This window comes from Hippichthys cyanospilos, chromosome 16, assembly GCF_059441005.1.
Source record: "Hippichthys cyanospilos isolate Australia breed blue-spotted pipefish chromosome 16, RoL_Hcya_1.0, whole genome shotgun sequence".
NCBI classification, from domain to species: Eukaryota; Metazoa; Chordata; class Actinopteri; order Syngnathiformes; family Syngnathidae; genus Hippichthys; species Hippichthys cyanospilos.
The window spans coordinates 6,689,848-7,645,559 of NC_142384.1; the positions used below are offsets into that span (position 1 = coordinate 6,689,848).

At 39.2% G+C, this 955,712-nt stretch overlaps 40 protein-coding genes, 4 long non-coding RNA genes and 3 other non-coding genes across 81 annotated transcripts; 17 read left to right on the plus strand and 30 right to left on the minus strand.

Moving 5' to 3' along the window:
• Window positions 1-10,453: 10,453 nt before the first annotated feature.
• On the minus strand, window positions 10,454-29,877 carry ints1 (integrator complex subunit 1). Of its 2 annotated transcripts, none has more exons than XM_088437390.1 (48): window positions 29,728-29,877; window positions 29,469-29,581; window positions 28,992-29,282; window positions 28,698-28,894; window positions 28,464-28,601; window positions 28,170-28,329; window positions 27,991-28,096; window positions 27,723-27,909; window positions 27,484-27,629; window positions 26,456-26,597; window positions 26,205-26,381; window positions 26,033-26,141; window positions 25,690-25,810; window positions 25,529-25,606; window positions 25,305-25,462; window positions 24,811-24,907; window positions 24,645-24,736; window positions 24,189-24,249; window positions 23,465-23,662; window positions 23,266-23,395; window positions 23,001-23,180; window positions 22,776-22,925; window positions 22,517-22,696; window positions 22,330-22,434; window positions 21,472-21,639; window positions 21,294-21,405; window positions 21,061-21,219; window positions 20,827-20,973; window positions 20,646-20,744; window positions 20,436-20,560; window positions 19,426-19,680; window positions 19,194-19,353; window positions 18,329-18,460; window positions 18,074-18,245; window positions 17,885-18,008; window positions 17,699-17,814; window positions 17,540-17,627; window positions 17,234-17,457; window positions 14,653-14,782; window positions 13,820-13,953; window positions 13,564-13,756; window positions 13,358-13,482; window positions 13,132-13,241; window positions 12,505-12,618; window positions 12,334-12,404; window positions 11,085-11,176; window positions 10,905-11,014; window positions 10,454-10,803 (listed from the first exon to the last, which is right to left on the minus strand). In XM_088437390.1, exons 2-48 carry the CDS (start codon window positions 29,521-29,523, stop codon window positions 10,691-10,693), a joined length of 6,531 nt encoding a protein of 2,176 aa, XP_088293516.1. In that variant the 5' UTR covers window positions 29,524-29,581; window positions 29,728-29,877; the 3' UTR covers window positions 10,454-10,690. The 2 variants fall into 2 exon arrangements, with proteins under 2 accessions (XP_088293516.1, XP_088293515.1); XM_088437389.1 differs by having other exon boundaries at window positions 17,885-18,011.
• Window positions 29,878-35,178: 5,301 nt separating this feature from the next.
• On the plus strand, window positions 35,179-54,364 carry mafk (MAF bZIP transcription factor K). The gene is made up of 3 exons (XM_088437801.1): window positions 35,179-35,378; window positions 48,542-48,620; window positions 48,695-54,364. The coding sequence occupies exons 2-3, from the start codon at window positions 48,576-48,578 to the stop codon at window positions 49,133-49,135; spliced, it is 486 nt and encodes a 161-aa protein (XP_088293927.1). The 5' UTR covers window positions 35,179-35,378; window positions 48,542-48,575; the 3' UTR covers window positions 49,136-54,364.
• On the minus strand, window positions 38,936-40,374 carry LOC148410315 (uncharacterized). Its single transcript, XR_015868238.1, has 3 exons — window positions 39,961-40,374; window positions 39,688-39,818; window positions 38,936-39,583 (listed from the first exon to the last, which is right to left on the minus strand). It is a non-coding gene; the product is annotated as an uncharacterized LOC148410315 (long non-coding RNA).
• Window positions 54,365-54,521: 157 nt separating the features above from the next.
• tmem184a (transmembrane protein 184a) lies at window positions 54,522-71,258 on the minus strand. Its single transcript, XM_088437826.1, has 9 exons — window positions 70,814-71,258; window positions 69,254-69,475; window positions 65,471-65,636; window positions 63,708-63,798; window positions 63,448-63,523; window positions 60,219-60,310; window positions 58,471-58,640; window positions 58,202-58,399; window positions 54,522-56,093 (listed from the first exon to the last, which is right to left on the minus strand). Exons 2-9 carry the CDS (start codon window positions 69,473-69,475, stop codon window positions 55,861-55,863), a joined length of 1,248 nt encoding a protein of 415 aa, XP_088293952.1. The 5' UTR covers window positions 70,814-71,258; the 3' UTR covers window positions 54,522-55,860.
• An 815-nt stretch (window positions 71,259-72,073) lies between these two features.
• psmg3 (proteasome (prosome, macropain) assembly chaperone 3) lies at window positions 72,074-73,198 on the minus strand. The gene is made up of 3 exons (XM_088437530.1): window positions 73,076-73,198; window positions 72,438-72,672; window positions 72,074-72,354 (listed from the first exon to the last, which is right to left on the minus strand). The coding sequence occupies exons 2-3, from the start codon at window positions 72,660-72,662 to the stop codon at window positions 72,202-72,204; spliced, it is 378 nt and encodes a 125-aa protein (XP_088293656.1). The 5' UTR covers window positions 72,663-72,672; window positions 73,076-73,198; the 3' UTR covers window positions 72,074-72,201.
• Window positions 73,199-100,087: 26,889 nt separating this feature from the next.
• Window positions 100,088-101,382, plus strand: LOC148410318 (uncharacterized). Its single transcript, XR_015868236.1, has 3 exons — window positions 100,088-100,446; window positions 100,560-100,594; window positions 100,685-101,382. It is a non-coding gene; the product is annotated as an uncharacterized LOC148410318 (long non-coding RNA).
• A 23,676-nt stretch (window positions 101,383-125,058) lies between these two features.
• elfn1a (extracellular leucine-rich repeat and fibronectin type III domain containing 1a) lies at window positions 125,059-219,433 on the plus strand. The gene is made up of 3 exons (XM_088437918.1): window positions 125,059-125,274; window positions 185,829-185,899; window positions 213,764-219,433. Exon 3 carries the CDS (start codon window positions 214,039-214,041, stop codon window positions 216,418-216,420), a length of 2,382 nt encoding a protein of 793 aa, XP_088294044.1. The 5' UTR covers window positions 125,059-125,274; window positions 185,829-185,899; window positions 213,764-214,038; the 3' UTR covers window positions 216,421-219,433.
• A 101,127-nt stretch (window positions 219,434-320,560) lies between these two features.
• Window positions 320,561-322,078, minus strand: mrm2 (mitochondrial rRNA methyltransferase 2). The gene is made up of 2 exons (XM_088436446.1): window positions 321,724-322,078; window positions 320,561-321,318 (listed from the first exon to the last, which is right to left on the minus strand). Exons 1-2 carry the CDS (start codon window positions 321,998-322,000, stop codon window positions 320,882-320,884), a joined length of 714 nt encoding a protein of 237 aa, XP_088292572.1. The 5' UTR covers window positions 322,001-322,078; the 3' UTR covers window positions 320,561-320,881.
• nudt1 (nudix (nucleoside diphosphate linked moiety X)-type motif 1) lies at window positions 321,813-324,115 on the plus strand. 2 transcript variants are annotated; one of them, XM_088436449.1, is made up of 4 exons: window positions 321,813-321,892; window positions 322,420-322,576; window positions 322,949-323,094; window positions 323,173-324,115. In XM_088436449.1, the coding sequence occupies exons 2-4, from the start codon at window positions 322,425-322,427 to the stop codon at window positions 323,343-323,345; spliced, it is 471 nt and encodes a 156-aa protein (XP_088292575.1). In that variant the 5' UTR covers window positions 321,813-321,892; window positions 322,420-322,424; the 3' UTR covers window positions 323,346-324,115. The 2 variants fall into 2 exon arrangements, with proteins under 2 accessions (XP_088292575.1, XP_088292573.1); XM_088436447.1 differs by having other exon boundaries at window positions 321,818-321,892; window positions 322,416-322,576.
• On the minus strand, window positions 323,917-335,630 carry snx8a (sorting nexin 8a). The gene is made up of 14 exons (XM_088436445.1): window positions 335,515-335,630; window positions 334,458-334,524; window positions 333,413-333,540; window positions 331,911-332,043; window positions 330,068-330,258; window positions 328,411-328,531; window positions 328,122-328,258; window positions 327,908-327,988; window positions 327,661-327,821; window positions 326,529-326,658; window positions 326,393-326,461; window positions 326,180-326,329; window positions 325,951-326,100; window positions 323,917-324,752 (listed from the first exon to the last, which is right to left on the minus strand). Exons 2-14 carry the CDS (start codon window positions 334,492-334,494, stop codon window positions 324,672-324,674), a joined length of 1,569 nt encoding a protein of 522 aa, XP_088292571.1. The 5' UTR covers window positions 334,495-334,524; window positions 335,515-335,630; the 3' UTR covers window positions 323,917-324,671.
• ttyh3a (tweety family member 3a) lies at window positions 335,339-353,663 on the plus strand. Of its 3 annotated transcripts, none has more exons than XM_088436442.1 (16): window positions 335,339-335,668; window positions 336,003-336,197; window positions 338,619-338,788; window positions 341,134-341,245; window positions 341,353-341,630; window positions 341,726-341,821; window positions 342,774-342,846; window positions 342,941-343,016; window positions 344,089-344,144; window positions 344,529-344,621; window positions 346,190-346,285; window positions 346,658-346,794; window positions 348,250-348,423; window positions 349,409-349,484; window positions 349,817-349,917; window positions 352,474-353,663. In XM_088436442.1, the coding sequence occupies exons 2-15, from the start codon at window positions 336,072-336,074 to the stop codon at window positions 349,895-349,897; spliced, it is 1,644 nt and encodes a 547-aa protein (XP_088292568.1). In that variant the 5' UTR covers window positions 335,339-335,668; window positions 336,003-336,071; the 3' UTR covers window positions 349,898-349,917; window positions 352,474-353,663. The 3 variants fall into 3 exon arrangements, with proteins under 3 accessions (XP_088292568.1, XP_088292570.1, XP_088292569.1); XM_088436443.1 differs by lacking the exon at window positions 335,339-335,668 and adding an exon at window positions 335,712-335,791; XM_088436444.1 differs by lacking the exon at window positions 349,817-349,917.
• A 9,101-nt stretch (window positions 353,664-362,764) lies between these two features.
• On the minus strand, window positions 362,765-375,711 carry lfng (LFNG O-fucosylpeptide 3-beta-N-acetylglucosaminyltransferase). The gene is made up of 8 exons (XM_088436902.1): window positions 375,225-375,711; window positions 367,034-367,082; window positions 366,807-366,909; window positions 366,589-366,742; window positions 366,427-366,512; window positions 365,111-365,276; window positions 364,878-364,963; window positions 362,765-364,071 (listed from the first exon to the last, which is right to left on the minus strand). The coding sequence occupies exons 1-8, from the start codon at window positions 375,633-375,635 to the stop codon at window positions 364,005-364,007; spliced, it is 1,122 nt and encodes a 373-aa protein (XP_088293028.1). The 5' UTR covers window positions 375,636-375,711; the 3' UTR covers window positions 362,765-364,004.
• Window positions 366,655-387,722, plus strand: LOC148410325 (uncharacterized). Its single transcript, XM_088436905.1, has 5 exons — window positions 366,655-366,760; window positions 376,734-376,874; window positions 376,999-377,126; window positions 380,389-380,515; window positions 386,942-387,722. The coding sequence occupies exons 2-5, from the start codon at window positions 376,782-376,784 to the stop codon at window positions 386,945-386,947; spliced, it is 354 nt and encodes a 117-aa protein (XP_088293031.1). The 5' UTR covers window positions 366,655-366,760; window positions 376,734-376,781; the 3' UTR covers window positions 386,948-387,722.
• A 10,484-nt stretch (window positions 387,723-398,206) lies between these two features.
• Window positions 398,207-400,585, minus strand: rps11 (ribosomal protein S11). The gene is made up of 5 exons (XM_088437916.1): window positions 400,516-400,585; window positions 399,992-400,132; window positions 399,727-399,802; window positions 398,595-398,724; window positions 398,207-398,393 (listed from the first exon to the last, which is right to left on the minus strand). The coding sequence occupies exons 1-5, from the start codon at window positions 400,528-400,530 to the stop codon at window positions 398,270-398,272; spliced, it is 486 nt and encodes a 161-aa protein (XP_088294042.1). The 5' UTR covers window positions 400,531-400,585; the 3' UTR covers window positions 398,207-398,269.
• Window positions 398,471-398,550, minus strand: LOC148410327 (small nucleolar RNA SNORD35). Its single transcript, XR_015868277.1, has one exon. It is a non-coding gene; the product is annotated as a small nucleolar RNA SNORD35 (small nucleolar RNA).
• Window positions 398,801-398,886, minus strand: LOC148410328 (small nucleolar RNA SNORD35). Its single transcript, XR_015868287.1, has one exon. It is a non-coding gene; the product is annotated as a small nucleolar RNA SNORD35 (small nucleolar RNA).
• On the minus strand, window positions 399,871-399,955 carry LOC148410329 (small nucleolar RNA SNORD35). The gene has a single exon (XR_015868286.1). It is a non-coding gene; the product is annotated as a small nucleolar RNA SNORD35 (small nucleolar RNA).
• A 525-nt stretch (window positions 400,586-401,110) lies between the features above and the next one.
• On the plus strand, window positions 401,111-402,093 carry polr3k (polymerase (RNA) III (DNA directed) polypeptide K). Its single transcript, XM_088436906.1, has 3 exons — window positions 401,111-401,380; window positions 401,462-401,549; window positions 401,832-402,093. Exons 1-3 carry the CDS (start codon window positions 401,270-401,272, stop codon window positions 401,957-401,959), a joined length of 327 nt encoding a protein of 108 aa, XP_088293032.1. The 5' UTR covers window positions 401,111-401,269; the 3' UTR covers window positions 401,960-402,093.
• A 5-nt stretch (window positions 402,094-402,098) lies between these two features.
• On the minus strand, window positions 402,099-407,881 carry cdip1 (cell death-inducing p53 target 1). Its single transcript, XM_088436904.1, has 5 exons — window positions 407,798-407,881; window positions 406,396-406,551; window positions 406,143-406,313; window positions 404,766-405,048; window positions 402,099-403,476 (listed from the first exon to the last, which is right to left on the minus strand). Exons 2-5 carry the CDS (start codon window positions 406,469-406,471, stop codon window positions 403,365-403,367), a joined length of 642 nt encoding a protein of 213 aa, XP_088293030.1. The 5' UTR covers window positions 406,472-406,551; window positions 407,798-407,881; the 3' UTR covers window positions 402,099-403,364.
• Window positions 407,882-408,942: 1,061 nt separating this feature from the next.
• On the plus strand, window positions 408,943-418,352 carry mgrn1b (mahogunin, ring finger 1b). Of its 2 annotated transcripts, XM_088436399.1 has the most exons (17): window positions 408,943-409,281; window positions 409,430-409,548; window positions 409,628-409,716; window positions 409,795-409,941; window positions 410,805-410,922; window positions 411,072-411,138; window positions 411,210-411,253; window positions 411,339-411,386; window positions 411,915-411,983; window positions 412,070-412,229; window positions 412,304-412,413; window positions 413,273-413,481; window positions 414,534-414,645; window positions 414,715-414,760; window positions 414,828-414,932; window positions 416,335-416,380; window positions 416,471-418,352. In XM_088436399.1, exons 1-16 carry the CDS (start codon window positions 409,194-409,196, stop codon window positions 416,373-416,375), a joined length of 1,572 nt encoding a protein of 523 aa, XP_088292525.1. In that variant the 5' UTR covers window positions 408,943-409,193; the 3' UTR covers window positions 416,376-416,380; window positions 416,471-418,352. The 2 variants fall into 2 exon arrangements, with proteins under 2 accessions (XP_088292525.1, XP_088292523.1); XM_088436397.1 differs by lacking the exon at window positions 416,335-416,380.
• A 1,684-nt stretch (window positions 418,353-420,036) lies between these two features.
• Window positions 420,037-422,730, plus strand: aanat2 (aralkylamine N-acetyltransferase 2). Its single transcript, XM_088436400.1, has 3 exons — window positions 420,037-420,205; window positions 421,258-421,412; window positions 422,361-422,730. Exons 1-3 carry the CDS (start codon window positions 420,037-420,039, stop codon window positions 422,664-422,666), a joined length of 630 nt encoding a protein of 209 aa, XP_088292526.1. The 3' UTR covers window positions 422,667-422,730.
• Window positions 422,731-423,703: 973 nt separating this feature from the next.
• rhbdf1a (rhomboid 5 homolog 1a (Drosophila)) lies at window positions 423,704-468,555 on the minus strand. 3 transcript variants are annotated; one of them, XM_088436395.1, is made up of 19 exons: window positions 468,199-468,555; window positions 439,827-439,972; window positions 438,275-438,414; window positions 435,685-435,789; window positions 434,258-434,471; window positions 433,043-433,249; window positions 432,572-432,691; window positions 432,337-432,500; window positions 430,902-431,153; window positions 430,394-430,505; window positions 430,239-430,313; window positions 429,320-429,481; window positions 429,146-429,246; window positions 428,998-429,061; window positions 427,866-427,960; window positions 427,711-427,786; window positions 427,545-427,645; window positions 427,237-427,390; window positions 423,704-425,827 (listed from the first exon to the last, which is right to left on the minus strand). In XM_088436395.1, the coding sequence occupies exons 2-19, from the start codon at window positions 439,941-439,943 to the stop codon at window positions 425,408-425,410; spliced, it is 2,679 nt and encodes an 892-aa protein (XP_088292521.1). In that variant the 5' UTR covers window positions 439,944-439,972; window positions 468,199-468,555; the 3' UTR covers window positions 423,704-425,407. The 3 variants fall into 3 exon arrangements, with proteins under 3 accessions (XP_088292521.1, XP_088292520.1, XP_088292522.1); XM_088436394.1 differs by having other exon boundaries at window positions 435,685-435,792; XM_088436396.1 differs by lacking the exon at window positions 435,685-435,789.
• A 7,355-nt stretch (window positions 468,556-475,910) lies between these two features.
• On the plus strand, window positions 475,911-478,021 carry mpg (N-methylpurine DNA glycosylase). Its single transcript, XM_088436934.1, has 3 exons — window positions 475,911-476,114; window positions 476,942-477,146; window positions 477,222-478,021. Exons 1-3 carry the CDS (start codon window positions 475,917-475,919, stop codon window positions 477,638-477,640), a joined length of 822 nt encoding a protein of 273 aa, XP_088293060.1. The 5' UTR covers window positions 475,911-475,916; the 3' UTR covers window positions 477,641-478,021.
• On the minus strand, window positions 475,997-491,054 carry nprl3 (NPR3-like, GATOR1 complex subunit). 5 transcript variants are annotated; one of them, XM_088436931.1, is made up of 18 exons: window positions 490,641-491,054; window positions 490,406-490,472; window positions 489,878-489,916; window positions 488,250-488,382; window positions 487,587-487,661; window positions 486,032-486,185; window positions 485,855-485,930; window positions 485,596-485,733; window positions 484,013-484,169; window positions 483,113-483,219; window positions 482,894-483,023; window positions 481,547-481,739; window positions 480,999-481,200; window positions 479,586-480,195; window positions 479,242-479,523; window positions 477,186-477,624; window positions 476,912-477,035; window positions 475,997-476,143 (listed from the first exon to the last, which is right to left on the minus strand). In XM_088436931.1, the coding sequence occupies exons 1-14, from the start codon at window positions 490,852-490,854 to the stop codon at window positions 480,030-480,032; spliced, it is 1,851 nt and encodes a 616-aa protein (XP_088293057.1). In that variant the 5' UTR covers window positions 490,855-491,054; the 3' UTR covers window positions 475,997-476,143; window positions 476,912-477,035; window positions 477,186-477,624; window positions 479,242-479,523; window positions 479,586-480,029. The 5 variants fall into 5 exon arrangements, with proteins under 5 accessions (XP_088293057.1, XP_088293056.1, XP_088293058.1 ...); XM_088436930.1 differs by adding an exon at window positions 476,773-476,815 and having other exon boundaries at window positions 479,242-480,195; XM_088436932.1 differs by lacking the exon at window positions 479,242-479,523.
• Window positions 491,055-491,699: 645 nt separating this feature from the next.
• On the minus strand, window positions 491,700-492,957 carry LOC148410337 (hemoglobin subunit alpha-1-like). Its single transcript, XM_088437989.1, has 3 exons — window positions 492,790-492,957; window positions 492,515-492,722; window positions 491,700-491,921 (listed from the first exon to the last, which is right to left on the minus strand). Exons 1-3 carry the CDS (start codon window positions 492,882-492,884, stop codon window positions 491,793-491,795), a joined length of 432 nt encoding a protein of 143 aa, XP_088294115.1. The 5' UTR covers window positions 492,885-492,957; the 3' UTR covers window positions 491,700-491,792.
• Window positions 492,958-494,649: 1,692 nt separating this feature from the next.
• LOC148410338 (hemoglobin subunit alpha-1-like) lies at window positions 494,650-495,806 on the minus strand. The gene is made up of 3 exons (XM_088437990.1): window positions 495,640-495,806; window positions 495,353-495,560; window positions 494,650-494,883 (listed from the first exon to the last, which is right to left on the minus strand). Exons 1-3 carry the CDS (start codon window positions 495,732-495,734, stop codon window positions 494,755-494,757), a joined length of 432 nt encoding a protein of 143 aa, XP_088294116.1. The 5' UTR covers window positions 495,735-495,806; the 3' UTR covers window positions 494,650-494,754.
• A 1,038-nt stretch (window positions 495,807-496,844) lies between these two features.
• LOC148410339 (uncharacterized) lies at window positions 496,845-500,434 on the minus strand. The gene is made up of 2 exons (XM_088437988.1): window positions 499,380-500,434; window positions 496,845-498,005 (listed from the first exon to the last, which is right to left on the minus strand). Exons 1-2 carry the CDS (start codon window positions 499,565-499,567, stop codon window positions 497,426-497,428), a joined length of 768 nt encoding a protein of 255 aa, XP_088294114.1. The 5' UTR covers window positions 499,568-500,434; the 3' UTR covers window positions 496,845-497,425.
• A 2,216-nt stretch (window positions 500,435-502,650) lies between these two features.
• LOC148410340 (hemoglobin subunit alpha-1-like) lies at window positions 502,651-504,069 on the minus strand. The gene is made up of 3 exons (XM_088436578.1): window positions 503,905-504,069; window positions 503,619-503,826; window positions 502,651-502,882 (listed from the first exon to the last, which is right to left on the minus strand). The coding sequence occupies exons 1-3, from the start codon at window positions 504,000-504,002 to the stop codon at window positions 502,754-502,756; spliced, it is 435 nt and encodes a 144-aa protein (XP_088292704.1). The 5' UTR covers window positions 504,003-504,069; the 3' UTR covers window positions 502,651-502,753.
• A 3,598-nt stretch (window positions 504,070-507,667) lies between these two features.
• On the minus strand, window positions 507,668-509,113 carry snrnp25 (small nuclear ribonucleoprotein 25). 2 transcript variants are annotated; one of them, XM_088436576.1, is made up of 5 exons: window positions 508,855-509,113; window positions 508,530-508,608; window positions 508,064-508,169; window positions 507,899-507,973; window positions 507,668-507,825 (listed from the first exon to the last, which is right to left on the minus strand). In XM_088436576.1, the coding sequence occupies exons 1-5, from the start codon at window positions 509,035-509,037 to the stop codon at window positions 507,768-507,770; spliced, it is 501 nt and encodes a 166-aa protein (XP_088292702.1). In that variant the 5' UTR covers window positions 509,038-509,113; the 3' UTR covers window positions 507,668-507,767. The 2 variants fall into 2 exon arrangements, with proteins under 2 accessions (XP_088292702.1, XP_088292701.1); XM_088436575.1 differs by having other exon boundaries at window positions 508,518-508,608.
• A 520-nt stretch (window positions 509,114-509,633) lies between these two features.
• On the minus strand, window positions 509,634-512,830 carry hcrt (hypocretin (orexin) neuropeptide precursor). Its single transcript, XM_088436577.1, has 2 exons — window positions 511,336-512,830; window positions 509,634-510,073 (listed from the first exon to the last, which is right to left on the minus strand). Exons 1-2 carry the CDS (start codon window positions 511,453-511,455, stop codon window positions 509,738-509,740), a joined length of 456 nt encoding a protein of 151 aa, XP_088292703.1. The 5' UTR covers window positions 511,456-512,830; the 3' UTR covers window positions 509,634-509,737.
• A 111-nt stretch (window positions 512,831-512,941) lies between these two features.
• On the minus strand, window positions 512,942-578,428 carry LOC148410343 (inactive phospholipase C-like protein 2). The gene is made up of 6 exons (XM_088436760.1): window positions 577,817-578,428; window positions 531,377-533,863; window positions 527,065-527,268; window positions 524,887-524,962; window positions 517,482-517,591; window positions 512,942-513,925 (listed from the first exon to the last, which is right to left on the minus strand). Exons 1-6 carry the CDS (start codon window positions 578,099-578,101, stop codon window positions 513,536-513,538), a joined length of 3,552 nt encoding a protein of 1,183 aa, XP_088292886.1. The 5' UTR covers window positions 578,102-578,428; the 3' UTR covers window positions 512,942-513,535.
• Window positions 578,429-582,325: 3,897 nt separating this feature from the next.
• Window positions 582,326-633,150, minus strand: stat5a (signal transducer and activator of transcription 5a). The gene is made up of 19 exons (XM_088436764.1): window positions 632,959-633,150; window positions 603,904-604,041; window positions 600,980-601,136; window positions 599,103-599,192; window positions 597,300-597,474; window positions 596,437-596,567; window positions 596,210-596,361; window positions 594,680-594,835; window positions 594,199-594,378; window positions 592,715-592,802; window positions 592,239-592,361; window positions 591,408-591,500; window positions 589,657-589,863; window positions 589,071-589,165; window positions 588,852-588,994; window positions 586,732-586,887; window positions 586,608-586,659; window positions 586,205-586,315; window positions 582,326-585,357 (listed from the first exon to the last, which is right to left on the minus strand). The coding sequence occupies exons 2-19, from the start codon at window positions 604,029-604,031 to the stop codon at window positions 585,234-585,236; spliced, it is 2,361 nt and encodes a 786-aa protein (XP_088292890.1). The 5' UTR covers window positions 604,032-604,041; window positions 632,959-633,150; the 3' UTR covers window positions 582,326-585,233.
• A 1,725-nt stretch (window positions 633,151-634,875) lies between these two features.
• On the minus strand, window positions 634,876-649,031 carry stat3 (signal transducer and activator of transcription 3 (acute-phase response factor)). Of its 3 annotated transcripts, none has more exons than XM_088436762.1 (24): window positions 648,859-649,031; window positions 647,388-647,532; window positions 645,881-646,124; window positions 645,706-645,798; window positions 644,914-644,995; window positions 644,742-644,842; window positions 644,518-644,669; window positions 643,432-643,590; window positions 643,245-643,337; window positions 642,566-642,625; window positions 642,464-642,493; window positions 642,295-642,388; window positions 642,171-642,218; window positions 642,003-642,086; window positions 640,657-640,755; window positions 640,416-640,551; window positions 639,373-639,425; window positions 639,208-639,302; window positions 638,990-639,129; window positions 638,659-638,877; window positions 638,543-638,585; window positions 638,020-638,079; window positions 637,295-637,398; window positions 634,876-635,467 (listed from the first exon to the last, which is right to left on the minus strand). In XM_088436762.1, the coding sequence occupies exons 2-24, from the start codon at window positions 647,513-647,515 to the stop codon at window positions 635,403-635,405; spliced, it is 2,382 nt and encodes a 793-aa protein (XP_088292888.1). In that variant the 5' UTR covers window positions 647,516-647,532; window positions 648,859-649,031; the 3' UTR covers window positions 634,876-635,402. The 3 variants fall into 3 exon arrangements, with proteins under 3 accessions (XP_088292888.1, XP_088292887.1, XP_088292889.1); XM_088436761.1 differs by having other exon boundaries at window positions 648,854-649,031; XM_088436763.1 differs by lacking the exon at window positions 638,020-638,079 and having other exon boundaries at window positions 648,854-649,031.
• Window positions 649,032-649,595: 564 nt separating this feature from the next.
• Window positions 649,596-665,636, minus strand: cavin1a (caveolae associated protein 1a). The gene is made up of 2 exons (XM_088436083.1): window positions 664,951-665,636; window positions 649,596-652,841 (listed from the first exon to the last, which is right to left on the minus strand). The coding sequence occupies exons 1-2, from the start codon at window positions 665,419-665,421 to the stop codon at window positions 652,104-652,106; spliced, it is 1,209 nt and encodes a 402-aa protein (XP_088292209.1). The 5' UTR covers window positions 665,422-665,636; the 3' UTR covers window positions 649,596-652,103.
• A 1,004-nt stretch (window positions 665,637-666,640) lies between these two features.
• On the plus strand, window positions 666,641-679,633 carry atp6v0a1a (ATPase H+ transporting V0 subunit a1a). 3 transcript variants are annotated; one of them, XM_088437505.1, is made up of 22 exons: window positions 666,641-666,772; window positions 668,852-669,014; window positions 669,429-669,507; window positions 670,212-670,309; window positions 670,405-670,533; window positions 670,828-670,910; window positions 670,980-671,106; window positions 671,656-671,738; window positions 671,814-671,907; window positions 671,988-672,200; window positions 673,271-673,421; window positions 673,523-673,662; window positions 673,768-673,934; window positions 674,015-674,105; window positions 674,782-674,900; window positions 674,980-675,196; window positions 675,281-675,388; window positions 676,195-676,302; window positions 676,710-676,754; window positions 676,989-677,106; window positions 677,443-677,614; window positions 678,499-679,633. In XM_088437505.1, the coding sequence occupies exons 2-22, from the start codon at window positions 668,898-668,900 to the stop codon at window positions 678,590-678,592; spliced, it is 2,553 nt and encodes an 850-aa protein (XP_088293631.1). In that variant the 5' UTR covers window positions 666,641-666,772; window positions 668,852-668,897; the 3' UTR covers window positions 678,593-679,633. The 3 variants fall into 3 exon arrangements, with proteins under 3 accessions (XP_088293631.1, XP_088293632.1, XP_088293633.1); XM_088437506.1 differs by having other exon boundaries at window positions 676,737-676,754; XM_088437507.1 differs by lacking the exon at window positions 676,710-676,754.
• Window positions 679,634-680,592: 959 nt separating this feature from the next.
• On the plus strand, window positions 680,593-684,368 carry LOC148410348 (uncharacterized). The gene is made up of 3 exons (XR_015868247.1): window positions 680,593-680,697; window positions 681,315-681,381; window positions 683,227-684,368. It is a non-coding gene; the product is annotated as an uncharacterized LOC148410348 (long non-coding RNA).
• Window positions 684,369-687,223: 2,855 nt separating this feature from the next.
• On the minus strand, window positions 687,224-697,275 carry stk17al (serine/threonine kinase 17a like). Its single transcript, XM_088436731.1, has 7 exons — window positions 696,976-697,275; window positions 693,401-693,613; window positions 690,371-690,515; window positions 689,717-689,843; window positions 689,583-689,631; window positions 689,326-689,505; window positions 687,224-688,377 (listed from the first exon to the last, which is right to left on the minus strand). Exons 1-7 carry the CDS (start codon window positions 697,089-697,091, stop codon window positions 688,095-688,097), a joined length of 1,113 nt encoding a protein of 370 aa, XP_088292857.1. The 5' UTR covers window positions 697,092-697,275; the 3' UTR covers window positions 687,224-688,094.
• hsd17b1 (hydroxysteroid (17-beta) dehydrogenase 1) lies at window positions 691,140-727,209 on the plus strand. Of its 15 annotated transcripts, XM_088436738.1 has the most exons (13): window positions 691,140-692,057; window positions 697,301-697,435; window positions 697,711-697,725; window positions 698,085-698,290; window positions 698,932-699,040; window positions 700,186-700,436; window positions 700,532-700,580; window positions 700,700-700,815; window positions 723,794-723,955; window positions 724,193-724,372; window positions 725,253-725,346; window positions 725,413-725,596; window positions 726,504-727,209. In XM_088436738.1, the coding sequence occupies exons 7-13, from the start codon at window positions 700,561-700,563 to the stop codon at window positions 726,657-726,659; spliced, it is 912 nt and encodes a 303-aa protein (XP_088292864.1). In that variant the 5' UTR covers window positions 691,140-692,057; window positions 697,301-697,435; window positions 697,711-697,725; window positions 698,085-698,290; window positions 698,932-699,040; window positions 700,186-700,436; window positions 700,532-700,560; the 3' UTR covers window positions 726,660-727,209. The 15 variants fall into 15 exon arrangements, with proteins under 15 accessions (XP_088292864.1, XP_088292858.1, XP_088292862.1 ...); XM_088436732.1 differs by lacking the exon at window positions 697,711-697,725; XM_088436736.1 differs by lacking the exons at window positions 691,140-692,057; window positions 697,711-697,725 and adding an exon at window positions 697,822-697,901 and having other exon boundaries at window positions 695,655-697,435.
• Window positions 727,210-727,955: 746 nt separating this feature from the next.
• On the plus strand, window positions 727,956-732,073 carry LOC148410351 (coenzyme Q-binding protein COQ10 homolog, mitochondrial). The gene is made up of 5 exons (XM_088437544.1): window positions 727,956-728,155; window positions 728,693-728,833; window positions 729,906-730,098; window positions 731,358-731,459; window positions 731,653-732,073. The coding sequence occupies exons 1-5, from the start codon at window positions 728,052-728,054 to the stop codon at window positions 731,803-731,805; spliced, it is 693 nt and encodes a 230-aa protein (XP_088293670.1). The 5' UTR covers window positions 727,956-728,051; the 3' UTR covers window positions 731,806-732,073.
• Window positions 731,653-744,498, minus strand: mylk5 (myosin, light chain kinase 5). The gene is made up of 17 exons (XM_088437543.1): window positions 744,241-744,498; window positions 742,416-742,553; window positions 741,279-741,431; window positions 741,000-741,170; window positions 739,642-739,677; window positions 738,790-738,917; window positions 738,468-738,621; window positions 738,085-738,384; window positions 737,888-737,999; window positions 736,754-736,957; window positions 736,468-736,685; window positions 735,203-735,326; window positions 734,908-735,060; window positions 734,702-734,831; window positions 733,583-733,670; window positions 733,368-733,508; window positions 731,653-733,078 (listed from the first exon to the last, which is right to left on the minus strand). The coding sequence occupies exons 1-17, from the start codon at window positions 744,344-744,346 to the stop codon at window positions 732,867-732,869; spliced, it is 2,568 nt and encodes an 855-aa protein (XP_088293669.1). The 5' UTR covers window positions 744,347-744,498; the 3' UTR covers window positions 731,653-732,866.
• A 12,069-nt stretch (window positions 744,499-756,567) lies between these two features.
• LOC148410353 (uncharacterized) lies at window positions 756,568-757,312 on the minus strand. The gene is made up of 3 exons (XR_015868227.1): window positions 757,155-757,312; window positions 756,911-757,028; window positions 756,568-756,791 (listed from the first exon to the last, which is right to left on the minus strand). It is a non-coding gene; the product is annotated as an uncharacterized LOC148410353 (long non-coding RNA).
• A 1,834-nt stretch (window positions 757,313-759,146) lies between these two features.
• Window positions 759,147-762,866, minus strand: LOC148410354 (frizzled-2-like). The gene has a single exon (XM_088436524.1). It carries the CDS (start codon window positions 762,737-762,739, stop codon window positions 761,111-761,113), a length of 1,629 nt encoding a protein of 542 aa, XP_088292650.1. The 5' UTR covers window positions 762,740-762,866; the 3' UTR covers window positions 759,147-761,110.
• Window positions 762,867-763,812: 946 nt separating this feature from the next.
• Window positions 763,813-770,640, plus strand: meioc (meiosis specific with coiled-coil domain). Its single transcript, XM_088436522.1, has 8 exons — window positions 763,813-763,893; window positions 764,148-764,232; window positions 765,699-765,844; window positions 765,915-766,025; window positions 766,467-767,757; window positions 768,401-768,538; window positions 768,609-768,780; window positions 769,327-770,640. Exons 2-8 carry the CDS (start codon window positions 764,191-764,193, stop codon window positions 769,551-769,553), a joined length of 2,127 nt encoding a protein of 708 aa, XP_088292648.1. The 5' UTR covers window positions 763,813-763,893; window positions 764,148-764,190; the 3' UTR covers window positions 769,554-770,640.
• On the minus strand, window positions 770,637-772,388 carry ccdc43 (coiled-coil domain containing 43). The gene is made up of 5 exons (XM_088436525.1): window positions 772,183-772,388; window positions 771,852-771,948; window positions 771,573-771,708; window positions 771,363-771,418; window positions 770,637-771,032 (listed from the first exon to the last, which is right to left on the minus strand). Exons 1-5 carry the CDS (start codon window positions 772,354-772,356, stop codon window positions 770,845-770,847), a joined length of 651 nt encoding a protein of 216 aa, XP_088292651.1. The 5' UTR covers window positions 772,357-772,388; the 3' UTR covers window positions 770,637-770,844.
• Window positions 772,389-772,577: 189 nt separating this feature from the next.
• Window positions 772,578-944,148, plus strand: LOC148410357 (uncharacterized). Of its 5 annotated transcripts, XR_015868141.1 has the most exons (9): window positions 772,578-772,699; window positions 775,445-775,547; window positions 786,600-786,704; window positions 833,736-833,839; window positions 833,925-834,015; window positions 915,173-915,427; window positions 918,650-918,776; window positions 922,348-922,475; window positions 931,780-932,585. XR_015868141.1 is itself a non-coding variant. In XM_088436526.1 (5 exons), exons 4-5 carry the CDS (start codon window positions 941,780-941,782, stop codon window positions 944,076-944,078), a joined length of 531 nt encoding a protein of 176 aa, XP_088292652.1. In that variant the 5' UTR covers window positions 922,348-922,475; window positions 939,789-940,154; window positions 941,501-941,677; window positions 941,775-941,779; the 3' UTR covers window positions 944,079-944,148. The 5 variants fall into 5 exon arrangements, 2 of the variants coding, with proteins under 2 accessions (XP_088292652.1, XP_088292653.1); XR_015868142.1 differs by lacking the exons at window positions 922,348-922,475; window positions 931,780-932,585 and adding an exon at window positions 919,522-919,792; XR_015868143.1 differs by lacking the exons at window positions 918,650-918,776; window positions 922,348-922,475; window positions 931,780-932,585 and adding an exon at window positions 915,797-915,940.
• On the minus strand, window positions 877,851-901,637 carry c1ql1l2 (complement component 1, q subcomponent-like 1-like 2). The gene is made up of 2 exons (XM_088437811.1): window positions 900,671-901,637; window positions 877,851-880,515 (listed from the first exon to the last, which is right to left on the minus strand). The coding sequence occupies exons 1-2, from the start codon at window positions 901,280-901,282 to the stop codon at window positions 880,336-880,338; spliced, it is 792 nt and encodes a 263-aa protein (XP_088293937.1). The 5' UTR covers window positions 901,283-901,637; the 3' UTR covers window positions 877,851-880,335.
• Window positions 944,149-948,173: 4,025 nt separating the features above from the next.
• apnl (actinoporin-like protein) lies at window positions 948,174-951,428 on the plus strand. The gene is made up of 3 exons (XM_088436111.1): window positions 948,174-948,392; window positions 948,496-948,604; window positions 950,278-951,428. Exons 1-3 carry the CDS (start codon window positions 948,371-948,373, stop codon window positions 950,711-950,713), a joined length of 567 nt encoding a protein of 188 aa, XP_088292237.1. The 5' UTR covers window positions 948,174-948,370; the 3' UTR covers window positions 950,714-951,428.
• The last annotated feature ends 4,284 nt before the right edge of the window (window positions 951,429-955,712 follow it).

The following is a 955,712-nucleotide window of genomic DNA, read 5'->3' on the forward strand; positions in this document are numbered from 1 at the left end:
ACGGAAAAGTATTTCATTTGACTCGTTTACTGATTGCAGTCTTTTGGCATAAACACACAATCATAAACTTGGTGGAACCTCTACATTTATAGCAAAATGAATGAAATGAGCGCAATTAAAATCAACCACTTGAAGCACATTCAACATTACACTAATGTTGCGTTTACCGGCCACTCACAATGTGGGAGATCTGAAAAACACTTAACCCGCAACAAACATATGACTTAGGGATATGAACTATGAATTTCTAAAAATGTCTAATATTTATTCTGTTTTGCTATAGTTTTTACATTGTTCAGTAGTTTTTAATCTGACAGTGTAAAACTGAAGAAAAAAAATCCCCCCTAAAATAAATAATTTTAAAATCGTAAAATTCTTCCATTGTTGCCAAAATGTTGCTGCGTCCTATATACGGTAACTTTTACCAGAATTTGTCCGTAAAACTCAGGGTGCATCGTATATTTGGGGAATCGCATCCTCTTTGAGCTACCGCCATGTATCATATATAATTCTGAAGGAAATCAAGTGTGGAATTAGAATATATCAATATGGCAATTTTCATCTTTGAAGACATAAGGCTGATTTCATGAAACCGCATTTCTTATCGAATGGTCAGCTGTTATTTCTTTACAAATTATTGACCAATCTAAAGTGTAAGGAATTGATCGCTAACGTTCGTGATACAATGCTCATGGTTGAAAAACCTATTTTGGGGTTTTCCTGAAAAACGGTGATTTTGGAGGTACGGGGATAGCAAAGATCTTCGGTAATCAAAGTTATGCCGACAAGAAACGTATCAGTGCGAAACGGGCTGTAAATGTGACAGCGATTCACGCAAACTATGAAGAGTGGCGGCAATTCCTCACATCCGGCACGCGTGACGACGTCGACAACATGTTGTCATTATCCCCGAGTGTTTCCAAACACGATTAAAGGCCTTCACCGCATTTTACACAGATTATTAACACTCCGCTAACGCGGCGCGCCAGCTGTGCGCTCGGCGTTGACGGATGGCTGACGACTCGACGGCCGCGGCCAATTAAAACACAGGTGCGCCTCGATTAATCTCGTCGTCTGGAAACGGCCAAAGCATCGGCCTGTCGTCGACGGCGACGCCCGGGCGGCTTTGATCAGCCCGCGGAGTCGGCGACCGGTCCGGGCGCGGGGATGAGTCACGGGGTGGTCATTCTTTTGCCCTCACCTGTGGCCCTTTCATCTGCACCTGTTCAAACACTGATTTAACGCCTTGGCGGAGGCGGATTAGGCTTTCCGCAAGCCTCTCATTCCACTTTCAAGGATTACTGCGGCATATTTAAGGAAGAATCCCACTGCTTTGGAATGGTAACTTGACACAGGATGAGCAAATTAGCCAGTTTGGAGTTCTTCACTAGCCACAGATACCAAACGGTCTTTCCCAAGTCTTATTTCCACCGATCGATGCAAGTTCTTTTTAGGTTGAGTCGCTTTTCCTGTCGTTGTCTCCCTGATGAATGTCATTTGCCTTTGGTTCTAACCGGGTGAGTCATTCTCAATCCCAAGGACATATTTTTACATCTTTTTTACCGTAAGAGTCCAGAAATTTTACCCCAGGTATTGATGAACACCTTTTACATATTTTTTAAGAGTTATGCTAAAGGAAATTATAATGGATTATTTATAGGTAATCAAGTATTCAAATAATAAATAGTCAACGGCATTAGGTACTAAAGAAATCAATAATTTTAGCATTTAAGTACATAAACCTTTACTTTAGTACTCCATTAGCTAAAGTGAATTAACCTATTAAAAGCCCATTTTTTTCCTGGACATGAAAACATCCAAATCATAGGCCATTGGTAACCCTTTGAATTAATCTTGAACTGAAGAAAAAAAAAAAGGGAAATAGTTGACGAAAAGGTGTGTTTTATGACCGCTCGCAACAATGTAATTACTGATTGTGCAAACACACCAAACCAATTTGAGTAAGTGCAAATGCATATATCATCTTAAAGATCATGTGTAAGAAAAATCTTTGTTCTATGCTTATTTGGACATACTTTATTAACCTTTTGTTTAGGAGCTTTGAGGCTGTCATCTTTCTTTCAAAGTGCAACCACAAAGTAAACAGCTCTGGTCATGTGACAATATTCTCTAAACATGTGACATTGCACAAATTCCGTCTCCACATTGTAGTATTTCGGTACTTTGTGAAAAATGATTGAAAAATCATTTATAGAGCCTCATAAATAGAATTTTCTGTGACCAATGGGTTGAAATGGATTAATAAAGAAGTACCTAAAATGACTTTAGGTAAATAATGATAATCATTAGTTGCAGCTTTTTGAAATAACATTTCATTATAATGAAGCCGCAACATTGAAATGCGACATGAAAAACATCTTCAAATCCAAGATTTAAAAATTTCTATCCGAGGATGGGCTTATCGATCTGATTGGATGAACCGCAATTTATGTAATTGCAGAGATTCGGAATTTAAAAATAAATAAAAAAAAAAAACCTAACAATATTGGACAGTAACAAGGCTTCATAAACAAAATCATGAAATGAATATGAAGACGGTGTTGGTGTTTTCGGGTTGAAATGTGTGCAAAGAGCAGTGAGAGCGTATGTGTGCTGTTTGCACAACCAATGAACATTTGTCTAATGAACTAGAGGCAAATGAAGGCAGTCAGCCTCAGTCTGATGAGTAGGAAAATGTGACATGTCATTAACAGCGCCGGCTTCACTTAGGACCTCATTAGACGTCGATCTTATCCATCCCGCAAATTACATCGCATTTGACGAATCATAATTGATGATTACCATCCGTCGACGAACGACATTTAGCGCAAACTGGAGTTTTTTTACAGGCTTAAATGGCGGCAAAGTCCATTATGTCATTCTCCTAAGTACGCCTACCATCTAACCAGTGCAAAGCATTTTGGGCACTGCTCCATTTTGCCTGCGTCCCTGCGTATCAGACGCACAATTTTTGACGCATACTTTCAAGGCAACATCATTTTGTCTGCCATGTTTGTTTTGATCCCGCGGAAAAAGGACGTTAACTGAGAAAAAAAGAGAACATAGATCTGTAACTAAATAGTCCTTATACTATGAGCTTGACAGCGTAAGCTAATTAATGGAGTAGACGACAGCTAAATTGTTGTCACGCCCATGCTTCCGGGAGTAATGTCAAAATAAAAACGGCCCAGTGCCGTTTGTTTCATACTTTACTTGATAGGCCAACGTTTTATTTTGAAGGATTTTCAGACTTCCATACAGTGGGCCCCCTTGTTACGAGATTAATCCGTTTCTCGGTTGGGGTCGTAAGGCGAATTCGTCATATGACGGGCAGTCCAAACATGTTAAATAGCTAATGCGTTTAGAACCCCAGGTAAAAACATCAAAATTGTAGATACATACTGTATTAAAAATTGGGACCAAAATCGTATAGTAAGTGCTACGAATATATAATATACATTTATAGAATTAGAAAACATCATAAATAAAAAATATAGAAAGGATTTATTTACCTTTGAGTGCCGCTTCTTATGCCCATATTCCCTAATAAGGGTTATCTCCAGCATCGTTTCCATAGAAATCATCTTCTTACTTCTCTCTTACATCACTAGCAATCTTGGGACCCAACTCTTTCAACTTTGAATTAAGGAGTAAAATGCACTATAAATACGGTTTTGTAACCACTCACAATCAAACAAAGCTTTACCGTTCCGCCATTTTGAAACAAGTGAGGCCGACCACTAGCAGATCACCATCTCTGTGAGGAGACGCCGACAAATAGCAGACAAGCGTTGTAGTCACGTGTTGCATGGAAGCAGTTAGATGACAATAGTAAATAAGTGCAATTACCTGAAAACCTCAGCAGATGGAGGCAAAACACAAACACAGCCAAGCCCCTAGGGTCATGACAGTTGTTTTGGGCGTAAAATCGGGAAGATATCATAAAGAGGGGTTGGAAAAAAAACCAGTATTCCACGTCGGAACATGAAAATAACGTAAGTCAGGGACGTTGTAACATGGGCGCGTGTGCGCGCGTGCGTGTGTGTGTGTATATATATATATATATATATATATATATATATATATTATTTTTTTTTCCACGTTTTTAGATTGCATTGCGTAGCTCAATAAACAAAGTTATAAGGACTTGTTGTCATGCGTTTGTGTTACTAGCGGTAGAATGGGTGTCATACTTGATACTTTTATGCCTAATTTAGTTTGCACCAAGTATTTTTTTAAACTTGTGATTGTAAAGTATTGACTTACAGGTGAATTGTTTTCACAGCGTTTTTGCAAAAATTACAGTTTGCTTTGCTTTGATTGACAGGTCTTCAAAATAACCTCATCAACAAATTTTATGATTTATATTTTGGAGAAAATAACTACATGTAAATGGTTAGAGTACATAAAGGTAAAAAGTTAAAATAATTGGCAGATATTGTCTTTTTGGTGAATAATTCTTAGCCGAGGTTTGAAGGGCTGAAATCAAGTTAAACTGATTTAACTGGACAGCCAGACGATCATTCGGTCATATGCATCATTTGCTCGTTTCTCATCATCTTCTGAAATTTTTCCAAACTGAGCACCTGATGGCTTTGACCTTTGACCTAGTAGTGGACCCTGCGAGGTGCCTTGAAATAACTATGGCTGTCATTCGGCACTATTCAACTGCGCGATTGTTAAATATCCATCTCAGAAACTAGAACTAAGCTCTCGAGTTTGGTTCCCAATAAAGGAGCGCAAGCTCAAACAAGTCATCTCCAAGTTTACCCCGAAGGACGCCGCCTAACCCTACGAAAAACACTCATTGTCTGGATCTATGTTGTTAGCATGTCATCCGGGCCGGCTATAGAAGCCCCAGAGAGGCGCGCGAGGACCGCTGCGTGAATCCTGACGTGAGCCGTCACCATTGTGGCCTTAAGCGTCTTCTTTAGAAGCGTCTGTCACAACTTCAAGTCCCCTCTCAATTGTGTCCCTGATTATGTGGATCAATAGGCTTTACGAGGACAGAGGAAAACCAGTTTGGCTGCTGTGGGGGCGGGGCTTGTTAGACTCTAAATCCTCCGTTAGTTAGCTGTGTGCCAGGGACAAACGCAGGTGTCAGTCGACAGTCCCGCCACACACGCCGTTTGTTCAACCTCACCTCGGTGGAGAATCTGTTCAACTATTTGGCTTTGTTTCACACAATTTGAACACTCCAGAAAACATTCGAAGAAAGAAAGTTACAGGGCTGAAAAAACTTTCCTCGCACGGGTTTCGTCGCATTTTCGTGCAATGCATTTTCAAATTTCTGTTTTTAAGAAATAACGTAAGGATACCGTATGTTATTAAAGTGGTTTACTGTATTTTTCAGACAATGAAGGACACCTAAAATTCCCATACCGTGCACACCAAACCGTGTATGGACATTTCCCAAAACAGAACTGTTCCCTGAGACTCCATCTTACTGTATAATCCCATGCGCCTCATAGTGCGAAAATTAGGATACTGTATATTGTTTGGAGGTATAACAGAAAACGGTGCTAAAAACCAAGAAAAAAACCCCTCAAAACCTATAGTGTATTTGCCTATAGATGCCACAAGGTGGCGGCAAAGCACAACATTTTTTAACGTGACCCTCAATTTCAACATAGTTTCTTGCTCATTCACTGTGGCATTATGGGAAAACGCTAAACGGGCATAATAATATAATGGTAAAAATGACAAATTTTAGTCCATTTTTGAATGTACTGGTATTTCGTTTTACTTCTACATACACAAGTCAGAAAACTTAAAACTTAAGTTTTTAAAAAGTGATTAACATTTAAGCAACAAGTGTCTTCGAGCGTATCGGCAAATATGTTTGAATGTATTTAAATGTGTTAGAAAGTACAAATATGTTATCATGCGCAGTATTTTGTTATTTCGTATATATGTTTGAAACTACTTGCAAATCTAATCCAACATATCAGCCAGTCATAAACGCTTACTTACTATAATTCTTGATACTCATAATAGTTTGACAAAAGGACATCATGGGAATCATTTTTTTCGGAGGTGGACAAGTAGCAATGTCAACTATCAGTATCGGGCCTTAACCTGCCCTTATTTCAAGGTGTAAGTACATGCCATGGAAGCTGGTACTACTATCCGTCTTACTCTTGAAGCAGTTTCACAATCAGAAAGTAGAAATGATAAACAAGAAGAAGAGAAAATTGTCAATATTCCATAAAATTTGAAGGAAAATGCTAAATTAGAATAGGTATTTTGGGGGAAATTTTTGTCTATGAAAAGAACTAATAGTATCAGCGTTTGGTATCAGTGACTACTCTAGAGTTGAGTCTCTTACTGGTATGTGATATCGAACATCTGACCTGATTTCAAGCTATTGGTTCTTGCTATGGGAGCAGACACTAGTACCAGCCACACCCTTGGAGCAGTTTTACGATCACAAATTAGAAATGATTATAAATGAAAATAGAAAATTGCCATTAACTCTTTCAGTACCATGGTCTTTTAAAATAGTATTAACAATAATTAAAAGTAAAATTCTCGTCAAATACGTTTTTTTTATGGAGGGTATCTGACACCTTTGACTAATGCTTACCTATAAGACATTTGAGCACTGTTGTGATAACTGTGACCATTAGATGGCAGTGTTTCCACACTTACAACACAGATATTACCTACATATAAATCAAAGTAAGGAAGGGAAATTAAGCTTTCATATGATACCACCCACATTTACAAACATAGCACACAACATTTTGTGGACCTTGAACGATGAGTAAACCTCCAGAGGTTTACTTTTTCGATAAAGCTTGGCACTGAAAGAGTTAACTTCTTGAAATGTGAAATAAATGCTATATTGAAAGGCGTATTTCAGGGGAAATTGGTACTTGGTATTGGTGAATAGAGCTCAGTATTCTTACTGGTACCGGTCTGAAAAAACAAACAAACAAACAAAAAAACAGGAGTATTGAACATAACTAGTTTTAATTTGGGGGCGAAAAAAAACCAAACATATCTCCTTCCTGATTCTTGTCAGAGTGCACGCTGCTAATTGCAAAAACTGCCACAGGCTAGTTGGACTTTTGTTACCAGCTCAACCTTGGCAGAGGGCTATTCTTTTCCTAAACGGTTTCAAGGCATAATTCAATCAGCACCATTTAAAAGTCTTGTGCAAGTTAAAGGAAAAGTGGATGTCACGCCTGAGGAGGCCTCAATGTCTTGTGCGTCCCTCCTCCCGGGTAATTGTACCCCTCAGAGAGCGGCGGGGCCCACTGTTTTAGTCGTGGATCAGCAAGATCACCCGAGAGGCCGCAGCCCGCTTTTCATGTCAGCGCCATCAAGGGAAAGCGGACGCCATCCAACAGCGAATCACACTTGAGACATCAAAGTGGCAGCCAGAAAGGCAAGCGAGACTTTTTTTTTTTTTTTCCCAGGCAAGCACAAGTCAAGCGTGGCCGAGGAGGAGATGATCTAAGGCCGGCGTGCCACAGAGAGGAAGACGGAGAGCAGACAGATGCGCGGCCGGGCAGGTCGTGGCGAATTGCGGGGGCAGGAAGGGGGCGTGTACATTCCCATCAAGCTGATCACTCAGATCAATACGAGCATCACACGCTCAAACTCGGGCATGCGGCCTGCCACCACGATGATGATAATTATAATAATGCGCCGGTTAACTTCTCAGCCTGCCCTTCTGCTGGCCGTCAGTCATCGCCGTTCCGCCTGGCTGCTGCCCGGCCAATCTGACGCTGGCGCCGGACCAAAAGCCCAGGCTGTCGGGACTTGTGCAGAAAGGTGATAGATCACCGTAAACACTGCTCTCGGCGGGTTATAGGACACCATACAGGTGCAATTAAAGCATTGGGGAGAGGTCGATGTCAACGGGGGCACTGAATTTGCGAGATCACGTTAAATAAAAAGAAAAAAAAAAGAAGACATCTTGATAGGTTCGTATTAAAGACAGACTGATCATCGGCCAGGCCGACGATGGGGCCGACATCAGCCTTTTTCATGAATCATAGGACCGATAATCTCCATCAACGGAGCCTCACGCTTGCGCTGTCACACCCTTAGTAATATTCCTGTTTGTGAACAAGGATGGACTCGGACGTTGGTTCAGTCTGCTCACTTCTTTTATTGAAAATAATGCCATAACAACCTCAGCTGACACGAGCCACCTGACGTTCATCCGCTTGCTCGTCCCGTTACGGTAATCGTTGCAATTAAGAATACGGCCGATATAAAAATGCACATCTGTGCGTCAAAGCTCTGCTTATGTGGCTAACAGATCGATCTTCCTCGAATGAAAATTCAAATTTTAAACTTACACCTCGATACTTATGGATTTGTTTTTGGGAAAAATGTGTGTCTTATATTTGGGGAATTCAGGTCATTTATATGCTATAGAAAGTGGACGGACAGATATATGTACATTTTACACCGTGGAAAGAATAAAATATCATGTTATACGCTCTTTAAAGAGAAGAAAAATGCTGAAATCGAAGCATAATCCTGCAATAAATAAGTTACGGTGATGTATGAGAATCTGCCATTGAGTGAAATGGACAACAATTATCTAAACTTCTTCAGAAAATATATAACCTGCTTCCTGTATTATTTTCAAACTTACGGGGGCTAACTGCGGTACAGTAAATTAATGTTAGTAATAACGGTAGTAATTGCAGAACCACTGGCTTGGAAGCTTGAGTCGAAGTAACAGTTGATGAGCAAATAAATTACTGTAAAGCCAATGACCCCCAAATGGAATTTCTGTGATGAAGAAAGAGGCAAAGTAGTGGTAAAAATTTGCTCGCATCCATCTAGTCCAAGTTTGTTATTGGACTTTTTGATTTTGAGCGACAGCTTCCCCCGAGCGACGAGCGCAGGCACGCCTCGGCCTCGCTGAGGATCCTCAAGTTCCACGTAAGGAAAAACCAAAGGTGAAGGGGTAGGCATGGCGTCATCAAAGCGTGAAATGATTGAGAAATTACCGCCACGGTTAATTTGTCCCCAATGGGGAAGTCCACTTTCCTCCTTGGGCCCGCATGCTTGCGCCGTTTGACTCGGCTTTCACGTCAAGTCGGGGCTCAACGAGGCGCACTTTTCACGGCAAAATGCTTTCCATCGCGCCATGCTCATCGCCGCCTTTAATCTGCCTGCCGTGAGCCGCCGACGGCGTGACAGACGCTCGCCGCTTTTGTCTGCGACCGATTGAAAGGCGCCCGCTTAGCCTCGTTTTTTTTTTTCCCCCCTTCTTTTAAATCTTACATGAAAGTTAATAATTGGCTTTGGTGCCATGTTTTATTTACAATTTCAGCTCATCATTCTGAGCGAAACGAGCGGCTGCAGAAATTTGTTCCACTACTCACTCAAATGAAAATAAAGGCAAATTTATCTCCCCCCCAATTCACCGGGGGTGCTCTGTAAATGCTTTTTAGGTGACAGGAAAACATGGTGGCATGGAGACAAAGACTTGAATCCATAATACAAATTCTTTGTGATCCCTCATTTAAAAGTCAAGCAATGTGGGTGATTCATTTTCAGACAATCAAACGATTTGAGTTGATTTTTTACACAGGTTGCAATAAATGAGAATTCAATTATTTTCCGTGATTCAAATAAAAAAAGGTAAAATCATAGTAAATGTAGATTTGTGAATATTTGTGAATATCTTATATAATTGTGGCGCTCACTCATAGTGAGAATTTTGCTAATTATGAGGTTGCACTTTCAAAATCGGAATTCTGATTTGAGACTTCCTACTGACTTCTATAAATACACAAACACAAAATTTTCACTATTGTCAAAATTCACCCTTTCATAAGAATTCTTTAGTTTTAAATTCTGACTATTCTGTCTGGTTGACTATATTTTCAAAAGTCAGAAATCTGACTAAGTTGAATTCTGGAATATTATGATAATTCTCATTTCTCAATTTAAAATGAGAATTTTGAACTTATTCGCAACAGTTCTGAAATATTCTGATTTAAGTGAGAATATTTACAAGAAAATCCTCACTACAAATTTGAATTCTGACTTCTTAGCATCCTGAATCTAAGAAAAAAGACAGAATTCTAACTATTGCCAGAATTCTCACTTGTCATAATTCCCTAGTGAGAATTCTGAGTATTATCAGAATTCCTAATTTAAAGTCAGAATTCTGACTTCTGGTGAAAAAGTCAGAACTCTGAGTTCAAAGTCAGAATACTTACATTATTCTTAGGAATTTAATTTCAGTCAGACTTTTGAGAATTTAAGTCCGAATTCTGACGTAATTCTGTGTCAGAGTATACTGAGAAAAACGTCAGAATTCTGAGGCGTGAGACAATCCCGCCAAAATTTTTAGTCTCCATCAGCTCTAACCTTCTTTCATAATTTACAAGAACCCCAAATCCGCCATTTTATGTGATGGTAACGCTTATATGAACAGGTCATGCAACCAACATAGGCAGCCATTATTATCCTGTCAATGCTAATGCTCCTTTATTAAAAGTTTTCTATCAGTATTTATCGCAATCACACACTTTCATACTGTAATCGCATACTGTTTTTATTATGAATGGAAATGTTTGAGAAGTGAGCTCGAACTTGTGGTTTGAAAACCACAAAGCCGCCGCCTAGCGATGGATCTCTACAGTAGAAGTGACACTTTTTGAATGGAACTAATGATAATCCTAACTACAAATAGTCCAGCGGTATGAAATTAAACCGCTTCCATGTGAAGGACTTTCATGGACTCTGATATCATTGAACTGGTGTCGATTTGTCCATAGACACCCACTAAAAACGCCTTGTGAAGCAAGATGTCGGCATGTTCTGGAGAGGAGAGGAAGAAAAGACAACAACTCACACGGTTGGCGTGCTTGGCGCAGTCCCGAGCGGAGGAGTCATCGGGCCCGTCAGGCGCGTGGCCTTACCTTGACAGAGCAGCACGTATTCGGGAAGATTCCTCAAAGCCGTCTGCACCACGTCGAAGTCGCTGCTGCCCATGCAGTACATGAACGTGGGCAGGAAGTCGGTTGCCAGGCTGCAAGGCGGACATTTTTTGGACTTTAGCATTTCACTTTCTCTTGGTTTTTGATTGAATTTGAAATTACCGAGGATTATTCTGGATGCAGCGCAACGCCAGGCTAAACGCGATGTTCCGACACAACTCCTCTGAGGACGTCATGAGTCTCTGTAGGTCGTTCTGTGAAAAGCCAATGGGTTATATTTGGCCCGTCTGCTGGAAAATTCCGTCACTGAATAAATTAAATGTGCATCTTTATCAAACTTTACAAAATTAAGACAAATGGATCACTTTAACACATCTAGCAAAACGTTGTTTCGTAATACTGTATTCACTGCCTGGCAGTCAAGTGATTCTCGATTTGAATCTGAGCTCATGTCCTTTTGTGTGACATTTACACACATTTTTTTGAATACAGGACATTTAAAATACTTGCTAAGTGGTATAAGTAATTGATGAATAAATATATACCTTCTGAACGATAACATTCTTTTGTATTTAACCGCTCAAATTTAATGAAACTGAACAATTTAATCTAGTTTAATTTAGTTACATTAAAGTGTGATTTTTTTTTTGGGGGGGGGGGCAAAAACGACAATGTCTAGTGTTGGATAAATGTAAGAAAAAAAAAACATGGTCCGTGTTGTCTGGCAGTTTCTAGATTTTCTTTTTCTGGCTGAACATTTAATTTACTTGTTTTGTTTTCTTGTGCTGTTCACACCAAACTCATGAGGTTGAATATAACAATGAAATAGCGCAGTTTTTTAACATGACAATTTAAGAAGTCACTGTTGAGCCATACAAATACTTTTTCTAGGGACTGTGATAAGGAAAACAAAAAGACATTCAAATTTCAGCGAGAAATAATACCAAAGGATGACAATGTTGGATTCCTTTTCATTAGCCCTACAGGCAGACGTGATGTTAATTTATTAATTTTATCAGTTATATATATTTATTCACACTGTTTTCAGTACATTTAAATACAATTGTTCCATATTATTCTTTATTTGGTTCATATTTTTGGGGTGTCTGGGGTATAGTTATCGTGATGATGGCTTTTATCTTTTCACTTTTTATATGATTCATTTATAGTCAGCCTTTCCGGAAAGGATTACTCATTCAAACCAAAGTTCTCTATTACACATGTTAACTAATAGAAGCCAGGCAGGTATTGGCAGCCACAATTTAGGAGAATTTTCTATACATGTAGCTCTTTGAATCTAAAAGTGAATGCGCTACATATTTTAGGTGTAGCCATGACTTGGCAGGTGAAAACGTTCAAGCCGTCTGTGCTCGCCCTCTCTCTATTCTGGTCTATTTGCTTGGTGACTCACAATGAAGTATTGGATGATCTCCGGGCTCCTCCTTGACTTCTCATCCACCTCGGTCAACACTTCCAACACGTCTGAAGGGGAGGAAAAGAAAAAAAAAAGTGCTGAGTGAGTCACTGTCCTTCGGCATCATGCGGCACTCTCTCCGGCCAAAAGCTGCCGCGTCAGCCTCACCCTCCATGGCCTCGCCTCTCGAAATCTTGCGCAGATACGTCGTCATGTCGGCGCCGCTCAGCGGGACTGAGGCGGAGATGTTGACCAGAGGGAGGGAACCGGCCGCCATCTCATCTGGAGGAGATGAATAATGAAAACTGTTATCTGCAGGAGTCATTTTAAAACGTTTTTCAATGATGTGTCCCCAGTGATTTTTTTTTTTTTTTTTTAGCCAAGTACACCCTAGTGCAAAGCTTTTTTTTTTCTTTCTTTTAAAAAGCACTTAAAAATACTTGGTATCCCTGGACATGATTATTTTGTTCAAGCAATTCCAGAAGATAAATCACAAAACATCCGTTTTATTTTTGATTCATCTGCCAGAAAAGTGTAACAAATGATGTGCATGCATATAAAACTTAGCAAAATAGCAAAAATAAAGGCATACAACATTTAGCAAATGAGTAACTAGAACACAGTTTAGCAATAAGTTGCTTCGGGTTTGAATCAATTTGCTCTCAATTTGAAAAGAATAATGTAATGTTCCCGTTTTGGTATTGAAAGCATTACATTTGATTTTCTGGTACCGGCAGAAACTATGTTAGTCTCACCAAATGGATTACATTATTAATACTGGTGAAATCATTTTACCATCTCCGTCTTCCGCAGACACTTCTGTGGAGGAGCTTTTTACAGGAAGAGTAAGTCCGGCTAATAGAGACTTCAGCTGGACCAAATCTGGGTTTTCAGCACTCATGCTCCTGGAAAATTGCATAGCAGAAAAAAAAGGTCTGATGACAGGCAACACGCATACAGATGTGCTCAGATATCTGAATAACCAGGCAGAATTTGTAAAATGTTGACATTTTAAACTTACTGCAATATATCAGAGTGCTTCTGCAGGTAAGGAATGGCGGCTGCTGCATCATGGGTAATGTATTTTTGCGTGAACTGGAGAAACTTGTTGATGAAGACCAGTGGTGATCGACTCCTCTGAAAGTTCTAAAGGTCAGAAAAAAAAAAATGAACAGTTGAAGATCTTCCTAAAGCCAACGGCTTCCACTTAAGCGGTGTGTGGCCAACCTTAAGGACCTTCATGAAGGACAGGAGGCAGTCTTGCAGCGGCCTCTGGTGGTCAACTTGGAAAATGAGCGGCTGCAAGAGCTCCAGGATGGCCAGCACGTTGCTGAAGAACATCATATGGTTTTGTTGGCGGAACTCGCGAAAGTTGAGGTGGATGCGGCCGTGAAGGAGGCCTGCAATCATGGGCAGGTGCCTGAATGGCAAGAAAGAATTAGTCACAATAAACAGGTGAAGAAAGTCCGTGCGGATTTCTAACCTGAGCAAAAGGACAGGATGCGACACTGCCAGTTTCCTACACGCGAGATTGGCGTCGGAAATGCGTCCCTCGGCTGACTTGGATTCCGCTACATCGGCGAGCAACGTAACCAGACGGTGGACCAGCATGTCAAGCTGACAAAATGAGACATGTCATTATTTATTTCCTTATAATGTACAAATCACGAAAAAAAATTAACATGCTATATTATAGGCGTGTCTATCAATTATATAATTAACCTCCCTGCTTTAATTTTGGGTCAAATTAAATTTTTTTTGCCCTTTTTTCTGCCATGGAACAGAACAAACCACTCAGAGAATATTACTTTTATTGCACTGTCAATTTGAAATACAGCCTGTTTTGGAATAAAGGTATGGTAATAAAAACGTGTTTCTAATCCAATTCATTGATGAATCAACAATATTTATCACGTTCGTTGATTATTATACAACTCATTAGCCCTCCTGTGTCAATGTTGGCCCGATTTGGGCCATTGGTCTGGACACATTTAACAAAAAGCATGAACCCCCCCCCCCCCCCACTAAAAATGACTATTGATTGTTATAACATGTAGAGGTTCAAAACTGCACCACGTCTTCATTCCTAAATGCTTGTAAATGGAACTTATTTGATGGGAAAGTTTACATTAGAGACTAGTGTGACCATTGACACCAGGGGGTTAGTTGCAGCTCTCACTCATGTAAAATAATATCTTATTTATCACAGAGGTTCCGAAAATTACATTTTTTTTTACATTGACCTACCCCAACACGCACAATCTTATTAACCTCTCTCATGATGGCATAATAGAAATGCAAAGAAAGTCACTTTACCTTGCAGCTGCTGCCGTCTGCAGTGCCCCCGCTGCTGAGTGTGCCCTCGGGCAAGGCGACGTGCTGGATAACCTCAGGGAAGTGGAGGTAGATTTGCAGTAGCAAGTTCTGGCAACGCTTACTCATTGCACTGGGGAGGAGGGGACACACACACAATAACTGTTGTTACACACACACGTTAAATGGCCTCCATTATAATCCTTAAAAAACAGCTGGGTTGAACGTCGTTTTTTCTGTTCTAAACGTGACAATTTTCCCAGCTTCATTGATCATACAGAGCATTCATTTCGGTGCGTCCCTCGACAAGTGACGACAATTCTTAGGCATTAAGACAAGCTGAGCGCGTGAAAAGCAACAACGTTTGCCATGATGTCTGCTGTAGTTTCATGGAAATCCTCTTAAGGCTAGCCGCTCACAGGGCGAGAGCTCAAGTCCGCTAACGAGACAGTTTATTGCAGCCAGAGCGACCTTGAAGCGCTTGTTTGGTGCTGTGTAATTGGAATCAACAGCAGCTTATCTAATATAACATACACTCAACACAAGGCCGAGATGGTTTTGTGTGTGTGTTTATCCGGCTGTGTTTTCACCAGCGACATCTTAGCAGTACTTGAGAAAAATACTGTATATCGCCAGCTAATTTTATTTGACCTTGGCCAAAGTTTCCTCATTAAAGTGCTTTTAATAAGTGGAAGACGCGTTGGTGAAAAGCAGGGTTGGGCTCCACAAAGAGTTGCACCCTGATCTCTGACAGCGGCTCACAACACAGGCGAGTTTCGTGCTGGAGCCTTAATCCTCTCGGCTTCATTATAACGGCACTGAGCTTTTAAAGAGATCACGGTGCAGACGACTTCTGCCGGTTTTAATTTCACACCAATAGACCTAATTATCGGAATTTTTTTTCTTTTTTTTTTTTGGTCAGCGGCGTTGCGGTTTGACAGAGAGGCTGCAAAGTTCCTTGGAAATGGGAAAGAAACATACGACGAAATTTGGTCGAAGTTGATAAGTGGTAAGATAAAAATAATAACCGTAAAAAAAATTGCTCACTAGCTGGGCTAATTGGGGAGAACAACAACATCCCAAAAATTCAATAGCAGAGCCGTATTATTTGTTTCTAACAAAATTGGCTGCTGCTTTCAACCATTTGCTTACTTTATTGTGCATTTCGGGCAGCTAAAACAAATGCACAATCCTCTGCCATATCAAACCACCACTGAAAATAAAAGTTACATCTCAGAAACCTTCATCTGTTTCGATAGTTCTACAAAAAATATAAATGCATAATCACCATCAAAACCACCAAAAGAACATTTGCTCAATCATTATGAAGAGCAATCAATTTTATAACACTTTAGAGAGGTGAAACAATTAAATTGATAACTATTCATTTATGACATTAATGGATTGTTACTTTATAATATTCAATTGTTTGGATGACTTTTTAATTTGAATTGGTCAAAATAAAAGTTCTCCAAATTCTGTAGTTCTCTATGAGAGCAGATAGTCTTTATTATATCAAAATAGCACATTTGATTTTACTTTGGAAAACTATATTTTTGTATAATTTCTGACATATTACATTACATAAAGCAATAATTGATTGATAAGTCATTTTATTTATGTATTTTCTGCCAGTTTGACATAATGTCAGTTTGACATAATGACTTTGTTTTAACAATGAAAATGACAGTTTATGATACATTGAAGATATAAGAAAAACAACCATCAGTTGCAGCCCTAATTTGGATTGTTCAATAATTTACGAAAAAAAAAAGACTGACCAATCGTACAATATGTGAAAAAATGGAGAAAAATATTTCAAGAAAAATATTTTTCAAGACGTCAAATTTCTAGAATTTTTGTTTTAATAAAATATTATTCCAACTGTTTCAGTCCGTTGGTGGAACAGTGGTTAGCGTGTACGCCTCACAGTTTAGGGTTCAGATACACTTCGCTCTGGCCTAACTGTAAAGTTTGCATGTTTTCCCCAAGCCCACGTGGGTTCTCTCCGGGCATTACAGCTTCCTCCCACACTCCCCAAAAATATGCATGGCAGGTGTATTGGACATATGAAACTGTCCTTAGATGTGATTGGGTGCGTGAATGGTTTTTCGTCTTTGTGTGCCTTGCGATTGGGTGGCAACCATTCCAGGGTGTCCCCCGCCTACTGCTCGAAGTCAGCTGGGATAGGCACCAGCAAGCCTGCAACCCTTGTGAAGATAAGCGCCTAGATAATGGATGGATGGATGCTTAATTCCTTGAAATTGTGTTGGTTTTTTTTTGCCGAAAGCATCCATAATAGACAAAATAAAAAAGAACAAAATGCTGAAAGAAATGACCTTAGTCAAAATACTGTGATTTGAGATGCAGCATTTTTGCAATTCAGTTTTATATTCATGAATTTTTGATAGCCGCTTATCCTCACTGGGGTTGCAACATACAGTACATTATTGCTTTATTATTTACAAGATAATCTATTGGTCGCAACATAGATATTTGCTTTATTATTTACAAGACAATTCTATCTATTATCTCAAATGTTATATTGTTACACAGGGTGACAACGCCTTGAGGTGACACCAACCTGTCTTCCCACTTTTTGGTGCAGCTGATGAGGTACTCCGACAGCTTTTTGATGTTGTCCAGGTGGCCGTCGCAGTAGGAGTGGAGCAGCGGCAGCCGGGCCTGGATGAGCGAGCAGGACGCCTCCTCCTCAGCCCCGCTCCGCTCTGACTCTGCCAGAATCAGATCCACCAAGCTGATCAGCTCCTCGGAGCTGAGCCTCATCACGAACTTCTCTGTTTTCTTCTGTATAGACATAAGAGAAAGAAAATGTCAAAATATTGTTTTGAGGCGGCGGCAAGTGAGCTCTTCTGGTTTTGGAACCAACTTGAGGGATCTTCTGGTCGCGTCCTTGCCAGATGCGTGGGATATGGCTACACGCCCACAGGAAATCCAGAGCGGACGTCGGGTCCAATCTGAAAACCATTTGACAGCGTGTTCAACACATACTGAACATTCTGTTATGTTACTACAACTTGTACTGTACTTGTAGTCCTTTCGCTTGCTGAGCAGAGCGCTGATGCATTGCAGCAGTGTGGACCAGTTGGACTGATGAGTGAGAAGGGCCAAAAGGTAAGGCCTGTAAGCCGGGGTGCCTCGCGCCTGAGACACACAACAATGTAAGACGGAGGTAAACCGATGGGTTGGGATGTGATAAGAGAAAGGCTCTCACCTTGTTTAGGGCAAATAAGAGTTTCTGCTGAAGGTCAGGACTCACGGATGTGACCTCAGGGTCCAGATACTCCATCCAATCCACTAGCAGACCGGAGCTCAAGCCGGACTTTGTCACTTCCGAGCTGCTGGCAAAGGAAACGGATTTTTAAGCCACCACCACAATACCAAACTGAATTGTGGTGCTCACTTTGCGTTCCCATCCGGTTCTTTCTTCACACCCCGCTCGTCGCTTTCCTGCAATAGCAACGAAATAACCATGGCACCGGGGCCGGCCGTTCCGTTCTGGGTGCTGACGGTCATCAACAGGGAAAACAGCTCTTCCAAATATGGAGACTTGGCCTCTATCAGCCCTTGTAAAACTGAAAAAATGGCAAAGAGAACAAAAGGTTTAGATGGAGCACAAAATGTAAGAGGGTAAATCTTGTCAAGGCATAATTGCAACCTTTTTCGATGAGCTCTGCTTCTGCATTACATCGCTCTCCGGCCTTCAGCATCGCTATAATGGCTCTCAGTGGCACCTCGGTGTCGCTGCAATACGCCAGTGCCTCAGCCAGGTGGAGGAACCCTGAGCGTACTGAAATAGGGGACAAAGAAAAGAAATTTCCACTAAATTATTTTTCATTTTACTTTTATGAAAAAGTGTGGAACTGCCAATGAGGAGTAAAAATGGCTGATTGGCAAAATCGCTCAAACGTATTTGCAAGTATATTTTAAATTTTGTGATTAAAATGTCTAATTTAAACAAAAACTAATAAATATTGAATTTAGGCTACATGATAGAAATATGTTCAGAAGTTACATAAACTGTTCATTTGAAATGTTTGTGGTTTTAATACGTTTGTAATGCATAATTTCCATTCAGCATTTTTACTCATTGACTTGTACAAACAAACACGCCGTTTGGATAATCAAATTAATAATGAAACCATAAAAATAACAAATAAAATGTTACTTATTTTTCTACATAGTGCTATAATGTAGGCCAAATGCTAAGAAAATAGCATAATTTTTGTTTTGTTTTTTAATGGACTTGGGTTTGCAATAAAGATTAAGGAATACCTTTTGGCCTTATGGGAAAGATTATGTTTGTAGCATTTAAGCTATGTTTGAAATAAACTAGCAAATATGTTTAAATGTACTTGCCAACACATTTGAATGCCAGTCAAAAATGTCTACTCCACATTGTCAAATCTGTAATTGAGAGGTGCAGGGAGCTGGAACCCATTAAAGCTATTTTTTTTTTAATATCTCAAAAAATAATAATAATTCATGCAAAATATTCACAAAGTCAATAAAAGGAGACTCACCATCATTGTGCCGGTGCGTGTGAGAGTTTTGTCCAATAAAAGACTTCAGCAAAGTTTTGAGCGGGCCCGCCTCCACAGAAGGATTGTCAAGCCAGATAAGCATCTCAACGTTGACTTTGAGAAATAAAGAAGAGAAGGAAACGTCCTGCGGCACTAGGCGCTGAGGACAGAGTAGACTGTCAACACAATGAGATAGAATTCACAAAAATGTTGTTTGACATGCAAACAGTACCTGGTAGAGATGGAGCTGACGCATGAGTGGACAGGCAAGAGCGTGATTGCGGTGCATGGAGAGGACGACAGGCCCGCCGTGAGTGGAGGTGAGCAGGGCGGCCATGCCCTGAAGAAGACGCAAAGCCAGGCCAGCCTGGTGAACCTGACCCTGCTTGGCACGCATCAGCTCTTTGGCCAGGGCCTGCTGCAAGGCCAGAGAGAGCTGGCTGGAGGGCGGACCTGGCCAGCACGACTCGGCCTTCAATGGGAATATCTGAGGAAGAATAAGTCAGTTGAGGTGGGTGCATGTCAAGCCATAGAACATATGAGATATGAGCTGAAAGCAGGTATATGGGCCTAACCACTCATGGCGTGTGAGCTCATTTTATGAAGGTCACAGTACCGGTCAAAAGGTCTGGATACACCTTCGCTAATTGACTTTTTTTGCTCATTATTCAAAAAATTGGTGTTTTCTCAGTCAGTTTCGTAAAGTGGATGATTCTTAATGATGTGAATGATGACTTTCTGTTCACAGTTGTGCTTTTTCAATATTTTAGATTCTTGAAAGAAGGCAACTTGTGGCCAGCTAACAGCTTTGCAAATTTTGGTAATTTCTCACTCAGCTTTATGGTGTGAATGATGCTTGATGAACTGGGATGAGTTTCTGCTCATAGCTGTGAATTTTAAAGAGTTAATAGTTTGAATCTCCTGGCCTCTTTATATGTTTGGGATCATTTGAAGACATTTGCAGAATGTTTATTTGTGCTGTATATGTTCACATAAAATTATTTCTAGTATTTCTGTATGTGTGGAAATTGATGCAAGTTAATGATGCGGATAAAGGATAACTAATAAAAATGGAAACTTTTTTTTTTTTGGTTAGTAGCGATATTGTACGCTACTACAGAAGTAAGCACACAATTATTTATGTATTACTCACAATCTAAAAGTAACAATTATGATGTTAACACCGCCATGGCTCTACTGATCTACTCTCGATATCATAACAAGAAGGCAAGCTTTTCGTACCCGCAGCATCAAGCCTGGCAAGTCATCATCAGGTCCAACTGTCGGAAGCTGCGTGGCCGCTCTCATCTTAACAGAGCCGTGGGGGGTTTCCACCGTCACCTTAGCTTTGCTTGTTTCGCCAGCATCTGTGGGAAGGAATATAGGTGATTTATATTAAAATCATATAGTATGAGTTGAAATTGTCCTCAGAGACTGGATGAAGGTAGTGACCTTTTTGAGGTGGAAGAAATGAAATGAGCAGTCTATGGAAAGCATGCCCCCCGGTGGCACCTCGCTCATGCTGCACCTCCACCAAGTGGGCCATGTAGTCTGTCGCAGAGAAAATATCCAAACAGAAGTACTCAGACAAGGAAAACATCAAATAGGAGAAATACTTGAAGCACAATCCTACCTTTGTCCATAATGTTCTGCTCCAGTGCCCGTGGCTCGACAGTGACAGCCTGGTCCAAATATTGCAGCAGTTTACTCATGCTCGACACGGGAATTCCAAACGACTGCACGAACAGCAACAACTGCTCAGGCTCCAGGTCTTGCAAAGCTGAGAGTATATGGGGACATCATGTATGTTTACAAAAACAAAAACACACTGACAATAGGCGATCCACATTTTTGGTCAAAGCATTACCTGCGTCCACCAATCGAGGTACCTCGGATCGAATCATTCTCAGTTTCAACCAATCGGGCAGCAGCAGGGCCTCCTCTGATGTGTCCACCAAGAAGGCTGTTGGCAAAGGTTTCTTGTCGGGGAACCAAATATCCAAAAGGCAGTAGAAGTCACTCTCTCCTGCAGCAATGAAAAAGAAAAGCGGAAATTATTCAAGAAAGCTGTACAAAAAAATCGTTTCATTCTTAAACTACCTTTAGGCGGGCCAAGTGTAAGAAGAATGACCATGGCGTGGACAACAAGGATGTGCATGGTGGCAGTCTCTCCTGTAGTCCAGCGCAAAAACACCTGATCTTGAGACTCCGACTAAAATAAATAAATAAACAAATAAATAAATCTTCATGGGTTTAGGTTTGGTGGGGGGGCTCATACCCAGCTGTAGAGATCCTCGCCATCCTTGGTCTTCCGCATCCTCCTGATGTAGGTGGAGAAGATGGAGAGGAAAGCGCTAAGAACAGCCTCGGACTCAGGTCTGCAGGAGTGCTTGGAGAAGAGGTTGTTCATGATGGTGGAGCGCTCCACTATCAGCCGGGCCACATCCTGCAAGACAATGGGACCTTTGCGTGAACATACAGGATGTGGGCAAGGCCAAGACATGTATGAGTACAAAATAATTAATTTCAAAGGAGCAGCTCATTGACTCAACTCTGCTAAAAGCCAATCTTATTATGGTCTGTTTGGACGTCCTCTTAAACAGAGTTATAAAGTTGTAAAACACTTCATAATTTTTGCCATGCAAAATGCTCAATTTGCACACAATTTTTTTTTTCCATATTGCAGGCGTTCCCAATTTTACATGATGCGAGCTTCACATGAACGCCCCGTGACAAATGATGTGAGCTTCACATTAACATCCCATGACAAACTGCCAGAACGTTCCCCCGCTGACTGACTTCACTTCTGCTGTTTCCAGCTGTGTTGAGATGTACCAGTTAAAAAAAAAGACATGTAGCGTATATTTTTCCTTTTGGCACGATTTCTTATGCACAACAGCCTTTAAAAAAAACCCAATAGTTAAAAAAAAAAAAAAAAAATCTTAAAATCGCAGTCTTCTCCCCCCCTGATTCCAATCAGCTCAAATTGAGATGATCGGGTCCAATTTCTGATTAGGTGATTAGGACATCCTTATTTCAACCTTGACTTTTTAAAACCAAGGTAAACTGCACACGCCTAGTCCCAATACATTTTTTGTGCGAATTGTGTATATCATGTTGTAATCTGAATGTTTACCAAAGCCAGGTCATTGTGAGAAGCCTGCTCCTCCACTGGCGCATACTGCGACAGGTAGATGAGATAGGCGCTGATGGTTTGAGGATCAGTTTCCATGTGAATTGCCTTGGATGGAGATACCACATGACAAAGGCCTTAAAATGCAAACTTTCTACTGTTTCCACGTTTCCATGCTCTTAATGCAAACCTGCTGAAGAGCGGTGGACGTCATGCCTCGCACACTGTCAAACATGGGGAGCTTGGGGAGGTCCTGCAGTAGCCACTGGTACCCCGGGAGGAGCTCTGCATCGGCCGAGTCCTCCTCCATGGGCTGGTCCCGTTCCTCTCCATCTTTCAGGCCTCCTTCAGTTAGCACTAGCGACAAGCCCTGCAAAACAGTGCATCGTGAACAATGGATTTGGGTTTTCAGCGGAATAGGTCTAGGCACTTTAAGATACCAGAAATACCTTCATTGCCAGGACTCTCGAAGCCACCTGAGAGGAACTGAGACGACGCAGGAAGTAATCTAGAACTTCGCACGTTGTTTGCTCGTCGGCTTTGGGACCCAGCAAAAGATCCTGAAGCCGTCCGAGGAGCTGCCTTTGCTTTTGCTGCCTCTGTTGTGAAAAAAATAACAATTTTTGAGTGAAAAGAATACAAAAATAATTAATTAAAAAGCATCACAAAAGTACTTGTCTTCTCTTGGCTTTCTGCTCCTTGCTTCCTCCCTCGTCTTCGTCGTCCAAATGCAGGTTGTCGTCCGCAGCGTCATGCAGCAGGAATTCACACAGGCACTGTACGGGAAGAACATCTAAGGACCCCTCGCTGGACTGGACCAGATCGGCCAACCACGGCATGGACTGGGAGGAAGCCTATACAAAAAAAAAAGTCATATTAAAGTGACTTAAAACTCCTTTCAATACTTTTTTTAGATGTAATATTTATTTTACTACCTACCTGTCTCTGTATGATGTTGAGCAAGAAGTCCGGATTGCGGCTACGGCATAGTAGATGGCCAAGGCGTAGGGACTGGTTGAGGGTCTTCACTTGTTCCTGGACCTGAGGTGGCGGTCGACGAGGTGGACCCCTGAGTACAAACAAAACAACACCCTGAACTTACGACTAACTCCTAAATCGGTTGGCTTTATGATCTTACTGTGGGTCCAGACTGGTGAGCTGGGAGAGCAGCAGGCTGTTGTTCTCTGTGATGGTCTGCTTTGTGGACGCGGCGGCCAAGTGGCTCTCAAAGGCCAGGATCTCTTGCTTCTCCCGCTGCGAGATCTGTAGCTCACGACCGATCATCTCTGTTTTTGTGTCGTCGTCCGCCACGGTGCAAGGCGGGTACGTGTAGTTGCTGCGGAGGTGTGAAGGGTTGTAGCGCAGAGTTTTAAAGGAGAAGTCAACGCCAACATTTTGCTTCCAATACTTTCTATGCAAACTGACTATAATGGATATTCTGATTAATGTTGTGTTTGTGGAATATGAATTAGGCAGCAAATTACATTCGTTTTTAATGATGTGAGGGAGCGGACATTTTGCCACTTACTATTGACTGACAGTGATAAAAGAGTAGCTCAGGACTAGGATAACAACCAATCACGGATCACCTGTTTTCTGAATTTGGTTACGAGACAATGACAAGCTGAGTTGTTATCTGAGCTCTCAGCAACTTTTGTTTCGACATCAATTGGCAAAATGGTCACCGCATCGGATAAAAATGCATGGAACTTGCTACTTAATTGATATTCCCTAAATGCAATACTAATCAGAATACCATTTTTAGACTAGCGAAGGTACAGTTAACATACTGATGTAAAGAAAATTTGGCGGTTTACTTTCCCTTAAAATTTGGATTATAGATATTAGAAGGGGGAGCCTACTTGGTCATAACCATCTCCATGAGCATTTTCAGGGTGGGGTAACCATCCCAGGCAGTCAAGCCTGCAGAGGAAAACAATATATGTGAAGATATCAAACAAGTTCGAGACATGAATGAATGAGTTAGTTCTGTCGATGCTTTATCCTCCCGAAAGCCAGTCCATTCATGTGTCCACTGTTGTGCCCATTTTGTCTCAGCAAGACAGCAAACGTGAATGATGTAGGGTAGTTTGGATGCCACAAACAATTTAGATTTATACTAAAAATGACCACTACAGTGGACACACATGAATTGGCTGGATCTTAGGAGGCTATAGTAAAATGAATTAAATTACCTAGGTAAATTATAACACATTTCTGGAAGTGTAAAGGCCAGGTGTAGCAGTAATTTTGCCAATACAGAATGATGATTATTTGGAATGAATCAATGAATGAATATATACATTCAGGCACAATACCTATTTTCTGTGGATTGAAGGCAGCTACCACCAGGAGGAGAAGCCATGCTTTCCAGTAAAGCGTGGATATTGCCAAATTTGGTGGCTGGTACCTTCAAACATTCAAGGTCATTTGTTATTCTTTACTCCAAACACTGGCAAGTGCTTTAAAAGACAAGCTGGATACCCTGCAGGCAGCTGTATGTTTTCTGGGTGGTGGTATGTGCACAGATTGAGCACGGCGTCAATGAGCTGGATCCGCTCCACAACCAAAACCTCCAGATCTGCATGAAAAGAAGAGGAAAAAGCTCATGATGTCTGGCTACCAGATTACGCTGATATTTTAGCTTTAAAATAGCTTTAGGTAAAAATGTTAGCTTCTGAAATAAAAGTGTAGTGAATGAAATGCTGCATCCACAAGTGAAAGTGCTTTATCTTTACAAGCACTATTTTTTTTTCCTCCATAGTCTGAGCTTTGCTATCACAAATGGGCTCACATTAGTTCAGTCTTCATGTCATCCCTAGTTGTCATGGTAACAAAAGCCACACACCATTGGCCCAGGAGTATAATGGGCTGAGATATACAGTCACTTACATGGGAAATACTCTAAGAACCTTTAAAATCGTGGGTAAATGTTATAATTATTTTTTTAATGAAAGAGTTGCATGGTAATTGCTCACCGTCAGACTGAACGCCAGCTGCTCTCTTGACCAGGTGATCGGCGAGCTCCATGGCGTCTGCCGGGCCAAGCGGGAGATCACGAGATAGCCCAATCACAAGGATGCGCATCAGCGTGTCCTCCAGTAGGGGCACCTCAGAGCAGAGGCGCAGGAAAAAGCTGAGGAGCAGGCAAGACAATTCATTCTTAAGCAATTCGATCAACAGATGAACATTTGCGACTCACTTCCTGTCACTCTCTGGTGGCCAGTTGTCCCACTTGTAGTAGGTCTCGGGTTGCTCCGTGAAAAGCACTTTGTGAAGGCTGTGGATTGAAGTTATATAAACGATATGACCCTCTGTTTTTTTTTACAAATAAAAAGCATGCTGTGAGACATCAAGCCGCACCAGTGAACATAGTCTTTGGCCCCCACTTTGCTGATGGTGGGAACCACCGTGTGAAGCCACCACACAGCGTCCCTCTGGATCGAGGCGATCTGATTCTGGAAGGACCTTAGCACCTCAAGGTCTGAAGCAAAACATATCATTGGTTAGCAAAAAGCCTAAGCTAAGTTTAATACTGCTAAAAAAATGACCTAGTTTAAAAGTGTGTTAAATAACTCAAAGAATATTGATAAACATACAGTAAATTTAATATATATTGTTTTACTTTTACTTTACACTGAGGACATGTAGTATTCATGTATTTGTTTGTATTGTTTGGTCACACAGTTTATTGCAAATGACTCACTCTTCTTCTCTCCTTTGTCCCATGCAATGCCGGCTTCTTTGACTTGAGCTGTGATGCCCAACATCATGGAGACGGTCAGCAAATCAGTCACCTGGATGACGAAGCGCTCCTACAGGTAGAAATAGAACAAAATCAAACCCGAGCTTGGCGGGAAGCAGGATAAGAGCCGTACTTTGAACTCCATATCTACGTAGGTGGCTTCTTTCCGTTCTTGCATCAGTCCGAAGCAGAAAGACTGGAAGTTGATTTCATGTTTAGTCTGCTTGATGATTTCTCTCAGCAAGGCTCGTGAGGCGCGAAGGTAGTCATCTTTGTTGGTGAGCAGGTCCTGAAAGACCATCGCCAAGAACTACAAACAAAATGAAGTTCATGTCGAGTCTCTTTCCAACATGTTACTGAAGGGAATGTTCATTTTTCAGTCACCTTTGGCGCTTGCTCTGGGCTGTGTTGCAGTAAGGTATGAAGAACCTGCATATTGTTTGGGTTCCTGGCATTAGAGAGTTCGTTGAAAATGACCAGTTTGACCATCGTGGCCAGGTTGTCTCTGTGCGCATTTAGTAGCTCCCTGAAAAAGCAACAATCAGCAGAAAGTCATTTTCAAGGTACTGAGATCCAGACCCAAATTAAATGAATCACACCAAAGGCAGTGGTAGTCTGACATAAGTTGAATTGATTCTGTGACCTCGCTCGCAAATTTATTTAGTTACTTGCTTAACTAGGCAGGGCATTGGGGCACTAGTGTGCTGGCTTACCGTGGTTTTCAAAAGTGAAGGTCTCAGTACTTTTTTTTTTTTTTTTTTGAGGGAACGCTAAACAGAGGCACTTGCAAAATTGAGTCAACAAGATGCCTCTTTAAGGATACACACCAGTAAACAGCAACTTAACACTGTACATATTTCTTAATGTAACCAATACTGTATTCAGTGTTTTGATCCATGGAAAAAGATTCTGTTTTAATTAATTATATTATTTCAATTAATCTATCATTTTGTTTCCCTTTGTAGGTTGGACTAAAATAGGGCACATTATGATTGGTTGCTTGCAGAGTTGCGTAAACAAGCTGTCTCTTTGAAGATAGACACCAACTTACTATAATGAATTTCCAAATATACGAAATATTCAATATTTTGTTCAATTGAAACAAATGCTATTTTTATACATACAATATTCACATTCACATACAATATTCAAAAATTGACAATTTTGCTGATTTACATACCATCTGAAACTAATATCAACGTGCTCATCATGCCCATTTGAAATGATTTGAAGTGTCATTAATACATTCCAGTTTCCCTCCAAAAACAACACATTTACTAAATAAAAATAGAACTATATTGCATATCGCCACACAATGCAGAAAAAAGGAAAACTTGAACACAGTTTGGTCTCACTGAATTCATGTTACTGTAGCACAGTCAGAAAACTTTTGAAACTGTGGGTGCACAGACCTGACACAGAGCATATAGTGGTTGAGAAGCACTTTGGGCTTGAGGCGGATTTTGATCAGGTTGGAGATGACTTCCATGTCTTCGGCTCCATGCGTGTTGCAATTCATACACAACGACATGAGGAGGTCCTGCGCCGGCCGAGTCAACTGTACCAGTGCACAATTGAACATACGTAGAAAAAAAACATGCAACGACTTGTTAAGAGGCTACAATAAATATTTTAAAATATCCAGCCCTACCTTTGGATTCTGAAGCCACATTTCAAGCCTTTGCACAGCCATGAGTCGAGCCTCTTTATACCCACAGGTGGCAGTCAGTAGGCGCAGAAGATTGCGTGACACATTGTCCATGGGCTGCCGGCGGTTAAGCTGATCACGCAGGACGTCCAGTACGTAGTCCTCAACGCTCTCTGCAAGTTCCTCATACCTGCCATGAGCCACAATTAGAGCCTTGAAAACCCCTTGAAATAAACTCAGGTCAAAATTTAGAATGAATGTCTTTTACGACCTGGGCATAACCTGCCCTTCATCTTCCGGACTGAGTTTTTCCTCCGCTATCAGCAGTTCCGCCCGGCTGTCATCCTCATCGGGAGTTGACGGATGAGGGCTGTTACCTAAAATAAAACAGGTGCTTAGCCTTTTTTTTTCCGGCATGAAAAACTAAAAGTAAGAGTGTTTGCGCAATACCAGCACTGAGGTCTCCGGCGGCTCGGCTCGTGTCGGCCTGCAACATCATACTTTTGGGGGGCATTTTGGTGTTGAAAGCTGTTTGAATGTTGTCCACGAAGTTCTTGCAGTGAGAGCTATCCACCCAGATCCTCTCCCCTAGTGAGTCTTCGATGTACACCTGAAAGTGACATTTCACACTGTACAATCGTCTAATTTTTTTTGTATTCAATTGAATCTTAGGGTTGACCTGTACATTTGGCTGAAACAAAAGTTGAGAACAAGTGGTCTAATGCATGTGTTTTTCATTCTCACTTTGACAAAAATCTCTGGCCAGTTTTCATCCTCTTCGTAGGCGGCCATCAGCAGATTGCAGGCCAAAACAGACACCAGGGAGTTTCCCTTTGCTTTAAAATTAATTGAAGCATCTCGACGCAGGAGGCTACCTAAGGCCTAAAGGTAAATATGTACCTAAGGTTAGTAAATATTAGGCGATTAAGCATCAACATTTAAATGATATTGTCTTCATGAAGAAATAAAAGCAGATACCTCAATGATTCCTTCAGTAGCAAACACGTTGGGTTTGATCTTGGCCAAGAACATGAGACTGAGGTACAGCGTGATGTCTGGTTTGGCGCGATTCATCTTGAGCTGCTTCACAGCGCCACACAACAGCCCCTCGATGCGCTCGTCATTGCCCTCTGATTCAGCCGCCTCAATTTCATCCAGCAGCAGTGCTGGTGACACTGTCACACAAACAAAGCCAAGAGATTCAGAATTTTTCTGTGCTCAGAGTCCAGTCTTAGATAGATAGATTTAACGCAATATGCAACTATAACATACCTTCTATCGGAATAACTGATGGTTCCTTGATGGAAGGTGATATCGCTCTCTTGTCCGCAGCTGCGACATCAGCAAGGCGTCCCAGGGCACTGATTGGTGGCGTGGTGGAAAGCTTGGGCCGCTTGGCAAGGCTGGACAGACCAGATGAAGAGGGGAGGGCGGAGGAGGTTTCTCTCTTGCGGTCTGCAGGTAAAACAGCAGCAGCTGGCTTCAAGAGGACAGCGGGGGCTTTGGACTCGCCACCCTGGTTCTTTGAGCCCAGAGCGATGAAGTCTCCAGGCGGGGGGTGCCCTGGGACGCGAAAAACATTTTACAGAGAATCATGTTGACGTAAAATGAAGAAGAACATATTTCCCTATTTTGTGAAAAGAAAAACTAATTGATTTCAATACTTTTTGAGGGAAGCTGAATGTCCATTATCCCAACGCTATAAGCAAATGGAAGTCTCATCTATGCTAAGTCATTTGATTAACTTACCGGATGTTTTAGCAGCACTGGGGCGCCGCAAATTCGTTGGCTTTGGACGACTCATCTCTGTCTCAAATATTCACAGCAGGTGATTTACACTTCACGTCATATGTCAGGATGATCTGCGGAAGAAAAAAAAATATTTACACCGTGTTGCCTCTACTAATTGGACCAGACTTTAGGAACACGAGCAGTAATGCACAATCCCAATTCACTGGTTACATTTGCGCTAAAGCACGGCTAACAAAAACAAACACTGCTAACTCACAGCTTCGAAGGAGACAAGTGCCAAGCGAGTAAACCGAATGGTCCCAATTGTGAAAATGGAACCCAAAACGATTTCAAAATATTATAATAAGTGGCGTTAGTGCCTCATTGTGTTTTTTAGCTGTCGCGAATGACAAGAAAATGCTACTGGTGGGAAAGCTCATTTGACAGTGGCGTCTTACTCGCTAAACCCAACATGTACGGTAAATAGCATGACGGTAGTATGTTGCCATCTAGCGGTTTAGTAGTGTTAACTCAGCAATTCAACATATCAAACTGGATTTGGAAGTGCAGTACAGTACAGTACAGTACAATACTGTACTGCAATGTATGTTGACATATTTTTTTACGTTCTGAAAATAAAGTTTTTTGCCCCCATTTGCTCTTAAAATGTGTCAGTATACTGTAAAAAGGTTGTCAGTGTACAGTAGAATAACATAAAATGTTTACTTAATCAAACATATTATGGATAGCAATGTATGATAATTTTACATTTGTCTTTTGATAGAGCTGAAAAGTATCGTAGTATTGGTTTTAAATTCCATTGGTATAGATTAAAATTACTGAATGTCACTCATTTAGGTAGTCATTAGATTTTATCCAACAAACTATTCAATATTCCTGTTCAAACCAGGAACAAACTTAAAAATATTCTGTATTATTTGTACACAGTTTAAGAAGAAAACACAGTAATTCACCACCATGAACAATGGTTTGTGTTAAAATACAGTAGAATACTGTCATTTGTTTTTTTTTCTGATTTAAATTAATTTACGACTAATTTAAGTCAGAAATGTTGTTGAGTAAAATCTGTCAGTAAACATCTCTCACTTAAGTAGTCAGTAAATATAATACAATAAATTATTTGAGTAACTTAATATTCTTTATCAAAACAAGGAACAAACATAACAACATTATGCAGTAGTAGTAGGAGGAGGAGGAGGAGGAGGAGGAGTAAACAATTTAAAATAAGAAGACATTGATATTGCACCACGATCAATGTTTTGGATTTTTTTTCAGAATGGAATGCTGTCATTTTTCTATTAGAATAACTAGGAGTTTAATTTTTTATCACTATTTTAGGTCAGAAAGTGCATTCTATGATCGCGAACATGCAATCAACAACGTAAATATTCCGCTAGTATTAGAATGACTACAGTTCTGCCAATCAAACACTAGATAGCAGCAGTTACCACGTTACTTGAATGGAAGTGCCATATGGTCACTAATGTCTGAGGTTACTTGAAAATGTATATTGCGTTACAGAAAGCGATGTAATAGAAACTACAGCTAGTTAATAATGTCCATAAATCACTTGTCAGAATGAGTTAACTAATGATGCAATTGCGTCACTAATTTGACCACGCCCATAGTACCATCAATAAACTCAGTAAGTTTCAGCAGAGTAAATACTTGAAATAGTCTTACTTCAGCTTCTGCAGATCAATTTCAGAATAAAAGCAAAAACTTGGGAAAGAAAAGTTTCCACTAAGTAACGTAAAGTGCTTTAATCTTTTTGGGCAAAGTCAGTGGAATGTTCGGTGGCGTCATATGGGAAGTGTACTCATGATAGCATGTGTAAAGCTTAGCAACAAATCCAGAACAATGCCCAAACATCTGGATGGGGAAAATGTGAGCTAACTGTCATGACTGGTCAACATCAAGCCTGATTTGATTTGAAGTTGGAGGTGTAGCTGCTAGGGAATGATCTCTGATACACCAGGAGGCCTCCGGGTGCCAGGTCGCATTTCCAACCAAGCTCAAAAGAATGAGTCAGACAAAAAAAAAAAAAAAAAAAATGCATGGAGATTAGTGACTCAATGTTACTTCCTGTAATCCAAAACTACTCAGACCGCACAGCTCGCCACTTTTACGGATGCCTGAAACATGCTCCACTCCCGCCCTTCGCTCTGTTGAACATGAGCAAATAAACACACGCTAAAAACAAGAGTCACGTGACTGGCCACTACATATACATATATATATATTATATATATATATATTATATATATATATATATTATATATATATATATATATATATATATATATATATATATATATATATATATATATATATATATATATATATATATATATATATATATATATATATATATATATATATATATATATATATATATATATATATACATATTTGCTATGTTTACCTAATGAAATGTGAAATTTCAGCTTACAAGAGGATGCACACACACACATACATACACACTCATATATATGTATATATGTATATATATATATATGTATATATGTATATAAATGTATATGTATATAAATGTATATATATATATATATACAGTATATATATATATATATATATATATATATATATATATATATATATATATATATATATATATACATATATATATATATATATATATAAACTGACAAAGATACTGATACAAAAGCGATATCAATTGTAAATTACATTGTAGGAAGAAAAATAGTAAAATAACAATTTTAAAATAAAAATCCTTCATATGTATGTCTGTTTATGTATGTATGTCTTAAATATAGGCCCATTTCTCAGTTATTCAAAATACTCATGAAAATAGTTCTAGCATTTTCTTCCAGAAAACATCATAGCACAATCACAGCTATCATGAAACTAATAAATTATATCTTGGGAGCCAGCAGCACTATTTGTTGATTGCTACAAGGTTTTTAATACATTTGCTAAACTTATTTCCATGGGCTCACATCTAAATAGAGTCAATATTTGTGATGGTATTCCTCAAGGCTCCATCTTAAGTCCACCAACATTCCATATATTACTGCTATGTCATGGGCATCCAGAAATGTCCTTCTTTGCATAGCTAAAGGCCCATTTCAAAGTTACTAGAAAAGCTCCAAACGGGACAGGTAAAATAATTCTTTGCAAGAAGTAAGAAAGAGCTAAATGATATAGTGGAAGCTGAACTGCTCAATATATTCATCTCTCCCCGATATTTGATATAGCTTGTCATCTCAGTATGATGGGCTCACTTTTAAATGGCAAAATATTTGGAATGGAGTTCTTCAAGGCTCCATCTTAAGCCCACTTGTTCATTATATTAAAGATGTGCTATAGGCATTCATTAATATCTGGATGCATTGATATCCCTATGCCATGTCTGGGTCAATGATATTAACATCACTCTAGATTTTGTTTCACAGCAATAGAGTTTTTTGTACGTTAGTATTATTCAACCGACTTTTATATGTACTGTAGTAAAGTCTTATATTGTAGTACAGTTGCTATACAGTAGAGGTAAGTTGAAAAAGAACTTGCATTGTCAAAAATGGGTCTGTATCACAAATGACAGCATAAACACAACAATTAGTGGCTATTTTTCCAGTTTCTTGCGGCAACTAGTTAAGCTGAAAATTTTGATGACATTTCTGGGGGTCAACCACATGTGATGTCCAAATGTTGGCTGATAGTAACCAGATTAGAATCTTAAAGCAATGTTACTCATCTGATGACGTTCACAAAAGAAATGTGCTCTGGAGTCAACAAGAATCTTTAGCGCCACGTGCTGCGCAGAACATCAAGCTTCGCCATTGACTCACTGCCTATAAAACATGACAGCAACTTTAAATCACAAGTTAAGTGGCAGCAGGTGAAAAAGCTGAGAGTGTGCCTGTGAGGATTCATTGAGGGAGTGGTTCATGTCCCACTCCGTTTTGCTGCATTTTGATTCAAATGTAATCATCCACAAAAAAAAGAAAACATTGTATTATAGGGCCGTATCCAGGGGCGGAACCAGGAACTCTGATGTATGGTGGCAAGGGTGTTATAAGGTTGGTATGCACAGTCAGAATGATAAAATAAAATTTTATTTTTGTTATATGAATTTAAATAAAAATATACTGTCAATATGAATAACTGACAAACGTCAAGGGGTATAGGAATACTGAATATAGGGTAAAAATGGCAGAAAAATATCACAGATATGAAAAATTTGCCTTTGGTGTAGGAGTGGCCAATAGGGTGGCCACAATGTGACAATGTGCCTGGCCACCATGTAGCTACGACTCTTGCCAAAGGGGGGAAAAAAATATCAGACAACCCATCAATCAAAATGAAGCTTCATGAAGCATTGTGATATATTTTTTTACTCTTTATTTTGTGCTCTTGGTTGAAAGATCAACACTAGTGCAGTGGAAATGATTTCAATTTCCACTGAATCTTTGAACTGCACGTGCCATCGAGATGCGTCCAAAATGATCACAAGTGCTTCAAGATGCTTCATTTATACACCAGTCGACAAAGTGTGACAAGAAGTGGCTATGGCCACGCCTTTTCCAACGTGTAGCTCCGCCCCATGAAGAAAAACAATCACCAATCTGATCAAAACTTGGGCCAGTTTAGCTAATGTACTTGAAAAAAGAAGAAAAAAAAAAACGTTTTTTGTTTTTTTTAACAGTACAGTCGACCTCCGCAATTCATAGAAATTGGGACTATTGCCTTCCACAAAAAAAATCTAATTTGCATTTAAATGATGACCACTGAAATCCATTAATTAGATAAGTAAAAAAAGCGAAAAAAAGCAAACAAACAATGAATTCACCCAAAGAATGCTAATACCCTTTCAATACACAGAAAAGTGAAACCGACCAATGACTTCAATGATCAGTCTGCGAATTGTGAAAAAACAACCAATTCGACAGATCAGATGTAAAGCCTGTCAATTATCACATTTGATCAAAAATCCTTTTCGGAATGAGGGTCAAGGAGGGGGATGGCAAAAAAAAAGGGAATCTGAGCAATGACTTAATTGAATAATCTACAAATTCTGACAAAACAGCCAATTCAACGCATCAGATCAGATGCAAACCATAAATTTTATGTTTATTATTACCTCTGATATAAAAAAAAACAAAAACATTTTTTTGGATGTGGGGCGTAGTTATGTCTTGTCTATTTGCGTTCAAACTACGCCACCTGCACAGTTTGGAGTGTAAACACGCTTTACTCCTGAACTCTGATCCGGTGTGGAATTCAACGTGTTGCGTTGGGTTTAAAAGTAAATGCCTTCATTTTTTTTTCATTTTAAACATAGTGTTTAATCGCAGGATAAAAATAACCTGTGACCGCAGCAGCCCCAATAAGAACAATCCTGTGACTGCCGCTGCTGCCCTGCATACTTTCCTCAGGAATGGAATGCTGCCGCTCCAGGCAACCTTCTCTTCCCCCTACTTGTTGGTGCTCAAGATAACTTTTTAAACTCTTATTTAACTACTAAACTACACGCTTTCTTCCGCCAGATTAAGATATTTTTTTCACCAGAAAAACAGACTCTTCTATTTCTGGCTTCCCCCTCCCGGCGCTGACGTCAGCACTAAGTTATTTTCATGAATGGAGGGGGCGGTCATGAGGACGCGGTGACGTCAGTGCTTGCGGAAGCGGGAGCGTGGAATGTTAGTAACATTGTTGTTGTTTTGGGGTGAATTGAGTTAGCAGGACGCTCCGATCGCAGGCTGGCTCGCTCGCCGTCTGCCCGACTCAGCAAAGACACTTCGACGGCCTCGTTTCCCCCGGGGGGGTTAGGTTCCCACCTAACCGGACATATTTTTTTCCCTTCTTTTTAATATATTTTATTTTTCCGCGCATTCCAGTCTACGGGATCCACGCGCGTCCAGAGAGGTGAGGCTGTTTATTTAACTACTTGGAAATGAGTTTCGATTCGTTGAGAAAATGCGGAGGGGGGCAGTTTAAATCGACACGCGTAAAATAAACAAGTTGGCAAAAAAAAAAGAAAAAGGAAAGTCTTACTCGGGATTTTGTGGTTACGTTTAAACAAACACAATTCAAGTCCTCGTGAAAGTTTAACCACGAGCGCAACGCATTTATAAATAGCTGGACTGACCACATGAAAACAGTCAAATCAGTGCATCAGAAATGAAATAATGACTATAATTACAGGCTATTTTTAGTTGTAAATTGGCTTTAAAAGAATTTGAAATATTTTTATTTCACTTTTATTTTCATACTGAGAGTAGAGTTTAAAAAAAAAAGCCCCAAATCCCAGGCTGCTTTTGACATTGGAATACAACACGTGGTGTGCATTTTCGACAAATAGGACAAAGGGCACCTCGAGAAGTCAGACCACCAGGCAGGCAGGGCTGCTGGGGGGCGCACATATCTCCATCAACACTACATCACTCCCCATGGGGGGGAAACTAGTCGTATCCCTTGTGGATAATGTCGTAGTGTCATGCACTTGGAATCACTTCCATTTTTTTATTAATGGATGCGTGTGCTCAGTTGAACTTGTGACGCAACTGCGCTTACGTATGGGAAACGTTTGAGTCACTTCTTTTTGCACTTTAAATGTCACCAACTTGTACTTTATTTGTTCCGGGTGGGTGCACAGAATGTGGGAGTGGGCGATCTCGTCTGTCATGAGGTGAACATGTGGCTCCATTGCCCCCCCCCCCACACACACACACACACACACATTTTTTTTTCTATTAGGACCCGGGCTGAGTCACGTTCTTTTCCACTGGCTCGCTTGTGGCGTGAGCGTGATGAAGCACATGAAGGGATATGTATTTAAATTGTCAGCAGTCATTGACGGCTTTGCCCTGGATGAAAAGCGGCAGCAGCAAATACGGAGCGCCCATGTGGTGGCGGACTTGTTGTGAAAGTGACATAGCTGCGGTGAGCAATGTGATGACTCACAGGGATGTTTGCTCTGATGTGTTTTTTTGCCTCGCTCGCTTCTGAGGGAGGGAGGGAGGGAGAGGGACGATTGGCTATGCAAGCCTGCGATTTTACTCTCGGGTAAACATCATTTACACAGCTAATAATACATTGGGTTACACCTGCGCGATCGAACGAGATCCAGGCTGTCTCCTAGAATATTTTGGGACCAAAACATTGTTTGCTTTGCATGATAGTTCTCTGAAAATGAGAAGATGAATATAGCATGCACATGAGTCGTTTTAATACATTTCATACTGGGCTGAAAGACTGAAGCGAAATGTCAGTTTTCACATCGTAAACACCAAATTCATTTCATTTTCACGGAAGGTCTTTTTTTTGTAAGGTTTGGAAACGCAACCCCATTAAACACTCTAAAAGTTGCATTAAAAAAAAATCCCAATTATGGCAAAAAAAAAAAAACCAACCCAAAACAAAACAAAAAAAATAGTAGCAACCCCAAATTTGCGTCAATTCGGCCCAAACCTCTGGCTTGTTTTCTGCACAAATTTTGACAAAACTGTCTGCAAATCAGCTTGTACAAAACAACCCAATTTTCGAAGGTGTTTTGCTCAAAATGATGCAGTCCGTTAGGCTGAATCGACCCAAATTATGGGTTGGTCCTTTTTTTGACCCATAATTGTGTTATTGTTTTAGTTTTTTCAAACTACAAATTCTTGAAAATGAACATCTGTGAATTCAAAGTCATTTCAGGTCATAAAACATTATCATAATATCCATATCATATCTCTACATGTCCCCATTACGAAACAAAGAAAAAACAAGGAGAAAAAAAAGACGACGTTGATGGCGTTTCTCAATTGGGTGAGACGTACTTTTACGTCAACGGCACTCAGTGTTTAAACATTGAGTCAAATTACGTTTTTGTCTTGTTGGAACTTGATTCTTTTTTTTTTTATACCTTTGAACAAAAAGTGAGCACACTAGGACTCTGTAGGGTAGCTCCAATAAGTTAAAAGATAAAGGCAAAAATGTCCACTATAGTGGACACAAATGTATAGGCTGTGCATCGTGACATAATGAACTTGTCTTTTGCAATGCAAAATAATTAATTTGCATGTGTTTCGGGAAAAAATGACCACAATCAGATTGTTTTTCCAAATAGTGCAAACACAGAAAATGAAAAATGACTTTGGCAATGATGCGTTGGCTGATAATTTATGAATAACTATGCAGAGCTGTATTCATTTAACCATGATTATTATTGTGGTTGCAGAGAAAGATGCATTCATGCTAATGGAATTTTGTGCCATTTCAGGGAACTCCGTGCTCCTTAAGTCATGCAAACGTTTGGTCGTTCGCTTCTAGAGAACTTGCAAACTCTTCATAGAGTCAAAATTTGAACTTGAACCTCAGAACTGCGAGATAGTTTGCCTCTCTCAGCACTCGTGGGCTATTTTTAAAGGAATTGATGACCTTGTTTTAGCAAGATGAGTTGACAAAATAAAAATAGAAACCGCTCTTGAAAAAATAGAAACCGGTGTTGCCACTAGATTTTTAACCATTCTGTTTGCATGAAATGGCAATAATGCCTCTGGGTCAGTTTGACGCGATTGGAAACCCACACACAAAGCAAAGGCAATACTTTTTTTTATTCTCGTGTTTTTGTTTCACTATGATAATATTAACCACCCAGGCCCAATTTGACCCCGGTCATGTCTTCTAATTTAATAGTTTCAGAAACGTTTTATTGTTGTAATTGTTTTGACAGAAAACAAAGTGATTTATTATTGCAAAAGCAATGATATTTTTGGATCATTCTGACCCGGATTTTGCTTATTGTGAAATTTACAAAAATGTAAAAATAAATACAAAAAGTATGTAACAAAATGCCATTTTTAATGGATATTTTGATTATACATAAGTCAGATTTTGTACGATAAAAAATCAGTATGGTGCAGTCTTTTCCAATTCTAAATTTTCTACTCCCCAGTTTGTTTGCAAAAAAAAAAACAACTCAGTAATAATGTCCCCGGGTCACTTTGACCCTGGGAGTAGTTTGTCACCCAAAAGAGGCTGAATAATTCTTAATCCAAATCCAATATTTTGCTTTAACCAGTGATTTGTTCATTTGTCAAATGTAGTAATAATGTCTATGGGTCAACATGACCCGAAGGTGCATACATTCATGCAAAAGTGTCAAAAACATGATCAAAAAGTGGTAAAAATGTAAAAAAAAAAAGAACAAGAAAAAAGCATTGTTATAATAATTGACATTTTAAAGGGATATGTTTGTTTCGCTGTGATAGGAAAAAGACCCTAGGTCAAATTGACCCAGGGTCATGTGTAATTATTTAAACATTTCCCAAAGTTTTTGTTGTTGTTGTAATCACTTTAGTAAATTTTGTGATTTATTCATTTACCTGCAATAATATTTTTGGGTCATTTTGACCCGGGTTTTGCTTATTCAAAAAAGTTGCAAACGTAAAAAACAACATGTATAACAAAAATGCTATTTTTAATGGGTATGTTGATAATACATAAGCACGTCCTGTACTAAAAAAAAATGATTCCTTTAACTTTCAAATGGGTCAATTTGACCCATAACATGATGGGAGGGTTAATCAAAAGCATGAGTTATGATGTTTGCGTCTACTGAAGTGTTATACGGTTACACAAGCGCACACAGTGACCTGCATCCTCCTTTGACCCCCGCCGGCCTCATTGTACTCATAGGCGTGGCTCGGTCCAAGTTTATTTACTTTGTGGGATGTTATTGGGAATTCCTCGCTTGGATAGGACGGATCCGGTTTGCTGTTGCATGTTTTGTACTTCCTGATTCCAAGAATGCAAGCTGGCATCCAGAAATCTTGCGTTTGTTTTGATATGAGCTAGGTGCGCTTTTTGTGTTTTCTTTCATTTTGCGCATTCTTGAAATTGTCTTTGGAATACAGCGCGTTCTCCTCCCTTTCCGCAGCACAAGATCCGCGGTGGTCATGCCAACCGTTGCTCGGGCTACTTTTCCTTCCTTTCTGGTGAAACAACGGGATTTTCCAGGAAACGTCAGATCGGGAGGGTGCGATTCCCTGCCTGCCGCTTGTGGCTTTTTACCAGTAAACAGGGTGACTCAACCCTCTGCTATGCGCTGCCTTTCCTTGGCGGCGGATCCCGCCGAATGTGCTGCGCTGGGGGAAAGAGAGTGGAATCCAAGCAAGGAATGGGGGGGGAGGGGGGGGGGGGGATTATTTCAACAGCCGCCTGGGAAAGGAGGGGGGGTGTAATGGATTACCTGCCGGAGGTCGGTGGCACGTCTGCCCTCTGAACTAGCAAACGAACGTCCAAAGTGGGCCAGTGTGTTGTTTATTTAGAGTGGGCCGGGCCCCGTTGTTACCTGCTGCAACCTTGAACTTGACCAGATGCCTGGAAGGGGGAAAGAAAGAAAAAAAATAGAAAAAAAACACAAAACACGCCAGCAGTGAACGCAAGTATTTTTTATTTGTGCAAGCGGTTAGCACATTCGCCTCACAGTTAAGGATTAGGGTCAGGGCTGGCTCTGGACTACCTGTGTGTAGTTTGCATCTTCTCCCCAAGCCTGGTCTCCAGGCATCCCAGCTTCCTCCCACACTCCAAAAGACATGCATGGCAGGGGTATTGGACACACTAAATTGTCCTGAGGTGTGGCAACCAGTCCAGGGTCTCCCCAGCCAACTGCCCGAAGTCAGCTGCGATAAGCAGACAGACAGACAAAAATAAGACAAGGTAGACAAAAACAAGGTATAAACAACACATTAGTTGCAGATCACAAATATGAAACGTAAGTGGCTAGGTTATGTACAGATAGTGATGGACTACTTCATGCTATTAAGTATTGAAGTAATCGATTACTTTAGGTACTAAAGAACTAAAGTAATTAAATTACAGACATTCAATCGCAGGTCCTTTTTTTCAAGTATTTGGCTAAACTAAAGGAAGTTATGAAAATGGCTGATATTTAATGAAATAATTACGGTGTTCAAGTAATTGATTGTCTGAGTACTCTGTTACCTAAAGTCATTAATTACAGACATTCAATCACTGCCCCCCCCACGAATTAAATACATGAATCGAGTGCTAAAGTAATCAACTAAATTAAGTACTAAAGGCCTTAAGTAATTGATTCGCTTAGTGTTTTGTGATCGTGATTTTGTGCTTGTACTATTTCGGACAGTATTAAAGAAGAAAATTAAATCTCAAGTTGCTTTTTCAAAGGTATAAAAATATTGTATAGTGATGACTTAATGACCTTATGTATTAAAGTAATTGATTACTTAATTGTATTAAGCACTAAAGTAATTAATGACTTTAGGTACTAAAGATCTAAGGTAATCAATTTAGTACCGGCCACGTTTTGAGCCTCATTTGGCCAAAAAAATAAATAAAAATAAAATAATAATAATATCGGTGATTGAATGTCTCCACTTAAAAAAAAAACGTAAAAGTTTGCGTTTGGGATTGAATGATTAAATGCCAGCGCCTGACTGATCGTGTCAAAAGTCTGAAAACACGCTCTCATTCAGGTGTTTTTTTTTTCATTAAAATATTGATGGAATTATTTGTTAAACAGAAAATGCCAAGCAAATCGTTCAAATTTTATTGAGCTTTATGATGTGGATGCTTTTTGACCTGGAATACTTAAATATTCATATTATTTCGCTTTTTTTTTCTTCTCACTGTCCAATGTTCAAGCTTGTAGAATGATTTAACATGGCATTTGGGTTTTTGCCCACTTGGCTCGTTTAACTGCTTCATGAATGTGTTATTCCAAATGACATGGAAATAGAAAATAGGAAAAAAAAAAAAAGACACGTGGCCATTGAAATTGGCATTGTTCACCTAGACCTGCTGTGTTGTAGAATTTCCACCGCAGCCTTTTAAAAGTTTTTATCTGAGACCGAAACAATTAATTGAATAATTTCATGAAGCTAAATCTTTGAGTGATCATTTTTCAAAACGACTCTCGTTAAAGCACGTCGCTATAAAGATGATTTCATTGTCGTTTGTCCGCAAACGTGCGACATTCACCACAAATGGGTTTTTGAAAAACAGGAGAATAAAAGTCCTGAGGTGGCCCAAAATATTCTTGAAAGCGTTCGTTTCAGCCAAAAGAACGCGGGCCGCGCTCTGCTCTCCACATCAGTCGAGGCCCGGGTGTTTATTTCACGTAATCACTCGCTTAGCCGCCTTTTATGTCAAACCTCCGAGCTTTGACACGGACGCGCTGTTGCGTCATTGGAATTGTGTTATTGGCGCGTTGCATAAAGGGGATTTTTGAAGTAGTATTGCAATTAGGAGAGCTTAAAAAACAGTCCAAGGGGAAGAACACAACACTTAAAGTTATTTTCATGAAATATAGCTGGAATTATTTGGTAGATTATTAGTAGTCAAGGAGGCTGATAACCGATATTTTGAGCCAATAAATCATTTGTAGTAAGAGGGAAATAAAAATAAAAAAATACCAACTTATAACTGTTAAAATGTCTTAAAGTCTATGTGTACTGAATTTTTCAGATTTGCATGAAGTGGATTTTTGTTTTCGAAAATACATTTCACACAACTACAATTTTGTGGTCTCGATTTTAACGCTTGTGTTGTCCCGATAACAACGTTGCACATCTTAAAATGTTCTTATTCAGCTCTATGATAAAGATGATGCGTTAAAATCTGGAATGACTTTAAGTCCGCGGCAATGCATTCTCAGGATTTTAGATTCTTCAAAGTAGGTACTTTTTGCTCAGGTGACATTTTTCCACATCTTAGTATTTTCTTAGTCATCTTAATGATGTGGATGATGCTTTATGGCCTTAACATCATTGGTTGAATGATTTGATACACTTTGTTTTGTTGCAAATCTTTGAATTTTTTTAAATCAGTCTTATGATATGGATGATGCTTTATGATCAGGAATGGCTTTTGGTTCACAGCTGTGCATTTTTAAGATTAGTTTTTTCAAAGTAGGTATCTTTTTGCACAGGTAACAGTTTTACACATCTTGGTATTTTCTCAGTAAGCTTTATGATGTGGATGATGCTTTATGATCTGAAATGACTTTGGCTCACAGCTGTGCATTTTCAAAATTTTAGATTTTGAAAGGTAGGCAGTTTTTGGCCAGATAACTGTTTTCCACATCTTGGCATTTTGTCAGTCAACTCTATGATGTGGATGATGATGACCTGATGACCCAGAATGACCTCCAAATCACAGCTGTGCATTTCAAAGATTAGATTTTTCACAGTAGGCACCTTTTGGAAAGGTGACAGCTTTGCACATCTTGGTATTTCTCAATAAGGATTATGATGTGGCTGATGCTTTAAGATCTGAAATGACTCTTGGTTCACAGCAGTGAATTTCCAAGATTTTAAATTCTTCAAATAAGGCATATATTGGTGGGATGGCAGCTTTGCATATCTTGGTATTTTCTCCGTCAGCTTTATGATTTGGATGATGCTTTATGACCTGAATGGCTTTCAATCACAGCTCTACCGTTTTATGCTGTATTTGGCAAAATGGGTTGGTAAACTATTTTTCTTGTTTTGTTTATACACATCTTGGTATTTTTCAATCAGACCTATGATGTCAATGATGCTTTGTGGCCCGGAATGACTTTTGGTTCACAGCTGTGCATTTTCAAGATGTTACATTTTTTGAAGTATGCACCATTTGCCCAGTTTTCCACATCTTGGTATTTTCTCAGTCAGCTTTATGTTGTGAATGATGCTTAATATTCTGGAATGGCTTTCAGTTCACAGCTGCACATGATCAAGACTTAATAGCTTGATTGATTTGGTAAACAAAATATGTTTTCTGTATTTTTAAATCAGATTTATGATGTGGACGCTGCTTTAAGACTGGAATGACATGCCCTTCACAGCTGTGCATTTTCTAGAATTTAGATTCTTCAAAGTAGGCATCATTTAGCATGATGGCAGCTTTGCGTAGCTTGGTAATTTTCCCAGTCAGCTTCATGATGTTGATGATGCTTCATCAACTGTAATGACTTTCAAAAAAAAAATAAAAAAAATCTACAAACATGAGAATCCACAGGGTCCACTGTTCATCGTAACGTGTTTGTAGCAGACCTACCGGCATGTGCACACAAGCTACGTTTGATTTGTTTGGGCACGTGAACTACGCCAGACGCTTCGGAATTCCAGACATTTTGTACACTTTGCAACTGTTGTTTTACAAGTGAGGAAAAGTTAGCCCCCCCCCCTCCCAATTCCCTTGTTGTGGAGTGCATGGCGGGACATATTGGGCCTGCTCCGGTGAACATTTGCATGAGAGGCTCGAGCACATGTGTGTTTACTCAGGAATGCGGTTTTTGTTCTCCGAGCGAGCCATCTGTGGCTTTTTTTTTTCTTTGAGGTATTTTCCCAGACTGCCTTTTCAGAATGGCCTCGCACGAGTTGTTTTCTTGATTGCGTCTGTTCAAGAAGGAGGAGAAAAAAAAAAAAAACATCTGTCGCGTTTGTGCGCGAGGGCCTGGGTTCCATCATGCGAGCCGTAGCCGAGGAAACGTTGGCGTCTTGATGAGGGGAACCTTCGAAAAACACAAGCACATGCCTGAAGAATTTGAGGCAAACAAGCCGGGGGCCCTCCCTTGCATAAAGAAAAGGGGGCCTCCCCTAATGCCATCATGCACCACTTTTCCATAATCTCCACAAGAAATATTCCCAGGGACCCCCTACTGACGCAACGAGACATTTTCAACCTAGTTGCACATGAGGAATTCCATATATTAACGCTGACTTTGGTGCTGCAGCTGGGGAGGAGCAGATGTTTGCTCAAATCCCAAAACAGGACTTAGTGGTCGGCCTTAATCATGCGTTACTGCACGCTGGGACACTTTGATCTTCATCTACTTCCTGTCAACTGGGATGTCATGATTCAGCTTGAGCCAGTAGTCTTAGAAAAAACATTGGCCTCAAGCGCTTGATGCTACGCTAAAGAAACCCTGAATTACATGGGCCAAAAGCATATTGGGCTCAACGACCTTTTTGAACCTGAGACTTGATTTTTTGGGCATTTTTTTTGCCATTGTGTTAGCATTAAAGAATTGACATTCTGAATAATATTGCATTCACGGAATAGGAATTGTCTGCCTCGCAGTTCAGAGTCCCGGGTTCAATTTCAGCTCGCTTCGGGCTTCCTGTGTGGAGTTTACATGTTCTTCCCGTGCCGGCGCTCCAGCTTCCTCCCACACTCCAAAAACATGGTAGGTGTGTATTGGTCACGCTAAATTGTCCTTTGGTGTGATTGGGTGGGTGAATGTTTATTTGTCCTTGTATGCTCTGCGATTGACTGACGACTGGTTCAGGGTGTCCCTCGCCTACTGCCCGTAGACAGCTGTTAATGGCACCGGCAAGCCAGTGACCAGAGTGAGGAGAAGTGGGTATAGAAAATGGATGGATGAACATTTTTAATTAATAATATTTAATTTTAATAATTTTTATCTTGTCCGTATTAGGGGGCGGCCATTTTTTCACTTTTTGTTGACTGAAAAATGACATTCCATTTGCCAAAGGTTCGAATAAAGACCGATCACTGCTCAGCAGTTTTCAGTTTGGTCACGTGACATTTGCAAGCTAAGCCGTGATTGGTTAGTTAACAACTGTGATGTAATTTTCAGTCAACAAGTGGCAAAATGGCCGTCCCCTGAGATGTATAAAAACAAGTGGATTTCGTTACTTAGGTTAAATTTTTGTAAACCATGAAAACGATGTTTTGGCTAGAGAGGCTGCATAGAACATATTTTAAGAGAAAAAAGATGACACTAGTTTTTGAGGTTCTACTTGGTGTATAAAGTCCGATGACCTCTGTCGCCCCACCCAGCGAATGTTCGGAGAACGGTCTCCCCGGGATATCACTTCAGTCATATCATGACAGTTAAACTGTCGACTTGGCAGAAATGGCTTTGAGCGCGGCGGGCTAAATTTACCCCGCAGAGATAAATAAGGGCATGCAGAGGCTCAGGAAAGCCCGGCGTAAGAGGATCCGAGCGGCGGGATGCTGATAGACGACATTGTCTGCCGGTAAAAATACACCCGTGACTACCAGGGAAAGTATTCCTCCGTGACATGGGGAATTTTCCACAAGCCGCCCTGGTAAAGGTCAGCGTGACTCTACTGTAAATGTTATGCTGACGTGACATTAGTTTACACTCTGTCATGTGGCGGAGGGGTACTACACGGGGACCCCCTCCCCACCCACTTGTTGAGCGAGAGAGGGAGAGAGAAGAAAAAGAGGAAAATCTAGTTTGTCGACTGCGTGAGCTGGGCCGCTGCGGTTATGAATGAGCCTTGTTTACCCGCTCGCTGACCATGTGACTCATACTCCCACGCCCATTCGCAGGGGCGTTGCCATGGTAGCCACTGAGTATGGAACACTGCACTTGAAGTCCTGAAATGGACCTGTTGCATTGGGGAAGGCGGGGTTATTTTTGGGGAGGGGATGGGGGTCTTGTACACATTGCTCTGTGACAAGACGGGCTTTTCCTAAAGAGTCACTCATCTAGAAGAAATACTGGCTTGTTCTACTGAACTACATTGCTGAGACTGCCTGCTCAAATGAGATCCTGCCGTCCTCTGCTGGTACACATGGAAAATGGCAAAACGGCACTCAAAGAGCTATGAGCTAAGAGTTATCAACCTTTTTCAGCCAAGTACCCCTCAACCAGTGCAAAGTATTTAAAAAAAAAAAAAAAAAAAAGACTTAAAACATGCCATCAGTGTCTGATTCATTCACCTTTCGAACCTTCAAACTTCATTTTTATAAGTCCACAAAAAAAAGAATCAACATAAAGTGTCTCTTGGATCTTTTGGCTTTTTTAAATCAAAAAGAAATAACTTCCACAGAAAAGAATCAACATAAAATGTTTGACCCACTCTCAAAAATAAATAATTCGAAAAATATTAAACATAAAGCGTGCTTTTTCAGATTACAGTATAGATTTGTTCACAAAAATAAGCTATTAACTTAATTATTAATAAATATTTGTCCATATAGAAATAATCAACAAAAAGTGTAAGACTTGTTCTAAAAAAAAATGTATATATATATATATATATATATATATATATATATATATATATATATATATATATATATATAAAGAGAGAGAGGGAGAGAGAGAGAGAATACCTCTTTTGGAATTACAATAGAGATATTGTATCTTTTTATAAAAAGAAAGAACTTAATTGTGAATAAATTGTTAGTAAATATTTGTTCACAAAGTAATCAATATTAAGTTCTGTTTTCAAAAGGATTTATTATAAATAAATTTGTCCACAGAAAAATATTGAACAGAAATCGCCTGTTTTGCAATTACAGTAGAGCTCTGTTCACAAAAATAAATCATTAAATTAGTTATCAATAAACATTTGTCCATAATTAAATAATCAACAAAAAGTGTCAGACCTGTTCTCAAAAAGAAATAATTTCATATAAATATTTGTTCAATAAAAAATATTCAACTTAGTGTCCTCTTTTGGGATCATTTGAAAAATCTATCCACAAAAATGAATCATTAACTTAAGAGGTAACAGGTTGACCAGTTGGGTCAAACCATTCTAGTATGGGGGATTGCCTGGGTGTTTAAAATAATTAGATTGAAAAACGTACTGAACATAAAATTTGTTTTTTTAACTTATGTTTTCCTGAAACATTTAATTCAATAATTAGTTTGAAAGGATTTTTGCATGTTAGTTCGTTTTATCTAACAACTTGAGTAGCCCCTGGAGTTTCTTCAAGTAATCCCGTACCACCATTTGAGAACCACTGAACTATACAACCCGTATTTTTTAGACTATAAAGCACACCAACAAAAATATATGATAAACTGCAACAACACAAATTAACATAAAATCTGTTTTTGTCATGTATAGGCCGCACCAAATTATAAGCCGCAGGTTGCAACATCAGATATTTATGCAGAAATGTGGTACATGGAACTTTTCTATTTTTGATTTTATTTGAAAGAAGAGCGCCAACATATTTTCAACATAACACCAACACACACTGATTGTCAGAATGCTGTGCCAACACAACAATAACATGCTTGATTGCATGCAGAGTGACCCCGGTGGTGAGTAAAATAGCAGTTCAAACTCAAAACCGGTACTTTGATAGCATCTTTTTCAGTCTCCCTTTATTAATCGGTGGAAATTAGCGCTGCTCTGGAGTATGAGCCGCAGCCCTCAAAGTATGAGGAAAAAAAAATAATGCGTCACTTTAAAAACCAAAGATCTGAGAATGAGGTAAATCGTGAAATTGATATTTTGCTATTCTTAGCAGTAAAAGGTTCTAAAAAAAATATTTTTTTCCTATAATAAACTCTCCATGCATTTTTAGACACTCCTTATGGATAAAATATATATCGAAACGTGTTAAATTGATAATTGATCATGCTTTTTTCCACTTGCTTTAGACTGAAAAGGACATCACATGTGCTGAAGGCTCAGGTAATGCCCAATCAATCACATTTCAACTTAATGTCACATGAACAACAAGTGTGCCATGATTGGTTGTTACCTGACCCTTGAGCGCAGGTGATGTCGTTTTCTGTTGCAAGGCCAGTAGAAAAATGAGTCTTTAAAAGTATTAATTGTACATGAAAAAAAGGACCCGCTTTAAGCGAGTTTTTTTCAGCAAGTCATTTTCGACGTTTTCATTATTTTATACATAACATATATAAAATACATATTTTTATACATAACACCATTCTTACTATTTCGTCAAATTGTCTGGTTATCATAATATATGATTACATTATATTGCATTATTGTGTTGTAGTATATATTACATTCTATTGCATTAGATTAGTATAATATTCTTTTTGGTGCCTTTTGCCCATCAAATTATAATTTACAACCTGTTGAGCACATGGTTTGGGGGTGTCAGTGGTGAACATAAGTCCACCTGCAGAGGGCAGGCTTAGCCATCGACAAGGTGCCGCCACATCTCATTTTACAGCTGCGCCATAACTCAGCAAGGGCCAAGCGATTGGGGGGGAAACCAACAGAGGCCTTCATAGATAGGCGTGTGAATTGCATTGTGTATTGTTTGTATCGCTTCTATCGTTCCCTAACTGTTCATTTCTGCTGCCTCAGTGCGTCTCCTGTGAGAGTGTGGCAAGTGGTCTGCATGCAGGGAATGACGACTCCTTTCAAGACGAGCAAAGCTTTAAAGGTAAGCTCCGGATGAGCCGCCCTCTTAAAAATGAGATCCGGGGTCTCGTCACGCCACGGTTTTTTTGGTGACAGGTTAAGAAGGAGGCGGGCGAGAATGCCCCGGCCCTCAGCGACGACGAGCTGGTGGCCATGTCGGTGCGGGAGCTCAACCAGCACCTGCGCGGGCTGACCAAGGAGGACGTGGTGCGGCTGAAGCAGCGGCGGCGAACGCTCAAGAACCGAGGCTACGCCGCCAGCTGCCGAATCAAGCGCGTCACCCAGAAGGAGGAGCTGGAGCGCCAGAAGACGGAGCTGCAGCACGAGGTGGACAAGCTGGCCCGCGAGAACGCCAGCATGCGGCTGGAGCTGGAGGCCCTGCGCGCCAAGTACGAGGCGCTGCAGTGCTTCGCCAGGACTGTGACCCGAGGCGGGCCCCTGTCGCCGGGCAAGGTGGCCACCACCAGCGTCATTACCATCGTCAAGTCGGCTAACCACAACAGCTCCGGCCCCGCGCCCTTTTCGGCGCCGTCCTAGTGTCCGCCGGACGATTCCTGATCCTGAACTGGCCTCATCCCGCTCCGAGAGGAATCTCTGTAGTAAGACTGAAGGATGATGGACGGGAAGCTCCATGTGATCTTATGCTGCATTCGTGACTCGCCATTCTTCCGTTCTTTATCTTCACGCCCTTTTGACCCTCGAAAGCGTCCCTGGGTCGGCCTTGGGTTTTCTTTACCCCAGTCAGTTTACACTTTGGAACAACATTCCCAATCTTTTAAACGGGGGTTTACATTGTACAAGGTGTCCCAAAAGTCACTATAAATTTCCTTGTTTCAGCCATTTTTCAGTCAGCCCCGAGGCCATCAGCATTTTTCGAAACATATCACCGCCTTGCCCATTGCTCAATAGTTGACACCGAAGAAGTGTAGCAAAAATGACACTTTTCCAGTTTTCCGATTACGGTTCGGCAACATCTTCGGAAGCTTTTTAGGCATCACGCTGCTCCATTGATAGAAAAAAACGCAGACCCTCTGGAGCAGGTGCAAACCAGGGAAAGTCTTTCCATTGGGCTGCAATGGAACTCGGCATCTACTGAAGCTGGATTGAGTGGATGCTTCCAGTGATGAGGCTTAATGATGCAGTTCTTAAGATCGCTCTCGAGACCACTTTTTAAGGGTCCGTCTCGATTTGAAATGGAAGGCTTTTGTACCTTGTCCTGGTCTTTTACAGGGCAGACTCAGGAATATTTGTTAAGATCGGTCCAGACCAGGTCAGTCCTACTGTGATCAGCTCCGTTTTGAGATTTGCTTCATTCTACTATTCCAAAAACAGCATTAAGGCTGAAATGAGTCAGAGTAATTCGAGTAACTCGGTTTAAAAAAAAAAACAAACAAACATTTTTCTTGCCCCGGAAGCACTGTGAGAAGGCCAACTTCAAAATAAACCATACTTTAGCAAATAATGTATCGATACAAAATCCTTGGTACGCTTTTATAAGTTGTTCCTTTCAGCGTGACTAGTCTTGCAACTGTTGCTCCCGATACAAACAACACAACATTCTACTGAAATCACAATCAATCACCAATTCGGGGCCTTACGATTCAATTTTGCTGACATTGACATATGGCGTCCGTGGTCTGTGTTTACCGGTGGCTCGGGGTCCATTATAGATGCGTTTAGCACAAATTAGCCACTAGCTAGCTACGCTTGAGTTTGGTGTGATAAAACGTAAATGACTCTGGACACTTTGATGCTCACCATACTTGCCATTCCTACTGATCACTTTTTAACAAATATTACAGACTCAAATGTGCTTTTTCAGCTGGCAGATTTGTCTCAGACCAAAATTTATGCAGAGATTCGTCTACAATTGGATGCTTCAAGAGAAGAAAGTAGTTTATTTTGAATTTGAAAAATGCTGATCAAAAATTGATAATGGTAATTCACAATTAAGTGGAAATGTTTGGGATTTTGTGTCAATAATTGTTTTTCACCAAGCAAAATAATATATATACTGTATACATCATTTTTTTAATCCGAACACTCAATATTCAATTTGAATTATTTGCAGGACATCCGATCACCACAGGAAAAATTATAAGCTTACAAAATCTGCATAGCCGAAACTGCCTGGACAATCCCTGAAATTAAATAACAAAACAAAAAGTGTCCCATGACTTTTGGTCCACTCTGTATTTGCACTGTGCAAACCCTCTTTTCCCCCTGATACCGTCCAAACAGCAATGACAGGGTAAAGTTCCTCTTCTTGACTGAGCAGTTTTTAAAAATGATGACAAAATGCCCGCCACGCCTTCAGGTGGCAGCACCAATCCGTTTTCTCCTTTTGAAAGTATGTCAGCCAAAAATTTCCAAGCACATTTAGCGTTGCCTTAACCAAGGACTGCGAGATCGTTTTCTAAGACATATTTGCGTGCCTAGCAGTCCACTTTCAGTTTTATTTGTAATATAGTAAAATTCGTACACTGCATTTTGCTTTTGAGACGAGTCCATAGTGTGGATTTGTTTTTTCCGACATTTTTCACACCACCCACCGTCGTCCCTGTTGAGCACTTAGATTTTTTTTTTTTTTTTTTTGCAGTATCAGACTACACAGATCAAAAAGATATGTTTAGACAGGAAGCTAACCAAACGCCAAAAGTGTTTTGCAATCAATTTTCCGGCTAACAGCTATATTTTTTACAACAGCACTTAATGTGTGAATGCTGAGAGACCAACACTGGAAAAAAAAACTCAATGTAATGTTAAAGGCATTGTTGAAATGTGACTACAGTATATTCTCTAATTGAGACTGTTTCTTTTTGTAAAATGATTACTTTAGTCTTTTATCTTTTTAGGAACATAGACTTTTTTCTATAATTCCACCAATTTCTTACAAAATGTTTCCAAAACTGTGATCATATTATGGTATACTTCCGAGACCCAGCACATTCATTTGTGTCAACAGTTGTGTCCTTGTTGTCTCTGCAAGACAGCAAAGTCAATTGCATCCCATCCAAACACATGAGAAAGAAAGGCAAGGATTTCCTCTAGTGAGGATAATAGAACTCTGTAGGATAGCTAGAGTGAGATAGAGTCCAAAAACTAATGTCCTCTCCGGAGGACACACATTAAGAAGAATTTTAAGAGAACCAGCCAGACAAATTTGAGCATCCTCACTGACCAGTATTTTTCCCCCATCCTAAATATAAAGCCAGAGCTATACAAATCTTTTCTCCACTCATTCCCAAAAAAACTCTTGCCATCAATTGACATCGATGATTGATTTTACCACTGATGTTATTTTACGTCGGCACTCAAAGTGTTAAAACTTTTTTTTAACATATTTTTTCCTTGTTTGAACTCATAAAATTAATTAATGCCCCCCCCCAAAAAAAACAAACAAACAAAAAAAACAAAACAAAGACACACTAATGACTTTGTAGGGTAGGACCAATGAGTCAAACGATTTAGATCAAAAACTAATGTCCAGCACAGGGGATACAAATGAATAGGCTGGGCTTCAGGAACCTTTTTAACACCCTTCCCCCCTTGCTTGCACTTGTAAAGTTAGTGAGGTTTTTTTTTTTTTTTGCAGAACATATTTTTGGTCAGTTATAGCACTTATTAGGGATGAAACTGAAAAAGCAACATTGCCATGGCACCTTCTCAAAGCACTTAGAAATTATCCCATTTTATCTGATGGCACCCCTTACGTCACCAATCGGGGTTTGTAAACTTAATTTACTTAATTAACTTTAACTAATATATATATATATATATATATATATATATATATACACACATCCCTGGATTTCGACTTGGCCTCTGCGTCTCTCGGCATTCACACACGGTTTCTGAGGAGACTGCGATTCCTAGTTAGGTTAATTTTGCCTTTTAAATGCCACTCTCTGGAAGGTAATCCATATTGGATCAAGTTAAAATAACTTAATGACAGGTCTTTAAGAGTCAAATACTTCCTGTACATTAAAGCGTTGGACTTTGGGCTTGCTTTTAGCTGTGGTCACTTGACTCCGTCCACATAGTAAAAGTGTCATTCCTACTGCAGGGTCAAGCCAAGTGCTGGCGACTCAGACACAATTATTTTTATTCTTATTTTTTGCATTGCTTTTTAACTCCTTTACTGCCGTAGACGCCTGTAGACGTCAAAGACCCATTTTCACTGGGCTGGCAGTGAATGAATTAAGCCACTCTTCTATAGGAGAAACCCTGACGCTGGCCTTGTAAAGCAGGTAGAGAATAAAGGAACCATCTGTTGCCGTGGCAACCAAATGCAGTAAACACCCATGTTTTTAAGGCCTTTTTAAGCAAGGACAGGACATTTGGGGAACATGTTTGCTCATGTTAGGATCTTCTCAGCTAAGAGAACATGACTATTGTTTCCCCCGAAAAAAGAAAGTAGATCGATTGGGGGGGGGACTTTGCTGCTGTACAACCTGCTGTGACCTTACAGCTGTGTTTTTACTCATTTTGTACATCTTATGTCCTCTTTCTGACACATAGGTTTTATATACATAAGTACATGATATAAATATATATATATTACATATTTTTCTATATTTATGTTACTTTCCTGGGAGTGGTGTGATCTACGTAACCGTTCTTTTGAAGTCCACGTAGTATTAGTAATTGATGCTGAAAATGTGTCTACAGTTCATTTACAAGTTTTTTTTTGTTGTCATGACAATTATTTATAGGCCATGGATAGTTGCTCTCAGTACATTTTTTTGTCTCTACATGACTGAGGTTACACACATCATGCAGTTTTTTTTTGTATTGGTATGTTTTACTTCACTTGAATAACATTCTGACGGCTCACTTTTTAGGGGAAAAAAAGTGCAAAATCCAGACACCCGTTATTGGGTTACAACATGTTTTGACTCCCATGTGTTATGTAAGCATGCATGTACAGCACACAACCTATGTTATTGTTGATACTTATTTTTCTGACTTTTTAACGATGACGGTAATGCTTTTATTACAGCCGATGAACCTTACCTGAAAAGAATTCCTAGAGCTGCTAATAAATTATGTCCCTCCACTATCAAGCCTGAGAAATGAAAACAAAGCAGTTACATACGGAACTGGACAGTGACCTCTTGTGGCGAAATAAAGAATTATTACAAGTCAGCGCTTCATTGAGAAAAGTAACTTTCCAAAAATGAGACAAACCTTTTTTTCAGGTGAATTGAGTATGTCGCTATCTGTGAAACAACAGACAAAAAAAAAATAGCCGCTTTACACAAAGTAGTTAACAGCAATATGCATAGGAGAAATACGTTACCTTTTTTGGATGCTTTGGATCAGTTCTATTCTGGATCTTTCACAAACATCTCCTATGAGCCATGATGATGAAATAGTCTAGAAATGTACTCTCATAGATAGCGAATAATTTAGACGTCCAAACAAGCTCGACCAGTCAAACAAGCTACACAAACAGATTCAAATTTTGTTTAGCACTTGGGAAAATCACTTCTAGAGAAAGTGGATGCAATATATATAACAAGTTTGTCATGTCATTATTCTCATATTTATTTCATTCATCTGTTTAATTTTCATGAATAAAACTCCTAAATTATTATTTTTTTGGTCAACTTTCATTTGGTTTTGTGTCCTTTTCCTCCAATGAGCTTGCCTAGTGTATAAATCCAATCTGTTTGTCTTTCAACCATGCTAAATTATTCCACGACAACATCTGCTGTGTCTTGTTTTTGTACTCGCAAATAAAGATTTCTCCTTAAAAAAGGACACGATGGGCTCACTTTGATCACTCGTGCACATGCAAAATTGCCTTTGTTTAGTAATATTATTAGTAGTATTTCAAATTCCACAATGGACTCATATGGAAGTTCATTTTCCTCCTGTCTCAAGAAATTATGACAAATGCAAAAACTTTCATTTTTTTTTTTAATTTATTGTTTTTAAATCAGTCTTAATGGAGAACTTCTTACACTTAAAAAAATGGCTTACAGATGCATCTCAAACAAGAATAGCATCAATTCAAAATGTGAAACTAATACATAGAATTATTAGAAATTGGAAATTTACCCCCTCAAATTAATTCATTCAATCCCAATAATGTATTCTTACTTTTTTTTTTATATGATTACTTTAAGGAGTCCAGACATTTAATTCCGGGTACTGATAAATGTATTTTTTCAAGTGTCTGGCTAAAGGAGTGTCTAAACATGGCTGGCAAATTAAGTAATTAATGAATTTGGTACTAGAGTAATTGATTAAAGTAGGAACTAAAAGTACTAGTGTAACCAATTACTTTAAAACTACTTTAAACTATTAGGTAATAAGGTAATTGATTATATTAGGTTATATTACTGAAGAAATAAATTGCTTTAAGCATTCAAGTACCGAGTAATCAAGTAATCATTTAGTAGTTCTTTATTAGTTCTTTATTAGTTGATAACTTTGATGTATAAAGTAATTATTTAAGTACTTAATTCATCCACTATCAGCCATTCTTACACATTCCTTCAGCCAAACACTTGAAAAATTGTGAAAAAAATAAAATAAAAATACGTACCTATGATTGAATGCCCAGAATCTTAAAGTAAAAACAAGAAAATACGTCTGTGGGGTTGTAGCAGTTTAGGATTATTCAGTAAATTTGAATAGAAATCAGTTTCAATTTTATGAATTAAACTACTCTGAAATGCACCTGTGTAATAAAATTACAGTCAAATGAGAAAATATCTGAATAGAGAATCCATACATTTATAAATAGCAACCCTGACAGGAAAAGACTTTTGTCAAATATATTCACAATAGCGCAGAAGCTAGAAATTCTGCCCTCTATTACCACTCTATCAAAAGAATACGACTCCCACTTTGAGACGCATTTGTCTGCAATTCCTACAAAGGATTCTGCTGCGATATTTTGTGAAGTTTGAAGTGCCTGCTCCAAAACCAGTACGTCTGTCCAGGAACTTCCATGTGTGTTGACTCAAAAAAAAAGGAGGGGAAAAAGCTGTCCACTAGGTGGCGTTCTCAGCCGTTGCCAGACTCCTGGAGCCTCGTTCATCACAAAGGTGATTGATTTGTATGCTTGTTATAAGGCCCTGAAGGCAAAATGAGTGAAAAACTGGTTTCTCCTTTTAATGTTCATTAGAAGTAAGCAGTCAATGCTCAACACTGTGTTGAAAAAAATATGCGATCCAGCTTTTTTTTTTCGTGCCCTTGTCAGATAAACGCTTTTTCCCTTAAGGACACACCCACCTAGATGTGGCGTCTTAAAACTCGTCATCGGACATGATCAGCATGACTTTATCGGATTTGCGGGAGCCCTTGCTGGCGGCGGAGGCCACTTTCCCGTTGGGGCACGGCGGGACAACCTCCTGTGTGGACTGCTGCGTGTATTGCTGGTAGGCCGGGGAGAAGTTGTGGATGGCATCTTGGACCATGTCGCCTGGGTTGATGGTTTCCTTCAGACCGCTGGAGATGCTCTGCATGGACGGGACGCTCTCTGCCAAAGACAATCGGGAATTAATTGCGAGCAGCTCTTCAAATCTTGGCTCTGTGCCCACCTGATGCGCATGATTCAATATGTATGGAGATGGAGTATTCACTCGGAATACATGTTTTGTGCTGTTTTGTGGATTTTCTTTCAATCCATATTTATCTTAATTGGAATGCATTAATTGAGCAGATGAAAAAAATAGATGAATGGACATTTGTTTACATTTTGAAAATAATTCTATAAAGATGTAATTAATTTCGTAAAATAGGTACAGTCAGAAGAACAATGAAGAATCTGATGTGATATATCTTTCATATTTACTTAACGGAATAGAATAGAATACCTTTTCCTGTCATTGTATAGCTAGTATTTAAAGAAACTGCAAGTGCTGCTGTTGAACAATGTGTCCAACCTCAGAGATTGATCATTAACCCTTTAGTGGGCACAGCGGCCGCTTTTGGCCGATAGTCTAAACAGTCAAAACAGCCAAAAGCGTTCGTAACAGCCTATGCTTAAATTCTCAAGTAACCCCAAATTTGTCTAAAATGCTTAATATTTTTACCTGTTTATGGCTTAAAAATAGAAAAAACATGTGGCTAATAAAGGCCGTTTTTGCCTGTTTAGATTATCAGCCGAAAGCACCCGCTGTGCCTGGCAAAGGGTTAAAACTAATTTAATATACCATATTTTCCGCGCTATAATAAATACTACCTTCATGGCCTATTTTAAAACTGTTTCCATATATAGAGCACATCGCATTATAAGGTGCATAGAAGAGAAGCTACAGTAGTGGCTGGGGTTAGGTTACACATCCACTAGATCACAAGTGTGAAACTCAAGGCCCCACCTCATCATTTTATGTGGCCCGCAAAATGCTGATTTGACTTCAAGTTTCTGGATACAATGCCAAATTTGCAAGTTGTCTTCCATGTATAAAAACTTGGGAGGGAGTGAGCAAGCACTTCTAGTTCCCAATCTCTCTTTTGAGCAAATTTTATCGGCCTCAGATTTCAAAACTAGGTACATGTGTGACATATACACGTAACATTTATCTGACTTCACAGCTACACCGCCCCTCTGACAAAAACTACTATGTGGCCCACGATAAAAAGAAGCTTGTCACCCTTGCACTAGAGCTGCGCTAAAGTGAATGTCAACAAAACAATCAGATACAGTAAGTCCAACTCTTCAATCAAAAATAAAGAAAAAAGATGATTTGTGGAAAGTAATATCTGAAGAATGGGGAAAAATACCTCGATTAAATTAAAGACTGTTTAGATCATTGCCAAGACGAAACAAAAGTTTAAAAGAATATAATAATGAGTCAATTAAATAGGAAACATTTTTTTTGTACTCAAATTGCAACCAAACACCTTAAAATACATTGTTTTGTTGATTTAAAAACAGTTCATGGATTTTTTTAAACAATTGAAATTGCGCTTTCTTTTAAAACACTTACGGTCCCCGTATACTGTAAATTGCTTAAAATATGGCGCATATAGAGCATATAAAAATTTCAAACAGGGTCTTATAAAAATTTTAATTGTAAAAAATACATTCTTGGCTCCCGGCACGACCATCGACCAATGAGGGCGGGAATTGTAATCTACTTCCACCCCAACTCCCATTGTCGCGCCGAGAGCCAATTACGTGTCTTGTAGGAGGCCCGAGAACTCAGCTACCTCATGAAACTCACAAGCTGCGAGGTGAGATGCGGGGCGGACCTACCTACCTTTCTTTTGCAATAAATTGGAATTTCAAGTGCAAACTGTGATTGTTATCATGTTTGGTCAGCTACAAGCTTCATTCTAATTAGACTTCTGGGCGCCGCTAAAATAACCGCGGCTCTCCACAAGACCACAGCCAAATGATTGGGAACGGAAAGGGACAACATTACAGTTACTGTACAAGATTTAATAATTTAAGATTTAAATGGAATCTAAATATGTGGACTGCAGTAATATTTGTATTAAATATGTAAAGTATAAATACTTTTCACACTTTAAAAACACAGATACACCCGCCCCCTCCACACACACAATAAAAAAAAAACACATTTCCTAAAAGGGCGATGCAATTGAGGCAAAAAAAAAAAAATAAAAAATCTCACTTACGTGGCACGTCATTCTTTTTCTCCTGGTAGACGGTGCAGGTGAAGGCGTAGCGCAAGGCGATGGCGGCAAAAAACATTTCCATGCAGATGATGAAGTTTTGCCAGCCGGCCGCCACCGTGCCGGCGCCGACTTCTTGCCCGTCGATGTAGAGCGCGTTGGGAATAACCCCGCAGCGTTCCAGGATGGCCAGAACCATGCCTTCAACGCACGCACAACTTCATTCCTTCGCCTGACAGATCCGAATGTAAATCTTACACGCTGACACTCACCTTGCCAGAAAGACAAGAAGATGACCGACTTGATGGTGAGGAACTTGAGCACGGGCTCGTAAGGCCTGAGCAGGTCACTGGTGGCGAAGAAGAAGAGGAAGAGAGCGTAGAGCGACAGGCTGACGGAGAAATTGTAGATGATGGTGATGTACAAGTAGCCGCCGTTCACGCTGTGCATAAAATGACAGATAAGAAAAAAAATTAAAAGATTACACCTGACCTCATTCTTGATTCCTTTTTGGACAATTCAGCATTTGAGAAACATTTTTAGGAAAAATTCTATCTCCATTCTTGTGTTCGTCCCTAGAGATTTGAAGATTTGACCACTTTCTTGACTGGTGAGCCAAAAACATCCATGACCTTGAGATGTGTAAATCCTGGAGAAATTATGTACAAAGGCTGAAATGTTGAATGGAAAAAACACAAAAAATGTGAAATTAAATAAGAGGAATGTTTTTTTTTTTAATGTACAATCTAATTTCTGTGGAATTGCTTAGCATATCTTATATTTTGTCATGTTGAAAATAATTTCTAAAGTGACTTAAAATAGCATAAAAAATAGCATTTATAGTTTTTGGGTGTCAAGCATAAGGCTTGTGAGCTGGCTAAGGAGTGGAAAGAGGTTTAACCCGGCCTGTGAACAACCTCTGAGCCATTTGCACCAGCAACGTAATTCCAATGGATTTTGAAATCAGAGAAGCGGAGCTATAAGCCAATACCACACACATTTAGGTAGCTGGGGCATTGTAGTGGTGAGAGAGGCTGGACACGTCTAATTATGTGTTCTATATTATGTATTATATGAAGGAATGAAAAAAATTACAATCGAAAAATTCCATTCATTTTATGCAATTCAAGGAAAAATGCCAATGAGGATTTATATAGGGGACCAAAAAGGAAATTACTTTACTCAATTCATCTTTATCGATTTAGTTATTTTTTGCTGTTCAAAAATATAGTCGCAGTTTAGAGTTCTTCTAAACTAAAACAGTGCCATTGGAGCAAGTGTTCATCCCTTGACAGGGCATATGTTAAAAAAGAAAAATTCTCTCGCTTAGTTTTCCTCATACATACAACTTTTAATACAACGGTACAATGGTGTGTATTATCAGAATATTTTTAAATTGGAAAGGTTAGAATCAGATGAAATATGTGGAAGGAGATTTATGTTGAAGAACTGCTATGAATTAAAAACCAGGAATAACTTTGTCATTTAACACAGGTGGCCTCCAGTTCCAACATGAAGCTAATGGTGTCTTGTTTAAACTTTGCACCCCAGCATGCAACTGTTCAAGATGTTGTGTTCACTGAATGTCAGCCTGCCTTTACTCATCTTTGAGTAGTGAATAGACTAATTACTGCGGCGCGGGAAGGAGCGCACAGCAGGCTGAACAACAATCTGCGAATCACCAGATTATTAAAAAGAAAACGCTACTGATAAACACTGCAGCAATTCACACAAGCAGGCAGTCGATATACTTTTAGCCTGACGCTAAGAGGCAGGCAATACTAAGCTGACAAAGCATCAGTCTCAAGTGGCGTTAAGTAGTTTGAGTGCTTTTCGGAATAAAACCACAACCGAGAGACACTGACATGAGAGCTGAAGAAAGAAGAGCTTTTGAGGAGATTCTTCGGGGTGCTAGACAAAATGTCTTAATCACTCACAGATACCCGCACTTAGAACAAATCAAGCGGCTGGAAAAGACAGCAGTGAATGAGTTAAATACAAGGGGAAAAAAAGAGCTCACTTAAAATCCCCATCGTGGTATTTGCCGTAGGCCTGCAGGATAATGGTAATGGCCGCCATGATGGGTTTGACGATACAGAACTGAAGAGTCGCCTGGGGAAAAAATAGCAATAAATTAAACACACAACAATGCAATTCGGAGAACAGAGGATTTTGAAAAATATAATTATTACATCGAAACAAATAAGGACATTCGACGCCAATTTTTTTAGACTCAACTCTTCAGGAAACCATGATACCAGGTACTGATACCACTAATTCTTTGATACACCCCTCCCAAACAAACCAAAAAAAAAAAAAAAAAACAGTAGCAGTTATTTTTTTGCTCTGGTGCAGTATTTTGTCCAGTCGTTTGATTTTTACATCAAAGGCATTTCACATCAAAAGGAAAGCATTGAAAGAAGACACTAGGGACCTGAAAATTTACCCAGACAGTAAACATGTCAAAGTTCAACATGGCACAACCACTTAGTTATTACACAACCAGAAGTGTGCCATCCCTTGGTTAAAATATTGCAAGAATGACATGGAAGAAAATGACTCAAACATGGTTAAAAAAAAAAGAAAAAAGAAAAAAGAAATGAATGGCAATTTTGTATTTTAATTTGTCATTTCTAGTTCATGACTGCATGAACAAAAAAGCTGCTACATAAATTCTACCTTTAAATCAGTTAACAAATGTGTTTATAATACTGTTTATTTTTACTTTAGAACTGCACTGAGCTGTTTAGAATGTTTTAGATTGCCAATATAGTATAACAAATTGGGTGAATCAGATATTAGAAGAGTCAAGAGTTTAAAATAAATATGGTGAGGCTGCATTTAGCTGTTACGCTGTGCACAAATACAATATGGCGAAGTTAAGAATGTTGTTGGAGACTTGACTATACAAAATGATCATGTGCACAGCAGTTTCAGCTTGTCCTTTTCTCCAGTACTGCTGCCACTTTTGTCTCTCAGCATGCACAAGGAAAAACAAGCCGGCATGATAGGCTGAGACAGGTGTGACATTTGGGAGGACACAGAGCATGTCTAAAAGTCAACTGTACTTCCTGCCTCAAATTTATTCCGAGCGAAAGAGAGATAGCACCAGAAGAGAAGTGTTGTTGTTTTGGGCTTTTTTTTCCCCAACACCTTTAACAATGAATTATTCACAACGCGTCCGCTTTTTCCGCAGGTAAATTTTACAAATATAGGATCCCAGCAGTCAAGTGACTTGGGAAAGAAAATGCATTCGAGTCAATGCTTTTATTTTGCTAAGTGTGTTGGCAACCTGCTGGCGTTTCCCAATAAATCCATTTTTAATTATCAATTCCCAGCTCGGAATGACCCGAAGCTTTTTTTTTTCTTCTTCTTCTTTTCATACAATTTGCACTCGCGATAGTTCACTGGTGGCAACTATCGACAGGCCAGATTTGTTGTGTCCTCCTGAGTATTAATTAAAAGCAAAGCTACTCCCGCTTTGACTTACAGTACAAGCGCCCCAAAGCTCAGCTTCTAAAATTGATCAGGTGGGACTTATGCAAGGGGTATTTAAAGCGCAGGTCATCTTTTTTTGATATTTAGTTCAATAGTCTTGACGTACATGCTAGTCACAGCACCGACACATGAATGAATCTATTCTGAATAAATGCTTGCGCACTGTGACTTCTTTTCTCTTTCACCTTGAAAAGCAGCAAGGAAGAAAACAAAGTCAGCGGCCTTGTGGTCAGGGCTAATTTACGTCATCATTAACTCAACCTGGAGGCTCAACTGGGACGTGCACTTGCTTTGGACTTTCTATGGAAAATTTACATTTTCCAACAGCTCAAGTCAAGTGTGAAATAAAACATGTTACATACAATAATGCCAGAACATTGTTTTAAATTGATAATGAAAATGCTAACGCTAATGATAAGCTATAGGAAATTTGTGTTCTGGCAATAAATAGCAAATGATCTTGATCTTTCGCAGTTCCACTTCCATTATTCAAAACACTACTGCTTTTTTCAAAGCGGTGTCGCATAAATTTAAAAGACCCGAAAATTCTTAAATGTTGTTTAAATTTCAAACAAAAACAAAAAGTGAAGAGAGGTCCCAGGATAAGCAGAATCTTTCGAAAACACTATTTTCAGTCCAATAAGCAAAAAAAAAAAAAAAAAAAAAAAAAAAAAAAAGCATTACTTTTCGCAAAAACCGATTATGCACACAACAATCCGGTGTGCCTTGTGTGTGCACTGAGTCCCAAAATCTGTAAAAAAGGGACTGAAGTCCTCTGCTTGATCAACTATTGGACCATTTCCCGCTTAAACGGGGAAGTAAGGGAAGGAACATGCACAGTTGGTACGCACACTAGCAGTGATAAACAAATAAGAGAACTTTGCGTAATATGCACAGCATGTACGCTAACACTGAGAACATTATGTAATATGTGCAGTACGTATGCTGGCAGCGATAAACCAATCAGGGAACATTACGTATTACGTACAGTACGCATGCTGGGAAATAAAAAAACAATTAGAGAACGTTACTTAATACGCACAGTATTTACACTGGCAACGATAAACCAAATCAGAGAACATGTTATATGTAGGGAGCGATAAACTAATCAGAAAATATCACATAATACGTGTATACGTGTAGTATCACTAGCAGCGATAAACAAATGAGACAACTTTAGGTAATATGCACAGTATGTACGCTAGCAGCAATAAACTAATCAAAGGACATTATGTATAACGTGCAGTACGTAAGATGGTAGCTAAAAAAAACTAACAAAAAAAAACAGACAATTAGGTATGTTCCCTTTTATTGTCGACTATATGTTTGAGCATGGGCATTTAATACGTTGTGCCCTATGTATTGGTTAAGTAAAAAAAAAAAAAAAAAAAAAAAAATTAGACCCCATAATCATGACTGCACCTAAAATATGATGTGCCATATGGTGCGGAAAATAAGGTACCGTAACTGAACATTTTATTAAAGAGTTCACTTATGTTAACACATTTTTAAATGGAGTCTTCAAAATGCTTAATATCAGCGCCGATAATTGGCCGACCCAAAAATCAACTCAGCTAATAATTGGTCTGTCTTTACATACTATTGTAAGAAATAATTTTGGGATTGATTTCGCTGTAATTGTAACGCGGCTCAGAACGTACAATTTGGAAAATGGATCGGTTTTGTTAATTAAAAATAGTGCCACTTATCATCAGTTTGTGAGATGAAAACAACACCAAACTGAAACATACCTGTTTGCAAAACCTTAAAAATCCAATGGAGTAGCTCATTCCACTCAGACAGCAGGTGCCATACATACAGCTAGACCTGCAGAGCAAACCGGAAAACATTCACATCCATTGCAGAGTTTTAAGGGAAAACATTGTTCTATGCATACAGAGCTAAGTTGGGCCAAGTAGCTGTTCCTTTAGAAAAGCCACAGTGAGTGGCATTTGTAGCGTACACATTAATTAATCTTCCTCATAAGCACATCTATATGAAGAGAACTCACTGTATAGGCTTTCCTCGAATCTCAGACATGATTGCGCTCTCTCCTCCCAGGTATTCGAAGGAAAGGCTCAGGAAATTATAAATGACAAAAGCTGGAACAAAAAGAAGAATTACTTTAAAAAAAACCCAAAAAAACTCTTAAGTAAGTTCCAATCACCTTCAAATGTAACTTCATTTAAAGAAGGCCGAGCCAAGTTGGGCGTGATAAAGAATAATTAGTGAGACATTATGGAACAATAAATGTTTCACTTCTGACATTAAGAGGCTTGCAAGGTTTGTGTCGTGGAAATCCCTTCCTAATCCTTTGTTACTATTTAAAGGAGGGATTAAATGAAGCTAATGCAGATGGTGTACAGTAAAAAGAAAAAAAAAGGGGGGGGGTATTGGTGTCTTCCTGCCTCCAGTCACCCACAAAATTGCCCCACGAACTTGAAATAATCTCCTCAATAAAATTTAAACCCCTATTTGCTGCTATTGGGTAGTGATTCAGTTTGCATAGAATCTTGGTTTCCAAGTGTGAAATATTTGGCTCTTTAGCATCAATAGTTGTTAAAACTTTGATTGACCCATTATGATAATTAACTATAATCTTCATTACAGTGTAATATGGTCAATAGTCTAATTTGGAGTGAGGTACAGATGAATTTGAATATCCTAGGAGCCATTTGTAATATAGCACTCACATACAGAAGAAAAAAAAAACACACATTTGAACTGAATGAGATTGAGTTATATTTACTTTTTTCTACATTTCATATAATACTGTTAAGTCATACTAAGTCCAATGATGTGTGTTTGGGTGGGATGCAGCCTGAAAGGTTGATGCTCTTGAAAATATTTTTTTTCCAGTCATTCCGGATGATTACAATTTAAAAGCGAGTGGCCACTATGATGTACTAATCACAACAAACATCCGTTTAACTATTAAAAATATTTCAAGGTTTGATTTTTTTCCTAAATAAAATCTGATCCATAATGATAAGCCTTTATTATAATTACACCTGCAGTAGAAGGCAATGGAATTTTGACTGTAATGTTCAGACAATAATGAATACTGATTTTAAATCAGTTTGAACAATCATATATTTTACATCTTCTTACTGTAGCTTGTGCTTAACTTGCTTCAATGTCACGATTAAGTAGTTAGCAACTTTTGTAATCACGTCTTGGAAACCACCCATCCAGCATTCTGCCACTCGTGCAAAACCTCAATTTGACAATGCAGCCAATTTTCAAAACATCGACTTCTAAAATGATGAATGATTCAAATTAATTCGATGTGTAGCCCAGTTCTACTTACAGTATGTCACTGAGCAAACTTAAATACTGAACGACGCCATGCCACGCCTAAGCTACTGTGACAAAATGGAAAAAAACAAACAAAGAGTCTGAGCACTTTGAGGGCCCTACCAGTCAAAACAAAACAGGTTTGTAAGATACCATTTTGGCAAACTGCAGTCCTTCAAAAAAAAAAAAAGCATTTAGCCAGAGCGCTCGTATTGGATCTTATACTGTGCTGAGGTTCCTAATGTAACTGTAATTCACTGTAGTGTAACTGGATATTAAGGTAATTGAAGAAGATATATTGTTTCAAACACAAAAAGAACATAACTGTAACACCTTGACCCACTATCAGCTTTCTACTAAACAAGAACTTCAAGCGCTGTGGAAAAACCTGTTAGGTGAGCTACTTATTTTGACTGGTAAAAGCTGGAAATGAAAATGGCAGCATGGTTTGGGGGATCCCACGGACAAAAAACATACCTTCATAGCAATCTCGAACCGAGTCGAAATATACGTAGTACTGGTTGTTGCTGATGAAGAGCAGGCTGAGCCAGGAATCAAAGGCGTAGATTGGCACGATGAGAAGGATGCGAATGATGTAGCGTTGCTCGTTTGGCACCGTGTAGGAACGCAGGTGTGTGTAGATCTGCCAGGATGACACAAAGACCAGCACATGAAAATGTAAACATACATCTGTGAAATTGTGGGTACACACAAAATATTCCGAGCATCTGCTTGTACATTCATAATACAATTTGGGTGTCTGGCAGGGATATGATTAATTGCTGGATTTCAAATCCTTTTGGTGAAGATATGCCAGAGTATCATTCATTTTCAGAATGTAACTCGCTGCTATATGCTGATAAGTTACGAGATTTATTTGAAGTAGATAGAGGGCCGTTTGTGAAATGATGAAAGCATTTCATATCAGAGCCGCAAAATGTCATTTGCCTGGCAGGTTGATTCATTGTTTTCCCTGCATAATGTGGCCCAACTTTGTTTTGTACATAACAACTTCTCTTACATTAACTCTTTTTTTGCTGTTAATATAGCTTTTGGCCGGCAAACATGGAATTACAACCTGGGTATTCCCATTATCTCGGCCCATTCAAACATAAAAAATAAAAAAATAATTGGCCAAATGGCTGCTTACTTTAAGTTTTTATTTTTACGTATTCAATTAACACTGGAAGATGGATGGAAGAAACATGTTGTGCAATATAAAACAAGCATAAATGTGTTAAATATGACACCTAGTCCACTGCCAGTAACATACATATATGACAAATTATTGTGCTTATAACCACATTAATTGTGCTATTTTAACGATATACTGTATTTAGTCCTGCTAATTGCAGGTAATAGGTACCAGGCCAGCCTAGGAATAGTGAAAATGATCATGCATCGGGATGAAACAAATGCTAGTTTGTTCAGTAATCCATATTTTCTTTTTCTGACACGAATTGGCATCGAGCAAAAAAAATATCCCTATTGGTCGGTCCTTGATTACAGCGCCATCTGCTGCGCCTGTGACAAGCAAGGATGATGTTTTCTACAGCAATGTGAAAAGAAGATTATTCTCTTTTTCAAAAAAAAAAAAAAAACATCATGTAAATGTGAATGTAGCCTGAGCCAAGGCTTTCAAGGAAACCATAAAAGGAAACACCTTGCAGAATTGTAACCTCTGATGCTTTACAAGTGTGCAGGCAAAGGGCAGTTCCAGTAAATAGTGCCTGTAACAGAAAAGGAATACAGCAAGCATCTGTTGCTGAATAAATCAGTAACTGCAACCAGGAACTTGCTTGTCCTGTATTATTGCTTATTTTAGAAAAAACAGCCAAACATTGTTTTTCTATTAGAACGCCAACTCATTTCTTCCCTTGAAAAATCTTTGAGAAGATTTTCATGACCTATTAGCTGATTAATTGAGCGTGAGTTAAAGGCCGAAAAGAACACACACAAACTTAACACTGTGCTCATGTTTGGCAGAAAATAAATGGAAATGATTCATCCAATGTATATAAAGTACTCTCATTTGTTGACCTCTATGAACATACAGCCTTCACACAGCGTTTGAGTAAATGATAAATCTACAAAGATAAGCAATCATCACCAGTTCATCAACAGAATCTTGCATTTGAACGGTGATGCCGTAAAACCATAAAAGAGAGGAATCAGGAGAGAAAACCGTCGCTTTGGAAGTAGCAGTGACAGCAGAGTACGGCCTCAAAGTGAGCTTGGAAAAGTGTGAGGTAATAAACCTTTATGGATGTAACAATTGCTTTTGGTCCCCTAGCGAGGGAGGTTCGCGCCGCACGTCATTTCCCAGCCATCTCTGATTACACATATTGTGAGCCGCACACTCAATAAAGTGAACATTAAAGCAGTCACTTCTTGAAAAGATGTACAGGAGTATATGGAGTGGGGTGCTTTCCACTTTATGAGCCACCGTATGACAAAAAAAAAAGCTATGTTGCTTACGGGCAAAATGTATGTGCTTTTATATACGTGCAAAGAATCTGAACAAAATGTAAATGTCCATCCATGTATTTTCTTTAGCCGCTTATCCTCATAGTGTCGCTGGCGTGCTGGTGCCTGTCCTAGCAGAGCTTGCGCAGTAGGCGGGGACACCCTGAAACTGTTGCCAGCCAATCGCTTGGCACACAAAGACAAACAACCATTCACACTCACAATCATACCTAAGGACAATTTAAAACTGGTCTTCCCAACCAACGGTCCGCGGCCCGGTAATGGTCCATGGATCAACTGGTACCGGGCCAGACCAAAAATAATTATTTATACTTAATGTATTATCTGAGGCTGAAAGATTTTTTATTTGCAAAAATATTTTATTTGGAAAAAATTTCAATTCGTTTTGGTCACTACAGAGACAAAATTTTACGCTCTTGGGAAAATTACTTTGGAAAGGGGAAAAGGCCCAGTGAAGACACAGGAGATAAGCTTATAGTCATATATAGTCATATATATATATATATATATATATATATATATATATATATATATATATATATATATTTGGTTTGAAATTATGGTATTTTTTATGTTACCATGTATAAGATGCACCAACAGTTTGGCAACAATGTAAACACTACAGCAAAAAAATAAACCCCACCTTCATAAATTCTTCATACTTTCTTGTGTTCATATCCATAAGTTATATATTTTGGGAGGGTTAAGTAATCGTTAATCAGATTTCCCACATTTTTAGTAGTACGAGAAGGCACTGGCAGTGTAACATGCTCTCAGCAGTTGTTTGGAACAGCTCAAGTTTATTTTGCCATAAATACCCGAAGTTGCGAACCATCCATGTTCCATTAAGTTTATGATTGTGTGTTAATGCCAAAACACCACCATTTATAAATGAGTCAAGTGGAAGCCAGTACCTTTCCGTGTTCTCTAACCAGAGCACTTGTTTCCAGCTGGTTCAATTAAGAGTGGCAAGGTATAGGGCTATCATAACCTTTACATGATCGCGTTCGTTTTAGAGAAACAAACAAGTGAATCTTATACCTGGGGAATTACAATAATGATTTATCACGATAAGGTAAGATAAAGTAAGGTAAGGTAAGATAAGATAGCAATGCTGTGCAATAAGATCAACTGCTGGAGATCGCGAATGACAGCGGCCTTAAAAGTATGCTCGAGAATTTCGACAACCTATCTGTATGAAGGGTTTTCTGCAATTATTGCCACAAAAACAAAACAACAGAGTCGACTGGATAGAAGCAACACACTTGTGGTGTCATTGTCTCCCAATACTCAAAGATGGACCCAGCTTGTTGCAGAAAAACAAGCTCAGGGCTCCCATTCAATTGGCGTTCATGGTGATTTCATATTCTATGTGCATCTTACATTCCTTTTATGTTTGTGAGAAAACCCACGCAGGCATGGGAAGAACATGCAAATGCCACAAAGAAAGGCTGGAGCGAATATTGAACGCGCGACCTCTGAACTGTAAGGCGAATGTACTGACTAATCTTTCACCATACCGCAATGTAAACATTTCGTTAGCATAAATAACTGGTAGGAATCAAGAAGTCTGACAATGTTGCATGTAAGAATGGCAGGAAAAATCACAGATATCAAAAATTTGCGAAAATTTGTGAAAAGTGTCAGGGCAGCAAATACAGTGCCTAGAGAGTGGCTAGGAATAGTTAGCCACCCCGGGCCACTACGCAACTCTGCCCCATTTGACAAATGTTAAAAAACAATTTTTAAAAGTTTCAAATAAATGCTGCTCACCTGGTGGCACGTGATGAGCAAGGCAGACCACACAAAGATACCAGAGAGGGCGCGAGCGGTCATGGTGTTGAGAAAAATCTGGTCCTCCAGGATGGTGCCGTTGGCAGTGCGAATGATGGTCATGTTGGAGACATCGGCCACGTCTGGGAGGATGGGGGCTGTCAGATGGACGATGGAAGTGTTCTCCAGTAATGTGTCCATGTCTGTCACGGAGATGCTCATCTGTGGAGAACAAATCACAACGAGACCAACGAATAAAAAAAAATGCAATATGGAGTTTGCATTTATTTCCATCCCCCCATGAGGGAGCCTCTCATCCATAAGTCAGCTGTGAACGACACCAGCTCACCTGCCACTCAAGTTGGGGTTAGAGCGATACAAAAATTAATGAAAAGAAGTTTTACATGGCATCATGGTAGTTAGCGTTTCTGCCTTGCAGACTTAATGAATTCAGTGATGTTCAAACTGAGGCCCAGTGGCCATTTGTCGCATGCTATTCAGTCTCAAGGGACCTATGGCATTTATTAAAAATCTCTGCTAATAAATGTGGAGTGGGTCATAGAATTCCTCTTTATAACACTGTGACATTTATATGCCCAAGTTTTTGTTTTGTTTTTATTTATCACAAACCCTTTTTTGAAACAATAACTCAAGATTTGAACCCTAATCCTTGTTTAAACTCCTACTTTGAAATTACAGTTCAAGATTAAAAACTTACATTTGAGCCATACTTTCAAACACAAATCCAGTTTCATTTTCATTTAATTGTTTATTTGAAAGGGACATTGCACATTAAAGAACACTGCCAGAATACCTGCGTAAATGTGCCGATGTTAGCACACAGCTAATTTATAGTTGCAGTCACATGACAGGAAGCATAAAACATAGACAAGGCGTATTAAAAAGTAATTGAAATCCTTCAAAATTTCATACTCACACTTTTACTCAACAGGCTAAAGCCTTTAGGTGCTTTGTAATAATAATTGCATTCCATATATTTAGTGCAGCAGTTTTCTATTTATTTAGAACTCAAGAGTAAAATGCAATACAGTGTTCCCTCATTTACCCATTTATGAAAGTACTGTACATATACAGTAGTATAGTTTGATTATTTAATGACTCTGATTTTTGAAAACTGAAAATTGCATTTTAAATCTTAACTCTAATGTTCACAAAGTAATTTTTATCAGGAAAAAATATTTTCCTTTATTGTCTACTGTCAAGGTCCAAATTGAGAACATACTACCTGACTAATTGACAACGAATTCGTTGAAAACTTTTCTTTTTCTGAATATAGAAATGGATTTCAGCTGCATTAGCTTAACTGATTTTGATTCACTTAATAAAATAAGTTAAGCGATTTTCAGTGGCCCTTGAATCCTTCGATTTTTCTGCATGCGGCCCTAAAAAAAAAGTCTACACACTCCTGTATAAGACAATGGATGGTTGGAAAATACCAAGCGATTTAGAAGAATAAAAGCTAAAGAGACAATTAAAAAAAAAAGCTTTTAAAAAGTCACCAGATTTGTAAGTATGCCTATTGTGTCCAAGCGAGCTCACCTTGTTCCGATCGGCGACGTAGGCGACTTGGATCCTGTTTACGGGTCACAATAGTGCGGATGAGCGTCCCGGAGCGAGTGTCAGCAGATCAACATCAGAATTTAATCGCCTTTCGTTGTCGGCGGCCGCGCGCGTGAGGCGTCATTTATTTGCGGGCCGTCGAGTTCACGCCGACGGGACGCGATGGTCCAAGCGTGTCAACTTCCTTGTTTGTCTCAGGTAGGCCACAAGCTCGCAACCTGAGGTCGAAGTCCGTTGGAAACACTACGGTTCAAAAAATGAATTAGAAAAGCACCCCCCAAAAAACTTCCTCCCAAAACGACGACAAAATTTCAAAATTCTGCCGGTTGGATAAAATGAGTTTAAAGTCTTTCTGAAAATCGTAACTACCCAGGCGAAAAGAGGTTTGAGAAACGAGCGTCCTAGGGGATAAACAGGTTGCGGAAACAGGTGAATGCGTCACGTGACTCAGGCTAAGGTGACGTACCGCGTTGCCTTCACTGTCCAAGAAGACGCCTCGGAAATGGCACCCTTTATAGTCCTGGTGCGTTTCACTTACGAATTTGTATGAAACACACTGCCCCCTACTCCATTGACGCAAGTTGCTACTGAACATAATCACAATATTGACTGTGTACAAAGCGAATACACAGCCTTCTAAAATGAATTAGTGACCTATCTAGAAATGGGTGCTTAATTCTGAATCAAGTTCAGAAAAAACTGAATTAACGGAGTATTTTTGGTTGAACACAATGCCTTCAATATTTAGTGTTTTATTTTTATTTATTTAAAAAAAAAAAAACTCTCTTTCGATTAAAGACCAACGTGCATGTTTTTGCCGGTGTAAATGTGGAAAGTAGGGCAAACACTACTGAATATTTTCGCCTCAAACATTGTCGATTATTCCATCAATTAGTCAAATACAGTCAGGTTTTATTTTACATTAAAGTATGTTCCATTTAGAGTTTGTTTGCCGATTATTGTGGAATTTGTACAATTTAAGAATTTCATTAAAGAAAAGCAACTGTTCATTAACTAAGCAATATTACACAAATGAAGGATCCGATTGATCTGTACTCACTAAACCTTTTGGTTCTGATTCAGTATATGGTTAGGCAAGTAATTAATATCTGAAGGAATCACTATTTGCGTTGATCATCATTTCTTTGGGGGGGGGGGGTATACAACATGCCCCCAAAACCGACCATGTTCATCCATGTAGAAGCTTTGCTTAAAAAGAAGAGAAAAAAAAATCAACAATTCTTATCTGTAACCTGTTTTATTGATAATAAATGATCAAGAATAATAATCAAAAGAAATGAGTGTTATTTACAAAAAAAAAGAAAAAGGAGGTTGTGGAGCATTCTTCTGTCCGCTTTTCAGCCTTCCTACCAAACTTGGCAGCTTTTGATAAGTTCTTTCATTTGCTGAATTGCATCTACTGAGGAGTCTTTGAGTGCCAGTCCAAGTAAGACGGGCCTGTTACCGGCTTCTCGCGACACAAACGCTCCCAGGTTTTTGCCACACACGTGTATCAGAGGCTGAAAACAAATATAAACATAAATTTGACCTTGAACAGACGTTTTTTTTTTTTTTTTTTTTTTAACAAATTCATCTTGCAGACCTCATCCTTTCCCAGCAACACTTTGGTGGAGAACATCGAAGTACTGAAGTCATCACACTTCACATCACACTCAGGCGAGACCGACACCAGTGTTCCAATTTTGCCATACTGTGTTATGACGATGAATATGTAATTACTGAACCCTGTGCAGACAACTTGTGTGGCGATGCCGTTAATATCTTTTTGCGTCTGTCTCGAGGAGATGATGGGATCAGCTGCAGACATCGTGTCGAATCTGCGGAGCAAAGCACCAAAATACTGATTTATAGAGTATATCTTTCACATGTCATAGTGGTAAAACATAATTTCCAGGACAATAACAAACTGTTTTGTTCTCGTTGGTTCCATTGACGTGTACATTTAAAAATGTGATAAAATATCTTACGATAATGGTAAATAATATTATTTGTAGCCTCTTGGTCAAATGCGCATTTACAGCGTTAATACACCACACAAGTACCAAGGATGACGACAACATTGCATTCAAATTGATTCAAAATGCATTCTCCGTTTCGAGTTACTTTTGCTGAGGGTTAGCTGCCCCGATGCTAACATTTGCCACTAATTGCTAAATGGCTTCAAATGAAAAACACAATCGACAAAAAATACAAGATGGGCTTCATAGTTAACTTCCCTACCTTTCGTTAAGCACAGGGATGCTTCGATTTCAATACGTACTATGTTGCGCGAATTAGCCAAACATGCTTAGTGTTTTGCTTTCAATTTGAACACGCGTGGGAAATGACGTCATGACGTCGCGCTTCCGGATTGCGTTCGCCCAATAAAAATAAAACATAACTTATTGGGACAACAAATAAATAAACGACAGAACATTTTTCTTTTTTTTTTATGCTGTTTGGAAGATGTTTTTTTTTTCAATCCCTCTATTTACATTGAGTACATTTGAAATAGTAGAGCACCAACCGCTGCTACATCTACATCTACAGTCCAGTGATAATAATAATAATAATAGTAATAATAATAATAATAAGAAGTAGATTGTAGAGATTGTAGAGAATTATTGTCACATGCATAGCACGAAACCACAGTATAACAGGAGACGGCAGCCACAACAACAACCACATCAACAACAACAATAATAATGATAGTAAAAATATTAGAATTATAACACAATAATAATAATAATAATAATAATAATAATAATAATAATAATAATAATAATAATTATAATAATAATTATAATAATTATAATAGAATTACAAAATAAACTATCTAAAATAAAAAATTACCTGTATAAAATACGGAAGAATTAAATGGTCAAAAAGATTAATGCATGTATGAATAAATAATAAAGAAATAAATAAACATTTCGTGGTATCTGTGTGCCTTGGTCATTTATGGATTTCTTCCCCCTACATTTTTAATTACAGTATGTCACAAACAGTAAGTCCTTACAGTGTTACCTGCCATTATGTAACTATCGCACCAAGGTGAAAGTCCTAAAAAGTCTTTTTTTTTTCTGGTACCGCAAGGATCGTTAAATGAAAAACTTTTATAATGTTGACGTTGGTAAACTTAATTTCATAAAGTGGAACAAGACAATCTGGCAAGAAACCGCAGGAAAGCCTGGATTTACTCTGAGCCAAGCTAATTTTCGATGTCATATGAGTTTTTTTCAAGTTTAAATTAAAATATTTCCATCTACAACGAGAGGCTTTTAGCTTGTTGTTTAGTGGAGCAGATGTTTTGAAGCCCCTATGTACTCACAACAGGGGAAAAGAGGGCAGGAAAAATTCGAATATGCATAACTAATAACCCCACTAATAACCGCCTTAAACCAACGTGACACTTGAACAGAACGAGGCCACAGATAAGCAGACACAGCTTCATGCGAGACGAGAGCCCAAGGAAATTTCACACTCATCAAAAGTGCTTACGGGACTTTTTTTTAATATTCCAGGTGGATGTGCAGCCCCAGTGAAGTCTGCAATTGCTGCATCAGGCTGATCCGAAAGCCAGCCGTCCCTGTGACACATTTGCAATGTCAAATGGAGCACCAGACTCAGCAGAATTGCCATGCATTGTGGGTTGGCAACACAGGGTCTGAAATTGGTAGGACAAAACTGATCATGTTGTCATCTTGATGCTGAAAAATGGCTCCCCGAATATCAATAAACAACATATCAGCATTAATGCATGCAAACTTTAAAAAACAAATTGTTCAATTGATATCCGCACTTCAGTGTTTACAATAAAAACAGTTATTTATAAAGCGAATAAAAATGCCAAAATTTAGCGGCCAGAAAAATATACTACAAAAAGTGCACACAAATCAGTTTAATCCATGACATGTATGACATCATCTGTGTTTAGATTAGAATAGTAAATACTTTCAATTGGCAAATTCTTTCAAACATACTTATAAATATGTAAACACTCAAACATTTTTGTAAGTATGTTCAAACATATTTGCAAGTAGAAGGCCATATGTTTAAAAAAATCACATTTTTTCTCATAATACCACACGGTATTATTTTGAACACATGCACACTTCATTGTATTTAAAAAAATGTATTGCCAAATGATGTAAAAAAAAAACAAAAAAAAACAAAAACATGTTTCTCTTTTTTAACATGCACATGCATAAATTAATACCAGTAGCATTACGGAAATAAATGTTTTTTTTTTAGGATTTAGCCAAACCTGGCATGATGGAAAAAAATGCAATGTTTTTAGGATTTATCCTACATTCAAATGTATTCGCAAATACGTTTGAACATATTTGTAAGCTAAATGCTAAGAATGTAGCATTTTCCCCCATAACGCCTCATAAAAAATATAATAAAGAAGTTTTATTTATTTTTATTGTAGGACAAATTATAAAAAAAAAAAAAATGTGAGCATGCACAATTTGAAAAGTTGAACGTAGCATTCGAACGTATTTACAAATACTGTATGTCTGAATTTATTAGCAAGTAAATGCAAGTGAAATTGAATGTTGAAATATGCAATGTTATGAGCATTAAGCCAACACTTACATTGAAACCCATTTGCATATATGTTCAAATGTATGAACAAATAAGTTCGAACATATGTTCAAGTACATTTGAACGTGTTTACCAGTCAAAAAATGTTTACTCCACATTGGGAGTAGTAGCCTTATGTGCTAGTGTCAAAGCATTGTTTTTGAAGTACAAGTAAAGGTGTATACCAGAGGTGTCCAAACTTTGACCATTTGCAGTCCGTCATCTAAATTTTAGCGCCCACGGCATATACTAAAAATACGTTTTGCAATGCTATTTTAAGTAGTAAATAAACAAGTTTAATAGCAGGCAAAGGTAGAATTCTCAAAATAAAAATCCAAATTGTCCTTGTCACCTTTATGAGAAAGCTTTGATGTAGCAGTTTAAAAAATACAATAGCCACATTATACAGATTTTTTTTTTTTAAAGCGGCTCTTATAACTTTCTATTTTTCTTCATGTGGCGCTTGGATAAAAATGTTTGGACACTCCCGATGTACACTATCAGTATTGGTACATCCCAATTGGATCCGGTGCTTGTTTACGGAATTGAAATTGACACAGTCTCGCTAGCTTGTACTCTAGCTTGGCATTTTAAAGTAGAACTGCACATTGGTGGGATTTACCTTTAGGTTCATGTGTGCAGCTCATAGCTGTTTTTTCTATTGGATCGGAGAGTGTTGTTGCGAGTTTGTTTTGTTTCATGGGGAATGTTTTCCGCCTTTTTTTTACCTTCACTTTTGAAACTTGAAAACCAAAGTTACACCGTGATGGTCAATCAATGATTTTTGGAAAGCTCTCAGAGGGAGCTCGCTCAAATTGTCTGCCAGACACTCTTGTGCCAAAATGTCACCTCAGTTGTAAATGGATTTTGGGGAATGAATTCTACCAATCACCTGGCTGGCCGGAATCTCACACCTGCTCGCAACGGTGAAACAGTTCATAGAGATGGACGCCTGGCAAGAAGAAACACTTAACACAACACATACCAACACAACCTATTATTACCCTGGTGGCCGCTAGAGTGCTGTGCTGTATTGCAGATGCACTATTTGCTATGACATTTGTGTTGCACCCCTGCCACATGGGATTTTTACCACTGAGGCCTCTTTCCATTGAGTGGTTTTGAAAAATACAAGACAAGGATATACCGGGAGGGGGATGATAACATTCTCGGTGCATTTGTGTGAAAGCCTTGATAACTTAAAGAAAACAACAGCAACAACAATACATGCTTGGGGCTATCTTGTCTTTCAGCACTATTTATTTTGAGTTTTAGGACTTAGAAGAGCTCAGGGAAAGTTTTTAGCATGACGCATTGAGAAACTCACCAGGAGGCAAACCGAGGCAAGGCAAAGCAGCTTTATTTTATGTTTTATATAAAATATGCTACACAACCAATGATACAAACCCTGAAAAGCATTTACGAACAATATGGATTTAAAAAATTCGAGAGAGAAAACAGTAGATGACCAATATATATATATATATATATATATATATATATATATATATATATATATATATATATATATATATATATATATATATATATATATATATATATATATATATATATATATATATATATATATATATATATATATATATATAAACAATATATATATATATATATATATATATATATATATATATATATATATATATATATATATATATATATATATATATATATATATATATATATATATATATATATATAGAAAATGATCTGAAGCTTTAACTTTGTAGATTAATTTACATTTTTCTAAGCTATAAAAAAATGAACTTCTTGTCGCACAAGACAGAAAAAAAATATGTTTACATACAATTACTTTGGATAGACGATAGCTCTTTGGGAAAAAAAAAAAAAAAACTCGCACATGTCAAAAAACATCGTATTAATTTGAAATTTGTCGTTCCATTACAAGCAAAGCTATTATAGCAGTCTTGCAAAATCTTACTTTTTCTTTGGTAATTTTATATTAATTCCAAGACTTTACTCAAGTCAATATCTGCAAGTAGTGTGGAAAGTAAGGGTTGGAAAATATGATTAATCGCAATTAACTATGGAAAAGTTTGAGATTAATTTGTATAAAAAATGTAATTGCTTTTGACAGCGCAAAATAAACAAATAAAAGACGTGAAACCAAAATATAAGGGGGAAAAAAAATCAATGTTTTTGACCTGGATTTACAAAATGGCCGAAGTCCGCATACCTCAGAGCCTTGCTGGGTTTATATCTAATCATTTATTCAGGATCCAAACCAGTGATTTATTGATTAGTAGCACAATATTAAAATCTGACTGGGAGCAAGTGTAAAACTTTTAGGACTGTAAAATATGTGCTGATCTGTCTGTGTATAAAAATTCATCTACATTTCCAAGCCTCAAAATTGTCCATAGGTGTGAATCTGAATGCTCTTTGTTAATGTGTGCATGGTGATTGGCTGGCGACCAGTCAGTGTACTCTGCCTGTGCCTAACAAGCCAGCTGGGATGTACTCCAGTTCGCCTGTGACCCAGAACACGATAAGCGGTTGAAAATGTATGACTGAATGAACACCACTGGACATGCACCAACACACACCAAATCATGGCCGACAACCAGCACAAAAATTTCATTTTTGGCTACCAAAAACAGTACCTTGCTGTAATTTCAAAGTCTGCATTCATAAGACAATTATTTGCATAACATTCAAAAGAAACCGAAAAATGTCTGTTCTCAACTAATTACAGTATAGTCAAATAATGGGAACAGGCTTGTTATATTTAATTGGGGTGACCAACCAATGGTCTGTGGGCCAAATATGAACAAATAAAGAAGAACCTCAATGTTGCTGTTTTAAAAAGCCCCAAAATGTGTAAATGCATTCTTTTTAAAATTAAGTTATTCCCCCAGGTATTTTTCACTAGTTTGGCCCTATTATCACCCAACTTGGGCTGACTTTAAAAGGCTCATAACATATATATGTGTATATATATATATATATATATATATATATATATATACAGTATATATATATAAATATATATATATATATATTTATATATTTATATATTTGATATATATTTATGATTGTTTGTATATGCCAATTGATCATAAATAATAATAATTAATAATTAATAAACGAGTTAAATTGAAATCCTTTCTGTGTTCTCTAACCAAAGCACTCTGCTGCATAACTTGATTTTCTTGATTGAATCAGCTGGAATCGGACGTTGGTTCAGTCTGCTCACTTCTTTCATTGAAAATAATGCGGTAACATGAGCTAACATGAGCTGCAAAAGGCACGGTCTGCTAACAGTCAACTGATTTCCGCCCTCTAGCTTGTCCTATTATGGTAACAATTGTAAGTAAGAATACAGCCGATCCAAAAATGCATATCTGTGCGTCAAAACTCGGCTTATGTGGCTGACGGATCGATCTTCCTTGAATGGTGTTTAAAAAATAAATCTAAAGTTACAGTTTACAGGACACACCCATGTCTTTGGCCTTCATTTTTGGTTTTAAAAAAAAAAAAAAAAGAGTATTATATTTGGGGAATTAAAGTACTTTGAAGATGGCTTCGAAAGACTTTAAAAATACCGCAGTGGATTTTTTTCCTCCTCAAACATAAGATTAATTCCACCGTTGAATAAAGATTAGCGACTACCTCACATCATTTGTAACTCCAAGTTATTACACAGACAAGTTGACACAAGTTATGGCAGCAGTTAAGATAATGATTGATTGTTAAACATGAGTGGAAGAGGGAGTTATACACTTCACATTTCCGTCACGAGCCAGCAGTCATCATTTTGGGTGCAAGGTGTTACTCTACTGATAAGCCCCTTGAAACTCCTTCATATTCAGGTCAACTGCGGATGCGCTGTATAGTTTGCACTAACTTCAAATTAAATCGACATTTGAGTGCGCCGAGCGAGAGAATAGATGTTCATCGTTATATCACGGGCCTTACATACTGTAAAGGAAGCAGAGATTTCTAATTCTCAATCCTGTAGTTGTGGCAATTAATCATCAGCTAAATCACAATTCTTTAATTTAACAGAGACATTTCCACGTTTTATCACAGTTCCAAGGTGTCTTTGATCCAAACATCACAAATATTAAAAAACAAAACAAATTCAGTACACTTTAAACATTTTTTTTTCCTAGCTGAAATTTGCATTTTAAACACATTTATTTTTTCTTTTATGGGGTGGCCCTGTCTCGTGTATGTGAGCCAGCCTTCACCCTAATTACATTTAGTAGACAGTGTCTGGCCTTCCGTAACATGATGGGGCATGGGCCGATATTAGATTCTGACGCTATGAGAAAACCTTATTGGACAGTGTGAACATTACATTCCAAAAATGTCCTATTCGGACGAATTTGTGTGACTAAAACACAATTTATTCCCCTTATTGAACACAATCTATCTTATTTTTAAACAAAAAAATTAATATTTGGTACATTAAGAAACATGTACCCTGTTAAGTTTGAATAAATAAATGACAAATAAAACATTCTTCTGTTATGATTATTCTCAGAAAGTCACAATGTCCCATCACTGGTGAGATATATTTTTTTTTAACAGAAGCATTTCCCCTCCTCCAATGACTGGCATCGAAATAACTTCAAAGAGGGGGCTTGTTGACTCAAATCTGAAGCATCCAATCTCATTGTGCTTTGCTTTGAAGTCCCTTCAAAAAATGAATTACTTCCTGGTGACAGACAGTATTAGTAGTTATTAAAACCTTGATTAAATGACAAACTATCAAACTTTATCTGCCCATGCCCATATCTATCTATCTATCTATCTATCTATCTATCTATCTATCTATCTATCTATCTATCTATCTATCTATCTATCTATCTATCTATCTATCTATCTATCTATCTATCTATCCATCCATCCATCCATCCATCCATCCATCCATCCATCCATCCATCCATCTATCTATCTACCCATCTTATATTTACGAATCGTCGGCCACAAAGCATCATTGCTTAAGTGATATTTCAATGTTTGTGGAAAACAAGAAAACACTCATTTTTAGACCACCTATTTTTATTGGATCTTTTTGTTTGTGTATACTTTTTCACACACCTGGTTAAGTTTTCTCATTGCAATGTTGAAAAATCCAATGTGTGTTCTACAATTCATGTTTTTTCTTTCTTATTCCAAAATATTGACATTTGGTCTGATTATGCGATGCGGCCAATAATGTCAATTTATATGTTATTGATGGACTGATGTAAATCTCTGGTTACAGTTGTCCAAAGCCAAACACAGTTCCGGAGATACCCAAAAATTACAAAACCAGGGTCCTTTAAACCAATATAATTCTCTCCTTTTCATGTGTAAAAAATTCTATACATAGAGCTTTGTTTCTTAAAAAAAATATGCCGCTACATGAACCCGATTGGTGTGGTTTTAAGTCACTAGGCGGCAGTAGTTTCACCAAATTTCGTCCAATCAGAAAGAACTTCCGTCACTTGCATTTTTGGCGGCAAATAGAGTGACGTATATCTCTGGTTTATAATTGCGACATGCAAACGAGAATCCGGATAGTGTGACAAATCTCCATTTTGCTCTGAGTTTTTGAGACCTTCGGTTTAATAAAAAAATAAAAGCCCGGGCACATATAGCAAATATGTCAACCCGGAGACATTTAGCACCAATTTAGAACTTAACAAGAACTTAGCAAGAACTTAACACTGTCTACGTATAGTAAAAAAACGCAAAATGTATGGCTACATGCAGAAGAGGAATTCGCAATGGAGGGGCGGTACTATGTTAATTAGCCCCATTCCCGAAACCAATCCATTGCATGCAATTAAAAAGTCAATTTTCATGCTATGTCACGTCCAATCCGTCCATGGGTGTTTACTATGCAGACCGAGAAGCTGGGCGAGTCAACCGCGCCAATGGAAGCGTTCATACGGGATGGAGCGAATGTCACGGTCATGTCAGCAGAAATGAACGAGTGTCACTGTCGAAATTGTGGCGCAGACTTGCTTGATGAGTTCATTAGCCGTAATCAGAGTGAGATGCTTTTCGGGCACGAATGCCAAATACAGTGGCAGCTGCCCTTTTCGCTGTTGTTTCACTTCTTAAAGCAAATGCTCCACCTGATTAATTCCAATAACTTTGTTCATTTGCAACACTGATTATTCGCCGGCGCCGTGATGCAGCACCTCAATTACCAAGCGGCCAGGAGGCATTCGCTGCCGTCTCATTGAGAAATGAAATATTCCAAACAATTAATGTTGATATTTGGCCGCTCCACACCCGAAAATATAATTGCTACTTGCTATATTAACTTATTCAAACTGATATTTTTAGTTTTTTTTTTAAGAGTCCAGGCATTGATTCTCAGGTACTTAAGGGGTCTAGAAATGGCTGGTACCAAATGAATTAAGAACTAAGTTAACAATTACTCGAGGTAATTAAGTACAAAAGTCATCAATTACTTCAGTAATTACTTTAGGGCATTTGTACCTCATCAATTTTTGATCAATTCTAATTAAGTGCCAAAATAATCGATTATTTTAGATGATCAAGTACTAAAGTAATCAATTACTTCAGTGGTTAATTTGCACATTTCTATTTAATCATTTTTAATCAATTCTAATTGAGTACCAAAAGAATTAATTACTTTAGTACATTGAAGTTGAACTTCAACTTCAACTAATTTTGCAAACTTCTATTTAATTGTTATTGATCAATTCTAATTAATACATTCCTACCTTATTGATTTTTAATCAATTCTAATTTCATGCCAAAATAATTATTAAATTTAGTTTATTAAGTGACGAAAGTAATCAATTTTCGGCGATCACTTTTGTCCATTTCTACTGAATCATTTTTTGATGAATCCTAATAAAGTGCCAAAATAATCGATTACTTTCGTAAATTCCTACCCAATTGATTTTCGATCAATTATCCTTAAGTTTCAAAATAATTGATTACTTCAGCGATAACTTTTGTCCATTTGTACTCACTAATTTTTTGATGAATCCTAATAAAGTGCCATAATAATCAGTTACTTTAGTAAATTCCTACCTAATCGATTTTCGATCAACTATCCTTAAGTTTCAAAATAATTGTTTACTTTAGGTAGTCAAGAACTAAAATAATAAATGACTGCAGTAATTAAATAAGTACATTTCTACCTAATCAATTTTTGATCAATTCTAATTAAGTGTCGAAATAATCCATGATTTCAGTACATTCTTACCTTCGTACTCGATTTTTTGACCAATTCTAATTAGGTGACAAAATAATTGACTACTTTAAGTAATGAAGTACTGAAGTCATCAATTACTTCAGTTATTACTTTTGTACATTTCGACCAAATCGATTTTTGGTCAACTCGAATTGTCAAAATAATCTATTATTTGAGTATTATTTTAGTACATTCGTACCTTATATATTTTGATAAATTCTGAATAGGTGCCAATGTAATTGATTACTTCAGGTGCTTAAGTACTAAACTAATCAATTACTTCAGTGGTTCTGTTTGTACATTTCTACCTAGTCAGTTAATGGTCAATTCTAAATAAGTGCCAAAATAATCGATTACTTAAGCACATTCCTACCTAATTAACTATTGATCAATTCTAATTAGGTGCCAAAATAATTGCTTACTGTAGGTGCTTAAGGTGGATTACTTTCGTAATTAGGAACTAAAGTATTCAATTCTGTTAGGTAATTAACTGCTACTCATTTGCTTTAGTGGTTTAGTTCTTTCATTTCTAAAGTAATTTATTACTTTAGCATTAAATTACTCAAAGTGATTGATGACATTAGTTCCTAATTTAAACTTTTTTTGGCTAAATGAGAATCTGAAACTAAGTGATCAATTACTTTCAGTAATTAAATACTAAAGTAGGTACATCCATACCTAAACGATTTTGATAAATTATAATTAAAGACCCATCAATTACTTTGGCAATTAACGGCTTTAGCAATCAATTACTTTCAGCAATTAAACAAAATAGTAAGTAGTTACATTAGTGGGTTAGTACCTTAGTATCTAAAGTAATCAGTTACTTTAGCACTCAATTACTTGAAGTAATTGATTCCATTTGCTCTTAATTCATTTAATACCAGGCATATTTTAACGCTCCTTTAGCCAAACACTTAGTTAAATGATATATGAATAAGTACAAGGGATTGAATGTCTGTACACTTGAAAATGGAAAAACAAAACAAAAAAGACTTTTGGATTGAATGAGTTAAATAAAAATCAAAAGAGAGCTTGCACTAATCTGTGTGAAAAATGTGTTTGTTTTCCTATTGGGGTGAAGAAGTGGAAAGAGGGAGTATAAAGAGTACATCCATTATAATTTCACAGAGTTGTATTTCCTTGATGCCGCGGGAAGCCGACTCAAATGGCGTCCATTAGTTTCCCAAAATGTCTCCAAGCGACTTCATGGAAAATTCACTCCACTCTTTAAAATTTCATCCAAACCAGAAGCACACTTAAGGAGACTCGGTCCGATGGGGGGTGGGATATTGGCATGCAAATGATTGCAGACCTCTCATTATGCTCTGGCAAAATGAGAAGAATCCGCTATTGTAGCATCAAGGGGATACTGGTCATTTCAAAAACATAATTGCTGTTTATTTTCAAGATTGTCATGACACCTGGTTGCAAGTATATGAAATATAAATAAGTAAAGCTCGGTTATTTCCCCATTTTTTTTTCACAGAAGGGCCTACAGCCACTGTGTTTCAGCACTAGAATGTACTAGTAGTATTTTTTATTTGAAAAATGTTTGGACTAGAGACATTTGTTGTAATAGTGACCACTTAAAAATATTGTGTAATGTGGTGCTGCAAGCATGCACTTTATTTACATAACTGACATTGTTTCTTAGGGGACTACAAGAGTGATAATTTTTATTTATTTGTTTTTTATAATCAATTTTTTATGCCCTATGACATCGTTACAATGTAGGTCTCCGTTTCCTGGTTGCTAAATACAATGGGTAATCCCATAGGGCTAACATTAAGCATCAACGTAGCGGTGCTGCTTCTCTCTTAACAAAAGCCATTTGAACACAAATGGTGCTGCAACACACATAGACAAATCATGCCCGATCAAAAATTGGCCAAAAGGAACAGGACAAATTTTATTTGCTTATTTTTGCAGATTATTTAAGTTTTTTACCTTTCGAGCAGTTGTACATTAGTCATTATTTATGAAACAGAAATTGACACCATGATCTTGTTGCCATAAATTAAACGTAGTAAAATGTGTTCATAAGGCCATTCTGAATGCCTGTCTTTAAAAAAAATATAAAATGAAAGAAATGATTAGATGAGAAATGAAAGTTGTGAATAGAATAGACCTTGATGTCACTAAATCTTTACACACAGCCTCACACGTCATACTTTGTTTAAAAAATTAAATACAGGCATACATTATCCATTATAATTCTTAAAATTAATCATCTGATGAATGTGTAATCAGAATAGTTTTCTGCCAAAAATACAAAACAAACATCCAACTAACATCCATTTAATGACATCTTGACTGAATGTTTTTATAAAGTATGAAATGATAATGCTATTTACCTTGTTTAAAAATACAAGATGTATCTCATCTCGCAAGTGTAGCTATGTGTGAACCACACTTGTATTTCTCCATGGTGTCCTGCTGTTTTAACACCCCCACCCCCCACTGTTCATTCTGCTTATGCTCGCTGTCCAAAACCCAACAATGACGCTGCCAATGTCACCAATCTTGATAAATGGCCCACTCGCCCATGTCCCTTGAGCCAATCACTATTGTTGTTCTTTAAATATCATTACAATTCTATCAATGCCATTGCTGAGAACATGCTCCATCAAGTCCTCTTTTGCCACCTTGACCTCAATGTGTGGATTGGGCGGGGTCGAACGCAAATACGTACACTTACACTGAAGAGTTGCCATCCAACCACAACAGACAACAGCAGTGTGGAGGCGAGGCGAGGCGATGGATATATATATATATATATATATATATATATATATATATATATATATATATATATATATATATATATATATATATATATATATATATATATATATATATATATATATATATTTAAGGGCGAATCCTGCACACATGCGCAGCTTCTATTTACCATATAAATACCGTATTTCTTTGCGTACAAGTTAACCTCACTTATAAGTAAACCCCCCCTTTTTAGTTCAATTTGAGGGAATTTTACAAAAACAAGAGTATAAGTTTACCCCCGACTTAGATCATAGATCATAGATCATACATAGATCATGACTGTCCTATTATAGCACATGGTGTGTGTTATTTCTTCATTGTATTTCTTCATTGTATATCAAGTAATCTACTGTCACGTTTATGGGGGGGGGGAATCGAGATGAGACTGTAACTGATGAGACTGCACGTAAAATGCAAATGATAAAATTAATGACACAACAATAAAATGATTTGAAGTTGCAATGCTTTATTTTTTTTTGACACAGCTGTATAATTTGTCTAAAAGCCCTAAAAGTCATCATGGCTGTCTGACGCACCAAATAGCTCCCTTTGCTGTTACTCCCCCCACCTGCCGACATCCATGTCAGCTTCAAGCACACGTCCTGGGGCTGAATGACACAAGTCAAGCCATCTTTTCCTTTTCATAATGCCTCAAAATCCATTAAAAATGAACCAAAATTAGCCATGCTGCCTCATAGTTGACAACACAGAGAAGTGTTGTATGAAGTGAAATTGCATTTCTGTTATCTTTGGTGCAAACGCTCAAAAATGCATATTATATGGAGATACAGTATATTATTTTAAGCTTTCTAAATGACATGATATTACTTCTTTCCCTTTTAAATTAATGTTATTCAAACACAGATCTGTGGGAAAGAAATTGGTCTGTTTCGAGTTATTCGGCTATAAGTCGACCCCCGTAATATCGGGGTTGAAAATTAGAGAGAAAAAAAAAAACTCAACTTGTACTCGAATAAATAAATAAATAAATGAATAAGTATATGATAGGTTCAAATTCACTCACAACTCAAATATATAATCACAGGTTTAACAGCACATGGACGGGGATGTGGTAAAAATACCAGGAAGCGTGGAGGAAGCATTTCAACATAAAGAGCAAATAAAAAAAAAGTCATGCAGGAGCACTTCGTTGTTGTCATCAAAACGGCCTAATTGTACATGGCATTTTAGAATTGCTTAGAAAAGTTCACTTTGCTGTCCATTTTCAAAGCTTTGCATTTTTCTCCTCGAAAAACATTGTTGTCATCATGTAAACAAGTGACTTTTCTCTCCCAACGCAACCTTTTGAGTGTGTTTTATTTCCAAGCTTGCACTTAAGCACGGCTCCAAACAGCCACGTTTCTCTTCATCATCAACATTTGAACCTTTCCGTAGCTTGTATCTATTTGTGCATAATGGCCAACTGTCGTGCCGCAGGGCATGAGCCCATGTTCTTTTCTCGCAACCCTCGAACGCGAGGTCATCATTAAACGCATCTTTCAATATTCACGTCGGTCCACTGCAATCAGACACCGCGCGTATCGATTTGTTCACCGGCCGGCGAATCCGGCGCTTGTCTGAGTAGCGTGAAGTTGGCTGCATGCTAAATGATTCCGTCAATAGGTGAGAGATTTCCAAATCCTTTGCGAGAAAGATACGAGCGTTAGAATGCAGGCCGCAGTCAAATTCTTCTTATTCCTGAGAACGGCTAGGATAATTCTCCGTGTTGAATTCCCTGAGCTGCAAACAAACAAATCAATAAACAGAAGAGAACAGCTGATGTAGCCAGGTAATGTAATACATAAAACGGCGCGGCGTTGCTTGTAAGAGGTGTCACGGCGAGGCGGCGGGCAAAGGGAGGCGTTTCATGTCGGATCAAGGCAAACATGGCGTGCGCGTTTTAGGTGAGCTCGCCCGTGCATTAGCGCTAAGAGGCGAGTCACATGTGAATACTTCATGCGGGCCGAGGGATGCGCTTAATGCAACTGACAAGAAGCTCAAAACAAGACATGAATAAAACACGAGGCTGGGCCTCTGTCTGAATGCCTGCTTTTAATTTGCCCGCCACATATTATAACCATTCACTTTTTTGGGGACACGGAGGGCAAACCGCTTCATTAGGGACCTTCGATGCGACTTTTATTATTAACAAAGTTTTTTCTTTTTGTTCGATACAGATTTGGGCTTTTGATACAGAACGTATTAGTTAGATATGGGCGATAATGGCCCCTGACATGTGTGGATATGTAAATAGTAAATCAAATCAAATATTTTTATAATGAAGTATTCTAGCGATTTTTCTGGCGATTATTCTGGCGATTAATCGAATATTCAAATTACAATACCACAATAATATATTTTATAAGCGTATTGTTTTTATTTTTCTTAACTTTATTTACAAATGATTGTGTATTGGGTATTGTTTAGCGATTACAAAAAACAGCTAAAAAACAATTACACAAGATCAATTTGGTTGAGTTACTGCAATATTTGGAATCAAATTTTCAACTGATTATTCCATCAAATAATCAGATTAAAAAGTTTGCAATATAGTGTATTATACAACTTTTTTTTCCTCATTTACTGATCATTTACCAATTTCTGTTGTTTATTTTGATTTGTTAATAGATTGAAAGAATGACAATTAAGTAATGGTACACAAGAAGAAAAGCTGTTTTACCAAAACTTTTCGAATCCTGATCCGATTACTGGTTCGGTTATTGTTTTCAATGTAAAACCAGATGTTTGCAAATGTCCTATTTTATTCAAACGTAAAACGTAAACGTGCATTATTTTTTTCTTTATTACCTATTATATATATTATATATATTTTCACAATTGATTATTGCAACAATTAGTCACTCGATTCATTGAATAATTAAAAATAGGTATTTTGCAATTTTGCAATTTGACTTTTGATTAGATGTCGATTAATCATTGCACCTTTAATTCCATCCATAACATATTTTTGATGACAGTTACTACGCTAAACTTGAGGAAATATTTAAATGAAGAAGAGCATTGAATTAGAGGGTGTTTCCAAATGTTTGATAACTGTTTAAAACGGTACTATAAAGTATCCGAATTTTGAATCGCAAATTACTAGCAGTAACAAAAAAAAAAAAGAATGTTTTAGCAACCGTTTAACCCCCCCCCCCCCCCCCAAAAAAAACCAAGATTTTATTCTCCCTCCAGAAATCGTTGTCACCAGAAGCACGCTGATATTTGCCTCTTATTCGGTTTTATATTTTGACAGACAGTTGGGACAATTGCAGTATTGTTATGCAGGAGAGATAATAGGCACAATATTTTCCTGTGACATGACTATGTATTTGTGGGCGGATCAGCGGAAAGTCATCCATCAGTCTGGCTGCGCTCGCGTGATGGCTGCCTGGCATTTGCCAGCGAGGGCGGCTTGTGTGGCAGCTCTGTGATGCGGCCCGCCTGTTATTTACAACAACGGTGAGCTACGGCAGATACATTGCATGCACCTGGGAAAAGGTCAGTCAGGAAAAATGGCCAGCCCGGGAAAATTACCTCTCGCCCACCTCATCACCAAGCTCTCTTACTGCAATATGTTGTGTGTTTGTGTGTGTGTGGTATGGGCTCCCACAGAATTTTGGTTGTCATTGATCTGGTGTCTTCCACTTGTCAACGGGAGACCACATTTGGAAAATTTCTAGTTGCATTTATGAATATAATTGAAAACCTGGGGGTTTATTGAGTTTCAATCTGCACAAAAAAACATTCAAACAAAAGTTAAAGGTGGCAATGGAGTATTTCTTTTCAAGATCGCTTATGTTGCATTTTATATTGAGCATAACATTGTCAGGAGTGTGTGTGTGTGTGTGTGTGTGTGTGTGTGTGTGTGTATATATATATATATATATATATATATATATATATATATATATACATATATATATATATATATATATATATATATATATATATATATATATATATATATATATATATATATATATATATGTATATATATATATATATATATATGTATTTATAGTATGTAAAGTAATTGATTAGTTTAGGTGAAGTAAAGCATTAAAAGCAAATTAATTGATTACTTTAGTATCTAAAGTAATCAATAATGTAGTAAATAAAGTTATCACTGTATTAATAGGAAAGTAATTGACAATTACTCAGTCAGCACCTGAAGTATTGAATTACAAAATTGATTAATTTGGGTACTAAAGTAATCATGTTTTTAAGCACCAAAGGTCATTTTTTCAGTTTGATACTTAATTACCAACTAAAGTACATAAAGTAATTATTACTTAAATGGATACTTTTATACTTGAAAAAAGTAATACAGTACATTACTTTAACTCTCGTACCTTACTTTTCTAGCACATTACTTTTTGCATTTGAAACAATCAATTACTTTATTGATTACTTTAGTGATTGCTTTAGTTACTAAAATACCAGGTAATGGTCGGTATCAACCCTGGGAAAAAAAACAAAAACAAAACATCGGTCTATATCTAAGGGGCACTGATTAATACTATGAGGCTGTTTTATGAATCAAGGGATATTTGACCACAAACGGTGTAGCAACACATGTAAACAGGCAATGTAACAAAGCATATGTCACAGCTTTTCTCAATTTTGTGAAATTGCCACTCGCCAATGATTTTTTTTCTCGACCTTTTGGTATTCTTTTTGCATGTCACTCTAGGTCATTTTTCTAGTAATTGCACTAGAATCCTTTTCATAAATTTTACAAAATTGAGAGCTGTTTGCACCAGATGGTGTTATTCCTCAAAGGAAGCTCATTCACAGCTGCCGAAGCATTAAGGCTTAAGTGTGAAGAGTGTCAGTCTTGTCGCTGATACGCTGTGGGAGGCGTGCGCCGCGCTGGGTGTCGCCACCGGGTTGTTATTTTGCTTTACCGAAGACCCAGACGACAAAAGGCTCCATGTAGCAAATACGACTCGACTTGTGTGCGTGCTCGCCCAAGCGGAACATTACGTTTGACTCGGGCCCGTCTTATCTGCCCCGTGGATGTATCCTTCTCCAATTTTAATTTGCTTCTCACAGAAAAGCCTTTTTGTTATTAAATTATTCAAATGAAGGCTGCCACAGTATAGGAAATAAACCTAAAGGAAAGTGGGTTTAGTTAAAAACAAAAGAAAGGGAAAACATGGCGCTGTGTACTCTCGCCGATAACATAACACTGTATAATTACGCTTAATAGAAGTAGCATCGGTAAACTAGCAAACTATACCGAAGAAAATAAACTATTCACAATTCTCACCGTAATTGGCTTGAATTTGCTACCAATTACAACGTAGAACCATGCAAGCGTAGAACTGTCACTGTGGAGTGAAAATTAAATTTTAGACTGACTATAGTGTTCAAATGTACTTGTAAATATGTGCAACACAAGATAAACTAAATGTTGAAAATTTAACATTATCCCATAATGCATCTGGGTATTGACTTTCGCATGTGCAATTAAAAAAAAAGTCTTGTTTTAGGATTTGGCCTAAATTATACCAATACGTTCAGAAATTAATTCATTCAATCCCAAAGACATTTCTTTGGGCCTGACTGCAGGGGCTCCGTGGAATTATTTGGGTCTTTTGGAAATGATTGGATGTAGCTTTTAACACTTACAGCAGGCATGTCCAAACCCAGTCCTCGAGGGCAGCCTATCCGGCATGTTTTGGAGGTTTCTGTCCTCCTGACACACCTGATTCAAATGATCAGCTCATCAGCAAGCTCAGCGGAAGCCTGACAACAAACCTGATCATTTGAATCAGCTGCATTGGATGACGGAAACATCAAAAACATGCAGGATAGGCGGCCCTCGAGGACCGGGTTTGGACATGCCTGACTTCCAGAGTTGGGCCTTGTTTAGGTTATTCTGTTTTTTAGCGCCGCATCTGGTCGCTGTTGATAGTGCATTGACAGTGCCCTGTCTGTCTACTGAGAAGAACATCTAAGAAGGACAGGACGTGGATTACTACTGAAAAAAAAACAAAAAACAAAAAAAAAAAACACAAAAAACAAAGTATTAATTTCATTTTATTTGATATTAAATTGTGAAGGTTGTGAAACGTTTTGGGGGCAAATTGACCCGGTTTGTCATAAGGAGGCATGCAATTTACAATTTTTATTTATTATTATATTATATTTATTATATTCTAAACTTCGGTATAGCTGAAAAGTAATAAATATCCTCGTTGTCAAATTGAATATGTTGCTGAACAAAAAGGGCATTTATGATTTATGATTTTTTTGTTTTGTTTTGTTGCCGCAAACCTTGGAACATTTGCTTTCTAAAAGGGGTCCCTGACTCCAAAAAGTTTGAGAACCCCTGATCTAAAGTACATAGCTATTAAATATAACCAAATGCTTAGGTCACTTTAATACAAAATCATGTAAAGTAATCAATTCCTTTAATACTTAATTACATAACTGATTATTTTAGGACTTAATTACCTAAAGTAATCAATGACTTTAGTACCTAACCACCTAAAGTAGTTAGTTGTTAATTAGCTCTTTTTAACCAGCTAGTTTTAAAAAAATTCTCTCTCTCTCTCTCTCTCTCTCTCTCTCTCTATACATATATATATATATATATATATATATATATATATATATATATATATATATATATATATATATATATATATATATATATATATATATATATATATATATATATATATATATATATATATATAACACATTTTTGACCATGTCAAGAAGTAAAACCAAAAACACCTTTCAAGAGATAAGCACGCAAAAAAAAGCACACAATAAAGAGAGTGCAAAAGAAAAATGAAGCACTCAATAAAAAGAGCAAGCAAGAAAAAAGAAGCACATAATAAAACAGAGGGCATTTGAAAAAGAAATATACAATAAAAAAAGGGCACACAAGAACAAAGGAGCATGCAAAAAAGAAGCACACAAAAGGGGAAAAAAGAGTAGGTAAGGTGTGCTTCTTTTTCTTGTATGCTTCTCCTGTTGTAAGTTTTTGTTTTTTTGCAATGACCTTTTTTTGGTTTGCTTACATTTTGTTTTTGTGATTTGCACTTCAGGGTTGTGATTTGGGGGTTATTTTCCTGCCACATCATTCTCACAGTATTTTAAGCAAAAAATGTCCCAATTCTGGCAGTGTGACAACTAAGTGATCTATGTATATATATGTATATATATATATATATATATATATATATATATATATATATATATATATATATATATATATATATATATATATATATATATATATATATATATATATATATATATATATATATATGTATATATGCCGCCCCATAGAATTTTTTTAGCTATGCCACTGAGCACCACAATCCTCTGTTTGAATTGGAATAGATGGTTGAAATGTACAAATGAAACTGCATTAAAATGCACAAAATGTTTACGTTTATTGTATCTTGGTTAGCTGGGAGCTCAGCACCCCTTAACCACTGACCCTGCCAGAGGCCAATTTTCTTAAAAAAGAAAATCCTTCAAGTATAGCTCGAGATTGGACTTCAATATGCACTCTTCCCTGGCTTCTGCTAAACAACACGTTTTACATGAAAAAAAAAGAAATGAAGGACTCAAAAGGTTGCTCGGGGCGACAGATTTTTTTTTTTTTAAGTCTGACATCTAACATACACACTTGGAATCCTTTCAAGCTGGACGCCATAGCAACGGCGGCTGCTTACCTGCTCTGCCCACACATGACTCAGCAGCTGTAATCCCTCCTGTGATGCCACAATGAAGGCGGTGTGAAATGAAAGATTTGACAATAAAAACAAAGATGTATGAAGCATTTATAAAGACAAAACAAGGAAATCCACCAGAGTTGCCAGTTAACGGTGAATTAAATCATACCTATGAGTGAGTATGGGAAAAGAGGAGGTAGATTAAAGATGTCAATGAGTCTTCTGTTATGTTTCGGGTCAAATTGACCCCCTTAAAAATCTGTTTCAAGACATACAATACAATGCAATTCCTTATTATAGTACAGTATTCATCTTTTCTTTTTGTTTTAAAATGGAAATTAACTCTTATTCAATAGCTCTTATTCTCTCTTATTATGATTTCATTTCAAAGGGAAAGCATTGAAAAAGAACACAGGAGAGCTAAAATTTCACCCAGATGGCAACAGCATGGTAAAGTTCAACATGACACGATCACTTAGTTGTCACACTACCAGAAGTGGGACATTTTTTGCTTAAAATACTGTGAGAATGATGTGGCAGAAAATAACCCCAAAATTACGGCCCTGAAGTGCAAATCACACAAACAAAGGGTAAGAAAACCAAAAAAAAGGTAATTGCAAACAAGAAACAAAAACTGACAAGAGGAGAAGCACACAAGAAAAAGAAACACACCTTACCTTCTCTTTTTCCCCTTTTGTTTGTGTGTGCTTCTTTTTTGCATGCTCCTTTGTTCTTGTGTGCTCTTTTCTTTATTGTATATTTCTTTTTCAAATGCTCTCTGTCTTATTGTGTGCTTCATTTTTCTTTTGCACGCTCTATATTGCGTGCTTCTTTTTTTGGGGTGCTTATCTCTTGAAAGGTGTTTTTGGTTTTACTTCTTGACATGGTCAAAATGACCCGAGAATATTATTCCTGTTTCTAATGGGATTAACAAAAGGAATCACCCAATACATTTTCTGAAAATTTTGAAAAATGACACATGAACTTGGGTCAAATTAACCCAGCATGTTATTACTATTCGAGAAAAACAAATATAACATACAAGCATAAATAAACTCTTGCCTCTGTTACTTTGTGAGTGGGTTTATGAACGAAAAACAGTTTTTGACATTTAGGGATGAATACATACAACCCCGGGTCATATTTACGCAGAGATATTATCGCTGTCCTTTGGAAACGAAAATAAAGCAGTGGTTTAAACAAAATATTGGATTTGAATTTTACACATTTTGTGTGACTAAATAAGCCTCGGGTCAAACTGACCCAGGGACATTATTGATGTTGCAAACAAACATAACAGTAATACGCCTGATAAATAATGATTAATTAATAAGACTGATTTCTATCATTTTTAATGAAATTGTTTGATGAGAGTGAACAGCTGTCCAGCGGAAAAAAAAAAGTTACAGGAAACAGTCCACAAAAAGCAATGGCGGCTTTCCAGCGCCATGATGCAGGTCCTCGCCCACATTAATTGATTTGCTGCCGCCTACAGAAGTAATTGGACGTGTAATTTCCGTCCCTCGCAAACTGTGATGGGCTCTCGGAATGATCCGAACGGAAATAATTGAAAACTCTCTGCTCATTCATCACTTCTTCGAGTCTGGACTTTTCTCCAAAATGTGGTGTTTTCGAACAGAGTAGCTACACAAAAGTCCAACTGGGCAGTATCCAAAAGGGCCGCCGTGCCCATCGTCGCGTGGAGCCTTCATGCCACTTGAAGTGTATAAACATCGTAATAAACTCCTCTGCACTCCCGGTGATTAGCTATTGCATCAGCTGAAGTGCTGCCAAAGGGTTAAAGCTGCATTTTAAATGTACGGGACTTCAGCCATTACTGCAGCAGCGTTCTTGGGCTCTTTTCCAAAAGGACCATTTGAGAGAATGACTAAAGGCACATCAAGGTGTCAAAGGTGGACATTTGATTATCCAACGTCCTCAGACGCATTGGGCTGCAAGGCTCTTTCATATGCTACAAGACTTTGCTCAAAAACAGCCTTTGGGAGACATATGCTGGCTCCTTGACTCACAAATTTCATTTACCGTATTTTCCGGACTATAAGCTACATAAGGCACGACAGCAAACATCACATATTTACGCAGAAAGATGCAATATGGATTTGTTATTATGATTATTATTTTGCCTGTTTACAGCAACTTCAACAGACTGAACACACCTGCATGTTTAGCACCAACATATTTATATAAAATGGATGAATGTTTTCAACAAAAGCCTGGCAGACGACTGCAGCGTTTTATAGCAGTTCAAAGTCAAAATCAATGCTTCCATAGCATCTTCTTTTGTCTCCCTTTATTTAATTGATTTCTTATTTTAGAGAACTTGCTTTGCAATGACACACACAAACTGTTTTTCCACTTATCTTGGAGGGCTTTGGCCCCCATTTCCAGCAAAAAACGAGGAATTGTTTAACCGTATACAATCTTTTATGTACTGCATATACTGTATACAATCACTTATATACATCAAACATGTCACAAACTTCAGGAAGTCTGGACTTAAAAAAAACAAAAACATAGAAATACATTGTTGGGTTAATGTTTTAAAAATGCCTAAGAACAATTGCAACCCTGAGCGTAGCTTGACGAATCCAACATCACTGCCTTTGTCGACATTCGCAAATATTTGTATCTCTTTTTTGATTTTTAGCTCTCTTCCTAGTGATGTGCTGTAATGTTTTTTTAGTTGTAATAATGTGAAAAAACAGCATTATGTTTTCTCAATGTTGTTGGGCCCCAGGAAAATAAATAAATAAATAAATAAATAAATATATATATATATATATATATATATATATATATATATATATATATATATATATATATATATATATATATATATATATATATATATATATATATATATATATATATATATATATATATATATATATATATAAAATCAGTGGGATAGGACCTTTATAGGAAAATACAGCTAAACTACCTTTTTTTTAATCTGGTTTCCGGCCAAAAATGGAATTCATTGGCGTCATGTCCCTTCGCATAGTCCGGTCCAGTCAGCATTTTCAGAAGCATTCCCACCTTCTGGACCATTTTGCTCTGATGAAAAGCGAAAGTGAAAAGTAGCATATGGGCCCACTGCATTAACACACATGAAAAAGTATCAATTTTTTTTTTTTTTTTTCATTGGCAACTCGGAATGACCGGGGCATGCATTTTTAAATCCTGGCCCGAGTTTGGCGCACACTGAGTAAGCATTAATACTCAAACTTTATATGAAACCATCTGTGGAGTGACTGTAAAAATAACATTATTATTTTGCCGGGGGAATAATAGCCTTTTAAAAGCAGACTTGCTCGTGGCTCTGTTACATAAACGCAGGTTGAACAATGGCGAGGTAGTAAAGGTGAACTATTTAGAGACGATAATGCAGTCAGAGATGGCGGCAAGTTCACTCTTGCATTGTATTGGTATTATTTTCACACATGTATGGAATGGAATGTGCACTTGGCTATACGTATATGTGAATAGAACTGCTCTCATACAAGGAATCTGTTTCTGATCTCCATGTTTGGATTTTGTTCTTCTGTCTTGTCTAAGGAGGGTTCACTCACACACTCGCACACACATAACATTCATTATTCAAACTCTCCACTTCTTGCAAAGCAAAAGAGTTCATTTGACTGCCACTGACAGTAATCATCATCGACTACACATAAGTGTTTTTTTAATTAAATTTGCTAGCTTAAAATTGCCTGAGGCAGGCCCCTAATTACTGGTGGAGAGTAGGGATTTTCAAGTCCATTTTTTTTTTCTTTTGAAGTTTTGCTGTCCAAATCACAGAGCACCATGTGGTTTCAGTCAGCGACTGTCACAAGTGTTCCGACAAAGACGTTAGTTTGTTGTTGTCTTTTTTGTCGTGCATTACAAGAGGATGAGGACAGATTGCGATGGAAGACCAAATTAGCAATCTTAGAGGTTTAATGCTTAACCCTTGTGCGGTGATTTGTCCAATCCTTTGATTTTTACATCAAAGGCAATTCACATCAAAGGGAAAAGATAGAAAAAAGACATTAGGGAGCTGAAATTTGACCCAAATGGTGACAGCATGTCATATTTTAGCACTGGATGACCACTTTGTTTTCACACCACCAGAAGTGGGCTTTCCAAAAAAAATTTACAAAATTTATCCTATGACAAACACTTTTAGTACAAAATCTTACAGAATTCTAGTGAGTTGCAACCATGACATTTTTGTTATTGTGCAAATGACTGTTTTCATAAAAAATGCTATTCTTGAAAGAAAACACTTTGAAACTATTTCTATTGTTTTGTAAAAAATACCGCAAAAATCCTATGAGATTTAATACGCTTCATTTCCTCTCCATTTTCTAAACAACCATTTGGTCAAAATCCGACCACATTATAGCTGATAAATAAATATAAAAAAATGTACAAAATTGAATCTATGACGAACACTTTCAGTACAAAATCTTACAGAATTCTTGTGAGTTGTAACTATGACAAACATTTTTTATTGTGCAAATAAATGCCATTCTTGAAAGAAAACGCTTTTACCAAGCTGTCAATCAATGTGCTTTTACAAGCTCTGATTGGCTGGTTTTGTGGCACAAACGTAACGCGTGAGCAGAACTGAGCGAGCGCAGAGGACGACTCGAGCGAGCGAGAGCTCGATATTGAGCAAACGCGATGTTGAGCGAGGGAGGGAGGAGTATCGCGAACAAGAGCGATATGTTGAGCGCGAGAATGCTATTGCGAGCGAGCAAAAAGGAATTTGGAGCGAGAAACTTCTTTTCAAGAACTTTTTTTCTGCGCTCAAAATCTGTTTTCGCTCGCTCAGTTTTATTTTCAACGTTCAAAACTTTTTCCGTGCGCGCGTAATTGTGGCACAAATATAACGCCATAATTTTGTACAAAACCGAACGAAACTCTAACCATAAAAATTTTTCATGATTTATTTTCCCCCTAATCAAAGCCGAAATATAAGCTTCTGCTGGGGCATCTATGGGCAACGTCCATAAGCGACAAGTTAAAAGTGACTGCACTTCCACAAAAGTCATACATAATATATAAAACTACAATATAGCGTATAAATATTAATCACAGACTTAAAAATGCACACAGTGTTTTCTACAGAGGCGGGAATACCCAATGAATATAATATGGTGAAAATTCAACATGTGCTACTGAAAGGCTCTCAGTCGTGCCGTAATTACACTCAGCTAGTAGAAATGATTACATAGGCTAGCACTGGCAGTCGGCCTGGCGCTAATGCAAAGACATTAGGGAGGCTTTTTGCAAGACTATAAATACATCATAAACCTAAACATAAAATTAACTTCCTGTTGAACTGTTGCCCATTGCCTAACTTTTCCACATTATGAATAAAAGTTGTGTATGAATAAATACAAACATTTTTTTTTTTAATTGTGAATGGTAATTGGGCAAAGTTTATCAGTGCTGATGATGCGAATGGATGAATAATTATCATTGGAAATGCCTCCCTACGCAATCGTGATCTCACCTGGGCGACCTGTTCGCTTACTGAAAATGTCGTCTGAATTTTAAACCGTATGCATGAACTGTAATTGTGGCGGGCGATGCCATCAGGTCACGCCGGCGCTCTGATGATGCTGACCAAAGGCGCAATATGTTTTGACAGCCCCCATTGTGATTTATGAGCTATTCGGACAAGAGAATGAAAGTTCACTGGATCCATCTTGATTTTTTTTTTTTTGGATAAAAAACGTGGATGTACCGCCTTTCAATCCACGACTATCAGTTGCTATCTGACAGAGGTTATGTTGTTGACTGTTATCTAGTGGCTTGACCTGTCATGAAATGACAAAAGAACAGCAATGCAATACATGAAAAAGTCCGTTCTTGTGAAAACAAACTGTTTTAGTTCTTATTGGAACTACTCACTCTTTTTGTATGATTTCCTACTAAATCCCTGCTAGAAAAGGCAGTTTCAGTTCTTGTTATTTTTTTATATTTAATTTATTCATTTATCGCTTTCATCAGAAAATTTTTCACACAAATGCTTCAAAATTATTGTGAGAAATGTCAGTTTCACTTTTTGTATTTTTCACCCAAAATTTTGCAGCAAACTCTACAGTCGGGCAGTGGTTAGCACGACCGCCTCATAGTTCAGGGACCTGAGTTCAAATCCACATTCTCCACCGTCTTCCTGTGTGGAGTTTGCATATTCTCCTCAGCTGGGATAGGCACCAGCAAGCCTGCAACCCTAGTGAGAATAAGTGGCTCTAGAAAATGGATAGAAGGCTAATTGTCGGACAGTTGTCAGTTTTTGTATGAGTTCCGTCAAAATTATTGTGAGGAACTCAAGTACTCCTTTATCGATGAGAGCAATTTTCAAACGGAAGTTTTCAGAATTTTTGCCAGAAAAGGAAATTTTAGTTTATGTTACTGTTTCATCCATGAAAATCATTTTCAAACATGTGAAAACTTTGTTTAAATTCATTTTATTGTTGTATTTATGACAGTGAATTTTTTCGAATTCTACAATTTTTTTTGCAACGATGGCCCGTTTTAAAAGGCTGAGTCATTTACAGGTTTTTTTTCTTCTTCAATAATGATGAAGAATTGTGTTACCAATTCTACTATATTCTTACTGTATTGCTAGCAAAATCATAAAAGACCGGAACCGCCGTTTCAGTTCCTAAACTTGTTCTATCTCTGATATTTTTCCCAACTAAATCTTTTAAAGCTATGATAAAAATAAAGCCTTTCTGTCCCAGTTTTATTTAACAAATCCTTGTTGTCATAGAAAATCTGACAAGATTCTAGCCAGGACTGGTTTCAATTTCTATTTGTATTTGTTTTTGAAAATGCATTACTGCCACCTAGAGATGTGGAGTCCAAACATCATGACCACGTTTGATTTCAAATGAGTAAGGTGTACATTTAGTGTAGGGTTTTTTCATACCCCCAAAAAATTGTGATGTTACATCTTGTGTTAGACACCATTTGTCTGCATCTAACGTCGCATCTGGGAAGCACCAGTTCAATAATGTCCAAACATTCTGCAAAGAAATGTGCGTTTGTTCTACACAAGGCGGCCCGTGAGCAAGAAATGAACACACGCACACAGAGACGAGTGCCAGCAGCTAATTTCTGTAATAATCTAAACTCTGCACCTAATTGGCTGCGCGCCAGCTGTTTCTCATCAAAATAATGAGTCTGTTTGTCTCTTACGAGGAAATGATCCGCCTTCTCTCCTTCTTGTCTTCTACCCACGGAATCTTGACTTCCTGCCTGAAATGAAGACGACTGATTCACCATCAGCGGTGGGAAGTGAAGTACGAATACTTTGTTACTGATTAGATTCTTCAGGGACCTTACTTGAGTAAGAATTTGTCTGGTGACGTTTTAATTGTACTTTCAACATGTCTTTGTATAACTGGCCTTTCAGCGAGAAGACTGATGGCTACGGATTCTGCGTTTGAAGTGAATACTTCTACGTATGCATTAGAGCTGAAATGAACACTCGAGTAATGCTTAACATTTTTTTTCTGCCTTGGGTACCTGTTTATTTAGTATACACCGTAAGGAAGAAGTCCAGCTAACGGCAGAATTTTGGATCTTGAAAAACACAGCCTTCAATTGAAAATAAAATAGATCAGTCAAAGAAGACCGCGCCCACACGTTTCTTCGTTATCCCTCGTCACTACCCGGACATTACCCTCAATCGTCAAGATGACAATTCCCACCTTCCCCACCTAGCGAGCTTCATTTGACACTGCAGATGATGAAACGTGTTCCCGCAAGCTCTGCGGGGGTCCGACGCTTGAGTGCAGAGCTATCAAAGATTTCTGGTCTTCTTGCAGTGAGTCACCATCATGAAATGTTAATAGGGATGTATTTTATTCCTTGGATCTTGTCATTGCACAATGGTGGCCCTTTAAGGGGCAACGAATCCTATTTGGTAACATAAGTGGGTGTAAAAAACTCATACCTCAAAAGACTCATACCTCCCTCCCCTCATACCTATGAGAAAGTAGAAAGCAGCAAGGTTATGGAACCTGTAAAAAAAATACATAGAGGGTATCACAAAATGTACAATACATAAATTTGGGGGATTTTGTGAAGCCAACAGCATGGGCTTATGCCATTCAGTTAAATTTTAGACACTCTGGACTGATTGACTTTAAATTCTGAACTAATTGCATAATATGTCCCCTCGAACACTTTTGTCTGCTCCTACCTTTTATTGCCTTAATAAGACCTGCTTTCATTTTCTCCTGTCATAAAATATAATCCTGTAATGATGATTATACTGTCTCATCTCATCATGTCCTATTGTAATGTTAATAAAACATCCTGGGGAAAGTTGAGAGAGTAGGGTTTGACTTTTTCCAAATGAACAAATTGCAGATGGCTTATGCAATTTAGAGGAATGCAATTTGTTTGATTTTAATTAGTAACCGGCAATCAATATGTTCTTGGCGCACCTTTCGCGCCAGATGCAAGAAAGTGCCCTCCTTTTAATTAGATATGTTCATTTCTTTGAGCGTTAAAAATAACAACAAAAAAACAGACACGCTGGCGTGGATGAAGCTATATTTTACGACGTGACGGACGGCGTGTCGTCTGTCACAGTGCCTGAAGATCCGAGAGGGATCAGACGCGTTTCAAGACTCCATTAAGAGCACTCATGGGGAACTTTCTTTCAGCCAGCCGGAGATATTGTTCCGAGACGCTCGGCTTCCGTGCGGTGATGAAGAGTGGAGGGATCATAGCGATTCAGACCTTAGATCCTTTTTTTACTCTGGTTTGGGGGATTTCTGAGAAGAGGAGGAGATGAGCTATCTATGGATTTTTTTTTTTTTTTAATGTGTTGATGCGTGGTCACATTGGCATTAGCAAAAAAATCACAAACAAAAGTTAGAATGTAAAGATTAATTTTTCTACACTCCTACAAAAAGATTTAGTCCTCTGATAACCTTAAAATTGTAAATGTAAGGTCTTCATTGCCAATCATAAGCCTGCTAAAGGCACAATAACAATTATATAGTGTAAATAAACAACGCGTTTACTCAATTAAAATGAGGCAAGAGATTACAAGCAATAATATTAATGAAATTTCACTGCTTGATATTGAGTAAATATTAATTAAATGAAGCCCCTTAAAATTATTGACTTAATTTGAGTAGTTCTGAATAGAAAACAAAATGAATTGATTAACTTTGAGCTATTTTTCATGTGTGTAATTAAACTATTATTTACACATTTGGAATTTTTGTATTTCACGTTACTAAATATTTTTGTTTAGGTATTAATTCCATTCTGTTCTCCATTCAAATCTACTAAAATAGATACATAATGAGAATAGCTTTTTAAAAAATATTTAGTATTTTTTTTTACAGTGTACCTTGAGGGAAGCTAATACAGCAAAATGGACATATTCAGTAAAAGCACACTTGAATACAATTTAGTATAAAATAATGGAATTGAGACAAGCCCAATGGAAAAAAAAAAAAGAAAACAAAAATAAGCAATGCAATTACACGCTGTCGCGTACAAGCCAAAGCAAAAGTGGATCTATAACCTTTAAATGTCAGGGAGTAAAATTTCAGAGCGCCTCTTAAAATTCACATTTTCATTGTTAATATGTTTTGTATTACATAAGTGTCATTTCCTGGAAGGTGTCAACCATAGTTCGAATAAAAACTAGGTTACATTTATGCATTCTAATTGTTTCTTACGCTCGAGGCCTTAAATGTGTAGCCCTCTATCCACCACTAGGGCTACCGGAAGAGATGAAATAATAGCTAGAGAGAATGGCTATACCATAGAGATACTGCACCAGTTACCTTGCCACAAGTGTACGTGTTGACCGACGTCTTTGAATTTGAGTAGGAGGAGATTTTGATTCACAGCCGACAGAAGCATCAAAGCTTCACAAAAAATGAGGTGCAAACACACTGTGAAACAGCCGTGAAATCACTGTCCACATAGCTGTGATATTACAGCTCCGGAAATACCTGAAGACGCGAGGGTGAGCGATTCAAATTGCAGGGGACAGATTATTTATGTATAGGAGTTGCGTATATGAATTAGGCAGTAAAATCCCACTTGTTTTTAATCCATCCCAAGGGGGAGCCATTTTGTCACCTCTTGTCACCTAAAAATCATGTATAGCTCTGTAACAACCATCCAAGGCTTATCTGTACAGGGAATACTGTAAAGCTATAAAATATTAAAACAAAAATTTAGGGACGTTTTAGTTTTCATAATCACGTTCATCATGCAACCTCTATTGGTCATTACCAAGAGCAACATGCTGAATTTAATTGGCAGATATCTGGTCCATTTTATGAACACTATTGCTCTTGACTTTGCTAGCTAAAGAGCATAACGTGATTCTTTTATAAACCACCCCTCAAACCTTATCAGTCACACACATCCAAGTCTTCTGTATCTCCTCTCTTAGAATTCCAGGAATAGATGTGTGGTTGAAAAAAAAAAAAAAAACCTAGCAATTTTCTATCTCAAGGAGCAACAAACAAGCAACGCTAATGTGCATGGTCGTGTTGCACTGATGAGACTCCAGCACACAAATTGGACAGGACGGCAACCTTGAGTGGAAGTGCAAAGCATCACCTCGCCGGCTTGTTGGAATTCTAGCGAGCCTTACGATAGGATCCATAAATCACTACACTGAAGGTGACCCTAACCAGAGACCAGTAATAACCTTCATCGTGGTTTTCTTTTTTTTTTTCAAGCTAGAAACATGTGAATGATGGTTGTCATTAAATGAGACCTAACATTGTTAGCGATCATATTAAAAATAATGGTGCTTTATGGTGGCTTCTCATTGTGGTCCGTTTCTATTGGGAAGAAATCCAAAACATATATTCACTTGAGACAAACCAAACCATTTTTGGCCACGTTGAACGGAATTTTACTGTACATCGAATACATTTTACATATATTTGGATATTTATACAAATACTTAATGCCGAGAATAGAGACTTCAGAATATAAAATTAATAAATACTGTATATATTTTTTAAAATACAGACCGACAATCATGATAAAATACACGAATATGGTTAATTTCATGCCAAAATGTGCCAAAAATCTGAAAATTTTAATCAAGCTGATTTTTAATTTTGATAAAACTTGGTGTACTTTTTGATGATGATAGCTGAATCTAAAATTTTAGGTTAAATTGGAGCAGAGGTTTGGGAGCTACGACTTGCCGGATTTTGACGTTTTTGGGCAAAAAATAAAAAAGAGTGTGGCCAATTCTTTTGAGCCGAACCCCTGGGTCCATCTTCACAAAAAAATTGGAAAGGGAATTCAACATTCAAAATCTTCAGAGAATGTCAGATTTTATTTTTTCCGACAACATTTGTCAAGGGCATGTGCTCTCCAAGGTCAATTTCAAGGTCATAGTCAGCCTTCTTAATGTTTGAACCTCTATTGAATTCACTTTCCAACAACATTTGTTTTGTGAAGATTGATCCAGTAATTCCTGAGATATAAAGGTCCGCAGTAAGGCTGCCACGCCCCTTTTTGCCCCCCCAAAATGTTGACATTTGCCCTAGCTCCCAAATCGCTGTTCTGATTAACCCAAAATTTTAGAATCGGCATTGCACCATCACTATCAACAAATACACCGACGTGCTTGGTTAAACTCATAGCATTTGGCATAGAATGACCCATAAAAGAATGAACCATTACCAACATTTAATGGAGAAGAACGCGCCGTTATTTTTTGAGCAGAATGGAATGACATTCACTCAGGAAGAACACTAGGATGAAAATGCATCTCAATTTTGACAGATGAATAAAACTCACAGTTATTGCGTTTAAAAAAAATGTGTGCACCATTAGCAGGTCTGCTACTCATTGTCTGTGTGTTTTTTTTGTCCTTTACACACACACACACACACACACACACACACGCGCACACGCACACACACAGATACACACATAAACGCAAGTGGATGGTTGAATTCATGTAGGAAGTACTTAGGTGGGTAGAAAGCAGACGTCTGTGCGCTGAATCATTTTCATAGTCGATAAAATGTGTTGAATGTGCAGTAGGAAGTCTACTTCAGTAATAAATGATTTTTTGTCTGTGTGAATGGTGAGAAATGATCATTTCAGACAGGTGTGTTATTTGAAATACATACAAGTAGGTTAACAGTGGTTAGCAGTTTTCCCATTCCAATTCAAAAAGCTTAGTAATACGCTCTCTCACCAGATAAATATTTTCTAGCAAGAAGCATCACCTAACTCTTAATAACAACATAAACTGCGCTTAAAAAAATAAAAACTCCAGCAATAGTGAAGACAGGTAATATTTATGGATTGGACAAGACAAAAATCCGACGAAAGATTTAAAGTGCAAATGTAAACATAAAAAGAAGTTTACAATGGGGTTTACAAACTGTCTTTGCTATGCCAATTTTTTTACCATTTTTATATTCAGCTGGAAAACCAAAATATCACCACACAGGTGATATGAAATTCATGAGCGCATCCTGAATTTCTTTTTGTAGGGCAGCATCTATTAAGTTCTGTAATTTCCTAATTTAATAATGTAATTTTTGTTCCTGTTGCACCAGGAACCACCAGGAACCCGCGTCTTGTAGGAGTGCCCCTTGAGCTGATTGACAGATTGCCTGGCCAGTCAGTTGAGAACAGGACTTTTTTTTTTTTTTTTTAATTGCGGGGGAAGTACTCTGAGTCAATCATACACAAATGGCTGAAAGAGACCAGCAGGACGTAAGAAAGCTTTGGGAACCTCTTACCTATTGTAATAAATTGCAATTTAACCTCTGCTTTTGATCATGGTCTTTTACTTGCTTCACTCTAGTGAGACATCCAAGCGTCTCAGAGCAAACGCACCTCACCGTGATCCGACATACAGTACAGCCAAGACATGGAAACGAGAAATTACTGGATAATGTTTAATAATTTAAGATTTACATCAATATGTGGATAGCAGTAGTATTTGTCTTAAATGTGTAAAGTATAAATAATTTGCACGTTTAAAAAATTCAGGTACTCACACATACATGCATGAAAATTCCGCGGGGGGATGACGGTGACGCAACTTTGTGGTTTTTACTTTTCGCTGGGGATTTTTGGTCGTCATTAACACTGTATCTTTCTATAAGGCAAATAGTTTGGAGTTAAAAAAAAAATGGAGTTGTCAGACACCTTGAAACCCACTCAAAAATGTCAGCCCTCTACATTCAAAACTAAAACAGTAGCAATGGCGATAAGCGCACCATTTTTTTTTTTTTTTTAATATTGAGTTTGGAGTCATTTATGAGTTACTTTCATTTTTGTACCTGGACGCAGAGCCAATATTGGAAGAAACTATTTTTCCTTGTAATTTTTATTTTTATTTTTAACCACTATTGTTATGAATGTAGTTAATTTTTAGCTTTGCATATTTATAAAAGACCTACGGCATATAAAATGAATGCATTAGTCGCAAATTTTATTTTTAATATCTGCTGCTGGCCACTTAGAAATGAAGGAAGGCCATAAATGGCCCTCGGGCCATAGATTTCATATCTTGTGCTAAGTGCTGAAAAGTAAGCAATGTTCCACATTTTGTGGTTACAGCCAGATTGCAATTTTGCAGTGAAAATAGATTAAAGGTGCTCAAATTCAATTTTGGGGTGCTCGAGTGGGCCCCAAATTGGGCTGGAAACCCCCATGGCTAAAAATAGTTTCTTAAAATATCCAGAAAAGCTGACATGCGAAATCAACATTTTTTTGTCGTCGTTGTGTGCCGCTGGAAACGTCGGCTCGCGACTCGTCACGACTTTCAAGTTAAAAGAAAATTGCAGCGCGCTTGCAGCTCATCCATTTTTGTTCCTTTCCACTTCTCGCTCGCGGCGTTGTTTGCTTAGAGCGGAATGAAAGTCGCACCTGATTATTTCCATGTGAAACGCGGGCGCTCTCCCCCACCGAGCTGGCGTGGCGACGCGTCTGATTTGGGCTTTGATTAGGAGTGTGATGAGCGGCGATAATCGCACATGGCTTCCTGAAAGCGACGCTATCTCGCAGGAAAACACTTTGACGACATCACTGGGGGGTCCCTTAAAGGATCCAAGTCGAGAAAAATCAAGCCCAAAGCCCTTCCCCTGGCTCCCGTGAAAGACGCTCGAGAAGCATACAGCGGAGAGTGGGACTCATTTTTAATTTACCGTACCTCCATTCAGCGTGGCAGGAAGACTTATGAATACTCCCTGGTGCAGTATTTATGAAGGTGTCAAATGGGCAAATCAGAGACGATAAGGGCACCCAGATGGTATTTGTACAAAGCTCCGGGCTGAATAATGTACTCCTGGCCGAGGTTCGTCATCGTGAGAAATTTGGATCGCTTTAAGATGAAAGCAGGACTAAAGCTTAAATAGGAATATATTTTTGCATACGTATTTTGTATATTCACGTTTGAAATTTTGCACGCTGCTGTTGTGACTTTTGCCTAGTCCGTTCAGTCGCAAATGTTGCTGTTTTACAATGGAAGCCCTTTCTGATGCAACCCACTCTTTTTGAGCTTGGGTTTCTGAAGTGGCTATATATTAGGGCAGTTGCTCTCAAATGGGGGGTACGGGTACTGGGGGTACTTGAAGGAACTCCAGGGGGTACTGGAGATGTTAAACAAAACAAACAAACATGCATTTGCATTTACAGTCAAATTTGGACTATATGACTACATTTTCTCACCTTTCAATCCTGAGGCTTGAGTTCAGTGCGGCTTATTTGCATTTATTTATTCATTTTTATTTTTTCATTTTTCATTTTTATTTATTCATTTTTTTTAAACTCCACCCCAAGACACTATTGAAGTATTGATTTTGAATTTGAACTGCTATTTTACTCGACATCAGCGGGCACTCTCCACTATTAGTCGTGCGCATTACTGTTGTGTTGTTCAAATATTCTAAAAATCTCAGTTTGTGGGTGTTATATTGAAAACAAGTTAGTACTGCTCTTACTTGTAACCTGCAGGCATGTTCAATATTTGTTGAAGATGATATTGCCAAGCAATTTGAAACAAAAATTTGAAAAACTTCCTTGTGCTATCTTTCTATGTAAATATCTGATTTTAAAACCTGCATCTTCTAGTCCGGTGTGGCCTATACGTGACGAAAATGAATTTTTTGTTAAATTTTTGCTGATGCAGACTTATAATTGCAACGATATGGTACACACTTTGATGATTAAAGCCTGATAGTTACCTTTCCTACTGATAATTTATGAACCATCCAGGCTGACTCAAATCTGTTCTGTGTTTGTCACTTTATTTTATCGTCAAAAAAAAAATAAATCAAATATTGTCATTTGTGATTAAGCGTAAAGGAAATGCCAATTTCAAAAAAAATATTTTTCTGCAAATCCCAAAAGATAAAATTTATTTTTCCCAATTACCAAAAGATAGCTGCAGCTCTACAGGAGAAACACAGGGTGATCTGATTACTTTCAATTCACCTGCGTGGAGATATTTTAGATGTAGCTGAAGATGATATAGAAAATCAGACTGTATGATATTGCTGGCCTGCTCTTTGTACTTCAAAGCAGAGCGAATAAGGATTAAGTAAAACAATACATCACTGCTTGTGTGCTACTACATGCGGCTCAGCCCCACGCTTGCTGGTGGGCTTGTCGGCTCACTGCCTCCATATGTTGGATTGTTCACACATGAAAGCTGCAGGCATGAGCACATCTCATTCGTCTGTAGTCCACTCAACTCCATCTTGAGTATCCACTAGCTTACTTTGTATGCATGATGTAAAAAGTCATGATGCCTCACTGCACGTATCATATTAACCATCTATAATTGTCATGGAACAGCTAGGGATCATGTACTATAGGTGCAGGTGTGGGATGTCATCATGTCAAACCTTTTTTTATTCAGGTCCATAATGTCATTACATTTACCCCGAATGAGGAAAACGTTCTGCCTGACAGAACAGTAGATTTCCTCCGTCATTGGAATGGTCACCACCTGTGACTGTTGGTAACAGTTAATCACTAATTCAAATCTTGCATATTTCTGAGAAATACATGAACTGCCATATACTTGTATGGGTGGAGATATAAACACAGTCTAAATAGAACTTACATACATACACACATGCACACAGGAATAACTATTTTGCTCAATGTGTTCATTGTACAGGACCAAAGGGAAAATAAACAATGTTTAGAATCACGTATGAAGAGATTTTTGAGTTATTTTGCATTTTAAATATGATTTGAATGAATAAATCGCTTGCAAATAGTTGAACAAAGCGATCTAGGATAGTGTTTAGAGGGCAAGGAGAGGCCATCATTCAAGTAACCAATGGACACGTCGCAATTTTGCTTGGCTCTTAGCCAGAAAATGAAAGATCGAAGTCTTATAATCCCCCCCCCCCCCCCCCCCCCCCCCCCCAAAAAAAAAAAAAGGTATTACTGTGTAAATTAAACTTTGGCGACTGAAGTGATGACGGAAGTGCCGTTTGTCTGATGGACCGGCGACAACAGAAAGGAGTCTAAGTACCAACGATACTGTAAATGACAAACCAGCAAAAAAATAAAAAAATTAAAAAGACTGCAAAAACATCCACCTCTGAAGCTACCCTCAGGTTATAACAATGAAAACACGAAAAAATATAATCACTGGGGTCGTAACAGTGTGGCACAAATCACAACTAGTCATGATGTCTGCATGCCATAAATTGAGCAGCACTGAACTTGTTTACACACTACAGGGAAGATTTACTTAAGGTTTAGACATGCAAAAATGGCTACAAATTGGATTGCTCACGTAATCAGATGTGGAAACTGATCTTCTAACCAGGCACATCCCAGAATGAATTTTCCATACGAGTTAATTTGCTGCCCAGTTCATTTTGCATGTTCTGGGAAGAGTTTATGCAAATGGAGTCATTTAGCAAGCACATTGATTTGATTTATCAAACCTGAGAGGAATTGTGATGGCAGCGTATTTTAATCCAGCATCTGAAAGTCAGGTTCAAACAGCACCAACATGCGTAAACATGAGACATAAAATGCGAATGAAAAAAAAGTTCTATATTATATTAACATATTTAGCAACGTGATTATAAAAAAATCTAACCATCTTACTAGATAGCTAATCCATTAGTTACTTACATCACTTGCAAGCTAGCAAGTTTTTGCAAAACGTAATTCATGTTAACCTGCTGGTTTCGGTGTTAAGTTTAGTTGACATTTTATAAAGTTTAGTTGAAGCTTTATAATCTCTTGACATTTTTAGCTTGGTTGTTGGGTTGAAGTTATTGGTTTGTTTTGTCTTAGGTTTAGATCAGTTCTTTAGATTAGGTTATACATTTGCCATGATAGTACATAATTGCAGCATAAATGAATGATTTCAGCTTGGGTGTAGCTACAAGAGGACGACTCGACTGCAGAGTGCGAACAGCTGATAAGGAGACATCGATGGCAGAGCCCCCTGGGAGGTGACGTCAGGACTTCTGCGCTCACATCCACTATCAGAGAATGTGAAGATTGATAAAGGATTCTTGCTAATATTAACACACAAACAAGTATACTGTCTGCCAATTTTACATGTAATCAGATGCCTCTGTATCATATAAAATGGGGGGTGTTAGAAGTAGCGTTGGACAACGAATGTGCAGTGAACAAATAAACGCTACACTCCTTCTCCCTCTCGATCCCACTCGAGAAGATGATGAAACTGAGTGCCTTTTCTCTCTTTATTGCCTAATTATTATAAATGTCTATTTGGTGAACCTGACAATAGGGTTGTATACATGGCGACAGGATGAGTACATTTTAATTACTGGAATCTATCTCAACTACAAACAAAATTATTATATCAGAAATTCTGATAACAAGAAAATTAGTTACCGATGTAGCTAGTTAGCTATACAGCAAGATAACGTAAAAAGAGGTATGTTTTTAGGTTGTTTAGTTAGGTAGTTTACATACAAATATATTAGGTAGTTGATTAGATATGGTGCTAGCAAGTTAGTTAGTTAGTTAGTTAGTTAGTTAGTTAGTTAGTTAGTTAGTTAGTTAGTTCTCATAAGAACAATTTAGTTTTTTGATTTGCTATGTTTCCAGCAAACCAGTTGATTAGCTGGATTAGATAGATGGATGGATGGATGGATGGATGGATGGATAGATAGATAGATAGATAGATAGATAGACAGACAGACAGACAGACAGACAGACAGACAGACAGGCAGACAGACAGACCGATAGACAGATAGATAGATAGATAGATAGATAGATAGATAGATAGATAGATAGATAGATAGATAGATAGATGGATGGATGGATGGATGGATGGATGGATGGATGGATGGATGGATGGATGGATGGATAGATAGATAGATAGATAGATAGATAGATAGATAGATAGATAGATAGATAGATAGATAGATAGATAGATAGATAGATAGATAGATAGATAGATAGATAGATAGATAGATAGATAGATGGTTTTGCTTAAAACGAATGAGTTAGCTAATCAGGTTCTTGGTTGTTGTGTAGCTAAAGGCAAAGCAGGACAATGCGGAAATTAGCTAGATAACTTGTTATCAAGTCATATCTTGCTAGCTAGCCAGTTACATACGATAGCCATATAGCTAGCTATTCAGTAGAAATAAGCAGTATGCTGTATGATATTTCTTGATCCATTTAACATGTTTGGGAACTTATTTTCTTTGTCGTTTTGAGTCATGAAGGTATCCCTCCCCTTACCAAGTTGAATTGATGAAAGAATGCGGAGTGGTTGAAATTTGTAACCCAGTAGAGAGAAGTGATGAAAATGTTCATACATGAGCTATGAACTGCGCTCCCAGGCGTTGCATATCATATGCAGTGTAATGGGGTCAAGGGAGGTTTGGATAGGTAAAATGCTGACAAGAAATCCTAAACGTTCCCATTACCTTTGCAAGAGAGGAGAAGGCAATTTAGCAAATGTGTTGAATTCCATATTTAAGCTTCATTTAGCCGCCTTGCAGAGCCATCACATTTTTTTTTCGGACTGCACGCAGAGAGGACTAGGAACTCATTTCTCCCAACAATCCTCTAGTCTAAGAACTTGGCAACCTCAGGGGGGTAACATTATAAAAAATGATTAGTCATATTTAGATGACTTGGCCGCAGTAAGAGCGATGCATCTGCAGTGCAAAAAAAAAAAAAAAAAAGGCTGAATGGAGCCCGATGGCTGGCTGTCTGCTTCTTTGGGAGCATGTGCAACTTTCATTCAGATACAGCCAGGATGTTCACGCTAGGAGAATGTGTGAATACATGCAACTATCAACTTCTGCTTTTGGGTACTTTGAGAGCTGGGAACTGCTGGTTAACACATCATCACATAATGCGCCTTAAATGTAAATGTGGCTGTTAGCAACATGGCCAAGATGTAGCTGACTTATTTGTGCAGTCATTTGCTTTATTTCTGGTGCAGCTGCCTAAAAATTGTATCGTATGAAAATGTGCATCTGTATAAAACTGAACAAAATAAAATATTTTGCCAATGATTCATAATGACACAATCTAGCAACAAGTTGCTTCATGTTCCAATTTGTTTGCTCTTAATTTCAAAAGGAAAATCTTCTGTTCCTGTCCTGTCACGGCATTACAAAACAATAAATTCGATTTATTGCTTACTTGCAGGAACCCTGTTAAAATCTCTCGTACCCCCCGAAGTTTGATTTCGATTTTTGGATTTTGATTGGATTTATTTATGTGTAGACACATAGCATGAAACAAACACATTAGAAGAAAGCAAGAAAATGATAAGAAAGGATATCATAGGTCAATATAGTTTAGATTTTCAAAAGGAGTAGGAAGAAGTACATAAAATATCGAGTCCTACCCCTTGTTCGTCATATTTAATTTTTCATCTCATATTCAGACAGTAAGTTGGTTATATACAATAATATATTGCAAGGTAAGAATAATAAAACAAAAATATATAAAATATTTTTATATATACATATATACAATATCATGATTTCTATAACTAAGGCATTTCACCAAAGGGAAAGCATTGAACAGCTCTAGGTAGCTGAAATTCCAACAAGGTTCGACCACTTAGTTATCACACTAGCAGGAGTGCGCCATCCCTAGGCTAAAATACTGTAGGAATCATATGGTAGAAAATGACCCAAAAATGCCCCCATAAAAGAGTCAAGTTTTAGATCCATTCCATAAATATTCCATAACTTAACACCTTTTACAGAGACACAATAACACAATTTAGCAATAAGTACGTTCATGTTCTAATTCATTTGCTCTTAATTTGAAAATGTAAAAAAACACACACACACACACACACAGTTACATTAGATTTGATCAGACCTGCAGAAACCCTGTTAAAATATGCATCCCCTATTTGAGAACACTGTTAGACGTTCACTACGACAACATGACAGAACTTTCTCATTTATGCACGCGAGATAACCCACTTAAATGCTTCAATAAATATGATTTTGTTTGTGCAAGTCCATGCGCTTTTGTGCTCGAACCAGGGCCATACCACAATATCGGCAACTGAACGATGTTGGATAATGCGAAGGCGCACTTGTCTGTCTGTCCTTTCACCTTCGGCCTTGCACTCAAAAGATTCAAGCACTTTTAGCAGCCGCTAGCTCAAAAGCGCCTGTCACCTTGAAGCACAACTGACATGACCCATTGAGCTCAAAATAATCTTTTTTTTTTTTAAATATATATACACTGTATATCTGTGTGAATTCTGAGGACACATTTCTCAATATGCTGGCCGGTTTCAAGCATTACAAAAGCGCCGCATCATTGAGACAACAAGTAGGCGGATGTCCTCTGCTCGGCATCCGCGTGGGCCGCCTTTGGGCGCCGGCCCTCTCCGGGAAGGCCACGGAGAAGCCGGGCTGGCCCGAGCGGCTCGGCTCACACACACGCAGACTCGTGGGCGCCTGGAAATTGCCTGTGTGACAAAGGGAGAGGCGTAACGAACAACCGCCACTACCAAGCGATGCGTCGATGTACGCCACATGTGTGCCCGAGTTTGCCAGTTTGGCCTTTGACCTGTCATTTCGCTTCGTTTACGTCCTACGTGATGACTCAGACATCTGCATGGTAAAATACTGTGTAGGCAGGGAATGCTCTCATTAGCGTTATTCTTTTCTCATGTGGTGACAGTTGTTGTTTACTCTCCATGATATGGAAGAATTTTGCTTTGGTTTTCAGAAGAATTAACTCATTCAAATCCCAAAGACAATTTTGTTTATTATTTTTTTACACTTTTTTCAAGAGTCAAAACATTTAATCCCAGGCATTTATTTAGATGTATTTTCATTTTTTTTTTTTTGGACTTGGCTAAAGGATGGTCTAAAAACAGCTGGTTCTAGATGAATTAAGAACTAGTAATTATCAATTCAGATAATGATGAAAGTAATCAATTACTTTAAACAACTATGTATGAATTAATTCAGTACATTACACTATTTGACCATTGCATCTCATTCAATGCCAGGGACGTATTTTTCCTTTTTTTTAAGAGTCCCAAATGCTTAGTGTAAGTATTAAATTGATACTTAAGTGTGTTAAGGACAGTAATTTACAAATACTTAAGAATGAAATTGATACTTAAGAATCTGCGATTGAATGGCTGGACCCTTAAAAAAAACAACTTGAAAATACATCTGTGGCATTGAATGAGGTAAATACCAAAGTAATCAGTTACTTAAGTATTTAAGAGCTAAACTAAAAGATTACTTCAACACTAAAGTAATCAAATACTCAGTAATCAATTACTTCAAAAATAATCAAATACTTTGGATAAAAATGTACTAAAGTAATGAAGTACTTTAGTAGTTAAATTCCTATGGATTTTTGACTGATTTTAATTAAGTGCCAGAGTAATTGATTACTCTAGGGAAAGAGTACAAACTAATTGATTACTTAAGGTAATCAAGTACTAAATAAATTAGGTTACATTGTTATTAGGTACTAATGTAATTGATTGCCTTGGGGTCTTAAATACTAAAGTAATCACTTATTTGGTGTACTATGTGCTTAAGTAATCAATTTCTTTAGTACTTTATAATCTGAGTAAATATTTATGGTTTAAGTACAAAACTCATCACTTACTTCAAAAGTAATCAAATACTTTAGATAAGAATGTACTAAATTAATGAAGTACTTTAATATACTAGATCCAAGTAAATATTCATGAGGTAATTGAGTACTAATCGATAACTTCAATACTAAATTAATCAAACACCTAAGATAAAAACGTACTCTCGTAATGAAGTACTTTAGTAGTTCAGTTTCTAATGGATATTCGATTGATTATAATTATGTGCCATAGTAATTGATTACTTAAGTAAATAGTCCAAACTAATCTATTACTTAGGTAATGTACTAAAGTATTAGTTCCCTTGTTATTAGGTACTAAGGTATTTGATTAACTTAGGCAATTAAATACTAACATAATCAATTATTTGAAATACTAATGTGCTTAAGTAGTCAATTACTTTACCTAAGTAAATATTTATAAGGTACTTAAGTTACTAAAGCAATAAATTACTTTATATGATTATGTACTGAAGCAACCAATTACTTTAGTACAGTAGTTCGGTTTTGAATGGATATTCAATTGATTATAATTATGTGCCATAGTAATTGATTACTCAGGTAAATAGTCCAACTAATCTATTTCTTAGGTAATGTACTAAAGTATTAGTTCCCTTGTTATTAGGTACTAAGGTATTTGATTAAATAAATACTAAAGTAATCAATTATTTGAAGTACTAATGTGCTTAAGTAGTCATTTACTTTACCTAAGTAAATATTTATAAGGTAATTAAGTTACTAAAGTAATAAAGTACTATATATGATTATGTACTGAAGCAACCACTTACTTTAGAACTTTAATACCTAATCAATATTCGGTCGAATATTTAGTCGCTAAAGCAATCAGTAAGTAATTTCTTTGGGTAATTAAGTGCTAAACTAGTCAATTACTTTAGATTTAGTAATAAAGAAGTAAATTACTTTAGGTACTACGTATTGTATTTGATTTAAAGCACTAAAGTAGTTAATTATGTGATTACTACCGAGCTAGTCTGTTTGGGAAATAACGTTGTAGTTAAAGATATTAGTCACATCGGTCAGCATTTTAGCTGCGACAGATTATGAATTTCAACTAATTTATGCAAATGTTAGGAGGTTTTTTTTTTTTCTTTTGGTGAATCATCCATTCAAACCAGCAAGGATGTGTTTCTATCAGCCTGCCGCATTTATGCACGTTCCAGCCTGAAAGCGTCCTTCTCTCTGTCAGTACATTCCGAAGGTCCACTCTGTCTAGCTGAGTAATATCTCAGGACATTTCGAATGACGAAAGGCGGCTGTCGTTTCCGCCTGATGAATTATTAACTAGTTATTTTTTTCGCCACTTATGTGGCCAAAAGTGGCCAGCGGAGGGGTTAGAGGATTGCTGACTGCGTCAATCTTAGCCATGAGTCAGAGGATCTCTTGTGATTTGGAGGACAACTTTACATTTGTGAGAATTTATCAAAATTTACAAGCAAAAGCAATAAACCTCTCAATTTGAGGAAAACAATTGTTCAAGGTACGAGCTGAAGACGGCTGGAGTGTTGTTTCCCCATCCAGAATGAACGGATATTTTGGGGCTGAAAAATGTTTAACTGTGGGAAAAACGTAATGTAGAAGAAATTGAGGGCAAAAATTTGAATCAGTACAACCTTAACCATTTACCAGAACCTCAGATGCCTAAAGAGTATTTTTGGTGACAATTTGGAATTTTTGCTGCGTAGAAGTTGTGGTAATCTTAAAAATTGGTCATTAGGTGAATTGACTTGAGCTGAAAATTAAAATTTCGAAGTGAAACACATTCTTGAATTACTCATTGGCAATAAATGGGTATATTGGAGGTGAAAATTGTTGAAATGTTGGTAAACTGTATAAGTACCGAATGATAAAAATAATAGCGTGTGAAGCGAAATTTTTTGGAACATGTTGAAGTTGGATTGGTTTAAATCGGTCAAGAAATGTAGAAGCAATTGAATGACAAACTATAGCGGAGTAAAAAAATACAAAAAAATAATGGTAGAATACCACATCTGCTTTCAGGATATAATAATATTCAGATTTATCAGCTATAATGTTGTTAGCCTTGTAAGGCACATAGGACGTACTATATTATAAGGAAAACGTTTGACTTAGGAGTTGTCGTTGATACACAAGACACTAAAAGGAACACCAGATTCCGAAATATCTTGGCGACGTCAACAGGTGACGTCACGCTTGCCGCCGTGTTTTATTTTTGAGAAAGCAACACTCAAAGGCTCTTAAATCACACTTCCCGATGGAACGCGCCGACGACAAGGTTTTACAAGCCTGTGAATTATGCATTTATTCGAAGGTGGTGTGTAAAATATATAGGTGCATCCCTTCCCTGCCTCTTGGCTCCCGGTTAATGGATCAAGAAGTAGTACTACACTTTGAAAAAAAAAAAAAAAATTGGACAAACATCCACTTAGGTTGTTTTAATTATACATATCTTGCAAGCTGGGGCAAATCCATCCGATGTGTATTTTTTGTAAATGTATCAATACGAGCTGGCTGTTTTTTTTTAATGGCACGGATAGAAACGGGACGGAACCCAAACTGGAGTGGCTCGGCGGGAAGGCGCTGAAAGCAGCAAGGTGTTATTTTCAGACACTCCGTGAATAAAGGCTTGTTCATCTCGCAGTGGCTCGGCTGGCAGCGCGTGTGCGACGGCGGCTGGAATGCGCCCTGCGTCTCTTTTGTAAAGCTTTTAGTGTAGGTGGTGTGTTTATCCCAACGGTCATGCTGAGACGGACGGCCACCGTTCGAGGCCTCCCTCGACTGAGTTAGCCCACGCTCGCTTCTCATTCCTCTGCTGGTGCTGTCAGATAGCTTCACAGAATACATGACAGAGGAGGATAGCCTGTAACACTTGCTTTTTTTGTGCTTGTTTTTGTTTCTATGAATGTGATGAGATAGCCTTTGACTGCGAGAACATTTTCTCATACTCAACATGTCACATTTGGCGTACTTTAAGTGTGACCTGCCCTGACGTAAATCCAATCCATCTCTTACCAGGCTAGGTTTTTACGAAGACGATCTAAACAAAGGTTGCGAAAGTGGCTAAGATGCTTATTTTGCAATGAGACAAGCCCTTTTCAGAGAAACTTTACATTCAGAGATGCATGATCCACTGAATGGCATTATCATGCCTTACATGACACTTAAATGATGGATGTCATTTCTTATAACTGCTTGTGCTACAACTATAAAAGACAGTTTCATTAGCATTTGTCTACATTTCATGTCACATGCACTACAAGTAAAACAAAGTATTGCTGACATTGAATGTACAAAATAGTCTTTAATCAGGGAATTTAAAAAACGTCTATCTTGCATTTCCTGGCCAAGAGCCAATCAGAGAAAGGATGCAAACTTGGGTGGAGACCCCACTGTTTTTAATTAATTTATGACTGTTTTTAATTAATTTGTGTGTTATAAATGCATGCTAAAAATATATGGTGAAAAAAAGCACCAAAAGAAATGCAGCAAAAGGTGAACCATTGGAATACCATGAGTCATATTATGCCGATATCTGATTATTTAAAGGGGAAGTCACATCACAAATGGTCTTTACAATAAAATATTCTATGAAGCTCACAGTAAACACAGTATTTTGATGCAATACAAAGTTTTTTGAGTATAAATTAAACAGCAAAATCCGGCCGGTTTTATACATGTCAGGGAGTGTCCATTTTTTAACTTGCTGTCGGCGAAATCTAAAAATGACTGAAAACTGTAAACTTTGTAAACATGAACATACAAATCCACTCAACGCTCATTTCTCAGCATTCACTGCAAGCTTCTGTGCAAACACTAAGCTCAGCGTCTATTTCATGGCCTTTTGGAGACCTTTCAGCGGGTAACCACTGTATGAATTCTTCTCTCATCAGTGCATTCTGTGCTGTCAACATATTCAAATGCATGCAAATTGCACATCCGCCAAGGTTGACGGCGTGAGATCCGTGTTGTAACCTAATCGGGCGCTGCGTTCTACCCCGAAGTTTATGCAAATGATGCCTTCAACTTATAAACATCTTCAGTAATTACGCCACAGGTTGCGAGGCTGCATGCATCCGTACTACCTTTTTACCTCAGCTGTCAGTTGATGTGTCGGTGTCTCCATACAATAGCTATACAGTGTTTTATATACATTAGGGATGTCAGATACTGTACCACTTTTACCAGACCGATACGAGTACTCAATTCAGCCGTAAGTTTGTAATTTGTAGTGACCGTAAAAATGCTCCAAGAGATCGCCGATATAAGGATCAGGTGCCATTTCAGATACCAATAACTGAAATTGGTACTCACCCTAATATATATGTATGCCTGAACCCCCCAAAATATCTTTCTTTGAATAGTCAACTGGCATATCTGCTTTAGAAAAAAAAAAAAAAAAAATAGACGTTACAAGCATTGTGTGGGCAGGGGATTCATGTTATGTGATCACTTCCGAGTGCCCCGTTGTCCCAGGATTGGAAAAGGCAAAGTAACATCTATTTCTCAAGGTCACAGTAGTGGAATTTGACTGACAGTTGAGGCAAATGTGACTTCAGTAGATAATCCCACACATATATATATTTATTAAGGACTCAACTCACTGTCTGTCAGCGATCGATGAAACATTAACACAGGACCAACAATAAACATTTTAACCTAAAGAAAAAGGTACAAAAACAGTGTAGTGATTTTTCTAAATCTCATTCGTCTCATTTTCAAAATTTCATTAATCGTTTGGAAAATTTTTAAAACAAATGTCGTCGACAGTAATTTAAAAAGTTTAGCTCCCGCGCATACTTAAAAAATAGCACCACCTGGTGCCGCAAATGTGCAATCACACTTCACACGGCAAACTCAAAGCCTGTTCCTCGGTGTCATATGCGCCCCCCCAGGGGTGACCGACCTACTCTGAGAAAGACTGATTTAACATCTCACATTTTAGATAGCAAAAAAACACATGCCTAAAGACCATAGGCTATGATGCATTCGAGTCGAATGGGGAAAATTTGTTTCCAACAGTCAATTCACTACTCATTCTGAGTCTAAATTGATTTTTTTTTTTTTAAACACAAAAAACGTCCAACGGTAAAATCCAAAATATAAACGTAAATCAGCGAACGATATATCATGTATACACATTGCTGGGCTGATTTGGTAAGCGTGTTTCTTTCAAATGCAGATGTGTCATTAGAGGCAAAGTTTGGGGTCATTCCATGCGTTGGAATAATGATAAAAATACGCATGGAACCTTTAGTCTCCTGCAAGACGGACTTCATCGACAGCAGATATTCCATTAAATCATCCCTGCGCTCACCCCCGTCTCCGCCCCTGAATTATTGCCAGCGCCGTTACCTCCCTCCGCTAGCCAAATTGGCTTAGCCACTAAACGAAGGATTTAAATAATTCATTCCGCCTATCTGACTTCCCTTTTCTTTGCCGCGGCCCGACCCGCCCGGACTTCATTTAGTGGCATTATCGTCTATTCACTGGAAGAGGCGGGCCCGACGAGCGAGACGGACGAGAACCGAGGAAGGGCTTGGATTTAAATTCCGATTTTTAGTGTTCCCGTGATTGGGTACACACGTGGAGGAAATTCTATCTTGGAGTGAAATAGAAATAATGATAAATATCATAAGGAAATAATAGCGAATTAGCAGCGGTGCGTTTATAAAACCGTGATTCATTTTCAGTATGGAAACGGAGAGGTGAACATCTGCTCTGTTGGGAGTCGACAAAAAATAAATAAATAAAATAAAAAAATCAATGGATTTGTTGCTGGTTCTTTTTGTTGTTATTTAACCTCTCCTGTTCTGCTGCCTAGTCATGAATAATGGAGGATCTTAATGCTGTTTTACGGCGCAACACTTTTTCTGTGCGGCGGGGAACTTTGATATACTCCCCGTGTGATTATTTATGTGGGGAAGGATATTTATTGCCCAGAAAAAAAGTCTAGTGCAAAGTGCAGTCTAACTGTGGGGTTTTTTTTCTCTCACTCTCTCTCGTCATAAAAGGGCTCAGTAAAAAAAACGTGTTTGCTCTGTTGTGGGAGAGAACACCAAAGACTTGATTTGCGGTCAATCAGAGCAGCTCCTCTCATTCATTTTACATTCATCCACCATACAAACCCACAACTTCGACCTGGTTTATGCTGGTCTTAAAAGTCTAGTCTACATTCTGTCACCAAATTGTCAGGGCTATGAAGTAGTACCCCTGTGAAAATAGTCTTCTACAAAACAAAAACATAAACAGAATGCTGTGCAGTCCGTATATGATTTATTAACCGTCGGAACTACATTTTTGGTGGTATCTAGGCATATTTTATTCTGCATCTACACAATAAAAATCATGTGATGTCATCTGTTTTATATTTCTGGCTTGTCTTTGAGAAACGCGCGTCACTCAATGACAATGTTCATCCTGATAAGACTTTACTTTATCTATTTTGCAAAGGAGTCACTATAACACATATCAACTTTGCTTCTTGTTCCAGTTAATTTGCTCTCATTTAAAAAGAAACAAAATGTAGCATTCCATAACATTAGATATCCTTATACCTGCAGAAACTCATGTTGAAATCTGATGCACCCCTGAAGTGCCTTCACGTAACCCTATTTGAGAACCACTGATATATATCTATATATGTAGAGCTAATATATATATATATATATATATATATATATATATATATATATATATATATATATATATATATATATATATATATATATATATATATATATATATATATATATATATATATATATATATATATATATATATATATATATAAATGGAGCAGCTGTCTATGAAAATAGGCATTAAGTAATAGAATAATAAAATAATGAAAATGAGCGAAAACAGTGATTTCAACACTGTGAAAAGTGTATATTAAGGGTGCTGTAATTAGTGAATTTCCTATTATGAGTGAATAAGAAAAATTACCTTTTATCAAGATGTTTTTTTTTTTTTTGCTCTGATAATTGTATTATTATAATTTCACAGCATGTTTCCTTGACAATTGTGCACATTAGTGGCTGCAGTTAGTTCACAGTGAGCTGATTCTAATGTGACCTCATTCACAACATGAAAGCTATTGTATTGTTTCTCCAGCTTACTTGAATAGATTGCGCCAGCAGAACCATATCGCAACAATAAATATTTCATCAGCGAGCCCAAGCAGACGTATTATTTCTCGACTTCCTTAGTCAAGACCTTTAACTCTCTCCATCTCCGGGTTATCTTTTCACGCAGCGTCCAGTCCGCTGAGACTTTCCTGGATATTAGAAAGTGTGTTCCATTCAGCGGCGGCTGCTGTGCGCATCCTTGTCCATGCTTCTCACATTCACTTCCGCGACGCTTGTGCTGCTGCCAACTTCTCTGCACAACCACGCAGACGTACAAATGCACACACATCCACCCCCTCAAAGAAGAGCATCCGCTTCCAGATCTTCTCGGGCCATCCCTCACTTTGTGCTTTCAGAGGATATCGCAGCCCGTCATGAATCAAAGCGGGAGGATTTCATCTCTTAAAGCTCAAATGCGGTTCCTTCAAGTGCTCGGGTACTCGGTTTGCAGTCTTAAGATAGTGTGCACGCAGTCACGCTGCCTAGGAACCGGTTACTGATGATATTTATCTGATATGTGAATCATATTCCTTTTATACTGTAGATATAGTTTCAAATAATTCCTTTTTATGTGCAGTAACTACAACATGCTGCAGCTTGGCAATTTATCACTAAAATGAATTGATCCTCCATCCAAGAAAAGAAGAATTGACCCCTTTGGTGAAATATGGTGGACTTTCGCAGCTGGCTCCGCCACATTGCTCCCCACCCTCCTCCCGCGCAAGTCTATTTAAGCACTGAGAATTATGGACCACCGCCGTCACAGTGTGACAGTTGATTTAATTATAGTGATAGTGATATATTGCGATATATATATTTTGTGAAATGAACTGTTATTAATATCCTGACATACAAAGCAGTTATGACATTCCCAAGATGCTCCCTTGCAGTTTGTGACCATCAATTATGATAGGAGGCACTACTGTAGACTACCCGACAACTTTTAGCTATATCACCAAAACTCATCTACCTGCAGTATCTACATAAGTCAAAATATATACTTCTTTCACAAGACCAGGCTCATGTGGTGGAGAAGATTATTAGAATACAGAATTTTTGACAAAGATGTCTTTTTGTTGTTATTTAACCTCTCCTGGGATTTCTACAAAAAAAACTTCCTTCAGCGTTTAACTTTTATCCCCCAGCAGAGGAAAGGGTTAAATCATCATCAAAGTGTATACATATTAGGAATGAGTTGACAATGTGCACCAAAACGATACATTTTGCACCCACCACATATTATATATAATTTTAAAGGGACCCTGTGTAAGATTTCGACTGTTTTTCATTACGCACAGCAAGAAGGTGCTGCATTTACCATTGTCCGTAGCTAGTACAATATTACAATACAATTTTACGATAACTAGACCGATGATTACATTTAAAACATACTGTTGGTCGTTAAGAACACATTTATTTGAAGTTTTTTTTTAATTTATAATAATTTAATTTATTCCTTTTCAATGAAAAACAGTCTAAATTTTACACATTGTGCCATTAAGGGGAATTATATGTAGAAATAGAATATATCAATATCAAATTTTATTTTTGAACACATATGCCAGATTTTGTGGAAATACCTCACATATTAAGTAACGAAATGTACCTACATTGAAGAAGTCAATATGTATGTTGCTAGTCTGAGTTATTTTCTAACCTTTCTTGTTCTGTTGTTTGGTCATGAAGAATGGAGGATCTTAATGCTGTTGAAGCGCTGTTGTGGGAGTGAACACAGCAGACTTGATTCTCGGCCACTTAGAGCAGCTGCTCTTACTTTTTGTGGATTCAATCACCACACCTATCAACAATTTTGACCTGGTTTCACCTGATCTAAAAGGTCTAGTCTACTTTTAGTCACTAAATCGTCAGGGGCATGACATGATAACCCGATGATATAGTACCCCTTTTAAAAAAGAACACCAAAAAACACAATACTAAGACAAATTTGTCTGTTTTATAAACCTTTGAAAATAAAATGTTGGCAAGCATATTTTATTATGCTACTCACAAAATTTATTGTGTGACATCATCTGATTTATTTCTGGTTTGTCTGCCAGAAAAGACAATGATAATGTGTTAGTCTGAATAAAATTGAACAAAATAAGGTGTGTATTTTCCAAAAGAGTCACTAAAACACAATTGAACAACTATTTACTTCATGTTCCAATTGATTTACTCCACATTACATGTTTTCTTTTCATATATATGTACATATATATATATATATATATATATATATATATATATATATATATATATATATATATAGATATACATATATATGTATATCTATATATCTATATATATATATATATATATATATATATATATATATATATATATATATATATATATATATATATATATATATCTATATATATATATATATATATATATATATATATATATATATGTATACACAAACACACACACACACACACACACACACACACACTACATGTCTGTCTGAAAGTGGGCGTGGCCAATTCCCCCAATCTACAATCTTTACAACTTTGTGCCGGTATCGGGCGGTGTTGATCCAAAAAACGCGCGCTTCTCTCTCTCTCCCTCACTCGTACAGCAGCACCCTTCATCCCTCCCACGCAAACACACACTCACATACACACACCACACACACTTCCTCCTCCCTCTCTCCGGTCCGGCCCGCCTTCCCGCCCCCCCTCCCTCGCTGGCTGTCTCGGCGGATAGAAAGAAGCAGCCCGAGCGAGCAGCTTCGCTCAGCTGTAAGCGAGGAGCGCCGATGGAGCTCCAGCCACGCTGAACACTCACAATAAATACTCCTTCATATCAACCATAATCATAAAAAGAATAAAAACGTGGGATGTTGGAGCCTCCTGGGAACCTGGAAGCTTCTTTTGGAGAGTGATGACACAGGGCTGAGAAGCGCAGGTAGGAACCGGTGCTGTTTTGCGGGACTTGAATGCAACAAGCGTGCTGTGAAAATGTGGATTTTTTTTGTTGTTGGGGGTGGGGGGGTGGGGGGGAAGACAGAAAAAATGCGAGCCCTATTTGCGCATCTACTCTACTAGTGAATCTTGGAATAAGTTTGAATTCAGCACCAAGGACAGCTCCACTGTGCAATGGCTTTCAACGCCGAATTTAAAAAAAAAAAAAAAAAGTTTCTATTCTGTTCAAGTGGGAAAGAAAGACGCAATTAGCCAGTACCTATGCATGGCCTTAATCTATTCTATTAGACTGTGCGGTCATTGCAGTCGACCGTGCGGGGCTCACTCGCAGATAAGCTGAGGATTTCGCAGCCTCCGTGCCATCTGTCTTTGGAAACGCACACTGGAGGAGCCTCCCTCGAGTAAAAGAAACCAAAAACAAAAAAAACAACTCGACAAGGATTCTTTTCCATGTTTATTCCTCCACAACATAAGGTTAAATCTAAGTTGCCCCAAACGATCTTAGTAGGATGATGACTCACAACTTGTGTCGCTTGCAACTTTTTTTTTTTTTGCCATCTTTCGTCTCTTTCACACTTCCTGCCACCCCCCCCCCCCCCCCCCCCCTTACACCACTCCTCATCTCTCTTATCTTGATTATGCAGCTGGATGATTGAGTCAGCTATTTTGTATGCAACTTGCCTGAGCTCGCTCCTTTGTGAAAGAAGAGTGAGAGAGATCGTGCCGAGGATACAGAGAGAATTACAGCTTCTCGTGACGGTCAAAAAAAAAAAAGAAAGAAAGAAAGAAAGAAATGGTTGGTTGTTGCCCCCGCTGGATAAATTGCTGTTTGAGGGAGATGGATATCCTGAGGGGACAGTGCTTTGGGAAGCGTATCCGACCTTATTACGAGGGAATGGCAAACGTGATTGACACATTTCTTTTGACGACCAGGATGGGAGCGTCCCAAAACTCTCACAGAAAGAAAAAGAGAGTGAGAATTTAAGTGAGGCTGCACTTCCATGCATACCGTGAAAAAAATGCTTCAAGCAACAGTAAGGAATAATTGTGTTTGGCCTCAGGACACTCCCTGCTAGTGTCCAGCAATTGTGATAATAATACACATAAATATGCAAACCAGGGTAAAGACTGATATTAGATTGACAGGTAATGTGGATGGAAGCTATTGATGCTAAGCTAATCATGACCTCAAAACCTGACAAAAATCTTCAAGTATCACTATGAAATAATTGTGTTTTGCTAATTTACCTTCCAAATGCTTTGGTAAAAATACATGCAGTTTTTGATGCGCCAACCAAGGCAAAAGCATGCGGATGGAAGGTAATTATGTTAAGCTAAGCTAAATGCTAACAGAGCTTGTCTGGGTTAGGTATCATGACAGCAAAACTCGTTGTCAGGCTGAAACAAAATTGTTGACAAACCAATCAGGTCACAGCCTGTTGTAGAAGTTACAAATATTTTAATGCTAAGCTAAGAGAATGCTAAATGCTAACAGGAGTCAGTGCGGGAACATTATTGCTCCAGAACTAATTTGTATCTCAACCTCTTTGTTGGAAATGCAAAAATTGCAGTTTTTGACAAGCCAACCGAGGCAAAGTATGCAGATGGACGCTAATTATGTAGAGCTAATACAGCGTGTCTGACTGAAAACACTTTGTGAGGCTGAAACAAAATTGTTGACAAGTTGACTAGGGCAAAGCTTGTTGTCGAAATAGCAAAATGCCTGTTATGATGCAAAAGTAAAAAGGAATGCCAAATGCTAACAGGACTCATTATGAAGTGATCACATTGAGGTAAATGTTGTGGAAGTGAACTAAACGCCTCTGAACAGTAGCATTAACAACAACGCTAAAGCTAACACAAAAAAAGTGTCCTGGCTGGTCCACTACTAATACAGACCATTAACTCCAGGCAGGTGTTGCAATTTTGCAACAATAAAATGAGAGTCCCCTCAGTATTCCACATTAATATTGATTGAGGCATTGTTTTTTTTAAATTATTAAAAAAAAAAAAAAGAAACTTAATTTGAGCTGGAAAGGGTTAAAGGAAGTATCTATGATAAGAGACTTTATATTGAAATTATATTGAATGAATACTAGCGCTAACTCAACATATGGTGTTCGGGCTGGTCCACGTAAATTAAAGGCAAAGAAGCATACAATCTATGGTGACTTTGGTAAAATCACAGATGCTATGCTCCATATTATAAGGCCATATCGGATGAATATCAACAAGAAATGTGGACTGGCTGGTCCACATACGTATATTAAAGACACTATAGTAGATAATCTGTGGTCCTTGCGGAAACTGCCTAACAGATGTTATTCTCATTGTTGATCAATGTTGCGTTCGTTCACAGTGATGCTCACACTTTTTGTTTAAGTCTTTGTTATCCTCGATTCCCTTTCGATTCTTTTTACTGTGGGGGAAAAATGAGGCAAAAGTATCGGGACACCTGGGGACTCAATTGTGCGTACACAACGCTTTATTCACTTACAATTCCTTGCAGCTGTTACCAATTACAATAACAAAGCCATTGTGGTGGTGCTTATTGTACTTGTTGACTAATGAGTGCCGTGTAGTTAGGAAGTGGAAGTTGTTGTTCTCCGGCTAACAATGTGGAAAGGGACCCGTGCTGGGAGACATATGGAACGACAGCACGGGACACACACACACTCAAACACACACATGATGCAAAGCGTAAAAGTTCACTGTGCCGCTTCACAAAGCTGTTGTTACATCACCTCCGGCGTCCTGTGTGACGGGGGTTCGCTTGATTGAGCCCCTGCCCACCAACCGCTCACACGGGAAAGGATAGTGAAGTCGGGAAATGAGGCACAGAGGGAGGATAATATGATGCCTCTCATCCTGCAAGTTTGGATTGGGCTTGTTCTTCGGCAACGCGGTAATCTAGTGGTAGTTTTTGGCATATGCAATACCTGGGGCAACTTGGGGCCCTACTGAGGGTGCGTACAATCTGATTAAATGAATTTTAAGGATGGGAAGGCGCCTCATGTTTTGGTGCCAATGAAGCAGTTTCTTCAATGACCATTAAGGGGGCTAAGGCACTACTCCTTCATAATTGAAGGAATAGAAAAAAGGGTTGTATCTCAGTGCTTTTATTGAGTGTGGTGTACTAAAGATGACCAAAACAAGCAGGTCTCTCGTAGTACCGAGACTGACCTATAGAGGCAGCATGGCGCCACATGGCATCCGATCTGCTGGAAAGTATAAAAAAGACAAGGAAGAAATAGAAGAAGCCAGGCTAAGTGTTAGCTTATTTGCTCATTGTGTTTTCCAGGTTGTGTTGACATCTTAATTGTGCTGAATGACACGTTTAGGGACAATACAGACATTCTATTCTATTCAATTCTATTCAATTGTATTCTATTCTATTCTAATAAAATAATAAAAAAGACAAAGGAGAAATAGAGCAAGCTAGGCTAACCGTTAGCTTATCCACTGCCTACTCATGTGGTTGCCAGCACCTCTCATTTTTATTGTGTTGACTAAAACATTTAATAAAAATACAAAGACAAAGAAGCACCAGAAGAAGCTAGGCTATCTCAGCTAAAATTCTAAGGAGTAATGTGGTTGGCGGCTCTTATCATTACTTCTATTTTGCTGAATAAACGGTTTAATAAAAGTAAAGAAGAAGCTAGGCTAATTGATGACTTATTTGCGAAGTGCATCGTGATTGCCAGCAATGTGATTGTCATTATAATTGTATTTAACTGCGAGTTTAATAACAGTATGAAGAAAATGAAGTAATTGAAAAAGATGGGCTGTTAGCTTATTTTCAAACTACAGTACATTGTAGGTGCCAGCTTGCCTTATTTTCATTGTGCTGAATGAACATTTTGAAAATACAAAGAAATAGAAGAAGCGAGGCCAAACATGAGAAGATCTGCTAACAACATTGTGGTGGCCAGCTTATCTCGTTATCATTGTGCTGAATGACAAGTTAAAAAACAGTATAAAGAAAAAAAAGTGCAAGGCTAAATTATAGCTTATCAGCAAAGTACATTTTGGTTGCCAAATCATGTCGTCAATTTAATAAAAATACAAAGAAGTTGAATAATAGATTAAACTATGCTAACTGTTAGCTTATCAGCTCGCTACAGCGTGGTTGAAAATCATCTCACTTTCTTTGTGCTGTAAAGTTTAATAAAAATAAAAAAGAGACAAAAAGTAGAAGCTAGTTTTAGTGTTAGCTTATGTGCTAACTGCATTGTGATTGCCAGCTTGTTTTGTTGTTTTAACTGCGTTGAATGACAAATTCAAAGTATGAAGAAGATAAAGATGGACTTAAAGAAGCTAAAATAATACTTAGCTTATCTACTAGCTATAGTCATTGTCAACACGTTTGATTTTCACTGCGCTGAAGAACAAGTTTAATATTAACACCTTTTTTTTTTTTAAACAGATCCATGGAACTGGAAAAAAAAAAAAAAACTGCGAACACAGCCCATCAATAAATAATCACTCCAGATATTTTTTTTTAGAGACACTTGATAATCCACAGTCTTTGATTTTAGTATGATTTGTACTGCTACATAAAATTTACCTTATCAACGTTGTTGAATTTATGTCTTCTGGTGACATGTTGCTAGGCAAATATGAGAGGACCCATTCTATGACGCACTAAAATTTCAGTCAAACCACAGCTTTGTATTTATTATAAAGCATAAATTAAAGCAAAAATGCAAAATTGCCACCGAATTTCTGCATATGTCAAACAAATCAACAAAATCAGACCTTGCCAATTTATCTTGGGCTGAAAGGTGAACAATGGCATTCAATCAATATTGCTTGCCCAGACATTTTGCCCAAAAACACCATACATGAACAGCCATTGACTGCAACTTTTACGATTTCGAGAGGCGCGGCCGAGACGGCTGAGGATTTCCATTATCTAATACAGGCTGTAGCCAGCAGATAAAAAGCAGAAATGACAAAACAAAGCAAAGAAAAAACACAGAGGCTATGGTCTTATTTTTACTTTGCCCCAACATTCTTTCCTCACAACTTCACAATGAATCAGCACCTTCTGCTTGGCTTAAGCCCAGAATACAAAATGTGCAGTAGAGGTTACTGAACATAGAGGCTAACTCAGGAACAGGTGTATTAATATTTGTCACAACAGTGATGATGAATGGATATACAGATGCTCCTCTACATAAGAGCATTCGATTTACAAACAGAGATACCTGAGTCAGATTTTGTATTTGCTGCATTTTCTGTGATACTGATTGATTGCTATTATATGAAAACCTTCTACCCAGTACGAAGGTATTTTGTATAAACATATTTTTTAAACTTTTTTTTTCCACATGTACAAAACCATGTGTATGTCAAATTTTATATATATATATATATATATATATATATATATATATATATATATATATATATATATATATATATATATATATATATATTTATATATATATATATATATATGTATATATATATATATATATATATATATATATATATATATATATATATATATATATATATATATATATATATATATATATATATATATATATATATTATATTTTTCAATTTATATATCATGGTAATATTTCTAATACAACATATATTTTTAGAACTCTTTTTGAGCACAGTCATTGAGTCACATCTTTTTAGTTCTATCTCGTAGCTGTGCCATAAATTGACATCTTGAACAATACACACATTTGCTTTACTGGTGGATTGTTTTCAGGTGGCTAGCAAAAAAAAAAAAAAAAAAAAAAAAAACACAAATAAACCGTACTAGACTAAGGGCTCAAATCATGAGAAAAAAGATGCGGCTTATAGTCGGAAAAATACGGTACAACATTTCAAAGCAGTTGCAAACACAGTAAAGAGATTTAAGAGGAAATGCTGGCGGATTGCGACTTCTGCCTCCGTGCCGCCACTCAAACATTCGCATCACTTTAATAACACTCTTTGCAGCTTGAATGGCATCATCCTATCTGGTCAATCAAAACAAGCCCATCAATTATTCATTAATGTAACAGCAAAGGGCATGAATGAATTAGCGGGCCGACGCGCAAACATTTAAATGTGCCGCGATGGCGTTGCTTTGCATTTGGCGGGCGTGGGCGATTAGCTCCTGTCGCTGTAAATGCCGTGTAATTTAGACTTTGGCGAAATTGTCAACATGAAAGACGAGAAACACAAACAGAGCGGCAGGCAACAAAGTCAAACACCTGAGGACACGCGCAAAGACTAGCGGAGCGCTTGAAAGAGATGCTTTTGATACGTTCGGGACGAAAGGGAGGAGAAATGAGTACCGTGCCCGGGAGCTTCTGAACTCAACTGTCTTGAGAATTGACAGCTGGGAATATTTACAGCTCCCCATCAGGTCAATAGGCGACTTGTCATGCAAATCGATGTGGGGCTGTCATTCCTGTGAACGAGGAGGCAGCTGCATCAAAGATGCCCCATGTTACCATGCCTACCTGCTTAATGAAGTGAGAAAGCCTTTCAAAGGAACTCACAAGGGTCGCAGGCGTGCTGGTGCCTCTCCCAGCTGATTTCGGGCAGTAGGCGGGGGACAGCCTGGATTGGTTGCCAGCCCGTTTCAGGGCACACCCAGAATAACAACCATTTATACATACAATCACACCTAAGGAATGTTTAGTGTGTCCAATAAACCTGCCGTGCAGGTTTTTGGAATGCGGGAGGAAGCCCAGAGGTAACTCACGCGGGCTCGGGGAGAACATGCAAACTCCACACTGGAAGGCCTGAACTCAGGTTACTTAACAGTAAGGCGGAAGTGCTAACCACTCCGAGCTGCCATATATAATATTAATCTAATATAACATATCAGATAAAATCCAAAATAAAAAAATAAATACTACATTGGACTTTGTTATACTTTTTGTTATAATACAAAAATCTAACTGCATAAAATGATGGGACACTATATATGTATGTATTTTTTTTAATTAAATGATGTTGTATTTAGTTAAAAAATAACATAAAATAAATATACCATAGTAAAATATAATATAAATAAAATATTATAAAATAAATAAAAATCAACTAAATAAAAAAATATCATATGAAATGTAATATAAAGTACATATGTAAAGATATATTAAACATGTATTAGAATTGGAAAATATTAAATTTGACAACCTATTACTACGATGTTCATTATAATTAAAAAAAAAAAAAAAAATATATATATATATATATATATATATATATATATATATATATATATATATATATATATATATATATATATATACATATATATATATTGAATATGTCGAAACAAGCAGGCTATTGATTTTTTTGTGTGTTTTTTTTAATCATTTTCTGTAACAATGCCTGCCAGTTTTTCGACGGCGGCTGCATTGTGGCGTCCATCAAGCTGTACTGTACAGTAAGACCTGGCCGGATGCAAAGCAATCACTCGGAGTTCAAGCTGTGTGACAACGCATGGCGTATACAGCGCCCAGGCAGATTACAGGATGACCTTCAACTGGCATGGGAGCGCTGGTCCGAGCCGGCTCCTCTGATTGCGCCCGCTACTCTTGACTTGTACTCGAGAGCGACGTCTGCTCACAAGAGCGTTTGTTCACTCGCTAAGGGGCTAAGTGAGCGAGTGAGACCAGCCCGGGCAGCATCCCAATCATCTCCTTGCCGCGTAAAAAAGTGCTGGCGGTAACCTGTGAGGTGAATGCATGAAAAGCTGCTTTGGACTGACTTGTGACTATTTCAACGTTTAAAATCCCTCTACCTGATATGAAATGTGAATGACTTGTTCGCTAATGTTCTTGGGGACATTTTTAAATAAATCCACTCTATGGCCTTAACTGGCTACAGTAACTCGCCTGTCTTTTTTTTTTTTTTTCCAAACACTTCAAAAGAAGACACTCACTTATTCTTATCGATCTTATCTACCTACATTTTTCTTTTAATCATGTTCAGTGTTGAAATATTAAGCCTTTTTTTTTCAAACCATCCGCACTTTGTGAAACATTAACGAGAGGGCACATCAATTCAAACTGAAACTTTGAGGAAAAATCTGTGCTCGTACTTTCCTATCATACATATACTGCATATATATATATATATATATATATATATATATATATATATATATATATATATATATATATATATATATATATATATATATATATATATATATATATATGTGTATATATATACATATATATATGCTGTATGTATGCCTATATGTTATGTTCTAATTTAAAAGATATTCTGCAGTTTCTTTTTCATATTTCTCGATGTTACTAGCAATCAAAACAATGATTTTTCATTTTGGCTCATTTATGTTAGTTTTTCTGTCACTTGTGGACAGTCCATCAGTTTATGAAAGACATCAACTGGGAGAAACGGTGGCTGCATTATTGAAGCGGCGCTGGGCCCTCATCAGTCGCGACGGGAACATCAGAGAGGACGCATCGAGTCAAGGCGCGTTTAATGAGGAGATGAGCGCTTTAAAGAGCGGGCGGGACACCACAAGCTGAATCATCAATAATTTGGGCGGCCATATGTCCGGCCTTTGCGAAAAACCTGCTGACAACTCGCTTTGTGGTCATCAAAGAGAACTTTTTTTTTCCGAGGGGGACGAATACATTTGTCAGCCAGGATGACGTCAATGCCAACTTTAAAACCTTTAAGGAGACATTATGCAACGTTTTTGAAAAAAAGTTTCCAGTCGAATCAGAAAGCACAATAATTTACTTTGATTTTTTTTCACTTGACACTCCAACCACCAGAGTATAAGTCGCACCCCCAAAAACTACAAGAAATTAAGAGTGTCGCCATATATAAGCTGCACCGGACTACAACTAAGCTGCAGGTTATTACACATAAAAATGTATGCAGAAAGATAGTACATGAAGTTGTTGATTTTTTTTTTTAATTTAAACATTTTTTCAAACTGCTTGGTTGCAGCAACATCATGCAAAACAGACATTTAGAAATAAGAAACATGTTTTCAACATGAACGCAACACACTTAAAGTTAGAATACTGCACAAACATAACAGTAGCGTGCCTGATTATGCTTACTTGTGTGCCCTAGTAAGTGCCCCCTGCTGGAGAGTAAAATAGCACTTCAAACTGCTTCGAGATTGTCTTCTTCTGTCTCTCTTTTTTCCTGAAGGATTGCTCTATGGTGACTACTCTTAACAAAAAACTGCAGATAAGCCAAGCCACACTGAATTATAAGCTGCAGGGTTCAAAACATGAGAAAAAAGTAGTGGCTTGTACTCCGAAATATATGGTACTTCTATCCCAAGATTTAACATTTCAATGCCCCCCTTTTTTTCTGATTCAGTTGGACGCAGAGCCTCTTAATCACGCGTGCTTATCATATGTCTCGTTCGCAATTCACTTTCCTGCGGCTCCACTGTAATGGCTTCATTTTTCACCGCCGGCGACGACCAAATCTACAAGACCGTCAAGTGAGGCCAAGTGTGTTGATAGGACATCGTCACCATGGAAACTGCTTCCAAACTTGGAACATTACTAGCGTCTTATTTAGTCAAAAAAAAAAAAAAAAGGGAAAAAAAAAGTGCCAGCATTCACACTATGAACAGATCTCCATGTACCATGTCGCTCATGCTGGGGGACGTTTCTGAATACTTGACACTGCTACAAGGCTTCAATATGATGCACGTTATTCATTCCCATTCTCTCGAGTCCAGCTGACTTGGCTGTGCTTCACAATTTTATTAAACACGCCGGTGCAATTAATGCAGGAAAAAAATATTTTCAAGGGGAAGTTCTGTTGTGCGTTCAATGAGCATTATTTCTAATATTGTTGAATAGCATATTGTTACAATTTATTCATAAAAGAAATGGAGTCAAATACTCTTAAAACTGCTGAATCCAACGTAACCCAACTTGAGTGATTTATACCACACAATAGGTCCAAAAGGGACCAAGCCATTGATATTTTATTTTATTTTATTGTTTTATACCCAGCATATTAAATTGAGGATCTGAATGAGCTCAGTTTTAAAATGCTAGGAACAATGTAGCCCAATTGGGTCATAAGAGCTAACCCAGTGCTGGGCCACAAAAGTTATTTACACCCAGAACATTGGATTGAGGATTTGTCCAAATGTACTGTTAAAAGTGCTGAGGCAAAAGGAAGGAATCCAAATTGGATGAAATATCTCACCCAACATTGTGCCAATACCGGGCTACATGAACCCAGCATATTGGATTGAGGATTGCTAGGACAAAAGTATCCCAAATTGGTTGAAATACCTTACTCACAAAGCTCCATATTTGAAAAGACCACAGTCAATGTTGAATTATTCACAACCAGTGCAGTGGATTGAAGTTTTGACCAGATTTGACATTCTTAAAACTGTTGTGATGAAAGTAACGCGAATTGGATGAACTTGCTAACCCAACAACCAAATAATGGGTTATTTATTGGCTTGGGGATTTGGTCCAATTTAGTCTTAAGGAAACCAAAGAAAGCTTAAATGGGTGAAAAAAGCAGACCCTGTGCACAAAGGGCAAGAGACAATATTGGAATTGACCCAAAAGGATCGATGCTGCCCAAATTGGGTGAAATAGCTAACTAAGCACTGGGTCCAAAAGGATCAAGCTACATAGACCCAGTGAGTTTGATTGACGATTTACCCAACACAGTTTTAAAACTGTTGGGACACATGTAACCAAAGTGGTTACAATAGCTAACCAATGCTTGGTCCAGATGTGGATGGGTGATTTATATCTTGTGCATTGGATGGGCGATTAGGTGAAATTGCTTTCACAGAATTGGTTCCCCAAAGGACCACATCCATTACTGGATTTAACCCAGTATGCTGAGCCAACAAGGGGTACAGTAGAAATCCCCAATACTGTTACGTTAACCAAGTTATCATTTTAGCTGCCATCCGGTTACCACCAACTTTTAGAAAATAAACGTACATCTACTCCAATACACAAAATTGTAATCTTCAACCCAATTTGCTGAGTTCAAAATAACTAACCCAAACTGGGGTAAAAGAGGGCAAAGCAAGGTACCTCTATTTCTATGAAACCTTCATCCATAGGGGCAATTCAAAGTACTTCACAGAAAACAAGTAACCCAATCTACTCCAAATCCACAGCTACCCAGCGAGCGGGTCGAGAAAACAAACCAGCATTTTTTTTCATACCCATCTTCCAAATCAAAGATATCGCCCCAGGAATCCTGGACAAAGCTCTCACCTCCCCACCAAAACACCAGGCGTCCTTTAATGATCAGCATCGGAAGCGACAGCTGGCGAGAGAGGCGCCCTGTCCCCAGCTGCCGAGCCTCAATCTGACGCTCCACCTGTTGTCACCTCATCAGACGGCGCCGCCTTTCAGGGCGAATCATCTCAGCCCCGTGATGGCCCGCTGGGAGAGCCAGCGGCGAGGAAAGGGGAGGAGCCCGGCTGGCAGATTGTCAGGCCTGCGAGGTGTTATTCCTCCAATAAACACAAAGATTATGTGGGAAAGAGCCTGCATGCCAATTACGCTATGCATCCTCCAGATTTCGTCGAGTAGGAGTGCTGAGAATTCCAAGTGAAGTGAAGCACGGCCAAAAGCAAGGTCTCTTTTGCATGTGTTATCCCGCCGTGTTTTGGCATCCTTCTTTATTCCATCAGGCAGTAGTGTCCATTTGTCCTTTTTATTTCCAAACAAACCCCCTCCAAATACAATAAACGCTATTAAACGTGCAGTATATGTTTCCCATAAAAAGGGGAAAAAGGAAGAATGATTTCAGGAAAAAAAACAACAACTTGTAAAACTGACTTTTTTGTAATATCACCCTTCACCACTAGATGGCAGCCATGGCATCCGTGTGCATACAGGACAGGACGAACATAGTACAGTACTGTACTACCTCAGTAAATTTAAAAAAACATGTGAGCTGATTTTTGTGATTAAAAATGTACAAAATTACTGTATAGATTTTTTTTTAATATAAGATGCACTTAAAATGTTTTAACCCTTGTGCAGTACTTTGACCATTTTGGTTAATTTTCTTCCGCATTATTCCAGCAGTATTTTAGCCAAAGGATGGCATAACCCTGCTATTATTATAACAAAGTGGCCATCTCATGTTTACCTTTGCCATGTTTTCACCATCTGGGTGAAATTTCAGCTCCCGAGTGTCTTCCTACAGGTGTTTTTCCTTTGACATAAAATGGTTTGATGTAAGAATCAAACAGTCTGACAAAATACTGCACAAGTGTTCAATATCAAAAACTTAAATTTCAGATCTGATGCGAGTCTCAGTAGTCAGATACCAGGAGTTGATACCAATAGTACTTTTGAGATATAAAATTTGCCTTTAAAAAAGATCAATTGAAAGAAAGAACCAGCCATTAGAATTGTGCATTTTAATTAAAAAAACAGAAGTTAGAAATGTAATGGCACTTTTTTATTTTTCTCTTTTGTATGATCATAATATTGCTCAATACTAGTATTGGCTGCCATTGCTAGTACCGATACTTGGAATTGATACAATACTGACAGTTGGTATCAGTTCATCCTTTTTTTCATAGATACACCGTACCGAACCCTTCAGAAGTCACTGATACCAGGTGCCGATACTACTAGTACTTTTGATACAAAACATTTCCCCCCAAACATACCATTACATTTTGCATTTAGTTTTATAAAAGTAATGAAATTAATGACAACATTTTTTACAGAAATATATTTTAAAGAAAGAACTAGCTACTCCAATTTCACAGGTTAATTTTTAAAAAAGGTATGAATTTAATGGTATTATTTACTCATTTGTAAGATCATATCATTGCTCACAACTAGTGTCGACTGCCATCATGAGTGCTGATACTTGGTAAAGGCGCCAACAGCACCATTTAGTTTCGGTACATAGTATCAAGACTCACCAATTGAATTTTTATTTAAAGAAAAAAGTCACAGCATGTTGTTATTTTGTAATTGAGCCCTTTTTTATTAGGTTATTAGGTTTTATACATTCCTTAAAAATGTATCCAAAAAATGAAATATTGCCGAAGCACATTTTGTGTGCATGATTGATTTGATGTGAGCACCCTCTCGCATTCAAGCCCATCTCTGAACTAGAACATACTATTTGAAATATATTTTTGGCCTTGTGTGCCTCTCAGGTACTTAAAGTGACCGAAGAATCTGGCCTCACAGTGCAAATGAAGTGTCTTCGGTATAATGACAGGAAGCAAAGTGAGCGTCATCTGCAGCTCGCAATCGAAGTGCCGCTAGGAACAGCGTGGAGCATGAAAGTCTCGTATAGCCGCACTGCGAGTGCAGCGAGTCAGTGACACAACAGTGTGTTTCATGTTGGCACCCGAGTGGGGACTGTTTCTCTATTAGAGGCCTGCAGGTGTGCCAGCTCGGGGCCGGGGGGCAAGATCCCCTCGCTTGCCTCCTCCAGGGCACATCTGCCGTCAAAAGTAATGCCAACGGCCACAAAATGGATTGAGTTGTCATCCGCTGGCTGTTATATCAATCATAGCGTCTTCAAAATGTCTCTTTGTACTTTGTCATGTAGTACAAAAGCCAATTAATACAAAATTGTCTACTTGATTACGCAATGAGTAGCTATAGCATGTGGCGGGTAAGCTAAAAAATACATTAAGCTGTTTAATTGATACTATATTAAGAAGACAAGAAAATTATGCTGTTAAACCAACCGTATAACTTCACCTTTAAGTCCATTATCTTAAAGTGAAAACAGGATGCTTAAAGATACCTGAACACACATGGAGCAGCAACACATACAGTAAGACAATAGCACAGGGATATATTCTCTATCCTATAGGAAAATTGTCAAGATTGTCAAATTTTAGAGACTACTTAACACAGATTACCTAAACAAATGGAATAAATAAAATTAATCTGATTAAATACATATATACAGTAGACATACAGTACACCAATCACTAATAATTTGTTAATTTAAAAAATAACAATTTCATTTTACTGTATATATATATATATATATATATATATATATATATATATATATATATATATATATATATATATATATATATATATATATGAATCATAATTCCCTCACATAATTCCCTCAAAGAGAACTCTCAGGAAAAGTGTCGCATGTAACGTTAAATTAGCTTGATATAAATGACATTATCAGTGCCTTTAAGCGGAGGGAATTTCATTTAATTTCCCGTAGCACTATTCGTCTTTGGGGCCGATATGAGCCTGATTAAAAAGTATAATTCATCTTTGACCGCCTTGCCGATCCACATGACTGTATTTAAGGATGATGCTAGAATGCACAGTCTTATTATAGAAGGTGCAAGCTTGACTAACTGTATCGTTCTCGGTTTAATCTGATTTACAGCTAAACGCCCGACGCGACAAGTCGCTGTCGCTTGACTTTTAATTAAAAATGGAGGTCTTTTGCTTTTTTCCCCCCCTAATCTTTCTTGAAGGATTCCAGCAATCCCCTCCGCTCCGATGGGGAAGATATGGTGCCAATATACGCCGACCGCGTGAAGAATTACCTGAAGCTAAAGCAACCGCGCTCAACTGGCCTTTCAAATGGCTTCGTGTCGTCTTCTTAAGTCACGTGTGGAAATGAATCGGCCCGACGGGATCGTCGATTATAGAAGAGCATTCCGGTCCTGGATAGACACGCGGAAGCCGCGTAATTTTTTTTTTCCCTTCATAACTGATGCTTTAGTTCGACAGAAAGGAAAGAATCCAACCCAATGAATTAAAACATACAAAAATAAAAAAGACCTGTACAAAAATCAGCATACATACAAACTGTTTACAAAACAGTAACGAAATATAAGAGTAAAATTTTAAAAATAACAAATTATTTGACAAAGGTGAGTACTGATACCAAATATTGATATAGGGCCAGTATCTAGCTCCATTTCAAGGTATCCGCACATGCAAGGATACTTCAGATACCAGTATCATGTAGATACTCGTCGTTTACGAGATGTTTTGTCATCATAAACTGGAAATAACAAATTAGAAGAATAAAATATTGCCGTTTATTTTGTAAAAATGTCATACTGGAATAAGTAGGCCTTTAAAATCATCTGTTTGTTTTTGTGGGGAAATCTTGCGTATCAAAGGAACTAGTGGAATCAGTAGATATCGATGTCGATTACTTGTACTAGTTTCTGTCAAAAAAAATGGAATATAAGTTACCTACAATTCATATTAACAACAAAAATGTCAAAAGAAAATTAAAAGGACTTCAGAAATCAGATTGATAAAGCAAAAAAAAAAAAAAAAGTCAACGTAAAAGAACTTGGAATTGTAATTTTCAACAGGTAAAAAATCGGCTTAAAATTGTGATATTGTTGGCCTTACATGATAATCATAACACCTGACTAAATGTGATGACAGAAATTTTATGTAAATGTACATGTGTATTCTTTGATAATATTTATTACTTATTCTATTTACTATTCATATTCATATACACCAATCAGAGGTTCAATATTTTTGAACCGTATAATCTGTTTGTGAACATAAAAGTACAGTATTCTATTCTATTCTTTTTGTGGTTTTGGTTACTTTATATTGGCATCCGTGAATACTGAAGAGTTAAATGTTGGAATCTAAACCTTACTTAATAGCATATGCCATGAAAATGTACAAAAGTCCCTAAATAAACATTTTTCAAAGTCGTTTCTTAAACAAGATTGCACCTGTGTGACTTTGAATCAAAAAGCAACCTCCCTCGCCTTGAATACCACACCGAATGGGCATAAGCTCACAAAAAAAGAGGAAGAATAAGTGTAGGCTGTGTTCAAAGCAGCAAAACAATCCTAAAAATACATGAAGTGTCGCTTTGACTAAATGGTCTACTTGAAAGCCGCTAAAGTTTTAGAAGGAGCTCACAGGTGGTCTCGGCGACTTGGTATCGGCTCATTAAACGAAAGCGGACTCCGCAAGGCTCTTTGAGCCACTGGGGTGGTTGGATTCTTTTTTAACCCGCTAACTCCCGCAAATGGATTTAGTGGGCTTAACCGGTCGGTTTGGGATGTGAAGGTTAAGGACCCTCGGGCAGCACATGACGCCTGAGTGCGTTGTCATTGTAAACACGTGTGTTTTCATTATTGTTGCGTTACCTCATCCTGCCGGGAAGATGTTCACTTTTTTTGGACTTTTTTTTCCACTTTGTTTGCTGTTACCGGATTCTGAAAACACACATTATATGAGTTTAAAAAAAAAGAAAAAGAAAAAAAAATGTAATTACACATCTAGAGCACTGGGTGGTGCTGTGGGGCTCACATAATGATTAATGTGATATTGAAAAAAAATCTGCACAATTTTTCATAACTTTCTTTTCAGGTGATATTTAAGATGTTGCTGTTAATGTTCTGGAACAAAGACATTTATTTTTACTTATTTATTTATTTTATTTCAGGCACTTTGATGCACTTTAAGCTGTTTTTCTCAGATTCAGAATAAGATGTAACGTGTATGTGTCCAAACCCTTGTAAAAGGTTGGTAAAAGTTGATTCAAATGTTTTTTTTCCCTTGTTTACAATGGATGCAATTTTAGGTATGCATATAATTCTCATGGATATTGATCTCATTTGTTGTGCAAAAAATTGACAATTTTTTTCCAAATATTTTGCTCAAGGTGGGTCTAAAAACAGCTGGTAGTAAGTAATAGATTACCTTGGATAATTAAGTTCTAAAGTAATCAACTATGTAGGTATTGAAGGTACATCTGTTTTTTTTTTTTTTTAATGTATGACTAAAGGAGTGCCTAAAACCGGCTAGTGTATTAAGAAAAAAAAAACTTTTTTTTAAATAATTCAATACTTAAGTAATGAATTACTTGAGGTACTTAAGTACCATAGTAATTGATTATTTTAAGTACTTAAAGTGCGAACACATTTAAATGCTTTAGGTATTGAAGTATTAATAGATTACTTGAAGTAGAACTAGAGTAATTATTCAGTTACTTTTGGTAATCAAGCATAATATAGCTGAAAGTAATTGAATACTTTAATGTTGAAAATCTTTGATTATTATTGTGCTTAATTACTCTATTAATTCATTTGGTACCTTTTTGACATCTCTTTAGCCTTCAACACTTGAAAGAAATTACTTGGGATCGAATGTCTGTAGTATTTGAAAAAAATCATATTGAAACTACAAATACGTCCTTGGAATTAATGGAGTGAAAACAAAAGCATTTTAGCCACTAAAATGTTTTTTTTTTCACCTCAAGTGAAAGATTGGGGCTCGTTAGCGTGCGTTGCATTCACATATATTTTTTTATGATAAGGTAACAGTTGTTATTGGGGCTTGAAACGAATGGCTTTTGTTGCACCCAGACTGCTGTCACCATCCATTTGCAATCATATTAGTCACAAATAATGTGAGGCTCAAGCACATGAGGCTTACCGCTAATGATGTATTTAGTAGGATTTTGTACAAAAAGTGATGCTGCCCTAAAGTGAGAATCTGACCACTTTTCATGAGGAATTTTATGACAGTAATTGAATCGCACTCAAGTTGTTTTGCTTTTTTGGGCCAGCATTTTTGATGCGTGTCAGACTTCGATATCATCAATTTGCAGACATGATGTGTGTGTGTGTGATGTGGAGTTTGCTTTATGATATGAAATGAATTTCAAAGCTGTGTAATTAGAATATTTTTAGATTTTCCGATGTAGACAGATAACAGCTTTGCACATTTTGGTGTTTTCTCAGTCAGCATTATGATGTGGGCGATAAGATATGATCCGAAATTTATTTTCGGGACATAGCTCTGCAATAACATTATTCTAAGGTCTCTTAAGTAATAACAGTTTAACAGATAGCAGGTTTCTACATCGTGGTGTTTTCACAGTCAGGATTGTGATGCGGATGATCCTTTATGACTTTAAATAACTTTCAGGTCATATCACTGCATTTTCTCACATTTTCTCAAGTCAGATTATACCCAGATATCAGATTTCCACATCTTAGTATTTTCTTATTCAGCATTATAATTTTGGCGATGCTTTATGACCTGAAAGGACCTTTTGGTCACAGATGTGTATTTTCATGAATTTTTCAAAGTAGGAACATTTTGCCCAAATCACCATTTTACATAATTAGTATTTTCTATACCAGCATTTTGATGTGGGTGATGCTTTATGACAAGAAATGACATTCAATTCACAAAACTGCATTTTAAAGAATTCAGATTTTTCAACATAGGAACATTGTGCCCAGATAACAGCTTCCCACATCTTCGTATATTCCCAAACAGCATTATGATGTGGACAATCCTTTATGACCTGAAATGACTTTCATTTTTAGTACTGTATTTTTAAGATTTTTGATTCAAAAAAGGTGCATCATCCCCAAATCCTCAGCTTTCTGCAGCTTAGTAGTTTCTCAGTCAACCTTATGATGTGGATGATCCTTTACACTTCACAGATGTGAATTTTCAAGACTTTAAATTCGTCACAGTAGGCACATCATCCCCAGCTTTACATATCTTTGTAATTTCTAATTCAACATTATGATGTGGAAAATCCTTTATGACATGAAATAACTTTCTGTATTTAGTACTTTGTTTCCAGTATTTTTGGATTCTTCGATGTAAGCACATCATCCTCAAATCCCCAGCTTTGTATAGCTTGGCAGTTTCTCAGTCGACATTATGACGCGAATGATGCGTCATGACCTGAAATAACTTTTCATAGCACTGCATTTTCAGTTCTGGATTCAGAAATATGGTTCCGTTAACAGCTTTCCACATCTTAATGGTTTCTCAGCCATTTTTATGATGTGAATGATGCATCATGATCTGAAAAACTTTCAGTTTGTATCACTGCATTTTCAAGATTTTGGATTTAGAACGAAGGCATTGATGACAGTTTTTCACATCTTTCTAGATTCTGTTGAAATTTAGTGGATGATGCTTAATGTTCTGCAGCTCACAGCTGTGAATTTTCAATTGTTAATTAACAGCTTGAATTTCTTGCCCTTTTAATGTGTTTGATACTATTTACAGTTGAAAGTGTCTCAAGTCGGTGTTGATGTGCATGGCGTGTATTAGGAAGTTTTGAAAATTGTATATACATAACTTTGATGCGTGCGCATAAAAGGATGGTTCAAAATGAATACATTAGAGATTTTTTTTTTCATCACAAACGGGTCTTTGAATTTGTTGCCAGAGTCATTCGCTCTTCAGTCTTTCAGCTGGACTTTAATTGATTTATTTGACCGGAGCCTTGGAGGAAAACAAGATCTTGCGGAATTACATAACAAGGCCTCTCACAAAACTGGAGCGGCGCCAGCGGCAGCTTTGAGGGACCGGCTCGGGCTCGGGCTCCTGCCCCGGCTCCAGCGCCTCGTCTCTTTTTAATGTGCTCTGGATACGCGGCCGCGAGCCATGTCACTCGCCTGCTAGCCTACATATGCTCTCCTTCGGGAGATTTGCTCTCCGTATCCTCAAGCCAATGACTTCAAATTGATGAATTCAATACAAAAATATAATAGGAAAAAAAGGAAAACTCCTGTTTAGAGTTATAATGGTAGGTGACAGCCCCGTATATTTTTGACCACATCATTCTACTTCACATATCTTCACACATCTGTGAGCATTCACATGCAAAACAGCCGAGATTTCATTTCCTGTCTTGTCTGTCATCATTTGCTCTCTGTTGAATCTTATTTTCTCAGCTTTTGTTTTTTTTGTTTTTTTTTTTTTAATATAAAACGCATGTTTATCTGGACACCCGTTTGGGCTGTCAAGTACTTTGATTGCTGGAAGTGTGGCCGGCGAGGGCGCGCAAACGTCTAGCGAGCTCCCTCATGTACTCCCCTGAATTACCTGTCAGCATCGATTACACACAGTCAGTGTGGACGGGATTTCGGATTTTCTCTTGCCGAGAATTAAGATAAGCTCCTGCCAGCCTGCCTGCTTGAGGTGGCCCCTGTTGACCCACCTGTTGAGTGGGACGGGAGATATGCATGTGTGTGATGCGTTGCTGTGGCCTCACACATTCAAAGGAAAATAAAAGTCCAAACAAGGTGTTCTGATTATTATTATTCTTGTGAAATATGAATCTAGTACCAAAATCCACCTGATTTTCTTCATCTCTAGGGGTGGCCATTTTGTCACCACTGAAAACGATATACAGTAATTCTCCAAATATAGGACGCACCTTTAATTTTAGGGTCAAATTCTGGTATTTTCTATGTTACAGTGTATAAGACGCACCAAGAATTTGGCAACAATGTAAAAACTATCGCAAAACAGAACAAACCTCATCTTCCGAAATTCGTCATATGTTTTGTGTTCATATACGGAAGTTATGTATTTGTTGCACGTGAAGTGCATTTCAGATTCCCACATTGTGAGTGCTCAGTGAACGCCTGCCAGTTTAAAGTTGAATGTGTTCCAAGCAGTTGTTTTTCACTTTTCCTCGCGATGCAACTCAAGTTCGTTTTGCCATCAATACCCGAGGTTGTGATGTGTTTTGCAAAAGTTCAGGCAGAAATGCAAAAGGAAATACTGAGGGCTAGCGCTGCCCTTTTCTTGAAATTGCAGCTACGGACATTACAAGAAAAAAATGTTGGAAATATTTTAGTGTCTTGAAGCCATAAGTAACTAGAACCAAATGTTTCCTGGCAACAGACAGTTTAGAAATCTTTTGATCCTTGAAGTTTTCATTATTTGTCCTCAAAATTCCCTGGTACTTTAAACACTCCAACTTGAAGAACTGTTTGATACTTTTTTTTTTTTTTAACCATTTACAGTTTAGTAGGATTTCTTGAAAAAAGTAGCGTTAGACACCAGTTACAAGAAGTTGGCCGTTTTGGCCATTTCAGGCTATGTAACTGCCAATTTTCCCCACTCCAGTGTTGTGGGGCATCAAAGTAAAAGATTATTTGGAGGATTTGTTATAAAACAAAGATGTGGGAGCGCCTTCATCTCTGCTGGTAGAATGGATGTTGAAGCGGCATACTTTGGTTAAGGGTATTACACAGACGTGGAGACGCCCCCTCCCAATCGTTGCCTCTACCTCCCATTTCCTTTTTTCCAGCTTTCAGCTCATCCGTCTGGCTTTTTTCAGCCCCGCTGCTTTCTCGACGCACTCCATTGATGGCAAATTCCAAAAAGAGAATGTCCCATTTCTCTTGTTATTCAAGCGCAGATAAAACATTCGCCTCGTTACTTCTCGGGAAATTGGAAATATATACACCGGAGGGGGGCCATTTCCTGTTAGTTAGCGCGCGCCGCGCCGTGCGCCTCGGAAACTAAATGGACCGACTGCGTACGTGAGGTACTTTGCTAGCATCACCTCTGATATGTTCACAGATAGAACATATATTCTTCATCAATAGCATTCCTGGGATCCATTCAGTTCTTATGATAGCAGTGTCAAAAATGTAGCCATGACTGTGATGTTTAATGAATGCGTGCCGAAACGTGATTTACAAGAAGGTAAACAGAAAATGGTGGCATATATGACAGCGGTATGAATTGGGTTAATTCAGAATAATGCATGCTATGTAAGCATATACTCCCTGTTGTTTTAACTCTTTGAAGGCCTGGAATCTTTTACATATTATTAACATACATCTGCATATTTGCCTCATAAATAAAGCATCAGAAATGCCTTCCAGGAGTTAAGAGAAAAAAAAAAAGGTATTCATTTCAACGATTGCACCTCTCCGGAAATAGCGACAATCTTATCCAGAACAGCAGTAAACGCTTGTTTAAGTGCAATGTTTACAGGATTTCAAAAAATTACAGCGTGGCCTCGATTTGTCTCAACATTTTGAGGTAATGAACTTGTGCACTTCTTAGTTTTCGTTTTGAGTGTTTCTTGTAGGAATGTTCTTTGTAGGGGTAAAACGAGTTTTCTAAGGGTTTTGAGTACCTTGTCAAATAATATATCCCTTTATTTTGAAGTTATTCCCTGCTGATAGCTAACGTTACTCATCTTCCATATTAGACACTGCGCTTGTGGCGCCACAAACTGTTCCTATGGCTGTCAATAACACAACCCTGTCCTGAAATAAAAAAGATTGTCGCAAATTAAAAACACATACAAAAAAAAATGCTTAACTTCACTGACATATTGCAACATTGCCAGTGGTTAGCATTGGCCCCAGTATTAGCGGCTAGAGTGTTTGCAGCTAGCAACATTCCAGTGCCCCATATAGGCCAATAGGAGTCATCAAAGTATAATAGATAATAGATAAAACGGACTATAATAGATAAACAGGGGTACGAGCTAGCAGCTTTATAAATTAGCGCCGCTTTAATGCATCATATAGGCTGCCAAGTGTCATCAATTGACTTTTTAGAGCATAGGTGTCAAATTCCAGTCCTTAAGGACCGGTATCCTGCATGTTTCGAGCCTTCTCTCTCAAACACACCTAATTCAAATGTTTAGGATAATCTTCAAGCTCCTACAGAGCTTGGTAATAAGTCAATCATTTGAATCAGGTGTGTTAGGGTGAGAAAATCGCAAAACATGCAGGATATCAGCCCTCCAGGACTCGAATTCAACACCTATGTTGAAGAGGGAATGTAATAAATGTAAATCAAATAATATCAGCTATCAGCGCTGGCGGCAACAGTGTTTGCTAGTCATGTTCAATTGCGCCGTAAAGGCTCTAGGGTTAGCGGCTAGCATTGTCAAAAAACTCAAGCTATGAGTTTAAATAGATGCAAATGAAGGGATTTAAGTATTGGCGGCTCTCAATATTAGCATTTGCAGTGTTTGTGGCTAGCAATGTTGAAATGCACCATAAAAGATGTCAAGACTGGTTGAATTATTTTTAAAAATGAATTTAATAGATGCAAATGAAGCAACTCCAGCATTACAGGCTATCAATGCTAGCATCTGCAGCTAGCAATTTTCAACTACACCTGCAAGAGCCATCAAATTATTATGCTCCCTTTGTATCATAATTTGATGGCTCTTGCAGGTTAGATTAAAAGACATACATGAAGCGGCTCCAGGGTTAGCGGCTAGCAGCGTTAGCAACAACTTTATTAGCAGCACTCATTTGCCTCATAGGCTGGCATTATGTCGTAAAACTTTTTTCAAAACTACTTCAATTGGGCTTTAATTGACATTTATGAAGCAAGAGCGGACGGTTTTCTTTTCAAAGGGATTGTATTAGACATTGAGGAAGCCTCTCTAAGGATAGCAGCTAGCAATTAACGATTACAGACTTTGTATAGCGTTTATTTGTATAGTTTATGTACTGTAAGTAATTTTTTTAAAATGTTCTCAACTAATCAATTATTTAAGCCGATTTTCAGTCAGATATGCGGACACCGAAATACTCAATAGCTGCAGCCCTACTTTTGATAAAAATATCTCATCCAATATTTTACAAATTATGCATATGTCGGCGGAAGAAAGCCCACTTTAAATCAAGGACCCTCCATAGTTTTATCTCAGGGGACTTTGACCCACCAACATGTTCTTGTACTTTATTAGCACACTCCATCAGGCGATTTCTGACCTCCAATTTTACTCGCCGTTTGTTCCCCTCAAGCTTGTAGAAGCAGATATTGATTCAAATAAGTAAGGAGGTCACCGCTGGGATTTGGGGAATATGCTATTCCTGGCCTACAGATCAATTTTCTCCATTTCTTTTAAATGGCTAGACATGTAAATCTCCTTGAACTGAATTTCCGACAAACTATTTTATGAGTCATCCAAGACAGATTCCTATTCATTATCAGCGTGGGAGCTGCAGGTGATGCATCAATGTGACACAGCTGCTAAACACTGTTTTCTCAGACACTGCCGGCAACTTGATTGGACTTTCTAATGCGCCCCTAGAAGGAGGGGGAAAAAAACAAAAACAAAGTGTGACTTTGTACCATCATGCCATTGATGTGAGCGCTGAAAATCAACACTTGGTATAATTTGCTTGGCTCTAAGCTTAATGTTGACTTGATGCGTCCGGAATCACTGAAGCTGAAGGGGGATTAACGCTAAATGGCGAAACTTTTCAACGCGCTGGCCTAAGTGAATACCAAGGCGACAAATTTGGAGGATTCTTTTCTAGGATTTCAATTTTGCGAGTACCAATAGGTTTTTCCAGGAAATGACATGCTACTGTTTGTAAATAAGATTCTATCAGTATAGGGAGGAGGAAAAAAACAATTAACTCACCAATATCTGGATTCTGTCGTTTGACATGTCGTGCGGATTTATATGCTTGCCCTAAACATGGTGCAGTAATTGTTTTCTCGTCAAGCTATGTTGTTACCATGCTAACAGATGCTAATCCCTCTTGTAATCCCATCAATTTTACTGCAGCCGCGGCTTCCTCATGCATGCGTTCCAGGATAGGTAGGATAAGAGATAGAACACATGCTTTTGATTACAGCAAAAGCAATACAATGCTTTGCTATTGTTAGTTTATAAAGGAAATGGCTATTAAGGCTCAAAATATTTTTGGCAGAGCAGTTTTTTAATCATTAACTTAATTTGAGGAGCATTTTTCTCATTTTGTGGATCTTTTTTTGTGGAACCTGAATGTTTTTTTAATTAAATAATAATTAAAAAAAATAATATGGCATTATTATTATTATTATTATTATTATTATTATTATTATTATTATTATTATTATTATTATTATTACTGTAAATTTTGGACTATAGCGAAAATTGAGCAAAAAAAAATAAATCTTTGTAACATAAGAGACTGTAAGCCGCAGATCGTAAAATCAGTTATTTACACAAAAAATGAAATAAGGAAGTTTTTTTTTAACCTTCCTATCTTTCACAGAACATCAACATATTTTAATAATAATAATAATAATAATAATAATAATAATAATAATTATTATTATTATTATTATTATTGTAATATCTACAATAATAATAACAACAACAACAACAACAACAATAATAATAATAATAATAATAATAATAATAATAATAATAATAATAATAATAATAATAATAATAATTGTTGTTGTTGTTGTTGTTGTTGTTGTTGTTGTTGTTGAGAATCAAGTGACCACTGACTGCCCCAGATATTTTTGAACATTTTATTGGTAATATGTAAATATTACCAATAGCCAAGAGCCTTGGCGTACGCTAGTAAATTTAGCTGGGTAAGCTAACACAACTAGCTAAGGGCTCCTGGTTTCAACATTTCTTTCGCTCCCTTTGGAATGTAATAAGGAATGGATTCCATGGTTCTTGATCTCAACTCTTCTTCTAATCAGCAAGACACAAGTGGCAGGCGAGGCAGGAGGTCTGGAAACTGGAGCGTGGTTTTATCCGTACAAAGAAAACTCTCAAATTGAGCACAGAATGGGATTATTAGAAAGGACCAAGAGGGAGCAATTAGGCTAGAAAACCACAAGGGCCATGCAAGACTGAAGAAGCACTTTAGTGAAAGTCAGAAATAAACAGCAGAATGAAAGAGCTCCAATGTCACGGGCGGGTAAACAGCAAGCGTAATTAAGTGTGAAAATGAACTTTGATGGAATTTGTTACAGGAGATTGCGCTTTGACGGAGGTTAATCAACATATCTGATTGGGAGTTTGCTGACAGGCTTGGTCCAGGTAAACGGACTAACGTTATTCTATTAAGAAAGTATGTCCAATTGTAAAACAGATGAGTGCTACTTTAATTTCTTTCAGTTCAACTAATAAATCCAACAAACATTTATTTCAAGTTTGATTTACTAAATTACAAATAAATCCTGTAATAACAAAATATCAGGACAATGATAATGTATACTGATTTTAAAATCAGTTTTAACGTAAACTTAAACTCAAAGCCTGTGAATAACTTGCTTACAATTCACTTTTCAACAAACAATCCAGTGCCAAAGAAGTATTTTTATGTTGCTATAATGATTGTAGGGATTCAGTCTTAGGTATTCATTTATCATCATTCAAAATTGATATATTGATTTGATATATATGGCAATCCTCGCAAATGATTCTCCTTCACTTCCATTCGCCTATTTCTTACAGTATATGACTTTCTTTAGGCTTCTGATTGACTGTTACGGCTTGAAGGGATTACTCGGATGAGTTTTGCATGTAAATTTGTCCTTTTGACTTCTTGAGCTTTATAACTCTGAACCAGTGTTTTTTTTTAACATTTTAGCATGAACTTTTAGCTGTGGCTTTTAAAAAATGAAATGCATTTAACTTATCCACTTCCCTTGATGGTACCCGAAGTTGGCCTACCATGAAAAGTATACGTAGACCTAAAATGAGAACAGGTTTAGCGTCATTCTAACAAATAATGAGCTGACTAGCCAACAATGTGCATATTTGTCACATTCAGGACATTTTTAGGACCATAGATATCTCGGATAAAATGTGGCATTTAGGGTGTGGAAGCGTCTTTTTGTCTGTGCTATATTTTGTTTATGTTACATTTTTTCCTAAGTACAAGTTGATCCGTGAAGGCCTTTAGAAATGGCCATTAGATCTAAAAAACTGCTTCAAAATGAAACAACTTCCTAATAATTTTTTGGATGTTTTTTGCAGATCTACACAAGACAGACATGTCTACCAATTTTCATAATGCTTAGTGAAAGTGGCTTTGGAGGCTGAATTGTCAAACTGTGGAGTTGAATTCTGATTATGGGGAGTTATCAAATTTCACAGCCACGCTCCACTTGTATGAGATTGCAACAACTCTGATGTTTTGCAATTCGGTAGCGGCCATGCGGTTAGTAGATGGGTTTGAAATTTGGTAGCAATCTGACAAAACCTCTATTACAAGTTCTTCTATAAGCCACCCCTGGAAGCATCCAAAAACAACTATAAAACAGCCCTGTTAAAACAAATTAGATGTTGCTACTCTTGAGTTTTGCCATTTTTCTCATGACAGTTATGCCTACCAAATTTGAATGAAAGAAGAAATGATTCATTCCAAACATATATTCTATATATCACAAAATACATTGTTTATACGTATAAAAGAAAAAGCTAAAATTGAAAATAAAGCCTGACTACACTACAACACTAAAAAAAAAAATGTAGTCTGTTCTAAAAGGAGTTGGAAGGAGGTAAAAACACTTGTTTATTTCCTATCTCTTTTATGTATTCTTACATTAAATTATACTGTATTTACTAATATTGCTATGAAAATTACATATAAATATCCTATATACGATAAATATACTGTACACATATAGCGTATAAACACTTCATAAATATCCACATAAACATAGACTTACAATGATAAAATAAATGTTACATATGCATCCCTATAAATATAATATAATATAATATAATATAATATAATATAATATAATATAATATAATATAATATAATATAATATATGATATGATATGATATGATATGATATGATATGATATGATATGATATGATATGATATATGATGCGATATGATATGATATCCTGTTTATGCATATACTACACCGCTATTAACACATAATATATACACATACATACTATATAACAAGCCAACTATCAATTTCATGTTGCTAAGTGAAATTGAATTTTGAAATAATTGCCTAGGGAGCTACCTAGTCACCAGTAGCCGGGTTTTAATGTCATATATTTTAATCAGGATGGAAATGCTTGTGAAGTTTGGTCAGTTTCCGAGGCTCCCAAAACGGAGACCCATTTGGTTTCAAACTAATAACGGTGAAGAAAGTAAACAATTTCCAGGTGGCCTTTGCACATCATTAGCGGGCCGTAAAAATAAGTCAAAAAAGACGTTCTTAACCATTAGAGCCGAACTGAAACGAGGTGGGACAGGTTTATTTGTATCAAGGCGGTGCACTCACCTTTTTAATCACTTTTTATACCGGGGGAATTATTATTTTACCCTCGCCGGGGCACAAAGCGTTATGAATAGCGAGAATAACAAGCTTATAATTGGATCCATCGGGGAAGGATCATTGTCCCCATTAGCACCATTTGCGTGCAATCGAGTAGACTCAATCTTCCGTTGCCCCCTCCTCCACCCTCGGAAATGAACAATTACCTTCCGTAAATTGATTCTTGCTGGTCACATACGTGGAGGAAAGCGCCGTCTGTCGCAGCTTGTCGCCCCCTTGACACGTCGCGCACTGACGTAGGAAGCTTTATCTCGTCCTATGTAAAATGCAAAACATGAGTCCTTTTTTTTCATGTTTGCTAGCCTCTAATCCCTCTAATCCATTATTTGTCATGCTGGGGATATGCTCCACATCTTTGAACCGCAACGGGATCAAGTGATACTGGTGGAGAAGGAGAAAGGGGAAGGAAAAATAAAGTGACGCGAGGGTTCAGCGGCTAACGTTATCAGACGATTGTCAAAGGCGCTTCGGAGACACGGTACAGGCGAGGTTTTTACTTCCTTCCCTTTGAGCCATCTCGGATCTAGCGTGCTAGGGGGCATATGCACATGTCCACACCCTGCGGGTGGCCTGAAACATCAGTGGCTGTGTACAAGAGGCCTGCCAGGGTCACTGTTATGTACCGCAACCACGCAGTCACTTCATTAGCTACGCATTTATTTTTTAACGTCATTAAAGATTGTAAAAATTGATATTTTTACCAAGGGAAAAAGTGTCAGGCTTTTATTGGAAGAATATAAAACGTTTTCATTGGCCTGTATCTAATTTGGCCGATATTAACTCAATCAATCCCAAGAATGACTGTTATTATTTTGGACTATTAAATCCTAAAAGAACAATTACTCTAGATTACTTCAGATTACTTAGATATTTAAGCAAATTAGTAACTAACACTTTGGTAGTAAAGTATTAAAAGTAATCTTTGATGTACTTTAAAGTACTAAAACAAACTTTAGCAAGGAGAACTTCAATACAACAACATCAATGACTCGACAGGAATCGAAAGGACACAGGAACCTAAATCGACTCAATCCTGACAAGACAACAAGGAACACCTTGACGTGACACAATATGTGCAGAGAGGTGATTTGCACACATAAGGGCATCAAGTTAACTAGGACGTGTGGACACAATCAAACTAATAAAGACACTGAAACAAAGGGAACAGACACATGAACTTAAAATCATGAACATAGCCCTACCTATAAACTCAAGCCTAGAACAAAAAAGAATAGAAAACCCTGCTACCAACCCGAACGCAACAAATACCAATACCATATTAGACTTTCCAGTAAGTGTAAAGTAAATTCATTTTTTTTCTCATAAAGACGTATACAGGATAGTGCAGGTGCGCCAAATGCTGCAGTCAAAAGGTTTAGGGCACCCTAAACTTTGTTTCACGTACGCAATATCAGTAAAGTTCCATTTTATGCCGAGTATTACTCCCACATCAAAACGGAGCCTCCCTTGTATTGTATTCCATTAAGTCACCCGGGATGTTTTTACAAGGGTTGCTGCAAACAAAGGCATCACGGCAATACTGATGGGCCGACGGGCTGATGGGGCCCCTCAAAGGTCGTCGTGAGGCGCCTGAGGCTGAAGGCTCTGTGAAGTCCACATCCCCCACTGGAGGGATGTGTTTCCAGACCTCGGCCCGCATCACATCTGCTGTCTCTTCCTCTTCTTGTATCCCAGGCCGAGCGCACCCCTAACCCCCCCCGCCCTCCCCGCAGAGCGAGGAGCGCTGACCACAACAGACCGAGGGCAGCTTTAATAGTCTGCTACATGCACCGAGTGCTGAGCTTCTGAAGCAAGACACACTTGTCTCTGCTGGATGTTCACTGCTTACTTTTCTACTTTGCCTGTTTTATCATCCATGGACTTTTTTCCACCACTGGACACTCAAAGCACTTGACTTTGGCCAGTCCACATATCTGTACGTGCAGCCGCCATTTATCTTGGTTTTTGCCAAGTATGATTGACTGAACTGAAAAGGAAGATAAAAGCCAACTCGGGAAAGGATGTTCAGAGATGATGGCGAGACTCTGTTTGAATAATTTAGTAAAATATAATGTTTAGTCTGCTAGTAGTCTATATTCCTATTATCCATTTGCCCTCAAAAGAGCACATCTGCGACATCCAAGAAACACAAATGTCAACCTAAGAACCAGTCAATCAAGGACCGTGTTAAGTAGGTCTGAATTTCAAAATCTATTTTTGTTCACCATGGATGGATCAAGCATTCACGCTTACATCTTTGAAGAGTTTGGACACTTCAATTGTCAGCCTAACATGGATGCTTTTTGGAAACTGGAAAGAGGCCAGGGGAAAAAGTACACTTAAGGTGAGGTTTAATCATTGAACCTTAGAACTGTCAAGCAAATATATCCACAGCCGTGACACAAACCGTAAAAGATAATACATCTGTATCTTAAAAGGGAGATTGTAAAAAGAAAATGCTTACAACAATACTACAGGCCAATAGAAGGCGGACACGTGTTGAAAACACAAATTTTCATAGGAGTGAGAAAACAGTAAAAAGTTGCTTATTTTGTGAAATACTGAATAAAAGTTAAGATTAAGAAGGAAACATTTGTTTTGCTTTTTTTTTTCCTAAATGGAGATTTCCGGATCTATAGAGTTAAAAAGTGGAAAAAAAAGAAGAAGTGAATAAAAAAATTGCAAATTTTGACCTCTGTTTATTAGCACAGTGGTTCTCTATGTCAAACCAAAATAAAAGCACTTAAATAGAAACTCAACAAAAGTGGCCCAAAAAATATAAATCAGTTGAAGTGAAGAGAATCTGCAATGTTGACATTTTCGGAAGAAGTCAAAATGCCCAACGTGACTTGCCCTCATACACCAAATAAAATCTGCCGCTAAGCCTCCAGTTTGACACCTGTGCTAGAAAAGCTACAGTGTGGGATGTGTTGGTTTCTCCTCCCTGATCTCGTCTAAAAACAATCATGACCGTAAACGCTCTTTAAAATGTACAACCGGCACATAATAAATGATATTATAAATGAACCAATCACGTGTCAGCACATTGCCGTGTGACACTCCACATTCTTACAGTATTTCACAGTTTGTCATGTTAAGCTGTAACCCGAGATAACGTGACGCTCCCGTTATGTTCCTTGGGGCCCTGAGCAGTCTTCTCCGGACTGAACCAGGTGTCACTCACCGGCCTTGACGGACGTGTGTCAGCCGGCGGGAAGAAGCCGCTGACAGCAGTCAGCGCTCGCGCAAAAAGTCTTGTGCTCAAGTCGCTCGTCTTGTGGCGACAGACGTCGGCCTCCAGATCAGCTGTTTAAAGCAGAGAGGCGACTGCCGCTTGTTTCCGTCTTCCTCAAAAGGTGCCGCGGAGTCTGCTGGCTGTGAAAGTAGACGTTCTACTTTTCCAAACGTTCTCTTACTTGAAAAAATGAGTCATTTTCTTCTTTTATGTCTATGTTTTTATTGGGTGGGGGGCAGAGAAAGGAAAGGGTCTGTGTTTCTCAATCAGTTTGCTGGAGATCAGTTCAAAAAAATTTGACCCACGAGCTGGCAAGGGACAGCTAGCTAGTCTCATGTAGAAAATTAGCAATAATGTCCCTGGGTCATTTTGACCCGGGGTGTGCATAGATGTGTCCGAAACGTTTACAATCGAAAACCAATATTTTGTTTTACCGGTGATGAATGTTCATTTCTCAAGAATATCAATTATGCCTTTGGGTCAATATGACCCGGAGGTGTGTATTTTTATCCAAAAGTGTCAAAAACTCGGTTTTAACTCCAATCACAAAGCAACAAAGGCAATACCTCTTTCACACGCATGTATTACATTTGTTTCTCTGGAATAATAACTTCCTGCCTGGGTTACTTTGACCCAGGTCATATTTAGGTGTGTCTGAAGTGTTTACAATACAAATCCAATATTTTGTTTCAACAAGAGATATATATTAATTTCTCAAGAAAATCAATAATGCCACTGGGTCATCGGGACCCAGAGATATGTGTCTTTATCCAAAATGGTAAAAAAACTGTTTAAAGAAAACATTGAAAACCGGGTCACGAAACAATACCACCACTGGGTCAATATGACCCAGTCATTTCTTCATCCAAAAGTGTCAAAATCTCAAGATTTTTATTTTTTTCAATTGAAAAAGAGCACAAAAAGAAACAAACACAATATCGAAGTTATACCCGATTGTTACGTTTGCTTTTATGGAATAATAATAACATCTTGGGTCACTTTGACCCGAAGTCATGTATAATTATAAATATAATCCTGCTAACTAACAAATCTTTCAGACCCCACCACCACCCCCTCTCCTTATACAGCAATATATATATATATATATATATATATATATATATATATATATATATATATATATATATATATATATATATATATATATATATATATATATATATATATATATATATATATACATGAAAAAGCATTGTAAGAAAAATGCATAATGCCATTTTTAATGAAAAACTATATTCATTTACTAGAACTTTCAAACGGATGGGTTTGAATCACAACATTATGGGAGGGTAAATAGTGTCCTTGCTCCGATTGGAAAAATGATCCCTCAACGGTTGAAGATGGATTAGCAATTAGCACCAATTAAAATGAAAAACAAAGGCAGCCTATTTGTCTTCTGTTACCTCAGATACCCCGGCCGTCTTGTGTTGTCTCATCATCATCAATATATATACATATACATATGTATTAAAGCAGCCAATTAATTTGTGAGGAGCTGACTGTATGTCAGTTGGTGCCTATATGCGCCGTCTCAGTGTGCAGCCGTCACATTGGCATGTCTCAAGTCAGCTTTGAAAAGACGACACAATCAAGGAGGTACCTGCACCCTATGATTTCAGAAGCACCCGCTGCGACTCCTTGCAGCTTTGCAGACAAACAACTCCGCCACAATGCTCTTCGTGCTTTGAACGATGTGATTTGTTGTTTACGGTTAAGCATACGGCCGAAAAAGAACATCATGTCAATGCAATCGTTCATTCGCACCAGTTGCTGATAACAACTGTCGCCTTGTGGAAATGTATGAAACAGTATTAGAATGACAGTTGAAATAAATTACAGTTGTATCGCAAGATTGGATTCAAGAATGTATAGTATAGCACTGTAAAAAAAAATGTATTTTTGGAGCTAAACGGTCATTTACATGTCAGTTGGAGCAACTTAGCAAGCACGATAAAGCAAGCAAGTTTGCTCAAAAAACATTTACTTTAAAACGTCAAATTTGGGGACATTACAAGGAACAATTAGTTCTCAAAACTTATTTCTTTGGGGATACATTTGGCAAAAAAAAAAAAAAAACAACAAACCTAAAAGTGTGTTTTACTTAATTGCTAATCAGTTTTTTTTAGGTAATTTAGAGAATGAATTCAATATAAAATGAGAAGAAAGATATAGTTTGATGAGAGAAAAAAAAGATATTTAAAATTATAAATTTGATTAAAATTCAAATTTCAATCATTTAATTTGTGACGTTAACTAATGTTGAGTTCTTCCAACTGTATTCATGTAGTTTAGAGATTAATGTCCATATATAATTATAGGAAAGTTATATCTTGAACGAATGAGTCATAAACTAAAAAAAATACAAATTCAATTATTTCCTTTGCAATTTTAACCGCAGAGCTTGGGAAAAAGAGGGTAGCTAAAAATCAAGGATTGCTGTGATGTTGACTCATTTGGCATCAATGCGACACCGCCTGCAAGAAAAATCCAAGAAAAAATGGTGGCGCAAACATGGTTACAGTGGATTGTTTTGATTTATAGTCACACCCGACTTGGTCAACTTTTTGCACACCAGCTTTACCGTTTCAGTCAATGGGAAAGGGCCAAAAGAGGGATCCATCTAATGAAAATTGTCATTTTAGATAGGACACTGGAACAAAATAAAATACATTTTTCACACAAATTCAATGTTTTGAAGCGTGAAATACAGAATATATCTGAATATTATGGTGGGTTAGGGTTAGTTTGTCGTGTTGTTTTTAAAACAGGGGTCCTAGATTCATGGAGTTCAAATATTCATGGAAAGAAAACACATTTCGTGAAATTTCTACCAGGTTTTCAGAAAAAAAGGTTTCTCTATGTACAACGAACAAAAAGAGCGCAGAAAATGAAACTTTCAAATTGATCCCATTCAATTGGGCCTTAACCATTTGCCACTGGCCACAAACAGCCCCCGGGCCTTAGTTTGGCCTCCTCTGCCATACTATATCACCGGCGCTGCAGTCGACAGATTAAATGGGAGATTTGTGCTGACTCAGGCCGCATACTAGAAGTTGCAATTCTCTTGCTAGTACTGAAGCATTCTCTACCGCGCGCCAATTTTTATCAATAGACTAATTGCGAGGATAAATGAATACATTCAAAGAAACGCTCATGGGTATTCTGGCCTTGAATCATTTTCCACTTCCTTAATTGCTCTGAGGCGCTAAGCTCACTACTAACGCTCCAACTCTGCTAGTAGTAGCACCACTATGCTAGAAATGACGCTCCGCTGCGATATATAAGCCAGCAGCTATGAGTAGGAAATGTTTCTTCGGCTCGCAGTCCAGACAGCGGGATATTCTGCTTTCAGTCCTCCCCGTGCCCCCGCCAGCAGAAGGATGATGTCAGCATTTCAGCTTTGAGGCGGCTGGCGTGCGTCCAGGTAGAAGGACATATGGCGAGGAGGCATGAACAATGCACTTGCAAAAAAAAAAAAAATCCGACCCGATTCTAGAAACAATCTCGGCCTTCACTTTCAGGATGATGAATAATTCATTCGCAGCGAAAAAAAAAGCACATTGGGAATCTCCCATGAGAAAAGATGAGTTGTTGTTAAGATTCTATTTCAAAGTGCGTTTGTTTGAAAACAATGGCCTTTCGCATTATTTGTTACAATGTCGTATACAAGGGTTGCAGGACATTTATAGTTTAGTGGTTGTTGTTTTTGCTACGTCATCGCTCTATATCAATGCCACTGACTTTGTGGACTATCTTCTGCCTTTTGCTTTTGAAAGCAGTTGTCAATGTCGCCCTTAGAGAGAAAAAAAAAAAAAAAGCATACAAAGACGGTCCTGTCAACAGATTAAGGTGATTATGGTTCACAATATCAACTAAATAGCTTATACTCCCACTGGAAATGTTAATGAAATCTAAATAGTATTTAATTTTTCGGTACTGTTGTTACATTTGCTAGATAAAATTCTCATTTAACAAACATCAACTTATTAGCCATAAAGCTTGTCAATATAAATGTACATGATGTATAATCATTCAGTCATTGTACGTTCATTTTTCGTTTTGTTTATTACATTAATATATTTGTTGATTTTTCATTTTACCTGGATATTTTGTTAATATGATTTACAGAAATGCTCAATACAACGTTTTTTTTTTTTTTTTTTTTTAAGACTGGTACGAGAACTAAATTATTGAGTAGTCACCAAAACATATACCAAGTACCGATACCATTATTTAATACCATTAATAGTCTGATCCACAAAATTTCACAGAGAAAAAAAATGACAGATCATTAAAAAAAATAAATAATAAAATATCAAGGCAATTTCCTAATTTGTTATTTCTGATTTGTGATGGTGAAAATGTTTCAAAAAAGTGGTTGATACGAGTATCGTCTGCCATCACAAGTACTGACCTTTAAAATTAGGCCAGATCCCTAATTTTAAATTTTAAATCGTGATTAGCTTTATTACACAATAATTAGTGACCTTTTGCTTTGGTCTTGCACTTCGCAAATATTCCGTGTATTAAACACTAACACTGATACTCAGGCTGATAAAAATTCAGCAAAACATTTTTTGAAAATCTAAAAAGTAAAAACTAACGACAACTAACACGCAAAAAAAACTGAAGTAAAATAAAAGACAAAATGAAGAAAAAAAACCTCCAAAAGTATTACACCCGAGAAATACTTTGCACTACCATTAGCAAGCAGTCATTACATTTGCCCTTTAGAATTTTTTCATTTTTAAACATACATTTTGCAGGAAGTGCTCACAAATTGCATTCACACAATTTCAGCTGATCCATTAGCGCCAAAAAAAAAAAAAAAAAACGAGGGCGAGGGGTAAATGTATAAAAATATTTAGCGTCAATTCAGGCCGCAAGCAAGTCTTCCAGGAGGTAATGGATGCCGTACAACATGAAGTCAAAAGTCTTATGGGCGTGAAAAAAAATAAAGTTCGGTCAACAGTTTTAAAACATGAATATATAAAGGTCTCTAATATAATTTGTTAGTCAGCAAAGTGTCATTGTCTAAGCTACTGTTTTTCTTTTTCTATTTAAAGAGGATGCTAAACCTAATGTATATGTTATAAATATGTTCTATGCACCCCCAATAGTGCAGTCATATTCTGATTAATATCATATACGTGGAATATGAATTAAGCAGCAACATCCATCAGTTTTTAACCAGCCAATTTCACCATTTGCTGTTGACTGAAAATGACATCACAGTGGTAACTACTAATCACGGCTCACCTGTTTTCTGAGTTTGGCCATGCTAGCAGTGATGAACAAATCAAAGAACATGACATAATATGTATGTAAAATATGTACGCTGGGCGCGATAAACCAATCAGAGAACATTATGTAATAAATACGTACAATATGTACGGTGGGCAGGATAAGCCAATCAGAGGACATCACATAATACGTACATAGATTATGTACAGGTACGTCGGGCGAGATAACACAATCAGAGAACATTACGTATTATATCCAGTATGTACGTTAACAGTAAACCAGATAACATTACACAATACGTAAGTACAATACATACGCTGGGTACGATAAACCAATCAGAGAACATGACACAATACGTGCAGTATGTACGTACGGTGGCAGCAATAAAACAATCAGAGAACATTACGTATTACGCCCTGTATGTACCCGAGGAGTGATAAACCAATTAGAGAACATTACACAACATGTGCGTACAATACGTACGCTGGGTGCGTTAAACCAATCAGAAAACTTGACATAATCCGTACATGAAAAACAATAAATAAAGCAATAAACCAGAGAACATTACGCATACTCCCTGAATATGCGCCCCATAATAAGGCGTGTCCCAAGTCTGGAAAAAGACGCCAAAAATCGTGACGACGTGTGCCATACGGTGCATTATAAATGGTTTTTCAAGCAAAGATCATACATGTAAACACTGGGCAAATCATTAGCTACAATTGTATTATTCCAGCCAATTACCGGTACATTTATTATAGTGCTTTACTATGAGAGCTGCTTCAAATATTTTTTTGTTTGTGTCTAAATATGCAATGCTGTGGCAGTGCAGCGGTAGAATCCAATCCGGCATCACAAAGGCACAAGCCCTATGGGTGTTATGCATTGCAATGCAGCCGCATCCAGTGCGTGTCATGTTATAAACAAGTCACGACGTGAACAGCAAAGCAAACGCGAGCGGACAGAGACAAATGCGAGGCGCGGAAAAATCAGCAAGGCACCATGGGAATTTGTGTGCGTGTGTGTTTCAGACAGCCGCCGCCTGTTGGAGGCTGTGAGAAGATATGCTTTACTAATGGCTGTTGAGGGGGACGCGTCATTTATTATGCTGCTTTGCTAATGCGAGCGAAGAGGGAGCTCTGTCCGTGAGCTTCGCTTCGTTGGAAACGCTGCGGCCACAAAAGCCGTCTGACTGCGGGCCAAAGAACACATACGGACCGTGTCAGCGGATTTTCATCTGATATGTTTGCTGTTCAATTAGCCAAGTAGGCCAGATTAGCATATGACATTTTTAGATTGGCTCACGGGCAACTTCCGATTGAGGCCCGCGAATTCTGCCGAGCGACACGTCAATCATCCGTCCGAGCGATGTCACGTATGTGCCATGTTACGTTTCGATCACGTGAAAAATAATGCAGGAGAGAGCCAGATCCTTCTTTTCCAGATAGTTTTGAGTGCGTTTTGACTTTTGAGTGTGCTAGCTAAAGAAAATATTTGTAAGCTAAATTTGCTCATTTTAATTCGCCATTTTCAACAGTTGAAAAACAAAACAAATACACAACCAAACCTGGCTTAGCTTGCGAAGGTCAACCGACCAAATCCAGACAACTGGTGAGCGGCCTTGTTTTTGGTTTGTTTTTTTGCCCTGAGCCACTGTCATGGCATTTTTCAGTCACACAAGTCACAAGCGAAATATGTGTTCTTTTTAACCCCTCATTGTCAAGGGTGATACGGGTCCCTATTATAAACTTTATAATCGAATGAATCCCTTTTGCAAACATTCGGGAATGAAGAGCATTGTGACATTCTGAACCTGTACTTATTCAGACAATCTGTAGCCATTTTAAGCCTCCGACTGTTTTTTTTTCATTGTTTTTTTTTTTTTTTTTTTTTTAGATATATCCAGATCAATGGTGATATTGACACAAAGGCTTTAAAAGTATATGAAAATGAATTATAGTTATAATACACAAAAGTATTCACTTAAAATGGCTTTTAAGTTTAGTTTAGCTTTAAGGTATGTGGAAGGCTCTGTGCAATTAACTTATCTAGTTTGAAAAACACTACTAGTAAATTAATAAAAAAATAAAACATATTGATAATAATAACTCACTGAATCCCAAAGACATGTTTTTATGAGTTAAGATATCAAATCACAGGTATGGTACTCTCCGCTTCTGATCAGTTCAGAATGAAGCGATTGGCCCAATTTTCGATCACAAGATATTCAATTATAGGTACAATACACAATGATTCTAATCAGTTGAAATTTTTTTTCTATCACTAGAATTATTATAATTTTTTTTAAAGCTAAATGAAAATTAATTACAGTTATATTAACATAAAACGGTTTAGTAAATTTAGCATCACTTTGAGATACATGATACACTCTGTGCTGTTGACGCATCTAGGTTTAAAAAAAGTAGGCCTAAGTCAAAAAAAACCAAAAAAAACGAATATAATAAAGTACAATTAATACAATTTAAATCACAGATTCAGTGGCCCATTCTGATCAGCTGAAAGCGATGTGATCGGCCCGATTTTCAATGACATGATCGAGATTTGAACTTCCCTAGTTATGACTAACAATGTAATGCACAATGTTTAACTTATTGGAAAGCTGAGGTCATCTTAATTATGCACAAAATATGTACTGCCGTGACACCTTTTGCTCTGCAAATGTGGCTATGAATCCACTTTGACACAATCGAATTCGCTAGAGTTCACTTCCAATTGACTCCATCAAAAATGGACAAACGGAGACGTGAAAGCCGGAAGTTTTTTCTTCTAACCCGTAAAAGCGCCTCCAATATGTCCGTCGGCGGCCAGCGAGCCGTCACCCCCGCTCCCAAGTGGATTTCGGCAAATCCTGTTGCATTAAAGCTGCCTCAAGTACAAGCTGTTTCAACAATAGCGCGCCACATGCTGCTACACTACAAGCCGTGCGGATACTCAGATGCAAACTGGCGGCAACATTTTTTTTGCGGATCCGGAGTCACTAAATCTCCACTAAGTCACCTTCACACTGGCGATTTCGACTGCAGGGAAAGCTAATAAACATCCTGCAATAGTGACCACATTGTCCGTTATTTGCATAATGAGGTTTTATGGTAGTTAAAATCTAGCGTGTCAACAGACGAGTGCTGGCATGACGTTGCAGTCGTAATGAATAAACACGCATGCACTTCCACCTGCTTAATAAAACCTCCTCACCAGGGAGTCGACATGAAGCTAACAACGCAGAATCTATTATCTCACACTCAAGTTATTGCTGAATACTAATGCGGCTGATAAAGATTTCATGGGATTATGAAAAGAAGAAGACACGGGAAAACAATGTGGATTTCCAGGCGCTTAAATGGCAAACAAATGTGATGTAAATCGTAACGCGGTAACAAGAGACATAAGTGACACTGTCAATGACTTCCAATAGTAAATGGAGTTTTACGGGGGAGTACATTTACTCAGCCGTAGGAGAGAGGAGCTGTGCAGTGTAAGTGTGCGAGGCCTTCAGGTGTATAAATTGATTTTGTGAAATATTATGAATGAATGTTATTGGGTCATTTAAATTCATGTCAGATCAAAAAAAAATTATATATGTGTATATATATATATATATATATATATATATATATATATATATATATATATATATATATATATATATATATAAGCCTGTCATAGTCAAGAAAAAGATGGATGTTTCCATAGTTTTAATTTTAACGGTTGCTCTTTGGCTTATTGGAAAAATAAAAATAAAAATCTGTGCACTTTGCAAAGCCAATTTCAAACTGTATGTCTTTGGAAGGAAGAAAAACAAAGATTTAATTTTGCTACTGGGGTATGAAAATCAACAACCTTTAAAGGGATAGTGTGTAAGATGGATGGATGGATGGATGGATGGATGGATGGATGGATGGATGGATGGATGGATAGATAGATAGATAGATAGAAAGATAGATAGATAGATAGATAGATAGAGAGAGAGAGAGAGAGAGAGAGAGAGAGAGAGAGGTCTTGTATAAAGCAAGGCATGTATTCACCTTATTAAAGATTGGCATTAATAATATTGATTTTCTGCAAAGTTTCAACAACCTTCAACTTATAATTAGCTCTGATTTATTTCTATTTCTGTTTTTCTCATTTCAGCCTTCCGTTTGGCAAGTTATTAAGCAGTAAAGCCAACCCGCTAACTTTTTTTTTTTTTTTAATCGGTCATTTGATTCCTCTGGTTGTTTTTGCGGCATTTCAATGAGTTTGGTGTCATTCCGTAACTACTAAATAGGAGCTGAGAAACAAGCTGCTTCTGACTGATTGCTGCAGAGAATTAACACCGGACGTTTCCACTCAGATGACATTAGTTTCTGCAAAGACGGAAAATTGCTTCATTTGGGTCCACCGACTTCCTGGTTATGTCCATTTCCAGCCAAATAGACTCCGGCATTCATTGTTGACTATTGATGAGGATTTGTATCAGTTCCTTCGGGAGAGATTCAACACATGGACCATTCATTACCAAATAGTGTTTTTGCTGTAATTTTTCTCAAGCAGAGACACAGGGGGCATTAGCATAGGGCTCTACCTCAGCCTACCCCCCCACCCCCTACCCCACCCAACTTCCCAGAGTGCATTAGCTCCACACAACGCCTTCAATGAATCAACTTTGGCAAGATGCATCGATAGGAGGGACACTGAATAATGCAGACTCCGCCGCAGCTTTGTCGACGCTCTGCATCCCACAAGCTCTGACTGAGGGGAAATATGACGTCAAACTCAACACACAAGTTAGCGCCATTAGTTTGATTAAGTTCCAGTCATAACGTGACATAACATGTGAGGTCAGATTGGATCAGATATACTTGGCAATACAATGAAAACACTTAGCATAAGCAAGACAATGTGCTACGTTAGCAAGAAATGTCTTCAATACGGTACATATTTTTATATGAGGACGGACAAGACATAAATCCCAAAAGACGAGATGTCTCAGATGGTAGAGTACATGTGACCAGATGAGATTTTAGCTAAATTTGTTATATAAAAATAACTAACATACATTTTCCACTTTTTCAAAATGTGTTCTTTCTATGGGGCAAAAAAGCAACAAAAAATAACAATCTAGTGTGCTAATGTAAATATATTTTCAGCTAGAGCTGACATCTGCCGAGATGAATATAGCTCCTGTTTGCCGCCTTGAGTGCCCTGACATCTTTATATTATATTTTACCGTTCTTCAACTGGAAAGCCAAAAAAATCACGACAGGTGATTGGAAAGTAATTGAAGCATCCCATATTTCTCCCGTAGGGCTGCATATATTAGGACTGGGTATTAATATTATTTTTCCCTTCATGAAAAGCAAATATTAACATAGAAGACCAAAGAACACCTATCCACTCAATTATGAATGACCAACTTTTATAATTCCGACATTTTTTTTCATTTACATTTTAAAACTACACTGAGAATTTATTTAAGTCTCTCCCCATGTATTTTGGTTGAGACAAAGGGAGGTCGCCACCAGAGAACACACATTTGGGTCATCCTGTTTTGTTCAAAAGTGATCAGTACAAACAGCAACGAGCCATAAGAACCAGTCATTTTCATCCCTTGAACTGCCTTTGAAAGATAATCCGACTGCTCTCACTAGCTAACTGAAGTGCTACTAGCTAGCGGCTAACTTATGGTGGAGGCTGCGCTAAATGCTGGCAACAGGCCTCGTACAATAAAATGCAAGCACAATTAAGTTTTTAGGACAAGATTGAGTTTATTGTGACAAGATTTATGACTCTACTGCAGTGTAAAGTCAGCCATTGTTGGCTATCCTAATCTGGCAAAATCACATCGCACGAGACCTCATCCCATCGCTAGGTCATTATCAAACCAAAGCAGCAATTTCTATTCCCGGCATGACATTTTCTATTCACGATGACATGACTTAGCATACAAAAAAGGCCGACTAAGCTCAACCTCTGCCGAGTCATGACACTTCATCACTAATATGTTATGGATTAACGAGTGGAGTGTCACTGTGATGGAGCGAGGCGCTTGACTGCTGCGAGAATAAGGTGCAATCACCTGAAGATTGAGACTCTGCGGCCCCACCGTGTCGGAGAAAGAGGAAGGGGGGCACATCACATTACTCACATTTAGCGTGAAAAGAGAAATTCCACATTCATGAAGTGGATTAATGTCACGTTTACAGAGACAGTCAGATGGTGCCTTTAGATACAAGGGTAGTACTTTGGCAGATAAAAGTAGTAAATGGCTGTTTATTGCTGTGAAACAACGAGAATTATCTTGTGTATTTAAAACAACCACATAGCCAATACTAATTAAGAGGGGAAGTCAATTAAAACATTTTGTTCACGATCATTTTCAATTTATATTCCACAATCACAATATTAATCACAATGCTCTTTTTAGTTTAGTGGGATTGAATAGAATGTATAAGTGTAAAAAAAAAAAAAAAATGGGGATTCATCTCCTCTTAAATGCTGACATCATTTAATTTGCCACATAATTTAAACGAAAAAGTAGACAGGGTAATATAACAATGCTCACAGACATATGTAGTTTTTATCCTCACTGAAGAATGATTAATATCGATCAGGTTATGATGAAAAAGAACAATCCAGATTATTTTGATTGATGTTCAAATCCAGATTTGTAATTTTATCAAAAGAAAAAACAAAACCTAACTTTAAACATATTTCTAAGGTAAAAAGAAGATACATAAGTACATTAATGATAAAATACAAATAACAGCAATTAAGAAAAGAAATAAAGAAAAATGCTTTACACACCTTGCCTCTTTGGGCTAGTGTGGTGCAGTATATTCATGAAGATACATACATTAAAGTAGAAGAAAGAAGTCAAAACTGAATTATTAATATAACAACCTTCACAGATTAGGACAAAAAAAAATGAGTGTCAATATTTTCATAGTACCCGCCATTATGTTTTACAAAACAGTTTGTGAATATTCTTTTTTTTGAAGAGAAATTCCTCCAGTGCTAACTACAGCTAGCCAAATTATTGGACTTTCCATTCATGGTTAGCATTAGGTTTGCTACATGCTTTAAATTAAAGACGAACAAATGGCAACAAAAAGTATAATGTATCTGGCCAATACCTGGCTTTAGTTCAAGGTACATCACACAAACACAGTCTCTTGCATGACATGGTGCATCCGTGACTCTAAAATACCTTTATTGTCACTTTTTACGCTCTAAACGCATATCACAAACATGTTATGAAGACACGCCTTTTTCATTATGCAGTCAACCCTCTCGTCTTCCTGCTTCATACATAACATTTCCCCTACACTCATGTCAGACCATTTTTCATCTTCCGATGCGTCACTGCATATGAATAATCTCGCAGTAAATATGCTGCTCTTTCGCCTCATCACTTGCAGAATACCTCCAGGTTCCAGCACCGGTGAAATTTTAATCCGCGCCGCTTTTGGGGCATAATAGCAAACTTAAATAGAAGGTCTTTCACGGCACTCACGTCATCTTGACAAGCTCTGCAAACAACTCTCGGGGGGCTTAAAAGGGCGCTCGGCGGACCCGACGGCCCTCTAAAGCGCCCCTGATTTCATCGATTAGAGCGCGATGAAGGGCTTACGCCTCTTGTCCTTTTCCACCATCTCTGTCTCACACCGCTGTGACTTTGCTCGGTATAGCGGCCAAGAGATACCGGCATGTCCAGTCTGCGCTTATGAGTATCGACTCAGAGTCTGGTACAACAAAAATGACTCCAAAGACAGAAAAAAGATTTTCCTCCACGAAGAGTGGAAATGGCCAGTACAGTTAGCTAGCAGTTAGCTTTGGCATCAGAGTCCTGAGTTCCAGGGTTTGAATCGCCGCCTTGCAATCCGGAGTTTGCATGTTCTTCCCGTTTGAGGTTTTCCGCATTTCGCTAACATGTCAGATTTGCTGAGGGCTCTAAATTGTCCATTGGAGTGCAAAATTTTGGAGGTGATTAGCTAGCAATTGGTTCAAAATGGTTATATTAGCCTAAAACTCTGTTTAAGTAAAAAGTAAAATGAAAAAAAACTACTCTGAAAAAACTACACAAAAAAATAATAAAGCATGCACTGAGGTGTTTTTTTTTTAATTTTGTGAGTTATTTTTTGTTTTTTTTTATAAAGTGTCAGGCCTATTCTCAGAAAGAAATGATATAAATATTTGTTCACAGAAAAACATTAAACATAAAGCATCCTGTTTTGGGATTACAGGACCGATCTCTTCAAAAAAAAATCATGAGCTTAATTCTTGATAAAAATTTGTCCCCCCAAAAATAATCAACATACGAATACAAATAATAATAATATTTCTCCACAAAAAATATTCAACTTAAACTGTCTTCTTTTGGCATCATAGTAATCATAGTAATCATTAACTTGACAGGTAACGCGAGGTGGCACATGACAAATTGGGTCGAACTAGTACGGGGGAGAATCTGAGTTTTTCCAATAATCAAAATGAATAACCTACTGAACATAAAATTTGTTTTATGAACATATATTTTCCTGAAGCAATTAATTCATTCAATAATTATATTTAAATGATTTTTGCTTTTTCTTTGTTTTGTTTCAAACCTCGAGTACCCCCTGAAGCTCCTTCAAGTACCCCCAGGAATACTAGTACCCCCATTTGAGTAACATTGATATAAGAAATACTGAATTTTAGCGAATAAGTCAAAGAAAACCAAACTCATATAAAACATAAGGCTCGAAATGCCGGTAAATATTCAAAACAAAACAACGCGTGCTATTACTAGAAGAGCATGGCTGTTTATAAATTATAGATGACATTTAAAAAAGTACGCATGGCTTTCCCCAAGATGGCTTTAAATCGAATAGCTCATTTCATTATCTGTATGATGTTTATATAAAAGAAAAACTAATTATGGAGAAAAGTTTGTTAAAAACCTCACAGTGATTCCAGCCAAAATCTTGCCTGTCGCCCTAAAAAAGTTTGGAGGTCACTTTGGGGTGATTCGACTCCAACGTTTCATTGAATGTAATCTGGAATAATGACGGCCATTACGCATGTCGGGATGCTCGAGAAAAGTCGGGATCGCAGTTAGCATGCAAGTCCGCCGACGGCGCTGAATGATGACAGCGCTCGTTGGGAATGAAGGATGGCGCCATTTGGCGCTTAATTGAATCTTTGCCGAGCGGCTGTGCTGTGTTTGACAGCTGCTATTACATCTGTATTTGCTTTGTCATTGGATGGCAAATTAATTTGAGTTTTATATTGTTTAGTAAAAGGGCGATCAATCTCCGCTATCATGCGATTTTATATTTATGGACAATAAATGTCAAATCGCTTGGATTTGCTCTCAGATCTGGCGGTTTCTTCCGCTTAAACGGGACTCATTCTGACAATTGGGTCGGATTTGTCAATATTTATGATTGCTATTGTCGGTGGTCACATGATCGTGTGTGTTGTGCTTTGTTGTCGAAGTTCATTTTCTCCTGTAAGGTTTTGAGACGTACCCTTACGAGGTTTTCGATTGAATCCCGAGGTATTAGTTCACTGGAAACGCGATCTCTGATATTGATTTCGAGACCGTCAAAGCTGCGTTTTTTTGGTTTGTTTGTTTGTTTGAAGAGTTCGTATTCAATCAGCGGTACGCTACAATGGACAGATCAGACACTTGTGCAGTATTTTGACCAATTTAGGTCAATTTCATCTTCATTTTCTACGTTACGCTCGCAGCTGCTGGTCAACACTTGGCGCTAAGCTAGCTTGCTAGCACGGACTTCATATTTGTCATATCTCAGTCCGTGCATTTCAGAAGTGACAAGCTCTGTGACATGGATCTTCTCCCCTCTGGTGACAATTAAACTACGGGAGTCGCTATGAGGAGTCACTAAGAATGCTAATCGCTAATGTGAAAAACAGTTGGGAAAGAAGAAAGACGACATATATCACTTCTTCTTTTTTTCCAACGTGGGATCTTTTCAATTACCTTAAAAAATGTTTTTCATTCAAGGTATAAACACAAAAAGTGTATTATTTTCCAACAAACATTGTTCCAAATGGAATCATTGAGATTAGGTAGGTCCATAATTCATACCATTGCTGATTTTACTGTCATATCTTCAATAATATGAGCTCTAACAAAAGACATAAAATGTGTAATATATTATTGTTATGTTTTCTGCTATTTTATCAGAACAAGAGCTTCATTTTTCAAGTAAAACAAATAAATCTATTTGGGGCTTTGTGTGACAAAATTCATCACAACACTGATTTTAATGCATTTTTTTTATTTATCAAGCAACGACAATCTAAAAATAAAACTGACACTTTAACTTGAGCGCTTCTACAACACAGCAAAATCAATCATGGCTGACGGCACCTCTATGTTCTTCCAGGTGAACTGGAAAGAGGCCTTGTACCCAATGGACAAACTGGCAGCCAATCACTGATAGATAGATTTATCAATGCATTTGAGAAAGCGGATGTTGAATGCCTGCGTAACATATAGACTGAACAAAAGGGGTGAGAGGCTTGACCCTTGAGGGATCCCACATGTCACGACACTATTTAGCAAGCAATTATACAACAGGCAAACGAAAACATCGGAACCGCCGCAAAATGTCGGAACTATTGTAAACAGTGGACCTCTATACAACCTTGGGTCAAGAAATGAGCTAATGTATTATGGATGTAAAAGACGCTGATGCAAGGGGAGCTAAAAGCGCTTAATGTAGCAAGAATCTTTTCTTTTCTTGAAAAGAGCCTCGGCGTTGTAAGCGCGGTCTTCCTCGGGCCATTCCCCACCCTCGCAGGACCACAATGCCCTCCTTTGGTCGCTCCCGCCTGACTGCCCCGAAGAAAAACCAGCTACGAGCAATGAAGTACGGCCGAGTTCCACTTGTCATCCTTCGCCTTCTACCCTACTTCTCGCAGATAATAACAAATTACCAGCCGTGTCACTCAAAGGCGGCGGACGCCGAGTGAGAAGAAAAGACGTCGCAAGATGTTCTTTAAGCATAATCGAGGAGAGCGGGAAGATAGACGTGAAGGGCTTTGTGGCCGGCGTGTGCGCTGGGACACTTTGGGTACTTCCGCTGCTATTCTTGATGCGCACGGCCGCAAGAAAGGAAGAAGATGAAGATGAGACGTCAAATATCCCTTCGGCAAAATCGTATGCTTACGTAATTGGAGCTGAAAACAAAGTGTTGGCGCTGAGATGCTCCAAATGTCAGCTTCTTCAGTCTGGAACAGCTTGTTACTTTTGATGCGACTCATTTGAAGGCTTTATGAGCACCTCGTTAAAATGTAAAAAAATACATCTAAATTTGGCGGGAAACTACAAATAGAATAGGAAAAACATTTTAATTTTAATACTAATAAAGCAAATATTTATGGAACCAATATTACCTTTTTTACACAGAGTAACAGCACAAAAGATAAAAAAAAGCAATATTCTGTATTAAAATAAAATGAAAACATAATAAATGGACTAATTTGCTGCCATTGATGACTATAGACGTCAAATATCCATTTTAACCAGGCTGGCAGTGAAGGAGTTCACTTATTCAATGCCAGCCCAGTTGAAATGGAGAGTTCACATATGTGGCCGCCAATGGCAGTGAATGAGTTAATACACGTAAATAATTGAATGTTTTTTGCCATTGTGAATCACTGAGAATAATTGTGAAACATACAAAATAAAATACAGTTGTATTAAACACAAATATGAAATATGATTAAAAATAATACAAAGCTGTATTATAAACAATAAAGTATCCAAGAGAATGTCCGATGTAAATAATCTTTACTATATAGAAAAAAATAAAAAGAAGACAATATCTTAAATTTTGAAAAAATTCTATGCATTTTTTTGCATATTTTAAACAAATAACTATCACAATGATATGGATAAAATATTAACAAAACAATATTATGAATTGAAAATTGAAAAGAACACTAATATCAACGTTAATAAATAACATGAAACTAAATAAACATGTAAATTTAGGATTAACATAAAATATATATGAAATAAATTATATATGATGTATAATATATATATATATATATATATATATATATATATATATATATATATATATATATATATATATATATATATATATACACACAAGTAAATGAAAAGGGGAAAAACATGTTAGGAATTTAAAAAGAATTTTGTTTTATTATTATTATTATTATTATTATTATTATTATTATTATTATTATTATTATTATTATTATTATTTTAAAGAGTAGCAATTACGGTCTTTTTTATTTTATTTTATTTTTTTTTTATTTTTTAAACCAACCAATATGTTGAATAAATGTGTTCTTGACCAAGTCCCTTTCTGGCTTTTTTTTTCCTTTTTTTTTTATTTATTTTTTTTAAGAATTGTAACATTGTATTACAATTAACACTACACGAAAAAGTGGCTACATTTTGATGGAAAAAATGTCATTTAAGAAATTCCAAAACACAGTATTTAGGTCTTTCTTGTGTTTGTGCTACGGTCGTGTCAATTGCCTTGCTCTTTTGGCCGCGTTCCATTCCCATCATTAAATGTGCTCTAAAAAGCACGCCGGGGCGAGTTTAATACTTGATGAGCGCCGGCGTCTCCATGCCACGGTGCCGCTCTCGCTGTCTCCGATAGCGTTGGTGTCGTTTGCGCGTGGAGCGCACACTACGAGTATTACGTCTATTTTTAGAAAGGCAATTTCTAAGTTGCACATCAACGTGCCCGTGTGTGCGTGCGTGTGTGTCTGTGTGTGTGTTTGTGGCTGCTGGCTTCTTGTTTGCAGGTTCAACAGGCTACGTGCACACTTTCATCACCAATTCAAGCTTCCCTTTTCTTTCCACATTCAAGCAATGAGAAATTGACCATGTTGAGATGCAAAGTTTATGCAAATGTTCTTAACCTGTAGCCCAAAAATAAAATCTCAATTTTTTTTCGATAATTTTAAACTAATGCGATTTTAATCAAGGATTAAACCCATCACACAGTTACTTGAAGGGGTAATTAAAAAACAATACTGTGGAAAATATTCTGACAAAAAATGAGGAATACCGAATGAAAACAGTTTTAACGTAAACAAACAAAAGTGCTATTGGTAGCTTGTTCATTATTTACTTCAAGGGATAGTCTGTTATAGCCGTTGTTAGGAATAAAAAGTAGGGGGTGTCTAAATCTCGAATTGAAGCCGATCGCAACATTTTCAGCACATCGGAATTTAGATAAAAAGATTTTTGTTTGTTTTTGAGGTCTACAAAACCACACACCAACATTGCCGAAATAAACAATATATTTACGTGCACTATACGCTTGGATGAAGTTTAACTCAGAGGGGTTCAATGGGTTTTTTCTGAGGCGAGCATACAGAAAAAAGAAAGACTTTAAAACTGCTTTAAATGTTTTTTTTTTTAAATTTAATTTAATAAACATGGTAAAAATCATTCAATCTAGCAATCAAAAACACATGGTCGTTGCAATGAGGTTAAGTTTTTATTTTATTTTTTTTTTACACATGTAATGCTACTTACAATCAAACTTTGTTATTTCAGTTTTAAGTGTCAAAATGTTTTTTCAGTATATGCCGCTTTGACTCACTGGAGCTACCCTACTAAGTCCTAGTGTCCTCAGTGGAGGACGTCCTGGCTTTTCCGATGATGTCTCATGTGTTTGGATGGGATACAACTGATTTTGCTGTCTTGCTGAAACAAAATGTTCCAATTAATTTGCTCTTAATTTGAAAAGAAAAACTATTATTGTAAAAAAAAAATACTTTAGATTCACTGTTACCTTAACTTAAACAATCCCAAAGACATACAAAGACAAGGTTGAGAGGTTAAGGTGTATTACAGATAGGACCAGTGAATGTAATTTACAGGTGTTGTAAAACAATGCCATCTCTCAAACAAGCCTTGTCAGCCCATCAGTGTGGGTAAAGATATTTTCGGACCGCGGAGGGGAGACACTTTTGAAAATATCCTTAAATATTCATGTACATGCGAACTTAGCCTTGCGTAGGCGCCCTTGATTGACAGCCCATTGCCAGTTAAGCACATAACTAAGCGCAGCAAAAACTAATTTAACAGCAGACGAGCACGAGGAACAGTACGGACCACCGCCAAGGTCCATCTCACGCCTGTGGAGAAATTAATGACAAAACGTCCCTTTGGCCGACAGTGCGTGTACATGTTTGGTATTGCGATTACACCGGCGGAAATGAGCGTATAAAAAAGGCGGCCGTGCGATTGGCCCGTGCGTGTGAAGCATGTGATTAATTTGATTAACAGCGGGTTTGACTGACAAGCGCCACAGACCGGGGAGCCGTCTAATCAGTCGATTTGAATCGGCCTCGGTTGCCACGCTAACTGCTCTGATTTTGGAGTGATGTTGAGTCTGGGCTCATAATGCAGTATACTTTCAAACGTACAATCTCCGTGGACTTGTTTTTGGGGTCTTGGCAGAAATGTTCCTGAGGTAAAATCTATTAGCAAATTTGACGTAATTTTATGTGTACCGTCAATGTAGTACTATGAACTGCAATGTTTTTCTCATGATTTGAGCCCTGCGGCTTATAGTCCAATGAGGTTTATCTGCAGGGCTTTTTTTTATTTATTTATTGTTTTTTTTGTTTTTTTTTTTTTTAGTAGCTAGATTGTTGTCCTCTGGTAAAGCAAATGTGTGTTCTGTTCAAGGTGTCAATTTATGGGACAATTATGAAATGGAACTGAAAATACTTGAGTGGCTGTGCTCAAAAAGAATTTAAAAATATAGGATTTAAAATATAGAAAATACATATTAGTTGAATGTTTGGGATGTTTAGAACAAAATGAGCCAGTTAATTGGGTCGTTTTAAACATAATAACCCAATTTGTATGTATTTTTTTTAGTTGGTTCAAATTGATTTTTGACACATTTGTTTTAACTGATTGTTTTTACTGGATCCCAATCGTTTAATCAGTCACATTATATGATATGATATGATAATATATTATTATAAACAATGACAAGAATTAATGTACTTACAACTTCAGTAATTGTGCCACACATTTTTTGTAATAATAGATTTAGGTAATTTGTTGTTGGCACAGAAAAAAATGAAAATCCACAAAGAATTACGACCTATTAAAACACTAATATGAGACAATTGCTGTTTTATTCATTAGAACGTTTAAAATTGATTGGCCGATTAATCAGTAAAAGTTATTCTTCTGTCAAATATCAGTTGATTTTTAGAGTATTTTAGAACTTTTGAGTAAGTACCCCCCACGCCCCCCCCCCCTCCAAAAAAGAAGAATAAGAATAATTTAAAGAAATATATATTTTCTGGACAGTGGGAATAAAACAAAAACAAAAAGTGTTTATGGCAATTTTGTGCAGTATAACTGCAAAAATGCAGTGAACCCTCCAGCCACGGCTCCTTCTGTGCGCCTGCATGAGAACCACGAGCGTAAGCGACATTCATGATTCCACCGTGCCTGAGTGAAGGTCGGTGCAATTTTACAAAGGCTTCCTCCAAACTGCTGATGGAAGCCCCTGAGCCCCGCTGTGGTTCACAGAGAGTGCACAGGAGATGACTTCATACTTGAAAATAAAGAGTAGAGTCAAAGTTATGTGAATGAATGTTTTGGATGTGAGCCAATCCCACATGTAGTAAATACTGCTCATAAAATTTTGGTTGTGTCCACATAAGACAACATTGTTTCATTCTTTGTGATTCTGCACTAGTATTTGGTAAAGAACAATTAGGAACCCATTTTGACTCATATAACATTTTGACATGTAACAGAAATCAGCATACAGAAACGGCTCTTATGCTGAAAATAACCTGTTGCCGGGCAGATCACATGTCTTACAGGTGTAATTTCATAATTAAAAAGAGGATTCAACAACGTAGTTCCCCGAGGATCTCCATGAATAGACATGTCTAAAAATAGCTCACCAGTGACGGGATATTGTAATTTACCAGAAATTTTCAAACAATTCCATAGACTTTAGTTACATACTAAATACTAAATATCTAAATACTTATATATGTATTTATCTACATATACACACACACAGACAAATCTCTCTCTCTCTCTCTCTCTCTCTCTCTCTCTCTCTCTCTATATATATATATATATATATATATATATATATATATATATATATATATATATGTGCACATTTTTGTAGGTGTCTGTACATAACCGACTTAAGGTTCATTCTAGTGTTCTGTTAATTTACTCAGTTTTGTCTTAACTTGGCACTAATTACAGCAAAGTCAGAATATCTTTGTGAACAGGAACCTTTTTTATGTACATATGTAAATACATGTACAATACACAATACATGTATATATGTATTTATGTATATGTTGTGTACATATAATGTACGTGCTGTGTGAGTGTGCATACTTACATACGTACATGCATACATACATACACACAAATAAATATGACAAATACGTACTATAATGTACGTAAATACAACTTTTACATGTAAAATATGTATACGGTATGTTTGTGTATACATGTGCATGCATGTGCAATGGGTATACATATACATGACAAATTTGTACTATACATATTTGTAATATACATACACACATATACATTATTATATACTGTATACACACATATCTACATACTATATGCTGATATATGCAGTTATGTATACATAGTACATATGTGTATTTGTGTATGAAAGGTACGTTTGCGCATTTATTTATATATTTATTTACACATATAGCGCATTTCTCAACGACATACAATAACAAACAATGCGTTTAAGATTTAAACCACGAAAAGCTTGATTGTCATGATCCAATGAGCTGGTGATTTCCAGTTCATCGTACAATATACATGCCATTGGGTGACAGAAGTTAAGTCTTGGAAAGTTTTCTCCGGCAGATTAAGCCGCCACCGATTTCCTATCCCGAGTGTTAAGTGGCAGGTCAGTAGCACTGTAGCGTCGACAGCTATTTTGGTCCTCACATGTGTGCGTGCTCCCTGTGCCGCACGTCAGCAGCCGAGCACAATCCGTTAGCTCGCTGCCAACTCCACCTTCCCGCGCTCCGGGTCAGCATCCTGGAGTCGCGCCAGCTCCTCGGGAAGCACATGTGGTCTGGCTGCCCCCTCCCCCTCCTCTTCATCGTCCCTCCTCAGGCTGCCATCTGACCCATCTTCAATTCTTAGCAAGTTTACCTGCAAGCTTTATTGAGCTTGGCTCGCTCCCATGGAGCACTCCCAGCGGCAGGTGGCTACTTTGCAATTTGCATGTCATAATGGACACAGGACAGGAAGCGCTAGACATGCGGCAAATTGCCTCTGTGGCAAATTGCCTTTGTTGTGTATTGCAATTGAAAAGTAGTCGCCCATACGAAAGGAATCGCGCTGCATTCTTTTCATGGTTTCAGTATTCTCTCAGGGATTTTTTCAAAAATTGGGTAAATGCTATTTAATATCCTATAGCTATGGACTCCTGATAATTTCGCAGGTACCATATTTTCCGCACTATAAGGCGCACCTAAAAGCCTTCATCTTTTTAAAAAGTGCATGGTGCGCCTTATAATCAGGTGCGCCTTATATATGGATCGATATTGAGATTGGGATTCGTAGATGGGGAATGAACTGATAAAGTAAGCTTTACCTGTTTCTTTTGTGTGTTTACATTTGAACAAGGTTGCTCATATTGACATTGAGTTATGATGCTATTGAGAGTTTATTGAGAGTTTATTGATTATTGAGAGTTATTATTTGAGTTATTATTGTTATTACTTTGAGTCTTACTATATTGCGATTGAAAACGTTTTAAAATATGTCATTAATTGAGGGTGTGCCTTATAATCCGGTGCGCCTTATATATGGAAAACGTTTTAAAATATGTCATTAATTGAGGGGGCGATTTATAATCCGGTAATACGGTATGTTGAAGGTCTTTCTTTTTTTCAATTCAAAAAGTGAAATTCAATTAGTAAATCTTCCTGAGAGCTACCCTAATTATTCGTGTCCACTATTGTGGACATTTGTTTTTGATCTCTGCTCATTAGAGGACAACCTGGCTTTTGCAATGATGTCTTGATGTCTTATGTGTTTGAGTGTGAAGCAATTATCTTTGCTGTCTTGTTGAAACTAAGTGGACACAACTTTTGACAAAAAATATCTGCGTCTAATAACGATACAAACATAAAAGTCTTAGTTGTAAGACAGTAAGCTGCTGTAAATGTTATTTTCCACAAAAAATTATGAATATATGTCTTTAGCATTATTATATCTATCTACATGTGTTGCTTCACCGTTTGTGCATAGATCATTACTTTAGATGACTAATCACGTAAAAACCATTGAAAAGTCAATAGAGTACATATACATCACTAAATCCATATATTTTTTAGGTTAAAACCATTTTGATTTTAAAATAAAAAGTATATATATATATATATATATATATATATATATATATATATATATATATATATATATATATATATATATATATATATATATATATATATATATATATATATATGTATGTGTGTACATACATACATGTTGTGAGAAACTATGAGCACTGTGGACGTGGGCATCTATCAACGAAAACCTATTCATTGACGTCATTTAGATTAGATTAGATTAGATTCAACTTTATTGTCATTACACAGATACAGGTAACGAAATGTATTGAAATGTAGCATCAGGTGCGATATGTACAGTATATACAGCATAGACAGGATGATTGATTTGAATTTGTGCAGATAAAGATATCGATTTGATATTGATAACATTTTTTTTTAAACTTTATGAGAATCAGCAGGGAAAAGTTGTAGGGAAAATTAAAAAAAAATTATATATATATATATATATATATATATATATATATATATATATATATATATATATATATATATGTATATATATATATATATATATATATATATATATATATATATATATATATATATATATTTATATATATATATATATATATATATATATATATATATATATATATATATATATATATATATATATATATATATATATATATATATATATATATATAGTCAGTCAGAAAGATTGGCTTGCTGGTTCTCTTTTTTAAACATAGCTGGATTGACTTTTTGTTTAATTTGAATTAAAAACGTCACCAGAAATATTGTCAAAAAGTCAATTCCTCATATAGAGTACTTCTTTCTTTGTTTCTAATACAGAAAGCAGGTGTTCCTAATGAATTGTCCCATAAATGCAAGTTTTCAAGAGAAAATCTTCCTCCCTCCTCCCCACCATCCACATATTGCCAACTACAGTATATCATAAGTGCTGTTTCAGGAAGCAAGATGTTCATGTTCAATCGCATGAAAAATTTCCAGCATGCTGACCGGAGGTCGGATGGTGGGATCCAAAGCAACAGGGACCGTTTCCTCCATGCGAATGTATCTTGCGAGCGCGCACGGGGATCAATAAGGTTGAAGAGAGCAAGAAACCCTCTGTCAAAGCGAATACTCGGCCTTGGCGGTGAAACAAATGCAAGTGTGTGTTTTTTCCCCTCACGGGATCGATAAATGTGCTCATGGAGAACACACAACGCCGTGAAATGATCGGTGGGGCGACAAAATGCTTGCGCAGATGTTGCTAAACAACTTAACTACATGGAGAATGTGCTTAGGCCTGCTTTTGAATGTTGGGCTGTAGTAATGGTCAGAAAATCAGAATATAACAAGAATATCAACGTGCCAAGTATGCACGGATTATGTGTCCTTTTCCGCATGGATTTCTCCACATAAGATGTGAGTGTATGACTATTAATGAGAGGAGCTGCATTGATTGGCAGCAAATTAAGTCGGCACTGTTTACATACTCAACCGGGCATACCTCCCCCCTTTTTTCCTACCTTTACCTTTTTTCTGAGTACCGTTTTTTTACATTCCCAAAAATATCTGCAGTAAGCAAAATCTGCAGAGAAGAGATCAAACTTTTTTGTATGTATTCCTTTTTATAGTTACTTTTCTTGAAAAAATAAATGCATATTTTTTTGTCTGGTCCATCTTAGAAGGAGGAAAAATAAAACAAAAAAAATCATCAAGATGTAATCCTGCAGTAGATATGGTGACCGCAATAACTGAATGGCGATACAGCGAAGGAAAGCTGTATAAATCACACTTTTTTTTCATAGTTTGTCTCATCCTGAGACATACTCAGATGCAACTTGTACATGTTGAAATGAGTGCTCGGACTTAGGTTCTAGTTAAGGTATGCTATTTGAAACTGAACAGCCTCTTTTAGTTTTCGTAAAAGTTTCTAATGCAACGGCAACTCGTTTGCTGTCGTCAGTGCGATTAGCCAACCAGAATTTTGGCTCGGCGTCTGAGCTCTACTTCTCTCGGTATTTGAAATAGAAATTTGCCCATTCGTGTTTCTTTTTTGTTTCTTTGGTCTTCTTTATGTTGCATTTTTCGACTTTATAGGTTGTATGGTATGTCATATCACTGGGACGGCACCCATAAACGTTTGGGTCTGATACTTTTATATATACTTTGAGGATTTTTTTTTTAGATTGAGCCCATTTCACAGTAAAATATTGTGGGAGAAAACCAATAGAAAACCCACTCTGGCACGGGGAGAACATGCTAACTACACACAGGAAGACTGGAACGAGCTGGAATTGAAATTGGGATTGTGAGAAGGACGTGCGAACGACTCTTCCACTGTGTTGCCCATATAGGTGTCAATTATATGTGAATTTTCACTATTAATGGGCCGGACTGGTCCCCATTTCCCGTGAATAGCAGTGGTCAACTACTGTATAAATACATAATAAATAACAACACATAAATATATAGATTGTTAAAAAGAAAAATAAACAAACACTTTTTAGTTGACAGAATGCATTGTGTGGTGCAATTAATGAACTTATAAGGTGTTTGTATTACTAGTAGTCTAACAGGTGACATATTTAACACATTTATTCTTGATGTTTCCCGATTATGACTTTTTCAAATTTTTTAAATAATGACTTAAGGTTGCACGTAAAGAAATGACATCCAGGTCAATTTTTTCCACAACATGTTTGCCTTGCTTACCTCATCATCAAATTAAGATTTGCTTTGTTTTAAATGAAAGGTCCACACAATTACATTTAGGCTAGGTTCATGCCGCAATTACGATTTTTTCACTCCTCTCCGACCTGTATCTGATCATTTGATTGGATTGTGAACGACACAGATCTGATTTTTTCAGATGCGACCCAGGCCACTTGGAGATGTGGTACTAGATCTGATATGTACCAATCTTTTGCCAGTCGACTTCAGTCTAATGTCAGTCGCGGTCATCCGACTCAGACGTAACAAACAAGCGACAAAAGCTCGGTTCACAACGCAGACATTAATGATTCAACATTTTTGGTGAAGTCCAATTTTTTGTGAATTTGTTCACATCTCCAAATAAACGCAACATGTATGTGACCTGTGTGCGAATGCCAAATGGCCCAACAGAATTATGACCTTTGTCTAATATTAAATTTCGTGATACACATTTAAGGATACAAAATTATGTTGTGGTTTTATGTGTAATAAATACTTGTATAGAATGGCTAGAGTACATAAAGGTACGACGTTAAAATAATCTGTAAACATTCGCCATTTTTGGCCATAATCATTTTGTTTTTGGCAAAGTGTACGAGAATTTACCTCCATGGAATTACAGAAAATGAAGCAGCCTACAAAGATAATTGTACTTAAAGGTTACAGTGTCTCGTCACTGAGAAGGGACCCCCAAAATGTCGTGCTTTTATACCCCAGAGACTTGACTTTCACGAGCTTGTAAACTAACCAGTACCTTTGCGGGCCTGGAAAAGGTCTGCTATTAAGTACTAATAATAAGTAGCCCTGAAATGGACTTTAGTTGTCCCCCTTTTTTCTGTCAGTGTATAACACGCAGTTAATCCTGACGTTTATGGGGATGGATTTAAGTCCTTAGCATACAAAGAGGCCTCCACGCATCGGCCTCATGAGACTTGATTGGCAATAAATTTTGTCATCCGCACAATGATGATGTCTGAGCGGCGCGCCATTGTGCGAGGACGTTTACCCGCCGTGACGAGGCATGCGAACACGCCTGGGTGACTTTCCTTGGGCCAGCCTGTGTGTTAAAGCCAAATGTTCCCTCTTGGCTGAGAGGTTTCCCCTGCGGGGGCAGCTGCAGCGCCGACCCTGCCAAGGGCGCCGCGTTGTTGGGCTCCGTAAAACGGGTCATTGAACGGCTAAATGGACTCATTATGATGTGTAATTAAAAGAATGCTGCAGACGTCTCCAAGACCCCCCCCCAATTCGGTTCCTCCGTCGCCACGTGGCGTCTTGTGCCTCTGCTGGACGGCGCCTGCCATTTCAAGCGTCGCACCCTTTTCGCAAATTGCAGCTCTGCCAGCTAATTGAATGGCGGTATCCATTGTCTGCTCATTTGCTGATAATCTCGCCGGTTTGCAGATTCCAATTACCGAATGTCGAGATTGAATTCCGCCCGTGCTTTTTCGTTTGATACAACGTGTTCCAGCCCCGCCAATGAGGCGGCGACGTTCCATTAGAAGGCAGAGCGGTAATATGAGTACTGATCGTGCTGTAATCTGCGGTTTGTCTTGTGCGACCATTAATATGCATGTAGGTGGGAAAATTGCACCCTTCATTGAATCCATCCTGCAGTGAAGTACAAAACAAATAGGAGGTGTGGAGGGGGAAATAATAACGTACATTAATTTCAGCTACAACAAAGCTTTGCTTTTCTCTTGTGACTGAAGATTACGCAAATGGAAATGTATAGAAATGTGAAGCACTTCACGGGGGGATACAAATACGATAAGCAGCTAACTTTGAATCATAAATGAACGACTGTTTGCTTGTTATGAATAAGATTAATGAGGCAGATATGTTTTTTTTCTGGCCTAATATCTTCTGGGAAATACTTTTTGTGAAAATTTGCTCACCATCTCCTTTCTTGTTGTTGTTATGTTTTCTCCAAGGCCAAATGAGAAGTAGAATATATTGTGGATCGTTGGGCCAAAAGTTTGAAAACGACTCTGGTTATCAATTATATTTCTTCTTTCAAAATGATTTTAGTTCAGGTCATTATTTCATATTTCATAACTTCAGATCCGTTCATTCTCGGGGCATTGAATAGATCAGTGTTTCTCAATTATATTTCGCAAAGCCCCTCCTAGGAAAGAGAAAACCTTTTGAAGAGTGGTTCTCAAATTGGAGCTGTGTGGTCACTTCAGGGGGTATGTGCAATTTGAAGACGGTTTCTGCAGGTGTCAGCAAATTAAATTTCATGTGTTTAATGCCATTACAGGAACAGTACAGTTCTCAATTTAAGAGCAAATTAATTGGAACAAGAGAAAGCCTTTTGCTAAAGTCACTCCTTAGTAAAAGATTGTATGCTTTTATTTAGGTTTTTTTTATGTATATTTTTCGTACATATAAGAGGCTGGCAACATGCCGATGAAAACATCAGCATGCATAGTTTTGCTGCTCTTATATGTGTGTGGAGTACTTGTGATGATCAATACAGCACGCCACTCAAATAACAACTGCATATCGCCATCATCAACACATCCAATAGGATCGGAAGTTTTGAAAAGATTTTTAATTCCAATATCTTCTGAGACGATCAGGGGGTAAACACTCAACTAAAACACTCAATTTTTTTTCACTGATTTAGGCGAGATGAGTAAGATAGTCTGGAAAAACAATTGTCGTTTGCAGGTTAACTGAGCATTCTGGTGGTCTGTAACAGAGTGTGCAGGGACAAGTGAAAGAGAAAATTCTTAAGGTTATGCAAGAAAGGAACTACGAGAAGAGGGTCAAATTCAAAAGGATATATGTCTACGTTGTTGAACGCACTTATCTACCAAGGTCAACCCATTCTACCTACATAGTTCTCATGTAAAGTGAACATCAGTGAAGAATTTTATTTTCCATTAAAACGCACCATCAGTAACACATAGTCGATAATGAGCTTGATTATCATTATCATTATGAGTGTACCTTGATCTTTAGGCTTACTGTAAGTCTCAATTCTTTTGATAATGGAATGTGGAGAATACAACGCAAGAGTTGGATCTCAGGGGAACGTTCGCCTGAAGGCACCATGTGCGAATGGCGTCAAAGACAACGTGACATCTTTTTTAAAGAAAGTTTTTCTTATACGTGTGGGTTTTATTGTTTTGCAGAGTCAAGCAAAGGAAGCGGTAAACATCTGGGATGTTCTGGTTCATCAAGGACTTCCAAGCAGATTACAGAGGTAAACAAGAGAATTTTGCTAGCTGCGCTTTGAGTCACCTGCCGTTTTGCAATAGGCGAAAAAAAAAAAAAAAAAACAAGCCAATAGTTGAGACCAACAACTCTTGGTTTGCCCCCACCCCTTGGAGAGGATCACAGAGAATCCCTTGCTAATCCATTGGTCAATGCACATGAGTACAGTGGGAAAGGACGCCTCATCTTATGAAGGTGATTGTTGTTATTGTGCCCTGTACATTTATGGCAGCCGTAGCAAGCTCTACGTGCGCTTGCAAAAATAATTAAACTTAATGACGAAGGCAATACTATAAAAAAAGTATTGAGTTTGTGGACCAGAGGATGAATAAAAACACTCATTTCCAAAAATTAACTGCTCTCCATGGAACGTTCTCCCAAATTATGTATTCAGCAGAAAGATAAACACAAACAATGAAAAATCATCACACGGTTTTTACGTCCTCCGCATCATAAGGTGAGTGAGGATAGAAATTAGATCCACATAGAAACTTTTTAATGAAAAGCATGTATCTCCAAATTAGTCATTTATTTTTGTATTTTCATAACAACAGTCCTGAATATGGATTAATATATTGAAATTAATAATAATAATAATATAATAATAATAATAAAATATTGAAATTACATCCTGAATACATAAAATTCCTATATATATGTAAAAATACCTATTCCATATATATATATATATATATATATATATATATATATATATATATATATATATATATATATATATATATATATATATATATATATATATATATATATATATATATATATATATATATATATATATATATATATAATATTTTCCGCACTATATTGAGATTGGGATTGGTAGATGGGGAATGAACTGATAAAGTAAGCTTTACCTGTTTCTTTTGTGTGTTTAGAGTTGAACAAGATTGGTCATATTGACATTGAGTTATTATGCTATTGAGAGTTTAGAGTTATTATTGTTATTACTTTGAGTATTGCTATATTGGGATTGAAAAAGTTTTAAAATATGTAATTAATTGAGGGTGCGCCTTATAATCCGGTGCACCTTATAGTGTGGAAAATACAAGATATATATATATATATATATATATATATATATATATATATATATATATATATATATATATATATATATATATATATATATATATGGCTGTGGTCATCTCAGACCCAAGAGGATGCCATTTAGTGGGAATTAATAGAAGATCAGAATGACTACATAAAACCAAAGGAATAAATGAAGCATTTTACAGCCAGAATAAAATGGAAAAAAGGGAAACTGATGAAAAAAAAAAGGAAGGTTATGCACAGTTTCCTTCGCTTTAAAATAAAAACACAATTGGCTGATGATGATAAAGCGCGCTGACATCCGGCCGCTTCCCGCCCGGTCCATGTACAGAAGCAGATAATGGTCTTGTTAAAGAGATAAAAATCCAGAATATTACGCTTAGTGTTCACCCGCAGCACAACACTTTATTGGGGGTACGTGTCCTTGAAGACTCATGAATCATCATTGACTCACACTTAAAAACTGGAACAACCTTTTCTTCGTAAATGAGTCACTTGTTATGCCGCTAATCAGAGGCAGCGCATCTTATCATTTCCACAAGTTTCCTTTATCTGACGCCGTAGCGACCCGGCGAGGCCGCGGGCGCGGATACGGCGCATAATTTGCCGCAAACACAGGGACAACGGCGGAACGGCGAGCCTGAGGATGTGTGATTAACCAAGCTTGTGTTGGAATAATAAAGAGTCGTTTCACTCGGCGTTGTAATGAAAGCGGCGCTTCATCATCATCATGGAAATGAGCTGTGCTGCAGACTCTCACAGAAACACATCTGCATTTTCATACATATTAATAATGCTTTTTTTTCTCTGTTTAGTGACAAAATTAATCTATTTTTAAGAGTTAAGAGCGCTATCATTGCCGTTCAAAGAAAAGACCATCTCCCAAGTGTCGTGTTTTTTGCTATCCATCTGAAGGAAAAAAACGCAAATGTGGACGTCATATCTCATAAACTGGACGATATGTTTAAAATGCAGATGTTTTATACCATTTTTTTACGCCTGTTCACTGAGTATTCAGCAATACTTTTGACTTATTAAAATTTATTTAATTCACAAAGAATTTTCTTGATGACTCAGATTCTGATCAATCGATGTCTTCCACAATATAGTCTACAAGGACTTACTCATCAGATTTTCTATTTTTTTTTGTTTGTTTTGCCTCTATATCAGTGACTGGTATCGGCAGCCTCCACAAACGTCCAATACATTAACCCGTTAAATGCCAAAGTAGCAATATTGCACCGAGCAACATTTACTGTATCTTTATTTGCTTAAATAGTTAAACAAAAATGGAACATTTTATTGAAAAAAAACTCATCTAAATAGTTAAAGAAAGAATTGTATAATACCAGGTATTGGTTCTTGCCAATCCCTAGTCTAAAATGATGATTGTTTTTGGAGGGGTAAGCAGTTTTGTTTGGTTGAAGTACTAGTGGTATCATATTAGTGACATTTCAAGATTCATTGGTATCGGCCTAAAAAAAAGTGGTATCCAACATGCCTATTACATTTTTTTGGGTATGGGTCACTGTCGAAGAACTAACTTCTGAAAGTTTTAATAGGATTTGTAGTAAATGAGTGCCAGACAAAACTAACGTTGCGCAGACGACAGTAACGCAGCCAAATATGCAAATACCACCTCTAAACTCATTCCATCCCAAAGACACATTTTTGATTTTGATATATATATGATAAATTACATATAGACATATCATAAATTACTTTTTGGGGAACAAATGACTTGAAAAAAAACTACAAAAGCTACGTCATTGAAACTGAATGACTTTAACGTTACATATACATCTGTGGGATTTTTTAATTTTATCTATATGCAAATGCTGAATGTAAGTAGACGAGCAAACAAGCACGCTATTTATTTCTAACAGCAAGTGGAACGGAAACTGTATGTGCTAATGAAGAATGAATTATTAAACGCATGACCGTCCCATAAAGGGAGACAGACTTTAGTGTGTCGTAAAGCATTTAATACATGTTTATAACCGCCCATTGATTAAAGTGTTACCGCACTAGTGAAATGTTACGGCGTGGCTTGTTGGGAAGCAGCGAGGCTCTTTACGGCCCGTCACCGCCCAAGGCCTCTGTTAGAATTCGGTTCTTGCTTGGAGCGCCAACGAAACGGACCGCGGCAAAGTCGCCGTCCTGATTGATGGCGTGGCGGAGCAAGCGAGGGCGACTTTGAAGCTTTGAGTTCAAAGCGAGTGCAAGAGGTCCCGTGGACGTCTCCTCGATGGCGGCAGAGTGGAAGAGTTATCGAAATGGATTAACGCAGGGAGCGGTATGGATTAGTCCGCCACGGACATGGATCCCGCAGGAGGACTCAAATTGGTGGCATAAAGTGATTGTAAAACATTAGCGCGCTTGCCAATTATTGGGCTTTTTGCTCATCAATGGGATTGAACCCATGCTCCGAAATGGCTCCTTGCATCGATACGTCTTTGTCGTGCCTCGTTTCCCGACGCGTGTCGAGGGCACGGCGCAAGCAATGTTGGAGGTTCCTTTTTTCAGTGGAGGTTGAACAGATTTAGTCAACATCCCTACTCCCTAAATACACAAATCTATAAAAAAAAAAAAGGTAATGTAAAGTATTGTATTTTTAAAATTTAATGTGGTGTTTTTGAAACTCTTGGAATGATTTATACATTAAACCCCATTCACAATATGACAAAAATCATAATACGAGAGCCACTCTAGAGCGGTTTCATTTTTTGATAAAAATGAAATTTACAAAAATAAGGCATATGCGATATATTGGTAACTGAACGTCGTATTGCAATACTGTACATGCAACACTTTGTATTGCAATATATCGATATTAGCCTGCTACTAATACATAACATATATATATATATATATATATATATATATATATATATATATATATATATATATATATATATATATATATATATATATATATATATTATACATACACACACACGCAAACACGAATATGGATCTTTTTATATTTTTTTTTCTTTTTTTTTTTTTTTTTTTTTTAAGAAAATTTATATTTGCCGTATACCCTCCTGTAACTGAGCCTATTCATTTGTGTCCACTGTGGTGTCAATTATGTCATAGCGAGACCGAAAAGGTAGTTGCATCCCACCCAAACACATGAGTTAAGATAGGTAAGGCCGGAATGTCCTCCACAGAGGACACTAGGCCTAAATTGAGTAGCTCAAATGAGTCAAAAGATATAGACCAAAAACAAATGTTCACCACAGTGGACCCAATTGGTTGTACGGATACACGGCAAATCTATGGTACTTTTTTTTTTAGTTATTAATTTTTTAGTACTATATATTTAGATGAAATAATTTCAAAAAGTTTTTCTTATTGCAGACAGCTGTGGGCAAATTAACGCGAGAATGTTATTCAAAATGACCAACACACTTAGGCCACACGCATGCGGACACATATAATGTTAAAGGATTGCATTTGAGAAATACTTGAAAATAAGAAGACAGAATCTATAGCTTGAAGGTCAACCGGTGTCCCAGAAGAGGTTGCCGCTTACATTTGTATGCATACGACAACTGACGCACATTGTGGTTACCATCTCTTTGTTGACACCCCCTCATGTCCATTTATATCCGGAAGACAGCCACTCTTACATTACAGACATTGTTCTTCACAACAAGGTTAATTAGCTTATATTAGGTACATGCTCACGTACTTTCACACCAATCAGTGTAGAATTTATGCCGCGTGTTCCGTCAGACTGACCTCATTGAAGGTTGAACTTACTGACTTACTTAAATCTATAGCAGCGGTTCCCAAATGCTGTTACCTTGGGACCAGCGTTTCCGATATGTATCAAGTCTTGACCCACTTACAGAGAAATGAAGAAAAAAAAGTGTAATAAATCATTTATGCAGTATTGCATTCATGTTTTTATAACACACATTCAAAGTGATTAGCCCTTGAAAAAGAAACAAAAAAACAGTAAAAGGAGGCCAGAATTGTTGTTACAAGTTCCAGTTAGAAAATGAGAGGCAGTATTTTGGAGCAACTGGAGACACTTGGGGGAGGACTGCTTTGCTCCAAAATAAAGTGTATTAAGTTGAGATTTTAACATCACAATGTGCAATCAAACATTGTCCAATAAAACTAGCATCATGCTAACATAACATAAAAAACACCAGCAAAACTAGCATGTACGTTATAGTAATTGCAATCTTTACTCATACCCACAACCAGCGCCATACCAGCCTGAGAGGCAGCTTATTTGTGTCCATTGTAGAGGACAATTTATTTGTCAATATCTTTTGATTCAGTGGAGTTACCCTACTAAGTCCTAGTGTGCTCAGTGGAGGACATCCCAGCCTTTTCAGTGATGTGTCATGTGTTTGGGTGGAAAACAATTAACTTCACTGTCTTGTTGAGACGAAATGGCCACAATAGTGGAAACAAGTGAAGAGGCAGGGTTGCGGATAAAGAATCACACATAAATAGTCTGAGGTGTGAGCCGCAATAAAAAAGATAAAATATTTTCCTGTAAGCATTCTTACATTGTCTATCTAGTTGTGTTGCTCCACTATTTGTGTTTGAGAGGGACACAATCAACTTAGTTTTCTTCCTGAGACAAAATGGACACAGCAGTGGACACAAATGAAGAAGCCGGGTCTTAGGAGTATCGTCTCAGGTGTGAGCCAGTAAGATGTTGTAAAACGTATTTTCCACAAAAAAGATGAAATATTTGCCTGAGAGCATTCTTATATTGTCGATCTATATGTGTTGCTCCACTATTGATATTTGAGTGGGAAGCAATTAACCTTGCTGTCCCACTGAGACAAAATTGACACAAAAGTGGACAGAAATAGGTTGGGTCTCAGGAGCTCATGTCTGTGGGAGCAACAACTCAAGTACATCACGGAAGGTGTGAATAAAAGCTCAAGGATACATCCCATAATGTCCTCTCTGCGATGAAAAAGCCAGTCATGAATGAAATGAATGGACGTGAGCTAGTGCTGTGACAGGCAGCAGTTTGCCACTGGACTTCTCACTCCCAGATTTTTTTTTTTTTAATTTCACATCACAGAAGAAGGCAATTAATAATATCCATCATCATTTAATCCCAAAGAGGGACTTTTTCCCATCAATCATCGCCGCCTGTATGACACGGTCTCCTCTGCGCCAATGCCACACAAAGGAAGCGCATGTTAAGCGCACGTGGCCTTTTCGGAGGACACACTCGGGCGTGTTCTTTAGCGATAACAAAGGGAGGTAATTGAGGCTTTGCTCCATCGCCTGCAGGATTAGAAAGGTGAGGTCGGTCACCTTTAAAGAAGTAGGATCTCGGACCATCTGCCACCGTTTCTGCAGGTGTGAGTTTAAATACCTTTTATGACTCTTTTTGCCTTCACGAATCTATTTGACATACCAATGGATTCATATTACTACTCGAGGAGGTTTGATACCACTTTCGCTATCCATATGAATACTCAATTACTGATAGCAGGTATTGATAGGAACTCGCAATTTTTACCCTCCTGTTATGTTGAGGGTCAAATTGGCCCATTTAATAGATAAAGTAAATGTTGAAAATAATTTTTTATTAGCTTTGCTTGGTTTAGGAATAATCAGCATAAATTATGAATGGCATACTGTATGTATGCATTATTGTTACTTTATTTTGTAATTTTTTTGACAACAGAATCTGGGTGAAAATGATCCAGTAATAGTATTGCTATTTCTGAAATGTGTTTGTTAGCATGATTACCCAAATACAAAGGATCTAACCCTTCTAGAAAATTCTGCATAACACCCGGTCAATTTCAGTGCAAGACCTGAATTCATATTAATGCAGAGGCCAAAGAAAAAAAAAATCCCCACATTTATTAAAACAGCCAATATATATATATATATATATATATATATATATATATATATATATATATATATATATATATATATATATATATATATATATATATATATATATATATATATATATATATATATAGTGAAACAAGCGTGTTGATTAGCCACTATTTGTTCAAACAACAGGAAGCAAAAGGAAATGTCAACGTAGAGAGGAGAATTATTCATGTTTAGATATATTTACGTCTACAACATAAAGACATTTACACTGTGACATAAGCACTGAGAGAACGCCTTCACCATTCTGGGTCATTCCTAAGCCCCGCCTCCTTCCAAAGTCAATCATTTACAAAAACAATCTTGGCAAGAGAATGTTGGAAAATCAGATTATTTTTTAAAGTCCCAAGTTTATACAAATAAAAACCTAAGCGTTATCCTTGTTAATGCAAATTAAGTACTTAAGTATCAGTTTAATACGTAAATACCTGGGATTTAATGTTCTGACGCTTAAAATGACGTGAAAATACATCTCTTGCATTGAATGAGTTAAAGGCATCTCTAAAAGTGAAACAAGCATGTTCATTAGCAACTATTTGTTCAAACAGACAGCAACAGGCGATGTCAACAAGGAGCATCTGTTAAAGAGGGGCCGTTATCACTTTATGGAGAATTTGCATCTCGCGTGCTCTTGATTAAACCTGTCATTAAGTCGCTCGTTAGCGTCCTTACATGGAGAGTGGCGATTTAAATGCAATCCGCCAGATGCGAGAAGCGCTAACGCCGCATACATTAGATTCCCTCTTTAACTAACATTTCCTCAACGCTCTTTGTTACAATCTGCAAAGCAAATAGCGCGCCGGCGCGCGTTGCCGCCGGAGTTTTCAAAATGGAAACTGCGGCAATAAAAATGCTAATTTTGATTCAATGCGATCAGAGCCCCGCGTGTCGGAGGATCTCATCTAAAGTCCATTAGTATTTGGAGGATTTATGTTGCACCCTGCACCCTAACAGGGATAAAAGTCCTCACAGCGGTGAATCAGTCGGCTCGCCGTGAGATCTCGAGTCGTTCGTTGCGGCGCACAAAAAAGAATTTTTGTTCCTATTTTACACTCAAGTAGGAGCTCTCTATTATGTCTTTTTGGGGCCCTCGGGGAATGCGCCCTGTAAGAAACAATAACGCTCATGTCAAGAAGGAGGAAGGCGCTTTTATTTCGCGGGGAAAAAGGCGCTCCTGGTTTTCTACTCACTCGGGTTTATGTCATTCACTCGTACCGGGGATGTTAAACTATTTATTTCACCTCCATGGGTGGTTTCATTCGCTGTCATTTGCTACATCTGACATAACTCAATTTGTCTGAAGGAGGAACCAAGAATGTTCTTTTTGTTTTCCGCGTTTCAGAATCAGATCATAGAAGACTTGAAGTAGGTGTGACTATTATTTTTCCATGTGCTCTCTGGCTAGCAACAACCCAAAGTGTACACCACTTCTTCCGCAAAGTCTGATAGGCTCTCGCTAAGCTCCTGAATAAATTGAAAGATGGAAATTTACAAGGTGCACGCTAATGCAACAATCTGCGCTTTACCAGTAAACAATCAGATGTCAGAGCGAAGTGTTTTTAGGGTAAAGGAACACTCACAACAAATAATATCTAAATGCTGTTTTACACACTCAGATAAGATGTTGTAGTTACCTGCAACAAGTGCACTGATTTCTAAGTTGCTTTATGCAGTTGCTAGGTTGAAAAAAAGATTCATATGAAAAATCATCATTAAAAAATATTTTAAAATTCATACGACTTGGACTCGGGTCATCTGGAGTCATTTGACTTGGTCTCGAATCATGTGACACGGAGTCATGTGACACGGAGACAGCTAGAGACATTCAATGAGGCAAGGCCTCATTGAATGTCTCTAGCTGTCTCCATATCACATTATCTAAACGTTACCTAAAGTCATTTGACTGAGTAGAGTCAACCCAGTCGACCTAGTTGACCCGGGTCACATGATCCAGGCTCGAGTCGACTTCAAGAGGACTATGATGTAGTCCTTGGACTCCGATCGACTCATTCAACTAAGACTCGGGTTGACTCATTTGACTTTGACTCAGACGCGACGTGCGTCGACTCCGGTGATTCGACTCAGACTTGAGTTGACTCCACTGATTCGACTCTGACTCGAGTCGACCAGTCATTCGACTCTAACTCGAGTTGGCCCTTTCGACTCTGACTGGAGTCTGTTAATTCAACTCCGACTGGAGTTGACCCATTCCACTCTGACTCGGGTCAACCCATTCGAATCTGGCTCAAGTCGACTTCAGTAATTCGACTCGAGTCGGCCTCAGTCATTCAACTCTGACACGAGTAGGCTTCAGTCATTCGACTCTGACTCGAGTTGACCTATTCAACTATGACTGGAGTCGACCACAATCATTCGACTCTGAGACGAGTGGGCTCATTCGACTCTGACTGGAGTCAGTCAATTCAACTTTCACTGGAGTTGACTCGGGTTAATCCATTCAAATCCGGCTCAAGTTGACTCCATTTATTCGACTGTGATTCGAGTTGACTCCAGCCATTTCGACTCTTGACTCAAATTAGTGCCAACGATTCAACTATGACTCAGCACCAGTCATTCAATGCCAGTAGACTTGAGGCAATTGCAGTTTTTTACTCCTACATACAATATAAATGTAATATTTATCCATACGTGTTTGATCTGCATGTAGCTGTAAAGCTACATGAAAAAAATACTCCTTGGGTTCTGATCATCATATTCTTATAGAACGTCTTAGATCATGTGTTGGTATCTCGGGATCAGCACTTTCTTGGTTCAGATCTTACATCCTGGGAAGGACGCATAGTGTCTCTTATGGCGACGCGATCTCTGAGTCTTTCTCCGTCTCATGTGGTGTCCCGCAGGGGTCAGTACTTGGCCCCTTACTGTTCAACATCTACATGATTCCTCTCGGCGATATTATACGTAAACATGCTATTAGTTTTCATTGTTATGCTGATGATACCCAACTCTATATGCCCTTAGAAATAACGGATCCGTGCAAGTGCAGTAAACTGGAGGCTTGCCTCGCCGAGATTAAACAATGGATGTCTTCCAATTTTCTGCTTCTCAACCCTAATAAAACTGAGATGTTATTTATTGGCCCTGCTCATCATCAGCACCTGCTTAAGAATACCACGCTGAACCTAGAAAACTGTATTATTTCCCAAAGTAGTTCTGCAAAAAATCTCGGCGTGATATTTGACTCAACTCTCTCCTTTCGAACACATATTAATAACATGACAAGAACGGCGTTTTTTCACCTCCGCAATATAGCTAAAATTCGCCCTATTCTTTCTCTTAGCGATGCAGAAACATTAATTCATGCATTTGTTACGTCGCGCCTAGACTATTGCAACATTTTGTTTTCTGGCCTTCCCCTGTCTCACATTAAAAGCCTGCAGTGTGTACAGAATGCAGCGGCGAGACTATTGACAAGGACGAGAAAGTTTGATCATATTACTCCGATTCTAGCTGACCTGCATTGGCTTCCAATACACGTGAGATGTGATTTTAAGGTGTTGTTAATTACTTATAAAATTTTACACGGTTTAGCTCCTTCCTATCTCGTCGACTTAGTATCACCTTATGTTCCGTCCCGACAACTTCGATCACAAAATGCCGGTTTGCTATCGACCCCACGGGCTAAAAAGAAGTCTGCGGGATCAAGGGCATTTTCCATTCGCGCGCCAGTACTATGGAATGCCCTACCTATGGAAGTTCGCGCAGCCACCTCGGTAGAAATCTTTAAATCCCGACTAAAAACACATCTATACTCAAAAGCATTTAGTTAAATTAGCCTGTCTGCAGCCTTCTTCTTTTTTCCTGCCCCCCTCTTCCGGCCGGGAGAGGGGGCCAGCTAGATGGTGAGGGTTGACTTGACCGCCTCCATTGGGTCCTGCGCTGGTCGACCATCACGGGTTAGGAGTCTAGCCGTCTGCGGTCCACCTGGCTGGAATGCGGGATGGTTCCTGCCCAATGGCTTTGCCTGCTGTCAAGACATCACTGCACTATATAGCACAATATGTTTTCTGTAATTTATATTGTTTCTGTGTTCGGTACATGCAGCATCCACTTCAACCTGTGGGCCTGGAAGGGGGCTCCTCCCACCTGTGGTCCCTTCTGGAGGTTTCTGATTTTCCCCAAATTGGGGTTTTTGAGTTTTTCCTTCCCCTTCTGGGAGCTTTGACAGGGGATGCTGTTGTGTACCTTACATTGAAAAGATGTCTCTGTATGACCTCTTTTCATTCTGTGAAGCCCTTTGAGACTTCGGTGATTTAGGGCTATATAAATAAAATTTGATTGATTGATTGATTGATTGATATAACATATTCATTCAATGGCTTTTTTCAAGCCAGCGGCCATCAACGAAAACATCTCAATCGCCAGCCAGAACGCTGCAGCAGCATCTTTCTGCGACTCCCTTATTTCTCTCATACTTAATTCAGATATATATTATCTTCAAAGAGCAAAGCGACGGATAAAGACTTCAAACGGACATTAGTCTCGCCGATGTCAATACGATTTGTTGCTGTTCTCTCCAAAAGGATCTTCGGCGCATTGGGGTCAAAATGGAAAGCGCAAGCTCGGACTCTGAAATGCAAGCGACAGGCACCGTGGAGAACTTCCAAGGATAGCTGAGAAATCTCTCTTGATTTTGAACGAAAGTGGCATCCCCCCCATGCTTTCGTCAGCTTTCTACCGGTTCCAACCCGCATCCCATTTTCATCACTGATTGGCTGCGTCAGGGCTGCGCAAGGTCAGCTGCCGCCAACAAATTATTTCCAGCCAAACGTCACCAAAGTCTTGTAATGCCAAAGAATTCTGTCATAGACTTGCTGTGCCTCAACACAGGATAAAGGTCAAATGTTCCAGAAAAAAACAACTATATTTGACAAAAAAAGCACATTGTGTCAAGCAGTTTGCACCGAGGCAGGGAGAGCACGCTACTTAAATGGCGCGTAATTTAATAAGCGTTTTGTGTTAATTAACTAGAGGTTGCTTTCATGGCATTCAGTGATGTTTTTCTCTAAATGTCAGAACATTTTCCAAGAAGCATGAACAAACAATAAGGGTCTTTTAATGTATGTGTATTGGCAGGTAGCTGACATGCAAAGATAATTCATTACTGCTTTCATGATGGTCAAATGTTAATTTTGCTTTTCGATTTATCAAATTTGATTATGAGTGAGCTTCAGCTTTCTATTTCAAATGTATTTTATGTTTATTAATTTATTTAATTTTATGGCCTATACTCGTGGACAAAAAGTTTGATACCAAGTGTCGTTGAATAAAATAAATAAATAAATAGATGAATAAAAAAATAACAATAAAAAGCTAAATAGTGATTGATACCAATACCAAGTACTAATACATAAAATTAAACAAAAAATGACATAGAATTTAAAATAAAAAGATCAAAATATCTAATTAAAGCATTGTTGTTTTATTACTGCAATTTTCTGTTGGCTTTTTCTATTTCCATACATATATTGTACTTAGAGAAATCTTTAATAAAAGGATTTACATCAAAAATTGATACCTTGAATTTCAGATAGTAAAACGAACACAAGAGGGCCGAAAATAGCGGTCACCGTCACGAGTGACAATACCTTGAAATAAAATCAGGTATCGGTATGGGTTGATTCCCGGTAATAGGCCGTGGTGGACATTTTGCAAATAATTTATCAGCACGCTTGGAAATAGTTTGACCATAAAGATATTTTCAACCACAGTTTGTCCTCTTATTAGCATCACAATTGTCTAAATAAACGGTGTCAAGAGTGGCGCCTGGTTTTCACTGGCTGTTTTCCATAATGGTTGAATTAATATTACTTTTTTTTATTATATTTGGCATGCACCTCACAGCTTCCAAACATGAGCACAGACTTGTTTATTTTTTTTAATCTTTCAGAGCAGCATAGAAACTAGCCGTTGCTAGTTGAAAGTTAACGCTTCTGCGCTGTTACAAAACGTTTAAATTTGCAAACTAGTGTGGCTGAGAGTGGAAATGGTCGCTTGACTATGTGTGACAGACAATTGGATGGCGACCAGTCACGGGTGTACTTCTGTACTATTCTTAAGCCTGTTGGGATAAGTTGCTAGAATGGATGGATAATATAAGACGGAGGCAAAAATGTGAGTAAGGAAACAATGTGATGAATACAGCAAATATTTATCTCGCTCCTCTGTTCCAGTCATATGCAATTTTCTTGTATTTTAAGCCAAAAAGATATCCATTCAGCAAATATTAAATCGCTCTATTTCCAAATTTGGCTCAAAGAAACGCGTCTATTGGATCCACTCAGGGTGCGTACATTTACACTCTTTGCTTCTTAACTTTTGCCTTTGTCAGCAACCAAAATCATTGTTACCACATGCTTTGGCTCGAAGGCGGGAAGGAACGTGCCGTGTTGATGGTCAGTTGATGGCCTGGAAAATTACGTTTAAACCTTCGGGTGTTATTGCCACTCATGTCTTAAGTCCCTGAAGTGCAGGATTAAATTAAACTCCTGCGTTGCTCTGCTGTCTGCTTGACGAAAGCTCACCAGAGCTCACTTAGGTCCGTCCTGTTTGTTTGTTTCAAATGAATATAATTTTATCTCAAGAAAAAGAAAAAGTCCAGTTGGTCCAAAATACTGCTATATATATATATATATATATATATATATATATATATATATATATATATATATATATATATATATATATATATATATATATATATATATATATATATATATATATATATATATATACACACACACACACACACACACAGTGGACCCCTGTGTTACAATGTCCCTGACTTATTATTTTCATGTTGCGACATGGATTACTGAGTTTTTCATCTCCTCTTTATGATATTTTCCATGACCCTAGGGGCTTGGCTGTATTTGTGTTTCGTCTACATCTGCAGGCGTTTTTAGGTAATTAAACTTATTTTCAGTTGCCGTCCCTTACAAAACCGTATTTATAGTGCATTTTACTGCTTAATTCAAAGTTGAAAGGATAAGCCATGGGTCCCAAGATGGATAGTGATGTAAGAAGATGATTTATATGGAAATGAGGCTGGAGATAACCCTTATTAGGCAATATGGGCATAACAAGCGGCACTCAAAGATAAATAAATCCTTTCTATATATTTTATTTATGATGTTCTCTGATTGTATACATGTATATTATATATATGTAGCACTTACTATACTATTTTGGTACCAATTTTTACGATGTTTGTACAATTTTGACGTTTTTACCTGGGGTTCTAAACGCATTAGCTATTTAACAAAGGTTTGGATTGCCCGTCATACAATCCAATTTGCTTTACGACCCCAACTGAGGAACGGATTAATCTCGTAACACGGGGGCCCACTGAAATGGCAGTTTGATGCGATACGTATCAGGTACATTTTAAAGTGTAATGATCTGTACTGTCTTGCTGAGACAAAATGGACACAAAGGAATAAGCGGGGTCTGAGTATCTGTGTATCTATATAATTTGCTCCACAGTTTGTATATAAATGAGTACCGTATTCTCCGCACTATAAGGCGCACCTGATTGAAAGGCGCACCCTCCAATAATGACATATTTTAAAACTTTTTCCTTATATAAGTTGGACCAGATTATAAGGCGCACCCTCAATTAATGACATATTTTAAAACTTTTTCAATCACAATATAGTAATACTCAAAGTAATAACAATAATAACTCAAATAATATCTCTTAATTCTCAATAGCATAATAACTCAATGTCAATATGACCAATCTTGTTCAACTGTAAACACACAAAAGAATCCCAACCTCAATATTGATCCATATACAGTATAAGGCGCACCTGATTATAAGGCGCGCCATCATCTTTTAGAAAAAAATGAAGGCTTTTAGGTGTGCCTTATAGTGCGGAAAGTACGGTACATAAGATGACCATTTTTTTTTCAAGCCATTTAAAAGTAAATGCTCTAAAATACATCTCCTTTAACAGTACAAAATTGGTGCACTTTACTCACACATACACATTGTTGTCATTCAAAGATCCAGCATACATGGATGCCATTTGCAGTGGCTTGTTGTCTTGATAAAGGTGTCACTCAAAGTAGGGTTTTGCTTCATGATGAGAATATTTTCTCGCCCTTGTCTCAGCTCAAACAGCCAGCGCTGAAGGACTCCGTATCCAGTGAAGAACAATAAAGTGAGATATTGGGACTGTATGAGCGGGATGGCGTGGGGTGCAAAGTCATTTAAAGTTTTACAAAGTATGACGCCGAAGCGGAATACCAAGCAGCGAGTGAGCAAGGAGGTAGTTTGCGGTTACAAATACGCATTTCCCGCCCAACCTTTGCTCCCAAGACTCTAATTACGCCCTCACCTAAAAATAAAGAAATGATCCATCACTAGAAATTCTGCTGGAATGCAGCATCAGCATTAAATGAAATCAGCCCCACGCCTCACTAATACTTACTGCTAATTACCAGCAACTTGGGCCAATTAGCAACAGTGAGGTGTTATTTGGCACAGACAAATGCTAAAGAAGGCCATTACATTAACAAGATAGAGATAAATAAAAGATGTATTTGCACCGCCGCTTGATTGCGAGTTATAAAAATCGAAGCAAATATTTGTGAAGGAAAAAGCAATTTAAAATGACGTCAACGCTGCGGCTCGAATAGTGGAAACAAAAAGTGTTCTTAAATTAGGACTCAATGAAAACGCATTGCTTGAAACATTTGCAAGTGAAATAAAAAATGCATCTGAATAAATGTTTTAAAAGAAACAATTCTAGAATAATAATGCAAATAATAGGTGAAGCAAAAAATTTGAATCTGAGAATTTGGTTTGAATTAAAAACAATAATTTATGCAACAAACTAAATCATTACACTTTATATGTGCAAAAATACGATAGCTTGGTGAAGCAATTTAGAGGGGGCTCGACTCAAGGACCTCTGTTCAAATTCACTGGGCTCCGACCTTCCAGTGTGGAGTTTGCATGTTCTCCCCAAGCCTGTGTGGGTTCTTTCGGGCATTCCGGCTTCCTCCCACATTCCAAAACATGCATGCCAGGTAAATTGGACACTCTAAATTGCCCTTAGCCATGTAAACCTATGGAAGGTTTTCATATTTATTCTAAAATCACTTATTTTAACCTCCAAAACCCCTCATCGTACATTGGACAACATCAATGGTGGTTTTTCGCTTTTCATAAACGTTTATATCCGCGTTGCGTCTATCAAATTAGCTAGCTTAGCACTTAGCTTCTCGTCACTTGCTCTGGTCCAGTGTCCAACTTTGAAAAAAGGGGGGCCAAAAGCCAGGCAAAGGCTTTATTAACTGGCTAAACATTCCCAAACATGCACAAACACTTCATCCCTCACAACAATACGCTATGAAGCATTTGAGTCGAAAAGGGAAATTTTGTGCTTTAAGTTCTACTGCGTCCAATTTAAGTGCAAAAGCAAGGACTTCGATGAATTGATTCCAATGAGACAGCCTCTGACGGGACGTGATGAGCTAAAAGTTAAAAAGTTCAACTTAATAAGACATATATTTGCTCAACTTGAGCAAGTGAAAGGCCTGAACAAATAGCCATTCTGCTTTTCAAGGCCTCATTCCTGCTGTGATAAACGCGGCGGTTTAATATGCGTTGATTTAACCGGAGCACGCATGCCCTCGGTGTCACCCCCCGCCAAAAGCAATTCGGGACCTCGATGAGCACAATGTTTCCTTCCCCGAGAGCCATAGTTCCATTTCGACTCAATTGATTGGCCACTTCTGCTCCCCCATTCTTTTCTTCTTCTCCCCCCACCTTTCTTCGGCTGCCTTGTCTACCCGGCGAGAGGTAGCTGCATTTTCAATGACATCAAATAAAAAAGGGGCAGTCATTGGTATGGATGAGAAGGGTCCGCAGAGATGGAGGCACCTACACCGCCACAAAGCACCAGATAAGAAACACAGGCGCAACAAGACCGGGATGGACTTCAAAGTATATTAAAAAAAAAGTGTGAAACAGATGCTTTGATATCAGCCTCTGTCCACACTTGCAGATAGAAGCGAACAATTTGAATTGAGTATGCGCGCCGATGGTGTTTGGGCGGCCACAAACAACATGGCACAAACGAAGGCGGGCTGCCGCTGCAGAGGCACTCGCTGTGCATGCAATATCCTGTCATTAGTGCGGCCAGACGCTGTAGATTTCTGATGTGTTTGGCTGCTTGTTTCATTTCGGAGCGTGGCTTCTTGGCAAAATGAGGAGAGGGGGGGTTGGGGGGGGGGGAGGGATCATTGCGAGACAGCATAAGGGAACACTGGAGGTGACTCATAGATTCCCTATAAAGCTTCCAACTATCACACTGACACTTTTACAACACAGACACCAACGTGTCACTGTACCGCTGGCCCTATTTGACCGCCGTCCGTTCACAATGTGGAACACTGCCGAGGCACTTTTGAAATCACTTGATTGTTGATCGAGGAACTAAACATGCCCACAAAACTCGACAATCTTGGCAGGGTTGCATATCATGGTCAAAATTGACCTATTTGCGGAGTTTCGAAAACGAGTCCCCGCCCAAAACTCAATCGACCAGCGCTCCCAGGAATGTTAGAAAATGAAGCTTCAGCACGCAAAAAAGAAAAGATCTCAAAGATCCATACTTGAAACTGAACAGTAAGGCAACCATTTTAATTTAAATCAGTCAAAATTGTATCAAGAAAAGCCCCTCCAGAAGGTTAGAAAAATTAAGCCCCGCTAGTTTCATAGCTGAAACTGAACAGGAAGTCTTGTGTAATTCATTCAACAATGCACCTCTGGAAAGTTAGAGAAATGAAGGCCCCAAACCCTAATTTCACCAATGAAACCGAAACTGGGTCGGCATGCCTTTCACAACAGAACGTACAAAACATGTATCAAGGATCCATAGCTGAAGCTGAACAGGGAGTCAAACATTTTGGTTTGAATTGCTTATGTTTCAGTAGCATCCTTCGGAAAGTAAGAAAAATTAACCAATTTCCGAGATCTCAAGTGTGAAACTCAAGGCCCGTGGGCCAGATCCAGCCCGCCACATCATTTTAGGTAGCCCGTGAAATGCTGATTTGACTCAAGTTCCTGGCTAAAATACCTACTTGCAATTAGAGAGAAAAAAAACAAACAATTTTTGTTCCCCATCTCTCGTTTGAATAACTTTTCCCGGCCTCTGATTTAATCACAAGATGCTCTAGGTTATTCTATGCCATAATATAGTTCAAAAAGTTCAAAATTTGGAAGATTCACTGTGGAAAAAGGGTGTGATGTTGATGAAATTTCGCATTCCAATCCAACATACTCATGAGCAAATGAAACTCATTTAACCCTTGTGCAGTATTGTGTCCATTTTTTGAACAAATTCCTCTATGTTCTACTCGCAGTATTTTTGCCAAGGGATGGCCTACTCCTGATAGCATTATTAGTGGTCATGCCATTTTGAACTTTGACATATTGTTTCCACCCGGATAAAATTTCAGTGTCTTCTTTCAATGCTTTCCCTTTGATGTGAAATGCCTTTGATGTAACAATCAAAGGACTGGACAAATCTATGAAACTAATACATGAAATTTCAAATCACAACGCATCCTGTCTTGTTCGTTTATTCGATATATGAACAAAAACAGTGTCACCGGAAATGTGTTTTGCGTGCCTGAATGTGATAACAAAAACATCAATAATTGAGCGAAAGTGGGCAAAAGACATTTCTCAAAATACGTGTCGTATCTCATTAGCACCTAATATGGATTCCGGTCGGTTAGCGCTGTGATGTTTTGTGGACCTTTCACCCCCCTCTCACAAGTAGCTCCAACAGCAAAGTACAAGTCGGCTTTTGAATGGTTCTTCAAAGGCGAGGTTTCAATAGGTTATCCACACAAGTGGGAAAAGGAAAAGAAAAGCCTTCATTACCCGGCGCATAAAGCCTGAATGGGAGAGAGCGAGCCTGCGGAATGGCTGCCCGGTTCCGATAGGGGAATACGCGCACTTCTGATGCCGGGGGTGTTCTGGCCGGCTGCACTGGACCGTACAGATTGCCGCCATTATGGAAAGTGGGTCTTTGGTGGCAAATAAGCCGTCAAAAGACCACAAACACCGCTGGCTATGCGTAAGACTCATTTGAACATCGGACGCTACACGTGCAAGACATGAAGGCACTTCCATTAGCTTTAGTGGGTTTGTTGGGCCGTTTCATGCTTACAGGCTTTGGCCCCTTATACAGTTGTCTTCTTTAAAAAAGTTCAAAAAGAGAAAAAAATACTCTTCCTACCTGTGTCTGGAGATTATTTTCTCCAAAGTGCATCTCTGGAGAAAAAGATCCACCAAGGTCCCGAGTTTTGAACAGGCTGAAGATAATTGTATCTTCTCACAGACTTCTTTGTAGAGATCTAAAGCAGATAAAAATGAATGCACTTTATATCAGTTGGTCTTTAGACAACCATATATATATATATATATATATATATATATATATATATATATATATATATATATATATATATATATATATATATATATATATATATATATATATATATCAAGTGATAAAGTACTGGGAACTTGGGAACTTGTTCATTTACTGTAGTTAATTTAGCAATAAAGTAATCAATTAGTTTAGTGATTTAAGGATTAGGACGATAGATTACTTTAGGTAATTAAGATCTAAAGTAATCAATTACTTAATGCAATTAGGTTTTAAAGTAATCAATTATTTTAGGTGATTTAGCACTAAAGTCATTAATTGATTTATGTAATTAAGTGTTAAGGCAATATATTACTTTCCACGATTTAGAACTAAAGCAATCAATTACCGTATTTTATAGACTATAAGCTGCAACGGTATATAAACTGCATCAGCAAAAATTGAGTAAAAACACAATTTTTGTCATAGATAAGCCACATCGGACTATAAACCGCAGGTCATAACATCAGATATTTACGCAAAAAGATGGTATATGGAAATTTTACACCTTTTTTTTATTTCAAATTGCCAGTTTACAGCAACAGTGTCCACAGATAAACACAATGCACATAATTCATATCTACAATCATACATACATACATGCATACATACATACATACATACATACATATACAGTATATACAGTATATATATATATATATACATATATATATATATATATATATATATATATATATATATATATATATATATATATATATATATATATATATATATATATATATATATATATACTGTATATAAAATAATGATGTGCTGAAGAAACGACTTCAATACTTTAGCAAAGTAATTGCCTAAGTAAAGTACTTAATTACCTAAATAAATTTAGTATCCAAATACTTAAAGATATACCTAAATTAATATATTTCTTTAACACTTAATTACCTTAAGAAATTGATTACTTTAGTGCTCAATAACCTAAAGTATTAGAATGCTTTCGCGCTTAATTCAATCCCAAACATATAGTTTAACATTTTCTACGTTCCAGACATTCAATCCCACGTACATGTCAAGTCCCTCCTTTAGTCAAATACTTGAACATTTTTGGAAGATTGAATTTAAATTCAGGATTGTCCTGAAATAAGAAGGTTAGTTTCCCTAATGAGATAGTTGAGCATAACTGGTCTTCAAAAGGACACGCACTGACTGGGCGAAGTCACTCACCGAGCCGACGCATTCCTAAAGTTAACATCTTTGGTCCGACTTAACGCATTTCGACAGTAAAAGATCCCGCAGGAGCGTCGCCTCCGCCCGTTCGTGATTCGTGCGAAAGGTCGCAGATTCTGCATTAATAACAAGACGCCGCTCCCCCCGGTCAGAAATGTTTTGCTTTGCCAGATATTCTACAGAGATGTATTTTTCATCCTCATTTCATGCAACATTTGATTTGAACCCTCTGTCTCCCCTCGGGGGATTTGCCAGTGTTCTTTTTCTCATCGGTTCTCCTCCACTGTTGCTCTTTTGTCATCTCGAAGGTGCTTTGCAATGGCAGCCTTTGGCTCCGTTGTCCTCCAACAACCACATTTCTTCCATTGCGGATAACCGCCACGTTTGTTTGGACATCTCAATGCCAAATATTTAATCAACACTGCAGAGCACATTACCTTCTCTGAAACCCCATTTTGTTGGTGCACCGACCCATGTTTAGAATATAAAGCCTCAGCCTTGAGGAAGAACGAGACGAAATGCGAATTTGAGAATCAGGAGAGGTTTCTCAGAAACATGCCAATAAAGCGCAATAGATGACAGCTTTGACAATAAAATGACAGTTTTTAGACAGCAGTGGGACATGACAGTGAACGAGAGCCTCCTTTCGGTGTTTACGACGTCAGAGAGTTGCGCTTTTCTATACATTTAGTTCCAGGGGAAATGATTGCTTCACTTAGCCCATGCAATCCCAAAAACGTGTTTATATGTACATGTAGTCCTTGGGTTATGAATGATTTCCGTTCCTACGCTGGCAACGTAACCCACATTTCCACATAAATCGTATTAAATCCTTCATTGACCAAACTTGGGTCATTGATCTAGACCAGGGCTTCCCAATCGATCGCTCGCAGTCTACTGGTCGACCAACTAGCCTTTTTTGTCACCCGCACGACAAGAGAAAAAAAAAAAAAAAAACAGCCGGAAAAAAAAAGGTCAGTCTTTGATTGTTTTTGTGCCTTGGATTGACATTTTGAACTGTATTTCCAAATGAGCTTGATTGATTTTAGAACATTACGATGTTGCTCACATTGGAGTCTGCGCTCTCTTGGAACCATAGATTATCAAGTTTGGTTGGGTGTTGTCATGACTATGCTTCTGGTAAGAACTTCAAAATAAAAGCTTCCCAATGTCGTGTCATATGTTACTTGTAAGATGAGTAGAATTTATTTGGAAGAATTAGCCGACGTCATCATATTTGCCTTTGATTACAATACCGTGACTTAAACACGCAGCGCATTATCCCGTATGTCGATTCTGCTTTCTTTTTTGGGGCCATGATGTGAAAAAGGACGGTAAAAACTGAAAATTACGGAGCACACACAGACACTACACTGGTAGACTGAATCAGCGTAGGTCGAGTATCGCTTAACCCGATGACTGTCTGGATTTGTATAGCGGAGTCTAAATCAAGGATATCCAAACTGCGGTCCATTTGTTACCTTCTGTTCATTTTTAAGTGGCCCATAACGCACACAAAAAATGACAACTGATACTTTTCTTTGCAGCTTCCACTCTTTTTCCACACTTGCTATTGCTCTGAACCGTTGACCCTAAATACCTAAAATCCCACACCTTCTTGATGTCTTCTTCCGATATCGTCACTTTTGTACTTGGGTCCCTCTCATTCACACACATACACACATATGATGCGGCTAACCTTCATCCCTCTCTTTTCCAGTGGCAACCTCCTCCATTCTAGCTTCTCCTCCACTTGTTGCCTACTTTTATCACAGATCACAAAGTAATTTGCAAATATACTCCATGGAGATTCCTGTCTAAACTCATCTGTCAGTCTGTCCTTCACCATGGCAAACAAGAAAGGGCTCAAGTTTATCCCTGTTATAATCCCACCTCTACCTTGAAATCTGGTCAAGTGGTACACAAGGATTAAACAATATTTCTTATTTAATACTTACAGTATCTATTGTACTGTATAATGAAACCCTGCTATTCACTGAATTGGGCCTGGAATGATCCACAAACTATAAAATTCATGTATGATAAACACATATTGAAAAGCAGCATCTATTCAACCCTAAAAATTATCCCCAAACATTCAATACAGGGAAAATGGAGCAAAAAAGCCATCAATGTAAAACGCCTATACCTAGTCATACATTATTTCATAATAGTAGGCTGTAGAGGAGAATTCACAAACAGGGAGCTGTTGCTGAAAAACCCCTGCAAACATTTAAAAAAAGGAAAGCAAAAAAAGAAAATGATTTAATGTATAAGCCCTCCCTCAAGGCTAGTTCCAATCTGCGTTAAACACACGGTTAAGCTTTAGATGATCACGCCAACGATTCACTGCATCATCTTTGCCCAACAATATTTAATAGGCAATTCCACCAATGCATTCTAACCATAATTCTGCTGTACTGCATCCCCTTTTGGTTTGAGCCATAATGTATCCACTTTAAACCAAATGCTACGACAATTTACCTACGGTCATTTAAAGTTACAAATGTCAAACTCATGCTTGCAGTGAAGTACATAGCACAGCGCACTAAAGTCATTATAATCCTTTCGTGCATTTTATTTCAAGTGAAACGGTCCCAGTTTGTCCTGCTGAAAGTTCTGCTCAAACGCATTCGTGGCTGCAATTTACTGAAACATTGTCGTCACTACGCAGCGTGAAAAAAGGTCAAGTGACAGCAGGGATGGTGTTAAACTTCGCTGTCATGTCAATTCTGCTCAGACGGCCACCATTATCTCTGCTGTGTGGAAGCATGTCCTTTAACACACAAAAGCTTATACATACAGGATGGTCTGATCATTTTTTTTTCCCATTTTTTTGCACAAAATTCCAAGTGACGTGATCATGGCAATCTGCATATCCACCTCACAGTTAAGGACCCGAGTTCAATTCTAGCTAACTTTGGCCTTCCTGTCTGGCGTTTGTATGTTCTCCTCCTGCCTGTATGGGTTCTCTCCTGGCATTCGGCTTCCTTCCACATCACAAAAACATGAGCCTGAGCTGAACATTTTTTTTTTTTTTTTTAGTTTTCTGAAAAGCGGCTCCAAGACATGCCATGGTTCAAACCACACTTAAATGTGGTGCATGATTTACCAGTCACATCCTCAGATCTTTTATTTGACAAGTATGAAAAGAACACATGAATGTTGCTCAAGTTATTACTAACAAACAAGCTACACATACCTGTCAAGCCCAGGGGTTTACTAAATTCTGAAAGTTGTGTCACCCTTACATATCTGTAAATAATCTTACACGGTATTGGTGGCGCGTAATAATAGATGAACACAAAACAAAACACGGCATACAGAACTTTGACGATTTACTCTTCTAATTACAAAGCATTATCATCTTAACTGGGATGTTTACTGGCGTTACCTCGCTATGAGCCTTTCAAAACAAGAGTTCAAATATATACAGTGCACCCCCGGGTCCCTGGTTTACGTTTTTTTTTTTCACATTAGAAAGTGGAATACTCAGTTTTTTTGTCCCCTCTTTACGGCATTTTTCCCGCTTTACGGCATCAACAACACTTACAAATTTCAAATTTGGCGATCAGTGTGCTTGCGAATGACTTGCGTATGTGAGTCACACCACGCTTACTACATGCATCACCGAATATGGCACTAAAATGGTGGTCTGCTATTAGTTGGTGTCACTAAGATGCTGGTCTGCTATTGGTCAGCGTCACGGTGTCACTAAGATGCCAATACGCTAAATACCAGATCTCGTGTGAATGCTTACAATATTGTATTTATTGTGCATTTTAGTGCTCAATTCAAACTTTAGAAGGTTAGGTCCCAATATTGCTTGAGATGTTAAAGGGAGAAGTACGAAGATGAAATGAAAAAAAGGAAACAAAGCTGGAATTAATCAAGAAGTATGAAGAAGGTTAGGCTAGGCTAGGCTAGGCTACCCTCGCTAGGTATTATGGCCGGAAGTAGCTCAAGTCAAAGTCACTCAAAGGTAAATAAAATTTCATTTTTCCTTTATATATATTTTATTTGTGATTTTATTCATTTGTATACATGTACATTATGTATAAGTAGCATTTAGTATTACTATATTACTACTATACTATTACTATACTATTTTGTCACAAATTTTTAATATGTATATACCAGTTTGATATTTTTTACCTGTGGATTTCTACGCATTAGCTAATTACCATAGGTTTCTATTGTCAGCCATAAGACGATTTCGCCTTACGGTCCCAACTCCGGAACGGATTAATTTCGTATGGTGGAGGTTTTAATCTTTTAAGATGTTTTTGAGTATGCTGAATCGCTTTATTATTTCCAACTGATGTATTTTTTAATGAATATTTTGTTAATAGGCTTTTATTTTGTGATGACTATCTTATCCAAGCTTATACCTGCATACATAGGAAATCGCACGCTCGCTGGCTGAAGAGATTGCGACGTGTGGCGTGCGTGGTTGAAAAAGTGTTTGTACCTGTACAAAACAGAAAACTTACAACTTGACAGGTATGCAGTCGAGAAGTAATTGCTAATCGCACACTAACCCTTGTTGATGAGACAAACTACAGGCCTTGGAATAATTAAACTGGGTCCCGAACGAACTTTGCATACCATAACTGATGGTTTTATAAAACGTTGAGGACGCAGGCTGGCTGCTCACACAGACAGTGCTTGTCACTGACTGAAGGCACTGAGAGTAATTGTTTCCTCATTGGCATTGAAAAAAAAAATCAAATGCAAAGTAAGAGTGCCAGATAATAAATAAATCGCCCAAAGTAACATTGGAGTTTTAATGTGCGGGTTGAAGCTGCAGCAGTCCTCTGGAAGATAACACATTTCCTGTAAAGTCACGGTGTACATTATATCTTTAATTTCCAATAAACAGCTTAAATAGCAATAAGAAATAAACAGGATCCAACTATGGTAAGGTAACACTGCATGTATGTTCGAACCATACAGCTTGTTTTGGAATATTTTGACGCCATAAAGTGTTCAATAAATTAGTGGTAGGACAAATGATTGGTCTTTTGAAGCAAAGCATGGGCAAATAAAAACACAAATGAGAAAAAGATTTTTACCTGAAAAAAAAATCTATAATGCAATTTACCAGTCACTGGAAATCCCTTATCTGTTAACTTCTGTTAATGACTCACGCCGGTTGTAAGTCTCAGGATAAACCCCAGGTGAATCTGATTTAAATCAACTGCTGTCAAGGCTCCACATAATAAAAATCAATCAATCAATTCTGTCATGACATCAGGTCTGAAGCAATTCCATCAAAACTGGTCCTGGCAGTCATACTCCAGATAAAGGGCTCAAAAAAGTCGGACAAACAGACTCAGAGACAGCATTCCTCAGAGCTATTAACACACTAAACAACAACAAAAAAAGAACACAATAACAACAATCGCATTCCTGTGAAAGCTATACTGCCTATCCTATTTATCCATTATTTATTTCTTTTTCTAATTATTGTTCATTTTGCTATATGTATCAATCTGCGCAGCACTCCCATTTTTGTTGTATACCGGTTTACGATAACAAAGCAAAGTATTCTATTCTATTCTATTTTATGGCATAGTAGTCCCATCCTGTTAATAACAACACTGGGAAAACAGCAATTAAATGCAGAGTCAATCAAGGAAATCAAGTAGTCAAATTTGTATCCTTTTGTCACAGATAGCACTTTTTAATATGAAGATACCAAAATAATTTTGATTTGCATTTGATTTGTTTAGGTGAACTATATGAGACCCTACAAGTCCAAATTTGCACCCCCCAATAACAATGTCATAGAAGACATGAATGTGCTGATAAAAGAAACTTTGAAAGCAAATACGGCATAGAACATTTGATTAGAATCCACTGCAGCGTCATTTTGGGTGATTCGGTTCTTGCAAAATCCAAAGGACACCCGACTTGGGCACAAAATCCTACTTTCTGTGTGATAAGCCCGTGCACACAAATAAATAAGTATTTTATGTGCTCAGCTTGTCAAATGGAAACCCTAAACACATTGATCCAGCGTGCTGTTGCACACTGCACTATATAATTGATTTAATGCGGAGTCTAAACGCCAGCCGCCCTGCATCTGACAGTGTGCAGGTTAATGGTGAGGCAACTGGGACTTTGCCTTTTCCCAAACTGTCAAGTGGTAATTGGCCACTAGTTTGTTTTAATAGTCTGCCACAACATGGTGCAAAGGAATCATTTGCAGAGCATGAACAAGCAAAGCATATATAGACAGTGTTGCCATAGTAACCTTCAAAAGGTAACGAAGTTGCTAGTGATGTAGTTCTCCAGATCGGTCTTGAGCCCAGTTTTTACCGATCTCTGCTTTGAAGGCATTCATAGTTGATCTTAGACTGGATTCGTTTTTTTTCAGGAAGATATAAGAAACAAATAACATGAAACAAATTGTATGTTCAGTAGGTTATTTGTTTTAATTAATTTAATAATTGTAAAAAGTCATTTTTCACCATACTAGAATGGTTCGACCCAACTTGTCATGTGCCTCCTCTCGTTAGCTGTCAAGTTAATGATTTATTTTTTTTGTGAACACATCCCTACGATGATGCCAAAAGAGGACAGTCTAAGTTGAGTATTTTTCTGTGGAGAAATATTTATTTATAAGTATACCTTTTTTAGAACAGGTGTGACATTTATCTTGATTATTTTGGGGGTGGGGGATGTTTATTTTATTTTTTTTTAAAGAGATCCCTACTGTAACTAATAATTAATTGAATGTTAAACAAGAATTTTCAAAAACAGTTTTTTTTCTAAATACTCTGTAATGCAAAAAAACAAAACAAAAAAAAAACACGAACAACTTTTGAGAATTTAGTGACATGCTCGGTTTGTAAGAGCACAGAAAAACAGGCGAAAATGTTGATCAAAGTTTTTAAACTAAAAGCATGTGTTTATAAATGATTTATTTTGATTGACAGTCTATATAATGAAGGACAAAAGTAATCAGACAATATAATCTGTCAAGAGGCTGTAAGCCTGAGGATTTGGATGAATTTAGGTCTGTGACTGATTAATCGATTATCAAAAATAATTAGGTTTTTTTCACTATTGATTGGTTGTCGATTAATAGTCATGTCACCTCTGCTTGAAAATTAGCACACTGTACATGGATAGTAGAGCACTGCGCTATAAATAGACACATATTTGTCATCATGATGAAGATTAATTGACACTATAATATCTCTGCGTTGCAGGTTATTCCCCGCTTAGGGAGACAGTGATGCAACGGGGAAGACCGTTGGAGAAAAACTAAAAGGAGACCTATCAACAATGTTCGCTTCTCAGACGAAAAGCACAAAGCAACCCAAGATGAAATCCTCACAGTTAAACCGTGTGCAAATCTGAATAAATGGGACCCCATTCATGACGAGGCGACGGCTGAACAGACTCCCTCTGATCAAAGATCGCTCCGGCTGAATCGAGACCATAGCTACGTCGCCTTCTCACTTTTTGTTTTCCGTTTGTTCCCATGGACATGACTCGAAAGGAGGCAGGGATGGCCAGCAGGCGCGGCGTGGTGAGCAGTGCCCTGCTTTGGTCCGCAGCCATTGTTTATTTGACCCACGTCGGCCACGTCAGCGGAGACTGCTGGTTAATCGAGGGTGAAAAGGGCTTTGTGTGGCTAGCCATTTGTAGCCAAAATCAACCACCGTACGAGGCCATCCCGCAGCACATCAACAGCACCATCGTGGACCTTCGTATGAATGAAAACAAGATTAAAAGTATTCAGTATTCTGCCCTCAGTCGCTTTGCCAACCTGACCTACCTGAACCTGACCAAGAATGAAATCTCCTACATCGAGGACGGGGCCTTTTCCGCTCAATTTAACTTACAAGTTCTTCAAATGGGCTTCAACAAGTTACGCAACTTAACAGAGGGGATCCTCAGAGGTCTCGGAAAGCTACAGTACCTCTACCTCCAGGCAAACCTGATTGAGACTGTGACACCCAACGCCTTTTGGGAATGTCCCAACATCGAGAACATCGACTTGTCTATGAACCGCATCCAGCAGTTGGATGGCTCAACCTTCACCAGTCTGACGAAGCTGACAACCTGCGAGCTGTACACAAATCCTTTCAACTGCTCCTGTGAGCTGCTAGGTTTTGTCAAGTGGCTCTCGGTGTTCCCCAACAGGACCAACGAGCGGATGGTCTGCGATTCCCCGAGTGGAGTGTCTGGTTACAGTCTCCTAAGTCAAAACCCAAACAATCCCACCTATCGAAACGCTCTTCACATGCTCACCACCGTGTGCACCGATGACTACGTCACACCGTTTTTTCCATTGCCGCAGGAGCCCACGACACCCCCGCCAGACTTCACCCTGTGTGGGCTCGAGGACTGTCCATCAGGGACAGAACCAGAGGACATTATTACCCACAACATCAGTACGACCAGCAACGATGTGGAAACAAACCCGCTGATGAAACTGAAGCAAGTGTCCAATACGGGCGCCACCATCACCATTCAGATCCCTCACCCTTACAAAAAGATGTACATCCTGGTTTTGTACAACAACAAATTTTTTACCGATATCCAACCCCTTAAAAAGTTCAAGGAGGACGTTGATCTTAAGAACCTCAAACCTCACACAAACTACACGTACTGCGTCGTTTCCATTCGGAACTCCTTGAGACACAACAACACCTGTTTGACGATCACCACCGGACCCTGGAGAGGGAAGTCGAGGGACGCGAGCAACGCGACCGCCACTCATTACATCATGACCATTCTGGGCTGCCTCTTTAGCATGGTCATCTTCCTCGGGGTGGTTTATTACTGCTTGCGACGGAAGCGCCAGCAAGACGAAAAGCACAAAAAGGCAGGGAGCCTGAAGAAAAACATCATGGAATTGAAATACGGACAAGAACTGGAGGGCGGGACTCTTTCTCGCATGTCCCAGAAGCAGCTGCTGACTGGGGAAAGCATGGCGCGGATGCCCTACCTCCCACCTGCCAGTGAAATGGATCAGTACAAATTTCAAGAAATAAGCGACACTCCTAAAATGATGAAGGGAAGTTACATGGAGGTGCGAAGTCTGGACCACCACGAACGCAGGGAGTGTGACATGGGAATGGCAGGGAATAGCCAGGGTTCCGTGGCTGAGATTTCCACCATTGCAAAGGAGGTTGATAAAGTCAACCAGATCATTAACAACTGCATCGATGCTCTCAAGACAGACTCCACTTCTTATCAAGGCGTAAGATCCGGAGCCGTGTCCAATGCGGAGCCTCAGCTGGTGCTTATATCAGAGCAGCCGCCGAGTAAATCGGGTCTCCTGTCCCCTCCGTACAAGGACAGCTACCACCATTCCCTGCAGAGACACCGGTCCTCGGACGCCTCGCCAAAAAGGCCCAGCACAGCCTCAGGAATGCGAAGCCCCCGGCCTTACCGTACTGAATCCAGGTACATTGAGAAAACCTCCCCGACGGGAGACACCATCCTCACGGTGACACCCGCAGCCGCCATCCTGAGGGCCGAGGCCGAGAAAATCCGTCAGTACGGCGACCACCGCCACTCCTATCCCGACACTCAGATCGAGGAGCTCGAGGGACCCGACGGCATCAAGTCTCCCATGCTGGAACCTCTCTCGCATTCCCGCTCCAGAGACTTGGCTTATTCTCAACTGCCGGCTCAGTACCACAACCTGAGCTACTCCTCTAGTCCAGAATACTACTGCAAACCTTCACACAGCATCTGGGAGCGATTCAAGCTCCACCGGAAACGGCACAAAGATGACGAATACATGGCGGCGGGACACGCGCTCCGCAAGAAAGTGCAGTTTGCCAAGGATGAGGACCTGCATGATATTTTGGATTACTGGAAAGGCGTCTCCGCCCAGCATAAATCGTAACCCTCCCCCCCTGGGTTTTTTGTTTGTTGTTTTTTTTTAAATGGACCACACCTTGACGAAATGACACCTCATCAGACGCTCGATCAATGGATTCTTTCATGCTCCAAAACACACATGGATCACAATCTCTTTTGACTGTGAGGGAGGAATTGGGATTGCTTAATATTTGTCATATTGTGTAAAGAATTCACAGAGTTGGAAAATTTTAATCTATTCATGAGAAAAATATACTGCTAAATAATAATATGTATGTTACAATGGATAATCGGTTTTTGGGTATCGCATGGCCAAGTCCTGTGACAAGTGGATTTGCTGTTGTGTAATATGAAACTACTCTATGAAACTATGTTTACTGAAACCTCAATATTTTGTTGATCTGGACTCCTTAAAAAATGCATATATTTAGTTTTTATCTTACATAAACTTTGTACAGATTCGCTCACTTTATCTACCGGTGAACATTATTTTGTTGGGACAAGAATCAGGTTCAAAATTGTACGGCTTCAGTGAGTCTTTAAGTAAGGATAAGAATGTCCCCCAAAAAAAAAACCTATTTTCTTTTAACTTTTACAAGTTAATATACAGTTTCTTTGTTTTTTCCATAACAGTCTTGAGCTGTTTCATGTATGGAGGTCTCATTCATCAGGCATTTCTAATTTTATGACCAAAGTAGAAAAAACTGTTTACAATATTTCCTGCACGGTCTGGGAATGGTATGAGCATTTTTTTTATATATATATTTGCAATGAGTTGCTCCTGGAAAACATATTGAGGTGGGAGGGGGAATCCAATTGCAGCGTATGCTTTCGGAAGACTAAACGATCATATTTCAAGAGGAAGCGGAAGGACTGCGGAAGCATTTCCCTGCTTCAGAGAGCCTGATGGATGAATGTAACATACAAAAACTCTGACGTTTCTATGGCAGCTTTTATGTCTATTATACAGAACGTATTTATTCATGGCGATGATTTTGTTTTCCTTGCTTCCAGTGTACTACAAAATGTGATAAATGCGAGGAAAGTAAGTTTCTTACTCTGATGGGCTTTGTTGAAAGCTGACAGGGTTTGTCTTCATTTGATTAAACTGCAAGGCTGTCACGTCTTTTTTTTGTATATTACTGACATTACTTAGCGGATGGACGACGATCAACGCGCTAGAGTTAACACTTGAGAATGTGAAGAAAAAAAAACAGACTACTCTGACTTACTGGCTGTGAATTTGTATATTATGAATTTTTGGCAGTAAATTTAAAGACTTAACACGTCAAAAGGATGTTTACAGAGCTCATTCCGCGCGGGCTCATGGGCGGGGGGGTTCATTGTATATTTATGAATGAGCAATACAGAAATGAATGTCAGCTTGGTGACACAATAGTTTAGTTCAGCCTCACATCACTCCTTGGCTACACAAAAGCGTTCGGATGATGCGCATCATTATGGCGCATATTCGCAAACGTGTGTTATTTTGGACAGTCCTGTTTTTAAAGTTGCTGTCTTTATGAATTAATTAAAGCGACTACCCTTCTGTGTATGGACGTGAAATTTTACTTTTAAATCAAGTAGTGCTTGTTTGTGAGATTGTGTATATTTTTAGAGAAAATCCATACTTTGAAATCAATGACCAGAGAGATGAATAATTTAACCTCATACAAGTGTTGGGATTAGTACTAAAATCAATGGTTCTGTTGACATATTCTACAGAAGTAAGAAGCTGCCAAAGTGGGGTCCAAATGACTGGCAAATTCGTATGAATGTACTTGTGGATTAAATGATAAAAACAGCATTTTCTCCATATTTTCACGGTTTTGTGATGCTCAACTAAAAATAAAATGTTTATGTGAACAGTTCACTACAAAGAATAGAGTCACAGTCTTGAACCACTGAAAAGACTCCTACCTTTACTAGCTTAAACTGTACTAGTTAGCTGTAAATAAGTAAATACTGTTTCTTTGTCATTTTGAAGGTATTAAAGTATGTTTGTCTGTTGAACATTTTTTCCCATAATGCCATGGGATATTCACGTGAGCAATTCAAGACCCTGTGGCTTCAAGGGAACAAACACTATAAACCTTTTAGCAATTAGCCTACAACTGCATTGAGACGAGAGCATGGAACAAAACTCAAATTAGTAGCCAATTGGCTGTTGGAAACAAACGCTGAATCATAAATTTCACATTCATATCAAATACAAGTAGCATACTGTTTTCAGGGAAGACGTGTTTGTGCATGTTTTAGACAAAAATTGACCACTATTTAAAAATTGCTAAGCAATCAGTCAATGAAAGCCATGCGGGCGCAAGAACATCCTTCTTTTGTTAGCTTAGCGCTAAGCTAACTAGTACTACGAATACAACGTGGATGGAAAAATTACTAAAAGTGGAGAAAACACCATAGTTAGAGGGGCAAAGGATATGATTTTTAAAATAAAAGTGAAAGCCTTCCTGTAGGTCGACGAGGCTACGTTAGTGCGCTAGCAAGTACAGTATGTTCAAACAAATTTGCCAGACAAATATCTTTACTACAGAATGGCGTTCATATTCTCTTATATGTTCGCTACGTGAAATGAACCATCCATGAGCCCGACGTGGTTGCGTTACGTAAACACCTCGTGACACGTTAGCCTGACTTAATATTTCAATCGCCTTAACAATTTTTGAGATATCTCGTGTACAACTGTAAATTTCTTTTGTTTTATTTCCAGGATCGACACTGATGATTACATTTTTCGTTTGGTTTTGTCTTTTTTTTACGATTTAAAAAAAGCATTTCAGTGTATGAGAGCTACAGGAGATTTCTAGTTCATTTAGCTATTTAGCAATGTGTTTTTCTACTGCATATTGTAGCACTTGTGTATTATAAAAAGTGGTGACAAAACCTTTAGGGAGATCAACAGTTGTACAAGTGCATCAAAAACAAACAAAGAGCACAAAAATGTGTTTATTTTCTTTTTTCTTAATACTATGTAATCTGCTTTCAGACAAAGTACTGTGAAATAAAGTTAAGGGTGCACAGTACGGATCGGCGTCATTATTGTGAGTCCACTTTGCAGCCACTTACATTAATGGACTTAGTGACTACTGGAACATTTTCCTTGCAACATTTTTTGACAGTAGGTACAATGTTCCCTTGTTTATCACTATTATGTTTCCAAAAATACTCACAGTAACTGAAATCCACCACATAGAGATTTTTTTTTTGTGCCTTTGTCCTCCTTTTTTCTTTTAAATCAAATATCAATAAAAATAAATCTGCAATAGATATGGTCATAAATTAAAATCCATGTAGTAGAGGTTGATTTTTTTTATGAATACATAGAATTGCTATTTTTTGACTGGTGTAACTTAAAATGAGGAAAAATTCGTAGGAAAAATAGCAACATTTTTTGCTTTTGTTCCCCTTTTTTTAATAAATATTGTGAAAAATATTGTGGTACATCCACAATAGATAGGGTCATAGATGAAAATCCATGTAATAGAGGTTGTTTTTGTTTGTTTGTTTGTTTTCAATAAACTACTGCTATTTTTTGACTAGTCTAACTCAGGAAGAAAAAATGAAAGGAAAAAAAAGTGACTTTTTTTCTTTTGTCCTTCTTTTATTTATTAAATATCAATAGTATAATCAAATAATCAATAATAATCAATAATAATAATAATAAAAATCAAAAGTTGAAGAGCTAAACCGGCATTAGATATGGTTATAACTAAAAATCTATATAAAAGAGGTTTTTAAATCAATAGAATTGCTATTTTTTAATGATCTGACATTACAGGAAGAAAGGAAGAAAAATTGGAAGGAAAAATAGTGACTTTTTCTTTTGTTCTCCTTTTATTTATTAAATATCAATAAAGTTATTAAATATCAATAAAGTTAAAGAGGTAAGCGTTAGAGCTGATTATAAATGAAAATCTATATAAAAGAGGTTTGTAAATAAATAGAAACATTAAAGGAAGAAATTTAAAGGAAGCATCAAAAATGTTATATATCATTAATGAAAATCCATGTAAGAGAGGTTGATTTTTTTCTATGTAAATAAAATTGCTATATTTTGATTGATCTGACATAAAAGGAAGAAAAATATTGAAGGAAAAATAATAACATGAACCTGAAATTAAAAAAAAAAAAATTATGATCAATGAAAAGCCATGTCAGAGAGGTTGATTTTTATTTTTAAAACTGTCTTATTTCATTGCTTTGAATCACCTTATTTATTAGTGACAGTGAAATTAGACAGTCACATAGATTGCTGAGCCAATAGCAAGTTAAGCTTTTGTTGCCATGACAACAAGTGGCCTTTCCTTGCAGAATCAGACTTCAGCGAGCGTTAGCAATAAAGACAGTGTAACACAATTTTAACTCATGAAGGCAGCACTTTTTACCTTGATTATGTGTAACTTCACCAAGTACTTACCCCTTAACGATGCTAACAATGTTAGCTAACGCAAATATGCATCTAAGAGAACCGAATGCAGCTCTGCTTACCTTTTGGATTTGGCATGAAAGCGGTGGCAAGCCACAGTTGTGAGAATGTCTCTAAATGATAGTGCTTCTGACAGCGCCACCAAGTGGCCAGACTCCAGTTCTTACTTGAAAATGGCTCTGGATCTTCACCTATGCCAGCTGTACATTATCAAAAATACGCAAATACAGACCTATGTATTTTTCTACCACATGTACTCTGTAACATCTGAATGCTTACAAAAAACTTTTTTTTAATCAATTTTCAACATACCTGCAGGTTTGCTATCAAGAGCATACAAAAAGTACCAAATTGAATTGAATGAAGCATTGTGGCTAGTGCCTCATCCAAGGCTCCGTGAACTACATTTCAGAGTATATTACAAGAAAAGGTACTGAGTATTTCTGGAGGCCATTGTGTAAGAAATTCATCTAAAAAAAACGAACAAAAGAAGGTTTACTTCTCAAGACTCGACTTGCTGGAGGTACATAAATAAAAATCCACAGTAGGTTGTTGCTCATTAGCCGAGTCAAGAAAAGTTCCCCCTTTTTTTTTGAGTCGGCGTCGCTTGAAAGGCCGCACGCCTCTTGATTTATTTGCTGCTTTCTTTCAGAGTTCCCCGACAGCGCAAATTACTTTATCTGGTTCCCCCAATGACAGTTAGACGCTGGAGGCTAAATGCAGTCACAACACACCTGCCGCACGCTGCGCTGTGGCACGCTTGTAGCAAATGATCATTGCACCACCTCTCCCAAAATGCAATGTGTTCTCCGAGTAGAGCAAGAAGCAGCATATTGCTTCATTTTGCGTAGCTCCTTCTATAGTTCATTTACGTTAAGTAATAAATGACATTTTAGGAATTGATGCCTGTGAATTTTCTTATTTATTCCTTAGATCATTCAGAAACTAAAAGAAAGAAAGAATGAATGAATGAATAAATACAGCAGAAAGTCCCATTTTACACTTAGAAAAACTCAATATATGATTTATTTTGCTACGTAATATGAACAAAATCAGGATACGAAAATTTGTGCTGTCCTGATGCTAGTCGTTCAGCGTCCTGTGATGTGGAAAACTAACGCAGATGTTTGGACAATAAGGCTGTTTTTCTTAGAGTGGGTCAACCTGTGTTTCGGTTTGGCCGTGAAGAAAAATTATCCGCGAGACAACCTATTCCCTCTAAAATGTCTGCTGATGATGGATAATGCCTCCAGGCCTTGAGGATGATTTCTTGGAAGAATTTTCAGTCTTTAAAGTTCTCTAACTTTCACTGAACTCCAACCACACCCTCCTCCAGCCCATGGTCCAGTATTTGATATGAACTTTAGTAATGTTTTCTGCCATTTACCGTTAATTTTGGACTATAAGCCTCAACTTTTTTCTCATGATTTGAGCCCTGCGGTTTATGGGGCTTATCTGCAGGGATTTTTTTTTGTTGTTGTTGTTACTAGTCATCAGGGGGCAATCTACTGGAAAAGCAAATGTGTGCATCTGTTCAAGGTGTCAATTTATTGAACAATTATGGAATGGAACAAACAATGTGAATCAATGAAGAGTTTTAAAGAAATGTGGTATTAAAAATATAAAGATTATGTACAAGTTTAATATGTTCGTAATGTGTTTGTATGTTCAATAAAATAACAATCAATTAAACAAAAGGAGAGAAAAGAAGACGATATAGAATTATTGATTTTTAATCTGCCATTTTACTATGGAGTAATCTGTGGGGGGGGGTCTGAAAATATGTTGGATAATCTGCTGCATGTTCAGTCTGTTGAAGATAGGATGTTGTTATAAGCAGGTTTATTCCTAACAAAAATGGATTTTTCTGCTCAATTTTTGCTTCTGCGGTTTATATAGGGCGTGGATTATAGTTTAAATTTATATTGTATTCACATTGTTTTCTGACGTTTAATTTATACTGTACTGTTTACTCTCCTCTTCTGCTAATGCTTGTGGATGTAGACTCATTTCAAAAGTAAGGTTCCACATGTTTGTACTTTTTTGAACTATTTTTTTTTTGCTTGAAACAAATTACATAATTTATATAGGAAACTGGACTTATGATACATGAAAAATATCACAATACGAAATTAATTATCGTATTTTTTTACGACAAGCCGCAACTTTATTCTCATGATTTAGAGTCATTTAGACTTTTTGATGTGAATCAAGGACAGTACTCTGTTTTAAAAATAGAGAAATTATGTATAAATTCAATAAGATCTTGTATAAAAACGTGTGGTGTGAAATTGATACTGTATATGTATATGATTGCATATATAGGTATGATTGTATCAATGCATTATATGAAATGTGTTTTTATCCTCACAAAAATATGCAATCGATTAAACAAAGGGAGACAGAAGAAGGTGCTATGGAAGTATTGATTTTGGCTTTGAACCGCTATTTAACTGCCATATTATGTTGGTGTTATGTTGAAACCATCCACCCATCCATCCATTTTCGCGAAATATGTTGGTGCTAAACATGCAGTCACGTTGAGTCTGTTGAAGATATGATGCTCCTGTGAGCAGGGGATTAAAAAAGTAAATAAATAAATGCAAAAAAAATCCATATACCAACTTTCAGTATAAATATCTGATGTCACAACCTTCGGTGTGGCTTGTCCTAGCCAATTTTTTGTTTTTTTTACTCCATTTTTTCTGTTGCGTCTTATATGAATATGTGGTTTACAGTCCGAAATGTATGGTATTTCCTACTGTTTTCAGCAGTTTTTTTTTTTTTTATCCTTCTCTGCTAATCTTTTTGGATGTAGTCCCACTCAAAAGGTAAGGTTCCACATTTTTGTACTTTTTCTTTGGCACGAACGAGATGATTACATAAGAAACTGGACTCAACATACAAAAAAAAAAAAAATCACTACATAAAAGCCATCCAGGAATGAATTAATATCGCATTTCAAGCTGCAGGATAAATAGAGACTTCATAGCGGCAAGACTGCAGCGCACTGTTCACACTTCCGTTTCCCAGGGGACTTGTACTCAATGTTGCTGTGAAACAAACACATCAAAATGTACAGTAGAGCAGAATAATGAGAAGAAAAGGTCATCGTTTGTGATTTTTCTCCTCCCCTAACTGTTAGCAGGCGAAGCGTCATGTCGAGGTGACACAGCAGCCGATCGCAATCCATCAACTAAAAGTGCACTCTTTGCGCCGGGCAGAAATTGGCAGACTTATTGTTTAGTCATTGCTCCAACGGTGATGCCAAGAGTGTCTGAACTTGGGCCAGAAGGAAGGAAAAAGCAGAAGATAAAAGCTCGTCATTAGCACCCCCTATAGGACGCTACCCCGCATTTCGGATGGCGTTTGACGTGTTTTTGATTGATTGATTTTTCTTTTTAGGGGGAAAAAAATGAAATGACTGGGATTATGGATGTCAAAATGATGACTTCCAGGCTGCTCTTCAAACTTTTCGAGTTGCCGTTTTGCTCCACCACAGCAAGAATCCGATTGATTTGGAATTACATCTGCTAATGGTGGTTGGCGGGAGTTGAAGGTCATATCGGTGTTCGATGTTGTTTTTTTGTTGTTTTTTTTTCTCCCCCACTTAGACATTTGACTGGTTTTCAAGTTAACACGGACTGTTTCTCTAAGGTATTTTTGAGCTGAGGTCAAAGGTCAACTGAAGAAAGTTGAGTGTTTGTATAAAAGCCATTTTACATACGTGTGGTATAGTAACAGTCAAAAGTTTAGAAACAACCGCTACTTCACTGTTTTCTCCCAATGTTTACAAAATTCCTGCGCTGTAAACCAACATTTTTTTTGTTTTGTTTTTTGTTGATCAACAACCGAATTAATCAATAACTATTGTCGGTAATCGATGATTTGTTCGTCGAGCTAAAACTGTTCAAATTTTTAGATTTTCAGCCTCGCAAATATTGTCAGATGGCTTTCGACTTGTATGAAAACAGATGGATTATTATCGTGTTGAATTAAAATCAACATTTTTGAAGGTTGTCTGACGACAACCATATTAACCACAAAAAAAAAGAAATCCTTTTGCAATTTTACTTTGTAAAAAAAACAACTCTTCTTTTCTGATTGAAACGCAAATGAATCTGTGTTTTTTAAGAATAGGATCCTGATTAATTGATTCAGTGCCAAAAATAATAGATTAACACTTACAGCACCATTGACGTGAAAACACATCAATAGGAACACCACCGCCATTGATGTCAATTCATATTTTAATGGGACTGGGCAGCAAAATATTTTGGGGAATATACTGGTTCTAAACTGGAGAACTTTCAAAAGACACTAAATACGGTTGGTCAGAATGTTCATAATTCGTTGGCAGATCCACTTTTGAAAAATTGCAGATCATTGTCAAAAAAGATATTGAAGAGTTCATAGCTTAAATATGTTGATCTCTTAATATGTTTGAGAACATGCAAACTTGAAGGCGTTCCCAAACTTTCGACTAGTACCATTTGTAGCATCTATACGGTTCAATCCAGAAGAAGGAACGGTTCACTATGCTATTGATTTTATATCAAAATATGAAAGACAATACAATTGAGAACTCAAAGGTCACATTTGCAAATGTATCCTTTCATGACTCTTAACCAACATGATTCTCAAGTGACCTTTGAAAATCGGGGCCTCGGCTTTAGAACCCTATTGATTTTGAGTGATGTCCAACACTTTGCCTAGCGCCATTTCAACTTATTTGAAGGGCATCTGCGCTGAAGGTTGGAACTAAACCAATTTTGCTCACATCGGCCTCGCGGATAGCCTGCTATTTCCCCCCACATTGTCTTGTTTTCTCCCGCGCCCTAATCCCAGACCACCAAAGTCACTCTGCTATTACTCCTTTTAAAAGGCAAGACAATTTCAGATGAACATTGTATCTCCTGATGGCAATCGGCCAGGACGAAAGTGAAGAACGATTAAAGCCTGGCAAACAAATCAACACTTTGTGATTTTTTTTGGAGCTGTGGTGGGAGTTGAGGGACTGCTACGAAGTACTTATTTGTTCTGCATTGCATTTTGTACGGCAGATTACACTATCAAGAATTCAAGATAACCCTAGCTGATCCTCTGCAATATAAACATTTAAAAAGCCGACACGTGTCAAATCAAGCACTTTGTCATCCTACCACCAGGAGGCAATGTTTCCCACATGTTTGCATGACAAAAAATTCAGCTTTTCTCACCCTAATATAGTATTTACCAGTGTGAAATGGCGTTGAGTTTCTCACCTGATTCCTAATTTATGCAGTGGTAGCTGTCAATTGAGACCCATTTTGCAAATTATTATCAAAATCAAAAATTGGAATAAACTTGGTTTGAAATGACTGAAAATGACACTTTGACTACTAAGTGTTTAAAAGTAAATAACGTGTTACGTTTATGGTAGGCTTCATTTTTTTCATTGGTTTGCACTCAACGAGTAAGTTATGTGCATTGCCCTGTCTGTTTTCTCCATAATTATTATTTACGTTATTTATTTATTTGAGTTTATTCTTATTATTCGTAAGTATCAACCCTCAAAGCCTTGTTTATATATTGCTTGTTTAATAGAAGGGCAATAAGTAGACATTTTTGACCAAACATGATGAATAATCGTGTTTAATAATCGTGATTTCAATATTGACCAAAATAATCGTAATTATTATTCTGGGCATAATCGTGCAGCCCTAGTAACATGTCATCAAGTTAATTAGAAGGCCACATTTAAAATACCGTAATTCCCCGAATAAGAATTTGGCCATGATTCAAAAACTATAGCAAAACAGAATGGATCTTATCTTTGTAAATTCATCATGTTTTCTTGTGCTCATATCCGTAAGTTAAATATTTGTTGCGCGTAACTGTGTTTCACATTTCCCACATTATGAGCAGTCAGTGAACACCTTGCCCATGTAACATAGAATGCGCTCGAAGCAGTTGTTTTTTTTCTTTGTCCTTGCGACGCGGCTCGAGTTCTTTTTGCCATAAAAGCTCCAGCAAATTTATGACAGCGATTATTAAACGAGTCAAATGGAGTACCTTTCCGTGTTCTCTAACTGGTGCACTCTTAATTGAATCAGATGGAGACATTTACAACATTTACATGATCCTCTCCATTTGGGTAATATTCCAGTGTGTGACTCGTACGTTGGTTCAGTCCGCTTACTTCTTTTATTTAAAATAAAATGAAAATGCGTTTTTTTCGACCAAGATGACCATTTTGGGATTTAGGTCTCGATTTTCATTTTCCAGCAGTCAAAAGGGGCAAATTGTATTTCAAGTGTATAAAAATAAGGGATTAATAGATGATGCGCACCATTGAAAGATGAATGCACCAAAACCTTAGATGTGTTTTTCTCAAATGGGATTTTAACCTGCAAACATTCAAATTTCTATAATTGTGTCCATTTTTGAGCTGCTCCCATATATTATATATTATCTTAAAGGAAATTCAGAGTAAAATTAGAATAAAAGCATATTCCGTATATACGATTATTCAGTGGGCTTTTCAGTAGACTATCCAAATCAAAAAATATCCGATAGCTCCAGCCCTAGCTGACAGTAATAGCGATTGTACATGAACCATGATTAATGCGTCCCTCTCAGCTGGCTTCATAATGACATGAGTGATGTGCTTACTGCAGTGGCATGTCCCTCAAGAAGGAGCATTACTAAAGAATCCATCACGCTATAGCGAGGATTGAGTGGGGGGGGCCCGTGGGGGGGTGTTGATATATAAGCAAGCGCATGTTGGCAGCCTGAAAGCCTTCACTCTCGTTAAAGGAGATTTATGCTGATGGACGATTGTGACGAGCGCAAACAGCCCGGACCCGCTCGTTAAATGAGTTTCCGCGATCAAGCCCAACTAGTCGGCCGCACCGCTCCACACCAAAGAAGAAGAAGTGCTGAGCGTGAAGCATGTCAGGGCAGGAGACACCTGATTGGCTCATTTGGGGAATGAAAGCCTGCAGAGCGGAATCAAAGAGGGAAAATGTGCCCACGCAGGTCCATGTGACTTTTGTTCCTCGGTGATAATAAGGCATCCTCGCCTCTTCCCTGGCGTTGGAGAGCCCAAACAAGAGCGCTTCCCCATTCGGGGGAGATAAAAAGCTTTTAGCCTTTAATTATTTCCCCCCGTGCACACCTCCCTTTTATGAATTTGCTTAACATTCAGAGACGAGGGGGCTCTTGAACGCGGTGACAAAAGGGCAGTTCATTTCCTGTCGGCACATTTAAAATAGCATCTCATTATTGGACTCATCTTATTAATGGCGGGCGCTCAAGTCCTTTGCAAAGACGCAGAATGAAATCATTAAAGCCACCGTTGCTGATTGCCTTTGTTTTCCGCAACACCCAGCGAGAATCTGTTGTGTTTGGAATAACAGCTGATGCAAGATGACGCTGTAAGAGTGTATTGAAAATTGATGAGCGATTCCCAACCAGGATGGAGTGCCACATGAGAAACGCCACTTAGAAATATGTTTTTTGTTGTTGTTGTTGTGTTGTTATGTTATGCTGATTTCCAAATTTTCAAGCGCATCATTTTTTTTTCTCCACAGCTAACTCTAGATAAGCAAAATTCCACTGATTAGCTGTTGGAAGACTGTGGTGAGAATCGCCGATTACAATTGGACCCATCTACAGCTACGTGGCAAATTGTGCAATTATGCAGTGAGAGGCTCTCATTTGGTCAGTAGGAGCAATATCTGTTAACAGAAAGCCAGCAGAAGTAATAGCAGCGATCGTGACAGAATGTGATCGTAAAAAACTGACATCAGTCTTCAATTATTCATCCAAAATTTAACCTAAAAAAGATTTTCCCCAACGTAATTGGAGATGCCACTGGAAACGACCCAATTCCACTGACATGATCGCAACATGAAGTACTAAGTACACAGGGGTGCTTTGAGATATAAAAGACTCGACTCACATTTTCAAACTACGAGAGAGTGAATTATTTACTATGACTTTATATACAAGCACTGCTTATGCTGTAGGTAGAGAACTTAACCTGCTTCACATTACTAGAACTTTGGTCAATAAAAAACATCCATCCATCCATCCATTTTCTGAAGCCCCTTATCCTCACAAGGGTCGCAGGCCCGCTGGTGCCTATCCCAGCGGGCTTCCAGCAGTAAAACAATTCTTTGAAAAATACCCTTGGAGTAGTTTACTGTCACTCCCAAGTTGAAAGTTACTAAAACACTAAACGCCAAAATTTCAAGTCCAAAACAAAAAAAAAAAAAACATTGTTTGTACAAAGCAATTACATAGCTTTGTCTTTTTCTCTGCTAGCCTAATGCTAATTCAATGTGCTGTACTGTATATCTTCAGGTAGACTAATTAAATTGCCAATCTCAGATTAAGTTTACTGTCAACTAAGGATGAAATAAATAGAATTACACCCTGTTTATTTAAAATAACTATGAAGCTTAGCCTTCTGTCCACTAGCTTATTGCTAACTTAATGCACAAAACAGCATCAGGAACACCAATTAAGATGCTACACCCAGCTCAAGATCACTGTCAAACTGAGGCTAAAGTAAATACAATTACACCGTGTGTATTTAGAACTAAATAGCTTAGCCTTTTGTCCACTCACACTACTGCTAACTTAATGCGCTAAATAGCATCAGGAAGACCAATTAAGATGCCGGACCCAATTGACGTTTACTGTCAAACTAAAGCTGAAATAAACCCAATTACACCTTTTGTATTTAGAAAAACTAAATAGCTTAGCATTGTTGCCCACTAGCTTAATGCTAACTTAATGCACTTTATAGCATCAGGCAGACCAATTAGGTTACCACCACCAATTGGTTTATTGTCGAAGTAAAGATAAAACAAATCAAACTACATTTTGTACGTTAATGCAACTACATAGCCTAGCCTTTCAGTCTGCTAGCTTAATGCTAACTAAATGCACTGCATAATGTCAGGCAGCGCAATTAAATGCTCTTGCATTAGATGACAGAAGGTACAATAAGTCTGTAGCTTCGCGCGTTCCCATTCATACATCACAATAAGTCACGGCTTCCTGCAAGTAAATCATTTGTGCGTTTAATCAAACAGGCCCAGATGTTATACTGAGTAAGTCAATCTGTGAGTAAATTAAGACAAGGTGATCATTATTTCAAAATTCATACTGTTGATGTTTTAATTTGGTGGTGTGCCGTGAGACTTTTTGAACCCAAAATTGTAATAAAGCACCTTTTAGGATGTTTTGTGGTCTTGTCAAACTCATTTTTATCGCGGTGCACATTGCGGTTTTAGTTTCTGTCATCGGGATGATAACTGTGAAGTCAAATAAATTTTAAGTGTGTTCATCACAGTTTTTTTTTTTAAATCAGAAGCCTGCAAATTGGTTATTCAAGCCAGAAATTCAAAGTCAAACACATAAAATGATAGGGCAGCTGGCCCTGGTCCCCAGGCCTTGTGGTTGACATCAGCATTTTAAAATGACAATGAATAAAGAGCGAAATACTGCAATGTTAATTAAATTAATGTTAATGAAAAAAATCGTCTGAAGGTTTTCCCTCTCTGTCGTGAAACCAATATTAAGGACAAAGTAATAAAAAAAAAAGTCGAATATTCTTTCTGTCTTGATTGTTATGAATATCAAGGTACTAAAAATAAACAGTTTATCCATTGTGTATGTTTTGCTAAGTGCAGAGTGAAAAGGCATTCTTCCATTTATTTATGTATTTATTTAATTTTTAGCTCAAGATATTCTTTGTTGGATGCCTTGTGGCACCAAGAAGACGCCGAAATTGTTCTTGTCACATGTGGCTCTCCCACGTTTTGAAAATCGCTACAACCGCTCGAGGCTAAATTTCAATAGCAGCGTTGCGTTCATCGTACACCGAGTTCTCGATCACCCGAAATATTCACACTGATAATTCACAACAGTTTTTCAGTAATTGCTACAAGCGAAAAATATATGACCTTGTCACTATTTAAATGTGTGCAACTTAAGTGTTTTTTCGACGAGTGCAAAACGCCATTATTCACCCACAAACGTACAGCCCGCCCACGTAGGTGTTTTCACTTATTTGGAGCGATTATACCTGAGGACGGTGTGGGCGGCAAATGCGCCGCAATTGATTGACACGCTAGCCTTTCTAGCCAGGGGGTGTTTGTTCTTATTATTCCATAGCTTCTGTTATTATGCGTCATAAGGCTTTGTTCCGAAGCGTTACGGGTTACGGATGGTACAGCAGATGGTGACTCACGGCTAAAAAAAAAGAAAAAAGAAAAAAAAAGAACTACGAATAAAGCACAATCAAGACGATAGTTTGAGGTTTTAAAATCGATCAGATTGGCGGCAATTTAAAAAAAAAAAGGCCAAAAAGCCTCAAGCACTTTGGTGAATGAGATTATCTTTTGAGAGAAGAATTCCCGCGCAGCGAAGGAAGGAAGCGTTCATCAGACGGTAATCGCAACAAGTGCACAGGAATAAGGGCGCTGATGAATGTGAATGGAACATCTGCACAGCTGCGTAAAACGACGCGCAACATGTGTTGAGCATGACTTAGCAGCATATGAAAATGGTCTCCTTCATTTTGTCAGTATCTCATTCACAAATTTAGCTTTTTCTTTAGCTGTGTTTTATATTTGGCGTTTCCATGCACTGTATCGATTAGAAATACTTTATAGCTGTATTTTTGCATTAATCTTAATAAGAATAATATTTATTATAGGTTTTATCACAGTAACATGGAAAATAAATAACATAAAATAAATGATTGAAATCATTTAAAAACAAGAAAAAATCTGTATTTTAAAAGATTTTAATATATTGTAGGCTTTTTTTTGTTTTGTTCTTTTTGCCATGAACATATGTGAACTGATTTTAAACATTCTGCTGAGTACATTTTGTTGGTATCTGGAAGAACTGTGATAATCAATGTGACTTGCTTCGTGCTTTTTTTATTATTATTATTATTATTATTATTATTATTATTATTATTATTATTATTATTATTATTATTATTATTATTATTATTATTATTATTATTATTGTTGTTGTTGTTTATTAATAATAATACCTTCAATCCCAAAGACACATTTTTATGTTTTGTTTTTGTTTTGTTTGTTTAAGTTATCCCCCAGGTAGGTTTTTTGTGTTCAACTGAAAGATTGCTTAAATGGCTAAAACTTCATGAAGTGCTAAAGGAATTTATAACTTCAGGTAATTAAGGACCAAATAAGCACAAAAGTAATTAATAACGTTGGTAATTAAATATTAAAGCAATCGATGACTTTAGTACTCACTTGCCTGAATTGATTGCGATGATACTTATTGAAGTAATTTATTATATTAGTACTCATGTACTCATTTAGTAAGACCCATTTAGTAACACACACGTACACACCCCTGGGCTGGAACCCCTATACATTAAAAAAAAACTATGAAAAAATGTGTTAATCATTCAGAAATATGTTATATAAAATAATAATAATAATAATAATAATAATAATAATAATAATAATAATAATCCCGTGAAACTGTTAGTTATCTTTAAGGAGATTTTTTTTTCCCCCACTATTTTTCAAATTTAAATAAAGAGTCACTGAAAGGTAGGTTAAAAGATTTAGAAGATACTTACAAAGGCGTGCCTATAAATACAAATGATACCCATCGCTGTATTGACAAACTAATTTAGACTTGTCACATTCCTATTTTTGTATATGAAAAAAAAATAGGTATAGCATTAGCTGTGGAAACATTTTGCTTGCCCACTTTGACGAAGTAGTGCTAGGAAACACCTTTTAATTGGAGTATAAAGATATGTAGGATTTTTGCACTCAATTGAGGAATTGGATATAGATTTCTCATTTTCTTACAAGTCCTAGTTTTACATGTTAGGTGTAACGAACCTACCCCCCCCCACCCCCTCCGACATCAAGAATAAACGAGCCCTTTTTTGAATCTCAGAGCAGAGGGGCTCTAGCTGCATAGAGATGAGACGCATCAGACCAAAGGAAAAATGTATTAGTATGCATTGTGACTCGAAATTGAGCCCTGTTGTTCATTTTGTACGGGTGGCACGCCTCGAGATCTGGATTCTTCCAAAATGAGCTTGTTGACGGCTGTGCATTCATTTAGGGACGAAGGAAAAAAAGTAAATGCAGACGCAGCCGTGCCCGACACAAACAACGAGAAGACCTGCTAGCAATTCATCACATGGCTGAGAGATTAATGTTCATTTCAGTGTCTTGAAATGTCAATTAGCTACCCTTTTTCCAAAGGTAGTCATTGTGCAGTATTTGAACCATTTTGGGTTCATTTTAGCAAGGCAGGACACATACCTGTAAACTAAGTGGTCAATCATGTTCCAAATTTGACATGTTGTCATCATCTGGGTGAAATTTCAGCTCCCAGTGTCTTTTTTTTAATCTTTTTTAATGCTTTTCCTTTGATGTGAAATGCCTTAAATTGATGTAAAGGTCAAAGGACTGGGATTAAAAAAAGGATAGGTAGGATTGTGCTGCCGATTCATATCAAATATAATTAACTTTTAAAAAGTAATAGCTATGACAATATTGCTAGCGAATGTTTTAACTACAGTTTGTGATGATGTATCGGCCAACTGCTCCGCATCGTACAGAGACGGTCTAATACTGAAGTGATCATAAAAAGCTTGTCATTACCATTTTATCTTTTGCTAACATGCTCCGGATTTAAAGGTGAGGTTTAATGAGCTTTTCAAAGACTAACAAACGGATTATGAGAAAACAGAGGGTCATAACGGCACTGAGTCATGCTGAAACGAAACTTTATGTAAATGTAATATCACATGAATGAAAACATTGCAATGAGTTAATGACACAGAAAAATAGCCATTAAATGCTGAAAAATACAACATATTTTTACATCTGTTTTTTTGTAAGAGCCTCTCTCTCTCTCTCTCTCTCTCTCTCTCTCTCTCTCTTTTTATATATATATATATATATATATATATATATATATATATATATATATATATATATATATATATATATATATATATATATATATATATATATATATATATATATATATATATATATATATATATAAAAGGCTGGTACTAAATTGAATAAGTCCTAAAGAAAATGATTAGTTCAGGTACTTATGACTTAAATGTATAATGTAATTGATCACCTTAGTATTTAACTAGTTTAGTTACCCTTAGTAACTGTAATTAACATTTAAAAATAGCTTTGAAATCTTACTTAACTATGAGTACTTAATTACCTAAAGTAATTCATTACTTTGGTGCTTAGTGAATTCAGTAACAGTGGCTTTTTGACCCTTCTTGAGCCAAACACTTGAATAAAACTGGGAAAAAAATAGTAAGAATAATAAAATAAATACCCCGAGTTGAACTTCTGGAAGCTTAAAAAAGAAAATATAAAAATGTCTTTGGGAGTAAATGAGTTCATCAAAAACTTTCAAGTTTGGTCTGTGAACTTTTGCATCAGGTCATGCGGGCGAATTGCTGTTTAATTGACATTGTTGCAATTAATTCTCAACCAAATCATCACAGACAAGCCCATCCACCAATGCCGCAATTTATATTTTACATTACCCGGGTCGTGACACGCTCGTCATTATGTTTGTGTCCGTGGGTGCGTTAATTGCATCACCTGGCAAGTTAGCGGGCATGCTCAAGATGCTATTTGCCTCCATTAATTTTTAACCATGTTTGGGAAATTGGAAGGGTCTAATTTCATGCCCCGCTGGACTCGCAGTTTTATAGCTTGCAAACAATCACACGGGGGAGACCTGAGGGAATCATTAGTATGGTTGCATCTTCTGTTGTTTACTTAAAGTCCGGCTGGAGCATTGGAACTATGCCAGCCATTTGCTACACTTATACAACAGTCGCAGAAAAAGGCTTTTTGGGTGGTATCTGGACAATACTCAGACATGCCAAGAAAAAATTCAAACGGGTAAGTTACATTATTCAAATCGGCACTATTAACGTAATCATGTTGATGTTGGGCCAACAAGTGGAAAACAATTGCTGCTCGTGTCTTAGCTATTAGCTCAATCAAAGCAGGCTCGCCAACAATCATTAGGCTTAATTGGACAACAGACACTGACAATGTCACCATTAACAAACAGAAGGACAGCCAAAGTAGAAAAGCTAACCATGTAATGTCAGTTGTGCCTTTGCTAGGTAGTGAGCTATTTAGGAAATTAGCCTTCAAAGAAACAAGGTTGACAAAACATCCAATTATCTATTGTTTATTATTGTTCTTTAGGATCTGGAGCAGGAAACTTGTGAAAAACAAATCGATAGATGAACCTCAAAATCTAACCATTTTTTGTCAAATGCACTAGTAAGCAAATTAGCATAAAAATAAACTAGGTTACCATAACACACAACCATCTAATTTGGTTTCTGATTATTTTGTTAAGGATTGAAAAGAGCTTAAACCGGTAACTTGACAAACAAAAGGATTAATTACCACATTTCTCCGACTACAAGTCCATTTTTTTTCTTCATTTTAAACCCCTATATTAGGGAGGTCGACTTATAACCGCATAACTCAAAACAGATCATTTTTTTCCCACATACTTGTGTTTAAATAACATTAATTCAAATGCAAAATAAGTAATATCATGTCATTTACAAGGTTTAAAATGATTATCTATAACTCAAATTCGATATAGTATGCATCTAGTCTTTGCACAGAACATCGTAAAAATGCAATTTTTGTCACTTAATTGCCTCTTTGTTGTCAACAAAGAAGCTGCATGGCTTTTTATTGACGACCTTTGACGCATTATGAAAAGGAAAAGACGGCTTGACTTGTGTCATTCAGCCCAAGGACGTTTGCTTGAAGCCGGCATGGATGTCGTCAGGTGGGGGGAGAAACAGCAAAGGCAACCTTCCACGCTCAGATCTCACAGCAGTCGTCACTTGGATAAAGAAAGCATGGGATAATACCTCAAGTAAAATGATGGGCAAATCCGGCCCCAACTCCTCTCCCCATGATCGCAACTGATTTCAATTGATAAGCGAGGTCGACTTGTACTCGGAGAAATACGGTAAGATATAAAAACCTGACTTTTTCTGTGAAATGCAGCACCGGTAGCGTGCCACTTAGCAAATTAGCATAAAAACAAACAGAGTTACCAAAACAAAAACAAAAAAACCCCCAAAAAGTCAGAAACTTGAGAAAAGCAAAAATACAAATTAAGTTGTAACAACCTGGTCATTTTCTGTCAAATACGGAACAGGCAATTAGCTAAGTAACACACTGGTACGCAAATTGACATCAATTTTAATAAGGTTAACAAAAGACCCAACCATCCATTTTTTCTTCAGATTATTCTAGTCAGGGTTGAAAAGAGATGGTGTAGTTAACTTGTGACAAACAAAAGGACAGATTAAGCAAAAAGTCTAGCCATTTTTTCGCAAAGACGGTAATGGCATATAGCTAAGGAGCTAACAAGTTAGCAAATTCACAACAAAATAATCTAAGGTTACAAAAACATCCAGGTCAAGTCAATTGTATGTATTCATCCCTTCACTACAAAGGTCTTAAATGTCTCCACAAATGTGCAACAACATTCCTACAGAGCAGCAAGGAAAAAAAAAATCTGGGTAAAAATATCTTTAGAAAGGGCCGTCCAACCATCTGTTTTTTATTCCTATTATTCTGTTCAGGGTTGAAGCTGGAGCCACAAACAAAATGATATTGCGAAACATTGTCACTTAGCTAGGTAGTAGCTTGTTAACAAATATCCAAGGAAACATACTAAATTACTAAAATATTCAACCATCTATTTTATTTTCTATACAGATTATTCTTTTCAACGTTGAAGGAAGATGGCACTGGTAACTCATTGCAAACAGAAGGACAGATAACGATGAAAATGATAACGATGTAATTTCCTGTTAAATGTTTATTTTCAGTTGCGGCATTGGCAGCTAGCTAGACCAAAGGAAGCTAGCTAGATACCGTACCAGTTAGCATATGAACATCCAACCAATTAATTCCTAAGTGGTGATTCTGTTCAGAATGGAAGGGAGCTGGAGACTCCAAACACAGGAGTTGAGCTACACGAGGATGACATTCCAGGCATAAATCTGAGCCGATCGTGACGAGTTACCGTGTTCTGTGTTTCGTCCGGTAAAATAATGACCCTGTCGTAATGAATCATGTGGCTTCAGTGCTCTCTGCTGTACGCACGACTACCGACGGCAAAGCCTAATTTACACGCCTGTCAGATTCTTCTCAACTCTCTGTGCTGATGGCTTTGGAGACGCCAAAGAGCGGTTTCCTCAAATGGGCGCGAGAATAAATTATCTTTTAATAACCTAACTGATCATTTTGGGAGAAGAATAAAAGTGAGTCAATTATTCGTGACCTGTTAGTCACCATATTTCTTGCTACTATGAAAATAATCATACAAGTTTGAGTTCCCTTGTGTAACAAATTGTATGTTCATAGAAAACTTTTACATAGAATTTAATAGATGAGAATCAATGGCTGTGCTCAAAAAGAGAGAAATCTAGGATTAAAAGTAAAAAATTTACATATACTGTATTTTCCATTCTATAAGGAGCATGTGAAAGCCTTATTTTTTTTAAAAAGCTGACGGTGCGCCTTATAATCAGGTGCTTTCCAAGTCATTGTCATGTTGATTTTGTGTTGTTGATTGTGGTGTTGATTTTTTTTTTTTTTTCAAAAAACCTCTATATACCATCTTTCTGCTTGAATATCTGATGGCGTGGCTTATTCATAAATAAAATGTTATTTTTGTTCAATTTTTGCAGCTTCGGCTTATATACAGGTGCAGCTTATGAGTCCGAAAAATAAGGTCAAATATTATTTATCCTTCGCTCAGAAACCTCGTGGTCAAAACGGAGTACACAATTCTGCTGTCAGTTAGATTTTTAGGCCTCAGAAATGTTGCGCCAAGTGTGTGTATTGCCCTGAAATAAACCCAACTTCAAGGCTTGTGACCGTCAACAATATGTTATTCATCCACAAAAGGTTGCACATCAGACAACCCCTGCGCATGTGTGTGTCACACGCATTTGCAGCCATTGTAGCATTTGCCACAGGGAAAACGTTCCACAATACGTTTGATTTCTTTTTTTTTTTGGATTACACGAGTCATTTGAAGACTGCCAATGTGATGTTGACAACGAGAACATTCACAAGACATTTCGACTCGTGGCTGTTACAGCATCACACAGCTGGCCCACTTTTTTTTTTTTTTGGATCCGTGACATTTTCATTTCCCCTCGCCTCATGAAAACCGGTTATATTATATCGCCCAAAGCACAGCGGTGTTAATTCATGCTGAAACTCTGTTCTAAAATCCCTATTTGAACTCTGATGCACCCGCTGGAAGCTCTCTCACCTCGACCGGTGTTCACGCAACCAACCAGCAACCCAACAACAAGCCACAGGAGCCCGGAGCCCGTTTGGTTCATCTGCTCGCCGTTAGAGCAAAAAACACCTGCTCTCTTCGCATCGGAGGCTGTTTAGACAAACAGAGCCTGGACTATATTTGGGCAATCATGTCTCTTGAGATTTTTTGTGCTTCTACTACTGGTAACATTTTCCAATCCAAGACTTTTTGGGGCACATTTCATTAACTCATTCAGAGTCGCTGTCCGATGTCATACTCCATTCAAATCAAATCATTTTATTTGCCCTTTGCCACAAAAAAAACAACAAAAACAATGACTTATTATTCTGAAGTAAGTCTAGCTTCATTTATTTCTTCTTTTACTATGCTTTTTTTGTATTTTTGACAGTTTAGATGCTTCCCATTGCTGCTTCTCACAGGTCCATTTTGGTAAGACGCCATACATCTGCTTCGGGGCAAAGACTCATGATTGTTGGTCAACATATGTACTGTGAGGAGCAGTTTGGACTTAGAAGCAGACAGGACACGGACGTGAAAAAGTGAATTGTCTTTATGCTAAAAAAATAAAATAAAAAAATAAAAAATTAGACTCGGAAACTAAACTCGTAAATCTAGTCGCAAAAGTGGCTCAGAAAGAAACTCAGAAGACAGCTGTCTGACATAGATACATACGTTGGGCACCGGTGGCCTGTAAAAAAATAAAATAAAACCTACAGATAAGTCGCATCGCGCTATGCGCCGCAGGGCTCAAATCATGAGAAAAAAGTATATCAACCGATATCACAAGGAGTGTGTCATAACCGAGCTTTTAAGATTCAAATTTCCAAGCGTCTAAAAAATAAATAAATAAAACATTCAACATGATTTTGGGCACATTAAGCCGGTCAGCCCACTCCACCAAAAGTTGTCCTTCCATACATGGTCTTCTTCATTAACATCAAAGGTAATCCTCCTCTGCGCCGGCGGCTTCCCGAGCTTCGTTAAACACACGGCGATGAGCTCGTTTACTTGGCCGCCTCCGTCTTTGCTCAGCAGGCTACTTTAAAGAGTGAGGGCCCCTCTGCGTGCGTGTCTTAAGTTTATAGGCCAATAGCTCTATTAGCTGAGCTGTCAGCGGCCATATTTCAGCCTGCGTTGCCACCCCTCCGCTCCGGGTGACGTTATAAAGCGCAGACTGAATGATGCCCCGGGTTTCTGCCTACTCATTTTGATCATGGATTCGCTCATAAATCGCAGCGTTTGGTGAGTAACGGTCGGGCTGGCGGCTTGGGTTTCCGTCCCGTGTGAGCGTGAGCTCATGCACAAACAAGATGCCGCCGGATGTTTTGTTGCTCGCCCTATGCGGTTTTACACCGGAGGCTGCGCATTTCAAACGTTTCCATTGGCTGCAAAACCGAAGATGATAACTGGAGAACGAGCGGCGGGGAGAACGAGCGGCGGGGAGAACGAGCGGCGGGGAGAACGAGCGGCGGGGAGAACGAGCGGCGGGGAGAACGAGCGGCGGGGAGGCCGGCGCTCCCTCAGCTCCTGAGCATTAATACAAAGCAGGCAGGACCCCGTTTCCCCACTCTGGTAAATGGATCCTGGTTAGAGTAGTGGAAAACCACCACTCAGCAGTGACACATTTGCTTTGTTACTTCCCGCAACTAATAACTTGAATGTAAAAAGATTGATTTGGTGTTACCAAACCCCCGGCGTCCCCCGCCGACTCCTTCCGCCCACCGCTCCTTGCCTGCAGACTGTTAAACAGGACCCCCGCCTTAGCCTCCCACGACCGCCCACCACCACTCCTGCCACAGCGTCTGCTCGACTAATTTCGCCCGTTGTCTATCGATATCGATCGGTTTTTGATATTCCCCAAAGCTGGCGAGCCTGTGCAACTCGCCACTTTATGACATTGCTCACCCACATGCCAATTACTGCCGGATGGAGAGAGCTGCTCCGTCTTAATGAAAGTGGAAAGGCTCAGGAGTTGAACGGCTTGTTGTGAATATAAAAGCACTCGGAGAGCCGTGTCACATGTAGAAGGAATTCAGCCGGACGGAAACGGGCCGAAACGCTCATCTAAATATGGTGGTGTTTGTTCAGGCTTAAGGGTCAAAGCGCTTGTCGTTCAAATATTGAATATCATCATTGCAACGCCATTGTTTTTTAATTTTTTGGATTATCGTAATCGCACAAATATAGGACGCACCTGTGTATAGGACCCACTCTTATTTTTAGGGTTAAATTCTGGTATTTTTTAAATTAGTTATGCTACGAGTCAAATGTCCTGTCCATGTTCTCTAACCGATGTCAATAGTGCCGTACCTTGCCACGCTTAATTGAATCAACTGGAGACATCATAACGTTCACATGATTCTTTCCGTTTTAGTCATAATCCTGTGCAACAAGGATGGATTCAGACGTTGGTTCAGTCTGCACACTTCTTTTATTGAAAATAATGCCAAACAACCTCAGCTATCATGAGCTATCATCGTTTGGTAAACGATGACAAAATCAAAAGTCGGCATGGGATGATAACCACATTGGCAATATAGCACGATTTTAGACATCACGGTTATTTAAAACCGTGCAAGTTTGTCAAAATCTGTGAGGTTTTTTTTTTTTTTCGCATCATCTGTGTCTAGCTCTCATTGCATATCATACAAATCCTCCTCTGGCGCAGCAGCCAATCACATCGTCCTTTTCCTGGGTTGACAGCTCGAGTACCACTGTAAGTTTGCTACTGCGGCTAAATACCACAGTTATGTGGCTAACATGATATCACATGTTACTTTCATGGAGCATTTGATGTGATATCGCAAGAGGACTCATCTGGATAAGGGGGGAGTCAAAAAAATAAATGAATTGAAAATTTCCCCCCGTACAAAAAAACAAAGTCGCATGTCTAAGAAGTTTTTAGCTTTCGAAAAGGAGCAAATGATATTGTGAGTGAGCTACGAGCTAGTAGTAAGCGAGCGAGTGAGCGAGAGAGTAGATGAAAAGGCGAGCTTTTTTATGCGAGCATCTGCGTGCGTAGGGGAAATCGTCAATGTAAAATGACAGAAACAACATTGTACTATTGACTGATACACACAGTAGTTGTCATGATTGATTTGATCATTTCTTTAAATTATGTTAATCTATACTGAGTGCCCATATTTCAGTTAAAATTGGATGTGTTTAATCAGAAAAAAAAAATCACACATATGTTTATTAGTGAGCAAAACCTGTGTTGCTCACGGAAGTTTTGTTTTGATTTTATTTAATAATGCTGTATATTTTGTTGGAAAATAAAGCAGTTGTAGAAATATTTACCCCCGAATATTTTTGAGCAGTAATTTCAATACCATGATACCGCGCTATTTTTGCTCAGAATGATCATACCGTCAGAATCCGATGTCGTCCCATGGCTAAAAGTGTAGCTACCTTCGCTGACACACCAACATTTATCCCTAAATAGGATAGCGACTTCAGATTTTCAAAGCCCGTGCCGTCTCCATCAAAGCTATCTGCCACTACACTACCAGTGCAAAATCACCCTAAATAAGTAATAACTCAAATTTGCATCAGCACCTTCAAAGATACTCACGTTTCGCATGCCAGAATTTGAACATGATTCATCGATTTTATTTCACATAAATCTGCGGAGGAAAAAAGAAATTAGCCTTGACAATGGGTAGTTCAAATGAATTCAACTTCCATGTGAAGGGTAATGATCGTTTCCGGCATTGCGCTATCCACTATACATTTTTAATGTAAAAATTAAAAAAGCTTGTCAGGAAAAATCCACAAAGCCTACCTTCAGCGAGAACTCACTCATTATATAGAATTAAATAATAAATGAAGAACTATTCACGTTTCTGGATACATGCTACACCTCATTAAAGCTCCCATTTCTGGTATATCTCATAAATTATTGATAAACATGTTCCCGTACCACAAAAAAGGAAATCTCTCGCCTGTGGCTCTTTGTCTCTTATTTCAATATGATTACGTAATTTGCTTTGATTCCATTCTGCAGCATCTTCTAATGTGTACATCTCTTTTTGTGATTGCGGTCTGCGCTCTAAACGCATTTCAAACGCTTACGGACAAAATGGACACTTTGTGTGAAAAACGAAAGGATAATTCCAAAGGAGTGAAGAATATGATCTGGCTCTGGTCTTCCTGGCCCACTTTGTGAGGATGCCAGCCAAGGAACCTGCGCCAGGATTTTCAGCTTTAGGCCAGACTTGGTGCAACAGCCGTCACGTTGGAAAAAAAAAAAAAAACGCAGCACTACAGTGTGCATCTGCTACATTTGGAGCGTCGCTTCTCACTTTTCACTCGCCGTCATTGCTTTAAATTGCAAGACGGCTGCTCAGGAATCGCGCACGCGTCTTTTATTAGACACGAAGACCTTTTGTACAATCACGGCTCCTCGGCTATTAGTACAATTTACTCTGATGAGCTATTAACACGTGTCAATGGTGATGATTGCCGAGACACCCGTTTCCTCGCCACCTGCGGCATTTGATTGTCACTGGCGGGAAGGCGGAAACGGAAACTTTGCAAAGTTCTCATCTCATAACAATGCGCGCAGCGTTGGAGGTACCTGAGGTGCTTTTGTCCCAAAACACAAGGAAGAATGTTTTCTGCTCATTCCATCTGGCGAGAAAACAAAGAAACTGCATAATAGAACGGTAAATGCATACAAACGTACTTGCAAGTGCATTTGAATGGATCTGAATATGTTCAAATATTCATGCATGTATGATCAGCATTATTTGGGGTGAGTTAAAAGCAAATACAGTGGACCCTGGGTTGCAGCGTCCCTGACTTACATTTTTTTCACGTTACAAAGTGGAATACGCCACTACGTGCGTCACTGCATATGTCACTAAAATGCTGGTTTCCTATTGGTCGGCGTCATGGCGTCACTAAGATGCTGGTCTGCTATTGGTCAGCTTCACGACATCCCAAGACGCTAGTCTGCTATTGGTCGGCGTCACTGTGTCACTAAGATGGTGTCACCATGTCAAAAAAAATTCAAATTAGCCTACATTATACCAATATGTTCATTAATTACGTAAGTAAAAATGGTTTCTTTTTCGTTGTTAGTTATTATGTTTGCAATGAGTAAAGTTGCATTCAGCACTTTTTCCCTTTAATGCCATGGGCTACTGACTTGTGCATGCAAATGTATTTGTTTATTTATTTTTAGCATTTATTTCATATCATACCAATACGCTCATAGATTAAGTAAACATTCCTAATTCATATCTTATATTCTTTATATTTATATTTATATTCTTTATTCTTTATTTATAAAACACCACTGTGTATTGAATTGTACATGCACGAGGAGAAAAAAATATGCATTTTCTTTTAGCCTTTGTTCTGGATTATTATAATGTAATAAGTTGATTATTATAAATGTATTAAACATTTATTATCATGTTTACATTTTAGAGAAAATTATCCCAAATAAGAATTATTCTTATGGCTAAACAACATGTACTCATTTGATTTTTGAACTTATTTAGAAGTCAATATCCTATGGCATAGGATATTGACTTCTGAATAGGTTGTACAGTTACGGTAATTATTGTAAGTAAGAATACGCCGATATAAAAATCCACATCCGTACGTCAAAACTTGTGACTGGCATCCTCAAATGCTGTCGAATAAGAAAAATGTGAATCTTTGTTATTGTTAATAGGACACACCCATACTTTTTGGCTTTCATTTTTGGGGGTAAAAAGTGGGTCTTATATTTGGGGAATTATGCTTAACTTTCAAATGTATTGTTATAATGTAAGCCAAATGCTAAGCGCAACATTTTTTTTTCTCACTGATACATGAACAAGTCAGTACCCCTGGGCGTTAGCTTATAAATACACTCACACAGTACATAATTTTGAGTGTGTTCAAATGTATGTAGGCTCAAAGGTACTTGCAAATGTGTTTGAACCTTTTACAGAGTATTTTCAAACAAGTGTGTCGGTTGTTCGCTCTACATTAGCAGTTCTATACTGCCATGTATTACAAAAGAGAAATGTGGACTCAACTCCCCCCCCCAGCCCCCACCACCACCACTTTGATCAGAGACACTTTTGAGTGGCAGAACCAGCAGGCCCTTGCTCTGAGATTTAGTATAGCACTGCAAATGACTCCTTAAAAGCAGCTCTTGTGTCTTATGTGCCACGTAGCGAGATGGGACATCAGAGGGACGCCGAGGGAGACGTCTGGCGCTGATGATACGAGAAAGCCCTCCAAACACAATTGGTAATGGTATCACCACTGATCACCCCTCACCTCTGCCATTAGATCACACGGAGGCTCAGGGGAGTGAAAGTCTCTGAACCAATAGCAGACAAAAGTAGAAAATGAAATGGAAGCAACACCGCAGATGCTAAGTGCTGTTAGCAGCTAAACTTCACATGGGCTATAAAGTAAGCAAGCCGAAATGCTTTTCAAGGGGGGTTTAGGAAGGAAAGTTTTCTTTTTTAATTGTTTACTGTATATGCAAAGATTTGGGTCTGGGTTATAAGTGGACCCCCTAATAAGGGGGTTGAAAATGAGAAAAAAAAATGTTGACTTGTACGCAGAAAAATATGGAAAAAAAAATTCTGAAAACAAACGTACTTTTCAAAGAATGACACCCCCCACTCCCCCAAATTTGTTTTCTTTCACTAAAAAAATATTCTGAAAAAAATATTTGGGGGTTTTTGTTTTTCTTTTGTAAAGCTGGACAAAAAAAAATAACTTTTTTTTTTCATGATCAACTTCTGAACTCAAATTTAACACGCTGTATTAGTTCAAAGAAAGTAAGGCATGTAAAGTACCACATAGAGTATTGGTTTGATGTGATTTTTATACTGTATATTATCTTACATAAGAAATATTAATCAATCAAGAATATCAGAAAATATATCAATTTTTTTAGGCATATTTATTTTGTCATTAAAAAAATCATACTTATTTCAAATAACAGGAAAAATAATAAAAATAGTCAAATATTATAGTATATATAATTTTATATAAAATATATAGCAGTAGTAAAATATTTTTAAAAATTATGAAAAAAAAAACACATCCTAAAATATAAAGTACTAAAAAACACAAGTGAATGAAGTATGCTTAAGTAGTCTCAGATGAAAAACAATGGTGAAAAAGTTATTCTTTATTGGAAATTGATCTATACTGTTATTCTTTTACTGTTTTTTATGGTTAATAAGGACTCGATGATAAACTTCATTTTTCTTGACCAAATAAAGCCCATAAAAGAAGTAAATAAATAACTACAAAATGTAGTGTTAATCGCTAATATAATTTGGCACAAAATAATAAATTGAAGGGCACCCGTTGAATCGACCCCAAATGACATTATGGGTCAGTAAAAGCAGCATGGCGGGAAAGAGGATGCAAGCGGCTCAACGGGGGCTCGCCAAAGATGGCGGCAATGGACTTGTCGGCCAAACGTCGCGCTGGGCCATCGATCCGCCATAACACACCACGGCAACTCCATTTACACAAGCAATCACATCCCCCGCTGATTGATGTGTGGATAATTGAGCTGTCGCTGAGGTTTTCATGTCTCTCCTCCGGCTCTGCCCCCCCCCCCCAGACTTGAGCGATTGTATTGTATTTTACTTTAACGTCTCTCACAACAAAGGCACATCCTGATGTGTATTTACGTCAATATTCTGCCAGACGGCTGTCAGAAAGACCAAGGGCCACTAAGTCTCGTGGCCCCACGAGCTTGCCCGGGATAATTAACCTCACGGGCTGCGGCCCCTCCGAGCTTGCGGGGTCAGCCAATGAGCCAGCTGCTTGGCAGTCACATGCTCTTGGGCTCAGAGCTATGGACAAACACTAGGTCCTAATTGACAAAAGGATGCAGCATTAGAATTTCATTCATTTTCTGACCAAAACTTATAACTAATCTTAATAGTATAACTAGTAATGATTTTTGAGGCCATGGCAGGAACAGTTTTTAAATTAAGAGCAAATATATTGGAAGATGGTCAGCCTATTGCTCCTTTCCATAACAAATGTTTGACTTTTTTTTTGTTCATTTGCCACCTCGTGAAAATTACTCTAAGTTTTGGACTACAAGTTGCAACTTTTTTTTGATGCTTTAATCCCTGCGGCTCATAGTCCAGTTCAGCCCATCTGCATTTTTTTTTTCAGCAATTAGGGAGCAATCCACCGGTAGACCAAATGTGTGTGTGTGTGTGTGTGTATATATATATATATATATATATATATATATATATATATATATATATATATATATATATATATATATATAGATAGATAGATAGATAGATAGATAGATAGATAGATAGATAGATAGATAGATAGATAGATAGATAGATAGATAGATAGATAGATATAAAATTGTCCAAATCCTTGGAATTTCAGCTGCTCAACAGTACATCAGTTTTCTTTTGTAGTACTTCACATAAGCAGAATTATTTAAAAAATTATATAAAAAGGTGTAAACATTAGATCCCTTTTTTTCTGACACTGTCTGGACCAAACCGGACGCTGAATCTTTATTTGTTTTTGTTTTTTGCATTGTCAATTTGAAATGTCTTTTTTTGGGTTAAATGAAATACATTATTTCCAACCTTCTTTATTAAGACTATTGTGATATTATTCTTAGCAACACAATTAGTTTGATTTCCTGGTATTCTGACTATATATATATATATATATATATATATATATATATATATATATATATATATATATATATATATATATATATATATATATTTTTTTTTTTTTTTTTTTTTTTTTTTTCCCTGACAGTGTAGGCAAGTGTGTCTCAGAGTTACCTGAAGGTCCACTTGCACCATAGTGAACAGAGGCCTCTCGCTCACTTTCTCAGGGAATGTGTCACATTTCCATCTCGCCCTGTCAGTCACTTTCTTTTACCTTAGCTGGTTTCTTGTTACCTGTACGGAAAAAAAAGGAAAAAGCACACTATTATATAGCTGATGCATTTGACTTCATTCTCTTTCCCTGGTATAGTGACTTAATGCAGGCAACCACCAGTCCGCGGCCTGGAGATCATGAATGTCGGCAGCCTTAAAAGTAAGCTATCTGTACGAAGTGGACTTTTCTGCAATGACCGCACCAAAAACAAAACAATGTCGTCAACTGGATATAAGCAACACACTTGCAGTGTCATTGTCCCCCGTCATTCCTAGATACAGAAAAACAAGCTTGGGGCTAGAATTAAATGAAATTTGTATTAACGCTGACTTCAAATTCTATGAGCGCTTTATATTCTTTTTGTGTCGTATCTGTATATTATTTCGAGGAAATGTTTACCCTCAAGCATGGACTGGTCGGTGGTGATAAAAAGGTTGGGGACCATTGACTTAGTGCACGAAAATGTGATATAATAGACCTTAAAAAAAGTTAATAAAATAAAACGCATGCTACTCAACATGTAGTTAGGCGTGCCTACCAGGTTTGTTGACTGAAATCTGTGAATGGATGAGAACATGTAGCAGAACTTTGCCGGAGGGTCTGTTCTGCTACTACATGAGTGGAATTTATTTATTGAAGCAACAACAGCCTGAGCATTAATGTTCTTCTAGTTTTGAAGCATTCTTGTTCAGACTACATTTAAATGGGGCATACTGTGGCAAATTGACTTTTTACTGTTTGTATAGTTTTGTCAGGAATGCCTACTATCCTTTCAAGTGTGAAATTAAACACTCATGTCAATCTTTGGCTTTTTGCCTATTTATGGAAGTGTGTCAGCGGAGAGCTGAGAAGTGTCTGCCCGGGATAGGCTCCATCTACCTGCCAATCTGAGCAGTGTGGACCACGGATGGATGCTTGCAGACGTTTACAGGCACCTTATACTCATCACCCCGCAGTCACCTTAGTCTCAATGATCGCTTACATGTGGATGTCAAGATCGTTTCTTGATCACATGCCGTTTACTTGACCCTAGTAGCTATATTTCATCCTAATGTAAATTCATCCATTTTCCATGCTGCTTATCCAGGGTCAACATAGGGACTGGAGTCATACTACTTTGAAGTGAGACCAAAGAGGGTAGTAATTTACATTTCAACAAGTCGGTTGATTCAAATACAGATGGACTGGCTCTTTTGATGATGAAATGAATAGCACGCCGTGGAGGTAACATTAGCAAGCAGACTAGACATTTGATTCTGCTTAAAGAACTATCATGAAATTTTAACGTTCCACTGTTAAATGTATGCACATAAATTATGAAATCTTACCTTTGGAAAATTGGTGATTTAATTCCTTATGAAATGTGAGTTTTTTTCTTGGTTGTGACATTTCTAACCAGCAAGTGAAACGTCTCGTTGATTGAACGCGAGCATGTCACCGTGTGGTTATCATGCCACCTTCATGACGTTGTTTTAAAGCTGATCGGCCACGAAAAAATAACAACAACAAAAATTAACAAAACATAATCTTGAGGTATGCAAACTTTGTGCACCACTGTTATTCTATATTGTCAAGAAACTAAAAGTAACCAAAATCCATCTGCTGGCATTGGTACCTGCTAGCTTAAAGCTAGCCTTGCGAGCTATGCTAGGTGCGAGTGGCCAGACTTCCTTTTTACGAATCCCACTGTGATTGAATGAGAGATTAGCAGGGAAGTAACAAAAACATTTTCTATTTTAACAGAAAATTACAGCCTAGCTTAAACCAGGAACTACTGTATGTAGCATTTTTTACCTTCTTCCACATAGTACATTCAAAACGCTCTTATCAGCTCAAGAAGTCATTGATGAAAAATTTACATTGGACACTGTTTATGTTCTTCGAAAGCCCTAAGCTGAAACTTTTTTTTCGCTAGGAAACGTTTAGCTACGTCTAGCTAGCTGCGCATGTAAATGTTAAAGTCAAGGTGTTGGTTGGACGTCCATTAAAAAAGTATTCACTTTCTCTTTCATAAATCTCGAGATCAAACTGCAAAAAAATACAAACAAACAAACAAAAATACAAATAGCGAAAGATATCCTGCCTGACCGAATGCTAACCACCCCCGAACTAATGACCGTAGAATCCCCCGTGGTTCTTCCACCTGAAGCTACCCTGGTGCTAATTGTTAACAAACATTTTTTAAAAGGTGTTTACTTTAAGAACCCATAAAAGGCAGCTGTTCAAAACTGAATGATTTAGTAGGGGAACACTTTGTCGCTTTGCAAGCCTTCTGTCCTCATAAGTCCCAGACTTCTGTCGCAAATAGCTTGAGACTCATTCATATATAATGAAGAAAATGGAAATCATAATGATGGCTCTCATATTCAAGCCAAAACAAGTGACATTGTTTGGGCAGACAGAAAGAGATGGGTGGGGGGGGCTGAGAGACAGCTCTCTGTTGTGATGAAACATTATCACTCGGCATCTTTTCGCATGGCCGACTCCTCTGATGAAGCCACCGTTGCCCGAGAGCAGCGGTGCAGTTTGTTGGAAAGCAGCCTTTTATACTACGGCGGCTGTATCAGCAGGCGGCAGATGATAATCTAGCTGGAAGCATAATCAACTCACTTATGGCCGTCGCGAGAGGGGAACAATGCACGTGCGGCCACGGCGAGGCCCTTTAATTATTAACGCTCCGGCAGTGGCCGCCGTTAGCCGAGCGGCGGCCTCGGCCGCCATAGGAGGCTCTCTGCTTGGAAATCTGCAGACCACTGAGAAAAACTGTTTCCATCATTATTGCGAGAGGGCTCATGCAAATTGTAGCAGGAGTAAATGTACCCTCGACTCCTGTTAACTTCCATCTGGCCTACTTGTAGCCAACCTACATAAAAAAAGCTCATTCAGGCTTCTTCTTTTGTTGGTGTTCTTTCGTCTTAGCACATTCCCAAGTTGCAAGTCCAACTAAATACTTTCCAGCGGGCTAAAGGATTAGGTGTTTGAAATTGTTTTCCCCATCCAAAATAAGAGATGTGGAACTTACCATGAAGCAAAAAAAACTTTTAAATGCTCTCTAAAATGAATTCAGGGATTTGTTTTGAAACATATTGCGCATGTTTGAAAGTGAGAAATATGCAAAGACAGAAATCAGTTATGGAGATATGCTGGAGCATTATCTGTCTGCTCTACAACAACTGAGTGTAAGCAGCACTGTTGTAAAACAAAAACCCTGTTTTAGTTTACTCTTTTGTAAATGCAAAAAGTAACTTCATAGATTGTTGAAAGAATTCTGGGCTTTTTGAACCATTTTTACTAGTATTGTAATCAAGACCATACTCAATGAGAACAAGACATTATAAAGATTGGAGATTATCAAGACCGCGATGATACCAACAGTCACAAGTGAGACAAGACCAAGATATTTGAAAGTCGAGCCAAATACAAAAAAAAACAAGACTTTTGAAGTTGAGCCAGAGGAAAGACCAAGGCATTTGAAGTTGAGACCGAGAGAGGACCAAGACCTTTGGAAGTCGAGACCAAGACAATAAAGACTTAAGGAGCTCGAAACCAATACAAGACAAAGACTTCTGGAGACTGAGTTTGAGACAAGATCAAAACTTTTGTATGTTGAGACCCAAAAGAAAACCAAGACTTTTGAAGTTGAGTCAGAAAAAAGACCAAAGCATTTGAAGTCGAGACCGAAAGAGGACCAAGACCTTAGATGATGGGAGGTCGTGACTGAGAAAAGACCAAGGCTTTGGAAAATAGAGACAGAGATTTTTTTGATTTTTGGAAGACTTTTGTAAGTCAAAGCCAAAACAAGGCCAAGACTCTTTAATGCGGAGAACGAGATATGACTTAGAGCTTTGGATGTTGAAACGAAGACAAACCAAAGGTTTCTGGAGATTGCGAGCAAGGAAAGACTAAAACAAGACCAAAATCTTTCGGAGCTGAGACAACACCAAGACTTTTTAGGTAAGACAGAGGCAATAAAAGATTGTTATTTTAGGACATTTAGATTCAGACAAGACCAAAATCTTCAGAAACTGAGGCAGAGACGAGACCAAGACTGTTTATTTGAGACTGAGACAAGACCAAAATATTAGGAGTGAGACCGAAACCTTCAGAAGTCAGACCTGAGACAAGACAAAGATTTCTGTACATCGAGTCTGAGACAGCGCCAAGACTTTGTGAATTCATAACCAAGACCTCTGGAGTTTGAGATCAAGACAAGACCAAGTCTTTGGTAATCGAGACCGAGAAAAGACCAAGATTTTTGGAGGCCAAGACAGAGACAAGACCAATTGCTTTGGAATGTGAAACCGGGACAATTCAAAGACTTCTGAAGGTTGAGACGAAGACAAGACCAAGTCTTTGGGAATTGAGACCAAGAAAAGACCAAGATTTTTGGAAGTGGAGACAGAGGTAAGACCACTAACTTTGGAAGTCATAACTGAGACAAATCAAAGACTTCTGAAGATTTAGACCAAGTAAGACCAAGTTTTTGTTAATCAAGACAGAGAAAAGCCCAAGACTTATGGTAGTCAAGACCAAGAAAAAACAAACACTGTTTGTGGTCAACACAGATTCCGATTTTACAATAGTTTTCGTCACTTCACTTCCAGTGTAGACTAATCTGCTCCTTCTTAAAAACATTCAAAAGTAAGGCGGTCAGCAGAACCCCAGTCGTTAACGCATTTATGAATTCGAAGATGCTTTCATTCAGTAGTAAAAGACCATATACGGCGGTGCACATATAAGCTATTTGAACACACCTCCGCCATAAGATTGGAGCCGTACTTTATTTCTCTCGGGATGTAGGTGATTGTCGAAACTGCTCGAAGATGCAAGCTGTCGTAAAATGAGTTTCCGCTGTAGAAAACAGAATTAATACAAAAGTACACCTTTTTACGACTCCTGAGGGCGCGCCGGTGGACAAACGTGAAAGCGGAATAACAGACTTGGCTAATATGTCTACTCGCGGCCCCGGGAGTCTCCCCTACTCCCTTTTTCCTTCATGATCATCCTCACCCCATGAGCAAGAACTTGCGTGGAACTCCAGATTGAGTGTCATTAATAGACATTTATGTGTTTTGCAACTCGGCCCAGCCTTATTCAGACCTCTAATCTTTTGCCTGACAGCTCTTTATTCCTGCCCATGGGGTTATAGAAATTGGAAGGGGAGAAATGGTTTTCTAGAACTGATGTACTTTACACACATGAGCTGAGATCTGAAGTATTAGTAATTGGTTGATTTAGCACAGATGTTTGCCAGTTGGGCACTCTCCAATCTGAATTCTGGCTCAGTTGTTGGCGAGTTGCTTTTGACTGCTACTTGAATGACTTTTTTTTTTTTAACTGTTCTATTGCGTTTGGGTCTGTGAGACCTGATTTCAGTTTTTATCAAATGCCACGTTTGCGGTCCAAATTACTGGGAAGAGGGATGAAAGAAACATGTTGAGTATTTTAACAGAAGATATAATTACCCTAAATTTCGAACTATAAGCCACCACTTTTTTCTCGCTGACCCTCCAGCTGATAGTCCAGTGTGGTGTATAAGCCACCAGGGGGAAATCTGTGAAAAGCCATTAAAAAAAATATTTGCAGCAACTGGACATCAGCATAAATCATGAACAGATTTAGTGCAGAGGGTGAAAAGGAAGATAACACCCAATAACTTCTGCTAGGCTTTCACTTGGGCATGTTACTGTTATGTTGGCGCAGAACTCTAACAATCTAAGTGTGCTGGTGTAAAGTTGAAAGTATGTTAATGCTGCTCTTATTTTTAGACATGCAGACATGTTCAGTTCAGTGTTGATGTTTTCAGTGTACCATCTTTTTGCATAGATATCTGATGTTACAACCTGCATCTTATAGTCCGGTGTGACCTATAAAAGATAAACATAGATTTTCTGTGTACATTTTTGTTGTTGCAGCTTATACTTTGAAAACTAAAGACTAGCAGCTCCATCTGAACCATGAACCTCTGCTGAGAAACAAGTACACTAAGACCACACAACAGTTCATAATCCCCTTTGGGGGGGAATTAATGTTATTTATTTATTTCAATGACCAATAAAAATATGAAAAGCAGACACTGTTAATGTTTGTTTTTTTCAAGTGAGCAAATAGTTGCGACTTACCATCATAATCCAAAATTTGCAGTGTGTTGTTTTGAAAACCAAAAATTTTAGTGGATCCACCAGAACCATGAGGTTTGATGAGTAACAACAATATTAACACCTCAAGGTTGTCATGGCATGGTGGGCAGAATTGTGGTAGGTGTGGGATGCAGATGCAGGGAGGCAGACTGGCAAGGTGTGCTCAAAATAATAATTTAATATGAAGATGACAACAAATAAACAAAATCGAAGACTGTGTAAAGAGTAGCAATCAAAAAAAAAAACTCAGAAATATACATAAGACTATAATTGTGCAAAATCACAGGAATAACACTCATGAGGACGACGAGGAACTGAAACAACAATAACATCAACATCGGCAATACTACAACAAGAAATTATAGGAAGCTAATACACTCAAAACTGACGAGAACAAAAAGGAACACCTGGGCAAGACACAATAGGAACAGGTGATTGACCAAGATTAAGGCGGGCAGGTGGACACAATCACATTTACAAGACACTGACATCCAACCAACATTAACAAAACACCAAACAACCCAGAATGTGAAAAGACACTAATACCAACTCAAACGCTGCAAATAGCACAGAAGACATAACAAAGGTATAATAATTTTTTTTTGGGCAAATGTTCCATTTATTACAATGACCAATAAAAACATGAAAAGTAGACCCTGTTAAAGTTTGTTTTTGGAAGTGAGCAAACTTACAAATTCAGCAGGGGATTAATTTGATCTTAATTTGAAGAGAAAAATGTTCTTGACACGGCATTTCAAAGCATTATATTAAATTTGCTGATACCTAGGGAAACCCTGATATAATCTCATGTACCCCCTGAAGTGCCTTCACACCCAGGGGTACTTGTACCCCCATTTGAGCGCCATTATCGTGCCTTAATTACTCCCTTATTTTATTGATGCCTATTAAATAAACCTTAAGTGGTATTTCCACCTCAAAATTAGCTCTGGTCTCACCTCGCCCGTGTTAGTAGATGTTTACGGAAGGAAAAGCGGGTAAGGAAGGACGGATGCGAACAATTGTGACATTTGTTTCAGGTGCCGTCTTATTCCGGCACGGATCAGTGTCCAGCAACTCATCAATTTCACACGAGTTAGACGGAAAGGCGAACAGAGCCTGAGGGGCTGTGCAGCCTCGGGATGTCACCGTCCGCAGAGGAGGGAAACGACATATGACTTGGCGCCCGGCTCTCCTCTCCGCATTTCCTCAACAGGTTTCCACCGACGAGTACACGGAGTGGGATTTACTAGATACAGCAGGCATATATGCCGGAATGTTCCGCTCCAGAAGAAAGCAATATTAAGCCAATCCTCTGAGGTGCATTTAAGAGGAAATGGATGATTAAGAGGCAGGATGTTTACGCTACCTGACCTTTATTTCTTCATATGTTATGTTGAACAGTTATACAAAGACAATTAATTGAGTAAATCAAAGTTGCCCCTTATATATTTATAAGCAGCTAATAACACGATACGTCTTGTTGACGTCGCCTTTATTGCTGGCGTACATCTTTGGTCGAGGAAAATCATGTTAAAGCGACACAAACAATAGCGCGCTTTATTTAGAGTCTCTCCTAGGGTGCACATTACGCAGCCTGGAGGTGTTTACTGCTCAGGTGGAATGCAGAGATGCGTTTGACACCCTGCTGGATGTCGACATTAAAAAAAAAGATGAGAGCGGGCGGGCCTCCAGTGGACAAGCTGACGTGAGGAAACGGACAAACTGGTGCGCCTGCGGGAAGGAAGCGAATGTGCTACTCTCCGAGTTTGAAACTAATGAGCCGTGAAGGCAATTTGGTCCGTTTAAGATGTATTGTCTTTGTGAGTTTGTAAAGTTCTTTGAGAAAGAATAGATGGGAATTAGACAAGTAAATAATGCTTATTTTTTCAAAGTGGAAAATTTCTCGGATTGTTCTTAGTCTATTCTTGTGTTTGAATTGGATGAATCTCTGAAAGCAAGCAAAGTTAATTCTATACCACCATGTAAGACATCATTGGAAAGGCCAAGATGTCCTCTACTGACCACATGAGAAGTTTGTAGCGTAGCTCCAAAGACTCAAAAATTGTGTGGACACAAACATTGTAGACATAGTGGACACAAACAAAAAGGCTTATCAGGAGGATATGAAAAAAAATTAATGGTATTAGATAGGGAAGTCCAAATCTTGATTACGTGATTAGGAATCCGGCCCCCATCGATAATTTTTTAGGGGCAGGAAAAGTATCGAAATATTGCCAAAATAATTTCAATATTACTGTGCAATATATTTAACATGACAACATGGAACTATCGGAATTAACACAGCCTGTTGGGGAATGTGATAATGTTTTAGGCTACTTAGTTTAAACATTTGCTTCATGTCAATGTAAAAGTTTTCGTACAATTTTTCTTTAAGATGATAATACATTTAAAAAAAGGACAAAAAATAATAAACAGCATACCAGGAGGATACGATTTTTTTTAAAATGTTACAAGAATAAAGTTAGACTATTAAAAGAAAGAAATGTACATTTAGTGAATAAAATATAGCACATCAAGGGCTAAAGATGTAGTTTTAACAGCATAAGTTGTATTTATTAAAATGAATATTGTAAGATTATAATGAAAGTACCAAAAAGTGTGAAAAATAAAAGACGAAAAACAAACGCAAAAAAAGACCCGATGCAAAAAGTGGTTGCGGAATACAATAGCGATTAGCCTCATTAGCCTTGGCTATTCTGATTGCCGCTACATGCTAATGCTACTATTTAAAACAACAACTAGCATAATATTGATTTGTATTTCTAGTCATAGGTTATTTTTAATGCCCTTCCTTCGAAAATGTTATTACGTTAAACTAGACCTTGACACATATAAAGGTGGGACTCGGAATGCACTAAAAAAAAAAAGTTGATTATTGATTGTTGATTGTTGATTATTGATTCATTCATTCGCCACGAACAAATGTCCAGCAGAGTGGACACGCATGAACAGAATTGGTCTCAAGAAAATGGCAGGAAATGAGTTCAGTAAAGTAAAAATAGCTCATTGACATCTATAGTCGTCAATGGCAGTGAATGATTTAAAAAGTAAACTGACCAATGTCCCAATTCTTTTGTCCATAGAGTGCATATACAAACACAGCCTTATTCATGTAAAACCACATTACCAGTACTTACTTCTTTTGCGAACCCCAATCTATACAATATCTTAAACAAGGCACTATAAAAGTGTTATTATAAATCATGTGACCTCTACAACAAAGTTTTTCACAGCCCACATTATTACAAGCACGCCATGTAGTTATACACCGACTATAACGTGTCGACATTTATCGGGATGCAATAAACGTTGTACTTTTGCCTCCAGTGCAAGTCACGACACATATGCAATCAGAGTTATGTAAGAGAGACAAATGAATTAATGAAGCGCTTTAACATTTCATCAGCGCAGCCGAGGGTGAAACCGCAATCACTCACAAGCTTTTGGGAGGCGACACCAGCACACAGAATAGGACTCAAATAGGGCTGATGCGCGGTTCCGCCAGTGAAAGTGACTTCCTCCCAATCTCTTTAAAGTCAGATAAATAATATCTATGTTTTGATGCACAACAGGGAAGAGTTGTTCATGAACCTGCCAAATGTCAATGATTAAAAGTATTCATTCATATAAATAAATAATATATTTGTGTGTGTGCATGTGTATATATATATATATATATATATATATATATATATATATATATATATATATATATATATATATATATATATATATATATATATATATATATATATATATATACGTACGCATTACTGGCCGTTGAATCACCTTAATTGTGTACAACACAGGCTATTTTTCGAGCATTCAAACATCTATAAACCCACATCACTACATGTGACATGTGATATCCATTAATTGAATATAAGAGAAATAAAATGACAAAAACATTAAAAAAAAATAAAAATGCTTGCACCCACCAAAGCGGATGTCCCTCAAAACACTTATTCCAACTCAAAATCCATTTGTGTTTTTTTTCCTTAAGAGGACTTCAATGACTTAGTTTGATGTTTTCCTCTCCTTCAGCCATTGTGGGTTTAAGATAGTGAGTAGATATATCTGATTTTCTGCTAAAGGTCCCCGGGTCTGGCTCATTTGTAGGCTACACCAATGATGCAGATCAACTAAGCCGACACCCTGTAGCTTGGATGATCTGCATAGCGCTGTCTCCCATCCAGTCACAGGGTGCGTACATGTCTCGTTCAACCTGAGGCCTTCTTGCTGGCCTTACTGTTGCCAACTCATGATCTGATTGGCTATCGCAACTATCTATTAACTATATGTGCTTGTTCACTTACAGTGCAGTGACGCCCGCAAATGTGGATTTTGAAGGCCTCGGGCATACTTCATACAGCCTCTCAATTGTGTGGCAATTGTGAATTCAGCTGAATTTTGATTGGATAAAAACTCTAACCTAAAACTACAACACTGGAATGAGCGTGATATTTAGAAAAAATACGTTTAAAATAAAATTGACTTTATCATAATTATATTAATGATGTCAGGTTATGTTTGGCCAGCAGATAGGACCTTGCTAGCCCTGAGGGCCCACAACTGCCACTACTGATATGTAGTATATCTCATATGAAATACTATATTAAGACCATATTTTTTGCATGATTTGTGCCCCCTCCCTCCTCCCGAAAGTGTGAAAAATAGCCCCTCCCCACAGCATTTTATTTGCCTTTTCCTGATGTAGTCACAATTCATTGTTCATTTTGCATGTTCATTTTTAAAAAACAGTTATTTATTGTTTTCATGTTCCAAATATACATGGAAAACAAATCAAATGTGCATAAAGCGGCAAACTCCCTCCCCTGACTCCCACGTCTGAAAAATGCTCTATCACACAGCCCTCCCCTATGGGAAATGCTTCCATTGCCCGTTAAGCCACTTCATCTCAGCTCCACTTGTGATGTCGCCAAGTCAGCCAAGAGCAACCGGAGCGAGGGCGGCAAAGCACAGGCAACACATTTCACTCGCCCCGGAACAATATTCCCCATGCCTGCTTTACACTCCGTTGTGAGACAGGGCAGGATATTGGAATTTTAATGCGCGTGTGCGGCCGACTGTATGGCAGCCGGGTGAGACGCATGAGCGAAATGATGAGTTGGGAGGCCGTCATCTGAGCAGACAGAGCAGAGCAAAAGGAGGAGGGGGGAGGAAAAAAAAAAAAAAAACAAGCCGCAGGTGCACAGTCTTGCCCGCTGCTAACATAGTTGATGTGGAAAAGCATAGATCAAAAGGGCGGGGTGACGCTCATGTCCCGGGATGCCTCCCCAAAAATATTTGATCCTTAGATGACATAGCAATTACTTCTGAAATTAAATGTCTCTCTTTCATGTATGCGTCACCATGTAAGCCTCACTTTACTACTTGGTGGAAAAAAAATGTCCTGAATTGCAGATTAATGCTAAAGTCATCAACATAATGAAGAAAAATTCATGGAATTATTTGGTAAACAATAAAGTGTTCATCAGAACATCAAAGTAAGAACTTTTTGCCTAGATTATAGTTTTGCACATCTTGGTATTATGCCAGTCAGCTTTATGATCTGGGTGATACTTCATGGCATGGAATAGCTTTCAGTTCTCAGCTGTAGATTTTCAAAATTATAGAGTCATCCATGACCCTTTGCCAAATAACCACCTTGCTTTTTTTCAGGCAGTTTTATGATATGGATGACGCTTCATAACTGGAATGGCTGTGAGGTCACAGTTGTATGTTTTCAAGAAAAAAGATTCTTAAAGGTAGGCCCCTGTTGTTCAGTTAACACCTTTGCACATCTTGATATTTCTCGGTCAACTTCATGATGTGGATTACAATTTAGAACTGCAAATTTTCAAGATCAAAGATTAAATGTAGGTTTGCTTGGATAACAGCTTTGCACATGCTGGTATTTCCTTGTCAGTTGTATCATGTGAATGATGCTTCATGATCTGTAATCATTTTCAGTTCACAGCTATAGATTTTTCAATATAGGCACATACTAATCATACAACAACTTTGTGCATCTCTGTATTTTCCCAATCAACTTTGTGCATCTCTGTATTTTCCCAATATGATGTGGCTGACACTTCATGATTTGAAATGACTTTCAGTTCACATCTGTAGATTTTCAACATTATTGAGTCATCTAAGGTGGCACTTTGCGTATAGCTCGGTATTTTATCTGTGAGCTTTATGATGTGGATGACGCTTCATGAGCTGGACCTTTCAGTTCACACCTGTCGATTTTCAAGATTATAGATTCTTAATGTAGGCCCCTTTTTGCCAAGATAGTGGGTTTTTTTCACTTCTTGATGTTTCTCAATTAACTAAATATTCTTAAATGTATGTTTGCTTGGATAACAGCTTTACACATGTTGTATGACACGGATGACGCATCATGGCCCGTAGTGACTTTCAGCTCAAAACTGTAGATTTTTAAGACGAAAGGGTCCTCAATGTAGGCCCCTTTTGACCATACAACAACTTTGCGAATTGTCAAAGTTTTGGATTCTTCAAAGTAAGTACGTTTTGCCCAGATAACAGCTTTATTGATTCCCTAGATTATAGATTTTTTAATGTAGGCCACTTTTGCCCGGATAACATTTTTTCACATCAATCACCTTTATGATGTAGTTGACGCTCTATGAGCTGGAATGACTTTCAGTTCACAGTGGCAGGTTTTCAAGATTATGGATTATAGATTGTTAACATCTTGATATTTCTCATTCAATTTTATGATGTGGGTGGCGCTCCACAACCTGAAACAACTTCCACTTCACAACAGTACATTTTTAAGATAAAAAAATTCTTAAATGTTGGCCCCTTTAGTTTGGATAACAGGCAACAGACATCATTTCAGTTCAATTTCATAGTTGCTCCACAATTTGAAATTTTGAACAGATAAACTGCAGATAAAGCCCAAGGCTCGAATCATTAGAACAAGTTGCGGATCATAATCCGAAATTTTAGGTAAATGATTTTGCTGAGGATCTAAATAAGAGTTTACACTTTAAATTGAAAAACTGTCAGGTGTTTTCACCACTGAGATTGCGATCATTATCATTGCATGACTGCACCTTCACATCCAAAGCCTGAGTGCACTAATTAGAATGTTGCCATAATCCTAGGGTAGCATGAGGCTGCCCCGGAAAACCGGCTTTGGATAAGCATTGTTGAAGGTCATCCCCTCCCCCCTTCAATCAGCTCAGCTGGTTATCATGTCAGCCTACAAATGTCTCTCTCCCAACAGAACGTCTTCACCTGTGACTCGCGTGCCCTTTGTAATTTGCCAGAACAAACAGAGCACGGGCTGAACAAAAGCAAATTAGACCGATGCGTGACAAGATATTCTCTCTGCCAAGTATCATTGCGAAGTTATTAAAAATAAATAAATAAAACTTTTGATGAGAATGAAGTCAATTTAGTTTTCATTTTCTGCAACCTGCATTTTCAATTCCAACCGTTTACAGTTTGGATATTTTGCCAATTTTCCAGTTAAGAGTCCCAGTGCCAAGAAAGTCTTATGCTCAATTGAATGGAACTTTCAAAATATTTCTTTTAATATGATGCCTCATGATGCACTTTTGATAGAATTTAACTTGTTGATAAATTACCTCCTCAAACTTTGTCAAGAGTCTAGACATGGAACCTGAGGTCATTTTTGTGCTTGTGTGTGTGTGTGTGTGTGTGTGTGTGTGTGTGTGTGTGTGTGTGTGTGTATATATATATATATATATATATATATATATATATATATATATATATATATATATATATATATATATATATATATATATATATATATATATATATATATATATATATATATATATATTTATAATACTTTGGGTAATTACTAAAATAAAAATATTTTATATTTATCGCACTTTAAATATACTGTACTTTAGTACTTTAAATATTGAAGTAATAAATTACATTAGGTGATTAATTGCTAAAGTATTTGATTTTTTTTAGCAAATTAATTGATTATTAATTTAGAAAATGAGTAATTAAATAAATAAATATATAAATGCATGAATACAAAAGTATGAGAATATAAAATAAATAAATAAAATATTATTTTTTATCATATTCTCTATTTTTTTTCCATTATTTTGCAAGCTGAAAACAATATATTTTGGTGTGCAACCGCATGGGCGTGTGTATGATGCAAGGGAACCAAATATAATATATAATGTAATACTTCACATATCTGATCCCTTCTCTGTCATTGTTAATTCAACCAATTGTTAAATGATTCACATCCAGAGATTTTTGCTCCACTCATTATACGTCCTTAATGGAGAGTCTTGCTTTCTGAGTGTTGTTGTCGAGAGTTAAGATTCATTAAAAGGCTGCATTTTGGCAAGGCCAAATCTTCGAATGCTCTATTTGAACAAGAATCTGTTTAGTTTTTGGAGTATATCAATAAGCGGTATGAATGGAGATAAGGGGAAACTTTGGATGTGGTTTTTGCCAATATTTCAAGCTCCTAACGCAGCCAGCGGCAAGGCCTGGGAGCATCAGTATGATGGTCTGTAAAGTTCCTACATAAGTACATGCATGAATATTTGATAAAAGTAATTATAAGGGCATTCGCTTACGCTCGACTGAATCGCGCACCAGAATCATGGATCAAGCCATGGCAGCTCATTGTGAACTCACAGCAGAGGTACACACTCACACTGCCCACATAACTCGTATGTTTTAGTTTTTCAAAATTCTTTGAAGAGACTATCTTCAATCTATCTATCTATCTATCTATCTATCTATCTATCTATCTATCTATCTATCTATCTATCTATCTATCTATCTATCTATCTATCTATCTATCTATCTATCTATCTATCTATCTATCTATCTATCTAGCTAGCTAGCTAGCTATCTAGCTAGCTAGCTAGCTATCTATCTATGTATCTAGCTATCTAACTAGCTAGATATAGTCATCAATTACTCAAATCCCACCTCCCCTCACTCCTGATTTAATACTAAAGTACCGAAAATAATCCGAATTACTTAAATTAATTGACTTAAATCCAATAAATTTACTTTGGTAGTAAATTATAATCGATCAAAAACTGTCTAGGTAATAAAGTAATTAAATTATTAAATAACTTAGTTCTAAGTTACTTAGCGTAGTTTATTACATATTGGTTAATTTATAAATTCATTTAGTACCAGCAATATCAGACCTTTCTTTAGTGAAACAATTAAAAAAAAAACTGGAAAAAAAAAAAATTACATAGTATTGAATGTCTGGACCCTTAATCGAATACACTGTAAATCTCTCAACGGATTGGCATAGGTTACAAAAAGGACTCAAGTACAAATATTAGAAAGTGAATGAATTGATATTTACTGTATATTAATGTATAGTTAAAACTTGCTTAAATAACTTGGCACAATTAAAAAACTACATGAAAAGTTAAACTTACATAGTGCTTGTACTAAAAACGAAAAATAAATCCTGCTACATTTCAAGTGTTTTTAACAGTTAGCTAGATAACCGTTTTTCATGGTATCAAAATAATGCTCCAATAGCACCGCTAACTAAAACATGCTAAAATAGCTAAAGACAACAACTAGAAACAAAACACCTTATTTCAGCTTTTTTTATTTTAGATTAGATCACTTTGGAATGTGAGAAATTCAATCAAATTATTAAAATTTACAATTACAAAAAAAAAATCCTTGTAAATGAGAGAAAAAAGAGAGAAGAGTGTTGTTAACAACCTTGCCAAATTTAAATGATTATAAAAACGTCACCAAGTATACGTATAAAATGATTTCTAGAATCTTTGTTACGGATCTTCGGAACGGATTAGGCTTTATACAATACACTTTGCAATACACTACGTATGAAAAATGTACGTAACGAAATGATTAATTTCATAGGCAGAGGTACCACAGTATTTTTTTTGCTTCCCACTATTGGCTCACAATGATGCCACCATGGCCTAGTGTATTGACAGCAGCAACAATCTTTTGTCACGCTTGTCGCGACCTGTCAAAATTAAACGGGGGATGATGAATGTGCCTCTCTGCGCGTCATAGTGATTGGACGGATGAGGAGGCGAGGCCCTCGTGAAACGGCCGGGGTCCTGACAAAATGATGGAGCCGCTAAGTCAGCACTGAATGAATAAATGGAGCTATGATTGTGTTTCGGACCAGCGTCCCACTAACAAGCGAGTGGAATGAGGGGAGGATTTATGGTTTATAGCATAATGACGCCACATCCTTTTGGTACACAATGGACAGCAGTCAAAATCCAATATTCTAGCTGTGCATCATAGGCCGCAAACTTTAGTCGCACACTATCCGTTCCCTAACAAAGTAGAGAAGTGAAAGAATTCTTAAGTCGAAATTTAAACATTTCTTACACACGGACCGATTTTCAGTGAGTTACGGGTAGTTAGTTATCCAATTGTATTCATTTTTTTTGTTTTGTTTTGTTTTCAGAACAATAATGAGAGGTATCTATTTCCATTACAATGGTAGCTCTGAGTCATTGCGTAATATTTCTAAAGTAGTTTTACATGTAAATAGCCTAATCAGTTCCAAGCCCAAAAAATCCCCTCAAACCCATTAAATCAGTGGTTCTCAACCTTTTTTCAGTGAAGTAACCGCTGTGAAATATGTTGTCAGCCAAGTACACGTTAAACAGTGCTAAGCATTTTTAGTTTCAAAAAATAAATAAAATAAAAAGACTTAAAACATGCCATCAGTGTCTGATTTATTAAACTTAAGAACTTTTCAAAATGCATTTGTATAGTTCTACAAAACAAAAATCAACTTAAAAAGGACAAAGGAAAGGACAAAAAAGTACATTGCTTCTTTGGATCGTAGAACAGATCTGTGACCAAAAATGTAAATATTATTAAATATTTGTCCACAAAAAAAAAGAAAAAAATATGTCAGACATGTTCTAGAAAACAAATAATTCTAAAAATAATTTGTCCACAGAAAAAATATTAAACACAGTTTCCTCTTTTAGTATTACAGTAGATTATTTATTTTCACAAAATGAATAGTTAACTTATTTATTGTAAATAATTAACTTAATTATTAATAAATATTTCTCAAATCAAACATGAACATATATATGTCAAATCAAATTTAACAAAAAATAACATAAAGTGTCAGAAAAAGAAATTATAAATAAATGTTTGTGCATGGAAAAAATATTAAACATAAAGCATCCTCTTTTGAGATTACAGCGCAGATCTGTTCCCAAAAAATAGCTCAATAACTTAATTTTTAATATAAATTTGTCCACAAAAAATATTCAACGTAAAGTGTCCTCTTTTGGGATCATAGATCTATTCACAAAAATAAATATTTAACTTGACAGGTAATGAGAGGTGGCAAGTAAGGTCGAACCATTCTAGTATCGGGGAAAATCTGGCTTTTTAAAATAGTGACATAAATAATGAAAGATTTAATTAATTCAATTCAATTATTTGTACAGGTCTTTTGCATATTTGTTATTTTTTTTGTTTAAATAAAATCTGGAGTTTAATCAAGTACCCCCAGGGGTACTCGTACCCCCATTTGAGGATCGCTGCTTTAAATGAATAATATTAATGAATTATAAAGATGCATCAAAAACTGTAGTGCATAATAATCATATAATTCTAAGTAAATAATGTAAAAAATAACGTAAATAAAAGTAGAAAAAAAATCAATTAAGATAAATTTACAAAGGTGCTTCCTGTGTCATGTTGTACAGCCCACTCGCTAACATGCTACTGGCAGATACAGAGGGCAGACATGCAAACCCAAAGTGGTATGTTTTTTGGGGGGTTTTTTGTAAATATGTACAATCTTGTCAAATTTATGCTTGTTAATTCCACAATGTGAACTGTTGGTGGAAAGTAAAGGGTGAAGCGTGTAAAGATGAAAAGTGAAAGACCACAGAAAGCATCGGTGCAAAGATCGTATCTCTCCTTTGTGGAAAAGCGGGCATATTAATAAATTATCAAAACGCATCAAAAACTGTAACATAGATTTCGCGGGTTGTGACGACCTATTACATTTCAGTCTTAGTCTACAATTATTGTACACTGATTATTTTCGCCTTTCGTGTCCTGAATTTTCTTTCATAACAAGAGACAATATTTTTCTGAAGAAGCGTTTCGTAACCTGAATTTTTCATAACAAAAGATGTTTGTAAGTAGAGGGACCACTGTATAGGGGTTACAGTATACGCCAGGAAATGGTATTCACTTGTACTCAAATCACTCTCTACATTATCATGCAGCTCAGATTTTGGCTAGCAGACATGCTAGCTAGCATAGCCAGCTAGCCTATATGACGAAATCATTTGAAACAGTTTAAAATGAAAAACTGTTACGTATTTTTGTATTATTCTCAGAAGATATTTTAAAACTAAACAATTAGGCATTGGACGAGATCCCGTACGGTGAGATCTCGTCAGATTAGAACAGCACGAGATTTCTCGTGCGTGCATAGGACAATATCTATTTTCTTTTGACTGTTGTGTCGAGGGGTACTTAGGAAAATGCGCGTAAGGATTAAATGACTAGATAATGTTCTGTCAAGTTGGGTAACAATTCACTCCTACTTCGTAAATACGCTGAAATTTCTTCTCTGACGTCCTGGATTTGTTTCATCATTCTCAAAGGAGGACACACTTTTAAGCTGCATCTACATCACATTCGCGAGCCGTGCGCTAATCGCCAGATAACAACGGAGCCGGCGAAGAATCCTCTCCAATTCCACCGAAGTGTTTAAACGGCAATGGCGTCATAAAAGAAGCAATTATCATTGTCATGTTGCTCATTGAGCTTTATTGTTGGAAGCGTGTCTGACGTGGATATCGCCTTGCACCTTTGTCCTCTTTATAATAAGCTCAGAATAATAACACACTGACAAGTGAGGGGAAGGGTTATTAAAACATGATCAACCTTTTACGTCACTATCTCCGAACAGCGTGTGATTGGAAGCCATTAGTTGAATCCCCAGGAGCATTCACTTAATATTGTATGATAATAATAGTAGAACTGTTCATTCTGAATAATTTTAGATTAGGACTACCACCTCCGAATTGCCATGGCTCTCCGTTAAAGTACATGAATTTAGCAGAGAATGAGGCAGGCTTCACTCCTTAAAATAACAAAATCAATAAACAAATAATTATTATGCTACGTCTATTTAAAATTACACATTAGTACTATGATTAATAGGCTAAATTGTCTCACCAAAAACCAACTGTATTTTATAAATCCTCTCGAAAACAACTCCCAGATTTGGACGGAAACGCATACGTCGGAACCTCGGTCCCACCGTAATTCCCGGCAATCACGCGTGATAAAATAGGAGGCTGAATGCTGCTCCTCCCAGGACATCATCCATTATCAGCGTTGTCCTTATTATTTCGGAAAAGTGCTTATCAGATCGAGCTCGGTTTTCAGTCGAGTGTTGCTCTTGGGTAAATACGAGGGAATATATGATAACACCGTGAGCCATTTAGTTCGGTTCCTGTGGGAGGGATTATGAGGAGAAACCATCTTTAAACTTCACCCAAGTTGGAAAGTGAGCCTCAATTTTTATTTCCCTTTACTAATATATAATACTCAAAAGTGGGGGATAAAATGTTCTAATCAGCCCCACTAGTCCAAACACGGCTTTGTGATTAATAATTGTGTTTGTGGCATATGAATTAAGCGGCGAAATCAACCTATTTTAATTGAACACTGGGGGCGGCCATTTTGCCACTTGCTGTCGCCTTACCATGACATCATCGTTGCTCAGCAACTATGGAGTGTTGACAAACATAGCCTTTAGCATTAGGGGAAAAAATGTTTTCAGCATTTGGCTTGCAAGTACATTTCAACATATTAAAAATAGCTTCAAACTGTTTTTTTTTTGTTTGTTTTTGTGTCAACTGAAAATAACACAGTAAGTGGCTCAGCTTGCAAACCTCATATGACCGAACTCCGAGAGCAGGTAAGTTTTTTGCAATACACTTTAATGTAAATAAAATTAAAATTATTTGAATAATCGACAGAGTATTTGATAGAATACAGTAATCACCCGAATATAGAAGGCACCTGTATTTAAGACGCACCCTTATTTTTTGGGTCAAATTCTGGTATTTTCTATGTAGCGTGTATACATAGGCTGCACCAACTGTTTGGTGACAATTTAAAAACTATAGCAAAACAGAATTAATCTTCAACATCCTAAACTTTTCATATTTTCTTGTGTTCATATCCATAAGTTTTGTATTTACTGCACGTTAAGTGTGTTTGAGATTTCCCATATCGTGAAAGGTCAGTGACTCCAGGCCAGTAACAAATGTGCTATAAACAGTTGTTTTTCCCTTGGTTTGTCTCTGGTCGCGAAACGGCTCAAGTTAATTTTGCCATAAATACGGTTGCACAGCATCCTTGTTTCCTCGTGTTTATGATTATGTGCATATATATGCAAAAATACCTCAATGAAACCCCATATTCCTGTGTGTGAACAAGGATGGACTCGGACGTCGGTTCAGTCTTCTTGCTTCTTTAATTGCCAACACACACACATATTGAGACACACGGGGGCTGCTAAGAGCCAACTTATATTTGTGAAATTAGTGTTATCGATTCTAAAAATATTCATCCGCAACAGCCCCCAAATTGAACATCAAGTTTCTCCTTGACAGCGATGATATGCAGTTGAAATGAAAAGCGTTTATCGACAAGCCTTTCGTAAAGTTTTGCTGGATTCCAGCCGGCCTCGAGCAAAGAGACTTTTAGCTTTCCATTCGTCAGAAGTATCGACGCCTGCGTTATGAGCCTTGACGAGCGTGATGAAGTGACTTCAGAGGCCGAAGCCTTTGAGTCCATTGCGGGCGCATCTGTCATAATTCTACTAAATTATTCAATACGCCACAAGCAGGCGGCATGGCATGATACGACGCCGCATGCATTCCACATGCCAACTAATGAAAAGTGATTAGCATGTAATGGCTGTTTGAGCCTTAAAATAGATCCAGGCAGGATTTGTGACATGTTTACCGAGCGTCTCGTGTTGTGCGCGAGGTGTTGGGGAGTATGCGATGCGGACGCACGCGCGGCGTCCAAAATCCTCGCCCGTGCTTGTTATCAGCGGCGACACATTCCTGCCGCGTTGGCCACGGAGCAGCTTGAGATCTGTGAGATGCTCAAAGGCACTTTCAAGGATTCCCTTCTGCCTTTTGTCTACTTGGAGTGCTTGCCAAATGGAAAAAAAAATGTAATGACAAAACAGGACGACTGTGTCAAAATGTCTGCCTTTATAAAGGGAATAATATCCAGTTTTGATTGACATTGTCAGAGGTATGGATTTAACTACAGGGCTACAGAGCATTTTAACATGAATCTTTTTGTTTATTGCGGAAATAATGATGCATAAATTGACATTGGAGTCTTTGAATTGTTTGACAGCTGCTGATTCGTTTTTTTTTTTTAATAAAAAAGATAGGACTCTATGGCATTAAGCTATCAGAATAAAAGCGACACTAGGCGCTCGTTTATTGACTCATTCATTACGAAAGGAATATTTTTCCGTGTTTTTTTTTCCTTTTTTCTAGATTTTGGGGAGTTCTCAAAATGATTGTTAGTAAATGAATCAAAAAATAAAGTATTGAAACTAAAGTAACTTTTTTACTTAAGTACCTAAAGTAATTCACCACTCATGGTACTTACTTTAGGCAATCAAATACTGAAGTAATGACAAGTTACTTTGTGTATTTAAACAATAAAAGATTACTTTAGTACTTCAGAACCTAAAGTAATTGATTAGTTTAGTCCTAAAAGCAATCTATTATAAAGAGAGTAATTGCTTACTTTTGTACCTACATTAATTAATAAATTTAGGGTTATATTACTTTACAAACTTCAGTACTACCGTTATTAAATTACTTTTGTACTTCTTCACCTAATGTTAATTACTTTAATACTTGATGACCTCAAGCAATCAATTACTTTGTACTTGGTTACCGAAAGTAATCAATTCATCAATCTTAATACTTAATTACCTAAATCAATTGTTTTGATCCTTAATTTGTGCAGTATGCATACTGTATATATGTATGTATAAGTATATATGTGTATATATTTATATGTACACATGTACACATATAAACATATACACTCAAATTTATAAATATACATATACAGTACTGTGTATATATATATATATATATATATATATATATATATATATATATATATATATATATATATATATATATATATATATATATATATATATACCGTATATATCACACATGCACATCGACTGAATGACCTGAAACTTAAACAAAACTTAAATGATTAAAAACTATGTCTTTGTGGTCGAACGAGTCAAGTAAGTCTCCTATGTTTTTTTTTTTTTTTTTACACAAACCACCAACATAAGCGGCATTAAACAGTTTAAAGCCACTATCTTGAAAAATTGTGCCCTATGACAGTACTGCCTATTTTTTGGGGGTGAGCTGAGTTCGCTGCCACTATGCAGCACCAAATCGCAAGTTAATCATGTTTTTTTTTTTTTTTCATGTCGCATTACATCAGTCTACATTTCTAGAGCTTATGCCTACTTTTTTTCCACCTGTTGCACACTTCTAAATGCACCTCTTATGTACAAGGCATCTTTTCCGTGCCTCTGAGCGGTGACTCAGAAGCATTTCCGAGGCTGAGTGTATCCTGTTCCCGTCTGACTGCGTCGCTGACAAACTGGCAAAGATTAACTATGACACTGTGTGCCAATTCTCAAAGTTAAAGTAAACAAACAACTTTTTCTTCCCTCCGTCGCCTCCCTCTGGCGTTTTACAGATATATTACTTTTGGCACCGCTGTCGAAAGCAGACAAGTCTCTCCCGCAGAGCCTTGCCGACTACTACCAACAAAGGACATGAAACAATTAACACCACTTTAGAAAATGAGGCAGAGGAGGCGTATGATCAGTGAAGGGGCAAAAAAAAGTGTCAGAAGAAAATATCCAGTAATAAGCTGGTTTTAGTACTGCCTCACAGGGCGGTTGGTGTTTAATTGGATTTTAAATGGAAACACAAAAGCATCAACTGTTTTGTTGTCGTGAAAACAACTGGACAGGGTTTTAAAACGGTTGGTACTACAAAAGTTTATTGCGAATTGCCGTTGCAGCAATCGTCAATATGTTTGGGATGGAAGAGCAATTACCGATATCACGAATCGGTGCACTAGTGTAAATTTCATAAAATAGGTACATTTTAAAGTAAAAGGACTATATTTGGTCACAGACTAACAAGAGTAAATCTTACAACTGAATTTACTGTGAAAATGTTTTCTCTCTTACAAGAAATTTCAGACTATAAGCCGCCACTTTTTTCTCACAATTTTAGCCCTGCTGCTTACAGTCCGCTGCGGCCGTTTTGCCGTCTGCTGTTGACTGAAAATGATGCTCAAGGGTCGAGTAATGACGAACCACGGCTCAGCTTGTAAATGTCACAAGACCATTATTAGAAAATAGGTGAGCTGTGATTTGTTGTTACTGTACCCTGAGCAACCGTGATGTCATTTTCAGCTGACAGCAAGTAGCAAAATGGCCGCCACCTGGGATGAATTAAAAAAAAAAAAAAGTGGTTAACCACGTGATTAAACACGGTATTAATCAGATTATCTTCTTGTGGAGCCACATATAATAACGAGTTTTGACTTCCCTTTTAAAACGACTGTCGGCTTGACTAAAAGTGGTACGGGGTATCCATAGTTGTTGTTCATTTGAGGACATTATGGACCAAATGAGTCATCAAAATCAATACATAACTGTTTCTATTTACAGGCAATCTCAAACAATATTGTTCAAGTATATATATACGTACACTTAATTCTTGAGTATTCATCTATATCAATATCAAGGATCAATACAACTATACTTTTAATACACCAAATCCCCCCAACACACGTGCACACACAAAATGAGAGAATTTTATATACAGACCTACTGCATACTTTCAATCGTAACAAATTTGCTTAGTGGAGCAAGAAAATAATGTTAATTTTCTATTCTTCAAATGCCTAGTTTCTGGTGGTAAAACAGTCATAACCGGGCATTCAATACTGGTATTGGCTTCTGTCACAAGTACCGATACTTTGGAATAAGGCTGGTATCGACACCAATATTGATAACTGGTATTGGTACACGCCCATCCCTGATTGAAATCATTGGTAGTTGCGGCACTTAAAACATCAACTTTTTTAAAACCGAGACCTACTTCTTTGGTACTGAGTAACACAAAGGGCTAGCAGTTTCTGTGGATACTGATCATGTTAATTGATTCCTCACAATAATTGAGGGACAGCAGTAGTAAATATGTCAATGAAGTGTAATATGTAATACATATGTATTACTGTTTATGTATAACTGTTCGCAAAATTCCTAGAATTTACAGAACAGGGGCCTCGTGGGCCCGACACTTTGGGGACCCCTGATCTAGATCAATGGCCCAAATTGGGTCAAAACTTATACTGAGTTAAACTGCTTTATGGTGAAAATCAATATACTGTACGTCTTAATTATCAATATTATTTTTGAAGTTTTATATGGCTGCATATGATCTTTGGTGACACTATTTTACGATAGATGAGCCAGAAATAAACAGATGCTTGAAGATCAATCTTCTGAAGTTCCTGAATAAAACATGGCCACAAATACCACCATAAGGCTGGTTCCAAATGCAACAAATCAGATAGCATTTTTTTTTAATCGAAAAATGCTTTGTGTGTTTGAAGTACCGAGATTCCCCAAAAATAAAGGCCGTATGAGCGCGTCTTTTAAACAGTACCAATTTTTTTTGTTTTTTTTTTTAGGCCATTCAAGGAACATTGCCAGCCACATTTTTGATGTATTTTTATATCGGTTGAATTCTTACTTACAATAATTACCATAACCATGAGCGCGGATGTCAATTAGCAGCCAGTGCCTGTTGCCGCTAACAGCAGCTCGCTCGTATTAGGTGAGGTTGTTACGGAATTATTTTTTATAAGACGCGAGCAGGCTGAACAGTGCACAACTCCGGGTATTTATGGCAAGATGAATTCAAGCTGCGTTGCGAGGAAAAGGAAAAACAGCTGTTTCGAACGCAGTTAACCTTACACTGGCGCAGCCTTCACTGACCGCTCACAATGTGGGTAATCTGAAGCACACTTATCTTTACCCGCAACAAATATATAACTTAGAGATATGAACACAAAAAAATATGAAGAATTTACAAATATGAGATTTATTCAGTTGAAGGTGCCTCCTTTACACTGGCACATCCTATATTTGGGGATTATGGTCGTTTTTTGAGTACTTAGCAGAAAAAAAATATGACAAGGGGCACGTAATTGCACACAAAAAGCTTGTGCGTGTGTAAGATATGAGAAAATATATAACAGTATCTAAATGAACATTTTCTTCAAGACGTAGAAATAAAATGATTCAAGTAGGGTCTGAAGGGCCTTCTGCCTGCTACTAACATAGAATGTTATTGGATCCTCCTGGAACATCTCAATCACAGTGCCCTACTTTTGATGAGGACACACACATTAGTCCAATGTTCTATTTTGGAATGTGCCCGTAACCTGCGAGGAGTTCATTCAGCCAGGGTAACATTAGCAAATCACACGTGGCATTACACAACCCCTTGAAAGCAGCCTGAAAAAAAAAAAAAAATAGGAGCTTTTCACACAATCATCTTGGCAACTCCGGAGAAAAAAATCCTACCTGCGTGCAACTACTTCTTTATGGCAGAAAGTCATCTGGCAGTTTAGGTGAACCCGAACACTCAGAGTGCCCTTTTCCGGCAGCCGGAACAATATCCATTCTCCTGTTCACCTTCAAAGTGTCAAGCCTACTTGTGACTTTCACTGAGTTTTACCATGCACTCTCTCTTGAAACTTCTTTTTTTTCAATCCTCACCACTCAGGGATCTATTACTCAAACGGCTGGCTTTTTTTATTTTTTTTATTTTATTTCATGTGCTACCTGTAGCCGAGCGCCCACGCCGCTGGAGCCCTTTGCATTTATTCTCGGGTTATTTTTAGACCGGGACACCCACGAGAAGGAGGGTTGCCGGTACTGAGAACACCTAACGCCGCACCTTTTGCCTGAACCGTGCTTGAAATACTTGGAGATGATGGGTGAGGAGTTCAAGCAACAAACTTTGGCAGAGAGCTTCATCTGACAGCTCGGGGCCCCCGCGGGCTGTCTGCGCCCCCCTGGGGGGCCGGCAGCTCTCCGCCCACTGGCAGCTTCGAGAGTATAGGTACCAGAGGCGTTCTCGACCCCTTGCCCCCGGGGACAGAGATTTGTGAGTCGGCTGTCCGTCACAAGTGACAAGTGTCAAAAAAAAAATCCTAGTAAATCCAATAGTTTCTGTTTCATCATCATTTATGGGATTTCATATACTGTACTGTGACCATCTTCCTTAATTTTATGGAATTATTATGGAAGATGATTAGAGCTGATGAAGGAAAAGGAAAAGGGGGGCAGGATTCTCACTATTATCTCAGAATTCTATCTTCACTCTCTGTATTTTCACTTTAAAATCATAATTCTCACTTTTAAGTGTGATTTTAAGTGGGAATTTTATTGAGAACTGACAGTGCAGTGAAATGAAGTGAGAACTTTAAAATGAGAATTCTGTGTCTCAATTTTAACTTTCAAGAGTAAATTTTAGGTGAAAGTAAGAATTTTCAAACGAGGGTTCTGACACATACAATCCTCGCTTTAAAATTATAATCCTCAATTTAAAAAGAGCTTCAAAATGAGAAATCTGACATACAAACCTTTCACTTAGTCAGAATTCGCTCATGAAAGTGAGAATTTTAGGTAAGAGGTTTAAAGTGAGAATTTCACAACTTATTCTCAGAACTATCACTTTCAAGTCCGAATTTCAACTTTCAAGAGAATTTCAGTGAGAATTTTAATGTCAGAAATCTGACAATAAAGTGAAAACTTCAAGTGAGAACTGAGATGAGAATTTGACTGGGAACTGTCTGAAAGTTAGAGCTTTCTGAGTGAGAATTTTCATTTTAAACCTTTCACTGTCGATTCTTTAAAATTTATGTTATGTAGGTCTAGGACATGTGGAAAATTAGTTTAAAAAAATTCAGAAATTAATTTCCACCAAGAAATACAATTGGGACTGTATAGCCCATAAACCACAATACTTAGACCAAAAATATGCCAGAGAAGTGAAATTGATCACACCTCCAACACATAGTAATCAGTGTAAACTAGAGTAACACGCATTTATAGCACATAGTATCAATATGGAGCTGAAATTTCACCCAGATGGTGCCAATGTGTCAAATTTCCACATGGCACAACCGCCTCTAGTAGTTATCACAAGCCAAGGAGTGTGCAAATTGGAAATCCGGACTTTAAAGTGAAAATTCTGAGAATAAAGTTAGAATTCGAACAAAGTCAGAGTAATGTCAGAATTCCGAGTGAGAATTCTACCTACGTTTTTTCCCCTTCACTTGCTCTAATCCTCTTCCATAAATTTAACAGGTCTCTTTTTTTAAGTGCGAAGATATTACCATTAAACCACAGTGGATTTGCATGGTGAAAACTAAAAGCAGCCGCTGCCTAAAGCCCCCCCCACCCCCCACCTTGGGGCCAATTAGTGGCGTTGCAGTGACAAGTCAAGCATTACCGGCCCACGGCAAACCGACACACTCTTGTTTATCTCCTATTTCAATTGCAGAAACCGCATTAGAATTCTCCATTAATAAGGCCCAAAGACAATGTAAGCTGCGTGGCCAATATACAATATGTTCAATTAGGATTAACCACAGACGCCATTTGTTGGCTGTATAAAGTTCAAATCGTGTTGAAGCTTGACGGACGGCGGCCAAACTCGGGCTTTAAAGAGTTTGCATTTGCAATTAACTGACAGCAACAGTGAGACGGAACAATATACCTTTTAAAACACACACACACACACACACACACACACACACAGCACTTTCCATTATTTTAACAAGCCCAAGCACAACATATTGCATGTTAATAGAAATCCTACCGGTTTTCCACCCGCTGCCAGTCTTGATGATTAACAGGGGCACAATTTGAATTTCAGTACTTAACGTTGGTATTCCGGATACGGCGGTAAAGTTCCTTGAACCCGAGCCCAAAAGTTGCAGTTAGACTACCGTATTAGTGAAAAACAAACTTTGGAGCTCCCCATTAGCCATGTGAATGAGTGAGCAGATGGTTCTGCCAAGGGATATTAAGTTCCGACTGACTCTCAGTCAGATGTATCTAAAAGTCTTTGTGAACGAATGACTTATCCGATCTTGAGCAAATTTAGACCCGACTGTCTGCAGGTATTTACATAATAGTCTAATACACAGTTAGCGATAATTGTAAGAAACGTTTTAGGTAACAAAGTGTTTGAAGAATTTCTGGTATATATGGGCGTAAAATATGGATGTAAAAATTGTAGATTAAAGTGGCTGAAAAGGTCGTTCCTTACAGTCTCATCAAACTGTAGGTCTGATGGTCTATAGCACAGGTGTCGAACTCCAGTCCTCGAGGGCCGATATCCTACATGTTTTCAAACCTTTTCCCTCAAAAACACCTGATCAAATGTTTGGGATCATTTTGAAGCTCCTGCAGAGCTTGCTAATGAGCTAATCATTTGAATCAGGTGTGTTGGGGAAAGAAAACCGGAAAACATGCAGGATGCCGGCCCTCGAGGACTGGAGTTCGACACCTATGGTCTATAGGGTTTAAGTTTGGGCATTCATTGTTATTATATATATCGTATTTTATGCACAACAAGTCACACCTAAAAGCCTTAATTTTATTTAAAAAGCTGATGGTGCGCCTTATATATAGATCAATAATGAGATTGGGATTGGTAGATGGGGAATGAACTGATAAAGTAAGCTTTACCTGTTTCCTTTGTGTGTTTACAGTTGAACAAGGTTGGTCATACTGACATTGAGTTATCATGCTATTGAGAGTTTAGAGTTTTTATTGTTATGACTTTGAGTATTACTACATTTTGATTGAAAAAGTTTTAAAATATGTGATTAATTGAGGGTGCGCCTTATATATGGAAACCAGTTTTAAAACATGTGATTAATTGAGGGTGCGCCTTATATATGGAAACCAGTTCTAAAACATGTCATTAATTGGGGGTGCGCCTTATAATCCGTGCGCCTTATAGTGCAGAAAATACGGTGTGTGTGTGTGTGTATATATATATATATATATATATATATATATATATATATATATATATATATATATATATATATATGTGTGTGTGTGTGTGTATCTATGTTTATACAGTACGTAAAAGTAGAGTTCAAAGGAAAGTTTCGTCAAATTCAAGCTGTGCCTGTTTCACAGAACGGCATGTGATCATCATTGTGTATGTATTACAGCGACTATTTTTAGTGTGAAGACTTCTACCTGACCCAGCAATGAGTATCATTTGCTGTGTTAATTGGAGACGCGAGTGCTTCTCAAATCACACCGAGTCTCCTCTGAATAGTAATAAGCAGCATCCTATTAGTATTTCCGAGGCATGGGTCAGAGGGGAAATTGTTTCTTTTATTTTAACAGGTAACGCTGGCGCTTATTCCAGGAGATTTTGAACTCGTTTTGTGTTTGTGAGCAGGATTTTTTTTTTCCCCTCCCAGCTGAGCCACCATCGATTGAGAAGCTTTCAAAAAGTGAAGAGAGCAAAATAAGGGTTTGTGTTATTTCATTTTTCTCCGGGCGGCCGAGCGCCGACCACCTGAAGCAGCCACTTCAACGTGTGGCTGCCAAGGTGATGAAGACAGCTGCTGGTCGCCCCCGCTGCTTCCTCGCGCATCCTCCACAATTATCTGATGCTATGAATAATCTATTCGCCGCACACGCTGGTGTGATGATCCATTGGAAGGAGCCGACAGTTGATGATACACTTGGAATTCCGTGTGTGCCTTCTCTGAAAACGCATATTATCATGCCAGGACTGGCTGCACTTTTGGACAAAACGGTACTTCGGAGTGCTTTACATGAAGCGTGTAGGAATAAAAATACTGTACCACAGATGGCATCATTAAACTGTTTTTTTTTTTATACTTTCGGGTCAGATTTTTTTTTTTTGTACAGACACATTCTGCTTTCTTCAAAGAGGATTTATTATAGTAAGTGGTGCTGCTGTAGGTCACTGTGTAACTAAACATAAAAAAAGAGAATCAAATTACATGATCTTTATTTAGAGTAATGGGATGAGTTGAATGCTAAGAAATACAGTAATTGAAGAGTTTATAGGTACAATTGGGTGCCAACCAGTTTATTTTTTTAATTTATTTTTGAGTACCCCCTAACCAGCCCAAAGCATTTCTTGGACAAATAATAACTTGAAACGGTGCTGTGCTATCTTTATCTGATATAATAACTTTGGAACTACTTTTGTAGTGGTATCTCAAATTGTATTTTTTCTTTTACTAACTTGTCGACCGGAGGATTTATCATTAATGACAATTAAACAATAAGTTAATTTCATGTTCAAATTAATTTGCTCTTAATTTGATAAGAAAAATGCACTTTTCCTGGCATGGCTATGAAAGGCATGAAATTAGATTGCTGATACCATCAGAAACTGATCAAATGTCACATATCCCGGAAGTGCCTTGACATACCCCCATTTTATAACCACCACTTTAAGAAACATATATCTCAATACAAAGGCTGCAACAACATATAAAGCCCGATCAAATAAAATATACGATGGCATATATTCTTTATCTTCTGTGAAGAATGACTCAACTCTTGTACAAAGTGCGGTAAATGGTCAAATACAACCATGCAATAAACACAGTGAAAGCAGAAAGTTAATAAATTAAAATAATAAATACAAATAATAACACTATAAGTAAAATATAATACAAAAGTGCTGTCACATATTGAGTTGAAAGCCAAAGATTTGAAATGAGTTTAATTTTTTTAAAAAAGTGTAATACTACTGCCGCACCGAGAACTCCTGAGAGGAACTGCTGGGTCATTTTTTTGTCATCTGTGCCAGGCCAAGTAAAATAAACGAATGAAGAGTCTACCATTTGTACTTTATTGTAGCCGATAATGGAAGTGTTGAACGGGTAAGCTCCTGCAGTCCCCGCCGTTAAACCATCCGTCTTTCCTTTTAACTGCACCTGCAGCTTCCATCATTTTCAAATGGCTCTGGCGGCACAGTAAATGCAGCAATTAGCCCAAGCCATTTGCATCCCTGGGCTTCAATCCCAAGACTCGCTGGATCACCCTTTTTCCCTAAACGACGCATTCAGGTGTCCGCGCTGACGAATTGCCGCTTCACTCGCATTGTTATTCTTAGCTTTCGAGCCACAACATCTCCGGGCCATTTCTTCTGAGAAGAGAGATGAGACAAACCCTAATACCGGGGCCCCCTTTATGGATCGTAGCCTAAGCAAGCAAACGCCCAGCTTTGATGTTAGCAATCCCATCAAGAGTTACGGCTACGCGACGGGAAACGGCCTGGTGAGATTACTGGGGATTGTCGGTCCGTTGGAGTACGCCCGGGAGATGTTTTTAGTTTTTTTTTTTTTTTTTTTTTACCCATCGCCCACACCTCAGCTTGCTTAACAGCTACGCTCTAAATTCCAGCAAGCTTGTAATAAAACACAAAAAAGAAAAAAAAACCTGGAAGTGAATTGTTAAATGTCACACAGCAGGCGGTCTGTCTCCATCCACTTGCACCTGTGTTTGTCATTGATTCCCAAGTAAACAATCATCTTGCATAACCACTGATTGCTTTTAAAGCACCTTTGTATTGCACCCGGCATGTAAGAATAAAAAATAATAATTTACAAACAAGCATATGGAAGAGGAAGTATGATTACAAAAGATGATGACAGATAACTAATCGAATAGTGTGATGTAATGTGTTAGGTGCTGATTTAGTTTAACATATATACCAGAAATAAGCAAGCTATGGCGTGGCGGCTATATTGGCTTTTTATATAAGCTTTATATAAGCTTTTTAATTCGGCCCACCGAATTTGAAGAAATTAACAATAAGATGAGTAATAATGTTAAATACAATAGCGGAATCAATGTTTTTAAATAGCTGTAGTTCAATGAATTTTTAATTATTGGAATAGTCATTCCAATCAATACATGAAACTTGAAAAACACTGTTGTAATGCGTTTGTTAATTGTCTATCGAAATTAAAGCACACATTTTCAAGATATCCCACATCCATCTGCTTCTGTACCAAGTGTTATCGGAAAAGGCAACCTCTAAAATACCTAGTACATTTGTATTGTCACTCATTTCTTAAGGCCGACAGAAAATCGTGTGCTATGTCTATGTAAACATGACTGTATATGTGAAAACACTGCCATCCAACGGCCATGTTTATTACTACAGTGCTCAATTGGCTTAATATGAGATAGGCACTAGTCAAGGGTGTCAGCTACTCTCCATGAAAATGTATTTGACAAGATTTTTATTATGTTGATTACTATTTTTAAAGATGAGAATTTCTCATCCATGGCACTGAAAGAGTTAAATTTTAGAACCCTTGGCAGCCCTCCAGTCAAAAAGTTTGCCTGCCATGGTATAGACTGTATAAATAATAGCTGGTTACATAGGAATTCTGTGTGTATAATATGTGTTTATATTAATATCTGTGTAGCAAACGCATACATAGGAAAATTTACTACATTAATTATATGGCATTGTGTCATATATATATATATATATATATATATATATATATATATATATATATATATATATATATATATATATATATATATATTCATATATATATATGTGTGTGTGCGTGTGTGCGTGTGTGTGCGTGTGTGTGTGTGTAACTAGTATATTTTTATCGTAGGAATATGTTCATATGGATATTTACAAAGTGTTTATATTCTATATATGTACGTATATTTATACTGTGGATATTTATACATGATTATATATCCTACATTTATACAAGCATGTATCTGTGGAGCAATACTGTATATAATAGAAGAATACGTAAAATGGATAGGATATAAAGTATTTTTTACTTCTCTCCACTCCTTTTCGAACAAACTATTTTTTGTGTTATGTTTGGCTTTATTTTCAATTATATCTTATTCTTTGTATGAATAAACTATAGATTTTTAACATACAGTAGATATGTTTGAATAAATTCCTTCATTTGTTCATTTATTCATTCAAAGAAAGCCACACCTCCAATGAAACCCAAAACCAATATTTCCTCCGCGTCCACCTTTAGTTTGACGATGTTTCAAGCTGGCACGGTCTAAGCAGAAGCTCCATCAAGACAGCCATAAGATATTACAGCAAACTGAGCTCCAGCTGTATGTGCTTTAAGTGCCATGCAGAGCCAATTAGTACTAAGTTGAAGGGGGCTATCAAACCCTCCATGGCGAATCTACACGGTCGCCTGAGAGAGCCCTCAAAGAAATAATTACATATGTAAACTATGGTATCTCTGCGAAGAGGGAAAGTAGAGTTTCACACAGTATTAAGAGGGACTATTACAGGGGAGAAACCATAAAGAAAAACGAGGCAGACTGGGTAGGAGACGATAAATATGTAAATTGCACCAGAATCTAGTGCCGTGCAATACCTGAGTAAATACTGGCACCAGTATCGCTGATACCAAGTAATTTTCTTCTACATTTAGCCTGATTTCAAAATAATAATAATAAGAGATTGCAATCAAAGCAGGATTAAACTAGAATTATAAATTTGTAAAAATCAATAAAGTGAGCTCCAAAATAATATCAAATAGCCTAATAAAGAAAGTAGAAATGATTGTAGCTATACCATCAGCGGGCCAGAGAGGGTGTCCTACATTAAAAAGGGATTGCGTGCAGGACGCATAAAAAAATTAAATAAATTTATGTAATGAGTGATTCCAACTCTTTTGATATCGATATGAGAGATTTACTTTAGTAACAATTGTATTGATACCTGGATCGATCTGCACGGCCTTATCAAAATCTACTACACTGCTAATCATTGCTAAAGACACCCTAGCCGTATTTGTAATCTGTCAACATGTGTTGTATTTGGTATGAAGTAGGATGGAAAATATTCCTCAAGTAATTGAAAAACCTTGGTTAAAAAAATGTGATGTGATGTTATGTTATGTTGACATCGTTGCTAGCAATTAGCGAGAGCTCCAAAATTAGCGGCTAGCAAACGTAAGCGCAGTAGCTGCTAGCAGTATTAGCGGCTAGCAACACACAACAGCTCCTATATAGACTGGCGAGAGATGTCATTTTATTCTTAAAGACAGTTTCATTGATGTAAATGACTCAACTGGCACAGATGCTATTCCCCATTATCATGTTTTAACTAACTTAGCTTAATCAAATGTGTTGTTTTAGCTAGCAAATATCAGTAATGTGGTTTTACCGTCACTTCATTTCATAAACCAAATTGAGTTATGTATAAAATGTCATTGATATTTCAAGAGCGTAAAAGTCTGCTGATCTTTGAAGTTTTTGTCTTCAATATTCAAATTGTTCTAAAACACACACACACACACACACATACACATATATATATATATATATATATATATATATATATATATATATATATATATATATATATATATATATATATATATATATATATGTATATGATAATTCAATAGAATTTTCAATATGACATCCAAATATCACAATATTGGTTAGCTGTAGCTATTAACAAGTTTCTGCATGTTTATAGACTTCATAAACTGATGTACTTACGTTTACGACACATTTGTTTCTGACACAAAAATGACATTTTGTGCCAGACATTTATTTTATTGGATGATACGCCGGGGGAGAGTCATTGAAATATACGCCGCTCCAGAGAGGCGGGGAACTCAAGTCACATGACTTGTATTAGAAATACTAAACTAACCTCTGGAAGCAGAGGTAAATTTATGACACTTTGCTGCTTTAGCAATAAAAAAGGGGGCAATCGTGAGCCACTGTCACTCACCGTAGATTATACTAGCGAGTTTTTACCCATGCAATCAAACGTCCAAAAAAAGAAGGAAAAAGTTTCTAAGACACATTTAAGCACAAATACTTCAAAGGTGTTGACAGAGCACTAATGCTATCAGCGCAAACTATTAATAAAAATGTATTTATCCTCCAAAAGGACACAAAGTGTCATTTGAATACATGCGCCACTAATTTTGGCTTCAGCTGGAGGACAATCCAAGAAAGTAGAGCCGCACTGTGCGAGTTGCACACTTTTAGTGGGCTCGTTCATTATGTGGCAGTTAAGGCAACAAATCCCCAAGGCGTCCCTGCACTTGCTGCAACCGTACCTTATAAATTGCTCTTTGTTTCATTAGCAGTCGTCTCTTTAGTCCAGTTCAGATAAATTAAAAGAGTGGGCTGTTTGTTAAGGCTGCAACCATCACAGAAACTCTCTTAGGACCCGCAACTGTTTTTTTGTGGGGAGCCAAACGTTCTCTCGTTAAAATTTACAAGGAACATTATGGAAAATTTACTTGGTTTGTATACAGACGCTGTGCTGTTGTTTATAGAACACAAACAGCAAACAAGTGAGCAAAAATAAAAAAAGATGTCAAGAGCTATTATGCCACTCTGAATTTACTGTCAAATTTGAAAACTATTCCTAAAAAATGTGTAAGACTGAACATCTGAATGAAAATTTTTGAAAGATATTGAATAGAAATTACAGGGGGGTGGAGGGAGGTGGTGTTAACGGCAATTTGTGTGTGTGTGTTGGGGGTGGTGGGTGGCATTTAGTATCAGTGGATGTAAACTGAACAGTTTCAAGTTTTTGAATTTTTGGAACGTGAAAAATAGAAGTCCTGAATAGCAACAAATTAAAGGGCATATTGAAATTGAAACTGTGTTCATCAATGAATAAATTAAGAAATAGTAGTGAACTACATACAACATAATAAAAATTTGTGAATTTTTCAGGCTGTAAGTTCCGTAAAATTCCACCTTAAAAATGTCAAGATTTTTGATGTGTGATTTAATTTTTTTTTTTTAATGCTGGGTAATGCTGGGTAAAAAAAATGAAATTTAAACCGAATGCCTCACATTATGACCGATTAAATAGCTTCATTTTAATATAAAATGAAATTGCTATTGAGATGCTAACCATTAGCATCAAGAACTCTAAGTGTTGACAGAATTTAATAGTAACATATTGAGATGTTAAATACCACTTTTTTCAAACCGATACCAGTATGAGTAACCATTTCTTGAGTTTGTACAGATACCAAGTACCGATACCGCTAATACTTTTGTTCGTCAACATTTTCGTTTTAAAAACGGACGTACTTTTAAATACCTGTAATGTCCAATGTAGTATTTTTTTCCTTAAAATTTAATCAAATTCTTAACAGTTTTTCTGTCATTTTTAATTTCTAAAATTGCTCAAACAATACGGTCAAAACAAGTACTGTACCGATACTTTGAAATAAGAGAGACCCAATACTGATACTTGGTATCAGTACACGCCCATCCCAACTCAGCCATATATTCTTTATCCTCTTGTGAAAAAAAATCTATCACAAAAGCATCTTACTGAAAAATAGTTAAAGAAATACAATTACAACTTTTTCATTTGTATCTGCGTGTCTGAACTTTACTTCCTCCCGTTAGCTGAAGAAGGTACACCGAAATAATCAGCATACTAAAATGAAAAATGATGTTCTCTTAGCATGCTACGTATCATTTCAAAAATGATATGGAGCAATAAACCGCTGCGTTAAAACGGCACCTAAATTTGGGGACTTCATTCACTCGTGAGCAGGAAAATGAAATGCAGAGCCCGTTTTGTTTTCGCCGCTGGAGATAACGTCCACATTACACATCGTTCAAATCTTTGCGTGTAATACGAAAGCCGAGACTCATAAGCTTTCCCAAATTCCATCAGGAAGAAAGAAATGTAACGTAATGGACTGCGGGCCCAAGGCGCTGCAGATGAGATTCATTGTATTATCCGACGAATGTCTGCCAGGATAACCTGATGAATTTTGTAAGAGGCGGCTAATGAATGAAGTCGGAGAGTCTGTGACTTTATGAACCCCGGAATTCGAGGAATGAAGTCATGTTAATCAAGCAAGGTGACCCGCTCCCCTATTCTACTCCTAAATATTCAGCCCAGGCCATCATTAGTCCTCTCTCGCTGTATAATTTACTTTTGGATCCTAATTAGTTAAAACGAAATACACGGGGACTTTCTATTAGTGCAAAAAAAATGCATTTTTAACGCTTGTACCTTTCATTGTGATGGCATTAATGAGCCACCGAGCCAATGCGGATGCACGGCGATGAAGCAAATTTGCACTAATTGGCAACTTAGTGAGACTCAGTGATTCATACTTTTTTTGTGTTTCACGCAGCAATGCTCCATTCATCATTAGAACTTTTTCGTCTTGGCGGTAATGCTAATAAACAAGGCCATCGCTTTTGTGTGTGCATGGAAACTTCCCGTAATTACTTCCTTCTGGAGTAAATATCCAAAGTAGGAGTTTAGGGATGAGAATACTTATTTACTGTGAAGCGAATTCAGATTTGTTTTTCTAAGTACATTTTGCTCGGGATGTTCCAAAACACTTTTTTTGGAACAATACCAATACCGAAACTGACACTACAGGTGCTTTTGAGGCATACAATTCTTAGACTTTGAAGCAAAATAAGAATGCGCAAAGAATAAACCTGACATCATACAATATGTAGTGAGACGTAAATATAGTCAATATATAACGAAATGCAAGACAGGCAATAGAATGACAAATGATCATATCAGCACTATACAGTGATAACAGCCCAATAGCCAGTTTGACGGTACAACTTAATAACCTTAAGTGATTGCAAAATGGAGCAGAACCTACATTTTTCTTGTGTTTGTGGTGTGTTGTGGACTGTGATTGTGTTGTGGTTCTTGAGTTGTGGTCATGACTACAGTTGTTTTGTTGACTTGTTGTATTGTGTTTATGGTTGTGTTGTTGTGGTTATTGGTGTTGCTGTGTTGATGTGGTTTTGTGGTGTGTTGTGATTATGTTGTGTTTGTTGTTGTGTTGTGGTTGTTCTTGAGCTCTGGTTGTGGTGTTTGTGGTTGTCAATTATGGATGTGTTGTTTGTGGTAGTGGTTGTGTTGTTGAGTGTTGTTGTGGCATTGTGGTGTTGTGGTTGTAATTGAGTTGTGGTTGTGTTGTTTTTGTATTCACGTCATATTGTTGTGGTTTTTAGTGTTGTGGTGCTTTGTTGTAGTTTTGTTGTGTTTGTTGAAGGGATGTGTTGTTGAGCTGTGGTTTTTGGTGTTGTGTTATGATGTTGTTGTGGTGGTGTTTTGGTAGTGTCGGTGATTGTGTTGTTGATGTTTCTGGTGTTGTTGTGGCATTGTTCTTGAGTTATGGATGTGTTGTGTTGTGTTTTTGTAGTTACTTTGTAGTGTTGTGGTTTTGTCTTGGTGTTGAGGTTTTGTTATGTTTGTTATAGTGGTTGTTTGTTGAGTTGTGGTTTCTGGTGTTATGCTTTGATATTGTTGTGGTTTTTTGTTTTGTTGTGTTTGTTGTAGCAGTTGTGTTGTTGGATTGTGGTTATTGATGTTGTGGTGTGGTTTCTGGTGTTGTGGTGTTATGTTGTTGTGGTTTCGTGGAATTGTGGTTGTGTTAGTGATTGTGTTGTCATGGTTTTTGGTTTTGTTGTGGCGTTGTGGTTGTTCTTGAGTTAGGGTTGTGTTGTTTTTGTAGTTTTGTTGCAGTGTTGTGGTTTTTGGTGTTGTTGTGGTATGCTGTGGTCTTGTGGGGGCTTTGTTGTGTTTATTGTAGTGGTTGTGTTATAATACATGAATAACAAACTACAATCATATATATATATATATATATATATATATATATATATATATATATATATATATATATATATATATATATATATATATATATATATATATATATATATATATATATATATATATACATATATATAAATCCCCAGTACCCATTTTGGAGCCTCCAGGAGTCCGTGGCGTCATTAGCATCTGCCCTATTTGGTCTAAAGGGTGAGTCGGCACTGATGATACCATTGCACATCCTAACAGTTTATTCTCTTTTATTCTATTACTTTTGTTTTTAACAAAGTGGCAAAAAAGAGATTCAATTTTTCCTTGATCCAAAGAGTGGAACCTGCATTTGTTTTTGTATTTGTTTTATTATCATCACGCGACGCGCTGCTGCACGGACAAAAGCTGCCGATTATTTTCTCCCGCTGCCAAAGCAATATGGCCGAGCGCCCGGCCGCTGACCTGAATAATGCCGTTTGATGCCCGTGCTCGCACCCCGAGGGAGAATGGCAGCCAGGCCACTGTTTTCACACCAGTTTTCTGTCAAAGTACATGGAAAAAGCTGGGCAATGATTGAACACGAGCGTAGAGCTGTAATGCGGGAGCTCTCATCAACGTTACACTTCAAGTCGAGAAAAAAGGACTTAAAAGTATCACAGCAATCAAATATTCCCTCGTAGCCTTCCAAAAGAAAATGAAGGTGACTTTTCCGGCAGCTAGACCAAGGTCAATTTCCTTTTGTGTCTGCCACGCGTTCGAGCTCGTGGCAAGCACTTCATTTCGCCGACTGCATCCCGAAATCTATTTTGAAGAAAGGAGTCACATAAATCATCTCTGGTGGGACCTTTTAGTAATAAAATATATAGAGCGTGAATATAGTACACTGTATCCCACAAGAAATTGGGATTCTTCTCCATAGTCTGATAATTAGGATCCGACTACAGTTTTTGTTTTTCTTCGCACCGATGGTATCACCCAATTATTTTAAAAAAAATGATTTATTTATGTATTTATTTAACCTTTGAGCGGCATTTTGTCCAATCTTATGATCTTTGCATCAAATGCATTTTACATGTCAGAGATAACATCGAAAGAAGACACCAGGAAGCTGAAATTTCACCCAGACGGTGACAATCCGTCAAAGTTTAAAATTTAGTGATCAAGCTACCAGGAGTGTGCCATCCATTAGATGAAATACTGATGATAATGATGTGGAAGAAAATGACCCAATAAAATGTCAAAATACTGCACAGTTAAATTAATTAATGAATAATTATTATTGATTTTAAATACATATTTATGACTTTAGTATTTAAAAATCAAATAATAAAAATATACTTAAAAAGATAACATTGTTTGTCTAAATCAGTGGTTGTCAATGTATTTTTCAGTTATGTACCCAATGTGAAATATATTTTTAGTCATTTACCCCTAACCTGTGCAAAGCATTTTTGCATGGGTAGGGGGGGGAACAACTTTGAACAGCATTTGCAATATCTCTTGGTGTATTTTATTCACCACCTCCAAAAGATAGATCACGTAACATCCATCTGATTTATTTCCAGCTCATTTGCTGCTAAATTGCTTCGCTAATGACACTGCACACTTGTTCAAAACTTGCCAAAGTAAATTCAACCAAAATTTACAAAGGAATGACACCATTTACAAAAGGGTTGTTTCATGTTCCAATTGATTTGCTCTTAATTTTAAAAGAAAATGCATTTTGCCTGTTATGGCATCAAAAACCATAAAATTTGATTTTCTGCAAAAAAAACTGTTAAACTCTCTCATGTACACTTATTTGAGAAGCACTGCAGTGTGTGGAGTTTGCATGTTCTCCCCTTTCCTGTGTTTTTACTCCGGTTTCCTCCCAGTAATGGATGAATGCTCGAAATCTAAGGTCGTTTACCTTTATTTAATCAGGTCCAAAGCTCATCGTGATTTATAGTCTTTGTTGCAAGAGAGACCTGCCGAAAAGTTTTTAGTTTTCCATCCCCCGCAAAAGGACGACAGTAATTTCCCAGTTTATCTTTCGAGTGCCTTTTTACGATGAGACTCACGCGTATCCTTGGTTACATCAGCAGTTCTCAGATACTTGGATTGTGCATGTGATCCTGTGGAGTAACCTCCCAAATCCCCAAATCTCACCCACTTGATTTTTATCTTTAGGGGGCATTTGAAGGCCGTGCTAAATCACAGAAAGATACAAAACATAAATCATGTCAAGGAACGCATCACCAAGGCCATTTCGAGCGTAACTCCAGCTGGAGTGAGTTGCTAGCATTTTCACTAGTGGAGGCAGAACTTCATACATACTTCATTCTACCCTGTGAAATATTTTTTCAGCAAGGCGCGAATTATTTTCAGATGAGAACAAAAAATCAAATTTTGAACTTCATTTGTAGCGGTATCACTAAGCGTATTCTATTCTGCAACTGCAGAAGAAAGTGTGCAACATCATCTGTTTTATTTCTCACCGTGAAAACGTGTGCCTTTATTAGTATACTTAACCCCTGCGGGAAATGTTGACCCAACTCTGACTTTTTGATGTTTTTGATGTGTGATATCAAAGGAAAAGCATACAAAAAACACTAGGAGGCTAAAATATTGCATAGATTGTCAAAATATGATATATTTCAATATGCCGCACTGCCGTCCATTCTAAATGCTTGCAAACAGGAGGTGGAGAAGTACACCTTATAGGGTCAAATTTAGCCCATGTTGGGCTCATTTACTGCCATTCAAAATTGGAAATATTGTCAATTTTGGGTGGTGCAAGCAGCCAACCAATGACATTTTAAAGCCTTTCAATGACTTTGATAATTGGCTTAGCCTGGACTCCCATAATGCCAAAGTCTTTAAATGTCATAATACTCAAATTGAGACATAAGAAAATATTCATATGTCAATTTCATAATCATGCAAATGTAATGCGTAGCTACCACCAGGCTACTGAAAAGTCCCTGGACACCCAGGGTTTAGTAACACACATAATAAATGCAGATGTCTTGCAAAAGGGTCACTATACGACAAGCAATAAGCCATTAGCAATATGGTGCTTCATGTTCAAACTAATTTTCTCTCAGTTTGAAAAGAAAAATGTACCAGTAACTGTGTGGCTATAGCCAAATTGTGACAGTTTTTTACTTTCTTAATCTGAAAAGAAAACAGAAAACACTGAAAAGCATTACATTACTTTACTTTACTGTTACCCATTTAAAGGTCACATGTCTCCCCTGAAGTGCATTAATGTAACCCCATGGTACACGTACACCTATTTCAGAACCATTACACTACACTGTGTTCTGTATATTGAGCTCATTAAGCTGCCAAAAAATCTAGACGTCTGCCATGGCACATATCAAACATTTGCAACTTTGTGAAATCAGTTTAAAGAAATTGATATTGGAATTTTGATAAATGTGATTTCTTTTTCACCATAATAATTCACTCCATTTTTTAAAAAAATAAACTTCCCTCATGTGCAGTTGTGGGTGTGTGTTTGTTTAAATTGCATGATACAACAACTATCGACTGCATGACGTGCACACACACGTTCGAATGCCTATACTTGGTCATCCATGAACATAATGAATTTCTCCTAACCCTAACCCAATTCAAAGCTACACTCTAAAAGCAAGTCTTGACCCTCAAAAAGAGGTCTGAACAAGTGAGGACCGGCCTAAATGTCCTTACTTCTCCAAAATGTCCTCGCTGTTTTGGTAGAAAACTCAAATCGGTTCTCACAAGACCAGCCATACGGGTACACACACACACATTGAACACTGATGCAATCTGCTACGGAGGATGATTTTGTAAACACATTTGGAATAATGATCCACTGTTTATTTTCTAAATGATTCTGCAGATGAGCAGGCTCACAACCTATTTCACGGTCATAGCATTTTTTATTTTAACAAACACCTGTTGCTAGGTAGATTTTAAGCATGCAAGTCACACAAGCCAGGGTCTGAACAATCACCCTGTAAAATATTTAACTGTAAAGAACCTTCTGGCTAGAGATAATTGGGTGTACTATATTTAGTTTTTTAAAAAAAAATGGCTTTATATGCCAGTAGCTGTGAATTAAACATGCTGGATACTGATTGGTTTGCGTTTTTTCCATCAGCGACTGGACGTACAGATTGACTGAAATCAATCAATTAAAAAGCAACTTAGGCTTTCATTTCCATCCGTGGCGCGTCCCGTGTGACAGCGTACTCCTGATGCGTTTCACTGGCTGAACCATTCCGTGCGGCCTAATTGAAAAGCCCTTCAAATAAATGCAAAATGGCCAGGCATATGGAAATTAGATTATCCCTGAATTGATTTTTAAAAATCTGATCATTCCAACTAAATCAGTAGCGAGACTAATTAAGATAATATTAGCATGAATGTGTGTGTGTGTGCATGTGTGTGCTAATTATTCACTCCTTTCGCATTTTTTGCCATTCAAATTGAAAATGCTTGGGAAAGGTCTGTGGTTTTTGTATTCATTTGGCCCGACTCGCTCAGGATGGATGATGATGGTTAATTCGGTTTTCTGTGGCCAGCTGGAGGTTGCAAGTCATTTAAGAGTGACAAATGTAAATGCGACGTGCGTAAGTGACAGGGATGCAATCACCGCTGGAGTAATCACCTCAACGGAAACGATGTAAGTGATATTTTTAGTAAACAATGTTCAGAGTTGCTGAGCTCCGGGCCTGGCAAGGTAAATTCCAGTTTTACTAAGTATTAGGGGGTGCTGAAACATAATTTAAATATGGCTCGGCTAATATTTTACTTTGAGACCAAAAATTCAGCTTGATGTTGAGTTTTACACCTCGGCTATTTGGGTTTGAAGAAGCCAATTTGGAATGTATTCCAGCGGCCATATTTTGACAAAATCCCTCAAAGAAAGTTGCCCAAATTAGCTGCAGCCAAAAGCAAACGGGTATGGGCCAATTGAATGGGACCACTTGGTGCAATATTCAATTAGTGTTTTCTTTTGGGGTTTTTTTGCTGCGCATAGAGAAGCAACATGCTGAAATCCCGGTCGAAAACTGGTTTGTTTTTTTTCTGTATTTCCAGAGCTCCCAAACAAACTTTCGCATTATAATATTCAATGGGGTTCAGTATTTCATGCTTCAAAACAGTGAATGTTTTGGAAAATAGCATGAAAAATGAACTGACGCCGCTTCACTGTCTTTGATGTTGCTTCTTGTTTTTTTTTTTTTAAATCTTTTTTGTCACATGGGAGAGAGAGAGTATGTGAGTGTGTTTTAATGCTATGACGGGGACATCGTATTTTTCTTTTCGAATTAAGAACAAATTAGATGAAAGATGAAGCAACTCATTGACAAATTGTGCCACAGTGACTCCTTTGTAAAACACTATGCTTTTATGTTAAGGTTTATACGGCTATGCTTTTGACGTTACTATTTTCTGGTGCTTTCGAATAAAATACACTACAAATGTAGTTCCAAAACGTAACCTGCCACATATGGCACAGAACAGTTTAATAAAATAGCTTTGCTGGGACATGGCCGGACAAGTATTTCCCACAGGGTTACATCACTTAAAAAAGACTACTATCCTGGAAAATTAGGAAGAGCTTAAGTGTCAAATGTTGGGGTCTCTGCCATCCAAAATGGGCAGAGCGTGGCATGAAAATTTGATGAACATTTTGGGGTTACTCTGAAGTATTAATGTAATTGAAAGTAGTCCCGAGCATCTCTTTCAACAGTACGCACACACAGATACACAAACACATACACACGTCCCAAGACCCCAGATTGAAACAGGAAGTCGGCCATTTTGGGCGCATTCCATGGCTCGTGCTTAATTTGACGAGAGAATTTGCAAAAACGAGCCTCAATTGAAAGCATGTGTCCTAGACAGATGGCCAATGCTAAATTGTGGTATGCCATCCAATGTGGGGAGAACATCGTGTCCGTTTGATGATTGCTTCAAGGATTCGCCATGAAAATCGGGTGCTAGGTCCCCCCCCCCCCCCCCACACACACACACACACACACACACACACACACACACAGCTACATGTTGCCTCTGTGCGTTTGTTTTGACCTTTTGCTGCTCCATTGCTGTCAAGTCTTGCAGCACACCATAATTTTAACAATGTGGGGCCGTCGCTCCGCCACACTAGGAAAAAAGCGCTCTCGTTTAACCATAAAGCTCAGTTTTGTGGGCCCCAAATATCCAAAATGGTGTGGATATTTCCCAATGGGAGTCAAAAATGCGCTTTGTCGTTCAACCCTGAAAAAAAAGTTTTATTTTGTGGCCCAAGTGATGAAAAACAAGACATACAGAAAATGCAAATCAATGAGAGTAAATACTCCAAGATGGAAAAGGGTTTCTAAGATTTATACAATTTTAGGTGTGTTCAGGCGGATTATAATATGGCGAGATTCTAATTAGGTGCCTTAGTAAGTAATTACTTTAGGTATTGAAGTTCTAAAGTAAGCATTTTTGGTAAACATTAAACATTGAAGTAATTACTTACTTATGGTGATCATCAATAAAGTAATTGATTGTTTTGGGTACTTAAGTATGAATGTAACACTTTAGGTACTAGTTAGAAAAGCAATCCATTACTTAAGTACTTCACACCAATAATTGTTTACTTTAATTCTTAATTCATATAGTGCCAGCCATTTTTAGAGGCTCCTTTAGCCAAACACTTGAAAAAAATCAACAAATATATGGTGGCTAGCAAAAAAATAAAAACACACAGATAAGACGCACTGGACTATAAGCCGCAGGGCTCAAAACATGAGAAAAAAAAATTGCGGTTTATAGTCCGAAAAATACAGAAATTACTTTGAAATGACAGTAACAAGTAATAAATAATACATTACAGTTTTGAAGTAATTTACCAAACACTGCATACAGGTATGTTTTTGCCCAATTGGTATCAAACATCCCTACATAATTGTATTAGCTGAAAAACTGCTATTTTTTATTAAAACTCCCGACATGGAACGTTGACATGACGCCAAAGGTGTCCTAGCCTTTCTTCCACACTGTGGGCATTCAAACCAAAGCGTGCAAATCAAGTATTCACGGCTGCTTCCACAACAATATTGCCGTCATGCTTCTCATGCTCCCTAGTTGGTCTTTACACGCACAGGTGATCCGTGTGTCTTATTCCCGGAAAACATTAAAAAGGACTCGTGCCAGTGAATAAATTGAGCTTTCTCGCCTCTCAATCTTGAGAAAAAGATGTCTTTCTGATGTGGGAGGAGGGTTAAAGTGACAGAGCAGAAGCACAAAAAAAATGAAATAATGCAGAATATCGCTTCCCTTCGACGCCTGACATTTATTAGGATGTGACTGCACAATCTTAGTAGCGCTAATCACATGTTCATGTTGTTGAGTCGAAATCCGTTTATCCCACTATCAAGCCCTGAAGTAGAAGATAAACGTGAAGATATTTAAGTATTCGTACACACATGCACTCCCTCTCTCCCATGTGACAGCAATAAACACTCAACAACGCCATAAAATGACTAACGCTGCTACTAAAATATGCAAGTTTTGTGTGTGCCCTTTATGCTCAATTCATTGCTTAATATCATTTAGATTACCGTATTTTCCGCAGTATAAAGTGCACCGGATTATAAGGCGCACCCTCAATTAATGACATTTTAAAACTTTTTCCATATATAAGGCGCACCGGATTATAAGGCGCACCCTCAATTAATGACATGTTTTAAAACTTTTTCAATCCCAATATAGTAATACTCAAAGTAATAACAATAATAACTCAAATAATAACTCGTAACTCGCAATAGCATAATAACTCAATGTCTATATGACCAACCTTGTTCAAGTGTAAACACACAAAAGAAACAGGTAAAGCTTACTTTATCATTTCATTCCCCATCTACCAATCTCAATATTGATCAGTATATAAGGCGCACCATCAGCTTTTTAAAAAAAAAAATAGGTGCGCCTTATAGTGCGGAAAATACGGTAGCTTTATTTTGCAAAGACAGGGGGACACTGATTTCAAGAAACATGAAAACTAAAGCTAATTTTTTCTTCACTTAACAAAAGGTCTACATCAGCAGTTCTCAAACGGAGGTAAAAGTACCTCCAGAGGTATGTGAAGGTACTTCAGGGGGTACATGAGATTTTAACAGGTTTTCTGGTGGTATCAGCAAATCTTATTTAATGCTCATAAAAGTTGTAACAGATTCAAATCATAAGCAAATTAAGTAAAACATGAAACAACTGTTAAGTCGTGTTATAATGACGCCATTGCATGCCTTTACTTAGTAAAGTACTACACTAAATTATATAAAGGTGGGTATAGTCATTCTTGACAGTATTCAAACCTTAAATAAATTTGATGGTTACACTATCTATCTACAAAAGTTGCAGAATAAAATACAACAAGAGAAAGGGTGACATGTACCTCCATCCTTCGTCCATCCATCCATCTATCTATCTTTTAATTTACTTATTTATTGTGGGGAGAGGTTGCTAATTGCCGTTTGCAATATCAGCTTTGTCCTTGGACAGACAGCAGCTCCAAAACATCACCTAGCGCCTACAATAAAAGCCTAAAATGCGGTGGATGTATTCACAATCAATTAATCATCATAGCAGGACCTAACTTCTGTAACTAAGTTCTCCTGTTTGATTGCTTCAGGAAATATGGAGAACAATAAATACATCTTAGCTCAGCCACATTGAGAGCAAAAAACAGTGGCACCTGCACATAGCATGATTTCACCATGCAATCAGCCACTGCAGCATGCACACGAGCTCTCATTAGGTAAATACACTGGTATAAATAATAACGAAAACATGTATTCCTAATCCTAATAGTCCCTAATCTTAATAACTGCTTTTGGTGAAATTGTCAGTACAATATATACAACATATAGCCTGTATAGTTACATACAGTATGTGTCAAGAATAAGCCTCAGAACCCAGGTGGATACAGGACCCCTAACAGACAGGAAGCTTGAGCAGTTCAAATAAGGAAAATGGATAACACAAAACTCAGAGTAAAGTACAATTAAAAAAAAAAAAGTAAAATAAAAATAAAAAGTACAGAATGCAGGATAAAATAAGGGAGCGACACAAACTGGTCGAAGCAAAACCACAAAAATAGAATGAGAATAAAATACAATTTAAAGCGTGACTAAAAAAACGGAACTAGCGAAAACACATGAGTTAGATGGAGAGGAACAGAGTTCGCCGGAGAACGACTGATCGGAATAAAAGTAGCAACTGAAAATCAAAGAGGAAAAAGGCTTGGAGCATAAAAGTACAACAAAACTGTTAGGCACAGTGGCTCAAGAGAAATTGTTGGAACCACCCTTCGGGAAAGTGGCAACGCAGGGAAGGCAAGGAAATAACTCGGGGCGTCATTCTCCAGCCACCGCCGCACTTAAAAAAGGCTCATTACAGTGGGCCCCTGGGTTACGAGATTATTTGTTCTGCGGTTGGGATCGTAATGAAAATTCCCTGTTGGGCATTCCAAACTTATGTTAAATACTGTAGCTAATGCGTGTAAAACCCCAGCTAAAACATCAAAATTGAATATGCATATTAAAAATTGGTATCAAAATAGTATAGTAAGTGCTAGGTATATATCATATACATGTATAAAATTGAATAACATCAGAAATAAAAAATATAGAAAGGATTTATTTAACTTTGAGTGAGTGACAAGCTTATATAGCCATATTCTCTGTTGAGGGTAGCCTACCCTTGGCTAGGCTAGCTTAGCTTTCTTCTTATTTCCTGATTGTCTCCAGCTTCGTTTCCGTATAAATCATCTACTTACTTCTCTCTTTAACATCACTAGCAATCTTGGGGCCCATGGCTAACCCATTCAAGTTTGAATTAAGCAGTAAAATGCACCATAAATACGTTATTTTTAGCACTCAAGACGAGATCCAGTCTTTAGCATGTGGCAATTTTGACCGACCAATAGCAGACCAGCATTGTAGTGACATAATCTACCAATACTACATTTGTAGTTGATCATGATCAACGCATTGAGCATCCCTGGCTTACAAATGTAGTTCCAAAGATTAACAAATCATACGTAAATGGCAGAAAAAAAAAAACTTGACACTAGCAAGGAGGTACTTCGCTGAAAAATATTTCACAGGGGGTACATCATCAAACAATGTCAAGGAACCACTGGTCTAACTGCACCTAGCAAAAAAGGTGACAATTCCTGTTCACTTGAAATGCACCTCCAAAGGCTGACAAGTTCATAAATATTAATAATAATAAGACTTCTTTCATGTCATAGCCTTTGAAAGCCAAAAAGACCTCCAGAGCCTTCATACACATCTCAAGTGTTTTTAACAGAACATCGCGTCCCTCCAAGTATTGCGCTCATGAATAGGTATGATGCGGGATTGTGTCATGTTTTAGTACATGGTGTTGATGTGGCGCTCATGTCTGTCTGTGAGCCCTCACGCAACGTAACATCTTGGCGGATCCTAGTTTGACTCAGCCCACATTTATTAATATGAAATTGCGGAGCCACGTCAGTTTTTAATTAAATTGTTATTTCAGATTCATCCTAGCCGAAAGAAGTGATGTGACCCGTGGTTAGAGGTTAGTTAATTGTCTCCATCAAAAGAAAGAGCCCTCATGAATTTGAATCAAAGCAAGATGGCAGATTGAGCAGGTCGTCGTGTTTTCGTTTTCAGCTAACCTTCCTTTTTCTTACATTTAATGACAAAAACACAACATGCAAATGCCAGAGAGAGAAGAACAGCATGTTCCCAAGTCAGAGTACTTTCAGATATTTTCTTTGGGTTTTTTTTTCTCAATCCATTTTAACCGTATTTTCCACACTATAAGGCGCACCGGATTATAAGGCGCACCTTCAATTAATGACATGTTTTAAAAGTTTTTCAATCACAATATAGTAATACTCAGAGTAAAAACAATAATAACTCAAATAATAACTAAAGTCTCAATAGCATAATAACTCAATGTCAATATGAGCAAAAGGAGAAAAACACACAAAGGAAACAGGTAAAGCTTACTTTATCAGTTCATTCCCTATCTACGAATCCCAATCTCAATATTGATTCATATATAAGGCGCACCTGATTATAAGGCGCATCATCAGGTTTTTTAAAAAATTAAGGCTTTTAGGCGCGCCTCATAGTGTGGAAAATATGGTATATGTTTTGTTTTGTTTTGTTTTGTTTTTTACAGGGGAACTCAACCCAAACCCTTTCTTAATAATAATATATTCTATGTGACCCTACTCATCAGAAAACAGCATTTTGATTGTGTTTGTAGAAGATGAATTAAGGCAGCAAAATTCAAGTTTATCAATCTCAGGAGGTGGCCATTTTGCAATTACCTGATAATGACAAGAATCCTTGAAATCGCTGTAATTTTGGCATGAACACACTACCATGGGTGTGGCATCCCTTGGCTAAAATACTAGAAAAGTGATGCGGAAGATGTTTAGCAATGTTTGCGTTACTTTGTTGTGTGAAATAAGTGAAAACAAAAAGCTTTGTGAACACTTTTCCTTGTTTCAGCCTGTCTAGGGTAAGCAGTCTTTAGTTTAAGTGTGCGGAAATGTACAGTAATGAAAGCTTGCTTTTAATTGGCATGCTTTCTTCTGCCCATTTAATGAAGTCGTCACTGGGGTTATTCTCTCGGGTCCGGTTGCCTGTTGGATGGAAGGATTGCGTGTTCCGAACGACGTTGAAGCTCCGGACTAATTGCCGTCTTGCTTCAAGTTAGCAAAAAAAAAAAAAAAAACGTACCATTATCCACGTTCTGGCGGCGTTGTGCCTAAGTAGCTCCAGGTTCGCTCTTTGTATAAATCATTTCATTTGGCTTCATTTTAAACATCGAAAAGGTCAAAGTCGCTGGGGAAACGTCCACCTACAGTATGTTTCCACTTCTTGCATCATCAAACAAAGGGTGTAATTGTATAAAATACGTGTCGATCAGGAAAATCTTGTGGAAAAATTGAAAAAGCAGGAGAGCCATTCATCTTTGTAAAGATTGTGAAGGCAAGGCGAGAGGGGGCGACCGTGTTTGGCAAGGCGTCCGACATTGTCTCGGAGCAAAGCGCCACGGGAGGCTGATGAAACCAGGTGGAGAAGCGTGTGCTCCGCGCTGGAATTGCGCTCATCACCGATCGGTAATGATGGCGGGACTCAAGCTGCGATTGTAAATATTCACGTCATTTCAAACCATTTACATAATTTGAATTCCTCACGTATGCTACGGCACATGCTTCTCTCAATATTAAAATCAATCCAGGATAAAGTCTCTTGGGGGCGGGGCATCATAAAATAATTTGCTATGTGTACAGTAATTGCTCGGAGATGTTTCTTGCTTGTAATTGCCGTGGGAGCTTGCAAAACAGTCTTTGAAGAGAGCAAGGAATCTGTGTAGGAGATACTTACTGTCATTTTAAAACCAGTCTAAAGTGGAATGATCTGGAGTTTAACCAGATTTCTATGGAATTGACTTGTGCTTGTGTAAACTCCATGGGATTATGGAGAAAAACCAAGGCTGAACGGACATCAAAATAAAACCAAGGAAATTACAAAAATATATTTGCTATTGACATTTTTTTGATGCATTAGTATAATGCAGTGCTTCTCAATTATATATATATATATATATATATATATATATATATGTGTACTTGTGCATGTTTAGGTCAGTACCCCATGGAAGGATTAACAATGCTATATATTCATCATTTAAGCAACAAGTACGTTTGAACCAAGTTAAAAATGCTCAAACATATATGGAACTATTTTCAAATGTACTTCGAAACACGTTGAACAAACTAGTTGGCTCGGTGCTTTTTTCCATAATGCCACAGACTTGCATATGTGCATACACTGTGGCCTTATGGGAAAAACATCAAACGAAAATAATCATGGAGTCTTTTTTTTTTATGTATTGGTGCAATGTAAGTCAAATACTTAAAAAAGTCATGTTTTTTACTTGCACAATACACATCTTGCGGCATTATAAAATGCTATATTTTTAGAATTAAGTATACAAGTATGTTTTAATGTTTTTTCAATGTGTTCAAACTTTCTGGGTAAATCCAAAGAAAAAAATTAAAATTTAAAAAAATACTTTTTTCCTCAGCTGTACATACGCATGTCAATACTCTGTGGTGAAAAAAATACTACACTTTTAGCATTTAGCCGACAAGTAGATTTGAACATATTTGCAAGTACGTTTAAATGTAGTTGAATGTTTGAAGTAACTTGCAAATGTGTTCCAATGTACTAGCAAGAAGGTTTGAACGTGTTCAAATGTTCAAACTTACATGCAAGTACGTGAGGGTGGTGATACGATGGTATGGTTACTCATCAGAAACTGGCTTTGCTTTTGCACTGCAATGCACAAATATGGCACCAGGTGGTGCAGTGGCGCTCTCATTGTCAAAGTCTGCCGGAGTTCTAAACTGTATTTCCAATCGCTGTCTCTTTTTTTTTCTAAATCATATTCATGTTTAGTGAGATTTGGAAAAAAAAAAAAAAACAGCAGTTAGTCAAAAATGTTTCTAGATCGAATCAGGATTGGCATGTTTTTATTTCAGCTAATTTGATGCACTTAATTTCTCCAGATTCAGAATAAGATGTAACCTGTACAAACCCTATAAAAAGAAGTGTTAACATTTGCTGTAAAGTTGATTTAACTGTCTTTTTTCTTTTGTTAATGTTAAAAAGGATAACATTTTAGGTATATTCGTACAATTTTCATAGATAATGATCTCATTTATAGTCACCGCAGCAGCAGGGCCTTTGCAAAAAATAATTGAGAAGCTCCCCCTTAGTCCAAAGTCAAAAATCTTTAGAGGATTTTTACCTGTTTTTATAGGCACAAGCTGTTCTTAGCAACCAGCCCACATGGTTTGATCTTTCGCTGGGCGCGTTTAATTAAATGAAATATAGTTTATTGCTGCAGCCCCGCTCTTCATGACTTCTCAGGTCAAGTCTCGGCAAAAGCTGCCTCGTCCTTTTTTTTTTTTTTTTTTTTTTTTAATGAGCTGTCACACCTCGCTCGGCTTCTTCCCGATGTTACAGTCGCCATCTTTTCTCGCAATCATGTATTTCCCTCCTCCAGCCTGCTTGGGGATGATTGAACATTTTTCTTGTCACGCTTGTGTGGTTAGGGAAGAAAGCATAAATGCATCAGTCATTGTATGCTGAGGGCGAAAAGGGCTGAGGGATGATGCCAACACATGCCAAAACAAACGCTCTTTCCGCACACGAGTGATTCTGAAGGATGTCCGACACCAGTGGACAAGGCAATGTGGTGTAAAGCTCCAAACCATATTACTTCAGTTTTGTAACATTTTAACAAGCCAGTGGGTACAGGGTCCCTTATAGCCACACACAAACTGATATTTGTACCTCTCATTTGGAGGTCGGTCTTCATACGACACTGCTGGGAAGTAACTAAGCGTGGCTACTTTATTACTGCTTGTAGGTATAAGATTTTTCAGGGATCCGCATTTTCTTGAGAATTTAATGTTCTAATGAACTTCTGTTTTGGCATTCTCCATTTATAGAGCAGACTTTTTTTTTTCCCTCGAGTCGGTCCAAACTAAAAGTAATGGGAGAAGTGATGGCTAATGAAAATAAAATAACTAAAAGATAAATTAGAAAAATCTCTCAAAATTAAGTAAATGAATACAAAAGGAAACTAAAAAAACGGCATTCTATGTCAATTAAACTATTGAATGCTAAAATTACAGTGAAAGTGCTCATTTTCATTCTTCTCGCCAAATATTGTGAGATTTCAGGTTTGTTTCCGATATATTTATGTCATCATTTCTGCTAATCTGTAAAGAAACTAAACCTAACGCTAAAACTAACAAACACTCAAGCATTTTCCCTAAAAATTTGTACTGATACCAAACATTAGCATCGGTGCAGAGACCGGCCTTATTTCAAGGTATCAATATTCATTTCAGCAGCCAATCCTTGTGTGAGAGTTATCAATAAAAGAGACCAAACAAAAGGCAAAGAACTAGAGATAAAACTTTTGCAAAAGAGGCAGAGTAACTTCTGGTCTTCTTTTCTTTCTTCACAGTAATAATCATATAAAGGAATTGTTTGTATGTGTATGTATTACTACTACTATACTACTTCGGGTATGAAAGTCTTCCTCCCATCCTTGGTCATGAGACATCCTATCTCAGGATTTTTAGCCATTCGTTCAGACGCACGGTGGATGTCCAAAATTGGCTGCGGCTTTTTAATGCCCTTGCGAGTAGCTCCCCTAATCACCTTCAGAGCCTGACTCCCCGTACTTACGGGGGAGGCCGATGACATTACGGACTGTCGATCCTCTTCCTCAGCAGAAGTCCCTCCGTCAGTGCCTGCTGTTTCGGGCACTCGCTCATCTTCGGATGTTTCGTTCTCATCATTGCTGAGGTTTTCTTCCTCACTCTGCGGGACCTCTGGTACTGGTTCAGGGAACGCAGCCATGCCTTCGTCGTCAGTGTTGTTGTCTGCGCTCTGAGGTGCTGCTCTTAGTGCTTCTAAAACTTCGACACAAGGGGTTCGCGGTGGTAGAGGGCAATAGGAGTCCGTTGACTCCGGTGGTGTTACGGCTGCAGGGTCAAATGTTACCACAGTGGTCTGACGTCTTTTCCTCTTTGCTTGCTCCTCTCGGGGCGAGCTATTTTTTCCTGGAGTCGCAGGTATCCCGCTGGGGGTTGGTGCTCCTCCGCTCACGTTAACCATTCGTTCTGCTTCATCTGCTATCTCTACTTCTTCATTTCGTACAGGTACTGTTTTGGTTCTTGGTGTGGGTACAGGCGATGGTGTGACACTCCTTGGCGTGGAGGTCAAAATGGATGAAGCCACGCTGGGTGGTTTCAGCCTCGCAGGTTGTCTCATTTCCTGCTGTTGTTGAGCTTCTTGTAGCTGTTGCTCAGCTTTCTTGAGAGCTTGTTCCAAGTTAACTCTCATGGCTTCCTGTTCTCTTTCTTTTTTCTGCCCCGTAGATATCCCTATGACAAACTCTACGTTTTCTCTGGCAGTCAAAGAAGACACATGTACCTTGAGGGCTCCGGCGGCGATGTCTTCAGCAATTTTCCATGACATCCGTCCGGACTTGATTCCATTTACATCAATGGCTACTCTTCTGGCTCCTCTTTCCAATGCCATGTCTACTGCAGTGGCAAGGCTTTGGGCCATTTCCTCTAGGTAGTTTTTCTGTTCCACTTCGATTCCCCACTTCGGGAAGCGAACATGTACCAAAAGATAATGATTGGAGGCTCCGCCGCTCAACACGATGAAGCGATCTCCGGTGTCTTGGTCCAGGAAGTCTATTCTTTCTCTTCTGTAATCTTCTGCCCCTTCACTTAACAATTCCGTTCGGAATTTCTTGTCATAAGGGAATAGGGTCTCATCCGTGATCATGATGAGGGCATCCCCTACTATGTCCCAGATACTACCATAGTACTGGTACAGGGTGATTCCGTTTCCCATGTAGGTTCTCTTGGAAGACGGTATAGGTGGCAGAGATTCTGTCCTCACGAGAGGGCTGAATTGTGATAAGTAGCTCTGTCTCTTGGGAGGTTCTCGGGAACTTCCTTCGGTGCCTGTCACCACCTGGTCTTGATCTTCCTCCTGATCAAGATTTGTGATTTCCATGTCCGAGTCGTTTCTTTCGGGCAGGGGTGCGACTTTTCCTTTTTTCTTCTGAACTATTTGAGCTATCTTGTTGTAGAACTTCTGATGCTCGGTGTAACGGGGTGACGCTTTCGTCTCTTTTGGGCCGATCAGCTCACTGGAAATTCTTGCTTCAGCGGCCAACATCTTCACTACGGCGTCCCAGACTTGCGCAGTGCTTGATAATGTTATCACATTGTATTTTTCCAGCATTCCAATCCACCATTTGAGCCACCCCTCGGCTTCGTCCTTGGAATACTTCACTGTGGGGTGTCCTGTCACTAGGATCAGCTGGCCTCCAACGCCAGTGAGCTGGGTGTAGAAGATTCCGCTTGTTCTGACGGCTTCTTCCACTTTTTTGTCCAGGTCTTCTGGTTTGGTGGATGGATTCAACAGTTCGAGTGTTCTCTTTTCTTCTTGGGGCCAATACTGCAAGCCCCCTCCGTACAGCACAAGCTGTACTGGTAGGTCATGTTGTCCAAAGTCTTGAGGTGTTGGTGCCTCTTTCATGGCTCCCTCTTCAAGGGAGAATAGACGGTTTTCTGTCGTCTTGCTGCTAGTGGCCATTGTCTTCCCTAGCAATTTCTTCTTATGTTGTAGGAGTGAAACTGTCGTTTTCCGAAGCCTCCCCTTTGCGCCTTGGGGCAGGGACGTACTACAGTTTCTGGTTACTCAGCTTCACTTTCTATAGCGTTGCTTCAAACTTTTCCAAGACTTCCAACTTAAGCTCGTCGTCTCTTCGTTGGATGTCTTCAACGGTGGGATGTTTTCTTGTCGATGGTTCTAGAGTGTCTTCATTCAAAAGTCACTTTTACTTGTGCACGCTGGTAGGCGAATTCCACGCTGCAAGTCACTAGGATCCACAGGCAATAGAACCCAAGGGACCAACTGGTCCCGTGTAGGCTTGCAATTCCTGGAAGTCTGTATTCAACAGAGTATTGCCAACCACTGCAACAAGTGTTCATTAAAAATCTTGTTCCTCGGATGATTGCTGTTCTCATCTAGGAACCCAAAAAAATCAAAAAAAGGGAAGCTTTGGTCTAAAACTCTTTGAGTTCTTCTGACTTCCAGTTTTCTCTTTTTCTTCTGCCAATCGATAGATTACGCAATCCCATGACACAGTTCCTCTGACTATAGCATTTTCAGCCGCTCTTTCGGCTAAATACATTAACATTAATTTTACTGCGCACCAAAGCAGCAATTGGCAGCGCATTTCAGCCACACTAGGCACATCAGCCACACTAGGCACATACACAATGAGGAAACTGGTCGCCGTTGTCTCACTTTGATACAAGACAGTCTTATTCTTTTCGCCGCAAGACCGCACTAGTCTCGCTTTGAAAAGTTCTTTTCTAGGACGGGCTATTCCTTAAAGATACTATCCTGTATCAATTTAAGCTTTCAGTCATGAAATTATTCAAGGTTAAGTCGCGCTCGCAACGTTTTGGGAAGAAAACGTCTATAAAACCGACTTCTATTTTTCGGAACCGTGGATTCAAATACTCGTTTTTACGCAATATCTGTTAATCGGGTCCCATCTGGGGTGCCACATGACTGATCTGCTCTTACCGCAGTCCTGTCAGCTATCTGAGGACAACTAACAGTCCTGACCGACTCTCCAATTAAAGGGTTAAGACGTCCCGTTAGTCCAGCACAGCTCTAACGCTGTATCGCCAGGCGACGGACATCTGCGTAAGCCGGTGTCGAGGAGGATACGTTCTGGTGCTCACAGCCTTTAAGTTTTTAAGCGTCTACCCATCTTACTTTAATCCGCCGACTCGTCGAGTAACCGTTGAGACGAGAAGGTAGAAAAAATACGCAAATTATATATGGCTGCTCCTCACTCTAAAAGATCATTTGCACTTGTTAAGACCAGAATAGGGTTTAGCAGTCTTATACGACCACTCGGGTACGTTTGTTTTAACTTCAACCAACTCTGAGTAACTAAACTTTAATCAAGAATGGCACTGCCGATGTAAAGGCAATATAATTATTTCACTTACAAAAGACTAGGAGGTTCTCTAATTTTGGTCTATAAAAATGACAGAGATAGAATAAAGAATGAAATTTTGAAGTATTTATTTAGCGAAAGCAAAGCAGATAATTATTCACAGTATCAAAAAGTACATGGCTGGGCCTACCATGCCCTCTTAATACATAATACACAAAAACACATTCAATACATTTTGTCTTTCAGCTAATAAATGATTAAGATAAAACTTCGTCCAAGGCTATGAAAAACCATGCACAAAAACAAGTATAATGAAATAAAGATTTTAAAACATAATGAAAGGAGTGGAAAGTTTCTAAAAAGTCTAATACCAATTTTGAAAGAGGATCAAAGTGATCAGTTTCAATCCTCCTACATTGCGAATTAATGACATTATTAGTTGGGCTATCGGATGGATTTATAATTTAGAATGACTTCCTTACCGGTTTGCTGCTTGAAATCCTCCGAAGGCTAACGACGTCGCAAGAATTTAAAAAGTGTCCAATTCTGAGAGTGACAGAGTCCTACTCCGACTTGGTGGTTTACACCCGAAGCCTGGAGAGGATCCTCACGCTTTTGGCAGGCAAAGGCAAAAAGGAAGCTACGAGTCTTGGGTGTTGGCCTTTTTATAGGACCTCAATCCCATGACTCGATGTACGCGTAATGGAACATACTTTGAACGATCTTAACCTTAAATGGAGGACTTTGAACGATCTTAGCCTTAATGAACGATCTTAGCCTTAAATGGAGGAAGTGAAAGTGTCACTGTGACACTTTGAGCACTTTTAATCGAACGATCGGACATGACTAATATCAACTCAAGGCCAGGCAGCAGCCTTTCCACCAAGAATAAGCATACATGGGCATTTGTTCCTCTTTTGGTATGCTGACCTGGCAGCTCAGTGTCTGTGCTGGCCGTTTAGTAACTTTCCACTTGAACACACGAACATTCCGATATGATTCAGCTGTATCTTGATCAAAGATACAGTTTAAAATGGTAATAACAAGTTGCATATTTCAAATCAGGCTAAAAAAGGCAATAACATATCATATGTGCACATTTACAGAATAAACATGAACATAGGTCTTAACATTTGTGATCAATTGACACTTTTTCCAATGGCAGTTACAGAGTAATATTGAGCATGACTTATTGCTAAAAGCTTGCTTTGATCTTATGGCCTCACAATGTGTCTACATTGTGAGTTGACTTCATGGACTTCTTTAATGTTGGTTGTCTTCAGAGATGATTTGGTGTCTGCTGTTTATGATATATTTATTTATATTTATATTATATTCATTTATTTGTTTCATTCCAGTCGAGGTCAATTCTGACTGGTATCTTAAGCCAATAATTTACATGATAATTTTACATCAATTTGGCTCAATGTTACATCAACATGGCGCATTATTCCATCACATCGCTGCACTACCTGCGTTCACCACTATGTGTCGCCATTGCCCTCATCACATGACAATATATATATATATATATATATATATATATATATATATATATATATATATATATATATATACATACATATATACATACATACATATATATATATATATATATATATATACATACACACACATATTATATATATATACATACACACATATATATATATATATATATATATATATATATTACATGCAGCAACTTTTATGAATATTTAAATAAAATAATTTGTTTGCATCTGCCTGTATGCTCCCCATGCCTACTCCCACCTTGATTAAACATTTCTTGATGTGTTACTCCCAATTACTGCTGCCACTTTCACAATAATTTGAGAAGGGAGACGGCTAACACAAGCGTCTCATCTCCCAGGCAGAAAAAAAAAAAAAAAAAAAAAATCTTCTGCGGCCTCCTTACACGACAAAACACAAAACTTATTGATGCAATTTCTCTCCTTTTAATAAAGCTCTGCGATGCGCCGCACACGGCGGAAAAGAGATCACTGGGCCCTCGAAGGTTTCGTTAGCATGCGATGAGTTTATCAGTTCAGGTATGCTCTGCATGCCATACACTAGATTACTTGCATTATGTTTATAATTATTTCCTCTCCGCCATAGCAATGATCCAATGAAAATGAAATGTGCAACTTACTCACTAAAAGTTAAAGTGTTCGCTGAGAAAGTTTGCATAGGACCAAAATCTTTGAAACTTTTATCATTCATCCATTTCGTACAGGCCTTGTCCTTACTGGTCACTGCTTACTGGTCACGGCTAACAATGACATACAGCACCCGTTGCCAGTGTTTGCGGGGGCCCCAAGCTCCTTTATAGCTGCATCTAGCATAGCCGCTACCTAGCAAAGTTGAAGTGCAAATTCGTCTCATGGACCGAAATTTATGAGGAGTAATTTGTCGAAGAATATTTTTATTTTTATCCAAATAGTTACCAGTGTCATTTTTTTAACCCCAATTTTCTGTAGGGTACCCGATTTACAAAGATACCCAATCGCTATAGTCTCAGCACTCAAATTTTATATAACCGGTTGGTGAGACTTCCGTCGGGTCCATCGAATTCGGGCATTCAATTTTAGAGGCTGCACTGTAATTGTTAATAATACTCAACAGGGGGGTATAGTTATGCCTATGCCGCGCATTAGCTGAACTATGAAAGACAAATGAGGCAAATAGTCAGTCCTCCGCCGAGTGGAGTTGGGGAGAGATCAATGCCGCGCTACGGCCAGCCACAGCAAATAGACTCCACGGTGCACCGCTGGAGGCCAGGACGTCAATGTCTAGTCAGACTGTTGAAAAGTTTAATCCAATTGCAGGGCCTGGCGAATCCGTCTTTGCTGACATGTGCGGTCCAATTTGTCTCTATCCTTCTTTTCTCTGTATTCCCACGGCGCCCCGACCATCCAGGCTCACATTTTGGGACCGAGTTAAGATGGTGTTTATTATCTGGGGTCCAAATCAAATGACGGTAACTGCTGGAGGGGAGCCGAGCGATGGTCGGCCGGGCATCTCGGGCATCCGTCTCTCAAGTTAACTGTAACTGACAATCACTGTCAATACGGCTTCTGGAGAGTCCCCTCGAGAGCAGGCCGGTCACCAGAAAAGAACGGCATTGTTATAAAAGTCATGGGAATAGCATGCCTCGCTTTTCAAAGTAATAGTCCTTGTTTTGTGGCATGGATATCAGTGCAAGATGAAAAATAAGTTAACAACAACGATGCCAAGAATAAAATCGCATCACACCGGCGTACATACCGTACATTCTCGGTAATGTTTTCTGATTGGTTTATCGCTGCTAGCGTACGTACTGTTCGTATTCCATTCTTGTGTCGGCGGGAAATGGTCCAAAATTCAGTCAAGCGGAGCCCCTACCAAAACATTTTTTTTAGATTTTTGGACACAGAAGGCACACCAGATTGCTTGGTTGAGTTTTGAGAAAATCTAAGGCTTTTATTTGTGCCTGAAGATAAGGAAAATACAGTACCCTCAACACCAAGTATCAATTAATGGACAATTACCACACTTGAGATAATACCAGTGTCCCAAAATAGAAAAGTGTCCCTATTCTAAAATCGGAATAATACTCAAATGTGTTCAATTTAGTGGGTTTCGCCTGAACCCTACGGAATGCTCACCTCTTCAGGTGAGTGACAGAGATTGCTTAGTTCGTCGTTTTTGTTGGGTTTCTCGGCATACATCAGCAAAATGGGCGTCTGTCAGTGACAGATCAACAAGACAGTCCTGACAGATTGCCAACCTCTGTAACAACAGAAATAGTTCCATCATGACCCAAACAACGACCATACTTGCCTACTTTAGGGTTGTCTCAGTTATCAGTGAGAGAGACTATAGACAAGAGCTCAAACTGAGTCCATATGTCTTGTAAAAGTAGACGAGTTTACCTGGTCAGGTCAAACCATTCTGACTAATGTTTGCCTCCTCTGGCTTTTTTATTTCTTTCTAGAGCATGGAGTGGTTTACAATATTTGTGATTGTGGTATTTGCCTTTAGGGAGTGTGCATATCGTCCCAACTGGTCGAAGAACTTCCATCATTGACAACAAAGTGTTGCCTGCAGCTCTTCTACACAATCAACACATAAACCTCTTACCACCCTCAAAGCAAAGAATAATAACTAATAAGATGTGTTTAGATTAAACATGTGTTTTTCCATCACTGTCACTTCTGAGTATTTTTATAATCGATTATTACGTTGCTTCATCAAATAATCGGCTAAAATTAGATTTTTCATCAAAGTTTATCGATAAGATTTTCCTTTTACTGTTTCTCTCGCGATTATTGGTGTTTATTTGGTGTTGTTTAGTGCAGGAGTGTCCAAACCCAGTTATCAAGTGCTGCTAACCTGCATGTTTTTGATATTTCCATCCTCCAAGACACCTAGTTCAAATGAGCAGGATCGTTATCAGGCTTCTGCTGAGCATGCCTTTATCAAGTGTGTTGGAGGACGGAACCTATAAAAACATGCATGGTAGTGCCCCACGAGAATTGAGTATGGGCAGGCACGGTTTGGTTTAGTGATTCAAAAAACAGCTAAACGTCAGTTAAAACAATGTCAAATAAATCGATATTCAATGGTCAATATTTTCAAAACAAAAACAGACATTTGCAAATGTTTTATTTTGTTTCTTTGCCATGTGAAGTGTAAATGCGATAAAATAGGGATTGATTTTTTTTTTTTACTTGCACTATGATGGACTTAGTTTTTTTTTCTACTTTAGACAAACCTGTATAAACACTGCAAAAAAAGTAGTTAACAGTAGTTGAAAATCGATTTATACTGTTTTCCTTAATAATACAGTTTTAGGGTATACATATACAATTTTAAGGAATAACAATCCTATTTCTAGTCAGCTGTGCGAGTGGAGGGCCATAAAAGGTTTTCTCTTTCCTAGGGGGCCTTTGCAAAATATAATATCCAAGAACTTGATTATTAAAATACTTGTGGATGAATTTGGAATGGATTAGTTGTCAATTGATCTTTGAATTTTGACAATCATAGGTGTCGAACTCCAGTCCTCGAAGACCGGTATCCTGCAGGTTTTCTGGTTTTCTCTCCTAAACACACCTGATTAGGGTCATTTTCAAGCTCCCCCAGAGCTTACTAATGAGCTAATCATTTGAATCAGGTGTGTTGAGGAGAGAAAACCGGAAAACCTGCAGGATACCGGCCCTCGAGGACTGGAGTTTGACACCTATGCCAGGTGTATTCAACATCCCTGCTGATATCGATTACATAAATGTGAAGCCGCATCTGCGGAAGCAACAAGCAGCAGTAACACAGTAAGATTAAAATTTCATTTCAATTTCAAAGATTTCATATAATTTTGCTATAACGTGGCTCGCCGGGGCATAGGATGCTGCTGCTCGGGAGGAAGTGGGGGTCACGTGACTGCTTAGCAAACAGAAGGCCATCGATCGCAGTCGCGACGGAAACAAGCCCCTGAGACTCCATTTGAATGAAGTGAGTTAATCAACGGAGCAAGTTGCCGACAGGGCGTCAATATTATTGACCTCTCGTAAATATGAGGCGTGTATTTTACCCGCGGCGCGGCTTCCTAGTTACCATTAGCCTTCAGCGTGGAAGCAAAATATACGAGAGAGCTGACGGTGCTTCTTAAAAGTGCAGTTTAGTACGCTGTACATTTCAAAGAAAGGGAATGTGGTAAACTGGAACAAAATGTGCCATGCTTTGAAAAAATCAATGGCGGTCAGGACAAATTCTTTTGAATGAAAGCGATGAGTCAAAAAGCGGCATCAGCCGCTAAGAACTGTAAGAATCTTGTGTCTTAAGCGCAAACAAAGTCGCGTAATCCGTATAAACCTCGACAACAACACAAGTGAACATCAAACAAAAGTTGCCTCAGAGGGGATTATTACAAGGGAGTAAGACAGGAAATTACACACTTTCATCAAAGCCGACACATCATTAACATATCATTAACTTTTTTTTTTCATTATTATTTGGATTTATAATTTTGTGTGATTTTCATTTTTTGTACATTTTTCAGTTCATTTTGCTTTTTTTTTAACCTCATTTATAAGATATACTTGCTACTTTAAGTTCTCATTTCATTTATTTAAAGAATATTTTCAGTTTTTGTTGCATTGTTTCTATATGGAAAAAATAGGGCAAGTTAAGAAAAATAGGAATAGCAAGTTAAGAAAAATAAATTCCCATCATTCTCTGACTTGAGATTCAGACTATACTCAAAAGTCTGAATTAAATTCTTAATTTATTTTCAATAGTCTCACTTTAGAGTTAGAATTCTGACTTCATTCTCAAAATTTGGACAGAATTTTAATGTATCTTTAAAATGTGTCACGGGGGTGCACGGCGGGTGTGAACGCCGGCGTGGTTGCGGAGGACCCAAAAGCAGGGGAGCGTCGGGACAGGGGGTTGATGAAATCCATGTTTATTAATACAACGAACGGGAACAAAAAGCGGGAAAAACAGGACGGCAAAAACTAAGGGCGCAGGCAAGCTGGAAAAACGGAAAACAAACACTACGGGCAGGCTGGCAGGAATACACGAAACTGATGGGCGAGACGAGACGGGACTACAAGACGACAATGACCTGACACGACAGAGACAATGATCCGACACCGGCTGTAACAGACACTAGGCTTAAATACATTCACAAACTAATCAAACTAACACATGGCAGCTGGGCAGGGACAACAGGCAAAGGGAGCAGATTGGAGGACACGAGGCGCAGGTAACAGACAGGTGGACTAAATCAAAACTAACGCAGGCAGACGCGACAGGGGCAGAAACCGGAACTATAAACGTAAACAGAAACTGAACCCCTCAAAATAAACCCACAACCCAACAAACCATGACAGAACCCCCCTCTCAAGGGACGGATCCCAGACGTCCCAAAACAAACCGACAAGCAAACAAAACCGAGGCAGGGTGGGCGGAAGGGGGACCGGAGGAGGGCACAGGAGAAAAACAAAAACAGTCCAAAAGGCACCCCTGGTGCCAAACGGGATGCACCCGAGGGGGAAAGTCCAGAGGACGACCCGGTCGCCAGAGCGAGTCAGGCGGGCGACCCGGTCGCCAGACGAAAGGTGCCCTGCGGGGCGAGTCAGGTGGGCGGCCCGGACGCCAGGCGAGAGGTGCCCGGCGAGGCGAATCAGGCGGGCGGCCAGGACGCCAGAGCAGATGTGCCCGGCGGGCCGAGTCAGGCGGGCGACCTGGGCGCCCGATGGCTAACAGCAAGCCACCCCAGGTAGGCTTGTATCCCGGTTGCCCCTGGAGATCGGCAGGCGGGAGCATCGGCAGGGCGGCGTCAGGCGAGAGCGGGGGCGTCGGCTGGACACCGTCAGGCGGGAGCAGAGGCGTCGGCCGGACGCCGTCAAGCGGGAGCGGGAGCGTCGGGTGGACGCCGTCAGGCCGGTGCGGAGGCGTCGACTGAACACCGTCAGGCAGGTGCGGAGGCGTCGTCGGGGTGCCATCAGGGAACAGCCACTGGGTGCAGGCCACAGACACGAGTGAGAGCACAAGACTGACCTGGGACAGGGGCGACCACAGGGAACCGTCTGGCATCTCTGTCGTCTGCGGCAATGGTGGCATGGCTGACAGCTCAGGAGACTGCGGCTGCCGCGCCGAGGCTGGCGGCTCAGGAGGCTGTGGCAGCGGCGCAGAGGCTGGCGGCTCAGGAGGCTGAGGCGCCGTGGCTGGTGGCTCAACAGGCTGAGGCTGCGGCGCCGTGGCTGGTGGCTCAGGAGGCTGAGGCAGCGGCGCAGAGGCTGGCGGCTCAGGAGGCTGAGGCGCCGTGGCTGGTGGCTCAACAGGCTGAGGCTGCGGCACCGTGGCTGGCAGCACTGGGAACGGCAGGCTGGACAGAGACAGCCACTGGGGGCCAATCAGAAACGGCGGGGATGCCAGGAGACTGACTTGGGATGACTGAGGCAGACGGGCGACTGGCTTTGGAGTCAGACGGGCGACTGGCTTTGGAGTCAGACGGGCGACTGGCTTTGGAGTCAGACGGGCGACTGGCTTTGGAGTCAGACGGGCGACTGGCTTTGGAGTCAGACGGGCGACTGGCTTTGGAGTCAGACGGGCGACTGGCTTTGGAGTCAGACGGGCGACTGGCTTTGGAGTCAGACGGGCGACTGGCTTTGGAGTCAGACGGGCGACTGGCTTTGGAGTCAGACGGGCGACTGGCTTGGGAGTCAGACGGGCGACTGGCTTGGGAGTCAGACGGGCGACTGGCTTGGGAGTCAGACGGGCGACTGGCTTGGGAGTCAGACGGGCGACTGGCTTGGGAGGCAGACGGGCGACTGGCTTGGGAGGCAGACGGGCGACTGGCTTGGGAGGCAGACGGGCGACTGGCTTGGGAGGCAGACGGGCGACTGGCTTGGGAGGCAGACGGGCGACTGGCTTGGGAGGCAGACGGGCGACTGGCTTGGGAGGCAGACGGGCGACTGGCTTGGGAGGCAGACGGGCAGGGTTCACAGAGGCCGGGGTCCGGCTCGCAGGGTGCACAGAGGCCGGGGTCCGGCTCGCAGGGTGCACAGAGGCCGGGGTCCGGCTCGCAGGGGTCACAGAGGCCGGGGTCCGGCTCGCAGGGGTCACAGAGGCCGGGGTCCGGCTCGCAGGGGTCACAGAGGCCGGGGTCCGGCTCGCAGGGGTCACAGAGGCCGGGGTCCGGCTCGCAGGGGTCACAGAGGCCGGGGTCCGGCTCGCAGGGGTCACAGAGGCCGGGGTCCGGCTCGCAGGGGTCACAGAGGCCGGGGTCCGGCTCGCAGGGGTCACAGAGGCCGGGGTCCGGCTCGCAGGGGTCACAGAGGCCGGGGTCCGGCTCGCAGGGGTCACAGAGGCCGGGGTCCGGCTCGCAGGGGTCACAGAGGCCGGGGTCCGGCTCGCAGGGGTCACAGAGGCCGGGGTCCGGCTCGCAGGGGTCACAGAGGCCGGGGGCCGGCTCGCAGGGGTCACAGAGGCCGGGGGCCGGCTCGCAGGGGTCACAGAGGCCGGGCGCCGGCTCGCAGGGGTCACAGAGGCCGGGCGCCGGCTCGCAGGGGTCGCAGAGGCCGGGCGCCGGCTCGCAGGGGTCGCAGAGGCCGGGCGCCGGCTCGCAGGGTTCGCAGAGGCCGGGGGCCGGCTCGCAGGGTTCGCAGAGACCGGGGACCGGCTCGCAGGGTTCGCAGAGACCGGGGACCGGCTCGCAGGGTTCGCAGAGGCCGGGCGCCGGCTCGCTGGGACAGGGGCGGTCTGCCGCCTTGGCGCTGGGACAGGGGCGGTCTGCCGCCTTGGCGCAGGGACAGGGGCGGGTAGCCGCCTTGGCGCAGGGACAGGTAGCCGCCTTGGCGCAGGGACAGGTAGCCGCCTTGGCGCAGGGACAGGTAGCCGCCTTGGCGCAGGGACAGGTAGCCGCCTTGGCGCAGGGACAGGTAGCCGCCTTGGCGCAGGGACAGGTAGCCGCCTTGGCGCAGGGACAGGTACGGGTAGCCGCCTTGGCGCTGGGACAGGGGCGGGTAGCCGCCTTGGCGCTGGGACAGGGGCGGGTGCCGCTTCAGCCCGCCGGCAGGAAGTTTGGGGAACAGAGACCGGTGGTACAGACGCGACAGGAGCTTGGGACAGGGTGCAAGAAGAGGGTGGTACAGGACAGGAGGAAGTAGGCAGGGCGCGGCAAGAGGGGGACACAGAGACAGGAGGGAACGGATCGGAAGGCTGAACAGATGGGTTCTGGTGGTCACTGGGGCGGTGGCCTTTTCGCGGGCCCCTCCACCGGCGGCCACGAAATGCCAACCGGGAGCCCACGAAAAGGTCACGGTCAAATAGGGGCTCTGAATCGGAGTCTTCGGACGAACTGTAAAAGGACTGGCCGGACTGATAGTCAAAATCTGAATCAAAATCATAATCAGAGGTGCACGGGCTCGAATACGGAATATGATAAAAAGTGTTGACGGAAGAGGGACGCGGGTAAACAAAATCAGGACCGGTACTGGAACGAAACGTGACGAAGGGAGGGCAATCCTCGATGTCGGAAAAATTAGACTCTAACGTGTAGTGAGGAGCGCGAGCAGGAGAGGAAGAGTGATCAGGTGGACGGACGGAAGGTGAACTACGCAAATCAGCGAAATCGGAACTACAAAAAACGTGCGGGGACAGAATCGTGTCGTAAGGGAGGTCGGAGGAACACGAGGGAAACGCGGAAGTGACGGACGCGGGGGACAGATCAGAAGCGGGGACAGGCGCGGACTCCGAGGGGAAAGACACGGAAGAAAAAACAAGAGGTCTTACACTGGGGGAACGGGGCTGGCCGGCGGGCTGAGAGCGGATGCGGACGGGGCGGCGGCGTCGTGTCCGCCGCCGCGGGCTTCCCGCTGGGTCCTGCGTTGGTCGGATCATTCTGTCACGGGGGTGCACGGCGGGTGTGAACGCCGGCGTGGTTGCGGAGGACCCAAAAGCAGGGGAGCGTCGGGACAGGGGGTTGATGAAATCCATGTTTATTAATACAACGAACGGGAACAAAAAGCGGGAAAAACAGGACGGCAAAAACTAAGGGCGCAGGCAAGCTGGAAAAACGGAAAACAAACACTACGGGCAGGCTGGCAGGAATACACGAAACTGATGGGCGAGACGAGACGGGACTACAAGACGACAATGACCTGACACGACAGAGACAATGATCCGACACCGGCTGTAACAGACACTAGGCTTAAATACATTCACAAACTAATCAAACTAACACATGGCAGCTGGGCAGGGACAACAGGCAAAGGGAGCAGATTGGAGGACACGAGGCGCAGGTAACAGACAGGTGGACTAAATCAAAACTAACGCAGGCAGACGCGACAGGGGCAGAAACCGGAACTATAAACGTAAACAGAAACTGAACCCCTCAAAATAAACCCACAACCCAACAAACCATGACAAAAATGAGGTTTGTGACTTAAACCTGAACCTTGAAAATTCAGAGAATGCAGAATTCTCATTTTAAAGATGGATAAAATTAAGTCTGAAATTTGAAATTGTCAGAATTCTAACTTTAAATTGAGAAGTCATAGAATAAGGTCAGAATTCTGAGATAAAAGTGTTTTTTTTTTCCGTGACTGGCCCTAATCCTCTTCCAAATTTGTATTATTCGTCGACCAGCAGAATTCGCCATACGTCGGTCAATCTCAGCGGCAAGCTCACACAGTTACGCAATAGGTTGCTGAGGACATCCATTTCGATCTGACGAGCCAAGTATAGACTTGCTTGTTGGTGAAAGCTAAAGGGAGACTTCACCACATGCATGTACATTACACGTTCGTTTCCTAGAAAATTAGAAAAAATTCCATCTTCATGAATATGTGTTGGAAATCTTGTTTATACATGCCTTTAAATTGAAGATAATACATCAACAGTAAAGCAATATATCAACTTTGTTTTGCTGCAAAGCTCCATAGATTTAGTGATTAGCACACCATAAGATGTGCTCAGGGAAGGAAGTGTAAATACATGTAGACTAAAAAGTCCATTAGAATTATGAATGCGCAGGCAACAATGATGCGACTCTGCATTATGTCGCCACTGGAAAAAGCTCTATTCAATCCCCCGCCGAGGACATGAAAAGCCGCTCCCAAATGGCGGCTTTTGCCTTTTGTAGGAAGAGTCACGCACATTTGTGGCACAACAAACACAACAGACTGCTTAATTTAAAGCTTATCAAACTCCAGAGTTCCATTTTTTTATGTTTCCTCTGCAGCATACATCAAAATGGAGCAGAGCTGTGAATGAGGCCGCAGTGGCTTCACAATCGGCCGAGCAGAAAACATTGTTTGTCCACGAGGCAACTTAAAAAAAAAATTAAATAAAAAGCTCACTTTGGACTGCTTGAATATGTTTTTTAAACTTTTTGTATCAAGCAGTGCATAATTTAAAGAAGTATGATTTATAACTCAGCAACAAAAGCAAAGAAAAAAAGCTCAATTTGGTCAGTTGTTTGTACTAAGAGTCAAACTCTCATTGTTGTATATACAAGCACCAGTCAAAAGTTTAGAAGCACCCTCTAAGTGTTTCATCACTATTTAAAAAAAAACAAAAGATGTTGATTAAGACCGACTGTACATTATTAAGAAATCTTTCTGGGAAACAAAAAAAATGCATGTTTTCTCATTCACTTCACAGCTGTAGATTGTCAAGATCATAGATTTCTTAATGATATTCAATGATAAATAGCTTGCTCAATGGAGACACTTTTTGCCAAGATAACAGCTTTGCACATTTGACGTTTTCTCAATCAACTTTATCATGTGGATGACGCTTCATGACAGGAATATCTGTCAATTCTCAGCTGTGGATTTTCAAGATGATTGCTTTTTCAATGTAAACAATTGCCCAGATAGCAGCTTTGCAAATGTTGGTATTTTCTCAGTCAACTATATGATGTGGATGGTGCTTCATCAATGCCCAGGAATGACTATCATTTCACAGTTGTAGATTTTCAGTATTATTTCAGTGTTATTGATTCTTCAATTTAGGACCCTTTTGCCCAGATAACAGCCTTGCACATCTCAGTATTTTTTCAGTCAGCCTTATGATGTGGATGATGCTTAATGACCCAAGAACTACTGTCAATTCACAGCTGTAGATTTTGAAGATTATAGATTCTCCAATGTAGAAAACCTTTACATCTTTGCACATATTGGTGTTTACTCAGTGTAGGTTATGATGTGGATAACAGTTCTTGATGTGAAATCCCTTTCATATCACAATTGTACTTTTTCAAGATTATTGCTTATTCAAATTAGGTACCGTTTGCCCAGATAACACGCTTTAAACATCATGATATTTTCTCAAGTCAATTGTAAGATGTGGAAGATGCCAAATGACCAAAAACACCTGTCAATTTACAGCTGTACAATTTCTGTACAACTATTTATTCTCCGATGTAGAAAACCTTTAGATCTTTGCACATGTTGGTGACTTATGATGTGGAGAACACTACATGATGTGAAAAGACTTTCATTTTCAGCTGAGTTTCAAGATTGTTGCTTATTCAAACTCTGTACCATTTTCCAGATAACAAGCATTAAATGTTATGGTATTTTCTCAGTCAACCTTATGATGTGGATGAGGCTTAATGAACAAGAACTACAGTCTATTTACAGCTGTAGATTTGCAAGATTATAGTCTCCCATATAGAAAACCTTTGTCCAGACAACATCTTTGTACATGTTGGTAGTTTATCTGTGTGAGTTATGATGTGGATAATGCTTCATGTGAAATTACTTTCAATTCAAAGCTGTAGAGTTTCAAGATTATTGCTAATTCAAATCAGGAACATTTTGCCCGGATAACAAGGTTTGAACATCATTGTATTTTCTCAGTCAACTGCATGATGTGAATTATGCTTTATGAGCTAAAATTAGTTTCAGTACACAACTGTAGATTTTCACTATTAGGATTTATTCAGTGTAGACACATTTTGCCCAAATATCAGCTTTGCTTAATTTGGCATTTTCTCAGACAGCATTATGATGTGGATGAGCTTGCAATGACTTTCAATTCACCAAGATAGATTTTCAAGATAGTACAGCAGATTCTTCAAAGTAGGCATATTTTATCCAGATAACATTTTTGATACATTGTGGTATTTTCTCACTCAGATATATGATGTGGATGATGCTTTAATGACCGAAATGGCTTTCAATTCACAGCTTTTCCTTACTACGAGTTCTTAGCTTGAATGTATTGCCTTTTTAATGTGTGAGAATTTTAAGTTGGTGGTTCCAAACTTTTGACGGATACTGTTCACTTCCTTTTACACATCTACGATGGTTAAGAAATGATAAAAAGAGACAGTGACTCTTGACCTGATCATTCCCATTGGTTCCAGTGTGGAAGAACAAGCAAAAACACTCCTGAGCCTCTAGTTCTGTAGTTTCTCAAGTCAACTCACGTATCGGACTGCTAATATTTCCCTTTTGCCTGACAGCAGCGACACTCCCTGTGTGCCAACTGCCAAGCTCCACCACAGTGCTCCTTCCTCGCATTAGTCATGCAATATGTGAGGGTTCTTCTTCTTCTTAACTCGCCCTCAATGACGGACTGAGATATTTCTACATGGCCGCCGGTACTAATTATTAGCATGAGCAGTGCCGGTGAATGTCTATTAGCTCTCTTCGCAACCCAAACGGCAATGTGAATGTGTAGGACAAACACTGTGGGCCGACGAGGAGGTTCAGTGGACCTCTCCGGGTATATGCTTCTTATTGTAAAGCTTTATATTTTAGTAAGTCAGTGTTGTTGCAACGCCATTTGATTTGCAGGGAAGCAATACAGAAGAGCGGCCTCTCATTTTCGCCTCAACAGTGTCACCTACTGATGGTATGGGCAAAAGGGCATCTTCTGTTTATTCAAAAACAATGTTTGTCAGCGTATCCGAAAATTATTATCTTTTTTTTTTTATCATCTACTGCTGCATTTTTTTTTACCATTTTTCAACAAATAGTTAAACGTACAAGCCATTAACATAGTTTGTGTAAATAAATTCAGTCACAATTTTTATTGTACTTCCAGTGATGTCCTTCTTGAAAGGGTTGTAAAAATATTTAATAAAAAAAAATGTCAACCCTGAAAATGTTCAGATTACCCATTTCTACACACGCACAGTATGTAGATTGTCTATTATTATGCTAATTTACAGAGGGTAACCATTGGGAAGGTACAGTACATCATAGTGATATGCATTAAAACAAAAAATTATATATATATATATATATATATATATATATATATATAATATAATAGTTAAAAAAATTATACCCACCATTAATCAGTTTAACATTTTCTTGTTTATATTCGTTTTTATTGATTCATACATAGTTTATACTCACAAGCATTTAGTTAATGAGCCTGTCTGCAGCTTTCTTCTTCTTTGTTTTTTCCTGTCCCCTTCTCCCGGCTCGGAGAGAGGGCTAGGTAGATGGTGAAGGATGACTTGGCCCCCATTTGGCCCTGCACTGATCAACCATCGCGGGTTAAGAGATCAACCATCTGCGGTCCACTTGGCTGGACTGTGGGAAGGTTCCTGCCCAATGGCTTTCCCTGCTGTCAAGACATCATTGCACTATGTAGCACAATGTTTTCTGTAATCTATATTGTGCATCTGTATTTGGTACATGCAGCATCCACTTCAACTTGTGGGCCTGGACAGGGGCTCCTCCCACCTGTGGTCCCTTCTGAAGGTTTCTGATTTTCCTCAAATTGGGGTTTTTAAGTTTTTCCTTCCTTCTGGGAGCTTTGGCAGGGGATGCTGTTGTGTACCTTAAAAGAAGTCACGACGTGACCTCTTTTCACCTGTGAAGCCCTTTGAGAGTTCGGTGGTTCAGGGCTATACAAATAAAATTTGACTGATTATCATTTTAAGTGTTTTTTGTTTGTTATAGTTTTTCTTTGTTTTCTTACTGCATTTATTGAATGTTTTGTTATACTGTTTTTTTTTTTTTTCATTTATGATGTACCTTTTTGTATTGTAAATCTATTCTAAACAAACTTAATACAATATCAGATGGGGTCAACATTTTCTCAAATTTCACAGTTTAAATTCTAAATTCGTAGAAGGTAGATATAATATTGCAATAGAAATAAAGTGAGGGAACACTGAACTAAAGATATGTAGTTATATTTTTCATGTTAACACAAACAATCATTACATAATCCTTTCTTTTTAGTTTTAGAATTTAAGCAATACGTGCTGATTGACGAGAAGAAATCACATGGTCATACAGACACAGTGAAGAGAATGTTGATAACAAATATCTATCAGAAACATTTTTTTTAATGACAAACTAATATATTTTGACAGAATATGATATGATTTGACAGAAATACATAACATGTCAAGGCATACAACTTGATTTTGTGATCATCTGGAAGGTTGTGTTTGGTCTTAAATCTGGATCAAATCGAGATAGGATTGGTTTGACATGACCATGTAAACACAACACAGACCTGATGCAGAGTTCTCTGGTTTAAAAAAAAAAAAAGAGAAAAATTGACAGTTGTAGCCATGAAATTACTCATGGAAAAAGAAAAAAAACAACCCAAAAATAAATTATACAGGCCTTGGTAGAGATATTAAAGTTCACTGGCGGCTTTCCGGTAGTTTCTAGCAAGGAAATACCTCTCGGCAGAGTCTTTGCGGCTTGCATGTGGCTTTAAACTCTGAACTCTCCCAAACTTGAGACTGAGTTTATCCTGGAGATGATGGGCCAGGGCACCGTCCCAGTATTTGCACAACAGCAAGCCCCTGGGCCGCAAAATTTTCTCGGCCAAGTCCAGCAGTGACGAGCACAATCCCACGAGCCTCTCGTGGTCCAGCTCCCGAAAGCCACTGGCGTTGGGTGCCATGTCGCTAAGGAGGACGTGAGCCTGGCCGCCAGGCAGGAGGTCAGGCAGCTTGGCGTGTGTGGCAGGGTCGGTGACGTCGTGGTTGGACAGAAAATGGGCGCCATCCAGAGGTGGTATGTTTAGGAGGTCAATGCCAACGACTGTACCCCGGGGTAATGTTGGATCTTCAGTTAAAACACATGAATGTTCATTCGTCTACTGTTAAGTGGCGATGGAATGAATGCACAGAATGAATGGACATGCCAATGTGTAATACTGATAGTTTGTTATTCTGTCCAAGCTATCCAGTTTTTCTAGTTGTGGATTTTCTTCAGGTCGTAACCTCTAACCCTTGTTCAGGTTAGGGTTTTTTTTTTTTTTTTTTTTTAATTGCCGAGGCTACTACAGTTCAGTTGTTGACGTCACTACGCTACGGAAGTCACGTCAAAACATTTTTTCTTCTTCTTAATTTGTTTGATTTTGCGTTATGTCGTTTGTAAAATATGTTTATTTATGTGTTTAAGTAATATAGCAATTTTATTTGTTTATATACAAGCACTCCGGTTTGTTGTTTAAATACATGTACTCACCGGTCCCCGCTGAGTTGACGCGGTGCACCGCCACCTGGCTCCAGGCTCCCGGCGCCGCCCCGCAGTCCACCACGCCGCATCCCGGAAGTAGGAAGCGGAACTTGTCGTCGACCTCCAGCAACTTGAAGGCGCTCCTGCAGCGGAAGTTTAAAACGTGCGAAGCTTTGACGTAAGGGTCCTTGGCCTGCCTTGCGAGCCACTTTTGTTCCGCGTTGCTTTTCTTCTTCGGGAGGCGACACGATGAATGAAAAAATCTCCGGTGTAGAAGACAAAACATGTTAGTTTTTTGGGCGATTGAACGGCCGGGGGGGCTAAACCGAAAGCGGAATTAACTGCGCACGCATTTCTTTGAATGGCGACCATAACTATATATGTCCCCTGAAACAATGCAATGATAGACTAGTTCCGCCCCAAAGTTTATTTCCTTTTGTGAACCACACTACTTGCCTACTTTACAAACTTTTGTTATACATCAAAAAATATCAAAAGTGTCTGTACATTTTCGATTAACGTCAGATAAAATTTTAATTTCGGAATTGTTTATGTGCAGGACCGCATTCCATTTGTATAGAGTGGGACGTATTTCGGAGTGATGCATTCCAACATGAGTCCGTTTATATGGCTGAAATTGAGTAGGTGTTGATTTTCAAGAACTGAAAATTCGTTTCGTTTGATATCATTCGTATCTTAAGACAGGGGGGATGCTGACTTCCAAGCTGCTGACTCTGGTTTTGGTGGTCGAGCCTGGCAGGGTGCTACTGGGCATGAAGAAGCGAGGATTTGGGGCTGGAAAGTGGAATGGGTTTGGAGGCAAAGTCCAGAGTGGAGAAACTGTCGAAGAAGGAGCAAGAAGGTACGCTTGTCTTTACAGTAATATCAGTAATATAAGTAACGTATAAAATTTTAACATGACAAAACATTGTGAAGCAAAACTTACCAGCGATAATTTAGCAACACCGGTAGACTGATGAAAAAACTAAACTCAGAAACATGTTTTATCCTCAAGCGAGTAGCTACTACATATATTAGTAATAAGTACGACTTAGTGAATCAGTTATAAAACATCCTGTCTATCTGTATTATACTGTCCTCTAGTGGTATAAGTGAGCACACCATAAGGATAAATCAGATTTCCATCATTTAAATTCGGAACAATGATTTGAGATACAAGCGTGGTCATATAACAGATTCAGACCTTTGTAAGGTTTGTTTGTTTTTTTCTCAGGGAACTCCTTGAGGAAAGTGGCCTCACAGTCGACACGCTGGAGAAAGTGGGAAACATACAATTTGACATGGTCACCGACAAGCAGTTGCTCGACGTCCATATTTTTAGAGCCGACTCGTACAATGGAGAACCAATAGAAACGGAAGGTAAATTTTCCACAACACAAATTTAACGAAGCACTTGATTGTAAACTGGATTCAAACATTGGCTTTCTCCTGCTGTAGAAATGAGGCCGCAGTGGTTCGACCGTGACAAAATCCCTTTCGACCAAATGTGGCCCGACGACAAATTGTGGTTCCCACTGCTGCTGCAAAAGAGGAAATTTGTAGGCTACTTTAAATTCGAAGGCCACGATGTCATCCTGAGTTACAAGTTGAATGAGGTGGATATGCTGTGAGATGGCGATGATGATGATATGAAGCTGTGTGGGAGGTGTCACATTCCTCAGTACCTGCTGTTCAGAGAAGATGCGGAGGTACTGATGTGAAAAATGTTGTTTGCCAGAAATTGCTCTTACTGGAGAGATATGTTAATATTGTTTTTTTAAAAAAAAAAAAAAAAGACTAAAATATCAGAGCTCATATACCGATGAGCATATTATCCGTCCAAAGGTTTTCTCAATTCAGTTAGAGATGACAAATGTGTTTATTCCGTAGGTTTATTTGGCGCCTTGTGGTGACATCATGTATGTTGAATGGATGGTCTTAATTTCTGCAGATTACTGTATACCTTTGTCATACTGTGGAGAAGAGTTTTGACGCCATGTTGTGGCAGCCACAAGTCATATTTTTTGTGCTCATAACCTGAAGCCGATGTCGAGCCATAATTCCGTCCTCAGACAGCATGAAAATATGGCAGCTAACGGTTCTTAGCATACTACCAAAAGTATAATACTGCTCCATAGTAATGATGGGTCGGCATCTAAGTGCAATAAAAATTGAAGTTCTAAAATTGAAAAACACAAAATAAGCATTTTTCATTCGTTTTATTGTTCAGCACAGCAAAAATATCAACAGAATCATCAGTCATCTTCTGAGTTAATTTCTTCCTATCACATGCCACCAAAAATTGTTTGTGCATTATTGTTTGTAAACTGTGCAAATCAGACCAAGTGTTCCTTTTCTACAAAGTGTCATTTTTAAGAATAAATCTGTTTTGAAACTGAAAGCACCTGATTGATCAGATTCCTATGCTACATATTGCAGACCTGCAGCGTGATGTAGTGTCATTCAAGAAAGCTCAACTCGTGTTGTCACATGATTGAGTATAGGCACTTTGAATTCACGTATAGACCAAAACACATTGGAAGTCGTCATGTTGACAATTAAACAACTGCTTAAAACAAGACGGCAAAATAGGAAGCACATAGATAAAGACGTGTATCATCTGTTTCAAACCTGAACTCCGGGAGTAAAAATGAACAGTATCTCCAGGGTTTAAATAAAACACTTATTTTTTTTCCCCTGCTCTCTTAATTCCCAATAACTTAAAAAAAATGGAATGTCCGCTGTGCTAGCTGGTCCCTTACAGCCTGGAGAATTTCCCTCCGAGTTGGCAGTAAAAGTTCATTTGGGCATTTGAGCATTAGCAGACAGCCAAAAGGTCAAACCTAATAAATCCAAAACAGTAAGTGATAAGAAAAGCCACTTGCATTAAACGTAATGTGCACTGTGCAGTAGGAAAGCATCCCCCATCCCCACCACTTTCTTGGCGTGAAAATTTACTAGAGGGCAGGTTTCAAGCCGTTGCTTTCACTGAAGAGACAGCCGAGCTTTGGCTGGAGTTCGTTCCACACCGCGCCCATCTGGAAAGAGAGGCACATCTTATTTCTCAATCAATATTTATGAAGCTTAAAAATTATAATTAAAAAAAATAAATAAATCGGTCAGTGGAGCTCAGTTAAAACAACCCAGGCTAAATGTATCTCTTCGCCATGACAAATATCATTTCAATAACATATCAAACCAGACACTGTTAGGGATTTCCAAACAAGATACTGATATCGGCTATAAGTCTGATGTCACCCCACCCCAAGATGTAAAATTTAGACCGTTTTTCATTAAAAAAAGAATAAATTATTATGAATTTAAAAAACTTGCAAATAAATGTCTTCTTAATGACCAAAAGTATATATTAAATATAACTGTAGGTCTAGTTATCATTGAATTATATTACATGGGGGGTGGCACTCCTCCGAAGGCTGCCATATCTGTTATAGCTACGGGCAATGGTAAATACAGCACCTGATGCACCTTCTGCTGTCCATAATGAAAAACAGTCTAAATCTTACACATTGTCCCTTTAAAAAAATAATAATAATAATGATAAATCTTTGGTATAAGCACAATCAATAATTCAAACAATATACTGAAAGAAATATGCCAAACATACTGAAGTAAATAAGAATTGTTATTTTGCATAAGGCCATAAATTTTAAATTGACATTTTGACTTTAAGAGTTCTTTAATTAATTTTGTATTTTATTCAAGTGCAGTACACGACCATGTTTTGAGGTTTATTTTATGTGACCCAAATGTTTGTTGCTGACTATGGTTCATTGGTTGAATAAATGCATGTATAATTCCTGCTGACATCATATCACATGTGTCAAAGTGCCGGCCAGCAAGAAGGTTTTCTATAGCCCCCGGGATAATATTGATTTATTATTAGAACCAGCCCGCAGGCCTACTTCAAAGAGTGTTCTCATCTGAAACATTGGATTCATATCAGAAGTGAAAAAGTTTCATCCGGGCATCCCTAATTACTGTATATTTACTGTATACATTTCCATTCCAACAGGGTTTTGGCGCCGCCTTGTGGCGTTTTGGGGATTTCCAGAGAGCACGCAATAATGTAATAAGGTGATTCATATTTAAATGTCATGATAAGCAGCTATACGAAATGGAAGGATGAATATGTCAATACTGAACAACAATAACGCAGGAGCTGACTACAGATGTATTAAAAATAAAAAACATTATGAACAAATAACCAAATATTACCTCTCTGTGTCCTTGAACTTGGGAATTGACAAACGCTCCCAGGATGTGGGACGTAATGGGCAGGTAGGTGAAGATGAGCTGCGTCTCTTGGTGGAGGCAGAACAGTGAAAAATAGTTGCGCAACTCCATGATCTGTATGGCATTCTCTTGCTAGGAATAGATCCAAAGTCCAAGAATAGAAAAAAACGTGAGCATCCTTTCTCAGCATTTCTCATTGAGTAAGTCTTACCTGAATAATCCTGGATTCCAGCTGTTCCACGGACGCTTGCTCTTTGTTGTTCACAGCGGTGCTCATCATCTGCCTCTTCATCATGCCGTACTTGTGTAACGCCCGCTGATGCTCGTGGAGCACGCCCTTCTCGTGGCGCTCGCACAGATCCTGGAGAGGAAGTGTGACGATTCTGTTTCTTACTTAAACCTCCGCGACACAAGAGGCACTCACTCTGTACGACTGCAGCAAATCCAGGAAAAGATTCAATCGTTCCACAACATCATCTTCTTCCCGTCTTCCCTAAGGACGGTAAGCACAACCACTTTTACTTCCCACTGCCGCTTTCGAGATTGGCGACGCGTTGTACCTGCTGAGCCGCTTTGTCCGAGAGCACGGCAAACTCCACCGATAGACTTTTGAGAGACTGAGACAGGCGGCTCCATGTACTCTGTGACGAGGCCAACGACGGAAGGGACGAAGTGTCCGAGCTCAGCGTGCTGTGGATGAAATAGCTTCAATTCATGCATGTTGTAATTCCCGGGTATTCAGTCGTGTAATATACCCTGCAAAAAGTCCATTTTGAGAACATAAGAGTCTTAGAATAAGAAATACATTCTTATTTTTGGACTAAAAAGGAAAAAATAGCTTGCATAACAATAAAAATCTTATAAAATAGTCATACTTCAAAAAAGGTAAGATTTCCTTGCTCATAACATTCTTATTTTTTTTTCCCATAACATAATAAAAAGGACAATTTTGAAGTATCATCAGCTTAAAAGCAAGGTCATTTTCTCAAGGAAATGATAACAAAAAAATTTTTATTATAAGAACGGACTTACTCATAAGCATTGTTTTAAACTTTTTTCCTACTCTATAAATTACACATTAGAATTATGTTTTCTTAAATCTTAAAATTTAAATTACAGTTTTACTTGGGTGTGTAATTTGCAACTGTGAAGTTATTCTCAGGTACAGCAAGTGGCAAAATGGCCGCCTTGAGATGGATAAAATCTGGTTGATTTTGCTGTTTAATTTATATCACACAAATAATATAGATCAAAAAACCATGTTTAAACTAGTTGGGGCCATATGGGAGCCATATTTGTATTTTTTTTACTTAATAGAGAAGATGAAAAGTTAGCTAAATGAGCTTGAATCTTCTTTAATTAGCACTGGTATCTTGACCTTGCATTGCTATCCACACTTGCAGTTGATGTCCATAGAAAAACAGTAAAACTAAAAAAAACATAGCTCATCTGGCAAAATCTGTTAGCTTCATGCTAACATAATAGAAGACGTTGAAGAGGTGCTGACGTGTAGCAATGCTACAGTATAAAGTTTTTAATGACTTAAAAGTCAGTCAATTCCTTTTGACTGAGACATTTATACTGTATGTTTTTTTCTGAGTGCTCATGGATGGATGAATGGATGCATGCATGGATGGTAAGAAAGAAAAGCAACCGAGCCTCTAGAATGACACTCATGTACTAACAAAATACCTGAGCTCCCTGCCAAACATGAGGAGGTCACTGGCGTTCCCTTTGGACCGCTCAGCGATCCTCTCAGCTTGTTCGCGCAGCTTGCAGAAGCTGTTGTGAATGCCCTTGATCAGCTCTCTGCTCATAGAGAATTGGGCTTGGATATTGGTGGGGAGGTGTTCCTGGGCAAACGGACCAAATATCCTATCAGCAATTCTCTGGTATGACTGAGAGTAGCAAAGTTACTTTTTTTGCAGAAAAAACAAACCTTTGCCGTAGTCGCGATTCTGTTCGTCATGAACTCGTCGCCTGTTTTCTTATAAACCTCACGCAGCTTAATCTGGACATCCTGTTTACAAAGTGGGTTTTGGTTGGAAAGGGGAGGAGGGGGCGCAAGGAACAATGAATTACTGGAAGTTTCCATGGCGATATCACTCCTTGCTTTGCGGAGCCAGCAAGTTCGGAGAAAGGAAAAGACATACAGAGCCCCCGAAGGTGAAGAAGGTCTTGACCAGCTCATCTTCTGGGAAGAAAGGGTGCTGCACCACCAAGTTGAGGAATCTTCCCAGCGCCCGCCTCCGGGCCTCGATGAAGTCCCGCTCAGAAATCGACATCAGAACTGTGGCAAAAGTCTCGGTTATATCACAAGTATCAGCAAGTCATACCAAGCGCTCGCAACGGCTATGAAAAGGAAATGGGTTCCATCGCAATCAAACTGTCAAGATCTACATCCTGTTTCTTCGGAAGTGTGTGGAGGTTGGCACACCATACCTCCTTTTAACATTCTTTTGGGCGGAAGCGAAGGCACAATTCTGTAAGCGAATCGCTGAAGCAGGATCTCGTGGAAGACGTCAAAGTCACTGTAGCGGCGATAAACTGACACTTTGTAACGCTGGAGGAAAAGAACGCAAATAAATATTCAGTCAGTGTGATTGTGGTCAAATTAATTTCAGTGGTAATAAAGTGAAGGCAAATTGAAAATGATAACACTAGTACCAGGACTTCAATGGCAGTATAGTGCAGAAGTTTAATGCCATCGCAATTACATACTGTCGAGAGATGTTCGATACTATTTTTTATATACCGATACAAGCCAATTACTTAACTCGCGGAGTCATCGATACCAAGTACAGATACCACTAATGCTTTCGGTACACAAAATTTCCCCCAAAAAACAATGCCATCATTCTAAAGACCTTTATATTTTAATGAATACTTTTTACTTAAAATCTCAAAAATGAATGCCATTTTTTCTTTTCTAATTCTAATTTGTCATTTCTCCTTTGTGATTTTAAAACTGCTCCATGAACAATCACATTAAGAAATCTAGACTGTAAAAGGAAACGTCAACACAAATATTTTCTTTACAACAACATTCTACGCAGTCCCACTAGTCTAAACAGTATTCTGATTAATATTGCATTTTTGGAAAATTAAGTAGAAAAATCAGTCATTTTGCCACTTGCTGTCAACTGACAATGACGACATAGTTGCTCAGGAAATAATATCAGTGATTGCTCCAGACTTTGGCACAGAATGAGAAAAAAAGATAACTCAATTCTATTCCCTGTGGAAGTTGAACTCTGTTAACTATTTGCGCGCTAATATTTTCGCTAAATCCAAGATTTTTTGCAAGTTAGAAGCTTTGCATAAAATAGTTGTTGAAAAAAAAGTGATTCATGATGATTAAATATAGCATTTTATGTGCTTTACAACACGTGTAAAAAGTTACAATAATCTAAAGCTATCAACCATTTGGCCGATTACTTTGATAACAAACTCTGCATAGAATAGTTGTTGAAAAATGAGATTAATTTGCATAGAATAGTTGTTGGAAAATGTGATTAATCGTGATTAAATATGGAAAATTTTGCGGTTTAAGACAATTTTAATCACTTAACAGAACTAGTAAAGTTAAAATAATCTGATAATATCGACCATTTGGCCGATTAGTTTATAACAAGCTTTGTATGAAAGTCATTGAAAAATGCGATTAACCATGATTAAATATGGAAAAATGTTGCTGTTGAGACTATTTTAATCTACTGACAAGACTAGTAAAAAATTAAAATATTCTGAAAATATTGATCATTTGGACAATTATTTTTGCGAGCTTTGCTTTAGTTGTTAAAAAAATGCAATTATTCATAAATAAATATGGGAAAACTTAGCAATCTCGAAAGACTGGTAAAAAGCTAAAATCTGAAAATATTGACCATCCATTTGGTTGATAATGTTTCATATATATCACTTATGATGCTATTGAACATTTTGAGTGGTCGAAAGTATAAAGACATTCATAAATGGTTTTGTTATGACACCTCAAAAGCAGTGCGATTTTTTTTGTATTAGAAAAGAAAGCATACTATGTTTTTCACAATCCAAGGGTTACAAGAATGATTGGTTGTAGTCCTACTGGCTTCCCTACCATGGAGGTGACCTGGTACTCCACGTGCTTGAGGAACAGGCCTTTCTTCTCCGGTATGAGCTCCACCCTGATCTGATCCCTGTTCAACAGCCTGTCCAGGTTCAGGGACAGCATCAGCACGTCCTGCTGAGCCGGCTGCATCCTCAGCGCGCGCAACTCGCTCGGCTCCCCCAGCTGAGGCTTCGGAAACTCTGAAACGCACACAGCCGCCCCCTGACTTCTAATATTTACACAAGATTGTAGTACCCGCTACTGCTGGGCTGTCGTGAAGCAAAGCCTCAGTTTGCAAAGCGGCTATCTCATCTTTACGAACAGAATACGTGCCGATGGAACGCTTCTTTCACCATGCGTTCCGATATGGCTAAGAAGTGAATGTAATCTTCTGGGACAAATGCAGAAAAATTGCTCTTGTGCACAGGGGAGGTTTCGTGCAGTTGGCCGCTACACAGCCACACCTGGAATAACAGAAAGGGCCTTAAATAATACCGCAAAGAACTTGACGCACGCCTGCCAAATGGCTACCTACACTTTATAAAAACCAAACACTTCCCGCATCATCTTGCCACCATGTGTGTAGTGGAAAAGTGCATCACTTAACAGCAATGTTTGAACTGTGCAAAAAATATAGTAAGTGTAAACATGGCTCTTGTGGAATTAACAGCTTTTTATAATGGAGAACTGTAGGATTTTAAAATAATAGCTTGTGCAACCCGATCCAAACGAATACTGTAAAAAATGAAAGCAAAAGTTACTTCAACACAACAAAAGTCGAAAGGTGAGCAATGTTCTAACTACATTTCTCTTTGTTGGTCTATATAAATCAGTGCCGTCACATTAAATGTTACACAAGTATAGTGAAAAAATTCAGTTGTATTTTACTTTTTGCTATGTATTATGCATCCAATCTTTAACATTGTTTGTTTTTAACTTTTGCAGTACCATTTTAATGTAATTATGCGAACAAAGCTTTAATCTTCATTGATCTATGTTGTTTTATCATATTTAATCAGAATGTTCAAACTGGGCACAATATTAATGTGCCTTACTATAATTCATTAAATAATTCATTAATATCACACTATTAAGACATACCTGGCAATGAATGTCTGTCTGGATTCTTAAAAAACATGCGTTTTCAATATACACTAAAATTTTTGAAACATTCTCTTATGCTTTGGAGAAGATTTTTCAATGTCTTTATTCTTAAAAGTCTTGAAAATACATGCTTGGGACTGAATGATATTTAAACATAAACTAAAAGTCCAAGGTTTAGAAACACTTTTGCTATTGGAAGGAGTGGTGTTTTGAATGATGGTTTTAAATATGCACTAGTTAAAAGTCACTAAGTCAAAACTACTGCAATACTTTCATATCCTATTAAATGAAGAAGTATTTTACAATGTCTGGTTTCTAAAAAGTCATTAAAAACGTCCTTGGCATTGGTGAATTTTAAATATATATTTAGAGTCAAAACTTTTGAAACACTTGTTTTCCTTATCAGATTGAGAATTTTTTTCAAATGTCTGAATTCTTGGAAATGACAAAAAGCTGACCATGGGATTGAGTTTTAAATATACATTAACATTCAAAAGTTTTGAAATACTTTCTTATGCTATTAAATGGAGAAATGTATTGAAACTTCATTAGTAGTGTACTTTTTAGGAATAAAACCTCTTTCGTTTTTGATAAACACTTTGGACTACAGTGCATTTTTTATTTTATTTTTTTAATGACAGGGTTATTTGGTGTATAATGTTTGTCTTAGGAGTGATGACAGTTTCAACTCCCAAGTTTTGTTTTGACACCAGCAATCATGCAAGACATTTCTCACACACTTATCTACCTTGTGTGTAGTTTTCCAGAACTTTGGGACTGGGCTGCTTTCCTTGCTGGGCGACGGCAATTAAAGTGAGCGCTTTGTAGAACGACAGCTTGTTCAGGGATCCGTTGCCGGCCGCGTCGACATGTTCAGCAATCTGAAGTGGAGGGGGAGGGGGGTGTCAAACAAAAACGGTCAGCGCTCCGTGAGAGGGCCAATCTAAATGCAACTGTGGTTTGCATTCCTGGTGTGCAGGAAAGTGAATGCAACGCCACAAAGATTCTGTAATGCTGCAAAGATAAATGCGCCACTAAAGTTTGAATCTGATGTCTTGTATTTACAACATAGAGTGGATATAAAAAGTCTACACACCCCTGTTCAAACGTTGGTTTAGCTTTCATTCTGATCAAACACATTATCCAACTGATTACCTGGTTAGTGACAGTGTTTCATAAGGATAAGGTAACTCTTTTATGACAAGCCATCACAAACAAACCTGTGACATCACTTTTCATCATTTCAATCAAACAGATCATTTTGGAAATAACATTTCCCACCTTTTCTGTTCTTCCTCGAAGGTTTATGAGTCTTATATTAATTTTCTTGACATAGAAATAGGTGTCACAGGCTTCTGTTTTACACTTGCTGCCTTTTCTTATTAGTTTAAGTCTTGTGAATTTTCTAGAGTAAGTGCAATATCCCAACACACTAAACATGTTTGTTTTGGGTACTGTATCATCGCTGTGTTTATCAAAATGTGCTTTCTTGCTCTAAGTAATTATGTGAGATTTACAAATTCAATTATTTATCATGGATTGTCTCTTTTTATTGAACACAGTTTATCTAAATCATTTTCAAGTACGACAGTAAAATGGTAACTTTACTTTTTACAGGGTTTATAGGGGTTACAGGTTAGTCTGAAACAGCAAAAAATAACATCAAGTGCATCAAAGTGCCAGAAATAAATCTGGAAAAAAAAAGTCAATCTTATTTAAACTACAAATATTTTTAACCTGCTGAATTGGGAAAAAAAAAAAAAAATCAATAAATAATAAATAAAAACTGATCTGGAGCATTAACACGGGAGCACCAATATCTTGGAACATTTTAACCTGAAGAAAGTTTTCTAATGATGATATATAATATAATATAATATAATATAATATAATATAATATAATATAATATAATATAATATAATATAATATAATATAATATAATATATATATTTTTTTTTTTTTTAAGTTCTTAACTCCGCCACAGATTGGCATTGAGGGTGCCATTGAAACCACCTGGTGTTGTGGATGTGCAATTATACATTACACATGCAAAAGCAAAGAATGTTACCCAGGATCATTCACGGCCCCAAGACAGCCCACCCCACTATTTCTGATGGATTACAGCAAATCTTCATTTACAAGAATAAAATGAAAGTCAGAACCTAACAAAACCTACACCGATAAGCCGTAACAAAAACAATGATGTCACACTTTTTGTTGCATATAATATTCATTAAAGAGCATCTCACCTGTGCTTGAACCGCCTTGGATAACTTTGTGCTCTCAAGCAACCTTTGAAACACTTCAACCTTAACCTTCTCATCTTTCTGGCAACTAACAGCCTCATACACCTCTCTGTAATAGGCAGGAACTGAGCCTGGAAAGGAAGAACGATGGTTAGATATTGAAGTGAAAAAAAAAATACAGAAAATAGCAAAATGGCAGCTCTTTGCTTAATTCATACTCCACAAATGTAATATTAATCTGAATGCCGTGTGTCGACAAATGAAGCCACTAAAAAGATATTGTGAGGAAAACTTTTGATTTGATGACAGGTGGGCTGGAGCCTACCCAGTTGGACTAGTCGCCAGCCAATCAAAGGGCACACAGACTATCACATTCACACAATGGGCAATTTAGCCTTCAGTAAACCTGACAAGCGTGATTTCGGAATGTGAGAGGAAGCCGGCATATCCGGAGAAAGCCCAGGCTACAACATGCAAATGCAGGCCGGAGCCAGATTCGAACCCAGAACTCAGTCCTGAGAGGCTGATGTGCCATTCCATCACTACGTTTCCACTATCTGCCCCATCATCAAAAATCATATCACTTGCTTCTCATGTGACGGTTATGACTTAGTTTATGATCAACCCTTACGTGTCAGCTCCCTTCACATTGTTTGACTTTTAATTAGACACATAAAGTGTGAACCGTTAGTATTCTTCCCCCAAAACAAAATAGCGTCAAACATCAATTTCGATCCTTGCATTGGACTTACGAGTGTAATTTTCGTCTGGCTGTAGTAGTGCATCAAGTGAATGTCAACTTTTAGGAAAATTGCATCAAAACTTCGTCGGTTTTACACGACTTTTGAAAGCAACATGCAGGTGGGGGGAAAAAATACAAGTTGAAAACACCGAGTTCTCGTCGCGACTTCCACCGAGTAAGCACACGCCAAGAATATCTCTAATGTAATTTCACGCTTCCTCTACACACGGTTTTATGCGATTGCGATTATCGATTGCAAAATATCGTCCAAAAGAATGATGTGAATGAGAAGTGCACAAACTGTACCTTCATTGATCTCTTCAGCCATGGCTCGGACTGTCATGTGAGCGCAAGAGCACCTCCATGTGATTTCCTGCAGAAGCGAAAAAACAAGTCATTTATTTCTTAAAGTTGTAGGAGGCTGCTTCTGGTATAAAGTCCACATGAGTAATTGACCACTGTAAAATGTCAGGTTTCCAGGTTTAACATGATAAGCGTTTTATGGCGTTTTTTTTTTACGTATGGAATTTTTCACTGTACGCTATAAAAAGCGCATAACTTATTAGCTGCTTTTAAAAAAATCAACTCACAAGAAGTGTCTATAGTTCTCAATTCAAGACTGCCCATCAGTATGACTGAATCTACGCAGACGTAAAGAAAACATGGTTTTGTTGGCCAAGATAATATATATACAGTAGCCTATCTATATTTAGAGATCATTAAATCAGATCATTTAAAAAACTAATGCATTCATTGTGTTTTCCATGAAAACCCTTGGGTAAAATGGGAAAAGAGTCCAGAAAAATTATAATCTATATTTAAAAAAAATATTGACAAAATCTGCGAATATGCCAAGTTGCGTGCTTAGCTGGAAATATGCCCCGTTTTAAATAGTCAACAGTAGATGACAGACATGCGGATTTGGAATGATTATGCAGAACAAATACATTAACTCAATAAAATTACAATTTTGAGTGATTTGATTTGTTTAAAACATTTCACAAAACGAGTTTTTGCACTCAATGTTGTTGGTTTGCTGTTGATCGTTTTCGTGTCGTTTTGAATGGTTCTTTTTTCCGGCAGTTGCCATTTCTCCGAAGGTTCATGAATCTGTCATCACCCGCAATACAATAGATAACCACTCAGTGGCGCTATTGGGTCATCTGTGCTGGATTGAAAATGGGAGGAGGGGTAAAGACGGATGTGATCCAGCCCGGCTCGTGAGGATTTGTCAGCTGGCGGAGTGTCGTCAACAGCCGCTGCTTTTGCGCAAGACTCCAGTCCGGATGTATAGAAGCTCCGCTCGTTCGCTATTAAAGGCGAACCCGCGGCGCTGGAAGTGAAAAATTTGCGAGAGACGAACCGTGGAGACTGCTCACTTTGGCTCCACGACGCAGGATGTAAACAAAAAACGGTGCAAGATGACGAGAGGAACAAAAGGGACTTGTCGCCTTCAACTAACCAGCAGCTAAATCGGCTAACATTTGCCGACGTCACAGAGAATATATTGACACTGGGTAACGTACACTTCAAACGCCTATTTTGTGACGTCAAACAAATGCTGCTTTCGTGTGCGTGCCCGAGAAGCTTCAAAGTATAAAGTTGAATTAGTCGCTAGTGGTGACTAGCTTACTTACCAGGTGATGCTAGCAAGCTAGTTTTTAACTAGTCTACCATCCGTGAGAGAACAATAACCTATCACCAGTTGCTAAATTATGCATGCTCTGTCCGGGATGCCATTTTGAGAATGTTGTGGAAATAACTTGCAAGTAGTAGATGGTTAATTTGTCTTTTTGAACGTCATTTGTGATGGGTTTTTTTTTTTCAATATCTCAAATTCTCTCCCAACAGACTCTTCTGGAAAGACCCAGTTGCATCTTTTTTCATCTGAAGACGAACTGGATTGACTGTCGGTTGGCCATGGCTGCTGTGGTTGGTTACACGCCACCCTGGTGGGTCAACTTGATGCACCGACTTCCACATTTCAATTTGAAGTTCGAGCATACGAGCAGCGACTTCCGGCCAGATGATTGGACGTATCAACAGGTAAGATTCCAAAATCAACCACTTAGCGTTTGGTAGATTATGGACGGACTCAGGATTACTAGGATCCTTTGACAACAAATGACATGTTTGCACCTGTTCTTCCGCTTCACCTTGTCACCATCTGCTGACCTATTTCCATCGCTTGGCCTAGTCCAACCTGGAGACCAGATGGTATTTTCTAATCCAGGCCACCAAAGCTATCCATCCTTGACTTGCGCGGGGGGTCTCCATGCCATTTTAATCTTAAACTTAGTGACAATGTACATTTTTATTGCGCAAAATCACTTTGGCACTACAATGTTGTAAAAGTCAACAAAAGTTTAGACTTAGGTAATAAGTCTTTGAAATCTCATGACAATGCTCATCACTACTTGATAGCAGATTATATGGTACACAATTATGAAAGAAAGATTATCAAAGTACACTGTTCTTTTGACACTTAGACTATGAAAACAGGATCACGCTCACCCGTCACCAAAGTGAGGATAAGTGGCACGGACGGACTTACTTTAAAAACCCCTTGTACAAGCTTACTGCTTTAAAGATATGTTGAGAAGGAATTGAGTTATATTGTATTTAAAACCACATTTTCCGTAGGTGATGTTGCACTAAAAAGTCCACAAAAAACTAGCGGCTATCTTGCTTTGGTGTTTGTTGAGCTCTATTCCTTCCTATTTGCTATTTCCTAACTAGACGTATTGTCTTCTGTTGTCCACAACCATACCCCCTCCTCCTCCTAAGCGATTCAGATCTCGATTTCAGTCTGTTCAGAACAGGAAAACACAAACTACCCTGAAATGCGTCATCATCTTATTGTCTTTATACTGACAACCATAAAATAATCTCCAGAGGCACACTAAAGAGTACACTCAAGCTTTTGTTTCACTGTTCACACATTTGTCAGTTCCAAACGGAAGTTGTGTTTATCATATTTTCCCAGAGTTGGCACATTTGTCTTTGTTTTCAACTCCCCAAGGTGTCATTAAATTTAAAATCACCAGGTTGCATCCTAAATGTTGTGATGAACACAGAGGTAACAAGTAAATTTGCTCTGCTACAATTTACTTGGAGTATTTTTTTAAATAACTACTTGGGATGGAGTGCTTTTTGCAACGTCTTGAGTATTTTTAAAAAGTAGAAACATTGGTTTTATTTTGTTGCATTGACCGCACAACATCTGTCGCGTCACGCAGAAGTACTTCTCTAAGTGACTCACTGAAGTAAGACATGGCACACTTGGTGGAAATCTCTTCCTGTTGAACTAATTGTTACTGTTGCATGAGTGCAAACAAAGGAAATTGAAGTCAATTTTTTGCCGCTGAATTTCCCTTAACACTTTTTTTGTTGTTGTTGAAATGATATAATTAGTCAGTGTTTGTCGTTGCATATTCCTTTATAATAGTGTATTTTTTACTTTATTTCGGATTGAAAAAGTCACCAGTTAGTACGCAAGTAGAGATTTGGGCCTATGTTTTTTTCAGGCCTGAAGCCAATTTTTAATAGTCAAGATAATTAGTGTTTAGATCCAATCTCATTTACAATAAAAGAGAAAACGGGCGGCTCGGTGGCGCCGTGAATAGCATGTCTGCCTCACAGGTATAGGGACCCGAGTTCAAATCCACCTCGCTCAGGGCTTCCTGTGTGGAGTTTGCATGTTCTCCCCTAGCCTGCGTGGGGTCTCTTTGGGCACTATGGCTTCCTCTTATCCTCCAAAAACCTGCCTGGCAGGTGTATTGCACATATTAAATTGTCGTTAGGTGTGATTGGGTGCGTGAATGGTTTGTTCGTCTTTATGTCCCCTGCAATTGGCTGGCAACCAGTTCAGGGTTTCCTCCACCTACTGTCCAAAGCCGGCTGGGATAGGTACCAGCAACCCTGCAACCCTTGTGAGGATAAGCGGCTTTAGAAAATGGATGGATGGAATAAAAGAGAATGTTGGCATCAAAATAAAAAGCAAAGTACTTGCGAACTCTGTGCCAATTGAATGCCTCCCTCATTTACCCATTGTTTCTCATTTTGGGGACTCCGTTCTTTTATTCATTAAGTAGGCGTATCCTTACTTACCCGAGTACAATTTTTGCCAACGATAGCCACCTTTGGTGAAGCATTTGTAAGAAATGGCCAGTGTGTCCATATATAGCATCCAATCACGCAACACCTTTGGTGAAGCATTTTTAAGAAATGGACAGTGTTTCCATATATAGTGTCCAATCACGCAACACAGGCATCGATTTGAACAACCGAAGTGAAACCACGAAATTATTTTTAGTATGTGGCAATAACCGCATGGCATTTTTGGAGCCGGGGGCTATTCCAGCACGCCGAGTGGTGTTTCGCTCCCAAACCCTTAGGTAGTCCATTACCCTCACATTGTCGATTTTAATGGGATCCATTATCGCTCCATTACTCTGTTCGCTATAGTCCATCCTATTACTGGGAGGTGTGGCGCTGCTCTGTCTGACTCTGGACCTGCTGTTCCTGCTCTTCTACTCCATTTGGCTGTGCTGCCGACGCAACAAAAACCCGGACCAACCCTCGGCCGACTGCTGCTGCACCGCCTGGTGCGTCATCATCGCAACGCTTGTGTGCAGGTGAGCGCAAGGCGGCATTTGCAACATCAAACAAAGCATTGAAGCACAACGCATATATTCACAGGACGTCAGTATTTTTGCTGGTGCCAATTCATTTTGGTCAAAGCGTGAGCCCGACCATCTGGACTTGTGTTGCTGAGCATTAGTTTCCTGTTTTCCCTCCATATGCTAATGGGCCGCTAGAGAGCCATCACAGCTGATTTGAAACCGCACAAAAAATTGCTGCAGGGCCCTGATGTGGACAGCCAAATGCATTACAATCATTCTGTCCTTGCATCCGGTTGCTCCAAACGGCGTGTTTTCTTTTATTTCTTTAAACTCATTCAAGCCCATGTTTTTTTGTTTGTTTGTTTGTTTTTTTAATACAAGCATTCAAATCCAGGTACTTATGTATGTGTGTGTGTATGTATATATATATATATATATATATATATATATATATATATATATATATTTTATTTTTTTTTTTCACATTTTTGCTGAAAGGAAGTTCTAAAAAAATGGCTTATACTTCACGATGTAAGTATTAAAAGTATTTAATTACTTAAGGTAATTAAGTACTAAAGCAATCAAAAACTAAATAAATCAATCTCTTTTGCTATGTAAGTTATAAAGTAATTGATTATTGCGTATAATAAGTACTATTGTAAGTATACAAGTACTAATGCAATAGAATTTATTACGTACTGGAATGCTAATGTATCCATTAATTTACTAAAGTATATTTTGAAAGTTTGCTGAAAGAAAGATCTAAAAATGGCTAGTACTTAGTGATTGAAGTGTTAAAGCAATCAATGACTTTTGGTAATTAAATACTAAAGTAATACATTACTTTAAAAGATCTCTCTAGCTCTCTAGGTAATTTAACACAACTGTACTTAGAGTAATTAATGTATTGATCCTTTCTTTAGGTTTTGTTTATTTCGATGAAATGTGTGTTTATATGTTCAATTATTTGTATAATTCAGTACTAAAGTAATGGATCATGTTATGTACTGAAGTACAGAAGTACTTATTATTGTAGATATTAAAGTAATCGAGCACTTCAGAAATACTAGCCATTTTTAGACCATCCTTTAGCCAACTATATACTGTGTGTGTGTGTGTGTATATATATATATATATATATATATATATATATATATATATATATATTGGGCTTGAATGAATTAAAAGTAAACAAGATGGACAAAAGAAGCATTTGTGCTTGCAAACATTTCACTTGTTACACACAGTTAGGAAAATGACTTGGAAAAAACAGCTTCCCTCTTTATTAGAAAAACTGCACATATTTTCCATACTTCCACCCTGTGTCTTTTTTTGTTTGTTTTGTAATGGCTTTTGTCCACCACTTTTCACGCAGCAGAGTGTGAAAGCAGGAGATTAATAGCCCAGGAAGAGGAAAAACACAACGATGCACTGTTGTGCAGCTTGAAGCGGTGCTCATATAATCACCCCACTTTATTAGAAAATGTGATGCTCTAGGTGGATGTCTGTAAAATATGTGGATTCGGATAATTGCAAGCTCCTCAAACTACTTCTGTGGTCATAGTTAGAAAATATGGAAGTAGAAGTAACATGTAAAGTCAAACTTATAGTGTCACTTTAAATGCTTTAATACACAGGACCAGTCAAATGTTGGTTAAAATCGTCAATGTTGGTATTTAATAGTTTAAAAAATGTCATCAATTTTAAAGTAATATAAAGTCACCGAAGTTATGAATGCATTTTGATGGAATTATTTAGGAAACAATCATTGTTAATCAAAACGGATTGTGTTATAATTGAGATTATTCAGACCAGTCTGCCTTTATAAGAACTTTCCACGTCAGGCAGATTCAGGATAATGTTTTGATGTGGAATGACTTCTCATTTTTAGGAGTTTGTTTTTTAGGCTATTATAAGGCATTTTAATTGTAATAGTTTAGACCATGATGTAATGAGGCTAATAATTTAGTTCTGGTAAATCAAATGAATTGTAGATTGAAATACAAAAAAATTCTATCCCTTTTCCATCCATCAGAGCTGCTTTTCTGCTACCCGAGGCCTCTCATTCCAAATACGATCTGATAAACCAGCTTGAGTGCTGCCTTTGTCAGGACTGAGGCCTTCAGGGCACATATCCATAAGAGTCGGTTCGCCTGTGTTTCCATGGTTCCATGTTGGCTGGATCAGGCTTCTGAACTGACGGGGTTAATGTTACCCCCCCCCCCCCCCCCCCAAAAAGAAAAAAAACCCTGCCTCCACACTTCCCTCACTCATACTCATCTCCTTTTGCCTTTTTAAGTAAATCCCCCACAGGGCCCTTCTTACCAAGATGTCTCTCCTCCCTTATTCTTTGTCAGCATCGGCATTGCTGTGGGTTTCTATGGGAACAGCGAGACTAGCGACGGAATGAATCAGCTGACTTATTCCCTGCGCCACGCAAATCGCACCATCGCTGATGTACAGAAGCTGGTGAGACTTCAGTATTTAAGAAAAAAAATCATGGCTGTTTTCCCACTTTGCCCACAAGATTTGTGAATTCCCTCACCTCCTTGATTGTGTTCCCTGGTCTGGTGCAGGTTTTCAACATCACATACACACTGGAAGGGACAATAGATGATGAGCTAAGGAAGCTTCAGACAGACAACAATGACAACGGCGATGTCGACGGCAATGTCAACGGCAATGTCAACGGCAATGTCAACGACAATAACGACTCCCAGGCCAATATCATCAAATACGTTCAGAACCAGCAGGAAAACCTGGTTGAACAGATGAGAGACATTCCCTTCTGGAAGAAGAAAGATGTCAGCCTGGGGGAGCTGGCTGTCATAATCGAGCTGTATGATTGGTACAGGTGAGCTGCTCAATAACCAAGAGGACCATTCAACATTTGGAAACCATGCAACCTATGCATGGGAAAAAAGATCACTCCTTTTTTTGTCCTTGAAGATGGGTGGCCTATCTGTGTCTGCTGCTGTTCGATGCCCTCATTTGTCTGCTGGTGCTGTTGGGCCTCTTTCGCAACTCCAAGGGGACGCTCATCGGGTGAGTTGCACGGCAAGATTAAAATGCACATGAGACACAATGAGGGTGTCGCTGCAAGCGATTTGTAACCACTGACAAACGGACCTGTAACGATACTACATAAAAGTCCCTGTCACCTTGTCAGTTTGGTTAATCCAAGATGATTTCATGCCCTATAAAGTTAATGCAGTTGGTTCAAGGCCTGTAAAACTGAAGACACTCCACTGCCACTTCTTCTTGCTTTTTAACTGATTTAAAGACGCTGTAAAATCCACCAATTTTTATCCATCTCAGGAGCGGACGTTTCGCCGGTTGTCATCCACTGAAAATGATATCACAGGCCTCAGGTAATGACCAATCATGGCTCAACTTTGTGACATTCGCAAGATGAGCAGTGATTGGTTGTTACCTGAGCAACTGTGATGTTATTTTCAGTTTACGAGTGGCAAAATGGTGCCCCTGACATTAATATTTATTACTGTGAAGAACATTCTTGAATGATTTTACTCCTTGGCAACAATATTAGGTATAAATGCACTGCAGAAATGTTGCCTTGCAAAGATAATGCTTAGTTTTGACAGACAAGAAATGTTTATTCATGTTTATATAATATATTGAATACTATGTTACAACGCAGTCTCTGTATTGCAAACTACAACTGCAATATTAATGAGCATAAGGATAACTTGATTTGTCAAATGCAATTTTAATGTTAGTTAGCGTTGCCAAAATTGCCTTTTTATTATTTTTTTCAACATTCCATTTATACATGAATATTAATGGCAAAAACCTTATGGAATTTTACTGGTAGAATTATATGAACTCATTCAGTCCCAAAGATATATATATTTATGTTTTTGCAGTTCAGACAATCTGTCCCAAATGACAGTTTTTGTTGTCTAAAAGCTGTCAATGAATGAGTTAACTGTGTGTGAGTATGACATCAAAGTTTGGTTCACCTCACACTCCTTAGGATGTGCATGTTTGGTGTTTTGGCTCTGGTGGTCAGCTGGGCCTCGCTGGGGCTGGAATTGGCCGCCACTGTGGTGAGTGTCCGCTTCTGAAGTCGATATCACACGTTGTTGTTGTTTGTTTTTTTTTTTACTGGTCTGAAATTTTCCCTGTAACACACTCTCCTAGACCACCAGCGACTTCTGCGTGTCTCCTGACACATTCATCACTCATGTGGCCAAAAAGCAGAAAATTGTTGAAAAAGGTATTGGTCACTCACTTTTGATGTGTTATGTTTTTTGTCCCCCCCCCCCCTCCCAAATTGCGATCGCTAAATGTTGCCTCCTGGTTTTTAAAGTGGGCACTCGCGTGAGTGATTAGCCAAGTATCGGCCCCCTATGATGTTCTCAATGATGTGATTATTGTGCAGCAGTGAGACAGTATTGTTCTTAAGAGCCAGCCCTTGTCTGCCGCTCATAAAAAGCCTCTAAAAGTGGCTGCCAACAGTGTCGCAGGGCAATGCGATGCCTTTTTAGGCTGAATAGAAGCTTCTATGCTACAGCTCCTTGTAGTAATTGCCTAAATGATGGCTTGGTTGTAAAAAAGGAGACATTTATAGAGAGCACCGTGCAGTGGATGAGGCGAGGAAGATGAATGGATTCGAGGGAGGGATTGTCAAAGTGGATTATAAAGACACCAATCTTCCCTTTTAAAAAAAATCTATTTGTGTTTTTTTACTTTTTTGCCTCTGACAAATGCAATCTCTGCTTCAACTTTTGCTGACAGCAATGTGTGGGTGTTATCTTGAATGCTTTATTATGTTGAATGAAGTGGGTGTTTTTCCAGACCATCACTCCAATCTCTTCTACCTGTCTCCCAATGTGCAACTGTGTCAGTCAGTTAACCAAGCCTCTTCACAGCTGTAGGTGGTTGCTTTATAAAACAAGGCTTCCAAGATGAAACAAGCATTTGACAAACGCTGTAGGCAATGGCTGATTTTTTTTTTTTCCAACTGTATACAGTACCAATCATTGGTTTGGAAACGTCTCAATTTGTTTTTTAAGGCAAATAAAGTTGTTTTTATGACCCAGTCAAACTGACTTAGGGAACTTCTACTCCTGCTACTGTCATCTTGTCAATATTATCTCAACTTTGTCATGACTCAGCCCCTGTGGGAACAAACAATTTGTATTTGACTATCTTGGCTTGACAGGACACAAAATGTTTAGAAGCAACGGAGTAAGAAGCACATTGAGTGACCTCACTTGTTCAGACTGATGAAATCTGAAGTACTAGCACACTTACACCCTGTCTTTTGACTTCTGTTTTATTCACAGGGATCCTCAAGTACTACCTGAATTGCAGTTTGGAGTCAATCAACCCCTTCCAGAAGGTTTGTTGCTTCTAATGACTTCTAAACTTTTGCTGATGTTATTGAAACCCCAGCATAGTCCACTCACAATTCTTCAGATTAATGCATGAGTGCAATACACCCATGCTGCAGTGTTTCCTGTGTCTTGCTTCACTTGGTTTCTGTTGTAAGCCAAAGATGACCATGCTAAACTGGGATTTCACTTCTGCAACAAATTTTTAGCTCAACTGCATGAATAACTGAAAGCCTTTTGAGTGCTCATATGCCTCTCTGTTAGCAATGCTACTGTATAGTAAAAGATGCTATGCCTACACTGTGTGACTTGCATCTATAATTTGTTAGCAATCCTCTCACATGACTGCACAAGAGAGTACAACTAAAAATACAAATAATATTCTTTTTCAGAAGCTTTCCGCGAGCCACAAATCGCTCATCGAGATGCAGGACTACGTGCTGCAGCTTTTGGAGCCGACCACCAAGAAATCCAGTGAAACAATGGTACGTCTCGGTGATGCTCCTTGCTGGACATGAGCGCTGTGTTTGGGCTCAATGTTGTCATTAGTAATGAGTGGCGGTGAAGTGCAGTGCCCTTGCTGACTGCCCACCTGGGGCCTCAGATTAGCCACATTAGTCATTTGTTCAATACAACGTGGTGTTATGTGTTGTGTTGTACTGTGTTGATGGGCACAAAGTGAAACTCGTTGCACTCTGCATTCCCATGCACAAAAAAATGTGCTGAGCTGGGAGAACCATTTGTGAGAGGCAAACGGGCATATTTCATGCTCGAACAGTTGCAAGGACAGTGAGGTGTGCTCCTAAAATGTAAGTGCCTTGAGATGCATGTGCTTCATTCACAAGAATCATCAGTTTGTCAGCGTTAGTATTTTATATAAGAGAACTTTTACTTGACACAATTGTTTGTTTGTTTGTTTGTTTTTTTACAAAAACAAAAGATAAATACTCGTGTATTTAAAACTATTTTGAGATTTAGTCCACGAGCATGATGTTAATGCCAACACCTGTTATTTGCCTTTAGACAACTATTTGAGCACAAATGGTGCAGCAACTCATGTAGGCACACACTGTATATAGCAGTCATTGATCCAAGGTGAGTTTATTAATGTTATGAGGTGTCATTTGTCTCCCTTCTACTGTGTGTCGCATAGTGCCCCCAGGTGGCCATGGTGTCAAAAATACAGGAGGTCCTCTGGTTACGACGGTCTCGACTTACGATGTTTTGAGGTTACAAATGCGCACCGTAAACAGTAGCAGACTAGTTTCTATTTGCATGGTGTTCCAATTTACACTGAAATTCGGGTTACACCGCATCTTAAGGACGGAGTCATTTCATAAGTCAAGGACCCCTATATCCTTTCGATTGATTCAGAAAGTTGTACAAATAATTTTCATTTGTATTATGTCATTCCGTTTTTATAAATGTGATATTACAGTACAGCGGTGATTCTTAATCTTGTTGGAAGTATCTGTATAGGCATGTTCGAGACCAGTGTGAGTGCTCAATTCTTCAATAGTTATCAATCCCAAGATTTTTGATACTTAAAATTTGATGAAAAGAAGACACTTATATTTGCCAATATAGCAATTTGCCTTAAAACTGCAAGATTAGTTAAATTTTTGAATCAATTTTTTTGTTTCCGATTGCAAACTATCCTCAAGTGGGCTGCCATTTTGAGTACCGATACCTTGAAATAGGCTGCTATCGGGACAGATATCCGGTATCTGTACTTGCCCATCCCTTGTGTCGAGACGCGCAAATTTCACTGAGCCTCTGTAAATGGAAACCTAAATTTTTCACACTGCTCAAGGCAAGGCGAAGTTGATTACTGCCGTTAGCGTGATCAAGGAACACATTTGACTTGTATCTCAAGGTACCACTGGAAAAAGACTATAACACTAAAATGGTTAAAACTGGTTAAAGGAGACACCAAATGCTTTAGAATAGAGGAATGTAATGTACAAACTTGGTTATATCACTGCGTAAATAAAAGTGTCACTACTCATTATCCTGCATAGTTAGCTGCACTCCCAATCCTCATTCATTCCAGGTTCTAAGTTTGAATCAGATCCAGGAGACACTGATAACCATAGAGGGAAGCCTGCATCAAGTGACAGCGTTGGTGGACTGTCGCAGCCTGCATTTGGTGAGTAAGCCGACATACGTAGCTTTGAGGGAAGGTGGGCCGTTTGACGCTGATTTGTTGACCTAAAGCAGGGGTGTCTAACTAATTTTAGCTAACGGGCTACATGGAGGAATATCTATCTTCAAGCAGGAGGAAGGAAAATGGCCCTATTAAAACTTGTTTGCACAGCTTTTTCACAAGGAGTGCATATTGTGAACTTCTTCTGGATGTCTGTGAAAAAATGTCCAGCTTCCTGTGCGTACATGCACGCCAACTGTGAGCTCAGTGCTTTGACCTAGTTTGACTGCAACGTCTGGAAATGAAACCACAACGTCCATGTTATGAAGCAATTTTCTGGGGGTGGTTTTAAATGCTCTGGTTCAATCTCCCTAGGACTATGTGCAAGCTGTGACCGGCGTGTGCTACGACGGAGTGGAGGGTCTCATCTACCTGGTGCTTTTCTCCTTCGTGACGGCCCTTATGTTCACCTCCATCGTTTGCAGCGTGCCGCACACCTGGCGCAAAATGGGGTAAAATTTCTCTGAAACGGCACATGTCAAAACAGCATAAAAGCTTTGGAGTGACGGTTTTATGGCTCATGTGTGCCTGTGTATTGTTAGGAATTATTTATGAGGACAAACCAATCAATTAATCATGTGTTCACATCATTTATTCCAAGGTTTTGTTTTGATGTGGCCACAAAAGTACTCATAGTAAACAAAGACCCTGAAATATTTTTCCTTAATTAACCCTTTAAACACTACATTCCAATAAATAACCACAATTAAAATTTCACAGCAATTTTTATATATTTTTTTATAATTGCTTTTCCATTTAGCATGTTTTCCTCTTAGTGCTTTTTCAATTCTACTGTATGTTTTTCATTTACGGTATTTATAATATATGGTGTCTTATTTTTTTTGTTCACTATATATTGTTTGTATGCATTTTTCTCATTTCATTTATAGAATTTTTTTTAATTGTTTTTTCATTGATTACGCCCTCAACAGACCCAATTAGCTGTAAAACCACTCCCTACAGTTTATAGTTTTTTTTCATTGAAATAACCTCAAAATTCAAAAATTTTTGTACACTTCTATAGAAAGAAACCAAAGGCTGAAACATTGTGTGAGGGGAAAAAACAGCCATTCAACTATTTTCTTCATCAGTTTGCTTTATCTGGATGATATTAATACTCCTATTAAAAAGAAAAAAAAATACTTACACGATAGCTTATAGAAAGACCAACTAAAGATTTTCATTAGTGACAATGGCCTGAAATCCCTTATCCAATCAAGACACAGAACAAAAAGTAGACTCTTTATTGGCGATCAGGAAGCAGGATACCGCACACTGTTCTACTTATTTAAGGCATGAAAAAAAGTTGTGTGAAACAGCGAGGCGGGGTTACAGCGCCGAGACACTGTATAAACCAGCTGCATCTTCAAGTACTCAAAATTGTCAAGTGTTCATCGCAGTCACTGCCAGAGTTGTGGTGAATTGACTCATGTCTCCCTCCAACACGTTTCACTCTAAATTGTTAGCACCCAAGCCCAGCTGTTGGCCGTAATTAACAGACCTCTTTGAAGCAATGGAGGGGGGAGCACTCGTGTGTTTTATCTCAGCCGGAGCGTCCTGTTAGAGCAGAGGCAGCCTGTTCTCAGCACAGTAGTCCCTGTGAAACTTTAGTTTCTAGTGGAAAGTTTGTCTCTCATATTGAATCTCTTAAGGCATTGATAAATCAGGAGATGAAAACACTAATGGCTTGTCTTGCTTCACATGCATTTACAATCAAATTTTATGTTAGTAAGGGTAAATCTTGTGCCCTTGAGCAAAAACAGGGAAGAGTCTGCAAGAGCCTGTGTCTTGAGAACACAACAAATGTGACCACGTGGCATCTCCCTGATTCCCTTTGTCATTTTTTGAAAGTAGAGCAGCAGCGCTTTCTGGTGGCCACTCACAGCGCTTGTTCTGTATCTTGACAGTGCGGACGAGGACAGCGAGTGCGACTCACTCAGCAGGGGTGGGAGGCAGAACCACGACAACCTGTACAGAGTGCACATGCCCAGCCTGTACAGCTGCGGGAGTAGCTACGGCAGCGAGACGTCCATTCCCGCTGCGGCGCACACTGTCAGCAACGCGCCTGTCACAGAGTACATGTACGTAATACTTTGGGTGTTTCAGTGTCCAAACATTTTTATCTCAAGCACCAAATATTACCACTTGAGATTTTCTTTCACTATTAACCCTCTCCAGGAAGGCATTGCAAATTTGCAACAATAATACTGTATGAGAGTCCCCTAGGTATTCCATGTTGCATGTTATTGATTGAGGCTTTTTTAATTTAGAAGTTAGAAAAAAAATAATAATTTGAGCCTTTAAACACACTAAAAAGACAATCATCACTCAAAATTGAAGTGTTGCTAAAATATGCCCGAGAATATAATATTTTGACTTTGCATAATTCTTTCTGTGGTAGGAGCAGGGTTTCGCTCGTTTGTTATTTTTCATTTTTTGGTTTGTTTGACTTTTTTTTTTTTTAATCAATTTTTCATGGAACTTTGTTTTAATTTTTGGAAGGTGATGAGGAATGCTTAGTTTGCATTTGTGCTAGTATGATTTTTTTTTTTTTTATGTAATATTAATCAAGTGCCAGATAAAGTATTTTGTAAAAGTATTTACCTAATGTCTGACCTACCTTCTGCATGGAAGTACAACAAACCAAAGAATATCTAATCTCAACTTTTCACTATAAACATTGTTTTATAAATTTATACCTGTGGTTTTTAGGTTAATTTTAGATTTAGTGTCTAAATTGTTACTAATTAAAATAACCTCAGATGCAGGAATAACAGTCTGCAGTCTAGGCTGTAGTTTGTTTTTGTTTTGTTTTTTTAATTGAATGCTCATGAGTGGAAAGTGTTCAAAAGAAGTGGTCATCTCGGTATGTGCAGCTGTTGCTCTCCTGCTGTGAAACCTAATACCTTCATGAGTGATGGGGTCAAAGGGCAGGGAATTTCTCCACTAACCTCAACATAAAAATGCTGCAAATGGATCTTTTTTTAAACATATACATTAGGTTTATAGCTACACAAAACAGTGCATCCGGTCTCCCTTTTGACCTCTATGCTTTTAATCCCGCAGGGCACAAAATGCCAACTTTCCCAACTCGCGTGCCGAAAACACACCATTGATTGGACAAGAGTCTCCGCCACCCTCGGTGAGTTGAACACACAAACGGCAAATAGATAACGTGACCCCTTGAGCCACGTGTCCACCAAGCGTTACGGGACACTAAACCCTAATATGGTTACCGCAGTTTTGCCACAATTGTTACATATTGGTAAATTGGCAAATAAATATTTACAGTAGAGCCACTCAAAGTTGAAAATTGTCAGGTCCCCCTTCTAACAGCACCTCCAACCTAAAACCTCTCAATGCCCGCCCCCTCCTCGATGCCTCCGTGTCTGACCTGGACACGGCTTCACAATTCTTGTTCTACGTTCTTGTGGTCTTTTCTTCTCCCATCCCACTCCTGGCTAATCCGTCCAGTTGTATTTGACTCCCGCCCACACTAACAGTGGTCACAGCTGGCAGCTAAAGCCTTCGGACAACTCCAGAACGTTTTGGTAACCTCGTCTGCTATGTAACAGGTACACAATTATGCCCACCCTCAACCCCAGAACTACCCCAAAACCCAGCTGTTCTTCCACCATGTCCTACCTAATGTTTGTTGCCTGTGGCCCCTGACCCCCAGGCTGCATGTTTCCCTCCCAAATGTGAGCAATGTACACACACTAATGTAGATATAATCACGGAAATTGGGCAAAAAAAAGACAATAACTTGTTGACTTGCTGGCACTGAAATTTCTTTTGAACAGTTAAAACATGACCCTCTTTTTTTTTTTTTTTTTTTTAAATACCCCTTATAATAACCAACACGTTTACAGGTGCATCTCAGTATCCCAGAATATCACAAAAAGGTTTAGTAGTTGAATTCAAAAAGTGAAGCGCATATCACACTTTGCTCTGAATCTACATGCATATGAATTCCCTTTTCGAATTGAGCACCTGTGGAGAAAAATAAATCTACAATATTCTCTTCTATTGAAATATACCTTCATCCTAAATGTTCTTGCCAGACCTGAAAACAGGACCTTTTCAAAGCCATGTTTTTTTTGTTTTTTTTTCATGTACTGTATTTCAAACATTTCACAGGTGACATAAAGGAGGTCAACCCAAAAAATGTCTTTTCAATAATATGGTATTTGTGGCTACATTAGCCTAAACAAGGCATTCTAATGCATTTGAGTTTTTGGAATCATGAGTTAAAACAGCAAAGTTCACCTGTTTTTATCTTTAGTGGCCATTTTGCCACTTGCAGGCGCCTGAAAATGACATCACAATTTCTCAGGCAAATGACCAAAAATGACATCGTAGCTGCTCAGGGCTCACATGTTTTCCGAGCTGTCATTACATGTACCCTGAACAACTGTGATGCAATTTTCAATCAAAAAGAAGTTGCAAATTGACTGCCCCCTCAGAAAAGTATGTAACTTAATTCATAATTCCACAAATGCGATTTTATTCATCATAAAGCTGTGTTTAGACTAGTTGAGTCACAGATATATTTTAAAAGATTTCTGTGCGTTTTACTTTACCTTTAATGACATCAATTTCTTACATGCTTTGGTCAAAATACCCGAAAGATTACAGATCGCTGCACATGCATTATTTCTGTCTTGTTGAAATCAGTCTGTTTAACTCATTCACTGCCATTGACGGCTATGGTTGACATGATCTGTTTTAACCAAGCTGGTGGCGAGTGAATTAAGAGCAGAGAAATGGCGAGGCAGCACTCGAAAGAAAAACTACATTTCAAGCCATAATGTGTCCTTTTTCAAAAATGAATGTACTATACACGCACTTCCCTTTCAGTACTGTCCTGTAGTGCTTCCCAACCTTTACTGAGCCAGGCATCTTTGATATTTAGATTTTAAAAAAAAAACAAGGATTCGTGGAATATAAGTTAAGCAGTAAAATCGACTTCTTGTTTTCTATCCATCACATGTTGCAGCCGTTTCGCCTCTTGATGTCGAGTGAAAATGACATCACTGTTTAGATCTCACGTAAAAAACAATCACGGCTCAGCTTGCAAACGTCACATGACTTTTTCGACCATTAATATTTCTGGAAAGAAAACCTTTAGGTTGACTTTCCTTCAACTTATTCAGTGCCAACTATTTTCTGGCGCTTCTTTGCCCTATTTGAAATCAAATTCATTCATAAATAATAAATGCTGTACATAAGTACAATTGCTGTACATAGGTACCAGTGATTGAGTGTCTGAACGATGTAAAGACGTATGAATGTGTGTCTGACATTTTAGATTCAGACAGTACAGGCACTCCTCTAAATATGAACAAGTTGACGGATGTCGGTTAGCTGAAATTGTAAGTTGTTAGTTTAAAAATTCATCCAAAAGAAAAAGAAAATCCTTTAGCTGCTTTGGGAAAAGATCCAAGTTGACTGTTATCGCTATATCGTGGTTCCGGGAGGAACTTCAAGTAAAAGCGCTCCAAGCATACGCTTCTTGCTATGGTACAGTTTGTTTTGCGGCAATGACTGGCCTCTCGCAACATCCCCTGCCTAATTCTAATGGAGTTGTTACTCTTGTTACTGCTGAGGTCATTTTACTTTGTTCAGTGATATCACTGCAAAAGAGCTGAGCTTAATTCGGCATCCCTGCACTAAACTTATGGGGGACGACGCCTGGCCGTAATGTTATTTTACGATGGCAGCGCCGGCTTTGGTATCACAGAAAAGGCGCTAAATACAAAATCTGATTGACAGAAAACTCTATTCGTAAAGTCGAATGTTCAGATGTAGAGGAGATTGAATGCCTTAACTATGTAAAAACGTTTACTTACTACTTCAGATTTGAAGGAGTTACTGAAGAAATTCCTTTCACACAAATTGGATAGTTGTCTGACAAGTCTCACTTGGGTTGGGAATCACTGGCCCTACTACACTCCCTGGTGTTTAGCTTGAAAAGCGAGCAGCTTGCAGCCATAGTGGGTGGTGCATGTGTAACCTGTGTCCCCGCCCTACCTCGCCCGCCATTAAGAACTCCTTGAAATAACTAGGAAACCTCTTTGACTGATTGCATATTTATTTACATTTATCTTCCATGTGCTTTTCACTCGCAGTACACGTCCAGCATGCGGGCAAAGTACCTCGCCAAAAGGCGAACAGAGCCCAACATCCCTGCGTCAGTTTAGCCGGAACTGGAAACAAATGGCCGCCACATCTTTTCAAGTCATCCCATTCCCACCCCATCTCTTTTATTGCTTCCTATCGTCCTTTCTTTGGAATATCTTTGGATCACCCGCACCTTTTAATCCAGATACTTTTGAGTCAAATGAGGATTCATTTTTACTTAACACACGTCAACAATCCAAGGAGGATTTTTCTACTTGAAAGAAGACCTTTGACGGAGCACTGCCTCAGTCTCACATTTGACCGACTGGACTTTATGACGAGTGTCTTGGCTCTACTTTTGTCTTAACTGGTGTTTTGGGACCAGTCTGCATGTCTTACAAGCACACAACAGAATTTTTTTGTCGTCGTCGTCGGGAATAGTCCGACGGCACTCGTGAGTTGCAAAACTGTGAACTTGGAAGGTTCAATGAGCTATCAAAACCCTCAGCTAGCTAAGAAGCGGTCAAGAAGAAGGGAGAGGAGGGGCTAACTCGTTCATACTTGACATTAAGGTAATGTACTACTGGAAATTCTTTTCACGGTTTTACATGGGATTTTGTTATATTCAGGCATCACCACAAAAAATGTGTGGCTTTTCGAAAACCTGCCCGGCGACAGCTAAGGCAGCTAGCACAATGCTATCACCGTTAAAGTCGAATTTTTATTTTATGTAATTCAAGCATTTTTACATTGGCATCAAAAAATGTGTTTTAGCATTTCTTTTAAAGTTTACACCCTTTGTGCATCCTATTTTATTTGCAGGAGAAGTTGCAGGCAGTGCCAATCAAACTTTAAAAGTCTTAAATGAGCCTGATTTTTTTTTTCTGAATCTTTTATGCTATGTACACTGTTTTTGTTTTTGTTTGAACGTAATGTTCTTGTTTTTTTGTGTTATTGTTGGATGATGAATATTAATTTTAAAAAGAAAAGCCTACTTTGAATAATTCCATACATTTGTTTTCATTTGCTTTTTTTTATGAATCTGAATATGGTAGTTATTTTATTTTTGGTCTGGTTTGCTCTCTTGAAATAGTTTCACACACAATCAAAAACATGTACATGGGAGAAAAACAAAACAGTTGTGCTTATATTCAGCTTGACTGCCTGTCGTGTATAATTAAACGAACTTGAATAGTAATTCTTATTGATTCCTAAGGTTTTCATTCCATTGTGAGACCAGTAGATGGCAGCAAAACACCTTTTTTGGGTGTGCGAGTCAACCAAAAGACGGTGCTGTTATTAGTTTGACTTAAAATTTCTCATAACCTCTCAAAAGGCTCATAGTTAGTTAATTGCGTTCATGGAAATCCTTTTACGTGTTACTATTCCGCAAACTTTCCATAGACCTAAATAAATCCAAATCTTATCACACAGTCCAGCCTAATGCGGTATGTGATCAAAGCTTTCTGTGGACCATTGGAAACCAAATTTTTATTAACAGCACTTTTATTAACATCCAAAGTTTTTGACACTATTCCACCGGATGACTGCTTAAGAAGCTGTATTTGGCTAGATTTACAAGTCCAGTTCAATATGCACCGCATTCAATAGAATTACGCCAAATAAGTGCACCCCCCAAAAAAAATCCTTTTTACAATGTTTTCTCCATCCCTCTAGGCTAAACTCTCAATATTGTGTTTGTATGAATTAGGTGATTAAGCAACAAAATTCACCCGTTTTTATCCATCTCGGGAGGCGGCCATTTTTGACACTTGGTGCCACTTGCCCACAAATGAGATCACAGTTGATCAGGCAATGATCAATCACGCCTGGTTTCTACCCTGTTTTGTGAGTTTTATCATGTATTTACAAGCTGAGCAGTGATTGTTTATTACCTTTGTCCAGACTGTGATGTCATTTTCAGTTGACTGCAAGTGCTAAAATGGCCGCCCCCGATATGGATGAAATTTCACGGCTTAATGCATATTCCAAAACCCAAAATATAAAAAGATGACTGTGTGAACAATAGTGGTGCCATATAGAATATTTTTTTGGGAAAGAACAAGTTTTCAATTGTTCTTGCAGACCACCACCGAAGTAAAACTATGTCGAACAGTTTTTATTGCTACATCTGCTTGCTTGTCCTATGATGAGGGGAGGCTGGAAAAAAAAATGTAGCGGTGACATCATGGCTCCTGCAGTTGGTTGTTCTAGTCGTGCCAAACAAGGCAATAAACAAACATGGCAGCAGAAGAGGGAGGGTTTTTTTGGGGAGGGGGAATCTCATGTCAGGAGGGAGGTCATTATCAGAGTCGGGATGCAAATGAAATTTCACACGGTCTCGCCGTCGAGGAAATTTAATTACCTTACTTGTTGCCGGACTAAAGGAATGCGACACTAAAGCTTTGAGATGACGATCTGAATGGTTTGAAGGGGGTTGTTGCAGACAGCAGCAGCCCACTTGCCCCCCCCCCAATCCCACCCTTGCAGACACTTCCTGGGGTCCGTTAAGGCCTTCTGCCAGCTGCTTGGAGCACAGAGCTCCTTGTGACACCAAACTGGACAGCTGCAGCGTGAAAAGGATTGAGACGCACAAGGCTGCATCTATTTCTATTCAACATGGCCTCCATAGTCCAGGCTCTGTAGCGTCAAATCACCCCCCCGCCCATTTCATTCTAATTGAGCTCTCTGGTCATGACCCTCTTTGCTTACTGCAACGTCACCATTCAGACAGGAATAAAACAGTCTGACAATGAGACTTGTTTTCCTGGGTTACTCGTAACACTCCAGTCCAGCTTGTGGATGTGGAATAAAACCGCATAAAAACTCATTTGATTCCTGAATGGGGCTCACACAATAGATTTTTTTTCTTTTTTTTTCTTCTTGGTCTCAATAACAAGCCAATTAAGAAGAAAAAATGTGTGTGGTACCTTTGGTGCAAAAGCTTTTTTGGGGCTATAGGAGTAGTTTGTATGTACTTTAAAGAATTCTTGCTCAAAAGGGAAAATTCAGACTTCTGAGAGAGATCTCAGAATTCTCCCTTTCAGAATGCTCAGAATTCTGACAGTCAGAATCAGTTAGAATTCTCGCTGTCAGAATTCTGAGATTAAAGTCACAATTTTCACTAAAGTCACAATTCTGACAATCAGAATTCCCTCAATTGCCTATATTTTCAGAATTCTCATTTTAAAGTGTGAATTCCACCCCTTAATCTGACGTCTGAATACTGACTTTGCCAGCAATTCTGAATATTCTCAGAAGTCTCACTTTAAAATCAGGCTTGTCAGAGTAAAGTCAGACTTCAGACTTTTGAAATTAGAATTTCGAGTCTAGTCAAAATTCTGACCGAAGTGAGAGTTCTGAGAAGAATCCAAATTCTGACTAAACTGACAATTCTGACAGTATTAGTTAGAGAATTGCCTTTGCTCTCCAAATTCTCAATTTCGATTCTAAATTCTGACTTTATTTCCATTATTTTTAGGGAATAACTTCTGAATATTGAGATTAAGGTTAGAATTTTGCCCCCCTCATTCACTGGCCCTAATCCTCTTTTGTTTAATCGCATTATATTTGTGTCGCATTGTAATGTTATGTGTTAAAAAACTGCAAGATTAAATTGGGCGACTGATTATTCAGGTCAGGCCCAGTTCATGACCACATCTACTCCATCTGCTCACTGTCACACCTGACCACAATGTGAATGCACTGTATTGATGAAAAAATATGAAATCTGAAACACACTTACCCTGCAACAAATACCGTAACTCCCCAAATACTGGACGCACTTGTGTGTAGAACGCACCCATAATTTTAGGCTCAAATTCTGGTATTTTTCTTTATTATGTATGAACAGTTTAGCGGCATCTTCCTAAATTGTTTATATGTTTTTGTGTTCATATCCGTAAGTTGTATATTTGTTGCAGGTTAAGTGAAGTGTGGTACAGATTAATTGCGAGCAGTTAGTGAATGCTGCGCCAGTTTAATGTTGACTGTGCTGGAAGCAGGTTTCCCCTTTCCTCGCGACCCAGCTTGTGTTCATTTTGACATAAATACCCAAAGTTGTACAGCATCCGTGCTCCATTAAGTTTATGATCGTGTGTATATGCCAAAAACGACAATACATGTCAAATGGAATACCTGGAGACCAAAACCTTTACACGATCCTCTCCGTTTTAGTGATAATCCTGTGTGTGAACAAGGAAGGACTCGGACGGTGGTTCAGTCTGCTTGCTTCTTTTATTGAAAGTAATGCCGTAACACCCTCGGCTAACACGAGCTGCTGTTAGCTGTAACAGGCACTGGTTGCCAACTGACGTTCGCCCTCTAGCTCGTCCTGTTACGGTAATTGTAAGTATACGGCCGATATAAACATACACCCAGCCTAATCATTTGTGTCCATTTTGTCTCAGCAAAGTTAATTGCAACCCACCAAAACATGGCGTCAAATCTCAGTTTATGTGGCTGACAGATCAATCTTACTCGAATGGTATTGAGTTATTTGGGGGGAAAAAAAATCGGATGGCTTCAAGTGCTAGCTGTATGGAAATTTTGCAACGCTATCTAATCACATGATCGTCACTGGTTTTGAAGTGAAAAGGGAAATCAATTAGGTAAATGTTAATTTGCTATTAGTTGATAGGCAACTGCTCCCTTGTAGCCGAAGTGTGTAGCAAGAGTGTGTACTGTGTTTTCAAAGAGCGGCAGCTGTGTCCTGGATGACTTTTTGGGAAAGGGGGTTGGGCGCTGGTGTCACGTTTTTCACAGTCCACCTCCTCCTTTATACGCGTCAGCCATACCAGTCAGAGGGCGCAAGCATCCAATGAAGGATTTATGGTGCTGTCCACTTAACCCAGAAAGCGAAAGCGAGAAGCTCCCGCTCATTAGAATGCTTTGTGGCTCTCCAAAGCATTTCTGCCCTTTGTAATCACATTGTGTGTGCCCGCAATTGGCGTTCCAACACGCACAAAGAAGCAAAGGCCAAATTTGTAGCATTTGTTGTACGTGCAAATGTTCAAATAATTTGTTGATCATAAAATTTTATTGGTTTAAAGTAGGTCTGTAGTATGCATGAAAGTTTACTTGAAAAAGAAAAGCAGCCTTCGGAAAATGTGATTGGCTTAATGCTAACATTCTATGCAAAATACCAAAAATTGGCGATCGAATAGCAACAGTGCTAACACTTTTAAGGAGGGTTTTTCAGCACAAGGTTTTGAAATTTAGATTGATACTAATTTTATTTGTCCAATTTCAATCGTAAAAAGTTAACATATAATTTGATGAGTGTTTGTCATGCCAATTATTACATTTAAACACATTTTCCATTTGAATTTAATACTAACACACTGTGAAAAATGGCTCAAATAGCATTAGTGCTAACACTTTAAATGAACAGATTTTTGAACTGAAAATTAAAGAGATGCTAGTTTTATGTAACTGATTTCAGCAGATAGTATAGTCGGTTGAAATTGCAAAATAAATTTAACAAAAAAACAAAACGAAATTGCATCATTCAGACTTTCCAACTGGAGTTTCTTTTGAACTTGAAGAACCTTCTCCTTATGGAACGTGTCCTCTCCAAAGTTCAAGTTCCAAAGGGGACACGTGATAGGGGTATTAGACTGTGTGTGTGTGTGTGTGTGTGTGTGTGTGTGTGTGCGTGCGTGTGTGTGTGTGAGGGGGGTGCCTGCACGTCAAGAGGGATCAAGGCCTCTGCCAGTTGTTGCGGGACGTCTGCCGAGGGCCGACACCCGGTTTGATCCAGCAGACAATACTGGCGTTTATTGGAAGCCATAAAAAATTTCCAAAGTGAAATTATCGTCCCTCATTGGCTCGCTTTCATTCAATCGAGATCATTACACCTGCTGTGACTTCCAACTGTTTTGCTCTTTGATTCACTTGTCAAGCTACCCAAGTCCTAGTGTGCTCATTAGAGGACATGCTGGTCTTTTCAGTGATGTCTCAAGTGTTTAGCTGGGATGCGATTACCTTTGCAGGGACAAAATGGACAACGGTGGACGCAAATAAATAGGCTGGGGATCAGGAGGCTATTGTCTGTCTCCATGTGTTTTTGTTCAATTAATTGCTTAATTATATGGCTAAGATTCAACCTACATATTGGTGTCATTTAGCAGTGTCATTAGTGGACATTTGTTTTTGGTTTATGTCTTTTGACTCATTTGAGCTACCCAACTAAGTTCTAGTGTGCTCAGTAGGAGATCCAAGATCCAAGCAGTTCGTATATTTCATCCTAAAAATCTTCATGACTGTGAGCAAGAAAGCGCCTCGACTGATCAACAAGATGGCGGAGGTAAGTGAAAAACCTTTTTTCGATTTTGTTTAATTTTGGAATTATATTTCCAATGGCGTCTTCTGGCATGTTTTATTCAGCATCTGTAGAAGAAAAACCGTGCAGCAACTGTTTTATTTCGCGCTTATCTGCCAAAAAATTAAAAACAATTATGACAATACGCACTGATTTAACATTCTTGAAAACGAGCCACTATAACACAATTTAGTGATAAGTTGCTTCATTTTCCAGTTTATTTGCTCTCAATTTGAGAAGAAATTGTTTTTCTCATGGGAATAAAACACATTCAGATTTGCTGATAACTACAGAAACCTTAATAAAAAAAAAAATTCTACCAATTTAAGAACAATCTAATTTATTTTTAATGTCATGTATTGTTTGGCTTTGGATGAACTTTACTTTTACTGCGTACAAATTCACAATGCTATTACCAAGAGTTTACAAGTTACATTTCTTGCATTGTAGAAAAAACATTTTGAAAATGATAAAAGTCTGAACTGAGAACTTCAAAACGTCTTGAGAATTAAGATGTGAGCGTTCTTTGTACTAAAGAGGATGTGATTGTGTGGAAAAAAGTCCGTAAAAATAAACTTTTCCCTGAGTGACTCATGCATGAGAGACAATTTAGAGTGGTGCAAACATTCCCACCACAAATCATAATCATAGTTTTTTTTTTTTTTGCCTTCTAGGGAATGAGGAATGTGGATAAAGCGAGGCTCTTTTTGTCGTTTCTAACACATCCATCATCTCTGACTCGTTTGATGTAAATCTTCCCAGATGACACTGAATCCTCCAGGCTGCCCGACGGGTGAGTCCATGACCTCCCTCGCTCGACTTTGCTGCTTTCAGGGACACGAGGAATCGATTTTTAGTCATTAGAGTGGCAAGCGTTAAATGTGCATCTAGATGGGTACAGGAAGGGCACAGGCTTTGCGTTTGCACTCCCTAGTGTAATTGCACATCTACAGCACCAGGTGGTGCTGTGGCGTTCTCATCAAAGTCCGCAGGAGTTCGTAACTTTTTCTGTCGCTGTCAAAATTTGTTTTCGTCCAAATCAAATTCTTGATAAATGTGATTTAGAAAACAAGCAGAACAATGTCTTCTTTTCTTCATTTTAAAATATTTATTCATTTTAATGTAACCGATCAATTTACATTTTTTTTAATTATATTATTTTGTTTTGCAACATCAAATGATTCAGTTGGACAAACATGTTTCTAGTTGAATAAGGATTGACAACTTTTATTTCAGGCGCTTTGATGCACTTAAAACTTTTTTTTCAGATTTAGAATAAACTGTAACCTGCATTAACCGCTGTAAAAATGTAACGTTAACATTATTTTCATTCATTTCTTTTGTTAATATTAAAAAGGATACAGTTTTAGATATATTTAGGCCTTTTCCATATGTAACCAGGGCTATTTGAACCCTCATTCTCCTTTCCTCTGTGTATAAAAAAATTCCATCCACATGGCTTTGTTCATTGAAAAAATTTCTGCGACATGAATCTGCTTATTGTGGTTTTGTTCATTTTCAAGCTTAAATTGCTTGGCGGCAGTGGAGTGGTCAAATTCTGTCCAATCGGAAAGAACTTCCTTATTGTCACTGGCGAATGTTCGCGAATTGTGCAAATCTGTACTTTAGCTGCAGTTTTTGTGACTTTCGTTAAAAAAAAAAAAAACAGGCATGTATATCAAAACAGAGACATTTGCAACACGTTTGCAAGACCTCCAGCTACGTGTATACTATGCCTGATGCAATTTTTATAGATAATGATTTCATTTATTTTCATAGATAATTATTTCATTCATCGTCATCGCAGCAAGTGGGGGGGGCTGCAAAATGTTTTCCCTTTCCTTGGAGGGGCTTTGCAAAAATAATTGAAAAGCACCGATTTAGATGCAGTTTGATCTTTTCCAGCGATGGAAAGATGCCCCGCCCCCTCGCAACTTCCTCCAGACTGCAGGCTCCAGTTCATGAACTGAAAGATATTTGTACAATAATCCCTCTGCATCCTTCCCTGTCACATGTGTGCAGCAGGCCATTATTAAAGCTAATTACAAGTCTTGAGCGGTTTACCAAAGTTTGCCGTTGCAACGATGCGTGTTCCCATGCTCGCCGCTGTGGAACAGGGGGGGCTGCGGGTGCCTACCACACGAGGAGACACTTTTGAGGGAGCGGACCTCCCACATCAGAGCAAAGAGCTAGCATTCCCGCTTGAGGTCAAATAGTTTCATCTTCAAAATACAGACTGTGGTTTTCATATATGGGAAAAATATACGTAGTCGGACACCAACCATGATAACAGTCTTTGCGGAGAAAGGATATGAAGGGTTTTGTCTTTTATGATTCCACGGATTGTTTTTTTTTCTCAGATACAGTAGTATCGTTTCAGCGCAATATTAGTATTGTATAGCGTCAAAAGTCAGGCTTTCAATATCTTGACACCCCTGACATGGTATGTTTTTCTCCACTATGTAATGCTCATTTTACCTCTAAAAACTGTTGGTCCTCAGGAGTCGCAATACTAAAACACTATGGGTCCCGACAGAAATATTTGGAGTCCCAAAAATTGCGCAGTAAAAAGGACAAAGTAAGTCCAAGGTTCAAACTCCATTTACAAAAACTAATTACAAATATAAACAAATGTCAAGTTTATTAAAATAGAATGAACTTAAATGTAGCATCCGTCATCATCATCTTCGTATCGCAACCACTGATATTTTGATAGGAACGTCTGATTTTTACTTTGAGTGTTTGTTTAGTTTCAACATGTCTGTTTTGTTCCTCTTCTCGAGCTTCTAAAGCATTTTGGTCTCACTTCTTTACTTTCTGGCTCATTGTTACCTGATTGTGTTTTATTTGACTTCTCATTGATACTAAAAAAAAAAAAAAAAAAATGCAGCGTTTACTTTGTTTTGGGCCTAAAGATAACACTTTTTAGAAGTGGGGGTTAAAAAAGCAAAAAACATATCCCAAAAAGTTTGTTAGGACAAACAACTTCACTGTGCAATTTTTCTGTGACTTAAATTTTAATGGTTTAAAAATTTGGCCCATAACTTGATGATGGGTATTTTTTTTTTTCCTCCTGAAGGTAAACCATTTGGGAACGACTGCACCATCCAGGAGTGTCAAACTCGTCTAAGCTTGCGGACTACATGGGGGAAAATCTATTCCCAAATTCCCTAATAAAATCACGATATCCATTTATGTAACTTTAAAACAACAACTTCAAATGTGTTATTCTATTTTTTAATACTGTCCAAAATAAAACAAGTAAATTTATCACCGTTAGTCAAAAAATATTAACCTTAAGTACACATATAGTATACATAAAGTATATAACTAAGTATACATAAGTTTTTCATTTATTAAAAAATTTAGCTCATTTTTATCGAAATCATCTCGCGAGAGCACTGACCATGCATTAAATGTTAAAATAGTTGCTGTAATGTATCGTCAATATCATTATGAAAAATGTTGTTTCGATTGTTTACAATTACTGTTATTTGTGACATGAAAAGCAAAAATAAAAGGTATTTGTGCAATATCATTAACATTTAAAAAAAAAAAAGAAAAAGAAAATCATTTTGGAGGGATATTTATCATAAAAATAATGACTAGGGTGATATTTTCAGATTGAAAATAAATAAAAATAAAGTCTGCGGTGTTAAATTTCCACGCTTTTACGAAGACCGCATCTTTTATAACTACTCGTTCAATTGGAATCTACATTATACGTATATCACATATAACGTATGTTTTAATCAGAAATCAGTCGCTGTCAAATGTGTTTAACAGAATTCATTTGAATTTATGTTGTGCAAAAACGTACTCGATGACAATGTTAGTTGTCATAAATGTGGTAAAAAAATATGTACAAAATATGCATATACAGGAATACATGTTAATTGTAAAGTACTTGTTGGGCATTGCTTTTGTCTCGTGTTCACGTGGATTGTGATGGAGGAAAATGAAAATCCAGACATTACTTAGTGGTTATGCACTTTTATTTTGAACGTTTTAGGCCCCTGACATGAAGCCCATGTTAGTTAAATAGCAGGATCAGATCATAATCCCTGAGACGTCATTATGGGGAATGAGCTGTTCCAACCCTCCAGATGCTGGAGAATAAAAAGCAGGACGACACAATTCCAAAAAAAAAAAAAAAAAAGCAGACATAAAAGCCGCGTTACATTCAAAAATGATTCCTATACACAATGGCCGCTAACGCAATCACAGTATACAATACTGTGGTCGTCATCATGTGCAGCGCAACCCAATATGGGCCGACTCCATGCGGGGGACGCTGATGTTGCTCCCGTTAAAAAAAGTTATCGCCTCACGCAACTCAGCAAGATGATACAGTATTACCGACTATCATGTTTTTGTGCAAGAGTACACATGATTTTCTAGGCTTTGAGTCTTGGGAGGCGAGTTTCTTTCCCAGAGCGAGCAACAGTTCATTTGAAATTCAGCGGTGCAATTTTTCACCCTTGTGTGGTATTGATAAAATTGATAAAATGACCCCCCCCCCCCAAAAAAATGGTCAAAATACTGCACAAGGGCTAAAAAACTCAAAATGCAAATAAAGCACAAAAAAAGCCCAATCAAAATCTCTCTCGTTCAATATTTCCATCCTGATTGTAACGCATATTTGTAAATTTCACATGAACAGAAGAGATTTTGTAGGGTTTTTGTTAGTTTTGACACAAATCTGAAGTCCAGGATGTCTTTTTTTGTTTTCCTTTTGATGAGGTCAAAGTGCTTCATCCTGATAAACTTCAGATCAGGTCAGTCATAACACTGATCACGGAAAAGCACAATAAAATCTTCACATGAGAGCGTTTGTCCGGAGTCATCCAAATGCTTTGAGGCATTTTAAAAAGCGCAAAAAAAAAAAAAAAAAGACGTAAAGCTGGCAAAAAACGGCGTGAAAATACATTCTATAAGAATTGCAAGACACATTTACAAGCAACATACACAAAACATGCTCAAAAGGATTGCCTGTAAATATTAAAGAGAAAAAGTCCAAATCCACCTGAAAGTGGCGGTAGTCCCGTAAGCGGCGGGCCGCACAGCAGCCCACTTACATGAAAAAGGCCGTCATAGCGCTCGCTGGAAGAACCCAGCGGCGGAGCGGTCTTCACACTTGACCAAAACGCTGGTCCTCGCCCGCCTTTCAGATACCGAGGCGAGGCGCAGGACGAGGATGAGGGAGGAGCGGTCGTCCTAGAAGGCAACCTGGGGCGGGCACCAAGGCGTGTCCGGGTACAACAGGCAGTGCACAGACTTGAACCTGCGAGACGGACCCACGGGAAGGCAAAGTTACGATCCGTATCGTTTCAGCCTGTTTGTTTATTCGCAAAGTTGTGTCCATCGGCGATATGTTGCCTTTTCAAAAGTCGTGCTTATTTAAAACCGTCCAATTCTGTCAAAAGCAGGAAGTTTTTTTCCCCCTCCTGCCTCGTCTGCTTTAACAGGCAACTGCAGTGTGCAGCGCTCATTGTGCGTCATACGTAAGTCCTCTGCTGCAGCAGCCAATCACATTGTCCATTTCCTGCTTTGTGGACTTTAGTATGAAGACAATTTTGCCCCTGCCGGTCATGTGGCTAACACGTTATCATATGCTACTTCACAGAGGGTTTTATGCGATGAATTATGATTGCAGTTTATTCATTTTTTTAATATATTGTTGTGCTGTAGATTTATACTCATTTTATACTGTGTCCATTGGCCATCAGTTTAAATTGGTTGCGTTCTATCAAAAAAAATTCATGTTCCGGTAAACGTTTAAACATGAACATTAGCAAACAATGAACCTTAAAATGATATATTTTAGAGCAGTAATTTCAATATCGTGATACAGTAAGGAAATAATATTTTGCGCAAGGTTATGATACAGTCAGAATCTGATAGCATCCCATGCCTAGTCTCAGCACATGAGACCTCATTTGAAAAGCCAGAATGTCCTCTACGGAGCACATCGGGACTTAGTAGGGTAGCTCAAATGAGTCAAAAGATGTATACCAAAAGTAGTGGACACTAATGAATATCTCAGGAGGATATATGAATTAGCAGGTGTACCAAGATTTTATGTCTCACCTGGATGGATCCTCCTCTACAGAGAAAGCTCCTTTCAAACTGATGATGTTGCTCTTGTTTTCAAACATCCCGTAGCTAAGAGTTATCTAAGGGAAAGATGGATGAAGACATGACAAGAGATGTCATTGACTATTTTTGCGAGTACTGATTCTTGACAATGCCATGAAAGTATCGGTGGGTAGTATCAGCGCACATGACAGCAAGCATCTCTTACTGTTGCCTATAGCCCTCACCTGCTTGTGGAGCTCGGACCTAGACACCTGTTGAAGATTCTCCAGGTGGGAATGGAACAGGTTGCTGCGTATGAGCGAGACGCCCAGGACCGACTCGATGATGTAGCCCACCGTGCAGTCGTCGGGCAGGCGGATCTTCTCCGCCGTGTTCATGAAATGGCCGCCGCTGGAGAGGTGGCACATGGAGGTAAGAAGCGGACATATAAATGTTAGGGCCTGACCGATACGAAGCGTACTTGTTTTTTATTGTTTTTATGCCAATGTTGATTTTTGGGGGGGAAAAAATAGTGATTGCAGACTAATCGAGCGATTAACGGTTTCTTAACAAAATAGCATTTGCTTCCTCCCAGAGCATTTCAATAGGTCATTTTCGCAATTAATGGACGGCCTGGTACCTATTCCCCACAAATAACTTGGGTCAACAGTAAATATATTGTTTAAAAAAGAAAAGAAAATGGTTCACATAATGCATTGCATAGCCTAATCAATGAAGTTAATTAAATTTGGTGGTATGTGTGTGTTATTATTAGTCAAATGATTGTCATCTAAAACATATATGCTTAATTTATGTTGCATTATATGTTTTGTAATTTTTTAATGTATCTGTTAACAGTGACTAGGATGTGTGTATAGTCGTGAAATCCAGGTCAATTTTTTCACAACTTTCTACCATTGCTCACTAATCATTGCATCATTACATCAGCTTTATTTTGAATGAAAAGGCCATAGAATGAGCTTAATTTCAGGATATATATATATATATATATATATATATATATATATATATTCTTCACGTTAAATCCCAGGTAGTTTTTTTTTCAAATTTGTTCACCTGTTTGTCGAATGGTTTGTCTAAGAACGGCTGCTACTAAACGAATTAAATACTAAAGTAATTAATTACTTACGTAATTTAGAACTAGATTTAGCAATCAACTTATACAATAATCAATTACTTTCAGTATCTTAGTAATTAAGTACTCATGTAATCGATTATCTTAGTGCTGAGTATCTAAAGTCGTCAGATTCTTTAGTACTTTTATCCAAAGTAATCCATTGAGTAATTCACTACCTAAAGAAATTGATCGCTTAAGTACTGTAGTACCTAAAGTAATCAATTACATTATCAATTACTTTAAGTATTTTAGGTAAACTATTATTTTAGAACTTAAAAATAATAATTAAAAGAACATAGTAAAAAGTACCTGGAATTGAATGTCTGCACACTTTAAAATAAATAAATAAATATGTCTTTGAGGTTTAATGGGATTTTTTTTTTTTTTTTTAGCGGTGTAAATATATAGACGTGCTTATCTTACCTGGCCCACGGGCTCATCTTGAGCGCCAGACCGCGACTCACACAGAAGCCTGCCCCTCCAGTTGCAAACCAGAAGTTAACTGGTTTCTATAACAAAGACCGAGAATTCACATTATAATTCCGTTGTAGTTCCCCCACTTTTCAAAAGCGGTCGTCTACGCACCATCTTGTTGTCGCCCAGCCTTTCGGTGGCCTCTATGGGTCTGTCCAAGCTGGGCTTTCCGATGTACACGTCCTGGGTGTGCTGGTACCGAGAGAGCTGCTTAAGCAGAGTCCGAACGTTCACGTAGTTGTCGTCGTCCACGTGACAGAACCACCTGAAGGTCAAATGCACGGTGAGACCCCTGGCCGAGCGCGCGCGTCGCTGTCTCGCGCACTCACTTTTTGCCCGACTCGATGAACTTGTCGTACTCCACGGCCATCTTGCAGGACAGGGCCTGCCGGCTGTGAGCGGCCGAGCAGTTGGTGTTGATGGCGTGACTCCCTGCGGCCGTACATAAACAAGAGTTATGACAAGCAGCCCTCCCTTAGGCCATCAATGGCGCTTTTCTTTCCTTGCACATCATAACAAGGGGTGAGGGAAAAAAATTCTCCATGGGATTTCTCACCGATTTTCCTTTTGAGCTCCTCGTCCTCGCCATCTGTGAAGATGTACGTCTGCGGGAAAACAAGTGGAATTACGCATTAGAATTTGTAAATGTAAATATTGCAAAAATGAGGTATACCTGCAAAAAATACAGTGACTGATTTTAAATATTTGGCTCTTGAAAGATGCTCTGTTTTGATCGATGCTAATTTAATGACGCTGATTTGATGCTAATGTACCTTTCACGAGTAAAGATGCATGAATAAGATGATGAACAAAACACCCTGCAGAATATAACCAAATGCAAGTTCCTCTTAAGGAATTCTTCATAATATAATTTAAAAATTCAGATAATAGAAATGTTAATACAGACATTGCTGAATTCACATTTTTTAGCAATAGCGAGCTAGTTAACAGTTGACACGGTATGTTTCTTTTTTTGTTTGTTTTGACTTAACTCAAGTTACATCTTTATAGAATCCAGACATAAATACTAGGTGATTATTTACAGATTGTTTTCAAATGATCTCGGTATCATCACAAGTCCAGGGGACCAATAATATTTCTTTTGGGATAATTTTGTGCATGTAACCTTACATAAATTTAGTTTAAGGTCATGCGAAGTACTTTTCCTTTCTGATGTGTTGTTTAGCCTTCTCGCTAACACCTCGTTAATAAAGGAGGGTCTCAACACTTTCTGGCAATCTGAAGCTGCTGTGGCTCACTAGGTACAACGGATTATCCAGTGACGAAAGGTTTCCACTGAACTTTTTTTATATATAAATATAAAGAAAACTATCAAATGTCAGCTGATACATATACAGTGATACATATTTTGTAATTTCGCTAAAGCTACGTAGCCAAATAGCTGAATATATATAGCATTAGCCCTGACTACTCAATTAATGTGTACTGATCTTTTCAATTCTTTTCTAACTTTGTAAACATTTGATACAGCTGCTGATGTCCTTGTGTACTGAATATTATGTGCACCCGGGCCCCATAATGGCCCTCCCGTGCTTTCATTTATGACAAGCGCAGCGATTAGCATCATTCAGCGGCGCTTTTATGCCGGGGGAAAACACATTGCGAGTTAAACAGCGTCCATAAAAGCCTTTTTGTGCCGCTTCTCACTCACTCCATGGCAACTGCACAGCCACCCCCAGAGCGTCCAAGACAACGGAGGAACACAAAAAACAGGGGGCGGGGGGGGGGGGGCGTCCAACCGCCAACCCGTCCATCCTTATTTGCAATCTCATCGGAGCCAAGTGTTAGCTCATATATGACTCCAGGCGTGAAAAGAAGTGTTGTGCGGCGCCAGGTGATAGCCAACAGTCGAACTGTTTACCCTCCAGGTGAGCCGGCAGCTGCCGAGCAGCACGCGCACGTTATTTGGCGCCACGTGTCTCTACACGCCTTTTCCAAGGTGTGTGAGTCGTATTTTGGCCAGGGGAGTCTAACGGAATATTTTGGTGCGGATCCGAGAAAAACATTTTCTACCTTTCAGCTTTTAACTTTTGCGCCCTTTTTGTATTAGTGGTTCTCACCTGTGTGTGATTTATTAAACGTTGGGATTATATCTGTATTGGTATACTGTAGCTCGGGCTAATTTGCTGAGCAACGTATCTATTTTATATCTGGCTCATCTGATATAAAATTGCATCAGTAATGACAACGCGCATCTGTAAAACAAAATAAAGGGCATACGTTTTGCAAAGGGGGCACTGTAACACATTTTAGCAATGTGTTGTTACTTGTTCTGATTCATTTGATCTCGATTTGAAAAGATCATTTCTGTTACGGTATATCTATTTTGGTCATGTATAGTCCACACCTGCATCTGCGCCTCGCCTCGGTATCTGCATCATGGTGCATGGGAGTTTTGAAAATTGTTGTTTTTATTAAAACTTTTTTTTTTCCTGACTGCCTGGTTAGAACGTCATCATTCCTTTAATGCAAACTGAACATGCTTGCATGTTTAGAAGAGCAGCACCAACACATTTTCAACATGACATCAACACACTCAAATTGTTAAAGTACTGCACCAATACAATGGTAACATGCTTGATTGCATTATTTGTGGAGAGTGCCCCCTGGTGGCAAGTAAAACAGAATTTCAAACTCAAAATCAGTACTTTCATAGCATCTTCTGTCTCCCTTTGTTTAATGAGAGATAACACCCTGGTGGCTAGTTAAAAAAAAACTGCAGATACACAGCACTTGATTATAAACTACAGGGTTCAAAGCGTGAAAAAAGGGTAGCATGTCATCTTACAATATTTACGGTATATTTGCAGAAACCCCATTAAAATTTCCCACACACCCGGAAGTACCCTTATTTGACATTTCACTAGGGATGAGCGAATACCCATACCAGTCTTACTTCACTGCATCAAAACGTTTAATAATACTTATTTTGGGATAATTTTGTGCATGTAAGTTTACTTAAGTGTAGTTTGAGGTCATGCAAAGTATTTCCTTTGTTCCTAGCCTTCTCGCTAACACTAATGAAATTCAAATCAATCCATTTTGATGTTTGAAAGTAGAGGTACATCTGTACCTGGGACTGAATGTTTGGACTGAGAGAAGAAAAAAAACGTAAAAATGCGTCTTTGGAATTGAATGTTAATGCATTACAACCGGCCTTGACCTCTTTCTCCCTGCACAATGAGAGACGTCTGGCGCTGTTTGTGCGGCAAACTCACTAAACGCAGCGCCATGAGACTTTATTTGTTCAGTCACACAGGGCAGGAGGCCGGATGACGGCGCCGCAATGAGCGAGATAATGGCAGGTGGCGGGCGCCGGGACGCGAGGGGGGGGTTGGGATCCGAGTGTTGATTAGTAAATCAAAAACTATGCCTTCATTCATTCCCTCGCTGCGTCATCCCCTCCTCTTCTGTAAAGAGAACAATGCGGTGCGTTGCCATGCCGGGTAAAAGTCTGGCCAGGGTAAAGCCTCAATATGTTTGCCTGGATTTGCATACAGCTGCGGGAGTTAACTCTGCAACACCCCCCCACCCCCCACCCCTCCTTTTCCCCCCTCTCCTCTCTTTGTTTCGAAACTGACATAGAGACGCGCAGTTACTTTCACTACATGCAAATCAAGTGTGTGTGAAGCGGAGATAAGAGAGGAGGGGTCCGGCGGGGGGGGGGGGTTTGCTTGAAACCACAGGAAAGGCTCAGAATGCCCCCCCTCCACCCCCGAAGTTCTCAGTCCAAACATTCAGTCCTAGGTACTTTGTTATCTACTGCTTGTATATGCCGTATTTTTCAGTATTAAAGAGCAGCACCAACATATTTTCAACATAGCACCTACACACTCAGATCGTTAGAATACTGCATCAACACAAGTGTAACGGGCCTTAGGTGTTTACTATTGAAGATTGCCCCCCTGGCGGCGAGTAAAATAGTAGTTTAAAGTCAAAATCAATACTTCAATAGCGTCTTCCTTTGCTTCCCTGTTTTCCAAGAGATTGCACTCTGGTGCCTTATAAAATAACTGCTGATAAGGCACACTGGACTTTAAGCTGCAGGGTTCAAAACGTGAGGAAAAAAAATAGCAGTTGAAATTTACAGTATACGATGCTTTCAAGTGTTTGGCTAAAGCAAATTGTACTCTCAAGCCTCTTCCTTGGGGTCATCTGAACACCCCCCCCCCCTCCCCCCAATGGTGCCTGCATGGCTGCCTCCAGCTCCACAGGAAGGAAACGCACCAGTGGGCACTCTTCCCTCTATTCACAAACTCCCTCCCCCGTGTAGCCCTCACCCTATTGTACAGACTTACACAAGTGTCCTAAAAGGAAAAAAATAAAAAATAAAAAATCACTCTCTCCCTTTTATCGAGGTCCACCCATTTCTTCCTTGAACATCCATTGTTAGATTGCTGCCTTATTATTATTATGATAATGATTATTATGATGGTACGTTGTTATAATCATATTAACGTCATTTTTGTTACACCAATTTGAAAGAAATGATATTTGATGTTTTGTATTAAATGAAAGTAAAAATCACCATTAAAATGTAGTTATTTTATCATGCTACAGAATTCGAATGACACCATTAAGTCACTCAAGTGGGTTTGAAAAATATTTGTTCAGAATTTTTTTTATACCGTCATAATTTCAAAATGTAATAGGCCATCTAGAAATTGAAGTTTTCAAATACAGTATAAAAAAAAATCTTTCAGTAATGTACAGGGTAGCTGACAATTTGTTTCAAAATATGAAATTAAAATTTCAGGATTTCAATATTGATTTTTCTTTTTAAAGATTTAAGATTGTAAAATAAAAGTTGGTAATGTCCATGTTTTGGAAAAACAATCTTTCTTGCATATATATATATATATATATATATATATATATATACACATATATATACACATATAGTACACGTAGTGTACACAGACACACATACAAATGTGGTGCAGAAAGAGTTATTTTTTGTTATATTCCATATGTATGATTTTATATATGTTATGTAAATGTGTAATATTTTGATTCGTAATGAGTTGAGATGTTTTCAAATATTTGTAATATATTTTGAAAAGAAAAAAATTTAAAATAAAGTTTTTATTTTAAAATGAAGTCAAGGTTTGAAAAAAAAAAGTAAAATGATGTGGAATCGAGGAGGATGACAGGAATTTTGAAACTGAAAACAGCAGTTCTGGGTCTCATTGTCATCTGGTAGAACACGTAAGCGTTCATCAAATCAAATTAGCACTTGTTGCATGTGAAGCTAACCAGTTGCACTTTGCCCCGACCTAAAGATTAGAAGAGCAGGTGCCATTGTGTCAAACCGAAGATAATCTATACGTATGTAAAGAATGAAGACATCCCACCCCCAGAAATAAACCCCCCGCGGGCATTAAAGAGGCGCAGATGCCGCGACCACGCCGCAGATGTTCATCAGCTGAGCGTGAGAATGAGCGGCGGCCATAATGAGCAGCGGCGGCGGTGGGAACCCGGGGCATCCTTTGTTCTGTGCCTTCTGACCACCTGGTGCCCTCCCCGCTAGAAACTCCCTCTTGCATTGTGGCCACTCGCCAGCTGCCTTCCAGGACATCGTTGCAATCTTATTGGTCAATGTTTTTCCCAGCCACCAGGGGGCTAAGACGCGAAGGAAGTTTTGATTTTGAATTGTTATTTTGCTCGCTACCAGGGGGCACTCCCCACCAGTAAGTGTAATCAGGCGTGTTGCTGTTGTGTTGGTGCAGTATTCTAACCAACTACAGTGGGCCCCCGGGTTACGAACTTAATCCGTTCAGCGGCTACGCTCGTATCTCGGATTGCTCGTATAGCGGGCAATCCAAACCCATGTTAATTCGTGAATGCGTGCAATGCGCGCAGAAGCCTTAGGTGAGAACATCACGCTGTATACATATACTAATATTGAGTCACATAATCTACTGTACGGTTTCATTAAATAACAAATACAAAGGAATAATGACTTTTACCTTTGGTAAGATGTGACTTGAGCTGAGATAAGCAGAAGTCAACACTGTAAACCAGACATGCTATTGGTCTTACAGTGTCACAGTAACTTTTTCAGTCAGGGTTTTCTCTACTTCCTTCCATCCCAACCAGCTGTGCCATCAAGCTAGATAAAGGCGTTCGGCCAATAGCATATCGGCACTTCTGTGATTGACGTGTGATGCCGGCCAATAGCATCTCCGTGAGTGAGACCGGGTGACCTTAATCGACCAATAGCATATTGGCGTCTGACTGATACTGACTGATACTTATTGGCACGTTTTTTTAAACGGTTGGAATGTATTGACATCTAATTGATTAAAACACATTTAAACCTGTGACGATTCTTTGTCCTGCAATCGGCACACTTAATTTCATGTCAGCTGTTTTTCCCGACGTGAATTGAGCGGAGTGAAGGCGGAGGGGAGGGTGTGTGTGTTGTATTAATTAGGCACCATACTTATAGCTTATTCGAACATTAGTTCACTCTTGGTTTCAACTCACAGCATTGCAACAAGGTCGCTGTCCCAAAGCATGTCGGGAGGTTGCCGTCTAACATGACATGCAGTTATGTAGAACGACCATTAAACAGCAATGAATTTCCACCCGTAAAAGGATGCGGAGATTAACGCTCAATGCCATCATGGCAACGCAAATAGGCTATTGGTCTTACAGTGTTACAGTAATTCTTTCAGTCAGGGTGCAAATCACGGAGATACTAAAACATCATCCTCTTATTTCTTCCTTTACCGCTGCTAGTAATTTTAGAAGCTATGTCTAACAGATAAAGTTTGCAAAGTCTTCAAAACATTCCGTTTTTCACACATTTTCTCTACTTCCTTCCATCCTGTCCCATCAAGCTAGATAAAGGCGTTCGGCCAATAGCATATCGGCATTTCTGTGATTGACGTGTGACGCCGGCCAATAGCATCTCCGTGAGTGAGACCGGGTGACCTTAATCGACCAATAGCATATTGGCGTCTCCTTGACTGACTGATAATTATTCGCACTTTTTTTTAAACGGTTGGAATGTATTGACAATTAATTAAAAAAAAAACACACATTTAAACCAATGACAATTCTTTGTCCTGCAATCGGCACATTTAATTTCATGTCAGCTGTTTTTCCCTTTAGCTGTACAAACACTACACTTAAATGGTAATATATTTAGACACCGTGAGTGAGACAGTCAGTGTGACGTTGTAAGACCAATAGCGTTCACGTTACCGCCATAAGTACCTGTTAATGATTGAAGACGACACAACTGCTGAATATGATAACGCAGTTAGGCGAGAACATTTCTACATACTCAATGGCTGGTTTGTCGGAATGCTCGCAAGACGAAAGGTTTGCTCGTAAGCGGAGGACAAAATTCTCCCTGATCCACGCTCGTAAGGCGGAATGTTCGCAAATCAGGATGCTCGTAAGCAGGGGGCTGACTGTATTTTGGTGCTGCTCTGATTTCTAAACGCGTGGGTATGTTCAATGTTTGTTGAAGGCATGACCTTGCTGTAACCAGGCAGTTTGAAAACAAAAAGTTTTAAATGAAAACAAAAACGTAAAAAACGTTCAACTATGTCTTATAGCTCGTTGTGGTCTATGCTTGACATAAATAGATCTATAGTCTAAAAAAATGCCGTAACAAATTTCAACCTTTGGCTGATAGACGGTCCTGGCGAAAAATTTGAAAAAAAAAAAAAAAAAGGTTTTGAACCTTGACCTGTTTTGACGATATGTTTATTTTCCTAGTGTTTTGTAATGATGAATCAAGATCAATGGCCTAAAATTGGGTGAAAATTAACAAGGAGATAAATACATCTCTTTGACATCTTTAAAGGTTGTGAATGGGTTATTGATGTTAAAAATTGATTCTGTAACTTTGAGTGTGTGTGACTTCTTCCCTGGTGTGGGTATTGATAAAAAAGAGCAAAAGAGTCAGATGTTGTGAGCTCAGATTTACAGCTAGCTGCGAGCAAGCTATAGTATGAGTTAGCATTTTTTTTTTTTTTTTTTTTGGAGGGGGGTGTAAATTTGAACTTTGGAGGTTCAGTCAAACAGAGCCGACATGACACCCCTGTCTACAGGATGAAATCACTTTGACCGGGCATTTTTGGTCAACCACATCTTCACACGCTTGAAACCCCCCCCTCCCTTTTGTCCCGAAGGCGTCCCCCTTGAAGACGAAGCCCCCCGTCCCTCCATTAAAGCTTGACCCAGACTCAGGCTCTCTAGCATTCCCATGAAAAGCAAGAGGGCAGACGGGGAGCTGGGAAAGCTTTTCTTCAGTTCCCCCCCACCCTTCCGTCCCCAAAGAACTGTCTTTGTTTCTGCGAAAGAGGGGGGACAGGACGCTTGGAGAGTCGGCGCTTGCCGCGGAGGCATCCATTGCACCGGGTGGGGGCATTCATAAGAGACACCTCAAAAAGAGTAGGCATAATAGAGAGAGATGGGGGGTATCGGGGGAGTTCCCCTTTGCTTGAAAGTGCTTCCTTCTTTCTCAGGCACATCACTCAGAGGAAGATAAAAAGTGACATATGCAAGATTGGGGGGGGGGGGGGGGTCTTGAGAGCCTACTTCATTATCACCTATCACACACTTTGTAGCTTGTTAAAAAAAAAAAAAAAACAGACACACGATAAAACATTTTTTTAAACGTTAGGGAAGCTGGAAAAAATGGGCTAGAACCGCCCATGGTAGCCACCCCCAAATATGATATAGCCGTCATTAAAGTTCAAACTTACCTGTTGCATACTCCTGGAGATCCAAGTGTCCAGAAGTAGGTTGAGTCTGGACCGGTGGAACTTCTTGGTGGTCTTCACAGCGATGAACAGATCCTCGGGTCTGACATCCTCAGCCGGCGTGGGCGCAGCGGAGCCAAAGGAGCGCGCGGCGGCGCCGGCGTCGGCGGGCTTCTCAGCCTCCCTGCGCCCGCGGCTCAGCTTGCCGAAATACGCCGAGAATCCCTTCTGTCCGCCGCCCGCTTGCTCTTCCCTTTCGAGCCCGGCTAGCGAGCGAGAGTCCTCCTGGCCGGTGCCCTCAGCGACCACTTGAGCTCCGTGATGCCGAACGGCGAGCAACAACATCAGCAGCATGCACAGAATCGCCGCGGTGCCGAAACAGACGGCCGTCTTCTTTCCGTTATTCTTCAACATAGTACAACTAAAAAAATTACACAGTCCATACGGTAGTTTCTTTACACTGATACTAAAAGTGCCGTAACTACCTTCTCAAAACATTTCTAACAACTGACCGGCGACGTCAGTGCGGCAAATTTATAAACTCCCTCTTGGCCACGCCCACTGGGAGGTCCCTGACGGCAACACGCGCTCAGTGATTGAATTAGAGCAGGTGTTCGCAAACGGTTTCCGGGCAAGAGACAAAGGTGACAAAATACACACTTTCAGCACACTTACACCAGTGCTTCTCACTTATCTTTTGCAAAGCCTCCGCTTGGAAAGACATTTCACACAAAGCATCAACTTACAACATTTCACACCACCCCACACTCCTCAGCGACCATAAATATGGTTATTGTAGATAAACTTATATCATTTATAACGACAACAAAATATACATCAACTTTCAACAAATGTTAACTTTGTGCAGGGTTTATATAGAGGTTACAGCTTAATCTGAAGGAAAAAAAAAAAACTTCAAGTGCATCAAATTTCCTTGGAATGAAAAAATATGCCCATTCTTATTTGTGCTAGAATAGCTGCCTCAAACATACGGCCCGCGGCCCATTTCTGGCACGCTAACGGGTTGAATCTGGCCCGTATGAAAATGGGCTGAATTTTTTTCAATATGTGAAAAACTTTAATTAAATGTTTTATGGTAAACAGTAAAGTCAATGTTTTCTGATTAACAGTGATGTTGTGCTTGCACTGTTTTAGACAGTTACAAAAATACATTTGAAGTTGTTCTTTTAAAGTTATAGAAATATTCACCTTTATTTTATTGGTCTGGCCTATTTGGGAATAGATTTTCTTCCATGCATCCCGCATGCTGAAATGCGTTGGACACACCTGAACTAGAACTTAAATGTTTTATTCTGAAGCAAATGAATGTAATGAATGTAAATGACAAAATCAACATGACAAAATCAAAAGATTTATACACACTGGTACTGAGTAACTTAATGTGTCTTTTGAAATCATCCACTTTATTGTGTGCTATCCATTAAGATTCATTTGACCATGAGCTGTGTCCGGCCTGCTGAAATATCCGCCATTGTTCTTTGTTGACCAAAGGAGGAACCAGTAGCAGTTGGTCATTCCCGCACGCTTGTTATTATTCAAATGGTGGCTTTCACCAATGATGCTGGCCCGTTTGGAGGGATACACAGCTGCCGGGAGGCTCGTCCAACGCACAGCGACTCTGCAATGATGAAGGTAGCTTTTGGAATAGCATCCTTCCCCACTGCAGGTGTTGGATGGCGGGACACTCGGAACATAACTTTACAAGTGCTCTTTGTGCTTCTGACAAGCTCTTTTGTCCTCGTTTGTGCATGTGAAGGCGTCCAAAAGGGACCGCCGGCAACAAAGCGGAGGGGATCGTCTGTGCGCTCTTCATTCTCTCAGCGTCCAAAGGCTTCTTTGTGCGGAGCTCGCGGGCCTTCCGTCCCACCTTACAAACTCCTTCAGGTTTGTTTTTTTTCTTTTTTTGCACCCGTTGGCTGTTTAATGTGAAAAGTAGTCCCGGCTTCCTCCGCGGTGAAAACAAAAAAAACCAAAACCACAACTTGTCTCCCACATCCAAACACAAACTCACTTACTTCCTCCCGCTGGTGAGCCGCAAAAATGCCCGCAGTGGAGGGGTCTCGGAAGGTTTTGTCGGATGTTGAAATGAAAACCTTGCTATTTTGAGGTTTTGTTTTCACAAAGCTGATTGCATCTGATGCACGTTGACAAGGAAAATAATCAGTGCGGCAGCTCTGTGATCATCACAACATTGCTGCCAGCAGGCTTCTGGACTCTTCTTAAGGTACACATGCACAAGCTTTTTAGAAGCCCAAAATGCAATGACGGACCCCTTATCAAATATTTTTTTTCTGCCAAGTACTCAAAAAACTACATAAAAATCTCTACGTAAAAATATGCTGATTTGTTGCACTTGGAACTAAAAGACTGATCCGGGGTGGGCCAACTTTTTGACCCGAGGGTCACAAAGGGTTCTAAAATTGGACAAAAGAACCCAACCAGGAGCAGATGGGTGGAGCGTTTTGATAATCTACTTCATAAGAGAAAAAAAATGTGGGAATATATAGAAAACGTGCTTTAATATCAATGGAAAATTCACAAAAGCATTATAACAGTGTTATTCAAGTATTGTATTGTATTTAACTATTTATTGAAATGAGTCTTCCAATAAATGAAAATTAAATAAAAAAATATTTACAGTGGTCCCTCGTTCATTGTGGCGGTTACATTTTAAAAATAACCCCCAATTTTTGCAAAATTTGGCGAAATTTGCAAAGTAGCTGTGTTTTTTATTAACAATTATTATACATGTTTTAAGATTGTACAAATCCTCACAATACAATTCATTGGCATTTTCTCACATTTTTCTCTTATTTATCTATCATTTTAGACATTATTTTACCAAGGCACAGCAAAACACAACTAGTGAATAGACAAAACAAAATTTGCATACAGAAACTTTGTCCAAATGTGAACCGTGGAAAAGGATGCCAGCCCTTATTAACATATCCTTGAAACCTGGTATCCCTTATATTTTTGTACGGCTTCAATATTTACAGTTCCATATATGTGCAAGATGTGTCGTTGATCATTGCACAAACTCCGCCTTAAAAATTTAAATTGAGTATGTCAGCACTGGTTGTGGTCAGGTGACCACAGGTATTAAGGCGGACTGGAGTCCCTTGGGTGTCAGAGTTAGCAGCCTCTGGGAGCGATACTGTCAGGAGCTGCTTGATGGGAATTTTCCCTCTGATGTCGGGCATCCCCCCCTCCCAACCCCTTGAGGGCTGTATCCCAATATTCCCCCCTGATGCCACTCTATATCCCACAGAGATCAATGGCAGATGGCGCCACAATTTCAAGGTCATCCATCTGCGATCGACCACATCTGTTGCTACTTTGCGCCATTGCCAACCAAGATGAATTGCGCGCTGTTCGGCGGATTTTCCACAGGCCTTTTGCACGGCTCCGGCGGATCCCAGTTCATGTTTTGCGAAAAACCGGTGTTGTACCGCGGCGGGAGGGGGGTAAGGGTGAGATTCGGCAACATGAGAGGCCAGACAAAACGAGGGAGCCGTCGCAATGAAAAGCAGATGCGCCAGCAGGGCCACTTCAATGACTTTATTACCATGCGAAAACAGCGAGGGGCAATCTTGTAAACGGCGCCTAATGGCCGAGGGCACACTGCTAATCTGTTAGACACGCGGGCCTTATTATGGACCGTAAACTGTGACTTTTCTTTGAGGTCCGAATATTTGCCTGCTTTATCCCGCTTGAGTAAAGGTCAACTGAGCTGTTTTAACAGTTAAAAGTAGTTTTTTCAGCATGATGTTTAATAAAATGACATCCCCCTTTACATTGAAAATGATTCCATTCAAATATTCGCAAAAATATGGGATGGAGTGGATATAAAAAGTCTACACACCCCCATTCAAATGTTTGGAATTTGTAATTAGAAAATGATGAGATCGAGATTAAAAAAAATATATCTAAACTTTTTCACGTATATTATGTATGAGTAGCATTGTTAGTCATTTTTAAAATGTATGTAAAATTTTGATGTTGTTACCTTGGGTTGTATATGCATTCGCTAATTACCATTTCTATTGCCCATCATACGACAATTTCGCCTTACGATCTCAACCCCGGAACGGATTAATTTCAAATGGTGGGGGTCCTCCGTATCACAATGGTTGAAAATTACTAGTGTAAAAAGTGCAAAATTGCTTTACCACTGCTTCAGCTAAATAAACACCTGTGGCATTGACACTAGCAGTTTGAATTCCATTTTTGCAATCTTTACAATTTAAGTCACATATATTCGAGAATTAAAATCTGCTTTTTACTGTTTCAATGGGGAGGCATTTTTTTTTTTTTTTTTTTTTTTTAGTTTTAGGCTAACCTGTAACCGAAACAAACACTGGAAAGAGTAGTTAGTTGTTAAACGTTGTTTTACATTGCTTTTGTTTCTTTTGGTTCAAAGGGATACAGTTTTACAAAATATGGAATATCCAAACAGGGTTAAAGAGATGGATGGACGGACGGACGGATGGATGGATGGATGGATGGATGGATGGATGGATGGATGGACGGATGGACGGATGGATGGATGGATGGATGGATGGATGGATGGACGGATGGATGGGACTGACTCAAATGCCTGGATTATATATTAAGCCTTATGAGTTGTATAAAACAATAATTAAAAATTTAAAAAAATCATCCTTCAGGGACCCAGTTGAATCATTTGTATCCGATACTGTGGATACTTTTGGTCTGTATTTGTTTGCTCCAATACCCTATTAAGTCCTAATGTCCTCAAGAGAGGACATCACGGCTTTTCCTATAATGTCGCATGTGTTGTGTGGCACTCAATTAAATATGCAGTCTTGCTGAGACAAAACGGACGCAACAGGGGACTCTAATGAACAGTTTGAGTTTCCAGTGAATGTAAATTGAAAAACAATACGTATTGAATCAAATATTTTGAACGTTGTCATTTACCAGAGCTCACACGGCTCAAATAGGAAAGCAAAATCTTAGCAACAACCCAAATTTTGCATGTAATCAATGCAAACTCCAAGCATAATTTTATAAAACATGAGTACTAAAATAACTTTTTTTTTTTTTTCCATCATGATTCTCATGGTATGCAGGCGTACATAATGTATTGTCCTGAGAGTGTACATTCCCTCTTTCTTCCCAGATCATCCAACCTGGTCTGTACAGGGAATCCCCCCCCACCCCCCTCCACTTTTGGGATTAATTCCTGCCGCTGGCTTTGGATCAAGCTCCCGACGGAGCTCCAGCAGAGTAGCACTTTCTCCCATGTGGTAAGTCCAACCGGGCTGATCCTCTCATATTAAATGGATTAGCAAAAACCATTGTTCTAATGGCGTACTGAATATGGATTTAGAATGTTATGTATGTTTTGTTTTGTTTTTTGAAGTAAAACTGATGATAAATCCTCTAATTGTGCCCGCGGTTCCTCGACTGACCTCGGCGAGGATCAGCCGAGCTCACGTTAGTAGCCGTGGGAAAGCGAAGCAGTGACACCGCTTATGAGCTTTCCCGATTTCCCGTGGGAGACGTCAACGACAGGATTTAGCCGAGCCCCACAGACAAAAGTAACGAGACACCTGCAGGAAGTGAAAAATGGGCTAAACTGTGGTAATAGAGCTCCAGCTTCCACAATTCTGGGAAAACCTTGGTGCGCTCCATTGTAATCAAAATTAACAATATCCAGTCGGGAAAAAAAATGATAAATTAGCATTTTGGCTAATATTGAAACAAACAAAAGATTGCTTGTGAAAGTGAGATTTTTTTTTTTTGCGTATCGTAACTTTCATTGTTAGGTGCGAGGAAGCCCGCGGGTGAAGACTTGAGACATTTTTTTATTTTACACAGTTAGCTGCGGCTGACAGCAGCTTGTTAACTTTTTTTGGGGGGGTTTCTTTCGCTAAAAGAAGTGATCGGACAGAACTACGACAAGGTGATAAGGTTCAAATTGTGTCCGAAAAGTGGAAACATCACGTGAATGATTCCAAATTAACTGCTTAAAACAGGTGAGCTTCGGATAGAATAGCTCATGATTTGGTTTTGAAAGCAGAGAAGGAATTGATGTTCAGTGTAGTGGTTGACATTTTCTAGTGGACTACAGGATCTCTTACAATTCCCAAAACTTGTAATCCGATTTTTCTTATTTTGGCCCTTCGAGGGAAAGGTTTTGACTTCTTCTGTAAGACGTTTGGAAAAACAATTTGAGCAGATGACATAAAACAGCCATTTTGTTTTTAGTCACATCATGTTCTGTTGTGCAGTCAAGAAAGAATTTTGTTATCATTAAAACTGTCTAAAATTTATCCACAAAAGTTGTAAGGTCACCTCGGCAGTCAAACGTCATTCCTATACAGCAGCAATAGTGAACGTCCTCTCAAAGAGGAAGCTTTGTACTATACTGAGAAGTTGGACCAAGTTTCTGGAAAGGAGCGGCGGCACGAGGTCACATGACCAAGCGGGGCCTAACAATTCCTTCCTGAGTATGGAGCGGGCCCCCCAAGATGGAAGCCACGCTCACTCGCGGGCCCTTTTCCCACAACCTCCGAGCACCTCGGAGGAAGTCGCCCAAGCGTGACGGCGCTCTTTGATTAAAAGGCTGAATGTCCGAGGTTGTCCCGGAGAGTGCGGCATTAGTGCAAGCACATGCTCTCCTTTCAGGCCAGAACAATGGCGGCCATTGTGAGCAGCGCCGCAAGTGTCTGTTTGGATTTAAACGGGGGGGATCTCGGCGGAGAGAATAACCAGGGAGGGCCGCACGTGAGCTTGGGAGTAGTGTCAAGATAGAACCGACGCTGGTGCAAAGAAAATTTGAGGAAATGCGTCCTGAACCACAGATTTAAAAAAAAAAACTCATTTGAAACCCCAATCCTACTTTTAAAATGAATTTGAAGTCCTAGGCCTTCATTGCAACCCGACTATGAATACCATACAGTAGTTTAAAACCTTAATTTGAAACACTTACTTTGGTTAGAAATCCCAATTTGGAACCTAGAGCTAGTTTAACACCCTACTTTGAAATTCTAACTCTAATTTGAAACCCTACTGTGAAACCCTAGCCCTAGTTCAAAAGTCTACTTGGAACTGGCTTTCAAACCTTTCTTTGAAATGCCAGCTCTAGTTTAAAACCCATTTGAAACGACAACCTGAATGTCAAACCCCAATTTAAAGTCCTAACATTACTTTGAAAACCCACTTTGAAATCTTACCCTAGTTCAAAACCTTAATTTGAATCCCTAACCCTCATTTCAAACCCCAATTTAAAATCATATAATAAATAACATTACTTTGATGACTCAGTTTGAAACTTTACCCTAGTTTAAAAGCCTAATTTAAACCCCCAACCCTTATTTTGAAACACTATGTCCAGTTTAAAACCCTAATTTGAAACCTTGACAGTACTTTGAAAACTTTCTTTGAAACGCTTACCCTAATTTAAAACCCCAACCTAGTTTAAACCCTTATTTTACAACACTTTGCCCAGTTTAAAACACAAATCTGAAACCTTAACATTACTTTGAAAACCCACTTTTAAACCTTACCCAATTTTAAACCCCCATTTTTTAAACCCCAACTTAGTTCAAACCCTTATTTTCAAATATTATGTCCAGTTTAAAACCCTGACTTAAAACTTTAACATTACTTTGAAAACCTACTTTGAAACTCTTACCCTAATTTAAACCCATTTGTATACCCTTAACCTAATTCAAACCCCTTTTTTGAAACCCTAACTCTAACCCTAAAACCCCAACCATACTTTAAAACCCTAATTTGAAACCTCAACCCGAGTTTAAAACCTTATTTTGAAACACTTAATTGAGTTTAAAACTCTAATTTGAAACCCTAGCACTAGTTTAAAACTCTACTATGAAATCCTAACCCTAATTTGAAATCTTCCTTTCAACATAGTGTTAACCCTGATTTGAAACCTGCTTTGAAACCCTTACCCTAGTTTAAAGCCATACTTTGAAACTCTAACTGCAGTTTAAAACCCTGATTTGACCCCGATTTGAAAACTAGCCTTATAATAATATGCTTCGGGCCCCTTAAAATGGATAGTGGGCCACAAATGGCCCCCTTGCCACTGTTTGGACATTTGTGGTCCAAAATTTCACATTGAAACCCTAACTCTGGTGTAAAACCCAACCCCGATTTTAATTGATGTAACAGGCTCTATTTATTTGCTCCCACGGAGATGTCGCAATCAGCGCTTAAATAGATAATAACGCCAGATTTTTTGGATTAATGCACATAATAGCATTATAGTCTACATAGATATCATGGAAATCACACATTTCCCGCACACCATTTTTCATTGGAATGGAGGGATATCTATTGCGTTAAAACACTCCCCCACACCATCAAGAGATGAGAGCTCCAGTTGAAGTTTAACTCATTCAATCCCAAACACGTATTATTACGAGTCCAGACATTCAATCCCTGCTTTTTATTTATAGCATTTTTTTTTTAAGTGTTGGGCTAAAAAAGTGTTTACAAATTCATGGTGCGAAAAGAATGAAGTACTAAAGTAATCAATTACTTTAGGTAACTAAGTATGAAAGTAAAGAAGTTGTTTATGGATTAAAGTAATCAATTACTCTCGGTTTTTAAGTATGAAAGTAAAGAAGTTTTTTGTGCATGAAAGTAATCAATTACTTTAGGTACTGTCTCACTACTTTAGGTAATTAATTATGAAAGTAAACAAGTACTTTATGCATTAAAATAATCAACTACTTTAAGCACTGTAGCATTACAGCATTGCATACATTACTACCTAAAGTAATTGGTATCTAAAGTAATAAATGTAAAGTAAAAAAAAAATGTTTGCGGGTGTGTGTATGCAAGGGATTGAATGTCTGGACTGAAAAAAAAAAACATAAAAATACTATGTGTCTTTGGGATTGAAAGAGATAATAAAGAGACAGCTTTATGTAAACAGTGCAGATGCTAATGCTAGCTGAAGCAAATTCTTGCTTGGGGCTAATGCTAGCTAAGAATAACCTCAGCGTCAGGCTAGCATAAAATAATGAAAATCTCTGTCTTGAAAAGTTTACCTTCACTTTTTGGATTTTCTGCGACAAATTCATCAATAAATGGTGACTATTGTAGGCTTGAATAGTTTAACTTGCAAATCTATGGTGCAATATCCGTTATATGATTAAATAAATAAATAATAAATGTACTCTAACCACAGTAACAGTGTTGCAGGTAACAGGCTTGCATATCTGCACTAATGTTAGCTTTCAGGACGAGAAACTATTTGTTTAGCTAGCTATTACTGCTAACCAAGAGAACAAACTTATATAAATAAGAAAGAAAGAACAAATTAAAACCTTGTCTTATTCTGATTTTATGCATAACAGGGTTGCATGAGGTCGAGTGAGACATTCAAGTAAGACTCATTATTTCATAAAAATATGAAAAATTGAAGAGATTACATACCATTGGAGAACATTCTTTTGGAAAACTGACCATGGCAAGCTTTTTTCTGTTTCTACCATGCCAAAAAGGTGATGGTAACAGGGTTGCATGCATGTGGGACACATTCCATCATTTGTTATTTGAAATGTTACGTTCATTAAAACAAATGTTTCCAAAGTTGCAAGAGACACCAATGAAAGCAATAATACCAAAAATAGACATTTAAATTCCAATTGAACTGTTTTATTTGAGAATCATTTTGTTCATTACAGGGTGTGGGTCAATGGAAAAATGTCATTTTAGGGGTATTTTAGACTTACTTAGCCTATTTAAAACTATTTTCAAGCATTCCTTTCTCTTAATTATTTTAGATTCGGTCTTAGGACAAATAAATGGACTCAAAAAGTGTATGTTTCTGCATGTTTTAGTAATTTGTATGTGGAATATTTCAACTTTGATGGATGGGACCTAAAATGTCCTCTGATTCTGGAATGACCGGTTTTAGCAATGTTTTCTTTCTCTCACAATGAAGTATGGAGGTGAAATGCAACTTTGTTCCCCAGCGGGACGCCGAAGAAGGAGCAGCAAAGGTCCCTCGCCTTGATCCCTGGAGCACAAACAATTGGGGCTCGGCAAAGATAGCCCCCAGGCAAAGCCATCTGCTACCCGAAAGTGGGAGAGAGACCCGATAAAGAGAGTCTCCCATTGTGGAATGCACAAGCAGATTGAAGAGAAGCCCCATTGATTACTTTACAATGGACATGGCAGGAAAACAAAACAAAAAAACTTTTATTCGTCTGCTAGGGAATGATCTTGACAATATGCATGAGTATAAAACTTAGTGTAAGCTTCAACTAACACAATTTAGCAAGCACTTGCTTCATGTTCCAATCAATTTTCTCTTAGTCTGAAAAGAAAATGGTCCTGTTCCTGTAATATTAAAAAGCATTTGTTTAGATTTTCTGATAAGTGCAGAAATCCTTTAATAAAATCTCTTGTACCACAGGGGTAGTAGTATCCTCAATTGAGAGCAAATGTCTTGCATAACTATTGCTAGAAATTTAAAATGATAACAGAAGTTTTAACTCTGACATCGGACTCTCAGCAGGTGCTCTTTTTCCTGACTTTTGAAGAGGGAGGAGTCTCATATTTTAGGGATGGTCGTGGATAAGGCAGATGTTGTTTTCAAAATCTCCCCCCGGGGGAAAGCGTGCCGACAATGTGGGAAGAGGTCAGGGCAAAAGGGGACGTCTCTAACGACGCATTGCACTGGTTGCCGCGGCAACAGGCAGCATCACCAAGCTGCCTGCTGGGCCCTAGTACGAGACTCCTGAGTCACATCAAGAGTTTCTTGTAGATTTGATGAACTTTTCACTCGTTTGGTGAACTTTTTTTTTCCTTCTCAGGTGCAGCACATTTTGACCCCAAAACTAGAAACTCTCAAAGCCCCGTCGGGGTACCCTGTGGTACTTTCTTGTTGTATTTGCCTTTTTTTCACCTTGCTTATAGCTACAAATTAGATGTTTTTCTGCATTCGTTCATTGAGAAAACAATCACATTGTGAAGTGTATCCAGGATGGTGCAGGGAGAATTCTTTCCAGAGGTTGCAAACACAATCGCTTCCAGTCTTCTTTTTGTTATGAAAGCCCCATTGTGCTTTCCAAGTAGAGTTCTTGGATCAACCACAAAGAGCCATTGCGACAATGCTGGCAGGTCACAGGCTCACCTCTTGGCCCCCCATGATGGATGCTTTGTATAACATTAGGCGGGTCAGAACCTCGGGTCAAGATGTGAGGGCTTTTTTGGAGTGGCAGAATGTGGAAGAAAGGCACATCGTGTCTCCGCTGAGCTGTTCCGAAAGAAGATGGAGGAGGAGGCCCACACATTGTTTGTGGAACTTATATATATACTTATACAAACATACCAATATGTGTGTGTGTGTGTATATATATATATATATATATATATATATATATATATATATATATATATATATATATATATATATATATATATATATATATATATATATATATATATATATATATATATATATATATAAAAGGAGAGAGAGAGAGAGAGAGAGAGATGGCTACTGTAGATAGATACATAGAGTAACGACAAACAAAGCTGTTGAACCAATTGTTGCCAATATTAAAAACGCCAATATAAACATGGAAAGCTCATCAGTCGCTTAAGCAAAACAGGTAGGCCTCCATTTCAAAATAACACAAGCAGGAAGACGGTTCACCATCCTCCCTGACTCCTCTTTGTCTCCGCAGTATTGACGGAAAAGCTCCCGACTTCCCGGGTCACTGTCTCCGGACCGACCAGGACATCTCCAGGAAGACTCCTTGACGTCTGTGAGGTGCTAATGGAGCTCGCCTCCACCGTGGTGGAAATAACATCACGCGGTTACGCTTCCTAACCGCTTCATAAGGTACAAACGCTTGTGTGACTCCGCCACCAGGGGCAGTGTAACAAAATCGTTGCAGATTCAGAGGTATGTCTGTTTTTTGTTTTTTCAGAGGCGATATAGCTTGTTAATCATTAAATAAATAGATCCGTGAAGTTAACACAGTTTCAAAGAGATTTATTATCAGCCAGTAGATTTTTTTTAATGGGCTGACGGCGGTAGTCGTCTTAATATCGAACATTGGTGCCGATATCAGACCGGCTAATAATCTGTCAATCCCTAAAATTCAAAGATAGTAAAAAGTTCTTGGAAACGTTCAAAGGTGGTTTTTCTTTGATGCCTGCCTTAACTAGGTCTCTGTATATTCTCAGTTTAACAATTTACTGGATGCCAGAAAGATCAACACATACTTGTGGAGCTTTTTTGGACAAATGCGGAAAAATTTCTACCTAAATGTGTTGCTTATTCATTTTTATTTTAGTCACGCCAACGTAGGGAAGCAACTTTACATCAACCACGTGAAAGTATGTGGCCCCGTGGTTTGAACTGGAATCACCTCATATGAGTGCCATCGATAATGGAGGCCAAGCAAGGTGAAAGACCTGCGACACGACAGCCTAATAATTTCCTGATATGTTTAGATACGTGCTTCTCAAATGTCTATGAAGTAACATGTGGTGTGCCTCAAGGCTCAATTTTAAGTCCTTTACTTTGTTTCATGTATATATGTATGCTTCCCCCTCCGGTATTGTCACTCAGAGGCACACTGACACTGTGTACATTTTTACATCTCCTTTGCGTCCTGATAACAATGGTTCAATAGATGCACTTTATAATTACAGTATACCCATAACAGAGAACTTTCTCCAACTTACCTAACGAGGACAAGAGTGATGTTTTAATTATTGGTCCTAAGGCCCAGAGAGAGAAACGTTTTCCTTAAAGGGGAACATTTTTTTAGATGAATCCTTGGACTCCATCCAAGGTCAAGATTCTTTCAGTGTGTTGGCGTGGCCCAGAATAATACGAGGACAAACATTGACTACGAAGAGAGCCGGCAAACTTTGACCTCCAGCTGCGCTACTTCCTCTCCGGCCTCCCTGGGTGGGACTAGCCGCGGGCTGCAAAAATTCTCACATATCTACTGTTCCCATTCTCCTCACCCCTCTCTGATCACATCTTCCATTATAGCCTTAAGTGCCATGTTTTTCCACTCGCTTCACGGTCAATGAGCGTATGGACGCTAGAGACCGGCGGGGTTGTTGCCGTTGGGCCGCTGCCACAGCAGATATCCATCTGTTGCCGTGGAGTCCGGAAGTCAAGAATAAGCCAGTGAACAAACCAAAGTAATGCGGACAGCCAATGTAAGGAAGTTGTCATTCCGAACCCAGCTGCAAAACCATTACGGTAGTTAAAACCCATCCTTTGATATCGTTACCCGAGTTTAAAACCCCAATTTGAAACTCTAATCCAAGTTTAAATCCTTACTTGAGGGGCGGCATGGCTCGGTGGTAGAGCGGTCGTCTCCCAGTTGAGAGGCTGTGGGTTTGATCCTCCGTCCATAAAGACCATGTCGAAGTGTCCTTGAGCAAGACACTGAAACCCCCAGTTGCTCCTGATGCTGTGTCATCAGTAGGTAAATGGCTAATTAATGTAGAGCACTTTGAGTACCCAGGGTAAAAAAAGCGCTGTAAAAGTGAAAGTCCATTTACTTCGAAACCCTAAACCTAACTTAAAACCCATAATTTGAAATCCTATCCGTAGTTTGTAACACTCATTTAAGACCTTAACTCTCATTTAGAACCCAATTTGAAATCCTAACCCTAGCGTAAATCCATAATTTGAAATGCAAACCTCAGTTTGAAACCCTATTGTAACAACCTAACAGGAGTGTAAAATCCTCATTTTAAACACTGACCCTAATTAAAACCTTTTTTTGAAACTCTAAGACGAGTTTGCAAACCTAATGGGGATCCCTGACTGTTGGTCAAAACCTAATTTGTAACTTCTACCTTGTTAAAAATCCTACATTGAAAACACACCCTTAGTGTGAAATCCCACCCTTAGTTTTAAACCCTAATTTAAGACCCTAACCTTAGTTAAAACCTTATTTTTTAAAACCCTAAACCGAGTTTAAACCCCTAATTTGATCTCCTGGCTGTTGTTCCAAACCTAATTTGAAACCCTAACCTTTATAAAAACTCTATTTGAAACCCCAAGTTTGAAATCCTGCGTCTAGTTTAAAACCCTAATTTAAGAATGTGACCCTAGTGAGAACCTTTTTTGGAAACCCTAAACTAATTTAAAACCCAAATTTGAACCCCGGTTGGTGTTCATGATCAAATTTGAACCCTAACCTTTGTAAAAACCTTTCTTGAAACCCCAACCCTAGTTTGAGATTCTACCTCTAGTTTGAAACCCTAATTTAAGACTTTGACCCAATTTAAAACCTTTTTTGAAACCCTACACCAAGTTTAAAATCCTAATTTGAGCTCCTGACTGTAGTTGAAAATCTAATTTGAAACCCTAGCCTTTGAAAAGCCACCCCCTTCGTATCTCGAGGTACGACTGTACTCCTTCCTAAGTGAAGGCATGTGTCCTCGTGGTGTCTGTGACCAAAATAGACAGTAACTTGAGGACGTTGCCGGCGGTGGAAGTGTGTGCAACAGGAAGTTGACTCTGCTGTCATGTTTATGCTGGGCGAGGATGCGGCAGAGCAGCTTTGATTACCCCCCGCACCCCCTTCCTGCACCCCCCTCCTTTATTCCATGCCTGTCTCATTAAATCAGCCCCCCCCCCCCCCTCCCTTGTTTTTTTTTCCACTGTGGATGAAAAGCAAACAAGTGAATCCCTTGATAAGAGTTGATCGGTGGTTTAAACCCAGTTGATTTATTGCAGATATTATGTAGCGATACGATAACATCTAGGCCCGGAACTTCTAGTCACGTAATTGCGCTCAAACCAATGCACGTTCCACTGGATTGACGCGTTGATAGCTGTGAAGCTAGCACATGAAAAAAATATTCCTTTTGCCTTGAAAAAAACAACAGTCATGTCTTGTTGTTTTGCATTTCATGCTATCTTCCGCATTAGCTGTTAGCATGTTTGGCTTGTTCTGTAAAAGGCTAAAAAAATATATTATTGGAAAAATCTATATTAATCTATTCATTATTACCAAAGTGCCTGGAGTTCAATCTGCTTTGTGAGCTCATTTGTAGCTTAAAATATTTGTAACTCAAGTCATTGTCCCCCATTAAAATGAATGGAATGCCATAAATCCGTTCCAGCCTTTAAACAAAGTAAAACACCAAAACTGTTTGTAATGTATTTTTTATGGGTAAAATACTATTAACTAGGTAATGTAGTACATGTGCAAAAAAAAAAATTGCAATGATATGGAATTATATGAAAGGATGTGAAATGAGATATATATTTTTTGTTTATTTATTTTGGAATTCTGAAAGAAATGTAGTTGTAGGAATAACCTGAAAAGTTTAAAGTTGAACTAGTTCATCAAACAGACAGTTCAAACTCAGAAATTATGAAATCACTGCCTAAAAAAAAAAAACAAAAAAAAACACATTTTTGGTTTTTGTGTTGGTTTTTCAATAATGTAAAAGAATAAAAAATATTTCTATCCAATTTTGGCTTCGATTGAATGAAGCACTGTTGAGCACAAAATGGCCGCTTCCGCATCGCTGAAGAAAATATTGACTTAAAGCATATTGTTTTGGCTACGGACTGTTCTTGCACTCGGGGGTTTTCCTGGCGCGGGAGGTAGCAAGATTTCCAAATAACAGACAACTCAGCAACTCAGCATGTTTGCCTGTGACCAAAGGTCTGATTGCCCCCTCAAAAAAAAAAAAAAAATCTTTATAAATACAAGCCGGCATTGTTTCAAAAGTTTGTTTGCATAGCTGCAGCTTATCGGTGTGTTTTTTTTTTTTGTTTGTTTTTTTTTTTAAGTGCATTTCTCAGAATCTCAACACAAATTTTCTCTGTTCATATTATCAGGCAGTATTTTTTTCTAATCGAATTTACTGAATACAATGTGTAAGGTTATAATATATTTAATAAAACAAGAAATAGATGTAAATAAAATTACATTGTATGGTTAAAAAAACATGTAATTATGTTTTGTTAAATTGTACATCCTTTTCATAGCGCTCATTTCATAGCGCGAGCTAGCTCACTCATAGCTAGCTCACTAGATAAATAGAAAGAAAGATAGATAGATAGATAGATAGATAGATAGATAGATAGATAGATAGATAGATAGATAGATAGATAGATAGATAGATAGATAGATAGATAGATAGATAGATAAAGTAATGCAGATACTGTAATGCAAATTAAAGTAAAAAATAATACACTGACTATATATTGTATATATTGTATATACTATATTGTTTAAAATAAAAAAATAACTATTCCATAAGTTGAAGAAGAAGAAATATATGCTATTATAATTGAAATGTAAAAAAAAACATGTATTTAGATTTTGTGAAAATCAGTGTATCCACCCTTCAATGTTCATTTTATTTAAGGGCCCATAAATAAAATAATAATTAAAAAAATGTGCATACACCAGGGGCTAAAGGGCTAAAAAAATATTTTAAAAAACTACAAATAAATATTCCATGAATTGTCTCCTGCTTATGTACATTGATCACAAAAATTTTCAAAAACAAATAAAATAACATTAAAAAAAATTAATTTAAAAAATAAAATGAATGGCCCATGTATTTCCTACCATGGTTTGTTTTTAAGGGGATGAAAAATAACAATTTATGAAAATATAAATTAAAAATAAAAATTAGCAAGAAAATTATGATTCTGTACCAAATCTCATTCCAAAAAAAAGCATGAATGTGAATGACAAGATCAGGCCAAGGTTCCATTCGTTGTCACGTGGCATAGATTAGCATAGATTAGCTAGCATGCTCCAACTGCGAGGGGTGAGCCCTCGCTGACCACTATCAAAACACAGGCCTTCTGTAGGCCCAGCAGGGGACAGGGGTCAGCCATGAAGGGCACTGAGGCCATGAGTGGAGTCGTGACCCCGATTGTCATCTCATATATCTTCACATATCAATATTTCAAACTATGGGTTTGGTTTTGTAATTAGGGCTTTAAACAATAGTTAGGATTTCGAAGAATAGTTTTAAATCATTTCTACGTTATCCCATAATCTTTGATTGATGAGAGATGCATACACTAAAAATGGATGTCAAAGCACCTGATACGGGCCGGATACGGTTTGACTGGCCCGCAACATGTTTTTCAAATCACCAAAACTCCTGAGCCATTTGCGCCAGTAACGGAATTCCAGTCGATTTTGAAATCAGAGAAGCTGAGCTTTGTGTTGATACCACATACATTACGATAGCCGGCAGATTTTCAAGTGTTAGGGAACGCGAAAGCAGTGCATTGTAGTGGTGACAGAGGCTAGATGTATTTTATTACGTGTTCCAAAAATATGTATCTTTATGAAGGAACGGAAAAATAATAATAGAAAATTTCCATTCATTTCATGACACCCTTGCCCTAATATACATATATAGTAATAGATAGATAGATAGATAGATAGATAGATAGACAGACAGACAGACAGACAGACAGACAGACAGACAGACAGACAGACAGACAGATAGATAGATAGATAGATAGATAGATAGATAGATAGATAGATAGATAGATAGATAGATAGATAGATAGATAGATAGATAGATAGATAGATAGATAGATAGATAAAATATATAACCAAACAATCTGTTACTGTTCAACTAAATACCGGTGTACTTGCTAAAAGTTGTGTCTTTAGCAACTAGCTAGCTCATTGCTGGGCTACATAACAGAACCTCAGCGGACATACACACTTGACATCATCATTTGGCCTTTTCCGCCCCGCAACAAATGTTCCCTATGATGCAAGCACACATGTGCATACAGTACGTGAGGTACGTTAACGAAGCGAATCAAGAGCAATGCGTTGGCGGTCAAAAGGTGCCGGTCACGGTTATCGTGTCCTAACTGATTTAAAATGCTTGGCCAGATGTCTCCCTTGCTCCACTAGATCGCGTTTCGGACTCATAAAAGCATGTCGACAAGCAAGACAAATCAGCCAATGGGCAAAATTACGCACCAGTGTGCATCATTTGCAGTGGTGGGATTTGTTTCTTTTGTTTGCTAATTTCATATTCTTTGCGCAATGTACTTTAAAGCAGAGGTGTCCACAAACCTTTTCCACGCGGAAAAATTCAAGGATACAGGGGCCATTTTTTTTTTTTACTTGAATTTGTCAACCGCACAAAAATCATCAATTGCATATTGTTTAATTGCCCTCTTGCAGAGTTGATTCAACAAGCCACCTGTTTGAATATAATTAGATGGCAATCGTTTGTTTGTTTTTCTTTTTTGTTTTGTTTTGTTTTTCACCTTCTTAAAAGGAGGTCTTTGTCTGAGAACATGACACCTTTAAACCAATAAATACGCAGAATTTTGATGATGGTACCCAGTTCTGAAAGATGACTGGATGAAGCTTTACCAATCAAAATCAAGTTATGACGCTTGGCTGCTTGGCCTTTTTTTGGATCTTACAAGATGGCTCTCAAAATTTCAAACAAAACTTCAAAAAGGCATAAGTGCTCTTTTTTTTATATTAAAAAAAAAATAAAACACACATCAAACTTGCTTTATCATTTTAAGGGTTACAGGGGATAACATTCAAAGTCATTTTAAAAACATTTCATTTTTTAGAGGATTTATTTTTCCGAGTATTCCTCGCAGTGGACATTTGTGGGAACGCAGCGCAATAATCGGACGAGAGCAGGAGTGGGCCAACGTTTTGACTCGAGGGCCGCAACAGGTTCTAAAATGTGACAAAAAGGCCCCACCACGGGCATTCACCAAAGCATTACGACAGTGTTATTCAAATCCCGTGTATTGAACTATTTATCGAAATGACCCATCAATAACTGAAACTTAACAGAATATTTTTTTTAATTGCTAACAGCTACTATTTTAAAGCACTGATAATTCTGCTGTGCTTCAGGATATTATCATTATCACTCTCCTGATTGTTACATCATTTCTTCAAGTTCAGCGGGCCATAAGAAGCTTATAGCGGCCTCATATGGCCCCCGAGGCGTAATTTGCCCATGGCTGGACGACAGGATACGGTATCACTAGTGTTTGCAGAGTTGACTCAACAGGCAGCCTCTTAGAAACATTTTTTATTTTATTTATTATTTTACTTTCTTGATATGCATGCATGCGTACTGTGACTTGCTAAAAACAATTCAAAAATATTCAACACTGGCACACATTTCCTAATGTATGAAATTATTTTGTTGAAAAAGAAAGCCGATGTTCAATGGAAAAAAAAAAAAATAGGGCTTACCGTGATATTTTTGTCTACTCCTAATATACACATATACAGCTAAGTGTATTTTTAGGATCGCGTTGAGCTTCGGATGGCGAACTGCCCCCGCGGTAACACAGCAAGTTTGTTAGCGGGAATTCAGGCCGGCAGATGGTGGGGCCGAGGCCTCCCGAGGGCCCCGGGGCAACGCTACACCCTGGGACCCGGATACCTAATCGGGCCCAGTGTGTCTCTCACCTGCTGCTCGGCCCGCTCACAATGTTATCTCATCTCCCTGACCTATTGTGCGCTCCCGGCGGCGATAAAGACGAGGCGGGGGAGCCGAGAGAGGCGCCGTCATGGGAAACGGCGGGGCCATCCGTCCTTGCGGCCGGCTCGTCTTTCGCGTGCTTCCGTGAGGCGGCTGAAGGTTGTTTTTCGGCGTGAACCCCGAAGCTTCAAGGTGGGAGTTGACGATCGGCGCTTGTAATTGAGCAAATACCGCTAACTAGGGTTTCAAAGTAGGGTTCGTGTTTAAAACTTGGGTTGGGGTTTCTAATTAGGGTTATGAATTCTATAGGGTTAGGCTTTCAAACTAAGGGCTGAAATTTTGTTGGTTGGAATTTCAAAGTATGGCTTTTATCTATCTTAGTGTCTTAAATTAGGGTTGGGTTTTCAGAGTAGAGCGTTCAAATAAATTATGATTACAAGTTTGGGTTTTAAGTGTTAGACTATCACTGGGGTTTCAAACTAGGTTGATGACCTGTAATTAGGGTTAGGGTTACAGAGTATGGTTTTTAACTTTTCACAGTAGGGTTTTAAACTTTGAAATAGCAGATGGTTTTAGCTGAGGGTTGGGGTTTCAAAGTGGGGTTTTAATCTAGGGTTGGAGTTTCAAAATAGGGTTGTTCAACTTAATGAGTTTTTGTAGGTATCACAGAAGGGTTTGGAGTGGCAGTTAAGGTTTTAAAATGGGATTGGTGTTTCAGAGTAGGGTTTAAACTATGGTTGGGTTTCGGACTGGGATTGGTGTTTCAATCCCAGTTAGGTAATGAAAATTACAATAGTTAGGGTTTACAAGGGGGTTTCAAACTAGAGTTTGAGTTTCAAATGACTGTTTTCAACTAATTGTTAAGTTTGAAACTGCAGTTAGGGTTAAAATATCAAGATAGGGTTTTAAACTGGTGTCATACATTCACTCACACAATGGAGCCGAATACACTTTGCACCTTAGTTTGGTGTCTAGTTGATGTTTCGGGTGCCATTGTTGTAGGGGGACAAAGGCGAAGTTGAACTGAGACGTGGACAATGATTCAAGTGTGGGGACAAAAAAAAACAATCTTTCCCGTTTGCTACAAAGGAAAAACAAAGAGCAAGGAAAGGAAACTGCCTCAGTCACTGTCATTTGGTTGCCTTTGTAGTCATGCTATCAAATGTGCAAGGTAGTGTTGCCTTTTCCTTGCTAAGACTTAACTGCTTAATATCCAACCTAAGGCCAGAGTGCCATTTGTGGCCAGCCGTTTACTTTTAAGCGGCCCGTGTTCTACACTAAAAATGACATTTGCTACTAATATATATATATATATATATATATATATATATATATATATATATATATATATATATATATATATATATATATATATATATATATATATATATATATATATATATATATATATATACACACACATACACAAGGACCATGTCTCTCACCCAGTAGGCATGTTGCTATGATCCTTTGATGCTTTGAACCTGTTGGTAAATATTTTTTCCCCAATATCTACTCTAGTAGCGATGGGAAAACAAAAGCTCGTGAAGTACTTCTCATTTTGTTTTTACTCCTTTGGATGCTGCTAATAGTTTGAAAATAAAGGCTAGTGCAGTGGAATTGAATTCATTTTCCAATGCGTCTTTAAACTCCCCAAAACATGACAAGTGTCTCAAGACACATCATTAACATTGTTAAATAACACTTAGACCACTGCTAAACCTTGTAAAACCCTAAATATTCACAAAAGATAGCACATCTTTAAGGTCAACACATTTCAAATTCAGGACACAAATCCGATGACTCTCGCGTGTATCTTAAGAAACAACGCTTTTTTCTTTATCTTCTTGAAAGCAGCGCTTTGACTGCTTTGTGCTGCTTTACTTTTATGCATTTTTGCGTCTAAAAATCGCATATTTAAAAACGTGTTTTGTCTCCCTCGTGTGTCTATTATGAGAAGTGCATGTTCCGTATAATCGTTCGATTACGTCCATTTTCTTAATCGTGAGATCGAATGAATCGGAGGATCAACTTGGAGATTCTTACGCTTTTGTAACAAGTACGGGTTGTTTTTTATCGTCAGGTTTTTCATGACGGATTTTTAGGTTATTATTCCACTTTACCGCACAATAAACTTTTTTTAAAGCTTAAAGTTAGCCTTATTAGTGGCCGCAGTAGTGAATTAAGAAATGCCTGTGCGTGCCTACAATCGCCTCCGAAATACTGCTGTAGAAAATGGGGTTATGCTCCCATCTGTCGGCCATTAAACCACATTGCAACTGCTGGGTTTCCAAGGATGACTTCAAAAAGTTAATTTGATGAGGTGAGTTTTTAAATTAGATGGGCAGGATTCAAATTGTGGAGTTAGGATGACGAATGGATGTTTTTTTTTCTTTTCTCAACTTTGAACCAACTATGCCAAGTAATTCGCCAGTTGGACAACCCGGAAGAATCCTGGTACATACATTTCTAAATATAGAGCCATAGGGTAGGCCTAATATAAATTTTATGATTTAGTATGGCTGAAAAGTTTTAGCGTAAAATGGGTTTTATTTCGGGATTCAATATTATTGGAACGGATGTGGTGTAAATCGAGTCATAAACACGGCATTGTAGAGCAGGAGTGGATAATTCAGTCCATAAAACAATCTTTTCCGGCGAAGTTCCTCGTTTTGGGAAAAAAAAAAAACTCTATAGTTTATGCTTTCATAAATGTACAAGGGGAGAAAAAAAACGTTTGATGCTGCTTTATTTGAACTAAAATGGAGAAACAAGTTAATGTGACACATTGAAAAAAAGTGAAAAAAACGGAATTAAAATAAAGTTCTAGAGCTTCACTCAGTACAATATCTTAATGCATTGTTAAACTAAATAAATATGGTCATTGTAACTTTGTAAAATCGTGTCACCTATTGGTGGCAGATGCAATTCCTGTGGACAACAACAAATAACTCAATTAAGTTCTAAAATGATCAGTTAAGTCCGAAAGTAATTGATTACTTTACTGCTACAAACTGCTATCTATAGTAAGACATTTTTTGCAAAAAAACGCCTGACATGGTCAATTTTTGTGAATCTTTCCAAACAAGATCTGTTGTAAAAAAAAAAAAAAACCTTCCTGTACATGCTCATTTTTTTATAGGGAAAAAACCCTCTCCAAAATGCAAAAACATGTAAAAAAAAAAAAAAAAAAAAGGCATTACCAAAATACAAGTCTATTATGTTAAAAAAAAAAAAAAAAAACTAACTCTTGCATTTACATATGGTCCTTTTTTGCCTAACTATATATATAGTCGATTTTTGTGAAAAAATGCCTTACCAAACCTGGTCCTTTCTCTGTAAAAAAGAATGCCTTACTATAAATTTTTGTTTTAATTTTTTTATAAAATTAAAATAATCTTACTACCTTGTTGGTCTTTTTGTGAAAAAATGCCTTAATGGTCACAACATGTTGTCAAACTGAAGGCGATGCACGCAGTGCCAAAGAAAAAGCCAAGTCAAAAGTGAGTTTAGTTTATTGAAACGACTTGTTTGAAGGAGACACGCTCCCGCTGGCGCGCTTAAAACTTCTGGAACTGTTTCTTGGCGCCAGCAGCCTTGGTCACCTTGAGGACGTTGAACCTCACAGTCTTGCTGAGCGGTCGGCACTCCCCGACCGTCACGATGTCACCGATTGAGACGTCCCTGCAAATGGCGAGAAAGGACGCAGTTAGCAATAAGTTAAGGTCCAGATTGCTTTCACAGCAATGAGGAATCAACTCAAGGTCGCATCAGCATTGCCGTAAGGGCGATGTCGTCACAGTTGACTTGGAAGACCATCGTGAGAAAAACATCATTTGCGAAAAAAAAAAAATCCCTCCTAAATGTAATCGTGATCTAAGATACCTGAAGCAGGGCGACAGGTGCACGGACAGGTTCTTGTGCCTCTTCTCAAAGCGGTTGTACTTGCGGATGTAATGCAGGTAATCGCGTCTGATGACGATGGTCCTCTGCATCTTCATCTTGGTCACCACGCCTTGCGTGACAAAAAAAAAAAAAAAAAAGTTACCACACCAAGCTTTAAAACTGGGCAGACGCAGACAAACTGTCCCAACACTACATCAGCTTTCGCCATTTGGCAATGTCGTCAAAGCCCGAAAGACTTGGAAGACCATCGTGAGATAAAACATCATTTGAAGGGCGGAAACACTAAAAATAAAATGACCAAATTCCCCAAATATAGAACGCACCCTTAATTTTAGGGTCAAATTCTGGTATTTTCTTGCTACAGTGGACACACTTAACAATTTGACAACAATGCAAAAGCTATAGCAAACAGAATCATCTTTCTAAACTTTTCATATTTTCTAGTTTTCATATCCGAAGGTTATATATTAATTGTGGGTTAAGCATTAAGCTTAGCGTGTTTAAGATTCCCTACATTGTGAACGGTCACTGAATGTTGCGCCAGTGTGACATTGAAAGCTCTCCAAGCAGTTGTTTTTCCACGGCACAACTCTAGTCCCTTTTGACAAAAATGTCTGGTTGCGGGCCATCCGTGTTTCAAGTTTGATTGTGTGTGTATGCAAAAAAAATCAATTTAGAAATGACCTATGTTCTTTAAGTAGTACACACAGCTGTACTCTTTAATGGATCTGCAGGAGACGTTGCAACCTCTCCATTTCAGTAATATTCCTATGTGAACAAGGGTGGACTCGGATGTAGGTTCAGCCCGCTCGCTTCCTTTATTTTTATAAATAATGCCAGATAATGGCATAAGAACCTCACTAGCTGCTGTTAGCTGCAACAGGCACTAGTGGCTATCAGCCAACTGATGACCGCGCCCTCTAGTTTGTCCCCCTACAATCATTACTTAAGGAAAGACCACAGCACTATAAAAGTGCACATCTATATGTTTTAGTTGGCCTACATGGCTGCAGTTACAATATGAAGGTTGCACCTATACCCCTGGGGTGTTTTTATATATTTTTTTTTGGAGGGGGGGTTACGGCAAATCGTCAAGGTATCAAATACAGACCTGAGAGAATACGGCCACGGATTGAGACATTTCCTGTAAAGGGGCATTTCTTGTCAATATAAGTGCCGTCAATAGCCTGGGAAGACAAAAGGAGAATTTTAAGACTGGTGGATATATGAATGATAAGTGACATTTGTGTCCTATGTTGCTGCCTCAGCTATGCCAAAAGGCGTCGTCGTCAGAGCCCAGCAGGCTTGGAAGACCATCGTGAGAAAAAACATCACTTGCAGCTTCAATTGAGAATCGTACAGGGCTTCCAACATACCTCTCTTGGGGTTTTGAAGCCCAGCCCGACACTTTTGTGGTAACGGGGGAGCTTTTCCTTGCTCTCCTTGCCCCCATCAGCGGCCAGAACACGCTTCTTGTTCTGGAAGATGGTAGGCTGCTTCTGATAAGCCCTCTCGGTCTGCGAAAATGACAAGAGAAAACACATTCAAACTCGAACACGTGACCACCAAACATATATGTACTTAACTATCAATCAAAAATAATTATTCACGGCTAAGGATGTGACCGAAGACGATTGCTAAATAAAACAAAAAGTTGCATAAACTATGAAGGAAGCCGGGCTAGCCACTTTAGCATTCCGACAGCTAGCTTTAGCGTCACACGAGGGTGCGCGGAACCACAACAGATTCCTCGCGGTAAATACATCCGAGTATTCCAAAACATACACCGATCGGTTTATAAGAACCACGTGCAAACGTTGATTGAATAAAATTGTCGATTTTTGTGGGTTAAATGGTATACATGTCGCTTAAAGCACGCAGGCCGTTTTCTTGAACGTACCTGTACGTCCGCCATTTTGGCCAGCCGAGTCGTAAAGAGGCCTGTACATGCGCGCGACGCACAGAAGAGAAAGAGCTGCACCGGAAATTGCGCTATAGACAGTTTTTTTAATTGTTATTTTAAAAACAAAAAGCTATTCCTCAATTTATGCATATTAATAAACGTATTTGCATACGTTTATTGATGCTCGCATTAATGTGTGTGGATATTTCTTCTATTTCTGTGGAATATATAATGTCAATTTCCTAAAAACTTGTGAACCAAAAAAATAGATTTTTTTATTGCCCACACCACAGCAACTCAATTCCATTAATCAAAATTACTATCGTTATTTTCGTAAGTCATAAGTTATTAAGTTATTATCGTATGTAAGTAACAAATGAGCTGACACAAAAATGAAAAACATTCCCATACATTATTATTATATTTTTATTATTATTATTATATTATTATAGTATTATTATTATTTTGGAATAGTACTACGAATACATGTTACATATACATTTTAATATTGATAAATATGTTATTTTCTGTAGCCTTCGGTTTCAATTCAATTGTTATCACACGGTTCCGGACATTGTTTCTGACCGGACTCCAAAAGAGGTAGACCACTTTCACGTTTCATGTTTTGATTCTGGAATAATCGTAATTCCCGTATATTCTTGTTTATTGGTGTCCTGTTCCACCAATCGTGTTTTGTTTTTTTGGCCTCGATATTTTGTCAAGCTATTAGTTACACTAAGTCTTCGCAAACATGCTTCTTTTTTGTCCCACTTGCGGGAATGTTTTGATCGTCGAAGAGGGCCAGAAGTGCTTGAGGTTTGCTTGTAACACTTGCCCTTACGTGCACAATGTCACGAGAAAGGTGGGTCGAAATCACGAGATGCATACAACGTGCAACTCGGTTTTTTTTAGGTGAATTCTGACTTGTTTGTATCATCTACAGGTTAACTACAGAAAGTATCCCAAGTTAAAAGAGGTGGATGACGTTCTGGGTGGAGCTGCTGCCTGGGAAAACGTGGATTCCACTGCAGGTAAGACGACGTGACAAATAAAAATGATAAAAATCATATGTCGTGAGGAGAATGTCCTCTTTATCTTAATATATCGTAAGTATACGATCAAGTGTTCCCTCACGACATCGCGTTTCGCTTGTTCAGGCTTCACTCTATCGTGGGTTTTCATTTATGACCAAAACTTTTTCTATAGCATAAAAATAATAAATAAAGTAAAAGTTTACATTTCTGTCTACATACTTTATCAATTCCCCTGAGAATTTAAGTGACAAGTTATTGCACCTTTTATTTTCCTTCTAGAAACCTGTCCAAAGTGTGAGCATCCTCGAGCCTATTTCATGCAGATTCAGACAAGATCCGCAGATGAACCCATGACCACTTTCTACAAATGCTGCAACGCCCAATGTGGACACAGATGGAGAGATTAACAGAACATTTCTCATTGCAGCAATTTATTTAACACTCATGTTGTGGAACTCATCTTTTGTTTTGTCTTCAAATGTGACCCCAGCTGCTCAGTGCTTGCCAACCATATGCATATGTATAAAAGAATTCCACTAGATGAAGTTTCAGTGATGTACTTGATTTTTATTGATAAAATAGTACCTATGTACAAGCGTCAAAACAAATTCGACGTTGACAAATCACACATATTGAGAGAGAAATGTAGACCGTCATTTTTACCATCACAATGGTATATACAGAACTTTGTAATAAACCTTTTTTTTTAATGAGTCGCAATTAAGCAAGTCTCAAAAAAGATGCAACTGAAATGCACATTTAGTAAATTTTCAACATTTTTGCATGTAGATGCACATTATCTGTTAAGTAGCAAGCTACTCAATGGGGGCATGCTCTTCATGAAGGGTCGCTTGAAGTCTGAATATATTATCGCTATGCAACTGTGACTAAGATATAAATATGTAATAGCATTTTGGCAGCTAGTTCCTATTATTAACATGCTTGTTACTTGTTGCCCAACATTCATGTCTGCCTCTAGCACCCTGTTGAGAAACATTCAGCCCCAATTTTCGGGCGTCGAGGCCATCTAGAGGGATCAGATTCACGCTCGGGTATCCGTTAACTTCATCTAAATTGCACCTACATGGGGATTCATTGAAGATAAAGCCAGAAGCGTGTCAACAATAATGACTTTCAGTTTTTGCGATGCATTAGAGGAGGTTAATTTGTCCTTAAAGTGCAAATGCCGTCTTTTTTTTTTTCCCCCTTAAAGTACATCACGAATAGGGGAAAGGCTCAACTGTCAAATCACTTTTGTGCATGCTGAAAGAAGCCTGGGAAAATCAAAATACATATATGATTTGTGAAAAGGAAAAGCAAATACATCAAGATGTTCACATTCAAAAAGGGATCCAAAAAAAAGAGGCCGGTGACAAGGACACAAATGTTCACAGTCTTCAAGATGAACGTGTTAAAATAAATCTTTTAAATACTCTAGATAAATAAGAGAAAATAAACTTCACACCCAGATGGCTTTTATGGCAAGATTTAACAAATCATTTCGGATAAAGTGACCAGTTTCACAGCCCTTCCCTACAAATGTAACATAACATTGCACCAAAGCTTCAGTTTGCTCGACAAAATATGAAAAAGAAAAAATGCTGCCCATCAAACATCTGCGTACATATGAAGCAAACCATATCTACAAAGTACAAACGGGTCCATTAATCATTGGACATGGACACAAATTCCAAGATTCCAGCCCTGATGTTTATGGACCTGACTGTACTAAATGTGTTAAGAGAAACAAAGGGGCAACAAGGTCAGGAAGAGAAAAATAAAAATAAAATACAGCGTTGCGAGCATCAGTGGTTAGCATATACGTTTGTATGTATAGATATAACCCTTACAGTAAGGACAGGTGTGCGTCACATCCTTCAAATCGTCGATCAGACAGGGAATCAAGCAGCAGCCCAGATCGCACCTGGAATCAACAACAGCGCAACTTATTTGCACTGAAAATGCACTTGTATTTTGAATTGTCCGTCAAATGGATCTTTGACGTCGATAGTCGCCAATGGCAGTAAATGAGTCCAATTTGAACATCCCACAGAAGTTTGATAAGTTCAGTACTTTTACCTGAAAAGTGAGACTCATTATATTCATTAGACAATAGTTTTCAGAAAGCCTCTTTTATTCTCTTGAGAGCCAGCCTATTCATTTGTGTCCACTGCTGTGTCCATTTTATCTCCGCAAGACAGCAAAGCTAATTGCAAACACGAGACAGACCTCATTAGAAAGTTCAGGATGGCCTCTACTGAGTACACTAGGACTTGATAGGGTACACCCAAAGAGTCAAAAGATGTAAATCAATACCAATGTCCAATTCAATGGACACAAATGAATAAGTGAGCTCTCATACCAATCTCCCAGTAATGTGTTGTTTATATTACTCCAATCCACCATGTATTCCATTGTTTGTTTTTTAAACTTTCATGACAATTATAGTGAGTGTCCGTTATGTGGTGGATTTTATTTTCTCAGTGAATATAGGAAGCAGGAAGCAGCGAACGCAAGCTTGCAAATGTACCTACTTAGCAAGAATGAAAGACTTAAAAATCATGTCCCCATCTGTATGTAGTCCAAAGCAGATGTGATATTAAAAAACACTTTTTTGAACTATTTTGTAGATTTACAAGAATATCCTACTTATTTAGCCATTTTCAGCAGTAAAAGGCTACTATTTTGTCTATACTTTGAGAACTACAGTTTCAATTATGTACAATTAACACAAACAGATCTTTTACGTTTATAGCCGTCATTGGCAGTGAATGAATTCAATGTTCTTCCACAAAATGGCAGATTAAGTCTGCTATTTACTGCAAGTGATGCATTTTTATTCTACAAATGTCAGTGACAAAAACGTAGAATAACTCACTGCCAACCTCGTAAAGTGAATCTTTGACGTCTATTGCCGTCAATGGTAGCGGATTAATTGATACCTTTAAAAACAATTTTTTTTCCCACTTGATGTCGACTGAAAAGGACATGACCTTTTCTCGTGGCTTAACTGTTGGTCATGAAACGTGATTTTGTGCTTTTAAAAGTTTTAGTCATTGAATTAGACAAAACCAAACGCATGGACTATCGTTTGAAGGAAACTGCAGCTGACATAAAGCAGAAGCGCGCATTATTGCTTCCAAATTCTCAAAATTTCACAAGATGGGGCCTTTGCTGTTTTTGTAAACATAATGATTGAAATATTTGTCTCACCCCACGAAGAAGCAGAAGAGACAAAAGAGGGTGTTCATGAGGCCCACGTCGTGGGAGATGCGCGTGACGATGGCCTGCTGGCAGTGCGGGCACACAGTCTGCACCGGCGCCGTCTGGAACATCTCACCCTGCAGCACCGTCACCGTGGTGGCGCTGCCCGGCGGGGCCATGACAGTGGTGGCCGTGTGGCCGCCCATGTGCACGAAGGGCCCGGGGCCGCCGGGGCCCATGTGGCCGGGCATTGGGTGCGGGAAGTGGCCGGGAGGTGGCGGGTAGACGCCGCCTTTAGGAGAAATGCAAAAGAAAGTAAGATGAGGGCATTTACATTCAATAAATGTAGTGTACACCCGGTGGGATATTTTTTTTCAACCAAGTATTCCTCAAGTATTTTTGAATGGAAAAAAAAAACAAAACGATTTACTGTATTTTACAGACTATAAACCGTATCGGATTATAAAACGCGCCAACAAATTTAACAGAACATAATTTTTATCATACAGAAGCCGTTGGTTGTAATAGAAATTTAAACAGAAAGTTCGTATATGGACGTTCTTTTACATTTGTGGTTTTGTTTAAAATTTCTTTTTTAAACTGTCTGGCTTTAACATCATCAGGCCTTTGGAACAGAATGAACACACCAGAATGTTGCAGAATAAGAGCAACAACAACATATTTTCAACATTAACACTTACACTTGGACTGTTAGAATACTGCACCAACATAACTGAAACATGCCAGATTGCGTTTAGCATTTGAAAGTCAAATTAAATTCTTTGATAGTGTCTTCTTCTGTCCCATTTTGTTTACCAGGAAATTGCCCTCTAGTGGCCAGTAAAAAAAACTGCAGCTAGGCCACACTGACTACATTGGTTTACCAGGAAATTGCACCCATATTTGAGAACCACTGTCATAAAACAGTCATTGCACTCACCTTCTCAAAAATTACCCCCAATCCCACCCGAAAAAAAAAAAAAACATAAAACACATTTTCCCCCTGTACTTGTGCATAATATGGTGGCATAATATGATCATCAGTTACTTCCATCACTTTATTATATATTTTATGTTTTTTCTCCTCAAATGGACAGCTCAGACAGTGCTCTAAATGTATTTATATTTTTTTTATTTAGTGACTTGTTTGGTCCATAACATAACCGAAAAAGAGCAAAGATGCGAGATGTTTGTAAATTTTTTGTTTTTCGTCAACAGAAATAGTTATTATTCTCACACTCAAGAGATCAGAATCTTGTCATTAAAGTACTGCTTATCAAAAATATTTATTGGATTATTTGGTTGGTTAGTTATCACTATATCATTGTACCCATATGTAAAATGAACGAATAAAGGCGCGAAATATACCTTTAAGTATAAAAGTACCTTGGGGTGGTGGGGGCATATGCATGGGCATGGACATGGGCATTGGCATGGGCATGGGTCCATCCCCGGGGACATGTGGCGGAAGGAAGCCAGGTTGCGGGCCTTCATATGGGGGCGGCCCATAGTCTGGAGGTAGCGGTTGACCCTGAGGGGGCCCAGTTCTTACAGGAGCTAGTTTCAAAGAAGCCAAGAGGAAATGAAGCAACGTGCTGCACTGCAGACATGGTCAAAACGACGGAAAATGTGTTTTCACCTGCTTGGCCGTTTTTCTCCTCGATGAGGGGAGCACTTGGACCTCCAGGGTATGGCGGAGGAGGATCGCTTGACATTTTGACCGCAGAGACCGGACTCTTAAGGGAAGGGAATATGTCCTTTGAAAGGGAGAAAACTCCAGAATTCTCCCAGGCTGCTACAACACAACACACCCAACAGTTTGAGCTGTTTGTTATTTTTGCAACTGAGAAGGTTAATAACCATTTTCTATAAGGCTTTGCCAGTTTAGGCTAAATATCTGCATACACATAAGGACATGCAAAGAGGTTTTTTATCTTTTTTATAGCCATTGAGCAAAAAAAAGGCAACTCGTCCAACCAACAATAATAACTCACTTATTGTGCTTTACACTAAAGAACTGTTTCTAATATTTCCTTTCCATTCAATCAAGAACCTTCAAAGAGTGAGTTTAACTTGTTAGAGTTTAACCACAGCATTTGCGAGTACAAAAACTACCTCAGTAGAGTTAAACGTATGCAACGCTCGTTGAAATATTTGTGCTTTTAATATTTGGATTTTTTTTAATGCATCAAAATTTACAAGACGTGCTTGCTTTAAATCACTAACTATCAACTTTAATATTTCAAGTATTAAATTATTCCGTGCGAAAAAACAGTAATAGCTTCATATTGTTAATGGATAATATTTTGTACGGTATTTATAATTTTAGTATACTGTTTTCCAGAGGCAAAACATTTATTGAGTCGACTGTACTACACCACAATGCAGCCCTTCGAAAATTTAACACGGGTGTTTACTAAATTGAGTACTTTCCCTTTTTTAATTGAATACTTTACTTCAAATTTTAATGACACATTCCGTTCCGTGATTCTCGTCGTGTTCTGTTTCATTTTACACAGCTAGCTAGCAGCCTGATGTTTAATTTAAATCCTGAGATTATCCAGCTCAAAGCTTCCAAGCACAGGCAGCCCACGATAACTTTTTACGTAATCGACAACAAATGGAAAATATACTAACGAATTAAAAACAGAAATCGGCGCGCGTTATCGTTTCCAATTGACGATTGATTAAACGATATAAGTGACGTAATAAATCGCCGACGCAACCGCAGCTCGTGACGCTAGCTAGTTGACATCAGACGCAAGAAATCGCTCTTTGACCGAGGCTGCCGTGACAAGCAGGGCTTGATCGTTTTGACTTTTTTACACAAGTGTACCTGCGAAAGCGTAACCCGGAATCTCCCTAATGGCCACACGGTTGTTTTGCACAGATCAGTCCAGCTTGTTTTGCTAACGTTAGCCGCGTTGCCATTCGAGCCATTCGCGAAAAGATGAGTTACTAGCGAGACACACACACATTATTAATATATAGACTCTTCTAAATAAAATAAAGTAAGGAACGAAGAGTTTGCCAGCTTTTACCTCACGAAAGAAAGGCAGCGTTGCGTGTGCTGGATGGTTGTTTCTCCTATACCGCCATCTAGCGTCCGCTAACCGGACTTGCACGTGATCGTCAACATGAATAAATAAATAAATACGATATAATACAACCTTCACGAATAACATTTAACGGTTTCATATCTAGATGCTAAATTCTAAAGAAGTCAATCCAAGAAAGTCGCCGTAAACAAATTATTTTGAGTGTCATAATCGACAAGAATGCTTCCTCATCATCGAAAAATAATAAATAAAGAATAGATAAAGAATGAACCAATAATATAAATGACGGAGAACATAAATTTATCGTGTACCCAAAGTGCCTGAAAAATACCAATCGAAGTCGGTGCTTGCGTTACTGCAGTTCCTAAATGAGGCCGTTAGAAGGCAGCAATGCGCCACTACATATATAAAAAAGGTCACATCAGTTTCCTCTTGTAAATAGCGTTTTCAAAAAAATACTCGCAGTGACCGAAATCCGCGAAGTAGAGATTGAATTTCTCCCATCCCACCTCCTTTTTTTAAATAGTTTGTTTCTTTAGAAAATAGATGTGATTATAAATCAAAATCCATGTGGGTTTTTTTTTTAGATAAATAAAATTGCTATTTCTTGACTGGTCTGTCTTAAAAGGAAGAAACATGCAAGCAAAAAAGCAAAATAAATATTTAATAGAAAAGTTTATGGTCATAAATGAAAATCCATAGAGTGAAGCCACAATTAGCAAAACGCTACCAATGTAGTGAGGGAACATTATAATCCGATCAGTTTATACTAAAATGGTAACGACATTTAGCCTTTAAAAGTGAGAAAAATGTTTTTGGGAAGATTTTTCTTCTTCTTCAAAAAATGTTGATTTATTGACACCAGCCAAGATTTCATACTCATATCCGTCATGTAAATTGTTTTTAAAAAAAAATGCATTGTTGTATGTCTTGTCTCGTGGTACGTCATGTATGAATTCACAAGAGTATTACATTAAAAAAAATCTTCCTTCAATCCAATTAAAAAATCTACCGGACAACGCAGGTCTAAATCGCCGCCTGACCTCACTTCTCACCGCCCGCTTACGGCCACCGCGCTACTGCAAAACGAACGCTCCCAAACCCAGTAAACGCATCCTTCTTGGCAGCCAATCAGATCACGCCACTGCGCTAGCCTTAGCATCTCGCTAGCTAAACAAGAGCTCGTTCAGTTTCCTGTTTGGTCTCGGCGTATCGCCATCCTCAAATCAATCGCGATGTCGAATTAAATCGAGTTGTGTCACGTGATTGTTTTAGTTGTCGTTTGTGTTGTCCGAGCGCGTTTGTCGGAGCCGCTGACGCACCGTCAGCCGTCTTGGCTGCTAGCTAACGCACTGCTAAGCGGCGGAGGAAAACGAAGATGGGTTCCATCCTGAGTCGCAGAATCGCTGGCGTTGAGGATATCGACATCCAAGCGAACTCGGCCTATCGTTTCCCACCAAAATCGGGTAAGGCATCTGTATTTCATGTCATTAGGGCTCACTATTACAGCTCCAAATGAAACCGAGTACTTGGAGTGGTCGTAATGCTGATGTAGTGCAATACTTATGTAATTGCAATTAATTATGACCCTCATCGTATTATTTTTTCTTTAAGGGAATTATTTTGCGAGCCACTTCTTCATGGGAGGGGAGAAGTTTGACACACCGCATCCCGAGGGGTACCTATTCGGGGAAAACATGGATTTAAATTTCCTGGGAAATAGGCCAGTGCAGGTAAATTCAGCTGCGCTAGAAATTAATACCAATGAAGAATTTCGATTAAGCATAGTGATGATACCTTATCTCCTTCTAGTTCCCCTACGTCACCCCCGCACCTCATGAGCCCGTGAAAACCCTCAGGAGCCTGGTGAACATTCGGAAGGACTCCTTGCGTTTGGTTCGGTACGAACGATCAGGTCGACTCTTTCGTAGAGTTTGACTCTTGGAACCCTGAAGGTTGTACGACTATCTGGTCTGCAGGTACAAAGATGACTCTGACACGCCTGTGGAGGAGGGCGGCAAACCAAAAGTTCAGTACGGCGTGGAGTTCACGTTCGACTCCGATGCTCGGGTGGCCATCACCCTCTACTGCCAGGCCTTTGAGGAATTTTCCAATGGAATGGCTGTGTAAGAATCCGTTTTTGTGCAACCGCATTTGTACGCGTTCTAGTAAGTTGCATCTCTTTCAAAAGCATACCAAAACACTTCTCATTTTGGATCAAGATCAGGGGTGGGCAAACCTTTTGACTCAAGGGCCGCAAAGTGTTCTAAAAATGGAGTGTTTTGGTAATTCACCTCCTGAAAAAAAATGTGGGACATCTAGAAAACATGTGCTTTAATTTCAATAGAAATTGAATAAAAGCATTACAACAGTGTTATTCAAGTCCCGTGTATTAACTATTTGTTAAAACGATTTTACCCATAGCTGATCATTAAATGAACAGAATACATTTTTGTTTTTTTGCGAAGTTACTCTTTTAAAGCGCTGACAGTTAAGCTGTCCTTCAGGATATTAACTTCATTCTTCTCCCGTTTGATCATTTGCTCACTGGATTAAAAAAGTTTGAGGGGCCGCATATGGCCCCCGGACCGTAGTTTGCTGATCAAGATTGACGACGAAACACATTTGCACGTACGCTATTGTAAGCATCTCCAGTGGGAAAACGTCAAGCTTGAACATTACAATGGATTTGACTGGTCCATAGCAACCGCTAGTTGCCATGGATACTGCGGCAGAGACTCAAGTGAAAAAGACCAGGAAATTTGTGTGAGGTTGTGTTGGGTCACAGGAGAAGAAATTATTCAAACAAAAGAATAAGGGCGACGCTTCATTTGCTTACTAGATTTGGAACGATTTTAATACTATCTTTAAGATAATGATATGTGATTTATTTATTTTTTATCACAAGCAATAAGCGAATCTGGAATACAATAAACATCATGTATTTGCTGCTACAGCCAATCCTGGTTTCTGTTGACGCTTTGCGTAGGTACAGCCCAAAAGATCCATCCATGGCCTCAGAGACCGTCCACTACAAGAGGGGCGTGAGCCAGCAGTTTTCCATGCCGTCTTTCAAGATCGACTTCAGCGAGTGGAAAGAGGAAGACGTCAGTATTTACACTCCACAACTTTCCTCGTCCATAAACAATATGCCCATTGGACCCAATGTCCACCACAGTGGACATAAATAAATAAGATGGGTCCAATATAGAGAATAAAACCACAATTAAATAGTGATCTGTGTTCTTTTTAAAAGCTCAACTTTGACCTCGACCGAGGGGTTTTTCCCATGGTGATCCAAGCAGTGGTCGACGAAGGGGACGGTAGGGGACACAATTCATAAACCCTCAAAACGCAGTGAGCTAAATCAGCTAATCTGTGCTTTCTTTCCAAGACTGCCTCGGACACGCTCACGTACTTTTGGCAGCCTTCGAACGGGTAAACGAAACATCCAAGGAATCGTTTTGCGTTTGAGGCAGTCGTTTCATGTTTTCTTTGTTGTGCTTTTGTCCCCCGCCCGCAGCACGTCGATGGCAGTTTCTCCGTCAAGCCACTCAAGCAGAAGCAAATTGTAGGTTTCATCTGAGGGACATTTTAGGATGAATTATTGTTTAGAATGACTAATTCATGAAATTAGCCAAGCTAAGATCAACTCATTCAGTGACAGATATTTCTAGAACCTTCTTTACCCTATTAGTTGGGGGAAAAAATGTAATTAAAAATCTGGGATCGAACATAGAATTTTTTAAAGATGTATAAACATGTCTTTGGGATTGAAAGGGTCGAGTGAGAATTTTAGAACATTTCAGAAATTGAAACTTCCGATGGGAATTTGGGGTGAATTGACTAGAAATGAACGATAATTCAAAATTTGTGGTACTTATTCAAGCGAGCAGGAACTCGCAGTGGGGTTTTACAAACTATAATTGAGAAGCACTACCATAGATCTTGAGGCAAAAAATGGTGGGCACCCCTGATCTAGATGATCAATTGACTATCAAAAACAGTGATCGCTAATGATTAACGGTTGATTAATTGTTGCACCTGTAATATACGGAACCCAACAAAACATTAACTACGTTCATCTGGCTGCCTGCAGGTGGACCGTGTGAGCTACCTCTTACAGGAGATTTATGGCATCGAGAATAAGAACAACCAAGAGACAAAGGTAGGCGCGTGGACGCCATACGGGACGGGAATGAAGATGTTTTGAAAAGCCGCGTACCGTCTCCAACGAGTCCTCTCCGCGCACAGCCGTCGGACGACGAGAACAGCGACAACAGCAACGAGTGCGTGGTGTGTCTGTCGGACCTGCGCGACACGCTCATCCTGCCGTGCAGACATCTGTGCCTCTGCAACTCGTGCGCCGACACCTTGCGCTACCAAGCCAACAATTGTCCCATCTGCAGATTACGTAAGTGGACTCGCGTTGTTTCTGGAGGGATGCAGCGCAGTCTTATCCACACACGTCTTTGTACCCCGATGTAGCCTTCAGGGCCTTGTTGCAGATACGAGCGGTGCGGAAAAAGCCCGGGGCGCTCTCCCCGGTCTCCTTCAGTCCTGTTCTGGCTCAGACCATGGACCACGATGAGCACTCGGTAGGTTTCCTGAACTATCTCCAGTTAAATACTTATTATGAGGACAAAAATCACACATGGTGTTCCCCAGAGTTCAATTTTAAGTCCAGTGCTTTTTAGCATGTATCTGCTCCCTCAAGAGACCTCAGGTCGTTTTTCAGTTTTGTTAATGGTTGATTTTTTTAAATGGGTACTTATACTTGAGAATTAGCCAATGCCAAGCAACAACCCTTGACGATTGCATTTTGTTTTGTTTTTTTAACTCATTGACTGTCAAAGATTTTAGAGGATGGGCGTGCAAACTTTTGCCCTGAGCTCTACTTTTCCCAGCAGCCAACCTCCCACAATCTACTGATCTATTTTTTTTTAAATTGCACCGACATATATGACAGTGCACCGCTTGGCGAGCCACTGTATCATAGTAGCAATCCAACACTGAGAGCAAGTTAGCCGATGCTTCAAAATAAACTGTACCTAAGGTACGTTTTTATTTTGAAGTTCCTCGTAGAAACATAGTCGCAACATTGCTCAACTAATTTTATAAGGTTTGGCTCCCTGAGCGAGCAGTCTCCGATGTGAACAACACAGTGTTGTTCTAAAATCACGTTCACAATGATGTCGTTCTGAAATCACGTTCAAACTGTCAATACAGGGCAAAACTAAGTGACGGCTGACACTTGTTTTTCCAATTGACGTTCTTTTTTTCATCAAACACCCAAAAGCGGAATTGACAAGCGTACTGGTTAATGGCAGTGAATGGCTTATCTTTAGAAAACATACCATGGGCAATGTTTCCAATGTCTATGTTAATGTAACTGTTAATTACAGGTGTTAATGCCACCTGTATTTATTTATTTATCTTTTAATGGTCACCACGCAGGGAACTGACTCCGTCCCGCCCGGCTTTGAGCCCGTTTCTCTGCTGGAGGCCCTGAACGGCCTGCGGTCCGTGTCGCCCGCGGTCCCCTCTGCGCCACTGTACGACGACATCAACTTCTCAGGCGGCGACGGCGGCCGGCAGCTGAGCTCCCCGGAGCATCTGAGCGATGGCGGTCTGCAGAAAAGCAAAGTCAGCAAATCACCTGACAGGTAACTAGAAAACAAACAAAAAAGAAAAGTGTAATTGCAATCTTGAGACAATTGATTAGAAATTAACGTATTCCCCAAAACATAAGATGCACTTTAAAAAAAAAAAAAGAAGGCCAAAAGTATGTGGTTCATGTACGTGGGTTAAGTCTTATTAACGGTAACTCAAAAATCTGAATTGATTTATTTCAGACCATTTGAGGAAGATTGATCCATCAGCATAAACTGAGTTTTGACGCAGAGATGTGCATTTTTATATCCGTCTTAAATTATTACCGTAACGGGACGAGCTAGAGGGCGGACGTCAGTTGGCTGATAGCTGCCAGTGCCTGTTGCGGCTAACAGCACCTCGTGTTAGCTGAGCTTGTTACAGCATAATTTTCAACAAAAGAGGCAAGCAGAATATCACACAACAGAATATCACTGAAACAGAGAGGATCATGTAAGGGTTCACTGACCGCTCACAATGTGGGAAATCTGAAACACACAACCCGCAACAAATATATTACACGGATATGAACATAAGTAAATATGAAGAATTAATAACTATTAGATTCATTTTGTTTTGCTGTAGTTTTTACATTGTCGTGAAACTGTTGGTACTTCCCATTCATGGTAACATAGAAAATACCAGAATTTGACACGAAAATTAAGGGTGCATCCTATACACAGGTACGCCCTATATTTTGGGGATTTAGTCAATCATTTGTAAACATTTGTAAAGTTGAATCATTCCGTTAATTTTTTTTTTTTCATGTTGCCCAAATGCTAATTTAGTGTTTGAGTTTTTCCAATATGAAATGTCAGATACAATTTCTTTCATACACTTTGAAGGTGAAATATCTCTATGTTGAATCAAACTAAAATGATGTGCTTTTACACTATGCAAATCTACTGGCAACTTTTCGTCTATTTCCTGACTTATCATGCATCAAACATGTAAATTTGAAATGTTATCACATTTTTCTGACGTGTGTAAATTACGCCGCAAAATCGCAATTGCAATAATTGGGGATCAAATTTCAATTTGACTCTCCTTGCCTCGCCTCCTTTAGCACCCTGAGGTCCCCGTCGTCTCCAATCCAGGAAGAAGATGAGGAGAAGCTGTCGGAGATGTCGGACGCTCAGCAGCACACGCTCCTGTCCAGCAGTCCGGCCCCCACAGACGTAAGTCGGCGCCGCTCGCTCCCGCGTCCTCGAGAACAAAAAATAACGCCAAGTTTCTCTTGGCTTTAGGCCACGGCGACGGAGGATGTGGCGGACTCGCTGTCCCCGGATGACGGTGAGTTGCTCACTCTGAAGCGTGCGCGATGTGTTTGGGTGACGACGCGTTTCGGGTTGCGCTTCAGAGGACAGGATGCACGCCGGCGCCGACATCCTCCAGGACTGCGGAAGCGAGCGCAGCAGCTTGACCAAAATGGAGAGCGAGCCGCCCGGCGAGCTGTCGTTGCCAGGTGAGACATGCCGAAAATGACTGATTAACGCCGCCGTTGCTTTCCTGAGGGTTCGCTGGACGCTTCATTAAGTACGTCTACGAATTTGATTGACAGCCAAAGCGAGAGCTGTGCCAATGATAATACAGCTCATTTGGATTGACACGGCCTGAGGTTAAAAAAAAATCAGATGCTGGTATCATAACGATGCTTTTACAAGATTTAAAAATGACTATACAGTGGTACCTTTAGTTATAAATGAATTTGTTCCAGAAGTCATTTTATGACACAAATTCTTTGTAAGAGAGCCACTTTTCACATTTAAATAGCCTAATCCGTTCCATTCCCCAAAAAATACCTCTAAACCTCTTAATCGAATAATATTAATGTTTTATAAAAGTCCGTCAAAAACCGTAACAAGTACATATTAGAATAAATTAGCGCATAAAAATCATGGCAGTCAAATGACATCAAACACGCTTCTAAATCCTTATAATTAATTATATGAGTAACTGTAGCAGTTGGCCATATGAATGCAGTTCATTTGTTTGCCTTGTTGTCATTTTATCTGTAAGTTTTTATTTTACATTTCCAGTGATCTCGGCATAATTTAGGAGTCCACAAGATCAATTGGCTTTATTTTTGGATCATTTTGAGCATGTAAGTTAACTTTAGTTTAAGGTTATGCGAAGTAGAGTGGAGCCCCAGATTACGACATCCCTGCTCTACAATTTTTTCACCATACGACGTGGGCCGCGATTTTTTTTTTGCCATATGACATAAAAAAACAACTTCTCTTCTCAAACACAGCCGTAAGTGTGCGTATGGTCTGCTATTGGTCAGCGTCACGACTCCCTAAGGTACTGGTCTGCTATTGATCAGCGACACAAAGTCACTAACATGCTGGTCTGCTATTGGTGGCCGTCATGGCTCAAAATGGCAGCATTTAAAGCTTTGTTCTCACGAGAGCGCTTAAACTACCGTATTTATTGTGCATTTTAGTGCTCAATTCAAAATTTAATTGGTTAGTCATGGGTTGTCCCTCCCTCCTGATTGGTTTGAAATCAACTACCACCACTCGATTGTAGTTCAAGATGTCAAATTGATATATTTTAGAGCAGCCATTTAAATAGCGCGATATACCGAGTAGTATAATTTAAGGTGCTCAAATTTGAAGGTGTTTCCGAAGGCGGGACTAGCTTAGTAGGTGTTTCCAAACTTTTGACCTGCTCTGTAGCTCTTGCGTCGATGATGCGGGCGTACCTCATGTTGTGACCGATGAGCGTCATCTCTCACCTTACGGGCTCGTCGGGTGTTCGTCTTGAATTCACCCCGGACGCTTTGCACGTGTGCGGTGTGCGCCTCTTGTTTCCTAACATTTCCTCTCCTTGCGCTCCTCCTCGCCGCCCTCGCTCCTCACCAGCCCTAGGTCCCGACTCCTGCTCTATTGGTATGGAGGAGTAAGCGCGGTATGTAGGCTTTCCTGTCGCGCTCTTGCCGCTTCCTGTTCTCGCACGGGCGACGGGCTCCCCCCTTCTCACGTCTCCCCGTCCCGCCAGGGTCGTCCGAATCCACGGAGAGCCTGAAGAGTCAGAGCACCAACTGCTCCAGTCAGCCTCTCCTGTGCCACGCCGGCAGCTTCCACCGGGAAGACGAGCATCTCCTCCCGTGACGTCCGCCGCGCTTTTCGCCTCTTCGTTCTGTAGGAAATGATTTTCCCTGTAATCGCAATGTGGATTTTCCAGACTCAAAAGCACACTTACTCTGATTTAACTGCACATTCAGACGTACGGTTTATATATTTTTAACATCTGTCTTGTGTTTGAATCTACTACTCATTCAAAAATGTTTCAAGATGTTATATTCTTAGTGTGTTCTTGAAGTGATTTTTGCACTCTGACCAAAATGTTTATAATCCATTCCAGACTTTGCCATGAGATTTCACAAAAAGGTGTATTAGGGCTACGATGAAAAGAAAAAGGAAATGTTTTTTGTTTGTTTTTTTTTCTTTGCAGTTGACCCCCATGTGCCGAAAATTGAAATAACTTAATTAATGATAACACTAACTCATTCGCCGCCACTGACAGCTATACATAGATGTCAAAGATCCATTTGGACTGGACTGGCATTGAATGATTAAACATTATTTCAGAACAGTACAATAGCCTGCAACTTTGCAACAAATTGATTACCGTTCACATATTATGAAACATAAACATCAATGAAAGTAATGGTCGACTAATCAGTTTAACCCTTGCTGTGCATCGTCGTTTACAGTACGTAGTAATCATACGTTATTCTTGATTAAAATATTTTATTCAGTTTTTTTCCAGTATTGTTAATTTATCATAAACAAAATTCAGTGACTTTTTACTGCTTATTAGAACTGTATATAACTGAACGTTTCTTTTTTTTTTTCTTTTTTTTTTTTTGCTTTTCAACGTGGCCCTAATACACCTAAATCATTTTAAACATATTCATGACTGGTTTTATTATTTAAATCATATGCAAGTTATTCATACATGTATTACAATAATATGTTACTTTTCAAATTGTATACTTATAAAACAAACATGTTATTTAGGGAATACTAAGACACTGATGTTGACATAATAGACTAGATGCATTTACGGTGTATAGTGAACAAGCATTGGCTGTGAAAATTGAATTACCTTGCAAGCGACAGTACTTAAAAAAAATGTAATTTCTAGTAGTTGCCACAGGATGGCGACAGAATACTTTCTAAACGAAGCTCCTCTCCTTAGTTTGTCATTTTGGCACCAAGAGACTACTAAATGGCACCAAAGCAACATTTGGCTAACAGGATTTCTATCATGATTGGTTCCCCCCGAAATATCCGCAAATAGGTTTAATTGGAGAAGTAAAAGCGTGAAAATTTGAGGGTTCACTGAAATATGTGAAAGCAACAGTTATTAGTTACACCTTGAATTCTTACACCGCTAAGATGCTTCAGCTGCACGTATGTGATGCTTAGCTTATGTGACATAGTTGCAGGGAAAAAAAATAAGCATTTTGTATATCTCTGTGCCTTGAGTTGGTTTGTTGCATTTAACAGCTTTCTCACTAAGCCACTAAACCGGAGATTCCATGCAGTTATTGTTATTGAGCAATATTAAACATCGATATCGATTGCCTAGGTAGTATTTCAGTTACGCATTTGATCAGTACGCGGATTCTATAACCATGCAAGCATTGCGTAAATGGAGGATTTTTGTTTGTTTTGCTCCTGTGTGCCATTTCAAGTCGACGCCGTGCCTTCCTCTCCTTGTTCTGACCATATTTGGACCTGGTATCCAGGACAATGCCACACCACGCCGTTTATTTGTCTACTCTAGCCCCCACTAGAAGACTTGATTTCTCTTGGATGTATAGCAGCATGTGCATAGAAGAAGAATAAACAGCAAACAGTCGTTATGTCAACGGTGTCTCGACTTGTGCCATCTCATTTAGAATCACGTTCTTTCTAATCGTATTTGCACTTTCGACTCAGTTATCATCAAGAGTATAATGAGATTTATGATGTGAACTTGTATATTATTTTTGGTTGAGTAGTTGATGAAGCCAAACAATACAATTCAAAACAGAGGGGAAAGTCAGGGTTAACGTAGAAATAAAAAAGCAGACATCATTCCACAATCTGGTGGAGAAGGGGCCACATTTTCGCCAGGTGTCCATCTGTAATATCAAAATGTAATGTAAAACATCGCATGAGAGGATACCCAAGATGTATTAAGACAGAAACTGTAAATAATAATATAAAACGCAATTTAAAATACACACTGTCAACCGCGATTAAAAATCTTAATAACAGCCTTATTGGACATGATATTCTTTGCGATCTCAGGCCACCTATGCATAACAGAAGGTCATCTCCTCTTTCTGGATTGTGATTGGCCGGCTGCTGTTGCTGCTGCTGCATCCAGGGCCAACATTAAACCCCATTAAAGCTAATCCTTCATTGTCAGGTGTCGTGTTGAGTCAACTGTTTTGGCTCCAGATAAACAGACAGACTGAAGAAAAAAAAACCGAAGACATTTAAGGTGGGGCACATCCTTACAAAATTGCACAAAATTTATATTTGAATTTTTACACACTGTGTGGGTCATTCCACTAAATGTGTTTGTTTTAAATCGAGTCATTTGTCCTACTCTAAAATAAAACAATGTTAATGCTAATACATTTTAATCAAGATCGTTGGAGTTGGAAAGGTTAGATCAGGGATGGCCAAACTAAGGCCCAGGGGCTATTTGCGTCCCCCTGTGTATTTTTCAGAAGCTCGTGACAAAATGAATAAAATTGACCTTTTAAATCTTGGCTATTTTAAACTTGAGTAGTATTTTCTCCAACCCTTTGATCTTTCCATCAAAGAAATATCATTGAAAGATAACACCAGGGAGCTGAAATTTCACTCAGATTGTGACATGTCAAAGTTCAAGATGGTATGACCACTTAGTTATCACAGCACCAGGAGTGTAGCTAAAATCCTGCAATGTGGAAGGAAATGACCCAAAATGGTCAAAAAACTGCACAAGGGATTTAAAGAAATAAATACTAGTGGGCAGCGTAATAGAGGAAGTCAAAAAATAGTTACCACAACTAATAATCATGTACTTTATATACTGTAAAGCCATTCCAAAACGTTGAAAAATCCTAAATTATTTTCTTCATCATCTTTAAAAGAAATATGTAGTGGTCAAAAATAATTTGCCCTTGCGTCCATCCTTTTTTTTTTGCCATATGAGGCCATCAAATAAAAACGTTTGGACGCCGTTGATTTAGATGTTCCTAATATTTTGACGACCCTTTTGCTACATCAGGTCAGTTGGCACGTGCGGGTCCCCTTGGAGCCATGATGAGGAGGGGGGGTCGTATATGTAAACATGCTTAGCTCCATTTCATTAGCGTCCCTTAAACCTCTTTAAGGGGGTCAAATCAAGCAGACAGCAACCCAAGCAAATCTCCCATGAGCTCCCCACGTCCTCCAAAAACTTGCGCACCCACCTCAACCACACCAAAGAGCTACTTGAGTGCACCCGCTTGAGCTCACAGAGCAAACTCAACCCCGGACAGCGACAAGCCAACCGGCGGAGGACAAGTCGGCATCATGACCCAGCACCTGAGCGGCTCGTCGCCCTTCCTCAAGCCCTTCTTCCTGAAGAGCCCCGTCCGGGTGGTCAACCCTCTGCGCCAGAGGCGGCACACGCTACCCGCCAGCGAGTTCAGGAACCTCACGACTCAGGACGCCATCAGCGTCTTCGAGATCGAGAGAGAAGGTCTGGACTGTCTTTTGCTACCATTTTGTCCTCTTGAGTCCATTTCCGCCACTAATATCGCCATTACTGCCATTTGATTTATATATACTGCAATAATCATGCCTCACTCAACATCTTTGTGTATTTTAACAATATTGTGTGTCCATTTCCACCACTGAGTCAATTTTCTACCGATTCAAATAAGTACTACCACTAAGTATATTTACAACCTTTCCCAGTACAATACTTAACTATCACTTAAATTTATACCCTTATTTTTGGACTTTACTACCAACATATGATAATCACTACCATTTGCAAGTAAATTATTATGTACATTAGTACTTTTTTGAGTACTTTTCTAACTTTTCTATTATTACCTCTCATATTTGCATTACTACGATTTTAAGTAGATTTTCTCCTATTATTAAGTCAACCATGACCATTAAAATCATTGTCCGTTAAAAATCACGAAATAGATTTTTTTATATTCTTTACATCATTAAGAATGTTAAAGAACTATATGTTTTAAGTTTATCACTGTAATTACAAAGTACATTATGATCACGAGGTCAATTTCTACCTCTTACCTCTAGTTTGTCAAGTGCTACCATTATTATGTACATTACTACCGTCATTAGGGCTGTCTCCTTTGAATATTTTTAGAATGGATTATTCTATGAAATAATCGAATATTCAGATCAAAATTTAATTTGCATTTAATTGTGGCGTTTTGTAATTGCACTGTATTTACCAATCACTGTTATCAGTTTTCTGGCGCCCTCTTGTGCCTTGATTTTGATTTGCAGAAAAAGCGCTGCACTCAGGGACAAATAAACACTCAACCAATAAAGTTTTTTCTGACTCTTCCTCATCAATTTAGCTGGATTGGTAAATTTTGACGGAGTATTTTTGAGAAGTTTAACAACGAGACGATTAAAAAAAATGCTAACTTTTCCTGGGACTTTACACAAAGTGAGTTTGGACTTTGGAAAGTCTTATCTAAGTGGAAGAAAAACATTTAACATTTCTCAGTGTGACATGTGGTTCCTGTCTCTGACCTGTTTCTCCAGCTTTTATCTCGGTGTCCGGCGAATGCCCTCTGACCCTAGAAGAGGTGCTGCACTTCGTGAGTCAGTGTCCAGAGCTGTCGCTGGGCTGGTTCGAGGAGGGCCAATTGGTAGCCTTCATCATCGGCACCGGCTGGGACAAAGAGAGACTTTCGCAGGTCCGAATGTGAAACGAAATTTTCACCAAGTAGTCCCATTCTATTAGCCTATACCTATAATCTGTCATCACATAGTAGTAGTCTAGAATATTTTCCAAAACAATTGGATGAAAAGATGGGTCAATATGGCCCAAATTTCTGGATTGTTCTTGCACAAAAGAACCCCCAAAATGGGTCGTTTTGTAAGAAAACCTCAACATTTTATCTATCTATCTATCTATCTATCTATCTATCTATCTATCTATCTATCTATCTATCTATCTATCTATCTATCTATCTATCTATCTATCCGTCCGTCCGTCCGTCCGTCCGTCCGTCCGTCCGTCCGTCCAGTCATTTAGCTAGCAACAAGTTAGCTCCATCCAGTCATTTAGCTAGCAACAAGTTAGCTAGCCATCTAGCTAGCTACAGTAGCTAACCAGCTAGCCATCATCCATCCAATGACATTGTGTGGTATATAATTTATTAACTCCTTCAATCCCAAAATAATTAATAATTAATTAATAAAACCCAGGTATCTTTTTCTATTTTTTCAAATTGAGGACTTCCTGTATTTAATGAATCAATAATCAAAGTAATCAATTACTATAGTTAATGAGGTATCAAATAAAGCAATTACTTTCGCTAATAGTTATAAAGTAATTGATTTTCTACAATTAAATATTAACATAATAGATTATTTTAGGTATTGAACTGCCAAAGCACATGATTACTGTAGGTAATCAAATAATTTAGCAATCTATTACCCAATGTAATCCATTATTGTTGTACTTGATTCCTTTAATACAAGCCGTTTTACACCGTCCTAAAACACTTGACAAAAAATTGAAAAAATTAAGAGTACATGGGATTGAATGTCTTGACTCTTAAATAATGTAAAAACACATTTTTGGATTGCATGAGTTAATAATGTGATTTTAATTTTTTTTTTTAATGCGCATCCCAAAGGAGGCCATGACCCTGCACGTCCCCAACACGTCAACAGTGCACATCCACGTGCTGTCGGTGCACCGCCACTGCCGGCAGCAGGGCAAGGGCTCCATCTTGCTGTGGCGCTACCTGCAGTACCTGCGCTGCATGCCGCGCCCTCGCCGAGCCCTGCTCATCTGCGAGGACTTCCTGGTGCCCTTCTACCTCAAGGCCGGCTTCAAGGAGAAAGGCCCGTCGGCCATCAGCGTGTCCAACATGCGCTTTCAGGAGATGGAGTACCTGCTGGGCGGGCAGGCCTACGCTAGGCGGAACAGTGGCTGCTAGCTTGACCAAACACCAACTGCCCGAAATGAACTTTTACACCTGCAATTGATTGCAACAGACTTTCAAAATACTGTACACAAATGCATGCCATTCTTCTATTTTTGTAATATGACACCAATATTCATAATGATTAAAATGATCAACTGAAAATGCATTCTTTTGTGTGTGTCTTTAGGGCTGCACCTACCGAAAATTTGGTATCCTACTGAAAATTCCATCAAATAATAGAGTATTCGGATGGAAATGAAAATGCCTATTTTAACTTGGCGATATATTTATGAAAATAGAAGACAAGAAAACACATTCACTCGAAAACAATCTCCATTTGGTTCTACAAAACAAAGTGACGTCAAACCCATAGTAGCAATTTTTGCTAGCTAAAACAGCACTATTGAGTAAGCTTGGTTGGTTAAAAAGTGATCAGTAGGAACAGCAACCGTGTCAGTTTACATCTATTTTACTTTCTTTTAAAAGTAATCTGATCGTTCGTGACAGAAGTTGAGCGCTTCTACTGTAGCTGCTAATGCTGCTAGCTAGCATCTCGCGCTGCTCACCATTTCACAGCGCTAACAATACTGCTGTTAATTCCTGGCAACAGGTGACGTATATTATCATAATTAGGTGTTTTCTGAAAGATTTTTAATTAGTATAACTCAAACTGAACTTGATTTCAGGGCAACTTAGTTTCGTTGACTACGATGAATCAAGTCAGAAGTAGCGACACGCTGCCTGGACCTACTTCAAAATAAAAGTGGTGCAAGGCATTGATGTCCATATTTTATTTGCAAAAGAAAGTTTTAATTTGAAGTTGGCCTCACCACATTGCACGGCTTGAACGTCGTTTTCCTGACGGTGTACATTAAATAAATGGCCTGAGGCAGAAAAAAAAAATCCTCAAGCACTTTTTTCGATGAACGTACTTTGTTGATTTCTTCACTGTGTTCTGTGTTAAAGGCAGAGCCATATAAATGTCGCCTCGTGCTAGTGACAGTTTTGCACAATATGAATAAATAATAAAGAGCAAGACGCACACCAGGTTATTTTATAATTTGTTTATCTTTTCAGTTACATGTGAGTAGACTGGCAGCTAAAACGCTACCGTTTCCAAGACGACCATCACTTCTGGAGAAGCAATCAAACACAAATTACCAGGCAAAGGAAAACATTTTGAGTGCTCAGCATAATGTAACAAAAAATATGGCAGTAGTAGTTGGTACATTTCTCTTTCAACAAGGCACCAAAGGTTTTGATATTGGATTTCTTTTTGTCCCTGCTTATAGTTTGAGGTCGCCTGAATTGAATTCTGTGGAAGAGGATCGGACACAAGTGTGGAAAAACGACCGTTAGAATTCAATTGTGATGAAGGTTTTCAAAAATGTCGAGTTGTACTAAAAATACAACATGAATATTAATGAAAACGGCCATTCGGTCGCTAAATTTAAGTGAAAATGTCACAGTTCTGCATTTTACAAGAAAGAGACGTGACGTGTTACATAGAATGATTAGGTGTTGAGCATGACGTCCAAACAAGTGAAAAGATATGGGAAAATGTCAAATAGAACTTTAAATATAATAAGGCGTGAATTTGAAATATTTTACGCACTCTCGTGGAAGTTTCACATTCAACCAGATAAGGGTAGTTTACAGATATTGTTTACAGTTGGAATGATAAGAATTCTGAATGTAAAGGCTATTAAAGGCTGGTGAAAATTAGAATAATAATGTCTAAACACAAAAACACAAAAAAATGGCTGTTTGTTAAGCCATTAACAATGCATCATTTAGGTTGGTTTCAATTTGTGATAAAATATGAAATTGACCAAAGATGTCGCCGCTCGACAAGAAAAAAAAAAACTAGAATATTAACACCTCATTTGTGAAAAAGTGCTGAAACGTGTTTTCCTAGTGACTCTGATGTTAAAAAAATATATTTGAAGTTGTAAAACTACAGTGCCCAAACATATGAATAAATATTTGACAAAATGTTCTAAACATTAACTCATTCAATACCAAAGATGGACTTATATGTTTTTACAGAGTCCATTTTTGTTCTTTTTTTGTTGGATTGTTTTTCATCCCAGGCTGACAAGCATTGGCACTTGTGGTGCCAATGGTCTGGTAGAAATAGAATGACAAAACTGACAAAAATCTTTTAGAAAATTTAGTGTACTTTTGTGAATATTTTTTCTTTGATGTTTACAATTCCACCATTGGAAGTAGTATCAGTAGTCTGCATCTGTTTTTAGCTGGAATTAAAAGTGGAAAAAGAAGCAATTAGGTCTTTTTTTTTTTTTGTAAGTGCTGTTGTGAAAGTACAGGGGTTCAAATTAACGTGAAAGAAAAAAAAAGAAAGGGAATTATGTTAGAACTGTAGTTTATACGTTTAACCACAAGTCCCGTGTTGTCACTTTTAAACGGCAGCAATTTGATTTTTTTTTCCACATGTGGTCCTGATCCCCCTCCTGTTAAAAATGTCCCAGTTTTAAGAGTGAAACACAAACGACAACAAATGAGCTCTCTTTCTCCTGTGTACCAGCAGCGGCATCACAACATCAGACACCCGGTGAAATGCCGAACCCCGAATGGAGCGCACGGAGGTGGCTGAGCAAGTGGAGGGGGAGGGGGGGATTAAAACAAGGTGACACATTTCTCGTATATTTACTGGAGTAGAAAAACAACAAAGCGTCCCGCCGTGGAGTTCAAGTGGTTTTCAGACGGCGTGGGGGGGGGGGGGGGGGGGCTCAGTGGAGGTGCGCGTTGAGGTCGTACTTTTCGCAAAATTTGTCCGTGAAGGGGATGCAGGTGAGCAGCTCGCACCACTCGCACTTGATGGGGTAGACGTAGAAGAGCACGGCCAGGCCCGAGAAGAGGCCCACGAAAACCAGCAGGAAGACGATGATCTGGCAGCGCTTGCGGTACAGGTCCATGCGGCCGAAGCTGATGTAGGGCAGGAAGGCGAAGGACAGGAAGAAGCCCGAGACGAAGCCGCTGAAGTGCGCAAAGTTGTCGATCCACGGCAGCAGGCCGAAGGCGAACAGGAAGAGCACCACGCACAGCAGCTTGGTGAAGGCCACCCAAGGCTGCGCCAGGATCTGCCAGCTCTGGAACAGCTCCACGAACAAGCAGGCCAGGATGCCGAACTGGGAGCCCGCCGGTCCCACCTGCGCAAGGAAAAGGCTCGTGTCATGACACCAAAAATAAAAAGCATGTTTTCCCCAAAAATAGTGGCCAAAAGTATGGGTGAGACCTATGAACTTAAAAAATTGATTTTTTATTTTTATTCAACGGCATTCAAGGAAGATTGATCCGTCAGGCACATAGGTCGAATTTTGACGAACAGATGTGACGAACTAGAGGGCGGACGTCAGTTGGCTGTTCGCAGGCGGTGCCTGTTGGGCCAACAGCAGCTTGTGTTAGCTGAGCTTGTTATGGCACTATTTTTAATAAAAGAAGCAAGCAAACTGAACCACTGTCCGAGTCCATCCGTGTTCACGCACACAAATATGACTAAAACCAGTAAGAAAACACGGAAAGGTAATACATGAACTCATTTATTAGTTGCGATCTTTTGGGATATACACACTAACATAAACTTCGGGTATTTATGGCAAAAACAACTCAAGCCACGTCGCAAGGAAAAGGAAAAACAAATGCTTCGAGCACATTCAACGTTACACTGGCGAGGCGTTTACTGACCGTCCAGTCATTCACATTTTTAACTAGCTTCACTGGCTGTCTCACATGATATTTTTAGCATATGTCATGGTCCAGTGAAAAAAATGGATGGCGGGCCACAAATGGCTCCCGGGCCGTAGTTTGGACACCACTGCAGTAATGTCGTACGTCAAAGCCTGCAATGTCTCTTCTCAAATCTAAATATGTATTTGTTGCAGTTTTTAATGCATTTTTTTATTTTATTAATATGCCAGTTTGTCCACAAACGAGACCATAGTTTTTTACGCTGATGTTTGCTGTGGTCTTGCACTTTTCATTTTTACACGCTTCATTCATACTTTCCATCAATAGAACACACCGTAGATCTCACAAACATAAAACTGACATTAGCTATGGCTAATATTGTACATATTCACATAACGCATAGATAGCACTTTGGGCTGCAGTAAAATAACCGCTGAACACTTAAGCTTGAATTGCTTGTTAACTAGCGTGCTGTCGCATCCGACGTTAGCGTTAGTGAGAGGGCTGACAACATAACACAGGAAGATAAAAAAATAAATAATATTGCTCCTTTGGACTTGTATATCATGCTTATATCACCGGAAATGTAAAATAAAAACATACAAATAAAACAGCCTAAACAAAAGTTCTCTGCAAGCACCACCAATAAACCAGCGCCATCTCAAGACAACCGAGTGCACTGCATTTTTATTATCAACTGCTGCAATTAATATTATGAATTTAAAGGAGAATTTTTTTTTGGGGGGGGGCTTGGAACGGATTAGGCTATTTACATGTGAAAAACACTTCAATTTATGAAAAATTCCGGTTACGACATGACTTCTGGAACAAAATAATTTTGTACGTAGAGGTTTGTTTGCGAGTGGATCACCTCGGCTCTGTACGGCAAGAAGATGGCGGACGCCAGATTGCCGGTGATGCCGCTGACAATGTAAATGATGGAGATGCGCAGCCACCCCGCCAGCTTCTCCAAGTCCCTCAGGATGGTCATCTGGAATGCCACCGACACCATGCAGTGAAGGACCCTGGCGGGACGGCACCGGGGGAGGCCACGTGACTTACAAATCATTGTACAACGCCGCGGCGGCACGTGCCAATGAGGTCAATCCTATTAAGTCAACGTGATGTAAATCTTGGCGGGGCACTTTCTTTAATGAGCCAGACACGTATATGTCTCACCCTGCGTGCAGGAAGAGTGAGAGCCAAAGTCTGTAAAACTGATCCGGGATCTCAGGGTTGAGGAAAGGCAGCAGTCCACACACGTCGTCCATGCAATGCACCTGCGAGATCACACCGGGATAACAATCCTATCTAAAAAACCTCACGCTTGCCATTTGGAGCTTACTTGGGAGCAAAGAGTGGCTTCCTCGTGAAAGTAGCCGTTCATAAAGTCACAATATTCCCGGGATGTGATTTCACACCTTGGAACGTAAAAATGCCGAGTCAGAGCTAATACATGAATGAGCTTTTTTAAATGTTTCCACTGAAAACTTTCCATACCTTCCTTTGGTTCCGATGCAGCAGGGTCGCCCCGTGATGGTGCAGTCGATGTGAGGCAGGTTGGTGTGGTTCCCTGTGTTGTACCTGGTGCAAATCTAACAACAGATACACACATTCGTCACATACGTTTTTTAAAGTCTTGTTTAAAACCCGTGGGTGTCACTGGTTGTGTATATATCAGTGGCGGTCTGTGCCTTTCACACTTAGGCCTTCAGTGATGTCCTGCCTTGTCCGACACCACGGCTGGAGAAATCACACGTGCGCATCACCATAATCGTGTACTACACAGGCAATTTTCTGGAGCATTGAAAAATCAATAAACCCGCATCAGCAACTTAAACTTATCACTACATGTGATACATGATACTCATTAATTAAATATGATCAAAATAAAATGACAAAAACATATTAACAATAGATCAAATGCTTCACCTCACCAAAACGACTCGCACAACACTGATTTCAACACAACAGCCATTCTTTTTTCTTTTCTCAACAAGACTTCAATGACTTAATTGACATTTTCCTCTCCTTCAGCCATTGCGGGTTAAAAAAAGTGAGCAGATATCTTGGATTTTTCAGCTAAAGGTCCCCGGCTCTGCGTTTTAAACACCGTTAATGCAGAGCAACCTCCCAGCCAATCACAGTACATGTCACGTTGAACGTGAAGTCTTCAAGCTGGCCTTACTGTCTCCGACTCATGATCTGATTGGCTATCGCAACTGTCTATCAACTCTATGTTCCCATTCACTTCCCATGCTCCCATGCACAGAAACCCACACTGTTGATTCTGAAGGCTTCAGGCAGATTTCATATAGCTGGGCGAAGCAAGTTAGCTGAATTCTGATTGGATAAAAACACTGGAAGGAGCGTAACCAAATGAACATAATATGACTCGAAGAGAACAGAAAATGGAGGATAATTCTCTCTCTCTCTCTCTATATATATATATATATATATATATATATATATATATATATATATATATATATATATATATATATACACACATACATACACACACACACACACACACACACACACACACACTGTATATCCTCAGAAAGTAAAGAATAGTATTCTTCCTCTGCTGGGGTTGACTAAGCCATTAGGTGAAAAGATTTGCACTCACTGGCCACTTGGTGATGTCATCGGGCCACTCGTGCGGCGAGACCGAGGCGGGCTCCAGACATATCCTGAGAGAGAGGATCCACACCATTAGCGGCCTGCTCGCACTTGACAGTGTACAAGTCAAGTGCACTTGGGGATGCATACTGTACCTCGGGTCCTGATGGCAGACGGAGCCGTATTGTCTGTCTTTGCCGTTTAGCTGAGGCGTGCTGGAATGCCGCGGCCACTTCACCCACACGGCCAGAGTGCTCTGGACGTAGAACGGAAAATTTGGAATCACTCAGAATCGGCGCGGTCAACTAATAAACGAGAAATCTACGGACCGAGCACTGCTCCTCTGAGGTCTGGACGCAGCCGGAGCGATCGTTGCGCACGCAGCACGCCGAGTTGCGTTCAATGTCTCGTTTTTCCCTGATGAACTCATGCACTTGCTTATCCTGACGCATGCATGGAGAGTATTTGGCCCCCAGGTGGATCAGCGCCTCCTGTAGGGAACCAAAGGGTTCACGTTATCACCCCAACCAATTTCTAAAACAACCGTCAATATTAAAACGGTTTAGAATTCATATTTATCTGAAACTTAATGTGAAGGTGCCTTGAGATTCATGACTCTAATATATATATATATATATATATATATATATATATATATATATATATATATATATATATATATATATGATACAAGACGACTTTAGGAAGTTAATCGCTTCACAATAAACAGCACTTTTGCATATTTTGCACAATATTTCAAAAAAGGCATCAAGATGTTACTTGCTTGTAAAGAATTTGCATATTACTCATATTGATATCTTACTTAGAAAAAGCAACTAATATTAGTGTTAGGGGTGTCCCCGATTACATTTTTTGCACCCGAGTCACATGATTTTGAGAGTATAAACATCTTTCTATTTTACACACAAGGGCACACGAGGGCACACAAGAGCAAAAGTACAAAACTATGAAGTGGCCCTTTTCAACATTAAAATCCACGTTAATTTAATTTTTGGTTCATTAGGAGGGGATTACAGAACTGATTAACAGCATTTCCATTCATCAAAACCAGAAGCAATGCATTATGACTGCAGTCAATGAGTGGGTTTTGCTTTTGTGTTTTTGATAACGGTCTAAGATTTGTTAATGGTTCGCTCTACCTGTCCCAGCTCAACATTATGAAACCCAAGCTATATAAAAAGGCAGAATTCAAATGTAACGCTGTTTCTTTGCATTACGTGGGCTTACCGAGCTCGGCCCGATCCAGAAATTCTCCTGCTGTACAAACTTGACATTTTCATACACGCCTTTGTTTCTTAAAACCTGTCCACGTGTGAAAAAGAAGAGGGAGTCAAAATTTACAGCACTGTCGTAAGGACGTCCAAAGTGAAGCGTCCACTCACAGAATCAACCGTCTCATGCTGAGAGAAGCCCACTGGCGCGATGCCGTAGATGCACACGGCCAGGATGGTGATGAGCATGTGGACAAAGGTGATCCAGTATGTAAAAAAAGGCCTGCAGGCAGGACAGATTTAAAAAATGAAAAATGCAAATAAAAAAAGCCATGTCTAGTAAGTACAGTAAGTTTACGACCACAAGCCACAACTTTTTTCTAATGATTATTCTAATGATAGTTCAGTGCGATTTATCTGCAGTTTTTTTTTCTTCTAACTACCACCAGGGGGCAATCCAACAATAAAGCAATTGTGGTTATCCATTCAAGGTGTCAATTATGGATCAACTATGAAATAGATCTGAAAAAATGTGAATCAATGACTACGTTCAAATAGAGTTTTAAAACTAAAGTACTAAAAATACAAATACATATGTGTGTGCATATATATATATATATATATATATATATATATATATATATATATATATATATATATATATATGGATGGCACGCACCTGTGGTCATCCATGTCCTCGATCTGCCTCTTGACGTAGCTGTCGATGCGTTTGCGGTAGGCGCGGTTGGTCAGCTTGCCCACCATGCCCAGCCCGTAAGGCCTCTTCTCGCGGGCGAAAAGCTTCTTGACTGGCACGGCGATGCGCTGGCCGCGCCGCTGCCCGTTGACGCTCACCACCTCCTGACGCAAGGGCACCTTGGGCGGGCCCGGCGCGCCCTCTTTGGCTTTACGCCACCCTCGCTCCAAAGGTCTGAGACAGAAATATTACTTCAAAAAGTGCTTTACTTCAACATACAAATAGATATTTTTTTTAAAATTTGTTCTAATTCATCTACTTTTACAGTATACACTGCATTGGGGTTATCAATATCGAATATTTTTTAAATGAATAATTACGATTATTTCATCGATCAAATTAATAATTGAGTAAAATAATATTTTACAAATGATGTTTTACTAACAAATTGTTGTTTCTTTTTGTTAGCAAGAAGCAACAACAAACAGTTAAACCATCACACAAAATGGGTTGATGTAGTCACCAAACTTTCTGAAATCAATTCAGGTACTGGTTCGGTAATTGTTTTCCAAAATATGTTTTATTTTGATGAACATAAACAAAAACCACTCTGTTTTCATAGAGTCATACAATAATTAATAAGTATTCTTGAGAGAATGAAATGAATGATTTGGAAAAGTTACGTTAAAAAAGTTGTAAATTCACTTGATTATATTGATGAATACAATAAAGGGCTAAATAAAAATACATAAATGACAAGTTTATGAATTTATTGGAGTGTTACAAATATTTATTTGTCAAGTCTATTTCATCCTATATATATATATATATATATATATATATATATATATATATATATATATATATATATATATATATATATATATATATATATATATATATGGTGTCTGAATTTATCAGGGGTAACTTTGAGATAAATTTATTTTAAATGCAAAAAACAAACAAACAAAACAAACAATTCATTCTGCATTTTTAAAAATGTTATCAATCAGCCAGGGATATGATTGACACACACATTATGACCTCTAAATGGCCAGAATAAATTATTAACACAAAAAATATACATTTTTAATTTAGTGTAGTTGAATCTAGTTAAAATAACAAAAAAAGGAGGCAGAAATACCAAACAATTTGGAGAAAGTAAGACACTTATTTTCATTCACACTTAAATCACATAAAACTCTGTCAAATTTGAAAATAAATAAATATATAAAAAATCATAAAGCGCAACCTGGAACAAGCAAAATTATTCATTTGGCTGATCAATTTAAGAGTCTTCACTCTATTGTCAATCTTAATTTAAAAAAAAAAGAAAAAAAAACATTTTTTTGGTTGTAAATCCCACAGTGCTTGAGATTTCCTTTAGCATAGCGCCATCTCCAGGCGGTGCACTCACAGCATCAGGTGACTCCTCTCCAGCGCCGTTTTATCCAGCGCGCTCCCCGTCAGCTCCATCTCATCCTTCTTGTCACCGTGCTCGGCCACTTTCATCGCCGCCTCCGACGGCGACTCGAACACTTCGTCCGCATACGTGGACAACTCTTCGGGCATCAGAACATCCTAACGAAATATAAAAATACATATAGACGTGCAAATACAGAGCGAAGGGGTTGTCCTTTTGACTGATTTACTCGAGCAAAGAAGGACGTGTCCAGCTCATCGGGAAAGTCGATGTCTTCTTCCATGAAGCTGGCGGGCGTGAAGCTACGTCTGTGGGCTCGTCGCAGGGTGCTGTCCCGTATGGAGCGCCCCTGATACAAAAAACAAAAAAACAAAAAAAAAACCCACACAGACATTCACTAAGGCTGAATGAATTTGGAAAAACGTCATGTCCTGCTGAGACCCAGCTTACTCATTTGTGTCCCAGGTAGTGGACGCAAATAAAGAAACACGTCGCATTGAAAGTCTTGACTTAGAAAAAAATAGTAATAAAAAAAACGTAAAAATAGGTCTTTGGGATTGAACGCGTTAACTTGCCTGTCTTGTGGAGACAAAATGGACATCACAGTGGAAAAAAAAAATTAAAATAATGACCATGACGTTTCCCATGTTTGTCATCATTTGGAGACAAGTGTAATAAAGTGGGCAAAAGGCCGGCTCACCTTGACGAGAGCCGCCGCCGCCCTGAAGCTCATCTTGGCCACGGACTCCCTCTTGCGTCGGCGGGGTATTCGGTTGAGGCCCGAGCGCGAGCTGGTGAAGGAGCAGAGCGAAGCGGCGCCGGGTGTGATGGGCGTCTGCGGCACGCTGTAGCCGTCCACCTCCTCCACCATGCGGAAGGCCCGACCGCGAGCCAGCGGGTCGACGATCTGGGGGAAGAACAGAGCGCCTTTCAGTTATGGCCGCCGAGCACATTTTACACCAAATGTTTAGTGCGCTGGAACCTCTAAAAGGAATGATTTTTTATTTTTTTGACCACAGAAGGAAATAGTTAGGTCTCATTGGTGCCCCCATCGTAACAGCAGTAAAGTACAGTAACTATTGCAATCTTTTAACATTACAAGTACATTATATGACAAAAGGGGCTCCGTTTAGGCCAGAGGTGTCAAACTCATTTTTGTCACGGGCCATTTTGTAGCGAGAACTTCCTTCATTGGGCCGATATGTTGACGAAACCAAGTCGATTTTAAATTGTCTCATAGTATTTTTACTGTTCACAGCAAATTGATGGCTTAGTTGTTTTGAAACTAGAAGTAAAGCAGTCTAGTTTGTTCATTTATTGTTTACATTACTGTAACAGAACAAACCTTAAAATTTCAACTTTATTTTTCATTATACACGACAAGCCAAAGTTTTGGAACAGAGTTTAGCAAGGGTCATGGAAACTTACATGATTTGCTTTCGCGGGCCACATAAAATGACGTGGCGGGCCGGATTTGGCCCCCGGGCCTTGAGTTTGACACCCGTGGTTTAGGCCATTGGTGTCCAAACTATGGCCCGGGGGCCATTTGCCTGCCACTCACATTTTAGGAAACGTTTTAGACACCCTTGTTATAGACTGACATTGTGCAATTTTTATAAATATATATATTTATATACACACAAATTCATTGCGGCCATAAAAAACACTGCAGATACACCGCACTAGCCTATAGGTGGCAGAGTTCAAAGCATGAGAAAAAAGTAGTCTTGAAATTTCTGGTAGGTGAATTTAAGAATACTTAAGATTTTTGCTTTGTTTTGTTTACACTTGTATGTTAAGACTGTTAAAATGTCAACCCAAGGTTTTATGATGTAAATGAATGAAATCTAACTTGCATTGACTTTTTTGAGGATTCATTGTAGTGAGTCAGCGATAGCGCCTTTTTTTTTTTTACCTTCTGCATGCCATGCGAGGATGAGGGCACATAGAGCGGAGGCGGCGTCTCGGTGCTGGCCAAAGAGATGTTGTCCTGGCTGGGCAGGTCCATCTCGCGGATAACCTGCGGCTTGAGCTTGCCGTAGCGCAGGCTGCAGTGGCGGAGGCTCTTGCGCTGCCATTTCTGCGTAGCGTCGCCATCCTTGCTCACCCCGAACCAGTCGGCCGTGCCCCTGAGGCCACAAGCAGCCGCCGTTCACTACGCAGGTGCAATTATGATTCTTGCGATAAGATAAGAATATGAACGGAAACAGATTGACACTTCCCCAGATGTCATAACTCGAGGGTGAGGGAACACGTCTGGGCATGTTTGCGAGTGGAAAAAAAGAATAACGTGTCACTGTGACAGAGAGAACCACACACACGCGCACATGTGCACGGACACACTCTCTATGTCAGAGGTCACCAAAGGACTTTTCAATTTGGCCAGCAGGGATTTAAAATGATACTTTTGGTCCGCGAACATTTAATTAATTAAATGAATCTTGTTTTAATGTCAAATTTGATTTGTCATGTACGTATTCATTACTTTGCTTTTTGGCAGAAATTGTGAACTCATTCACAGCTAGACCAGCGAAAAAAGGGGAAAAAAAAGTATATTGACGTCTATAGTTGTCAATGGCAGTGAATGAGGTAATGATAAGAAAAACAAAAAAAATTATTAGATGCTATGGACCAAAATTGCAACTAAGAATCATTATAAAAATGTTGTTTTTTTTATCCATTGTGCAGTATTTTGACCATTTTTGGTCTTTTTTTTTTTTCCACATCGTGTGGTATGTTGCAGTATTTTAGCCAAGTGATGGCACATTCCTGGAAATGTCATTCAAAACTTTGATATGATGTCAACGCCTGGGTGAAATTTCAGCTCCATGGTGTCTTTCATCAATAATTTCCCTATGTTGTAAAATGGCGTTGATGTAAATATCAAATGATTCAGCAAAAAAACATACAAGGGTTAATAAAAGGATGTACTTTTTTTTTTTTTGTAAATCTGATTCATCAATTATTCAAAGTAATGTCAGATTACCCCGGTAATCAATTATTGGCTGCAGGCCAACTGGAGTAAAGTAAATTGTTTACTCAATTATGTTCAACTTGATACAAAAATTCCCCATGAAACAATTGTATTTGTTTTACACACATCTATTCTGGTGTAATCTCATTTATAGTACAAACAACCTTACCCAACTGATTGTTTAGATAAAAAATCAATTCAGACCCTTGAGAGCAAAACGCGCAAACGAATCCACACACTAAAACTTCCTCTCCAAATCCACTCGGTCCAACACGCGTGGGGCAGTGCACAGTGAACGTTAAAAACAAACCAGCAAGGACATAATGTAAGTCGGGCGCCATGTGTTGTCCGGGCGCTTCCCTGCATACCTGAGCAGGGTTCTGGAGAGCGAGTGGTGCTTCCTGGCGCTGCGGCGGGCAGCTCGCTGGCCCTTAACGGGCACCGTGTTAATCCGCTCAAAGTGAACCCGCCTGCTGCTGTCGCCAGGCAGGAGAAGGTGCAGAAGGGGAGGAGAAGAAAAAGGAAACACAGAAGAACAGGAAGTAAGAAGCAAGAGTGCGGTGATGGAGTCGTCAAGCGAGGGCCAAGCAGACGGCGAAAGCGGGGTTAAAACGACAATCGGGCAAAATTGCTATTGAAGCTTCCTCGCCATGGCGGTGTACGTCAAATAGATAGAAGTTTATGAATAGAAAATAGATTTTAAACCTTAAGTAGCCGCGTTACTCGAGGACTCCTTTCACCCCCTGTTGCCATACGTGATGAGATAAATGCTGCTTATTATTGAAAGAGAGTGGTACCTCCACTTATGAAAGTCATTTCGTACCGTAAATTTTTCAATAGTAGAGACGGTTTATATGTGTGAATAGCCCTAATGCTCATAAACCATTAAAATGAATGTTATTAACGAATTATAAAAATGCATCAAAAACTGGAATGAATACATATTATAATTACTTTTGTGCATAACTATCATTGAATTCAAAGTACACCATGTTAAGAGTAATAAAAAAATGCCCTTAAACCCTTTAACTGCCATTTTTTTTTCAATAAAAAGTAAGCATATATTACTTATTCATAAGTACTGCATTTTCCACACTATAAGGCACACCTAAAAGCCTTATTTTTTTTTTTTAAAAGCTGATGGTGCGCCTTATAATCAGGTGCGCCTTATACAGTATATGGATCAATATTGAGATTGGGATTCGTAGATGGGGAATGAAGTGATAAAGTAAACTTTACCTGTTTCTTTTGTGTGTTTACAGTTGAACAAGGTTGCTCATATTGACATTGAGTTATTATGCTATTGAGACTTTAGAGTTATTACTTGAGTTATTGTTATTACTTTGAGTATTACTATATTGTGATTGGAACAAGTTTTAAACTGTCATTAATTGAGGCTGTGCCTTATAATCCGGTGCGCCTAATAGTGAGGAAAATGCGGTACTTGAAAAATCAGTTAAAAAAAATTCTAACTTCCATAAATAAGGTTACATTTTTTCGGTTCATTGGTATGTTATAATAATAGTAATATTAATAACAATGTTATAAACGGACTAGAGAAGTGAAAATGACCACCACACACCTACAATACATAGTGATCAGTATAATCTATTGTAACACACATGCATAGTAAATATTATTAATGTATATCCGCAGTACTAGATCGTTATTCATGAGAAATTGTATGACACAACCTACCTTGTTGACGGTCAGCCTACCATTGGCTTTTTATGTATGGAAAGGTTACTAAATGCCACTAGAATTTGTAGATAGGTGTGTCATGAACTGTTTCATCTTAATTTTTTGAAAACCTGTTGGACACAGTGTCCCAACGGGAGTGAAAGGGTTAATCATACTGATTGAAGCAGTTTACAATTTGAATGCAATTCATTTGTTTGCATTGAGATGGGGGTGATGTGTTGGTCTGATGTGTTAGGTCTTTTTATTTGTACATTTTTATTTTACATTTCCAGTCATCTACGCATCATTTACAAGTGCAGAAGAGCAATAATTATTATTTGTGGTCAATGCTGAGCATGTAAGTTTAGTTTGCAGTCATGCGAAGTGCTTCCTATGTGATGTTGTTCAGCCCACTTGCAAATGTGTTCACGGCAGATGTTAACATCAGACCCCACAGACCAAAGGTGCTATGTGTGTGTTTTTATGTAAATATATACAATGTGAGCCGCAGCTAATGTCTATTTTTATGTTTGTTTGTTCTACAGTGTGAAGTATTAGTGGAAAATGTGGATGAAGTGTGTAAAGATGAAAAGTGCCACTGTAATCATCGGTGCAAGCAAGTTGTGTCTCCTCTTTGTAGACAACCCGGCAAAGTAATCAATTACAAACATGCATCCAAACATGTAACAAAGACACCACAATATCCTGAAATTTCTTTCGTAACAAGAGTATTTAATATTCTTCCGACAAGGTGTTTTGTAACTTGAATGTGTCGTAACAAGAGCTACCACTGTAATGGTGTTTTTTTTTTTAATGTGTTAGCTTGCCACTAGATGGTGCTAAATTCTACACACTGCCCCTTTAAGGGGTAATTTTGTATTTCTTTATTGATTTATTCCTAACTACTGATGAATGAAGAAAAAAAAAAGGATTTTTTTTTTTTGAACAGGGTCAAAGAGCAGGTGCTTGAGCAGAATCCTAGCGGCGACAATTAAACCTTAAACCTGTTCACCCTTTACCACCACAAATCTTCATGTTTGTGGTCAAGTACACAATGCACACACATTCTGATTTGTAATATCTTGAACAAATCGCCAATCTCCTCTCCAAACCAAAAGTGCATTGCAGAAACCCTTGTTGATCGCATGTTAGTACGCAGCTAAGGTCAAGATGTTTCAATCAAAACCAGCCATGCAATTTGCATAAAAAGATGGAAACACAGGAAAAGGTAAAGAGGTTCTCACGCAAGTGAATAAATCAAACGTGCTGGCCTCTCACCTCTTGATGGTCTGCGTGATGGACGACTGGCGCTGCAAGACCGGCCTCCGAGTATCGAAGAAGTCTCGGGGGGGCGACTGCAGGTGAGACGTCTCCACAGGCATGCTAATGCTGCGTAGGAAGCCCTGCCTCTTTATTGGCTGCGACATTAAATAACAAACTTTAGATCGCAATGATAGCTCTATTTGCAGCTCATCTATAAGTATATTGATCTTTTTTTTAATTTCAATAATAAACACGGCAATTGAATGGAAAGACAAAACTTAAAAAATATTTTTACGTGTACTACTACAATAATACACACAACAGTAAATTCAATAAAAATAGAGTATAATTGTGAGATATTTGGGAGAACAATAAAATTTCAATTTAACAGTTTAACATTATCATTATAAAGCTAATACTTAAGCATGAATAATCACTTATTAGCATTTTTCAAAAAGCACATTAAAAATGACAATTTAATGGAAAGACAAAGCTTAAAGATAAAATTCAATTTTTTTTATGTATATTACCCAAATAAAAATACAATAATTTGCTCAAACACCTCTTTAATGTAAACTAAAAAAAAAGTATCATTGTGAGATATTTGGGAAAATGACTGACAAACTTAAGCAAAGCTTGTGATGTAAAAATAAAAATAATAAACTGTCATTATTACTTATACAAACATAAAAACATCATTAGAAAGCTAATACTTAAGCATGTATAAACACTTAACATTTTTTTAAAAAAGCACACAAAAAATGGCAAACTAATGGAAAGGCAAAGCTTAAAAGCAAAACAAACACATTTTTTTATGTATATTACCCCAATAATATACAATAATTAGTTCAATAACATTAGTAAATTAAAAAAATTAAAAAGTATAAATGTTAGAACCTTGTACAATCTTAAAGTGCAATCCTAAAGGACAATCTTAAGCAAAGCCCGTGATGTAAAAATAATAAAAAATTGTCACTTTTACTTATACTAACATGACACAATCACTAGGAAGCTAATACGCATGTATAATCACTTCTTACCATTTTTAAAAAGCTAATTTTATTAAAAGCACCTCAAACAAAAGCCTCTAATGTTTAACAATAACAACAATAACCTCCCAGTAACACAAAATAATAAAATACATTTCACAAGTCACAACACATTAAACGTTAGACAACTATTCGCAATATATAATTTATTATAAGTCAGATTGACCATATTTTTTTATTTAAAGTATATTTATCAAACACTTTTGTAAACTTGAAAGCAAATGTGAAAAAAAACAAATTACAACTCTTTGAATTTCCTTTCATGTGTTTACTGCCGTCTTTGACTTGTTACTTAAAACAATTTTAATGTTTTATTCTTATAATTACGACTATTTGAAACCTCATCCTCATTACAGTGCAGTATTATTATTAATACCATGATTACTATCATTATTACAGATATTGGAAACAAAAATATGTTGCATGTGATAGTCAATTGTAAATCGTTCTGAAGACATTTAATACATAGATAAAATAATATAATTTTCCATTAAGTATCATATATTCCCAAGATTCACCTGAACAAAAGTTGGCGGCTCGTCCAGCGACATCTGGGCGGTGGGAATGTCTAATCGCAGCCATGGAGGCTTCTTCCTCTGCAGACTGCTGGTGCTCTCCCGCCGCGCTTCTGCCATGTTGTCTGTCCCCACCACAGGCCTGCCAGCTACACATTCACACACACAGACACACACACACACACACGCAAAGGAGGGAGAGAAGAGTAATGTTATGTAATATGTCACTGCAAAAAAAAAAAAAAAACCTCAAGGAAGACAAATGATGGCTCAGTACAAACAATCTCCGCTAGAAGGTGCTGTTGACACTACAGACGATTTAAGAAGGAAAATAAAACGATCTTTTGCCGGAACATTGCATGTCAGTATCTATATTTAGTCCATGGGAATTTTCTCGGAGACCCACATGTGGTTAGAAGAATGCGGACACAATTCCATTCCACCCACAGGAAGTAGAAAAAGAAGAAAAACAGTGCTGTGCCCACCTTTCGCAACAACTTCCACTTCCACCTCAAATTGAAAGTTGGACCTTCACCAAAACCGAACAAGTGTGAGGCGCAATAAAAGCTCGCTACTTGACTCAATGTTTCACTTCCGGTCTTCTCCTAAATTTCTACAATAAAATAGTGTGAATCTAAATGATTTTTGAATGAAACACATTACTGTCATTACATGTATGTATATACTTCATAACAATTAAGTACAAAAGAGTACAACCCTTTTCAAAAGCCATCTTTTTGGTAAAAAAAAAAAAAAAAACACCAACTCATTCAGTCTCAAAGACACACTTTCGCGTCTTTACAGAATTTAGACATTCAATCCCAAAGCTGTACTGTATTCACGCATCTTTACAAAATTTAGGCCTTTTCTCAAGCAACTGAATTGAAAAACTGAGTTTGTGTTTGCATAAGTGTGCAAACTCTCTTAAAATTGCAGATGAGGCTCTATTCAACAGTCAGGATACAATTTTAAGTGTATTATACAGACAACATCCGAGCAATTTAATCGTTCAGTCGTACCAGTCAGGAGGTTGTACAAGCATTTCCAAGATATTGACTATGCTATGGGTCATGCTGAAGGCAGTCAGACAAGGAGCAGAAATTGACGTTGCGAAGAACTTGTGGCACGCCAAAATTGATGTAAAGAGGCTTATTGCAAGACTATCATTATTATCAGAGCTGCAGGAATTTCTGACACGTACTGGTCATTTTGTACCTTACAAATTTCTCATCTTTTTCATACGTCATTCTCATTCTCCAGTCATTCTCATATAGTGGGGCAGGAGGGCGCCAAGCGATGGCAGGGGGGACGTGTAGGGAAACGGCCTGTGCTTTTGCCTGCAGAGCTGTGCAGGGGTTAGAAACTTTAAATCGCTGTTAACATGATTTCAAAATCACATTCAAGACTAATGTGAGTGAAAAAAAAACAGCACAACTTTTCGATTTTTCTTCAGGTTAAATATTTAAGATATTGGTGGTTAATGTTCAAGGTCAATTTACATGTATTATTTACTTATTTAATTTTATTTCCAACTCAAATGGATGTTGAACAAAAATGTTTCTATTTTGAATAAGGATTGACATTTTTATTTCAGGCACTCAAAGGCACTTTGAGTAATTTTTTTTCAGATTCAGAACAAGCTGTAAACACTGTAAAAAGGTTAACATTTGCTGAGATGACTTTGTTCTTTTGTTAATGTTAAAAAGAATACACTTTTAGGTATACTTATGAAATTTTCATAGATAACGATCTCATTATTCACTACAATGGGGGGGGGGGGGGGGGGGGGGGGGTTAGAAATGTTTTCTCTTTCCTTAAGGGTCTTCACAAAAAATAATTGAAAAGCACCGGTGTGGTAAGGTGGTTACAAAGGAAAAAATATACATAAAATCTCCCAAAACGCAGATGAGAAATTGTGTTATAACGTTTCATTTCCGACAGTGCTTGCAAGCTCTACAGAAAATGGATGTGTGAGCCTTTCAGATGAAGTCATTGCCATGAGACCGAGTCACGTCCTCACTTGCCCCTGCTGTGATCTGCAGTCCTTGTCCTTGCTGTGGACCACATCTGCCTTTCCGCTGCCATTTCGACTCACCGCAAGCTTCTGAACTTCTTCTTTCGACCCAGTGACAATTGGGTGGATGTCACACAGCGGCAGAAGTGAAAACCACGAGAAAAAAGTACTTCTCATGGGTTCAGGACACTTTTTTAGATCCACTCATGTGGTCTAATGCAAAAAAAAAAAAAAAAATGCTCATTGTTGATTGACAGAAGAGGTATTCATTTCAGAATACATTTATCACGGTGGTTTTATTAGATTACATGCGGCAGAACAGTTGTGCGACCTTTCAAACTGCAACCACAATAATAAACCTATTGTTAAATTAGCCAAGGAAGAAAATGATGTAGTAGTACATTCCTCCCTCCTACATTAGCGGCTAAGATTACATTAGCAGCTGCAGTTGATGCGTGTTATAAACCGGTTGCCAAATGCCAGACCAATGAACAAAGATGAGGAAGGAAGGTCTTTAGCTCGAGTAAAGCAAGGTACTCGCACACCCATTTTTAACATCGGAACCAATGTTTATATTTTAGAAGACTCCAGGCATGATGAAGACAAATAAATTCCCATGCGTGTGTTTACAGCTCTTTTTGTGTGGGTTATATGTTGAGATGACCAATACACCCCACCAGGCACAACCATACCTCCACCCACAATCATGAATCAGATTTAACATTTACTGTTGTTGGCAAGACAGTTCTTCCAAACGGATAGTGAAGGATTCAAAACACACTATCACAAGGATAATTCCTTATAGTTTCAAAGGTATCCGATCATTTTTAAAAAAAAGGATAAAAGTACTCAAATTTAACCCAATTGTGAGAAGAGGTACGTTGTCACTGGCTAAGCGAACTTAATACAGTGGACCCCTGTGTTGCAGCGACCCTGGCTTACGTTATTTTCATGTTGCGATGTGGAATACTGAGTTTTTTCATCCCGTCTTTATGGTATTTTCCTGGTTATGTGACAAAAACTGTCATGACCCCAGGGGCTTGGCTGTATTTGTGTTGTTTTGTCTCCATCTGCAGGCGTTTTTAGGTAATTACACTTATTTTCAGTTGCCGTCACACTTGCCTCCCTGCAACGCTTTACTACAATTCTGCTCTGCTATTGGTCGGCGTCTCCTCTCGGCGACGGTGGTCTGCTATTGGTCGGCCTCAGTCATTTCAAAATGGCGGAGCGGTAAAGCTTTGTTCGATTGTGAGTGGTTACAAAACCGTATTTATAGTATTTATAGTGATTTTTTTTTATAGTGAATTTCAGCTATTTAACATAGGTTTGGATTGCCCGTCATACGGTGAATTCGCCTTACGACTTACGGAACGGATTATTTTTGGGGCCCATCTTAAGCACCATCTATAACTTTTTGAACAATTTGAACTAGCGCCAAAGAAAACGCTACCGTGGTGAGCGCTCGCGTCAGATACTGTAACTGAGGCTAACGCCAAAGATATTGCTACTAAGGCTACCGCCAAAGACATTATTACTGAGGCAGGATGAATATCACATTTTACAAAAGCACCATCTATAACGTTTTGAACAATTTGAGCTAGCGCCAAAGATAACGCTACCGTGGTGAGCGCTTGCGCCAAATACTGTAACTGAGGCTAACGCCAAAGATATTGCTACTAAGGCTGCCGCCAAAGACATTATTACTGAGGCAGTTAACTAGCATAGCTAACATGATATATTTCCTTTATCAATTGATATTTATAAGAGCATCATCAATAACCGAGCGCCAAAGATATTGCTACTGAGGCTGGTGCTAGCGCCAAAGACATTGCTGCTGACGCAGATAATTGACTAACTAGCATGGCTAAGTTTGATTGGCAGGAAGAAGATCACATTAAAAAAAAGCACCATTTATTACTTTTTGAAGAATTTAACCTCGCTGCAAAGATATTGCTACTAAAGCTAGAGCTGGTGCCAAAGCTCTTATTAATGAGGCTAGTGCTAGCACCATCCATAACTCTGAAGGATTTAAGCTACTGCCAAAGATATGATGGTGTATTTGAATGAACCTTTTTTTGATCCACTGACTTGGACTTTGACAATGTTGTTTGGTACCGCGCCAAAAATATTAATACTGAGGCTAACCAACCAGCATGGCTATTTTTCCTCGTTACATCACAAAGTGGCGAAGAACAGAGAAGTAACACATTATTTTGAAAAATGAATATTTTCACTGTTGTACTACATTTTCCTTTTATTTTGATTTTTTTTTTTTTTTTTTTTTACTACTGTACTTGATATTAAAGGGTAAGTGCAGTTAAACTTTATTTTCCATGGCCCGATTCACACCTGTTGCGGATGGGCCTGGCACGTACAAATGGTAAATGATTCAGGGTATCCCGCTTAAACAGTTGTGTAAACCTTCTGTTTGCATGCTATCTCACCCAAAAGGCATTTTTATCTTTGCAAAGGCTAACTCTTTCACTCTATCTACTTGTGAATGGCCTCATCAGTGGCGTCGTTTTAATAGCGGCACTCTCTCGCTTCACAGTCACACTGCTGCGACACAGCTTGTTTGCTATTTAATTCTATTTCATCATTTGCACATACAGCACAGCTCGCCGATTGCACAGTTTGAATCAGAGCTAAAAAGGATGCACAGACAACTCAGTTTTCCTTCCCTTTTAATCAAGTTTGGTAGCTCAGAATTTGCAGTGCAAATGATGGATGCTGCCTACTGGCAACCCGGGTGGCTTTTTTGTTATTTATTTATTTTTGTTTTGCACACACTCTTTTGTTATTGCTTCAGGCTTTTTCTCCTAAACCATCCCTCCCCACAATCTGCCTCCAGTATTGCCTGAAATAACTGTCATGTGCTGCTCATGTAGGACAATTAAAACCTAAACAACAATAAGATGAGCAATTTGTGGCAGCCTGACCACAGCACTGTTCCAAGAGAGCCCGCTGTGAAGTTTATTGCGTTCTCTTTGGCTCCACTGCGTAAATCTGCAGCATTGCGAGGAGAAAGGGGATACCACATGGACAAAAATATGGAGACGTTTGTGAATTACGCAATCAGGAGTTCTACATTTGATGTGGTGCCAATGAGAATCAAAATAAAGCTACTTTTTCTCATGGTCTATTGTTCTAGCTGGGACTTTTAATGGTACAGCAAAAGTCTGTTTGGCACATGTCTATGTTTTTGGGTCAAAGTTCAGGACACAGTAAGGCTTCGTCGTACAGCCGGCGACACTGGCAAAACCGAATGAACCGTCGCAGTGTGCTGGGTTATGCAGGTAGTTTTCATGAGAGGCTGACTGTCGGCCACTGGCTTTGCTGATTGATTATTTGACTCAGCGCTGAACAGCGTTGCAACATCATAGCTGTCACATCCAATCAAAACAGTATGAGCTGTCAGCCATAATTTTTCTTTGCTCTCAACTTTTGAAATGTGTTTTTACGTTTGTATGTATGTATGTATAAAATAATCTGTAAACGCAAGTACCATGTTTGACAATCAAACAACTATATTTGTAATTTTGTATGTATAAAGGGTAGAAAGCAAAGTGGGGAGAGTCTCTGTCGCCACAATGGACAAATGCAAACTGAATGATAAGAGTCAACAAAATTTCTTGCTTCTTAAACCTCACTCATTTGTTCCTTGACATACATATATACAATCGCAAACGAGACAAAGACAATCTGTTGAAATGCAAATTGTGTTTGAAACGGCCACTTCAACCTCTCTACAGCTCAGAAAAATCTTTGAAAATCAGATGAAGTGTTAAGAAGAAATTGAGCCTTTTGTGTGTGGTTCCAGTTGACAATATCCACCAATATTTGGGGTCCGAGACCGCAAAACATGAAAACACGACATTAACTTTGAACACCGACACTCGCGCAAAAAATGTCAAACTAACTATCACAGATGGAAGATTATCGGTGAAAAAAATAGTACTTTACAAAATATATTAGCTGGGGCCTCAAACCATCTCTTTATGCAAGTTATGCACAAGCTGAATGTTACGTTGATATTAATTGAAACTGACTTTAGCCCTTGAGCAATATTCTAACCGTTTTTGGGTCATTTTCTTCCACATCATTCACATAATATCTTAGCCAAGTGGTTGTACCATGTTGAACTTTGACATTCTGTCACCATCTGGGTGAAATTTCAGCTCCCTATTGTCTTTTTTCAATGCTTTCCCTTTGATGTGTAATGATCAGGGGATTGGACAAAGTACTGAACAAGGGTTAAATCAGTATTCATTTCTTTGGTGTGACTACTTTCCATAGATTTTCTCGAAAACAAATCAAACGTTGAAATAAACGACTGTTGTCTTAATTTCTAGCATCAAAGTCGATTAAGATCGCAATCATACAGAACGACCGAAGAATTGCCGATTCCCTCTTATTCTACACAATATCCGAGCTCAACGAGCTAGCAAATCCGCAGCCTCATTTCTCATCTGTTTATGGCGTGAATTGAAATGAGTAGGCCTCAAGGCTGCCATTCTCTCCTGTGGCAGCGATGTCCTTGCTGTGGAGGAGAGTTACAGAAGAACGCATTTTTGGCACCTACTCAAACTGGAGGATTAGCCTCTTTCATCAGCAAGGGCACACTATCTGCTCACGGCCACATTCAGACCCGAGAAGAACTCTTTAAAAGCCCCTCGCCGTTTTTCCCGATGATTTCACTCAATTGCCCCGCTTGAGTCGTAATCTCACTTTCAAGGCGATGCGCGTTTTATCCGACTGATAGGCGGCGTGTTTGCGTTCCGTGTCGCATTCTTTACAGCGCCGTGATTTCATCAAGTTGGGATTTGTTTTGACTTCACGTGGACACGCTTTTAGGAGTCTTCGTGAAGCCCCCTCCCGTTCCGAAAAACACAAACTTCCTCCTCAATCAGGATACAGGAGGCAGCCACGCATGGCGTCTTTAAAAAGTAGCATCCATTAGATGAGAGGAAAACGCAGACAAAACACACAGCTGACATCTCGCCAGGTGCACGCTTGTCCGACGGGCCCCGATGACGAAGTCTGACAAGCGGAACAAATCGCCTGGACGTGAGCTATTGTTGTCATTGAGGGCGCGTAGCCCATAGCATCTTTTCAAAGAAATTGTACTCCAGTCAGGCGCATAAAAACACTTGTTACAGGTGGACCTACTGAAACAACCTTGGGCTCGACCAAGAGCAAAAAACAAAAAAGCTTTAATTCGCCTTCAACAAAAAGCACTTTAGGAGCATTATTAAATTTATGTCATTTTGCTCAGTCATGACCTTGAGCACAAGCACTCGAGAAAATGGATCGATGGATGTTTGAAGAATTATATTTTTAGACTTCTAACACAGATTTGGACATCTTGTCTGGCAACAAACGTTCCAATCGGTTTCAAGTACTTACCTATAGCTAATTAAGTGAAACGGGCACAGTGGAAACTTTTTGCAATTAAATAAAGCCTAAAGATACTACAAACTAAGTAAGTCTGAAAACCACGGACAACGCGAGTGTAAAACCTGGTAAATATACAGTGTTTCCTCGTTTATCGCGAGAGTCACGTTCCCAAAAATACCCGCAGAAACCGAAATCCGAGATTGAACTTTTTTCTTTTCCCTGTTTTTGTTCTGTTCTCTTTTTTTTAAAAAGTTTCTTTCTTTTGTCAAGACAATCATAAAATAGTCTCTTTTTTCCCTCTGCTCGATGTAGAGGAAAAAAATAATGAGGTAAACCTGCAATGGACCATCACTAAAAATCCAGTAGGTATGTAGTAGAGTTGAATTTTTTTTAAGAAATGGAATTGCTCTTCGTGTGGGGTGAGTTGTTAGCACATTCACCACACAGTTAAGAGTCCAGAGTTCAAATTCAGCTCGCTCCACCCTTCCTTTATGGAGTTTGCATGTTCTCCCCATGCCTGCATGCCTGCAGACTTCCTCCCACATTCCCAAAAACATGCATGGTAGGTGTATTGGACACTCTAAATTGTTAGATGCTATTAGGTGCGTGAATGGTTGTTTGTCACCGTGTACCCTGTGAGTACCATAACCAACGGGATTGGTCAAATTCTATCTAATCTGTAAGATTAAGTAATCAAAATCATTTTACACAACTACATTTTTTAACCAATCCATTTATAGAGTGTTGAATGTTTATCAATGTTTTAAAATGAGAAAATTCACAAAATAGCTCCACGTTGCTAATTACACGGCTCCGAAGTAATTATATGTTGCAATTACGGGGCTAAAACTGGTTAAAGGTACTGAAAGATACAAAAGAAGCTACTTTGTATACACACATTTCAGCCTTAAAAGAAACCGTGCGGTATATTGTGACAGTGAATTACACCATACAACACTGTACTATCTTTGTGCAAAATTCAGTGAGGTCATGAATGTTAGGGATGGTCTGTTGAAAATCCTTTTCCCAATGGCCATGGTCACGGTGCATGCCATGCCCAAATTCCACAAGTTCTCAAGTTTAGCAGGCAGCTTAAAAAAAAAAAAAAGAAGGCCAGATGCCACATAAAGTATCAGCATTACGGACAAGAGCTGTTTGGTTTCCGCACACTGCACGTGTTCCAGCTGTGGTCGCACTGGTGGGGGGTGTAATTGACGGAACCGAGATATAGGGCAAGTTTTACGGAGTGGGCCTCTGTGGACAGTCAGAAGGAGGAAGTGGTTCTTCTGATGTACAACCTCATTAATGTGAGGAGTGAGAAGTCCGGCTCGCCAGCCTCGGGCTTCTGTCTGTTTCTTCTGTCATAACGGTTCATGAGCTATACACCATTTTAACCGAAAATCTTACTGTAACTTGAAAATACAGAAATAGTAACATGACTCAACCTTAAACATGAATAGTCAGGCCACTGCATTGGGGGGAGTCATTTACTACAAACGCAGCTAGAAGCAATTGTTTCGTCTTTGTTCGTGTTGGGAGTCAGGACTCGATACTGGGAACAATACAAGGAAATGACACAATTAAACTGGGTTTCCCCCTCACCCATGGAGAACTGAAAATACCCTATAGAAAGGACCTTGTTATTTAGAGGAAAAAAAAACATTTTTAACATGCTTCACTCACGAGGTGGATAATTGTGAAACAAATCAGAAAGAAACCCCTTTCCTTTACATATGATCTCCCAATGAGGATCAAATAAAAACCCTGGTTTCTTTTATGAAACACATGACATTTACAATGTTCATGAGAAAGCACTATAGTTTTTGCAAAGTGTATTTTTCTGTAACCTTGCATGCAAGAGAAAGAGGAAGCCTCACACAAACAGATAAAAAAGTAACTTGAGCCACTGTCATAGGATAATTATATCCTCATTATGCTATTTGACCACTGTCTAACAAGCTAGCTAACAATGAAATTGCTGTCTACCTTGCTAGCGAGCTGGCAATCAGATCACGAGCTATCAGATCACTCTGATAGCTGAGAATCAGATAACTAGCATTCAAAAACCAACTAGATAGACAGCTGGACAGATACTATGGCTTGATTATAGCTTGATACAGTAGTCCAATAGATCAATAGATGGATGAGTCTGTTTTCCAAGTTCTTAAAACTAGCTGACAACGTACAAGAAATTTTAACACAACAAAAGTTACGATTGATGAAGTAAATACAAAATTGGGATTTTTTTTTTGACACAGCCGTAGACCAACATGATCTGGGGAATTCCAATGGACCAGGAAGTCTCACAAAATAGCTAAAAGAAAAAAAAGTATCTCAAGCCACTGTCATTGAATTATTGCTTCCTCCTTATGCTGTTCTCATGTTCATAGATGAGATACTGCAGCCAGCTAGCTAGCTGATCACTTTCTACCTAACTTGCTAGCTAGCTGTCAGATTTCTGTCTAATAGCTCACAATCTGATAAGCTATATGATCAGTCTTGTAACGAGCTGTCAGGTCGATCTGCTAGCTAACAAAAAAAGGATCGCTATGTAGTAGCTGGATGGATGACTCGATCATAGCTGGATAGCTCAATAATCAATAGATGGGCGGGTCTGTTTTCCTCCTATTTCTAGCACAATATTTGTATTTTAATATGACAAACACGACGATTTTTCGGAAAAAAGTACAACTGTGAGACAGTCCTTTTTTTTTTTTTTTTTGCCGCAGCCAAGGGCCAAGAAGAGCTACCGAGTTGGAGTAGCGTTGCTGTCATCGAGAACGGCCGTGGTGATATGTGACAGGCTGTCACGGCCATCCAACCTTTTACGACATTAAAACACACACGCAGCAGAAATATCCCACGCAGCTGACCCCGAGATCAAGTGTCACGGCAGGCAGAGGGGCTAGACGCCGGGCATGGCGGGCGCAGCCCAGCCAAGACGTCTGCCGTTTACAGCACGCTTTGTTTTAACTGTTTTTCCGCAGATTAGCGCTTGGTTAGACAGAATGCCCTTTAACCCCGTGACTAAGGATAGAGTACTTACTCTTCCCAGACTACCTCACGATCATAACAGTGTTTACCAAATGACAGTGTGGTGCGCCAGAGATATGAATAGCTCCTGAAAGTATAAATGGCATCCTCAAAGCGGGCCTTCGGCATGCAGTGTATTTATAGACGGGAATTTCAAATGTGCTGCTTGGTGCGACGTAAAAAAGGCTTGAAGGAAAAGCAAGCGACTAGCCCACTGTGCCGCCTTATTTTGCTTTTGAAACAGATTGCGTGTGGCATTTTGGCTGCCATGCCACTCCCAAAATCAAGATAGCACCCATGAAAAGGGAGGAATTTTTACATTATGTTACTTCAGTGCAAGGCACAGTCAATATCCTGCACAGGAAATCAAATAGGAAAGTGAGCTTTGGCGACATTATTATACGCAAAGCTGACTCAATGCTTTGAAATATTTAAACCCCATAGGTTAATTATTTACCCACTGCGACAGGCACACTCTTTGATAATCTCATTTTTGTTTCGAGAGCAGATAAGCAAGTACAATGGTGTGCAGAAAGGCCGCGGCCACCAGCTTTGTTGTTTTACTGACCTTTTCCACGCAGCAACTCACTTTGACACAGTGAAGATGGTAGGACACATATGCATAGATTAGATTCGTGTTATATCTAGAAATGCAAAGATTAATTGACAATGACAATGCAATGACTTTATATATATTTTTTAAAATCCATTAATTGAGATAAAATTGTCCAAATCCGTAGAATTGCAGCCTTTGACAGTAAACATTTTCTGATTACTTAGTCCTTGTTGAAAACAGGCTGATTATTAGTGTTTGAAATCAAAATGAAATATTTGTAACAAACATCAGCTTGTACTTCAGAAAATGCTTTTCAATGTTTTAGACTATTTTGTGACATGTTACAAACCAAACCATTAATTAAAATGAAAAATTCTACACTGACAATTTGAGAAAACTAATACCAGCTAATACTCAACTTGAGTAGTCATATCACTAGTACTTTTCATACCCCTGCCACAAAAGAAAAACCAAAACAATCAGTGACTGATCACTTTTAAAGAAAGACATAAATATTCTAATAAAGCCTTTTCCCTAAATTTTCATAAATTTAGTGGCAATTTTCAATTGTTCTAAGAGCAGCCAATACTATTATTGGTTGCTATCGCGAGTACCATGAACTTGACGTGAGGTAGTGCTTCTCAATTATATTTTACCAACCCCCCCACTAGGAAGGAGAAACCCTTTGCCCCCCCCCCCCCCCCCCCCACTACCCCTCCCCCCTACACACACACACACACACAAACACTCAAAGCTGACTATAAATAATATTATTATCTATAAAAATGTTATAAATATATGGAAACATCATACACACACAAACAAGGTCTATATATTTCCATAAAAGATGGCGAAAGAAGCAAAACACGTCTAGAGCAAGCCCCCTCGACACGCTATCAATGTCCTTCTTTTTCGCATTTGGAAAAATAATTACAAACAGTTAGCATGGCATTGCACAAAAAACAAATCTAATGAGAATACTCTTGGAAAGTACTGTCTATCGTCATGTCAGCGGAAAAACAAACCTCGCTAAGTGAATCTGTATCATGTCTCAAGTGGCGGCGAGTCTTGTTTGTTTCTGCAATCTGGAGGAAGCAGATGACCGCGGGTTTGAGAGTGTTTTAGAGATATTTTAGATGAGGGAAACACCCTGTTAAATCAAACGGCTGCTTTGTGAAGCCGAGCCGCTGATAAGCAGCTAATTTTACCCGACGAGTGCAGCGGAGGCTCCTGAAAGCGCTTTGTTTGCTGTGAAGGCTTATCTTACAGTGGCTGGACCTCCACCTGCACTTCACTGCCTAATAGCATGTATGTGTGTGTGTGTGTGCATGCGTGGCTTGTGAGACCAAGTATCCACCGGGTCAGAGAGAGTTTATGCACGACAAGCACACTGCGGAGAAAAGGCTGAAGGCCGCCTGGGGCTGACTGTTCAGGGCGATTCATGAAATTCAACAGGACCGTGACACTCCCCGAGAACTGACCTCAAGCCAGAAGCGAACAGACAACCGCGGCCGAGCTTTAAAACCAGCAGCTAAACTAGCCTATGATGTCGAGGCAATAATTCACGGGTCCTGGCAGATGGAATATGTCCAATATGTCATTGGCGACAAGGACGGAAAGATCAGAAGATGAATAGACGTCAGGCAGGATGACAACGGAAGAGAAGCGCAAAGAATTTTGGCAAAAAAAAAAAATCACAGATATGAAAATTATATCAGCATTTTCATTAGAAAATCCCATTTGATACATATTTAATCTATAATTAATTTGGTAACTAATTTTATTTATTATTTTACTTGTAGTTTAATACCTTTAATGTAGGGGTGGTGACTAAATCAAATTAATTCCTTATTTTAAAACCAAAGAATTGTGAAATCAAAGTTTTGCCAAAATGGCAGATTTCTGGACGAGTGGCTTACAATAGAGGTCCCCAACCACCAGTCGGTGGATCAACTGGTAATGGGCCGCACCTGAAAAAAACGATGTTTTGGAACTGATTTACTTTATCCTTAAACAATTATAGATATGTGCTTTATTTGTATTTTGTTTGGCTTGATCTTTGCTTTTTTTGGTGCCACCTCTGGCCACTGTTGGTATTACATTTTGTGGTGAGGAAAGACTGTGACTTAAGGGCAATCACAGTCGGTGACACATACGTTGTTCTGTCTGTCTGTGAATGTTGTCTTTTATGATAATATGCCCAACAAGAGTTTGTTTGTTGATCCACCAACTTGTGACTGTGGATAACATGCTCGCTAATGTTAGTTCTTATCTTCAGCATGTTATATAGTCCCACCTTGTATGTGTTTAGCTCGTTATCATTTTTGTTTGTGCCAGGTATTTTCCTTTGGAATATGTTAGCATAAGCAAAGGTTTGGCATTAAACAGTACTCATTTGCATTTAATTGACCTTGTGTATTGAAATGAATTGCATTTGTAATTCAGTTATGATTGATTTAAGTTAATCAATGTAATTTGGTTACATTTTTGTAAAATAACTGAGTTATAGTAAGTGAATTATAGCGAAGTATGATATTGAAGAGAGAGACACAGACAGCCTTTGTTTGGTGTATCGTTAATGGTGAACTTATATTTGCATTCTATACTTTATATTTAGTCATATTTAATTATCGGCGATTCGTGAACCTTTTACTGCTAAAAATGGTCAAATTAATAGATAATCCCATCAGCAAGTTATGTACAAGCTATGGATGTTAAGGTTACATTAAAACTGATTTAAAATCTGTATTTATTTTTGTCAGAATAAATTCTACATTTTTTTAAAGAAACCTTTTAACAAATGATTGCTGGGTTTATTCCATTAAAATCAATTAAAATCGTAAATTTCGAGATTGACTGAAAAAAAATGGAGATATTATTTTTCAGTCTTATCTTCCAGCTCTACTATACTACATTGTACTGCTGCTGTTCCCCGAGCTAACTTTTAATTTCCAGTTGGGACTAGAATGACTTGGCAGACCTGCATTAAATAGATCGCACACAAGACATTGTGACAAGGTTTGCAGAGTGTATTTCTCCCCTATGACCGATTAAAGGGGGGAAAAAACGAATTCTGGCAATGAATTACGGCACTGACCTATCCTGAGAGTCTCTTGATACAATGCTCACACCCTGCGAAACAACATAACTCAAATAAAATGAGTGCGTTCCGCAACTCCCGCACGCACCTTAAATTGCCCCAAAACAAGCCATTGATTGTCCGGAGGAGGTTTGACATTCTCTCGTTAAAGCCAGCAAGAGGAGAAACAGCATGTGATAGCCGTCCAAATAGTTTCCAGCATGATATCAGCCTGAATCAAGGCCACAAAAGCTTGCATTGTGCCGCCTGATGTTCAACGAAGCTCATTGTGCTAAATGATTGGACGGCAGAAAAAAAAGGGAGAAGGGAGCTATAGATTATATTCTTCCAATGATTGGAAATGGTGCGGCAAGCAAATCCTCATTAGGGGTAATTGTTCGAATTTAGTAGTGTAAGCCAGTCCTTCTCAAATAGTGAGTCGAGTAGGGAACTGGGTTTTTGCGTTTGCGATGTGTAGTGTAATTGCACATCTATGGCACTAGATGGTGCAGTGGCACGCACATTGCCAAAGTCTGCATGAGGTCTAAACTTTTCCCAATCACTGGTAACACTTTTTTTTTCTTCATCACATAATAATTCATGTCATTTATTGCATGTCATTAACTGCAATATGAATGCAGTTAATCTGTCTTGAAATGGCGCTGATGTGTTGGTGCAGTGTGCAGAGACCTTTTGGGTCATTTCATCTGTACATTTTTTTTTTTTTTTACAGTTCCAGTGATCTAGGCATCATTTACAAGTCCACTGGAGGAATAATGATTGTTTTTTTGGAAAAGTTTGAGCATGTAAGTTTACGAGTTTGCGGTCATGAAAAGTGCTTCCTGTGAGATAGGTGTGTGTTTTTATGTGAATTTGTACAATGTTAGCCATAGCTAACGTCTGTTTTATGTTTGTTGGTTCTACAGTGGGAACTGTTGGTGGGAGGTGTGGATGAAGCATGTAAAGATGAAAAGTGCAAGAACATATAGCATGATAATTCATTATAAAAATGCATCAAAAACGAACAAATAGAGATTGTGGGTTGTGATCACGTATTACATTACAGTCTTGTTCAAGTGGGCGCTCTCGTGTCTCATCACCATACACCAACAATTAAAGCCTTTCGTATCCTGATTTTTCTTTTCTAAATTATTTTTTCCTAAGAGGCATTTCATAACCTGAATTGTAAGTAGAGGTACGACTGTATTATTATTATTTATTCTTTGTTGTTTGTTTGTTTTTAGAATCACACGGTCCAGTTGATCAAAAATGTTTCTAGGTTGATTGACTTCTTTTATTTCAGGTACTTTGAGGCACTTGAAGCTATTTTTTCAGATTCACAATAAGCTGTAACCTGTAAAACAGTGTAAAAAGTCGTGATCTCAATGATCTCATTTATAGTCCCTACAGCAAGTGGGAGGGGCACAAAATGTTTTCTCTTTCTTGGGAGGGCTTTGCAAAAAATTAATTGAGAAGCACTAGCGGAAGCCAAGATGATTACATTCAGAGCAGCAACACGCGCCGTTCCCGCTTGGCTTTTGTGTTGAAATCACTCAACGGGATTAAAAATACTCCACAAAGGGAGTCAGCAGCTCTGTCATCCCGCTTCCTCCCGGGGAGCCCGCCAGCACGTAGAGCTCGGGTTACTGGGAGTACTGGAGGGAAGGAAGCAAAGAGCAGGAAACACACGTATAAACACACACGCACAACGGGATGCGATCAACACATCCAGTCCACACGACCGCGGAAACGACGTACCTACATCCCATCCCGTTCAGTCCAGCTACCGCTCGTAAAGGGGAATTTGCCTCGTTGGGTCGTCGGAGAACAGCTGCCGAGTGTGACGGAGATGAAGAGGGTTGCAGAGTCAACACGCAACAGGAGTTTTGGAGGGCAAATCGGATTTAATATGACGGATTCAGATTAGCTTGCTTGGCCGCACCCGTCAATCAATGCAGCCATCAATTGGGGATTGGTCCCAGAAGGAAAGTTTGCGGGAACGGTTTGGGTTTACTTGTGATGGCAGGCGACAATACGAAGTATAAGCCGCAGGGCTGGCTACATTCCCGCATAACGCCGTAAAATCTCGACTTCCTGGTTTTCCGTGGGCCAATAGGAAAAGACCGCTTGGTGAAAACACAAATTTTACAAGGGAGCGAGAAAAGGATGAAAAACCAAGAAGACAATAAAACTGACACGAGATTTTGACCTTGGGTTTTCGTCACAATGTCTCCCTATGTAAAATGGGGAAGAAAAAAAAAGCACAAAAAAATGAAAATTTCACCGAGCTTCCCTTTCCATGAATTGAAAAGATATATGAATATGTCATTTGGGCGGAAACAAATAAAAACAACATGAAGTAATCCTGCGAGACTAAAATGTGAAGACTTTGACTGAAGTCCCTGACACATTGGGTCACCAAGATGAAGTCCAGAGAGTCTGAGCACAAAGGAAGGATGGAGGGGAAGGAGGAGTGACAGCTGGACCGAGAGATAGACTGTGTAAAAGCCCAGGAGAAAAGCACAGGAAGACTGGGAAGACCCGAGCAGTTCCTCGGGGACCGCCCCAGTGAAAAATACAAGAAGGACGAGGGCCTCTCACGGAGAGACTCGGTGGGCAGCCCAGCAATTATTGTCATACGGCGGGGGCACCGAGCAGTCAGGAAAAATGACGTCAGCAAGCACGAGAGGAAAGAGGGAAACAAAAAGACTTTTCTCCTCTCTCCAACTGGGAGGACAACTACAACTTTTGTTTATCTTCACCGCATATTCAGAGCGACGCCTTTGCGACTGAGGAGGGCACCATAAAAAGAGACTTGACATCATTTTCCACCAGTGTGCAAAAAGAAGAACTGAAGAAAAAAAAAAAAACTGGCACCGTGAGAGTGAGCAGGAGGGAAAGGGAAAGTTGGATTCCGGGCTCAGGTGATTGTAAAAACCCGCCGGCGGCGTTTGGCTGCCATCCAATTCGGCCGCGTCTTGACTGACAAACATTCATCGGGCGCCAATGGATGAAAAAGACGCGGTAATCTAAATGTGCGACTGGCTCTTGTGTTTTAAGACGGAGCGGCGAGAGTCCAAAACAACACACCCTGGTTTCTGGGAAAGCCTTTGGCGCATGCTACGCGATGCTGGTGGGGCCGCTCAAGCCGTCCGCTAAAAACTCCCCAATGCTGTGCCGTTCACACAACACATATGGGCACCATTAACAGAGGAGACGCGACGTTAGAGTCATACTAGACGGGTTTACGTGCTGTGATATGGATTCACTTTGGCTTAACTGTGGCAATCAACTCCCAATTCTGATCCAGGATTTATGTCTTCACTTCCAATATAGCCCATATCTGATATCATTAAAGTATGAGTATCAGGCGGTGGGAATGCCTCGCTCCTCGAGGGCCTGTTTTCACATTGCAAAGGCAGAAAAAAATGTTTTTTTAGTAAGAAGTTGAGAAGCGCAAACAATTCACTGCTGATAACTAAGAGTCATTTTAGGTCATAAAGAATTATGCACATAATCAGGCTCACAGAGAAAAAGCTGCCCACTAGAGCTGTCAAAATTAATCAATTAATTGACAACTATGTATCACATTACCCGATATTTGATATCGTTACAGTCCGAGTATCAGGTGGTGAGACTGAATCACCTTTTTGGGGGCCAGTGTCATAGAACAGAGTTTTCACATCGCACAGGCAGCGCAAAAAATATTTTGAGTTAGTATTTTGATCATTAAAGTTGATAAGGCACAGATGTGAACAAAAAGTCATTTCAGGTCATAAAGAATTACCCACATCAGTATTCTTATTGAGACAATACCCCGGCGTGAAATGCTGTTATCTGGGCAAAATGTGCTTACTTTTTAAATGTACATCTAAATTAGAGCTGTTAGAATTAATTAATTAATCGACAACTCGTTGTCAACTTAATCGATGTCTGATATCATTACAGTTCAAGTATCAGGTATTGAGAATGAATCACCTTTGGGGGTCAGTGTCGTAAAATTCAGTTTTCACATCGCAAAGGCAGCAAAAAAAGTAATAATTTTTAGCTAATTCATTATTATTGTTTTACATACCATTTTTATTGGGAAGGGCAAGTCCTGATACAGAGTATTGGGATCAGGCCCATAGCTGGCCTTATTTCAAGATATCTGTGCTTGCAATCGTGGCCGATACTAGCATCAGATATATAAAAATAAAACTTTCTGATTCATTTCATAACATCTTCAGGGAAATGCTATATGTACTTTTTAAATAAAATGATGTGTGAGATTCAGCGTATATACTATATAATAATATACTAATGTCTCGATACTTGGTATTGGTGAGCGACTACTCAAGAGATGAATACTCGTACTGGTATCATCTGTGGAAGGTGCCGTTGAACATCCTTAATTTTTAAATAACTCGATTAAGGGTTTATCAGTTTTACATAGTTTGGAATGTATTTATTTTAGGATGACGCTAATTACAAAATCAGTTGGGCTCTAGATTTTATACAGCACGACAGCATAGTTACTTTCTCCTTTCTGAGAAGTGAGTTTGCCACAGCGATTCGTTTCCAAGTTCCGCCTCAAGTTACGCTGGTGTAACGGAAGCTTGTGTGAACCTCGTAACGAGAACCGGCGTCAAAGGGATTTCACCCACGTATGGCATTTGCGCTTGCAACATGGCCAACATGGATATTTCTGTCCCAAGGTGTCAGGTAAGACATTTATTGGCCGTTCTCCAGCCGACACGCCCTCAGAGAGTTCCGCTCGGGAGTCAAAGTTCAAGGAGTCACCGCCGCTGCCGTTTCTGGGAAATTCTACAAAGCGCTGGGAAAGGAGCTGTGCCCCGAGGTTAAACGGCTCCGGGCACCATGACCCAAAAACAACCATAATGACACGTCTTCCTTCCCGCAAACGCCGCCTGTTCACTTAAATTATGGAAAATTTACTTTATAATGTTTTGTTTACAAATGGTTGGGTTTCCAGAACGCCTGGCCACCCAGCAAATGTGAAATTTGGCAATCAATTCAAATTAGCTTCTGCCTATTTCTGAAAATATGCCTATGAATAGAGCATGCCCGTCTGCACTTTTAAACAAATTTGCACCCACATTGAGTGTGTTTTCCCCCCACACATGATTTCAAGATCTTTCAAGTCTGTTCCATCTCCTAATTCAACCCCCCCGCCGTCATGGGAATGAAATCTGCGCTCACTATTGGCCCAATAGTTTATTATTACCTATCTATCACTTGATTCACATGAGACAGGGCTAAATTCAACAAGACAAGACAAAGGTACAGTATGTCATTCAATCCTTGAGGTGTTTTAATAAGATAATAAGTTATTATAAGACCTTGAAATATTTAAAATGCAAAGAATGCATTCCCAGGCAAAATATTGGAAACACCTTCAAATTCTAGAGATAGACTAAAATGTTTTAATTTTTAGCATTAATTCCGACATCAATTATTAGTAGTCAAGGAGGCCGATAACCGATACTCTATTTGGAGCTGGTAATAACTTGAAATATCTTTCACGATTGTTATGTTACGAACTTTCAGATTTTCAAAACGTGATCTGGGTCCGTCTGTCTGTCAGTCAGTCCGTCCGTCCATCATCTCTCTCTAACTCACTAGCTAGCTAGCTAGCTATAGCATCTATCGTACTGTACCGTACATCTATCTATAGCATCTCTCTCTAACTTGCTGGCGCATTATCTATCTATCTATCTATCTATCTATCTATCTATCTATCTATCAATCAAGTTCTCAGATATTTCAAAACAAACTTTCATGTAAAGACATAGAGTGCTCCTAGGGTTAGCATAATCCCTCATAAACTTAATCACTGCCATTGACGACTACAGACACCGAACATACGATTTTACTGGACTGGCAATGAAGGTTATAGCTGGAAATGGAAATGTAGTTCCCAGAAGTTAACAGAAATTGATATTTCATCGGCCATCAGATTAAAAAAAAAAAAAGGCGGATGCTGACATTCATCAAAATGCTGAATATCTGCGGATCGTTGGTGTATTGCTATAAAATTCTAATGTTTTCAAACACAATAACAGGTCAAATAATGCATTCTATTAACTGTCATCCCATTCCAGTCATAAATCATCACCACATCATAAATCTGATAGAGAATATAGCAAGATGTGCAAAGCTGAGGCCGGCGGCGTGGTCAACCCTCTCAGAGGTGGACCTGAAAATAGCCACCCTGCATGACATCACATCGACCGTCATGACCGCCGCCTGTGAGTCACACAAACCCACGGGAGGGACACTTGCGCCGAGCCAAGTGTATTTCCAGGAAGAGCGAGCGGCAGCCGTAGAATGCTAATGCTATTTGCTAATGCTAATGCTATAATGCTTCAAAAAGATAGGAAAAGACTTCCTGTGTAATTAAAAGCAGCGAGGACATGCAAAAGCATCTGTTTACATTCCTTTTAGAGGAGCATGCATGCACTAGTCACACGTCATTGTTCCACCTCTTATTTGTTCCTAACTTTGTCAAAAGCTGAACTGATACTGCATGGTTCAAGGGACACAATCCATTTTTTAAATTTTTTGCTTTCAAGGGGCACAATTGGAATATGCGTCATGGCAGCGTCAGGAGGAGTAACAGCGGCGGAAAAGCTTGACTAGTTTTTCTACAGCAACTATTGTTCCGACTCCCAATACAAACAACACAACATTGTTCTAAATCCACATTCAATCGCCAATTCAGGGCGCTAATGGTAAGTTAATTACGCTGACACTGACGTACAGCATAATGGCAATGTTTACCTTTGACCTAGGCTCCATTATAGCTGCATCTAGCATATATTAGTTGCTAGCTAGCCGCTCTCTGTGCTCCATATTGGCTAGCATGATAGGCGCACACTGATGCTGAGAGTCTGACACAGTTGCCGTTCCTACTGATCATTTTTTAACATACCGGCAAATTTGAAAAATCTCCCCAAAAAACTGCAACGTGTTTTTAAAAGCAAATAAGCACGCTACAAAATTCAATGGAGTGTAAAACAATGTAACTATTTGCGCATTGTAATTGTTTGCTTCAATGTCTTGTCAGTGCTCCTTCTGGAGGCCCAATAGAGCGATGGCAACATATATGCTGATGCTGTTAGCATTAAGCTAGCAGACTCTTGAATGTAATGTGATTTGATTAAATGCAGAATGTGTAAAATAAACTTTATTTTATGTTTAAACTTAATTGACAGAACTCCTGCAGACCTAATTGAAGCTTTGGCAAAATTCCTGCTTAGTACGGTTAGCTTTAAGCTAGCAGACTTTTCAAAGTCATGTGGCTTGATTAAAAACAGAACGTGTAATTGAAACTTTGTTTTATGGTTAAACCTAATTGACATAGTGCCCCTGACGGAGGCCTAATATAGCTATGGCAACATCTATGCTTATACTGTCAGTATTAAGCGAGCAGACTTTTCAAAGTCATGTGGTTTGATTAAAAACAAAACGTGTAGTTGAAGTCTTGTTTTGTGTTTAAACTTAGTTGACATAGTGCCCCTTATGAAGGCCTATTATAGCTATGGCAACATCTATGCTAATACTGTTAGCATTAAGCGACTCGACTTTTCAGAGTCATGTGGTTTGATTAAAAACAGAATGTGTATTAAAACTTCATTTTATGTCTAAACTGAATTGACACAGTGCTCCTTTTAGAGGCCCAAGTATAGTTATGGTAACATTTACACTAGTACTAGTAAAATTAAACTAGCAGACTTTTCAAAGTCATGTAGTTTGGTTCAATTTTACATTTTACCTAAAGATGGAAAATAAACAGTCGAGTTTTAGGGACAATTTTGTCTGGCGGCATGCCATGATTTTTCTTTTGTATAATATGTGCTTTGGTTCACTTAAGGTTTGGAAACACTGACATATACACATTCATATGTCCATATGACACAAATAAAAATAAGCACATTGCAAAACAACCACTGTCAACTCTAGCAGCAAAGAAAGCACAGTCAATTATATATGATGTAAACATGCTAATTAAGGGCATGCCCTTCATTACTTAATCCAAATAATTGCCAACAGCAACCGGAGAAGAAAAGCGGAGGTTGATCTCATTCAAATTAATACACTTAATGCTTTGTCATGTTTGAGATTAAAATCATTATTTGTGTAAAACGATTTACTTGCTGTTGTTGGTGTTTATAAAGTTATTTACATGGAGATTGTTTCAATTTGTTACACCGAAAATCATTTGAGAAGTGAACATAGAATTTTACGAGAAAAGAACTAGCAAATGAAGAATATAACACAAATAGGCATTATATCAGAATTGGACATTTGGACTTGTAGTGAAAATCCAGATGATAAACCGGCTCGCTATTGTGAACAAATGTGCCAAGTGTCTGTATTGAGACGTGGGAATACTCACAGTAGGCGGCAGAACAAGTTGGTTAACATGTCTGACCTCTCCACACACACATTCACGATTTGTGATGTCACAAATATGTGAAAAGAACTATGCCTGCCAATTATTTTCTTTTATAGACATCTTATGTCATTTACCTCGCATTTGAAAAGGATCTTTTTTTGGGTTCACATCCTGCTCTTACTAACCGTGACTCCCTTTAGCAGGCAAGCCTATCATGAATCCAGCACACAAATTCAATTAGATTACTGTTGGGAATATTAATGAATTAAAAAACAAGTTGATTGGATCCTGGCATCTCTCTTGTTGCAAGACAATCCCAGATGCTTTATTTAATGGTCTATAAAATTGGACCAGCCAGGACACTTGAACGAGTGGTATTGTGGTTTCTAAGGTCATACTACATAAATAGTAGCACGAAAACAAGTAGAGCTAGACTGATGTTTTAATTTTTCAGGCCCCATTATGTATATTAGTAGTCAAAGATATTTAGAGATGGTATTAATTTTTAGCAAAAGGAATAATACCGGAGTCAAAAAATGTTTTCTTTACGTCTAAAATGAAAACTGATTCAGGTTTGCATAATATTGATTTAGTTTCTCTCTTTTTAAAAAAAAAAATGAAAAAACAAGCATTTCTTAAGTTAAATTAACACTTAAAAAGTAGATAATTTTCTACGGTAAAAAGAAAGAAAGAAAATAACTGAAATGTTCAAATTTCACAGATCATTGTTAAAATAAAAAACATACAATGATCTCAAAGTCAGCAAAATATTGCATAAAATTACCTAAAATTTTTGACAAATACTTATGGGAAGTTGATTTGTTATTAGCAATTAGATTTTTTTTAAAGTAGACAGATTCTAATACTTGTCAAAATGACGAATATCGTCACTGATAATTATCCCAGCCGATATTCAATCCATCCCTAAAAAATGAGGCCATTTTTATTTCTTTATAGAACAAATTCAAACTCACTTGTATGTTTATTAAGACATTTAATCTCAAAGACATATTTTAATGTCTTTTAAGAGTCCACACAAGCAGTTTGATTGCATACTGACATTTCTGCAGGACTGCTTTTATTTATTAGTCTTTAATATTGGTGGACCAGCTAGAACATCTGTGCCAGTGCTAGCGTCAATGTTGACGTTATTGCAGCATGAAAACAATTATGCCAGTCTCATTTCTGTGTATAAATACGTTGCAGGATACAAAACGGGTAAATTCCTGAAGTGTGTATCACATTGATTAGTACCAGAAGTAGCAGTTTTAAAAATAAATAAAAAAGGTAGTCATATGCCCAGAGTATTGGGTAGGCGGAATAACCACTGCAAGAATGATGCTTATTGGCTTCTGGCTATGTCTTGTTCACAATTTACTACCACGGCAGCAATATTGGGCGCACCTGTTCATAGTTTGAGCAGCAAATCTATGGATGAGTAAAATCAAAAAAAGTTATCGAGGGTAAGAAAGGGTCTTAGTTTATTTTTAGAAAACATGTGTAGCACACATGCAACAGTTTTGATCCAGAATCGGCAATCACGCAAGCGTTTTAGAGCACAGGTTTTTTCCAGGAATCCTATTTGCAATAATGACGTCTGCGTCGTATCATAAGCGGAGCGCCAAATCCAGACTATTCCCGCGAGTCATCATCTTGAAGCTATTAGGCTCGCTTATCGCAACGAGATGAGGTGGATGGACTCGAGCAAAAAATTTGTTTCTGATGTGAGACACGTTTCCACCAAACCTTCCAGGGCAGCACAGGGGGCCAAGGTACCGTTGTGTAAGCTCATATCAGACAAAAGGTTAAGTGGACGCGGTGCATACTGACGACGGATGGATGTTTTTATTTTCTCTTTTTTTTTCCCTTTAGACACTTCAGTAACTGTTTTCCCACAGTGGCACGCCATCAGATAATTAGACGACGTCGGTACCATCATCTGGTGTAACATCTAAAATATTCGGCAGATGAAGCATTGAGAAAAGCTAACAAAATGCCAGTGGCCAAAAGCAGAAAAACCCTCAGAAATGTTAACAATGGTGAACCAAGTGAACTGAACTTGACCAGATAGGTAATGGTTGGTCATTTTTCTTTTAAGCCCATTATCACAACTTTGACTTTTACACTTGCTGAAAATACTTAAAAGTCAAGCGGCAAATGTTTACCTCTCATCATATCATATAACTGAATATTTGTGGACAACATTGAAATAGGGTGGCAGCTATCAAATATTTTATTATTTGGATAGCAGAAAATTCTATCGAATAACTGGGTACCGTGTTCCCTTGTTTATCGCGAGGGTTACGGTCCCAAAAAAATACTCAAAGTAACCAAAATCAGCAAAGTAGAGATCTTAAAGAACTTAAAAAAAAAAATATATATATATATATATATATATATATATATATATATATATATATATATATATATATATATAATATCCCTATTTTTTTGGGTCAGTCTGACTTAGGAGGAAAAATATCAAAAAACACAGAAAGGTAACTCTGAAAAAGATATGGTCAAAAATGAAAATTCATGCAAGTAGAGGTTGATTTTTTTTTTAACTAAATAAAATTGCTATTTGTCTGACTGATCCTATTAAAATGAAGAACAGTCGCAAGATAATTTGCAAGAAACATAGCGACTCGATTTGGTTTATGCAAAAGAGCGACGTCAAAAACCACAGTAGCTATTTTTGCTATCCAAAACAATACACATGAGCAGTTTTCCTTTGTTAAAAAGTGATCAGTAGGAACAGCAACTGTGTCAGTTGAGTCCTTCACGTCTGTTTAACTGTCATTTAAAAGTAATCCGACGGTTCTTGCCAGCCTACACAGGGAAATTGAGTGCTTCTAGCTGCCAAGGCTGTTAGCATCTAGCGCTGCTCTCTGCTGCTAGTGCTTCTATCTGCTAACATTGGAATCGCCACAATTTGCTGAGGAGTGCCATATAATACAATGTCTGCCCAATTAGGTCTTTTTTAGGTGTCCTTAACTAGCATAATAAGCAAATGAACTCAATTTTAGGACAACTTAGTGTTGTTGACTTTGCTGACAAGTCAAACTCTCAGCTGCGCCACGACTCGTGTTGGGATCTACTTCAAAATAAAAATGTACATGTACATTGACATCCATATGTTATTTGGTAAGGTAATGTTGGCGGCATGTTAATGTCATGCATAGCATGAACACTTATTGCTGCTGTTAGCTTGACTTCTTCCTAACGGTGTACATTAAAAATGGTACCTGAGGCAGGAAAAAATGCCTTGAGCATATTTTTGAACAGAGGTACTCAAATAACTGAAGGACTTGTTTCACCTCTACAGTAAATTAGAAAAAAGATTTTAAAATGCTACCTTTTGCAGAGTGTCAAAACAAGGGATGTAAGAAATCTAAGGTGTCACATCAGGCCGATACTACCCCTTTAACTCATAGGTCCCAAACTCCAATCCTTGGGGGCCGCAAACCTGCATGTTTTCCATTATTAGCTGATGAGCTAATAATTTGATTCAGGTGAGTTAATGACAGAAGCATCACAAACATGTAGGACTGCAAAAATGAGGTGAATTTTTTTACATGTAAATCATGTAATTCATTCCAAGCCCCAAGAAAACGCTTCTAAACCCTTTAAATTCATCATTTTAAATGTAGCAGTTCATAATACAAATGTAGTTCATTTTGTTGCCTTGAGATGGCGCTAGTGTATTGGTGGTGCATGTTTGTCTTGTTTTATTTGTACAATTTTATTTGAGATTTCCAGTGATCTGGGCAACAAGCCGGCATATTTATTAATGATAAAAATGCATCAAAAACTACCAAGTAGACATCATGGGATGTGATGACGTATTACATTACAGTCTTGTTCGAGCGAGGGCTGGGGTTCCGTCTCTCACTATTATACGCCAACAATTTCGCCTTTCGTTTCCTCAAATTTCTTTGCAAACTAGAGACAATATTTTTCCGCAGAGGCGGTTGATAACCTGAATTTTTCGTAACAAGAGACATTCAGGTACCACTGTAGTTGATGCTATAATGCGGAATCAGTCTGAAAAAAGGTTCCTGGTGGGAACTGGACCATACATTAATTTTAGACTACTGCTGATGGGGAAAAGAAAAATCTTGAAGAATTTTCACATCATAATCTTTTATTCAATCAGACAATTAGATGTCTGACATCAAATGCCCCAAGATAGACGACCTTTTACACTTAATGCGGTTGATGGAAACGCCAACAATTATGTCTGAACCAAACTGTACTGTACTACGTGGTGTAAACAAGTATTTGGTGAACTCGGCGAGACAGCCAGGCAGACAACATGCCAGGCATCATGTGGGCACGACTAGCAGGGCAGACCCCTCGGGAAAAAAAAAAAAAAAAAAAAAAAAAAACTGGCACATACCAGACAGTCAACACAAGACCCAGACCTAGACACCCAGCACGGTGGCCCGGGACTCGCCCGGCTTTATCGGTGCGGTTACATCATGCCCAGCTATGAGCGCCGTCCCCTTCCTCCATGCGATAAGGTTTCAGGCCCATGTGCTCCTGTGTCACGGCTGCCAAAATAACTCAGCAGTTTCTAATAAACCCAGGCGGGGAGGCGGGGTGTGGGGAGGAATCACAGCCCACCTGAAGCATAGTTCAAAAAAGGGGGCAGGAATAAAGTTTTGAAGTTCAAACGAGCGCGAATATGAGAAGCATATGGCCGCGTTCTCACATGCCTGCCTGCTGGTTTGCTTCTTTTTAAGCCAAGGTTTCCAAACTATTGCCCGGAGCAATTCCATTGTTCATTTTCAAGCGGCCCCCATTATATCCCCAAAATAACACTTGCCAATAATACATCTGTTCTATATGATGTACGGCATTTCTAAATATACAATTTACAATGCTAACTAAACAGGTAGAATTTTTTTTTTTCAAAACTGTGATAACGAAAAACTTTTGACATACATAAATTGTTAGCTATACAGTACTTTCTGCACGGTGACCTTGTAATAATTACAAAAATATCACTGGAATGATGCCCAAGTTAATGCTTAAAAATGGTCACCCTACTGCTTCCGTTTTGGTTCTGTTTGTAGAGATGGCATTCGGCTGATGTTCAGCGCAGATGTTGATCATTTCTGCTGGGCCACATTGATTCTGAATACACCAAAATCTAAAATGCTAAACTGCGTTGTAGAAATCTGTTAGGGAGGCAACTTTTCAAGAAAATTCACGACTAAATAATATGTGATTAATCTGATTTTGGCATGTTTGATAAATTAAAGTAAAACTTTTTGAGTGGCCCCTACACCTTTCCATTTTTCCTTATGTGGCCCTCTAAGGTAAATGTTTGGACACAACAATGTTCAGGCCCACCAGGAGTGCTATGAGGATTAACCAAGCTATATATTATTTTATTTCAGATGTGTTTGCCCATCTATGCTAGAGACATATGGTGACGGGCATTTGTTTAGGAAATTTTCTCGCGCAAAATGCGTGCCTTGGCTCAGTAAACGTCAAAGGATGATGAAGATGAAGAAGGGAGGAGGTTGATGGAGTGGGAGGGAGACGACGAGGATGATGGCGTGACTTCACCCCGTGATGATTATTCAGCAGCATTCCTCATTCCTTTACACAACATTCCCTTCAGCAGCTAAAATAACACCCCTTTCCCCCCTCAAAGTTACAAGAAAGCCTATCAAGTCAACTGGACTGACTCATGCATGGCACACTTACTTTTCCAATGGAGTAAAAATGAAATAAATATATTTCCATCAGTGAAAAGTCTACACACCATACTCTCAATAAATAAATAAGAGTGAATGAGGAGAAGAAGAGGAGGAGGCTCGCTCCTCTTCCTCGACCTTCCCCAAGCATGACCGCCGTGCTGGTGGAAGCGTAGCCGCAACTCACCCTTCAAAGCCGGCGGCTCGGGCGCTCTCCAGCGGCGGGGAAATAAATCCGATTTCCGCCTTCTGCCTCGGGACTTGTCACATCATCCCGACGCGTTACAGGCAGGAAATAAAAACGTCTTCTGGGTTGCTTTTTTTTTCCTCCACTCCGCACCAGCGGGTTGCTTCCTTCCTCCTCCGGCGTCGCCACAAATCCTTCGCCGGCGCCGCGTCGTCAAATCCGGCCACGCTTGTCAAACGCAGCGGCGTCCCTGGAGGATGGAAGCGGGCCGTCCGCGTCTGAGCTTCCCACCGACGGACACAGCCTCCCCACACTGCTCCATTCATCGACCCGGCCCAAGTTTTTCTTGTGCCGGGTTTGAGCGTGTGAGCCCCGCCCTGGGTTCCGAGACCGTCTGTGGGAAGGAGGCGAGGCCGGCAAGAGGCGGCAGCCAATCGGCGTGGGAGCGGGGAGGCGCTCCCCCTCTACATCTCCTCCTTGTCCGTGACTAAGCGACGTCCTCATCCGGACTGGATATCACCGAAACTGGACTCAGTACCGCCGAGACGTGTGACAAATCGCAACGTTGACGTACAAAAGCAAAAGCAAAATCAAAAACAACAACAACCCTACAGCGTGAAATTAATACTGATATAAAATTTCAATTTGGTGTGTTGCATATTCTTAATTTTATGCGAATACTGACTTTGGGTTACAATATACAATATATTTCATAGGTGTCAAACTCCAGTCCTCGGGAGCCGATCTATTGCATGTTTTCCATGTTTTTCTCCTAAAACACCTGACTAAAATGATTAGCTCATTAGCAAGTTTTGCGGGACCTTAAAATGGATTCTAATCATTTTAGAATCAAGCAGGTGTGCTTGAAGGAGGCATCGAAAACACGCAGAATACCGGTCCACGAGGAATCGAATTTTGACACATATGATATATGTGAATGATGGTATACAGTACAAATAGGAAAAGAAAATCTCATGATTTGGTTGACAAATTGTGTGAATGCTGAGTCACAATGATTCACTCTGACGTCACGAAGTGACTTTTTTCTCAAATCTTTTTGAGAAGCCTCACAAACAAGCATTTATACGAAAATATACATTTGTAATCACTTAAGGTAATTAGGTAAGGTAATTACTGTTTGTAAAAAGTATAAGGTAATTTATAACTAAGGTAACTAAGTATGAAAGTAATCACTTACAGTAGGTAATTAGATACGAATATAACCAATTGTTAGTAAGGACTAATGTAATCACTTAGGTCCTATAGTACTGAAGTAATTTAGATCCTAAAGTACTTAAGTAATTGATTACCTTCGCTACTTAAAAACTAATAAATTATTTCAGGTACTGAAGTAATCAATTTCACCAGTACTGTATTGGCTAGTGCTTGATTACCAAAAGCACCAAACGTAATTGATTCTTTTTGTACTTAACAACCTTAAGTAATTGATCACTTGAGTACTTGACTACACATTCAATTACTTTAGTACTTAATTAGCTGAAGTAATTGACTATTAGTACTTGTGCAATATATTCACAATATATTTTTCAGGGTCAAACGTATTAGGTGAATGTTGAGCAATAAACACAAACGTGTGATGAAAAAACGATTTTACAGTCTTTTTCCTTTGTCCCGCTGATTTCTAGGACTTTCACATTCATATATTTTGGCTTATGTGTGCTTCAAGAAGGCAGAATATGGCCTGTTATTCATCTACAATAGAATATGAAGCCTGGCATAAATCAGGGGCGGAGCTACGTTGCGGTCAGGGGTGGCCGCGGATAGCATGAATGATCTAATACAAAGGGTGGAGAACCTTTTTCGTACCCTCTGACACCCAATGCAAAATTCATGAACAAATATGATGCAATGATGTTAATCACAAAGATTTATTGGTGCAGTGTTTTGAAGCATTTTATGTCACTAATTCATCCATTTTCTATAGCTGCCTGTCCTCAGTAGGGCCACTGGAACCTATCTCAGCAACTTCAGGGAATAGGAAGGGAACACCCTGAACTTCTAGCCAGCCAATCGCAGGACATACAAAGACAAACAACTACTCACATTCACAATTACACCTCAGGACAAGAGTGTCCAAAATACATTCCAAGCATGTATTTTGGAATGTCCAATGCTTGGAGGAAACCCACGCAGGCAAGGGGAGAACATGCAAAGTCCAGACAGGAGCGAGCTGGTATTGAACCTATTACCGTAATGTACGTAGTACGGGATGAACTACAGGGTGTAAGTTGCCGCTAACAGCAGATCATGTTAGCTGAGGTTGTTACAGCATTAGTTTTAATAAAAGAAGCAAGCAGACTGAACAAACATTCGAGTCCATCCTTGTTTACACACTAGAATATTACTGAAACAGAAAGGATCATGTAAAGGTTATGATGTCTCCATCCGATTTAATTAAGAGTGAATGGGTTGGAAAACACGGAAAGGTATTCAATTTGACTCGTTTATTAATTGTGTTCTTTTGGCGTATACACACGCAATCATAAACTTGGTGGAACGCGAATGGTGCGCAATTTTCTGTAGTTATGGCTGTAGTTTTAACATTGCCGCCAAAGTGTTGGTGCGTCCTAAATGCGGTAACATAGAAAACACCAGAATTTGACCCTAAAATCGAAGGTGTGTCGTATACACAGATGCGTCCTATATTTGGGGAATCACGGTAGTCTTTAGGAGTCTGCTGCGGAGGGCTACCAGGTCGCCAAAGGCAGATGGAATGCATCTTCCATTGCGCTACGGCTGAATGTGAGCAGCAGGAAATGTAAATCACAAGCAAGCGATAAAAAAGGACAACATCGACGTGGGCAGATGGAGGGGATGAAGATATCAGAGGACACACACACACCCAAATGAGATTCCCATGTGTGGAGAGACAATATTTGAAATCCTAATTCCCCCTCACAGATCATGCTTTGTCACTTTTTTTTTATCATCTAAAGCCCCACAATTAGCTAATCCCGCTCTGCAGAAAGACAGTGAAGCTTCAGAGTGATTTAATGAAAAGACCAGCGCATTCCATCACAGCTTGAGCGACAGCTCAGCTCCACCTGGGAATATTCTGGTAGGACGGGAGCTGGATGGTGGGAAGAGGAGGGCTTCCGACGTGCTGACAGGGGAGGGGGGGGACAAGGCGCTCGTCCTCGCCTGGGGTTTTAAGTGCACCAGAGGCTCCGCTTCCTGGAAATGTCTTCTTATCTGTGTCTCCATTAAGGCACATGAAGACAGATGTTGTAAAGTGCTGTCATGTTACGACTGAGGGGTCTCGGGATAACGACTTTACTTAAAGGTCGTTTAAAGTAAACCTCAAGTACGATCACGTTTAGTTAATATTAATGTGCAGGGGGACTTGGGAAATCTATATCTAAACATACAACATAATAGGAAAATAATACAAGAAAAACATTTATGAGCAAATTAGTAAAATCATTCATAAAAATAAAAACTGCAATACAGCAGATGGGAAAAATATAAAACTACTCAATAAAATCACTTGAAAAAGGCAAAAAAAAGAAGCAAGATAAAAAAATACAATGAAATTCATAAAAAATTAAAAATGTACAAATATTACAAAAAAAGCAAAACAAAAAGCAAAGAAGGGCTAAATATACAAAAAAAAATACATAAACATAAAAAAATATGAATGGACACCAATAACTTACCAATCAAAACTTGGGAAACACCGTCAAATTCTGTTTTGTTTTTTATTTTAATAATTCAAAACCGCTTCATTTTTCATTCAAAGTCAACGTTGTGAATAAATAAATAAATGATGGATCTAAATTGGTAAAGCAATGATTTTCAAAATAAAATGTTGTATAATCTTGATTATTCGACATAAGCACATTTTGCATTCTTTGCACATCTTTATATTTTCTCTGTCAGTTTTATGCTGATGATTTTATGACCCAAATGACTTTCAATTCAATTAGCAATGTACTTTTTTTTCAACAGGTAACAATTTCTCAAATCTGGTATTTTCTCAGATTTTCGGATTTATGATGTATATGATGCTGTATGACCTGCAATGACTTTCAGTTCACAGCTTTGCATTTTCAAGATTTTAGATTCTTCAAAACAGGTAATATAAAACCAGATAAAAGCTTTGCACATCTTGGTATTTTTTCTCTCAGCCAGGTTTATGATATGAATGATGCATTATGACCTGGAATGACTTTCAGTTCCCGGCCATGCATTTTCAAGATTTTAGATTCTTCAAAGTAGGCACCTTTTGCCTAGAAAACAGCTCTTCACATCTTGTTATTTTCTCAGTCAAATTTATGATGTGGAGGATGCTTGATGACCTGCAATAACTTTCAGTTTGCAGCTACGCTTTTTCAAGATTTTCGATTCTTCAAAGTAGGTACTTTTGGGGCAGATAACAGCTTTCCACATCTTGTTATTTTCTCAGTCAGCTTTATGATGTGGATGCTTCGCTATGATCGGGAATGGCTTTTGTTTTAAGATGACTTGACTGATACAGACCCTTGCACAATTACAAATGAACATTTTGACCTGCTCTCACATTTCAGGCTTCAAACACATGATAGAAATGTATTTTTAAACTTACAAAACTATTTTTCAGTTTTATATTTGAAAAGAAAAGAAGTTTAAAATACTGTATAAATTTTGTCTCACTTCAAGATGGTGTCCCACTTGATGACGATTCATTACAAAAAAGGCCGGGGGGTCCTAATACTTTTGCAACAAACTCAAGCCCTGAAAAAAAATAGATAGTTGATGTTTGCAAGGAAAGGTCGTAGATGTTTCCAAACTTTTGACTGGTAGAGTTCTTAGAAATCAGTGTATACTGTAAAGGGCCGGGTGAGTCAAGAAAACCCAGAGAGATTTTCCTAATTGCAGCTGATCTACCGCAAGAGTCCATTTATTAGACTTTGCGGGACAATTGACTTAGTGTGCACTGAAGACATGTTCACCATCCTGTTGGGAGTCTCTGATTGGTAAAGCGTGAAGCCGCCAGTGGTATTGGGGAGGGGGGATAATGAATGGCAACATTTCCCCCCCAAGACAGACACGGGTTAAGGCCGGGGTAACAGCTGCAATTAGGAAGCGACTTGGGACCTTAAGAAGCACTCAAGCCGCCCCCCAAACCTCATCTATCAACGCTGATAAAAGGGCTTGAGCGGCAGGCTAATGCCTAACTAACTGTCCTAAGAATAATGAAGAAATGTTTCCTCTTTCCTTTGACCAAATGGAGAACATCTTGGTGCAGCACAGGGTGAATTTCTTGTAAGAATTCGCAAATTAATCTCTCACCTCAAAATTCTACACATAAAACCCATTGTGACAATGTGTGTAGATTTTTTAAACATTAGAATTTATGATAAATAGTAAATTAAGGCAGCCGGGGTTCTCACAAATGGGCGGTAAATGTCTCTGATTAGCCCTATCTGCTATACGTGCAGGCTTTTTTTTTTCTGTTCCAAACCGACGGTCACATAGAAAACTCTGAAAAAAGTGGAAATTTGCCAAATACTTCAGATCCGCGCTTGCGTGTAGCAAGCGTAAACCTGAGATTTTCGTCATCACTCTACTCTAGTTCCCGCCAAAAACACCGTTAAGAGACGAAGGTTCTTTCTGATTGGACATAATTTGGTGACACCACTGCCGTCTAGTGGCTTAATCAGGTGTTTCAAACTCATTTTTATCGTGGGCCAAATTGTATTTCAAGTTTCTGTTAGAGAGCTGGGACTGTGGTCAAATAATTTGAAGTGTGTTCTTCACACACCTAATTTTGAGATCAGAGGCCGGTAAAAAATGTTTAAAGGCGAAATTGGGAACAAAAAATGTATTTTTTTTCCTTGCAGTTTTTTAAAAGTTGAAGACAACTTTTATTTGAGCCAGAAATTTGAGTCAAATCAAAATGTCACGGGCCACGTAACAAGATGTGGTGGGGCAGATCTGGCTCCCGGGCCTTGAGTTTGACACCTGTGTTGTAAATGAATAAAACCGCGTGGTTAGGCTGTAATATAAAAGGCTGTAATATAATAAAATGTAGGAAAAGTGAAGCGCTGCAAATACTTTCCGGATGCACCGTATGTTTACGTAGCATTAGCATTGAAAACCGTTCAATGTTTGTACCCCAAATCTTTTAGATAAACACACTTTGAAACTCAGAAATGTTCTGGATCAATGAACGCACTCAAAAATCTTGTACAAAATCTTGCCAGAGGAGTAGCATCTTTTCAAGCTGCAAAGTGACTCGCTTCTTGTAGGTGTCAAAGAGTGAAAGATGTGATTTCTTTTTTTTTGAGGGGGGGGGGGGTTGTCTTTGCTAACATGGTGGTTTGACCCTCAGCGAGACGCAGACCACCTGTGTATCCGCACGCCACACCTTCACTGTCTTGAAAGGGCCGCATGAATCATTAATCATATGCCATGAATCATTAAAAGCTGAGGAGATACACATGCCCTCATCGCTCTCGCCGTAATGAGCTTCACATGTTTCGTTGGAGACTATGAATACGCCTTTGCAAATGTTGTCTATTCATCATGTTCATGAAAATTCTCAACAGAAATGTTGAGATTAGAACTAAGTGCGGCTATGATTGTGATTCTAAAGGCTCAGACTTCCTTCTGCAGCTGATGACAGGCTGCAGGGAGTTGCAAAGCAAACAGCGGCCTCTTCGCCGCTTCAACGGTTATCCCACTCAAAAAGTCAACAATCCAGAGGAGGGACTTGACTTGGACACGGTCAGCACATTTCCAGATGACTGCCACGCCGGCTCAAAACTGAAAATTGTTTTCTTGGCATTTTTACCAAAGAGGAAAGCAAAAGCAATGATGTATTATCTAACTCTAAACAATAAGAGCTTGGTTTTATTTGTTTTATTTTTTGCGTTACGTCAGTAACGAGAAGTTGGAGGGATCCAAAATACCTGAAGGTTACAAGTTCACGCAAGCTCTATTCATAACCTTTCACTATGGTCAACTCTTTCTAAATAATAGAGAAATAATAACTTGAAAGGAACACTTCGACATGAGAAAAATGCCATTGAACACTAACATATAAAAAATATTACCCATCAAAGTCACGCACATTAAAAATGCTGAAATTATATTGATCTAGTTCCAATTTACTCACAAATTTATCGTGTGAACTCTTGTTTCATCACTGGCCCAAAAAAAACGTACAGTAAGCGTTTTTTTTTTTCTTTTTTGTATTGTGCCATCTAGTGGAATTGTGTCGCCTGTTACTACTACAGCATTCCAATGACAAAGCTATCTGTCATGTGATCATCTGACGTGACGTGGAAAATAATCAACTTTCACTTATTTATCTAAAAAACATTTATTATTCATCACAAATATTTATGTTGCAGCATAAATGGCAGAAAGGTCCTGCAAAGGGAAACTCCGAACTGTGTAGCATACGTGCAAAACAATCGTCCCAACTGGAAGAATCTGATTTTAAATTGAGAATTAATTTAGAGTGTGTATAAAACGTGGATGCGGTAGATTTTACACAATAATACCGGTCTTTTGTACGAGAACGATCAAATGGTGCGCTGTCCCTTTAAGCGCAAACTGCTCTTTTCTTACTTCCTGTATTTACTTCCTGGTTAGCGGTAGCTCATTCGAATTAGTACTTTTTCCATCCACCCATCCTTTTAGGAAAGAGGACAAACAGGCGCATTAAAAAAGAAAACGAAAACTAAAATGTCGAACATATATAATACATAATGACAGAGCGTAAGAGAAAGCTGCCGTCACGCAAACGTGACCAAAAAGCAAACAATGAGCGTGAAGCACACGAATTGAATGAGACTGTGCACAGTGTTTACTTCAGTGGTTGTCAAACGACTCACATGAGGAGGAGACTGGGAAAGGATTTCTTCACACAACCTTGTGTCGCTTTGGCGAAAGCTTTCCTCGGCAAGGTAACTTCGGTGTCGCATGGTGTCTAGAACTATCGAAACATTCGTTAAGCTTATCTATAGAGCATATTAAATTGTAAAGTACCTTCGAGACTAACGTTCCACAAGCACGGTAATATTTCAAAGTATTAATTCAACAATACGTTCAAGACTGTCAATTGTATATAAAAAAAAACAATAAAAAAATACTGTATTTTGTAATAGTATGTTATATGTGGCCCTAAACCAATCGCGGTTCTACTTTGGTCAGTACCTTAGCTCTGCAGCTATTACAGTATGTCATCTTCAGGCGCCCGCTAGTGGCAAAATGGATGCCTTGCTGAGATAGATACCAAAAACGTGGATTTTGCTGATTCATATTTTCACAGGTGTGTTTAGACTTCTGGAGTTACATTATGATTGAAAAGAAACATTTCGGGTTGGCTTCCTCTTCAACATTGCCAAGTGTGCTATAACAGTTTACTCAACTTCATCACAGGACTGTAAATCTAATAAGATGGCCCTAACAAAGACAAATTGTTCATAAAACTGATTTTACAACTGTGTAATTATATCAAGAGCATAATTGGGTCATAATTTAAGCATTATGAAAGAAAGATGACATTTTGGCTTGAGTTAAGATCTCAAGTGCTGTCTATATCTGTTGAGTGTGAAATAATACCATTTTTGTTCCGTTATATGACATCTCCAACGAAAATCAAGCCCTGCGTATCCCAAAAATCACAATGAAGTAAATACTGCTACATAATCATTGTACTTGTAGAAGTTTGCTTAGAATGTATAAAAATAGTTTGACGTACTTTTTGTGTGTGCTGTTGCGTCATTCGCAGATCCTGGTGCGACGGCGCGAGGATGGCACAGAGCTGAGAGGACGCGTTGTGGAGACGGAGGCGTACCTGGGAGGCGAGGACAAAGCGTCGCACTCTGCGGGGGGCAAGCGTACAGAGAGGAACACGGCCATGTTCATGAAGCCCGGCACCATATACGTGTATCCCATATACGGCATCTATCTCTGCATGAACGTGTCCAGTCAAGGTCATATTAAGATTAAATGTGTATGATGTGCAATGGTACCTCAAAATTCAAGGGAGATGGTCTGGTGCCTCACAGGGGACGGTGCTGCCGTGCTACTGCGCTCGCTGGAGCCGCTGCAGGGCCACACCGTCATGAGGCAGCTGAGGGCCGCCAGACGCAAAGACGGAGCCCGGCCCCTGAAGGACAAGGAGCTGTGCAACGGTCCCTCCAAGCTGTGCCAGGCTCTGGACATCCCACGTTGCTTCGACCGCCGGGATCTGGCGTCCGACCCGGAGGTGTGGCTGGAGGAACCGGATCCCGCCGCGGGAGACGCCCGCCACCAGGTCGTGGTGGAGGCGGCTCGTATCGGCATCGAATCCCACGGGGAGTGGGCCAAGAAGCCGCTGAGGTTTTACATCCAAGGGAACGCTTTTGTTAGCGTGGTGGACAAAACGGCTGAAAGATTGGAGACTTTGTCTGACCTTCACTGTCAAACGCTCTGTAACCATACATAAACGGACAAACGTATTGAAAGGCAGATTCTCAATCAATTCAACTGATTTTCCCGGACATGGCCAATTTTTAAGTGTCTCTCTAAGCACATACTGTATACATGAAAAAAATATGACACACCACTAATTTCACAAAAAGTAAAGTACTTTTTGTCTACTGAAATAATGTGGAATTTATTCACAAAATGACCTTCTGACATCTGTGCCTGGTGTCCAAAATTGTGGTCCGGGGGCCATTTGTGCCCCATAGTTCATTTTTGAGCGGCCCGCGAGATACTGTATACTGAAAATGGCATCTGCTATGAACAAGTTTGATTATATATCAATATATATATTCCAAATTTACAAAACAATAAAACTTAGATATACTGGAAAAATACTTTTCATAACATTGTTGTGAATAAAGATATTTTTTTTTCTAGCAAAAACAGGTTAAAAAACCGGTTCCCTCCACTTTCTGCTGTGTCGAGGTCCAAATTGCAAACATACCACATACTGTAGATAATTCGCAAATAATTGCTTTAACCTTTTCACTCCCGTTGTTGGGACAATGCATCCCACAGCTTTTAAAAAAAAAAAAAATTGCAGAGGGTATAGGAATGGAAGCAATAACATGAAATGGCATCTCAGCGGTCATTACGTACCTATCTACAGATTCTCATGGCATTTAGCAACTTTTTGTGGTACACAACAAGCCAGTACAACAAGGTAGGTAGCATTGTACGATTTCTCGTAAATTAATCTATTACTGCGGAAACATATTGATAATGTGTTATATGTGTGTTACTATAGATTACACCAGGGGTCACCAACCTTTTGAAACAGAAAGCTACTTCTTTGGCACTGAGTAATACATAGGGCTTCCAGTTTATGTGAAGACTCTTATGTTTTGATTTGGATTCCCACAATAATTAAGAAACTGCTGTAGTAAATATGTAAATCATGTGTAATATGTATCTGTCATTTATGCATAATCGTTAGTAAAATTCCTAGAAAATCACAAAGTTCTATCACTTGTAAACTATTTGCAGAACAGGTCTGCGCGCTATTCATGTGATCCTCGGGGCTCCCCAGAACCCGCAAAGATCTTGGTGATCCCTGGATTACACTGATGTACTGAAGGCTTTTGGTGATGTTCAATTCTCGGGCACGTTTATATTATTATTATTGTAAAATACTGATGGGATAAAAATCCCAGGGCCTGTAACCTGATCTATGGAAGTGGGAATTTATTTTTTTTTCCAAGTATCCTAGACTTATTAAATAGTAATGTATGCCATAAATTAAAAAAAAAAATCAGTAGTGAAAGGGTTAAAAATGGTAAGTTTAGGACTGATTTTTCCTGTTTTGGCTTTAGCTCCTATTCATCGTGGTGGCAGATATCTTCTGGGGGATTACAGGTACTCTGACCACTCCCAAATCTTGTAAAACCCGTAACATAGACCTGTTCGGATATCATTTATTGGGTATCAACTGCTTGATTACTTATGGTATACTTGATTTATATATATTTTTGAAGTGGACCTTACATCCTTCAATTTTTCTGTATGTGGTCATCAGAAGAAAAAGTGTGGACAAAAAAAAGTGTGTGTAGTTTTGCTTACCTTCCATGATAGCTGACATGTTGAACATGTGTAGATGTGGACATTTCTGGATGATATTGACTTAAGATTGAAAGTGGATGTACCCATCCTAGCTACCAGGTCACAGGGGAGGTCATAATGAAAATACGTTCAAAGGAATTTATTACGAGTGACCCACAGATCTCGTGTGTGTTACAAATTTGAATGAATCATCTTAACATAAGATTTTTTTTTTTTTTAAACAATCGTTGCCTCCCAAAGTTAAAAAGAAGACTGCCGGTTCTCCTGGGTCCAGTATCAGTTCTTAAAAAGAAAAATCTGGATTAACAGGTCCATTATTTCTTCTTTTTTGCTTTCGTACATACCAAAAACAAGATCGAAGTCAACCCCAACCTTGGGGCTGAGGTCGGGTATCGGGGAGGGGTGTTGAAGGCTTGGGTCTTCATTGGATCCACAGATGTTTGGAGCGCCCTCGCCTCCCCCTTCAAAGCGTAAAAACAGCTCGTCTGATGTCCTCTGTCCTCTTCCCACCTCCGGGATCCGTGAGGGGCGGACGGTCTGGAAAGCTCATTACTCGGCGTGTGCCCCCCTCCACAGTCCCAAAGACATCTGCCACCCTCATCATTTCTTCTTATCTGAACACTCAAAGCCTCTTGACACTGTACATAATAATTTACTATTCAAAACTGGCTCATAAATAATAAAAAATAAACTATGGCTATGTCGTGAATCAATATAAATCAAGCTTTTTTCCCCTTCTCTTCAAACATCAGTTCCCAGCCACATCGGCGCTACTGTTACGACTACTGCTACTCTGTGGGAGACTGGAAAATGGAAATGATGGGATCTTCGTGATTGGTCACCACCAGCACGCTGCGGAACTTGTCCAAGAGCGTCTTGAGCTGGGAACGCCGCATGTTCTCATTGTACATGATCTCCTCCAAGTGGTGGTGGCCCCGGAAGTAGTGCAGCAGCCTGTGAGGGTTTTTTTTTTTTTTAAATGAAATTTTATGGGAAATTCAGATGTTGCATGCTTATGTGATCATGTTAAATCCAAATTGGTGCCCTGAGATGCAAGTTTGGTTTGTTCAGATATTGTATGAATTCATCTTTTCCTTTGACATGAATGGTTTAAAAATTAAGATGTGAAATAAGAAAAATAGCAATTTATCATATTTATAAAACAGGCAAGTGCAGATTGAGTCTCAGTGGTGCTTAAGTATCAACTCCTTTTCCAAGAATGAGAAAAGGGCTTTGAGCTTTTGTGTAGTATTTTAACAAATGTAGAAAAGTTCCCAGTTTTTTTTTTTAACTCATTCAATGTCAAAACATATTTTTATGTTTTTTTTAGATGTCCAGACATTCAATGACAGGCACTTATCTTTTTTTTTTCAAGCATTTGGCTAACGGAGAGTCTAAAATATCTGCTAATATATGAATTAAGTACTTAAGTTATCAATTACTTAGGCAACTAAGCACTACTCACTTAGTTTACAAATGAATCAATTGCTTTTGATATTTTAGTAGGTAATTAAGCAGTAAAACTAAGGCCTGAGGCGATATCATTTTTAGATGACAGCAAGACACAAAATGCCCAAGTGGTGCCTAGAACACATTATGATATAGAAAACTTTTGGGTTGACTTGCGCTTTAACTTTGAAAAGTTGAACAGCTTCTTGCTTGTTCCTCTTTGTAGTCCAAGATGAACACTTTATAAACTACAAGTGGCGAGCTATGAAATCTATTGTAGTCAAATGTTAAGCGTTGCGATAAATGACCTGGCAAACATGCGGAGATCTTCCTGGTTCTGTGCGGCGGGGATGTTGAGGATGAACTGTCGGTCGTGTTCCGACAGGCTGGCCAGCAGGGTCTCGGTCAGCAAGATCCTCTTGTTGAGGGGCGAGTCGTCGCCGCCGGGGGCCAACTCTGCGCTGGAGTTGTCCATGCTGGGGCTGGTCAGGGTCATGTCGTCGCTGCTGGCTGCACGCAACGCATGCTCACACACTTAGATTGACTGTTTTTTTTTCTTTTTCTTTCTTTCTTTCTTGGCCCTCGAGTCTAAAAGTTTGCGGACCCCTGTCCTCGTCCCTAGTTCCTAATCAAAACCATCACAACAAATTGCCGATCAACAAATCCTGAACTCAATCAATATAGTCTAAAAGCAAATCTTGATCCTCTAAAAGAGATCTGAACTTGTGAAGACCAGCCTAAATGTCCTAATTTCTCCGAAAGGTCCTCACTGTTAAAAAACAAAAACTCACAGCGGTCCTCAGAAGTATAGCCGCCCAAATAAACACACGCGAAGACACAGAGAGTGATGTCATACTTGGGGATCCGAAACTGAGGGCGCTGGGGGTGCTCAAGCCGCGCCCACCCGGGACCCGCGCGGCCAACGGCAGGTCGTCGTCCCTGTAAGCGGGCTCGTCCTCGGCGGGCGGCACCATCAGGCAGACGAAGGTGTGCAGCTGAATCAAAAGGCGGCGCTGCAGCATCCACACCACCATTTGGATCAGCTGGGCCTGCGCACACACGTCAGCCCCATCGTTTTGTTCCAGTCATACATACGGTAGTTTTGTCTAATATTTTGGGATTAGTTTCTCATATCTGAAGTATTTCCAATACGTTTTCATATTTCAGTAATTGGTGTTTATTATTTTATAGTGTTTGTTTTGATTATTTTATAATATTCTAATAAATATAAAATATTATTAGAATTATGATGCAATATATGATTTTTGAATAGTATAATTAACAAAATACAATTTTCTAAATATAATTTTAATTTGCTTTTTACATCTTTTGAAGCATTGCTTTCCCAATATTGAATTTAATTTTTGTGTTATTTTGTATACATTACTATTATGTATAAATTAATTTCTTTATTTGTAATAATATTGTTTTTTTAAAATATTTTTTGACGTGATTACTTTTGATATTTGCTATTTATACCTTTGCACATACTGATGTTGTTTTTAACCATTATTTAGTTTTTTTGTATTTTATCAAACTATTTTATCAATTTGATATTACATTATTAATTTGATATTAGAATAATATAGTGAAATAATATTATAAAATATTTCTTAATCTATTCTAATTCTGACTAGAATTATCAGATTATTATTTTCTTATCATTTGTAATTTTGCCACATATCTTTATTTCTAATGATTTTGTTGATGGCACTTTTAAAAATATGACTTTTATAATATTTGTTTGGTATTCGGTATTTTACTCATTTTGGTGTTCTTTTGCAAATGAAGATGGTATGTGAATATTTTTGAAGACTAATTGTACAAGAAAAATGTTTTACAGAGCTACTATATCATTTGAGGCCTAAGCTTTTAATTTGTCTACTGTAGAAGACATATCTATATCTATATGTCTATATCTTTTGACTCATTCCAGCTGCCCTACTAAGTGTGTTTTAGTGGGATGCGATTAACTTTGCTGTCTTGCTAAGACAAAATAGACAACAGTGGACGCAAATGAAGAGAATGTGTAAGTTGGGTCAGGAGGCATAAATGGATTGTAATGCTAAATAACCACCGACAGAGGGCGCCAATGATGCAAACCCAGCCAATTCAAAAGGACAAAAAGTAAAATGTTAACTGTTAAGAATTGATGGAAGGCATTCCTTTATTTCAAAGACATGTCTTTGTGATGCAGTCGTACCTCCTGTGCAGGGGCTTCCAGGGGGTTCCTGAACTCAGCCAGCGAGACAGGAAGCGAGAACTTGGCCAACATGGAAGGAAGGTCCTGACCGGGAAACTGCTGCGCAAACTGTTCGGCCTGAGGCGAGAATCTGTCGAGTGAGCGGTGAGAAACTGAGTGACTGGGGTCACGCGTTATTGGCCCATTCTGACAATTGAATAATATCATATTGCAACTCACAAGTAGAGGTTGGCGTGAGGGGACAGCATATAGACATTGTTCTCACACAGAGGGTAGATGATGATAGCCTTGCCCCAGTAAACCAGGTGGGCTGCAATTTGGAAGATCTGACAGCAAAGCAATACATTAGTATTGTAGTGTAATCCTAGGCCTCATACATATAACAGTTTCAGTGGCAACATAAACTGCAGTAATAGTCAATTTTCACAGAAGATAAAGAATATATGCCTGTGAGAATTGTTATGCAATTAGTCTACATGTGTTGCTGCACAATTTTTGTTTAAAGTGGAAGTCAAGCCAAAATCATTCTTTACAAGCAGCAAAATCCACTTTTTTCCATCTCTGGGATGGCCATTTTGTCACTAGCTGTCACCTGAAAATGAAACAAAGCTGCTGAGGCAACGACCAATCGCGGTTCACCTGTTTTCTGAGTTAGGTCATATGACAGTCAACTGCAAACATGTCATTTTCTGTCAATAGCAAGAGGCCGCTTCTTCTGAAGTCAATTAACATGTGGATTTAGCTGCTTACACCATATTCCACAAACACAATATTAATCTTAATACTGTGTTAAGACTATTGGGCTTTCACATAATATATTATTGTGAAATACAAATATTTGGATTGACTTCCACTTTAAATATCTGGTGATGTATCTCCTGCACCATTTATGGTAGTTTTGTTAACCTACTATGGCATATTCTGATGTGCATTAGCATTAAGCTAACATACTTTTTGATTTTGAAAACTACGCAAGTTAAATTAAAGGCACTTTTTTGAAACTCGATGAGGATCTGGACTCTAATTGTCCATGTTCTTGCACATCATTTGTGATCATTTCAAATCAAACCCTAAATTAAGATCGCATCAGGTAAGAAAATGCGTAAGGAACAGGCTGACCTGAAGCAGGGCTAGGTCAGTGTCCTGAGCCAGCTGCTGCAGGTTCTTAACCGCCGAGCATGTCTTGATGAGGCGCATCATGGCGGGCGAGCAGTCCACTGGAAGTTGCCCCAGCAGCGCCTTCTCGCTTTCGAGCAGCAGCAGCGCGTGATAGGGCCTGGACGACATTGAGATAATTAAGGCCTTCATTCTGGAAAAGTAGCCAAAAAAATAAAAGGGGAAAAAAAAAAAAAAGGCCTAGCAGAGGTAATGATATAAGACTACCATGAGGGGGCAGTAGACTGCAGTCAACACATCTTGTCCTCAAATGACTCCGCATATCAGTTAAGAGCACACATCGAAGCTACCAACCACTCACAGGCATGATATATGTGCTCTAACTTTAGAAATAATGAATGTGAATTAATTAATTATGGAGTGGAAAAAAAACATTAAGTGCACCTGCATAAACTGTCATTCTATCAAAAAAGAATTCAAGTTTTGAATCTTCAAATGTTACTATTTCCAAATTGTGTAAAAGGCTATTTTGCAATGTTAGTATTTTTCTTTTTTCTTTTCATGTGTATGTATTATTTTTGGCTAAAATTATGTAATGAATCCTCGCACTTTCTGTCTAATCACTTATTTTTTTGTACATTTCAAAGTACATATTTGTGTTTCATGTGTGACTATTTTAAAAAATGATAATACATTGGCATGGTTTATATTTAGTGCACTTTTATTTTTGTTGTATATTAAAAAACAATTTCCCCCCCAAAAAAGTGTGAATTTGTAATATTTCATTAGTTTATTTTACATATGTTTGTCTATTTGTTCAAAAATGAGTTCTTTTAACGTATTTTGCATTTTCTACCCTGATTTTGTTCAACATTTTACTTCTAAAATTAGTGCATCTGTAATCACTTGGGGTTTTATGTCCCGATTTCTCGCTATTTCTATTACTTCACACTATATGGATTTTTGTCTAAAAAATATATATATTTTATTATTTGTTCAAATACATTTTACTTTTTGGATTTTTTAAATTTTTGAATTTGTGCATTTGCAACAGAATACTTTTGCTTTTTTTAAATATTATTTTTGTACATTTGCACAAATATTCCTCTCCCTTTTGTTTTTTATTTTCTATTACTCCAATGTTAATTTGGATGGTTTTTTTTATTATTTGAAATTCATGCATTTGCAACAGAATACCAGAATACTTTAGTTTTTTTTTTAATATTATTTTTGTACATTTGCACAAATATTCCTCTCCCTTTTTTTATTTTCTACTACCCTAATGTGATTTTTTTTTAAGTTCGTGCATTTGCAACAGAATACCAGAATACTTTAGTTTGTTTTTTTCTTAATATTATTTTTGTATATTTGTCTCAAATATTCCTGTGCCTTTTGTCTTTTATTTTCTATTAATTACCCTAACTTTCTGGAGTTTTGCCATACTTTTTAATTTTCATTTCATTTCTTTCTGCCACTTTTTTTTCCTTTTACAATCAACGTCATAATTGTGACCCAATCAAAGTTATGTCGCTAACTTAATAATGTCACGCAATGCTCAGAGCGCCTCATGTCCTGATGGAGCACACCTGATGGCCTTAAGGCTGCGCTCCAAGGCCTCGGGGGGGATGTAGTTGCCACCGATGCGGTGGATCTTATGTGGGAGGCAGAAGCTGACCTCCAGCCAGTTGTTGATGTGGAGCCGCACCACGCCGGTCGTGCACAAACTGAAAAAGCATGCATTTGCACAAAATATTCAAAAAAATAAATAAATAAATTACGACCCTTGTGGGGATAAGCGGCTCTAGAAAATGGATGGATGGATGCCGTGTGCACACAAAAACCAACCTGTCATACACCTCCTTGAGGTCCTTGGCAAGCTTACATTTGGGCAGAATTTGCCTAAACGGCGATTGTGGGTTCACTATAAAAAAATTAATTAAAATAAGAGCACGAGTCACACACAATGATTTTTTTCTGGGGTTGTTTGTTTTTGGGAGTGGTGAGAGGTCGGCGGGGTCTCACTTTCGCTGACGTTGGTGACCTCGTCCTGCACGGCCAGCATGAGCTTGGCTTCCCTGGTGAGGTACTGGCAGCGGCGCTCCTCGTGCTGCAGCGCGATGGCGATTCGGCGCGACAGGTTTTGCAGGCAGCTGATGATCGACTGGTCGGCGTTGGCCTGCAGTCAAACAAATCACTACGCACATGGCTTGGAATGTAATATTCATGCCTTCATAATGTAATATTGAAGACGTCTAATAGCCTAAAAATTTTGCACTTTATTTTACTAATATTTTGGTAAGATTTTTTTAATGGCTACGCATTTTGCCCCACTATTTTTATTTTATTTTCAAATACCTGTTTTGTATATTATATGGGTGCTCCTTGTGTCGATTACCGGTTGACCGCAAGATATCATGCTGCATTAGCAGATAAAATTAGCTGATTAAAAAAAACGTAAATTGAAAAAAAAAATACACGGTGTTGTTTACATCGCCAGCTGTTCACTCTAAGGGAGCAAAAGATTATCAAGTAGACCTTTGTTGCAAACATGCTCCCAGAAGGAAATTCTAAAAAAAAAAAAAACATACTCTTCTTGTTATACATTACTTGTTATGGTATAGGTAATTTATTTTGAAGCATTGACTGGCCTTTTCACGTTTGGCTGTTTTAGCATGATGTCGTAGATTAACAGACAGTAAAATTTTTCCCTGTGTATTTCATTGCACCTCTGGCCCAACCAAGTTTAAAAAATAAAACAAAACAAAAAAACTGATCCATCCCTATTGGTTAATGCCTAGTTTAAATGTGTCTATCCTGCCTGGGCCAAAAGAGGAGTTATTAATTTATTATATCAGTGTTGAGCTGTAGGTGCCGCCCGTCATAGGTTTTTAGCCTGTCACAGGTCATGTCATGTGTGTGTGTTGCCCTAACATTAACGCTATGTTCAATGTTATTACAGTAAATGAATAAAACAAATAGATGAAAAAAATATTTTTAACAGGTCCCTATCATAAGTCTGCTTTTTTATTACTGTCACTAGACTATAAGTACTCCTACTATAGTCATTAATTTATTCCTTTATTTCACTTTTTTTGTTTTTTCATCTTCATTCAAATATAGTAAAGTTCGTCTGAGGTCATTAATAAGAATGATGCTTCTTCATCGGCAAACAAGCTTCCCCGAGTTGCTGGGCAAATCTCCCCACGAAAAACATGACTCAGCTACTTTTGGGCCCCCCCTCCTCCCCCTTGAGCTCGGATCAGCTGAGGGGGGCGCTCACCGTGACTCAGCAAGGGCAGGAACAGGTGGCGCCTCATCAAGCAGCATGATTACATGTGCAAAAATGTTTGTCCCCGCCTCCCAAGCCTACTCTGCCACCACAGATAGCAAAGACTCCGAAATTATCACTTGTAAACACAGCCCACCCCCACCCCTCCCTTCTTTTGAGGCACACCCACAGGCAAAATCATTACAAGCTTTGATAGTTATTCTTTTATTACAATATATGCAGTATATGAAGTATGCTAATAGGTGTCTGGTGAGCATGTAGTAGAATATGCAGGAAAAATGTTCCTACCCTTAGAGCAAAGACGACATTGAACATGATCATAGTGGGCATCTCCCTTTTGGGTGAAGGATCTGTTTTTGACATCTGAAATGAAAAATTAAAAAGATAATTAAATGTGACGTGTACTGTACAGTATATCTGTTAAATATTTGTTGGTGCGGCTTATTATCCGGTGCATCCTATAGTCCAGAAAATACAGTATACGAAAAAAACTCTAAATTGGTGTTTGGATTATTTTATGATTAACATATTGTTGTAAGTCCAATTATTTCTGATTTCAATAAATTGAGAAAGAGTAAAAAAAACAAACAAAAAAACACATTGGTGATATTAAATATTTGGTAATTTTTCTGTTGTGTATATTTACAATTTAAGAAAAATGCTTCAGTCATAAAAAACAACTGTTTTATCAGAATGTCGCATTGTTTAGGTGAAAATTTCTGTTATCTGGTAGGTTTCCAAGTGTTTTCAAGAGTGCAAAATCTACCCAATCCATAAATGGAACTTTAAAAAAAAGAAAAGCAGCATTACAGCACATGGATCCAAAAATGTTAGCATTATGTATGTTAGTTCTGTATGAATGACGCGTAGGCTGATGTTAAATTGAACAATTGTATTAAGACAGCCAACATGGCTCCCCAAAAAATAAGCGGTGCGAAATCAAAAGATGACCTGAATGATGGGTGGATGCTGCAGCAGAGTCGGGTGGCCCACGAAGCGAACATTGTCGATCTTCAGCTCGAACTTCTTGCCACACATGTCTGATTTGGTGGCCAGGATGGTTGCCAGGATGCTATCGGAAAACCTGAGAGACACAAAGGCCATTTTTTTCCCAGAAAAAAAAAAAAAATGAAGAGAGATTTCCAAGCTAATAAATTATCGGAGGCTGGAGAGGTTTTGATTACAATACCCACTTCCTGTGATTTGTATCAGAAATGACAAATTGATGTGTGAATGTTTGTGTGATGATCAAGAACATTCCATTGAAGATTCATGCAGCAATGAAAGGCAAATAAATGAAATGAAATAAAACACAAGACAACGTAATTGGGAAGAATAAAAAACAACAAGTGAATTTAATGAGCGTTTGCAGCCGATTTTACTGAGCGCAACATGCTGCAGCTTGACTGATTCCACTTGAATCCATTTCAAATAGCGCAGAGAATAGCGAATTAACGCACTGTTTCACTTTGGGAGTACGCACAAGAACAGTCTTACGTTACAAAAGAAGATTAAAACCACATCATTTAGTCGTACTGAAGACGTAAAGTGGCAGTCAAAAATTTGCAAACCTACAGTTTAGTGTTCCATTTTTTAATCTAAGTTTCTTGACATTATAAAGAAATACAGATGAGATTATTTGATTAAAAAAAGCAAAACAATGTTTTGCTAATTATTTAGATTCTTCATAACAGGCACTTCTTGCCGTATGAGCTCACTCAGCTTGATGATGTGGATGATGCCTAATGACCTGGAGTCACTTTGAGTTAACGGCTGTGCATTCCCAAGAGTTAGAAGAGTTTGAATTTTTTGACTCTTTATTTGAGACATTTGCATTTGAGGATACTTCATGAGCTGGAATGAATTTCACTTCACAGTGGAGCAGTTTTAAGCAATATTAGCTTCAATTAATTGACCTCTTAATGCGTTTGCAACCATTTAAATTTGATATGGATGACATTTTAAGATATGAAATGACTTTCAGCTTACAGCTGAACATTCCCAAGAGGAAATAACTTGATGATGTAGATCACGTGTTATGAACTGGAATGACTTGCAGGTCACAGCTGAGCAGTGTCAAGAGTTCATAGCTTGAATTTTTGACCTCTTATACATGATTGAGAAATTAGAATATGATGATATGTATGATCCTTTATGTACTGGAATGACGTTCAGGTCACAGCTGTGTGTTTTTAGAAGATTCTTAAATTTTTTGACCTCTTCATGAATTATAAAATATTTCAATTTGATGATGTTTTATGACCTACAATGACCTTCAGCTCACACTTGTGAATTTTCAAGAGTAATTTGTTTGGATTTGTTGACCTGTAATGTGTTTTGAAACCATTTGAATTTGATGATGTGGATGATGCTTCATGACCTGAAAGGACTTTCTTTTGACAACTCTTCATTTTCAAGATTAAATAGATAGGATTTCTTGACCTCTTAATACATTGGAGACCATGCGTATTTGAACAGGTTTCCAAACTTTTGACCAGAGTAATAAATACAAGAAAATTCAGATTTGAGGAGCAATATAAACAAAGGAAAATGTGCTTTTAAGGATTCCAAAGTCTTACCCCTCGACCAACTGTTGGTCAGTTAGTGAAGAAGGCTCTCTGAAATGGGAATGGAACCATAAAGAAAACAAGAACAAGCAAAGAGCTGCATCTTGCATGCACACATACTGACTAAGAAAGCCCATATGCAGGGGGAACCAGCATCTGTGACAACAAAAAAATGGTCCAAAAGTCTCCGGTTTGGACTCATTTAGTAAAACTAACAGTGATAGTGTGCTTTAGTGTGCTTGATTGGATTTAAATGACATTCCTGAGTTTCAGGAACCTACCAAATTGTAGAAACGTGGAATAGAAACTATTATCTGAAACCAGCCTCAGCTCTCAGTGAGACACGGCTGCTTGGTGTCATAACATTGCAGCTCTGCTTACCTGCAAGCTTTGAAATACACTGCTTTGTTTTTAAGCATATTGCAGTTGATGAAACAGTAACAAAACATGTAGACAACGGAAAGCAAGTGAGTTATTAAGGACACAATGAGAATGAGTGGACGGTGCGTTTGTGGTGAAACATATTTGGGAAGAAAGTACCTTGAATCTCCATCCTGATCTTCAACCTCTCTCGTTGTATTCAGCGCATAGCGATTCCGCTGTTTTGCTTATCGGGGAGAAATACTCCATAAGTATTGAAGCAAATATTTGACACTAAAAACGAGTTAGGGATATTGGGCTATTAAGTTATTTTTTCTAGGTGAACGAAAATTCGAATCGTTTTATGTTGCAAATAAGTTTGTTGAGGCGCTGCCAGTATGATGCTAACGTTCACCTGCGTGTGTCGATGCGCATTCGGCGGCTCGTTGGAAAGGGTAGCGGAAAAGCAGCTTGTTCCCGCGGCTGCCGGAGCTCACCAGGATGACACTTATGGGGTTGGTTTTGTGTCCCCATCGGGGGCCTCTGTACAAGCTGATAGTCGGCTGCACGACCGCCGATTTTCGTTGCTCATCTGCGGATCCGCCGCTGCCAGATGGGTTGAGCATCATGTTAGCATTGTAGCTCGCTAGCTAGCTGCACAACGATTGACACTTATAACGCTTTACTCTTTGCAAACAAAACTCTCAGCGACGCTTACTAAACGCTGATTTCCAACACTATTTTTCATATTCATACCGCACCAGGGCCAGTTTTCACGTTGCCAACTCAAGTCAAATGTTTTGTGTCAACTCAAAAAGTCCGACGTCAAACAAGGACACGAGCCACGATGCGCATGCGCGTAAACTTCACTAGTTCGGGATGCAATGCAAAGCCTAAAAAATAAATCACTCAAACAAAACAGGAAATTCCTTGTATACCAAATTTTAAGGTTTTGTGTGACTTTACACTGCCTTTAAGCACTGTTATATAATTTATTTAAGTGTGGAAAAAAAATCATTTCACATTTGTAAACATCTTCATGTGACGTCACGCTAACTCACTCACGGTCGCCATTTTTGAAGTTCATTCTGAATCGAGAAACTTCACGGCCAACATTTTGGGGTGTTTTGGCTCAAATTTTAAATCACTGAGAATTTTTCTCATATTTTTCAAGGAAAAGATGGCGATTGTGCCCGGTCAAATGTCTAGCTCTAAATTTTGTTGGAACACTTAAACAGATATTAGTGTCATAACCAATAAAATATGATCACTTGCATTAAAGGACATTTAGCTATAAGAAATTGCCTCAGAATACCTTTTATTAGACTTTATTATTTAAAAAAATATTTTATTATGTAGATTTTTAAACACCTCTCACAGGAGAATAAGTGTCTGACATCACACAGTTCCGAAAAACTAGTTTGCTGCTAGTCTAAAAGATGACACACACAGAAAAGAGTCAAAACACAGCACGTTCATCATTGCCTTTGACTTTTTAATCAATTTGAGCCCAACAGAATGAGAAAATTTCACACAATCATGTCGGCTTTGGTGTGGTTCATGACGTTTACCGGTACTTCTCACTAATAGCAAGAGTAAGGGCGGCCAGGAATTTGTCCACGGACACATGGACCTCTGGGGTGAACTCTTTCGGGAACAGCATGGCCATCACCACAAGGATGCAGTGAGAGAGAATCTGGGGATCGGAAATACAAGTAAATAAATAAAAACAAAAAAAAACAACTTTAGTCAAATCTAAAAAATTAAGTTCTCGAAGGTTTTCCTATAATGTTGCTTTTAACTGTAATGCACAATAAATGTTTGCATTTTTTCTCAGAACTATTGACAGCAATATGAAATTATCAAAATTCAGCGGAAAATTACGCATAGAATAATTAAACAATTTTGAAGAAAATGTAAATGCCGAGTTGGGTGACTCGAGTCAAGTGACTTGACTCAAGTCAGACTTGAGTTGTCAATATTAGGATTTGGAACTTATGACGACTAAGATTATGAGCCTTGACCTGACTTGAACTGCATGACTTGTTTACATTTGACATAGTTTCCAAGATAATGAGCCATTTCCAAATTTATTTTTTGGGGCGCAGTCCATCTGTGAATACTAGCCAATAAAATCTAGAGCAGACACTGAATACAAAGTGGCTAAAATGTATGACTCGACAACAATTACTTTATACCAAACTCGCTTGTAATTTGACTTGTAACTTTTGCTAAAATATGTCAGCTTGAATGACTTTTAAAGAGCAGCAAGTCGAGCGTGAAGAGCACCTTGAAATTGGAGGGGTCCACTCTCAAGGTGAAGGCGTGCAGCTCGCTGAGGTTCATCAGGCCGCTGGTCAGGTTGTCGATTTTGCCCACGGCGTCGTTGACGCCGGCCATGATCACCTTGCCGTGCTTCTTGACCGGAGCGGAGCCCAGGCTCAAGTCCTTCCAGTGGGAGAAGTAGGTCTTGGTCTGGGGGTATACAAAGATCATCCTGCGAGGGCAAACGAATCCGTCGTCAGGGAAGAGTGTCACGCGTGTCTCATCGGGTGAGGATTTACCTGGTCAGAGCTTCGCTCCCGATGAGGTCAGCCCTTTTGGATGCCAGGGCCCAGAAGGCCTTGACTGTCTCCTTGTCCTTGGTGGTAAGACTCATCTTGGTGATTTGGATGAAAGGTGAGTGCACCGATGAGGGCAAAATGGTGCATTTATATATAAACAGTGTTGGCAAGGGGCCATGGGCACACCTCAGATATGAATGTGTGCCAGCTGGATGGCATCCAAGTGGTGCAGGCAGCAGAAGATACAGGACACCGCTACTCACGCATCCAAAAAAAACAACACAAAAAGCTTCTTTAAAATCAAGACATTTATTTTCAATAGTCTGCCATTTAACTTATTCAGTCCCAAAGACATGTTCTTACAGTTACTTTTTAAGAGTCCAGACATGTAATCACATGTACTTTTTAAAAACATATTTTTTCACACCTGGTGAAATGAAGATGTCAAAATAGCTACAAACAAATGACTTAATTACTAAAATAATCAATTGCTTTAGGCAATTACATACTAAAGTTAATTAAATACTTTAGACAATTAAGTACAATATTAGTTGATTAAATTATGTAATTGAGTATGAACATAATCGATTACGTCATGTAAAAGTGTAAGTAGAAGTAATTTATTGCATTAGGTACTAATCTGGTAAAGTACTTGAGTACTTTATGCACTAAAGTATTGAGATACTAGGGCAATTGATTATTTCAAATAAAAAAAAACTAAGTAATCTCAATCAATCTCAAATAAATTATTTTACGTTTTTAAGGCATTTTCAACAAAATTATTAGTAGATTTTATTTTTTTTATGAGTATGGTCATGTGACGTTCACAAGCAAAGTTTTAATTGGTTGTTACCTAAGCAACTGCAATGTCATTTTCAGTCCACAGCAAGTGGCAAAATGGCTGCCCGAGATGGATCGAAAAGGGTGCATTTGGCTGCTTAATTCATCAATAATTATAATATTGCATAGATAATATTGAAAAATAAAAAAGGAGGGTTGACTTCCCCTCTAACTCATCCAATCCCAAAGGCATATTTTTATGATTTTTTTTTTTAAAGAGTCAAGACATTCAATCACAGGTAACTATTTTTATTTTTGTCTGGTAATAAATGCATCACGAACTGAAGTTATCAATTACTTTAAGTACAAAGTACTAATGTAATAGTTCACTTCAGATTACTAAACTACTAAAGTATAATCAATTATGTTACATAAAATACGGAAGTCATCTATGAGCAGGTTGATTTATATTTCACAAACAAAATATTTACCAAAATGTCATGTTAAGACTAGTAGTATGCACCGGATGTCAAATATTCTGGTGAAGAACATTTTAGGTTTGACCTCCCCTTTAAGGTCACGTCAAATGTGTTGAATGAATATTTCTGACCATCTGTTTATGTACCTTAAAATGACTGAAATATTAAAACAAAAATAAATTGATTTAATAAAGTTTGTTTTGTTTGTGTACAAAAACAATTAGATGCAATTTGTAATCATTTAATAGTAATGTACAACAAGCTGTGCTTTTTTGTTCTTATTTACACTATTTTTTTTTTAAATAGTGTACCATTAAATGTTTTCTAGGATCTTTTGAACTGTCTCTGGAAATAGGTACCAGCAAATCTAATTTAATGCTAGGAAATGTCAGGAACAATACAGTTCTTTTCAAATTAAGGGCAAATTAATTAGAACATAAGTCACCATCTTGCCAAGTTCCATTATGGTGACTCAAAATGTTTTATGCCTTTGTTTCATTTTATACCAATGCACATTGTCTTGAATAGCAGAAATTTAGTGCCAAAGTTTTTAATCTGTTATTATTGTTTTTCCACAAAATCAAAATACATGACACATTCATTACTGCTTCAGATCATTTATTGAATTTATTTTATTTGAATGATCATTGCCCGACAGAGAAATGCGAGGAACGATCGGGATCCCGTGGGTGTGGGGTGACATTGTTTATCTGTACTTCTCGGCAATGGCGAGAGTCAGGGCGGCCAGGAACTTGTCCATGCACACGTGGACCTCCGGGGTGAAATCCACCGGGAACAGCATGGCCATCACCACAAGCAAGCAGTGAGCCAGAATCTGGTGGGGGGAGAAAATGCATTTACTTCATTATTGTACACGCCTTTGTATCATTGATTTCAAGAAAAAATGGTTGGAAAAAAATGACCAAAAAGTAACCAAATACAATTGACGGACAGGGTTCATTGTTGAGGTGGTCAAAAAATAAATAAATCTGAGATTTTAGCAAAGCAAACTATGTATTTTCTTTGTACTTATTAAAAAAGCCAACTGTAAGTTTCAATTCAACAAAAAAAGTACAAATATGAAAACATCTCAACTGTTCAGGGATGTGAATGACGGCTAAATGATGAAAATTGTCAGGAAGGGTGGGACTGAAAACAGGTTAACTCAGTCAAGTCTTTTTTGGTTTTGAAATCATTCACCGGCTACAGACGTCAAAGAGTTAATCTAATATAAAATGGCTGGTTTTTATATAGGGCCCCGAATTGGGCAAATGTTCGAAACGAGCGCGAAGAAGAGTTTGGACCTTGAAGTTGGCCGGGTCCACTCTCAAGGTGTAAGCGTGCAGCTCGCTGAGGGTCACCAGGCCGGCGGTCAGGTCGTCGATTTTGCCGATGGCGTCGCCGATGCCGGCCATGATCACCTTGCCGTGCTTCTTGACCGGAGCCGAGTTGAGGCTCAGGTCCTTCCAGTGGGCAAAGTAAGTCTTAGTCTGGGGGTAGACATAGAGCAACCTGCCAAGGGGAACAAAGGCGACGTCAAGGAATCGGAGTCGCCGTCGCCGACGAGACGGGCGCCTCTCGTCAAATTTACCTGGACAGAGCTTCGCTCCCGATCATGTCTGACTTTCCGGCAGCCACCTTCCAGAAGGCCCTGACTGTGTCTTTGTCCTTGGCGGTGAGACTCATCTTGATGCTGTAGCTGCAAGTTTAATGCTGCCGCATGAGGACCAAATTGTGCTTTTATATAGTGTGGCGAGTGGGCATGGGCACACCCCAGATAGGATGTGTGCCTGCTGGATGGAATCCAAACTGTGCAGGCGATGGCGTACACACCCAGAATACCGGCATTCGAAATGACAGGGGGTTCAAAGGCAATTTGTCTCTCCTGTAGTGGACACATATTTTGCGTCAATATTATGTGACCCTTTCAAGCAACCCTTCTAAACCCTAGTGTGCTCAGGAGAGGACATCCTGGCCTTTCCTATGATGTATCATATGCTTAGGTGGAGTGCACTTAACCTGGCTGTCTCGCTGAGACAATATGGACAGAACAGTGGACACAAATGCATAGGCTGGGTCTCACGAGGATGAGTTTGAGGTCCATTTTTATGTGGGAAAAGAATATTCTCATCATTTTGGTGGTGTCAGTTTCAAGATGAGATGACCATACATTTTCATATTCGATATGTTAACCAAAGATGATCCCGTCCAATGGATTGGTACAAGTCCGATACTTGAATGGAGACCGATACCAAGCAGCGATACCACTCGTATTTTTGATAACTGTTCCACACCTACTTATTCCAATATCGCATTTTCCATAAGAATTCATGAAATTGTTGGCAATGAAAGCAGCACGCTGATGTTGAGTATCTCGTGTTTATCATGTGGATTGAGATCTTAGTTTCAAAACACTGGCGTCTTTAGTACGTAAACATTTTGCAAACGCATGCGCCACCCTTATCAGCTGAAATGCACTGCACGAAGAAAAAAATGCATACGTGATAAGCATAAATGTCCCCCCGTGGGGACGCAAACACGCTTGTGACATTTTATATGAACAAACAAAAACAACATTCATTCATTCAGATACTTCTAGAAAATAAAAAGATCAAACGTTCATTGATTAAAATGCACCTCTAAATGCAATCCTTATTTAACACAAAAATGTAAATAAAACACTGACTGAAGTCAAAATGTAAAAACCAATGATTTTAGAAAAAATATGTATTTTTTAATGTAAGTAGGGTGGTAAATATAAATAAAATATAAATAAAATTTGGCAAGTTTTGCAAATCATGTTCAACCTATATTTAATTGAATACACTGCAAAGACAATTTATTGACTGTTCAAACTGGTACATTTTATTGCTTTTAAGAAATAATATTCAACATTTCAAAAAAGATGGGTCATGTGGCAAAAAAAGACTGAGAAATTTGAGGAATGTTCATCAAACACCTGTTTGGAACATCCCACAGGTAAACATGCTACTTGGGCATTGCAATTGGGGTTGTGGTATGATTATGTATTTCTGAACATCAAAAAGGAATATCCCCTTGTTGCTTGAAAACATTTCGATTCCATGGCATGCCATCGATTTTGTGTACCTCTTATCTCAACTGGGGTGGTTGATAAACTGGCACATACCCCAGTTGAGTTTGGGCGGTAGGCGGGGTACACCCTGACTGGTCGCCGCTCACGTTTGTGTTTGGCTACCCTCTAGTGGACATCATTATACTTTACATTTGAACGTAATTTAAGAAAAAAAGCAGTTACCAATCAGATAAAATATATCCAATTAAGATGCGATAAAGTAATACAGGAGACACAAAACAAATGTAGTGCAACTCAAATGTCTCTATTGGACTTAAGTGGACTAGTGCTGGGCCTCAGTCTGCTCCTGAGTGATGGGGAATTCCAAGGAAGTCCTGAAGAGAGGGGGCGCCTCCTCTTGCTCCTCACTGATTGGCTCTTTGCGCTCCTCCGCCACTGGCTTGTTGAGCTCCTCTGCCATTAGCTTGTTGAGCTCCTCCGCCATTGGCTTTTTGTGGTCTTCCGCGATTGGATCGTTGGGCCCTTCCGCGATGGGCTGCCTGGCCACCGGGGCGTGGATCCGCAGCTGTCCGTCCTCCATGAGAGAGCAGGACAGCCCGGACAGGTCCAGGTGAGGCGAGAGATGGATCCTCTGCTGGAAGCCCACCCGCGACGCCGCCGTGGAGGCGAAGGAGGCCCGGGAGGTATGAGAAGCGCAGGAGTGAGTTTCCTGGGCGCCCGCCTGCTTGGCGGCCATAACCAGGAGGCTGCGGCCTTCCAGTTTGACGCTGATGTCGCCGGGGGCGTAGCCGCGGGCGTCGAGGGTCACTAAGAGGTCGTCGTGAGGCGAGGTCGTTTGGACCTGATCCTGCCGAACCTGACACTGCTTCTCCTCTTCTTCGGCTTCGTCTCGGTCGCCCATTCTGAGCACATTGAAAAGATCCTGCGTCAGATTCAAACTTCTTCTGTCTATGGCCTCAATGTGCTGCAGTTCTTGTCAAGAACTTTGTAATCTACACGAGTGACAGTAATTTGCTTTTACGGTCCATGCTCCCATATCTTCTACTGTATCTATCATTATTCATCTATCTCCTCCTCCGTTTTCTCTTGGTCGAGCTATACATCTAGCCACCCAGTCCATTCGCGAGTAAATCCATCCAATCCAGTAGCAATCCATAAAAGAATCATCCTTCTACTGATTCAGCCATTAATTTGTCAAATCATAGATCTGTGTCTGTCTACCTATGAGCTATGTAGCCATCCATCTAGTTATCATCTAACTAGCAATCAAGCTAACGAGCGATCTATCTATCTAACAATCTGGCTAGCTATTCATCTGACTAACTATCCATCTGACCAGCTATCCCATCTAGCTATTTCGCAAGTTTTCGTCTAACTATCTAGCAAGCTTTCCATCTCGCTATCTAGCATAGCTTTCCATCTCGTAGTTGTCTGCGTTGCTTTCTATCTCGCTATCTAGCTTATCCATCCATCCGGCGATCTAGTTTGCAATCCATCTACCTGTCTATCTAACTTGTGTTCCAGCTAACTAGCGATTCATCTAGCTATCCATCTAACTATCCATCTAACTATCCATCTGATTAGCTATATCCAGCTAGCTATCAATCTAACTTGTGATCCATCTAACTAGCGTTTCATCTAGCCATCCATCGAACTAACTATCCATCTGACTTGGTATATCCAGCTTGCTATCCAGCTAACCAGCAATTCATTTAACTAACCATTTAACTAACTATCCATCTGACTAGCTAGTATCCATCTAACTAACGATTTATCTGACTAGCTGTCCTTCTGACAAGCTATCCATCGACATGCTAGCTATCAATCTGACAAGATATCTAGCCAGCTTTTCACCTCGCTATCAAGCTAGCTAACCCTAGCTAGGTTTCCAGCTTGCTCACTTGCTATCTTTCCATCTAGCTAGCCTTTTCTAGCTAACTTATCATCTAGCTATCTAGCTTGCTTTCCATCTCGCTAGCTATCATCTGTGATGCATACAACATATATACTGTACAGTATTTGTCATACATGTATCCATCTTTCAGTTTATCCATCTATCCTGTCTTTCTTTGGTCTGTTAGGAACGCTCATCTACCAATTTGTCCATCAGCACATCAATCCAGCATTCCATCGTCCCTCTTGTCATGGATCAGTTCCTTGTTTCAGTCCAAGAACCAGCTTTTCAGTCATCTCTGGAACTCTTAACATTTTCCCTCCATTCTATCTACCTGACTTTCTGTCCATCTATCTGTAGTAACTACTCATCCATGACATACCTGAGGAAAGGTGAGGCCATGAGGGGCGAATTAAAGAGTCGAGATCCATCTTTGAAGAAACTGTCAGCCAGTTCTGCTTTGCGGTTGAGGAGGTCTTGGCGTAGCGAGGAAAGGGGCCACAGGAGCCCTCCCTGGCTGAAGAAAGGGTCGTCGCCAAAAAGGCTGCTCAGGACTCCGTGCCGGGACATGAGGATGACGTTCTTGTGCGGAATCTAACTCGGGTAGACGTCTTTTTCAGTTTCTTCTTGAGCTTCTTCTTCTGCCTCGTGTGGTCTCACCTCGCCTTAATATACCTCCACTATGAACGCCCCCCTCTTCCTTGGCGCTATTTCCAGAGGATGAGCTCAGGGCTGCTCCCATGTGTCACCGAGGGAAGGGATACCCTGGGAGTCATCAGATGGCTCAGCAAAGCTGGTGGCGACATCTTGTTTGTGTTTCGACTGAGTCACAACAGGTGGCGCCTCAATATTTCAAGACCCAAAACTTCCCCCGAAGACTTTGTGGGACTTACTGGACAAAGATCACAGATCTATTTTTGACCTTCTTAAATAAGTGTCGCATTATTGTAGACCTTTACAATGTCTGCTTGGGAGGTGGACAGAGAAAGAATTTCGCTGTGTGGTTCCGTGCTATACGTGTGACGATAAATCTCTTTGCATCTTTGAAAAGCGCACAAACGGGTGGTGAATCCAATTACTGTAAGATACGAGATTTGGATAAAAACATGTTTTTGAATACTAGTCAAGTTTGAGAGCACGAGGAGCAAAACAAAAAAAGCCCCCCTCCCCCCATGCCTTTTAAGTCTTAATAGTCATCTTAAATACATGTGAAGCTAGCAGCTGTCAAGAGCAACAAACAGCTGGCGGCCACGCAGCACAAATTTAGGTTACAAGGTCTCATGGCCGCCATCTTGAGGCCTGTGCTCAGCGCATTGGCATCCGGCATGCTAACGTTACAAGGAGCCAGCGTCATGAGTATTCACGGCTGTCAGACCTTTGGCTTGCACCAAAAGTAGCCTCTCGTGTCATACGTAATGTACGTTTTGGGCTTTTTGTTTTTTAGTAGACTCCTTTAAGGGGGCGTAAAGTGAACCCAGAACACTTTGGGTAGATATAAATAACATAGGTAACGTTGTTTTGTTTTTTTGAGACTTTATTAATTCCAGTAATGATAGCGTCACGCTACATATTTCTGTTTCTTATCTTATCCATCTTATCTTATCCATCTTACTGTATCTTATCTGTCTATTGATCAAAGATAACTAGATAGCAAACAATTATTTCAATCCCAGCTATTTTAATTAATCAATGAATTTATTTCTACAGATTTTTGAGAAATAAAATGTAAATGTGGCCACTGGCCAAGTAAATGGTGTTTAACTCATTCAATTCCAAATACATCTTTTTTAAACCCAGACTTTGAATCCCTAATACTCACTTATGTATACTGCAATTTTTGGGTCTAAAAATGTTAGTACCAAAGGAGGTTATTACGTGCTAAAGTCATCCAGTACTTTGAATACTGAAGTAATCAATTATTTTAGGTAATTAAGTACCGAAGTAATCAATTATTTTGTGTAAAAACTCATTCAAAACACTTTACTTAAACATAAATTGATTTAGCCAAAGTCTACAGTAACAGATGACATAATAAGTACTTACTCACTTCAAGTCAAATAGTGAATGTAAAGTAATGGATTACTTTAGTACCGCACCATCAATTTTTAGACTCTCTTTCAGCCAAACATGTAACAAGTTTAAATAAAAATGAGTACCAGGGATTGAATGTCTGGACTCTTGAAAAATGTAAAAATCGAATGAGTTAATCATCCAGCCATCAATTGTCTATGTCCGCTTATCCTCACAAGGATTACTGGTGATTGTCTTTGGGCAGTAGGCTGGGGACACCGTGGACTTTAATCATTTACGCACAATTTTTACATTGCAGTTCTCATCAATCTTTTTGAATCATTTTGTGATTTATTGGGTACTAATGAATGCAGAGGGCCCCAAATTTGGGAATGAAAATCACCTCAAATTAACTTTAATCGTATTTTCTTACGAAAAAAAAAATGATAATGTTCATCAACGTAAAGACCAACTGTAAATGTTAGATTTTTTTTTTTTTTTACTATAAGTTACCTTCATGAGCGCAATTGTGGCAGATTGCACTTTATTTTTTTATCCCAAAATGATGGTTTACGAAAACAAGCATAGGTTCTGTCCCTACCAGGGACAATTGGCGACAGGCCGAACAAGTAAATATTCTTCCACTAGATGGCAGGATTGGGACTAATAAACTGCGGTATTACACCTACCTGTTGCTGGTAGCATAAAACAATGTCCTGTATACAAACGCGGTGTTATCATTTGCGGTAATTGGGTATACAACATTAGTTAATGAGTTAAAAAAAATACTTTTATCCTACCTTAGCCTTCGTAATGCTCACCGCCGGACCTCGTCGTAGTCATAGTGTACTTTTCCTAGCCACAACCATCTCCGAACGACCCCAGGTCCACTTGGCAGTAATGAAAAAACACAATTATTTTGAAGATAATAATAATAATAATAATAATAATAATAATAATAATAATAATAATAATAATAATAATAATAATAATAATAATAATAATAAATGAATGAATAAGCATAATACCTGTATGGCCATTCCTGCTGCCGGAAGTGTTTATCACATACATCCGACTTTTCGCTGCAACAAATGTCCGTGCGGAAACATATCGGAAAAGTCTTCTTCGTTCTACAATTGTTGGCGGATTGCAAGCAATGTTAAAGTTAATGCCGTTACCCACTGCGCAACAAGCGTATAACGTATATATCGCCACCTTCAGAATCAATTTATCATAAGGAAAATGTTTTTTTTTTTTCAAAAATAAAAAATATTGAGGCACGCGTCCACCAGGTTTTTAGTTAGTCGTCTTTCATGTCTACTTATACAACAGAAAAACAGCTTTGTGTGAAACAAAATAAGACCATATTTCATATTCTTTGTATTATGCATAAGTTATCTTAGTGTATCTTAATTGTAGTATTTATCTTCAATGTAAACACTTTCACATTTTGTTTGATGTGCGATTTTTGGCGTGTACTTAAAATGTGTGCCTCTGCTCAAAAATGTTGGTAAACACCGGTGTAATGCATTTCTACAGTCTTTTAGACATAATGAGCCACTTTTTTAGAATGTTGATTTTTTTTCCCCCCCACGCTGAATTTCTGAAATATTATAATAACATTTAAAAAAATAGTCTCAAGATTTTTTTTTGTTTTTGTTTTTGCATTTATTGATGACATGCACACAGTAATGACATGCTGCCGCTGCTGCTGCCAGTTTTCCTGAGAGGTTGTTTTGCGCCCGTTTATCTGTATTTTTCGGCCAGGGACAGAGACACTGCGGCCAGGAACTTGTCCATGGCCACGTGGACCTCAGGGGTGAAGTCAACGGGGAACATGCTGGCCAAAACCACCAGAATGCAGTGGGTGAAAATCTGTAAAGAAGAGAATATCGGCCATGTATTACGTAGTCAACTTCAATTCACTGTTGGACTGTGGAATACTTTAGTTCACGAAACAAATTTACCAACTTGTGTTCTTTGCATGTGGGTTTTTGTGGCTCAGTTGCTGTTGTTGAATATTGTTTTTATCTATTACAAATAGCGCATTTTGTTCATCTATTTATGGTAATGGCGTGTGATGAAAGGCAGAAGAATTTTTTATAATTTTATAATATAAATAAATTCTGTGAAATATATTTTCCGTTGTAAAAAAAAAAAAAATCTGTCCCAATTTTTATTCAGCGCATTATTCATCTCCAGTGTCATGCCATTTTGGATGAATTCTAATAGGACCATGTTGTTTTTTAATTTATTCTTTTATTATTTGAATTATTCTTTAAGTTGCACTAAACTTGGGCATTATAGTGCAGCCAAAAAGACACAAAATAAGAGGACTTACACAATTGCTGTAAGTGACTCATCTGTAAGTGGGGTATTTTTTCGCAAAGGAAAAGGAATACGTATGGCAGTGAGTGTTTGATTAATTGTGTTTCCTGTTTAAACGTCTTGACTATCAATGGAAAATCAAAGTTGTGCATTTGCTTAAAAAACACAATGTGTGATCCTAATATTATCATTGACACTAATTGAATGTCAATTTGGAGTGCCGTTAGAAAGCTGGAACGCTCTTGCATGAATGCCTGTTTTGTTGTGATGCGTGTGGCTTTACCTTGAAGTTGGCGGGGTCCACCCTCAGGGTGAAGGCATGAAGCTCACTGAGGGGCAGGAGGCCTCCCTTCAGGTCATCAAGCATACCCACAGCGCTGCCCACACCGGCCATGATGGCCTTGCCGTGCTTCCTGACGGGATCGGAGCCGGGGCTCAAGTCCTTCCAGTGGGCAAAATAGGTCTTGGTCTGGGGGTACACTTTCAGCAGCCTGCACAAGAAAAAGAAGGCCGTGAAAGAGGACGCAGTTGGAATCGGGCCAAAATGAGAGCGCTGAGATGAGGCCTACCTGGAGAGAGCCTGCATGCCAATGTCCTCGGTCTTTCCGGCGGCTTTGTCCCAGAAAGCCCTGACGTTGGCCTTGTCGGTTACGGTGAGACTGGTCATCTTTGCAGTTGCTATGAGGACTGTGATGCTACTCAAGTGTGACAGGGGGCTTTTTATAGGCCAAAAAAGAACGGCCGCACCCAAGGACCGCCTCCGACGAGATAGGCCGATGCGCACCTACCGAAGAGATAACCCAACATCTGCTCATTGTGCCGCGTAGCGACTCCCCTCAGGCTCCGTTGGAGGAAATCTATCATGAGCCAATTTAAATGACCCGAAATGTATTTATGGTCGGCTCATTGGATACAGTTAGATAGCGCTGGATGTATATTGTATCAACAATTATATCAACATTTTTTTGACTGATGTACCCCCAACGACTGTCAGTTTTCTTACCCCAGCCCTTAACCAGCACAAAACCTCTTGGATGAAAAAAACAAAACAAAGCCAAATGCGTGTGATGTATTAAGATGTATTTTTTAATGACACCCATTAATTTTTTTAAAAAGAAACTTGCCAGCCAATTTGTAGCTTTCTGACTGACTATACTTTAAAAATGTCCCACTTTAGTGATCAAATCAAACATTTTCTCCACCAAATAAAAAAGGCGACTGATGGCACTTGTCACGTTCTTTTTTTTTCTTCCCCAGTGGCCCATCTTTTGATATCAACAGCACTGAAAGTGTTAAACTTTGGAACCACATTTATAGTGGTATCTCTAGGTGTATTTTATTTTGCCACTCCAAAAATACATTTAAACATCATCTCTTTTATGCTTTTTAATACCCTGAAAAAACATAAAACAAAAAAATAAAGGCATACAATGATTTTTGCACAAGAATTGCTTTGCAACACAATTTAACAAGTTGCTATTCCTCCCAGGTGTGTGTGTGTGTGAGTGTGTGGGTGTGTCTATATATATATATATATATATATATATATATATATATATATATATATATATATATATATATATATATATATATATATATATATATATATATAATTTTTAAGTTTTAAAGTGTTTGACTAAAGAAGGATCCAAAAATTTAGCTCGTGCTAAAAAAATTAAGTAACAGATTACTTCGGTAATTAAGTACATTATATTAAAATAATAGATTATTTCAATTGATTAAGTGCTAAACTACACAGGTGTCAAACTCCAGTTCTGAAGGGCCGGTATCCTGCATGTTTTCAAAACTTCTCGCTCAAACGCACCTGATTCAAATGATTAGGATCATTTTCAAGCTTCTGCAGAGCTTGATAATAAGCTAGTCATTTGAATCAGGTGTGTTGGGGAGAGAAAACTAGAAAACAGGCAGGATACCGGCCCTCCAGGACTGGAGTCCGACCCCTATGTGCTAAAGCACAGTAAAAATGTCTCTTTGGGAGTGAATGAGTTGATTTGCTCTTGAAAGTTAAATATACTGCATGGAAAAATCCTCAAATTTGATATGCTGATATTCTCACGTATCACCAGGGATACTCGCACCTGTTTGAGAACCACATCATTGATACAGGTGACATTTCAAAATTCCATCGTTTTTTTCTACACCCTAGTTACCAGGCGTCTCGGTAAAACAAGCTGGTAATTATTGTGTGCTCGTGACATTTGAGTAAATGCATTGTGATGCTACCCCCCCCAAAAAAACAAAAAAACAAAACGCCAACTCCTATCTGCATATTTTGAGATTTTGCGTTTTCATTTTATATAGTGAGGAAAAGGATGGACTCCACATCAAACCTCCTATAAGGAAAACAAAAGTACATTTCAGAGAATAGGTTTTGTAGTCAGATCATCGACATATCAAGAAAAACAGCAATCATGCAATGAATTAATTAATTGGCTATTAATAGGAACTACATCGATACTGAATGGGTTAGTACCCCCAAAACCATACTGAGATGTCTTTTGTGAAGCGATGCGTGCTCCCTTTTCAGGATGAGATAGGAGATGAGCTCCTGAAGCTGAACATGAAGCGGAAAGTGGAGGCTTGTGGACCAGTAAGCATCATGCGCACAATCCAGGCGGAGACAACAGACCTCAAAGAATACATCAAAATAATGGCACTCCGGGACTACTTGCTTGGTGAATGTCTCAAACAGCGCAAGCGCTGCAAAGAGAAGGAGCCAGATGGGCAGTCGTGGAAAGACAAGCCCTTGAATGGGATGCAACACTGACAAATTGAAAAATTGGCTGGGCAAGGGTGGACTGAAACAAGGTGCTAATCATGGGAACATTAACCCTTGTGTCATTATGTTACAAATTATGGAAATTCCTTAGATTTGTAATTTTTTCTGCGTGTTAATAAATTTAATTTACATATGTATGAGTAGAACTGATGGCACTTAACCAATTGAGTGGTTGAAGCAAACAAAATATTCATAAATAACTTAAATTATTACGCCTTTAAAAGCATTTACAAAATTAGCGTAAACATGCAATGTATAGAATCTGCAAAGTGTGTGCACATGGGTTGAGAACCGATCCAAAACACAATATGACAAGAGAAAGTTGAGAAAACCTGACGGCCATTATCCAGCAATTTGGGCTACAAAAACACTAGAAATGTGCCAAAGCCTTTAGTGAGGGAAATCTTATTCAATGCATTTTTTCAGAAGGTCAATATTTCTGTATTTATTCAAATTTTGCGGAACATTAGATTATGGTCTCTTTTCTGCCACAATTCATCAAAACTGAAACAAAACTCGAACAGATTTCAAATCTTGGCACATATGCCCCATTTATTTTATTTTCAGATTGTGACTTGTCTCTTTTTTGTGTGTGTGTGTGTGTCTTATCTGTGCTGCAGCTGCCAAGGGAGGAGCTGCTCAAGTGACACTGCAAATAATTCCAAGCTGCCTTTGCAGTAAAATTAGATTCATATTGTTATATTTTTGGTTGACAAATATTCACTTTGTGCAACTTTATGTAGGAAGACGGTAGTCCAAAATTTAGTTCTTCAGGGCCACACTTGATTTTTAAAACAGACAGATGGTCTACATCATTTGTACATGAGGTCAAAAATAGAAAATGTGTTTGTAAAATATGTAAGATGGCGTAGTACTAATGAGTCTTGATCAATTTTAAATTGTGTTGTGAACATTTTCAAAATTGTGAACCTTTATGCATTTAACAACTTGTACATTAGTTTTTTTTTAACTAATATTCTATTCTATTATGTACAATCACATTATTCAACCAATTACATATATTACAAAAAAAATAGGAAAACAAAATTCATGGGTACATTGATGCAATAACGGTTTTGTTGACATTACTAATGTGACTCAGCGTTATCTCAATGACTCCTCCCAAAGACAAGCAGATTCTTCAGAACACATTTTTTACTTGTGAGTGTAACAAAAGGGGCGTGGTTCCTGATTGTGTGGCAGTGGGCCTCCAAAGCTCATTTGGGATCAGAATGGGGGGGGCGGAGTATTTTGCCTGCAAACTCGCCATTAGAAAGTTTATGACTCACAATACTGCATATTTGAAGTCAAAATTCAGTGAGTATGATTTCAAGTCGCCCAAATATAGTTTTTTTTGCCCCTCTAGCTCGCAGCTACGTTGAAAACTAACTACAGTATTATTTGTATCCCTTTTGAGGAAAAGAAGTTGCACTTCACCGCCATCTTTTGGTCATTTGCGGAATTGACCCGCACACAAAACAAACGTTTTTCTGATGGAAAATGTCACTTAATAAAACAAAATCAGAGGCGCAGAGGTTTAAAAAAAACTTTATTGAACATCAATAAAATATAAATAAAAAAATGTGTATATACAAATCAAATCAGAATTCTGACGAGTACAACACAAAGCAGTCACTTTTTCCTGAGCCTTTTCGTGAACGTTACCTCGTCTCTGTTCCTGATCCCGTAGCTGAAAAACAAACAAAACAAAAGCCGAATATCAACACAAACATAACATATAGATAAAGTTTTAATTCACTTACCTTTTCAGCCTCATTCGGTCATCTTCCAATTTTTCCCCCTGGAACACCAAATTATAAGTCCTCCAAACATACCTCCTGGAAAAGATCATTTTATGATGATAATGATTTTATATACATATTTTTGCGACATGTAAAACGTGTTTACGAGTTGGAATTGTTTGTTACCAGCTGATGTGCGTTAAGCCGCCTTCACGTTGCTGCTTCAGCTGAACGAAACGGCGAATGGCTTTCTTCAGGTCAAGCACGGTGGCGTCTTGCACCACCACGATGGCTAACACAGATTAAAAAAAAAAATCGTCAAATTACAACGAAAAACCGTATTGTGCTCAAATTATTCTTGAGGTCAGAGAGTTTTGTATTTAAATAAACATAATAATCACAAAAATGGTAATTTATTTCAGAATTTAAAAGAAAACGCTTTTTCCTACAAAAATTGTACATAATTGTAAGAATATATATGCATATTTTCATAATTGGAAACATAAAAACAATAACAGGAAAAAAGTGCAGAGAAAAAAAGTCAGAATGTAACTGATCCAATCTACACACAGGACATAACTATTAATTTTGTCAACATCTTTTGTGCAATATGTGATGAAAAAACATTTGAAAATCATACGCATTATTTCACCGTCAGCCTTCAAAACCTTGACAGTCATGGCCTGGCCGTACTCCAGAGCAATCTGGGAATTTATTTCCTCTAATGTCACCTGTAAAATAAAAATAAAACAAATGAATTAAAAATAAAAATACATTTAAAAATATAATAAAATTATTTTGCCTGAAAACTGACTTAACTAACAACAAAATCGTTTTTGACACTTCATAATAGCAACAAATTTAAATGGTTTGAAAACGATAACTACAACTACGTATTGTTTTAAGGTGGCTTTGTAATACCAATGTCCCAAGCCTAAAAACGTATACTTGAACGCACCGTATGTAACCAAACGTACCTGAATAGGTAGATCGCAGAGTAATGGATCTTGCACAAGACGAGCAAGTCCTTCCTCGAACATATCCAAAATGTCAGCGTGAGTCAAAGACTCCACATCTTCTTCCTCCTCAATGGCAGCAGTTATTTCTGTTGTTTTTTGCTCTTCTTCTTCTTTCACATGTTTTTCTTCGGCAGCCTCCATTGCAAATGTACAGGTCACTTTGAAAGAAATTGTTTAATCTGGAATAGTGCTGCAGAGTCGGTGAATGTGTGCTGGACATGAAACACCGTAAAGAAACACATAGTCGGGAATTCCGTTCCGTGTAACTTTGTTTCCGGATGAATTACGTGTTATTTACTTACTATATATATATATATATATATATATATATATATATATATATATATATATATATATATATATATATATATATATATATATATATATATATATATATATATGATTTTTTTTATTTATGACTTTATTTCAGGTTTACCTCGCTATTTTTCATGATACTTTTCCTTCGTTGGATCAGACTAAAAGTACCGACTTTTACATGTTTATTTAAAAAAAAAAAAGCTTTTTTGTATTTAGACAAGAAAAAACTAAGAATTTCTAAGAAATATTCACCACTGTACAGTGTTTTTTGAAAACTCGTTGCAACGAACCTGCAAAGTCATTCGAATGCTCTTTTCCGTCAAAATGTTTAGAAACGAGATGGTAGCAATATCAAAAGGATCAAGACAGATTAAGCGTTTTTTTTAAGAGTTTGAAATTAGACTGACACAATAACAATCGCTTTCTAAAGAAGAACACTTTATTCACCAATTTTTACAGGACGTTTCTGGGCCCCGGAAATATTGTGGGCGCAGGCAACGCTTGTTTGCCAAATGCAAGTCCATCAAAGAGACGAGGGCGGGGCGTCCGAGGGGGGTTCCCAAGGAATGTGGGCCCTCCTGCCCATGGTGAGGATGCCGGAGGCGTGGTTCCGGGAGCCGTGGAGGAGCTGCTGGAGACGACTGTTGAAGGCGCCCTCGTCTTCCATGCGCTTGCCCAAGGTCAGGATGCCGACGGAGGCGTCGGCCGGCCCGCCGCCGACCGCGGCCGAGCGACACAGCAACAGGTGCAAGCGACACGCCCCCGAAAGCTGCCTGCAGCACTCGACGGACGCGCTGTGGGAGTCGCAGCGAGCCTCGTGGGACAGCACGACCAGCGCCAGCACCACAACACACACTTTCTGCTGAGGGAGATAAATGCATTAGTGCTGGGGACCAGAGTAGACTTTGATGTGGTTTTCACTTTGGAAAAAAAAAGCGCTTGTTGATAAATTCATCCAAACGACATGAGTTGGGCGCTAAATACTGAATTTCAAATGTGAGGGATGTTGAAATCCTAAAAATGTGTGTCAGAGGCTCTTATGTATGCATTTATATTAAAAATAGATTCAATATTTACTTTTCAGGTGAGAAACCACGATCAAAATATTTCAAAGTAAAACAAATGTAAATATATTTAAAAAACAAATACAAATATATATTTATTAATAAAAGAAAAAGGATAACATTTCAATCAAACTATTAAATGAAAGTAAAACAACGTAAACAACAGGAAACAATTACAGTTAAACAAGCAGAAAACATGAATTACGTAAAAGCAAATGTAAAAAATACAAATAAAAATGAATAAAAAAACATAAAAATATAAAAGATACTTATCTAAAAATAAATCGAATACATTTAGAAATGTTCAAAAACCAAAACAAAATCATTAAAATTAAAATAATGGACAAAAACGTGTTTTACACAAAAACAAATAATGTCAAAATGCATTTGAAACCTATACAAACATAAAAAAAATGTAAAATACATAAATATATAAATTATATATAATAAAATGTAATGAATTTTAAATTTAATGAATTATAATTATTTATTTAAAAAATAACAAATATGAAATAAATATGTCTGAGCTAGATATGCAAATATACTAACTAAAACTAATAAAAGAATTAAGTGGTTTTAAAATGAATCCTGAATAAATAATACATCGAAATTAAGCCTTAAATATAAAATCCCAGCAAGATCTAAAAACATATCCTTAAAAACAAAGTACATTCCAGTATAACCGGAAACAAAATTTTAAAACTTTGGATTCATATGTCAAATGTAAATGACACAGACTAATTACATATACGCAATATAAAACAATGATTCAAGCACAATATATTCAAGCGTACATTCTATTTCCAGCTGAAAGCCGGCCATTACATTTGTTTCCACTATACTGGACGTTTGTTATCGCTATATATCTTTTGTCTCATCAGAGCTACACTATGTCCTGGATGTCCTTAGTAGAGGACATCCTGGCCTTTCCAATCATGTCTCATGTGTTTAGGTGGGATGCGATACACTTTTCAGTCTCACTGAGACAAAACGGAAATGATTAAGCTGAGCGTTTGTGTAAAACAAACAAAGAAAAAAGGCGCTTCAGGGTTCTTACCTTGCTGGATGTATTTGAGCCAGGCGGCATCCTCAGTTTGTTGAACCACGTCATCTTCTTGCTGCTATTCGGGGAGTCATCGGCTCTTGCTTTTATACGGATTGGCGTCCAATGTGACATAAGAGTCCTCAGTTTTGCTCATCTCCCTGCCGTTAATTAAATCTCACCGAGTAGATCATCTCCAGGACTCTTGGCTCCCATGTAGGTATTTCTTTGTGGCGTCGGCTTATTAACACATGCCACATGGCCGGTTGTGAGAGAGTCGCGCTAATTAGCCGCGTGGCGTTCTCTTACACCAAATATCAAGTTGGCCTTTCTTGAATAAGAAGAAGCTCATTCACACTGATGCTTAATTGGCTAATTCCCGCATAGTGAGAACAGCTTATTGTGACAGTGGACACGCTATACATGGCTAGCAAATGTTTATTTCGGGCCCTGGAATGAAACGTCATTATGCAAGGTTATTGTTTGATGCCCTCTGATGGACAAACAAAGCATTGCTGAATTTCATTTCTTAATGGACTGCCCATCTATTAGGAGGGAAGGTGTTTATTCAATTCCAGCTATTTTTGATCATAATAGGATGAAAAACATTTTTTTAAATCACAAACAAAAAAAAAAATAGGTGGGAGAGACTTTTAAAACAATGACGCCACTTTTAATGGGTCACTTTGAATTTTACAGAATGCACACTCACTTTGCAGTGATACACATGGCTGATGTTTTTGTTTCACACATCTATTTTTTGTTAGTTTTTTTTGTTTTGTTTTGTTTTTTTGGACCCTGGTGTTGTGGCGCTAACCCGTAATCCCGCATTGTAGTCCCCTTCATGCGGCGACTGTCCAGATAATCACGTAACGTAGAATTAAAAGTAAAACAAAAAAAAGGTTATCAATAGAACAGACAACATTTAGAGCAGCCGCCATTCATTTGCACAAGAGTACTTGAATCATCCCTTCTTTCATTTGAAATAGTTTACATCAAGATTCACCGTGTTGAGTCACATTGTGGCTGTTTTGTGACATGGAGATGACAAATCCAGAGGGAATGATTCCAGAAGGGTCCTTCAGACCCGACAAACAAGCACGGAAGTAAAAAGTGTGAAGAAATAAACACGTGTGACCCTCAAAGGAAATCGGTCACCAGGTGCAGCCTGTACCCACGGAGTACAAAAAGAACCCATGGCGGAATTGTGTGGAAAAGGAATGTCACTCTGAGAGAGAACTTTGGAGAGAGCAGAAGAAGAAAACAAAACAGGATACTGATACCAGGGATTGGTATCATGTCTTATTTCAAGATATCAATACTAGACATTACAAATTAGAGCAATAGAAAATTGCCATTCATTTCACGAAATTTCAGGAAAGAAAACTTTAATAATTATATCTAGGTTGTTCTTGAATATTTATCTATCTATCTATATGTATATCTATATATTTATATCTATCTATATGTATATCTATATATTTATATCTATCTATCTATCAATCTATACAGTATCTCTATCTCTCTCTCTCTACATATATATATATATATATATATATATATATATATATATATATATATATATATATATATATATATATATATATGTTTATTTATTTAGTCTATAAATATATAGAATATATAATTAGGTGGCCTATACTCATGTAATGTAACATCCAAAAAAATGGTATGTGTGCAGTACGCATTGGTTACTCTGCAAAATCAATGTAACGAAGTACTCCAGGGTCCAACTTGGGACCAATTTCTTTAGCATGACTTGCACTAATTTAAAAAAAAAAATCATCAGGAACTAAACAGTTCCTGGATCGGATTGGTTTTCACTTCGAAAGTCCCACTCTATCTTCTATAATCGCTTTTAAAAGAGACAACTAAAAGAAGTAGCTAAAAACAAATGCTGGGAAACTCTTTAGGCTAAAATGGAGGTATTCCAAAACATGTCTCTGTGTCTAAAATAGGCATATAATTTTGAATAAAATGAGTGAATTCTAACGGCGAAAAACAGATTTGAAAACTTCTTCTGCTCTCTCAAGTCTGACCTTCACACTTGCGTCTCGCTTCTAACGCGACGAGTCTTCCTCTTCATCATCACCTGCTGGACGCTCTCCCCCATCTCCCTTTCTTTAGCGCTCGTCACGTTGCCCTCATTGTTTTCACTCTCTCTCGGGTGCTCATCTCCGTGGGCACAGGCTGCGAGTCAGCAGGTTCTCGCCGGATCTTCGCCGAACGTCTCCTTCTCCGTGATGGAGTCCAAGGGACCGGCTGCCCTTTGTTGCTGAAACTGGAAGTGCGGCGGCAAGGGTGGCGGGGGGGTGTAAGCGGGTGGTTTTGGAAGAGTTTGGAGCGGTGGGAGCGGGGAGTGAGGTGCGGTCCAGGGTTGGCTTTGCGAGGGGGAAGGTAGCGGGGGCTGCGGCGAAGCCTTGGCTTGAGGCTGCGTCTGGTGGTGCTGAAGATAAGGCTGATGATGCTGCAGCTGGGGGGAGGACGCTCCGTTCTTACTGAGGCCGCAGGACTGAGCCGCACAGTGGATCTGACGTAGCGTGTCCAGGGCCTCGCTTTTGGCGTGCTTCAATAGATCCGCCTGGCCCTGTCGCCGCCAAAAAAACAAAAACAAAAAACAAACAAACAAAAAATGATTAATATGTACACGATACAAAAGATATGTTACCTGAGGACTAATTTGTTAAGTTGGTTATTTTTTTACGTACAATTACATGCTCAAGGCTCAGGTATCACGACCAGTCACGAAGGATAGGTCATGTGACAGTCACAAGCTAAGCCGTGATTGGTGGTTAACAGAACACCGTTTACATACGATTTTCAAAGGGTTATTTAGTCATTGAATCTAAAATAAAACAAATCCTGACTTTTTACTGCTGAATAAAGCTTGGTCGCTCTTTGGGTTATCCAACACACACTAGTGCTACATGAGGCTAATCAATACTTATAATAGGTAGCATACTAAATAGCACACTAGCATAAACTACTCATGGGCACTTTGTACACAATAGCACTTTTCACAAATACCAAGTGATTGGATTTACATTGTGCCTATGATACATAATAATATATGCTAGGAAATAACTGTGCCAAAAAACGGCGACTACACGGGCTATTATGAGAGAACAACAAACATAACTTCGGTTTCACTTTTATTCTCCATGACTTGCGTACAAAGACAGTACATTTTTTAAATTAAATTAAAAATAGATTCAGGCGTTATTCGCTGTGAAATAAAGGACAATATATATATATATATATATATATATATATATATATATATATATATATATATATATTTTTTTTTTTTTTTTTTTTTATCAATGCTGCAGCGTTTACATCAGACAGGTTTTTGAAAAGGGATATTACCACTGAGATACACAAGAGGGCAGTGTAGCACCACTAACGCAAAGGGCCCTGGTTGTTTGCGCTCTTTTCTACTGTGCACTCATGAGGCTATAATGTCCTACAACATTTCTGCTGACTGTTTACCGCTATGTGTGGAGGAAATTGTTGATACAGCTACTTGGTCCACGCCAGTAAACCCAGACCGTAGAATAGTACAAGTAATTGTGTTTCTGGGACGCTTGCACAACCACCAGGTTTGATTTTTTTTGGAGAAGTGCTTTAATTCTAGGAACATTGCACTGCTTTTTCTAGTTTGTGCCTCGGCCACCTGATGACAGTACAATATATTTTTATGGACATACCGTGAATGCAATTTGTCAGTAATTCACAAGTAAACCACTGTACTATTAGTTGTGCAGTGCAGAGGATAAAGAATACATGCCGGTGCCAATTATTATATTTATCTACATGTGTTACCACTAATTGTAAACAAGGCATAAGACAATTCGTTGCCTTTAAAGGAGACATGCACAATCTGTGTCACGCCTAAAGCACGTCCCTCCCTTTCCCCCTCAGCACCGAAGCGTGAGTCTGCACATTTTTCACTCCCACTGATCTTCACCCGGGTCTGACCCACTGAGGAAAAAGCACTCCAGCCATTCCCGACCCATTCACCACATGTCAAAATGGCATGTAAATATAAAGGTAAAGTTGCGAGTGGCCTTTTGAAATGAGCCTCCCTGACACACGCAAACATGAATAAGTCATGTGTTTGGGGCGGATTAAAAAAAACGCTAACAAATTATGTAAGTCATGACTCACCGGGCATGAAATACGACGGCGACAAGCTTTGCCTCTGCAGAGCCATGAAGACGCACGCATTCAGCGTGCGACGATCCACGGGGGGCTAAACTGGAGTAGTAGGCAAAATCCGACCAATTTATCCTCATTAAATCCCTAATCCCCCCCCCACCTTGTTTGTCCAAACAAAATCCTCTCCTTAACAGAGGCTCGGTATTTAGACGTTTGTCTCACCCCCAATTAATGTCAAATTTTCATATATATACAGCAAAATTACACTTCAAAAACGTCCCGCAACACCGTTTAAGACACAGTTAGGTGAACTTAGAGAGTTGTTTGTCAGCACATTGTGCTTGTTTGAAAATAATCACGGAAAATGTGCAGAGTCTGAGAACTAGGAAGTGCTAAACTGTGGCGATTACTAAACTTTTTTTATTCCGAGTTGTACCGACCTCACTAGATAATAGAACGATAATGAGCTAGCTCACAAGCTAAATATCGATCTAAATGGATAGTTAGATAGCCAGCTAGATAGCTAGCTAAATATCCTATTTTTCCGGACTATAAGTTGTTGTTTTTTTTTCCTTGTGCCTCAAAACCAACCCAGTCAGCCTGAAAACCTGGCATATGGAAATTTCTAAAAATATACTGTAGCTGTTCATTGAGACTGTGCGTCATAATCTGGTTGCGCCTTATAGTCTGAAAAATAAGGTAAGAAATTTGGCTCCCGATGCCAGCATCACTTAATATTCAATTTAGAAGAAATGCCTGTCGTGTGTGGAGTAAAACAGACAGTGGTGTTTTACATTAACATTAGGTTATTTTATGTTATAGATTATTTTATTTTATTGAGGAAATTAGAGGCACGTGTTCTTAGAAATGTATAAATGCAATGATGACATACTTGACCTACATTAATAAAGCCGCTGTTTAGCGATTAGTTTCCTTTTGAAAAAAGCAAAAATGTGATGTGTGATATTTGGATGAGGTGACTTCAGAGTGTTTTGGCTTTAAAAAAAAAAGAAAAAAAGAAAAAAAATGGGTGCAGAGGAGGTTGTTTTGGAACATCACGTCTTTCGACGGATGCTTGCCAGCGTCCTTGAACTACTTGAAGCCAGTTTTTGACAAAAAGAAAGATCACAAAAATATTTTTGTTTATAACGAAGCGAGTTGTTTGCATTCTTTGCCCAAATTTATCATCTGCGTGCTTCACTAAATACAAGAAAATAACGTTGAAACATTCATCGCTGCACAGTTTTCATTATTTTACCCTTTAAAGGAGGCACATTATGCATTTTTGCTATTTATTAGGTTCCAAGGTGACTGATGTCTTTCGTCAAACTAGCCCGAAAATAAAGAATTGCAACATATTTCACACACCATATTTCTTCTCTTGCTGAATTTAGCACATTTGAGAGGATAGTATTTCAAGGCCAATACTGAAACTGTTTTTTTTGTCACCATGGCAACCACGGTTGGAGCCTGGCGATTGGCAAGCTAACATGTTAGCTGTAGTTTATCTCTTAGCCAATCACTTTGAAAATGGCCCTTAACAATGGATGCACTTGATTGTTTACGTCCATGTCCGCTTTTTTGCTCTATTTTTCTCATTTGCAACGAAACATCAAGCTGCCCTTGTCCTCCAGGCTTTGTGGGCTCCTCAACAACTAACAATTTACAATTTCAAACATCCATTTAGTGTCATGTGATGAATGCGACATCTTCGGCCTTTAATGACAGAAAACATCAATCTTTGTGTCATCTCCGCCCAAAAAGCTCAATCGAGGAAGCTTCCCCACTCAATACAAAATGATTTGCGGCGCAAGGATGCTGTGATAAAAATATCCGATCATCCGGTCGGGAGCTCCCCGTGCAGCATGTGGAGCTTCATCTCTTCATAAATTACGGCAAAATGGGAGGAAGAGGAAGCAGAGGGGGAACGTTTCTCTCGCTGGGTCTTATGAGGAATTACAAGGCATGTGTTAATAAGTCACCTTGAGCACGGTGATGTTCCAGGCGTAGCTCTCCATGGCCTTCTGAAGTTTGCGACCCTTCAGGCCCTCCTTGGCGCCGATGCGATGCAGATCTTCGTGGAAGTCTAGACCTGGGGTCAAGATAGAGTGTGATCAGTAAAATATAAATGAATAAGCTTGAATGACATTTATACAGAAATAGCACATTGATTAAAATACTAATTAGAGATGTTCGATACCACTTTTTTCAAACCGATACAAGTACGATCACTCAACTCCGGAGTCGTCACGATACCAAGTACCAATATCATTAGTACTTGATACGCACACACACAAAAAACCACACACAAAAATAACCACAATGACAGACCTTTTTAAAGAAATACCTCCCTATTCCAACATAGCATTTGCCTTAAAATTTCATGAAATGAATGGCAATTTTCTATTGTTCTAATTAGTAATTTCTAGATTGGGATTGTAAAAATGCTCCAGGGGTGTCGCAAGCACAGATACCTTGAAATAAGGGCATATAAAAATACTTGGTTCGGGTTCTCACCTAATAATAAATCCTAATAATAAATTATGTTCTTATTAAATAGCATAAGGCAAATTTAATACAATAAGTTCACCAGACAGATGTGTAGTTGTGGCACACTTCCTTGTTTTTTCCGTGCCTCACGTAAATGAGTTATGCTAAAATCTAATGAAAATGAAAAGTATGTTACGGTACACAATCTCTGTACAATTCAAGCAAAAATAACTGTAATTAAGTCAAAGTTGTTTTCACTTCAGGGGATAAAGTTATGTCACATTTTAAACAGGGTTTCAGCAGCAAATTTAATGCTGACGCATTTTCAAAGTAAGAGTAAATCAAACAGAAGATGAAGCAACTTGTTACTCAATTGCGCTATAGTGTTTTTTTTTGTTGTTGTAAAATGTTCTTGGCCATTTTGTCAGTTTTTTTTTTTTTAATTTGACACAATTCTCGAGCGAGAAACCCAGAAATAAAATAGATAATGTGACATGATCTATGCTCTGGAACTGCTGAATAAAATACGGCAAGGGATACCACAAAAAATGTAGTTCTGAAGTTGAGTAAATCAGGCACGAATGGTACAGCCTTTTTTTTTCATGGAAAAACGCCATGCTTTGGTAAAGGCAATGCTTCTCGATTATTTTTTGCAAAGCCCTCCCTCGGAAAGAGAAAAACTTTGGCGCCCCCCACTCACCGCGCCGACTGCAAATAACATTAAACTATATAGCATTAAAAAAAAACAAAAAAACAATAAATATCAACTTTCAACAACTGTTACTTTTAACAGTGTTTATACAGGTTACAGGTTAGTCTAAAACAGAAAAAAAATAACCAAATGCATCGAAAGTGACGGAAATGAAAAAAATAAAAATGACGCCAATCACTTTTTGAATTGCGATTACACTTCACATGGCAAAAACAAACCCTTTTCCCTGGGGTCGCCTCGCGCCCCTCTCCCAGGGGGGCCCACCCCCTATTTGGGAAGGACTGGGATAGGGGGTACATAATAATAATAATAATAATACTACTAATAATAATAATAATAATGCTTGCTGTGTTAAATGCTATTTTGAGGACATATGCTACAGGCCACAAAAAAAGGACATAATTTGCACACCCCGATGTACAGAACGCCACCAAGGAGGATTTACAGCCCAATACAAATCAATGGCACAACACGGATGACACAGAGCTACAAATCAGCGGCAACTTTGACCTTGGGCGACGCTCGGCAGGCGCGTTTAAGCGGGAGACGGAGGGGCGCTATTGCAAGTGACTGTGTAATTGGTCTTGAAAGCCATAAACATCATCCCATGCGGCCAGGCAGCAGAGGTTTATGTCACAAAAAAAAAAAAAGAAATGCTTTTCCCTTTCATTAAATTGGGCCTTTGAGCTAAGCTAAGCGGCAGTGCGAGGCAGACGGGCTCAAGCGCATTCTCAATGGGGAGCTTATGTTACTAATAATTGTTGCGGATTCGTCGGGAAATGTTCTTACCTCCTCAAAGGACCTTCATTATATCATTAAGGTTTGTGTTTTCCCCCACTGTATACCCCCCCCCCCCCAAAAAAAAAAAAAAAAACAAAAAACAAAAAAAAACGTCATCTTTGTTCCTAGCGGCAGGGAGATGCATTATTTCATTAAGAAGAAATTAAAATGACATTAAAAGTACAGAAGCAGTTAAAAGTTTGGGAACACCTTCAAATTCAAACATTAAAAGGTAAAAAAAAAGAAAAAGAAAAAAAGTACAGCTGTCGACTAAAAGTCACTCCAGGTCATAGCGCGTTATACATATCAAAAAGCTGCCTAACTATAACTGTTAGGGTTAGGTGGATCCTATAGTTGGAGAATTACGGTATTCGACCACTTCATTTCATGTGGGCAAAACCGGAGCTCATATGGGCCCAGGTGGCACGGCGACGAGTCCCAGAGTGCGTCTCAGCTGCATCCCCGGCCTCCCGTTAAACATGTGAGTCACGGCCAGCAATCATCCGTACCTTCGGGGAGGCAAATCATCCAACACCTCGCCATTCTCATCCACGCGTTGACCGGCCAAATGAAAGCCAGACATCGGCAGAGAGGATCATTCGGCACTCGCCGTCCATTTGTATTTTTAATCACGCCTGCCGGGCCGAATAATAGGCGGATTGTACACCTCGCCATTGTCATGGGCTGCTGTGAAAGAAGGCTGTGTCAAACAACGTCAAACTTTTAAATACTGGAGTCAAGCTCAGAATGCCGCTGGGGCATGAATGACTTTTGTATCCCCAAAGAATATTTCTTTGTTTCCACGTGGCTCTTTCTACAATGTACGCTGTATTGCGGAGGATACGAGAGCTCATGAATTTTCCTGTCAGATGCTAATACAACAATGTAGCCGCATAAATAAACGCTACAAGTATGAATGATGCCACAGTTGCACAGTGATGTATGCGCAAACCGTTCCAGGCAAGCATTTTTATGGGTGGAGGAAGAGTAGCAGGTGCGGGGTTAGAAGGCGATAAGGAAAATGCATTACATGCATTCCCTTTGCAGCCCGGCTTTATTACAAAACAAAATGGCTGTGCACCAAACTTTGCTGGCTTTTTGGTTAATATTAGCATCGCAAGTTATAACTGCTACAAACATGTGCAATTACCGTATTTTCCACACTATAAGGCGCACCTAAAAGCCTTCATTTTTTTAAAAGCTGATGGTGCGCCTTATAATCAGGTGTGCCTTATATACTGTATGGATCAATATTGAGATTGGGCTTCGTAGATGGAGAATGAATTGATAAAGTTAGCTTTACCTGATTCTTTGTGTTTACAGTTGAACAAGGTTGCTCATATTGACATTGAGTTATTATGCTATTGAGAGTGTAGATTTATTATTTGAGTTATTATTGTTGTTACTTTGAGTATTACTATATTGTGATATATGATATATTGTTATATATGGAAAAAGTTTTAAAATATGTCATTAATTGAGGGTGCGCCAAATAATCCGGTACGCCTTATAGTGCGGAAAATACGGTACTTGAATGTCAGTTGCAGCCTTTTGAGGCGGAAAACTATTTAGATTTGAATTACAAAACAAAATGGCTATCCACCAAATGTATACAAAATGGCTTTAAAATAGCATGTTGTTGAAACAGCTACGGTTACTTCATATTTAATTAAAGTTTCAATTTGCTTTGCAGCCAACGTTTTGAAGCTTGTTTACAAAAGAAAATGGCTGCGCTAAACTGAAATGATTTTCCATTTGACACACTCATCACATGTTGTTGGAACAGCTGTGGTATGTTTACTTGTGGAATCTGTGTTAAAGCGCAGGTACGACACTTTTACTCAATTTCCACTTCAGCCCGTTAAGGCAGAAAACTATTTGAATGTTAATTAGTGGTTGTGCAAAATTAGGATTGATTTGACATTCGAGTAAATGTTAGAACAGCTTAAGTGCCGGTACATTTACTGCCTGCATTTATTTAGGCAGAACTTTTTTGTAAGCGAAACTTTGCTCTATTTTTATTTGGTCTTAGCATTCATGTTTTTGGAACAGGCTTGAGCATGTGTAACTTATTTCTTGTTTTGAGTTCCTCTAAAGCCTTTTAGGCAGCAAGCTATTTGAGTCCAAATTACAAAACACGGGGGAGCAGCTACGGAGCCTGATTGACTTCTTGTTTCTAATGGTTCTGCAGCCCATTTAGGCAGAATACTATTTTGGCCTGGTTAATCTGCTTCTTTTGCTGACCATTGCATCACGCAGTAGCAAAAAAAAAAAAAAAAAAAGAAACAACAAAGAAACAATTGAGTTCTCCAATTTGGCTCGAAGGAAAAGGCTGGCAGTCTCTCCAGAAGGCAAAACGGGCAGCCATCTTTGAAGACCATCAAACCGAGTGTCCTCCCCTCCCGAGTCTGCGGTGGCACTTTCAAGCTCTGCTTAACTCCACACTCATCCCCTTTGAAGACGTCGGCGGCGCTGCGCCGCGGGACCCTTGGCCCCCGGGGGACGGCTCTGTGATTGAAGTCCTGATGTTCAGCCCACATGGCAGCGTAATTGCGCGGCGCCAATCTCAGCTCGCCTTTTCCGGGGTTGCGGGCGGAGCGCGTTTTGTGTCGCTCGGCACAGGAGGCTGAAATCGGGTTGTGGGACTCGGGAAAACTGAGTCGGAATGATCCGGCGAGCTTGCGCTTCGGGCTCGGTTTGATGACGTCACAGCTGTCTCTACACCAGTGATGATCAACTTTTTTTTCTCCGTGATGTACACCTGGTGAATTTTTTTTTCGGCCCTCCAAACCAGGAACAAGCATTTTTAATGAAAAATGAAAAGAAGCAAAATATAGTGCTGTTCCATCCATGTCTGATTTATTAAAACTTGGAACCAAATTGAGTAAATATATATATATATAAATATATATTATATATATATATATATATATATATATATATATATATATATATATATATATATATATATATATATATATATCTATCTCGCATTTGTTTTAATTGGACTTGCTGATACAACCAAAATCCTGAATAAAATGTAACGTACCCCAAGGTGCGTTCACGTACCCCAAGCAGTACCCGTGTTGGCATTTGAGAACCACTGCTCCGTACTATGGATATAAATGGCAAAGTAATCGATTGTTTGATTTGCGAGCGGAAGAAAGTGAGTGCACTCAACTAGTTTGCTGTCTAAATGAGTATGATTTGAAATGGGATGAGCGAGTATTGATAACGGGTATCGGTATTGGGCCGAGACCAGCCACCGGGAAAAAAAAAATCTAACAGTTGAGAAGTCCTCCTTGCCAGTGGATGGCGCTAACGCAGGAGTTGGGCATTAACGATTCCTGATTGCCATTCGCATATTAACCAAGTTCTATCAGCTGTTGCTGGAATTACGATAGACTCATAGTCCATAAAATATGGATGCCACTTAAATAAGCCGGTTTCAGCTGCCTTTTGCATTGAAAAGAGCTTCCAGACTTCTGCAGCCCAAGCCGTTTGTCTTCAGATGTCATATTAACGTCAACTGTATGGCTGAAGCTTTTAGAGCAACTTAAAAAAGGAAAAAAAAAGCACTCCACTCTTGAAGAGCTTTTGGTCCTCACCGCCGCTCCCCCACGCACAATCACAGTTTTTCATTTCGCCGCTTTCCAAACAGGCCCGAGCTATTCTATCTTTTCTCTCTGCTGCAGGCTCTTTTGTGATACGTGTCTGCTCGCGCATTGTGTTCACCTGCCCACTGACATGATCGACACTCGACGATGATTCACACGCACGACGCGGCATTGACAACGAGCGTCGTCGTTAGCGGCTGCGGGGGAGTAGATACGCGCCGAGGACAAAAGGCGCCGGCACATGTGACCGTTATAGGAAGTGGAGATGGACAAATACAATGTGGTGGTGTTCACATCTATTTGCAGTCTGTCAGTAGTGTTAACTGGACTCCCTATCCCTGTTCTAGTTCGACTGAGGTTCTTCCACAACCGACTCAAGAAAACAACTGTAAAAAAGAGGACAAAAACGACGCACCTATGTTGGTTCTATTTTGAGCTATCGTCCTCCCTTTTGATCAAAGGCCCAATTATCGGATTTCTTTAACAGATTACCTTGACTGATTATTCTGCTGTGTGGGCTGTCTTAAGACTGATTTTACAACCTCAATTTAAATCAGCAAAGGCGCAATTGATAATCGCATGCGTCTAAAAATGGGCTGTATTCAATTTTCCATGGGAGAAAGTGAGAAACAAGAAACGACATGCTAACCTCAATTGTCTTCCAAATGATTTGACTTGAACAGACGACAATAAACCCCTCTACGATGAAACCTGCGTGTGCAAAAATAATCTCCCAGTGTGAAATAACCTTCATGCATTGAAGTCTATCCCTATTTCTTATTTCCCCCTACAAGGAAAAATCTCCCGTTGCATAATACGAGATGTTTTTCTCTGCATTTGCCTAACATTGAAATTCACTACAGCGAAAACAAGCCTGCAACAAAAGTCTAGCTTGGTTTATGCTTGACGCGCCAGCAGAAGTTTTGCAGCATTTTACACTCAGTGCGGCTTTCCCCCGCAGTCAGGTGATATTCTCCCACACTCTAGGTGGCAGTAAATGGAGTCTGCAGCATATAAACAACAACATTCTATCACGGAGGTAGAGAATCCCAGTAGAGTCAAACAATCTAAATTCTTCCAAGCGTTTTTTTGACAGACTCTTCATCCCTCCCCAACGTGGTGCTCGCCAGGAGTTGTTTATGGTATTTAGGTCACGGTAGTCTTTTTCAATCATAAAGGTGTTTGAACCGGTGAACTTCTATAAGCAATAGTTTGTCCACCATGTTTTCTGCTTGGACAGAAATTACAGAAAATCTTTTCCTCGCGGAGGGACGTGGTTGCCCAAATGATGTCATTTGACGCGCGGAGGTCATGGGTGCAACAAGCTTAGTTCTTGTCAATTTTTCCGACGACTTTAAATTGAACTGCCATTAGCTAACTAAGCTAAGCTAACTCATGTCAAGCCATTCCTAGTCGGAACTTCCAAATCGGTCAATTTCCTCCTTTGTTTTGGCGGCCACATTTTGCTCCTTTTTTTTTCATTCTAAAAACTTATTAGAGGGGTCTGGATGAAAATCTCAAGAACAGTCAAGACACAAGTATGTATGTATCAAAATAAAATCGTGGCATAGTTTGTGTTTCATTTAGACTAAGCGAAGATTGTGAGGGCTGCTCAAAGAGGTCAAAAGGTAGGCTATCTTGCTAACAGCTGCTATTCCAACTAGTACGTCTTGTTTCTTTGTGCGGCATCCAATTACTTAAAGTTTAAGTGATATTATGCACCATAGTAGAGTGCAATAAAATACAATAAAATGTTATTTCATTTCAGTCCCTTGTTTGAATTCATACCTGCACGCTGTGCTTGCACAAGTTTGGAGTAGACCACGTCGGCCGACTCAATCAGTGTTCTGCTGGTCTGGATCATCTAGCAACAAAAACAGATATTAAAAAAAAAAAAAAAAAAAGATGCTAGAGCTGATCACAAAATATTAAACAAAATTTGATTCCTGAAAGCAGGTGAGGATTAAATTGCATGGAGAAAGAGCGGCTAATCTGACCCAGAACGCAACCGGAGCAGCTCTGTCTCACTTTCTCATTTATTTTCACTCAACATGTATTGTTGAAGAATATTGCCGCTATCACTTTTTTTTTTCTTGTTTACAATGCTACATCTACAAGCCTGAGGCCCTACTGCCTTCTCTCCAGCACGGGGCCGGCTGGCGTCCCCGGGGCCAAGAATACCTTTGGGTTAAGCCAACTGGAGGAAGAATCACGAAGATGTGATGATGAGTGTGGAGACTGTCACGAATATCATTGAATATGCATCGCTTATGCAAAACAGGGGTGTCAAATTCCAGCCAGCGGGTGGCCCACAAACGATTTTAATCCGGCCGGCGAGGTGATTTTGTAAAGTATAAAAGTGAGCTGAATTTTTTTTTTGAATATAGAAAAAACATTAAATGGGTCATGTCTCATGGTAATGTCAATTTTTTATTATTAATAGTGATGTTGTGTCTGTACTAATTTGACCAGTATTAAAAAAGATAAATACATTTGAAGTCTTTTTTTTTAAATTACATAAATATATATAATACATTTATGGTTGGGTCCACTTGGGAATAGATTTTTCTCTTTGCAAGCCTTGAAATCAAACGAGTTTGACACTACTGATTTAAGTGGTTAATCGAATAATCTGATCAAATATTATATTGCATCAAAGTATAATGAAAACCATTTCCCCAATTACTGTTGATTGACCAAATAATGGTGTTTATTTGGTAATGTTTACTCTTAAATAACAAATAAATTACAATTAAGCTGATATTAATTTTTAGTAAAAGTAAAACAATAGGCACCAAAACTTAAAAAAAGAAAAAAAAAACTTTGTGGAAATGGATTTATGTATATTATTGAACAACTCTCCAGATCTGTATAAGGTCATTTACATATTTATTTTTTCACAAAAATTTAGGCGGTATACATTTGTCTTAAAAAAAGAACAAAAAGTTCAAACAAAAGGTCTTAAAATTTAAAAGAAAGCTTAAATAAGTAGCTCTCTATACTTTTCTACAGTATTATTTTCTACAGTAAAATTCTCTAAAATTTGTTCACATGTTCAAATTTCAATGACCTTTGCCCTATAAAAAAAATCATAGAAAAAAAAAACAAAAACTGCAATGTTCCCACGGTCAGCAAAATCTTTTATAAAAAAAAGAGGACATTTAATACCACTTTTTCAAACCGATACCAATGTAAGCCCTCAAACTGAGTGTCATTGATACAGATACCAAGTACTAGTACTACAAGTACTTTTGTTGCATAAAATTTAGAGAGGCTGGTAAAACCTGTTCAAAATATAGATCTGAAACACAATTTTTTAATTTTTTTTTTAAAGAAAACCTGCAAGTTTAGCTAGAAACTAAATCAAATCAGCATTTGGCGGGCCACATAAAATGATGTGGCGGGCCGGTTCTGGTCCCCGGGCCTTGAGTTTGACACCAGTGGTCTTTGTTAAACAATGGGTCTAAATCAGCAGTTCTCAAATGAGATTTTGACATGCAGAAATCAGCAAAAGGACCCTAACAGTTTTTAATGCTGTGAGAGGAACAGTAGATTTTTCACTTCACTTAAAGGTAAATAAATCCTTTCTATATTATTTATGATGTTCTTTAATTGTATGCATGTATATTAGATAGTAGCATTTACTATACTATTTTGATACAAATTTTTATTATGTATGTACAATTTTGATATTTTACCTGGGGTTTTACACGCATCAGCTAATTAAGATAGGATTGGATTGCCCGCCATACGGCGAATTCGCCTCACGATCCCAACCTTGGAACGGATTAATCTTGTAAATTTGACCCCCAAATTAAGGGTGCGCCTTATATTTGGAGAATTGGGGTATGTCTTTAAATTTCTTATTTTTATATGGATGTGCGTGGTCATTCGGGATGGCATTTTCTAAGAGACAAAAAGAAAAAAAAAAGCTTTAAAAAAAAAAGCAATTAAGCAGTCCCTCACCATGTCATAGGCGTTGAGCACCTTGCGCAGCAACTCGGGCACCAGGCCCTGAGCCTCCATGGTGGGGTAGGTCTCGCTCAGGTCCACGGTCACCCGCAGGGAGCGCTCACTGTTCATGAGCCAGGTGGACACGGTCAAGATGCACTGTTTCATGTTGGCGGCAGGCGTAAGTCCGCACAGCTCCTTGAAGGACACCACGGCATTCTGGGAAGAAAAGAGCAAATGTGCGTACAACTGATATTTGCTGTCCTTGTTAATGCCAGCCAAAAACGATGAAATTCCTGGAAGGGTAATGCACTTAGAAGTAATAGTGTTCCAAATGTCTTTGTTTTCTGTCACTGAATTGTCTCCTTCAACGAGGACGAGAGAAGACTGCTTATTTGCCTAATGGCGACAGGAAAATGACAGCGCTTGTCTTCAAGTCGCACCGCAGCTGCAGAGCAAGCGCAGTTAGTCATTCCTGTTTGCCTTCGTTTGCTATTATTCCCTAATCATGGCATTACAAATCGGCTTCATTTTCTATGATTCCGTTGATATCGCATCACAAATCAGCTTCGCGACAGCAGACCAAAGTTCTTGACAGCTTGCTAAATGTCATTCTTTTCATAATGAGATTATTAATATTGCAGCGTTATGAGGATCATTTGTACCAGCAAGGCAGCCAGCATCATGCTGGTTTTTTTTGTTTTTTGCTTCAAACTAAGTGTTAAAATAACTTGGAAATAGTAATATTTAAAAATAACTTTATACAAAGTACAAGATTCACTATAGCGAAAAATTTACAGCAGTATGGAAGTGCCAATGAGGCAAAGTCAATCGAACATATTTGTAAAGACATTCAAACATATTTAAATACAAATGTGTGGGTTAAATGCTAAAATACAGCATTATTTGTCAACGGCACAGGATATTGATGTGCATGCAAAAGTGGAAAATAATGCTATTTTTTAAGCATTTGGTCAAAATTTTGACATGTTGTTCCAACAATGTTTCGCGTAAACGATGTACTTAATTTTCTAAATGTTATGTAACCCAAGAACAAAAAAAAACCATTTTTTAAAATTGCATATTAGCAAGTAAATACCCAGCGGAATGATGGAGATAATGCTAAGATTTGATCATTCAGCCCAACAATGTTAATTTATATATATATATATATATATATATATATATATATATATATATATATATATATATATATATATATATATATATATATATATATATATATATATATATATATATATAAGCATTTCAGTAGTTAAACACACTGCAACAATGTGAGGCCAATGCTAAATGAAATGTTTTTTTGTTTTAAATTTAAATTACCAATTCAATGTGGCCCTATGGGACAATTCTTTGCAAATTGAGGCTTTCAATTATTTTTGCTTTGATTTTTTTTCCTCCTCCAACATAGTTAACAAATCAAATTCTAAAGTGTTTTTTTTCTGCATATACCGTAGTAAGTACCCTGACTGTTATCCATGTCATTAGAATCTTCTGGCTTGATTTTGACCCCCAATCCAAATTCAAATCCATCACACTGTCTTTGTGCGCATGCCATTCGTCACCTTGATTGAAATCACAGCCAGCACAACAAACTAGCAGCAAAAACAAGCTGATGAATAGCGACCTAGAAGCAAACAAACTTTGAGGCAAGCAGAGCGTGTTGGGATTTAAGAACCCGTCCACGCTCGCACTGTGGGAACCGTCCGTCTCCCCGGGCCGGACCCGAAAGACAATTCGGTCCACATCCCAGGAGGACGTGCTGTGTCGCTGCGGCACCTTTGCGGGGGCCGGGGGACCGATGACGCCGTCATCTGTATGCCGAACCTGGACCACGGCGAGCACTTTGAGTAGCAAAGAGAGCGAGCAACTCAAAGGGACGAGGGAGCAGCACCGCAGTATAATTACATGTGCCGGCTGTTTTCGCGTGTCCCATTGCGCTTGTAGCGCTTCAGTTATTTGCGCTCATTGGTTCGTTCTGTTGTGCAATATAAATCCACAGTAGTGTTGCGAAACCCAACAAGAGGCTTGTGTTTTTAATTAGGCCTCCCCTCCTTGCTCCCCACTTAACTCCCCTTCCCACGTTTCCCCAATGGAAGCTTTGTGTCCCCTTTACAACACTTCTTTTGTTTCTATTCCGATGTATCCCCCCCAACCCCCTCCTTAATGGGAAAATAGCATTGCGAGGAGGTGTATGTCAGATCGGCGTATAAGAGAATGCTGTTTAGATTGAGGCGAATGCAGTAAACTCTCCACGATGATTCTTCAAACTGAGTTGCTCGCGCATTGCTCAGAGCAAAGCATTATGGGAGGCTTTTCCTTGCACCTTGACCATCATGGCATCCTAGCACCCAAAATCTAGTTGGAAACCAGTAGGGTCACACGTAGTCACATGGCCAGGGCCAAATAAGCGTAGGTACCGTTTCGTGATAAGAAAGACCTTCTTCCACTAACAACCGTATAAGGCTTCACAGCCGTGTACTCCATCTTCTGGTAATTACTTTTAGCATAGGGAGCCTTAATGATAAAAGAACCAAGCAAAGGTTGCCATCAAACACACTCACAGTAAGCCTACTACAGAGGACGAAAGTTCTGAAATTAATTAAGGAAAAGTGCTATTAAATAAATAAAAAATTTAAAAAGTAATTAATTAATTAATTGATTACATGTTTGATTAATTTTTAAATTACACTTACCCACACACACACACACACGCAATTGTTTTGACAGTAAAGTTTTGAAGCTACTGGCAAGACATAAAGCATACGTTAGAGGATTCTTGTTTTGTGCATAAAAAAGTGTTTTTTTTTTTCCGTTTAAGATTTCATCTTTACTTTCCAGTTTGAGTGAAGAAACCCCTCCAGAGAAACGGCGGTTGATGCCATCTGGGTTGTTGGCTGTCGGCCTGGCGACGCAATCCAGATCCAAGTCGCAGGCTCCGCACAACTGGCCACTACAAAGCTTTTGCCAGCGATTTTTTTTTTTTTGTATTTATTCTTACATTTAAAAAGCATTATCTTTTATTTATTGAGCTGGGAGATCTTTTCACTTCCCCTCGACTTTTATCTTCTCGTTTCAAAAACGCGCATTTCCATTTCAAAAGCAAATGGAGGATTTGGTTTTGGGAGGAGAAAAGGTTGACAAGCTTTATTTGATTGGGTTAAAGAATCAACGGTCCGCCGACTGCTAATTTCCATGTGATAAAAGAAATGTTGTGACAAACGCAAAATTTACACGACCTGTACGGATGGAGACATTTACTTGTGCCTATGAGTCAAATTTAGACAATGAATGAGTTTTAAAGTAGTTCTCTGAATGCCTGGCAACGCAGACCATTTCTCCTGGGTGATAATTGCCCCTCATTAATGATTACACTATTCATACATGGACTAATTGCATACCATTGTCACACTATTGCTGCCCTCTTACGCAACATTAATGGAGCGCAATTAGCCACAAGGCTGCGTACACAATGGTAAAGTGGTGGCCAGTCCAAACATTTCATATCAAGTTGGAAGCACGTGGCATACTTAGTGAGGAAGGAAGTTTGCCATTGTCTGGCTTAATGTATCATTCAAAGTCATTGATTTTTTTTTTTCTTCAATTAGGATATGTTTCTGAGAGAGCAATGTTGAGGACAAGATTTACTATATAGATACACTGGGGAACATTAAAAAAAATCAGTTGCTTGTGAGTTGTTTTTTTTTTTTTGCCAGTTAAAAGATAGGCATGCTTATTCCAAAATTGCAGACAATTTTCTTTCTAGCAAGTCAAGTTTTTTCACCACAGTTTACCACCTAGATTAGAAAATTCCACTGATTAGCTGCAGTAAGACTTATTATTTATAATTGGACTCATCTACAGCTATGTGCCAATATCTTTAACTCACAATGGAGTAAGTGTGAGAAGTGAGAGGTGTGTGCAGCTCCCAGTATGTCAGTCCTATCAAAATCTGCAAACTGAAAGCTAGCATAAGATAATATAAGCATTTTTTTAATAGCTTAATTGTGGGCATACTGTTGCACGTTCTATTTTGCTATAAGCTGTATCGACAAACGTACACTTTCATTTCAGATTTATGTAAAGAAAACAGGGGTCCCAAAGATCAAAAACTACACATGACGATGGCTAAAGTCAGGCTGCCAAAAATTAAAATTAGTTGTCAGACCTAACTTAAAATAAATGTTTCCCCAGTGTTTTTTTTCAGCTGATATAGTACAAAATGAATGAAACGACAAAGCATTAGGTAGAGAAGACATTTTGAAAAAAAAAAAAAAAGTGTCAGAAATGAGAATTTGATCCTTACCTGTACATTTTCTCTGAGATCTGTGGCCTCTCTCAGGGGTTGAGTCGATGCTCTAAAAAGTTCATCCACCACTTTGATTCCCGTAGTCTTGGTATTGGTATATTCACGGGCCTTACGACCTTTCCTGACAGAAATTCCTCTCTTATGGGCCTTTCCTCCTCCCCTTCTGTTTGTGATAGCCACGTGGACAAATAGTGTAGTGTTGGGTAAGAACTCCCCTGTCAGAGACTGCAGGGGGACATGCCTGTAGCCGGGCTGCAGGCACTCAAACGGGATGGTGTACTGGCCAATGAACTCATCTCCAATATAGTCATCGTCCAGCACCACGAAGCGCAGGACTGCCAGTTCGGGCAAATTGATCTGGAATTCAAAACTCTCATCAAAAATAGGGTTGTCGCCATTTTGGGAGACGGTTTTGGTTCTTTGCTCGGCACAATCAGCCGGGATGCCGTGAATCTCCACGTATATATAAGGTTCCACCACATCACCTTTGGCAGCAGAGCCACGAGGCTTGGGCAGGTTCTGCCCGCTGATGACTTTGATGTGGAGGAGCTGGGCGGAAACGCCCGGGAGGGAATCCCGAGCATTGGCACTGAAATAGGACACCTCCTCCCTCATGATGGCCGGCCGCAAAACGTAGCCACAGTTGCCATTTTGTCGAAACCAGCCAAGGTTAAGGTCCATCATCAGGCCGGGTGTCTGGTAGTTCATGGCCACAATCTGGCAGCCACACTTCCAAAAATCTTGGGGGTTCATGTTACTGGCGTCAATCCTCATCGGGGTGGGGTACACTCTGGAGAGAAAGCGCTTGTTGTAGCAGACAAATTCCTCCGGAAACTCATTGGCAAATCTGTTTGCGTCTACCTCATTGAAAGAGCAAATCTCCCAGTATTTTTGGTCTCTTTTTGATGAGTCAAAGTCCCTGAACTGTACCGACTTACAGAGAGACACGAGGTCAGAGAGCTCCTTGCACAATCGAAGTCTTTTGCACCCCATGCCATTCAGCTGGTCCCTGTCGTCTACGCCGACCCGTCTGGACATTTCCAGACCTTCTTCCTCTTCTGTCACATCGCCCTCGGGCTCTGTGCAGCTGGATTCAAGTCTCTTACCCTTGAGAAGAATTTTGCCTTTGAGTTTCTCAGGAGACGGAAGGTAGTTTTCCTCTTTGCTGGGGGAATCCACATAGAGTTTGTCCCCAAGAATCTTTTTCATGTGTTGGGCCATCACCCTCTGCTGAGGAATGGAGCAATGCGCCACTAAACAGAGGATCAGGGGATACTCTGAGCTCTCAAAAGCATACTGGTTGATGATATCGAGGACCTTGGAGAAGGCTAGCTGCGAGGCCACAGAACTTCCCACATACACCACCGGTTCGTTATCAGGGCCATCCCAGACAATCACTTCGATGCTGCGACAGCCCATCCTCAGAACGCGGATGTAACTACTGATGTCAGATGATCCCCAGAAGTGGTCCTCCAGAAGAGAGGCATTATGTGAAGAGTTGATGTAGTAGTGGGACAAGGGCTGAGTCATATCCTGGCACACACGCTTGTGCTGAGGGTCAAAGATGTGGCACTCAGAGGAGAGGAGGTAATGAGTAAAACCGTCGATGGAGAGGTAAATCCGTTCCCTGCCTTCGGCCGATGGCTCGTATTTTAGAACCATGTCCCTGCACATGTCCTCTGTTACACCCTCTACACCTTGCTCCACCTCAACAAACAGCATGAGGTCTTTGCAGTCCAAGTACTCCTTGTTACTGGAGAACTGCATGAGCAAGAAGAAAATTTCTGGACGTGTACAGAGCTCACAGTAGGCCTCCACAAATGTGTCCATGTTGATGGCCTCACCATATTGGTCTTTGGCTTTCTGGAGTTCTTTGAACTTGAGTTCGATCATCGCCTCTTTCATTCCAGGGTTGAGCCCCTTGATGATTTGAGTAGCCCTGAAAAGGTCAATATGTCCGTCTTTTTCCATGTCTGCCAGCTCAAAGACTGAGCTAATCCAAGATGTCCGAACACTCGGTTGGCTTGGCTCTACCATGTCCACCGTGTGTCGGCCGTAAGACACCAAATATCTCAGGCCCATCACCCAGGTGCTGACCACGTCAGCCGTACTTGCGACCAAATCCAGCGATTCATAGTTGTCCCCGTAAATGATCGAGAAGGCACATTCATCCGGGAATTGATCCGAGAGCCCGTTGCTGCGAAGCACGGGAGTCTTTTTCCCTAATCGGACCTCCTTAATGCTCTTGATCTCAAGCTTTGCCTTCTCTGAGTCCTTTTTGGAAGGCTCCCAGCGGAGCCAGTGCATGTCCGGATCCAGCAGGAAGTATCTGTTGTACATGCGGGAATTGGAGCGCACCTTCTTCATCTCGCAGCCCTCCATCATGAAAGCCATGCATGCTGCTGCGCTGTTGATCTTGCGGTCGCTCGGCATGGAGCTGAAGGAGACCGTCTTTTTCCTCACCTGCCTCTGTTTGGACCCGTCCTGTAAACGAGAAGGGGAAAAAATGATTTTTGTTTTACTATTAACAATGAGTGAAGAAGGCGGTTCTCTAAAGCTAAAACCTGACGATAATAAAATACAGAAACTGAATCATAAACACATGTCCCTATACTTGACATAAAAAGAGCTCGACAGTTACAATGGGATGTTCAATCTCTATGACGTTAAATGTGGCTGAGCGCTTCTGATTTCACAGAAAACCTGGCTCATAACCTTACACAAAACTACATCCATCTCAAACTAAAATCAAGAAAACATCAAATAAGCCAAATTCTATAATTTGCCAAATAACAGAGATCTCAGTTTATATTGCCAAGAATGAAAGCAATAAAACACGGAAGATCAATCGAAACCCTTTTCCATCTTCAATTTAAAAACAATAAGCCAAAAAGGGCATTCAAGAGGTTACGGGGATAAGATGAACTACTGTACTGTATGTACAATTACGATATGTCTTAACACAGCTGATGCTTGTACCAATCTGATGGATCGGCCTATAGAGCTTGGTTCAACCCAAGGCACACAGGCGCACCTCTGAACCATCCATCTTCCTTCTGACAGTCCTGGGAAGATGAGGCCCCGTACATCATCCTGATTAATGAGCAAACCTCAACGTGAAGGAAGAAAAAAAATTACAGCATCATGGCTCTCTAATGTCGCCTTCCATTCTTGGATATCTCCTCTTTCTTATTCAGCAGGTGGAAGAAGATGAACGGTGACAATGGTCACGGCTTGCTGGTGACATTGAGACAAGCTGGGTCTTTATTATTTGTTACTATCAACGTTAGCTTAGAAGCGCACATTAAAATGTATAGTTCTATCATATGATACGTTCACACCTATGAGGAACTTTTAATCTTGACTTGAACCGTATTTTTATAAGGACACTTCTAACGACACTGCATGGTTAGTGATTTGTTTTTTTCCTTCGATTGTTTACTCTAATTATTAAAGTACTGTAAATCGAGTCATTGAGACCTATGATGTTTGATTGAAATGTACGTAGTGCATTATTAATCAGAATGTGGCTGGAATTTCAGGTTTTCATATATGACATTCCAGCTTGATATTTGTAGCTCGTGTACGTCTTAGGCAACTCTCTTAGGATATCTTCGACCATCTGATACCCTGTGAAGTCAGATGCCACGGAATAAACCTTAACATGTACGCTGTGATATACGCTGACTCACTCAACGTGTACTTGCCGAGCCTCTTAAATGTCAGATCTTGTGGGGGTATGGTGCAACCTTTGTTTGAACACATGGAAGATGAAGCTTCCCTTGCAAATATTCCCATTGGATTTGCCTTCATTCCCTGCCATGGCCTACTTCCTCCCCATCCCAACAAAACGCTAAGCCTATCTCCTCCTTCTTCATCCAAGTCCTGGCTTCTTATCATCTGCCATATCGTGCACTTTGTTGGGAGGTACCAGGTCCTTTATGTGTGTATGCGTACGTTGTGGGCAAATGATTTTCTAGGGCAACCTGATAATGTGAAGACAAAGCAAAGACCTTGTTGATGGCCTGCTTGCTACAACTAAATGTAATTCAGTACAAGCTATCTTGGAAGCGTTAGCAAAATTGATAACTAGCAACTAGTTATCAACTAGTTATCAGAGAGGTTGTGTACTAATGTTTTTAATGGCATTAGTCGGAATATAATTCTAACCATCATTGACCCAAGTTGGGAGGTAAAACAAAGAGGTAACTCAATTTTTTTTCCTCCATGAACAGAACGGTATGATTTGCTCGTACTTGAGACGCCGTTATCGTTATTACACGTCAAATACAATGAATAACAACTGATTGCAAAGGAAGCAGACACACATATGTAAGATTTACAATTTTAGTTACCTTTACCAGTAGTAGTAGGGCTGGGCAATATTGCAGAAAAAAACAACAACAACAAAAAACATGATTTTTTTTTTCAGTAATTCTGGATGATGACAATTTTATTCCATTTTAATCTAAGTAATAAACAACAAAAATTTATGCAAAGAAGGTTTGCTTGACTAAATAATTTGTCAACAAAATGCTCAAACAACAAAACTCAATTTAAACCGGTTTTACCATTAACTTATCATAGCATCCACAAAGATTATGAAATTGCTTGTTTATAACTTTCTTAAATGCCAGTTAAGTATTTAATACTTACTGTAAACACGTCTTGTAATCTAAGCATCATTCACCTGATTTCAAAATTTAGCTAATTGTCAAATGGTCACTTCTAAAATAACAAATTAATCAAATTAATTTGAGTCATTGCCCAGCCTTAATCAGTAGATGCCTCCCATTCTTTTATGTGCACCTCTACTCTTTTCAAATGTCTTTTGAAATCTGAAAAAGAATTATGTAAATTATATAATTAATTTGTTTTAAGTAAATAAAATGCGAAGTGTCACAAAACAAAGGCTGATGTCAGCAAAAATGAAAATTGCTATGTTCTAATTCTACAAATATTTTCTTTTAAAATGATATATATTACATGGTGGTAGCTCAGAAATTGTCAAAGTTATAGCAATTTGAAAGTTGAAAAGTGGAAACCCCAAATTCGGAGAGTTTTGACACATCTTTCAATTTGAATTGCCTACTAATTCCTTATTTTCGAAAGCTTCGATTACGATATCTGCGGGAAAGTTGACACCCTAAAGGGACAGCGTGTAAGATTTAGACCGTTTTTTTTATTATTCAAAAGGAATAAATGAAATGATTTTAAATTTCAAAAACTTGCAATTGAATGTGTTGTTTATGACCAACAGTATGTTTGAAATATAATCATTGGTCTAGTTATCATTACATGATATTACATTAGGGGTGGCAGTTCTCTGGAGGCGGCCATGTTTGTTATAGCTATGGACAATGGTAAATGCAGCACCTGCAGCACTTCCTGCTGTCTGTAAAGAAAATCGGTTTACACACTGCCCCTATAAGGAGGTTGTTTTTGTAAAAATCCAAAATGGGCATACCTGTCAAAAATTCATATTTTCATTATTACCTTCAAGACTACTTTCCCAAGCATAAGCCTGGAGTTGTGAAAACACATCACAAATAGTTATTTCATCTGGTAAAAAAACAAACAAAAAAACAATTCAATTACTAAGTTACCTTACTCAGCAAGTAATGAGCAACTATAATTATTTTTTTAATCAAATAACATTCGTGACGAAGACTCCTTGACCATTTGACTTCATCCGACGTGACGGCTGAGCAATGTGTTTCGGTGCGTCAACTCTAAAAAAGGTGTGGAGATAAAGCAGATTTCAAACTGGTTGTTTACGCTTTACGCGGTCAATCGCTCGACTCGGTTCCGAAAACTCATCAGCGACAGACGCGGTAACAGAAGCGGCGGGGAGTGAGAAAACAGGTGCAGATGGCGAGGAGTCCTCCAGAGTCAACCTGTCCCGCTGGTTCCTTCAAATCATATCAAGACGTCGGAGCGTAAAAATCGCCCGTTCTGAAACTCGTGAAATGGAGACACAGGAGGACTAAATTTGATCGCACGTGTCTCCAATTGACTTTACAGGTCATGATCAGAACACAACCTCATTGACCCACCGCGGACACCGGCGTGTAAGCTGCCACACTCAACCGGAGGCGGCCATCATTCAAACACTAATTGACTGCACGCCCCCTAAAAAAAAACTGCAAAGACAGAAGCATCCGAGGAAGAAAGAGAGGTGACGTGGATCTATGCTAACAATGTTTATTCGCAGCAGGGTGGTGGGGTGATGTGTGGGGGTGGGAGGAGACGCAACTGGTGAAGACTGAGAAAAAAAAAAAAGCGGCTTTAATGAGTTGAATAACTGGATTTGTTAAGATGTTTTAGACAAGCTGTGCAACCTCAACGCCAATAAAGTAAATTAAATCTCACTGAGGAGAAAAACCCATGTGGGGGGTGGGGGGGGCGGGGTGCAAATGAGAGACACAACAGACAATTAGGGTGAAGACGGTATGGCAAATAAGCGTGTTTATACTGGATTTTTGAAACATGAAGTGGTTTAATTTGCAGGAGTGGATCTAAAGGCCACTCTAATGTAATATAAGATGACACAAATACTAAAAAGATAAGCAGCTCCGGCTCGGTCGAATACAGTAAAACATCAAGGTTATCCTGCTAAGTGATTCAGCACAGTCGGCGAATGTGTTGTAACAGCTGTTACTGAACGGTCCACCGTTTATTTGTATATTGTGAAAATAATGAGGAAAAAAAAACAACAAACTGCCTTCCGTCAATTATTTCATGATTATGAAATTAGAAGATCGTGTGGAATTGATTGCTGACACTTGAGCGATTGTCCCGTGGAGTGGGGTGTGTTAAAAAGTGATTTTTTTTGTCAGAAAATGGTTGGGCCTAACAGTCGTAAATGTTCAACCGGTTCAATGTTAACGATTGCACATCGTTATATGTGTGGTCAACACAAGCGGGGCGGATCCATGGACTCTGCCCGTGAAATTGAAAGTGAACCTCTCAACTAGAAAACTACCATTTCTGGGAAAATTGGGTCGAAGCTGGAATGATGGATAAAAACATAAACATCCACTGAACGTGATTTCAAACAATGTGGAATGATATAGTAAGATATAGACTGATGTGAATGTGCTATATTTTTTGAATGCGTTATGTCAAGTAATGTGGGTGCAGAAATGCTGTCATGTTGAAAAACGTTTCCAAGGTGAAAAGAATGAAAGATCGGAATCAGTTTTATGGAATATGATATTAAAAATGAATCTTTTTTTTTTTTTGGTGTGAGGGGGGGGATTTTAAAAAATTCTAAACGTCAGTCGTAATTTTTGCCATGGGGAAATTTTTGAAAAAGGTGAACTGATGGAGCTGAATGATTTAACATCAAATGTGCAATGTTGAATTTTGAGTACGGCTTTGGTGTGAATGATAAGCAACCACAGAGCGCCATTGGAAATGAGTGGGGAATTTTTGTTGAAAAATGTTGAATGATTACAAGAGAACAATACTTGCCCACACGGCATGTTTTTTGAATGATGTTGACATTTGAATGATGTGAATTGGATGGATTATGTGGAAAGAGATGCATGTTGACAATGCGAAAATAGGTCTGGGAAATCTTTAGCTTCACAGTCTGGTAATTTCACCGTTGCCTTCGTGAGATTTCGAAGGGCGGAACAGAAGAATACAGCATAGCGGCAAGTCTCTGCAAGTCGGCCTTGTCACCATTTGTCACCCAAATCTGTCGCATGGGCGGAAGCCTAAATTCTCAGGCATCACAGCCACGCTTTGTGCAGCACATCCCAACATCTTAGCGCGGTATCTAATGTGTGAATAGCCGTTAGAGGTCTGGGAGGAAATGTAAAAAAGAAAAGTGTGACTCCAGTGTGTGGACATGCCTCAACACCCGCCCGTGCTCTGCAGAGAATGGATTTACACTTCCATTCTGGAGGTCGTTTGACGCTAGGTCCCTTTTCCTGGAATGCGAATCTCCCGCTTGCCAGTTAACACCACGCGTTCACAGCTAATAAGTGGAAAGCCTCCAGAGCACCTTGTAAAAGAAAAAGACAATCTGGCTAATTACCGGCCCATCGAGAAGGTGGAGGTCAATGCTATCGAGCCGTCAAAGCGCAAAAGGCAAACATGAGCGACGCGGGCCGGACTATCTACTTAGCGCAGTCACGGCGTAGGTGGCGAAACGTCTGTTCGTTTCCCGAGGACGTCCGATAAATTTATGAGCTTGGGTCGTAACTCACACTGGCAGATTTTTTTGCGTTTGAACAGAGGTAGCAAAAGTAAACACACTTTGCACTCGAGGACAAGTACGAACATGTGTATATAGATATATTTGTGTATATACTTAACCTGCTACGCATGTTATTGCAATGCCACCGAGCCGCCCACTGATCAAAACATTTGCGAATATATTGATTTGAACTTGTTGATTTACTGTACTGTTAAACCTTGCTATTTGCATTGGAGCGAGAACAAACTCATTCAAACAGACTTTCAAAGAAACGTTCGAAACGTACTTGTGCAAATGCTCAAGCCTACTTGCAGAAATAAGTTTGGGCGTACTCTTGAAAATATGTTCCAGCGTACTTGCAAAAATCCATTCGAGCGTACTTGCAAAAAAATGCATTTGAGCGTACGTGCAAAAAAAATCAGTTTGCGCATACTTGCAAAAATACGTTCGAGTTGAGGTGGCCAATTAAGCAAATTTTAATTGCGATTACGAGATTGGCTGCCACCATTAATTAAGCTGATACTGATGCGATATTAACATTTAAAAAGCCGGCTTCACTACACGCCAAATCAAGCACTTTGTCATCCTACCACCAGGGTGCGATGTGTCCTACATGTTTGCCTGAGAAACGTCTCTGATTTATTCACCCTTGTATATTATTGACCAATGTGAAATGGCATTGAGTTTCTCACCTGACTCCAAATATATACAGAGCTAGCTGTGAATTGAGAACCATTTTTAAAAATCTGATTTTTTATTTGGGAATAAATTTGGTTTGAATTGACCAAAAATGACATTTTGATTGCTAATTAATGAAAATGTGCTTAAAAGTAAATAATGTGCCTGTTTCTAAGTAGGCTTCATTCTTTTAATTGGTTTGCACTTGTGGGCACAACAAGTGCCACTCAAAGGTAAATAAATCCTTTCTATATTTTTTATGTATGATGTTTTCTGATTGTATACATGTATATTATACATTCGTAGCACTTACGAAACTATTTTTAATATGTATGTACACTTTTGATGTTTTGACCATTAGCTATTTAACACAGGTTTGGATTGCCCACCATATGGTGAATTCGCCTTGCGAGCCCAACCTTGGAATGGATTAATCTTGTAACACGGAGGCCCACTGTATTTCCAAGTGTTATTTGTAACTCTTGCAAACATGTTCACACATACCTGCAGATAGGAGTACCTGTTGGCTAAACGCGAAAATATAGCATTTGTTGATGAGCATACCCCTGCAGGATTACGAGGAGAAAAAAGGCTGTTTTTCAGCATTTAGCTTACAAGGATGTTCAAATGCTCGTTTGAACCTATTTGCAAGTACATTTAACCATCAAAGAAGATAGCTTTAACCGTATATAAAAATGAGTTCATATTTAAATGCATTCAAATATACTAGGAAATATGTTTGAATTCTGGTCAAAAAATGTTTACTCCACATCCATAAAGTAGGCTTACTAGTAACTTCCCACCTCTGCATTTGAATGCAGCGCATGCACGGCCACGAGGAGCTCTCCTGTGACCGCCCTCCTCGCGTTTCCTTCACTGTCCCGCGCTGCCACTCCCGTGCTTTTCCGTGACCTTGCGTTAGCAGTGGGGCCAATTATTTTCCTGCAGCATCTTTTGCACAAAGGCTGTCAGGTGAACGCACGTGCGCAGGCGTGTTGCCGAGCAGCAGGGCCGAGTTCGGTCCATTTCAGGATCTCCTCAAGGTCGACGCGTTTTTATCAGAACGGCCGTCTCGGACCTTGTCGTGCCGCCAGATTGGTGAAAGCTGTGTTAAATCATAACACAGCAAAGGCGCAAGGAAGGGCTTGTTTGTCCCCTAGTTGCCTCGCAATCCCCTTGCTGATGGTTGTCTCGCTAATTCAGCGGGGGATGTTTGAAGGTCGCTCATTTGCCTCCTCGCTCGTCTGGGCGCCCACTTAATTAATGTGTCTCCTTGTCCCGAAAACACAATGAGAAACTCCACACCACAGGTTCCCAGAAACCATGATGAATGGGGTTGCGGCTATTTATCCCGGTGTTTACAAATAATATAAAGAAAGTCAGTCATTTGGAAAAGATTTCATCTTGACTTCAAGCACCACTTTATAAGAAAAAAAAAACAAAATAAAAAAAAATACTTATAAAGTGTCTTTTCAAGGTTTCTTATGTAAATGTTAAAGTAGCTAATACAGAGTATCTGCAGGTTGACAAAGGATTAACATATTAAGCCAAGGTTAAGCAGGATACATATTGATAGGTAAGAATAGTTTGTACATTTTCCATCCCTGTAATCAACGTTTTAAAAAGACTATTCTCAGCATCGGGCAATTATCTTGTGGTGCAGGAAATTTTAGGTAATGACCAACAGATAAATGAATTAAATATTATTTTATGCATTTTTGTATATACATGCTAATGCTAATGCTACATGCTAATAATTTTCAATGTTTTAAGGTACCCCCTTTACTTCAGATGGTCTCAAAAACATTAATGGGTCAAGAAATTTCAGCGAGAAACTTTTGATAATGCAGGGGGGGGTCAAAATTGAAAAAAAAACCAAACATAATTTTAGCAACAATCATTTTATTGATTGACTAAATACTTATATAATATTAGTACTTCCCTGCTTTCAACAACGATTTTCTCAGAAAATCTAACAACAATTGTTTATTACATCTGCTGCGTTTTTTGAATGCAAACGGCTGACACCAGGATAACCTGGCATTTGTAAGCATAGCTACATTAGTAAAACTGAATTCAAGATTTCAGAAGAATGCATGAATTTAGCAACTCCAAACTACTATATGTTTCGTATTTTTCGGTTGGATTTGAAGCATGACTTTGTTTTTCTGATTTTTGTATTAATTCTATGTTAAAGGTTTCCACAATTAAAAATAAATGAGTAAATAAAGCTGCATTTATGATGAACCTCATGGCTCAGTATCGAACCCCACATCCAACACACACACACACACACACACACACCAACGCACACCCACACTACCAGAGGCCTTCTGCCGCTCAATGTTTAATACTCCCTCGTGGTCCAACAGTGTTTTCTCCTGCATTCATTATCACAGTGGTTTTCCTAATTTCCCGAATGGTTTTCCAGGCACAGGCCACTGAATGTTTGCCAGAGATGTTGTAGAGCGAGATGTTTGTCCAAAGATGGCCGATCAAAGTGTTGACACACGGGTTTTGTTATCGCTCATTTTCACAGCCGGTCATTTGCATATCCTTTCATGTTATTGTTCGGTCTCCCACTTCATCTTTTGGATGTCACTCAAATATTTTCACCGAACCCCCCCCCCACCTCCATCTTGTTCACTGTGTCACATTTTACAAAAAGGTTCAACGTGGGATGACAATTTCTGGCAGGCAAAAAATATATATATATATTTACTGACAACCGATTAATCGGCCAATTAATTTCAAAAATAGGTTGGAAAAAAAATTGTGTTCTTTCCTATTGCATTTCAGTATGTGTCAATTATATGTAGATTTTCACTATTCAAGGACTGGCCAACAGGATATATATTGTTTAAAAAAACAAACAAACTTGCCTAGCAGAAATTATGAAGTTATGAGGACATTCATTCTTATCATATGTGTTTGTGCTCCGCAATGTATTTATTATTGTTTCTTGCACAACTTCCTTGCGTTCCTCCAGTTGATACACGGGCTAGTACAGAGATGCGGGCAGGTGATAGGGGACGAAGACGGTGACTTAGAAATGACCAGAATTTGAGCCTCAAATTAAGGGTGCCTCCTATATTTGGGGAATTTGGGTAATCGATCAGGCCCTAAAGCAAAGGATGCATCAATAAACAGATCACAACAACCTTCATAGACATATATTTTGTATCCTGTGCAAAGAATCACTAACATTACTGCTGTTCTGATACTGAATGGATGGATGGATGTCTGTCTGTATGTCTGTCTTCTATTCTGCCCAGAAGGTCAATGAGTACATGACAGAATAAGCAACACAACATGTATTGAATGAGAAAGTGTGACAAAAACTATTTGATCATTTTTAGTTGCATTTAATTATCACAGTAGACACTGTTGAGACTTCAAATCAAGGAAGCTGAGTGCGTCCAATTAATATAGCAGTCCCCGGCAAGGAGAAACTTCGGAGTAGATCCTTGATGCAATACCGTACTCCATATGTGGTCATCCGCTCTCATTCCTACTTCCACTCCAATTTCTCACACTGCCGCGCTGACCACACACAGCCCCGCAGGCCCGATATCGCAACCAGACAGAGGAAGTTGAAACCGGGCAGGAAGCTGACGGACACCAAAATGTCATCCTGCCAGTCGCATTGCCACACAGCCTCTCGCTACGTAAGATGCAAATAAAATGACAAGCTGCCACCAGATTACAAGCACAGAGCCAACTAATAAATGTCATCTAAACGAAACCAAATGCGTGTTGTTATTTATTTTGTTAACCCCAAGAAACATGAGAGGGATGAAGCAAGTCTGAATACATGATAAATGACCTTTATGGAACACAAGTTTTCCATTAAACGTCAACTATCTGACTGCATGACACCGCAGCCTCGGTTCTTGCCAGCATAACCTTGACTACGAGTCTGCATTGCAGCGAAGAAAAGAAACATCCATCGCGCCCCCCTCCTCAATGCAGTCCTCCTCACACTGGCTTTTATATTCTCTTTTCTACACTTTCCATTTATGAGTGCTGTGTTTATAACAACAAATCTCCACAACTGTCCAAAACACTTTTTCTCTAGAGCACATCATTTTTTATTGAGGCAAATAAGTTAAGCTATTTACATGAAAAGTCACGTATAAAAAATTGTTAAAAAAAAAAAAAAATCTTTACAGTAGAGCTTGGGCAAAAAATAAAAATAAAATAAAATTGTGGCATTTAAGGAGGGAGTCCACGAATTTATACATTTTTAGCAGTAAAACGTGAACATTTTGTCTGGAAAATAACTTTTGTTACTAGCCATTTTTACACACGTCTCAAGACTAACACCTAAAAATTCTAGAAAAAAATAAATAAGATCCCGGGATTGAACATTGGTTCTTAAAAAAAAAGAATAAAGAAAGAAAGAAAAGAAAAAGTAAATACGTCCTTGGGATTGAATGAGTTAATATAAAGTCTAAAATATTTTTTTACAATACGTACTAATTACTCGTTTGTGGCATTTAAAGGGCTAGTCCACCAATTAAAAATAAATCAATCAGTTTTTAGACATGCGTAAATTCTAACACTTAAAGATTTCTGAAAAAATACAATAAAATAAAAGTACGTTTTAAAGTATGTAAATATAGGTCTTTGTGACTGAATTAGTTAATTTGCTAACTAAATTCTTTTTCACATACAATTAATACTTTCTGTTTTCACTTTCTGTTTCTGCAGGCCCTGCTTCCACATAATCAGCAAGATCTAAAATATCTCTAACTAACGCTCTTGAAAACTTATTAAGGTCCTCTGTCATCGTAGCCGCCATGTTTCCAACTACTTCAGGCAATGGATTGGACAAGATTTGAGCTAAGCAGACTTTGGCTCTGCCAACTAACTTTGACAAGCGAGCAATAAAATAAATACATAAAACAGCCCAACAGTGAACCATAAAATAATTAAATAGAGGAATATTTGTATGTATTATGAAGCGGTCTAAAAATGGTGAAACGCAGACGAACAAATTGTTGCGCGCATGAGAGACCGTTCTCGTGCTATGTTCCGTTTTTGGGTAAGCTGATGTAATAAAAGTGACGGTTGAGATCAACCCATTGCCATTCTTGCCGGCCGCGGGCACGTCCACATGGATTGTAACAGAATGACACACGCGCACGCCGGAGCGAAAATGGCCGCCGCGCTGATTTCGGTTGCATGTCCCTTCAAAACAAGAGTTCTCTACAAAATAAAATGCGGAGCGAAAACAAAGTTTATCTGACAAAACAGAGGCAAAAAGGGGCAGAACAAGAGTACAATACTTTACAGTACAGTACGTAACATCTATTTATTTTAGTTATCTAATTATTTTTACAAATAATCATTGGCAATTTAATTAACATAAAATAACATTAACATACATTGAATGAAACACTTAATGACACTTTTATTTAATTATTTCATGAAACATGGATTTGAATTTGGCACTTTCACCCCGCCATTCGATCAAAGAGTTGTTTGCAACTCGTACTCGTTGGTTGCTCAGCTGAACCAAATCGCTGTTTATTTATCGTTTCGTTCCGTTTCATTTAACGCGGTAACCCTGAAAATCAAGCTAAGGATTCTGGAGGCAGAATCAAGTCCAAGATACGCTATAAGGCTGAAGGACCTTGTACATGTTTGAAGCTACACTTTATGTCTCTCATGTGTTGACATGAACACCTACCGCTTCTATGCAAAGCCCACACAATATACGCTTCAGCTTCACGCCGAGCGCGTTCACTCTCCAAACGCCTACCGTGTGTGTATTTTTAAACATCCAAAGAGCAGCAGCCATTCAGAACAGCACAGAGAGTGGAAGGCGGCTAGAAACTGGCAGGTGTTCAGTGGAGCCCGGTCACCTGTGTAGGTGCCCGCGACTCGGAGTGGGCAAGGAGAGTAGCGCCGCTCACCCTCGGCAACACCGGCTATTGTTTGCCCCGGGCAAAAATAAAGACTCGGTGTCTGAGCTTTGATCAATGATGCGTTTCTCCTTTCTGACACATTCCACGCCTGCGTCCGCGAAGCCCACTCAAGTCTATAAATAATACCCGTGAGCCTGATCCTTGGCCGGGCGCCTTCCGTCTCGTCAAGAGGCTGGCAAAGCGATCGGCGGAAACAACTCGTGCCAGTGGAGGCAAAAGCATCAGCGAGGGGACTCATTATTCCTTGTTTGGATAATCATTAGGCCTTGTGTGCTTATTGTGCTAACGGTTTTGAAAAAGAATGATTACTACTTATGTTGAATGGGTTCGAAAAATAAATCAAATCATTCAATCTCAAAAATGTTTTTTTTTAAAAGAGTCCTGACATTCAACCAATTCAATAGCTGGCACTAAAAGAATTACCGTAATTTCCCAAATATAAGACACACTTTTTTCCCCAAAGTGCGTATTATAAATGGTAATTTAAAAATTAGAATCTGTCAGCCATATAAGCTGAGTTTTGACACATAGATGTGCATTTTTATAAACAATAATTATGGTAACGGGAAAAGCTAGCCATGTAATGAGGTTAATTCTAAACATGCCATAATTCCCCAAATATAAGATGCACTTTTTTCCCCAAAATAAAGACCAAAGGTATGGGTGCGCCCTATACACAGTAACTTAAAGATTTTTTTTTTTTCTCTTCATTATACACCAATCAATGATGAGTGATGTGTCACCCACATAAGCCGAATTTTGATGCATTTTGATGCAATTTTTAATTTTGATGAATTATCGTAATGGAACGTGCCTGTTGCAGATAAAAGCAGCTTGTGTTAGCTGAGGTTGTTTGCATAGGAATATTACTAAAACGGATAAAATCATGGAAATGTCCTCCATTTGACTTGTTTATTATTTGTGGACCTGTGGCATATACACACAATCATAATAAACCTGGTGCAAATGAAGTTCGAGTTCAATTCCACTTTGCTCTGGTCTTCCTGTGTGGAGTTTGCATGTTGCCCCTGAGCCAGCGTGGGGCCTCACCGAGTTTCACTCCAAAAACCTGCATGGCAGGTGTATAGGACATACTAAATTGTCCTTAGATGTGATTGGGTGTGTGAAAGGTTGTTTGTCTCTGTGTGCCCCACTATTGACTGGCAACCAGTTGAGCGTGTCTCCTGCCTGAAGTTAGCTGGGATAGGCACCAGCAAGCCTGTGACACTTGTGAGGATACGCGGCTTAAAAAAACAACAGTTGAGGGTGTTTTGACTGCTAAAACCAGCGGCATGACATGACGCCACATGAGTCAGCATGTTTCAAATGAGCTCAGTTTCAAAAAGACTTTAATGTCAATGTTGGACTGTGAAGATCCACAACGATGATTTATGACCAAAAGAGACATTATTATAAATATGCTCCGTTCCGAAGCTCATTGCGGGTCATTGACATGCTCGGCCCTGGCATTTTCTAATATCTGGGTCAGCTTCCGGCATGGCAAAGATGTCCATGTGTCGTTCTCCTCTTCCTGCTGTGTATTTCTCTCTGGAAAAGGACTCCCCCTCTATTCTGAGAAGAGGTCCTAAAAATAGGAAGCATTGTTTTTCCTGTTCTTTTTTCTTCCAAAACAGCCCCCATGATTCCCCACGCTCGCACCCGTTTCACCTCCCGCGTGTCGATCTCAGGCCTCTCGGATGCCGAATTTGCTCTCCACGGCCACGCCGGTCAGAGAGTAACTCCAAGATCACGCTGACCTTCGCAACGGAGCACTTTGCACTCTTGTCCTCCACCCTCCCCTTCAAAGTCCATTTACAGCAACACGCACACACACCAGCGCTTCCTCTCATGTCCTACATTTGTGTCCACCCCTGGGAGGAAAGAAAATAACTCGCCTCAGCAGTAATTCAACCTACTTCTACATACAGTGTTTGGCTCCGAACAGCCCTGTAGACTTAAGGTGTCAATTGTGAAGATGGATTTGCATGTGTATTGTATTTGCAATCCTTGTCATATCACCATTTGGTCACTACACAAAGGGTGATTATTCATTCAATACAATGGTACACTGGCAGTGTTGCATGCTGGTTTTTCTATATATTCAGAAGAAAAGGGCAAGACATTAATTATCTTGAACCAATTAAGCTTATAATATACCATTTTAACCTTTTAAGTTGAAACCATATTCTCTTGGGAATTCAATATGGGCCAAAAATTCTGGCCTTTTCTTTTATTAGGGCTGAAAAATGAATAAAATTCAAACCAACATCGCAAGTGAGTAGAATGGAATTTTTAAAGATTTGGGAAAGAACACACAAAAAACACTCAGACTCACACAACATTAGGAGGAAAGGAAATTCAAGCTATTGATGATGCATAACTTTGAAATAAAAGTCATTTCAAGTCATAAAGCAGCGCCCACATCATAAAGTTGACTGAGAATTTGAAGAAACTTTAAGATTCTATCGATAATGCATAGCTGTTAACTGAAAGTCATTGGAGGTCGTAAAACATCACCCACGTCATAAAAATGACTGGGAATTTAACATGGAATATTGAAAAACACTTAGGGCATACAAAGATTAACTAAAAGTAAAATGTTAACTAAAAGTCATTTCGTGTCATAAAACATAACTCATATCATAAAGATGACTGAGAATATAACATGAAATCATAGGAAAACAGAAAATTAGGTTCTTTTGATAATGCATTGCCGTGAATTGAAAGCCATTCTCGGTCCTAACGACACATCCATATCATAAAGCGGATTTAAAATATACCATCTAAAATATATAATACATACAAAATAGAGGGGTTTATTTTAAGTATTGCAAAATCTGATTCTACTGGTTCTGATTCTACTAAATGTGAACTGAAAGTCATCATCCACATCATGAAGGTGATAATATAAAATGTATGATGTAATAAAAGAATATAAAATGGAATGTTGAAAAACGCTTAAGCATACAAAGAATGTTTTATTACTAACGCACAGCTGTGAATTTGAGGTCATTCCAATCCAGAAAACATCATCCGCATCGTAAAGCCGACTGAGAATATACCCAATGGAATACTGCAAAACAGGCTAAAATAAGCTAAATAAAAAGTTAGTTTTAAAAGCTAAGATTTTTATATGTATTTATTTTAGACTCAACTTGGCAACTTTGGAATTTTCAAAACAAGCGAAACTTTTCCAAACACACTGCATTATCTGAAGCGTGAGGGCTAATGTGAACGGACAGTCTAGAGGGCCTAATTAGGGAGTCTTTCCTGTAAATATTCGTGTCACCTAGTGAGTGCACTGAGTTCCTGTGGTCAAGGATGAACTGGCCATCTGGCAGATAGGGCTGACCTGCCCCTTGGGCCAGTATGACTGTTTCATTTATTTATTTCATTTTGGCTTTTGGTCCAGCAAAATGACCCAAATATTAGCTCCGTTGCTACCAAATGATAACATTTTTGACTTTTTTTTTTTTCTTCTCCAATGCTTTTTTTTAAAGCACTGGCATAAGATGAAGATTCCAAAGAGCTGACTGTTTGTCTCTACAGAATGTACTGAAAGATTAGCATGATTAGCATTAAGCTGCGCTACTGTCAAGGCCAGGAGCCCATTAAGATCCATTTGATAAAAGTGGAAAAAAAAAAAGTGGTGGTGTGCAACTCTCAAAGCACCACAAGCACTTGCATGAGTTTTCCAAACTCAATTTCTTCCACACTTTTAATCATCAGATTTCTAGTCGACGGGAAAACGAGAAGCCCGTGATTGAAGGTTTCCTGAAGGACATCATTTCGGACCATATCGACTATTGGATTGAATTAGAGATTCCACACATGGAGGGCAACAGGAACTATCTTGAAAATTCAAACCTTTCTCCAAGGGCAGGAATTTGTTTAGGAATTCGGCTTAAGCGAGCGGTGCAGAATGTGGAGAAGGTTCACAAATGAACATCCGAGCGTGGGAATCACAAGGGCGACGAGGGTTCACGGGTTGTTTGCTGGACAAAATAGAGTCGACCTTTCAAAGAACAACGTCCTAATTCGGTGGTAAATTGTGTTCTGCTACGGCTTGGAACAGAAGGCCGGCGAGCGGCGCGGGAACACCTCCACTCTGTTACACATATCGTGAAAAATCGATACTCCTGCAACACTGGACAGTCTGTTGCAGAGATGATAAATCTTTTCCACTAAAGTGATCTGAGCCGGCGTGAGGCTGGTCTGGTGACACGTACTGCTCTCTTCATCCATCTGTTGGTCTACCCCCCCCCCCCCCCCCCCCCGCGCCCCTTTTTGCTTCCTACAGACATTCATTTTTCTATACTCAAGCATACTTATGTGGAGGGTATTCATTGGAGGCCTTATGTGAATGCTGAGAGACATGCTAATGTGCATTAAAAATTCATTTTACTTCTCAGTATGCGTAATACAAGTTGTCGGCGCATACACACATGCGCACAGGGATATACCCTGTACATAAATGCATAATGTTTGGCTGTCAATTGATTAAAATTTGGAATTATAATTCATCTTAATTCATTTCACATTAAGTTTTTCTGACCTGTTGATAAAATTGTACAGAGTGCTGACCTAATACCGATATGGTGGTGATTTTTGTTTAATGATAGAGTGACGTGAAAGTAATTTGAAGCTTAATACGTATCCCAAGCAATAGAGGTGCTGCGATTAATCAATGAATCCATTATCGATTAGGGGCCTAAAATTGTCCAAATTTGGTCAGATTTCTTGAGTCCTTTATGATAGCAGACGGATTATAATTGTGTTGAATCAAAAAAAAGGGTGCTTTTAATATGTAAAGCAATAATCAATATGTCAAGACCAAACAAATAAACAAAAAAATTGTGCATTGTCAATTAAAAAAAAGAGTCCTGTTTTTGAATGGGGGATTTTAAAACCTATTTTTTAAAAACCTGATTTATCAATTAATCAACAAAATAATGAACAGATTAATTGATCTTTAAAATAATTATACGTTGCAGCTACTATATATATATATATATATATATATATATATATATATATATATATATATATATATATATATAGTTAAAAGACAAGGTTAGATTTGTGCTGAAGGAATTTCTGCCTGCCGTAACGTGGCAATAGCGCACCCTGTTGGACTGACAGGAATGGTAGATTTTACTTTTCATAACAAGAGCAAATTAATTGGAAGATGAATGAACTCATGCAGACCCCTTTAAGAGTTTTTGCAAGTTCTGTCAACATTTTTTGCTTTTGTCATGTATAGGCCACACCACACTATAAGCTGCAGGTTGTAGCATCATGACAAATGGACATTTTTTTAAACGTGTCTTTTTATTTAAAACTGCCTGGTTAAAATAACATCTTGTCGTCAACAAAAACTGAACATGTATGCACATTTAGAAAGAAGATTACTTCATTAGAATACTGTATCAACACAACAATAACATGCAAGATGGAGTTTAGTAGTGCAGAATGCACCCTCCTGGTTAGTAAAATGGCAGTTTATATTCCAAATCGATGCTTCAAATGCATCATCTTCTGTCTCGTTTTGTTGATTGGGAGATTGTCCCCAGGTGGTTAGTAAAAACAAACAAACAAACAAACAAACAAAACTACAGATATACTGCATACCGGCTTATAGTCCGAAATTTACAGTAATGCTACTGGACACTATATTTAACACTTTTTAAACTAATTTAAAGCTTTAATTTCATTGTAAATAGCTACTTTGCTTCAATAACTAATTTGTGTCCCAGTGGACAATACGCTTAGATTTAGGCATATACTCAAGGAGCGGTATCGACAAATGTTGTATCCAAATCTGTACTGCAAAGTTTCAACAAAATAATGCTGAAAATACTGACTGGCTTCAAAGATCAGATTTTAGACTCAGGCTTACGTGACAAGATTATTCTGAAGGCATCCTTTGAAAAGATCTATAGTGAGCCTTCTTGTCTGATATGTGCTAGTATTGTCTTGCACATTTTTTGGGAGCCATAATTGACTAAAGCTGCGTAACTGATCTTTTTTTTTTCCCTGGCTGTTTCAGCGGTAGTCGGATAAGCTAAACACACCCGAGAATGAATTTGGTGCCAGTCTAAGATGTGAAAACGAGAACTTAATTTTGTTTCATGTTGATGTTTTGAAGTTTTGGGTGTAGTCATGGTTTTATTCTTCATTGCTAATCAGGCGCTGACCTGCTACATAACCTTCCTCGCACAAATGCTTGCCAGATAATCTGATTAAAGAAGAATGAGGGAAAAAAAGAGCACCCAGCAGCATCATAATCCTTTAAGATAGTCATCAGTGTGCAACTATTGCAGGAAGAAACGCGTAATGCATAGCATAGCATAGCTGAAACCTAAATAATAATAGCGCTCCATTCTATTGATTTTACATTTGCCTCCAAAGCAGCTGCCACATTAGCGCCATTTTCTGATTTCTCCCTATAAACCACGAGCAAATCTGTCAATCAAAGGACGATATGCTTGGACCCAGATTACAAGCGACTGCCATTTCCCGCCGCCAGCTCCGCTAATTGAAATTCATCGGCGGCGACCTTTTCTTCAGGGGAGTCGCACGCCGCGTTTACCTTGAGTCACATAAGCCGCCTGCCACCAATAACGGGGGGAGATTGCCAGCTGGAGATGGACTCAAATACACACGCAAATATGTGTGTGTGTGTGTGTGTGTGTGTGTGTTGCCAATAGGCTCATTAAATGATAAGGGTGCCAAGAGACAGGGGTGGGGGTGTGGGAGGTTCAAAGAAGGTAAGGCAGAACTCGTCAGGCAGTTAGCAAGTAATTAAGCCACCAAAGAGACGGTTAAAAAGACATCAAGTCAGCACCTCTGTCAGGTTGCACCGCTAGGAATTGGAGCTGGAAAATTCCCTTTTCCAATTTTCTAGTGCGGTCCTTCTCAAATAGTAGGGCGGGCCCCACTGGGGGGGGCGAGGCGACGCCATGGGGTGTGCGGACGACACCAGGGAAAAGATTCGTTTTGCTATGTGAACTGTAATTGCAATAAAATACGGTGGAACCGCGGGTCACGACATTTTTTTTTCACGTTACCAAGTGGAATACTACCTTTTTTCATCCCCTCTTTATGGCATTTTTCCCGCTTTACGGAAACAACGGCATCAACAAAATTCTAACTTGGCGGTCAGTGTGCATGCGTATGACTCTGTGAGCCGCACCGTGCTCATACGTCACCACATGCGTCACTAAGATACTGGTCTGCTATTGGTTGGCGTCACTAAGATGCTGGTCCGCTATTGGTTGGCATCATGGTGGTCACTAAGATGCCGATATGCTAAAGATTTAATCTTGTGCGAGTGCTTACAATATGGTATTTATTGTGCATTTTAGTGCTTAATTCCAACTTCATTTGGTTATCCGTGGGTCCCAAGATTGCTAGTGATGTTAACGGGAGAACTAAGAAGATGATTAGTATGGAAACGAAGCTGGAGATAATCATTAAATACACTCGCTAGGGATTATGGCCGTAAGTAGCTCGTCACGTCACTCCAAAGCTAAATAAAATTTCATTTTACCTTGATATATTATTTATGATGTTTTTTAATTATATATATATATATATATATGAGTTCTGGCCATTTAGACTGAAGTCGTATGTCAAAAGATTGGGCACATATCGGATTTAGTACCACATAAACAAAGTGGCCTGGGTCATATTGGATAAAAAATCAAATCTGTGTTGTTCAAAGTGCCATTAAAAAATCACACACAGGTCACATCAAGGCAAAAAATCGTAATGGGGTCACTTCAAACTGCTGCCTGAACATAACAGTATCTGAAATGGATTAACTAGATGTCAATTTTTTTTTTCTGACAAGAAGAATCCTCCAGATGATTTTGCTTCGGAAGCATGGAGAGATTAATCAAGGTAAATTAAATATTTTTGACTGGAAAACCCATTCAAACATCCTTGCAAATGCATTCAACAGTTGTAGGCTCGATGCTAAAAACATAACATTTGTTTCCTAATTGCCATCTGGTTTTTACAAGCATTCTCATTTTTGTCATACTGAATGGTATGACAAAAATGACAGTTTGTAGTATTTGCTTTACAAGTATTTTTGAATATATTTAGGAATACATTGCAACTGATAATTTGTGAGAGTACTCGTTCAAACACGTGTTCCAGCATGTTTGAAATATGTTGGATGGTATTCGAGATATGTTTGAAGGTGTTTGAAATGTGTTCTAAGCTGTTTGAAAATACATGCAAATATACATGCCGATAAATCTAAACATACCTGCAAATACGTCCAAGCGCACATGCAAATACATCTAAACATATTGTGATTAAATCCTAAAAAACACTGCATACCACATAGATTTAAGGGGGAAAAAAAGTTTAACCATTTTAGAATTTACAAGTGCATTTAATGTATTTTCAAACAGATCTGATAATAAGTTCGAAGTTGTTTGTACATATTCAAAAATACCTTCGAAGGTATTCGAAAATACTGTAAATTGGATTGTTCTTGTAAATATGTTCAAAAAAGTTTGCTAGTCAAAAATGTTGACTTCAAATTGGTAGCTCCACACTTCCATATTATGGAACTAAGGTGAGGAATTACTACATTAATCATTTGTTAATAACCCACCTTATGATTGTTCTTGGCAGTTAGCTTCTTTAACTTTTCTACTTCGTATTGAACTTTGCTGCCACCACCTGGAGTGGAGTGGAATGGCAATGCCCCTCAATTAGTAGGCTGTGGGGGAGTTCTGGGGGGGATTTGAAACTCTTAAATTGATTTGTGACTGCATCTTCTCAAGTGTTTTATAACACTTGCTTTCAAACCACTGCTATTTTTTTTCACACTTTTGAGATTATTTGTGAAATGATGGACAACTGGAATGATCTTTAAGTAACACCTTTTTCATTAAGGTAAATAATGTTGATTTATTGATGAAGGCAAACTTCTTTTAACACTTTAATGACATGCCAGAAGTGTTAGTTAAAACATTTGTCCATACATGTTTTATGATGGCGATAGTGTAGGTTTGGAATGCATTTGCCATAACTTCCAAAGGCAAGACAAGGCAAGGCAGCTTTTTTTTTTACGCTGCATTTAATGCATGGTGCAAAAACAGGATTTGGGGACAAAACTATAGAAATGCTACAACAAAAGCAAACAGGTTTTAATCCGTATTAAAAAGCATTTACAGTTGGATACTTTTGTGCAGCATAACAGCTAAAAGCTGATGCACCACATTTGCTTTGAACTCTGAGCTCCACACAAAATTATTTATTTATTTATGTGCCATATTCAACTCCACGCACTTCCCTCTGGTTTTCGTCAAGCCTGCTTCTCAACATTTCAGAACAACAAACAGCAGGAAGCCTCGATTTTGAAGGGGAATCACAGGATATTCTGCTCTACCTTTGTAAAGAGAATTGTTGATACAGCTCACCGAATGTATACCAATAGATTCCGTGAGTTGTACAGTTGTATTAAAGGAAACATCTGACGCGTTCCTGTTTAATATAAATACCCCCAAGATTTACTTTATTCTTGTGGTTCAAGGGCAGAAAATCCTAACCATAGGGCAACATCAAAACATGCTGCGATTATAAAAACATCACATAATGAAATGCAATATTTTTCATATATAATTTAATAGTTTCTCCATTCTGCCTTTATGGCATTCATTTGATGACCAAAGGAAACGAAGAAAAAAGTGACTCTATGGGGAAATATTGAAGTTAGGATGTAGGATGATGATGATGAGCACCAGAAAGGAACATGTATGCTCAAATGAATCAAACGTTGAGTCTTATGCAAGTAGTCAGTCCTGAGCTGTGTATGCGTGTGTGTGCGTGTGTGTCTGTGTGTGTGTGTACAGCGGTGGTCTGAAGGACAGCTGTGTGAGTGCCGCTGCAAAGTGACTCATCCCCGCTTTAGTTCTGCACGAACGGCGTGAAAATGTTGAGAGGGATGATGGGACCGTGAGGAGGAGGAGCGTGGGTAGTGCAAAGGTGGAGCTTTTCCAGGACTGAGTGTGTGGACACAGGTGGAGCTGTGCTGCCAACATTCAAAATATCTATCCTTCTATCTTCTATAGACGCTTATCCTCATGCGCGTCGCAGGCTTGCTGGTGCCTATTCCAGCTGACTTCAGGGGGGACTCCCTGAACAGGTCAATTGCAGGGCACGCAGAGACGAACGATCGTTCATGCGCCCAATCACACCTATGGATATTTTAATATGCATGTTTTTTTTTCTTTGGTGCTACTTTAAAGAGTGTGGGAGGAAACCGGAGTGCCCGGAGAGAACCCACACAGGCTTGGGGAGAACATGCAAACTCCATACAGGAAGGCCGGAGCGAGGTGGATTTGAATTCAGGTGAATGTGAGGCGTGCGTGCTAACCACTGGTCCACTGAGCCACCCATTCAAAATATATTGCGCAAATTGCGTATTAGTTACAAAAAAAAAAAAAATTTTAAGAAAAATACCATTATATGGTACTGTACTTTATAGAAACCCAAAACAATGACATTATTTCCCATTAAAACAGTTAAATAGAATACACTCTAATATCGGTATATACGGCTATTCGGAAACCGTTTCACTTCCTCAGTAAGCCGCGATAAAATTGATAGTTGTTCTTCGAGGGGGATGAAAAACAAATGCCTGTGAATATGCTTGTTGATTCGCGATTGTTTTTCAAAAAAAAAAAAAAAAAATTAAAAGGATTTTGACACTGCAACACCAATGCTATTTGTTAGCCTGTTTCAGTATGTAATAGGATCAAGCTAGCAGAAGTAAGCTTACTTGGTTTAGCTAACTTTTGTGACCTGTAAATATTTTAAGAAAATGGGGCTAAACCTTCACAAAGCATTTTCCACAACAGTAAAATAAATTGTATTTTTGTAAATACCAAAGTAAAAGCTAAAGTTCATTTTTCCACAAATATACAGTTATATATTTATTTAATTGAATAAGACTTCATTTATTAATGTTTGTCAATATGTCAGGTATTTTCCTTCTGCATCCAGCTATCTTTACTCCAGCTCCCTATCAGATTTTGTGGCTTCTGTTCCCCTTTTCAAAAAGCTGAGTCAGCATGACACATACGTAGGCCAAAGCAGGGTTCACCCGTGAAACGCCACCAAATCAGACCCGTGTTGACGCTCAAAGCGATCGAGCGTTTTTCAGCCCGTTTGCCTTTGGGTAACTGTTTATACTCTGGGGGCAACGTCCAGCTGTCACTTTGTCTCTTCCTCGCGCCACAGAGCGCACGACGTTTTCCTCATCCTCACATTACAAAGCCAAACGGCGTCGCTAATGAAAAGGGAAAAAAAAAAAAAACAGTTTCATGTCTTTTTGTTCATCTTCTGCTTTTTTCTTCAGTCATAAGATCCGGTTACACATCCTCTTTCGCTCTTGAAAGTGACACTTTTGTGATTTTGAGCATAGTTAAAAATATCCTGACGTTGAGAACAAAAAGAAGCGAAGTGAGGACGGTTCATTGAGGTTTTGTTGAAATATGTGGGCTGTTTATTTATAGAACACGCAAGAAAGGATTTTTTTCATTGGCAAAACCAAATTACTACACTAGGAAAAAACAACGGGATTAAGGCTTGATGTTCTTTTTTAGTTTCATTGCTCAAAAATGTGTTTTTACCTTTAAATAGGCATAAAATAGACTTGCTCCATGAAGCATTTTGTTTTCTAAATTTTGTAATCAAAAATCAATTGCATTTTATTTTTACATTTACTAATATAGCTTTTATTTGTGTTCCAATTTACAACTGTAGTGTGTTACCTGAAAACTGCGTTTTTTTTCGTTTCGTTTTTGTTTTTTTAAGCTCACAGTCATCATAACATCAAACCTGGTCACAAACACTTTAAAGTTGAGTTAAACTGACCCATTTATGTGTCAAAAATACAACAATGTATTTGGGTCAAATAGACCCAAATTTTTTGGCTTGTTTTGCACACACACATATTTTATATATATATATATATATATATATATATATATATATATATATATATATATATATATATATATATATGTATTTTTGTACCCTGCTGTTTGCAGAGTGCAGAATAGTTTTTTTTTCTTTTTAATGCATTCAGTAATTTTTTTGGAAGGCTTGCTATTATTTTTTCTAAAATCCTTTGCTTTATTGTTTTAATGTGTCATTTAACACACGTATACTTTATTGATGTTGCACTATGCATTTTATTTTTTCAAACAAACAGAATTTAGATTGCGTGTAAAGCAGTGACATATAGGTCAATTCTTTGCGCAACGTTTTTGCATTGCTAACATGATGTCAAAATGAAGATTTGCTTTGTTTTGAGCTTATTAAAAAATTTATGACACAGTATATATTTAAAGGGAGTATGTGTAATTTTGCGCCTGTGGGAGTTTTAGGGGCATTACAGTAAATGCGGCAAAACACATTCCTTCTCCGCCTGTCAGTAGATATAACAGCCATGGCAACCTCTGGAGGAGTGCCACCCCCCATGTAATAATTTAGTGATTACTAAACCTACTGCTGCTCATTAAGAACACATTGATTTTTTCAAGTGTTTGAAATTTTAATGATTTAATTTATTCATTTTTAATCTTACATATTGTCACTTTAAGGGATATACTGCTATGATATGGATTTATGTGTAATAAATTACACCAATGTTACTTTGATACAACAGCTGCAAATGGTTAGAGTACATAAATGTAAAAAGGTAAAATATTCAGAAAATAATAGGGCCATAATCAACTGATTTAATGGGCGGTCCGGCTTATCAGTCGGGCCCTTGTTTATACTGACTAATAGTAAATAATCGTTTTTTATTATAACCTTGTTGAGAAAATATTCAAAATGTAGCAAAGCAGCCCCAGACAACAAGCCTCACCTTCCACTGGCAAACGCCTGTGAGGATGCACAGAAACATAAAGTAAACATTTGAAATCCATTCAGGTCATTTTCCATTGTTGACATCCTGAGTCACGCATGCCCGACCTTGTGTATTCATCGCGTGGAACATTTGGTGACAAAAACTGGAAGTGGCTTACAGATGAGAAGCCCGCTCAAGGCCCTGTCTACCACGCATCACTCAAGGCTGTCCGTCACATGCCCGAATGATTAGTATTCACGGTGTTTTCACTCTTAGCTCACGCTGCGCTTGGCGAAGGCCCCCCAGGCTTTGCAGATGTGGCCGAGTGTTTGTGTGTGCGTAGGAAACAGGTGTGCGATTCCCCATTTGTCTGCCTTTGTTTACATTGTTTGTGGCCGTGAGGAGAATGCTTATGTATGTTTGTGTGTGTGTGTATGTGTGTTATTCTTGGTTAAGCTATGGAAGTAAGCACACAGCCATCGGCCCTCCCGCCCTCCGGAGGTGCAGCCTCAATTACACCCGCCACTTATGCTACAGCCTCCAGAGAGCCTCGCAGTCTTCATTTGAGTCTTCACACAGCGCTGACACTTTGGATCCGCCCACTACTTGCAGAAACAAGGCAGGGGATCACGAATGGAATGAATAACAAAAAGCGGGATGGAGGGGAATCAAGCAAGTCGCGCTTATTATTGCTGGTGCAGAAATGAAGGATAGTCATGGTTAAGTCTACACAGAAAGAGGAATGCGGTTAGGATATAAAGTGTTTTTCATTGAAGGAAATGGCACAATTATAACATTGAAGGAGACATCTATACTATAGGAAAATAAGGTTAATGCTAAACATAACGCAATTCCCGCCAAAAGTATGGGTGCGTCCTTTAAACGGTGACAAAGATTGGATCTTTTTGTTTATTTGACACCGCTCAAGAAAGATTGATCTGTCAGCCACATATGCCGAGTTTTAATTCACAGAAATCTTATCTTATTAGCCATATTCTTACTTAGAATAATTACCGTAACGGTACAAGTTAGAGGGCAGACATCGGATGGCTTTTAGCAGCCAGTGCCTGTTAATAGCTAACAGCAGTTCATGTTAAGTGAGGTTGTTAGGGCATTATTTTCAGTAAAACAAGCGAGCAAACTGAACCAAGGTCCGAGTGCATCCTTGTTCACACACAGGAATTTTACTAAATATTATGTCTCCAGCTGGGAAAGCTGTAAGTGGCAATGGCTGTGGGCATCGTCTTGAACAGGGGTTCTCAAACTTTATGGAGTCAGGGACCCCTTTTAGGAAAGCAACATTTCCAAGGAACCCCAATGCAAATATTCACAGTTATTTTGGTCGGTCATGTATTGTGTGTATATGTGATGTGTTTTCACAAAACCAGGTTATGTCAGCGAAAATGAAAATTGAGATATTGATATATTCTAACACGGCTCGGTGACAAAGGCAAGCACGTCCACCCCCGCAGTTCAAGGACCCGAGTTCAAATCCACCTCGCTCTGGTGGAGCTCGTATGTGGAGTTTGCATGTTCTTCGCGTGCCAGCATGGGTTCTCTCCGAGCACTCCGGCTTTCTCCCACGTTCCAAAAACATGAATGGAAAATGTATTGGACACTCTAAATTGTCCTTAAGTGTGATTGGGTGTGTGAATGGTTGTTCGTCCCTGTGTGCCCTGTGATCGGCTGGCAACCAGTTCAAGATGACAACCACCTACTGCCCGATGTCAGCTGGGATAGGCACCAGTAAGCCAGCGACCCTAGTGAGGATAAGCGGCTCTAGAAATTGATCTATGGATCAGGAAAATGCAACACTGGAATCAAAGCGGAAATGCAAAACATCCCGCAAGAGATTTCCCCAAATTAATACAATTAAAAGGTGAAATTGATTGGTATTCTTCCCCAAACGAGTGACCATTAGCGAGAAGGATGTATTAGCAGGAGGGTAAAGTGATTTCGGAATGATTGTCTTCATTAGACACAACAAGCCGTTAGGTGGCCTGATTTCTTTCTAAAGACCGAGGTCTGTGGACAGGAGCAGAAGAAAGACACCTGCTCCCGTGGAAGAGCGATCGGACGCAAGCATGGATAAAATCTCAGAGGCGAATTGAGACTGCAAGCATTAGTCACCAAAGTGTTCACATATGCTACAAGTTTGTCCTCATTCTCCCCCGTCTTCGCACATCCGTCATTTATCCGAAGCCACTTCCAGGCGGCGGGGAGACGAGAGGCTCCAATTTCCCCCGCGTCAACACCGCATAAGTGATGTAGCGAAACGGCGGGCAGCTATCAGTCAGACGCATCTTCCAGTCCTCTCGCAAGGTCCGCCCGCCCTTCCCCGGCTGCGCTGTATTGATTTTAGACTGACAAGAGTTGTGATCGCCGGCGTCGATGCGGCGACGTGTGGGCCCGCCGGGATTCGCCTTGGTGTGATTGGCGCATCTGTTTGTGCTTGTCATGTATGTGCACCCATTAGCACGCTGGTGAGATCAGGTCAAACTGCTACATTCCGTATTGATAGAGCCCTTGAGTGACAGGCTGTGTGTTATTGACTGGACCAGACTGCATACTGTACCTGCTGCCAGTGAGTGGGGGTGGGGCCACAGGGCTTCTAACTAAGAAAATGTGTTTACTAACAATACTAATAATTAGGTGTCACCTAAGCATCGCTTAGGTTTCACTCAATTATAGATTTAAAAAAAAGTACAACAAAATGGTACCGTTTCATACTAGCAATGTAGGATTGTTGAACAATGTTACCTTTTTTATCATGAGCGTTACATTCCCAAAAATACCTGCAAAAACTGAAATCTACCATGTGAAGATTTAACTTTTTTGTTTCTTCTTTTTTGTTTTAAAAACTTTAGTTTTAGTTTTAACTTTAACTTTTAGTTTATCTCTTTTGTTGATATAAAAAATACACAAAATCAATGTTTTTTTTTTTGTCTGGTCTGACAAATCCCCGTAGTAGAGGTTTTTAACTGGTCTGGCTGAACAAAAATTGTAGGAAAAAAAACGGGAAAAGGAGTCTCATTTAAGGCTGAGCGACAACAAAAAGGGTCACAATATAATCTTTGTCCTATTTTGATAATAGTCATAACTATCTAACTTCTCATCTCCTCTGAAAAATGGTTGATATGTATGTCAATATTTAATATAACACATATGAAGTTCTGCAAACAGAAAAAAACTGTTGAAATAATATTTCAGAAATGCTTTTTAGAATAGCAAAGGTGGAAAACTATACAAGAAATCAATGGGGGGGCAACAAGGGTCTTATAGGGTGCAATGTCTAGCTTCAACCAGCAGGGGCAGCATTCACTACCTTGTGGAAATGAAGCTGAGCCATACAGTGATGTGCCATCAAACGTATATCCCCAATAGAACAATAAGAAATAACTTTTTTTTTTTTGTTCAGATAAAACAAACATAAGCGGAATAGGAAAAGGTTGGCTGTTTTGCTCAGTTCCACCACGTAAACAGCTGTAGTAAAAAAATCTACTAAGCATACAGTATGTAATCAAGACAAGTTATTTAACAAAACAAATGGTCTCTGCTGAGTGAGCATGTGTGGAAAACCACATGGTCAACTGCAGGTTAGACCAGGACAGCGTGACTCAAGTCCATGCAAAATGTATGCCCCATGCTCCCTTGCCGCCTTCCTTCATCACTCTCACTTCCTCATGTGTTTTTTTTTTTTTTTTTTGGGGGGGGGGCTCCTCGTGACTGCACTTGCCACCGTCTTGCCCACCTTGACCCTTTCCTTAATTCCTGCTACTTGTTCTCACGCCGTATTGTTGAAACTTGAAGGGAAACTTTAAAAGAAGTGATAGAATAACTGATTTTAAATGTTAGTCTAATAGTTGTGTGCGCTTTGGTGGAATTTTTGAGAAATGGTTGCTGGATCCAATTGTGATTATTTTTTCCTCTTCTTTAATATTACGGAAGCAATTTAATATGCATTTTTTGTTTGAAATAACACACTCACTTACATGCCTCAAAAAAGTTATCCAAGCAGCCAACCTGATTAGCTTAAATGAGAATCTGAGTTTTATTTTTAGTTGTGTGTTGCGTGACAGCCAACTTTGCTGACCTCAATTCAGCCTCCTTACCAAACAGACGTCTTGCTGCATGAGTGTCTGACCTTTTCCATACAACGGACAACTTGTCCATGCTAGACTGACGCTCAGACGCATGCACACGCTTCATATGACAGGACAAAATCTCAAATTGGGAGACATGAAAGCGGGAAGGAAATTGACAGGTTTTCTGCAGCTTTCAACAAATCAAATTTAAGGATATTTAATGTCATGAGAAATTAAATATTGTACTAGTCTTTTCAAAGTAAGAGCAAATTAACTGGAACATGAAGCTACTTAATGCTAAATAGTGTACCTGTGACTCCTTTGTATGCTTTATGCAATATATGATGTTAGATTTTGTTTCTGGAGTTGATGAATAAAATGCTCTAAGAAAAAAATTTACAGAGGTAGTTCCTGTGATTTACAAAAAATCATACTTGGGTGGCACAGCACTGTTTTGAGTCTTTTTATTTAATCCAAAAATGATTTGCGCTGGTACTTGGCAGAAAAAAAAATCAACTACTTGGAAGGAATCGTATGAAAATTTGCAAAATGTCTTTTCACTCCTTGTTTTATTAATCTTTTGTCCATTTCTAATCTTGCATTATTCAAAACAATGACCAAAATGAAAGCATTTTCTGGAAGCTGGCACTGTGTAATCATCGGTCTACTTCACGTGGTTGAAATTTTGTAGGAAGCAGGCAAAATCCGTATGACAAGTTATGTAAAAGACAACAAAAAAAAAAAAAAAACACGATATATACACATACACTCACACAGATGGTACTGTACATTCTATGATAAACAAAAACTGATTTGGAGTTTGGAGCTGCAAGCTGTTGGCGCACAAGCCTGGAACGCATCACTCCCTTCCGACCACTAGCACCCCTCCTCCCACCACTTCCTAATCCGCCAAAGCCCAAACACATATTTAATATATTCTCAAGGCTGACTGGAGCCTTTCAGCAGACCATGCGGACACATGTATGGATAAGAACACACGTGCATAGCAAACAGAATCGCACGGTTTAGTGCCATGCTAAGCACACGCTGAAAAAAATGCCAACGAATGAAGGTAACTTTGGCGCAAGCGTCGGTGGAATGTTTAAGCGACATGCCGCCGCATGTTACTCGCTGCTTAAAGGCACCTTGGTATGATGGACCATCAGGGACAAGATTCAGGATTACCTCGTGTAGCCATACAACTCAAACGCATCACTGGAACGCTTACTTCCATTGTTTCACAATATCACATAAGGCATTTTAATATATTGTTTGTGAGCATTTTAGTAGCGCATTTCAGTCTGAACTATGAGATGATTTCAGTTCTTGAAGCATTTCACGAGGGTCTGTGACAAAACAATTTCAATAGTGTGTGTCTGTTCCTGTTCTGTGTGTGTGTGTGTGTGTGAGAGAGGAGTTTTATTGTATGGCTTTCTTATTTGTGTTTACAAAAGCATTCAGTCTTGAATGAGCAAAAAAAAAAAAAAAAAGCTCAGTTGTGTATTTTAACGTTTCATTTATGAGTGTGAGAGGATTAGAGTTGTGTGTGAGAGGATTTCTGTAGCGTGTGAGGGTGTTAGGGTAAAGCATATATGTCTCTGAGGATTTCAGTTTTTTGTGTGAGAGTTCAATAGTGTGTGTGGAAGTTTCAGAAGTGTGCAAATTTCAGTTGATTATGTTGAAGTGTTTCAGGAATGTGTGTGTGAGTGAAACCAATTTCAATAGCGCAATGAGAATTCTGTTCTGTGTGGCAAAATTTCTGCTTCTGAGTGTATTTGTCATGTTGGTGAGAGCGTTTTTGTAGTGAGCAAAAGCAAGATGTCAGTGAAGTGAGTAAGCGTTGTGAGAGATTTTGTTTGTGTAAGGATTTCAGTTGTGTGTGAAATTATTACTGTATGGTGTGAGAGAGGATTTCAGTTAGGTTTAGTTTTACTTTAAATTTGTGGGTCTGTTGTGTAAATACAATCCGTTGCTTTATTTGTGTATTGGGAGATATTAATGGCCTTTTTGCTCATTTACATGGAAAGAGCTGATTTGAATTGTCGAGTTATGTTAAAAAATACCGCTGTTTTTTTTTTTTTTGGTGCAGGAGCATGTTGAGACTGAGTGAAGTAAGGGCTGCACAATTAATCAAATTTTAATCGTGATATAGCGATTATAGCTGTTAAGCTGATTCTTGGCGATATTAGCATTTAAAAAGCTGACTACCTTACGTGTCAAATCAAGCACTTTGTCATCCTACCACCAGTGGGCAATGTTTCCCACATGTTTGCATGACAAAAGCTTCTGCTTTTCTCACCCTTAAATATTATTTACCAGTGTGAAATGGCGGTTTGCTTCTCACCTGATTCCTAATATATACAGTGCTAGCTGTCAATTGAGACCCATTTTGAAAAATTGGCAAAAATTGGAATAAATTCAGTTTTAAATGACCGAAAATGATATTGTGACTGCTAATTGACTAAAATTTGCTTAAAAGTAAACAATGTACTTGGTTCTAAGTAGGCTTCATTTTTTTTCATTGGTTTGCATTCAGCAAGTAACTTAATTATTTACTTTATTCTTTTATTTTAGTTAATTATTATCATTTGTATCAATCCTAGAAGCCTTGTTTATACAGTGCTTGTTTAAAAAAAAAGGCAATAAATAGGCATGTTTGATCAAACATGATGAATAATTGTGATGAATAATCATGATTCCAATCTTGACCAATATAATCGTGGTTATTATTTTGGGCATAATTGTGCAGCCCTAAGTGAAGTAATAGCATAAAAGACCTGGCCGGAACGCACAATTTCTCTTTGCGAGCATATTAATAGATTGAGAAATGGCACTGCAGTCAAGTGCTGAAAAATGACATTTGAAAAAAAAAAAAAAAACGCATAATAAAAATGGATCATTGGCATCTACTGTTTAACCGTCAGTGGCAGCGAGCGAGCTAATGATGACCTTTGCAAGTTGTACACACACTTAAGCGTTGTCCGAAAAGCAGTTTGTCGTCATTTTCGGACCATCTGCGTCACGCGGAGTAAACAAGACAAATGGCGCCATCTGTGAATTCCTGGCGAGGTTTGCGCACAACGTGTCGCTAGATGACCGATTTACATACAGGAGTCACGCTCGCGCTACCAGCGGCACCAGCTCGGGCCTGGCTTTATGCAAAATCTGTGATTTGCATGGATTCCGCTCCAAGGGTTAAAAGCGGCACCAAAAAGAACTGCGGGGCCCGAGCGCGGAGATGATGCGACGCAGTGCGTTAACGTCGCGACAATGAAAGATTCAGTGCTTGGGGAGAGGAGGAGAGCAGCTGCCTGCAGACCTCACCCGCCACACACAAGCTGTCACTGTCAGCATTTCTGACCAAGAAGAGCACTTCTTCCTAAGGACGACTGTTGGAAATTGCTTTTAAATCATTCCCGGGGTTCGTAACGGCAACGCGGAAGCAGGCACTTCCAGGCATGTCGAGCGTTTATAATTTACCATGACCCCTCGGCACACTCGAAGAAATCCATTATCGCGAGAACAATCAAGCCCAACGTGCAGAAAACGAATGTTGACATCTCCTTATTTTTTGGGATAAGGCAATCTGTTTAAATGGTAGCATAAGTGAGTATAAATGTGTGTGTCAAGATGTCACGCTAATGCGGTCGTACATCTAAAAAGTACTTGAAATGTTATTCTCCATTATTGAGCTTATGAGGAGGCACGTAACTCGTTCTGAGTTACTGGACTATGTTCTGTCAAACCCATGCCACCCCCATGCCAAAATATGGAATTATCTTAAAGCATATATGTAGGTTCTCTCAGCATTCAAATTGAAGAGAATTACGTATATTACCAACGTGTGTTATTAAGAGCATTAACAACACACTATTCTAAATTTGCATCCAAAAGTGCAGATGAGAAATTATTTTGCAGAACATTTTGTCAGCATCCGGCAAAAAACAAAACGTTCTTACCTATGACCCCAGCTTTATACCAGTCTTAGTTTAAGTTCTCCAATGTGGGTACATGTACACCGGGGGGTAAGTTAAGGCACTTGGGGGGGTATGTAAAAGCTTAACAGGGCTTCTGTGCTGTATCAGCAAATCTAATTTAACGCCTTGCAATGCTGTGACAGGAATAGTACATTTTACTTTTCAAATCAAGAGCAAATTAATTGGAAGATGTAGCAACTTTTATAGTTTAACAGTTTGATAAACTGTGTTCCTGTGGATTGTAAAATGTTTCATGCCTTTGAGTGTTGGGAATTTTGGCTCTTTAAAGGGAGCCATTCATTTAGGAGCAGATCACTAAAAAGCTGTTCAAAAGACTGGAAATAAGGACGAGTCCATAATACCCCCCCAACTATGACCTGTACTGGAGTGATCTGATTGTATACAAGCAATTCAAAGAGAAGAAAATAATAAGTCTGTTTTCATCCTTGAACATCGAGCAATGCTAAAGCTAACCCACTGAGGCATAAATGCAAACAAACACGACACAGCACTCGCACGGCTTCCTTCCTTCCTATAAAATTCTCGGGCCATTAATAGAGCACATCATTTTTATTCTGGCAGCGCCGGAGGTCTCGCACATCCCGACGTCCCCGTCTCCAATTTCCTCCTCGTGCGGAAAGCCGCCGCATTGTGCTCGATTGGCATTGACATTCGCTGCCGTCACTTCCTGCAGCCGCCGTGACCACACGCATACATGACCCGTCCGCGCTCATCCGTCACACTCTTAACCTTGCTTCTCGTGGCTCCCCGCTGTGATCTGTCAGTGAGGAAGACACGCTTACGCTAGGCTGGACTGGAGGAGGATGTGGAAATGTGACACAAGAAGCTCTGTTTATAACATCAAGTCTGAATTATTCAATGATACCTACTGAAGCTCAAGTGTTACACATCGTGACAAAGTGTGAGAATGACAGGATTTTTTTTCTAGTGCCAGTGTTGAGGCACTGAAAACCGAGTGGCTGGATCTAGTGGGTGGATGGATGGATGGATGGATGGATGGATGGATGGATGGATGGATGGATGGATGGATGGATGGATGGATGGAGGGAAGGACTGATGGACACAGACAGATGGCTGGGTCTGGATGGGTGGATGGATTCACAGAAGGAGGGATAGATGGACAGACTGATGGACTGACTGACGGATGGATTGATTGATGGATGGATTCAAGATTCAAGAGTATTATTGTCATATGCATCGTAATACCACATAATGAATTTCCTATTCTGTTTACTTCCCCAGGCAGACTACATTCCATAACTGAGTAAATAACAAGGTAGGCAAATAAACAAAACCAAAACAAAAAACAGTAATCGAGCATAAGGGCAGTAATAATGAACCACAAATAAAGGAACAGACTTACATTCTGAGCATATTACAGATTAGATTGAGATGGATGGCTGGATGGATGGATGGATGGCTGGATGGATGGATGGATGGATGGATGGATGGATGGATGGATGGATGGATGGATGGATGGATGGATGGATGGATGGACAGAGCTGGGTGGGAGGCTGAATTGTGGGAAGGACAGACGGATGGACAGACAGATGGACAGATCTGGGTGGGTGTATGGACAGAAGGCGACATGAATGGACAGACTAATGAAAGGACGGATGAAGAAACAGATAATGGAGGGATGGATGGATTCATAGACAGACAGATGAGTGAAAGGACAGATGGACAGTCGGATGGATAGACACATCCCAATCAGTTACATTCTGTGAAATGACCAGCCTCCGCCTTGGACTTTACACTGCTTTTTTTTTTCCCTAACATTTGATCAACTACCGTCTTTTAATTCGACGGCAGTGGGTTTGATCAGCGCAAGTTATTTCATCTCCAGTCACGGATCGTTAGCTTTAATGTACAGCTACGTTACCCCGCAGTCGCTCACCGCTCAATAAATAAAAAAGAAAGAATGAAAGAAAAGCCCCTGAAAATAAGTGCCTTATGTTTGGAGAGCAGTAAAAAGAAGCCGCAAGAGAAGCCAGGTGGAACGGCAGATTGTCATCCTCATTCATCAGAACCTCATTGGTTCTGTCCTCACAAATGTCTCGAGTTGATAAATCCGAACAAATCTTCTGTCCTATCAATAGCAAAATACTCTCCTGGGACGGTCAAGGCCATTCCAAAGTCGTCTTCTAATCAAACCAAAGTGTTCATCAGTGACCACCAGGACCAGACCGGATAGGTGGCGTCCAGTCAAAGTGCCACAATTTGACACCTAAGTAATTAGTTTGATGTCAATGTCAAGAAGTTAAGAACCTCTGAGGGAATAAAAGAAAACGGAGGATTAAGGTGGCAGCCTTTGGCAATCCCATGACGCTAAGTATAGCACTGCCTGAGGGCACGGTAGACAACTTAACCATGTTGCGTCCTGCCAATTTGCACCCAAGGTCGAGTTAAATTAAGAAGCCTGGTCAACATATAGTCACGATTTAATCCAGTAAATCAGTGATCTGCTGTGCCAAAGCAAATTAAGAGTGAGAGATCATCGGGTAGTTAACCGATTTCACGTTTCACTCACCATTTTGAGCTGGTCTGTCAAAAATAATATCAACATTCGGCGCTGACCTTTGCATCAACTCCAGATACGCATTTGGGAGCTCTCTTTTGCAAGTGTTTGACCTTTCAATAAACTTTGAATAAGAAACCCGTGTCAAAAGTTCATATTTTTGTAACATGTTTCTTTGGGAGAACGGGGCCGCGATCCACCAAGCCGAAAAATCTTCACTTCCTTAGTCGCCTACTCTGTAAGATGGCACTGCTTTCCAAAAATATTACGTGATGTCGCTGTAGCTGGAGAATTGAGAATATTACCCACATATCTCAGTGCAGGTTCCATTAGCTTAAATTAAAATTCAGGTAAGGAGCTCATTTTTCCGCCAAAGCCTGCGATCGACTCAGTGATGCGTGGATCGGGGCTCTTTCCAATTCTCATCACCGGCATCATCTGATATGACGATCCAACATGTAATCAGAGTTATTGGGTTCGGATTGGACTAAAATCATGCGGTAGGGACACAGTGTTGAGCCAGCCTTCAATCCTGGTATCAGACAGGTTTTAAGAGACGCACAATGTTCTGAGGCCCGTCTCCCCGAACCCGTATTAAGGGACCTTGTTTACCACTCACCAATATGATGAGCAAACCATCACACTCTGCAACTGATATTGCAGATGGGTTTGTATTTTTTCTGACAAGCCCAACCCCTGGGATGTGGTTTCTGGCATCACATTCCCTCTAGCATACAGGATAAGAGTCACCTCCAATCTGGCAAGGCCGAGGCTCTATGATTTGTAATGGAAAATAAGTATTCAGCATAACATTTTCTTGTTTGGTGACCACCTGTTTTGTTTGAATAAAGAACCCTTCACTTAACATACATGAGAACTCCGTGTAGCTAGAGACGGATGACCTAGACGGATAAGTGAGTTCCACACGAACGAATGGATCATTCTTATAGTTCCTCGCTCCACAGTTTTAAGAATCTTCACCTTCATTTCACTCTCTTACAAACTGCTCTGTTAAGACTTGTGTTTTTGAAGCTTCAAATATAAAGAAACACAAAAAATTATTTGTTTTCCGGACTATTTTACTGATTTAAAAAAAAAATCGAAGGCAGATTTAATGGGAAAAAGGTGGAAAACTACAGCGGTGTGGAGCTACCAATGTGAGGTTTTGACGGGCATAAATAGTCGAGAATGTTTTCAAATCAATGCAAATGTTCTGGCAAATACGTTCAAACAAATTGAAAATACGTTTGAATGAGTTCATTATCACATTGTAATATAACTGCAAACCTATTCAAATATTTGAAAACTTATTGGAATGCAAACCCTAAATCTAGTCCTAAAACCAAGCCTAACCCTCACCCCGACCCCAAACGTGTCGCTCGGACCTCGAGGACACAGATATGAAATCCGAATCTGCTCTTATTTGTGAAACTGAGGGCAATCCATGTGTCCTTTTGACCCGATGCACTCCGTCAGCCTGATGCTCTGCACATGATGAGTGTGCACATTTTGTCTCCGGCCCATTAGATGAGGTCACGAGTGCCAAGTATGTCTTGTATCCACTCCCGCACAAGAGAAGCAGGACGCAGGATACCTCCTCAGACGGAGAAAGACGATCATCGCGAGATCGTTATTGACCGTTTATTCCTAATGGAGCCTGGCGGGATCGCGCACTTCTTCCATCTCTTTTGGAGCCGGGGTACTGAGGGAATTCTGGCGCAAGGAAGGATGAATGAAGGACCAATGCCGTCATCCCTCAATTAGTAGTTTGTGTGCTAGTATGGGTCCAATGAAGGCAGACCGGAGTCACCCTTGCAGCTGTCCTCTATCGGTGTTACATAATGGGGCCGCGACGCAGCCCACGCCGTAGCCTCTCCGCGACGACGCCAAAGTAAGACGGACGCTAATGCCGTTATGATTTGAATGCTAGATTTAATGAGGTAATCGCTCCAACAGAAAGCCTTCCACTCGAGTGAAAACCAAAAAGTGAGTTAAGGAAATGGCCCTGCTTGAACTGGAACTGGTCCTGATTTAAAACAATACTTAATCAGATTTATAATTTATATGTAGGGCTACCTGTGAGGGTAATCGTGAAAATGCACGCGAGGACGGGGGGTGGGGTGGGGGGGCAAGCTGATTAAAAAATATCCGCTCTCGTCTCCTCTAAATATAAACATTATGATTTAAATTGCATAGGTCTCAAACTCCAGTCCTCGAGGGCCGCAAACCTGCATGTTTTTCATGCTGCTCTCTTAAATACACCTGAATCAAATGATTAGGATCATTTACAAGTGCTCGCAACGCTTGCTGATGAGCTAATAATTTTGACTCAGGTGCGTTAATGACAGAAGCATCGAAAACAAGCAGGATCGCGGCCCTCGAGGACTGGCGTTTGAGACCTATGAAAGCAATACTCGACACAATTTTGAATTCCAATCCATATATAGGAGTATATACTATATAAAATGTTTCCTCACTACATCACTTGTTCCTGTAGCTTCACACAATCAAGAATTTTCATTTATGACCATAACATTTTTAATCGCAGGTTTATGTCGCCATTTTCCTTGCAATTTATATTCCTTTCAAATCAGAAAAGTAAAAAAACAAAAAAGCAATTTTATTTATTTGAAAAAAAAACTCTCACTTCATGGATTTTCATTTATGATCATATTCATTACAGGTTTACCTCACTATTTTTTCTAGATTTTTTTTCAATCCATCCGAGTAGGACCAGACACAAAAACATATTGATTTTATGTATATATTTTTATTATTTATTTGTTTTTTTTAAGAAACAAATTATAAAAGAGGCAACTACTTTTTCAGGTTGTCGCACCACACAGGGATTGTTCATATAATTTCTTGAGGCGGTACAGCATGACCATATTTGCTGATGTATAGTGACTTAATTTGCATACTGTAATTTCATATGACTTAGTAAAATGTGTTTGGGCCTGCCTGTGAATTAATTGGTTGATTTTTCCTTAGTTGGCTCATTACAGCAAGTTAGCTAATACACCCAGAGCTAAAAAAAAATAAAAAAAAGATACATTTCTTTAAAAAAAAAACTGATTTGTTCAGACAAAATTTTATAATAAAATCAAACCAGTTTTCTTCAGTTTTCAGATCTTGAAAATTGACGTCATTTTTGGAGATTAAAATTGTGTCTTAGGCATACACTTAGGCATACTTAGTTTAGCAAGGACTAATGCTGCAGGTTACAGTGCCCATTTCTGAGGTAATGCCTGTTTTGATGTCTTTATTTTTTTGATGGTCTATTTCAATTTCCATTTACATTAGAAGGCGATGTTTACATTGCTGTTTCACATGAAACAGCTCGCATGTACAGATGCACAAATTGCACATTAATAACTGAACATGCTCAGCACCGGGCAATGGAAACGGGGAAGTAAACAATAATTCTTACGCAATATAAATAGTAATTGTGTTATGCGTGTTTTTTCTATTTACATTGCCATGATGCATTTCCCAAGCGCAAAAATGGTCTCACTTTAACTCTGCAGTGTATATGCAGTCATACAGATCAAGTCTTAAAGGTTATCTCTGCATATTTTATTAACTCATTCACTGCCAATGATGACTATAAATGTCCATTTTGTCCAATCCATTTTGCCACTGAGTGAGTTGAAGTTTTCACTTTCTGCCCAGTCAAATAGATTCTTAACGTCTACAGCCGTCAACGGCAGCGAATGAGTCAGAAGTATCCAGGCTGTAAGAATGCGTTCACCATAACGATTCGCCCTTGACTATTTAATCGTGGTCACATTCGGAATGCAGAGCATGATTGAGAATTTTAACCGAGAGATCAAATGTTTTCACGGCGCTTGAAAAGAAAAAAAAAGTGAAAGCCTCAGGATGGAGCGGCATTGAGATTCAGGGGAGTCGGCGACGCTCGAACAGCAGTAGCAGCGGCGCCTTGTGCAAGCTGAGGTTTTTTTTTTTTGCCCAAACATGTTTGTTTGAGGGCGCCGGCGCTATCGCCACGGGAATCCAATTATGAGCTGATCTAAGAAGTGAGTGTCAGGTGCTGCTGAACAAGGGCTGATCAGAACCGATGCACACATGCAGCCTTCCACAAAAGCCCAGAATACAAAAAAAAAACCAACAACATTGTACTGGATTCTCATTGCCGTGTTTACCTCACGGAGTCTAGGCTTCACTTTTGAAACTGTAACTACATGACAGAGGTCTCACTGGACCCCAAGGTACATAAACGAGCTACCTACCAAACTTCAAAATGCGGTCCACTAATAATAATAATAATAAAAGGTATGAATTAAAGGCAGAAAATGTGACTGTTTTTCGATAATGATTTTTTTCCTTTTATGAAGACCTTAAATGAGATTCAAATGGATTTAATTGATTGAAATGGCAAGATAATAATTGGTCTGGTTAGGGTATTTCAATACAACTTTGTCCTAATATTGATTTATTCCAATACTGATCAAATGATAATAGCAAGGATGTTAATGCAGGAAATATCAGAAGAGACTTGTTCAAGCGTTAATATTAAAATAGAGCCATAGTCTAGAAAATATCACTCTATTTACTATTTACATAAATACAATTTCCAACATGAGAAGGTACTGAATAAAATAAACACAAAATAAATTCAAGGACCCGGAGAAATAACCTTAATTATGTCAACAAAAAGAAATGTTTGAAGTGTGAAATAATTCAAGTTTATTTTATGGTAGGAACAACAGAACAAGGGACAAATAACAATAATAGAGATTTTGTATGTAAACCTATATTTTTTTTTGCGCCGGCTGATATTGGACAGATATCGATTTCAGATCAGGATGCCCTTACTTACAAGCCCATGCCCAGTGTCAGTATGGCACTTTATTGGGCCATCACAAATTTCAGAAACAAATTTGATCAAATTAAAATATTCTTGCTTTTTACCCCAAATACTAACAGTTTTATCCACCTAAATGGATAAAGTCACTTGACTGGAATGCACATATTCTTGTGCAATGTCAGGTTAGCCAGAATAGAGATACACCTCTCAATATAAAAGGCCAGTACCAGTTCTGACAGAGCCGTCACCCAAAAATGCTTAACGCCGTTGTTCACGTTTTTAGTGAACAAAAACCTCTATTTATTGAGCATCACACACAGTCACACACGCAAAAACATACTGTGATAACTCAGGAGGGTCAACACCAAACACATTTCTGAAGGCCCCACCCCTTAAAGGCACATTCAAGCGGTACTGTAGTAATTCCACTTAAAAAAAAAAGTATAGATTTAATGGCTTGTTTTCTTTATTTCGGGAGAAAAATAAACAGTGATGGTGTTGTTATTCAGCGGACAAGAACAGATTAACGGCATGTCAATGAATTTAAATGGGCAAAATTAATTTGCTATGTGAATAAAATTGCTTAGTCAGGGACCAAATTAAAACCTTAACGTTACCGTTGCGTAACAGCGTTTTACAGTATATGACTCAGTAGATCACAGACCTTGAAAAAGAACCAACTGTTAACAAGAGAGTTAAATGATGGTGTTGGCTCGTATTTGTTCCTCCATCTGCCGCATGCCAGAAAAGCTCAGAGGACCAAAAATACTGTACATATCTTTATCTAGCTGCTTCCCAAAACATTAACGGGTCCTTCCCTAGAAAAAGTTTGATTTTGTTTCCCCCTATTTACTTCAGTTGAAAAAGATCATTACAACAACAAAGTACTTAGTGCATGTGCTTGTCTATGAATAGCAATCACTTAAGCAACAACACATTAAGAGGAAATCACAGTACTAATGAAGAAGCTCTCCGCACATCAGGCTTTATTGGACTAACTTTTTTATGAGCCTTAATTGTAACAATAATACTTGGCTTTGACTCATTAGAGCAAATAATCCACTGTGGTGACTTGTAACAGAGTACAAAGGATACTGCAGTGCTTGCTGACCCTAACCTTAGACTATAGTACCTAACAAACATCACAAACAATATAGAATAGAAAAGACAGAAACACATGGGGATGAATGATTTTCAAATAAGGGCTCTGCCCCCGATTACAGTTTTTGCAATTTGAAAATTGCATTCAACTGTATTGTGATATCTATCTACATTTGATTAATTGTTCAACCATGAGTACAGTCTTCCTACGAAGGTTTGTAATGTGTTTTTTTGAGCTGAAAAAAAAATGTTGTTTGGGAATCTCTATTTCTAAGGTTGCTCTACTGCGTAATTTGCACGCATTTGTAAAAAACAGAGTCCTTATGGACTTGATTAGTGACTTGTTTTTCTTATTCTGGAGCCCTTTCCATTAATGATGCAATGGTCTTCATTTGTGCATGTGGCATGAATACATTGGGGTTGTTAGCAACTTGTGTACATGACACTTGTGAATAAAACTGCCTTGTCAATTTATAAATAAATAAAAACATAAACAAAAGCTACTCTCATTAATTGAATCGTTTTTTTCACTGATTTCTTACTCAAGTAATTATTTTGGTGCAGGGCCGGCACTAATGGAGAACAAGGGTGGCCTTGGCCACCCCACACCGAGCAAGAGCTTATTTTTGCAGAATATCATGAGTCAGTTACCAACTTGTGCATGAAATGAGTGAATAAATCTGTCTTGCCAAATTCTAACTGACAAGATACTCTTCAGTAATGTATTCATTTTTCTCCTGATGACTTAGACAAGTAATTATTTTGGAGGAACAACAATTATTTTAGTTCATTCCTCATTGAGGTGTTCAGACAATCTGGGCACTCCATAGAAAAATGTATGGCTTTTTCACTGATTACTTATGCAATGGTGGCCAGTGGTTAAGGTTAGGGTTAGGGCCAACGTTTTGGCTATCCCACACCTATGGTAAAATATAATTTGGCAATTTATTTGCAACTTTTACAATATATGCTGTATTAAGAGTGCTTCATATCTGCCAGTTATTTATATTAACTGCATATTTGCATTTAAACATAAAGTATAATAGAATTAAATTAATTATTTTATTTCACCTTTTACTGAGGTGTTACGACAACCTGGCCATCACATAGAAAAGTGAAATCAGCAAGTCAATCGTTTGTAAACACCCTCTAATTGAGTTTTTGTCATGATTTTACTGGTTATTCAGTAATATCCATTCAGGGCAATTTAGTATGTCCAATACACTTGCCGTGCATGTTATTGGAATGGAGGAGGAAGCGAGAAAACCCACACAGGCTTGGGGAGAACATGCAAACTCCACACTTGAAGCCCGGAGCGTGGTGGATTTTAAATCAAGTCCCTGAATTGTGGGGCAGATGTGCTAACCACTGCCTAACCGAGCAACCCGTTTTCAGTAATGATTTTTTTTTTTTTAAATCACTGATTGAGTAATTAACCAAGTAATAAACGAGTAACTATTTGGGACATAAGTAGGGTTAATGGTGGCCAGGAGTGGTCACTCTCTTTGGCTACCATAACTAAGGTGAAGTATCTGGAAAATACATGCCAGTTATTTTTATTATCTGCAAATTTGCATGGTTTGACTAATTATTCAGTAATTGGTTTATTTTTTGCTGATTCAGTATTAACTGAGTTGTAAACCTAGTAATTATTTGGAGCAGGGGTGGCGCTTTGGTGGCCAGGGTCATGTCAAAACTTTGTTAAGCATGTTTGTATCACCTAACCCTCTAATTCAGTGTTAGTCGTGATTTTTTTTTTTTAATATTCAATGGAAAAAATACTTAAGTCGACAACATTATGAGAAAAATGTTGATGGTATTATTTGGAAAAAAAAAAGAAATATATATATATATATATATATATATATATATATATATATATATATATATATATATATATATATATATATATATATATATATATATATATATATATATATATATATATTCTACCCCTCGCCAATCTTCGTATTTTTCTCAATTGGTGTTACGATGGGGTAGATTGATTAATGGGGTGCAAAGACTCAGTTTAGAGCTAGGCATTATCAAGAGTTACTAGCATAAATTTTGAAGGTGTTTTCAAACTTTTGAATGATATCGTGCGTTAAAGAAGCAATAGTTGAGTGCAATATTTGGTTGCTCGCTTCCTCGTGGAAGTGGCCTGGGCTAGGTGTCACCTTGAGACACGATTTGAGCCAACTAACCTTCATGATGCCGCAAGGTGTGTTGGCTCCTCCCTGGCTCCTCTCCATGGACGGATCCCGGCTGCGAGCGCCCACCGTCGGGCTGCTCAGTTCCCGGTACCGTCCATTGCTGTACACTCCCTCGCCTCCGAAGCCCCGGGCAGCGCCGGCCGCCACCTCCAAGTAAGGCCGGGTGACGCCACCTCCGACGCCGCCGCCGAGCCCCGCGGCGGCGGGGGCTTGCGTCGGCCGGTTTAAGTCCAAAAAATGTCCGGACGGATCCGAAGACGCGTGGAGCCCAGCCATGGTTCACACAAGCAGAAGCAGCAGCACCTCCACGGTGTCTCGGCAGCGTCCCATTTCTGTTTTTAATAATCCGCACCAAAAAAAAAAAAAAAAAAATAGGCGTTCCGGACTTCGCGTGGTGCCCGAAACGGGGAACCGGCCGGCCGGTATCCCAGCACCACGTCTCCTCTTCCGTTCCTTCCTGGCGACAAGACCGCAAGTCGGAAGCGAGAGCTTCCGAGGCTTCCGGTCCTGCTACTATCCCACTTAATTGTGTTCGAACCGAACCGGGACTTGTTTTGTCATCCGCATCCACACACAGGAGAGAAACACACGCAAGTGGCGCGCAACCGCGGGACAAATTCAAGACTGCGCGGACACGAGCGCGACGCGGGCACGATGCCGCTCCGCTCGTGCCCGGCGTACGTGCACGCGCACAGTGCTCACCCCGCAAAGTCAAGGAGCTTCATTAGAAAGGCCCTGAACGGGTTAACAAATGGCCAAAACAAAGTAAAAGTCATTAAAAAAAAAGGCCACAAAATATTTATCAGCCATACTATTAATATCGTGAAACTTTTGAGGGATTCAAATGTCATTTTCAGCGAGTTTACCGGCTGTGTCCCAATATTTTTTTAGACTGCCCCCACCCCCCAAAAAAATCTCAAGACACGCCCATGTGACTGGTCCTTATTATTGTAATCAATCGTTATAATTACACTCTGTAGGTCAGCGCTATTTGCTGGGAGGGTGGGACAGATATCTAGCCGGTCAAAGGTCACGCTCCAAGTTTCCCTGGAGGCAGGATGGAGGCCTGGTTGGCAATAAGTGGCTCCATGTGTTAACCACAACAGTCCTCCTTGGAATGAGAGACCTGAGGTCACATGACCAAGGTGATGTCATGTGATCAGGAGAGACTGGGACAGGAAGAAGCATACACACTCTCTTCCTTTGCTGGCTCATGCATTATGCATTGTCAGAAATTATTTAGCAAAAGTTGTGCTTTTAAAAGCCCTGCTGCTAAATGCCGTGCTTTAATGTCAACATTACGAATGTTTTGCTTTTTATTTGCCTTTTTTAATGGGATTTACTATTCTGACAGCTTCACACAATATGGCTAAAGCGCTGCCTACTTAAAAGGAGAAAAGAAGAGCAGTCAAATTAACAATTTTTATTTTTGACTGCTACAAATTAAAGAGGAAAATTTGCAAAAAAAATAGATGTATAAACCTGCAAAAAAAAAAAAAGATTTGGTTTTAATGGTAAAATATGCTCGTAAATTAAAATCCATTTACTAGAATTAAATTGTTTTAAATAAATAATAATCATAATAAATTTTTTGTTTTATTTTTTTGGACCCGTCTGATACAAAATGAAGAAAATTTTTGTCTTAAACCTACAATAGGAAAAATGCGACTCAAGAGGAAGAAAATTTGCAAGGAAAAATAACGCTGTAAAAATGTTTTGGTTATAAAGGAAAATCCTCAAGAAAGTGAATAACGGAACCGAGATTACGAAATATTTGATAGTGACAGCACTATACTAAACTCATCCACCATTTTCAACTGGAAAACCCCAATATTTTGTCTGTAGTTAATTTGTTAACTAAATAATTTTTTTACATTGTTAAATCTAAAACAAAATTTCCTACTTGCTATCGACTGAAAATGACATCGCGTGTGCTCTAGGCTCATGTAACAACCAATCACAGCTCAGCTTGTGAAGATCACATGACCAAACCCAGAAAAGAGGCGAGCCGTGATTGGTTACTGCCCAAAAGGCTAAATAGGTTTAGTATCCTTTTAAAATCCGGTGGCTAAAATATTGCATTAATCTTTTCCACGCCATGAAAAAGGAGGACCTTCTAAGTTTGAATGTTAGTATAGCTAGGCGTCGTTTTAGCTAGCCCAAGAAATCAAATGGTTAGAAGCACAGAGCTGCGTCAGCACCTAAAAAACAGTTTGAGGTTCGCGAGCGTTTCCTGCGGCGGGATGTCGGCCAGCCATCCTTCTCACACTGCCGTAGAAGCTACAGGGCTCGAATGCCCCGCCCCCCTCCCAACCTTGTTTTCCTCCTCTTCCCCTTGCAGATGGGATGTATTGATGACAGGCGCCTATTGATCACTTCTGCTAATCCCAGCTGGCTTCCAAAGAGAGAGGCAGAGGGAGGGAGGAGCGGGCAGCGGGGTCACCAGGTCAAACGAGGATTTATCGACGAATGGTCTTGTTTGAATGTTCTCCTGTGTCTCGCCGACAAATGGAGGCGAGCTCGAAGACCTCAAGCATGGCATCAATCAGCAAGGTGGCGGCTATTCGTCCGTCGTCTTGTCCTCATTAGGGTTACGGATGAGATGGAGCCGAAAATTGAGCCAATGAGAACTGCAGTATGGTTTTTTTTCTTTGACCGAAATGATTGTGGAGTGTCTCTCCATAAATAAATTAAATAACTCAAATTTGAAGTTTTTTTTGTTTTGAGTCAACTGAAATACATACCCACCAAATCGTGCCACTTTTTGGTTTTAGTTATTAATTTTGACCTATTTTTTGGTGACGCGGGGACCAAAGTAGGGCTATTTATGACCCAACGTTGTTTTATTTTTTTTTAGAACGTAGGCATATAAATAAATGAAATTACCCATAAACAATCCCCAAAATTGGATTAGCTTGTAAAGCATTGAGTTTGACCCATTTGGAATAAATAACCCGCAAAACAAGTCTTCAGGGAGTCGGGTTATTAATTTTCATCTATTTTTTTGGGCAAATAATCCAAAAGATTATGCCAGTTTGTTTTTTTTACCCAAATTGTAAATATGAATAAATAAAAACTACCTAGAAAGATACTTTAACGCTATCTACTGTAGAAATGGGTAACCGGTTGTGGCGGAATAAAAATATTTTAGATTTTTTTTGTTCATTACCAACATTTCCTAAGAAAATAAGCAACTTTCCTGTGGTGTGTGTGTGTGTGTGTGTGTGTGTGAGTAAGTGTGTCTTCCTGGGGTTTGCCTTGCACCGCACTTCCTGTGGGTGAATCATCATTGGCATCATCATCATTGTGCTGTTGAAAGGTACCGTTGCTTGTTTTCTGTTATGTAACCAATTAAACATTCTGTTGGATTTAAAATCCGCAATTGTGAATAATGAGCAGCAAAATTACACATATTAAAGGTCTGATGACTATACTGCACAGAGATCTTATCTTTCCAGTTAAACAACAATGTTATGTTTTTATTACTTTCATTTAGCCCTCATTTGGGGGGGGGGGGGGCAGTGTAAATGAATTGGAGCCTTGAAGGAACATTAAACACCTAACCACAACATCGCATCTAATATTCTTAATTCTTAGTCTTTTAAAATGCTGTTATGCTTCAATCCTAACGTTAGTATGCTGCTTTGAGTATATTCGAACGCACTTGTGAGTAAAACATTAAATTTGAGTGACCATTAAAGTAGGACCCCCCCCAATTTGATTTCCTGTGTTTTACTGACATCTAGTGGTGAGCAGGCCTTACGCAAATATAGAGTGCAGGGTGCTCTCGGTTTACAATGGAGTTCCGCAACGTTAATTGCATTCTTCGAAATATTAACGACTAACGAGTATTTATGTTGCTGTATATGAAATACTTCATATTTTTGAATAGTGTCCGAACAGTAAATCTGACTAAAATATCATCATAAGAAAGTAAAACCAAATGAAAATCGTTTATCTAACGTTAAATGTTCAACAAAAATGTCAAAAATACCCGTTACATAGTCGTAATCCATTTTTTGGAAGAAGAAAACAAGTAAACTCCATCACAAGCCAATAACACAATATTGGTGTTGTACCACATTAAAGATTAACGTAAATTTGCGCAACATGCCTGCAAAATGGTCATTTGAACAACTCAACACATCACTTGTAAGTGACAAGATTTTGTCATTAAAATTGTGATTTAACCTTTCTCATCTGTTCCTCAGGCATTTTTCGAGGTTTGGTGTTCAGCACTTAATGCAATACATAGGTTGTCCGTTAGAGGACAGCAGAGAACTTCAGTGAGTATACTCACGTATTTCGTGCCCCCCAAATTTTGAGACCATAATTTGTTAATTAGCCATCCATTAATTTTTCATCCACAAATCTACCACTAATGCACAAAATAAATATATCTGTCACACTTTTTGATTTTTTTTCATTTTTTTACTTAACATCGTGGTTTTGCTTTTGTACAATGCACGCAAAGTTGCGCTCAAGCCACCACACAAGAAATTAAACTTAAAAAATAGAGCGTTTTTAATTAGTAGCAACATGTTTTCACCAGTTGAAATTCTTTATATATATTTTAATTCTCTGCATGTCCTCTCTTTGTGGAAAAGGCTCCAAAGCACAAACATGCAGAAACAGCAAAGCGACAGAAGACTACAACACAGAGCTTCAGAAAGAGGAAAGACAAAAATTCCACGGATGGGCAGATGACACGTGAACTTCGTAATTATACAACGTACATCTTGTGTTGGGGGCAAGGCAATGCATTCCTGAGGATGTGACTTTTTGCGTGGTCTTCAACTGCCGACAGAATATATTATATTGAATAGGTTATCGATCATACAATACAGGCTATGACAATAATTCTACTTTGAGTTTCAATGACAAAAGCATGTGGGTTGCACGCAAAACAAAATGGCTGCACTGAACTACAGTAAATGTGACACAGAATATATTCTGAAGTCTCAGACATTTTTTTCAGGCAATTTAAAGAAAAATGCATTGAAACTAATATGACTAATATAACATGACAACGACCCAGACCTTAACCCAATAGAGTATGACATTTTGTCAAGAGGTGGCAGTAAAGGCCTAGAAAAGCATTTCAAATAAATTGACTTTGCTGTTCCAATACTTTTGAAGGGATCCACACCCGACTATGCCACTTTGCATTTCTCCAGAAGGCAATGTGCAATAAATTACAAGTTTTTAAGTTGCGGTTATTAATTAAAAAAAAAAAGTGTAATATACTAAACGTAAATAAAGGAGATAAGAAAAAAAATGTAGCAATCTACTGATGGGTTGTTGCAACTTTTTTTTTGGGGGGGGGGGGGCAAAATAGTTGTAAATTGAACTTGGGAAGAAAAAAAAAATAAAAAGAATAAAAATAAGGTGCAACAGTAACATATCTATCATATAGCAGCCCATTTAGGCAAAATAGTTTAACCACAACAGAAGTAAGATACTGCTAGTTGCCAGCTTTTAGGCAGCAAATGAGCTGAAAGTAATCCCAGCCTTGTCGGGTAGCCTCCACATTGGATTTTGAGAGCAGCCCGTTTAAAGGAGCAAAGCAGTTCAACCAAAATGAAGCGTACCCCCGATGAGTTGTTGTGAATTTTATTTTGGGAGATAAATTTGTAGTAAATTGAATGTGTCTGTTCAGCCCGTTTAGGCGGCAAAATAGTTTAACCACCACGAAACGAAGTTCCTGCTGGTTGCCACTGCTATTCATTACACCAGAGCTGGCTTTTTGCGCAGAAAATGGGCTGAAGTGAATCCCAGCCTTGTCGGGTTGCCACCGCATTGGATTTTGACCGGGAGCAAAATAGTTCAGCCAAAATGAACCGAACTCCTGATGGAACAAAGCTACTGTTGATTTCCACTGCCATTCATCATACCAGAGCAGGCTTTTTTCCGAAGCAAATGAGCTGAATTGAATCCCGCCCTTGTCAGGTTAACACAGTGCTTCTCAAATAGTGGGGCGGCCCCCCCTGGGGTGGTGGTGGGATGATGCCAGGGGGGGCGAGGATGACCCCAGGGAAAAGGCTTTGTTTTTGTCATGTGAAGTATAATTGCAATAAAAAAATAATTTTCATCCTTTTTTTTTGTTTCAGGCACTTTAGTGCACCTGGTTATTTCTTTCTGTTTTAGACTAAGCTGTAACCTGTATAAACAATGTAAAAAATAACAGTTGTTGAAAGTTGATTTATATTGTTTTTTTCTTCTTCTTTTGTTAAAAAGGATACAGCTTTAGGTATACTTATATAATGTTGATGGACAATAATCTTATTTATGGTCAGTTCGTCGAGTGGGGGACGTGAACAGTTTTCTCTTTCCTTGGGGTGGGGGGTTGGCAAAATATAATTGAGAAGCACTGGGTTAACACCACGTTGGATTTTCCCGCTTAGGGAACAAATTCAGGCCATAGTGATAAAATCACAAATTCACGATTGTTAAGACTATAATGAGATGGGTGCTCCCATCTCGAGTTTGCCTTTTAAACTCAAGACAATAAAAACATAATCCCATCTATTTTAGCCCCATTAATGGTGTAGAAAGGACAAAAACAAGTGAACCTTGGACGATTGTCGCCACTTTTTGGCGATTCTATGGCAGCCCGTTTCGGCAGCAAACTGGTAGATTCCAGAGTCCTTACCTTTTTGACCCATTTGGAACCGCACAGTATGGCGCCACTTGAACTCTGTCATGTACATACATCCGTCTCCGGGTGAACTTTGAGACATATTTATGTCGTTACCGCAGAAGGCGAAGAAATAATGGCCGTTGAGATATGGACTAAGGCAAGACAGCACTGACGGGGGGCAGCGTGGGGGGGACCTGAGAGTACAAGCAGGTAGCATTGTTGAAAAGCATCAAGCATTTTGAGAATAAATAGCCCTGCACAATGGACAAAAGTGCACTCAGCGAGGTTCCAGCTGGTGAACGCATCCAAGCGAGCGAGTGTACATGTGTGTAACCACTTTTTTTCCGAGTGTTTGCCGTAACGAGAAAAAGCTCGAGTAAAGTTCCATTTTTTTTTTTTGTCCAAAGATAACATTCATTCAAAGCAGACATATAAAATAGAAAAGTTTTCGTACAGTAGCATGTGTGTTAAAATCAAGAGAATGCATGCACGCTGAACACTTTTTTTTTTCTTTTTAAACCTATACTGTAACACTGTCGGTTTTTGCATTGAAACGTGTACAAATACTTATGGACACAAATAATAAAACTCAAAAGAGAAGAGTCACATGCTCTCACGCAGAAAAATAGAATAAAACCACAACCGTTATGAACATTTCACATTATAGCAAAGGAGGGAGAGGGCAAAACGGACGAGATGATTGGAATTAAAACCATGAGAGATGTCAAGTGGAGAGGCAGGGCCGGTTGGTTGCTCGGTTGGGCGCGGTCATGACTGCTGGCCGCCCCAGTGGCTCTCCACGGGCCGTCGCAGCAGCTCCTCCACGTGTCGCGCCACGTCCATGGTATCGTCCAGATCGAAGTCTCCGTCCGCGTCCAGCATGGTTTCGCTCCTGTGGGATGAAATGATGCAGTGATTATTGACTTCCGTTTCCGTTATGCCGATTAAAAAAAAAGGTGTGTCCGCAATGGAACTCTCGTGATTCGCAATTCACCCTTGTGGCATTAACACAAATTATGGAAATCCCGTGATTTTTTTATGATATCATTAAAGAATAAATAAAGAAATAAAACCACTAAGGAGCTGAAATCTTCAGCAGATGATTGAAACGTAAAATTTCAAAATGCAACGATTCTGACATTGCTGTGTGATTGCAGCTGAATGCGCGGGATTTTGTGTACAAAAATAATCATAGTCCAAATTTTGGACCATATGAAACCATTATAATTACAATTTTTGAGATGTATTTTAAAAGGATTTATGACATTGACTTTCCTGCGATTTTTGCAACATTCCACTGAGCAGCAGTCAAACTATGTCAGCAAACAGAAAATTCTTTGTTGACCTGTGTTTCACCTCAAGACAGTAGGTGGCGGGAGAGACCAGTTAATGATCATCATCACTTCACAGGCTACAAAGACAGACCATACCAGTAATCATTATTTTTTTGTGGGTGTTAATAAATTTAACCTACTGTATATGGATAGAACTGATGCCACTGATCAATTTGAGTAGTTGAAGGAAAAAAAATCATAAATAACTTGAATTATTATGCCTTTAAAAGCATTTACAAAATTAGAAAAGAAAATACAGTGTGTTTAGTTCGCAAAGTGTGTGCACAAGGGTTAAACTGCACTCGTGTCAGGTCGCTGCCACTTTCTACGTCAACGGCAGGAAGCAAATCCCAACGTGGAATACACACGTTGATAAATCAAGCCCGTCTCAACGCTGCGACTCACATCGGCGGGTACAAGCTGTAGGCGTGAGGGTGACTGACAGGCGCCGGAGAGGCGCCGTGATCCATGTAAGTCTGGTTCCCACATGTCGGATCGGGATTGGCTGTTGTAAACCTGCAAAGAACACACAGGCACAAACACAAAATGAAAGCAATGAGTCCTTGATCTTTAGCGGTCGTCAAAGCAACTCTCCGCAGCGTGAGTTCCGTGCCCCGCCGCATCATTACGGCGAAGCCATGGCCAGAGCGGCGCTGGGCGGCTAACGAGGCTAACTCTAATGATGAGCGGAGGACACGCTCGCTCAGGAGCCCCTCGCCATCTTTAATTGGCCTCCTCCAACTGTAAGGGCTAAGTAATTGCTGATCTGTAATGCAGGATCCAATAGCCGATGATTATGGCAACTCACTCGGGCACCACTTGTTTGATTTGCGGCTTCACGTAGCCATCCACCGCCTTGGCTGCACAAGGAGGAGAGAACCACATCAAAATATAGAAAGGACAGGAAAGGATGCGACCACGGCGACACTTACAGAGGGGAGGGGTGTAATACTTGGAGAAGACGTCGTCCTTGGGCCTGTCCGGGTAGAGGAAGAGGAGGTGGTTGAGATCGCTGATGCGGTCGGCCAGAGAGCGAATGGTGAAGTCTTTGGTTGTGTATGGCATGAGGTTCCACACCATTCTTTCCCCTGGAAAAATGACGTTCAAGAAAAACATTTCAAGAATCCCCCGTCTTGTAGGATTACCCCCAAAACCGATTTCTAAAACTTAGTCGTCGTAGTAGTTTGGCCAAAAATGAATTGTTCCTTTCGTAATAGGAGATGGTCGGCAATTGGGCTAGTAAAGTGCATGTTATTTGTTTAAGACGGCCCGCTTAGGGAGTAAAATATTCCGGCCAAAATCAATCAAATAAATGTCTTGCCACTTTCGAGCAATCACAGCCTGTTTGAACAGCAAAATATATGTTCTAAAAATTAATTATTGCTTTGCACTTTTGTAACAGTAGATGTCTGCAATTGGGCTCGTAAAGTCCATGTTATTTGTTTAAGACGGCCCGTTTAGGGAGTAAAATATTGTTGCCAAAATTAATCAAATGAATTTCTTGCCACTTTCGGGCAATTACAGCCTGTTTAGATAGCAAATGATATGTTCTAAAAATTCATTGTTCCATTGCACTTTTGTAACAGTAGATGTCTGCAATTGGGCTAGTAAAGTCAATGTTGTCTGTTTATGGCAGCCCATTTAGGGAGCAAAATAATTGGTCCAGAATGAAACAAAAACATTTCAATTTGTACCGCATCCTGTTAAATCAGCATAGTAATAATGAAGTGACATGGCTTGATGATTCCATTTTGGTTATCTTGCTGTCATCTGCTGAGATTTTCTTTTGAATTTAAATCACTTTATACATTACATGGTGTTTTACATTTTCTATTGCAGCCCCTTCAGGCAGTAAAATAATTGTGCGTTAAATGTCCTGCTCCCTAATCGCAACACTTTTTAATTCAGCATGTATAGGCAGCTATATAGTTTGACCAAAATACATTAGTGGTGGCTTGGCTCAGTAGTAGAGGTCGTCTCCCGACTAGAGAGCCTTTGGGGTCGATCACCCAACCATTATGAAAATGTCGACGTGTCCTTGAGCAAGACACTGAACCATCAATTCCTCCTGAAGTTGCGTCATTAGCAGATAAAGGATTAGTCAGTATAAAGCACTTTGAGTACCTATGGTAGAAAAGCGCTATATAAGAGCAAGTCCATTTACCATTTTACTGTCTACCATTGCGAGTTCAACCACAGCTTGTTGATGCAGTACATTGAGCAATAATAATGCCTCTGGCAACTTGCATCCGCATTCTATTTGTACCGCTGTCTTTATAAGCAGCAGTATACAGTACTTTGACCAAAATGAATTAAGTGGTTGCTATAATTTTTGACGTTGTACCACAGCACATTCATGCAGTGCATTAGATGAGAATTAATTTTGCCTCTGGCTCACTGCCTCCATGTTAAATTTTTATTGCAATATGTATTGGCAGGAGCAAAATTTGACCAAAATAGGTGCTGGTTAAAATCTTTGAGATCTACCGCAGCCCATCCAGGCAGTACAGCTGATGAGCATTAATTGTGCTTCTGGCTAATTGCATCCACATTCTATTTTTCATGCGGTCTATTTAAGCAGTAGTATCTTTTGACAAAAGAAATTAAGTGGTGCCTAGATTCTTTGAGTTGCAGTGCAGGCCATTTAGGCAGTACAGGAGATAGCATTAATTGTACCTGCCTCACCGCATACATGTTCAGTTTTTCCTGTACTCTGAATTTGCGGGAGCAAAATGTGACCAAAATGAATTAGGTGCTAGTTAGCATCTCTGAGATGTACCGCAGCCCATTCAGGTAGTGCAGTAGATTAGCATTAATTGCGCTTCTGGCTAATAGCATCCACATCCAAATAGGCATGGAATGAGCCTGCTGGCTGATAAGGCAAAAACATAGACTAAAATATAGAGGTAAGTGGTGGTTTGAGTCTTACTCCAGCCCCTTTAGGTAGTACAGCAAAACCACCACAAGGTGGTCCTGTGAAACACAGTGATTTGTCCCAGCTCGTGTAATCCCCAACACTGCGAAGCGGCCATTCAACTTCGACGAGCTCTACCTGCTTTGCTGGGGTTTTCGGCCACCCAGGCGATTGTGACCCCGCCGATCTCAGAGTCGCTAAAGCGCAGGAGAAAAGTGCCGTTGGGTTTGGACATCAGCATGTCTTGAGCCTGCTGCTTGTTCACAAAGCCCAGGATGGCTCTTGAACATAAAGGAGAAAACATCTTGGTTGGTTGTCTTTGAGGAGGCCAACCACGCTATTGTCAATTTTTCTCACCCGTCGTTCCAGTGCGGCTTGAGATGCTTCTTCGTCAGCTCCATCACGCCGTCGAACCACTGCCAAAATGTGAAGTTCCTGCCGGGCAAGCTTTCCTAGCGAGCGGAGGACAACGTGAAGCGTGAATGTACGTTGTAATAAACGTTCTTCACGTTTGCCACAAAAATACCACCGCACACGGCGAATCATAATTGACAAAGCGCGTTGTTTGTTTGCGGCGAGGACGCCCGTTGCGCCGAGGTTATCGTAATCGAATGACGTGTAATTGCCCAATTGTGTTGGCTTGCTTTGCCGGATAGAAAATGAAGCGCTGTCTTTTCGCGGCGTGGACAAACACAGCCATTAGGATGAGCACTAAGCTCATTTCACGCAAAGGCAGTGTGGAACAGCACCGCGGGGTTGCTGCAAAACAGCGTGACAAATACCCCGGTAAATATGAGCTGTATGCATTGCTCAATAGAAAACAGCTCAGTGAATTGGGCGTGTGGGAAAAGGAGACAGAGAAGGAAAAAACCCCTGAGCAGCGCCGAATACAACAAGTCATTACATTGTGTCTGCGGAGAGGGAGAATCACGAGGAAACTGACTCTGTTAAACTGTGACCAGGTCATCGTCATGTTGCGGTCGTCCTCGATGCTGGTGCTGGAGTTGCCGAAAGCCTTCTGGGCCAGGAAGACCAGGTTCTCCTCGGACAGGCCGCGGTTGCTCTGCACCTCCGCCTTGTACTTCATGTTGATGGCCTCGCACAGCTGGGGCCATAGCACTTTGTCCGGTACCAGGAAAGGAACGCGACCCTAAAGTCATTAGGGACACCGAAAACAAGTAAACATGTCAAATAAAAAAAAAAAAAAAGAAAGAAAATGTTTGCTTTTGACAATCCTAGGTAACTTTTTAATAAGCCCAAAAATATTGTTTTCCTCTATTTTTTTCCTCCCTTTTGATATTTACATCAAAGTCATTTTAACATGTCAAAGTTCAACATGGCACGGTTGCTTAGTTATCACACTACCTGGAGTGTGCCATCCCTTGGCTAAAATCCTGCAAGAACGAGTTCACTTCCAACCAAATGTCTAAACCTTGGACTATTTTAAAGTTAGAGTGTCGAGCAAATTAAGTGGTTTAAAGTTTAACTCATTCAACCCCAAACACATATTTCAACATTTTTTTTTTTTAAACAGTCCAGTCAACACCAGGTAGGTAGGCATTTTTTTTTTTTTTTTATTGTTCAAAGGATGTTCTAAAAATCTGTGAATTGAGTATTGAGTAAATAATACAATAAGTACTAACAAATAGATTACTTTAGGTGATTAAGTACTGAAGTGAATGTTTCTGGTACCAAAATACACACGTAGGTGATTACCTTAAAAGTAAACCATTCGTGTAGGTATTGTGTACTAAAGTAATTGATAACTTTATGTGCCAAAGTACTAAAGTAATTAATACTGATTACTTTCACGTATTATGTAAATTGCAATCTATTACTTTATGTTAAAGTAATATTCAGTACTTAATTACTGATTAATTACTTAATTACTCAAGTAGGTAATTGATCACTTTAGTATTTTGTTCAGCACAAGCCATTTCTGGCCACTCCTTCAGCCAAACATTTTAAAATAAAATTGACAGATTTCATATTAAGTCAAACTAATACTAAAACAAACCACAAAGCGAAACTTTGTATCGGTTTGTGTATTAAATAGCATTAAAAAAAAAGTAGAAAACGATCATATCTGCTCTAAAAACTAACTTAAAAACAGCTATAATAGTAAGGATGAATGAAATCATGCCAATGATTCCCTCACCACTTATTTATGAGAGCCTCGTACAATACAAATGCCCCGCAAGTATAAAAGCCAGTGCCTGCGGACAAACTTTTTGACCCTGAAGGAGGTAAAAAGGTTTGCTATTAGAGCTGATGAGTCACTGAGTTATACACCGCTGCGCACAGTGAAGCACAGCGTATGAAATGTTGCCGCCTGCTGTGCTGAGGCAGACCTGAAAACCTTCTGAAGGCCTACCATGCTGCTGCTGATATTTCTGTGTAGCGTTCACCGCCCGCTGTGCCTGATGACTGCTGAGTGTTACGAGAGTCATGAGTGACCTTTACAGATGGATTTATGGCAGAACGTTTCCATATTTTCACCAATCAGAGCACTTTGAGAGCGCTGGCTCAGTTTATGTCTGGTGAGAATTTCACTTTGAGGAAAACTACAAAAACTGTGCGCTAAATGAAAACATCACACAGACAAGCTAACGTAATAGGGGAGGAAATGAAAAGAAAAACTTAAAAGGGAAATACCGGTTCTGGTTAAAAATGTGTTCGAAAAGGTGTACTCACAGGCTCCGCGAAAGCGTTGTCCCACAGCACTGTCGCCGTGGCGTTATTGTCTTGGCTCCCGTGGACGATCACGACGACAGGTAGCGACAACGTCTGATGAGATGTAACCAGCGGGCACAAGCAAGATCAATGCTTTTCGTTGATATGGATCTCAATAGAGTGGTTCATTTTTATCAAATTAAGAAATGTCTTCGTTGCAAGACATTATTACCTTTAGTTTGTTAAGTTTTACCTGTATATCTATGTATGTTGTCACTAGTGACAAATTTTTACGATAGATGATGCAAAATAGTCACACTATGTTTTTTAGGGAGTTGCTGAATAAAATAATCCTAAATACACCACTAAAAATGTCAAAAGTCGATCAGGCATGACGGCACATCACTCTAGCTTAGTTCTATTTTATTTATTTTTTATGCAAAAATGCTTTGTGCTAATTTGGGGGTACTTGGCTGAGAAACTATTTAGGGCGACATTATTTAAAAAAAAGGTTGAGAACCACTGCTCTAGGGAATTTATATTTGAACACTAATATTGTAGTGACACATGTATACAGATTATTTAACAATTACCATTGGAATAAATTCTTTATCCTTTGTGTTGAGCAAGTTTACAGTCAATAAATTGTGACGCATGGGTAGTATAATATGTTTGTATTCTATTGCCCCCTGGTGGCCAATGTTTCCACTCCAGAAGGTGAACAATGTCAATTGACTTGAAATCATGATGTACAAACTATTGCAACTTTTTTTTGAAGTAAACTACGTTGTAATTATTGTGTTAGGAACACGTTAAAACATGTTAACAATTTTTCTTTTTTCATTCACTCACCTTCACTTGGAAGATGAGCTCATTGCCACCTACACTGAACTGGGACTCAAAGAGGATGGTGAACTTCTCCTCCGTGACCGACTCGGCTCCTCTCCTGTCTGACCGCTTAATCCTCTTCAAGGACTGCATACATGAGATAAACACAACTATAAACCATACTGTTCTGTATGTCAGATCTAAAATTACTGTTTGTTTCATAAATGCAAAGCAACAGGAAAAGATCACTCAGTTTGAATAGGCACCATCTGTTAACAGAATAACTGATGGTGCCTATCCAAACTGAGTGATTTTCTAGTTGTTTCTGTATCTTCTAATTCAACAGCGTTAGATCCACTTCAACAATTGAAAGCGTCCCTCAAATAGACTCCCTGGCATTCAATAAACAAATAAACACCCCCGGTCGCCATTTGAGGAATTACGGCGACAACACTGAGTAGCTTTTATCCGAGCGCGACGGCTCGCACGAGGGCCCTCACCATGTTTCTGAAGTGAGCGCTGAGCGTGCCTGTGGTCTGGTGATACTCCATTACACAGTTGTTGTTGAGAATTTCTCCGCTGCTGTCACTTAAAAGCAACGGATAAAAAAGCGTTAGGTGTGCTTTTGCAGGACGGGCGGTGAGCAAAATAGTTTTTGCAAAAAATCCTGAGTAGCAATGCTTCCATTTTCAAAAAAACAAGCTGTCTGTGTGGAAAAAAAAAGGGGGACAAGATAATGGTGTTATTGTTCACCGATTTAACTGCTGACGCACTCCTGCTGTATTTGGAATGTGGAACAAGGCGGCTGAAGGGTGCTAAAAGTGGATTCTGCATGGACTCTTCTGAGGCATTGTTGGAGTTCCAGCCATTTCTGCGTGGTGAAGTGTGAATAAAGTGTAATCTACTATAGACCAATTGTAACTAGTCCCGGCAAAGTCATTTAACTCATTCAATCCCAGACATATTTTTTAAACTTTTTCAAGAGAGCAGACATTCATTCCCGGGTTCTTATTTTTCCCTCGTGCAGTATTTTGATCATTTTTGGGTTATCTTTTTTCATATCACTCTCGCAGTATTTTAGTGTGATAACTAAGTGGCCCTGCCATGTTGAATTTTGACATGTTGTCGCTATCTAGGTGAAATTTCAGCTTCCTATTGTCTTCTTTGATTGCTTTCCTTTTGATGTGAAATGCCTTTGAAGTTATTTTTTTCCCTCCCAAAAAAAATAAATTTTTTGAGGTGAAAAAGCATATAAAAATGGCAAGGACCAAATGGATTAAGAAATTGATTACTTTAGATAATTAAACAATTAAATAATCAGAAATTTTAGGGACTAAAGTGAGTAATTACCTAACGTAATAATATATTACTTTAGTACCTAAAGTCATTGATTACTTTGGTACTTTATTATCTAAAGTAATAAATTACTTTAGTTCTTAATTACCTCAAGTAATCAATTGTATAATTCAGTTAGTCACAGCCATTTATGAATCATTCTTTAGACTACACTTGACAACACTTGAACTTTTTTGAGGCTGTGTATGTAGATATACATGTGGGTGAGGGGAGAGGGGTGGGAGCGGATGCATAAAGGAATGACAACACAGGCTTTCCCTTTTATATGTATATATATATATATATATATACACACACACACACACACACACACACAAACAGTACATATGTTTGGACTCCTAAAAAAATGTACATTATATGAGTTAAATAAGTTAAACTATTTTTTGTGTTTAATAACGCGGTCCCTGAATTGTGAATTTGATTATTTTTACTTTTTAAAGACCTCTTCAAGCACACTTGAGACCGCTCGTCGGGATTGGACAACTGGTCAACAATCAATCACAGGGCAGATCGACAGTGACAGTCAAAAGTTTGAAGACACCCTCAAAGTCAGAAAGCACTGTGGTCCCAACGTAGAAGTAACTTCAAGGATAACAAGTCTGAAATAACAATTATATCCCCAACTTACTTTCTGGTGTTCTCGTTCTTCAACAGCGCCTTGGCCTGCTGCTCGCTGATGATGGTTGCCTTGACCTGCGGTGGGTTCATGTGCACGTTCAACTTGCCGCCGACCAGGAGGCGCACGGTGGCGGCGAACTTGGTCTGGGTCTTGAGCACCTGCGGAGGCTGTTTCTCAATGATGAAGGTGCTGACAGGGGAATAACAGAAGCAGTTTCTTAATTTAAGTAAAGTTCAATGGTTTGATTAATTAAGGCGAATTGCATCACCAACTGAACAGGTTCATCATCTAATTATTGTCATGGAAAATACTGTATTCTGTTAATCACTTCCATCATTCAGCTTAATATTATATATAAAGATTCAATAAGGACTTATTCCTGACATGCCCCGGCCAGTTTTCCAATTATGAGCAATTTAAATTAAGCCATTCACGTTTATGACTTGTTAGAGACCAGTCACGTCAATTATTTGTACTTTTTTTTGTCTACCTCGTGACCAAAGCTGAGATGATGTCGGTGATAGTGCTGTTGAGTTCATTGAGGAGATCTTCAATGGGACCCGGGATGGGCAGCTGCTGTCTGAGGTGCTCCGCTCTCCGGATTTGTTGCCGGTTCTGCCAAATGGTTTCCGCCAGCTTCTCGCACCTAATCCATACACACACATAAAAATAAAAAATAAAAATAACCTGAAAGAACTTGTGTCCCTGTTGGTAAATGTTTTTGATCATTGGTAACCGCCTGGATGAGAATTGCCCCAATGTGAAGTTCTGTTTAAAAGGCCAGCCAGAGTGACCAACATTGATTTGCAACAAGTCTTTGTACCCTCTGAGTGTACTTGGAGGCACTTCAGGAAGTACATGAGATTTTGACAGGGTTTCTGTAGGTATCAACAAATCTAAATAAATGATTTTTTTTAATGCCATGACAGAAACAGTACATTTTTCCTTTCAAGATAAGAGCAAATTAACTGGAATATCCATTCATTATCTGTAGCAGCTTATCCCCATTAGCGTCGCTGGCTAGCTGGTGCCAATTCCAGCAGTCTTTGGGCAGTAGGCGGGGGACACCTTGGTCTGGTTGCCAGGCGGCACAGAGACGACCAAACATTCATACCTAAGGACAATTTATAGTGCCCAATACACCTGCTATGCATGTTTTTGGAATGTGGGAGGAAGCCGGAGTGTCTGGAGACAACCTACACTGGCTCATGGAGAACATGCAAACTTCACAAAGGAAGGCCAGAGCGAGCTGGATTTGAACTCGAGACTCCAAACTGTGAGGCGGACGTGCTAACAACTTTGTCACAGAGCCGCCTGAATTGGAACATGAAGTAACTTATAAAACACAAAATAAATGACAGAACATGCTTGTGTCCATGCTAATAATTTTTCTCGGGCATTGGCGGCCACATGGATGAAAATTGACACCAATGAGAAGTTCTGTTTGGGAAGTCAGCCATGGACATTCATTTGTGACAAGTCCTTAGTCCAGTGGTTCTCAAATTGAGGTATGTGAAGGTACTTCAGTGAGTACAGGAGAGTTTATTCTGGGTTTCTGCAGGTAACAGCAATTTTAATTTAATGGTTCATTTATGGATTTTTTATTTTATTTTAAAAATAATAGCACATTACTGTAATTAGAACGTGAAGCTACTTACAGCTAAATTGCATTATAGTGAGTCGACCTTCTGGAGTTGCTAATTAAAATTTGCCCAGAGGAGCCACTACAAACGTAGTTCCAAAGTTTAACAAATTAGACATGGATGGCACAGCACTCAAAGCCTATTTTTTTCCACAAATCCAAAAATGCTTTGTGCTGGGTTGTCAGCTAAAAATATATTTCACAGAGGATGCGAAGCTGAAGGACCACTGCCTTAGATGTGTCTTTTGCTCTTTTGAGGAGCCAATAAACTTTGGGTATACACCCAGCGGTAGTCCATTTGAAGCTCATAAAGCACTGGCTTTGTTGATTCCACATGGGCCTCACACCAATTCTAGTGTGGGGGGGACGGAAACTCACCAGGACTGCAGGATGTCCATGCCCCCCTCCGGCGGGCCCCCGTTGCCCGCCAGCTGTTGCCGTCTCTTCCACTGGATCAGCTCGTCGTCCAGGATGAGTGTCTGCTGCTTCCTCAGCAGCTGCAGTGTTTTCTGATGCTTCTCTGCCAGGTCCTGGACAAGAACGAGAGAGTCAACTTTTCTGTTTGGGAGGCGCTGGTGCAGCAGAAGAGAAGAAGAAGCGGATACCAGTCTGTACTTCTGTAGTGTGTTGGCCTCCCGTGTCAGCCATGCCTCCACGGTGGCTCTCTTGCTTAGCAAGTTGGGTTCTCGCAACTGTCGGTCAGCAGGGGACAGTGTGGCCAGGCTGGACAGCTGAGCTAGTTCGAAAGAGAAGAAAATAATAAAAGCTATCTAAAAAGAACTTCTCCGGAAGCTCTTTTTGAAGTAAAAGCCAGATGACTGAGGTGCTTGTTGATATTTTCAATCAAGGCCAAGGCTCACGCCCAATTCAAGACTTGGTTTCAACCTTGAAAAATTCTTCTTGGAAAACAGCGTTTTGATGGTAGATTAAATTATTTTTGTTAATATTATGTATCTATATGAATATACATGTAAAAGAGCTTTATTATTGAAACTTAACTATAATCAAGGCAAATACTGTAGAAGTGTGTGAATATTTTTTTTTTAATCTCACGATTCCTGAAATGAAAAACCTGTGAGCTTTTTGAATATTATAAATTGACATCATAAAAGACTCCAATCTGAGCTTCTTCATTCAAGTAGACGTGTGGGTGTGGAATATTCACTTCAGTAATTGACAAGAGGGAAGTGCTACTTCCATGACTGAAAATGCTCTCAGCGCTGTGATTTTCTCGTCTCCACAGTAAGAGCTCCACTTCCACAATTAAAAGCAGTGTGCTTCGGTCAACTCTCTAGCCCCCCCCCCCCCCCCCCCCCCCCCCCCCCCATAATCAGGGTAACAAACGGAGTTCCGTACTCTACATTAGTACCACAGGCTCCGTTTTGGTAGACTTAAAAAAAACGGACGTAAAAGGGTGTTTTAATTAACGAGCTTTGCAGGTTTCCACATCATGTGATCAGGGTCTCACCCTGAATGCGCAGGCTCTCCTGATACTGAATGATGAAGTACTCCTGGTTGTGCTGGAGCTTTCGTAAGTCATTCTCCGTGTCCTGGGTGAGCAGGCGAAGCTCCTCGAAGGCCTGGTTGATTTGCTGGTACTTCTGAGACATGCTGTCCAACATTCCGCCCACCGGAGAGCTGGACTGCTCGGTTGCATTGGATGGGGAGGCACAGAAAGAAAGATTGGAAGTCAGTTGAGAGAACAGTGGAGCCAAGCTGAAAAAACGAGAGGAAACCAAGATGCGCAGGATGCATTGACCCTCGCGTGAGCTAGTGACGATCAAATCCATAATTGCAAGTCTAGGATAGTGCAATGCTTCGAGAACTGGGGCCAGTCAGATAATGACTAAACAGGGTCGAACTCCTCACGAGGCCACGTTTGCTAATAGAAGAGGCGCGTTGTGACTGGAAATCAATTCACGCCAGGAGTTACCGAGATTCAGATGTTCACGCACTGCTGGCTGGATGCCTTTCATAACTCGTGGCATGCAATAAAACATTAAATATTTGATATCCATGCTTAGCAGCAGCACCGAGCTGAGTCATTGCAGAATTGTTTGCTGTGAAATAACTGTTTACACTGTTTCTCAGGCTGGGGTCACGTTGGGTTGCTTCACAAATAAACTCTGGTGCCATTGCTGTTTAAGTGCAGATGACAACCGACAACAGATGTCAAAGCCAAGATTCACACATGTCTAAATTGATCAGTGTTGCGAGTAAGGCATTGTAAAAGTAATGTAATTACTGTAATGCATTACTTTTTTGCCGCAACACAGTAGAGCAATGCATTACACACAAAAAAGAGTCATATTTGACAAATGAGAGTAAGGCAATGCGTTACAATGCGTTTTTAACATGAATGGTGTTTTTTCGCCAAATTCACAACAAACTCCGCGAGACTGGAGGAGAAAAGTCAGGGGAAAAATGTTTACTGGTATTAGTAATGTTATTAGTATCGACTGCAGCAACTACCAATAATGACAAGGTAAGCTAACGCTAATAATTATTTTACAATTGTTATTAATAAGAGTCTGTAAATAGTTCTGGTCAATATGTATAAAGATGAAGCATAACAAAACTCATGTTAAACAGTATATTAAACACAATTTGCCTTACAGTTAAAATACAGTAATAATGTAATGTAACTAATTACTTTGAAATGGGGTAATGTAATAAATAATGCTTTGCAGTTTTGAAATAAGTTGCTCAACATCGAATTTGTTTTTAATGACAAAGAACATCTCCAAGGACTTTTTAATAAAGGCATTAATACAATTTAAGAGCGTCTCGATATAACTTTTATGACTTCTGATACTCTCCCCATATTGCATTCTAGAATACTGTCTGATACAAATATCGATCTAAAACGATATGCGCAGGAATGATACATGCTTTTATTTGTTTTTTATTTTCAGCCTGAAATGTAACTATTCAAATAAAAAACAATAGCCAGCAACAGGAGATAAGACAAAACTAATTATTCAAAATTAAAATCAACATCCTGAATCCAGATGCTGCAGGACAGAAAAGCAGGAGTGGAATTTTGCATGCATTTGTATGTGCAACAGAATTATGAGAGAAAAGTTATTAGCGTCTAGCCTACAAGTAACTTTGAACATAATTCTAAGTAAGTTCAAACGTAACAGCAGATACATTTGAATGTTTTTGATTGCATTATTTATTAATTTTTAAGGCAGACAGAATATTTTTTGTAGACTTCTGAGTTCATTTTGAAGCTCAACGAATGTCTGGGCACGAGCACCCAACTCACATTTGTGGCCTCCCGCACGAGCCTCTGCTCGGTGTAAAGGATGTGCTTGATGCAGCGCACCAGCTCCAGAGGACATCGGTCATACGTGCTCTGAAAGACAAGGAGAACATGTGCTGTGCTTAAGTCCTCGTTAGACCCTGACAAGGCGAGCGCTCGCCGCGCGCTGCACTCGCCAATTTAGTCGCATCAAGGAGCTTCTCGGGGGCCCGGCGTGGCCGACGCTCTAGAGCCCATTAGAGGAGCCTAATGACGTTCATCTCTGATGAGTGGCGCGCTTTGTTTTAGCGATCATTAGCATAAGAGAGCACTCGGCAGTGTTTTACATGCTCCTTCAATGGCAATTAAGTTTGGATTTATTTCCAAGAATCACTAGTGGAATCGGAACCTGTAAAGTTCAAAATCTGCCTTGATTTTTACAAAAATGGTGAAGACTAAATTGTGCGTAAGAGTAAACTTGAGTGTGAATGGTTGGCTGGTTGTTTGTATGAGGAACAGAAATGGGAATTTCAGGAAGAGAAAGTAAAAACCCTGCCACGGTTTGGCTTCGGACACAGGTGCTTCCACTTAACTGGCAGGTTAATGAGCTCATTGGACTGCAGGTTGAATAGAAGTACTGTACCCGTGGAATAAGCCAAAATGTGGCACGGTTTTTACTATTCTCTAGGAATGCCCAATGTCAGGCCAACGTGTGGCTCGTAAGTGCTGTTAACCATAGTAAACAGTACACATGCCTTAATAATCTCTATTACACTCCACTAGAAGATGGTAGCAGGTGATGATGAATGTTTTTTGACGCAGAATATTTATATCGTAATATGACAACCACGATATCACAGCAATCACCGTTATCATTACATTCCTACTACCCGAAAAAAACCACAAGGTTACTGTGCACAAATGTTGTAAAAATGCGAGCAACTGGCAGCTGAATATTTGGGCCCCACACATTCTAACCTCACGGAATGTTGCATTATGCAAAAGACTGGAACCCCTGGTCGATGCAGTACCAGTCAAAAGTTTGTGAACCTTCAAATTCAATGTTGTTATTTTTCCTTAGTAGTAGTCAACTTGTAAGGAATCATTTACTATGCTATCTGAACCAAAATATGTTTTAGATACACTATTAGATTCTTCAAAGTAGGCCCCTTTTGCCAAGATGACAGCTCTCCTCCGTCAACTTTATGATGCAGATGATGCTTTATGACTTTCAGCTCACAGCTGCGCATTTCCAAGAGTTAATAGCTTAAATTTGTTGACCTCTTTTTGTGTTTGAGACCGTTTGAACTCAAAGCCGTTTCCAAACTTTTGTTTGGTCCTGTGTGAGCCCTGCCATTGGCTTTGGTGTGGTGCCCCCATCTTCATTTGGGTCAACGTCCCAGAGCCCAAAGTCACTAAAAGCAGGCCCCCCCCCCCAAAAAAAAAAAGCCCCAAAAGAAAAATTAAAAGCGCCAGAAATCCGGGAATCCGTCCTAGCAAAGCCAATTCCCTTCGCCCAAGTTTCACAGCCTGGTTTCCGGGAGGCGAGCAGAAGGCAAGAGAAGAATGGATTTTGAGAGCAGGGATCATAAATAGCAGCACTGGCGAACTACCAAGGGCCGCACTTGGACTGTCCTCTTGTTTTTCCTCACAGTGAATACAAACTGTTCTGAAACATTTGGTGCTTCTGGATGTGCACTTTCTAAAAAACATCAACAAGGGGGATATCGAAGGGGACGGCTTGTTCTACAATAGTTGTTTCATTGAAAAAATTATACTATCAAACGTGGCTATGTAATATAAAATTTCCCACCACGTTCCAGAGGACACGGTCATTTTCCATCTCCTCTTTGCGCCCTTTTTTATGGCAAAATGAGCACTCTGTCTCTTTTGCAGATTACCTTGAGTTGGCTGGCATAGTGTCCCAGTTTGATTTTGAGCAGGAAGCCATCCTCGCCAACTTGGTGTTCCGCTTTGTTCTGCAGCTCCTGGATCAGCCCGTCCAGCAAGCGCTTGGCCTTAAACTCCTCTTGTGGGTTCTCCAAGTCGATGTTGTCCCTGACCGGAGCAAAACAATATATCAAGTGATATATTTACTTAAAAATTTAATAAATAAATAAAAATGCCATTATCTGTAGTCATTGGCCCGAAAATCCCATTATTGGTCGGGCTCTAATATAAAATCTGTACTAGGAGAAAAGTCGGTCAAGTCGGGTAAGTCCACTATAAAAAGAGATAGATTAAAAATAACCACCCGAAAGCTCGTCTGAACCATGTTTGCGGCACCGTATTCTACACTGATCTTGCAGACGTACACACTGTTACAATAGTGGAAAAATATAGAAAAACAGGAAGGCATTGACCTCATAGTAGCTAACAGGCAGCTCCAAACTCAAGTTAACTCATGGAATATGACTGAAGCATAATCTGGAAGTGACTTTAGGGACACATGTATTATGTACATACAACACTATGTGTCTGTGGAGTAAATATTGGTTAGTGTTTGTTGACTTTAGAGCACTAATGCTAATCGTGATTGCTAAACGATTAGTCAGGCAATTTTTGTTGATGTCTAAATATTCATGTATAGAAGATAATACATATTGAGTTGTAACATCCACTCACTTCAACTCACATTCAACTTTAGTAAACCCTAAAAAAAAAAAAAAAAATCTCATGTTTAACCTCAGCAGATCTTTTATAAAAAGGAAGGGGCATTTTCTTGATTATTAGATGGAATAAGCAATAGGATAATTGATTATTAAAAAAAAAAAAAAAAAAAAAATCAACGGTGACTGCCCTGGTCTTAACCAGTCAAAACATTGGGAACACCAGTGATTATCTGTATTTTTTTTCTGTATTTTTCCTAAATTTTTTATTATTACTTTTGTAATTGACTATAGAATGAAATTAATGGAATTGTGTGGTAAACAAATAATGTTAAGTAAGGAAGAATATGGCCAACAGCCTTATGATGGCCTGGAATTACTTTTAGTACTTGACTGTGCATTTTCCAGAGGTAATCGCTTGAATTTTTCAATCCCTTGAATCTGAAGGTGTTCCCAAACTTTTAACTGATACTATAACCTTTGAATTTTGCAGTTGGTAAAGGAAACATCGTACATCTGTAAATGTGACTCAATTTTTTTGTTAACGATTGGAAAAATTCTAGAGGTTTTTCTTTGATTGACTCAAGGGAATGCAACCAGAATTATCCTAAAACAGCAACTTCTAACCAAAAGTGCAGGCTTCCTGTTTTTTTCGGTTATGGGTTTTCAAGTCTTTATTTGTGCATTTTCTCTTGATCGACTACAAATTTTAGGCTGCCAAGTTAACTGGCTTCGGGATGAATTTTCAATGTGACCTTATGAAGTTGTTAAAGAGTTCTGTTGTGTTTTATGACAAGTAATAAAACATTGTTGCCATACGCCAATGATGAAAACTCAAGCTTGGAAAATGCTTTAAGGGCAGCATTTGATGAAGGAAATCATGGAGAAACAAAAAAAAAAGGCATGGGCATGGTTAGAACAGAAAACACACCAAAATGTTTGTAGTAATTTCACTTTTTGCACTTTTTTTTCTGATTTCTTTATTTATTAAAGAGCAAGAGCTCCATAATTTCTTCTATTTTGCCTGTTTGGTGGTCAAACCAGTTTGAGGTCTATCTACTTATTTCAACGCAGTGCATTATTATGCATTTTAAACCTGGAAGTGGTGTTTTCTTTCTCCAAATTCGCCCAAAACACCACAAGATTGGAGAAGAAAAGTCAGAGGCAAAATGTTTACTTTCTGTTAGTAGTATCTGCTGCAGCAGAGATGAGTGCGGCAGCAGCAGACGACAGATTGATACATCCACAAATGGACACATTATGTCAGAGAAGAAGACAAGAATAAAAAAATCGGGTGCAATTGTACCGGACACCCTAGAAGCGCTGTACTTTGCCAAATAGCACCAGTAATTTGACAAACCATTTAGAGCGAAGCCATAGTAATGTGAAGTTAGCGAAAAGAAAACACGCGTAGGTTTGAGAGTGGGAATAAAACAAAACATTCTCTCGCTGAGGGACGCTACTTTGTTCTCTCACTCAGGATGCCACTTCGACCTAAAGAGGTTAGGAGACTCGTGGCGGAGTATGTCATGCGTAGAGGATATACTGCCGTTTTCCACAGTGGATTTGCCAGCATTTCAAAACCTTGTCACTGAGATCCCTGTCGCAGCTGGCAATAATACGGGAAGCTAATGCTAATTTTTACTGTACAATTGCTATTAATAATAGTCTATAAGTAGTTGTGGTCAATGTGTATCAAGATGAAGCATGCAAAAACTAATTTTAAACAGTATGTTATACACATTACGATGATGTAGGTTAGTTGCTCACATTAGTCCCATAGAAACCATCTATTTTTGAAACATCTGTCCCTAACTGAACCGACTGAGCTTACATTTGAATAATGGTATTGAAATTGTGGAATGCACCAACTGTTTCCGCCGAAAGCATCAATAATGCATCACTATGCTGTGAAGCTAAGTAAATCCATATTTCCAGTTATGTTGGTGAGAGTGATATAAAAATAATGCAATAGTAGTGTAATGCCTTACATTTCAAATACAGTAAGACTGTAAAGTAACTAATTGCTGTACTTTGAAATGACTTTAATAACAAGTAACAAATAACGGATTACAGTTTTGAAGTAACTTGCCCAACACTGAGTAGTACATCTTGGACATCCACCATTGCAGTAAACAATCACTACGTCTCAACAATTCATTACTACATCGTGCTCAGACTTGCGTGCTTGCCTTCGAAGAGCACTTGAGACTCACCATAGTTGGCCCTCGATCCACTGCGACAGATAATGTCGCACTTCTATGGGGAAGTGGTGACCGTACAGAGATTGCATCTGGTGGAGAGCATCTCCCTGGAGCTGCTGGGCCTGGATCCACACTGCCATCTTCTACACCCTGCCACAAAGACAAGAGCGGTAGGGTTAGGAAAAAAAAAAAAGAGAGAAAATATTCATCTAGTGCGAAGCGCCAGCAGCCAGAGATAATCAAATCAAGTGGATGCCTTCTAAAAGTTAGAGCCTTTAAAAGAGGTGAATTCCCTCTTTGTTTTCCCCCAGGAGCTGCTGTGGAAGAAGGAATTTAGAATTAAAAGAATTAAACGATGCAAGATATTGACTTAATTGGTTTGACGCAAACTGCAAGGGGGAGATAATAACATCCCACATGAACGCTCAAAGGCCATTGGGCCCCACCGTGTATCGTGTCCCTCTTGATACCAGGCTCACTGCATGAATTCAGAACCGCAGAACAAGTCCAAAGCTGTAATAGCAATTTTAGTCATTATTTGAGTATGAATATGTGCATGTGAGTTCCATTGTTTGTCTACACTCTCTTAATTCTTTGCATTTTGCAGCACTTGTTGATTGGTGATTGGGGCATTTTCCTTTTTTTCCCATCTCTGGTCAACTGTGTACATGTGACATGATCTAATTCGATCTTCCATTTAGATGTACCAATTCCTGAATCAGAACAGCCATTTTAAAGAAGTGTGAAACGCAGAGATCGATTTATCATGTGATTTATCATAATGGAGTTCAGTTTTCTTATTAGTACAGTAGATCCGATTTTTTTTAACACATATAAAAACAAAAGCTTGATAAAAAGTTGTTAAAAACAAGTTTGCAGACAAGCTCTGGTAGCACGCCGCAATTTGAATTGGATAAATGATGATGGCACTTTTGCATGTTTTGATCAAGTCAAGATGCTGCATTACTATTTCTCATTGGAATTTTTACCTGACATTATGATTGAATTAAAATTAAAAAATTTTACGCCACTTGTGTGAATCGTGATGAAATCCAAATCGGATGTGATCTTTTTATTCCAACTGAGGTGTTCATATGGAGCTTTTTTTTTTTTTTTTAATTCCGTTTTGGTTCAGTTTTATTCAAATTGGAATGTATACTGCATGTAAACTCTGCTTGTGAGCTATGACAGAGTTACAAATGAGTGGTTGACACGTCTGCCTCATAGTTGTGCAGTTCATGGTTTGATTCTTGGTTCCGGCCTTTCTACAGTATAAAGCCAAGATTGAAACTGCAAAAAAGAGGACTTTGTGTCGGAGTCACTTCAGGAGTTGATTTACCGTCAACACGCCTACTTGTTTTTCTTCAAAAAAATGGCACAGTTGCTGTCCACAGTAGGCGAGTAGTGAGTGCGTGGGGATGTTTGTGGTTTATGTGGTGTCAGTGGCTAGCGAACGCACTTGGACATACTCTAAGTCTAGCTCACAGCGAAGGCACTCAAAATAAAGACTTTCAAGAGGAAGTGTCCCATGACTCGAGAAATGACTTGGACCGGAAGGATCTGGTGACTAGGACAAGCGAACCCGCAGGGGTGGTGCTTTTCATTCAGATAAAACTCCCAAACTGCGCCAACAGTTCCAATGATTCTCGACTGGGAATGCACTTAAAGATGATCTCGCACTCAGTTCCAACTAATCATAACTGAGAATGTTTGTTGAACTTTCCCCACCAGTGTTTTGTTTTTTACTAAATTCAAATAATTGCACATATGATTAGTACAGATATATTTATGTATGAAAAGACCCTCTAATTATTCATGTCCTGTTCATCCATTGTAAATAAAGACACTGTATGACTCAGGGGTGCTAATTTTTTTTTGTGGGTCACATTGTAGTTATAGTTTCTATCAGAGAGCTGGGATAAATTTTAAGTGTGCTTGTCACATTCTGAGCTTATTTTGAAATCAGAGACTTGTAAAACTTGTCGCCCCTTCTGAAGGTTTCTTATTTTCCCCAGATGGGCCTTTTGAGTTTTTCCTTCCCCTTCTGGGAGCTTTCTACAGGGGATGCTTTTGTGTAATTATGATGTTCTGTATGACTTATTTTTTGACCTGAAGCTCTTTGAGACTGCTGTAATTCATGGCGATACAAATACACTTGATTAAAAAAGTTTGATATTTTAGCCAGAAACTTTAGGTCAAATAAACATTTCGCGGACCACGTAGAATGATGGGGCGGGCCGGATCTGGACCCCGGCCTTCGGTTTGACACCTGTGGTATAGCTATTCATTCAGGCATAGACATTTTTGTTTGCTACACATTTCTTTGTATACTTTCAGCCACCAAATTGTTAAGAGCCCCAAGTGCTTGTCAAAGAAAACCAGGGGTGAAACAACTCCTCGAATAATTCGAGTATCTCGGTTAATGAAAAACAAAACTCTCAAAGCATGTTTTCTTTTCCAGATTACCTGCTTATGAGTGTACATGTCAGAAAAAAATAGATCAAGCCAATCACAGCGACAATTGTGATAATTACAGTCTTGTATTTCTGATTTGACCTCACGAACTGTTGCTCCCGGTCGTCCTGTCATGAATAACACAATATAATTCTGAGATGATGTTTAATTGCCAATTAAGAGCACCAAAAAACTGACCTAATTACTGTACATGTAAAACGCAGAGGATAGTGAGAAACGCAATTTTGATTCCTTTGTATGTTAAGCATGTGAAGAAATTGACAACAAACTTGACTTTGACTTGTATACTGTACTGGTATTGTATTGTAAGGCACCTGATGCCAGTGTTTAGTGGTGGTCCGTCATTAATAGCAATGTCTGTCATAAATTAGCAGCAAGGTATTACCACTCATGCGCCTCATATCGGCTGGTGAGTGCTTCTGAATAAATTATGAATGGCAGTTTAATAGACATGAACGACTGTACACGTTGACATTGACAAGTCTGACAGTTGCTGTACCTACTGATCACTTTTTAACAAACCACTCTCTTGAAGAAAAACCGGCAGATACCAACATGGTGCTCATGAGCAAAAACCAGCATGTTTTTGTTGTGTTTCCATGCTGGTGGGACCAGCTTCATACAGCATTTTGCCATTTGATACATCCTACCTTGGATGCACTGTGTCCATAAGGAAGACACAAAAAAACAGCGAGACAAACAGAAAGACGGTGGAAGCAAGAGTGCAAATGCTGCGGTACAGTCGTTAGAAAACACAGTGTTTAAAATAATTACAAATACATTAGTGATAAAAGGCTAAAAAGAATAGTCAACCGAGGGTAGGCTGAAGTGTTTTTTTCTCCTGCAAAATGCTAAAAATTAACTCCAAGGAGATGAAAATAAATTGTTGCACAAACATTAGAAATGCCATTTACGCACACCGCTTAAACCCTAACTACATATAATTGTTGAAAATTGGGACAATTTTGAGAACAGGCCAAAACGAAAGGGGGGAAGATGTAAAACCTTTCTACTTTCACTGAACATAAACACAAATGCACTACAAAAACTATTATTTTTGTAATTCTAAGCAACAGTTTTGCAAAAATTCTTCAAAAAAAGTATATGAAGAAAGAATATTATCCTTTAGTCATCATCATCAGCACCTTTGGTGTCTCTCATTAGCATGCTACATTCACGGCGTGGTAGTGGCATGTCACATGCACGCTAAAAGCCCAGCAGAGAGTCGTTTTAATTCCGTCACAAACGGTAGTGAAAAAATGAAGAGAAAAAAAAAAAGAAGTCAAGCGCAGTGTCACCCACTCCTTCCTCTCAGGGAAAACTGCCATTCATTTAATGTAAACACTTCCTGTGAGGAAACTTGAGGTGCCACCCACCATTCAGAGCGTTTGAGATGACACGTAGCAGCGCGACAAAAACATGATTTTTGAGTGTTTTTATTTGTTTTCATCTTGCAGAAAAAAATGAAGCCTTTTCCAGAATAAAAGCTTCAATATTGCCAAAAACAAAGTTGATTTTAAAATTCATGTGGTGAAATATAACTTTATTTTCATTTTCAACTTTGACTTGTCATATTACGATGTTTTGGCTTCATTTAAAACAAAATATTTTTGAAAGAATAAAACTCTAGGGCCCAGCAAAATCTGTGTCCTCTGTTCACCTTGCATAGCACCACCCACACTCTCCCCGCTAACAGATTTATGAGCGTCTTCATTCTACACTGCCTTTAATCGTTTTAAGTGTTAAGGCACCTGTGTTACTAAAGATACTTTACCACTCAAAGGTTTGACTAAAGCCTCTAATTCTGTGTTTTTACAGTTTTCAAACAATCCTGAATCATAGGTTAATATTTCGGTCGCAGAAATGAATGAAGTACTGTTGGAATTATTTGGTATTTTAAAAAAAGAAAATGTTTTATGATTTAGGTTTTTGAAAGTACACTTTTTTTCCTAGATGACAGCTTTGCACATGCTGATTTTTCCTCCGGCATGTTTGTGATGTGGATGATGCTTTTTGATCTAGAATGAGCTTAAGTTCAAAGCTGTGCTTTTTCAAGAGTCAATATCTTAAATTTGTTGATGTTGTGAATGTGAAGGCATTTCCATATATATATATATATATATATATATATATATATATATATATATATATATATATATATATATATATATATATATATATATATATATATATATATATATATATATATATATATATATATATATATATATATATATATAGACACATATAGACACTTATTGAAATGAGATTAAACAAATGCTATTTTATTCATGATAATTCTAAAGTTAATCAGCTGATTAATTGTTCATTTTTCTTTTTTCCTGCCAAAATGTAGCTGAGAAAATCCCAATCAGTTGAATATGTCCCCTTTAAAGTGACACTATGAAAGATTTAGACCGTTTTTCATTAAAAAGGAATGCGGTAAATTAGATTATTATACATTTCAAAAACTAAAATAAATGTGTTCTTAACGACCAACATTATGTTTTAAATATAATTGTAGGTCTAGTTGACGTTACATTCTATTCTACATTCTACGGAAAGCAAGGAGGAGGAGTGTTTATTGCTGCATTTACCGTAATGCTCCTGAAGCTCCCACAGGCGCATGCAAAAAATTACACATACTCCTTTTAAGGCCAGATTGACTTTTAACTCATTCAATCCCAGACATATTTTCATGTTTTTTTCCCCCAAGACATACTATCCCACATACTTGTGGGATATTCACATTTTTTTTTTTCATTTTTTTCAAGTGTTTGGTTATAGGGAGGGTGTATAAATGGCTGATACTAAATGATTTAAGTACTCAAGTAAATAATTACTTTTAATCCCTTGAGTACTCATGTAATCAATTCATTTAGTAGCTAAGATAATCATTTACTTTAGTATTTAATTACCTTAAAAAGTAAAACAAGTGGCATTTCATTATCTAAAGTAATTGACTATTTTACTACTTAACTATCATAAAGAATCAATTGTTTTTAGGACTTACCGTAATCCCCCAATAATGAGATGCACTGTTTTCCCACAAACGAAGGCCAAAAGGGTGTTTACTATAAACGGTAACGTAAAGATTACCCCCCCCCCCCCCCCCCCCCCCTTTGGACAACAATCGAGGAACAATAATCCGCAGCTACATGTGCGTCAAAACAGCCAAAATCTTACGCACATTTGCGCATGTTTATAATGGCCGTATTCTTACAATAATTACCATAATGGGACGAACTAGAGAGTGCCAGTGCCTGTTGCCGCTAACAGCAGCTTGTGTTAGCTAAGGTGGTTCAGACATTATATTCAATAAAAGAAGCGTTCGCACACAGGAAAATGACTAAAACGGAGGGGATCATGTTAATGTTATGTCTTCAGCTGATTCATTTAAGAGGAAAAACAACTGCTTCGAGCGCATTCAACGTTACACTGGCGCAGCGTTCACTGACCGCTCCTAATGTAGGAAATCTAAATCACACTTAACCCTAAACAAATATATAGCTTACAGATATGAACGTGAGAAAATATGAAAAACTTACAAAGATGAGGTAATTCTGTTTTGCTATAGTTTTTACACTGTTGCCAAACTGTTGTTGCGTCCTATACATGGTAACATAGAAAATACCAGAATTTTGCCCTAAAATTAAGGGTGCGTCCCATACACAGGCATGTCTTACATTCGGGGAAGGTACTTTACTTAGTACCAGACATCTTTAGAGCGTACTTTAGGCAAACATTAAAATTGAAAGAACAGTACCAGGAATTGAGTGTTGGGTAAAAAGAAGGAAAACATAAACAAGCAAACATAAATATGATTATTTTGTATGGAATGAGTTAACAGTAAATAGATGTTAGAGATGATATGGCTGTAAAGCAGTGGCAAAGGTTACTGATGACCGCCACCGAGGATAAAAGCAACAATATACTGTAGTTCAAACTGATCTTATTGAATTCAAGCATCATGGGAGGAGGACAGAGGACTCTTGTTGCTGCAGGGTGTGGACACATGACCTGTAAATGGGGCCGACAGCTTAAAAGAAGGGCTCCAACAAAAGGCTTTTGAATAACAAACATTGCAAGAAAGTGACTAAAAAACATTGCAAGAAAGACGAAAGGGCTTTTCAAAGACGACTCCTGTGTCCGCCGTCTATGGCCAGGGGGATGCGTCGTGGCTCTGCGGCCCGTGTCCTTTCCCAGCTTCATCATTAGCTCTCCAGCTTGTCGACACGGACGCTAGAAACGTGTGCAAATGCCGACACGTGTCCATCCAACCCCCCCGCATTATAATGTGGAAAACCAGTTAACAAAGCTCACAAGAGTTGGAACACATGTGATGTTTGGCCCACTCGTCATGTCATCTGCTTCCCAATAAGCACACTGCTGTCTTTATAAGGTCATCTTTTGACCTTCATTTATCATCGGTTACAAATCTGTGCGCCCAGGCTATGATTTAACTCAATTGGCTATTATTCGATTCAATTTGGATGAATGTTTCGATCTATCGTGTCTATGTGCACCAGATATAAATCAGTTTCATGTTGCTGATGATTCGTTCATACTTTAATCAACTTGGATGGTTTAGGTATCGAAGAGCTTTTGCATGGTGTTGCATATCAATAAATCTGACAAAAGCTACAGCTATAGGTCATCAAATCAAAATCGGACAAAATCGAACGAGTGACATTTTGTCCGTCTATCTATCTATCTATCTATCTATCTATCTATCTATCTATCTATCTATCTATCTATCTATCTATCTATCTATCTATCTATCTATCTATCTATCTATCTATCTATCTATCTATCTATCTATCTATCTATCTGTCTGTCTGTCTGTCTGTCTGTCTGTCTGTCTGTCTATCTATCATACATACATCCACCAATCCAGCTGGGCTTCAACTACCGATTATTTTGATACTGAAATTATTTAATGGAAAATCCGGTTGTAAATACTTTCATGTCCTTGATTCAAAAACAGCATTATGACAGGAATTCAGTATGATTCAGTGACTGGTTTGGTTTTTAACATGTCAGAAAAAAAACCTTAAATGTTAATTGTTGTTTTGCAAACTAAGAGCAAATGAGCCAGCTTTTTTGGTGGGGATTACAAAAATCAGTTGCTAGTTAAAAGATGAAAATTTGAGCCTTCGGAAAAAAAAGGTATCCAAACGATTCGCTGATTATCTCCAGAAATTATTGATTAATTTAAAATTGAATAGTTGGTGAATTGTTGCAAGTTTAATAAAAATGTATATGATATATGATGATTAGTTGTTGATTAATCATTGCACCTTTAATAAAAAAAACACACACACATGTAATATATATATGTTTAGCATGGTATTGTGTTTAGAAGTGGAATAAATTGGAATAAGGGTTTCAATCCAAATATATAAGATGAACTAAGATAAAAAAAAAGTAAGCTAATAAAATAAGATAATTTAAAAAATGTTAACTAAAATAAGATACCATAGAATAGTCCCAGAGTTATCTTAGTACAGTGTCGGCATAAGGCACATTGCAAAAAGAAGAAAGCTAATGAATGTCCGATCGAAAACTAACCAACCTATCAATGTTCCAATTGTCTATTGTCACCGCAGCAGAGAGGAAGGAGTGGCGCAATCTCTCCTTCACATAGTTCGGGTGTTTGAGAAGGGTGCCCTAAAGGGGGTGGGTAGGGCTGTCCAACATGTTTGACAGCTTAACCACTGTCATATATTGCAAATAAAGATTTAAAGGTTAAAATACATGGAGAAATATTCTTTCCGTGCTCAAAGCTGAAAAACATCAGCGGGATAAAATGGAGAAAGATCTGGTCAAAGCGACCCCAGTAGGCACTTTAGTTGTTTTTCTTTACAGAGCAAGACTGGACAAGCAAGACATACAAGGCCGTGCATTACTCAAGAGTAATTGCGTCAAGAGGCAAGAACAGCCCCTGGGTACCTTCAGGGCGGGCATAAGTTACGACGGTAAGAGCGGCGGTGGAACCATAGTCCCTCCAGGACTACGGCTATGATGCTGCTGCTCCGCAAATTTGCCGGCTTGTGGCCATGCAGCAGGCCACAACTGGCCCGCAGAGAGTGCACACAGCTCTATACCTTGCCACTTTTCATTGAATCAGATGCAGACCTCATAACCGTTACACGATCTCTGTTTTAGAAATATCCCTGTGTGTGAGCAGGGACGGACTCTGTCTGCTCGCGTCTTTTATTGAAAATAATGCCGTAATACCCTCAGCTAACACGCGCTGCTGTTAGCTACAATATGGACAGGCTGCAAACAGCCAACTGACGGGTAAAAGCTGACATTGGGGATAATTGGGAGCGAATTTAAATTGTTGGAAAAGAAAATGCATCATCTGTCTTCAAGTAAGTGCAACAACTGCTGCTTCCACATCCCCGCTCAGTGCTCGGTCTGCATGTTGACTGATGAAACAGCAGTCTGTCAGATGTGGAATCAATCAGGGGAGTCATAATGCACTGCAGGTGACAGCTCCCCTGCCGGAATCATCTACGCTGCATGGAAAATAACGAGGCATGTCATTGACCCGCCTTGCGCCGGCGAATCGAACGCAAACACTCGAGCGGTTGGTCAACTCTTTGAACACATGTTGGATGGTGTATATTTAGGAGAAACGTTTACCCTCCACTGCTAATACAGGATGTCACCAAATACTCTTAACTGTACAACGCATGTCTCGTTGCTTGTTCTTGTTTGTGGGACTTCCTGCTTTCAGTTTTGTTTTCAGTGAGTGAGTGGGACACAAGTTATTTTAAAAATAGAGGACCCGGTGTGAAAACAGTTCTTTCCCAAAGACAAATTGTCAGCCTTGTAAACAATTTTGGTTCTGCTTCAAATCCTCGTGAATTGATTAAGTCACTGTTCAACTGCATTAGTTTTGTATTGGATTGAATTAATTGACAACTAATAAATGATGAAATTACTTAATTTTGATAATAGATTAATCTAATTGTTTCAATTTAAAATGTTAAAAGTTTCAGCCTCTCAACAGTCAATATGTGGTTTCAAATTATTAAAACTTCGACTAACTTTTTTCATAATTCATCACAATTAATCACATTTTTGTAAAAAGTATCTCATATGATACATTTTTTCCTAATAGTTTTCTTAGAAACAATTCTTAAGTTTCTATTTCAAGGTTTATTTTGGCCCATCAGCGCCACAATCGAGCAGCGTTTTCTCAGTGTGCTCAATCAGCTATGTCAAAAAGACACAACGAATAAAGTGTTTGACCGTGCAAATTGTGCTTAAACGACAACGTCTTTTTGCCGGCGAAACTCCTTTAAGTTTGATTGCAAAGTTAGCAGAGTTCAGCTCGAATAACTTTTTTTAATAGAAAATTTAAACTAAGCTCCAAAGTTAACAGTTTAACTTTGATGACCCCATTAAAAACATTGTTTTTATCTTCAGAAATGAATTAACAAGATTTTTGTATTATTTTTTTTATATCATGGACAAAACCAGTAACTGTCCATTTTAAATAATGTCCTGCTTTTGAATAACTAAATGGATGTTAAAACTTGTTTTTTTTTATGCCAATTCATTAGCTAATCAATGAAATTATTATAAAAAAAAACATCTTTTTGGGCGAGGGGGGTTAAATACTGCAGAAGCACTATCATGTAAAAAACTCCTATGCCATCATGGGTGCAAAACCTCTGTTAATCAAATCAAAGTTTTGGAAAGGTTTTGGTGATCTAAAAGTATCCATCCAAATGTATCCATCCATGTGCTAAATACACACATGAACTGCTGTTTACACTTTATTTGTTGTGTCTTTTTGACCTAGCTGATTGAGCACACTGAGAAAACGCTGCATTTATGAGTGAAAATGCTTTTATCTTTACTGGCTCTGGGAAATCCCTCCGCAACCCACACCGTCCATCTAGCAAACGAAATCTATTCTGGCATTGGCCTAGTGATATATGGTACACTGTATAAGACAGGGCAAAGCTAATTTCTGCAAGATAAGACATAGGGTGTACTATAGTGTTTTTTATTTTTAATCCTTAGGGTATTTTAACACAACACATTACAGAGATGTTCATAAGTGACTGTTTTAAAATGTGTAAAAGAAAGGTCGTCGTTCAATTTTATTGAAGTTGCGTGGTTAGAACTAAACAATGGTAACTGCCCGGCTGTATGACGAGCGTGTGGATTGTTCAGCAGCAATAGATCAAACGCTGCATGCAGATCTCAGCACTGTGACAGCGTAACCTCATTGCACTCAGCTGGCCCGCTATCCTCTGAACCGCTGCCCCGCCCTCAAGCCCTAGAAGCCGGAGCTTGGCCAGCCAATGACCTGCTTTATCCCACCCAACCCCCCTGTTGCTCCCACCCACCCCTCGCTCACACTTTCCAACCATCTGCACAGATGCCTCGGAGCAAGTCGGGCTATTTGAGGTGAAGCGGCAGCCATAAAATGAGAATGTTGCAGCGCGAGGCGTTCAAAAAATGGGGCAGATATACTCAATGTCGACATTCAAATAATACCCCTCCAAAAAACACAGTCTGACTTGTTGGGGGTTTGTTTGGTTTGAAAACTAAGAAGTAGTATGAAGGTCACATTATATCTCTTTGCTGCCAGCATACATTCTCAGAGTGTCAACAAACGTAAATGCGGCAGAAACGTCCAAGCCAAAGGTCAAAATTATACCGTCAAATGCTGTACCTGTTTTTGAGCATCTCAGTCGCAAATATGCACGCTATTAGCCTGACAACATGATTGGCAACATGACAAGTGGCCGCCCTCTTGGCGGAATTTTCTTAAAAACATGGAATTAGCGCTTCAGACAAAACAATGGATTGTTTTCGTACGTGACCTTTCTGTTCCCCACGCTGCTTTTCTCATGACAACCTTCCATGTGCACTCGTTTCGTCAAGTTTTTTTAGACAAGTGTCGTTTAAACAATGATGCTAATTGTGATGCCTCGAGATTTTGACCTGCCTCCAAAAAATTATGTAGTTTTTTAACTGAAAAATCAGCCATTCAGCGAAGAACAAGACAAAATGGAAAAAGTGAGGAATGTGTTCAGAAATTATGCCTTTATAACAGTTTACTCTAACGTAAAGGTGTTATGGACCAGATTTTTCGATTCAGCAATAAATTAGAAAAGCGTTCCCTTACTTTCTCCAAAATGGTTCATTCATTTTACAATTTTTTTTGTTGTACTCATGTTAAAGTGGCCTTTTGAAACACAAAGCAGACTGATTAGCATTAATTTGAATCTGAAAGACATTTGCAAACATCTGCTTTTACGTAGGAAGTTGATTATCAATGTTTTTGACGTTCTGAACCAAACAAGCAGCGAAAACACAAAAACATTCATGTTGGTGCATTTTCTACACTGTCAATATATATATATATATATATATATATATATATATATATATATATTAATAGACTGAATACTGAGATTGATTGTTAAAGTATTTGGGAGTTGCTGACCTAATAAATTGATAAACAAGTTAAGAATCCTACTTAAAAGGTCAAAATGTATCATCGTTAGTGGGCTATTTTTAGAATAGAAGTGCAGGCAACTCATGTTGTGGGCTAACTACTACCTGCTGACATTGTTTTTTTTAAACACAGTACACACTAATCAACAGGGCAAAAATGTATCCACAAAGCGTGCTCGCACCTCCTCTGTGTGTACAGTAACTGATCACACCTCCCCTCGTTGCTCGCAGAGGAAACAAAAATAAAATGACTAGCATCTAACTAACTTCAAAGAGGCGCCTCATTGACTCACCTCTCCAAGCAGGAGATCACACCGTGCTGTGCTTAGAAGTCATCTCAAAAAGAAAAGGGCTGGTCACCAGTATCAGGCGGTATTTGTCAAAACTTTTACATCTTCACCCGATTTTCCCTCTTGCGTTTTGGTAGAGAAGGAGAAGTAAAACACTGCAATAGAAGAGGTCCCACTATAGCAGTATTCCCAATTCAATTAATATCAATGTCAAATGTGTTTTTGAAAGTCGATCCAATTGGTCAACGACCAAGTGTTGGACTTTGGAGGTTCCTTTGTATTTGTCCATATGTACAATATGTGCACACTCAGGTCGACCACAGGCAGTCGGTGCATGACGTTATGTAATGTGAAGCCGGGGGCAAATGTTAAATGCGGCTCCGGGCTCAAGTGTGCGACGACGGGAATGCCGGCGTGTTGCACGAGTGCGGCCACTTTTGCCAGGGCGGCCAGGCGTGCAGTGGCAGCTTAGAACGAGCCGTCTCAGCGGGAGCAAAATCTTTAAGAGCTATCAAGCGTGACCCTCAAATGTACAATCACACATGTGCTGACAGAATGAGAATTGAGACTGAAAAGAAAAGGGAGATCATTTTCTGGCCTTGAATGAACAACCTGCTTCATTCAACAATGACAACATACGGAGGGAGATCAGCGGTTCAGAGAAAAATCCAGTCTGCGACAAGAGGCTTAACCTAATACAACTTGATTTGGAAACAAAGGAGACAAATACTGTGAGTTGGCCTGTCTACAGGTCTGCTCCCACAAGCTTCTTGTCCTCCTCTGAACAAAATAGCACCATGCTACCAGCATAGACATTTGTTTTTACCACAGACATTAGGCATGAATGCAGTTAGGCCTGCATTGTGACTTCAAAATATATGAAAAATGAAGATTTGAAAACAAACCCTGGATGACAGCAGGTGATTCAAGTTACTTCATAACAAAAACTAGCAGTTAGTAAAAACCTCTGCAAAAACAGGAAGCTTCAGGTTTACAGTGACCCTTAATGGAATGTTACGGTCAAGCTTAACTAACATGAAACGAAGAGAAACACATGTTGCGTATTTAAAATAAGTACATAGTTTTTTGGTAGCTAAATGCTAATATTCAGTTGGAAACCCTATAGACATATGGGCTAATGATTGATACTGACATGCATATATATTTATTCTTTGCAAAGAACAATAAATAATACAGCCATGCTATGAAGCTATTATTGGTGTAATATGTTGTCGAAATTAATCAAATTAATCAAATAAAACCAACCTCAAAAGTTGTGTGAAAAATAATAGCGTTCCATCTCAGGAAAATAGCTAGTGAGTTGGTCTTGACTGAATGCTCCTCCTTGTCAAACAGCAAAAATAGCAACATTTTTGCACCTACGTGCATGAGCGTTTCTTCTGCCTATTTGATTAAAAGCCCCCAAAAACGTTGCAGTCTGATTTTGAGAGTCAAACCATTGAAAATCTATAATCACAATAATTATCCATGGGGAACATTTGCTATTTTGGGCACAGCAATTGTTATATCCAGACATAATTAAAATGGGCGTACAAAGCAGAGAACTGAGGGCTTATAATTAGAGAGAGAAATTATTGCTTTTCAGCCTGAACAAAAGTGACAACAATGTGGAGCGATTGTTTGGCAAATGGTTCCCTTAAAAACTAGCTAAATAAGAGTCCCGACAAGGACAAATTGATCTTTTGAATATGAACATTCGTGTACTTGACATTCTATTTAATAAGTCAGCTTTTCATTAAATTTGTAATAATAAAAAACAATGTTTGAACTAGTAATTGAAAAGGTGTTTTAGAAGTGATGGAAGAAACTCTGCACGTATCAAAATTAACCGCCATGTCATACAACTAATCAAATCGAAAAACGAATACAAACTTGGGTGCAAAATGAGTTATGTCTTGTTTTGAACATCCCCTCCCCCTCCTGCGGACCACCCTGCCAGCTCACTACGTTCCTCGCCTTGTTGTCTTCCCAAACAGCGTGTTAAATGTCATGTGACAAGTGAACAAACAGCCCGTAGAGGCCCCCTTCTCCCTCTGTGGCAAAGTGGGGGCAAAAGGGGTCTGACCATGTCAGACAAGCTGGGAACATGGAGGGTAAACTTTAAGCCTCACCCCCGGGGGAGGTTAACATAGGACAGGAAATGAAGCATAAATGAAAAACTGTATTGTAGTATTTTGTGGTCAGGTAGCTGAAGATGTTTGGAGGATGGACAACGCAGGAATGGTCTCATCAGCGCTTCGCAAATGGTGGTACGGGTAATCCTGAAGGGGCATGTAAAGGAACTTCAGGGGCAGTACGAGATTTTAACAGATTTCTGTCGGTATCATCAAATCTAACTTTATGCTTCTTTATGAACAGGACACGCTTCTTTTCAAATTAAGAGCAAATAAATTGAAACATATAACTTATTGCTAAGATGAGTCGGAGTGCCCTATGCAAAACCTGTATTTTGTTAAGTCAAATAGCACATACTGTATATATTTAATATGGGACAGGAAGTACACTCCATAAACAAACACATCCTCTGGCTAGTGGATGTTAGGGAAAGTGATATACTATTAGCAGAATAGCATATTTCAGCCGTCTTCTGGGATGAAGCCAATGTAATAAAAATTGCATTGGCTCAGTTTCTTTAGGCGACTGATTCCGTTACGCTCAAAAGATGAGATTCAAGCTGTTCTTTAATGTATTGTATTGTATTATATACATGATTAGTTTATTTCTAAATATTTCATTCATCAGAAAATTAACTGCTCGCAGTGTTTTATGTTTTGATTAGTTTGTTACAGTTTTGACCCAAAAAAAAGCATTTTCATTAACCTGCCATCTTTTAGAATGAAAAAAACAAAAAACAAATTATCCGTCTCATGGTGCTATCATATTCATATTTGCCCAAATTACATCACAGTAGCCCAAGGCCCAGGTAATGACTAATCACAGCTCAGCTTGCGAATGTCACATGACCAATATCAGAAACAGATGAGGTGAGAAATAAAGAAGTGATACTCTAATTTTACTCAAATTCCATGAATTTTTACCATATTTCTCCAAATATCTTACAAAATGTTTCACTTCAAATGCTATTTTCCCCAAAACTAGATTTCTTTGAAACCCATCTTGCACTCAACATTTTTATTGTTGTCCTCCAGCTGAAATGGTCGTTACAACCAGACTCAACCTTTTAACGTTTTTTGCTGCATTCTTTTTTGAAATGAAAATGAAAACTGCAATTTTTAAAATGGGGGGGGGGGGTACATGTCTTTCACAAACTCACAAGCTCAAAACTGCAGAGAAACCATACAGATGTATAAACTGCAACAAGTAAATTAACATTAGAGCGATACAGGCACGTTAGTGGGACGGTTGCTTCTGAAGCAAACGGTTCCGAGTGCTACAGTTCATCACGGGTCGACGCTTGACTAAATATCTAAGGGGCCCAGTCCACTCTGAGTAACTCTGCACACATCATGCACACACATGATAAGAGACTGTTAGACGAGCGCATCATACCATGCATGAGCTCACTTATGTTTAAGAGGAGCGAGATGCCCCCAAATCTTTTCCATACCTTTTCAAAAGGATGCTCTACAGTTTACAGTGAAACACGTTGCATTCACACATAATCCACTTAGCTAGCCTTCTTTAACTAAGTTAAACATTTCAAAGTGGCGCCCACTTCTTTTTTTTTTTTTAACTCAAACCCTCTGTAACGAGTTTAACTCTCGTCTCCAGGGGACTTATGTCATCGCCCAGCTGTGCCAGCTCGGTTTTTGTGACCTTTACACCTGCTTGACATGTGACATCATGCTGTTGTATCATGTAGTGAGTGCGTGGTTGTGTGTTGGTGGAAATAGGGGTTGTGTATTGTTTCAACATGTACTGTACGTGACCACAGTGTCTGAAAGTGTACCTGAGATCATATCAGATTCGCACGTTTTGTGATTAGAGCTGTCAGAATCAATCGATTAACTTCTTTTAACTAATTATCAAATTAATGGACATCTTAAAAATGGCCTCTCAACGGAAATTGTCAATTGATGTTATTGTCAGTAGTGAAAACAGATCTTTAGGCTTATCAAAATAAGATGCGAAAATCTGCTTTAACGTTGAGAACAATGACCGAAATAGTAATCTAATCAGTTTCAATCGTTTTGTATTCTTTTATTGTTGCTTAGATCAGTTTTTAATCACTCAACAATACTAAATAAACGCTAATAACTGGTGAATACGCAGTCATTGAGAAAAAGGTTTTTAAATACACTTTCATGCAAAAATTACATTTTATCTAATGATTTAATTATTTGACAGACCTAACGTCAAAATAACCAATTATAAAAATATTTGATAGTGACAGCTCTAATAATGATGAAGCTTTTCTTATGAAATGATTACATCTGGGCTAGAAAATTAAGACAACTTAGCGATAAATTGATCAAATTACTTTTGATAATCGTTTAAACATCCAAATGTGTAAATCCAAAGAATTGAAGCCTCTCAACGAATTAAATGTTTAGATTTCTTTACCTTCACGAAACGGACTGATTATGATCGTGCCGTTTCAAAATCATACATTTGCTTTTATTTTGGAAAGGTTTATGTCTGTTGTGATGTTACAGACCAAACAGGTCACTAAATCATAATAAATACATGAATAAATAAATAAATAAATAAATACTAGTACATTTTTTGCACTCTGATTTTGAGAAAAAAAATGAAAGGAAAAAAGTCATTTTTGAGTAGAAGATTTGAAATCAAAACATGATTTTTAACATCAGATTTATTGGTTAATTAATGAAAGGGTAAGTTAACTTAGTTAATAAAGGGGGAATCAATTATCATAATTATCTTTAGTTGCAAAATTCCGAACCATTCCATCTGTCACATTTCTAGTTTTCTTGCTCTGTAGGTGTTGCTGAATTGGTTAAGAAAAGACTTAATATGGGTTAGCTAGTTTGTTCGTTCATGTCTATTGCAACGCAATGGACAGTATAAAGACAATAATTCTTGAAATACTCGAGCCGATATTTGAATTCATGGTGAGTGAACAATCAATTTTATCGGCATATTCTGTAAGATGTGACAGAGTTACCCATGACTTGTCAAAGATCCACCATTTTTTAGCACCTGCCATCAGACTGTCACGACAAAGCTAAATTTAGCCTTAGCTAACAGTGTTACCAGGCGTTCACTTCTGACAAGCGGCATGTACTTGAATGTCGACAAAGTTGTCTACATGGATTGGAGGTTGAGATATAGTATCATCAGGAACATGTCTGCTGTGTATACCACACACATGAAACCGTTACACGAAGAATAAGCGTTTGGCAGAGGTGAGATGCTGAGGTGGTTAAAATAGCAAGTGGTGGTTTTGAGTAAGCGCCGTACATTTGCAGTCTGGACGCAGTGGGTAAACATCTCCTGTTCTTGAGAAAGACTCTCTTAACACTAAAAAAAAGAAAAAGCACAGAACAGTCACCAAGCTGGCAACGCTTCGTAGCTGCTTGCTTCGTCACAATGCCATAAGCTCCTCCTCCTTTCATTATGTTAAAAAAAGCCATACGCACATTTGCACATGACAGAAACCGCCTCGATAAAAAGCATGGTGGGATTGTTTATCCTTTGCTTATTTTGAAGGAAAATTATTGGAGACCTCCTCTAGTGCTCGGCAATATGACGAACAAAAATAAAATCAATTACAATTACAATTCTAATCCATTTTAATTAAATCACGAAACTGAACAAACATTTATTCAAAGACTTATTAAAAAATAGAATCTGTGGAAAATATTTAGACAATGATAAAACGTGCTTATTTTAAATCAGTTGTAACGCGAACTTCACATTCGATGCTTGTGCACAACTAAAAATCACAATTAGCTCATTCAATTCAAAAGATATATTTTTATCTATCTATCTATCTATCTATCTATCTATCTATCTATCTATCTATCTATCTATCTATCTATCTATCTATCTATCTATCTATCTATCTATCTATCTATCTATCTATCTATCTATCTATCTGTCTGTCTGTCTGTCTGTCTGTCTGTCTGTCTGTCTGTCTATCTATCTATCTATCTATCTATCCATCTATCTATCGATTGATCTGTTTTCAAGTCTTAAGATGAGTATGGGATGGAAAATGGCTGGCACAGACTAAATTACATGTACCGTAACGTAAGTACTTACTATTTTAAACATGTATCGTAAAGCACTTTTTCAGCTTTCTGTCACTTTTGCAAAACATGGATTTCACGATTAAGCTAAATTTAAAATCTTCAATTTTTAAAACAACTAATGAATCCAATTAATTTACTAACCGGCCCTACTAAGACCACTGGGAACCGTTTTACGTTGATTCATCCAGGCATCAAGTAAGCGCTGTTCTCACCCGGTTAGCCAGCTTGGGACCGCTTCTTTTCCACGTCCAACTTAGCTCCTTTTCCCACCAGGCGTTTAACCTCATAAACACCAGTTTCAGCCGTTTTGGCAAAGCGCTGGCCTTTGATCCCGCAAGACTGTCACAAGCCAAAGGTCAGATAGCTGCGAATTCTCACGTGTGTTATCTCAGGACGGACGGAGACCCATTCCCAACCCCCTCCGCTGTCACTCTGCTTGCCGCGTTCTCCCTGCCAAGCGCTGTGCTTTGAGTAAAAGGTCAGCTCCAACTTTACCCGACAGAGATCTTTGGCAATGCAGAACCAGCAGGTTGCATCCATCTTGATCATTTAAGAGTGCTTCAGGTTGCTTGGACTAGAAGACGGGTGGATTTTTGAGATTTTCACAAGTTGTTCTTGGACCATGCTGAACGTCTGGTATGGCTCATAACATAGCAAAGGTCTCTGATAGCTGCTATTCAAAACGCGCTCTTTGGTTACTCAGCATTTTGAGATGGTACGGCGCGGATCTAAAAACATGAGTGGGAGGTGGAGGAGGAGGAGGAGGAGGAGGAGGGGTCCGGTCTGAAGGCCACAGGATATTTCGCCAGGGTTCATGATGTCATGAAAATGTCTTCTTGGAAGCGACATGACTGGTATGCGTGAGGATGACATGATGTCCAGCTGTTGCCGCAACAGGAAGAGCTGGATTTTGACAAACACTAATCTCTAAGATCTAAGATCTCTAAGATTTTTGGGAAGATTTTGAAGTTGATTTGGCATGTGAATTCAAATGAGACATGACTTCTGCAACATTTTTGCCTGTGGCATGTTTTCATCAAAATACGCAAAGGATCAAGAAATATTCAATCTTACTGCAAAAAAAAAAAAAAATCTCTTCACTACAAACCTAAACAAACTTTGCGGAAAAATACAGAATTAATAATTTCATTTTTACAGTTGTATGTTTAAGTACATGTGTTCAACCCTCAAACCTTTTTCATTAGGGATCATTCGAACATAGTTTCAAATACAGTGATCCCTTGCTACGTCGTGCTCGCCTATCGCGACCTCAGTGCATTGCGGATTTTTTTATTTATTTATTTTTTAATATTGCGGAGAGACGCACTGTGACGGTTTCTTGCGTGCCAGAGAAACGAGGTAACTATAAATGCACTTGCCACAGACGTGGAACTATTGCAGTAAACTATTTACTTAAATCATACTAGAAGTCGAATTAAAGCCAAATCTGTAGATAATCAAACATGATAACAATGAAAGTTTACACTTGAAATACTTGTACCATTTTATTGTAAAATAAATCTAGGTTAAGAGATTTCTGACGGTCCGGTGAACATCTTTGCTCCTCTGTCTTGGAGGAGCAATAGCCTGCATGTTTTACCATGGAGATCGTCACGTCCAGGTGTGACTAACAAGTGGGAGTTGGAGCGGGAGTAGATTACAACTCCTGCCCTCATTGGTCGACGGTCATGCCGGGAGCCAATCGTGTGTCTTAAAGTGCCAATCTCCCACTTAAAATCAGTGAGTGTCTTGCAGGTCACTATAAGGTCTTACAGTATATAAAGATGTGATTGGGTCCCACGACCCCAGGGAAAGGCTTTGTTTTTACCATGTGAAGTGTAATTACAATAAAATAAGGATTTCCATCATTTTTTGTTGTTGTTTATACAGGATAGTATTTTAGGTATACTTATACAATTTTTAAAGATATTCATTAAATTTATAGTCAGCACAACACATGTGGGGGGGTCTCTTTCCTTGGTAGGGGCTATGGAAAAATGAATTGAGAAGCAGTGCACTTATACGGATGGTATGGGCATCGTTATTAGTGATGCAATTTTTCAGCAGATGAATTAGAAAAAAAACAGATGATGTCGACATTAAGAAAGATGTAGTTCCGGAATATATCGCACCATTTTCAAGTAGTATTTTTTTCTAGCACTTCTGGTTTATGAACGAACTTTTGGTTTATGAACGATGCTTCATGGAAAGGAATGGAAGCGCATGAGAGGGCACAACATGAGCCAGTGTGACGTGGCAAAATGCATGCACACAATATGTTTTTGGGACCTCTGCAATCGCTGCCCCTCCGCAGAGTTTTATTTCCGATGGCATGTGACGAATACGTCAGGCCCACATGCCTTTCAGGGGCAGCGGCGGGCAACAGATGGGATTTAATGGTGCAAGCTGTTGACACCCAAATGTGCAGTCTCCGGGTGTGATCGTTGAGATTACAGCTTTCTTGTAAGGTGAGCCGAAGATGGTCACCTCATTAAGTGGGAATTTATACGGCCGAAGATTTTGAGCAGATTAGGTTACTTTTAACTAGGGCAGCGCAATTAATTGAATTTTAATCGTGATCACAATATTGGCTGCCACGATTAATTCAGATGATCCTCTGCGATATTAACACTGAAAAAAGCAAGCACTTTTTTTGATTACAAGTCAAATCAAGCACTTTGTCATCCTACCACCAGAGGGAATTTACCACAGGTTTGCGTGACAAAAGCCTCAGCTTCTCTCACCCTAATATATTATTTATCTGTGTGAAATGGCATTGAGTTTCTCACCTGATTCCTAATACTGTATATACATTGCAAGCCGTCAACTGAGACCAATTTTGAAAACTAGGATTATCAAAATATTGGAATACATTCCGTTTTGAAATGACAGAAAATTACATTTTGACTAATTGATTAAAATTTGCTTAAAAGTAAATCATGCGCTTGATTCTAAGTAGGCTTATTAGTAAGTTAGGTGTGTTGCCCTGTGTGCTAAGTTTTTGCCATGTCTTGTGAATGTTTTTGTTCATATACTGCTTGTTTAAAAAAACAAAAAAAACAAAAACAAAAGGGCACTAAATAGACATGTTTGACCAAGCATGATGAATAATTGTGATTTTAATACTGACCAAAATAATTGTGATTATTATTTTGGCCATAATCGGGCAGCCCTATTTTGAAGTTAAATTGGGTTAATTGATTTGACACAGATTATTGGGTGAAGTTTGGATTTTGGAGGACGATACAGACTCTTGGTGTATTTTAACAAAATCTTGTTGAATGTTACCAAATAATTTGTTTTAACTTTTAAAGTTATTCATTTCACCCGAAATTTGGGACTGTTCATTTTGTTACTCAATTTCTTTTTTATATTTTTTTACAAACATTTTCTTTAAGTCTCTAAAAACAGGTGGGTCAAATAAAAGGTTAAAATAACTTTTTAAGTTATTCATATATTGGGTAAAAAAATTGACTTCAAATGTTTTACCCAGTTTAGGATATTTTTGACTCAACTGTTTTAGATAGCATGTTTTTAATCAGCATTTTTTTACACTCTAAAAACCTTTGAATTAAATATAACCCGAATCAGGTCAAAAGTGGACCCAAATTGTTCAATTGTTACTCGAAATATTTTGATTATTTCTGACCCAACTGTTAAAGTATCGTTTTGTTTTTTTTATAACACTCCATAAACTGTTGTATCAAATATAATCTAAATTGTGCCAAAAGAGGACCAACCAAACCCTTTTTTACCCAATTCAGGTTATTTTTTACCCAAATGTTTAAGAGTGTACCAGTAATTCTTTTAACCAATATTTTATCACACTCTAAAAACCGTTAGGTCAAATATAACTCAAATTGGATAAAAAAGGACCAACAGGACGTTTAAGAGTTCATTTTACCCAAAAGATTGTTTGTTCCAATTTTTTTTTTTTAATTTAAAAACCAAATGTGGATTGTTTTTGACCAAACGGTTTTTGAGCGTGTGAGCAGTTCTTCCCACTTTGCAATGACTTTATTTAGTTCATCAGATGCTTCTTTGAGTAATTTTACATGGCTGCTATCGTCTTTGCTGGACATGACCTAAATTTGCTGAACAAACAGCCCAAGTCAGGCGGGAAAACAAGTCAACTAATGTGTTGATGTTGCGCTCGCCTGCAGGAGCATACCGGCGACTCTTTGAACCTGTGGCGTCCGCTAACATGAGTCCGTGGCCTGTTTCCACACAAGCCGCAGCAATATTGGCGGGTGGTTCACAGTAAGTCCGTAATAGGCTTTAACGTCGCAGTGACAACTTCGGCTATCGCACAACCTGCTCAACTTGTTGCTCGACATAAAGCCGGCGATTCTCCTAAGCCGCACATCAACTGAGCAGTACAGTCCAGTTCATGGTATAGCTTAGTTCCCACCACGCGATAGAAAAAAAATATTAATCACCGCTATTTTGATTGATACTCAAATCACAGATTCATAAAAATGACTATCCTTTGATTTCAAACCTTAGCACTTAAGTGAAGAAATACTGACAAAAAACAAAAATAAGCATATAACTGCCATCCATTGAAATCAGATTCAAAATATTTTTCATATTGTGCTGATAAACATTCAGTATACATATATTATAACAAGACAAAAACAACAAAAATGAATTAAAAATTAATATAAAATTATTTCTGCCAAACATGCTTCAATGGCACAACTAAATATTCAGTAGCTATTGTAAGCAGATCTTGTAAAAAACCCATCCAGCACTCAATTTCACGAGTTATTGTGAATTATCAATATGACAAATTAATCTAATTTGATTTATTGCCCAGGCCCAAATACACCTCATATTGTTTATTGGAATACAGAGGCATTAATTATTTTTTCTTATTAAAAAATAAATTGGAAAAGGTCCTTGAAAAAAATGATCACATAATAAATTGCAATATTGCGTGATTGCGTGTGTGTGTGTGTGTGTGTGTGTGGGGGGGGAGGGGGGGGGGGGGGTGGAAACTACTTTAGCCTTGCTCCTCATATTAACCTACAAAACAGAATGAAAAAAAAGTGAAAAATGTTATGTATCAGACGTAGTAGAATGAAATAGTCACTCAGTAAAAACAAACAAACAAACAAAATGTTTATAGAAAAGTCTAATGTCATGAAAGTCCCACAAATGAATCACAGGGCTGTGATCCCGCGGGCAGAGATTTGATTCCCTTTGAGTGAAAAATGTGGCACTCAGCCATAATTAAATTCCAAGCGGAGAGGTCGAGCTAAGTGTTAGCAGTGCAATATAGAAAAGGAGACGGATGCTATTGGTTGTAAAGGTGGTACATGAAGGCACTTCAGAGAGCACGAAAGGTTTTTAGTGTTTCTACAAATATCAGAAAACTAATTTAATGCCATGACAGGAACAGTACAGTTTTCTTTTCAATTTAAGAGAAATTTAGTTGGAACATGGAACAATTTATCGCTATATGGGCAGTTCTCAGGTTACTATCAAGTTCTGTTCCCACACTAGCAATGTAACCTGAATTTTTGTGAAAGTTGCAATTAACCCCTTAATATGTGCAAATAATTATTCAAAAACACATGGACGTCATGCCTTTTCTGACCTTTTGATTATATTCAGCTTTGTTTCTATGATAATGGCTTTTCTTTTCGTTGGACCATCATCAATGGAAGATTCCGCTTTCTTTCTTGGGGCCATGATTTAAAAAACGAGGATATAAACGGCGAGCATACAGAGAAAATTATGGCGCACAAAAATACACTCGACACTGGTGGGCTACTGGAGACAAAATAGCGGACGAGACTCAGGCGTCGTGATGTCGAGACAGTCAAGTACGGCGTAACTCGAGGACTGCCGGTATTGTGTTCTGCTACGTAATATGCTCAGAATGTAAGTCTATTCATTTATTAGTGGTTCATTATTACTGCGCTTATTCCTCTATTAATTTTTTTTTTTTTTTACTGTTTTATTGCCTACCTTATTATTTGCTCAAATGTGGAATGTAGTCTGCTCAAGGAAGTGAACAGAATAAGAGATTCTTTGTGTGGTATTACTATGCAGATGACAATAAAACTCTTGAATCTTATGACTTCTTTGCAAAACATTGTGTGACTTTATTTTGTTGAGTTTTATACGGATGTGCACTGTCGACAGACGAGTCAGAAACAAAACGTATTTTTCTGACGATAAGCCGCAGCAGCAATAATTGACCCCCCAAAAAACATTTTTTGTCGCGGATAAGCTGCAACGGACTATAAGCCGCAGGTAACATCAGAATGATGGTATACAGAAGGTTTTTTTTATTTTAATTTTATTTTTTATCTTTAATCTTTTTTTTAATTGCCTCCTTCCAGCAACATTCTATCTTCAACAGACTGAACATGCCTGCAATTTTAGCACCAACATATTAATAGAAAATGGATGAATATTTTCACCAAAACAACGACAGATAGTGCAGTAAATTTGTAGTTCAAACTGAAAATCAATACTTCAATAGCATCTTCTTCTGTCTCACTTTGTTTACACTTTGCATATAATTCATATATACAATCATACATTATATATACATGTCATAAACCTTTATACATGATCTTATTCAATTTGGACATAATTTTTATATTTTTAACCATATTTTTAAAACTCTTTTTGAGCTCAGCCATTTTTTTTACATCTTTTCAGTTCTATTTCATCGTTGCTCCATAAATTGACAATTTGGAACATATACACACATTTGCTTTACTGGTGGATTGTCTCCTTTTGGCTCAAATCCACAGATAAACCACATTGAACTATAAGTCGCAGGACTCAAATCATGAGAAAAAAAGGTGTGGCATATAGTCTGAAAAATAGCTTCTGGAGTAACTGAATAAAAGATGCTGAGAGATACCACATCCAAAGATGCTTTGAAGAGGTTAGGGGGGTGCTTGGCTGAAAAAAGTTTTCACACTTTGAAAAAATGTTGAGAATCACTGCTGTACAGTGAACACAACAGGTGCGTTTGGGCTCCCTTACAACTATGTCAACGAGTAAACATGGGAAAACGATGGCTCAGAATCATATCAACTCCGAGTTTGATTTAGACCATGACTTCTCTCCAGCAGTGCGTCATGCAAGATTTTAATTCTAGCCAAAAAAAAGGAAGCGCAAGCGAAGCTCTGCCACTTCCTTCGCACAGCCCAGTGAAACTTTGCATCATGTGTCGATGGTGGCCAGGAGCAACGAAGCCAAAGTTAGTCAAATCATAAAACGGGCAAGGAAAATCAAGAAATTAAGCACAGTTGAGCGCGGAGCCGGCGGCGACCATGAGACAGCAAAAGGGGAGGCCTACTCGGGATGTCAACAATCAGCAGCGTTATTCGACAGATGGATCAGGCTTCTCCAGACTGAAAGCTGCTGATCACATGACCAGTGGATTAGCGCAACTGAAAGAGGGTGGAGGTTTAAGGGAAGGGAGAGGGGTGGGGGGGTGTCGCCACATGCTTCCTGATCATTTTCCTCACAACGTTTGCAGTTTCCCTTTCAACTTTGACAGCCCGCACGTTTGTTTTGAATTTGTCATGTCGCCATCCGAAAGATGCGGCCAACTTCCTGTTATCATTGACGAGAAGCGCTTCACTGGGTCTGACACCTTTGACTCACTGCTCGGTCACACCAACCAAAGAAAAAAAAAACCCAACAAAGCTTTGATCGGCTCACTTCCAGATAATCGCAATGTCATTGCTGAGAAAAGGTCTAAGCCATCAGGCGAAACAGAAATCACGCATGACGATACAGCCACCAAAAAATCCACAATTAAAATTCATTCATTTCAGCAGATGGTTAAAAGCATGCTTCAAAGTCATACAGCATACAGTGTGCTGATTTTTAATCCCAGACATTGAAACCTTTCCATGATCAAGACATTCATTATTGCATTTTACATACCCGAGGTTATTGTCAGACCATGTTTTATTCCTTCTTAATTTTTTAGACAGATCTGTTATTTCTAGTTTCTACTCACGACTTTGACATAATAGGCTTATTATTTTTGTCAACCTCGACAGCTGATGTTGCAAAATAAAAATCGGCAGATACAAAAATATTAGGACATCTCCAATTGAGATTTTGTTTGACTCAGTGATTGGCTCATCGGTTGTTTTTTCATCTAGGGAGTAAATATTGTCTATAAACTTGAACCCGGGAGCATTTCCAACGATGATGCAATAGATTGCGAGAAGCAAGATATACAGTGGAGAGCCAATTTACAAGGTTAATCCGTTCCGTGGTTGAGATCGTAATGCAAATTCCCCGTATGGCGGGCGATCCAAACCTATGTTAAATAGCTAATGCTTGTAAAACCCCAGGTAAAAACAAAGAAATTGTATATACATATTAAAAATCGGTAACAAAATAGTATAGTAATATACATAATATATATATATATATATAATACATATATATAATATTTATGGATACAAATAAATAACGATATAAATAAAAAAATATAGAAAGGATTTATTTACCTTTGAGTAACGTGACGAGCTTGTTATGGCCATATTCCAGAGTGAGGGTAGCCTAGCCCAGCCTAGCCTTCTTTGTATTTCTTGATTATATCCAGCTTCGTTTCCATACTAATCAATTTCTTACTTTTCTCTTTAAAATCACTAGCAATGTCGGGACCCATGGATAACCATTTAAAGTTTGAATTAAGCACTAAAATGCACAATAAATACAATATTGTGAGAACACAATAGAAAAAGCTTTAAAATGCCGCCATTTTGAACCGTGACGCAGACCAATAGCAGACCAGCATCTTAATATCTCCGTAACACCTACCAACAGCAGATGAGTATGTAGTGACGTAAGCAGCGATGCGTGCAGTGACGAATGAGAGCAGTCACACACGCACACTGATGTTTGAGAAGAGGTTTTTTTTATGTCATAAGGCAAAAAAATGGCGTAAAATGGGGACAAAAAAAGTCACGGTCCACGTCATAAAAAAACGGTGAAAAAAATGTAAGACGGGGACGTCGTAAACAGAGGGTCCACTGTACCCCAAATATGGCATTATTTCAAAGATGTGTTTAAAGGGGAAGTCAACTCAAAATGCTTTTCTGCCGTAATACTGTATGTTCTAAGCGGCCCTACTAGTCTTAACATTGTATTTTGATTAATACTGCAATTTTGGAATATAAAATCAATTATTTTTATCCACCTCAGTAGGCAGCTGTTTTGCCAATTGTTGTCGAACGAAAATGGCATCACGGATGCTCAAGACTTATGTAAGGACCAATCACAACTCACCTGTTTTCTGAGTAAGGTCATGAGATATTTATAAGATGAGGCACGATTGGTCATTACTAAAAAAAAAACAAAAAACTGTGATGTCATTTTCAGTCGACAGCAAATGGCAAAATGGCCACCTTCTGAAATTGATAAAAACAGATGGGTTTGCTGAACTGATATTCCACAAACACAATATGAAATCACAATATCAGATATAGACTAAAGGTCTTACATAGAAGATGCCATTGTAAGACAATTGGGTTGACTTCCCTTAGGACTGGACCCAAAAACATATAGTGCTGAATGCATTGTGCCCTGTGCCACTCTAATAACAACAAGCTAATGGTGTTCAGAAATGTATCTCATCTGCATGTAGTTTTTAGGTATTGTCATTTATTAACTTAACTTTCTTTTGCTAGTCCTTTCATGACACGAGAAAAGTTACAAGAACACATTCTTGTATCATAATTTTGATTTGTTTGCAGATGTGTTCTGGGAAGTTATGCCAAATTATCAAATTTACACAAAAGTTATGAAACAGCTTCAAATTCAAATGTTCTCCAGAACGTTAACAGTTCAGAAATTTAAGGCCTTGAAAATACACTACTGTGTACTGTGTAAAAGTCATTCCAGGTCATAAAGCAAGAGAGGTATGCAAAGCCGTTAGCCTAACTGAGAATTTTGAGGTCTGTAGCATTCTTTGGTTTGAGTAACATTTTACCAATTCAAGTAAATGATTCTTTATGTGTTGCTGCATAGTTTGGATGGCTTTAGTATTACCAGTAATGATTTACAGCAGTATTGGGACAACAAAAACATTGCATTAGATGCCGTTTTCAAATTTTTGAAAGGTATATCAGATAATAAAGGGTAAATATTGATGTTCTTGTTATTTTTTATTTACTTTTACTTGAGTGAGAATCTTTGTAGATCTACCAGAATTTCTTCTACTTCAGTAAAGCATCAGTATTTTTGCCTCCTTCCCAGAAGTAGCAACAAGTTACAACGTATAGACAGTCAAATATAGCAATATGTTTACTTTTCCCTGAAAATGACTATAGTTAGGTGCCCATCATGTTTAGCAGCAAACATGATCAGAACCACAAGTCACAACTAATACGTGGAGATGGAGACGTGGGAGCGAGGCGTCAGGGATGCCCTCAGCCGCCTGTTGAGCCTCCACCGGCGGGTAGACCGGCACAGATGGTTCGGCGAAACGAAGCGGCGGAGTTTGTTTACAAACGTTATTTCGTACTAGCTGAATGTCAAGTGGCACGCAGGACGTTTTCTTTACACCCCCCCCCCCCTCCCCCCAAATAAAAAACAAGCGTCGCAAATGTCGCTCTTACCTCCCCTCCGTGGGGCGACGACTGCCGCGGCTCACTTGCGCTCGCGTGCGGCCACGAGTTGCGGTGACTTGGGGAGCAGTCGCAAGCTCTGTCGGCCGCTCGGTGGCTCGCTGCGTCGGTCCGTGGAGTTAGTTACAGTTTGCTTGACCTCTCAGTCCGGAGCCCTCACTCACTCACTCACTCACTCACTCACTCACTCAGTCGCTCACTCACTTGCTCACTCCCACTCTGGCTTTCACTGGCCCCGCCCACTTCCGGTGTCACTCGCTGCTGGTGAGGAGTAACGGCGACACTGACGTAAAAGTCCCATTCCGAGTCATTTAAAACTGTGTTTTCTAACAATCGATCAAGACACAAATTTAAAGTCTGCAAAACTCTCACCAAATATCACCAAAATAAAATGTCGAAAACGTTTGAGTGTTGATAGATCGGATGTCGATTCGAGTAATGCTTTTAAGCATTCACACAATTCGTTTTATTTCCTTGATATGCTTCTACTTCCATCTGATTTCCATCATTTCGATTTCAACATATTCCAAAACGTTATGCCTTGCTCCGCCTCTTGCCCAAAATCAGTTTTCCCCATATTAAAAAACAAATCAACTAAAATTTGCCATTTTAAACCCTATTACATTGTTTTTTTTCCACAATCTAATTCCCAAATTTACATCATCATATCATTATACCATATTCTGAACATTCATCTTGCGAAAAAAAATCACCAAAATTTTTCAGATATAGCGATATTGATTATAAATGATTTCTTTCTTTCTTTCTTTCTTTCTTTCTTTCTTTCTTTCTTTCTTTCTTTCTTTCCAATTTCGTTTTTATTTTATTTATTGATTTCCTTTTGGAATGCGTTTGTGTTCAATAATCCTCACAATCCCTCCTCACAAAAAATCATTATTAAAGCACATCAAATAACACAGATGCACATCAAAGTTCACATCTGAAATTTAAAACGATCAGTAAACTATTTGTTTCTCCTTGGTAATGAATTTTGATGTGCCTAAATGTTTTATCCACAATTTTTCAATAAAATGTAAAAAAAAAAAAAAAATACAGTACATACGTTTGAAAATTTCTAATTAATAAAAAGTAAAGCTACAAAATAGACAACTTTAACAATTCCACTTACCGTAAATTGCACATTACCAAGCTACATGTAACAGAAACTATAGGGTGAATTTATAAAAAGAAAAATAAAAAAATCACAACAAAAGTTACGTTGATCGTCAACCCGGACAACAGCGACATTCTCAGGCGTACAAGTGAACTTGACTTAATTTGACACGCATAGAGGGGAAATGTTAATTCATGTTTGATTGTTAAGTCAATATTCAATTTTCAATTAATGCATTCGATGTACTTGTTGCATTTTGGGGGGTTTTCAAACATAGCCTTTGAGGTTGTTTTGTCGATTTAATCTAGTTAATTAGCTTCATTGTTAAATTAATGAGCAAAATGCAACTATGTGTCAAATGTTCAATTAAAACTTGTAATGAAATGAGATGATAAAAGCAAATAGGATGTTTCTTCCGTTATCTTCAACATGAAATGCAAATTGTATTTTTGCAAATCAGAGTGATCTGATTGTTTTTCTCAATGTTATGATTCAGTCATTCTTCAGTCAATAAACTTATCCTAAAAAAAATTAGAGAACAGGGTCTAAAGATGATGTCATGGGGCTTTTTTTTAATAAGAGCACTGATGGGAAATGAAAAGACATAGAGGTAAATACTTCTCGGTTTTGCTTTGAAAGAACGAAAACGAAACTAGAAAGTTTCATTTTCATGCGTTTGTGTGTGCGTGGGATAATCAAACAGAATGGTAGCTAGACCCAGCTATCACATTGAACACGAAATATGATGGCAAGTTTTTGCGTGTATTCACTTTCAGAATTTTAACAACGAGACATTTCAGGGTGAATTTGTTTTATTGCCTAAATATAATGAATACTAACAGTAGCATTTGTTTTTTTACAACAAACAATTGTCAAAACATGGCAGTTGTGCTCAAACACTCATTTGGAGGTTTGTTTTTTTTAAACACACGTAAGGGGTTAATATCTATATCAGGACAAATCAATAGCAGATGTGTTGATAGCAGAAGATAAAAGTGTGATAATACATGAACGTATGTACAGTACATGGAGATGAATATGGTAAAAATGACAACCACATCATTTGCATAATTACATTTGGCAAGGACGAAAAGTGAGACACAAGTTGTTGTTTTTTTTTTTAAACAATGACATAGCTTATAAAACCATAAATCGCACAAGACATTTCATTCATTCCGAAACATATACTTACATAAAATTGCTATATTTGCATGTCACCATGCATGTTAAGGAGACTGTTGAAGGTGACGGCTGCATCACAATCAATAGTGAAAGTGGGAACATCTTTTTACCATTTTTAGCAACAAACGCTCTGCGAAAATCAAACCAAGTTGGTCGTGTTCACATGCATGGGAGAAGCTACGTCCATGTCAAGAGTCAGAGATTCTGTGAAAAAACAAGGCAATTGAGTTAAGTTTTTTTTTTCTTCACATGGTCGATTTAAGCTCATGTCAACGAAAATTACATGCTATTCTCCATAACAAAATTGTAGGACAAAAACAATGAGCTAAGTCTGATTTTCTCTCTTTTCATTATATTAACCTATTAACAGTGTTGGGAGTAATGCATTACAAAAGTAATGTAAAAAGTAATGCATTACTTTTTGCTGTAATGTGGTAGTGTAAAATATTACATACACAAAAATAGTAATATTATACACTTTACAAATGAAAGTAACACAATGCACTAGAATGCATTTTTAGCCTGAAAATGTTGTTTTATTTTTCCCCCAAATTCGCCAAAAATACCACGAGAGTGGAGGAGAAAAGTCCGTACACAAGATGAACATACGCCCATATCGTCAGATATAAAGACACGAAGAATATACAGTTATCATTAGGTGCATTTTGTGCACGACACCTCAGGAGCTGTCCACTTGGCTAAATAGGATCAGTAATTTGACAAATAATTTTGAGCGGTGGCATAGTAATGTGGAGTTAGCGTAAAGAAAACACGCGAAGGAGATTCGTATGCTGCCACTACACACAGTGGATTCACGTTTGCGTTTCGAAGCCTTGTCAGCAAGATCCATGTTGCAACTAGCAATAATGACAAGGTAAGCTAACGCTAATTTTCACTGTATAATTGCTTTTAATAATAGTCTATAAATAATTGTGCTCAATGTGTATCAAGGTGAAGCATGCAAAAACTCATTTTAAACAGTACGTTAAACACAATGATGATGTAGGCTAGCTGTTAACATTAGCCCCACCGGAACCATTTGTTTTTGAAACATCTGTCCCTAACCGAACCAACTGAACTTGAATTTGAATATACTGAAATTGTGAAATGCACTAACTGTTTTTGCCGACAGTATAAACGATGCATCACCATGCTGTGAAGCCAAGTAAAAAAGGGATTAAAATATATATTAAAAAAAGATTTCGTATCCTGTTTTAAAGGTTTGTACGGAGGCCCTAAAGGGACATGCAAAAAAAAAAACCCAGATAGTATCGCGTGCTCACCAGATAGTATCGCGTGCTCACCAGATAGTATCGCGTGCTCATAGGTTCATGTGGCTACATTAGCACGTTGACCGGTACCAACGTGCCTTTTAGTGGCCAAGTTGTAAACATACGATTATTAAAGCGGGGGTTAAACTTTTATTCGCTGCGGGCCACTTTGTTGTTACAGCATCCTTCAGTGGGCCTTTATGACAGTAAAACCAAATAAACGTTATGTTCATCTCATCGTATAATGACATCTACACAACAAACTACTGGATCATTAGTTTTGTCAGAAATAATAGTTTGTTCAATTATTGCTCCTTATTTAGTTAAATTGCTGTAAAGCATGAGTATTGATTACAGAATATTTTTGAAAATTTAGTTCAGATTTACTAAAAACCATGTTAGGTAACACACAGGACCCAGAATTGCGAACCGCATAAAATGGTGTGACGGGCCACATCTGGCCCCAATGTCTCGAGTTTGACACCTGTGCTCTAACACATGATGAAATAGTTAGAGTGCTATTTTTTTCATTCAAATATTTAAATACTTTTACATTGGTTTGTTTTTTGGGACGTCGTAACGAAATAATGGCATTTACATTCATTTTAATAGAGAAAAGATTTCCGATTGTACTAATTACACTGCTATCGAATTGATGAAAAAATTATTTTAAAAAAGCCTTGTGCCAAATTGAGAATATAATTAAAACTGAGAACAAATCTTTCTCTTTATCCTAACGTTGTGTTTGTACCTAACTCACCCAGGTGTCCCGGATTAGCCTCTGTTTCATTGGGCATGAGAGAGTCCAGAGTGCGCGGGGACAGCGAGAGTGAGAAAAGGTCGCTGGTATTGCCTGAGTTCGTACTGGAAAGACAAAACAAAAAAAACAAAACAAACAATGACATCACAGGCTTCAGTAGACACCCGGGGACACACAAACATGCTGACACGCTGTTAGGTTAGATGATCGTGAGATGCTGCGCGGCCGCGTGAAAGCGCACAGTTACGGCCATGTTTCGCTGGGCTCTGCATGAAAATACGAAAAAAGGTGGGGGTAGTGAAGTTTCGCATTCACTTCTCCCGCCTTGGTGTGGTTAAATTGTTACTGAATGATGGCTATTTTTAAATGTTTACAATATGTTTCACCATTGGGGGTTAGTATTTGCGTGTAAGGGAATGCCAGGACATTCGCTTCTGCCCTCTTGTGGCAAAAATTAACTGAACAAGTAACACCTCACTGGGTTCTGTATAAAAAGGCGCTGAAATATTCATATTTGAGCCGTGATGAATTTTCCACACTCGCCACTACCAGCCGTCATCGATTACATGATTACGTGATGTGTGCCGCTGTTTGAAAGCACACAGTTGCGGAAATGCTTATCAAATTTATCGGGCGCAGCAATGGTTGGAGTGTTGATGGGTGAGCACGCATATACACACACACACAAGTGATCCCTACATGCCCCGCCCCAGCAAAGCGCCTACCCCGGGAATCCGTTCCCAAGCAGCTCACTGTCCGGAAAGTCCATGAACACGGAGGGACACCTATGGAGAAAGGTCAGGCGTGTGTGGTCTTTTTTGGAATTTTGTGACTTTTCAAACAGAAAATCTGATTTTGAAGGATTCAACAGTGGACAAAATGACAAAATGCCGGTGGATCTGTATTTTTAAATCAGCCCAAAGCTTGCTGCAATAAATCTGGGAGCCCGGTCCCAAGCAACTCTGATATTCCTCCATTGAAATAAGCTGTGACCACTCCCACTGTGATGCAGTCCTCCCTCTCTACTGAGCTTGTCGAGAACAACGCCAGGGTTTATGTCGATCACGAAAATAGAGCCCATAATGTACTCGGCTAGTGACGGCAGCTTTGTTCTTATTTTCTTTCAACATTATTAATTCAAATAACAGTAAAAAGGAAAGCAGGGACACAAGACAAGCATTTGGTGTCTTTGCAAAAAGTAAAAAAAAAAAATAATAATAATAAAAGACACAGATGTAAGTTACTTACGGGGTAACGCAGATAAACTTGGTCTTCAAGTATGGCTGAATGACTGTTGAAGGAAAACATAACGTCAAAATACAAATGCAGAGTACAATAATTATAACACAATTAAGTGTACATACTACTTGTTGAGTCTCCCAATTCGGGTTCGGGTGCCGCCTCCTGCCTGCAGTACTTCCCGAAGGCTTCCTCTTTGGGAATTTCAGGGTATAGGTACACGAGGGGAGAAACCAGAATGTTGGTGGCATCCATGATTTTGTAGCCCATGATGATCTCGGCGAAGGACATGTTGTTGAGCTGCTGCTTGGTATACGGCTCCACTGATTGGATCTGAGTCTTGCCTGGGAGTGTAGGGGGTAGAATACTTAGCATAGCCCATTGGACATCTACCAACTGTTCAACTTTTGATATATTTTGTATAGCTGCCATAAAAATAAGCATGATATGCCTGACCATTGATGTCTTTCTCGACCCACGTAAAGGTGATGCCGCCCTCCTTGCTGCTCTCGCTGAAGCGCAGGAGAAATGTGCCCGGCGGTTTTGGACTGAGAATAGCCCTCTCTCTCTCTTTGCTGATGAAGCCCATGATGTAGCTGAAAGTCAAACAAGCACATATTTTTCAATTAGAAGAGGTTGCAAAAAATACCTGTGAAATTCTTCCAACTACTTACCCCTCATTCCACAGGGCCAGGATGTATTTCTTGACAAGGTCGATGATGTTATCCAGCCACACCCAAAAAGAAAAGCCTTTGCCGGCCATGTTTTCCTGTAAGAAAGTAAAGAAACATTAGCGAGAGAGTTCCGACGTGGGACTTGAACACGGCGAGCTCAGGTACCTTACAAAACTTTGCCCATGTAAACTGACAGCCGGAATAGTTGACAGACGGTCCTGAAGGAACCATGGAAAAATTATAGCGCAAGTTTCCATAGTCATCTTCCAATCATCACAAGAGTTATGTGAAAGACTAAAATGTGACATTTTGTGACATACAGAAGTCTTATATAATGTGTTTTTTTTTTTTTTTACTGTGGTTGAACACACACACACACACACACACAAAAAAATACAATAATAAAATGTTATAAAATGCAGCCTTTGTTTGGCAGTTGTTGTTTAAGGCAATCCTCAAATGGTGGGGTGGATTAGCCGGCCCCCTGGGGGTGGGAGGTGCCAAGGAGGGTGCGGATAACCCCTAGGAAAAAGTCCTTGTTTTGATTGACATTGTTTTTGTGTCGTCCCCCCCCCCCATTTCAGGCACATTGATGCAATTGGTTATTTTTCCAGTTTTAGACTTATAACCTGTACAAGCACTGTAAAGACGAGATTAACCGTTGGTGAAAGTTGATTAATATTGTTTTTTCCATTTGTTTGTGTTAAAAAGAATAGAGTTTTAGGTATGCTTAATCAACCTTTATAGATAATTTTATTTAGTCGGCGCAGCAAGTGGGGAGGATGAGCATAAAAAATTTCTCTTTCCAAGAGGGGGCATTGCAAAATACATTGAGAAGCACGTTTACCTCTTAAAATGCCACTACAAAACACATATTGAAACCTTTGACTGTGATACAGTGGGCTAATACGGTATAATATCTGATGGCAACATGTACAGAGGGTCCTCAATTTACAACTGCTTGATTTGGCCTCTTTACTGTATATAGTGACACTGAACAAGATTTTTTTTTTATTAATGTGACCTTAAAGATTTGTTTTTAGAACCATAAAACAAGTTGAGAAGAAGCTTGATACACAACGTGACATTTTTTAAACTGTTGACATGCTGACATTGTTCTCAAATGGGGGCGCGCCCAATAAACTAGTTTTTAGTGAATTGTGCGAATATTATATATATATAGCTTATCTACTTTCAAGGGGCCTCACCTAGCAGTTTCTCAGCCAGTGTGGTGAGCTGCTCGATGGTCAGGCCTCTCTTGGTGGTGGATGAAAATTGCCAGCTGAGCACTTCAGCCACCTGGTCCCACATCCCCACAGGTGGCTTGGTGAAGAAGTTCACATTCTGTGCGAGTATGCAAAGCGTCGTAATGCTTCAGAGTCTTTTCCGCCACACCCCACCCCCCTCCCATTTTGTACCGCAACTTGGTACAAAGGGGCGTCATCCTACCTTTGGCTGGTCGGTGAGCATGTTGTACCACAAGATGGACGCCCAAGCGTTTGGCATCTGGCAGATGTTTGATATGACCACTACGGGCAGCGAATGCGTCTGCACAAAGTGTTAGAAATTGGGACTCAATTTATTGTACATTTTTCACTCCACATTTGTTCAGTAGTTCCTTGCATTCTTGTGATTATGCATTCCAACAATTCTCTTCATTAATATAGTGAAGCCCATTGCGTTGCAATTCAAGATTTTTCTGTAAAACCAAAATAACAGCTGTTTGCTAAAATAACTCATTTGCATATCTGCATATATTTCTGCTCTTTTTGTTATGCTTTAAGATATTAACCAAATTCTTGATAGAGTGATCAGTAGCATGATGAAAGTGTCTAGAAGTGCATGACCCTAAAACATTTGTTTCATTTCTAAATCATCTTACAAGATTCCTTGTAAAATAAATAAATAAATAAATAAATAAATAAATAAATAAAAAAGAATGTTGTGAATGGCCTGAGGGAATAAATGCTGCAGAAGTGCTTGTTTATATCAACTTCAAAACTTGTGAAAATATTGTCGAGCATAACAAGTCTAACGTCATTTGTTAGCTTGAACTTTTTAATAGGAGGTGATTGGAGCAAAAACAGCCATACTTTCCTGTTAGTCAGAGCTTTGAAAACATATTGTGGCAACTTGTGGCATTATAAAAAGACCAATAATGTACACAGCTATTAAAAGTTGATGGAAAATATTCTGTCTTATGTGAGATTTCAAAAGGGTTTCTGCAAGTGCTAGACTCTAATTCTGGTTAATGCCAGAACAGGAACAGACAGATTTTCTTTTAAATTAAGAGCTAAATAATTGGAACATTTAGTTCTTTTGTTTGCGTGTTCATGTTTGTTTTTCCCCCACGCATTTGAAACTAAACATAAAGCAGTTTATTGCTTAATTTTGTTATAGTTACTTCTTAGCAAAGTGTCAATTGCCTTCATTTTGTTAAATTTTATACAGATGCATAGTCATTAGTGATGCAATCTTACTGCAGATGAGCCTGACATACAACTAATAATCTGTTTTGTGGTTGCAGAATAAAAAACACCTAGAGATACTTTTATCTTTGTTTTCATCCAAAATTGCTTTGTGCTCATTGGGGATACCGTAAAAATATTTTACAGGGGTACGTCATTGAAAAAAGGTTGTGAACCATTGCTTTAAACTACCAATACGAATGATACTTTAGCTGTGTGAACGTTGGTCCTTCTTAGAAGAAGTTCTCTTTCAGTTTCACAGGGGGCGTCCATTACTTGAGAATTTGAAAGTCAACCGCCAACGTCTTACTCATTTATTTCACTTACTTCCAGATCAATCTTCAGGCCTTGATGATATACTTCAGTCTCAAAGGTGATGAGGTGGAGCTCTTCAGTGACGATAAGAGACGCCTAACCAAGAACACATCTTTTGTAAGTACAAATTGTGTGTGCGGATGGGATGCAACTGCGCGAAGGTGTTGCTGTGGTTCTTACATCACTGTTGGTGCGTCCGCCGTTACCGCAGCGCTGCTCCCTCAGGGTCTGCAACAAACAGGAAGTCGGGGTTCCGCCGTGAGGAAATGTGTTTAGTCAGGGTGATTGCGCCTCCGCAACTTACCAAGTGTTTGAACTCCGCTGACAGACTGCCGTTGTTGGACTCCTCCATGTTCATGACTTTGGTGTTAGTGCCGAGGATGTTGAATTTTCTGGAACTAAAACAAAAAGCAGAAAGTGAGATTTTCAATGTGTTGCTTAAGCATCTGAATGAAAGATTTGGGAAACCTTACCCTCTGATTGCAGCCACGTCGCCAGACTCCCTAAAAGAATTGAAAACAGTTGTCACATATTTCGTAAAGAGGCTCAGAATAAAAAAAAAAATAAAAACTCACTTGTCGATGCAAACTTTAATTTTCAGCTGGTAATTGAGCTCAGGAAACTTCACAAGTAGCCTGAAAGAATAATTGTATCAAAAATTAGAACATCTTGCACTATCTAGAATGCGAAACCAGATGAGCATAGGTATTGGGACACATGACCTTGAAAAGGGAATACAATGGAAGGCACAGTTATAAACACATTTCATACACAAGGTCCTTCACAATAAAATGCATTTGTACACACAACATAAAAAAAATGAAAGGCAAATAAAAGAAATATAATGTAGCTTACAAAAATCTGATTTTGGAGAAAACCTAAAAAATGCTTAGAAAGACCTTAATCATGATTCATAGAAAAAGAGCGTAGGATTTAAAAGCATTTAAACTTGGAGCCGACTTCACTTCTGTTTTGAGTTTATTCCATTTGGGTGCAGCATATCAGTTCCACGCTGCTTCACCATTTTTTTTAAGTGTGGCTACGGTCTACTATTCTGAAGCTATAACAGCTTTTTAGTCTTCTGAGGAAATCCTTTACAACCTGAATAGGAATTTTGTTTGTTGACCTTTTTGTCTGGAATGGTGATCCCAAAATGAAGGACAATCCAACGGCCAATCAATCAATTGATGAAAAGATGTGCACCAAGACTTACGTGCACATGTGAAATGAAGTGTAGCACATTCTCAATCTTACCTGACTTTATTTGTGAACTGCACACCTGTTTTGATGACCAGCGGTCTGTCTGGGTGCATGGGCATGCACGGCTGTCTTTCGACTACAAATGCACTGTTGGGTCACAATAACACAATGACAAAGGCGAAACATAAAAGAGAGCTCTATAATTGAGTGACATTTCTAGGTTTGTTTCTGCAAATAATACCTCTTCATGAGGTTTCTGAACAAATCCACAATCTTCTCCTCGAGGGCGGGCCGGTGCTGGACTATGGGGTCCCCCTTGTAGGACACCTTCTGTTGAAGCTCCTCCAGCTTCTTGATCTGCTGCCGAATCTGGAGCTGGGACTCTGCCAAGGACGTGATCCTGGTTGGGAAATGTTCTGGTCAGGCCACTTACCAAAATAACCAATCTGGTCAAGTTATCATATTTTTCAGACTATAAACAGCAACATTTTTCTCAAAATTTGAGCTCAGTGGCTTAGTCCAGTGCGGCTGATCTGCAGATTTACATTTTTTGCTTGCCACTCTGAGACAATCCACCGGTAAAGCAAATGTGTGTGTGTCTGTTCAAGGTGTCAATTTATGGAACAACGATGAAAAAGAACTGAAAGGTTGTGAATCAGTAGCTGTACTCAAAAAGTTTTAAAAGTATTGTATATTTGTATGATTGTATATATGAATTATGTGCAGTGTAAGAAATATTAAATTAATCAAAAGGAGATAGAAGAAGATGCTATGGCAGTATTGCTTATGAGTTCCATCCATCAATTTCCTATAAATAGTAGTCGTAGTACCTTTTAGCCTCAGGGTGAGGCATCGGACAGAGATAGTTGCTGTTGCTTCTATCTCTGTTTCCGTAACCATTTGGGGTTTAAGGCAATTGGCCTAATGCACCCGACGCCTGGTCCCAGAGAACTGAAGTCCGTAGAGACCTAAGGTGGGGTCCCCCTAGACGCTTATAGCGAATGGTGTTCCCAGGTACTCTCCAATCCAACTACTAACCAGGCCCGATCCTGCTTTGTTTCCAAAATTGGAACATTTTCAGGTTTGTATGGCTATAAGTGCCCTTCTATCAATAGGTTGGTGCTAAACATGCCAGCATGATCAGTCTGTTGAAGATAGAATGTTGCTGTTAGCAGGAAATAAAAAAAAAAATCCATATAAAGGACCATCTTTCTGCATAAATAGCCTCTGTGCCAAAATTTTTGCACAATTTTTGCTGCTGTGGATTATATGTCGTTGCGGTTTATAGTCGGAAAATATGATACTCAAAAAAAACACATTTAAATACCATGTTTCGAGGCGGTCCAAGCAGATGTTAGGCGGACCTCCGATGCAGGCAATTTGCTGTCGTCGCTTCCATTCGGCCAGTTCTTCGTCTGTCAGGTTCTTCTGTACGTAATCCATTGCGGTGAGTAAGCCTCCCATCTCGGTCACAATTTGCTGCAAAAAAAGTGAGAACATCCTCAAGATAACTGCAGCAGTTAATGAGCAAGCTAATTTGGGAAAACCCACCCGCCTGAGCTGGTCCAAGGTACTCAACATCTGCTCCAGCTGGGCCATTTTCTGCCTGGTAGCTGCTGCCTGGCTATTCCCGTTCAGGTCCTGATTTAACTCTGCATACAAAACAAACAATTTAAATTTGCAGCCACATTTAAGATAAAAACTCTAATAACAAATAGTCTACCTCCTTGGCTTTTCAGTGTCTTGTAGTTGAAATCAAAGTCATCCTGCAGGTTCTCTAGCATCTTCATCTTCTGCTCCATGTCCTGTAGGAAGCAAGAACACATCTTAAATCAGGGTGTCTAAAATTTTTCCTCCAAGGGCCACCTATAACTAAAATTTGAGATTGATGCGGTTATTTTGAAAGTTCATTGCCAGCCAATTGCAGGGCACACAGAGATGAACAACCATTCACGCACCCAATCACACCTAAGGACAAATTAGTATCTCCATTACAACTGCCATGCATGTTTTTGGAGTGTGGGAGGAACCTGGATGTGCCTGGAAAGAACCCATGCGGTCTCAGGAAGAAAATGCAAACTCCACACAGGAAGGAGTGAGGCGGACAATGAGGCGGACATGCTATGAACTGCGACACCGAGCCGCCACAACAAATTCAATTCTCATAATAAACAATCTAAAATATTTTAATTCTAAAAAAATTAGGATTTAGGCAATAACTGCTTTTCCTAAACCACCACAATGAACCAATCTTTCAATGATAATTTTCATTTATTAAGATTACAGGCATGGCAGGCATGGTCTCACAACCCTAATGGAACTTTGTTTGACTGCTCCTACTTACACAATTAATATGAACCAATAAAATAAACATCTTCAACTCTTTGCAGATAATCAACCATTGAGGAAATACTGTTCATGATCTACCCATTTGTTTTCTGTTATCTTCATTAACGGGACAATTTATGAGTTTGAACTTAAACAGCTTTTGGAACATGTGCATGTCAAAACACACCTGCACTCGTTTCCTGATATCTTGAAGGTTGTGTTCCAGAATCTGCTGCTTCTCTGTGACCACTGTCCCCGTAGGGTGGGCAGCCTGGCCATCCTGTTTGCAACATGTTGAAGATACATCATGAAATCACCCATACAAATAAACTAAATTAAAAACTAAATGCGTATTTCCGGACCTGTGCAGCAGCGGTGGCTGTCTGCAGCAGCCGTTGCTCCTCCCACAAGCAGCGTGCCACGATGCGGGCGATGTCCATGGGCTTCTCCAGGTACTTGCTCTGCAGATGCTGCTTGATCCGGCGCAGGTTGTGCTGGTAGAGGACGTTGTTCTCCTGCAGGAAGCGGCTGTACTGCTGGTCTATCTCGCCTAGGAGATTGTGGAACACTAGGGTGGCGTGAGACTCCTTGTTGGCGGCGAAAGTCCTATCAGGGAAAAAAAAGACAAAGGACTGATGAGTCAAAGTGAAATAGTCATATTTGTACAGTCATTGATAAAAGAGAAGTGCTTTGGGTAAATACAGAATGATGGCTCTATATACCATGTGACTTTTACCCAATGGATGATGCGTTCCGCCAGAGAGCAAAAAAATGAATTGAAAAGCCTACAAGAACCTCTGAAGTGTACTTGGGATGCATTACAGGCACTTTCATAGGTGGCAGGTGTGTACTGATTTTTACTTAAAAAAACGTTGAATGTGATTGGTTGATCTGATATGGATGTGACCCACCTTACTCAGTATTATTTCAATTTTGCTCCCTCAAATTAGAAAATCTTAAATAAAGCTGTATATGTTCACATTATTGGAGTGAAAAAAATGTGTAAACATTAACTTGGTCTCATTTCTTTATATCATAAAAACTTGGTAGTGGAACAAGGATGTGTAGACTTTTTAAATATTCTCTCACGCCCTAAAAATAACTACACACAAACTATCAGTAAAGTAAGTATAAGTAAGTTGGAAACACCTTCTAAAGCATTTCAATTTTCTGAATAGTTGATTATTTCAGTCAGCAAAATTAGGAAGAAATATTGATAAGATTTTTTGGGTAAACAAAAAATGTTCATCTTAACAAAATGTTTTAGAATTTAGATTCTTCAATGCAGGCACCTTTGGCCCGGATAGACCTGGGTGATGCTTTATGATATGGAATGACTATCATTTCTCACTTGTGCATTTTCATGAGTTAATAGCTTGAATTTCTTGACTCAACCTTTGACTGCCATTGTAAACAAAAACTCTGGTAATTTTATTTTGACACTCACACAAACACAGTAATTGGGTATATTTAATCCTTAAATCCGTAAATTTGTTCGAAATGTTGCTTCTCAAGTTTGTTTAGTATTCTGTTTTATAACATGCTGATTAGTGTCTAAAGGTTCCCTGAATAGTGCGCCTAAGTTTTCCTTATCTTATATAATTCCTGAATGGTCAAACTTGACATTGAAATACTGAATCCAGCTTTTACAAGTAGTCAATCAAAGCATTCCAAAATGAATAGGCAATAATTATAACAATTATAACTGTGAAAGAAGGAGACAAAAAATAACCTGTGAACAGTTATTGTTTTATCGTCAGGAGGTGGTTATTATGACCATGCAGGAAGTGATTATGAAAAACAAATCTAATTGTTACGGGAAAACGGATCACGACACTTCACGCCCCTTCTGGTTCCAGTTGAACTTACCAGTCCTGACTTTCAATCCAGGGCGCGAGGAACTGCCGCAGCTCCATGGGAAAGCTGTCACTGTACAGATGGTAGAGCTGCTCCAGATACCTGGTCTCCAGCTGCTGCAACTGGTTCCACTGGGCCATTTTGACCAATGCAACACCTAAAAACAAAAGAAATGTGATCACATGCTTTCAGGATACTCACTTCCTGTATATTGAAACACACATCTGATGTTCTGTCTTTAATAAATGACTGATGGTTCATTCTGTTGTCTGTACAAGACATTGCAATGGTGTAGTTGTAACCTGAGAGCCTAAGATGGATTCATTGATTATCTATGACTTGCATGAATATTGCAGAGCAACACATTTTGACCTCATCAAAACATAGTGTAAACATATAAGAACATTTGTTTTTGCGTGAGTATCTGGTTGAGAGATGTGGCTGACATCAGCTTCCCCATGAGTGTCATGAATCCTGACTGTTTTATTATTATTCTCCAGTAAATGGCAAAAAGTACACTGGTGTCTATGTAACACCTTTCCCATTAGCTACTGCATATAATGTATATGCAAATACATACTGAAAAAGATCACTCACATGCACGTAAACTAAGAACTGTGATATAGTGCAGTCATACTTTAAAATTGTAATTGTATCAGGACAAAGCTGACAAAGCAAATAAAACACGCAAATTAAATTGGAATGTATGAGAGTAACGCTGTCATTTTAAAAGAATACGTGTACTACATATGCAACAAATGATCGCCCACTTAGGGCAATAAATAAGGGGTGTGAAAGCACACGTAAAAAAAGAAGCAAAGGGGGGCAGAAAATACATGTTTTTCATTAATAAATCTCTTTGCCAAAACCAGAACGGCACTAAACCATTTTAGCTCCATCATAGCTTGGAGGAAGAAAAAGCGCACCAGAAAAGAGCATACTGTAGATATAGCCCGATAGTGGCGTAATAAAAGTGCTATCAAGATGAAAAATGTCAGTTACATATGAATTCGTTTATAGCATTAAAATATTTAGCATTTGGGAAGAGAAGGCTTGCGATTTGGCTTCGATCGGCGAAGTAGTGTTGTGCTTTATGCAAGTAAGCTAGTGCAGGGCAGGTCTCGGCCATGTTGTCCTGCAGCAGGGATGGAGATGGGCGTGACAAAACCACGGTTTATAAGGTTAAATATGTTTTTTTCACAACGATTATAGGTGTGAACGTGCATAAAATAACGATTTACAGGCTTAACTTAACGTGACCGAGGCCATTTTGGACGAACCTCCTGCCAATGAAACTTATGTAACACAAAATATTTGGCCAGCATACATATTTATGATCGGAACACTGTGCGAATAATCTAGATAAAGATTCCATTTAGTTAATTTGTTTGTTTTACAGTTGGAAAAATCTCGTGTACAGACAAAATAACAACGCCATCAAAATAACAGGTAAAAAGTCAGTCGTTACGACTGCTTACCTTACTTGTAATAAAACTTGTTCCTTCAGGATATTTCCAGCGATAATTCTGACAGCCCTCAATACTTTCTCGCAGAAAAATATGTCAGTGAAATGATAGAGGTACAGAATACTTGCTATCTCCCACGTAGTTGAGTTCTCACTTGTGAAGCCCTGAATACATTGCGGCGTTTCCAGCCAAACAAACTCAATTTCCTGCTTAACTGACAGCTCTGTCCGTCAATAGTTGTCAAACGTCAGGTACTGTGGCCAATCAGAACGTAGATATTCCGCAGAAGGGGTGGGGTTTAGACGCTTTATGGTTGGCTTGTCGCGTTTCACTGCTGTCGCAACTGCGCTGTTACTATAAGATACACCTCCCTCCGAATTGCTGTTCACTGGCGTCTATATTCCGAGGGAGGAAAAACAGCTCAACGTAACAGCCAGTCTGGAAGTCATCTGAATTACTGGCAGCGTTGACGTCACTATCGCTATTGCTGTTCATTCTTGACCCCTCGGATAAATATTTACAATAGAAAGTCATAGTAAATATGGATTAAGGTAGTAAAAAGTTATTTGAGATTTTAGCACATGGGAACGCTATTGGGATTCGATAAATATACAAATTATACGTCTAAATAAGATAAATGTAAATAGTGGTGGATTAAATTCATATGTTAAAATAGACACATACAGAGAGAAACGAAAAGCGAGACAAAGTTTTGTTTGTGTTGGGAGGAAAGGCAAAAAAAAATCATTAAAGAAAAATATGCCAGCTTTATTATTCAAATGTAACATATTGAACCATAAGATTTTTGCATTTTCCATGTTGAACCAGATTTGGGTAAACCCCACAAGACCGTCATGCACTCAGAAAAAGAGTATTTAGGGTACAGTACTTACAGCACTTTGTGGATTTTATTAATATATTATATGTTACACATAAATCAATGCTTGATTCACAAAAATGCCATACACACAGAAACAACTGATTATTTCAGTACTGTAATCCCTAAAATTTATAATGCTGCAACTACATCGATGTAGTCTGTACTGCAGATACATTATTATAGTACAAGCACACACATAGACATTTCATTTATTCTGATTCTCGCTATTCCATTCTGTTCTGTGTCTGCTACTCCAAGGGAGCAGCACTCGCCTTAATTGAATTCTGCTGCTCACTGATTGTGTGGATGACCTCCTGTGTTACATAGTGGTCTTGTGAACAACTGCCTCTCGTCAACAACACATCTTCATGCTCAAGGACATACACAACCGTCCTCGGGCATAGAAAATAGATGTTATGTACGTATGTGGAAAAGTGGATGCCGGAAAATTGCCTGTTTGCTGCATTTTCAGAATAAGTACACTAAAATCATGGTTACCATTTTACCTCCTCACAGCTGCTTTTTTTGTGTGTGTATGTGTTTTGATGTACAATTTAATAAAATTATGGACATATGTTTTTCAGCATTTTATCTACAACTGACATACAATGATTTGCACATTGTAGAATGAATAATGCGCTCTTAGAAAAGGATCAAGCATAATTATTAGCTAAGCGTTAAAAGGAAAATTTCAGCACAGTATTGACTTTTAATAGCTTGTATGCAATTACTGTAGTTACGTTGTCTGCCTAATGCCCACCCATAAAGTTTTAATTTTATTCTTGAAAAGGAACAAGCCATCCTATACTTCCTCTCATTGTTGTGTACGCAAACAGGGGTGGAGCTACATGATGGCCAGGGGTGGTCCAACCACCACCACAAACCAAGAGAATTTTCATAGCTGTGAATTTTGTTCATTTTCTCACATACATGCTGTATTCTTACACCTCTTGATACCTGCCGCAATTGTTTTATATTCACTGAATATTTAAATTAACATAATGAAATGTATTTAAATATTTTATGCCTGTTAACCTGACTGCTCAAAAATGATGCACACACACACACACACACACACACACACACACACACACATGGATGCATGACCATCCTTCACTGAGATGTTGTGTCATCCTGGCCACTCCAAAGACAAAAATTCTTGCTGTGCCCCTGCATATAAAAATTTCTCACAGGTTATGAGAGGTGTGCACACTTGTGCAACATCTTCCTATTTTGAGATAAATGTATGTTTTCGTGAGTTGTACAGATTATGTTTACATTGATGGAGTAAAATGTTTTCAAATTATTATTTTTGTTCTCATCTTAATGGTATTAAAATCTGGTATTTGAACAGGGTTGTGTAGACTTTTTACATCCACTATGGATTCTGCTACATTCAACAATAGCATGCAAAAAGTTCAGAATATGAAGAGAGAAATTATGGCATTAAAAATATTGTTTAAAATAGAAGTAGATCCAAAAATATTATTTTCAATAATATTGTATTCGTGGACCCACTAGGGCAATCCCAACAGGGCAATCTGATTGTTATTGTGTGTGTGGAATTATAATTTAGGCAACAAAACCCAAGTGAAGTCAAAACAGAGGATGAGAACCTGAATGAATTATTAATGAAAGTTTCATGAATGAAGCAGCGAAACCAACCAGTTTGTTTGAATCTTTATGGCAGCCGTTTGGTGCCTTACTGTCAATTGAAAATGACATCACAGTTGCTCAGGGCTCAGGTAATGTCCAATGGTTCGGATTGGAAAACAGGTGAGACATGATTGATGACAGATAGATCTTGCTGCTTAATTCATTATTCCATTAACACAATATTAATCAGAATGCTATGGTTAGTGAGTTGTCATACAACATATCATTGAAAACAATTTTTGGGCTTGAGTTTTGCTTCAATTTTACGCATCCATGATGTGATATATTTGTTTCTACCTTGTGTTTTCTCCCCTACTTTTGACCACAGGAGCACCCTGATACATACCCTGACACCTTCGAGGCGACTTCCTGTTACCCTCACGACACGTGTGTGCATGCCATACATGGCAAATATATTACTACAGTTCACAACAGCAAAGAATATTTATACCTTCTTGTCTTCCAAGTTGGCACTCTGTTCAAAAAAACAACAAGCAAAAAAGCACAAACCGGTCCTGTGGAAAAAAGTGTAGCATATTAGCCCATTAGCATTGCTTTGTTTTCCTTTAAATGTGGAAAACTGTATGAAAAGCTTGTGAATACATAAAAAAAAAGAAAAGAAAAGAATGGAACAAATGTGAATATTTGCATCGAGTCCCTAATTCTACTGATGTGTCCTCATGGAGATTCTGTGTTTCCTGTGCCTGTGTGATGGGGCTGGCCTTTCTAGTCACGCTGGGTCTTCTCTAGGTGGTCTCTGATCAGCTGAGGGTCCTTCAGCATGGCCTCAATCTCTGGGCTGTCTACGCTTACCAGCTCCCCCTCCTCCACATCCACATGCCCGTTCTCCTCGCCCTCGGGCAGGTCGCCCACCTCCGTCTCCCCGGTCGCGGCAGTGGGGTCCACCATCACTATCTCCTCCGCGCCCTCACGGATCTTCTTGACGTGGAAAGTGAAGGGGGGCACACGGTAGACACTGGTCTTGGAGCGGGCGTAGACGGTGTGGTCGGGCGTTAGGGACTTCTTCATCTTCTCTTTGGAGCTCTTCATCTTGACCCGGCGTTCTACGTTGGGGGTCATGCGTGTGCTCAGTTTGCTCATCTTCTTCTCCAGGCTATGCTTGGTCTTCTCCAGGTTGTCACGGGTTTTCTGCCTGGTCTTTTCCAGGTTTTCACGGGTCTTCTGCTTGGTCTTCTCCAGATTCTCCTTGGTCTTCAGCTTGGTTTTCTCCATCTCCTCTTTGGAGAAGGCCTTCTTAAAGCTGTCCACTTGCCTCTTTGTGGAGCGCTGCAGCCGCTTGGTTCGGGACTCCTCCACGATTTCCTCAATCTCCACCTCCTCGTCTGAGTTGAGATTGGCTTGTTGGCCCTCGCCTTCCTCTGGGATCTGCTGGAGACCCTCCACTGTCCCATCCTCAGCAACCGCCTCTGTCGGCTTGGGTGTAACTGCGGCCTTCTTTTGGTCCTGAAAATTTGGAATGGGACAGAAATAAATAATTGTTTCAATATTTAAACTGATTTGTATGTGTAATTTTATACATGCTGAAATTCAAAACCATTTACTATGGGTGTTTCTTGTCTATTTGGGAGGGACTAAAATTGAATTTCAGCATTTCTAACTGAGTAACTAAGAAATATTTTTACAACAAAATTTCAACAGCAGCTCCCCTTGTTCTAAAATAATTTGTTCTACCCAATTTCTCCAACCTCACACTTAACTGCCTCCTCCCAGTGATATACAAACAGTGGAGTTCTGGAATAAGCAGTAAATATGAATATATTAATCAAACAAGGATTAAGTAGGATTTATCTTGCTTCTTGTTAGTAAAACAAAATAACTGGTAACAAGATCCTCCATTTTTTTTTTGAGGTGACGTCTAAACAGGGCACAATATGAATTGCTGATTGAGTCAATGAGCTGCCTCTTTGAAGAAAATTAGAAGCCAAGTGTTTTTATTTTCCCTTGTTGGCTGACCTGGAGCTGAAAGTGTGGGGATGGATATTCTAAAAATGGCTCATCAATGATGGGACACAGTGACATGCTAGGAAGATATAAAAGAAGAATGTTGACACTTATTTATTTATTCAAATTTAACATAGTAAACAACTCTTAATATACCAAACAGTCAACACAGCATTGTGTTTTAATAAAAGGGTTAGGGTCAGTTAAAAATGCTGTTCTTATTTACCTAAATATTTTTTTAAAAATGACATAGAGACATAATATAGAGCTCAAATTTTAATACCTTGATACTAGGAAAGTTTTGTTTAAAATGATTATACCTTCAGAATCAAATATGGGTCGATTTTTACACCAATGTCATCCTCAACACAAAGTTCTGATGTCAAGTCAACTGATTGGCTGCCCATACGCAAAACTTGATTTGCTTCTCTTTTCTAAATGCGGGAATTAAATTACTTTTGACTGGGAGCTCAGCACTCAAAAAGACTTTTGACCTTTAAAACCGGCCCTGCCATTGTCTAATATTGAAGTATATTAAGACTGCGGTTTTCATTTAATTAGGCTGCAAGAGCAATTAGTCTTTATGTGCGGACTGGATATGAAAGCTTTTGAGTGATGCTCATAAAAGGTGGAGTGCAAAAAGCAAATGCAGAGTGCCATCCAGTGGCTGAACACCGCGCTGGGCGGCTCTTCAGGCATCATTACGATACCAAATTGAGGTTGATGTGGTTAGTATAGATAGAAACCCACATCTGAAAACTATCTGTAAAGCTACCCGTCTTAGAGGAACAAACTAATTTGATTCTGCCTCTACTTCGTCACCTCTACTTAGTCATACTGAGAGGAGTGTGTGTTCATTTCCCGCTGTTCTCCAACCATCTTCCAACACAGCTTACGCACTTGAAAATCTCTAACTTTCATTTCCAAGGAAGAACTAACTGAAATGCAAGTGACTATTCATGCAACAATTCAGCAGCAGGAGAACAACTATGAGTTAAAAAAAAATCAAACGTATGAATTCAGCTGTTAGGAGACATCAAGCTAATGGAATGTACATTGGATCCCTGCACAGACAAGCTATTTTTAATTAATAAAAAAAAAAATCAATAAGGTCGACAAAAACTAAATGAAATCATGTGACTTGTCTCAGTCAAGACTGCAGACATGAAAGAAAAGGCCGGCGACTAACAAAGACATATGATCCAGTCGTAAAAATGGACATTCTCTCCCTGTGGAGTGGAGTAGACTGGGTAGGTGCGGTGCGGTTCTGTCTGCACGGGTTTATTCTGGGCTGGCCTTTTCCTCTCCCTGGATTCCAAACAACATTCTCTGGCCACACGCCAAGACGGTGCTCAGCTCTATACATGGACACCGACGCCATCCTGCCCCCTGCCTGCTGCATAGCAACAGGTAAACATGAGGCCTTGTCGCCATGGCAACCAGCTCCACACCTCGCCTGGCGCAGCTGGTGTAGTTTGGAAGGGCAAACAGCTAACACCATAACAACGCTACGACAGGATGAAAGTCGAAGCATCTTAATTAAACAAAAACAAATGGCCTCTGGTTTTTTTGTTTGTATGTTTTTTTTTTTTCTAGATTTCATTCAATATATTTATCCTTTAATCCACTGTAAAAACACATATTTTAAAAATAAGCCAATCACCAAGGGGTCAAAAAAGATCCAATGCTTGGGTACATTTGACAAAACACCACGCTAAAAAGTGGGTCGTTTCGTTCATGACATCCTCAATAATGCGGTTGTTTTGCACAAAACAACCCAAAAGGTTGGGTCAAATTGACCCAAACTTTAAACAGTCCTTTTTTGATCCACAAGTCTGATATTTTTGAGACAACTGATTTTAGAGTGTACGTACCTGTTGCTAAAAGTGAAGTGTGAACTACACTTAATTCAATATCACTACAGCAGCCAGGACAATTCACCTCTTTCTTGACAGTTGTTCTATGTTGTTTGTGGTTAAATTAAAAGTGAGTAAAAAAAGTAAAAAGTAATTTCTCAATTTGGTAAAATAAGCGAAAAAAACGATTAAAATTGAAAATTGGATTGTGGTGAAAAAACACTTCCATTTTAAAACTATCAGAAGTGGAAGATGATCTGAACAAGCCTCTAGTGCATACACGAGCCTTTATGAATTCCAAAAAATTCCCCAAAAATTGGTTTTGTTTTCATAGATTCTGTCAATAGAAATAATGTATTTCTGGCTCAAACTTATGACATCATAGCAACTTGAAAACTGTTTGCGCAATGTTTTAAATAAATGTTTTCGTTTTTATAATGGTCCATAAAAAGTCCAAAAAAAGTTGACATGATGAAGGCCCTTTCAGATGTGCCTCGTCATCAATGCATCCATGCCTCCTGCATCAATTTTTCGTGAGAAGGAAATTATTATAAAGTATAAAAATAGTATTTTTCTTTTCAGGGAAAAAGCAAAATGAAAAGCAAAACCACATTCACACTCAATTTCAGACTGGTGGATGTCATTCAGGACAGTAATTTTGCTTTTGAAAAAAAAAGCAATTAACGAAAAAGATCAACACCTACACAAACACACTGCTCAGCTATACATTTAGAGGCAGCAAAGAACTGAAACCAGACTTTTGTCATGCAAGAGTGCTATATTGTCTAACCTTTTAGATGATTTTGCAACGGTTTCAATATGATCTCATCTCAAGATTCACCTTCTGTTTCCATGGAAGCATATAGTGAGTCAAATTACTGGCAATGTAAATTCACGAACTTTACACGTTGACTAAGCTACTTACAAATATACAAATGCTTTGACACTGGTGGAAAATATGTAATCCTTTATTGAATTATTTTTTGCCACTTTCCCCTTGCTTAGAGACTGAAGATATTGTGTATGCATACTACCATCTACTGGCGAACGCAGGTACAACGTGAAATGCAACCAGCTTTATGATTTACTGTACTCAATGTAAAATCCTATTTATTTAGATCTCATCTTTACACAAGGATTCTACTCAGTAATAAAGAATGCAATTTTTTGGGGGGTGGTGTGGTGGTGGTGGGTTTACTAATTTAAAATATACAAACGGTGAAATGGTCAGTTTATGTGTAAAGTGTGGGTTGAAACTGAATGTGAGTGAGGGAGGGTCTGTTGCTTAAATTTCCTGTGCAGTGAATCATACCAAGTGGAAAAGTTGGCCTAATGTGTTTGCGTTTGTGTGTGTTTGCCGCATTGGATCAACATGAACAGCGAAGTGAGTGGTTTTATTGGAGTTTATTTTTGGCAAAAAAATAAAATCTTGAGTTTTCAGTCGTTCTGGTTAATTACAATATTAACTGAAGTAATAAATCCAGAAAACGTGTATTCAATTAGTTTAAATGTAACGTAACCAAAGTAGTTGGTTAATAATGTATAAGCGTCTTGCACTCTCGATTTCAGAGTTTAGCAAATTGGTGATTTTAAAAATGATGAATTAACCAAAATAATTTGATTTATTGCCTTGCCCTATGAAAAGGTAACAAATTTACAGATCAATAGAAAAGAAATAGACTAGAAAAGAAAAGTAGAAAGAAAAGAATAGAAAAGTAATACAACTAAAACAACATGTGTTCTTCATGTTTTTACTATGGACCAGGAAGGGACAGGAAAATCCACTCCCCAAGTCACCCTCTAATAAATACAAGCTACAGTACTCACCTCGAACCTGATATTTTGCTATTTTTAGATTTTGTTTAATTAATGTTTAACTTTCCTTGCTAGCTAGCAACATAAACCCTTGTGCAGTATTTGGGTAATTTTTGGATTTTTAAATTTTCTTCCACATCATTTTCACAGTACTTTCATTAAAGGGGTGGGACACTCCTGGTCGTGTGATAACTAAGCGGCCGTACCATGTTCCCATATTGTCACTATTTCTGTGAAATTTCAGATCCCTATGTATGTATTTTTTTCAATTCTTATCCTTTGATGTAAAATGCCTTTGATGTAAAGATCAAAGGATTAGACAAAATACTGCACGGGTTAAGTTCTGTTATGTGTGTAGGCTTTCATAAAGCTAGGAAAGAACTATGGCTAGCTAGCAACTGACCTACTTCTTTCTTTGTTCTTTTATCATGTATGTGTATAAGCGCTTCATCCATCCATCCATTCATCCACCCATCCATCCATCCATCCATCCAGCCAGCCAGCCAGCCAGCCAGCCAGCCAGTCAGCCAGCCAGCCAGCCAGCCAGCCAGCCAGCCAGCCAGCCAGCCAGCCATCCATGCATCCATCAATTTTTGATAAATGTTTATCCATGAAGTTAAGCAATGTATTACCATGGACACAACCACATTGTTTTGTTTATATATATATATATATATATATATATATATATATATATATATATATATATATATATATATATATATATATATATATGGAGAGAGAGAGAGAGAGAGAGAGAGAGAGAGAGAGAGAGAGAGAGAGGGAGAGAGAGAGAGAGAAATATAATGCTCCTTTTGATTTACCCTGTCCAATCCATTCTAATGCAAAGTTTATTTCATGTTTGAAGTTTAAATAAGCCTGAATATAGGCAGCAAAATGCTTCCATCATGTGATCGGACCTTTTATTACATTGACAGCTTCCCCTAATATAAATATATAGTATTTTGCGACACATAGCCAAATAGCATGATTTGGTGTCAATGCGACCGCATTGCCTGCCTATATTTGGCATGTATACAATTAGTATAGTTAACAGTATTTAATGCTGTCTGAATGTACACGAGCATTCTTGACCGGGCTCCACCATCACGCACAAATGGCATCCTGGCACAGAAGCCATTCCTTATCAGGCAGTGCGACGTGAAGCCTCCATGCTGGGATCAGCTGTCGGATCCCGTCTGCCCCTGGCAGCTGTGCACTCTGCTTCCACAATGAGTGATAGAGGCATGCGAGCAGAAGGCCGTGTGAGAGCCTCAAAGGTCCGTGTGTTTCACCTGGACCTTACGGATCTCTCGAGAGTGCCGCAAGGCTAAATAAACCCCCTTTCTGTGTTCTTGGAAGTGAAGACCACCCACATCTCCTTACATATTTGAAATGATTGCTTTCAATGCAAGTTTCAGTTTTGTTTTCATGACAAGTCTGTGAGTAATGGAAATCCCACAATCATCTGACAGGAGCCACAGTATTCCATGTGACTGACAGGGCAGTGGTATATGACATCCCCGTCTCCCACAATCAATGGGGTAGTTCTGTTTTTTTTTTTTTTTCCCCCTTACACGCAGGGAAACCCATAATGGAAACCTCTCACAACCTGATGAGAACTGGCGGCTTCAGTCAGTCTGGAACTTATGATGAGGCAATGGGCTCATTCACACTTGAACGATGTCATTCTTATTGACATAGGCACACATCTGACATTGTACGAAGCTTTTCCTCCACCTCAGAGTTTCCACAGGTGTATCACAGGGAAAAACCCTCATTCTTTGCAACATTATGTAAGATTACAGTTTTAATGTAGTTCACGGCATAAATGAAGTTGGTTAAAATATTACACAAAAGAGGGATTTTTAGAAAAAAAAAGAAGACAAAATAGGTCATTACAACAACACACTATTGAAAAAAAATGACCAAACATACAGTGCAGTATCAGTTAAAGGTTTGGACACACTCTAAATCCTACATTTTAGATTAATACTTAAGTTCTGGAAAAAATAACGATGGAATTACTGGTATTCCATGAAAAAAAAATGGTAATCAAAACATCCATCCATCCATTTTCTATAGCCGCTTATCCCCACGGGGGTCGCAGGCTGCTGGCACCTATAGTATCTCAGCTGGCTTCGGGCAGTAGGCGGGGGACACCCTGAACTGGTTGCCAGCCAATCGCAGGGCACACAGAGACGAACGACCAATCACACGCCCAATCACACCTAAGGACAATTTAGTATGTCCAATTCACCTGCCATGCATGTTTTTGGGGAGTGGGAGGAAGCCGGAGTGCCCGTAGAGAACCCACGCGGGCTCGGGGAGAACATGCAAACTCCACACAGGAATGCCGGAGCCAGGTGGATTTGAATCGGGACCTTTGAACTGCGAGGCGGACGTGCTAGTCACTGCTCTAATCCGCCACCCTAATCAGAACATTATCCATCTATTTTCAGAAACATCCATTGTGCAGTAGGCAGGCCCACTCTGTACTGGTTGCTAGCCAATCGCAGAGTACACAGAGACAAACACCCATTCACACTCCCAAAAAACACCTCTATGGGCAAATCGGATGCATGTTTTTGGCAATGTGGGAGCAAACCAGGAGTATCCAGAGAAAGCCTATGCGGGCACGGGGAGAACATGCAAGCTCCACAAAGTAAGCCAGAATTTAACCCTTGACCCCTGAACTGCGAGGCGTACATAACTACACAGGTGTACATAAGAGCCGCCTTCAAAACATAATATGTTTTATAATTTAGATTCTTTAAAGCAGATTTTACCCAGACAGCTTTTCTTGGTCTGTTATGAGTCAGCATTATGATATGGCTGACACATTTTTAACCTGAAATGTCTTTAAGTTCACCAGTGCATTTATTGGAGTTTGAATTTCTTGACTACTTAATGTGTGTACTGGTGCTGAACAAATTTAATGTCAAAACACAGTTGATTTGTTTTACTATTCCAAATAATATTACGTGAATCATAGTGAAATAAAAATACCAAAGAAAAAGAAATACTCAAGAAAAATCCACAAATTAGAGCTGCTCCATATATGTCCAAATTTTGGGAACAACTCTAATAAAGTAGTATAATAAACATGAATAAAATAGGATTCAGTTATAATTAAATTGAATATTTGTTTGACCAAGTCCGTTTTCTTTCTTGGTATAGTGAGTACACCAATGATGCGAGTAAAGAAAATGAAAAAAATGATGGTAAATATTAACATAGTTTGCCCCGTGAATAAGAATCCAAACAGGCAACAACTTGACAACCACGTCATGTAAGTGAGAAATGACCGACCATGCGAGCTGACATGCAACAGTGAAATGTGAAGCCCGTCAGACAGCTTTCCACTCACACGTAAGAAAGACACACTGAGTTTCAAAGACAGAAGGAATGGAGACAGCGATGAAATATTTCAATATTTCAAGATGTTGAAAAAGGTCTGGGTTAAAGGTCCAAGCAGCACGGGGTAATGAGATGAAGGATGGAGATGGTGGGATGTCATTGAGATGAATCATGACGCTAAATTATTTCTGGGTTTGTTTATGAGCTCTGCTGTTGTCTGGCCCAATGGGGGGTTTGCTAAGTATATAAAGAAACAATTGCAACAAGTGGAAGTGCTTGGTACACTCAAATGTAGTGCTGAGCGATACCTGAGAGGTTGATGAGTTTGGCTAAGAGACAAACAGACGGTAAGTGAGACGTGATGCGTCTCACGGGTGGGCCAGGACGGTATTAGCCGCAACACACCCAGATTCCAGTCGCAGACTCCCAATGGACACGAGACATCATTGACTGAATTTAGCTATGCAATTAAATCGGCGCTGCACAAAGTCACAAATCTGCATATAGAGCACGAGTGTACTCTTAAAACAAACTTCAAACTTTTAGTGTTGTTGCGAAATGTGTAAAGGTAAACAAAGAATATTTATGTGGGCTAGTGATCAACCAGCTCCAGTAGTACCCTTTTGTGGTCTTGTATTACATGATTGTTAGGCCCTGAGGGATGTATCATGTTGGGCTCGGCTTAATGTCATTTGAATTTACATCAGACGGACATACAATTGGGGCTGCAACTAAAGATTATTTTGTAATCAATTAATCTGTCAATATTTTATCGAATAATCTATGAATCGGATTCCAAACATTTAATGTCCATTCTTTTGACCACAAACAGAACCATTTTCCAGTTTGAAAGGGCAAAACAGGATTTTCGGGGGGGGGGGGGGGGGGGGGGGGGGGGTTATTAACATGGCATATAATTGCTAGAATATTAATCAATGCTTTCTAAAGTTAAAGAGAGATTTGTAAATGTTATATTTGAAGTCTACAATATCAAGCCGTCTGCTTTCATGGAGAAGTGAGGAAATCTGGGAGAATTCTGGGTGAAATTCTGAGGATATAGTCTGTAGGTCTCTGAACCATTAATTTGATTTTCAATTGTTTGTTGATAATCATTGCACTGCTACATGAAGTACTAACACGACTGAAGATCGGTGGAAATAATAGTTAACAACTGAGACCAAAAAAAAAAACTAAGAACAAACAAACAAGTTTAACATAATCAAATCAAAATGAAAAAAAAAAAACATCTCAAGATGTTTCATAAACTTCTGTTTACTCCATTCCTTTGTCCTTTTGACAGTCCAGACTTAACAGGTTTCGACTTTACTAATGGTGCACAGTGAATTGGTTAGCATAATAGCTAGCATCCTAAGCATATGTCCTAGCGTGGAACAGGAAATTAACTTTAAACTCTATACTTTTTTAAAATTGTTTTTCATTTCGATTGTTTTATATTTATGGCCTAGAAGTGTTCATACAAAAAAATCACTGTAATGATGATGTTATTAAAATGTTAGCATAAGCTACTTGGGTACAAATTGAAGTTACATTGAAGAAGTAAAGATTTAAAACAGAGTACGCTTTACAGATGTTTTACCTTGTCCCACCCCGCCGTTGCTATCTAACATATCTATTCTCAGTGCATGTATACAGTTAAAGTTGGATTACAATTTGACACCGATAGTTATCGCTGCATTAGCAAGCAATGGCTACAAGGTCCTTTATGGAAAGCCAAGCTAACGTCAGTAAGCGAAGACCACACACCATTACATGAGGCCTTTAAACAAGAATGCATATATGTTCCACTGACATTCATGCTGCCGTAACCTCGGCGTACCTCACCCTTATCTCATCCTTAACCTAATTCGGAGTCTAAACTTGTCCCAGTGTGACACATTAACACACACGAAGAGGAAAGTGGTAAAACTCCAACGGAGGCCAATGTAGAGCTGCGACCGTGCCAATATCTTGCCAGGCCATCAAATTAAAAACAATGCAGTTCATCCCCACTGGCAAAAAATAGAACAGAACAGGAGGGCGAAGAAATGGCGACAGGCAGCATGATAGCAGCTAGCTTGCAACAGCTGCTCAGAATATGGGCTCAGGTTCAAACAATGATAACAACATTAGTGATGATTAATGAAAATGCTTGGTCGATGCTCCAAATAACTGCAAGAGAAACATAGTTAAAAGCGAACACAGGGATTTAGTATAAATTTGTACACAGTGTGAAATATAGCATTTTTGGGGGGGGGTCCTTATTTGACGGAAGTATTATTCAGGGGAATTTAATTAACAGTGAAATAATTCCTCCGCAAGTGTTAGTAATAATAATAAATGTTTCATGAATTAAGCAGTAAAATCCAGCTCTGTGGGCGGCCATTTTGTTACTTGCTGTCGGCTGAAAATGACATCACAGTCACATGGCCAATCATAGCTCACCATTTGTTTGATATACTCAAGTCGATCCATGATTGGTCATTACCTGAGCCCTGTGCAACCATGATGGTAATGTCATTTTCAAATGGCAAAATGGCTGCCCCAAAAAACAGGTGTATTTGGTTGCTTAATTTATTTTCCATGAATGCGGGAGTGGTAAATTTCAGTCCTCAAGAGCCATAATCCAGTCTGTTTTTTATGTTTTTCCTTCAACAAACACAACTGGTGGAAATCAGGGTCGGACTATGTCACTCCGGCACTAATGCAATAATAATCAAAATGCAGTATTTAGACTTGTGGGGGGCACAATGAACATATCGTAAAGACATTATTTGGGTAATCCTATAGAGGCATTGTACAATCAGGGCCATCCTGACAACTTGGAAAATGCTCCAATTTGGCTCAACCGTTGTTATGTGTAAACCGCACTTCATCTGCAATGATTATAAAGTTACTTCCAAGTAGACCAGTTAAAAATGTTCTCCTTAAGATTTCCTACTAAATTATCGCTAGAACTTGCTACCCATGTAGACGATCGCCAAGCATGATAGCCACCTGCTTGTTGTAATTTATTCGGCCCTAATGCCTGCGGTTGAATTTCTGACAGATGCCAATCGTGAATCCAACTTGCTCCTGCGGCAAAATTCCCAGTCGGAGAAGGTGGGTGGGGGTGGGGGGTGGGGGGGTGGGGGGGGGCAGGACACATCCACGCATGCGTGAGAAATCCCATGAAGCAAATCAGTGTTGCTGAATACTAAACTTCAGTCGGGCCGGATGTTAGGACATGTCCTGCTAAAAACAGAGCACCAAAGAATGAGTGTCAAGTTTCCAACTGTAGATTTCTTGCTTCACCCCCTACCACCTTTTGGCATGCTAACTCATTTTGTGGCCTTTATTGCAAGACTTTTGTTTTCAAAGTAATGCCGCTGTCAACAGGTAGAAACAACCCACTCGGGGAGACCTTTGCAATACTAGCAACTACATCTTCATCTTGTGCCACGACTGGCTGCCAACTATGCTCAAGGGGCGGGGTTCTAATTCTATCTCGAGCCTTTCCACCCTCTCTCCATGGCCGGCATTTGGGAAGCTAATAGTTTTATGTACACCTACGTATTAATAGCGTCTAGCTGGCTAATCACGAAGTTCTGTGGAATGGGAGTGGCTGAATGCAACTTTCACACAACACCAAACAACACTGAATACAGTCAATGTTGTGTGGAGATTAAGCGTAGTTACAGTGTACAGTTACAGTATAGTAAAAAAATAGACAATTAAAATTCTAAATTGCATACAGCTTTTATTTTGAATGCAAAAGCAGTGTTTCAAGCGAATTGTGTGTGTAAATAAAAAAAAGCAGTAAAGACCTCCAAGGTTGCTTGCCAACAAGGAAAAAAAAAAAAAACTACATAAAGCTAATTGAATTTGGTTTGTTTCCTCTGCCGTTTAAGTACAGCGTTACAAAACATCAGTGGTTCTCAACCTTTAGCTTACCTATCACGTATTCCTGGGACATATTTTTTAGCTAAGTACAGTAAGCTAAGTAAGTTGCTTTGTGTTCCAATGAAACTGCTTAGTTTGAAAAAAAATGTGCTGGGCCATTGGTGTCTGATTTAGTAAACTAGACTTGCAGTGGTATTTTGGTTTTATTCAGCAAGTCCAAATTGTGTAAAATCACCTTTTTTTTCTGGCTCATCTGCCAGAAAATATCTTTATTAATGAAAATTTGCATCTGTATAAAACTTAAAAGGCATACATTTTGCAAAGGAGTTCACACAATTAATTAATAAATTGCTTCGTGTTCCAATTAATTTATTCTTAATTTGAAAAAAAATAAAGTTATGGAATGCATCTGTACCGAACTCGACAAACTAAAGGACTACAGCGTTTTGTTAAGAGGTCACTATAACATAATTTGGCAATGGCTTTGTTATTGTTCCAGTTAATTTGCTCTTAGTTTGAAAAGAAACATACACTGCTACTGTCACTGCTACTTGTTGTCACATCAATAAAAAGCATAAAATTAGATTTCCATTTTCAAATTTCACACAACAGATACCCCCAGGGGCACTTGGACCCCCATTTGAGAACCACTGCTATATACGGCCCGCAGGTTCCCTACTCCCACCCTTGCCCCTGCTCACCTGGAAGATGAGGACTTTAAAGTTGCGCCTCTTTAGCAGCTCACTTTCATTGCTCTCCAGCTTCTTAATCTGGCCCGCCTGTTTCTCCAGGTTGCTGCGCACCGTCTTGACGTTGACGCTGACTTTGCGAACCTTGTCCAGCATCTTGGTGACGGTGGTGGATGTGCCCAGGTGGGTCTTGGACAGCTCGGAAAGCTCCCCCTGGATGGTTGACACTGACTTCTCCATGGCCTCCTGCCGCCCCTCCAGCCCCGTCTGGGTCTGCTGGATCTGATCCACTACGCCGATGATCTTGTCGAGCAGGGCCAGTACCATGACGCCGTTCATTTGGGCTTCACTCTTGCCATCCTCAATGGGGTTGCCGCCGTCCATGGCTGGCTCCGCCGCGGCGCCCACCAGGGCAATGTCGTCGTCATCGTAGGACACCTCTGCCAGAGCTGAGTGCTCCTTCTGGACCCCTGTAGCCGCCATGACTGTCAGCTTCAAAAACGAACAACTCGCACCCCCACTGCGGATAAATATACACCCTTTGAAAAAGAACCACCAGGATCCCCTTTGCTCCCTCTAAACTTTGATGGTGTTCCTGCTCACTAAACCCCTCTGTGCCTGTGCCTCTGGGATGCCAGCCAACCAAGGGGAGTTGGGCCTCTCACTGCTCAGGCATGTGCGGCTCCTCTCAAATGCCTCCGTTCCATGTGAAACCACCCAGTCTGAATTTTCCCGACCCACCTACCGGGGTCTATACTGGAGGGACCCCGCCTTCTACAGTCCCAATGGGCGCATGGGCGGCTCAGGTCCAGACTCTGGTGACGTGATACAATATGTACAGTCAAGAAGCCATACCCAAAAGCAACCTGTGCACATATTCATGAATAGTCAGTGCAATAACGTTAGCTGTAAATGACATTGATTTTCTACACTGCTTGCCCAAATCAGGGTTACAATTGAGTTGCAGCCTATTCCTGATAACTTTACAACCTGAAATTGTATATAATGTTATAAATTAATAGCTCAACCATATTTAACATACATTTTAGATATCAAACTGATTTGTTGATGTATTCTTAGGCCTACTACACTAACCATAATTTATCTTGGTCAAGATGGAGGAGCGTCAGGTGTTAACGTTAGATGATGGCGTTAGGATGAATGCAGTCCTATTCATCGTCTACACATTTGTATAAAAACAACCAGCAAAAAGTATCCATGCATTTTGTTAAGTGCTGTTTTTTTTTTTTTTTGCCTTCTACAATCAGTCAGAATCATTCATTGTTGGCAAAAGGAAAACTCACAAAACCAGTTCGGAAAACTATATTAAAAAGTTAAAATTATGCATATTTAATGACGTATTTAAACAATACTTACGCAGAACAATTCTATTTTGTTATAATATGATAAGGGGCTCTAGAAAACGGATAGATGAATGTTTTAAAACGATATTAAACACAAAGTCTCAAGCAAACCAATTGCTTAGATCTGTACTGCCCTCTTCTGGCCACTATTTTACAACGAACTGTACAGCGGAAAAAACTTTTTTTTTCCGTTGTAAGAAAATTAAACCAATTTTACAAAGTGGCAAAGCATTTCTCTTTCGAATTTAACCATGGAATGAATTTGGCCTTGTTCCACCCCCAAATTATTATTCACTTTTTTTAAAATCAAAATTTGCTCGGAGGTACGTCACGTGACAGGCTATTCCACTTCCGTTTTGAGAAATCGTTGACAAATTTCTTTCGTTCAGAAGTCGTCCACAACAAACAGGACCGAACATCACAACAAGGAAAAATAACACGGCCGAAACGCCGATATCTTCTTCTCAACAGTAAGTACGCCACTTGATAAAATTAGTAGTTGGTTGTTGCACTTCCGAGTTGAATAATTTAGGTTTTTGACAGTCTTCGTAATTAGATATTGATCAACAGGTGCGCAAGTTAGCCATTAGCTATTGTGTAAACACATCATTTTAACCATGCTAATTACCAGACTAATCTCGCAGAACGTGTATTCACTTTATACTTTCTTCCGTACGATGTTCCCAGTGCCAAAACGTTTTGCTGTTTGCGATAGAAAACTATGTGAACGATCTTAAAACGCCAATAAAGTAGTTACATTAGTTAATTCGCGGATTAGCTCTACTGTATATGTGTTCCTCTGACAGTTGACGCTGTAAGTGTTTGCAACAAAACAGGCTACGTTGAATATTGTGCTTAAATTGAGGGAGTAGTAAGACTTGATGGTGCTGCAGGTCACATGTTCCCCTCATAATCCACAGATAAGCCTTGTGTGATCTTTTTTTTCCTCACACTGCTAGGTAGTGTGCCTCTATGACCTAAGGAATCGCTGCTGCCTCCACTTCATCTGACATTTTAGAACCTATCCCTGAACTGTGCCTGATTCAGTCTCGGCTGTCATTCCAGACCAGGACTCACTTTGTGTCATTTCTATTTGCATTGTGCTATTAAGTGTTTGCCAGTGTAACTACATTCCTGCCCAGATCATGGGATCAGCGTGAAGGCAACCGGATTTTCTTTTCTCTACTTGTCACATGGCAACCTCTCGCATGCTGCTGCAAAAATGCACACACTGGTATTTATTACTCTCCATCATTAGTGAATGTCACACTACAATGCTACTCAAGGGAACCTTTCCAAGTGGAGCCAAGCCCCAAAGCAGAACTCCTTCAAACTTATCTTCCAACATTTCTCTTAAAGTAATAATAAATGGTTTACAGACAGTGGTAGTTTATGGCATGTGCATTATTGGCTACATTTTCCTGTGTGTGCAAAACAGAAAAGTGCACATCTGTGGGCATTCTCCAGGCAAGTCAAACCTGTAATTTAACCAACCTGGTGCCAGATGCACAGTCAGGGCATTGTTGAGTTTGCATGCACAACTTGCACACCATTTTTTATTTTCTGTCATTGGCTTTATTTTCATACAGAATGAAAAACACAGTGCATGCCGCTGTAGCATTTTCAATGAACAGTATGCATGTGAGCTGTAATCCCATCTCACTGGCCGCAAATCATTTATTTATCTCCTACAGTAGTGGTTCTCAACCTTCGTTCAAAATTGTGCTCTCTGCAAAATAATTTTTTTCAGCCAAGTATCTCACTGACCAGCGCAAAGCATTCTTGGATGAAAATGAAAAGGCTTAAAACTGAGTTCTGTGCCATCTGTGTCTAATCTTTTGAACCTTTGAACTGCATTTGTAGTGTCGAGGTGTATCTTATTTGCCAACTCCAGAAGACAGATCTCATGTATAGTATTCAGGAAAATTCTCAGTAATGACAATGCATATTCATGCAAAACAAGAAAATGAAGGCATGCAATGTTTTTCAAGAATCATTATAATATAGTTAAGCAATACATTGCTTCATGTTCTGATTACTTTACTCTTACTTTAAAAATAAACTACACTACCTGTCAAGCCTTGAACTAGATTTGCTAGTACCTGCAGAAAACATTTTACAAAAAAAAGTGTATATACCTCTATTTTAGAACCACTGCTCTACATACATTTACATTAGATTTAAATGTGCCATATTTTACAAATAGATAACTACAACATTTGCTTCTCAGCAAAACTCCAAGCTCCATGATTTACAACCAGCCTCAGATTTTGAAATTTGTTAAGTTACGGTACTCTCTTTTTTTTTTTTTTTTTACTTATTTTTATTTATTTATTTATTTGTGTATGCACAGTTCGTGGGCCAAATTTTATTACAGGAGAAAGAGATTACCCTCAAGGTAAACAACACAGGAGTGTAATAAATAAATGAATAACCAAAGCTAGCTGCCCACTTTTGAAGAGGCGAGAAACAATGCTTGTGGATAGTGAATCGCATACAGGCAGGATGTCACTGTAAATTTGGCTTATGTGATTATTTTTATGTTGTAGGTGATCTTTCCATCCTGAAGGGTGTGCCGGGGCACCCACCGCGAACATGGGGGAACTCTTCCGGAGCGAAGAGATGACGCTGGCGCAGCTCTTCCTCCAGTCGGAGGCGGCCTACTGCTGTGTCAGTGAGCTGGGAGAGATTGGGATGGTGCAGTTTCGTGATGTGAGTCGCCTATTCTAATGTGGATTATCTGCCTGTGTTGTCAAAATGGCCATGATGTAAGTAGAAGGGTAAGGTTCAGGAAGACTGCCGAGCATCCCAATCATGTGCTCACAGCTGACGCTTCATTCCTCACATGAGAACACCCACTCCTGACTATTCCTAAGGGAAGCATTGTGCTGGAGATGGATCATGTTGTATATCCATTGAAAAAAAATACTTTCGTGTCAAATAATGGTTGCTTATTTGTAACTTAGTTCTAACTGTATGACACTTATTTGGAGACAGACAAAATGGAAAATTGCAAAATTTTAAATGAAATTTTAAAGTAGAGCTGGGGTTTTTATTTTGAGGAAATATGGTTCCACAGTGTTATAAAGATATGAGAAAATGTGCTTGTTGTGTTTTGTGTCGCAGTTGAATCCTGATGTGAACGTGTTCCAGCGCAAGTTTGTCAATGAAGTGCGTCGATGTGAAGAAATGGACCGCAAACTGAGTAAGTCGTGCCTGGTTATAGCAAGGAACTTTTCTTATATATTACGTGATTATGGTAGTTTGAGGGGGAGGAAAATTATTTTGACTTTTTTTTACTCCATTTACAAATGATAAAAAAACACCATATGGGGTCCTTGGGTTTTATGAAGATTAGGTCATAACTTGTATACAGTAATGTAGGACTTCAACCGATAATTAGTTTAAAAATTCATCTCATCTTATTATTTGTTTATCTGATGAATTGATTAACCCGTTTTTTTTTTTTTTTTAAAGAATCATTTCCATTCCTTTATGGAATAAAAATGAAATTGCAGAAAATCCTCTAACAATTATTTTGATTATATTTGGTTTCTGATACATAATACATAATATGTCAGCAATATGTCTACAATGTTGATCATTGTTTTCCAAAGTAAAAGTCATAGAGAACTAAAGAAATCTAAGAATATTTCCCATCAAAACTGAAATTCAGAATATTTTAGCTCTCTAAACAATTACCGGGTAATCAAATATCAAAAATATGTATCAATTAATTTGGTTACTGATTAGTTGTTGATGAATAGATTCATTTTTGCACCTCTTATACAAATGCATTCTTCAGATATAAAACAAAAAAAAATGAGGGAGCCCTGTTACTGATGCTCAGAATCATTTATGTTGGTGGAGTTTCCTACGGAAAGCAAAACAATACCGTCTCATTAACAGGGTTTGTGGAGAAGGAGATTAAAAAGGCAGACATTCCGATAGTAGACACGGGTGAGAACCCAGAGGTACCCTTCCCGAGAGACATGATCGATTTGGAGGTGAGAAAGGCAGCGAGGGCACCTTCATTTGCTTTTTCTGAGCGAGTTAAGGGATTCAAAGTTGTTCACTTTCTTTCGTATCTCACCTCCCTCAGGCCACATTTGAGAAGCTTGAGAACGAACTGAAGGAAATCAACACCAACCAGGAAGCGCTGAAGAAGAACTTCCTGGAGCTGACCGAGCTCAAGCACATTCTGCGTCGCACACAGCAGTTTTTTGATGAGGTCAGCAGACCAGCACACACGCTTGAAGGCAAAACAGGATGTGACATATTTCTCAAACTTAGCGTCTCGATTGCAGCCAAGTGTCTGTTTTTCTGCACCTTTGCTCGGGACATCAGTGCCACTTGACCGCCTCCACAAACATCATTGTCTTGTCTGCATGTGTTGAGTTTTCTTTAATGAGTTGAAATGAGCCGTGATGGAGGTTAATCATTTAACTTGCCGTTCATCTGTTAACTTTCTATGTTGCTCCTCATCCCTGTCTTGTTGTTTTACTGTTTTTACAAACTAATACAGATGGAAGACCCCACTCTGCTGGAGGAGTCCTCCACCTTACTGGACCCTAATGAGGTCAATCGAGGGACTCCCCTCAGGCTTGGGTAAGCCCTACCATTGGAGGGTTTAACCTTGTCAAAGGGTGCACAAAAGTTACTGTGTCCTTTTAACAGATTTGTTGCTGGAGTCATCGGAAGGGAGCGCATCCCCACATTTGAGAGGATGCTTTGGCGAGTCTGCAGAGGAAATGTGTTTTTAAGGCAGGCAGATATCGAAGACCCTCTGGAGGACCCTACTTCGGTCAGTCTGCAGTCAGCGCAGTTGAAATTGATTTTTTCATACTTAAAGATAATATTCAATGGTAAAGACGGCCCAGTTAACATGGATCTTTGATGTTTATAACCCTGAGTTTGCACTGAATGAGTGGAAGTTGACCTACAAAATTTAAACTGTTCCTTCTCAAAGTATGTCATTTAAATGTTGTCTTACAACTATGGTTTATAGGTCACTTTCCACCCTTAGTTTGCCTGTATTCAGGGCATTTTTCTAGCGGAAGCAGCACTTCATCATCAAGCCATTGAATCACACCTGTCAACTAGTGTGCTGATCTATGTATGTGGTGCATGCACCAGACACATTGGAAAACACAAGCCCATCACAAGTTGTCAACATTTCTGATTGCCTAATAACAGATGAATTTTGGACCAGGGCAGCTCCTAACTGATTATTGACTTGGCTTGTTTCATTTCACATTTGATGGGTGTGCAGACACTCCAGAGATCCAAATGAAAAGTCTGAATTTTTTATAATGCCTTTTTAATAATAACTTGATGTTTCATGTGTTCACAGGGTGATCAGGTCCACAAGTCTGTCTTCATCATTTTCTTTCAGGGAGACCAGCTGAAGAACAGAGTGAAGAAGATTTGTGAGGGGTGAGTAAACAACGTTGCATTGACGTTTCGTGTCTTTTTTTCTTTTTTTTTTTAACATGTAAACCTTTCTACCAGCTTTCGTGCAACATTGTACCCATGTCCTGAAACACCTCAAGAGAGGAAAGAGATGCTCGCAGGGGTGAACGCTCGTATCGATGACCTGCAAATGGTAATTCCATTAATGCTCACTTTCACGGTCTTACATCATCACACAGTAAGTACACATTTCCCCTTCCACCCTCCCTCAAGGTGCTTAACCAAACAGAGGACCACAGACAGCGGGTCCTGCAGGCTGCAGCCAAGGCTGTGCGTGTGTGGTTCATCAAGGTGAGGAAGATGAAAGCCATCTACCACACCCTCAACTTGTGCAACATTGACGTCACCCAGAAGTGTCTCATTGCTGAAGTGTGGTGTCCCGTCTCCGACCTGGACTCCATACAATTTGCTCTGCGTAGGGGCACGGTGAGTGGCCGGACAAATTCACATTAATTGGCCACAAAGAGGTCCATGTGCATTATCCAGTGCGAACAAAGAAATAGTTAAGATTCTACTTTTTTCTTCTTTTTTTTTTTTTTTGCACCTGTTACACAAAATGTTCACAAGTGAGCTGAAGCGTTTTCTAGCTGACTTAGAGCGAGAGGCGTGATTAAATATTGTCATTCAAAAAAAAAAACAAGCACTTTCATAAAACATATTTTCTTGCCTTTCCTGGTATAGCTGTGGAGTGGATAACAATTTTGCCTCACATTATAGGTATTCTGGTTCAAAACTTGGTTTTGGCCTTCCTGTCTAGAGTGTTCTCGGCGTTTTCACTTTTCAAAAATGTGTATGTTAAATTGATTGGAAAATGACTATACATTCCGGCCTCTACACCACTTTTTACCATGATTGTGATAGGTTTGGATTTTTCATAATAGTTACTCTTGTATTTTTTTTAGGCTTTCTTTTTTTTTCAAATTCCAGTTTTAAGTTTGTTTTGAGAGCAAGTTTTAGTTTATTAATTTGCATTTATTTAATATGCTGAATTTCAGTATAGTTTTATTAGTTTTAGTATTTTAAATACATGGCGTATTTGTTGAGTGAACAATGGTGGGGGGGTCACCAAGTTTTGAATAGCAAAGGAAAGTAGAATTCTTAATTCACTAATTCTTAATTGTTAACTACAATTCCTAAAGTAGCTACTGATGTAGAGCCTTATCAAATTAAAAAATGTAAACTTAACCCTGAATGCTAATGTATGAATAATTCACAAAGACAAAAAAACAAATGGCATATTTACTATAGTAATGTACAGTATAAGTTAGTTTTAGAAATGTAGGATGTAGATTCACCTTGTTTTTATCTTTTTCAATAAGCATGTTAGTTTATTTCCCCAAATGTGTTTTCAATTTTAGTTTTCGTTGACTATAGTAACCTCGAGTCTTGCTCACGGTCTGCTGGGTTATGCTCTAGCTCACTGGCGCCCTTAAAGAGAACAAACCTGTAAATAAATAAAAAAAAGGTTAGTGTACGTTTGATGCTGTGTCACTCAGGAGAAGAGTGGCTCCACCGTGCCTTCCATCCTGAACAGGATGCAGACCAAACAGACCCCGCCCACATACAACAAGACAAACAAGCTCACCGCAGGCTTTCAAAACATTGTGGACGCCTACGGAATTGGTAGCTACCGGGAGATCAATCCAGGTATGCCTGCGTGGTCGGCTTGTATGACTTCACACTTCCCGACTACCTGTCTCGTCATCCATGATGTCTCCTCCCCTCCATCCGGTGTGCACCCACTCCAGCTCCATACACCATCATTACCTTCCCCTTCCTGTTCGCCGTCATGTTTGGTGACCTGGGTCACGGCGTACTCATGACCTGCGCCGCTCTGTACCTAGTAGTGCGAGAGAGCCGGCTGATCGCTCAGAAGTACGACAATGAGGTATCCACCCTCATGTTCCACCATCTGTTCTATCATATTCATCCTTACATCTTCTCAGTGAGATGTGGCAAGAGATTAATTGTTTTAACCGCTGTTTTGTGTCAGATGTTCAGTATGGTGTTCGCGGGGCGCTACATCATCCTGATGATGGGCATTTTCTCCATCTACACGGGCATCATCTACAATGACTGCTTCTCCAAGTCACTCAATGTCTTTGGCTCGGGCTGGAGCGTGCGGCCCATGTTCGACGCCCGCGTCGGAGGCAACTGGACGTAAGTGTCGTGGCGTGCCCAGGAAAGTTTGCTCTTTTTTTTTTTCTTTTTTTTTTTTGACATATTTCTCATGGTTTCAGGTTTGAAACACTTGACGGCAACAAAGTTTTGCAGTTAGATCCAGCTATAGACGGCGTGTTCAAAGGGCCGTACCCCATTGGCATTGATCCGGTAATTTGTCTGCTTCTTTGCGATGTGAGATTAAGTATTGGGTTAGCCATCCACACATTTTCTACAGCGGCTTATCCTCACAAGGGTCGCAGGCTTGCTCGTGCCTATTGCAGCTGGCTCTGGGCAGCAGGCGAGGGTCACCCTAAATGCCAGTCAATTGCAGGGCATACAGAGACGAAAAACCACTCTTGCACCCAATCACAGCTAAGGACAATTACAATACACTTGCCATGCATGTTTTTGGAATGTGGGAGGAAGCTGGAGTGCCCAGAGAAGTATTGGGACATTTATGTGAAAAGAGAAATTCACAACTTGCATGAAGAATAGCCTCCACTCTCGTGGAAAAGCCTTTTTACAAGTTTATGACAAGTCTTAATTTTTATTTCTCTCTTTCCCTCCCCACACTAAACTAATTTAAGAAAGAATGTTTGGACTCTATTGAGTTGTTCCCCATTTTTATAAGAATATACTTGTTCAAAGATCACTAGATAAACATTCAATACTCATTAATACCCCAGCTCCATTCTCAAATCCAGTTCTTTCTAGGACTTATCCTATTTTATATTTATTATTCTTTTTAACTGTAAATATATAGTGCTTTTGTAGTTGTTTTTACTTTGTACGCACTGTAAAATATGATTATAAACAGTACATTAAACAGAGTCTCATCCATCAGATCTGGAATATTGCAACAAACAAGCTGACCTTTTTGAACTCCTTCAAGATGAAGATGTCGATCATTCTGGGTGTCATCCATATGCTATTTGGCGTCACTCTCAGTCTCTTCAACCACCTGTGAGCAGTTCTCACCTCAACATCTCCTTCTCGTTACTTCCCGTCAAGCTGTCAACACTCTTTTTGTTCTTCCTCATAGTTATTTCAAGAAGCCACTGAACATTTACTTGGGCTTCATTCCTGAGATTGTCTTCATGTCCAGCCTCTTCGGCTACCTGGTTCTCCTCATATTTTACAAGTGGCTCTCGTACAACGTGCGCCTGTCACGTGACGCTCCCAGTCTCCTCATTGCATTCATCAACATGTTCCTCTTCAACTATAGCGACCCGACCGTCAAGCCTCTCTACACGGGACAGGTCAGCAGCGCCTCCTGTAGGTAAAATCATTACCATTTTAGTGTAAAAATGAGCGTAAATTTCTTCCTTTGTTTCTCTTCACAGCAAGCCCTGCAGACCCTTCTGGTGCTCATTGCCTTGGCATGTGTTCCTTGCATGTTGATTGTGAAAACTCTGGTCCTGCGGAGACAATATTTGTGGCGTAAAAACCTGGTAAGATGCATACTGGAACCTTTCTCACAAAATAGCACACACCAACAAAGACAACCATACACAACATTAATCTCAAGAGTAAAAAAAAGAACAAATGGTTTAATAATTAGAGATGAAAATAGTGAGGAAAATGTAGAGTGACTATTTGTTATTTAGTCAAAACAGCATTATAAAGTAAAATGCCGGTTTAGTTAAAGTCCGGCCTTCCCCACCACAAAATGCACAATCAGCAGCGGACAGAAGCGGCGCCAAAAAACAGACTAAACTAAGTCTATAACCGTTAAAAAATAAATTAAATATGTTCCAAAACAGCAAAGTTATTTCATGGACACCCTGCAGTCAGGCCACAGAATCCCGGGGGTCCGCAGACTCCATTTTGAGAACCACTGCTTTATACAGTATTGAGTGACTAAGGGAACTCTAAAGAAAAACTTGTCTTAACTCTGTAATGTGTAGTTGGATAAATGTGGAACAAAACATTGTTTCAAATAAAGAAAATTAAAATGATTGTTTAAAATGCAACAAACCATCGAAATTTCCATCTTTCATGTTTAGATAGCTCACATAAGCAAACAAAAAAAAGAACAAGTTTATATAAACCTACATAATTTATAACAGACCTGTGTAGAGCAGTTTTGATGCAGTCCAATAAACAATATCATCTTAGTCAAGTCATGGACAGAATAAGAAGAACAAAACACACCGTCCATCCCTAACATATACTAACTAAGTCATAATCAATGAAAGTTCATATTAAAATCCCCCTGTATAATAGTCCCTCTCAAAAGTTGCCTGTTGTGCCACAGGGCACACAGAACTTTGGTGGCATCCGGGTGGGCAACGGGCCCACTGAGGACGAGGCAGAAATCATCCAGCATGACCAGCTGTCTCAACACTCCGAAGACGAGCCTGAGGTGAGGTTGCCTTTGAATGATGTTTTTTGTAAGCCGAAACCAGCCTGTTTCAATTACAAACATCCATTATGTATGAAGATGCTCATGTTGCTGGTCCTTGTGTTCAAATACAGTTGAATAGAATTTCTGAGGTCAAATGAGAACTAGTCTGGTTTCCTCCAGTGTGTTTAGCCCCCCTCCCCCCTCCCCTTTTGCATTACTTAGCCCAGAATGAGGTAAACAAGATGTATTAGACAAGACAAACACAAGACAATAATTTTAAATTTTGATCCCCCAAAAAATCTGAGATTTTAACTGCATTAAAAGACATGCTAAAGTGACTCACAAGTTTTCACTTTTTCCATGTCTAACCTATTTCTTCCATGGCTGTTTGCTGTGTTTGTGTGTGTGTGTGGTTAATAATCAAGCGTTGCCTTCTTTCGTCTGCTTTCAAGGCCCGCGAGGAGGAAGAGGTAGGACCTGAAGCCTACCACTTGCCCTTTCCCACTGCATGTGCTATCTCTCCCTCAGCTTTGTCCCCTCCCTTGTGTTGTGGTGGTGTATGTTTTGGGATGACGCGGATGCATAACTTTGCTTAAGGGTTCACTTTGGTTCACGGCTGGTGTTTCTTATCGTCACAATTCCCGACCGACTTCGAGATGCTTTGCCAAAGTCCACCAAACTGACCGACATGTCTTGTCTTTCAGTTTAACTTTGCAGATGTGGCCGTGCATCAGGCGATACATACTATCGAATATTGCCTCGGTTGCATCTCCAACACGGCCTCCTACCTCAGGCTTTGGGCTCTCAGTCTGGCTCATGCACGTAAGTCCTTATTATATGTTTCTTGTTTATTAGCATAAAATGGTGGTCACGTCCAATCTTTGATCAGGTGACGGGGATCGGGATATCCTTGTTCGTAGGTGTTAATGTGAGTTTGGATTTTTTTCTGTGTAAAGAAAAACATTTTCAAAATCCAAAGGCACATTGGTGTTCAATGTGGTCTTCAGCAACCATGCATTGCCAAATTTGTTTATGATGTTGTCAATGAAAAAAAAAAAAAACTTTCAATAGCAGCTGAACCTCATAAGAAATCCAGTCTGACTGTGAAAGCACAAGATCCCTGCTGATAAATGACACGGTGACTGTTTTATGATGCAGAATTGTCCGAGGTGTTGTGGTCCATGGTGATGCACATCGGGCTCTCCACACGCAGCGTGGCCGGCTTCTTCCTGCTCTCAATCGTCTTTTGCTTCTTCGCCGTGCTCACGGTGGCCATCCTGCTCATCATGGAGGGCCTGTCAGCTTTCTTGCACGCGCTGCGACTGCACTGGTGAGCACCGGACTGCATTTATTGTTATGGATTTTTTATTTTCTCAACTCAAGGTAATTTCACACATTGGCACTGCTGCTGGGAGTTCAAATGGAGATCTTTAAGTTTTTACCTTTTGAGGGTATATTTGAGGGAATACTTCATATCACTTAGGTTTGCTTTGAATTGTAACATAAACCTTAAAGTGAAATTCATTTTATGGTCACTCTGAGGGAAACAATGACAGATTTAGATACTTGGTAAATCTGAATTCTTTTTTAAATTTTTTTTGTCCAGAAAAGTAACATTAATTAGTATTTATTAATAAGTTTGCCTAATTGATAGAAAAGCAATCCCAAAACATTAGTTTGTTCGTGTTAAACGTTTGAAGTACACATATTTGATATATCAGCAAAGTAAAATACAAAACTTTGTAACAACTAAGTGTATTTTCGAAAAGTAATTTTTAATAGATTGTTTTGTTTTCTTTTGACTTGAACATTTTAAAAAGAATATGTTCATTTAAAACACTTTTTTATTTAGTAGTAAGAGAATATGGCCCTTGAATTTTATATTTAACTGACTTGATTTTTTTTTTATTTGTGAATATTAGAACAACTTTTTCATGTAACATGTATCATGCGCACTCTGCTGTTCCATAAACAATGTCAGCTCTTCAAGTAACATCGCCATGTTTGTTTAAAAATAGAGCCTGATCACTTTCCAGACAGGAAGTAGGCTTCACATTCTTGGGTGCTGGTCCAAGTCTTGTATCGTGCTACTGTGGGGATGGGGCCCCAGTGGAATGGAGAGCAAGGGTCGTGAGCAACATGCTTGGCCCAGCATTCCTGTAAAAACCTCCGTCGCACATTTACCTTGTTGTTTGTGTCAATGTGTGTACGCAGGGTGGAGTTCCAGAACAAGTTTTACTCGGGTCAGGGCTTCAAGTTCCTCCCTTTCACCTTTGAAAGCATCCTGGATGGAAAATATGAAGACTGAGCTCACCCCATCTATGTGTGTGTGAGTGTGTGTGTTCGTGTCCTGTAATATTGTTTGTTGAAACAGGTCAAATGCATTTTTTCCCCCCACGCTTGAAAACAATTGCCAGGTGTCTTTATCTAAGATCTCGTGACAATCTTCGGGTAAAGTGCTGAAAGGATAAAGAATTATAGTACACTTAAAATCCATTTTATTACCCTTTTGTTGCCACGACGACTGGGGACCAAACTAGGGCGTGATGCTAACTTTTCGGGCAAATTTCTGAGAATTGGTTGGCAAATTTTCATGATGTTATTGGAGACTGAAATTTTCCTCATAGTTGAAAATGTTCACCAAAGTCTGATCAGACTGCAACTCAATGGCGCTTGTACAAAGTCATCAGTAACTACGGTATTTGCATACAAATGTAATTGTATTTTCATCGGTGGAGGTACACTTCATCCCTAAGCTGCTGAAACACACTTTGCAAAAGTGAAGCAGGAGCATGAATCTGAAGGTTGCAGTGTAGAGACATTAGAGTACTGTCTATACCGTTACTCAACTGGTAACACTAAGCTAATGCTGATCTGAGCTAAAGGTGTAGGTATATTTATACAGCTTGCTTGATGCATTTTCATAAATCAAATGATAACAAAAGATGTGTTTGGTTGTTTCATTTCACACTTGATGGGAGGGCAACTAAAGACTTCCAACTAATTTGTATGCAAGTCACTTTTCATCACATCCCCACTTTAAATATCTCTAAGAAACGGCATCTGGAATCAGCAGCCATTCTAGTAGCATTATCGTTCATGTCTGCGTGTCATGTTTGTTGTCTGAAAATTATTTATGAGTGTTTTGGTGAATGTTTTAGAGCAACATCAGTAAATGTGCACTAGTCAGTTGCAAAGGCCCACAAAAAGGGAAATAGTGTACCAGGACCTATGTCATAAAAATGACGACCAAGTGTCGTTATTGCGGATGCTCGCCTGGATCTTTGGTGGCTCCTCTTGCTGGTTGTGTGTTTACGGCGAATTTGTCCTCAATAAAAGTGGGAAGAGATGCTGGTGGTTGTTTGTTTTTGCAATGCATGACGTCAAACCGAAACTGAAGTTATAGTACTCATATGTACAATTGCTCAAACACTTTTAAGACAAGGAAATTGAGAACCTGCGATGCACTTTCTCATATTGGCATAATTGCATTTTGAATCATATTTAATATACATTATATATCTTCTGTTTTTAACTGTAGCTCATATTTATAATGTAATCATACCTTTTCTAGGGGAGTTCACTTATTACAAATCGAACTTTTTTTTTTTTTTTTTACATATTACAATAAAATTAAATTTTCAATTCCAATTACTGCATAGTTATTACCAATTACCCCTTTCTCATTGTTAGTAGTAATAGGTACTTAAAAGGTAGAATATAGCTTTTAAAAAAAAACCGCTATCTCGCCTCACAGTGGCGCTATTGATCAACTGGAATCTTCTCGACGAGCTCCACAAGCTCGATTGACGACCTAAGATGTTTTATACGTGGCAGCACGACAGGTTAACGTCACGTTTGCATGTTTTCTTAACCGTTTGTAAAGTAAACATTCATATTAGAAGTGCTTTCGTCAGTGCAACAGTCTCATGCCTGTGGTGGTGGTGGTGTTAAGCTTCCAAACAGAAGGATCCACTTTGTTGCTCCTGGCATCAGGAGATAAGAGTTTGATGTTTTTAAAATTTGTATTGATAGGGACATTTCAATCTGACATGAACGATGTGGGTGGCTGATTTTCTAATATGGGATGGTACTGTGGTTTCGTGAAGTTCTTTGGTGATCTTTTGCTTCTAACTGAAAACATTCTCAAATCATGCGTTTCCATTGAATTGAATAGGAATTCAAATAATACGTTCAAATCTCTCAAATATAATCACAACGATTAAAGGGAATTTGATTAGTTAAACCACTTTCATGCATGCATTGTATGTGTTTTTTTTCCTCCTGTCTTTTTTTGTTCACCAGGTAGCAGTATTATTCACAGATTAGTGATTTGAAGACGAGTCCACTGCAACCAAGCAGCAGTAATATGACTTGCATTTTTTCCCTGCAGAGGATAAAAACTATATTCTCGTGAGTAATTTGTGCTATGGGTGTGTGCTTTTCCCATTTGTGTTCAAATTAAAGAGTTGAACGTTTTTTAAGGACAGTACCATTGGTGCTAGTTTTGTGAGCCTATCTTGGCACCTTACATCACTACTAACTGATTTTCATTTGAAAAAAATCAAGTGAATTGGTTTGTGGCCACAAAATGTTGAACACATTGTTTCAAAGATCACATATATTTGTAAAATCTGATCTAAAACAACCATTAATTGAGTTAAATATGAGGCCCCCTCAAAATCGCTGCTTCTGGGTTTTTTTTTTTTTTTTTTGTGGATACAGTAGGTACTAGCAAGCAGCAACCCCAGTGAGGATAAGTGGCAATAAAAAATGCATGGAAGGAAAGAAGATTGCTCAATATGCCTGAACATCCATCCATCCATCCATCCATTTTCTACAGCTTATCCTCACAAGGGTCTCAGGCTTGCTGGTGCATATCCCAGCAGTCTTCGGGCAGTGGCGGGGGACACCCTGAACTGTATGCCAGCCAATTGCAGGGCATACAGAGGCCAACAACCATTCACACAACCAATCACAGCTAAGAACAATTTAGTGTGTGCAATACACCTGCCATGCATGTTTTTTAGAGTTTGGGAGGAAGCCGGAGAGAACTCACGCGGGCTCGGGGAGAACATGCAAACTCCACACAGGAAGGTCAGATTCAGATTCAGCTGGATTCAAACTTGGGTACCTTAACCGTGTGACGGCTGTGGAAACCATTGCACCACCGAGCCGCCACTCAAACACCAATTGGTTTTAAAAAAGCGTTTCTTTAACATTGGGTTTACCCTGAAATTCTCAGCACCTCACTTTAGAAAAAAAAAAAAATCCCCAGCCTAAAGAGCTAATAAACAGTAGCATGTTGTCTTTCTGACACCTTGGGAGGCCTAGCCAGTAAAAGCAAATGATGAGGAACATCATGTTCTCTTTCCTGTGTAGCTCTTTAGTGTGGGGGTGGATGAAGGGATAAAAGGGGGGGGGTAGCCACAACAATCCCAAGTAATAATAGATAATAGAGCTCTTTATTTATATTCCCTTTTTTTTCTTGGAACTTAATTTAATTTGATATTTCTCAGGGTCTCATCACACAAGCAGGAATGAAGAGTCGCTTGCATAAGCGACCCTGCAATTCCCGCCGTGTTTACACTTCCCAAAGCTTATTATTGGGTCGCTTTATCTCAAGCAAACTGCAAAGAGCACTTTAGTTGGACTGGACTGTCTTGAAAGAATGCTGGCTTTACTTTTAACTCATTCAATCCCAAAGACAAGTTTTTTTTTTTTTAAGTTTTTCAAGTCCAGACATTCCATTTTTTTTTAGGTTTTTGCCTAAAGGAGGACCTAAAAAATGGCTAGTACTAAATAAATTAGGTACTAAAGTAATCTATGATAGTAATTGAATATGTACTAAAGTAACTGATTAGTATAATTTAGCATTTAATTACCTAAAGTAATCAATTATTTGATTCATTTACTACCAGCCATTTTTAGACCCTTGTTCAGCCAAACACTTGAAAATTTTCGAACAACCCAAAAAACAAAAAACAAAACAGGGATCGAATGTCTGGATTCCAAAAAAAAAAGCGTAAACATGTCTTTGGGAACGAATGAGTTAATAAGCTTACAGTGAATGCTACAGGCAGTCAAACATTGTTTTTGTTTTGTTTTTTTAACTGAGAAATTTTGTTCATACTTTGACTCTAAATTTTGCTTAAAAGAACATTTAGACCACACGATTTTGTTTTCTTAATTCCCTCAATAATGTCATTATACAGTGGTGCTTTGACTTGGAAGTTTTTGGACTTGCCAGTCTTGGCTCACTTGCTGAATCAAACTGACGAGAGAGAAGAATCAACACTGAAACGTGACTAATTGATTGTGTCCTGCAGCTGTGGTACACTTGTACTTTGAAGTTGTGTGACGTTCAAACAATGCCTAATAGAATGATCCATTGCAGTGCTTGTGTTTGATGTGGAATAAACACAACTTGTATTCTCATGTGAACTTCACCTGGTCCGAATCAAAAGCACACATTTCTCCAAGGGCCACCCAAAATAATACATGGTCCAAAATTGCTGCTCTTTGGGTCAGTGATGACACCCAGGGGTTTGATGGGAAGGTTAAAGCAGTTGACACGGGCCGAGCGTACAAACGGAAGCGCCTTTTTGGCAATGGCGGCGATAACATATTTGTGTGCAACCTGCCTGACCTCTGCCATTGTTTGTGGACTTCTATTTTAGCGAGGAAGTGGTGACCGTGCACACGTTAGCACGCGCTACAGTGCACTCAGTTCATCCAAAAAGCATCTTGTGTAAGAGGTCAACAATGCGTGCTGGCAAATCCAAGAATTTCCTTTGATCTAATGATCTACATTCCTACAAGTATATATATATGTGATATGAGGTGTGTCAGAAATGTTCCAGGACTGGTGGTGTACATACTGTACTGTGCGTGAGAAGAAGCGACAGTTGTAGCTGGTCAACTTTTGCTTTTATCTTTTAGGACATTGGAGTGAGATGATCAAAGCCAAGCATCAAACATTTGATCTTTTGGGTAACAATGTTGTCGGAGACATACCTGTGGCTTTCCAGAACTGCGAAAGGTACACTTTCCCAGAAGTATTATAATCAATCATAAATGCCTAAAAGAAAATTGGTTATTTAGTCTCACTGTCTCTGAAATTGGTTCTGTACCCTCTCATACTTTTGCGTATCGGTTTGAGAAATACCTATACCACGGAGACTTTGAAGTAGGTACAAGCAATAACTATTTTGGAGGCTTGTAATTAGTTTTGTACAAAGACAGAACCTCGAGAGTACAATGTTCTGTCTCTGGGGCGGTACCCTTGAATGTTATGTACCTTGAGAGTCTGGTGACTTTTGCAGTTGGGGAACATACTGTACCTGGCCTAGGAAGAGGTACTTGTACATACAGTCACCTTGGAGTCCTCTCATTAGTACTACAGCATAGCTACTCAAGGATTTGAACATTTAAGAGAAAGAAATTGGACATTGGACACTTGGTCTGAGAAACATCTATGCAATATTATTTAGACTATAAGGCACAAATTATAAACTGCAACAACAATAATTGTACATAAAATCATTTTGTCATGTATAGGCTGCACCGGGCTGTAATTCGCAGGTTGTAACAAAATATATTCACGCAGAAATATTTTACATTGAAGTTTTTTACATTTTTACTTTTCTTTAAAACTTTTTTTTTCAAACTGCGTGGTTACCAACTCAATAGTAACACACCTGATTGTGTTTACTAGAGGATAGTCCTCCCCTGGTGGGGAATAAACCCAACTCAAAATAAATTCTCTGATATCATTTTCTTATGTCCCTTTGTTTACTGGAATTTACTGGTGGCTAGTAAAAAAATGCAGGTATGCCCCGCCAGATTATAAACAGTGGATTCAAAGCGTGAGAAAAAAGTAGCATTTTATAGTCCGAAATTAGCAGTACCTTATATGCCTTGGAAGAGGTCCAAAGTCCTGTAAATAGTCCCACGGCTAACACAATGTTTGAATGAACTTATTTGGGGGTTGACAAACAACAAGGACATGTTTTTCCCTGGGGTTGTAGTCTAAACCTTTTAGCTCTATACCTTCATCGATTCCTACTTTACAAGTATACCTTCGAATGTACAAAAAAGAACGTCCTTGTCTCCAGGGCAGCTTCAGATGTTCTGTTTTTGTACCTTTGACACGTGACATCCATTTTAGTCTCAAAAAAGGAACATAGAGTTGTCATGGAAGCAGCCCTGTGGGGAAAAGGAAGTGTAGATTGAACCTTTTTTACACAGAAATCGTACAAGTAGTTCCTGCGTTCAGTCTGGTTTATTCGCGGTGTTGGTGAGCATTCAAGCATGTGCTTCCAATAACTTCATACAGTAGTAAATATGATGAGCAAATGCAGACCACAAGACCCCTTTCAGTTTTAGTCTGGATGCCTTCATATGCAATACAAATGTCTGTGTTGTCATTTGTATTGTGATGGATATTTATTGGGATGCGGTCAGACAGAACAAGCATTGAGACAGGCTAGAAAGAGAGAAAAGGAACAAAACTAACAGGATAAAGACTGTACAGCTGTCTTTCGGCTGATTTTTTTTTTTTTGCTTTGGTTTGGAAGGGCAAGCAAGCTGGAAGGAGTGAACTAAACTGAACTCATTTCGGAATAAAAAATCTTTGGTGTATAGTGAACAATTGCTAAAAAAAAAAAAAGGGCCTCAAAATGTTTGATGCCACTTACAGTTGAGGTTTACTGTCACATCATCTACAGCAGCAGTGTTTCAATCTGCTAGCGTAATGCTATGCTAAATGAGCTATTGTAGCTTGAGTAAAGGCAGCTGTGGCTAAAGCCAAACTGTGGCATAGATTTGCCACCTCTGTGGCCTAGGAGATAACAGGGCTGAAGTCTCGAGCTACACGTATCTGTCAATGTGACGTGGGAGTGGCTTGCAGCATCCTATCCAATAGGGGAGTGGTTTTCAAATGGGGGTGTGAGTACATCTGGTGGTACATAAACACCCCTCAACGATCAGCAGATTTAATTTGAGGTTTTTTGATGCAATGACAAGAACAGTACATTTTAAAATCAAGAGCAAATAAATTGGAACATTAAACAACTCAATGCTTAATAAATTCACAGTGAGATTTGAATCATTTGTTGATTGGAATAATAAACAGATGCCATTACATGATCTATATTCTGGAGTTGTTTAATATAATTCGCCTAGCGATAACACTACAAATGTAGTTCCAAAGGTGATTCAAGTTTATTAAAGTTAATTGAGTCAGACACTGATGTCACAGAACACCAGCCATACCCAGGGATCCAGAATAGTTTGAAGACTCAAATTTTAATTTCTTGAGCTAAATGCATCACCTATTGTGTCTTAACCCTAGAGCCCCCCCCCCCAGCCCAACACGCTGAGGGAGGAAGCGGCAGCCGCAGACCGAAAACAAGCTACACTCGCATCTACTCGCCATCGGCCTTTGTTGAGAAAGCTTTTGTTGTTGTTCGCCGGTTTCCAGGGACAAAATAAATAACTGGGACTAACCAAAGGCATTTGCCTCCCTTTCCGCCCCCGCCATGAGAAACACATTACCGGCGGTTTACGAGTGTCGAGCCATTCTGCTGTTTCTCCTTTTGAGCCGCGACCCCCTCCGATCTTCATTCCGCTCAAAATCCAAAAGACAATAGTGGTATTTAGAGTATTTTCTTTGATGAGCTCTGCGTGTTTTGCTACACTTGGAGCTTACGTGGTCTCATGTTTGTACCGAAAAGCTTGAGGTCAGCGCCGGAATGTGGCAGGAGCGAGCGAGGAGGTCAGAGCATCACCCAACACATTCCGCAGGGATGAAGCCAACAGGATTTGATTAGCCATACATGCTCATATATGGGAGATGAACTGCAGGTCACGGGATGGTGCAAATGTTCCAAATTCTTGAAGCATACTTTTTTTTTTTTTTTTTTGACCCCCAAAGCATCAATGGGAATTTAAGCTGGAAGGAATGTCCACATTAGTACAGACTGGTTAGCACGTCCGCCTCACATGTGTAGGTCATGGGTTCGGTTCCGCCTCGAGCCTTCCTGTGTGGAGTTTGCATGTTCTCCCCGTGCCCGGGTGAGTTTTCCTCACACATCCTAAAAAATATGCATGGTGGGTATAATGGATAGTCCAAATTGCGAATTTGTGAGTGTGAATGTTTGTTTGTCTCTGTGTGAGCTGCAATTGGCTGGCAACCTGTTTAGGGCGTACCCCGTCTGCTGCCCGAAGACAGCTGGTATATGCTATAGAATCCTTGCGAGGACAAGAGGTTCCACATTATATAATGTGTAACAAATTCTAAGAAATTACATTTTTTGAATGTTAAAAGAAATGAAACAATTGGTTCTGGAAAAAAAAATGACAAAGCTGAATCTAGTCAGAAAATGTACCCAATAGCATTTTTTATTGCAGCCCCACTAAATGCAGCTTTCTGATTAAAATGTTTTTAATCAGAAATATTCACTCGATTTCATCCACATCAGGGGGCAGCCATTTTGCTACTCGCTGTCCACGGAAAACAATGATAGCAGTTGGCTAGGGCTCAGGTAACGACCAATCACAACTCAGGCTTTGACGCTGAGCAGGGAATGGAGGACACTTTTGTTTCAGAAACTGAACTATCTTTGATCTCTAATGTTATATGAAGAAAAATTCTTTTGTTTCACCGTTAACTTCGTCTTTTCAGAAAAACATCATTTTGTGGCACTCGACAGCTTAATCTCTTGCCCCCAGCTTTTAACTGAAAAAAAATTGTGCTTTCACAATACCAAAAAATGAAAAAAAAAAGTGGAGATATTGATACTCTAATGCTACACTTCTCTCTTCAAAAAAAAAAAAAAAAAAAAAAATATATATATATATATATATATATATATATATATATAAAGTATATGTAGGTGCTGGTTGATATTGTAAATAATGCTCAGTCAGTCAGAAGTTTGATACAAAATGTACATGTATTTCTCTCTTTACACTTTGCAATGACAAATAACATTTATTCAACTTTGAACAACAAAAAAAAAGTCCATGAGGACAAGTGCAAAACTGCCTGAAATCCACAAGCAGAAGGCGGCAACAAAAATCAAATAAAAGTTAACATTGAAAAAGCAAGACGTTAGCAAATCCATACACAGGCTGGCGAGAAAAAGACTTCTGTTTATTGGTTGACACACCAACAACATCGTGGCGCCCTGCGTTGTGTATTGTACGACCCTTCATCAGTTTCACCATTCAAACTAATTCAGCCTCCAGGAGTTATTGTCAAGAACTTGCTGCATTCTCACAGTTAAGTACAAATTGTTTAAAAAAAACTGTTAAAAGAAAAAGGTGCGAATACTTGTGCAAACGCCCAAAAGAACAACGTGAATACACCAACGTGGCACTTTTTCCGTATGTACAGTAGGCTAGGGCTGTGCGATTGTGTGGAGATGTCCTTTTCAACAAAATGTTTCTTGGTTAAAAAAAAAATTAAAAAAAAAGTGCTTAAGATTTTATTGAAAAACGTGAGAATGCTGACACGAGCTGACTGCAAATGTAACATAAATAAACAATATAAAAATGAACTTCTTTAGCAATAGCTCACTGTAAAACGTCAATTTTTTTTCCTCCTTCACCACAAACTCATCGTAGACGGTTGAGACGTCCGGATCCGGTTTTGGTCGCCTTTTGCAAGCGATCCAGTTTGAAAGGCTAATTCAGTTTTAAACGAGGAACCAGCCTTCCTCCTCGTCGTTCCCCCCCATGAGTCCATCCACACAGGCACCTCTAGAATGGAAGTCTGTCCGTCTGTTTGTTTGTTTGTTTGTCCTTCAGCAGATGAGCTCCTGCTGTATTTCGGGGCGAGGGACAAAGGGGGGCTCAGCGAAGGAGAAAGCGCCACAGCCCGTCTTCAGCTCGCCCTGGCACGCCAAGTAGGAGCCCATCAGGCCCAGCTCAGGGGATGGCGCCGGGCTCTCGGGCTCCGACTCGGACTGGCTGGTGTCGCCGGTGTCTGGTTCGTCCAAGGATGACGAGGACCGCGTGGCGTGGAGTGTGTGGGTGAGGGGGTTCAGCCATGGGTGGCTCAGGCATTCCTCCGCCGTGGCTCTCTTCCTGAGAACACAATAATAACATGAAAAAAATGAGCTGACATTTTTTTTACATAACCAAAATGGAACAAAAAAAAAAAGTTTTACTTGGAAAATATGTCTTTTCGTCTATTATGCAAGGAATTTTTCTGTCATCCCCAGCTAATACATCAACGCTGACAAGTGGACACATGCTTTCATCCGCCATCCGCTAATTCCATTTTCTCTGCTACCGCTGCGTCAGATGAACAATTATCCTTCAAAATCACCTTATTGCTGTCTTAATGAGGTGATGCTTCACAAGAGAAAAACGTTTGGGATGACAGGCCAAACTAAAGTAATCCTGAACAGTTCGCAAGGGACAGTAACCGCAAATAGCCACAAAAAAAGTGATATTGATGATTTAAATCATATTGACCATCCAAAACATTCTTTAAACCACCATCAAACAATAAAGTTAAGTCAGAGCTCGTGCTAACTTGATTCTAACAACCTTATAATCATCGACTATTAAATGATTACTATTTGGTAAATCTTAGATGGTTTCTTAGCTTGCTGGAGCTACTGTGGTTCTCTCACAATCACACCATGACAGTATCCAGTTTAAATATAAAAACTCAAGAGATATGTGAGTTTGTCACCCTTTTCATATGGCAGTAGCTAGCGGTAACCCGCTAAAGATGAGCGTTATGAAATGGCTGGTGTCAGTTTTATCCAAGGTGAGTTCTGTTATCATTATTAGCATCACCATCACTACTTCAGCATTGTATTGGTCTTTTTAGGTCAGCTGGAATGATGATGAATAACCTAAATGAGTCATATAGTCACTTTGAAGTCATCACAACAAAACACAACAAAATGAAGTCAGAACTTGCGCAAAAGGAAACCATTTTTTGCCTCATGCGCTCATTTCAGACGCATTTCCGACTTGACTCACATCCTCAATGTCTATGTACGTCTAAGTAAATCTCACCTGGGGTTTTTCACCAACAGGGACTTGATGAAGTCGACGGCCGGCGGAGAGATATCCTGGAAGGTGTCGTGCGTGTACTCTACGCTGACTTGAGAGATGTTGAGGAAGGTCTCCTGCTTGTCGTCACCCAGGAAGGGCGACTCACCGGTCAGCATGACGTAGGTCAGAACCCCGATGCTCCTGGCCACATTAGACATGACTTGTCAGCTTTGTAGCGCAGGTTTAGCTCTGGCAAATGTGCTATGGGGTACACTCACCACATGTCAGTAGCAGTGCTGATGGGTTCATAGCTGAGAATTTCTGGAGCTACAACACAAATGACCTAAATTAGCCAACCGTGACAAATACAGAAAAAAAGCAGAAAACTAGATTTAGTGTTTTCTGGACTCACCAACATACTCTGGAGTACCCAAAATCTCCCGAACCTCGCTGATGCTGTCCATGTGTCTGGAGAGGCCAAAGTCCACGATGCGGATGTCGCCCAGGGGCCTAGCGCTGGTCAGCAAGATGTTTTGTGGCTGCGGGATCGGAAGGCCCAAAGTTACATAAGCGCCAAAGTCGGTAGCGAATGGGATTTGGCGCTTGGTTTGAGATGAAAAGCACCCTGGAGGATTTGGAAGTCCGCGCCGTCAGTCGGCATCTCACTGAGCCTCTGATCTACGCTAAGCCAATCAGGGAGAACTGGTCAGACATCATATATGATGACTTCCCGGTTAAATTGTTGCGGCGCACAATGGCTTGGATTAACGCCAGATTTGCTTGGGAACCCAATCTCTTGACATCCCAATCATGACCCACTAGGGATTACTCTTATCAAGATGACATGTTTTCTGGCAGAGAAACCGGATACTTCAGGGACAACGACACTTATAAAAGAATAAAAAATAATAAGTACTAGCCTTGTTATCTCATTCACGGTTATTACTCGCCCCCCACCCGCGCCATGGGAACTAGGTTGCCTGCAGGGGTTACATAACTAGCTAAATATCTCCAGGGAATAGTCTGTCCCATGTAGTCACGTAATATCCCATATAGGGGCTCTTACCTTTAGATCCAGATGCACCACATTGTTTCGATGCAGGAAGGCCACCCCCATTAGGATCTGCCGGGCCAACCGGATCACGTCTTTCTCCGTGAAGGCGTCGTCGTTGTCGGCGACGCACTGATCGAAGATCTCGCCGCCGGCAGCACTGGTGCGGGAAAAGAACACGGGGGGAGTTAAGTACAGAGAAGCCTTTTGACCACAGGAGGTCATTAGTTTCAAAATTACGAATGATGTGCAACGAACTAGTAAGTGCAGTTTTTGTAGGCGGTATAAACAGGACCGTTGTAAACTGAGGACCTCTTGAAATGACGTTTTCATTGCCGTTAGTTTTCAAATGGTGCCATTATGAAAAGTACTTTGAGGATGAGCAACACATTTTGTCAAGCCCTGAGGTATGGGTCATTATTGAAAATGTTAATTTCTAGATGGGATCTGGGATTTTATGAAAGCCACAAGATTTACATTGACTAAACATAACCTTAGTGCTTAGTCAGTCTTCCTTTTGGTTTGCTTAACTGCCAAGGGGACAAAAGTCATTCCGTTCTTTTGATATAATTGAGGACACCAAACCGAAACCCAAGCCCACGTTTCTTCTGCGTTATATAACTCAATGTCTCTGTGTACTTTGGCTTGATAACGAGTTCATATCTGGGCTAAAGGTAGCCATTTCATTTCCCACTGGGTAATCATAACAGGGTGAGTTGGCAGCATGTTCAGATAAGAGATAATCGGAGTTGACCGTTATATGGGTTGCGATAGCACAGTGGGAACCAACCATATCTTGTGTCTTATATCTTTAGATTGCAAGTTTCGTCCAAATGTGGTTGAAATTGGATATTCACGTTAGACGGCGTATTGTACATAAAAGTATGTAGCGTACCTCTCACAAGGAGTAAATCGTTATTCGACAGTCGGGTGGGCCTACAGTGTAGTGATGAGGTTTCTAAATAAGACGGCAAAAAGTTGAGGTCAGTAACTAGATACTGTAAGAACCTCCGCCTTGGTCTTCCCAGGGATTATACTTCAAAAAATGTCACATTTTTGCGGATAACTCAGCCTGCCCGCTACACTTGTGTAGCAGGCGCTAAGTAAAGCAAAATTACGGAAGATCAAGGCGCGATGCCCCATCCATCAAAACGGTTGACAAGTTCAACCACCCCCACCTAAAAAAAACTTGATGCATGTGTGGAGGATTTAGATACACATGCTTTTTATCGTCCGGAGGAACCGTCGCAAGGAGTTACGTAAGCGCGTCGACCTCCCGGACATCGCGCCCTCAACAGGCCTCAGCTGTGAAAACAGCGCCGATGTTTTGCTGGATTTTGGGGATCTCATCCTCTTTGTTGTGATCCTCGATGTTGACCCCCCTCTGAAAGCGTTGGCAGCATGGGTTGTCAATGCTCTGTACAAATCAGGTGTACGTTCAGGAGTTCTAAGGTCGTGGATTTTAGGTTTACGTCCACGTTTTAGCGGACCAAATTTGAACGTTTGCAATCCGATTTTGTTTTTAATTACCCTGGGTGATTGTCCATTATCTGTTTAGAGTGGAAAATCTTTTTGTTCGCGCTTCTTTCTCAAGAGCTCTCACGACTTCAGACGTTCCTCCCCTACAGCGAGCAGCCAGATTAAAGCCTGAAGTTGACCACATGGACGAATGGATGAGGTCAGATCAGTCTTAAATCTCCAAGTAAGTGGCTATTAAACATGGGGGGGTTACACTGAGTCTTCGGGAGTCATCCTGCTTGGCTGTCCGGTCCACTAAGTTTTAAGACCTCCGGTTTTCAGTCCTATTTAAAAAAAAAAAAAAAAAAAAAGAAACCCAGTGGGGTCATTCACGCTCCGGGCCAATTTAGACAATGCAAGATAGGGGGAAAAAAAAAAGGCACTCCAAATGTAAGCAAATGAAAACAGGAAATTAAAAGATAACTTTCAAATCATGTTTTAGCCAGAGTAAACTTAAAGGCTTAACCCTATGAATTTAGTTGCTGCTGCTCTTTTTGAGGGGATATTATGTCATGGGGCAGCGACACTAATAGAATAGACCCAAATAGATTAGGATGCCTTTATTGTCATTGTAAAATACAATGAAATTGAGCGCAGCTCTGATTGGTGCATATTAATAATAGGAGTTTAAGGTTTACACGGGACATGTTTTTAAACTGAAAACAGGCAAGCTATCTAGATTACTTTGGGCTTTCATTTATATGACAACTTTTGTTGATTCTCTAGGGTATCTGTGAGACTCTTTTGAAAAAGGAGCTTGTTTTTCCCTTACATAGTGACAACACCAGCCACTACAGGGTTTCCAGTTATCTGTTTGCGGTTCGGCATGAATCGGGCCAGTCGCCTTTATCTAATCCTTTTAAAGTTCATCAAACTAGTCATTTCGCAGTTAGCAAAGGGGAAGGGGGGGTTTGTGCGGTTGGCTACCGACTGCAGCTGCACGTGAAACGCTGAGAAACTAGCGTCTATTTCACAGACAAGACTGCGGATGTGGTTGCGGCTATGAGAAGTATGTGTGAGAGCGTGTGTATTTGCCGGCTGGCGCGCTACTTTTAGCAGCGTTTCTTACTGCCTCGCACGGAGGCAAAACTGAGAAAAAAAAAAAAGACGTTCGTGCGACCAGTGTAACCAATTGCAAACTGTAAACGCCAGCTTGATTTAATATGCTCCTCTCTGGGTGACCTGCGGTGCGACTTTTCCGCTTTTGCACTTCGTTAGAATAGTCATCATAACATAGCGACAAAGCCGCAATGAGACTACTTAGCATTTCACACCACAAGGTTGTTTGCGAATATGTTTCAATTTCCTCTGAGTGTTAAAGGGTATTTTACAGTTGTGCACACACTTGCACTAATTGTGAAGTATATTTAGTTGCCTCATGTAATACAAAATAGTGAAATTTTGGTCAAATGCATAATGTATACCATGTTAAGTTTAAATGAATAAATATTAACATCAAAGAGGCGACTGATTGACTCAATTTCCATCCCTAGCCGTTGCGAGCTTTTCATTCCTTGGCCTTCTTACCATTCCAGCACCAGGATGATCTCGGTAGCGGTTTCGTAGACCTCGTGCAGGGCCACCACGTACGGGTTACACTTGGCCAGTTCCAACACGGCGATCTCGTTGAGGATGTCCACGCGGCAGTCCTGGCCTTTCCGCCGCTTGCGCAGAAACTTGGCGGCGTACTGCTTGCCCGTGGCCTTCTCCGTGCACTTCTTCACCACCGCAAACTTTCCCCTGAAACAGACAGTTTTACATTTTAAATAGAAATCGTTTTCTATCCAAAAATAAAAACATGATTCTTAGCACTAATGTGCCACAACGGGCCACACGCACATACAAAAAAATGCTAAGTGGTTTCATTGGAGAGCACAGATGTTGCTATTGAGCTCAAATATGTGCACAGGAAATGCCATTAGACACTAAGTCAGCAGGCCTTGATTTTCCATGCTTGGAAGATCTGACCAGTAGAAGTCCAGGCAGTTGAGGATTCACAACGTGAGAAGTCAAGCAATTATTAAAGACCTGAGCACATGCCAATATAATATTAAACATATGCAAAGAAAATCTGAGCCATGCTCATTGTTAAGATGAGCATTTAATTTTCTTCCTACTGTATACATTTTTGTAGAACTGTTCAATACGTGTCTGCCACAGTATAGCTCCTACTACTGCCGAGGTGGGCTTACCCGGTCGGAATTTTTTTTTTATTTGATTTAAGGAGAAGGAAAACTTTAGTTTATATTTTGGTTATTGTTAATAATGAATTTATTTTTCAGAACAACACATTTTGTCCACTTGGTGTTGACTGAAAATCCCATTTGCTCAAAGCTCATGTAACCACAGCTCACCTGTTTTATGGGTTTGGTCATGTAACACTGACAAGCTGGGCCTTGATCGGGAGTTATCTTAATATTGAATTGCATGCTATGTCATTTTCCAGTACACAGCGAGTACAATGTGTTTTCAAAATAATTACTGAACATGAATAATAATTTAACTATCAAATTGATTATGGACAAAATTTCAATTTTCAATTAACTTTTTTTTTTTTAAACTGTTCATTCTATGCCTTATGTCTCATGCCGTCATGAATGCCATCTGAATTGCAGAGGTGCTTTTCAACACTACAACACAGCACAACTAACAAATGGTAATGAAAACGAAAGTGTAAGAGAGTCCCCGGTTTATGAACTCACATTTCTTCGGCGGCAACATAACCTGAATTTAAACAAAGTAAGCTACCTTCCAAAATACACCTTGTTCTTTAGTAGCGTTAGAAACCAAGAACACCCTCGCAGAAAAGATGCTGCCTCAATGTTCTGGGCATTCACATTTTCATTAGTCAAAGGTCAAGATGCCCTCCCCAGAACATAATGACCCCCCCATTTCTTTTTAAACACAGCTGACAGCAACATGGACAAATGGATACATGTTGACACCTTCACACAGAGGCAATGACAGTCATACAAAAAGCTAGCCAGTTGGTACTACAGACCCGAGGACCACCCACCTGACCGGGCCGGAAGCGAATAAGGGAGGGAGGGCAATTGGCTCAACGTTTAGCTCCGGCCAGCATGTTTTGAAAGCCACCACAATGTAACCTGAAAAAGTCCAGTCAGCGTGGTGCCGCTCATTTTTTCCTGAACGTTCCCACACCGTCGTATCAAATTCAGCCTCACTGTCTGTGGCCCAGAGCCTCTGGGTTAATGTGCAAAGAATGCAAAAAGGCAAAATCCCCCGTCAGAGCCTTTTCTCAAATTAATTAGCCCCGTAGAGAAGGAGCGCCTTGTGGGCTGGGGAACTACATGTGTGATGAAAAGAAGTGATCAATGGCCACAATGGTTGGCGGATGGGGGTCTTTTCAAAGAAGAGTCAAAGGTTACCAAACATGGCTGTCGTCCAAAGGGGCTGTTAGACCAAAACACATTCGTGGTGTGGCCTTTTTATGCATGTGGCAGCATTTCAGCGAAAATGGCAATACTGCGAGCTCGTGCCAATTTTTCTGTAGTGCCCTAAGATTGCGAAACATTAGCCGAGGAGAAGCTAGCGTCATTCAATGGCTGTCCAACTTGACCATGAATAGCAGCAATATTGAAGCAAAAGATCCTAAAGGCTCCTGGCGAAATTGACGTCTGAGTAGGAAGTGTGGTAAACTGCTCAAGATGATACAGAAATAGGTCGTGATGGAAGTCAACAGTTGATAAGCGGCCAATGGCTAGCTGCTTAATGTCAGGTACCTACCTCTTTAGTTTCCTTGCATTATTAAAGCAATTCTGCTGTAATTTTCTGTCCCATTTTATAAATGTTAGTGTGTATACTGAATATATTCTAAAAGCCTAACAGACGACGATCCTTTGTCATCATAATTCTAACCCTTGAGAAATTGACTTCCTGCGGAAGTTTGCGCCACGACAAACAACAGGAAAACGTGCATGTACGCATACAAATTACAAAGGAGATGACAGAGTTAAGTTTCATATCCGGCCACAAATATTTTTTACTGTGCTCAACATCCCCCTTGTAAGTATGTAAACTATAAATCTAATCAGCAGGAATACAAAGACTCGTACACAAACATACAATACACACTCCGTGTACTTGATGCGATTTCAAGGGCCGATTTCAAGATGACTTCGCAGGGACAAAAGACATGGGGGAGGATGGTGAGAGTTTTGGGAGAGGGGGAGGAAGTCGCTTCTGTTACTCTGTCATGAATTTTACAAGCCTCCCCAGTCACATACACAACACAGACAGTCATAACTCCAGGCTGCATCCCGGGATATCCCATCAAGACTAGCCTCACGTGTGCCCCTTTATTACTTTATTTAGCTTTTGATGAGCTCAGACACTTGTGCTACTATTTAGAAAGATGTGAATAACACTTTCTAATGTTGTGCTCGCCTTATTTGGTTGCACAAGCAAGTGGAGGAAAACATTCAAACACGTCTACAGTATGAGTCAGCGAGTGCAAATTAGAATCTGAATCATAATCATCGTTGTATAATTAGTACTTCTTCAAAACGGAGATTGTGCTACATGTGTTTTTACAAATACAACAACAAAAAAAGATCTGCTTCTCAGATATTCAATTTTTCACTCAGGTCTTTGTGTGTGGAATCGTGTGTCTTCTCTGCAGGTACGCTTCCTCCCTCATTCCTAAAAAGTTCAGACGACCCCAAATTGTCCTTAGGTATGTGAGGATGAATCCTTGTTATTCTTGAGGTGCCCCTCAGTTTTGTGCTGATTATAACCCAGAGGACGGATGGATGGATGGATGGATGAATGGCAATTATAAAAATAATGCTGCACAAATGGTTCCCAAAATAACGTTGATATGCACTGTAACTTTTATTAGTGCCACAATACGGAAATTCCAACATCGTCTGAACTTTGATCACAAAATAAGTCCTTTCCCAGGAATTCCTCATGGCTCTTTTTGCACATGATTTCTGCACATGAATGAATTTTGCAAAACTCACACGCGTCTCTCTCACACGTGCCTGGCAACTAATAAGATTAACGTAATCACTTCAGCTTCCAAGCGCCGTTCCATTCAGGTCTTACGACCAGATGAAAATAAACAAAACAATACTTACCGGCCCAGTTCTTTGGCTGCCAGCTCGTAATTAGCCGCGAAGTGATCCGATCTTATCCTGGTGTGCACTTTCGCCACCATTCCGCTCTTGTTGTCAATCTTGGCTGCGCTTAGCATCGTTAATGAGCAAAGTTCAAATCAAATAACTGTCTAGGGGCAAAACAAAACTGCTGGGGGATCAGCTAGAGCTGAGCATGGTAATAGAATATGTAACTGCACCAGACGATAGAGAAATAATCCAAGTTACAAGGGAGAACGCGCAAGGTGTGTGACTGACTGCTGTTTAAATTGCTCTAACTTCAACCTCCTCGTTCCGGTTAATAAAGCGCTACCGCTGGCCCGCCCATCTATGAGACGTCACCAAGCGTGAGCCAATCAGCTTGCGGGTAATCACCGGAAAAGGGCGGAGACAGGTTGAGTGCCAGCTGGCTGTGAAACGTTCAGGTCACGCGAGTTTGCAGGTAAAAACAATTTCCAGTTTTTTCAAACGACTTCAAAGAACAGTACTGTAAATGGCAAATTTTGCCCTAATTTAGAAATGTAAAATCTTTATATCATTTTTTTTCACCCCAAATCTTGGCCTTTCATTCACCGTTTATACAGTGTATGATTTTCTATCTATCTGTTTGTCTAGCTATCAAGCCATCTATAATTGTTAGATACAATTAACATGTACAGTACATTAATTTCTTTTACCTGTAGTTTTATGATTCACATTGATGGCTTCCCGCACAAGGAAATGCAAAATCTGGTATATATGAATATTTTCATTCATCCATTTTCTATCGTGTCTGTTATCATTAGGTTCTCAGATGAGCTCTATGGTATACTTTGAACTTTTTGCCAGGTAGTCACAGGACATGTATGGAAAATGGGCATTCATTCTCGCAGAAAATGGATCGTTTACAGTCATGAGCATCAGCAAGCGTAAATCAACTTTTAAAACTAACATTTGAACTGAGGCCAAAGTAGTGTGACCTTCCATAGGTACTTTCATAGGTTAGACTTTGTAACAAAGCACAGCATGTTCACAATTCACGTCCTCCTGGCACGCACGCTAGATGCTATCGTCGCTGTGTTTTTAGCCAACTGCGTTTGGCTACGCTTCAGGGTTGCAGGTGAGACTCGCAAGCTTCCCGTGGGTGACAGGAACGTGTGTGGGAGAGTGCCTGCCCGAGGAATTCGGAGCATCTCGAGGCGTCGCCCGGGACGAGTCAGCGTGGAAAGTGATGACGATCTCGACAAACTGGCTGTAACTGTCAACTAACAGTGTGCCGGCAAATAGCTGTTGTCTACGCGGTCCGAGGCGTGTCAAGGCAAGGGCCTGATTTGTTTTGAACAATATTTGACACATGAAGGCAGAGGTTAAACAAGGTTAAATTGGGTTTTCTAAGACATCTTAAGTTTCTGAATGATATCTGACATAAGATGGGTAAAGAGGCTGGGGTTATTGGTCAAGTAAGCCAAAGTAAGGAGTACAAAGTACAGATAATCTGTTTTCAAACAGAGGGAGGAAAGGTAAACAGTCGGCAGAAAAATACATACAAGGTTTACATCTTCTTGAGCACAGTAGTAGTATTTGTGCTTCATTACATTCGACCAATGTAAATTGGAAAAGTGTTTTAAGTTTTCATTCAGCCATGGATTGTCCATTCAGTCTGGCTGTTGTTTTTACTGATGGCCTACAAGAGCTAAAACGAATAGTATCTCTCTTTTCTGCTAAGATAACTAGATTATTTCAATGTCAATATGTTACATTTCTATTAGTATCATGTCATATTTTGCGAGTGAGTCAGTTATCATGCTAAAACATAAATGGTTAGCATCATGCTAATCGAGTTCCTTTCCTCAATTCAGCCTAATGTTTTACGAAATGTTCAACTTTCTCTGTTAAAGTTTGTCAGTTGATTGGTCGTTTCTCTCTGTGTGCTCTTTAACTTGCTGGCAACAAATTCAGGGTGTACCCCGCCTGCTGTCCAAAGACAACTGAAATAGACACCAGCAAGCCCGCCACCCTTATGAGGACAAGCGGTTAGGAAAATAGATAGATGAACTCTTCCAACTATGTAAGTATGGTGCCTAAAATTGTTCATTTTCTTGGTAAAACATACCCATATATATATATATATATATATATATATATATATATATATATATATATATATATATATATATATATATATATATATATATATATATATATATATATATATATATATATATATATATATATATATATATATATATATATATATATATATATATATATTTTTTTTTTTTTTTTTTTTTTTTTTTTAATCGTGCCAATTATGCTAACGTATCAATGGCCATTCTCTAGTTAGCGTCAAAATGAACTCATTTGCTGTCTGATGATATGATACATTAAGGATAGGTAATTATTTCATACTTATTTATCGTTTACGCTCGTGTATTACTGCTTCTAGATATTTGCGGACTTTACCTTTTTGTCAAGCTATCTCCATAATGGGTTCAACAATTTATCTATCTATCTATCTATCTATCTATCTATCTATCTATCTATCTATCTATCTATCTATCTATCTATCTATCTATCTATCTATCTATCTATCTATCTATCTATCCATCCATCCATCCATCCATCCATCCATCCATCCATCCATCCATCCATCCATCCATCCATCCATCCATCTATCTATCTATCTATCTATCTATCTATCTATCTATCTATCTATCTATCTATCTATCTGCTAGCTGTAGAGAGTTCATTAGCTAGCGCTAGCTCTAGCTAGCTAGAGTTGTTGAGCTAGATAGCACAAAACCAAGGAATGAATCTGAAACAAAAATGCTAAATTATATATCACTTCTCAAGATTGTTGATAGTCGATTGCCGATTGTGGTTACCTGTTGAAATTCTAAACTGAGATTGTGTGTATTGGCCGGCACCACAGCTCACGGCATTGCGAATTTTCTGGCGGTATGTCACATGGTGGACAAAGTTGTTATGTGGCACACAGCGCACAATTGTCCATTTTCACCGTAGCAAAGCAAATTGTGTTGCCGCCAACAGGCAGTGATGTCAATGAACGCTATTGACGGCGAACATTCCACGAATCCCTCCTGAGTCATTACCGCATCAGGTTGCGTAACCTCTTGCGGAGGCTAATTGTTACCTGAAGTCCTCTGCAGAGCCTTGACCCTTCCGCCTTCTACATCTCTCTCACCAAACCAGGGGTCAGAGTGCAAAGGAGGCTCGTCGGCCGGCGAGCGAGCGCGACCAGGCCCAGGAGAGCAAACTAAAACACATACCAGCGAATTAGCCCGCCAGCTCGCTGTTTAGCTCGCATAAATGTGAGAAGTTGAGTCGTGACCTTTCTGACGTTCTCAAGCAAAACAGACCTGGGTTTTGTTTGGACCCTGCCCTTCTAAAAAATCCAACATGTGGACATGATTGAATCAAACACAATCAGAATTTGACAGTGGGTAAGTCGTTTGTGGCAATGAGTTAGCTCTTTATGACCCAGCATTTTTTTGAAGGCTTTTAATTGTAATTGATCGTCAAATTTTCATTGCATTAGAAGCTGGCCACTAAAGCATTGAGTTCAACATGAAGCATCTCAAGTACAGGTGTGCGTCACAACACATTGAGTGACATGAGACAGGACTGTTGAATATTTGTCCGCCTCAGGATTTTGTCTTTAGGCCTGCTGCCTTTGTAAGCGCACTATTTGCTTTCTCCATTTTAGTTTCTGTGACCCAATTCCAAGCAAGACATTACTCACAGATGATGGGGCACAAACGAGGAAGGCCCCAAGATGGCAAATAAGTGAGCGACGCGTCCTCGTGAGACACTTTGAAAGAGGTGATGTAGAGGAAAGTCAAACAGCCATTCTTACTAAGTGTATTTACTTTCTCCCTTTCTCCTGGCTTTTTTTTTTTTTGTTAAGGAAATTTGCACCAGTTAACAAGACTTTGCCATGACCGTGACAAAAAATGTAGAACACTGAATGAACCCTGGAGAGTGAGTTAATTCCAGTAAGGGAATGATAAGATTCAGTGTAGTGGTAATCTGATCTAAATCCACACTGTGCTTGCTGGTGTGCTGGCGTTTATCATTTACATACGAATAGGGTACTTTACAAGACAACGGTGACAATGCAAACACTGGAAATCGCAAAGAAGGGCGACATACAAACGAAATTCACACCAGTTAAAAAGGACATTTTTTTATTTGCATTTTTTGAAAAACTTCACCATCAGACAACAGCTTTGTCAAAGACCCGTGAAATGATGTATTATGTGTTTATCTGGCCTGTAATTGGTATTTCACACAGATACACTGCTTTGTAAATATTTTTTGTAAATATTTATTGCCATGTAATGATATGAGATACCTTTCATTACGTAACTCGATGCAGCACTACTCTTTTTAGACTGAAAGGTAATGATAGAAACTAAACAAAACAAAAGAATCCACTATCTGCAATTCAATGTCCCAAAAATGGTTGTCATGGAAACAAACAGCTAGGCGGACACTGTTTCGATCAATTTTACGCTCAGAAATAGGTATTTGACACCAAACTGTGACAGTTGGAAGTCGTGTTGGCCCACTCAAGGTCTCTGGAATGTTGCGCTATTGTGCATGTCAAACTTTTACTCATTCACTGCCATTGACGGATATAGACAGCATTGATCCATCTCTGAGGTAATTATTTTTGTCACTTTACGACTTTATTGCGAAAAATGATCAAATATGTTCAAAGGGATCGTACACTTATTTGGTCAATTTCAGCAGTAAAAAGATGTGTGTTCATAATTTCCTAACTATCTTATCTTTAAAAGAAACTCAATACTTTTTTAAAAAAAAAAATGGCAGTTGCTGTCGACAGTAAATGACATCAAGTGTTGAAGGCTTATTTAACAACAGATTACAGTTTACCTTATGGATGTCACATGACCAACAGTGAGTTTTTAAAGTTATCAATCTTACATTAAAAAATATATCAAATTAAGTATAGAAAAAAATATTAACTTTTTACTGCTGACCAGCCATTGAGTGGAAGTGCACAAAATTAAAACAATGTATATATTTTTTAATATTCTGTTTATATAACTATACAATTTATCCCGTGGTTATCAAAAATCTACATATAAATACTATACAAATGCAAATGACTGAACTGTTAAATTTAGTGGTACAAATTCTGGACTTACCTTCTTACATTTGTCTGAATTCCAACAATTAGCTACTGTGTCGGTAGTTATGCAACTTAATTTGCGTGTCGCTATTTAACCAGATGATTTAATTCGCACTGTTAGTGAGGTCACACACTGGTGTCATCTCAATGCAAAGCCGTCTGAAAGGGGCTGCGATGCTTTCACACCTCGTAAAATGCAACAGTCCAGTCCGGCTTGATTTAGGCTGCTTAAACCCGCCACCCACGTCTTAAACATTCTTGATATTCGCCCCACTGACTCCACTGTGGAAAACAACAACAATGACTTCTCGGTGGCCGGCATGGGAAGCGTTTCCAAACTTTCAAAATTTGTTTGACGCGCATTGCTGAAAAATGAATGGTATTAAAAATTAAGTTCCTAAACCTTCTTGGCAAAAGCGGGGGGAACAAAATCACCTGGGGAATCAAAACAATTCATCTGGTAAGCTGCGGATCACAAGATATTTTGTGCTGGAGAGACCCCCTAACAGGAGCATGATGTGTGGCCTTAAAAAAACGGATTTCAAGTCAGAGCTATTAAAACGTGGTGTTTGCCTGTGGAATGTTTATCTAGAGTTTTTGTGTACTCTCTCCAAGCAATTGGCAGAACATATATTGATGTACTGTACTCAGGCACATGTCAAACGTAAGGCCTTGGAGCTATATCTGAGAAAAATAGCATGCTTATTTACTTTTCTCTTCCCCTGAGAGCTAGCCTAAATATTTATGTCCAGCGTTGCGTCCATTTTATCTTAGCAAGGCAACAAAGTGAATTACAGGACACTAGCGCTTTGTCAGGTAGCTCCAGTGAGTCAAAAGATATAGAAAAAAACAACTGAATATGTTGGGTGTCAGGAGTTAAAAAAAAAATCGTCAAAAACAAGTGCAATGCTATTTTCTATACATAATGATATGATGATGTCATCATACAGTACTGTATATGATAGCTCTAAATGTGACTGTGTTTCTTCGAGAAAGCCTCCAGCTCACCAATGAGGACAAAGTGCGATAGAAAATGGAAGCATGGTACTAGCTTTAGTTTCAACCGCATCATAAATGGTGTGTCTGTATCAAGCATTGGCGTTACAGGAAGTGCGTGATTCTAGAATCGGCAAGTGGGCGATTTTGCATGTACAGAGTCGTTTTGCCGCATCCAGACCACAGGAATGCATGACGAGCGCCTTGCTCACTGACTTTTGCATGTCAAGACAGAGATAGCTGTTAAAATCAGTCATCTTTCAGGTATAATGATTATTTTTTTTAATGCATTTGTGCTGAGTAGTGCTCATTTGATAGCCGTATAGAAATGTGCAACTGCACTGCATGCCCCTAATTTCCATCTGACAGTGACAGGTAACCATTTTTTTGAAAACCTGAAGTCTTATTTTTTGGGGGTGGAGGTGGGGGGGGTAATTTTAATATCTTAACAGTGTCAGCGATTTCCTGCACGTCCTGTCAAAAGTAGGCAGCCACACAACCAGTGAAAACACGTTGGTTGCCAGGTGCCCTTCAACACAGAAACGATGTGTGAAGTGTTTTTATGAAATAAGTTGCTCAATTTTTGGCAGCACAGTGATGGCGGTTAGGCCATTCAGTACGCCTTCCAAGTTCAGACATTCAGGGCTCTGGCCTTTTTTTGAACTTTTCATTTTTTATGAATTTACTATGGCTCCCTCGCAAATGACAAAAACATGAACGTTTTATTGAAAACTACATTTCCTATAGGTGTGAATGAGAGATTTGTGAATGGCAGATTTCTAAACTTACTTTCACTATATTGATGTCATCTGTTATGCTATAGTTACGAATTTTTTAATGTCAAATTTTGGCCCTTTGTATGCTCCCATGTTTCTATGAAACATGTTAAAAACCTATATGAACAAAATGGATACAGCAGTGGACACAAATCAATAAGATGGGTCTTGGGTAGATATGTAAAATTGGTAGTTTCATATATGTACATATATATGTACATATATATGTACATGTACATAGATATGTGTACAATTGTACACATATGCAGTATAGGATATGCTGCATCACAGTGGAAGACTGGTTAGCTCAAGATCGTGGGTTCAATTCTGGCTCCGGCATGCCGGTGACCCTCGTAAGGGCAAAGAAAATAGACGAATGGATGTTAATTTATATATCATCAAAACTATTATAATCCACCGCTACATAGCAACACACATTTTAGCCTTTCCCTGTCATCTTCGAGTAACTGTCATGATAGGTTTTACTCAATTTCCATACCGAATGCTCTTATATGTGGCAATACCAGAGATTAACAGTTATATGACCAGTATATATATTCCTGGACAAAATGTCTACTTGTTGTTAGAATAACAGCTGATTTTTCTTAGGATAATGGTGGATTAGTGACAGTTCAATTTCCTTCAATTGAGAAATCAAGTTGCAAGTCGAACAACTGTCAATCCTGGCTCCATCATCCTCACAGTAATCCCTCACTCTACATGTTTGTGCGGTACAGTATCGGGTGGCGTGAACAATAACCTTTGGAATTCAACGAGACAAAATGTCGTCCCGCAACAGATGGAAAACAAATCGGGTGAGCGAGCGTCGCTGCACCCGCGACTGTCCGTCAAGAGCTCGTCTGAGCGGAATGGCCTGGCCAAACAAAACACCGCCAGATCACTTGTCTCCGATTCCATCGTACGTGATAGACTTTGACGGGATACACGCTCCGTTGAGCAGGTATAAGCACGAAGTTTACTCATTGTCTGCAAAACCAACAGGAGTGACCAAACGTCTGCGAGGACAGAAGAAGTCACAGTCGTGGAGGAAAAGAAATCTAGGAAGAAAGCAACAGGAAATGGGGAAACGGATCCATTTGGAATGTCTGACTCTGGAGAGAAATGGAAAACATTTATTGAGCTGGCGGCAGAGGGGAGTTGGGAGTGTTTGGGCCTGAAGGACACAGAAGGAAACATAAACACACTTAAGACGAGGATAAAGAGGCTTTCAAACACCATTTTATTCTCTTGTCAAGCCCCTAAATTAGGACACGTAAACGTGTCATTTTAGTATCTCGTGAAATTCTACAGAACATGGAGGACAGCGGCTGTCTGACACAGAATTTCCCATCGCAGTAGTCGGAGAAATACCAATGAAATGGAAGAAATAAGCCAGTGCGTTTAATACCGGCAAAAAATGCTGAGAGGTTAAGGCTGTGAAACCTCACACTTTAATTCTTTTAAGGCCAAGTGAGCATTAAACTCTCAGTGGAAGCTCTTGTGCACAGCCAAAACCAGTGGCTGGTTTGTTTTATAAAATGACATTTTCTTTTTCCAATACGGTTGCAATAGAAGAGACACTTGTTTGAAGGTCTTTGAAAACGTTGCTTTGTGTGGTCTAGTTCACTTAAAGTTGAGGTATACGAGTTTCCAAATACTCAGTTTTGTTTTGACATTTTGTGGGTTTAAAAAAAAATCTCAGTTCAAAAGAGATTAAAAAAAACAAACATGGTGTGTATTTGACTATTCACAAAAGAAGAAATCTGTAGAGTACTAAACAAATAGTTAAGAATGGGAATTACAGATGTCAAAATAACATTAATTGCAGTCATAGTTAAAACGCTATGTTTTCAACCTAATTGTTAACCTCTAACTTTTTGCTACTTGTATGCAAAATAGATCTGCTTTTATGTATCGGGCTTCTTGTGCCTGTGTTGTTGGGGGTTGAAAAACAAAGGTCAATCACACCCTGAAGTGGACACTGATTGACTCACATTGTGTTTGGCGTTACCTGATAGGCTCCTGTTGTTGATGGGACAGCAAGCTCAGGAGCAGAAGGGAGATGTACAAATGGAAATGCATGTGAGAGTTCTTTGTCCAATGAATGGTAAATTTTACTTTTAAAAACATCCTAATGACAACTTTGATAAATATTGAGTTATATTCATTCTTTTCACTACAGAATCCGCTCAACTTTAGCCTACCATATAAATGCAAAGCACCCAGCTGTGACTGCAGCTCCTAACAATAGCAGCAAAAGCACTAATGCTTCTAAGCCATAGCAAAGCTCTTAAACAAACTAAACTTGAGACATATATGACCTTTGACAACATATTTGCCAGTCCAAGTCATATTTAATGCTAATTCTATGCTAAAAACTCACACCTATTATTTTCTGTCATGTTTCTCAAATGAAGAATTTTAATACAATAAAGCAATGTCAAATACATAAAGTGAACTGTTCATTATGTGTGTTGTCATATTATGAACAGAAAAAAAGACAGAATTTGTAGTGTAGTTTAAGAGCAATCTAGCAAATATCAGGGCTCGACTCAGGGAATGCCCCATTTAAAAAAAAACATTTGAAAATAACAGTAGCTAACATTTTGTCCAAAATCCAACTAAATCCCTATGAGAAGTTTCTGCAAAATGAGCCTTGGTGATGACGTGAGCTGTCATCATGAATATGGAAAACTGGCTCCCTTGGAAAATGGAAGCACTGTTACCCATCCTCACGTGTCAGAGCTCTATTGAGGAGGCTGTACGTTACTCGGATATGTACACATTCTAACGCACACATCTGGGTCGTGGCATTCCATGTGAGCACATTGCACAGAGAAGATATTCCCACACATCGATTGACAGGGTGACGAAAAAACAACGCCTCTAGCTACAGGTGTCGCTAATGTAAATGAACAGTATGTACGCTATGTACACACAATTTGCCCCGTGGATGAGCATACTTGAAAAGATGGAACAATTTGCTTCCAGCTGTCTGGCCGCGCGCCTCACCGGCTTCAGGGGAACAGCAGGTGTATGTGTCCATATGTCACATGGCGGGGTTCAGAGGTCAGCTTGGGCTGGCTGATTACCCGCTGAAGGAGTGTGTCTTCATGCATGATTTCAGAATGACGGGGATGGAGAAAAACACACAAACATGGGTGAAACATAAACTCCGCAATGGAAAGCCAGACTCAAACCCGAGAGCCACGTCCTAACAAATCCTGCTTCCAATTTTTAAGAAGTCTTCAAACAACCAAGCGTGTGTGTTTATAGAATGCAGCAGACATGCTAACCACCAGGCTACCATGCCGCCAGCTCGTAAAGTCATTAAGATTAAAATGATTGGCGGAGATAAATAACGATAAATAGGATTAAGATGATTGAAGAGACAACATCAACTGGGAATAATTACTGGAATCAGCAGGAGTTATGGAGCAAGATCCATCTCAGATGTGAACGCGTCAGCAAGACCCATTAGTGGCTGTTGTGCACAATGCATGATGACAATCATTCATTAAATGCGAAGGACAGCTTGCAGCCCTGCCCTTTGGCCTTTTGTGCCCCCGCATGTGGATTCAAACTAGGGGATAGAAAAGGTCATAGTTCAGGCAGTGGTGCGAATCCTCCTTTTCTCGCTGCAACTGTTCTACTCCAGTAAATAGCCGTTAGTTTAAACAGATGTTTATTTATGCATGACATCACCTACCGAGATAGATTTTGCATTCTTAACTCATTCACTACCCTTGATACTGTAGCTGGAGACATCAAAGATCCATTTTTACTGGCCTGGCACTGAATTTAGATCAAAAATCAATTTTAATTCTCGTGCAAGTGTAAAAAGACGATTTAAGAAACAGTGATGGCGTATGAAGGTAACGTTTCTACAAATCACTTTTGCACCAAACTTAAGTGACAATCTGTTTAGAATATGTTGCAGTCATAAAAGACAACCTCATATACTATAATTCCTTGAGACATGCAGGACTCAAATTTTGTGTGGTATAATGCTTCACAGAGGATCAATCTCCAAAATTTCACAGATTTTAGGTCTTTTCTAATATTTATCGGAGGTGCGCTCTTGAAAATTGTTTTGCTGGTCCGTCGTTCATCAGTGGTGATTTTCTTTCAAGCTGTACTTATCCATAATCGTCAGTACATCTGTCCATCATTTCATCTTACCCACTTTTTGTAATCACTTTGTTACCCCCAGAGATTGGCATCGTACCAAATTTTGCTGAAAAACAAGCTATCCATTGGTGGCGGACAGAGCGTTGGTCCCCAACGGACTGCTCACCTCCTTTGGTGAGTGACTAATACACCGGCGGACGAAAATTGTCATTAGTCTGTAAAATGATTGAATTCTGCAAGCATCAGATTTGAATGAATCATGCCCCTTTGGTGATTGTTCACAAAACAAACAGGCCAATAGGATGCACTTGGTTGGGTGGTGTCGGTTCCATTTACATGCTATCGTCAACAAAATTTACTGTTTTTAAATTTATAATTTCACCAAGTGTTCCCGTTCTATTGGCCCGTCGTCAAATTCCAAGGTTAAGCAAGCTGGCTGTATCAGAAGTCTTGACGAGAGAATACGCGTAAAAGATTCCAGAGCTAACAGGCAAAGACAGCCCGGTTAATATTGACGGAAATCCTTGCCACAATTGTCTCCTTTGCGACCCGTACAGTATTTACAACATCAACTTCTCTGACAATAGACAAGTCCCAAAGACAGGATATGCAGCAAATCTTCTGAAATGTAATTGTTCATCTGTTTGCAGCCATTTAGCCTTTTTCAGTCAAACCACAAAGCAAATGAACACCACCAGCTCCCTGTTTTCAAACAACAAAACCTCCCAGTGAGAAAGCCTGGCAGAATGAATGCGTATCTTCTCAGCACAGCTTGGACTTGTAACTCATGTCAGCAGCCAGTTAGTCACACCTTCCTTGGGGAGAATCTTCCGCCATTGTTTTTAGCATTTAGCACAACAATCATTCAAGTTACGTAACAAACAGCTGACCAAATGACAGCAATTAACCTTTCCTGGTATGTTCCAGTCTTGGCAGAGGGTGTAAGCGAAAACCACCCTGCAGTATTTTACAGTCATATCAAATCAGAGGTGGGCAATCCATCGCCAAAATCGACCTGTCACAGACGGAACGCGTACCTTACACATTTTCAGCAAGTTATGATGCGAACCCTTGAAAGACAACACGGACAGCAGGAGGACAGTTTATTGGTGCATTTACCGTAATGTCTTTAAAATACACATACTCTCTGGGAGTATGTGTAATTTTTCGCATGTGTCTGCGTGTGGTTTAGTGGCATTACGGTAAATGCAGCAATAAACACTCCTCCTCCTGCTGTCTGTAGCTACATCTTACGCAGCGTCACTTTCATTTGAAGCTTCAAAGACACAAGTTTTAACAGAGCAGTGTCTTGGTCTGTGTTGTTGAACTCACATATCACTCAAGGTCATCTCATTCTAGCTACGCTTCTCATGTACGTATGTCAAGTGAAAGGGCCTTTGTTCAAGCAAAGCCAGGCACCAACCACCAAAACTTTAGCCTCCTACCTGGCTTGGACCAGCTTCCACATAAAAATCACAACTTTCAAAACATTACTTTGACTTCATTGTCACTGTGAGGGCCATTTGGAAACCGTGGACGTGGCCCCTGGGCGGTACTTTGCCAAACTCTGCTTTACATCGTAAGGTAGCACGCATCACCGAAGGCCGGTGTTCCTTCAGTGAAGGGTCAATTTTGCCATGGATTACCCAGTTCTGAATAAAAGATTCTTGAAATGTCCAAGGGGACGCCGAAGCTTCTACTGTAGTCGTGGCTTGAACGGAAACGGAGAAACATTTTGGGTCGGGATTCGGATTGAAAAGTATCAAGATAGATCTGCCCTCGGAGCCGGCCATTGTCTAAATCTTAAGGCCTGGAACTACGATCGTGATGCCGAGATTTCTTCTCCATCTGTTCATCATAATCAGTCCTGACCATAAAGAAAAAATTGGCCAGACTTCATCGCTTCTTCATTCATGTCCGAGCATCTTTACAGACAAGAGACTCTTTTGTTTGGACCGTGGCCTCTCAGCGGGTCAAGAACTCCGCTCACAGGAAACGAGAGCATCCGCGGCCGCAGCTGTTTGACCGCTAAGTCTCGTGAGCGTCACGTCGGCGAAGCGTTGCCGTGCCAAGAATGTAGCGCCCATACGACGGATCTCCAGGAATCCTCCCCACTGACGCAAACGGGCCAGGCCCGATGGAATCCGCTGCCACTTTCCTGCAAAACTTGAGGCGAGTGTGAGAGAAGGCGAAGGTCTGATCCGGGGAGATTTGCAGTATACAGACAAAAATATTTGGGCAATGCGGCCATTCCATTCTAAAGGTGCGGAAATGTTTCAAATGATCATGCCTCTTTCCTTTTTCCCCCGGTCCTGAACTCAAAACGTTTTCGTCTGCATACGTTACCCTAGCTTCTTTTATCCAGATCAATGAGCATTTTACATGAGTGTATATTTTGAACTGTACTTAAAATCCTTGAATTTTCTCAAATTCTTTCTGTGCGCCTTATATACTGTATAATCAAGTACGTTTTTACAAAACTGGACTTATATCGCGGAGATTAGTTTTTTATCGGCGAAAATAGAGAGATGTCCGTTTTGATATTTCTCCTTTAGGTATCAACTTTCATTTCCTAGCTGCCAAAGGTTCAAATTGGAATCGAATTGTATGAAAACAAGACATGATTAGACAACGCTTACCATTCAAAGATGAACGTACCGAAACAAACGTGTTTTTGTCAAAAGCGGGGATTTCAACTTGACAGCATTCAAATTGATGTAACTTTATAAATTTTGGAGCTACTTCATGTAATATGTATCATTTTCAAAGGGATTATTTGGGTCTTTTTGAAAACACATTCAACACATGGCACAACTTGTTTGAACCTGTCGCCATGATCAAATTATTTTCTGTATTTTCAAAGGGAACCACCAAAATTCAGAACTAATGTCCATTTTTAATTCCATTTTGTTTTTATAGCTCATAATCAAATTGAAAAAGTTTCAAAGTATGAATATTAAATCAATATAAATTTATGCGTCACAAGCCCATAGTTCAAAGGGATAACGCTCTTTTCATCCGACGAAATCCCATGATCTCAACCCAGCGGGAATGTAACTTTTTATTTTGCATAAATCATTTAAAAATACATGTGTCCCTCGAGCGCAAAAATGTGCCCATGCTGCTTCATAGCAAGCTCGTTTTTATCCGAAGAAAGATGAGGGCAAATTTACTTGTGCGTTGATGTTATGAAATAGCATTTACCATCTTTCCATCTGGCTAGTATCGACATTTTCCAGATTTTCTTGGGTAAAACACATACTATATCAGTTTCGAATGGAAATATCCATGGCCTGATGTTGGTTATATAACAGGCTGCCATACCACTGATGGCATCCTCCGCTACGGACAATTTGCCACGCAAGCCACTCTCCAGAATGACTTTCACGTTCGTTAAAGTCATCATAAATCATCTACCGGCATTAATCATGACACAACTCTTAATAGCATCTGCCACATAAAGTAAAATTATAGGCTGAGAAGTCCTTATGTAATTCTCAACAGGCGTGATTAATTGACAGGTTGCCCCAGATAGCATTTTGTTGAGATTTCTTGAGAACCTTTGCTCCCTTCATTTTCATCATCCCAGGAGGGATTTTTTTTTTTTTTTTGGACGTCTCCCACAAGGATGTCTGCGAAATGTCACCGTGCCCTCGGACCCGCGAAAGAAAAAAAAGAAGGATTTCAGTTCGGCTTCCGATAACTCTCGAAGACAGAGGGTCGGAGGACAAAGGTGGCATTGCGTGTCATTCATCTCGTGGGCAATAAAATAAAAATAAAGAGTCGGGCAATGACGTGACAGAATAGGGAGTCGTGCGTGATAAGCAATAAGTGTGAACCTTTTTATGAGGAAGCGATGTCAAGAATGTGATAAGAGCCAGATGGCTCTTGGGAATTTTTTGAATGTCTTCCAGGTTGCAAGGTACCTTACATAATCAAGCGCTCAAGCTATTGTGCGATACACAGGTCTGTATCCCCCGTAAATTCTGGACTATAAGACGCTACTTTTTCTCACACTAGTACAGTGCGGCTTACAGGTATCTGCAGTTTTTTTCTTTTTTGTTTTTTTTTACCAGCCACCAGGAGGCAATCTAGGAGACAGACTATCAAAGTACAGTGATCCCCCCTACTTCGCGGTTAATGGGGGGGCTGTCAACCCCCCGCGGGTATCAGTTCCTAGATTTCTATGTACGCCCTAATATAGCCGCAGTAACCAGAAACAATCCTTTTTTTTTTTTTTGTATTTTTTGCCTAATTAATTTCCTTTCTCCTATTATTTAACATTACATTATCCTTATTAACATTATTAAGAATTATTGTATATTCATTAAATAACTAATATTACTTAGTTTGTTGAGAATTTGTTCTCAGGACTGGTTATCTGCACCAAGACTCCGGTGAAAGAGTACGCAAGTCATCATGTTGAAGTTCACATTTATTTTGGCTCATGTATGGTGTATCATGTAGTATCTGTTGAATAATAAATCAACAACAATCTTAAAGTCAGTCTAACATAAAAACACTTAATCTATGAATTTACTGTATTTTTAGCCGACATTAGCGGCTTAGCAACAACTAACAACTACTAACTATAACGTGCAGAGAATGTAAAACAGGAAACGGAAATGCAACGCGACCCGACAAATTAAAAGCATGCATTTCAAAATAAGATAAAAAAAACGCCACAAACTCTAATGCTTGAAGAATTCTTAACATAGTTATTAACTAATATTACTTCGTTATTTGATTAATACAGTACTGTATAATGTACTTTTTTGCTTTTTTCAATTTTTGTACATTTTTGCACATTTTTTAAATGATTTTTTATTTTGAAATATTTTTTATTTTTCCTGGGAAAAAACGCAAAGTACTGAGACCGCGATAGCTGAGACCGCGAAGTAGGAGGGATCACTGTACTGATTTTGAGTTTGAACTGCTGTTTTACAGGCCACCAGGGGGGCACTCATCACTAGTAAATGCAGCATGCATGTTACTGTTGAGTTGGTGCTGTATTCTAACAATCCGAGCGTGTCGGTGTTAAGTTGAATATATGTTGGAGCTGCTCTTGTTTCTAAAAATGCTGGCATGTTCAGTGTTGAAGGCATGATGTTGCTTCAACCAGGCAGTTAAAAAAGGTTCATTTTATTGCATAATATCTGATGATACAACCTGCAGTTTATAATCCAAGTGCAAACATAGATTTTCTATTTCATTTTTGTTGGTGTGTTTAATAGTCCACGTGCCCTATAGTCCAAATATGGTACTTGGTGACATCATTTACCAGCAAAGCGATGGACATGATTTACAATTTATAAACATTTGGTTATTTTTCCAGTCTGAAGAAAATGGAAATATTTTGTTTTTAAGGGTCCAGTAATTGAATCCCAGGTACTTATTTCCATTTTTTTGAAGTGCTTGTCTAAAGGAATGTCTAAAATGACTGGTACTAAATGAATTAGGTGCCAAAGTAACTAATTACTTCAGGGCCTAAAGTAAACAACACTTGAGGTAATTAGGGATTAGAGTAATCAACTCCTATAGGTACTCAGGGACAAAAAAAAAAAAAAAATCAAGGTAATAATATACTAAAACAGTTGAGTTATTTAATACCTAATTATCTAAAGTAATCAATCGTTTTAGTACATAATTACCTAAAGCAATTTATTATTTTAGTTTTTAATTAATTTTGTATACCTGGGCTTGAATGTGTGGACTCTTAAAAAACATAAAAATTTGTCTTTGGGAATGAATGAGTTAATAGCAAAGACATTTTTTCCTCTCTCGTTGGCTCGTAGCATTTCTAAAAATATTCAAATATCAAAAGGCCCTTAATTCATTTACATTTGTGAACTGAACCATTTAGGTTCTGTGTTTGTGGACTTTTTCATGGTTTTGAATCGATTGAAGTTATCTTTTTTCCTTGCTATGTTCAGTTTCCCTATTGGTCTTGCTTGTTTGGTTTTCATTTTCACCCGCTCTCATTTGCCCTCTTCTTTGTGTCGACCAATCAGCTCCCTTCAGCTAGTTGGGTCTTGTCCAGGAGTAGCTCATCTCATCATTATGTATTTATTTTTTTGTATTTAGCTCACTCCTTTCTCTCCCTCTGTTTTGGTTTATTGTTGTTGCCACATGTTGTCGCATTCCTCTGGTCACGTCATGCTTCTTGTAGTTGTGTAACCTTGAATTTAGAAGAAGAAAACTTGTAAATTTAGGCTTTTAATCTAGTCTGTGAACTTTGTTTTGTTTATTTTGGGAGACGACTCCGAATTAACCCTAAAATTTGAGGAAAAAATACAAAAAGGCAAATGCAGACATGTTGCTCACTGAATTGAAATATTTATCAGTTGTGTATATTTTTCACTGTTATATTAGATTTCTGAGGTTCAAACCGCCACTTTGAAGCTTCAGATATTTTAATGGCTATAAGGTCATACAGTAAACAATTTGCAGTAAAAAGATTTGGATGATGAAATGGGGATAAATGACCCCAAAAATTGTACACAAAATATAGAAAATATACTTTAAAATACACAGAAAAAGAAAATCACAATCAAATTGTACACAGTTGATACACTACCTTTATTTTAAGATGTTTTTCCCCTGTTTGAAAATACCTTAATAATTAAAATGATTAATTTGAAAATTGCCTCTGCGGAGGTAATGACTGGGAAGGTGAAATGTGAAAGTTGGCTGGCCTATTTTAGTGCCTTCCAGTCAATGTACCGAAATCAACGCTGACTCAGAAAAACAAAAACAATGACAACCCCTTGGGACTATGCCAGCAATGAAGGCAGGTGACATTTCTGTTTGGGCGGAGTGCGAGACAACTATTTAGTTGAGGTAATAGCAACCGTGAGAGCGCGGGACTCTCCGGGTCGGCATCTAACAAAAGACTTCATTTGGATCTGATCTAAATACATCCCGGAGCCGCTAGATTTTTGTGTTCTCGGCTCGTGTGAACTGAAAACCCCGGAATGAATGCTCCACCGCTGCAATGAGGAAGTGGATTCCGTTCGCAGTATTGTTGAGAGTCCTCCCCGCCCCGTTGGCGAATAAAATAAGTTATTTATATGGAATTTGGTTAACACCTTGCATAATGAAAGATGACACGTGATGGAGAAAATTGATGCTGTTGTTGAAAATCAATTATTTTTGTAATAGCTGTCCACAGATACAAGTATTTCCAGTAATGTTTGTTGGGTTTTAACCAAAATAATTCAAAACTTTATCATTGTTTTGTGGAGCTGAAACGAGTCCAAAAGAAAAGAGTAATTCAGAATTTTTTTCAGATTCAGAAAAAAAAAATGCTTGAGAAATCAATTTCTTATCCCGGATACTTACTTGTACACTTAAGGAAAAAAATGTCATGCAATGAATGATAAATCACGCTGGAAACACGGCGAGAAGTCAATTTTTTAAATCAAACAAAGTTTACCAAATAATACATGTACACGAATGCCTTGGTGCACTTTTATTTTGAAGTTGTTGCATTAACAGCTTGACTAGTCTTTCTACTGCAGCCCAACTCCCAATGCAAACAACGCTACGTTGTTCGGAAATCACGTTCAAATGTCAATTTAGGCCTCTAACAAACGACTTAATTTTGCTGATTTTGACATTCAGCAACCTTTACCGCTGGTTAGCGGTGGCTTGCGCTCCATTTTAGCGACGTCGAGCATGAATTAGCCGCAAGATAGCAGCGCTTGAGCGCTCCATATAGGCTGGCGTTGCCTTTCCTACTGATCACATTTTAACAAACCACACTGACTCAAATGTGCTGTTTCAGCCAGAAAATCCATCTCATAGAACAAAATATATGGGGAGACATTTGGAGGAGGAGGAAGTGCGCTGTTAAGCACCACTTTAATTGAAATAAATATGATATTGATTATCAAAAATTTTCAAAACTTTTTCCATTTATAATTGAGTGAAAATGTGTTGTTTGGTCTTCTGTGCTTATAACTGTTTTTCACCTAGCAACAAAATAAATATACAGTATAATTATATATATATATATATATATATATATATATATATATATATATATATATATATATATATATATATATATATATATATATATATATATATATATATACTGTATATATATATATTTTTTTTTTCTTTTCAATCTATTCACATTTACTATAGGATGAAAACAATGCTCAATAGCCGCAGCCCTAGCTTTTAGTTTTGTAGCTATTTTAATCTCGACAACAGTATGTTATGAATCAACCAAAAAAGCAAGACACTGTCTAAAACAAGACAGTTTTAGCCTGTTTTACTGGCACCCAACCCTGCCTCCGACAACCCCTCCCTTCCTCACCAGAATGGGGTTTAGACCAAGAGAAGTCAATGGTTTTGTGAACTGTGGTTTTGTGGAGCTTTTTGAGACTCTTTTGTGATTAAGGGCTACGTATATACTGTAAATAAACTTGACTTGACCAGACTAGCCACTAGACCATTCTTAGAGCAACACTATACAATGAAAATAGACGTATGGACAGGCCCCATAGTCACTGTGAGGAATCAGCGTAAAACTATGAACGCTATTAGATTAAACTCAACCGCTCAGCTTCTTAGTCATACGATCTTCAGGTAATTCAATTATTTTGCGTCTACGATGTTATTTGCGTTCAGAGATGGGCTCTTCTAAATCGCTTTGAGCTACTTTGCAAGTTTTCGGGGACCGCAGCAAGTCAGTTTGGCGCAAGACTAGATGAGACTGCGCGTATCTCAAAATAGATGTATGAACACGTGTGAGCGATAAATGCCGCCAATTGGGAGCTTGTTTTCAAGATCATATTGTGTCTGCATACCTTCAGTGTTAGTTTGGTCGGCTGTAAACAGACGGTAACCTGGCAACGGCCGAGAGATGGGTGGAGTAGTTCTGATTCAATGTCTCCAAGTGGACAAGAATGTAAAGGGTGAAGCGCCATCTTTGGGAAGTTGAAGGACGTGAAGGTTAAAAAAGACGATTCATGCAAATTAATATAACAATATGTTACGTTAAGATCAAGCTGGGTTCTTTGGATGAATGCCATGGCGGCTGAGTCATTGGCTGGGCCACCGCTACGCTCCTCACATCACCCTGTGAGGCACATGATTGTCTGCCTTGTGCCATGAGTGACTTTACAGGTTGAAGCACAGACCTTGTTTGGTCTAAAACTGGAGTTCCCTCCCAAACAAACCAGACCACAAACCCGGTCAGCTTTAAGTGATGAGTCTGCAACCACAAAGTCTTAGAGGAGCCCCGTTTAAACAAAGTCTTCAACTTCCTCCAGTGAGGAATCCGCTTGTTGAAGTCTTCAACAGTGGGTCAAAAAGATAGTCAGGTCTTTGTGCACTCCCTCTGAACATTTTTTGGGAAAGCACCAGCTGCCTTCTAAGCTAAACGAACACTAGGACCACAAAGACCGGAACAGGATTTCCCCCCCAAAACAGAAACTACATGAGTATTCATGCAATAAACAAAGGGGTACGTTTCCCATGTTGTCTGTGTACTCCGTTATTTCCTGGAGCCTGTAGAATTCTTTCAAAAACTGGTTCTGTGGAATTCCGTAAGTGGAAGGTCAAGGAAATAACCCGAGGGTTCCAGCTGATGCCCAGACTCCATTTTAAGCTCCAGTCTTGACCCAAATATCAAAAAAACTTTGGTTTCTCCACGTTTTGAGAGTAGAATCAACATTAAGGGAGTTCAACGGTTTCAGGAAATCCGATTTTTCTACATTTCAAGCCAAATAAAAGATGCTGAGCATGAACATTCTACGTGTTCAGGTCCATTCATACTTTCCACAAGTCCTCTCCTGTTTCACCCAGTGATGATTTTAGCAGGAAACAGCAAAGCCCAAAGCTCTCCTGCCGTTGAACCTTTGACTCCTCAGTCCATTTTATTCATGAAACGTGCCCCATTGTTGTGTGTGGAAGAACATCTCACCACCAGCGAGGCTTGGATATGATATGATCCTCACAGGAACGGCTCTGTTAATGTCTTTTGCAGTACCGCAGACTTTTTCTATTTTTACCATCAACATATTGTGTAGGAGCAGCCTCAAAGTCAACGGCCTCTGACGGTTTGTTTTGGAAATGAGGCTCGGGAGCAGCGGGGAACTCTGGTGGCTCATGCGTACAATCCTGAAAAAGTAGAACCTCTGGAGGGACCCCTGTAAAAACATTGAGTCAGGCTGTTAGAAATGTGGAGCTACTCCAGATTTTTGCAGCATTTCTGGCCACGTGTATGAAAACGACAAACCAGCCAAACGGATTTGAGACGCAAGATGAGACAAGGTCATAAACTTTGCCCCCTCTCAATTAAAAAAAATGGGAAAAGCTGATTTCTTGTTCCTGGGTCAAACCTGCGTACAATACGACAATAAATCACCCGCTCCATCTATTCAGGCCTCGAGTATCATCAACCAGTCAGCTCCATCTGTCTTCCCACTTTGTTATTCCTTCTATGACCGTGTCCATCCATCCTTCCATTTACGATAGCACTTGTCCTCATTAGGGGCCCCCCCAGTTGACTTGTGTGAGAGGCCCGGTACACTCTGTACTGCTCACCAACCAAGAGACAAAACAACAGAGCAAAAATAAAAGTACAAACATAGTATAAACAAAAAACTTTCTTTAGACTTCTGACCCTGAATTCAGTCCTACATGCCACTTGACTGCCTGTGAATTCTCTATTTTTTATTTATTTTTTAATTTTTACTATAAGGTAAATTTAAAATCCTTTAATGTTCTCAAAAATCAACAGTGTGTCTTAAGTATGGTTGTCTGCTTTTCACTTTTTCATCTTCAATGCTAATTTCTTTCTATTCGACATTCACATTGGCATTCTCGTTCGCTAACATGTTTTTGTCATACCAGAACGAGCACTAGTTCCTGCTTCTGTGTCTAGGAATCATGGGTAATGTAGTCCTGCTAACCTGATGCTGCAGTCAGACTGAATGTGAACTGAGCATTTCTGGCAGCGGATTTCCAATAGTAACTAGTGAAAGCAATTTGAAAAGAAATTGCTTATGAAGGCTGAAAGACTAAATGAAACATTTTGGATGATTTGGAATGATATAGAATTATTTTGAATGGTATGGAATGGTATACAATGCCTTGAAATCAGCTGAAAATGTTGAAGATTGAATGATTTGAATCTTCAAAAGTTTTTCAAAAGTATTGGGGAATCACCCTCATTTTTGAGGGCTATTTAAATGGTAAAAACTTTTTGTACGTGATAACATTTGGCATACGTAACTGCATATTATTTGGGGGTAGGCTGCAAAATGAGGAAATTTCTTCGTGTGAATTTTTTTTCACGTTAAAAAACATTTCCAAAATGACTCAAATGAGCTAAATAGATCGAATTTCTAACTAAATTTAAAAAACTGAAAATTGTTCGAAAATTTTGAGTCACCCACACACTCAGATTGTTAGAATACTGCACCAACAAAACAGTAACACATCCGATTACAATTACAAGTGTATATTGCCTCTATTTGGCAAGTAAAACAGCAGTTCAAACTCAAAATCAATACACCGATTGCATCCTCTTCTGTTTCCCTTTATTAGGAGATTGCCCCCCTGGTGGCTAGTAATAAAAAAACTGCAGATATGCCACACTGGAGTATTTACCTCAGGGTTCAAAGTGTGAGAAAAAAGTAGTGCTTTCATAATAAAAAAAAAAAAAATACAGAACAATCATTGATGTAGCTGTGTGCCTTATGATCTGTAAAATATGTTTTCCGTGAATGGGCTTTTTTTTTTTTTGATGCATCATTCGTTATGTCTTGAACCCTTGAAAGTCCGATTACAGTACACGCCTCATAACGAACATATTAACTCCCTTCATCTAGATAACCGTATGCAGACTCAACACATCTTCATCTGTACATATCTCTCTGACAGGGTACATCCTGTCTAGTCTTCACTCAGGATACAAACCCCCACATCGTATCGGCCACACCATGCGCTCACGTCATTTATCCCCTTTTAAATAGCGTTTTTCTCCGGCGTGACCTGCAGTCATCCACAGGCGTCGCGCATGGCCCGACACCGGGAAGATGTCAGCGCTCGTTATTCACTCTCTCAAAACACGGCGTGCTTCTGTTTTAATCCCAACCTGATGCTTTACATTCCTAACAAACTCGACACCTTTTCGTAGCGTGAAAAAAAAACAGTTCCTGAATGACATTCCCCGGAGCTGAGAAGTTTAACGCTTCACCAGGAGGTGTTTATAGAGTATTTCCAGACCTCCACTTGGCCCTTACGAGGCCGCGGGGATTTCATTGAATAAGTGTAGTAAGAAACGTAACTCGAGGGGAGTGTTTCATTATTTGATGGTTCAGGCTCCACTTGCGGGCATATGGAGTTTAACGGTGCCAGTATTTTTTGTTAGTTTGTTTGTTTTGACAAACGGAGCTGTGAGAATTACTCGATGAATCGACTGGTAATTGATTAGCACGTAAACCAAAAACCATATTAATGATCAAGAAATCATTATTTTATTATTTTTTGGGCTTAAAATTTGTCCAATCTGATTTCAGCCTCTCAACAGTGATTATTCTCTTATTTTTTTTCAAAAAACAGACTGATTGTCTTTGGTGTTTATTCGAAAGAAGATTTTTGAAAACACCTTCTTTTATTTTGAAAAGCGATGACCGAACTGACGACCGAATCCGTTTCAACACGTTTGGTGTGTACAACCTCGACCCCTCTTGTGTGCCATTCCATAATTGTTGTTTAGTTGTGTGTGTTTTTTTTTCTTTTATGGAGGGGGGGGAATTCAACCCTACTAAATACAGTAATAAACAGCAATTGCAATACATATTTCCCTTGCTTATCGTTTACCCCAAAATACCCCAGTAACCAAAGTCCACAAAGGTGAAGATTGAACTTTTTTTTTTGTTGCTTTTGTTCCTATTTTTAATTAGTTCCTTTTGTTGAAAAACAAACAAAAAAAATTATATATATATATATATATATATATATATATATATATATATATATATATATATATATATATATATATATATATATATATATATATATATATATTTTTTTTTTTTTTTTTGCCTGGGCCAACTTAGGAGGAATATTAAAAACATCACCAAAAAAAGCTAGTCATAAATGAAAATCCACCCAAAAATGTTTTTTTTTTTCTTTTTTCTTATTTACTTTTTTGTTCCCAATTTTTTTTAGTTTGTTTCTTTTCATTAAAAAACAATACATTAAATCCAATTTTTTGGGGGGGTCCAAGTTAAAGAAAAGAAATCAAAGCAATGAAAATAACAAGGAAAACCGACAAAAGTCTGAATAAGCGAAAAGCGATGTAGCGAGGGAAGACTTTCCACTTGAATGAAAAATTGAATTTTGTCCGATTATTTGACTAATGAAGTAACCAACACAAAAATCACTTTTAAAAATCCTCAACAGGGATTTCCGCATTGAAAAATCAGATTGAAAAAAAAACAGAAAACAATATAAATAACTATAATCACGCCGTATAATTTGCCAGCATCAAAAGGCGAAAAAAATCTGTAATTTTTGTGAATCAGGGCCAAAACAGGAAACAAATAATCATCAGATAAACAAGTCAATTACTGCGAGTTTCGTCACAGCATCTAGAAAACTTGATAAATGACTGAAGCTCAGTGAAACTCAAAAACTATGCCTGCTATGTCAACTGTTTTTCTTTGCAATCAGTTAACGCCTCTTGTCAGATCGGCATTCGAGGCATGCGTTACGTATTAAAACATAAAACAATTACTGCTCCTATAGTGTATTTGTATCAGGAAAGCACTTTTGTCATCATCTGTAATGGACTGTAATATCACTTGTATTTAAACAACCTTCTTACGTAAGAGGCTCATTTGAAGTTTTTTCTTCTTGCGTAGCGCCTTAATAATTTTATTTTTAAATGCTTTGAGTGCTGTCTCCATCTTAGACAAGTAATCTTTGTTTACGTTGAAGAATTCAAAACACTTCCCACTCAGTGACGGTTTGAATGTGATTAGGAGTAGTTTGTATTTTCTGTCAGCTGGAATTGGCTCCCGCTACCCATGACCCTAAACAGGATTAATTAGAGCAATAAAATACCCCAATTCATTAACTTTTTCTCGTGGAAACAGTGATTTAGAGGTGGAACTTGGGGGAAACGAAATACAATAAAAAAAATAATAATAATAATAATCATGCATGGGATTGAATGTCAAGACTCTAGAATAACATATAATTATGTCTTTGATAATGAATGGACTATTTTCAGAAAAAAATATACTATAAATAAGTACTCTAAATTGGATGTCTGGACTCATAAGACTTATTAACATATTAATATAACATTCTTTAAGATTGAATGTTGGTTTGTTTCCACTATCGTGTCCATTTTGCCACAGCAAGACAGCAAATTTAATCATGTCCCATTGAAACACTTTATGTCCACAAAGTCCAGTATGTCTTCTAATGACCAAACTAGGACTTAGTCAGGTAAGTCCAAATGGTGAAAAGATAAAAAAACAAAAACTAATGTCCACCACAGTGGTCTCAAATGAATAAGCTGTGCCTTAAGAGGATATGACACGTATATTTAAGTTACATTTTCATATTGGTTCCTTCCGTTTAGTGCATATTAAATAGGGGTTTTCAATGGGGATACGTGAAGACACTTTAGGGGTTGCATGAGATTTTAGTGGTGTTTCTGTGGGTATTAGTAAATCTCATTTTATGTTTTTTTTTTTTTTTAATGCCGTGAGAGAAACAGTATATTTTCATATTAAAAACAAATGAATTAGAACATGAAACAACTGATTGTGAAATTGGGTTAGGGTTATAATGACATAATCCCTTTGTCCATGGTCATTACTGAGGGAATTTTCCCGCAGATGAGCAAAAAAATATTTTACATAATCCCTCCTTCTAGAACAGCTAAGTAAAATACAAAATTAAAATTAAAAAATAAAACTTTTCTCAGTTGAGAAGGTTATAGTGCAATTATTGACATTTCTATCTACAAATGAGTAACCCTAGACCAAAAACAAATGTCCACACGAGAGGACACAAATACAACGGGTTTCAAGTGGACATGACACTCACCTAGTTTTGTTCAATTGAGCGTTTAAAAAAAGGCCTTTTTTGTCACATGTTTTCTAATGCTCTGCTGTCCTCTTCTGGTCAATTTTAGTTTTCACCAAGTTCAGCATTTTTGGAGTACAGTACTTGAATAAAATCCTTCACTTCTCGTAAACCCGTTTAAAACACACACACACACACACACACACGCACACACACACACACACACACACACACACACACACACACACACACACACATTGGAAACAAGGACGTGGGAAAATGAGGGGAGGACTGCAGGTGCTGATAATGGGTAGATGTTTGGGGATGAAGTGTCCTTGTGAGACAAGAGATGGGGAAAGACAACCTTCAGTTGTCTCTCATTACGTTGGCGGCATGGACAAGAAGGTGGTGTTGATTACTGGTTGCTCGTCCGGCATCGGGCTGAGCCTGGCGGTCCGTTTGGCCTCCGACCCGGAGCAAACCTTTAAAGGTGATGCCAATTTTTATTGAAAAAACCTCAGGAAGGCATGATGTGCTAGCGTTTAGCTTGTGTGGCTTGCAATTCTGAGGTTCAGGGTTCGAATCTCTGAATCTGGTTCTTGTGTGTGTTTTCTTCTCGGATTTATGGATAAAACCAGTCGACGCGTCTTTGCCTGTTTTTTTTTTTTTCAAGTGTACGCCACCATGAGAAACCTCGCAAAAAAGGAGCGTCTTTTGGAGAGCGTCAAAGGCCTACACAAGGACACGCTGGAAATTCTTCAGATGGACGTCACAGACCGCCAGTCCATCCTGGACGCCAGGGACAAGGTTGCCGAGAACAAAGTAGACATTCTAGGTGTGTTCAGTGGCGGGTCTAAGATGTTTTGATTCAGAGCAAAGAATAGAGAATAGAAATTAAGAGAAATTTCGGGGGTGCTTGGATTCACTTTGCAGGTGCTTGAGCACTCCTCAAAATATTATCAATAGATTTTTTTTCCGTTTTTTCTTCTTTCATTTTTCTTTCATTTCCAATTACATTGTGTTTGACTTGTATATTTTTTAATTAAGCTACTCACCTAATTTTTTCTTTCAGTCTGTAATGCCGGTGTGGGTTTGATGGGTCCGCTGGAGGCTCACTCTTTGGATTCAATGAAGCAGGTTCTGGAAGTCAACCTTTTGGGCACCATCCAGACCATCAAGGCCTTCCTGCCTGAGATGAAGGCTCAGCGCGGTGGTCGTATCCTGGTCACAGGCAGTGTCGGGGGCCTTCATGGTCAGAATATGAGCTGAATTTACGTCATTTAGTTCAGTTTTGAAAACTTTATGGAAAAGACTTTTTTGTGAATCCATCCTTTGTTATATCCTAAAAAAAACATTTGTTCTCAGGCCAAAGCGAATTCTTACTCTGTGTATTTTGGCCAAGGAACTACATTGATGTGAATTAAGGTGCTTCAATTAAACCTTTGGCGTCCATACTACAGCTCGGGGCCAATTTTGTGGCCCACACACATTTTTGCATGTGGAAATAAATCCTAACTTGGCACATCACTTTTAACAGAAAGGCTTGACGTAGCATTTTTTTTTAAATAACTTGTATTTTTCCTTGACTGATTTCTACATGTTTAATGTTTAAACTTGTGTTTGGACAACTTTGATTTGGACAAAAGTAGTATATGCACGCCATCTTTTGGGATCTCGGCACCAAAGAACTATGTTGAAGTAATTCACGGCAGTTCATCTCGACAAAATTATTTTGTTCTTGTCTTCTTGTGGAATCTTGGTGTCAAAGAATTCTGTTGAAGTAATTTGAGGCGCTTCAATAATCTTTGTGGGGCCACTTTAATTCTGTTTTGTTTACTTTAACTTATTGTATTTTTTTTTTAACAGCTATGCCGAAGCTTTCTTTAAAGTTTTTTGTTCCAATTCTAGAACTGCCTTACCGCCAGACTTTTTAAATGACATTGCATCCCACACCAAAATGTATTTTAGCACATGCTGCTGGCCGTTAAAATGTGGATGGGGGTTGCAACTAACTCCCGAGCCATAGGTTGGACACCACTGGACTATAATTATGCTTTGCTACCATCTTCTGGCATCTGAAGGGAATCACAAACTTTTATCATTTAGCTTATAAATATGATCTTGTGTCACAGGCCTTCCGTTTAACGAGGTCTACTGCGCCAGCAAGTTCGCCATCGAGGGAGCGTGCGAGAGCTTGGCCATACTCCTGCAACATTTCAATATCTAGTCAGTGACCAAAACATCTTGTTTAGTCTTTCCCCTAAAGCCGATGAATCAAAATCTCCTCTTTAGTGTAAGCCTGATTGAGTGCGGCCCTGTCAACACCGACTTCCTGGTCAACCTAAAGAAGGCGGAGCTTGGCGATCCGTCCCTGCACCACCTGGACGCCCACACGCTGGGCCTGTACGAGCGATACCTGCAGCATTGCAGTTACGTCTTCCAAAACGCCGCGCAGGACACAGAGGACATCGTAAAAGTAAAGTGTTGCTTTGCAGGTGGCTAGGGACAGGATGTCATTCAGCGAGAATATTTATTTATTTATTTTGTGGTGTTGAGCCACAATGGAAAACACAGTAGAATATTCTCCATGTTTTTGCTCTGTATGACAGTAAAACATGCCACCAAACGTGGTGAGGAGGCCAGCCAATGCTTCAAAATACAACTTAGCATACTAAATATGTACTGTATGTACACAATGCTTTTGTATGCTTTTATTGTGAAATTCTTTCGAGATGTATGTCACAATAGCGATGACTTAAATTTCTTTGGCAGAAACCGTTACTCTTTGGTGGCAAGACACAACTCCCTATATAAACAACACATTTTTCTAAAATCAAATTCAAATGTTAATTCAGGGAACTAAAACATGAATTCAATACGCTGACATTTCATTGCACGTGTTTAGCGCAGCATTTTGCATAAATTAGCTGCTAACTAACCAGCGCTCAAGTGCCCCTGAGAGAAATCAGATTACTTTTCAATGAAAGTTTAATAAACAAAAATGACTGCACACTTTGATGCTGACATCCTGACTTGGTTGCTGTTGCTACTGATCACTTTTAACATACCAAGTTGACTCAAATCTCTGGGTCTGAAGTCACTTTAAAAACTAGAAAAATTATACTGTATTAGCCACTGTTTTGTTACAAATTTGACCAAAATCTCTTTTTGTCCCAATCTTGTGGATTCAGTCTCATGAGACATCTCGTGAGCTTTGTGTCGTGTCCCACCCTGACAGATTGCCTATTTGTAATCATGAGAAAAGACTTTCTCCGTGTTGGTTCTCGTTTACATGACGTTCGACTCTTAACATGTAAAAAGATGACTCATGAACTACAATTGTCTCCCTAAGTAACAGTGACTCACTTTTTTTTTTCCCCTAGGTATTTTTGGATGCCATTCAGTCGCCCAGCCCGGCCTTCAGGTACTTCACCAGCGGAGCGGTGCCCCCTCTAACCGAACTGAAGGTCACTCAGCCGGACGGGCTCCGCTACATCAGCGCCATGAGCAAACTCATCTTCGAACCCGATGAGCAGTGACTTCGCCTCGTTGGCGGCCATTAGGGCCATTTGAATTTCGGGGAAATGAAGCTGACTCACCGATTTACGCAATTTGAAAGCAACTTCCCCGAAGGCAGATAGTAAACATTATAGTCCTTATTGGAAATAGTAATCGATTAAAACATTGAGAGTCGTAAAAGAAATCCATTTTGGAGAGTTGAACTTTAGAATTCAGTCTTTGTTCTCAAGTAAAATAATTTGGTATTTGTTATGGTTCACTATCTAATTTATTTGGAGGCAAAGTCCACTTTTCTCTCGAGGCACAACCGCAACTTCCCATCATTCGTTCCCTCAACGCCACATGATTGCTCATTTGATTGTCATTTTTAAATGTTGTTTTTTTCCACTCAGTAAATAACCAATTTCATACCAAATCTCAATCATACTTGAGAGAACATGAACTTATGTTTTATAAATACCAAAATCTGAAAATGTATTTAACGTAATGTATACGTTTTATTACACAAACCTTTTCAGGCTTCAAAATTGGGTTATACTTTTATTAAAACTAAACAGCTTTTTGAATGTATTACAGCAAAATGTGTAATGTTTAACACTTATCACATCTTTTTTGTACAAAATCTTTTTCTTGTGGGAACATCAACTTCACAAATATCTTATAATTTACACACACACATATATATATATATATATATATATATATATATATATATATATATATATATATATATATATATATATATATATATATATATATATATATATATATATATATATATATATATATATATATATATATATATATATATATATATATATATATATATATATATATATATATATATATACAGTAAGCTTTTTAAGTAAAGTACTGTATGTAAAGCGCTAGCTTTACAACTGGGTTTGTATTATACAGCATTATATATTATAAATACTGTACTTTTTATGACCCCAAGGGTTGTATACTTTTAAAAACAAAAAACGAGAAACGCTACGAAGCTAAAAGAAAAAAAAAACAATAGTTTCTGATGTTAAAATGGATGAATAGTTTAAAAATCTGCTCATTTAAAAATGAAATCTCATCAGTTTAGTGACTTTTTATTAATTGTATTTTTAAATTAATTAGTAACAATTATTTTGTAATGAATCTGCTGATTATGACGTCAAATGGTCACGAAACTGTTGCTTCCTGAATTCGTCATCTCGTGATTCATTTGCAATCAAACACGAAAAACTACAATCCTTGCGCTGAGATCGGCCATCGCCATGTGACGTCACTATAGTCGAGGGCGGTCCCAGTCTGAAGTTGTAAAATCAGCCGGTCGCACATTGTTGGGAAAGTTGGCCAAACGTCTTCCGGCGAAACTCGACCGTGTTTGAATTTTTTATTTTTAATCGATAAAATTTGGAATGTCCCGTAAATCAACTCAACGGCTCATCGGTTCTCTTTTGGATGCTCTTGAAGTCCGCTCGACCAAGTTTATTCGGGGAAACTCAAAACGAGGAAATGCCAGGTGAAGACACAAAAAGGAAAAGCCATGGCTGATCTGATCAGATGTTTGTTTTCACTCCACGATCCGCATTTTCGATCATTTTGTTGTTACTTTAAATATGCTTTATTTTATTTACAATTTTATTGGTTGATGTAGGGCTTGCTCTACTATGATTTGATTTAATACTAGTTTTGGAAAATATAATTTATTTTCAAAATTAAAGTGTTATTAAGTAATTTTGTGAAGTAGATTTGTAAGTCTGTCCATATCGAGGCTTGTAATGTGAAATAATGATACTCTAATGCTCAAATTTTGCTACATGTTTAAATGTTAACTGTAGAATATCTCACTGCTTTAACAAGAAATCCTCTCTTACCATATTAATTAAGTTTTGTCAGAAAGTTTCCTGATTGCACCAATAATCCATTTCAATTGAGTTTTCACCTTCTTACACACATAAGTTGGACTTATTGATATCACTTTTTTTTATTAAGGAACATACGCTGTAAATTGATAGCATCACACACCCACAACTCTTGATTGGTGTTTTGTTTTCAGATATATTTGCTCTGGTGGATTCCTAACGTTAAGACGGGCCACCACGCCCCATTGTACCTCCATTCCGCATCGGACCTTCATCAACTTGGCAGCGCCCATCGCCCGCCGCAAAACCGAGTATGCCGAGAGCCGGACCTTAAGGTGAGTCACCTGGAATTTGGTTGAGGCCGCACTAGGTTTCGGCAATCACGCTTTTTTTTTTCTGCATCTGAATTTTTAGGGGAGCCATGATCAGATACCTCTGTGATGCATTCGAACATGATAACTTTTAAATTACTTTAAGTCTAGTGCAGGGGTGGGCAATTCCGGCCCTTGAGGGCGAGCGTCCTACATGTTTTCCAGTTTCCTCTCACCAAAACACCTGATTTAAACCATTAACTCATCAACAAGCTCTTCTGGAGCTTGAAACTATTCCTAATCCTTTGAATCAGGTCTGTTTGAGAGAGAAAACTGGAGAACATTCAGGACACCCGCCCTCGAGGACTGGAATTGCCCGCGCCTGGTCTAGTGCAACAATGGTTTCAACCGAGTAAACACAATAAATTCTAAATGTATAAGTGTTGCAGCACAGTATAAAGATGTAAACAAAATGTCATTTTTGGCAGTATTCTATTCATGCTAGCAATTCAGATGCCTTTTTAGTTTAAACAAATTAAAGCGTATGTGTATTATTAGTGTTACTTCACATTATCAAGACCTAAACAAATCGATAACATTTCACTTTTGGCAGTGTTCCATCATGAACAAGTCATACTAGCAATTTAGCTGTCTTAGTGGTTTAAACCAATTCAACAAATAACATTTTCTGCGTATTAATGTTGCTGCACAATATAAAGACTCATTTTGAGCAATATTCTATCAGAAATAAGTCATGCTAGCATTTTAGCTGCCTTATTAGTTCAAACCAAGTAAACAGTCTTGCATTGATTAGCGCTGCTGCACAATATAAAGAACTAAGATGATAATATTTAATTGTTGGCGATATTCCATCATGAACAAGTCATGCTAGCAATTTAGCTGCCTTAGCATTCAGTTATTCTCTCATTAGTGAGCTATTTTTGTTTTTTGTGTGTAGCTGTTTTAGGGAAATGAAAGCGTGAAATGAGGCTACGTTCAACTTTTGCTAGCAGATTCTAGTCTTTTGAATATCATGCTCCGTCACATGCAACCAACTAAAACTTAGGTCAACTCTCATTCGGTGATGCTTTTGCAGGTATGCGCCAGAGCAGCTATACAGCATAGTGGCTAACGTGGAGCAGTACCAGCAATTTGTGCCCTGGTGCAAGAGCTCGCGCGTCATCAGGAACGAGGGCGGCAACATGCGGGCGGAGCTGGAGATCGGATTCCCGCCCGTGGTGGAGCGCTATACCTCAGAGGTCACCTTTGTCCCCAATCACCAAGTCAGAGTGAGTTGCAAAAATATTTCTCTTCACCTTCATTATCTGTAGAATGGAAAACGGACGTTTCTGTTATTTGTGGACAAATAATAGGTTTGTTGCCAATATTCTACCCGGAAGGTTACTGTAATGTACAGTAAATCTTGTTGGATGAAAATGTGTGAGCGAGCTGAACTAAATGTATTTAGTATCACCATTGTTAATGTTGTGTTTACATAATAAGCACCCCCATCCGCATTCCACCCCTTGGGTAAATTAGCCAATTGTGGCTTTGCACACATACCATTCATTTGCAGTCTGCCCGCTATTTTTTGTGAAAAGTTGCAAAAGGGGTCGCAAAGTAAATATAGGTGTTAAATTGACTCCACAAATTTGCCTCCTTGTTGTCATGGTAACAGGTCAGAGTCTTGGAAGGGGAAAGTGACAAAAAGGTCATGCTGGACAAGGAAGTTCAAGAGGAATTTAGAAAGAAAAAAATGTGTACAGGAATACAACACATATGACTTTTAAAATGCCATTTTATGAAAATACCTTAACACATTCAGTGCCATTGACGACTATAAACGTCAGGGTTCGATTTCTGTACATATTGACTCATTCAATCCCAATACATTTTTTTTTAATAATCAAGGCATGAAATCCCAGGAATTTATATTTCTACAATTTCCTTCAAATGGATGGTATTAAGTGCCAAAATAATCAGTTACTTTATGTAAATAAGTACCAAAGTAATTGACTACTCTTGGTAATTACTTACTCAAGTATACAAAGTCCATAAAGTAATTGATTACTATAGTAATTGATTGTCTAAAGAATTTATTTAGTATTTAGGATGGAATGTTTGGACGTTTTTGGGATTGAGTGAGTAAGCTTGACTCGTAGTGAACGAGTTAAAAAGGAAGTTAACTCACAGGAATTGTGATAAAAATTGTATTTGTTGAGTCATGAATTAAGCAGTAAAATCCACCTGTACTTTTCCGTCTCAGAGGGCGGCCATTATTTCACTGACTGTCGCGTGAAAATGACATCACAGTTGCTTAGCTAACAACCAATCACAGCTCACATGTTTGTTTTTTTTTTAAGTTAGGCCATGCGATGTTGGCAAAAGCTGAGCTGTGGTTGCTTGTCACCAGACCAACTGTGATGTCATTTTCCGTCGACAACAGAAGGCAAAATGGCCGCCCCTGAGATGGATAAAAACATTTTGAGTTCGACTTCCGTTTTAAACTTTTTATGACTTGAGAAACACCCTCTTTCTTGTCCTACAGGCCTTGTGTACAGACGGCTCTCTTTTCAGCCATCTTGAAACCATCTGGAGGTTTGAGCCAGGACCCAAAGACACACCGGACTTCTGCAAAGTACATTTTTATGTAAGTCCCTTCACATCTTTTTTGTCAAAGAGTTCTCATTGTGTCTAAATTTAGCAGCGATTTGCTGCAGGCCCTACAGGCTGAAACTAGTTGGAGATGAGTATTCAGGAAGTGGTTGCTTTTTCAGTTACGTGTTTAAAAAAAAATACTTTTTCTGTTAGCTAACACGGCTGCTCCTGGTTTTGCCCTACAGGTGTGTTTTGAGTTCAAGTCGCTACTTCATTCTCAGCTGGCCGGCCTCTTTTTCGACGAGGTGGTCAAGCAGATGGTCGGCGCCTTCGAGTCGCGGGCGGCCGTGCTCTTTGGGAATCGGCGGGAGGCCACTGTGATAAGGCGGTCAACATGAATCCCCCACCCTCATACTGTAGAATGTTTTTACACTACTTTAGAGCTTATTTATTAGTCACAATCTTAATTTATTTAGACTTTTTTGTACACAAATGTTTTCTGGTGGTTTTTAGTTGTTCTACTAGATTTTTTTTAAATTAAAGTGTTTTTTAAGAATTTTTATTTGGTGGAATTTTTTGGTGTCATCTTTTTGGACTATGTTTTAGTAGAAAATCTTACCAGTTTATACAACTGTACACATGGGATTGCAATATTTAAAAACTTCCTAGACAATGCAGCAGATTTCACATTTTTATACAAACATTTTAGACAAAACCTAGAAAAAAAATCACAATGTGGTTACATCTCTCTCTCTCTCTCTCTCTCTCTCTCTCTCTCTCTCTCTCTCTCTCTCTCTCTCTCTCTCTCTCTCTCTCTCTCTCTCTCTCTCTCTCTATATATATATATATATATATATATATCTATATATATATATCTATATATATATATATATATATATAAAATATATAAAATGTGTTTTCTTCCAGGTAATCTTCAGAGGGTTAGGGGAGCTGGATGCTAAGGGGTTCCTTGGCCCTGGAAAAATGTTGATTATTATGACATACATGCAGTATTTTAAGACCTCCTTGTTACCTGCATGTTATTTATATATTTTTTTTTTTCCCAATTAACTCCCCAAGGGCGGAGCTACATGGTGGCCTGATGTGGCCCTGGCCACCCCAACATCTCAGGAAAAGAAAGTGTTATTTTTCTGCCATTTTTGACATATTGGCATCATTCTAAAACCCCTGATACCTGCCAGTTATTAATATCAAATGCATATTTTAATTATAAAATAATCATTTCATGCCACTGGCTGTGCATGTCACCCCTCACTGAAGTGTTTTGATGCCCTGGCCTCTTCTAGAAAAATTCCTGGCTACACCCCTAGTAACACCCAAAATATTTCGTCCAAAATCCTATAAAATTCTTCAAAGATAAGTAAATACCATTTCAAAGATAAGCACATCTTGATGTTTCTGCATCGCATACAGGATGTGGGAGAAAAAAAAAAGACATTCAGTCCAAATCTCGGACAACGAGCGACGCCGAGCAGGAAATCTCTCCGTGGTCATTGGTAGCTTTACAGGTGTAAACATTTGAGTCATCTAGGCCCGCTTTGGCGAGGATCAGCGTGCAGCGGCCATCTTCCTCGTACTCGATGCAGATCGTTGACGACTCCTCTACAGGTTCATCTTCACACAGCCACACGACGTCCGGGTCAGGATATCCTAAATTCGAGAACGAGATAACATGGATTCTTTTATATAACAGTTGTAGTACCACGGTTGCCTTGCTAGCTAGCTAGTTAGCATGCTAACGCCCGTTTTCTTTCTAGTTAGTTAGCTAGCAAGAAAATGGGCGGGAACAAGCTAGCTGTTAAACTACCTAAGATATTTTTTCAATTGTCAAACACAGTTATCTAAACGTCGAATGCGTCATGTTTACGTGAAAAGTATCAGTTTGCTAAAGTTCTGACTAAATTGGCTCCGCGCAGTGCATGAAGAAGCTAGCGTTTACCCGTGAGGTGACAGTCGAGGTGAGCACTGGCCCCGACGGACACTGTCTGGTCCTGCAGGGTCTTGGTGAAACGTGGGGGCCCCTGCATCTTGCGCTCCAATGAGAGCAGGGCGTCTTCTGTCTCTGGTGTCATGGGACATTCTGAGCCAGGAAGGAAGGAAAGGTTTGAGACAGCTGATAAGAAAATCAAAGTAAAAAACGGGCTATGATGTCACCTTCTGCGGGACTGGTGGGAGAACAGGTACTGTCGCCTTTGCTCAATAAGGCCATTCTCTTCAACGCCAACATGGCTTTCCCTGCTTTCTGATAAGGACACAACACTCATCTGAAATTAACCTAATAGTGGAAACATTATCGAAAAGTCGTTTTTAATGATTCGTAAAATATAGTTGGGTCCATGGAATGTCTGCCCACTCATAAAATACACAAAAAACAACCAAATAAATCTGAAGTATGCCGCTTAACACACATGGTTTAGCTAGTTAGCGGCTAGCTAACTCCACTTTCTTGTTTGTTGACTTCTGAAGAAACATCACAGATATTAAAAGTAGAACAAACATAATAACTGTACCACCCATGCATAATCCTTAATCTTGGTTCTCTAAAAAACAATTGGGTCAAAAAGAAACCAGACAGTTTTTGGGTCATTATTCAACCCAAGTAGTTGGGTTGAATAATGGGTTTGGGTTTCTTGTGAGTCCAAAGGAATAGTTTTAGAAGGGTTTTTTTTTCAGGATTTTAACTTTTTTGTGTACCTAAACTCTAAAAAATGTTGGGTCCAAAACTGGGTCAAAAAGAGCCTGACATACCTTTATGGTCTCTTCAATTGGTGGTTTTTCATTTTGACCCATACATATTGAGCCAAATGAAAGGTTAGGACACAAGATTTTTGTACAAAACAATGCAAATAAATTGTCCAAAAAAAATGCATTTTTTGTTTTTGTTTTAGTCGTGTCACAACTATACGGAGTAAATATATAACCCAAAAAGTTGAGTTAGACTCATTTTGACTCAACATGGGTTATTTTCAATGCAACTGTTTTTAGAGCATATAATATACATCAAGCTATGGGTTCAACTTTGTTGATTTTATATATTACTGTTGTAACATACAAAATGTGCCCTTTGATGAACCCAATTCGGGTTATTTATGACTCAAATGTTTTTAGAGTGTGTTATATGCATGAAGCTTTAAACTATACATAAATAATTCACATGGGGTGCTACTTTGTCGATTTCATCTTTTACTGTTGTTTGATACAAAATGTGCCCTGTGATTGGCTGGTTAGGGTACACCACATGTTTTAGCAAAAATATAAACATTTACTAATTACCTTCCATTTCTGCCTAGCAAGAAATCGCTTCATCTTCTCCTTGGGAAGACTCTTTGTAGAAGAGGGAGCTGGCGAGTCAAACGCCGCCATCCACGCGTGGGCCAGGGCATCATCGCAGGACATGCGTCGCCTAGGAGACATGACCACGTCGCAATATCAGGTACGCCCGAACGTAGATTGCCACGAGTGATGTGTCTGAAGATCACCTGGGATCTTTCTCCAGCAAGGAACTGATAAAATGTTTGGCCTTGTCTGTAATGTCCTCAAAGCTCTCCTCGTCAAATTCCCACTGGGCTGCTGTCACTAAAGCTAGCGTATCCGCGTCGTTGCTTCCCTGGAAGGGTGACTCGCCGCTTAGCCTACGCGCACACACACATATATATATATTCAAGAGTTTGAGCAATAGATATATATATATATATATATATATATATATATATATATATATATATATATATATATATAAACACACACTGCATATACACACACATACACACTCACAGTATGTAGCAGATAACACCGATGCTCCACATGTCCGTAGCCAAGCAGACAGGCTCGTAGTTGATCACCTCAGGGGCCACAAACTCCGGGGTCCCCTGCATCACCCTCAAATCAGTCTTGCCATCTGCCAAATGTTTAAAGCCAACATATGATGGAAATGTTTCATTTTATGTCTAAAAATAGTAGTTTTTGCTCACCAATCAAGTTTGAAATCAACCCTCGTGTTGTGTTTGTTTGCAAGGAATGGTATTAATGTCCCTGGGCCACTTTGACCCGGGGCGTATTTAGTCATGCAAACAAAACAGGAATAATGTGTCTGGCTCAACATGACCCAAAAGTGTCAAAAATTTTGGTTTTTGATTAAAAAAACACTCACAACGTAACAAAGGCAATACTGTACTTAATCCATACCAGTGTTTTAGGTTTGTTTCTCTGAATTAATAATAACATCCTAGGTCATTTTGACCCGGGTTCATATGCATCGAAAAGTTTCAGACACTTCTTTGTGGGTCATTTTGCTAGCTAACAAACTATCTTGTCCTGGGTGGTGTTTTGCTGTGTTTTTTTTGTTCAGGGTTTTTGTTGGGTTTTGATTTGTTTTTGTTTTTTTTGTTCAAGTTTCTGTTTCCTTTGTTAGTATGATTGTGTCCATCTATTCGTGTGAATGACATATTTCAAGATTCAGCAGCAACGGTGAGGTGGTGGAAAATTGTTGACCCAAAATGCAGGGAAGCAGGGCGGCAGATTGTGCCCATAAAACACAACAATTATTTAAAAAATGACCAAAAAACAAACAAGCTCGAAGGGACAGCAACAACTGACACAATATTGACAATGACCCGACAAGAATTGAAAGGAAACAGGAATCTAAACACACTCAAAACTGACAACAAGGAGTACCTGGACAAGACACAATTGGAACAGGGAGCTTATTGGCCAACATGAGGGAAGCAGATTAACGCAGACAGGGAGACGCAATCACAGATTGTGAAAGGGCAAATCAAAACCCAACAAAAACCCAGAACAGAAAGGACCAGAAAACCCTGACACCAACCAAACAACTCATACAGTACAAATACCATTAATGGATACAGTATGTTGATTGAATGACTGAAAAACTACATTCATTATTTAACTTTAACTTTTAAATAGGTCGAATTTGACTCACAAAAACAAGTACTTTTTGGGAGCTCACTAAAAAAATAAAAAACCACACACACAATACACGTGTCTTTGGGACCAGCTGACACCGCGAGCTCACGTACCAATTTGCGTGGCCAGTCCGAAATCAATGATCTTAACGGCTGTGCCACTCTTGTCAACGCACACGATGTTCTCGGGTTTGAGGTCCAAGTGAACGATGAGCTGCCGATGCATGAAGGAGACACCCTGCAGGATTTGCTGCATGTAGCGCACGCTGGCCGGTTCCGTGTGCTCGAAGCTATCGTCCACGATACGCTCGAAGAGTTCCCCGCCTGCTATGCTGCACACAAAGCGAGATTGCGTCTCATGTATTTTTCCGGGACCCGGCAAAAGTGACGCGCTACTCACAACTCCATGACCATGACCATGTCGGGCTTGTGGTCGTAGGCGGCCAGGCAGCGGACCAGCTTGGGATGGCGGAGCTTGTTCATCAGCTCGATCTCCTTGCGGGCCGCCTCCCTCTCCTTGCTTCGTCTGCCTTTGTAGAACTTTCCGGCGCAGACCCGGCCGCTTGCACGGTGCTTCAGCTTGAACACCAGGCCAAATTTGCCCCTGCGGAAGTGAATAGCGGATAAAAGTATTGGCAAACACATCCATGAAGTTCAGCCTTTTTATTTCATTTTCTTTCACTCTAATTTGCTTTTTTTTCATTTAATACAGAGCAGCGGGTCAATAGCAAACAAAACATTTGTTTTTGGACTAATTTCATACACTGTATGATACACTACGCTAGAATAAGGTGCCACAGTGAATCCCTGTACGCTTGGTTTCAATATTCATAAATTTAAGTTTGCTTTTTGAGTACAGTACTTTAAATCTTGTCTTGCTTTAAATGTCATCTTGATGCCGTAACATCCCCTACTAATAATTTTAAATCTGTTCTTTTTAATTTAATCTTTTTTTGTTTGTTTTTTTTTTTTTGCTAGGTTACACTAATACGCCATTTTGTTTTTCTGCTACAATGTTCACTAAATGCATCACAGTTTGGTTATTACGGCTTCACGCTAACGTGGATTTTATTTATGACCATAACGTTGCCTATTATAGGTTTGCATGACAATTTTTCTTTATATATATATATATATATATATATATATATATATATATATATATATATATATATATATATATATATATATATATATATATATATATATATATATATATATATTCTGTATACGATTTTTTGTCGGTTTCAAGTTTCAAGGAGGAAAAACAAAGAAAAACAGTGCGGTAAGTTTTAAGTGCTTGGCTGCCATCTTGTGGCATTAGTAGGTAATTACATCAGTTACTCAGTTTCATATAGTGGGGGGGGTTCACTGTCAGGTCCAGTCCTAATTAATCTGAGGTCTCTTAATATGCTTTTCCCAATATCTGTACTGTAGTTTAGGAGTAGATCCATCCCAGCACACATTTTTTTAATCTCAATCTAATTTTATAACACCCCACCCCCGCCACATTCATGCCTACGCAAAAACTCACATTCCGAGCTTCTCCTGCACGTCATAGTGGTCTGTGACTTTGTGCACAGAGTCGATTGTAACGAAGTCCTCGGGGTTCTCGTCTTCCTCTTCTTCACGTGCTACCTCAGAATCTGGATGGATAGCAAAAGCAAGTGATCCAAATCACTGCTGTTAATACAAACCTGTTCAATCATACATTCACTTAAAAGTGCTCACCCTTGTGGTCCATGGTGACCCCAGGTGATGCCGGTCCGGGCTCGCTGACCCCCACCGCGTTGTAGGCCCGAACCCGAAAGCGGTACTCCTCCCCGGGACGTAAACCGCCGCAGACCCTGTACGAGGTGCTGGCACACTGCGCCGTGAGCTGGCTCCACTCTCGGGACTCGTGTCGAACCTCCACCACGTAGCCCAGCACGGCGCTGCCCCCGTCGTAGCAGGGCCCCGACCAAGAGAGCACCAGACTCCCGGGGGGCACCAGGGACACCAGAGGACACGAGGCGGGAGGCTGCGGCCTGTCTGAGGAACAGGACTTAGATTGGTGAAATGTGTGTGTGTGTGTTCCTCCCTACCTGTGATATATGAGTGTGTATCCTCCCTACCTATGACAGAGAGGGTGAGCGTGTGCTGCGCCGAGCTCTTGCGGTCCTTAATTACGACAGTGTAGCGTCCCGTGTGCTGGGGTCCAGCCTCGGCCAAGACCAAAGTGCTGCTCTCGTCCGAGTTCTCAGTCCAAATCTCGGTACAGTCCACTAGCTGCAAAACAAGCAACGCATGCAAACGTCAATACATTGCCTACATTCCGTGAGAAGTCATCAGGGTCACAGCAAAAAAAAAAGACCTGATTTTACCGAATTGTTTGAAAATGATTATATTCACTAGTTTTGCTCATCTGTGCCAAACAGAATTTTAGCATAAGGGCACCTGTTCCTTGTTTCGGATCCAGCAGGACACCACGGGGGGGCTGCCGGTGAATCGGCATGTGACCCGTGCAGGATGTCCCGCCTTTACTTCCACAAATTGTGGCGGGTTCTCCAAGCGCAACACCGGTCCTGCCCGCACACAAACAAACAAACAGTGTGTGTTAGCAGTAAGCAAGTGTAATACTGTGGCAGGAAACTAGCATATTGGATAATAAATCCATAAATTTATAATGACAATGGAGAACTGTGTTGTAAGCAAATCAAAACCCACATGCCAAACAAGCAGGTGTATGTGTGTCATAGCTAGCTAGCTAGCTAGCTAGCTAGCTAGATAGAGAGATAGATAGATAGTCATGGCAAGGAACAAAAAATGAAGTCAACACGCTTTTTTTTCCACATATAGCACCCATGCCTCAAGTTTGACAAGTGCCCTCGTACGGTACATAAATATTTGTTGTGCTAATCACCTGCAGCCAGTACACTAAAACCCTGAATACATTTTTCACGTTTTAATAGCTCTGACTTGAGATCCAATTTTAAAGGCCAGTCACCATGTTCCCGTTAGTGGGTTTTCACAGAACATAAACCCATTTGACCGATAGGATTTCTGTATTTATTTGTCGTAGTACTGGGAGAATAATCAGTATAAGTTTCTCGCAGCTCCCAGCAAAACATTTTGGAGAACAGTTTGCTTTTTCAACGCAGTCAAAGAATCCCGTAGGCGTCACAGCCAGTATCCTGAGACCATGATGCATTTATTACTGAACACACCCACCAATAAAATTCCTCCACAGTACAAGGAAGCACAGCCTGTCATAGCATATAGAAAAGAGAAGGAGAAAATGTCTCTTACCTGTCGCTGAGTTGGCTCTCTTCTTCGGAATGACCTCTGCAAGGAAAAGACAGGATTATTATTATTTTTTTTTTTAATGATGGATGCTGGAGGTGTGGTATTATAGTAATTACATCCCTACATGGTATTTGCAATCTTTGGAGAAATTTCCTGATGTCTGTGTTTTGTGACGGGCACACAAGCACCGGACATGATGCGTTTTCCTGTTTTTCTAAAGCCTCAAGGCGTCTTTTTTTTTTTTTTTTCTTTAGGAGGACCCTGGAAATGGTGGAAAGGACACTAAGAGATATTTTTAGCTGCTCTATTCATCATAGACCTGCAAATTAAAAATTGGTCAGAGAAACAAACAAGCAAATAAAAGAAGGCGTTCAGTTACTTTTTTCATACTTTTTTTCAACCTAATAAAATAAAAATCAAACCAAATTTCATATATGGGTAATAGGAGGGGCCACTTGGTGAAAACGCAAATTTTACAGGGAGTGATAAAAGGACGAAAGACTAAAAAGCATTGTCGAATAATTTTTCACACTGTTTTCAGCAAAATTCACTCTTCTGCGTTTTGCGTTTTTCCCAAAATGATAAAGTTATAAAATTTATTGAAAAAAAAAGGAAACACGATTTTGGCTTATTTTCTATTAAGTTTACAGTTTTGAAGCTTGAAATACATATAAAAACTAAATATTAAGCTGGGAAGTTTTGGGTTTTTCTCAAAATGGGTCTGGAGTTCAAACATTTGTTGAAAAAAACCCCAAAAAGTTTTGATCTCTGGTTTTTTGTACATTCTTTCTGTTTGTGCAAAGAAAGAAAAAATAAACAAAACGCACAAAAAAATGAAAATTTCAGAGTGTTTAAGCTTAGGCAGCACAGCGATAGAGAGGTTAGCACATCCACCTCACAGTGCAGAGCTCGTGGGTTTGATTCCGGCTCTGGCCTCTCTTTGTGTTGGGAGTTTGCATGTTCTCCCCATGCCTGTATGGGTTTTACTCTAGTTTCCTTCCACATTCCCCAAAACATGCATGGTAGGTGTATTGAACACTCCAAATTGCCCTTGGGTGTGTTTGCCTCTGTGTTGTCTGCAATTGGCAGGGACACCAGTCCAAAATATGCCCCGCCCACTGCCCGAAGACAGTTGAGATAGGCTCCAGCACACCTGCGACTCCTGTGAGGATAAGTGGCTAAGAACGTTGATAGATGGATGATTTAATCTTCAAGAAGATCCAGAGGACATTAGGCTTCTTGAGACTTTTTTTCATGTGTCAAATTTGATTGACATGCTAACCAAATTCAATGCTATTCAGCTACTTGAATTTACTGTAGCTTCAGGGCTCCATTTTCAAAAAAACCAAAAAAACGTTAACCTCGCGGAGAAGTGACCGGACTCTGCGGATTGGAGCTGCTAGGCGAGGTGCCAGTGGACCCTCTGGAGTCCCGTTGTCCTTCCTGAGAAGAAGACTGAGGTGCTTTCCCATTTCCCGTAGCGCTTTTATTTGTGGAAGCTCGACTCCGCATGCTACAAATAGTTTCAAAGTCTGTTGGGTCAGAAAATGTAAAGATAAGATAAGAGTTTAATCATTTGACAAGACAACAAGTAGGGTAGATGACAATAACACAGCTGCTGATCTCTCATTGGTCCTCACCTGTAACAAACACCGCGGCGCAGCAGGAAGTCTTCCCCGCCGCATTTTCCGCCACACAGGTGTACGCGCCGGAATCTTCGGGCAGACACTCGCGCACGAGTAAGCTTACGTTGTCGCCGTCTAAAGTGGGGATTCCAAAAAGGGCCGCCTCACCTGCCGAGTAAAGGGTGCTCAAGTATTTGTAAACAGAACTCTGCTAGCTAGCGTAGCATGTTTTGATTTTGTCATATTCTAGTCACAATTGTCAGCTCACATTCTTTAAAATATTTCTCCATGGCAAAGAAACCATTTTGTTGATTGGGAAAAAGATCCATGAAAATCATCTTTTCAGAGGCCCAACACATAATTTAGCCTCTTTTTAGTGTCAAGAACTTCTGAAATTGTCAAAATGATGCCATAAATAACCAATTCAAATCGAAATGGTTTCCTTTAAAATTTTAGAAGAACTGTACTTTTTGTTTAATGTTTAAGTCGGTTCTACTTCCTGTAGCAGTTGGAACTTTGCTCATTCTGCTTCCTAACTGATAAAAGACTCACAAATATGAGCTCTTATATTAGTCTTATTTTTAAAGTTGCTCGACGGCGAATTGAAAATAATGGAAAAACCTGTTAGACTATGAGAAAAAAACGCGCCTGTTACGATGAGTCAGATTTATTTGTTTTGTTCAACAGTTGTATTATACAGGAAAAGAAACAACACTTTTTTAAATGAAAGCTTGTTGATTATTTTACGGTAATTCTTACTCAAGTCAATATCTGATACCAGCTTCTTGGGAAATAGTTGAACATTTGCTTTAAGTAATGATGAAAATGTCTGGTTGACGTGATTTGATGTCAATAGGGTTTTCAGTGACGTCTTTTCATGTCATCAGTGCTCAAAGTATGAATTTAAAACAATGAAATCGCCGGACAGCAGTTTTTTTTTTTAGCCATGGCTTTTTTTATGACTCAAATTAGAATTTACCATCAATTGCCCTGTAAATATGTACTGATCATTTTTCCCTGCCAAAGCGTGAAACATGATCGTTTTTAAGATAGTGAAGGAAACCAGGTAGTTGTTTGTTTTTTTTTGGGGGGGGGGGTTATCATGCTTATCTGTTTTCATTCTGACAAGCATGGCTTTGTGCTCATTCTCACCATTATGCAACCATGTGACTTTGATGGGTCGACTCCCGGAAAGGATGCCGCTAAGGGTGATATCATCGCCTTCATCCACGCAGCAGTCCCGCAGCGGTTGCACAAAAACGGGGGGGTCGGCCTGAGTTGAGGGGACACCTGAATGGGGGGAACCGGGACACACAAAAAAAAAAAAACACATCTTACTACTACTCACTATGGCAACCTCACCATTTTGATCAAATGAGTCATTCCAGCTTTTTAACTGAAGCTAAATATTAACAACGGTTAAAGCATTCAACCTTGGAAGTAGCTTACAAGAAATGCAGAATAACTGTCAACAAGGAGTGATGATACACATAACACATGTGTTACGCTTGACCTTTTGAGCCATTTCTTGCACGAGGCGTTTTTTTACACCTCTTTCACACGAGGGCTATATTTATTTCAAGGCTGAGGAAGCTCTTTGACTCAACTTGTTGCGGCTTTGGACAAAAATAACATTGCTAAGAAGAATTTTTGAGAAGATCTGCGCAGACCTGTCGAGTAACCTCACACAATGCCAATGTTTAAGGTCACAAAGGCAGTGCAATGGGAAGAATATTAGATATTCTGTATTGTTAAATGGATGGCCATCCATGATTCATACAGCTATTGTATCACTGCTTTGTTTTAAATGACAAAAAATATTAACGCAGAATTTCCACGCTTTTCTTCAAAATGACAAACTTTATCGTCACTGTACTTTAGCGAGTAAATCGCTTACTCTATAGGGTTTATGTCTGAAGATCGACATTGCCCATCTAAAACCCCAGCCTTTTTGGACCACAGCTCTGTATTTAAAATAAAATAGTAAAAAAAGGCAGCATTTTGCTGCACACTACAGCAGAGAATTTTCCCATTAAACTCAAACAAGTCAAAGCATATTGTCAGGAAGAAGTATTTGTTCATGAGTGGAAATTTTTAGCCAGCTAATGTGCATTATTTTTAAACAGTAAACCTTCTAGGTAGTGCATTCATCTAGCTTTTGACCTCTTACCACTAAGCTATCTAGAACCACTAAGCTACCTAGAACCATTGACACTATGTGGATGGAAACAATTACTAAAAATGAAAAATGAATTGAAATAAATTACGTGGGATTTAAAGTCTGAACGCTTAAAAATGTTTTGATATGTCTTTGGGGGTGAATGAGCTGATGCTTTTCATAGCTGTCACAGGAACAATACGTGTTTCTTTTCAAATTAAAAGCATATTAATTCGCTCATGATATAACTTAAATGTTAAATCATGTTATAGTGATTGATTTGAAAAATGTTGCATACTGTACCATTATTTTGTCAAGTTTGATAGAACCCAGTAGCACAATTTTATGACACAAGAGGCAAAAATAAAACAGCCAATGTCGCACTAACTGTCTTCTAGAGGTGCTGAAAAAATAGATACAGACAAATGGCACTGATTAGGGGATACTTGGCTGAAAAAAAAGTCACAAAAAGGTTGAAAACCACTTCTCTATAGAGTTTAAGTCTGGAGATTGTCTTGGCTCGAGAAAACATTACTCTTGGTGGATAGCTCTAAAAAAGTATGGGAAAAACAGTGGTATCTGGTGGCCGTGATTTAGACTTTCTGTCTTGAGCTGGTAAAATGTTTACTCAATTGGGTTTAGGTCTGGAATAAATCTTAGACTTACTAAACAGTTTTGCTGTTGTGACTCATCAGCCAATCAAGCTAAATATTTCTGTCAACTTCTGAGGTCATTTCGCCGCTCCCTCATACCCATGAGGGGAAATTTTAGTATTCTCACATTTTATTAAAAAAAACATCCAAGCAGCAGCGCACTCACCCGCGTCCTTCATCACCCCGTCAACGCTTCTGGGAGCGTTCCCGGCCTTGATGTGCATCCTGAAGGTGGACACATAACGCCGCTGTCCTCCCGCGTCCACGCTCATGATGTCTGCTTCCTCTTGTCGTCTGCTCGAATTTAGATTGTCATTTCCACTCCCGGCTGCTGACTTCCTGCCTTGTAGCAGCCGACGTGTGACCAAATACTTGGCCCGCTCGCACAAGTGTCTCCTCGCACCCTCCCTGCTGGATCCAGCCTGGCTCCGCCCTTCTACCAGCAGCGCTACCAACAACCTGCCTGCTGCGTGCACCTTATCAGCTGTCAGAAGCCCTTTCGGCATATAAACAAGAGGTGGAGACTTATCTAGAGCCAACCAGCCAAAGGTCTCATTGTGCTCATTATTTGTTTCACTGTTTGCTGCTGCTCACTTCTCAAACAGCAGAGTGTGTTGGCGGCCTGCAGAGGGGCTTCCTCGCCCACCTGTGGACTGTAAACGCTGAGAAAGACTCATAAATCCTCAAGTACTTGGACATCTGCCTCCTTGAGGTGGCCCATGTGACGTCTCCTTTTATAACGTCATCCATCTGCTGCAGGAGATGCCTTGGAGGTCGTTCCCCTGTGGAGAACATTTGTTGTTCAGGTGGCACCTACACTGGCATTTTTGGACATGACACCCAGGAATGTGTCCCCTGTCTTGCTCAAATTCCACACCGGTTTGCTCACAGACGACCGCAAGGGCGCGGGAATTCCCAAAATCAAACATTGACCAAAAAAGCCGGCCCAATCAGAGGTTCTCAACTTTATTTATAAAGCACTTTAAACACACATCGCCGTGTATAAAGTCCTGTACATGTGCAGTAATTGCTCATACAAAAACAAATCATTAAGATAAATTAAAATCATATCACCAAATATAAATAATAAATACAGGTAATATCAATTCATACAAGAAAATAGAAGCACAACATGATAATACCAACTACTCATAATAAGCAATTCACGCTGTAAAAGGAATTCAGAGATTTGTTTCCGAATGTTTGTGCTGAATTGCTCAACTACAATATGTAGCACCCATTCGTAGAGCAAAAAAAAAAAAAAAAACCTCCACGTTTTCATTCCATTTTTCCCCATTTTCGCCAAAATGGAGCTTTTGATGCACTTTTAGGTTCAAAATCCACACTCGAAAGTAACTGGGAACATTCATCAGCTTTACTTGACTCATTTGTGACATATATCTAGTTAGCATCAATAAATTAGAATTGAAACAATATGCTTTCCTTTGCTGTTCGTTGGGCGTGGGCTGTGTTAATTTGTGCTGTTCAAAACCTGCTGACAATCAGATAAACACCTCATGTTGCCTTTCAGCTCACCGTCTGTCCCTTTTTGGGAGGATTACAAATGACAGTAACGGTAAAAGCGGCTGACGGACAGGCAGGCTTTGTATTTAGGTGTGACTCATAGCGGATGACAAAACTCGCGAAAGTGGCCGGAGTCACACTGAAAAAAGAAAAAAAAAATCAACCTCATGCGCCCATATTATTTATTTTACATTTCACAATAACAACTCAGTTGTCGATATAATACAACAATAATAATGGCCGCCTCAAATCAAAATGGTCGACTTTCTGTTTGGAGGTAAGTCCTTCAGACATTTTTTTCTGCATACTATGATAACAGACAGCCAACCAGGTCTCAGCTTGCAAATGTCACATGACCCTCCTCAGAAAACAGGTGAGGCATGTGTGATTAATCCCTGAGCGACTGTGATGTCATTTTCAGCCGATAGCAAGAAGTAAAATGGATACCTGGTTGTTCATATTCCACAAAGGCAATAATTTATCAAAATTCCATGTTTAGCCTCATGGGGGCGCATGTAAACATTTTCCCTTCTAACGCTTGTTTCATAATAGTCACACTTATTTAAAAAAAAAAAAGTGGGAGTTTTTTTTTATTGGTAAAAGAGACACTTTTCCTTTTAATGACTCCATTTACATAAAATAAGGAAATATATTGTTGAAAAATAAATACAGTATCACAATAGAGTCCAGGGCCTGTCTCACTATTTTCCCCCCTGGATCAGCATGGAATGCATGCGGGTCTTTTACTCTTCCCTGGAAAAACAAGCGCTGTGATTTGCAATTACCCCATCACGGCTGCTCCAGTGTCAACATGAATACGGGTCCAGATTGCGCCTGCAGATTTACACTGAAGAGGCAGGAAAGAATTTTCTCTGGAAACCAACATGACGACCTTTTAACCTTTGTCCACTTTTTTGTCCATTTTTTGGTCATTTTCTTTCACATCGTTCTTGCAGTATTTTAGCCAAGAGATGACAAACTCTTAGCTAGTGTGATAACTAAGCTGCCGTGCCGTGTTGCACTTTGACATGTTGACAGCATCCGGGTGAAATTTCAGCTCCTTTCTTTCAATGCTTTCCCTGTAATGTAAAAATCAAGGGATTGGACAAAATACCGCACAGGGTTAATGCGACATTTAAATGTGAGATTTTGGGGTGTGTTTGCAGTCAAAGCAAGATTGTGTGTAGTCATTGCATGCAAGGAAGAAGATGACTATCTCATTTCTTATCTGCATTTTTTTTTAATCGTTGCTGCAAAGTCCAGAAACAATGTGGGCAGTTTTGCTATCACACAGTTCATCATTTCATGGCGTGGAAATCGCTCATGCTTGAATTGCAGAGACTTATTTCCTCCTTTTATTGTTACTTAAGGGGGGGAATGAAAAGAAAGCATGCAGCCTTGAAAAAGGCCTTCACAACTTTTTTTTGTACGGAATCCTCAAAATGATCAAAGTTTGAAGCCAATGGAAGGAGAGCTTTGCAATTTTTCACGTATGTCCATCACACCTGCTTTCAATTTCACCGTATTCGGATGAATTCCATAGTAGGGTTTTCAAAGGAGATGCTACTGAATGGAAAATGACTGCTTCAACCCAAAATGGTCAACTTCCTGTTTAATTTCAGGAATGAGTTCTTGAGACTTTTTTATGGGTCTTGTGATAATAGACATGTCCACCTAATTTCATATTGGTGGAACTATTGTTGGGGTCTTTTAATTTTCAGAGATGTTACTGAATGAGAAATACCTCAAAATGGACGACTTCCTGTTTAATTTCAGGAATGGGTTTGTGTATTGTGATGATAGACATGTCCACCAAATTTCATATAAATTGGGTATCCAGTATTACCTAGTATTGGGGGCTATTTTTTCACATTTTCAACGGAGATGCTAATGAATGAGAATTGAATGGTTCAAACCAAAACAGCCAACTTCCTATTGAATTCAGGACATGTGTCTACTCAATAGAAAATGAAAACTTCATACCAAACCTCTTGACTTATTTCCTGCTGAATTTCACTCACAGACACCTAATTTTTTTGTGCAACCTATATTTATTGTTTTGTTGTGTTTTTTTTGGGGGGTGGGGGGTGGGGAGGGTGCATTTCCAGCCATCTTAATGTATAAGTGAAACAGGTGGCAATGACTATGTTTCCAACTTTCTGGTGATAGTGGGTGAGAAATGCTTCTGTCACGTCAAAATAGCTGACTTCCTGTTAAATTTGTGGGTCATTGAACCTTTTTTTGTGTATCCTGTTATGATCCACCCAACATCATGACGATTAGCAGAGTTATCGCAGAAAAAAAAACAAGACGAAAAAAAGACTTCCAGGCCTTGCTTCTCAATGAGCTACAGAGATGCAGCATCAGGACACCTAAAATTAATTTAATTGTCAATGACACTTCATGAGCAAACTGTACTATTGAGCAGCAGTGCCCTCTATCGTCTATTCACCTGCATTACAGCACAATCCAAGTAACTAGCAACAGGACACCATTTTTTTTTTTTTTTTCAACAGGACACAAAATGACTTCATGACTTTTAGCATGGGCATGACCAAGCTTGCAAGGGGCTGTGAAACTGCTGAACTTTGACCCGAATTCTGCTTGTCCCAGACATACGGAAACCAATGTCAGGGTGGCCTCCGGTCGTGGGCAGAGATGTGGGGAGTAGACAACATTGTTTTCGGAATACTTCATCCACAGTCTGAGTGAACTTTGAAAGGGAGCACCATGACAGGATAGAGAATTGTATTTAATTTTGAGGCCAAGTGAAGAAACTATGTTGCATTGAAGTTATTCTTGTCATCATGTTATGCCTATTTAAAACATGGATGATTTTTACTTTATCCTTTTTGCTGTGAACTAAAAATGTACAATCTCGTCTAAAAACAAATCTGAAAAAAAAATCCATCTTTACTCCCCCCATTGCACCTTTTTGTAAAATAATAATAAATAAATAAATAAATATGTTGTTATTGTATTAAAAGAATAGAATGGCTTTTTGTCGTTGTATATCGGGTATACAACAAAATCGAGAGCGCTGCTTCGATTGGTGCATCTTAACTATGTTCTTTTTTTTTTTTTTTTTTTTAATCTCCACAAACTGAAGGCTCAGGTCACAACCAATCACAGCTCAGCGTGCAATTGCCACATGACCCACAATAGAGCTGTGGTTGGTTGTTACCCGAACACACGTGGTCAATTTCAGTCAGTGGAAAGAAAACTGTGGTTTAAAAGTATTACTTGTACATAAAAATAATTCAGTTATCAATTGAACTATCGAACAATATTTTGTGTTTACTCCTGAAGTGGACTATCCCTTTAAACTCTTGTTTCGACTGCATAATAACAGCAGAGGGCGCTCTTCGCCATCACAACTGTGAGCCTTGTGACGTCAATAAACCTCGGGACAGAAGTAGGCTCCAAAACAACTGAAAGAAAACCTCTCCCAAGAAATTCTTATTTAGCAATCATCTCCTCGCGCTGCCAAAGTCTTTTAAATTGGCCTCAATTGCCACGCCGACTTTTGAGGTCCAAAAAAAAAAAAAAAATCCTACTCAAATTCAGTTTTGGAGACAAGATTGCCAAAACTCTTGGAACAAACTCATTAACAATTAATTGTTAATACTGTGTCGACTTTGAATTGTTCAAATCATGCCATTTTTTTCCATTACCAAAAAAAAAAAAAAAAAACAGTAGAGCTTTGCTCTTATAAAGAGTACGATCATTTTCACAATCTTTTATGTAAAAAAAAACAAAACAAAAAAAACAAAAAAGAACAAAACAAAAACAAACATAGAATAAAATAGATGTAATTAAATCATGGTATTGAAAACATGACCACACATGACCCCTCTTTACACCATTTCTTTCGCCTTGCGGCACATCCAACATGGCCGTCAGTGTGTGGGACACATCCAACATGGTGGTTAGCGTGCACTTATTCGCCTATACACGGGGTCACCGCTACGTCACTGCAATGCTGGTCTGCTATTGGTTGGTGTCATAACTCCCTAATATACTGGTCTACTATTGGTCGGCGCACAGGGTCACAAAGATGGCTGCCTAAAGACATGATCTCATTTGAGAGTGCTTTCAATGTGGTCATTATTGTGCATTGTAGTGCTTAATTCAAATTTTAATTGGTTAACCATGGGTCCCAAGATTGCTAGTGATGTTAGAGAGAGAAATAAAAAGATGATTTATATGGAAACGAAGCTGGAGATAATCAAGAAATACGAAGAAGGCTAAACTAGCCTAGCCTCTCACTAGGAAGTAGGGCCATAACAAGCTCCTCACATCAACCAAAGGTAAATAAATCCTTAGGTATATTTTTTATTTATGATGCTGTTTAATTGTATACATGTGTATTATATATATGTAGTGCTTAGTATACCCTTTTGATACCAATTTTTAATATGTATGTACAAATTTGATGTTTTTACCTGGGATTTTACATGCATTAGCTAATTGGATCACCCGCCATACGGCGAACCGCGGAACGGATTAATCTTGTTAACCAGGCGCCCGCTGTATTATCTTAGTTTGATCTCAACGCTATAGCATAGCCCAGCACTAAACATTTTTTTAAGTGGGGGGAGGGAGGGGGCACGTGTGCACCTTTGGGCTGGCTCCTGCTGTCAGGCCCACATGGAAGTGATTACATGAAATTACAGAGATCCGACAGAGCTGGAGAGCGCTCCTATAACCGCTCGCTCATTCATCTTGGACGTACACCCATCTCAGTGAGCAGCACAAGGCGCAAGCGAACACACACAGAGGTCCAGGAGAAGCACACACACGCACACACACACACACACCTTGCCCGAAGCTGTTCATTCCCCTCTTGGCTGTGTCGGGACAAGGCTGCAGTGTGCCTCCCTCCCCGCTGCCCTCTCTTTCTCTCTGCTGGACCGGGCCAGGGCTGTAAATTCCTTAGACAGGGCTGTTTAGAGGGCCTCCATTTAAACAGCGGGTTGGGAGTTGGTGGGGGTGGTGGGGGAGTGGAGGCCACGCTCGCCAAAGAGGAGCCTACTCAATAAGTCATCATCAAAGCCCCGGGCCCCGCAGACGCTCATGGGAGAGAAATTATAGTTGCACACCGGATTAGAGCATTTTTCTGCGTGTTCGTGTGTGTGTGGAGGGGGGGCGGGGGGGGGGGGGGGGGTACCTGATACACATATAGGTGTCCAAGCGGCAGCATGGACCAATAGGAATCAGGCTTACTGGAAGCTGGGAAGCAAATAAAGGAGTTAATGTTGCAAAAGTGACCACAGTTGGACTTGAATTGGATATGCATTAATGTTGTTTTTGTGTATTTGGAAGAAAGAAAAAGTTATGATAGTAAATATTCAATATTTTTCCGAGCCAACAATGTTGCACTTGACAAGTTGACATTTTTTGGGTGGAAAACTTTTTCAAGTGGAAAGTTTATTTTCATGAATAACCTAAACCAGCACTTTTTTGTAGCTGTAAATGTCTTTTTTTTCACCTAAACTTTCATCATGCCCTTTTGTGTAAAATAATTTCTGTGCAATTTTCAGGTCATTTTGTTATAAGTTTTTTTTTAAGATATAACTTTGCTATCATACATTCTGACTTTTTCAGGATGTTTTTTTTACCTTGAAAAATAAAACCATCATTGAAATCATATATGCAGCCACACTTTTTTTCTGGAGGGTGGTTACGGCCACGCCTGGCCCCCATGTTGCCACCACTTCCCCCTGAAATATTAAAATTATTTGTCCATCCTGTGAATTTCTTATTATTTGTAACATAAAACCCTTCCATTAAACAACCATTTTCTTTTCAATTTATTTTTAATATTCTTGTGATTTATATTTTGTTTTCCTTGGGACATTGTGTGTGTGTAATATTTTCGTTATATTACGACTGTAAAATGTACATTTTTTTCATGAATTATCTAAAGAAATTACTCTTTTTTTTATGTGTATATGTGTGTGTGTGTATATATATATATATATATATATATATATATATATATATATATATATATATATACTGTATATATATATATATATATATATATATATATATATATATATATATATATATATGGTGAATCCCAAATATTTGTGGCCCTGTTCCGCCCCCTAGCCCATCCCCTTGCACACCATTGAAGCATCAAAACTTTATTTCTATGAAAAAAAAAAGTTATTGTCATATTACTACTTTTCCCCAAAATTATTTCGTGACTTTTGCCCTTTTATGATCACTGCAGGAAGTCCCTCTCATAATTTTGTTTTGGCATATCCATTTTTTTTGTTTGTTTGTTTTTATGGGGCGTATCCAGCAGCAAAATGATTCCCTAAATATCACTACGGTAGCTGCTTGTTGTCTTAAGTGTGAACACATTTTGCCTCCTAAAAACAAACATTTCTGCCTAACCACGAGAGCTTTAATTGTCCAACACAATAACTCGCTGCCTCCTTGTCTGTTATCATTCGCTACCGAAGCTTTGGAGACAGTGGCGAGCATGTGTTCGCGCTGTGGTATCTGGTTGCACATTTACCATTCCATTGCCTGCATGCACACACACACACGCTCACACACAAACACTCCTCCCAATCAAGCCCATTATTATCCCAGGCATGCTCCAGGCTCCCAAAATATCTGTCAGACAGCTGTCGGCACCTCTCGGCTTAGCAGCTGGAGGGGCTCTTGAAGTCGTCCTTCTTCTTCTTGCCTGATAACACGCACCGCCTTCCCTTAAAGAGTCCGGGCCAGATACCCCCTCTGCCATTGCGAGACTGTACCCCCCTCCTGCAGCCCCTCTAATGGCCTCCCCCGAGCAGCCTACGAGCAATAAAATAGCAGACAAATGGTGTGCACAAGGCGTGAAAATGAGCCACCAGGAAAAGCAAAGCAAGGAGGAAAGGCCGGAGTGAAGCCACTCTCCAATTACTATTAAAGCTAAGGCGTGACCTACACGTTGATCTAATTATCAGGGCAATATGGCCGGAGGCTCGTCAATCCGATCAATCACCGTTTTGGTGATTTATGTTGGAGCATACCTGCAAATTCTTAAAGAAAATACCGGACTTCCTTTTGAATCAGTCATTTTAATTAAGCATTTTGTCCAATAGGGTATTATTTAATGCCAGTGGTGCAAAACTGGGCCACATCATTCTTAGACATGTACCTAATAATTCGGTGAATTTATTTAGCTTCGCAGGGGTTATAAAAAAAATCCCTCGCATTGTGAATTTGAAAAAAAACTCTTGTATTGGCCTTCATGAGACAATAACATGACAGAAGCAAATGAATTACATCAGAGAAGCTGAATAATAAATGTGTCAAAATCAAAACATACAGGTTTAGCCCAAATTAGCACGCACTGACGTCAAAGGCTGACGTTATTGTTGGCAAGCTGGCTCGAAATTGAAATCTGATTAAATAAACCTTCGCATTGCTAATATCGTTAAAGTTACATCAACCTGCTTTGCCAATTTTGATTAGACAGTCATGGCAGCACATTTGAGTCTGAAATTTTTTATTGTTGCGGGCTCAAAACTTGAGTAACTATGGGACGTGAAGCCAGAACCTCAGTAGGACCTTTGGCGTCACAAACAGAACATTTGAGTAAGCCTGATTTGTTCAAACTGGAACAGTAGGAACTGCGGCTGTTTAGGTCATTTTTTGCTGACTATACTGCCTTTGAAAATGAAGTTGTTAGCTCAGCCCAGGCGCTTTAGCTGCTAGTAGCTAGCTGCTAGCTACTAGCTGGTGACACCGGTTACCGGCTGCATAAAGTTAATGATCTTTGACAGTGTCATCTCAGTCTTTTTGAGCATTCTTCAATTACAATTGAGCATGATTTTGAAATCTGATATAAAGACCAATATCAAAATGAAATAAAGTAAGATATGCATTGGAATTATTCCACTTCTTATGAATTATTATAATGGTGTATCAGCGCCCTCTTTCTTTCATGTGGTTTTCATAAATAGCTGGGTGTGCTGCAACCACTGTCAGTTCATTCTCGGCGCTGTCATGGTGTGCTAATTAGCCCAAAATAATAACTTGACAGAATGTAAAGTTGTAAACAACAGAGAATATTAAAAACAATTGAGGTACTCAAATTTCCCAAAGACTCGTTTCCTCCCTAAATTGAAACAATTTATGTGAAATATTTGAACGAAGATGTCCATCAGTGTTTTGATCAAGAAGTCCTTGTTGACCCGCTGCCAGCGAGTGTCTATCCATCGCCTGGACGCCACAACGGCGCGTTATTTCGGTTGACCGCACATTTTGAACATTGCAAAAAGTGAGCTCTGTGCGGCTGTATCACAATCCTTCCTCGCGGTTAGAGTCTGGCGTCCAAGTCCAAAAAGTGATGCGCCAGCGTGCTGAGCTCAGCCCAATTCTCAACGGCGGCCATTGGAACGCGGCGAGTCGGTGGGGGTAGGGGGGGGGGTAAGAACATCCTGGACTTCCTTTGGAGATTTCAAGGGCGCGCGGGACGGATAGATGTGTTCTGGAAAATGTCGGCTGCTCCCCTATGGTTCATCATAATGTATGACTGCAACTAATCCAGAGTGCAGAGGTTGAGTTCTTCTTGGGCCCGTGCCAGGTCGTGATGAGAAACAGGCTCGGTTGCATGTCTGCAAGTTCCTCCCCTCGCTTTCGCTTTGTCTTCAAACCACCTTTTATACAAGCCCGATATTAGTGGGATAACCCAGTGCGTCCCCAAAGAGTTAGAACATGTGGCGCTTTCAGGCGAGGGCGCTCAGAACATGATCCCTCCTCTAAGAAGGCCTGCTTACATTAAGAGCAACATCACAATAAAGGTCTCCGGGCGCAATCTTCCGGCTTGTTGCTTCTTGCCCTCCAGCAAGCTAGCTAGCGCCACTTTAGCGTGCAAGGAGCCAAATTCAGAGACGCGGGAGACACACAAAAGGAGCGGGTGTCGACGGAAAAGTGAAGGCCGGGTGAATGATCCCGTCCGCATCATCATCATCGTCATCATCATCATCATCATCATCAACGACAACCCTGCAAGACGCCGCCAGACGGCAACCTGGATGAGTCAATGGCAAAGCATCTGATTCTGTTTCCAGATGTTTCAAGGTCTCACGCAATAACCTTTAGCTGAAATATCAACATCATCAGGAAGAATGCACGCCTATTTTCTCTTTTGGACGCACACAAAAGGATTCAAATGCGCTGGATTAGAAAGTCAACACAGGCCTGTTCAAATGCCAGGTTTGTCTGATGTGCAAAGGGGGGTAGTGGGGGGGATACGTTTAGCAAAAACACATTAAAGGGGCATTCAAGTCCCCTAAAATGGTTTTACCATATGTTCTGTGCAGTCCCATTAGTCTAAACTTGCTATTCTGATTAACTTTGCAGTTGTGAAATATGAATTAAACAGCAAAATACACCTTTTGTTCATCTCGGGGCGGCCATTTTGCCACATGTAACTCAGAAACTCTTTACTCATGTTGTAGCATTGGGCAGTCTAAGAACAGGTGTACAGTATTTTGTGTAGAGCACATTTTACTTCTAAAGGTCAAAAAAGAGTGCATTTACATTACCTTTGGATTTACTTTGAATATTTCACTCTCTTCTAAGAGTAAAATTTGTTCTACATTTTACATTTGGCTCCAGTCTAAACAGAAGTAAGTAAAGTTTAAAAGCAAAAGTTAAACTTTGATTTACTCTGAATGTTTTATATCCCCCTCCTTCCTCCAAAGGTAAAATAAATCTCATTCCACAAGTACTGAACCACAGGGGTTTAATATTGTGTTATGTTGTAATATCTCAATTTAAAGGTAGATGGCAGACTAGTGTAAGAGAGTAAAATATTCAGAGCAGTGTAAATAATGCTTTACTATTTTACTGTGTCAAAAAGAGACCAAATGTAAAATGTACTTTACAAAATGTGCTGTGTAAGAGCAGCTAAGGCATGTCTGCCATCTAGTGGTGAATGGTGATATTGCAACTTAGTTAACCCCTGCTGTTCAGTATTCGTGGTTTGGCATTCTTTCTTCTTTTGTTTCTTCTTTTGTTGGGGGGGGGCTTTTTTTCCTATTACTTTTTTTTCAGTTTTTTGTGGAAAATATATAATGCCATATAAAAATATTGTCAACGTCTACAGTTTAATACTCACAGATTAGCATTTCTAATTTTTCTGTGTTTTTTTGCATGCCCTCGCTCTAGGTATTTCCTTCCTGTTTTTCATGGAAAAAATATATTTTGATGTCAAAATGTCTTCTGGTATGGTCAAATCAAGAGCTAGTGAATCGGAACATAGCAACTTGTTGCCAAATTGTTTTATCATGACTCTTTTTCACTTTTCTTTTTTTTAAAGTTTTATAAAGATGTGCATTGTCTTTAGTGCAGTGCTTCTCAATTATATTTTGCAGAGCCTCCCTTGGGGGAAAAAAAAACCAAAACCTTTTGCACGCCAACACTCGCCGACGATTATAAATAAAATTATCTCTAAAATCTTTTCACATTGATAAAAGAAAAAAGTGATATATATTAACTTTCAACAGCTTTTAACTACTTTTTGTCCAGCTTTTATACAGGTTACAGTTTGGTCTAAATCTGGAAAAAAATGCATCAAAGTGCCTAAAATTAAAAAAAAAAAGATGGCAGTTTCTTTTTATTGCAATTAAAAAAAAAGCCTTTTCCCTGGGATCATATGACACCCCGCACCCCCACCCCACCCCACCCCAGGGGGGGGGCAATCCACTATTTGAGAAGAACTGCATTATTGGCGTAATTTTCCGAAAGATGAGCATGAAAGAAAGCTGTTGATGTAATGCAATGTATCTTCTGGCGTTGCTGAATAAAATAAGTTGAAATACCACTGCAAATGTTGTTCCAGCGTGCCAATGTTGTTCCAGCGTTTAATAAATCACTCACGATTTTCATGAAGTATGTTTTTTTTTTTTCAAATGCAAAAATGCCTTGGCTGGTTAGGGGGTACTTAGATGAAAAACATATTTCAAAAGCGGTGTATCATTGAAACACGGTTGAGCCTCTTTGGTCTTACCAGGCCACATTACGTTCATTCAGTTTGCATGAAAAAGGAAAAAGCTGGTATTTGAACCGGGGTGTGTTCTCCTCCGTCCACTGCAAACGCAGGTTTTCCATCAGGCTCTCCAAACCCTGAAACAATCCCTCTCGCCGTCCTCCCGGAGCCATTCTCCCTCGCTCGCCTCTCTGCTTGGGTGCAAAGCCAAACAAGCCAGCCATTAAGTTGAGTTAAGCGCAGGAAGTGAAGGGAGGCAGGGAAGGGGGAGGGGGAGTTGGGGCTTTGGGGGCCAGGCGGCAGTGTTTACAAGGAGCTAGTCAGGTTTCAGCAGCACTTTGAAGTGAGCAGCGCACTGGAGACTGTCTGTCACTGGAGGCCGAGGCCTAGCGCCGCTCCACTGACTCACTCACATTCCCTCCATTCATCTGAGCGGAGAGAGGAGGAAAGCAAGGAGGGGGAGGTGAGAGGGCTAGAATAGACAGCCAGAAAGACAGGCGCAGGTCGATTTATGTCTCGCCCCGCTACTCCACCCCTCCAGTATCTCTTCCTACCTTTCATCAACTCTAACCGCCTGTTGTTCAAGCCCATCTGTAGCCAAGCCCAGATAGAAGATAAGAACGCAAGAAAGACGCTCTTGTCCGGCAGGTCATAGGAGACCGCATAGAAACTCTCCGGGCTCCCGGTAAACTAATATGATTACATGCGCGCACACAATGGTACGTTTGGAGCCCCGTAGCTTCTCTGCCTGCGAGGCGAGGGGGGATCAGCTTCCCGCCTCTCCCTCCCCAGCAACCAAATACATGCGCGCACACATACGCACACACCCATGGCCTTCATGACATCAGCGCAGGGATGCATCCATTGGAGCCGAGTAGCACAGCTTGGGGGATTCCAGCTTGGCAGCCGAGAAGTAACGCTGAAACCACCTTGTTTTTTTTCTTTCTTTTTCTACTCCCTCCAACAAACAGGCAGGCGGGAACAGTTTCACGCCTATCCGATGGCGCAGGCGTTTCTCGCCAGATGATCCCCGTGTTGTTTTAACCGCGGCCTCTCGAACAAAAGGGGGTGTTTTTTTTTTCTTTTCTTTTTTTTTTTTTTTGCACTTGGTGGTGCTATGTGTGAGGCGGGCCACCATTTGGAGAGGTCACATTCTCACAGATTGCAAGATCATTCACAACCACCTTTTGCGGGGGGAAAAAAAATGGCAATGCGCAGAAATGTTTTGGTTTGTAGGCCTCTTTTTGTGCCTAAAACCCCACAAATTGTTGTCCACAAAAATTCAAATGAAAAACAAAACAGTCAGCTCTTTGGATGAGTATTCAGTTAAGCTAATAATAGATGCTAATATTACAGACATAGCTAACCGCATAATAGCTAATACCTAGCATGAGAATGATCACATATTTCTACTTTAACTTGTTGTTTATTTTATTTTAGTGTTATTATAAAGTAAATCACTTCCATTACATTTGAAAACTTATAAAATGTTGTTATTACGGGTCATGGAGACCCTTTTGCAGGAACACTTTGGTTTGTGATTGCCATTAACCTCATTTCATGTCTAAAACCTCCAAAATGTTGTCCACAAAAGTTCAAACAAAAACAAAACAGTCAGCTTCTTGGATGAGGCTTTAGTTAAGCTAAGAATAGATGCTAATGTTAAAACCATAGCAAACAGCGTAATGGGTTATGACTAGCATGAAAATTACCATGTTTTTCGACTTTAAAGAGTGTTTTTAATTTATTGTAGTTTTATTATACAGTATACAGAAATAAATACCTTCATTGTTATGAAACCTAAAAATATTGTCATTACAGATCATAGAGACCAATTCGCAGGAAGGTTTTGTAATTGCCACTGGCCTCATTTAATGTCTAAAACCCTAAAAAGTTGTCTGCAAAAAGTCACAACAAAAAAAGACAACAGTCCACTCCTTGAATGAGATAAGAATAGACGCTAACATTAAAAACGTCGCTAACAACATAATGGATTATGACTTGCATGAAAATGACCACATGACTTTGACTTTAAAGGGTTGTTTTAGTTTATTTTAGTAATATTTTGCAGTAAGTAACTTATTTTCATTGTGATGACGAAACGGAAAAATATTGTACCGTTATTACAGATCATGGAGACCAATTCGCAGGAACGTTTTGGTTTGTGATTGCCATAGGCCCCGTTTTATGTCCAAAACCCCCCAAATCTTGTCCACAAAAAGTAAACTTAAAACAACACTCAGCTCACACATAGTCAGCCCCTTGGATGAGTCTTTAGTTAAGCTAAGAATAGACGCTAACATTAAAAACGTAGCTTTCCAGAAAAATGGCAAATGGATAGCATGAAAGTGATCAATTTTTCTACTTTAAAGAGTGCCTTGTTTTATTTTTATTACACAGTAATGAACTTTTCTTCATGGTTTTGACCGGACTTAAAATTATTGTACACTTATTAAATTTCATGGAAACTCAAGCCTTTCTGTGAAAACAAAATGGCCACCTTTTGGATTTATCAGTGTGTGGAGGAACAGATTCTCCATAAAACATTCAGTTTGACAAGTAGGTGTTTAATCTCCACATTTAAATTGGCACATATTTTTGGTTTGACATGATCTCGGGAAAATTTTGTAAGAAACTGTACAAAATGTTTACATGTATCAAGCAGACTACAAGTTCTCCACAAATACGGCTGAGATGATGTAAGGAAATGTTACGATAGCGGTTAGCACTTAGTCGATTTTCTTCTTTTCAACATCCTGCTGAATTTAAATGCCAACTTTTACAATTCTAAAAACGTATAGTTTATATACACGTGACAAGATCCTAACTATAAGATGTCAAGCATTCATACGTTTTGTTTAGCAGTGCCAGCAGCTGATACTTATTGCCTTACAATATTTTCAAAACATTACAACAATGAAAGATTCTTAATTGTGTTGTCATCACATCGATGTTTTTATCATGTATGACTGTGAGGCATAACGCTTTTTAAGTAGACCGCAAGAAGGCATGTCGTGCCACGTTCAATGTCCGCCTCACATAATGCGGCTAAATGACGCTTCCTGTCCGCCCGCATTCAAAATCCTAGATGAGATCTCCAATTTGTGATGTTGTTCTGTTTTGGAAAGAACAAACACCTCCCAGGATGCCAAGAGAAATACAAACAGGAAAATAGGAAGTATGAATGCGTGACATCAAGTGAGCAATTTCTATCAGCAATCTTTGTGACCCAATTTTTCTTGATATAAAATAAAATATGATCATGTTAGTTTTATAATGATCGAAAGTATTTAGTAGCTTCTATATGAAGTGACTACAAACAGGAGTAAAGTGGGTCGTTTGTACATTTTGCTGAATGAAATTGAAATTATTTAACAACAATCTTGAGTTTTTTTTTTTCTTTACAAACAAACATTCATCATGAATGAGGCTCAAACTATAGTAGATTTAATTGAGGTGGATTTTTTTCCATGTAGACCCCAGTAGTCTAAACACAGCATTCTGTTTTGCGTTTGTGGAATATGAATTAAGCAGTAAAATCAGCCTGGGTTTTTTTTTTTTTTTTTACATGCAAAAGGGGCGGCCATTTTGAAAATTGAACTTAAGTTGTAGAGGGCTCAGTTTGCTAAAATCTCATGACCAGATTCTGAAAATGGGGGACATCATGCCTGCAGCTTTGTCAACGGCGGCCATTTTGGCCATTGGTCATTAGGTAGCCCCCTCAGCAATTGTGGTGTAATTTTCATCTGTTCCGAGATGAATCAAAATGCTGTGTTTAGATAAATGGCCCGGATAGAATACTGTATTTTTAACTTCCTTACAGGGACACTGTGTAAGATTTTGACAGTTTTTTACAGCGGACAACAGGAGGTGCTGCATTTACCTTGTCCGTAGCTATAACAAACATGGCCGCTTCCGGAAAAGTGCCCTCCCCCATGTAATGTAATTCAATAATAACTAGACCTATGATAATATTTAAAACATACTGATGGTCATTAGGAACACGTTTATTTGCAGGTTTTTGACATTTCTAATCATTTAATTTGTTCCTTTTTATTGAAAAACTTTCTAAATCTTACACAGTGTCCCTTTAAAAAAAGTTAACGCACCTATTTGGCTTTGTTGCAGTGCAAAAAAAGAAGCAGATGAACTGAAAGTTAAGCAGAAGTATTATTTTTAAATACAAATATATACTTTAAACTTTTTACAATTACTATTTACACTTGGATTTAATTACACGTGAAATGCTCAAAGTGCTCCTGTCCTGGCTGCCGAATCACGGAACCAAGGAGGAGGAGGTGAGCGTTTCGACACATGGCGACGTCGGCCATGTTTGTTTAGTCAGGCTGTCCCGCTCGGGCTTCGTTAATCCAGCTCGTCGCTCGGTCCAAACCCTTTTTAGTTGGGAATGCCAAAGAACGTGCCCGCCCTCCCTCCCTCCTCGCCCCAGCACAGCCTCCACGGAAATCACAAATCAATGGGTCCAAGAGCTTGCGGCGGGCCCTTCATCCTACACGGTGGTCTCTCCGTGTTTGCCGTTTGTCAGCCGGGTGTAAAACTTGTGCCAGGAGTGCAGCGTTTTCCCGGACCAGATCCAGAAACCCGAGGTGATGCCCACAATGAGCGTCATCAGGTACTTGATCATGTAGACGGTGAAGTCGGGCGTCATGCGGGGCCCCGTCTGCGCCGGGCACGGGATGGCCAGGCTGCGGCAGCTGTGGCTGACCCAACTGCGCTCCCAGTGCGGGCGGAAGGCCTGCTCGTAGAAGAAGCAGGCGATGACGATGGTGGCGGGCACGGTGTAGAGCACGCTGAAGACGCCGATGCGCACCATGAGGCGCTCCAGCTTCTCCGTTTTGGTGCCGTCGTGCTTCATGATGGTGCGGATGCGGAAGAGCGAGACGAAGCCAGCCAGGAGGAAGGAGGTCCCGATGAAGAGGTAGATGAAAAGCGGCGCCAGGACGAAACCTCGCAGGGGGTCCAGGTTGCTGAGGCTGACGAAGCACACGCCGCTCAGCACGTCGCCCTCGATCTGCCCGATGGCCAGGATGCTGATAGTTTTGACGGCCGGCACCGCCCAGGCCGCCAGGTGGAAGTACTGGGAGTGGGCCTCGATGGCCTCGTGGCCCCACTTCATCCCGGCCGCCAGGAACCAGGTGAGGGACAGGATGACCCACCAGATGGAGCTGGCCATACTGAAGAAGTAGAGCATCATGAAGAGGATGGTGCAGCCTTCCTTCTTGGTACCTTGGACGATGGTCTTGTAGCCGTCCGGGTTGAAGCTCTCGTTGCACACCACTTTGTCCCCCAGGAAGAAGCCGGCGATGTAAGCGATGGAAACCATGGTGTAGCAGCCCGACAGGAAGATGATGGGCCTCTCGGGGTACCTGAAGCGCTGCATGTCCACTAAATATGTGGTGACCGTGAATAAGGTGGACGCGCAGCACAGGACGGACCAGACCAGAATCCAGATGCGTGAGAAATGGATCTCCTTGTCGGTGAAGAACATGTACCCGCCGCCCCGAGCCGGCTCGCATGGAGCGGCGCAGTCCTTCTCCTTCAAAAACATGTAGTTCAAGTAGGGGGGCACCACCAAGGCGGTCGGGCAACGGAAGGGCCTCTCGGTCCCCCCCGAGACGACTTGGGTGCCAGGGATGGGCAAGGGCGGGACGGTGGCGGCGGAGGAATCATTTTGTCCCACGCAGATCTGTCCATCTCCCAGCACGGGGAAGTTCTCGCAGCGGAGCCGGTCGGGCCACTGAAAGCCGAACTTGTTCATGAGGGCCTCGCAGCCCTGCTTGGCCCTCTCGCAGATGGATCTGCAAGGCGGGATGGCCTTCTCCAGGACGGTGCAAACCGGTGCATACATGGAGCACAGGAAGAATTTCAACTCAGGGGAGCATTGGACCTTCACCAACGGGTAGAATTGGTGCACCTCCAGACCTGCATCCTCCTGATTGTAGTGGCCCACTAAATTAGGCATGATGGTTTGGTTGTAGGCGATGTCCGTGCACAGGGGTATGGAGATCGGTTGGCAGAATCCATGCTCCGGGATGACAATTCCGTTGTCTCCTTGGTACTGAGCTGATATCACCACAGGCAGAAAGAGAAGGACTGACAAAGTCCCACACAAAATCATCTTGGCAATTTGGAAGACAGCAGAGAATTCAATGAAAAGCCTGTTGAACAAGCCTCATCAAGCAGGCTAAGTGATAGAAAAGGTTGTATGGGATGATCGTACAACGCGAGCCTCGTCCTCTTTGTGCTTGCTCTTCACTTAGGAGTGCTGCTGGCTAACTTTTCTTTTCCCAAACTTCTATTCACTCACCCCTGTCGAGTGACTTTCATGACAAGTTACGTATCTGGTTCTGACGTTCAAAATAAAGGCGCAGTGGTTGCTAACGCTAAAAAGAGGCATGTTTTGCATTTGGTGCGACAAAAATAAACACCACAATTCTTTCTGTGGCTAATAGAATCTACTATAGCGATTTATTGCCATTAAAAAGTAACTTTGAGCTGGCTAAAACCACGTCTTCGGAGTTTGCCAAAGGGTCTGCTTTTTATTTTGAAAGGCTTTACGGGAACAGAAAGCGTTTTCATCGAACTTGAACAACAGCTGGCTTCCCAAACGTAACCAGACCTACGAGTTTGCCTGTGCGTGGATGAGGAGGTGGAGGTCCCCATCTAGTGTTCACATCAAGTTTACCGGCCACATCACCAACAGTTGAGTAAGCGTTTGAAAATATTGACATTTTAATTAAAGTATTACTCAAAGCCCTCTGGAAATTGCACAATAACTAGGAAAAACAAAGAATAGACATCCCGTTCAATACATCTGCAATGCCATAATCGGAATATACTTTGAATGCATTTCCTTTCCTTTAAGTTCTTAAAACATACAAAACAACTGGGGTATTTCCAGCTCGCAAGAAAGAATGATACATTTTTGATATACCGAAGTTAAAATGTGATACACTGCTATGCAGTTTTCCTGTGCGTTTACCTTTATGTTATTATTGGCGTTGTAAACATTTGGAATTTTGTTGTTAGAAGGTAATAACTAAAAATAAATTCACGTTGCAAATGAAAATTATAAAATTATTATTATATACTATACAATAACCCGATGATGGTATAATTACTAACGTGTTAATTTCAGCTTTATTTTAATTGGACGTCAGGTCAAGGCTTGACCAATGAGCAAGAAGACTCGTTACCGGGTCGGAGTTACTACGCAGGGTTATTTTAATTTTACGACATCTCAATAAATGACAGAATAACAGATTTGTCGAGGTAAGTTCACTCAAGATTGGTTAAAAACCGTCATTTTTTTTTTTTGCGTTGTTAGACGTTTCTAGTATGGTAAGAAAATTGATAGCCAACATAGGATCATCACTTTTGTAAGTAGCCAAAAAGTCAGCCAAAATGGCTGGCCTAGCTTAAGTCGTCGTCGTGTAATTAAAATGATACGACTGTGCCAAACCCAACTATGATGTTGACAGTGTGTACTTAGTTAATAACTATTATTGCGTGTTCCGACTCATTAGGATAATCATAAAGAGTCAATTTCCAGGGCGGTCCCGTTTCCAAATGGCATCTGACGAGGCTTTCTTCTCTTCCTTTTACGGTCAGGTAAGATTTCACAGGTAACGTGCATACTTAAAACTCCAATGACGTTGTTACTAGATAACATTTGTTTTTGTTTTTTCAAAAGTCCAACATTTTTGGCTTAGAACCCAACAGAACTGTGAAATAGTAAAGAAAAAAAAGTCTGGCTTTATTGAAAAAAAAAAGAATCTGTTTATTATATAAGTGTTTATAGTGTCAAATGGTCGAACATTGTGAAATGCACATTTCGTAATGTTTAAGGCATCTCAAACTTTTTTGTGTAACAGACATGCATATTCTTTTCGTTGGCCGGTGAAACATATTAACTATCTTAAAATAGACCCCTCAAGAATAAGGAAAATGGTATTCATCCACTTTTTTTAGCCGTTTGACCTCACTAAGGTCGTGGGCTTGCTGGTGCCTAGCCGAGCTGTTTTTTGGACAGTAGGTGGGGTAAACCCAGAACAATTGCGAGGCATCTAGAAGCGAATGACCATTGGCACTCTTAAATGTATATGTACCATGTATATGTACCATAGATGATTTTGGGAATGTTGGAGGAAACTAAAGTATCCTGAGATAACACTGGCATTCATGCTGAGAACATGCGAACGCCACAAAGGAAGGCTACAGCTGTAATCAAACCCATAACCTCTGCATGTGAAGCAGACCTGCTTATAGGTCTGCCACCATGCTGAATAAGCTTAAAAATGTAAATGTAAAAAAATATATATTTTAAGTTATAATCATACCTACCGTGTTAACGTCATTGCTACTTGCAAATATGCGTTCTCATATTCAGAAGATACGATTGATCGCTGCTTTGATTGAGTGGTTTAATGACTTTAGTAATGGCTAAACTGACAGCTAATGTTTACTCATTTAGGCTGTTCATCCTGTATTCGCATTTTCATTCGTTTCATTTCATCACTCGGGTGCTACTTCAAATTATTTTTGTTTGTTCTTTGACACACCTACACAACAGCTTCTTTCTCTATTTTCTCACCGGCGCTCTTGAAATACGGTCACACGAAAAAAAAAAATCTTCAGAAGACAACCAAGTCATCATGGTTAGCCATCAGCTGCGTGTTTAGCTGTACATTTGGTTTCGGTTAGGTTAACTATTATGTTCTGTTGAGATCTTCATCTTTCATTTACTGGCGGATTCTGTTTACTTCAACTTACAAACAAGACGTTGGACTGATTGACCGAAGTCAAGCACATTTCCGCACAGCCCGTCATAGCACAATTCTCAATCATATTATCACCCAGCTCAAGCAATTATCACCCATCAGAAGGTAATCGACCATGTGGGAGTGATGAGGAGATTGACGTATATGCTCATTTTATTGGCTCGGTTTCATTGTGTGGCCACGTCACAAACGGGCCACGAACCAGTGGTTGGGGACCCCTGCTTTAAGGGTTGACCACTCCATTACCATCATCATTATTGTAGAGTGTTGTCAGTTTCTCTTTTTTTCTTATTTCAGGCAAGTGTCAGTGGCAATGGTGGAAATACATCAGTTTCCAAGTCACCAGGTTTTCGTCCTCCAGAAGAGTTCAAGCTCTGGTCTCCCAGTGGTCACAATGATCCCTATGACTTCAATAGTTGTGCACTGAACAGCATAAGAAGCAGGTATTATGCTTTACATGTTCAAAAAAATATATCAGGTCTTTTTATGACTAAATCTTTTCTTCCTATAAAGAAAAAACAATGAAAATAATAACGTTGAGGAGGAGGAAGAGGATTTGCAGTATTTAGTGTCCAGTATTTTGGATGAAGATGATGATATTCAGAGTGGATTCTACAAGAAGGGGTATGTAATTTACTTTAAATCAGGCATGTTCAAAGTCCAGCTTGAGGGCTTAATGCGACCCATGTTCAAATTTCCGCAGCCTCTAGTATTGGAGGCATTTTTTTTAAAGTAAATTCACCATTCTTCTGCAATATTCATGCCTTCCTTCTGCTCCTGCACTTGCCCTCCCACCCAAACCAGGAGTCTATCAGGTTATGTGAAACTTAATGACAGCCAATCAGTGTCAACTTTTCCATCTCCAAAAACTGAAGCACAAGAAACCTGATGCATAAAAAAGGGATCTAATCAAAATACAGACACATATATTTAGAGAGTAAAAATGAAATTACGTGATTAAAAAATAATGCATCAGCTATGACTGTCATTAATTGGTCACAATGAATCTGTTAATCTGATACCTGTCTTAAATGATAACCTGTGTCAAATTCTGATTCCTTGTAGAAACCCATCTATTGCCAATGGTGTTTGGTGTCCTAAGATTTCAAGAGAGGACTATTTGCATTATTCTCAACCCAAGGAGCCACTTCCTAACAATGATCCAAGGGAAGCTTTTGTTCAATATCAAGCGATACCGATAAATGAGCAGTTCCCTCAGGAGCTCAGTGGCATTTCTCCTAACCCGCACCGGAAAATAACTGTTTCTAATGGAGATCGCGATAGCTACAGGAGCCACTCAAAGAAATTTCCACCATTTTTTCCCATTCCCAATACGGCGAACCACTTCCCATCACAGACACCGGAGAGCAACTATGACCAGTCAACTGACTTGCACCCGGCAAATCATCGCCCCATCGTCGACGTCCCTCAAATCAGTGATGTTTTTCAGCTCCTAAACGAGAGCCGACCATTTTTTGATCACGAGAGCACGACGAGTACAAAGACCATTACGAATAATGAGCAGGACGTGCCGGAACACATGAATCAACTGGTTAGTGGTTTGCGATCTTTCTGGGCTGATGAGTCTAATCAAGGACGGTATGGACGTTTTCCAAACATCGCAAGAAAGACAGAATACCCTGAAGACAGCATACCTGAGCAATGGAAATTCCCCAGCCAGTCAATGCCAATGCTTAGCAAAAAACAGCTGCAGGGGGAATTTGGGGGCCGAAATGTCAGACCAGCATTTAAGCAGAATGGATTTCAAGAAATGTCAACGCTCGGCAATGAAAATGCTGAATATAATCCCGTTTCAGTGTTTTTAAATCCACACAACCATTTCCAGAATATATATACAAATAAGACCCAGTGCTCCAGTCCCTGCTTCAAGCGGAGGCAGCACAAGATAAAATCACTGATGCAGAAAGAAAAGTCTGGCTTCACTGAAGAGAGGCCGCAAACGGCTGCTCGTGTGGCGGAGACGCACAGGGGACCACACAATGCCCCCCTGGGCGGCATGGAGAGACTTAATGGAGAAAACATGCAGCCGTTTATACGTCCCGCTAATGTCAACGCTATCCCCAAAAGGTTCACCCAGCCGCCCATCAGGTGTCAGAAAGACCCCACGCCTCACGGAAACGGTTCTCCTGCTGGGATGGCCGTAAACGGAACCGTGGAGTTGTGCGGTCATGTCAAGGGCTCAGTGGTTCACAATGGAATTAGCGCTCGCAAAGACAGCGGCTCAGCTTTGGAAGTTTCACAACAAAAGAATCCAGACGGACTTGTCGTACAGTTTTACCTCTGCTTGGATCAATGCTCTGAACAGCTAGGCTACCTGGAAGGGGAAAGGAAGAAGGTAGGCTTGCAGATAATTGGGAGGGGGTTTCGGGCAAAACCTCTTTATTTTCTCTGTAGAAATATAGTAAATAGTAAAGTTAAAGTCAAGCGAAAAATCTCCTTTTGATATGTTCTGTGCATCCCCATCAGTCCAACCACAACGTTCAGATTACTATTGCATTTGTGGAATATGAATGAAGCAGCAAAATCCACCTGTTTTGAATCCATCAATGGAGCGCTGGCATTTGGACACTTGATGTGTTTAAGTGACAAAAGGCCGCTTCCAGAGAGAGATAAAAACAGGTGGATATTGCTGTAATTACACCTTTTTCAGAAGTAAAACGTTCATATTTTGTCTATAGTTAATTAGATAATTGAATCATGTTTCATGCACAATTAATACTTTAAAATCCCACTTTCTGCTGACTGATTACATCACATGTGCTCGAGCCTCAGGAAACAACCAATCACAGCTCAGCTTGTGAAAATGAGCAAACCCAGAAAACTGGTGAGCCATTAGGTTCCACCAGCAAAAATTTCATTTGGCAGAAAAATGTATTTTTTAATGTATTAATTGTACATGGAAAAATAATTTAGCTATCAAATTGATTACTAAAAGTGACTTTCATCACTTTCTTCTTCCTCCTGGCTCTTCATTTCAGATTGGTGTCATCCTAGCCAAGACATTTCCAGGCGAATGGACATTGCCATCACTGCCACAGCCACTCCCACCCGGACTTCCACTCCAAACCACCAGACTTGACCGTCTCATCAATTATCAGAAGAGAGAACTGACCAACGTGAGATACTACGTCAGCTGTCAGATCCCAAAACAACAGATTTTTGCGTGTTATGTCCGATGCTTTGCAGGTGGAGTTCCTTTTGGACAAAATGGAGTCTGTGTGCAATGTACCTCTCCATGCTAACATTCGCCTGGCACTGAAAAATCATCACGAGGCTTTATCTCACGTCCAGGCAAAACGCATTGAAGAGCTTGCCAACGCCGATCAGTGGCGTGGAGCGCCAAGCGCTGACGATCACGGTAACTTGATCTACAGCGGTACACCTACTTACGAACGTCACGGCTTATGAAAAATTCAGGTTATGAAACACCTCTTTAGAAAAACATTGTCTTGTTACAAAGAAAAATTCAGGATGCGAAAGGTGACAATTTTTGCTGCATAACGAGACACCAGCCGCATAAGTTCACCACTTAGAACTAACAAACATAAAATTGACATTAGCTATGACTAACAGTGTACATAGTCACTTAAAAACGCATATATACCAATTTGGGCTGCTGTTAACAAACTGGTGAATACTTAATCTTGTATTAATTATTATACACACTGACCTTAAATAAGATTATTATCTATAAAGACTGCATAAGTATACCTAATACTGTATCCCTTTTAACATTGTCACAAGAGAACAAGCAGTATAAAATTCTTTCAACAACTGTCAACTCAAAATATCAAAAATATATATATCATTGCTTCTGTGGAGTTCTAAATGATGCATAGATCCCTGGAAATGTAAAATAAAAAAGTACAAATAAAATGACTTTGAAATGCCGCCTTCTTCCTAGACGCAGTGCTGTGGGGCGTAGTCCTTAAGAATCTCACTCAGACCACCAGGAGGCTTCGCACGGATCTCTGGTGCGCTCTCCAGATGACTATGCTCACCCTCATAAGGTTGGAGGACCGCCCCAACCCCGACAAGGAATTTCGGAAAGCCTTCTGGTGCTCTCTCGCGATGAACGCCCCCATTTCAGATAGGAACCCCGAGGAGCACCCCAACGCAAACAGGGAATAAATACACACAAACAGCTTGTCATTTTCTTACATCAGCTAGCAGTTAATGTGCAGTCCAGTTAAGAGGCATTCAAAACATTGACCAAATCAGAACTCTCCAAAAAGCTCCAATTTTTGATCCAGCAGTGCATGAGATTTGCTTATTCTTAAAAGGATACTAAACTTATCTTGCCAACTTCAGAACAAAAAGTTTTTTACAACGTTTTGTTTACAATTAGATAATTATTTATCATGTGCAATTAATACCTTCTCCATTTTTCCACTTGCCTTCAACTGAAAATGACATCACATGCACTCAGGTAACGACCGAACACAGCTCGCCTCTTTTCTGGGTTTGGGTCACGGGGACGTTTGTAATATCGTTTTCAGTCAACGGCAAGCAACAAAAACGTTTTTTTCAAGGTGTTAATTGTACATTAAAACTAATTTAGTTGACAAATTGGTTAGGCAAAAAAAACAACTTAAAATAATAAAATAACTTAAAAATGGCTGAATAAGTTTTAATACCCCTTCAGGATATCTTAGGTCGAGTTGTGTATCGACTATTCAACATCTTTAATCAAGGACCCTTTCTAAAGCAACCTGAATTTATCGATCTTTAAATGAACTATTTATGCAAACGAGTTCTTTAAAAGTATTTATTGGTTTGTTCACCCTCAACCATTAGTCCTAAAACATATTAGAATCATTTGTAATTACTGGACCCAGTCTTTTCTAAATTACGCAGGTATTCTGCAGTTTTGCTTTAGTTGATTTTTTAAAAATTAAATTTAATTGGCTATTAAAAGTAATTCCAATTACTGTTACCGTCATCCCTAATCAGTGTACTTTCACAAAGCCAGTCGGAGACATGCAGCATGTTAATGTTTTCTGAACATTGTTGAAATCTACTAAGAAAATGTTTTATCCTTTGCAGTCTTAAAGTTGTTCTGTTTGCCAAGGAAACTTGTTGCGTTCACATTTCATACGAGCTAGCTTTATTCGGATCGTTCTGGTCCTTGTGTTTACAAGCATAATGGTTCTAAAGTGGTTGTCGGGTTTTTGCATTTGTACAACTGAAGCATATAAAATAAAGATAACTGCAATCACTCCAAAAAGTTTTATTTTCAAAACACAGAATTTTAAAACAGAAGTGTTTGTTCTCAGTCTCTTTCCCATCTTTTTTTTTTTTTAATCATAGCATGTAATTAGACTCAAAACTTTTGAAAACAAATCTGTTTAATACATTTCATGCCCCCCCCAACCCCCAACACACACACACACACACACATGAATGTCCTTTCTCCTGCTTTTTATCTTTTGCGTTCTCCCTTCTGTGTGCGCTTCTTCTCCTTCTCCTTCCTGTCTTGTTTGGCCAGTTTGTCCTTCTCCCGCTGCATCTTGTCCATTTCCTTCTTCTTCTGGGCGTCTTCGCGAGCCTGTTCCCTCTTTTGCTTTTGTCTGTTCAGGACCTCCTCCACATTGGTGTTCTTGAACATGGCTGATGCCCCAAATGGAGGTCAAGGATAGAACGGGTGGCAGGAAGACACATTATCGCCCTGAAACACAACTTACTCATTTGTGTCTACGGTCGTGTCCATTTTGTCTCATCGGAAAAGTTAATTGGACTCTACTTGAACATTTCAGACACAATTGTAAAGGCCAGGATGTCCTCTAGTCACGTGACTCAAAAGTGTCAAAAAACCTCAACTGTCCACTAAAATAGACAAAAATAGATAGGATGGGTCTCACGAGAATGAAGCGAACTATATCCTGCCACAACGCATACAAAAATATTCAGTTTTCAAGACATCATCACAGAAATGGATACACTTGTCTGGTCCGGGCATGACATTCCCATTAGGTGATTCCTCTTCTTCGTCTTCAGTTTTTTTAGTCAAGGGAAGGAAATCTTGAAATTTGCCTTTACAATTCACAGTAAACATGTAAATCAGCAAATGTAGCAGTGACTTTCGTCACCAAGATTTAAGCCCAGAAATGTGACAGAACTCTTAGTAATTAGTAGCAAAATGAAGGATATTCCTCTTCGTCTGTTACGTTGGCGTACTGCGCCAGGAGGGCTTCTTTGCGTTTCTTGGACTCCTCCGACACTTCCTTCTGCTTCACCACAATCTGAGCCTGCTTCTCAATCATACTGGCGATGGCCTGGACCTCAACTTGGTTGGAGATAAAAAGCAGTCATGTTACTCTCATTGAACGTGGTTGAGACTCATTTAAAACTTGAACTAATCCATCCTTTTGTTTATGTTGCATCTTTTTGAGAAGCTTTATTACTATGCACACAGTATTTACAAATTACCATCTCCAGCATCCCGCTTGTTGGCCGAGCGGTTGCAGAACTCAGTCCATTGTTTAATGATCTGCTGGCAGACATCTTCCAGCGTGTCCTCTTCATCCTTCATATTATAGCACAGTGAGAACACAACGATTTCAGCTCAACAACAAGGCAACATCGCAGGATCACGTCTGATCAGAAGATTTTTACAATCCACGCCCGTGTGGTTTGTGGCTCATAGCTAAGGAATCTCTTGTGTAACCGTGACGAGTTCCATAAATAACAACAAACCTCGATCGAGCGAAGAAAACAGCTGTCATGTTGGCTACGTGCGACATGCGGGCGGATAGCTCACCAAAAATGCCGATAATATCCCTTGAAGCGCGTCTCTTTTCTCCTCGTCGCTCTCCTCTTCTTGTAGCACGCTCAAAATGTAGGCGCCGTACACCTCGCGATCCACTTCCAACGCGTCCAGCCGCTCATTCAGCCAACTTTCAAACTCCCCGGCGTCTGCCACGGGGGCGGCCATCTTGGCTCTTCGGGGTCCTACCACCGGCACGTGACTGTCCTTCGCTGTGCCTGTAAGAAAACACTCGCGAAATTACGTGGTTTGTAGTATAGTACAGTAATACAATTAAGAAGCGTGCGTTACCACAGAAAGATTGGATTGAATCCACCATTGTTAATGGAGTATATGCATTTTTTTTTGCGTTTTATTGACGACCTGCTCTACACTTCAGTCCGGTAGGTGGCGACAAGGCACCAAGAGTTAGTTTGCCAAGCGCCAATTTAATTTCACAGAAAGAAGAACTCCTTTGGGTGCTTTATTTCATCAGCAATCATCAACGTTGATTTCTTTGCAACATAAGCAGGTAAAGTCACCTTGTATAATACCACCAATGCAAATAAGAACATTCACACTGACGACATTTTATTGTGTATTTATCATGTTTTGAGCGATGCAGCTGCTGCAAAACGAGGGAGCAGGTGCGTTATTTGCACACTTGTAATTGCCCAGCATTGACAGAAGCATCAAAACAAAACAACATAATTGGTGATACGATTTTTTTTCTCAAAGATATCTTGCTATAGACGTGCACAGGTCAAATTAAAGGCGTACACCGGCGTGTGTGTGTCAGCGAGAGACAATGTCTAAATAACAGCAAACTTGACTCTACCAAATCAGCACCTTTATGAAATTAATTCTTAGTGAAGTCTCAGTTAACGCCTCTTTAAGTCTATTTAAATGTTAAACCATACTCGAATATATGCATTTTTATTTGTCAGTCAATTCTATACATTTATTCTGACGACACACTTTCAAGCCTTTTATTCTGCCAAATATGTTTTATAGACACAGTTCTTGATACAGTATAGGCCCACGTTTACTGTGTTGTTTAACTGACAAAAATATTTGAAAAGAAAGTTTAAATGTTCTCAGAGAATATTTTTTTTTAAACAGAAAATACATCCAGTCCCATTTGATTGGAAGTAAATGTGATGTCTATTTTGTGCTGCATATTAATTCGATCCCGTCGTCCAAAATTCGAATCAGAGCTCAAAGCAAATCTTTCCTTCCTGGGATTGTGCCATAAGTCCCACTGATTGAAAATGGATGGTTTTGATTGTCGCGCAGAAACTACTTGTGCACTCACTTTCAGGCTTTGAGCGCGACCAGGCTGCCAATGCTGCTTTCATTAAAATGTTGATTCCCCCAAAATAAGCAGCTATTCATTTTCCATTCAGTGAGCTACTGGCAGTCAACCACTTTTCTTTTGGCACCAGAAAATCATCATCTACGAGTGTCCGATTGCTAACCAAGACTTTTATCATTGATGACGAGCGCTTATTATTAAAACTATGCGTTGAAGGAAATAAAAAAAAAAAATAACCACACAATCAGACAAAATATTAGCATCCCTCTGTGCTGGGGTAACTAAAATGTGCATCGGCCCGATGTACCGCTATTATCCACTAGGGGGTAGTAGACTACACAAAGAATCCTTTTCAAAGTCAGCCTCTCCTTTTGGATTTAGTTGCATGACAGCTGCGTGGTTGTTCCCCATGTATGTGATTTGCAGCAAATTTGCTTCATGCTTGTGAATCACATCCGGGCGTGTTTAAGTGTAATTGCAAGCAGTGCTGCGGGGCAAGAAAATGGCCCGCCAGCTGTTTGTTGGGCCCCCGTTCAGTTGACACTGGGACAACACCTCGCAGCTGTTTGAATATATTAAATAATGATTCCGTTTGAATGACTCGATTCCGCTTGCAGAAAGTGATTTGTGCACGGGGGTCTGCGATTTGTGTGTGCGGGGGCGGTTATTAGTTACACCCCTAGTTATACCCGCAGCCTGTCCCACCGCTCCCACATAATGGCTTCACACTTCACTGACGTTGCAGTAATGAAGTGTGAAGCTTCTGTTGGAGGCTTCGGGGAGGCTGCCGAGTGGAAAGGCGCCACCTTTGCATCCTCTCAGTCAAATTTTAGCCTCTGCTTGGGACTTCCAAGGGCTGGCATTTAATTTTCCCTGCCCTACCTGCTGCTATTGATGCTTTTGCACTGTCAAGACATGGTTTTATTCCATGAAAATTAAAAAAATTCTAACTTAACACATGGAGCCCACCAAAATTAATCAATGAAGCAATACTTGCCTGAACTAGGGCTGGATGATTATGGCTGAAATAATAATCACGATTATTAATCTCAATTATTCATCATGTGTGATCAAACACGTCTATTTATTGCCCCTTTTTTAAACAAGCAGTATACAAACAAGGCTTCCAGGCTTGATACTTACAAATAATATTAATAAAATAAATAAATAAAGTAAATAATTATTAAAACAAATTCACCACCCAAGACATGGCAAATATTTGGCACACAGGGCAACACAGCTAACATTTGCAATGGGGGACCTTGGAAAATTTGCTTTCTAAAAAGGGTTCCAGACTCCAAAAAGTCTTTGTACCCCTGCGTTAGGGTAAGGGATTTAAATCAGGATTAGGGTTCTAACCACCTTGTTTTGTCTGTTTTCAAGGTACAGCAATAATGCCCCTGGGTCACTTTTACCCGGATCATTGGTCACTCAAACATGTTCTGAAATGTGTATAATCCAAGATAGTGTATTGTTTTAGCCAGTTACTAAGTTGATTTATCAAGTAAAGCAACAATGTCTGCGTGGGTCAATGTGTCCTGGAGGTTTGCGTGTCTTTATCCCCAAATGTTTAAAACTCTTTATTTTTAATTGAAAAGTAATGAAGAATTTGTTACAATCCAGTGGTATGGTCTTAAGTTAGGGTTGAAGACTTGGGTTTGAAAGTAGGATTTCAAAGGAAAGCAACGTTTGGATATCTAATGGTTAGTAAAGAAAAAAAAACCATGCCATTTTAAATATATGTCAGCGGCCACTTAAGAACGTATAGTGGGCCACAGATGGCTCCGGGGCCTTAGTTTGGACACCACTAGTTTAATCATCGAATAACTAAGGCTAATTTCCATTAACCAACCTGTCAAGGGAGTTTCACATATTATATTAACATTAAGCTTCAGAATTTTTGATTGAATTTTTGTATTTTTTTTAATGTACCATGTTTAATTCTGTTTTGTTTTGTGTCAGATTCATGTAAACCTTAACTGGGAGAGAGAAACAGCTCCAAGCAAGCAAACGCTTATTTTGAGAACTTCAAGCCCACTTCTTGACAATGACAGAGTGAGAACAGGTACCATCCTAGACCTCAGCTGTTTCCTCATTGGACGAACAGATTCGTCATTGTAACCATTGAGACAAAGCGAGAAATGTCAGAAATAAATGAGAGTGCTTATGACTAATGTACTCGCTATGGTCTCCAGTTTGCTGCGGCTGAACTTTAGCATTCAGGCGGGCCATCATGACTGACAAAGCTTATTTATTTATTTTTTTGCTTGGTGTTGTCACTGCCTGAAAACTACCTTGATACCTCCCCCTCCTAAAAAAAAAAAAAAAAAAAAACATACAGAAGTGAAAAAAATACTCATGTTCTGTTCTGTATTAAAGTATAAGGCAAGGAAACAGGGCGTTTCACGTTCATGGGTTTAAATTCTGTTGATCCAAGGAGAGTTTTAAAAAAAAAACTTTGCTCGGCTGGACTAATAATTACAGGACACTATAGCGTACATTAGTCAGGAGGTGCGGCCTTTAATATTTTAATCATAAGGTTTAAAGAGAGTCTAAAATGACTGATACTAAATGAATTCAAGACCAATTGATTTCTTTAGCCAGTTAAAGGGACAGAGTGTAAGATTTTGACCGTTTTTCATGAAAAAGGAATAAATTAAATGATTTTAAATTTCAAAAACATGCAAATGAACGTGTTCTTGATGACCAACAGTGTGTTTTAAATATAATCGTAGGTCTAGTTATCCTTAAATTATATTACATGGGGGTTTGCACTTCTCCGGAGGCGGCCATTTTTGTTTTAGCTACGAACAGTGGTAAATGCAGCACCTGCAGCACCTCCTGCTGTCCATAATGAAAAACAGTCTAAATTTTACACGCTGTCCTTTAAGTATTAAAGTGACTGATTACGACTTTAGTACATAAAGGAATCAGTTATTTTTCTATTTAAGTATCTTGAGTAATGAACTAAAATTTGAACTAAAATAAAATTTGAAGTTATTTTGAAAATATAGCATTATTTTCAGTAAAGGTTGACAATAATAGGACAGATAATGCTTGCAAAGTTGACCCAACTAGCCGCCTTGTTCAAAACAATTAGATGGAAATCGCAGTTTTGTTTTGTTTTTCCATCTTGGCATGGTCTTAAAAATACCTTACCAGTGACAAGGCACTATGACTTACTAAGAACAATTGAAAAAACAGAAGACTTGATGAATTCATTTATTTACTCATTAATTTGTCTCAGACATGGAGAACATTTCTGAAAATTTCTTGCGGAAAAGTGTGCCCAAGTAACGGCCGGTCCACAGGGTGGCAAAAGGCGTTAGAGGGAAGTTTCCCTTCCACCGGGCCGCACTCTCTATATTTCAAGCCGAGCTACTCGGGGGTCACCGCTTAATGCCACCGCCGCTCTTAGTAATGCGTAGCTTTAGGACGCCTGTCCTATTTCTATTGAGGGGCTGCGGATTGATGCGAAATGACGAGAGCTGCGAGGCTGCCGAGCGGGCGGGCGTCCACATGCTCCACTCCACAGGCGAGCCCGTGGACGCCAATGCGCACGGACCCGCGCACTTGTCCCCCCGTCCCCCATGCCACCAGCCTTGGAAAAAGCCCCCCAGACTCGATGTGCAATGTCCTCTCTCTGTCAACATATCCGCTGCGCTAGCGCTAATGTGACAGAATATAACCAGAGCCCGGAACAAGCAGTCGGCGCGCTGCGACGAGCGCGCTGCAACGGGCGCGCTCCCTCATCCTTGCCCGCACTTTGCATCCGATTGCCTCCGCGCCAATTCCCGAGAATAAGGCCTTGTCTACAAGTAACCAGGGCTATTGAAACCTGAATAATTTTACCCTCTTCGTGTATAAACAGTTCCATCCATTCAGCCGTTATTTAAAAATAAAATGCCGCGACACAAATCCGCATATTCATTTACAAGCCTGCCAAGCTGCTAGGCGGTAGTAGCTTCACCAAATACTGTACCATCAGAGAAAAACTGTCTCTTAACGTCACCGGCATCGGCGTCTTTGGCGAGAAATAGAGTAATCATGTAAATCTTCGGTTTATGATTGCTACGCCCAAACGCGCTTCAGGAGAATTTGGCAAATCTCCACTTTGGTCGGAGTATTTGAGACTTTTGGTTCTAATCCCACCCAAAAAAACTAACCGGAGACATTCACCGTCCGTGTGCAAGAACCCCAGCTGCGTGTGAACTATGCCTAAAACGGTTCAGGGCTATTTAAACCTGTATAATTTGTGGTGATGTTTCTCTCTTTATGCATGTACAAGTTTTTTTTCCAGGCTTATGCTATTTCCCTTGCGATTGAAACGGCAGAAGACTGAGCTGAGCATGTTTGTCGCAGAGCAATGACGTAAAACTCCGGTTAACCTGGCTAGCGTGTCCTCGCGCCCCCGGGTTCACCTTTGGAACGGCTCACTTTTACCGCCATATTCAATAAATGAAAAAGATTGCGAGCAACGCGCAATCAACTTGATGTGTTCTCCAATTGACTTTTATTGTGCTCTTCATCTAACTGACCGTTCGCTTGGTTTTAATTGCGTTTAGTAATGTCAGCAATGATGTAGCGTGATAATTATATTAACTTTTATTACTCTGCTGTATACACGCGCGCGGTCTCGGACCTTGGGTATTTGTCACCCTGCCCAATTATAGATGATTAATGTTTCACTTCCGCAGCTTCAATAATTATCGAATGTATTTAATGATGTCATTTTAAACAAGTCCTGAGGGATGGATGCGACATCATTGTGAAGTTTGATCACCTTGGTTTGAATTTGGCATTAATGGACTATTAGGTTTCTTGTTGATGCAGTGCTCCTCAATTATTTTTTGGGAAAGTCCCCCCCCCCCCCCCACCCCCCAGCCAAGAAAACATTTTGCACCCCTCTTGTTGATGCAGTGCTTCTCAATTAATTTTTTGCAAAGTCCCCCCTAGCCAAGAAAACATTTTGCACCCCCCCCCCAATCACTGTGGTAGCTATAAATAAGATCAATACCAATAAAAATGGTGTCCTTTTTAACATTAACAAAAAAAGCAAATCAAATCAACTTGCAACAATTGTTTACATTTCATAGAGTTTACACAGGTTACACGTTAGTCTGAAACAGAAAAAAAACTAAGTGCGTCAGGGTGCCTGAAACAACAAAAATGTTTATTCTACTTCATACTAGAAACATTTTTGACCAGCATAAGAAAGGTTTTAAATCAAAATAAATCATAAATATAAATTGATCTGGAACATTAACACAGGAGCACAGATATTTCAAACATTTTAACCTGAAGAAAGAGGTTTATTTATTTTCAAAATCACATTAACCATTAATGTGACCCCTCCCGGCATGGCATCATGACCCCCTGCGAGAAGGACTGTGGTAACGCAACTGCAACACTCAGACAGATATATCTAGTTATACATTCATTTATTAATTTCATGAGGAAATATGCAAATATCCTGATCGTGGCACCCCTATACTGTTTTAAACTGAATACAGATCTAAATGACTGTATTAGAAAACACATACAGTCATATATTTCAAATTTATTTCCTTCAAGAAAGTCTGAGTGTTCCAATTACTCCTTAATGTGAAGCCACCTCGCAATCACAAATGTTCAACTGTTACTTAGTAAACGGCATTCAAAAATAACCTTGGCTTAATGAGCCACATGCTCCTATTACCACGCCGTGAGGCCTGTTGTCTTCTGATCACACGCAACAACCTGTTTAGTGATAATTACCTCAAATTTGCAGCTGGCGAAAAGAGTTGTGGTTTTAAAAAAAAGACGTCCTGCCACTCCCCCAAAATGGCAGACGTACGGTACCTCAAACATGCAATGAGGGAAAATCTGCAAGAATTTTTTTTTGGACTAGTTTTAAGTGAGAGCTGGCTCAACCAAAGATCTAGGTGGAGTCTAAAACCTCTTAAAAGTGTATTTAACCGCACCTAAATTTATCTAACCACCAAGGTAATTGCTCTTCAGTGGAAGGATTCCAAAAAGCACTTAAGGTCACAAAGTTTTTTTTATTTTTATCTTTGGTACCCTTCACACAGCTTTGACGCTTTTTGTACTCAGAACAACAGTTTAAACCAAATTTGTAATGGTTGTCAGAATTAACTCAATCACTGCCAGCCCTGTAAATTTTTGATGGCCATCAATAACAGTGAACAGTTGCGTAGCCACAAGTTTTTGAGTGGCTAAGTTGACACAACAACCCGGTCAGGTCTGGCTGTGTGTGTGTCGGTCATTCTTTATCATACCATCCAAAGCAAAACAGATCATCTTAAAGTTTGCAGTCAGATCAATTGTTTATTTGTCATGGATTTTCACAAAATGTTAGGGTAAATGAAAATTGAGATTTTTATATATTCCAATGCTACACTCAATTCTCTTTCAAAGGATATATATTACATGGAGGTAGATCAAAAATTGACAGTGCTCCAGCAATTTGAATGGTGCCGAGTTGAAATCCCTAGTATGGAGAAAAATGCGTTTAAAGCTTTGGCACTTTCATCTTTGAATGGTGTGCATGGTGTACTAATTCTCCATTACTCAAATTTCAATTACAATTTGAAACTTTTGGCTGTAAATAACTAAAAACGAATCTCCATGACATAAGCCTGGTTTTGTGAAAAGGCATCATAATGTTGCTAAATATGTAGGCATCATAATGTTGCTATGTAGCTAATATTAAAAAAATGCTAAGACAGTATCAAGGTTCTCTAAAAAAATTGATAAATGGCAGAAAAATCACAAATTTTCTCCTCAGTGTGAGCGTGGTCTGAGGGGTGGCCATAAAGTGACAAGGAGTTGCCTTGGCGACCAGGTAGCTCCGCCCCTGAATAAGATAAAGTACTGTTTCAATAAAGTACTGTGTTTTACTACACATAACTAGCTTGTTTAACCCTTGTGTAGTATTTTGACCATCTTTGGGCCATTTTCTTCCAAACATTTTTTGGAGTATTTTAGACAAGGGCTGCACACTCCTAAAAACAACAAGAAAAAAAAAAACCCTACTAAATGGTCATGCCTTGTTCATCTTTGTGACATGTTGTCACCATATAGGTAAAATTTCAGCTCCCTGCTGCCAGCTTTCAATTTTTTTTTTTCTTTTGTGTGAAATGCTTTTGATGTAAAGCTCAAAGGATTAAACAAAATACCGCTCAAGGTTTAAAAAGGACATTAAAAAAAAAAAATCTCTGAAATTTTGGGGTGGTTGAGCACTCCCTAAAAATGAAATAGAAACGCCCATGCTCACAAACATACAACTCTTTCCCTCATAATTAATAACTTTGACGTATATTCCAAATTCTGCTTAACTATAAGGAAATTATTCTCTGATCACAAGTAGCTGGACATCCTGGTAAAGGTCAAGTGGAATGTCGCGTTACTTCAGCCAATAAATGAACTAGCATGCATCCACAGTGACTAAACTATCCATGTAAACTTCCTGATTCTGCTCTATTTCATGGTTCGTCTTTGAATGAAAGCATTTTCACGCATACATCAACTAAGACCTTTCGAGTAGACATAAATGGACACTATCAATTTCCTTTTGGTATCATCTCTTCGAGAAGCTCCCAAAAGCCATCCTTTATGCCCCGCACAATGGAAGGTCTCCAATTTAATTTGCCATCTGTGGCCAGCTTGAAATATTATCTGAGAAATGAGATCCGTGACCCTGAATACAGAGCGAGAAGGGAGCAGGATGGCGACATGGCCTGGCAAAGGGAGAACCTGTGAGCCCCTCCTCATGTGGCACGGCTAAATATTTACCCTCCTCCTCTCCGCTGTCCACACGCATCCGCTCAGCGCTCACTCAGAGGTAGCAAGAGCTGGCATGGTCGCGGCCAAGAGATTCTCCTCCGAGCCAGAAGGTCATGGAACCTGGGAAGAAGGCTCTTTCAACCATGGAGAGAGGGAGGATAAAAAAAAAGTCAAATAATTTTCTTGACGTTTTGGAGAGCCCTTTAGAACTCCTCTCACCATCTCAGTAGACTTCTCTGAGTCAGGGTTCCATATTCATCTTTTTTTTTTTGTCCGATGTAATTGCCGGAGCAAAAAAAGAAAAAAAAGCTTGAAGAGCAGCAGCAAACGCTTGAGTGCCGAGGCGCCGAAAGGACCAAGTGGGAGGTCCGCACTCAAGCTGATGGATGCATAAGCGCTAATAATAAGAGGCCTCATTACACATAACCAGATGATTCCCACGGACACCAGCTTGGAGTAATAGTCCTGTTGCAAAGAGACGTAGCGGGCGCTAACAAAGTGATGAATCGCCGTCGCCGGGAAGCACATTTTGACTTAACACCACTTGAACTTGGAAATTGGCTTTAAAATGTGTGTTGAGTTTTAAAGGGCCTCTAACAAAGCTTTGTTGAAAGCTGTGAAGGATAACAAAATGGCTATTCGTACCTAAGTGATATTTGGGACTCTTCCGGTGAGGTATGACTAGCAATTAGACTTTATTTAAAATATTATCTTTTTGCTTAAGGACGAAGGTCTTGTCACGACAAAACTTGTCGGCATGACTCCATTTTTGAAAATGCAAGTTAAAGTCATCCAATAGAATCTTATTGTGTCATTAATGGTGAAAAATACATTCTAATTGGGCTGACAGTGATGAGTGATGACAAAGTGCTGTCAGTTTGGTTACGTGTGTTATTTGGAGACATTACAGTGATCTTTCAAATCAAATCTTGCATTAGCCTGTTCTGGGTGCATTAACCCTGCTGGTTAAGTTTGTTTGCAAGGAACAGAAATAATACCCCTGGGTCACTTTGACCCGGGGCTTTTTTTAGTCACCCAAACGTGCCTGAAATGTGTATAATCCAAATTGAATGTTTGTTTTAACCATTGATTTATGTTCATTTGTCAGGAACAGCAAGCATTTCTATGGGTCAATATGACCCGGGGGTGTGTGCATTTATCCAAAATAGATTCAAGAGTTTTATTGTCATATGTAATACCTCACAATGCAATTCTTATTCTGTTCACTTCCCAAACCAGACGACATTCCATAATCGAGCAAATAATGAGGTAGGCAATATAACCGAAACGACAACAAAAAAATAAACAGCAATAGAGCAATAAGGGCAGTAATAGTGAACCAATAATAAATTAATAGACTTACAGTACATACAAAGCATATGACGGATTGAGTGAAAAGACTATATACATATTAGGAAGATAGTGCAACATATCATGGATTTATGTAATTGTTTTAATTTATTTAATAGTCAAAAATCCAGATCTTTTGTTTGGAAATCCACTCACTAAGTAATAAATACAATATTTAATCCATATCCGTGTGTTCCATTTGTTTCTTTATAATATTAATCACATCCTGGGTCAATTAGACTCTGACTCATACAAAATCATGCCAACAAAAAAGCTTGTGATGCCTTTTTTCCTTTCAGAGACCAGTAATATCCTTGGGTCATTTTGACCCGGGTTTTGCTTATTTAAAAGTGGCAGAAAAATATATGTTCATTATACAATAAACCAAGAGGAAGTATCCGACTGAAAAATGACATTCATCATTTACTTTAACTTTCAAACGGGTCAATTTGACCCACAACTTAACCAGAGGGTTAAAAAACTTCCCTCCTTTAGGTGTGTTAGCTCGGCTGACGCTAGATTTAGTCCGTATTCAGTCAATCTAATGTGCTTGAATGCATCTTGTGAGTCCAATTTCAATTAAAAGAAGTTGCCATTTTTGTTTTGGTTTTCCAAAGCCAGCAAATAATTAAACATTCTAATGATTGCAGTATTCATTCAGAAGTGCCACCGATGCAATAAGATTCCCATGGATTCAAGGTCTCCCGCAGATGTTTTTGTATATATCTGTCATAACATTCAGGCCACCAATGTCAGGGTGGATTTCTGCAGCATCACTTCAGCAGGACGTCAATGTGAACGTGTGGGTGACATGTCGGAACGGGAGTAGAAGTCCAGGGTGGCCTCGCCACATTTGTCGCTGGTGATGGGTTGAGTCAACACCACATGTAGCCATCACTCAGACACCAGGGTGCAGTCTCATGCCAACTGCGAAGATCGCGTCAAGGGTTGGTTCCCCTCCCCTCCTTTGGAGCCAAAACAGCTTCCACTCCTCCGGAAGATTTGTTTTAGGAATTTGGTCAAGTAATACCGAAGAAATTGGTAGGAGTAGATCAATAATGTGGGAATCTGACAGAGGGCGAAGTCTACCTATCATTATTTTTGATCGAGATCTAAAGCAGAGAGCTAAGCCATGACCTAATCAAGAACAAGACCAGATCAGCTTGAGATCCAGTTAAGACTAAATCAAGACTGAGGCAACGTGAGACCAAATTGGCCTTGGCAAATTCAAGATCAAGATATTGAGTAGTCGAGACCAAGGCAAGAAAAAGGCAGGTAAAGATCTAGTGGAGGAAAAAAGATACACATCATCCCATTTAAACACATACTTTATAACCATTGTATTCAATTATTAGTATTTGCTCAGTGTGTGGTAAAAGGTGCATGCAGGTATTTGTTAAACCATGACCTTAGAGAGTGGAAGGTCCTCATCCAGTTGGGGGAGATAAGAAACACTCCTGAGAGTGCATGATTTTGTTTATGTTGGTAATCACACCCTGCTTGTGAGAGAAATAAAAGAATAAGGTGTACAGGCACTCTTCAAAACCTTTTGGCCGGAACGTTTAGGCCAAATCCTTCTTCTTCCTTTATAAAAGACAAGTTTGACTCAGGTTGTGTTCTTTATCTCCAGTGTCTCTTATTGATAACACTGACACCAAATCAAGACTAAGAAAATCCAAGGCATCCAACCAGCTTCCTCTGTTAAACATGGGACGGATAATGGTTTGTAGAAATCTGCGTCAAATTTTATATTGGGAAATAAACAAAAGTTTTCAGGATATTAACTCTTTGAGTGCCAAGCATTATCGGAAAAGAAAACCTCTAGACGGCCAGGATCTTTAGCATTTTCACTCATCTTTCAAGGCAGACAGAATATTTTGTATCTATGTAACTATGGGTGGTATCATGAAAGATTGATTTCCATTCCTTACTTTGAATTGCATGTAGGTAATATCTGTGTTGTAAGTGCGGAAACACCGCCATCCAATGGTCACAGTTATCACTACAGTGATCAATTGGCTTAAATTAGGTAAGCATTAGTTAAGGGTGTCAGCCCTTAAAAAATGTATTTGATGAGAATTTTATTATTTATTATTGTTATTACTATTTTAAAAGTTGAGAATTCTTGTCCTTGGCACTCAAAGGGACACTGCGTTATAGTTAGACCTTTTTTCATTAATAAATTAAATGATTATACATGTCAAAAACTTGCAAATAAATGTGTTCTTAACGACCAACAATATGTTACAGTATCAGTGTCCCTTTAAATCCTAGATATGCTAATCTGACTTGAGACAAATATGACAATGCCTACCCTCTTTTGACAACTGCCCGATCATCAGCATGTCACACTGCAAAATTGTCTAAAATTCCACCACAACAAAGACACACACAATGATGTTGACTATTAAGCAGCTTCTGCACATGCGTGAGAAGAAATACCCCTCCAAGCCTTTTCTGGCAGTAGAAACTATTGCTCATGTTTAGAAAAATTGGAAAGTTTTTACAGGGGTGGAAGATAAACATGTAAACGATGCATACCACCAACTTTTCCGCTCACAGTGGACTCCCACACTCTCGACACAGTATCGTGCATTGCAGACGCGGATTCAAGGATGAATCCGTTGCAAACGCTCCCGCAAAGCTCTGATGTTACGACGCCGTTTTCTAAACAAATCAGACGGTGCATACCGACGCACGGAATCTGACGCGTCGGATTCCGGCCCCTAGTTCATATTGGCGCCATCCAAAGGGGTCCTTTTATGCCACTTCATTGTCAAGCCTCGTGGGACTGCGTGTCACCAGATAATACGGCGGTAAATTACGGTTTATTAGTACCAATACCAGCAGTGACACAAGGAAAACATCCTCCTGCTCTCCTAATTGTCCGCCCACAGGGCCCAGTGTGTCATGCGGACCGGTATCGACAGCCACACTCATTAGGACATCACACTCGAGCTGATGAGAGAAGATTTCAGAGATGTGTCCGTCCCGATTTGTTAATTTGATGTGAGTGAATGACACCGCGACTGTCTGTAATCTCTTGGTGGATAGAGTACTGTCAGGCTTCGTCTCGTGCGTTTGGCCTCCAGGGATGGTGGTCCAGTGGCGGGAGCCAGACAGGCTTGGTTATGAATAAATAGGAGCGGGAGGTGGAAAGGGCAGGAAAGTTTATGTGTCGAGGAACAAGTAGCTGATAGCCAAGCTTATCTATCACTCTCTCCTGGCTTGGCAGGCAGCGCGGAAAGGGCGCAGGTCAGCCCGGTCAGTCGGATCTATTTTGTCCCAACAATGAGCTCTTGTCTGATGGAGATACGCCGGCTGTCTGTCACTTTGCACCGCTGATATTGTGTCACCGTCGTCCGACGGCCGAACCGGGCCGGCCCGTGCGCCTTCTTGTAAATGTCTGCGAGTGTGTTGTCAGATTGGGATCTCTAGTCAGGTAGCATTATCCATGTTGCCACCCACCCCATTCGCGACTTCGCCTCCTCCCCCTCACACTGCTGACATCCTCAGGGGGAAGCAGATAGAAATCTCAAGCTGGGCTCTTGGCAGCAGCAGTGTTGATTTATTTTATTTTTTTTTTTTTTAAGGCGCTCCGAGTTTAGGCCATGTCCACAGGGAAGAGTGTTTTAAGATATGTATTTTTTTTGTGTTTAGCTTTTTTGTCCATACAAACGGCTCCAGATCGTTAGAAATCTACTCTTTGGAAATGTCATATATACAGGAAATGTCATAAATATAATAAAGGACCTGTAGCATGGTATTTTAAACGTTCCACAGTTTATATATATATATATATATATATATATATATATATATATAGTAATATTGTATGTACATATCTTACTGTATGTACATACATTGGCCATTTAATTTCTTATGAATAATGAGGTTTTTTTTTTTTTGTTATTGTTGTTGTTTTTTTTTTTGGAATTTGGACACTTCTAACCAGGAAATGAAATGTCTCGTTGACTTACAGCGCGCATCTCTGTGAGGCTGCAGCGCCCACCTCATGATGTCGTTCTAAAGCCGCCTGTCCATGAAACAATACAAAGAAGAAAAAGGAAGCTAAAGTAACCTTGAGGTATGTAAACCTATGTTAGTAATTGTGATTTTACTACGTCAAGCAACTCAAAAGTAGATGCAAACAGTACTGGACAGAGAAACAAAAGATATTATTGGCAGATGAAAAATCCCTCATCGAGTAGCAGTCTTTCTACAGCATGAATATGTGGCGTAAATTGTTTTAGTGCACATGGTTCATTTCTGTATTTCTATATTCTATATTCTATATTTCTATACATGTGCTTCCAAACGCACATTTTCACCACTTGGACTCAACTAATAAATGAAACGTTGTTGTTTCAATTTTGTGCAAAATCTCTTCACCTCAACTCCTGTGCAAAACCAAAATTTACAATAGGCACGGCTGCTCGGATAAGGTGGGTGTGTTTTTACACCGCATGGGCGGTACGGGGGCGGTGTAAAGGCGGCATGAGGGTCTTCCTGGGTGCTCCAATGTCATTGTACCCTTCTTAAACCATTTTAATCTGCTTGGAATGGAGGGGCCAGTGTTAAGAGTGCAGAATGAGCATCAATAAAGTAAAATAACATAGGGTGTGTTTAGGGCAGTGCTTCGCATTTATTTGCCCCCCAAAGGACGAAAAAATTTCTTGCCTCCCTCCACTCGCTGCAGTGACTATAAACGCGATCATTATCAATGAAAATTGCATAAGATACCAAAAATTTAACATTAACATAAGAAGAAATATCCATGAAAAAAACTTTCAGCAAATTTTCACTTAACTTTTTACAGATTACATTCTATTCTGAATGTGGAAAAGAATAGCATCAAAGTGCCTGAAATTTTAAAAAAAAATGTGACTCCTTATTCAAACTAGAAACATTTTTGACCAACTGAACCTGTTTGATGCTAAAAAATAAAATTGAATGAATAAATCATAGTAAATCTGGAGAGTGCCACAGCACCACCTGGTGCTGTGGATGGACAATTACACTTAACAGCGCAAACGCAAAGCCCGCTTGCCTACGCCCCGAAAATGACGTGCCCCATTTGAGAAGGACTGGTTCGGGGTGGGAAATTAACACTTTAACATGATTAAAAACTCCAAAAAGTTATATTTCCATGTAAGATCCCTTTAAATGTCATAAATTGGGAGTTCTGATTACAATTCTTTTTTTTTTTGCGGTCAGCGTAGCATCACCGGAACCATTCAGCAAACGGCCGCCATCCATGAAGCAGGTTATAGTTTGACGAATACCGAACAACCTTGCTACCAGTTCAGCCTTTGTGCTCCACTGTATCAGTCTAGTTATTATGTTCATGAGAAAACGTCTTCCTTAAGCCTTCCTATTGACTCGCAAGGCCTTTCCATTCAGAGTCATCGTAATACAGCTTGAACCATGCATATTTAAATAGGATCTTCCAAAAGCCTCGGTATTTCTGGCAAACTCATTTCTTTGAGCGAGTCAAGTCTTTCCTGAGGATATTGATCATTGTTAACCGAAGGAACTGTAACATCTGCCTTAGCCGATGTTGATAATGTCTACCTCATCCAACTTGACGCCCTCGGAACTCTTCAAGGCTTCTCTGAATAGGAGCTCATTTTGTAGGTTAAAGATCCATGTCGGCGTTTGTTCAAAAAGCCTTTTGTGAGAATTCTGGCGACAATAACAGACAACGGATCAATGTTTGCAACAATCAATAGTTTGCACAAATGCTGATACCTAATTGCCCTTAACAATAAAAAAAAAATGTTAGCTTATGATTGTCAGCCTTGTCGCTTTTACCCTCACCAGTTTCTTTTATGAGGGCCATAGAAATGCAAGCACATTAAAAAAATATCCAGATGATTGATCAATGTGTTTTGTTCAAGGCCAACCAATATATAGAATCATATTAAGCCTTGTAAATGACATGATATTACTTATTTCGCATTCAAATTAATGCTATTCAATCATAGATAGGTTGAGAAAATTGGTCTGGTTTTGAGTTATGCCAGTATAAATCGAGCCCCTCGCTCCCCCGCACCCCAATATGGGGTTAAAAATGAGGAAAAAGAAACACGACTTGTACGCCGAGAAATACGGTACTTTACTGGCAAAGTTCAACCCTTCCCTGCATGTCCCCCTTCATTCAATCATCAGGTGAGAATTTGGATAAAGGTCATGTCTTCTAATGCTGAAAATAAGCAGGTTCACCTCTCGGGTTGCCGTGTATATTTTGGACTTTGTGCCCCCGTGTAACCACACTCATATGAACTCCCCATCAGAGCCACTTACTGTAGCTTTTCAAGCAATAATCGATGCATTTGGTTTTACACAAATAATAAAAGCAGCAACACACCGGAATGGTAATATCTTAGACTTAGTGCTAACCCGTGGCCTAACTGCCTCAAACGTCATAATTCTGCCACATACTAACGTTATGTCTGATCATTATCTTATAACATTTGAAGTCCTAGCTCAGTGTGGTCTTGTTGTCCACAACCAAGGCTTTAAGAGCCGTGATATTAATTCTTCAACGACTGCTGCACTTTCTGAATTACTGCCTTCCGCAACAGCTGCCTTTCCGTCCTTCACTGGCTCAGTCGATAAGCTCGCGAATGATTTTAATTCGGTTCTTCTAAATTCCCTAAACTCTATTGCGCCGCTGAAACTTAAAACTCGTCCGAAGCGGCGCACTCCGTGGTTTACGGAGGAAACGCGTACGTGTAAACTGTTAAGTAGACAACTTGAGCGTAAATGGCGAACAACTAAACTTGAGGTTTTCCGTCAGGCCTGGTGCGATAGCTTGCTGAAATATAAAGAGGCTCTTAGGCTAGCAAAAACTAATCACTTTTCCAAAATGATTAGTCTTAATAAAAACAACCCAAAGTATTTATTTGAGACGGTAGCGCAGCTAACACAGCAGCAGCAGGTTAATCAAAATTCCCTCCATTCAGCACACGATTTCATGCAATCCTTTACTCAGCGGATTCAGCTAATAAGGGAAGAAATAAAAAAGGCAGCGCCGCTCACCACCTCAACTGTGATTGTTGATGCTAGTTCGGACAATCAGGTTCATGAAAGTCTGGCTACCCTGTCCCAGTTTGATTTAGTATCCCTGGAGTGTCTTACACAACTGGTTAATGCAGCAAAGCCGACGTCCTGCATGCTCGACCCGCTTCCAGGCAAACTCGTCAAAGAGCTGTTCCCGATCTTGGGGTCGTCTGTCTTGAATATTATCAACCTGTCACTCTCCTCTGGCATTGTACCTGAAGCTTTTAAGACGGCCGTCATTCAACCATTACTTAAGAAACCACACCTAGATCCTGAAGATCTCGCTAACTATAGGCCAGTGTCACACCTTCCGTTTATCGCCAAAATTCTCGAGAAAGTTGTAACACAACAGCTTAGTGATTTTATGATAGACAACAATAGATTTGAACTCCTTCAGTCAGGTTTTAGGGCCAACCACTCAACTGAGACAGCCCTAGTAAAAGTGACGAATGATCTTCTCTTAGCCTCGGATTCCAACATCTCATCAATATTATTACTGCTTGATCTTAGTGCCGCATTTGACACTATTGATCATCATATTCTTATAGAACGTCTTAGATCATGTGTTGGTATCTCGGGATCAGCACTTTCTTGGTTCAGATCTTACATCCTGGGAAGGACGCATAGTGTCTCTTATGGCGACGCAATCTCTGAGTCTTTCTCCGTCTCATGTGGTGTCCCGCAGGGGTCAGTACTTGGCCCCTTACTGTTCAACATCTACATGATTCCTCTCGGCGATATTATACGTAAACATGCTATTAGTTTTCATTGCTATGCTGATGATACCCAACTCTATATGCCCTTAGAAATAACGGATCCGTGCAAGTGCAGTAAACTGGAGGCTTGCCTTGCCGAGATTAAACAATGGATGTCTTCCAATTTTCTGCTTCTCAACCCTAATAAAACTGAGATGTTATTTATTGGCCCTGCTCATCATCAGCACCTGCTTAAGAATACCACGCTGAACCTAGAAAACTGTATTATTTCCCAAAGTAGTTCTGCAAAAAATCTCGGCGTGATATTTGACTCAACTCTCTCCTTTCGAACACATATTAATAACATGACAAGAACGGCGTTTTTTCACCTCCGCAATATAGCTAAAATTCGCCCTATTCTTTCTCTTAGCGATGCAGAAACATTAATTCATGCATTTGTTACGTCGCGCCTAGACTATTGCAACATTTTGTTTTCTGGCCTTCCCATGTCTCACATTAAAAGCCTGCAGTGTGTACAGAATGCAGCGGCGAGACTATTGACAAGGACGAGAAAGTTTGATCATATTACTCCGATTCTAGCTGACCTGCATTGGCTTCCAATACACGTGAGATGTGATTTTAAGGTGTTGTTAATTACTTATAAAATTTTACACGGTTTAGCTCCTTCCTATCTCGTCGACTTAGTATCACCTTATGTTCCGTCCCGACAACTTCGATCACAAAATGCCGGTTTGCTATCGACCCCACGGGCTAAAAAGAAGTCTGCGGGATCAAGGGCATTTTCCATTCGCGCGCCAGTACTATGGAATGCCCTACCTATGGAAGTTCGCGCAGCCACCTCGGTAGAAATCTTTAAATCCCGACTAAAAACACATCTATACTCAAAAGCATTTAGTTAAATTAGCCTGTCTGCAGCCTTCTTCTTTTTTCCTGCCCCCCTCTTCCGGCCGGGAGAGGGGGCTAGCTAGATGGTGAGGGTTGACTTGACCGCCTCCATTGGGTCCTGCGCTGGTCGACCATCACGGGTTAGGAGTCTAGCCGTCTGCGGTCCACCTGGCTGGAATGCGGGATGGTTCCTGCCCAATGGCTTTGCCTGCTGTCAAGACATCACTGCACTATATAGCACAATATGTTTTCTGTAATTTATATTGTTTCTGTGTTCGGTACATGCAGCATCCACTTCAACCTGTGGGCCTGGAAGGGGGCTCCTCCCACCTGTGGTCCCTTCTGGAGGTTTCTGATTTTCCCCAAATTGGGGTTTTTGAGTTTTTCCTTCCCCTTCTGGGAGCTTTGACAGGGGATGCTGTTGTGTACCTTACATTGAAAACATGTCTCTGTATGACCTCTTTTCATTCTGTGAAGCCCTTTGAGACTTCGGTGATTTAGGGCTATATAAATAAAATTTGATTGATTGATTGATTGATTGGACACAATAACATCGGAAATAAGCGCCCACAGACCATTTTCTAACGGCAGTTTTTTTGTGTTCAAGAGTGCTAGGTTTTGTTTGATTTGATTCGTAATCCACACTATCGTATTGTTCAAGATGAACATGATCGATAGATTGCTCTTTATATGTTTGTGTGACGAGGAGTAGTAATGTCAATTACCGTAACAAGATAACACACCATCAATGCGCCATTTAGGCCAACTTCAAAAAAAGTACACCAAATAATACAAAAGACATCAGCGCAATATATCAAGCTTTTATTTTGAATTTTTTCTCCGGAGCACAGTTTATGTTCCGATCTAGCTTGAACGATTTATGGCGCATTCAAATGCAGTTGGACATTTTACACTCATTCAGAATAAAAGGCTACTTAGTACTCTACTGCCGCTCATAAGAACAAAATTTGTATTCTTATGGCTCTTATAGTGTGTACACTGTCACTATTGAATACTGTTTGAATCAATTATTCAATTGATCATTTCATTGATTAAACAAATAATCAGCTTTGCATTCAATACAGTATTGCAATTTTTTTCCCCCAATTACTCTTTATTAAACTGTTACTTTTCATTTAATATGGTTGAATGGAAAAACGACAAGTAAACAATAATTAAGCAATGCCGCACAAGAATGATTGATGATGCAACCAATTTTTATTAAACTAATTGAGTTATCGTTAGGTCATTGCGAGCAGATGTCGGCAAATGTCTTATTTTGATTAGACACAAAAGATAATCAGTCTGCTTTCACAGAAGACCACAGAAATCAAAGCATAATTACTGCTGGGAGGCTGAAATCTAGATTTTGATCGTGTCTGGTTAATAAGCTATCACTTAAAATGATAACTCGATTATTAAAATAAGGTAGTTGCAGATTCATTTGAGAATCTATACCATAATTTCCCAAATATAAGGCACACTTTTTTTCCCAAAAATTGAAGGCCAAATGTATGGGTGCGTTCTATAAACAGTAACTTGCATTTTCTTTCTTTTTTTTTTGACACTATTCAAGGAAAATTGATCAGCCACATCAGCCGAGTTTTGACACATAGGTGTGTCATGGTTTGTTGGGTTGTGGGTTTATTTTGAGGGGTTCTGTTTCTGTTTACGTTTATAGTTCCGGTTTCTGCCCCTGTCGCGTCTCCCTGCGTTAGTTTTGATTTAGTCCACCTGTCTGTTACCTGCGCCTCGTGTCCTCCAATCTGCTCCCTTTGCCTGTTGTCCCTGCCCAGCTGCCATGTGTTAGTTTGATTAGTTTGTGAATGTATTTAAGCCTAGTGTCTGTTACAGCCAGTGTCGGATCATTGTCTCTGTCACGTCATGTCATATTGTCTCTATCGTATTGTTGTTTCGTAGTCCCGTCTTGCCCCGAGTCCCTCAGCTCCGTGTTTTCCTGCCAGCCTGTCCATAGTGTTTTGCTTTCTGTTTTGCCAGCCTGCCTGCGCCCTTAGTTCGAGTTTTTTGCCGTCCTGTTTTTCTCGCTTTTGTTCCCGTTCGTTTATAAATAAATGGATTTAATCAACCCCCTGTCCCGACGCTCCCCTGCTTTTGGGTCCTCCTCCTCTGCAACCATACCGGCCTCCTCAACCGCCGTACTCCCCCGTGACAGAATGATCCGACCACCAGCACAGGACCCAGCGGGAAGTCCGCGTCGGCGGACTCGACGCCGCCGCCCCGCCCGCATCCGTTCTCAGCCCGCCGGTCAGCCCCGTTCCCCCAGTGTGAGACCTCTTGTTTTTTCTTCCGTGTTTCTCCCCTCCGAGTCCGCGTCTGTCCCCGCTTCTGATCCGCCCCCCGCGTCTGTTACTTCCGCGTTTCCCTCGTGTTCCTCCGACCTCCCATACGACACGATTCTGTCCCCGCACGTTTTTTGTAGTTCCGATTTTTCTGATTTGCGTAGTTCACCTTCTGTCCGCACACCCGATCACCCTTCCTCTCCTGTTCGCGCACCTTACTGTACGTTGGACTCAGATTTTTCCGATATCGAGGATTGCCCTCCTTTCGTCACGTTTCGTTCCAGTACCGGTCCGGATTTTGTTTACCCGCGTCCCTCTTCCTTCGACACTTTTTATCATATTCCGTATTCGAGCCCGTGCACCTCTGATTATGATTTTGATTCAGATTTTGACTATCAGTCCGGCCAGTCCTTTTACAGTTCGTCCGAAGACTCCGATTCAGAGCCCCTATTTGACCGTGACCTTTTCGTGGGCTCCCGGTTGGCATTTCGTGGCCGCCGGTGGAGGGGCCCGCGAAAAGGCCACCGCCCCAGTGACCACCAGAACCCATCTGTTCAGCCTTCCGATCCGTTCCCTCCTGTCTCTGTGTCCCCCTCTTGCCGCGCCCTGCCTACTTCCTCCTGTCCTGTACCACCCTCTTCTTGCACCCTGTCCCAAGCTCCTGTCGCGTCTGTACCACCGGTCTCTGTTCCCCAAACTTCCTGCCGGCGGGCTGAAGCGGCACCCGCCCCTGTCCCAGCGCCAAGGCGGCTACCCGTACCTGTCCCTGCGCCAAGGCGGCTACCTGTCCCTGCGCCAAGGCGGCTACCTGTCCCTGCGCCAAGGCGGCTACCTGTCCCTGCGCCAAGGCGGCTACCTGTCCCTGCGCCAAGGCGGCTACCCGCCCCTGTCCCTGCGCCAAGGCGGCAGACCGCCCCTGTCCCAGCGCCAAGGCGGCAGACCGCCCCTGTCCCAGCGAGCCGGCGCCCGGCCTCTGCGAACCCTGCGAGCCGGTCTCCGGCCTCTGTGAACCCTGCGAGCCGGTCCCCGGCCTCTGTGACCCCTGCGAGCCGGTCCCCGGCCTCTGTGACCCCTGCGAGCCGGTCCCCGGCCTCTGTGACCCCTGCGAGCCGGACCCCGGCCTCTGTGACCCCTGCGAGCCGGACCCCGGCCTCTGTGACCCCTGCGAGCCGGTCCCCGGCCTCTGTGACCCCTGCGAGCCGGCGCCCGGCCTCTGTGACCCCTGCGAGCCGGCCCCCGGCCTCTGTGCACCCTGCGAGCCGGACCCCGGCCTCTGTGACCCCTGCGAGCCGGACCCCGGCCTCTGTGACCCCTGCGAGCCGGACCCCGGCCTCTGTGACCCCTGCGAGCCGGACCCCGGCCTCTGTGACCCCTGCGAGCCGGCGCCCGGCCTCTGTGACCCCTGCGAGCCGGCCCCCGGCCTCTGTGCACCCTGCGAGCCGGACCCCGGCCTCTGTGCACCCTGCGAGCCGGACCCCAGGCTCTGTGAACCCTGCCCGTCTGCCTCCCAAGCCAGTCGCCCGTCTGCCTCCCAAGCCAGTCGCCCGTCTGACTCCAAAGCCAGTCGCCCGTCTGACTCCAAAGCCAGTCGCCCGTCTGACTCCAAAGCCAGTCGCCCGTCTGACTCCAAAGCCAGTCGCCCGTCTGACTCCAAAGCCAGTCGCCCGTCTGCCTCAGTCATCCCAAGTCAGTCTCCTAGCATCCCCGCCGTTTCTGATTGGCCCCCAGTGGCTGTCTCTGTCCAGCCTGCCGTTCCCAGTGCTGCCAGCCACGGTGCCGCAGCCTCAGCCTGTTGAGCCACCAGCCACGGCGCCTCAGCCTCCTGAGCCGCCAGCCTCTGCGCCGCTGCCTCAGCCTCCTGAGCCACCAGCCACGGCGCCGCAGCCTCAGCCTGTTGAGCCACCAGCCACGGCGCCTCAGCCTCCTGAGCCGCCAGCCTCTGCGCCGCTGCCACAGCCTCCTGAGCCGCCAGCCTCGGCGCGGCAGCCGCAGTCGCCTGAGCTGTCAGCCATGCCACCATTGCCGCAGACGACAGAGATGCCAGACGGTTCCCTGTGGTCGCCCCTGTCCCAGGTCAGTCTTGTGCTCTCACTCGTGTCTGTGGTCTGCACCCAGTGGCTGTTCCCTGATGGCATCCCGACGACGCCTCCGCACCTGCCTGACGGCGTCCAGCCGACGCCTCCGCACCGGCCTGACGGCGTCCAGCCGACGCCTCCGCACCGGCCTGACTGCGTCCAGCCGACGCCTCCGCTCTGGCCTGACTGCGTCCAGCCGACGCCTCCGCTCTGGCCTGACTGCGTCCAGCCGACGCCTCCGCTCTGGCCTGACTGCGTCCAGCCGACGCCTCCGCTCTGGCCTGACTGCGTCCAGCCGACGCCTCCGCTCTGGCCTGACTGCGTCCAGCCGACGCCTCCGCTCTCGCCTGACGGCGTCCAGCCGACGTCTCCGCTCTCGCCTGACGCCGCCCTGCTGACGTCTCCGCTCTCGCCTGACGCCCCGCCTGCCGATCTTCAGGGGCAACCGGGATACAAGCCTACCTGGGGTGGCTTGCTGTTCGCCATCGGGCGCCCAGGTCGCCCACCTGACTCGGCCCGCCGGGCACATCTGCTCTGGCGTCCTGGCCGCCCGCCTGATTCGCCTCGCCGGGCGCCTCTTGTCTGGCGTCCGGGCCGCCCACCTGACTCGGCCCGCCGGGCACATCTGCTCTGGCGTCCTGGCCGCCCGCCTGATTCGCCTCGCCGGGCGCCTCTTGTCTGGCGTCCGGGCCGCCCACCTGACTCGTCCCGCAGGGCACCTTTCGTCTGGCGACCGGGTCGCCCGCCTGACTCGCTCTGGCGACCGGGTCGTCCTCTGGACTTTCCCCCTCGGGTGCATCCCGTTTGGCACCAGGGGTGCCTTTGGACTGTTTTTGTTTTTCTCCTGTGCCCTCCTCCGGTCCCCCTTCCGCCCACCCTGCCTCGGTTTTGTTTGCTTGTCTGTTTGTTTTGGGACGTCTGGGATCCGTCCCTTGAGAGGGGGGTTCTGTCATGGTTTGTTGGGTTGTGGGTTTATTTTGAGGGGTTCTGTTTCTGTTTACGTTTATAGTTCCGGTTTCTGCCCCTGTCGCGTCTCCCTGCGTTAGTTTTGATTTAGTCCACCTGTCTGTTACCTGCGCCTCGTGTCCTCCAATCTGCTCCCTTTGCCTGTTGTCCCTGCCCAGCTGCCATGTGTTAGTTTGATTAGTTTGTGAATGTATTTAAGCCTAGTGTCTGTTACAGCCAGTGTCGGATCATTGTCTCTGTCACGTCATGTCATATTGTCTCTATCGTATTGTTGTTTCGTAGTCCCGTCTTGCCCCGAGTCCCTCAGCTCCGTGTTTTCCTGCCAGCCTGTCCATAGTGTTTTGCTTTCTGTTTTGCCAGCCTGCCTGCGCCCTTAGTTCGAGTTTTTTGCCGTCCTGTTTTTCTCGCTTTTGTTCCCGTTCGTTTATAAATAAATGGATTTAATCAACCCCCTGTCCCGACGCTCCCCTGCTTTTGGGTCCTCCTCCTCTGCAACCATACCGGCCTCCTCAACCGCCGTACTCCCCCGTGACAAGGTGTGCATTTTCATATAATTATTGTTACTTACAATAATTATTGTAACGGGACGAGCTAAAGGGCGGACGTCAATGGACTGTTAGCTGCCTGTTGCAGCTAACAGCAGCTCGGTTTACCTTAGGTTGTTACGGCATTATTTTCCATAAAAGAGGCGAGCAGATTGAACCGGCGTCCGAGTCCATCTTTGTTCACATACAGGAATATTATTAAAATGGTGAACATCATGTAAAGGTTATGCTGTCTCCAGTAGATTTAATTAAGAGTGGCAAGCTATACAGTCGAGCGCTCCAGCTAGCGAACACAGAAATTTACTCAATCTGGCTCGTTTATTGATTGCGGTCTTTTGGCATGTACACACAATCATAAACTTGCTGGAACACAGATGGTGCGCAACTTCGGGTGTTAATTGCAAAACGAACGTGAGCTGCGTTGTGAGGAAAAAGCAAAAGAAAAACAACTGCTTGGCGCGCATTCAAAGTTACTCTTGCATGGCGTTCACTGACCGCTCACAATGTGGGAACTCACTAAATCCACAACAAATATATTAGTTATGGATATGAACACAATATATATATATATATATATATATATATATATATATATATATATTTTTTTACGAAGGAGGATATTTATTCTGTTTTGCTCTTGTTTTTATGTTGGTGTCAAAGTGTAGGAGCGTCCTATACAGAGTAACATAGAAAACAGCAGAATTTGTCGCCAAAATTAAGGGTGCGTCATATATACAGGTGCGTCCTATATTTGGGGAATAACGGTACTTGTCGAGTAATCTGTCATTTTCACAGCTGTACATCAGAAAAATGGGAGTCTCCTCCCCAAAGTCTTCCGTAGAAACGGAGACTGCCTCCACTTTTCCGATTGTTTTCTACGATCACAAGAAACTTTTTCTCCTCCCCTCGCTGCCAATTAACAAGCCTTGATGTAGATCTGCTGTAGCGGCTGAAACTTCAAAAATCTTCCGCCTCTCGGCGAGCAAAAGGCCACACAAGCTAATCAGCACTTCACACGCGAACGTGACGAAAAAATGTGCGAGAAGGATTTATCCTCCGATCCCGCCTATCAGAAACGGCGGGAATTCGTTTTGGCAGCGACACTAATGTGGCGTCGCTTGTTGTTTCCGCAACTGATTTTCTTAATCCGCAGCTTGTTCCACGCTCGGTAAACACGGGGGCTTAATTTTGTAATCTGGGAGGTCCCGCTGACGCAAAGACCGACAAACTCGGCCCACTCGCTCTCCCTCCTCCTCCTCTTCAGCCGTCGCCTTAATTAGTCAGAATTAAGACGAATGCGAGGGCCTCCCGCGATCAATTGGTATCGAGCGGACCTTCGCTCGCCCTGCCCCGGGGGCCGGCTCAGTCGCCGCATCATTTATATCAATAGCTTTTGTTTTTCTTTGCTTCCCGGCCCCTCCGTCCGAGGCTCGCCCCGCCGCCCGGTGAAGTGGCCAGCGTGACACGCTACACTTCACATTCGTATTGATGTTATACACACTCATGGATGTGTGGTTAGACATGATTTTTTTTTTTTTTTTTTTCCTGGTCCGGCGCTAACAAGTTGACCCCTTTTAGATGCTGCCGCGCTCTTGTCTCGCTCCATCTTGTCCTTGTTGTTTGTTATTCCAGCCGATGAGAAGCTAGCTCGTCGTACTTTTATTGATGTGCCGCATTTACTGTAGCTCAATGGAATTGCTGCCTCCATGTTGTGTATCAATCTCTTGCCGCTGATGGCCGCCATAGGTATCTGAGCTCCCACCAACATTTAGGTGGCTCCACAATGTACATATTAGTATAACAAAATAAATCATTAGATAAAATATAATAAGGATATTTGACAACACCAGCATATGCCTGCAGTGTTCCCTTGTTTATTGTTGGTGTTATGTTCCCAAAAATACTCGCAGTGACCGAAATCCGCAAGGATTGAACCTTTTTAGTTTATTTTTGTTTTTTTTCTCTTTTTCTTTTTATTTGTTAAAAAAAATAGTGGTAAACCTGATATGAATATATATGGTCATGAATGAAAATCACTACGTGGCTTTAGATTTATCCATGTAGTAGAGCAGTGGTTCTCAAAGTAGGGTCCATGAGGGGACTGCAGGAGGTCTGTAAAATAATTTGGGTTATTAATAAAAAATATATATATATTTGTGTTAGCTTAATTTTATTCTTTATTCAAGTGTGAATGCATTGATGACTTTTCAATTAAGCAATCAATTCAACACTTTAAGATATTTTCAAAAATGTAAGAATTTTGTTATATAAATAGACTCACGTAATCTATGTCATCATCAAAGAGCTTGACTAATTAGACACTTAATATTTTATTTTTTATGTAATATATATTTTTTTCATTTTCATAAATGAAAATCCGCAATACAGTGAAGCTGCAATAAGCCAACCACGAGTAAACATAGTACAGATAATTCTACTAAATATAATAAATTGAATTTTGCATGAACGATTGAAAAATGTTGCCCTTTTTTTGCCTCTTTTAAAACTCATTGACTGCCACTGACTGCTATAGCCATCAGACAACTTTCAGTGAATAACTCACTGTTTGATACCACTTTTCAGACCGATACCAGTGCAAATACTCACTTCTTGAGTAGTTACTGATACCAGTCCCAAATAACTTGTATCGGGCCAGAATAATAGCTGGTATCAGTACTCGCCCTTTCCTACTCAGTGCTCAAAAATCTATTTTAACTGGCAGGTTAAAAAAAAATGTAACTCAAGAATTGGATATCAAAGACTGACAGACTATTATATATTATATTTTATAACGTTGATAATTTGACTTATGACAATACAGTGGAATTCGATGTCCCTGGCTTACGTTTTTTTCAAGTTACAAAAGTGGAATACTACGTTTTTTCGTTCCCTTGCTACGGCATTTTTTCCGCTTTACGGCATCAACAACAGTCATGACGTGGGGTTGTGTGTTTAATGTTTTTTTTTGCCTCCCTCTTCAGGAGTTTTTAAGTAATTGGTCTTATTTTTGGTTCACGTCAAGCTTATTTCAAATTTTAATTGGTTTGCCATGGGTCCCAAGATTGCTAGTGATGTTAAAGGTAGACGTAAGAAGATGATTAGTATAGAAACAAAGCTGGAGATAATCAAGAAATACAGTACAAAGAAGGCCAGGCTAGTCTAGGCTACCCTTGCTAGGGATAATGGACGTAAGTAGCTCAAGTCAACGTCACTTAAAGGTAAATACAATTTCATTTTTCTTTTATATATATTTTTTTATTTATGATGTTATTTAATTGTATACGTATATTATATATATGTAGCACATACTGTACTATTTTGTTCCCAATTTTTAATACGTATATACAATTTTAATGTTTTGTTTAATGTTTTATATGCATTCGCTAATTAGCATAGGTTTCGAGTGTCTTCCGTATGATGATTTCGCCCTACGATCCCAATTCCGGAACGGATTAATTTCGTATCGCGGGCGTCTACTGTACCACTATTAGTAGTAGCGGTAATAATGAAGGGACAACACATTTTTTAAGATCGCAGTATTTGGTTTTCAAGTGGGAGTACTTTTAATTAAATGCGTAACAACATTCTCTTTTGAGTAGCGCTTCGAAAAAACTACAATCACAATAAAACATGAAATGGTAAACATAAAACACAGTAGGAGCATTCTCGTCATCATTATTGTCATTAACATAATATTTTTTGCAAAATTTGCTTCTTCGATAATATTTAGTATATTATTATTAATGCTGCTATAAACTGTTGACTCAAAGTGGGCTAGGATTGGCTGGAGTTCATCTGCAACCCAAATTAGGGCTATCGCTATAAAAAATGCATGCATTACGATTACTTCCACTGTATTTACATGTTTCAATGCTAATTAGTCTGCTTACATTGCATGTAATCTTGCGTTTCATATTGTTATGGATGATGAGGAGGAGTTCGCCACTGTGGCCCAGGACACGTTGGGGCTCACGCTGCGAGTCTTAATGAGTTTGATGAGTGATGAGTCTTATTTCTCTCCATACGGTCCCGCCAGAGAAAAACAATAGCGGGACAATCACCGAGCCCCTTGTGATTGCGAAGGTCGAAATGGAATACAAACGAGATCAATTTGTCATTTCCCGGCAAAGTTGTGACACCCCTTATCGTTCATTTATTTAGTGGTAATTGCGCCGATTCTATTTTTTTTTTGAGTGGGAGACGGACGTATTGATTTGACTTTGAAATCCCTTTGATCCCTTTTATGTTTTACCCACTTTGATCAGCGCATGATAAACGGCGTCGTAGAATTAGTTTGTAGGCCCTTTTATGAACAAATTTTGCACATCCCAAATACATTTTACGTGTTTTTTCAAAGGCACACTATATCTCGCCAAGAATCGGATTGATTTCCAAACCAATATTTTCTGGCAGCGCCAATTTATTTCCTCCCCGCATCCTGTAAGCGTGACTTGATTTTTGTAAATGTTACACACAGCAAGCCGATGCGCCGCATCGCGTCCACGCACGCTCCCGAGACTTTCATTTGTAAAAGGTAGCAGAGAACACTTCTATTAGCTGCTTTCACCGAGGTTAATCGTGTAGTGGTGAACCGCTGTCGCTGACATGGATCCAGTTTGTCCTGTACGGGTCAGTGAGCACGCTCTGTGGTTTACAAGTACTCAAGGGTGTCGGCTTTGACCCGGCGCGTTCGCCAAAAGCTCTCGGGCCCGCCTCACGCCGGCGCTGCACAACCGGGAAGCTCGGCGTTGGCGCTTTAGGCTTCGCTGGCGACAAGCTCGTCCGTCATTTAGTTCTCGTACTTTGGGAGAGTGAGGTGGATGAATTGTTGGCTACGGGAGAAGCTCAAACGCATCTAGTTTAGCAGTGCCAAGATCTTAGCTGCTTGCTTTTGTGTGCCTGTAAACGGGATTGCACAAGAGTTTAGGAGAAAACTGTCCCACCAGTTTACTTGGGGGACTCCAACTCGGATTTTGCGCACACGAAAAAATAGAAACAATCTAAAATTCAACATGAGAAAAATTCTATGGAAGTTTTATGATGGCCATTAGAAGCTCAGGAAAGAAATGGTTTTAACTATGGCTGCACAATTAATCTAATTTGAATCGCGATCACGATATTGGCCGCCACGGTTAATTTTGCTAATCCTCTGCGATATTAACATTTAAAAAGCCGGCTATACATGTCAAATCAAGCGCTTTGTCATGATTTTCATCAATTAGCAGTCAAAATGTCATTTCCGTTTTTTTAATCGAATTTATTCCAATTTTGGGTCTCAATTGACAGCTAGCACTGAGGAATAGGGTGAGAATCGGAATCAGACGAGAAACTCAATGCCATTTCACACTGGTAAATAGTATATTAGAGTGAGTAGCAGAGGTTTTGGTATTAGTATTCCACTTTGTAACTGGAAAAAAAAACATAACGGTTGTCCACTTTACCTAAGATTAATTGTCTAGAATCTTAAAAAAACGTAAAACTATGTCTTTGGGATTGAATGAGTTCTGAAATATGATTTTTTTTTTAACCTTAAAAATCGTATATTTCCTCACATCTTGATGATCTCTCACGGCACATCGAATGCGAATCACTTTCTTCGACTTCTACCAAGGCCCGCAAAGTCTTTTTCTTACTTGCGGTACTTTTTCTTCGGCGCCACTTTTATAAAGGGACCTCCCGGACTTGAACTCTGACTCGCAACTCAGCCCCAGAGAGCGTCCGAGTGTGCAAAGCGTCCGCGAGCTCATCAGGTTCACGGGTTGACGTCGAATCAAGAAAAAGCCCGCCGGCGGAAGGCGGGAGTCTGTCCAAAGCGTCTTTAAGGATTAATGGTGCGGCGAGCGGCGCTATTAATCCTCCTCCCTTGCTCGCCGATGCGCTGTATAGAATATGAAGGTGACAAAGTGCAGTGTAAATATTAACCAGTGTATCCCCTCGCAATTTTGCCCATTGCAAGAACTTCTCTGCTTATTACCGCCGCTGTAATGAGCCACCAAGGAAAATCCCCTCGTTCATTCTCCTTCATAGGGATGCGCGCCGACTGCTTCTGTCTCTTTTTTCCCCCGCCTAATTTGCCATTGTGAATACTATCGAGTTAAGTGGCCTGGGTTTGTTTTGCTCCCTGGCTCCCTGCTGCGCTGGCATTAATACACCACTTGGGCTATAAAAATAAGAAGAGTGGAGGAGAAGGGTGTTCACCGGGGCCGCGGTGGCACGTTTCAAAGCAGCGGCGCACCGAGTGATGCTGATGAAGAGGGATGTGGTGAAGGGAGACCAATGCCCGGGCCCTCAAGTGTTGTGACCGCCCCGAGGCCCGCCGCCCCGCCCCCGCGGCGGCGACACACGCTGAAGCTGGCCTGATCGGCAGCCAAGCTTACTGGCTGTTTGCGTTTCTGCAGATGGCGCTCGGTTTAATCGCTAGGAAAACGATATACTGCGCTGTTCATCCTTAGCGCGTCCTCCAAATGAAGTTCTTTGGAGTGGAGTCAATAAATGGGTAGATTTATTTATTTATTTATTATTTTTACACCCCCCCCCCCCCTGCGGTGCCACACGCTGGCACGTCAACGCTCATTATGTCAAGCGATCTCAACTTTGAAGCAGAAGCGAGCGTGGCCCTCTAAGGGCGCTAAGGCAAGGCAGCTTTATTTACGTTGCACGTTTCAAACACAACGCGGTGTGCTTTATGCGTTAACTCATTCACTGCCAGCCCGGTTCATCTGGATCTTTGATGTCTTTTGCTGGCACTGGTAGTGATAAAAACACAATAAATAAAAGGTATGGAAAGAGCTCGGTTTTTCTTGCTTCCGCAGCACAACAACCAAGTGCTGCTTCACCATATTTTCTTTGAACTCTGGACTGCAATAACTTTGAGTAGCCTCCTCTTCTTTTCTTTCTCTCATCAAACATTCATATTGGCTTCTATTAGTACTGTTAGGCACGCTCTGGATTTAAATGTATCCATATCACGTGATTGGAAATTAAAAAAAAAAAAAACCCTACCAAATCCATATTTTAGTAAAAAGAAATCAAAACAAAAAATACATGTATCGCCTCGAGAATCGGTAGCGGCTGTCCTCAAAATGGATATTTAAAAGAAAATGTGAAAACTGAATGATTTTGCAGAATATTTTCAATTATTGTCTGGCATCAGTGTTGTAAATTTTCAAGCCCAGTTTATACATTGATTAACCTTATCTAACATAGTAAATTATTATTTATTCCATTGTCATCATACAAGTCATTCACTGCCAATGACGACAACAGACTTTGAAGATCTATTTTAACTGGGCTGGCAGCAAATACGGTAAAAGATGATGAAAGAACAAGCCGTCAATGTATAGTTGGGATTTACCGAAGAATATTCCTCCCGTCCTGTTTGCTAGCAGAAATACGGAATCAAAGAAATGAGGCGTTTGGAACACGGCGTATTCTTGTTAGCTAGGATCCAGAATAATCAGCCGCTCACGGGGCTCCCGCCTCAATCCTGCTGGGCCTCTGAGATGTGCCTGCGGAGCCTTGGGGGGCCTCGCGGGTGGAGGCGAAGGAGGGAGGGGGATGCTGTTTTGCGCTAGCGACTGTCTACGGGGAGATTTGTGGGGGAGGCTCGGGGCAAAGAGTTGAGACGGTGTCAGGGCGATACCCTTGACGGTGACGTGATTGAGTAGACAGCTGCGACCCGTTTCGTTCTTTACCCGCCACCCAGCTGACCCCCCCCTTGCCCCCCCATTCCTTTTCTCCCGCTTCTATATCCCCAGCCTCTTCGCCTTAAACCGCATCTTCCCCAAGAGTGAGTGAAAACCGGCTATTATACCCAAGCACATCCAAGTAATTTATGCACGATTGCCTCTCAATCGGAGGCCATTCATCATCCTCTTTCCTATCTTTTTTTTTTTTTTTTTTTTAATCTGTCGCCGTCTTGTTCCGCCGGACTTTAATCTATGGGGCTATTAAGAATGCCTGTGCAATAATGGCCAGGCCCAGGTGACAGCGTGACATTGGCTCCGTCATTGGCGTCGCGCGGCTTCGGGACCAGGGAGGTGACGGCGGGAAATGGGAAGGGGGCAGATGCGGCTTTATTGGACCGTTTGTTTGCGGCAGATGTGAGGAGATTTGTCAGTGCAAAGTGGAGACACATTGCGGTGATTCATTAGTGTCGTCCCGCATGGACACAACTGTTTTAAATAACGCAAAAGCCACCGGCTGTTTGTTTTATTGACGCCATTGTGTTGCCTCCATTTTGAGTGTTGTGCAGAAGCGGAAGGAAATCAATCTATAAAATGATCTAACATTTTGTATGCCTTGAAGCAATTGATCCAAGATAGATTGTCCAGGCGGATCAATTAAGTGAAGTGACTTGAAGTTTATTCAGATGAACATCTCTAGAGATTTGTCACCCATAGATCTTGTTTGCCATTAAACAGGGCTGTGGAGTGTTTCATTATTAAAAAAAGGTACTACTGACAAAATTTATAGCTTTATTAAAGGGGAGGTCACCTCATGGAAAAATATCAAATTTATCTCATTTAAACATGTAATATCACTATTTGCTCCGTTGATGTTGTTGTCGTTTGTATCGCTTGTATGTCATGTCATGATTGTGCCACTATGTTGTCCTGAAGGTCAACAAAGAAAGTTCTCTGACTAGTTGCGTAGATAAGTAAACTTCCTGATACAAATTCCAGAGTCACAAAGGCTGTAAACCATCTCATGCTTTAGGAAGCATTAAAAAAGCCAGAGGAGCAAAGCACTGGTTAGAACAGGTTAGACCGAGCTTACGCCCTTGTCTCTTCTGCAAAAAAAAAAAATCAGTTGGTCTGACTCAGATTGTGTTCCTGCTTCCTCTCTCTCTTATTGATAACTGACTCAAACATTTTCTTTGCCATAATGTGTTCCATGTGCCACCACTAGTTTATACATGGTATTCTTATTAACACCTTCACTACTATTGACACAACTGATGCCAAAGATCCATTTTTTTTCCTGAGTTTGCATTGAATACGCTAACTCATTTGCTGCCATTGACATCTAAATCGAAAATTGATTCTAACCTGGCGGGCAGAGATTTTGTCAATATTGAAGATGAATTAAGCAGCCAACTTACTCCATATCACTTACAAAGTTTGGTCCTGTGACGTTTGCATACTGAGCCGTGATTGGCCATTACCGGAGCAAATGTGATGGCATTTTCAGTCAGGTGTGTATATTAGCGCAGTGGTTCTTAAATCAGGGTATTTGACGCTACCTCAGGTGTATCTGAGATTTTAACAGGATTTCTGCAGGTATCAGGAAATCTAATTTATTATCTTTTTTTATTGCCGTGAGAGGAACTGTACATTTTTCCTTTCAAATTAAGAGCAATTTAATTGGAACATGAACCAACTTATAGGTGTATTTTGCTGCAGTGACTCCTTTGCAAAACAATGTATACCTTTATTTTGTTAAGATTTATATGGGCGCCCATTGTCATCAATGACACAAAATGCTGCTGTGGTGCAGGGGTAGTGGAATAAGCGAGCAGTTGCACACTTCTCTCTTGTAGACTGTGAGGTGTGGCTAATGGAAGCTGACCTCGCGCCATGTTCTCTATCTGCTCCATTCAGCAGCCATCAGGCCGGGGATGCATCTTGATTTAGACCCTGTCCCCTATCCCGCCAACCACACTTGTCTATTTGACATTCGGGTAGTGAAAAATGAAGAAAGAAACAAGGTGAAGAGTCAGGATCAGGAAACAAAAATCACAAAGTCAACAGACAGTATGATAGTGGTACCACACGCCCGACTATAAATGCGTAAAATCATAGCTCAACTCAACTTCAGTTGTAGATTACCATTAAGGGACAGTGTGTAAGATTTGACATTTCGCATTACGGACAGCAGGAGGTGCTGCATTTCTCATTGTCCGTATATGTAACAAACATGGCAGCCTTCGAAGAAGTGCCACCCCCCATGTAATATCATTTAATGATGACTAGACCTAAGATTATGTTTAAAACATACTGCTGGTCATTAAGAATACATTTATATGCAAGTTTTTGAAATTCATAATCATTTAATTTATTCATTTATAATGAAAAAAAATCCAAATCTTACTTAGTGTCTCTTTAACACCAGTTGCATACAAAAAGCTGTACAGTACAATTCAATAATCAACTATTGATCACATAGAAACTAAGTTGTGAGAATAATACTGACAATACTGACAAAATATCCTTCAGTCAATAAGTATTGATTCTAAAAAATTCTGAAATGGACTCATTCGTCATAATCTGACCAAGAAAATTCTGCGCATTGTACGGGTGACAATGGAAGCAAAGACAGGCTGTCCACGATGCTGGCGAGTATGGATGCGCACGTTGTCTCAACAAATAGATTTCCCAAGCTATTGTAAACTTGCTTTAATACAGATAGCGATAGCCTTTTATTAAGTTACAGTGGTACCTTTAACGGGTTCCTCTAGTTACCAAAAATTCAGGATATGAAACGTGTCTTCCCAAAATTATTGTCTCTAGTTACAAAAGAAAATTCAGGATACGAAATGTGAAATTGTTGGTTTATAATAATGAGACACAAATTACCAGTACCAATACCAGCTAATATTTATACTTAAATAATATACTTAATACTAAAAATACTCACATTGAGAAAGAAATATAGTTGTTGCTATATTGTGACAATTTGACACATCGTCGAATCATCATCATTTGATTCGGAAAGACAGGTTTTATGAAATGAAAATGTGTTTTGTAATATTTCAGTCGAGGATTGACCTGCATGCTTCCAGCAATTATTTAGTGATTTGATCTTTTTTTTTGTCACGTTCTGGTCATACTGCTCATCTCCTCTCACCTCCTCTTGGGCTCATCTCATATTTGGTTGTTTACTGTCAATCTCTGAAAATATTTTTCCAAGCCAAATGTTAGCCGCTGGAAGTCAAATCTCCAGTTAGGGACTTGCGTGCCGACACAGATGGTCGGCGTTAGCTTAAGAACACCCAGATGGTTTTTTTTCCCCCCAAAAAAGAAAACGAGTCATATTTGAGTAGATGTGTGACATCCTCTGTGTTTTAACGCCACTGCGGCAGCGAGGGGAAAGTCCTGTACAAAGTCAAATGGGACAGGTAACGCTTGTTCTCTACTCCTGAAACTTTTTTCATGCCTGGTCGGCGTCAGTGAAATTGTTTTCTTGTGTCTGTCCTCTTAATGTGCAAATACTTTCCGGAAGCCGCCTGGTGGCTCTTTAAGACGCAGCAGCAATGAAGCAATCCATCTAAAAGACACCCTGTTGATTTGGCTCCTTTTTAATCGTCTGTGTGCATGGAGCTACCGTTCTACACATTTCTACTTAACTTTGTGAAGCGCTAGGACACCGGCCGCAAAAAATAGCTCTCATAATTATACCGTTGAAAGGGAGTATTTGGCATTGCTTAATAATTTTTTTTATTTTTGATTTTAACTTATGAGTGCAACATTGAGATATGAGCGCCAAAAAAGACTGTTTAAAATCACAACCAGTTGAAGTTTACTGTCAAACAAAACAAAGATTTTTACTTATTTAAAATAAGAATATAATTGTAACTTATGAATGCCCCGACTAGCCTAGCATTGATAGTTGCAGCGTTATTTTACAAACTGATATGTTGGAAAAGCATACACGTGAATAGGGATGGGCAACTAGCGATACCTAGTATCCGTATCGGGCCGATACCTGAACTTATTTCAAAGTACTGGTACTCGCGATGGAAGCTGAGACTAATATCAGCCCCTTCTTGGAGCAGTTATGCAATCACAAGTGAGAAATTACAAAATCGAAAAACCTGTGATAATTACGGTATATCTATTATATCTATTATAATATCTTACATTTATTTATGATATATGTGTTTTTCCTGATTAAAAAATGTGTCTATTAAAAATACCAGTACTATTGGTGCTTGTTGTCAGTTTGTGTGACTACACACAAATCCAGTACTCCTACCGGTGGTATTGATCTAAAAAATTGGTATCGAACATTCTTACACATTACAATACTGATCTTTTTTTCTTTTTTTTTCCCAGAACATAAAAGAAATATGCTTGAGTGAAGCAAAAACTATATAATTCTTTGTTTGTTTTATCACTCTGTTTTCATGAAGTACAATACTAGAGTATTATATTATTTGGTTAAAAACAAATGGAATTTTTGCATACATTTCCATGATTTTTCTTATATTCTTGGAGTGTCTGAATAGATTAATGGAATTTCCATTCATTTCAATGGGTAATGGTGTTTTGAGATGAGTGTGGTCACAGAACAAATTCAGTTTATATCTCAAGGCGTCATTATATTTGAAATCCAAACGGAGGCTCTAACTTGAACTTTAACCCTTGCTTGAAACCCCACTTTGAAACTATAACCCATGCTTGAAACCTGAGTCCAGGCTTGTATGTTTTGATACCAAAAAAAAAAAAAATGTCCTTGGTTGAGGGCTGAGCAACTGCAGATATTTCTTTACTTTTTTCAAAGAAAACTTTTGGACCCAGGTGCATTTTTGCTTTTTAATCTACAAAATGAAAAACACATTTTCTGGATGGGCATTTTGCTCGTTTGGCGACCTTGACAAGGCAACATTTTGACTGCTAACGAGTTGACGTTCACACCTCAGCTGAATGCTGGAGCTGAGAGATCTGCCGGCTATCAAAAAAAAAAAAAAAGGCAAGCAAGCAACAAACAGCGCTGATTAATTTATGCCCCTTTGTCATTGTCATGTAATAAAAACAACATGCCAAGCTGATATCGGCGAGAGTGATGTTGTTATTGATTATGTCATGGACAGCCTGCGGGTTTGACATTGCAATCTTCACACGCTCGCTCCATGCACATGCATGTGAATGCGCACACATGTGTACGGGAGAGATAACATGCGAGCGGCATCCACGCTTTCTTCGAGCGGCGGCGGCCTCCGCTCCGTCGGGATTTGGCCGCCTTGCTGTTTTCGTTGCCTTGGGAGGCTGGCCGCCATTGTGTCAAGCGCATCGCCAAGGCTGCCGGACAAAAACATGCGGCGTCCTGCTCGGCTTTCATCTTATGGTCGCGCTCGCTCTTACAGGCTTTTTCCAGGCTCTACTGGATTTTTTTTTTTTTTTACCACCAAATTCTTTGTTTTCTCACAAAGTCCGCTACTAAGTTCATGCAATCTAAAATCTGTTGCCAAGTGACACATTTCACTTTGTGCTGCTGAAGTTTGTGAGAAGATGGCAAGAATTGTCCAGAAACCAGCGTCTTGTCCTATATGGCTCCTTTGAGTACAACTATTATTCACATTCTTAATTTGAAACCAAAGAATGAGCTAAAGGTGATTAGAAATCCTAATTGAAATCCTCACATTGGTTTAAGACCCTAATTTGAAACCCAGGATTTGAGAACTAATTTAAAAACCTAGGATTAAAACCTTGGGTCGAGCTTGAAAAACAAATCCAGGCTTGCAGGTGTACTTTGAAAACCTAAATTAAGCTTGAAACCCTAATTCGAAACCATAAACATATCTTGAAACCAAAACCATCTTCGAAACTCAGGATTCAATCGCTAATTTAAAACCTAACTCATCCTTGAAGCCTTAAATCTAACCAAATATTTGAAAACTAATGTGAAACCTTCAACCAGGCTTGAAACAATATTTAAAAACCTTACATCAGGCCTGAAACCCTAAGTCTTACTTGAAAAACAAATTCAGGCCCGAGACCCTAATTTGAACCATAAACCTAGCATGATACCAAAACCTTAGTAACCAAGGATTAAAACCCTAATTTCAAAACTAACTCATCCTTGAAGCCTTAAATCTGTCTTGACCAATGCTTTGAAACCCTAACCAAGTATTTGAAAACAAATGTAAAAACCTTAAACCAGGCTTTAAATCATATAGGTTTTATTTCAAACAACAATCCATGCATGCTTGAAACCCGACTTTGCAACCATAATTCAGACTCAACACCCTAGTTTTAAACCCCATCCATAATCTGCAGGAGATACAAATCTCTAAACCTGATTTAAAACCATGTAGAAATTGGCTGGAAACCCTAATTTGAAATTATAAACCTATCTTCAAACCCAGTAGGTTTGCAGGCTTGACATTCTATTTTGAAACCCTGTTCAAGACTTGAAAACCAAACTGGAAAAAAATAGCTGAGGCAAGAATTGCTAAAACTAACTTAAAAAACCCTAACCTTGATTCAGTTCTGTTTTTTTGAGACCCAGTACTCAAACCTAAATTTAAAAATCCTAACCCAGACTTTAAATTACAACTCAGAACTTTGGTGCAGTCTCTGCTTTTAACCAGTCCTAACCAATGTTTATAACCCCGATTTGAAACCGTACAACCAAGGCTCAAAGCTAACCTAACCTACTCTTGATACGTAATTCCTAAATTAGACATGAAAACGTGTTTTGAAACCCTAACACTGCCTTGCAACAAATGTATTACTGTCACCCCAATTAATGTCAAACTCTGCCACGTTATACGATTAATTAATCAATGATTGTTCATTGTTATTTATTTTTCACCTCAATCCTTTTGGGTGCAAGAAGAACGTCCCTAACTTTGTTTTGTCACCAGAAAAACAACTGTGTGATTAAAATTGACCTTTCTATAGTTGACGACGTCATGTTTCTCTTCTTAAGCTCGTTCAGTGCCAGCCACGTGAAAATGGATTTTTGACGTCTATAGCCGTCACTGGCATTGAATGTGATCGGCAATTTAATTTTAATGTGTGCAGTGTACCCAAATTATTTTTCTGTGCTTTTAAAACGAATGACGAGGAATGATCCCGGATCAAATATTTGTCTCCTATCTACATTTTCGAGAAGAGTTCATTCTCAGTGACAAAATCGCAAATATTTCAGAGGCTCTTTGTCAGAGCCGCTGTCAGATCACATGCAACATTTCTTGTCCGGCAGCGCTGGACCGACGCCCTGTCGCTTCCACGCCGAGGAGATTTAGGCGGCAGCTGCGTCTCGGTCTCAAATAGATTGGCGGCGAAATACTGGCGGGGGAAAGAAGACATGATGTAATCACGGAGATCAAGACTTTCAAGTTGTCTGGCTGAAGAACGAACGGGCTGACTATACGGCCAGAAGTGATGCTCGTGACACTTCCAAAGAAAACAATGGCCACACAAAGAAAAATAGGAACGTCGGCGCTCGCTCAAATAGCGTAAAATAAAGTTTGATTCCAGGCAGGTGGTTTTGACTCCAGATCCTCAGCGGGTGCTTTCGGCTGACAGTTCCACTTCAAAAGATTCTGTAAATGTGAGGTGTGACTGTCAGCGCCACGTCCCCGCTGGTGTGTCACTAAGCTTCTAACTTTTTTAGCTATTGACTTATTCATCGCCGTGTCTTTACATATTTCATATGGCGCGCCTTCGTTCTTGCGACGAGAGGTCTCCCGGTGACCTTCCTAACTGGTGGAAATGCTCAATTTGATTTTATGGTGTGGGATTAAAACCGAATTTTGAAAATTCAGAATATAAAACATTCAAAGCTTGGCGTTGTTATTATAGGTACAGTGGACCCTAGTTATCTGCGTGGGATAGCGGCAGAGACTAGTTAGCTAGCGCCATCCTAGCGATGAAAATATTTGACTGGGAGATGCCTTGCTAGCATGAAAACAAACAAAAGAGCTTTCAAACTTAGAGCTTTGACACACCAATCTGACGTCGGGGGTCGGGACTCGTCGTGCGCCGTCAGCTTGGTGTGGCGGAACGTCAGAGTTTTTCGCAGGGCGCCAAAAAAGGGTTTCGGGCTGATTCTGCATCTTGAATCGAGTTGGGGCAGTTAGAACAATCTTTGTGGTTGTTTAGCTATTAAATCAGCAGGCAAGACAAAACAAGAACCGGAAGTGATTTTTTTCACATCAGGTACGTAGTAATTGGCGTCGCTGGAGTGTGTTCATAGCGATTTTTTTCAGCCGATCTGAAAGTGTAATAGGGCGACGCCGCAGGGGGCCACGACGGCCAATTGTCGGGTTGGTGTGTAGAAGCCCTAAGGCCGAACGTTAACAAAAGTAGCGGCTCCTTAATTTCGTCTTTCAATGCTTTCCCTTTGATGTAGTTGGATAGTTGATGTACCTTTGGTGTAAATATGATTACAATTTCCCATAATCTTTTCCCGATTCCCATCAGCTGACAATGAAGTGTTGGACCCTGAGTTCCGATCATGTGATCGGATCAGGACCTCCCTCATTGCTATGTAAACACACTCCAATATTTGTGTTTTTGGAAAGGGAATGCAAGCGTTTTTGCTAACCGCTGGCACAAAATATGAGCCACCTTAATGATGACAATCTCTTTGGGCGTTTCTGTCGATTTCTTAATACATTAACAACAAGGCGGTCCGATCCTTGAGGAATCATCATTGTCATCGTTTCTGGTCCCCTTGTATCATCTTTTTGTTTCATCAATCATCTGCCGGAGACTCTAGCCACTTGCGATTGTAACGATTGCTCTTTGATTTGTCGCGTTAATACATCAGCTTTTCGGTGCCAGCCAGTCTTAATCTCACAAGCTTCGCCCGACATTAATCATCCAAATGGCGCTCCCGGGGTAATTAACACCTCCATTATAGACAGTTGATTGTCGCACTGGAGGACGTGCCGATTTTTCTTCGATTATATATAAGCGAGTCAGTCTTGGTCATATTTTACGGCAAAAATAACTTTTAAATCTTAGCTTCGGCAGATTAGTTTCCTCCTCCCCTTGCTTTTTTTTTTTTTTCTTTCTTGCAGTCAGCGCCGCGCCTTTTCAGTCAAGCATCAAAAGAGCTTGATGGTTTGACAGGACGGGCCCTAGAAGCTCGCCGCTTCCCTCAAGAGCCCCTCCCACCCCCTAACCGACAAATGTTATTTGCCCCATTTTCGGGGCTTTTCCATGGTAACTTGGATCCGGTGAGGAGGCGAGAGGTCTCCTGTGGAAGCGCAAACGCTGCCGCTGCTGTCGGTTGGCGAGGAGACGCAAGACAAAATGGAAAGTTAGAAGGAAAGTTAGTTTCACTTTTAGCGTTAAAAAAAATAGTAATTATAAAATTAAATTGCTGCGGTCCAAAATCCCAATTTTAGAATAATGTAGAAGAGTGACACATCAAAGTGTCACCCTTGGGAGGGCCCAATAAGATGCAACCCACATTTTGCTCTATTTTAAAAGGTCTTAAGGCTAAATCTACCGCATCCTTTTGAGGCAGGAAGCTAGTCAAGTTTACTGTATCTCGCTGAGGTAGGACACTAGTCAGTGTTTTTTTCAACTTTGCCATCAGTTTTATTTGAGGTGTCAGGGCTCTTTATATTTAGGCAGCTTGTGATGTCTAAACCAGAAAAAAAAATGTGCAAATTGGCTCTAACTGTTTACTGTATATCCTGTTTTTGTGTCTGGCGCACACCGCTTAGGCGAGAGACTGGTCAATGTTTCTGCACCTGGGCCCGCACAGTTATAGCCTGTTCCTGTGTTTAACGCAGGAAAGAAAGTAGTCAGTATTTCTGCGAATTTTATCTTAATCTTAATTTTTGATCCACTTAGGCAAGAACTTATCAAATCAGCAACTTTGCTTTTAACCCTTTACACTGCCGGCCAATACTCTCAACAGACAAGAGCTTAAATTCTAAACCCCTAAATTTCTCTAAAATCCTGAAAATTCTTGCAGTTTGAAAATAAAAGAACATGTGCCTAATAAAGGCGGTTATCAGCCGAAAGCAGGCACTGTGCACAGTAAAGGGTTAATGTTGACGTCCTGCTTCTGTGTATAGTGCATCCCGTAGAGGTGAGAAACTAGTCAATATTCCTGCAATTTTGTATCAAATGTGTGCTTACTGTCATGACATTTATCATTATTAGGACAGAAACTAGAAAATGGGCATGGAGATTAAGCCCCTATGCTACTGAGGGGTTCCTGTCAGTGGTTTCGTTCAAGGTCACAAACGTTCTCCAAAACTTCACTAAGAGTTTTATTGTTTTTCTTGTCGAGCTGAAATTCTGAAAACGTTCAAAATTTTCTTGCAACAAGAGCAGTTCAGGTGTTTGACGAACAAAACCCAAACATCCGCTACCTTTTGCCGACACTCGCAAACATTTGCCCCTCAGTGGGCTACTGTATGCTTTAGCCTTTACTTTTAATTTCCTATTTCAAGGTCTACCGCTGCAGTTCTACAACTCAGTGTTCTTACAACTTTGCTGTCATGGTTTACTTCCTGTTCCGACAACTACGACAACCCATGAAAATTTGTCATGGCTTTATTAAATCAATGTATTTTGTGTTTCAGCATCCACTGCGACCCATTTAGGCAGAAAACTTGTCAGAGGTCTCCTTTGCTCTCACGGTTTACTAACTCTTTCAGTGTCTACTGCATCCTAAACTGAGCTGCAACTATTCATTGCCTTGCACATCCCGTTTAGCCATAAATGGTCCTCCAGTCTTGCAGTTTCTGTTAATGTCCATGGCATCCCGTTTAGGAACTACTATTTACACACTGTTTCTATGTCTAGCACATTCCGTTGAGGCAGGATACAAGTCAAGTCTCTCGCTTTTCATTGAAGCAGGAAGTGAGTCATTTGTCCAACAACTGCTCTTACTGTTAAGTATCTGTCTCTATCCCGTTTAGATGGGATGGTGCTCAATGTTTCAGTGATTTTGGTCTACTATGTTTCAGTGTCTACCGCAACCCATTGACACTGGAAGCTAGTTTTGTTACTCTTTCAGCTTCTACTGCATCCCGTTTAGGTCGAAATCTGGCCAATTTTCCTGAAACTGTTCACAAACAAAACTTGTTTCAAAATCCTCCACATCCCTTTTAGCCATGAAACTAGTCAATCGTCCCGCCACTAGTCTTATTTCTCGTTTTGATGTCTATAGCATCCCGTTGAGGCAGGAAACTAGCCAACGATCCGACAACTTGCCCTTGCTGTAACTTCCTCAAATTGTACAGCATCCCGTTTGGCAGATCAAAGTGTCACACCTCCTCAGAAGATGCAACTGACATTTTGCTCCATTTTAAAAGGTGTTGGGCTAAAACATGTGTTTTTCCATCCAGGCCCCGTGTTTCAAAGTAGAAAGAACCTGAAAAGCCCTTGTGTCATTCCCTCTCATGCACTTGCCCGCATGGCTTCCCAGGACTCAGCCCCTCTCGCCTCTTTGTTTTCTCCTCGCCGACACGGAGCGGCAAGACAACTTTAAAGTCGGGTTACGCTCGCTCTTTCCGTAGGATTACACCGGAATCCCAATGGTTTTAAACAGTCACACTCTGCCACTCAAAGCCTGACGTTTTTCTTTGCGCTATTTATTAAAGGAGCTCCGCCGTGACAAGCGAAGCGTTTTGCAGCACCGGAATGAGGGGATACAGAAGAGCTCCCCCAGCCCTTTTTTTTTATTTGGGGGAGGGGGGTTTTTAAGTTCCAGACTTGTTCCCTAGCTTTATGTCATTCTGTTTGGAAATACATTCACAAATGTGGCTCAGGGATACAACATGCCACAAAGGATCACAAAGGAGCTTACGGTCGGTACAGAAGCAACCTGAGGGATGCAATTAGGGAGAAGCAGTTAAATGCATTTCCTCTTTTCAATGATTGGTAAAAAAAAATCAAGACTATGCTAGAAACTGTATTTTACGGCTAAAAATGCATTCGTCGTATTTCAACCACTCTTTTCATTAATTACCGTATTTAAAGAAATGAAAGCATGCTGGCTTCCAAGCTTTCACGAAAAGTCGAAAAGGTGTGATACCACGCTAACTTTCCAAGCTTGGGGAATCACACTCTTTCTAGCAGTCGGTTGGTTCTGCATCTCTGGTCTCTAACCCTAACCTGCGTCATGTTAAGGCAGGAAACTAGTCACTGTATTCTAATTCTTTAAAAATCTACCATATCTCATTCAGGCAGGGAATTAGTCAATGGTGTGGAAACGTGCCTTTACTGTTTATTTTCTGTCTTGTCGTTTACTGTGTCAACTTTATGCAAGAAACTCATCAGTGGTCCTGCAAATTTGCCATACGCTTCCCATTTTGATGCTTACCTTTTCTCGTTCAGTCAGAGAACATTCAATGATCCCAAAATTGTCTCGCAATGAGATATGATGATTAAGGGGTTCTTTATGCAGGCTGTGTCTTCCCATTGTGTTTATTGCTAAGCCACCTTTTCGGTCGTTGATCCCCCATAGAAAATTAAAGGGATTAGGGCAAAGACAACTGGTGAAAGCGCTAACATATGCTGACGACTGCTGGGAAAATACCACACCTGGTGCGTGATAATCATGTCTAATTATGTAAAATTAACAACTTGTGACGGGTCTTGTGAGGATGACAAATATTTGTGGTTACTTTGTTGTGGCTTGCCTAAAATTGTGGACTTAAAAATTGGAATTGCTTTTAGAGATGTGGCAAAGGATGGATTTAGAATGGTGGCAATTTTCTATTTTTCTAATTTCTAATTTCTAGTTTGTGACCGTAAAACTGATCAATCGGCTACCATCGCCAATACCGACACCATGAAATGAAGCCAGGTATCGACCCCATACCGATACTTTGGTATCGGGACTCACTTACGATATCTTTAGTTATTTTAATCAATCCCAAAGCCATACTTTTATGTTTATTAACAGTCCTGACATCTATCTATCTATCTATCTATCTATCTATCTATCTATCTATCTATCTATCTATCTATCTATCTATCTATCTATCTATCTATCTATCTATACATATATATTATATATATATATATATATATATATATATATATATATATATATATATATATATATATATATATATATATATATATATATATATACACACACACACACATTTGGCTAAAAATGGCTTGCACTAAATAAAGGGCTAAAGTAATTTCATTACATTATATAGTTAAGTACTAAAGTAGTTGATGGCTTAAGGTAATACATTACTAAAGTATGCTTTACTCCTTTATTTACTTTAGTAATTTACTTTCGTACTTAATTACCTAAAGTATTGATTACTTCAGTACCTTCAGTAGCAAAGGTGATTGATTACTTTAGCACTTAATTATAATGCTTCACAAATCAATTAGGTATGTAACTGATGACAGTAGTACTAATTCATTTTGTAGCAGATATTTTTTTGCCCCTTCTTTAGCAAAACACTCGTAAAATACCGAAAAAAAATGGGATTGATTGTGGAAAAAAAACAAACAAACATATAAACGCTTCTTTGGGACTGAATGAGTTAATTATTCTTAATCATTTTGTTGCTCTTTCATGCATAGAAGTCCTTTGTTAGATCCAAATATAAATAATTTTACTGATGAGTGTATCTGTTCTGCCTTTAAAAGGTTTGCGATCCACCTTAAGAGTATCTCGCAAATGGCCTGCGCTGTCAGGCTTACTGTTTATCTATTTCTTCTCGCACTCCCGGCTCATTACTGAACGCTTGGTGCAAATATGGATCCATTTTACCACGATCCATCACTTTTGACACGTACACACTGTAATCTATTTTAAACAGCGGGCTATGATGCTGATGATGCATGGCAGAAGAGGGGATATTGTCTGCACATTTATGAGTGTGTATATTGATCATCAATTTTCTGCCGCCTCCCTCGCCACCGCCTTTGTTTTTCCGAGGCATTCTATGCATCGTGCTTTACGGCGTATCGACACCCCAGACGTGTTAGGCTGGAAGGGGGCTAAATTGAAACATGATGATGGAAACCCTTCTAATAAAGGCCACTTAGTGCAGCACCAGTGGAGAGGAGTAAATCGCGCTGAAACTTTGTGTCTATCGATCGGTCGCGGTCGAGAGGCAACGTAGCTCGCCAGACTGAGCAGGAGAGAAAATGATAGTTGCCGTCTTGTTTAACCTTTGAGGATGGAGCAACAGATCACAACATTGAGTAAAAAGTATGTTCGAGACATGGCGGTTTTTATAGAAGACTGATGCATTCATGCAGGCCTGTGTATTGTTAACGTTTACTTGGTTGGGAAAGGGTCTCGGTATTGCTTTTTGGCGTGACACCGTAAGAGATTTTCTAGAGTTGGAAATATTGTCTGTAGTTTTCAAAGCATTTTTCATGAATGTTTTTTTCGTTCTGTTTTTATTCTGTAATAATATAAATATCCTGTATTATTCTGTCATCTGGATGAAAGTAAACATTTGTCAAAAAGTACAGCATTGAACCCTAGTGGAAAGCAGATCTGCCTCACAATTTTGAGGTTCGGTGTATGAGTCTCTGCTCTCTTCTCATCGAGGTCACGGTAATTTATACAAGTCAAATCGAGGCAGTTGGACTCTTCTGGTTTGTTTATGACTCTATACCTTTCATACTAAAGGGTTTTTCTCTTATAATTTTTAAGCGTGGCGTGTTTATTTCACGGTAGTTTTTGTCCCCTCTTGAAGCTCTTGAGAACATTTAATGTTTTATTACTGTTTCAAGATATTACCAAAAAAAAAAAAAAATCAGACTAGCACGTGATTACCTTTAAAGAGGGGGTTCATTGACTCAACTGGTGCAAACAGCCATTCTTATGTGCCCAGTTTAAAAGTCTCTTCAAAAATAGACACAAAGAGCGTGTTATCCTTGATGGACAGTTAGCAGTTATTAAAAGCTTGACTTTTTAAAACCATCAAACTTGTTATTGGGCCATGCTCATCATTTATTTTGTCAATCATACTTCAATATTTTTTTGTATTTGTTTGCCATACAGTAGTTTTGTTTTGCCAAGTTAAACAGTTTCTTTTGAAAGTTGCCTCAAAATAATACAAACTGGTGGCAGCGAGCCTTCAAATTCCTCACCATCCTTTGGAGATACGCGTGGCCTTTCTTCTCATTCCCAGCCCCTGTTGCTGACAATTTCAATCTGCATGCTGGTTTGAAGGGGCTGCCAGGTGCTGCTGGCTCCAACCATATGTCCTCTGACACCGTCTAGGGAGGAAAAGAGGGCAGGGGTCCGGGATCAAAATCTGGAGCTAGCTCTAAGAACGACCCTCTGTAAAACTCTGCTCCGATGACACGTGGTCCCAACGCAAACCCAGTTGAAGCTCATCTCTTGCCCCGAGCAAAGGTTCGCCGGCTTACGCTCTTTGCTCTTGTGGGCTTGGGGCGGAAAATGGCGGATCTTACTCCAAGGAGCCAGTTGGCTCGGAGTGTCGAGGTGTAAGTCTGTCACTCTGTTCCACTCGCGCCGGGCTTCATTGTGTTCCCATCTCATTCGGTCAGGAAGTCTCCTCTGTGTTTGTTTCTGATCCAGGGATGCGATTTTGTGTCTCGTACGGTCATGCTACCCCCAAGTGGGGTCTGTGGGCCTACTGATAGTCAAGCTTGTGCACATGCAGAATGAAAGACTTGCATCAGAGTTTAGGAAGCTGTAGAAAACAGGCTACACCCATACCAGTAACCGTGCCAGAAATGGAGCATTTTTTTTCCCCTCTTCTGATAAACTTAGCAAATCAGTGTGTATTATCGGATGTCTAGAAGACATCAGAAATGACTGCAGAGCCATTTACGTAATCTACATAGTTCTTTCCGCAGACATCAAAGACGTTCTAGAGCGGGGGTGACAAGACTATGACAAGTAATTAGACTTCACGCTAATATTAGCTTAATGCTTCAATTGACAGAGGCTCCAAATCATCACATTGTGACTACATCACGAGCCCAAAACCATGCAAATGTTTTTGACAATGGATTATTCAACGTAGCACGCCCCAACCACTGTAACAGATTTGAATTTGGGGAAAGCAACGTCAACCTTTCACCAGAAGCGAGAGTGACAAATGCTCACGCACTTACCACGATGTGACCTGGCAATCGTACACCGAAGCATGCACACCAGAAATGCACAGGTGTAAATAATTAAGGACAAAGTATTCTTTATCCGAGTAACAAGTGTTTCTCGTGAAGTTATCAGTATACTATTGAAAGTATAGACTTTACAGTTAGCTTTTAGCCTTGTTGTTTGCACAGTGTCATGCGATCTACTAATACAACATTCGCGACTGGTCGACCATGCTCGATGCATTGTTAGTTTAGTTCGAGCAAACCTCATAGTTTTACGTAAACCATAAATAAACTTAGAGGGGGAAACTACCACCATATCCCAAAATAAAACTCTCTCCACCATTTACGCTGTAGACACGAAATATCAACATTTACTGAACTGGAAGCAAGTTAGTTAATTCATTGATGGACATGTGATTTAAGTCAAAAAGTCATTTTAACAGGGCGGGTATTGAATGAGTTAAAAATAAGTGGTGCTCTTCGAAACCAAAGATGTGCCCAGAAATCACCAGCGGAGACACTTTTGAAATGAGGAAAAAAGAGCCCTCATCGACCGTCACCTCTGTGAGATGAAAAGGCCTCGAAAGCAGTCGGCCGCCCTGCAGGACCCAGCGCGACCGCCCTAAGACATGTTTGACAGAAGTGGCAGGTACTTGACCTTCCTCTCTGGCTTTTTCCTCTCCCTCTTTACTTCCAAGCGGCCTCCTTTGCGATGCCCCGGGCGACCGCTGTCGCCTCCGCCGCCTGTCCCAGTATGTTTGTTTGTATTTATTCAACTTGAAAACTGTCAGATAAAACAGTGTCAAAGAAAACAGATGCACCAACATGACCACTGACATCACATGCTGCTACTACAGTATTTAAGTGAAAGGAGGAACCTTTCATAATATTAGAAAACTCTTGTTTTTTATGCATTGATAATTTCCCCCCACCCCTGAATTTAAATTGTAGAATCATTACTAAGTGAGATTTTAGAACTAAATTGACATCAGAGCATTAGTGGCAGTTTTGCTGGCTGAAACGGCATATTTCAGTAAGCCTGATATCTAAAAAATAATCAGTAGGAGCTGTAATTGTGTCAGTCGGTCATCTTCAAAGTATACAGAATAATTTCAGCCTCTTAAACTTTTTTTTTTTGAATAAAAGTCTGACAGCTCCTGCCATTGTCTGTGGGGCACTAGCTTAGAGGTTACCTGCTAGTCGCTAATGCTAGACGAGGCGCCTCATAACTTAGCCAACGAATCAAATCAGCTGCCACAATTTGCTGCAGAGCACAACTTTAAACTAAAATCACAGTAAAGCGCTGATGTTACTGAATTTCTGTATTTTGGAATATTTTATTCTGAAATTGTGCTGCTTACCAAATTAAATTAGTGACGAGTTAGCATTGCTACGACTAGCTTGAATGTCTTCCTTACCATCTACTGTACACCAAATAAAAAGGCAGGGGAGAAAAAAAAATCTCTTGCATTTTTTTTAACCGAGCTGCCTGAATGTCTCAAAGACTCATTTCACAACTACTAAAAAAATGTATAAAATGTATTTTTGTTCAAAAATAATTTATATGTTACAAATAAATTACGCTTCACAAGAGAAAGTAAACATTTCAAAGTTCTACTCTCCTCTAATGTACATAATTGCGTACAGTTATTTCCATAATGTGTGCAATCATAGTCCACATGTTTGGGCTTTTTCAAAACTAAGGAGAAATATGTTTTGTTTGAAAGCAGAGCTTGTACCAAAGTACCAAACAGAAAACAGACACAGAGTCCTCTGCAGTTAAAAAATACATTCCCTTGTTAGCTGGCTGTTGCATATTATATCAGAGGACACAGATATGGCTGAGTGAAGGGATCGCTCAGTCGTGAAAAAAGTAACGACGAAGCCGGGATGCCGCCCATCTTTCACGCGCTCTTTCTGATGTATCACCAAGATGATGGCATTGCAACAACATCCTCCGGGCGTATTTGAAGGCAAGCGTACAGTGGCCAACCCGGCCGGGGTCGTCGACTGTACTGAGCGGCGTCAACCGTCTCTTTGCGAGGAAGGCGGCTAAATTTTTTACAGCCTCGACTCGCATTTCCATTTTTTTCCAACAGACGCTGTCCCGTGTGCTCGTCTTGGCTAACAATAGGCGAAATGTCCGCATACTTTCAGTCGCCTCTAAATTAAACATCCAACCTTCCTGAGTACACACTTATATAGTTGTTCTTTGCCATTCCGTTCCACCGATTACTCTCTTTTTCAATTTTTCCAACAATGAAGCACGGTTGAACGTATTTCTTTATTTTTCTTCTTCAATACAACACTCTAGCTTTACAACCTTCCTTTCCGGTCAGCTGTCACATGGCTGTATTAGCGTAATGGTCAAGAAAGTTGACTTAATCCAGTGGGGGTAGGGAGATATTTTATTAATGGTACCTATTAATATTCCATCACAGTGGGTGTGTTTCTTTTTGCAGAAGCATAATGAATAACTGAACACCTCCATGGTAGCAGGCTCCTCGGCATGAATATTCAGGCCCCGGTGAGCTGAGAGCTTCTCGCTGCACATTGGAAACACATCCCACCCGAGCTCCAATTTTTTCCCGGAGCGCCGAAGGGACTGGGTGGCGGGCACCTTTTTAGATCAGATGTTTAGCCCGGCGTGGTGGCGGGATGAATCGATTCCTCTCGTGCGGCTTTGCGTGGGTATTTAACTGATTGATTAATCCCGAGGCCCCTGGGCCGATAACTGGATTGATTAGGAGCGTCAACGTCGGGCGGCGTTTGTGCAGTCAAAAGCTGTTGGGGTGAGGGGTGAGATCCTGCTGTTGCTTGTTCTTTGTGCCACAAACACGTGTCTTTGTTACCAAAGGGTTAGAATTAAGGTTAGGGGGAGCTAAACAGCAAACTATATAACATACAGCAAAACAGAATTACCGTACTTTCCGTGTCATACGCCGCACCGCATCAATAGGCGTAAGCTAAATATATGGTCGGCACAAATAGGGAAAGTACGTATTGTTCCCTGGTTTTCTTGAGTTTATCCTTCCCCTTCTGGGAGCTTTGACAGAGGATGCTATTGTGCACCTTACACCGAAAATATGTCTCTGTATGACTTTTTTGTTTCGAAAGAAGTCTCTACATGACCTCTTTTGATCTGTGAAGCCCTTTGAGACTCCGGTGATTCAGGGCTATACAAATAAAATTTGATTGATTGATTGATTGATGCTCCCAGCATACATATTGTTCATATTCCATCAGTGGGGAAACAATTCGAAAGTCTGCTGAGCGCTTACCAAAACATTTTTACAGATTTTTGGACTCAGTGCGCACAAAAGGCACACCGGATTGTAGGATACACTGCCGATTTTTTTCCCCTAAAGAAAATACATTATTTATGTGTATAGAATGAAAAATACGGTATACCTTGTGTATACTGTAGCGTTACCCTTACAAAAGTCTGTTTAGCTTAATGCTGACAAAAAATGCAAGAAATCAAAGATTGGCTAATGAATCACATACGAGGTCACAAAACAAACTAATCATACTTTATCTCAAAGCACTACTGTATAGTAGTGATAAATATTTTTTACCCAAAAGCACAAAAATGTCTGTTTGCATTTACATAAATTTAGCAGCGCTCGTGAGTGGCAACAAAATGATTCTCGTATGTTAGCTATTTTGCGTTCATTGTTAGCATGTAGCCTAAGTACTAGCTGTACTTTTGTTAGTGTGCTGCATTAACACAGTCCCTGCCTGCTTGGTTAAAATGGATCTTGGACTTCTATAGTCATCAGTGGAATGCATTAAAAAATAGAATCCTTAACGTTGTTAATTGTAGTGAAAAAGTTAATAGTCATTATTTTCACATTTTTATGAGTCGTAAATTAATCTTTTTGTTGTTTCTGTTTTCTCCTTTTATCTCAAGTAGGTCGGATCAAAGTCAAATCTCCAGAATGTCAAATTAAAGTCAGGTCAAGTTTTTCCGAAGTTTTAGCCAAGTAAGTCCTAAAATTCCCAACTTTATACAAGCCACGTGACTCAAGTCCACCACTTCAGTTGCAGTCCGCCACTTACTGGTCTTGATTTGTCTGAAACCTTTCCCGTGATCTTATTATTTGTCTGCTTGTGGTGTCATCTCTGAACTCCGAATGTGTCATCCCCACTGTTTAATAATGTCTTGATATTCAACAGATCCAACAAAAGGTTCCTTGTAAGCCTGCAAAAATTATATTTCTGATCGAGCCCACGTGGCGCGGTTCGCAGTTTACCAAGTGCCAATAAGATACAGTTAAGAGTTTTCTCTTAACCGGCATAATGATGACTAAAGAAGGAAGATAGCAGAGGAGACAAACATGATGTGATTAATTGAAAAAAATACACGCATAAAAACGTAACTTGTCTGTCAAGTCCTGCATGTGATCAATAAATAAGACACTTGTTTACTTTATATTTTGTGCACAAATTATTTTAGTTAATCATATTGATTGTTTGTGGTTTAAATTCAGTGTTTAGAGTTGAAATTTGATTTTTATATAACAGTAATAATGTCCCTGTGTCATTTTGACCTGGGTTGGATTTCGTCATATTTTGTTTTAACCAGTGGTTTATGTTCATTCTTGAAGAATATCATTCATATGTTAAGGTCAGTGTTACCCAGAGGTGTGTGAATTCATGCAAAAGTGTCAAAAACGTAAAAAGTAACAAAGGCAAAGCTTAAAGTATTCTTTTGTGTTTCTTTGGAATAGTAATAACATCCTGGCTCAATTTGACCCGTGGTCAGATGTATTTATCCAAAGGTTTCCAAAACATGTTGTGTGTGTGTTTAATCCTGCTAACTAATCTTTAGATTCCCATTTTTCTTCCTGAGGAACAGCAACATTATTCTTGGGTCATTTCTGACCCGGGTTTTGCTTATTTATCGGAAAAGTTGCAAAAATGTAAAAATATTTTTTAAAATTGGGTCATTTATGGGTGTTTTTCTTCCACATCTTTCTCGAGGGATAGCGAGCAGGATGATAGATAAGAAATTTGACGTCACCATCTGGGTGAAATTTCAGCTCCCTGGTGTCTTCTTTCAATGCTTTACCTTTGATGTAAAGATGAAAAAATTCGACTAAATACTGCTCCAGGGTTAAAGTTATTCGATAGGTTTACGGTTTCAAATTGGGGTTTCAAGCCTTCGGTTTTAGACTAGGTTTTCAATTGAAGATTAGGGTTAAATGTGATGTTTTGTATAAGAATTTCAAGCCTAGGTTAAGAATGTTCTATCTTGTTAGTGGACCAACCAGGGCACGTTTCCATTCCAAGTGGTGATTAGTCCAATAGAAATGATTATTTTCCTCTTGTAGGTGAAAATGCAGTCTTCATTCTGGTTGAGGAGATAAGTACCGTACAGATACTGTAGAATACTACAGTAAAGTGCACAGTGACTTTCTGAATACTTTTTACAATTTCTTTCCACCAAATTAGCTTGTATGGCAGTGTGACGATGTCCTGCTGGTTCCTCAAGTGACCTTCCAGAGGAAACACGATAATTCTTTAGAAACGCAGCGCCATGAAGAAGACTTAATATTATGTGTAACACTGAACTTTGGAAGGACCCCAAACTGAGCGGAGAACCAGAATGTTCCCAGCGATGGCCTCGCCGTCTTCTGCGTCCTTGTGTTGTCTAGTCAACTGCTTTGCGCCGAGACGGTCCGCGGAGAAATATACGACTGGGCCGCATATCACAGCCATCCATCAGCCGGAGTCTCCCAAATGTGGCGCGCGCTCTTATGAAAGTGGCACCGTCGTATATCAAATTATTCTACAGACAAATCAAAACCTCACACAAACACTCTCACTCGGGGGCACACGTTTGTGGCCCAGTTTGCTTTACAGTGTGCAATCCGTACCGTACATGCTGAGACTTCAAGGATTGGTTGGATGAAAAAAAGAACAGGTTTTTAATCTTGGACTTTTTGTTTTTTTTGGTTGGGGGGTAGTTAGATAGGTTCAGCTTCTATGGTTTTTAAGTTTGTAAGAAAAAGTCACAGTTTTATTGCTAATTGTTTGATTGGGTGGAAAAGGTTATGCATTTGTTGGTCATTGGTTTGTTCGTTTGTTAACTAGGAAACGTTAAGCTTTTACTGCTGATTGGTTAGTTAGTTAATTGGTTGGTTGGTTGGTTGGTTGGTTGGTTGGTTGGTGTGTTGGTCGTTCGTTTGTTCGTTCGTTTGTTCGTTCGTTCATTAGTTAGTTACATGGTCAATTGGTTGACTTCATTGGTTTGCTTTATTTAAAGGTTAAGCTTTCATGATTGATAAATTGATTAAAAAATGTTACAGCTGTATTGCTGCTTGTTTGGTTAGTTAGAAAAGTTTATACTTTCTTGCCTGTTGATTGGTAATTTGGGTTGTAGGTTGGTTAGAAAAGCTTATGGTTTTATGTCTGGTTAATTGGTAGAAAACTATTTTTTGGTTAGCTATGTTAGAAACATCCATTTATTGCTGCTTGATATGTTGTTAGAAACTGCTTAGTTTTTTAACTGCTGCTTAGTTAGTTGTTTTGTAGTTGTTCACTATGCAAATGTTATGCATATTGTTAGTTGGTTAGTTACTTACTTACTTACTTAGTTAAATGTTATGTTGTTGTGTTTACTTTGTTGGTTAGAAAAGATTATGCTTCTATTGCTAATGGGTTGTTTATTAGAGTTGTAGAACGAGTTGTTTAAGTTAATTGTTATGGTCCAGGTTGAGTTGATGAGGTCAAATCAAGCTTCCTTCCGCCACTTGGTAATAAGCATTGACTGCACTTTCAGCAGTGAAAGGCAGCAGAATAGAGCAGCACTCAGTCATTTACTTTAATTAGCACATATGAGATTGAGTATTTTTTCGGCTTTGGTGTTTTAGTTAAGTGTTGCCTAGTTGCACGCGTGACCAAAAAAATTCATTCAGTTGTTACTGTGGCCTGCCTAAATGGTTCTCTCAAACTCATGTGCAAACACGCATACGCCACCGCTTAACTTATCCCTTCTAAATATGGGTTCCTGCTGGCAAGACAGCTGCACTAACTCTGCGCTGCGAAACAGCGCGGCGGCATCAAGCTCGAGGACATATGGCTCCCTTTCTGCTCGGACTAGTCTCCAGTTAAAGCAATTGGGTTTGATAGAGCAAGTCAAGAAAAGCCATGAACCTTGACCACTCCCTTGTGTGCAGTCCGCATTGCTATGCTGGATGTTTCGCAGGATGGAGACCAAGCGGCAGTCCAAATCACAGTCATGTATTGGATTGCATTACTGTCAGTTAGATGATAATTGCCCCTCTCTGGATCTTGGTTTAGCCTATACTAATGATGGCTGTCCTATAATGCCTTATTTCCCAGAATAGTTAACTTTATAAATTGTGTATCAAATCATATGGATTGCATCTTGATCTGTACATCCACAAATGAGATCTGATGTTTTGGGTTGGCTGTCCGATGTTTTGTTTTGGACTGCCCAGGTTTTGCCCAGCGGTCCAAGCAGTAACGGAAACAACTGCCTCCCTTCCTACCTCCATTAGAGTCAGAAAAGTAGGGGATTACCGCCCGGGGGGCAAGGCTAATGACTGCCATGGCCGCAGAAAGCCGATTTAGCAAGACTGCGGCAGGGAGGCATGAAGCCAAAATCTCCTACTAAGACCCAGTGTGAGAAGCCTTAATAAAAGAGACACTCTTCCTTATCGTACGCTGCCTTCCTGAGACAAAGTTGTCGAAATAAAAAGAAGTATGCAATGCATACATTCTCTCACTGTATATTATATCAGCATTTACAACAAAAAGAGTTGTGAAGTTCTGATGCATCCACGGCTCTTTGACTATTGTACTTTAATGTTGTGTCTGCTGCCTATGATGCAATCAGTACGATGCTTTAAAAACTTAATGCAGTTCACGGCTCTGTAGGCGCATCCGACTTTTCAAGGTTTGGTCTTTTTCGAAAAGGACATACTGTATACATAGAGGATATTAGACTGGAATTGAGAGGTTTGCACATGTGAAGACTTACCAGATGGAAACCGTGTTTCACTCTGAAATGTTGATGTTGCCTACACAACAATTATAGATACTGAATGACTTTTAGAATTGGAGGTGAAGGAGATTTTGACAAACAGGAGACCACAGAAGTCCCAAACCTTCACTCACAACCACCACCAAAATCCCTATTCATGAGGCCTCTGTGAGATCACAGCTCTGGAAATACCTGAAGACGGGAGAGCGCATGATTCAACCAAGGGAGGACAGATTCAGAACTGTATTTCGTGAATAATTAGCTGACTCTAATTCTTTTTTAATGACGGTTATGCTCTATTAAGAGGTTCTAGAAGTGTCATGAAAACGTTTTCAATCTTCACTCTGTGACCTTTAAGCAGACTCCATGGAAGAAGAATCAGAAAGGACAACACATTAGGTCCAATTCTACCTAAGGTTTTTATTTTTGTCATTTACCTTGAGACAAAACTGTAACAGATGGAACCGAATGGAAATGGAAGTTACACATGCAAAGACGGATTCAAATCAGAGTCATACATTCAAAGACTATGGGAACTGGGGGTCACACATGCAACAACTAAAATGAAAAGTGGGGTTTACACATACAGAGACGAGTGGGAACCGGGGCTTTTACACGCCAACAGTTGCTTTTTTCCGTGTTTAAGGAATAATACCCTGAGGTGCGCTGCACTGAATGCAGTGTGAACGCTTCCTGCAGTCCTTTTTAAATTCCACTCAGTGCTATCAAGAGACTTCAGCTCCGTGACATTTAAGAATATCTGATCTAAGGGCGTTCTTATCGTTTACTGCCGCTTCTCTTCCTCCCTCTATTTTCTTTTGTTCTCAACCCCCCTCTTTCCGCCGTCGTTGCGTTCGGCGGCTCCCCTTCCTGTCTAAATAGCACGTGTGCATGCAAGCGCACCGCATGCTACAGCACATTATTGATCGGTGGCGGGGCCAGAGGAGAGCGCCGGTTGTAGAAGTTTGTACAATTGATCTCGTACATCCCACTTATGCTTGTCTGCTGTTTTCTGGCACATTTTCCTATATACATATTCAGGATGTGGTAAAGGCAAAGTGGAGACGATTTTGTTCAGTCTGACTTATATTGCGTTGGCGCAATTAAAAAAAAAACAAGTTTACCCATAGGACATATCTCAATACGACGTATGGATGTAGCAGGATGTGTCATGTGTCAGCTTGCAGATGAGCGCACTCGGCAATGAACCCGCCACGGGATTCCAAGCACGCATCATTGTGCACCGCTAGACGGAATCCGAATGCCCGGGATGCTGACTGTTACTTTGCCTCACCACACTTTAGAGCTCTCTGGCGTGATCGGGCGGTGTGTGACACTGCTTCGAAATTGAAGATATTTCCCGTTGGTGAAAAGGCTGTACTGTTGGCTTTCAAACACTGAAAGTCACAGACAAAATTCACGCATCAGCAATCCTACTCTGAATACAATCTAATTTTCTATTGCTGTATATTCTGAACTGTTGTAAAATAGTCAAGACCTACCTTACCCTACTCACAATTTTCTTATTGTTCTATAACCTATAATCTATTTACCTACCTACCTACCTACTAGTATGTGCACACTTATCTACTTACGAAGATATATCCCTACCTACCTACATAAATACAGTATAGTTTACCTATCTACCTTCCTAACTGCCTCCCCACAAACAACCCGACTGACAATTTTCTTACCATTCAAAAACTATTAACTAATACAATCTACTTACCTACCAACCTACTTATCAATCAACCAGCCAATCCATTTATCAGCGTGTGCATCATTATTCTATACCTCCCTACACGAATCTACTCAGAATACAAATACAGGATATAGTTTACCTACATACCAACCTACACTAATCGACTAACAAAGATAAATAGATAACCCATCTACCAACCTACCTACCTTCCTACCTACCCGCCAACCTAATCTTAAAAAGATAGACAACACATCTACATACCTACTTACCTACCTACTGTACTAACTGTAATCTACTTACAAAGATAGATGACACACCTTCCTACCTACCTACGTATTTACCATAGTATGCACTGTTAGATAATCACCCTATCCCTCCCTACCTTATCTCCCGTACCTATCCTGCACTAATGTACTAACCTGCCAGCCTACCTATCAGTAACCTACCCAAATCCCTCCCTGCTCTTATAAACATATTGTTCTACCTACGATAGTCTACCTGTCTATCCACCTAAATATAGTTCAGTAGGTACTTACAGTATGTACTCATGCATTTCCTACCTGTGACTTATCTCTACATACCTCCCCTGGTCTAATCAGCCTTGCTGCATATTGCTTACCTTACCTTTTATACCTTAGGCCTAGTCTACACTATCTTACCCTCTTTTATTCAGTATCATACTGAGTGAACGAGTGTGTACTGTGTGACTTTTGTTTTTAACTAACAGTTTAAAAACTGCATATCACACGGCGGCATTGTGTCTGCAGCCGTGCGGCGCCTGACTGCATTTTCTCCAAAATCCTTGTATATTTGTGAAGGAGGCAAGTCTGGCAAAGGATTAGGGGGAGAACAGCAAACTGCCAAAATCTGCACAGCCTGTCAAGAGTTTGGAAAAGAAAGAGACAGGAGGGGCGAGAAAAAATGTCAAGGAGGAGACTGCAAATGAGGCTTGTTTCAATAAGGGGATCGATGGGGATGCAGGAAAAGATGTTGTGTGCATCGATGATAAGTGTCCATTGGCAAACACGAGACGGGAGGTTATTGAAGGGGATGTGTGTGTCTACTGGGGGCGAGCGGCGGGTATAGAGATTGTGTCACAGGAAATAGATGAGTTACTTTTTTTCCTCTCCACAAGTTTTCCTTCCCTCTGGTTGTTAGGGCTTGAAAACAGTGCTCCCGGCGAGCAGCCATGGCTGCGGAGAAACATGATGTCTTTCTTCATTTCCAAATCAGCCCACCGGTATATTTATTCCACTTCCTTCTGACGCCTTGATGATGATCACTCATGGCTACTGTACTGGTCAGGGGATCTCTACAGGCTTGGTAATTATTTTTAGGCGTTTGCCCTTTGTGTTTGTTCACTTTCCAGGCCTGGGCCTCCTTTGGGAAGATGTGATTGTTGGGGACAGCCCTTCAGCAGTTGTCCATGTCACAGGGCCTTGTGGGGAAGATGAACTTTTCTCTCTGTACAACTTCAATGCTGATAAGCTAATGAAGGTTTCAGCTTGAGTCCTGCCGTCATCTTCCAACAGCCTTCTTGATTAGATTAATAATTCCTTAGGAAAATTATTTTCACCTCCTGAGGTTTCCATTTGATGTGCTATTATAGTTAATGAAGACAGGATGGCTAAAACTGTTAGCGAGTGTGGTAGCTAAATAATGCCAATACCAATAGCTAGCTAACAGCATATATCTAGCTAAATAATTAACTACTAGTACAAAATTGCTAACAAATGAGCTAATACTGTATTTAACACTGATTTATATGATCCTAAATGCACACTTAGTAATGTAGTGGTGTTCCCTCTCTATATCACGGTTCGGTTTTGCGGCTTTAGTCTATCCTAGCTTAATATTTGTGAACATAACTTTTCTATTGCAGTTTTACCTCGCTAATTTTCTTGCTAGTTTTCTTTAAAGTCAGACCAGTCAAAAAAATATATATTTACGTGTTATTCTTTCAATCAATAAACAGCTTTTTTTTGTGAATTTTCATCACCATAACAATTGCAGGTTTGCCTAGCTATTTTTCTTTATATTTTCCCTCATTTTAAGTCGGATGAATAGATTTTATGTATTTTTTTTAACAAAAAAAAACTAAAAAAAATGGAATGAAAGAAAAAAAGTTAACACGACCGTGGATTTCAGTTACTGCGGGTATCTTTGGGAAATTAAATCCTACAATGAATGAGGGAACACGGTAACATATCAGCCAATGAACGACGAATGAGCTAATAGCAAATTCTTTAGCCATTTTATATTATTGTAAAATGCCATTTAAAAATGTAGTACCTCGCTAGTATGCTAATAGTAATAGCCTGCTAAAATATCTAATTCTGTGGCTTTTTTCTATGTTTTTATAAAAGTACATTTAGAAATAGAGTGAGCATTTTTATGATCATTTGTAGACAGTGTGAATAAAGCAGGATATGTGACAGACATTTTCCTCACATGTTTGGTGAGAGGAAACAAATTGTGTATTTTTTGTGTTAAAGTCTATAATTTGGTTGCACTTAAGGATAATGCTACTTTACTAAAATTATCCATGAGCATTTATTTGTGTTTTGCTACTGAACATTGATCACTTTGCAAAGTTTTTGTCGTGAAAATGTGCAAAGTATTTGCTTCAACATTCAAACATGTCTGCAATCCAATATCTTTTGGGACTTTTTCAGTCCAACTTTTGAGTGTGATCACAGTTTCCAAAATTCTATCTTTGATTTTGCCTCACTTAGAAATAGTCTTGTGACGGCGATTGACAATGAGCCGTCGTGACATGTCAATTTTCGGGATCCGTTCCGCCTTGAGAAAATGTCAGGAACCCTCCTGTCCATCTATCTGCGGATGAGAAAAATGTTGTTTGTCAGCGTTGTCTTCTTCGCTCAATGCTAGCAAAACTGTCAATCCAGTTTGTATAATGCTTGTCCCAGCTAACTGCAAAAATGTTTTGTGATAAGAAAATAACTTATACACCATAAATAGAACTTTAGGAACAAATTATATAGCTGAAGTCTTGAATCTGAGATGAGCTTGTGTATTTTGTCCTGATCTTGGATCTGATATCGTTCATTTTGTACTTTCACAGTGTTGGGTGCCTACACACGCTGACTGATGGTACCATCTGCAAATAAACTAAGGAATCCATACGAGAACCTCTCATTTCCACTTTTTATCATCATTATCGTCTTGGTAAGTCTCTCAAGTACAACCTACATGTAGGACAAACCTATAAGCAGTTTCTTTATGTCTGAGGTCCTCTTTTCTCTATCTCCAGTCTGCGGGGCGGCTTCTGAGTATGTTGTCCACACAGAGGCACATTTGTCGTCCTTTGATCCCAAATGACTCGTCGTCTATGGCCGTCAAAAGTAAGTAACTTCTAGGAACTGTGTGGGGCTGGGGTATATTGGAGGTCTTGTATTGATTATCGTTAGAGGAAACAAAACAACAAAGAATGGGAGGAGGGAGGATGTGATGGGGACAATGTAGATGTCTCTCTTTGGAATGTCAAAGCGTCCTTGAGAGCACCAGACAGGAAAAATACAGGCAATATTCACGTTGTGAAAAAAAGAGATGAATAACAAAAAATAGGTATTTTAACTTGGATTAAAAAGCAAAATGGCTAAATGCTGATTCACCATATTTGCTTTTAACGCTTGGCTCCACCAAGTGAAAATGAGATGAAAATACTGTTATGTTTGTCTGCAAGGAACAGCAATAACATTCTTGGGTTATTTTGTCAAGTCATGTCTGGATAGGGCATATTTCAAAACCAATATTTTGTTTTAACCAGTAATACATGTTCATTTCTCAATAACACCAACAATGTCTACTCACAAAGTAACAAAAGTATTTTTTTTAATCTGTAAATTATGTTTATTTCTCTTGGATAGTAATACCATCCTGGGTCAGTTTGACCCGGGGTCATGTGTTATTATCCAATAGTTTTTATTGTTTGTAATCTTGTAACTAACAATTGTTGAACTTGTTGTTCCTTTTTATAATCCTCAGGAATATCAATTATATTCTTGGGTCATTTTGACCCAGGTCTTGCTATTTCTCAAAAACATTGCAAAAAAATGTAAGTAAATAAATAAAGTACATTGAAAAAATGTTGAGTATACATATGCTAAGTCTTATATTAAAAAAAATAAATACAAAAACTTACATTCAACATTACTTTATGAATGGGTCAGTTTGACCCACAACATAAAATTTTTCCTGCCTCGATACTAAAAACCAAGCTAGGAATCTGTCAAAATTTTCTCTTTTAATGACTTTTTTTGACTGACATTTTTGTTTAGTTTTACACACGTTAAAATAAACCTTTTTTTTAATTGGAATTTGTATTTGTTAACCTCTACTGCCTTTACCATTGTTAAAATACTATCTTTTTTTTAATTTAGTAACTAAACTAAAGAATGTCTCATAGGGTTATTGGTTATTTGATTGTTTGGTGTGGTGACTTTTCTAACAATAAAAATAAACAGAATAGAGCATGACCCTAAGAGAACATAACAACACATCACTTGGAATAAAACCGCGTCCTTCTCAGCCAGTTCTCTTTTGTTTCCTCACTCTTACTTTTTGCCGTGCCTGGAAGTGCTAGTTGGGGTGATGAGGGATCACAGCACGCCAACATTTGGCGCTGGTACAGAAGGTATTATACACACCCTGCTACACTGCATGCCAGAGGAAAACACACTGATCCTCTGCGCTGGGCTTTATTACATCCAAGCGCAGTGTCGCTTGCAGCTGCTGTGCACACTTGAGCTAATCGTACAGTCTTAGCTGCACATACACACACAGACACACGCACATGTTCACACAAGGTATATGCATGCGCTCCTTTGCGAAGTGACAATAAACATAACCATACATTGTCGAGATAGCTTTCGTAATGGTTGGACATGCGATGTATAAAATATCAATTTTCAAATGTTTTCAGTGTGACTAATCCAAAGACGGCATAATTTAAAGAGGGCAACAGTGGTGGCATCTGAATTTATATTAATATCGATGTGGATTGATGCATGAATAATCATAGTAATAGTTTGCTTTTGGGTGTGTTTTGTGCATGATAAAATTTGATTAATACTAGAACTTTCTGCGACATTAGAGTCTGGCTTTTCATGAAAAATAGGTTATATATTTAATTAAATATCCCTTTACTTCAGTATGTCCAGCAATACATATAAAAAGTAAGTAGGTGACAGTATCACTTCCTCATCGCTTGTCAAGCTTTGTGAGAGGTTTACTTTATTTATTTTTTGATATGGCAAAAAAAAAAAAACACTTGAGTAACATGTTGAATCCATGTTGAATGTCTCATTGAACACACGCATTTTATCACATATTAAAACAGTTACTGACTATCTCAATCAGGGGTTTCAAACTCATTTTTATCATGGGCGACATTGTAGTTATAGTTTCTGTCGGAGGACCATTGACTGTGAAGTCAAATCAATTTTAAGTATGACTCAATTTTAAGTGTGATTGTCATATATTTTTTAAATCAGAGGCCGCTTAAAACTGTTCAGAGTGGGCATTGCTAGACAAAAAAAAATGGGTAAAAGTTGAAGATAACTGGCAAATTTGGTATCTTAGCCAGAAACCTGAAATCATAATTAGCATTTTGCGGGCCCCATAAAATGATGTGGCGGGCTGGATCTGGTCCCCGGGCCTTAAGTTTGACAAAATGGTCTAAATAAAAGATCTTAGGGGCGTTTGTTGGTCAAAATATTAAAAGGATGAATTTGTTTGGGGGGATGGACAGTTTGAGGGGTATTGTTAACTAAAAACATCTAAAATTTGAAGATAACTTGCAACTTGACATCTTAATTCACATTTCGTAGGCTACATAAAACTATGTGGCCGGCCGGATTGTCCCACGGGCCTTGAGTTTGACACCTGCGCTCTAAATGCTGCCATATTCATTATTTTCCAAAGAATTTTGAATGTTATCACCTGCGGGCCACTTGAAATGATTTGGTGGGGCGGATCTGGCACCCTGGCCTCGGGTTTGACACAAGTTGGGTACTTCATTAGTGGGCAAACACTGCAGAAGCCTAACTATTGCTTGTATTTGTATACAAGTCAATTTCCTATAAGACATATGACTATAAGACTGTTTAAAACAAAAATAGTTAGTAAAAGTTAGACTTCCAGTGATGATTTGAGCCTGGAACGGATTCATTTATATTATTTCCTTTGGGCATACAGCAAGCGGAGTTTTATCTAAAATTAGACTTTTCATCTTGAGAAAGCAGCTTTTATTTTTGTTTATGAACTCTTGTAGAACCACAGTAGTTGCTTTGCTGTTACCAATTATCACTCAGCTAACCCTAATTGAGTCATTAGCCTTCGTGACAGCGGGCGTCATCGCCATTCGGGAGGCGAGCGCACGTGTTGATTTGCCCATTAAATGAAACTTGTTTATGTGTGTTTGTGTGTGCCCGAGTGTGACTGTGTACCGAGGAGGAACACGCCGTCTCCTGAGTCGGCGGCGCGTCTGCGCGGCAGCCTCCGCGCTGACACTCGCGCTACGACACGCTGCTCTGCAAATGTCACTCGCATCCAATTAAAGGGTCGACTGACGCCATTCTGCCCCGCCCGCCAAAGTTTTTTTTTTGTTGCTTTTTTTATTTTTGCTCAGAGGTCACTTGAGGGTCCTCATGAGACCCCCGAGAGGCATTTGCGGGGTACCTTCCTCCCGGGTCAAATCGACGCTTGTTATGCGTTTATTGTCGAGGCCCGCCTACACACATTTGTTATTTACAGCTTTGTCAGTGTTTAGTTTGACTGCGTTTGTCTTCGGTTTATTGGCCCCTGAGCAAATGCTGCAGTTATCCATCATTTCACCCACGCCGTTCAATAGCAACGCGCGCTATCCGAACAGTCGTCAGATCAGCAAGGCACTTTTTCAGCACTATTTCTGTCCTGTGTTGTCGTCGGCGGCAGACGGTAGAAGCACTGTTGCCTTGGAGATTGACTTGAAACATTTGCTTAGCATTTAACACTTAGTCACTGTCTTGGCACCTATATACAGTATACACATTTTTATATATAAATATATATACAGTAGCAGCCAAAATTTCGGAAACGCTCTTGAGTCTATTCTAGTTTAGCGGAAGTCATCGACATTATGAAGAAATACTGATGGAAGTATTTGGTAGAAAAAAAAATCAAAACTGAGTGTTTTATCATTTACTGCGTTGTGCAAAGTTGTACAGGCGGTCCTCTGGTTTCAAACAAGTTCGGTTCCCACCCTGATAAGTCGAATTTCTCCATCATTCGGAACGAACTCTTTCATACCTTTAAACTCCGACCTAAATAAATGTCTAAATAACTATCTAAATACTCGTCGATGTCTCTCCTTTCTCCGACCTTTCGGTGTTTTTCAGCTTTGTTTCCATCGTAATGACTTTCCTCTTGGGTTAACCAAATTCGCTAAAAGATTCTGCTTTATTTTTTGAAGCCATGATCTGAAAAATGAGGGTAAAACGGCAAGGATAGCTAGAAAATTACGGAGAACAAACATCCATCCTGGTTCCTCTCCCAGTTGACTTCAGGCGGTAGGCGGCGGACACACTGTTAGTAAATCGCAAATGGCAAATGTGGTTGCCAGCCAATCGCAAGGCACACAGAGACGAATCACCATCCATGCATCCATACACACCTAAGGACAACTTAGTATGTCCAATACACCTGCCATGCATGTTTTTGGAGTGCGGGAGTGCCTAGAGAGAACCCACGAGGGCTCGGGGAGAACATGCAAACTCCACACAGCAAGGTGGATTTGAACTCTGGTCCCAGAACTGTGAGGCGGACGTGCTAACCACTGCGCCGCAGAGCAAAACACACACTCTAAATTCGTGTGCCACTGGAGACAAAACGGCCGACAAGACTCAGGTGTCATTCAGTCAAAACAGCGTAGGCCGAGTACCACGTAACCCTACTGCCTGTAGTACCTTTTGCCTGGATACCTGGAATGACTTTCTCATCATAGCTGTGCATTCTCAGGAGTTATCGGCTTGAATTTCTTGACCTCTTCAAGGGATCGCACTGGACTTTTTGCACCCTACGACACACCGTATGCATCTTGATTATGGGGTCAATATCTGTACTTTACTCTGTACTTTACCCATACATTGGGCACACCATATTAAAAGGTGCATGCTCAAACGGTCAGTTGTAAAAAAGGTACGCATGTAATGTTACAGTATCACTCCCAGTGTGATACTGCACAGCTTAGGTAATGTTCCTAGACTGGTTTATCTGGGCCAACGTATGGCCTGTATGTGTTCCATAATGTTCTCTGATTGATTTATCACTGTTAGCGTAAGTAATGCGTGTGTTCCTTCCCTAACATCCCTATTTCAGCAGGAATTGGTCAGACAGTCAAGTAGAGGGCTCACCGAAGTCACACAGTAATTTTTTTTTACAAATTTGGGGCACACTGTTGACATATTTATATGTATATATATTAAGGGTGTAACAAAAAATGGTACGAGTGCTTCGAATCAAACCAAATCAAATCATTCCACTTTGAAATGTGTCAGGATATTTATCGAATCAAATTTTTGTAGTTTCAGTTTTATTGTACGCTCGTACTCAATGTATTTCTTCAAACATTTAGATATATAGTAAATGTCTTTGACCCTCTCGCCATAATTTCCTACAGGGAAAAACTCATTTAAGCTAATTAAAAGGTAGTTTGACATCAGTTTAACAGCTTTTGGGGTTTGATCTCAAAAGCTGAGGTCAGGCGCGCTCGTGTGTTTCGTACGCTGTTTCGTCTTGGCTCCCTGTCAGAGCAAAACGAGGTTATTGACTGGAGGGAAACGTGTGCTCTCACAAATCCCTTCTTCGCCTCAACTTCCAACTTGCCGCTGGTAGTAATTGTGGCAGTGTGCCACGCTTAAAGAGGAGAGGACGAGTCGGCTGAGGTAGAGCGCAGGCTTGCCGCATCCTACCAGATGAACTCATAATTGGCGGGCTAACGACATGATGCACAGCTTGCATCCGCAGGCACGTTCAAGAGGCCAGGTACCGCTCGTGTCCTTTTTCTGTGCTACGGAAAAGCACTTTCACACCCGCGCTAAACTCATTAGCACGACACGCTCTGCGCCTTCAAATGAAGCCGTTCCAAATGATTTTAGCTTTAGAGCACAGGTGTCAAACTCAAGCCAGATTCGGCCCGCCACATTTATTTTTATGTGGCCCGTGAAATGTTAATTATGACATCTGATTTGTGTCTGAAATACTAAATTTTGCTTGTTGAACATTCAAACATTTTTTTTTATGTTGCCAATATCCCTTTTGAACGGTTCTTAGCGGGCTCTGATTTCAATATGTGTACAATTTATTTGTACCGCTGACAAAAACTATAACTTCAATGTGGCCCATGATAAAAATGAGTTTGACACCCCTGCTTTAGTGTTCTTGCCATATCCTCCCTTTAGCCTCCCCTCCCATTTGACGTTTAAAAGAGGCTAGACATCTTATTTGACCATCGGCAGGGTTTTAACGTCCTAAAAGCAATGCGATGTTCACTCCAGCATGTTCACTATCCCACCCTGGTGAAAGGAGCCGAACATTACATTAAGGGCTAATGTCTGGCGGGGGGAGGGGTGTTAGTGGTGTTAGTAGTGGGGCTTCTGCACGGGTCAGCGAATAATACCAAGGAAATGTCCCATCTGATATTTATTTGGTGGTTTTTGTTTGAACAATTTCAGGGATTTTGTCCTCAGAGGAACATCCATCCATCCCTTTTTTTAAAGCACTTATCCTCATTAAGGTAGTGGGTAAGCTGCAGCCTGTTTTTTCACATTGGATTCCCTTCCCCTCGGGTTAATGTTTCCAAATGAAATTCCAATACACCAAACATATCCTTTGAGAATTTGAATAGAATTTGGTTGAGTAAAAAGATTCAGCACTGAGTCATACGCACATCTCTTGTGAGAGCAAGACATTAAGTGACCCTCAGCTTAAACAGAGCTAATGATTTATAAATCATTCAAAAATATTGCAGGTTAGGTTTTTTTGAGCAATCTAAATTGTCCTGAAGTGTGATTGGTTGGTTGTTGTCTCTGTTTACACTGCGATTGGCTGGCAACCAGTTCAGGGTGTAGCCTGTCTACTGCATGAAGACAGCTGGAATCGGCACTCGTATGCCCATAGTCAACGATTGATGGAGGGACAGACTGATTGATTATACAAATCACCCATTAACCAAGCCAATTTTGATGAAAGTCATCACACATGCTAGCAATGGCACAAGACAAAATCAGAAATGTTAAGTCAATCAAAGCAGGGGTTTAGGAGCTACAACTCACGGAATTTTGAGATTTTTGCCGATGGGGGCGTGGCTTCCGTCCCTTGAACCATTTTATCTCAGGAACAACTAGGTCTATCTTCACAAATGAGGTATTGTTGAACTATTTGGAAGTTTGGTGCATATTTTCCGAATTTGACCTTTTGATTAATTATTTGACCTTGAAATTGACCTTATCGATCACATGCCCTTGACAGTTTTCGATGAAAAATAGTCTTCCACATGTTCTAAGTAAAATTTTACATACCTTGAGACAGTCCTGAATATACAGGTATCATCTTGTCCATGTAATGCATGTAATATGTACTAGGCCCTGAAAGATTATCCATCCACATTGATTGTTAGACAATTGATTGTTACACGATATACCTTTTAGAGTTTCTTAATAAAATGTGCATAGAACTACAACTCTAGTTCCCAAATCAAGCACTCTAAGTCATGTTTGTTTTTAAAAATATATCATAAGGTGTGCATCAACCAAAAAAAGGTTGAAAACCACTGTCCTAGTCCGTTGTGAAAGCTGCAGTATATAAATATGTCTTACAGTATGCTTTCCCTAGACAGACCATAATATCATCTTGACACTTTGTTGGTAAACACAGACCACAGAGATGGCATCTCTTCAGCCAACCTTAATTGATTTTATATCAAAATGTCACAGGAAGATATATTTATGTGTTTAAGCAATACAAAACATGCTTGGAGATGTACAGCATTACCTCAAGTTTATTGAAAGAAACTTGAAGTATAAAAGTAGAAGTCTTAGAGAGGTCAAGAAGTGTCGGTCAACTGTCTGGTTGGTCCTCGCCCTCCGTCAGCCTCATCCATCAGCCTGCCTCGGTTCAAGGTGTCTAGTCAGATTTTTTCAGACATCAGACGGTTGACACAATGAGTGTGGTGTTGGATTTATGGAGGCTTTATTGATATATATTATGTTGAATTGTATTGGTTTTAGTTGAGGGGTGGTAACTGAATATATGTGGCTTGTTTGTCTCTTTAATCGAATAGCAATAATAAGCTCGGATAATAGACTCAAGGTCCTTCCATTCTTTTATTTGAACCCTTAATAGGAGGTATTCATGCTGCGCTATACATCTATGTTATTATTCCCATGTGTTTATAGAGGCTGCATGTCCTCGCTCCTTTTCTTTGTCCTGCATTGCTGTCTTTGTTATATGCGCGGTTAGATACTTCACAGACTTTTAAACATGACAACTTTCACAGTGTGTTGTAGTCACAACAAATTACTTTAGAATGGCCTGATAAACCTTGGTGTACAGTGCGCCGTAAAAGTCAGCAGCTTTTCCGACCAATTGAGCATGACTGTTGATGAAGAAATTGCTCTTGCTGCTTGGTTAGCCTCGGGGAAAGCACGGCTACTACAAGAGTACCAAATCTCTGCAGAGCACCAAACTGAGGAGCCCGCTTTGTAGACAAACAGAACAAAGCTGGAGCAAAAGTTCCAAGTTGGCTTGATGAGGATGCAGGATATTTGCGAAAACTTACTACAGAAAGGTAACGTATTTTCCGCAATACAAGGCGCACCTAAAATCCTTAATTTTTTAAAAACTGATGGTGCGCCTTATATAAGGATCAATATTGAGATTGGGATCAGTAGATGGGGAATGAAGTGATAAAGTAATCTTTACCTGTTTCTTTTGTGTGTTTACAGTTGAACAAGGTTGCTCATATTGACATTGAGTTATTATCCTATTGAGAGTTTAGAGTTATTATTTGAGTTATTATTGTTATTACTTTGAGTATTACTATATTGTGATTGAAAAAGTTTTAAAATGTCATTAATTGAGGGTACGCCTTATAGTCCGGTGCGCCTTATATATGGAAATAGTTTTAATATATGTCATTAATTGAGGGTGCGCCTTATAATCCGGTGCACCATATAGTGCAACAAATACGGTAATAGAACTGGTTAGAGGATTTAAACCAAGCTCCTTGGACTTGTTAAATTTGTCGGTTTTTACAGAGTATGTCTGACTAACCAAGTGGGATCATTGGTAGATGAATTTCACAAAGATACGATGTACTTGAAAAACTAAGAGGGTACAGGGATGAATTGAAAATAAACAAAACACAGTTAACAGGACAGCTTGGAAAATAGGGCACAGGGAATGAAAGTAAAACAACTGAATGAAGACACAGGACATGCTTAAAAACCTTAGTGGGGGAACCGAATAGATCGAAAGTAGGGTTACAAGACAGGTTGTACCCTCCAAAAATTGAGGGTACAGGACTGATTATAACAATTTACCAAGAGAACCGAACATGTTGGAATAAGGGTAAGAGACTCGATGTTAAGGCCTTGATACACCAACCTGATTTCAGGAGTCGGTAAGAGTCCACTCATCTCTGTGTGCTGTCTGATTAGTTTAGAAAACACAGTCAAAACATCGGAGCCGTGCACTGGGCATTCTCACCAGATTCATAATGTTGAATCGCACGTTGTGACATTTTATCACTCTGATTGGCAGCTAGCTTGCAAATCAGCACACAGGACAAGAAAGAGGAAGGAGCACGGTTAAACAGTAAGCGAGGAAAGGCCTTGACCATTTCCATTGTTTTTGCACATAGTCTGACTGGGTGGAAGAGCGAGAATCTGACTTTGTCTCTAAGTTGCAAGAGGAACCAGAATTGTGTGATATTATCAATGAAGTTTATGTTGACAAAGTGAAAGAAATCCACACTGTGTGAAGACATGGGGACGAAAGTGGATGTACCAGGTAGGATTTGTGGTAGCACTCCATAATAGTGTGTCATGAGCTGTGAGGGGTTGATTTGCCTGGGAGTTAATTCTACATGAAAAAAATATAGCAGCATGCATTGTTTACCTTTTGATATTCTTTCCTGTAAAGAGTTTACTTGTTGACTTTTTCTAACAATAAGGAATAGTGACTACTGCCATCTGTGCTATGGAAGGGTATTACTTCTCACGCATGCGCAGAAGCTCCTTAATTAGTGAGCGTCACTGCGGTGCATTTCTACTTTTTTTCCAGGTCGACGTGCCGACGGTTGAGAAGATGCCACAAGGGTATAGCTGGTCACATTTGGTTGACCCCGAATTGGCAAACTAGGTCTTAAAGTACAGTAACTCCTTAACGAACTGAACGAGGGTATCAAGATGTTTTGAAGAACTGAAAAGGGTTACACAGTACCAGGAAAAAACGAGATTGGTTGAAGGGTATGACTAAAACTAAAATTGGCCACTGGATGAGTTGGAAAAATGAAAGCCAACTTGAAAAAAAAAGAAAAAACGGAACGACAGGACTGTGCAGTTTAGAAAAATTAAATGTCAGTTTAGATGGTAGTCTAGATGAGTGTACAAGGTATTAGAAGACTTTATTATGTGGAACAAAATAGAAGAATTACAGTGCTAATTTATCGTTCATATAACGCATTGCTTCAAATTCCCATTTGAGTGCCGTTTACTGGTAAAAGGGCATTCCTGACATGCAGAGGCCTCTCTAAGTGACTGAGCGAAAGTGAAGCAATGGAGAGACATGCTTTAGCTAATGGGAAAGCCTTCAAGATGAGACAGTAATCTGGCCAAAATGTCAGTTCGCTTTCATGTGAGAAGGCTTGATGTTTTCCCAATTAAAACCAAGGTGTAAAGACGGTTTCTACCAAACTGTTTTAATATGTTGTGGCGAGCCTTGCGTGTTGACTCAGGTGCCTCCGGGCTGGGGTTGCTCTTAGCGGACCTATGATGAAGCTTTTATCAGTTCAAGACATTTTCAGGCGGCATTGATTTTTAAAAGAGTCAGTTTGTCTTCATTATGACTGGAAACATGTCATTCACGGAATCGTTGCGGCTCTGTTATCGACCGCTATGACTAATTGAAATAGACGTGGCGAAAGTAGTCTGACGTGAGATCTTCATTCAGCGTAATAAAGCGTGGCTCCTTCTTCTCGTCCTGTCCCTTCCCGTTGTGTGTGTCACGCAAGTTGCAAGTCTCACTTCAAAGAAATGACCGGCTTTTTCATTTCATCACTTTTATTGTTTGGACAGCTTATTGAAACGGTGATTTCCCAAACTGCATCTCTATATGTTCCCCGTCTCATTTCTGCCTCCACCTGCAAAGTGAAAGTGCCATTTGGTTTTGTTTGTGGAGCGCGCCGAGCCAACTGAACCAACAAGCTGAATGATTAAAACGAAAATGGACCCCCTCACTCTGCCCGCCACCTGGAATCATGCCACATAAATTCTTCTCTCGTGAATAACGACCATGAACCTGTATATCTGCAAGTTATGCCACTTGACTTATAAACACAATAAAATATCCAAACAATTTTGGGGTGGTCTCAGTACAGAGGATTATGTGTTTTGGGGTGTGGCGCTTAACCTAAATTGAAAACCAGCTTATTTTAAAACTCTAATATGAAATCTTGTTTGAAATCTTGACCTCGGCTTGAAACCATATAATGAAATAATAAGACCTCTCTAACCCCGCCTCAAAAGTCTACTTTGAGAGAGAGTAATGTATAAATGTATGGATGGCTAGCTAAATAGAAGTTTAGCTAGAGAGAAGGCTGGCTAGCTTTATACATTCAGATCCAATATATCCACCTGCATCTTCTGTCAATATCAGCATGTGTGGAAATCACCTTTTTACCCAAGCTGTGGATATGAGAAGAAAAGGTGAAAATTGGTTCTCAACCGCGTTAGCGAGAGAGAAAAAACTCATTTGAAAAGAAAACCAGAGGAAGAAAAGCACTATTAATGGCTTTGAACATTTTTTTTTTCAATCTGTCACAGCTTGTTATGACAGACTTTAAGCAGTTTTATCACAGCGGAGGCTTAACAATGTTGCTGTCTTTCGTTCTTTTTGCTGGAGTGTCACTCTGTAGCTCATATCCATCAGAGACTGGTATTCTCTCAGTCCTTAGAGACTCAGCCTCTTTCAAAGCCACAAGTACTGCCCTCCTGAAGGACAATAGCCGGCCACCTCTGTTCTTCGGTGACAGGCTTGCCATGGATAGCTTCATCTGGCCTTTCTGCAGAGCGAGGCTCTTCCAGCCACGGCTGACTAGACCGCAACAATAACCCCGGCTACCGGCTGCTGAATGTGCAGTGGAGCTGAGCAAAAGCCCAACTGGGGCCACTTGCAACAAGCTGCCTGTACCTTGCCCCGAGTGCCAAAGGCGCTTTTAGACTTCAGCTTTAAATCAATGCTGCAGCCTACTTTTTAAGGATTACACGGTATGCAACTTTTGCTCAATTACAAACAGGTCCCACTAGTCTTAATAAGATGAAATTGATGTGCTTTGGTCAAAATACCCCAAGGTTTAAGAATTAGTCTGCGCTCCACAGCCCTTTTGAGATCAATCACTTCTGAGGGTGCCGTCTCTTGATAAACAGGGGCAGCGCTAAGGGGTGGCTGGTGGCTACTTGGGCTCAGTCCCCTTCCTTAGGAGAACAAAGTGTGTGCAAACTGCACCTGAGTCCTCATGAAGGTCGTAACTTCATCACCAAGCCACCGCTTGGAATTGTGTGTGCAAGTATTTGTAAGCAAGCAATTTAACATTTAGGGTTTTTTCTTTTTCTTTTTTTTTTTTTTCATTTGATGTCACACTATTCACATCTGGGCGATATGGCTTAAAAATGAATCTTAATCATTTTGGACATTTATGATTTTAATCGATTTCATTCGATGGTTTTAATCAAAGTAAGAGAACCCAACAAACATGTATTTAGAGGTGATATTTACTAAGAATAAATACTGTGCAAATTGTTCAGAAACAATATACAACATGCTGATTTTAAACCAGTTTATATATATATATATATATATATATATATATATATATATATATATATATATATATATATATATATATATATATATATAGTTCTTAACAAAAAACTATAATGTTTTACCAGAAATATATATTCTTGGACATTCCTCCTTAAGTTCCCTACTTTTATTTCCCAACTAAAGCTAAAACGTTCATAGTGTAATCTACTAATTTCTCCTTTTCTCACATTTCGAATGTAGTAAAGTTGCTGACCAGCTTATTGGAAAAATAGAAATGTCACGCCTGTCAATTATTATTTTTTTGAACATTTGTATTTTACAGGAAAAGAATTGTATTGAAGGATCAAAGAAAACTATTGCAAGAGTCTTCGAAACAAAATAAGATTATATGATTTGATGATTTTATAGTAATGTGGCCGGCGTAATATTTGGCTGGCGTGCATCATGATTGCTCTTACATCAAAGCTATCAAAATGTTACTCTATTTTTTTTCTCCTAGCAGACAAATAAGGGTCTGGCTAACTCCTCTAAAGCTAAACAAAGTTCTTGTGAGCCGCATTAGCAGTTTTCCATTTTCTTCCATCGCCACGGTCAGTGCGGAGCACACGGCGTGCCCGTCGTGATCATCCCACACCTGAGTGTGACGCGGCGGGCGAGCATCCTTAGTAATCAGCACCTGTTTCCCGCGCCGAGGGCCACATGGCACGTTACCCGGTCGCACGCTGTGTCACGATGCGCCGCTTTCCACCGAGGCGGCGAGGCGCTTGGCACGCCGAGAAGCTTCCCTGTGTGAATGGCTAATGACGAACACAGCCCATCCAGCCGTCCTCGGATGGGATAAGGCGCGAGATAGCACCCTTCCAGATGCACCCGGGTGTGAACATCCCCTGTTGGCAAACTGTTACAGCACCTCCCACTGCCTTTGCACATTTGCTTTGTGTGCGGCGTGTTAGCGTGCCCACACAAAAAGCATGTGTCTTGCCTTTTTGACAGCAAAACTGCAGGGAATATGTATTAATTATAGAGAAAATTACCATCTGTACTTTATTTTTTTTTTGGCGCTAAAACGATAAGGCCCAAGCTTCGATAATAATCCACGCTTAAAACATGAAAACCAGATTCTGAGATTTTAGCAAGGGAATTCAGTGGGAATTTGTACACTATAATTAGTGGACAAAAGAATGTGTATAGTATTACCATGAGCCCACAACTCTTGAGGGAATCTTGCTTTAATGTTGAAGAATACATGCAGAATACATACATATTTTTCTCGCTCTCTCTTGTTATTGATCTGCCTAAAGATGTCAGAATATTCGGACTTTAGATATCAGTTTTTTTTTTCCCCTTTGGTCATGCAACTTCCTCAAAGCTTGTAATGTAATTGTATTGCAATTTAGTCAGAGTATTTAAGTGTGGTAAAAAAGCTACTAAACATGACAACGCAATTCCAACATCTAACTTTCAACACGAACCATTCTAATAATCTGGTTTTGTGTTTTTATGTGTGTGTGTGTATCTCACAAAAGTGCCTTCACGTACAGTAACCTCAGGGTCCATGAACTCCCACTGAAGAACTACTAACGTAGACCTGTATGAAAATGAAATTGGCTTTGTTCACGCTCGGAGCGGCGCCAAACGGCCTTTTTCAAAAATGTGCTATGCTGCAACCACTTGGTTCCTCAAAGATACCAAAACTTAGTCTACGAAAATACAAAGCCCTAAGAGTCCACTCTGAGTGCTTTGTGTCTACCAAGCAGATTTGGTGCAATTTTTGGACTATCAAACTGCAAGGAATGTTCTTTTTCTTTTTTAATTGTACCATCTGTGTTTTGAGTTTATGCCTTAACACAATTCCTTGACTCCGCAGACAGAGGTTAAAGTGAAGTTTTCATCACGGTCTCGTGCCTAGCTTGTTATACGTAATCTGGTCCTGGTGTGCGTGTGTGTCCGCGTGTGTATTTGTGTATTTTTTTTTTTTGAACACGTCTGCCTCCAACTGCTTCGAATGGCTCCACGCTGCTTTAATGCGGTTTGCGGCGCTGCAAAAATCTGAGCTTCAGAGACGCTTTGACCCTTTGTTGCTGTTCGTGTCTGAGTGGGAATTAAGTGGTTGGCTCAGTTGGAGCTTTTGAGGAACTCACACACACACATGGCGCGTAGCTGCATCTGAAAGACAGTGTCTTGCAGCAGATGCGATGAGTTCAGGAGGTAAAGGATCCAAATGGCGTATAGCTGTCCATTAGCTTTGCCACCTGTCTCGTGTGTAGCAAAAGCCATATAATGGCTCACACACACAGATTGTCAGGTCAACTGTAAGGGCTGACATTTGGAAACAGGCCACCACTTACACAGTATTTAGCCTATTAAATACCACAGTTAGACATGCCCTCCTCCATAGAGAGATTGCATTGCATAAGTTAGTGCTTATTTGAATAAATTCAGCAGAGGAAATGCGCTATTCTCTGTTAGCTAATATTTCCAACATTTGCTTTCTGGAGGAAATTAATTATTTTGCAGGCGACGTTTTGGGTCACAGAAGTAAATCACAGAATTGCTAATTAGAAGGTATCTCGATAGGAGTCGTCGCAGTCGGTCTTGAGTGGTGAGAAAAAAAAGAGTATGAGCGCTAGACTTACACATTTTGTATTACACTAAACACCGTAACTGTCTGACTCAAATTCACATGAATAAATTGCATTGAAAAGCTATGTGCAACAAATATTTGAACAGTGCAGCAACAGAAGTAGTTAAACAATACAAAAAAAATAAAAAAATAAAATAAAATCTCTCCCCTATTATTAATCACATTTGCATTGGTGTATAATAGGAAATGACTGTTAAAAAAGAATTAACAATTCGATTTATCTCAGAAAGCAGAACCCATTTAAACACAGTATTTGAAATGATAACATAAATGCCTGCCTGGAAAGAAGCAGGAAGAAGTCTAACTTATTTAAATGTTACCCCTCGGCTTCAGATTACACAATAAAAATAAATAAATGAATAAATACATAAATGACAAACCAAACACTTATGCTGTATAATCTCCATCACCAGTGTCAAAGTCAAGGTCAGGGGGCAAAATCTGGCCCGCCACTTCTTTTTATGTGATAAGATTCAGAGATTCAAGTAAGATTCAGACAAAAATACTAAGTTTGTAAGTTGTCCTCAACTTTTAATAGTCTTTTTATAGGAAGCAAGAAGCATTGTGTGTTATCAATCTCAACAACAGCTTTTACTGGCCTCTAATTCAAAAACTAGATAAATGTGTGACAATCACACTTGAAATTGATTTGACGGCACTCCGACACAAACTACAAGTACAATTTGTCCCCTGATTAAAATATGTTTGACATGCCTATGGGGTCTCCATATATATAGTTATACAGCCTTTAAGATAGTTATACAGCTTTACCCTAAAAATTGACAGACAAAAATATTTTCTAGTCATGCGTATGTTTAATGCTTTAAATTCATCTCAACCTGTTAGATCATTATTTTCATCCCCATTCTGAAATAAAACACAAATCTGTGCTTGTATTTTTTTTTTTTACAATATACATTATATATATATATATATATATATATATATATATATATATATATATATATATATATATATATATATATATATATATATATATATCAGTTTTGTAGCTCATGAAAAAATGGCTTCAAAAAGGTTAGTGACGCATAGGCATGTCTTCTTCATCCTCTGTTAAAAAAAAAAAAAAACTCCAGCTTTCTAAGCGTTAATTTACTATTTAAAAAAAAATCCATTTCCTTCTATATATATATATGACTGTTGTGTAATAGTATGCTCTCAACCTTACATCTTTGAAAACTTACAGAACAGCTTTTGCACTGAGTGTTGAAAGAGTCAACTTTTTGTTCAATTTCCGATTCAATTTTCATTAGAAGACATGGATGTGCAGTCCTCACTGCCGCTGTACAGCGCTCTTATTTCTGTACATTAAGATTACGACATTCGGGAATCCGCGTATTGTATATCTTTGCACAATGTAAATCACGCATGCAGGCAGCAATCCATTTCCTTCTAATGTCATTCGATGTGTGTCTTCATTGATGCTGAAATATGTATATGTTCCGACATGAGCGAGGCGAGCAATATGTCATATGAGTGATCGTCTTCCGGCGACGGGATCGGATCGTTTTTCATTCACCGAGCGGTCATGGGATGAATTCGCAGTGGCTGTCAAAAGGCCAATTGGAGTTCAGCGAGAGGTCAAGCTGGAAACAATTCATGGCCGCAGTTAAGCTTCTGTCGCTGCATTAGTGGGGGTCGTTAGGTAGACATGTAGATGACAGCGCAATGGACCCTCGCTATTTGGGGGGAAAGGGACCAGGCCAGCCTGCAAGTAGTCTAAATCTATTAATAATTAACGCTGTAATGATTTCAAATTATAATTAACACATTGGATAAGAACATTTAGTTTTATTTATTTTTTTGCAAATATCCAAAATCATCTCCCGCACTTACTTTAGACTCACCAAAATAATTGATTTTTTTAAAGAGAGAAAAAAAAACACATTTCCAGCTTTAGCTAAGTTAAGTTTGACAAAATGCACGCACCCAGATGGAGACAAAACAAGACAAATAGAGCCAAGCCCCTAGGGTCATGACAGTTGTTTTTGTCGCAAAACCGGGAAAATACTTTAAAGAGGGGACAAAAAAACTCAGTATTCCACATCGCAAAAAAAAAAAATATATATATATATATATATATATATATATATATATATATATATATATATATACAATAAAAACTCTGTTTTTCGCTCAGATTCTCAGCACAGCAATAATATTAGTCGTTTTTTGCAATGGATAAAATAATTAAATCCAGTGTCTTTATACTGTATTTACCATCATGAAGAGATTTAATTCATACCTTACATGAAGAAATTAAAAAAAAAAAAGCATTTGCTGTGACGTTCCGCAACACCAGATATCGAGAGCCTGCGACCATTTATCTAACGATTTACATTTACAAGCGTATTGTGACACGTTTGACACGATCAATACACGTAGAACACGTTCCTTGCTAAAACACCTCTCGGCGTTTCATGGCTGCATTTATTTATACCCAATCCCCATAAGTCTCCATACGCTTGGACGCATTGACGCCACTCTTTGTTTATAGCGCCGACACGGACAATGAAACGAGGTGTTTGAGGATAAGCGGAAAGCAATCAACATTTGTCAGCGCTTGTCAACAAGCGAATGATTTATGTCCGACGTCGGCGCTTGTTTGGCCCATCCTCCTGCTCGTCGGAGGCCCGCGCTCGCCGACTGAGAAAGCTCAGCGTTTGATTGCAGCGCGTGTAAAAGGAAAAAAAAAAAATCCGGTGTCACCTTGTCACTCTCGGGCCTGTTGCCAAACTACCAGCGGGGGTCTGTGGAGGGAGACTGGAACGGGCATGTTGCCCAGTGTGTGTGTGTGTGTGTGTGTGTGGATGAATCATAGTGATACTCAACCCCCTCCAACCCCCCTTTCCCTCGATCTGTCCAACTCTCCACCCTCATCCTCACCCCATCACTAACGCTGTAATTATCTGCCTGTGGAGGATGGGAGCTCTGCAATAACACTCAAGTGTGTTTACGTGTGTGCGTGCACGCGTGTGTGTTTTACACCTTGGCACAAACTCATAAAAAAAAAAGGAGAACAGTAGTGTTGACATTTGGGCTGTGTGATAAGGCCTTAAAATACAATCTCGGTGTTTTCACACAAAAATCCCATTTCCGATTTTCTCCTTTTACTCACTGTTGCCCCCATTGGAAGAATATGGTATCACATCACAGAGCAGATTGCTAACTTTGTGGTGAAGTCTTAGAAAGTGGAGATATAATCAAGGAAAGTTTTAATCTAGTCAGAAAATGTTATATTAACACTACCAGAAACACATGATATATCTTTTTTTTTTATGAGGATGTCTTCATTTCCTTTTGGAGTGGAAAGCACTTGAGTGAAAAGCTATCAATTTAGTGCCTTTATGGTCTAAACATCAAATGTGGGCTGTAAACAAACTACAGCGAAAGCCAATATTTCTTTTTATTCTGACAAGTGAGTCACCTTATTGGGGTCTGAGATGTCACAAATTTTCAGAATCCAAATGACTTCGGGCTGAGTTAATGTTGGGTCACTGAATGTGTTTTGATTCATTTCTGTCACTTTATCGTTCATGTATCATCACCTTCTTAAAATAATGGCCTGAGTCATTTTTTCATATTAAAAAAATATGTATTTTTGTATAACAACATCTCAGGATGCTGGCCACCTCTGCTAAAATCCTTATTTAAACAAATCTGTCAATTTTACCCCTGAAATGAAATTAATATATTATGCATTAATTTAATCTGTATTTGGTTATTTCTCTTGATTGTTGTGTATATCTTGGTGAAAATGTATGGATTTTAGGAGTCCAAAAATTGGAAAACCTCCAAGTAACACATCCTTAGAAAATTTGTAAATTTTAGCTCAATATACCACATCAATATTTGATTCAATTGGGTGAATCTTTCCAAGATTATGACAATGGTTGCCTTTAAGGGAGTAAGTTTAGCCTTGGGTATTAAAACATGCGCTTTCAATTAAAAAAGTAAAAAAAAATCTAATTTTCTGTATGGCTTTTATTTTAGTAATTTAGGATGAATTAGAAACTATTTTCTGATGGATCAGGATTTTTTTTAGGGTCAAACGTTTGGAAGTGGAGCCTCAATTACCCATTAGCCACCCAAAGTGACTGCCGTTTAGCTCTTTACATCCCCATGTGGCACAACATGAAAAAAATGGAGGGAAAAAAAAGATGTATAGAATTATTAATAGAACATCACAAAACAAGATGTCACGTTCTTGAATGTTGAAGACGGATGGCCAGTCGACCTCAGTGCTTCACATTGGTTCCGGTCCACGCGGGGCCACATCTGATCCCCGCGCTAGAGCCAAAAGTGCACTCGCAGAAGATCAAGGTCCGCTCCGAAATAGATGCGGTGGCGGAGCTGTCACGAGAGCCGCCGATGTACCCGAGGTGTGTCGGAGGTTACCCTGGGTGGCCCCAAGGTGTGGGGGGACTCGCGCTCGTTATTGTCTTGCTCCATCAGCCAGCAGCTCTGCGGATGTAATCCAGACAATCGTTATACACTGCATGACTCATGTTTGACTTTAAATACTGTACGCAACGGCAAATTGAACTGCATACATTTCAACCTACAGACCGCTGCCAAACGGAAATTCCTGAACTTGGAAAAAAAAAATGCATGACATTTTCGAAGATTATATTACTTTAACGATCGATCCCTTGCAACGGAACTTCTGGTACGTGGAAAGCCGCGGTAGCGCAAATGCACGAAGTTCCCGCTTGATCCTCAGGAATAAATGTGTCTGCTCCTCGTTCAATTTTCTATCATCGGATGCAAAACGGCGACATGTGTATGACTTATTGTTATTGTGTATTGTTCGGCTGTAATAATGAATTATTTTAATGTTATTCGTTTACGTCTTGTAGATCGTCGCGTCGATAACAAAAAAAAAAAAAAGGATGAAGATGATTATGTGCTCAGTTCAATTCCTGGTCAAAGGACACCGTCCGGCAAGGATTAGGGTTAAGTGATGGAAATGGCATCAAAAATTATTCTGTATGCGCAAGAATCACCAGACCTCAGCGTTGATTAATGGGACAGTTACTTGCAATTAGCAACGCAATTGTATGATATGAAGGCTAACATTTTCATAAAGCAAAAAAGGAAACTCAGACTAATTTTTCTTAGACAGACATACTGTAATTCAACATTGAAAATACAGTATCGTATACTGTATACTGAACTGTATAGGTGTTATCTTATAAACAGTACAGTATTTGGACCATGTTTTTGCATTTTCAAGTATTCTTTTCATATTCCGTACATGTTCTGAACACGTCAGTTTTTGCTTTGATAAACATGCTTTGGATAAAATAATTTTGCATTTTATTGCATGTGTTGTTACACATGTAATATATTTTGTTAATGTATTTTTGATCGGAAGTAAATGTTAGACAACTCCTGATATCCAGCATATTGATTTATGTCCATTGTTGTGGACATTGGTTTTCAGTCACCGTGGCCTTTCCAATGATGGTGGACGCAAATGAATAGACTGGGACTAAGAAGGGTATTTACGCTGCACTCAAATGTTAATAAAATGTCTTCTTTGCCACATATATATGAGGCAATTGGTCCACTGAAAGTTTTAGCCACAGCCAGATATCGTGAGGGATTTTTTTCTTCCAGGAATTTATTTGGCGTCGCCAATTTGATCAGGAATGTAAAGTGACAAACTCAGTGTCAGACTGCTTGTAAGACTCGTGAAGTCACTTGGGAGCGTGGCGTCAAGAACGGCAGCGGGTAGTTTTCTCACTTTCACTGACTTTGGGAAATTAGTTACATAACAGTGGGGCTTGCAGGGAAGTTCTTTATGATATGGACAAGAATCAATAGGCACTTTCAAGTGATTGAACTGTTTGAAAAACATCACAGTTCCGATGTTCCCGCTCTCATGTCAAAGCGAAGTGATAAGCGAAGCTCCATTAAATTTTCTTGGATGTGTAGATTAGCAAAGTCTTGTTGGATTTGGCTCAGTGAATTGTGTTATTTTATCCTGCTGAGTGTCAGCCTATTATTCATTTGTGTCCACTGTGGTGGACATTTGGTTTTGGCCTGTATCTTTTGACCCATTGGAGCTACCATAAGTCTCTGTGTGCTCATTAGAGTATTTTCCGCACTATAAGGCGCACCTAAAAGCCTTAATATTTTTTTTAAAAAGCTGATGGTGCGCCTTTTAATCAGGTGCGCCTTATATATGGATCAATATTGAGATTGGGATTGGTAGATGAGAAATGAACTGATGAATTAAGCTTTACCTGTTTCTTTTGTGTGTTTACAGTTGAACAAGGTTGGTCATATTGACATTGAGTTATTATCCTATTGAGAGATTAGAGTTATTATTTGAGTTATTATTGTCATTACTTTGAGTATTACTATATTGTGATTGAAAAAGTTTTAAAATATGTCGTTAATTGAGGGTGCGCCTTATAATCCCGTTCACTTTATATATGGAAAACGTTTTAAAATGTCATTAATTGAGGGTGCGCCTTATAATCCGGTGCGCCTTATAGTGCGGAAAATACTGTACTTAGACCCTGCTGTTTCCAATTATGTCACATTTTGCTGTCTTGCTGAGACGAAATGGACACAACAGTGGACACAAATGAATTATCAATGTATGAAGTCCTGCCTTTTTTCTTCAGGTAACAAATTATTCATAATAAACCTTTTTTTTTCCCCCAGCACAGTTTGTCTCATTTCACTTTTAGTTATTTCAAGTTTGAGTACTACATCAAAGACATGGAACATCGTCAAAATAGCCGCAAAACTGTCGAGAATATTTTTCGTTAGGTCCGTGCATGTAGTAAGTCTAAGTTAATCGCTTCCTACCCATCAAGCTGATTTCTACCAAACGACAAAATGAAAGACTTTCCGTCGTCTCATTTCGAGACTAATTGGCTTATTCATCGGGCGCGAGAGGTCACGCGGTGTGTTAATGGTTTAATACGTGCTATTTGAGATGATGAATACTGAGTCCAATTTCTACGTCACGCACGAGTGACTGTACTTTGGCTCTATGTGTGTCTGCGTGTGGGGAAAGGTTCCGCCGGGATCCCGGTGGAGTCCATTTGCATTTCCCGGCTGAGAAGATTTCACAGTGTAATTGGAGAGAGAATATGAGTGAACATTGTTTTTGCTGAGCCACATTTATTTCCCAGTGATGGGAATAATGGGAAATGCGTTTTGACTGCAAGTCGTTTGCGTTTGTCAAAGAGATAGGCTGTGTTCATAGTGGGATCAATAAAATGTGCAAAATCTAATCACAGTAACAAACCCAACAAATATTAAAAGATAGAAAAATAACAAAACGAGATTTTGCCTTCTTATTTGAGGCATGTTGTTTCTCTGTGTGTAAGGTACAAAAGGCAAAAAATGAACCGAAAATGTCACCAAGTGGACCCATTCTATTGGCCCATACCTATTTCACAATTTTGTAAATGTTCAAATTGTCAATTTTATACAAACTGATTAATCCAGTTAATTGGCTTAATTGGCCAGTGTTATTGGGTTCTGATTTACAAATTAATTTGTGTATCTTAGTACTCAATTGTGGAGAAGTGCTAAAGGTTTTTTTTTGTTTTTGGTTGGCTAAAAAGTGGAAGTCCTCCTCTTCCTTTGTATGAAAACATGAGTGCCTTTAGTTGCATCTGAGGTTAATTAGTGCATTCGAGACATATAGTTAGCTAGCTAGTAACTATGCCAAAATTTATCTATGCCTACGCTCTAAAAAAATTGCTCCTGGATAATAAATAATTATGGCTATGTCAGAACGCGCCATAGTTTGCCTTCCCAGTGTATGAAAACTTGCATGCCTTTGATTGCCTCCAAGGTCATTCAATGCATTTGCGACGTGCAGTTAGCTAGCTTGCTAACTATGCTAATCCTCCAAAAAGATAGCTTGCTAGCTATGCCTACACAGAAAAAATGTTTTCTTTTAATAGCTGGCTTCATGGTTGGCCATGTGTGTGTATCTCATGGAAAGAGGAAAAAGAGTAACTATCTTCCCTAAAATTCTCTTTTCTCTATTTTGTGTTTCTTTGCGATGATTTATTTGTCTATAAATCTCTTCTCTATACAGCAAACTTTCTTTACATTTGTCTGGCCAATAAGTGATTGATTTTTGTACACTTGGTATCTTGACTGAGCTTTAATGTCAAACCGTTAGCTGATTTGGGTTGAAAAACAAATGAAGGCTATAATGGAAACCTACCAAAATACAATTTTTGTTTGTACACTTGATAAAGTATCTTGCCATCCATCACCAGAAGCTATTCCTGCGCACAGAAACTGAAATGTCATTCCAAAGTGGCGTGTGTAGTGCTCTATTCAAGCTCTTGTCTTCCATATATGTGGACCTGAAAGAACGCTCGGTGTTTCCTAGTGTATCTTCAGAAACGATCACAACAATGGATTCAGTCGAAGCACTTCCTCCCAGCAAGCGACCGTTCCTCTAACTTGGAGATGAGCTAACAATTTCGCTAGCTGCTGCCTCTGGCATACTCTTCCCGCTTTGTGATTTCAAACTCTGCGTCATTTCTCTTTGAGAAGTAAGACATCCCACGAAGGAAGCCCCCTTGGCTGAATGTCAGAATCAATGTGTGGGGCTTTAATTGAGCGGCCGCACGAGGGGGGATGACACTCGGGGGCCCTCGCATGTCATTCTCGCCTCTTTACCGACTTGGGAGGGAGGAATGGGGCGGGTGTGACTTTATCTCATGAGTCAACATATATGGTGAGAGGGCACCCTTCAGATGACCTCTGTGTACCATTCGCTGGGGGCTACCCGGCGCACAAACCCCAAGAATCCCGCTCGTGTCAGCCGTTATCCCTCCGGCAACTCGTGGATTTGATTTTCCTCGTCAGCTGAGGCGCATCCAAGAACATTCGATGGGGAAGCGGAGACGGGATGGGAAATTGCGGGCGAGGTTGGAAGGCATCGGGCAGTCATAACCTCATCTTATAACCTTCCCTGTTAAGCCATCAGTCTTTCTGACCCTTGTAATTAGCACACAAAGCCCTGGGAAGGAAGGCGCTTTCTCAATTGGTCCCAGGGAGACTTTGGTCTCTGCCTACAAAAGATAATGCCGCATAGACACTATTTTCCTGAAAGCGGAGCATAGATTTGTCTCCTGCCGGGCACAGCAAATATTTCATCCGGGCTACTTCTGCGGCTTAGGACCTTGTTGGTATTAGTGCACCAAAAGTTGCTTACAATCCCCGTGGGAATATTTCAAATGTTAAGCTAGCAAAGTTTTTTTCCCCCCCTTTGAATCCCCATATGAAATTACAAGGAAATCGTACGCAAAATTAAGATTGTGTAGAGCCACGCTTAAGGTCCTTTGGTAATCAGAGTCCAAACTGAAAGAATAACGCCTCATTTCAATAAGTGGAAATTGGCTGATCTTTTCAAATATTTACTCCAAAACAAAAGGCAAAAAGACAACGCTGCTTTCGCTGTCCATGCATCACAGTCGCCTGCCGTCTGCAACATTTTCCATTACCCTGCAAGGCCGTAAATCTTTCCTTTCAGTGATGACGCCGTGTCTGAATTTCATCCATTGTTTGTTTTTGTGTGTCTTGATTGATTATTTTATCGAACGAGCAGCATGATGTAAACATATTTCAAAATTTGAGAACGAACCAAACAAAAGCTAATAAAAGAAATTGTCATCATATAATGCAGTTCAGTCTGGTTTACATGGTCAAAAGATGGTAGGAAGAAGTATAAAACTCATATACAGTATATCATATATTTTGTTAATATAGATATAGCGCATCACATTTTTTTTAAAGCTATACCGCGAAGAGACGTGCTGTGAAGGTTTAATGCATGGCAGAAAGAGAGTTAACTATAAATTCACTTGCCACAGGCACTCCTCGGAGGTTAATTTACTGCTGTACACATATTTACTTAAATCTTGAAATATTAAACCTTATACAGTAAATGTACTGTTATCCCTTCCCATCCTTTGTTGTCCTGCAGAGAGCCGCGGTTATCTTAGCAGTTATATTCTCTGTCAGAGCGTGTGGGACTTTGGGAAGCACGGCTCTCGAGCACGCCTACAAGATACGTGATTGGCTCCTGGCGTGACAGTGGGAATTAGGGCAGGAGTAGATTACAACTCCTGCCCTCATTGGTCGATGGCAGGGGGCAGGGCAGGAGTTGTACTCTACTCCCGGCCCAACTGCCATGGTCGCGCCGGGAGCCAATCACGTGTCTTGTAGGCCTGCTTGAAAGCCAGAGACTCGGAATGGATCAACTGTGAATCTGTTCCCGAGATTTCTTTTGTAATAAATTGGAATTTCATGTGTAAGATCTAATTGTTATCATGTTTGGTCAGCTGACAGGCTTCACTCTAATTAGATCCCCGGGCGCCGATAATATAACCTCGGCTCTCCGTGATACTACAAAGAATGGAACAGGGATAACTGTACAGTTACTGTGTAAGGTTTATTAATTTAAGATTGAAGTAAATGTGTGGACTGCAGCAATACTTGTCTTAAATATGTAAAGTATAAATACTTTTCACGTTTAAATAAATTCAGGTACCCACATGAAAATTCCGTGTGTGTGTGTATGTATGTGTGTGTGTGTGTGTGTATATATATATATATATATATATATATATATATATATATATATATATATATATATATATATATATATATATATATATACATGTATGCCTCTGCTATACTTTGTGATAACGTATGCTTTTCGTGAGCATTAACAGCAAGCAAAATGATATTATAATCCTGCTGAGATCTCTGTGTTTCGTGACCATTACTAAATGCATGGCATTTTTAAAGATCTTACTTTTCATCTAAAACCTTACTTAATTGGCTTTTTATTCAGAGAAGCAGTGAGACAATGACACAGGTGAGCATTGGTTCAAGAAGTCAAACGGCATCTGCCGCTTGTGTGTTTAATTAGTTAGCTCTATTTTAAGGAAGAAAAGCAGAAGCAAGACTGTTTTAGCACCCAATCAACAGCTGTAACATAGAATTCTTGCAAAGCTGGGGATGGATGTTTTCCAACCTTTATTGCACTAAGGCACATAACGAACATGAGAACAATTGAAAGGTGAATTTCACAAGTCAATTTTAGCTCACTGCCATAGATAGATGGTGTGTGAGCATGGATGAACCATATAGGTGAAATTGAATAATTTCCCGCTGCACACCTGATGATCTCGCATGGTACGATGAATCGGGAATCACTGCTGTAAGTGAATAAGAATGAGAGGCTCACTATTTGGCTGACTTGAGCTCATTTGCTTCATTATTGATGATGGAGGCGTTTGTGAATTTAAAAATACTGCAAAGTCATATCTCATGGGGAACGTTTCATTTCTTATCACACCTTTGACGACTTAGCACACTTTGCAGGCATTTAAAAGTCTCAAGTGACAACCAGAGCAAAGTTTTTTTTTCTTTTTTTTTTTTTTTTTTGGGGGGGGGGGGGGGGTCCTCTGATTCACGTGATGGTGATCGAATCTTTCCACCGCTCCTTGTCTCTCAGGCAGCGATGAGGACAGGAAGTGTGTGGCAGTAGTGCAGGAACTAGCTTACTTATTCATCGGTTCTGGCGGGGATTTCTCCCGGATGATGAATGGCGAGCAGACACTCCAGCCGGGTTCTGTGGGTAAATAATGTAACAATCCCCCACCATGCATCGAGCAGGTCCAATGCGGATCCACAGGTCGTTGCTAAGGTTTTGCTTCTATCCTGGACAGGTTTACAAAAAAACAGACTCCAAACATTTTTGAGTTAGCGCCAGTTTTAACGCCTGGTTGTCAATAGTCCTGCGGGTCCCTAATGTAAATTTGCTATCAAAGGTGTGCCATTTTGAACCGCTCGCTGTTTTGACAATCCATAGTAATGTTTAGCCTTCTGGTATTTTTTTAATGCTTTTGATAGATGTGTCTAGAACTATGCAAATTGGGTCAAAATTCCGTTTTGGGGTTTTGTTGATGTAATAAAAGTGACAGTTGAAATCAACCATGACTCCTCGCTGCCATTTTTGCCGGCCGCGGGCACGTCCTCACGGCTAGAATGACCCACCTGAGCCGGGGCGAAAATGGCTGCCGCGCTGTTTCCGGTTGCATGGCCCTTCAAAACAAGAGTTCTCTACAAAATAAAATGCAGTGCAGGAACAACGGGGGCAAAAAGGGGCAGAACAATGGTACAGTACTTTACAGTACAGTACATATGGAATAATCTATTTTATTTATTATTTTTTAGTTATTATTTGTATGGTCTTCCGGCTTACACTGAAATTCGGGTTGCACCGTGTTTTAAGTACGGATTAACGCTGTAAATCGAGCACCCCCTGTGTCTGTGTGTGTGTGTGTGTGTGTGTGTGTGTATATATATATATATATATATATATATATATATATATATATATATATATATATATATGTGTGTGTGTGTATAATAAGTGTTTATAAATACAACTACTGCTACAAGGAAGGCTGTAACGTGTGCTTGTAAATGTCAGCACCGTCTTCAGAAGTGAACTCTTGTGCAGTCACAGCCAGCTTGCTGTTGCATTTGATGAGGAGAAAAGAAGAAATAAATACAAAAGCGAACCAATCGTTGTCTCTATCAGCATGTACAGGAGTGCAAATGTAACTCCTAATGCAGCAGGAGGAGGTGGACAGCCAGCTATTAAGGCTAAGCGAGGGCCTGGGGTCCACTCAAGTTTTACACTCCTACACAAAGTAGTCCTCACACACACACACATGCGGGCACACACACGAATACGCAGCCTCTTAACCTCCTGTTCCAGCTCCATTCCGTCTGAACTCTTTTCTCAGCGCTGAGGCGAGCAGACTCAAGGAAACGCTTCATTTAAATGTACATAATTTGCTGTGGAAGGCTCACTCTTGGTCTCGCTGTTCCCCCGTGGCGCCGCAACAGCTCGGGAGAGACAGACGGAAGGAAGGGATCTTTTTTTTTTCTTTTTTTTTTTTTTAAATCCCGCGAGGAATCCAGTGGCCCGGACACAAGTACTGGCTGGTAAAAGGCAGAGGGGAGGGGACGGGGACGGGGACGGGGAGGTGGCAGCGGAGAACTGGCAGGTACACTGGACGTTCATTCCCCGGGAGACTTTTTATGCCAACACCTGTTTTCATCTCTTTTGGCCGCCGTAGCTTTTAGACTGGAAATAATGTGGTCGGCGCTGTGCATCGGTGCAAAGTCAGTGTTTTGTTACCAGCACCCATGCGGCGCCAAAGCTTTCTGACAAATTGATTATCCACAGATTTACTACCAGCAGTAGTTATTGATTTTATCACATCTGTAGCCGTCATTGGTAGGGAATGAGTTAAAAATTGTAACGTATTACTTTAGCGACGTCACAGATGTGTATTCCACTTCTTAAAACATTGAACGTTGAAACTAACCCAATAATTGGGTCAGTTTGACCCAACTTTTGCGATTTTTTTTTTTTTTTTTTTGCCCAAAGTAACCCAGAAAACTTTTTTTTTAAGACAAAGTAACCCAAAAAGTTTTGGGTCAGTCCTTTTTTGATCCATAGTTGGGTTGCTTTATACCCAAATCTTTTATGGTGCAGTACCAATCAAAAGTTTAGAAACAAATTTAAGAATTTCAACTATTAACTCTTGATAATGCACAGCTATGAAGTGAAAATCATTCCAAGTCACCAAAAACATAATCCACATCATAAAGCTGATTAGGAAAACACCAAGTTGTGCAAAAGGTACATACAGAACCTAAAAATGATCACACTCTAATTTTGCTTTTCTTTTTATGTTTACCGAATTATTCCATCACTATTTCCCATAGAGTTTATGGCTTAAGTATTATTCTCCAATGCAGCGAGTTTTTCAATATTGAAAAGAAATTTACAGACAATGAATGAATAAACAAGATTCTCACCAATGTTTGCCGCTCACACATATATATATGTGTGTGTGTGTGTATATATATATATATATATATATATATATATATATATATATATATATATTTTTTTTTTTTTTTTTTTTTAAACCACAAGATTCATAATTTCAACGAGGTTCAAATGAACTTGTACCTGTCAGTCAATTTTAGAATGGAAAAAAAATAATAAAATAAAAATATAGTTAATGGATGTCAATGGTGCTCCTTAGTAGGGTTTCTGCTGGTGTCCTTTCACATTAATGGTGCTCAAAGCTATATCTTAAACATTTTTTTAAAAAGCATCAAATTGTCATATTTCCCCCCAAGTCCAAGTGTTTTACAATAAATAAATGACAAACAACCTCATGACGTTTTTTTCATGCCAAATCTTACAAAATGACATTCAAAATAGAGTCATAAGGCGGTTCCTTTTTCTAAACTGTTAACAAACCAAAGATCTTCATCGTCTTCTTCATCTCTTTCCTTGTACTTACTTTCAAGTGTAACTAAGCACATATAGGAAAGGCAAATAATCAATGATATGACGAAAACCGTGGGGCCCTATATTGAGACTTGAACCAAAGTAATACTTCGGCGTGGCCGCGAAACAGATTGCTCTGAGTGGAAAGAGGAAGACAGGATTGGAAATTGGAAGAGAGTGAAAAGTGACTTTGGCCTTTGTCAAAGTCGACACTCGACCTTTCCGCATTCGGGCAGGTGATTGCGTTGCGCTGGTCGCGTATGGGCTGCGTGCAAGACGTGCGGCGGAATGCTTGTGGGGATTTAGCGCAGACGCCCTGACCCATATTAGGCAGAGCTTTGAGTGTTTGTTCTGGCTGTGAGCGTTCCGAGCCAGAACAAAGACAACAAATCCCTTCCACTGCATTGGAGCCCCCATCATTTTCTCATAATGAGTCAACAAGGAGCCACGCTAGTGACCTAAGATGTTCTTTTTTGTAGAGGACGGATAAAACTCCCTAAACACATACCATACAATACAGCAGAAAACAGACACATAGCGTAGTCTTTGAGCCTTAACGCTAATGCGAAAAATCATCTTCCCTGCGGTGCTTTGCCTTTGCTTTTAATTGGTGCTAATGTATTGAACACAAATGGTGCAGCAACACATGGAAACCTGAGCACCAAACTACTCATTTCTGTCAACTATTGTGTCCTTTTTGTCTCAGCTATACAGTAAAGTTGATTGCTTCACACCCAAACACACTAAAGTCAAAAACGTAAAGGCCAGGATGTCCTCTACTGAGGACACTTGGACTCAGTTGGGTGTATATAGAAAAATGTAGAGCAACAAATTGTCCTCTGCTGTGAAGACAAATGAATAGACTTGATCTAAGAAAAATGTAATCTTACTCAAGTCATATATTTTTTTTTAATTCTCTGTGTTGAGCCACTTCTATTAATGTTGTAACTTTGATCTCAGAGTAGTTGAACTGCTGTCTTAATAAATTTTATAGCTGTTTGTCCGTCATATACTGCTCTCAGGTGGCCAGGGCAGTCACAGCACAAATAAAAACTTTACCTAAATTCTCCACTGTACACACATTATTATTTTTGATAGCAGTTTGTATGCACGTAGACATGGACACATACTTGCCCCCCCCCCCAAAAAAAAGCAGATGCTAACACAATTAGGTAATGCTAATCTGTGCATTTAATACAATGCAGTTCTGTTAACCTTTTGGCTTGAGCAACATGGGGACGTCTCGCCCATGGGAATGTGTTTTACACATTTCTGACACCCAGATGTTGCTTGAAAGTGACACCGGATATTCACCCAGCCCAGTCGATCCAAATCATGGTACAATGAGATGACAGTTAAAGTATTAACTGTCATCTCATATATATATATATATATATATATATATATATATATATATATATATATATATATATATATATATATATATATATATATATATATATATATATATATATATATATATATATATATATATATATATATATATATATATATGAAAGTAAAGTAGTGGTGTGTTAAATAGACAAATAAAAACGGTTTTTTTATGATGTTCGCTAAAGGTTCCAAAATATTTAGTGACATTTAAGTCATCGTTACGCCAGCATGTTGGCATAAATGTCAATGCGTTTGTTTTGTTTATCCAAGTTTTGCCTTGTCACAGTGTTTTCCCCCTCTGTATCAGCTGATTTTATTCATTTATTTTATTGCTTTTCAATTGTTGTGTTGGCGCATGATGATTTTTGGCAAGACTTGACTTTCACTTTTAACTCACATGGATGATTTCACTTTTAACAAGCATTTGAGTACACATTGGGCTTTTGAGATACTTTGAAGGAGTATTTCATTAGATTTAGAAGTATTTTGTTAACGTTTAGGTAAGAATTCAGGAAGTATTTGAGTACATGTAGGAGTATATCTAAATTTGGAAAGTATTTAGGTAACTTATTTGCGATAGATCGTGTTTAGTTAACATTTCGGGACTACTTGAATAGATTCGAAAATATATAGGTTACTTCTAGGGAGTATTTAGGTAACTTCTGGTGAGTATTTCAGTACACTTTGGAGTATTTTTATAGGTTTGCCAGTATTAAGATAACTTAGGAAAGATTTGATTTGTCTAGGATTATTTAGATTACTTTAAGGCTGTATTTCAGTAGATTTAAAAGTTTTTACATAGCTTATTGGATGTTGTATATAGGGGCGGTATATAGGGGGAGTATTTAGTTGACTTTTAGGGAATATTTTAGGACTATATGAGCCTATGTAGTAATTCTTGGAAATGTTTTAATTGATTTTAATGGCAGGGCAACCAAAAAACTTTCTTCACAATCTTCTATGCAGCCTTCTCTAAACACAGCATCTTATATGTAACTTTTTATTTTCCATTTCAGTGGGCGGCCATTTGGAAATATGAGATTTGAAAATTACATCACAGTTGCTCAGAGTTTAGGTAATAACCAGTCAGAGCTCAGCTTGTGAAGGTCACATGACCTAGCCGTGATTGGTTATTTCTTGAGCCCTGAACAACTGCGATGTCATTTTTAGGTGACAGCCAATTACAAAGGATGTCTAAAAATTGAGATGGATAAAAAGTGGATATTGCGGCTTAATTCATGTCCTACGAATGTAATATTAATCAAAATGCTGTGTTTAGACTAGCGCATGGAACATATTGCAAATAATTTTTTTTGAGTTGACTTCCCCCTTTAAGTTAATGACTGAGATACTGTAGGTTATTTTTTAGGGAGTATTTTGGGTATATCCAGGAGTGTTTTGGTTACATTTTACATAATTACTTTGGCTTACGATATGCGACTATATTTGAATTTTGTCAGTGGCACTAGAAAAGTAACGTTTTTTTTTTTTGGTGTTATTCTGAGATTTTTCCAACTCAAGCTTTTTATTTAATTACTTGATTTGCATGTTTGTGGACTATTTGTTCCCTCTGTCCAATATAATGACAATTTTTGATGACAGTTTTGCCCGAGGCCTAGCTTACAGGTTGCCTTATAGCGTCCACTTTCTCCTAACTTCTTTCAAATCCAACTTTCAGGCTCAATTAGCCTCAGCAAATCATTCGGCCTTTTGGCTGCGGCCGCGGCGGCGCTCTCCCCGTTTGCCAAACTTTTACCGGGCGCCATGGCAACCGCGTGACACGGTGACATTTTCAGCCGGCGGCGTTTATCACCTCACAAACTCCCCGCTGCGTTTGCGTCTGACATTTTGGAAACGGGGCGGAGTTGGCGCCGGGCGCCGCTTTGGCTCAGGCGCCTTGTCCTGGCACCACCTTGTTTATTTTCTTGATTTTATTCACCATGGAGCACAGGCATAAGGAAGCCAGTGTATGTTGTTTTTCACATGTATGTAGATGAGTCACGTGTTCTCTCCGGGCATCGGCTTGCGGCTGCGTGCATATGAGTAGCATGTGCTGGGGAGTTATCCATTATGGAAGCATTAAGTGTGTAACTATGAAAATGAATAAGTCATAACAATATTTATGCCACATTGAGTGCATGCGTAAAAATTAATGCGTGTGTTAGGGGCGTGCAGACACACGTTTAAGCCGGCAGACGTGTAATTGAAAATTGAATAGAGGAGTGAAGTTGTGGGCTCCTGGCCTAATTTGGCAGATGGCTCACTGAACGTCTCCATGGAAGCGCTTCTTCCAGTGTGTGTGTGTGTGTGTGTGTGTGTGTGTCCTCTTGCACTTGTGGGGACCATTTTGTGGTGTTTTTTGGCGTACCCCACACATTCAGACCTCTTTTGACGGTCAAAACTTAATTTTAGATTAACCATAGGTTGAAAATGAATTTTGGTTGAGCTTAAGGAAAAGGTTAGGTTATCTGTTGTGATGGTTAAGGTTAGGGGCTATGAAATGCATTATGTCAAAGGGATGTCCCCACTATAACAGAAAAACCCTCGTGTGTGTGTGTGTGTGTGTGTGTGTGTGTTTGTGTGTATTTAAATCAAGACTCCTCCAAGTGTCCTCTGAACGATTGGTGGTTAGATGAGGATCAGCACAGGAAGCTCATGTTGGGGCGTCTTATTGATATTTGCTGTGCTTTTTTTCCTGTTCCTCTCAGGTCCTCTTTTACCTCGTCGCTCGGCTTCACCTTCACACGCTCAGCACTTCCTCTTCCTCTTCTCAGCCTGTCAGCAGGTTAATGATTTCACTTTGTACACTTCACCCTGGCTAATTGTTTTTTTTTCATTCTTCTTCTTTGTCTTGTCTACTTGACTTTTTGAGACCCGGTCGAGGTTAAATCTCAAGTTTGGTTCAATTGCTTGGACTTTTTCCACCTGATGCAGTCGAAAAAGGGTACATGAAAATTTGTCCCCCCTTTTTTTAGATGATTTCTTGTTTAATAAAGGACTAGATTTGAACTGTAAAGTCTTGTTTTTTTTTTTTTTTTGGGGGGGGGGTAATTTTCTCACAACTGGTGACATTTTACTCTTAACTCATTCACTGCCACTGACGGCTATAGACGTCACTACGGCTAGATGCGTTTTCATTACATTTTTAGCCCAGAGTTTCCAAAACCTCAATGAATCAAAAGATAAGAGAAGTCGTCGAATGACTTCATGTGACTTCCTATGTTACAAAGTTACAAAGTGGAATTCAAAGGTTTTTTTTGTCCCCATGTTACAGCATTTTTCCCACCTTACGGCATCAACAACAATTTCTCTCGTGCGGCCAAATTTCAAACTTCAGTGTGAGTGCGTATGACTGTGCAAGTCACTTGTCTCACGCCACGCTCATATGTCACTATATGTGTCACAGTGTACGTCACTAAGATGCTGGTCTGCTATTGGTTGCTGTCACTAAGATGCTGATAAACTATTGGCTGAAATCCCTCTCACAATGCCTGAGAGAAATGCTGCTTTCTCATTGCTCAGTTCAGAATCTCACGTCTGTTTTTTAAAGACTTAATATTGTGTACGTGCTTATGATATTGTATTTATTGTACAATTTACTACCTTATTCAAATGTTAATTCGTTAGTTTTCGTAGTTAATTCGTTTGTTTGTTTATATGCGTCATCTCCTTCCCCGTCTGCCTCCACCCGCTACCAGCTCAAGTCATGACGTTCCAAAGGTAATTTCATTTTTCCTTTATATATTTTTTTATTTACTATGTTATCAAATTATATACATGTATATTATGTGTAAGTAGTACTTACTATACATTTTTTTTTTATAACATTTTGATGTTTTTACCTGGCGTTTTGCACGCATTAGCTAATTAGCATAAGTTTCTATTGCCCGCCTTACGACGATTTCGCCTTACGATCCCAACTCCGGAACAGATTAATGTCTTATAGCGGGGGTCTTGATACCTTAATCAGATAAAAATTGATTTGAGCTGGGCTGGCAGTGAATGAGTTTTAAAGGTAAACAAAATATGAAGGTATCACTAAGAGTTCCTTCTGACTCTAATAGGTTGTTCTTCCTCAGGTGTGGTTTTAAAATAAATACGCCACCGGTGGCGCCATCATGCGCATTATGCATAAACAAGCCATGCAACTCAATAATAGACACACGTTTATGAAAATAATAGTCAATCAATCTCTGTGTAAACGATCCTAATGGGAGTATCTGAAGTGTGTGCGTGCGTGTGCCAGTTTGTGTGCATGTGAGCGTGTGACAGGCCATGGGAACATATGGCACAACAGGAGAATAATGAAGTTGTCTACTTGCACTGGCATGTCTCCAGAGGTCGCGGGAATGTTCTTGTATGACACTACAGCAAATGGGCCGTGCATGTGCTGTATGTGTGTGTGTATGTAAACGTGCTTTGCTGTGTGCGTTTACGCACATTTTATTTCTTTTGAATACAAAAAAAAGAAATATCTATTGTATGTACTCATTAATAGCAAAATCAGAAGAACTGATTCTAATTGACTCTTAAATGCCCTTTAAGTGAATTCAGAGAATGGTTTCTAAATACATTATTCATCTTTGAAGATAATTGCTTCAAACGTGCAAAGAATTCAAAATATGGAGGACTGAATTGTGAATATGCGGCATTAAACTGTTTTCAGTTGATTTTTTTTAGGGGGGGTACTACTCGGGTCACCCTTTTCCTCTTTAGAGTGCCCCATCGTCAAGTGTGTGCATACATTACAGAGAAAAAGATGGAAGAGTTATTGAGGCCCGAAAAATAAACAATTGCCCTGGACTTTGGATTGGACTGACAGCTTTAGAGTGCCTTGTTGTGGTACTGTGAAGAAGTCCTGAGGCTTCAAAAAGGGGCACCCCCAAAAAATTCGTCACATGTTCTACGCAGCCCCACTAACTGTGAAGGAAATCATATATTCGGTTGTTATTATTATGTGCTTATTTCTTGTCTAGAATAGTGTGCATTGCTATCCATGTGTGCAGTCCGAGTTCATCTCGCCCCAGTCCTTAGATAAAGCTGTTGACGCAGAAAAGTGTGAGCCGGGACCTTGGCCCAGCTGTTGGTGGCGCCCGACTGGCTCTTTTTGTTATGTCTTGTAATGTGCAATGCTTTACTGGATTAATAAAAAACCAGGCAGGGGCGCTTAGGCGTTGAATTAGCGTTGGAAAACACACAAGTTCATTTGCCCAAGCTTTTTCCCTATGTCTGGCATAGAAAAGTCAATCTTGGCTGGTTTGCGTTACTCTTTTTGCTGCTTAGCAGCTAGGCTTGTCCTAGTCTTCTTTTAGAGATTTCTCTAACACTAACCTATACACTGCATTCCGATTAAAATTGGAACTTGAATTATGCAATAAAATTCATTATCTGGATAACATTTAGTGAGGATTTCTGTATGTTAGAAACATTTAGCTAACGATTGTTTTGTAGCGTCAACAGTATTTAGGTAACTTAGAAAGTACTTCACTGTATCAAGGAGTATTTAGATTACTAGCTTTTAGGGATTTTTTTTTCAATAAATATTTTATAGATATATTTTGTTTAATTTTGGAAAAACGTTATAGTTGCTGAAACTTATGTATTAATTTTAATTAAACAGTTAAGATTTTTAAGTTGTTTTGCTTTTTAAATACGTTTTGAATGAATAAATTGCTTGCACGTGGTTGAGCAAAGCATTCTGGGATGCCTAGGAGATGACAGCATTCAAGTAACTAATGGGCACATCAAAAAGTCTTTGCCAAGAAGTGCAAGCTACTGTAGAAGTTTTAAGATGTCACCTAAAAAAGTTAAAATCTGGTAAATTCATCTAAGAAAAAAAACTGGGATGAGGGAAGTGCAGGAAATGATGACCGTGTGTGAAAATGATGAAGTGCTGTTAACATTCGGCCGATGGACCGACAATCACAGTTGGGGTATATTGACAAAAACGACGGCCCAATGACGACGGCCCCACTTACAAATGGGACCGTCAATGTAAAATGCCCAAGTTTTGCTTATACAGATCCATTATCCTTCTCTATTTATGTTTGTTATCTGCAGCAACCAACTTTAAAAACACCATTAATTCCCCAAACGTATTCTTCTTTTTTTAGTTGTCGTTATTTTCTTTTTTAAACAGTCTACTGTGTTCTGCGATAAAAGCTGACTTTGGCCTGCGGCAATCGTTAAGAGGCTATTCTGTCTTCTCTTCCACCATTCTCCGTGGCGACACACGTGTCTCGCATGTGTTCATCATACATGCCGATTGCGCCTCCTCCATACCTCCCGTGGTGGCGCTCTCCTGCCCGGAGCAGGTGAGACGAGGCAGTGATGACGAGTTCGCCGCACGAACGCTGAGGAGCAGCGGGAGCTAACCGGCTAAATTTGGAGACTTCCTACGTGACGCACGCAGGCTGCTCAGTTTTGGTGCGAAAATTTGTATTTAGATTTAGTTCAGCCTTCTGCTGATTTATACATAAAAATGCTTTCGGCGTGCTCGGATGGATTCCTGCTGCGGGTCCATTTGCCCAATTCTGATTTTATGGTTGTATCAAATTTTCTTTTGTAACGATCGTAATTTTAAAAACCCTTAATTTTCATTATTTATATTGGGATATTATTGCAATATTCAACATGTCCTTAAAAAACAATGTTTTTTGTCATATATTGAAAAGAATTCAGTTTTCCTGCAGCAAAATTTATTAGATGCTATTTAGTGCTCGTAAATCTCGTTTTCATACCGATACCATACCGGTCAACTCTTTAGTAGGCACCGATACTAATTACTGAAACATTAAATACTTTTGACACACAAAACTTTCCTAAAATTACAATGATATTAATTTAAAAAAAAAGACTTATATATGGCAAAAGTATGAAGCATGTATTTCTACTGTATGTTCAGTCATCTCTACCAATGTTGACACAATAGTTTGCAGTGGCTACATAGTTTAAAAAAAACATTTGATATTTGTTAAACCTTTTAGCCCAGCTAAGCTTTTTCCATGGGGACACACGAAAAAAAAAAAAGGTCACTAATGCACTCAGCCCACTGAAGGAGAAAAGGTGGATGTTTGGAGTGTTTTTATCTCGTCTTCCGGTTTTCTTCTCCTGAGATGCGGCGGTGCAACGTGCAAATGGCGTGGTGATGGTGGTGGTTGGTGTGTTTTTATGCGAGGGCGGAGGACAGGAAGTGGGAGGTGAGAAACACTCAGTGGATTTCATGCCGTTTGTGTCCACAGCTTGTAAACTTGGCGCCATTGCAGTAGAGTCAAAGAGACACATGTAGAGGTGAAAGGTTGAAAGTCTGAGCTGCCTTAGTCAGTCCGTTGGGTTGTGACCATCATCCTGCACAAGAAGACATAACCCCCACCGTTTATCTTCATCATGGATTTGATTGTATCCTGCACCAATTTAACATTCACCCGGTGCTGGATGTACTGTAGCGAAGCAGCCCCAGAATACAAGCAAGCTTTTACTTTGGTTGTGGGTATGTACTGTAAAGACTTGGGTATTGTGCAGGGGGAGGGGGGGGTCCAACGGGGGCAACTGATAACCCAATAATGTCCCTGCATCCCCAGCTTCATCATATTGGGAATTTTATATTTTGACCATGTTTGCGGGGTTATGATGTGATTGCAATTTTTCTTCTCTTTAAGTAAGGCCAGTCAAAAATGTGCACATTTCTCTGTTAAAAAAAAAAAAAAAACTACTGCATGGATTTTCATTTAAAATATCAATTGTATGTATTTTTTAACGAAATAAATACATTAAATAGAAGGGTTAAAAAAAAGGCCCCCAAAAATGCGATCTCTAACTTCTTTTTTAATATATTTTTAAGATCGTAAATGTAAGGAAAAAAAAAAAAACAGAAATATAAAGAAAAAAACCAAAACTTGTGGGTTTTATCAGCCCTCTATAATAACCTCAAGAAAAACCTAAAAAGTAATTGCTGCCCTTCATTTCTTTCTATTTTCCTGATTTGGTTCAGTACAGTATAACATAAACCACTTAAAAATAAAACAAAATATGATTTCAAAAATTATAACCTAAAAATAACCAGAACAAGCAAATGTTTGAAATTTAAAATACTCTAAAGTTAATGTGCCAAATGGATACAGTGGAGCAAATGTTTTTTTGTTTTTATGTTGATTTTTTGTAACCTTCGTTATCAGATTTTCCTAGTCTTGTTTCTTTCTAATTACATTTGTACAAAATCCTCTTAATCTCCCTAAAAGAGCCAGAATGCAGACACAAAATAATTACTCTTTGGTAAGACAATGGTATGCTTAGCAAAAAGTCAAAAGCACCAATTTAAAAGCCTTTAATTGTGTATATTTAAATACAACACGATATCTGTCCCCTGGGATTGATTATCTATTTTATTTCCCTTCAGAGCAGCTGTACTACTGTGTTAATTTAACCACACAGGCAATCACAGGAGGAATTTTACTTGGTTAAAAAAAAAAGTGACTCTTAATTGCATATAGCTCATCTGTTCGCAAACTCCATACTTCCACTTTATTACTTGCACACTCTGACTCATCCGTTTCCTTCTGCTTGGCTACTGTTTTGTGCATCGTGAACGTATTGGATTTGTTTGCGCAAAAAAAACAATATTGGGAAGCACTCCTCAATTGCAAAACCCTTCGCGTGAAACAAATTGAAGCAGTTCGCGATTGTCTTGCTAACATGCCTGTGAAAAATACTCAAATGATCCACTAGGGGCAGTGTAGAGGTGTTTTCGCATTTGACTTTGATGTGATAGTTTTTGTGAAGTCTAATTAACACTTGGAAAAAGAGCATCTTCAACAAGCCTTGCTGCCAAGTCATGGGTGGAGAAACGTGTTTGGCGCTTCCATTTATGGTTTTGGAATGTGGAAGGAAAATAAGTTAACAACTATTGTTTTTTAGTTGTTTTAAGTCTTTTTTTTTTTATGCGAAGTTGCATCCAAGCAAAGACTTCCTCGCATAATTACCACTTGACACGGGCTTTTTTTCTGTCAATTTCCCAGAGAATCTCTCTTTTAAATAGTGGTGCCTTCACATGCATAATTTTGACTTTCAGTCTTCTAGCTTAAGTCTAATATAATGGTAAATGCCGTAGGTTCGCTAATAAATAGCATCTATGTGGCTACGTTGTTACAATGCCGATATTTGAACACAAACAATACAGCAACACAGGTAGGCAGACAATCTCGTACTACTCAGAGATATATTTTCTTAATGTTTCACCTGCAGATTACTGAATCAGTTAAAGTAGAGTGAAATTTCTTCATTCGTCTATATGACTGATTTATACTGCCGCCTGGTGGCTAAGTCCCACACAACAAAAGGTTCTGAACTAAATTTGTTATGATGAACACACTGTTTCTTTTTCCATTCCATACAATTATATCAAAACAATTTTACACCTTTTAACACCTTTAAGCGCCAAAGTAGCAATATTGCCCCAAGCAACTTTTACAGTATTTCTATATCACTAACCAGTTTCAAGCCACAACCTTTTGATATAGTGATACAAAAAATGAATATTTTATTAATTGATTGATTTGATTTATTGAACATATCAATACAATCCAAAAGGAAATGAATAGAATAAAATAAGATATATTTTTTTCAAAAATGGATATAGCCGTTCAGTAGTTTACATGTTACATGATGACAAGTAGGAAGAAGCTCAAGAACTTGTTGCCAAATCACATGATATTTAAATACTAGGTCAATTATTGATAGTAAAACAATGTAACATGTTGAATAAAACTAAGTGTATAACACAATTTACTATAGAATATCAAGTTTCATGCTTGAGTCATGTATTTAAATAACAGTCTTTTTAAACCTTTCTTTGATTCACGCTTTTTAGGTCTGTTCAACAATTATTCCATGCATTTTTACCTTTAACAGACACACACGTTTCTGTTTTGTAGGTTCTTACCTTAGATTTTTTTAAATCACTTGGGCCCCTCAGACTATAACATCCCTCTCTTATTTCATAAATATACTTTATACATACTTTAAACATTTATGCTGCTTTGAATTCAATCAAGTTCAAAAATTTGTGCATGTTTTTATTAATAAATAATGACTCACTTGCTTCTATATACTGTACAGCGATCCCCTCTACTTTCGTGTCTCTCCCATCGTGCCCTCAATGCATCGCAGATTCTTATTTTTCTTTTTCAAAGGACTGTCACCTTAAAGCAGTGCAAAATAAACTGCAGCACTCCCACACTCAATCTTGGAGTCTGAAGCAATCTCTCAGCCCTAATACATAATCTTGATCAAATAAAGGCACTTTTAAGCACTGCTTTTCTACATCTGACAAACGTGCGGAACTTCTCGTACATGTGGGGAGGGATGGGGTGTGACCAACAAAGATGATGTGAGAGGTATGAGGGGTAGGTGTGTTGGCAAAATGCAGAGTGACCTGACAAGCAGAAATGGGTGGGGGTAGGTGGTAGCTCTCTCAGCCAAAGGGATGGGGAAGGAAGGGATAACGGTACAGTTACTGTATAAGGTTTAATAATATATTTATATTATATATTTATATCTAATTGCAATTTTTTCTTATATTGAAGATCGACAGTGTTTGTTTTATAAGTATTATAATATTTGATTGAAAAAACTCTGGCGCCTAAAGGGAATTATGATATTTGTATTACTTCCAAGCAAGTTCTAAAGCAGCAGCACTGTTTTGAAGATCCTGACTGATTAGGATTTAGGCCTTTGCATGCAGCTGGCGCCTCACCCCAAGTGACTTGAGCAAGTATTTTTGGTGCACCCCTGTGGGCAGGTGATGTTTCTGGTGGCACCGTCTACACAATTAGCGCTGAATGGACGGAGCGGCGGAGAGAAGTGGATGAAATGATACAGCCGGCGAGTGAGTTGCTTCCCTTAAGAGCAGAATATCGTCGAGCCGTGTCACATCCCATCGCTGGCAGTCCTGAAGAATGTCCGGTCTTTGACGCTTGTCCAATCCAAGCTGCTCCAGCTTCACGCCAGCTAATCTCTCTTGACGCCTGGCGCCGCCTCCCCCCCGCGGGGGAATGGCAACATTCCCCTTCCCCTCCCTCCCCACGCTTCAGCCCAAATGGGCACCGGTCCGTCTTCCTTATATCCTTATATGCCATCTAGGCCGTCTCCATTACTCCCCTTTGTGGCTTTGTCTCGGCTCCCCATCTGTCTTTGTCAGAGCCGATTGCGGTCTTCTTCTATCTGGCTCAATCTCACCTCCTCCCCCGCATCTCGCCTCTCTTGATGAGAAGCCGCGATAGTCGAGTGAGCAATGGCCCCGCGTTTCCTTGAGGGCCCGCCGGTTGCTAAACTTGGCCGTCTATCAGCGAGCGCACCTTTTCCGCAGATCAAGCGCGGCTCACTTAGGCGCCGCCAAACGTGAAAATAAACAGCGCCGTCTTTCCCTCGACACCCGTCGCCCTGCGTCTGCGTTCGGGGGCTGACATTTCAGGATCGGGATCCCTCGCACAAACAAGTCCATTGTTATTTTCAACGGAACTTTTTTTTTTCATTGTTTGCACTCAAACAAGATCCCCAGGGGGATCCGGGAGCTTTTGCTTGGAGGGCCGCGTGATGGAAAATAATTATTAGTATACCATTTTGTTGTTCACTGACCACCTGTTTTTGTTTTTTGTTTTTTTAACAAAGGTGCTTTCACTTAACGTACATGAGAAGTGAGTTCAACAACACAGACGTACAGTATATCATTTTGTTTTTGACTTGCTTGTTGAAGTTCCTCTCATCCATAGCCTTCAAAATCTTCATCTTTCACACTCTCTTACAGACCACCACACTGGTCTGTTAAAACTTGCGTCTTCGAAGCTTCAAATTAAAGAAACGCAGTTTATTTGACAAATTCGTCAATCTCGGTTTTCAATGCATCCTGCACCAATTCAACATTTAGCCAATGCCGGATGTAGCAAAGCAGCCCCATAATATAACCAAGCGATGACGGTGTTTTGGGGGGGGGGAATCATTGCATTTGCTGCCATTTAAAACATTACAAATATTGCAATTTTATTTATTAAAAAAGTCAACCGCTATTTGGTGGATTTTATTTATGACCATATGTATTGCCGGTTTACCTTGCAATTTTTCTTGATATTTTTCTTTCTTGTAAGTCGGACCAAAATATGGATTTTGTGTCTTTATTTAACAAAAAAAGAACCAAAACTAAAACAAAACCTAAATTTCTACTAAATGTATTAGTAAAGGGAAGATAACACCTGCAATAATTCTCTTGACTCATTGGCACTACCCTGTGAAGTCCTAGTGTGCTCAATAGAGGACATCCAGGCCTTTACAATTATGTATCATGTGTTTAAGTGGGGTGCAATTAACTAACTGGGGCAAAATGGACACAACAATGGACACAATTTAAGAGCCCATCATTGTTTTGAATGATAGCTCCTCAAAATGTACTTCTCAACAAATTTCATGACATACAAATATATTTAAGGCTTACAGTATGGATTTATGTGTAGTAAATAATGAAACCAGAGTTACTTGTATACACTTGCAGTATAGAATACATAAAGGTAAAAAGTCAAAATAATCTGCAAATATTCATTTATCTGATGTTTTAAGGACCATACTCTGCTGATATTTGCGATACAAGGATTCCCGAGAGACCATCCACTCAAAAAAATCCCATTTATTATTTAAATGTATTCAACAATTCCAAAAGATAAGATCGACAAACATGTCATAGAATTCATTTACAAGCCTTTTTTTTTTCTCCTTCTCCTCAAACTATCTCATCATGGGCTTGCTAAATAAAATATCATTGGCTGTAGCACAGGAGACGACCGCGGAGAGGAACATGGAGCTATGACGCACCACATGCTGGCATGCACACACTCCTAACGGGTGTGCGTGTACACCGTTCACACACTCACAAACAAACGTGCGGTCCGACCGTCCTGGGGCGAGCGTCCGGGCTGCCGCGTTGAGTAAATATTCACACGTGTGTCTGCGACTGGGCTGCTAATGAATGGAGGACAATCAGTGATGCTGGAGACGCGTTTCTCCTTCACCTTTAGCTCTTTAGCTACGAATCTGCTTGTGCAGAGAGGATCTAAGCAGAACTAGAACATCTAGAAGACACTTGGATGAACCTCGATAGCAGCAGCAAGACGCGGCCTTGCGTGTGTACGAAAAAGTGCGGTCTATATATAAGAGTAGTTTGGGGTCATTCCATGCCAAATCACCCCAAAAATCGGAAACTTTTAACCAAGCCGATTTTGAGGAAACTTGGTGGACTTTTTGCGAGCAACACTAAATCTAAAATTTGAGCTTAATCGGAATCGGGGGTTGGAAGTTACAGTCCAACGAAAAATGTCCAGAAATCTTCATCTCTGAAAGTTTTATACGTCTTGTTGAGTAAAATAGAGAAGGATAGAAAATGTCAGTGGAAACAGGGCTTTAGAGAATACGTGAGATATTAATTTCATGAAAAATTTCGTCAAGTTTACATGCTCCACCAGTTCAATTTCAAATTCAAATTATTGATCAAAAGGTCAAAAATATGCAATGTGTGTAACCACAAAGCAGTAGGTAACAGAAAAAGCAAGCAGATTAGAGCCAGGTAGATTTTTCTATTTGAGAAGGGGAGTAGAGTAGATAACACCTGTAAAAACAGGGCTAGGAGAGAATGTGAGTGATTAATATCATGAACAATCTCGCCAATTTTTCTGAATCAGTGCTTCTTAAAGTGGGGGGGTCTAGACTGCAGGGCGTCTGTGAAATTACCAGTGAAATCCCAAATACTTAAAGATCAATTTCATACTTAAGTATCTGGGATTTAATGGTCTTAAAAAAAAAGAGAAAATACGTCCCTGGGATTGAATGAGTTAATAAAAAAACACATTTGTTTTCTATGAAATTGTGAATGTATTCATGATTCTTCAATCCAGCAATCTATTCCACTATTTCCAAATATTTTTTAAAAATGTAATAATTTTGAAACTTCTCAAATAGACCCATGTAATCCACGTCATCATCAAAGAGTTTGACCCGTGCGTCCACAGGATGCAATCTACTTAGCTGTGGATACGTTTGTAAGACTGTCCACGTCATCTGTTGAGGAAAAAACAAAAGAAAAGCTGCCCAAACAAAGAAAATACAAAGAGGATGGAATCTGGATTCATTGAAAACAACAATGGACAATGGTTTAAATGATTTTTTTTTGTTTCCGCAAACATTTCCTTGGAAAGTTTGCTTTCCTAAAAGGGGTCCCTTACTCCAAAAAGTTTGAGAACCCCTGTTGTTATGACAAATAATCTGGAATTTGTTGAATTCCCTTTACATCAGTACCACATCTGTGAAAATGTACTCAGTAGACCCTGCGAAATAAAGGTTGAAAGGAAAGCGGCCATGTGGCAAATTTTACAGAAAATGTCAAAATTTGACAAGTCATAGCTCTCAAACCCCTGCTTCAATTGACCAACAATTTTAGATTTAGTGCTGCTCCATCACTAACAACAAATACACCAGGTTTCACCCAAATCAGGTGATTTGGAATCGAATAACCCATTTACAGTTTGGGGATACAGTGCTGAGTGGTATCGTATGAACACAGTCACTTGCCACTTCCATGACAACATCTCTTGGGGATATCTTCACAAGGGACAAGGACTTCTTTTTTTTTTCTTTATGTCAATCTGTGCGGATTATTATGCATCTCTACCAAATAAAAACACAATCTAAGGTTTAAATTTCACGTAACGACACTACAGATTTCAGTCAAGTCGGCTGTGGAGAGAAGAGGTGTGACGGTCTGCATTGCGCCATGAGGGGAAAGAGGGACGGGGGACGAAAGAGAGAACGTGACGCTGTTAGCGAGGAGCTTCCGACACATTGGCGGGCGCCTAGCGGCGAGTACTGGGAACCTCGCCTCACATCCCACCCACCCCACTGTCCCTTCCTTGGTACCTCCCACCCCTCTGCCATTGTGTCCAGCCCTCGGCTGCAGCGCCGGGAGGAAGCGGAGAGTTGGTCCGTGATGACGGAGAGAAGGACGGAAGGGGGACTAGAAGGCCTTGGACATACATCCTCTCCACCCCACAACTCTTTCCTTCAGTCAAGCCGGACTGTCTTTTTTATTTTCGTGATATGCGCTCAGTCCGCGTAGAGGATGAAGCCCGAGAAGGTGCTATACTTGTTGTTGTTGCCGCCGTGCGCTTTGCCGCCATCCAGCTTGATGTAGACCTCGTCCCCGGCGTCCAGGTGGAGGATGACGCTGTTGGAGGCGTAGTCGTAATTCTGGTCCGCGTCTTGGGCGATGGCACTGGCTCGAACCTGAAGATTACATAAATACCGATTTATATGTTGATGAGCTAACCTGTGAGCCACTGACAAAATCCACTCTCAAAAATGTTTTTACATGTTGTTTTAGCATTCCAGAAATTCAGAAATATATATATATATATATATATATATATATATATATATATATATATATATATATATATATATATATATATATATATATATATACACACACACACAGTGGACCTCAGTGTTACAACGTCCCTGATTTACGTTACTTTCATGTTGCGACGTGGAATACTGAGTTTTTTCATCCCCTCTTTATGTCATTTTCCCGATTATGCGACCAAAACAACTGTCATGACCCTAGGGGCTTGGCTGTATTTGTGTTGTTTTGCATCCATCTGCAGGCGTTTTTAGGTAATTACACTTATTTTCAGGTGCCATCACACTTGTCTTCCTGCAACGCGTCACTACAATTCTGGTCTGCTATTGGTCGGCCCACGTCCTTTCAAAATGGCGGCACGGTAACGGCTTTGTTAGATTGTGAGTAGTTACAAAACCGCATTTATCGTGCATTTTACTTCTTAATTGAAAGTTGAAAGGGTTAGCCATGGGTCCCAAGATTGCTAGTGATGTTAAAGAGAGAAGCAAGAAGATGATTTATATGGAAACAATGCTGTAGATAACCCTTATTAGGGAATGTGGCACTCAAATTTAAATAAATCCTTTCTATAGTTTTTTATTTATGATGTTTTCTGTTTGGATACGTGTGTATAATATATACACGTAGCACTTACTATACTATTTTGTTACCAATTTTTAATGTGTGTGTACAATTCTGATGTTTTTACCTGGGGTTCTAAACGCATTAGCTATTTAACATTGGTTTGGATTGCCCGTCATACGACGAAATCGCCATATTAATGTTGACGATGACGTGTGCAGAATCATATATTGACAGCGTAACTGACGAGCAGTGCCGTGGTAGTCAATGGTAGTGAATGAGTTAGTCAATAAATGTAAATAAAATCAAAAAATTCAGTTAGTGTTTTTGAGAAACATATTCGCTAAGTTCCATCTGAATTCAAACTACGGTGCATGTTTGGTATTCAGAAATACAGCAGTTGGTTAGTTATAGTACAGTATTTTAGTCTTTGCTTCTCTTCAGTTATTACAGTAGTGACTTCCGAACAAGTAGGAGTGCATCAAGCAAGTTAGAGGAATACAATTGAAACAAAAGATCATTATTTTATCCTGCGGGGGCGAAAAATAGCAAGCCTACTGTACATCCTTGAAAGTGGACGGCAGTTAAATCAGCCCATTAGTCACTTAGTTGGGCCAGCCAGGTCGAATCAAAATCAATCGCTTTCTTGCTTCCGCCGTATTTTTTCGTGGCTCATTATCAACTCTCCTAAGATGCCGTTGCCGCCGCGGCGCGACTTTAAATCACAGCATTTCGAGCCGTTGTCAGACGGCATTGAGATCGTCCATAATTACTCGCTCTCGAGGAGGCGGCCATATTGACGACTGTGAGGAAAGCAAATAGAGTTACTCCACATGATCCACTCGACCTTTGAATAAGTTAGAAAAATGCTCTTGAAGTCTTATTTTTCACCTTAAGCTTGAGTCACGAGAGCCTCAAAAGGAAAACAAAAAGCCAAAAAGAAAAGGGAAAAAAAAAAGAAGCACTCAAGCGTTCGACCGGGTCACAAAATCCGACACCAAAAATTTCTGGCAGCACTTCGCTAAAAAGCATTTACGTGTTCAGGTGACATATCTGTTTTGGGAGCTAGCGTTGGCAAAAGCAGGTAGTCGGAAAGGGCGCTGAGTGCTGAACGATGCGAGGGAAGGTTGCGTTGCAACTGCTTCTTAAACCTTAATGGCTTTTTTCTAATCACACATTTATACCCCACACACACACACACACACAAAAAGACCCAATTGTGGTTGCATGGAAACAATGGGTGTGAGCCAATATAGTAGGACTACTTGGTAAAACTTTTTTTTTCTGTGCTTTTATTGTTCTTTGTACGTAGTGAAACAATGAGATTCAAAATCTCGTTTTTGTTTTTTTCTATGAATGTTTTAATGGCATAGCTCTGGGGACTCTCATTTCGAGAAAAACGCAAAACAAACTATTGCAGCGTAATATTTGTTTTTATTCTGTGTTTCACACTTCATAACAGCAAATTTGGGAGGAAATATCATGAAAAAAAAAACAACACCGCTTCACTATTTTCAACATTGGTTGTTGGTTTTTCATTTTTGTTCTCGCTCCTCTGTAAAATTTGCATTTTCACCAACTGCTCTGTCCCAGCTACTAGTGATTGATTCATGAAACTTCGCCATGTTATCAATCATGCCAAACCTTGTAAAATTATAAATATTTTTTTCTTAAATGTTCTGAAATTCACAAAATCACATAATCATGCAATTACATGAAAGATTTTGAGCAAAAAAGAATAGATTTTGAGCACACAAAAAAATATTGAGCGAGCAATGACAAGAGTTTGAAGACCAAGCAGGCTCATTGGATTTCATTCATTTAATTTCGTCTGTCTGTCTGTCTGTCTGTCTGTCTGTCTGTCTGTCTGTCTGTCTGTCTGTCTGTCTATCTATCTATCTATCTATCTATCTATCTATCTATCTATCTATCTATCTATCTATCTATCTATCTATCTATCTATCTATCTATCCAGCTATCAATCTATCCCCATCCATCCATCCATCCATCCATCCATCCATCCATCTGAGAAGTTCAAAGCGGTGAGCATTAATTAACAAATCAAATGAAAACTACCCCAGCATTGTCTGTACCCTTCTACTCCTCGGTTATACTGTCTAAAACTTCCCAAATTTAAAATTCATTAAATTCAATGTCAAATAACGTAAAAACTCTCAAGGTACTATTAGACTAAAACACACGTTGGTGTTTTATCAAAACTGACAAAACCTCCCAAAGTTAATTCACGAAATTGTCTAAAACACTGAAAAATGTTGACCAAAATCCACCAAATGGTCAACCTGTACACATAAATTCCAACCCAATTGTATGTAATTCACAAACGTATCCCTCAACTTTTCTAAAACATTTAACTATTAATGAAATTCTCCAAAACTCAAGAAATCATAAATCAATCATCTACATCATAAAACATCAAATTGGCTAAAATTACCGGTTAAATTTAGGAAAGTCACAAAATTAGGTCAGACCCTCAAAAATGATCGATCAGATCCTCTAAAACTCAATAAACGACACCTCAACTCTGCACACAGAGCAAAAAAAAAAAAAAAAAAAAAAAACCTAACTGATCGACAGGCTGTAACTTTGAAGTTAAGCTATCCAGCGTCGTATATAGAAAATATTGTACTTTCCTTTTCACTGTTTACATGTCTGATTAAATCGGTCGCAGCTCATATCGTTGCGCAAACAGAAGCCCGCCATCGTGATCTGGCAACGTCTGCGTTCGTCTGCGTATTAATCATAAGTCGCTGCGCGTCCCCAGCCATACAAAGTCAACTTCTTATTATACACCCCCTCTACTCCTGTGATTGCAATGGGGGATTTGTCAGTTAAGATTTTAATGAGACTTTATCAAAATATTTGCTTTGCTGGTGATCATACATGCAGATTTTGGCAATGTGAATCTTCAATTATCTTTATTTGCACGTCCGTAGAGGTTACCGTCTTTAAATCGGGTGGGGGGGGCTCATTTGGGGGAATTCCCTGGTAGGACAGGAGGCTAAGTGGTTGCGTCACACTTAAATGGCTTACTTACTGTTCGATAATGAGCAAGGATTCTCAAGACATTTTCATGAATCGTCATTTGATAGACATGATACTTTATCATAGGGACCAGTTTTGACCCGAATATTTTTTTGCATACGACAAAGTTAATGACTTTCACTGTCATTCGCTAGATTGCAATTTCACCCCTGTAATTAGCCAACAAGGTAGTTAGCAAATTCACCCACAGTAATTACCTAGCTAGCTATTTTCGACCTCTGTAATTAGCTTACAAGCTGGTTAGCTATTTCACCCAGAGGTGGCATTTTACACATTTTTCAGGTCCATCATTCGTTGGTGCCCTGGGTCCCCTTCCGTCGCCATCAGTCCACTATTTTATCAAACTGAACCAAAGTAGTCATCAGCCTGTTGTTTTATGTTACCTGTGCTGCCCTCGTCACTTTATCGACATGAGTCCGGCGTTTTACAAATTTTTGTTGGTTCGACGTTCATCTGCAAAACATCTCTTCATCAGTGACGGACCAACCTCTGCTGATGAGTGACATATATAAAAACGGACTAAAAAAGCCTTTCCGTCCTTAGTTAGTTGGTCTTTTTTTTTTTTCTCTTCATTCATAGTTTGCCGGCACAATGGGTGTCCATCAGTGATGGACCGACGGATTGTCCGCCGGCGTTTGTGGACTGCCCACCTCTGATTTTCCCCACTACAATTAGCTAGCTAGCCAGCCAGCCATTTCCATTCTACCATTTATTTAACCAGTTGTACTCACAAGAGTCACGGGCATGCCGTAGCCTATCCCAGCTGTCTTTGGACAGTGGGCCTACAGTAATCAGCTAGCTAGCTAATTAGCTATTTCAGGCGAGCATCTTACACATTTTTGCTGGTTGTCATCCGTCATTCCGTCATCAAAAGTTTGCCGTTTTTTTAGCCCAACCAAACCATAATAGTCTGTTGTCGTTTTGTTCAACCCGCACTTCTCTTATTTCTTTGTCACTACGAGGTGTGCATTTTACAAATTTAGTGACGCACCTACGAAATGGCCATCCCATTCGCGACAAAATGCTCAAGTCTGCCAATGAGTGACGGATACATATATGTAAATAAATAATTCATCATTCGTAGCTGGCAGCAAAACGGCCGTCCGTCTGAGTCGGACTGATGGACTGTCCGTCAACGGTTATTTCACCCGCTGTAATTAGCAAGCTAGCTAGTTATCCATTTCACCCAATTTGAGCTCTACCTTTTTGACTAGATGCAAGCATATTGATTCGCCACAAGTGGGATTCCAAGAGGGCCTCCCAAGTGGCGACACCCCCGCTCATAGTTTCCCCCTTGACACCCTCATGTATATTTTTGTTTCCTCACTGCGCTCGACAGCATTTTATCCCGCCTCGGTGGCTTAAACTTGTTCCCGGGAATAATGATCAGGAAGGCGCCTTGTTAAGATGCCGGGGTGTTGCGAGCGGGACAAAGCGGGGCCGAGTGGCGGCGCGTGACCTTGACGGCGCGTACGGCGAGCAACTTTGACAAGGCAAACAGAGCGTGAGGCCGCAGGCTGGCAAACGAGGTGTCGGCCGATGTTGTTGTCGCCGGCGCGCCGGCATCCGTCAACATGATGGCTTTGATTGAATATTCACTCTGCGCTCGGCCTTAATAGATAATGCATGGCGGCGAGAGTTCAGCACGCATTTCTTTCAGTGTATGACAATGAGAGGCGGCATTATCAATAATGACGATGTTTGTGTGTGGTGGGGGAGGGGCCGAGTTTTTTGGGACATCCCGCGGTCTCAATGAAATAGTTTCAGATGGTTTTAACAAACCGCTATTTATGGAAATCATAAAAGTTCCAGGTTTACGGATATGGGGGGCTGATCTTACAAGAGACTCCGTCGGCGTGACAAGGACGCGTCCCCGAGGCGTGTCTGACGGCGCTTTGTTGACTTGATGTCGAGCCTCCATTTTGGCTCGACGACTCCATTGGTTCCCCCTTAAATCGAAGTGCACCACTGCCTAATTATGTTTGAACGTTCCACTCCTCAGCTGCATGCTTAATTTTGAATTAAAGCCCCCCACATTCACACACACACACACTGACACACACGCAGTACGTCATCACGTACACTCATTGGCTCAGAGATTATTTACAATTCAAAAACTGTAAGAGATTCTACCCCTTACTATGAGCTCATTTCCTTAGTAAGTAAATGGCATAATAAATCACATTAAGTACAGTACAGAATATCAACTCCCAAATGGGTGATTGTTGACACAAACACAATTTTTACAGTTAATTTTAAATTATTAATAGATTTCTACCCATGAGAGCTGTTGTAACTTGCACCATTAACCAGTTGTAGCCTCACCGGACGATCTAATGAGATCCGATACATGAGTTGGGACTCTAATATTTTGGTTACTTTATGTCTGCCCTGGAATCTTGCCTTACAGTGCGAGTATAATCAATTTAAATCATTTAAAATAACATGAGATGATCTTTATTAGTCCCACGATGAGGAAATTAAACATTGGTAATTTGGTTGGTTCCTTGAGACTCTGACTCATTATTGTAATAATCGAGTAATCTGTTGGTGGACCTCTTCCTGTACACCTTGCTTTCAAGTCAGCTCTTCACCGCTCATAAAAGACGGACAAATAGACTCAGGGATAGCTTTTTCGTCAAAGCTATCAACGCTTTCCATTCTATTCCGTTTGATCTTTTTATTGTTTGATTTTTTTTTCCATATTTGTTTAATATGGACCAATCAGAGCAGAATTCCTATTTTCATTGTATACCTGATATAAAATGACATTAAAGGCAATCAATTCTATTATTTACTACAAAATTCTCTCATTTTTTTTGATTAATCGTTGAATCGGATTAAAAACATTTAATTTCCATCCTTTTTTTAGCTCATTCTGTGCCTGTTATTTTCAGACACTCTTTTATCCTAATATTAAAAAAAGATACTATAATTAAGTACTTTGCATGGACATGAATGTCTGGGCTGTGTAAAAACGGATAATTGTGTTTTGGGGATTGAATGAGCCAAAAAGAATAAAATAAAAAATTGTGATTTAGTTATTGCTTTGGGCTGTAACATGTTGGAATGTTGTTGAATGTTTTATTTTGAGTAAATAAAAATAATCAGCCTCAATTCATGAAGCATGACAGTTTGCTGTCTTATCAGTGAACCTAGTATCAGCAGCTATTTTTTTGTAACTTTGCAGTGGGCCTTTCTGAGACAGAATTTTTCCCTGACATTTTAGCAATACTGCCAAAGAGTGATTCATTCACACGGATGGATTCCAGATGATTTTGGGCTTGGAATTATTGTTCTAAAATATTGCTGTGATGATCAGCTTGCATTGGGATCAACTGGTATAGTGAATCCACTACAATCCACCGGAGCCCTGGTGGAAAACAAACTTAATGTGTAATGAATTCCTCCACCTAGAGGTCTGGGGTGGAAGTGCATCACCTAGCATGTGGTGGTATAGTTGAAATTTAGAGGTTTGGGGTTGTACAACAATTGATCTTAGATGTGACCATTTTATTCGAGGTTACAAAAACCTATAAGGAAAACTGCTATTAAAAATAGATGTGTGGGTGGTCTTGGTGGTGGTCTTTGATTTATCTCTGTAAAAGAAGAGTTTTTAATCCATCTCTAATATTGAATTTCTGCAATGTTTGCGACCCTACGAATTAATGTCTGTATACGTTCTTGTGCTCATAACAAGCCGCATGGGCATTTTGCGTCATTGTTGTACGTCTCGAGGCGCCCAATTTCAAGAACATCGATCCGCGCTCCCGTGTTGGAAACCTTCCCGAACGTTTCAAGCGTGAAAGCAACTAAAGCCGCCGGGCACGCCAGCGGAATCTTGACAACGTGGACGCTCGTGTCGGGTTTATTCGTCAGAGGAGGTCTGATTGAAAACATGACAAGGAGAGGAAAACCGTTAACGGGAGATTTGCCATCTGCCACCGACAGAATTGGAGAAGAATTAATTTCACCAGCTGTCCCGTCTCCTTTTGAAAGACGAATGCAGGTACCTCACCGACGTTTGCCTCGGTGCCAGGCCGGTTTGTTAAAAGAGCGAGTCGAGAGAGCCTCGTCAGCGGCGGGAAGCAGGAGAGGCTGCAACTTTGACCCCGCCGTCCGGTCCGAGCCCCGCCCTTCACTCGCTTACGAGTCTGACTCATCACCTAATTAGCGAGGTGCACTGTCCGCCTCAGGCGCCCACACCCAGAACGCAACGGCGGCTCTCAGCGGAGTCTAAAAACAGTCAAAGTCGACCTTTTGTTCACTTGGACGACTTCTTTAGCGGGCTCGCTAGAACTGCAAGTGCCGCGCTTCCTGTGGAAAATTATTCCCCAAACATGCAGCTGCAAACTTGCTTTCGAAACCAAAAATATGTTTGGGGAATATGACATCTTTTAAATCAAATAACGATTTTTCAGTTAAAACCAACTTTTTTACACCTGTGTTGTACTATACTGAATGTATATATAATAGAGTACAACATTCCTACCTTACATATTTTTCAGCTAACGACATGATCTGCAACGTTTTTTTTCGTCCCCTCTTTATGGTATTTTTCCCGCTTTACGACAAAAACAACTGCCATGAGCCTAGGGGTTGGCTGTAATTGTGTTGTTTTGTTTCCAGCTTCAGGCGTTTTTAGGTAATTGCTCTTTAATTTTCTGATCCCGTCAAAATGCCTGTGCTGCAACGCGTCACTCAGATGCTGGTCTGCTAATGGTCTGCGTCACGACTCCCTAATATAAATGTCTGCTATTGGTTGGCGTCACTGTCAAAATGGCGGCATGCTTTGGACTGGATCGTGTCTGAGTGTTTAAAATAACTATTTACTGTGCATTTTACTGCTTAAGTAATTCAAACTTGAATGGGTGGGCCATGGGTCCTGATATTGCTAGTGATGTTAAAGAGAGAAGTAAGAAGATCATTTACATAAGAGATAGTCAAGAAATACGAAGAAGGCTAAGCTGGTAGCCTAGGCTAGGCTGCCCTCACGAGGGAATATGGCCATAACAAGCTCGTCACATAAAAGTAAATAAATCCATTCTATATTTTTTATTTATGATTTTTTTTATTGTATATATATATATATATATATATATATATATATATATATATATATATATATATATATATATATATATATATACTTATATATATATACTATATACTACACTTACTATACTATTTTAATCCCATCTTTTAATATGTATATACAATCATACCATTTTTATGATTTTGAAAATGGGGTGCTTTAGCGAATTAACATAGGCTTAAGACAATATTCAACATGTACATGTCTGGGTGATGTTCAAGGAGGGTTAACCAAGGAGGCAGAATGCGCAGACAGTGAGTCATGTGACACCACCGACTCGCTGCCTCCCCCGTTGAGGAAGGAGAGTATAATTGTGGCTATCGCTGACGACTGAATTCGGGGGAGTGCGGCTAAATGTCAGGGGCGTGGGGAGCGATGGCGAGAGGGATGTTTGCATAAGAGGGGCCCGAGGGCACTTGTCTATCTCCCATATGGGCCTCATTATAATGAAGGAGCCTTGCGAGTCAACACAGTAGCATCCTTGACTCACGCAGCCACGGGAGACTGTCCTGTTTTAGCTTTTGCTCTTAATGCACATATTTATATATGAAATATGTATTCTCATACTCTAATGTTTTCTCCATTTCCAAAATGAGTTCTTGACCGATATATTTTCATTTTCCAACTATACGCTATACAACCTAAATAGCGTATACCCTTTTATAACACTATAGAAACCTGCCACAAAATACTGTACCTTTAAAATGCAGATGCATACAAGTTAGTGAAACACAACATTAGAGTTGCTGCCTAATGGTCCTTCCAAAACATTCATTGTGCATGTGTTGTCAGTGCGCAACGGCGCAGCGCCGTGCCGCAAAGGCTGGCATCACACAAGGTGGGCACCTGCTGCTGCGCCCAAATTGAAAAATGTTCAAGTCGGATGAAGCAATCCAATAAGTAGTCTGTAATCTGATCAAAGCGATGTCGGTGGGGTGATTTCACAATGAATAACATCAAGAGATTTTGGCAGAGTTTCGCACTGAAAACAGCATGGGGGTCAAAATGAGATATTATTTCATATTTGATTTGTGGGTGAACTCCTGAGGCTTTGGCCTCATCTCTCCGACACGTTGCCAAAATAGTCCCTTCTCAATTTGAAGCACACGTTAATGTCGCCTTCATGGACCCGCCTTACCGTTAGAATCATTTGAGCCTATTAACAGTAACTTTGGTTTTTGTGCTTGTCTCCTCCTCATTATAAGCTAAGCCAGGCCTTAAATTGCTACAGTAACAATCCGTATTGCTCTATACAAACTAGTGAGAAAAAGCAGCAGGCTACTTCCCGTTTTGTTGCTTAGAAACCAATGCCAAAAAAACTAAGAGCAGCCTTTATTATAACAAAAGTAATTGTTCACAACATTCATGATACAATAATAAAAATATTCACATTTTATTGTCACTAGTGATGGTATATTTGACCTGTCTTTAAAAAGTCCAATGTTTTTTTTTTGTTTTTTTTTTTAATTCTCAAAGCGCTACTTGTTACTTGTAGCCAGGGATGTCGATAACAGATACTTGGAACGGACATTTATGTTTGGTGAAAGGAAATTAAAGGCGTCCAAAAAAAAAAAAAAAAAACACCAGGACAAACGCCAACTTTGAAAAAAGATAAGCCCAATTTTTTATACCTTTTTTTCAGGTTGAATTGTTTAAAAAATAGGTGCTCCTATGTTAGTGTTCCAGAGCAATTTACATTTATTATTGCTTCTTGATTTATTTTTTTTTGTGCATCAAATGGTTCACTTGGTCACAAATGTTTCTAGTTGAAAATAAAATTGACATATACAATTTTTTTATTATTGCCACTTTGATGCACTTTTCTCAGTTTCAGTCTAACCTATAACTTGTATAAACCCCATTAAAAGTTTTTTTCTTTTGTTAATCTAAAAAAAATATATACAGTTTTAGGGATACTTATACTATTTTTTTTAGATAATGATCTTGTTTACAGTCACCTCAGCGAGTGAGGGGCCGCAAAATCCTTTCTTCTTCCTAGGAGGGAAAAAATTCATTAAAAAATATTGCAATAATCAAATGTGCCAATAGGAGTGCCTTGTATACTGTATTTTCCGCCCTATAAGGTGTACCTAAAAGCCTTCAATCGTCTCAAAAAATGACAGTGTGCCTTATAATCCGCTGCACTTTATCACATAAACTGGGGGACGAAAAAATAATACCTTAATCGCCAGGTAAATTTTTCAATTTTTACCCCTACATTACAGTTATAAAAGTAATTTTTGCAAATAACATCCTGTTTAAAATGTTGATATGCTATATATGCTCCAATTTTGAAGCAATCTATATGGGGCCAAGCCGCCAAAATACAAACGTTTTGTCAGATCAGATGGTGAAAGCGCAATTTTATTAAATAAATCCAGAAACTGTATTTAAATTAACAAAACATGATATTTTAAAGGGTTAGGGTTGTAATTTGAATAAAAATTTAAATTTAATATTTATTAGAATCATAACTCTATTCTTTTAAACTCTTTATTGGTCTTTGCATTGATCTAAACAGTCTTTTAATGTAATCAAGGTAATTTTTTTCCATTCATGCTTTTCCACAAATCACCTTTATTATTAATTTCTGATTGGAAAATTTGACTGTTTTATCTGATGGCTTTGTTCACATTTCCCTTCACGCAGCTTGAGCTAGTGGATGCATAACACAACCCCAGCCACTATTGTAGCATCTATTCTATGCGCCTTGTAATGGGGTGGTCTTTATATGTGAAAACAGTTTTAAAATAGGCCATTCTTTGAAGGTGCGCCTTATAATCTGGTGCACCTTATAGTGCAGAAAAAACTGTACTGTATTTGCAAGTGAAGACAGAAATATTTGAGCAGCTCCAATAGATTTTTCCTTTATTAGCAACATGTGGTAGGTTGGCTTTTGAACAAATCCTCGTTTTCCCCCCTCTCTGATGTTCACACACAACAACATGGTGTCATCCTGACATTTCCAATCTGTGCCGTATTTCCTGACAATCTTCATTTAACGGCTTTCACGGCTAATTAAGCCCAAAGCTCTAATGTTCCACTCGGCGGAGTGTCAGCACTGCCGTCCAATTACGGCGCCCATCGAGGCCAAAGGTCCGCCCCCGCCACCGCGCGCCATTACGCGGGGAAAGAAAAAAGAAAACATGAACACATGCGACCTCGCACACACACAGCGGCGATCAATACCGAGACTGAAGCTCAGTCTCTCTCTTAAGCGCAGTCTGTCCATTTCAGACAACGTCTTTCTGTTACGCGGGGCGTACACACACAGAGGCCTCTCAGTGCTCATCACCACCAAGAATAGCAGCCCCAAACATTCCCGGAATGCTAAAATCAATCAAGACTTGATGGGACCGCCGCTTTTCTGGCCCAAAAAAGAGAAAAGAGAAAAACAGCTTTCAAATTTCTCTTTTTGTCATCTGGCGCGAGAACATATGTAGACAACCTGCATCCAGATGGCTCCAGCATTCAGTGCCCGCATTCACATTTCACTGTCTTGTTTTCACCTGAACACTTATCAAAGCGTGACCCCTGAAGGCATCGTGGAGGAGCTCATTTGTGCGACTCTTAAAAAAAAAAATCAGATGGAGCATGATGCATCTCTAGGAATTTATTTGTCAGGGTTGTTTTTTTTTTTTTTGGGAGAGGGGGGCCCTTGTAGGGTTAAGGGGGGGCGAGAGGGAGACTGTGGCGATAATTGCGAAGGAAGCGCCATGTGCACGAAGGACGCCGAAGCTTATTAAAGGAGGAGACAGTGATTATTCACTACGGCCCTCTGGAGGGGCCCACGCTCCACTCGTTGCTTTTAATTAAGTCGGAAAGTGTTTTTGAGGATTAATAACAATATTAAGAAGAGGCGAGGGGACAGGAGAAGTGAAGTGCAAACATTTCCTAGATCTTGCTCAAATGCCTTTTGATTACAATCAAGCAACCCTTTGCAAATAATACTAAGTGCTTTAAAATAATAACTGTTTGCAATTTTTTAAAAAGGTTTTTTATTTTTTTCAATTTTCAGTTATTAGAAGAGTCATTTAAAGAAATAGGTAATTATATGGGACGTGAATAACAGTTGTAATGCTTGTTAATTTTCCATTGAAATTAAAGCACATGTTTTTAGATATCCGACATTTTCTTTTCTTTTGTTATATTTCAGAACCCTTTGCGATCCTTGAGTCGAAAAGTTTGCCCACCCCTGGACGAACATGTAACCTGTAAAAAAGAAAAAAAAAAAAAAAAAGTAGTAGTTAACAGTTTTTGAAAGTTGATTTATATTGCTGGTTTTCTTTTGTTAACTTTAAAAAGAATACAGTGTTAGGTGGACAATTTTTTTCGATAATAATTTCATTTGTAGTTGATGGGGGGGGCACAAAAGGGTTTCACTTTCCAAGGGGGTGGCTTTGCCATATCTAATTGAAAAGCGCTAATTAAATGTTTTAAATGTTTTATATTAAATTATTGCAATTGCAATAAAATAAGGATTTGTATCTTTTTTTTTATTTCAAGGACTTTGATGCACTTCGTACTTTTATTAGTTTTAGACTAACCTGTAACCTGTAAAAAAGTAGTTGTTGAAAGATGATTTATATTGTCTTATTCTTTTGTGTGTTAAAAAAAGATAAAGTTTTAGGTACACTTATACAAGATTTTTTAGATAATTTTATTTGTTGTCAGCAAGGGTGTGCGTGTGAAAGGTTTTATTTTCCTGGGGGGCTTTGCAAAATCTAAATGAAAAGCATGACACATCTTTTTTTTTCAGGCACTTTAATATACTTTTTTTTTTTAGTTTTAGACTAATCTGTAACCTGTAAAAAAAAAAAAAAATCGTAAACAGTTGTTGAAAGTTGATATGTATTGTCCTTTTTCTTTTCTTTATGTTAAAATGATCCCGTTTTAGATCTTCAATTTTTATAGATAATATTATTTGCCGGTGGCAAGTGAAATGTTTTCGGGAGGGGGGCTTTTCAGAAATTAATTGTCAAGCACTGAATTAAATTGAGTCGGTGACACAATAGCTACCCCCCAATTTGCATCGATTTAGGATCACTCAGAATATTGCGAGTCAAAAGAACAGAAGCCGGAGGAGCCCAAAGATGGCGTGGAGTGAGAGGGGAGGAAATTGGCTGCGCTGAAAATAGATTTGTTTATCTCACAGGAAGCTAGAGAAAAGTTGCGGGGACAACGCCGCGATTCTCTCGGATGGCTGAAAGAAAAAGCTTTTGAATGTCGCGTGGATGTTTGACGCGGCTCGGAAAAGAGCGGGAGAAAGCAGCGCTTTGCCGGGGTGAAACGGCGCTGCGGGGCATGCCGAGCCCGAGATGATAAAATAGCGGTACGGCGCTGCTTCTTCTTGTCCCAGTGCACAGTGCGGATTTCTGCTGCTTTAATGAGCCGAGGAAGGCACCGGTACCGGCTCCACCTGGACACCCAGCGCTCCATTAGCTAATGCGGCCCAATGTTTAGAAGCAGTCAGCACCGAACGTTCGACCTAAAAGCCTCTTGAGAATGGCGCTTGCTTGTTTGTTTTCCTAGCTGTGGGTTACTTTTTCACAAGTTTGATTGGATGATTTTGGCCAGGTGTTGAGTTTTCACTTCTGGGTCAGGATGGACCTTAACCCTTTGTGCATAATTTTCTGCCACATTATTCCTGCAGTATTTTAGCCAAGGGATGGCACATTCCTGCCAGTGTGATAACTAAGTGGGCGTGCAACTTTGACATGTTGTAAACATCTGGGTGAAATTTCAGCTTCCCAGAGTCTTCTTTCAATGTTTTCCCTTCGACGTGAAATGCTTTTGATGTTTAGATCACAAGATTGGACAAAATGCCACACAGGGGTAATATCCAGTTAAGTTACTATGCCTTTATGCTATCCGCACGGGAGATGTGCCCACAAAAACGCATTATGATTCAGAATTGATTCAAAAATGTCCCAAAATGGATTTTATAAATTAAAGAAAAATAAAATAAATCTCTCCCTCATATATCAGGAGGGTTATATTCCCCAAAATACCCACAGTAAGCAAAATACGCAAAGTACAGATTGAAATATTTTGGTTTTGTCTCCTTTTTAGTTTGTTTCTTTTGTAAAATAAATATATGTAAATTTGATATTTAGTATGTCTGACCTGACTTAGAAGGACGAAAAATAGCACGAAAAGCTGCAATAGAAAAACATTCTTGTCCTAAAGTGACAATCCGTGATAGATTGAAACCGCAATAATTGAACCACTGTGTAGCGTGGGAATACTATAATTACGCACTAACAAGGGAGACAACAACATCACACCACGCCGACTTCAAAATAAACACACCAAATAATAGATGGCTATCAATGCAATGGCCATAGCACACTTTTATTTGGAAGTTGAAGTTGCTACCAGCTAATTTTACCCCTTTACTCTACCATCAACACACCACAATTAAAAGATCCCATGCAGTCACTTTTGAAGGACGCTAAGGAACCGCGAGTCAAACACGTTGGCATTTTATAATCCAACACAAGTCTCCAGCATTAGCACTAGCCGCTAAAGACGCCTTGCAAATATTTTAAATACATCTGCTATTAAGTCAAATCACCAAACAAGATTGGCAACATCTCTTTCAATATTACATGATTTTGAAAAAATACAAATAATAAGAAATCGGAGTTCAAACTCGTTTGTAAATTAATTAAAAACTCATCCCACTCATATGTCAATTAAACCTTACGAAAATAGCAAGCAAACGATTGTATCTTACTGTACATGTTGTAAACTCACGCTAGCACGCCCACCTTCACAATTGCGTTGTTTCTTACAATTAGCATATTTGTCGTGGTTATTTGCGCAGAAATGGTGGAGCAGAATATGACAATACTCACTGGCATATATTCTTTATCCTCTGCAAAAATACTAGTTTTGTGTCTCTAATCCCCACCACCACCCATTGTAGTTAAGCGTGAAAAGGACAGGCAAAGACAAACAATTTCACTTTATTACCATTGTGTGGGCCCCCAGAGATACACGCAATGCGTGTGTGTGTGTGTAACTTAAGTGCTTCTGCAGCCCCCCCACCCCACCCCTTGGGGAGCACAATAACACAGCAACAGACGGCGTCTTAACTCCAACATATGTTCTTCCTCCCTGATTATATATCTACATGTTCACGCCCTGACTATAAAATAAAAAAACTTACAGTGGAATGAGACGTTACAGTCTGGGACGCCACGTTGCGATCTTGATGAGGGTGAAGGAGTTAACCTCTACCTGACTGTCTTGATGAGTGCGTGGGGGAGACGGAGGGGGGGGGGCAGAGTCTGCGGCGCTTGTTAATTCAGCTCCAATTTGCACACAGAGACGGCATTTCGAGACCTCGGCTGCCTCCCGCTTGGTTCTAACTGCGTTGAGCGAGTTGTCATGACTCATTTGCATATGCAACTTGGACAAAGTTACTTAGGAAGAATCGGAGATAGCACAGCACGATGATTTATCACTTTTGCCGATTGTTTAGAGTAATATATTTTTCAGACTAAGCCGCACCTTTTTTCTCATGATTTGAGCCGTGCGTCTTAGTCTTGCGGCTTATCTGCATATCGGAATTTGTATTATGTAATCATTAGAGTATTATGACTGTTGAAGACTTTTTCATTATTGGAGTACAGGCTAAGCCAGTCATCGAAGTCATTGAAAGGCTTTCTAATGTCATAAGTTGGCCGCTAGCGCTGCCTGGAGGTTTTGGTGTGTCAACACAAAAATTTCTCTTGCAACCCGTTGGCGAGTTGCCGTTGAAAGGATTCATGCAAAAATTGGGGGAAATGCAAGAGAAAACAATGGGTTTTGATTATTGTCCAAAATTGACAATATTTCCAATTTTGAATGGCAGTAAATGAGCCCAACATGGGCTAAATTTGACACCTATAGAGTGTACCCCTCCACCTTTCGTTTGCAAGTATTTAGAAGAGACAGCAACATAGCATATTGAAATTCGTCATGTTTTGACAATCTATACAATATTTTAGCCTCCTATGCTTTTCCTTCAATATCATACATCAAAAACATCAAAAAGACCAAGTTGGGTCGAAATGTCCCCCCAGAGTTCAATTGAATAAGATCTTTTATAAAGGTTTGTCACCTTTAAATGTAATATAAATATGATTGTATATACCGGTATGTATGATTGTATACTGTATATGAATCATGTGCAATGTGTTTATATGTTCACTAAAATAATTAAATAATAAAGGGAGACGGAAGAAGATGCTATCAAAGTAGTGATATTGAGATTGAACTGCTAGCGTTATTGGAAAAGACAACTTCTAGAGTGCCTGTCTGTATATTTAGCATTTTCACTCATCATTCAAGGCCGACAGAATTGTGCTATGTCTATGTAAACACGGGTGGTATTATATATTTAAAGATTGATTTGCATTCCTTACGTAGAATTACAAATATGTAATGTATGTGGTAATTATGGCAACACTGCCATCCAAGTGCTCCATTGGCTTAATATTAGATTAGCACTCGTCAACAGTGTCAGCCACCCTCCATAAAAATTGTATATGACGAGAAGTGTATTATTTATGTTTATTACTATTTTAAAAGATGAGAATTTTTGTCCATGGTGCTGAAAGAGTTAACTCCAATTTCCTGTTGATGTTATGTAGAAAATATCCATCCATCCACCGTAAGCAGGCGATCAAAAATAATAATAAATACATTTTGAAAAATTCCATAAATCATATTTCTGCATAAGTATCCTTTGTTATGACCTGCGGCTTACAGTCTGGTGCAACTTATCCATGACAAAAATCGTTTGTCGTCAATTTTTTAAGTTGTGGCTTATAGGCTGAAAAATAATGAGAAATTTTGCCTTTTGCTGCAAGGTAAATATTGCAGCGGTTTACTGTAAATTATACAGTACTTCATTTTACACCAGTGGCTCTCATTACTTATGTCTTTATTTCACCCCTCGGTGAAATATTTTTTTCAGACAAGTAGGTTCTTACCAGGGCCATTTGTGTCTAATTTATGACAGTTTGTCACTAATAACAATGATAATCAAGGCATACAAATACGAGGCTATGCATACAAGGCTATGCAAAAAAAATAAGCTGCTTCGTGTTCCAATTCATTTGCTCTCAATTTGAAAAGTAACCTCTTCCTGTCACATCCTTAAAATGCATTAAATTAGGTTTGCTGATACCTGCAGCAGCCCTTTTAAAGTGTCACGTACCCCCAGTTGTACACGTTACCATAATGCTATCATAGTGTTGTCCTGAGCATGCGCCACTTCATTGGGCACACCTGCAATGATCAAATAATCAAATGATCAAATAAGATCAAACTCAGTTTTGAGTGAAAGTAGGAACGAGTTCCTATTCCTCAATATTGCCAGCAGTTCCTATTTTTTTGGATGATTAGTTTAGCGTAATGAGAGGCTCAATGCAAACTAAAACCACAATAATAGCACATTTTAATGAGCTCATTCTAATTCATATTGTTAAGCGGGTGTCAGTGTAAATCAAAAATGAGCATTATTATCTTTGTAAAAGCAAATTTTTATAAACACAGCTTTTATGGGCTCTTATTAAATCGTCCATAAGTACCTAATAAAGTTTACCACTCCAAACTGAACCATGTTGAAATAATCTTATTTCCACATTAGACCCAGTGAGAAAAAGTTTTGCATGGGTTTACTTGTTTACCAGTTTTTGGGGATTTATTTCCAGCACACCCAGTGTCACGTCCACCTTTTTTTTTTAATGTGCACGGCCACATTTTATGACAGGAACCTTGACAGAGTGCGAACTGCGCGGCAAACACGCACATCACAGTGACCCAAGAGGACCCCTCAAATGAAATTAGTGCCTCGTAAAAGTGATGCATAGAAGCCCCGAGAATAGCGCACGTGGACGGCGGATTCAATTTACACGACATAAGAAGTTTGCGCTCGTACTTAACAAAGCATTAGCTTGCATTTGTGTTATTTTCTCACCGTTGATTTTAATTTCCCTGATGCACCAGACGAAAATAACCTCCTTAGTGTTCATCCCGATAAATAAACTCACAAAGAAAGGAGGAAAGGTGCAGATAGAGTCTCTACAGTGGAGGTGGGGGTGAGGTGGAGGGGTTGCTTGGCAATGTCAGGACGCATCATACGCCGACGAGGGGGGACACAGTTTGCAACCAGTCAACACATTTTTATCTCTAGGCGAACTGCATGCCACAGATGTGCGCTCTGCACGCAACCGCGGCAATTAGAAACTCATGGGACACTTTATTAGGGACACCTGTGCGCGCGCACACCCACACACACACTATACATATTATATATATATATATATATATATATATATATATATATATATATATATATATATATATATATATATATATATATATGAAATGATTACAAATGAAACATATTGCAAGCTACCATGATCAATACATAATTACATTTCTGATCACTTAAAAAAAGTTTAACATTATCTTGATTAAAAAAAAGAAATGCTGTCCACTTGACCTTAAGGTCAGTAAACTCACAGAGAAAAAAATTGTAGTAAATGTAACCTAATAATTTATATTTGTAAAGCCTGGTTATTTATAGTACATACAGGTGCATAATATGCCTACGGTATAAATGAATTAACTGTAGTATATAAATTGTATATTGGTGGTTCTCAAATGGGGTACATGAGATTTTCACAGTGTTTCTGAGGATGTCATCAAATCTGAACAGGAACAGTACAGTTTTCTTTTCAAACTAAGAACAAATTAATTTGAATATTGAGCAACTTATTGCCAAAATGTCCTATATTGACACAAGAAGATTTTGTAAGAGGTTTTGTGAGAAGTGACGCAATATTCTGGTCAACGAGCCGGAAAAAAAACAGATGATTAAATATGATCTATCTTGTGGAGCTGCTCAATAAAATGTAGATCCAAAGTTTATTAAATGCGGATGGCACAGCTGTCTTTTTATCTTAAAAAAAAGAGAGAACCTGACTGCCAATTTCAAACTGTAGCTGGTTTTTTTTTTTTATTATTATTATTCCAAAACCTTTTCTCCACCACTCACTCAATCACTCAAATAAAACAAATAAACCGAAATAAAGTTTGTATGTCAACTGATATCTACGGTGCTCCTTGGTAGTGTTTCCATTGATGTGTTTTTACGTCTTAGGCACTCAAAGTGTTTTGTTTTTTTCACATACAAATGTTTCGCGCACAAAAAAAACACAGATGGAGGCCTACTGTATCGGATCTCAGTAGACTGCGCACGGAAGGCGAGCAGGGCGCGGGAGAAAAGCGGAAGCACTCACCTGTCCGTTCTTGCACAGGTCGGCCCACATGCTGGTGCCGTCGCCTCCCCTCATCAGCACGTGATAGATGAAGAAGTACGTGCCGGGAATGCTGCACACAAACTTGCCGGCGACGCCGTCGTAGTTGTTGCCCAGATTGGTGACCACGTCGTCGAACTTGAGGATCTCGTAGCCCTCGTGCGGGTTCTTGAGCCCGGCGTAGAAGGCCACCCGAGGCACCGTGCTGTAGGTAGCCGTGCTGATAGCTCCGTTCCCCCCCAGACCCAAAATCCCAGTCCTCCCCTGGTCCCCCCTGTCTCCCGGAGGCCCCGCCGGTCCGGGCGGCCCCGGTTCGCCGGGCGGCCCCGGCGGCCCCGGCTTCCCCGGTCTGCCGGGCTTCCCCTGCGGGCCCTGCAGGAGCGTGGAGGGCGGCAGGACGTTGGCGTGGTCGCTCAGCGCCTCCGCCTCGGCTTGCAAGCCCGTGGAGCTGGTGCTGCTACTCGGGGGGGTCCCCTTGTTCAGGTAGGGGTCGCACACCATCCGACAGGTGCCCAGCATCTCGTAGTGGCTGGGGTCGGTGCCCACGGAGCTGACCAGCACGGGGATGAGCACCACCAGGACCAGGACCAGCATCACCCCCACGGCGGCCGCCACCAGGGTCTTCCTCCCGATGCTGAGTCGGGGAAGGGGCTGAGCGGCCAGCGTGGGTCTCCCCGGGGCGGAAATGGTGCCGGGTGGGTGTGGGGAGCCTGTCGCCGAGGAAGGGGACCCGCGGATCCTGAGGTGGGGCGCGATGGGCGCAGACCCGCATACACTTGGATGGAGCTCCCGCCGGCCGGCTGCGCTCGGTCCGTGGCGCCGCGCGCTCAAAAGCACTTGGAGGGAGCCGGCGCGCACTCAGCCACGCAGTCGCCGCGCACTTCCAAACACTCGCTGACTTGTGAGCGCGAGACGGAAGGATGCGAGAGGGAGTTCGCGGGGAAGGAGGGAGGGAGGGAGGGAGGGAGAGAGAGAGAGTTGCCACCACCAGATGTGTGTTTGTGTATGTCCTGCGTGTGTGCGCGGTGGGTTTCTGGAGCCCGATTCTCAGGCTTGGATTCTTATAAGGCGCTCGCAGTGGGGACCCTCCCTTCCCCTCCTCTCTGCTCCGCTACCGAGCGAGAAACAAAAGTGACTCCGTCCCCTCCTCCCTCCCTCTCTTTCTCATCACTCACTTTTTCCTTGTTCAACTCTCACCTTGCTCGCACGCCCTTCCGCTCATTTTTTTTTTGAACTGCCGTTTCTCACTCTCGTTGCTTTATCTTCTCATCAGCCGCCGGCCTCTAAAAATAAAGACAGAACCACGTGAGAAGAAGCTGGTGCGATTTCCAGGGATGCGTGCTCATGTTTTCATTTGCACTCAAAGGATCATGACGAAATGTGTAGGCCAGCTCGAAAGGGCCTCACGTAGCCTGTGATTGCAGTTGAGCTTGAAGCAGTCTCGCAAGGGATGCCCAATGTAGCCCTGATGACTGTGGGAGCCCCAAAAGAGTCCAAATTTAATCAATAAAAACATTTTCAAATAAATACCAAGACAAATATCTTTGTTCCTCCAAAAATCATCACATATCAAGAAAATCACTCCGAAAATGCTCAAAAAGTCGTGAAAGAGAAACAGCCTTTTTCTCGCACAGGCAGACTGACAAATAATACAGATTAAAAAAAAAAAAAAACTCCTCCTCATCCTTTTTTCAGCTCTATAACTAACCAGCTCAAACCATTTTTGGAATTTGGGTTGTCTGCTGGAAAACTGCATAATGATAACATTTATGATACCATTTACCTGTATTAAACTTTTAAAATAAAAGGATACTCTGTTTCGCAAAGGAGTCACTGACACAGTTTAGCAATAAGTTGCTTCATGTTTGTCAGAGAAATCTCAGAAAAGAAGACTAGGACAAGCCTAGCTGCTTAAACAGCAAAAAGAGTAACTCAGACCAGCCAAGATTGACTTTTCTACGCCGGCGTAGGGAAAAAAGCTTGGGCAAATGTAACTCGTGGGTCTTCCAACGCCAGTTTTCCACTTGCCCAGCCGTTCCCCCCCGCTTTTATTGAATAGAAGCATAGCAGATTACAAGACACAACAAAAGAGCCAGCCGGGCGCCACCGGCAGCTGGGCCAAGGTCCCGGCTCACACTTTCGTGCGTCAACAGTTCTATCTAAGGACAGGGTCAAGATGAACTAGGATTGCATAAATGGGTAACAATGAACTAAGAACATAATGATAACAACCTAATATATGATTCCCTTCACAATGTTCCAATCAGTTTGCTCTTTATTTGAAAAGGAAAGTTTCTATAATGGCATTCAAAAGGATTAAATGACAAGCCATGTTCAAATCTCACGTACATCACGTACTTATAGCTCCATTTGAGAAATAGTGAAGAAGACTTCCATATTAACGAACAGTAAGAACCTATTTACATTATCATCTTGTTTTCCAATGCAGTGGCCATATTGTGTTTATTTTTCGAAATGTATTCAATGCTGACACGTTTGTGCTTATGTAAATGACAGCGTTTGATAAATACGCCTCATTTTTTGACATTCCGTAAATGTCAACGTGATGTATCATCCGAGAGATCATATAGCCGACTGTATGTCCGTCTTCGTAGAGAAGTCCAGCCTGAGAGACGGACAAAGCAGCCGGCGCATTGAAAGCAAGGGCGAGAGAGAATAATTCCTTGTTGAGAATGTAATAAACTTCACATCACACAAAAGTCTTTTTTATTTTTCTCTCTCTTTTGGGAGCACCGACATTGATGTTATGCTGAAGTTATCCCTTCGCCTGAATGAGCTGACACCTCCTTATATTGGCATCTATGATATAGATTCTCAGGTTTATATCAAATTAAGTTTGCCGGTAGGAGGTTAAAAAAATCTATGCAGCAGTAATGTCGTTTTGATGACATTTTTATCCCCTGGGAGGGACAAATAGTGAAGGAAGCAAAATGACGGTTTGCAGAGGAGCTCATTTGTGGAGTCTTTATAGTTCTGTGCTGTGGATAATTAGACAAATGCACCATGGCAACATGCTAAAAACAGATTTAGTAGTTATGTTTCTTATCAAACTCCGTATGAGTGTAAATCATAAATGACCTGTTGTGGAATCTATCTTCTTTCGAGGACGGCTGTGGATATACTGTAGTGATACCATTTTAGATTCTTTCTGTATGTAAAGAAAAGTCAATGTCTCAATGCTTGCATCCACCCCCTCATATTTCTCCCACTGGTTCATTCCACTTCCCACAATGTGTCTGACCTCCAACACATTAAATAAACAACAGCAGGCTTCTTTACTGTGGTTATTGCGCAGTCAGTCATGATATTAAATCATACTGATGCCTTGAGATGCAAGTTTTATTAAATCCAGAGCTAGCCATCAAAATTCAACTCACTTATAATGTCAAGTCATGTTTCCCCATTGGCATGAATGGAAATGCCATTAATCCGTTCCAGCCTCCCATATGAAATACCCCTCGCAGATTTGATGTCTTCAAATAATGAAAATAGCACTCCAGAATATTGAATTTCATTTAAATATTGAGTACCAATCAGTGTTGGGAGTAATGCATTCCAAACGTGATTTTTGCTGTACTGCGGTAGTGTAAGGCATTGCGCACAAAAAAACTAGTAATATTTTACTTGGTGCAAATGACAGTAACATGCGTTATAATTTATAGTCGAAAAATACGCTCCTAAACTCTTTAAATTCTTATTATTAATTGAAACAGTTGCTAACAGAAATCCAGTTCATTTGATTGCCTTGAGATGGCGCTGGTGTATTGTTGGAATGCAGAGAACTTTGGTTAGGTTTGAACGTTTTTATTTTACATTTCCAGTGATCTGGGGATCATTTACAAGTCCAAGGGAGCAATAAAATTTATTTTAGGATAATTTTGAGTACGTAAGTTGAATTAGGTTTAGTTTAAGGTCATTCCACTGGATGTGTAATGGGCGTAATGAGCTATTTTTAGAATGGCAAACCCATATTTCCAAGTATGTTGGTGAGACTAATGTAAAACTAATGTTATAGTAGTGTAATACCTTTTAAATACAATAATATTTTTTAAATACAATAATATTTTTATGTAACTAATAACTTTGGAATGACAGTAATAAGTAATAAATTATGCATCACAGTTTTGAAGTAACTTACCCAACACTGGTAACAATGTCATTCAATTAGGAAAAAAAGTACTTAGAGCAGTTTGTGATGTGATCACGAATAATTAATTGCAATTCCATGTGATGTGCACAATTTGGGCAGTGGGTACAACATGTGACTCAAATTTTCAATTTTTTATTATTTTAAAATTTCTCGTTCGTCATCGTAAAAGGACCACAAACTGCAATCTATGCCTTGGAAAAATGGTGGTATCGGCACTGATATCTGGTGATCAGTACTCATTCCTACACTGTAAAAAAAAAAAAAGGCTGTTTTTCCGGTAAAATACCAGCATCTCGGTTGCCAGAAAAGTACCGTTAAATTACATTAACACTTTTTCTACATTTACAATAATAAATTCTATTGATACTGTCGGTATTTCACAGTACATTTTGTAATTGTCAAATCAAGAGTATCAATACAGTTTATTACTATAAATGAAGAAAATGTATTACCGTAATTTTGCAGTACTTTTCTGGCAACCAAGTTGCCGGTATTTTACTGTAAAAACGGCATTTTTTTTTCAAAGTCGTTTCCTGTATTGCAGGATGCCACTAAAGCGGGGCTCCTCAATTATTTTTTGCAAAGCCCCCTAGGAAGTAGAAAATATTTTGCATCCACACCCTTCCTAGCTGCGGTGATTATTAATACGATTATCTATAAAGATTTTATAAGTACTATATTCCTAAAATTATATCCTTTTTAACATTAACACAAGAAAAAACAAAACAAAAAATCAACTTTTAACAAATTTCTAACTTTACTTTTTACAGTGTTAATACAGGTTAGTCTGAAACAGAAAAAAAGTAACATAAAATGCATCAAATTTCTGAAATGTAAAAAAGAATCAATGCTTTTTTCACTAGGACATTTTTGAGACGACTGAACCATTTCAACTGTTATTCAGATGAAAATAGTTTCAGTTTTGACTTTATTTTTCTCTCTAGTTCAAGAAAACATGCCTGAATTTCTAGTTCAATCCAAAGGTATTTTAATGGACATGTTCTTCCACATCAAACCCATCCAAGCACGTCGTTACCGGAACTTGCTTTTGTGCTCTGGGAACTGAAAAAGTCCCCGCTGCCAACTCCCCCGACAAACTTGGAAGCAAACAATTGCTCAAACTGGACAAGGAGTCGCGTCCAAGCTTTTATTGATGAATTAATCGACGAATGGGCGTGCCTCAAGGCTTTGCGCATCACAATTGGCATTTGTGACGCTGACGTCAGCACATTTTACATTTTCTGGCCTTGGCTTGGACGTGATCAAGAATTGGACCAACGTACACACTCCTGGCTTTTCCTGACGAAATATCACCGCGGAATACTGCTGGCTTGGCGTCGGACTTCTGGACTGAACTCTTGCGACAGATTGAGACGGATCAGTGCATGAAGTTGTTTTTTTCATCGTGATCAAACTTCTAAAACAACGCCACTGGCCCGTGTCTAATTTGTCAGCGAGCAAATAACACACCCCGACGCCTTCTTCCAAATACCCTCATCACACAGCAGATGTGCCTGCAATGCATATTTATCTTATTGTTTTAGTCCTCATAACGGAGCAGGAGTTTACCTATATGAGGAAGCACACAGGCCGTAAATTGGTTTTAAGGTTTGCTCAAGGTGGGGGCGCGGCTGCGCTGGTGGCGGCTGTTTGCTCCTGACACCTGCTGCCTGGACCTGCCTGTCACATCGGCTGCGACCCAAACAGCAATTTCGCAAGAAAAGGGATCTCGGATGGAGGAAGGCAAACCAAAAGATGAGGAAGAAGAGGAGAACAAAGACAATGGAGAGGAACATGGAGCCAAAGTTTCGCATCATCATTTCTTCAAAATAAGTACATTTTGGAAGACTTTTTTTTTTCTTCGGATATCACTGGGCAAAATGGTGATGCAATGGCTGGTTCTATTTTCGAACCATTTGGTACCGCTGGTGTCACAGAAATAAGTCATTTTTTTTTCATTTCATGAAAGCATATAAGAAGAAATGAAAAAGGGGGAGCAAGAAATCACTATGCTGGTTATCCAAAGGACTTTCAAAGCCAGCCATGCTGTTGTTCTCTCTGGTTACAAAGGAGGCAGGCAGAGGAAGAACAAATGTTTCAGAAGATGCACAGGGGATAAAAAAGCACAAAACGTGGAAGCGTCTTCAAGAATTCTTTTTTTTTTTTTTTCGAGTGAGAGAGAGAGAAGTTTAGCAGGTCAAAGAAGCAAAACAACATCACAAGTGAGCACAGTCATCCACGCTGTGATTGCTTCCCTTGTGTCGCTCGTGGCCGCCGCCTATCAAAGAGCTCCTTTCACAAGAACGCTGCTGTGGAGACCTGGGGGAGGGGGGGCACGAGTGCCGAGGGATGAAGGGGGTGCGACACAAAAAGTGGCCACCGCACAGGAAGTCAAAACAGAAGATGAGGTAGAAGATGCATTTGTAGACGTGGAGGAGAATCTGCAAAGTGAACATTCACACCCTAAAATGAGATATTTCAATTACTTAAATACATTTGATAAAAACCTGCTTACTTTTTTACGTCTTCTTATTTTTGTATATTTATATTTTATCATAGCATATTTTTTTATCATTAAAAACAACAAAAACTGTGCAATGTTTCCTTTCATTTCAGTTTAATTCAATGACAAAATAAAATCCTAAAGTTTAACCTGAGAAAATGTTATCTTGAATCTAGCAATATTTGAATATAGCCTCACTTGGCTTTTCCACCCCCCCCCCCCCCAAAATGTCCCCAAAACACAAATGCTTGCTAATTTTACCACGCAGACCCAACTCTGTTAGCAAGATTTGTTCATGGTGTATTTTCGCTAACAATAAAACTTTACTATAGTTTGATGAAGGGAACACACACATTGACAATATCTTCCTTTTAACTTTTCTTTTTTTTTCTTGCTAGCCTGAGTTAATTAACCGCCCAGTAAAACTAGTATGTTAGTCTCCTTTGCAAGAGCCTCTCACTCTACAGTCTCTGATTGGTTCATTTTATTTACGCCAAGATAAGTAAAGAAATAGTCATTTTTGCTAGCTTGTGTTAAATAGCCAAACAAGAACCTGCAGTATAGAAGTTGTCTTTGCACAGACTTTTGCGTCCCCTTTAAGCAGTTGTTTGTGTGAGCAAATGATGGTCACACCTTATGTCGCTAAATGGTTTTATTCACACCATAATAAGTTAGGAAATCATATTTTTCTGCTAGCTTGAGTTTAAATAACCAGTCCAAAAAAAATTGTTTAATAGTCACTTCTGTATGTCCCCACAAGTCTCTGAGCAGAAATGCGTGTGAACAAATGATTATGCCACTCTATGAATAGTTCGTTTGAATCCCGCCATGATAAATGAAGAAAACATAAGTTTTGCTAGCTTGTGTTAAATAGCCAACCAAGAAAGTACAGTATAGTAGTCTACTTCGCAAGAGCATCGGGGTCCCCACAAGTCTTTTTTAGCAGCAATGTGTATGAGCAATTGATGATCACATTTCATGCCTCCACAATCTCTAGTAAGTTTTATTTAGAAAGTAAGTTTACATCATCGATTTTTAAAAAGCCTACTGTATAATAGTCACCTCTGTAGGTCCCCACGAGTCTCTGAGCAGGAATGTGTTTGAACAAGTGATGGCCATGCCTTATGTTTCTACAGCAGGGTTGGGCAATTATGGTCCTCGAGGGCCGGTGTCTGCCCTGCATGTTTTCCAGTTTTCTCTCTCAAACAACCGTTTTATTGTCATATGCATAGGAATTCCACACAATGAAATTCTTATTCTGTTTACTTCCCCGAGCACACTACGTTCCATAATCCAGCAAATAATAAGGTAGGCAATAAAACAAAACAAAAACAGTAACAGAGCAACAGGCACACCTGATTCTAATGATTGGGATTATTTTCAAGCTCCAGCAGAGCTTGTTGATGAGCTAAGGGTTTAAATAAGGTGTGTTGGGGAGAAAAAACTGGAAAACATGCAGGACACCTTGCTCACACCTGCTCTGCAGTCTCTGACTGGTTCGTTTTATTCCTGACAATAAGTTTAAAAAAATTAAAATAGTGATTTTCCCTGCAGAATATTTTTAAACTCAGGTCAACAGATGGAATGATATTTTTCCTCCTTTAATTGCGCATTTAAAAATACCCGTTTTTTTGTTTAAAAAACAAAGGTCAGTAGTGGCCCGATAGTCTTTGGTGACGTGTGTTCCGTTTGCATGCTGAGAAAATTAATATGCTTTGGCCTTATGCTCGTTCTGCCTCGATGATTTTTGCTGACTTGCACTATAGTACGCACAACATCCAGGTAAAGGCGTGCGGAAAAAGTGAAGGACATGACTTACACACACACCTTCAAACTCATACACAGATGGCCCCAAAGCTGTGAAAATCTGCATCCACGCGTCCATCAAGCCCGATGTCTGCCTTGTTTGGAAAAAGTCACGTGACCGTGTTGCAGTTTTGGCCAGGAAACACAAAGACATCCATCCCGAGCTCGTTCAGTCCACTAAAGATGTCTTTTACAGTTCATTTTAGATGATGCGAAAGAACTTTGTTCACTTGGCGGCCCTTGAACGTGTCGTACTGTTGCCGGCAGGTGCCGGGGAGATAACATTGTCATTGGGTTTATTTCATTCTGCTTCCCTCCTGCTGCTTTTTGTGTTCTCATGTAGGCCATTACTTGTGCTACTGCCTCGAGGCTTCAGTCAGCAAACCAATGGAAATGGAGGCTTAAGGACACAGTGAAAAAAGGCTTTTGTATTTATTGTGAATTTAAGTTCCAAAATGTTTGATGAAACCTTACAATTTTGTTTAGCGAAATTAAGTAGCTTAATGATGATGTCTAGGAAAAGCCAACGACAGGCTAACAAAATTAGCACAAACAACCAAATGATTCTTTAACGCAGAGAGGCGCAACATTTTCATACAGAGTATACAAAATGCTCAAATCTACTATTATTAGCAATGTGACTTTTTAAAAAAAAAAAAATTTAAACTGCGAAGTGTGTTTGGAACACAACTTAAACCTGAGTACAGTAAAGAATTTTGACCATTGGATGAAATATTCTGGAGGAATTGAGTCTTGTGTACGTAGAAAAAAAAATCTTTCATCAACAAAGATATCATCTTTAGAATATATATCCCATAATGAATTTAAGTAAACCGGTATACCTTATTATTTCTCCATTTTGTCTTCTCCTTGAGGAACACTCTTCTCTGATTGGGTGACGCTTTTCAGTTTTTTAAGGAAAGCTGAAATTTTTTAGGGAGCCCAAAATTTCGAGATGTCAATGGATCAAAATTACGGCCGTAGAGACTTTCCCTAAAGATTTTTGACTAAGCAGATAGCGGATTACTGGTGAAATTAGCAGTACATAAGCAATACAAATGTGTTTGCGTGCGTATTTTCCACACTATAAGGCTCACCAGATTATATGGCGCACCTTCATGAATGGCCTATTTTGAAACAGTGTTAAAATTAAAGGCACACCGCATTATAAGGCACATAGAATAGAAGCTACAGTTGTGCAATGGGTTATAAGGTGCACTGTCAGCTTTTGAGAAAATTAAAGGCTTTTAGGTGTGCCTTATAATGCAGAAAATATGGTAAAATACATGATATAGGTCTTTGAAGAATCATTTCAAGTGCTCTCTGTGCTTTTATTTTAAATTCCGCAACAACGGCAGCACCACTATTACTGCCCATTAGCCTAGACTTGACACAGCAGGTTTTTTTTTGTTGGTTCCATTTTGGTTTTGTTTTTGAACTACAATGATGTGTTGAACATCTGCAACCAGCTACGAGATTTGGCATGTTGAGAATTGGTGAAACGAATATTGTGAACTTGGTATGGAGCCAAAAAAACAAAACAAGCTAACTAGCTTGGCTAATCTCAGCTTGGGCACATTGTACCACTTTTGGGGTTATATGAAGCAATACTAAAAGTATTTAAGGTTGTTGTTAATAATGCCAAACATGACCCAAGTTGTCCAGAAAGCTTCTTTGATTTCCCTCGGGCTCATGTGCGTTGTGTCGTGTCATTACATCGTAAGCTGATTAGCGCTGTAAGCTCCGAATACAAACTCTTGTAATATTTATGACTTAGCGTAGTGAAAAGGGAATGAGTGCGGAGGCTCGCCTTCATGTCGTCTTTTCCCCTCAACCGAGCGGCAAAAAAAAATGCCTCGGGGTAGTCGCTCTCTTTAACCCTTGCGTTGTGAGGAAGTTGCTGATCCAGGTATCGCCATCAAGGCGGCGCATGGCGCATTCGCGCGTGATTCATGCGCGCCTCGTCGCCATCTGCCTCGCCCGCGGCGTCTGTTGGCTCGCCCTCTCGATTCTTCTCCCCTCGCCGCCGTCCAAATGACGGCGTGACCTTTCTACCTGGGCCAGCACTGCGATGCCGGTCACAGCCGGAGCCCCAAACTCATCTCCTTGCTAAACGCTCCACGTGGCTCCTCTCTCTTTCTTAGCGCGCTCCTCTCTGTTTTCCCACCTCGCCGTGAGGAAAGGTCACACTTCTGCTTGCATGTGATTCATGATTTGCGGCAGTTATTGTTTGTACGCCCCACAAGACAATTATCAGTGCGCTTTATTATTGCTGCTGTAATGTATGTATGAATTCTCTTTTGCACCCACTGTAGCCTACTTTACTACGTTGCACTTGAACTCACTGGATTGAACTCATTTGAACGCTGTTGGGTTTATGGCTCTCGGGCTTTTGTGACCCCGTTGTTCATTTCTTTAGTGCTACGACAACATCAATGCTTTTCATGAGGCTTTTTTTTTCTGAATCACTATTCGGGAGCGCAGCGTCCCTGTGGTCTCCTATGCGGAGTTTACGTTCCAGCTACCGTATTTTCCGCACCGTAATATCAGGCACAGTCTCAATTATGGGTTCTATTTCCGTACTTAACCCACACATAGGGCGCACCGTATTAAAAGGAGCGTGCTCAAATATACATACAATAAAAGGGAACGTACGAAATTTTCTCTGATTGGTTTATTGCTGTCAGCATGCGTACTGCACGCATTACATAATGTTCTCTGATTGGTTTATAGCTGCTAGCGTACATACTGTATGTAATTCATAATATACTTTGATTGGGGTATTGCTGCTAGCACATTACTTCCCTTATGCCCTTGTGTCAGCGGCAAATCAATCAAGCGTACCAAAGTCGTACAAAACCGGATTGTAAGGCACGCTATTGATTTTTGAGAAATGAAGAGGCTAATATGATCATTTTCATTCAATTTTATCATCAGTATTAGTCAAGTTTGTTCTCCAAAAGAGCTGCAATATTTGACTAAAGTAATCAACGAAAAGAAGAATGAATTTGTGAGCTGTATTTTTCAGAACATAAGAAAACAGATTTATTTTCAATTTTCATGAAAATATCCACGACTGTGCCTTATCCGAAACTGTCCACCAAGATAGCATTTAGCATTAGCCAAAGTAACAACACAACACTAAACATTGTTCAAACTTTTTTTTAATCGTGTGTTTGAGGATCCCTTCCTGTTCTTGCTCAAAGCAACGCCCATGCAGGCCAGCCTGTGAATAATGAAATTCGACATATAAATTGACGTCTATTGAAACGGATTGGGAGGAAACCAGTGCTTTGAATTAATCGTCCGATAAAACAGTAATCTGTAATTTTCCATGCCTAAAAATCGGCATTCACTCATTCAAGGGTAAAAAATTTTGCGACTTGAGTCGAACTGCTTTCAAATTGTTATGTTACCATGGAGACCATAACATCCTAAACAGAAAGTATGATGGTGATATTTTAATCCCAGCAACAGCATGCGATGTGACACTTTTGTTCCTCCCCTTCATTCCGTTCGTCTTGTTGAGTGACCCAAAGAGGTCCGCTTCGGATTCCCTCCGTGCGGAAACCTGTCACAAGCTCAGTTGGAGTTTGGCAAAGACATGGCCTCCCTCCCCGTGTCACTGCCAGCAAACACTAACCACGAAGGAATACTCTGCAAGTGAAGCAATCTGTGTGGAACGAATGTCTTCTTCAGCGTTTGAGATGAAGAGTGACATCCCGTAGCTTGTGCAATCTCTTTAACTCTTTGTGCTTGTGAAATTTCAAGGGTAAAACTTAAGAAGGTTGGAAACAGTTTCATGGAAAATACTTTAGATATTGTAATTAAGCATGGACTGATAACCGATTTGACACTTTACCATGATGAATTTAATGATGTTGTCACTACTGGGAGATGAAGATGGACTGGATGAACGAAATCACGTCATGATGCTTAGCATGCCTTGTGTGCGTTTTGTGGATCTTATAAGATGGCTCTCAAAACGTAACTTCAAAAAAGGATAGGTTAGTGCTTATTTTTGATCAAAAACACATTTATGCTCATGTTAGCCAAACAAACTTGCCATGTGTTTAATTACCATCTTTTGTGCATTATAAGGCACACCGGATCATAAGGTGCACCCTCAATTAATGACATATTTTAAAACCTTTTCCATATATAAGGCGCACCGTATTATAAGGCGCAACAGTAGAAGCAGTCAAACTTTATTAGTAGGTTACAAACCAGCTTTCTGACAACTCCATTCACTCCCAAAAAGAATAAAGAACTGTCTTATGTTTTATTTTATTGGTATTTCCATGACAGTTTATCTCTTAACAGCAAGATATAACGTGTAGTGCAACATTTATATCAGGAAACTTTTCCTCCCGTGCAATCACAATATAGTAATACCCAAAGTAATCACAATAATAACTCAAATAATAATTCTAAACTCTCAATAGCATAATAACTCAATGTCAATATGACCAACCTTGTTCAACTGTAAACATACAAAAGAAACAGGTAAAGCTAAACTTATCTACGAATCCCAATCTCAATATTGATCCATATATACGGTGCATCGGATTATAAGGCGCACCATCAGCTTTTTAAAAAAAATTAAGGCTTTTAGGTGTGACTTATAGTGTGTAAATACGATATTAGTGATGACATTCAAAGTTATTTTGAAAATACAGGAAATCACATCATTATTTTAAATGATTTATTCAAATTAGCGCACCTCACAGTGGATGGACATTGGTGGAATTATGGTGCAGTTTGACATTGTAGGACTAGTGATACGGTATCATCAGTGCTTGCCGAGCTGACGGAACAAGCTGCCTCTGAAAATACTTAGAGGGCAATTTGTTTTTGTTTGTTTGTTTTTCTTTACCTTCCTGGCTTGCATGGAGGATAAGGAATGGGTGTTAACCTGTTTGGACAAAAGCAAGTTTATCAATTGAAATCACATCATGATGCTTCGCATGGCCTTTTTGCGTTTTGCTGATCTTACAAGATGGCGCTCAAAATGCAACTTTATTGCTCAAGCTAGTCAAACGAACTTGCTTTCTGTATAATTGATAGGGTTACAAGTTATAACATACCAAGTTATTTTGAAATATATCATTATTTCAGAGGATATTTTTCAAAGTCTAGTGTGCCTCTCAGTTAGACAGTAATAAGACCAATTATACGGTATCACTAGTGTCTGCAGAGTTGACTCAACAAGCCGCTTTGTTTAAAATAATTAGATGGCAATTAGTGTTTATTTATTTATTTATTTTACGTTCTTGTTATACATGTTGGATAGTTTACCAGTGGCGGGCACTGTCACTTGAAAAAAAAAAAAAAAAAAGAATGTTAATGTATTTATTCATTCATTTGTACTAAACGTGGTACACATTTCTCAATGTACCAAATATTCAATATTTTGATAAAAATCAAATTAATTGTGTGGGATGGGAAATAAACTGCGCTGTTATTTCAATACCGTGATATTTTTGCTCATGGTTATCACGCCATCAGAATCCAATAAGAGCTCATGCCTAACGGCAGTCTTTGCCACACGTGCATTCACACTGAGCGCTGTTGTGTTTCGTCAACTGCATACGCTGCAAAGTACGTGCCTGTGAGCTGCACTTTCTCAGTCGCCTAAAGGTAAAATTGTGAGTGGCCATCTGCCGGATCTGGTGGGGCACTGCCCCATTTGCCCCTTGAACTGCAACGGGAATTTACCGTCACACCGCGGGACGTCCTAGTGGCTCGTTATATATCATAGCGTCTTGAGGGAGGGGAGACTACAGTGCAACAACATCATTAATGTGAGAGTCATTAATCGTAGAACGCAGAATCTGGGTATAATGAGACCATGCCGTGATTAGTCTTTTTGTATGGCAAATTTATTATTAATGCTAGAAAACAATTACACTGAAATCGTGTTGTTTTTTTTTCCACGTGTGTTGTGAGAGCATGTGGAAACTGCACAGTAACCGCTGACCTTGTCCTGCTTCCTTTCTTCCAGATGAGCGTCCTCTCGGACCACCTGACAAGTGCGACTGAAGCCAAAAGAAGGTCCCCCGACGAGGGCGAGAGGTGGTGCGTCCCGTCCTCCCACCCCACCCCACCCACCACCCCCAACCCGCCCTCAGTGAGAACAGCATGGCACTTCATTTAAATTCTGCAAGGAGACATCCCATAAATCACCAGCATTCTGACTAATGGCTTCTCCGTTGAGGGAAAACTTGCTGCCTGGAGACGACGGTGCGCTCTACAAAAAGTATGCACCATGTTTTTTTGTTTTTTTTTGTGCTGTGTGTAATTGTGCCCTTTGACCACACAAATATCCCATGTGCTCCCCCATAATTAGCACTCATAATTCGAACGTGACGTCAAAATGCAACACACTAAGGTAACCTTGGTTTACAAAGAATCACAGTAATGATAATTATTTAGTTTTAAGATACTTAAAATACTTTGTTCAGATTACATTAGTTCAGGCTAGATTGCATTATGGTATGTTACATTACAATAGTAAGAAATGGAAAGAAATAACAAGATTTTTATTCCATGTGTTTAATTTTTATTGAATATTTATTGAGTTGAATATTTCATCTTTGTTTCAGCAAAACGTGTTGTTTTTCCTCAGGCGCAGTGGTTTCTTAAAAGTGACTTAGTGAGATAAGTTCGGCCCAAGAAGGAAGTTTTTTTTTTCCTCCTCCAACATTTAATTTCACTTATGTATTATTGTTTTTAATACTGTAAGAAAAATAAAAACAAAATGTAACCATAACCAGAGCTCAGTTTGTGAATGTCATATGACCAACAGGTAATTCCTGATTGGTTGTCAGGCCTTCAACACAGCTGATGTCTTTTTCGGTTGACAAGTAGAAAATGTTTTTAAAGCTATAGATTGTACTTGATGAACTATTTGGTAATTAGAGACAAAATAATAACTTTTTACCGTTGAAAATGGCAAAATAAGTGGAATATTCATTTTAACATTGGATTGGATATTGGTTTTCATGGTATCATATTGAATTGCAGGTTAGATTGGATTCGATTAATTTAGATTCATTATTTTTACCTTCATCGTCATGCACTATAGTACATAGAAATGCAATTTAAGATTTAATTATTATAGCAAACTGATGAAAAGGTGATGGTGAAAGTCTAGGAGATTTCTTAGAATGCTGAACCATCGGAATTTGAAGATCAAGTCCGTCAATGTAATCAGGTTTGTGTTACCTTTATCATGATGATATTTTGATTTTTCCTGTTTTCATCAAAAACCTCATCATGAAGTTTGAATGGTCAATATGCGTTATCTTTAGGACTCCATAAAGGGGCTGAGTGCCCTACCCTGCAGTATGCCAGTATTCAAAATAATATACTGTATAACCTTAGAAAATAAGACCTTTCCTGCCTTTGAGAGCACCTGTCCATGTGAATAGAGGTCCAATTTCCAACATGATGATTGTACCAATTTGAGAAGGCCTTACGCGGCATTGTTGCGTGGTTATTGTGCGCTCATCCTGTCCGGACGGGAGCAGACGAGCTGAGGTTAAGGTCAGTGTGTGCGACTTGTTTGCATTGTGATGAGACACAGCACCTCGGGGCCCCAGTTTGCATCCCGTCGTAACCCTCGCCCTCACGGCCTGTCACTTCCCATGCGGCGCCATGTTAGACGCGCACGCCAAGCCACTAAATAAATCAACTCCGTGATCGCTCTCCTGCGCTCGCACACGCATCTGTTTAAAACAATCGCTGAATATATTTCATGGTTTATTGCCACCTGGAATATGTCCCTGATTTCTGTCCGACCAAGTGTGTCGTTTTTCGAGGCTGGTCGAACAGTGTAACGTTGCACACGCGTATAGACTCATTCATGTTGTAATGTAAAGATTTTGCCATGTCAGTAGGTGGCAGTATTTCTTTGTACTCACTTTTTTTGCAAGTTTAAGCTTTTTCAGAATCAAAAGCGCAACTAGCTTGTTAGATAACTAGTTAGTTAGTTGGTAGAGGAGAAACATTTACATGTTGGCGGTTTTGAGTCAACATCCCAAATTAGACATTTGTTTTGACTTTTGCCATTAATCAACCCTCAAATCTGAAATGGCGCCATCGGGCACCAAGAAGTAGCCAGCTCCTAAAACAGATGGACATCATTTTTAAAAACTTTTTTTTTTTCATTTTAATTTGTATTTACAAGGATGTTATTATTAGTGTTGCATTAGTGTGTGATTAAAAAACTTCCTTTTTATTTATGAGAAGAAAACATGAAAAATTGACGGATGAATAGGAAAGTTGGTTAGTTAGTTAGTTAGTTAGTTAGTTAGTTAGTTAGTTAGTTAGTTAGTTAGTTAGTTAGTTAGTTAGTTAGTTAGAAAGCTTTAGTCTGCTTAGGTTTTGAGTCAAGGTGCCAAATTAGGACTTTGACTACCCTTAATTAAAAAAATGACATCACCTGTCCAATTGACACGCCCTCGGTGTACCAGGAAGTAGCCTGCTCCACTTTGACTTTTTTTCATGCCGAGTCGTATTGAATTTAATTAGCATTGACTAGTAATATTAATGCTAGGACTTCAACAACTTATATTTTATTGTGAAAGAGGAAAAATTTGAGAGGAATATTGATGAATGGAATGAGGATGTTTCGATTACTGGAAAATTATTTTGGCAAATTCTAATTATATGACAGGGGTTCTCATCTTTATTCACTGATGACCCTATGAAATATTTTTTTCTCCCAAGTAACACCTAATCACCATTTTTGGAAGGAAAAAAAATGCTTTCAATAAGTTGATCCATGTCTGACACTAAATATTGAATCTACTTATGTAGTGGTATTTTAAGGGATATTTTTTTTCAACTATTCCAGAAGATAGATTTTGAAATATTGCCCCGCTAATAAAAACAGTTTTATAAACAAAATAGTCATACAGCATTTTGCAAAGAAATCACTTTAACACAATTTAGCAATAACTTGCTCCATGTTCCCATTAATGTTCTCTTAATTTGAAAATCAAAATGCCCTGTTTACTGTCACGCATTAAAAAGCATTCAATTAGATTTACTGAAAGAAATCCCGTTAAAACGAGTGTCTCCATCGTATTATTTAAGGCCCAGCTGTCAAGCTCCAGTCCTCGAGGGCTATAGTTCGTGTTTTCCAGGTTCCTCTCCCCAGAACACCTGATTCAAATGATTACTTCATCAGCAAGCTCAGCAGGAGCTTGGAAATTATCCTAATTATTTGAGCCAGGTGTGTTTGGGAGGGAAGCATCAAAAACGCGGAGGATACTGGGCCTCAAGGACTGGACTTTGACATCTGCGATTTAAGGTATTACTTTAAATGTCATTCAATTTGTTTTTTTTCCAGCTCAAAATTTAATCACCTTGTTGTTTTGTATCGTGTTCCCCCTTGTGTACTGAATATACATCAGATCTTAAAATCAAGGAAAGTGTTAAAATGACCCCGGGATGAATTCCTTCCACCTTCCAGCATATTTGCCTCACCGCTTCCATGTCTTGAAATGAGCTTCGAAGCCAAGGTTGCACGAGACTCACGGGCAGTCCCACCGCGGCGTACGTCCACCTGTGGCCTTGAGATAGGCGCCATCTCCATTCAGGTGAAGCGATGCGGCCCACACATCACTACACAGTCAGACGCACTCACTACACAAGCTTAGCAGCATGACACCTTGCATGCAGAGTGAGAGAACGCGTTATAAGAGCAAACCCTCGGAGGCATGATCCCGCCTCGTGTGAGGGGTCACTTCTCATCTTAAACCTTCCTTTTTGTCCCGTTCCACCACCGCTGTCGTTTGTGTGTTTTTCTCTTCATCTCCTGTAATCCAATCTCATTAGCCCCATGAATGGGAGGCTCACTGTGTGAATCCATTAAGAACGCTCCCTCTCCTTTTGCAGCCGCTCTCCTTTCTGTCTAATCTCTCTAACCCCGTGGGATTAATCGCCCACTGAGAACAAAAATCGACCCATTTAATCGCTAAGAGATGTGACAAACGTCCTGCCAGTAGAGAGCTTGCGCTGGGAAATTATTGGCCAATTGATATTCACTGGAGAGTGAGATCACTGTGTTGTAATGCTGGCTTAATTAGTTATTACCTCCACCAAGTCCAAACTAGGATATGTACAGTCAGGGTGGAAGGCGGTTTCGGGGGTACTGACTTCAGAGGGCTGTGGTCTCCCTAGGCAGTGTTAGAACATCAGCTTGAAGATCTTCATGAACACAGAATACGCTTTTAAAAATGGGCCATTCTGGCAAATACCAAAACTCAGTCTAGCCTGCCCCTGCGCAGAATTAGACTGTGTTAATAGCAAGTGCCAACCTCGGAATGTGCTTCGACCCCCCAGGTGCCACTCCAGATAATTGAAATGTCACGGCAACCGTGCAGCACTCGTAAACCTCTTCGACGCACGAATGCAGGTAAATGAATCTTGGCACCCTCTACTGGTACACGGTTCATACAACAGTTTGTAGAAGATTACTTTCACAGCCTGTCATCTCGCTGTAAAGAATAATAAACGTAACGTGAACAGTGGGATATTTTCCCTGATATTTTTAGGGCTAAAAGTGAATATTGGAAATCATTGTGTGACTGTGACGCCAGCCCAGAAGCAACAATGAAATTGTTTTGTTTTGCACAAAATAAGTCCTTAAAAATTGATCAATTTGGTTCCAATAACCCCGAAAATTGGGTTGTAAAAAATTCTGTCAAGTTGACCCAAATTTGGGGTGGGTACTGTTTTAACAGTAGAGTGCACACCCTCAAAATAGGTTAGTTAAAAATAAGCCAACTAACTGTTTAAAAAAAACAAAAAACGCACACTGCCTGGGTCAGTTCGACCCAAATGTTGTGTTATGTCCTTTTTTGACCCATTTTTGGGGTTGTTTGTAACAATAAAAAAAGGGGTTAAAAAAAATGGACTCACAAAATATTCAGGCCAATTTGATGCAACTTCTTAGGTTTTTATTTTTCAAACACTCAATTTTCTTTCTTGTTTCATACAACACGTCTTGTACAAAGTTTCTGAGCTTTATTTCGCATGAAAGTTGAATCAAATTGATCCATTGGGTCAGCCTGTTTTTTTCTTAACCCAAATTTGTCTTTTTTTTTCAACCCAACTTTTTTGTGGTATATATTGAGGTATTCTCAAGTAAAATATGTGCCTCATCTCAATAAATATTGGGTAGCACCATAAAGGCCATCGTTTTGCCCATGACAAATCCAGGAGCTCCTTTACGTCACTCATGCCATTTCCTCCACTTTCTCCTTTAATTGGCCATTTGTGTCACCTCAAGGTGGTGATTCTAGACGTCTCACAACTTGACACGCCGGCTACTCATCACCTCATTCCCGCCATCGGGAAAAAAAAAATAAAAAACAAACCTTCGCTTGAGTGATGTCAGCGCCGTCGTTGTTTAAGTTTGGTTAAAAAGTTTAGACCTGCAATAGCAGTGGGGTGCGGAGGGGATCGTTATGAAATATTAATAAAGCGTCTGGAGAGTACAGTAGATCATGAGCGGGGCCAAAGCGGCGAGGAAGCTGAATACACGATGGGCCAAAGTGGGCCGGGGGCTGTGTGGCGTTCGCTGAGCATTCATTAACCTTTGGCGGCCGCCGCGCGTACCTGCGCCGGCTTAGTAGCGCCGCTCTTCATTCAAAAGATGGCCGCCGACAGTCCGGGCCTTATCTCGAAATTCAGTTCAATTCCCACAGCAACGGCGGTATTGAAATTGTCGTCGAGCGCGGCAGGGTGGAGGGGGGTAAAAGGTCAGAGTTTGGATCGGGGTTCGAACCCCCGAACTTCAGCTTTCCAACCTGACTTGATTTGAATTGCAAATGTGTCAGCAGTCAGCGGTGGGGTGCAAAAGGGGGATCATGTGAGGGGGGAGCTACTGCTGCAAGAGCTGCATATTCTCTTGACAATTTTGCTGGATTTTGCACACAAAAAAAGTGTTTTAATTAACAGAAAGTAGGGCTCAATGAAAAATATTCTAAATGTCTCTTTTCCCACCTCAACATTTCAATTGCGATTTACAGTGTGATTATTCACACTGTGTCAAATTTTCCATTATAATGATTTTGTGCTTGGTGTTGACTTTTATTCAGTAAGTTTTAATTCGGTTTTGGAGGAGAGTTAATTGTGTAATCTATAATATTTTGTTTTAGTGTAGTTTTTATCATTGTTATTTCTTCAAACAGTTTGTTTTAGTTTAGTTCATGTTAGTTTTAGTATGTGTGTTTGTCTAAACACTTTTGATGCCAGCCATATAAATAAATAAAAACTTTGAACTGCTATTTAACTTGCCACCAGATGGCACTCTTCTCTCGTAAATACAATCAGGTGCGTTACCGTTGTGTTGGTGTGGTATTCTAACAATCCAAGTGTTTTGGTTTGCTGTTGAAAATATGTTGGTGCTGCTCTTATTTCTGTAACCAGGGAGTATGGGGGGGAAAAGTTTTTAATAAAAACAAACATTTTCTACATTTTCATGTACCATTTTTCAGTGTTAATTTCTGCTTGTAGTTTATTGAAGTCGATACATGAGAAAAATAGATTTTCTGTTCAGTTTTTGTTGGTTCGGTGCAATTTATAGTCCGACAAATATGGTATTTTGTAGGAAGGAACGTTTTGAGCTCAGGTATTATTTCATTAGTCTTTGTTAACTATAACAAACCATTGGCATTTTTGGGAGGGCATTTTTGCGGATGGCTGAACCTTTTCATTGACTACTCGACCAAACATTTCGTTTAAAAAGTTTATGGGAAGAAAAAGCAAACATTTTTCTGTCCGAAATTGTCCAAAAAGATGACAAGGTGCCCTTTGGGGTCGTGAGACTTTGCTTTGCAGTGGATGTTTAGCACACAAGTCCCCGCTTGGCCAAGATCACAGGTTTGTGCGTGACAAAGTGAAAGGAGGAGCGAGCCGCTGTCAACCAAGTGCGAAGCCTTGATGGCTTGACACATTTTCTTCCCTGCCATCGGCGGCCTCTAATCACACGGCGGCCGCACGAAAATGTGTTTGTGTCGCGGCGACACGTTGTACGAGCCGTGTCGTTTTGTTGTTCCTCTCGCTTCTCATAGGCCGATGAGGATGATAATAACTCGCTAGCGATGATAATGAGGCATTTCTCCAAAGGATATTAAGATGGTATCTTCGTCGTCTGACACGCAGGGCGGCGGCAGATGAGCCCGCGACGAGCGGTGTGTGTCTAATTACGGGATGGCGGCCATCCCGACGGCTCGTCTGTTTGAAGAACATGGCAACTGCGCGGCTTCTCCCAAAGTGTTCATTTCTTTTCCGTAAGTCAACATCATTTGTTTCTAATAAGATCAAACAGTCACAGCGAAATGCAAGGACAGGCGGAGTCGCTTGGAACTTTGTCAACACAAAGTTTGACAGCCATTAGGAAAGTTTGTCCCAAAAAGAGCAATTAAACATGTATTGAATATAAGTCAGTAATCGAGTACTCTAGTACTTAATTACATTGTAAAGTCAGTGAATACTTTAATCTATGAAGTAATGGATTACTTTAATACTTAGTGCCAGCCATTCTTCCACACTCCTTTTGCCAAACAACAAAAAGGTAATGTGTTACTTTAGTAATTAAAGGACCAAAGTATTGATTTACTATAGGTCATATGTACTGAAATAATCACATTACTTTTTAAGCTCTGAAGTTCTAAAGTAATCAAGCAATCAATTACTTTAGTCTAGAAACTAATTGACTAATTGACTTTAGTACCGGTACTTAATGTAGTGCCAGCCATTCTTACTCCTTTTGCCAAACAACAAAAAACATAATTAATTTCGGTTATATGTACTTTTTCAGCACTCAAGAACCAAAGTAATCACTTAATTGATTACTCATTACTTTAGTCATAGATAATCAATTAAGCCAATCCAATCCAACTTTATTTGTTAAGCACTTTAAAACAACCACAGCTGACCAAAGTGCTGTACAGAGAAGTAAAAACAGACACAACAGCTCAAGGACATAAAACGCTAAATCTGATAAGACAAATGAGTAAGGGTCAAAAATAGAATAAAATGAAGGGTAAAAAGAATCAAATGATCAATTACTTTCATGCTCAATTCCCTGCTAAAGTACCAAAAGTGATTGGTTACTTTAATCTTTGAAGTAATTAGATTATTTTGGTACTTAATTTGTGTAAGAATTTCATTCTTACACACTCCTTTTGCCAAACTCCAAGAAAAATATGGGAAAATATCCAAATATCTGGGATTGAATATCTAAAAAACTTACAAATAGATGAAATGAATTGAATTAGTTAAATGAGAAAAAAAATAATAACATTGTCTCTAACCTTTTGACTGTGCGCTATATTTCAGAAACCGTAAGGAATATAAGAGTACACATTATTGCCTCAACTGCAGCCGACTGTTAAATACCAATAAAAGTAACACGTTTATTAGATCCGCATCCATTTGAGGGCAGTTTATTTTTCTGCTCCAATATCATAGCGAGGTTGAGATTGACGGCCTGATCTGCAACAAGCCAGCAGGGAACCATTCACATCTTTTGGCCCGGCTTTTGATGAGCTCCCACTGTGTCTATTATTTACATTTATATTTACATAGCCGTCTATACGCCGCTGCACCATGGCCACCCCCGCCGCAGATTGATGTCATCTCGCCGCAACATCGAGGCCCGCTTCGTCTCTACCGTGAATGCTATCGCAATTTGAAAAAAAATCCCCTCCTTTCCCTCCCTCCCATCAGCAACAATTAGGAACCCCGGCAGCACTACATGCACATTGTCTCGGCTCGTTATTGTTTCACTCGCTCACTCGCAGCATATCAATGCGTGGTGGGGAAATTAGCATGCGGGGCCGTGCGCTAGCTACACCATGTGACACCTCGCCGCACCTTCCCTGCACCCTTGGGGTCGCTCCGGTTACAAGCACACACGGGGAGGCCATTAGCAAGGAGGAGAATATGGCTTCAAATTTTAATCCAAGCTCTCAGTTCTTTTTTTAGGGCAGATTTATTGCATTGTTGTAACTTTGGATAAGGATAACCATTATATTGCGCCATAAAACACGGCGCATACTTTATTTTGAGGCCACATAAAATGTCACTTTGAAGACTTGTTCATGATGGGCTCGTCAAATTTTGGAGGTGTCTTCATCCTGCTGGAGTTTGACATTACTAGTCAAAGGTTTGGGGACACCAAGTGTCTAAAAATGTCCTTAAATGAAGACACCATTGATTGATTGAATTGAATCATTGACATCACGAAGAATTGGAATTATTTGGGTTGGGTTTTTTTGTTTTTTTTTTAAATCAAAATACATGTTCTATAAATTAAATTGAGGGCAGGAGTTGCAATCTACTCCAGTCCCAAGTTGGGTCGATGGGCACACTCTTATTGTTTTCATGTTTGGTCAACTCCAAATTTCTCTATAACCACAGCTCTCCGTAAGACTACATCCAATGAGAATGGGAACGGGAAGGGATAACAGTTCAGTTACCGTATGAGGTTTAATCATTAAGATTTGAGTAAATTTGTGTACCGCAGTAAAATTTGTCTTAAATATGGAAGGTTTCCACAATTAAAATTCTGTCGGGAGGAGTGACACTACTTCACGGTTTTTTCACTAATCGCAGCGGGTTTAATTACACACATATATAAACCACTCACACATAAACACAGTAAGTAGAAGAAAGAATACATATGGTCCTAGAGCTGTCCAGATGGGCCATATCAGGGACTTTCCTCAATTTCTTGATTGAAGTGAATAATAATAAGAAATTCTGTCATATTTCGGAATTCAGTTTATATTCAGGGGTTTGAGTTTTCTCATCTTCCTTTTCCTTTTTGGTTGCATTGTGTGCATGAATAACAATGAATGGGTGGTCTGTTACGCTCACATAGACTCCCATCTTAACCTTATACATGATGAATCAAAGGGACATTTATGCAGATGAGGGTGGAAGACGGAAGAGGGGGAAAAAAAACGCAGGGGTTGTTTTGGCTTCCCGGCTCATCCCTGGAAGCACCTGAGAGTATCAGAAGCGAAACCAGGCCGAGGCTTCGGGGAGATCTCTTCATGGCCCCTCCAAAAGGAATGCCAGAGGAGGGCAACTGGCACGGCGTCCGGTCCGGGGCTGCTGCGAGGCCGCCATCTGGCATCTGTCACTGCGACTTTCGGACTGGGGAGCCCCCGCCTCCCCCGCTCCAAAGATGGACGCGAACCTGCGGTGGGATTATGTACTGCGAGCTGCTAATAATGGTGAAGAGTCTCCCGGGCTGTCCCTCCCGAAGCAACGGCGCAATAAAGCCGGGAGCTAGCGAGTGCATGGCTATTTAATGGGAAGGGAAGCTTGTGAGCCGTCGTGCTATATTTGCAGACAGACTCTCTGTTTGAGCACCCCCACCACTTGCCAGTGGACCACCACCTTTGGAGGAGACTTGACATCTCCTGTTTCTGCTAGCGTGGGCGACCGCAGACAGCAAACAGTGCACAGGATCGTGTGAAGCCAAAGAGAATAACATAAAAGTGATAGAAGTCTATTTTCTGGAAAATCCAGGCGCCATGACTTGATCAGGTTTGCTCGATGCATCGATCGCGAAGGAAGTATTGGTAGATCACATGACATTGCACAAAAAACAATGGCGCTAAAAGCTAACTGTAGATACACATGCAGAATGTGACATGTAATAGCATGTTTATTAGTATACTAATAATTTTACTGCGCTTATGTTATTATTAAAAGAATATTTTTTTCTTTATTATTTTTTAACTGCATTAATGCCCTGCGCTGATGTTCGTGGTGATGTCAATCTACATGCACAAACCTCACACTCTATTCCCTCACTTTGGTCAAGCTAATGCTGCATTAGAGGAAAATGGGAAGGCCAATCTATTGTTTGTCCCAGTTCTGACCTTAATGTGTTCGAGACAAATTCCGAGGCTGATTCCGATAAATCGACTCGGACAGCGGTTCAGTCTGCTCATTTCTTTTGTTGAAAATATTGCTGTTACAAACTACAAGCTGTTACAGCTAACACGAGCTAACACAAGCTGCTGCACTGGCTGCTAACAGCCAAATGACGCCCGCCCTCTAGCTCGTCCCCTTACGCCGTAAGGCTTACGGTAATTAATGTAAGTAAGAATATGACCAATATAAAAATGTGAATCTGTGCAATGCAACTCAGTTCATGTAGCTGAAAGATCTAGGGGTGTGTAGACTTTTCATATCCACTGCGGTTCTTTCCTTTTTTGTGTGTGTGTGTTTAGTGCTTTCAAACTTCACCTTTTACGATCCGGTACCATCTGCCGGCCCCAGAAGTCGGGACGCCGACACAACAGGGCTACTCGTGTGTTGTCTTGTTCTATTTATTCCTCGATAATGAGAAAGCAGCCGAGGGATAGGGATGGCGCTCGCTGCCAAACTGTGACGCCCTGTGAAATAGTCTCCCTCACCCATATGGCTTAGCGGCGGGGGGCGGGGCTTGACTCCGTCGACTTGGTGACAGATCTCAGGTGGCGGCGAGTCGCCATGAGTTTTCGGGAAAGTCACGCCTTTTGAATCCCGCCGTCATAATTCGCCTTCCGTCATAAGGGCCGCTTTGTTCACACGCACTAATCCCAGTTTTGGCCAAGGGTGTACGTGTGAGCGCCGGGAGACTAATTGCACGTTGTTTGAAGGGGGGCAGATTCAGGACGACATGCGTGCTAATGTTGGATTCAGGCCGCCGCCACAAGTGGAGCGTGGAGGCCGAGCCGCAGCTAGCAGCAGGCCGGCTCAAGACGGGCTCACGTGTAATCCGCCGCCGTCATAAACATGGACGCCCGCGCTCCTGGAGAGTCGTCGTCTGATGTTCTAGCGCACCCCCTTTCCTCCCGCCTCACTGCAGATTAAGGGGAATTACAAATTCTGATGAAGTCCAATTTAGGTACACGGGGATTTTATTTTCAAGGGAAAAGAAAAAAGTTCAAAATGTAAAAATAGGAATTTTACAAGATATGCAATTTGTATTTTTTCAGGAAAAAGCTGTTGATAATTTTTTTCATGATGGAAAAAGTACAAAGTTGTTGTTGGGTATTTGATTTAAAAAAGGCTAACATAAAAAATGGAAAATTATTTAAATTTTGCATAAATTATATAAACATAAATAAATGTATATACATTTCTAACATGAGAATAGTTATTATAGAAAGTTGCATTACTACATAACTATTGTAGCAACAATAAAAGTTAGTAAACTTTCTTTTAGAACTTTAGAAATGATATTAAACTATTCTAGTAATAATAACATTTTACAAATGAAATGTATCTAATTAAACATGAGTAATATGACAAGAAAAAAGTTTTTTTTATAGTGTAAAGATAATAATATTGAACTAAGGATATTTGATTCAAAAAGTAACAAAATGGTTTTAGAATTTTTTTAAATATATTTCTAACATGATAAAAGTTGTATAGAAATTATATGCAACTATTGTAGTAATATTAAAACTGTATTTATTTGAAAATAATATTACAAGAACAAAATGAATGTAAAAAGTTGTACAAAGTTTTTGTTGTTACAAGAATATTTTATTTAAAGTCAAACAATGGCTTTATAGAAAATTACATAAATACCTAACATAATAGTTTTATGGAAAATTCTATACAGCTATTGTAGTAATATTAAATATTGATCAATAAATGTATTTCTAAAAAGGCCTAAAATTCCAATAATTTCTTTTTCATATGGAAAAAAAGTTAGTTATGAGGTCAGAAGTCAATTTTTGTGTATTTTTTTTCACATCAGGAAAAAAGTAAAAGTAATAGCTGTACATTCGCGAAAAAAATGTGTTCTTGTAACGTTCAAGTTTTGAATTAAATGTTAATTTTCTCGGTAAAGACTTTAGTAGTCATAATAATCCATATTCATCCTTTTCCTAAAGCCACTTATCCTTACCAGGGTTTGTAATATTCACCCAAAAATCAATTTTATACATTAAAAAAGATAAATACTGCAAGCGACTTTTTTTTTTCTCAAAAGAAAATAATTGGTTTAGTATAATAGTAATAATATAAGTACCTGGGATTGAATGTCCGGATGTCTTAAAAGACGTAAAAAGACGTCTTTGGGAGTGAATGAGTTAAGATTATAAATTTAGAGTCTTTGAATGAATTTCACAAAAAAAAAAAAAAAAGACTAAAGAACAAAGAAAGTTCCGCAGACTTGTGCACCGATCCGTAGCTTGATCCAAACTCCGCTGGAGCTGTGTTGCCACAGTATGTGGTCTCCAGTCACGTTTTTGTAGCACTTCCTCACATCTTCCCCATCAGTTGGGGGTGTTGGGGGGGGGGAGACCAATAGCATCCAAAAAACAAAGAGCCAGCACACCTGTGGCGAGGCAACCTGACGGGCCGGACCAAAACAACCGAGCATGACGTCATCATTATGGACCCCCCCACCCCAGGTGGGACCACGCTTGTCTTGATCTATTACAATCATAACGTTAGTGTGCCTAATGTTCAGCCTAATAAAAATGCATGGAGACATTTAAGTCATAAAAACTTTATTTATTGTAGTAGTGCACTGCCTTCTTCTCAAGAGGCACAAAATCGTTCATATTTACTTTTGATTGACAAATCTTGAACCCATACGTGTTACATGATTTCAGTGTTGCTTTGACTTGCAATTTTCACGTGTTGACCGCGCCCATAACGTAAAATATTGTAACTCAAATCATTTTTCCCTTCCTACCTGAATTTGAGTGACGTTTTTCGAAGGCCAACCCCCTTACGGACCTTTTCTCAACCGAAACGACTCTTGCCCCTTCAACCGTTTAACATCTGACGAAATCCACCGTTTTCTATTCATTTCCCGTCTTTCAGGCGGGGTGGAAATGAATCACGGCGCTGTCAAGGAGAGTCGCGGGAATAATAACGGCGTGCCGGGGAAGGGGGGAAAACGTTCATAGCGTTCGCTTTTTTCCTGAACGACACTTGGGGTGTCTTTGGGGACATCACGTTCATAGCGCCTCATTTTATCTGCCCGGCTCCTCTCTATGTTGGTGTTTTTCTAAATCCGTTCAGTGCCAAAGACCTGTTTATACGTCAATGGCATCCAGACATTTATTTAGAAATGATTTTATTATTATTATTATTATTATTATTATTATTATTATTATTATTATTATTATTATTATTATTAGGATAAAGGAGGGTCAAGCTTGAATCCCGCAACTCATTGTTGATTAACTCATTCAATACCAAAGTTGTATTTTACAATTTTTCAAGAATCTAGACATTTAATCCTAAATACTGAATAATTTTCTCATTATTAAAGTAAATGATTTTCCATGAATTATTATTTAAAGTACAGTGGACCCCCAGGTAACGTGACCCCAGCTTATGTTTTTTTCGCGTCACAAGTGGAAAAAATTTTTCGTCCCCTCTTTACAGCATTTTTCCCGCTTTAAGGCATCAACAACACTTACAAAATTCAAACTTGGCGGGCAGTGTGCATGTTTATGACTGTACGAGGCACACCGTGCGTCACTAAAACGCTGGTCTGCTATTGGTCGGCGTCATGGCGTCCCTAAGATGCTGGTCTACAACTACACCTGTGCTTTACAACTTTAGTCCCAAAGTCATTGATTCTTTCAGTACTTTAATTGTAAGGTTCTTGATTGATTGATTATAAAATGCAATTGATTTCTTTAGTGCTCCGTTATGTAAAGTAAGGAATGACTTTAGTACTTAATTACATATCAGTTTTGTGTTTACTCGTGAAACGTATGCGAGAGAGCTATTTTTTTTTTCAAACTTTCCAAGGCGACACTACCAAGTGAGCGTCATTTCAAGTGCATAGGTGTCCAAAAAGCACTACTACATGAATGAATTTATCGGTAAGAGCTTGAAGCGTCCAAATGATGTTTGGAAACGATGCTGTTGTTAAAACATTCTTTTAGCGGAAGTAGAAGGTTTTATGGGAGCGTAACATTAAATATACACTATATGCGTTGTAATCACTCACAGGAGGGGGCTACAATGTGTGCTTTTTAAAGAAAGTCACACTGATTAATTTTTCCAGTGAGAAACATTAGAGCCGCTCACAGCTGTGCGCCATATTGAGACATTTAATGAGGACACATGCACAAAGTGTAAAAATATACAGTATATTTTTTTTCCAAGTGTAAATGTGAAAATGAGTTCTATTATTTTATAAGTGCCATTTTCTGTGTGATTTTTTTTTTTTTTTATCTTTTTATCCCGTGGTTGTACAAATGTATACACACATATATACATAAGTGAACTAAATGGTTGTTAGTTTGTTGACTTTAGATGGTTATCACTAGCACGCTAATGCTAATAGCTATTGCTGACTGGTTAGCATTGGAATTTTGTTGGGGTTTAAAAATGTATATGGACAAAAAATAATAATGAGTAGTATTATGGAAAATAATTATTTAGCAAGCATAGGTATTACATTTTGTTGTGACTTGTTATAAAGCAACAACCTACGTACAATAAAGTAAAATAGCAGTTCAAACTCAAAATCAATACTTCGATAGCGTACTCTTCTGTCTCCCCCTGTTTGAATGATTGATTGCTTTATTGAAAATATAAAAACATTGCACTATAAATATACAGTGATCCCTCGTTTTTTCCGGTTAAGGGGGATCTGAAAAAATACTGTAATTTCCTAAGTTTAAGACACACCTGTGTATAAGACACATCCTTCGACACAAACTTATTTTCAACACTTTGGCAACAATGTAGAAACTATAGAAAAACTGAATATATTCCTCCTTTGTAAACTCTTCCTATTAGCTTATGTTCATATCCATAAGTTATATATTTGTTGCGCATTAAGTTAAGCGTGTTTCAGATTTCCCACATTGTGAGCAGTCAATGTAGAAACTCTAGAAAAACAGAATATATTCATCTTTTGTAAACTCTTCCTATTGGCTTGTGTTCATATCCATAAGTTATATATTTGTTGCGCATTAAGTTAAACGTGTTTTACATTTCCCACATTGTGAGCAGTCGGTGAACGCCTCGCTACTGTATTGTTCAATGCGATCAGAGCAGTTGTTTTTCCTTTTCCTCGCGATGTGGTTTGAGTTCATTTTACCATAAATACCCGAAGTTGAGCAGCATTCGTGTTTATGATTGTCTATATATGTCAAAATAACACAATTAATCAACAATTCAAATGGATTACCTTCCCAGGTTTTCTAACTGGTATACTCTTACTTGATGGAGACATCATAACATTTTCCTCTCAGTTTTAGTAAAGTTCCTGAGTGTGAACAAGGATGGACTCGAACATTCGTTCAGTCTGCCCGCTTCTTTTATTGAGAATAATGCCGTAACAAGCTCAGCTAATACGAGCTGCTGGTATCTACAACAGGCACTTGATGCTAACAGCCCATTCCCATTTGGGGAATTATGTAATTTTTTTATTCGATGAAATAATCAAAAGGAGAGTTTATTTTAAAAGATTTGATGGTGACAGCCTAACAGAGAAGGCATCATCTGTTCATTTTTCTTCTTTTTTTTTTTTTTTTTTTAATGTGCACCTTTCCAACAATGTATATGCACACGCGGTTGCCTTTCTCACCTCTCTCGCAGACGAATATTTGGAGGCGCGCCATCTGCGCAGGTGTCGCAGCATTCCGGGAGCTCTGGCTGGATGGATCAGTGCGTGATGATGTGCCAGCTTCTGACTGGAGGAGAACTGGCCCGCATAGCATGACTTGCAGGGCCACTGGCGCGCACACACACACGCGCGCACACACTCTGTGTATGTGTGAACCGAGAAGTGAAGAAAACAATTAGGGAAAGGCTGCAGCATGAGAGAAGCGAAAGCCTAAAGGGACGTGTCGCAGATATTACACGGTGAAGCCAATCGAAAGGAAGAGTGTGTTAAAGTTGATTCTGGGGGCTTGTAGACGAGTGGCGCTTTTCTGAGGGATCCCATCTACTTCTTTATTGGACACTTTGGCTGGGAAAAACACTCACAAGTGATGACTAGAGGCCAAAGATTGCTGAATTGGGAGCAGATGGCTTTAACCTAACCTCACTTTATGGGTCTTTATCAGGGTGATCATGAAGAAGGGCTTTTCTTTCATTTCTTTCATTTTTTCTGTAATTGGGCACTTTTCATAGACATATGCAGTTTGGAATTGAGGTTTTACACAAATATTAGAATTCTGGATGAGTTATTTTAAAAAAAAGTTATTTTAAAAAACGTGTACAATATTTACTAACTAAATTGTAGCATTCAAGCAAGTTATGTTTATGTTTATTTATTTATTTATGTTTAGTTGCAGCAATTTTTTTAACGCCAGTTCCCATTATGTTTACATTCAAATTGATTTAAGATGAGTATACCAAGTCTGAGCATTTTGCACAGGATCTTTTATATAAATAAATAAAACCCTTCTTTAACCCCTGTGGCATTAAGATTTAAATTATGGAAATTCCTTTGATTTTTTTTTTATGATATCATAAAAGAATCAATGAGGAAAAAAAACACTCGGGAGCTGAAATTTCCAGCAGATGATTAAAACATGAAAATGTTAAAAATGCAACGATTCTGACATTTCTCTGTAATTGCAGCTGGACATGCGAGATTTTGTGTACTAAAATAATAATTGTCCAAATTTTGACTCATATAAAACCGTTATACTTACAGTTTTTTATATGCATTCTAATATATTTTATTTCCCTGCGATTTCTGCACAATTACATGATCAGTGGTCAAACTACGTCAGCAAACAGAAAATTCTTTGTTAACGTGTTTCACCTCAAAACAATAGGTGGCGGTAGAGACCAGTTATTGGCTGTGTCTTGAAATGTCATCATCACATCACAGACATCAAAAACAGATCATAGCATTTTTCAATTGTTTTGTGGGTGTTTGTACTAGATTTAACCTACATATGCATGGATAAAAGTGATACCACTGAACAATTAGAGTGGCATAAGAAAAAAAATATTAATGAATAACTTTCATTAATACCCCTTTAAAAGCATTTGCAAAATTAGGGAAAAAAATGCAATGTGTATAGTTTGTAAAGTTTATGCACAAGGGTTAAATAACTTCTTGTAGGGTTTATAACGTCAATTAAAATTGTAATTGTCCAAAATGAAATACACATAATTGCACTTTTTAGTTCAAATATTATTTCCATTTCTCAGTCGATAGCCAGCCAAATTTCAATTTGCTTACTAGACGTGGTCAGCCGGCCTCCCCGCTACAAAATGTGAGTCACGCTTTCCTTGCAGAAGTACTTTTCAATTGAAACTTTTCGTTGGGCCTTTACATCGTTGAATGCGCCCAGTAAGCACATATACTCGGCCGTGACATATTGCAGCCGTAATCACAATGTGTCACTAAGATGTATTATTAGCATCATTGGCGCTAAACCGGCGTTATGACGTGTCAGGGACATCCGGCCAAGGCGCCGGTCGACCTCGCCTCCATCAATCTTCGCCGTCACGCCGGCCGCCTGCTGCTTTTTAAATATGTGCATTATCGCCACTTTTTTAGAGGCGGAAAGTGGAATTAATTAGCGGGCCCTGTTTTTTTTTTTTTAAACGCCCCGTTGAGTGATAACCTTTCAGAGAGTCTCAATTCAAATGTGCCATCTGGAGTTTTTAAATGAGCGCCGCGCTCTCTGTGGACGACTTTCCTTGCTTTTTCTTACGGCTCCGTTTAATGCGCTCAGTCAAAATATTAGGGATGGCTCGCTATCACTATAAAGTGCCTTTACTGTGCTCATCAGAATCGCTCAGTCCTCATGAAAATGGAGCTGACTATTCCATATCCGAGATCTAACTGTTGAACGGCTAACGTGCACGCTGTCGTCGAAAATGATCAGTTATTAAAAAAAAAAAAAAATGCTTTTACCGCCTGCAAGTAGTTATTTGATGAACATTCCATATGCTAGGTATGTTCCATATCATTTTTTGTGAGACCCTTACTAGTGCGAGTACGCAACTCTTAAGTAGTCACAAATAATACCGATATTTTATATATTTTATATTTTATATATTTTTTTTACATCCCTTTTTAAAGTTGAATGCTGCTGGGTGGAATCTCAAAGGCACCTTTGGGTGATATTGACTTCAATACGATCTAGTGAGCAAGCGTTGCCTCTAATTGTGTATTTCCTATCTGTATAAAAGCTGAGTTTTTTGGGGATATCACCCTTGTGCTGAATCTAATTCGACCTCCGTTTGTGTTGGGGGGGTCAGTGGCGTTTTTGACCTTAAGATCCGTGTTGCTTGCGATGCAGCGCTGATCGATACGGCACGCGAGTGTCCCTGATTGTGAGCTTGTTGGCGTTTGGATCAATGCTGCCAGCTAGCACTTTCACCGTCCAATTAATCAAAATCGCGCTTCAACATTGTTGATGTATCTTTGGGAAAAACCAAGGCCGCGCTATGTGCGGGGCGCGGAAAGGCATCGATTTTGGATTGAGATCGATTTTTCTACTTTGCTTTAATGCAGTCAACTGTGAATGGATTTACTTTAGTATTACTCTATTGGTTTGGTTTGAGAGGTTTTTGTTTGTTTCTGATTATTTTAAAGTATTTCTTTGTATAGTAGTTTCACAGTATATACCGTACTTGATTTCAGTAATCCGTAGAATTTTTAGTATTATTTTTATTTCATTGATTTGTAGGATTTGTGTACACAATTACATATTTGCTGTTTTGGTGGATGAGATATGTCTTTTCCAGACCGATACCAGTACGAGTACTCTTGATACCAGTTATGGATAACGCTAACAATTTTGATACACACAATATTAACAAAAAAAAGAAAAAAAAAACAACGGCATAGTTTTGCAGAAAGACCTGCAGTTTCAGAAAACTAATGACAATTTTCTATTCTTCTCATTTGTGTTTTCTACCTTGTGATTGTAAAACTGCTCAAAGAGAGAGGTCAATGGTAAATATACAGTCAATGGTAAATATATATATATATATATATATATATATATATATATATATATATATATATATATATATATATATATATATATACAAAACAAGTACCAACATTAAAAAAACAGTCATACAAGGAGAAAAAAATACCTATAGTACATCTAACATCAGTTGGAATACAAAAAAGAAAAGAAAAAGTGATAGGATGGGGAAATGTTATTCTGTGGGTGACAAATGAGCTTGGCGGGAAGGCAGCGAGCAAACAGATTGACTTTATCAAAGGTGAAGAAGAGGAAGAATATAACCATGGAAACACTTAAGAGAAGCCATCCATTGCGTCAAGCCCTGTTCAACTGTCAAGGGGTGTTAAAAAAAAGTATCTGTGTGTGTGTGTGTGTGTGTGTGTGTGTGTTTGTGTGTGTGAGAGAGAAAGGAGGTCTGACTGTAGGGAAGGCAGACAAGTCAAGCATAGGAACGTAACATTACACATGGGGGAGGTGGAGGGATCGAAGAGCTTGCCCCCATGAATCCGTCCAGCCCGTCGCTTCGGATCCGTCATCGGTCAACGGCAAAAATGTCACCCATCTCATGGTCTCGCCTTGGGCGGCGCTCTTTTAATTGTGCGGGCTTGGCTAAATGCCTTTGATGTGCCCAGCTTGAGGTCTGAGGGGGGTCAGGTGACTTTTGGCAGCCGGCAACAAGACAAGAAAACAATAAAACTGATAAATGACAGGAAGACTCACAGAAAATATCCCCCCCCCCACACACACACACACACGCACACACACCTGTGCCTCAATCGACTCACCGGAGGAGCCCCTTATTGAGCACTCGTCCGTTTACACACCAGCGCTCCCCGACGGCTTTGCGATCAATCCGATTACGTTTCTTATAAAGTGGCGTGAATGACGGCTGGGGGGTACTTTTGGCAAAGTTGTGCAACTATCTATTTTATTGTTTCGTTTATTCATTTCTCGTGATTCTTCAAATCATTTTGTTAAAATATATCATTACCACAAATTACCATGACAACCAGAGGCTGAGACAGCCAGTTGATGCAATGCACACAGCAAGGTTACGTGGGAAAAAAAAAGGACATTCAAGTCATTCAAAAATTTCCCTGATGAAGGCAGGACTTTATCACCAAACCACACTTGTGAATTAGTGTGCAGATCTGTGCATGTGGCGCATGAAGAAAACCCAAATGATCCGTTACATTAATGCGAGGATGAGGTGTGTGTTTTCTTGTCAGGGGATATGCAAATAATCCACCACATTTGCATGCATACATGCTCAAAGTCATTTTCGGAAAACACACACAGAAAATAAAAACAACAAGGAATCGTATCTTGCAGCCAAAAAGAGTGCATTGCATATTCACACACGTTAATTTGCAGAAAAGATGCGAGGAGCGAAGCAGATTGTCGTTCAATTTGCTCCCACGACTACATGCTCGCTTGTCCTCGTCTCATCTCCTTTCTTGTTGTTTTTTGTCACCCAAACGTATTGGCGCGTTGCACAATATTGATTTGGCTCCGGCGAAGGGCGGGTATTAATCCGTACAAATCATCTCTCGGGTGTGCCGTTTTATTCCACACCTCTGGCGTGTCACCCCGCCTGAGTTTTATCTGCTGCTAATTTGAGCGGGCGGATGCAGCGGCATGCTCTGTCAACTTAAAGCCCCCCCCCCCCCCTTTTTTTCCAGCCCTCTTCAAAACACACACACGGGCCGATTAATGTCAAGGACTTTGACTAAACATGGCACATGCAGATTAAAGCCGCGTGTCCGCATGCACTTTCATGGGAGATTTTCACAGGTTGTCCTCTTAACCCCCCCCCCATGTAATCCCCCACCCTAATGGCTGTAATATTTACACTTAAAGCATAATCGCTTCAAGATTCATTTCCAAGGCCATATTTGGCGCTCGCTGGCCCTGACAGCCGATTCATCACAGCGTAAATGTGCGGAACCTCGCGCCCCCCTGCAGCAATCAATCAATACGCTCGTCATCCCAGATAGCCAAATTAATCACTGGGAAGTTTGCATAATGCCCCCGATGTACTTTGAGCTCCCCTCTTGGGATAGGCCGCACCCATTAGCTCACATTTGGGAACGTTTACCTTTGAAAACGGTTGGGGTAATCACGGGAATTCGTCAGGCCTCCCGCGCTTTCGCCTGATAACACAGAGATGATGTGGATGACCTGATTGGATACCTGTTTATTACTGACCAATAGGAGGGGATCGCTTGGTGAAAATGCGAACTAAATGACGTTTCGCACTATGCTTCTCTATGTACAATGCACAAAAAAAAAAAAAAAACATAAAAATTCATCAGGCCGTCCCATTCTATTGGCCCGTACTCAGAGATGGACAAATACCAATGCCAAGTCAGTACTTGCGATGATAGTCGATATTAAGATTGGTCACTCGCTTGGAGAGAAAATCCAACAAATGACTGAAATCAAATTCATAAAACTCCTAAAAATATATACAGTAAAATAGGTACAAATTCTGTATAAGTTTGTTTTTCTCAAGAGGGTTCCCAAAGCTTTGGAGTTATAGTATGAAATTATATGAAAATAAAAGAATTTTGCCATTTTCATTTCGAGCGCATCATTAATATAAAAAACAAAACAAAAAACATAATTGCCATCACCAGTACCTGTATCATAAAAAATGGCATGGTATTGGGCCGATACCTAGCATCTATACTTGCCAATCTGTAAAACTTGGAATACCAAATAAAAGTATTTCTTTCAAATAAACAAAAGTCATTCTACTAAATCAGAATAAGGCCCCTTTGGAAAGTTGTCCTGTGCAATAAATAAAAAAGCCACATCTGTCCACTAGATGTCACTAAATTGTTCTGCACTTATTGGTAAGCCAACCTTCTGTTTGTTTTTCTTTCTTTTGGTTGTAAATGTTTGGTTGGTATATTTAAACCCTTATTCTCTTTTGACTGTCAGGATGCTTAAAGTGACACATCAAACAAAAAGCAAAGCTTTAAAATGAGATTAATGCCATCTTTTTTTCTTATCCTTTACAGGAATATTTACTTACCTCGGCTGAATGATAATCCTTAATTAATAATACCTGCTTGTAATTTGACTCGTTTCTCTTAAGCTCCACTTTGAATTCAGCAGCACGCAGGCAGCTTTACCACATCATTTGGATTAGGCAAAAAAAAAATTAAAGCAATAGCTCTGCTTGTCTTATAAAGAAGAGACTAAATCGTGCTGTAATTGAATATGATATTATCTCTTACTAAATGATGTTTCCTTCAATGAATAATGAATACGGATTGTAATATTTTGTTCTTCTGTCACCTCTCTAAAGTGCTCTCAAAGACAGCAACCCAGGGCCGAGGACATTGGAAATTTCTCGCTTGTTGGTCTGTTTCATCCACAATTAATAACTTAAAAATGTTCTTTTTCAAAGTATGAATTATACATGAAAAATCATGAAGTCATCAAATCAACTATGAACATACATTTTTACTGCTGAAAAAACAACTATCTCTTTAAATAATATTTGATCCCTATGCAAATGTTAGTTTTTCATATCCTGTGCATACTATAAGTGCAGTGGATAGAAAAGTCTACACACTCTTGTTCAAAGTTTTGCATTTACAGTACATATGTGTGTATATATATATATATATATATATATATATATATATATATATATATATATATATATATATATATATATATATATATATATATATATATATACCAAACCCGCATTATTTGTTTTAAAACATCATTAATTTCATGAAAAAAAATGTTGTTTAGAGTACAATTATTCAATCCCAGGATTTTCTTTTTTTGACTTTCAACTGTCTAAAAATGGCTCTAAAATCAGCTGGTGGATTAAAAACTAACTATTTAAGGTTAAGTAAAGTAAGTAAAGTAATTACTTAGGGTACTAAAGTACTAGTAATCAATTATTTTAGGTATTCAAATACAAATATAATCAGTTAAAATAGTTAATTAAGAACCTAAAATAATTTATTTTCTGTATAAAGTGGTCCTTTACTTCATTACTTACCTACTTAAGGTAATCAATTACCTTTGTACTTATTTCATATAGTACCAGACATTTTTAGACACTCCTTTATCCAAACGTGAAAAAAAAAAGAAAAAAAGATATTAAGTAGAACTGGAATTGAATGTCTGGACTCTTTAAAAATAAATAAATCCTTAAAGTGATAGTGTGTAAGATTTAGACCGTTTTTCATGTCAAACAGCAGGAGGTGCTGCAGGTGCTGCATTTCCCATTGTCCGTAGCTATAACAAACATGGCCGCCTCCGGAGAAGTGCCACCCCCATGTAATATCACTAAATGACACCTAGACCTACGATTATATTTAAAACATACTGTGGGTCGTTAAGAACACATTTATTTGCAAGTTTTGGACATTTACAATCATTTAATTTATTCCTGTTTAAAAACGGTCTAAATCTTACACACTGTCCCTTTAAAATGTTTGGTGTCTTTGGGATTGAATGAGTTCATGTGGCATGATATAATGAAGGCTAGACTGGGAGCCTCATGTTTAATGCAGTTTTCTGCCAAGGTAACTGGCTAAGCATCACATGGAATGCTTTACCATACAAAGTCTGTCTAATGCAAATGTATCTGTTTTTTTCCAATATTTTCTTCTTTTTTTTTTGCAGTCGTTTGTGACCATCTGTTGGTTTGAAGCATCGAAGATGAAGGCTTCCCAACAGCTGGCGCCACGTCACATGTCCGAGTTAAGCACAACTCAAAGCGCGTGGAAAAACGGGAAATATACTTAATTGGCATGTGGCTATCATCTTTTATTCCGCTGCGCATTTGACTGGGTTTGTGTGCTGGGCCCTCCAGGGGTAGCGTGCGGCTAGCCAAGAAGATTCTATAGGAGTCGCAAAATGTGCGCCGGGCATTCCCGAGCGAGCCCTCACCTGCAGACGCACACAATAATGAAGGAAAGGAGTGGCGTCTCTGCTGCAAGTCGCGACTTGGGACGTTCCGCAGAGATGTCGGCGCCTCATCAATGACGAGTATGTTAAGCATATGAAAATTGTCAAATATTTGTTTAGGGAAAAAAAAAAACTGGAGGACTGCGTGGAAAAAGATTGCCATCTCACTTCATTAGGTACAATCGAATGCCAAAAGCAAAGAGCTGCATCAAAGTTGTCGATGCTTACTTAATATTTGCGTATTTACCAATTATTATATATGATTTTGTTATTATTCTAACATATGGATACAGGCCCATAGAATGGGACCGCAAGAAAAACAATGAAAAAAAAAATAAATAAATCAACCTTTACCACAAGTTGCAAAAATGTTCATATACAGTGTTCCCTCGCTGTAATGTGGTTCACTTTTCACTATTTCATGTATTCATTTATTTTAGGTCCAGTTCTTTACCCTACGGCAATAAAGGTTTGAACTTGAGAGTGTTTAACCAAAAAAATAAATAAAATAGTCAACAACAAAAAATGACATAGTGTATAACATGTAGATTAAATGAAAACCGTATCATAAAAGAAAAAAAACGTGTGTTTTGCCAATATCTACGTTAAAGCAAACCTTACCCCTAATCTGCAAAGTAGAGGTTTTTTTTTTTTTTTGCTTTTGTTCAATTTTTTTTTTCAATAATGTAAAAAATGTAATATTTTTAAATAATGAATATTACTATTTTTTTTACCTGGTCAACAAAAGAGGAGAAAGAATGCAAGAACAATAACCTGCAATAGAAAAACTTAAGGTTATAGATGAAAATCTGCAAGAGTGAAACTGTGATGTAGCAAGAGAACACTATGAAAACAAAACACAAAACGACCGAAAAAAATAAATAAATCACCCTTTTCTCCATAAATTTCAGTTCTCATGGATATTCAAGGTAACCCCAGTGGTAGATAGATAGATAGATAGATAGATAGATAGATACTTTATTCATCCCCGTAGTAAAAAAAGTATCTATCTATCTATCTATCGTAAGCGAGGGTATGGTAAGCGAGGGAACACTGTCATTTGGCGCCTATTCAAATATACTGTATTGGGGAAACAATAACAAATTAATCTTAAAGATTTTTAAAAAAAATTTGGTAAACATTTTGTCTACATGGAAAATGACGGAAATAAAATGCCTAACAACCCCCCCCCCCCCCCCCCCCCCCATGAAAAAAAAATTGTACACTTTGCTGAAGAATCTAAAAACTCATTGGACTGCATACATTGTGAAACCTAAGATTATCATTATTGTTATTTCTATTATAGGTATAGTTAGTTGGTTATAGCTGTAGTTATTTAGTTATTTTTAAGCTATTACTTGTTGTCATGTTAACACACACTTACTATGTTGTTATTCATATTTAATGGGGTATTTTGTACATCTTAGCGGCGAGGGTGTAGCCCAAACGGACACCAAGAACCAGAATAAACACGCCCGCACTTGTCAGCCAAGTCTACTGTGAGCTTTTCCCCTCCCGTTCGTCTTCGTCCTTCTCGTTCAGGTCGGGACAAAACGCACACTTGCCGTCGCCTCGCTCAAGTCAGCTGATACGCACCCAAAAAGGTAACGGGAATTTTGCAAAATCATACCAATGCTCATTTTCTGCATCGTACCATTTGAAATATTTGTTTGACTATGAAAGCGCGACATATCGTTGCAGCCAGGATGCAGACTGCAGAGGCCCTGTCCGCCACCCTCAGCACCAACAGGAACTGCGCCTTCGAAATCACCAACGTCAGCACCGTCTACTGCCTCATCAACCCCAAGTCAGTTCCCGTCCTTGACAAAAGTATTGGCTTCGTGAATTGATCAAAAACAGACTGGACACGACACGGGTGGGGCTTATGTAGACTTATGTATTGCGAATTCTGGCTCATTTTTGGGAGGGGACTATTGGTGCACAAGAAAAAGCCCATTCGAAATTGTTGATGTGTATTCCCAATACTTTTGCCCATCGCATATACAGTATTCAGCAATGTAGCATACACTATAGCTGTATCATGGGTATTTACCTTTTTATTGATTTATAATGATATCATACATATATATGTGTGTGTATATATGTGTGTATATATATATATATATATATATATATATATATATATATATATATATATATATATATATGTAGTTATAGTTATAGTTATTTGTGTGTGTGTGTGGGGCAATGAGCACCTATTCATCATGCAGCGACACAGTCACACACCCAGCGCCTCATTGCACATCGCGGGCAGGTATGCTCAATGTTGCTTAGAAGTGCACAGCAGCCCACGCCATCGATCAGCATCAGGTGTCTCTCATACACACGCTAAACTTTACCACTAAACTTGCCAAGAGCGTGTTGTGTTACCGTGTCATGTTTTTTTTTGTGTTATTCCTGCGGATTTAAATATCGGCCGTATTTTTACTTACAATAAATACCGTTAGCTAAAGGGTGGATGTCAGTTGGCTGTTAGCAGCCAGTGACTGTTGCAGCTAACAGTAGCTCGTGTGAGCTGAGGTTGTTACGGCATTATTTTTAATTTGTCACGTGTGACCCCCGAGCCCGAACAGGATAAGGACCCCGACCGACAATAGAGGGGTTGAGTTCAAAGAGTTTCTTATAACAGAAAGCGCACGTCTGGCGTGGTAAACAAGGGTGTCCAGAAAGGGAACGGGAAAGTACAAACAAAACTCACAAAGTACAAAATAAGATAGAGACGAGAACATCGAGGCGGAATCAGTCCAACTGAGAAAGAAGGCAACAAGGGGGCGGAGGCTGCAGGGGAGCGACTAGAAACAAAGTAACAACAGAAAACATTAAGCGAGCAAAATACAACTAGAGCAAAGTACCAACCAAAAGATCACTAGAAAGAAGGCAAGGGGCAGGAGATTTCATTGGGCGCAGAGAGCATGGCAAAGGAATAACCCAGCATCGCTCTCCTGTAGCGGCCAGCCTTAAAAAGACCCTGATGGGTAATGGGGAACAGGTGCGCAAGGCTGGTGACCCCGTCCCCTGGTGGCACAATTGAACTCTGCTTAAGCACCAAAAATACAGAGAACCCACAGAACAAACAGAAAGATGACACAATTAAAGAAGCGAGCAGACTGAACCACCGTCTGAGTTCATCCTTTTTCACGCACAGGAATCTTACAGAACATAGAGGATCATATAAAAGTTATCTTGTCTCCGCCTGATTCAGATTAAGAGTGATTAAGAGTGGCAAGGTATGGACCCTGGGTTGGAGAACACGGAAAGGTATTCCAATTGACTCGTTTATTAAATGCAGTCTTTTAGCATATACACACAATTATAAACTTGGTGAAAGATGGATGCTGCGCAAAAACAGAAAAAGGAAAAACGATCGTCACATTGGCGCTACGTTCACTGACCACTCACAATGTGGGAAATCAGAAACACACTTATCTTAACACGCAATCAATATAAAAATTATGGATATGAACACAAGAAAATATGAGGAATTGGTGCACATCCCGTATTTGGGAAATTAAGGTGATTAAAGTCGGGCTCCGGTCTTTTTTTTCCCGTGGCAGGGTGTACATGTCGAGCGGCTTCTGCCAGCACCCGCCGCAGCCCACCATCCGCAGCGGGCACACCGAGCTGTGCTCCTTCACCAAGGACGACCACACGGCCACCGGCGCCGTTGGCCTGCTGACCTACGACCTCTTCCACATGCAGGGCCGCACGTTCTCGCATCGCATGGCCGTCATGTTCTCGGTGCCCTACGACCATAACCTGTACAAAAACCGTCTGGCGGTGGGGATTTTTCCCGTCGCGCGCCCCTGCGACAAGAAGCTCTACGAAGACATGTACGAGGGCAAGGATAACAGCAACTTCAATCGGGCCGACGCCGACGGCTCCGGCCTGGTGTACGGCAACACCCAGGTGGACGTGAGGGCCACCATGTCCACAGTGGGCAAGGCCATTGTCAAAGTGGAGTTTTACGATCAGTTGAGTCGCTAGCGCTTTTGGCTCGCTCCAGAGTCCATGTGTTTTTTATTTGATATACGGTAATAAAGCACACTCAAATACATATCTTTGTTGCTGGCTTTATTATGGCACATCATTTCACTTATCAATTAAGAAACACGTAAATGTATATGGAGTGACATTAGGGTTAAATAACGACAACAAAATCCATATATATATTTTCCCAAAAGAAAAAAAAAACACCATGTATCTACAGCATTTTTTTCCAAAAAATTTAGGCAAAAACACACGTTTTTTTGGTTAAAACAACATTATGTAGTGAGGTTCTTTTTTGGCTGAAAACAACTATATATAGTTAGGCTTTTATCTGGGGAAAACATTCACGTAAAAACCTAAGTATGCGTATGTTTTACAGGATTTGAACCTTCTTCTGTCATCGTTACAAAGCGGTAGGCTTAACCTCTGGACTATTTAGGTACCATTTCTATTCAGCAACTATTCAGCAGAACCGCATATTGATGATCAAAATAATGTTTAAAAGAAAAGCAAAAAAATACCATGTATAGTAGGGCTTTTATTTGGGGAAAAATGACCATTCATAATAAAATAAATTAAAAATAAATATATATATATATATATATATATATATATATATATATATATATATATATATATATATATATATATATATATATATATATATATGGGGGGAAGCCTTACTATATACATTTTACATTAGTGTATATGGTCATTTTTGTAAAAGTTTCACTATGCAAAGTCTATTTTGTGGATAAAGGAGCCTTCCTATACATGATTGTTTTTTGGGGAAAAAAGCCTTATATATTTTTTTTTTTCATGTATTCATGGTCTAATAATGGACTATGTATAGTTAGGCTTTTATTTGAACGAAAAAGACCAATTATAGTCTGTGTGTGTAGGTATGTGTTTTTCTTTGGTAAAAATGAACATGTATAGTATTGCTTTTATTGGGGTGAAAACGACCAAAAAAATTTAAAAAATTATAATTTTTTGGGTTTCTTTTTTTTTTTGCAAAAAAAAACAACAATGTATATTGAGGCTTTTATTTGGGTGGACTTGACCATGTATAGTAAGGCTTTTATCGGGCAAAAATGACCATGTATTGTAAGGCTTTTAATTTTCCAAAAACCAGCCATGTATAGAAGGGCTTTTTTTCCGCAAAAAAATGCCTATCTATAATAAAGCCTTTATTTGGGCGTATAAAAACATGTATAGTAAGGCTTTTTTTTCCCCAAAAACATTCATGTGTTAAAAGGCTTTTTTTTTAACCAAAAAACATTGTATGGTAAGGCTTTCTGTTTGTGCAAAAATGGCCATGTACAATAAGGTTTTTATTTATTCATTTATTTTTTGGGGGTGAAAACGACCATGTAGAGTTAGGTTGTTTTTTTTTTTTTTCACCAAAAACAACTATGTATTGTAAGGCTTTTATTTGGGTGAAAACGACCATGTATAGGCTTTTTTTTGTTGTTGCAGAAAACAACCAAGGTAAGGCGTTTTAAGATATTCAAAACGACTCCCGAAAAGATAAAAAAAACGGAAAAGATTATGAATATTAAGGCTTTTTTTTTTTTTTTGGGGGGGGGGGGGGGGGGTGTAGACAATGGATTGTAAGGCTTTAAAAAAAACTTGGGTTTGAAGCAGGCTCTCCTGAAGGTCAGGCACACAATTACACCATTGTTATTCTTAAATATTATTTGTTCCTGACTAACTAACTTAAAAATAAGTGCTGATGTCAATGTATACTTTGCAAATCTGTCGACAGTGTGCGTAGCCCGAGCAAGTCCCAATCTGTGTGTGGAATGTGAGCTGAGTTTGTTTTGGGGTTTTTTGTTAAAGCTCTTGTATCTTTTACAACTATGGTCATGTGACCACCATGATTGATGGGGAACATGCACAAGTGGACAACAAGACCATTCTTTGTGCACAGTCAAGTTTGTACAGGAAAAAGACATTTTTATGTCCATTGGTAGCAATGTGACAAGTGACAAAATATGTTGGGGTGGGTTTTTTTCGACAATTCAACAATTTCTGTTTATTAGATTACTTACCAGATTCACTAATACTGTCCTATGCATAGTAATGAATCTTCTGTTCACTTCCTCTAGCACAATTGCATTTCACATAGATAGAGCAAATAATAAAGTAGGCCATACAAATAGTCGGTGATAATGAAGCACTAAAAATAGACTCACATTATGAACATATTATGAGTAGATTGAGTGGAAGAAAACTACATATGAGGATGATAGTGCAAATATAATTCCTACATATATATATATATATATATATATATATATATATATATATATATATATATATATATATATATATATATATATATATATATATATATATATATATATATATATATTTACATAAATATTATTCATCATTCATCACTCATATTGTTCAGCCGCCATTCATTCGTTCATTGTGTAATCTCTTGTGAACATTTGTTTTCGCTCTTTGTTTTTTTTTTTTTTTTTACTCCCTAGAGCTACCCTACTATGCCCCAGTGTCCTTAAAAGAGGACATCCTGGTCTTTCCAATGATGACTCATATGTGTGGGTATGAGGCAACTCACTTTGTTGTCTTGCTAAGACAAAATGGACACCACAGTGGACACAAATGAATAGGCTGTCTTTCAGGAGGATATGACCAAAAAAGCAAAAAATTACAGTAAAAGTACAGTAAGATTTTTGTCTTGTTTTATTTTTACAGAATGTGTAGTAAGGCTTTTTTCAGTAAGTGTATTTTTTTTCACAAAAAGGTAACCATTTAAAGTAAGGCTTTTCATGAAGAGTAAAAAGGACCATTTATACTGCTGCAATGTGTATTTTTTTTTGTTTTGTTTTTATCTTTTGTTTTTTTTAAATAACCCTTTATAGTAAGGTATTATTTTGTTTTGGTTTTTCTCCAAAAAGTATCCATTTATTGTGAGGCTTTTTTATGAAAAGTAAAAAAGACCATGTATATTAAGATGGATTTTTTTAAACAAGCATGTATAGTTGTTTTTAACAACTATTAGGTCAGAGGTTTTTTGTTTTGTTTTTGTTTTTAGTACTATTTATACAAAGGTGTTTTTTTTTAAATAACCATTCAATAGTAAGGCTTTTTAGAAAAAGTAAAAAAAAAAAAAATGTTTTTTGTATGTATATTAAGGCATTTTTAAAAAAAAACAAAAACAAAAAATGCATAGTGAGGTGAAAACCATGTATAACAGGGATGTCCAAAGTGGGTACTCGAGGGCCGCTGTCCTGCATGTTTTCCAGGTTTCTCTTCCTGACACACCTGATTCAAATGATCAGGATCGTTATCAGGTTCCCGCTGAGCATGCTGATGAGCTGATCATTTGAATCAGGTGTGTCAGGAAAAGAAACCTGGAAAACATGTAGGACAGCGGCCCTCCAGGACCGACTTTGGACAACCCTGATGTATAATAACGTATTATTATCTTTTTTTTTTTTTTTGGGCCAGTAGTTTACATGACAGAAATAAAACAGAGGACATTTGATGGAAAATACGCCTAGAGACACCACTATAAATGTAGTTACGTCTTTATTTTTTCATCCCAATATGCTTTGCGTTGGTTCGGGTGTACTCGGCTGGAAAAAAATATCGGTAGCACTGCTTTAGGTGATTTAGCAGCAAGCCGTCGGAAAAGACAAAATGGAATAGTTTTCCTCTTATGTCTCCCGACAAAAAAAAAATTCCATAGCATGAGTAAAGCGGCTCCAGACATGTGTCCCGACTCGCCTCTGTTTGCTTCTGTTGCACAAGACCAAGAAAAAAAAAGTGTCAAGTAGGGACAAAATAAGCCTGAAGGATGGATAACAGGATAGATTTATTTGCTTACAGTAAAACAAAGAGTACAAACATGGGTGCGGTGCGAATATATTTGATGTCATTACGTTGCTAACGGGGAGGTGGGTTACGGATGACTGATTGAAGGCTGGACACGTTCTTGCTCAAAAGGGTGTTGTCCTACCTTTAGAAAAAAAAAAGAGAAAGAAAAAAACTCCTCCTCCTTTGCATTTCTACCATCTTTCCTCACTTTGGAACTTGAGAGCCTCGGAGCAGGTAAGTGTGTTTTTGATTTCTATTTCGTCGACGTGGAAGCAAATTTCAAAGCGTTAGCATGATTTATATAAGCGAGTTGTAATCGAAAAGGTACGGCAGCTAATTAGGCCGCCGACAGTCAGACTTCACACATCTCATTAGCCGGCCCGAATCCATCATTTATAAGGGCGGCGGTTCTACCTGTGTCTGGGAAGGTCAGCCGAATGCCACGCGGGCCCGGGATAGGTCAGCGCCGCGTTTGACACGGAATCTTTCCCGTGATTGGGGTGAAGGAGGGAGGGAAGCGCTAATTCCGGCACTTGTTTTTTTTTGGGGGGGGGGGGCGCAGCCGACATGACGGAGTCCGCCGAAGCCGTGGCCGCCGACGTGGCCAGCAGGAGGAGCGTGACCATCGAGATCACCAATCTGACCAACAATTACTGCCTCATTAACCCCAAGTAAGAGCACGGGCACATCAAAAATCAATAATCACATTTCTGCCTTAAGAAGATCTGAAAAATATACGTCATATTCATAAGCAAATGTACATTTGTATGTTTGTGTGGGGTAAAGCCCTAATTTTCTTCATGGTAAATTGTTCTTTTGAACCCCACTAGTCTCAAAATAGCTTTATGATAAATATTGCATTAGTGGAATATCAATGAAGTTTGTATACATCCCAGGGGGTGGCCATTTTGCCACTTTCTGTCAACAGAAAATGACATCATGGTTGCTCAACAACCAATGACCCATAAATAGTAAGGGCTTTATTTTTAATGACCAGGTATAGTAAGGTGTAGGGTTATTTTTCCCCCTCAAAATGAACATTGTAATAGGGCTTAAAAAAAAAAAAACATGTATAGTAAGGTGTATTTTCCCCCCCAAAATGAATAGGTAGGCATTTTGGCATTTTATACTGCAAAAAATAACACGTCTAGTAGAGCTCTATTTTTTTTCTTATTTTATATTTCCCCCTAAAAATGTCCATATAGAGTAAAGTATTTTTATATATTTTAGCAAAAGTAAGTAAGGTGTTTTTTCCCCAAAAGGAATAGTAAGGCATTTTATACCGCAAAAAAAGTACCACATATAGTAAAGCTCTATTTTTTTATTTTAATATTTAAAAAACCAAACAGAAAGATTAAGGCATTTTATTCATTTTATTAAAAATAAAGGATTTTTTTTTAAATATGACTGCCATATTTTTTTCCCAAAAAGGCACATGTATAGTAAGACTTGTTTTTTTTCGAAAAAAAAACAAAAACAAAACTCCCGTATATGTATAGGATATGTATAGGTAAACTGACTATACTGAAGCTTTTATATAAACATGTAAAGTAAGGTGTTTTTTTTCTAGCCAAAATGAAAATGTATGATAAAGTTTTTTTTTTTAAACAAGAATAGCAAGGTATTTTTCCCCCAAAATGCATAGTAAGGCATTTCAAAAAAGTACCACATCTAGTAGAGCTTTTTTTTTTTTTTTTTAATATTTCCCCCAAAAACAACCGGCTAGAGTAAGGCCTTTTATTCATTTTAGCAATAAGAGGACTTTTTTTTTATATGAGCATGTACAGTAAGACTTTAAAAAAAAAAAAACTCCCACATATGTATGAGATGATTTCTCTCCAAGAAATTGACGATGTATACTGATTTTTTTTTTTTTAATGACCAGAAGGTCAACCCCATATATTCCATATATATTTCTATATGGCAATATGTTTTTGGGAGGCCCACGAGTCTAAACAAAGCATTCTGATGAATTTGTGGAATATAAATAATATAAATAATAATAATGTGTTCATCAGAGGGTGAGGCTATTTTGCCATTTTATATCAACTGGAAATTACATGACGGACACCCAAAGGAGAAGAACTTTGTGAATGTAGCGTTATGGTAATGAGGCTTGCAAAGTGTACCGTAGCGTCATGTTTAAATCATTGCATTCTCTTAGTCCACCACTAGATGGCACTAAACTTTACACACTATAGAGGCAGATTTTAACTGTGAGCAAATCAACAGCGCCTCTGCTGGTTGTAGCCAAGTAGTGCACTATATTTGATCAAAATTTCCAGGGGAAAAAAAAAAGGGGGGAAACAGTTGCATCAATTAACGTCCAGCCGGCACTCGACAGGGTGCACCTGGAGAACGGCGAGGTGTACAACCCGCCTCAGCCCACGGTGCGCCCCCTGAAGACCGAGGTGTGCACCTTCACTAAGACCAGCAGCAAAGCCACGGGCAGCGTGGGCGTCCTGACCTACGACCTCTTCGAGAGGTCCCAGAAGGACTTCATCGAGACGGTGGCCGTCATGTTCTCCGTGCCGTGGGACTACAACCTGTACAGCAACTGGTACGCCGTGGGCATCTACAAGAAGGGGCGCAAGTGCGACGAGGCCCTCTTCAAGGAGATGTACAACGAGAAGAAGCAGCTGGAGCACGGCTTCGTGCGCGAGAAGGCCAGCGGCACGGGCATCAACTACGTGGGCAACTACCTGGACATCAAAGCCACCATGGGCCCGCTGGGAAAAGCCATCATGAAGGTGGAGCTCTGGGATAAGCTCTTCACATAATTGCCTCGGCGTGCCGTCCACACCTGTGCTTCGCAACTTTGTTTTCGATGATAATGAACTGTGGAACGACATTCGGCAACTCCAGAAGCTTGGTCGCGTGGCATCATCTTTTTTTTCTGCCTCGTATGACGGAAAATAACTGATGATTGATAATGAATGGCACAGTTGTATCAAACTTAACAAAATAAAGGCAAAAAATGTACTACAAAGGAGTCATTCTAACCCAATTCGGCAAACGTTTGCTCCGTGTTCCAATTCATTTGCTCTTCATTTGAAAATTAATCTGTACTGTTCCTGTCACGGTATTAAAAAGCACTCAAATAGATTTGCTCGTACCTGCAGAAACTTAAAGATTTTTATCTCTCACACACACACACATACCTTAAAGTACCTTCTCAACCTTTGTACCACCTATGATTTTTTTTTTTTTTTCCCAGCAAAGTTTCCCCTAAGCAGCGCAAAACTTTTTTTGCTTGGGAAAATAAAAGAAAAATACTTAAAACGGAATTATGTACAATCTGCATCTGATTTATTGAACTTTGTAGTGGCATCGCTAGCTTTATTTTTTCAGCAATTCAAAGAAAAAAACAAAAAAACAAATCATGTAACATCATCATTTTTATTTGCAACTCGTTTGACAGAAAATTGTGTGATTAATGGCAATATGCATTTGTATAAAACCCACCAAAATAAAGGAATATTATTTTGCAAATCAGTCACACGATTTAGCAATAACTTTCTTCATGTTCAAATCAATTTGCTCTTAATCTGAAAAGAATAATTAAAAAGTATTCAGATTTGCGGATACTTGCAAAAACCCTGTTAAAATTTCACACACACATCAATGCACACCCACACGCGCACACACACACCATGAAATGCCTACGCATATGGTTCTCAAACTTTTTTTAATAATATACCATGAAATACTACATCTACTATAAAATACGTATTGAAATAATTTTTCAGTGCAAAGCTTTCGTTTAAAACATTTTTCCTTAAGTTTCTTTATTGTTTCCTTAAAACTAAGTGCTGGGCCACCTGTGTCTGATTTATTAAACATAAATCATGAAGCATCATCTTTTTAATTTCTGAATCGTTTGACAGAAAATTGTGTCATTAATGACAATGTGCCTCAGAATAAAATTCACCAAAATCAAGACATCCAATGTCTTACAAGCGAGTCATGAGAATATTTAATAAGTTGCTTCATGTTCCAATCAATTTGCTTTTATTCGAAAAGAAAAATGTTGTGTCTTTGTCACAGCATCATAAACTATTAAAGGAATAGTCTGCCTATTTAGTCATTTTAGTCAGTAAAAATTAAACATAAAAATAAAATAATGAATGAATAAATATAAAAATTAAAAAATAAAACATTTTGTCCATAGTGAAAATATTTTCAATTTTAAATATATATATAAACAGCTAATGGGTATTCAGGACTCCTATAAAAAAAAGTAAAAAGTAAAAAAATTAAAAAAGAATAAAAATGTTTTTGGAAGTGAATGAGCTACATTGATGAGAAATTAGTTGTCATGTACAATTAATACCTTTAAAAACATATTTTATAACTTGCTGGCCACTGAAAAGACAAAGCTCAGGTCACGACCAATAAGGGCTCAGCTTTTAAATATCACATGCCCAAAAGGTGTGCCATGATTTGTCATTACCCGAGCCTTCAGCAGAGTGGAAATTGTGTTTTACAGGTATTAGCTGCATATAAAAAATAATTTGATCGAATTACAGCAAACTATTTTTTATTTGGAGAAATGGCTAAAACAAGAGGACTATCCCTTTAAATGGCATTTGCTGATACCTGCAGAAACCCCGTTAAAATCTCACATAGCCGCCGAAGTGGCTTCACATACCCCAAGGCGCAGGTGTGGCCCCTGAAATGCTAATTATGACTTCAAGTTTGTGGCGAAAATAGAAACCATTAACTACAATATGGCCCGTGATAAAAATAAGTTTGATCCCCCTGCGAGGAGCTACTCGTACCCTCATTCGAGAAGCACAGATCTATGCACGCACTTTAACAGATGCATTGTGTCCGACGCGTGCCTTTTCTCCTTCGATAAATCTGCTTAAGATCAGAGTTGAGTGTGTTCATACATCCAATCCCGGCAGGCTTTTAAAAGCCCACGTCTTGTTCAATAGCGCCCCGTTCAACAATGACATCTTCAGAAATGGAAATGAAAGAAGGACTCAGCAGGAAGACGAGGGCAGATTGCCGAATAAAAGCCCGTGTGTGTATTTACCTTGACACCGTACCCGCGTGAGCAAAATAGACTCTTTTTTTTTTTTTCTTCGTCAAAGCGGTTTGTCTGTTGATTGACTGGATGTGGGGAAAAAAAAAATGCCGGAAAATCTGATTAAAATTCATGAATGCAAAACGGCCTTTTTGATGGCGGCGAACATGTGTGTTTGTAGAGAACTTAAAAAAAAACCAACAACAACACTTTGAAGCAAGCATGTTTTGCCGGCACACACACGCACCCAATGCGACAACAGCCGACATACAACATACTTACACGAAGCATGCAAACCAGCGTTTTTTTATGAATATTTTGAGAACATATACAGTAAATTACGCACTCTACACACACACAAATGCTGGGTTGTTGAAAACAAATCTAAACAAATACACATGGTTGAATATTTGGACTCTTAAAAAAAAAAGAACGTAAAAATACGTCTTTGGGATTGAATGAGTTGAATTGTATACACTTAACTCTAACTAATGCCGCACTTAGACAAATCCCAAGCCAAACATCAAATAACCTTCAAACTTTATTTTCTGGCCAACTTTTGAGGTGTAAAAATGCACTTCCTCCAGAATGTGTCAAGGCAGCGCCGTGTAGTCGCCGCCGCTAACCTCACACAAACGTGATGTATGGTCTTGTCATTTAGGCGACAGGGACAGTCATCTTTTTATTGATTATCTGTTTTCGTTTGGAGAATCACGCTGCCACAGAGGGGCCCGATTACATAAGTCCTTTTCTTTTTTCTTTTTTTTTTTTGTCAAGATTGCTCTAAACGGAGCTAATATGGACAGTTTCAGGTGGCAGAAAAAGTGATTGCGCAACACCGGCGTGAACTGAGGCAATGACAAAAAAAAAAAAACGTGTTAGGAGATATACTCCAAAACGTTTGGAACTATCAAAATGAATCCGTAAGAAAAGACGATGTAACTGACGTAAGACCGAGAAGATGGTGGGGCTTGTGGAAGGCGTTTTCTCATGTAGAAAATGTTTGTATGTCTTTGCTATGTCGGTCCCCAAATGGTCCCCGCGCTGCAGATTGGACACACCTGGCCTATACATTTATAAAAATATTGATTTGCAAGTTCACTTTTCATCCAAAATATTGACTTTGCATTGGCACTTTCAGGGATCCTCAGAAAATATGTTTAGGCCTCTGCTCAGTCCGAATACAGAAATATTTACTCCAATCGATGACGTCACACGCGTTTCTTATGTTTGCTTTCTTTGTCAACACAAAGAACCTTTCATATAATCTTGAACGTGCGCGCGCGAAGAGCATCTGAGTGTGGGCAGCTGACACATGCACTTGCACTCACACAGATGGGAAGTTACATCCAATGAATATTATGCACACATTGTGTTTATATTTATCGCCTACGTACTGTATAAGAGAACAGAATTTCTTTGCTTATTACTTAAGAAGCTCAGCATTGGTGAGATTTCAACCGCTGCCGTTTTCCTATATGCTATAGATCCCATGTGAATGAAAATCCACCTCATGTGTGATATTAGCGGTGGAAGGGTGAAGGATTTGAACACACGAGCACGTCTTTTTAGGATATAATAGTCAGCCGATCCCAGCAAATAAGCACTTAAGCCTCTAGTGGAACCTGCCGCTAGGCAAATAATTGCAAGGAAATGCCACCTGCTACAATATTGCACTTTTGTTTTGAAGAACAGCCAACGTGAATGTGGGATTGTACAGTGTCACCGCACTTGCAATAGAATAAATATATATATATATATATATATATATATATATATATATATATATATATATATATATATATATATATATATATATATATATATATATATATATATATATATATATATATATATATTTCTTAATAACAAATGCTTGACATATTGGACTTGATGTTTGGAATCGAAAGAAAGGCGATATCATAAAGCTCTCAAATACTGCCATCTAGAGGCCGTAGTGGTTTATCAAACATGTGTCAAGATTCAAGAGTTTTATTGTCATATGTATAGTATTATTATACCACACGATGAAATTCTTATTCTGTTCACTTCCCCGAGCGGCAGACTACATTCCACGATCGAGCAATAAATAAATAGCAATAATAATAGCAATAAAACAACAACAGAAGTAATGGTGCTTATAACAAAGTGAAAATATCATCTAGTGCAAAATATTATTTATGCATGCAGTAAGAGGCAGATTAGTGTGTGAGGGATTTGTTAAGAATCCGGATGGCTTGTGGGTAGAAGCTGTTGAAGCTATGTTCAAATATTTCCATGGATATTTATAGTGTACTGTTTAACGAACAAATCGTGTTGGTAGAAGGTAAAACCTGCTTTTTCTTGTGAAAACTTTTTTTTTTTTAATTTAACCATGAGCATTACGTTTTCTTACTTTGCTTTATTTTTCTCGTTAGTATTTTTTGCAGTATTTTATGACTAGATTATGTTTTTTTTTTTTTTTTTTTTTTTTTTTTTTTTTAACGTTATCACAGATAATCCCTCTCTCGGGAGTTATGCTCCCAGAAATACCCGCAGCAACCCCAAATCTATTAAGTAGAGAGTTATCTTTTGCGCGCGCGCGCGTGTGTGTGTGTGTGTGTGTGTGTGTGTGTGGGGGGGGGGGGGGGGGGGGGGGGGTACAGAAATTGATATTTTTATTGGTATTGGTATATATTTATCCGGTATCACTTCGAAGGAGGAAAAAATATCCTAAAAAACAAAACAAAACCAAACAGATAAACATG

Bases quoted from the DNA above. Each gene is read 5' to 3' on its own strand.
- apnl (XM_088436111.1), top strand. From the start codon at position 948,371: ATGCCACGCGGGCCCGGGATAG. The intron at 948,393-948,495 runs GTCAGCGCCGCG...GGGGGGGCGCAG, and splicing joins GCCACGCGGGCCCGGGATAG to CCGACATGACGGAGTCCGCC. The intron at 948,605-950,277 runs GTAAGAGCACGG...GGCACTCGACAG, and splicing joins TACTGCCTCATTAACCCCAA to GGTGCACCTGGAGAACGGCG.
- LOC148410338 (XM_088437990.1), bottom strand. From the start codon at position 495,734: ATGAGTCTCACCGCCAAGGACAAAGACACAGTCAGGGCCTTCTGGAAG. The intron at 495,561-495,639 runs GTAAATTTGACG...TCCCCTTGGCAG, and splicing joins GGGAGCGAAGCTCTGTCCAG to GTTGCTCTATGTCTACCCCC. The intron at 494,884-495,352 runs GTCCAAACTCTT...TCCCCCCACCAG, and splicing joins TGGACCCGGCCAACTTCAAG to ATTCTGGCTCACTGCTTGCT.
- LOC148410325 (XM_088436905.1), top strand. From the start codon at position 376,782: ATGGTGGCTTTCACCAATGATGCTGGCCCGTTTGGAGGGATACACAGC. The intron at 376,875-376,998 runs GTAGCTTTTGGA...GTGCATGTGAAG, and splicing joins GCGACTCTGCAATGATGAAG to GCGTCCAAAAGGGACCGCCG. The intron at 377,127-380,388 runs GTTTGTTTTTTT...CTTTCTTCCCAG, and splicing joins CACCTTACAAACTCCTTCAG to ATCATCCAACCTGGTCTGTA.
- stat3 (XM_088436762.1), bottom strand. From the start codon at position 647,515: ATGGCCCAGTGGAACCAGTTGCAGCAGCTGGAGACCAGGTATCTGGAG. The intron at 644,843-644,913 runs GTAGACTATTTG...TTTTGTATGCAG, and splicing joins GACACTGAAAAGCCAAGGAG to AGTTAAATCAGGACCTGAAC. The intron at 638,080-638,542 runs GTAAGTAACTTA...CTTTCTCCATAG, and splicing joins AAGTTTATCTGCGTTACCCC to GTGTCCCTCCGTGTTCATGG.
- rhbdf1a (XM_088436394.1), bottom strand. From the start codon at position 439,943: ATGGCAGAAGCGCGGCGGGAGAGCACCAGCAGTCTGCAGAGGAAGAAG. The intron at 430,506-430,901 runs GTGCGTGCCATC...TCCTGCCTGCAG, and splicing joins GAGGACATGGATGACCACAG to GCCTTTTTTTACATACTGGA. The intron at 427,961-428,997 runs GTGAGTGCAAAT...ATCTGTTGTTAG, and splicing joins ATGACATCACCAAGTGGCCA to ATTTGCACCAGGTACAACAC.
- LOC148410340 (XM_088436578.1), bottom strand. From the start codon at position 504,002: ATGACCAGTCTCACCGTAACCGACAAGGCCAACGTCAGGGCTTTCTGG. The intron at 503,827-503,904 runs GTAGGCCTCATC...TTTCTTGTGCAG, and splicing joins GGCATGCAGGCTCTCTCCAG to GCTGCTGAAAGTGTACCCCC. The intron at 502,883-503,618 runs GTAAAGCCACAC...TCTTCTTTACAG, and splicing joins TGGACCCCGCCAACTTCAAG to ATTTTCACCCACTGCATTCT.
- stat5a (XM_088436764.1), bottom strand. From the start codon at position 604,031: ATGGCAGTGTGGATCCAGGCCCAGCAGCTCCAGGGAGATGCTCTCCAC. The intron at 591,501-592,238 runs GTGAGTGAATGA...ACATCTCATCAG, and splicing joins AGCTCATCTTCCAAGTGAAG to ACGTTGTCGCTACCTGTCGT. The intron at 586,660-586,731 runs GTAAGTGTCGCC...CTCCTTGTGCAG, and splicing joins GTATTACACCCCTCCCCTCT to CCAAGGCGGTGGATGGCTAC.
- ccdc43 (XM_088436525.1), bottom strand. From the start codon at position 772,356: ATGGCCGCCCCCGTGGCAGACGCCGGGGAGTTTGAAAGTTGGCTGAAT. The intron at 771,949-772,182 runs GTGAGCTATCCG...TATAATATGAAG, and splicing joins GGATATTATCGGCATTTTTG to GATGAAGAGGACACGCTGGA. The intron at 771,419-771,572 runs ATATCCTTCATT...GACTAAAAAAAC, and splicing joins AACGTAACAGACGAAGAGGA to TGAAGACGAAGAAGAGGAAT.
- mgrn1b (XM_088436397.1), top strand. From the start codon at position 409,194: ATGGGTTCCATCCTGAGTCGCAGAATCGCTGGCGTTGAGGATATCGAC. The intron at 409,549-409,627 runs GTAAATTCAGCT...ATCTCCTTCTAG, and splicing joins TGGGAAATAGGCCAGTGCAG to TTCCCCTACGTCACCCCCGC. The intron at 414,933-416,470 runs GTGAGACATGCC...CCGTCCCGCCAG, and splicing joins CGGCGAGCTGTCGTTGCCAG to GGTCGTCCGAATCCACGGAG.
- LOC148410337 (XM_088437989.1), bottom strand. From the start codon at position 492,884: ATGAGTCTTACCACCAAGGACAAGGAGACAGTCAAGGCCTTCTGGGCC. The intron at 492,723-492,789 runs GTAAATCCTCAC...TTGCCCTCGCAG, and splicing joins GGGAGCGAAGCTCTGACCAG to GATGATCTTTGTATACCCCC. The intron at 491,922-492,514 runs GTGCTCTTCACG...TCCGATCCCCAG, and splicing joins TGGACCCCTCCAATTTCAAG to ATTCTCTCTCACTGCATCCT.
- nudt1 (XM_088436449.1), top strand. From the start codon at position 322,425: ATGCTGACTTCCAAGCTGCTGACTCTGGTTTTGGTGGTCGAGCCTGGC. The intron at 322,577-322,948 runs GTACGCTTGTCT...TTTTTTTCTCAG, and splicing joins GTCGAAGAAGGAGCAAGAAG to GGAACTCCTTGAGGAAAGTG. The intron at 323,095-323,172 runs GTAAATTTTCCA...CTCCTGCTGTAG, and splicing joins AGAACCAATAGAAACGGAAG to AAATGAGGCCGCAGTGGTTC.
- mpg (XM_088436934.1), top strand. From the start codon at position 475,917: ATGACAGAGCGTAAGAGAAAGCTGCCGTCACGCAAACGTGACCAAAAA. The intron at 476,115-476,941 runs GTAACTTCGGTG...CGTCATTCGCAG, and splicing joins CGAAAGCTTTCCTCGGCAAG to ATCCTGGTGCGACGGCGCGA. The intron at 477,147-477,221 runs GTCATATTAAGA...GGTGCCTCACAG, and splicing joins CATGAACGTGTCCAGTCAAG to GGGACGGTGCTGCCGTGCTA.
- nprl3 (XM_088436932.1), bottom strand. From the start codon at position 490,854: ATGATGCTCAACCCATCTGGCAGCGGCGGATCCGCAGATGAGCAACGA. The intron at 484,170-485,595 runs GTGTGCTCCATC...AATGTCGTCCAG, and splicing joins CGCAGCCTTAAGGCCATCAG to GCCCTATCACGCGCTGCTGC. The intron at 481,201-481,546 runs GTATGACATCAC...CGTTGCGTGCAG, and splicing joins CCTCAGTTTCGGATCCCCAA to CCAGCAGCGACGACATGACC.
- aanat2 (XM_088436400.1), top strand. From the start codon at position 420,037: ATGACCCAGCACCTGAGCGGCTCGTCGCCCTTCCTCAAGCCCTTCTTC. The intron at 420,206-421,257 runs GTCTGGACTGTC...CTGTTTCTCCAG, and splicing joins CTTCGAGATCGAGAGAGAAG to CTTTTATCTCGGTGTCCGGC. The intron at 421,413-422,360 runs GTCCGAATGTGA...CGCATCCCAAAG, and splicing joins ACAAAGAGAGACTTTCGCAG to GAGGCCATGACCCTGCACGT.
- LOC148410339 (XM_088437988.1), bottom strand. From the start codon at position 499,567: ATGTCCCGGCACGGAGTCCTGAGCAGCCTTTTTGGCGACGACCCTTTC. The intron at 498,006-499,379 runs GTATGTCATGGA...CAATGTGCTCAG, and splicing joins ATGGCCTCACCTTTCCTCAG to AATGGGCGACCGAGACGAAG.
- LOC148410351 (XM_088437544.1), top strand. From the start codon at position 728,052: ATGTCCCGTAAATCAACTCAACGGCTCATCGGTTCTCTTTTGGATGCT. The intron at 728,156-728,692 runs GTGAAGACACAA...TTTTGTTTTCAG, and splicing joins TCAAAACGAGGAAATGCCAG to ATATATTTGCTCTGGTGGAT. The intron at 730,099-731,357 runs GTGAGTTGCAAA...CTTGTCCTACAG, and splicing joins TCCCCAATCACCAAGTCAGA to GCCTTGTGTACAGACGGCTC.
- cavin1a (XM_088436083.1), bottom strand. From the start codon at position 665,421: ATGGCGGCTACAGGGGTCCAGAAGGAGCACTCAGCTCTGGCAGAGGTG. The intron at 652,842-664,950 runs GTGAGCAGGGGC...CCAAATTTTCAG, and splicing joins TTAAAGTCCTCATCTTCCAG to GACCAAAAGAAGGCCGCAGT.
- snx8a (XM_088436445.1), bottom strand. From the start codon at position 334,494: ATGACAGTCCGAGCCATGGCTGAAGAGATCAATGAAG. The intron at 328,259-328,410 runs GTATGGTGTGCC...CTTTTGCCACAG, and splicing joins CAAAAGAATGTTAAAAGGAG to TTCTGATGTCGATTTCTGAG. The intron at 326,330-326,392 runs GTGAGTGCCTCT...CTTCCTCTCCAG, and splicing joins ATTTGCTGCAGTCGTACAGA to GATCTGTGCGAGCGCCACGA.
- tmem184a (XM_088437826.1), bottom strand. From the start codon at position 69,475: ATGAGCATCTCCGTGACAGACATGGACACATTACTGGAGAACACTTCC. The intron at 65,637-69,253 runs GTGAGCAGCATT...TCATCCTGGCAG, and splicing joins TGCTCATCACGTGCCACCAG to ATCTACACACACCTGCGTTC. The intron at 63,524-63,707 runs GTGAGTTCTCTT...TTTGCTCTGCAG, and splicing joins ATTCGAGGAAAGCCTATACA to GTCTAGCTGTATGTATGGCA.
- c1ql1l2 (XM_088437811.1), bottom strand. From the start codon at position 901,282: ATGCTGGTCCTGGTCCTGGTGGTGCTCATCCCCGTGCTGGTCAGCTCC. The intron at 880,516-900,670 runs GTGAGTGCTTCC...TGTAATCTTCAG, and splicing joins ACCTGTGCAAGAACGGACAG to GTTCGAGCCAGTGCCATCGC.
- hcrt (XM_088436577.1), bottom strand. From the start codon at position 511,455: ATGTCACATTGGACGCCAATCCGTATAAAAGCAAGAGCCGATGACTCC. The intron at 510,074-511,335 runs GTAAGAACCCTG...CTCCCTCAGCAG, and splicing joins GCTCAAATACATCCAGCAAG to AAAGTGTGTGTTGTGGTGCT.
- LOC148410343 (XM_088436760.1), bottom strand. From the start codon at position 578,101: ATGGCTGGGCTCCACGCGTCTTCGGATCCGTCCGGACATTTTTTGGAC. The intron at 533,864-577,816 runs GTTAGTTGGCTC...TCTCGTTTACAG, and splicing joins CACCTTGCGGCATCATGAAG to GACGGGTCCAAACAGAGGCA. The intron at 527,269-531,376 runs GTAAGGATCAAA...TTTTCTTCCCAG, and splicing joins ATCTCAGAGAAAATGTACAG to AATGCCGTGGTGTCCTTCAA.
- polr3k (XM_088436906.1), top strand. From the start codon at position 401,270: ATGCTTCTTTTTTGTCCCACTTGCGGGAATGTTTTGATCGTCGAAGAG. The intron at 401,381-401,461 runs GTGGGTCGAAAT...TATCATCTACAG, and splicing joins TGCACAATGTCACGAGAAAG to GTTAACTACAGAAAGTATCC. The intron at 401,550-401,831 runs GTAAGACGACGT...TTTTCCTTCTAG, and splicing joins AAACGTGGATTCCACTGCAG to AAACCTGTCCAAAGTGTGAG.
- rps11 (XM_088437916.1), bottom strand. The intron at 399,803-399,991 runs GTATGTTGGAAG...TTGTCTTCCCAG, and splicing joins GCTTCAAAACCCCAAGAGAG to GCTATTGACGGCACTTATAT. The intron at 398,394-398,594 runs GTATCTTAGATC...CGCCATTTGCAG, and splicing joins CACCTGTCGCCCTGCTTCAG to GGACGTCTCAATCGGTGACA.
- hsd17b1 (XM_088436748.1), top strand. From the start codon at position 723,400: ATGAGGGGAGGACTGCAGGTGCTGATAATGGGTAGATGTTTGGGGATG. The intron at 723,611-723,793 runs GTGATGCCAATT...TTTTTTTTCAAG, and splicing joins CCCGGAGCAAACCTTTAAAG to TGTACGCCACCATGAGAAAC. The intron at 725,597-726,503 runs GTAAAGTGTTGC...TTTTTCCCCTAG, and splicing joins ACACAGAGGACATCGTAAAA to GTATTTTTGGATGCCATTCA.
- mrm2 (XM_088436446.1), bottom strand. From the start codon at position 322,000: ATGTTTTGTCTTCTACACCGGAGATTTTTTCATTCATCGTGTCGCCTC. The intron at 321,319-321,723 runs GTGAGTACATGT...TTTTAACTGAAG, and splicing joins CGTCAACTCAGCGGGGACCG to ATCCAACATTACCCCGGGGT.
- stk17al (XM_088436731.1), bottom strand. From the start codon at position 697,091: ATGCTAAGCGCAGCCAAGATTGACAACAAGAGCGGAATGGTGGCGAAA. The intron at 690,516-693,400 runs GTAAGAAGGCCA...TTCCCGCACCAG, and splicing joins ATCATCCTGGTGCTGGAATG to TGCTGCCGGCGGCGAGATCT. The intron at 689,506-689,582 runs GTGAGTGTACCC...TAATGTGGCCAG, and splicing joins AGCACTGCTACTGACATGTG to GAGCATCGGGGTTCTGACCT.
- LOC148410357 (XM_088436526.1), top strand. From the start codon at position 941,780: ATGCAGACTGCAGAGGCCCTGTCCGCCACCCTCAGCACCAACAGGAAC. The intron at 941,881-943,648 runs GTCAGTTCCCGT...TTCCCGTGGCAG, and splicing joins TACTGCCTCATCAACCCCAA to GGTGTACATGTCGAGCGGCT.
- elfn1a (XM_088437918.1), top strand. From the start codon at position 214,039: ATGGACATGACTCGAAAGGAGGCAGGGATGGCCAGCAGGCGCGGCGTG.
- cdip1 (XM_088436904.1), bottom strand. From the start codon at position 406,471: ATGTCAAGCGATCCTCCTCCGCCATACCCTGGAGGTCCAAGTGCTCCC. The intron at 406,314-406,395 runs GTGAAAACACAT...CTTTGAAACTAG, and splicing joins GGAGAAAAACGGCCAAGCAG to CTCCTGTAAGAACTGGGCCC. The intron at 405,049-406,142 runs GTACTTTTATAC...TTTCTCCTAAAG, and splicing joins TATGCCCCCACCACCCCAAG to GCGGCGTCTACCCGCCACCT.
- ttyh3a (XM_088436442.1), top strand. From the start codon at position 336,072: ATGGCTGCTGTGGTTGGTTACACGCCACCCTGGTGGGTCAACTTGATG. The intron at 336,198-338,618 runs GTAAGATTCCAA...TGTTCGCTATAG, and splicing joins ATGATTGGACGTATCAACAG to TCCATCCTATTACTGGGAGG. The intron at 341,631-341,725 runs GTGAGCTGCTCA...TTGTCCTTGAAG, and splicing joins GAGCTGTATGATTGGTACAG to ATGGGTGGCCTATCTGTGTC.
- psmg3 (XM_088437530.1), bottom strand. From the start codon at position 72,662: ATGTCTGCAGCTGATCCCATCATCTCCTCGAGACAGACGCAAAAAGAT. The intron at 72,355-72,437 runs GTCTGCAAGATG...ATTTGTTTTCAG, and splicing joins TGTTGCTGGGAAAGGATGAG to CCTCTGATACACGTGTGTGG.
- ints1 (XM_088437389.1), bottom strand. From the start codon at position 29,523: ATGAGTCGTCCAAAGCCAACGAATTTGCGGCGCCCCAGTGCTGCTAAA. The intron at 27,630-27,722 runs GTAGGGCTGGAT...GCACTGGTACAG, and splicing joins TGTGGCTTCAGAATCCAAAG to TTGACTCGGCCGGCGCAGGA. The intron at 18,246-18,328 runs GTTGCAATTATG...CCATTTTTTCAG, and splicing joins AGCAGAGCTCATCGAAAAAG to TTTTACAAGGGCTGATAGAG.
- lfng (XM_088436902.1), bottom strand. From the start codon at position 375,635: ATGTTGAAGAATAACGGAAAGAAGACGGCCGTCTGTTTCGGCACCGCG. The intron at 367,083-375,224 runs GTAAGTTTGAAC...GTTTTCCCGCAG, and splicing joins TCTCCAGGAGTATGCAACAG to ACGTACATCTTCACAGATGG. The intron at 364,072-364,877 runs GTGAGACATAAA...TCCGTCTCGCAG, and splicing joins GTAGAGGAGGATCCATCCAG to GTTCAAGTCTGTGCACTGCC.
- meioc (XM_088436522.1), top strand. From the start codon at position 764,191: ATGGCATCTGACGAGGCTTTCTTCTCTTCCTTTTACGGTCAG. The intron at 768,539-768,608 runs GTGAGATACTAC...GATGCTTTGCAG, and splicing joins AGAAGAGAGAACTGACCAAC to GTGGAGTTCCTTTTGGACAA. The intron at 768,781-769,326 runs GTAACTTGATCT...CCTTCTTCCTAG, and splicing joins GCCAAGCGCTGACGATCACG to ACGCAGTGCTGTGGGGCGTA.
- snrnp25 (XM_088436575.1), bottom strand. From the start codon at position 509,037: ATGGAGGCTGCCGAAGAAAAACATGTGAAAGAAGAAGAAGAGCAAAAA. The intron at 508,170-508,517 runs GTATGATTTTCA...AATCTGTGTTAG, and splicing joins GGCTGACGGTGAAATAATGC to CCATCGTGGTGGTGCAAGAC. The intron at 507,826-507,898 runs GTAAGTGAATTA...TTTGTTTTTCAG, and splicing joins GACCGAATGAGGCTGAAAAG to CTACGGGATCAGGAACAGAG.
- mylk5 (XM_088437543.1), bottom strand. From the start codon at position 744,346: ATGAGCGTGGACGCGGGAGGACAGCGGCGTTATGTGTCCACCTTCAGG. The intron at 741,171-741,278 runs GTGAGGACCAAT...CTGACCCAACAG, and splicing joins CGCCGCGGTGTTTGTTACAG to ACTTTGAAACTATTTGTAGC. The intron at 733,671-734,701 runs GTAATTAGTAAA...TGTCCTTATCAG, and splicing joins TTGCTAGGCAGAAATGGAAG to AAAGCAGGGAAAGCCATGTT.
- atp6v0a1a (XM_088437505.1), top strand. From the start codon at position 668,898: ATGGGGGAACTCTTCCGGAGCGAAGAGATGACGCTGGCGCAGCTCTTC. The intron at 669,508-670,211 runs GTAAGTCGTGCC...TCTCATTAACAG, and splicing joins AGAAATGGACCGCAAACTGA to GGTTTGTGGAGAAGGAGATT. The intron at 674,106-674,781 runs GTAATTTGTCTG...CTCATCCATCAG, and splicing joins ACCCCATTGGCATTGATCCG to ATCTGGAATATTGCAACAAA.
- mafk (XM_088437801.1), top strand. From the start codon at position 48,576: ATGCAGGGAATGACGACTCCTTTCAAGACGAGCAAAGCTTTAAAG. The intron at 48,621-48,694 runs GTAAGCTCCGGA...TTTTGGTGACAG, and splicing joins AGACGAGCAAAGCTTTAAAG to GTTAAGAAGGAGGCGGGCGA.
- LOC148410354 (XM_088436524.1), bottom strand. From the start codon at position 762,739: ATGATTTTGTGTGGGACTTTGTCAGTCCTTCTCTTTCTGCCTGTGGTG.